This window comes from Pan troglodytes, chromosome 13 (genome assembly GCF_028858775.2).
Source record: "Pan troglodytes isolate AG18354 chromosome 13, NHGRI_mPanTro3-v2.0_pri, whole genome shotgun sequence".
NCBI lineage: Eukaryota > Metazoa > Chordata > Mammalia > Primates > Hominidae > Pan > Pan troglodytes.
In genome coordinates, this window is record NC_072411.2 from 137,622,322 (window position 1) to 138,775,754 (window position 1,153,433).

At 46.4% G+C, this 1,153,433-nt stretch overlaps 7 protein-coding genes, 2 long non-coding RNA genes, 1 other non-coding gene and 1 pseudogene across 33 annotated transcripts; 6 read left to right on the forward strand and 5 right to left on the reverse strand.

The window, feature by feature from the left end:
- The first annotated feature begins 45,080 nt into the window (after positions 1 to 45,080).
- On the forward strand, positions 45,081 to 686,334 carry AGAP1 (ArfGAP with GTPase domain, ankyrin repeat and PH domain 1). 18 transcript variants are annotated; one of them, XM_054679587.1, is made up of 20 exons: positions 45,081 to 45,299; positions 263,171 to 263,229; positions 271,532 to 271,619; positions 272,357 to 272,368; positions 294,921 to 295,006; positions 298,630 to 298,771; positions 304,267 to 304,401; positions 351,831 to 351,958; positions 353,438 to 353,593; positions 362,486 to 362,578; positions 438,732 to 438,836; positions 464,239 to 464,407; positions 485,491 to 485,649; positions 523,462 to 523,623; positions 569,568 to 569,642; positions 591,315 to 591,469; positions 595,507 to 595,597; positions 603,824 to 604,046; positions 674,794 to 675,049; positions 678,515 to 686,334. In XM_054679587.1, the coding sequence occupies exons 1-20, from the start codon at positions 45,137 to 45,139 to the stop codon at positions 678,716 to 678,718; spliced, it is 2,661 nt and encodes an 886-aa protein (XP_054535562.1). In that variant the 5' UTR covers positions 45,081 to 45,136; the 3' UTR covers positions 678,719 to 686,334. The 18 variants fall into 18 exon arrangements, with proteins under 18 accessions (XP_054535562.1, XP_054535563.1, XP_054535564.1 ...); XM_063790917.1 differs by lacking the exon at positions 45,081 to 45,299 and adding an exon at positions 191,739 to 191,766; XM_016950769.4 differs by lacking the exon at positions 45,081 to 45,299 and adding an exon at positions 223,477 to 224,922.
- Positions 45,308 to 63,717, forward strand: LOC134808022 (uncharacterized). Its single transcript, XR_010149942.1, has 2 exons — positions 45,308 to 56,197; positions 58,058 to 63,717. It is a non-coding gene; the product is annotated as an uncharacterized LOC134808022 (long non-coding RNA).
- Positions 74,390 to 86,715, forward strand: LOC101059252 (uncharacterized). The gene is given in 3 exon segments (NM_001280357.1): positions 74,390 to 74,631; positions 75,509 to 75,633; positions 86,237 to 86,715. Coding segments are annotated over 2 exon segments (339 nt in total). The 5' UTR covers positions 74,390 to 74,631; positions 75,509 to 75,629; the 3' UTR covers positions 86,572 to 86,715.
- LOC129143385 (thymosin beta-10-like) lies at positions 437,631 to 437,774 on the reverse strand. Its single transcript, XM_054679593.2, has one exon. It carries the CDS (start codon positions 437,760 to 437,762, stop codon positions 437,631 to 437,633), a length of 132 nt encoding a protein of 43 aa, XP_054535568.1. The 5' UTR covers positions 437,763 to 437,774.
- Positions 592,004 to 592,067, forward strand: LOC112208468 (U7 small nuclear RNA). The gene has a single exon (XR_002942949.1). It is a non-coding gene; the product is annotated as a U7 small nuclear RNA (small nuclear RNA).
- Positions 686,335 to 716,099: 29,765 nt separating the features above from the next.
- Positions 716,100 to 723,159, reverse strand: GBX2 (gastrulation brain homeobox 2). Of its 3 annotated transcripts, none has more exons than XR_002942895.3 (3): positions 722,213 to 723,132; positions 720,298 to 721,201; positions 716,100 to 718,906 (listed from the first exon to the last, which is right to left on the reverse strand). XR_002942895.3 is itself a non-coding variant. In XM_009444611.5 (3 exons), exons 1-3 carry the CDS (start codon positions 722,733 to 722,735, stop codon positions 721,093 to 721,095), a joined length of 669 nt encoding a protein of 222 aa, XP_009442886.2. In that variant the 5' UTR covers positions 722,736 to 723,137; the 3' UTR covers positions 718,951 to 721,092. The 3 variants fall into 3 exon arrangements, 2 of the variants coding, with proteins under 2 accessions (XP_009442886.2, XP_526072.2); XM_009444611.5 differs by lacking the exon at positions 716,100 to 718,906 and adding an exon at positions 721,902 to 721,938 and having other exon boundaries at positions 718,951 to 721,201; positions 722,213 to 723,137; XM_526072.8 differs by lacking the exon at positions 716,100 to 718,906 and having other exon boundaries at positions 719,985 to 721,201; positions 722,213 to 723,159.
- A 12,136-nt stretch (positions 723,160 to 735,295) lies between these two features.
- ASB18 (ankyrin repeat and SOCS box containing 18) lies at positions 735,296 to 819,130 on the reverse strand. The gene is made up of 6 exons (XM_526073.7): positions 818,844 to 819,130; positions 795,993 to 796,115; positions 792,464 to 792,731; positions 769,202 to 769,706; positions 751,012 to 751,125; positions 735,296 to 749,797 (listed from the first exon to the last, which is right to left on the reverse strand). The coding sequence occupies exons 1-6, from the start codon at positions 819,046 to 819,048 to the stop codon at positions 749,612 to 749,614; spliced, it is 1,401 nt and encodes a 466-aa protein (XP_526073.4). The 5' UTR covers positions 819,049 to 819,130; the 3' UTR covers positions 735,296 to 749,611.
- A 59,870-nt stretch (positions 819,131 to 879,000) lies between these two features.
- On the reverse strand, positions 879,001 to 1,059,015 carry IQCA1 (IQ motif containing with AAA domain 1). 2 transcript variants are annotated; one of them, XM_001152559.6, is made up of 19 exons: positions 1,058,636 to 1,059,015; positions 1,048,528 to 1,048,852; positions 1,045,134 to 1,045,253; positions 1,039,015 to 1,039,206; positions 1,037,844 to 1,037,915; positions 1,016,204 to 1,016,409; positions 991,773 to 991,857; positions 969,925 to 970,047; positions 950,179 to 950,254; positions 943,007 to 943,113; positions 942,739 to 942,834; positions 937,610 to 937,674; positions 934,351 to 934,433; positions 925,451 to 925,558; positions 921,025 to 921,224; positions 899,351 to 899,437; positions 892,992 to 893,169; positions 886,194 to 886,432; positions 879,001 to 879,633 (listed from the first exon to the last, which is right to left on the reverse strand). In XM_001152559.6, exons 1-19 carry the CDS (start codon positions 1,058,644 to 1,058,646, stop codon positions 879,538 to 879,540), a joined length of 2,469 nt encoding a protein of 822 aa, XP_001152559.1. In that variant the 5' UTR covers positions 1,058,647 to 1,059,015; the 3' UTR covers positions 879,001 to 879,537. The 2 variants fall into 2 exon arrangements, with proteins under 2 accessions (XP_001152559.1, XP_009442887.1); XM_009444612.4 differs by having other exon boundaries at positions 937,610 to 937,677.
- On the forward strand, positions 893,164 to 911,972 carry LOC104005427 (uncharacterized). The gene is made up of 3 exons (XR_010149944.1): positions 893,164 to 893,884; positions 906,445 to 906,687; positions 910,842 to 911,972. It is a non-coding gene; the product is annotated as an uncharacterized LOC104005427 (long non-coding RNA).
- On the reverse strand, positions 950,268 to 960,240 carry LOC134808023 (large ribosomal subunit protein uL3-like; annotated as a pseudogene).
- A 29,086-nt stretch (positions 1,059,016 to 1,088,101) lies between the features above and the next one.
- On the forward strand, positions 1,088,102 to 1,133,571 carry ACKR3 (atypical chemokine receptor 3). 4 transcript variants are annotated; one of them, XM_063790260.1, is made up of 3 exons: positions 1,088,102 to 1,088,263; positions 1,112,191 to 1,112,299; positions 1,131,653 to 1,133,571. In XM_063790260.1, the coding sequence occupies exon 3, from the start codon at positions 1,131,679 to 1,131,681 to the stop codon at positions 1,132,765 to 1,132,767; it is 1,089 nt and encodes a 362-aa protein (XP_063646330.1). In that variant the 5' UTR covers positions 1,088,102 to 1,088,263; positions 1,112,191 to 1,112,299; positions 1,131,653 to 1,131,678; the 3' UTR covers positions 1,132,768 to 1,133,571.
- The last annotated feature ends 19,862 nt before the right edge of the window (positions 1,133,572 to 1,153,433 follow it).

Genomic DNA, 1,153,433 nt, shown 5'->3' on the forward strand with positions numbered 1-1,153,433 from the left:
GTGGAGTCATTCTTGCTTGCAGTGTCTTGAAGAGAAAAGCCAAGGAAGCCAGAGTCAGAGATGTCTCCACAAAAGGGGACTAGAAGAGAAGGGATGGGAAAGAGAGACAGAAAAGGCTTGCTGGCCAGTGTTAGGAAGGGGCCCGTGTGGGGATCAGGGTTGAAGGTGACAGGCAGCCAGGAATAAGCCAGGGGCTGATGGCATGAAACGAATGACGTCTGCATGTCAGTGCTCTTGGCTTGCAGGGGCCTTTCCCAAAACCCCAGGAGGGCCAGGTAACATGTTAATACGGTCATACATGTTTGTGAAAATGTTGCAAAAGTAAGGTTTTTTTGTTTTTGCTTTTGTGAGACAGGATCTCACTCTGTTGCCCAGGCTGGAGTGCAGCCACACAATCACAGCTCACTGTAGCCTCCCCAGCCTCCCAAGTAGCTGGGACTATAGGTGTGCACCACCATGCCCAGCTATTTTTTTTTTTTTTTTTTGAAGAGACAGGGTCTCAATATGTTGCCCAGGCTGGTCTCAAACTCCTGGGCTCAAGCAATCCTCCTGCCTCAGCCTCCCAAAGTGTTGGGATTACAGGTATGAGCCACTGTGCTTGGCCAAAATTAAGACGTGTTAACAGCAGTTGGTTACAACCATGCACTCTCTGTCTCTCTAATCCTTGCCTCTGTCCACTTCTCCTCATGCTGGTGGCATTAAACTGCTGTGGGCAGTTTTGGGATCTCACTGAGAGGAAGTTGCCTTGGTGATATATTCAGCTGGAGTTTAATGGGTTATTTATTAATATCTGGCTTAGGAACTTTTTGTACATGGTTATGGTACTTCTAGTCATCTCTGCATAGGAATAGCTGCCAGGAATAATCCTGTCGCCCACTCTGTGGCTCACTTGATGTACCTGATGTACTGACCGGGCCATCGCTTAGTGACGTGTGGGTTTCCAGCACTCTTCAGTTTCCAGCACTCCAAACATGTGGGTGGAAGAGTAAACACAAGTTTAAAGTCAGAGGCTGAAGCTGGTCTGTGGGAAGCTCTTCCAGCCATTACGTGTGTAAATCATAAGCTGAGGCCTCAGTGCTCACGGCGGCTACCTCCAGTGGCCGTCCTCTCTCGTAAGGAATCTACCCTTTAATGCTGCACATGCAGCTGTAAATGGACAAAGTTTTCCTTTATCCATGGGAATTGTGTGAATAGAACTTACCAGAATTTCTGTGTAAATGCACGCTAACCTGCAGCAGTGATACAAACAGCAGGCACACCTGTGGATAAAGATGCATCATTTGTGCACGTCAACCTTTAGATCGTGTTTTCACATATTGGACACATTTTGTCCTTACTAAGTCTGATGGCTCTAGATGACACAGCATGCAAATTACTACCCACAGAGCAAAATGGGCTACATAAACAAGGTTTCATTGAAAGCACAGTATTTTTCTTTCTTTCTTTTGTTTTGTTTTGCTTTGTTTGGCGGAGTTTCACTCTTGTTGCCCAGGCTGGAGTACAGTGGCACAATCTCAGCTCACTGCCACCTCCACCTCCCGGGTTCAAGTGATTCTCCTGCCTCAGCCTCCTGAGTAGCTGGGATTACAGGTACCTGCCACCACACCTGGCTAATTTTTGTATTTTTAGTAGAGACAGGATTTCACCATGTTGGCCAGGCTGGTCTCGAACTCCTGACCTCAAGTGATCTGCCCACCTCAGCCTCCCAAAGTGGTGGGATTATAGGCATAAGCCAACGTGCCAGGCCAAAAGCATAATATTTTTCTATAAGTCAGTGTTTGTGGCATGACAGCAATTCAATTCCAAAATTATATATAATCAAAAATCTCTTGTACTTTCTTTACCCTTTTTAAATTAGTATTAATTTTGGTGGCTAATTTTCATAGTTTTTGTACCTAATATTCGTAATTTTACATTATTCTTAAAGAGGCTCTCCAAAATTATACTTCAGGCTCCACAAAATCTGGACCTGCCCCTGCATGAAGTCATAAGGAGAGAAAATGTTTTCCTTTAAACTTTTTATTTTGAATTAATTTTAGACATTAAAAAAGGTATAAAATTAGTATACTGTGCTTCCAACTAATGCTAACACAACCATAGTTTAATCAAGAACAGGAAATTAATATTGCTATGGTATTATTAACCAAACCGCACTCCTTATTACAATCTCACCAATTATTCCATGAACGTGCTTTTTCTGCCCCAAGATCTCATCTAGGAGCCCATGTTGCATTTAATTAGTTCTTACCAATCTCCTCCCGTGTGTCACAGTTCCTGAGTCTTTCCCCCATCTTTCCCAACCTTGAAATTTTGGGGGAATGTTGATCAGTTATTCTATGGAATGTTCCTCAGTTTAGGTTTGCCCAATGTTTCCTCATGATTGGTGCAAAGTTGTACATTTTTAGCAATAACGTGGCAAAAAAATGACATTACATCCTTTCCGTGCATCTTATCAAGGAGTTCCTGATGCCAATATGTGCACATTTACCTTGATCGTGTGGTTAAGTTGGTCTCTGCCAGCCTTCTCCATTGTAAGTTACTATCTTTCTCTTCTTGGTAGTTGATTAGTATCTTGGGGGAGATACTTTGAGACTATACAAACCCTATTTCTCCTGTAACTTTCTAATTTTAATTTAAAACTACTTAGTTTTTAGTTAAACTACTCAGTAGTTTCTAGGTTTAGTTTAGTGGTTTCTAAAACTACTAATTTTATTATCAGTGGGGCTCTTATCTGCAACAGTTATTACTGAGGTGTTTGCTTAATGCTCTCCTCTACTTCATTCTATTTCTCTTTAGTAATTGAAACTCTATTGCTCCCCCATTTACTCACCTATTTATGCAATTGTTCATTTACACCATTACAAACTCATGATGGCTTTCTATTTTATTCTTTTTTTTTTTTTTTTTTTGAGATGGAGTCTCAATCTGCTGCCCAGGCTGGAGTGCAGTGGTGCTATCTCGGCTCACTGCAACCTCCGCCTCCCAGGTTCAAGCGATTATCCTGCCTTAGCCTCCCCAGTAGTTGGGACTACAGGTGCATGCCACCACATCCAGCTAATTTTTAGTTTTTTGGTTTTGGTTTTTGGGTTTTTTGTTTTCATTTTTTTGAGATGGAGTCTTGCTCTGTCTCCCAGGCTGGAGTGCAGTAGCACAATCTTGACTCACTGCAACCTCCGCCTCCTGGGTTCAAGCCATTCTCCTGCCTCAGCCTCCCCAGTAGCTGGAATTACAGGCACACACCACCATGCTCAGCTAATTTTTGTATTTTTAGTAGAGACAAGATTTCACCATGTTGGCCAGGCTGGTCTCAAACTCCTGACCTCACGATCTGCCCATCTCGGCCTCCCAAAGTGCTAGGATTACAAGCTTGAGCCACCATGCCCACACTTATTTTATTCTTTACATTTAAATTCAGTACTATCATCATTTATTTTCTTGCTCTAATGTTTCAGCTTGGACCACTAACAGGTCCTTTGGGTTGACTCCTGCAATCTTTTGACAAACTCCATCTTTTCTTGAGCACTCCCTTACTTCCTGGCATCGCAAGATGTTCTAGGCTCATCTCATATTTTCCCTGCCCTGGCACCACTTCCCTTGCTTCCTTTTATTGGGGATGGTGTTTAAAGACCAAGCTACAGGCACTAGGTTTACTCATTGTTAGTGGGATGTCATTGCTTCTAGACTTTCTCAGCAGACAAACCTGGGAAATATATGTATGTGTTAATAACCCATGTGTACACCTACAACTATACCATCTATCATCTGTCATGCTTGCTCTATAAAATGATGAGTTTATGCTGATACCTCTGATTCCAATTCAACACCACAGGGGCCATTTATCCTGCTCTAGGTAAGTATATCGGGGAGGCTACCAGTGTCATGGAAATGGCAGCAAAACCAATCCTCTAGAAACCCACAGTCCATTTTGTAGCCAGAGAGGACTCATGAACATCCATCAAGGGTACACTTCACTTGAGCTCCTCCCCTAGTGATGCAGCTTAGAACAGATGTAGGGGCTCAGCCTCAACTGGAAACAAATACGCAACCTTTTCCCTTCGTTACCATCATAGAGCCAAGGACACGAAATAGAATGAAAATGATCCTAATATAATTGCCAATTCTCTAAACGTTATAACTGGCAAAGAGTCAAATAAATTAAGATACTTATATCACAGTGAATTTTATTTCCAAAATTACATTTTCTGTGGACATTGGAGCTCCACCAATCCACAGCAATTAACTGCATTTCGGGTGAAAGATTTGTGTATAATTTAAGTTAACACTTCAATAAGGGACACTGGAAACCCCAGAGTTTAGATGCTCATGTGAAGCTTACCATTCGCAAGCTAACATAAGATGTGGCCATGACAACCTCAAAATAGTGCTAAGTGTCTAAAAGGCATTCAACTCCTCCTTAATAGTGATAACTGCATTTCCATTGCTTCTCCATTGCTACACTGGTTTCCATGAGAGAAGCTTTCCCTAAATACTCCAAGTCCTTGTCCTACCTCTTACTTTTCCCTAGAAGGCTGGGGTCAGTGACCTGATTGGGAAGTCAGGGAAAGAGACGGAGCATGCACAGCTCAGGCCCATCCCCACTCCTGCCAGCAAAGAGCTGAATTTCCATCTACAGCTTCCAGCCCCAAGCATTCCAGGCTGCCATCTTTTGTCTTTACTTATGGTGAGCCAATAGGGTACTTCTAAGCCTGGTGCTGCCATATGTCTAAACCATGATCTGGTATAGGAGTCCTTTATGGATTACAAAAGACACAGGTCAATTGAGGTTTTAGTGAGAACAGACCTTGCAGATTTTGGATATCAACAGTTTCTAATAACTTCTCGTAGCTTCTGGACAAGCAGATTTAAAACAGTCCAAATGAGGTTTGACCTTGGTGAGTTGCTGCAGGTTTGGGTAGTTTTGCTGTTAAACAGGAAGGGCAGTAGGTCCTGACCTTGACCAAGTGCAAGCTACCCACACCTTAGCAAATGCTCCCAAGCTAGGACAGCCTATGCAAACCTGAACAGGTGGTACAAGCTGCAGGGAAGCTGCACAGACCCCGGGGCCTTAGCACAGGCATGCGCCACAGGGACCAAGCAGGTGCATTAGCCAGACATGAGCTGCATGGGCGGCCTTGATGTGCCGGCTGTTGTGCATTGACCTTGAGCCACACTGTGCAGACACATCGGAATATGCATGCTGGTATTGCAGGTGAGGCTAAGGCTAAAGGAGACCTCCTTTGACATAATATATTCTGCTTTTAAACTATGAGGCAGCTGGGTTCCACATTCACTGAAGCTTTAGCATGAGGGAGATGGGCAGCAATAGATTTGTTACCCAATTCTATTCTCCATGTATAGCCAAGGAGAAAGCTGGAGGGACTCAGCTGAATCATGTGGTTCCCCACTAGGGTCTCAAGTCAGCTCTGGATCTGTTCATTGCAAAAGTTCTTATCTTGGCTTTCACCTTCAGAGACCCAAACTGACTCACTCTCAGGAAGTGATGGATTTCTGGCAATACACAAATAAAAAAAAAACCCACAGGTCTCTGTTGTAAAATAATATATATTTATGCTACCATCACATATATATGCAAGTGTGTGTGTGTGTGTGTGTGTGTGTGTGTGTACATAAGCTGCCATTTTAGATTAAGACAGAGAAACAAGTCAGTAAGTTGTTGCCAACCCAAAAGCTAGAAAGGCCTGTGCCCGTTACATGTTGTCTTTAGAAATCATATTTGCTCAAAAATCAAGAAGAAATCAGAGTGACATTTAAGAAAAAAAGCTTAAGGCTGAAAGTCAGAACAGCAGCCTTGGAAAAATAAAAATAGGGCCAACCAGGAGGTTTCCACTGGAGAAAGAAATTTCCTTACAATATAGGAAAAAGAGTGGAATTCAGCAGACATCCACAGCAGTATTGCAGGGGGAAAATGAAATCTATGGTCTAGGAAAGACAAATATCAATAGGAAAGGGCACACCTAACTGCTCTTACAGGGGAAAGGGGGAGGGTGCTGTTGACAACATGATCTTCATTGTTAACAGATCAGAAGCAGCAATGGTGTCTGATGAAATCTAGCAGCTCTGCACTCTCAGGGCTATGTTGGAAGGACCACCTTTCCAGGAGAACCACTTGGAGCATCAGAGTCTATGGCAAGTGTAGCTGGAAAAACACCATTAATGGTTGAACAGCTATTCTAAGTGGGCACAGAAAATCTGAACAGATTTGAGAGAAGGCCACCAAGATGAGAGCAAAACACTGAAAGCAGCGTCTTTAGGTGGATTTTAAGGTGTCACGGTCAGCGTGACATGAGTACTTCTGTACCCTATGAGAACAAGCTCCAGGAATAAGAACTCTAAGAGGAGATTCAGCCAAGATGTCCTGAGCCAAGGAGGGCAGTAACAAATCAAGTCCAAGCCCAGCCAAAATACTCATCTTATGGGAGAATATCACCCAGGTAGAATTGTCCCACTCAGGAAGGGAGTTAGTCGTCAGCAGAGGAGAACTTTTTGAACAATGGGTGGTTGCGACAGACCTAGAACATTTTGATTTCATTTTTCTCACTATGGCAGCCTCACAAGGCAGAGTATGGAGGAGTCAGTTAGAAAAACCAAAGCCACAAGGAAATAGGAGGCAAGGCACTCAGACCAGGCAAACAAGGCTCACCCTACATGCTTAATTAGAAAGAAATTAAGAAAAAATATTAAGAACAATTAAGAAGAAATACAAAATTAAGAAAAATTACATGCTTAATTTAGGAAATAACTTAAACTACTAGAAACTCAAGGGCCCCCACCACCACCATCAGACAAGGGCAGCAGTGGGAAACCCACACCAGCCAAACACTTTAAGGCCAGGCCCCATAAAGCCCAGTGGAGCAGCCCAGAGGTTGGGCTGAAAAGGCAAAGGCCAAATCAGAGGTCTCCTTATGCAGAAAGGGGAAAAGCATGATCTCAAGTAAGACCTGGGAATGGGGTATGTACCCACAGCAAATGCGTAAGCTTTGCCAGAAGGCAGCGAAGTCTCTGATGAGCAGATGGATTCTCCCTGAGATGAAGCAAACGCAGCATCATCACAATGCGTTGATGCAGGTTCTTCCACTTGCATTTCATTCAGAGGTCAAGGATGCCCACCAGTCTGAAAGCGGCTCAAAACACTTTGCTCAACCACACCCCCACGTGAAACAGCAGTGATAAGTCTTTAGTAATAAACCAAAGTTTAACTAGGCTATACTAATATTTAGGGTTGCTTAATTTCTTGCCAGCCACCACGGCCATACAAGTAACCCAAGCTAGCAGAATTCGGCGTAAAGAGTGTTTAAAGTCTGCCCTCAATAAAGCTAAAGTTCATCTAAGTTGTAAAAACTCCAGCTGAAATAAAATATACTACAAAAGTGGCAGTCAACTGCCTTGGACTGGTGGGCATCCTTGGAGGTGAAAGCAAGATTCTCTCCACCTCCTTCCCTCATTCAGACCCCACCCCCAGGTGGCTGCAAGGCTGGTACAAGCCTGCTTCCTTAAGGCAGAGGGTGTGCCCAGGGTATTCTGTTGTTCCCATCCTTTTCACTCTTGACTGCTTTAAAAGGGGTACATGCAAGAGACCCACTCAACTTCCCGAGGCCTGGATCAGCTTCTCAGCCATGGCTGCACTTTGGAATCGCCCAAGGAGACTTGAAAAGTCCTGTTGCTGGGGCCTCACCCTAGAGATTCTGAATCCACAGGGGTGGGATATGGCCTGGGTGCCAGGAGTCACTGACTCTCCCCAAGTGCAGTAGCACAAAAATTTGTGTCTACCCAGAAGCTCAAAATGTGACCTTCTTTAGAAATGGGGTATATTTGCAGATGGAATTAATTAAGGATCAAAGTGAAAGCGATATGGTTTGGCTGTGTTCCCACCCAAATCTCATCTTGAATTGTAGCTCCCATAATTCCCATGTGTGGTGGGAGGGACCCAGTGGGAGATCATTGAATCATGGAGGTGGTTTCTCCCACCCTGTTCTCATGGGAGTGAATAAGTCTCATGAGATCTGATGGTTTTATGAGAGGAACCCCCTTTCGCTTGGCTCTCATTGTCTCTTTGCCTCCCCCACGTAAGACGTGCCTTTATTCTTCCCTCGCCTTCCACAATGATTGCGAGGCCTACCCAGCCACGTGGAACTGTGAGTCCATGAAAACTGTTTTTCTTTACAAATCACCCAGTCTCGGGTATGTCTTTAGCAGCAGCGAGAACAGACTAATACAGAGAGCATGTGGAATTTGGGTGGGCCCTAAATCCTATGACTGTCCTTATAAGAGACAGAAAAAGGACACACAGAATCACAGAGAAGGTGACATGAAGACAGAGGCAGAGACTGGAGTGGAGGGTCCACAAGCCAAGGCACAGCAAGGTGTAGAAGCTGGAGAGAGGCATGGGACGGTTTCTTTCTTAGAGCTTCCAGAAGGAACCAATCCTGATGACACCTGGATTTTGAACTTTTAGCCTCCAGAGTTATGAGAGAATACATTTCTGTTGTCTTTTGTTGGCTTGTGTTTCGTTTTGTTTTGAAACAGGGTCTTGCTCTGCTGCCCAGATTGGAGTGCAGTGGTGCAATCTGGAACTCCTGGGCTCGTGATCCTCCTGCCTCCACCTCCCAAGTAGCTGGGACTACAGATGTGCACGACCACACTTGGCTAATTTTTTCTATTTTTTGTAGAAATGGGGTCACACTGTGTTGCCCAGGCTAATTTTAGTCATTTTAAGCCATCCAGTTTGTGTTCTCTTGTTATGGCAGTCCTAGGCAACTAAGACACCAGGTAACTGTCCTCTGTGGCCGAAGTTGGAAACCCTGCCATCTCCAACAGAGGAGAACCCAACTGCAGGAAGCGCCCCGGGGCTACCTGCACATCTGTCAAGAACATCTATGTCTGAGCCCGAGACAAATTAGAAACTGGGGAGCTTGATGTTTGGTTTTTTATTTCTTTGACTTTTAACTCGCAAGGGCAAAAAAATTTAATTCCAACTTTGATTCCCTTGGACTTTCACTTCTTTGAACTTCAACTTGCAAGGAAACTTAATCTTCTGGTTTTAATTTATCCCCAGGAATTTCTTAATGAAGAGAGGGCTTATATTCAAATATGAGACAACTTGTTAGTGCTTCTGAATTTTGGGGATATCTTTAGGATGTCATTTGATCACACTGCAGAACCTCTGATAAGAAATGTCAAACAACATGGTTAGATATAATTTGAGATGAGAAATAAAAGAGAGTGAGTGTTTGGCCTTGGGGAAAAGTGACCTTGAGTTGATTTAACTCACGTGGTATTCTGACTGATTTCAGAGCTCTTTAGGAGCAAACTCTGTACTTCTCTAAGCACCTAAGAGAATCTCTGAAAGCCCAGCGCCTGGTGTCAGATAACATCACAGGAAGGTGGGCACAGCCCTGCTCAGACAAACTGCTGCTTTGCTTGCTCTGGGAGGTGAGGCTGGCCCTTGGTCGACCACTGTCTTGAACGGGAAGCGCAGGGAGTAAAGAGGACAGAAGGCTGGGATTAGAGAAGCCACCCCTCTGGTTTTCTTGAAGAAGGACTTTCCCAGAGTACTCCAGGCCTCCTGCCCCCACCCCACGGTAGCAGAGCAAGCTGTCCGTGGGCAACAGCTCCAGCTCTCACTGCTCTGCTGCAAGAAGGTAACCTATCGACAGTCTAAGCCCCAAGAGTCTGTCTTTCCCCTCTGTCTCTATGCAGACCAGCCCAAGGGAGGGATGGGGCATAGTGTCTAGCTGGGCACAGACTCAAATCTCCCTCCAAGACCTGTGCCAATTCTACACTACAGGCAGGGAGCTAGCAGGCTGTTCCTTGAATCTGGCCTTGTCAGTAATAAAGGTGACATTGAGTTCTCTGTCCACTGATATTTTTATTTAGTTTAGCATTGTTCAGAAGTCAGGTGGGGATCAGATGCGGTGGCTCACACCTATAATCCCAGCACATTGGGAGTCCGAGGCAGGAGGATTGTTTGGGCCCAGGAGTTCAAGACTGGCCTGGGCAACATAGCACGATCTCCGTCTCTACAAAAAAAAAATTTTTTTTTAATTAGCCAGGGTTGGCGGTATGCACCGCTGGTCCCAGCTACTCAGGAGGCTGAGGTAGGAGAATTGCTTGAGCCCAGGAGATCAAGGCTGCAGTGATTGCGCCACTGCATTCCAGCCTGGGTGACAGAGCAAGATCCTGTCTCAAAAAAAAAGGAAAAAGAAAGAAGTCAGGTGGGAAGAGGAATGCTGTTTCCTGACCCTGAAGGCCAGCGTTTCAGAACCTTCCTAAGGGCTGGCTCTGTGCTGGGCTCAGTGCCAGGGTCGTTACGGTGTGTACTGAATCTTCACTACTGTGTGAAAGGCAGGCAATCTATCACGGCCATTTCACAGAGGAGCACACTAACACACAGAGAGGCTAAATGATATCACACCAACTGTGAGTGGAAGAGCTGAGATTTGAGCCCAAGGAGTCAGACCCCAATCACTAAAGTTAATGAAAGAAAAGCATACCTGCACTGGATAGCACCAAAATCATTTTTTAAACAATATTATCCTATATATCTAGAATATATATTATATAGATGATATGAATATGTATATACTCATAAATCTTTTGATATATATAATATATAGTAAATATTGTGTATGTTTGTGTTTCCAGCAATTTCTCTTTCAATAATTTATTCTAAGAAATAGTCAACAGCTATAGGAACAAATATGTACAGGGCTGTTCAATTCAGCTTCACTGTAATATAACAAAAATGGAAACAATTTAAATATCCAAAACAATAGTTGATTAATTAAATGTATTACAATAGAGCCATATAATACAAATACAAAAGTGTTGTTTAAGGCATATAAATGAGAAAAATGGAAGAATAAACAACAGCCACAAGACTTGGAAGTTGGAAAGCAGTCCAGTGAGTGATAAAGACCCAGCAGAGCTTGGGAACTTTGTGCAGGCTACGAGAAGGCTGAGATCCAAGGTGTGGAATCACCAAAAGGTCTAGGTACCTCCAGAAGTAGGGTGAGTTGGGGCAGCGGGCATAGAACTGAACCAAGGAGAATGGGATGAGAGTTCATTTAAGCAACACTCAGTTGAGAAAATGCCTCTTCCCACCCAGCAAAGCCTGGGACTGGACCCTTGGGAGAGAGGAAAGCAAACGCCCTCTGGGCTGGCCACACCAGGCTCCCCTGAGAGCAGAGCCTCCTACTAAAGATGGAGAGGTTAGTGAATGTTCGCTTTCAAGATGCTGAGACCTCGCCCCTTCCTCTCATAGCACCTGAGCACGGGCTGCAGGACCTCAGCTCTAAGCAGGGCCGGGCACCGTGGCTCATGCTTGTAATCCCAGAACTTTGGGTGGTCAAGGCAGGCAGATTGCTGGAGCCTAAGAGTTAGAGAACAGCCTGGGCAACATAGCGCAATTCTGTCTCTACAAAAAATTAAAAATAAAAAAATTAGCTGGACATGATGGTGTGTGCTTGTAGTCCCATCTACTCAGGGGGCTAAGATGGGAGGATCACTTGCACTCAGGAGTCCAAGGCTGCAGCGAACTATGATGGAGCCACTGCACTCCAGCCTGGGCAACAGAGCGAGACTATATCTTAAAACAAAACAACAACAAAAACAAAAACAAAAATGCAGTAAGAATGCTAGAGGCTTCTCCTTTACAAACAGCCCAAGGATGTCAACATCAGGACAACCACACAGCCCAGCTGTTGGGAGTTGATGTCAACTAAACAGCCCAGCTATTGGGAGAGCTGAGTGGAAGAGACTGACAGATGGAGGATTGGAATGGAGTTATGCAAAAGGGAAGAAGAGGTGAGCCTGGAGCGGGGGCTACTTGCCTGTGGGTGGCTCTTGGGTCACACTTGCCCTGTCCACCAACACTGGCCAGTTTGAAGTTCTCAAACTGAACATGATGAGTCAGCGGAGGAGATGGGCTAGATGGAATGTTCCATAAACACTGGTGGAAATTACATGCTATCTAGGGACACAGCTCAGAGTCATGCTGCCAGGGGGTGAAGATAAGAGCAAAGCTGTTGGTCTGTTAGCACAGGAAACAGGATGGGTGTCAGTGACAAAGGACCAGAATTAAAGGGATCAGAATTCAGAAGAAATGCGACAAGTGTGTGCTTTCACGAGGCGATTCATTTGCGATCTCAGAGGGAAATAAGTAGAGCAAGAGAACAAGTATCAAAATGCAGTTAGACCAAATGGTTAGGAAGAATTTGAGATTTGTGGAGAAGAGATTTTTCAAAGATTGTACTAGCTCAATTACTAACTGTGACCCACTACATTCAATTTTTGTGCATTAGTTTGGGTTTTGTGTGACCAAATGAAGAACACGAATTATAATCATTGGTCTGCCGTCAGTAGCCAAGGGCTGCTCTTCAAGGCACTGGGGAAGAGGTAGTGTGGGCTAGCTAGATGTCACCAGGACTCCAAAGCTCTTCCTCGTGACTCTCACAGTAAATATCCCAATAGCAGAAGCCAGGTTGGAAGGTGTTGAATTGTGTCCCCCAAAATGATAGGTTGAAGTCCTAATCCTGTGAATACACTTGATTTGGAAATAAGGTCTTTGTAGACGTCATTAAGATGTGAAGTTAAGATGAGGTGTTACTGCTGTAGGGTGGGCCCTTAATGCGATACGACTGATGTCCCTATAAAAAGAAAAGACGCAGAGACAGACATAGGGAGAATGCTGTGCGTTTACAGGGGCAGAGACTGGAGCCATGTGTCCACGAACCAAGGGAACGCCAAAGACTCCCAGCAAAGCCAGGAGAGAAGCATGGGACAGATTCAACCTCCGGGCCCCCAGGAAGGAACCCACCCTGCTGCCACCTATGCTGTTGGACTTCTGGCCTCCATGACTGCAAGAGAGTGAATTTCTGTTGTTCTAAGCCACCCAGTTTACGGGGCTTTGTGAGAACAGCCTGAGGAGACTCATATGGAAAGGTTCAGAGTCAGACCCAGCACCAGGATTAGAACCCACATCCTGACTCTTCCCTCCCCTGCCTCTACTCATTGAGGAGCTGGTTATCAATGCTGCTCAACGGATGTGGGTTGAACAAAACAATGGCTCCCCTTGAGAGAAAATGAGGAAGCTCATGGACTTAGAGAAGTGGATATGGACAGGCCCCTGCTCATGCGTTCAGCATTGACAAGGCGCTCAGGACAGCTCTGGCTACCGATTTATAGTTCTAGGATGTAAATGCAAAACCAAAAGGTCTTCAGCATGATTTTCTTTTGTCGTTTTGTTTGTTTTTGTTTTGTTGTTTTTTGAGACAGGGTCTTGCTCTGTTGCCCAGGCTGGAGTGCAGTGGTGCAATCATGGCTCACTGCAGCCTCGACCCTCTGGGCTGAAGCAATCCTCTCACCTTGGCCTCCCAAGTAGCTGGGCCCATAGTTGCACACCACCGCATCCAGCTAATTACAATTTTTTTTGTAGAGACAAGATCTTGCTATGTTGCTCAGGCTGGTCTCAAATTCCTGGGCTCAAGCAACCATCCTGCCATGGCCTCCCAAAGTGCTAGGATCCAGCCTGATTTTCAAAATTCAACATCAGCAGAGGAAAATTACCTTTTGTGTTTTATTTGTGAGGAAAATATCTCAGTTCACAAGCAATTGAAAATGAATGTGTAACTAACTGGCCGATATCTATTTCCCAAAGCCCCGTTTCTGATTCCCAACTGTGCTCAGCTGTGCTTCCATAAAGGACAATTAAGCCCATTGTGGCCATGAGGTTCCCTGAATCCACCGGTCTATGGCATTTGTATAAGGAGACTACTCACTGTGGGGAACAAACTGGGTCTTCTTTAAATTTCTTATTAATTAGACACCTCTTATCTGAACTCAGCACAATTTCTACTTATTCCCATGGGGAGAACTTATAGCTCTGCCAAGCATCGTGGGGCCGTCTCTGCTGCTCATACCTGGATTCCACGGGTTGGCTGTGCTCAGCTACAGCTGCAGCTGCAGCCAGGTAGGATGCCTGTCACATGCTTGCTGCACACAGCGAGCTGGAATGGATAACGGGAAGCCTACTTTTGCCAAAGAGGAGAAAAAACCTTCCCAGTAGCAGTGCAAATGCAAAGAAAGAACTTCAAAATGAATCTGAATACCTGTCAACTTAAAAACGTTTCTCTTTTTATTTTGCTAACTATTGTTCTAGCATTTTGTTCTAAAATAACTTTAGGTTCTAAAGTCGAGCTTCAAGACACATCCTGCCCAGGCGCAGTGGTTCGCGCCTGTAATCCCAGCATTTTGGGAGGCTGAGGCGGGTGGATCACTTGAGGTCAGGAGTTCGAGACCAGCCTGACCAACATGGTGAAACCCCAGCTCTACTAAAAATACAAAATTACCTGGGCATGGTGGTGCACGCCTGTAATCCCAGCTACTTGGGAGGTTGAGGCAGAAGAATCACTTGAACCCAGGAGATGGAGGTTGCAGTGAGCTGAGCCACTGCACTCCAGCATGGGCAACAAGAGCGAAACTCCATCTCAAAAAAGAAAGAAAGAAAGAAAAAAAGACACATCCCCGTGGAATTTATCCTGAGTTGACCAGGTAGGTTCTGCAGTACTCAAATCCACTCCCATCAGCAAGCTATCTTGAGAAAGACTGGAGTTTACTGGAGATTGCTGGTAGGAATTGAGGAAGAAATGGAGAAGAGTCCAACTGAGGTGGGGGAGGGTGCTGAAGTGTTTTCCCACTACTCCCACCTCGAACCCCAGATGCCTCCAAGAGAACCCTCTGTAGAGGCTGCTGGTGCCTGTGCTTCACTCCACCTGAGCAGTGGCTGAGCTGCAGAAGTGCAGGCCTTTCTGATGCACTGGGGTGAAGCATAGGTGGGAGGGCTTGGGAGAACTGGATCCTGCTCCCCAGCGGAGGGCTCTGACAGTGGGAGCTGGCTGGGGCACCTGTGGTAGATGGCAGGGCTGAGGGAGTGGGCTGCTGTACAGTTGCACGGACCCCCAACATTGGGTCTGGTATGAATGCATGAGTTTTTTCTTCGGGGGGGGGGAGTGGCAAGTGGATGCTGAGAAGATAGGCTGACTAGAGTTGACATTATGGGAACCCACCCACAAAGGCAGCCTTCAAGGGCATAGGGTCCTCAGCTGTAAGAAGCCATGGGCTGGACCCTGGGGCAGGAGTTGAGCAGAGCTGCAGTTAGTTAGAGCATAGGCCCTCCTAAGAGCTGATATCTTGAGTGTGACAAAAGAGCCAGCACTTGGACGCGTGCCATGGCCAAGAGCTTTGGGAGCCAAGAGAGAACTACAAAGAACACACTCAAAGTCAAAGGAGTTTTGCTCCTTTCTGCTAAGCCCTTCCCTGCCTGCCCTGGCCCCAGAAGACACAGACAGGAAAGGATGGGAGAAGGAAGAGAAGAGGTACCCTCTCTCCCACGGTGGGGTTTGGCTGGCAGAGCTAGGCACACCCCAGTTACAAGGTGGAAGTCTGGGTATTAGGCTGGCCTCAATCATTTAATCTTGGGAAGGGAATTGGCATCACCTAAATGAGGCTGTGGCAGCTGAGATGGCCAGAAAGCTGTGGCTCCGCCCCAAGGAGTCATCTAGGACAGGAAAGGGAGAAGCAGTGGATCAAGATTGGAAAAGTAAAGAAGAAAGACAGCTGGGAGTCAAGACTGTTCCTTATGACTCCCCCTTGGCGTTTACCCACTTGACAAATCTTTTTTTTTTTTCTTTTTTGAGACAAGGCTCACTCTGTTGCCCAGGCTGGAGTGTAGTGGCACCATCTCGGCTCACTGCAACCTCCGCTCCCAGGTTCAAGTGATTCTCTTGCCTCAGCCTCCCAAGTAGCTGGGATTACAGGCACACGCCACCACACCCAGCTAATTTTTGCATTTCTAGTACAGATAGTGTTTCACCATGTTGGCCAGGCTGGTCTCGAACTCCTGACCTCAGGTGATCCACCCACCTCAGCTTCCCAAAGTGCTGGGATTACAGACGTGAGCCCCCATACCCAGCCAACAAATCTTACAAATCTAAGAAATCAAGTTTCTTAGCAGACAAGAAGGTGACTTAACACCCCCAACTATTAGTCTCTTCTCAATGGTTGTACCAGAAATTCCCCAGTAATTTGTCATTATTCTTATAAAGCCAGGGATCTTCTCCCCTTTGAAATGCACATCCCTCTGGGAAGGACCCCTTGGGCTTTCCTGTGAGAGGACATTGGCTCAGTCCTTTCCTGAGAGAGGAGGGGAGGACAGGTTTGGGAGGCTCAGGATGAGTGAGGAATATCTGCTGTTTGGGATGGGAGGGCCCAGAGATGCATACATGAAGGTGCTGAAACTGACCTTGCCCCCAGCCCCATTTACCTGGAGCTGGCTCCAGGAGAATGAAAACTTTGGAAAAATCTGTGTCTGTGTGTGTGTGTGTGTGTTTAGTTCTTTAAAAATTCCATGTGTCAACCCTTCGGCTGTTTTTCTATGTTCTTTGCCATCATTGTTAGTTCAGGTTAAATATTATGGTCAAAAAATAGAATGGGAACTAACAAAGAATAAATTGCCATCTTCTGTGCTAAGGTTAGCCAATAGATGTTTCTGTTAAGCAATCCTAAGGCTCTGAGATACTGTAAGGTAGAGAAGCTCTCTGAAAGCTCTCATAAAGATATAAAGTTTCCCTAAAATCAATGAAAGTAAGCAGAGTATCCAGAAATAGACTCAAATATACATGGAAATTGAGCATATGGCAATGGGGACACTTCACATCTAGGGCAAAAGCAAGGTTCTGTGCATGACATTGGGACAACTGGTATCAGCGAGTGGGGGTGGGGAAGTGATCCATATTGCAATTATTATTATTATTATTATTATCATTTTGAGACAGAGTATCACTCTGTCTCCCAGGCTGGAGTTCAGTGGCTCCATCTCGGTTCACTGCAACCTCTGCCTCCCAGTTCAAATGATTCTCCTGCCTCAGCCTCCCAAGTAACTGGGATTACAAGCATGCACCACCATGCCCGGCTAATTTTTGTATTTTTAGTAGAGACAAGGTTTTACCATGTTGGCCAGGCTGGCCGCAAACTCTTGACCTCAAGTGAACCACCCACCTCAGCCTCCCAAAGTGCTGGGATTACAGGCATGAGATATTGTGCCCCGCCCCTACTGCAATTTTTTTATTTTTATTTTTTAATTTATTTAGTTTTTGAGACAGGGTCTCTGTTGCACAGGCTGGAGTGCAGTAGTGAGATCTCAGCTCACTGCAACCTCCGCCTCCTGGGTTCAAGCAATTCTCCCATCTTAGCCTCCTGAGTAGCTGGGATTATAGGTGCACACCACCATGCCTGGCTCATTTTGTATTTTTTGTAGAGACAGAGTTTCACCATTGCCCAAACTGGTCTCGAACTCCTGAGCTCAAGGGATCCACCCACCTCAGCCTTCCAAAGTACTGGGATTAACAGCATGAGCCACCGCGCCTGGCTCTTCCTGCAATCTTAAAACCAGAATAAACTCTAGTTGTAATAATGTAGCCACCAGTCACCTGGAGCTCTTTACAGTTAAATTAATTTAAATTAAATAATGGTAAAAACTCATATTCAGTTGCATTAGTCACAATTCAAGTGCTCAAGAGCCACATGGGGCTGGTGGCTGCCATATTGGACAACACAGAACATTTCCATCAACACAGGAGGTTCTACTGAATGAAGCTGCTTTGGACTGTTCAAAGATTTAAATGTAAAAGTGAACATTATTATTATTATTATTATTACTGAGACAGAGTCTCGCTCTGTCACCAGGCTGGAGTGCAGTGGCGTGATCTCAGCTCCCTACAACTTCTGCCTCCTGGGTTCAAGTGATTCTCCTGCCTCAGCCTCCCGAGTAGCTGGGACTACAGGCATGCGCCACCACGCCCAGCTAATTTTTGTATTTTTAGTAGAGACAGTGTTTCACCATGTTGGCCAGGCTGGTCTCAAACTCCTGACCTCATGATTCACCAGCCTTGGCCTCCCAAAGTGCTGGAATTACAGGCGTGAGCCACCGTGCCTGGCCTAAAAATATATCTTATTAAAGCACTAGAAGAAAACAAAACATGGATTTTTAAATCTTGGAATGGAGATAAATCAATGCAAAACCTAAAAACCAATGCAAGAACTTAAAAAACAGAGAACAATTGTTCAAATTGCTAAATAAAAATTTAAAATTTCCTCTGTGTGAAAAATAATCTAATAAACAGGCTTCAAATGGTAAAACAAACAAACAAAAAAACCAGATTTATAATCTACAAGCAGAAAAAGAGCTAATTTCCTTAATAAAATAATATAGAAGGACAAAAACCCAAGAGGAAAAAAATGTGTCAAGAACAGGGCATTTCACTGAACCAAAAAGATATAAATGGCCAACAAATACATTAAAGGATGTTTAACCTCAGAATTGAGAAAATGCAAATTAAATAATGATAGTATCATCATTAAATAATGGAAGAGGCCACTTTTCAACTATCATTGGGAAAATTAAACAGTTTGCATGCATCATTTGATAGAATGTGGAAAATCTGGTAGGTTCACACATTGATGGTAGAAGAATAAACTACAGCAGTTTATTCAGTTTGCCAGCAGAAATCAACATTTTAAGTGCATGTTACCTTTGACCCAGTATTTCCATCATTAAAAATTTACCAGGCTGGGCACAGTGGCTCACACAGGTAATCCCAGCACTCTGGGAGACTCAGGATGGCCTCTCACTATGTTGCCCAGGCTGGTCTCGAACACCTGGCCTCAGCTCCGTCAGGAGTACGAGACCAGCCTGGCCAATATAGTGAGACCCAATCTCTACCAAAAATACAAAAATAAGCCGGGTTTGGTGGTACGTGCCTGTGGTCCCAGTTACTCAGTAGGCTAAGGAGGAAGGATTGCTTAAGCCCAGGATGTGGAGGCTGTAGTGAATCATGATTATGCCATCATATTTCAGCCTGGGTGACAGAGCCAGACCCTGTCTTAAAAAAAAAAAAAATTCCCTACAAATATACTTCGAAATGTGCACAAAGTTATGTGCACAAAATGCTCACTTGCAGCTGCATTTGTTATTTTAAAAAAAGAAAAATCCATGAAATGTCTATTAAATAAATTATGTCTATGTAAATAAATTATGCTACAGCTATAAGTAAGATACTATGCACCCATTAAAAATATATGTGTTGGCCAGGCACAGTGGCTCACACCTGTAATCCCAACACTTTGGGAGGCCAAGGCGGACGGATCACGAGGTCAGGAGATTGAGACCAGCCTGGTCAACATGGTGAAACCTCGTCTCTATTAAAAATACAAAAATCAGCTGGGCATGGTGGCTCATGCCTGTAATCCTAGCTACTCGGGAAGCCGAGGCAAGAGAACCAGGGAATCGGAGGTTGCAGTGAGCCGAGATCACGCCATTGCACTCCAGCTTGGTGACAGAGTAAGACTCCATCTCAAAAAAAAAAAAAAAAAAAAAAAAGTGTTGCAATGAGGTGACTATAGTCAATAATAATTTTGTTGTATATTTTAGAATAACTAAGAGTATAATTGGATTGTTTATGATACAGAGGATAAATGCTTGAGGGGATGGATACGTCATTCTCCAGAATGTGATTATTACACATTACATGCCTGTATCTAAACATCCCATGTACCCCATAAATATATACACCTACCATGTACCCACAAAAATAAAAAATTAAAAGTATATATGTGCTGATAAGATCCCCAAGATATATAATTAAGTGAAAAGCGTAAGGCTAGAACAAAGTGCAGTATGATCCTAACTTGGTCCTGTTTTGTTTTTAAGGTATACAGAATATTCATACAGATTTTGCTCATATGCAAACATGATAGACCCGAGGATACGTAGGAATTTGCCAATAATTACTCCCAGTGAGTAGAACTGGTGGGTGGGGATATAGTTTTGTTTCTTTCTTTAGATCATTTTGTGTTTTTTGGGGTGTTTTTTTTGCCATATATTCATTTGTTTACATTGAAAATAGAACAGACTCAAAAGTAAATAAAGGTGCTGTATCAATGGAGAATATTCATCACTTCCTGTGTAAATTTAATTCCGAAGGACAGCGTGCACCTGAGTAATGCAGATAAAAAGACCCTGTGAGTCTAGGGGCTGTCAGATGGACTCTGCCCCGGCACACACAGAAGCAGGAGATGCTCCTGCCCGTCACTGGGAAGGGAAGTGGAGGCAGTCCCGTTCCTGATGTCTCAATGTCAAAAATGGCCAGGCTGAGTATCACCTCCCTCCTGCTACCCGATACTCAGCTCAGCTTGAGGACTCAGCTCTGACTCAGAGAAGGATCTGGTTCCAGGGAATTTTGTCATGAGAAGCAAATCATGTGACACCCCAGTGTGAGAAATGGCTGGCCAGTGTAAAGCTGTGGAAAATTGAAGTTAGTCTTGGCTCCGGGCTTTATGGAGGTTTTTCTATTAACCAGAGGTGAGCTCAGGTGCGAGGTTAATGGAAAGGTGCAGAGAAGGCTGTCGGGGGACTGCGGTGACGGTTTACACTGCTGTGTAGGATGCAGTTCCTGTAACAAGTGGATATTCTCTTCTATTATAAAATACAGCCCCATGGGACTGTGGCATCAAAGGCCTCTTGTGGGTCTGGAAACTCTTAGCTGGAGGAGAAAAACAGGCTCTGCTCAGGATGCAGGCTGACAAGCATAAGCCTTGTTTTGTTCTCTGTAGAAACAATGAAACTTCAAGCATAAGGAAAAATTGCTTAAATTCCTAACATCCCACCACCCTAAGTTAATTAATTGGCATATTTTCTTCCTATCTTCCTATGCATGGGTGCATGTTTTTCATATTTCTAATTAAAATACTCACAAGTTGTAGCATTTTGCCTTTTTAAACTATATACTATAAAATCTATTTTCAGCAGGGTGTGGTGGCTCACACTTGTAATCCCAGCACTTTGCGAGGCCAAGGCAGGTGGATCACTTGAGGCTGGGAGTTCGAGACCAGCCTGGCCAACGTGGTGAAACCCCAGCTATACTAAAAATACAAAATTTAGCTGGGCGTAGTGGCGGGTGCCTGTAATCTCAGCTAATAGGGAGGCTGAGGCAGGAGAATCACTTGAACCTGGAGATAGAGGTTGCAGTGAGTGGAGATCATGCCATTGCACTCCAGCCTGGATGACAAGAGCGAAACTGCATCTAATATATATATATATATATATATTTTTCCATATCTCTGTATAACCTTACTACTTGCGGTCTTACTGTACCACATTTTACCAAGTTGACACACAGTTCCTTATTGTTGGATAGTTATATATTGTTAAATACTTCTGATTTGATGACCTACAAGATATCATTCCAGGGAGCATTTTCAATGTACACAGTTTTTTCCTCCTGTTAAATTGCTTCCTAAAAATACTCAGGACTGGAACGACAAGGCCAAAGGCATAAACATTTTTGCAACATGTTGCCACATTGCTTTCCAGCTGGGTTATAATGGTGTTCTGTGCCTATGAGTTGCTGGGAGGAATTGCTCAGACAAGAATAGAGCCAGGAAGCCAGGAAGACAGTAGCTATTTTGGTCAGTTGGGGCTGCTATAACAAAATACTATAGACTTAAGAAACTGAAATTTATTTCTTACAGTTCTGGAGGCTGGAAGTCCAAGATCAGGGTGCCAGCATGATTGGGTTCTGCTGAGGGCTGTGTTCTTGGTTTGCAGATGACCACTTTCTTGCTATGTCTTCGCATGGCATTTTCTTGGTTGGTGCACTCAGAAAGACAGAGAGAACAAGATCTTCCATAAGGCCACCAACCCTATCAGATTAGGACCATATTCTTAGAACGACATTTAACCTTAAGTACTTCCTGAAAGCCCTATCTCCAAATACAATCAGATTGGGGGTTAGCGTTTCAACATATGCATTGGGGTGGTGGAACACAATTCAGTCCATAGCAGTAGCCCTGCCCACCAGGGAAGCTCCTGGACCATCTGAGCCCAGCTTGTCCATGGACATACCACTCCACCAGCCTCTTCTCTGCAGAAAAGCCTATATGATGTGAGAAGAGGGAACACGAGCTCTACACCTTTAACAGAGTTTTGGGGGAAGTCATTAAAACAGAGAGGTGGGCAAGTTTGATTTCCATGTTGAGACCAGCAGACCGATTCCAACCTTGTTTGTTTGTAATTGACAATCACTGGATATGAGCTCAGCTGAAGCACACTGAGAATGAGGCGGTGGCATTCTAGACCTAAATCTTCCACTTAACAATCACCTGTCAGGTTCCTGCACCTCCAGTCTGCTCGGATCTTAGGGTGACCTGACACCACCACCAGGACCTTGCCAGCTTCCCCAGCATCCTGGAGCAGCATAATGAGGATGGGCTTGTTTGCTTTAGAGAATCTCTAAGAGCATCATTGGCCTCCTGACGTCGCCAGCACCTTGGAGACAGGTGATGCAATAGCTGAGCATTGGAGCAAGCTTCACAAAGGTTGGCTTCCATTGCATCACCTGTTCCAAACTGCCCCCAGGTCAGTCCTCATCCCCTTCTATTGCCATGACCAAACAGTCCACGACTGGCCAGGGGCTCTCTGTTTTGAGGCAAGATGGAAAAAAGATGGTCTCCCTGCCAATATGCCCCTCACCCACATCTTATGCTCTGCAGTGCTGGACAGTTCCCAGTGGGTGTACACTTTGGCCATAGGGATTCCTCCAGGGAGCAAAAATGGTACCCGTGAGACCAGAACTGGGGGGTGAAGCTGCTTGAACAAGCAGGGCAAGACTAGGAACCCTGCTCTGACCCAACCTGCACACTTGTACCCTGGGAGGCTGGAGCCGGGGAGCATTGGCCCTCACTCTTCCACTCAGCCCCAGCACTCCTTCCATCCAAACTAAAATGTTCACATCCAGGTCCAATGCATGTGCGAGTCATGTAGATTTTATGCATTTCCTATAGAAAGAAAAGAATGCCATATAGTGGTTTAAAAAAGACCACGTGCCATATAGTAAAATTTAATGAAGCTTCCCATTAGTCATATTGTTTCTGCATCTAGGTTTTAGACCTGACTACCCATTACCGGGTATCCTCTCCTCCTCCCATTTCTTCCCAGAGAGCCTTGAAACCCTACCTTTAATCACCTAAGAGTTTTAACTTTATTCTTCTACAAACATTTATTCCCTCTCTTCAAGACAAACAAACAGGGCTGGGTGCAGTGGCTCATGCCTGTATTCCCAGCCCTTTTGGAGGCCAAGGAGGGAAGTTCGCTTAAGGTCAGGAGTTTGAGACCAGCCTGGGCAATGTAGTGAGACTCCCCCATCTCTACAAAATTTCCTTTTTTAAAATTAGCAGGGCGTGGCATGGTACGCCTGTAGTCCTAGCCACTCGGGAGGTTGAGGCAGGAGGATTGCTTGAGCCCCGGAATTCAAAGTTGCAGTGAGCCATGATCATACCGCTGCATTCCAGCCTGGGTGACAGAGCAAGACCCTGACTCTAAAAAACACTTAAACAAACAAAAACTCCTATGACTTGCCAAAACTTGACCAGCTTCTGCTCTTCAGACCTGTCCCTGCAACACCAGCTCATCATGCCCATGAAGCTCAGAGTCAAAGGGAAGCTCAGGTGCCACGGAGTAATAAACACATGAACCTGAGAGAAAGGAAAATGGAAATCTGGCTCCAGACCCTTGGGGTGCAGGCACTAAAGCCAACGTCAAGTGTGACTTACCTCATGTGCACTGGAGGGCATCCTTGAAGTTAGTTAATTAGTGATGAGAAAGTATTCACTTACTCTCTGCCTGCCCCGGCAGCTCTGAGAAGGAAGTAACTCTTTCTGCTTCCTTTACCATGGCACCCTGAATCTCTAGCTCCATGCTCCCCAAATACCACCTGACACAGAGCAGGACTCAACAAACATGTGTTGATTGGTTGACTGGACCCGTTTTTATGCTAACCCCAACCCACCCTATAAATGCATATATCTCGAAAAATAAGATTGCAGAGGGCATATTTAAATTCAGTTAGATGTACTTTGAGTTCGAAGGCAAGTGTAAAAAGACATTAAACATTATACTTGCATGTGTGTAAATTAAAGTTATTAATGTCGCTAATAAGATTGCAGATGGGGCAAATTCCTAGAAACATCATCATAATTCTGTAGGCAGGAGATGTTTTAGTGGCTCCATTTTACAGATGAGGAGACCAAGGACTGAATAAGAGAATGAATTTACCCCAAATCACAGAGCTAACGATGGCAGAGCCAGAATTTGAATCGAGTGGACTGGTGTATGCAACCTTCTCTTTGTGTTAGGTTTAGGGGTTCTCTGGAGAGGGTGATGGAGCTGACATCTTGTCCTCCTCTTACTTCTGCCATTGACTTTGGGGTGACTTGAGGCTAGCTGTGAGCCTCTGTTTCCTCATCCATAAAAAAGAGCCATCAGGAGGTGCTGCACCCACGTCTTCCCACGCAGGACCTCATCAAACTCATCAAGCATGAGGCCGATTGGGCCTAACATCACTTTCAGGAAGCACGAGCCCAGGCTGAGCCCAGGCTGCTGGCAAGGCAGAAGATGGGTGAGCTTCCAGCAGTCATGGACCGCAAGGTTCTACCCCAGGTCTGAGGAAAGATAACTGGCGAGACACCCACCACACCCCAGTGAGGACATTTTACTCTATAAACCTGGGAATGACTTTCTGCTTATTATAACCAGGCAGGCAGTGTGGTGAAATGTACAACCAGGGCCTTTGGATTTCAGAGGGAAAGAAGCAAGGATTGTGTTCATTTCTACGAAATTTCTGGGAGCTACTTTGGTTTTCACAAATACGGTAGGCTTCCTCAAACAGGGCTATGGTCTAAAATAGTTTAGAGAGAAATTTAATAGCAACGATTAGAACACACACAAAAAAACCTTTCCAATGACAGCTGTGTAAGTTACAAGAGCCCATTCCCACATCATCCTGCCTGATCAGAGATTTAGGCAGGCTGGTGCCTCCAGGCTGGCTTCTCCATGCAAGAGCAGTGGACCTGTTCCTGGAACCTGTTGGAAGTGCAGAATCTCCCTATGGATTCTGAATATTGGTCTTTCCTCAGATGCATAGTTTGCGGATATTTTCTCCCGTTCTGTGGGTTCTCTATTTACTCTGTCGATAGTTTCTTTTGCTATGCAGAAGCTCTTAGTTTAATTAGATCCCAATTGTCAATTACTGTTTTTGTTGCAATTTCTCTCTCTCTTTTTTTTTTTTTTTCTTTAGACGGAGTCTCGCTCTGTCCCCCAGGCTGGAGTGCAGTGGCGCGATCTCGGCTCACCGCAAGCTCCGCCTCCCGGGTTCACGCCATTCTCTCCTGCCTCAGCCCCCCGAGTAGCTGGGACTACAGGCGCCCGCCACCACGCCCGGCTAATTTTTTGTATTTTTAGTAGAGACGGAGTTTCACCGTGTTAGCCAGAATGGTCTCGATCTCCTGACCTCGTGATCTGCCTGTCTCGGCCTCCCAAAGTGCTGGGATTACAGGCGTGAGCCACCGCGCCCGGCCTTGTTGCAATTTCTTTTGGGGACTTAATCAAAAATTCTTTGTCAAGACTGATGTTGAGAAGGGTATTTCCTAGGTCCGTCCTTCCTTCCTTCCTTCCTTCCTTCCTTCCTTCCTTCCTTCCTTCCTTCCTTTCTTTTTGTCGGAGTTTTGCTCTTGTTGCCCAGGCTGGAGTGCAATGGTGTGGTCTCGGCTCACTGCAACCTCTGCCTCCCGGGTTCAAGCGATTCTCCTGCCTCAGCCTCCCAAGTAGCTGGGATTATAGGCACCTGCCACCACACCCAGCTAATTTTTGTATTTTTAGTAGAGATGGGGTTTCACCATGTTGGCCAGGCTGGTCACGAACTCCTGACCTCAGGGGATCCACCCACCTTGGCTTCCCAAAGTGCTAGGATTATAGGCGTGAGCCACCACGCCTGGCCTTCCTAGGTTTTCTTCTAGGATTTTTATAGTTTGAGATCTTACGTTTAAATCTTTAATCCATCTTGAGTTAACTTTTGTGTATGGTGAAAGGTAGGGATCTAGTTTCATTCTTCTGCATAAGGCTAGCCAGTTATCCCAACATCATTTATTGAATAGGGATTCCTTTCCCCATTGCTTGTTTTTGTCACCCTTGCCAAAGATAAGGTGGTTGGAGGTGTGAAGCTTTATTTCTGAGTTTTCCATTCTATTCTGTTGGTCTGTGTGTCTGTTTCGTACCAGTACCCTGCTGTTTTGGTTACTGTAGACTTATAGTATAGTTTGAAGTTGGATAATGTGATGCCTCCAATTTTGTTCTTTTTACTTAGCATTGCTTTGGCTATTTGAGCTCTTTTTTGGTTCTATATGAATTTTATAATAGTTTTTTCTAATTCTGTGAAAAATGACATTGGTAGTTTGATAGGAGTAGCATTAAATCTATAAATTGCTTTGGGCAGTATGGGCACTTTAATGATATTGATTCTTCCAATCCATGAGCATGGAATGTTTTTGCATTTATTTGTACCATCTCTGATTTCCTTCAGCAATGTTTTGTAGTTCTCCTTGCAGAAATATTACACCTCCGTGGCAAGCTATATTCCTAGATATTTCATTTTCTTTGTGGCTGTTGCAAATGGAATTGTGTTCTTGATTTGACTCTCAGCCTAGATGTTATTGGTGTACAAAAATGCTACTGATTTTTGTGTATTGATTTTATATCTTTTCAAGGAGCCTTTTGGCAGAGCCTTTAGAGTTTTTTATATATAGAATGGTATGATCAATGAAGACAGATAATCTGCCTTCTTCTTTTTCTGTTTGGATGCCTTTTATTTCTTTCTCTTGCCTGATTGCTTTGGCTACAACTTCTAGTACTATGTTGCATAGGAATGGTGAGAGTAGGAGCTTAAACAAATCAACAAGCAGAAAACAAATAGCCCCATTAAAAAATGAGCAAAGGACATGAACAGACACTTCTCAAAAGAAGACACACAAGAAGCCAACTAAACATATGAAAAAAATGCTTATCATCACTAATCATCAGAGAAATGCAAATCAAAACCACAATGAGATGCCATCTCACACTGGTCAGAATAGCTATTTTAAAAAAGTCAAAAAACAACAGTTGCTGGCAAGTCTGAGGAGAAAAGAGAACAGTAATCACTGTTGGTGGGAATGTACATTAGTTCCGCCACTGTGGAAAGCAGTTTGGAGATTTCTGAAAGAACTTGAAACAGAACTACCACTCCACCCAACAATCCCATTACTGGGTATATACCCAAAGGAAAGTAAATCATTCTACCAGAATGACACATGCATTCATATGATTATTGTCGTGTTATTCACAGTAGCTAAGGCATGATGGAATTAACCTTGGTGCCCATAAATGGGGGATTGGATAAAGAAAATGTGGTACACATATACCATGTAATAATATGCAGCCATTAAACAACCATAAAATTATGTCCTTTGCAGGAACATAGATGTAGTTGGCGGCCATAATCTTAAGTGAAATAACATAGGAACAGAAAACCAAATACTGCATGTTCTCACTTATAAGTGGGAGCTAAACAGTGAGCGCACATGCACATAAACATGGGAACAGTAGACACTGTGGGCTACTAGAAGGGGGAGGGAGGCAGCATGGATTGACAAGCTACCTGTTGGGTACTATGCTTACTACCAGGGTGACAGGATCTGTATCCCAAACCTCAGCATCACACAACATACCCGCGTAACAAGCCTGCACATGTAATCCCTGTATCTAAAATACAAGTTGAAATTAAAAAAATAAATATTAGCCATTATTAACGAAACAAAATTAAATATCTTAAGTTCTAAAAAATAAAAATAAGTGCAGAATTATTTCTTCCTTAAGACCCACTGCATCAGAATATACATTGTAAGGAAGATGTCGGGTGATGTGTGTGCACTTTAAAGTCCAAGGCATGTGGCCTCCAGGTCCTCTAGTCCAGCTGACGTTTTTCAAGTGAGGACCCTGAGGCCCAGGAGAGAAAGTCATTTACTCCACGTGACAGGAAGCTGGTGGCTGAGCCAGGAGAGTCCTGCATCCACCATGCTCCAGCCAAGGCAAGCCTCCTGCTCCTTCCACTGCTCCTGCACCTCCTCTACAGCTATGGACTCCCTTCTCCTGCCTGCAGCCCAGGAGATGGACGGAGGATGGGATGGCTGGGCAGCCTCCTAGAGCAGCGCCCTGCAAGGGACACGAAACACTCCTGTCACTTGGGCTTGAGGAAAAGCTGGACAGAGGCCAGAAGGAAGATGCTCGGCCTGGCCAGGAGGCTGCAGGGTGCAGAGGGCGCTCAGTGGAGAAAAGGAAAATAGAACTGGAGGGAGGTGTCAAAGGGGAGTCTTCTTCACTAATTCCTCATTTGCCCATATCATTCCTTGACCTTCTCCTTATGTAACCAGTAGAGCAAAGACACCCGAGTGGTTGATGCCCAGGTAATAATGAAGAAGTGTCATGGCACTGGAAAGTTTTGTGTTTGTTTTTTTTTTCACTGCAACCTCTGCCTCCTGAGTTCAAGTGAGTCTCATTCCTTAGCCTCCCAGGTAACTGGGATTACAGGTACCCACCACCACGCCCAGCTCATTTTTTTTTTTTTTTTTTTTAGTAGAGACAGGGTTTCACCATGTTGGCCAGGCTGGTCTTGAACTCCTGACCTCAAATTATCTGCTTGCCTCAGCCTCCCAAAGTGCTGGGATTACAGGCATGAACCACCACTCCCAACCTTGGAAAGTATTAATATCTACAAAATATTTTGACACTCAGTACCAGTGGTTCTTAACTTCCCCCCACCAAGTGAGTCTAATGGGGAACCTCATATATTAAAAAGATCAAACTGGAGCTTTTATACAAAGGGAGTCAGGGATTGGGGGCTACAGCCAGTTGAGTAGCCAGGCTGTAGGTACCAGTCAACCCAAATCTCTGATCAGACAGGATGAAGCAGGAATGGACTATTATCACTTAACCTAGTTGTCGATGGGAGAGAGTATATAGAGCCCTTACCCTCATTTAGTTCAGGCTTTCCGGGGTAGCAGGCTCCACAGAACACAGTCTGATTGCCATTGTTCTAAGGAAAGGAGGTGACAAGTCCAAACAAATTGTTGATGTTCCTCTTCCAAAGGCCCTCTTATGTGCTTGGGATATATCCAAAACGTCGGCCAGCCTGCTGCATGACAAGTGTGGCCATGGATCCGGGTGGGGCACGTGCTGGTGGGTGTCTGCCGTGCACACTCACAGTTTGACCAGAAGGGATTATGGTGAGCTAGGAAGTCAACTGGGTGGGTCATACTACACAGCCAAAAAACATTGAGAGGCTGGGTGTGGTGGCTCACACCTATAATCCCAACACTTTGGGAGGCCAAGGCGGGTGGATCACCTGAGGCCAGGAGTTTGAGACCAGCCTGACCAACATGGTGAAACCCTGTCTCTACTACAAATACAAAAATTAGCTGGGCGTGGTGGTGGGTGCCTGTAATCGCAGCTATTTGGGAGGCTGTGGCAGGAGAATCACTTGAACCCAGGAGGTAGAGGTTGCAGTGAGCTGAGATCGCACCACTGCCCTCCAGCCTGAATGAGCAAAATGGTCAGTAAAAATGTTCTCCAATGCTACAGGAAGTCATGTAGTCACCATGCACATTGATCAACATATGATTTATAATGGGATCGTCTTCTAAATCGCAGAAAAATGTCCCTGTGATCACACAGATGAAATATCTCACTGTGTTTTTAAAATTAGGAAAGACACTATGGTAATAATGGAAAACTTGTAGATTTACACTCAGAAAACTGAGCCTTGGGCAAGTCACCGCTTCCTCAACCTTCAGGGTTTCATCTTTGGACAGTTTTGGCTTCCTTGCAAGGTCTTAGAAGGTTAAATGAGATAATGTTGAAAGGTGCCTCACATGTGCTTAGCGGCAGTTCAGTAAATATTTAAACTGAATCTATTTTTGGAAACCACGTGAAAATTGAAGAACAGAAAAGCAGTCCTTTCAGTGGTTGTCATTTTGTGTATACTCTGCTCAGGGGCTGCATTAAAAAGAAGAGTTTACCAAATGTATTAAATCCTAAAGTTTAACAATAACCCCAAAGATATTGTAGCAGAATATATACAAAACAAATGAGCAAACAACAGCTAAAGTGCAAAGATGCTTACAAAAATAAATGATAAATGTGATGAGAAGAATGAAGTTGGTAAACATTACAGAAGCCTTCCTTTTAGCTGCCTCAATAGATCTATTCTAAGTCAGTTTCTTGGTATTCACATGATCTGGGAAATGATTATATAATTTCAAAAGTGTCTGTAAACTACTCATTTGCATCTGATTTCTCAATGTCTAATTTGTGCATCAGCCAAAACTATGTGTATAAAACCAGCTTTTTAATCAGCTCACAGAATGTGTATAAGCAAATTAATCTTCCATTTTATGAGAGAAGAATTCATACACTCAGAATTATCCTGTGTTTTGCACTGGATGCACGGAAGAAATGATTTGCACAATAGTGTTAGCATGTGTCTCTATAAACTTCCACTTGAAACACTGCTGAAAGCCAAGTGGGTGTGCAAGTTACAGATGGATTGTAAGTCCCCCTCCCCCCGTCCCCATAGCTGGTGTCAACGTGGACTGGTGTTTCCGTGGCACATGCAGAAGGTGGCTTGAGGAGGTTGTTTGAAGAATGAGGCCTCTTTTCACATTACCCTCATTTGAAAAGGGAAAAAGCAGCAGCTACCGCCTCTGCGGAAACCTTGTAGGGAAGCAGTCCTTGCGTGGCTGTGTTCCCATCAGAGAAGGGGGCTGGGGCATTTCCACCCAGCGGTAAAATTTCTGCATCACCTCTTCCTCTTCCTCATCCCAGGGGGCAGCACCACCCTCTGCTCTGTTACCTGACGCCACCAGTCTTGGGGTCTGCAGCCGGTTGAGGTCCACCCCCATGCTGGTTCTGCAGTTGGTAGCTTCAGGGTCTGAGGTCCGCTCCTGGGTCTGTTTCTAAGGAGCTGTGTGAGGTTGGGTAAGTCACTTCACCTGTGGAGCCTCCGTTTTCTCATCAGTGTGGAAAAGGAGCCCCAAGGTCCCTTTCATCATGGATTCTGTGACACACTTAAACAATGCATCCTTCTACTTCCCTCAGACACAAAGCTTAGGAGCTGTAACCCTGGCCTGAATGCACAGTGAACTGCACGAAGCTGAGCTGAGCTCTTATGTGACATTAAAAGGACCTGCCTGGCTGGGTGCGGTGGCTTACTCCTGTAATCCCAGCACTTTGGAAGGCCGAGGCGGGCAGATCACCTGAGGTCAGGAGTTCGAGACCAGCCTGGTCAACATGGTGAAACCCCCGCCTCTACTAAAAATACAAAAATTAGCCGGGCGTGGTGGCACGTACCTATAATCCTAGCTACTGGGGAGGATCAGGCAGGAGAATCTCTTGAACCCGTGAGGCGGAGGTTGCAGTGAGCTGAGATCATGCCACTACACTCCAGCCTGGGCGACAAGAGTGAAACTCCATCTCAAAAAAAAAAAAAAAAAAAAAAAAAAAAAAAGGACCTGCCTCATCCAGCAGTGCTGCTTCGGGACATGTACCCAGAAGAACCAAAAGCAGGTTATGGAAGAGATGTCGGTACCCTCATGTTCATAGCAGCATTATTCGCCACAGCTAAAAGCTGGAAGCAGCCCAAGTGTCCATTGACAGATGAATGGATGGACAAAATGTGGCCTAGACATACAATAAAATATGATCCAGGAAGGAAGCTCTGACATGGGCTATACCATGGATGAATCTCGAGGACATTATGATACATGAAATAAACCAGTCACAAAAGGGCAAACACTGTATGAGGTACCTAACATAGATTCACAGAAACAGAAAGTAGAATGGTGATTGCCAGGGACCTAGGGGAGCAAGAAATGATAGTTGTTTTTTTCAAGCATAGGGAGTTTCAGTTTTGCAAGGTGAGAAGAGAGCTGGAGCTGGCTGCACCACAACGTGAATATACTTAACACTTCACACTGCTGAACTGCGCACCTGGAAATAACTAAGGTGGGAAATGCTGTGTTATGTGTATTTTACAATTTAAAAGAAAGGATCAGGCCGGGCACAGTGGCTTGTGCCTGTAATCCCAGCACTTTGCCAGGCCGAGATGGGCAGATCATGAGGTCAGGAGATCGAGACCATCCTGGCCAACATGATGAAACCCCATCTCTACTAAAAATACAAAAATTAGCTGGGTGTGGTGGTGCACGCCTGTAGTCCCAGCTACTCAGGAGGCCGAGGCAGGAGAATCACTTGAACCCTGGAGGCAGAGGTTGCAGTGAACCGAGATGGCGCCACTGCACTCCAGCCTGGTGACAGAGTGAGACTCCACCACAAAAAAAAAAAAAGAAAAAAAAAACAAAACAAAGGACTTGCCTTGGAAGACCCTAACCCTCTGCCCAGGCCGGGCACTGTCTTCTCTGTCCTGGCTTTAAGGGAAACATTCTATGAACTTGAATAAGAACACATTGACTTCTCTAATTTCACTTAACTTGAATTGAAATGTAGCATTTCCTTTCATCATGAATGTAGACAACAAATCACAGAAGTAGGAATATCTGTGACTTTGTCACCGAAAGGAATTAGATATTCTCCTATTACATTCAAATATTACAAATATATTTAAATATTGCTTAAGTTCATCAATAATCCAGAGTTATGGTCATTAGAACAGCACTGGCTGGGCGTGGTGGCTCACGCCTGTAATCCCAGCATTTTGGGAGGCCGAGGTGGGTGGATCACGAGGTCAGGAGACCGTGATCATCCTGGCTAACACGGTGAAACCTCGTCTCTACTGAAAAATAGAAAAAAATTAGCCAGGCATGGTGGTGGGCGCCTGTAGTCCCAGCTACTCGGGAGGCTGAGGCAGGAGAATGGCGTGAAGCCGGGAGGCGGAGCTTGCAGTGACGATCGTGCCACTGCACTCCAGCCTGGGCGACAGAGCGAGACTCCGTCTCAAAAAAAAAAAAAAAAAGAAAAGAAAAAAGAAAAAGAACAGCGCTGCACCTTGTTAATTACTTTGTTAACAAAGAAGCATGTATATTCCTATATTGTGATATAGGAATATATCATGATTAAATATCTTGATAACTGCATTTTAATATAACTAATTTTCTCTGTACTCTATGTATTACATTGAATACATTTAAAAACATTAAATTAGGCCAAGTGTGGTGGCTCAGGCCTGTAATCCCAGCACTTTGGGAGGCCAAGGCAAGCAGATTGCTTGAGCCCAGGAGTTCAAGACAAGCCTTGGCAAAATGGCAAAACCCTATCTCTACAAAAAGTAAAAAAAATTAGCCGGATATGGTGGCACATGACTGTAGTCCCAGCTACTTGGGAGGCTGAGGTGGGAGGATCAATTGAGTCTGAGAGGTCAAGGCTGCAGTGAGCCGTGGATCACACCACTCCACTCCAGCCTGGGTGACAAAGCAAGACTCTGTCTCAAAAAAAAAATTTTCTTTAATTAATTCCCTGTTTTAAATGAAAATGAAGAAAGCCAACAGTGCTTGAATTTTGCACTGACAGCTGGTTTGTGTGTGTGTGTGTGTGTGATGAAATATTTTTTGGTGTGAATATATCCAAGGAACATCCCATGATGTATTTCGGTGAAATATGCAAAGCCTGTATCTATTTCCGTGCATTCTCAGCATGAGTGGTAGGCACTCAGTGGTTTGGCTCCCCCAAAATGCCCGTGTCCTCAAGCCCAGAACCTGTGAAAATGCACCTTATATGGCAAAAGGAACTCTGCATATGTGCTTAAATTAGGGATCTTAAGAAGGGGGGTTATTCTGAATTATCCAAGAGGGTTTATCACAATCACAAGGGTCCTTAAAGCCAAAGAAGGAAGCAGGAGCGTCAGAGATTTGAAGATGCTACGATGCTTTAAAGATGGAGTAAAGGGCCAGGGAGTAGGGAATGTGGACAGACTCTAAAAGCCAGAAAAGGCAAGGAAACAGACCCTCTCTTAGAGCCTCCAGAAAGGAATGCAGCCCTGCCCAATGCCTTGATTTTAGCTCAGCAAAACCCAATTCTGACTTCTAGGTCTTTAAGACAGATCATTCCAGACCATTACAGTTCTTCCAGATCTGTAAGACAAGAAATATGTATTGTTTTAAGCCACCAAGTTTTTGGTAATTTGTTACACCAGCCACGGGGAACCAGTACAACATGGGAACTCCAGAATAGTTATGCTCAGCAAAGACACCGAGGTAGAAGGCAGGATGCAGATTTTGCTTATGTGTTTGTCCTCTGGGAAATAGTGCTTCTTCTCTGTCTTCAATTACAAAAGTTTCACAGAACAATTGTTACCTATGGATAGTACCTACGGATAAACCTTATTATCTGTGGTGCGCCGCTATCTTAGTCTAGCCTAGCCTAGGGATTGATTGAATTGATTTCTCAACCTATTAAAAAATCCTGACCCATAGAGGTCATCTCTGAGTAACACTTCATAATTTAGGAAAATATGTGAGTATCATAAAATATTATGGCTTAGGGAAAATTCCTTCTTGGCAATTCAAGAGGGTGGCAACTGTGAGGAAAGGAGCGACTGCCCCCAGAAGAAGGGAGGGAACAGGTCAGAGGGTAGACGTTGGGTCCTTGAGGACAAAGGTGAGGCAAGGTGGCCAGGACCAGATGGTTGTGACTAAGGAACTTTCAGGAAAAGCGGTATCCAGTGTTGAGATTTCATTAGCTCCTGTCCCACCTTTTGTTGCCCTAAAGCTTTCTAAGAGCCTTTAAGAAACACAGCCTTGGCTGTGCATAGTGGCTCACACCTGTAATCCCAGCATTTTGGGAGGCCAAGGCAGGTGGATCACTTGGATCACTTGACCTCAGGAGTATGAGACCAGCCTGGGCAACATGGTGAACCCCATCACTACAAAAAATACAAAAAAACTAGCTACTTGGGGGGCTGAGGCAGGAGAATTGAAGGATTGCTGGAGCCCAGGAGGTAAAGGCTGCATTTTGAATGAGATTTTGAAAATTGTGATGAAAGCTATGGGCTCTATTAAATTAATTTTAAGGATATCCAATAAATGTGAAAATCTTTTTAAAAGTGACTTTAAGCAAACAGTACTGCTGCACATTTTGTTTACTTTGCACATAAGGAAAAATATTCTCTTTTTTTAGACAGGGTCTTGCTCTGTCGCCCAGGCTGGACAGGCTGGAGTGCAGTGGCAAAATCAGCTCACTGAAACCTCTAACTCAGGGGTGTCCAATCTTTTGGCTTCCCTGGGCCACACTGGAAGAAGAATTGTCTTGGGCCACACATAAAACACACTACCACTAACAATAGCTGATGAGGTAAAAAAGAAAATCACACAAAAAGAATCTCATAATGTTTTAAGAAAGTTTACTGATTTGTATTGGATCGCATTCAAAGCTGTTTTGGGCCTCATGTGGCCCTCAGGCTGGGGGTTGGACAAGCTTGCTCTAACTCCTGGGCTCAAGAGATCTTCCCACCTCAGCTTCCTGAGTAGCTGGGACTACAGGCACGTGCTACCATGCCCAGCTGATTTTTTTTGTTTTGTTTTTAATAGAGACGTGGTCTCACTATGTCACCTAGACTGGTCTTGAACTCCTGGGCTCAAGTGATCCTCCCACCTTGGCCTCCCAAAGTGCTGGGATTATAGGCATGAGCCACCACATCTGGCCAGAAAGATATTCTTTTAAGCCTAGAAATAAGCACAGACTAACCTAAAAAGTATTGAGTATTCTTCTAGTTATATGTAGATGTGGATTGAGATACAATAACTGGCTGGATGTGGTGGCTCACCCCTGTAATCCCAACACTTTAGGAGGCCGAAACAGGGGGATCACTTGAGCCCAGGAGTTCAAGCTCAGCCTGGGAAAGATAGTGAGACCCTGTCTCTACAAAAAATACAAAAATTAGCCAGGCATGGTGGCACACCTGTAGTTCCAGTTACTTGGAAGGCTGAGGTGGGAGGGCTCCTTGAGCCCAGGAGTTTGAGGCTGTAGTGAGCCATGATCGTGCCACTGCACTCCAGCCTGGGCAACAAAGTGACACCCCATTGTTAAAAAACAAAAACAAAAGACAATTACTATTACACCTGACAACCCCAAATAGTCAACAGGAAATGCATGTGGGACAGTGGCAAGATTTTATCAACGTGTCACAGGCAGAATGGCATTCCCCACCCAAGATGTCCACGTCCTCATATCTAGAACCTATGGGTATGTGACCATACATAACAAAGGGGAATTCAGGTTGCAGATGGCCTTGAGATGGGAAGATCACCCTGGATTATTTAGGTGGGCTCTGTATCATAGGGGTCCTGAAAAGTGGGAGAGGGAGGCAAAGGAGAGTGATGTGATGCGAAAACAACTCACCGTTGCTGGCTTTGAAATAGAGGGAGGAAGGGGCCACCACCAAGGAATGCAGGTGGCCTGTAGAATCTGGGCAAGGCAAGGAAACAGATCCTCCCAGAGCCCACAGAAATGAACGCAGCCCTGCCAGCACCTTGGGTTTGGCCTGGTGAGCTCTGCATCAGAGTTCTGACCTATAGAATTGTAAGATAATGCCTGTGTGTCTAAGCCACTCAGCAGCAATAGAAAACTCATAATATTTTAGCAGATGAGTCATGGCCATCAGATAAGGGCTGCCTGGAGATGACAAGCAGAACCAGCATGGGGACTGGACTCTCTCTCAAGGGGTCCCTTATTCAAGATAAACATGTGGCCCTTTCAACATACAATACTTGGTAAATGATGACTCAAGGAATAAAGATGTCGTGCATTTGTAAGCTCTCTCACACACATGCCAGAATTCTCATGTATTCTCACAGGGTTCCAGGAATGCTATAAGTATCTATAACAGTAGAATGAATTACTCCAACATTTAGTGGCTTAAAACAATGACAATCATTTATTACTTCTCAGAGTTTCTGTGGGTCAGGAATACTGACAAGGCTCAGAGGGGCCAGCTTGTTTCATTCCACCGTATCTAGGGTATCAGCTGGGAGACCCTAAGCATAAGAGCTGGAATCATCTGAAGGATCTTTTATTTACATACAGGCTTTCCATGTGGCTTGGGCTTCCTCACAACATGGTGGCCTAGGGCAAGTGGGTGGGCGTAGGGGAGAAGAAACAAGTAGAAGCTGTAGAGCTTTTTATGAGCCAGCCTCAGAAATCCTGCCTCACTACTTTTGCTGCATTCTGTGGTTGGAGAAATTACACATATAGAAAACATGCACACCACCTTTCTATTGCTTCTCATAAAAAAAAAAAAAAAAAGGAGTAAAACTGATCTGGATTCAAATCCTAGCTCAGTCATTTCTTTGCTGTGTGAATTAGGAAAGTTGACTAGAGCTCTTTGAACAGTAATAATAGAATGTTTTAGGTGTAATAATTTATCTTTTGCACATAATAAAATGGAGGCTTAAAGAGCTTCTTGGCTCCCTGCTGGAATAACATCTTCAGCTGACAAAGCATAGCATGCATATCTTATTGATGTTCACTGCCACCCTGTGAGACATCATTGCTGTCTTCAGTGAGCCAAAGAACTGAATGAGGCACTCAATTTCAGCCTAATGACTTACATGGCCAAAGATGGTGTGACAGACTGAACTAGTAGCTGGCTCTGCACTACCTCCCAGAAATGGGATTATACACCTACAATTTTGCCACATAACTTTGCAGGGCCCTCTGCTGTGGTGGTGTGTGTGTCCCTTCCTGACTCTGGGCTCAGTCTTGTGACTTGCCTTGTCCAAGGGGATATCAGTGGACATGAAGGGTGCAGCCGCTTGGAATGTGCTTGCACACTTGCACACTGGGGTTTCTTTTCTTGCACTTCTGCCATCACTAAGATGCCTGGTCCAGCCTGGTGGTGCCAGGAGGAGAATGAGAGCTCCATAGGGTAGAGCTGAAAAGCCCAGCAGAGCCCACCCTAGATTTGCTGGCTCATAGCTGGCCCTAAAAGGGTGAGCAAAGTGAATGCTTGAAGTTGTGTGCTGCTGAGATTTTGTGAGTGTTTGTTATGCAGCATTTTTGTGGGCAAAGCTAACTGATACAGATTGCTGGTAAGACCAATACATAGTCGAATGGCCAAACTACAAACTACAAACACAATCTGGGTATATCTGGTCTTCACTGCAGAGTTATTTCACCAAAGAAGGGCAAAAAGCAAGAAAAGGAAATTTGATCTGTGGCATTTCTGGATTATTTCTCCTTGTTCTTGCCCTCCTCTCCTCCCCCATATACCCCTCCGACCCTCACCTAGGAGCCCAAAGCCTTTATGAGGCACTGATTAACCAAAGCTCCCACTGCTGGCTTCACAAAGACCTGCTGCTGATCCCATGCTATATGAATCAAGCTCTGTCATATTACAGTCCACACGCATATCAAATAAAAATCTCATGAAGCTCTTTATCCAAGTATGGGAAGGATACTAATGAAATTGGTTCAAGTTCAGGCAAATGGATAAAGCACACAAAAGTCTAGAGAGACATAATGTTTCATACATTTCCTAAAACACTTCTTAGAGCTAGTTGAAGTGGAAGAGCTTTGTAGCTGTGCGTAAGGTCTGCAGCCATGGGGGGTTGAGGAGCATTTTGATGTTTAAAGTGATGGCTGTGTCCGGGTACAGTGCCTTACGCCTGTAGTCCCAGCACTTTTGGAGGCTGAGGTGGGCAGATTACTTGAGCCCAGGAGTTCAAGACCAGCTTGGGCAACATGGCAAAATCCCATCTCTACAAAAAATACAAAAAATAGCCCAGCAAGGTGGCATGTGCCTGTAGTCCCAGTTACTCAGAAGGCTGAGGCAGAAGGGTCAATCGAGCCCAGAAAGTTGAGACTGCAGTGAGCTGTGTTCGTACCACTGCACTCCAGCCTGGGCAACAGAGTGAGAACCTGTCTAAAATAAATAAATACATAAAATCAAGTGATCACTGTAAAGTTATTCCTATGAAGCTCACAACTCCTACTGCTGTGCATTAGGAGTACAGGACTATGCTGGTCACTGGCAGAACTGTCTTTAATTCACACTTTTAATTAGGCATTACCAGAATTGTTCATCCAGCTCTTGCTCAGCCAGTGAATGTTCATGTGTGTGAGCTCTGTGTTCATGTGTACGAATCATCATGGCTGCCTTCATCCACAGATATTCTCACTTATTCTTTTTTCTTTCTCTGTCTGTCTGTCTGTCTGTCTGTCTTTCCTTCTTTTTAAAGACAGAATCTCACTCTGCCACCCAGGCTGGAGAGCAGTGGTGCAATCTTGGCTCACTGCAACCTCCACCTCCTGGGTTCAAGTGATTCTCCTGCCTCAGCTTCCTGAGTAGCTGGGACTACAGGCATGCACAACCATGCCCAGCTGATTTTTGTATTTTTAGTAGAGACAGGGTTTCACCACGTTGGCCAGGCTGGTCTTGAACTCCTGACCTCAGATGATCCACCCACCTCGCCCTCCCAAAGTGCTGGGATTATAGGTGCGAGCCACCGTGCCTGGCCTCTCACTTATTCTTTGTTTGCAGTCTCAGATTGGATTCAGAAATTGAACCCTAGAAGCAGTGTTTCTTCAAGAGATAATCCCCTGGAATGCAAGCTCACTAAAGGCAAGCTTCATCTTTCACCTCTGTATCCCTAGAACATATCACCCTGCCTAGGATACAGTAGATGATCAATACAGATTTGTTGAATGAATAAATAAGTGACAGAATGAATGAACAAATGAATGGGCTGATCATTCAAACCATCTTTGATATTTCTGGGACAGAAGACGTTCACTACTTTAAGGCTTGGCTTGCTCTCACAGTGGAGTTTTCACTCAGAGCTTATAAGTGCCTGGAAGGACCGTCTCACACACACACACACACACACACACACACACACACACACACACGGCTAGAATTCTTGGCTCTATTCACAGAAGATAAATCTGCAGCACATTCCTGGTAAATGTCACTGGGTCCCATGTTGCTGGAGAAACTTCCATTTTAATTCAGCAAATCTTTATTAGGCACCTACTATGTGCCTGGCATGATGAGAGAACAGCTCTTACCATAGGAGAGATATTGTTGATTAATTCATTTATTGAACGTTTGTTGCATTATAATGCTCCAAGCCCTGTGCAAGAGAAATATGGTCCTTGTCTTCATGACAATTATAATTTAATGGGGAAGCTGTTTGTTCGCCAAACATTTATTGGGTAGCTACTATGTGTCAGCTACTGTTATAGACACTGGAATAGAATGGGGAGCAAAACAGACAAAAATTAATCCTGGCCCTCGTGGAGCTTATGTTTTAATGGGGGACACAAACCATACACAAGATAAATAACTAAAGTATACGGTGAGTTAGACGGGAATAAGTGCTAAGAAAAACATAAAGCAAGTGCATTAATCTCCCATTGCTGCTATAACAAATTAGCACAGATTTAGTGGCTTAAATGACAAAAATTTATTATCTTATAGTTCTGGAGGTCAGAAGTCCAAAAATGGGTCAATAGGGATGTGATCCTTCTGGAATCTCCAGGAGAAAATCTGTTTTCTTCCATTTTCCAGTTTGTAGAGGCAGCCCACATTCCCTGGCTGGTGGCCCCCTCCTGCATCTTCAAAGTCAGCCCAGCGGCATCTTCCAATCTCTCTCTCTCCCTTGCCTTCCTCTCCTCTCTCTCTCTCTTACACCTGTCATCACATCTCCTCTGTTTCTGACCCTCCTGCCTTCCTCGTATAAGGCCTCCTGTGATTACACTGGGCCCACTCAGATAATCTGGGATAATATCTTCATCTCAAGGCCCTTAATTTAATCACACCTGTAAAGTCCTTTGCCACTTAGACTAACATATCTACTTGTTTCAGGGATTAGGATGTGGGCATCTTAGGGGACCATTATTCTTTCTACTGTGGCAAGGAAGGGGGACATGAAGTGTTGGGGATCAGGGATGCCATTTTAGAGAAGATGTTAGGGAAAGTCGCATTGAGAAGGTGGCTTTGGAGCAAATACATAAGGAAACAATAGTCCTGGTGAAGGGGTCAGGGAGACAGAGAAGCAGATGACAAGGGTGGGGGTGTGATGGGTATATTTAGGGGGCAACAAGGAGGCCAGTGTGGCCGAAGAGGAGAGAACAGGCTAGAAGTAGAGATGCTGTGGTGAGAGAGACAGTCATAGGCTGAATTATGTCCCCAAAATTCATATGTTAAAGTCCTAACTCCCAGTACCCCAGAATATGACTATATTCAGAAATTGGACCTTGAAAGAGATGACTAAGCTAAGACGATATCATTAGGAAGGGGTCTAATCCAATATGAATGGAGTTCTTCTAAGAAGGGGAGATGGGGACACAGACACACAGAGGAAAGACCCTGTGAGAACACAGTGAGAAGGCAGCATCCACAAGCCAAGGGGAAACCAACCCTGCAACAGCTTGATCTTGGCTCTTTGAGCCTCCTGCATTGTGAGAAAATGGATTTCTGTTAAAGCCATGCAGCCTGTGGAAGTTTTTTTTGTGTGTTTGTTTTGTTTTGTTTTTTTGAGAAGGAGTCTCGCTCTGTCACCCAGGCTGGAGTGCAGTGGCACGATCTTGGCTCACTGCAAGCTCCACCTCCACCTCCCAGGTTCACGCCATTCTCCTGCCTCAGCCTACCGAGTAGCTGGGACTACAGGCACCCGCCACTGCGCCCGGCTGATTTTTTTATATTTTTAGTAGAGACGGGGTTTCACCATGTTAGCCAGGATGATCTCGATCTCCTGACCTCGTGATCCGCCTGCCTCGGCCTCCCTAAGTGCTGGGATTACAGGCATAAGACACCACGCCCGGCCTTTTTTTTTTTTTGAGATGGTCTTGCTCTGTCCTCCAGGCTAGAGTGCTGTGGTATGATCACAGCTTACTGCAACCTTGACCTCCTGGGCTCAAGCCATCCTCCCTGCACAGCCTCCGGAGTAGCTGGGACTAGAGGCTCACACCACTGTGCCTGGCTAATTGTTGTATTTTTTGTAGAGATGGGGTTTCACCATGTTGCCCAGGCTGGTCTCAAACTCCTGGGCTCAAGCAATCCTCCCAAAGTGTCGGATTATAGGCATGAGGCATCATGCCAGGCCTGTGGAAGGTTTTTATGGCAGCCCTTGCTGGGTAACACAGGTACACAGGTAGAGACACCAGGCGCCTTTGCTCTGGACTATATTCTCAAGGATGTTTGCAGAGCAAACAGCCTTGGAAGACAGAGATAATGTTTTCTGCCACAGTCAAGGGTAGACATGCTTACTGTCCATGATAAAAACAGTGTCTCCCTCTGGAGTGAAGGGCAGACACACTTACTGCCCATATGAAAGATCTGGGCTCTCTAAGCTAAGGGTTAAAAACTTATAAAACTCGTATAGGGCAGCTGACTCCAAGTACAGGCTTCACCTGGGCCTCATGTTGCCCGTGGGAATTGGGTCTCAGTAAACTGGTGCATGAAAATGCTGATATTCCAGCTAATGCTATTATTATGAATAACAAAGTCCTTTGTTTCTGATCTGGGAGTCTCATGTCTTCTGCCAGCATCCATGAATTGTGGCAGGCTAACTTGTTAGCTTACAAGTAGGGGAATAGCTCAGCCCCTGAGCAGCTCTTGATAAGAGCTCATGCCTGTGGGGGAGGCCAGATGGGAGTCATTGGAGGGTTTTGAGAAAAAGCATGACAAGTCCGGACGTAGGTTTTGTAAGTTTCACCAGGTAGGAAGCAGTGAGCTATTACAATTGTTAGATCTAGTGATGATCCAGCTAGATGATCCTGACTTCAGCCGAGTGGTGAAAAGTCGTGGGATTCTGGATCCTCTGAAGGTGGAGCTGACACCATTTGGGATATGAGAGAATGATAAGCAAAAAGGACAGCACTGAATTTTTAGCCTAAGCAAATGGTGGCCTGGAGTTGCCGATGACTGGGATGGAGAAGATTTTTAGGAGATGTAGCCGGAAGGGATGGCAGGAGTTCAGCTGGCGACATGCTGGACTTAAACCACCAGCTAGGCTTCAGGAAATGTTGAGGATGCAGGTGGATGTGAATTTGTTATTCAGGGGTGAGGTCACGGCTGGAGATACATATGAGCTTCATTAACCTGTGTATGATATTCAAAGCCATAAGACAGGGGCGATCACAGCAAATAGCAAAGAAAAGAGGCCTAACCATAAGCCCTGGGGCCCTCCATATTTAGAGGTTAGGGGAGTAGAAGAAAACCACAAAAGGGACAGTGAAGCCAGAAACACAGCAGGAAGCCCTGGTGAGCACTGGGAGAAGGGGTTTCCAGGAGCGCAAGTGATCAGCTGCTGCTGATAGGTCAGGTTAGGTGAGGCCACATGCCTGCCTCTTGGTTACTAGAGTTACTTATGCGTGGAAAGCCCGAGGCATGGAGTGATGACCTGTGCTTAAGTGTCAAGGAGAAGACAAGCAGGTCCGGAATGGTAAAAATGTCAGCACATCTTTGGGAAGTTGTGGAGCCCAGCCAGTAAGCCAACACGGCTGGATACCAGGGTGCTTAGGCCATAGCAAACTGCATGTGAGCCGGTGAAGGCTCAGCAGGCTTTAAACGGGGATGCCGGCCCGGCTGGCTGAGTTTCAGAAAGACCACGCCGATGGCTGGGGGCAGGGACTTAGCCAGTGTCCTCAATCCAGGACCTTGTGGGACCGCCCGGCAGCCGGTGCTTCCGCAAATCTGAAGGGTCCCATTTGCCTCAAAGCGGCGAGACGAGCCTTCCAAGCGCTGCTGCAGTGCGGTCCCAGCTCCGCGGGGGGTCCCCGGGGATGACCTAAATCGGGGATTGCGGTGGGGACAGACGGTCCAGGGGCTAAGGACCCCCGTGAAGCAGGCAGCAGCGCTCAGGAGGCAGCAGCTTGAGATCCACGGCTCGATTTTTAAAAATTGTAAGGGAGAAGGATGCCTCGAAAGCCTCCGTGGTATTTTGTCGCATCTCGCACCCCTGTCTAAACTTCAGTCCACTCGTGGAGTGTGGACCCCCACGCCGCATGGGCTCAGGAGGCGCTTCGCCTTTGGAAAGAAATCGCATGTATTAAGGGAAAGCACGTGTGCTACTTTGAGAAAGGAGGCAGAAAGTTACCAAACGCGGGAAGGGGAGGCTCGCCAACCAAGCGAGGCCGTGGGACACTGGCGAGTCGCAGAGGCTCCTGGAGCCAGCCGCTTGGAAACAAACAACAACGCGGCGGGCGAACTCCCGGGCAGCCTCCCCCGTGCCGGGGCGCGGGGGCCGCCGCGAGAACCCGGGCAGGAGCTGGCAGGCGCGGGGCCTGGCCGGCGGGAGGGTCCCGCACCCCGGCCCAGTGTGAACACCCCGCGCACCCCCCTGGCCCGGCCCGCCGGGGGCGCGGACTACAAGTCCCAGGAAGCCCAGAGGCAGGCGCGGGGCGGGGCCTGGCGCAATTCCCCGGGATCCGGCGCGCTGGGAAGCGCCGAGGAGGACGCAGCGGCGGCGGCCGGAGAGCGGCAAGCGCGCGGGCGGGCGGGGCGCGGGCGAGGGCGAAGGCGGGGGCGGGGCCGACGTGGGCCGGAGCCCTGCGTGCCAGGGAGGGGGCCGGCCGGGCAGGCGGCGGGCGGCGCTCGGAGCGGGCTCCGCGGCTTGCAAGGCTCCTGCGACTCGGTCCCAGGTCGGCGGGCGGCGCACGGCGGGCTCGCGCGGGGGCCCCGGCGCGCCGGGCGGCGCAGTACGCAGCGCGCGGACCCACGCCACGGCCAGGAGCCCAGAGCAGCGCGGCCACACTGCCCAGGGGTCGGCCCTCGGCCCCGGCGCTCGGAGCGCGGCGGCTGCCTGGGCTTTAATGGCTGCTCGGCGGAGCAGCGCCTAGGGCTGGAAGGCGGCTGCGGCTCAGGAAGGCACCCGAGCAAGCCTCCTTCGGGGCCGGCCGCACCCGCCGCGGCGCGCTCCATGGGGGCGCGCTCCCCCCGGGCGGCCCGCTGACCCGGGACGCCGGGGCCCGCTCGCTCGCCGGCCGCGCGTCCCGGCCATGAACTGAGCCCGCGGGCCAGCCCCGCGCCTGCTCCGCCCGCGCCTTTCTTCTCGCGCCTCCTCCGCCCGCCGCCGGCGGGCCCGGCTCCCCGGGGGCTGCGGCGCCCCGGGCTCGGCGGCCCGCGGGCCCCGGGGCGCGGGGCGGCGGCGGCGGGGGTCGCGCGGCTCCGGGCGCGGCGCCTGCACCATGAACTACCAGCAGCAGCTGGCCAACTCGGCTGCCATCCGGGCCGAGATCCAGCGCTTCGAGTCGGTCCACCCCAACATCTACTCCATCTACGAGCTGCTGGAGCGCGTGGAGGAGCCGGTGCTGCAGAACCAGATCCGGGAGCACGTCATCGCCATCGAAGGTGAGGGCCGGGCCGCCTTGGGGCCTCGGGAAGGCACGGACGCCCGCGGCGCGGCGGGGGTGTGCGCTGTGTGCGTGCGGGTGTCCACACACGCCGGCCGGGGCACGCGGCTGCTCCGCCGAGGGAGCACTGCGGCGCTGCTTGTCTTGCAAGGCCGGGCGAGCGTCGCCTGCGCCCCGCGCGCCGCGAGCTCCGCCAGGAAGATGGATCGTCAGCGTTAATTTGATCATGGACAATAGAGTCTCTCCTGCGGGAAAGTGGCTCGGTGCCTCCGCGTCCTGGGCTGCCGGAGCGTCCCGGCCCAGGAGACGCCTGGGGGCAGCCGGCGGGGTCGGCGCCACCCGACCCCTGACAGGTTACCAGGCCAGGCCTGGGCGTCTTGCTGGACGTTGAAGACGTGTTCTGAGAAGTGCTGCCGCTGGGGGCGAGGCCCGGGCCGGCGTGTTTGGGCGGTGCAGGGCTGCCCTCCTTAGTGTGTTTGCTCAATTCAGGGGTGCAGTTGAACTTAGTGGATGCCGAGAGCCAGCCTTAGCCGCGAGAGCATCGTGTCCAGGTGCCCCTGTGCAAACGCTGGTCCCGGTAGTGTGCTTTGTACCAACCAAAAGTCCTGGGTTGGATGAGAGGAAGAACCCTACCAGGAGGGCAGGGCGTCCTCCAGCGGAAGGGTCTCGCTTTCATGTATCTGCAGTTGGAGGCCACTGAAGTGGAGGGTGCTGTGGTTTTAAGAGGGGCAGGATGCTTGGGCAGAATCCCCACCCCCTTCCCTCTGCATGTCAGGCAGGGCCATGGCCTTCCAGGAGAGCTACAGCAGCAGTCTGCCTTCCGGGGCTGTGCCCTCTGGATTTCTGGTGGCTCTCATTTCTCTATTTCCAGGCTGCTGATTTATTTTCTTGCTTCATCCCTTTGGTCCGGCCAAGACTCACCTGGGGCACCAGGTGGCATGTGCGTGGGCAGTGTGGAGTCATATCTTAGCCACAGTTGATCAGCACTTTCTCCCTTCTCAGCGCTGTTGGCCAGTGATGGTAAAAAGCTTGCAGAGTGGCTTGTCCATAATACAGACTGGCCGGTAAGACCTCTATTGAGGAACACTGAGAATGGCCCAAAGCCGGCAGGAATGTGCCTGAAAGCCTGGTGCTGGCGTTGCGCAGCCTCCTCCCTCTGTGAGGGAGAGGGTATCAGCCCACAGAGAGGCTTTGCCTTGGCACTATGTAGTCTGAACTACTAACCCCGAAGTGCTTTGGTTTGAAACTTGGCCAGTTAGGTGGAGAAAGTGGATGTTGTGTTGCTGAGCCCTTGGCATTTGGCAGCCCTGTAGACTTGAACCATGTCCCAGCCAGGCTGGATGACTGGCAGACTATACCCTTGGGGGACTTGCTAATTCCAGGGGAGGATCCGGGTGGAGCTCCAGCCTTATGGGGTCCTAGCCCTTTGTGTGTATCTGTCTCCCATGAGGTCACCTGGCTGCCTTGTTGGTGACTTAAGATGCTCTGTGGATTCCTCAAGAGACGGGCTCTGTCTGCCTCTGCATGACTCGTGATGAGTGGCGGTGGGACCTGGACCCATCTGCTGATGATCAGGTGGTGTTGCAGCAAGGTTCCTCCAGAGCTCCAGCTCTGCGTCTGTTACGGGAGCTGTGAAGGCTGCACGGTGCTCATTTCAGATGGTTCTTCCTGGCTCTCTGGCTGCATCCACAGAAGTCTGATGAAACACTGTGAAAGCCGGCGTCAAGTATTGAAGGCACCTGGCTGAGAGCCTCTTTTGCTGCATGAAGACCTCTGGCTGAGTGGGGTTCACAACACCTCGTTTTTATTTCCCATTCTTGAAGCTGAGCTCTGGGGCTCAAGCACTTCCAGCAAAGCAGTTTGACTTTCTAGCAAGAGGATGTGGTTGCATTTTCCTTTCTCCCTTAAAAGAAAAAAAAAATGCGTCGTTTGTAGATGATGGTTTTTTTTTTGACAGCACGATGCCTACCTTAGCGATTTGAGATTTTAGGCCCCTTCTTGGCCGGGATCCTTGTCATTTTTAATAAGGCTTAGAATCATTGGGTGAATCCTGTTTGGGACTGGGGTGATGCTGTTATTTTTCTCTTAGAAATAGGGATGTCTACATTATGTGGAGCTGTAGTTAATTTAGTGAGGCTTAAGAACCACTCAGACATGCTGCTGTTCTTTGCATGTTCTTCTGTTATCAATAATGATACCACTTTTCATTTCTGTAGAACTTTAACAGAAATATTTTTGCATGTATAGTCTCATTGTGTGGCTTCACCAACCCTGTGAGGGAGGGTGGGTAGCTTCCTCATCCTCATTTTATGGAGGAGCGAGTGGAGGTTCAGGGAGGGTTAATGACCTCCTTAACATTTGACTGAGGTGGTTTGAAGTCTGATCTGAACCAAGGGATCATTTGAATGGAGTTTCTGTCTCCACACTGCATGTGGATGGCAGGAACCCAGTGCTGGCAACTAAGCCTGCACTGGAACATCACAGTAACTGCAGAGGGCTCCCCGCAAGGAGCTGCCCCTGCCTGTGCGTGCACCTTGGAGGTTTTAAAGTCTAACTGTTTCCAATCAGGACAGCAGGTGCACATCATAACAAATGGTTCAAAAAGTCATTTGTCCCACCAAATAGAAAACTGGCCACATTTTAGAAGATTTCCAGCTAGGGATTTTTTTTTTCCCCTTCCTCTGTATGTACATACACAAAATTGGGGTCTGACTTCCAAAGCTTCTGGACTACCATGATGTGGGCGCTTCTTTTTTTTTTTTTTTGAGATGGAGTCTCGCTCTGTCGCCCAGGCTGGAATGCAGTGGCGCGATCTTGGCTCACTGCAGGCTCCGCCCCAGGTTCACGCCATTCTCCTGCCTCAGCCTCCCGAGTAGCTGGGTCTACAGGCGCCCACCACCTCGCCCGGCTAATTTTTTCTGTTTTTTTAGTAGAGATGGGGTTTCATCGTGTTAGCCGGTATGGTCTCCGTCTCCTAACCTCGTGATCCGCCCGCCTTGGCCTCCCAAAGTGCTGGGATTACAGGTGTGAGCCACCGTGCCCGGCCGGGCACTTCTTAACGTTATGAAGAGCTTTTGAAGATAGGGTTTCTCTTGTTGGCACAAAATTCCCACATTTGGCTGCACCCTACTCAAAACTTCACTGTTTTCTGGCATCTTCAGGAATTTTTGCTGTTGGAGTGAGGTGCAGCCTTGTCCAAGGGAAGGATGTTTTGGCTAATGCTTATTTCAGAGCGAATGGAGGTGGGTCTGGGTTGTAAAATCTCTTAACGATGGACTAAACATATTTTAGTTGAAAGGCCCACCAAGGCTCCCGAATAAAAACAGATCCGTAATCCTGTTTGTAGGCATGGGATACAGGTGATTTTGCCCTCAGTCTTGTTTTAAAACACTAGCTTGTCAGAAGAGAACGGTTTTTTTCCCCCAATTTTTGTTTTGTACATTGAGAGGTTTATTCCCCCCTCCCTTCACCCCCAAATCACTAGAGTTTAAGGAAGCATTGCTGATTGTTCCAGATTTATCTGATCAGGTTTCTGGGATGTCCTGTGGGGCATGGCATGCTGTGAAATGTAGCCACACAGCTGTGTCGTCTCTGGAGCCTCCGCAGCCACCATGCCCAGAAATGAGCCTGAGAGCCATCTCGCCTCCAGTCTGAACAGCGTGTGTTAGTTTCCCCTCTGGTTCTCCTTAGAAAAGTCCATCGGGGGTTGATGGCATTGAGGTAGATGAATTAACTGCCTTTCTTGTTCAGTAAAGCTTGTTCTTCTTTCAAGGATAAAGCCTCTCTTAGCAGTCGCACATCGTAATTCAGCTTGCCAGCAGCAGGATCGTGATGTGAGTGATAGCCCAGCCAGCTCATTCAGCCAGGCGGCCCGATTCCCAGGTTCCCACGCATCGCCGGGAAGGTTGGCCTTCCTCTGAGGTTGAGCCCTCAGCCAGCCCTCAAGCCTCCATCCCCACCAGGTGGCCAATGAGAGGAAACCCAGGCTCTCCACTGGCCTGGCACTTGGCGGGAGAACCCTGCCCTGCACTTCTTAAGGGCATTTCCACAGGGAGATTCCAGGACCCCTTAGTAGTATCTCAGCCCCAGTGTTTGGGGGACCTGGGAAGATGGGTCAGGGTTCCCCACTTTGTCCCATGATACAGCTGCTCTGTTGAGCATGTGTGTCCCACAGAGTGCGGAGTGTCTGAGGTGCATCATCTCAGTTCGTCCTGCAGCGATCCTGTACACAGACGCACTGCTGAGGCCAGAAAGCTTAGGACACTTGTGCAAGAGCGGTGAGCTGGGCCCGTCCGACCTCACCTCTGGCCCTCTGTCGCCGTGTGAGATTGCGGAGCCCCTGTTATTCATACTTCCCATAGGCCGTGTGTGCAAAGCATCCCAAGCTTGTTTCCGCCACCCAAGGCAAGAGGGTTTGAGAAGGCCCCAAAGAACCGAAAGTATTCTGTTCTCTGTAAAGCAGCTGACTGTGGCAAAACTTCCAGAAGCATTTGTTTTCATGTGGAAATGTATTTAGTCCAGTTGATGCAGGTGTGCATGTTTAGGGAAACAAACATTTTCTTCCTGCTGTGGATAAGTGTCATGTTTCTTTGTCACCATTGGCCATGTTCATAATCCTTCAAGTTGAATGAAAGGTGGCAGATTTGCAGTCCCCTCCTTAAAAATAACACTCAGTTGGCTTTTAGTTGCTTCCAGGTGAGCTCTCGTACCTTGCCGGCACCCGGGGCCTCCACAATGCGGGCGTTCCTTGTGAGTCCAGCTTACTCATGCTTCTCAGTTGTGGTGCAGGTGCTCTTTGAGATGCTGCCTTCTCTGCCTGTTGCTCACCCTGCGAGGCTCGGTCTCTGTTGGTGTCACTCATGACCAGCCTTGCCTCGCCAGAATTAAGGCCCTCCTGCTCTCTGCCCACCCTGTTTGGCTCATCTACTTAATCCCACTCCAGCTGGGAGGTCTGGAAGCTGGTTGAGGGCAGAAATCAGGGCTTGTTTATTGCTGTATCCTCAGTGGTTTGATAGATCATGTCTGGCCCTTGAAGGATGCCCAGGGGTTTGTTGGCTGGCTGACTTGCCAGAGGGTCCTTTCCAAAGCTCCTTCTTGGTAGGATAAACAATGTTTATACGCTACAGAAGTGAGGACAATTTGAAACGTCCCCAGAGCACAGAAGTTAGGGTTAGACACCTTTTGGATTTGGTGGGCTGGCTTGGTGGGAACTCAGTGTCATGTGGTGTTTGGGATGGAAGTGAAATTTTCTTTACTGTAGGTAGGGGAAGCAAAAGATTTGCTTGCTAAATCTTGGCAGCTTTTTCAGATCAGCTGTCTACAACAGGTTGGTGTTTATGTTGGGTGTAAGTGAATTTCAGACATAGAATCAATATTAAGAGGACAAATGGGTGACAGCCTGTGTCACTGCCATGATATAGTATCTTTGGTGTCACACCGAGAGCAAACGTGAGTGTGTGTCAGGTCACATTGAGGGCTGATGGAAACAGATTGCCGGCCCCTCCCATACCTCCCGAGTTTCTAGTTCTGTGGGTTTGGAGCAGGACGCACGAATGTGCCTCTCTAACAAGTGTCCTGAGGATGCGGATGCCCTGGTCCAGGGACCACACTTCTGGAAGCATTGCTGTAAAGGAAAGGCAGCTCCAGTTGACTTGGCATCATCTCTGGGCCGTTGTTTCTTCTTCCTTGCTGTGCTTGTAGCCAGCTGAGAAGGTTTCCTATCAGCCTGCCCTGCAGGTTGCAGGTGAAGACACCTAAGGCCAGCTGCTCAGGGAGTTGCTTGTGGTCACGCAGGCTAAGTGTGGTGGACGAGGGACTTAAACCAGATCTGAATGGTTTCAAGCTGGTGTTCATGTGATCTTCATGATGCTGTTTGAAAAGCAGCTGAATGCTGGGTGAGGGGCCTGTCGTGCCAGACCCCTTTAAATTTCATTAGGGATGGCACCGGGTTCAAGAGACTGGAGAAGAGACCTAGAGCCAGCAAACAAAAGACAGAGGGTTTATTAGGGGAATTAATTTACAGAGTGGTCCCATGGCGGCCTGGGCAGGAGAAGCGCTGCTGCTGCTTTCAGAAAGCGTGCAGTTTATATAGCATTTTCGCTGAACACCCTCCCCCAAACAACCACCACCCAGCAACCTTAACACCAATCAAAGAGCCTCAATATCCTGTATGGCCTGCTTTCCATGGGACAGGCTGGGGGTTTAGATGTTCCTCATAGATAAGGAATGAATCTCTGGGTTGGCCACTCCCGGATTCCTTAGCTCAGAACCCCGAACACACATTCAGGTGCACCTGCCATGCGGGGCCATTCTCAGGGTGTGCTTCAGTTATTGCTGTCAGGGGCATCTGTCAGTGGGCTGCGTTTCTGCGACATGGTGGCATGTCGGATGGACATTGCCAAGAGAATCTGGTTAGGAGGTAGAGGCAGCTGATATCCATTTCCTTCTAGACTCATTCTGTGGTTTTGTGGATTTTCCTTCTTGTCTTTCCGAGATTGTTGCTTTTTAATGTAGTCTTATGTATATTTAGATTGGGTTCTTCAGTATTCACTTATTATATGATAATTTGGCAGATGACACATTTTGTTACCAATATTTCCAAGCTGAAAGCGCGTTTCTGTAAAAGACAGGAGCTAGATGTTACTAGTAGCTTAAAAGAGCTGTTGGAAGAGCCTGAAGGAAGTGACTCAGAAGGGAGAGAAGCAGTGGGGGCAGCTGCAGGAACCTTCAAAACAAAACCTGCAGCCCTGTTGCTACCACCTCTTGTTTTTTGCCTAAACCAGGCGTTTTATTTTGTTAAGACGAAAATCCCTTATTTTGCATCCGTTTTTCCCCCTGTATACCCTGCAGGTGTTTATAGTTTGTGAGTCTCACTCTGGCTTGTTTTAACCACTGATTTCGTTTCGTCTTATGTTTCTCTACACTCTAGCAAACCTGTGTCCCCCTCCCCGCCCCCATCCCAATCCTCCAGCCTTCACGTCCTTAGCTTAAGTGATTGAGTCTGGCAAAGCGGATGAGGCTTAGCTATTTTTAAAATCCAGGGTTTGAGGTTCTGATCTGGTGCTTAGCTACATAATTCCTTCCCTTTGTTAAGTACCTTTCTCCGAGAAACAAAATGCACTCTACAGATGTTAATCTCTAATCTTTGCAGCATCTGTTATTTTTATTCAGGGGTACAAGTGCTTTGTGTGTGCTGCGGTGAGCCCTGGCCTTCTGGAAGCTCTGTGCTTCTAAGGGGCTGAGGGGGATTTGGGGGTCCCTTTTCATAGTGTGGGCTGTCTTTCCCAAGATGCAGTGATGACCCGTCAGAGGCAGGGCTGGTATTGTCCGTGGGGTCCAGTCCCTCTATCTTCCAGGGCTTTTCTGGTCACAAGAGACCATGGCCAGAAGTGGGTATCGTGCTTGTGTCTGGGGCCTGGGGAGGGAAAACAAATACCACCCCCTGCAGAAGAGATCGTTAATGGATTCTTTGAATAATCAGCCAGATAGCTTGTTTGTGTGCGAGGTTGGGACATTTTCCGTAAAGAGCAGACTAAATATAGGCTCGAGGGTGGGGACCAGGGCCCGAGAGGGGGCTGCCACTGCTTGCTCCAGTATTGTTTCTTCCATTGGTAACCAGAACTTGCCACCAGTCCCGAACAGGTGGCCACCCTGAGCTCTCTGGGAACAGATTGGTGTTTTTGTTTAACCAGGGGCTCATTTGCAAATTTCACACTTCTCCCGCTGTTTGATGGGGATTGTCTTTTTTTGGGCTGCAGTGTTGGAGTATTTGTACAGTGTTTCTACACAAGCAACTGTCTAATCTTTAAAACTGCTCATGCCGTCTGGTTGTCATTAGCATCATGGTTAGAAGCTTTTTATTTGCTTTTTTTTTTTTTTTTTTTTAAGGGTGGGAAAACACTTTTCATGGTTCTGGGAGAAGAATTTCAAATAATGTCCATGTTCACAAATGATTTATGTTTGGTCTTGGAGAAATGTCAGCATTCAACAGGCTCTAGTAAATACAACCATGTTGATTTCCAGCTTAGGACGAAGCTACTGTTACCCTCTTCTCACTCAGATAATAGTCTGAAAGGCAGAACCGTATCTTTAGAAAGTGCATTTAGCTTCAATTCAATAAGTTTTAGTTTTAGCCAATAGTGACTTGTAGTATTGAGGATACTTGAAAGAAAGAAGTTAAACATTTTTTTAAAAATTTATGAACGCCTGCAACAAATAGCCACAAGACCTACCCTTTTTTCAGGAAAGAGTTTTCACTTCTTAAATGTCACCTTGGGGGCATGCCCACTGTGTGATGGTACCCTTCAGCAGGATTGGTATTGTCGGAAGTGCTGGCTAGCTTATGTAATGAAAAAGAAATTGATTTGGAAAGAGCTGATTGCCCTGAACTTCCATCCTGTTTGTGCATTGAGCTGCCCTTTTCAGTGGGGGAGAATCCAGCATATTTTCCAGGGAGGGTGTTTCCGGAAGCCTGTCTGCACCCCCTTTGTTGTTGTTTTCGAAGGTCTGGGGTGCTGCTGTGAGCCGGGATCGAGTATCTGCTCCTGTTCTGACGAGACTGCTCCTGCTGGAAGTTCAGCCTGGTGAACCTGATTTGGGAGGGGATGGTGTGATTGGCGGGGAACAGCATTGTGTTAATTTTAGCTTCAACAATCAAGCCTGGGTCTCTGAGTGTCCATGTAGTACTTGAAGTTTGGGTTTGGAATTGGTGGGATTGAGACCACTTCAAACTCTTTTATTTCTTGGAACTTGTTAGTATTTATTTATTTTTTGAGACAGGGTCTCACTCTGTTGCTTAGGCTGAAGTGCAGTGGCACTATTGGGGCTCATTTGTAGCCTCAACCTCCCAGACTCAAGTAATCCTCCCACCTCAGCCCCCGCCAAGTAGCTGGGACTCCAGATGTGCACCATGCCTGGCTAATTCATTGGATTTTTCAGTAGAGACAGGGTTTCACCATGTTGCCTGGGCTGGTCTTGACATTCTGGACTCAAGCAATCCACCTGCCTGAGCCTCCCAGAGTGCTGGGATTACAGGCATGAGCCACTGTGCCTGGCCTAGTTTTTAATTTTTGAGACAGTCTCTGTCAATCAGGCTGAAGTACAGTGGCACGATCGTGGCTCACTGAAGCCTTGCTTTCCTGAAGCGATCCTCCTGCCTTGGCCTCCCAAATAGCTGGGACCACAGGCACGCACCACCATGCCTGACTAATTTTTTTATTTTTTTTGTAGAGATGGGGTCTCGCTGTGTTGCCTTGGCCTCCCTAAGTCTTAGGATTACAGGCTTGAGCCACTGCGCCCAGCCTCGAACTCTTTTTTTTTTGACACATAACATAGAGAAAGGTGCCCGAGTCATAAAGGAGAAAGTTTTCACAAACTGATCACATGTGGGACCAGCATCCAGTTCAGTGGCCAGCACAGACTCATCTGTCGTGAGGGTCGTTAGAAATTGTAGCCCCCATTTATTGGTCTCTTCTGCCTGTGATATGTGCTTGAGTGGTTGCCTGTTTTGGGGGCTGTCAGTGTTTGAGTGGCTGCCTGTTTCGGGGGCTGTCAGTGTTTGAGTGGCTGCCTGTTTCGGGGGCTGTCAGTGTGTGACTGGCTGCCTGTTTCGGGGGCTGTCAGTGTGTGAGTGGCTGCCTGTTTCGGGGGCTGTCAGTGTGTGAGTGGCTGCCTGTTTCGGGGGCTGTCAGTGTTTGAGTGGCTGCCTGTTTCGGGGGCTGTCAGTGTGTGAGTGGCTGCCTGTTTCGGGGGCTGTCAGTGTTTGAGTGGCTGCCTGTTTCGGGGGCTGTCAGTGTTTGAGTGGCTGCCTGTTTTGGGGCTGTCATGAATAGCACCACTGTGCAGATTCTCACTTGCCTTTTGGTGCCCATATGGCCTCATTTCTGTCGGGTGTGTGCTGGGCTGTGTCTTTCTCTCTGTGGGTTGGACGTAGCTGCTCGTGAAGCCGCTCCTTCAGCCCAGCAGCCCCTACCTGGGAAACCTTTCAGTGCTTTCAAGGTTCATTTTATGACACTCAGGATGGCCGTTTGTCTCCTTTTGCTGATTTTCATTCTTTCAGTTGTTTGTTCATAAACAAATGTTTGCATGGCTAATGCATTTCCAGCACTTAGAGATTAGGTTTTTAAACTTTTGGATTGTCTGCAGGCTATTAATTCCTTGTTAGTTGAATAATGACGGCTGTGTGCATGGAGCTGTGTGAGCGAAATCCCTCACCAGGAAGAGGGCGCAGTTCCTCTGGGACTGGAACAGGGGCCCCTTTGGCTCTCCTTGGCTCCTGGCAGAAGTCAGTTGTCAACTGGGGGACTCTTTCTGGCTGAGCCCCAAGCAGCCTCAATCCATCTCTGTGCTGGGTTTTAGATAACCCGCTGGATCTGTGTTGGTCTTTGAAAGGGAATTCACTCTGTATGTTTGGCCTAAACTGTGTTATGGCCTTCATAGTTACGTATTAGCATTATTCAGTTTTTGTTGTTTGTAGCAATTATGCTGAAGACACAAAAGAAGAAAAAAAGCTAAGTGTTGCCAACTCAAGGAGTAATTTTCTTTGTTCCAGCGCTGTGTCCTGGGAGCTGCCCATCCCCCTCCACAAAGGCCAGTGCTAAACAAGGCCAGAGCCAGGAAGGACACGCGGGGCCATGGATTGAGTGAGGGCAGTGTGTGCGTGTGTGGATTTCTCTGGTGGCTTTGCAATGGCAAATATTTATTTTGAGGGATGGTGGTGGGAGGACCAAGTTTATACTCACTTTGTTTAGTAGGGGAAGTGGCTAATGTGAGAATCAATAGACAAGATTTTATCAAGCCCCTGCACTGGGCAGAGTGCAGTTTTTGAAGCTGGGAGAACAGGCAGATATGTGGGACACTCAGGGCCCTTCAGATCTCCCCCAGGAGCCACTGATACAGGTAGAGATCACAGCCACACAAGGCTGTGTGGGAGGGGCCTGGGAGATGGGGCGGAGTCCAGGGAGAGATCCTGGAAGCCAGGTAGCAGTCAGGAGGGCTTTCCAGGCTAGTGGGTACTAGGATTGGAGCATCCAGAACAGAGTCTCTTCAGCCTGGGAAGAGCGGGGTAGGCGGCCGAATGATAAGTGATCCTTGACAGCCCCCGAGAGCAGGCTGGGAGACCTTTTGTTGGACGGTCTACTACTGATTATGGATCCTGCTTGGAGAGGGGAGTGCTTTTTTTAAAATTCTTTTCTTTCTTTTTTTTTTTTTTTTAAGACGGAATCTCGCTCTGTCGCCCAGGCTGGAGTGCAGTGGTGTGATCTCAGCTCACTGCAGCCTTTGCCTCCCAGGTTCAAGCGATTCGCCTGCCTCAGCCTCCTGAGTAGCTGGGACTACAGGCATGCACCACCACACCCAACTAATTTTTATGTTTTTAGTAGAGATAGGGTTTCACCACGTTGGCCAGGCCGGTCTCGAACTCCTGACCTCAGGTGATTTGCCAACCTTGGCCTCCCAAAGTGCTGGGATTACAGGTGTGAGCCACTGCGCCTGGCCGGGAGTGCTTTGATACCCAGCTGTTACCACGCGAGATGGAGATGCTGGTGACCGGGGGTCTGGGCTGTGGGAACAGCATCAGGACTGTTTTAAGGGAGGGAGCTCATTGCAGTCAGCGTTTCCAGAAACGTGTGTTTAGAAGGCCCATTTTTCCATGGTTACTGTTACCTTGGCTCTTGTTACATAACTCTTGTTAGATCCAGATACTGAGGGTTTTTTTAATTTTTATTTTATTTTTTAATTTTTTTTTTTCTTTGAGTCAGAGTCTTGTTCTGTCACCCAGGCTGAAGTGCAGTGGTACAATCTCAGCTCACTGCACTCCCTGCCTCCTGGGTTCGAGTGATTCTCCTGCCTCAGCCTCCGGAGTAGCTGGGATTACAGGTATCTGCCGCCATGCCCGGCTAAATTTTTGTATTTTTAGTAGAGACGGGGTTTCACCAGGTTGGCCAGGCTGGTCTCAAACTCCTGATCTCAGGTGATCTACCCACTTCGGCCTCCCAAAGTGCAAGGATTACAGGCGTGAGCCACTGTGCCCGGCCCTATTTTATTTATTTATTTATTTAATTCGGGTTTCAATATTTTAAAAAATTTGAAGCCAGGTGCGGTGGCTAATGCTTGTAATCTCAGCGCTTTGGGAGGCCGAAGTGGGAGGATTGCTTGAGGCCAGGAGTTTGAGACCAGCCTAGGCACAGTGGCAAGTGCCTTTAGTCCTAGCTACTTGAGTGGCTGAGGCAGGAGGATCGCTTGAGCCAAGGAGTTGCAGGCTGCAGTGAGCTATGATTGCATCACTGCACTCCACCCTGGGTGCCAGAGTGAGATCTTGTCTCAAAAAAAAAAAAAAATTGAACTGTGATGACTATGATATTGTCTTTTGGGGGGTTTTCTGGACATAAAATTCAGAATTTTACATAGAAACTTGAATTTATTTGTCCAAGAGTTTCTTGTTTTGAAAATAGGATGCCACTGGGAACATTCTTGGTTAGGAGCCACCGGAAGCCGGGTCTATATGGGCAGGGCCAGTGAGATGCAAAGCCACACACGAAAGCTAAGCACACACTCTTGTTTTCCTCACTCACATCCATGTTCATCCTCTTTCCTGTGTTGACGGTTTGCAAAGCTGGGAGAGAATGAGGGCAGGGGCCTCAGGAAGTGAACGGCAGAGCAGGTGGCATAGACACCTCAGCCGTCTGCCCACAGGGTATGGGCAAGGTTTGTTTTGGTGACTTTTTCTTCCAGTCTTGTGTACATTATTGTCTCTCACAGGACTTGAGCTTGGAGGGAGCTGGAGTGGCCGCTTGCTGAGTCTTTCTCCCTGGAGCCCATGGGCAGCTGGTTACCTCGCGCCGGGGCGACCCTGACTTAGGACCTCCTGCCGTTTCTCTGGGTGACTGCTCTGTAGTCGTGCGTCGTCTCTTTAATGCTGAGCATCAGTACCTGCACAGCCCTGAATGGAGCAGCTGCCCAGAATCTGTCTTGTCATCGATAGATGGACAGTTGCCGAGTGTCCTGCGTGCCAACTGACTAAGGAGTTTTTGTCTCTGTCACCCTGTCCCCTGTGGTTTTATTCAGACATTAGTTATGAATCCGTGTTTAGGATGAGAAGATGTAAACAGTGAGGAGGATAAGTGAGAAGTTAGCAAGAGTCTGGATGGTGATGGCGGGGGAGCGCTGGTGGAGGAGTCGGGGGCGTCCCGCTGGACTGGGGCACAGCTCTGCAGCAGCAGCCGGTGCGGTTTTGCCTTGTAAGTGACACCGTTGCCTGCAGGCATCTCTGACAGCTGCTCCTGCTCCAGATTCCAGAAATTTCTATGGAACATTTCCTGAACCATCCTCCTGGTTTCTTCCCTTCCCCTCACTGAATAAAATCCGTAATAGCACCTGCCGCTTGAGTGTTTGTCTCTGCAGGATGCCGTGTTCAGGGCTGGGTGCCCTTTGTGTCATTTTGTTATCCTGGTCACTGCCAGACAGAGGTGGTAGGACCCTCATTTGTCACGTCAGGAGCCTGCAGCCTGGAGAGTTTAAAGCCTTGCCTGAATCCGCCCACTCCTGAAGGTGGCAGAGTCAGGATTCGAACTCGGGACCCATGGACACCAGCCACCTATGGGTCTTTATTTTTATATTTTAAAAAACTTTTAGTTTCAGGGGTACACATGCAGGTGTGTTATATAGGTAAGTTGGGTGTCATGGGGGTCTGGTGTACAGATTATTACAACGCATAGTAAGTACAGTACCTGATAGGTAGTTTTTCAGTCCTTTCCCTCCCACCCTCCACCCTCAAGCAGGCCTTGGTGGCCGTTGTTCCATTCTTTGTGTCAATGTTGAGCTCAAGTGAGAACATGAGATATTTGGTTTTCTGTTCCTCCGCTGGTTCGCTTATGATATTGGCCTCCAGCTCCATCCATTTTGCTGCACAGGACATGATCTCATTCTTTTTATTATGGCTGCATAGTACTCCACAGTGTATATGTACCACATTTTCTTTATTCAGCCCACCATTGATGGGCATTTTGGTTGAGTCCATGTCTTTGCTATTGTGAATAGTGCCACAGTGAACACACAACTAACTGCGTGTGTCTTTATGGTAGAACAATTATATTCCTTCAGGTGTGTACCAAGTAATGCCACCTACAGTTTTGATGTTTTAATAAAGTAGAAAAGGAAACTTCAGAAATCAGCCCATAAGTCTGCAGAAGTACTTGGGGAATTCTCTCTGCAGATCTCGGTTTGTGATTTGAAACTCACATTCACACTCGGTTTTTTACTCATCAAGGTTATAAAGAAAATAACAGCTGTTGGTTCACTTTTATTCCCTTGCTGAGAGTTGGTGGCGGCTGGGATGCTGACTGACGGTTTTGATTACATGAGGAGGAGGCACGGAGGCAAGCTGACTGCCTGCGATTACAGGTTCCGAAGTCCGGGAGGAGGGAGGATTTCCAAACGGCATGCCTTTGAAAATTCACCTGCGTTTAGGAAATCTGCAGCACCTTTAATCCTGGCTAGCTGAAAATACAGCTTACATTTAAGCCACACAAATTCTGTGACATTTTAATAATGGAGATGTTAGTGGGCAGTTAACTTTTTATACATGTAAATAGAAGTTACTTTCCCCCTGTGCTGTAATTAGCAAAAGAGGGAGAAAGGGATGCTCTGTGCATCAAAGCGATTTGCCCAGGGTTACACAGAGGAAGGTGGCAGAGCCGGAAGTGGCAGAATCCAGTGCACGGGCGGGATGCCGAGTGTGTCGCCAAACTCCACCACTTTAGTCGGGGGCGTGGTGGTGGCTGCGCTATCTGCTTCCCACTCACGGGCATCCTAGCCGTGTGGGGTGTGTGCTCACCTGCAGCCACCCTCACCTGCTTGAACCAGATTTACCTAGAGGGTGGTGTGAACTCATGTGATGTGAATGATTACTTATAGTTACCGTGAAAATTAATGGTGGGTTTTATAGTTGGAATGCTTTTTCTACACTTATTTGATTTTTGTCTATCTGTTTAGAGAAGTGTTTTTTCTGTTGTTGTTGTTTTTTAAACTTGAGATGGAGTCTGGCTCTGTCACCAAGGCTGGAGTGCAGTGGTGCGATCTCGGCTCACTGTAACCTCTGCCTCCCAGGTTCCTGGGTTCAAGCAATTCTCCTTCCTCAGCCTCTTGAGTAGCTGGGATTACAGACATCCACAACCACACCCGGCTAATTTTTGTATTTTTAGTAGAGACGGTTTCACCATGTTGGCCAGGCTGGTCTCGAACTCCTGACCTCAAGTGATCCACCCTCCTCGGCCTCCCAAAATGTTGGGATTACAGGTGTGAGCCACCACGCCTGGCCAGAGGTGTGGTTTACATAAAGTAAACTCCAACTCTTGAAAGTTTGCCATTTGATGAGTTTTGACCCCTGTAGCTACAACCGAGGTATGGAAGGCAACCATTCCCCGACCCCAACACTTCCTCATGCCCGTTTGCAACCTGCACCACTTCTGTCCGTCTGCTTGCACCCATCTGCTGTCTGTCACTGTGGATTAGTTTGCATTTTCCAGAATAAAATAGAAATAAGATCATGCATTAAAAAGGGGGTCCCCAGCCTCTGGGCCATGGACCAGTACTGGGCCTATTAGGAACCAGGCCGCACAGCAGGAGGTGAGTGACGGGCCAGCAAGTGAAGCTTCATATGTATTTACAGCCACTCCCTTTGCCTTGTGTTACCCCCTGAGCTCCACTTCCTGTCAGATCAGCAGCGGCATTAGATTCTCGTAAGCGCACAAACCCTACTGTGAACAGCACATCTGAGGGATCTAGATTTGGCGCTCCTTATGAGACTCTAATGCCTGATGATCTGTCACTGTCTCCTGTCCCCCCCAGCTGGGACCCTCTAGTTGCAGGAAAACAAGCTCAGGGCTCCCACTGATTCTACGTTATGGTGAATTGTAGAATTTTTTTCATTATATATTACAATGCAGTAATGATAGAAATAAGGTGCACAATAAATGTAATGCATTTGAATCATCATGAAACCATCCCCCTGCCTCCCTTCAGTGGGAAAATTGTCTTCCATGAAACCGGTCCCTGATGCCAAGAAGGTTAGGGACCGCTGCAGTAAAGGACCCCTTCTTTGACTGGCTTCATTCAGTCAGCATGATGATTTTTAGGGTCATTCAAGTTGTTACATATATCCATAGCTTTTTCTTTTTCATTGCTGAGTAATGTTCCATTGTATGGATTTACTACAGTGTTTTTATCCTGTGGATGGATATTGATGGAGTTGTTTCCAGTTCTTGGCTTTTACAAATAGAGGTGCTGTGAACATTCACGTGCAAGTCTTCATATGGGCACGTGCTTTCATTTCTCTTGGGTAGATACCTAGGAGTGGAGTGGCTGGGAGATGTGCTGGGTATATAATTAACTTTTATGTAAACTGCCTGCTGTTTTCCAAATCGGTTGATTTTACTCTCCCGCCGGCAGTGTGAGAGTGTCCACTTTGGGCTTAAGTTCAGCAGGCTTCTGGCAGTGATGGGATAGCAGCTGTCCTTAAGAAAGAGCGTTTGCCCTCTGTGTCTCTTGGGCTGTGAAGTGTCTTGTACTGATGAGGGGGGTGGGAGGCTGTAGGAGTGAGGCTGAGGAGGGAAAGGAGAAGCCTCAGAAAGAGGTGCAGACTGAAGACCACCTTAGAAGGTCGCAAAATCCAAGGGAGCAGAGCCAGTGTGCCTCTCCTTGTGACCTCTGGCCTCAGTTTCCCTGTCTGTAAATCCGGATGTTTGGCCAAGATCAGTTTTCCACAAGGTGCTGGGTTGGGGGGCGGGGGGCGGCGGTGTATGGCGTGCAAGCATTGTAGCCCCCAAGAGGACATTTGGCCATGTCTGGGGCAATTTTCGGTTTGTTACAACTTTGGGGTGGCGTGGTTGTTACTGGCATGTGGCAGGTGGAGGTGAGGGATGCTGCCCAAGATCCCGCAATGCCTGGGGCAGCCCTGAGTCTTCGTCATCCCGAGACTGAGAGCCCCAGGTCAGATGAGCTCTGTGACCCCCTCAGCCTCTGATCCACACTCACCAAGGGTTACTCTGGTGCACGCTTCTGTTTCGGTGGGAGCTGGTGTAATTATCTAGAGGTGTGTCTACCTGTGTGCCCAGAGGGGCCCGCCCTCTCGGTGAGCAAGGACACCTGGTTCCCTGGGGTCTGAGCCAGGCCCTCAGGGAGAGGGGCAGCCAGGAGCCGCAGGGGGCTCAGCCAGCTCCTGGCCCGCAAGTGTTCTAGGAAACCGGCTTCTCTGTGGGGATGTGACTCTCCCTCACTCCTCCCATTGCCTGAGTAGGCAAATTCCACCTAGCTCTTTATGACTAACTGCCTGGCAGCCTGAGCTCAGGGCAGTTCCTAACGAACTTCTTTGATTATTAACCTATGCTGGGCCCAGGGAAATTACTCACTTGTTTTCTGGCCAAGAGAAAATCTCCTGGAAACTTCTATATATAAATCTTTTTGACAATTCCGCATTCAAGAGAGTTCCCCTGGCAGTTCTTCTATTTGTAGGGTGGGGAGAAAAACCCATGTAATTTCCCCAAACTGTGGATTTTGTTCCTATAGAACATGCTTGTGAGATTCAGTGTGCGTATTTATGTGAGTGTGTGTGAATGTGTGTGAATGTGTGTGTGTGAATGAGTGTGTGAGTATATGTGGATGTGTGTGAATGTGTGAGTGTGAATGAGTATGTGGATGTGTGTGAATGTGTGTGTGAATGTGTATGTGTGGGTGTGAATGTGTGTGTAAAGGTGATTGTGAGTGTGTGAATGCATGTGAATGCGTGAGTGTGTGACTGTGTGAATGTGCGAGATGTGAATGTGTGTGTGAATGGATGTGTGTGTGAATGTGTGTGAATGCGTATGTGTGAATGTGAATGCGTGTGTGAATGTGTGTGTGTGTGAGTATGTGTGTGAATGTGTGTGTGTGTGGTGATGGTCATTGTCCACATCGGTGGTCTTGTCACTCACTTCTTGATCTGTTGCTGCATCAGCAGAATGCTGGGCAGATGGCTGCATCTTGTTTGGGAGTTTGGGAGTTTTCTTTGAGTATCTGTTTTTTAACTTTCAGGGGAGAATACCAAGGTTGGGAAACACTGGTTTTGCTGACATAAGAATAAGAAAATTGGCCAGGTGCATTGGCTCACACCTGTGATCCCAACACTTTGGGAGACCGAAGTGGGAGGATTGCTTGAAGCTAGGAGTTCAAGACCAGCCTGGGTAACATAGGGAGACCCCCATCTCTACCAAAAAACAAAACACCCAGGTGTGTTGGTGCTGCCTATGGTCCCAGCTGCTCAGGAGGCTGAGGTGAGAGGATTGCTTGAGCCTAGGAGGTTGAGGCTGCAGTGAGCCATGATTGCACCACTACCCTCCAACCTGGGCAACAGAGTGAGACCCTATCATTAAAAATCAGTCAGTCAATCAATCAATCAATCCATGCGCGTCCTCCCCCATTCCTGCCTTGATTTCCCTGTTAGGATTTGCCATGGGGTGGGCAGCTGGGCAAAGGCATCTGAGCTGGAGGTAGGTGACAAGCTCCCTGGGCCTCCCACCCTGCCTGCCTCTGCTCAGTGGCTCCTGGGTCCCTCCTGACCATGTAACCTTTGCGCCAGCCAGAGAATCTGCCCTTTGCCTTCCTCTCCAGGAAGTTGTTGAGATACATGAGTGAAAATATTATTCTTTTAAGTGCTTTGGATGTTATAAAAAATACACTGTGCCATTAATGCACATGCAGGGCTCCCGGCTGGCCTAGGCCCTCTGCACTTGAGATTCCTCTGGCAGCATCTGTTTAGAACTGGGCACTCCTGGTTCTGGTCAAGTTTATCCTGACCAGTTCATTTCATGGCAGTTCTGGTCATTTTTGAGAAAATCTAGTTTGCACTTTCATTGGGCCCCTTTGTGTTTTCTAGTTCAGATGTGGCTTCTCTAGCTTTTTCTTGCTGCTAAATGGTCTTAAAGGTTTGAGATCAGTGTCTCAGACTTTAGCCTGCGTCAGGATCACCTCAGGTCACGTTTTAACTGAGGGTGGGTTAAAATGCAGATCACTGTGCCGGGCGCGGGTGGCTCATGCCTGTAATCCCAACACTTTGGGAGGCTGAGGCGGGCAGATCGCTTGAAGTCAGGAGTTAGAGACCAGCATGGCCAACATGGTGAAACCCCGTCTCTACTAAAAATACAAAAATTAGCCAGTAGTGGTGGCAGGCGCCTATAATCCCAGCTATTTGGGAGGTTGAGGCAGGAGAATCCCTTGAACCCAGGAGGCAGAGGTCGCAGCGAACTGAGATCACGCCACTGCACTCCAGCCTGGGCGGCAGAGCAAGACTCTCAGAAAAAAAAAAAAAAAAAAAAAAGAAATGCAGATCACTGGGCTCCACCCCCAGAAGTTCTGATTCAGTGGGTGGCGGGTGAGGCCTGGGAACTTCATGACGAGCCCCCTGGCAAGGCTGCTGCTGCCATTTTGGTGCCACACTTTGGGTACTATGGCTTTGGGCACTCCCAATCCAGGTGCCATGGCATGGGGAGCAGTGGGTGAACCAAATCCTGGAGCCTGGACTGTTCCATTGGGTGCATTCCTGGCTGGCAGATAGAGGACCACCCAGCTGTGCTTGATGGGGTCTAGAAGCATTGAAACTGGTTTGCCGTTATGATGTCCATGAGGTTGGAGTCCTTTCTTAGTTAAAAAATCTGAAGACCCAACAACACACAGCACCCCCACGCTGAACCCTCCCGAGAATGATTGAGCTCTTCCAAATAAAGGGCGATTTTGTAGCTTTTCAAGTTTTAACAGTTTGATAACTCCCAGGCTCCTGTTGAGATGTTTTGTGATGAGGTTGTGCGTTCCCCTGTATCTTTCCTGTGGGTGTTTATGTGTACAGAACACATGTATCTGTATTTACGTGACTGAGCACAGGCGATTTCCCCGAGTCTCACCTTGGTGTGTGCCAGTGCACGCGCGTGCACACACACACACAACACACACACACCTCCTCTCAGAGAATGTTGATGTGGCAATTCATGTTTGACAGCTGGGTTAACCCATAAATAGATCCCCAAATATAAATTTACCCAGACCTCAACCTGCTTAAGCCTTTAAATAGCTCACTAGGGCTTTTAGAATGAAGTTGAAATTCCTTGGCCTCACCCTTAAGCCTTTTTAGAAGGAGTCATGGAGGAAGTAAAGAAATGGAAATGGAGTTGCCTCGCTGGGCTCCCAGGCCCTTTGCCGTGGCCCTGCCTGCTCTCCAGCCTGGTCTCACCCCACCTGTGGCACCTTCGCTGCGGAGGATACCGTCAGCCAGGCTCACAGTTCCTGGCAGGCCACTTCCTCTGTCTGGGGCCCTGCCTGGGGCTTTGGATCACCTGAGTCCTGCCCCTTGGCAAGCCTCTTTTAACCCACCTGACGCCTTCACAACCCAGCTCAGGAGTCCTGCTTCCCCAAGGCCATTCCGATGGCTCCTGCTGGCGATTCCAGGGCCTGCCACCTGGTGGCCTGTGCACTTTAGTGTGACGTGGGCTGCACGTCTCTCCCCAGCATGGGCTCAAGGTGCTCAGGAACCAAACCCCGGTGTCTCATCCAGGACTGGACACGTGGTGAGAGCTCCATGGAGCTTAACTGCATGAGGGAGGCGGGATGGACTCTGGCTTGTAGGGCACAGTCTGTGTAGCAACAAGGAACATACCTGGTGTTTAGATCAGATGTTCAATGACTCATGTCCCAGAGAAGGGGCCTGCAGCCATATTGGTCAGTTGGGGAGCTTGTATACTCAGGCCATTGAGGTTGCCATGGCCACCATTTTGGGAATCTTTTCTTTGGGAGTTGCCGTCAGAATTTAGGGCATTAAAAAAGTCCTTAAATTTAGGTAATGTTTGCCTTAAGCAGATGGTCTTTGCCTTTTAGAACTGTCAGAACTTGTTTACCCTTCAAGCTGTTCACTGTGGTAAGTTGACTCTTTGGGTCCTTGGTTGGAAACATGAGAATCCCATTCTGGCTGACTCAAGCAGACATGGATTTTATTCGAAGGATGTGGGGGTGGCTTTGAGCATAGAGGCGTTGGGATGGACTGAACCATGGGCCCAGGGGACAGGCACAGGCTGCCTGTGTATTTAGGGCACTGCTTGGGTTGCCTGGAGAGTGGTTTATTGGCCCAGATTCTGCCACTTCTTGGCCAGGGGAGGCCTTTCATGGACAGCCTCATCAGAGTGGCAGCAGAGAGAAGAGCAGGGCAGGTCCTCAAAGGAACACTGAAAAGGTTCTCTGAAAGACAGGGGCATAGATACTGAGCTGGCAATAACAGCGCTGATCCACTGGAATGGGGAAGGGCCTCGAGCTGTTCTGTCAACACGGAGTTGTTTGTCAGGCGTCATGGGTATCATTTTGTGCATCTGCCCTTGTTCAGTGTTTCCTTGTAATTTTGCTGAAAAAAGTCTGCTTAGTGTTGAACCAGACATTCTGCAGCCTTTAAAAGAGAATGGAAATGGAGAGATTGTGATGTGTTCATTGGTGACTTTTGACACGGATGCTAACCTGTAAGATGTGCAGATATATCATGTGCAAACTGTTAAGATGCTGTCAACATTTTGAATGACTTCTTGCAAATAGTAAGGAAATTAAACACGCACAGAGCTGGGCAAATGCTAGAGGATGGTGTTGCCTTTTGCATCTTGGTGGGAAAGAGATATTTAAGGGGGTGAGGGGAGCTCAGCAACAGCGACTTAAGGGCCTGCTAGGAGCGGGGAGAAGTTGGTTGCTGGGGTGTGCAGCCTCTGTAGCCCAGTCCTCCGAGTATCGTGACAGGTGGCTGGGTGCCTCAGTGCTCAGGTATGGGCTCCTGTTCCTGCCGCATGGGCTCCTCTGCTGCTGCTGCTGCTGGCCCGCCAGTTCCCATGGACTCTCCCTCACCTGTGCTTCCTTCTGCTCCCCGACTTCATGGTTGGAACGTGCTGTCTTCCCATCCCTCTGGGCACGTGGCTCCTCTTTTACGTGCATGCCTGGCAAATAGTATATCCCCAGTACATGCTTGCAGAATGAATGTCTTTCCTGAATGTTCTGCTGTGCTCCCCAGCCCCCAGAAATAAAACAGAAATGCTGTACTCCTTCCCTGTCTCAGGCCCAGGAGCATTATTATTTTTTTTTTTTAAATCTCTTGTGGCACTTTTCTACTTTCTCCTCCACAGTACAGCTGCTTGTTGAGAGGCAGTATATGTCATATCTAAGAAGAGTCCTCAAGTGGAGTCTGGTGCAGCTTCTTTCTAGCTGTGTGCTTTCGGGAAAGCCTTTTGAATTTGGAGCCTCTGTTTCCTCTAGCTTTACTCCAAAGGAAACAAGTGTAAGTGCTTGGCACCTGCAGCCTGAGCGTAGTTCATGCTGCCCGTATTCCTGGCCAGCTTCCGTTCTCCGGGATCCGGCAGGAATGTGTTTGTCGCCTCTGGCCCTGTGCACCCTGGCTTCCCATCATACCTGGAGACCCTGGGACAAATGCCTGTGGAGTGGATGAGTGAGTGGATGCAGGTCCACTCAGCTCCCCGGCAGGCTTCAGAATCTTCCCTGTATTCTGGAAGTAAGTGGCGTCGCTGCCCAGTTTAGGAGAGTGCCATGTGGGACTCTGTTCCATCAGCTGGGTTGGTGCAGTGGGACTGAACTTTCTTCTTTGGTTGCCCTCTGCAAACAGCCATGCAGATGTTATTGATGGGCAGTTGCAGGTAGAAGCATTTTTGGCCCTACAGGGTAGATCTGCCAGCATGGCAGGCTGATCAGCCACGGGTGCCACGTGGCTCTGGAGGGGCTTGGCGCCTACATTAGTCAGCTCGGGCTGCCACGACAAAATACCACAGACTGGGAGGCCCAAACGTATTTTCTCACAGTTCTGGAGGTCGAGAGTCCATGATCAAGGCACTGGCAGGTTTGGCTTCTTCCCATTCTGTGCCTCACCTGGTCTTTTCCGTGTGTGTGGTCTTCAGTGTTTCTCCGTTCTCAGGAGGACACCAGTCTTGTTGGATGAGGGTCCCACCCTTAAGCTGCCATATTACCATGATTGCCTCCTTAAAGACCTTATCTCCAGCGACAGTCACCATGGGGTGTGAGCCTCTGCAGAGGAATTTGGGGGATACTGCGCAGTCCGTACAGCATCCCTCCCTCCCTGGTGGTTTCTGAGGATTTGTCACTGATGTAGTAGCATCACGAGTGTTTCGTCACTTAACCCAGAGCAGGGCTTTGACGACATAGCTGTGCCCAACGTAGATCTTTATGGTAATTTTATTTTAATTGAGGTTGCAGGGACTAATTTTTACTGGAAAGAAGTAGCAGCCATGAGGCAGGAGATCCTCTTTACTTTGTAAAAAAATGTAAAAGAACTTGTTTAGATCAAAGTCATGTTTTTAAAATATAAACTAGATTATGAAAAAAATTAAAACTTGATTTAAAAAGAAGCCTGGGCCAGATGCAGTGGCTCACACCTGTAATCCCAGCACTCTGGGAGGCCGAGGCAGACAGATCACTTGAGGTCAGGAGTTCGAGACCAGCCTGGCCAACGTGGTGAAACCCCGTTTCTACTAAAAATACAAAAATTAGTCAGACATGGTGGCATGTGCCTGTAACCCCAGCTACACGGGAGGCTGAGGCAGGAGAATCTCTTGAACCCGGGAAGTGTTGGAGTGAGCCAAGATCGTGCCTCTGCACTCCAGCCTGGGTGACAGAGTGAGACTCTGTTTCAAAAAAAAAAAAAAAGAAAAAAAAAGGTAGAACTCGTAGTTGCCATTGAGGTCTGAGTCCCGGCTTGCCTCAGTTGGGGTTCTTGCCCCCATTTGCAGGTGAGGGGTGGAAGCTCAGGCAGGCCCAGCCTCCGAAGGTGCAGCGCAGGGACCCTAACCTGAGAGCTGGAAATGCTTTCTTAGAGAAAGTGCAGAAGGGCCGTGCCCATCTCTCCTTTGCCCGAAGACGACTGTTCTGCTGCATTGGTTTCACTGTGTTGTTTCTGTAACTCTGGTGTTTAATCCACGTGAAGACAGTGGAGCTGTTTACACTGTTTGATTGATTGGATGCTTATCAGGAATCTCAAAACCCAGCTTTGGGCAACCAGATGCCTTTGACTTCTCTTTCTCCTCCACTGACAGTGATCTCTGAATGCTTTTATAAAGGTTTTTCATAAAGAATATAAAAAGTGACAAATAAAATTGGCAATCAACCAAATTCCTTACCTCTCAAATTGCCTCTTCTAAGACTTTTTGTGATGATGCGTGTGCCCCACCCTGCAATTGGTTTCATAGAAATTCCTTGGATTTCCTCTGTTTCTGACAAAGAGCCAGGGCGGAAGCTGCAGGTCACTGGGTGCCAGCTGTTTCCCACCGTCAGCCTTGGGAGGGGCACGGAGCTTTGCAAATGTCTCTTCAGCTGGTGTTTTCTGCCATAGGACAAAGAGAAAGGAGAGTGACATGGTGTTTTGAATATTTTAGTAAGAAAACAGCCTCCACCTGCACACAAACAAAAAAAATTAATGCTTGGATATAACTTTTTTAATCCTCAAAGTAATAATAACTTTCTATCTCATAAGCCAGAGGGATGGTGGCATAGCTAACAGCAGCTGCATGTCCTCAGGTTAAACTTCACATCTTGACTGGCAGGCTTGCCTCGCGGGTGCACTTCGTGAATGCCCGCTGCTCCTGCAGCGGAAGAGTCTCCTGTCCTTGGGCCTCAGTGGCAGGGGTAGCAACAGGAGGCTGCGGCCAGTTGGCTTCACACTGTTTGGGAACAGCAGAAGGGTCAGAGCAAACCTCAACATTATCTGAAACGAGTACTATTCACAACAGCAATTTGCAGGTTATGTGACAAGATTCATATCATTTGGTGTGTGTGTATGTGTTTATTTATGAGACAGGGTCTCACTCTGTTGCCCAGGGTGGAGTACAGTGCCACAATCGTAGCTCACCATAACCTCAAACTCCTGGGCTCAAGCAGTCCTCCCACCTCAGCCTCCCAGGTAGCTAGGACTACAGGCGCACACCACCACACCTGGCTAATTCTTTATTATTTTTGTAGAGACAGGCAGGGTCTTGCTGTGTTGCCCAGGCTGGTCTTGAATGCCTCAAGTGATCCTCCCACTATGGCCTCCCGAGTTGCTGGGGTTACAGTCATGAGCCACCACACATGGCCCTAGTTTATATTTATTAATTGGTTTAATCCTCCCAGCAATTTGAAGATATAATTCCTGATATATAGGTGTCAGAATTTGAGACTAAGAGTATTGAGTGATAATTCATTTCTCACCTCTCTGGAAGAAGGTGTAATAAGCATAGAAAATACAGAATTTTCTATATACTGATATAACACATATTTTCTTGTGTGTATGTGTATATGTGTTATGTGTGCATAGTGAACAAAGGCAGAAGAAACATTTAGGCTTGAATTTTTTGAGCTAAGTATTATTTTCTACAGCTTACCAAAAAATCCAAACACACATATATGTATGTAGAATAAGCGTAATGATCTCCTGTGTACCCTCAACCAGCTTCAGTAATTAGCTCATCCTGTATACACCCTGCCACCTACCAATATTATTATTATCATTATTTATTTTTTTGAGACGGAGTCTTGCTCTTGTGGCCCAGGCTCGAGTGCAATGGCATGATCTCGGTTCACTGCAACCTCCACCTCCTGGGTTCAAGCGATTCTCCTGCCTCAGCCTCCTGAGTAGCTGGGATTACAGGTGCCCACCACCACACCTGGCTAATTTTTTTGTATTTTTAATAGGGATGGGGTTTCACCATGTCCAGGCTGGTTTCGAACTACTGACCTCAGGTGATTCACCAGCCTCGGCCTCCCAATGTGCTGGGATTATAGGCATGAGCCACCAGGCCCGGCCTCAATATTATTTTGAAGTGAATTCCAGACACCCTGCCATTTCATCCGTAAATACTTCAGTATCTATCTCTAAAAGATGAAGACTTAAAGCACACATGACCACATTACCACACTTTAGAAAATGAACAGTTCCTTAATATGGTCAAATATCCGGTGTGTGCCCACATTTCCAGTTGTCTCATGATTACCATTAACTTTTCCCTTCAGTTTGCCTGTTGGAATCAGGATCAAATACTGTGTGCACGTTGCAGTTGGTGGAGACTTCTTCCGAAACTCCTCCAATGAGTAGGTTCCATGACCGTCTTTCTCTCCTTCCCGGGGCCTGTGTTTGTTCAGAAGCCAGCATTGCTGGTCTGGATTTTTTCGAATGCCTCCCCTTGGAGTCAGTTAGCGTGCTCCTTTGTCTCCTGTATTTTCCTATAAATTAGTGGGTGTTTGGAGGCTTGTTTAGGTTTTTAGCTTTTGTTTGGTTTGGTTGGACTCCTTTCTGGGCGGGTCTGTGTGGTTCATCAGGAGGATCCCACCTTGTATTTGTCATTTTGCCCACGTTAGCAGTCGGGACCAGTTAGCTCGTCAGAGGTTGCAAAATGATGATTTTATAATTCTCTCATCATTTTTTTTGCTGTTATTTGTTTAAGATGAGATAATTCTATAAAGAGTACCTTTCGGGTCATGTAGGAAAGGCAAGGTAACCCTCTTTATTTACTAATCGTAAAAATAACAAGTTTTGGTTTAGTAGACTCCGTTTAAAGTTGACTAATTAGTTTTAGATCATTGTGAACTCTCTGGATTAAATGTACATGGTGCATTGCGGTGGAAGCTGTTATGGATGCTCCAGTGATCCCATCTTCTGCGTGTGGAAGCATTTCAGGAAGTCTTCTGTGTTCTCTTGACATGACATTGACCACTTCCTGGATTTCTGATGTCACAGGAAAGATAAAGATGGAAAGATGCTCCAGGCTCATGTGGTACATTGGTCATCTCTCTAGCAGTCACGGTTCTCAGGGACACGAACATAATTCCTCATTTGCTTTGGGCTTCCCCATACAATTCTCAGAAGACAGCTCCAGCAGAGCTTCCAACAGTGTGACCACCAGAACGAGTTCAACGTGCTGCAAATTGCTTTTCCTCTTTAGGGTGTATCTCACTTTCGGTGATAAACTCCAGTTATTGTGTTTTAAATCACATGGAATTGGTCTTCTCTGTGACTCTTCTATCCTGGTGGAGGTGTACTTAGATACATTTCTTTATTTTCAATTTTTAGGGAAATAGTTATATAACTAGTTAACATATTTATGTGGAACCAATGTCACATCATCAAAATAAATTCTAAGAGCCCTGGCTTTGATTCTTAAAGATAAATTCAAAGACTCTATCTTTGTCACTTTTTCACCTTGTCGTCTTCTCTTCACCTATAAATATTTTTTAATAAGTATTGTTTATACTTGTCTCTTTTAAATATAAGCAAATACATGCGTATGGGTACTTATATAACCTCCTGCTTGGATACAGGTAGCTTCCCATGCACTGTTTTTCATTTGCCTTTTTAACTTAGGAACATGTTCTGGAAACCACTCCATAGTGTGGGCTCCAGAACAGGCCTCATTGTGAAACTGTTCCCAATTTATTAACAGGTCTCCTATTAATAGACGTTGGGATCGATCCAGTTTCTTGTTTTTGTTTGTTTTATGTATGTGTGTGTGTGTGTGTGTGTGTGTGTGTTGCTATTGAAAAATAGTGCTGTATAGTCTACATCTATCTTTTTCTTATTTCTTGTCAATGTATTTTTGGGATAGATGCCTAGAAAGGAGGATTGCTAAGTCAAAAGGGTAATGTGCATGTAGTTTCGCTAAAGGTTGCCAAATTCCCATCCATAATAAGTGTGCCACCAGCAATATACGTGAGTGCCTCTTTCCCAACAGGGTGTTGTCAAACTACTGGATGTTTGCCAGAGAGGCACAGCTTGGTTTTTGAATACATCGGATGTAATCAGGATGTGCAGTCTTTTTGGTTCCTAGAGGCTGACTGGGCTCTGAGAAGCATAGAACATTTCCTCAAGAGGCTTAGAGTCTGTTTAGGGGTGATGAGGCTTCCTGGCAGTTCCTTAAACGTCAGTAAACATTGTTCGTGTGCCCGACCTGGGCCAGGCTCTGTTAGAAGCTGGAGCTGTGGACAGGGAGTCCAGATGGAGTGGTGAGAATGTCACGTCGGTTGAGGATTTGAATAGGCCACTGGTTTTGGTAAAAAGGTGGTAAGGAGTGGGCACATTGGACTTAGACCTCCTGGGCTTCTGTCTGTACCAGCTCTGAGGTACCTCTCCTCCGTAAGACGCTCAGCCTCTCTGTGCCTGTGGGGTCTTGATAATACCAATCTCATGGTTCATAGGAGGCGTGATGGTGGTGATGGTGGAAGTGAGGAAGGAGAGGACGCAAGAGAATGGGAGACACCCTGGAGAAGCCAAGCTGGGGAGGGAAGGAAGACGGCTCATGAGGAAGGCCAGGTTTTTGGTTGGGAGAGACTTGAGCTTGATGAGTGTGTGGACAATACTGGCCCTGATGAGGGAGCGATTGCAGGGACGGGGTGATGCCGATGAAGAGGCTGGCCACAAGGCAGAGGGGAGGCTGAAAGTTGTGTGAAGATGGCTGAGTGGGAAAGACAAGCAAGATGGGAGTAAGGGAGGATGTCTTGGCCTTTGTGCCTGAGCCTGTTTTCTCTGTAAGGCTGGAAAGCTGACCTTTATGGTGATATCTGTTTGGTACTGTTAGAGCGATTTGTCCTGCATTTCTGGGCAACCTGTGGGCAGAAGAGGAGAAGGATAGATCCTTCTGATATCTCCTGGGTTTGGCAGTTGGCATGGTGAATGTCATGTGGGTGACATGCCACCAGGATGTCTTAGCTGGGGCTACTGTAACAAAACACCTAAGACTGAGTGGCTTCAACAATAGTCGTTTATGTCTCGCAGTTCTGGCGATTGGGAGTCCAAGATGAGGGAGCCAGTGAGGGCAGGCTCCGGTGAGGGCTCTCTTCCTGGCTTACACACGGCTGCCTTCTCGCTGTGGCCTCTCATGGTGGAGAGAGAGAGAGAAAGGCTGGTCTCTTCCTCTTCCTGTAAGGACACTGATCCCATCATGCTCCTCACCGCCATGACCTCATCTAAACCTGATCACCTCCCAGAGGCCCCACTTCCTTATGACATCACAGTGGGGTTTAGGGCTTCAGCATACAGATTCAGGGGGACACATGCATTCAGCCCATAACAGGGTGAGGGTGCAGTTCTTCAGCTGGAGCCCCAGGAGGCTCTTGGGGAGAAAATGTTTCCTTCCCTGTGGGGATCTAGGCTTTGCTCACCTGTGCTGCATGGTGATTGTTGTGAATTTTGAGAGGGACTGCTTCCCATCAGTGCCTGAGTCAAGGCCTAGGACTTGATGGATGGTGCCTGGCAGGGTCAGCTGCTTGTTGCAGGTTCCTGTGCCCGTGTCATGGTACGTGCTGTCCGCTAAGCTCCCTCCCAGCCCTTAGTGGTCCTCACTGTGAAAAGCTGATTTTGAGTAAGGCTTTATCCCACCCAGGGATGAAATGGCAGGTGTTACCAGTCAGGCAGTGGGGTGGGAATGGGTGTCTGCAGGGGAGGCTGCACAGACGTGGCGGGGGGTGGTGGCCAGTGGTCAGGTGGCCTTGGGTTGAAAGGCCGACTGACCACCGTGTGACCTGGCCAGGGTGTGGGATTGCATCTGCTTCCCTGCCCTTCCAGTGGGAGTGACCCTGCTTGGACGTAGCAGGGGGACGGTGGTCTTGGATTGAATGGCTCACTCACCACCCTGTGACCTGAGCAGGGTATGGGATTGCAGCGTGCCTCCTCACCCCTCCAGTGGGGATGACCCTGCATGGATGAGGCCGGGGGCGGTGGCCTTGGGTTGAATGGCCCACTCACCACCCTGTGACCTGGCCAGGGTGTGGGATTGTGCCCGGCTTCCCCATCCTTCCAGTGTGGATGACGACGGGCATTTGCTGAGTTCCGTGGGACTGTGGAAAGGGCTGTGTCACTGTAGACGCTCCATCGGAAATGCTGATGTGTATTCTTACCACGGGCATCCGTGGGCCACCATTGTCTCCTGGCATCTGGCTGTCCTTGGAACCCAGCAACACCCAGGGACTTGGGCTGTGATCAGAAGTCCTGCCCAGAGCGAGTAGGGTCACGCCAGAGTGAGGCTGGGGACAGCATGGTCCACTGTGGCCCAGATGTAACTTTTAGTCCTGCCTTCTTATCCGGTTTGGCAGGAACAGGACAGGGTGGTTAGCAGGCCACAGTGTGGTGGGAGTGAAAGTGTACAGTCCTGTGTGATATTTATTTTTGCACAGCCTGACAGTGGGGGCAAGTTTAGAGCCTTTGAGCTGAGAATCTGGAGAGAGCAGTGGATGCGATGGGCAGTTGCTTGTCCTTGCTGTGAGAAGACAGGCCACGGGGCTGCACCCAGCCCCCATGGGTAAGTATAACCCCCACTACTGCCCGCCCACCATGCCTTCCCCACATGGATGAGTTGCTCCCTCCAATAAAGTAGGAAAACATGCTTACCGCTGGAGAGGATGCCTAACAACAGCTCCTGCTGCCCAGCGAGGAAGGGACCCTGTGTCCAAGAGAAAACCTGATGGCAGGTAACACATCACCCCTCTCTTTTAGGGACCTCATCCCTTTCTTTTAGGGAACTCATTGGCTTGTCTTGGACCCAAACATAATTAGTGGGGGTAGGGGTGAGGAGAGAAACTCTTCAGTGAACAGGTGTCTTCTTGGGCCGATTGTTGGATATTGCTCACCAGCTAGTTATTAAATTCTAGAAAAACTAATTCTTTGTACAGATTCTAGGTAAAATGTCTCTGTTGCAAAATAGGATTTTTCAATTAAGAAAAGCTTTAAAATATATCATGTGTTCCTCCTTAGTCTGCAGAATCTGAATGTCACCTTAAAATGTCAGGGTTAAATTTCTTACGGTTAGTACATGAGGCAGGCGTGAAATTTAGCACAGAAAATTGAGATTGATTACTTTCATTTACTTTCTCTTTTTTGGGGCAGTAACTGTTTAATGTTAAATTTGTATTGTATGTCGGTGCCTCTTTTGAAACTGGAGATATTGATATGATCTTAAGCAAATGTCTCCAATACGAGAAAAAGAGGACTGATTTATAAAGTGGAGGACTGATACATAATGTGGAGGACTGATACATAATGTGGAGGACTGATACATAATGTGGAGGACTAATACATAATGTGGAGGACTGATACATAATGTGGAGGACTAATACATAATGTGGAGGACTGATACATAATGTGGAGGACTGATTTATAAAGTAGAGGACTGACACATAATGTGGAGGACTGATTTATAAAGTAGAGGACTGATACATAATGTGGAGGACTGATACATAATGTGGAGGACTGATACATAATGTGGAGGACTGATACATAATGGGGAGGACTGATTTATACAGTAGAGGACTGATTTATAAAGTAGAGGACTGACACATAATGTGGAGGACTGATTTATAAAGTAGAGGACTGATGCATAATGTGGAGGACTGATACATAATGTGGAGGACTGATACATAATGTGGAGGACTGATACATAATGTGGAGGACTGATTTATAAAGTAGAGGACTGATTTATAAAGTAGAGGACTGACACATAATGTGGAGGACTGATTTATAAAGTAGAGGACTGATTTATAAAGTAGAGGACTGACACATAATGTGGAGGACTGATTTATAAAGTAGAGGACTGATGCATAATGTGGAGGACTGATACATAATGTGGAGGACTGATACATAATATGGAGGACTGATTTATAAAGTAGAGGACTGACACATAATGTGGAGGACTGATTTATAAAGTAGAGGACTGATGCATAATGTGGAGGACTGATACATAATGTGGAGGACTGATACATAATGTGGAGGACTGATACATAATGGGGAGGACTGATTTATAAAGTAGAGGACTGATTTATAAAGTAGAGGACTGACATAATGTGGAGGACTGATTTATAAAGTAGAGGACTGATGCATAATGTGGAGGACTGATACATAATGTGGAGGACTGATACATAATGTGGAGGACTGATTTATAAAGTAGAGGACTGATTTATAAAGTAGAGGACTGACACATAATGTGGAGGACTGATTTATAAAGTAGAGGACTGATGCATAATGTGGAGGACTGATACATAATGTGGAGGACTGATACATAATGTGGAGGACTGATTTATAAAGTAGAGGACTGATTTATAATGTGGAGGACTGAGAGGCAGTTGGATCTGGATGGCTATTTTTCAAAGTCAAGGCCACTCAGCCAGATGAATCCAGAGACATATCTAGGTTCTCTTGATTGACAGGAACCTGCAGACCAGCTGTGCTCTTGGTCCTGTGGCCTTCCATGGGAGAGGGTATGGGAAGGGCTTTGGTGGACCACAGATGTCTTGGCCTGTCTCTTCCGATGACTTCCCTTTGCTTATAACTCACACCTGTTTACTTGGAGACTGTGAATTAGATTTTTAGTTTTGCAGCAGGAAAATCATTTGAAATTATAGACTATCCCTCTTGAAATCTCATTACATAAAAAGATTTAACAAGCCTCTTGTGAATAAGTTAGGGTGACAAGGAATGAATTATTTGGAGAAGTAAAAAAACCTTAAAAATTTAAAAAAGGTTTTACAAGTAATAAGAACTTTACAAAATTACTGTGTGTGTATTAATATCAAAGGGAGATACTGATGAGGACCTGAACAACATGGGTGATGGGTAAAAGGTCATTGCCACCCTGAGTTTGGAAATTTGAGGTGCTCGTTGCTACTTTGGGTTCAGAATAGTTATGATTTATGATAAACCTAAAAATTAAAAGTACCACAGTTTTCTCTCAAATCGTATGTGGGTGGGTTGTGTCCAGAAACAAATAGGAAAGCTTCCACAGATGGAATGAAATAGTGGAACAGATATGGTGGTTTTGTTTTGGAAAGGATTTGTCTCCAAAGTTTTGGGGTGGAGGCATTCTAGTCTTGTTTTTCTTCTGAGATGGAAACACTGGCAAACTTGGAGTCTTCTGCAAAACTGTATCAAGCAAAAGTGAAACAGTAGTTGCTGTGTGACAAGTTAGTATTTTGTCCATGACATGCAGCAATCAGTAGAAATAGATAAGGGATGGGATATTGGAAAATCCCCTGGAGATGAGAAATGGTGGGTGACATGTGATGAGAGGAGGAGGATTCAGGGAGCAGAATGAAGACATTGGCCAGGCAAGCATCTCAGTGTGGAGGTGGGGCTGCTTAGACATTTAAATTGACCTAAATCAAGCAGTTATTAATAAGTGGGCAAAACACCGGAAAAATCGCACTCCATTCCTGTGCCTGTCAGGGCTGTTCTATTATTTGGAAACAGACTTTACTTACTTACCTTATTGATTGAGACAGGGTCTCACTCTGTTGCTTAGGCTAGAGTGCAGTGGCACGATCATGGCTCTCTGCAGCCTCGACCTCCTAGGTTCAGGTGATCCCCCCACCATAGCCTCCTGAATAGCTGGGACTACAGGTGTGCACCATCATGCCTGGCCAATTTTTATTTTATTTTATTTTTTGCGTTTTTTTGTAGAGACGAGGTCTCGCTCTGTTGTCAGGCTGGTTTTGAACTCTTTTGCCCAAACCATCTGCCTATCTTGGCGTCCCGAAGTGCTGGGATTACCGTAGTGAGCTACCGCTCCTGGCCTACTTTAAACATCTATAATTTGTGTTCATTGTAGGATTATTCACGGTAGAAACAGGGTGGAAAAAAATGCCCACAGCCTAGCATTTCAAGGTGCAGTGTTTTAGTTCTTGTGTCTGTCATTACAGATGTGCTTTACCTGCTCCCATTCACACCTTAGAACAGAGAGGCTCCTGTGTATAAAGGTATCCGTAAAGCCTTATGCCCTGCGTTTCACATCTAGCAATATCATAAGTAGAGCATCTTCACCAAATTCTGTCTGTATCATCTTGAGTACACAGATATGTCATAACTAGCCACACTTCTTTGGACATGTAAGTCGCTTCTCAGTTTTCACTATTCTCAGCAATGCAGTGAGGATATTTTCATGATAACCTCATTAGGCTCTTTGTGATGTTGTCCTGGATCTGTCAAAAATTGGTCTGTCAGAAATTTGTTTTTAACAATAATAGCTATATTGTTGCATTAACTCCAGAAAGTTTGTACCAATTTACCCTCTAAGGAGAATAGACCTCCTTCCCCATCCCCCCCACATTCAGGACTTTGCATCTGAGGGGGAACCTGGCCGCGTGGTTGGCATTCCTGAGCCATGCCAGGCTGCTGGAGCGCACAAATTCTTTCACCCCAGCAAGCCCGGCTCCATCCACCATCTGTGCACGCAGGCCCCCTCCCCCGCCCCCTCCCCTCCCACTGGCGGTTTTATTTTTATTTCTTAGGCTTTATAAGGATATTGATTATGGACTTTTGGCTGATTTCGGATCTAGAATTACAGAGTGAGATGGAAAAATGACAGAAATGCAAGGAAAAGTCGAAGCACAGTGTGTGGGAGTTGCATATGGCGAGATGCTCGAGAGATTGTCATTTTCCTTTAGTCAGTGAAAGATTGTCTTCTCAATAAACGATGTTTGCTCCGCTTGTTTCATATAGTAGCTGTAGGAGACCATACCTCTCCAGCCTTCTCTTGTGTGCATTTGTATGTGGGGTTAATTTTTTGTTTGTTTTGAGAAGACGGAGTTTCGCTCTGTCGCCCAGGCTGGAGTGCAGTGGCGTGATCTTGGCTCACTGAAACCTCTGCCTCCCAGGTTGCAAGCAATTCTCCTGCCTCAGCCTCCCTAGTAGCTGGGATTACAGTCATGTGCCACCAAGCCCGGCTAATCTTGTATTTTTAGTACAGATGGGATTTTACTGTGTTGGTCAGGCTGGTCTCAAACTCCTGACCTCAGGTGATCAACCCACCTCGGCTTCCCAAAGTGCTGGGATTACATGCATGAGCCACTGCGCCCAGCCAGTGGGGTTAATTTTTGTGATCATTGTCTGGCTGTTGATTATTACTTGATTCTCCTGCTGTGTGTCTTCTCTCTTTCTGAGAGCCACAAAACACCACATCCCCTTGCCTGAGTCTCTAGCTAGCTCTGTGGCCCCTAGGCCACACCTCTGCTGCCTGGTAACTTTCCTTGCTGCGTTGTGACAGAGCCCCTGTGGCCAGGCAAGTGTTGCCTTGGCGCTGGTCCTTTCTGTGAATATGGTGGAAAGTTGATCTCAGTCCTTCCAGGGAACTTGTCTTACAGTGTATGCTGGAGGCTGCTTTGTGCTGGTGGTTGTAATAGCCACAATTTAGTGGACAGCCACTGTTGCCAAGTATCTTATGTACATTGGTGACCTCTTATAATAATTTACGAAATCCATGCTGTCATTGCCATTGTAAGGATTAAAGTGGCAAATAGTGAATCCAGGTTTGGTGTCCAGGGGTGCCTGATCTTAGAGCCTGTGTGTGGGGATTGAACTGGCAGGAGGTGCAGATCTCTCAAGCAGGTGGGGTGTCTGTGGGACAGGGGACAGCTGTGCAGTCAGCATCAGACTCCAGTTAATACAGAATGCTTGACAGCTCACGCTCCCCACATCACAAAATCCAGGACCTGGAAGGGAGCAGTGAGCACCCACATTGAGGTTATTTCATGACCGTATTCACCTGACCCCCACTGATGACCTCCCATGTGAGGTGCACACATTTGTCTGCATGTGAATCCTCAGCTCTGGACTGTTGGGAATGTTGGAAGTAGTGGCTGGGCAGCTGAGGAAAGAAGTGAAGCTGGGTGGGCAGAAATCGAGGCCCCAGGCCCATCAGCCTGAGTGGTTGGGAGGAGAGCTTGGAGCTGGGGTTGTGCAAGAATTGGGCTGGGCAAAGGCAGTGTCCACCTTGTTGGGTGATGAGGATGGGATTCAACAACTACCTGTCCTCTGGAGATTGAAAGGTTAAAATAAGGCTTGTTGGAGCCTTTGCCATCTGAAGCTTCTGTATGGTTTTGGGGTCAAAGTAGGTTTGGGGAGGCAAAAATGAGCCCCCAGACACTAAGAAGAGAAGGCACAGGACAGGCCACCATCCATCCCCTACTGTCCCAAAACTGACAAGTCTTGTACCTCTGACAGTAAAACTCCCCGTAGGACTACAAGACGTGGGTCTTGGAGCTGCAGTTGGCCTCAAATGCAGGTTCACGAACTGACCAGAGCCAGCAGCTGCAGAGGCTGAGCTCATTCCCAGTCTTGGTGTATCTGGACTCATGATTGAAAGATTTTGATGTACAGTCGACTTGCCATATGCCTAATGTGATATCCCGTTAGACTGTGCTTCCGCTTTAGATAGGTAGTAGTTACAAGGGCTTTCATGGGAGCCCTTGTGCCTTGGTCCCTGTGTCCGTTTCCCATTGCAGCTGTACAAGGTTACCCCAGATGCAGTGGCTTCAAACAACACACATTTATTCTGTTATAGTTCTGGAGGTCAGATCCTAATATCAAGGTGTTGGCAGGGCCGCGTTCCTTCTGCAGGCTCTAGGGAAGAATTTGTTTCCTTGCTTTTTCCAGCTTCTAGAGGCTGCCCACATTCCTTGGCTCATGGCCCCTTCCTCTGTCTTCAAAACCAGCTGTGTAGCATCTTCCGATCTCTTCTTCCATTCCACTCCATCCTGACGTCCCCTTCTCCGGCTCCTCTGCTTTCTTTTTTCATTTGATAAGGACCCTTGTGATTACGTTGGACCCATCTGGATAATCTTGAATGATTTCCCTGTCTTAAAATCCTTGACTTAATCACAGCGACAGTGCTTCTTTATCATGTAAAGTCACAGTTGCAGGTTCTGGGGATTAGGACTTGGGCATCTTTGGGGAGGGTGGTGTCTGCCCACCTCAGTGTCCTTCCTCTGTGTTTCTCCTGAGGGTTGACTCTTCCCTCACTGTGGGAGACCCTGCACACCTGCTGTCATTGGGGCTGAGCCAGTCAACACCGGTTGAGGGTAGGGGGACACTGGCCAACCCAAAGGCTCTTGGCGGTCTCCACAGACTTCCACTTCAGTTTAGAAAGTACAGTGAGAAAACCAGTAGCTGAATAAAGATTTAGGGTATTTGGCACAGATCTGCTAATGCACGTGTCCGCAAATCTAGACTCAGCACAAGGAGTCTTACTTTGGGATCACAACTGATTCTCCTGGTCCAGTGATACCTCTGGGCTCTTCTTCACTGGCTGGAGCTCTCCTTTTTGCTGGGAGGCAGTGCTTCATCTTGCAGTTCATGAGATGACTGGCACTTTTGCAGCCGGCCTCACGCTGCTGGTTATGTGCATGGAAGAGGTCTCATCTCACTCCTTCCTATGGCTTTTCTAGCTGGGCAGACTCTGGTTCCTGTATTCTCCCCCTCAACCGTAGTGTTGAGTGTTCACTGCCCATCCTTTCTGCCCTGCTCTGTGGCTGCCTGTCCTCATCTCTGCATCGGTCTTCTCTTTTCATGTCCTGTAGCTCATGAGTGACCCGCTCCCATGTCACCTGCCATTTTGGCCTTGAAATTTGGTAATGATTCATACATGTGTCCTCGCTTGTGCCATATCCAGTGGGACAAGGGAATTGGGACACCTTTGGTTCTCTGGTAGCTTTGCCTTTTTTTTTTTTTTTGAGACAGAGTCTTGCTGTGGCACGCAGGCTGGAGTGCAGTGGCGCGATCTCGGCTCAATGCAACCTCCGCCTCCCGGGTTCAAGCAATTCTCCCGTCTCAGCCTCCCAGAGTAGCTGGGATTACAGGCGCCTGCCACCACGCCCGGCTAATTTTTTGTATTTTTAGTAGAGACGGGGGTTTCACTGTGTTGGTCAGGCTGGTCTCGAACTCCTGACCTTCGTTGATCCATGTTCCTTGGCCTCCCAAAATGCTGGGATTACAGACGTGAACCGCTGCACCCGGCCTAGCTTTGCTTTTAAATTGCAAGCTGGGACTCCAGCCCTGTGAAGTGGCTGTCCCCATTAGATCGGACACCTGGCAGATACTTGTTTAAGTTTTAGAATTTTAAAAAGGAAAATACAGGAGAAAAAGTAGAGTTGATCACAAAAAGTAGATTTTGCAGGAAATAGTTTAACTTTTAAAAAAGTTATCAATGTGTTATATGCAAATATGGAAAACTATAAAGAAGAAGAAAACAGTTGCCTATAATTCTTCTAGCTGGAGGTACCTGCTGTTACTCTTGGGGATGCTTTTTGTTTTTCTACCTTTGTAGCTTTTTGGTTTTTTTCTAAGACAAACTCTCTCTTGCCCAGGCTGCAGTGCAACGGTGTGATCTCAGCTCACTGCAACCTCTGCCTGCCCAGCTCAAGTGATCCTTTCACCTCCACCTCCCAAATACCTGGGACTGCAGGCCCACGCCATCACACCTAGCTAATTTTTGTATTTTTGTAGAGATGGGGTTTCACCCAGAATGGTGTCAGACTTGGGTTTAAGCGATCCTCCTGCCTCGGGCTCCCAGAATGCTAGGATTACAGGTGTGAGCCACTGCACCTGCCCTACCTTTGTGTTTTACGAGGGTTGTGTATGTATCACATATGCAGTGGTTTGTCCAGCTTTTCTCCTACAGTGGCATTTTTCTTTGTCTTCGCCTTTTCATAAACTGTCTTTTTAAATGTTTGCTTGATATTTAATCATGGATGTATTGAGATGGACTCATCTCAAACTATATTTAAAACACTCTGGATGCTTTAAATAAAAAATGGCAAAAGTTAATGTTGTAAGAGAAGTGAAAAGAAAACCAAGAGCTCCTGCCTGCCTCAGCTTACCCTTTGTTTGGTGCGTGGGTGCAGTGGGCAGTGAGCCGTGCCATTCCCTCCTGGCAGCCGGTGCATGGCTGGCCATGGTCCTTAGCAGTGACTGTGAACAGCCGTGGGTTACTTTGTTACCCACCCAGTGCTGCTTTTGTATGTTGGCAAATGGGGCTTTCGCTTTCCTTGGTTTGATTCTGTCATTGATGCTTCAGACTAGTCATGCTTTTGTTTGAAGGGAAAAAAAAATCAATCAATCAATATCAGTAACTTGCTATAGATTTTTATAAAGGAAAAAACCCTACCACATGTATGGTGGGGAGTGAGTTGATGTGGAATCAGTCATGACCGCGTTGAGTTAGGAGCGTCGTGGATGTGGAGTTACAGCTCTGCTGTGGATGTTTTTGTTTTAAGAAAACATCTTTTAAAAATCTAGTAATAGTTCATTAAAAACCAGAAATGGTCAAGCTCACTAGAAACCGTCATCAGCCACATTCTGATGAAAGAGGTTTTGACTTTCTTTTTTAAAAAATTAATGAAGATACATCCAAATATTTGTGGCAGGCAGGAAATCAAGCGGATTTTAATGGGAAATTATGTAAGAAAGCTTAATGACTAATTTTTCTGGATCAGACAAGTGGAGAACGGTCTTAGGGAAATGTGTACATCCATTACTCATTAGTTTGCTGTATTATAATTACCGTTGTATAGGAAGAAGCATGTCAGATAATTAGGAACTGGGTGGCATTTTATGCTAAGGATCAAAACAAAGATTTTGCTTGGAATGTTGAGCAAAATTATACTCTGGCTGAGATTAAACACATGGCAAGCATCCTACTCCAGTATTTAAAATCATCAGGCAGGCTTTATTCTATTTTTTGGGTCTTTGTTCTTTCATGTTTTGCTCTAATGAAAAGGAATGCTTAGAAAATAGCACTGGGAGGCCAGCAAGAAATCAGTGTTGGGATTTTCTCATGTGTGAGGAGCTGTTACTGCTCCTGTCGCCTGGTTTCACCCCTCGGTTCTGCTCCCAGGAGCTGGACCCCTCCCCGCTGGCCCCTCTGTGCTGCAAGCATCCATTTTGGGCTTGGGGATAATGGTCAAGAGAGTTGGTTGGTTTGGGTTGTGGGCTGGACAAGCGCTTGCTGCTTAAACCATGTTGATTGTGGCTTAACTGCTGAACCAAACCAATACTTCATCCAAAGAACTTCTCCAGGGAGGGAGTGGGCTTCAGGGGAGCCACATGGGAAGCCCCCTAACCAACATTTCTGTAGCACTTGATTGGAGCCTCCAAACACCGTCGCTGTCGATGCTACAGCAGTCCTGTGGGCCGCAGAAGGAGTACTCACTGTGTGTTCTCCATGCCCTTCTGTCTCTGAGAAGCAGCGTGGCGTGTTCGGATTGTGCCCTCCTGCCGACCCCGGTGGCTCAGGCAAAGGGCTTGCCAGATGGTCGGTGTTCTTTGCCAAATGGGACCGATAGCGTGCGCATGGTGGGGATGAGGGGAGGACTAGGGAAGTAAATACAGTGCCTGCTGCCACGTCACCCGCACACAGTCCATGTTTAATAAGAGGTCGCTGCTGTGATGATAGGGGGTCGGCCAGACATGTCCACTGTTTAAAAAGCAGCATCCATCTGAGGACTCATTGGATTAAATGTACACCTAAAAAAAATACAGTGGCACCTGCATGCAGTGCCCGAGGATGGGTGTGCTGTTTTACTAGATCTGGTGTTTTTTGGAGGTGCACATTTGGTAGTTCATTGTTGGGTTGGTATTTGTCTCCATAACCTGTTTCAGCCTCAAGGTCATTTACCTTTGATCAGTGCTTGAAGCTTAGCGGTTTGTTTATATACATGTTCATGTATAAATTATATTACTCAGTCTGATCATAATATATGCCCAGTGCAAATCATTTCATTAAAGCCTCAGGGATACACGGTGCCACCGTTTCCTCATTCAGGGACACGGGGATAGTGGTAGTGTGTCTTCAGCACGACATGGGGAAATTCAAAGGCAGCCATCCGTGGAAGAGCCAACGGCAGCCCGTGCAGGCGTCAGCGCCTGGGGAATAGTAGCAGTCTACATCTTTAGCTGTCAGGGTATCTCGTTTTAGCCTCATCCTGCCCTCTTTAGGGGTCCTTGGATGAGTTATCAGTTGTAGTATTGACATTTTCTGTAAATAGTGTCACTCAAGCGAGTGACAGTGGGAAGCAGACACCAGCCCTTAGGGAGCAGCCCAGGATGCTTTTTTCCTCCAAATGCCTCTCGCCTATTCCCAGATACTCGCTGGAGTTGGAGCACACATGTCTGCAGATGTAACAACGACCTGCTCCCCCAGGTGAATGGATTCTCGCCAGGGCCAGTACTTATCCGCAGGGGTGTGTGCCAGGCAGCCCAGGTCAGCCTCCCTCCACCGGGCCACCCGCACCAGGTTGCCTCCCATCGTTTGCAGGAGCGGAAGACCCGATGGAGCAGGTTTCACAGTGCCCTCGCTGCTGCCTCCCGTTTCATCTGCACGTCTCTTTCAATGCGGGCGTGCGAACTTCCAGGTAGAGCCGAGTTCAAGAAAATGAAGTACTGCATGCGACGAGCAAGTTTATTGAAGAGGGTGTGAGGTCGCGGCGCCTGACCCTCATTATGTCAGTTACTACTAAATGAAATTAGAACTTCACTGCCCTTTTTCTTTTTCCCATCGAGGTGCAGGAGGAATTGATCTTAGGGTAGTATTTTGGATTAAAAAAAAAAACATGAAATGAAATCCGTGTCCTCTTTATCCTCCCCTCTCTCTGTTCTGCGCGGCAGGTAGCAAGGAACGGTGGCGGGGCCAAAGGTTTCCTCAAAGACCCTGGGGGCCGGGCGGGGCTGTGCCAGGCACCCGCGTCGCGCTCCAGCTCCAGCCCTTTAATGCTCTTTGCCATTCAAGCCACTCACTTTCATTTTCTATAGAAAAGCCTTTCTGCCGCCTTTCACAAAACTTGTATTTTCATGCCTAATAAGTGAGCGTGTGACATGCAGTGGGCTCAGTCTCTGCATAGCCCGGCAGGCAGCGGCTCTGCTTTCCAGAACCTTCTGGGAGTGGCAGACACACATTAGGAGTCCACGCGCAGGTAGCCTGGCCTTTGAAGCTCTCCAGGCTCTGGCCACAGTGGCTTTCCTGCCCTCCTTGGCTGGTGGACGTAAGGCCCCTCGCCCCATCTGCTTCCTGCTCTCCCAGAGCCGGCCTCGCCTTCGAGACTCATGCTTCTAAGTTGCCTTTCAGTTCCCCTGGTGGTGCCTCCTTTAGACCCCTGAGGGGATGGAGTGGGCTGCCTTCTTTGTGGCTTTCTCACGATTTCCTCACGGTACACACAGCAGGACCCCGGGGTTTGTGTGTGGCATCCTCCACACACACACACACACACACACACACACACACACACAGCAGGACCCCGGGGTTTGTGTGTGGCATCCTACACACACACACACACACACACACACACACACAGCAGGACCCCGGGGTTTGTGTGTGGCATCCTACACACACACACAAACACACACACACACAGCAGGACCCTGGGGTTTGTGTGTGGCATCCTACACACACACACACACACACACACACACAAACACACACACACAGAGCAGGACCCCGGGGTTTGTGTGTGGCATCCTACACACACACACACACACACACACACACACCCACACCAGGACCCTGGGGTTTGTGTGTGGCATCCTACACACACACACACACACACACGCACACACACAGCAGGACCCCGGGGTTTGTGTGTGGCATCCTACACACACACACACACACACACACACAGCAGGACCCTGGGGTTTGTGTGTGGCATCCTACACACACACACACACAGGCACACACACACAGCAGGACCCTGGGGTTTGTGTGTGGCATCCTACACACACACACACACACACGCACACACACACACCCTGGGGTTTGTGTGTGGCATCCTATACACACACACACCAGGACTCTGGGGTTTGTGTGTGGCATCCTACACACATACACATACAGCAGGACCCCCGGGTTTGTGTGTGGCATCCTTCACACACACACACACACACACACACACACACACACACACACACACAGCAGGACCCTGGGGTTTGTGTGTGGCATCCTACACACACACACACACACACGCACACACACAGCAGGACCCCGGGGTTTGTGTGTGGCATCCTACACACACACACACACACAGCAGGACCCTGGGGTTTGTGTGTGGCATCCTACACACACACACACACACACGCACACACACACAGCAGGACCCTGGGGTTTGTTTGTGGCATCCTACACACACACACACAGCAGGACCCTGGGGTTTGTGTGTGGCATCCTACACACACACACACACACACACAGCAGGACCCTGGGGTTTGTGTGTGGCATCCTATACACACACACAGCAGGACTCTGGGGTTTGTGTGTGGCATCCTACACACATACACATACAGCAGGACCCCCGGGTTTGTGTGTGGCATCCTTCACACACACACACACACACACACACACACACACACACACACACAGCAGGACCCTGGGGTTTGTGTGTGGCATCCTACACACACAAACACACACACCCCCACACACACACACAGCAGGACCCTGGGGTTTGTTTGTGGCATCCTACACACACACACACACACAGCAGGACCCTGGGGTTTGTGTGTGGCATCCTACACACACACACACACATACACAGCAGGACCCCGGGGTTTGTGTGTGGCATCCTACACACACACACACACACACACAGCAGGACCCTGGGGTTTGTGTGTGGCATCCACACACACACATACGCACACACACAGCAGGACCCTGGGGTTTGTGTGTGGCATCCTACACACACCCACACACACACACCCACACACACACACAGCAGGACCCTGGGGTTTGTGTGTGGCATCCTACACACACACACACACACACACAGCAGGACCGTGGGGTTTGTGTGTGGCATCCTATACACACACACACACACACACAGAGCAGGACCCTGGGGTTTGTGTGTGGCATCCTACACACACACCCACACCCCCCCCCCCCCACACACACAGCAGGACCCTGGGGTTTGTGTGTGGCATCCTACACACACACACACACACACAGCAGGACCCTGGGGTTTGTGTGTGGCATCCTACACACACACACACACATACACAGCAGGACCCCGGGGTTTGTGTGTGGCATCCTACACACACACACACACACACACAGGAGGACCCTGGGGTTTGTGTGTGGCATCCTACACACACACACACACACACACACGCACACACACACAGCAGGACCCTGGGGTTTGTTTGTGGCATCCTACACACACACACACAGCAGGACCCTGGGGTTTGTGTGTGGCATCCTACACACACACACAAACACACACACACAGCAGGACCCTGGGGTTTGTGTGTGGCATCCTACACACACACACATACGCACACACACAGCAGGACCCTGGGGTTTGTGTGTGGCATCCTACACACACACACCCACACACACCCACACACACAGCAGGACCCTGGGGTTTGTGGCATCCTACACACACACACACACACACACACAGAGCAGGACCCTGGGGTTTGTGTGTGGCATCCTATACACACACCCACACACCCCCCCCCCCCACACACACACAGCAGGACCCTGGGGTTTGTGTGTGGCATCCTACACACACACACACACAGCAGGACCCTGGGGTTTGTGTGTGGCATCCTACACACACACACACACACACACAGCAGGACCCCGGGGTTTGTGTGTGGCATCCTACACACACACACACACACACAGCAGGACCCTGGGGTTTGTGTGTGGCATCCTACACACACACACACACACACACGCACGCACACACACACAGCAGGACCCTGGGGTTTGTGTGTGGAATCCTACACACACACACAGAGCAGGACCCTGGGGTTTGTGTGTGGCATCCTACACACACACACACACAGCAGGACCCCGGGGTTTGTGTGTGGCATCCTACACACACACACGCACACACACAGCAGGACCCCGGGGTTTGTGTGTGGCATCCTACACACACACACACACACACACACACACAGCAGGACCCTGGGGTTTGTGTGTGGCATCCTACACACACACACACACACACACGCACACACACAGCAGGACCCCGGGGTTTGTGTGTGGCATCCTACACACACACACACAGAGCAGGACCCTGGGGTTTGTGTGTGGCACCCTACACACACACACACACACACCCACCCACCCACACACACACAGCAGGACCCTGGGGTTTGTGGCATCCTACACACACACACACACACACACAGCAGGACCCTGGGGTTTGTGTGTGGCATCCTACATGCACACACACACACACACACACACACACAGACAGCAGGACTCTGGGGTTTGTGTGTGGCATCCTACACACATACACATACAGCAGGACCCCCGGGTTTGTGTGTGGCATCCTTCACACACACACACACACACACACACACACAGAGCAGGACCCTGGGGTTTGTGTGTGGCATCCTACACACACACCCACACACACACACCCACACACACACACAGCAGGACCCTGGGGTTTGTGTGTGGCATCCTACACACACACACACACACACACACACACACAGCAGGACCCCGGGGTTTGTGTGTGGCATCCTACACACACACACACACACACACACACAGCAGGACCCTGGGGTTTGTGTGTGGCATCCTACACACACACACACACACACACACGCACACACACAGCAGGACCCCGGGGTTTGTGTGTGGCATCCTACACACACACACACACACAGACAGAGCAGGACCCTGGGGTTTGTGTGTGGCATCCTACACACACACACACACCCACCCACCCACACACACACAGCAGGACCCTGGGGTTTGTGGCATCCTACACACACACACACACACAGCAGGACCCTGGGGTTTGTGTGTGGCATCCTATACACACACACAGACACACACACACACAGAGCAGGACCCTGGGGTTTGTGTGTGGCATCCTACACACACACCCACACACACACACCCACACACACACACAGCAGGACCCTGGGGTTTGTTTGTGGCATCCTACACACAGACACACACACACAGCAGGACCCTGGGGTTTGTGTGTGGCATCCTACACACACACACACACACACACACATACACAGCAGGACCCCGGGGTTTGTGTGTGGCATCCTACACACACACACACAGCAGGACCCTGGGGTTTGTGTGTGGCATCCTACACACACACACACACACACACACACAGCAGGACCCTGGGGTTTGTGTGTGGCATCCTATACACACACACACACACACACAGAGCAGGACTCTGGGGTTTGTGTGTGGCATCCTACACACATACACATACAGCAGGACCCCCGGGTTTGTGTGTGGCATCCTGCACACACACACAGACACACATACACAGCAGGACCCGTGGGTTTGTGTGTCGCATCCTTCACACACACACACCCCCCCACACACACACCCCTTGCTTCTGTCCTCCACCCGTCCCTGAAAACATGAGGTCTGCGAAGACGTCTTTGAGTCTGTTTGGCATCCCCAAGTGCAGCGGTGAACCAGAGAGAGAGGGAGCATTCACTTGAGTTTCACGCGTCAGTGTTTTTAATCTCTGTGGCTGGAGGACAGTGTGTGTCACCTTTTCTTAGTTTCCAGGGACTGCGGCTTCCTTCCATCTCTCCCTTCCCTCTGTAGTTGGACAGGCCATGGCTCCCCAGTTCTCTGCTGTGGGCAGGTGCAGGAGTCTGACCAGCTCCTCCGTGAGTCCATCTATCTGTGCGTGCATTTATTCATTCCTCCCTAGTGAGGCAGGTCCCTGATGAGCAGCTCCTCTGCGCCTGCCCAGGTCCAGCGTTGGGCATGCAGTGGTGAACAAAACAGACTCAAACGCATCTTCACAGAGCTCATGTTTTGGTGGACAAGTGGAGGATATAAACAATAAGCACAATTTAGTAAAACATACGGTACCACAGCTAGCAAAGGTGGCAAGGAAAACAATGAGAGCAGGGGTGGTGTGAATGTGTGTGGGTGCAGGGGCACCTCGGGAGCCTGGCCGGGAAGGTGGCATCCGCTGCAGGCCCAGGCGGGGAGAGGGTGGGTGCTGCTTCCAGGCCCAAGGAAGAGAAAGGCAGAGGCCCTGAGGAAGCACAGAGCTTGAGGGAGAGGGCTGGCATCAGCTCAGGGCAGCAGGGAGGCCAGGCGGGGAGGCCAGGTGGTGTGGGGCCTCATGGAGGCTGGGGAGTCATGAGGATGTGGGAGGATGGGGGAGCTCTGGTTGCTCAGGCAGTGGGGAGAGGACAGCACCATAGTAACATGCACTTGTGTTCATGTCTTGGCTGCCCCATTGCTGGGCACGTGTAAAATAGGAGAAATCTTAAAGCTTGCAGCTCTCCATGTGAAAATGATCTGTTTGTTTCTTCTTATTACTATCAATATTAATATTGATCCTGTAGTGCTTTCACATTTAAATTGTTGAGTTCCAAGTCTTGTCTAATAATTATCTCAGCAATTGGGATACTATTGGCTGAGGTTCATGGAGGTTTTCAGGCTAATGTCACTGAGTGATCGGAAGGACTCACTGCTGGCAGTCACTTGTGTGTTTTGTGTTTTTTTTTCCTCTGTCTCTCGCCCTCCATTTTTCTGCACGGCATTAAGTCAGCCACATTTTAGATTGTGTGCTTCTGTCATCAGAATATCTGGCATGCTTTCCCCTGAATAGCAGGCTTGACATCTTTTTCTGATATTTTGTACCAACCGCACTAAGAGGCTTCTTGTTAGCTGTTAATTCATATTTTCTGAGGCTGCTAATATGCGTGGTAGAGCCATTACTGTTGCATGTTCAAGATAAAAGCCAAATCTCAGCTTATACCCTGTTCTCCCAGGATAAATTCAGAGAACCACTATGAAGTCTAATCCATACTGTGATGTTGCTGAAAAGAAAATAGGGTAATAGGCTTATTTGGAGCCTTTCACTGTTTATGGTTGTACAAGTTGGGTGTTACTGACTTATAATGTAAAATCTGAATTTCCAGGGCAGGGACAAGATTCGTTTTTGGCTAAGGCATATTGTGTCTGTGGGGCTGCTGAAGGAAAAAGAGCATCTTGTTTTTATGTGATTAGCATTATTCGATCACAAAATGCATTGGATTCTACTCAGACTGTCGGAGAATATGCTTGCTCCTCTCCTAGGCTCTGGAGGAAGAACCTCAGCCACTGTGTGTGTGTGTGTGTGTGTGTGTGTGTGTGCATGTGCATGCTTGTACGCCTGTGCACAGAGGGTGGGGAGAGGGCTTGCACCTAAGTCCTAGGGTCCTGTTCTCTGCACAGTTCTCTGCATAGGTTTCCACACGCCTTGCTGTCTCCTCCTTGTTGCAGGCATGGAGCAAATTATCACCTGGTGGTAACTCCAGTCTCCGCCATGGAGACTGCCTACCCTCTTCCTCTTTGGTTCAGGCTGAACCATCCTCACTCATCTTGTAGAGCCTCCCGTTCCCATCTCCGCATCAGAGTTTCCTACTTTCCTTGAACTTTCCTTCTTGAGGAGATTTGAGAAGTGTGTTGTCCAAGATAGGATTTAGTATCCTGGAGCCAGGCTTGGAATTCTAGTGTGGGAAAGCTTACTTACTATTACTTTATTATGGCATTTTAAAAGTTTTTTCAAGTAAGTGGAAAAAGGATTTTTGAACCTGTTATTACTTTCTTATAGCATTTTAAAGCCATTTTTTTTCCTAGTGGGAGGCAGAAGGAAAAACTCGGTCATGTTTCACTCACTCCTTTCTTAAAGGGAGAGTTTTATATTATACCTTCTTGTTCACAGCCAGGTGGCAGCTACATTGCTAATTGCAAGCTTTCAGGGTGAGAAAGAGAACCCGTGCCTACCTGCCTTTTCCTGATTTGAAATGGTGATCTGCGTTGGTCTCAAGACCTTGTGCAGCCTCGCAGAGATTGCTCTGCACACATGTGATTGCATCTAATCAGGACTTTTTCTGCAACTGCTGCCAGGAAAATGTGTGCTAGGAAGGTTACCTTCTGCAGCTGGACTTTTATGATGCACTGGATTATCATGGCCTTAGATATACCATCAGGGCATGGAGTGGCAACAGTGCTTTGCTGTCTTGACGCATCCCAGGTAGAGGATCTCTTAGGGAGCTTTCTGATTGAATCCCACGCCCATTTTGAGGGATGGGGATGGGCCATGGGTCTCATCCCTGCCTAGCGCTGCCTTGTGAGGGGTGCTGGCCTGTCGCCTCCAGTTCTTGCTCCTTTTTAGGAAGCCATGCTGCCTCCTTCCTTGTTGTGCGGTTATTTTTTGGGTTGTGTCTATTTTGGTATTTTTTTCTCTTTCACCTCCTCTCCCATATTTCCCCTCTAGGGTGGGAGGAAGGAGACCCAGGTGTGAGGTAGTGCAGGTGGCTGCAGTGTCCTCAGAGATACTGAGCTGTAGGGTAGAGGTAGCTGGAATCTAGATCAACTCACCTCTCTTTTATCAGCCATTTGTTCTGAGAAGAGAGGCTTCAAGGAGAGACGCTTCGGTAAGGGGTTGCTGTGGGTCCTGGGGTCACGGGTGTTAGTTCTGGGTGCCACTGGGGGACACGAGAGACAGAAAGGATAGGAATGAAAATGAAGAGCAACTAAGGGATGTGAAGATTTCTCTTGCACTTGTTTTCGGGATAGGAAAACAAGCCCTTTTAGTCTGGGGCAAGGAAGTGTCTAGTGCCTCCACCTGGTCATCCACCGCGGTCCTCCTGGTCTCCGTTCAGGCCCACAGGACTCTGGACCGCCCCATCCCTCCCAGGGAACTGTCCCATGTCCTGCTCAGGAAGGTGCTGGGGAAGGGGTAGGCAGGATGGACAGATGGACAGTGGCAGGTGGGGACACCTCCATCTCATTTTGTTCCTCTCAATCCGTTTGTTTTTTTTCTCTCTCTCCCTCCCTCTCTCCTCTTTTTTTTTTTTTTTGAGACAGAGTCTTACTCTGTTGCCCAGGCTGGAGTGCAGTGGTGCAGTCTCAGCTCACTGCAACCTCTGCCTCCTGATTCAGGCAATTCTCGTGCCTCAGCTTCCCAAGTAGCTGGGATTACAGGCACACGCCACCAACGCCTGGCTAATTTTTGTATTTTTAGTCAAGACGGGGTTTTGCCATTGTTGACCAGGCTGGTCTCAAACTCCTGATCTCAGGTGATCCAACTGCCTCGGCCTCCCAAAATGTTGGGATTACAGGCGTGAGCCATCGTACCCAACCTCAATCCATTTCTTTATCCTAATTGAGAGAATTTGAAAAGAAATTAATAGAATCAAAAAAGAGAAAAGGGCCTGGTTATCAGAGATGCAAAATAAATGATGGTTTTAAAGATGCTAGAAAGCTGTGCTCCCTCCCTGGGTGCTTTCTCTTTGGAGGGGAATGCTGGAGAAAATCTCTACAAAATCTTCCCCTTGCAGTGCTGGGAGAGAGTAATGGTGAGCAAATCCTTGTAGAATTAAAATGGGATGAAGAGACCCTTATGAAGGGAGAAAGCAGGTGAAGATGGTGGGGATAGGGGCGGGACGTGCAGCCCCTTCACTTTCCATGCTGGGCAGTATAAAAAGTGAGAAGAAACACTTCAGGGCTGGTGCGTAAACTTCATGTTGGATAAATACGTGACTTCTGGTATTTTGGGGGCGTGGAATCAAAAAGTTGCAGATTTGGAGGGATGTTTGCAGCCACTTTTTACCCAACATGGCTCTCTATGTGGTCATTCAGTTGCTTAAACAAAGTCTGGGTAGACTTACAATTTTTTTTAAATACAAGTAATATTTGCTTATAGTTTCAAAAAAGGGAGTATAACCATCAAAAGTAACTCTAGCGAATGATTTTGGAATATTCCAGAAATTTTCTATCCTTATATAAGCTCTAAAACAGTTAAACGCAGTAGCTCTATTTAATAATCACCATTGGGCACGTGGACTTTCATCAGTACACATAGATTTGCCTCACACAAACAAGAATGAACTTGAATGTACAGATTAAGGGATAATAAAAATGCCAGCCTGGCTGCCATCTGGCTGAGGAGACGTTTTACAAGAACCTTTGAAGCATCTTGTGGGCCTCTTCTCCATTTACTTTGCTTCCACTCCCAACCCCCTTCCTAAATCTTCTGTCCATTATTTCCTTTTTCCATTCTTATTCTTTTTTTTTTTTTTTTTTTTTTTTTTTGAGACAAAGTCTCGCTCTGTCGCCCAGGCTGGAGTGCAGTGGCGCGATCTCGGCTCACTGCAAGCTCCACCTCCCGGGTTCACACCATTCTCCTGCCTCAGCCTCCTGAGTAGCTGGGACTACAGGCGCCCGCCACCGTGTCCGGCTAATTTTTTGTATTTTTTTTAGTAGAGACAGGGTTTCACTGTGTTAGCCAGGATGGTCTCGATCTCCTGACCTCGTGATCTGCCCGCCTCCGCCTCCCAAAGTGCTGAGATTACAGGCGTGAGCCACCGTGCCCGGCCTCCATTCTTAATTTTATCACTTAACATATCTGTATCTATATCTGAATCTCTATCTCATGTATATAATGTCCCTAAAGTATATATTGCTCAATTTTACCTGTTTCTGTAAATTTTATATAGATGTAATTTACCTGTATGTGGTTCTGTGACTTGCTTTGTTGGCTAAACATGATTTCTGGTAATGAGTCATGATAATGCACGTTGCTATAGTTCATCCATTTTCACTGCTGTATAATATTCTACTTAATGAATTGCATGGTATGACCTCCATTGGTTCTTCTTTCTAACGGCTGCATTATTTATTTTTTTCTGCCCACACTGGATATTATCTTGACATATTAAATGGGTAAGGACCTAAGTTGTGAATGATCAGGTTGTTCCAGGATGGAAGCTGTTATCCTTTGTGCAAGCAGGGTTATTGCTCTCAAGGCTAGAACTGTTTGTGTGCTTTGTATTTTCACTTTCATTTATTACAGCTGGACTTCAGAGCAAGACCTAGGAAGCAAAGTGCAGTTCAGACAGTGGGTCCCTGGGGGGGGCCAGTTGTCAGACAGCCTGGAGTTAGGTGTTTGAAGCCTAGTGAGCAGAGACCCATCCTGAGCATAAGGGCCAGGGCCAGGGCCAGGGACTTGGCCTTGGCCTTCAGGGAGCCCGCCCTTGTGTGGATAAGCGGGATTGAATCCTCAGATGAAAAGGAAGCAATCAATGGAGCTGTTTGCTCCTGCAGCTTCAGACAGCGCCATCTCTACCGGATCAAAAGAGCTCATCAACTCCCAGCTTCCATCACCGAAAAAGAAAGTCTCATCTCTGTCTGATAATACCTATTCACTGTTAAAAAGGAAAAATCCCAAATCCGTACATCCTCCTGACCCGTGTGATACTGATACATTCCTTTGATGTGTCCATTCAGATTAAAAATTCTTAACAAAATGATACATATTTTACATGTACAATCATTTCAAAATATAGACTGTTCTGAGAATTGTTTGCAAATATGATCATAAAAAGTTGATTTTCTTGGAGACTTTAAAAAACTAGTTTGTTGTATTTGCTTTGTCAATCTCTATGTAAGTAATATATGTGTATTTTTGTGCCAAGCCATTTCAGACGCCCTGCAGGCCCCATGGTGCTTCAGCCTCCAGCACTGCTCCCTGTGTCTCTCGGACCGAGGCCCCTCCCGTAAAAGGCTCTGAATCTCGCTTTCACCTGTGTGAATTGCACCACCCAAGGGGAGGGGTCCAGTTGCATTGGGCTTTTGTCCTTCGTTTTCCTGACCTGGGGACGGTCTCCTGGAAGCCTGACTTCCTGTTTGCTGAGGGCGGACTTTTCTTTGGGACCTGTTTGGCGAGTTGAGCCGGGAGCCACGGTCATTCCCTCCCTGGGTATTGTGCGACCCTGTTCCCCCTCCTCCCCCTTCCCCCCACCCGCCCCCTGCCCCTCGTTGGGTGTTGGGTGTTGAGTAGCCCAGGGCTTCTCCTTCCTGGCTGGGATGCAGGCAGTAGTCATATCATCACAGTCATCAACAGCCAAAGTGACTCAGTGTCGCCCACAGGTTCTGGGTGGGGGCTTGACTGAGCCAGACAGCATCAGTGAGAAATGCCTAGTTGGAAGGTACCCGTTGTTCAGGATGAAGTTAGTGGCTTCCCTGCCATTCAGTTTCCACTCCAGGAGAGAGTTGAATCAGAGCCTGGAATTCTGGCTGATGGGCTGTGTCCCCGTGTACGGGGAGAACTGCTGGTTTCAGTCTTAACCAGGGGACGAAGGACATGGCAGAGCATCCAGAGAAGAAGCTGTGGCTCGGCCTGGTCTACCTGGCTGGGAAGAACCATGCTGGATTGAGCTCTGCAGCAAGGGCTGTGGCTGGCCGAGGGTGTTTCCCCGGCCTCTCCCCAGCCTGGAGCTGTGGCGCAGGTGCCTGATTACAGTGCTTGGGAGAGCAGTGAGGGCAGGTGGGGGGTTGACCTCACTCTCCAAAGATCTGTGTTTCCTGGAGCCCTTCCCTGCAGGCCTAGGAGGCTGGGCTGAAACCACCTCGGGCCTGTGCATCTGTAGGAACAGCAGGAGAGCTCCTTGGAGTGGTGGTGTCAGGGCGGTAGCCATCTGAGCTCACACTGGCCCTAGGGGCTGTACTTTGGGGTATCCAGGGGCAACACGTGCCCTCTAAAAGCATAGACCTGTCAGGGAATCACAGGATGGTTCCAGGGTAATACCTGGTCAAGGGCTTGCTGCAGATAGGAAGAGTTCTCTCTCTGCCGCCTGTGCCCAGGCCACTGCTGTGGCCTAGATCGGGTTGGCTCTGGCCGTGCCCCATTCCTCATGTGCTGGCTATTGAGTCATCCCCTGCCCCCACTTTAAACAAGCATGTTTGAATGCAGAGCGATTCGTGGTGACATTTTCATAAGGCTAACCTTGAATATGCTCAAATGCTTAAAAGGGATTTCATTTGTGAATGGCAGCATGTCTTTATGAGGGGTGACAGATTGCTCAGATATGACTTTCCCTGGTTTTCAGGAGGGGTCTCTTCCTGTCCAGTGGTCCAGGGCGGGTCAGGCGGTGTGGCAGGAACGGAGCCAGCAGACTCCCTCTTGTTAAAATTGTGCAAGAACCGCACCGCCTAGGTTTGTGCCTCCTGCCGTTGCTTACGAGGTTCTGAGTCCCGCAGGGACTGGCTTTCTTCCTCTGTAGGAGTTTGCTACCATGTAAGTTTTAGAAGGAAAGGATACTCTTTGGGGCCTCAGCGGTCCCCTTGGGCTGAACATGTGAACCTTCCCGTGGTCGGTGTGGCTGGAAGGAGGCTTCCATCGCTGGAAATCCATTTCTCAAAGCGAGGAGCCAGCCGGGCCGACCACGGAGCCCCTTCCTCTATTATGCACGAAGTCATCCAGGTGTCATCCCATCAGTGGTCCACCAAGGTGGGACAGTGCAGCTTGGGCCGGGCAGAGGTGGGGAGGCCTGCTGGGTACCCCTGCTGGATTGTAGATGGCCCCCAAAACCAATGCTGCCTCTCACAGGAAGCCCTTCGCCTGAGGCTCTCCCACACTGCAACTGTCAAACTCGAATTTCCAGTTGACAGAAAATCTGTCTTCCTACTGGAATGTTGACTTGAGGGGACCTTTCGTCTCAGATTTCAGACTTGCTTTGTTTCTGTTGGGTCACGTTGCTGTCTTCTCAATACTCGAGTATTCTTGGTGTGGTGGGGAAGTTTTTAAGTTAAATTTGAATAGTTTTAAAATTTAGGTTTGAGTTTAGCAGTATTCTAACGGGGTAAGGCGTCACTTGACATACTGATGAATCTTTTACATTCTATATAGTGGAATTAGACAAATTTTCTGAACCTTCCGTCCCAACCTTCCATCCCTTACCCTGGTTCTTGCTACTTTGTTGTTTAGATCATGGTCTGTTAGCGGAAATATGACTCCATGTGGTCCACGATATGGGCACCTTACAAGTTGTTCTAAATAATGGCACTTAGGTTCAAAGGGCTTGTTAATAATAGTGCCATTGAGTAAAATCATTTTGGCCATCACCCCCTTCTCATGTTGAAAATAGCGTTAAGTGTTCAAGAATGTGATCGGTGAAACACAGCTTAGTTCAGCTCTACAGGTGTGAGTATTTAGCCCTGGAAAGGAAGGAATGATTATTGCAGGGTTAGAAGGTTCAGGAGAACAGTGCCTCCCTCCTAGTCACAGTTCTGCAGGGCTGGCGTGTGAGCCCTAACTTAGAGGTTTATATAGGAAGTTTGAGACTGAGCCAGAACCTTTCTGGGTCTCTTGCACCTGCAGGGGAAATAGTAGCAGCTGGGGTTTTCTGCTTTAGCACATTGTTAGTTTTACTCCGACTCCGTTGCTGTTTCCCAGAGTCATTTGCTCTTTCTGAAGACACTGGCCCGTGGGCGTCACTGCCCTTAGTGGAGTTCCTTCCTGGAGGCTCTCCCTGCAGATTCTGCCTCTGGAAATCAACACGTATTGCCCCTGTGCTCCCCCGGATTACTTGGCTGGAGTCCTCTTTCCCTCCTGTCACCTGCAGTGGCATTCTTCTTCCAGCCTGTGGGATGTTGCTTTATGCTGGACAGAGCTGGATTCTGTCTTGGCTCTGCTGGTGCTGAAAGTTCCCCAGGCCCAGGACCACCATCCACACACCTCCGATATCTGGCGAAGCACCAGGCATCGTAGGCATTGCTGAGTATTTGGGTGACTGACTTCTGAGCATGAAGGCAGGGAGGGTCCCCTCTGTCTGGATGGTACCCCACCCTTCGCCCCTAGGCACCTTGGCCAGACCCTCCTCATTCTTCAAGATTCAGCAGCCCTTGCCTGCTGTGAGGAGTGAGTTAGGTTCCGTCTGTGCCCAGCTGTGCTGTGTGCTTTGCAAATGAACTGGAACAGTCTGTCTGTGAAGGGGAAGTCAGAAATTCAAGGACGGGGGACAGCTGTCATCAAAGCAGGCCACACCAATCCGGGCTGTTCTGCTAGAATTCAGTTGATTTCTTATTTTGTGTGACTGTTGTTCATCCGAGCCCAAGGTAGAGCTGCAGGAACCCCACGTCTGAGTGTCCAGCAGGCCCGCAGGCCCTCGGGTGCCACCTGATGGGGCCATCCTGCTTTTTCAGGTCCTTGATTATATCCCACAAAGAGAAATAGATGGCTTAAAAGTCTTTTTCAGAGGCAGAAGGGACAAGAAAAGTGGAAGTGTAGTCTGGAAGTAGCCAGGTTTTAAGTTAAGCAGGTTACACTCTTGGTGGTTCCTGGCGTCCTATCAAGAGAAGGAATTATGGCCCCAGAGCTGTGCCTGGGACCCGCATGTCTGTCACAGATCTCTGCTGGGAAGCCAGGCTGTGGCCCTTCCAAGGTGAATGGTGGTTTTCATCCAGGGTTCAGGTTTCTTAGCAGCTAGTGGTGACGGTCAGGGTGTGAGTGTGGGGACATGGCTGGCGTGGTGACGGGTGTGTGGGGGCATCATTGGGAGTGATGGCGATGGCTTGTCTTCTCACCAGCCAGTTTGGAGTCCAGCACCACGTGAATGACCTCAGGGTGGGTCAGAACAAGGAGCTGTCAGTCTGAGACCTCTCAGTGTGCTCTTTCTTGGCTAGCAAGTTACTTTACCTTGGTGGTCATTAGTTTCTTCTTTGACTAAATGAAAAGATTTTTATCTAGATGCTGCTGTGCATCTTGAAGCACGTTAAAAGAAGGTTAAGGAAAACCAGTTTGTGGAAGCTGACTGAGCAGGCGGCTCACTGGCCATATTCAGCTCTCCACCCATAGGGACCTGCTGTGGCAGCCATAAAACCGTGCAGAGGTGAACCGCTTCAGCAGAAAGATGCTTCCCCACAGAGATCTAGGAGCCTTTGACTGTTGAACAGGGAAAAAATCCCCATGCTTTTAGGATCGTGGTGTAAGACCCCACTGTGGAGAGATGCTTTCTATGCTGCAACACAGACCAGGGAGGTGACGGGCAGTGGCTTTGGGACACCATCAACTCCAAGGAGATGGCCTAGCCGCTTGAGGCCCACGTCCAGAGTTACACACTTTATTCTTCTGATTCTTGAAGGCTTTAAGAAATCTCTTTAGCAAGTCTCTACTTCTTTTTAAATTTTACTCTTTCCTCCTATCACCTGAATAAAACTCCAGGCAGTAATATGCTGCTTACATTGACTTTTTTTTTTTTTTCTGAGATGGAGTCTCGCTCTGTCACCCAGACTGGAGTGCAGTGGTGCGATCTCAGCTCACTGCAACCTCTGCCTCCCGGGTTCAAGCGATTCTCCTGCCTCAGCCTCCAGAGTAGCTGGGATTACAGACATGCACCACCACGCCTGGCTAATTTTTGTATTTTTAGTAAAGATGGGGTTTTACCATAATGGCCAGATTGGTCTCAAACTCCTGACCTCTGGTGATCTGCCTGCCTCGGCCTCCCAAAATACTGGTATTACAGGCACATACCACCACGCTCGACTAATTTTTGTATTTTAGTAGAGACGGGGTTTTGCCATGTTGGCCAGGCTGGTCTCAAACTCCGGACCTCAAATGGTCTGCCCTCCTCAGCCTCCCACAGTGCTGGGATTACAGGCGTGAGCCACCATGCCCGGCCATGAGTCCTTTCTACTGTGGGGTTGGTCTTATTTCCCCTTGCTCCCGTGAGAAGCTGAGTTTGCAAATGCCAGGGTGGACTTGGTAATGGAGGCAACAGGCAGATGCTTGGTGTCTGTGCATTGAACAGAAAAGAGCCCGGTGAAATTCCACGCCTGTTTGTGTTTAGCACATGGTTCCTGAATTATTTCATGAGAATGCAGGTATAGCGGTGACAGGTACAATATTTGTTAGCCAAGCTGTGGACAGAGGGTTGGCCTCAGGCTGCTGTTTCTGCCCCAGGGTCGTGAGAAATAGCTGTGTCCATTTTAAAGCAAGAAAACAAATGGCACGATTGCTCTGCTGTTCCTGTCCTAGGGCAGAGAGCTAAGTCAAGCACTCAGTGGACTGCGTCTCGTCTCCCTTGGACTGGTAGTGACAGGGCTGCCCTGCACGCCACACTGCTCTCCTGTTCCTGTAGTGTCACTCATGTAAAATGCACTGCAGGCTGGTGCTGCTGAATCGGCTCACTTTCTCCCATTTCCTTCTCCTCCACTTTCAGATTTCTTTCAGCACTCTCCAACTTACCTTCAGAAATGCAACAATGGGCCAGGCGCAGTGGCTCACACCTGTAATCCCAGCACTTTGGGAGGTGGGTGGATCACCTGAGGTCAGGAGTTCGAGGCCAGCCTGGCCAACATGGTGAAACCCCGTCTCTACTAAAAATACAGAATTAGCCAGGCGTGGTGGCATGCACCTGTAATCCTAGCTCCTCGGGAGGCTGAGGCAGAAGAATCACTTGAACCTAGGAGGCGGAGGTTGCAGTGAGCCAAGATTGCGCCATTGCACTCCAGCCTGGGCAAAAAGTGCGAAACTCCGTCTTCAAAAAAAAAAAAAAAAAGCCACGATGTATGAAGACCTGCAGCCCCTTATCTGGAATTCAAAAACCCCAAAGCACTGATTTTTGCAGCCCACTCATTTGGCAGCAGAACCTGAGTTATCTGCGCGTGTGAGAGTGCACCTTTCATTACAAAAGTACCCATGCGTTTGACTAGGGGTGCTCTGGGACGTGGGTTAGCCAACTCAGGCCACTGCCCCATTTTTGAACATAAAGGGTTATTGGAACACAGCCATAGCCTTTCGCTTATATTGCCTTTGGCTGTGTTTGTACCTGGTCCTTACAGAAAAAGCATCTGTACCCCTGCTCTGGAGCGGACCTGCCCTGCTTTGCTTGCAAGGTGGTCCAAGCCTGGGTGGAAAGCACTGCAGGGCAGCTTGTGCAGAAACTGGGACCTGCTCTCCTTGTAGAGACACAACCCCAGGGTACTTGGAGCTCATGCTAATGACTAAATCATTCAAGCCTTCCTCTTCCTGGATTTTATACCTCCTAGTTCTTTGAGGACGGTTTGCCACGTTCAACAGGATTTTCCAGACCTTTTATTTCTAAGGAATACAAACTAGAAGGGGCTGGTTCCTGCAGGTGACAACGCTCGGGGAAACGTGGAGGACAGGGATGACTGGAGAGAGCTGGCGAGTGCAGCCTGCTGGGATGCCAGCTCTCACCTGGGAAGGGCAGCGTGCAGGGTTGCAGACTGCTTAAGCCTCCTCCTGTCAGAGGACCCCAGAGAGCTCCCCCAGCTACTTGGAGAGATGCTGTTGAGGTTGGGAGGCAATGCAGGGTATTCATCAGCCAGCATGAGACCCTCGCTTCCAGCCTGTGCCTTTAGCCCAGCCTTGCTGTTCTAGGTGGTGTTGGCAGCCTTTTTCACGTACAGAGTTGCATTGCTCGTCCGTCTTCCGCGTGAGACGGAAAAAGCTGCCTGTGGGCAGCTTTTGTTCCTTTGGATTACTTTTGTTTCTTTAAAACTCCTTTGCACCATCTAATTTTTTAAAAATGAGCCTAATACTGTTCACGTTTTAGCACCTGGCAAATGTATTGATACTTTACGAGCATTCACATGAGTTTAAGAGTGCCCTTAGCAGTTCGCGTTCTATATAGAACTGTTTACACCTCTCAGGATTCTTACTCTAACAAACAGGTATAGACAACACCCTAGTGGCATCTCACCGCGGCCTGACATCCCCGGGAGCATGGGGATTAGTGGAGTGAGTGGGAGGACTCGCCCTGCGCAGGTGGAGGGTGATGAGAGGCTGGGGACGTTCTCGGATGACCACAGGTGTGAAGCTGTCTTCAGTGGTGGGGGAACCACCTGGGCCTTGGGCCTTGGCTCTGGTAGTCTCACATAACTCTTTGGTGTCTGCAGCTGTATAATATGATGGATGTCCTTGTATTGTACATTTTTAGGAAGGACGGGTAGGGTTGCTGCTTCATAGATCAAGTGGCATGTCCACATCTGGAGTAGACCCTGAGTGGGGCAGAACCAGCATCCTGCGTGCAGCCTGCACACTCCCAGCACCCGTGGCAGTCTTAGCAGGTGGATTATCACCGAGCACACAGGCAGCCCGAGGCACCTCCTCATCACAGTGTTCTCCGCAGCCCCGACTGGCGAGGAGGGCACGTCCCCACGTTCATTTCCTGTACTAGGGTCCCCTCTGGTACTCTTTCCCTGGGGCTCTGTGTTCCCTTTGCCTTTTGAGCTCTTCATAAAATCACTGCCAGTGACTTCTCATAGCTGTTCGTCATTGGGAGTCACTGAGCATGCACACGGCTATCAGGTCCTGGTCCCAGCTCTGCCTTCCTCTCCTCAAATGCCATTCACAGCAGTGTCAGTGCCCGCCCAGAGTGTGCTAGAATGCCAGTTCTTGGGCCCCACCCCACACCTGCGACTCCAGACTCAGAGTTGATGAGGGTCCGCAGGCGTCGGTCTGGGAGCCACAGACAGGTGTGTTTGCCGCAGAGGTGCCGAGGGCCCGGCAGGACTGTAGCACAGGGTCAGCACTGTCCACACCTGAGGCGTGGGGATCTCCGGGCATGATGCGGAATGTAGTGACGACCGCAAATCCTTCCTGTGGCCAAAGAGTGAGCTCTTCGATGCTGATGAGATAGTGTTTATTCATTTTTATCTTATTTTTTTTTGAGATAGAGTCTCACTCTGTTGCCCAGGCTGGAGTGCAGTGGCACTGTCTCGGCTCACTACAACCTCCACCTCCTGGGTCCAAGCAATTCTCCTGCCTCAGCCTCCTGAGTAGCTGGGACTACAGGCGTGCACCACCACACCCAGCTAATTTTTGTATTTTAGTAGAAATGGGGTTTCACCATGTTGGGCAGGCTGGTCTCGAACTCCTGGCCTCAAGTGATCCACCCACCTCGGCCTCCCAAAGTGCTGGGATTACAGGCGTGAGCCACCGCACTCGGCCATAGATAGTGTTTCTTAAGAGTGAGTTTGCTTCTGAGGAAGAGAAGTGGGGGGTCGGGGGCATCCCACCTCCCTGGCCACCTCCAGTGGTGTGAGTTGGTTGCTTGATGTCATCTGAGGTGGGGCCACCCGGGAAAGGTCTTCATGTCTCACTTGTATGCCTTCTTGGATCAGGATTTCCAGGCCTCTGCATCTCTTGAGTTGATTCTGAAAGGGTGAGGAGAGAGGGGCTAGACAGATTTTTTTTTTTGAGACAAGGTCTCACTCTGTCACTCAGGCTGGAGTGCAGTGGCTTGATCATAGCTCACTGCAGCCTCAACCTCTCCAGGCTCAGGTGGTCCTCCCAGCTCAGCCTCCCAAGTAGCTGGGACTACAGGTGCGCACCACCACACCTGGCTGATTTTTTTTGTAGAGACAGGGGTCGTCCAGTGATACTCAGATTGGTCTCTAACTCCTGGGCTCAAGGGATACACCTACCTCAGCCTCCCAAAGTGCTGGGATTATAGGCATCAACTACCATTGCCAGCCTGAGCTGCATGCATTCTAAGGACACTTTGTGAGACTAATTAAAATGTTTTTCTTTCCAAGGCACGTGGCAGGTGGGTGCTGTTTCTTTCCTGCAGGACGTTTGCTGAGCATTTGTGAGTGGAGCATCTTTAGGGAAAGCAGGACAAACCCTAAAAGACTTCCTCTGAATGTTACCTTTGCTCTTCACCTTGACTGGCAGATCCTGAAGGCGTAGAAAGAGGGTCCTCTGGAGAACACAAACTGAGTGTTGCTGGGCCTCAGGAGCTTCTAGTGATGCTGGAGGCGGCCACTGCTGTCTTTCAGCTGTGAGGAGCCAGGAGGGTGATCCCAGCTTTCTCCTGGTTAATTTTACCGTCTTTTAAAAAGGAAGTTCGCAAGATTTCTTTAAAGAACTCTAGTTGGAGTTGTAGAGCTAATGTTTTTTCTCTGGTCCCTGCCACCTGCTGGAAGGAGCCTGCAGGGAACTGTTTGTTGTGTGCTTGGCTGTTCAGTGCCCCATAACTGGCCGCGGTACTGCCACCCGCTGGAAGGGGCCTGCAGGGAAGTGTTTGTTGTGTGCTTGGTGTTCATTGCCCCGTAACTCTGGCCACGGTAGTCTGGACAGGGCTTCTGAGAACCACCTGCAGTTCTGCTTATTGCTGGTGTTGAGAAATACAGTTTCTGCAGGAAGGAGAGAGACATTGGTGCCAAGAAATCCTATCGGGGACATTTAATAACTGGAAGTAGCTTAGGAAGCCAGGTTTGGAGTGCTGCCTTGGTGTCCTTATAATGCAAGTGGGATTTCATTATGTGTTTAGGGCTTGGCATTGTTGGAGGTCAGGAAGACCAACTAAGTCAAGCAGAGCCGTTGGCTGCTTGAGTGCAGTGCAGAGCACTGGGGAATGGACTTCCTGGGAAGTGTGGGATTTTTTCTGCTACTCCTTCATTCACACCTGGATTCAGTTGCCCTCATGAGCTCACCCGCAATGTGTGTAGGGGGATGCTGCTCCCATTGGCCAGGCACTGGGGATGCGGGTGGATGGGCAGGTGCACACACACCTGGCAGAGGTTTGGAGCTGGGTTGTGGGTGAGGGATGCAGAGAGGCTTAACCCAGAGAATGGAGGAAAAGGAGACCAGGAGAGTTCAGAGAGGTGAAGAGTGAGGAGAGAGCAGTGGCCAAAGTGGAGAGAGTTGAGTTTCAGAAAGCCAGCTGCAGAATGCAGTGCCTGACAGAGTGTGATGGGCCCCATCTCTCTCTGCTGAGCCGGGTTCTGACTCTGCAGAGCATTGGAGGCCTTGTTGTGGGCTCAAGGAGTGCAGAGAGGCAGCGCCTGCCTTGGCCGTAACTTCTCACACACATACATCCACACACGTGCATCTGATTGTGTGTGTGACACAGTGAAGGGTATGGGGACAGCCACATCTGGGTTTCAGTTTTCAGTCAGCTCCCTAGCTGGGTGGTTCCTCTGAGCCTCTGCTTTATTTCATCTGCAAGTAGCATTAATACTGTAACCGAATACACAGTCAGCTACTCACCACTCGAAAGCCAGACTTGAGAGACAAGGGTTGGTGGGAGAAACAGCAGGTATATTTGAAAACCAAGAAGATGGTGAACTAGCATTCTCAAGTACTGTCTTAAGTCAGTACAGATTTTAGGCTTTTTATATTAAGGGCTGGGGGAAGAGGAGGGGGTTGAGATCAAGAGATGACCAACGACTGGACATCTGGGAGGCAGTGGGGGTCAGAGGAAGTTGGGGTTTTTTTGGTCTTGGTCAGGTCACGATGTTCCTGTGAATTTTTAATAAAACATAGTTGTTTACATACTTCTCCTTTAATCCCACAGCTAGTTTTAAAAACTACATGATTGTGTTGCTAGGATTAGTTAAGAACTGATTTGAGGTCACTAGCACATGGTGAGTAGTTAGTAAACAATCGCTTCTGCTAGAATCATCATTGTCAATATTAAGAAGGCGAGTCCACGCATCTCTCTGGCCTGTTGGCTCACATTTAGGGGTGTGGCATTTGTGCGTGAAGTGGAGCCTGGTCCCTGGTGACCCAGGTACAGTTTACGTCTGGAGCCAGCATTTGGAAAGTTGCCTCCAGGGCCCTGGATTTGGAGGGAGCCAAGTGCCAGAGTCTCAAGCAGGTGAGGGTGGGGTGCAGGAGAGGAGCGTTCAGGGCACCTCTGAGCACATGTGACATTCGTAAGTGGCACTCCTCATGCTGAGCAACTGACGTCGTATTTCCACCCGACAACGGCTTGATTCACTTGACAAGTGAAAGGAACTTCCACGTAAGGATCCCGAAGCACGGTTGCCTCCGCCTCCCACCCCACCCCGTGGTGGGGCGTGTGCCAAGGCCAGCCCTCTGAGGTCAGCCCTCCTGGACCCCTTACTGGGTGGACAAAGGTTTTCTGTGTGACTCACCTCTGGCCAGAAATTTAGGGAAGCTTATTTGTAACTAATACCACCCAGGCACTGCAGGAGACCTGCTGAAGGGCTCTGGGGAAAGTGATCTTCAAAAATAGAAAGGTTGAGTGAAGGTAGGACTTTTGGGAGAAGCGGAAGGAGCCTATAAGACAGCACATTAATTTGGCAGGTAATTAGGAACTCTGATCTTGAGCATCTCGTTTTAATTAGCGTGGTCCAGCCTGCCTTACGGTGCTCACGCTGAAGCAGAGAGTGGCCTGCTTAGCTGCTCTGCACCATTTATTTGGGTTTCTTATTTGGGAAGTTTGCATGTGACTGGGCCAAGTGACATTTGTTTTGAGGTCCCTCCCAGGGCCCAGGGGTGAGCTCTTGACAACCCCAGAGTAGAGATGGGGCACCTGTGCCCGGGCATTGATTTCCTGGGAAGGAAAGAAAACGCCAGGCCAGGCTGCTGTGTTACAGCCCTTTAATCAGAAGCCCCTGCTGCATGTGGGCCTGCTGTTCCCAGTGCCTTCCAGGAAACCACCAGAAGGGCTCCAGCTTTAGGGAGGATGGTCCATTTACACGCCTGTGGTTGGAGGTTCCAAGTGCCTTGAAAAATGCCTTGATGCCACTTGGAGCTGTTTCTTTCTTCTCTTTCCTTTCCCTTTTAAAATCACGGAACCATTTCTTTCTTTCTTTCTTTTTTTTAGACAGAGTTTCGCTCTTGTTGCCCAGGCTGGAGTGCAGTGGCACAGTCTTGGCTCACTGCCTCCCAGGTTCAAGCAGTTCTCCTGCCTCAGTCTCCTGTGTAGCTGGGATTACAGGCGCCTGCCACCATGCCCGACTAATTTTTGTGTTTTTAGTGGAGACGGGGTTTCACCATGTTGGCCAGGTTGGTCTCAAACTCCTGACCTTAGGTGATTCGCCTGCCTTGGCCTCCCAAATTGCCAGGATTACAGGTGTGAGCCACAGTGCCTGGCCAGAATTGTTTCTTGAGTTTTTCAAACAATGCTTTCTCTCCAGCCAGTTCAATTGTAGAGGGTCCTGGAGAGGAGGTGGAGCAGTTGCCTTCTCAGCATCGTGGGGTGGGGCTGGGATGAGGAGAGTGCGGCCGCCAGGGTCAGCCTGGATGCTCCTAGGCAGAGGCACAGGGGTTGCTGATTCTTCTTTCCAGATGGATGTTTCTAAAGTCTTTCTTAAAGGAGCCAGAGGCTTGCCCGCCCTGCAGTGCCATCCTTCTTGCTGCTCCCACCCACTTCTGTGATGCACAGAACCTGCCGCCCTGCCCTGTCTCTTTGTGTTCGTTGGTCTCCATTTCTAGTGTCTGAGTAAAGGCAGTCCCCAGTCCAGTCTGCAAAGCCTGGCCGCTTGCACAGGAAGATGCTCATAGATGGCTGGTTCCTGCCAGTGACACACGTGGACCTCAAGCAGGTGGATGGGTGGAGCTCAGGGAACAGGCATGTGGGGCACACTCTCCAGGCACATCCAGGGCTGGACTGGGGCCGGCATGGGGGTCACTGGCTGCAAGCGAAGGCAGCTTATGTCATGTTCCCTCTGCCACCGCCAGCTGTCCTGCGGCAGCAAGAGGTAGTCATGTTTGGAGGCCGGACTGTGCATGAGCTATGCAGGCCTTGGGGTCTTTTCATCAGATTCCTTTTGGCAGAATATAAGGAAGTTGGCCCAAACCACATTTTTGAACTTCTCCTGTGGCCTTGTCAGTCTCCTTCTGTAATTCAGACCGTAGTGAAGCCCTGGTTGGCTGAAGTGCTCAGGAGAGGAGACTTTGGGGGTCATCACTCATTTCTGAGTTACAGAAGTTAAATAGCGACTTGGTTCGGGGTCATGCCATGTGTGTGAGGCCTGAGTTTGCAGGTTTGTGCAGGGCATTGATTGATTGGTTGGTTGATTGGCTGAGGAATATTTGGGGCACCTGCTCTGGGCCATGTACACAATGAGGCAAAGCAATACTTAGCCCTCAAAAACAAAGTGATGTAGACCTAGCTGCTGTGTCCTTGTGTTTCTGCCTGTGGGGCCCGTGGGACATGTGAGGGAGAAACAGCATCCTGCAGGAGAGCGATGCCTCCAGCTTGGCTTCTGGAAGCCTCCAGAAGGATGGACGGGGGCACTGAGACCTGAAGAAGGGTTGTGCATGTGGGAGGGAGCCAGCCTGGTGGACCGTGGCCTGCACACCTGCAGCAGCTCCTCAGAGCTGCCCCCTCATGCCTCGGCCGATCACAGAGCACCCTTTCTGTCCAGACCACTGATCAGCCCCCAGGTCCAGGTCCAAGAACAAGCCTGTGACCCCCTGGGTCCCCTTTGTCCTTGGCCTATACCTGCCTTCTGCATTCTGGGGCTACCCTTTGCTCCAGTGGCTACAGAAGAGAGAGGAGGGACACTGACCCCAAGGCCCAGGCCAGTCTCTTCCAGGCTGCCCACACCTAGGTCTTCAGGATGGGACAAGGCAGTCTTGGGGGACTTTGGGGTGACACAAACCAGAGAAGGGCTTCAGTAGAGGGCCATGAGTGCCTAACTGTTTACCTGTTTTCTGCTCTGACCAGGCACCTTGGGGGAGGGAAGGCATCAGGAGCCTTCTGCTGAGTTCAGTGGAAGGTGGTCTTCCTTTCCAATACTCTGGTTCCCTCTCTCCGCTATGTGCAAGTAAATAATATGCTACTATATGTAAATTAACACAAACGAATGTAAGATAGTTATATGTGTCTACTGCCTTAGAAAGTACAGTAAGATGAATATTAAACTTTTCAGACTGTAAGGTCGTGAATCTAAAAGTCGTTGCTTATTGTATATTTGAGAAGTGGCACTTATTTACCCTGGAGTGAATGTGTTACTGGGAGTGTCTTTTGGCTAAATTCCTGACCTAAGCTTGTGTGGTCTTTTGCTCTTCATTGGCAATGTAGAAGTCAAGTTTGAACTGAGGGCTGTCTTATTTTAAATCCAAGTTTGATCATATTCTGAGGATATAGCGTTTAGTGCGCACCTCTTTTGCGCAACTCAGGGCTTTCCGGAGGTTGGGGGGCGGATCCCGAAGGCAGACTTGGCCTTCCCAGCTGGCGCGGGACTGGGGACTTAGGGGACTGGGTCCTGGGGTGAGCTCTGGAGCCCGTGGGTCTGGTTGTCTTGCTGACCTGGTCTGCCTCCTGCTTGCTTCCATAGCAGAGCCTGTGGGATGTGAACCACCATTCATGATCCTGGGAGGTGAAGCCCTGGGAACTGCCACTTGGAATGAGAGGGGAAGGCTGGAACTGAGCTGGGCTGGCCATGGGGATACTCAGAGCCCGGCTTTTTCATGGGATCACAGTTTGTTCACCTTGGAAGCTGTTGCTCACCGCGTGTTGATTTTATTTAAGACTGGAAAGGCTTGTTCATGTATCGCCGTTGGGAAGGGAAATCACTCCGAAGATGGTGATGCTGGGTACAGGCTCTGGAGTCATCTTGATTTGGTAAAAGGCATGAAGTCTGAGTTCATTCCAAAGATTCTGGCTTTTGAGAACTTATATAAAGAGAACTTATAAAAAATGGAAAATGAGAAACGATGATGTCAGTGAACATTTATCGGCCTTTTTTTCTGTGCCAGTAACTCTCAGTGCTTAACCTGAAGAAGCCCACTTAATCCTTCCAGCATCCTGTCCTAGAACTTTCCCTGCTGTCTGCATAAGGAAACTGAGGCACAGAGGGTCGAGGAACTTGCTGTGGTACACCCAGACAGCCTGACCCCAGAGTGGGCACTTCAGGTCCCACTCCATGGCCGTGTGCACCTTCATGGTACGTGCTGGGGTTGTGCCTTATGAAAACGACGGACTTGGCTACATTTCGACAAGGGGAAGTTAGACACTTTAGATTCACAGTTAACTGTTGATGCTTAAATGACATTTGGGGAACCTATTGGTGCTTTCTTGAGCCCTGCCCCATGTGAATGAGGTTTTGTGGTCCTGGACAGGTGAGCTCCCCTCCAGAGGCTGCCTGTTTGTAAAATGATAGGTTTAGATGAACAAAGTGGTCTTTAGAGGCAGATACACCTGGGGCAGAGTCCATCTGTGAGTGGGAAGAGTACCAGGCACGGGCTGTGGAGAAGCGGGATGGCGAGTAGGAGGCTGGCGGCCTTCCCTGTGTGGAAGGGGCCTTGCTGTGTGCCTGGCCCGCAGGGTATGCAGTACACGCGCACATTTATGGGGATTATTCGGTTCCACATGGGCTGTGTGTAGAGGTGGGTGTGATGCTCAGTGGAGATGGACCAGGCTCTCCTCTTTGAGTACTGTCACCTCTTCCTTTTCTATTCTGTCACCTCCTTCTCATCACCTCTGTTGTCTGTCCCTGACAGGCTTCTGTGCTTTGGAGACCTCTGTGTGTCTTTCTTGGTTTTGGTTTCCCTGTCTCCCGGCATCTCTGGGAGATATGTGTATGATTGATTCCAAGAATAAAGTGTGACCAGGAAAACCATGTTTTGAAATCTGACCTCTCAAGCCCTTGAAAATACTCAGAGCTTTTCCAGAATGTTCTCATGTCTCCATCCACTTCCTTTCCCTTTCTGCTTTAACCCCGCTACCCTCCAGTCGTAGCCTTCAGGAGAAATAAAAAGACCCCAGAGAGGCCAGCCTACTTTCCCCCACACTGAGTTCCAGGAAGCTCAGTCTGGTTTTCCCATAGGAACAATGTTATGGGATGGGGACTGCATTCCTCACAAAGGACTCTGCCTCGAAATGTGCGATTAGAAAGATGCAACCGCTTTCAGCCGCAGCAACTTACAATAATGCCGTTACGCCCTCAGCCATAAACACATTGTGCAAATTGATTTCTTGAGGAGCCCCAAGGTACTGTGGGTAGAAGGAGAGCATATACACATGTGAGTGCTGTGAAATCATTACCATAGCCTCAGACATGTCTGTTCTTAATAAGGAAAAAAAAAGTTCATTACACGTCATTGAAGATTTTTTTTTTTTAGATAGGGTCTCGCTGTGTGTCCTAGGCTGGAGTACGGTGGTGTGATCTCTGCTCACTGCAGCCTTAGCCTCCCAGGCTCAAGAAATTCTCCCACCTCAGCCTCCTAGGTAGCTGAGACTACAGGCATGCGCCACTACACCCGACTAATATTTTGTATTTGTGTGTGTGTGTAGATGGGGTCTTGCGATATTGCCCAGGCCGGTCTTGAACTCCTGGGCTTAAGTGATCCTCGCACCTCAGCTTCCCAAAGTGCTGGGATTATAGGCCTGAGCTGCCACCACGGCTGTCTTGAAGATTTTTTAGAAACTTGCCAGCTTAGTCTTTATAAAAATACGATGAAGGGGTGATTTGGGTGTCCCAAGACTGTTTGGAAGGTTGTTCTGACAAGCAAGTGCTGATGTTTTGTACTTGATCGGCTTCTCTGCGGCAAGCCAGAGGCGTCTGTGATGAGCGCCTGCAGACGCTGGTGGGTGCTTGCCGTGTGCCAGTGATTGATTGACGTTAGTGTCGGTATCTGTCATTGCGAACATTCTTCTCTAAGTTTGAAAATCAGTTTTTCATTATGTAAGTAATGTGTACTCAGTGTAGAAAAAATTAGCACAGGAAATAGAAAGCTAAAGGATATCCCTCATGATCCCTCATCCAGATCCCCAGACGTGACCACTGTTATGTGGTTATATATGTTACGTTATAGCCTCCCAGATATTTTCTGTACCCCTGAAATTTAACATTTTGGTGGGTATGATGTGGTGTCTCACTGTGGTTTTGATTTGCATTTCCCTGGTGACTAATGGTGTTGACCTTTTTTTTTTTTTTAAATATGCTTATCTTAAAGCATATTTATGTATTTGTATATCTTAGGAGAAATACCTATTTGTATATCTTAGGAGAAATACCTATTCAAATCTTTTGACTGTTTTTAAATTGGGTCTTTTTATTGTTGAGTGGTTGGAGTTATTTATGGATTCTGGATACTAGACACTTATTAGATATATGATTTGCAAATATATTCTTTTTTTCTGTGGTTTGTCCATTAATGTTCTTGATATTGTTCTGTGAGGTACTAAAGCTTTTAATTTTAATGAAATCTAATTTACCTGTTTTTTTCTTTGATTATTTGGACTTTGGTGTCATATTTAAGAAATCACTGCCTAATCCAAGGTCGTGAGGATATACTCCTTGTGTTTTCTTCTAAGAGTTTTCTGATGGCTTCTTTTACATTTAGGTCTTTGATTTTGAGTTACTTTTTGCATATGGTGTAAGATGGGGTAATTGTCAATTTTTTAAAACGAAAATGAAATTCTATTAATATTGTTGTACAGGTTGGTTTTCCCCTCCACGGCATGTTTGGCTGTCTTCATATCAGCATGCTTAGATCATTTGATTGATTTTCTATTCTTTCTTTCTCTCTTTCTGCTTCCTTTCCCTTCCCCTCCCCATCCCTCCCTCCTCACCTCCCCATGCCTCCCCCCATCCCTTCCCCTACTGTGGTAGACAGAAAAATGGCCCCGAGATGCCTGTACCCTAATCCCCAGAACTTGCGATGATGTTACCTCACATGGCAAAAGGGACTTTACGGATGTGATTAAGAACTTTGAGATGGATGATCTTGTGGGCTCAAGGTAATTATGAGAGTACTTAAAAGTAGAAGAGGGAAGTGAAAGAGGAGAGTCGGGGACTGTGGAAGGAGGGCGAGAGAGTTGCAGCACTGTTGGCTTTGATGATGGAGGGAGGCTACCAGCCAAAGAATGTGGATGGCATCTAAAATTTCGGAAAAGATGAGGAAACTTGGAGCCTCCTGAAGGGCACACAGCCCTGCTGACACCTAAGCCTAGTGAGACCCACGTTGGACTTGTGACCCTCAGAACTGTCAGACAGTGAAATCACGTCGTTCTAAACCAGTCAGCTGAGTGGTCATGGTGGCAGTAGATGAGTGCACCTCCCCTTTCCAGCCTTCTAAACCTCAGGTGTTGCCTTCTCCACTAGGCCAAGCGATGCTCCAGGAAACCTCAGGTCACAGCCAGATGCTCCACCCTCCGTCAGTTTCTCATGTGTCCTTGAAAAGTCATAAAAAATGTTGACCAGAATGTCAGCGCAGACAATAGAGGTGGGAGTGTTTCTTTGGAGTGGGTGCCGCTGCCTGGTTGTTTGGGCCATGCACAGAAGGCTTGTGGCAGGAGACGGTGGCTCCTGCAGGGGAGAGTGTGGGACCAGGTCTCCCAGGAACGGTGCTGGGTGCAGCCCTGCCTAGGGTCTCCATTTAGCCTTCTCTGTTGTGTTGGCTTCCATAGGGTCACTGCCTCCTCGCCTGTGCTCTCTATGTGAACACAGAGTTTCTGCTTCACTGTGGGATGAGGAGGCTTCAGTGAATTGTCCACAGACCTAGTCGCTGTTTCCAATGTTATTTCCTTAGGGAAGAGTATCTCCAATTTTAAACTGCCCACAAACAAATGACGTTTAGGAAACCTTGTAGGTCAGAAGCTGCTGGGGTCTGCGGGTAAGAACAGGAGGGCTTCCTAAGCTCTTCCACTGATTTAGGGGGCGAGGTTGGGAGGGGTTTCCTGACATGGTAGAATTTTTCTTTATTCCTACTCGTTGGTTCAGGTGTGTAATTATTAATAGTTACACCCTTTATCTCCTGCTTCCTCTGGCTGCTGACCTGGAGGGATGCTGGGAGAAGGGGAGGGCTGAAGAGTTGGGGATGGGTGTGCCTGGCTTCCTTCTAAGGTTTAGGGCTGACCCTGGACAGTCCCAGCCCCAGGCAAGTGTTCTTGAGGCTTATTGCTGTCTGCCTAGCTGGGGAGGATGTTGAGAGGATTACTTAGCTAATTCAGTATTTGGAAAAAGTATCTGTAAACTTAAATAGAGGCCCATTACATACCTTTTGTGGATTAGAACTGTAATTGACTTAGTGTTTAAGGCAGAAACTAAGGCCTTTGATTTAAAAACTGTTGACAGATCGGAGCCTAAGCCGCTTCTGTTTGCAGAGGAGAGCCATGACTTCCAGTCAAGTTGAAACATAGCTTTCTTTATACCCTTCCCAGTTGGACTTCTGTCATATTTTACAAAATTCAAGGCTTTTAATTTAACTTAGATTTATGGCTTTTCCATGGACTATCTTGAGGTTTTTCTCCAAAGCAAACCAGCTCATACCTTGACATTGTCAAAATAGCAAAAACACACATCTTAACAAATGATGGCAAAATATTTGAGCTGAGAGACTGGGGTATGTGTAGTGTTATACCTTTGCATGTAAAAGATTATGTCAAGCAATCTTCTAAAGGAAATCAGTTTTTAGTTAACTTTTAAGGCTATTCACCATGATTTAAAGCGATTCCTTGATTCCTCTGTTACATTAAGTGTGATTGAAACTGTACCTTTATTTTCTCATGCCTTGATAAGCAGTGTAGTCAAATCATAACATACTATGACTGCAATCAAGTGATTATAGCACGTGATTATACTTTTTGTCTCTGTGGCGTGAGGAGTGGAAAGGTGTCTTTTTTTGCACCACTTGGCACTAACGGTGGGGAGAGATGGTTCCCCGAAGCCCCCTCCCTCTTGTGTGTTTTGGGGCAGAGCGCCCTGTTCCTGAATAGCACGGATTGCACGTGTTTCTGAGCATGGTGTGTGAGACTGCTTTCCCTTCCTGCAGTCAACTCGCCAAGGTGCCTCCCCAGCCCCAGCAGTCCGGCTTCTCTCCTTTCCGCTGCCCCATGCTTTCTGGTGGCCTGGCAGACTCAGGACTATCTTTGAGTCCTTCACAAAACCCTCCTCCACATGACTTCTTTTGTGAAAACCCTCAGTCCTCTTTAAGAGCAGGGCCCCTGGAGCCAGACAGCTCTGGTTCAGTCCTGGCTCCGGTCCTCTGCAGCTGGGTGACCCTGGGCAAGTCACCATGGCTCTGTGTTTTTCATCTTTAAAATGGGGATGCTGGCTGGTGTCGCGGCTCATGCCTGTAATCTCAGAATTTTGGGAGACTGAGGTGGGAGGATTGATTGAGCCCAGGAGGTTAAGACCAGCCTGGACAACATAGGGAGATCCCCATCTCTTTTTAAAAATACAAAAAAATTAGCCCGGCCGGTGGTGTGCGCCTGTAGTCCCAGCTACTCCGGAGGCTGAGGCAGGAGAATCCTTTGAGCCCAGGAAGTCAAGGTTGCAGTGAGCCGCTGCACACCAGCCTGGGGCAACAGAACAAGACCCTATCTCAAAAAATAATTAAAATAAAATAAAATAAGTACAGTCACTTTGCCCTGGGGCTGCTGTGGGGAGTCTGCAAACAGGACCTGCCTTGTGCTGAATGCAGCATCTCTGTTGTACTTGGGAGGTGTGCAGCCCCAGCATCTCCTCATGCCTCGCACCCTCCGAGCTGCCTGGCCTTGGCCGTGCCCCCCTGCCCTGGCCCACTCGGCGTCCCCAGCACTTCATTTCTTTCCGTCCTGCCCCCCTTTGCTGTGTCTGGTCCTTTTATCACTGCTCTTGTGTCTGCCTCTGTGCTCTCCTGTCCTGGCCACGGCTTGAGCTCACACTACCGTGCCTCTTGCCCAGGTGACCCCCTGAGAAGCTTCCTGAGCTCTGCTAATCAGCCCCACTTTCCTCTGCCCAGGCAGAAACTAAGATGCCTCGGCTCCTTCTGTGGAGGAAAGTAATGTGTTAATTGGATCCAGGGTCCTCAGCACACACTGGGCTATTTTTACAGCCGGACAGGAAGTTGTCGTTTTATAACTTTATCCTGTGTAAATTATAGCCCGGGCGGGGGGTAGGGGGACTTGGATTGTTAAGAAAGTGATCATCCTGTTCTTGGATAGGGTGATTTTGGCTGTCTGGGTAAGTTCTAGGAATTTGCTGTATTCTCTTGATTCTAATGAACTTTGCTATGGCTTGGGAAGGGGCCTCTGCATGGAGAGAGAGAAGGAAGCTAGTGTTTCTTGAGGGTCTGGTATATGCTAGGCACTGTGCTGGCTGCTGAATTGGACTGTTTGATTTAATCCTTGTCACAACCCCTTTGAAGTGGTCTTTTTACCCTTTTTTACAGATGGGGACATTGTGGCTCCAGCAGGTTAAGAAGCTTGCTCCAGGTTACATGGCTATCAGTGGGAAGCTGGGTGGGGGGTGTGGACAGGTCTGTGATTCCCAAACCCATCCTCAGATGCCTCCTGGAGCCTCTTTGTGGGAGAGTGCGTGTGTCATGGTGAGTATGTGGCTCTGCGATTGGAGGAAATGTCACCGGACCAGTCAATAGGTCTTCCTCTTTACAATTAGCTTTTGTCATGTACGTTTTTTCTTTAGTCCACACAACCTTTTAAAATTTATTTATGATCGTAGCCCTGGCCTTTATCCATCGAATCCGAAAGTGATCTGGCTGCTAATGACCAGGGGTGACAGCCAGGATGCTTTTCTTGGACCAAGAAACCTGGCTTAAATGACAGCCTTGAGCCTTGCTTTGGAGCAGTCAGACTCTCTGGGGATGCTGTTACTATTACTGAGCATTATTTGCTGCAGAAATTGATTCCTTCTGCCGTACAGTAGGCCAGGGAGGCCTCCAGGTGCCTTCGGTGGGGGAAGGATTTTAGTTGCTCAGGCCAAATAACCGAGACTAGCTCCCTGCAAATTCCATGGAGCCGTCTATACTTCTGAGTATATCTTCAAGTGCTACCCCTAAATTTAAGGTTCTTCCACTTTTCATCCAGTTCACATGTAGTTGAGGGCCTGCCTGCCTTGAGCCTGACACAGGGCCAGGTGTGAGCCTGGACCAGCACCCACGGCCAGGTGTGAGCCAGGAGCATCCTCCCAGGGCCAGGTGTGAGCCAGGAGCATCCTCCCAGGGCCAGGTGTGAGCCAGGAGCATCTTCGCAGGGCCAGGTATGAGCCAGGAGCAGCCTCCCAGGGCCAGGTGTGAGCCAGGAGCATCTTCGCAGGGCCAGGTATGAGCCAGGAGCAGCCTGGCATTGGCCCCATGCCACATGACACTCTTTGTCCCTTGTCAGCATTTTAAACCAAGGTGAAGAGGTCCCACTTAGCTTTGTGGTATCTGTTTTATAGGAATGAAGGGGGTACTTTAACAAGTTCATCTTAGGGTTCTCATCTGCATTGTTGCCTGTGCAGTTACACCACTCATGCCTACCCAGCATAATTAACAGTGTGACCTACGAAAGGTGGGGCGGGGCTCACAGGAACTAACCAGGGATTCCTGTGTGTGAATGTTATTATGAAGATGCTTTACCTCATTAGTTATTTGTGATGAAAATACTCTTAAAAGACCTGCTATAAAGTGTCAATACCAAAAGCTTCTCATGTCATTGACATTAAAAGACTTTTTGTATTTTTTTTTTTTTTTTTTTTTTTGAGACAGGGTTGGCTCTGTCACCCAGGGTGGAGTGTAGTGGCGTGATTTCTGCTCACTGCAACCTCTGCCTCCCAGGCTCAAACCACTCTCCCACCTCAGCCGCCTGAGTAGTTGGAACTGCAGGTGCATGCCACCACGCCAGGCTCATTTTTTATTTTGATAGAGACAGGGTTTTACCATGTTGCCCAGGCCAGTGGGCAATTTGTCCACCTCGATCTCCCAAGATATTAAGAAACTGTTAAAGAATGTTTTGCCACTAAACTATTGTTTTACAACATTTCATTATGAAAAATTTCATAAAGTGGAAATAATTTTATAGTGAGTACTTGTACACTGATTGCCAAGATTCTATAAACAATATTTCCCTCTGCTTGTGTCATCTTTCATTTGTCCATTCCTCGATTTATTATGTTGTTGTTGTTGTTGTTGTTATTATTATTATTATTATTATTTGAGTTGGAGTTTCACTCTGTCACCCAGGCTGGAGTGCAGTGGCGCAACCTCGGCTCACTGCAACCTCTGCCTCCCGGATTCAAGCGATTCTGCTCCCTCAGCCTCCCAAGTAGCTGGGATTACAGGCATGCGCCACCACGCCTGGCTAATTTTGTATTTTTAGTACAGACGGAGTTTCTCCATGTTTGTCAGGCTGGTCTCGAACTGCCTTGGCCTCCCAAAGTGTTGGGATTACAGATGTAAGCCATCACGCCCGGCCTTGTATTATTTGTTCATGAGAGAGGACTGCCCTGCCCTCAGCTGGCCCATGGCCTTCCCTTCCAGAGCCCCAAAGGGCCCTGCCCTCAGCTGGGAGCTGGGCCCTGGGCGTCATTTAGCTTGAGCACCTACCTGGTCATCCTTCTCTGCAAGCCCCAGTCACTGTCCCTGGGAGAGGTTCCACAGCTCCCTACCCACACCTGCAGCCTTGCTTCTCCCCCTGTGTCTGTTCTTGCGCTGTCCATCTGTATGGGAGCTGTCTTTTCATGGGTGTCAGGTCTGTGCCAGTATGCAGCTGGGGAGCTGTGAACCCCGTGTTTTCAACCTGCTTCCCAGCCGGTCGCATACTGTGGGACTGGTGGACTATTTAGAGGTCTAGGGAGTGGTGGGGAGAAGGGGCTGCAGGGGAGGAGCATCTGATGGTGGTGGCCAGGAGGAACGTGGCACTGGGGGGTGGGAAGGGTGGGAATTGTCCACTGTTGGGGGCGGCTGAGGAAGCCAAGGGGTCTGGGCCTGTAGGGGAAGTGGGAGAGGAGAGAGGAAAGGACAAAGATGAAGGTGGAAAGGGGGAAGGTGACAGTGGCCTCTCAATATGCGGAGGGGCTTGAAAACAGGAGGGCTGTGCACTAGAGGATGCACTGGCGCAGAACTGAGACATTTCTGGAAGGTGGCTTTGGAGCCAGCATCCTTGCTGGTATGTAAGAAATGCCAGGTATATGCCTTCTGGGAGGTTGTGTGGGCTGGGGGACACTGCCAGTTCCCTTCAGTCTCTGGGGCTCTGACTCAGTGGGGATTCCCACACTGACCTCGTGATGTCTCTAGTGCCCTCAGGGACCCTGGACAGCATCCTGAGCTGCGGCCTCCATGAAAGGAGGCCCCTGAAGGTGGCAGGTTGTCAGATCGAGGCCCACATGGAGGTCATTCCTTACTGGGCTTGGTGATGCCCCGCCAGCTAACTTGAGGGCAAAGGCGTGCTTGCAGGTTGATGAGCAGCTCTGTGGGATCCGAGCTGCTGCTGTTCGTGGGCTGCCTGCTGTGGGCCGGGCACTTTGCGGAGCATGGATGCCCGTTCTCTTACTCTGTTGATGCAACAACCTGTTGAACCAGAGTTTTTCTCCGTTTTACGGAGAAAGAAACTGAAGCTCCTTGATGAAGTGAAGCCGTGTCCTAAAGCCGCTAGCACTTAGCATGTGGCGGGCACCTGGCATGCATGCGTGGGATGGACATGGACTCGTGGCAGAACCGAGACCCAGACGGCAGGAAGGAGAAGCTGCGTGTGTGTTGGAGGAGGATGTGGATCGCTGTTGGCTCAGTGCCGGTTGTAAAAGGAAGCAATTGCAGATGTTTCTTACTGCTGCTGTAACAGATTACAACATACTTAGTGGTGAAAAACAGCACACGTCATTCTCTTTGAGGTCAGAAGTCCTTAAATGCATCCACAAAGCTGTGTTCTTTCTAGGGGGTGCAGGGAGAATCCATTTCCTTCCCTTTTCTAGCATCCAGAAGCCACCTGCAGTCCTTGGCTTGTGGGCCCATCCTTCATCCTGAAAGGCAGCAGCGGATGGAGCATCTTCTGACCTCTCTGTCCCTCTGCTCTATCATCATGTTGTCCCCTAGCTTTACTGCTTTTTCTTAGAAGGATGCCTGTGATTACATTGAACCCACCTGGATAGTTCAAGACACCCTCACCTCAATGCCATTAATTTAATCACACCAGCAAAGTTCCTTTTGCCATATAAGGATATGGCAGCATATTCATAGGTTCTGGGTGTTGGGACATGGACATTTTGGGGGACCCATGATTCAGTTTCCCTCACATTGTCAGAGACCATCCTGGCCAACATGGTGAAAACCCGTCTCTATTAAAAGTATAAAAATTAGCTGGGTGTGGTGGCGGGTGCCTGTAGTCCCAGCTACTCGGGAGGCTGAGGCAGGAGAATCGCCTGAACCTAGGAGGCGGAGGTTGTAGTGACCCAAGATCACGCCATTGCACTCCAGCCTGGGCAACAGAGCGAGACACCATCTCAAAAAAAAGGATCTTGGAGGAAGTACATGACCCCAAGTGGATGCCTCTCCTGGCCAGGTGTCCCCTTGTGTATGTTATCCTTGAATCTTCCTAGCAACCTTCCAAAGTAGGCTTCGGGATTCAGTTTTACAGATAGGGGAACTTAGGCTCAGAGAGACTTTTGGTGGCTCTATAGGCAGTAAAGGGCAAAATGGAAAGCAAACCTGGCCTCTTGTACCTCTGAGCCCCGAATTCTGCCCTCTGCCCATGTGAGCATGGTCTGTGAGCCAACCTTCCTGTGGATAGGTTTGGAGGATTCGAAGGACATCCCTGGAGGGGCTGTGCCCAGGTACGGTGTGTTCACTGTGCCCCTGTGTGAGGGTTTGTAGTCTTACACCTTTGCCAAACCCTTTCTGGGTTTTGCCCCTCACAGGAGATGCAGGTCTTTCTATGGAACCTGTAGGTTCTGAGACCGAGCCTTGGGTAGTTTTTATTTCTTAGGCTCTCTGGAGTTCTCCCAAATCCCCATTGCTAATCAGTAGCTGAAAGTGGATGCTATTGTTTTTCCGATTGCTGGTCTCTCTACTTGTTTAGTGAAAACAGCAAAAATTTAGAATGTTTATAGAATTGAACACGAAAACCAGAGTTGTATATCTAAGGAAAACATGGTGTGACTGGCCCGGGATCAAAATTATTTGCAGCGCCTGTCGTCTTTGTTAACTCTTCTCAGTTCTCTTTTTCTTTCCTTCTCTCTGTTTCTTTCAGTTTTGGTTTTTCTTTTCGAAGACGGAATCAAAGGGAAATTATTTTCATTTTCTTCACAGGGAGTTCCCAGGCTTCCCCCCAGCCTTTGCTTTACTTGCTGTGCCCAGTTCCATGAGAAGGAGTTGTTACATTTTTTCTTCCTAAAGCAGTGATCGGTGTTTCTGCCCTGGTGGAGAAGGCTTGAGCAGTCCCCGGCTAGCGGCTGTTGCCACCTACAAGCCCCCGCCTCCATTAGGAAGCCATTTATTTATGGGGCCTAGGTAGGGGCAGGAGGTTCCTTTCAAGAAAACAACAGATTGCTTAATGCTGGTCTCCCTCTTGCTGGCCAAAAGGAATGTTAAAGCCAGATCATTATCTTGTTATAATGTGTGAGAGACAAAGACTTATCACACAAATATGCTTGGGTCCCTTTTAATGTGGGAAGCACATTCCATGTAAAGGCAGCCTCCCGTTCCTGTCTTTCTTTGCAGAGACTTTGAGAAGAAGCAGGTGCCCTCATCGAGCATTCCTTTGATCACTTGCTAGGTGTGTTTGGTGGTGGTTTCAGTGCTGCTCTTTGGCCTCGGCATTAGAGGCTAGTTTTTTAAAATTAGGTTTCTCTGGGTGTCCCAAGATTCTTTTAAATCCAAAGACCATTTAGGTTCCAGCTTCCTTGAGCCTCGGTTTCTTCCTCTATGAAGTGGAGATAATGGCAAACATCTGAAAACATTTTATCAGGATTTGGTGTGACACTACGTGTAGGTGATTAGGCCGGTGCCTGGCAAGTACTGCTGCTCGAGGAATCTCAGGTATCTGCATTCAACTGTTCTCACACGGCTATAAAGGAATACCTGAGACTGGGTAATTTATAAAGAAAAGAGGTTTAACTGGCTCACAGTTCTGCAGGCTGTACAGGAAGCGTGGCAGCATTTGCTCAGCTTCTGGGTGGCCTTAGGGAACTTACAATCATGGCGGAAGGCAAAGGGGAAGCCCACGTTTCACATGGTTGGAGTAGGAGTAAGAGAGGGGTTGCAGGGGGATGTGCCACACACTTTTAAACAACCAAATCTCGTGAGAACTCCTTATCAGAGGAACAGCACCAAGGGGATGGTGCTAAGCCATTCATGAAGGATCCACCCCATGATCCAGTCACCTCCCACCAGGCCCCACCTCCAACGCTGGGGATTACCGTTGGACATGAGGTTTGGGATGGGGACAAGGATTCACACCATATCAGTGTCTTATGCATAGTAAAACATTTTATGAATGATTGTCTCTATATGCTGTAGCTGTATATCCTCCAGTATGGTAGCCACAGGCCACTTGTGGCTAAATTTAAGTGAAATGAAAGATTCAGTTCCTTGGGCGCACTAGCCACATTTTCCAGGCCTGACAGCCATGTGCTGCTGATGGCTGCCTTATTGGACCACACAGATAGTGAAAGGTTTCTGTCACGGCTGAGAGGTTCTGTTGGCCAGTGCTTGTTCAGCTAAGGTTAAAATATTAACCACCTACACTTCCTTTGTATCTAAACCCATTTCCTTGGTTCTTTTCCAATACGTATTTCCTGGGTAGCCCTTTGTGTTACAGGGAAATTGTGAATTTTCATTTTAAAGGCAACTCACCTGGGATATGGCTTGCTGAAAGGGAAGAGGCAGACGCTGTAGTATATAGTCAGTGCTCAATGAAGGGAAAGGGGCTTCACTTCCCCAACAGAGTGGCCCTCCAAAAGGGTCTCACTTTGTAGCCCAGGCTGGTCTCAAACTCCTAGGCTCAAATGGTCCTCCAATCTTGGCCTCCCAAAGTGCTGGGACTACAGGCGTTTGCCACCACATCCAGCTGCTGCTCCATCTTTAAAGTTGTCTTGCCCACACTTTGTGTGTGTGTGTGTGTGTGTGTGTGTGTGTGTGTATATATATACACACACACACATTTTTTTTTTTTTTTGAAGGAGCTCGTCTTTATTGAAACTTCTTAAAACATCCAACCTGATTTTCAAAGCTCACAGCTCTGCTCCTGGCTTTGGGGGCTTAGCCCCTAATTTGGGTCTGAACTTTATTGAGCTTTGCTTGGCAAATGCAATGAAGAAAGTGTTACCAGGTGGCATTACTGAGAGCCCTTGAGGGTGGGGGGAGATTGCGTGCCGTGCCCTGTGTGTGTGTCAGCTGACTCTTGACCCCCGCTTGCACCTCAGCATGGCTGTGTGACTTAGGACTTTCTAGATGCACATAATTTCAGGAGTGGCGTTTGAGTGCATTTGGCACCAGGCACGGGGTGGCTGAGCCCCATCAGTGGCACCTCCCTGTTGCTGTGCACTGGTGGGGTAGTTCTTCAGGCAATGGGGGTGATATCCATCAGCAGGTTCCACCACTGGGCACCACCACCCTTCCCCCGCGGGTGCTCCTCTGTCCTCTAGATGTCCTGCCTCCTGCGTCCTTTGCACCACACCCCACAGGTCCTGCCACCCCTGCTCATCATCTCTCTTGCTGTTTTCATCTCTGAAGTCCCTCCTATAGGGGCTTCCTGCCCACTTCTCTGCACCTGGGCATCTGCCCCAGCTAAAATCTCACCTCTCCAGAAAATAGTGGCCAACTTCCCCATCAGCTTGGCTAGAAGTCACCCCTCCATTTGGAATGCCACAGCAGCTGCCCTTAGAGTCTTCCTGCTCTGACAGGCCGTTGTGTGCATCACACTGACTGCAGCCCCACCAAGGAGGACCTACTGTGTGCTCAGCATGTGCCCAGCCCTGAGTGAGGCTACACATGTGAACAGGACCAGCTCGGCTGCTGGAGCTCCTGGTGTTGGGGGCAGGCAAGCAGACATTCTGCCTGAGACTCCTTTTAGAACGTGAATGAGAAGCAGCACGAGAGTTGCTGTCAGACTCCCCCATTGCTCCATCTTTTTCTTCTTCTTCTTCTTCTTCTTCTTCTTCTTTTCTTTTTTTTTTTTTTAAAGATAGAATCTCACTCTGTTACCCAGGCTGCATTGCAGTGGCACAGACAGCTCCCTGCACCCTGGATCTCCTGGGCTCAAGTGCTCCTAGAGTAGCTGGGCCACAGGCGTGTACCACCATGCCTGGTTACTTTTTTACTTCTTTGTAGAGACAGGGTTTTACTTTGTTGCCTAGGCTGGTCTCAAATTCTTGGGCTGAAGTAATCCTTAGCCCCTCAAAGTGCTGGGATTACAGGTGTGTGCCCCTGCACCCGGCTGCTGCTCCATCTTTAAAATTGTCTTACCCACACGTACTTACATTTTTTGTTTTTTAAAGCAGCTTGTTTCATTGAGACTTACCAAAACATTCAACTTAATTTTCATAGGAAAAAGTCCTCTTATTTAAATTCTTATTTAGTCAGTGTGTATAATGTTTAATCCAATGATGTCATTATAGTTACTGTTATTAAAACTCCCATTTCATCGATTTGTGTGATATTTAAGTGATGTGATAATACTTAGAAGGAAGCGTATGGAAGAAAGTGTGGCAACAACACTGCTGACACTGGAGGACAGAATTCTGGTCTCTGCAAACGGCATGAGTGCGCCCCATGAGTGCGCCCCGTCACCAGCGGGTGGGCTTGGCAGGTGTGCCCTGGCTCATCTGGAGAGTCAGGTCAGGGGTGGCTGGTCAGGATAGCTGTTACCACATGGAATGTGCATTCCTAAATCCAAATGCTTGCCTCACCCCAGTGCTGAGCCTGGCCAGCTGAGAGGCTGGAGACCCCGTGTATTCATGGCTGGAGCTGGCTCCTGGCAGAGCCTCCCAGCGGGTTGGCATTCTGTTCAGCTTTCCCCTGCTGTCGCACAACCTTTTTATTGACCCCTCCCTTCCTGTGTTGGCCAGGAGCCCACTGGCTTCACCAGACCCTGACTGTTAGCTGGTCAGGGAGGCAGGGCCTGGGTGCCTTGGGGCCTGTCCTGTCTGAGGTCCACAGCCTGCAGGGACATCACCTAAAAGTTGTCATCAGCTTCATTAGCAGCACTCAGGCCCAGCTGGGCATTCAGCTGTGAATGCATTCTGGCACCTGAAGCATCTGGGCCTGGACGGACTCTTTCAGGTTGTTTGGATAATCATCCTAAAAACGCCTCTGAGATCCACCCCCACTCCTGCCATCAGGCATTAAAATCTTCCGAACAGAAAAGCTGAAAATGTTCCCTTACCTTAAGGGAAAGGCCTCAGTGGATTGATTTAATTGTATGTGTGAAGCATTTTTTCTTCTTTGCTAAATGCATAAACTGTATAACGAAATGTAATTAGTGAAGGTGCATTATCTGATAAAGTAAATCTCAGCCACTGGTAAGAGCCCTTTTTGGCAGTGTAGTTTCTCTTTTAATAGCTGTGATCAGATTATACCTTTAAATCTCTTTAAACACTTCCCACCACTGAAGTCTTTGGTTTCCTTGGTTTGATAGTTTTTACCAGGCTGTTCAAAAAGTCAAGCAGTGTTCTTTTAGGTCCTTTTTGGTTCTGTGCGACAGTTAATGAATAGTCATGTGCATTTGACCCCTAAAAGGAAGGTCTTTTGCTTTTTAAAGAGACTGTATTAAGAGGAATAATGGACCAAGTACACCAGGAGGGAATGAACGAGAAAAATAAAAGAAAGAAAATCACACAAGACCAAATAACTAATTTTGAATATTTTCTGAGACCTTTGGTTTAGAATCTAAACTTTGTTGAGGCTGGGCGCAGTGGATCACGCGTGTAATTCTAGCACTTAGGGAGGCTGAGGCAAATGGATCACTTGAGCTCAGGAGTTCGACACCAGCCTAGGCAACATGGCAAAGCCCTGACTCTTCCAAACATACAAAAATCAGCGAGGCATGGAGGCACACACCTATGGTCCCAGCTACATGGGAGGCTGAGGTGGGATGATCGCTGGAGCTTGGGAAGTTGAGGCTGCAGTGAGCCACGATTGTACCACTGCACTCCAGCCTGGGTGACAGAGTGAGATCCTGTCTCAAAAAAACAAAAACAACAAACCAAAAAAAGGTGACATTGAGAATAAAGAGATGGTGGTTGGATTTGTGGCTATTTTTCCAGCTGCTCAATAGTTGTACAAAATGTAGCTTGGCATGATGAGTGTTTCCAAAATTCCTAAATTACATGTCCTGTTTGTTGATTGTTTGTATATGTTTTAATGTGTATTAAAAAGACACCAAAGGTGTGAGTTCATAAATATTAATACTTAGGATAAACTTAAGGTTTGAAAGAATTTAAAGTTGAAGAGAGGTGAAGTAGGTGATAGTTTAGGTGGTCTTTGAATGTGGCAGAAGCCACAAAGGTGGTGCATGAAGTTTGGGAAAAGCTGAGCCGAGGAAACTGGAAGGCTTTCTCCTTTAAGGACCAGTGTGATTCTAGGCTGTTGAATGATATCTTCAGATACCCGTTTGTCCTGTTGCTCTGCCTCCCCTGTGAGCTGTGCTCGCGGATGGCCAGGTGTTTGACACTAGTATCCAGAGACAAACTTAGACATGCGCCCTGGGCTCTACTCCTGGAACCTGGGAGAAAGGGCTGCCGTAGGGAAAGGTGTGAACGCACAGGTTTGCATGCCTAAAATTATAACACTTTTTTATTGCAAAGGTTCTTTTCAGCTTTTTTCTTTTCAAGTAAATGGAGATGTGTCTTTCTTCTGTTTCTGGTGTCCTTTTTCTTTCTGTAAAATAACCACCTCTTTCCTGAGACTGGGGAGGGAAGTCTGTCTCCATTGAATTGTCTCCTGTCGACATCAGATAAGACATTCCCTTCTGTTCTGTTTTCAAAAGAAGGTGATGTGAAAAAAAAGTGGCATTTTTATGAGACGTGTTGTCCCCTCACATAACTTCTTGGATACCTTTCCCTTGTCCTAGGGACCTAAGCCTCTCTGGGTGTCACTGTGCATGCACAGCCTGTGTAAGCCGCTGTGTGGCAGAGACCAACTGTGGGTGATTTGTCGCTCCCCAGAGCCCGGTTGCAACAGGAGGAGCCACCAGGCTGGGAGGGCACCAGGCAGGAGGCTGGGTCCATACCTGGCGCAACCCTGGGCCTCAGGTTCCCCAGTGGCAAAGGTAGGATAGGGGCTTTGGTCACCTCTGTGCTATGAGTCTTTGTCCAGTTTGTCAGTCACCATATTCATTTTACTCTCCAGTCTTTTCTATAAAAGTGTTTGGGGGCCAGGAGTTGTTAACCTGGTTCACTAGAAGCTAATGCATTGATTATTTTTGTGTGTGTTGTACTCAGCACGTGCTTCTCAGTGCGCTGTGTCCTCGTTTGCTGTTTCCCCTGAAGTTTGACGAGTATGGTATATTCTGGTCACCAGGCAGGTGGTGCTTGGGGAATATCTACTCTCCGCGTGCTGGAAGCATTGCCTGATTTTAATGAGGTGACTCACTGCATCTGGTTTTAAGAACTTTGTTGCAGGTATTGGTTGACCGCAGTGTTCCCAAGTGGTCGTGCTGTGCCCTAAAGGCTGCTAGAACCTCAGAGGCCGTTGAGGGCAGGTTCGAGTCCCGCAGGCAACAAGGTGGAACTCTAGAGAGGAGGGGGATGCCTTGGCCTGGGCCCCCTCTGAGGGAGGACTGTTGCCCCTGCTGCTGGGAGCATTATTAGCTGCAGCCCCTCATGGAGAGATGCCCAGCATAAGGGTACATCCTGTCAGACCCTCTTCCCGTGACTGTTCTTCCAGGGTGTGAAGGGCAGAAAGGTGGGGCCATCTGGACCCATCATGGGACAGTTCTAATGGCCTCTCCATTGCTCCCTGTTGGGTTGGCAAGATGGCCTCAGGTTTGCCTGGCAGTTCAGCCTCTGGCCAGTTCTGCTTCCTCCCCTCCTTCCACAGGCATCCATCTTCCCTCCATACCCCAAATGCCAAACTCTACCTCTGCATCTTCACCAAGAAAAGCATTTCTGTTGTCCTGAAATATCAGGCCTTCCTGAACCCCCTTGTACCTCTGTCCAGTGGAAGTAGAATGCCAGCCACATAGGTCATTTAAAATTTTCTACTAGCTACATTAGAAAAAATAAAAAGAAACAGATGAATTTAATTTTAATAAACTCTGTTTAATCCAACATATCCAAAATATTGTCCTTTCATTGCAATTATCTGGAATTTGTGGACGAGGTTTGCTATAATCCTGTTTGGTACTGATGCTTTGGGTGGTGCTGTGTAATGTTCATTCATCGCACATTTCAATTCGGCCACATTTTAGTGCTCAGTAGCACCTGTGGCTGGAGCTACTGTATTGGGCACCATGGCCTTAGGGTTTTGATTTAAACCCCATTCTCTTGACCTTCTGCCCAGAGCCTTTGCCAGATGAGACACTACCTCTCGCTGAATGCCTGCTTGGAGCAGAGTCCTGTGTTTGTTTGGAAATGATCGGAAGCTCCTGTGTCCCTGGTCGCTTGCTGGAGTCGGTGGGAGCTGAGAGTCCCTTGCTGCCCGGAGCATGGCTGTGTGGCTGCCTGACTACATGGTTCTTCCCCCAGTTATTTTTGTTTGGGCAGTTAACTCTGAGCATTCGGAACATTCGCCGAGTGGAACGTGTGTGTCGTCATCCCCTCGAAGGCTTGGCTGATTGAGCCAGTAAACAAAAAGTGCATTCAACACAGGCTTGTCTGCTGGCCTCCCCCGGGAGAGAGAGTAGGTTTGCTATTCCTGAAATGTAATCCCTCCTTCAGCGCTGCACAAAAGCCCCATGTCTGCTCACTGGGACCTGATAGTTCGCCTTTGTACGGATGAAAAAAACCAAACACTGAGCCTGGTCTGAGCGGGGCTGTTTGTTGAGGCTCCTGCTGCAGAGAAGGGAGCAGTGTCTGCACAGGGGGCCTGGATCGCACCCGACACCATCCAGGTGCCTACGTGTGCTGGTCCCGCCGTCAGAACTTCCCCTCGTGAGGAGCTGGGTACCACTGTTATCCTGCCTGCTGGTCTGAGGGTCCGAGCATGATTGGGAGCAGAGACAAGAGTTCAAGGGCGAGCCTCAGTTCTGGGACCACCATTGACCAGTAGAGCTATAAAGGACTTGGCCACCAAGGTTGGAGCTGAGCCCCCCATGTCATGAAACTGCCACTGTCAGAACCAGCCTGAGCTCCACGGTGCCCGTCTTCTACCTGCACTGTGCCCCACACCTTTGTTGACAAGGACCTGACCTCTCCTCAAACTACAACCCAAGAACCACAATGCCTGTTCCCCTTACCTGCCCCCAGGTGTCCTGGGAGAAGTCAGTGACATGATTAAGACCTTTAAAAATTATGGTAAGCATGTGCCAGTGTGAATGTACTTAGTGCCACTGAGCTGCACACTTAAAAGTGGTTAGAATGATGCATTTTGTGTGTATTTTGCCGCAGTTTAAAAAATTACAGACTGGGCGCAGTGGCTTATGCCACCCCAGCACTTTGGGAGGCTGAGGCAGGCAGATCACTTGAGGTCAGGAGTTTGAGACCAGCCTGGGCAAGTGGTGAAACCTCGTCTCTACTAAAAATACAAAAAAATTAGCCAGGTGTGGTGGTGCGCACCTGTAATCCCAGCTACTTGGGAGGCTGAGGCAGGAGAATTGCTTGAACCCAGGAGGCGGAGGTTGCAGTAAGCCGAGATTGTGCCACTGCACTCCAGCCTGGGCAATACAGCGAGACTCAGTCTCAAAAAAAAAAAAAAAAAAAAATTTTTTTTTTTTTTTTACAATAAGCTATTTAAATAAACATTTGTGTATAGCCCAGTAGTTTTTCACTGTTGAGGGTCAAAATTTTACCTTTGTCTACCTATCTGCCTGTCCCTCTAGCTGTCAGTCACACAGACGGATACAGATATGTAATTTGAATTACTTCTGTTTCTTTCTCTTTGCTAGTCTAAGTCTTAGAAGAATTAAGAGTTTTCTTATTACTGGCTAAAGTTAAAAGGTACCCAGTTGAATCATCTTGGAAAGAAAACCAGGAAACCAAATTATCACCATGAAGCAGCCTTCCCCAGCTTGTGTCACAGTGGAGCGCTCATTTTTGTGGCTTGTTTACTGTCGTAAAACTTTTGTATAAGGGCGCACTGTGTCAGCCCCTGCCCACTGAGGGCTTCAGAAATGAAAGGCAGTTCTATTTATGCCCAGCTGGCTTCTGCAGAGCCGGGCTCAGTTTACCAGGCGACACTTTTGCTTTAATCCTTCCTGGTGTGACATGACCTTTCACTGTCCTTCCCATGCCCTGAGGTCTCCAGCTTTTTTGTTAAAACAAAACAAACCTTATTTGGGCATGATCAATACAGCTGTGGGTTGCAATCCCAGGGGGCGACTTGGCTCTTTTGTTGTTGTCGTTAAAAAATATTGAGGCAAAATTTACATAACATAAAGTTAAGCATTTAAAAGTGAACACTTGGCCAGGCGCGGTGGCTCACACCTGTAATCCCAGCACTTTGGGAGGCCGAGGCGGGCAGATCACGAGGTCAGGAGATCGAGACCATCCTGGCTAACACGGTGAAACCCCGTCTCTACTAAAAATACAAAGAAATTAGCCGGGCGTGGTGGTGGGCACCTGTAGTCCCAGCTACTCGGGAGGCTGAGGCAGGAGAATGGCGTGAACCCAGGAGGTGGAGCTTGCAGTGAGTGGAGATGGCACCACTGCACTCCAGCCTGGGCAACAGAGCGAGACTCCATCTCAAAAAAAAAAAAAAAAGTGAACACTTACCTAGCGTATGCACCACATGGTGTAACCACCCACCCGTCTAGTTCCAAAACAATTTCATCACCCCCCCGAGGGGAAACCCTATGTTTTTCAGCAGTCATTGCCCGTTTCCCCCTCTCCCTAGCACCTGACGACCGCCAGTCTTCTGTTTCTGTGGGTTTGCCCATTCTGGACATTTCATATAAACAGAACCATACAACATGTGGCCTTCTGTGACTGGGTTCTTTCCCTTAATATAATGTTTTTGAGATTCATCGAGGGTGGTAGCATGCATTGGTGCCTCATTCCTTTCTACAGCTGAATGATATTTCATTGTATGGAGGGACCACATTTTGTTTATTCATTCATCTGTTGATGGGCGTTTGTGTCCATCTTTTGGCTACAGGGAACCATGCAGCTATGAACGTGCGTGTACAGGGATTTGCTTGAGTTGCCATTTTCACCTCTTTGGAGTGTATCCTTAGGAGCTGAGTGGTTGCGTGGAAAGGTAATTGTATTTGACTTTGAGAAGAACCGCCATACTGTTCTCCCCATCATTAGTGGTGAGAATGAAGACGTGCGGGTTGATTTCTTCATTTTCTTGCATCTCCTTCACAGTGGCAGCGCTGGCTTTTCCCTGGGTGCTTGTTGGAGGCAGTGGGGGAGGGAGGGTTGGGGAGGGCGCACTTTCTACTCCACCATTCTAGTGTCTTCTAGAGGTAGAGTCGAGTGTATCTGAGAGTGCTTCTCTCTTAGAATAAATGACATTAACATATGGAAAAACAGCTACTTGTGCCTGGCTATGGGCATTTTCATGTACAGGAGTTCTTGAAGCTGAGTTTATGGAGAATGGTTTTGTTACCTGCTGATAGCTATCTTTTTGTGTTTAGTTCGACTTCTTTGGCCTCTAATATTTTGACAGTGGCACTTAGATGACAGTCAGCAATTGCAACAGTGAATGAAATCACACAGCTTGAGTTCAAGGTGGAAAGAGAAAAAAATCTAGAGAGGATGTTATCTGACTTGGCGTGAGAGGTGATCATCCTGTCTCTGAGCAGTGGGTTCTTGCTCTCCACCTTAGGGTGTAATGTGGCCCTGCTCCTTGTATGGTGAATAACTTGTGACTGCTGGGTTTACCACATGGCTTGACAGTTTACAAAGCACTTTTGTGTGTATTATTGCACACTCTGATCCTTACAGTAATCCTGTGAGGTGTGGAGTGGAGGCTTTTTAAGAAACAGAGACTGCTTTGGGAGGCGTAGGTGGGCGGATCACCTGAGGTCAGGAGTTCGAGACTAGCCTGGCCAACATGGTGAAACCCCATCTCAAAAAAAAAAAAAAATGCCGGGCATGGTGGTGGGTGCCTGTAATCCCAGCTACTTGGGAGGCTGAGGCAGGAGAATCACTTGAACCTGGGAGGCAGAGGTTACAGTGAGCTGAGATCATGCCATTGCTCTCCAGCCTGGGTGACAAGAGCGAAACTCCGTCTCAAAAAAAAAAAAAAGATGGAGGGTGAAAGAGATGGAGACTTGGAGGTTGCACACTGTTCAGTGGAGGTGCAGGACTTCCAGCTTGGTCTTTGTCCCCAGCTTTTTAAGAATTTGATCATGAAGAAGATTGTTTATATTGTTCTTTTTTTTTTTTTTTTAATGGATTGAGTGTGAAACTGGTGGATATATATTCCAGGAGGCCATTTAAAAAGAAAATAGGCTGGGTACAGTGGCTTACGCCTGTAATCCCACACTTTGGGAGGCCAAAGCGGGCAGATTGCCTGAACTCAGGAGTTCAAGACCAGCCTGGGCAACGTGGTGAAATTCCGTCTCTGCTAAAATACAAAAAATTAGCCGGGTGTAGTGGTGCATGCCTGTAATCCCAGCTACTCAAGAGGCTGAGGCAGGAGAATTGCTTGAACCCGGAAAGTGGAGGTTGCAGTGAGCCGAGATCGTGCTACTGCACTCCAGCCTGGGCAACAGAGCGAGATTCCATCTTCAAAAAAAAAAGAAAGAAAGAAAATAACAAGGTTACCATGGAGATCCTGCAGTCACGGGGACATTCTCAAACATCACAATGATTGGTGTCAAAAATTGAAACCTGGAAGAAGAAAACTGGACTATGATTGTTGAATTAGCACCTGGGGAGGTTTTATTATTCTGTGTTCACCCCAGGAAATTCTTAAGGCCTGAGTGTTGATGTCTTTCAGCAACCCAACATATTAACGCAGTCTTTAGGAGACATGAAATGTTCCTTCCATCCAGGGAAGACGTGATTGCAGCAGGCAGGAGTTGATAGTGATGCTATGGGGCTGTCTGCCCTATACGAGGAGCAGAGACCCCTGGATCCTAGTGGTGGCCCCTGTTCACCAGATGTGAGCCCTGGAGTGCATGATTGTGGTTTTGACCCATTCTTGCCCCAGCTTGAGCCTGACCTTTGGCAGGTCCAGGAGTGTGCTGAGTCTTTCTACCCAGCTGCGTGGTGCTGCCTGCCGAGGCGGTGTGGCTCTGTGTGCTGGCATTTAGGGTGTCACTAAAGCCCAAGACCAGGATTGCTTGTCCTTTGCAGTGTGCTGGACAGGAGCCACACAGTGTAGAAGCGACTTGCCCTAAATGCCTCATTGAGAAGCATTGGTGTCCCCTTAGACATCATGGGAGCTCATTGCATTGATGAAGCCCTCTTGAGTCAGATCGTGGGGTTGGTTGGTCATGCGTGTAATTATGTGTTGAGGTTTGGTGCCTTGAGATTAAAGGGATGCCACATTTTGAGCTTCTCAGATATAAAAGAAGGATTCTTTGGGGGAGGACCTATAAATATTTCTTAAAAGTGTTTTACAACAAAAGCACGGAGTGTACTTCAGAAGGAAGGATTTAGCTGCCGGAGTGATGGCCGAAGGAGCCTGGGAGAAGTGAGAGAGAGGGGGCTCGTGGTTCTTCTTGGGCTCTCATTGCTGTTAGCAGGAGTTGGCACTTGAGTCCCACGTCCTAGCCTCCCGGGATCACAGCCTTCTGCTGCATTTCGTAAAGTGCTTTCTAGCACTGACTGACTCCAGGAGGCAGCACTGGCGATGATTTTGGTGAGCCTTTGATGGAGTGCGTTCTGGAATTGGGAGGAAGCTTGTAAGGCTGCTTTCCACTCATTTTATGTTGTTGGAATTTGGCTCGGAACCTGCCAAGGGCCCCTGTGTGTTAAAGTTGAAATAGTTCCCTAGTAAACTGGCCACTTTCAGACCAGCTGCATTTTCTAGAATAAACCTCATTTGTCCTTGACTCATAAAGGGAAAAGCCAGAAGCCAGGGGCTCTGGGGCACCTCCAAGTGGGCCAGGGTCAGGTGTGGGTCCCCTGCCTGGGTTTTAATGTAAACTCAGGGTTTTAATGTAAGAACCTATTTTGTTTGCTTTTGTTTTTAGACCAGGTCTCACTCTGTTACCCAGGCCAGAGTGCAGCAGCCGTAAACATGTCTTACTGCGGCCTTGAACCTTGGTCTTAAATGATCCTCTTACTCAGCCTCTCATGTAACTCTGGGGTAACTCCAAGTGGGCCAGGGTCAGGTGCGGGTCCCCTGCCTGAGTTGGTCTCACTGCCATAGAACCCCGGCCATGGTCATCTTACCAGAGAAACTCATTTGAACCTATGCAGCTGCTTCAGGCCGGTGGTTGTTGGCCTGATAGGAAGAGAGCATACTCAGCCTCATACTCAGCCTCTCGTGTAACTGGGACCACAAGCATGCACCACCATACCTGGCTAATTTTTTTTTTTTTTTTGGTAAAGATAGGGTCTCAGAGGTTTGGTGTGGTGGCTCATGCCTGTAATCCCAGCACTTTGGGAGGCTGAGGCAGGTGGATCACTTGAGGCCAGGAGTTCGAGACCAGTCTGGCTAACATGGTGAAACCCCATCTCTACTAAAAATACAAAAACTAGCTGGGTGTGGTGGTGCGTGCCTGTAATCCCAGCTACTCAGGAGGCTGAGGCAGAATTGCCTGAACCCAGGTGGCAGAGGTTGCAGTGAGCCAAGATTGTACCACTGCACTCCAGCCTGGGTGATAAAATGAGATCATGTCTTAAAAAAAAAAAAAGATGGGGTCTCGCTTTGCTGCCCAGGCTGGTCTTTGAACTCCTGGACTTAAATGATCCTCCTGCCTCGGCCCCCCAGAGTGCTGGGATTATGGGCATGAGCCACCACACCTGGCCAGGGTCTGTTTTTAATTGTTGAATTGCCCACATTGCATTATCAGGATTGAAAACATAGTAGTGGCAGAGCCTCCTGGAGAGTGCAGACATAGCTCATGATACGCTTGGGGTTTCTGCAGAGCATGACATCAGGCTGTCTTCCAGCCTTGCCTCACTAAGAACTTGAAGCATGACCCTCAATAAGCCACTTTTTTTTTTGCATGGAAATCTGTGAAGAAAGAAGGCCTTGGGAAAGCCTGTGTCCTGGCCTGTCATTGAACGTAATAATTACATTAACAAGTGAATGATTTAAGTTCTGCACTCCTTGTTCTTATAGGAACAAGGTTAAGGGATGACTGTGTTGTGGGTTGAAATGTGTCCCCCAAAATAGTATGTTCAAGTCCTAACCTTGGTAGCTGTGTGTGTGGCCATACTTGGAGACGGTCTTTGGCTGATGGAATTAGTTAAGATGAGGTCATACCAGATTGGAGTGGGTCCTGACCCAGTGGTCGGTGTTCATCTGAGAAGAGGGAGGTCGTGACAGCAACACGCAGGAAGGGCCATGTCACGATGGAGGCAAAGGTCGGAGCAAGCCGTGCTAGGAAGAGGCGAGGAGGGATCCCTTCCCCCAGCCTTCATAAGGAGCATGGCCCTGCAGACACCTTGATTTTTGAACTTCTGGCTTCCAGAACTGCGAGGGAATACATTTCTGCTGTTTGAGCCACCTGGTTTGTGGTACTTGATTACAGCAGTGCTAACCTCCCCACCGTTACCCACAACCTCTGAGTACCTGTTTGCCGCTCACTCCTCCCTCTCCCATTGCCACGTGGTCTCTGCTTTTATTCGTTTTCTCAGCGGAAACTTGGAGGCCATTGGCTGTTGTGTATCGTGTATCGTGGCTGAGCCATTACCTTTTTTTTTTTTTTTAAAGAAAACCCAAAACCAAAAAACTCCTTTTAGGCATCACCCCCCTACCCACTTAGGTACAGTACTGCTGCTGCTGCCCCCAGCTTCTTGAAACCTTCCTTCTGACTCTCTGATAGAGACTCTTGTGGATATCTTGTAGCTCTGGCCTTTTTCTTTAGCTCTGGTCTTTCCCTCTCTTGGCTGTGGATTCATTTCTTATCGCTGTTGTAACAAATTACCACACACTACGTGGCTTAAAACAGCATAGATTTATTACAGTTCTGAAGCTCAGGAGCTCCAAATGGGTCTTACGGGCCTAAAATCGAAGGCTGTGCTCCTTTTGGAGGCTGTGGGGTAGACTCGATTTCCTTGCTTTTTCCAGCCTCAATGGCTGCTGCATTCCTGGCCTTAGCTCTGTATCCCTCTGGCCTCTGCCGTGGTAGCTGCGTGGCCTGCTCTGCCCTGACCTCCTGGAAGGACCCTGTGATTACATTGGACCCACCTGTGTAATCCAGAATCCTCACAAAACCCCCATCTCAAAATCTTTCACCTCTTCACATGCACGCAGTGGCTTTGCCCTGTGGAGCCACATGCTCTCAGGTTCTGGGAATGAGTCTGTGGGCATCTCTGGGGCCACTGTTCAGCCTGAATGTGTTCTGAGGCTTAGTATTTTGTCTCTTTGAGTTCTACATTCATTTTGATCCTTACATCATCATCTGCAGGGGATAGGTGATTCTCAATCTAGGTTTGGGAAGAGGAACTTAAGGCTCCACAGAAATTTGAGTCCATTTTTACTTAAATGTACTTTTTACCTTTAGAAAAACTTGTAGGTAAAAACCAACAGGTGCATTCAAACCAATCACACGCCAACTTTTACCACCCACCACCGTCTTACCTTCTGCTGCTGTGTTGGCTCATTATTTTGTGCGGACCCGAAATGAAGGCTGTCTCGTCCTTTCTGTTTAATTGGAGTGCCTGGAGAGCACAGGTGAGTTGTTAAAAACCCGGTGAATCCTGCCTGGATTTGCAAACCAAACTACATGGAGAAATCAGTTAAATTCTCAGGTTTCAGGGTTGCAGCTGCCACTGAGAAGTGTATTTAGGCAGGTTCTGGCAACAGACTTGGTGTTGGGCTTGAGTGGGAAGGGGATTTAGGAGCTCCATGAGCGAGTCAAATGCAAGTTGGGGAAGTGGCTGAAAAAAATGCCTCCTGAAAAAAACAGTAAATGTAAGGATTTAGGTCGGCCATTGCCTCCGTGTAAGTCAACACTACCGTGTGTGTGTGCGCATACACACACAGAGGGTGAGCCCTCAGCCCGCCATACGGGCATGTTATCCAGAAGAGAGGAGAGAGAAGCCCGCTGCACTCTCCACTGACCAGACCACCCACTTTGCCTTCTGCACGCTCACTCCACGAAGGATGCAGGTGGGCACACTGCTACAACCCCCTGGGTGTGTGTGGAGTTGGGAAAGAGACGGATGTTGAGCCTGAAGAGGCTGTGACCTCCCCAAATACTTGGACTCCCCTGTGGAAGGCAAGGTGGAGGCAGATGTTATGTGGTGTGTTGGATTCACAGCAGTCAAGGCTGCCACGAGCAAGTGTTTTGAGTGCTCCTTATGTCCATGCAGAGGCTGACTCCAGAGGATGCTGTGCACAGGCCTGTGTGACCTGAAGGCCCTTGCAGGCTGAGGTCTCTTGGTGATAATCCACACACTGTCCTGGGCCTTGGTTTTGCAGCATTTCCAACTTGGGTTGTCAGAGTGAGACTGTGCAGGACTCCCCCGTACAGTACGGCTTCTATGTGTGAACAACACAGACCACTAAGAGATGTGACAAAGCTGTTCCATCAGAGGAAACATAGCCCGGGGGACAAATCCTCCCATTCCGGATAGGACAGGAGGGAGCGGTTGGCTGGGGAAGACCCGAGTGAGGGAGCTTTCTTGAGGACGGGTTTTGTCGGAGTGTAGTTCATATACCATGCACAGCCTGTCAGCATACAGCTTGAATGAACTCACGTGTGTAACCAGATCAAGAGGCAGAAAATTACTAGGGTGGCAGTTTTGAGTCCCATGAAAACAAACACATTTACTCTGTCTAGCTCCATCTCTAGTTAATTCTAGTGCAGTTTAAATGCTCACAAAATCCTTATTTGAATGGATGAGTCAGTGGTTTGAATTGAATAGTTTTTGAGCCATTTGTAGGGAGAAGGTATTACCCAGACAGAAACATGGTGGTGATAATAGACTCACGTTGATTTCACTTGTTAACTGAGCAAACACCTCTTGTCTCCTCATCTCCTCATTCCGTGCAGAGCATTCTGGGTGGAAAAGTCGGACCGAGTTTCTGAGGGGAGGACGGAGGAGTCCTGTCTTTTAAGCAGATGGAGCTGCAAACAGCCAGAGAGTGACAGAGATTGAGAGGCAGCAGCTGTCTTTTCAGTTGCGCATCCTCCTTGTAGTAACCATAGGTGGGAGGCTGGGATTCCGAGCTCAGGGCAGCGGGATGCTCACCATGTGCTGGGTGCTGTTTGAAGGACCAGAAATGCATCATTTTGTTTAAGTCTCACAACAGGCCGGGTGCGGTGGCTCATGCCTGTAATTCCAGAACTTTGGGAGGCTGAGGTGGGCGGATCACTTGAGGTCAGGAGTTTGCAACTAGCCTGGCCAACATGGTGAAACCCCATCTCTACTGAAAATACTTAAAAAATTAGCCGGGCATTGTGGCAGGCACCTGTAATCCCAGCTACTCTGGAGGCTGAGGCAGGAGAATTGCTTGAACACTGGAGGTGGATGTTGCAGTGAGCTGAGATAGCCCCATTTCACTCCAGTCTGGGCAACAAGAGCAAAACTCCACCTTAAAAAAAAAAAAAAAACTCACAACAACCTGTTTCACTTAAGTACGGGCTTAAGAGGCCAGTGTGAGGGTCAGGAGCTAACACTCAGCCCCACAGGGGTCTCCAGGTCCTGCTGCTCCTTCCACGCCTGCCCGGTCCCTGCAGCTTCCCATGAACGGAAGGGAAGTCATCTGGCAGCCTTAGAAATGCTCATTTGTGGCCGGGTGTGGTGGCTCACGCCTGTAATCCCAGCACTTTGGGAGGCCGACATGCGTGGATCACCTGAGGTCAGGAGTTTGAGACCAGCCTTACCAAGATAGTGAAACCCCGTCTCTACTAAAAATACAAAAATCAGTCGGGCATGGTGGCACATGCCTGTAGTCCCAGCTACTCGGGAGACTGAGGCGGGAGAATTGCTTGAACCCGAGAGGTGGAGGTTGCAGTGAACCGAGATTGTACCACTGCACTCAGCCTGGGTGACAGAGTGAGACTCCGTCTCAAAAAAAAAAAAAAAAAAAAAAAGTGCTCATTTGCATCAGTGATTTCATTCTGCCCGTGTTAAATGAAAATTGTTACAGGGAAGTTAGTTCTCAGGATCCATTGGGGATAAAATACCAGAACAAAGGGAAGGCTAGGGTTTCTTCTCCTCCACTTCCCTACCCTCAACCACCCTTCCCATTTCTTTAATGCCAACGCACCATCACCTTCCTCACCCTTGATGCTGAGACATTCGAGCCCCCTTAGAACCCAGGACTCCCGGTGGCTGCTACACCCTGGTCATATCTGGCCTCTCACACTTAACCCCTCCAAATAGTAAAATCTGGATTAAAAAAAATTGGGTTTTCAAAGAGCTGTTAACAGTCTTCTGTAGCTGAGTTTTTAAGAAATTATACCGTATTCATTTTGACTCCTAATTCGTTTTTGGAAAAATTTCTGAATTTTGTTAAATTCACAGAGTAACACAAATGGTTATCTTTCTGTTCCTTTAAAATCTATCTTTGATTTGGAGATTACTAGGGTAAATTATAGATCAAGAATATCATACATGTCATTATTCACTGAAATTTGCAGTCAGCTCTGCAGACACCATTCTGCCTCCTTTACCCAGCACGTTGGGGATTGTGATTACTGAAGAGACCTTTAAAGAATCTTCCGGCTGGGAAAGGTCCCGAGTGGCCTGCTTTCCTGGCTTATTTGAGAATTTTGCCTGGCCCCTAGGTTTCTCAGCAGTCTGTATTTCCCACTGTTCGTTGTGCTCGTGCTGAGTTGTTTTCCTATCGAAATACAACTGTGTTTTATTGACCTTGAATAGCTCTGCCAGATTTCACAGGTGCTCCTTGCTCTGGGAGGCCCTGAAATGCCCTTTCTGGTCCCTCTTGGGTTCAGCGCTCAGGGCCTCTGGAAGGTTTCAGGAGCCCCGATGCTGGTAGAAAAGGAGATTTTGAGAACTACCAGTTAATAGCTTATTGTATTTTTTTTTAGACGGAGTTTCGTTCTTGTTGTCTAGGCTGGAGTGCAATGGCGCAGTCTTGGCTCACTGCAATCCCCGCCTCCCAGGTTCAAGTGATTCTCCTGCCTCAGCCTCCCAAGTAGCTGGGATTACAGGCGCCTGCCACCATGCCCGGCTAACATTTTGTATGTTTAGTAGAGATGGAGTGTCACCATTTTGGCCAGGCTGGTCTCGAACTCCTGACCTCAGGTGATCCGCCCACCTTGGCATCCCAAAGTGTTGGGATTACAGGCATGAGCCACCGCGCCAGTGCTGGTCCCAGTTAATGGCTTATTTCTGAATTTCCCATCCAACCGAACTTTTCAAGTGTAACTCCTGATTCTTCATGGGCAGAAGGACCATGTCCGCTCTAGGTGGCTTGTCCTCTTTGGGAAGGCTCTCTTTGCATTTTAAAATTATTCTGGATGACAGAATGAAACCCTGTCTCAAAAAAATATAGATAGATAGATAGAGATATAGAATGGAGATAATTGGAGGAAGCAGTGGTCATTTTAGTGTTTGTGTAGCCAGGAGAGCACGGCCAGGACTCACTCTGAGTTGGGGTAGCCAGAATTCAGAGCATCTAGAGAGAGAGAGAGAGAGGCTCACCTCTTAGGAAAGGGTTTGGGAATGAGTAGGAACTTGTTTTCCTTTTTTTTTTTTGAGATGGTATCTCGTTCTGTCGCCCAGGCTGGAGTGCAGTGGTGCAATCTCAGCTCATTGCAGCCTCTGCCTCCCGGGTTCAAGCGATTCTCCTGCCTCAGCCTCCCTGGTAGCTGGGATTACAGGTGAGTACCACCACATCTGGCTAATTTCTGTGTTTTTAGTAGAAAGGGGGTTTCACCATGTTGAGCAGGCTGTTCTCGAACTCCTGACTTCAAGTGATCTGCCCGCCTCGGCCTCCCAAAGTGCTGGGATTACAGGCATGAGCCACCACGCCTGGCCCTTTCTTTTCTCTCACTGTTACTGTCTCCCTGAATTTTTACTCGGTGTTAACGTTTAAAAGCTCCAGCTTCAAAAAGTAGTTTTTAGTCTTTCTTAAAATACAGATGTAAACATCCATCAGCTCTCTGCCCGAAGATAAATATTCTTAACCTTTAGGTGCCTATCCTTTTATGCCAGATGCCAAGTTGACCAGGGAGTGTCTGCACAGATTCCCGGTGTCTGCACCTCCTAGGGATATGGAAGGAGGCCTGAGCTCTGCGAGGCTGAGTGTTGAAGCTGTTGATCAACAGGTGTGGGCAGGAAGGGACGGGAGGCTGGAGACCATGACCATGCCCAGAGACAGGGCTTCTGGGGGTCACCAGCAATGCCTTTCACTGCCCTCTCCACCACAACCTGCTTTTCGAGTTTAAAGATAACAGAACCTGCCAGGATAGGCCACTCATTTTTGTTTTTGTTTCTGTTTTTTTTTGTTTTGTTTATATATATATGTGTGTGTGTGTGTATTTTTTTTTTTTTTTTGAGGCGGAGTCTCGCTCTGTCGCCCAGGCTGGAGTGCAGTGGTGTGATCTCGGCTCACTGCAAGCTCTACCTCCCGGGTTCATGCCATTCTCCTGCCTCAGCCTCCCAAGCAGCTGGGACTACAGGCACCTGCCACTACGCCCGGCTAATTTTTTTGTATTTTTAGTAGAGACGGGGTTTCACCATGTTAGCCAGGATGGTCTCGATCTCCTGACCTCGTGATCCGCCCGTCTCGGCCTCCCAAAGTGCCGGGATTACAGGTGTGAGCCACCGCCCGGCCTATATTTTTAATTTTTTGAGACAGTCTCGCTCTGTTGCCCAGGCTGAAGTGCTGTGGGGCGATCTTGGTTCACTGCAACCTCTGCCTTCCGGGTTCAAGCAATTTTCGTGCCTCAGCCTCCCCAGTAGCTGGGATTACAGGCACCCACCAGCATGCCCAGCTAATTTTTGCATTTTTAGTAGAGATGGGGTTTTGCCATGTTGGCCAGGGCTGGTCTTGAACTCCTGGACTCAGGTGATGCATCCACCTCAGCCTCCCAAACTGTTGGGACTGCAGGCGTGAGCCACTGCGCCCAGCCCTGTTTTTTAAGTTATGTAAACAGCAACGGGAATGAATTGACTGAACGAGGGGGAGTGGAGTGGGAAGCAATGTGCTGCCCGGGTCTTGGTGTGAAACGCAGTGGCCCTGGGCAGAATGCGCAACAAAGGCGCACGGACTTGTTATCCCTCCTTCTCTTGGTGTGATGTTGACTCCACAGAGGCAAATGTGCCCCAGGCTGCAGTCAACTGTTTGACCTCGAGTTTGGGATAAGCATACGGCCTCTTCAGCCTGATGTCACTGATGTGGTTTGGATGATTTTCTCCTCCAAATCTCACTTCGAAATGTGATCTCCAGTGTTGGAAGTGAGGCCTAGTGCAGGTGCTTGGGTCATGGGGGTGAATCCTTCATGAATGTCTTAGCACCACCCCCTTGGCAATGAGTGAATTCTTGCTCTGATAGTTCATGAGAGATCTGTTTTGTTTTGTTTTTAATTTTCCTTTACACAACAGTATACAGTATTAGGTGCCAAGAGACCTGGTTGTTTAAAAGAGCCTGCCCCCCCCCCCAACTTCTCTCTTGCTCCTCTCTTGCCATGTGACATGCCTGCTCCCCCTTCGTCTTCCCACATGATTGGAAGTTCCGGGAGGCCCTTAGCAAGAGGAGATGCTGCTACCAGCTTCCTGTATAGCCTTCAGGACCATGAGCCAAAATAAACCTCTTTTCTTTATAAATTACCCAGCCTCAGGCATTCCTTTATAGCAACGCAAGAACAGACTCACACAGTCATACATTGAAGTGGCGCTGGTTCCCAGGGGCCCAGGCTTGCCTGGACAGCGCCCTGTGGCCAGGAAGACCTGGGGAGGGAGGGTGGCTGGAGGCCAGGAGCTGTGCTAGGTATCCCTGCTCTGCAGCCAAGGAGGCTCCTCCTCCACTGCCCTGGCCACCTGGATGCTGCATTTAATTCTGGGCACCACACGCCAGAAGGAGGAGTAGATGAGCCATGTTCTGGGGTGCAGTGAGCAGGATGGTGAAGGAGGAGTAGATGAGCCATGTTCTGGGGGGCAGTGAGCAGGATGGTGAAGGAGCTTAGAACCACGAGAGGACCCCGCCTTTCCAGGGTTTTGGAGGGCAGGGCTCCAGGAGAGGCTCATTTAGGGCTGACTCCGGGCTTGCGGCTTGTGGCATGAGCTCTTGGAGGTTCTCCCTAAGGAGTCAGCCAATCAGGCCTTCCTTTCTTGTGGTTTTGAGCAGATTCCAAGCTGGCTTCACGGGAGGGGTGTTGAACTAGCCATATCAGAGTCAAGGCAGGGAGGGGAGACCTCAGTACCGCGGGATGTCGCACACGGAGATATGGGCGCATCTTAGTTATGGTGTCAGTCCCAAAGCCTGTATCTGGCCAAGGTTGCTTGGGGACGTGATGGCTAAAGCTGTGCCCTTGCAGGGTGAGAGTGCGGGGTGGCTGCTCGTCTGGAGAAGAGAGCACCCCTTGGGAAATGGAAGATGGAGGTGGGGATCAGCTGCTGCACAGTTTCCAGGAACACTGGTGTCTCAGGGAGACACCTGGCATCTCAAAATAAGGAGAGGCTGTCTGACAGCTTCAGTTAAGGATGATCGGTGGCTGGGACGGTGGCCGGGAGGGCTGCTGAGCTTCTGAAATGAGCCTTAGGTGACCCTGACCTGCTGAAGGCCCCTGTTCACCTGACCAGGTGAGAGATGGCTCGGAAGTGAGGGAGAGGGGAGAGGGGTGCAGGTTGTGGGCCTGTAATCCTTATTGATATCAGCCACCCTCAACCTGAGATGTAAATTGGAATCACCTGTGGCTCTCAAGCTGGCATTCAGATGGGCAGCTTTTCCTGAGCCCTCAAGGAGATTCTGTCTTGCAGCACGTGGGTAACAAGTGGATTGGGTAAATAGGCTCTTCCCTGGAGGGATGGTGTTAACGCAGAGACTGAGCTTAGGAAACAAAAGTGGAACAGAACAACCTCCTGATTTCAAAAGCAAAGGCTTAAAATTTATTTCAGAATGAGTTACAGTGATATTAGTATGTTTTTTTGGGTGGGGAGGACAGAATCTAATTTTAGTTGTTTTAGATTATGGTACTTTTTCCTGCTTGATTTACATGTTAAATGTTTCTGATGAACTGTTAAAATCTTCGAGGTTTTTGCTTCATTTAAACAAATGATGCCTGCCAACTCTACAACTTAAATATGTTTTCCGTGTATATAGATATATACTTAAATATATCTACTGTGTGTTTTGGCTTTGAGGTTTTCAAAAATGTGTATTCAAATCGTGTAGCGCTACAGCTAATTCAGTAATAAGGGCTAGGCTTAGTGGCTCCTTTCTGTAATCCCAGCACTTTGGGAGGCCAAGGTGGGAGGACTGTATGAGGCCAGGAGTTCAAGACCAGCCCAGGCAACATAGTGAGACCCACATCTCTAAAAACAAAAAATACAAAAATTAGCTGGGCATGATGGTGAGCATCTGTAGTCCCAGCTGCTTGGGAGGCTGAGGTAGGAGGATCACTTGAGCCCCGGAGTTCAAGGCTACAGTGAGCCATGATTGTGTCACTGAACTCCAGCCTGGGGGACAGAGCAAGCAAGACCCTGTCTCAAAAGGAAAAAGAAGAGAAGGAAAAAAAAATCAATCAAATTCTAAGGTGAATTTGAGAGTATACATAAGTTTAATGAAGATTTTTATTTAGTAATAATCATAGGTGCACATGTAGTAAGGATAGTTTTCAAGCGGTGTTAAGGAAGTGGAGATTGAGATGTTAAATAGCATCTGATAGGCGTTTGCTTTTCAAATAGACTTTTAGTACTTCAGCTTCTTACTCTAGAGACAGAATACAGTTCTTACATGGCCTTTAAGATGCTGCCCCCTTCTGGTGACTAGGAAGATTCTAATATCTGTAGCAAATAGGCATTCTGGGTTTTTTTTTTTTTTTCATATTTAAATATTAGTTTTATTACTGAACCTGAAAAACAAAATGAGGATCAGAGGTAGCGTCTCCTCCTCTGTACTCTCCTTTCTTCCTTGAGAGGAGGAATAACTTTGTCTCTTGCTGTTCTTTGTAAATGAGTTTCCTTTTGGCTTTCTTTCTTCTGTCCTTCCTTCCTCTGATGGATAGAGCATCTCTGTGGGCCAGGTACTGTGTTCAGCATTTCATGAGATTTATCAGTTTTAAAGAAGAATTGACAATATGATGTGGAGTTTTCCAGATTGCTGTTTGTTTTGAGAGGGAGTCTTGCTCTGTTACCCAGGCTGGTGTGCAGTGACGTGATCTCGGCTCGCTGCAACCTCCATCTCCCGGGTTCAAGCAATTCTGCCTTGGCGTCCCAAGTAGCAGGGATTACAGATGCATGCCACCACACCCAGCTAAATTTTTTGTATTTTTAGTAGAGATGGGGTCTCACCATGTTGACCAGGCTGGTCTTGGACTCCTGGCCTCAAGTGATCCACCTGCCTCGGCCTCCCAGAGTGCTGGGATTACAGGCATGAGCCACTGTGCCAGGCCCAGATTGCTGGTTTTTTTTTTTTTTTTTTTTTTTTAATGATGTAAAAGTATCAACATATTTTTTAAAGAAAGTTTCATCTGCTGCTATCTAGAGGAGGTAGCTGGAACCAGAGCACCAGGCTGGCACTGGCAAGGAGGAGAGGGCACCTCCCGGCATGTGGATGGAATGACCCAGGTGAGGCGGGTGTGGCGCCAGAGGGCCTGTTGCAGACCTGAAGAACTCCAGTGTGTCTTCCAGAAAGGGAGTTTCAGAGAATAAGGGGCAGCCTTGACTCAGAGGGCTTGGGAGAGGAGTAAGTGCAGCCCAGCCTCCAGGGGAAGGGGAGGAAAACTGAAGGTTTGTAAGGGATCTGGCCAGCATGGTCTTGATGCCTGGAAACAGCTCCTGGGCTTCTCACCAGTATTGGGAGCTGACTCTTAGAAAGGTAGTCTTCCTGGGGAGCACACCCCTGAGGGGCCGGAAACCGTGAAATTGACCCGAAGCACATAGGTCCAGTGGACACTGAAATACATTCTCAGGAAGGAAGTGTAGCTGAAGTCCAGAACTCACCTTACTCTCACTCCTGGGCCTGCTGCTGCCTTAATGTGCCTGCTCCTGTGTTTTTGTTCTGATAAACACGTATAGCACTTTCAGTTATGCTGTTACTTACAGCTAAGTAAAGCAGTACTAGGTGGATTTGTCAGTGCCACTTCCTACAAAGTGAAGGCTGGATTTTTGGGGGACTCATTTCCAGCAGCCGCCAGCAGGTGGAGGGAGTGAGATGCATAAACAAACTGTCCCTCACGCTTGGTGTTTGTGCAGATGCATTGCTAAAGCGCGCTCACTAATCCCCTGCTGATATGGCACAAATATTTATAGCTGATGATTGATGTGAAATTAACAAAAACTAGCAGTTGACAGCGATATGAGGTGGCAAAGGCTATTTGGGAAAGTTTCAGTTGTCTTTGAAAATTAAGAAAAATTATACGTTTACTTGCCTTGCTAAGAACTGTTTAAGAATAAATCAACATAAACTAGGGCAGCTTCTTAAACTGTGATGGAGAAGCACAAGGTCAAAGTGTTTCGTCTCAGAATGAAGCAGTAATGTATTACTTTGCGTACTGTGTACAGGGGCCGGCAGATGTTTCTGATGTTATGAAGCTATGCTCCTGGAAGTGGTTGTGAAAATCGCAGCCCTGTGAATTGTGTGCCCTAAGAGCCTGCTGTGCTCCTAACAGTGATGCCGTCTTTCCATGGAAATCACCCATAAGCACAGCCTTCAGTCTAACTTCATGTCAAGTCTAAGTGGCACAGCTATCCATGAACACTGTAAACATTCCCAGCTCCATCTCAGGTGACTAAACGGAGTCAGAACCCGGCCATGGATGTGTATTCACTGTTATTTAACAGATGCTCAAACTAGACAGGTGGGACTGTCCAGATGCCCGTGGGGCACTACAGAGTTTTGAGGAAATAGAGTCTCAGATTGGAGCCCCAAGGACCTTGAGGACAGCAGTCTACCTGGGGAGGGGCATCCCAGAGACTTACTCCAGCTGCTTAACTCCAGTGTGCCTGGAGTCACCTTGGGACCTTGTTACCTGCAGATTTGGATTCAGCAAGGCAAGGTGGACCTGAGAGTCTGTGTTTCTGGTGAGCCACAGGTAGCACCCCGGCTGCTGGTCCCTGGTCTGGGGAAAGGCAGGCAGAGTTGGAGAGACCCTTCCCGGGTTCCTGGTTGCAGGTGCTGTGTCATCGTATGGCTGTATTTGATGGGATTGTGTAAGAAGATGTTGTTAAATTTATTTTTAGAATAATAGACTTTTAGATAGAAGAGAAACCTCGGAGGTCAATCAGCTTTCACTCTTCCTCTCTTGTGCCCCAGTCCTAGTGATGAGAAAAGCAATGATGTTTCCCAAGGCCGGGGCTGTGGGCTGAATTGTGTCCCTGCAACCGCGTGTGATGGTATTAGGAGATGGGTCTGTGGGAGGTATCAGGTCATGGGAGTGGACCCCTTGTGGTGGCACGAATGCCCCTCAGGAGCGCTTGCTCTGTACCCTATGAGGACATCATGAGGAGATATGGCTTCTGCAGGAAGAGGCCTCACCAGGAACCAAATTGACCAGTACCTTGAACTTGGACTTCCAGCTGCCAGAACCGTGAGAGGTAAATGTGTGTTGTTGAAGTGCCTCTGCCGGTGGTCTTTGTGATAGCAGCCCCAGCCGACTCATCACAGCCAGATTAAGGGAGATCAAAAGAGTTAAGGTTCCAGACTCCAGCTCCTGAGTTCTTCTATGTGGAAAGATGCCCCTTCAACCACCAAGGCCAGGGATGCCCTGTGGTTCAGCGTTGTCACCCTTGTTGCCCGCCTCCAGGGCAGAGCTGGGGGCACTGGAGGTGCTCAGGACGTGTGGAGCAGAATTGGGAGTGAATGTTGTGTGCTCGGGGCCACCTCCACTCTGCAAGCACAGCTCCCAGAGATGAGGACGGGGCTTGCTTTGTCCTCTGCCACACACAGCCCTTCATGCAAGGCCTTGGCCCCTCCAGGGCCACACACCTTGGCCACCCAGCAAGCACCCCTTGCTTGGCCAGTCTTTCCGTCACTTCCTTTCCTTTTTCCCTGTCTCCTGAGCTTCAGACTAGTTGACCCTAAGGGGTGTCTCCAGCTGTAAATAACTGTCCAGACCGCTTGTAAAGGAAAACATTGCAACCACTTCACTGCACAATTGATACTATTATTGTTTTAGGGTTACCCAAAAATGTGCAGCACGCCCTCGAATAACATGGATTTGTTCTAACGTTGGTGATGAAAAAAATGGATTCCCACTGGGGCCCTGTGTGGAGCGTGCACGCGCTGCCGTGTTTCCTTTGTGTGGAGCGTGCACGCGCTCCCATGTTTCCTGTGTGGAGCGTGCACGCGCTCCCGTGTTTCCTGTGTGGAGCGTGCACGCGCTCCCGTGTTTCCTTTGTGTGGAGCGTGCACGCGCTCCCGTGTTTCCTGTGTGTAGCGTGCACGGGCTCCCGTGTTTCCTGTGGAGCGTGCACGCGCTCCCGTGTTTCCTTTGTGTGGAGCGTGCACGCGCTCCCATGTTTCCTTTGGGTCCTCTGGTTTCCGTCGACGTCCCAAAGCTGTGCACATTAGGTGACTGGCGTGTCTACAGCATCCCAGTCTGAGTGAGTTTGGGCATGTGTGAGTGGCCCCGCGATGGAACAGCACACTGGTTCCTGCCTGCCCCCACTGAGCTGCTGGTACAGGCTCCCACCATCCTGAACTGGAATAATTGGGTAAATAATTATCTTACTTATTTTTACTAATCTTTTTTACATGTATGTAAGCTCACGTTTATTGCAGTGTTTAATATTAGAAGGGCTTTGGTCTTTATTTAGAAGTTTGGTGATGTTTTTGTGACCAGAAATAAGACATAGGAGCTTAACTCTTGTTTATATCAAATTACCCTATGGGAAACTTGGTTGCATTGTACGTCGTTTCGTTGAAAGTTGCTGTTTCCAGGAACCTATTGGTGATGTGAGGTGAGGACTTACTGGTTAAATGCAAAGATATGAAAAGGAGCTGCTTATGCTAAATGTACAGATGATGCGTTTTTGCTGTAACGGAGTCGTCCCTCCGGGTGCTGACTGTGCCACTCCGCATGGTGGCCCAGGGCTGTGTGTTTGGTGCACAGTGGGACGTCTTAGTCCCACTACCTCAGCCAGACTCATGGCAAAGTCTTTATTTTTTAAGATAATTTATTTTTAGATTTTATCAAAATGAAAACCCATTTAAAAACATACATCACCCCGAAGATTGCTGGAACCAGGTCTGCTGACCACCTTTTCGGGAAACCCTCTTCAGTACACCCCCGCTGTATTAGGGTTCTCTAGAGGGACAGAACTAATAGGATAGGTGTGTGTGTGTGTGTGTGTGTGTGTGTGTGTGTGTGTATATATATACACACACACGTATATATATAAAATATATATATATATGCGTTTATTTAGTAGTATTAACTCACACTATCACAAGGTCTCACAATAGGTGCTTCCCAGGGGATGTTGATCTGTTCTCTCTGTGTATCGTCCATGAAGAACAAGGCACCACATTTAAAAAATAAAGTTCTAGGAAACCTTGATTTGACAACGAGACCTTGCATTTGAACAGAAAGAACCATAGGAACTTGGGGGGTGGGTGGGGAGCCCTTGATTAAGGATGTGAGCAAAGGGCTCCTCGTAAATTAAATTTAGAGCCCAGGCAGGTGATGGGGCTTGGGGGATGGGGAGGGTGGGAGGTCACCACATGTAGATATGACTCTGCTGATCTGGAGGGAGGGTCTCAGTGCAAGTTGAGGAGTTGCGGCTATATCCTGGGAGAAGTCAGGAGCCATTTCCTCACATCCGGGAGCTGAGAGCTCTGGAATTGTGTGGTGCTTCTTCGGGCAGGTGAGTGTGGTGGTCCAGGTCGCACGGGGAAGGTGCACGGGAGAGCCATCATTGTCCCTAGACAGCTGCTCTCTCTTGGTGAGCCCAAGACCCCTGGGCAGAGAGAGGCGATTGGTTACTTCTCATTGATGGTCAGAGAGAGGAGCTAGGGCTGCATTCCCCTCGCTCTTGCTGTGTGTACTCGAGCAATGGGTTTATTTAAAAAGCACATGAGAAATGAGTTCTTTATTCACTCATCTAAATATTTAGGGCTGTGGATGGGCTCAGCTGCTTTAAATATTTGGCTGGGCAGATGAGTGGGAGCCTGTCTTCCTCTTGTTGACATTTGCGTCTGTGGTGGTGTACACAGATGAGCTCACTGCTGTCCTCGGAGCAGGTAGGAATGTATTTATTTACTCGCATGCCTTCAGATGCTTGCAGTAAGTCCATTTGAGATGCTGCTTCTATTTTTCCTTGTGGAGAACTTGCTTGACGCCAACAAAGAAATTTCTAGCTGCTTGTAGAAGACACCCCAGGGTATGCAGCCAGTCCCTTCCACGAATGCTGCGAGAACCCACACAGCTGTTCATTTCAGTGGCCGAGGGCCTGTGGGCTGGAGTACGTTTACACTATGTGTTGGGGGGTGGCAGTGTGCTTTCTTCCTGCCCCAATTTTGCCCAGGAGGAGTCTGGTGATGGAGAAGGTGTGGCGGGCGGCAAGGAGGCTGGGGAAGTGGATGCTGCAGGGTGAGCTCTGGACGACCCAGGAGGAAGTATTTGCATGAATTAGCCACACGCAGAGGGCAGTCATGCGTGATGTTGGAAATGACTGCAAAGCGATCTTACTCTTTATTCCATAGCCACAAAAATAAGTTTATAAAAAGCCCCCACCAAGTCAGGATTTGTCCAGAATGGTCACTCTGCTTTGGAGAACTGCGCAGAACTGCGGATCCCCTGCCATGGCCCATGTGGCTCCGGAACTTCCCGGGAGTGGCTCGTAGAGCCTGTTTTCATCCTACAGAGGAATCCTGCAGGCCACTTGCCCAGCGTCACTTCCGCCAGTGCCCTTTCTGGGTCCCACGTGATTCCACCTGATCGCTGGCTCTCTAGGGCTTTTCCCCTCCAGGTTCAGAGAGAGCACCTGCCCCAGGGCTGGGAAGATGAGCAGGGATCCTGGGATGTGATGGCGCGGTCAGTCGCCCCTGGTGGAGGCAATGCCGGTACCCACGATGTGGAGCCCTGAAGGATGAGGAAAATAATTTCTGAGAAACTGACTCAGGGAAGTGCCTGTGTTCAGGGCGGAGGTTCCACTGTGATTTGAAAAGAGGCGATTCTTCCAGACAACTTTAAAGATGAGTAGGTGCAAACTGCAGCCACAGTAAACTTCAGGGTGTCAACTTCAGGGGAATATAAACAGCCTCCAGGGAGCCCCTCTCTCCATCCCAGCCTTTCTTCCTCTCTCGTAGCTGTTATTTACTCAGTAATTACAGGTTCAAGTCCCTTGTCCAAAATCCAAAAAGCTGACACTGGAAATATTCTGTAGCTCATCTGGTAGCAGGGCCAGAGCTGATGATCTAATTCGGATGATTTATGGCCTCTGTTTACCCCACAGACGATCAATGTGCCTGCTTCCAGGGGGCTGCTCCTAAGGGAGGTGCTGGCACTACCTTTTCTGCCTGCATGGACTGTGCTGGAAACACTCAGTAGCAACTCAAGCTCAGGGAGCCCTCACCTGAAGCCCTCCTCTTACCCACCCACTGCCCTATAGACCCCCATACTCCTGTAGATAACCCCCTCATTACAGACCCCCACCATCCCCACTGGATTAGGGTTCTCTAGAGGGATGGAACCAATAGGCCAGATATGTAATAAAGGGGAGTTTATTAAGGAGTATTAACTCACAGGATCACAAGGTCCCACAATAGGCTGGCTGCAAGCTGAAGAGCAAGGAAGCCAGTCCGAGGCCGAAAGCTGAAGAACTTGGAGCCTGATGTTCGAGGGCAGGAAGCATCCAGCACAGGACAAAGATACAGGCTGGGAGGCTAAGCCAGTCTTGCCTGTTCATGTTTTTCTGCCTGCTTTATATTTGCTGGCAGCTGATTAAATGATGCCCACCCAGATTGAGGGTGGGTCTGCCTTCCCCAACCCATTGACTCAAATGTTAATCTCCTTTGGCAGCGCCCTCACAGACACACCCAGGATCAATACTTTGCATCTTTCAATCCAGTCAGGTTGACACTCAGTATTAATCAGCATACCCACCATTGTTTCACCTGCAGCCTCCCCCATCTCAGCTGGTGCTCACTTTATTTTTACAGCTTGTTGTTCTGGCCCCAGATCTCAGAGTCCTGGTAACGCCTCTCCTCTTCTCACTGCCTTCAGTATCCAGCCAAGCTGAGAAACGCCACTGCCCCAGTACCTGCAGGGTCCAGCCAGCTCCCCACCTCCACTGGATGCCACTGTCTTAGCTTGGGCTGCCACGACAGAGACCACAGAGTGGGTGGCTTAACAGAAGTGTATTTGCTCAGTTGTAGAAGTTGAAAGTCCAAGGTCAAGGTGGCGTTTCTGCTGGGGCCCCTCTTTCTGGCTTGCAGATAGTTCCTCCTTACTGTGTCCTCTCTGTGCTTGGGGGAGGGGAGAGAGAGGCGAGAAGGGAAGGAGAAAGATGGAGACAGGTTTGCTGTCTCTTCCTCTTGTTATAAGAACACCGGTTGTATCAGTCTGTTGTCGTGCTGCTAATAAGCACATACCTGAGACTGGGTAATTTATAAAGGAAAGAAGTTTAATGGACTCACAGTTCTACATGGCTGGGGAGGCCTCACAGTCATGGCAGAAGGTGAATGAGGAGCAAAGTTACATCTAACGTGGGGGCAGGCAAGAGAGCTTGCTCAGGGGAACTCCCGTTTATAAAACCATCAGATCTTGTGAGACTTATTTACTACCACAGAACAGAATAGGGGAACCCACCCCCATGATTCAATAACCTCCCACTGGGTCCCTGGGAGCCACAATTCAAGATGAGATTTGGGTGGGGACACAGCCAAACTATATCACCAGTCCGTGGAACCAGGTGTGGTGGCTCACACTTGTAATCTCAGTGCTGAGGCGGGAGGATCACTGGAGGCCAGGAGTTTAAGACCAGCCTGGGCAACCTCTTTTAAAGTTAATTACTTCCCAACAGGCCCTGTTTCTGGTACAGTCACACTGGAGGTTCAACACAATCCAGCCACCACATCACCCAGGTCACTGCAGTAACCTCTTAGCGGGCCTCCGTGCCCCATCCCAAAAGGTCCATTCTCAAAGGAGACTCCAGGGTGACCCCTAAAACCCAAGTCCAATCACATTACTCCTGGGCCTCACACCTGCAGCAGCTCTCCAAAATTCTCAGGATAAACACCGATGTCCTTACTATGGCCTCCAGGGCCGCAGAGCAGGCACTGGCAAACTGCTGCCACCTGCTTCTGTATGGCTTTCTAGCTCAGCACAGTTTCTGTGGTTTTAAGTAGTTGGGGAAAAAAATCAAAAGCATAACTTGTGGTGCATGACAATGATATGAAATTCATATTTCAGCGAGCACAAATAAAGCCGTGTTGGGTCATAGCCATGCCTGTTTCCTCAAATGTTATCTGTGGCTGCTTTCATGTGACATCAGCAGAATTCACTAGTTGTGACAGAGATCTACATAATTCCCTCGATTTTGTCTCTTGGCCCACAAAACCTAAACTATCTGCTCCCTGGCCCGTGGCAGTGGAACTTTGTTAACCCCTGCTTGGCCTTCTTTCCTCACTACCTCTTTGCCCGCCAGGCTCACCCTCACTCCCTCCGCTCCAGCCACACTCAGTCCCTGCTGTTCCTCTAGCACACCAGCCGCAGGGCCTTTGCATCAGCCGTGCCCTCTGCCTGAGTGCCCTTCCACTTCCTGCATTTTGCCCTTCCTTCAAGCCTTTGCTCAGTGTGGCCATCCCATTCAGCCTAATGGTGCACGTTTCCTCCACCTCCACAGTTCCTCTTATCCTGTTTCCATTTTCCTTAGCAGTTATCCGCATCAGACACATTTCTTTTTCTTTTTCTCTTTCTTTTTTTGAGAAGGAATCTCGCTGTGTCACCCAGGCTGGAGTGCAGTGGTGCGATCTTGGCTCACTGCAACCTCCGCCTCCTGGGTTCAAATGATTCTTGTGCCTCAGCCTCCCGAACAGCTGGGATTACAAGCACTTGCCACCACGCCTGGCTAATTTTTGTATTTTTAGTAGAGAAGGGGTTTTACCATATTGGTCAGGCAGGTCTTGAACTCCTGACCTCAGGTGATCCTCCTGCATCGGCCTCCCAAAGTGCTGGGATTGCAGGCGTGAGCCACCGTGCCTGGCCCATCGGACACATTTCTTACTGATATGGTTTGGCTGTGTCCCCACCCAAATCTCATCTTGAATTATAGCTCCCATAATTCCCACGTGTTGTGGGAGGGACCCAGTGGGGGATAATTGAATCATGAGGGTGGTTTCCCCCATACTGTTCTCATGGTAGTGAATAAGCCTCATGAGATCTGGTGGTTTCATAAGGGGAAACCCCTTTTGCTTGGCTCTCGTTTCTCTCTTGCCTGCCATGTAAGATGTGCCTTTCACTTTCTGCCATGATTGTGAGGCCTCCCTAGCCACTTGGAACTGTGAGTCCATTAAGCCTCTTTTTGTTTATAAATTACCCAGCCTAGGGTATGCCTTCATCAGCAGCATGAAAAACGAACTAAGGCACCTACTGTATTTGTTTTCTTGTCTGTGCACCACTGCGGAACTGTGAGCTCTCAGAGCGCACAGATGTGTGCCAAACACCGAGATCAGAATGGGTGCTTTGCAGTGCTCAATACATTATTTATTGAATGACTTAATGTAGAATGACTAGTTACACAGTTCAGGTGCTAGGAGGCAGTATAAAAGTCAGAGAGCAAATGCTTTAAGAAACTGTAGTATACACCAGGAAATGCAATTCTTTAGTTAGATACCTTCTCCTTTTAGTAAAATTATGTTCAGTGCTGTAAATAGGCAACTTTCAGTGATTTGTTTTTCAAACAAGTGGCTTTTTATCTTTTCCTCTTGACAGTGAGTGTCTCTCCATGTGTGAAGTATTTTCTCCTCTCATATCTGTGAAGTCCTGCTTGTAAGTGTTTCGGTTATGCAATATTTCATGGGGAATTTGAGCACTGGAATTCTTGGTCGCTAGTTAGGTGGGTCTTACCGCATTTGTCAGAAAGGAATGCGTCCATCAGGTTGGTTGACGGTCTGCAAGTTGCAGTCTTGGCACAGGCACCCATCAAAATGACACACGGTGACTCTGGTTTCTTCCAGCATCCCCGAGATGAAGATGAAAAACTGTTGCATAGCAGGTGGATCTTGCTAGAAGCTCTCCAGCCATGTGATTAGTTTATTTGCTCATTTTTTTTCCTTTTAATATAAATATATCAGAATTCAGGCTGGTTTCAGAACCTGGCATCAGGAATGGAATTAAAAAAAAAAAATTGGTTCAGATGTATCATTCCTCCAATTGGCATATATAAAAAGAATAGTGTGGCTCTTGCCTGGTAATACCGGCACTTTGGGAAGCCAAGGTGGGAAGATTGCTTTACTCCAGGAATTTGAGACCAGTCTGGGCAGCATAGTGAGACCCCGCCTATACAACAGATTTTTTTAAATTAGCTGAACATGGTGGTGTGCACCTGTAGTGCCAGCTACTCGGGAAGCTGAGGCAGGAGGATCCTTTGAGCCCGGGAGGTTGAGGCTGTAGAAAACCACAATTGTGCCAGTGCACTTCAGCCTGGGCAACAGAGCGAGACCCTGTCTCAAAATTAAAAAAAAAAAAAAAAAAGTGCTTGTTACTGTCCTCTTTTATGCCAGTTCCTTTAGGTTGCACATTCGTGTTTCTTTTTTATTTTTATTATCTTTTTTTTTTTTTTTTTTTGAGATGGAGTCTCGCTCTGTTGCCCAGGCTGGAGTGCAGTGGCACGATCTTGGCTCACTTCAAGCTCCACCTCCCAGGTTCACGCCATTCTCCTGCCTCAGCCTCCTGAGTAGCTGGGACTACAGGCGCCCGCTACCACGCCCGGCTAATGTTTTGTATTTTTAGTAGAGATGGGGTTTCACCATGTTAGCCAGGATGGTCTCGATCTCCTGACCTCGTGATCTGCCCGCCTCTTCCTCCCAAAGTGCTGGGATTACAGGCGTGAGCCATCGCGCCCAGCCTATTACCATTTTTTTTTTGAGACGGAGTCTCGCTCTGTCCCCCGGGCTGGAGGGCAGTGGCGCGATCTTGGCTCACTGCAACTTCTGTCTCCCAGGTTCAAGCGATTCTCGTGCCTCAGGCTCCCAAGTAGCTGGCCACAGGCGTGCATCACCATGCCCGGCTAATTTTTGTATTTTTAGTAGAGATGGGTTTCACCATGTTGGCCAGGCTGGTCTCAAACTCCTGACCTCAAGCGATCCGCCTGCCTCTGCCTCCGAAAGTGCTGGGACTACAGGCATGAGCCACTGTGCCCAGCCTCATGTTTCTTTTGACAGATAACATTTAATAGTAATAAATAAGTGGTAATAAGTAATAAATAATAATTGAGTGCTTTTCACATTCCAGGTGCTGAGCTCTTTTGCATTTCACGCCCCTCATCTTCATTTATATTGTTGTTCTTAATTATCCCCATTTTACAGATGAGGAAAGGGAGATTGTAACCACCCCGAGGCTGCACAGCTAATACCCAGAGAGCAGAATTTCGCCACAGGCGAAGATTCTAGCTAATCCTAAAATCTCTTTTTCACCAGACGACGCCGGCCCTTCCGGCTTGTCGTGCAGCACGGCATTATCTGGTACCCACCATTTGTATCCCGGCATCATTTATCTTCTCCCTACCTTGTTGCCAAGGCACGTGTGGGTCCCTAATGGCTGGAAACACCAATTATTCAAGACACCCTAAGGGAGACCAGAAGGAAAGCGATATTTAAGAAATGCAGGCACAGAAAAATTTAAGCATTTTAGACTCATTCTCCATCAGAAACAGGGAGGTCTTTGAAGAGGCTGCTTTTGTAAAAATTGCCAGCTGTACCCGGTCAGCACATTTTTGTTGTCTAACATTTGTTCTCAACCAGCAATTAGTCAATGACTCTAGAATTTCAGCGCAGATCCGATGAGTATAGAGGACGCGGTGTACGCCCTGTGTTGCCATGGCAACGCAGGCATGCACATCCTCCTCCCTTGGCTGCAGTGTGGTGGTGAACAGCACTCCGGTTGCTTAAGTGCTGTCTGCAGACACAAAGATGTGTTTGCCTGGTGAAATTACAGAGCTTTTCTTTCTACTTTTTAAGAATTTTCTACACTTTCTCCAATAAGTATGTGTTTTATAAGGAAAACAACAAAACAAGCAAACATGTTTATAGGTCTGCAGAGAAGAAGAGTTCTTGTGAACAGTGTTGAATATTCATGGTTCCCAAGATCGGCCATTTCCCCAGCCTTTCACAGGTGAGAAGTAAGGCGTCTGCTCTGGCTGGTGGCTTGCGTTCCATTGGTCACCCTTGGCATTGCTTCACATATGTTTGCGGCTGCCCTTTTTTAACCCCTTGGTGAATGTGATGTAGGAGGCAGAAGAAAGGCCTTCTGTTCTCCACAACAGCAGACCGCTGAGAGCCGATCATGTATCTGTTTTTAAGGAAAGCAAAACCTGTTTGCCAGAGATGAACATCCTTCACCCTGGAGCCAGCATCTGGTAGATTTGGGGGTTTGGGGATGGCAGGAATGAGTTACTCGATTCAGAGACCAAGAACTACTTCTGTGAAAGCATCATCTGGGTTTATGTTTGGAATGTCTAGTATCACATCCATAATGAACCTTTTTTTTAAAAAGTGGGCATCAGAATGAATCTTGCATGTCACCAAATCGAAAGCCAATCCTGAGTCATAGAAGCATTGACTGGTGCCAGAACTTCAAAGAAAGAAGGAGCACTGCTTACCTTAAATTTTAATTGTTTACAGTTGTTTGCAAACCTTTTGGCTTGGTGGCTCACGCCTTTAATCCCAGCACTTTGGGAGGCTGAGACGGGCAGATCACCTGAGGGTCAGGGGATCGAGACCAGTGTGGCCAACATGGTGAAACCCCGTCTCTACTAAAATACAAAAAATTAGCCTGGCATGGTGGCGCACGCCTGCAGTCCCAGCTACTCAGGAGGCTGAGGCAGGGGGATCGCTTGAGGCGGAGGCTGCAGTGAGCCGAGATCACGCCACTGCACTCCAGCCTGATGACAGAGCAAAGCAAGACTGCCTCTTGGAAAAAAAAAAAAAAAAAAAAAAAAAAAAAAGCACTGCTTACCTTAAATTATAATTGTTTACGAACCTGTTTCACACATATTATCTCATCGGGCCCATGAGACTGGCAGGTGAGAAAAATGGGTATTAAATTATTGTTTACATCCCACTGACAAAAATAAACAGGGTCAGCTGGGTAAGGGACGTTTCCCGGATTCGTTAAGGGGCAGAAGTGGGACCACGGTGAGTTCCTTTGTTTCCAAATCCAGAGCCCCCCCTTCCCTGCCCAGACCCAGGGCTGCCCCTAGACCATGCAGGGGAATGCTAGGTGGGAAACAGGACATTTTGTTGAAGCCCAATGCATGATTTAGCCCACCAGTACTTGGGTTCTAATATTCCATTGTGTGCTAAAAACAATGTACTTGGATCAAACTTTACCTTATATTCATGCAATCTCACAGTTATGTGGAAATCTAGCTATTATACAGAATTATTAGTCTACCTTTAGGGCTCCCCACAGCAACAAGCAAACTCACAGAGCCCAGGGCAGGAGGAGCTGTTCTGACTTCAGGCGGCCTTGCCAGGAGCCCGTTGGCCTCGGTGGAGCCCGTTGGCCTGGGTGGAGCCCGTTGGCCTGGGTGTCCACTGTCAGAGGATGGAGATTGATCTGGGGGTACCTTTTTCAGCCTTTGCTTTGTTTGTCACCTGAAGGGGCTGGATCCCGAGCCCTGTAAGGCGCCCCCTTCGGCTGGTGTACACAAGAGGACAGCTTTGAGCCTCCACCAAGGTCTCTGGATTCCACTTTAAGTGCGGGCTTGGGTGTGGGAAGCTGCACGCCAGCCTCGAGGGCAGCCTCCTGGAGGTGGAAGGGCAGCGGGGCGCGAGACTGCTGCGCTGGTGGGATGCTTGGATTCCCAGGCCCCAAGTCACTATCGGGGAACATTCTTTGAGGTTTAATAGTATTTTAGGATTTTTTAAAGGATAGATAATATCTAGATGTTGTGTTCTACCAAAACAAATATTGTTCTTTTGGAAATATGTTAGACCAAAAAAATGCATCTAGATCTTCGAGTTTTGACTTGGAAGTGCCTCAAGTGAGCGAGTGCCTGCTCTCTCAGACACGAGGTGGATGCTGAAGAGATTACCCCTGACTTCATAGTCTGCCTGTCTCAGAGCGTGGGCGGGTTGGCATCGTCTGCACGTTGACCGGGTCGTTTTTAGCTTTGCCCACTTTTCATTTTTGGCTTCACAGAGTGATGCCTCTGGAGCATCCCCTTGCGGAGCCTCAGCATCTCTTCTCTGCTTGGCCCACGTCTAGCAGTTCTTCTTCATCTTGCAGGGAAAGCGTGTTGGCAAACATGCTGGATACTGTCAGAATCAGAGCAGGCTGGATCCATGGCCGTATTCTGTAAAATTCCATTGTGTCTTTTTTTCCCCCATGTAATCTGGCTCTGGGAGGAAACTCGCTGATTGGAGACCAGCTGAGAGGGCTTGGCTGGGATTCTGTGGGGTGGGGCCTTCAGGAGGTGGAGCCGCCCCAGGCCATGGAGACCTGGAGATGCTCAGGGAGGGGGGTGGTCAGGCCCTGGGTCCCATGGTGGCAGCCTCCCTGGCCCAGCGTTGGGCTGGGACCCTCTGCCTCTCCCAGTGAGACCAACCCTGCCCTCTGGACGGATGGAAGGACACTGGGGAGCCGATGATGCCCAGAGTGGCTGGGGGACGCATCCAGGGTCCCAGGCCCAGAAAACAATGGAGCCAAGAGAGGAACGAGGTCTCTGGATTCCGGACGCCCTGCTGCTACTTGGCCTCCAACCAAAAAATTGTTCTTCTCCTTCCTTTTTTAGTAGGGGAGAGAGGAGCAATTTTCCATGGAATATATCTGATGGCAGGTCTTGAGGTCAGTCTGTCAGAGGCCTGGGAGATCAGGGGACAAGGGTGAAATTCGAATAGATTGTACGAAGGTTTGAGAGCTGGCATGACCCACCTTTGACCGTAAAACCTTTCAGCTTGTTCTTGACTTCCCCCCCATCCCTAATACCCCCAACTATGCAAATGGTAGTACTAGGAATAATAGTAGTAGGAGTAGTAATAATAATTACAGAAGAGCAAATTTAAGAAACTAAGGAGGGAGGAAGGAGGCAGTGGTAAGTTCTGCATAGAAATGATTTTTGCACAGAGCTTTGTCATTGGGAAGGATGCTTATCACAGGGGGCTGATGAATTTGTTTCGTTCTTGCCTTATTTTTGGCAGTTTTCTTTCTTGATGGTCGGGAGGGTTTGTGACCAGGTCCTAGTGAGGCAGCTTTCTGAGCACTTTTTCTTGATCACTGATGATGACCGTAAACAAGCTGTGGGAACATAAGGAAAAGCAGATGTGGCCACTGGTGCTTGGAAGAGAACACAATGAAATTGAGTCCCTAGCAGGAGAAGTCCCTGTTAAAATGGCCAGAGGACATGGGGACGTGGGGCAGGGAGAGCTTCAGAATGAGCAGGAAGCCTCCACAACAGGTGGAGAAAATAGCAAGGGCTGCTGGGCACGATCATTCGAGATTCCAAGACGTAAGAACTGGGGGCTGGGCTGTGGAAGAAGCGCGAGAGGGAGTGGGGAAGGCAGGCTGGGCGTGCTGTGGTCATAGGCAGCCTACATGTCTTGAGTTTTCAGTAGAGAAGGCCTGCTCCTCGCTTTGACCCCGGACCTGCATGCGCGCTGAGGATGGCAGAGGGGCTCCTGCCTGTCTCAGTGCTCTGGGGTCCCGCGCTGAGGGAGCATCCTTATTGTAAACGTCCCTGGTTCTGTACCGGAGGACCAGGAGCTCTGGAGGTCTTCTGCTTGCTGTTGCATGCTGTGGCTCAGAAGTTATGTGGCCACTTTCACTCCCAACTCACAGGCCAGAAAGTGTAGTGGGAGGCTGTGGGCATATTTGGCGCTTGGCAGGATTGAAGGCGCAACTCTTGGCTTCGTGTTTCAGAGGTTGGTAAATGGAGTCTTGCTCGCCAGGTGCATGAGGTGAAGTCACTGGGCTGGGTGCAGGGAGTGAGTGGCCAACCACCTTAGAATACCTGGTGTTTCCTTCCTCAGGGATGGTTTGGCACTGGGCAACAGCTCCATTTAGCTAGGGTAGGATAATTGTAAAGTTGCCAGCAGCAATGCTTTTCCTGCATTTGCCCCAACTCTGTGCAGGGCCAGCACTTTTAGCTCCTAGTCACAGATATGGTGACAGGCTTGTCTCCACCTTTGGAGTAAGCTCCAGCCCAGCTCCTGGCTTCTGATCTGTGTTGACTGCTACCCGATAGAGCCACAGTCATCCTGTGTGACTGCTTGAGTCTGCACCGAACATGGCTCTAGCTTCTTAGTTGGCCAGACAGGATCTGCTGTGTCCTTATGATACCTGGTCATCTTGGAGTCCACCGTGCACTTGTCTGCTTGGGCCGCCATAACAAAATACCAGACGCTGGGTGCCTTAAACCACAGAAATGCATTTTCTCACAGTTCCAGAGGCTGGAAGTCCAAGATCAGGATGCTGGCATGGTTGGACTCTGGAGAGACTCTTGTCCTGACTTCTAGATGTCTGCCTTCTTGCTGTCCTCACGTGGTGCAGAGCATGCCAGCTCTCTGCTGTCTCTTTTTCTAAGGGTGCTAATTCCATCATGAGGGCCCCATCCTTATGACCTTGTCCAACCCTAATTACCTTCCAAAGATCCCACCTCAGATACCATCGCATTGGGGGTTAGAGCTTTAAATACGAATTTCAGGAGAGCTCAATACAGCCCATAGCACAGCACTTCCGCACACATCCACATTGCAGACCCGCCATCCTCAAACGCACTGTGCTCCCATGAGCTCCCTGCCCTGGAGTGGAAACCCTGGGCTGGGGAGGAGGTGCGCTAAGACTGGGCCACAGGTGTGCTCTGGTTCAGAAAACTCTTGCAGGTCCTACTTCCTGCCTTGACACCACCCCCTGCCCACAGCCTTCTCATTCTTGTCCTGTAGCCCAGTTTCGTTTCACCTGTCCTCTGTCTGTAATCCTTTTCAGCCCCTCTGAAGAGCCGCCCAGTAGGATGGTTGACTGACGTCAGCTTGGCTTTCTTCCTAAGGCACCGTCTTCCGCATTGAAACTGTGCACCATGACCTCCGGAAGCCTGCCAGCCGCCTGCCTGCAACCCCATAGCCGAGTCAGCTCCCTGGATGGGCTAGTGTGTTGACCTTCCACTGCCCCGAGGGGAGGACTCTGCCCTACTGGATCCTCCACCTCTCACTTCATTTTGCCAGTTGAAATGTTCCCCTGCCTAGTGTAGGGACTGCCACTTCATGCTGTCTTGCCAGAGCACCTTCTCAGGCAGCTGCAAAGGTGGTCTTGGTTTGACTCCCTTGTGGCCCACATAACACTTTCGTTGGAGATGAAGAGTCTCCCTTTCAGATTGCAAGCCCCTTGAGGTCAGGATGCTGCAACGAATATAATAGAAAATGATGTTAATATTCAAGGTCATGGTCATCCTCAATGCAGCCTTCATATTTTCATAATGAATAGTTACTGTGAAGGAGCTGATTTTTGGAGGAGTGGTTTGTCTGCAGTTGCACACACCTGTGATAACATGGGGTGGGTGGTTCTGATTCCTGTTTTGAGGTGGTGATTTATGATGCCTGTGTACTTCCCTGTGGTGCCCAGGCCTGCAGATTACAGACGCAGTGTAATTAGAGAATCCCTCTCCACATGTGTTCTCTGAACAGGGAGCCCAGGGAGGCTTGGATCTTTAGATTGATAAGCAGGATAGTAAACCAGTTGTGAGGAACACTGTATAGAGAAAAAACAACCTTGAGTTTCTGTTAAAATCTAGATTTGGTATAACTGTCTTCATTTCTTTAAAGAGCATTCATCAATGATATTAATGATTTTCATTTCCTACCTTTGTAGTTTTCATATAAATTAGATTTACATAGGAGACAAAGAAATCCTTCCCTCCCTGTTCCAGTTGTGGAACATATGGTCACCGTTCTGTGACTGGGAGCATTGCTGTTTGGCGTGCTTGTGGGCATGGTTTAAGGGCTGAGACCACATCCTAGGCGGCGGTCACAAACCCCGCCCAGCGGCCTCCCTGCTAGGCAGTCCTCCATCAATATTGATGTTAATAATTATGTAAAATCATTCCTGTCCGCAGCCCAGAGTCTCACTGGAGAACAATCAGACATGCTTTATTTTCTACTTGTAATCGTAATCTGAGTGCAATTTCAGGACTTTGTTTTCCAGATGGCTTATTGTTTCACACGTTTTCTTTTCTCAGTGAAGCCCAGGTAACCTGCTGCTTGGGTGTACGCTGGGCGGGTTCGCTGTGCTGGAAGAGAGGGTGGACAGATTTTACACCAGCACCTTTCATCTCAGGGGTGCTTGTGAATTGATTGCACCTCTCCTGTGGCGTGGAGGCGGTGCCTGGTTAAAGTGGGGCTCAGATGCCCCTTGGTTGCATTTAATGTGTGTGCATAATCAGAGGGCAAGGACAGCAGTAAATAATTTATGTCAGCTGGAGCCCTTGGCCCTGGTAATGAGATCTCAGGGGCAGCGCCTAGAGTGCTGGACCCTTCCAGATGATCTATGAATTGGTCTTTGCCTTTGTACTTATTCAAACTGACAAATACATACTTAGTAGCTGATTGTATTCAGGTGCTAAGGGAAAAGAACGTGACTGTGTGGGGGTCTCCCTGACTCCTTAGAACCTGCAAATGCATGAAACTCATGTTAAGAACAGCTGTGGTTCACATGTACCAAACTTGGGAAATCCTGATCAGCGCATCCAGGGTCGCTTGGGGCACAGTGGTCCTTTTGCATGGGGCGGCCAGCCAGCCAGGTGTGCTGAGTCCCACCTGGGCTTGCATGCCGGACGCGTACCTGGCACCTGCTTCCAGGTTGGCCTGCCAGCCGATGTTGTGATCTTGTGGAGGGAATGACCCCACGTCTCTGGATTCTGGCTTCTGCTTCCACGTGAGACTCAGCCCAGGTTATGTTTGTGGCCTTTTATCTCTCCAATGTGAGGCATCTCTGATGATGCCTAAGGATGTCCTTCTAATTTGGAGTTAACCTCTCTTTCCCAGGTGAGGTTAGCAAATACGTATAGATTATAACAAGAGAATTTTGCATTTCAGTTTTTTTTTTTTTTTTTTTTTTTTTTTTTTTTTTTGAGATGGAGCTCACGCTGTTGCCCAGGCTGGATAGAGTGCAGTGGTACGATCTCGGCTCAGTGTAACCTCTGCCTCCTGAGTAGCTGGGATTACAGGCAGGCACCACCATGCCCAGCTAATTTTTGTATTTTTAGTAGAGACTGGATTTCGCCATTTTGGCCAGGCTGGTCTTGAACTCCTGGCCTCAAGTCATCTGCCTGCCTCGGCTTCCAAAAGTGCTGGGATTACAGGCCTGTGCCACTGCACCCAGCCACATTTAATATTATTTACCTGAGATTTTTGAGGCAAGCAGCCCTGGGGATGTAAGCACCTTTTAATTTGGCAGCTTATTTGATAAGCAAATGGGTTCTATCTTAAAATCCAAAGTTGTTTACACTTAATGCATATTTTGAGAGCTCTTACCCAAACCTTTTTGCTTCCTTCAATGAGAAGACTTATATCTTTTTGAGCAGAAACTGTGGATTCAGAAACCAACAGAACTCTTCATTCTCCTTAAGGAGATAGAGACCAGGGAAAGTGTTTTTAGGTAAATACTAGCGCCTTCTTGCCTCTCTCCCTTTATCTCCCCATTCTCCCTGAAAAAACAAGAAATGGTAAGGAAGAGAATAAAAGAGGAAAATAAATCACAGGTAACTAGAACCACTTTATTGCTATTATTCCAGGTGATCTACTGATAAATTAAAAGAAAGATTAATATAAGCTGGTAATTACTTTAAAATATTCCTTTGTGAATGTGCCTAATTGGCGTGGGCCTCCCTATAGAATGAGGCTCCTCCTGCAGTTCGAGGAGAGGCTGTAATTAACAGTGAATTAGCATATAGCGGAGCTGTGTGGCCCGCAGGGTGGCCTTGTCCATCTGCTGTGCAGGGGACTTAGGTGACACCTGGCTAGCGGTAGTCTGCAAGAACCCTTTGTTAATGGGAATATTGTGCATGAGTCAGAATTCAGAATCTTTGGTATGGTTTTTTTTTTTCCCCCTTTTGTGTGTTTTGGCCAAATACTCAAAAGCACTAAGTTTTCTTGCGTGGTATCTGTTCATATATTGATTCACCAAATATTGATCGTACATCTGCGAATGTGCTAGATACCCTACTGGTGCTGGTGAGCAGAAGCAGGCAAGGTCTTTGGCCTCGGGGGGTCCTTGGAGTCTAGAAGGGATGGTGACATTGGCCAGAGTCACCCCTTAATCACACAGTTAGCAGTGTGGTCAGTGTCACTTAAAGTGGGGAGGTGGCTGGTGCTGGAGCATGTATGACAAAAGTGGGATCCGGAACCAGAGTCACCCCATAATCATACAGTTAGCAGTGTGGCCAGCGTCACTTAAAGCGGGGAGGTGGCTGGTGCTGGAGCGTGTATAACAAAAGTGGGATCCGGAAAGGGCTGCTGGTGAGTGGGAGTTTTCTAGGGAGCCGCTGCTCTTGCTTCAGGTCTCAGATGGCATAGGAGTGTGTGTCATCCCAGAGGAGCAGCAGCAAATGGCCTGTGATGGGCTGGATGTATTTGGGGAGGGAAGAAGGCAGTTGTAGCTCAAGGGAGAGAAAAGGCAAGGAGAAACATGGCGAGGGGTGGGGGCTTTGCTATTTAGCCCGTGAGCAGTGGAAAGTCATTGAACGGTGTCTGGTGTAAAATCTGTTAGCAGTTTCACTTCCATCTGGAGCACACAGGCCTGCAGGAGTGTGGGTTGGCTCTCTACCCCCATTGCAGATTGGCTTGTGGTTTGGGGTGTGCCAGGCTCAGGGGCAGGGCCCTTTTTCCACACGCTTAGGGAAGATACGAGACTGGCTAACTCAGTATTCACCGTGAATTCTTTTGTGGGAAATAGAACACAGCGTTGGGTACCAAGAGGGTGCTGTCTTTTCCCGTTTTCTTGGCCTCCTAGGGAATCAGTTTGATTCTGTGGCTATTAAATTAATGGTTTAGCTGAGATGTTTTCTCTACTCAGGGCCCAATGCCGTATGTGATATTTTACAACAAACTTGGTTCACTGGGGCCGACTTGAAAATAGTCAAAGTCCAAGTAAACTTCTGCCTGTGTGTGCTGCGCTCAAATAAAGGAGGCTGTTCGAGGTGAGTGGTTTTCCTGGCGGTGTGGTTTTTTAAAATTTCTAATAAAATGCAAATGATTACAGCCCCTTCCATGAAGAGTGCAAGTACGCCTGACTCCTCCGCGCAGGGAATGAGCAGCCTCTGCTCCTTCATTTGATTGCTATGACAACCCACAGAGGTGGGTGTTGTCACTTCCACTGCCAGCCAGCTTGCACGGTCCAGGGACGTCCCCACCCTCGGTTGGATTGTCCAGGGTCACATGGTTGGGAGTCAGAACCAGATTTCAAAGGGCATGTGACTACAGCATCCATCCTCCCTGCTCTGCCTCGCACTGCCTTCTAATGGGTCCCACTGAGGAGCTTGCCAGTATTGTTACAATTGGAGTGATCTCATATGACCAAAAGTTGGAATGATCCCATTCTTTACTCACAGCCTGGGCTATTTTTTTTTTTCAAAGCATTATCTCTCTACTGTTTGTAGGCAGAGAATTTATTAAATCTTGCCTAAATTTATCCGTAAGCATGGATCAAATGCACATTTGGCATGATTCTCATCTCTGAGCCATTGCAACCTATTTTTTAATGCCAAGAGAAAGTATTTTAAGGAAGTGGGGTCAGCTTTCCTCTGCTCCCCTGACTTCACAGGATAGCTATGCATTTTGCCTCTTGGGGAGCTGGGTTATTGTGAAACTAGGTCAAATTATTGTTTTTTCTCTTTATGCTCATAGCCATTCCAAAGACAGAATCCTTTCCTCAAAAAATGAATTTTTGAGTGTTCCTGTATTCTTGGGGATGGACTTCAAGGGCAGAAAATAAATGAAAGGGGATTACTTTGACAGCATCTGAACAACAGAACACCTTCTGAACAGCACAAACACTTGTAGCAAAATTAAAAGACCAACAAAAATATGTATTACATATAGAGCATTGTCTTCTATATGTAAAGAGTTCTTATAAAACAATAAGAAAAATATTTCCTAACTAAAGGAAATGGACACAAAATTCATAAAAGAAGAAACAAAGGAGCAATTAAGATATAAATATATTTGGCTTTGTTGATTAAAGAGTAACAATTAAAATGACAGGTGACTTTTGGGCCGGATGCAGTGGCTCAAGCCTGTAATCCCAGCACTTTGGGAGGTAGAGGCAGGCATATCACGAGGTGAAGAGATCAAGACCATCCTGGCCAACATGGTGAAACCCTATCTCTACTAAAAATACAGAAATTAGCTGGGTGTGGTGACGTGCACCTGTAGTCCCAGCTACTGGGGAGGCTGAGGCAGGAGAATCACTTGAACCCAGGAGGCGGAGGTTGCAGTGAGCCAAGAGTGCGCCACTCTACTCCAGCCTGGTGACAGAGTGAGTGAGACTCCATCTCAAAAAAAAAAAAGGTGACCTCTTTCTTTTCATCTGGTTAAGTTCAGTGTTAAAAACAAAGGCTCAGTGTTGGTGAAGGTGATGGAAAATAGTTCCCCTTTTACATTTTAGTGGGAAAAATGTAAATCGAGATAGCCATCTGGAGAGAAATTTGTCAAACAGTAATAAAAACCCTAACAATGTATTTGACCTCTGACCTAGCAATTTCATTTCTGCCTATCTTCTTTTAACCCTAGATTGATTAAACTCGTTAAATAAAACACATTTGTGGGTATAGAAAACTTCATAGGTTTCTGGCTTCCTGCCCCACCTATGGTTTCATTCTGCCCAGTTGTGTTCAACTCGAAAACGCTTGGTACCTAGCACAGAGTAGACCCTTAATAAATGTTTCTGTCCTGAACAGATTTAAAAACAAATAGTGAAAACAAAATTCTGAACGTATGATTTTAAAAATCATTTTGTAGCTTAACTAACACTTAGGAAACGTACTTTTTTGTTGCTTCGCTGAAGTGAGGAGGGGTGTATCTTGTAATTTTTAAATGCCATTATTAACTTCCCTAGGGATGCTTGTAAAATGAACAAACGTGACTCTTTAAATTTTTTTTATTTTTTTTTTTAAGCTTCGAAAGAGTTGAAAAGTCAAAGTCACATCAGCTCTCTAGGGATTGGGCTGGGCTCACATTTTATGAATTTGCTGTAAAGAAGGGAAACATTTGCTTTCACTTTTGGCATGCTGAAGTGGCTTTACCAGGGAATTGTGACTTTAATTTTAAGAATTAATCGTAATGTAGGGGGAAAAATGTTCTTAAAACACAAAACAAACACGTGTGAATAGATGAGGAACAGCAGTTAAAATAATAACTTTCAAAAACTAGGTTAAAATGTCCAGAGAATTAGATTTTGTTAATGTTCAAAGCACAGCTAAGTTACTTTTTCTACAAACAATTCTTGAAAACATTTTTGATTTTTAAGAGGAAATTAGAATAGTGGTTGAAATCATGAAGCCCCAAATCAGCAGTGTGCTTGCTGTTAATTTTGTTGTTGTAAAGAACATTTGTTTTTGGCCAGGTGCGGTGGCTCACACCTGTAATCCGAGCACTTTGGGAGGCCAAGGTGGGTGGATCACCTGAGGTCAGGAGTTCCAGACTAGCCTGGCCAACATGGTGAAACTCTGTCTCTACTAAAAATACAAAAAATAGCCAAGTATGTTGGTGGGCACCTGTAATCCCAGCTACTCAGGAGGCCGAGGCAGGAGAATCGCTTGAACCTGGGAGGCGGAGGTTGCAGTGAGCCGAGATCCCGCCACTGCACTCCAGCCTTGGCGACAGACTGAGATTCCATCTCAAACAAACAAAAGAACATTTGTTTTTGAGTTATAATCTCTGTTTCTGCGTCCTGGCTAATAGTTTGGATAGAAACATGTCTTGCATACATGAGTATTTGTTTTTTGTTTTTAAAAACACTCCAAATTCAGATTTCTTTTATTAAGTAAGTGGATGCAGTGCATAGTTTTGGGATATGCATGCATGCACTTTTGAATTTAAATACATACTAAGATGGCAGTTGGGGGACCTGAGTCTCCCTTGTGGTGGTGTGGGTTTGTAGGGGCCGGCGAGTTAACTGAACTGAGTTGAGTAGCTCACATCTCGTGGAGCATCAACCAAGAGGATGCAACTTGTGTAATTCTGAGAAGCTCAGACTTGGAAGGTCTGCGTCTGTATGTGATCGCCCACATTTTGGAGGGTGGGATGTGCTCGGTCTTGGGCGCGTGCAGTTTTTGCTCCTTTTTACTGTTACTGCGTTGATGATGTGTAACCCATGATATCCATGAGTTACTGTGATTTCTTTGTTTATTTTGACTCAGAGCTCCAAATACATGGGATGCTAGCAATTTCTGTGTTATCATTACTAAACCACAAGAGCTGGAAAATTCCAGTAGGTTTTTGTAGGTGATTTTTCGGGAGCAGTTGGTTTTCCTTGGCCTTCATCCTACTCTACAGAGTGAATGTGACTAGGTTCTGTTGTCATGGGCACCTGGTCTGTCTTGCAAGTTGAAGCCCCTATCTGTCCAGTTTAATTGACCTCCTGCAGGTCTGGTCTTGTCTTAGTTTTTTTCTAACCTTCACTTTCTGGTAGACCCATTTCACATTAGTGCAAAAATTTTCAGTCTCAATTCAGGCATAAAGCTTCAAGTTAAGGATTTATAGATGAAAAGGCTTTAGTTATTTTATCTTTTTATTAAGGTCCATTTTTAAGCTTATATTTAAATAATGTACCATAAAAGCTTAAAATTACAAGACTTAAAATTTTAATAGTGGCTGTTAATAATTATTATTACTGAGCTCTTGTTATGTGGTATGTATAATCTTATTTAACCCTCAAAACAAAAGCAGAAATCAAAACCTGGGTGGGTAGATGTGGTAGACGTAATAACGGCCCCCAAAGATGTCCCAAGTCCTAATCCCTGAAACCTGTGAATGTGTGACCTTCTGTTGGCAAAAGAAATTAAGTTAAGGACCTTGCGTTGGGAGATTATTCTGGGCTATCTGGGTGGATCCGTCATAATCACAGGGGTCTCTATAAAAGGAGGCAGTAAGAATGATCTTTTGGGTCAGAGTCACAGAAGGAGATGTGAATATGAAAGCAGAGGCTGGAGTGATGGAGCCATGAGCCAAGGAATGGGGGAGAGCTCTAGGAGCCGGAAAAGGCAAGGAAATGGACTCTACCCCAGAACCTCCAGGATCACAGCCCTAAGTCACCTTGATTTTAGCCCATGTCGATTTTAGACCTTGGATGTAAGGTAAGAAATGTGTGTTGTGTCAAGCAAGCCACCAAGTTTGTTGTTTGTTACAGTGGTAATAGGGAACTCACGCAGTAAGGACAGGGTGATCCCCACTTTACCATGAAGGAAACCAGCACTCAGAGAAGTTGAATGATTTGCCCGAGTTCACATCATGAAGTGGGGGAGCTGGGATTCAAACCTGGGGCTGAAGTGGGGGAGCTGGGATTCAATCCTGGGGCTGAAGTGGGGGAGCTGGGATTCAATCCTGGGGCTGAAGTGGGGGAGCTGGGATTCAATCCTGGGGCTGAAGTGGGGGAGCTGGGATTCAAACCTGGGGCTGAAGTGGGGGAGCTGGGATTCAATCCTGGGGCTGCTGGAGCCTAGGATCTAGAGTGCAGTCTCTGGCCTGGAGGAGAGAAGAGGCTCCCTGCAGATGCAGCTCTTTTCCCATGTCCACCCCTTTAATTTCATGAGCATCCTGGGCTGGCTGCACTAGAAGGGGACAAGATTGCCAAGAGGCGGCCAGCTGCTGGAGATCAGCAACACCAGCTTCGGCGCCCGAATTGCTGCACATTGTCCCAGCAGCTGAAGTGTCTACCTCCTCTGATAGCACAGGTGTCTGGGCAATTCTGCATTGCAACAAGGGCCCTGTTCTACTTTTTTCTGCAAGGTTTGTCCAGAGTGCACGGCCAGACTATATGCTAGGCTTGGTTTTCCTGAGCCTTGGCCGCTGCTGGCGCCCTGATCCCGGGCCAGTTGTTCTTGGTGGCATGGCTGTCCCGAGGAGACACGTGTTACTGTCTCTGTAGCTGCCTGTGCCTCCAGGTGTGGTGCTGCCTTCCTGGGCCTCTGCAGCACCTGCCCTCGGCCCCCAGGGACCTTCTTTGTCACAGCTGAAGCCCTCGCATGCTGGAGACTTGTCATTCTTCTCCTGCCGGGCATGGATGCTGGCAATAGAACTACCTTCCAGAAATCAGCAAATGCTGGGCTGTGCCTTCAAAGTATATCCAGGATGCAGTGGCTTCCTGAGCCACCTCAGCCATTAGCACCCTGGTCCCGGGCAGCGGCGTTGCTTGGCGGATTACTGCTCTCCTCTTCAAGCCGATGCTGCTACTCTCCTGGACAGTCCACTTGCCCAGCAGCCAGGGGCATCCCTGAGAAGCCGGGTCAGAGTGTGATGCCCTCTGCCAAAACCTCCTCCTGGCCCTCGCCTTCTGCCACTCTCCCCTTGCTCATGGCTCTGCTGATCCTTCAACCAAATGCATGCTCCTGACCCTTACATGTCTGCACTGCTTCCTCTTTTTGGAAAACCTTCCTGGGGGCCCTTGCAGCTTGGCCCTCGCTTCCTTCAGCCTCACCTCCAGTGTCATTGAGGACCCTCCGTGGCACCTGGCCTTCCTCCCAGCCACAGCCCCTCCTCCTCACCTCCTCACCTGCTTCCTATTTCCCCATAAACCCCAGCTCCCTGACTTGTCTGGTGTCTCTCTCTCCCCACTGGATGGAATATAAGGGCTTGTGTTTGCCGTTTCCCCAGCACCTAGACAGGACCCAGCCAATGCTAGGCCCTTTGTCGATGTTCGTTAGGCATGCAGGTGAACAAGTGAATGAGGGGTCCTGAGTTTGCTCTGGTTTCCTTCTAGTTGTGGGAAGTAATTCCTGAACTACAGCCCTACAGCTTTTATTGGTGACAAGTTCTTGACTCCCCATCACCTCTGATGGAGAGAGCTGGGGTCTGTTGTGAGTTCAGGAGCCAGTGGGCTGCATCTGCGTAGTTGGCTCTGCTGCTGAAGTGGCTGGATGGCCTTGGAGATCTAGTTAATTTTTTTTCCCTTTTTTTGGAGACCCAGTCTCGCTCTTGTCTCCCAGGCTGGAGTACAATGGCACAATCTCGGCTCACTGCAAACTCCACCTCCTAGGTTCAAGCAATTCTCCTGCCTTGGCCTCCGGAGGAGCTGAGACTACAGGCGCCCGCCACCACACCCGGCTATTTTTTGTATTTTTAGTACAGATAGGGATTCACCGTGTTGGCCAGGGTGGTCTTGAACTCCTGACCTCTGGTGATCTGCCCACCTCAGCCTCCCAAAGTGCTAGGATTACAGGTGTGAGCCACCACACCCAGCCGATCTATTTAATTACATTGTGCCTTGGTTTCTTCATATGTTTCAATAAAATGGGTATGTTAACAGTCTCTACCTCCCAGAGTGGTTGGGGTTACGTGAAGTAAGCTTAGACACGGCCGAATGAGCCAGAGCCTCTGCTGCTGCCATTGGCATTGGCACCATTCTTACCTCCTATACCTACGAGGCTGTCATGAGAATGTGTCAAGGGCCCTGTCACGTCTCTGAGCCGGCTTCTCTGGCCATTGGCTGGGCTGACCCCAATGGCCCCTGCCCATCATGCATTTAGGGGCTCCTCTGACTCCGGATGTCAGTGACCCTTCTGGTCTCTCCAACACAAGGGTTGGTCATTCCCTGTGCCCATTGTTCATGCATTGGAACTTGGAGTGCCTGCTCTCTGCCCTGGGTTTATGTCCTAAGGATTTGAAGATAGAAGAGGCACAGCAGTCACTTGGGAGCTATTCCCAGTCTAACAGGAGAGGGCACATGGCAGTGACCCCCTGGGAGCGGCTGCTGATGTTCTGGCTCTCTGCAGTTGGGTAGGAGTGGAGGAGGGGTGCGATCGGAAGGGAGTGCTGTGCCGAGCCCCCCACCCCCTCAGAACAGTGGCCACTGTGTGGATGTTTCTGACGGCCTCTTACAGACTCTGTCCTTTTTGTTGTAGCTGGTGGAGCAGAATTTTAAATGCATGCCTCTAACTAGTGGTCAGCTTGCTACTGTCCAACCTAAGATCATATTCAACACTTTAGAATGCCTTAATCTTTTCTTGTTGTGTTTTGAATAGGTTACATGCAGACATCCAAAATAAACTTTTTTTTTTTTCTGTACAAAATTAGATTTAGCTAAAGTAGCTTAGGTTTTATAAAAGCTGATGTTCTTCATGCTCTTCCCAATTTTGGGAAAGGAACCTGTCATCTTTGCTTCCTAGGAATGGTCATAGTCACGCCAGCCCTCCTGCTGGCTTTGTAGAATGCTCACAGTGGAATAGACTGTCAGCAGGTCCTGAGATGTGTCTCTGGACAGCCAGTGGTCTGTAGCATTCTCATCCTTCAGAGCTCCCTGAGCTTCTTCACGGCCACGCTGCTCTCCTGCATGTCCGCCCATCTCACTGGGGTGATGAATGGATCTAGACCTGGTGCCTGGACTCAATCTGCAGAGACAGGTGTCTGGGATCTGAAGACAGCAGTTGGGGAGGACAGTGTTGGCTGCTGCTGTGCTTCCTTTAACTGAACCCCGGTGGCCCAGTTGCTCCTCTTGGTGGACTCACTAAGTCAACTTTGACACTTCAGCCAACGTCAGTTTTGAGAATGTGACCTATGAAATTGGGAGCCCTGGCTGGATCAGAAGCACATGGTTCTGTGGACACTGTCAGAGGTGCTGTGGATCACTTGGACCACGGTAGCTAATGTTTGTAGCGCACTCACATATGCCAGACTCTTCTTAGCACTAAGCCATTTTCCCAGGCCGGGTTATACAGTGAGACTTCAGGGCAGGCACACATGTCGCTTCCTGCACCCACACTGGACAGTCATTGTAGAAAGTAAATTGTGATGTTAATAGTCTCTTCTTGGAGTCAGCATTGCTTCACGGTCCTATTGGCGTGAGAACCACGTCCCCAGCTATTCCCACCTGCACACTGGAGGGAAGCAGGAGGGGAACAAAGTCAACAGCAATGACTGTCACTGAATCTTAAGTTTATTCTGGATTGAGAAAAGTGGAAGAGGTTAGAAGCTAACTTGGACATTCTTTTTGGGAGAATAGATGTCTCTCATGCAGCTCATTTTCCAGTGGATTGCCTGATGTTCTCCAGGCTGCTACAGCTATGATATTTTAAAATCAATGGGCCTTTCCTTTCATTTCGAACTTTCAATACAGCTGCAGAAACAATGCATCTGAACGGATGGACTGTTTTGGAGATTTATGCGTGTTCTGCAGGCTGACCTCTGCTTGTTGATCGTATTACAGCATGTTGGGCATGTCAAATGAATCTGGGCGTTAGCCTACAAATCAAGATTTGCTTTGCCTCGTTGTGTAAATATCGGCAAACCATGTTTTGGGGATGGAAAATTAGTTAATTTGGAGATGGTGGGTTATTAGACTTCACTTGGTCTGCACGTGGTGGCTTTGGGATTTGCTGCTTCAAGGTTTCAGGATGACACAAGCCATCGGGTTGAGTGTGTTTGTTTCAGCCCCTCTTGCTGAGCACTTCTCTCTTCCTGTTCCTGTGCTGCTGGGCCTTCACAGCATGGTGCTCCCAAGCTAGTTGCTGAAGCTGCGGGCCATTGAGCCAGCCTGGAGATGCATGGTAGGTTAGGGTGCTGTGTTGCAGGTCTGTGATGCAGTTGCCATATATTTTTTGACTTTTGGATCTTCACTCCTCCCCTCATTTTGGACATTTTCTCAGAATGAATGATACATCTCTGCTTTCAGCCTCCCTAAGCCATTAATTTACACGTCAGATTTTTTTGAGTATTGTAGTTTTTTTCAATATTTATAGAATGCTTAGTATTTGTAATGCAACAAAAGGTCAGAATTAATAAGGTGTAGTGCCCAAGAGGAATATTTTGTTTCCATTTTCAAGATGATTCCAATTTGAGCTGTCTCCTGGAGAAGTTGGATCCATTTGTGTTTCTGAGTGTGCTTGTAAGCAGTCTCAGGGGATCTGTCACTGCTTACTACTAACAGAAGAACACCAAAATAAGGCCAACCTGCTCCCAGGCTGAATCCAGGAGAGCCAGTGGCCAAATATCAGCTCTGCAGCCACCGTTGCAAGTGAGACTTTGTGAAAGGAAACTTCTCACCATTAAATGTACGTTTTATCTTAACCGTTGAATGTACAGGATGGTTCAAATACTAAAAACTGGAGAAAAGACCATGATGGATGTCATTTCTCCCTGATGGGACATTTTACCATATTTGCTTTCTCTGTATGTTGTGCGTGTTGGTGTTTATGGAAGAAACCCCTACAGATACAGTGGAAGTCCCCTTGCCCCCTTCTCTGTTCTGTTGAAGATGGTCTGTCTTTCCCATCTGGATCTCTTTCCTCCGCGACTTCTGTGTCCTTAGACAGTAGATGGTGCTCTGTGTGCGTGAGGGGAAGCACCTACAGTGGTCGCCTGCTGAAGATGTCCTTCGCGGTTGGAATGGAAAAACAGTTGTTCTGCTACATGTTGCTCTGGTTCTTTCATTTTACCTGCTCTAGAATATTCCATTTAGAACTTAAAATACTTCATTATTTAAATATTGCTTTTTCTGTTCTGTGTGCTGTAAAGTGTATGTGCGTGTGTGCTGGCATTGTAATGTTTGTGCTTGTGGGGAGGATGGAGGAGATTCTGATTTTGCCAGGGGTCTCAGCTACAGCCCCTCAGATCATTGCAGGTGATATGGTTTGGACGTTTGTCCCCTTCAAATCTCTTGTGGAAATGTGATTCCCAGTGTTGGAAGTGGGGCATGGTGGGAGGTGATTGGATCATGGGGGCAGATCCCTCATGAATGGTTTAGCACCATCCCCTTGGTGATGAGCGAGTTCTTGCTCAGTTAGTTCATGCAAATTCAGTTTAAAGGAGTATGCCCCTTCCCCACTCCCCGACCCCTCTACTCATGCTCTTGCCATGTGATGTCCTGCTCCTCCTTCACCTTCTGCCATGATTGGAAGCTTCCTGAGGCCTCACCAAAACAGATACTGATGCCGTGCTTTCTATACACTCTGCAGAACCGTGAGCCAATTAAACTTCTTTTATTAATTACCCAGCCTCAGATATTCCTTTAGAGTAATGCAAGAATGGACTAACACAGCAGGTGTGATCATTGGATGAGGAGGGCTCTCGGAATCATTCCAGGTGCCTGCTCTAGACTCTTGGTGTTGCTCTTCTTTCCTTCATGACCTTGAACTCTCTGACTCCAGCAGTCCCCTCTGCACATGCCTGAACTGCTTCAGGGCACCCTACAGGTCACCCAGGCCTCCAGCTCTGGGGTGATGCCTTTAGCAGCATTGAGTATAAGGTGACCTGGAGGAGGTGTGAAGACCTGCGCATGTGGACAGTTTGAAAGTCTAGCTGAGGCAGCTGGAAGAAATTCATGGGAGTCCTGCATCGCTGAGGTCAGAGGAGGTTCTGTAAATCTGGGAGAAGGGTGCCTTTCCTTTGGAGGGATGGTGGGTTTCAATGGTTTGAAAGAGAAAACCATGCTTTGCATGTGTCTTTTTACCAACCCAACGAGATTGCTGATTTTGCAAGTACAAGTCACCAAATTTTAGTTGTTTATAAACTTCAGCTTAAAAGGTGGGGTTAATAGGGAACAACATAAATGAGGGCAGGTGTGTGTTTCAGGGATCTTTGTGCAACTTTTCTAAATACAGAGTTGGTTGTGACATATTCAGCTGGGGGAAAATAGTCATCTGAAATATATTATGGTTTGTTTGTAGCTTCAGCTAGTACTTTTCATTGTAATCATGGCTCAGGTTTCTAAGAGAAAATTAAAATAATTTAGGATGTTGCCCCACACTATTGGGAGGTGTAGATGTTGCTACTGCATCTGGAAAGCATTGTGACAACATGTGACCAAGTATTAAAAATGTTCTCACATTTATTCTTGAAATTCCACACACAGAAAGGTGTTTCGGGGAAGTAGAATATTAGCAGAGCTATTTGTAAAAATAATGCACAGGCATTTGCTGCTGTATCCTATGAGCGAAAAATTGGGAAGTGTGATATCTGTGTCTGCCTCCATACTGTACAGAAATCACTGAATATAGGCCAGTGCGGTGGCTCATGCCTGTAATCCCAGCACTTTGGGAGGCCGAGGCAGGTGGATCACTTGAGGTCAGCAGTCTAGACCAGCCTGGCCAACATGACGAAACCCCATCTCTACTAAAAATACAAAAAAAAAAAAAATTAGCCGGTTATGGTGGTGCATACCTGTAATCCCAGCTACGCAGGAGGCTGAGGCAGGAGAATAGTTTGAACCCGAGAGGCAGAGGTTGCAGTGAGCCAAGATCACGCCACTGTACTCCAGCCTGGGCGACAGAGTGAGACTGTCTCAAGCCAAAAACGAACTGAATATGGCTGACACTCTCTCCCTCGTAAGCTTGCTTGTTGCATTAATGGGGAGACCCATGTAAGGCCTGGGTGCAGTGCATGGCACATGGGAAGTGTGTGACAGTTAATGGTGGCGTTTTTTAAAAGTACATATGTCTATAGCAGTCTGGAAAGGCATACGCCAGAATGTTTGTGGCAGTGACAGTGGATTTTATAAGTGATTTTTTTCCCTTTACATTTTTTCTTAAATATGCATTTCTCTTTTCCTCAATGAACACGCTAATTATGTGAATAGTTATTTAAGAAGAAGTAACCTGAGTAATACTAAAAATGTATTTTCTGAGGGGCGAAAGTATAGTTGAAGTAAAAAGTTTTAGTGCACTTTCCAGAATGGGCCGGATGGTGACTATTTTAGGCTTTGAGGATGGTACCGTCTCTGGCAACTCCTCAACTCTGTTGTAGGGAGAGGTACAGACACAAATTGGCATGGCGCGTTTCAATAAAACTTTATTTACAAAAACACATGGTGGGCTGGATTTGGCCTGTGGCCCATGGCCTGATCTCTGTTCTAATATGTCCCATTAAGGACTTTTGTTTTTGAAATCCACCGATAGTGGGTCATTCCAGCGCATAGATATGTTGGGTTTATTTTCACTGTTCACATAACGTAAGTTTGAAACCCAACTGTCTTAAGTTGAAAAGTAAGACATAGCGTGGATATTGTTTTGTTCTTTAATTTTACACTGCGGAATCCTTTTCTAGAAAACAATTCAGTCTGTCTTGTAAAGGGGAGTGGCATTGTCCCCTGCTTTTCCTGTGCTGGCCCCAGGCTGTTGTGAGGTTTTTCTTTTTTTTTTTTTGATAGGGTCTCCGTTGCCCAGGCTGGAGTGCAGTGGCGCGATCTTGGTTCACTGCAACCTCCACCTCCCGGGTTTAAGCAATTCTGCAACCTCTACCTCCCGGGTTTAAGCAATTCTCCTGCCTCGGCCTCCTGAGTAGTTGGGATCACAGGTGTGCACCACCACACCCAGCTAATTTTTGTATTCTTAGTAGAGACAGGATTTCGTCATGTTGGCCCTGCTGGTCTCGAACTCCTGATCTCAAGTGATCCGTCCACCTTGGCCTCCCAAGGTGCTGGGATTACAGGCGTGAGCCACGGCGCCCGGCTATTTTGAGTTCTTTATGTTGGGCATGCTGATCCCCCAGCCTCAGCGTCTGATCATCTTGGTACCAGGTCCACTGCCCATGGGGCTTATTTTGTGGTGTGAGGTGAAGCAGCAGCATCTGTTGATTTTGGGGTCTGTGTCCCCCAGATTGCCCAGGATAGTAATAGTAAAATGCCTCGTCCCCGGCTCAGCCCTTAGTCTCCCATTGCAATACTCCTGTTTGAGATTATTCACAGTTGGGGCTCATGTCTATTGCTGAGAAAGAGAAATGGTTTTTCTTGGTGATTTTTCTCAGTGGTTTGAATGTTATTTTTGAGTTCTGGCCAAACAGAGATGGGACAAGGTCAGAACTAGAAAAATACGTCCTATAATCTCAATGGGAGGGAGGAAGAGGTTCCCTTAGGAGCATGAACTTAGGAAAGGAAATGGTGCGTTTGGTGGAAAAGAAGGGGGGCATAGGCTGAATTGGGACAGTGCCCTTGACTGACACAGGGAGAGGGTCTGAGCCCCCCATGCACTTACTGGGCAGGCTTCCCCCCGAAGCAAGGTGGACCTGCTTCCAGTGGGAGGAGAAGGGGGAGCACTAGAGCCCTCCGTGAGACCATTGACTGCACTGGGGTAGTTCAGTGGTGAGCGGATGGGGAGAAGGCAGGGCCAGCCCCCAGCACACGTCGGGCACTGCCCTGGGCACCTGTGCATTGCTGCCTACAGTCCTTTCAGAGACTCGGCAACTCAGCGAGAGTCCCTCACTTGCCTGTGAGCTGCTCCACTTGGTGGAGGAGCTGCTGGGGCAGAGGATACTGAGCCTGACCACTGCCCTGTGCTTGTTCCTGTCCCCATGGAGGAGCGCTGGACTTGTCCAGGGGCACCTAGCAGGGAGCCGGGGACCCAGGCAGGGCCGGAAAGGGGATGTTCTTTGCATGGATTTCTGGGAATGTACTTGGCAGAAGGGAAGCCTGGGAGTGAGCTCCAGGCAGAAGAACAAGCAGGTGGAAGTGCCCGGTTCTGGAAGAGCCCAGGGTATCTTTGGGGGAAGATGGAGACAAGATTTGGTGGGTCCTTGAATGCTCTGGAAAGAAGGGGGAGCCATTGCCCATCTCTTTTTTTTTTCCATAGGTTATTGGGGAACAGGTGGTGTTTGGTTACATGAATAAGTTCTTTAGTGATGACTTGTGAGATTCTGGTGCACCCATCACCCAAGCAGTGTACACTGCACCCTATTTGTAGTCTTTTATCCCCTGCTTCCCCTCCCATCCTTCCCCCCAAGTCCCCGAAGTCCATGTATCATTCTTTTTCTGTTTGTTTTTTTTTTTTGACTCCGTTACCCAGGCTGGAGTGCAGTGCTGTGATCTTGGCTCACTGCAACCTCTGCCTCTTGGGTTCAAGCAATTCTCCTGCCTTAGCCTCCCGAGTAGCTGGGATTACAGGCGCCTGCCACCACATCGGCTAATTTTTGTATTTTTAGTAGAGACGGGGTTTCACCATATTGGCCAGGCTGGTCTCGAACTCCTGACCTCGTGATCCAGCTGCCTTGGCCTCCCAAAGTGCTGGGATTATAGGTGTGAGCCATTGTATCATTCTTATGCCTTTGTGTCCTCATACCTTAGCTCCCACCTATCAGTGAGAACAACAATGTTTGGTTTTCCATTCCTGAGTTACTCAGAATAATCGTCTCCAATCTCATCCAGGTCACTGCAAATGCCGTTAATTCATTCCTTCTTAAGGCTGAGTAGTAGTCATTGTGTGTGTGTGTGTGTGTGTGTGTGTGTGTGTGTGTGTATGTGAATACACCACAGTTTCTTTATCCACTTGTTGATTGATGCCACTGCCCATCTCTTGAGATGCAACAGGATCAGACTTGTTGGGGAGCAAGGAGGAAAGTGGGTGGTGGGAGCCTCTGGCCCTAGTCAGACACCATAGACCAAGAAAAGGAGAACAGGACAGAGACATGAAAATCAGCAGGTGAGTATCGAGTGTCCAGCACAGGGGCCAAGTGTCCAGCATGGGGACTTCATGAGGTATTTTAAGAGTAAGAAGTCATTGAGGGGCCGGGCGCAGTGGCTCATACCTGTAATCCCAGCACTTTGGAAGGCCAGGGCAGGGGGATTGCTTGAGCCCAAGAGTTTAAGACCAGCCCTGGCAACATAGTAAGACCCTATCTCTACAATAAATGTAAAAAAAAAAAAAAAAAAAATAGCTGGACGTGGTGGTGTGTACTTGTAGTCCCAGCCCCTCTGGAGGATCCCTTGAGCCAGGAGGTCAAGACTGCAGTGAGCCATGATCATACTACTGCACTCCAGCCTGGGTGACTGAGGGAGACCCTGTCTCAAAAAAAAAAAAAGAAAAGAAAAGAAATCACCATTGATAATGTGGCATGAATAGACTTCATGACAGACATTACTCCAGAGATTTTTATGATGCTTTATTAATTAAAGTATCATCTTCAAAGCAGATGTTAACCACTTCATCACTGTATACAGAATGTCTGATTACATTTAATTTTTTTTTCCAGCAGGATGGAAATGCATTAAGATGAAACTTTAAAAATATAGGACTGTAGAAAGATTTTGTGCCAAATTAAACATATACTGAAAGAAATAAGTTGTTTTTTGAAAACCCAGGGAGCTGTCACACGATTGTTAATATTTTAGTGGAATTCCTCCTAAACGTCTTTCTGTACTTTTTTTTTTTTTTTTGAGACAAAGTCTTGCTCTGTTGCCCAGGCTGGAGTGCAATGGCACTATCTCAGCTCACTGCAACCTCTGCTTCCCGGGTTCATCCAATTCTGCCTCAACCTCCCGAGTAGGTGGGATTACAGGTGTGCACCACCAAGCCCAGCTAATTTTTGTATTTTTAATAGAGACAGGGTTTCACCATGTTGATCAGGCTGGTCTCGAACTCCTGACCTCAGGTGATCCACCTGCCTCGGCCTCCCAAAGTGCTGGGATTACAGGCATGAGCCACCATGCCCGGCCCCTGTACATTGTTTTTTTAAAGATATTTGAGATAGGGTTTGTAGCCTTATTAACACATTAGCATTTTTCCGTGTCATGTTGTAATATTGCACATCCATGTTATTGGTAAGCTGTATTTGAGAAAGAATTAGGGGGTTAGTTTGGGGAGCAGCAGCTGATGTGTGCCTCAGTTCTCAAGTTAATTGGTCCTGCTCCTTCTCTGCCCTGGTGTGCCCCTCGGCTAGCCACTGGCTTAGGTGCAGGTACATTTGTCCTTCATCGGAACAGGACCACCCTCCCTTGCTGCCACCATGGCAACGCTCAGCCCCGCTGCCTCCGTTTGTCATTTCTCCTCCTAATGATTTGAACTGAGGTCTGTGTGCTGGCCCAGCCCGTTGCGGGTCTGCATAATGTATGAACACGAGTGACAGCCAGCCGCAGCCCGATCAAAACAAAGAGCCGCTGCACGAGAGGGGCAGATTGCGGAAGCATATTGTGAACACATTCTCTGGTAACTGTGAATCGTGTCGTAAAACGCGTCTTTGGCCTGTCAAAAATATTTTGACAGGGCCCACAGTCTAGCTCCTTCATATGCAAATGCACTGGTAATGCCTGGATACCAGGGTTACACACTCAGGGAAAATCCACAGGACAAGGGCTGATGTTAGCAGGGTTCATTACTTCTGCAAATAAACACGTTGAAGAGCCTCCTTCCAGTGGGTAAATGGCAAACTTGATAACTGGAATGCTGTCAGATCCCAGGGTAACAAAAGGGTGGTGTCCCCTAAAGGCTTGGAAGGATTGAGTTAGGAGAGTTCAACTGAGAAGTCAAGCATGGCGCAAGGAAGGACGATGGATTAGCCAACCATGACCGGCCAGGCTGTGCGAGCTAGCCAAGGAGAGGCCACGAGGCGGGAGAGCCAAGGAGGACAGCCTCCGGGTGGACCATCACTGCTGGTAGAGAGGGTTTCTGGGTCCCAGGACCGGACTGCATGGTCCTGGTTATACCTGCTGGTCAAAGGTCAGTCTGCCGAGGCCCCTCCTTGTGAAGATGGACACTGAGGGCACCCTTCCTAGAGGACCTATTTCCTCTTGGTGCTCTTCTGCTTTTTGCTTCTTCCCTGGGCTTGCTTTCCGTGTGATTCTGGGCAAGTTGGTTAACCTCTCTGTGCTTAGGTGACCTTCGATGGCACGGGGGATAGCAGTATCTGCTTCACATGGTCAGAAAATTCTGTGAGGTGACACACGGAGCCTTGGAGCTGCCTGTGGCAGGTGGCGGTGCTAATTAAGTTCCGGCTGTTGTGACGGTCTCCTCGGCTGGGTGGCCCTTCCTGCTGTCAGGTGGGGCCCCTCTCGTGAGATGCAACTGGAGGTGTTTTGTGGCAGCTTCTGGAAGGCCTGCCTTTGACCCTTCCTTTCTGCTTTTTCCATCTGTTACCTGCATGCATATATGATGGCTGGCCACCATCTGAGACTGGGACAGCAAGGGTCATGTTGGCATTGGAAGGGGTCTGGGTTTATGGGGTCACCAGCCTCCAGGGACAGCCCACCTGGAGATTTTGTTAAGGGGTAAGAGAAATATTCTTCTGTCTTGTATAAGCCACTGTTATTTGGGGTTTTCAGACATATGTGGCCAAGTGATTCTAATTAGCATACAAGGTGAGAATGTGTTATCTGCAAGATCCAGAGCTTAGCCGCCCTGGCAGTTCAGTGACTTAAGGGGAGTTAATGAACTGGTTTTCTGACTTCATCTCCCACCACCAGAGCAGTGTTCCCATGAACTGCCCAGCCAGCCGTCCCCAGGAGCTAAAGAAGTCAGTTTCTGAGCTTCAGAGCCTTTGGCTATCCTCGGGGTGCCTCAGAGTAGTGAGGGCAGCTCTGGGGGACTGGGACCTCTCAGTCTCCCCTCTGCCTGTGCATTCCTCCATGGAGCCCCTGTTTCGCCACGTCCATTACGCTTGCAGTAGTCAGCAACTGCCTGGTGAGCTTTACGTGCCTGATGGGCTTTGGTGAGCTGGCAAGTCTGAAACACACCTGGGGTCATCCGTGACCATCTGCTGATGGCCAAGTTTGATAGGGTTTATTTTTCCTTTCTTTGCTGAAATCGGGCTGGGGTCTTGGCAGCAATTGGGAAACTTTGATTGCTTCAGTTGCTTCAGTTTTTCTAGCTCCACCTGGCCTCCCTCTGGGGACCACGGTTCTGTCGCCTCTCCTGCTATTTAGGTGGCCGTGTTTCCCATGCTAAACAGTGCCCGCTGATTTAATCAAGAGACTTGATAGCCGGCCATTGCACGTTCATCAGCCCGGTTTTCCTCTTGTGGTACCTGGTGGTGTGCTGGTGTGTGGTTTATAAAACATGCTCTGCCGCTTTGATTTCCCTGCTTAGATTTACATAATTGTTTTAGAAGAAGGTTCAGGTGCTTTGCTGGCAGAAAAAGGAAGACGACCTCTTGCAAAGTGGGGTTAGCCCTAGCCTTGCAGGAAGGGGTCTCGGCTTCCTTCCAAACCAGAAGCCCGTGGTGCAGCCTCTGAACCCCCGACTCTTGGTGGGCTTTTGAGTTCTGCTTTTGCTTGAACTTCTAGCGGCAGAAAGGGGGTGATCCCTTTCTTCTCCATCATAAGGGTCATGGCCCACATCCCTGTAACAAAAGACAGGTTAACGAGAGAAAAGCATTATACATTTACTTGATCCTGGTTTTACGGCATGCGGGAGCCTACGGAATGAAGACCCGAAGATTCAGGGGAGGTCGTCTGTGTGCCTTGGTTCCATGACTTGGGGGCAGCCAAGTAGAAGTGGAATTGGACAAATAGGGCATGAGTGGGCCGGGCGTGGTGGCTCATGCCTGTAATCCTAGCACTTTGGGAGGCCAAGGTGGGTGGATCACCTGAGGTCAGGAGTTCAAGACCAGTCTGGTCAACATGGTGAAACCCCATCTCTACTAAAAATACAAAAATTAGCCGGGCATGGTGGCGGGCTCCTGTAATCCCAGCTACTCGGGGGCTAAAGCAGGAGAATCCCTCGAACCCAGGAGGAGGAGGTTGCAGTGAGTCAAGATCGCACCATTGCACTCCAGCCTGGGTGACAAGAGCAAGACTCCGTCTTAAAAATAAAAGAGCTTGAGTGAATTGTCATAGATGGAGTGGGGAGACCTACAAGGCCTGTCTGTTCAGATTCCTCTTGGCCTCTGTGTAACATTTCTTCCTCTCGGGTATGGGACGGGACCCCTCTGGAATGAGGGTCTTAATTACCTTATGACAGCTTTACCTAAAAAGATGGGGGAAGGTTACAGTAATATTTTTAGGCTTATGGCTAGCTTTGGGGAAAAGGGGTTTTGGTTTCTATGACCTGTCTTAGGGAAGAAGAATTCTAGTTCCTGTGGCTCAGGGGAGAATGAGGGGCGAGAGATCAGGAGAGCAGGAGAAGCTCAGAGAGAAACTTGGCTGCATCTGAGGGTGGCCTTTACTTTGGGGTATCAGTTTTCCGAGCCCCAGCAAGCCCCTCCCTGCAAAGTTGCAGCCCCCAGCAAGCCCCCCGCCGCAGAGTTGCAGCCTGGTGCCCTGATTTTCTAAAGATCTTGGGTGGGCGGGGCCCACAGGCATGGGGGAAGCGGTAGCTGAGGCTTTATGGCAAGTTGTGGGGCTTCTCACTTGATTTTCCCACAATTAATCTTGTCTGTCTCCTGAATTTCTTCAAGTCCTGATGATAAATTATGGCATATATTCCAGAATACATGTTTGAGTTTGCATTGGTGCATTGCTAGAGGAAAGCACCCAGTTCACTGTGTATCTCTGTGTACCTGTGTATTTCATCGACACATCCTTTGGAGTCTTAAACACAGCAGCAGCACTGTTGTTGTGATAATTACGCACCCTGCATATGGTACTGTTTAAGCAACAAAGAGCTGAGACTTCGGAAGGTTCCCAAGGGCATCCCTGAGATGGGACTCGGTCCTGTCACAAGCAGCTGTGGGAGCTGGAGCTTAGAAGCTGTCCATCAAAAAACCAAGTTTTTGTGTCAAAATGGAGTCTCTCAGGCTGTGAAGCAAGCCCATCTCTAATCAGTTCAGCCACCTGTATTGCAGACTAATTGTGACCAAGACGCTGCGAATCATCAGAGAAAGCTGAGCCTTGTAGGGAATCTGGGGACAGCCGTAAGTTCTTCCTCCACATTCCATTTTAGAGAGGCTTGTGTTCCACATTTTTGTGGCTTTTTCCTCATCAGATTTCTCTGTGTTCTTGCTTTAGTTTGAAACTGAGAACACTAATTTTTTTTATTTTGATCAAAATAAAACCATCTTTTCAAAATGTCAAAATGTTTAATTTTCAGAGAGAATTGAGTTTACGTACCACAAAGGAGGCTCTGTTTTGTTCCGGCACACGCTTTGGCTGGTTATTGGTGTTAGGATGTGTTTGTTCCATGTACGAGTGGATGGAGCAGACAGTGCCTGGTCCACCCCCACCTCCTCACCCTCAGCCTCCCCGCCGCTGTAGACAGTGGCCAACCGTGTGTCCTCAGATCTGCATGGAATTTCCTGTGGCGCTTTCTCAATTCTGGGACCAGTTTTCCCTCTGAAGCGTGAATGTTTCCTCTCCAGTTGGGAATCTCCTGCCTCAGGACCTGGTGGTCTAGAGGTACTGTGGTATAAGTAGAAAGAGCAGCTGGACTTAGAGACAGGCGTCCTGAGTGTTGATGCCAGCCTTACCCTGACCCTGTGTGTGGCAGCAGTGGGTCGGTCAAACCTTTCCAAGCCTCCGCGTCCTCATCTGAAGATGGGAATGAGGATGCCTATCCGAGGTGACTTAGCAGAGGATGAAGCACTCCCGTGAGTGAGCTGCGCACAGTCTCCTTGTACAAGCAGGACATTTCTCTGTTTCTCCTTTTCTCTGCCCGTAGGATTGACTTTCATCTTGCCTGGTAATAAGCCCTCCTAGGAAAACACATTACTCTGAAAATTTGTCATTTTGGTGTGGTGAATTCGTTCTTTTATTCATCATCCAAAAAGTTCCATTGTTTGAGATGATTCAACATGATTTGGAAACCATGGGGTAAGTCTCTGAGGAACAAGAAGACAGAAGAAAGAACGCACTTTGGTTTTCTTTTGGAAACCTAGAGCAACCTACTAGATCAATGAGTTTTCTAGGGAGGCATCAGAGTTAGCCATGGCACCTTCTCCAAAGCTGCCTCGCTCCTGCACTGATGCTGTGCTATGGGGAGCCACGTTGCCCGGAAGTCTGATGCGTGAGGCGGGAAGGTTAAAACTTGTTGGTTTTGGAGGTTTACCGATAGGTCGTTCTGAGTAGGACAAATGTTTTCCTTTCAGTGCTTTAAAAGTCTCATCTTAGACCGGGCACAGTGACTCATGCCTGTAATCCCAGCACTTTGGGAGGCTGAGGCAGGTGGATCTTGAGGTCAGGAGTTCAACACCAGCCTGGCCAACATGGTGAAACCCCGTCTCTACTAAAATTACAAAAATGAGCTGGGCATGGGGGTGCATGCCTGTAATCCCAGCTACTTGGGAGGCTGCGGCAGGAGAATCGCTTGAACCCGGAAGGTGGAGGTTGCAGTGAGCCGAGATCGTGCCAGTGAACTCCAGCCTGGGCAACAAGAGCGAGACTCTGTCTCAGTAAGTAAGTAAATAAATAAATAAATAAATAAATAAAGTCTCATCTTATGGAGCAAAAGATTCTAAAGAGAAAGGCTGGTCCTGAATTTCATCCAGCTTGGTTCTGGTTTCTTCTCTCTTCAGCGAGTGCAGGGCCTTTATCCTTGGGGCACCTTTCTGGGACTTTATCTGGCTGTGTGCAGACAGACAGGGAAGTGTCCCCTGCCCCCAATTTTTGGGATGACCACTAAAAAATGAACACACCCACTCAGGGAGCGTTTGTGGGATCACTGAAGTCAAATAATTTACACCCAGGAGAAAGCCCTTCACTGTGTATGTGTTCATGCCTGTGGAAAGGGAAGTTGGCTATCTGGTCTCGAACTCTCAGAGTCACTGTCAGGGACGGCAGAGAACTCATCCAGAAACCAAGTGTTGATGTGAAGCCTCCCCTTCCAGAGGCCCCCCAGCGTCCACTCCCCTAGGCATCCCTCACTTCTGGACCCTCCACATCAGCATCCCATGACATTGGGCTAGACTCACCGTTCCAGGACTCCGCTGGCCCAGAGGTGAGTCGGCCTGACCAAGTCGTCGTATCATCACTTGTTGGGGGTTGAAGTCCTAACGCCCGGTGCCTATGAATGTGATCGTCTCTCAGAATGGAAATAAGGTCGTCGCAGATGTAATTATTTAGGATGAGGTCATGCCAGAGTGGGGTGGGCCCCTCATCTAATATGATGGATGTCCTTCTGAGAAGGGAAATTTGGACGCAGATGCACAGAGGGAGAACATCATGTCAAGGTTGCGGTAATGCTTCTACAAGCCAAAAAGAATGCCAAGGATAACCAGACAGCCGCCAGAAGCCAGGACAGAGGCTCGCAGCAGACCCTCCCTCACCGCCCCTAAAGGAACCCGCCCTGCTGACGCCTTGATCTTGGACTTCTGGCCTCCAGAACTGTGAGACGATGTATGTCTGTTTCTGAAGCCACTTAGATTGTGGCACTTTGTTAGAGCAGCCCCAGGAAACTAAAACGTCACCTGACTCACTGTGGGATTCAGCATCTTGTACGAGGCAGGTGCCACTGGTCTCAGTTCCTTTGTCTGTAAAATGAGGCTAAGACCTGCTTTATACAGTGGTAGTGACAGTTTGCCCAGCACCTCCTAGGACCTCAAAATGTGACTTTTTTTTAAAAGACAGAGCCTTACTCTGTCACCCAGGCTGGGCTGGAGTACAGTGGCGCGGTCATAGCTCACTGCAGCCTCGACCTCCTGGGTTCAAGTGATCCTTCCACCTCAGCCCCGCAAGTGACTAGGACCACAGGTGCATGCCACCATGCCTAGCTAATTGTATTATTATTATTTTTTTTTTGTAGAGACAGGGTCTCACTATGTTGCCAGGCTGGTCTTGAACTCCTGGACTCAAGCTATCCTCCTGCCTCAGCCTCCTGAGTAGCTGGGATTACAGGTATGAGCCACCGTGCTCGGCCTTCATTATTATTTTTAGGACAAAAGTGAAGGTGGAAAGTTCGGACCAGTGGGCTGTATGTTTCAGACCTTTACACATAGGAAAAGGAAGTATTGTGTATGGAAGAAAGTGAGCGTTGCATTATTCAGGGTTCTCAGAGAAGCAGAACCATATGGAAGAGGAGGTCTGTTAGGGGAATTGGTTCGTGAGATTATGGAGGTCCAGAAGCCTCATGATCTGTCTGCACACTGGAGAACTGGGAAGACTGGTGGCATCCTTCAGCCCGAGAACCAGGAGCTCTGATGTCCGAGTGCAGGAAGAGACAGATGTTCCAGCTCCAACAGAGAGAGTGAGTTTGCCCTTCCTCCACCTTTTTGCCCTCTTTGGGTCCTCAGTGGATTGGGTGATGCCCCCTGCATGGGTGAGGCAGATCATCTTTACTCGTTCTACCGATCGAGTTGTTATCTCTTCCAGGAACACCCTCATAGACACACCCACAAATAATATCTTACCAGCTGTTGGGGCGTTCCTTGGCCCAGTGAAATGCCCAGTCAAACTGACACGTAACATTAACCATCACAGGTGTGGGTAGACAGTCAGGAGAGCAAGACTCTAGTTGGTTCTGTCACACAGCAGAGCTGCGTGGCCTGGGTATACTCCTCCCATCTGCCTGGGCTGCTGTATCCTGGGCTATAAGGTAGGAGGTTCGATCAGATTACCCTGAGATGTGCTGTGAGAGGTGAGTGTGGCCCCCTCACAGTTGCAGCTCTTCAAACGGGAGCCTGGAGACTCCAGGCCTGTGTCTTGGGAGGTGCACTGCACAGGGTGGCTGCTCTGTCAACCTTGACTGAAGTCGTGGGGAAAACGGCAGTGTGCTCCAAGAACAAATTGTGAATAGAGACTAGTTAAAATAAACATCACAATGGCGATGGAAAATGTTATTTCACTTTATTAAGTTAAAACAAGTTATAAAATAGTAGGTCACATATAAGCTCAGTTTTGTATTTAAAAACCCTCAAAACTGTATATATGCCCAGAAAAAAGACAGGAAAGAAAGATACCACAGTATGAATGGTGGTTCCCAATTAGTAGGAGAACTAGGAGCCATCATTGTCTTTGCTTTCCAGAGAATAATAACGTGGTGTCCTGGAGTCACATGGCTGCTCTGGCTTGCCAGTGGAGAACAGGCTGAGGCCGGAGGAGGAGGGAGCAGCCAGGAAGCTGGTTACAACCCAGGCGAGGGCTGGCGTGGGCCTCAGGGGTCTTCAGCTTCAAGCACTATTGACATTTTGTGCCGGATAATTCTTTGTCCTGTGCATGTCAGGATGTTTAGGAGCATCTCTGGCCTCTACCTACTAGATGCCAGTAGCATCTCTTCCAGTTGTGGTGACCAAAAATGTCTTCAGGCAATCCAGATCAAATGTCCACTGGGGGGCAGAATCACCTGCTGAGACCCACTGGTTAAAATAGTGTCAGTAAGAGTGGAGAGAAGGGGACAAAAGAGTCTTAGAGCCATTTGAGAGGGAGCTTCTAGAGGACTTGATGGATGGAATTTGGTCAAGGCAGGAATGAGGGTGGATGTGGGGCATGGGGAATTGGACGGATGATAGTGGCCCACAGGTTGAGGGAGGGGATGGGTTCAGCTTTGGCCATGCTGTTGTGAGTCTGTGGTTCCCAGGGAGCAGCTGAGTAGGCTGTTGGGTGAGTGGTTCTCAAGCTCAGAGCTGAGCTGGGGGCATCCATTTGAAGGTTATCGGAAGATGGAAAGCACGCCCTGGAGGTGGGTGGGTGAGCTCACCCAGGACCACGGTGTGGCCTGAGAAGTCGGCCTGCGATAGAACCCGGGGAATCCCAGTGTTTCCAGGGTGGGCAGAGGAAGAGGAGGCTGGGAAGGGAATTTGTTTCTCTGGCCAGAGCTGTTGCTCAGCGACTGTTGGCTGGTGAGGATGAGGCTCATGAACAGATGTGGAAACATCGTGGGATGATCTCATGGTGGGTGGGACTTGTCCCCGTCATGCACTCAGCACTCTCTGGCCTTTATTGGTCAAGCGGCCTGCTGTGTTTCTGGTGCCCAAATGTTCTGGGCACACTGTTGTTTGGGGAAGAATCACAGGGACTCTCCTTCACTCTTAGATAGTGGCAGCGCTTGCCTCGCTGCATCTCGTGTTCTCAAAATCAGCACATTCCATCCCACATTCTAGACCATCCAGTTTTGCTTCTCAGGCTCTGAAAAACACTTTTAAGAGCAGGTTAAACTGTTCTCAGACTTCTTTTTGGATTATTTGCAACATCTTGAGGGGTCCAGGGATTGATAGAGTCAGCAGGGATGGACAGTTTCCCCTTCAGCACCTTTATAGTTGTAATTTGCCCATGATGGGGTTAGAGACCCACAGTTGCTCAAAAGCAGTTTTTGTTTTTCTTGATAGCTGGATTTGGGTTATCTCTCAGGAAGCGGTTAGCAGTCTTTAGGGCAACCTAATTGCATTTCTTTGTTTACAAGCACTTAACTTCATCCCTCTCAGGCGCACGCCAGCACTGTCTATCACTAATACTGGCAGTTCTAGGGTGAGGTGGACAGTTGCTCTTAGTCAGAAACTCACTTTGCTGTTTTCCACTAGATTCCCAGATAGAGAAGGACAGTTGTTTCAGGCAAGCTTAAGACCCTGTAACATTTCTTGCCCTTTTTGATTTGAACTCCCATCTCCCTAGCTCTGGCTGGTTTTACCCTGCAGTTAAAAGAGAAAATGATCTCTACTGGCTATATGGCCTCAGGCCAGGAGAAAAGGTGCTGTTCCTTCCAGCAGAAATTCAAGGGTCCAGGGAGGCTGGCCCAACCCAGGTCAGAAGGATAATCTCAGAAAAAGAAGGAAGCATGCATTACCCATCTCAGAACTTAGGAACAAGAAAATCCTAAAACTCCAAAGGACCATTTTTCCCCACTGACAGGCCCAGCTTAATTAGAGACCAGCTAGGAGTTGCATTTCCTGGTTGTTTACTGACTGTTCTCTTCGGTAAACAGCTTCAGCCTGTAATTAAGCTGTCTAATTGGGAATGACTGCAGGAAAAACCATGAATGGGGCTGGCCTCCCTCTCTAGCCCCTGTGTCTGCTGTCTGTTACCTACCACCATTTTTATTCCCCTGTCTTCTATTAAAAATGTCGTGGGGGCAAATTCTAAAGAATAGTCTAGGCAGGCAAACCCTTTGAACTTCACTTTGCAAACCTGCCTGAGAGTGAGTCTGAGAGGCAAATTCTTTTTCTTTCCACTTGAAGAAGTGTCAGAAATTTGGTGGATTGGAAAAGATGGGAGAGAAAAGTCCAGGAGTCCTGACTGCTTTCACTCATTTAGGCGGGCTGGCAAGCAGTGCTGGCTGCTCCACCTGTTTTCCTGCCTAATAACAGTGTCTTTTATAATTGTCTGATAACAATGTCTTTTATAATGTCTCATAACTCTGCCTTTTTGTAATGACCGGCCTAATACCTTTGCCTACAATAGTTCTTTTTTCCTCTGGGAGTTTAACTCAGGTTGTGATTAGAGAGTATTTCCCATAAATCACGCAAAGCACATGTCCTGCCCACCAGCCAATTACAGAAATGGAGTTGGTCAGACCTACACATTATCTGAAACAATGCATAATGGGAGTTTTGAACTAAAAAAATTACCCTCTAATGTTACAAATATGATTCAGGCAAATAAAACTGCAGATGTATGTGTAGGTCCTCAGTACTGCGATTCTTTCTTTCTCTCTCTCTTTCTCTTTCTCTCTCTTTCTCCTCCCTCCCTCCCTTCCTTCCTTCCTTCCTTTTTTTTTTTTTTTTTTAAGTGTCCTGGTTGTGTTAGGGTAATTTGTGATTAAAAAATAAATGGCTCTCCTCTCCCCGACCCGATTTTTTTTTTTTTTTTCTTTTTTGGTAGGATGCCTCCCTTTGCATTCCAAGGCAGCACTTCAAGCAGCACTTTGGTAAATGTCAAAAAGTTGGAGAGGCTGAGTGGGTTGCGTGGCCCGTCTGTGCCTGTGGGCTCCTCTCCCGCCCACGCGGCTGTGCCTCTTACTCAGAACCCTGCTTCTCTTGTGTTTGTCCCAAGGCTTTACTTCCCCCCCCACATACGTTCAGTGGCATTATTTGTTACATTTTAAAAAATACATATTTTATTTATTTCACAAACAAAGTTATTGGCATAATGTTACCACACTATAGGATATAATGGTTGAAGAATGATTTCCCATAATCTAATTTCAGCACATTAACTGGATTCAGTATTCTGTGTCCTCTCCAGCCTTGCTTTTCCCTGTGCACAGGTATGACCTGATTCCAGTGCTTTTTAAGAATTATTAGCATTTTCTGCATTGCTCCTTGGCCTTCACAGTTATCATTTGAACAGTGGCACAAGATTCTCTGAAACTGCTCCTCTCTCTTCATTCCCATTTTGTGAGCATTTAAGCCGTTTACTATTGATTGTCCATTTCTTCAGGTATCTTCTTACATCATCTTGCTTCTTTACTCAGCATAAAGCCTCATAGTAGATTCTCAGGTCCCAGGGGTGCACACGCCTGTGTTTTTACCTTACTTCCCCAGGGGCCCTCCAGAGGGTGCCCATCCACGGAGTGCGACGCCTGCTCGACTTGGCCTTCTGGCACTGGGGATTCCTCTCCCAAGTCTTGCTAGCTCGTGGCATGTGCAATGGGATCTCTTTCCTGAGTGTGCATTTCTTTCCTCACATTTGGGGGCATTCAGTGGGGGAGGATTTAGAAAGAAACTTGAGGTGAGGGGCCCTCTGCACTCAACCTCCTGGGACCTGGGGCTGCACCCACTGGCATTGATTAGAAGAGAGCTTGTGACCGAGGAAAACCTGGCTTAGGGATTTATCTGCAGGGACTGTCCCCAGTAGGTCTATGAGAGCCCACGACAGCAGCAGCCCTCTGGATGGGGATTTGGGTCTTGGTTTTGCCAGCACTCCCAGTGGACAGTCATGCCTGGACTTGTCTTCTCCACCTTCCACTTGTCCTAACAGCTGTCGGGACCATCATCCACCAGGGGCCAGCTGTCCAGAGGCAGACCCACCCTGGAAGACAGGCCAGCCTCCACTCTCCACACCAGCTTGGGGATGAATCAGCGGGTGCTCTGACCACTACTTTCCCAAGGCCACTTTGCTTCAGGAAGTTACAGCAGCCATAGAGGACTCTGCTTATGTGAGATGTGCAGACATAATTCTTGCTTTTAGAAGAAGGGGGGAAAATAGAGAAGTAGTTATCTCATTGTCTTGGAATAAAATTATTTTGCTTTGCAAAGATTAGGCAAATCCCAGGTTGCTGAGTCTTGGCAGATTTCTCGTGGCCTAGACTGTGGTGTTTGGGGCCGCCTGTCTGTAATGTGCTGCCATGACAAGGCACGGTGGTGGTGGGGACCTGGCGAGGTACCGAACGGTGGAGGTGACTGTAGGATTAGCCCCGGCTTTGCAGCAGGTTTTCTTGGGAGGAGAAAATACACAGTTGGGACAGACTCCAGGGACCAGCTCCTTCCCCCTTCCTTCTATTGCAGAGGGGGAAACTGAGGCTCAGAGAGGGGGACTCGCTGTGCATACATGGATTCTTTGAAAGTTTAAAGGATGGCCGGGTGCAGTGGCTCGCACCTGTAATACCAGCACTTCGGGAGGCCGAGGCAGGTGGATCACGAGGTCAGGAGTTCCAGACCAGCCTGGCCAACATGGTGAAACTCTGTCTCTACTAAAAATACAAAAATTAGCTGGGTGTGGTGGCGGGCACCTGTAGTCCCAGCTCCTCGGGAGACTGAGGCAGGAGAATTGCTTGAACCTGGGAGACGGAGGTTGCAGTGAGCCGAGATTGTGCCATTGCACTCCAGCCTGGGCAACAAGAGCGAGACTGGGTCTCAAAAAAAAAAAAAAGAAGAAAGTTTAAAGGATGTTAAAAATTTTCCACACATTATCTTTTAATGTGTTGTCAAGGAGCAGTGATCATCATAATGGCACTGGGGAAATGGAAAAAACTGGAAAACTTTCTTGGTTTGACAGAAAGGAATAGATCTAACTGTTTAGTGTTGCCAAGTGAGCCCCCAAACATCTCCCCTGGGAAAGTCATTAGGAATTTACCATCTCCATCTGCAGGGGCCAAGTGAGATAACCGTATCTAGTATATCCATCTGAGCAAAACCCTGTTTCTCTTCCCTTGAATAGGAAGCCAGAAACTGCTGCAGCGCACAGTTGAAACATAGCTTAGAAATAGATACTTTGTGGGGGGAAAACAACCTACTTATCTTTCCCATTATGCTATCTCTTAATAGGGCCCCTGGTATCTGAGCCAGCATACACATTTGGTTCTTCCGTGTCCTGTGATCTTTCTCTGAGTGAAAACTGATTATCTACTCAAAGGAAGTAGATGACAGAGCCCCCGTGATGTGTGCTGCCTTTGCTCTGTGCCTCTGTAGTAAGGGAGGCCTGGAATGAGCAGAAAGATGGCTCCCCTGGCCACAAATGGGGGTCAGTCTATCGCAAAGCAGCCTTCACGTTCTGGAAGCAGGGAGCAGTGGGAGCCCGGGAAGGTCAGCCTTGCAGACTTGCAGATGTCATAGGATTATTTGAGCTGCTTCCGCTGCAGGTGGTTGGGAAGTACTGGATGGAATCCTTGGAGGCGAGATGAGAGGATGGGAGAAGAAAGTCTGGAAGAACAGTTAGATTTCTTCCTGATTAGATAATACCGAGTGAGAGTGGGAAGAACGGAGCGGAGCCTGTTGCCAGCGCGATCTCTGTCCCGTTCACTGTCATGAGGCCTCTTCACGGATGTGTGTGTGTCTGCAGGGACTCCTGAGAGCTCTTGTTGATGTTTAGCCCTTGGACCTGCTGGTGCTTACACATACGTTTCCATGGAGTCTGTACCAAAACCACAGAGGATCGCCCCCGTTTATCTGAGAGTAGCTCATCATCATTCTCTGCTTGGGTGTAAATAGCTCACTGCAGAATCTTAATCCCCAGAACTGGAGACCAACCATTTTCTCTGCACTTGGAGGGAACCATTCAAACATCCCTGTTGGGCTAGCATGAGGAAAAGCCAAGTCAGGCCCTTGGCCACCAGGGGATCTTGGCAAGAGAGGCCGTGGGATTTGAGAGTTAGAACTGATATGCAGCACAGTGCACCTTGGTGCCGGGGTTCTGACCAGTAGTGTTGCGTCCATTGGTCCACTATGATCCATGGATTGGGAACCCCTGTTACTGATGTGTTGACACTATAGGAATATTATGGTATGTCAGCTTCGCTGTCTTTCAAGGATGACTTGCGTAGATTGCATTTAAGTGTAGTGGTGCAACATCAATCAAGGTGTAAGGCCTTTTTTTTTTTTTTTTTTTTTGGAGACAAGAGTTTTACTCTTGTCACCCAGGCTGGAGTGCAATGGCGCGATCTTGGCTCACTACAACCTCCGCCTCCCAGGTTCAAGGGATTCTCCTGCCTCAGCCTGCTGAGTAGCTGGGATTACAGGTGCCTGCCACCATGCCCGGCTAATTTTTGTATTTTTAGTAGAGACAGGGTTTCACCATGTTGGCCAGGCTGGTCTAGAATTCCTGACCTCAGGTGATCTGCCCACCTCGGCCTCCCAAAGTGCTGGGATTATAGGCGTGAGCCACTGCACCCGGCCAAGGTGTAAGAGTTCTAATCTTAGGCCTTCATTCTGCCATATGACAAAGTAGAATTAAAGTTGAAAACTAATTAACTCTACATAAAACAAAAATGAAGAGGTGGGCTCACATACCTATCTCAAAGTTGCTCTGGAAGATGGATTTAGCCCATTTAAAGGAAGCTAAGGGATAGAATTCATGAGAAGTGAGGTCTCCGGCTTTGTATTTATTAGGGCACTATTATTAGATGGCAACAGATAAATCCCAAATTCTCAATGACTAACCAAAGGGATGTTTATTGCCATTTCACATTAGGTTGGAAAGAGATGCTTCTGCTTAGTAACGCTCTTTTAGTGACTGGGCTCAGCCGTCCAGGGCCACCGTGAAAGAAGAAGAGTTCAGAGAATGGGGCATTGCAGGTGTTTACGCCCCAGGCCTGGCAGGGGCACACAGCATTGCACATCCCCCTTCATGGGTCAGCACGCAGTCAGATGACCACCCCTTCCTGCAGAGGGAGGTGGGGAGACAAGGTCGGCCTGAGTGTCCAGGGGAAGGAGAAAACCGGCACAGAAACAACTAGCCAGTCTCTGCTACCTGTTTCTTTTGTTAAATCAGAATTTATAGGAAGGTGATTTTTTAAACAGCTTAGAGAGCTTTTCTAATTTTTGAGCGAGGGTCTTGTCTGAGAATTACAGCTTGAGATAAGGACTTCAGAATCTAACAATTCTTTGCTCCATTGCTACAATTTCCCCAACCCAGAAGTGGTGAAACCAAGTCTATCAAGCTTCTTGGTTGACATCAAGAAGGTTGTTCTGGCCGGGCGCAGTGGTTCACACTTGTAATCCCAGCACTTTAGGAGTCCCAGATGGGCAGATCATGAGGTCAGAAGTTCGAGACCAGCCTGGCCAACACAGTGAAATCTAGTCTGTACTGAAAATACAAAAATTAGCTGGGCATGGTGGTGGGTGCCTGTAATCTGAGCTCCTCGGGAAGCTGAGGCAGGAGAATCGCTTGAACCTGGGAGGCGGAGGTTGCAGTGAGATTGCGCCATTGCACTCCAGCCTGGGCAACAGAGCTAGACTCTGTCTCCAAAAAAAAAAAAAAAAAGGTTGTTTTGTTTTGTAAACAGAAAAGGAGACATCTTAAGATAATGCATCTTTATTTAACAGTTACGAATAGAATCTCTCAAGGTCCAAAATGAATCTTTTGAAAGAACTAGAAATTCTTGCCTGTACCAACCATATTAGCAAGACTTGAAATGCAACATTCTAAGATGTGCCTCAGGAATAATTTTATTGACCAAAACCAGACGTCAGCTTGCAGCCTTGTGAAGCCTCCTCTCCATGTAGGAACGGGGGGCATTTTGGTTAGCTGGGTTAGGCTTGCTGAATTTTAACATGACATGCTTGCTTTTCCTGTGTTCGTGTGTCGCTTCTCTCCCTTGGGCCCCCCCGCCCCTAACTTTTCCACCTGATCTCTGACTTCTCCATCTTTCCAACCCCTGAACAACAACTAGAGATAAGTTCAAGGTCACTGCTGGAACTGACCTTTGGGTGCTTGGGCCACCCTTAGGCCTTGAGAGGCACAGGCTGAGGCCTTCTGTACAACCTCCTGGCCAGTGTGGAGGGGCCGGGCTCCAAGCAAGCTTGTCCATATCACAGAAAGTCAAGAGTCTTGCCGCGTGTGGTGGCTCACGCCTGTAATCTCAGTACTTTGAGAGGCCGAGGCGGGTGGATCACGAGGTCAGGAGATGGAGACCATCCTGGCTAACATGGTGAAACCCCGTCTCCACTAAAAAATACAAAAAATTAGCTGGGCGTGGTGGCAGGCGCCTGTAGTCCCAGCTACTCGGGAGGCTGAGGCAGGAGAATGGCGTGAACCTGGGAGGTGGAGCTTGCAGTGAACCGAGATCGCGCCACTGCACCACCCGAGACTCCGTCTCAAAAAAAAAAAAAAAAAGAAAGTCAAGAGTCTTCACAATGAATGTTGACAGTAATACAAGGTCAGCTTTTTGTTTGCTTTTTAAAGGTTCCAGTCTGGTCACAACTGCATGCAACTGAGTTTTGTAATTATCATCTTAACAATGTGATCACAGTCTGCCCTGCCATTAAAGTATTTACTTGAGGGTACCCATGTAGCATGACTGTCTCAGATCAGAGTGAAGCCTTCAAACTTGCTTTATAGAGGTTTTTAGAGTTGAGCAATCACATTTCTTTTTTCTTTTCTGAGACAATGTCTTGCTCTGTCACCCGGGCCGGAGTGCAGTGGTGCAGTCATAGCTCACTGCAGCCTCAGACTCCCAGGCTCAAGCGATCCTCTCACCTCAGCCTCTCGAGTAGCTGGGACTACAGGCGCACACCACCACAGCCAGCTAATTTTTATACTTTTTGTAGAGATGGACTCTTGCAGTGTTGCCTGGGTTGGTCTTGAACTCCTGAACTCAAATGATCCTCCTCCCTTGCCCTCCCAAAATGCTGAGATTACGGGCATGAGCCACCATGCCTGGCTGAGGAATCACATTTTAATAGCCTCACAAAGAAATCCTAGTGTTGACAATATAGGTTTTTAGGTCTGGAATGAGCTTCCATTCTAGTCTAATTTCATCCTGATTTTACTGTCCAGGCTCTTGGCTGACCAGTGTGTGGAGACCCTGGTGGCAGCCTAGGGATCCCCTCCAGGTCTCTTCCTCGTCCTTACTGTAGACCACCACACCGCCACTAATTTCCCCCCTCTGGCCAGGTGAGAGCAGATTGTCACCATTTCAGAGAAATTTGAACCAATCAGAAAGAGAGCTGAGGAGTACTGGGGTGACTGAGATGAGCACATGTGGCTTCTTGAGGACCTTCCAACCCCCAAGTTATTCTTAGAAAGCTGCACACAAGCCAGGCAGCTGTAGGCTGGCGTTGAAAAGTTTTTAGCTTTAGCTAATTACATTGTGGGAGAGACTGACGGGGGGGTGTCCATCCCGTGTGTGCCATGCTGCCTCCATCTCTTTCTCCCTCTCTTCTGAGACCTTCTGGTTATCCCCAGCCACCTGCCCCTCCACCTCCTGTGCCCTCAGGGTGGGCAGTTTGGGTTTCTTTCCTTTTTTTTTTGTCTGCTGTTGTTTAGGATTGTGAAAGTGCAGCAGTGCACTCTGTCCCTGCAACAGGCTCTGCGGTGGGCTAGCTCCAGTGTTGCATTCTCCCTTCATCAGTGGAGAAATATACTCTTGGAACCATGAAGAGTCTGCAGATGACAGCTCTGCACTCACTAACATTCAAGCACCTTGATTCAGAGTTTCACGAGACTAAGGTGAGGTTACCTTTCCCTCTCTGTTGTTCTTCCCGTGGAAAGAGGGTTTTCTATTCACACTGTACATTCAGCCACAGCTGGAAACCTCATCTTCCTCTTCCAGTTAAGACAGTCATGTGGCCGGGCGCGGTGGCTCATGCCTGTCATCCCAGCACTTTGGGAATCCGAGGCGGGCAGATCACTAGGTCAGGAGATCGAGACCATCCTGGCTAACACGGTGAAACCCCGTCTCTACAAAAAAAAAAACAACAAAAAACAAAAAACATTAGCTGGGCAGGGTGGCGTGCACCTGTAGCCCCAGCTACTCGGGAGGCTGAGGCAGTAGAATCACTTGAACCTGGGAGGTGGAGGTTGCAGTGCGCCGAGATCGCACCACTACACTCCAGTCTAAGTGACAAAGCGAGACTGTCTCAAAAAAAAAAGTCATATAATTGTGACTTCAGTTCGCAGGACTTCGGAAGCAGGGACCCCTCCCCTGTACCCCCGCCAAAGCCACCATGGTAGCTCCTCCTAATTGGATCTTGGGTAACTCGGAACAGGGTTTAGCCTGAGAATGTGACTTGTGAGAACCCCAGATGAGAGTAGTTACACTTTTCTGGAAGGCTTATTTAAAACCCCAGAACATTGTTGCATTGGAATTGAGTTGCATTGCTCTCTGGGACGGGCAGTGGGCTCTTGGAAGAGGTAAGTGAAGTCACTGAGTGGGACGCTCCTCGGGGGAGGATTTTGTGGGCAGTGGGAACATCAGTCTTTCCTAGGCTCAGGAGTGAGTCTAGAGGCCATGTTTATACACAGGAAGCATCTGGAAGCTTATTAACACAGATTCCTGGGCCCTGCCTGAGAGATTTCAATTCCGTGGGGCCAAGCAGGCCTTGAGACTATGCAGTTTTAATTTATTGTTTTACTTTTATTTAAAGACAGAGTCTCACTATATTGCTCAGGCTGGGGTGTAGTGGTATGACTGTAGCTCACTGCAACCTCAACCTCCTGGGCATAAGCCATCCTCCCACCCCAGCCTTCTGAGTAACTGAGACTACAGGTGCGCATCTCTACACTCAGCACATTTTCTTATTTTGTAGAGATGGGGTCTTGCTATGTTGCCCAGGCTGGCCTCAGACTCGTGGACTCAAGCAACCTTCCTGCCTCAGCCTCCCAGCGTGCTAGGAATACAGATGTGAGCCACAGTGGCTGGCCGAGATTCTGCTTTTCTAGCACCTCCCAGGTGGCTGTGCTGATGCTGCTTGTCTGGGGCCTCGCCCTGAGGAGCACTACGCTATAGTTTCTGTCACGGTAACGATACTGTAATGTACAGTGCATCAGATGTCACTAATTCAAAGATCTAGGCTGATGAAAATGAAACCAATTGAAGTACTTCAGCTCCTCCATGCAAGCATGGGCTGGCTTCTCTTATTTTACTGTGGAGTGCCTTTTATACCAGAGTAGTGGCTTTCTAATGACTGACTCAGGTTAATTGATGAGATTCCAAGGCAACACAATTCAGTAAATCAAACTGGATGAACATCCTCTGCCATCAGAAAAATATCTTTATGATTAGATGGTGATCTTTGGATGGAAAATATTAAAATAAGAATTGATTAAACCAGCTAGGGATGGTGGCTCACGCCTGAAATCCCAGCAGTTTGGGAGGCCAAGGAGGGTGGATCACCTGAGGTCAGGAGTTCGAGACCAGCCTGCCGAACATGAAGAAACCCCGTCTCTACTAAAAATACAAAAATTAGCTGGGCATGGTGGTGCACGCTTGTAATCCCAGCTACTCCAGAGGCTGAGACAGGAAAAATCACTTGAACCCGGGAGGTGGAGGTTGCAATGAGCCGAGATTGTGCCACTGCACTCCAGCCTGGGTCACAGAGTGAGTTCTGGGAGTTGGGTTTGTTCATTCATTTGTTTATTCATCTATCCATCTGTCCTTATGTCCTTCCATCCTTCCACCCACCTAGACATCCATGTCTTCCTCCTCTCCTCCCTCTGCCCACTCACCCATCCATCCATTGTATGTTAGTTGAGCATGCTCTGTTTCAGTTCTAGGCACTGGGGATATGGCAAAGAAGCAAACATAGAAAACATTAAACTCTGCAGTCTCATGCTGTGGCGAGTGGTGCCTTCTGAGGTCCTGAGTGTTCCTGGAAATTAGCTTGCTCTTTACCCTGCTCTGCTGAAGAAAACCTTGGCAAATAGGGCACAGAAAACTCAATGTCAAAAACGTACCAATTTTCAGAGTAGGAAAAAGTGTGTTTTTTGCAGATTACAAATCTGTGAGCTTAGCTTCAAGTAAAACTCTAGAAAGACTTATGAAAGGAATGTCCTATAAAAAGAGCTAGTATGTGCTCTGAAGACCTGGGTCTGGCAGAGCAGCCTCTGAGATGTGTGGCACCATTAGGAGACAGCCAAGATAGAGACCCTGGCCAGGCATGGTGGCTCACGCCTACAATCCCAGCACTTTGGGAAGCTGAGGCAGACAGATCACTTGAGGTCAGGAGTTCAAGACCAGCCTGGACAACATGGTGAAACCCGGTCTCTCTTAAAAATATAAAAAATTAGCCAGGCATGGTGGCATGCTCCTGTAGTCCCAGCTACTCAGGAGGCTGAGGTGGGAGAATCGGTTGAACCCGAGAGGCAGAGGTTGCAGTGAGTCGAGATCGTGCCAGCCAGAGTGACAGAGTGAAACTCCATCTCAAAAAAAAAAAAAAAAAAAAAAGAGAGACACCCTTGCAGGCAGTGGTCACAGGCCGAGGAACCTGGTAGACAAGGTGGGGAACGACTCAATGGATGATGATAAACAGGAAGATCTAGTACCACTTCTAGTACCGCTGAGAAAACGATCCGCCAGATATCTCCATCAGCAATGTTCTTAACATGTTTTGTTTTTGACATACTCCAGTCCTCATTTTGACAAGCTTAAGGGAAACATATTTGCAGTGAATGTTGCAGACAAATGGTTATTCCTGATGTTTAAACAGCCCATACAAATAGATAGGAAAAACATGAAGATTCCCATAGGCAAATAGACAAAAACCAATTAATCTGAAATGCTGTTATTGAACAAATCAGCAAAGACTAAAAACAGTGATGTCGACGACATAGACAGATTCAGCCCTCTAGTCATGTTGTGGCTGTTGGCAGATTAAGCCTGTGTGCTGGTGGGTGGGCTGGGAGTGAGCAACGTTGAGCCCCCCGAAATAATGATGGTGGGAAGGGAAACCTTTTTATAAACTTGTTTGGAAATGTGAATGTATGAAATGTTGGCTTCCTTTGACTCAGGAATTGTGCTTCTAGGAATCTAAGCTAAAGAGATTTTCATAGTAATTGACAGGTTGATTTATATTTATACTCGTATCTTGTTCCAGAAAGGATAAAGCGGTCCACGGGGAGGGACAGGCATATAAAGGCAGCAGGGCACCCAGAAGACAGCTTGTCTTGATGAGAAGGAGAAGGAGCCCTGTTTTACAGCAAGTGTCTTTTGGTATGAAATTCTTAGGGTTTGGGGCACCCCTTTTGTTTTTTGAACGCTGGACTTTTTTGATGGTTATAATTGAGAAATACAGGATACTGCAAACCCTAGACCATATTGAAGGGGGCAAACTTAATTTCATTTGAAAGACACCTGGAGTGGGCAGGAGACATGCTGATCAGCTTTCCAGGTGGCAGAGGCAGCTTTTATAGTGACTTCCCTGACTGGCCAACTGGAAGCTTGATTGAATGTCCTGTGTCCCTCTGGGAGCAGCCCACCTGTCACTCTGTGGCCCTGCAACAGGGCCCTGCTTGTCAGGAGATGGCCATCTTAGTTATCTGACCACTTTCCAGCCTTCAGCCACACAGCCCTCAGACCCCCCCTACTCCCCAGGCCACTGTGTCCCTGGAGACCCCTGTCCTCTGCATGCTTCCTGCCCCTTAGAGGCCCATCAGCCTCCAAGAGCCACCCTAAGCAAGTCACCTGTCTGTGGGTGACAGCATTGAGTCCATGTTAAGAGAGCAGCCTCTATCTGTCTGGGGGTGGAAAGCCCATGTGATTCAGGAGACACCACATCATCATTTCAGAGCCATCACTGAACATCAGGGAAGAGAACTCAAGGGTGGAGTTGAACAGAAACATAAGTGATCCTAGGCCGGGTGCGGTGGCTCACACCCGTAATCCCAGAACTTTGGGAGGCCCAGGCGGGTGGATCACGTGAGGTTGGGAGTTCAAGACCAGCCCAGCCAACATGGTGAAACCCCATCTCCCTTAAAAACACAAAAATTAGCCAGTTGTGGTGGCGGGTGCCTGTAATCCCAGCTACTCAGGAGGCTGAGGCAGGAGAATCGTTTGATCAGGGGCAGGGAGCAGGGTGGGCAGAGGTTGCAATGAGTCAGCTACTCAGGAGGCTGAGGCAGGAGAATCACTTGAATGGGGCAGGGTGTAGAGGTTGCAGTGAGCCAAGTTTGTGCCACTGCACACTCTAGCCTGGGGGACAGAGCCAGACTCTGTCTCAAAAAACAAGAACAATACCAGTAGGTGTTCTTTGACCCATCAACAGGTGTGGGGAGGCAGCACTGCACCGGGAAGGATAAGAGGGTGGGCTTTGCTCTCTGGCCTTGGGCAAGACACTTGACCTCTCAAAGCCCATTTGCTGCATTGTAAAGAGGAAATCATACCCTACAGCAGCTAACCCTCTTACCTTGCTACTTAAGGGCAGATTCCGGCCGGGCGCAGTGGCTCATGCCTGTAATCCCAGCACTTTGGGAGGCCGAGGCGGGCGGATCACGAGGTAAGGAGATCGAGACCATCCTGGCTATCACGGTGAAACACTGTCTCTCCTAAAAATAAAAAAATTAGCCGGGCGTGGTGGCGGGCACCTGTGGTCCCAGCTACTCGGGAGGCTGAGGCAGGAGAATGGCATGAAACCGGGAGGCAGAGCTTGCAGTGAGCCGAGATAGCGCCACTGCATTCCAGCCTGGGCGAAAGAGCGAAGCCTCCATCTCAAAAATAAATAAAATAAAATAAAATAAAATAAAATATAAAATAACATAAAATAAAATAAAATAATAAATAAAAAAGTGCAGACTCCCTGGCCATCAGCCTCATCTCTTCTACCTGAGTGGATTAAGTAGTAAAGGGGGAGCTATCCAAGACAGATTTTAAAATGGTCAGTTTGAGTAAACCAAGAGATAGGTTTAAAAAACAATGTATGTTTCACTCAGAGCATAAACAAAATTGTTGAAAAGCCAGCCTACATGCAAGTTTAAAAATTAAAAATGGCCTTATGTATTAAAAACAATCCAGGCTGGGCACAGTGGCTCGCGCCTATAATCACAGCACTTTGGATGGCCGAGGCAGGCGGATTATTTGAGGTCAGGAGTTCAAGACCATCCTGGCCAACATGGTGAAACCCCGTCTCTACTAAAAATACAAAATTAGCCGGGAGTGGTGGCAGGCGCCTGTAATCCCAGCTACTTGGGAGGCTGAGGCAGGAGAATCACTTAAACCCGGGAGGCGGAGATTGCAGTGAGCTGAGATTGCACCGCTGTGCTCCAGCCTGGGTGACAGAGTGAGAGTCCGTCTCAACAAAACAAAAACAATCCATGTTAATTTTAGAAAGTACAAATACAGAAGCAGAAGAAGAATCTGACAGTTATCTAGAGGAGATTTTAATCAGTGTCCTTTAGGTTCATTCGTTGCTTATTTCAATCTGGATTGGGACAGGATGACAAAGGCCCATGAAGGGATTTTATATGTAACTGTGTGCTTAGTGTAGCGTGGGTGTTTGTGTTTTATCGCCTGGCCTCTTTGTGGCATGTGACATCTTTGACAGGAACACCAATTGATTCCTCTGTGCTCAATAATGTCTTCACTGCCATGGTATTTCCTGCACAGCTGGGGATGCTTAACTGTGTAACTACAATAGCAAGATAAGGGAAACAGATTTTCCAATTGGATATTTTAATAAATGATGGCTTCAGAAGGGGCACAATATTCTACGCCACTGATTGAATGATGACAAGAAATATTTTAATAGGTGCATTGCTGTCGCAGTGTAGTAAAAAGTAAAGAATGATTCACCAAGTCAGAGGTCATCCTCAGATGTCCCTACGTGTCTGTTAGTGGAGATAAAGTGATCTCAAGACGGTGACACATTTAAAGTGACGTGAACTAGTTTATTAGTAGTCAGTGGTCCCCCTGGCCACTTCTAAAGATGACATGCTTCTAATCATACCCACAGGATTTCTAAGATCCTTTTTTTTTCTCTTATCAAATGACAGTGCTTGATGATAATTTCATCAGAAAGGTCTCCATCACTAGTCTCTGCTTTATTTTCACGTAGGCAAGTGGTCTCAAGAAAATTGGAATAAAAATATTCAAAATAATTTCTCCCAGCTATATCTGGAGCAAGATTAAACAATTATAAGGAGTAGGCAGTATGTTTTCAATCCCTGTGTTGTCTTTGTCACCATGATTTGCATTCATATCAGAAGGCCAGCAAACTCGGAAAGAAAATGACTTTCTGATTGAATCATATCGTTTTAAACAAAGCTCTTTCATGAATAAAGAATATTAATTACTATATCCAGAATGATCCTCTTTTTTTTGAGTTGTGTGTTAACAGAAACATTTGTGCATTTGATACAAGGTCAGCATAGGTTTAACAGGAGACATAAGCTTTGAAAATTTATTCATGCTGGAATTGAACATGGAATTAATTAAATGTACAGAAGCTGGAAGGTAGACAGGTCGTTGTCTCCATTTTTGTTCTTTAAAGCACTTTATTCCATTGGGATATCACAATTTCGTAGCCTGGTATATGCATTCCTTGTGGTGTGTATTAATAAACTGAGTAGGTGAAAAAGACAATAGATGGAAAGCTGGAAAGTGATGTGGCCTGAATTCCTTTCTAGGTAATTTCAATGTTGGTCATGCCCAGGGATCTCCTTAAGTGTTGCAGAATCACACCTGGACAACCCAGGTGCCCAGTCCTTCATTGCCTCATGGGCTCTCTAGTCTTACTTTTGATCCCTTTTCCTGTATTTCACCAGTATAACACTCCCCACCCCTAGGTGGGAATATCTAACCTGTGTTGAGTACCTGTATCTGATGAGTTAGTAGCTGTGAAAACGTTTCTCTAGCAAGGCTGCCTGTGAGTGGGATCCCAGGCCAAGCAGTTAACTGCGTTCCAGCAAAGCAGGTGCCCCGTGTGTCGCTCTGCAAGTCTACATGGAGCAGGATTCCTTATTTTGTGAAGAAGGGATCTTTAGTGCCACGTGTGTATTTTTAACACATTTCCAAAAGCATGATTTATTCAGGATTAAGTTTATTCAGTAGAAATTTCCAAGGTATTTTTTTAAGTGAGGCACCGTCCTGGATGCTGGGGAAGAATCTTTGTTGGAATATGACCCTGGGTTTTGTATGGAAAAGGGAGGGGGCAGTGCAGGATGTGGCAAGGCAGTTGTTGGAGCTCCGATACTTCCAATAAGTAACTAGCAGGGCTGTACACACTCTACCAGGAAAGACAAAGAAATGCAGAGTCCAGGGAAGCAGTCCATCGCACGTTTCTTCCTTCCCTGCAAGGGCACTGGAGTTCTCCTTCACCAGGAAGACTGCAGCCCCCATTCCGATTGGCCTCAGGGGGCCGCTCCTGCTGATGATGGCTAATGAGGACAAGCAGTAGAGAATATTGCTTTCATTTATCTTGGTGCTTTGTACCTTGATGGAGACAGATATTCGGGTTTCAAGAAGACAACTTTTTTTGCAGGGCAGGCATTGTATGCTTGTTTTAAGGCTACATTCAGAAGCACGAGAACAAACAACAGTTTCAAGCCTAACACTTGGGTTTACATGAAGCTAATTGTTAGATATGAGTTCTAAATTTCTTTTCAAAGAATCAGTATGTCAGTATGTTCAATTCTTTGCCTTCTACTTCTAAACTTAACTTTCTCATAAAGCAACATTTTTCGATTACCTGCTCCACCCTGACTCATTTCAATCACCTGCTCCACCCTGACTCATTCCGATTACCTGCTACCTGCTCTGCCCTGACTCATTCTCCACCCTGCATAACCATTTTTCCCGCCGAACCACTCACCGGGTCACTCTCTTTAAATTAGCCAATCAGAATTAGTTTAGCCTGTGCGGTCTAACCCTAGCCAACAGGGGAACGACACAGCAGCAGGGGCCACGTGAGTCAGGGATAAGAACCCCTTCCCTCCCTTGTCCAAGTGTGCGCTCACCATTGCTCCATCTGTAAGGGCGCACCCTTCTATAGAAGTAACTTGCCTTGCTGAGAATTAAAAAGAAAATTTTATATTTGAGTGCTATTTCTTTTGTGGCACTGAAACTTTATATATAACATAATGTTGCAGTCCTTTAACATAACAGAAAGGAAAAGGAGAGGCATCCTATTCGGTTTTGCACTAGGGGTCCCCACTGAAATTGCTGACCACAATCACATGGATTATGATTTAATATTTCAGCAAGACATGCATGATTTTAAATGAATCCAATTAATATTCCATTGAAAAGTGGAAACCAGAGTCTAGATAAGCTGACCCAGCTCTCACGCATGTGCTGTTAACTTTCCTACTTTCCCCAAGAGTATCACAGTGAAATTGAGCCGTGAGGGACTCTCTGCTTCTTACAGTTGGAAGCCTCTGGACTTCCTCCTCAGAGACGGGAGATCTTGTCTCTCTCAATCCTGAGTTAGTCTCCACTTTATAGCTGTTACTTCAGTTGTAGGGCACTGGGTAGCCCTGGAGTTGAGTTGTTCAATGCATGACCTTGTTTATGTCGCTATTTGAGTTTTTACTGAGAAAAAGGCCTTCTGTGAATCCAAATGTGACTATTACACACTGAATCTTCCCATTACTTTAAGAATAAGTGATGTTGTTGTTGTTATTATTATTATTTGAGGTGGAGTTTCCCTGTTGTCTCCTGGCTGGAGTGTAATGGCGCCACCTCGGCTCACTGCAACCTCTGCCTCTCGGGTTCAGGCAATTCTTCTGCCTCAGCCTCTGGGGTAGCTGGGATTACAGGCGCCCGCCACCACATCCAGCTAATTTTTTATATTTTTTAGTAGATACGGGGGTTTCACCATGTTGGCCAGGCTGGTCTCGAACTCCTGACCTCAGGTGATCCATCCGCCTCGGCCTCCCAAAGTGCTGGGATTACAGGCGTGAGCCACCGCGCCCAGCCCAGTGGTGTGATTATTCCATAACCATGGTGGTGATTCCTGTGGGCTAAACTGTGCCTCCCAGAATGTGTGTGTTTTAAGTCCTAACCCCCCAGTGCCTCATAATGCGATTCTATTTGGAGACAGGTTCTTTAAAGAGGTGATTGAGTCAAAATGAGGTCAGTAGAGTGGGCCCTAATCCAGTAAGACTGTGTCCTTATAAGAAGTGGAGATTAAGACGCAGACACACAGAGGAAAGACCATGTGAGGACACAGGGGGAAGACGGCATGTCCAAGCCGAGAGACCTCAAAAGAGACCAGCCCTGTCCACACTGTGCTGATCTCGGCCTTCTAGGCTCCAGAACTAGGATAACTAGGTGTCTGTTGTTTAAACCACACAGCCCGTGGTACTTTGTTAGGTCAAGGCTGGTAAACTCGTACAGTGATGGCTTCAAATGTTATGAACATTAAAATCTTTCTATTGCTAGGGAAGGTCATTAAAACCTTGGTGGCCAATTAAATATTTATGGATTGTTTTTTCCTTTACACTTTTGCAAAGCATTTTTTCTAGTTTGTGCATACCTTCTTCTATTAGCAAAATGTCTTCTATTACCAGCTTTAGAAATAACGGTGCTGATATTTTCCTTGGAAGGGTCTGGGTTGACAGACCTGCGAAAGGTCTGGATGTGTTCAGAGAAATAAGCGATTTTTCGAAGGCCCAGGCCTTTGTACTGCTCTAATTATATCCAGAACGCTTCGGATGGGAAGAATTTATGGCTTTATAAGTGAGTATTTCCGCATTAGCAAAGAGACATCTACACTTGAAAGACTTTCCTGCAGCCTCCCGGGGGTCGAGGTCAAGAGTCTGGGAGGAGGTGTGGAGCAGAGTGTCCGGGTGAGAGGGTGCTGGGGGCACGTGCCCAGCAGGGGTGGAGGGGTGGACAGGCTCAAAAGAGAGACCTGGGCAGTGGACAGGGCTGGGCTTCCCTGGAGCTGTTGGCGGGGCAGAGCCAGCTCAAGGAACAGCTACCCAGCCTTTCCAGGAACTCTGGAAGGAAACGGGGACTTCCCTGGTGAGGGTGGGATTTGGGAGATAATCCTAATCACTGGGCTGTTCTTTGTCCTTTGACATTCAAATGAAATGGGAGCCTGTTTTATCCCAATCAGCCTTGAGTTTTCGGCACCCTCCCCCTCGGAATACCCGTGAGGGACCTTCTGTTTTTGTTGTTGGTGTTTTACTACCATTTCTGAGTACTTTCTCCGAAAGCTCTTTTAGCACGTTGCTTTTCTCTCTGCCCTCCCTGCCTCCTCTTTCCTCCTTCCTGCTCTCACTCTGAAGCAGCCCAGCAGCATGTACAGCACTTGCTTTCCTTTGAGAGGCCCTCCATTGTTCCCGCCCCGCCAACTTCCACGCCAGCCTCCTTTTGCAAATCCACCTGCTGTTCTGGGCTTGCCCTGGGGAAGGCCCTGGAGCTGGATTCCCACACCCTGCCGAGTAGAGTTTGTGCGTTTCTGTGAATCTGATGAGTGGGTTGTGGACTTCAATCCAGCCCCACCCTTTACAGTGAGATCCAGGGACCTTTTTAACCTGTGACTGACTTTTTATGTCTTTCTATGTCTGTAAAATCGGGATAATAATAGTACCTACCTCTCTGGGGCGCTTTGGGGGTAGAATGGATGAACTGAATTAACGTCTGAAGTGCCACAGTGTTGTACCTGAGTGAGTAGCGTCCTCCTTAAGCATTGGCTTTGGTGCACTGGGAAGGGGCGTCAGCTGGGCAGGCTGAGCCTGTCACCTTTTTCAAAATTTCCAACAACTGTGGCTTCTTGGGAAATCCTTTGGCAGTCAGGGTGCTATATGAACACATGTCTTTGTGGGTCACTTGCCAGGCGTCAGTGCCCTGCTCGGGGTCCCTTTGCAGCTCCCCTGAACATGCCATTTGAAGCATAGCAACCATTACTTTGAGAACCTGTGCAGGTCCAGGTGCCGAGGGCTGTCAGATCCCTGCGTCAACTCTGGGGATGGGTTCAATTATTATCCTCTCTGTAAACAGTTCTCAGTTATTCCAAGTATTCTATTTCTTAATGGATCTTCTAAGCCCTGGATCAATAGTGTATATTTCTTTGTCTCTCAGTTGGGGCCCTGGCCTCTGCAGATAAGCCCTTGGATGCGAAATCTGGGGAACCAGCCAGCCACCTCTGCTCCTGGGAGGGTCAGGGACTCGTGAATCAACATCTGGCTCTTTGTGCACAGTGGGCCTGGCATGGGCCCAGGCTGGTGGGGTGGGCAGGGAAGGAACAGGCCCATAGGCACCCCTCCATGGGCCCCTCAAGGCTGTAGACCCCTCTGTCTGACCAGCATCCCATTCCCTGAAGTGAAGCAGCTGCCACCAGGCTGGCTTTTCCCAGGCAGTCACACTCTGGGATGCCCCCACCCCTCAGCACACACAGTGACTGTGTTTTCATGTTTTCCACCAAGGGAGGGAGGGACAGGCTTTCTCAGGGGGGCGGCCACCCAAGATCAGCTGCGGCTGAGGATTTTTGTGGCTAGGGGAAGAAGTGAATCACCCTCTTCTCTGTGTCTTTCCCTAACCACTGGAGACTTCATAGATAAACTTGCGGGGTCATGGTGGGGGAGGCACTGTGTGGAAGGGTAAATGGGCTTCCTGGGGGTTTAGCACAAGTTAACCAACCTTCTTGTTGGTAACATGACTGAGGCATTACCTGCACTGATTAAGTCAACCATCAAGCAGCATTTATTAAGTAGAACATTGATAAGGGCTTGAGGGTGAGAGAAGTTGTCCTTAACTGAAGGAGGGGGTTCTATAAATGGAAGTGTCAGAGCAGGGTGACAGATGCCAAGGAAGAGTGCCCAGGTGTGCACAGGTGTGCCCAGGTATGAGGGGAGAAGAAGGGGTCAGGGCCAGCAGGGAAACAGCTTGGGGACTCCTGAGTCCAGCTGCCAGTGATGTGTAGAGTTGAGCTCCATCCTGCTGATCCCAGCAGGAGATAGTGGCAAGACTGGGTATGGTGTGGTTGGGAACTAGAAAGGACACTGGTGTGTTTAGATGGGGAATCTTGGGATGCAGCAGAAACAAACTCTGTTGGTTTTCAGCATTGGAGCAGATGCTCCCCATACATCATCACATCTTATTGTCGCAGCTACCGTATTGTTCTTGTCCCGTTTTTGCAGAAATGAAAACCTGATGCAGAGCCTCAAGGTCACTTTCCCAAGGTCACATGTGGTTTGCATCATTCTGGCCTTAGAGCCCAGCCTCTTAGCCACTCAGTGCAACTGTGGAGACTGGAGGGTGTTGGGACGTTGAATACCGGTTAAGGAAACGGACGCTTTATTCTGCAGGTGACAGGGACTCACTGAGGGCTCCGAACAGAATTGTACCCTCAGACTCTGATTGCAGGAGTAAGGATGGTTTACTGAGAGTAGGCTACGTCTGGGGGTGGGTCAGCAAGGACGTGTGTGCTGTGGGAATCCCGAGACAGATGAAGAGGCTGTGAACAGTAGAGGGAGAGTGGACTCTTCGGGTAGTTCAGACAGATACGCAGGTGGGGAGAGATTGGCAGGCGGAAGAGAGGCTTTTGTTGGGGGCTGGAGGGAGAGAGGAGAGGAAGGCTGTTTCTGTTTTCTGTTAAGTGGGATGTAATCGAGTGTTTTCCTCTGCCGCCTGAAGGAAAGGCAGTGATTGTGATTGAGGGTACAGGGTCCATTTGCCAACTCTGAGCGGGAGAGTTGGGTGTGGGTGGGAGGCAGGACATTGAGGGAGCTCTGAAGTCATGGCTGGAGGCCATCCTACTGAGGGGATGGGGCAGTGATAGTTTCAAGGAATCCTAGGAATGGGAAAGGGGGCTGGCCAGGGCTGTGGGGTTGGGGGGGCTGTAGGATGCTGGAAGCAGCCCCAGCACATGTGCATCTGCAGCGGGGCTTGGTGATGTGGACTTGGGGCTTCCGATGCTCGTGCTGGCCTGAATCTCCGGGAGACATGGAGCATCTCAGGGTGGGGTCAGGTTCCCAGGTGAAGCCCCTGCTGCTGATCTGTAGACCGTGCTTGGAGAACACTGGTCCAGTGCACTGGAGTTCGTACAGATCCGCCTTTGGGGCATGCCCAGGGGGGTCTTACAGGAGCCAGGGACAGGTGGGGCCATGTCTGGCGTAGACAGTGATACAGTGATGTCCCTTGGCCTCTGCTGGACAGAGAAGGAGGTGCCAGGAGGCAGCTCTGAGTTGGGATGGAAAGGATGCATGACAGTCAGCTTCCCTACAGCTGGAGGGGAAGTTCCAGAAAGAAAGGATGGCCAACCTGGGACTTGTGGGCAGGGAAAGGGCTTTTGGAGGCCAAGATTGTAGGGCAGTGTTATCCTGGGTGAGTTGGGGTATGGCCATAGGAGGGGGCTCCAGGAATTCAGGGAAGGAAAAGACCATGGCGCTGAGGAGGCGGCACGGCCTGGCCCTCCACCTCCAAGCTGACCACCCTACTCAGCTCCTTTAGGGTGGAGTGGCTGTAAGGCCGTGACCAGGAAAAAAGGGACCCAGGGTGGTGGCACATGAATCCCAGCTTTGTGTATCCACTCAGTTCCATGCCAGGTAGTCACATCTCAACTTGTGGCGCGGCTTTAGAGAGTGTCTGTGCAGGCTGCCTCTGATCCCTCAGTCAGTGTGCAGAGCTGAGCTGATGAGGAGTTAACCTCCTTTTCCAGATTTGGAAAGTCTTGGTATGTAACCAACCAGGTCTCACCTTCAGCCACACTCCTAGGGACAGAGTGCGTCCATGGAGGGGAGGACTCACAGCGGTTTTGAAGTAATGTAGATTGTGTGGCCATCCCAATTTAGTTTATCATTCCCCTACTTGGTCTGTCTGCCTTCATGGAAGTTGGTGATTTTTTTTTTTTTTTTGGCTCTGTTGCCCAGGCTGGATTGCAGTGGTGGCATCTCAGCTCACTGCAACCTCTGCCTCCTGGGTTCAAGCGATTCTTCTGCCTCAGCCTCCCAAGTAGCTGGGATTACAGGTGTGTGCCACCACACCTGGCCGAAGTTGGTGATTTTGAACAGAGGAAAGATAGCACAGTGTCATAACTCAGCAAAGGTGCTCAGCAGCTGCAGGAGTTGGGGTTGTCTGGGCTCACACCCAGCCTGTGTCCCTCATCCCCTTGCTCCGCTGCAAGAACCCCTCACCCTGCTCAGTGCTCCTGGCCACTGCTGACTGGTGCATGGCGAGCAGAGGTTTTATTCCATCTTACTGTGTCAGATGTGATTCCGGGGACGCAGTTCTTTCTTAAGAGCTCTGATGCATGTTCTAACTAGGAGGGCAGGTAGCTGCCGCTCCCAGCAGCCCCTGATGTGTTTTCCTTCAAGCCTGGGGAACACCGAGCTAGGGACACGCTGGCTAATAGAGGAAGGAGAGCTGGGGTATGGTGGCTCACACCTGTAATCCCAGCACTTTGGGAGGCTGAGGTGGGTGGATCATCTGAGGTCAGCCTGACCAACAAGGTGAAACCCCGTCTCTACTAAAAATAAAAATCAGCTGGGCATGGTGGTGGGAGCCTGTGATCCCATCTACTTGGGAGGCTGAGGCAGGAGAATTGCTTGAACCTGGGAGGCAGAGGTTGCAGTGAGCCGAGATTGCACCATTGCACTCCAGCCTGGGCGACAAGAACGAAACTGTCTCAAAAAAAAAAGAAGGGGAGCGATCACGTGCATCCCTCTGCTGAGATGGGAGCAGCAGCATGGGGTTGGGCTTTGAACTGGCATCGTAGGCATTTTGTTTTCTACATTTAGAGGAAAAATATACATCAAATATTCAAGTCCCCTGGGCAAAGATAAAAGAGTTTTCAGATATCTCTGCAGCCAAATCCCAAATGGGATGCAGAAGGGAGAACTGTGTAAAATCACGCTCTTCCAGAAGCTGGGCTTTGTAATGGGGCTGCAAAAATTCCCAGGGCATCGTTTGTGGCCTCAATGTGATTTTCATGTAAGTCATGGATTTTCTAAATCTTTGAGGTTAGTGGATCTAAAGAAAAGCTTGGTAAACATCCAGATGTTGTCAAACATATTTAGGTCATTGTTCTCTGACAGTTCGTGGTATTCGTTCCTACTCCAGGAAGCTCTTAGGAGAATCCAAATCCGACTTCCCTGTGCTTTGAGAAGGAATGTCTGCATGAAGACCATCGTACAGATGGCGATATTAGAAGAGTTCCCTCCCGTGAATCCTATAGAGGAAAATGTTACCAAATAGGCCTGTTCCCCTGTGCACCCAATACTAGGAAGATTAGATAATGTGTAGGGATTTCTTGGTTTTTCTGCACAAAAGCTCCAGGGCTGCTTTGAGGCTGTCTGATAGACAGCTGCAGTGTTGTGTGTTACCCTTGACCGCATCCCTCCTGTCCCTGAGCTCGAAGGCTGAATGGTCAATGGGAGCTCCTTTGGTGACTCTGTAGCTGTGGCCAGTGCCTGGCAGCTAGCGAGTGGCCAGAACTGGGAGCTGCTGTGTGTGACGTGGCTGTTCAGTGTTGTTTGTGTTGGCTCTGTAAAACGATGCTTAATAGATCGGATTTTAATATATAGTTTGTTTTTTTGTTTTTTTTTTTGAGATGGAGTTTCACTATTGTTGCCCAGGCTAGAGTGCAGTGGCATGATCTCAGCTCCCTGCAACCTCTGCCTCCTGGGTTCAAGCGATTTCCCTACCTCAGCCTCCCAGGTAGCTGGGATTACAGGTGCACACCACCACGCCCAGCTAATTTTTTTTGTATTTTTATAAATATAAAAAAGATTTCACCATGTTGGCCAGGCTGGTCTCAAACTCCTGACCTCAGGTGATCCACCCGCCTTGGCCTCCCAAAGTGCTGGGATTACAAGCATGAGCCACCACACTCGGCCTGATTTAATATCTTAAGTCACCTTTGCCTGACACCTTGCCTGACAAGAAAAACTACCAAGAAATATCTAATATTTTCCTTTTGTTTGGGAATAAGAATCTACTCACAATGGACACTTGCTGGCTTGTTTTAAAACCAAGCTTGCTTCTCACTGGCCTGTTTAAGTGGAAATGAAGTCTCAGTGTGGGGTCCGATGCTTCCTATGGCTGCATGGAGGAAAGGAGTCTGGGCCTGAATCTCCCGTGTTCCTCATGCTTGGGTAGAACTAAAGCCTCTTGTTCTGTGATGTGGCAGTTCCCATTCTCAGAGGATAAAGTATGTGTGAGTGATGCCACCTCAACCCTTAGCCAGGTGCAGGCGTAACAAGGGAGACCCACCTGTTCAATATAGTGAGACCCCCATCTTTACCATAAATGAAAAAAACATTAGCCAAGCATGGTGGCTCACGCCGGTAATCCCAGCACTTTAGGAGGCCAAGATGGGAGAATCATCTGAGGTGAGGCGTTCGAGACCAGCCTGGGCAACATGGCAAGACCCTCCTCTCTACAAAAAAATTTAAAAATTAGCCAGGGGTGGTGACATGTGCCTGTGGTCCCAGCTATTCAGGAGGCAGGAGGATCACTTGAGCCCAGGAGTTCAAGGCTGTAGTGAGCTATGATCTTGCCACTGCACTCTAGCCTGTCTGTGTGGTGGTGTGTTCATACACAATAGACATCGCCAGTGTTCTGTTGGCAGGAATTGCTATCGTTGGTCCTTAAGGAAAAACACAGGAAGGATGCAGGTGCTCAGAGGACCTTCTGGGGTCTTTTTTCCTGCTGGATCAATGTTCCTGCCCTACAGACAGACCATACTTGTCCTTCCTCGACTAGCAGATAAGGGTCAAGTTCTCATCTCTTTTACAGTTCCACGTTTAACCTTCAGCTTTTAAAACGAGAGAAATAGGGTCCCCAGTGAGTTCAGCTGGAGTGTCCCAGGCAAAGGGATGCGTGCAGAATTTTCAGTTCCTAGAAGCTGAGCATCATGGCAAATCTTAGCTTAGAAACCATTCTACCATGACATTCTCAGATGAGAATTTGAGTCTCATGCTAAAAATATAAAAGTATTAATAAGACGTTACTATCTTGGTAATTGCTTCTTCTTACATGTATCTGTCAGTCAGCTGGCTACCAGAAAATAGCCTTTGATGTACCCACGGAGGGGCTCTTGGTGGACTCCCGGGGTGGGCATGCTCAGGCCTGGGCAGTACCAGTGGTTGGCCAGTTTCTACCATCAGCAGACGCGGTTCTGCTAAGATACTGCAAACGTGATTACTGGCTGTCAGGTTCTGTTATTTGGAAAGCCAGCCTGTGTAGCAGATGGCTCTGCTGACTGGCTACCAGAAGTTTCCTTTAAATAAGGCTTATCAGCTCTAGCAACACTTGGAAATACTATTCTCAAGGAGAATGTTTGATTTATAGGTAGCTAGAAATGACCCGGGACAGAGGAGTCGTGAGACGGTGGCCAAAGCATCTCATAAACTTGGAACTAAGGGAGCGAAGCCAGCTGCTGAGGGTGATGAATGGGGGATAGCTAGGGCTGGCACCTTTCCTGAACTCTCCTCTGCAGTCTTCCTCTCTCGGGCAGCATTAGTCCCTGCAGCACGGAGGCATTACCCGGCTGCTGTTTGGTTTTGAGGTAGCAGTGAAATCAACTACATGCTTTAAAAAAAAAAAATTGGTGATATGCTCCATGGCATGAAAAAATTCAAGAAATGGCAGTCTAGTGTTTAAAAAGCCACAGGAAAATAAAGCATAATGCCACCTGAACATATATAGTATTGTGATTTTTTTTTTTCTCTTCAAAAAAGGCTGGTGTGGCTTTGTAGAAGGGGATTTAGATTTTGGAGTGACATGTCGGGAGCATGTGTCTTCTTTGCATCGGGAGAGCCCATCTCTCTAAGGCAGTGGGGAAAGGCAATTCTCTGTGACCAGGTTTTTCAGCACCCACAGTTGCACTTGACATGGCATCATTATGACTGGTGTGGAAAATAAGTGCTTCCTTCTGAGGTGGAAATGCTGAAAGATCACAAACACACTGGCTATGGCTGGAAGAGGTTCCCTGGAAGAGTCAGTGTCATCTAAGGTGGATGGAATGGATTCTTCTACTCCGCAGCCTGCATCTCGTATGGCAAAGTGCAAAACCTGGGATGGATTCTCGACAAAGGTACAGTATTTGGGAGACACAAACAGTCCAGTATTTTAGCCCTGAAGGAATACTACCTTATTTTTTACTTTGGGCTCTATGAATGCTTCAGATAACAAGCCAGATAGATTTACATACCTTAATTATGGACAAACTACTTTCATATTAAAGTTCATCTCAGTATGTGAACATTGCCATGGTCTCAAACAGTGAGAATTGACCTCCCCCTCCCACACCTGGCTAAGTTAGGAGCCCAGGGTTCTGGTCCCACCCTTGACAGTAGCAGAGATCTCTATCTTTCCACGTTGCTGTTTGTTTCTCAGCTTACAGACCTGGGTGACCTTTAAGTCTGTACAGCTGCAGTGATAAAATTTTAGACTTTGCCAAATTTTAGTGGTGTTCATCATTAAAGAGGCGGGATGGCCCTGTAGCTGTCTCTGGGATTATCGCGAAGCTTTTCTCTCCCTCGCTGTCTTTCTGTGGTAAAATCACGTAGCCTTAGCATTTTTCGGGAGTTGGGTCAATTCTTTGAGGACAGAACCCCTGCGTTGTCACTGTGTAGCATTGCAGTAGGTACTCAATATATATTCGATGAATAAATGAACCAATAGAAAACCGAGTAAGTCTGTGAAAGTTTGCTAAAAATGCTACCTGGAAATGTCAAGGTAACATTTACATTTGATTTGTGTGGAGTTCAGTAATATTCACATGTTTACTTTGGTCTTTGTTATCAACAAAGCAGAATGCTGATGCTTACTAAGACAAAAAAAAAAAAAAAAATGAGCACAGGCAGTGTGACCCCCAAACCCCAGATTTCACCCTTACTGAGGAGCTGTGTAGCCCTGGGGAAGTGCCCTCTGTCTCCGAGCCTCTGCATCTCCCTAACCAGATGGGCGCTAGGCTGTCATTCTGAACCATTCTGACAGATGAATCCCGCCTGGCTGCTACTCTAGAAGTTGGGGGTTCTTGGTTCTTATCAAAGAGGGCTTCTTTAGCCTGGCGTGGTGGCTCACGCCTGTAATCCCAGCACTCTGGGAGGCTGAGGTGGGCGGATCATGAGGTCAGGAGTTCGAGACCAGCATGACCAACATGGTGAAACCCCATCTCTACTAAAAATACAAAAATTAGCTGGGACTGGTGGCGCGCACCTGTAATCCCAGCTACTCAGGAGGCTGAGACAGGAGAATCACTTGAACCCAGGAGGTGGAGGTTGCAGGAGCCAAGATCGTGCCATTGAGCTCCGGACTGGGCAAGAGCGAGTGAGCCTCTGTCTCAAAAAAAAAAAAAAAAAAAAAAAAAGGCTTCTTTATTGAAACTCAAAAGGTAAAATGATTCTGTCTTGGAGACCCCTCCTTACAATGAGGATGTAATCAGAGGTACCACATCCAGAGCCCTTAGAGTTTGAGTAGCAGGTAGGCTGAGGTGTGACCCTGTGATGGTGAAAATCATGTTAAGGTTGAGGCCACAGAGGGTGCTCAGGTGTATTTTAAAGTATCCTTTCAAGATAAATAAAGTGAATCACCTAGCAGTCACTCTGACTTATTTCATTAAATCTGAATATTAAATTTAATGCTGTCATAAAATCTAGATTTCCTAGGCTATAACTTCTATAACTTCCTTCAAAAGAGAGCTTGCCCAATTCAGTTTTATGCCACTTCCAGTGTCGTGAACACAATAGGTACCCCCACAATAAGATTAAAGTAGGGAAAGCTGGCACCTGACAATCCCTGCCTGCAAATAGCAAATCCCAAAGTTATGCTTCCACCTGGCCTGGCCACCAGCACCTTGCCCAGAAACAGCCTGTAGCAAGCTGTGGCATTTCTAGGCCTGGAGAAGGTCGTGTAAGCATGTGGTGTGATTAGGGGACATTGTATTTTTCCTTCTGAAACTTTTCATCAAGGAAACTCTGAAACAATACATCTGTGTTTAAGACAGCTTGAGGAACTGATAAGTTGATCACCTATGTCTAAATATTGTGGCCTCCGATAACATCCTAGACCAGTATCTATCAGCCCACCAGGTAGGAAATGGGGGATTTGATGGAAGAGAAGTTCAGTTTTCATTATTAATGGTGAATATTTAGCATGTACACAGAATGCCTGGCACATAGGATTTTAACCAATTTAATCTTCACAGGAATGCTCAAAGTTTAGGAGCTTTTATCGGCACCCCTGTTTTACAGGTGGAAAAGCAAGTGGTTTGTCAGTGAATAAGCCTGGCTTGCGGGCAGGCACGTCTGTCTTCTTGCTCTTAACCGCAGTATTCTCCTGTCTGTTGTCATGGGGAGCAAGTGCTTACCTGTAAGGAATCTTTCCCCACACATTGGTAAAATAACCCTACAAGATTATTTTAGAAGTTTTGCGCAGAGGCAGTATCGTAGCCATGGAGGTTTATCTGGGGTGAGGTTATTGATAATTGAAAATGAAAACAATAAAGACAGAATTATGTTAGGAGACAGACTGTGGCCCTTCATTGGGATGGCATTGGTGTACACAGCACCCTCACAGTCACATCTCTTTGTTCTCGTCTTCCTGGAAGCCCACTTGTTCCTAGGTGAGGTTGGCGGTAACAGGTACCAAAGACTGTTTTTTAAACAAGTCACATGAGTTGCATCTTCGAGGCTGCATGGTTAGGAAAGATGCCTCATATAAACGCGCAGCAGGTGAGACATGCCCCTCGTTTTGTTCTTGCAGGCCAAGCCCCAGAGTGTGCGTGGTTTTAGGGTGCAGGCTGGTGCTGGGCTAGGCCCCTCGGAGGCTCCGGTCCGCGCTGCGCCGATCCATCCCGGCGCTTGGGCCTGCACGCCGCCGCGCTCGCCGCCGCCGCCGCCGCGCTCCCGGGACTCGGCCAGCCCGGCTGGGCGCGCGGCCCGCGGTCCCTGCACGTCGGCCCCCGTCGCCCGCCCCGCCCCGGCGCGCGTTTCCATTTTAAACCGCCGCCCGCCGCCCGCCACCCTTCGGCCGCAGCCGGTGCAGCTGTCCGCGCGTCCCGGAGCCCAGGGAGTGGCGGAGGCTGCGGAACCGCCGAGCTGTGCAGCCGGAGCGGGAGGATGCGCACTGGCCCCGCGTCGTAGACAATGAAGCCGCGGGCGCCGCCGCCCGCCCTGGGCCCTGCGCACCGCGGCCGCACCTGCCGGCGAGAGCGCTCTAGTGCCTGACCGGCCGCCTCGCCTGGCCCCGCCGGCCCATGGCTCGGCGCCCCGGGCCCGGACCCCGGCACTCGGGCGGCGCGGCGCACGGGCCGGCGGGTGCCAGGGGCGCCGTCCCCGCAGCCTGAGTGCGGCCCTCGCGGTCAGCGGGGGGCGTGGGCCACACTCCCGGCCCGCCTGCCCTCCCCGCTTAGCCCGGCGCCCTCCCGGCCCGCGGGCTCGCTGGATGCGGCGGGGCCCCAGCGCGCGGGCGACATGTACTTGTTGGACGGCAGTGGCGAGCCCGCGTCGCCACCCGCGGACGCGATGCCGCGCGGGACGCCCCCTAGAAAGACTGTCTACCGCATCTCCGTGACCATGGTCAGGAAGGAGCAGCTGGCCGCGCCGGGCCCCGGCGGCCCGGACCCACGCCCGGTTCGGCGGCCCCGGCCCGCGCGCTCCCCGGACGCGCCCGGGAGGCTTGAGGAGGAGGCCGAGGAGGCGGAGGGTGCCGAGGAACCGGAGGGTCCCCGGCCGCGCGCTTGGGATTTCCGCACCTTCCGCACCCGCAGCACCGGGCAGCTGGAACTGGGGCGGCTCCGGCCGTGCGCACGCGGCCTGGAGCCCGCGGACCTGGCCGGCAGCGCCCCGGCCGAGGAGGAGAGACGCGGCTCGCCCGCGCCCGGCAGCCCCGACGTGGAGGGGGCCCGGGCCGCGCCCCTGCGGCGGAGCCTGAGCTTCAGGCACTGGAGCGGGCCTGAGGCGCCGCAAGGCCGGACACTGGGCGGCGGAAGGCGCCACAGCAGCTCCGGGAGCCTGGCCTGGGCGCCGTGCGACGAGGCCGCGGCCGGGGCCACCCTGGAGCCCGCGACCGCCACGCAGCCCGCCTCGGAGAAGCGCAACACCCTGGACGTGGGCGAGGTGCTCAGCAAGAACGACGCGCTCTCGGACCTGGAGCGTTGGGAGCGCAGTAAGAGCAAGAACCGCACGCTGGACAACAGCGACCTGCAGCGGCTGGAGCGCGCGCGGGCGGCGGCCGGGGCCGGCGCGGCCTCGGAGCACCGGCTGCTGCGCTTCTTCAGCGGCATCTTCGCGCGCAGGGACGGGGGCCCGGGCGGCGGGCCCTCGCCACGGAGCGGAGCCTCGCGGCCGCGCGGCTACTTCAGCCTGCGGCGGGCCCCGGCCGAGGCGCACTCGTCCAGCGCCGAGAGCATCGACGGCTCCCCGCGCAGAGGTGGGCAGCGTGGCCGGGGGTCCCGGGACGGGAAGGGGCGTGGTGGGGACTTGCCGGCTCCGCAGCGGCTATGGGACCCGCCCTCCCGGGTCGGGAGCCTGCACGTGGCCTCGAGGGATGCGAACTCGGGTACTGCGGTTTTCCCCAGCAGGGCGCAGCGGTCCTGGGTTTTCTGGCTGCCCCTGCGCCTGGCTGTGCGTGCTGGTGCCCCTCGGAGTCCACCACCTTCATCAAGGAGAGCTTGACCCGGGAGAGGTCGCCTTGCCAGGCGGCGCCCGACCTCCTTCGCGTGCTCGCTGGGTCTTCTGCGAGAGCGGGCCCTGAGCTGGCTGCCCGCGACACCTTTGGGGCCGCCCCAGGGAGCCGAGGCTCGCCGGTCGCCGCCGCGCAGGTGCCGCTGCCTGGGTGGGAGAAGCCGGCATTCATCCTGGCGCCCCTCCCTGCCTCGAGTCGTCTCCCTGTTAGTGCTACCATCTGTCAGTGTTGTGATGTGGACTCAGCTGACTCCGTGGCCCTCGGTATTGAGCTGGCTGTAAGGACACCTCACTACAGTGGTGGGGCCTGGGGTGGGACGGAGGCCCCTCTCTCCACAGCTTTCCTGCCAGGTGGCATCTTAATGAGGAGAGCGAGTCTGGGACCGGATTCTGTTTCCTCATAATGTAGGCTAGCAAAAGGGCAGGAAAACCGCAGGCCTGCAGCCTGTTCTGAAACCTCAGGTCTGTGTTCCCTTAAGTCCTCAGACAGGGACTTTGCATGGAGGGATCTCCAGCCAGATATGTTATTCTCTGCAGGAATCAGTTAACCTTTTGGTAGCATTTAGGGGGTCAGAGCCTCCAGAAACCTCAAAACACAGACTCCATCAACTGCGCATCACCCTGAGGGGGATTCTGGGGGTGGAAGTGGTGCTAGATTGCTACACCTTATTCTCCTGGGAGGGGGTTGTATGCCTGAAGATATTGTGGCCACAGACAAGAGGCCATGCATTTTTACCACCAAAAAAAAATATTATTCATCCTCTTACCTGAATTCTTTAACTTGGCTGGTACAGATAAAGGTAGTTGGAGAGTGGGCTTTTAATTTGCAGTTCAGACTGCTGTGTAACCCACCTCTGGAGAGGGTATTCATCCCAAGTGGACTTAACAGGTCAGCTGACTGCCCCTAGGGTTTATGTTAAAACCAACTAATGCAAATAAATGACTGTCCTTATGGAAATATTTTTAAGGTAAAGTGAAGATAAAATGGTCATGTTCTAATATGCTCCTAATGATCCTCAGAATGTGCTAGAGGATGGTTGAAACAAGCAGTGGCATGTGCAGTAATGTTAAAATCTGACCTGTTTCACTAGTGAGGCTACACTGTAGCCACACGTATGTTTAGCTTGAGTTTTAACCTCCCTTGGAGCACTTACTTTAGAAGGCACTGTATTTAACTCCAACCATTATCCCATCCCTTCATGTATTCTCTTAAAATATGAGAAAATGATGCGTGTTATTTTGTTAAAAGAATTGGTTTGCACGAAGTTGCTCCTGTCATCATTGGCTTTCAGAGGAAGTTAAGACCTGAAGGTCTCAGTTCTCTAATAGCAGGCTTGCATCTTTGCTCTGTGGACTTGGAAGAAAACAGTAATTAGTTGCCTCGGTTCCAGACAAGTTTGTATCAGAGAGAGAAAGAAAAACGCACAGACATGATTTAGAGAGAATGCATTTCATTGTGGTCCCTCTTGATACAAGTTAAAAGCATTTGGAGTTTGGATAGTTCCTCTCTGGTCAAATGGATTGATAGTAGATTTGGAGTAGTAAGGGTGTGAAGTGTGTTGGAATGTTTATAGTAATGCTCAGTTTGTTCCTTGTGGTCAGTCCTTCTCTGGGCGGAATTACTTTGGTCTGAGACATGATATTACCAGCATTGTGGGTTGTATAGAAAAACGGAAATTTAATGAACTACATTATAGCCATATGGTCAGAACTCTAGGGCCTCACTTTTTTCTGAAGTTCTAAGTAATCACATGCTCAAAAAAGCTACATCTTTCACCTGGATAAATTCTTTGCCTTTGGCTAAAATGTCTGACATGTCAATATTCTTAGGATTTCGGTGATGCCAGTGTCTGTTACAGGTAAAAGGTGTAGCCCCCATAGGTGTCACAACTTCTCATTTTATTACATTTTTCCAGTCTTTACATATTTGCTTCCTGTGACATAAATTATTCAGAATTTAGGTGCTGTTTAAGATTTTGAATTTAGGTGAGAATCTCTAAGGTAACAGTCAGATACAGTAGAGCCCAAGCTCAGTTTCCCTGTAAATGTCCATAGGATGCAAGTCCCCAAACCACTGGGGACAGGTGGGTTTGTAGGACTCGGAAATTTTGGATCTGAGGAAGGTAAAATGGTGTGTGTTATATAGAACACTGCTTGTGAGATCGGGTGGCACCCTTTAATAACACACTAATATTTTGCAGCAAAGCCTGAAATATCCATACTCAGTGAAATAAATAGTGATTAAAAGTAGCCTCGTGCCAGTTAGAGTCTGGTTTTGCCACCAAAGTAATTTGCCAGCCATTTATGAAAAGAAGTTCCATTCTCAGACCTTTTTGGGTTTCAGATTGACAGCTAAACTATCGTAGACCTGCAACGTGATAAGCATCATGAGAAGCACCACTGGCTTTCTGTACATTTTGGCCATAATGTTTTAAAATTTGGAGTCCTTGAAAATATAAAGGAAATTAGAAGTGACCTCAGCTGGTGCAGGTTTTTCTTCTGTTAGAATCTTTTCATATTCTTTAAAAGAGCTAGTAAATTTTTGAATTGGCTACAGAAATCTAAAGACTAAGTAATTATTGCATTAGTCTATTTGGCTTAGAGTTAATTGCTTAGGCAAGGTATTTCCATTAGCACAGGGAAGCAAGATGGCTGGAGTCTTATTTTAAAGCACACACAGGCTCCTACATACGTGTACCTTTGGTTTGCCTGTATTCTGAACTGAAGGCATTAAGGATGAAAGGATTGGAGCACCTACCTTTTGTAGGATGATTCTCTTGTACTCTCTGGTCCTTGTTGGAACTTGTCTATTTAGGCTCTTCCCAGTTCTTCCCTCTAACGCAGAACAGTTGCCTCGGTGAGTTCAGGGCTGCTCCCTCTGTGTAAGGCTTGCAACTGATAGCAGCAAGCCAGCAGATATTCCAGAAAGACCCTGTGTCAGATCAAGGGCAGTTTCGTGTTAACTGATACACATGTATTAGGGCAGAGTCCGTTGACTCAAGTATAATTTAATACAAGGAAAGATCAAATAATAAATGATAAATGACATTGTAGGGTGTCCCCTTGCCAGCGCATGCTCTCTGCATCCCAGTGGATGCCGTCTGGGCCGGCCCTGGAACCAGCTGTGCTGTGAGTGAAGCCCACACTGGCTATGCCCATCCAGAGCATTCGGTGTCTTTTCGAGTGTTCTCTTGCTGTCTGGGAGGATTGATTACAGTAATAAAGTGATTCATTGATACCTCTTACTGAGGTTAGCTTTTAAAATTAGTAATTTACAACTGATTTTTGACAGCACATTTTATGAGTGGCTTTGTTCTTTAATTTCTGATTCCCTTGATTTGTATCAGTCAATTACTGTAGGGTGATAGACTTTTTTTTTTTTTTTTTTTTTTGATGGAGTCTCACTCTGTTGCCAGGCTGGAGTGCAGTGAGCGATCTCAGCTCACTGCAACCTCCCCCTCCCAGGTTCAAGCAATTCTCCTCCCTCAGCCTCCCCAGTAGCTGGGACTAGAGGCGCATGCCACCGCGCCCAGCTAATTTTTGTGTTTTTAGTAGAGAGAGGGTTTCACCATGTTGGCTGGGATGGTCTCCATCTCTTGACCTCTTGATCCACCCCCCTCGGTCTGGGATTACAAGCCACCACACTTGTGGTTTTTTTATTTTATTATTTTTATTTTTTAAACCATTTATATTTTTATTTTTTAAACCATTTAAAACAAACAGCCTTCAGTGGAGAACGTGAGGACACAGCAATTAAATGAAATAAAATTACTGAAACAATTTGATAAAGTTTGATTTTTAAATTTGATTTGTTACTGAAAAAAGGACACTTTTTGTTTGTTTGTTGGTTGGTTGGTTGGTTGGTTTTTTTTTTTTTTTTGAGACGGAGTCTCGCTCTGTCGCCCAGGCTGGAGTGCAGTGGCGTGATCTCAGCTCACTGCAACCTCTGCCTCCCGGGTTCATGCCATGCTCCTGCCTCAGCCTCTCCGAATAGCTGGGACTACAGGTGCCCGCCACCACGCCCGGCTAATTTATTTGTATTTTTAGTAGAGACGGGTTTTCACTGTGGTCTCAATCTCCTGACCTCGTGATACACCTGCCTCAGCCTCCCAAAGTGCTAGGATTACAAGCCTGAGCGACCACGCCTGGCCTGAAAAGGACACCTGTAAGGAAACTATGTAATTCAGTGTTTCTCATTTGAAACATTTTGAACTGATTAGTCTTTTGTTATTAGAATTGATTATCTACAGTTTTTTGTTGTTACAATTGAACATTCCTAGAGTTTGCTTGCTTTTTGTAAATTACTCCAGATAGCAATTTAGGAAACTCCTCATTATTTTTGTTTAGGGCTAAAATGATTCTCCTGGAGACGGAGCAGTTGTACTTGGGGTACAAGGAAGAGCTGTGCTGCAGGTCAGCCAGGGAACCTTCTAAGTCACCGCTGTGGGCTGTGTCCTGCTGTGTTTATTTCCTTAGGTTGGAGCCCAAGTTTCAGCATAGGTCACCTGTTAACATCTTTCTCTTTGATAAGTCATCAAAGAGACTTGGGCTGGAATATCCTGCCACCAGGGGGAATGTTCAAAAGTACATCTGCTCCAGACCAGTGTTGACAGGCACATTGTAGCAAATTATTGGGTTATACAGTTAACAAATACCTTTTGTTTGGAGCTGTAAGACCCAATTATAAAGCACTAGTAGTTTTTGTCTTTTTAATGCATTAACAAACATATATTGCGTGTCTATGGTGTGTTCTGCATTCACTAGGCAGTGGAAGCTGGAGCTAACTAGAGCACAGTTCCTGTCTTCAGAGGTCAGTAGCATACTGGAGGAGATGGAAAAGATTGAATGAATCACAGCCTCATGGGGTACATGAGGGAAGATATGACTATTTCTCTGCACAGCCTATCTCCATTAGAGCACTAGTCCACTGTGTAACAATAACCTCGCATACATGCCTGCCACTTCTAACTAGTGAGTCCTTCCTGGGCATGAAGCACGCATCATTCCTCTGTGTACTGCAGAGTTGTAGACACTGTGCTTGACACATAGATTTTAGTAAATGTTTATGGGTGGAACTAATGAGAGAACTAGAAGAGGGAGTGAATTGAATGTTCTTGAGTTAATGGGAAGGAGTTAATGAAGGCCTCACAGAGGGGCAAATGAGCTGGATCTTGTAGGATCTGTAGGAGTTTACCAGGTAGAGAAGAGTGACTCCACCAGCAAGGTGTTTGGGATTTCTATAGTTAATTGTTAAGAATTTATTCCTGTTCCCCAGATCCTTATGACTAATGCCAACACTAAACATAAAACAGGATGTTACTCTTTCTACAATGAGCTTTGGTGTTTTTGTTTTTGAAAAATATTTTCGGTATATGGTTTTTGTTTCTGATAGGAATTCTCCTTTAGGCTATTGTCAATTTATTTTCCTGCAATGATTTGAAACAATTATATTAACTTAAAATGATGTCACAATGAGTGAAATAATGAAAAAAAGTTATAGTTATTGAGGGTAGTCTCGTGATGAGATAAAGTGCATACAGCTGCACTCATGTTGCCAGGTGATTAAGAACAGAATTGGTATTAAGGTCAACGGATTAGCAAAAAGGGGGGAGATTATTGTCTTTTCATTATTTTGAAAGAAGTACCATCTGCCCTTGATTGTTTTGGTTTAGGTTTTATTCAGCCCAAATTAGAATCCGCTGTGGTGTTGATTGTTCCTTCTTGGTGATAGCCCTAGAACTGTGTTTCCCATCGTTGATACTTGCATTCACCTTTGCTAGTTCTCTCTTCTCCTATGAAGACATGAACGTAGCTGCTCCTTTAATTACATTTAGCTAGTTTTAATTCAAAGATGGCTATTGGCCCTTTGTTTTCTTATAATCTTTTATTGTGTTCATTTTTCTAGTTGATTTTTAATGGTGACATCACTAACAGCTCTAAAGACTCAAAGCTTACCAGACAGCACGCTTCCCTGGGTCAGAAGATGGGAGTCCTCTCCTCTCTCATTCAGTACCAGGGTGTACCAGTGAGAGGCTTGTGAAGGGATTGTTTCGGCCACTCCTTATCTAAGAAATGAAGATAATTTTTATGAGGTGCATTTTGGTCTGTGGGAGTGGAAGGGAAAATGACGGTTGCTTTCCTATACTGTCCTTTGTTTGGAATGGTGAAAATGTTTTGAATCTGTTTCTGGTGTGATCGTTAGGTCCGAGATTTCACGTGACGTTGTGTGCCGGGTGTTGTGGTCAACACACAGGAATGCTCCTTTATTCTCTGTACGGCCTTTGGGTGCATCATTGGAGTGGATGTTCATTTGCTTGAGACGATTGTCAGAGGGAATCTTGTGTGCCCTTTGCTCTCTGTGCCTGTCATTGCGAGGGCTTCTTTGAGCCGGTCTGCTGACTGTCAGGCACTTGAGATTGACTCGGTGAACAATGCCGCCAGCCTTTCTGATGCGGCCCCTGCCCTCTCTGACTCCTACACAGGATCAGAATCACTCAGATATCACTTCTGTTGGTGGAGGCGAGAGAAGAATATTTATCCAGTTTCTGCCTTTCTGCCCCCATTAGCTCTTTACCAACAAAAAAAAAAAAAAAAAAAAAAAAAACCAAACCAGTTATTCTGTGAAAATATGCAAAGCAGAGTTTTGGCCTTGAGGATGCGTATTTGTGACTTGCTTTCCTGTACAGTAAGTGCTGCCGCCTCAGGAGCGGGCACAGTCGCTTATGGTGCCGGTGAGCCTGCGCGGCGCTGGCTTTTGCTCCTCTGGTGCCAGTGCAGCTCGTTGACAGCTCCAAGATACTTGGATATCTCACTCTTCTGGCTATTTCAGTTGCCAAACTAGAATCCCAACCTTCTGAGAGTCTGTTCTCTTTTGGATTTGTTCATAGATGTCTATTCTCTCCTGATCTGGTTCATGAACACTCTGGAAGCCAAGTTCATTGAAGACACTCTGGATGTGTAATTTGGAAGAGGAGACTGGAGCATGGAGGCTTTGTTCCTAGTTTTAGAGAAACACATAGAAAGGACACAGTGTCTAGCGCTGGTTAAGGAAACTTAAAGGAAAAAGATTGGGGCTCAGAATTAGGAAGTAATTTCTCACAAGCATAGCCATTCTGCTTTGGAAGAAGCTGGCTTCTCCTATCACTGGAGGCACCCAGACTCGGGCTGGTGAGGGATTGTTAGGACGGGGGCTGTGTGTGTTGTTGCAGGTAGAATTGATGGACTTCAAGTCCCATCCTAGTTTTCAAGGTCTAGAGTCCTTTCAGGATCTAGGATTTGATTTTTGTACCTGGTCTTCTCTCAAGGGGTAGTTTTCTCCCAGGTTTAAAGGAAGATATTTGTCTGGAGTTTCTTTGGACTGTCCTCCTGCCTGCCTGCCTCCCTCCCGCCCCCACCTTGGGATCCTGGTATATTCTGCCGGCTCACCTGAGACGTAGTAAGAGTTCTGCCTGTCAGCTGCAAGGTGCTGGGTGGAAGGTCCCTGCTTCCCACTCCCGCTCTCCTGCCTGCCAGCCCCACAGTAGTGCTGCCTGGGCTTGTGTTTCGCCATGTAGCCCCTCTCGATACCGATGCCATTTGTCTTCTGGGCATCCAGATGGTGAGTGGTGGCTGGGCATGATCTTAATCGGATTCTCCCTGTGCACAGCCAGCCTTGACTCAAAAACTGATTTCAGTTGTGTGGATAATACAATGATGGCGGCAAGAAAGAAAGAATACTTTTCTGTTGGTTGTTGGAACACATTTAAATTGCCACATGGAGAAAGCACAGTGTCTTGATTTGGTGGAGTGGATTTAGTCTTGACAACAATACTTCGGTTAGTAAGGTGATTCTGCCTAGTTATCTACATCCCTGAACTCTGCCTACCTTGTGCCAGTAAACAGATAATGTCACTGTGCAGCCCAGCACCATATCTTTGCTTTATTTAGCTGTAATACGGGTTTTGCAAAAGACCTAAAAATAGAAATATTGCATATGTGGCTGTGTTTGCATTTATAGTTACTATGAGATATACATTTGCCCAGGTGGATTTCTTATATCCCGAAGCTCCAAGTATAAGCCAACCTTGTATTTTGCTTTCACTGTTTTCCCCTGTATTTTCTCATGATCTTCAATTTAACTACTTCCTTTAAAATTATTGACCACTGTTACCTTAAAATTATAAATGGGGAGAATAGAGTTCTCTTTTTTTCCTTTGGCTTAATCCCCTTCCCACTCCTCTTATTCGGAGGAGTAGCGATTACTTGGCAGCATATGGATTCGTCTCATCCCTGGTACAAGCCAAATATGTGTTTATTTTGGACAGCTAGTCTGAGTGCTGCATCCCAACATCACCTTTCCTAATCCCTGCTGTGCCTTCTCCCGGAGGGCTGGCACCAAAGAGCATTGCCTGGAAAGCAGAGTAATCTGTGCTCTTGAGATTTTAGAGAATAAGGATGGATATTCCTTGTTGGGCGTGACTTGCAGTCTTCAGAGTAAGAAAGCACTGACACAGTATATTGATCAGGTTTGTTCAGTGGAGTGTAATAAAGGTCATTTGGTGAATTCCGTATTTTCAAATATTTAGGTTTCTAATATGATGCGAATGGTGTTATGTGGATCTGTGTTGTACTGACGCTGACATTTTGACTGTCGTTTCTAAGTAACATACGACTACTTTGGATAAAAAGCACCGTGGCTTAACCATTGAAGATAATGTTACAAACTTAGATAATGGTTGAGCTAGCAAGTAACTAGTGAGAGGAACTTTAGCTCTATATGCAGGAGATCAGAGCACAGGGAGCTGGCCCCCTGGCTGACCTTCCTTGTGGCTACCCACGCCTTGCAACTGAAGAGCGGTAATTAAATATATATTCATAGAAGAGTGGTAAAATCTGCTTTGTCCGTGGAAATGAGCTAAAATATTAAGAATTCAAGGATGTTGGGCCAGGATTTGGGCTTTGATTTGGCGTGGGAGAAGTGTTGGGCCTGAGCCCTTGTAGGGGTGGGACAGGGCAGGGGTTTGAGTGTGAATGCTGGTGTCCAGAGGGGTCAGGGGCCCTGCAGCCCCCTCTAGAAGCTGTGACTTGGGAAGCACCCTCGTGTCCATTTGGACCCGTCTCAGGTGACTTGATGTGTGTGATCCCCCCATCTCTGTTCTGTGGCTCTCTATGGGCCTGGGGAAGGGTTCCCAGGCATCCTCTTGAAGCCATGTGGGGAGGCACCGAGAGCAGGAGGCTGGCTTCTCCTGGTGTCTTGTCCTTGGCAGGGAGCAAGTGACATCCATTTTGGCTGGTGCTGACAGGGTGAATGTACTAGCGTAGGTGTGTGCAGCTGGGGCTGTACCTGCCAGGAGCATCCTGGCGCGGGTCTCCTGCCTGAGTTTCTCCTTGTTGGGAATGCTGTCCTTAGGCAGATCCTCATTTTCAGGCCTCACCAGAATTGCCTGGCCTGGTGGGAAGAGAGTGGCTGCGGGCTCCCAGAGGTTCAGCTCAGAGTTCTACTCCACACTTCCTGGGCCAGCTTCCGCCTCTGAACACCTGAGCTGACACTGGGACTGTGAACCCAGATAGGATGATCATGCTCACAGCTGCAGCTCAGGATGCAGCCAGCTGTGTTTTTCCTACTTCCTCTCAGCTGGGCAGTTTGCTGGCCTCTGAAAATTTTAGCCCCCACTCCCCCCTTTCTTTTTAGGCAGAGTCTCGCTCTGTCGCCCAGGCTGGAGTGCAGTGGCGCCATCTCGGCTCACTGCAAGCTCCGCCTCCCAGGTTCACACCATTCTCCTGCCTCAGCCTCCTGAGTAGCTGGAAATACAGGTGCCCACCACCACGCCCAGCTAATTTTTTTGTATTTTTAGTAGAGACGGGGCTTCACCGTGTTAGCCAGGATGGTCTCGATCTCCTGATCTCATGATCGGCCCGCCTCGGCCTCCCAAAGTGCTGGGATTACAGGCGTGAGCCACCATGCCCGGCAATTTTAGCCCTTTTGACACACTCTATGACCCTTCTTACGCGCCTCCCGAGGAGGAAGCATGCACTAGAGCGTGACTACAAACCTGGTGCCATGCTAGAGCGGGAGAGGAGTGACTGCAAACCTAGGCCTCTGTCCTGTCACCTTTCCTCCAGCTGGTGAACCACCTTGTCTACTCCCTTCCCCCAACACAGCCGACAGGTGGACAGCCAGACACATGCAGAGCCATTGTTTTTTCAAAGACCTGTTAAAGTTTAAAGGCTTTGTTCACTCATTCTTGAGACTAACAGTTCAAGTTCACAAGACAAGAATAAATGTGGAATACAGTATGCACCTAAAAATATAATACAGTTTTAATTTTCATCTGTACTGTTAGCATTAACCAGCACTTACTGAATAATGTCCTCTTCGGACTCTGTGTTAATTGACTTTTTAAGGTTGATTGTTAATAGAGCAGTAGGTTGGGAATTACAATATTGGTGAAATTTAACTGTTTTTCACGTGTGTATACCTTAAGTCCTATAAAGGGTCTAATTTAGTTTGCTTTTTTTTTTTTTTTTTTGATACAGAGTCTCACTCCGTCACGCAGGCTGGAGTGCAGTGGCACAATCTCAGCTCACTGCACCCTCCGCCTCCCAGGTTCAAGCAATTCTCTGCCTCAGCCTCCCAAGTAGCTGGGATTACAGGCATCCACCACCACGCCCAGCTAATTTTTTTTGTATTTTTAGTAGAGACAGGGTTTCACCATGTTGGCCAGGCTGGTCTCGAACTCCTGACCTTGTGATCCACCCATCTCGGCCTCCCAAAGTGCTGGGATTACAGGCATGAGCCACCGTGCTTGGCCTCGGTTTGCATATTTTATACTGTGTTATGAAACAGTATCAGCACTGTTTTTTTTGTTTGTTTTAATATAGAAATAATATGTACGTTGTGGACTCCTCCTTTCAAGCTGGGCATATTTCATTTTCACTCTGAACTAGCTTGGTGGCCAAGAATGAGGCGTCTGGAACCAGGATCCTGTTTTGTGGGGGTTTTGTTTTGTTTTGTTTGAGATGGAGTCTCACTCTGTTGCCCAGGCTGGAGTGCAGTGGTGCACTCTCGGCTCACTGCAGCCTCTGCCTCCCGGGTTCAAGAGATTCTCCTGCCTCAGCCTCTCGAGTAGCTGGGATTACAGGTGTCTGCCACCATGCCTGGTTAATTTTTTTTTTAATTTTTAGTAGAGATGGGGTTTCGCCATGTTGGCCAGGCTGGTCTTGAACTGCTGACCTCAAATGATCCTCGCACCTTAGCCTCCCAAAGTGCTGGGATTATAGGCCTGATCCACTGTGCCTGGCCCAGAACCCTGATTTTGCTTCTAGATTTGTGACCTTTAGCAAGTTATTTAACTTGTTTGTGCCTCAGTTTTCTCACCCGAAAAACTAGGACTGACAATGGCATTTAACCTGCTGGGCGCTGGTGAGTGAACTCGATGTGTGGGTGTGTGCACACATGCGTGTGTGTGTGTGTGTTTTCAGGCAGCACGAGCACGGAATTCATGTCCCGGTCTGTTGCCAACTGCTGTAGTTCTTTTGTTGATGGACTCATCCCACCCCCTCCAACACAGGGAATGTTCTGGAAGGACGTGTGGCTACCCTGCCATGGTTCTGTGTCTATGGGAAATCTTATTCTCCTGGAAAACGCAAAGTAAATTCTTCCCTTTAAGACAGAACTGAGGGCCGGCGCGGTGGCTTAATTCCTGTAATCCCAGCACTTTGGGAGGCCGAGGTGGGCAGATCACTTGAGGCCAGGAGTTCGAGACCACCTGGCCAACATGGTGAAACCCCCATCTCTACTAAAAATATAAAAATTAGCTGGGCATGGTGGCACACACCTGTAATCCCAGCTACTTGGGAGGCTGAGGCAGGAGAATCGCCTGAATTCGGGAGGCAGATGTTGCAGTGAGCTGAGATCGCACCACTGCACTCCAGCCTGGGCAACAGAGTGAGACTCCACCTCAAACAACAACAAAAAAGACAGAATTGGTAAAAATACTGATCCCTTGGAAAGAAGTAACTATTTTAGATACCATTGTTTTATTAAAAATGTACTTGCCTCCCTCATATACACATATTGATATAATGCCATCTACATTTGTATAATTTATAAATATTATACAATACTTAATACATATTATATTTAATATTAATAAATTATACAAATAAAATTTATAGATTATAAAATAAGTTTAGTTATTTTAATATTTAAATGTGCTAAATGTAAGTTTGTAAAATTTAGGAATAACTTGTTAGAAAGGTGAAGAAGCTCTGGATTGAAAGGTATGTGCTGAGGTCAGGAGTCCAGCTCACTCTCCTTTGAGGAGATGGCCTTGTTTTTTCTTTCTCTCTTTCTTTTTTTTTTTTTTTTATTATATTTTAAGTTCTAGGGTTACAGGTGCACAACATGTAGATTTGTTACATAGGTATACATGTGCCATGTTGGCTTGCTGCACCCATCAACTCGTCATTTACATTAGGTAATTCTCCTAATGCCATCCCTCCCAAGCCCCCCGCCCCCTGCCCCCCACCAGGCCCCAGTGTGTGATGTTCCCCGCCCTGTGTCCATGTGTTCTCATTTTTCACCTCCCACCTGTGAGTGAGAACACATGGCGTGTTTGGTTTTCTGTCCTTGCGATAGTTTTGCTGAGAATGATGGTTTCCAGCTTCATCCACGTCCCTGCAGAGGACATGAACTCATCCTTTTTTTGTTTGTTTGTTTGTTTTGAGATGGAGTCTTGCTCTGTCGCCCAGGCTGGAATGCAGTCGCACGATCTCGGCTCACTGCAAGCTCCGCTTCCCGGGTTCACACCATTCTCCTGCCTCAGCCTCCCAAGTAGCTGGGACTACAGGTGGCCGCCACCACGCCCAGCTAATTTTTTGTATTTTGTTTAGTAGAGACAGGGTTTCACCATGTTAGCCAGGATGGTCTCGATCTCCTGACCTCGTGATCCACCCGCCTCGGCCTCCCAAAGTGCTGGGATTACAGGTGTGAACCACCGCAGCTGGCCACAGCCTTTCTTAAGGCAATCACGAGACCCAGCCCATCGTGGCCTGGTGAAGGAGCAAGCCCTAGGCTTCATTCTCAGTTTGGAAAAAACCGTCATTGCCCAGAATGTCCCATTTACACATTAATTCCTAAATGGAATGATGGGAGCGCTGGGTGCTCAGAGGCTTCCTTTTGAGGATTTGGCAGCTGCTTCTGTAACTTTTGCAGCAACTTCTGCACTCATTCATCAGGTGCAGAGCAGTGTTTTAGAAATGAGTGAGTCTTAGTGATTTCTTGGAGTGTGGATCCATACACACTTACCTCTTTTCTGAACTATAGATGGGAAGCTGCTGCAAAAAAGCAAGGTGCAGCCCCTTTCTTGTATGAGGGAAGCTACTGTTTACCATCCATGGCTGCTTGAGTTTTTAGAGCTGCGTCAGATGAATAACTTGTTGATATCACTCGTCAATCTTAGAGGCACTTTCAGAGATTAGGAATTGTGACCAACAGGAGAGACTATCTGGCATTAGGGACACCAGGGCCTATTTTGGATCATGCTGTAGCCCTGTCCAATCTGGGATGACTGTGGCATACAAGTCACCATGGCCATTGTGAAGCCCTTGTTCTTGGAGACCCTGTGCTCCAGGTGTGGCTGGTTGGTTCCCTGTGGCAGGACCCCCAGAGGCCCCAGGGTTTGTGAGAGTCGGGGGTGTGCAGGTTCTGAGGGCTTTGCTGGGTGGGCCGAGGTTGAGTGGTCTGGTTGCAGAATCCTGGTGCCCAGAGGGTTCTTCTTTGCCTGTTGCTGGGGACTCACGCCTTGTGAGGGGACCTTGCTTTATTACCCTGATGAGGACAGAAGAGTTCCTGAGAGGAAGCCACAAGCCACCTCCCTGACCTGGCAGCTGCCTGTGTGCCCTGGTGTGTGGGTTCCTCCCTTCCTGGGTTCATGCAGCAGACTCTTGGCAGTGCAGGCCTCCTTCCAGGGGCTCTCAGGGCTCAGTTCTCATCTCTCTGGGTCACACTGAGCCCTGCTGATCCCCCTCCTGTGTGGCTGCCTCTCCGATGCCTGAAACACCTTCAGCTGTTTGTCCCACGGCCTCTCATCACCTCGATATCCTTTTCTGCTTGCTTTCTGGTTTTCAGTGGCTGCCAGCAGAGGCTGTAATGCTCCCCTGGGACCTGACCAGTAGAGAACAAATGCTATGAAGACCAGAGGCCCCTCACTGCTCCACGCGTATACAGGGTGCGTCTGTCTGGACAGCCGAAGGCCCATGGGTGGTTTTGTTTTCAAAACACAATGAAAAATGACCAGTCATGCCATATTGTTAGCACCTTTTGATTTTTTTTACTGTAAAAATCAAAACAGAAATATTTGGCTCCAGAGCTCTGTGAACCCCGAAAATTTGAGACGGGTCTCAGTTAATCTTGAAAGTTTATTTTGCCAAGGTTGAGGATGTGCGCTTGTTAACACAGCCTCAGGAGATCTAAGAACATGTGCCCGAGGTGGCCTGAGCACAGCTTGGTACGTTTTAGGGAGACATGAGACACCAATCAATACATGTAAAATAAACATTGGTTAGGTCCAGAAAGGCAGGACCACTCAAAGTGGGGAGGGGGCTTCTGACATTCTTTTGAGTTTCTGATGAGCCTTTCCAAAGGAGGCAATCAGATATGCACTTAGTGAGCAGGGCGATGACTTTGAATAGAGTGGGAGGCAGGTTTGTCCTGAGCATTTTCCAGCTTGAATTTTCCCTTTAGCTTAGTGATTTTGGGGGCCTAAGATTTTTGTTTTCCCACAGGTCTTTTTAGGAATTTTAAAGATGTATCTCATCCAGTAAAGCTGAAGTCCCGCCAAGTGGTAGCTGACCATAGACTAAGCCTCCTGCTGTATGGGGCACCCGCTGGGAGGGAAGAGGTGCTGGCCAAGGTGAATAGATGGTCAGATGGGCGATAGGAATGAACACTTTGCCATGGTGGGTGTGCTTTAGTGACAGAATTTGTTCAGGAGATTATCTTTGTTCCTGGTTTGGGAAGGCAGAGCTTCTATATTGGAATTCTTTGTCTCCCAGAATAAAAACTCTAACATCACCTGTATTATATTGCGGGGATTAAAATCATGCACTTGTAGCCAAACCTAGGTATGAGTGTGAGCGTGGACACTGCTGACAGATTGAAATTTGACGTCCGAATTCTGGTTCCCAGGAAGGAGATATATACACACACACACACACACACACACATTACATATGTGTGTGTGTATATATATACGTGGAGATATATATATATATTTTTTTTAGACAGGGTCTTGCTCTGAAGCCCAGGATGGAGCGCAGTGGCGTGATCATGGTTCACAACAGCCATGGGCTTAAGCAGTCTTCCTACCTTAGCCACCCAAGTAGCTGAGACTACAGACACATGCCATCATGCCCAGCTAATTAAAATTTTTTTTTTTTTTTTTGTAGAGATGAGGTCTTACTGTGCTGCCCAGGCTGGTCTCAGACCCTTGAGCTTAAGTGAACCTCCTGTCTCTGCCTCCCAAATGTTGGGATTATGGGCCTGAGCCACTGGGCTTGGTTTAGGAAGGCTTTTTGAATAATTATCTTCCTCACTCTCTTTCCACCCACTCTCCATTCAACCCTGATGAACCCTGCTGGACTTCATTACATTTCTGCTGACTTGACATGCAGATTGCAGATCAGGTGGGCGGGAGCTGATAACAGTCTCACTTGGCCTCAGTTTCCTCGTATGTCCAATGAAGGGATGCACCCTAGCTCTAAAAGTAAACATTATTCTCAACAGAAGAATCTGGGCATTTGCTATCAAACAGATTCCCATTCTTCAGGCAGTTAATTTTCCACACCACAGGAGATGTTTGTGACATTTCCCATTTCTTTGAAGTCTAAGGTAGATATTGATCCTTTGGAAGGAGATTAAGTTCTCTGGTTCCATCAGGTGTAATGATTTCAGTTTTAGTGTTCCTAGGTGGGGAGTGCTAACCCAAACCTTTCATGTGTAGGAATGTCATCCCTCTGCAGACCTTTGAGTCCAGATTTCATTTGTAGTTGATCTTTGGGGGTGACAGTCCGATATGTGTAAATCGTAATAGCCCTTCATCGTAGATACCAGTTTAAAATTCATTTTAGGTGAGTTTCCAAACAGATATATTGGATGTATATCAGTTTAATTTGATAAACATGCAGATAAAAACTTATTACATGAGGACCAGTGTTTGAAAGATGGCTTACATGACCTGATGAGTTTTCATTTTGTCCGTTTCCAAAATACACAGGAATGCAGGAATGCCACCTTCATTCAGATCAGACTTATCTTCTTCGCAGGATGTGGCCAGAGATTTATTTAAGACATTAGCTGTGATGAGGAAGGTCAGATAATTTAAGCAGGGGCAAAGTACACATTACTGAGGATTCAGCGCTCTTTGGTAGAAGGATGTGTTCCTGGATTTTTTTTTTCTTTTTTTTTTGGATTTTTCTTCTTAATCTCTGCTCTCTGACTTTTTTTTTTTTTTTTTTTTTTTTTTTTGAGATGGAGTCTCACTCTGTCACCCAGGCTGGAGTGCAGTGGCGCCATCTCGGCTCACTGCAACCTCCGCCTCCTGGGTTCACGCCATTCTCCCGCCTCAGCCTCCAGAGTAGCTGGGATTACAGGCACGCACCACCATACCCAGCTAATTTTTGTATTTTCAGTAGAGACGGGGTTTCACCATGCTGGCCAGGCTGGTCTCAAAGTCCCGACCTTGATCAAGTGATCTGCCCACCTCGGTCTCCCAAAGTGCTGGGATTACAGGCGTGAGCCACCACGCCCAGCCTTGCCCTCGGATCTTGAACCTCCTGTCTACTCTTGCTGGGCTGTAGATGGACGGAGGTGTCAGTATTTTAGGAGTGTGATCTCTCCTTTTGCTCATTGGTGTTTGGGGTCTGTGGTGTCTGTTTGGGGAGCAGGTGTGTGCAGGAAGGAATCTGCACTCTCCACTTTTGCTTTCCCAACATTGTTTTTTTCATTCTCTCTGGAAGGTCATGACGGTCCCCTCCACTCACTCACCTCTCACATTTCCAGCCCCTCTACTTCAGACAGACTTCCGAAACTTTCTGCCTCTCTTGGGGTACTTTAGTATGCCCTGCAGATGTAAGCTGCTTTCAGAAAAAGCCAGATCCTGCCACATGAGACTGCAGGCCCTACTAGAATCTGTTCTATCCCACATCTCCAGTTATAGGTGGGTGGGAAGTGGGAATTGGAATTTTTTCCTTTTGTTCAGATTTTCATCATGACCACGTGTGTACCCGTTAAGACTAGACAAGGGAGTCACCGCTGCTGAAAGAAAAGTCATTGTGTATTCATTTTGCATTGGAGGAAATGAGCATTGGGGTGCTTTGGTGACAGCTTGGAGGAGCAGGGGAGTCAGTGGCATGGCTAGGCCTGGGTCCCCTCATCCCGCCCCTCATTCACCCGCTAGTGCTGTTTGAGGGCCAGAACCAACTGTGCCTGTGTTTAGACTGGGTTTGTTGCTGTGTCACAGTAACGCAATTGCAGCAGCAGCAGCCGCACCCGTGTAACGTTCGCCAAGCTGGGTACTGTTGGAAGCACTTTGCTTGCATTTGTGCAGCGATTCCAGCAACAACCCTGTGCGGTAGATTATTGTCCCGTAAATCTGTAAGATTGATTGGTTATCTGTAGGAGACATCTACGTATACGTATTTATAGAGCAATGAAGAAATAAGCCCAAGGCTATCCCATGAGTTAGGGGCTTCAGGGCTTCTGCGCTTTGCTGGCCCTTGTGCTGCCTTCGGTAGATGGCCCCGGCCCTGCCTATGCCTTGGACACTCTTCATTCGCTGGCACCGAGGTGGTTCAGGGCACTTTGGAGCTAGAGCAAGAGCAATGGAGAGAGTGAGGTTGCCGTGTCCACAAGTCACTGCACAGCTCACCACGCGGGCCTGGAGTGAGCCTGCTGCTGTTCATCAGCCCGTAGGGTCTCCAGCACAATACCGGGTTAGTGAGCAGAAAGTAGTGCACTGATTATGTTTCCATTAAACCATAGAACATAACAATTTTGACTGCAGAGAGGCAGGCAGAATAGCTTGTCCAGGAAAATAATAGTGCGTTTGTAAGCCAGAGAAAGATGGTACTGTGTGGTGGGGAATTCTGAAAGTCTTAAGTCTGTTTCTCAACTCCCCTCTTGTTTTCATTGTTTCAGGCAAATAATTTCTGATGGACACCAAATTGGCAGGTCACCATAGGGACCTCCCCTAACCTCAAATCTGTGTAATGAAGTATCTGCAACATTTCCACTCATTTGAGAGTTCCACTTTTCAGGACAGTCATAGAGCTGCACTGTTGGTAAACTGTCCTGCATGTGTGTACGTGCACACTTGTGTGACATGTCAGCTCGTGCCTGCAGAGACTCTGCCAGCAGGGCTGAGGCTGCTGCCAGGAGAGCGTCTGGGGTGGTGTCCTACACCTCCTTTCCAGGAGTTTCTGTGTGCATGATGCACTTCAGAACCTATAGTGTCATTTGTGGTTTTTTTTTTTTAAATACTGCTTTTGTTTATTTTCCCTGGTCTAATTTTTTCAGATGGTAAATGGATCGCATTGTTGCATGCGTTTGATGAAAGTGATATCACAGCAAATGCAAAGGTGACTGGGAGTTCTAAGCCCCTGGGTGTCTCTCCCTGGGCGTTTTCATGCAGTATTGACACTCTCTTCTCCCCAGGTGCCGGGTCCCCAGGTTCCCCTCTCCCCCTACCTGAGGTACTGAGGGATCTCACTTGCTACCTGCTTGGAGCCAGTCCAGTGGCTTCACTTTTACCACTCAGAGAACTTTAGTACACAGTCTTAAACAACCCTGGAATGTTGAGCTAAAAGGGACTCTGACCCTCCCTCCGCACCCCACCCTTTAAAGGTGAAAGCAGCAGGTGGGGTGGACTCCTGGGGCTGGGGAGGCCGTGCCCCCGGGGGCAGGTGCAGGAGGGAGCCTGGCTCTTCAGGTTAAATTGTGTTTCAAAGGCAGAGCTCACATTGGAGCACTTGATATTATGCATTTGAAACATTGAGACACAGCTTCTAGTTTAAAATAAAGGTGATAGCCAAGGAGGAAAGCATGGTTTATTCCTAGCTTCCGGTAGAGGAGACTGGCCAACTCAGACACCTAAGCAGCCACATCAGACCCAGAGTCCGAGGTAGAATGGATATTGCTAAAACAGATCTACAGCAGAGCGTCTGCTTGAGGAGCTCTGACGGGCTGGGCAGCCAGTGCTCCTGGCCCTGAATGTGTTTGAAGGAGCTCTTTGGAAAGAGGTGTGGGCTTCCGGCTATTGGTAGACACCTGTCTGCTTGGGGCAGGTGCACTGACTTTTTGTTGCTTTTACGGTTATCTTCGGGTAAAGTCATTGTGTTTCTTCTTGATTTATTTATTTTTTTCTCCAGTCTAGTCATAGTATTGGTTTCGAGAAGTCAAAATCAATGTTTTATTTTCAGAGTTCTAAATCCAGCCATATAAATACTTCGGATCTGGCCTGAGGGTTTGGCAGGGGTTCGTGGCTGCTATTTTAGATATGCCAGGAGCCTTCTTGGAAGTCGCTCACCACCTGGTTTTCTCCAATTAGGCTATGAGCCTGTATCTTAGAACACTCAGATTAGTGTGCCTAGAGTGCCAGGGTGGGGGTTGTAGACAAGATTCTACCCCCTCCTCCAGACTCTGCTCCCTAGGCCGAGGCGAGGCCAGCAAGGAGTCTGCCCCATGCGATTCTGAGGCCTTGGTCCCTTCTGAGAGACCCCAGCCCCGAGAGGCTGTGGGCTGCTGGATGCTGGTGCCTTTTCCCACCGTCAATCAAGCACATGCGCATAGGGCTCTGCGCCTGGCCCCAGGACTGTCATATCCAGGGAAAGGTCACTCTCTGGCAGTGGACGCTACCCTGTTGGTGGCAAGTTAGAAAGGCACATGTTTGTAATGGCCAGTGGTTGCCAGTGCCTTACTTTTGGAGGCAGGAATTGTTACACGTCTCTCCGTTGCGAGAAGCAAAAGTAGATTTAACACATCTTTAAAATCCGCTGAAGACTGTAAAGATACTCATTTGAGATGTGCCAACATTTAGTCGGATTCTGTGACTGGTCGTGAGTCCCTCTTCCTCCACACAGCAACACTGGTTCTAAAACAGTCGGATAGCCATGGTCATTTGTGGATGTGAGCACAGCCAGGTCCCATGTTGACAAGTGCTGGACAGTGGACACCAGCGGGAGACTCAGTACAAATCATGTTGCTTTGGGCTTATGCACATCTGTAGAAGGCTCCAAGCTGGGGAACTGAGGGGCCTCTTGGTCTGGGGACCACGCCTCCCTTCCCTTCCTTCCCTGTCCTGAGTGTGACCTCCGTCATGTTGACCCCTGCACTCCTGCCCGCCCCCCATTCACCCACTAGGAGAAAGTACTGGATAGGGATGAGCTTGGGGACAATGGCCAGTGACATCCAGGAGAGGCAAGGCAGGGATGCAAAATCGGAGTTCCTAGTAGAAACAAACATGCATTGTGAAATGTTTCAGAGAAATAACAGCATCACGATAGCACATTCTCTAGTTGCTGGTTATCTAGTTACTAGTGGTAAGACAGAGCCAGTTAACAAAGACTATAAAGTTTTCTCAAGAGGATGTAAACCAAGTAAACAAAATAAATTCAGACCCCAAGTGCGCATATTGAGTTTGAATATTCATCTAAGAAGCTTTTGTACATGCGTTATGTATCCATAAGCCAAAGCCGGGGGCTCCCTGGCAGATGCCCCTACCTGGCCAGGTCTCGTCGTGTCTAGGTGGTGACAGCCATGTAGATATGCCCGCCGCCTTGCACCTGTTCCTCTGGCCTCGCCTCTGTAACAGAATGTGGCCCCTGCCTTCCATCTTCCCCAGGGTGCCAGTGGGGACCTTGCCTTCTCCAGCACTGGGCCGTCCACTTTGCTCCTTTGTGCCTGCACTGCCAGGTGCCCATCGAGCCTAATCTGGCTTAGGAAACAGGAGGGGCACCAGCTAGAAAATGTGACCCATGTTGCCAACTCCCAAAAGCCACCAGGTGACTTCCACTGCCGTTAGAATGAAACCCAAACTCTGCACTCCAGCCCCAGCATCAAACCATACTTCGCCCTGCTGCCCCTATGCTCTCCCCCCTTGCCCTCCCCCCTTGCCTTCCTGGGCCATCCTTTCCTGACTCAGCCTCAGTGCCTAGCCAGTGGGTTCCCCTCGCTGACCCTCAGCCCTCAGGCCCAGCACCTCAGAGAAGCCGATGACTGACGTGCACCCCGCCAGCCTCCCTGCTTATCCTTCCCTGCCGCCTCGTGTGTCCTGCATGGCATTTGTGACAGCCCGCAGTCACAGGTCTTGCGGTGGACTTGCTGGTTGGCTGCTCTGCTGATTCTTGAAGGCGGAGTCAGGGCGTGCTTGGCGTGCGTATCTCCCTTGATGTGGCACTGCCTGGCTCCGGAGATAGCAAGGGAGGGAGGGAGGCAGTGAGCAGGACCCGTTGCTGTCGGTGGTGGCATCAGTGGAGTTGGCAGGTACTGTGCATGGGAGAGGGAGTGTGGCCTGCAGGCCAGTGGCTGAGGCCCAGTGTGGACTGTAGAGTGTCAGATTCCACTTGCTGGCCTAGGGGCCTTCCTGATGTGGGCTGCGGCAGTCACCTCTGGGGAAGGCCATGCAGAGGCTGACTCCTTGGGAAGGAGGCTCTGGAAGGAGAGCATGTGCAGAATGTTTCCTGCAGTGCCTCTTGAGCTCCCGCCTGAGGGTTTGCTCAGCCGGCAGGCCTAGAGAAGGGGGCTTTGGGGCTGCAGTGCAGTCTTTGCAAAGGGTTCAGGGGTCCTGAAGGTGGTGGCACTGTGGGCTTAGGAGCTGGGGTAGTACTCAAAGCTGTCCCCAAGTAGGCACGGGGGCTGGGCCTTTATGCCTGTCACCAGTCTATGATTGGACGTGTTCTGCCCTCCAGGGGTCATATCCTTGGGCCACACCACTCACTTCTCTGCCCGAGTGCAGTCTCTGGCATGGGGACTCAGCCTAGAGTGATCAGCCACCTGCACTCCCAGCAGCCAGGTACTGAAGGCTTTACCCCTGAACAGAGGGACAGGCTGGTGCCCACCACAGTCATGCGAAGGCATTGCGGAAAGCTCTCATTAAAACAGCATTAAGCCAGGCCTGGTGGCTCACGGCTGTAGTCCTAGGTACTCAGGAAGCTGCGGCGGGAGGATCACGAGCTCAGGAGTTCGAGTGCAGCCTGGGCAACATAGTGAGGCCTCGTCTCCAAAAAACCCCACAAAACATTAGAAGTAGTAGTACTTGCTATTCTCATAGGAGGATGTGGAAATTAGATAAGAGTTAACTGAGAATAGATTTGAATTAGCTTTTATTCCCACTGAAAAAATCAGAAATAAACTTGATTTCCTCTGGCATAAGTGTGGGTCCTGTGAGTTGATCCTCAGCCCTTACTTGGGGGTTAATGACGTTCCCATTTGAAAAACATGGCAGTTTCAATGTCTGTTAATGTTGCAAAGCATACCAGGAACATTTTATAAAAAGTAACAGAAACTACCATGTGATTCTGGAAGCTGCATAGTTAACTGTCCATTTATCTTGAAGTCTAGTGATTCAAAGCATGAGGAATAAGATCGGGAAGCTGGCCAGATGTGGTGGCTTACACCTGTAATCCTAGCACTTTGGGAGGCTGAGGTGGGCGGATCATCTGAGGTCAGGAATTCAAGACCAGCCTGGCCAACATGGTGAAACCCCGCCTCTACTAAAAATACAAAAATTTGGCCAGGCACGGTGGCTCACGCTTGTAATCCCAGCACTTTAGGAGGCCGAGGCGGGCGGATCATGAGGTCAGGAGATCGAGACCATCCTGGCTATCATGGTGAAACCCCGTCTCTACTAAAAATACAAAAAGTTAGCTGGGCGTGGTGGCGGGCGCATGTATTCCCAGCTACTTGGGAGGCTGAGGCAGAAGAATGGCGTGAACACGGGAGGCAGAGCTTGCAGAGAGCCGAGATCACACCACTGCACTCCAGCCTGGGCGACAGAACGAGACTCTGTCTCAAAAAAAAAAAAAAAAATTAGCTGGGCATGGTGGCAGTGCCCTGTAATCACAGCTACTCGGGAGGCTGAGGCAAGAGAATTGCTTTAATCTGGGAGGTGGAGGTTGCAGTCAGCCGAGATCGCGCCACTGCACTCCAGCCTCTGCAATAGAACAAGACTCCGCCTCAGGGAGAAAAAAAAAAGAAAAAAAAGGAAGCTGCTACCTTCCCAAGGACACTTGCTCCTCCTCGTCTTGCTCAGGCATCTCCTGGGCACCTTTCGGGGCAAGTCCTGCTGTCACTGCACAGCTCACCTTGTATATGTGGGGTGCTCTTCTCCTCTCCTGAGGAGTTATGGGTGATTAGGAAGCAAACGCATCTCAGACTTGGAGATCAAATGAAGAGAGGCTGTGTAAGCACCAGGATGCATGGGGGGCTCCGGCTTCTTCACAGTTTCACCTGGTTTAACCCAAAGGCAAGCAACAGGGATGCCCAGGGCGGGTGAGAGGTGCTGAGCGGAGCTCCATAGTTGGAGAATGTAAGTATTTAAAAATTCTTGTGTCTATTTTACTATTAAATAGACTGTATAACCTCAAAACCAGTTAAGAATCTTTGACATTCATGGTGTGAAGAATGAGAAGCTGGGAAATAACAAGGACCTTTTCCTCATGTTTCCTCCTTAATTATGCTTGCCAGTGTTTTAAGCATCGAGGCTGACCTTTGCAGGCTTCAGGGTTTCAGCTTGATCACCATGTGGATGTGGATGAGTCAGTTCACTCCATAATAGCTCTTAGAGGTGTAGAAAGGAACTACTTCTTTCCATGAGTGCACCTTTATTGCCCTATCTTATAGAAGTAGTAGATGCTCATCGTAAAGACTTACAACAGGATTGAAATTGGTAAAGAGAAAAAGGCAATCCCCTACCCCCGTCCCTCAGAGATAGCTGCTGTTGTAAGATCAGTTGGATATTCTTGAAGACAGCTTCCTTCACGGGTGTTTATATGTCGTCTCTGTCAGTCAGTTACATGGTGAACAGACTGGGGCTCAGGTTACAGACGATCTGTAGCCCAGTGTTTGTGCTCAGTATATTACACTTGATCTGTCGTGGAACTTTTTTCAAGAACAGACAGCTTTTGTTCTGGACACAGTATTTGGTGGGGCCTAGGTCTGCCTGTAAGCATACATATTGGCAGAGCAGTGTCTCTTCCACATCTGAGCTGGTCAGGCAGAGGGCCGGGCGCAGTGGGGGCACTTTGCTGGGTGAAAGAGGTAAGAGGTAAGTCAGCAGGGGCACAAAGAAACCATGCGTATTTACAGGAGCATCTGAGCTCCAAGCCCAGGGAGCTGAGAGGGGTCACTGTCCTTCACAAGGAGGTGGCTTCTTTTCTGGACATCAGACAGCATTGTCGCGGGAGATACTGAATAACCAACCCCTCTGTGAGGTAGTCTTCAAGTTTTATTCCCTTGGGTGCACCAGCGGAAGGTCTGTGCTGAGAACAGAGGAGGGCCGAGGAGACACTTGCATGGGGTTGTCGACAGAGGGGCACCAGGATGGGTATTGCCCAGAGGGAACCTGCATGATTGTTTTGTTTACCATTTTTCTTGAGATGGAGTTTCACTGTGTTGCCCAGGCTGGAGTGCAGTGGCGTGATCTCAGCTCACTGCAACCTCCGCCTCTCGATTTCAAGCGATTCTCCTGCCTCAGCCTCCAAAGTAGCTGGGATTACAGGCGTGCACCCCCATGCCCAGCTAATTTTTGTACTTCTAGTAGAGACAGGGTTTCTCCATGTTGGTCAGGCTGGTCTTGAACTCCTGACCTCGGGTGATCCACCTGCCTCAGCCTCCCAAAGTGTTGGGATTATAGGCGTGAGCCACGGCCCCCAGCCTGTTTACCAATTTTTAAACCGTGGCTTATGACCCTTACCCTGAGCATCAGTGACAGGGGAACCAAGAGTCGTGTGAGGTCCCAGGGTGCACAGTGGACATTTCAGTGTGAAGGGCGGGTCAGGTGCCCCAGCTTCCACGCTTTCCAGCCTGGATTGTGGCATCTTGGATGTGAGGCCACAGACCAAGCTCACAGGGATGAGAGATGGTCCATGTGGGTCTGCTGGCTCGACAGACCTTCTCCCAGGAGGCTGATTAGATTTGCTGAGCATTACAACCTGCTGGGCAGGATTTGTTTTAATCACGTAACACAATCACAAAATTAGTAGTGGCACCATGATATCGCTGCCCATTTCCCATGCATGTGCTGCAGACTTAATTGTGGGGGAAAAATTATCCATGCTGCCTCTCAGAATGAGCCTCGTCCCCACCTTATACGAGACCATCCCAGCCAACACAGTGAAACCCCGTCTCTACTAAAAATACAGAAATTAGCTGGGTGTGGTGGCACACGCCTGTAATCCTAGCTACTCGGGAGGCTGAGGCTGGAGAATCTCTTAAACCAGGGTGTCAGAGGTTGCAGTGAACCAAGATGGCACCACTGCACTCCAGCGTGGCGACAGAGCCTGGAGACTCGATCTCAAAAAAAAAAGAGAAGTATCCTAACTTTTGTTTCATTCGATTTGCCATTAAGTCCGGTTATTTTAGCTGAACCTTCCCCTTAGGTCAGTGCCAGCCCATTAACCTGAGAGAAGCTGGGACAGCCCCAGGCACCAGCCAGCTTTAGGTCTGCATGGAAAGGGTGTTCTTACTAAGAGCAGATTCTGGGAGGTGAGAGCTGGAAGAACCGGAGGCAGCCCTCCCATTTCACAGATGAAGAGATTAAGGCCCCAAGAGGCTAAGTGACTCGCAGAAAAGCTGCCCAGGCGTTCCATGTAGAGCATGGATTTGAACCAGCATTGCCGCATCGGGATGGGGAGGTGCTGGTTTGCTTGTTAGCTGTGTTGGGTGTACATGTTGTTCGTCTTCATGTGAGGTTGTTAGAAGTAGTTTAGCCACATTAGTGCCCAGTGCCCCCACTTCCCCCTGCAATCCCCGATGAAGCAATGCTTCTCTGTGAGTGACATGGCAGGGGGGACCAATACCTAGTGGACTCTCTGTGTGTGTCATCCCTGTGCCTGGGAGGGGTGACCCTTGGCTTAACAGACTGTGCTCCCTTCACCTTGCCCCACGGACCCTCCCCCAACCAATTTCTTAGTCTGCTCTTGTGGCGAAAATTCAGCAACAGTAAGGAGTGAGTTAATTCTGATTGCTCTTTCTGTGGTAATCTTCTGGATTTATTTGTGTCTATTATTGAGCCATCCCTTATTATAAACATTAATTTCACCATGAATTAAACAGTATGACTGACTGAGTTTATAATTCTTTCTGGAATGAAAACTGTCAGGCCCAATTATATCCAGCCCAGGACTGACAGAAACTCAGCATATGAATTGTAAATATCTTGTCTCCTACGTTCTTTATTTTAACCAGGGAAAATGTTCTTCTGTCTATCAACTTGTCTTAACTTCAGCAAATACAGTGGCTCTTGCATACTACCAGCATCTAAGCTGCAGTCGAAATTATCTTTTAATACAGCAGTCTCCAAGCTTTTTTGGCACCAGAGACTGGTTTTGTGGAAGACAGTTTTTCCAGGGACCCAGGGGTCGGGGGAGGGGGGATGGTTTGGGATGAAACTGTTCCAGCTCAGATCATCAGGCATTAGATTCTCATAAAGAGCACACATCCTAGATCCCTCACAGGTGTGGTTCACAGTGGAGCTTGCACTCTTGTGAGACTCTAATGCCGCCACTGATATGACAGGAGGCGGGGCTCAGGAGGTGGTGTGAGCTTATGGGGAGCAGCTGTAAATACAGATGAAGCTTCGCTTTGCTTGCTCACACGCTGCTCACCTCCAGCTGTGTGGCCCTGTTCCCAGCCAGCCATGGATGAGTACCAGTCCATGTCCCTGCGGTTGGGGACCCCTGTTTTAATATATATCTCCACCCAAACTGCAGTAAGACAAATAGCTGTCTACTCTTACATCTCAGGAAAAAAAAATGGCTGTGAATTTAACCTACGGATTTTGTTTTTTCTTGCAGTTTCTGACTTGTACCTTTTCATAAAATATCCCTATTCAACATTTTCACTTTCAAGGACTCAGCAGTTTCATTTTAGGTGTTAAAATGTTTTAAAGCATTCTCGAGATCTGTTCAAAATTCTACGTCTTATATGAAATGTAGGATTCTGGCTTTGGTCTAAGGTGACAATGTTCTACCGCTTCTTAGGGGTGCCAGGAACCCCTGGCAGGAGGCCGTGTCTCCCTAGTGTGACAGCTGGCGTTCTGGTGGTGGCGCTCAGTGTGTTCCTACAGTCATTTTCTCAGGTTCTTGTTATTGTAGCAGCTTGATGGTTGCATAATTATTCATCATACCTATCACAATTTTTAAATTTTTATTGCTCTTCCCACTTTAAATAGAAGCTCAGTTACTCAGAGGCTCAACAATAAATTGAACATGTAGTCAGCATGTGAAAACCCCAGGGTGGGTTTTTAGCAAGCTCCTGAAGGCAGGTGTCTGGAGATTAGAGAGGAGAGGAGCACAGGGGAGCCCTGTGCCCATACCTGTGGCTGGTTGGTGGTGTAGGCAGGAGATGGTGGCCTGGACCACCACGGGCATCAGACACCCCCCCCACCCCCCACCTAGGCTCGCACAGGAGGGACGGGGAGGCAGGAGGGAAAGAACTGGTTGGGCAGGACGTCCCTACATGCCCCCTCCCTTCCCCTCCAGCTTTTCTCCTACTTTGGTGGGGTGTTACTGCTGGGGCATGGGAACAGCGGATGAGCTGGGTCAGGGGGATGGGGGTCCAGGGCTTGGGGAGACCTCCTGTAGATGCAGGCAGTGTCTTTGGTTGCGTTGTCTTGCTACAGAGAGCCTGATGTATTTGTAAGAAGACTAAGAAGGTTTTGGATGATGGTGATCAGGTGCTTGTTCCCTTTAGCAGGGGAAATTGGGGCTGACTCTTTATAACATTGGAGCTCACTATATACTAGAAGTTGAATTGTACTTTTTTCCCCTGGAGTTCTGTGACTCCTTTGAATTCTCACGGGTTAAATGGGATCCTGGATACTCCCTCCCTCTTTGTAAAACCCCTGGAGCATTTTGTGGCTGAAATTTACTTCTTAGAGCCATGAAATGCCCTCCAAAAAGTGAAGCACCACGTCCAAATTGCATTCCATGCCCAAAGTGGTTAACATCCCTCAGAGATGCAAACTCAGAAGCATTTTTGGTTTTGAGAGCCACAGTGCTTTACCCATAGGATGGGCAGGCCATTCCTTCTGCTGACTGCGTCAGCAGTCCGGGCTCCAGGAGAACCAGCATTCGCAGTGGGGGTGTCTGCACTCTCTACCAAGCTGTCCAGGTTCAGGAATTAAAGATGGAAGTGAGAGCCTGTGAAACAAGGAAGCTATGAGGTGTGGGGCTTTGCCAGAAGTGCCAGGGAGGCTGTAAAATGTGTTTTGGAGGCAACCTCAGGCTGGTTCTTCTGGGGACCTCGGTGTTGGGGGAACGGCCTGTTTCTGTAGCTTGGAATGAACTTCTTCCCTGCATCTGTGAACAAGCTTGTACTCAGCCTGTAGGTTAACAAGCTGGGGCCAGAAGGCTGTACTGCACTGGACCCAAAACCTGCCTTAGGAAGATGCTTGCAACAAAACTTGTTATCACCTTGGTTTATAACAGTGAGATGGAAACTGGGTGGAATTGGGGCATGGGTTTCAGGACTATGAAGTTATTATTTATGCATTAAATATTCCGAAGCAGCCTCAGCTAATGGAACACAGTTCTTCTGAAGGAAATGCGGAAGATAATCCCAGCAGTGCGGGAGAGCTGTGCTCCGCTCCTCAAGGCTGTAGGTGGGCCTCTGTTTTCACATTTTAAGAAGGAAAGGGCAATTTTCTTCCTTGCCGTTTTGACTTTCAAATCCTCACGCCCTCTGCTTTGATTCTCTCAGACGTGAATCCTTTAAGCAGTGCTTTACACACCCACGACAAGGGCGTTCTTGGGGAACACCGTGATTCTGGAGGGGTATTATGAGGCACTCAGGAATGCTTTTGAAGAAACTGTAATGAAAATGAGGCCGGGTGTGTTGGCTCACACTTGTAATCCCAGCACTTTGGGAGGCCGAGGCAGGTGGATCATTTGAAGTCAGGAGTTCCAGACCAGCCTGGGGAACATGGCGAAACCCCGTCTCTACTGAAAATACAAAAATTAGCCAGGCATGGTAGCGCGTGCCTGCAGTCCCAGCTACTCAAGAGACTGAGGCGGGAGAATCACTTGAACCCTGGAGGCATAGGTTGCAGTGAGCCAAGATTGTGCCACTGCACTCCAGGCTGGGCGACAAAGCGAGAATCTGTCTCTGTCTCTCTCTCTCTCTCTCTCTCTCTCTGTGTATATATAGTATATATTATATATGTATATATTGTATACTCTACATAGTATATATTTATAATATATGTATATAATGTATAATATATGTATATATTATGTATTACACATGCTAGTATATTTGTAATATATGTATATATTATGTAGTATGTATATATTATATATGCTATAATATAGTTATATGTATATATTATATACTCTATAATATAGTTATATGTACATATTATATATTATGTATATATTATATGCTCTATTTAGTGTATATTGTATATATTTATATATATGGGGGGTGGAAATCACTATCCTCTAAGAAGTTACAAAGCTGCAAATCCTATAGAGCCCATTTGGGCCGGCAAACTTTTGCCTTGGGATTTCCTTAGAGGAGAAGAGAGAGGACCCAGTCAAATGCTGACGTTGTTGTGACAGATTCTGAGTCGCTTCAGGGCTCAGGGGAAAGAGCCTTGGAATTGCAGGCAGTGGCATGGATGTGCCTGCAGGGGGGGGCATGGTGGCATCTTGGTGGCCAGGTGTTTGTCACCCTGCACTGAGAGGGCCTGGTGAATGGCCAGGGCAGGGGATGCTGTCGGGACATGTCAGGGTGGGAAACTGTCTTGTCTGTGGATCTTTGAGGCTGCTGAAAAGGATCTTTGAGCCTGAACTTCCAGGGAAGCCTGAAACCAATCTGGTATCCCCAGGGTTTATGTTTTATTTCATTTATTATAGGGATTCAAGGATTTCCAAATAAGAAATTAAATCATACCATTGAAACTGTGCTGGTGAACTTCTGCTAAGTCCTACATTTGAAAGTCATCAGCGGATTATGTCTGATCCAGTTTGCAGCGGGCTCTTTTCCGGCTGCGTTGAAATGGATTTCTTTATTCTATTAAAGACTCCACTTCCTTCCTCGGCACAGAACTGACAGGCTGTGGCAGCCACAGCCTCCTCCGATGCTCCTCTCCTCTGTGGATGTACCATCTTTCTTCCATTGTTGTTTTGTTTTATATTTGGGGGCTTTACGGCTGCTTTAAACTAAAAATAAATGCTCCTCCCCTTTTCTGTGCTGAAAATAATAGTTAAAATCCTTGTGACATTTAAGGTTTTCAAAGAAAATTCCCAATTTCTGAGATAATATGTTGTTTTTAAAATGTCACCTGCAATTTCAGGTTCCTTTTTTTAGCCTTGTGTATAATTTCACGAGTTTTGTCTGGAATGCATATTTGTGGTTCCTGGAGCCAAACAGAATTGGGGGCTGGGCTGGGGGTGAACGTGACACGGGAGACCATCAAGTCATTCTAATATTGGCTGCATGCTGTGCTTCTAGTTGATAATTTGGAGGAGAAAATTGGAGTCCATAGCTCTGCTGGGGAATGAGCCCACCTGCCAGACGATGGCTGTCTTAATGAAGATGAGGTCCTGGCTCCCTTGTCTAATGAAGAATGTGGGGGAGCCTTTAGCAGAAGGCTCTGAAATCCCGAGGAAGGACGCAGTGGAGGCACCGCTGGACAGGAGCTGCCTTCCCTGGTCCTTGCAGCCAGGCTCCTGCAGCCTGGGAAGGTGGGGCTTCCTCATCTCAGGTCCAGAATCCTCTGAAAGTTCTCTTCCTTGACCATAGTCCTTGGGCCCTGTTCCCTTGATGGTGTTGTTTGCTGAGGTAGAATGCTAAGATAGGCCAACTGGAGTCATTTCCAGGATTACTTCCCATTCTAGAATTTTTGGTATATGTTGGTAGTCATATCACATGGATGACTTTTTTCATGCACGTTTATGTGCTGTAGGTTGAACCCCACTGTGAAATTGCCACTATTCAACCATATTTGACCATATTTGTGCCTCCAGCACAGCAGCGAGTACAAGTAGCACATGTGCCTGTCTCCAAGCAGGAACATCTCCTCCTGGCTGTGGTCAGATTGACCTGGCAATTTTATGTGGTTTGATGGAATATAAATTGACGTGGGATGAAAACTAACTCCAGTAAAGCCTTCTAGTTTGTTTTACTCCATGTGGAGTTAGTGGTCACTGTGAGCCAGTTTTCTTGGTTGTTTTTTTTTTTTTTTTTTTTTGGACAGAGTCTGGCTCTGTCACTCAGGCTGGAGTGCAGTGGCGCAATCTCAGCTCACTGCCACCTCCACCTCCCGGGTTTAAGCAATTCTCCTGCCTCAGCCTCCTGAGTAACTGGGATTACAGGTGCACACCACCTCACTTCGCTAGTTTTTATATTTTTAGTGGAGATTGGGTGTCACCATGTTGGCCAGGCTGGTCTCAAATTCCTGACCTCAAGTGATCCGCCCGCCTCAGCCTCACAAAGTGCTGGGATTACAGGCGTGAGTCACCACACCCGGCCCGAGCCATGGTTTTCCATCCCTGGTGTGGTTGCTTCATCAGGACTTGGCAGGCCATGTGTTACTCCAGGCTCACTTGTGCCTCCAGCGCAGCAGTGAGTTCAGGTAGCATGTGTGCCTGTCTCTGAGCGGGAGCATCCTCCCCCGGCTGTGGCACCTGGGCAACGGGACATCAATTCCTGCTCTTTAATCCTACCCCCAAAGGTAATAGGAGAGCTTCCTCTGTGGGTAGTTGGGCCCTTTCCCAGGCATCCTGCCACCTCCTTGGCAGCATCTCCTTGGAACCTTACAGAAGCCTTAGGAGAGAATTGCTCCCCTCTTCTCCCCTCCCCCTCCTTCCCCTCCCCAGCTTCCCTCCCCTCCCCCGCCCATCCCCCAGGCTGGAGTGCAGCCTTCCCTCCCTCGCTCTATCCCCCAGGCTGGAGTGCGGTGGCACAATCTCAGCTTACCACAACCTCCGCCTCCTGGGTTCAAGCAATTCTCCTGCCTTAGCCTCCAAGTACCTGGGATTACAGGCGCCTGCCACCATGCCCGGCTAATTTTTGTATTTTTAGTAGAGATGGAGTTTTGCCATGTTGACGAGGCTAGTCTCGAACTCCTGACCTCAGGTGATCCACCTGCAGGCTAATCTCAAACTCCTGACCTCAGGTGATCTGCCTGCAGGCTAGTCTTGAACTCCTGATCTCAGGTGATCCACGCCCCTTGGCCTCCAAGTACTGGGATTACAGGCGTGAGCCACCCCGCGCCCGACCAGAAATGCTTCTATTTTATGGTGAGGAAATTGAGAGACCAGAAAGTTAACCGAGGTCACTGTCAAACCCATGGCTCCTGGCTCCCTGACCCCTCACACCCATTTCCCTCTGCGTCCTCTTGATCTCCCATGGACACTGGGATGGGCAGGGCAAGGTGGGAGAAGCAGGGCTCATCTCTGAGGGCTGCGTTATGGGGTAGGAGTTTAGCCTCAGTAACTGCAGCACTTTCTGCCCATGGCAACCTGTGCTGTTTTCACATTTCTCAGAAATTCCTGCTCTTGGAGTTTTATACTTGTAACATCCGCTTAGCAAATTTTGAAAAATTGAAGATGGAGAGTAATAAAGTGTGGACAAAGCTCTGCAGGGAGCTTGTTAGAAATGCTGATTTGAGGCCGGGCGTGGTGGCTCATGCCTATATTCCCAGCACTTTGGGAGGCCGAGGCCAGCGGATCACGAGGTCAGGAGATCGAGACCATCCTGGCCAACATGGTGAAACCCTGTCTCTATTAAAAATACAAAAATTACCCAGGTGTGGTGGCGGGCGCCTGTAGTCCCAGCTACTCGAGAGGCTGAGGCAGGAGAATCTCTTGAACTCGGGAGGTGGAGATTGCAGTGAGCCAAGATCGCGCCACTGCACTCCAGCCTGGCAACAGAGCGAGACTCCGTCTCAAAAAAGAAATGCCGATTTGAAGGTTCTGATTTCCAGAGTCCCGGCTGATGCTCACCTGTTGCTGGCTTTGCTAAGCGTCCCAGGTTAGTCTAGGGCAAGCAGGCTCTGAGCAACACAGCCGATAATGAGGGAGGGATTTAGAATCTGGCATTGCCAAGGGGGTCAAGGGGGACTTCCCAAGTGTCCCGCTGTGTCCAGAGGCAGCAGCAGGGAGAACCTGTCCTGAAGGGCTGCAGTGGTCGGTGAGCCTGGCACCTGGCTAGCTCTTGGGAAGGATCATTACTATCACCAACGTCGATTGTAAAATACTCACAAGATGCTTTTTTTTTTTTTTTTTTTTTTGCGACAGAGTCTCACTCTGTTGCCCAGGCTGGAGTGCAATGGTGGGATCTCGGCTCGCTGCAACCTCTACCTCCCGGGTTCAAGCACTTCTCCTGCCTCAGCCTCCAGAGCAGCTGGGATTACAATCATGTGCCACCACGCCTGGCTAATTTTTGTATTTTTAGTAGAGACGAGGTTTCGCCATGTTGGCCAGGCTGGTCTTGAACTCCTGACCTCAGGTGATCTGCGCGCCTCGGCCTCCTAAAGTGTTGGGATTACAGGCGTGAGCCACCGCGCCTGGCCCAGACACTTCTGAGAACGAGCTACATCCTCTGTGCCACTGGATTCTGGCTGGTCCAGGAACACAGGTGTGCACACATCCGGATGTGCATCCACACACTCATGCGCATATGCCCAGCTGTGTTTCCCTGAAGCATATTTATCCTTCCAGTGTTCCTGCACCTTGGAAGGAAGCAGGACAGCTGGCCTGGACCCTGCCCCACCCTTCCTCGACCCCACCTACTGAGTGATGAACAATTCCACGCCAGCACAGTGTCCAGCCCACAGATAGGTCCCTGTAGTGGAGTAGGAGGAAGGACTATTTTGGTATGCATGGCTTTCGCGAATGTTTTGTTAATTTTCGTTTAGCTTTGTATGAGGCAGCATTCCATTTTGACTGGGCGGTAACAGAGTTGATGAAAGTTTTTTAAATAAATACTTTTTAATGGGAGATGAAGAGTTTTGGCCAATTGAGTCAAGCATTTATTTTATTACTCTTATTGCCACAAACACAAATATGTTCCATTCAAGTGAGGATGTATTTGCAAGTAAAAAGATGCTTCACATTGTTCCAGTGTTTATATAATCATGCATCTTTGTTTAATGGAGCACTGCTTAATTTATAATGAATATTTTATATTGTTAGAAAGTTAATCTTATGGTGGTATGTGTTGAAAAATCAGCAGTGCATTGATGAATAGAGCTCATTTTAATTGACAGTTTACCCTCTTTGTTTTACTATTAAAGTTCATTTTTAAAACTTCACGATTTAATTTCTTATGTGCCAAATGGAATAAACCTTAAAAGGTGCCAGAAGGTAACAATGAAAGGAAAATCATCTCATCACCCTTGACTTCAGCCATCTAGTTCCTAACCCTAAATCAGCACCTGTTAAGTTTGAAATTTTACCAGAAATAGTCTCAGCCTTGACAAGCATATGCATATTTGTTTTGTTTTGTTTTGTTTGTTTGTTTGTTTGTTTAAATAATGAGATGGAGTCTCGCTCTGTCGCCCAGGCTGCAGTGCAGTGGCACAGTCTCGGCTCACTGCAACCTCCGCCTCCCGGGTTGATGCCATTCTCCTGCCTCAGGCTCCCAAGTAACTGGGACTACAGGCGCCCGCCACCACGCCTGGCTAATTTTTTTTTGTATTTTTCAGTAGAGTTGGGGTTTCACCATGTTAGCCAGGATGGTCTTGATCTCCTGACCTCGTGATCCGCCCGCCTCGGCCTCCCAAATTACAGGCCTGAGCCACCGCGCCCGGCCAAGCGTATACATATTTTGCACCCCTCACCCCCGATACACTTTTTAGAAATGCGTTTGTGAGGATCCTATCCATCTCTGTATCGCACCTGGCTGTCATCACTTGATAGTAGCCTGGGGACTTGGGGAATCCCCACTGCAGTATGTTGAGCTTCAGTTACTGGTTTTACTATTCCATGATGTGGCTATATCCACAGTTACTTAACCAGGGTGTGGTTTGTTACAGTGCAGCAACAGAGTGACGTTCTGAGAAGCCGGACACTATTGGGGCCTGCATTTTGGAGTCATCATCATTGACCTTTCAGTTTTCCCTGGACCATTAGGGTCACTTTGCAGATCCTCTAAGGCCACATTCCCATTTTTCTGCAAGAGTAGTCGATAACAGAAAGAAGTGTTTTGCAACTTAATTGGTAATGCTGTTCACTGATGGTATTAAGACACAATTAGTTACCACTGACTGAGCGCCTGCTGGGTGTCAGGCCCACGCTAGTGCGCTCCTTGCATCATCTGTCCACGGGTAATGTTTGTCTGCAGCATGTTGGGGTGGTGTTTGGGTGCACAATTATGCAAAATTTTGCGCCCCCGATATTTAGCTCCCAATGTGTCTGTGTCAGTGGGAGGAGAGTAGAGGGGCAGTGACTGAAAGTCTTTGCGGGCAGTGCAGGGAGAAGTCCGCCTCCCAGGCATCTTCTTCCTCAGGGCTCTTGGGCTTTCCTCCTGAGCTCCTGCAGATGGGCCTCTGCCGGTCTGCTCTGCCAGCTGGACAGGCATGTTGTGCCCCGAAAGTCTCTGCCCTCTAGAGATCACTCAGATCTCCTCCTGATCTACCCAGCTGTCCTTTCCTGGAGCAGGGAGTGTTCCTCTGACGGGATGTCTCACTCGGCATTGGGAGACCCTTGACGCTGTCATTGCAGGGCCCGTGGCATCTGGTTTGCTGCACAGTTGCCCTCCCCACACCCCCCCCCCCGCCCAGAACACACTGGGCGGATGTGCCCCCTACTCTGTGACCTGGTGGGTTGTGCTCCCCCGGCGTGTGACCTGGTGGGACGTGCTCCCCAGCGTGTGATATCGTGGGTTGTGCTCCCCCGGCATGTGACCTGGTGGGACGTGCTCCCCAGCGTGTGACATGGTGGGTTGTGCTCCCCCGGCGTGTGACTTGGTGGGACATGCTCCCCAGCGTGTGACATGGTGGGTTGTGCTCCCCCGGCGTGTGACTTGGTGGGACGTGCTCCCCAGCGTGTGACATGATGGGTTGTGCTCCCCTGGCGTGTGACTTGGTGGGACGTGCTCCCCAGCGTGTGACATGGTGGGTTGTGCTCCCCCGGCGTGTGACTTCGTGGCACGTGCTCCCCAGCGTGTGACATGGTGGGTTGTGCTCCCCCGGCGTGTGACCTGGTGGGACGTGCTCCCCAGTGTGTGACATGGTGGGTTGTGCTCCCCCGGCGTGTGACTTGGTGGGACGTGCTCCCCAGCGTGTGACATGGTGGGTTGTGCTCCCCCAGCGTGTGAGATGGTAGGACGTGCTCCCCAGCGTGTGACATGGTGGGATGTGCTCCCTCCCCAGCGTGTGACCTGGTGGGTTGTGCTCCCCCAGCATGTGACATGGTAGGACATGCTCCCCAGCATGTGACCTGGTGGGATGCACTCCCCAGCCTGTGACCTGGTGAGTTGTGCTTCTCAATTGTGTGACCTGGTGGGACGTGCTCCCCATCGTGTGACCTGGTGGGACGTGCTCCCATCGTGTGACCTGGTGGGTTGTGCTCCCATCGTGTGACCTGGTGGGTTGTGCTCCCCAGGGTGTGCCTGGCCTCCTTCAGATGCTGGTTTTGCCCTCCTGTGTCACACCCATGGTGTGGTTAGCCCCTTGGCTTCCAGCCCTGCATGCATGCGGTCCTCATATCACACAGTTCTGTGAAGGTGATGGTGTTTCTTAACTTTTAGGCATCTTATGAATCAGGTCACTTCTTAGACATAATGTAGAGTGAGTAAGTTTCAGCATTGGAGGACAATATATTGGGAGTAAATCCCATGTGGAAAGAGCTATTTTTCTGTCAGTGGGATGCACCTCCTCCCTCTGGTCCAGCCCACTCGGCATGTGTTGCCCGAGCTGCCATGTGATCACCAGGACAAATGATGACTACTCTCATGGGGTCTCATTTATGATAAGAAATGGCATGTGGTGGGTGTGGAAAACTGGGTTGCAGGTAAAGCCATGGTCGTTTGGGTCATCTGTATCGGGTGGGTGCACTGTAAACAGGCAGTCAGGGGAGGCGGGGGAGAGTGCACCTGCAGAGGGCTGGGCTCTGTAGACCACCCCATGGAGCTTAGGAGTCCTCCATCTTTCTGACATAGTCTAAACCATCCTGGCTGGGTCTTCAGTGTTTAATATCTTTGTGAGGGTCAAAACTCTAGCAGCAGATCTTTCTTCTGAGCTGTAACCTGTTACCTACAAACACTAAAGTGTTAACTTACATTGTGAGCTTTCAAATCTTCAAATACAATCATACTTTTTGCTGTGTGTGTGGGATTTCAGAAAAATGACTATTGCAGTAGACAAGCAAAAGACCAAATGTGGACCGACGGGCTATAACAGAATCACTCCTCGGAAAGCTAGGTGTGTCCTTAAATATCTCCACACTTGCCAACAGGCACAGTCAGGAGGGTCTGAAGATACACGCTCCACTGAAGGGCTGTGCCTTTAGCAGGGGAAAAATGGAAAGTTCGATTTTCAGTAACTTTCGAAGTCATTGGACAGAGCATGTGTTACCGACCACAGACTTGGACCTGGAACTCCCCACTGGCATCTAGCTGAGTGTCGTGAACTGGGACAAACTGATCTTTCTGGGGTGAGAGTGACACAGGGAGGCTTGTCTGCACCATCTTCAGTGACCTTCGGATGTGAAAATGGCCCATTGGAGGCATTTTGACTTGGCCTTTACGTGAGTTATGGTGTCTGACTTTGTGTCCTCCTCTTTTTCAGATGCCTTCGTGAACAGCCAGGAATGGACGCTGAGTCGATCTGTCCCGGAGCTCAAAGTGGTGAGTGGTTCCCTCTGGCCCTGGCACCTGTGGGAAGGGAGGGGCTCTGTGCACACCCAAGCCTGCATTCCCAGGCAACTGGTCATCGCCTGGGGCCCAGAGTGGAAGTGTGACTCTGGGTGTGTTCCTGGGAAGGGCCAGGTATAGTTGATAGCTTGGGACTAGAGTCCAAGTTCCTGAGTGCCCCTGGGACAGCTACGACAGCCATGACTGCCACTCAGCCAGGGCGGTGTCTCATGTGCAGGGCAGAGGCCATCATCATCCTCTCTCTCACATCTCGTGGGTGTGTGTGTGTTGTGTGTGTGTCCACACACACACACCCCCATGGGTTGATTTGTCCTTTGCAGGATGTCACGGAAGGCTCCACACACACACACCCCCATGGATTGATTTGTCCTTTGCAGGATGTCACGGAAGGCTTCTGTCATGAGTCACCAAGCTTTGGTATCCGTCATTTTCGAAATGTGACTATTTACCCTGTGACCAAGTATTGGCATGAAATTAAAATTTTTGTCTTTTACAAACTTTACCCTTTCGGTGAAATTATGTAGAGCTTCAAACTGGCATGTGTAAAAAGTGGTCCATTGCAGCCACCCTTTCCAGCCGCTCCCCTCTACCATAGGATGGAAGGAAGGGGCAAGTCTAACTTTGAAACAACCAGGTTCTTTGTCGTGAAATATGTGGCATTTGTGTGTATGGTTATGTATCTGTGTATGTATGTATATATGTGTATATATGTCTAATTTCCGTGTGTATGTTTGTATTTATGTATGTATCTATGTATGTATGTATATATGTCTAATTTGTGTATGTGTGTGTATGTATTTTCTAATTTGACCATGAAAGGAAAGCAGACGAGCTCTTGCTGTTCTGCAGACTCCGGCATGGGCCTGCCTAGTGTGTCTGTCCTCTGCATTTCTATTGATAGCACCAGATCCCCTGCGGCCCATGGACTCCTCCCCACTGACCCCAACCTCATTGCATGCTTGGAGGACAGGACAAGGGCCAGGAGACAGGATCCTTCCGGTCCTTCATGTCTGAGATGAGGAGATAGAGCAACAAAGAACTTCTAGGTCTTTGAAGAGACTTTTGTCACCAGGAAAAGTATTTGTTTTTAAACTTAGGAAATGAAGTACAATGAGTGGGAGGTGCCCTGAGATGGGAAGGCCCTGTGGTCACTGTGCCCTCTCTCTCATTGGTGTCTGACACACCCATCCCCACCGCAACCGCGGGGTGTCATCAGCTGGGCCCGTCTCCTTCCCGGTGTCTGCCCCCCACCCCATTCCTCCCTGAAGGTCTCTGGGCTGTCTCTGCAGCACTTGCCCGTGGGAGACAAAGCGTCTCTCAGTCCTAGTGCTGTCTCAGAAGCCTGGGGTTCCGCAAGACTGGCCTGGAAAGAGCCGCCTCTTTCTGTCTTTTGTGTGCTTTGTCACCGCGGCACTGGCAGGGTGTCTTAAGCCTATTGAAGCCGTCCAGGAAATGTGCGTTGAATGAATGGCACAGGCTTGGCAATGTTGTTACCAGGAGATTTTCAGAACAATCCCGCAGTTTCAGTTACTTCCTGTTAAGACAGCCGCTGCCACTCGGGTGCTGTGATGGGCACGGAACAGTAGTCACAGTGGTTTACTGGCGGTGATGGTGTGGATACAGCGCTGGCTCTGTGCGGGTCGTGTTCTGAGTGCTTTACAAAATTAATCCTGACAAGTGCCCCATGGGGAGGGGTAGGTACGGTTATCCCCATTTCACAGATGAGGAAACTGAGGCTCAGAGACATGAAGAACCTGCCCAAGGAGCCACAGTGAGTAAGTGGGGGAGCTGAGGTGTGAGCCTGGAGCTGGTGCTTCCACCACCGCACTGCCTGACAGAACTTTCTCGACGGTAAAAACCTCCTGTGTCTGCACTGCCCAGTGCCGTCATGGCTGGCGCCACGTGGCTGTTGAGTGATTGAAACGTGGCCAGTCAGTGCCATCAAGGAGCTGCATTTTAAGTTTGATTCTAGTTCATTTAAATTGAAATAGCCACACAGGGCCAGCGGCCACCCTACTGCCAGCATTACAGACTAACTGATCGTCAAGTATCGAACCACCTGACTTGGCAGTTCAAGGTGTTACAGGTTCAGAGAGGGCCCACATGATCATACCAGCCCATAATCGAGGATGCTTACCACCAAAAACTTGTGCTCTGCCGGTATTTTGAAAGCATATGATTTTCTGGAATATCTGCCCAGAGCTGTAGGAGACAGTTGCGTTTGAGGCAGCATGGGCTCCTCATTCTGAAACGGACTGTCTTAAGGCTTGCTTCAATTTGCTGACACCGTGGGCTTCGATGCTGTTGGTTCTACAGTTCTCAGAACGGTCCTGTCCCTGGCCTGAGTGTGGATGGACGAGATCCTGGCGGGCCCACCAGCTCTGCTCTAGCCCAAGTGCCTTCCTGTTGTGGCATCAGCGGGCACTCGTCCTCATCGGCACCCCCAGCAGATCCCTTGTGTGCTGAGGAGTGCTCAGGGTCTGAAGAAAGCGCTGCTTTGTTCCCTAGGCAGCCTCCAAGTGCCTATAGGGCTGCAATTGTTTCCCTCCTAGCGCAGCCCCCCCCAGGACAGGTGGCACTTTAGGTCAGCGTCTCAGGAACCCAGCCCCTGCTTCACAAATGCAGCAGTGACGTGATGTCATGGCAAGCCTCCAATATGCCCTTTATGTAACATTTTGCAATAAATCTTTTGAAATCTGTCAGAGAAAAAAATTCAATGTTCGCTTTCTTCTCAAGAGTGGTAGTACCATGCCTTATGTTTTATTTTCTTTCTTTCTTTTTTTTTTGTTACGGGGTCTCACTCTGTCACCCAGGCTGGAGTGCAGTGGCGCCATCTCGGCTCACTGCAACCTGCCTCCTGGGTTCAAGTGATTCTCGTGCCTCAGCTTCCCGAGTAGCTGGGATGACAGGCACCCACCACATCTGGCTAATTTTTTATTTTTAGTAGACAAGATTTTACCATGTTGGCCAGGCTATGCTCAAACTCCTGACCTCGTCATCCGCCTGCCTTGGCCTCCCAAAGTGCTGGGATGACAGGCCTGAGCCACTGCGCCCGGCCTGATGTTTTCTGAAGTTGTGCTGTGGTCAGATCGTCCATGACCAGTTGCTTTTGGTGCCGCACAGGAGCCAACCGCTGCTGGCTGCAGATGTGTGCCCAACAGCAAAAGCTTGATGCTTCTGTCAGAGGGGAAGGCACATAGGCTCTGGACATCTTGCCTGTGTAGGGGACCTCAGTCCCCAGCTCCTCACATCCTATTTGTGTGTTTTCATTGAACTCCAACTGGAATTTTTACTAAAAGCCTTGATTTCCTTTTCAGCAAACCTCAGGGTTAGTGTGGGGCTCTGGAGAAATCAGTTTAGAAAGACATTGCATTCCCTTTGGCCTTGTGATGTGAAGGGCCGAGTATGGGTTCCAACGCACTTCATATCCCTGCACAGACGATGACCCCTGCACAGAGGTTGACGGTGGCAACCTCTTCCTGCCTTAAGTACGTAGTTCTGTGATTTTCAAGACACCTCATTCCTCCTCACGTAGCTCTTTGGCTCGCTCTGGATTGATTTCCTCCATCTTGGTTTACTTCCAGCAGTCGCTCCGACAGCTTCACGGGTGGCGTGACACACTTGAAACGGCATTTTGACCCCTTATTTTATTTTCCTTTCACCATCAACTGTTAATTTCCACCAGCGTTTCAAATTAAAATGATGCCATCGTGTGTGACTGAGGTGGTCTGTGAGATGGCTGTTCCAGCCAAACCAAACCCCTTCCCACTCCACTCCAAGATTGATTGCCCTAAGGGAGAACTTAGGGGAGAGCTTAATCTTTGCCCATCTTGTTAGGCGGAGGAAGGCAGGAACGTTGCTATGCAGAGAAGGCACAGACCAAAGGATGTTTGGTTTTGGAGCATTTTCTTCCTCGAGAAAGAGAAACTGATCTTAATTAAAAATTTAATTCTGTGGCATACTGTTTTGGATTTTCCCAGCATGAAGCTGACATGAAGCGGGTGCCCTTGAGCAAAAGAATAATTAGTAGGTAGAAATTCTCCGATTATAGAGGCCCAGGGTAAAAAAAAGATGTACGTCGGATTAGGAGGGGAAGCAGCTTTATTTAGAATCTGTCCACACAGCCTGGCTTGAGCCTGGCTCTGAGCCCTAGTAATAAGCATCTCATTCACTCACCAGCAATGCAGTCATGCATGTACTCATCCGTTCTTTTACTCGGCCCGTGCTCTTGAGCGTCTGCCTTGGGCTCGGCATTACACAGGGATTCAGAGAACAAGGCAGATGAGACACGGTGCCTGTCCTTGAGGAATTGTCAGTATTGGAGGAAGCCAGATCAACACACTGATGTTTCCAAAATAATGTGTTCCCTTGTGAGATGTCCTTGGGGCAGAGACCTAAGGGAGCTTTGAGGAAAGGCACCCAGTTGAGGCTGTGGCATCAGGAAGGTGTCTTCGTCTCTTCTGGCTCCTGTAACAAAATATAATACACTGAGCAGCTGATAAACAACAGAAATGTATAGCTCACAGTTCTGGAGGCCAGGAAGTCCAAGATCAAGGCACCTGCAGATTTGATGCCTGAGGACCTGCTTGCTGGTTCGTAGGTGGCATCTTCTTGCTGTGTCCTCACGTGGAGGAAGACGCGAGAGGTCTTTCTCAGGCCTCTTTTATAAGGGCGCTAATCTGCTCCCACAACTGCCACACCTCGTAATACAATCACCTTGGGGATTAGGTTTCTTTTTTTAAAATTTTATTTATTATTTTGTTTTTATTTTTTGAGACAGAGTCTCGCTCTGTCGCCCAGGCTGGAGTGCAATCTCAGCTCACTGCAACCTCTGCCTCCCGGGTTCAAGTGATTCTCCTGCCTCAGCCTCCTGAGTAGCTGGGATTACAGGCATGCACCACCACGGCTGGCTAATTTTTATATTTTTTTAGTTGAGACAGGGTTTCACCATGTTGGCCAGTCTGGTCTTGAACCCCTGACCTCAGGTGATCCACCTGCCTCGGCCTCCCAAAGTGCTGGGATTACAGGCGTGAGCCACCATGCCCAGCCAGGGGTTAGGTTTCAACATATGAGTTTGGCTGGGAGTGTGGGGGTAGGAGGGGGAAGCACAAACATTCCTACCATATAGTTGAAGGCTTCTCAGAGGAGGTGACATCTGAACTGATAGTAAGAGTAGGTTTCGGGGAATGATTGATATGGAAAGCTTTAGTTGCCTGGAGACAGCAAGGCCTGTTAGGATGGGGCTTGGTAGCTGATTGACTAGAAGGCCAAGCAGGGAGCGGGCAGATGAGAGGCGGGAGGGTTGTAACTGGGGTGTAAGAGGACAGGACCGAGCATAGGTTTTAGAAAGGCCACTCTGGCTGATGAGTAGAGACTGGGAGCGGCCAGGACTGGGTGACAGAGAACATTTGGATCCATGAGCCATCACTCAGACAGCAGACCACTGAGAACCTTTTTTCCACACTGTCATGCCAAATTTGTTCTCTTATATGTTTGTTTGTTTTCTTTTTTGTTGTTGTTTTTGTTTTGTTTTGAGACAGAGTCTCGCTCTGTCACCCAGGCTGGAGTGCAGTGGTGTATCTCGGCTCACTGCAACCTCCGCCTCCTGGGTTCAGGCGATTCTCCTGCCTCAGCCTCCTGAGTAGCTGGGACTACAGGCGTGTGCCACCACGCCTGGTTATTTTTTTGTAGTTTTAGTAGAGATGGGATTTCCCCGTGTTAGCCAGGATGGTCTCGATCTCCTGACTTCATGATCTGCCCGCTTCGGCCCCCCAAAGTGCTGGGATTACAGGCGTGAGCCACCGTGCCCAGCCCTGTGTTTGTTCTTAATAGCTATTGGCTTCATCATCTACTTAACCAACGTTCCTTCCTCCCTCCTGTCTCTCCTCCTCTCCCCTTTATTTCCATCTCTCCTCCCTCCCATCCTTCTTCCTTGTCATCCATCTATCCATCGACCCATCTTGTGTTTACCAGGACTTTGTTGGAGCCAGGGACTATGACAAGTGTACAGATTCGGAGCTGGTGTCTTGGCACGTATCCAGAGACAGAGATCTTGGCCCTCGGGGTCCTAAGTGTAGTGGGAGGTGGAGCCCAGGGCCTCACCAGCCACTGTCAAGGCTGTCTGGGGGTGAGGGGAAAGCAGGGAAGCCTTCCCAAGAGAAAGTGAAGCCCTCCTCAGGTGAAAGGGGAGGGGTGCTCAGGTGACAGGAGCAGTGAAGTGTTCTTGTGGCAAGTTCATGGACCTGCTGGGCCTGTTGGCTGCCAGCAAAGTTGTGTGCGAGGATTTGGAAGGAGACAGTTTGTTCCTAAAATGTTTGGAGTTTGGCCTCCAGGCAGCAGGAGTCTCCCACGGCTTATGAAATGAAGGAGTGCCACTTTCTCATGGTCACTTTGTTTCTAGGAACCTCTCTGGTGTTCTCGGGTTGAAAAGCAGGTGCTTGCAGGCAGAGAGAGGCCCTAGAGGCTGCTTCCTTGATCTGTGCACACTGGAGAGTCCACACTGAGGTGGCAGCAAGGTGCCCAGGAGGGAGCGGACTCCCTGACTTCCAGCCACTGGGAGTCGGGGATGGCCTCCAGCTTTCTGGTTTGAGAGGCTGGGTGTGATGTGGCCTCAGAAGCTGATGAGGAGACTGGGAGAGAGAGGCGAGGTGTGGACCCGTCGAGGCGTGAATACCGCATAGGTGGCGTACGGATGTATATAAAGTCCTGGTGGGAGCTAAGTAGGGGCGCCTGGAGCTGGGGTGGACGGCGGCCAGGGGATGCGATTTGGGAATAGGCAGCTTTTTTTCCCCCCTCCACATCCAACCTTCTATCAGTGAGTTATGATTCCAGAGTCTGCAGGGTGTCTCCTGTTAAATGGAATCGCAGCTCATTGAGAGAAGGTTGGATGTGGACAGGAGCATGTTGGGACATTAGAGTGGAGGATCAGCTGGAGATGTGAGGATGGAGCCCTGGCGAGTCCCAGTATGTCCCTGCAGATGGAGGAAGAACCCACAGGTCTGGGAGGGAGGTAGAGGCGGAAGCCAGTGTGAGAGTTGGAAGAGAGTGTCTTAGCAGCAGCTGCTGGTGATGGGGCCAGGTCAGAGCGAGACAGGCTAGTGGCTTTGAAATGGAAGTTGCGGGTGACCTAGTGGGCAGTTTCCTGGTAGCAACAGGGCCAGAGCTTCAGATAATTTGAGTGGAGGCAGGAGGGAGGTCAACAAGTGGAACCGAGAGCAAGCGGGGCGAGTCCCAGCTCAGGGAATGGCAGGTGGCCTTAATGAGCACCTGTGCCCGGGGATGGGTCCCTTGTGATGTTTTGGGCTTTTTAAGGAATCGATTAGATCATGCTTAAATTTGATCACTAGCGATGTTCTAATGGGGGAGGAAAAGGTTAAAATGCAGGAGATTTTTGATGAGCAGCTTCCCAGAGAAGGCGGCATGGCGGGTATCCAGCTCCCAAGCACAGGGAAAGGGAGGCTCCCTGTAGGATCGGCCACTTGGAGGCTGGGAGGCCAGGTGTGTCTCCTGTGTCAACAGGGAGGCTTCCTGTGAAGAAGCCCCTGGAAAGTCAGCCTTGCCGCCAGGTTACTGCTAGGACAGAGGCCCTCATGTCACCCTCACTCCTGAGGGTCGCCTTCTAATCCAGCACAAATGAGCACCTTTGCCGTCTCTCCCAGCAGCCCTGGCACTGTCCCCTTTTTCTCGGAGATGCCTTGGTGGGTCCTGTGTCTGGGAGGCAGGTGTGTGCCCTCCTCGCCTGTGTGGCCGGCCCCTGCCTTGCTCCTCCACCCCCAGGTCTCCCCACACTGCCCTTTTCTGCTCCTGTTGTCCTGCCCCCAAGTCTACCCTAGACTCATCCCCTAGAGATGCTACCATGCGTGGGTCCTCGCCACTCTCTCCACGTCACTCACCTCTGCCCTCGGGTGCCACCTCACCTGCTGCTTTTCCCAGTCTCTGGAGGGTGCACAGTAGATGCTGGCGGGCTAACTCAAGGAACACAGCCCTGATGTAAACAATGCGCTTGTTTTCTGGAAGAATGCCAAACCAGTGTTTATACCAGCATTGCTGATGCCGTTGCAGCTGTTGAGGCTGATGAGAACGTGAGATGTTAATTAAGAGTGTTGGACTCCCTTTTACTCCAATGGAAGTATTGAATGAGCTTGTTTTTGGCCATCCAGCCAGTGCTTGGTTATGTTTGTGTTTAGGGCTCCTGTCTATTTTAGCCTCTTAGTATTTGCAAAATGCCAAATAGAGTGATTTGATGATGCTTAACGGTTGTCCGTTTCTGTTTCAGGGAATTGTGGGTAACTTGGCCAGCGGCAAGTCTGCCCTGGTGCACCGGTACCTGACGGGCACATACGTCCAGGAGGAGTCTCCGGAAGGTATGCTGTTTGGCAGGCAGTTGCAAACTTAAGAATGTAGTTTTTTAAAATTTTTCCTTAGCGTATTATAAATCATGACTTTGATGTATCACAGGTCAAGAAAGCAATAAAACATACCAAGCGGTAAAAACCCTTAAGTATGTGGTTTCTTCTGTAGTATTTTTAGCAAACCCATTATATTCACTTTGATATTTGGAATAGTACAGTAGAACCATGAAATACCATTGAATTTATTTCTTATCTAATTGTTCTGTCCTTTCAAATGTCCTTTTTAATCCAGTGTCCTTTTTATCCATTGTTACTCCTTTAAATATTGACTGGACATTTCTGTGATCTGGATATTGAATTTATACATAATTTGTATGTAATGTTACTTAGTCATAGATAAGAGCCTTTCTGGATAAGACGTTCAGATTACCACCACCATATGTTTGAGTATGTTTCCCCCCTTATATTATAAACATTTAATAATCATTTTGCATGAGAGTAAGATTTTTTTTTTTTGCCATTAGGCATTTGCTTCTTCAGTTAACATGTCCATATTTTATTTTTTGCCTTAAATAAAATTATGATAATGGTAGGAAGCATTTAGCTCCCGTGTCCCCTAACGAAGGGGTGTAGTTGACAAGCAGTTTTCTAAATGAAATTTTCTCTCCGTGTAACTTTGTTAAATCCAACTCTGAGACACTGAATTTCTGGTTCCTTCTTTTTCTTACTGGCTGTTCCATTCTTTGCAGATATGGATGCAGGTAACTATTCATTTTCTTCATGGCAGCGCTTGTCTTGTTTTGGAGAGAGAGGAAAGGCACCACTTTGTACTGTAGCGTTCCCTTCCCTCCTTGTTCTGTGTACCATCCTATTTTGTTTCATTTTATCTTTTTCTTCAGTTGAACATTCCACCCTGTTTTGTCCCTTAGTTGTCTTTTTAGCAGTAGTCCCAAGCAGCTTCACCTGTTCCCTGTAACACCTGTCCTAGCATTTAACTCTTGTCCTGAATACTGTGGAACCGTTCGGAGAAGTATAAAAGTGGCTTGAGGCTCTGCCACCGTTTTGCAGAATTGTGTAGTCATGTCATGAACACCTCATGCATCAGGAAGAGACCTTCCATACTGAAATGATGATTTAGGAAGATTAGAGGTGATAATGAAGGCTTGTATGTAGGGGTCAGTAGGAGAAAGCTTGCCTGTTCACTGAGAAATGCATACAGATGCCAGAAAATGGCATGATTTGGAGAAACGAGCAAAGGCCACATTTTGCCAGGGCTCTGTCCCTGGGTTTTGATGGCTTTTATTTGCTCCTTTGTGTCGGAATATGAATTTTAGCCACGGCCAGCTGGTGACACCTTTTAGAGAATCTTTTAGAGATTTTCGTTTGGGTTTTCCACTTATTTTCAAGGGCTAGCTATTGTAGAGGTTATACAGAGGTTAACTCACCTGCAAATGAAATGACCACCTTTTCTAAGTAAATCTACTTTCAGGGCCCTGCAACTCTGTGGATTTCAACCTGGGACCACAGGAAGTTACATGAGTCGGGCCTGGTTTTGTTGCTGTTGCTCTGGCAGTCTCTGGCCCTGGGGTTCAGGTGTCTGGTGGGGCAGCGCTGGAGGCCCTGGGTCTCTGGAGTAAGAACAAGGACCACGACTCACTCATGGTGGCCTTTCTGCTATATGGCTATTTGGTCATTTTTGTGGCTTTTCGCTGTTTTCCCTTTGGGCATTCACAGTGTGTTCCATTGTATTTGGGCCCAGCTGGGATGTCTTTTGCAGTGCATAATTGACCCTTACATGTTGACTCACACCAAAGCATTTCTCTTGAACGTTTATACATCAAAAGGAAGGATTGTGGGGTGACCTAAACTGATCACTAACAGCCCTGCTTCTTTGATTTTTCAAGTAATGCATTTTACTGCACTGAAATTTCATAGTATTGTGTATGGTTTTTAAAAATACATTATTTTTAAGAGTAGGAGCGTGGGTGAGTACATTCCTTTCTTCATCTGCAAAGTGGAAGTAGCTCATCCCCTCCATGGGGCCCCATGCCCAAGGCTTCCTGGGTCAGGGGAAAGATCATGATCCCTGACCTTTTCTCATGCCCTGCAGCAGCCCTCCCTGGGCATGTGGCCTCTCACCTTTTGACTCGAGGTCCCAGGGATTGTTCTGTGGGAGTGTGAGGAGCTGACAGCAGCAGACACCCAGGTGCACCCCAGTGGGTGTGTGTCTAGGGCCCCTGGGTGCTGAAAGAATTATGAATACGTGGCTCCTTGTGCCTGGAAGCCTCTTAGTCCTGCTGAATTCATGCTTCTCATGGCTGAGCCACCTTTCCCGTGTAGAACCAAGCAGGTGGCCACTGTCTTTGCCCCTCTTAACGAGACCAGGGAATGGACTTCTACTTCCTGTTCATGTGACTGTGTGCCTCATGACAGTGGCAGGAGGGAGCCATAACTTGTTGTAATGTCACTTCTAATGAAGGGAGCCATACTTGTTGTTTGGGAAAGAAAACAAATGAGAAGCCGTGTTTCTTTCATACCACGGTCTTGCCATCCTGAAATTCCTTCTCATGCTCAGGGAGCCTGTACCTGGAAAGTGATTTCAATTTTTGTCCAGTTGAGTTAGTGTTGATCAATTACCCATGCTTTGCTTAATTGAGAAGCTTTAGGTATAGAGTGTTGTGTGTTTGGGATATAATTTACTGTGTTGTCACCTGGGTGTGTGGAGACTATCAAAGGGATGTGTTGTCCTCGGGGAGTGCTGGAGGCTGACAAAGCTGATGATGGCCCAGCCTCACCTGTGGTTACTTACCCACACAAAGGTGAGGGCACTCCCACAGTGTTGGGAGTGGTTGGCGCCCGGTTGAGGGATTGGATTTTGAGTGAGCTCTGTGACTTTCCCATTTCTTGGTGTTGCTGCCTTCTCATCAGACCCCCTTTCCTCTTACAACTGCTAGAGTGATCAACTGGGCAGCTACTTTGAATGAAAGGCATTTTGCTGTGTATCTGCCTGTCCAGATAGTTCCTTGGATTCTCCCTGCGCTTCTTAATGTCTGTACCCTGTTCTTCTGATTTAATTAGTGCGTGAGTATCCTTTATGTCATAATCCTGACCCGTGGCTGGGATATGTAGATTGCTGGGAGGGGTGAGGGTGAGGGCCTTGCTGTCTTCAGGGGAGAGCTCTCTCGTGGTAGAAACATTTCTGGTGCAGAGCCGTCTCCAGATCCAAGCCTGCTTTTCCTCAGATACATCAGATGCATTTTAGCTCCATCCCAGAGGGTAATATCTGCTGTCTTTTCGTTGTATGATGCATTTTTGGTTGATATTTTATTCTTGTAGTGAAGAGAGCCAACTCACAAGATTTAGATTATTTTATTTTATTTATTTATTTATTTTGAGATGGAGTCTTACTCTGTCACCCAGACTGGAGTGCAGTGGCGTGATCTCAGCTCACTCCAACCTCTGCCTCCAGGATTCAAGTGATCCTCCTGCCTCAGCCTCCTGAGTTGCTGGGATTACAGGCAACCCCCACCGCGCCCGGATAATTTTTGTATTTTTGGTAGAGGCGGGGTTTCACCATGTTGGCCAGACTGGTCTTGAACTCCTGACCTTAAGTGATCCACCTGCCTGGGCCTCCCAAAGTGCTGGGATTACAGGCATGAGCCACCACGTCCAGCCAAGACTTAGATAATTTTAAAGATGCAGTTCAAATGAGGGAAGGATATAAATATTCTGTTTTTCAATTAGTGAATTAACAACACAAAAGTGGGTAACACCGTAGGGAACTTGTGATTCCATGAAATCAGTCAAAGTAAACCTCTTGGATTGACAGATTCCTTAATATTATGTGTATGTGTGTGTGTGTGTGTGTGTACACCTAGGTGTGTAATATATGTATGTGTACTTCAGTCCTAGCACTGTAGTAACGAACTACCACACACAGTGTGGCTTAAAACAGAAATGTATTCTCATAGTTCTCAGAAGTCTGAAATCAAGGTGTTGACGGGGTTGGTTCCTTCTGCAGCTTAGAGGTTGAATCTGTTCTGTGTCTGTGCGGTTCTGATTTAATTAGTGTGTGCGTATCCTTTATATTCTAATCCTGACCCGTGGCTGGGATATGTAGATTGCTGGGAGGGGTGAGGTGGTGAGGGCCTTCCTGTCTTCAGGGGAGAGCTCTCTCGTGGTGGAAACATTTCTGGTGCAGAGCCGTCTCCAGATCCAGGCCTACTTTTCAGCAGATACATCAGATGCATTTTAGCTCCATCCCAGAGGGTAACATCTGCTGTCTTAATTGTGTGATGCATTTTGGTTGATATTTTATTGTTACAGTGAAGAGAGCCAACTCACAGATTTAGATGATTTTAAAGATGCAGTTCAAATGAGGGAAGGATGTAAATACTGTTTTGCAATTAGTGAATTAACAGTGCAAAAGTGGGTTACTCCATAGAGAGCTTGTGATTTCATGAAAGCCATCAAAGAGTAAACCTCTTGTATAGACAGATTCCTTAATTGGGTGTGCGTGCTCACACGTGTGTGTGCACATCTGGGTGTGTAATATATGTATGTGTACCTCAGTCCTAGGGCTGTGGTAACAAAGTACCACAAACTGGCTTAAAACAGAAATGTATTCTCACAAGTCGGAAATCAAGGTGTTGACGGGGTTGGTCCTTCTGCAGACTTTGAGGTTGAATCTGTTGCATGTCTGTGCACAGTTGTTCTGATTTAATTAGTGCGTGAATATACTTTATCCTAATCGTGACCTGTGGCTGGGATACGTAGATGGCTGGGTTATGTAGATGGCTGGGAGGGTTAAGGTGGTGAGGGCCTTCCTGTCTTGAGGGGAGAGCTTCTGGTGGCTGTCAGCAATCCATGCTGTTTCTTGGCTCATAGACTCCTAACTCCAGTCTCTGCCTCTGTCGTCACAGCGTTTTCCTGGCTATCTGTGACTGTCCAAACTTTTTCTTATAAGGACACCAGCCATTGGATTTAGGGCCCATCCTCCTCCAGCATGACATCATCTTTACTTGATCCCATCTGCAAAGACCCTCTATCCAGGTGAGGTCACACCATAGGTCCCAGGGGTTAGGGCTTGAACGTATCTTCTAGGGGATACAGTTCAACCCACAGCAGTGCGTGTGTTATATACCTGTGATGTTCTCCAGGGGTGTCCAATCTTCTGGCTTTGCTGGGCTACATTGGAAGAGGAAGAATTGTCTTGGGCCACACATAAAATACACGAACACTAACAATAGCAAATGAGCTAAAAAAAAATTATACACACACTAAAAACTCATGTGTTAAGAAAGTTTACGAATTAGTGTTGGGCCGCATCCAAGCTGTCCTGGTTGGCAGGTTAGAGAAGCTTAGACGGTCGCTGCACTTAGAACTGTTGGAGTTGGCCCCATCACTTGGTGGTGGTCATGGTTCTGCCAGTGATGCTTTTGCAAGCTCTGCTGGTGTTCTAGAACCTCACAAGGACTCATCGGCTGGCAGTGACCTTCACACCTCTGAGGACAATTTCACAGCTGCCGTTCACTTCCTATAAAGAGAATGAGAAGAAAATTAGTTATTTGCCAATTGAGCCCTATTAATGGCTTCTGATTAGAATCGTGTGACATTTTGGGTGTGTAATGTGACTTCCCTCGTGGTGTGTTTATGTGCTTAATATTCAGCGTCCCCCAACACAGACCCCACATGATGCCACTCAGCTTTTAACTCTCCTTTCAAAAGAGAAAAAGTCAAAGGAAACAAAGCTAGGATGTCCAGTATTATGTGGACATTAGATAGGAAATGTGGACCTGCCCAAGACACTTCACCCCCTGCAGGTGGGGAGAGTGTGGCGTCCTCCTGAGATCTTTTCAGGTTGCAGAACTGAGTCATTGCTCTGAGAACCGTTCCCCAGGACAACTGTCTCTGTGTCACCCATGGCATCCCAGGCACCCTGGGCCATGGGCCCTCCTGAGCTGTGCAGGGTAGCTCGTGTGCCAGAAGGACCTGAGGACCAGAAAAGCTGAAAGCCAGCACCACGCTGAGATCGTGGCACACCTGAGGAGGGCAGAAAGGTGGCCCCACAAGCTTCCCAAGATGAGACTAAACTGTATATGGATTGAGTGGGAGCTTTTATGGTTGGTTGGTTGGTTGGTCGAGAGAGACTTAAGGATGTTCATAGACCAACTCCAAGCTGCAAAATGAAAGTACCGAGAGGAAGGTGGGCCATCTGAGAGCCGCCTTTATCCCGGATCTGGAAGAAACCCACATCTAGGTGTGAAAGTGGCAAAAGGAGGGCCGGGGCCTGCCTGCCACTGAGGCCCAGCGGCTGCCTGCGAGGGTCAGTGGTGTCGTAGCCTGCTGCCGCCACACAGAGGGATTTGCAGGGAAGGGCCTTAGCCAGGCATGATGTGGGAGTGTTGGCCCTGGCATTCCCGGGTCTTCATGAGCTTCATTCAGCAGGGGCTCCTTCCTTCAGTGATGGAATCTGGAGTTTCTGACTGATTCTTAACCAACTCAAAATTTTAGGCAGAAAGCTAGCTCCAAGGCTGAGGCAGCCCTGAATGTGCCTAGGCCAACAGCCAGCGAGCTCCTGGCCGGGAGCCTGGTAATGGGGATGGCTGGTAAAGGCTGTGCCGGCCCTGCCTCCCTCCCAGAAGGGCGACCCTCCAGCCCCATGTCCAGGCTCTCCCATCTTCCCAGCTCGGGCCACACATAGGCAGCAGCTGCCCCCATGCTCTGTCCCAAAGACGGAACACACTGGTCACTGGGAGATTAGCCTCTCTCGTTCATTTTCCCGATAGAATATGATAGCTGAGGTAGCTGGAAGAGTATGGTCAAGGAGCTCAAGGCAGCTCTTTCACTCAGGAGCCTGCCAGCGTAGGGCAGGGGAAGTCAGTGCCCTCCCAGATGGAAAAGGTACCTGCGGTGGTGGGGGGAGGGGGAGTTCCCTATGTAAAGAAGAGTCCAAAACAGATAAGGGAGACTGAAGAAACCTGAACATCCAGTGCTCATGAGGAATAGCTTTAAGAGAAAATACCAGGTGCTAAGAGTAATTATAACTACCAGGTAAGGACCAGTGAGAAACAGTGGGTGAGATTAAGCTCGACAGTTCCCTAACTCAGGAAAGTCGAGTTTTTGAGCATAAGTCATAGGAAATTCTCAAACATACTTTTGCTTTGTGCCTGGGAAGCAGGAAAGTACACCAGACCCACCTCATTTCTTACATCTCTCCAAGAGAAGCCTTTTGCTTGTCTGTTTGGTTTATTTGGTTCACATCAGAGTTTGCTAAAGGCTTGGAGGTTCTGTAGGAAGGAATGAGCCGCTTCACCTCCTGGAGAAAGGACGTCTCGTTTCCAGCATGTCGGGGGTCAGGCTGTGCTGCACTGAGGCTGAAGGGTTCTGGGGTTTTCCACTGTGTGTTTGGTTTCTGTTGCTTGTTCCAAGCTGCTGACGCTGTGTGCTGGATGAGAGTTCTGCTGGCCACTGGCTTCTGGCCTCCAGGGCCAGCTGGCTGTGCAGCCACCTGCAAGTCTTTGTTCCCGGGGTTAGCCTTGCCACCCTCCTTCAGGACTGCCTAGAATTGTTTCCTGTCATCGGGGTAGTAAATGTGTTCTCAGGAGCATGTGTATCTTAAATATGTTTTAACGAATGTTTACTTAGTTTCTTAGAAACAAAACATGTGGTAAACACCCAGTCTTATTTTCTGGGACACATGAAGTGTGTTTAAGCTGTCAGCTACAAAAACCCTTTCCAAGTCAAATAACTTAAAAAAAAAGGTTGTCAGCTACCACTGCATCCCAGATGTTAGAGTTTATTTCTAAAGCTGTTCTTGGGTGCTGTTTAATGTTCCAGTGGAAAAAAAAAAAAAAAAAAAAAAAAAAACCTGTAATACTCCAGTAACATTTGACTAGTCGTGAAATCTAGCCATTTAGATTTTTCAACCTCAATTTGACCGTTAGTTGCAACCAAGTGATTATAAACACATGATAATTGTTTAATGAGGATTATCTGTAAACGTTGAGATGATGAGCCTGCTGCTATGTTGGTTTAATAGATAAAGCAGAAGTCAGTTCAGCCATCTTCACTGATGATTTTCGGAATTAACCTGATCACTCACCATGGAAATACCATTCCCCTTTGTTCTTGTCTTCCTCTGTGTGTGACAGTCCCTAACTTGACCCCTGGCATGGAAGCCATCAGTGAGGATCAGGTGATATTGTCTAAAAATAGGTAAAGGATGCTAACGTTATTATTAGATGTTCAAAAAAATAATAAAAGGGAAGCATGTTCTGTTTCATTTTGAGCAAGAAAAAAAGCTGTAAAATCAGAATAAGGAGATAGTCATGTTTTTGGCATTGATGAAATTGGCAGGACAAAGTGTGTTTTTGAGTTGGCTGTATGGAACTCAGAATGTATTGTCCCATATTGTTATAATTAATTTGACAAGAAATCCAGGGCTTACCGAAAGCCATACTGGGCCTGCATTGGAGCCTGTGTTCCAGAGAAAAGACCTTTCTGAATAAGTAACTGTGATGCAGGACTGGGACTTACACCCGGTCTGGGAGCGCCCTAAAGAGGACAAGCCCGCTGGCTTCTGTGGGGAGTCACTGTCTCCTGAGGGCAGCGCACAGAGGCTCATGTGTGTCCCTTCACTCACAGAGCCCAGCAACAGCACAGCACATGCTGTTGACACAACTGTTGCTTTCCTAAGAAACCTCACGGCATCAGATGTTTTAACAAAACTGTTCTTTAAGAGGAAAAAGGAGACTAGAGCCTAGAAAGTTTCACGTATGTAATTACAAATCATTTTTCCTAGAGAAATTTTACCCCAAAGGTGTTCTGAGGCTGTGGGTGCATTTACCTGTTTATTGCGGATTAACAGAGCCATTGAATCTATCCCAATGGAACCACCATCACACACTTTCACCTGTGTTCACTGCTCCTCCCGTCTGCCCATGTCTTTGGCCTTGATCACGCCATCTCTCTGGAAGCCCAGCTCCAGGTCCGGGAAACCAGATTATAGCAGACCACTGTGCCCCTGGCCAGGAACCGCCTGCTCTGGTCTGGAAGCCCCGGGGCCATGCTCACTGTGTTAGTCTGTGCACTTTTGGTTGCATGAGATAGTTGACCAACTTAGGTTAGCTAAAACAGAAAGGCAGGGAGGGGGTGGGCCAGTGGTGAATTATTAACTTCTTAACTTGCATCTCTGGAGCTGCCAAGGGGATGGATTTAGTTTTAGAAAGACCCTAATCTCCTGATGCACTGAAGTTCTTGAGGAACCCTCTCCCCCATTTCTTGCCTGTGTTGGGTGGGCATCATGCCCAGCAAGGTCTCCCCACTTGGTAGCAAGCCCTTCATGGTGGTTTCATGGTCCTTAGTGCTCAGATGTGGTGAGGAGGGAAAGGTGAGGATTTTTGTCAATAGCTACGGCAAAAGACTCTAAGTCAGTTCCATGTGGCCTCATTTGAGTCAGGTGCTTTTCCCTAAAACAATCAGTATCACAGGTTGGAGGGGATGTTTTGATTGTTCTGTCCCTTCGGGTGGGGAGATGAGGTCAGCCTAATTGAGCTGAGTGGCTTGAGCAGCAGTATGATAGACTAGGGCTGGGCAGAAGGTGGACTCCAGAAAAGGCCGGGAGGCAAGTCCCAACCCTGTGTCTTCAGGGTTTGTCCCTTTTAAACATTTTAGCCAGGGTGGGGCTGGGGGGAGGGGGTGTTGTGCAATGCAATTCTCTTTCCTAATTCACAGATCATGTTACACCCAGCTTGCACGGTTTGAACTTGGGTGCTAAAGGAGAAGCACCTGGGGTATGTTTGAATTCACCCCAAAGCTACCTCTGGTAAATGTCTCCTTGTGACTTTTACAGTCTCACTTGGGCTGTGGACCTCTGACATTTTCAGGCAAGTTTTTGCTTCTTAATCTCCAATGCTGAAAGCTTAGTCTTTGGAATGTTATACATTGTTTGGATCTTAAAAATGTCAGCTCACAAAACAATGTTTTTACATCCTTCCTCCAACATCATCAACCGCATTAGCTCACCACCACTCCTCCTCTCCGCTTCTCCCCCAACCTGTTTTATCGGTGTCAGGAAAGGGGAGCGCGATCAGTTTCTCAGGAGGTGGTACCCATATTGATCATAATATAGCCTTTCTTAGGCGTAGCAGTCCAGCAATCAGGGTTCAATGGTTTCCTCTGGAAGGTAGCATACTGAAAAAGACGAAGTGCAGAGAAAAGACAGGGTGGGGGTGCAGCATGTCTAGTTTGGGGGCCTGGCTGTGGGTCAGAATGGAGAGATTGACACTTCAGAGAAGGCCGGGAATGAAATTGAATGTGCAGAGCACACGTTCCGACACTCAGCACCGATTAGAGCTGGGATTGACTCTCGCAGCTCCCCAAAGAAAATGCTGCGTCCTTGTAAGATCGTGCCTGCCCAGTGGGGGCCTGGACACTAAGTGCCACTTCTCTGCCCATGGCAAACTCCAAGGGCCAGGACGATGGAGACAAGGGAAGTAGAAGTTGAAAGAAACTCCCAACGGCAAATTAGGTCGAGTGCCAGAAAGAATTACATCAGGAGAATCTGAGATGTAGTGAAAGTGCCCCCAAGCTCCCCGCTCCATTTCATGCGCTACTGGCCGGCTGTGAGATCTGAAAAGGACTGGGCCAGACTGTGTGTGTGTGTGTGTGTGTGTGTGTGCTCTTAAATCAATGTAAATTAGGCTATATACAGCTGCCAATAATCTGCAAAAGATGACAGTTTCATATGATTCCAATGGCTTAAACTAACAAATTCATTAATGATTGACCCAGACCAGAAATGGAAACCTGATTCAACTCACAGTGTAGTCCTTTATCCATGCTTGTTGGCTTCTGGAACGCACAGTGTTCAGGAGGATTCTGAGGCAGGGTCTGTGTGCAGGAGGAGTGCTAGTGTGAGAGCTGCTGGTGCCTGCCCTGGGTCCGAAAGCTGGTGGTGGTCTGTTCTTGTTGTATGAGGGCAGCCCATGTCGCCAGCATTTATTTTCTGAGCCCCATTTCTTAATGTTGTATATTTTTTAAAAAAATTAACACCACCATAAGCAAGAAGGAAAAAATCAGCACTTGCTCTTTGAAGGCCAAATACATTGAAATGAAAGCGTGCCTGGTGGAGCAAGAGCAGGGCGGGGAGGAGGGGAAGCCAGCCTGCATCATCGCCCTCTAGACACTAAGAAGAAGGGAGTAGATTTAGGTTGGATGAAGAAGGGAGGTTTGGAGCCTGGACAAGAGCAGGGGTTGTGGAGGAATGGTCAAAACCCAGGCGTGATGTGACCACACCATCTGGCAGGGGACCAGGCCAGCTGCTGTGTGGGTCTTCCATGTCCCAGGGACGGAGAGAGGAGAAGTGGGGTTGGCCAGGCAGAGGCATGATAAGAGTCAGAGTGGCTGGGCTCCAGGGCTCCAGCCAGGCTATTAGCAGGAGCACTGGCTTTGGAGGGGGACCTAAGAGGACAGATAGGGGAATCCCCAGGCCACCTCTGGACCTTGATATTGACTAATGGGATGAGCTGCTGGAACCCATCACCATGAAGCCCCCTGCGCTAACTAGGGCGTGTGCCCCTTGAGGAGCCGCATCCACTTATTGGGCCTAAGAAAAACTGGTTCCCAGGTGTGTTTGGACTGTCTAGAACCATGTGACCTGGCAGCCACTTCAATTTGGGCAGCATCTCGGCTGGGAGCCCCAGGGAGCCTGGCAGTGCCTCAGTGGCAGATGCAGCTCATTCCAAGATGTTCCAGAGGCAGGAGGTTCCTGGAAGAACCACTGGGCCTTGCAGGGTCAGCTCAGCCTGAGAGCCAGTGACCCCCTCCCCCAGGAGGATGCTGTAGGGCGGTCTCACGGCGGTCTCACCTCTGCCACCTGTGGATGAGAGGCTGGACCGGGTCTTGGTGCTTTCCAGCTCAGGGCGTTGGTCCACTTGGTTATTCCTGGGGACCAAAATCCAAGCTAGGATGGGGACAGAGGCCTGGAGACAACCTGCTGGCCTCCTTCCATTAAAGCCATTACAGTGTCACCACAGGATTGTAAGAATTACAGATGCGTTTTCCAGAGTCCCCAGAGAAAAAGGAGTCTGGCAGTTAGAAGAGTAAAGTGCATCTGTCAACAAAAGAAATACCAAAGATGAGACTACAGCAGCGACCTGTCACCTCTTCTGTGTTGCTACTGCCTGAGAACAGAGGTTTTTAGTTTCTTTAAAGGGTTGTAAACATAAAGAAGGATACAACATGCAAGGCCTAAAATGTTTACTTTCTGGCCTTTTACACAGGCAGTTCGCCAGCCCCCTACCCTACAGTATGGAAAAAAGGCATAGAATAGTCAAATCACGTAGGATTTCTTGGTTTCTCCATGCAGGCTCATCGAATAGCAACCACCCTTTCTTAGTTTCTTGAAATAAGTACCTTATTTACATTCAGAGAATTATATGTGGACAAACAGCTCATAAGCCCATACTTTTACATACTCACTTCCTGAATTGCATATTGAAAAAGAGAGTTCATGTAAAGCCGATTATTATTTAATCTAAAGTTATGTTCACATAGGAAGCACTAGTGTAGAGAAATAGGGTCTGAGGGACAAGGAGCCTGTGTGCCCGTGTCGGCAGCCGAGTAACTGCCAAGGGTCCCCCGCTTGGCACTCTGCTGTCCCACTTGCTTCCCGCCCTCTCTGGATTCTAACACTTGTGCCATTGTGCATCCGTCTCAGGTCATGGTGCTGTTACTTGGTGAGAAAGCATTATTTAAATACCCCAGATGAGGAGTTAGGCACTTTCTCCAGTTTTGCAATGCTCTTTTGTTTACCTTTTTTTAAAAAAAAAAAAAAACGAGACAAGGTCTCACTCTGTCACCTGGGCTGGAGTGCAGTGGTGCTATCATAGCCCACTATACCTTGAACTCCTGGGCTCAAGCGATCTTCTTGACTTGGCCTCCCAAAGTGCTGGTATTACAGGTGTGAGCTACCGTGCCATTTACCTTTTTTATGCTTAAAATAAATGTATAAAATATTAAAAATCATTTTCCTCCAAAGAACCAAATGTGTATTACTAAATATGTTTAGTTGACCATGCAGGCTATTTGAGAGACAGTGGGAGATGCTGAAATATTCAAGCACCACTGTTTTGGTGGGTATCGGAAGATTTTCAATCAATAGTTTACTTATTTGGTTATGTATTAGGTTGTATTGGGTGGGGCCCATTATTATGTGACTATTTTTTTCTTCAGAGTGGTGATTGAAAAGCAGCCCCCAACCGTTTTCTCCGAGAGGTGCATGCTGAGCCTGCCTGCAGCTTACCCCGAACCCCCAGCCCCTAGCCCGGCTCTCCTTGTCTTACATGAGTCAGTTTCCTTCTGCTGCTATTCTGGACAAAAAACTCTATCAGGACAGAGACCTTGTCTTGTTCACCCTATTCCTGGCATCAAGGCTGTGTCTGACATGTAATGGGGATGGCTGTTTGTTTGGTGGTGGTTGAGATGACCAAGATGTTCTTGACCTGTGTAGGGTGGTAGTGGAGAAACAGGCACAGGCCCTTGTGGTGTAGTTGCGGAAAAGGAGCTCACACTAATGGGAACCAGATTGTATCATTGGCTGAGTATACAGCAGATGCGTTCCCCTTTGTTATTTTATCACTTGCTTACCTGGAAGCTCTGGTCTGACTTTAGGAACATGCCACACACTTGGATAAACATGGACTCCTTTACTAGAGATTTATAGAATCTTTTTCCTAGAGCCATTTGAGAAGCACTTGTCCAAGACGTGCTATTTTATAGGCTATTTTGATGTAAGGGAAAAGACGTATCCTGGATCTTCCAGAAAGCATGGAATTATGGCTGCGTATTAGGAAGAGGCCTGGCTTTCCTGTGGGAATTGAACAGAAGACAGGCATCTCTCATGTTCTGGTTGTTGCAGTTTTGCTTCTTCTGTTCATTGAATTAGCGTTTCAGAGCTCTCCATGTGTGAGTTTCCATTTGGAAATGGTATAGTCATCATCGTAATGTAGCAGTCATTGTTAATTTTTATGAGCCACTTGTGACGTTTCAGGAAGCTGACAGCCGACATGGATTAGCTCATTTATACCTAGGGAAACAGAGGCACCAGAGGCCACAAAAGCTATTCAGGGTCACACAGCCTATGTGTGAGGTTTACATAATAAACCTCAAAAAACAAAGGCTCTAAGGAACAAAAAGGAAGATTTGAGCTGGGCGGAGGCTCCTTATCTCTCCTACAACCTGAGCCAACAACACCCCATCACTTCACCCCAAAGTGCGCAGGGAAGAAATGGAAGGGGCAGCCGTGGCCTCATCTTTTGTGCTGTTTTTCTCCAGCACAAAAACCTGTGTGCTGTTTTTCTCCAGACCTTGGTTTTCTCATCTTGAAAGTTGTGAATCTGTGTCACATTTTCCTGGTGTATCGCGTGCACTTTTGATCTGCGGATTCAGATCTTTCTGCGTCTCAGGAACATTCCTTTGTCTTTTATCTTCGAATAGTCTTTGAGTTCTTTTGTTGTGGATGTGTTGTCAGAGATACCATTTATCCTTTTGTTTAGGTCCGTCTGTCAATGAACTTCTCTCTTAAATACTTTACCTCTGTCTTTTTAATCTCATTGACTGTGTCTGTTTCAAGCCATTCCTCTGTGTCAGAAACTCAGCTTTCAGCCTTGTCTCTTCTGCTCCTTACTTTTTCTAATTTTATTCATCAGTTCCCCAAATGCCGTTTTGATCCTCAGATCTGGACGTTTCCATTTTATCTCATATTGTTTCAAATTCTCATACTGGAGGTTCTCGTCTCCTGGAATGGCTGTTCTTTCTTAAGTCACACTGGAGTGGGAAGCGGTTGTAAGGGACTTCCTTCTGCTTTTTGAGCTTTGTTTTCTTCTCCATTGTTGCTTTGTTTCTCTTCTGTTCCCTTCCCTCCTTCCTCTCCCCAAGCCTCTCCCGCCTTCCCATTTTCCCTGCTGGGGAACCTTTGCATAATGTCCCCAGCCCTGCTCTTCAGCCTTCTTGGCTTGGACCTCTCTTCCCAGACATTGTCTTTCCCTGAGACCGATGCTGACCACTGGGAAGACTTCTCCCTCATTCTGAGTCAAATCTAGGCTGTTGGGAGCCCGTGACCGCCCTGCTTCCTGTGGTGGGAGAAGGTGAGGGAGAGGAGATGCTCTCATCCTGAGTGTCCTGGACGAGATGGGCCAGACCATTCTACCCACACTCCCATTTGCCGGACCTCAGCCACCTCCCCCAGCCAGCCCCAGGGGTGTTGGGGGCATCTTTCGAGTCTCACTGCCCACACTGTGGGACCTGAGACTGGATGCTGTTCTGGAGATCCCAGGATTTACTGAGCATCCATGCTCTGCCATCCGTCTAGTTGGAGGGAGCTGCCCTTCATTAGGGACCAGGAGACGGTTGAAAGAGTCTGCCCTTCATTAGGGACCAGGGCTCTGCTCTTCCTGGGAATTTACCACGTCCTCTTCCAGGTTCCCTTCACCCATCCTGCGGGGTGGGAGGAACATATCATTGTTCCCCTTGAGGTGCCCCCCTGCGTGGGTCACTTCTCCCGCTCACCAGGCAACACGGGCATCTTCTTTGCCTCCGGAGAGCCTTTGCCGGCCATTCACTTCCAAGGCTTTCTTATTTCCATTCCTCAGTCAGGAGACGAAAAAGATGAGGCCACAGCTGCCCCTTCTGTTTCTTCCCTGCGCACTTTGGGGTGAAGTGATGGGGTGTTGTTGGCTCAGGTTGTAGGAGAGATGAGGAGCCTCCGCCCAGCTCAAATCTTCCTTTTTGTTCCTTAGAGCCTGCGTTTTTTGAGGTTTATTATGTAAAGCCGTGCCCCTTTTCCTGTTGGATGGTGAAGTTCCTTCCTTCTGGCTTTAATGTTTCCCCCTTGTTTTATTAGGAAAGGAGGAAAGGAAATTCAGTTATAGTGAAGTTCTAATCTGCCATCTTAACCTGGAGTTTGGCTTTTTTCTTGTTCTGTGTTCCTTTTGTACCTTATTTAGATCTCGGTTAAATGAAACCATGAGAGACCGTGGCCTGCCCAAGGAAATCGTGTTAAGTGCTCACTTCACTGCGGGTCAGAACCCCGGAGTGTTTCACCCATGGAAATGGTCAGCAATCGCCACATGCGGGGTCCTCACTCACTGCTGGTACCTTTGTGTAGTAGTTACTTTGTATTTTACGATGTAAATTAAAAAAAAAAGTTGGGAGAGGAAGTGAAATCTGATTTGGCTAAATTTTGTAAACAAAGATGTTACCAATAAAACCTTTTCCCCAGTGTATAAATAATATGTGGTCCAAAATTCCTTTTAAATGTCACAATACAAAACTTTTCCAAAACCCCAACATTAGTGACTGACTTCAGTATTTTTATCAAAGTTAAATGAGCCAAACTTATTTTTTACAAATTTCTGGCGCATTCACGATTGAAATTTTAAATATTCTCCTAGGGAAAAACGAGGGCTGATTGTCCTTTTCAAGGTATCCATCTCATCCCACTTGTTAAAAATAATTAGGGAATAATACAGTTTGCAGATTTTCTCCCGATGTCATCATGGCACTCAGTAACAAGGAATATTGTAGATGAATTTTGAAAATGTTTTTCCTGGAAGAGAATCCCAAACGTGTGGCCGAAAGGGACCCAGGACCTGCCAGCCATGCTCCTCCTGTCTTTCTCCCTTCCAGTCTGAACCCCACAGCGCTGGGCGGTTGACGAGGCGTGGCCAGCTTGCATCTGCTGAAAGAACCGGGGTGGCCCCACTGCATCTTGATCAGACACTGCCATGAGGTCCCTCCCCTCTCTGATGGCAAAGGGAAACAGTGGGCTCTACACATGGAGCTTTGAAGTCAAGAGTCATTTTCATCCTTAGCTCAGGCATGAAAAAAAAAAGAATAGTAAAAATTAAAAACCCTTTAAAAAGATAAAAATCAACAGTAAAAAATGAAAGTTACAGACAGGTGTCTGTCTTTTTAGTTTCCTAAGCACAGTGATGATTATTGGAGCTAAAGACAGAGGCCACCCTTCCCGAGTGTGAGTGGAGTAAGGATAAGATAGTCCCGCCTCTCTGCCTGTTTGATGTTGGCCCTGTGGATGCTGCAAAACGCAGCAAACACGGAGGCTGCCGGCTTTGTTTCTGTAGGGCTTGTCTCAGCAGAAGTTCACAGGGAAGAGAGGAGGCGTAAGAAGCAGTCAGAACGTCTGGATTGGAGTCTTGGTCCTGCTGCGTGCTGGCCGTGGAGCTCTTGCTCTGTGTCTGAACTCCTTTTCCTCCTGAGTGGATTTGGGTGTTGCCAATGATGTTTGCGTCATAAGATGGGGTGCAGGCTAACGGAGATGATGTGGGAAAACAAGTGCTTTGTATCCTGCCACGCGCTGGCCATGGAGCTCTTGCTCTGTGTCTGAACTCCTTTTCCTCCTGAGTGGATTTGGGTGTTGCCAATGATGTTTGCGTCATAAGATGGGGTGAGGGCTAACAGAGATGATGTGGGAAAACAAGTGCTTTGTAGACGACAGCATTGGAAGGCACACTGTCATTGCCATAGCTGTCGCTTGGAGGACTATTAATGATACGTTGATAGCTTTCAGTTCAATTAGCCAAAATGACAGAAATGCCAAACATCTGTTGCAATGTTGACTCCCAAAAGGGCCCTTTTTTTTGGAATGGGAAAATTCAGTTTTCTCTTTATTTTTTTTTCTTAAAGCAGAAATGACAGCATAGATGATCTCCCTCTCCGACTTGTCTCTGTGTAGACTGCACTTGTGTTCAAGAGGCTCCGCTGTAGCTCCACCTCGCATGAGTGCAGAAACTTGAAGGAACCCAGTTGTTTTACTTCCCCCAGCACCCCAAATTTAAAACTGGCTCTCACATTGTGAGACAGGATTCAGAATAGTAATCATGAAAGGCTGTGAGGACTTAGAAAAAGCTATTTAAAAAACAAAAGAGTGTAGCTGTATCCTTTTCTTCCTGGTGTGCTGTTCATTCACGGTGAACGCATCCACTTCAGCATCTTGGTGGAAATAACTCAGTTCCACCTTCCATATACTTTTCTCTCTGCAGTGTGGGATTTAGGGAGAAATTAAGACCTCGACTCGCTTACGAATACAAGCTCAAGGGCAAACTAAGGCACCCAGCGCAGTTTCCACATGTTCTGGGAACCCTGAACACTTGCCTTGGGGTGAACCAGAAACCTAATACATTGCACATTGCACTTGAAGTTGAGTTCAGACAAGAAGATGGGACCGCTGTATCCCCAAGTAGCTCGGGTGTGGTGAGAGCACTCCATTCTGCTTCAAACTCAGTGCAGAAAGCCAAGCCCAGAAGGGATGCGGGTTCCGTTCTCACCTCCCTCTGCTCTAAGCTGAGGATTCCACGTGATGCTGTTTACCTCCCGTGATATCCTTGTGTCCTGGGGAAGCACAGATTTCAGTGAGACTGGGACTCTGTTTTCCCCTCTCACTGAGATGCGGTCACAGCTGCCCAGCGACCTGGTTCCACTTTAGGGTCAGGCAGCTGCGGCCGATCTGTCTGGTTCCTCACCCTGGGGGTGCCCGCCGTTGGGAGGTGCTATGGTTCCAGGGTGGGCGCTGGTCCCTGCCCACGGAGCTCGCCTAGCACCTGTTCACAGGTGTGCCTGGGCCAGATGCATGTCTGACAGGGACATCAGGTTTGGGGAGACTGAAAACCATTTTTGAAAATGAAGTTATGCTGATGTCATTTAATGTTACGTCATCATAATTGGCAGCAGAGAAGGTTGCACATCACTCATGGCAGATCCGTTACATGGGCCATGGGCCAAGCTGTGCATCAGGTGCTGGGAGGATACTGGTGGGCAAAACAGACCTGCAGGAAAATACATGGAAATGGGGACAAAATAGGCATTTCAAAAGCTACATTCAGCTTGAAACTGGATGTAAAATTTGATGGTATCCTCTAAAATTCTGGTGGAAAAAAGATCTCCCTTTGGGAGGCTGAGGCAGGTGGACCACTTGAGCCCAGGAGTTCGAGACCAGCCTGGGCAACATAATGAGGCCCCATCTCATCTATCCAGGTGTGGCGGCACATGTCCGTGGTCCCAGCTACTCAGGGAGGCTGAGGTGGGAGGATCTTTTGAGCCTAGGCAGTCGAGGCTGCAGTGAGTCATGTCTGTGCCACCGCACTCCAGCCTAGGCAACAGAGTGAGACTGTATCTCAAAAAACAAAACAAAACACAACACAACAACAATGAAAAATCTAATGACTGGGATGAGATCTGATGAAATGGTAGGTTGAATTTAAAATGGTGCAAGTGGTGGTGCCTGCAGAATACCAGCTTGTTGCCAACCATGCTGTCATCCTAAGGCTCTCCTTCTGTGGTTAAAGTGGTTCAAGTGTAGAAAATGAATTTTAAAGTGTTACCTACCTGCCAGCCCAGACTTCTCAAGGCCCAGTGGTCCCATTGAGCTGAACCTGCTCCCATCAGTAGTGCCCTGCGGGACCTTTTGAAAATCTCCCCAGTAAAGACATTCTTGCTTTCATACAACCTGGCTGCTGGAGCACCTGGCTGAATTTTATCTTATTATTCACCTTTGAGTTCGTGGCAAATACTTAGCAGTATTTAATTTTTGCTTTCTGATTTAAGTGTAATACGAAAAAAAATCATGCAAATCAATTACCAGTATCTGGTGTTTGAAATTGTAAGATGCTGAAAAGAACTGTTAATTATACTCTGTATCTCCGGGGGGAATGTAAACTGACTTTAGGATTCGAAGAGACCTTGCTGATGAGAGAAGGAATCACTGCTCCTTTTAGAGGCAATGAAAGTTGGGCCTGGAGTCCTTTGCTTGAGATCACAAAGCCAGAGACTTCAGGAGAGCAGAAATGAGAAGGCTCAGTGCCCTCCTAGGGAACCTTTCGTAACTTGAATATTGTGATTCAGCCACCTGGAAGCTTCACTTGTGAACATGACTCTGCAAAAACATGTTAGAGGAAGCAAAGGAGAGGATGGACGTGAAATCCGTCCTGTGCGTGCTCACCTGACATGCAACAGGGAGGGTCATCTGCCAAGGCGTCACGGTCATTCCATGAGAGCTGGGTGGTGACGCTCCCCAAGTTCCCACTCCTGGAGAGGTAGGCAGCAAGGGACACTGGCGTTGCAGGGCCCCTGGGACAGGCTCCACTCCTCCCTTCTTGCTCTGGAGGTGACACAGTCTAGTGATCTAGTGAGGAATGGGACCTGGGGCCAGCGTGCTTGGACAAGACGAAGCCTCATCAAAGTTGAACCTTAGGGTTCATCAAGCAGGGAGGGCTTCCACATACCCTTGTATCTGGGGCAGCCGTCAGAGGGCAGGACTGGAGCTGGGGCCCTGTAGGGCACTCAGCGTCCGGAGGGCACAGAGGAGCGCATGTGGGGCTCAGGACACAGGGTCGGGACGGTGTGGCGGCGAGGTCCCTCTAGCTGTGGTATATGTTAGGGGAAGGAGGGACCGAGGCCGGGAGTGGGCACGGGCAGGCAGGAAACTTGTGCAGAAACCTAGCAAAGAAGTGTGGGTGATTTCAATGAATGTGAGAGGTAGGGAAGGGAGAGCAGAGGGAGATTAAAAACACTTGGGGGTGAGATAGGTGGGGCAGGGATGGTGAGGATCCCTGTTCGCTGAGCTCCTCTCTATCCCAAGCAGGGTTCTAAGAGCTTTTCATGCATTAACTCATTAAGGAAGGCTCTGTTTACCCTCATTTCACAGGTGAGGAAACTGAGGCATCGAGCAGTTGAGTTACTTGCCGGAGGTCACTCAGCCCGGGAGGGCTCGGCAGGGATTTGAACCTGGTGGGCTGGTGCCTGAGGCCACGCACGGAACAGGGTATGAAGGAGAAGATTCTTCTCCAAAGAAAGAGGAACAGATTTCCTTTTCAAATGTTATTTTTCTTTCTTTTTTTTTTTTTTTTTTGAGACACAGTCTTGCTCTGTCACCCAGGCTGGAGTGCAGTGGCGCAATCTCGGCTCCCTGCAACCTCCACCTCCCAGGTTCAAGCAATTCTCCTGTCTCAGCCTCCCAAGTAGCTGGGATTACAGGCCCCCACCACCACACCTGGCTAATTTTTGTATTTTTAGTAGAGACATGGTTTCACCGTGTTGGTCATGCTGGTCTTGAACTCCTGACCTCAGGTGATCCACCTCCCTCGGCCTCCCAAAGTGTTAGGATTACAGGTGTGAGCCACCGCGCCCAGCCTTAAATGTTATTTTTCTTAAAATGGTCAAATTCAATTCACATCACCAAGATACAGCAGGTCTCCAGCATCTCTTTTTAAAAAGTTTTTTTAAAGGGAAATAATACTACTATCACTGTTGCAGACTTTTCTGTCGTAAGCAGGCTTATTCAATGTTAAATATGACTTTTATTAAAGCAGGTTAAAAGAACCTTGGCAGAAATTTCAAATAAGACTGGGTCGGGTACTGTTCAGGGTGCTTTGTGTCAACTTATTACTCCTCGCCTGCTAGGACGTCATCCCCTTTGCATCTGGGGACACTGAGATGGGGCGAGGTGGGGCGAGACTACACAGCTGTATGTGGCAGAGCCAGGGTTCAGGCAGAGCTAGGCCAGTATCGGGGTCTGGGGGCGACCGTCTGCAGCACCGTCACATACTTGGGGACGTCCACCTGTGTCAGATGTTTCCCAGCTTGTTTCATGATGACAACAGCTCTGCTAGAAAAGCATTTCTTTTTTGCCTACGAGGACTCTCGATTCAGGGACCCTGAGTCTTTGGGACCCTCGTGCAGCTGGGGCTCACCCTGTCTGGACCCAGCATCCTGACTGGCCTGGATGTGTCCCCTGCTAATGGGCCTCAGCCTGACCATTTCCAGTGGGCCCTACCGTCTTGTTTCAGCGACTGGGGGGACAGCAAAATGAGAGTTTATCTGCTTTAACATCAAAAGGTTTTCTTCATTGTTGTGTTATTGAGTGAACTGAACAGCAGATTTATTTGCTTTAGCAAATGCGGCTGCCTGTGATGGTGGCGTAGGTGTTGAGTGTGAGCACACGAGCATGGCAGGAGCTCGCAGGAACGGGCCAGCGCCCCACTGCCCCAGTCAGCCCTCTGTGGCCTCAGAGGGTAGCTGCCCGTCTGGAGGGCCTCGGACACTTTCAGGCTGGGATGGGGACTCTGATTTTTTGCTTCTCAGGCACTGATGTGGTTCAGACCCAGGATTCTAGGAGGGAAGGTTCCCGTCGCAGGGGAGGGAATCAGACGTCGCTCTGGGCGGCAGAGGAGCTGGCAGGCAGCCTCTGGGCTCTGGCAGCATTGTCCTCTGGGTCCAGCGATTTGGGGTTTAGACAGGGTTTCTGGACGGCATCTGCACAGAGGAGTGGAAGACAAGAGCTGGGAACCGATGCGTGCCTTCCCTCTTTAAAACAAGAGTTTCGAATCCCCATGAGGGTTCCCTAGCGTGGTTTCAGAGCCCAGGATCTGGAGGGGGGCATCTGTCATTGGAGAAGGCAGAGGAGCCAGGGTGGAATCCTTCCTGCTGCCCAGCAGGAGCAGGGCTGGCCTAGCGGGCCGGGCTGGGCACTGCAGCAACCTTGTACCATCCCCTCCTGAGAGCATCAGGGGCCGGGACGTCCAAGGTAGCACCGGGCCCCTCATGCCTGCACCCCCTCCTCGTGGTCACCTCTGTTCCTGCAGGGTCCCGGTGGTCTCCCGCTAACCCCGCGTGGTCTCTAACGCCTCCTGTCAGCTGCTGCTCTGCTGTCTCCACCCGTGCGGAGGTCCCATCCAGTAGTTTCTGTCTAACCCGTGTGTAGTAGTGAAGCGTCCCTCCCTAATTGTGGCCTGTGACTCTGGAAACACCATTCTCATGATGTTCTATGTCTCCCTTTCAAGAACTGGGTTTCTCTTGAGGAGAATACAGGTTCTCGGCCCTGTAATTTACCAAGAGGTTGCAGATCAGGCACCTGTTAAGCATGAAAAATTTGTTTCAGTTTTGTGAACCCAACAAGAGAATGACAATTTTAATGTTCTCTGTTTCCCAGTGAGTGAGAATTCCTGAATTTACATAGAAAGCCCACATGAAAAGTCCACACTTCTTGGCCACGAGTGTCTGGCATTGCGAAGGAGGCTGTGCCTTCCAACTGGAAACGCACAGGGGTTCTTAAAGACAAACATTTAAATCTGAGTTCGGCTCTGTTAAAATTCAGCATTTGCTGGCAACATCCTAAATACTCAGTTGCCTCCAGGGCGACAGCCTAGGGTGTATTTTTCCACAAGCGAAGCCCACGTCTGTCTGCCCTCCTCACTCTCTGTTGTTCTCGTGTAACGAGATGTTTTGTGTGTGTGGCAGGTGGCAGGTTCAAGAAAGAGATTGTCGTTGATGGACAGAGCTATCTGCTGCTGATCAGAGATGAAGGGGGCCCCCCGGAGGCGCAGGTGAGTATACATGCATGCCCCAAGCCTGCTTTTTTCCCTTTGCTAAGGTTTGATTCAAGAAGTGCTTCTAGAAATCGGTGACTTGGTTTCCAAAAAAGTGGAAACCCCATAAAAAATGTTTCCTCTCACTGCATTTTTTTCTCATCTCTAAGAAGCTAATTTTTTATTTTTTTCCCAGACTAAATCCTACAGGGAAGTTGGGTTTATGTGGTGGCTTTTCACTTTCTGTGTTTTTAAAAAGGCGGGAAACGCACACTCTGCCCTGGTTGGGGAGCCCAGTTGAAATGACATCTGGAAATTTCTGTCGTTTGGTTTGTTTTTTGGCCTTTTCCTTTGAGTGGTTTGATCTCTAGAGCAGTGAGAGTTAGAGAGCTTGCTGGGTGCAATTGGGAGTCCCACCTTCTCTCTGTCTCTGGTAACTACAGGCATTGGCCCCTCTGTGCCGCCCTGGCCTTGGCCCAAGCAAGGCAGTCTCCACCGAAAGCCGGTATGAAGCATATTATGATTTCTTTGGAAGTTCCTGGAAAGATGGTCATTCTGGAAATAACAAAACATGAGTGTGGAAGATCTCTTTTTTTTGGTTTATTTAACCTGCTTTGTTTTACTTACAGCATAATTTACCAGTTAAGCACTTTATTATTGTTGTTGTTATTATTATTGTTGTTGTTATTATTGTTATTTTTTTATTATTTATTTTTTTTGGAGACAGTCTCGCTCTGTTACCCAGGCTGGAGTGCAGTGACGTGATCTCGGCTCACTACAAGCTCCACCTCCCAGGTTCAGGCCATTCTCCTGCCTCAGCCTCCTGAGTAGCTGGGACTACGGGCGCCTGCTACCACGCCCGGCTAATTTTTTGTATTTTTAGTAGAGATGGAGTTTCACCATGTTAGCCAGGATGGTCTCAATCTCCTGACCTCGTGATCCACCCACCTCGGCCTCCCAAAGTGCTGGGATTACAGGCGTGAGCCACCGCGCCCGACCCATTTAAACACTTCAAAGGAGCCGAGAGCTGGTAACGGCTAGTGACCTCAAATGCAAACGGAATGTCAGACATTTTCTTGGCATTATTTCCTGGACTTAACCTTTTTGTGAACGTGCAGCATAGGATTGTAAGATGGAGAAAGTGAAAGATACTGAATACAGGACTTCTTAGGCCTCAGGTCTAGTACTCCACAGGTTGGAGGGCTGTGTGGTTATACAGAAGATGCCACAGATTTGCCATGTTGCATTGACTCTGAAACGCCGGTGACCGTTAAGATGTACCAGTATTCGAAAGAAGGATGCTGCCAATTAAACTATGAAACAGCCGCAATAATTAGGTGCATTCTGATTTCAAAGCTGTTAAAAGTGTGTAACATTTTGTTTCTTAGCATTAACGATACCATGAACTTGATCATAACAAGGAAAGACCTTGAAGACGTGTTAAAAGTGAAAACTTAGTTACAAAGCAGTTTGAGCCCATGTTCAGTGACCGTCTGGTGGTTTATAGTATGGCAGGGCAAAGTTAGAGGTCTGATAGGATCCTATCAGTCAGATGCTGATAAAAGTCAGCTCTTTCTTAGTCCCACTGAATGTATAGGACCGTGTTTGTTCTGCTACAAAGGAACTCTTGGAGGCAAGGTCCCTCCTGTGGCTGGTGATAGGAGAAAGAAGTAGGTAACATTTAGAATCACCTGAGTTGATTTTCCGTTTTCCCCAGCACATAAATGTTTTGAGTGACTGGAAACAAGCTTTTTTCTCCACAACTGAAGAGCAAGTCTTAGCAGTATATGAAGCACAAAAGCTTAAATATAGAGAAAAATCTACAGAAGAGGCTAGGTGCAGCGGCTCACACCTGTAATCCCAGCACTTTGGGAAGCTGAGGCAGGCGGATCACCTGAGGTCGGGAGTTCAAGACCAGCCTGGCCAACATGGTGAAACCCCATTTCTACTAAAAATACAAAAATTAGCCAGGCTTGGTGGCACGTGCCTGTAATCCAAGCTGTTTGGGAGGCTGAGGCAGCAGAATCCCTTAAACCCAGAAGGAGGCGGTTGCAGTGAGCTGAGATCTCACCACTGCACTCCAGCCTGAGCGACGGAGCGAGACTTTGTCTCAAAAAACAAACCCCAAAGCATAGTTTCAGTTTTCTGATGGTGAACATGTTAGACTGGGGGGTTATTTATTGGGTGCCCCCCACACAAGTTGCTGGGGAAGTCAGAATGCACCCTTAGGAGATGAGAGCCACAGTTCACGTTTCCTCTGGGTGGATGCTCATATGGGCTTCAGCTCCCGGCTCGGGAACTGAGGTCTGGTTCCGGGTCAGCCAGTACTCTTCATGGGCGCAGGGGGAGTCTGCTCCTCCCGCTTTCTTAGAAGAGACTGGAAGAGCCTTTCTCAACGCAGAGAAGAGGAAAAGGAGATGCCTTCCGTCACCCTTGGTCCTGGCACGCTCTGTGGGAGCTGCTATCACGATCTTCCCAGGTCTCTCCCGGCCATCTTTGTTTTCAAGTCCTCATTCTCATTTAATTTTGTATTTATCACTAGAACTTCGGGTTAAGTTTTACCATGTACATGTTTTACATATAACTGAATGCACTTTTCACTTACATGCAGAAGTCAGAGTTTAACCTATTAAAAACTTACACCAAATGTATTAGAGGTGATAACCTTGGCCATAAAAACCTATCTAGGAACTACAGCTTCTTTTAGGGAAAGCAGACGGGATGGATTTCGGTTTTGTTTTTCAAATTTGCACTTGGAAAGAGAAGGATCTTTGTTGCCAGATAGACCTGATGTCAGATTTGCTGAGCCGGTTGCAGTGAGTGTGGGAAGTCTCTGCCCTGCAGGGAGCCTCCACTCACTCAGCTCCAGTTTTCCAAAATGGCTGTTGGTACTAAATGAGGTACTAGTATATGCCTGACAGTGTGGGTATTTGTCAAAAGAGGATGTGATGTAGGTTCAACTGGCAAGACAAGAATAAAATGAATATGGCAAAGCAAGAACAAAATGGCGAGAGTGAGGCTATTGGGAAGTTTTCTTCCCTAAGTTATGTTAATTTCCCTGAAAATAAGTAGTCATTTCTTTGCAGAGGTGCAGCAGGAGTTCAGCCAAGGATGAGCCTGGGTTGAATCTTTACCCTTCAACAGAGTAGGCCAGCCGCTGTGGTAGCGAGTGGGAAGGACTGAGGGGTGGGGAGGTTCTGAGCAGGCATGAGGGGTCCAGCAAGGCTTCCTTAAGAGGTCGAGAGTACAGTGGAAAGCCTTAGGGTTTGAGGGGCTCTGGCAGGAGGTGGGTCTGGCCTTCTGTCTGCGGGGCCGCCTTGGCAGGTCGGGGCAGTGGGCGGACAGGCCAGGAGCATGAGGACCGCGGGGAGACTGTGTGGTTTGTGTCCTCTGAAGACAGAGTGGCTTGGGTGGGAACAGGATGAAGGGCCCATTCCCAAGGGGAACACCAGGCACGGTGTGCTCAGGAGGAGGACGTGGATGCCATGACTGTGTAAAAGTGACAGTCAAAAGTCAAGCACCCAGTGTGTGACCACGGGGATTCTTGCAGCCCCCTGCTGCCTGCCGCCATGCAGACATCTCTGTTCTTAATCAAGCCTGCTCACTCAGCTCCTGCTCTGCTCCCCTTCTTCTCTCCCTAGTTTGCCATGTGGGTGGACGCTGTTATATTTGTCTTCAGCTTGGAGGATGAAATAAGTTTCCAGACCGTTTACCACTACTACAGTCGAATGGCCAACTATCGGAACACGAGCGAGATTCCTCTGGTTCTGGTGGGAACCCAGGGTGAGTGATGTTCGTGTGCAGACTGTTTTGAAAGGATTCTAACAGTTACATATTTTCAGTATGGAGGAGTTTAAAAAATGCTTTAAAGAAGGAAAAATTGCCTACTGAACGCTCACTTTTTTGGGAAAAATTATGGAACTGAAATGATCACATTTCCTGATTTGATTCTATGGTGAAACCACTCATTTAACAACCTGAAAACAACACACACACACATATCCCAGGTGCTTTATGAAAAATAAAATCTATTTTCCCTTGTTTTCTAGAAAAAAAATATATATGTGTGTGTGTATATGTTTTGTATATATATAGTCAAATACATATATATTTTTCTGCTATATTTTAATTCTCTGTTCTATAAAATGATTTATAAACAATCTATTAAAGCTTATCTTTCAGTGCACCTTGAAAATAGTGCTGATTTTGAACATAGAGCAGTTCTGTTTATTAAGTTCTGTTTGTCACTGTCTTATGATCTGTATCTTATTTGTAATCTGGCAGGCCCCTCAGACAGAGAATCCAGCTGGGCACATTTCTTGTTTTCTCTCAGGGTCACTTCGAACTTGGTCTCTTAGTGGAGTGGCCGTCACATGGCCTGAGACACAACGTCCTCGCTCTTGATCGCAGACCCATGGTTGTGCTGGGTCTGCCACTAGGGTCTAAGGTGTCACATGGGATGTTTGTGAAAGTCAGATGGAGGTTAGCTTTAAAACCGCTTTGTCAGAAATGTGGGTAACATACAAATAATCCTATCAGGAAAAATTGTATATCCCTTCATTTTTGTTGTGGCTATTAATAGACTGTTTTGCGAATTCTTTTAGAATGAGCCTATCTGACATGCCCATCCGTGCTCTGATGTGAGACGCTTCTCTTTAGGACGTCAGCTGTACGTACTGCACTAGGTGTGGTCTAAGTAGGAGGTTGCCCAGGCAGATGATTGGCTGCTTGATCATGAACCTACAAAAGCCCAGATAAATAGTGTGGCATAAACTACAAACATTTTCCAGCCAGACGTGGTGGCTCACGCCTGTAATTCCAGCACTTTGGGAGGCCCAGGCAGGTGGGATCAGTTGAAGTCAGGAGTTGACCAGCCTGGCCAACATGGTGAAACCCTGTCTGTACTAAAAATAGAAAAATTAGCCAGGCATGGTGGCGCATGCCTGTAATACCAGCTACTCAGGAGGCTGAGGCAGGAGAATCACTTGAACCCAGGAAGCAGAGGTTGCAGTGAGCTGAGATCATGCCACTGCACTCCAGCCTGGGTGACAGAGTGAGATTCTGTCTCAAAAAAATAAAAAGCCGGGCATGTTGGCGGGTGTCTGTAATCCCAGCTACTTGGGAGGCTGAGGCAGGAGAATCTTTTGAATCTGGGGAGATGGAGGTTGCAGTGAGCCAAGATGGTGCCACTGCACTCCAGCCTGGTAGACAGAGGGAGACTCCATCTCAAGGGAAAAAAAAAAAAAACTATAAGTATCTTTTCAGTGTGCTAGATGGGAGATGTTAGAGTTGGGCTTCCTGGAGAGCACCTCCACCAACTTTTTTTTTTTTTTTTTTTTTAAAGCATACGTGGTTGCTCTCCCTCCTGAAACCTTCAGAGCCAGAGCTGTGTTTAATCCTAACACAGAAGGGAGGAGGGATTCTTAGGCCTAATGCGCCCTCTAGTGTTCACCAGGAGACAAGGCCGCACCACCCAAAAGTCCTTGGTTCTTGTGAGAATGCAGAGTTGCCGTATTTGAGGTGGCATCTTGAAAATGCCTAATCGTGTTGTAAAGTGGATGCGCATCCACAGCAGATTCTGCTTAAAGCTGCCTTGAAGTCGAATAGAGAAATTCCGAATAAGCTCCCCTTCCTGCAGGCCCGACCGTGGCATTTTTGAGCAGGGTCCTTCGGGGCTGTGTGTGCAGACACCACTCACAGGCTGCTGGAGCTCAGGAGGTTTGACTTTAGGACTCAGAATGGGCTTTTGCTTAGACTCACTGTGAAAAGTGACAGTGAAGTTCCCAGCCTGGAAAGATCCCCTGCGATCAGGTTCTGTTCTCTGAGTTCTGAGTACACATCCCTGTTCCATCAGTGGGAAGGGAGTGTCTGAGATCCTGGGAGTTGGGACCACACACACCTGTGTGTGACTGGCTGCTGGCTGGGTGACCTTGACACCTGGGACTTTGGTGGGGTTCAACAGGAATTCCCAGAAGACACTCAGTGCATCCGTGGGTATGTGATAGGCATCTTAACAGCGGCTGCTTTTGTTCCTCATATTTCAATCTGCGACCAGTGTTCCAGGGGTCCTGCCTGGGATCCTGAACCCCACCCCCCACTGTCCCTGCCCATGGAGGCAGCGTATCCCTCTGAGTCTCCTGCCTGAGCCAAGGGGCACATCAAGCCTCCTGCCAGGGTGGCTGCTTACATTCTCGAGAAACCCTGATGAAGTTGAAGTCCTTGAGTAAAAGAAAGTACCCCCATTTATTCCATGAATTCCATGAACATCCCTTGATTGGATGTGGAAAGATGCCCAGGAAGGCCCCAGAGGAGTGTGTGCGTGTGCGAGGGTGGCCTCTGGGGTGGGGAGGTAAGCCGGCCCCACACCCTTCCGGGGTGAACAGGTAAGCTGGCCTCACGCCCTCCCGGGGTGAGCAGGTAAGTCGGCCCCATGCCCTCCCTGCAGGACTCCTCTTAGCCGGGCCACCCCCAGATGAACCAGAACGAAAAGTTGCAATCAGGGCTGTATTCCTCACCTGCGGGATTCTCTTGGTCCTTCCCTAGACTTCAAGGAGCACCCCAGAAAGCCCGATGGCAGGAAGCTGGCATGCACATGGGCTCTGAGGGTCCCTGCCGCGACGCTTGCTTCCTGCGTGCAGATTTGCTCTCCGTGAAGCCCGTGCTCGGCTGCTCTTTCAGGGGTTTGGCTTCCTGGGATGCCAGAGACAAAAGAGGGATCAGGTTGTCCAGGAAGGCACCTGGCATTTCTCTTCCTGCTGCTTTGGGGTAGGCAGCGTTAGAGGTCAGAGCATATGGGATGGGAAAGAACGGAAGAGGAATTAGGTTCATTGCCAAAGGATGCCTGGGCTGGGGTGAGGCCTCCGCCCGCTGGCGGGAGGGGCAGCTCTGCCAGCAGGAGCTCTTTCTAGGCAGTAGCCAAGGACTGCACGAATGTTCATAATTGGGCAAGATGGGAATGAATGAGGTAATCATTTAATGTTTGTTAAACAAGTTCTGTTTTAAAGACTTGCAAATTAAATTGATTTGAGGGAGAAGCGCGATCTGTAAAAAGCTACGGAGTTAAAAGTGGAATGAAAATGAGACAGGTATAGAACCGAAATGCGAGTGCAGAAGCCCGTTTTGGTGCAGTGGCAGAGATTCCCGTGGTGCACCTTTGAAGCTGAAATTTGACAGAAACCGAGCAAGCATGCCGCTGAGGACGGAGGGGCTGCGGGATTGCTGGGCCGCAGGTCAGGGTCTCATGGAAGCTGGGTGGATGCTACGTGGCCTGTGTTTTCAAAATTATCCTAGAGCATTGAAACATCATGGACTCCGAACTTCTTTTTACAATTAAAAAGAAATGTTTATACTTAAAAAAAAACTTTGTTTTCTTAAATGTTGTGAAATGCAAGTCAGATTTACTAATCAGCAAGATAAGAAGGCAGGACGAGGTGCCCTTTGACCGTATCCCTGGAACGGGGGTGCAGCCTATGGAGGCTGTAGCGGTGATTGTCAGAGAAGAAACCCTTAACTGCAGAGTTCACTTGCCTTCCAGTAACGGGGAAACGTCAGCCCAAACCTATTTCATAGGGCTAAGAAAATAACATGAGAAAAGAGAAAAGAAAAAACTGAATAAATTCCTCAGGACATCACTTTTTAAATATACTTCAAAAAATGAAGTTGTCAAATGCCCTTTCTCCACAAAAATAAAATGTCAAAGGTGGTCGCTCTGTTGTATAACTTTGCTGCTATTTCTTTGACTGGTGGAGAAATCCTGTTGGTGGATTTTTGTTTAAAGAGTTGTTTATTGTTTTCTTTGGCATAAGAGCCTTCAAGCCCTATGAAAAAGATTCAGGTTAGGAAACTGTCTCTGAAGGCTGGGCGCAGTGGCTTACGCCTGTAATCCCAGCACTTTGGGAGGCCCGGGCGGGTGGATCACTTGAGGCCAGGAGTTGAGACCAGCCTGGCCAACATGCTGAAACCCCGTGTCGACTAAAAATACAAAAAATTAGCTGGGCATGGTGGTGAGTACCTGTAATCCCAGCTACTTGGGAGCCTGAGGCAGGAGAATCATTTGAAACCAGGAGGCAGAGGTTGCAGTGAGCCAGCTCACGCCACTGTACTCCAGCCTGGGCGACACAGTGAGACTCCATCTCATTAAAAAAAAAAAAACAAAAAAAGGTGTGTGTGAAAAGTCCTCTCTCCTCCCTAAGCCCTGTGGCTGTTCACATTCCAGCTCCTCATTTCTCTGTTCCACGTGCCACTGTAACTCAATAGTAATGGAATGGATGGGGCAGGGCTGGGGGTGGGGAATCCTGGCAGCTGAGCTTAAAAAAAAAAAGCTCAGTTTCTTTTTTAGGAAACTGGTGCCAACATCCCTGTGCAGCTGCTCAAACGCCCCCGTGTGCACACATGACTTAGACTGGGGGGATCCAGGTCACCTGTGACCCTGAGGGGGTCCATCAAAACCTCGGGACTCGCTGCTCCCCTCTCCACACACCTCCCTCCCACCCCTCTAGGCCTCACCCCTACATCTCCCTCATATACACCAGCTGTCCTGCCGTCCTCTGCCTCAGGCACTCTGCCCCAGGCAGTGCCTGCTGCACCCCACCTGCTGCAGGTGAGGGTTCCCTGACCTCTTGCTCTAAAACCCAGAGTCACCCAAGCCTCCTGACCGCCTTCCCGGCATCACTTACAGTGTGGCCATCTTACATTCAGAACCATTCATCACATTCATCTTTCTTTTCTGCTTGCCTCTCTGGCCAACTTGAATGTCTGTTTCATGAGAGTGCAGATTGTGTCTGTTTCAACAATTCACTGGGGTATCCCTGTGCATAGAACAGAAACAGACCCCAAATGGGGGCTCGGTGAGCATTTATTAAGTGGGTCATTGGACAAGTGACCACACCTAGAAGAAGAATGCCAGTGTAGGGAGTATGCTTAGCCACCTGCGTGGTGCACAGAAGGGGGCCTGCACATAGGGACTGTGTGTGTGGTTTTTCCTCCTTTCTAAAGTATGTATCCTCTAGACCCACATTTAAGTCTTTTTCCTTCTTTCTGAACATTTTAAAATTGCAGTTTCAGAAGCGCTCCTGTAAAACAAATTTCTGCGAATGAATAACTTTCTCTGGTGTTTGAGTCTCTTAGTTGGGAGGCAAACGATGCTCTACAATTCCAGATTCATAAACTAATTACATTTCTGCTGAGTAAGGTACTGGTTTTGCGTGTTGTGGGGAGTGTAGGAAGTATTTAGAGCTGTCATTGTCACCGTGCCGTTACTTTTTGGTCTTCTGTTCCAGATGCCATAAGTTCTACTAACCCGAGGGTCATCGATGACGCCAGGGCGAGGAAGCTCTCCAACGACCTGAAACGGTGCACGTACTACGAGACGTGTGCTACATACGGGCTGAACGTGGAGAGGGTCTTCCAGGACGGTAAATGCGCGTGGCTGGGAGTTTAATTTCCGTTCATGATAGACGGGAGGCACTTCAAGAAGCCAGTTCTGCCTGCACTTGTGCACGTGGGTGGCGGAAATACGTCGTTGATGGGTGGGCATTAGTATCGAGAGCAGTCCATTCCAGAGGCGCTTCACAGGTATGTTTCATATAAACAGTGCTGTGTTCAGAAGAGACAACAAGGCATGGCTTGAGAACAGCCTGGTGTTGGGTCTGTGTGTCTCCTATGGGGCCTTTTTGTGTACAGGATAGAACATTTCTTGAGCTGTTATTCATCCATGTGCTCTGTAAAACTTGTTTGTGAGCATTTCTTTATTGTAATTGCCCATTCTTAATCCAGTCCCGTCCTTTAAAGCAGTTTAAATATTTGATATTAGGCTTTGAGAAGAGAACTGAAAGGAGGAGAGAGAGAGCCAAGTTTGGACCTCCCCCCACCAAAAACATAATAAAATGACACGATACCACTCACAGCAGAGGGTGAGGACCAGCCTTTTGGAATTGTTTTTAGGTTATTTTATTCATTATTGATCACCTACCTTCAGGAACAGCCACAAATCAGACAGAAAATTCTCCTAGAAGGGGGTGAGGTTCTGCAAGAGGGTCACATACTTGTGGATGATCATAGCGCCAGACGTCGTCTATGAGAGAGGAGCCTGTGCAGATGCGTGGGGTGGGCGGGAGAGGTGGCGTCACCGTGGGGATAGGAGGGTCTGGGGTAAATAAGGACTGATACTTCTAAAGCCAGTCTTTTCAAGTTGGAAGCTTGGGAGAGGCATGGTTCTGGCAGAGGGTCCCCTTGCTGGTGGGAGTGGTGGAAGTCACTTGTAGGGTCCTCTCCCCTTCTGGTTTAAATCCATGGGGGCAGAGCCACATGTCCCCCTGCTCTGGTGCCCAGGGGGTTGTCGGGGGCAGAGCAGGGCAGCCATACTCGGGCTCTCCAGAGAGTGCTGGAGCCGCTTCGAGGTGATGGAGGACTCGCCGCGCTCTGACCCTGAAGACCCACGGTGAAAGCAGTGGCTGCAGGACTGTTCCGGGGACTTCCTCCAAATGGGGCAATTTTCTATTACATGTTTAAATTAGTCTTCAGATGAAATTGTAGGGATTCTGTACATTCACTGTTCAACTCAGTTTCAAAGATGACATCAGTTCTCAAACTTCACATTTTCTTTCCTGGAGCAGTGAGGTTTCTTCCTAAGCCTGCCGTCTCTTCCCGCGCATCTCTGCCTCTCAGATACTTACCTGTCTTTCAGCACGCTGGTCCTAGTTACTCCTTCATGGCTTAGGTTTCTTCTCGCCTTTTCCAGTGCCAATGCTGAAGAAGCGCAGGGTCCCCTGAGGATCAGCACAAAGTCGCTGGGGTCCCACAGCCCCTTCTTCCCTCCACTAACGTTTATCTTGGGCACCTCCTGCTGCCTCTGTCGAGAGAATGTCCTGTGAGGAGTAAACCTCATTTCAGGCCGTGCTGGTGAACGTGAGTGCCATGTTAGTGAGACTTGGAAGAACTGTGCAGGGAGGCCCTTGGAGCTCTTCTGAGAGGTGCACCCTAATGGAGCAAGGTCACTGTCGGCCGCTGCGCTGCCGAGGCCCCTGTGAATGTTGAAGTAAAGCGTCGTAGATGAAGGGTCCCCGGGCCCGTGCATGAGGCCAGCTGCCTGTTTTCATAAATAGACTTTTCTTCTTTTTTTTTGGAGACAGAGTCTCGCTCTTTGCCCAGGCTGGAGTGCAATGGCGTGATGGCAGCTCACTGCAACCTCTGCCTCCCAGGTTCAGGCAAATCTTGTGCCTCAGCCTCCCCAGTAGCCGGAATTACAGGTACATGCTACCATACCTGGCTAATTTTTTGTATTTTAGTAGAGATGGGATTTTCACCATGTTGCCCAAGTTGGTCTCAAACTCCTGAGCCCAGGCAATCTGCCCACCTTGGCCTCCCAAAGTGCTAGGATTATAGGCATGAGCCACCGCGCCTGGCTGTAAATAGACTTTTGGTGACGCAGAGCCACGCTTTGTGTCAATGGGCTGCAGCGGGTTTGGGCCCCTCTCCAGCTGTGACAGCAGAGATGAGGGTCTTTGCGGCCTGAGAAGCCCAGAATATTCACTCTCTGGCCCTGTGCAGAGAGCTTGCCGGTCCCCGATGCAGGATATCAGGGACTCAGTTGTCTGGATAAGTTTAGTCTCCACAGTGACTCCTTTGCTTTTGTATTTATCACGGTTAACATACATGAGTTTTCCATAAATTGATGAGTGCTTCTTATAAAAATAATGTTGTCAGTTAATGAATACTGGGGGTTGTCAGGATGATGCTGCCTTCCTGCCAAACAGCCTTTGTACGTTCTGGCTGCTCTAACAAGACCCAGTGGCTTATACAACAGACTTTTACTTGTCCCACTTACGGAGGATGGGAGTCCAGGGCCAGGTGCTGGTGGGTGTGGTGTCTGCCGAGGGCCATCCTCCTAGTGGGATATGTGTTTGCATAGTGGAGAACAGAGGACACAAGCCCTCGCCTGTCCCTTCCCATAAAGGCACTTAACCCATCACAGGGTTCCACCCTTGTGATCAGTCACCTGGTAGAGGCCCCACCTCTTATTCCCCTGGGGGTCAGGATTTCAGTATAAGAATTTGGGTTGAGTTCCATACCACACCCAGCACGTTCAAGGCAGAGGACAGGCAGCCAGCCACCTCTGTGTTGGAAGCATTTCTTTTTCTTCAGGTTGAGGGGTGGCAAGGGGAGAATAAGGACTGATATTTCTAAATATTAGTTTAAAATATTCAGAAAAAGCGTTTCTGTTGCTGTGACAGCTCATGTTGCACCTCCCCAGGTGATGCTGTGATGAGTGTCCGTTTTCATGGGCACAGGAGATTTCCGTTCCAGTTTCGTATTATAGAAATAATACACTCTCATTATGTATTCGGATTTTGGCTGGGCGCAGTGGCTCCCGCCTGTAATCCCAACACTTTGGGAGGCTGAGGAGGGCAGATCACCTGAGGTCCATAGTTCGAGACCAGCCTGGCCAGCATGGCGAAACCCCATCTCTACTAAAATTGCAAAAAATTAGCCGGGCATGGTGGCAGGCACCTGTAATCCCAGCTACTCAGGAGGCCAAGGCAGGAGAATTGCTTGAACCTGGGAGGCGGAGGTTGCAGTCAGCTGAGATTGCACAATTGCAGTCCAACCTGGGTGACAGAGCGAGACTCTGTCTCAAAAAAAAAAAAAGTAGGATTTTATGGAATCTGAAAAGCAAATACCTGTGATGCTACAACTTCCATGACTATTGCGATTTTTTTTGTCCTTAAAATATTTTCATATGAAGATAACATTTTTAAAATAAAATCAGTTACTTTGCATATTTTATATCATAGTTATATGGTATATGGTTTCTTATTTGTATATGTATTTTCATGTAAATCACAAACACTCTCATTGTTAGTGATAAAAGTGGTTTCTGAGTAGGAGCTTTATTCAGTACTTAGCAATCCTTAATAACAAAGTAAAAATCCTCAAGGAAAGTTAAACATTGTAAGGTTTATATAAAGTTGAAGAAATCGAGGCTTAGAGAAATGACATAGCTTGACCCAAAGGGACACAGCCTGTACTGGATCCCCCATCTTGGGACCTGAGAGCCTCGACTTAACCACAGCACCGGGACATTTTGTCATTAAAATGGAAGCAAATCAGGTCCTGGGGCCTTAAGAACACACCAGCTCTGCCCACAGTTCTGGGGAGGGCCTCGCAGGGGATGCACCCAGCCAGCAGGGCCCCTGCCCGCTCTGCCCACAGGTCTGGGGAGGGCCTCGCAGGGGATGCACCCAGCCAGCAGGGCCCCTGCCCGCTCTGCCCACAGGTCTGGGGAGGGCCTTGCAGGGGATGCACCCAGCCAGCAGGGCCCCTGCCCGCTCTGCCCACAGGTCTGGGGAGGGCCTTGCAGGGGATGCACCCAGCCAGCAGGGCCCCTGCCCGCTCTGCCCACAGGTCTGGGGAGGGCCTTGCAGGGGATGCACCAGCCAGCAGGGACCCTGCCTGCTCGCTGACTCAGTTTATTCACATTTCTTGATAACTCTCTGGCTTCTTTTTTGCCCTAGGGCTTACTTTGTTTATTTACTTTTTATACCTGTATATGGTAGAAAGAAAACATAAAGAAAAAGCGTGTAATTTCTACATAATGTTTGGCTTGTAAATAAAAAAAAAAAAAATCCAGCTGCTTCCATTGCCCTGCGGAGGCCATGTTCCTGATTGGCTCTGTACTGAGGTTCATTTAAAAGGCCAGGGACCTCATTCTTTCTTCTCCAACATTTGACTTCTTAGTGTCTTGTAACAAAAGGACATTGTAAAGATTAATGCAGAAACATTGCATTCACTTTTTGTTCACTTGTGTAGTCCTGTTTACTTTTCTTTCATGGAGTGCCAGATGGCTACTAGCAAGTGGCTGTAGGTGTTGGGAAGCAGCCTAGCAGGCTGGTTCATCCATCCAGTCATTCGTTCATCTGAGCACCAGCTTCCCACACACTGTGCGTCTGGTCAGGGGCTAGAGGCAGATTGGGAAGCGCAGGCAAGGTCCCTTCCTCCGTGAAGTTAAGGTCCACTAGGGAGGGTAAACATCAAACAGTCACCCAGAAACATGACCTTTGTGTCTTGCTCAGGGGTGGAAAAGAAGTGTGGCAGCCCAGGCTGCTTTCTGGGGGTGGAGCGTCCTCGCTCCTGCTCACAGGCGAGTTTGTGTGGCTTGCGGGGCTGGGTGAGCTGGTTCCACAAGATGGTTTCTGCTTGACCTGGGCAGCTGAGCCGGACGTGGGCCGTGGGTACCCAACTGTTTGGATTCTCAGCAGAGCCCTGGGGGAGGGAGGCACTGGGGGCTGGGGTGGGCTGGATGTGCGGACTTGGCAGCTGGGGGCTGCAGGTCCGTCTGCAGGGACTGCACAGGGCTCTCGTTCCTAGATTGCCTCACAGCCGGCGGCTCTGCGCCTGTCAGATTCTGCATGGCTCTGTTTGCCTCTTCCTGCAACGGGGAAATAACCTACATACAAGTTTTTCTATTTTTAAAGTTAAAATGGTGATTTCAGTGTTTGGCATTAAATTTTTCAAAAGTCCCTGTTCATTTATTCTCCTGGGGCCTGGATACATGAACATGAAGGATGACAGAAAAATAAAGTTCATTCCATGTAGACATTGTTTCTCTGGTCCTACGATCCCTCCCCTTCCCCTTCCCTTTTTTCGAGGCAGGGTCTCTGTCACCCAGGTTGGAGTGCAGTGGCACGATCTAGACTCACTACAACCTCTACCTCCTGGGTTCAAGCAGTTCTCCTGCCTCTGCCTCCTGAGTAGCTGGGATTACAGGTATGCGCCATCATGCCCAGCTACTTTTTGGCTATTTAGTAGAGACTGGTTTTTGCCATGTTGGCTAGGCTGGTCTTGAAATCCTGGCCTCAAGTGATCCTCTGGCCTCGGCCTTCCAAAGTGCTGGGATTGCAGGCATGACCCACTGCGCCCAGCTTGCGATTCTTCTTTAAAGAGACATTTTTCCCACTTCATATGAAGAACCAGCTTTCTGAGTGGCAGCAAGCAGCTCTTCCGGACAGACAGAGTGTGTGTCTGACATGGGACTGTAGTCAGGTCTCCGGAAGGTCAGGAAGGGTATAGTGTTGGTGATGGGATTTTTCAGCCTACATGCTGAAAGGTCACCTAAAATAGTTATAACTTAGTGACAAAAATAAATCCTCCCTTCAGAAGGCCAAGTCATGTTCAAGGTGGTAGCAAGCTGTGTATAGGTAGCGACAGGGCCCCTTTGAGCATTACACGTGCACCTTGGGAGGAAGAGAGTGGAGAGCGGGCTCTGCCTGTATATTCTTGGAGATGGTGCATTCAGCACTGTCGTTCCCTGCAGTTAGGTTTTGGAGAGTGTAAATTTTAGCCTGTCTTCAAATGCTTTGAGTTTCTCGTCTTCCTGAGTAGCGTGTTGGGAGCTTTCTCTGCTGCGGGTGGCAGTGCCATAGAGGAACACAGGGGCCTGTGTCATGGCATCTGTTCAATTGGGGAGACAGGATCAGGGTTTTTTTGTTTGTTTTGACATTCTTGAGCCAATGCACCCTAACTTTTATTGGGCATAGTTTATGATTGTTAAATTATGGTGTCTTTGTGGTAGCTGTATGGCACGTGGGATTTTAAAGGCCCTTGAGTCCTAAAGAAAGAGGGGTTTCCCCTTCATATGCAATCAGGAGTACAACCTGATAGTGGTACAAAGAATTGTTTTCATTTCTTCTCCAAGCAGCTTGATGCCCTTTCTCCCTTCACTCCCCCTCTCCTAGAATGAGCTGATAAAGATGTACGTGAGTGGTCCACAGTGTGGTTTTATGCATGGATTGTTTATTTGCATCCCAGCATGTTTTGTATACAGCAGGGGTCCCCAGTCAGGCTGCACAGGAGGTGAGCAGCTTGCAAGTGAGCATTACTCCCCGAGCTCCGCCTCCTGTCAGATCAGCAGCAGCCTTAGATTCTCCTAGGAGCACGAGCCCTGTTGTGAACTGTGCATGCATGAGATCTAGGTTACGCATTCCTTAGGAGACTCTAATGCCTGACGAGCTGAGGTGGAACCGTTTCATCCCAAAACCATCCCCATCCCCCACCTGCCCCCCAACCCCTGATCCTCAGAAAAATTGTCTTCCATGAAACCAGTCCTTGGTGCCAAAAAGGTTGGGGACTGCTGCTATATAGAATTTAATATTCTTGCATGCATTTTCTGAACCTTCTAGTCACTTGTTAAATCCCAGTTCAGAACATCACATTAGATATATGATCTGCACTGTGCTAGGACGTGCTCCCCACCAAAACGTCAGCGTCTTAAGCTTGTATTCATATGACCATAGGAAAACCTACATGCAGAACTTTGATAGTAGTTGTTAGACCAGGTCAAGATCCATGTCAAAGAGATAAATTACAAATTATCATCTCTCTGCTTAACGGTCTCCAGGGCCAGTTTGGTGATCTCACATAGGAGACTTCTGTCCTAGAACAAGACCTGCATTATTGTGGAGGGAGAGACAGTAGGTTCTAGGTGTATGGGAAAGCTGGGCAGTGGCACTGGAAGGGCGCTGTGTGCCAGGTGCTAGCACTCCCGGGCTCTGTGTGCCAGGTGCTAGTGTGGCCACAGCCTTGTGGCTTATTAGGGCTTCCTCTGTTCACACGCTGTGTACATCGTCCTGGTGGATGGGTGTTTATCTGGCAGAGTAGTTCCTGGTCTAGGCAGATCCATGTCAGTCCTTTGACCTCATTGCCCCTGGCTTTTTATGTTTGTGTTGCAGTTAACATTCTGGAAAGCACTTTTATAGAAGCCATTCCATTTGTCTTTTGTCCCTTCCCAGTAACGGCTCACCTGGGCCTATCTAACCCATGCTGAGAGCCCGAGCTGGGAGAGGTTGCATGATTTTTACCAAGGTTGTGTGGGAAGTCAGGGAGCCTCGGTGTGCTCTTGATGCTTTGCTTCCAGAGATTGAAATCCTGGTGTGTGCAAAGAACCCCATCTCACATTAAATGGCTGCAGCTGCCTGGTCCTAATTACAGGAGTGTCCAGAACCAGGGGAGCTGTGTTAATGAGTCCGTTTGTGCAACCTAATCGCACGCACTAGAGCATCTGTGAATGTAAGCAGTCTTCTGGGCCTCTTCTCCTGGGTCCTGCATCATCTTGGACCATTTTGTTTTGCTCACACCACAGTCCTTGTGCTGGTAAAGGATATATCAATTATGCCTATTCCATTCTTTCCTGAAATCAGCTTAATTTTCATTGTCGGCGTGGCCTGTTTTATAATTTGTTTTTGTTGCTATTTTTTTTCCTCCTTTATTAGAGATTAGATTGGAACTAGTGTGTGTGTGTGTGTGTTAGCGAGGGAATACTTCAAAAAATAAGATTTTTTACACTTGAAAGCAAGCCATGTATATGTGTAATTAGGCACTTGATATATGTTGAAAAGGTGGATTAATGGGTCATTAATTGTCCATTTTTTAATCACTTGTAATGACTAATAATTATGTAACAATTTAACGGCTTATGATGTAGGATAGTGGATCTTATTAGGCCCAGTTTACAGCTGGGACTACATTGTTGGAAATGCTGCCTTCCCAGAGGTACGTGGTGCAGCTGGTGTCAGGCGAGGCCATCATTTCCCGTTTCTACCTGTGGGCTTGGCTGTGCACCTGTACTCATCACTGTCCCCGTCTCTACACCCTCACCCTCTCCACACATTGAAAGTCTTATTTCTAAGACTTCCTGGGACAGATGGGTGGTAGATGTGTATTAGGACAGTATGAAAGAGGTTCAGCTGCTTAAATTACACTTCATTAAGGGGGTTCATATTTGAACATTTTCTGAGAACAAAGATGACATGAAGAAAGTGACCTATGTAAGGCTCTGGCAGCACTTATGCGGTACCAATACAAATGGGGGTTAGGGGCTGAGCAGAAAACATTCTTCAAGAGTTAAATGATCAATTCACGTAAGGCGTGTTGTTTTTGTTTTGTTTTGTTTTGAGACAATGTCTCACTGTCACACAAGCTGGAGTGCAGTGACACAATCTTGGTTCACTGCCACCTCTGCCTTCTGGGCTCAAGCCATCCTCCCGCCCCAGCCTCCCAAGTTGCTGGGATTACAGGTGCGTGCCAGCACACCCAGCTAGTTTTTGTATTTTTAGTAGAAATGGGGTTTTGCCATGTTGCCCAGGCTAGTCTCGAACTCCTGAGCTCAAAGCGATCCGACCGCCTCAGCCTCCCAAAGCGCTGGGATTACAGGCATGAGCCATGGCACCCGGCCCTATAAGGGGGTTTGATGCTGGTTTGGGAGACATTCTGGTGTCGTTAGCCCTAGGGTCATTCATGTCATTGCCCGGTGGCAGCTTTTTTTTTTTGAGATGGAGTCTCGCTCTGTCACCCAGCCTGGAGTGCAGTGGTGCGATCTCAGCTCACTGCAAGCTCCACCTCCTGGGTTCACACCATTCTCCTGCTTCAGCCTCCCAAGTAGCTGGGACTACGGGCGCCTGCCACCACGCCCGGCTAATTTTTTTGTATTTTTAGTAGAGATGGGGTTTCACCGTGTTAGCCAGGATGGTCTTGATCTCCTGACCTCGTGATCCGCCCGCCTTGGCGTCCCAGAGTGCTGGGTTTACAGGCGTGAGCCACCGCGCCTGGCCCTGGCAACTTCAAATGTAGGGCCATCCAGCACATGTGAGAATCTGCAGATGGTGTCCAGAAGAGCCACATCTGACCTGCCTAGTAGCTTATCTCCCAGCGAATGGGAGAGGTGCAGACCTGCTGTTGACTGTAAGGAGACTTGATTCAGCCTGTTGGTGGGGGCGCACATGTGAGGAAGAAGCCTTGGTGGGTTGTGTGGGTCTTTCTCTTATGCCATATCCCTGGTTTATATTTGGATGGGAAAATACATAAATGTTTGATAGTGATCATTTTTATGAAACATGACATTGTCAACTCCTTTCTTCATATGCATTTTCGAATTCAGTTCTTAACCAAAGAAGCTCTTTCTACAACGGGGTTAAATTAAAACTGAAATAGCAAATTAATACCAAAACTAAAATAAAGCTTTTTGTATAGTAAACCATACATTCAGAGGTTTAAAAAAATCCAACAAAATGAAAAATACTTCTGAGTTACTATTTTTAGAAAAAAATTAGTTTGGGTTGAAAAATTCTTACCCTCGTGAAGCTATAAAAGCACATGTTTTACTGATGAGAGAAGCTTCTAGCACATCAGCTGAGACAAAAATCTTCCATATTCACTCAATAAATACAAATACAGAAGATGGGCTGGGTGCGGAGGTTCACAGCTGTAATCTAAGCACTTTGAGAGGCTGAGGCAGGCGAATTACCTGAGGTCAAGAGTTTGAGACCAGCCTGGCCAACATGCCGAAACCCCCCTCTCTAAAAATACAAAAATTAGCCAGGCATGGTGGCGTGTGCCTGTAGTCCCAGCTACTCGGGAGGCTGAGGAGGGATAATCTCTTGAAACCCGGGAGGCGGAGGTTGCAGTGAGCTGAGATCACGCCACTGCACTCCAGCCTGGGCGACAGAGTGAGACTCCGTCTCAAAAAACAAAACCAAAAACAAAATAAATACGAATGTGTAAGATAGAATTCGTTATGAAGCTACACCAGACATTTTCAGGACTAATTTGAGAATGTGCTTGAGGTGATTATCCTTAAATCATCCAAGTGTTTTTGAATATTATTTCAATTATTTCATCTTAGAAATATGAAATCAGCTCGTTTCTTGTTTGGAGTTGCCCTTTCTTTTTATTATTATTTCTTAGTTGAGACAGGATCTCGCTCTGTCACACAGGCTGGAGTACAGTGATGCCATCATACCTCACTGCAGTTTCAGACTCTTGGGCTCAAGCCATCCTCCTACCTCAGTCTCCTGAGTAGCTAGCGCTACTGGTGCATGCCACCATGCCCAGGTCATTTTTCAAAATTTTTGTAGAGATGAGGGTCTCGATGTATTGCCAAATCCAGTCTCCAGCTCCTGGTCTCAAGTGATCTTCCTGTCTCAGCCTTCCAAAGTGTGATGGGATTATAGGCATTAGCCACCACTCCCAGCAGCCCGACTTTTAAAGGATTCTCTCTCAGTCTATCGCTTGATTTGCTTAACACCAGCCATTTAATATGAAAATGTTTAGGTGGGGGAGGGAATATCTTAATTATCATTGTGCTCCATACGCTACAGATGGCACCTGCTGGCCTTAGCAATATGGGGTCAAGTATGAAACATGATAGAGTGACACCCAAGGAACCTATAAGGAAAGGAATTTTGATTCTTTCAGAAATAACAGGAAGAAATTATCTTAAAATCTTAAGGTTGATATTGCAAACAACCAGAGACAATAAATAAATTGTTATTTAGTGGTGTTGCAGAATATTGTGTTAATAGAGCCTGTGATCTCTTCTGGCAATTTCTTACCCTAAGTCTGGGATTTTTCCTGCTGTGCTTCTCTTACTGGAAATGTTAAGTGTGCACAGATGCTCATACGTGTGCAGAGAAATGCCTGAATTAACTCTCACACTGCCAACATTAGATCATTAAACACACTATCAGTAAATGTTCTCTATTTTGATTTTCATGTTAAGACTCATCTCTTTTGCTCATAGAATTAATTTTATCAATGACATAGAAAATGGTTATTTTAATACTTCTCTGCACTGCGGTATCATAGCTGTGTTTTGCCCCAGGACTTCTCTCTAATGACTTGAGCCAGCTTGAATTAGCGTGATGTATCATTAATGCATACAAATGGCTTTTATTTTTGTTCATAATCTGTTCATAATGCCACGGCATTCTGCTCTTTCTAATGTTTTTAAAATGATTAAGTAGTGATGTACTTTTTGACCTAGTTAACCCTCCATGGAATCGATGATCAAAAGAATAAGAGAATATTACTTAACTAGGATAGTCAAAAGTTGTTACAATCTGTAGCTGATGTTTTCCAGTTATTTTGAAGTTTTTTATAATTTTTTTTCCTTAGGGAATATGGACATAGGCCGGGCGCACAGTGGCTCATGCCTGTAATCCCAGCACTTTGGGAGGCCGAGGTGGGTGGATCACCTGAGGTCGGGAGTTCAAGACCAGCCTGGCCAACATGGTGAAACCCCATTTCTACTAAAAGCAAAAAATTAGCCGGGTGTAATGGTGCATGCCTGTAATCCCACCTACTCGGGAGGCTGAGGCAGGAGAATCGATTGAACCCAGAAGCCGGAAGTTCCAGTGAGCCGAGATTGTGCCGTTGCATTCCAGCCTGGGGGAATAAGAGGAAAACTCCATCTCAAAAAAAAAAAAAAAAAAAAATTGCAGAGAATATGGACATAGCCATGTGGTCCTTTTTTCTAAGTAAACTTCACTCATCGAGGAGCTACCCTCAAACCACTGGGTTAGCAGCACTGAATTTGTTCACTTGATGAAAGATGAGGAAAAGTAATCCTTTTTAAGTTGTGAAGTTCTTTAACCTCGGAAAGGGTGGCTTTGTCTCATGGACTTTGATATTTTTTGCATAGTCCTTGTAGGGTGAGCCTGGCCAGACACTGGCTCCAAGAGGATGTGAGGAATTCAGGCTCCGAGCAGATCAGGGGCATCCCTAAAGGTTGGGTTCTGGAATCTGGGGTGAGTTTGTATATTGAATGCAGAGCCTCATCGAAGCGTTGTGACGAGGAGAGCGATGCACTGACGGCCTTAGGAGTCTTCCCTGATATAAGCAAAAGTCAGCTGGGAAGAGTGGATTTCAACTTTGTTTTCCTAAGAGAAAAATAGGCCAGATGTGGTGGCTCACACCTGTAATCCCAGCACTTTGGGAGGCTGAGGCAGGTGGATCCCCTGAGGTCAGGAGTTCAAGACCAGACCGGCCAACATGGTGAAACCCTGTCTCTACTAAAAATACAAAAAAAAACTTAGCTGAGCATAGTGGTGGGCACCTGTAATCCCAGCTGCTCAGGAGGCTAAGGCAGGAGAATTGCTTGGACCCAGGAGGCAGAGGTTGTGGTGAGCTGAGATCGTGGCACTGCACTCCAGCCTGGGAGACAGAGCGAGACTCCATCTCAAAAAAACAGGAAAGAAAGATAGATTGTAAAACCTTCAGTGAGTACGTTGGATTTTGTGAAATTTGCCAAAGAGAAGAAAGATGATTTTTAAAGGATATAAAATATGGAAATAAAAACCACTCACAACACTGCCACCCGGGGGCAATGATTGTTAAGGCTCGGGTGTGTGTGTGTGTGTGTGTGTGTGTGTGCGTGTGTGCGTGTGTGCGTGTGCGCACGTGCGCCTGCCGTGTTTGAAAAAAATGGACTGTCATGCATTGTGAGACTTTATAGCATACTCTTTCACATACACGTGGAGCATCCCTAATCTGAAAATCCAAATCTTAAACTGGAAATGGTCCAAAATCCGAAATGTTTTGAGTGCAGACATGGCACGCAAGTGCTCACGCAGAATTTCGGATTCCAGGTTTTCAGTTTAGGGATGCTCAGCCTGCAAATATTCCAAAAAAAAAAAAAAATTTAAAACACCCTGGTTTCCAAGCATTTTGGACAAGAGATCCGTAACCGTGAAACTTTTCCCACCCTGTGGTTATTGATTTTTGCACGGCATTTCCTTGAGCAAACAGAACAGCTTTTGGACCCAGTCTCCAATTAGACATTTGGTTGGCTTTTTATCCCTCTGTATTTGATTTAGATGAGTGCTTCCGTGCATGGTTTTCTTTACTGAAAGCTGTGTCTCTGTCCTTCCTAATTTCCCGAGGATCCATCTCTGGAAGTGAGACTGTGTGTCCACAGCCTGCAGAATGTTAAGGCTTTGAATCCTCGGTGTTGACTGGCCTTCCAGGAGGCCTGTCCTAATTCAGCGTTCTCCAGCAGCTGCCCTTTTTCTGCACCTGGCCACACTGGGTATATTCATTTTGAAAACCTCTATCAGTTTATACACAGAAGTATTATTTCATGTAAGTCACCCCCAAATATGAAAATAAGTCCACGTCCTGTAATCTGTTTTGTTATCTGATTTCCCACCTGTCCTAGGTAGGAAAGGTGTACTCCTGAGGATGACACGTGGGACCCAGGCAGTCCTTGCTGCTCTTACAGATGCGCGCTTTTGGGGTCATCAGGCAGTTGCAAAGGTGGGAGCAGCCGTGCTCCCCAGAATGCTGACAGCACAGAGCACTGGTCTGAAGATCTGTGTGTGGCTGTGATCCGTGCGTGGCTGTGACCCGTGCGTGGCTGTGACCCGTGCGTGGCTGTGGCCCGTGCGTGGCTCCGGCCCGTGTGTGGCGGTTGCCCGTGTGTGGCTGTGACACGTGGAGGCGAACTTCCACGGCAGAAGTGCCACGCTTCCGTAAGCTCTTCCGACTGGTTGGTAGGCGCTTTTATCAGCACATAAGCACCTTACAGACAAATATCTGAAGTACACTTCAAGGGAGGCAAAGAAAAAGCAAAACTGCCAGTTCCTTGAGCATGGCTGTGTGTCGTTGGTGCTCTGAAGGGCTTGAGAATCCCTCTCTACCCTTCATTTTCATGCACAGAAACCGAGTTTCAGGGAAAAGCTGTGGCCCACCACGGTCACTTCAGCCCCTCCCCGTTGCCCATGTTTATTCCTTTTCTGCCTTTCCTCATTGTCCATCTGGACTGAGGATCTTGGTCACGTAGATCCATGTTTCCCAGGCACCTAAAGCACATCCCCCCCACTTTGGTGATCGTAAAAATCTGTTATTCCATGTTTGAAATATCAGGATTTCAGAACTCAGTCACTGACAGGTCACTGCCACAACAGCTAAAGAATTAAAACCCAAACATGTCTCCTTATCTCTGCTGCGTCCTGAGTCGGCTCGGCTGCCTGCATGTTCTCACCCCTGATGGGGGCACCTGGGAGCGCCTGTGGGATGGGGGCATCTGGGAGCGTCCGTGGGGTGGGGGCATCTGGGAGCGCCCGTGGGGTGGGGGCATCTGGGAGCGCCCGTGGGGTGGGGGCATCTGGGAGCGCCCGTGGGGTTGGGGGCATCTGGGAGCATCCGTGGGGTTGGGGGTATCTGGGAGCGTCCGTGGGGTGGGGGTATCTGGGAGCGTCCGTGGGGTTGGGGGTATCTGGGAGCGTCCGTGGGGTGGGGGCATCTGGGAGCGTCCGTGGGGTTGGGGGTATCTGGGAGCGTCCGTGGGGTGGGCGTATCTGGGAGCGTCCGTGGGGTGGGGGCATCTGGGAGCGTCCGTGGGGTTGGGGGTATCTGGGAGCGTCCGTGGGGTTGGGGGTATCTGGGAGCGTCCGTGGGGTGGGGGCATCTGGGAGCGTCCGTGGGGTGGGGGTATCTGGGAGCGTCCGTGGGGTGGGGGTATCTGGGAGCGTCCGTGGGGGTGGGGGTATCTGGGAGCGTCCGTGGGGGTGGGGGTATCTGGGAGCGTCCGTGGGGTTGGGGGCATCTGGGAGCGTCTGTGGGGTGGGGGTATCTGGGAGCGTCCGTGGGGGTGGGGGTATCTGGGAGCGTCTGTGGGGTGGGCGTATCTGGGAGTGTCTGTGGGATGGGGGCACCTGCGAGCGCCCGTGGCAGCTGCTTTGCTTTCCCCATGGGTGGTAGTCTCATGCTGCCCCCACAGGCCCGGCCCCTCCAGTGGGAACATGTGCCTGCACTTTTTAGTCAAACATGTAATTAATCAGCAGCAGTCCAGCCTAAAAAGAGAAGCTGAACACTGTTCGTCTGGGGGCTCATCGGCTCACTGCCGCGTGGTCAGTCCTGGTGCCGTGAGCACAGCCAACCGGACTGTACCACATGTTCCCTTCTCCCTGGGCTGAGCAATCGCTTCCCCCCTAAATGTTCGGCAGCACTTTGCCTTGTACGTGTCTACGTCTGCAGGAGGGGCTGTGACTCATCCCCAGCCAACTGTATTCCAAGCACAGCCATAGTTCAGAGTGAATCTTTATGGTCTGTGAATTCTGGAATTTCAGAAAACTCCCTCATTCAACGTTGTGAGTAAACCGTAAGAAAAAATATTGAACACCAACATAGTCATCTGGGTACTGGGAAATACTCCCATGCCCGCACCAAGATTTCATTATTCAATGAAAAGTCCAAGGTAGTGCTTACATTTCTGGCCTGACCTCTAGATGTGTAGAATTTCAGAGCTGGAAGGACAGAGACCCCACCTAGCTCGACCCTTCCCTTCACAGGTGGACAGGACCGGTCTTGTCAGATAGAGTGTTTAGTAGCAAGGCAGGTGCTAGAAATTAGGTCTGTATCTTTTGGCTGCACAGTTCGATTCTTGTTTTATGAATGTCGTACTTAGAAGCCATTGGCTACATTAAAAAACTTGGTAGTGAGCTAAAATAAAATGCTCCTTTAAGTTATAATTGTTTTTAGTAAAATTTAAGCCATTTTAACACAGGGTGCTTGGATTAAATGCAGTATGATAGCACATCGATTATTTTTATAAGCTAACTAATAAAAATTCACAGAGCGTTTTCTGCATGCAATAGAATATGTGGGTAACAGGACATTGGGTCTGTGACAAGGTCTGAGCTAGAAGGACCTTATGGCCCATGAAGCACAGTGTATGCAAGTGCTGTTGTAATTTAGTAAACCGCCACTAGGGGGCATTGAAAGCGCGTCTAAGGATTATTCTCCTGCGCAAATTTTTTCCTTTTGCTGTCACCATGGAGAATACAGATATAATAAAACACACTGGTTTAAGAGACCATTTAGACCTGTAATAAGATACACTCTGTAAAGCGTGTGAAGTTACTGGATCATCAGCACACAAATGCAGAAGTAAAAAAGTTTCATTCATTGGAATGAGGAGGAGAACACAATTAAAAAGATGAAATTTTATATTCTGTGGTTAAAGAATTCTACATTCTGTGGTTATATATTCTGTGATTTTGCCCTGCATGTAACTTTACAGAAGAATCAAAGAAAAGTTGGCCAAAGATACAAAGTTTTTCTTTTGTATTTTTTTGAGAAGGAGTCTGGCTCTGTCACCCAGGCTAGAGTGCAGTGGTATGATCTCGGCTCACTGCTACCTCCACTTCCTGGGTTCAAACAATTTTCATGCCTCAGCCTCCCGAGTAGCTGGGATTATATGTGCGTGCCACCACACCGGCTAATTTTTTTTTTTTTTTTTTTTGAGATGGAGTTTTGCTCTTTTGCCCAGGCTGGAGTTCAGTGGTGTGATCTTGGCTCACTGCAACATCTGCCTTCCAGATTCAAGCAATTCTCCTGATTCAGCCTCCCAAGTATCTAGGATTACAGCCCGCCACCACACCTGGCTAATTTTTCTATTTTTAGTAGAAATGGGATTTCGACATCTTGGCCAGGCTGGTCTCAAACTCCTGACCTCAGGTGATCTGCCCACTTTGGCCTCCCAAAGTGCTGGGATTGCAGGTGTGAGTCACTGCACCCTGGCCTGATACTTCTTTATAGAGTATAATAAATGGACTTCTTATTTAGCCCATCATTCTCTCTTAACAGAATGCACCAAGAGTTTCTCTGGCTTGAGTGATTGGCCAGGCCCCTCACGTTAGCATCTGCAGCCTTGAATCGGGAGGCAGGTTGGGCGCAGGCTTCTTGTGCACACCAGCGAGAACCCGGGCCAAGCGTGGAGGCTCTGCGGGCTGGGGGTCCGGCCCACACCACCAGCCTCTGCACAGCCGTTGCTTCTTCCGTTGACCAAAGCCATGACCTTACCTTTATGCAGTCGTGTTCAGAGAGAGATGAAGCCTCAAAGGCAAAGTCAGACTGACACTCCTGGGAGCATGACAGGAGTTGATAATTTTTTGGAAATGTAGATATTCCGTTTACAAATCTAAGCACCGTTACCAAGAGTGGTAAGTTTCTGCAGGCAGTAGGACCTTTCCAGAGGATTAGCAGCTGCTGTGTTCCCTGTGGGGTTGGCACTGGGCTGGGGGCACAGCACGGATGGGATTGTAATGTATACCATGTTTATCTTGGTATAGAATCTTCCAGTTTCTTGTCTTTTTTTTTTTTTGAGACAGAGTCTTGCTCTGTCGCCCAGGCTGGAGTACAGTGGCACGATTTGGACTCACTGCAACCTCCGCCTCCGAGGTTCAAGCAATTCTCCTGCCTCAGCCTCCCAAGTAGCTGGGACTACAGGCACCCGCGCCATCATGCCCGGCTGATTTCTGTATTTTTAGTAGAGACAGGGTTACACCATGTTGGCCAGGCTGGTTTCGAACTCCTGGCCTCAGCCATTCCACTCGCCTCTGCCTCCCACAGTGCTAGAATTACAGGTGTGAGCCAACGTGCCTGGCCAGAGTCTTCTAGTTTTTGAAGGTTTTTTTCTTTTCCCTCTTAGTTTTTCTTACCCTAAGATAGAGGGCTTCTCCCTACCAGTGTTTCGTTTGTTTCTTTATTGTTTTCACCCTTTATTTTCTCTCACTACACAAGGTTCATTAGAATTTGAGAAATTGTAGCATCTCAGATTAGAACACTTTCAATTTCTGTATTTGTAAAATGGGACTAATTGTATTTTCAGTACCTCAAATGAGAAATACATCCAATCACAAACTCAGTATTCTTCAAACATTTTCTCTATCAGAATATGTACAAATTGAATGTCTAGAATTTATAAAGATTTTGGAGAATTTTACTACTTTCAGTATATAGAGTAGTGAAAATTAGGCAGAAAGTCATGAGAAAAGAAGTTAAGTAAAAGTGGGTATTTCATCAGAGCGGAGAGCCACATTCCCCTTAGGAGGGTAGCTTTCTCAAAGTAGTCTTTTAGTGCCAAAGGACAATGTTTTACCATCCTCTAAGATGTAGGGCATTCTATGGGGAGCCAATGGGTAGAGCTGGGGCCCAAGGTTCAGGTGTTGCAGTCGAATCAGTAAACTCCGGCAGCATCCTGGGATGTGCATGGTGCCGGGGCACATTCACAGAACCTACCTGCAGGTGGGCATGGCTTTGTAGAGAGGGTAGGCACAGCCGCCGTGGGATGAAGCCTGCTCCCAGCACTGTTAGCGGTTGACAGTGTTGTCGGGGATCTGGGCAGCCATGTGGGCCAGGCCCCAGTTCGGCCAGCGCTGCAGCTTCCTGTCTCTGATTGATCGAGTTCCCAGATCTGTTTCTTACAGAAGAAGAAACACCTGCTGCCGAAATACAGTTTGAAAAACCCTGATCTCAGAAATAGGATTCCTGATGACAGACCTTAGCAAATATTCCAATAATTATACCAACTGTACTAAAGATCCCAGTACTCGAGTAGTTCACCATAAATGAGTGAAAATTATTCAACTGGATTAGAAATTGCCAGCCTTGGATCCTTTTCCCAGATATTTTGTTTTCCTGGGTATTTTCCCTCTTCTGGGTTCTTAGTGCCCGTCCCCCGTAGCTCCGTCACACAGTCCTGTTGCTGCTGCCTTGGGGCCCAGGCATGTCTTTTGTCCCCCAGTGCCTGGCACGGTGCCCTCCTGGGATTGGTGGCAGGTCATGCAGTCACTGCTCACCAGAGCCAGGACATGCCTGGGCTGCTGAGCGGGGCGTGCCCAAGTCTTTCTGCTTTTGAGTTTTCTTTTTCCTCCAGTGGCAAGGTTTGCGTGGTCTTCACTCTTTTGCAGAAAATTGTTGGCATTGCATCATTGGCTTATGCTACTAAATAATGTTTTAAGGAATTGGAGTTTTGCGAGGAGATGGTGAGAAGCCTCACTCAGGTCTTTGGTTTCTGTCCTCCTTCCTGGGCAGGCCCTTTGCCCAAATGGTTGTTAAAGAAATGCAAACAGTTAGTTGTTCCGTTCATGCTGTTGCGTGAGATAAGTTAGGATGCTGTTGAAGAAGTTTAATGACATTCAGAGGAAATCCTTCCAACACAATATACAATTAATTGCTGTAAAATATCATGGTCAAAATCTCGGGGAGGCAGTGAAAAAAAAACGAAAGCAGTGACTAAAGGGCATCTCCAGGTGCCGCCTCTCACCTGGTCCTGGATCATGGGGGAGGCACAGGCGACGCTCCGAGGCAGCCTGGCTTGTGTTAGCTGAGTTCTGCATTGGCACAGGGGAGGGAGGACATGGCCCTCGGCTGCCAAGGAGCATCCAGTCCTTTCCACGGACTTTGGTTTTCCAGAGTTACACTTCACATCTATTTCTATTAAGATACACACTTATGTATGTTTCATATATTAGCAAGTGTATCTCATATCTTCTGAATACACACATTTAAACATGTTTTTGTGATTAAAATAACTTGTTTGTAAAAATACAGGAAACTGTAAGACAGCGAGTAAAAATCACCTATAATCCCACCTGCTAGTAATAACATATATATATACACACACATTTTTTTCTTTCTCTCTTTTTTCTTTTTTTTTTTTGAGACGGAGTCTCACTGTGTCGCCCAGGCTGGAATGCAGTGGTGGGATCTCTGCCCACTGTAAGCTCCACCCCCCGGGTTCATGCCATTCTCCTGCCTCAGCCTCCCCAGTAGCTGGGACTACAGACGCACGCCACCACGCCTGGCCAATTTTTTTTTGTATTTTTGGTAGAGACGGGTTTCACAGTGTTCGCCAGGATGGTCTCGATCTCCTGACCTCATGATCTGCCCACCTCGGCCTCCCAAAGTGCTGGGACTACAGGCGTGAGCCACCGTGCCTGGCGTCTTTCTTTCTTTTTGAGACAGAGTCTCACTCTGTCACCCAGGCTGGAGTGCAGTGGTGCCGTCTCGGCTCACTGCAACCGCCGCCTCCTAGGTTCAAGTGATTCTCAAGCGGGGGCTCCGGAGGGCTCCTGCATCGGCCATGATGGATATTCACGCAATCATAAAATCTCCTAAAGTAGAAGATTTAAATAGAAGCTTAAATTGAAGGACAAGGCTTAGAACACTCAGAATCATTTCAGACTTTTATTTAAACTACTTAGAAAAGCTGGTGGATTTTGAGAAAAAAATTGCCTTTCGTGGATTATCACAGTCAGTGCTAGGATAATTAAGCTCAAAATGGCAGATTGCAATGCTTCAGGAATGTCTGATCCCTGTACCGAGATGGTGTGGTGAGCAGGAAGGTGGGGTCCCAAAAGATACTCAAGTTCTAATCCCTGGAATTGGCGAATATTATATTTTGTGTCCAAAATATAAAGGGTCTTTGCAGATGTGGTTAAGAACCTTGAATACATTCTGATTGGGCCCTGAAAGCAATTGCATGTATCCTTATAATAGGGAGGGAGAAGGGTCCACGTGGAGCAAAGGAGTTTGAAGATGCTGCCTGGATGTTGGGACTAACATGGCCCAGGAGTGCGGCAGCCGCAGGTGCTGGGAGGCCCACAGATAACTGCTCACCTGTAGTCTCTGGGTCTGGCATGGCCCCCGGCACCTTGTCAGCCAAGTGATGGCGATTTTGGACTTTGGCCTCCAGAACTTTGAGAAAATTAAGTTTCTGTTGGGCCACTGGGTTCGTGGGAACTTGTTAGAGCAGCTGCAGGAAGCTAAGGCAGATGGTCAGAGGCAGGCCGCCTCCAGAGGGCTTCTGCTGGGGAGCACGGTCTCCAGGCTGCGCCATAGGTGCAGAAGGTTCAGGTGCACCTGAGGAGCCTTGGGGCCGCTCTGGGGCTCCCACCACACGTGGGCACAGCTGGGAGCAGGGCACCCCCAGGAACCCACGGACCTGCCACACGATGCAGCCGGGGTGACCTAAGGCATGTGGGCGTGCAAAGACGACGGGTGTGGCTTTTCAACTGGAGACATGCCGGTCTCTGCCCTGTGGAACTGGTGGCCGCGTGTTCACGTGACTTGAGAGCGCCATCTGCCCTGTCGGGTCTTCCCCGAAGAGTGATCCCCACCTGGAGAGGCTTAGAGCCCAGGAAGCTGAAGCGAGGAGAGGCTGTGTGACTCCGGCCGTTGCGGTGGGTGCTCATCTGCGTCAGTTACATCTTGTGCAGTCAGGGGCTCCCTCCTTCCTCCTTCCAGCTCACTCCTTACCTCCCCTCTTCCCAGCACTCCTGTCTCTCCCCAGTGTTAGAAATGAGTTCTGAATTTCTCTTCAAAGAATCAGTATGTCGTTTTAGCCTTATAATATTTCATATTTTAATCATTCATCCTTTTTACTTGTTTCGAGACCTGTGACAAAAAATTCAGATGGAATTACATAACTGTTCTGTTTAGAAAATAGAAGTAAATGCAATGTTCCGCAGCTGACATGTTTCTTGTTTCTTTTTTTCTTTTCTTTTCTTATCTTTTTTTTTTTTTTTGAGTTGGAGTCTCACTCTGTTGCCCAGGCTGGAGCGCAGTGGTGCAATCTTGGCTTACTGCAACCTCCGCCTCCGGGTTCAAGTGATTCTCTTGCCTCAGCCTCCCAAGTAGCTGAGATTACATTAATTAACCAGCCACCATGCCTGGCTAATTTTTTGTATTTTTAGTAGAGACAGGGTTTCACCATGTCGGCCAGGCTGGTCTCGAATCCTGACCTCAGGTGATCCGCCTGCGTCAGCCTCCCAAAGTGCTGGGATTACATGTGTGAGCCACCACACCCAACCCCAGATGTTTCTTATAATCCCGCTAATGACAAGACAAGCAGAGCTGATGCTTTATGACAGACCACACTGAGAAACTCTGATTTCTCTTGACGAACTTCCCTAAAGACAGCTGTTGACAAATAGCTCCTCACCAGCAGGCGCATGTATTCCAGCCCCATCAGATCTCCATCTTAGCTGTTCCTCAGTCAGCTACCAAGAAGCCAGCACTTGTAGGTTATGGCCTGTGGATGGATAAACTCTGGGCTGGACCACAGAGTCCTCCCATTCATGGTGCTTCAGCATCTCACTTAGTCAGTTGACCCAGCTGTGAAATGGATCTGCCTTTTCTTGATTATCTTCTTCTGGGAATGCCTCTCATAGCTGAAATGTGTCTGTAGCTTGGGCCTAAGAAGGTGGGTGACACTGAACACAAGGCAGAGAGTTCATTGTCACAGGACTGAGCACAGCTGAGCGGCTGTGACCAGCCTTCACATAGAACCAGCCGCGAGTAGACAGGCAGAGGCCGCCCTCGGAGCCTGGGATGCAAGCGGGTCTCGCTCTGACCTTCAGGAGGTCATTGAGTCCTTGTGGGCCCTGCATTCTTTATGTGCCCAGTAAAGCTGTCGGGATGGCTCTGTTTGATTTTGTTGGGATATAGAGTGAAAAGCACCAAGCTCTCTGTAGCCACTTTTTCTCCCCTCTGTGTTTTGGAAGCAGATCAACTTACTGTTGTTCCTGGTGGAGGGGGTCCAGGTTCTTGGCCTTTTGAGCAAAGAATTGAACAAAATGCACAAACAAAGCAAGGAAAGAATGAAGCAACAAAAGCAGAGATTTATTGAAAACGAAAGTACACTCCACAGGGTGGGAGCAGCTGGAGCATAGGGGCTCAAGAACCCAGTGACAGAATTTTCTGGGGTTTAAATATCCTCTAGAGGTTTCCCATTGGCCATTTGGTGTACACCCCATGCAAATGAAGTCGTGGCCCCCAGTCAGTCTGATTTGTTGCAGAAAGCAACCAATCCAAGGTGGAAGTGAGGTTACAAAGGTTACACTTCTATGCACATGAAGATTTGGCCTACGGTCAGTCTGATTGGTTGTGGAAAGCAACCAATCAAAGGCTGAAGCAAAGTTACAAAGTTACACTCCTATGCAAATGTCTGATTGATTGGTTGCAGAAAGCAACCAGGTGGAGGCACTTTCAGTTTTCCATCTGCCTTGCAGAAAAGGCAGGGAGGGGGTTGCAAAGGGAGCAGCCTCAGGTCCTTTTGTTACTTAGGTGTGGAAAGTTGGGGTTTTCCTTCGATTTAGTTCTAGGAAGTCAGCGTGAATCGGCCTTAGGTTCCCTGCCCCCATACTCTGTTCTACTACCTCACTATAGATTCTGATCCTTTTAAATAATAGCGCCAGTTCATTCATTAGAAACAGTGGTTGGACCTGGGAATGGACTGGTGAGTCATGTCCTCTCCTATGGAAGTTTCCTGAGATGGGGGCTGGTTTTCTTCGGAGAATCACAGTTTATCTTCTAATTAGTTGAGTGCCCTTTGTTTTCCTTTACTGTCCTTGCACCAAAAAAAGAAAAAATCTCGAAAATATTGCCAACATTTATTGAAGAGACTTTTATCTTCTTTTCTTGCTTGAAGAGATATTTTATGTTTGAAGACAATCAACTCTTCATCTCACCTGCTGGTCCATTCAGCCAACTTTTTTTTTCCCCTCTAAGATTTTTAACAAAAATAAACAGGACCAAGAGATAGCAATTACTACTACTATTATGACTGCTATGAACAAAAGTTAAATTTCTTAATCTCAGATTGTTTTACTGCCTTGAAATTAAATATCCAGATCTAGGAGAAAACTATTTGTAGAAGTCTTGAAAATTCAACTCATAAATAAATGCCCTTATTCTTGATATTATAGACATTTCTCCTGTAAAGTATGGCACACCTATAAACTAAAAATGCACATCTGGAAAATCCGTAAGGCAGAAATTCCAGCCTCCCCCATCCACAGCCATCAGAGGAGTCCCTCACACACCTGTTGCCAGCCCAGGGATGGGAAGATGGAGGTGCTGCTGCAGAGGGAGTTCCGTGACTCACCCCTGCTTCCAGTTTTTAAAAAGGGCTGAGTCTGTTGGGTTGAGTACTTCCCTTCCATCACGGCGGGCAGTCACTTTTCCCAAGTCAGCGTGGACTTGGGCAAGACCAGTAGGCTAATGGGAAAATAAGAATCCAAACCTTCAAGTGTAGTAGCCTAAAAATTGCTGATAGGAAAGCGATCAAGGACTGAAAACTGTCGCATTTAAAATGGAAATGAAGCCAGGGCTCTGAAGTAGAGCTGGGCCTAAATGCAGTGATTAAAATAGTCGTTAGGCTGCTCGCAATTACCCTAGATGCAGCAGGCTGCCTGCATCTTTATGGCGGTACTTTGATTCCAATCAGAGATTTCAAATGAACTTATTTTGGTCTTTTCAATGAAGTCTCAGAGTAGAAAACAGATGCAGTCCTAAAGTAATTACTAACCTTTTTATCTTGTGAAAGAGAATTCAGATGAGCAAGATCTCTGCGGTGGGATGATCTGAGTGATTGGCACCTGCATTCACTCGCCCATTCATTCACCTCCTGTGCTTGTCACCAGGCTACAAAAACGAAGCCAACACCCCTCTCTGGTGCCAAAATGTGAGTTTGGGGAAAGCTGGAGCTCCCTTCTGAGAGCCAAATTTATTTTTTTTTATGGAAGAGATTCCCCTGTAAATTCTGGGAAAGTTTGAGAGAAAGCTCCAGGAGTAGTGACGAAGCAAAAGGACTGGGTGAACAGAAGGGGCATTGGAGATTGTCCTGTCTGCCTGCAGCCAGCTGGGGAACAGAGAAGGTGAGTGGGGACAGAGCCCACAGGTCCTGCAGGTGTCCAGGAACCAACCAGTGATGAGCGGTAACCAATTTGGGATTCCTGTCCCAGACTGTTGCACACTCTTTGGCACAGGATTTTGTCATGGGGTGTGTCACCCTCAACGAAAGGAGGTTTGCATCAGTATAGCCTGTGTTTGGTGCCCTGATGAATGAAAGAATTCCTGTGAGATCATTTTGTGCCAGCCAAAAGTGAGTTTTATTAGTGGAAGCATAAAAAGCTGTCCTCTTAAATCATGGGTGTAATGACTTTCTTTCCAGGACGAGTTACCATAGAAAGCTTTTTAAAAAACATTTATTTTCCTACCTTCTGAGCCTATTTCTTAAAGACAAAAAAGAAAAATAAATGTACTTTCCTCTGTTATTGTCAGCCTAGATTTCTCTGTCTGCCAGGAGATAAAGCCTTAATAATTCATGGCCACTGAGAAGTGTCATAGTCCTTCCACCCCACCCCGAGTTAAGTGTTAACCCCAGTACATACCTGGTCACGCTCTAATTTAGTAATGATGATACTTTGCTGTTATAAATTTTCTCTGGGGACTTGCGGGGATGGAAGAGCCTTTACTTTGTCTTAAATTCTATGTACGTGTAATTAATCAAAACATTGATTAATACCCCTGGAAGTATTTCAAAGATAGAAAAACATTGGAAACACATTTTAGGAATTTCTGACATAAGTTTTCAAGGAGGTTGTGCAGAATTGGTAATGAGAATTGAATATGAAGACGGCCTGTTGATTCCTTTTAAGCGTTTAAGTTTTTCCGTGCCTGGGATTGCCTTATGTGCAACCGCCAGCTTCTGTCCTTTGAAGGTTTTCCTAAGATATTTTCCTAGTTTAATAGGAAGTGTGGACATGGGACATTGTATGGCTTAGGAGACTGCGTTGTGTTTGGTTTTGAATATATATTAGATGCGTGACCCTCCCTCTTAAGAACTGATTTTGCTTTGAGAAGATCTACAAGGGCCAAAAGTGGACCTGTTTCAAAATTCTGGTCACAGTGTCTAGGATGTGGTGAATTCTCCATCAGTGTGGCTTAATGAATGAGAGTGACAAGGGAGGAGGGTGGGGCTCCAAGGCCTCGCAGGGGTGGTCAGGACTGGTGTTGCCTCCTCCCTCCCCCTACCTACTGCCCATTCAGAAGTCCAGGCCTCCTCCTCAGTCACTGAGACTGCTTTGTCAGCCTCCCCCTTGTGTATCCAGGCAGATGACCCCACACTGAATCTTTGCTGTGCTGGCCTCTGCTCTTGCCTGTGACAGAGCTCAGATAGGATTCTTTCCTGTTCAAAAGCCTTTGATGCCTCCCTAGCACCTACCATAGTGGTTTCCAAACTTGTTTTTGGCTGTGAACCCCTCTTGTCGAGGGTCTCCTAAGTTGAAGGCCAGTGTGTAAGGCAGTGGGCAGTGCAGGGCGCCAGGATTTCTGCCCTCTGAATGTGGCACCACCTGTCCCAGTGGGCGTCACTCGCTCATGAGCAGCTATTCCCAGAGAGCCTCCTGTGTTGCAGGTGCCATGCCCTGCAGGGAGCGGAGGGCCCTACCCCTTCCCCTTGCACACCTTGTACTCCAGGCACTGCAAGCTCGCACCCTTTCCTTAGCCTCAAAGCCTTGCTCCAAGCGAAAACCTGCCTGTCCCTCAGGCATCGGCACCAGCTCGGAGCCCCTTTTCCAAAATCTCGAGGCTCTCCTAGCCCTTTCTTGGCTGCAACCTCTCTGGCTTTTCCACCAAACTGGAATCAGCCTCGGAGCAGGAAAAGCTGGGGCCGTGCTCACCTTTGCTTCCCTTTGCTGAGTACATGGTGAGTTCCCAGCACGTTTTATCATATGAGCGTCTGCTCTTGAGAGGCCAGGCTGGATCCTGCAGAGAAACGAGGAAGTATTAGACAGAAGTGATGCTGGGCGCGGTGGCTCATGCCTGTAATTCCAGCACTTTGGGAGGCCAAGGCGGGTGGATCACGAGGTCAGGAGATCGAGACCATCCTGGCTAACACAGTGAAACCCTGTCTCTACTAAAAATACAAAAAATTAGCCAGGCGTGCACCTGTAATCCCAGCTACTCGGGAGTCTGAGGCAGGAGAATCACTTGAGCCTGGGAGGCGGAGGTTGCAGTGAGCCGAGATTGCTCCACTGACTTCAGCCTGGGTGACAGAGCGAGACTCTGTCTCAAAAAAAAAGACAAAAGTGATTTCCTGAGCTGCTCCGAGCTGGAGACAGAACCAGCAGACATGGGACAGAAGAAAAATTACAGGTGTGAAGCGCCCGCGTGGGGCTGATTCCCACCTGCCTCCTCGTTATCAGCAGGCAGCCTTGCGTCTGCCTCTGGGAGCAGAAACCGTTGTTTCACCAGCAAATTACGCTGGCTGTACTCGCCATGTCCTGTTGCCATAGAGGACGAGTCACAGCTGTGTCACCTGCGCCCCTCCAATCGCCTTCTCAGAATCCGACGCTGGTCCTAAGTGCCTTCAGCTGTCACCTGAGCACGTTCAAGCCTCCTGCCCAGCACCTTCCTAGAGCACCGCCATTGGCATAAGGACTAGGTAGGCAGATGTCCTGATAAAGGTGCACGCTCAAGTGTTTGGGACGTTAACGAATGATGGCTGTGATGTAATTGACTCAGTTGACAAATACAGAGATAGAACAAATATGGCAAAGGACTTGTATTTATTGGATATTAGTGGGTTTATGGGGTTTATCTATTGTATGTTACATTTTCTGTACCTTTGAAATGTTTGTAGTGGTTGGAAGGAGGGGGATTCCTTGGCCCCTCCTGGCTCTGCCCTGGGCCCGCTGCCCTCACCCTCTGCCTCAGACCTGGGTGATCTCATATCTGTGTGTTTCACCGAGGCACTCACATTTCTGGCCACTGAGATCCTTTCTCTGAGCTTGAGACTTAAATATCAGCTGTGTCCTTGACATCACACCTGGGCCCCAGCTGGGTGGCCCCTCTGTCCCTGGCTCAGGTTAGACCCCTGGGCCGCTCTGACTCCCCTCCCTTCCTCCCTGTGGCTGCTTGAGCACCAGGTTGTATTGGTTCATGTACCTTGTACGACCCTTGCCATCAGAGCCCTGGCCCCAGCCACCATCGCCCCGCCTGGGTTTCCTTCTGCACTTTCCACTTTGGGTATCCACCCATTTCCCCCAGTTCTTTGACCAGTGCAGCCAGCAGGGAATTTTATTTCATGTCTAATCAGACAGCATCTCTTTAGTGTCTTTCTCAGACCACCACTGTGCTGTGGGTCCTGAGAGCCAGAAGGTTCTTCGAGGTTCTTAAGAGTCCCTGTCCTCATGCTTCCTGCTCCGTGCTCTTCCTCCTGCCCCGGGCCCCTCACTCACTCGCTCCTTATCTGTGAGCATAGAGCTCCAGCTTCTGGCTTCCCAGGGAGTGTTTCTTCCCCCTCTCCTCCCTGGTTCAGTTCTGAGGTCGGAATTCCCGGCTACCATGTGGCTCCCCTGACTGGAGACGCAGTGCCAGGGTCCTCATCTGGGAAATTGGTGATGATAGAGGCCCTGCCAGTGCTTGGAGCAGGGCCCCACACAAGGTAGGACTCAGCATGGCCTGGAGATGACGGTGGCCTCTGATGGCTGTGTTCTTGGTCTAGACTGTAAACCCCATGGGATCAGGAACCACATCTAGAACCTCATATTAGGGATGCCAGCCCGGGCACCACATCTTTGTCACCTGCATCTCTGTGGCCTCTCCAGCCCCCCCGTGGCAGTCCTCGCTGCAGGAGGCTGGCACCCTCTCTGTGCCTCACATGGATCAACTGACTTCCCTCACCAACCCCAAGAAGCATATCCTGTGTGTACGTTTTACAGATAAGGAAACTGAGCCACAAAAGGGCCAGGTAACTTGGTAAAGATCATGCAGGTCATATTGCCTCACTGAGCTGGGAACCCAGGCAGTCAGCTTCGGCGCTCCCCACCTCTGTTAGGCAACCTATGAACATTTACCAAGAACACAGACTCATCTGCAAGGAAGCCTCAGTAACTTGATGAGGAGCAGCTAGAAGACTCGAGGGAGAAAAATCCTTGTAGACACATCAGTGGATTCAGGTGACTTGTGTTATTTTTAAAATACAGCCTCGCCAAGATACAATTCACACAGTCTCCAACCTAATGATTTAGCTCTGCTTTTAAGACTGTGTTGGTTTGACTTTCTTTGAGGGGCCTTGGCCACTCTTGGGTTGTTTGTAATCTGAAAATAATTGGGGATGAATATTGGTTACATTTCATCCCGTAGGACCTTAGTCTGTCTGGTCACCACTTACCCCTCCAGGCTCTTCGAATGCCATATTTGGCTATGTGAGAATTTGTCAGAGCTCAGCTCAGCACTCAGAACCCGCTGGCTCTCCGGGTTCTGCCCTTCAGCTCTGCGAGTCCAGAGCCCAAGCTGCTCCTTGGAAAAGCGGAGGCCACTAGATGGCAGTACCGCCCTGGCTAGAGGTGCCCTTGGGGCTGAGGCTCAGACATCCCTGCCCCTGGTTTCCTTCAGGTGAGATCATCAGTAACCTATAGGCTTTGCAGACTGAAGGTGAAAACCAGTTAATGTGCTACATCCATTTTAATTTGAAAGATACAATGAATTAAATTAGGCATAAAGTGAATGTGATAGGAAACTGGAAGCTCATGGCTGAAGCCTGGACCGCTGTCAGAACTGTGCAGCCTAAAGCCGGGACCCCTGGTAGCTGCTTTGTAAAGGGCAGCAGCAGCAAAATCCTCACCACTCGTGCTTGGAATGTACGCTGCAAAGTTTGTACTTAACAGCAAATGGCATAAATAGCCTCTATTCCATTAAAGAATTGGACTGCACAATCTCCTTAGAGAAAATTTGATGAAGCGGTTCATGCAAGACCTGGAGTGATGGTATCACCACGTTAGCCTAAAAGAGTGTTTGAAATAGGAGGTGACATTCCTGGGGGGGCTGCCCCTCCCACCTCCACCCCTACCTCCTGTTTTCGCCATTTCTTGATACAGTGGTGCCTAATTTTATTTCAAGAAGAAGATAGTTTGTTGCTTTTTTTCTTTTTTTACAGTTTTAAAAAATAAGTTAAGGAATTTAGGTTTAAGAAAATTAATAGCTACAGGTAACTGCAAAAGATATCATTGGCAGATGCAGCAAAATATATATATATATATTTCCACAGAAAATTGGATTCTGCCCATAAAACTTAGTAATACTAATAAAGACAGGTCATTACCAGTTTTAAGCCAAATAAGCAAACTCAAAGAGATCTGCTGTCAGTGTGATTCTTGGTGGTTTTTTATTTTTTTGGAGAAGTGTAAATCAGCTTTAGTGCAGCAAGCACACCACAGATTTGCTGAAATCATTCCTGCCCCTTCTGACGGTGGGTAGAGTTGCTCGGCCAAGTAATTTACAGTGCTGTGGCAAGGTATGTTTATATTTAAGCTGTGCGACGGTGTAGCTAATGAGAAAGATAAGAAATTTATAGTCCTTGGTGATTGATAGGATTACTGCCTAGGCATTAATTGAAATCTGAGGGATCACAGCTGTGGGTTTAAGTTGGGGGAAGAATTACTTCAAGTAAAGGAAAACTTTTAGATTTGCTTCTGAACATTTTGAAGATAGTTCTCCCGCTGACAGTCTGGTTGGTGGTAGAAACAGTTGATCCTGGCCGAGGCTGGGGTAATTATACCGAGATAATGATGGTATCTGCTGTGTAGCCTCTTCAAGGTAGGTGGTTTATAAGTGTGGGGAAAAAAATTAAATACTGTGGGGTTTTTAAATGGCTTTAAAATTTTACATGTATAAGAATAAAATTCTCTGCAGCCACTCTTTGCTAAATATTCTCTGGACAATTATTTAAGACATTTAAAAAAAAGAAACCCAAACTAATAATGACAGAGGCAAACCTGTGATATTAGTCATTGCCTTAAAATTTCCACTGATTATATTTAATCTGGGTATGTCTAAAGTAATCTTACAGACCTTTCCCTACCTGTCATTTTTTAAATGTACCATTCTTGTTGAAGCTCAGTCTTGTGAAAATGTCTAAATTTTCCCATTAAGTGCTTAAAAAGTAATAAAACTAAAGTCATTAGACTTCACTCATCAGAGCTACATTGGGAGAAATATTTTTTGGTGCAATAAATCTGACCAGGGGTCCGACATTCATATCCCTTGGATTCATTCCCTGGAAATGGACGTTTGAAGGTAAATTGCTTAAGTAGGGCAGTTTAAATTTTTAATACAATCTTATTGTAACTGTTATCACATGATTAAAGTGCAAAGGGGCCTTAGATGTTTTGTAAGATTTATAATAAATGCTCTACGATGCCTTTTCTGTGCTGAATTATGGATGTTATGACAGTTAAATGCTTATAAAGGCCAGAAAGGCACAAATGAAGAGTTGGGTCTTTATTGGAGACTAAATCACACTTACTGAATGCAGACAGTTTTTCACTGGACACGTGTTCATTCCTAGATTCACAGTCTCGGAGGCACCTAGAAGCCTTCGTAAGCCAAACAGTATCCAGTGCCTCTCTTTTCTAATGCAGTGGGCTCTGGAAGGGTAAGGCCTGAGCCAATGGAAGCTGTTTTGAAAAATACCCAAATAGCAACTTATTGTTCCCATCACCAGTTGGCTTTTTTGGGGGGAGGAGGGACTTTTTTTTTTATGTAAATAATCTCATCAGAGGCCTGATTCTCTGATGGATGCCACTAGTGTATACGGAGTTTCCGCATTCCTTTTGTAGAATCGAGGAAGCCTGAAGCTACGTCTTCATGCATCATGGGAGCTGTGATGCCCTTTAACTTTCTAGACCCAGTGACACGATGTGGTTCCTTTCATGTTCACTGTTTGGCCGTAGTTGATTGGAATTGTTGTTTTAAGGCCTAGTTTAACTGGACAGCAGGACTAACTCTTCATTTCAGAAGGAAGGCCTGCAGCCCAGGAGATGGAGCTGGGCAGGTGCCCTCCTCACAAGAGGCTGCAGGCCAGACGCAGGGCACCGAGAGCATGGCATTTGATTCAAAGCCATGGTTGAGTGGATTTTCAATCTATTTGAAGGATAACTTTGGCTACTATACAGTGTTTGCACTCCTGCCCATTTTTTTAAATGTATTTTTTTCCATTAAAAGAGAAATCTGTTTTGAAAACAGAGGTAATGTCTTTACCATCTTTCTCATGTATGTTATTTTTTGGAGGAAGGAAATAGCCGATTTTCTATACTTTGACAATGTCACCATTTGCCATCTAAAATTTCACAAGCTGTAATTTGCCTTTTACTTACATATCTCATCCACAGATGTATTTGAGTGTCCACAGTGAAATGGTTGCATTACTTTCAGATTACTTCCTTTAATTCTTTAGATGGGTGCTAATGGTTTGGGTTATTAACTGGCGCAAATCTGAGTTCTTTTTGTCTATGCTTGTTGTTTTTTTCCCCCTTCAAAATGAATTTGCAAAAGCATCACTAGAAAAGCTTATGTGTAAACATTTATGCTAGTAATAGATAAAAGGTGCTGTGTAGCAGTACCAGTGGGAGAACGCTGAAGCCCAGAAGGAAAGTCTACCTTCTTTGGAATAACTGAATAGGAGTCCCAGTCACCTATTCCCACTTTCTCTTTAACTATCACCCTTGGATGGTATTGAGGAAACCGTATTGCATGCTTAATTTTCACAGCATTCAGTATTAAGGTAAACCTACTGATTGTGTTTAAGTTGAAGTATACCTTTTCCAAGTAGCTGTGTAACTGGCAGTCACAGAATAGGCGTTGTATGGGAGGCAGCATTTTCAGCTGTAAGTGCAATAAATTGTGGTTTGTTTATTTTAGTTTTTAACCTTTTAGACTACTTTGTGATCGGCAGGAAATTGTGTGTGTGTGTGTGTGTGTGTGTGTGTGTGTGTGTGTGTACGTTGCAGAGTGAGGATCTGGTCAGTGATTGACACTTGTTTTCAAAGTGTTCACCATGAATTTTTTTTCTTAAATACCATTTTTCTCAGTGAGCTTTGAACCATGATGTCACCAAAGACAAAGTGTTTCTCGGGCTTTTCTTAGTGAAAGATACTTTCCTAAGGTAGTTTATAGCAAGATTTGGGGGTTAAAAAAAAGAGTTGAATTTATGGCCTGAAGAGTCATTATAACCTTTTACCTATAGCTAACATTTACATACCTCAGGTCAAATAAATTTAGATGTATGCTTAATGTTCTAAAAGCTCTTTGTTCCTTGCTCATCCTTGGCTGGACCAGAGAAGTTATTGATAATCAGGTGTTGCTTTCTTTGTGGTAGTACTTCACCATGTTCTCATAGAGTCCTGTTAGGAAGCAGAGGACGGACTGCTGTGTGTCACTGTCGAGAGAAAAAGACCTTGTCACGTCCCTGTCATCACAGGATTCTAGTATCTTGTTATGCCAGAGATGTGGTTTCAAAACTTGTTTTTATGGACGTACCCGCAAAACATTATGCTCTGTGGAAAGAGGCATGCACAGAAAAGAATGATTCCATTTATATGAAGTTCTGCAACGGGCAAACTGATTGGTGATGAAAGAAATCGGAAGAGTGGTTGCCAGGAAGTGAGAAGGAGGGATTGGTTGGGGTTGGGGGTGGCCCAGAGGAACTCCTCAGGGGGATATTTTCATCGTGGCTTGGGTTACACGGCATCTGTCAACATTCATGGACTGGTACAACTAAGATGTTTTGCATTTCACAGTATGTACATTTAATCTCAAAAAAAGAACCTAATAGTTAATCACGTGCATGTTGAAATGTGTGGGAGTGAACTGATGCCTGCACCGTAGTTGAATTGCATCAGAAAATGAAATGGACGGACGGACGGACGGATGGACGGACAGATGGATGGGTGGATAGATATATAATAAAGCAAGTATGTAGCAACATGTTAAATTATAAAATGTAGCCGGAGTGGAAGGAGGTGTTCGCTTTCAAATTTTTTTGTATGCTTAAAAAATGTGTTAATAAAATATGGGAAATCAAAAAAATTGTTACTACATTAAAAATGTCATTGTAGATCTCGTACATGAAGATGGGTCCAGATAAACCTAATTTAATGTGATGTGCTTTCTCACAAGTAGAAGTGTACAGTATAATGAGGAGCCACAATTTTTACAAAAATGAATCCTGCCAGAATTAAAAGGCATACATGATCTTTGAAGAATTTCACTAATGCCTAGAAACTGCGGTAACAGAAAAGAATACTTTGACTTCCTCACTATTCCCAAATCACAGCCGATTACAGGTTCAAAAATCAATCAGTATTCTCTGCTGAACTCTAATCAACACTTAAACATTGTTAGTCACAAATGTGAAATCTTGATCGGAGATGGCCTCAGCTATTCTAAATGTAAATAAAACTAGGTTTAGATCCCTTTTAATTACCTGAGGTGCTGTGAGTGATTACAATGGCAGTTGATAAACTTAATTTCTTATTAAAGCAAAAAAAAAAAAAAACCATGAAAAGTTTCTCTCTGCTATATACTTAACTCTTCAGTAGCCATGGCCTATGCAAAAAAATTTTACCTGGTTTATATGTTAATCATATAGAATTTAGATCATTTTAAAAATGTTTATGTGGACCCTCAAATTCATCATGCATCTCCTAACTTTGGGGGTAATGTTACTATAACATCACAAAGGGCAAAACTTCCCCAGAGGAACTTCATGTATCAGAAAAGGTAGGTTTCTGGGAGGTAATGCTGGTTAAGTAATAATAATGGATGGGTGCTGGGGAGAGTATTACAATGACTTAATGCACAAAGCCCTGTTGAAGACCAAGTGGAAATCTGTTTTGTCATCTCATCCTTCTTCCTAATTGCATCACAATACATTGTATAATTCAACCTGTGTGTCACTGTCACTTCTTCCCATGCACAGGGCCACCGCTGCTGGCTCATTATTAACAGAGCAGGGAGGAGACGAATAATTCTCTCAGGTTCCAACCAAGACATCTTCTCTCCCCCACTTTAAGAAGAAAATGTCTTTTTTATGTAGATTGTTGTAAGGATAATTATTTCTGGAAATAGGAAAACAGCTTCAGTTGTGGTAGATACATCCATTTTTCTTAAAAGTGAGAAGCTATCCGAAGGAGAGTGTGCCTGTGAGAAATGGAAAGATTACAGAAGTTTCTAAACTCCTTCTTCTGTTGGTGTTCATATCTAAAAATAGGAAGCAAATTAGACCTGATAAGTTGTTAAGCCTATATTAATCAAACTGTGTTAATTTTTTAAAAAGAAAACCAATTATTGTACTTAACTGAATCTGTCTCAAGGTTCCTGATTTCAAAATTGACTTTTGGCCTTTACGTCTTACATTTTCCCTTCTTTAGAACTCTTGCGTCTCCTGTTCCTCATTTATCTTGATCTTCTCATCTTTTTTTCTTTATAATTTTGTGTAGTTTCTTTAGCTGGAATAATTTAGCATAATCCATTTTTCTTTAAAATTTTGTGTAGTTTCTTTAGCTGGAATAATTTAGCATAATCAGTCTGGCACGCTGTCATGTTGTTGGTGGTACCTTTTTCTCTTTGTATGTTTTAAAATCCTTTGCCAGTCACTTTTTCTGTATTCTGTCTTCATAGTGTATCGTATTCCTTTGATACCACCATGTTTATCTGCACTTATCTTAGGTCTTTCTTTCATTCCACTGACAAATTGTGTTAGTTTACTTTGTAACCCCAAATTTGGTCCTTTTAAAAAAACGTGGATGGAAAAGGGAAGTCCCGTAGCTTTGCCTGGCGTGGAAGAGTGTTGAGGAGCCTCACGTGCAGATTGAAGAATTGCCGGGTGAGCCTTCACCTTCAGGGGGTGGCAGAAACATTTCTGCTCCAGGATCATCAACTTTCTCTGCGAGACAGCTTGATGAGTTGAGAAGAAGTGACAGGTTCATCTTTCCCTTCTTTGTTTAAGTCATTTATCTTTGAGATCCTTGCCTGCCATCTAAATTGTATTGCCAATTTACTGGGATATTCACTTGCCTCGTCTTGGAAGACGCTGATTTGCATCCAGCTTGAGAATAAGTGAGAGAGAAAGTTAATCATCTCCTGGCCTTTTGAACAGATTTGTACTATGTTTAATTGTAGCATTTGAAATGTTACATATTTTCTAATGAGAGTCTATATTCAACTCTTGTGTTAACCTGTATCATGAGGAGAATAGCACAGTGACCTAGTCTAGAAAGCTCTGCTCTTCAGAAGATCTTTAATTTATGCTTTTTGCATATCTTTCTCCATTTCAGATTAATCTAAGCTATGTTAGCTGCTTTTAAATTCTGCCTGCTTGTTTTTGATGATGATTTATTCAATTAAGTGGAATAATTAATGAATTATAGTTGGGCGTGGAGGGAAATGGTACACTCAGCTCTCTAAGAGATTCTGAAATTTTTATGGAGATTGTTGTAGGTGTAATTATTTTTGGAAATAGGAAAACAGCTTCAGTTGTAATAAGTCCATTTTTCTGGAAAGTGAAGAGCTATCTGAAGGAGAATGTGCCTGTGACAAGATCTCGTCTAGTTTCTTGTGCCCTGTGGCGAGAAGAGCACAGCTCTCTTACTCTGAGCAGGTGAGGTCTTGAAGAAGCAGCTCATTAATAAGGTCCTGAAGAATAAGTTCATTTGTTTATAGGGTTCAGGAGACCTCTAGAGTTCCAGTGAGAAAGCGTGAGCTCCGTCCATTGGTCCTCCTGGCCCTGCCACTCTCTTCCCCGCTTGTTCTGGCTCCCGTATTCTTGACACCTTTTCCCAGCATATGCTAGTTTTGTTTCCATCAGGCTTCCTTGAGGGAGCTGTCACCCCCCAAATCAGGGTCTTGACACCAGCTCCTGCCACTTTGACACATACTTAGGCAGTGCTCAGAGTCGAGCTGGCCTGGGGCCGTGGCCCCACAGGCTTGTGATCAGTGGGCTCCAGTTCTCACTTCTTGTCTTTGAGTTCTCAGGCTTCTCCCCTCTCTTGTTTTAAGAGTTGAGCTAGCAGGGGCCGCCTCTACCCTTGGCTGCTGCTTCCAAACCATGTGGGTTTCCTGTGTCATGAAAGCTTTTCTTCATCACGTGCTAATGACTTCCTGTTCCACAGGCGTAACACTTTCTAATGTTTCATTCATCTATCTGAGTTTTTCCTGCTTTAAGTGCCTCTTCTATGTCTGTGCAACGTTCATAATTTCTCAGTATTTCCCCCTTGCAGATTATTCCTTCTTTGTCTGCATCATAGACACACGCCTCTCTTTATAGCACTTTCTATATCCCACACGCTGCCGCTTATCTAACACATTGGGAGAGAAAGGTGCTGACAAGGTGTGCAGGAGGTGGATGTGATGTTGTGGTTGGTTGGTTGACATTTTCTAGATGATGCAGCTGGCAGATTTGTCTGGATTTCACAATCTCCCACATCTAGCAAATTGCCCGGCATATACTAGTTGCTCAATAAAAACAGTCAGTAAATGGGATGAGTGAGGGATGCTGTAAAGCATAGTAAAGAAACCTTCCTTGACACATTAAAGGGAAAAGCAGCCAACCCCACGTATTAAAGAATGGGCAGCAACTTGCTTGGTTTCTGTGAGGACTTGCTTAATTCTGCGTTGACCAAGAGCAAGCTGAAGAGCATTCTGGGATCAAGAAGATGACCAAGTACATTGTGGGACCAAGAACAAGATCAAGAGCATTCTAGACCATGAGCATTCCGGGACCAAGAGCCATGACCATGAGCATTCCGGGACCAAGAGCAAGCAAGGCCAGAGCATTGTAGGACCAAGAGCATGACCATGAACATTCTGGGACCAAGAGTTTGACCAAGTATTATACATTCTGGGACCTTCCTAGGCCATTAGCATCAGCGCTGCAGCCTCTGAGTCATGCATGCCTCATGGGGTCATCCTGACTTAACCTGTTGGGTAGGACTTACTTGAGTAGGGCAGGAGGTTTTGAAAGGACATGATCATACACAGTACTTAGCTCAAGTGCACAGAGAAGCAGAGTGCCATACTGGGACCCTACGGTACAGCCAGCCAGAGGCACAGGGTTCCAGACACAGCTTAATTCCTTCACGCTGGAGTATGACTTGGATGTACAAACTCCTAATCCCTAAGGATAGGAAAAGACCTAGAAGATTTGAGGATTTTAATTCAGGAAAGTCCACCAAAAGGATAAACAGCTAGGAGCCCACTAGTAAGCCAGGATGGTGTGGTGCGGATCTTGGATGAGGTTAGCTGAGTTTGGAAACTGGAGAAGGCATGGATGAGAGCAATGCTGAGGGAAGGCGAGGCAGGGTGGGGAGAGGAGTGGGAGGGTAGGTGAGGCGGGGTGAGGAGAGGAGTGGGAGGCAAGGTGGGGCGAGGAGAAGAGTGGGAGGGTAGGTGAGGCGGGGTGAGGAGAGGAGTGGTAGGGTCCATCGGTGTCGTCAGTGCACATTCCAGTGCTTGGAACTGACTGGTGGGCGTCCTGTTGGCGCATGGGGCAGACTGAAGCCTGAGACATGACCCCCGAGGGTTCTCCAGACAGAATCATTTGGAGCCCCTTCTTTCCCAAATGGTAGGGGAGAAGTGCTGGCAGAAGCAGAATGGAGCCCTCAGAAGCACACATTCAGACCGGCAGTAGACAAAACCAGCTGCGGGGCCACACCACGTTAGGGTGCTTTTCAGCATCTCTCAGGGGGTGAACGTTTGCATGTTGGTGCTTCTGAACACAGGATCCCTGGTCCTCCTGAGGCCTGGAGCCTGGCAGTTGGTCAGCTCCCTGGCCCCTGCTGCCCTCTAGCCCAGGGTGACTATGGGAACAGACATTCCTGATTTTTGGCAGCTTGACTTTGGGATTAAATGTGAAGGAACTATTGTGCTTTGAAGGAGTGCATGGAAGAGGAAGGGATGTGTGTTTCCTGCAGCGTGATTTGAAGTCCCCTTTACCACAAATAACTACTTTATACCAGAATTGGATACACATATTAAAAATGTCAGATACACCATATTTGTTTCAGCACAGGGTTTTTGTTTTTGTTTTTAATTATGTTCTTTCCCCTTTTCTCTGAAAGGAAAAGGGAAATCCCGCTGCCCTAGACATGGTAGAAATTTCCCCTCATTCTAAAATTCTGAAATTAATGTCAGCAGCCTTGACTTTGCTCCGTCCTGAAGGTAAGTGTTTATTACAGTAGGCATTTAAATCCCCCGATTAATAGGAGCAATTAAACAATAGCTTCATTTCCAGCAAATTAACAACCCTAATAGGTAATTGCGACATAAATGAAGATAAATTTGTTTTAATACAACGAGATAAAAAGAATACAGACAAGAACTGAATTTCAGATTAAGAATTCAGACTTCAGTACTTCAGGAAAAACTTAAAAGCTTCACTAGAAGAAATTAAAGCAAGCTTGGCTTTTTAACCACAGCCTATTTTAGATTAGAGGGTTGTTTGCTCAAAAAAAAAATACATATATATAGTCATATTTTGTGCTTCGATACTCAGAAGGTAAGGCATCAAAGGATTACTTTGATATACGCAAGGTAAGTCAACAAAGGATTACCACCCACCGAACCCTTTCTCCTGCTGGCTTGCTTGGGGCATGGCATGTCCTAATGACTTACTCGAGCAGTTGAATCTTGGCCACAGCTTCTCATTAGGCTTTCAGTGACAAGGAACCAAAAAGCAAATGCATAGAAGAGCGTTTCCTATTTACACACCCCTAAGTTAAATTTATGACCTGTTTAGTTGCAGGATGTCTTACCTTCCTTGTTAGTATTTGTTCTGATTGGAAAATTACTCTGATGGTTTAGAATTTGTCCTGTTGAAATGTGGAAGTAGCTGGACCAGACTTGTTCATAAATGCAGCATCCATGTGAAGGATGGGTGGGAATGGGTAGATTTGGGGTGAATAGCTAAGTGCTGATTTTAAAGGTAGTGGCAAAAAAAATGATGAAAGCCTCTTCTAGAACAAGGATAATGAATTTCTCCTTGTGGGGTTGCCGTGCTTATGGGAAGATGGAACGTACGTTAAAGAAACTTTTGGAGTTTAGCTAAAACTGTATCACTGAGCTTGTATCACCTTATCAGAACTCATTTTGATAGCTTAGAATCATCAGATGATACGTAATTAGCCTAGAATTCTGTGTGCTGCCAAAATACTAATCCAGTAAAAGGGTAGAGGGACGGTTTTAGATATGGGAGTCTCAAAACAAAATATATGTGTGCTTCTCGGGAAACCGCTGGAACCAGGCTGCTGAGTTCAGCCCCTGAGGCTCTTTCCCAGCCCCTCCGCTCCCCACACCCCTGCACACTCCCTTTCTTGAGTGTCCAGGTAGAAATGACCTGTATCTTCTAACCACCCCAGGTATCTTTCCGAAGCGTAGATCTCTTCACTTCTCTATTCAATTTGAATAACCCCCATTGCCTTAAGGACAACTTCACACTTGCCACTCTTCTCTGCATATCAGGTCCTTAGAAATGCATTTCTAGTTGCCTGTTTCAGCATCTTCTCCCACTACCTTCTTATAACCTTCCCACCCCAGCCCCACTGTTGACCCATCCATTCATTCATCCAGTTGGTGTGTGCCCATTGAGTGTCGGGCAGGCCCTGGCCCCGGGAAGTTAAATACAGCATGGCCTCAAGCATTTCCAGAAGAGGCCCCAGCTCGGTGGAATTGGCCCATTGTCTTGGAACATGGGCTGACTGTACTCTTCAGTAGACGGCACAGTTTGGCAGGATCTCCGCAGGTGTGTAAGTGCCAGGCCATGCCATGTGTCCCATGGTTCACTGATTGTCATTAAGGAACATACCGTAGCCAGAAAACCCAAGAGACCGTCATGGATGTGTGTGCTTCCTCACATGGCTATGATTTGACTTAGCTTTTCTTTATCGCTGAAAACACAGATCATATGAAAACACATTTAGGAGATGGGCTTGAGTTATCAACAATATAGACCTTCTTTAACATTTAACTTTCAGATTTTCATGGTGAGAAAAATTCTACATATTTCTTTTCACTCCGAAGTCACACATTCTGAACTACATAGATAATTTGGTAATTAATTTATTCTTAACTAATAAGATAGTTTAATGATCACTCTACTGTGGTTTAAAACGGAGTTGAGACGTTAGGGGATCTTTTATTTGTTACTGGAAGATTACAGCCGGTAGTGGCTTTCATTATTTATGGGAGGGTCTCCAGGTAAGCCCCCTATGGTTCGAATGGAAGATTCTTTCTTTTTCTTTTCTTTTCTTTTTTTTTGGGGGGGGGGGGGGGCGGGGGATGGATTAGGGACAAATTGTCCCTGATATGCTGATATGCCCTGTCCAAACTCCTGACGCACAGAATCGTGATAAACAATAAGATGGCACGTTGATTTGATTTGATTTTTTTTTTTTTTTTTTTTTGAGACGGATTCTTGCTCTTTGGCCAGGCTGGAGTACAGTGGCATGATCTTGGCTCACGGCTCACTGCAACCTCTGCCGCCTGGGTTCAAGCGATTCTCCTGCCTCAGTCTCCTGAGTAGCTGGGATTACAGGCACACGCCACAATGCCTGGCTAATTTTTGTATTTTTAGTAGAGACAAGGTTTCACCATGTTGACCAGGCTGGTCCGAACTCCTGACCTCAGGTGATCTGCCCGCCTCAGTCTCCCAAAGTGCTGGGATTACAGGCGTGAGCCAGCTCACCCGGCCGGGAAGAGCCTTTCAATGAAAGGTGAAGTAAGTGTCACCTTTGGGTGGAGACACCAAAGACAGAGACAAGACATGCAGTGCCCTCAGCTGCATAAATTTTGCTTTTAAAATATTTTCGTGGAGTAAAATTAGTGTTTAGTCTCATGTGAATTTCATCAGTGTGTCTATGGTGAGCATTTAAAATACGGTTTTATTGGAGGTGCGGTTCGTACTTTATAATCCCTACCTAACAGTGCTTACTCGGAATTGCTCCCCCGCCTCCCAAGTTACTGGCCTCACTGTGCTCCAGCTTTCCCAGTAGCAGAGGAACCCTCTTCCCAAACGTGGGCTCGATTTACACCGAGTCATTAGTTGTCATCTAATGGTGGCCCTTCAGTGTCACTGCAATCTATACGCTTTCTCTGTGTCTTCCTTAGTTCTCTGCCCCTACTTTTCCCCACCCTTCACGTGTCATCTGGTCCCCCACAAAGCTTTTGCATGGGGTTCATCTGAGGTCTCTGCCTATTCCAGAAGAGACTATGGTCCTTATCCAGTAGTGCTAATGTAGGGAAATACCAGGAATGGACAAGCCACCTTCCCCAAACTTGAAAGAGCCCAGTTTTGCTAAGGAGCTGTTGAAAAACTAGAAATAGAACAGCACCGTGGTAAGATTTGCCTTTGAGGTCGCCCTGCGGTGTGTTAGGGGCATTTAGGGGACAGTCAGGGAGACTCATTTGGAAGTTGCTTTGGTCACCAGCTGTGGAAGGATAAGTCTTAGACCAAGGCAATGGCAGTGAAGACGAATTTCTGAGAAACTCTGGTGGTTGAACCAATCATCTGTTAGGTCTGTTCTGTCCATGGTGAAGAGCGGGTTGTGCCATCGACTGAGCTAGAAAACAGACGAGAAGCAGGTCTGAGAGAGGCGAGGAGGCCCAGGCTGGGCGGCGGGGACTTGAAGGCGCCTCTAGCAGATCCAAGGGGAGATGCCGAGTTGGTCATTGGCTACACAACTCTAGAAGGCAGGATGTGAGGCAGAGCTCTTCGTGGCAGTGGCGATCCTGGGAGTTCCTGGCACTCAGGTGATGACCGAGACATTTGCGAGGAGGTTGCCCAGGCAGAGGGCATGGGAAAAAGGACACCAGGAGGATGCCAGGGAAGCACCCGCACTTCAGGAGCCAGCAAGGGAGGATGAGAAAGAGAAGTTCCAGCCGGAGGAGGAAACCCAGGGACGTCAGGGTTCATGGAAGCCCGAGGAGGATGCAGAAGAGGAAAGGAGGGAATGACGAGGAACGCCACGTGCTGCTCAGAGGTCCAGGAAGGTGCGACCTAGCCTCCGGACCACTCCCAGTGACCATGGCAATGGCAGGCCCAGCCCAGGGATTGCAGAGAGCAGGAGAGGCAGAGTCGAGCAGCATCCCCGGGCTTTCCAGAAGGCCTGGCTGGGAATGGGGCATGGCACACGGTGTAATCCGGGCAGCCTTGGCGAGCACCTCCTGTGTGCCGGTCACCACACTCAGTCCTTTTCTGCATTTTGTTTAGTTACCCAATCCATTTCATTTAGTCACCCAAGTAGAAGTTAGAAATTGATGACAAACTGAGGGTGCAGGGCAAAAGAACACATGATTCGTGCTGTGGAACCAGGACAGTCTGTTGGGGTGCTGGCAGGGTGTTCGATTGCCACATGGTGGTGTCATGAGCAGTCCCAGAGCCGTCGGATTGCTCTGGTGCACTTGCTGCCTGGTTTTTCTCACCTGCAAAATGAAAGAGCTGACAGGATGAAATGAGTTAATAGATGGGAAGTGTAGGCCGCCTAGCCCTGCTCAGCCTTTGAGCAGCAAAGAGGAGGAAGGGGGAGGAGGAGGAGCTGTCCTCTGGTTATAGAGGGCGTGAGGTTGGCCCGGAGGCTCCTAGTGTGACCAAGGGCCATTCCTTGCCTCATTTTGTGTGATTTAGAAACAAGGTGGAAGTAGAAATTGGGCATTATGTCAGGATTTAATGAAGTCTTGTTTGGGAGCTGTTGTCTTATTTTTAATCACTAATTAAAGGGTGCTGTTTCCCTCTATAGAATAGAACATTTACAGTTTGTGGATAAAGTAAATGTATACCTCACTTTTTTTGTTAAGTTCTTAAACTTTTTTTTTATTATTGAAGAATGGAAACATACATGAAAGTGTATTTGGGCTTAAAAAGTTGTCACAAAATTATCCTTAGGTCAAGAAGGGCCTATTTCTAGACCCCAGAAACCCCTGCATCCTGTCCCAGGCACCTGCCTGCTCTGCTCCCTGAAGATGGGCACAATTCTCCCTTCTGACCCCTTGGTGAGGCCAGCTTGGTTTTCACCTTTATACAATATACACACACACACGCACACTTGCTCAGTTGAAGGGGCTAGTTAAAGGTGTCTTTTATCTGTTAACCCAAATGAAATTTTAAAATTATAGAGGAAGCGACTTTTAAAAGAACACTGAGCATTACTCTTGGGAGTCTCAGGAGGGTAGTTAAATTGGTAGTGTCAGTAGTAAGTGCAAATGTTTTCAGTACCCGTTGACACCGTTTTAGATTTGGGAGTAGCTCGTGTGACAGAGTCATAGTGAAGTGTGCCGCCCAATTTGAGAAAAGATCAAATCTCAGTGACAAAGCTTCCAGATTTTTTTTTTAGTTAAGTTTAATTTTTTTGAGACAGTCTGACTCTGTTACCCAGGCTGGAGTGCAGTGGCGTGATCTTGGCTCACTGCGACCTCTGCCTCCCTGGTTCAAGCGATTCTCCTGCCTCAGCCTCCCAAGTAGTTGGGATTACAGGCATGCGCCACCACATCCAGCTAATTTTTGTATTTTTAGTAGAGACAGGGTTTCACCATGTTGGCCAGGCTGGACTCGAACTCCTGACCTCAGGTGATCTGCCCGCCTCGGCCTCCCAGAGTGCTGGGATTACAGGTGTGAGCCACTGTGCCCAGCTGCTTCCAGATTTTTTTTAAGTAAATCCACGTGATTGTGTTTCTGATCTATGCACCAACACACATTTACATTGAACATATTTATGTCTATGCACCCACACACATTTACATTGAACATATGTATTTATATAAAACAACACATTTATTTCTTGAATAATCAAATATAGACAAAAACTCAATGGTTATAAAAAGCTTCCCAGACAGCATAGTCTGGGGTAATATTCACATGTTAAACCTATTAACATTTAAATGTTCTAAATAGTATGAGTAATTAACGATTACAGCCACAGAAGAACAGCTCCCTCCGTGACATTCCATCCATTTTCTTTGAGTTGTTTTTTTGGGGTGGGAATGGAGAGGGGTTTCTCCACTCACATAGACACACCAAGCTTTTCCCTCTAGGAGATTACCCAGCCTGCTGCTGGGTTGTGTGGGGAAGGACTGCGGATGTCTTGGATGGCAGTTGTCATACTAGTTTTTTGCTTCCCCAAACAATTCATTTAGGGATGGCTTTAAGTGAGGCGCCCAGAGATTCCACCCCGTCCCTGGGACATCAAGCAAATAGCAGCAACAGCCGTTGGCAAATTCGTGGCTGTTTGCAGCATTGACTCTGTAGTCAGTTTGCATTTTCAAGATGGGGGAGACATGAGCAGACATTACAAAGGAGTCCTTTCCCCTTCCTATTCCTCATGCTCCCCGCTCCTCCTCCTCAAGTCAGATACTTTTTGATCTTCATTAAAGTTTTCCCTTATTCGTATGGGTTACCCTGTAGTTTTAAAGCATTCAAGCAGTCCGTATATTTTAGAACAATATATTTATAAATCATTTTCTTTCCTTGATTTGTGTATGGAAGCAGGAAGGACATAACAGGTAGAGGGGAAATAGGACAAATATGAAAAAAAATAGTAGAGTTTAAGAAATACTACCAGTTACTGGATGTTGTGACTTCATTTTATTTTTTAATTAATGTGGTAGAATAGTAATTAAATGGACAGAAGAATTTTAGCAGTTAACAATGCTAAATACTCATACTTTGTACATCCTGTCTGTAGTTTGATGAGAGGCTTTGTTGTAAAAATATTCTCTTTACTCATGAACTGACTCTTCCTAGACTCCATAGAAAGGATAGAACATTCATTTGCATTTGAAGTTTCATACAACAGGCGTTTTCATAACATATTTGACTTGTCTTAGGAAGTTTCTCGCATCTTCCCTTAGTTTCTACAAATGAAAATGTCTGCAAAGCTCTCAAAGCATGCATCCTAGTCCTATTTAATTCTGACATCTGCACATTTCTTACGAATGTAAAGTCAGTGTGGCCATCCAGCTGAATAGTAACTCTGAAGCTGGGAGTAAAATCAGATTTCAGTGTAATTGATAATCAAAGCCCCTTATTGCTATTTTTCAAAAACAAAGTAGCAATACTTTAGCACTCACCCAGGCAATTATGATTTTTGGCTAATTTACTTTTGGTTTTTGCAATTTCAAGATAACCTAGACAACACATTTTGCATCTGTTGAAATCTTAGATTTTATTTTTGAGTTCACATAATGACTTTAAAATATTCTAATAAATGTCTTCAAAGACCCCAGATCAATATGCCAATGGTTCTGAGGTGACAGAGTGCTGCGATATTCCTCTGTAATTTAAACATGATTAGCTGATGAAGGTTATGATCAATACACTACTGGAAGATAAATTAATTGATATCATCCTTTCAGGATGATAAGAGGCCTATTGGAGGTGGGATGTAACTAATGAAGCTGCTTCTTCCTCTCTGTGAGCCATTTTTTATATATTGCATTTTCACTTAATCATATTTATACTATCATTCATTTACATGAAACCCATAGGCTGTGGACAAACCAGTTTCTTATTAAAATTGTATTCATTTGGAAAAGAAATTATCTGCAAACACTATATGGGCCCCGTCTACGTTATAACCTATTGCTGGGGAGAGATGACAAGTTCCTTTCCGTGGACATCTTCGAAAATAGCAACTATCTAGGCAAAGTCAAGGATTGAATATCATTGAACTTAATTACTGCTAGTCCCCAAAGACACACATCTATTCAAATCAAAAGTGTAGTTATTCTGCGGCAGTGACACCATTGGTGTAGGAAGAGTTTTCTAATCGTTGACTTCCTTTCCAATTACATTCAGTATGCTTTATCAGCGAGCCTATTTGCCAAGAGAAGTTATGGCTGGTTGAATTTAGATTTGTATTGATTAAGATAAACTTCCAATGTGTGCAGTCATATATTTAAATAAAAAAGGTCTTTGATATAATTACATCTCCTTGAATATAATTCTCTATGATAGCTTGTAGAGTGAAGAGGATTTCTTTAGGCTTTGGGGGAAAAAAAAAGATTTTTGTCTTTCCAAGGGGTTTGGTTAAATTGCCCTGCCTTATTTAGGATTATTTTTGTTCCAAGTAACTGGAAAAAAAAGATGATTTTATGAGAATAACTTAAATGAGATAGGTGTGTATTTTTTTGCTTTACATTCCTCTGAGGTGGTCTGTGCAGGGCTGCTGAGGCCTTCTGTGGAGTTGGGGGACCGGCTCTATCTGTCTCCCATGTGGCTCCTGTTCCCAGTGTCACCTCGTGTTCCACAGTGCTGCTGAGGCCATGTAACGTTTGTGCATTTCAGGCAACAAGTAGGAAAAACATACGAGAATTTAGGCAAAGGGAGGCTCTCCAGGAAGATCCTTAAAAGCTGCCCTGTGATCCTTCTGCTCTCATCCTGCTGGCCAGAGCTTGTGTACCTGGCCATGTTCAGCTGATGCGGGGGTGGGGGGACGGGAGGAGGCTCTGGCAAATGTCATGTTTATTCTGGTTGTCATTTGCCCAACTAAGAACCAGGAATGCTATTACTGCGAAAGAAGGAAATAACAGATTTCGACAACAGACTGATGATCTCTGCTCTGTTCCTGAATTTGGAAATTGATTGACATGGATTTCTTTTTGTCTATGTGTCCACCAGTTGCCCAGAAGATTGTTGCCACAAGGAAGAAGCAGCAGCTGTCCATAGGACCCTGCAAGTCGCTACCTAATTCTCCCAGCCATTCCTCCGTCTGTTCCGCGCAGGTGTCTGCTGTGCACATCAGCCAGGTACATTAGGTGACATGAGAAGTCAGACTCTTAGAACCAAAGACAATGTGCAAATAGTGTTCCCAGCCAATGCTAAGGTTGATTTTTTTTTCTTTTCAACTTTATAAGTGACAGCATGTTGTAATTGACTTAACATTTTCTTCCGAAACTGCTGTGGCCAAGTGATTTTTATGGGAATCATTCTTTAATGTTTTCTGTCTTCATGCTGCCTGTGTTATGAGGCATGCTGGCCCGGGTGGTGATGGGAGGTGTGTGCTGCAGTCCTCGCTGGTGATTTAAACCACCCTTCTCTGGTCTTGGTCCTAGTCTGCTTATAGGTTGAACAGTTGTGAGTAAATCTTAATGGCCAATCTCGCTGTATACTTAAATTTGGTAGTGGCGTTCAATTATAATTACCATCTCCCTTAGGTCCCATAGAAACTGCTATCTTTCCATAACAACATTTTGCAAAATTATTTACTTGGAAGCAAATGAAATAATGGTCACTTTGAAGAACTCAACCAAAAACCTCCTAAGGAAACAGTTGGCTTTTTTTTGTCTGTGCTTGTTTTTTGATTATGTTTCTTGGGCAGGTATTCTATTGGCACTGTTTTTTTAAGGACATGGTGAAAGGGTTCGGTGTCATACTTTCAGTTTGCTTGGGAAGCCAGTAAGTTATGGCATGTATTGTCAGAGCCTGTCAAGGTACAGTCATGAATGTTCATGCTGGCTGGGCTGAGTGGCACTTGCCTGTAATCCCAGCACTTTGGGAGCTCAAGGCAGGTGGATCGCTTGAGCTCAGTAGTTCAAGACCAGCCTGGGCAACGTGGCAGAACCACACCTCTGTATCTACAAAAAAGAGAAAAATTAGCTGGGCGTGGTGGCTTGTGCCTTGGGAGGCTGAGGTCGGGGGATCACCTCTGCCCATCAGAAGAGCTAGGCTGCAGTGAGTGTGATTGTGCCACTGCATTCCAGCCTGGGTGACAGAGTGAGACCCTGTCTCAAAAAAAAAAAAAAAAAAAAAAAAAGAATGTCTTCGCTTGCTGTGTTTAATTTTCTGTGAATCTTGAAATACTTTTCAAAAACACTTAGATTTTCCAGGTGTCATTTTCATAATGTTGGCTGTGGTTCTGCTGATCTAGAGCAGTGGAGGGACCATAGAATCCCTTTAGTTTAACCAACCCCTTTCATTTTCAGAGGAAAGAGAAAATAATCAAATTTGAACTCGCAGAAATCTTTTAAGTTAAATGAAAGAGACTTCTTTGTCTTCAGTCACTTTTCTCAGGGGATGCCACTGAGTGAGATGATTGGCATGTTCCAGGATGAGACTCTGTAGACATGACGCTAATACACCTGGCAAAGCCATAGACACAAGTCAGCCATTCTCATGCATCCCTTCCATGGGGCTCATGCTCACTTGTTGGTTATGACCTTGCCTAAGTGGAGGTCTTGGGTTCCTGAGTATGTCGTTAATGAAACCTTGGATTTTAATCATTTCAGACAAGTAATGGAGGTGGGAGTTTAAGCGACTATTCCTCCTCCGTTCCATCGACTCCCAGCACCAGCCAGAAGGAACTTCGGATCGATGTTCCTCCCACTGCCAACACACCCACGCCTGTTCGCAAGCAGTCCAAGCGCCGGTCCAACCTGTTCACCGTGAGTGTCAACCCTGGGTGGAGATTTGAATGCGATTCTGAAGCGTTTCCATTAACGTAAACCTGGTTGCCACATGGTTCAGTGGTATTTGTAGAATCTCAACTATATTAAAGTGAATAACATTGATTTCTGTGGAGGACTAAGAAAATTAAGAGAAGCAAAGATTTGGATGTTGAGTAGAATGGGAATTTCTTCATGTAGACATTCCTGACTTCGTGTGTCTGAAATGAAGAGCTGGGGGTGTGTATAAAGGCACTTGTTATCCTGTGGCTCCAGCTAAAGATGTGTCACAGTGGATACAAGGAGATGACAAAACTCTAAGATTCCCAGATGTGTGTCTCTAACAGTTCAGATGATATATAAGCTATTACTGTCCACAGGCCCTCCTCTTCTTCTGCTGGGGTGCCTGGTGCTGCCCTCGGGGTGGAGGTGGGGGACTGGGAGGTGCTTCCTGGAGGCTCATTGCCATGAGGCTCTCCACTTGGGTTTTTTGCTGTAGAGCATGTTGAAAGCAGAGATGAGCTATCTGGGTTCAGGTTTATAAATTCACAATCTGGGTGCACTCGGGCATGCATTGTTCCTTTTTTTTTTTTTTTTCTTTTGAGACAGGGTCTCACTTTGTTGCCCAGGCTGGAGTGCAGTGGCTCAGTCATGGCTCACTGCAGCCTCAACCTCCTGAAATCCTCCCACTTCAGCCTTCTAAGTAGCTGGGACCATAGGCACTCACCACTATGTGTGGCTAATTTTTTTTTTTTTTTTTTTTTTTTAAAGAAATGGGGTCTTACTGTGTTGCCTAGGGTTGTCTTGAACTCCTGGGCTCAAGCCATCCTCCCACCTTGTCCTCCTGAAGTGCTGGGATTACAGGAGTGAGCCATAGTGCACAGCCAGCATGTGAAGTGCTTAAAAACTCTCTGGGTGATTGAGATGCAGAGAATCTCTGAACTACAGAGGTGGCAAAAATGCTACCAGCCTGTCCCTTCCCTGTGCATAGCAGACATTGCCAATCAATCTGGATTCTACACAGTTGAGCCACAAACCCCAGGCACAGCTGCTGTCAGGTGACTGAAGCATTTGGACTTGAGAAGAACGCTTTTCCTCCCTGGATCACGCATTACAAGTACATGCTTTTGAAACAGTGCTTCTGAACCAGGGTGGTTTTGCTCTCCAAGGACATTTGGCAACTTCTGGAGAAACTTTGGGCTGTCACAACAGGAGTATGGGAGTGGGAAGGTAAAGGTTCTGCAGACATCTAGTCGTGGGTAGCAACCAGGGGTGCTGCAAAGCATCCTACAGTGCATAGGTCAGCCCCTCACAGCAGGGAATTATCCAGCCCCACATGTTAGTGGTGCCCTGTTTTAAACCATCTGACTTCCATTTTGGTTGATTACTGCTGACCCAGATGCAAAGCTCTAGAGGGGTGGCTGGGAGTCACATTTGCTGCCCCTTTGTGAATCTGATCTTGATGTTACATTGCGATCCCTGCCAAGTCTGGGAGATCCCCCGCCCCTCTGCCACATGTCTGGGGCAGTCTCTCATTGGATGCTCATGACTGCAGAGGCGGTTGCCAGCTGCACACACCCCCTCGTCCCCAGCCTCCCCTTGCTTTTGCTAGTTGCCTTGCGCCACATCAGCTCCAACAAAGGCCACTGCTGGGCAGCAGGGTGAGGACTGATCAGACAGACCAAGCTCCCATCCTGGCCTCCGCTGCTGACGGATGTTTGACCTTAGGCAAATTACTTGACCTCTCTGGGCTGGAAACCGTAGTACTTCTGCAGTGGGGCTTCCGGGAAGACTTCCTGGAGGAGGCAGAAGAGATCTGGTGGCATTGCTTCCATGGTTTTCTCACTCCATTGATGCTATAAAATGATTTCTGATAGTGTTAAGCATATGTGATAGATTAGGAGGTGGGTATTTAGGTTTCTGCAAAATACAGGTGAGTATCTCACATGCTTAAATTAGTGCATGGATAACATGTTTTATTGGGCAGTTTCTTCAGACACACCGAGAACAGCAGCAGTCACCTAAATAGCTGCTTCCCAGCTCCGTCTAACACCTGGAGCCCCTGTCTACCCCCAGGCTGGGGGGCTTTGGGTTGAAGTGTTTCCTGCTAGAACAGGCTGCACAGTGACTCGGTGGCTTGAGAAACCAATAGCCAAAGATGCAGCTGGATTGAGAGAGGGTGGGCTGTGGGCAGGCGGCCTGTGCCCCGGTAGGAGGGGCGGGCTTGTCATCGTGGTGGTCGAGAACACCTTCTATGTCTTTGTTAAGGGAGTGGAAGGGGGAGAGCACTCATTCTCAGACGCCTTCTGAGGGCCACATTTTCTGCTTGTTGACTTTGCTTTCTCTTTTAAGGAGAGAAATTTTAAAACCACAAAGTATCTTTAAAAATGAGACTATTTATAAGGAGAATACCAGCACCTTCCCATCCCCTCCCTTTATAAGCTCTGGAACTGCAGTGTGCCAGAAAGTAGTATCCCACTGGGTACCTGACAACCCAGGTGACTTAGGGAGGAGAACACTTGAAGGCAGAGAGAATCAAAATAACAGCCCATTTAATAAATATTGACTTAACATCTGCTCTGTGCACAGCCCTGGTTTTGCTCAGTGTCTAGGAGGAAGACTCACTGCCAGAGTCAACCCATGTTCAAGGGAAAGCGATTTAGGGTGAAGGAGAAGGGGCTCTGCACACTAGGAGGAGAGACCCTGTTGCTGCGGATTCACCCTGCAGACACACAGGTGCACTTACAGGCATCCATGAAGAGGCCGGGCAGGGCAGGTGCAGAAGCCAGTAAAAACTCATTGTTACAGTGACCAAAAATCACCATTAATTATTTCACCATTAATGTGTCACATAATATAATGGTCTGCCTATGGATCTAAGGGTGACCAGTGTTTGTTATCTTTCTCCTTAATCTTGGAAAATAAATTTGAGATCGGATCAGAAATTGAATCCAGCTGTCCCATTGGCATTAGTGGGAATAGAAATTTGGAGTCATAAAAGAAGCTACTGCAATAGGTTTGCATTGTGGCATTTAAGGAAAAGACAGTGAAAGTTCTGGGCAGGGATCCATATGTTGGTCCTCAGTGGGTTTGACACTGAACAAAATGATGGTGGTGATGATGGTTGTGGTGATGATGATGGTTGTGGTTGTGGTGATGATGGTTGTGATAATGATGGTTGTGGTTGTGATGGTGATGGTTGTGATGGTGGTGATGATGGTTGTGGTTGTGATGGTGATGATGGTTGTGATGGTGGTGGTGGTGATGGTTGTGGTTGTGATGATGGTTATGGTTGTGATGATGGTTGTGATGGTGATGATGCTGCTTGTGGTTGTGATGGTGGTGATGATGGTTGTGGTTGTGATGGTTGTAATGGTGATGATGGTTGTGGTGATGATGGTTGTGATGATGGTTGTGGTTGTGATGGTTGTGGTTGTGGTGATGGTTGTGATGGTGGTGATGGTTGTGGTTGTGATGGTGATGGTTGTGATGGTGATGATGGTGGTGATGGTTGTGGTGGTGATGGTTGTGATGGTGGTGATGATGGTCATGGTGATGGTTGTGATGGTGATGGTCGTGGTGATGGTTGTGATGGTGATGATTGTGGTTGTGATGGTGATGGTTGTGATGGTGATGATGATGGTTGTCATGATGATGGTCGTGATGGTGATGATGGTTGTGATGGTGATGATGGTTGTGATGGTGATGATGGTTGTGATGATGATGGTTGTAATTGTGATGGTGATGATGGTTGTGATGGTGATGGTTGTGGTTGTGGTGATGGTTGTGATGTGGTGGTGGTGATGGTTGTGGTTGTGATGGTGATATGGTTGTGATGGTGATGATGGTTGTGGTTGTGGTGATGGTTGTGATGATGGTGATGGTGGTGGTGATGGTTGTGGTTGTGATGATGGTTGTGATTGTGATGGTGATGATGGTTGTGATGATGATGGTTGTGATTGTGATGGTGATGATGGTTGTGATGGTGATGGTTGTGGTTGTGGTGGTGATGGTTGTGATGATGGTGATGGTGATGGTTGTGATGGTGATGATGGTTGTGATGGTGGTGATGGTTGTGATGGTGATGGTTGTGGTTGTGATGGTTGTGATGATGGTGATGGTGATGATGCTTGTGGTTGTGGTGATGGTAATGATGGTTGTGATGGTGATGATGGTTGTGGTTGTGGTTATGATGGCTGTGATGGTGATGATGATGGTTGTGGTTGTGGTGGTGATGGTTGTGATGGTGATGGTTGTGATGATGGTTGTGGTTGTGATGGTGATGATGCTTGTTGTGGTGGTGGTTGTGATGGTGGTGATGATGGTTGTGGTTGTGATGGTTGTGATGGTGATGATGCTGGTTGTGGTTGTGATGGTGATGGTGGTGATGGTTGTGATGATGGTTGTGATGGTGATGATGGTTATGGTTGTGATGGTGATGATGGTTATGGTTGTGATGGTGATGATGGTTGTGGTGGTGATGATGGTTGTGATGGTGATGATGGTTGTGATGGTGATGGTTGTGATGGTGGTGGTGATGGTTGTGATGATGATGGTTGTGGTTGTGATGATGGTTGTGATTGTGGTCATGGTGATGGTTGTGATGGTGGTGATGATGGTTGTGATGGTGATGATGGTTGTGGTTGTGATGATGGTTGCAATGGTGATGATGGTTGTGGTTGTGATGGTGATGATGGTTGTGATGGTGGTGATGGTTGTGATGGTGATGATGGTTGTGGTTGTGGTGATGGTGATGATGGTTGTGATGGTGATGATGATGGTTGTGATGGTGATGGTCGTGATGGTGATGATGGTTGTGGTTGTGGTGATGGTGATGATGGTTGTGGTGGTAGTGGTGGTGGTGGTGATGATGCATGCAGTGTAGTCTTAAGTTGAAGTTCCTGGAAATAGTAACTCCACTAGATGTCAGTGTCATCCAAGGAACAAAAAGAAGGCAAATTAATTGTGAAATCATAGCAATTAAGATATTAAATTTTTATCATGACCAGTTTTCTTCTATTTTTAAATATGTAAAATTGAATAGACTCTTCATCCCTGGCAGTTGTTGGTGATTATAGGCATAAACTGTCAAAATGTGTATTTATTTGGAAGTGTCTAGTCAGAGGACAGATGCATGATATGCAGACAATTTTAGTGAATAAAAATTCGTGCAGACTGGGATTGTAACACCCGGCTGGAGGGGCACTATCCACCTTATTTATTAGAACATCATAAAGAGGCCATAGTTAATTAAGTAGTGCACGTATCATTTTTCCCGATACCATTTTACACATTTTATAAAGTACACTGTAATGCACTGCTCTGGGCTAACATTTTGTGCTCCCAGATGATTGTTTGCATATATTCATATACAATTTTTAAACAAAAATAAATGACTTTTTTATAAAATAGTACAAACAAAATCTCTGTATTAGTCCAAATTATATGTTACATTTGCAGTAGGAATTCTACTCTACTAATCAAACACTAAGTTATATTTTATTTCACTTATTTCTTTGGAAAAAAACCAAACATTAAAAGACTGTATCCATTTAATCCCTAGTTTGGTAATATGGGTTCTTAGAGCAATTAATTTAGTTTAGCGGCCCTAGTTTACATGTGGTTAAAGTGTTTTATTAGAAAAATTTTTCAAACATACAGAAATAAACACATGTGTACTCACCACACACTTCATCAAATACAAGCCCTTTTCTGCTACGCTGCTACTGCAAGAAATAAGCAAATCCTAAGTAAAAGTTGCAGCTCCTTCCATGTGCCTCCAGAACACGTTTCTCCTGCCTGTCTGCCTAGGGATCAGCATTAACCTGAATTTGGTCTATATTATCTGTGTCCGTGCTGTAAACTTGTTCTAGTGTGAGTCTTGAAATTATACATTACATGGCCTTGTCCATTTTCAAGCTTTATAATAACGATGTTATTTATGTGATACTTTTTAAAAGCTTACCATATAATGTTGATACCATTAAACAGAGCCAAGTGCACCCAGGAACCAAAGATTGTGAATATACATTGCCCAGCTCAGAAACTTGCCATAAAAAAATAAGGCAGCAAAATTCATAGTGTGAAGAGAACTGTTTCAATGGCATTTATTTGTTTTTGCAGAGGAGCTCCTGGGTACCTCCCCTAGTGTGTTCCAGCAGCCGTTGACTTAGCCACTGGTTGAAAGGGGGAAAACGGGCTTCTCTTTGATACAGAGGGCTCTTGGCAATGATGCACTTGTTCCTGTAGGCAGGTAGTTAGTTGATGGGAGTGTCCTCCATGGCTTCTCTCGCCACGGCAGGGGAAGTTAAACATTTTTGTAAAGAAGCAGGTGATAATTGGATTACCTTAACCTTTCTTTCCTCTGCATCGAGTGTTTGTTGGAGGCTAAGCAGTTACTATGGTGGCTTGCTGTGCGTTGACTTAAAATCTGCAGCCCTTCTGGGATGGGTGTGATCTGCTGCTGTTCCATTTCTGGCAGTGTGCAGCAGGCTGTATTCAGGGCAGGGTCACTCCTGGCAGACGCCGTGGGTGCTGAGGGCTGCCTTGTGTCTGATGATTCCTCGGATCCATTCCAGCATCACGGAAGGATGTGCCATTAGTGATGAAGTCTCCCAAGTTAGCAGAGAAAGGAAACCTTACTGGGAATTTGCATATGCTGGGGTGTCTATGTCCATTGGATTTGATTTAGTCTGGTTGTTGGATTTAAATTTTATGGATACAGCCTGATGTAGACAAAGTAATTGTGGGGCTGAGGTACAGCAAACTCTTTTGCCTAACATCTTGCCACTGTTCTTTCCCGAAGTTTTAGTTTTTTGACTGTCTCCGGCAAATTGTTAAAGTTGTCAGGAAATTTTTGTTTTATTTTTGCAATGAAGTCTTACCGAAGTTTCAGTCTCTTTTATCTCAGAGTGTGTGATCAGATATTGAGTTTGGTGGTTCACAGTTCATGTTCTAAGGTGTTTACAGCAGGGCAATGAGCTATTTCTTCCCGTTTCAAGTGGAATCTGAAATTCTGCTCTGAGAATGGAGTGGCTGGGGGGACAGATGTGCTGCCTTGTTACAGGAAGATGTTAATTTTTTTAATGTTTGTTTTGTTAATTATTCTGGTTTAATTAACCAGAATAATGAAGATGGATTTCCAAATTTAGAAATTTAGAATTTGTAAAATTCCCAAAGTACTCTTAAATATTCTTTGTTAATTAAAAAAAATTTTTTTAATGTTACCACTGTGTGCTTTGAAATTCATTTTAAAACTAGGAACCTCAGGAGCCAGCTTTTCTCATCAACTGTGATGTGGAGAAAAGAATTTAAGGCTATTGTGTAGCTCTTACTATACAGTATTAAGAATTAATTAAAAAGAAAAATGAGCCCTTGACAAAGAATTGATAAATATCTCTATTTTCCTTCTAGCCCAAAGGGTTAACCTTACGTTTTATATTCTTCTGCAACTTCATATTTGTTGCTTGATTTATTCCCTGTCATCTCATTCTAGGCATCCACCAACCTAAGGGGGAAACAAGTGCACAGTGCTTGGCACGTAGTAGGTGTTCAATAAGCATCAGCTCTTATCACCATCTGAGAAGCATGTTTCCTAATGAGCACAGCTGCCCAGGAGAGTAGCACCCTTTGAAGTGCTGGATCTGAGATTCCATCATGGGAACTGTTCTTGTCCTCCTCCTTAATTTGGTAGCAGCCTCTTCTGGAATCCTAAATGCGTCCCATCAGCCCTTGTTTGTATTATGACCCATGACATTGCCCCTTTAATATGTATGTTTTTTAAATCAGCTGTTCCATCTCACATCCCTTTGAACCTGGATTCCATTAGCTTTTCATTGTAGCAGTGGACACCACAAAGTCTGTTCATTTCATATATCATCTCAGATTTGAAAAGCACATGAAAATGTTTCTCCATTTTCAATATTGCGTGAGTAATGTTCCCATTGAAAAGTAATGGAGTGAAGTTGTCACTTGTCAGCACAGTTATTAAGGAGGACGAGTCTCCGATCTTTCTCTCATAATAAAATAAATCTGTCAGAAAATCATTGTGCTCACACTTTCTCATGCCATCGAGAGAGGAGACTGAGACGATGGAGCTCCTTCAGTTTTACCCAAGTCAAGGTGCGCTTTTGGTTGGGGCTTCCCTGGGTTAAAGGTCGCCACCCTTCCTGCCCGGTGGCAGCCACTCGTCGTCCGCAGCACGTCAGCAGTGCATCGGAGATAATTGACTCAGGACCTTGTCAAATAAAGCTGTTCATTATTTCCCAAATACTGACCTTTTGTCCAAAGGCGATTTTCAGGGTTTTTTTTTTTCCCTTCATTATTTTTTGTGGTATTGTCCACTAGCTTAACTTCGAATTTGCCATTTTCCAACCATCCAGAAGCAATAAACGGAAAATGTTAACAGCACCTTGATGCTAATCAAGGCTGTGCCGTTAAATCGCACAGCTGACTAGTTAACAGAATTTTAAAATCATTCAAGCATTAATTAAATACATATGTTTATGTAGTAGATTTTCCAAATAAACATTGAACAGCCCCTTTTTTCCTCGGCTATGTGAACTGCAGCTTTCAAGTGTGTTTTTCTGTTGGGCGTTACTTTCCCATATGGCCCATTGGTTTCTTGTAGTTGAATTTTGAACTTTTTAAAAAAGAATTAAAAGATAATTTTGTGGTGGAAAAGTCAGGGGGAAAGTTTAGATGATTCTCTTTAAAAATGATGAGTCAGTGGAGATGAACTACTGAGCCGTCTGCTTGTCGGACGTGTCTGTGCGCACACATAGATCGCGCATGTTTTCTAAATGTGTATTGGCAGGAATTCTGCAAACGGGCAGAGCCCCGTCTGTGAACCACAGCCCTTACCCAGATGCCAACTTTCCTTTTGCTTTGCAGTCTCGGAAAGGGAGCGACCCAGACAAAGAGAAGAAAGGCCTGGAGAGTCGTGCGGACAGCATTGGGAGCGGCCGAGCCATCCCAATTAAACAGGTGAGCAGCCTCCCCATCCTTCCCTCCCTGTCGCCGGAGATACACCTCAGGTCTTCCTGGAGATGATGCTGGCTCTCGCACCAAGGTCTGTCTGATGTGCTCTGTTGATGAATGTAGAAGTCTCTCACTTGACATCAATTAGCAGAGTTCCTGTGTGTATTCAAATGGGATCATTAGAATGAGAAGAGGGAACGGAGACAACAGACCTAATGAAGTGCAGGCTGCCCGCCTGCATATGGAGTGCGTTTCCAGGCTGAGAGCTTTCAAAGGCTGCCTTTGTAGCACGGCTTTGATTGGGCCGCGGGCCGCCGGGCAACAGGGGTAACTCAGATCGCCTACAAGAGCCCCTTGTGATCACGGGAACAGCCCGACGTGGCCCTAATTTGCTCTCACAGACGGACATCTGAACACTGTTTCAGGCTGGTTTGTAACAACGAGGCAATTAGTTGTGATAATCATAGCCGGTGTGTCAGCTGTGCGCTCTTGTTTGTAATTTGCTAATGAAGGAATTGTAACTTTGATTAGGTTCGGTTTCATTTAGACCTTATTATATAAAGGAACATTTACAGCTGTAATGTGGGGCCTTAATTAAACTTCCTCATTACACAACAGGACTTGAATTCAACCATTTGTTTTGGCCTATGTTGCTAGCCTGGAACAGGGTTTCATTAGCCCAGAAACCAGATTCTAAATCACTTTATATCTCCAATAAGAAAAAAAAAACCCCTGGAGTCCACGTGTGACGTAGATTGTGGTTTGATTTCCAAGGAGAATAAAAATAGAGTTCAACCCCACACAGTGGCTTCTGAAATGTCATCTTTTGGTTTGTTAAAGAAAGCCAATTGATTTAGAGTGCATCCTTCTTGAGCAGAAGCCTCTGTGGGCAGGAGAATGGCTCCGCCTCTCAGGCACAGGGCTTGTGACCGGTGTGCACCTCCGGTCCAGCTCACTGCTTTGCTCTCCTCTCTCCTGCGGGCACCTACACAGCATCGGTAATCCCTTAGGAACTGTGTAGGCACTGGCTGCCCTTAAAAAGGGGAGAGTCTTTCCACACATGGAGTTGGATTATTCTGGTGGTGCAGGTTTCGTCCATTTGAAGCAAATAGGAACGCAGCCTTAGAGAGGGGCCAGCCAGTGTCAGCGTGAAGATGTGGGAGAGGAAGGGGTTAAATAGGGCCATAGCATCTTGGGTGAGACCAGAGGAGGGAGTCCACAGAGTTTCCCAAGGAGCCCAGGAACTACTGCAAAAACCACACCTCTGCCCACAGCGTAACCGACCCTGCCCGGGAGCAAGCTTTCTCCTTCCGTGCTCACAGGGCACGCCTTTGCCAGGCAGAGAAGAAGGAGGCCTACAGGTCATCACCAAGGCCCTCGGGCATCTATGTAAGACACATGATCATCTACTGGGCCGCAAATATGTAGATTGGCCCGGGGCACCTTTAGGAGAAATTCTCTTCCCTCCATATATTCAAAGACAACAACAACAGAACTTTCCACTTTGATGATGGGTGGTGTTTTCACTATAAAACACTTCAGAGGTCTGTGCACATAGTTGCTTATTCTTTCTTGGTGCATTTATTTATAACCTAACTCTGCATAAGCTAATGTTACTGTGTAATTTTTATGCCACTGATACCTTTTTCAACTGGAATTATAAAAATCAATTATAAAAATCATTCTTTTTCATAAACTGGTACCAGGACATTTCCTTTGGGGAATATTAAAACTTAATAATAGACTGTTTTCTTAATGCCTGTCTGTGGTTGATTTGGGTGATTTGGGTGGGAGCGCTCACCAGCCTGGCGGGAGTCCCTCTGTGCGAGCCAGGCGGGCCCCCGGTATAATTGGAACCTTCATTCAATTTGTACCTGCTCATCTGTGGAGGGGGCTAGCTTTGCAGGCTAGCTTTTCAATATGTGTGCAGATTGGAACTGACCATCAAGCGTAAAATGAGTATTATCCAGTCCTTGGAAGCCTTTCGATTGTGAATGTTCAAAGGAATCTCGTTGAAATCTAAATGATGGTCTGATTTCCCGGTGACTCCTGGGCACAGGGAGCTCCTTGTCCCTCCTAATTGTCCCCCTCTTGCAGCCACAGACAGCTCCCTCCTCAAATCCACACCTGTCCCAGCAGAGTGCCCCCGTGGCCAGCTCTCCAGGCCTCGGGTGCCTCGTCTGTAAAATGGGGAACTGGATGATGTCTGAAGCCCTTGAAGCAGTTAGATGTGGAGGTTCCACAGAGAATTTTTAAATGTTAGCAAAACTGGATTTTTAAATTAGTCATGTTCGGGGCACCCTTGTCAAAGCCTCTCTGTGCATCGGGCGGATTGATGTGGGTTTGCAGACGGTTGTATCGATCTATCTCACATCCCTGTGTGTGCCCTTGTTTCTAAAGGAATACAGATCACTTCAGGTAGCCTGAATTCCTGACCCTCCTGGTGTGATGACTTCAGTGCGGAAATGAAATGAGAGGATTGCAGGGGATGGAGCCTGATGGCCATATTCTAGAAACTCAACCAAATTATTTGTTGAATAAATGAACAATTAAATGAGTGCTTATTATGTAAGTGCTGTTCATACAAGATCCCACTTAATCCTCGACATTGCCACAGTTATGGTAGCTGTGTTCTCCTTATTTTAAACACAGAGATAGGGAGGGCCCTATACCAGGCAGCTGGGAAGTAGGTCCAAGGATTCGGACCAGGCCTCTCTGCTCCTATGTCTGCGCTCTCTCCACTGCCCATTGATGAAAAGCCTTCAGAAAGCTTAGGAAGCAAAGTTACATGTTTTAAATTAAGTAAGTGAACCATGACCTGAGACAAAAATATCTTACGACTGTATAAAGAAACTTCTGAGACTGCCTGCAGCAACATGTTTCTCCAGGGATAACACAGCCCTGCTCAGCCATTCTCCGGGTGGGAGGCGTCATTCCATTCCCATCCTTACCGTGTTTGCCGCAAACATGTTCTCTGCTCTTGTCATTTGCTGCAGAGAACTGTGTCTTAATGCTCAGCCCATGTGAAAGACTCGGGTCTGCGTGATCGAAGCCTCACACACCAGCTGATGGACCTTTGCCTAATGGCAGAGGAGTCCTTTTAGAACCCCAGCAACCTGCGTGGAGTTGCTAATGCAGACTCTTCTTTCCCCCAACAGGAGTCTTGTAACGGATGGTTTAGGATCCAGGCAAGGCAGCCTTCAACACTCTCTGCAACCTAACCCCAGAGTTTACAGATAGTACGTGTCGCAGTGGCTTATGTTAACCCCCTTTCACTTCCATCTGATATCTCGTTCGCTGTAAGCACCCAGGCTCCCCCCGCCTCATTGTGGGAGCTCGCCGAATCATGATGGTCAATGACGTTGTCTCTTTCTTCTTTCTCCCGATTAAAGATTCCCCATCAAGAATATGACTTATTTTCTGGACTATAACTTCATTTCTTGTGGACCTGGGTCTACTTCTCCTTTGGTGTCCTTTCTGGGGTCTTGGAGGAGGTTGGTTCAGAGAATTCGGTTTCTTTTTTTTTTTTTTTTTTTTTTTTTTTTTACTAATAAGATAAGGTCTATTCGAGTAAAAATTAAAAAGCAAAGCAAGAAAAAGAAAAGCCAGAGGCCTGGCACAGCGGCGAGTGGGTTTGTCACGTATTAATTTTTCATTGCTGTGGAGAGTTGTACATACATAATCACTTGATTGCAGTGGGAGTTAGGGAGCTCCTATGGTGCCATTTGCATAAATCTTGTTAAGTCAATGGCAGTTAATGAAGTACAAATGAGCCCAGAGAAGGTGACATGCAAATCGTGGGTGGCAGATGGGAGGTCTGTTTGGGGGACAGCAGCTGTGTGCTCTCCTTTCTTTCTTTCTCTTTAGCATTTTTTAATCTCTATATTTGAGTACAGATACACAGCCGTACGCCTTGGCCTCCTCCCTGCCCTTCGCAGAGCCCCGGCCAGAGAACCTGGCCATCCCCTCCTGCCTCTGATGTCCAGGCTGCATAAACCGTTCAAGACTTGCCTTGTACTTGGTAGCGTACGCTAGAAGGATTTGAATTTTTTGAAAATCGTGCTCAGTTTATCTCATCGTGCTTACGCAATTGAAAGCGTATCATTTTTACTTGGTGGGGACACACAGAACCTCCTCACTACATCTTTTGAGACTTTGTGTTGTCTCCTGAGGTTTCAGAGAATAAAAAAGAATAGAAGATACCATCTTTGCCTTATCATGCTTCCATTTGGGAGTCTTTCCTTCCTTTTTCAGACAGGCCAACTGTATTTACTCATTATTCCCCGTCCCTGGTTCGTGGTTGGACCATCAGGGGATTGGCATTCCTAGGGTTAGTCAGGAATGAGAAATACAGAAAGTGTGCGTGGCATGCTCTGTACCTCAGGCCATGGGGACAACCGCTCCCTGTCATGCAGACCCCTCAGAGGGGCCACCCCCGGCCCGGCCCAGCTTTGGCCAGGGTGTCTCGCGCTCTTGGTTTTGTGTTTAAGGATTTAAGTGCTAGCAGGACTCGCAGAGAGCTCTTAGAGATTCATGGGAAAAACACTGCCTACGACTTTCGGAAGTTTTGTGTTTATTTGATCACCTGGCTGATGTTTTGAGAGAACCAGGTCTCTGCTTGCCTTGAAGAAAGGTAGGCAGAGACGTGTGCATCAGGAGGCAACAGCCCTGTTGACAGCTGCGGTGGTCACATGCTGGGGGTCCTTTTCTTGCAGGCCACCCACTCTGGTCCGTCCTCTGCGATGCCTGCCAAGGTGCTGTTTCTCAGTTCTTTGGGCTGCAGGGCGCTGCGGGGGACCCTCCATCGGGCACGCTCCCTTTTGTGATGCTCGGTGGATGCACCAAAGGAGCAACATCCCTCAAAAAAACTTTTTTTTTTAAGTCTTCATTTTGACCTTGAACCCTGATGTCATGGCCACCTCCAGGGAGTCAGCTGTGAGAGCAGTCATTTCCCAGCAGCCATCTGAAGCCGTGGGAAAAGCCTTCCCAAGCTGTCAGAGGAAGAGCCGGCCTGCCCGGGGCAAGCCCGCCGCACCCGCCATCGGGCCTGTGAACTGTTTTGAAGCCGTGCGTGTTTTGATTCTCAGTTGAGTAGAAAGAGGCAATTGTCAATTAAGTGAAAGGAACCTCTGGAGTTAATCCCCTCGTCCAGCCTGCCGCAGGCCACCGACCTGTGTTGTCTGGTACCTGGGATCAACACGAGGGGTGTATTGTGTGGCATGGGCAGGATGAAAGCAGCCTAATGACGCCCGCATTAACAGCTCCTGAAACTTTGACACTGCTCACAGCGAGTTGGTTGACTGCCTCACCGGCGTGTGCTGCTTTCATGGAGGAAACAAATGTGAAGACCACGCTGAAACTTGATAGAGATCGGAGGAGATGGAGAGGAATGGCAGTGCCCTTCCTTCAGGGGCATGGAGAGAGGAGCTCCACAGGCCTGCGGCCTCTCTGCGTAGGCAGAGGTTTACAGGAGGATGGCTCACGTTTATTAAGCCCCACCAATGAGGAACCAAGGTGAGCGAGAGGCTCGCCGAGCGTGCGATGTCCACCCACGTGGCAAATCAGCTCTGCCTGGGCATAGGGGCCCGTTTTGCTCCCCAGAAGCAGATAATTTACAGAGTGAACTGCCGTGCCCTGCAAGCTAATTGACCTCACTTGGGTGAACAACTCCCTGAAAGTCTTATATTCAGCCCGGTTCACAACAGACCCAGCCCAGTTACGATGATTAATGTAATAGCCAGGCAGGTGTATCAGTGCTTTTACTTTGACTCCTCAAATCTCATACTGTCATTGCCAGAACAGTCCAGAATATCTGGAGGCCTACACGTGAAATGACAGTCATCCGTCTTTGAGTATATCGGGCACACCCTCCCCTACATCCCCGCCCTTTTGGCAATGTTGGTGGGTGACAATATGTTCCTCACAAGATGTGCAGAATGTTTATTTGGAATTACTTTACCCAAAGCACAAAATCCATCATTTATACGCAAATCTGCAAAGCAATGGAAAAGAAAACTTCCCTTGGCCGTGAGGGTTGCGTGAGGGTGATAGGAAGTAGTGTAGCCCTAGGTGCATCATACACGACCAACTGCCATGCTAACAGAATGGCGTTTCCAAGAACGGAAGTTCGTTTTAAGACTCAGTGTGTCCTCTGTGTATCCATTGTCCAGAGCTGGTGAAACAGGAAAAGTTCCTTTATCTCCCTCGCAGGGCATGTGATGGGCTGTGGCTCACTTCTTTGGTGTCCTGCAGCTCAGACCCCTAGGGGGGCGGGCAGGCAGTCAGGCGGGTTGTGGGGAGCATGGGCTCTGATCCCACAGCATGGTCTAGGGCTGGGTGTTCACAGCTCCTGAAGCCCCAGTGGGCGTGTGTTACAGTGTGCTTTTCGGTTTGGCTGTCCACAGGCAGCCTGTGACCATCAGCTCAGTTAGTCCCTCTGCCTTATGCAAGGACAGAGGGTTTCTGTATCCCAGGGTTCTTGCCTTAGTGTCCTGGAAGAATTGGATCACACGTCAGCTTGGAGAATGAGTGCAACGTTTAATGAGTGGTGCCAGTAGTTCTCAGCAGATGGATGGTAGCCAGAAGGGGAATGGAGTGGGAAGGTGGTCTTACCCTGGAGTCGGGCCACTCAGTGGCCGGACTCTCCTCCTACCGCCCCCGGGTGAATTCCACGTCACCCACATCGTTCTGCCGTTGGTGGCCTGCCAGAGTCTGTTGGTGTGTTCTTCTGCCGGTGTGCTCCTCTCGACGCCCAGCCGCCTGTGTGTGTGCCCACTAGGGTCTCGGGGTTTTTATAGGCACAGGATGGGGGGAGTGGCAGGCCAGGGTGGTCTTGGAAAATGCAGTGTTTGGGCGCAAGAACTGGAATGCCTGTCCTCACCTATGTCTGTGGGCACAGGCCCGAGGGTGGAGCTCTCGCCAGGGAGCCTGCCCTTCTCTACCCAGCACTTCCCTGCCTGCCTCCCATTTCACCGGGATAATATCTAAGTGATTTGTTTCAGCAAAATAGTGCTTATTTTCTTTAAAAGTTGAACAGTGGTGGTGAAATCCAATTCCCCACGAGCTCAGAAATACAAACTCTCCTACAAGTAGAGGAAAGATTCTCAAAGTTAATGTTGCCAGAACTTGTTTTTGTCTTGATGAATCAAAAAGATACTTATTTCTGGAGTTATTTCTTATCAGATTTGATCAACTAGTAACAATTGTTCACTGGTCCTTGTGTGACATGCCCTGGGTCCTCTGCTACGGCTGGAGGAGGCAGAAGGTGTCTGCAGCCCCCGCGCTCAGCTCAGGTGTGTACTGACGATCCCATCCCATGACCCCCAATGCAAGTGGACGGGTGTCACGCCAAGGAATGGTGAATTCTACTGAGTTAGACAGGAGAGGGTGAGGGAAGGACAGGGAAATGGAGGTGGGGACAATCCCACTGGACCGGGACATACAAGTAGGTGGTGGCAGAACAGGAGGGAGGCAGACAGCAGAGCTGCGGATGGAGGGGTTCAGGAGGAAGTGGGGAGGAGGGTCCTAAAGGCCCAGGGCATCTGCTTGCCAAGGACTCTGGCTGCTCTGCAGAGAAGGGTTGATTTCCCCATATTATTTGTAGGAGCAGTGGTGTTGGGGGTTTAGAGACTCATGGCCGCATGGAGTGGATCTCCCTCCCCTTCTTACTCTGTCCCCATAGGGTTTGAGATGATGGGGGTTCTGATGTACCAGAGTCTTGGCGGTAACCAGCGTTTATTGACCACTTTTCCGAGTGCCCTGTGCTAGAGCTTCCCACTGCTGTCCCCCTTACCTAGGAAGTGCCACGCTCCCCTTTCCCATATGAGAACATTAAAGCTTGGGGAGACAGTGGGGCGTGCCCAGCAGCCCCACACAGCGCATGAGTCCCCAGGGCTGCCATAATGAAATCCTGCAGCCTGGGCGGCTTAAACAGCACAAGTTGATCTTTCGGTTCTAGAGGCTGGAGGCCAAGACAAGGCCCTGCAGAGCCCATTTCTGGAGAGCCCTCTCCTTGGCTTGAGCCTGTTGCCTTCTTGCTGTGTCCTCCCGTGGCCTGGACTCCATGTGCACATGCCTGGTGTCTCTTTTTCTTATAATGATGCCAGTCCCATTGAATCAGGGCCCCATCTGTACGTCATTTAACCTTGTCTCCAAATACAGTCCCACTACGGGTGAGGGCTTCAACATGCAAATTTTGGGGGGACATATTTCATCCTGTAACACACAGCTGGGTAGTAGAGCTGGGACGGGAGCTGAGCTCTGTGTGACCGAGAGCCATCTGCCATGTTCTTTCCATCTGGAATGTCCTAGCTTAGGCCTTCCTGGTCATATAAGGTAAGGCCACTTGATTTCTAACCAACATATTTGAGAATAAAAAAGAAAAACTTACTTGAAGAGGCGCATGTGTTAGATAGGAAGCATACGAGACTCAAAGTACTCCGACTTGGGAGTTTCCATTGAAACTTTCCTAAGTTGTGGTAAACTGTTGTCATTTGAATTAAGACTGTTGCTGGAACGAATCCTTACACCAGGTGTGTAGCTCTCACTCTGTGCAGTGCGTTTTACAGCTGTTGAGGCCTTTCAGTCCCGTCCATGGGAGACCTCCTTCAGGCTGGTTTTGAAAACCAAAGCTCCCTTCCCTTGCAGAGGCAGCTCCTCAGGGCCACAGGTAAATGTTGGGCCTGCAGCTGGGGATGTTCAGGAAGAGCCTGTGGATTGAGCAGGTGCCCACTGTCCGTCAGTTGTGTCACTGGTTGCTTTGACAGTGGCTGTGGTGTTTTGTGTTTTGGTTAATTTCTCCCAGGTATAAAAGATAGCTATACACTCACTTCATTACTGAAAGAAAAATACAGCTGGGCGTAGTGGCTCACGCCGGTAATCCCAGCACTTTGGGAGGCCGAGGTGGGTGGATCACAAGGTCAGGAGATCGAGACCATCCTGACTAACATGGTAAAACCCCCGTCTCTACTAAAAATACAAAAAATTAGCCAGGCGTGGTGGCGGGTGCCTGTAGTCCCAGCTACTCGGGAGCCTGAGGCAGGAGAATCGCATGAACCCGGGAGGCGGAGGTTGCAGCAAGCCAAGATCGCACCACTGCACTCCAGCCTGGGTGGCAGAGCGAGACTCTGTCTCAAAAAAAAAAAAAGAAAAAGGAAAGAAAGATAGAGCAGGAGTGCAGAGACTCCAGGTCAGACTTCGGAGGCCTTTCACCTTAAAGGTTAAAATCCCCACACATGACAAGTAGCTCTGACTACTTCCCACAGTCTTTGGCCATTTGCAAACACTACATAGAAACAGATGTCTGCCAGCTGGGTGTGGTGGCTCACGCCTGTCATGTCAGCACTTTGGGAGACCGAGGTGAGTGGATCACCTGAGGCCAGGAGTTCAAGACCAGCTTGGCCAACATAGCAAAAACCCATCTCTACTAAAAATACAAAAATTAGCTACACATGGTGGTGTGCACCTGTAATCCCACCTACCTGGGAAGCCGAGGCATGAGAATCGCTTGAACCCAGGAGACGGAGGTTGCAGTGAGCCAAGATCATGCTACTGGACTCCTTTTTTGATCTCTGTCTCAAAAAGAAGAAGAAGAAAAAAGATATCTACCAAGACCAAGACTCCCGAGGAAATCGTATCATTAAAGTCTTATTTCAGTTCTGCAGTATTTATTTAACAGTTCCTGACAGCAGACTCGGTTTCTCCTCGTGTAGGACCTTGGACTGTGGAATAGGACTTCTCCCAAGCTGAGTTTTGTCCTTTGTGAATAGAGGATTTGACAACCAAACAAGCACCTCTCCTGGCAGAGAGAATCACTGGCCACCAGAATTTCATGTTTTGTTTAGAAACAGCAACCGTGGAACTTACGGCACTTGGCATGGCTCTTAGACCAGACACGTTTTCCCAGAAATGGTCAGGAAAGCCCAGACTGTGCACTCTGTCCCAAGACTGTCGCTGTGGTTCTCCCTCACACACCCCTATGACATGGTTCTGCTTGTTGCCTACTCCAGAGCCTTTGGCTCCACAAGTTCTAAAGAAGGTGGCAGCTTAAGAAGTCTTCACAGTGCCCTTTTGAGGCTTTTCAAGAAAGTCATCAGACAATGACATTTTTATCAGATAGTTTTGAGTAGCAAAAACACTTTTTCCTCTCCTACATCTAAAAGTAAAAGAATTTGCTTTTAACTGACTCACTGAAGGCCACGTTTTGAAACCAAAAACACTATTTCCTTGGTAACAAAGCTGACAGCTATAATTAAATATATAGGAATGTAAATATTATAAAGTAGGCATGGAAGAGTTTGTTAGTTTTAGGTTGGGTGCGGTGCGTCATGCCTGTAATCCCAGCACTTTGGGAGGCCGAGGCAGGCAGATCAGTTGTGGCCAGGAGTTCAAAACCAGCCTGGCCAACATGGCGAAACCCCGTCTCTACCAAAAAGACAAAAAGTAGCCGGGCACGGTGGCGCATGCCTGTAATTCCAACTACTCGGGAGCCTGAGGCAGGAGAGTTGCTTGAACCTGGGACGGGGAGGTTGCAGTGGGCTGCGATTGCACCACTGCACTCCAGCCTGGGCAACAGAGTGAGACTCTGTCTCAAAAAAAAGAAGAGTTTGTTAGTTTGGGAAATATGTTCCTAGTTAGACATTGTCTATAAAATACCTAATACTATAGTTAATGTTTGCAGACTGGTAAAAACAGAAACATTTCAAAATACTATTAACATCTTAGGGCCGTCCCAAGTCTAGTCCTCCTAGTTCAATCCGATCTGCTCCCTGCAATATTTACTCCCTAACCTTTCCTTCTGCTTAAAAACTCATCAGAATCAACCACATTATGATCGTGTGAGACTTGTAATAAGAATGCTGGCAGTTACATGCCGAGGACGTATTGTACATTACGTTGGATGCTTCATCACAGGACCTCATTTAATCCTCCACCAACCTGAGATACAACTTGCTACTCTGTTCTAGACGAAGAGTTTGAGGTTCAGGGATGTTAAGGTATGAGACCGATGTTACATAGCTCCACGTGAGTGGAAGAGCTGGGATTCAAATCCAGGAGTCCTCTGAAACATTCTAGAAAAGCCTGTGCTGTTGCATCCCCTTCCCACCGCATGCCGTCTGTGCTCACCATGACCGTCTTTTTTTTTTTTTTTTTTTTTTTTCAGACAGTCTTGCTCTGTCACCCAGGCTAGAGTGCAATGGCATGATCTCAGCTCACTGCAACCTCTGTCACCCAGATTCAAGCTATTCTCCTGCCTCAGCCTCCCGAGTAGCTGGGATTACAGGCATGGGCCACCATGCCCAGCTACGTTTTGTATTTTTAGTAGTGGCAGGGTTTCACCATGTTAGTCAGGCTGGTCTCGAACTCCTGACCTCAAGCAATTCTCCTGCCTCATCCTCCTAAGTAGCTGGGATTACAGGCACATGCCACCACGCCCGACTAAGTTTTGTATTTTTAGTAGAGATGGGGTTTCACCATGTTAGGCTGTTCTCGAACTCCTGACCTTAGGTGATCCACCTGCCTCAGCCTCCCAAAGTGCTGGGATTACAGGCGTGAGCCACCATGCCCGGCCCATGGCCATCTTTTCTGTGCGAGATCAAGCATCAGGTACACAGTGTACTTTCCTGGTGGGGCACCAGCAAGGCAGGCTGTTTTACGCGGGGCTGTCCTGGAAAGTCTGTGCTGTCTGGCACCTGGATCAAGATCAGATGAGGTCCTTGAGTTCCAGTGTTCATCGGAGTCCCTGTGGGCCCAGAGGTTGCCTGAGTAGGTCAGAATCGAGTATCGGGAAATTGTATTTCTTTTTTTTTTTTTTTTTGGAGACAGAGTCTACTCTGACACCCAGGCTGAAATAAAATGGTGCAATATCTTGGCTCACTGCAACCTCTGCCTCCCGTGTTGAATTGATCCTCATAACAGTCTCCCAAGTAGTTGAGACTACAAGCGCACACCACCATACCTGGCTAATTTTTTGTATTTTTAATAGAGATAGGGTTTTGCCATGTTGCCCAGGCTGGTCTCAAACTCCTGAGCTCAGGCAATCCACCCACCTCCGCCTCCCAGAGTGCTGGGATTACAGGCATGAGCCACTGCGCCTGGCAGGAGATTGTATTTCTGTGTTCTCAAGTGATGCTGATGCTGCTAATCCAGGAGCCATACTTTGAGATCCCCTTTCTAGGCACATGGAGTCACTTAGGGCTTCTTTCCTTTCCCGCCTCACAAACAGATGACTCTTTGATTGGTACCAGCCCCTTTAATCTGTGCTCATGAAAATTTTCCTAGCCGTGAGGCCCGTTTCAGATGCCTTCTGTTCCAGGTAAACCAATGAGATTTGTGCTCTTTCCTTTTCTTTCCTCCGATGCCCGTCCAATCTTGGGATCTTGCTCTCTATCTTCCCTGTTTATAGCTGTGTGCATCCTTCACGTCTCCTTTCCCACGTGCTTCCGGATGGTGGACACTCCGAGACATGTTCTTTCTCCTGCGTTGTTTACACAGCAGGGAGGGTATTTGGTAGGCAGGTTGCTGGTGGTAGTAGCACTAGGTAGCATAGGTTAATTGTGTAAAATGGCTTTTTTTTTTTTCTTTTTTTTTTTTTTTTTGAGACGGAGTTTTGCTCTTGTTGCCCAGGCTGGAGCGCAATGGTGCGATCTCAGCTCACCGCAACCTCCGCCTCCCAGGTTCAAGTGATTCTTTTGCCTCAGCCTCCCGGGTAGCTGAGATTACAGGCATTCACCACTATGCCCAGCTAATTTTGTATTTTTCGTAGAGATGGGGTTTCTCCATGTTCAGGCTGGTCTTCAACTCCCAACCTCAGGTGATCTGCCTGCCTCGGCCTCCCAAAGTACTGGGATTACAGCCACCATGCATGGCTAAAATGTCTTTTCTTCACCAAAACAGATTTTGTTTGTTTAAAAGAATATGTTATATTGGAGAAGTTGCAGTATTCATTAAATTGTATTTTCAGGAACATTATAATTTTTAAGTCAACATTCTTTAACTTTTATGTATCTAAGATAGTATGTTTAGGTTACACAGAAGTGGTCACATTTTTTTTAATCTGCAAAGAAGAAAGCTTTTGCCAGTGACCCAAAATAATTTCAGAAAACTGGTTTCTTGTACAACTTTTCTACTTTTGAGTATTTATCCAGAAGAAGATTTGTTTAAATAAATGTCTTCACATACAAAATTTTGTTTATAAGGAATTCTTCAAGATTAAACCCACAAATTTTAGTAACGCCGGACTGTTTTTGTAATTGCCAAGTTTTTACCATATTGTTCAGTCTCTATCAGCCACAGCCTCTGTGATTTCATTCATGCTAAAAACAAGAATATTTATATTTTTAGTGTACATAAAAATTAATTTTATACAAATATATAAAACAGCTACACAGAAATACTAGTGGAGAGACGAGTAATGTGCCAAGTAATGATTAGGCAATGAGGAACCACGAGAAGCAGATAGCTCTGGTTGGGTGTGTTGGCCTTCCTTTGCTCATATCTAAAGTATTGGAGATTTAAGACAATATGAAATCATTGTATACTAAAATGTATCATTAACAAAGAATGATAAAATCCTACTCTAAGAAAAATAAGGAAGAGCAGAGTTGTGGAAATGCACTGCTATAGTCCTGAAACTTGACCCAGTCTTCTGGAAGGGCAATCTAACAGTCATACATGATGGACATAAGAAATTTGATTCACTTTGTCCCAGTGATCTGTCTTCTAGAAGTTTATCCTCAAGGGAATAATTCACTAGGAGAAAGGGAAAAAGACCTTTAGTGTAAAACAGTGTGCATAGCAATTATTTATAATATTAAAATTCTGGGAGCTACAAATTTTCAACAAGCAAGAAGTTAAATTAGTAATTGCTAACTGAATAGTACCAGGATGTACAGCCATTAAAATGGCCAATTTGAATACCCTTTAGAGATAAGTGAAAGCATAAAACATAAAACTGTGTATAATAATTGGAACATGAAAATATGTATACAGGTGGCTTTAAATTGGATGAATAGGAACGCAGTAACAAGTGAATTGGGGTAGGTTTAAAGCAGAACTTCAATTTTTTTTTTTTTTTTTTTTTGAGACGGGGTCTCGCTCTGTCACCCAGGCTGGAGTGCAGTGGTGCGATCTTGGCTCACTGCAAGCTCTGCCTCCCGGGTTCACACCATTCTCCTGCCTCAGCCTCCCGAGTAGCTGGGACTACAGGGAACTTTAAAAATTTTAACTTCTTGTTTTGAAATAATTTTAGATTTGAAGAAAATTTGCAAAAAATAATACAAAGACTCCATATACCCTTCACCCAGCTTCCTTAACTGTGGACATTTTTATATAACTAGTACAGCTATAAAAACCAGGACATTAGTATTGGTAAGGTACTAGTAACTTATCTATAGGGCTTCTTCACATTTTACCAGTTTTTCCTGAAATGTTCTTTTTAATCTCAGGATCCAATCCAGGATCCCTCCTTTCACTTAATTGCTTTATTTATTTTGCCACTTCCACCCTGAGAAAATTCCTCAAGTCTTATGTCCATGACCTTGACACTATTTTAGGAATATTGATCAGTTACTTTGTAGAAAGCTCTTTAATTTGGATTGCCTGATGTCATCTCCTGAATAGATAGAAGATCTACATTTCTGGCAGGAAAACCACAGAAGCCTTGCACCCTTCCTGGTGCTCTGTACCAGAGGCACCTGACAGCCACCTGTCTTATTCCTGGGAACATTGACCTTGGTCACTTGGACAAGGCGAGACCTATTGGATTTCTCCCTTGAGTTCTTATTTTTCCATTTGATAAAGTTAGGGATGAATGTCTTGGGGGAGATACTTTGAGGCTGTGCTGATCATTTTTAGTGATAGACGTTGTACTCAATAATAAGTAGGTTTTATAAAATGAAAACTGTTTTCTTCTGATAAATGTGTACAGTCTTAAATAAAATTTAAAGTGCTTTTTTAACTCTTCCTGTATTGGAGGGAAGGAGTAAATGAGGATGATTTTGAAACTTGTTGGTTACTTAAAGAAGACCTGGGTAAACCTAGAGGTGAGGAGGAACTGGAGAAGCCCAGGAGTGAGGAGGAGCTGGAGAAGCCCAGGGGTGAGGGGGAGCTGGAGAAACTCAAGGGTGAGGAAGAGCTGGAGAAGCTCAAGGGTGAGGAAGAGCTGGAGAAGCTCAAGAATGAAGAGAAGCTGGAGAAGCTCAAGAATGAAGAGAAGCTGGAGCAGCTCAAGAATGAAGAGAAGCTGAAGAAGCTCAAGGGTGAGGAGGAGCTGGAGAAGCCCAAGGGTGAAGAGAAGCTGGAGAAGCTTGGGAATGGGGAGAAGCTGAAGAAGCTCAGTGGTGAAGAGGAGCTGGAGAAGCCCAAGGGTGAGGAGGAGCTGGAGAAGCTTGGGAATGGGGAGAAGCTGAAGAAGCTCAGTGGTGAAGAGGAGCTGGAGAAGCCCTGAGTGAGCCCGAGCTGGGAGTGGTGAGTGTGAGTGGACCTTCCCAGATAGATCTGGTGAGAATGGGGTGGCAGTTCTAGAACTGAACAAGAGGGGCTTCCTGGTCGTGGACCCTGAGGGGTGGGCATGCGGTAGATACCCAGCACATCCGAGGGAAGGATGGATGGCTACTGATTTCCTTTCAGGCCATGCCAATATGTTTGTCAAGCAACAGATGCAATTCAAGTGCTACTGTGATCCAGGCGTGGCTCGCTGTTTAGGTAAAGAAGCTTCACAAAGGCGCTGCCACAAACCAACGTGTGTTCTTTGGGTTTCATCTCGTAATTTCATTCATGAAGGTTGGGAATTCTGTTACTCAGAATCTTACCTATTTTTTCCAAGTAGTTTCTCTCAGAGAACAAAAACTATGTATAGTATGTGTGTACATATGTAAATTTATGTAACATATTAACATGTTATTATATTATGATATGTAACATGTATTATGTTAACAATTATAATCTATAATTCTATAGATTAACCCTAAGATTTATTTTTCCCTACCATCTTCCCATTGTTGCCCAAATAACTGAGTGCTGTCTTTCCCCACCTCCCCGTATCACCCAGGCTGGTCTCGAGCTCCTGGCCTCAAGCAAACCTCCTGCCTTATCCTCTCCGAGTAGCTGGGACTATGGGTGCAAGCCACCACGCCCAGCTCTAGAGTGCTTTTCCCTGTGCTCGCACCAGAATTACAGTGAACTGCCCAACAAACATGCTGTTTTTAAAGCTAGAAGGGACCCTCATCTTTTATACCTAGGGAAACTGAGTCCCAGGAAGGGTAAAGAGCTTGCTCAAGGTCCTTCCAGATGCTCTTCCAGTACCATTTCTACCACTGACACCAGCATTTTCTTATTCCTTGTGCACTTCTCAAAAAAATAGAAATAACAAGTAGTGGTTGTTTACTGTTTTGACCCAGATATTTTTATTGTATTGCGGCTGGTCAGCTTTTTCTAAGTTGAATCTTTAAGCTTCATGCTGTTTTATCTGTTTTTTTAAATATGCAAGGGAATAGATAAAAAGCATTACATTTGAAAGCATGTGGTTACTAAGAGACAACATGACCATCCTTTGTGTGTTTATGTATCTGGCAGGCTCATTGATTCCCAGCAGTCCTGTGAGGCTAGGTGGCATTCATTCCTCTGCACATTTTATAGATGAGAAAGCTGAGGCTCGCCTTGCATGATTTCCTAGAGCCTGGAAGAGGCAAGGATAAGATTCAAACCCAGGTCTGCCTATCCTAAAACCAGTGGTCTTCACATTGAAGGGCCTTATGTAGCACCGAGCTCCCAGTATGTAACTTAACTTGTATATAACTTAACATTCTGTTTATGTTAAAAATTCAGGCACAGGACTACACCCAGGGACTACTGCAGAAACGTTTTCTAAATAGCGCCAACGCTGAGGGGTCTTCGGTTGGTGGCACCCGTGTTCCACGGTACAGCTAGGCCTTCTGCGAGATCCCTTTCCCCTTAATGCAGAAATCCTCTAAGTGTATTCGAAAGCAGTTGTTTGTAATTGGAGTATCTGGGATTGACAGTGGTTTTAATTAGTTGATTACTAGTTCTTTAAAATGTACTGTACTCACTGTGGGTCTTGCAAATTGGTAACTGGTAGCTACCAGTGTAATTAAATATTTCAGAGCACTTGGCTACAGTAGCATTGAACTGTGAAGAAATAATGTTGTACAGCCAATCAAAAAGAGATACTTGTAAACTCATTTACAGCGTCAGTGTGTGTTAGGACCATCATTGAGATGCTTATTGCAGGAGAAATTAAAGATACAATTTTGTGCTAAGAGGCAATGTAGAAATTAGTTCCCGAATTACTTGTTAATTGATTTGGTGATTCCCTCGGGTCTGCATGCTCCTTTTCCCCCTTTTTGTTGTTGCATTCAGTTAACAGTGACTATTCCCAGAGCAATAAAAATATATTCCACATGTAGATGAGATGTGCCCTTATATGAGACGGCCTGCATTCTTTCGCGGTACCAAAAAATGCTCAACCTAAAACACAACTGTGTTTTTCTCAGGCATATTGTTGTTTTATGTATACCCATCAAGGTAACCGGTGCATTCACGGGTTTGGATAATTTCAGGAAAAGGAAAGCATGTTTTTATGTCTGACGTTTACAGGCGCTTTTCTGATTTTTCTTTCCCCCTAATGGAAACCCTCCTTTTTTTATCAACAGTGGAGGAGATTCAGGAGACTTGATTTATGGAAGCTTTTTCTTATTGTTTGCAATTCAGCAAGAATAACCATATGAAAGACCATTTGTAGAAAAGTGCAAATTGCTACTGAAAATGATATTGGAAGAAAATGAGACCTGTTTCTCCTTGTTGAAATTGAGTGTGGATAGAAGGAGAGACAGCCATCGTGGGTCAGAGGGAGCCTCCCAGGCTTCCTGGATGCAGGCTCCCGTCTCCAGACCCCTTCCTTCTTGACCGAGGGGAGAGGACACTGAAATGATGCACATATTGGTGCTGCTAATGTGAAAGATGCAGAAACCGTTATCCTTTTGAATTTCCAGTGGAAGATCCAACGACCCTTTGAACAGCTGCCACCATGGTAGCTGTGGCTTCATTTTGAGGAAAACATTTTTAATATCTTGTTGGCTGTGCTTATGGCCTGAAAAGCAGCATTAACGAGTTTTTGAAAACTATTATTATTCATTTTAGGCCAGTCCGTTATTTTTTTCTATTGCCCTTCCCGTGATCACTTATGCATATAAATATCATTATGCTTTTGCTTAACTGGGGCAAAAATCATGTGCATTATTTCAGTGTCTACTTTTAAAAGTAGATGGTAGTATTTTATTTTCAGTTAGGTGAAGCAGAAAAATGTATTTAGCAAAGTCTTCATTAAAAAGCTTAAGATGGCTAGAACTAAATATACATTGAACACAGTTACTAATTTATCAAATATGTTTGCATGTTGGTCAGTATATACAATAAAAAATAGTGTTTAATTTGAAATGTTAAAACCCTCTCTAAGTCCAAAAAATAGAATGGATGAGACCTACTATTTGATAGCACAGCAGGGTGACTTTAGTCAGTAATAACTATACATTTAAAAATAACTTAAAGAGTGTCATTGGATTGTTTGTAACCCAATGGATAAATGAGAGGATGGAGACCTTGTTCTCCACGGTGTGCTGCTTTCACATTGCATGCCTGTATCAAAACATCTCAGGTGCCTCATAAATATAGACACCGACTATGTACTCAAAAAATTAAAAACAGAAAAAAAAAAAATAGAAACCCTGGCAATTGTTGCTGCACCCAGCCGTGGAAGAGGTTGCTAAACCATGCTAACGTGGCGCCATGCCCTGTGATGAAAGAGCCACTTGGTTAGTTGTTGGCTCCAGTAGAAGGAGAAGGAACACACTGTTTGCTTACTGGATGGCAGAGCGTTGGCATGCTCTTTATCCCTCATAGATTCCTTTCAGGTTACCCCCAAATAGGGTAACCTAGTTTTCCTCATGAGCGTGGCTTATTAAGGGCCCCAAAAGTCTAACCTCTGCCAACTCAGAGATGCTGCTTGGGCAGATACAGGGCCTGACCAGGGATAAGGAAAGGTAACCATCAGCTGCATAACCATGCATTTGCAGGTTCATTCTTTCTACTTTCGTCTCCGTTGCTCCGTGTCACACATCTTTTTTTTCTTCTCCCACCCCCACTCCTTTTTTTGAGACTAGAGTCTTGCTGCTCTGTCACCCAGGCTGGAGTGCAGTGGCACGATCTTGGCTCACTGCAACCTCCACCTCCCAGGTTCAAGTGATTCTCCTGCCTCAGCCTCCCAAGTAGCTGGGATTACAGGCGCCCGCCACCACACCCAGCTAATTTTTGTATTTTTAGTAGAGACGGGGTTTTACCATGTTGGTCAGGGTGGGCTGGAACTCCTACCACCTGCCTCAGCCTCCCAAAGTGCTGGAATTACAGGTGTGGGCCACTGCACACGGCCTGCTTCCCCATATCTTTTTAAAAATGTTTTTTTGCAACATTAGCCACCCTGAAAGTTTCTTCACGAAGTTCCTGTGGAGGTGGCTGGCTGTCTTCGTCACTTTTCTCCACCGAATGTTTCTAAAAGACACAAATTTGGCCAAACAGCCTCCAAAGCAATGATTTCGTAACTCCTTCCTCCTATTTCACTAACTTTGATTAAGTTAAAGAAAAGTACCTGCACTTTTCAGATACGGTGGCTCCGCGTGTTGGAGAATTCAGTACCAAATCCGTGGCTCATCCTAAGCAGGGCAGGGAGGAGGGGAGCTCTTCACCCCTGGGCGGGTTTGTAGTGCGGCTTGTGCATCTCCCCAAATTGCAGAGGAGAGGAAATACATCCCCCTTCAAGATGAGAGGACACAGCTGCAACGTCTTATTTGAAAAATATGTGTGACTTTTACTTTCTGCTTCATACATGCATCACGTGTTTGAATATACTTTCTATTATTTGTGAGTTAACATTGCTGTTTTTCTCCAAGTCTTTGAGTGAAATTGATTCTCCACGCAGACTCTCCTTGCTCACCCTGAGGTTTCAGGGCTTTGACCTGAGGGCTGAGACCCCAGGGCACAGCTCCTGACCCACGTGGCTGAAGGGCTTGGAGCAGGAGGTAAGGGCTGCCGGCGTACCTCCAAGGTGATGAATATTTCTACTTGATATTTCTCATGGTATTTCTGCACTTTAATGACTATTTCTACTAATACTTGTACTAATAATTTTTAATGGTTCACATTGAGTAGGTGACATTTTGATACATTAATGAGCCTTATCAATGACTTTTAAAAGTTCTTTAGTGTGCCAGGATACTTTGCTGCAGCCCCTGGAAGGAAGGGGAGAGGGTGTGGCTGTGGCCGTGGCTGTGGCCCCCATTCTACCCTCTGAGCATGAGTCACAGGTGGCACGCCTAAGAGTAACATCCACGGCTGAATCGTCACCGGCATTGAATTACACTTCCAAGGTTAGTCAGGGAGGCTTTCCTTTAACATAGCTTGCCCGTACTAAAAGCTGCCAGAATACTGGAGAAATGTAGGCCTTGAAGATAGAGGGGTGTTTTCAGGGGTGGCTGCCTTCACTCTGGAATGCTTTGCGCCTGCTGGGATGTTGCTAGCATGCCTGTGGGGAGAGGCCCGGAGGGATGGGCTGCGAGGGAGGCTGCGCTGGCTTCTGGGAAGCGCTGGTTTCTGGAGCAGGCCAGCCTGCGGGACTCCAGGACTGAGGCTTGCCCAGCCACTGTGGGTCCTGACGGTGCAGTAGGGGCTGCATTTTGACAGACTTACAACAAGTATCCCAGAGAAAGATGAGAGCAGATGGGGATCCTGAATTTTGGTTTCCTGGGGACAAATGTTTTCTGGCTTGTTCTCATGTTTCTGGGAAATAATGGGATTAAATTCGAGTATCTTTCTTGGCTACAGGAATTGATGGAAGAGGAACTATTTTGAACTCAGTGAAATGAGCATTCCTCTGTGCTAGGCCGACCCCTTTCTGTGGCAGCCCACTGGAACATAAGCACCCCATGTTGGGAATTTCTTTTTTTGGTCACCAGTGTATCCCAGACCCCTAGAGTAGCTCTCAGTAAATACTTATGTAATGAAAAATCTCAATTCTCACAACCACCTTAGGAGGGATAATAGCATAATCCCCATTTCACAGACAGAATGAATGCTCAGAGAAGTTGAGCCACTTACTCAATGTCACTCAGCCTGGGAGTGGTAAACTAACACTTATGCATTGTATGGAACTGCCCACGAGTCACGTTTGTTCTATGAGAAGGCAGAAAATACCTGGGGAGGTCTTGCCCAGGGGCGTGTATGTCTTAATTGATAAACCTCTGGAATTGGAAACGTAGAGGGTAGTCCAGGGTAGAATTTAGGCTCAAGCTTACTTTGAGAGCATGTTGCCCTAAGAGTGGAATGTCATGGAGCAAATTCCAGAAGCTTTCGCTCACCCAGCCTTTTCAAAGTCCATCCCAAGACTGTTGGGTCCACATGTTGCTCGGATGTCATGAGATGTCCCTGGTTGACACGTTGAGGACATGCTAAACCACACGAAGATAATGGGTGTCATTTTGCATGACTCACAGCCCTTACCATTTGAACGTGCAATGGATGCTTCGAGAAAGAACAGACCTTGAGTCCTCGTTTGCAAGACACAGCTCTCAGACGCAGCCTGTCCAGAGTTCTGAGCCTCAGTTTTGGGGGTCAGGTGTCATTGTCTTAAGATGCAGTTTTGTGGACTGGTACAGAGTTCAGTCTAAGGCAAATGTCTCTCTTTTATTCCTGTTGTCTTTCAACATTTGGGCCACTGGGTAGATGGGCACCAGTGACTGGGCAGATTGGCACCAGGACTTTGTCTACAACCTGCGTTTCCCTGTTTGTTCTGCCATGGGGCATGCGGCAGAGCCTGGCTGACCTTGGACTTGCAGGCGGCCTCTGTGCATCCCCCCGGCCCCTGGCCTTGTTGTTAGATGGTGCATTTCGTTTTCTGGAGAGAGAGAGAGCTGGACCACTGTGGCCTTTGTCAGAATTCCACTTTCGTCATCAAGGATTTATTTTCTTTATGTCCATCATGTGATAGGGGCAGCATTAGCAGTCGGTCACCTGTGTTTCCAAAGGGAGAAGTATTTTCAGGATGTAGAGACTGTGGCCATGTTAATAACCAGGTTCTAACTTTCCTAAGAACCCTGAGACCTTGTGAGCAAGAAAGGGCACAGCATTTGACATCTGAGTCAATCCTGGCCAAATGTATACTGAATTGCCACTAGAGAATTCACCACCACTCCTGATGAAGCCAGTTGGGTAGTTTTCCTTCACTTGTGAAAAATTAATCATGATGTTAGCTTGTTATATATTGCGAAGAGATTTTTTATAAGTTGGTGATAGATGATTTTTAATTTTTTGGACTCTCTGTATTTCTACATCTTCTTTGTGGGAAATTCTTCAAACTCCATGAGGGCTTGGTGACTCAGCCTGATGGTATCGTCCATCCTTGCAGCAGTGGGTGGCCCCTTTGTGCTGGGCTCTGTGGAAGGCACAGATAGACAGGAGGCTGCTTGGCCCTGAGGAGTTTGCCATGCAGGGGGTGGTCAAGGACCAGAGAAGGTGGTGTGAAGAACTGGCAATAGAGAGTGGGTGTCAGTGGGCCGGGACAGGCAGAGCTTCAGGAAGTGACAAGTAGTCTCTGGGGACCGGCACATCTGGACATGGACAGTCAAAGGAAGACTGAGGGCACATGGGGACCAGGACACCTGGACATGCACAGTCAGAAGGAAGACTGGGGGTCGGGGTGGGACAGCATGATGCAGAGCTTTGGCGGCTGATGGAGTCGTTCTCATTTGTGAAGACACTGTCCAGGGCTAAGGCAGTACTTGCCAAGGCAAGGCCACCGTGATCCGAGACTGGGAGGCCCAGAGAAGATGCAGACAAGGTAGGAATCGGCTCTGTGTGACTTCCCCATGACACCAGTGGGCCAGGCTACAGTCACCGTTTGAGTGCCCGTGGAGGATTGGTTTACTTAGTAAATTTGTTGTATTTTAAAAGTCAGATGGAATTTGTCTTCATATTTTGCTCATGTCAGTGAGGAGATAGATGTGTGCTGTCACTTAGCAGTGTCCACTGTCTTTCTTCAAATCAAGGCCAGTGAATTTTCTGATTGCAGGCACTTCGAAGCCGTCAGTTCCATTCATTGTTTTTCAAAGTATTCATTTCATTAAACATCCCATCAGAAAGCCTCTGATAGAGGGTGCCCTGTCATCAGGTCCGTGTGCACCAGGAAGTTTACAGTTCAGAAGTGTTGCATGCTGAGCACTCTTTGTGAGATACTTTGGGGGCTCAGGGGGCTTGGAGTTTATTTGTTGGAGGAAGCAATGTTGGTGGGGGGTGGGGGTTGCACCTTGAGGTTTCTAGGCCAGCCCAGGACGGTGTGCGGCCCCAAGCCACTAACACAGCACTCCCAGTGTTCCTCACAGCAGGTGGAAAATGCATTTATAAGATATTTCTTCCTCGGAATTTTTAAGTGATTTTACTTCTATTGGATGCTGTTGATAGCCTCATTCTTCTCAGGTCCACCTCTCGGTAGGCCCAGTAGTCAACTCCTAACTAATAGAGTAGTTATTAGCTGGTTAGTTGTCTGCAGCTAAGCAGGAATGGGACTGGATGGTGGGGACTCCTGTGAGAATGCTGATGGGTGCCGCCTCCTCACCTGTGTGTCGCAGGTGTAGGCGATACCTGGGAAGCCGTTGTACGGGGCTGGCATTTGCTACTTTTATAAGATGTCACAAGCATGACCCAGGAGCACACCCCGTGAGAGTCACAGTGCTACCAGCACCCACTGGCTGCTCTCTGCACTGATGACAGCTGTTAGGGAATCACATTCGAGACTTTAACTAGATTGGTACAGAGTGCTTCACTCTTCTTCTTAAAAAAAAAAAAAAAAACAGTAAATGTTCTCTTTTAGAGCAGTTTTAGGTCACGGCAAAGTTGAGCAGAAGGACACCCACAGCCTCAGCCATTGTCCCCCACAGTCTGTTGCAGCCGATGAGCCTGCACTGACAGCACTGTCACCCTCAGTCCATCTGTACTTTAGGGTTCACTGTTGGAGTGTGTTCTGTGAATCTGGACAAATGTATAATGAGCTGTATCCACCACTGCGGTGTATAGGATCATAAGAAACAGTTTCACTGCCGTAAAAATCCTGTGGTCCACCTCTTCATTTCCCCCGCCCCCTGAAATCACAGATCTTTTTACTGCCTCTGTAGTTTTTCCTTTGCCAGGATGCCATAGAGTTGGAATGATAGAGGTGTAACCTTTTCAGATTGGCTTATATCACTAATATGCATTTAAGCTTTCTCCATGTCTTTCCATGGCTCAGTAGCTCATTTCTTTCCAGTGCTGAGTAATATTCCATTGCCTGGATGTACCATGGTGTGTTTATCCATTCACCTATTGAAAGACATCTTGGGTGCTTCCAACTTTTTGCAATTATGATTAATGCTGCTAATACACATTTGGGTGCAGGTTTTTGTGTGGACCTAAGTTTTCAGCTCATTTGTGTAAATACCAAAGAACATGATTGCTAGATTGTATGGTAAGAATGTTTTCAGTTTTGCAGGAAACTGCCAAACAGTCTTCCAGAGTAGCTGTACCACTTTTTATTTCCACCAGCAATGGATGAGAGTTTCTGTTTCTCCACATCCTGCCAGCACTTGGTGTTGTCAGTGTTAGACTTTGGCCATTCTAATGTGTGTATAGTGGTATCCCCTGGTCATTTTCATTTGCAGTTACCTAATGACATATAATGTGGAGCATCTTTTCATGTGTTTATTTGCCATCTGTAGGTCGTCTTTGGTGAGGTTTCTGTTCAGATCTTCTGCTCATTTTTTAATTGAGTTGTTCACTTTCTTATTATTGATTTTAAGGGTTCTTTGTATGTTTTGGATAATATTCCTTTTCAGATGTGTTTTTTATAGATATTTTCTCCCAGTCTGTAGCTTGTCTTCTCATTTTCTTGATCTTTCTTCTTTTCCCTCCTAATAATTGTTCTCCTTCAAGGTTCTCCAGCTTATTGATATGTTGTTTAGGTAGGTCTTGGGCTTCATTTTGCCTGTAACATATCATTAGCATTTTCCTTACAGTTTGGTAAAATTAATTTCAACAATTTCTACACTGTGAAACCTTCTGAGTGAGCACATCCTCAAAATCATCAACTCTTCCGATGAGATAATTGCTTAGGAGCATATACAGTTCTTAAAAGCACTTTTATACATTGTATGAAAAGTAGAATGGGTGACATTTTATAAGTTATATATTGTAGACATTCTAGACTTCATTGCAGCTAATAAGCATCCAGGAATCTGTGAAGTTCTTATGAATGATAATTCTCCCCATCCTGTGTCAGTGCTAATAACATCTGTAATTAACAGCTGGGGAAGTCGTTGCCTGTTGGCAGCTGTGCTTATTGGCTGAAGTGACCACGTGCAAACCAAACCTGGCTGAGCCTTGGGAGTGAAGGGATGTTCAAACCCACAGACTAGAAGGCAGGTGGGCAGCTGGCACCCAGATCCCATGGATCAATACCATGTGTGTGAGAGAGAGGGTGGGAAAGCCTGGCTGCCAGAAGGAGGCTGGTCTCTCCCCTGCTTCGTGGGTGTACAACAGGAGACTGGCAGCCCCAAGGCAGCTAGTAGCCTCTGCCACTGCCCTGACCCAGGGCCAGGGCCTTTGGCTCTGAGACTGTGTGACATCTGATGGCCATGGCATGTACATCATCACAAGGAAACAAGACCTGGAGAGGGCCGGTGAGCCGGGGACCATGGTAGAAGAGACAAGCCAGAGAGCAGCTGGCTCTGGAGGGGCACTGGCAGGACCCGAGGGTGCAGGCAGCAAGCAGGCTGTTGGGTGCTGCAGGCGCTCTCCATTGGAGCAGTGCTGTGGAAGCACCGTCGGCCTGCCGCCGTGCTGAGTGATGCCAGGGCCACGGCAGAGGCTGGCGTAGGCACGGGAGCGGGACCACACATGGCCAAATGAGCAGGAAGGAAGGGACAGGGCAGGATTATTTTAGAAACTTAGAAAAATCATACCTGCTTGCTGTAGCAAAATTAGAAGATGTACATGGACAAAAACGTAGAAGTCACCCCCTTAATGCCATTACTCCAGGATGAAAGTGGTTATCCCCATAGTTTGCACCCCTGTTCAAGTTCACTCTCTCTGAAACACCTAAACCACCCACCCCCACTCTCAAAGGCCCTCATGCTCACCTTGACTCTCCTCATCATCCCGCCCCTCCTCAGAGTGCTTGCTAATGTCACTTTGGATCCCACCTATCCTGGCTTCCATGTGGGTAGAAATCTTGACTTTTCGTTACAGTGAATGTCATAAAAGGTGCTCAAGAAATATATCCCGAATGAATGAATGGAACAATAACTGGTAAACCTTTAAAGATATTTATCAAATGGGATCCCACTACAAATATGGTTATAAAATGGGATCACACTTATATGTGTGCATGTTTATGAATACATGTGTATAACTGAAACAAATGTTCTATGAAATGATCCTAAGTGCATCTCACTCCAATCCTCCAATCTGGTTTTTTTTTTTTTTTTTTTTTTTTAAGCTCTGGTTGCAGCTCACTAAAGTAATTTCATGACCCACTAATTATCTCACATATTTTGTAAAACATCTTAGTAGCAGCACTGGCTCTTTGTCCAGTATTGACATGTTAACTGTCATCCTAGTTGAGCCAGCCCTCTCCACGTAGGCCAGTCTGGCGAAATCCAGTGCTGTGTCTCCATGCAGTCCACGGGCACACCGAGTTCTCATTTGCCCGGTTGGAACAGCTGATGGTTAGTTCTCAGCGTGATCACCGTGGTCAGATGGGCGCCCCATATGGTGCTTTGTGGGAGAAAAGTTCCGGGTTTTCTTTAGCTACTTCCACAGGTACACAGAGGTGTGCTGGCCATGGGGTTTGTGTCTCTGCATGTTCTTCCGCATAGTATGAGGTGCAGGCTTTTATTTCATAGGGACACACCAGTGTCAGAACATGGGGACAAGATCACACTGCAGATTCAGATATGCCTTCTGTCCTTTCAAAGGGTGTATCCTGGTTCATCCTCTGTCCCTGCCTGCTGGAATAACTGCTTCCCCCGCTGCGTCCTGTCCTCGTGCACCCACCCAGGCCACAGAGCCCGGTCTGTGAGCAGCAGGAGGGCAGAGCCCTGTCCTCCTCTGCAGCATAACCCATAATTATGGCTCTTAATTTACATATTCCATGCCTGCCTTGAGAAAATATTTTACCTGGAATGTCAGTTTTTTGGGTACCATCCACTGGAGTTCACATTCATTTTCACCAGTTGTTCACTTAGCAGACCATTAGAAAGGAGGTCCCTGCGAGGTCCCCGTGAGAGGATAGGAAAATGCCATTTAAATAAAAGGTCAGCAAGAGCGAGAGGCTCCGAAGTTAGACAGGCATCCGGAGAAAGGTGGATGTGGAAAGTGAGGTTGACTTCTGGGCGCGTGTGCGGAATATCCAGGCCCTTAGAGGCTCGGGTCGAGTGGCGGAGGATGAGGCCCCTCTGCCATAGGGAGAGCCTGTCTTAATCACGCCATGCAGGTGGAACAGACTCTATGCAGAAAACTTGCGGAAGCATTTTGCTAACATCACGAGAACATGTGATTCGTTAGTTGGAGTGGACAGGAATGACTTCAGAAACCAGAGCAGGGAGTCTCGCTTAAAGTCTTGGCATCCTCGCCCCTCGGCCTCACACCTCCCCCGTTCCCGATTCTCTACTTTTGCTCTCCCCGATTGCACAGTAGCCTCACTGGATGGACAGGTGCCCTCAGTGTGTTCCCCGGGCGTGTGTTTCCCACACTGAGCTCAGAGGTAGCTTTCAGTAAGTGCCAGCTGGATTTTTTCACTGCCTCAGTTGCAATCTTCAGTGGCTCCCCATGGCCTGCACCAAAATGTTTATAACCCTTGGAAGGTGTCGGAGCCTGCACACCCCAACCCTGGTCTGGTCTCAGATGAGATCTCCCCAGAGCTCCCAGCCATCAACTTTCTTGGTTTTCAAATACACAGTGTGTCTTGTGCTGCCACACCTGGCAGAGAGGCTCCTCAGCTTGGAGCGTTTTTCTTCCTTCATCTACGTCTTTGTTTTGTAAACTTGTCATCTTTTCAGATGTTGCTCATGTAGCCCCTCTCTTGTGTAACCATTCTTATTCATCTGAGGTGTAAGTTGCCCACTGCCCCACCCTGTGGGCCTCTTAGCACTTTGTCCATTACTTTGTTAAAGTAGCTGGCACGTTGTGTAAGCTTTTCCGAGGAGGACAAGGGGTTCATATCTGGCTCTCCATGGACACTGAGTTCCTGGAGATGGCTGGGACTTTGGTGCTTAGCCCTGTGCTGGGCACTTTACAACAAAATCGTGTCTCCATTGCAAAAAGTTTGTATCATGTTAAGCTTTGCTCGTGTAGTTGACTAATAAGTGTGTATCAAAGATTAAGGTAGAAAGTAATGATTTTGATACTGCTTCTTAGACAAAGAAGGCGGCTAACAAGAGCCAACCACTGACTGGAGAGGCTCCGGCTGTCACCGTAATTATTAATACATTGTAATGACATTTTGGGGATTCCGCCATATTTTGTATGGTTGCCAGCAAAATGTTGACAGTTGTATTGTGGTTAATAAATTCATTTAGATTTATAAGCATTGTTTACAGAACCTGTTCGCCTGCTGAAACTCTAACAGCATCTGTTCCTTCTTACTAATTAACTGCTAATTACGAATGAGCTTTGTGTGTTTGTCAGTATAACTGGCTCATGCATTTTGTAAGGAACATTAACAAATTGATTTACATAGTGGAAAAGCAATCAAAAGAGTAAACTGAACAGCACGGGTCTAAAGCCCTTTAGCCGGCTTTTGAATGAAGCAAACTTTTGATGGCTATAAATATTGCCATAAATTTTCCATTACCTTAATTCTTTGGTAAAGGTACAGCGATCAAAAGCAATATTGAGTGAGTAATACTCAAATTAGAGCACTGCAGCAGGTGGCCGGGAGTGCTGGTGATGGCCCTGCAGAATCCTTTGGGGGCCGATAGAGGAGAAACACCAAAAAGTGGTCCCGTAGGAAATGCATCCACTCCCTTGTGGGAATGCTGCTGACTTTTGAAAGCTGCACTCGTGACTGGGATTGCTTCAGAACCCAGTCACTTAAGTACAGGTTCACACTGTGATATCGAAGTCAGTGTCTCGGCCAGCCTGCTGCAAGGCGCTTAGCCGGGAAGTGGAAATCTGGTGTCTGTCACACTTTTTCTCCTCTTGGGTTCTCAGATTTCAAACCGTGTTGATCTGTGTCATGCTTCAGGGGGCAGGCATTTAAAGTTAACCAGTTTAAGTGGGTGATTCCAAAAGTCCAGGGCTCCTTCATCCACTCTTCTCAAGGAGCGGGAGAAGATGGAGACAGCCCTGAAGAATCAAGTTCCTGGTATGTTTTCTAAAGCTCCCTCCTCGAGATAGAGAACTATGACCCAGGCCAGAGCCACAGGGGCACAGACAGAACAGGAGGAACGGGTTACACTGGTGCCATTTACATTCACGGTTAACTCTCTAGGTGATTCACAATGCAGGTGTAAAACTGGAGATCACAACTCAGGCAGCTGGATGGAGAGTTCAAGGGTTTTTTGTTGGGTTGGGGGGGGTTGTGGGGGCGGGGGTTGAGACGGAGTTTTGCTCTTGTTGCCCGGTCTGGAGTGCAGTGGCGCAATCTCAGCTTACCACAACCTCCGCCTCCGGGGTTCAAGTGATTCTCCTGCCTCAGCCTCCCAAGTAGCTGGGATTACAGGCGTGCAACACCACGCCTGGCTAATTTTGTATTTTTAGTAGAGACAGGCTTTCTCTATGTTGGTCAGGCTGGTCTTGAACTCCTGACCTCAGGTGATCCGCCCACCTCGGCCTCCCAAAGTGCTGGGATTACAGGCGTGAGCCACTGCACCCAGCCTTCAAGGGTTTTTTTTTTTTTTTTTTAGAAAGGTTTAGGCTAAATATGACTAACAGCGGTTACATTAAAGTAATACTGAGTACTTTCCTGAGAGGGAACGTTTACTCTAAAGGATCCAGATACACAGTTGTTGGCCTGAGCCCTGACACTGATGTTCAGGGTCAGAACAGCTGGGAAGGTGGGGAGGGCTGCTAGGTCCAGGGCCCTAAGCCATGGAAGGAGACCCTACTTGCCAGCTGTGAGCCTCAGGCAAACCCCTAGACCTCTCTGAACCTCAGTTAACTCAGGTGCAGAATGAGGATGATAGAACAGCCCTCTTCCCCAGGGTTGTTGGTGGATTAATAAGCTGATGGAGACTACCTGTAAAGGAGGTGGCATATAATAACAGCTCACTAAATAAGTTACTATTGTCATGATCTCTGTATTCCTGTAAAAGTAACCACATGTAAACACTAGACATTAAACCTTATTAGGTCATAGTAACTCCATATGGGAGGAGAGTCTCTTTTGTCATCAATAAATTTATTACTGTTAATTCCAGATAAATGTTAGAAAAAAATTAAGCTTAAAAATAGAATAGATAAGGGAGTACAGGCTCCCTTAATAAAGGCTAAGAGGGAATGTCAGAGCCGGGGGTGGTGGCTCACACCTGTAGTCCTAGCACTTTGGGAGGCTGAGGTGGGTAGATCACCTGAGGTCAGGAGTATGAGACCAGCCTGGCCAACATGGTGAAACCCCATCTTTACTAAAAACACAGAAAAACTTAGCTGGGCGTCGTGGTGCGCACATGTAGTCCCAGCTACTTGGGACACTGAAGCAAGAGAATCACGTGAACCCAAGAGGCGGAGGTTGCAGTGAGCAGAGATTGTGCCACTGCACTCCAGCCTGGGTGGCAGAGTGAGACTGTGTCCCCCCCCCCCCAAAAAAAAAGAAAAGAGGGAATGCCAGGGTTACTTTACAAAGCTGTAGTTTGTTTAACACATTTAATTGACAATCAAGCCATCTCACAAATGTAAGTAAATGGCACTATTGATAAATAACAGGCTTGCCATTGGTGAATATTTTGCCTCCAAAGTGATTTTGCTAAAAGTATGTGTATATACAGTTTCTGTAACATTTCATATGGTAGGAGGAAGAAGAGGCACTGTGCTTTCTGAAGCATTTATTCCTCCTTAGAATTTTTCCCAGGGGTAAGTGTTCAGAAAATCTGATGAATTCAAAATAATTTGCTCCAAAATATTATGATGTGATTAACTACGTATTGTACCAGCCAGCATTTACTGACCATATGTGTGTATTAGCCACCATCAGTAGTTATAAAAAGGAAATTGATTTAGTGAGATACAGTCTACACTCTTAAAAACTCACAACCTAGCAAGAAAGTCAGGCTTGTCTCAGTAACTGCTGTGCGGATCTGACTGTACTAGGTATGCACTAGAATGTGCCAGGGGAACCCCGAAGGGATCATTTGCTTCGCTTTCCATGTGTTACATCCATCCCCAACCTTCTAGTATTTTCTACAGATGACATTTAGTGAACAGAAAGCCTCTCTCTCTGACCCTAATTGATTAAAGACTTTTTTTTTTAAGAAGCATAAATTAGAAGTGAACACAACTTTTTGGACTTACAAGTGAAAAATCCAGTGCCGAAGACTTTCTGGTGAAATGTTGCCGCTCGGGAATTTCAGTTGGAAACATAAAGCCATTCATTAAGCTAACCCGGATGTACATGAGGTTTATTCAAGAGATAAATTGCTGGTGTGTCAGTGTTTAGAACATCAACTCTGTCGGATATTTCATGTGACCGAGGTCTGAGCATCAGAATCCATGCCCATGCCATTGCTCTCCCCAGGGGCCTGAGTCTGCATTTACTGTGAAGCAATCTTTTATGGAAAAAACTTGCAAAAAATAGAATGAGTTTGAAATAGAATGTCTGAGAACACAAACCTGTGCTTTTCCATTTAAATATGGCACAAGGAGATCCCAAAGCTGTTGGACCAGTGATTTTCAACCCTGGATATGCCCACGGGTGTGGGCGTGCAGGCACACATACACACACACACACACTCCGTCCACGGAGGGTCAGAGTCACACTCATTGGGCCTGGGTAGGGCCCGGGCATCTATTCTCTAGTGTTTCCCATTTAAAGGTGTTCATCAGAATCACCTGGAGAGCTTAAAAAAGCAAAAAGCAAGCCGGGCACATTAGCTCATGCCTCTAATCTCAGCACTACGGGAGGCCAGGAGCTCAAGGCTGCAGTGAGCTATGATTGCACTGCTGCACTCCAGCCTGGGCGATAGAGCAAGACCCCATCTTAAAAACAAAACGTGATGTTGGAGGAGCCAGACTCCAGGCTTTGGGAAGGGGCTTTCCTGGGGAGGGCAGATTTGTTGAGAATCCATTTTCCCAGCGAGTTCGTTTCCACCCCCTTAAGAACAACCACTTCAGAAGAACATTAGGCAGAGGAAAGGGGCTCCTACGTGTACCTCCTTTCCAGGAGACGTGGGAACAGGAGGAATACTTGCCTTTTCATACATGAAATGGTTTTTTATTTGCAGATTATCATTTGAAAGACATTTTAGTAGCCTGATTTCCACTCAGAAATAGATGTCACCAACACAGGATGAGAGACTCATAAAGAATTATGAACTTCTGTTAAAATGAGAAAGTCAATGAAGGGAGACAGCATACCCAGAAAAGGGGAAAATTAAAATCTGAAATAATTTATGAGGAAAATAATTTTCCATCTAAGAGTGTATTAGCTGTTTATTCAAAACCCTTGATGGGAATGTTTGTAATCAGGTCATATTGTGATCTTCCCACAGCCTGTGGTTTCTGTTTTTCCCCTCCTGGCCTTACAGTTAGGGGAGTTAGGGCAGGTTCCCTCCAGAGGTGACACCTGTTGACAGCCAGTCTTTCATGACAGCAAGCTGCTGTCCATTCTGATGGCTTCAGCCTCTGTGCATTCTGATGGCTTCAGCCGCTGTCCATTCTGATGGCTTCAGCCGCTGTCCATTCTGATGGCTTCAGTGGACATTGCAGTGACCATTAAAGTAAAGTGGCTTAGAGACATAACACGGCGACATTTATGTAGGGGCAGAGAAGACAAGGCTGTTCCTCTCCTTGTTCTCACCTTTGTCCAGAAAGTGTTAGAAACAGCCTCTTCCTTAGCCTCCTTTTCTATACTTCTCCCTTTAGAAGCCATGCACTGTGGTGGGTCAGATCTCAATACTCACGGGTCCGTGTTGTCCTAGCGGTACCATGTTGTACTTCAGAAGGGCCATGCTGGCTGCAGAATGGAGGCTGTTGGAGGGCAGGAGCCCAGGCAGGAGGTGGTCGGTAGAGCAGCATTCCCAGGGAGAGCCTGGTGGGCTCTCAGAGTTGGGGGCTGCAGGAATGGAAAGGAGAAGACATATCTGGAGGCTTTCGGAAAGTAGAATAGATAGGACCGATGGACAGGTTGATTCGATGTGGAGGATAAAGGAGAAAGAAGAGTTTTTTTTTTTTTTATAAATGAGGGACACTTGTGCTGAAGGTATGTATTTGGGAATCATACAGAAATAGCCATTGAAGGCATGAGAGAGTGTGAGATCCAGGAATTTGGTGCAATGAGAGCTAAGGACCACTGGTGGTCTTAGGAGGGACACAGGCAGAATCCCCAGAAAGCAAACAGGACCAGAGAAGCGGGAAAGAAACTTGAGAGACTGTTCTCCTAGGAGAACAAAAAAGAACTTGCCTTTTGAAAGAGGGAGATAAAGTAGGAAAAGGACTACAGCATGTCCATTGGCTTGTGGGATGGAGGGGTCTTTGATGACATCAGGGAAATGATGGAGCAGAAGCGGCGGCAGGGCTATGAACGATGAGCAGGAGGGAGCCACAGCACAGCAAGTGTAGACACCGCCTAGGAGAGGCCCAACTGTGATGCTAAAGGGAGGAACAGGTCTAGAAGTTATTGATTCGCTTGGAATAATAAATGATACAGTGGCGAACTGTTCCAGAAAGAAGTTACCAACAGTCGCCGCTCACTAGGAAACCCTAGAGTAGACGTACATTTGATTTAAGTTAGTAGCTTACGGGCCTGATGCGGTGGCTCACGACTAATCCCAGCACTGTAGGAGGCCAAGGCGAGTGGATCCCTTGACCCCAGGAGTTCTAGACCAGCCTGGGCAACATAGTGAGGCCCCATCTCTACAACAGATAAACAGATTAGCCAGGCATGGTGGTGTGCACCTGTGGTCCCAGCTACTCTGGAGGCTGAGGTAGAAGGATCACCTGAGCCTAGGGAGGTTGAGGCTGCAGCGAACTGTGATCTCTCCACTGCACTCCAGTGTGAGCTGTGAGAGAGCAAGACCATGTCTGAAAAAAGAAAAATTGTAGCTTATCATTTAGCAATTCATAAATAATTACCTGTATTTGTCAAACACTTCGTACATGTTAGGCATTGTAATTTGGCTTTATGTTATGAATGCATTTAATTTTCACCAAGGGACGATTCCTTCCAGACCGCTCTGAGTTTCTGTTTTCCTTGGTCGTTGCTGAGAGCATAAGTTATATTCCTGCCTATAGGCTCATCCAGGCCGCATTTCCTCCTGATTTCCTGTTTCCTCACCCGTATCCCGCTGCTCTCTCTCTTCCCCTGAAGCTCTGGGAAGTCTTCCCTACACGCTCATTAGTGAGTTAAGGAACTTTGATGTGTCTCCGTGTTTAGAAGAAATCTTGCCGTCACCACTCCATGCAGACGCTAGGATACTAAGGTTTTCACCTGCTGCTTCCTGCGGGGTGCCGCTCATGTGGAGGAGGGCCTCTCGTTGGAAGCCCAGGCTCACTCCATGGCTGCCCCTCTCCCCAGCCTGCTGGCGTTGGGCTTCCTTCGCTCCTGGTTTCTTAGTTCTGGAGCACAGACTCCGTGCTCTGGAGCAAGAGTTCTTCACTGTGGTTCTGTAGATAGAATTCAGGGGTCCGCGAATGTGGCTGGGGGGAAGTCCATTCGTATTTCCACTGACTTCGACTGAAAGTTAATGTTTCCTTCAGATATGAATGTAGGCAACGATCCACAGTGGTGTTTTGTTAGCAGAACCTGTGACTTTGCCACCCTCAAAATCACAGACATGTTCACAGTGCATTGCCGTTGTCCCAGATAATTGAATAGGTTGTTTTCTCTGGTCACCGTTTGGCAATGGAAGGTACTAGGTCTGCCATTGGGTCTCAGTGCATTAATAAAGCAGTGTGCTTATTACCCAGCCACAGGCGTTGCTTATATTTTGGTGACTGTATTTTGATATGATTGGTTCTTTTGTAATCCTATGAATTTAAACCTAATACTTTGACAAGGGATCCTTTGGGACGTGCCAAAAAAGACCCACCTGTAGCAAGCCTCCATGTGGATTTGAGTTTCTTACCCTATGAATTCTATAAACTGAAGTTTTCATCCCATGTGTCAGGTTTGTTTTTTTTGTTTTGTTTTGTTTTTTTGAGATGGAGTCTCACTCTGTCACCCAGGCCCGAGTGCAGTGGCACGGTCTTGGTTCACTGCAACCTCTGCCTCCCAGGTTCAAGTGATTCTTCTGCCTCAGCCTCCCGACTAGCTGGGATTATAGGCATGTGCCACCATGCCCAGCTAGTTTTGTATTTTTGGTAGAGATGGGGTTTCACCATGTTAGTCAGGATGGTCTTGAACTCCTGACCTCAGGTGATCGGCCCGCCTCGGCCTCCCAAAGTGCTGGAGTTACAGGCGTTAGCTGCCGTGCCCGGCCCCTGTGAGATTTGATGTGAAGTTGAGGACACGGGTCTTCACAATGAAACAGAAGTGCTCATTGTCCTGTTGCCACCCTTGTCGGTTTTTCACCCTGCAGCCCTTCGAGACCAAATCTGCCTGTGAAGTCGCTGTTCATCCCTGCAGGCTGCCTGTACCCCCAGCTCCCAGAACCCATCACCAGCCCTCCTTCTTCTTAGAGAGTGGTCTTCGGGGGGACCTGAGCTTCGGCTGCGGCCTTCCAGCCCCCTGGGTCTCACTGCTTGCTGCCTCCCCTTTCTTACCCACACAATTCTTTCCTTCTCCCTCTGTCCCACGCTGTGTCCCTTTCTCTTCCTTTCTTTGAGTTCATTTCAGAATTCCTCCTCGGTGTCTGCTTATTGCATAGCACGGTCTGGTTGGGCCCCACTTTCTTCCTGGAAAGGTATTTTCTGGGGCCAGGGAGCAATGTTACCATTTCCAGAAAAGCAGTCCAGCTCCTCCTGCACAGCGCTCTTTCTGCTGTGGGATGCCTCCGCCTCCCTTCGTTCCCCATTTGCAGCCTCTAGGTGCCCTGTCTTGGCCAGCAGCGCGTGCCTTCTCTTCCCCATCATCTGTGGTCTTTCTGCACCTGGGCTCCCCTCCGCCCTGCATCTGAGATCTCTGTTTTAAGGCCAGCTCTCCCTAGATGTGTAGCCACTGGGATCTTTTTCATCTCACCAGCCTAGCTCCCGGCAGAACCTCCCCACTGGACTTGTCCAAGATGTCAGTGGACAGCATAGAGCTGGGGTGCCAGTGGCCACCATCGGGAGTCACTGCCACATTTTCTTTTCCTTTTGTGTCCACACTTGGCACAGAATCTTCTTCCAGGTAGCCTCCTGGGCCGCCAGTGGTGTGGAGCTGGCCGAGAAAGGAGCCTGCTTCCCAGCATGGCCTCACATTGTCATCAGTGTCACTCAGGACCTTGCCAGCTGCCCCAGCTCAGAGCTTGAACCTCTCCCTCTTGGAATCTGGCAGGAGTCCCCAAAGGACCACCCAGGCTCAGTCTTGGCCCCATTGAGTCTGTCCTCCCCACTGCTAATGAAGTCTTTCCTGCTGAAAGCCTTCTGGGCCATCCATTGTCTGCCTGTGAGAGTCCTCGGCTTGCCCCCACAGGCCTCCCCTGCCGGTCTGGAGCTCAGCTAGTGGCTCTCATCTCCACTCCCTGTCCATCTTGAATGTTCTAAACAACGAATTAAAATGTTTAACTTGAATGCAGGAGCCAGGCAGGTACTTGTCATGAGTGGGTTTGGAGGGGGAAAGGGTCTGGGTGAACAGGGAGGGCAGCTCCCACCCACAGGGGCAGCCGTCCCTCACTTGCGCCTTCCGCAGGCTCAGTGGCCTTGTGTTCCCGGATGGTCCTAGTGTTGAAGGAAAGCCAGGAATTTGGATTTGCATATAAAATTTTATCATTTTTAAATGTTGGCAACTGATTCCAAAAATCTATTATGCACTTTTGGGGGCTGATGAAAATGCTTCTGCAGACTAGAAATAGTCCCCAAGTCACCAAGATGGCATCTCTGCATTAAACCCACCCCCTGACCTTCCCACGAAGCTCCTGCAGCTTGGCACGGCATTTAAGGCTCCCCCTGACCGATGTCTGCCTCCCTGTCCCAGCTTCTGTCTCATCCACTCCCAACACCCAAGTCCCTAGGCATCTGAGTGGCCTCCTCTCCGAACCTGGGCACACAGTGTTCTTCCATCCATCACTCATCCACCTGGCTGGTCCTGCTGGTCCAAGACATAGTGTTGGTGCTGTCGCCCCCTCAGAAGTCTTCCTGGCTTTCCTCTCCCTGGCCCGAGGGGGTGCCTCTTTTCTGTGCCTCATCCCTTCATTCCCAAGATGGCCTTCTGTAAGACGAACATTGTAGCACCCATCACACTGGGTAATGATAATTTATTACCTTTACCGCCTCCCCCACTAGACTCTGATTTTTGTATGAGCAGCAATTATAGTTTGCTGTTCCTTGTCCCCAGGACCTAGTGGGGTCCCGGCCCAGCAGTGGGGCTCCACATGGCTGAATTGAACAGTCAACAAGGCAGCCTCCTAACAAGTCCTGTGTCATCCTGTTTAGCCGTTCGCTCAAACAGAGAACTGTAGATGGGGCTGAAGCTTAGTCCCAAGAGCCACACACGTCAAGGAAATCTGGGAGCAGCAGCCCAGCCATCCCAGGATCTCACAAAGGCCCAGCAGCAAGTACAGGGGAGACAGCCAGACCCCTGCACAGGAGTCTAGAGGCTGAGTCTGTAATTAATCCAGCTCAGACCACATGTATGGTGTGCTCAGGGGACCCCCAGAGCAAAATCCAACACCATGCTGGCTTCTGGGAGTGCAGATTTTGCAGACATGGAAGCAGAAAATCATATGATACCCTGAGTTCCTGAGTCAGCAAACGGAATGGGGGCTGAGCATTGCTCAGCCAGCTGGGCGAACCCTGGGCTTCCTGAGGACACCCCATTCTTAGCTGTGGGGTCACCACTATCCACCGACAGCCCAGCCGGTCGACAGCAGACCTTTCCTTCCAGTTATTCCTTTCCTGACACCCCAGACCTGCTTTTTAATTTCTCAGTGTATGTTTTCTGGTATAATCTGCTTGTCTTTGCCTCTCGGTGACATCCACGGAGTCACCCAAGTCACCAGCCGGGACTATTCCTGATGTCATCTATTAACCTTCTCCAGCTGCTCCTAGATGGTCACCAAGTCCTTCTTCCCTTTCTTCCTGAGCATCTGTCCCGTCGTGCCCTCCGAAGGAGTCGTGCATGTGGTTTGGGGCCTGGATGTGTGTTTGGGCCTCCTCACTGGTTTCCAACCTTCAGTCTGTAGCCCTCAGATATGCCCTCCTTCCTGCACCCCCAGAGTGGCCCCTCCACTCACCCTTCAGCTGCAGCCACAGGGTTGAAATCTTTCCCAGGCCCTCCAGACCTCCTGGATAAGGCTTAAATTTTAAAAATACTAAATTAAAAAAAAAATTTAATTTCACTATATTCTCAAACTTCTCACGATTGCAGTTACCATATTTTACTGAGATCGTATATTTAGATGTCTTCTTCTCCGTAAGTCATTGAGTTTGAAAGAGACATCCTTGTAAATCATTTACTGGACTGTTGGAAATTTCGATCTAGGACTCAGAAGTTACAGAAGATTTTAAAGAAAGTCATTTGTAAATTCTTACCCTGAGGTTTATAGACCCTTGTGAAACGCAAAATGGAATGTAAGAGTTTGCATGTACATCTTCTCAGAAGAGGTTCTATGGGTTATTTATTTATTATTTATTTATTGACAGAATCTCACTCTGTCACCCAGGCTGGAGTGCAGTGGTGCAATGATCTCAGCTGACTGCGACCTCCACCTCCCCAGTTCAAGCGATTCTTCTGCCTCAGCCTCCTGAGTAGCTGGGATTACAAGCAGGCACCGTGATGCCTGGCTAATTTTTGGATTTTTTTTTTTAGTAGAGACGGGGTTTTACCATTTTGGCCAGGCTGGTCTCAAACTCCTGACCTCAAGTGATCATCCCACCTCAGCCTCTAAAAGTACTGGTATTACAGGCGTGACCCACTGTGCCCAGCCTATTTATTTATTAAATAATTTTTTGTTGTTGTTTTTAGAGACAAAGCCCAGGCTGGAGTGCACTGGCATAATCACAGCTCACTGCAGCCTCTAACTCCTGGGCTCAAGTGATCCTCTAACCCCAGCCTCCCCAGTAGCTAGGACTACAAGCATACTCCACCATGCCTGGCTTTTTTTTGTAGAGAACAGGGTCTCACTATGTGTCCCAGGCTGGTCTGGAACTCCTGGTCTCAAGCAGTCCTCCTGCCTTGGCCTCCCAAAGTGCTGGGATGACAGGCATGAGCCACTGCGCCTGGTCTGGTTCCACAGTTTTGAAGAGGGCCTGTGGCCTCCCCCTCTTCCCCATCCTAAGAGGTTAAGAGCTGTGGATTGCTTGACATGTCCCAGGTTCGACATGTTGAGCAAAATGCTAGGAGGGTGGTGCAGAGGCCACCGTGGCAGTCACACAGGTAGACCAGCAAGCACTCCAAGACTCAGCGACTTTTTGAATATAGAGGCTTAAAGGTAGAACATCTCATGAGACTTTAGGTTTCGAGAATGGGTGCCTGTAAGAATGGTGGTTTCATTAACAGAATAGCAAACTAAGGAAGAAAAGATGGTTTGGTTCAGAAAAAATACTGCTTTAGAAAGGAAACTGGGACTGAAAAACGGCCATCTTTTTCATGTATGGCCATTCTGGCTTTTGACTCTATCCCAAAATACAGAATGCTCTTTCTACTCACTGACTCTTGCTTTCAATTTTGTCTAAAAGAAAAATGATTCACAATGAAAATGATGTTGTTACACAGTGTACATACTCAATATTAAATTCATAAGTAATGTGAACCACTTCATAAATTATTTAGGTTGAAGTTCATTTTGTATAGAAAATTACATCTTTGAAAAGATATGACAGGGTTAAAATGAATCAAGTTTATCGTAAAACTGTTCTAGCCATAGTAAATTAATCTGAGTCATTTTATCAAATAAGAAACATTTTTAATATTTTGACTACTCATCACTCAAGCAGTACAGCTGGTGTTACTGAAGAGATCATTTCTATTTCAGTACCGTCTGTAGATCCTGAAACAGGCGCCTTTCTGTGCTTGTTTGCCACGACAGTGGCTCTCGTACACGACGCCTGACGTGTATCTCATGTGAAGGTGCAGCCCAAGCCAAGCTCCCTGGGGCTCCGTTTTCCGTTTCTTGACCAAGGATGGCAGAATCCCCAGGAAGTGCTCCTGTTCCTGGCTTGTGTTTTACGTGATGGATCTTACCAGGCGGCCTTGGAAGCCACTTCTCACACCAGGGTTATAAAGTCCTATGTTTTCACAGTCTGGCTAATACAGTGGGGAAGAATTAAAACCTTTGGCATAACAAAGCTTTTGGTCAGTTCTATAAGCAAATGCCGTTCACAGCCTCCTGAGTGATACCTGTTTCTAGGCACTGCTTGGTTTCTGGGTGCCCTAGACAGGGAGTATCCCACCGGTTACACTCTCTGTCACTCGCCATCATCCTGAGGACGCTGTTTCCATAAGCCATGGCTCATACAGCTGTCCCCACTCCAGGTTAAGGTCCCTTGCCTGGCTCCTCACAGTGCCCTGGGCATGGTCCTGTCTTGGCCTAGCTTTCACTAAACTGCATCTGTCCGTCCACCTATTAGAGCCGCCTGCCAGCATTGAGCCTCTTTAGGGATTGGCCTGTGCCCTCATCACTCCACCCACACCCAGCACAGTACCTGGGACAGAGTCCATGCAAGGTAAATGAATAAGGAACGAGGTCCTACTCAGAGGCAAATCTCTTCTTTCTAACACTGGGAGCTATTCAGCTGCCTGTACCATATCAGAACATGCTTAAGAAAAAGAGGGAAATAATTATTGTCTCAACAAAGATTTGGATTTAGCAAAAACTGGAAATAATTCACAGTGAAACTAATAATCCATTGATTGTGATGTCCATGGTGAGATCATTACTCTCGAGAATAATACTGGTAATTTAGTTTGCTCGGAAGGTACTATTTTCAAAGTACTTTTACATTTTCCAAACCCTGCTGTGTGTGTTGAAATGTAAATCACACAGCACCCAGATAACCAGATGATTTTCCTCGTCCTTTTAACAGAAAGATCAGGTGAGAACACACAGTTGCACCTTGATCATTTAGTGCTTTAACTTTTCCCCCCAGCTAGTAAGTATTTGAGGAGTTTCTCTCATTTGGGCTCTGAATGCTTTTCTGATAGTGGGGAAGGTTTTAGGAATTGTATTCGGGGCTGCTTTGTTGTTGTCCCTTCCTGCTCATCTCAGTGTTAAGGGTTGTCAGTATCCCAAGACTGATTTCCCTGTCCGTCCATGTGCTTTGGAGGTATCCTGGCCATGTTGTTCCTTAAAGCTCTAAGTAGAAATGACTTTGTTCCTTGGCACTATGTTAAATTGGCTGGTTAATTCTGGTGTTATTTACCCTGTAATTCATTAGTTTCACCCCACCATTGGCAGCTGACAGGCTGTAATTTCACGCCTTGCAATAAAAGATGTCTCATAATCTGCTTCATTTAGCAGCAAGAGAATTTAATGAAATTAACTGCAGTCCTAATTATGCCAGTGAATACTAAAGACCGCCATCAAGTTTTCTCAGAAAAGGACGAGGTCCACCTCGTGAAGGATTTAGAATATAATTTCCTGGGAAAAGTTGCAAATGTCTTCCTTCTATTGGCCAACCAGGGCCAATTATGAGTACACATATTACTATAATTAACTGGTTTTTTTGTGAATGTCTCTCCAAGTATTCATTGTTCGAAATCAAATTTAAAAGTGATTTCTCTATCGGAGTGGTGTAGATGATAGAAACAAGCTAACGTTAAGTTTTCAGGCAGTGGCCTCGCCTCCTGCAGTGGAGGACAGGTTTGCAAAACATCACAGTTTGAGAGCAGGTTTTCATGTGTGACTCTGGAGGGTTTCTGGAGTGAGCAGAAGCCCGGGCCCCCTTATGCCTGTACGCTCAGAGCTCAGCCTCTGCAGCCACGACTTCTCCATGCTGCGGGGATGCTAGGCCTGGTTAAGGGTTGCCGCCTGTTGGGCATGGAGTGTCCAGCCTCACCCAGCCCCTCGCCTGGCCCTTCTCCCTTCCTCATGGCCGCTAGGGCAAGCCCTCACTTCTCCAGGACAGATGGCCTTTCCCCGCTCCACCGTCCACTCTGCTTCCCGCCCCTGGAGGGGAGGAAGACGAGCATGGTCTGGGCGCCCAGTGCTCCTGTCCCCATCTCACACATGTGTGGAACAAGCCACTCACACCCTGACATGCTCCCCTCTCCCTCTCACCACGACTCTTTCTTGGTCCTGCCTTTCTCACTTTTCCCTCTCAGCCTTCTTCATAGCCTCTTCCTCTTCCGCGGAGGACAGGGCAGAGGAAAGGTAGGGAGGAGCATTGATGCCTCCTGAGCAGGTCTGGCCTGGCACCTGCCTTTCCCACCCACCCCACGGTGTCCTGGCCCCAGGGCTCTGCAGCCCACAGCACCTCTTAACAGTGCTGTGGACAAATTCCGGCAAACTGTGGGTTAGTAACCGGACGACGTTAGCAAACGCAGAGGCTGCAGTTGAGCCAAAGGAATGGAGATTCTGGAAGGAAGATGTGCGTGTTCCAACTCTGCAGAAAAGCAGCTGAAGCAGTGGGAGGTGGTCTGTTATATCTAAATGCAATGGAAATCTCCATAGCCACAAGTGACTGGCCTCTACCTCTCTTCCAGCCTTGCTCTACTAATGCGTGGCCTTTCTGTAGTTCTGAAAGGAGCCACCTCCCCTGGGGCAGTGCCTGACGTGGTCTCCTTGGTCCCCTTGGTCCTAGCACCTTTGCATTATGCACCCTAGCAGGACATCAGCCGGCTGGCTCTGCCACCCCGCATTAGTGTCCATGCACCTTGGTGGAGAAGTCGCTCTGAGCAGCTCTGATTTCAGAGGCCTCACTTGGGAAATGAGGGTGCGGTGTTGCTTCTTGGTTTCCTAAGGCTGCTGGCAGGTAGGGCTTTACAAAGAAGTACTTTAGGACATTTTGGAATGAGCTGTTGTGTATTCTCACAAAAATAGCTGCTTTTGCAAAAAGTTTTCCTGTTTCTAGTCACTCTTCGTCTTCATGCCATCCCACATGATGGGGGTGGTGACTTCACACACATTTGAGATTTGAAAGCATGATGACTGTACTTCAAAGTTGGGGAATTCCATGGCCCACCCCACAACCCACTCATGTCAAGTGCATTCCAGGGAGCAGTGGGTTTCCAGGTCCAAGTCCATCTGGGGGATTGTGGTCTGTGGTGGGCAGGGGCTGACTAACCTGCCCAAGGGGTTTAGCAAGGGAATGGCTGTTCCGGGACCTGGCCCAGCATCCTCCCACTGTACACAGCCTCCCTGCTCAACCTACAGAGGGGGCTCCCAGGCAGGCTGTTCATGGGGTTGGTGTTCACAGGACTCTCCCACAGGAAGGGTGCTGAGCTGCAAAGGAGCCAGGAGACCTGGTTTCTAGGCACAGCCCAGTGTTAGCCTTGGACACAGCAGCCAGTGTTACCAGGACCTCTGAGCTCACAGCCTGGCCTAGAGTGCAAGGAGCCAGTGGACCTGAGAGGGCCCTGTCCAGGCTGTCAGTGCTGAATATAGACCATCGGTGCCCACCTGGCGCTCCTGCTGCTCGGTCGGAGCTGGGAGGGAAACGTGGCTCCACTACAGACATGGGGTTTGGGCTGGGAGGCCATGGAATGGTGAAGACGCTAAGCAAGGCCATCTCCTGGGAAGGGCAGAAGCAGCTTGGCCCCAGGTGTCCGCATGTCACCCCCTTTCCCTAAACTTCACCCGTCCACCAACGCACCATGTGCCGCAGGCGAGTGATGGGAAAATGGCCCTCGTTTCAGGGATTTTTTTTTTTTAAAGCAAAGTGTATTGTGTGTTCTTGCAGTTACTTGCTACCTATGTCCCTTGGGTATCTCCCCCCTTGGAGTGTTTGCAGCTGGCGAGCGCCAGGATGCCCGCGGCAGCATACTCTAGGCTTATCTCCGTGTGTGTGGCCCTGAACCCAGAACACCCGGAAATACAAGTGCAAGTGCAAGGAGCCCATGAACAGAAAGAAGAAGAAGGGGACGGGGAAGCGCCTCTTGACTGCTCGCCATAAAAATAATTGAGCTGAAATTAAATCTGGGGGCTTTGGTAGCCTCCTGTTAGGAATAGAAATAAAACCCAGTGTTTTGATGCACACCTCGCACATCTCATCTGCAGTACGCCAGAGGTAATTTTGGCGACGAGCAGTAAGGAAACCTGAAGTATTTCTCTCCCAGACCCTCCCAGCTTATTAAAAGAACTTATAGACATGAAAATACATTAAAGTGGGCAAAGCGGAGAGAGGGTGAAAGAGATTAACAACCTCCGCTGAATAGAGCCCATTGATGAAACAGGCCTGTGAGCTGCTGCCGACTCTGAAACAAGGTGCCAGGAACTGAAAAGAAGGTCAGGCCTGTCCAGAATTTAGGGGGGAAATGGAAATGTATATTTAAAACTAATATATGCCTGAGCGCTCATTTTCCCCCCGTTTCTGATTGGGAAGATTTACTCGGGAAGAGGAAAAACGGTTCTGTAGCCGATTACCCAATTTGAGCACCCAAATTAAAAGATTCACTTAAAATGCAGCAGAGACAAGCGAGGCAGCGGAGAAGGGCCCGGGCGTGCATAATGCCTATTGTCTGCGTCTGCGTTTGCTTTTTAATGCCAACGCCCAGCGAGGGAGCAGGGCCCTCCTAGCGTGCGCGGAGGGGGCTTGGGGTGGAAAGGTGGGGGGAACCCCGAAACAGGCCGCCTTTTGACAGGCGCCTGACAGGTATGGGTGCCTTTGGAGATCTTTTTAGGAAATTGGGTGTTTGCGAGTACAAATTGAAGCAAGCATGCTGTGTGTGTATGTGTGCGAGAGAAAGTTAGCCGTCAGTCAAGTTTTATCTCTTAATGAATAGAGACTGCTGAAGTAAGCGTTAGGTAATTGAGTTTATAATTAATTAGCCATAACCCTCATCAGATAAAGCAGTTGTGAAGAATTTTTTTTATCTCCTTTCTCTCCCCAGGGCCTGCCCTTCTTTGTCCTTGCACTGACAGCCAGCACTTATCTCGGGCCTGCTGGAGCCCGTGCCCGTCAGTCCTTCCCCTGGCCAGGGCCGAGGGGTGGTCAGACCAGCCCGCATTGTGCTGAAGGCCCACAATCAGCCCAGCTGTCCGGGGCCATGATGAATTAGCGGTGGGAGTTAACATAGAGGTGAACTCCAGATCGGCCGATAGCTTGCAGGCCGCTGCTGTTTGTCCTGACTTCAGCGCATCTCTGATAGACCTTTGACACCTTCCAACAAAGAGGTTACGGGAGGGAGAGCTGGAGAAATGGAGCGCTCCTCCAGAAAGTTCGGCAACTCACAAAAGACCCCTTAATTTCTATAGCGGGCAATTCAGTCCACAAAGGAAGGAAATCAATGAGCGTTTACGCTCTTTCTTTGAGGAACCTTTTTTTAAAGAAAAAAACATTTACTGGCGCTTTGCATATTTTGGGTACAAGCAGTGGTAGAAACATAAAACATTAAAATCCAAGATTGAGCGGATCTGTCTTGACTGCGTTTTATAGACTGGATGAGAGAAAAACAGGGTAAAATGGCTCCCCCTACTCTGCTTCAAGATTTAAAATATCTGACTCAGGCAGGTTGAGTGAGGAATTGTTTTAGGAACAGGGAATGTTGTGACTTTCTTGGTACTGAGTTGGAAATAATGTCAACTTCCTTGTGATTTTAGTTGTTCCTTCCTAATTAACCCCCAGGCAGGTACAGATAAATCTCTCAATACCCTAGGGATACGGCAGATAGGAAGATGTGAGCCTTTCTTTTCCTCTTCTACAGTCAGTGTTTTATAATAGATAGATTAAATGGAAGTTTTGTTTCTTCTTTGTTAGCAAGACTAGATACCACTTTTCCAGACCACCCTATGGTAATTACTTGGGGACTTAAGGCCAGAATGTTTTATCAGACAATATGACTGAACAGTGATTTTGGATGTTAATGAAAATTTAATCAGATGAATATATTATTCAGCCTCATTTAGGGAGTAAAGTATGATAAGTGCGTCTACAAGTGCTGAAATTTGTAGAACAAATGAGGTCATTTTTGTGAAGTAGGCTGAGAAGCCAACAGACTGGTGTGTGTGGATGGGGGAAAGGATGGTTGCTAGCTTGTTTTGGTTTTAAGTGTAGGCTATACCTTGAATTAACTTGGGAAGTACTGTTACTAGCGACAGTCCCTAGTCATTCATTGCAGACTTGTTGTCAGCCTCCCATGTGGAGATACTAGATGCCATAATTGAGCCATACCTAACGATTCCAAGTTTTTAATGAAGCAAATATGGTAAATATGACCGTTCCAGGCTTTCTTTGAGTGTAGAAAAAGGAAGTTGATGCGTAGGCTCATGGGATGACCCCGCCTTATATGACTGGATAAAATCCAAATACTCAGCTAGAGAGAGTGGAGCCGCCGTGTTGAGATAGGCACTCCCCCTCAGCCTCCCCTTGTCTTCCCGGGCTCGTGGGGTCACCTCCAGCAAACCCAATTTGAAAACCGGTGATCAAGTGTTGACAACTCCTGTCACAGCTGAGAAACTTAGGCCTTGTTCAAGGTCACATGGAGAAAGAATATTGCATGGAGTAGACCCCGCTCCTCCCCCGCATCCAACTGAACGTGGGCTGTGGTCCTGTTGGCTCCCTATGGGCCTGCTCTCCTTCCCTCTTTTTCTCCCCGATAGATGGGACCTGTGAGGCCTGTCTCTAGCTCAGCTTGGCATCAGATGGGCCACTCCTGCCAGCTCACCTCCCTGCTGGCTATTTGCCCTTCATCACAGAGGTGAGGGAGGATGGCTGCCTCATTCCAGCCTCAGCTGCTATTGTGGCTACAAAGGCAAAGCCAGCTCTACAGCAGGCCCATTTCAGCGCATTATAGGAAACCAGAGGCTTTAAACCCAGACCAGCTTGGAGCCTGGGGCTGCCGCGTCCGCTTACCAGTGGTGGACTTGGGGATGTTTCTTACTCTCCGAGCTTGACTTGCTTTATCTGTTAAGTGGCAGTTGCTGATGGCAGTGAATTGTGGAGTGATAGGTACTGTCATGGCAGGAGCTCAAAAGTGGCTGTTTCCCCTGGTTTCGCTTGTTTATTATTAGTATTATTTTCATAGAGGAGTTAATGGAGCAAATGAGAAACAATTCTTTATTCATTCTTAGTTTTGGAGTCTGCATCCTGTACAGTGTCCTCAGAAGTGTAGATCGTTTCTGCTGCAGGAGCCCAGGACGTTTGGTCAGCTCTGACTTCGTCACGTAGACTTTGTGAGAGGGAGGGTGCTTCAGAGGAGGGCCCGCCGTGTGGTCTGCCTCCTTGTATTTGTTAATTCTGAAATCTTAATGCCAGTTATTTTAAACTAGGGTGACTAATGGACCCTTATTTCGTGAAGGAACAGAAAAGTAGAAAAGGTTTAAAGGCAAAAAAAGATGAAGGTATTTGTCTGTGATGTTCAACAAACCAGCCTCATCAGGCCCCAGGTGGAAAACCGGCGTGGTGACGCGTGTGCTGCCATCCCTTGGGGTGGCGCACGGAAATGGAAGCGTGAGGTCATCCCTGTGATCAGTAACAAAAGTCTACCTGGAAAATGGTTACTTTGATTTTCCAGGGAGTGAGTAGTGTGACAGGCATGTCAAAATTAATCATCAGTAGATTTATTCAAAGCTAAAAGTCAACTGAAATTCTAAGTTCTCTTTGCTATACTACATTTAAAGATAATTGCTAAAGTTTCTTTAGATGTCCTTATTCATTCAGTTACAGATTTATCATTTTTCAAACCAAATTCTAAACTGTGTTACGTTCAGTATGTTTTTGAAGTCATAAAAGTTGAGTTATAGTAAATTTAAAGTCAAGCAATTTCTGCTTTAAATATAGAGTATCATTCTTTCCTTTAGATTCGTTGCCCTGAACTTTTGATTTTGATATTATAAATACACAGCTACTCATCTCATTCTCTTACCTCCACTGTGCTGGGAAGACCGAGAGGCTGAGCAGCAGCTCCACTGAATTCAAGTCAGAGGATGTTTGTTTGAATTGGAGACTGGGTGTTGGTAAATGGGTGACAGTGACAAGTGGGTGATTGGGGACACGTCCTTGAGGCTCATGCCTTAGAGGAAATGCCTTGTTACCCTATGAGGTCTCTAGATGCACGGAGGCTACTGCATTCCCAGGGGGTCAGCCTTGTCTCAGAAGTACTGAGAATATTATTATTATTATTATTATTATTTTATTATTATTATTATTTTCTTTTGAGATGGAGTCTCGCTCTGTCACCCAGGCTGGAGTGCAATGGCATGATCTCGGCTCACTGCAACTTCTGCCTCCTGGGTTCAAGTGATTCTCCTACCTCGGCCTCTTGAGTAGCTGGAACTGCAAGCACCTACCACCACACCTGGCTAATTTTTGTATTTTTAGTAGAGGCGGGGTTTCATCATATTGGCCAGGCTGGTCCCGAACTCCTGACCTTGTGATCCACTCGCCTCAGCCTCCCAAATTGCTGGGATTACAGGCGTGAGCCACCGCACCCAGCCGAGAATATTTTTAAATGTTCATCTCAAGTTAGCATCACTGAAGCTATAGCTTCCTCTCTTTAGTTTGTTCTTGTACCCAGTGATTCACCCAGAACTGTTTGGGTTTTCCATATAAGAAAATGTGATTTGCTTGGTGTCAGTAAGGAAGGGATTCTCTGACTCATAGAAGCAGGGGTGTCACCCCAAACAGCACCATGAGGAGGATGGCCTGAGTCCGATCCCTCTGGGTTGGGGCTGCCATCAGGATCTGTACATTCTCATGACCTGTGTGCTTAAACTTGGGCCCTTGAGGTTCCTGTCCTTTCCACATCTAAGCCAGCAGTAGACTCAAACCGAAGGTCCGTTAATGTCCTCATCAGTCGTGAGCAGCTCTGTGTGGACCACCTGCCTGTCCAGTACTGAACCAGTTCCTGTGACTGGGGCTCATTGCCTTGGCCTAGGCCACATGTTGACCCAGAGTACACAGGCCAGGATGGGAAAGGGTCACCTTCCCATGCAGAGTCACAGGTCCTGGCCATGAGCACAGGAGTTGGATGTAGGACAACCACCATAAATGTCCCTTGCCCAAGCTGTCATGAAATTTCAGAACTTCAGCCAATGTTCCCTGCTTGACACTCAGACCTGAAGGCCTCCTGCAAGTGCCAGCCACTGTCGTGAGCTCAGGTGTCTGAGAGCACGCTTGGTTCCCACGCTGCGGTCCGGTTGGACGTGGTAGATGTGAGACCAGCGCCTGAAAGAATGCCGCTGTAGGGAACCATGAAGACACACACACTCAGCCACACTGTATTTAATGGGCCGGGATTTGTGTAAGTGATCTCCATGGAGACGCAGGTGGTGAGCCTGAGATGCTACACTTTAGAGCAGGGGTCGTCCGCTCCCGGATGGCAGCCTGGTACCAGTCTGTGGCCTGTTAGGAACCGGGCCACACAGCAAGAGGTGAGCGGCGAGTGAGTGAGCGTTACTGCCTGAGCGGTGCCTCCCGTCAGATCAGCGGAGGCATTAGATTCTCACAGAAGTGCGAACCCTATTGAGAACGGCACATGCAAGGGATCTAGGACGCACACTCCTTATGAGAATCTAGTGCCCGATGATCTAAGGTGGAACAGTTTCACCCTGAAAACCATCCCTCCTCCCTATCCGTGGAAAAATTGTCTTCCAGGAAACTGGTCCCTGGTGCCAAAAAGGTTGGGGGCCGCTGTCGTAGATCCTTTGACGAGCGTCCCCAAGGAGACCTCAGACACAGGTTCCTGCCTTGCAGGGTCCTGACCCCGACCCTCCTGTTGCTCACAGTGTGTGTGCATGTCCGTTGAGCAGCTTCCCACCCTGATTGCAGCTGTTCCTTTTTAAACAGAACCTACAGAAGTGGATACACCAAGAACATGGATGCATTGCGTGTCACATGTATACACTGTCTGTTTCTCCACATATACACCATAACAGAAATGACACAGAAGAGCACCTCGGTTTGCCAACTAGCTTTTGTATAGCAGCAAATTCAAAGTCAACTAGTGATGAGGAAAGACTGGAAGCAGCTAATAATAAGCATTCTTATGTAACTGATTTGCAAGAATGTAGTACAGTCGTCATTTGGGATTTGACTGGGTATAGTTTTCCAGTAAAAGCGCTGGAAGAACCAGAGCCTGCAGAAGCAGGCCTATCGCCCTGTGCCACATTTTTTGCCACACTGTCTGCCCATGTTGGGAGTGTGAGGCTTATACCCAGGGCTGCTTCCTGGGTGATCTTGGGGGATTTTCATATTTCTGGTACAGGACTGGAGAGTTTACGAGATACACCATGACGGTACAGCATTTAATTTAGTATCACCACTTCGGGAAAATGTGTATCTTAATTGCTAAAATCTCTAACTTTGTATAAATTCAAGTTGAACATAATCCAGACTATATAGCAATCTTTAACGAATTCCATCATCAACATTACCACATAAAGGAACTTAAGTTGGGCATATAAAATCGTAATTCAGTAAATTTTTCTTTGGTTAGTAAGCAGATTAGTAGTATTCATTGCTAAGATGCATTTTATCAACGGTTTTGGTAGCGTTAGTTAAAAAATGTAAGGATAATGCTATAGAACATGAACATAACATTTTTAGAGAAGTATATTTATCAAGCTTTTTAGTTGCACAGTTTCTAAGGGCTTCTTACTGATTAAAAACATTTTTACTTATAAAAAGTCAGCCTGTTTTATTTAAGATAAGACATTGAGCTTTCAAGTTGGCAAATTGATGGGCAGAACGTATATATCCTGTTTGTACATGTTTGAGTTTAAGATGCAGTAGGTTAGGGGGAAAATGTTTTAAAACTATACAGAATTTAGGAAACAGACCTTTTAACTAATAACTGTTACTGAGAGATGATAAAAAAAATATGAACTCTAGTTCACAATGAATTATATTTTGTATGCATGATTGTCTGTGATCATTAATTGATGTGTACTTCCTCTTTGTCAAAAGTTATAATGTATCCATCTACCATGAAAGGTCCCTAGAACATGAAAGGTGGTTTCTCTACATGCCTGTGAAATTGATGAGCAGGGAGAGGCTTACTCATATTTTAATGCCAGCAGTAACAGTGCTCACACCCAGAGATCAGGGGCATCAAAGTTGGTGGTAGCAAGGAGTATTTGCCACTGTAATTGACAAATAATACCCCTCATAAATACTGCCAGTCTTTTCAATTAGTTTTCATCTAAAATTCTGGCTACAAAATGATGGCCTGTCAACTGACAATGAATGGCAAAAATTAATAAATTGTCTTCTAAATAGAATGGACACTTAAGAAAAATTGGGCAGCCAATTTAGCACAGCATGAAGCAAGGGGAACCTTTTGTACTGGTGCCGGGCACTAATGTTGTCTCGATCTTTATTAATGGTGCTCGGCGGCTGCTGACAGTTTTGTTGCTACTGGCAACTTTCTTCATTAAAATTAAAGCCAGCATCAAATTCCATTAGCCGTACTCTGGGCACCTTGCATTTTTTTTATATACATATTGTTTCTTTTGTTAACTCCCTCTCCACCCATAAGAAGTTGTCAGAGAAGTTAAATGGAAGGAATTGTTTGCTAAGGCCAGAGAACCATTCACTGTTGTTGTGGGGAAATGGCCATTACTGGCCCGGTGAGAACCCCCATCCTGAAATCTGCAACTCTCCCCCCCGACCCCCACCCCCGCCTTTTGTTCCATCCCCTTTCAAAATGGGAGCATATTACCTCTAAAAACGACACACTATTTTGGATCTGCAGCTTTCAGATAGGAACGACTAATTGGTATGAGGCCTTCTAGTTTCTTATTTTTTCTGAGCAGTTTTTTTTTTTTTAAAAAAGTTCGTGCTTCCCGTTTCTAACTGTATTTCCATAGCTGACTATACCTTAACACAATAGTAACTCAATGCTCAGAGAGACTCGCATTTGTCCGGAAGGCCTTAGAGTTATTTTCCCGAAGGCATTACTTTTATCTGTAGAACAAATTTCAACCTTTGAAGGAAAAAATCGAGCTTTGCTGAATAAGTTCTGAACTATTGTCTGAAAAGCCGTTGCCTGCCCTTCCCAGCACTGTGTGCAGTTCAAAAGGCTCTGAAATGCCTCCGCCCTGGAGCTGCTCCTCTTTCGCCAGCAAGAGGCAACAAACAGCTCTGATTCTAGGACAACTCAGTTCTTGGCTGTGCGCAGCGCCTTCCACCAGCAAGCAGAGGTTGTATGGCCATTGCGAATGTCTCTTGTAAAGGAACTAGGCTGGGATCACCATCCCCATGGGTTACCTTCCCCTCCCAGCCCAGTCTCATAATTGCTTTCTTCTGTCCTCAGTAATGCTAAGTTTAGGGGCTAAACCTTCATCTCCGTTTGTTTTCTTCTTCTCCTCCTCCTCCTTTTAACTTGTATCTTACACTGAAAGAAACACAAATACTCATTAAAACAGTGAAAAGATAGTTGTCAAGCAACAAAGGAAAGGGCATTATACCAGAAAACATACACTGAGAAATAAAAAACATAACTTTATCTCTGAGCATCCTAGCACTCAAGGCAAAAAGGAAGATAATAATGCTGAGCTCTGCTGGAAGTCATTACGTAAGTGCGTTCGGTATTTCCTTTAACTCTGTTCTAACTTGAAACCATAATTATAATTACCTTTTTTTTTTTTTTGCCTCAAGGAAATGGCTTGTGGATTGAATATGAGGATTACCTTTTTCTAACTGCACAGCTTTCTAGTCACCACTGTCTCCCCATACCTTCCAGTCTCACATCACAGATAAGTATTTTATGAATGATGTAGGATAGTGTTAACAGGAGTCTAACAAATCCAGTATTGTCCTTGTGAATGTTATTCTCAGTTGTGGAATTTCTCAAAAATACAGCAAGTGACTGAGATTCCAAACAGCTCACAATTAAAGACAGTACAATGTTTTGCTTTACAGAGAAGTGGCAGTAGTGCAGATTCTGTTTTTTTGTAATAAATGTTTCTGACATTTTAATAGTGAAGTAAATTAATCAAATAATTGCAGGAAGATTCTGCTATTCAGCCGTTCTTTTTTGAGTAATCTTAAATAATTAAAGGAAGAACAACATGCCAAATGATGGTTCAATTAGCATGTATAAAAATAAATATTTACCAAGACTGCATTATTTGCCAAAACGGAGATGTGCAATTATTTAATATTGTTGATGGGGCCCATAAAACAAATAGTACCAAATCTCTCCCTGTATACGGCCGTCAGCCTCCAAGGGCTGTTCTCCCACTGCAGACACCCCTCCTCTCACCCCCACAATATCTGAACCAGGCAAGGAGACAATTGTTACTTGATGACTGAGCCCACTAATATGTTACAGGAAATGGGGCATGAAATACAATACTTTATATATAGTATGTACTGTGTGAGTCTTCCGTTGAAACAAGGCCATTTTTAACTTGCCGATACAATATTTGCGGTGGTTCATCATTCGATTGTCCTGATTAACAATCAGCTTCTACAGAGGGACCATTCGAGTCGTTTTTTTAAATGTGATGAATCAGAGGATTTGTTCAACATCACTTCATCCTCTTCTTTAAATGGTAATTGGCACTTGGGAACTTGGGAGTGAAATAAGGTGTGGTCTGTTCTATGTGGTCATTTCCAGAAGTGCCGTTTTGACCACTGCTGTGCATTTCATCCCGATTTTTGCAATTGGTAAAGGTGTCACAGGCACCATTGAAGTCTACTCCCTCATCAGGGAACACACTCTTGTTGATAGCAACAGCATGCAATCTCTGTTACAGCCTTTAAGTTGGAACAGAGAAGGCTTTCGTAGAGGACATTTGGTGGAAATGAAACACATCCAAGCTGTCCACGTTAACTGTCACCTCTGTCATCCACATGCACTACCTATGTTTAGCAGGGCAGCCTCTGCCTGTGATTTGCAGGGAGCGCATGCTGACAGCTCTCTTCCCTCTCCTTAGTTCCAGGAAGGTCCAGGCAGTTGAACTGACTGCTTGTCTGTAGAAAGACCCACTGTGTCCCTGGTGGACTGGTAGGTACCCTGATTCCTGCTTATCAGGGGAGTGATTCTGGGCATGACCCTTCACCTTCTCTATGCATATCTATATCTTACCTCCATCTGGTCACTAGTTCCAGTAACTTGGCATTTCCTTAAATGAAACGTTAACATCTGTAGAAAAGATCTCTCTGACAAGTTAGATGTAACATGAGTTAAAAAGTCCCATTTGGGAGGAAGAGAACCATTGGGGACCCTGCCCCATGGGGTTCCTGAGTGTCCTGGGCACCTTTGCTTGAGCTCATTCTTTTCGTCAGAGATCAAAACCAGGAGTGCCTCCTTCAGCTTGTGCTACCGGGTGGCTTAGCACCTGGCGAGTGAGTGTCTCGGAAAGAAAACTGCAGGAGTGCATTAGACCACTCAGGGGCCCTGCTGTCCTGGGTGTTCATCCATGGCTCCATTCATCCATGGCTCCGTGCACGTGCAGCCCGGGACCATGACTCTGATTCGATGCACTTTGTTTTCCAGAAGCACAGTTTGTCTTCTAATCAGTTCAGGATGGTATTCAAATTTCCAAGAAATTAAATTATTTGTAGTAAGGAATTATTGCCAATAACAGTGGTAGCGGTCCTTGTCATCGTCATCAAAGTGGCGGTGGTAGTAATAGCAGTATAAGGAAATATTTGTGCTGCTCGTAATGAAACGTGCACATGGAATGTTTCTGGAGATCAGGGCCAGATGTAGGGTGCATTTTCCATGCCCATTCTCATCCATAGCAGAGACTGCGTGGAGTGCTGTGTTGAGAAGGCTTCGGAGGCTCGGGTGTTGCAGATGCCATCTGCCATCACCATGGGGTAGGGCAGTGCAAACTGCAAACTGTCCCAAGTACCTTTTAGCCATTCTTGGTTTAAGTCTTTAAGACTAAAATTGACCCATGGCTGTTTGTCTGCATAAACCTTTTTCTTTCTTTAATCAGGAGGAAAGTGAGTAATCCTTTTCATTTCTCCAGTAGAACCTCTAGTCCATGTCTGAATTGCCTTCACAGACCATATGCACCTCTGAACTTCCGTAATAGATGTCAGGATCCTGAGGGCAGCCCTGGGTTGTTCTTTATGCCTCTTCACATCCAGGGTGGTGCTGTCCACTCACCGTGCGTGCATTGAGACTGTTTGGGTTGCTTTGCTCTCTGGTGAGATCTCTGTGTGCATGCTTTTTCTAATGTCCTCTTCTCTGTGTAGGGCAGGGCGTATGTATGTAGTTATCATAATGGGATTTGGAGCCCATAGACAATGTGGCTTCCCCTTTACTGCTCACTGGTTATATTACCTTGCCCAATTATTTAACCTCCATGAAATTTTTTACCATTCATGAGATTTGTTAGAATCATTCAGTAATTCATTCATCAAATACTTTTTGAACACTTGATATTTGCCAGGTTATGGGCAAGACGGGAATGGTCCCTACTGTCCATAAGCTCATGATGTAGCAACTAAGGAGCCAGATGGCAGGGGCATCCCACGTGGTCTGGGAAGCCCTGTCAAATGGAAACACAGTGCCAACCACAATGTGATTTCCATTTTGCAGGGGCAGGTACGTTAGAAAAAGTAAGAAGAAATAAGTGAATCTGAAGTTTATTTTAATATGCTTTATTTAACCTAGTATATCCAGTGTTTGATCATTTTAGCATATAATCAATACAAGAAGTTACCTTGCACCCTACAGAACCTTCAAAATCTGGTGTGTAGTTCACCTATATAGCACCTCTCAGCTGGGACTGGCCTCCCGTCAAGTCCTCAGTTGGCACATGTGGCTGAGGGTGGCCCTGTGGGATGGTACAGGGACAGCCTCCTCTTTGAGCTAGGGATGATTTCAGCTGACCAGGAGACAGATGCTGGCTGGGGTTAGGGAGGCAGTGTGAGGTGGGCCTCCTGGGCCCGAGGTCATCGAAGGCTCCGATGGGGAGAGCACATGGCTAACTACAGGTCGCTCGCCAATGCAAGGCAGCAGCATGGGAGAAAGCCCTGGTGTGAGGCGGGACACCTGGTTTGCAGGCTGAGGATGTGCCACCTGTGGGACACCAGGTAGTGATGTCTGCAGCTGTGGATGAGACCTTCTAGGGGAAGAGTTAACTCGGAAAGAAAGGAACTCTGAGCATTGAAGACTCAGGTGGATGAAAAGTTGCCAGAAATGGAAAAGAAACTAGAGGGAACAAGGGAAGTGTGTCATTCAGGAACTTTCTGTATTTAAAAGTGTGTGTTGGAGAGAAAGGACAAATCTTCTATGCGGAGGACTTGTAAATATTTTCCATAGATATAAAAATCGACTTCATAGCTTGCCTGGTGTGCTCGGTTTTGACTCTATAGATCTGACTTGAATGCGCAAGCGGGCCGTTCCCACGTGATTTAATAAACAGTTGCTGTAGCATGTGTAATCTTTGCAGTGACAACAATTTAGGGATCATTTGCTAGAATAAAGCAGGAGCAGCAGGTTCTGATTGTTCCTTTTTGAGGAATTCCTCCCTGCCATATCCACGTGCCACTGTGTAGTCCCGTGAACTCTGCATTTTCGCAGAACGCCCCCATCATGTGCAGGGGTTCGGCTCACTCTGTGGCCGGCCTGGAGGCCTGGGTGTGCTTCCTAGGCAGGCAGTTGGATTCTGTTTAATTTTCTTTAGCTATGGGAGAAATGGAGTCCATTTCCAGACCATGATAAGTGTCCGTTGGTTTTGTTTGCGGTTCTGGCCTCCAGGGCGGTCTGGGTGGGAGGAGGAGGTGGGCAGCCGGAAGGTGATTGAGCGTTTCCGCTCCACTGCGCAGCCCCCGGAGCCCCCAAACGCGGGTCAGCACGGAGGGGCAGCCTGCAGAGGTGTCACCAGCAGCCATTAAGTGCAGATACTGTCGTCCCTGGTGTCGTCCCTGAAAATCTTGTGACAGGGAGAGACAGAGTGAAAGGAAAGAAAAACGAGGCGATCAAGAGATAATATTAACTAGAAAAATCAAGAGGGGATCTGTCAGTCCTGCTGGGAAAAAAAACATTTTGTTTTTCTTAGTTTCCTTTTCCTTTTCTTTTCTTTCCTTTGGATGGAGGAGGTTTGGTTTGGTCTTAGTACCCCAGCATATAGTAGCTTCATTGGCTTTTTTTCTGCCCATATTCAAAATTCCTTTGATTAGCATTTGGTTCTGGTTGGGACTTAATAATGCTAGCCAGACCTAATGTGAACCATACATCTCGTCGGCATTACTCATCGTCAACATGGGTTTTTAAAAGGGAAGGAGAGAAACACAACAAACTTTTTATTTCTTTCCCTGTCATTGTTCTTGGTCTTGTTATTCAGTGGACGCTGTATTAAATTGGATTCTGTGTCCATCATTATTAAAATGTGAAGTGTGTCGGTCACAAAGCATACATTTCGGGGCAGTTAGCTGAATAATTCTTTTCTTTATTATCCCAAATTACTGCTGAGCTCTGGAGAGGGGAGCAGTTTAGCCAATTATTGCCATTTGAGCTGGATTTGTGGGTGATTAGCTCCTGGCCGAATCCAGTCCCGGCCGGCGCTTTGAAGCCTGTGCTGTGTGATTTTCTCAGCAGTGAGGTAGGAATAGACGCGGCTAATGACAGGAAGGTCGCGCGGGTGAGCTGACCTGTGTGTGGCACAGGCTTGGGTTTCGCAAATAGGGCATCCACAATAACAAGTGTGTCACTAACCCCGCCGTGCATAATCGGGGCTTTATAGGATTGCTGGAGATGCTGACAGCTCAATTAAAGTGTAACCCTTTGTACCCTGCAACCTGGCACAACGACAGAAATATTACTCGCCAGAAAGGGGAGGGGGTCTTTGGGGAGCTGGTTAAAGATCCAGAATCGGCCCCTCGCCCCTTTGCCCCTCCCCCAACTCCCTCCACTGTACAGAAGGAGCCGCAGAAAAGCCTCCATTTGTAAAATAATAGGTGCTCTGGAGGAGGGGCAGGGCGGGAATATTACTATTTTAAAAAGCTCAGTTAAGGGGGGATTCCTGCTGTTCCTATGGAAACACTTTAAACTAGATAGAAAGTTAAAAAGATTTAGTAGCGGCAGAGCTTGTGTCTGCTGGTCACATTTTCTAGTCATCTCCTTTTACCAAAATTTACCTCCCAGCATCGTGGATGTGAATTTGCCAGAAGTTTTCCGTTTGTGGAGGACTGGGGAAAGCCAGTTAATTGGGATGTGTTTTTGCACACAACGAATGATTTCTATGTTATCGATTTACTTCTTTCACTTAACGGCATTTTCTGCAGCTTGAATGAAAGCTGTCTTGATCCATGTATGTCTGTGTATCTGTGGTCTGGTCATTTTTGCCACACTTGATTTTTTTCTGCTAAACCCTACGTCTTGCAGTATATGGGTCACTCATCCAGATTTACTTGATGCTGTTTTAGTTAAGCAGCAGCGTGCGATGCCCTGTGCGCATCTTTATTTTTGGTTTTAGATTTTTGATGGATTGCTTTGATGTTTTATTTTCTGAGACGAGGAGTATCTGTAACTTGGTGTGGTTATTCTTGCAGGTTGAGCCGGGTGCTAGCTACTGATGTGGGAATCTGGGAGCCCGAGCCGTCTCAGACAGTCCTGACTCCCCAGAATTCCCACCAAGGGAGACAATCCGTGTGTGTGATCAGGGTGTTCTGGACTTGAGGTACCTGGTAGATACTCGGGGGAGTGTGTCCAGTACAGAATGGGAATTGAGACTCCAGCAAGTGGGGAGGAGACAGCTGAAGTCCCCAGTGTGACACCAGGGCCTGTGGGGCGTATTTGGTGAGACTGGTGAGGTCAGCATTGGACCACCTCCCATGCTGGGTGCCGTCAGTGTGCTGGAGGGGGAAGGGGGAGACAGCATTTCTCTGTCCTAGAGCAGTGCACGGCCTGTTCATGCACCTGTGTGTGTGAGTCAGCTCAAACTGCCATAACAGAAGACCACAGACTTTGTCTTAAACAGCAAACATTTATTGTCTCCCAATTCTGGAGGCTGGAAGTCTTAGATCAAGGCCTCAGTGGGATTGGCTTCTCCTGAAGCCTCTCTCCTTGGCTTGCAGACAGCCATCTTCTCCCTGTGTCTTCACGTGGTCTTTCTCCGTGAGTGTCTGTGTCTTGATCTTTTCTAATAAGGACAACAGTCATATTGGATTAGGGCCCATCCTAACAGCCTTATTTTAACATAATTTGCTCTGTAAAGGCCCTGACTCCAAATAGAGTCACATCGTGAGTGCTGGGCATTAGGATCTCAATATCTGAATTAGGGAGTGGAGCACAATGCAGCCCATAATAGTCATCGTCTAAGGGATGGGCGTCGGGGGGTGCTTGCTTATGCGGAGCCTGTGACCCTGCAGCTCAGCGTGGGAGGCTAGAGGGGCGCTCACCAGGATGGCCGGAGTAAGGGGCAGGATGCAAGAAGGACATTTCAGGGGAAAAGAATTGAATTTGCCAATTTACATTAAAGTTTCTGGCCTCTGATTGGGTCTGCATGGTTTCCTGTCCTGTAGCAGTCTTCTATAAAAGGCTGGAGAGGAGGTATGTTAGGCTTCATGGGTCGTGAGGTTTCTCCTGAACTACCTACCTCTGCCAGTTCAGGGCAAATGCAGCCATTCCAACCAATGAACTTGACTGTGTTCCGATAAAACTTTATTTACAGAAAGAGGCAGAGGATCAGATTTGGCCGACATGTGGGAGCTTGCCGGCCCCAGTCCCTTAGGATCCCCAACGCTAATAGTCGGGATGAGGGTGCACAGGCTGTGAGAGTTCCTGTTAGGCGGGAAGGCTCTGGCCCCTCGGCATCATACACCTTATGCTGGTGCTGCAGAGTGTGTGTGTGTGTGTGTGTGTGCGCGCGTGTGTGTGTGCAAGTGAGGGAGGGTGACCCCCACACCAAGCACACAGGGCCATGGATTTTCACTGTCTTGGGTCCAGGCCTATTTCTAGCTAAGTGTTATCTGCAGGGTATAGCTTAGCATAATGAGAGGGCAAAAGCAAGATGACTAAGTGTTTGTTATGGAAAAGTGGGATGTCAGGGGAGCCTCAGCAGGGGCATCACCTGGATGGACCATTTTCCGCATGGAGCTGGTGCCGTGGGGGAAGAATAGGTCACAGCTTGTATGACCCATGTGCTTCTCCAGTTTCCAATGATGACATTCCATCCACCCACCACCCACCCAGAGGCGCTTCTCTAGTTTTATTGAGGTCAGTTTGGTTCCTGTCAGCCACAGTTTTAATACATGTTATAGGGGAAAAAATCTTAATTAGAATAATTAGAATAAAATTATTAAACGCAAATGTGTGATTAGTACTCACACTCTTTGGATCTCAGTTAAAGGTGCCAGCTTTTCTCTGACCTATTTTAGAACTTCATAGAAACCTTTAACAAGAACCTGTTCCAAAGTGTAATGAATGCAAATCATAAGACACTAAATGAGCTATTAACAATATTCACTGTAAAACCACCGAAGTATTCAAACATCGCTTTTTTTTTTTTTTTTTTTTAGAAGTAGAAACATTTTTGAACTTGCATGGATGTTTTTAAGCCAGAAAAAACTTTTTTTAAAAAACTTGGTAATTAGGAAACTATTAGTGCTTCTGCAGCAGCAAGAGGATTCATTTGATCTCATTGCGAAATCACACGTGCACTGTCCTTTCCATTCAGTCAAATGCATGCACGGCCCCCGGTGTCTGTTAAAGCCGATGAGGAATGCTGCCCGCAGAGCAAAGGCGAGTGGTTGTGGACGTGCCTGTTGATAATCTGATCTTGACATGGCGCCCCTGCGTTGAGACTGTTGCTCCATCACCACGTAGGAGCTTAGCCATGAAATGTTCCCTCTGTGTAACGATGATCCCTGTGCGAGCAGAGGCCGGCACCATTTGGTCCCTGAGACTCAAAACAAAGACTGATTTGCCTGGTTAAGACCCCCAGTCTCTAATGCAGTCAATAAATCTTTGTTGGTAAATAATTGCTATCGAGCAGAGTTTTAATATAAATTTATGAGTGGTGTTTTATCACAGCTTGGGGCTGCAGCAAACACTGAGTGATGGGTTTCAGATAGCACTTACATTCATGACATTAACTTTGTAAGTTATTTAAAGCTTGTACACTTAACATTGCTTTTGGCTTTCAGTGACCTCTTGGGACTAGACAAAGAATACACATGACGAATAAAGGGATTGCAGCCAAAAGACAATTCTACTCTTTGCTCCACTGTAGAAAAGGTTCCTTGGGCTTAAAGCAAGATGTGCCTGCCTGGAATCCTGATATTTTGGTTGTAGGTCATTAAAATCAGTCTTTCTGATATGTCAGTAAATTAGGTGGTAGGAATTAGATCAACATTTGCCATTTCCAAGTAACATAAGAAGAATAATTTGAGGTGTCACAAAACATTTAAAATTTCTTGCTTTACAAACAAGTTAAAATTTGTCTGGTGGGTGAAATGGTTTGCAGGGAGGCAGCGTAGCAGCGGGGTGACAAGTATAAACCCTTGGTTTGTACCTCGAATCTTGCGCCTGTTTCTTCCCCTTACTGCCATTTGGGTTATCTATTGCTGGGTAATGAGCCCGAATTATAGTGGCTTAAAACAGCGCCATTTTGGCCAGGTATGGTGGCTCACGCCTGTAATCCCAGCACTTTGGAAGGCCGAGGCAGGTGGATCACGAGGTCAGGAGATTGAGACCATCCTGACCAACATGGTGAAACTCCATCTCTACTAAAAAAAAAAAAAAAAAAAAAAATTAGCCGGGCGTGATGGTGGGTGCCTGTAATACCAGCTACTCAGGAGGCTGAGGCAGGAGAATCACTTGAACCCAGGAGGTGGAGGTTGCAGTGAGCCAAGATCGCGCCACTGCACTCCAGCCTGAGCGACAGAGCGAGACTCCGTCTCAAAAATAAAAAATAAAAGTGCCACCTTATTGTTTATCATGATTCTGTGGGTCAGGAGTTTGGGCAGGGCATATTGGGGACAGTTTGTCCATGCTCCACAAGATACTTTCTTAGGGCTACAGCGTCCAAGATCATTTCTTTACTGATGTATCTGATGCCTCAGCAAAAGTGGCACAGCTGGCTGGAGGCTGACGTGAAAAGGTCACTGGCAGTCATCTATCTGAGACTTCAGTTCTTCCTCGAATAGTCTCAGGGTGTCTCCTCTTTACTTGGTCTCCCCAGTAAGATAGTCTGACCTCTTAACAAGGCTGCACAGGCTTCCCAGGGGCGTAAAGCAGGAGTTTCCAGGCCTCCTTCAGGCTTTGGCCAGAAGTGGCACAGCGTAATTTCCACCACATTCTGTTGGTTCAATTGAGTCAGAGGGCAGAGTGATCACACAAGATATGAGCACCACGGGGGATGAGGGGGCTGGTTTTTGTGTGCCATCTTCGGACACTAGCTACTTCACTCTACCCTCCTTCATGCAAAGTACCCACAGCCTGTCCCCAGCTACCCAAAGTCTCAAGCCATTATGGCGTCCAGCCCAGGCTTGAAGTTCATGGCCTTGTCGTCTACACCAGGTACACGTGGATGAGGTTCCTTGCATGTGGTCCTCCCCATCGGAAGACCAGGGTACCCAGGGGACAAGTTATCTCACACACCATGCAGTGGTGACTCAGGAACAGGAGAACTGCAACAGATACCCTTATTCTAAAAAGGTGGAGAGGCTGTAATCCCAGCACTTTGGGAGGCTGAGGCGGGTGGATCACCTCAGGTCAGGAGTTCAAGACCAGCCTAGCCAACACGGCGAAACCCTGTCTCTACTAAAAATACAAAATTAGCTGGGCATGGTGGCACATGCCTGTAATCCCATCTACTTCGGAGGCTGAGGCAGGAGAATCACTTGAACCCGAGAGGTGGAGGTTGTGGTGAGCTGAGGTTGCACCATTGCACTCCAGCCTGGGCAACAAGAGTGAAACTCCACCTGAAAAAAAAAAAAAAAAAATGGTGGAGAGGGACATGGAGTAGTCACTGGGCCATAACAATTCTGAAATCCAGCCAGCACATGATGCTGATTCACCCTGCTCTGGGCATAAGAACTGTATATTCTCCCCAGGAGGCATCCTCCTTGGCCCTTGGCTCTGCCCTCTGCCTTTCCCATAAGAACTAACCCATGTTTGCTACTATGCAGCTTTCTCAGCCTGCTTCCTGCTGTACTTAAAGTTGAGCGCCCAAAGACCACTTTTCTTTCTGAACTTTCTCTGTGCATTTTAATCCAAGATGGTATAATTCCTTTAAAAATCTTGTGGGTATCCTTTGTGTCAAATCATAATCCGTTCCATTAAACAAAAGCTAATGCACAGATTTCTCTCTCTAATCCATGGATCTCTAATCAGAAGGGTCTGTGAGGCATTGCCTTAAAATATTTGAGTTCTCAAGGAAAGGGTCTGACTGCCACACCATTGAAGGGGTCCTCATTCTGAGATCACAGCTACTGGCATCCCCAGGATTTGATCTTAGTTCTGATGCCAGTTCTTACTCAAGGGTGTTCTGCTGTCAGGAGAAGCTGGGAATGAGAAACTGTTTTGTGATCAGTCCAGCAAGGTTTACAGTTGAAATGTTTTTTCTAATTGTGCTGGAAAATTCCCTGGACCTCCTCTCTCTCCTCCCGTATTTAACAGAGCCAGGAGCACTTCCAGCATCTGGCATGGCAATCTGGTAGCTAGGTGTGCAGGCTCACGAGGCACTCTTGCTGTGCTACCCATCCCCCTGCGTGGGGTGGCCGGGAGGGGGCAGGTTGCTAATTGCCCTGCTGGTACCTGTTCTGCCGGCCCCATTTCCATCCTAAGGTAGCATTTTCCTCACTGTCCTCACAGCTTCCACTCATGCTTCTTACATCTCTGCCAGCCTCAGCCAACTGCCTAGTTCCAAAGCCACTGCCATGTGTTTTTGATTTTTGTTACAGCAGTACAGGATGCTAATTCTGTTTTTCTTACCTGTTGCTGCATAAGGATCCACCCTGAAACTTCAGGGTTTAAGAAAATGATCATTTGACTATTTCTTATAACACTGTGGCTGAGACCTGTGGACAGAGCCCAGCAGGGCTGACTTGTCTGTCAGAGCTTCCCAAGGCAGGTGCTGCCAGGCTTTCTCGAGAATTAAACCCAATGGAGATAGTGTTATTCCCACTGATGCTGTTAGCTAAAGTGAGTCTCGGGCAGCCCAGGGTCAGTGTGGGAGGATTTATTTATACAGGGACACCAGTGCCACGAAGTGTGGTTCAATGGGAGCCGTCTTTGGAGAACAGATACCATGCTGGCTGTGCACGTTGGGCAAGTTACATAAGCAGTCTGTTTCAGTGTCCTTATCCATGAAATGAGAATCGTCGTGGATATCAGTTGTGAATGTTGAATGAAATATGCAGTTGTGAATACTGAGAGATTGGTATTCATACTCTTTGGACCCCAGTTAAAGGTGTCATATCAATTCCTGTCCATGAAATGAGGATAATCAATGACCATCCAGTTGTCATGCACTTTCAGTGGGTTAACAGTTGCAAGGCACTTAGAGCAGCAGCATCTGGTTCAGAGTGAGCCCAATATTGCATAGAAATAAAAAAAAAAATGTTCTAAATAAATGCCGAAGCCACATAGGAGTCAAAGAAAGCGTTAACTGTAATTGATGTCTTCACTGTGACAGCTGGACAGCAAGAAAGAATCTTAAGCAGAGATAGTTTTCACGTGTACAAAAGTGGCATCTGAAAGATGGACAAAGTATGCATGGTGACATGCCACCATGCCGCTGGCCCTGGGTTATGCAGAATCAAAAAGACTTAGGATCACAGGGGCCATTGGCACTCACTGACAGGAACTCTCTGCCTGAGCATCTCAGGCAGAGCCTTCCGGCCTCTGTCATCTTCTGGCCAGTAGGATCACGGCTTCATGTCCTCTAAAAGTTTCAAATGAACTATTTTTAGGGTTTTCCATTTTCTTGGTCCTTAGAGTAGGAAGTGTGAAAGTTCGGACTGATTGAACATAGAGGAGGCTGTCTGTGCGCTCAGCCCAGACCAGTGGGGGCCACCTTAGTACCACTTCCTCCCTAAGGAAAGCGACGGGCCCCCTGTCTTCCCCGATTGGTTTCCATTTAGCTGCTGCACGTGGGGGATGCTGAGTGTGTTCAGAGGGGTGTCCCATGGTCGAACTGGAACTTGCTTTGGGAAGAGTGTGGACTAAGAAGGGGCTTGGCTTGTGTTGCCACATGTGAGAAGACCTCTCAATGGGGCTTTTGTGGTGACTCCACGGTCCCTGAAAGTCCCCACTGGCTCAGTGCAGCTCTGGAATTAGGAACCAGCCGTGCCCCAGGAGGGCAGAGGACCCTGGCTCTTTCCAAGGGAGATCATCCAGGCAGCTCTCACTGCTGAGACCTATGGACCCCTGTCCCCAGGGTGCTTATTGCAGAGACTGCGGGACCCCAGGTGGGGATCATGCAAAACATTTTTGTAGCAGATTCAGGGCTGAATGGTTTAACTTCTGGGGTCACTCTAGACTGAAATTCTCTGATTCCCACTTGGTACAAACACTCTTCAAAAATCAGTGTTCAGAATTAATTTAAGCCAAGAAAGAAAAAGCATGTTTTTAATCCACAAAAGCTATTTCCCGAGTCTGCTCATTTGTAGTCCAATTGAACCTCTGATTATGACTGCTCATCTGGCCTCCTGCTTCTGAAGCCCCAGCCAACGTCTTCACTCATCAGAGAGCTTCTGTCTCATCGTACTTTTGAGTAACAGCCTTTTAAAATTATTTAAGGAGAGACAATAGAGAGTTTTGTAGTTTTTCCTATTGTTTTGGCAAACTTTTTTTTTTTTAAAGGTTTACATGTATAAATGCAGACATGGACTCTCTGACGTCAAAGATCTGTGGGCATTAAATCCACAGCTGGGGAGTCCGGGCTTTCCCAGGATTGGGGCCCTTCAAGGAAGAGCAAGCCTGTGTAATAATTTGGAAGCCTAAGTTACCCGACTGTGGGAAGGCCAGTGCCGCTGTCCAGTCCATGTGGAAGGACCTTGATGTCAGTCCAGAACCACATTTTCGTTTTGTTTTTGAGACAAGGTCTTACTTTGTCACCCAGACTGGAGTGCAGTGGCACAATCACGACTCACTGCAGCCTCGACCTCCTGAGCTCAGGCAGTTCTCTCACCTCAGCTTCCCGGGTAGCTGGGACTACAGGTGCACACCCCCACACCCGGCTAATTTGTGTATTTTTTTGTAGAGACGGGGTTTCAACTTGTTGCCCAGGCTGGTCTCAAACTCCTGGACTCACACAGTCCCCTCGCCTCCATCTCCCAAAGTGCTGGGGTCACAGGCGTGAGCCATCACGCCCAGCCCAGAACCGCATTCTGTTTTTTGTTTTGTTTTGTTTTTGTTTTTGTTTTGAGACAGAGTCTTGCTCTGTCGCCAGGCTGGAGTGCAGTGGCATGATCTCAGCTCACTGCAACCTCTCCCTCCAACCAATTGCCCTACCTCAGCCTCCCAAGTAGCTAGGTCTACAGGCGCACACCACCATGCCCGGCTAATTTTTTGCATTTTACTAGAGACGGGGTTTCACCATGTTGACCAGGATGGTCTCGATCTCCTGACCTTGTGATCTGCCGGCCTCGGCCTCCCAAAGTGCTGGGATTACAGATGTGAGCCACTGTGCCCGGCCCAGAACCACATTCTTGAGCTGAGTTCCCGAGGGTACCTGGTGATGTAGAAGGAAGTTGGCTTAACTGGGGGCGCTGCAGCAGCTTCTCAGACATGGCTGCCCTCATCCCTCCTTGGGGCCAGGGCTGTGGTTATAGTTGCTGTCCATCACTCTAGGTGCTTTCACCTAGGCAGAGCAACCGAAGTGCACTTTGCAGGGAGCTAAGAGGCTCGGCTGCTAACAGCAGACGGGTTTGGGTGGGACTGGAGTGAGCTCAAGATGCTGTGCAGGCCTCACTTGGATCAGCTGCTCCTGTCCTTAGGGGTCAGGACAGGACTTCGTCATGTTTCTGGCTTTGCCTTCATCTATTCTGGAAATTTCAAGAGAACCTGGACATGTGAATGTGAAAGAGAAGGCACTCATGTATAGAACTCATTACAAAGATAGCATTACTCCTAGAACCAAGATACCATGAGTGTGTGTGTGCGTGTGTGTGTGCGTGCACTCTTGCACACGCTCATGGATCAAGGCAGAGGATGAGTTTAAAAACTGGTACTAAAATACCCTCTTATCAGAGAAATTGTCAATATCATGGCCCCACATTTCCATTAGATAGGCAGTAACCTCTTGTGAAGTGGAAGCAAACTAGAAACAGCTCTCCCAAACGTGGGCAAAAAAAGAAACTAGAACTGGTTGAAGACTGAGTTTTGGGAGAAGAACCCTGGAGGCCAAGGGTAGTATTCCTGGGGTCCTGGGATGGAGAGAGCCCTGTCACCCCCTCTCCCCCATCTGCCCTTGCTGCAAGGAGGAGGTCAGCCTTGTTTTATAAATGAGGTCATTTTTCAACCTTACTGGTCCATGGCCCTGTCCTGTTTCTGTATCTGCCAACCAGAGAGCAACTCCCGTTGTTTGTTTTCACCTTTTAGAATTCCTGGGACTAACAACAATTGTAATAAAATCGATGGTATTTTAAATTGTTGGGATGAACAAGCACTTTGGGTTCCTGAGATCTTAGGATAAAAGCCCACCGAGGTGCGAGTCTCACCATCGTGCTGTCTGCTGAGAGATGTGATTCCCAGGGGACCGGCCTTCCTCACTCGATGATTGTCAGGGCTGAGAACCCAGCACAGGTCTGTGATGCCCACGAGGCTGTGCGGCTCAGGGCCAGGTTGGTTTTGAGTCACGTGCTTACTGTGTGTCGGAACACTTGTGCTTTGAAGGCTGCGATTGGACACGTGATTCCCAGCACGTTTCCTGAGGTTCTGCCTGCAGCCCGGGCCTGTGGTGGAGTAGAGCTTCTCTCCCCAGCTTTCCCGGGAGTGTGTGGTCTCCTGTTTCCCATCTGCATTTGCTTATGGGGCGCCATGACACCAACACATGGAGCCACTTGGAGACTTGTGTGTTAGTTGTGCACAGATACCTACACTTCCCACTGCCCGACAGTACGTGCAGTGATTTTGATGGCTGATTATCTGGACTAATCAAACAAAAACATCTTCCAAAATACATTATAATTGCACTAGGGACTTCTAAATTTTTATTCAATGGGTAAATGTCTTTTTATTTCATTTTAAAAACTCAATGCATTGTTTGTTTATATTTAACATGGATTCATTTAATGAGAGTTAAGTTTGACCATATAATGGAACAAATGTTAATTTCCTCAAAAAGTAGTTGTTCTATGTCAGACCCATGACCAAGATCTCCTTGCTATAATTAGATGACTTGTTTCCAGGGTAAGGGGCTCACCTGCAGATAATTTTCTCATCTCCAATAGAGGTGTGCATTGCCTTCTCTATCTTCATTGTTCTCTAGCTTCCTCATTTGAAATTGCAAATACTTGTATCTGTTGTTTTCCTAAGGTGAACATGATGCTTTTTACTATCAATTTATGTACTTTTAGAAATATTTAAAATAATTTATTTTTAAACGAGAATGAACTAGTCAACCTATTAAATGATTACATCATGATTTTAATGATTCTCAGGAAAAATTTTGCTGACCCTTAGATGATAATTCTTCAAAATGGGATTCTGATTCTGTGTTGGCTAAGCAGATTATAACCCGGCCCTTGCATGCTAAACCTTAAGTGTGACCATATTCACCCCCTAGGCTTCTTCCTCTCTCATGGCTCCTCCCCAGCCACCCTCCGTCTCCCGGACTTCCTCCTTGAACGTGGAACCTCAACGGCTGGCCTGGCCGCCTTGCCTGCCTGGGGCACCAGCCCCCCAGTGCTGTGTGGCTGATACCAAAGTCTTCTTTTCCCTCCTGGTCACCAGCTCCTGTACTCTCTGGCTCAGTGAATGACCCCACTGGGCCACGACAACTAAAGCCTGACTTTGTCTGTGCTGGCCCCGCCCCACCTCACCCAGCACCTTGTCCCGATTTTACCTCCAGCATGTTTCTTGCATCTGCGTTCTCCTTGCCTGCCTTCCTTCTCCTCTCTTGCCCCCAGGCGCATCCCTGATCATCGCTGCCATTCTAGACCAGTCTTTCCCACATTTGAGTGGTGTGGAACCTTTTTTTTTTTTTTTTTTTTTGAGACAGAGTTTCACTCTTGTTGCCCAGTCTGGAGTGCAATGGCGCAATCTTGGCTCACTGCAACCTCTGCCTCCCGGGTTCAAGCAATTCTTCTGCCTCAGCCTCCCAAGTAGCTGGGATTACAGGCATGCACCACCATGCTTGGCTAATTTTTGTATTTTTAGTAGAGATGGGGCTTCATTTGGTCAGGCTGGTCTCAAACTCCTGACCTCGTGATCCACCCGCCTCGGCCTCCCAAAGTGCTGGAATTACAGGCATGAGCCACCACGCCCTGCCAGAGCCTTTTAAAAGAACAAAAATCTCATGAATCCTTCAACATTGATTTAACTGTTTTGATAATAATTATGCAGTTAGGTACAAGCAGAAAACTAAGATTCAGCTCCTTGTCTTTATAGCTTTTAAATAAATATAAAAGTTATATTTATTAAACATTTAAATTAATACCATTAATTTACTGTGCATTTAATGTTAAGGATGATGATGTTTTGCTGAAACAAAATGACGGCCATCCGTGCCAGGGGTTAGGGATGACGGTTGCAGGGCAGGCTCCTTTGGTGTCAGCTGCCTCGTGACTGTATCACGTGGTGACCCCAGTCTCTTCCTTTCCTGCTTTCATACTGAGAAATCGTTTCGTGTACAGCATTCGGTGCCTTCCCCGGGGGTTAACTTGTTCTCAGAGTGAGTGATTTACATGTTGCACCTCCCTCAGTGCTGTCCCCCTTAGCACCACTCATGACCTAGGAAGTCGGAGATGCCAACTCGGGCAGTGGAATCCAGTGGTGGTTTTGGATCACTTTTTAGATAGTGATTAAAATACACTCAAAAATTAAAAAATTCTCTTAGAGAAATTATGGTTCCAGAGAAAATGACAGGTTTCCCTTGCATCTCAAATTTGCTCAGACCGTCTGGGGATCTTGTTACATTTGGATTGATCCCTCCCCCTCTTGGGTACACCCAACCACTGGTCTAAAGTGGGCCACACTTTGAGCTGGAAAGCGCTTCCGTCTTTTGCCAACTTAAAATTTGTCCTCGCCAGGGGAATCTTTCCTAATGCAAATCAGATAACCCCTTCCTCCCTCCACCCTGCACACCTATGGCAGGGCCCAGACATTCAGGCACCTCCAGGGCCAGGCAGGAAGTGGGGCTGAGGGCAGCCCGCTGATTTGAGAGAAGGGCCCACGGTGCCCGTGGAAACCCAAGAGTGTGGCCTCTGCACACTGCTGCCCCTCAGGGCCATATTCCCATGTCAGATAGAGAGTATGGGTGCTGCGGCTGCTGGATCCTAAGATCCATAGGAGGGCAGGGGGACTCCATCCAACCCCAGTGACTCTTGGCCAGAAGTCACAAACACCGCGTGCACGTGCAGCTGGCCTGCAGCAGGTTCAGTGTAACCAGCGTTCAATGCAAAAATGTATACCTGTGGCCAGTATTTTAACATAAGAAGCCATCACACACAGGTCCAGTGTTTCTCCTTCTCTTTGATAATCAGGAAATCTGGCCACGTGGGGCCCTCCAGCCCTGCAGGGTCGCTGTGTTGCACAACCCCAGGGGCTTGTTGGTGGCAGCATGTTGGCCCAGTCATGTTCTGGGCTAAAGTACTCCTCCCTGCCAAGCAGGTCTGATCTCTAGTTTCCAGCAGCCCTGGGCACCCCGTTCCTGGAATTTGCTAGTCGGGTTGAGATTTCTTGTCCTGTTCTCCTTTCCTTGAAGACACTCAGGGTTGAGGCCTTCTCAGGCTGCTCCTGGATTTAGCAAACAGAAACCGCTTCCTCTGGAGCTATGTGCACTCTCAGTTAAGGGAAATATTTGCTCATCTGCTCTCACTCCAAGCTCACATTATATTTCAGTGGGAATTTGGGAGTGAAGCGGAGCCCCTGTCCGCTCATGTTCCTTGACTGAATCAGAATGTCTTGGGAATTGGGGATACCCTCTGTAAACTGTGGGGTGCAGCGGGAAGATAAAATGAGAGTTGTCGTGAAGTCTCACTTCTCTCCCTGCAAGGGACTCAGGTGACAGAGGTGCCTGCCAGAGGGATCCTGAGCAGCCGCCCCTTGGTGTTTGTGCTTTGGAAGGGGGAGCTGAAGTTCAAGACCAAAAGTGTTGGGCTGGGCAGTGGCTGGGACACCCAGAGGTTCTGCGTGGGGAGCAGGTCACCGCCCATCAGTAGGAACAGGAGACTTTGGCAGCCCAGCAGCCCAGTGTCCTGGCCGGAGTGAAGACAGCAGGAGAGCTGGCCCTGCCACGTTCCGTTAGCTAACAAGACACTTCCCCTGTGTAACTCAGTCCTGGCTTTCAGGGAGCCATGGCTTCCATAACTTTGCTGCCCCTGACTTGTTCCTTTGGGGAGCAGGAGACATGACTGCACAGCCGGGCTGAGCGTGGGGTAGTGCTCCAGCCACTGAAAGAAAAGTGCACCTGCCCCAGCCCAGCTAGACCACAGCCATGACGTGGCAAGCGGGGCAGCCAAGTGGCTCTTGGTCGCCACAGCAATTCTTGGGGGGGTCAGATAATAAACCCAACTGGGGCCAAGGCTGGAAGGCAGAAATATGACTCCTAAGAGGCCAGGGTATTCTGTAGTCCTGCCACTTACGCAGCATTTGAATAGTGCCTATAATCCAAGATTATCCCCCCTGGCAAGACGTAGAGTTTAAGTTAAGTTTACTTATTTAATAAGATCTTAAGTTTATTGAGAGTTTTCCTAGGATCAAAAGAAAATCAGCGTAGGCCGGGCACAGTGGCTCACTCCCTGTCATCCAGCACTTTCTAAAGACCTAAGCGAGGCATGGTGGCTCACTCCCCTGTTACCCCAGCACTTTTGGGAAGCCATGGTGGGAGGATTGCTTGAGCCCAGGAGTTTGAGACCAGCCTGGGCAAGATGATGAGACCCTGTCTCTACAAAAAATAAAATAAAAAATTAGACAGACATGGTGGCGTGTGTGTGTAGTCCTAGCTACTCGGAGGAGGCTGGGGCAGGAGAATTGCTTGAGCTGGAAAGTTCAAGGTTGCAGTGAGCTATAATTGCATCAGTACACTGCACTCCAACCTGGGCAACAGAGCGAGACCTTATCTCTACAAAAAACAGAAATAAAAAAATTAGCCAAACAGGATGGTGCACGCCTGTAGTCCCAAGCTACTCAGGAGGAAGGAGGGAGGATCACTTGAGCCCAAGAGTTCAAGGCCACAAGGAGCTATGATAGCATCACTGCACTCCGGCCTTTTTTTTTTTTTTTAAAGTTTTAATTCAGCCTAATTTAGTTCCTCAGAAAGCTATGAAATGATGTCTTCACATGCCTCCCGATTAGACTGTTTCCCCCTTTTTCCTTAACAAATAAGTCCTCGTAGCCTTCACTGGGGGCAGGACAATTTTGAGGATGTGATTTGCTCACGAAAGTACCTCCCACACGCCAGCCAGAAGAGTGGTGCAAATCCATCTGCATGGAGCCCCGGGGGTGTGCGTCGTGGCCAGCATTTGTCTGAGTGGGAAGGGATGAAGCTTTCTGAATGAAGCCTGGAGCATCTGTAATCTCCTGGTGACACCAGAGACCGTGGCCCTGGCATTGTTGGAATTCCATCTGAAATGAATGACGGAAAAATGGGAGCCCACTGGAGAACTTGAGTGAAGGCGAGGCGGGTGGATCACCTGAGGTCAGCAGTTCAAGACCAACCTGGCTAACATGGTGAAACCCCATTTCTACTAAAAATACAAAAAAATAAAAATAAAAAATTAGCCAGGCATGGTGTCATTTGCCTGTAATCCCAGCTACTCTGGAGGCTGAGGCAGGAGAATCACTTGAACCTGGGAGGCGGAGCTTGCAGTGAGCTGAGATCGCGCCACTGCACTGCAGCCTGGGCGACAGAGCGAGACTCCGTCTCAAAAAAAAAAAAAAAAAAAAAAAAAAAAAAAAAAAAAAGAACTTGAGTGAGGCTTTGTTATGCTAAGTTTTAAAATCCACGGGAATCCCACTGGAGAGGGGTCTCCCATGAGTTGAAGCAATTGCTTGTTTATTACTGCATCGCTGATGGTGACTGCCCTGCTCTAATTCCTGCCATGCAAGGAAGCCCTTATTGTCTTGGTTTGCAACTTAGTAGCATTTTCCTGTGGGCTTCGTTGGGTTGATTGGTCTCAGTTCCATATTTGGTGTATAGCGATTTAGATTCCAAGAAATCAATGTGTGCCACATTTTGCCACGTTTCCGTTAATAAGAACTTGCAAAGAAATCATCTTCTAAAGTCGTTTCAAACTCAAATATTTTCCCTTAAGCAACAATGTCTAATGGTGATTGCAGCCCCAAGCTGGCTCATACTTTATTAAGTTTGTGAAACTTGGCTACGATTTAGTAAATAAAAAACAGTATTGTCACAGTATTGGTAATTAATTGGACTTGAACTCAATTATATCCCATAATAATTATTCATTCTTATGTTGTAATTCTTGAAAGATAGCAGAATTTAGGAGGTCGATGGAGGCTGGGAAAAGTTCTGAAGGTGACTCGTGGGGCATCTCGGCTTTCTCAAAGCGTCTTCTTGTATTTCAAAACTCATAACTTTCCTTCTGCCTCAGTCCAGGTGAATTAACTAGCCTGAGTCTTATGCTCTCTCAGTCGTATTAAGGTTACATAAGTTTATAAAAGGGTAGGAGAAGAGGAAGTAAAGAGATTGTTCCATTTTTCTTGGTTAACATGGGCCAGAGTTAGATGAGAAGGGAGGAAGACAGATACAGAGACTCCCGATGTGAACGCTGCCATTGAAAGGGACTGAGCTGGACAGGCATGGAGCCCAGGCTGAGCAGGAGAGAATCCCAGCTCAAGGTGTGGGGCCTGCCCAAGCTCAGTGTTGGCCGTCAGCTTCCTTAACAAAGGGAAGCCTGTCAAGGTGGAGCAAGGCTTGCTGGGAATTGGTGTTAAAACAAGAAGAAATTCTCAACCACCGTTTAAGAAGACTGGATTAAACATGACTTCAAAAATGTGTTGGTTTCAAATTCTGAGTGGTTTTCAAGGAGGCCTAATATGATTTCATTAAAAATGAATTAGAGTAAATTACATGAGATTCATCTATTAAATACTGTTACTGAAATTTGCCAGTGGAATTTTGGTTTTAATAAAAAATCTGAAATGAAGGAAACTGTAAAAAAAATTCTTCTTTACAAATATAAGGTGAGCATACACTTAATGCAGTTTGGGTTTTTCTGGGGTTTTTTTGTGGTTTTTGTTTTGTTTTGTTTTGGTGGTTTTTTTGTGTGTTTGGTTGTTTTTGTTTTTGTTCTTTTTGGCTACAAGGTGTGTTTTATTTTCATTATTCATAGAAATAATTTTCTATAATGTCCTGGGGCAAACCAGAGAATTTGGCAATCTGATTGGGGGTGGTCCTTCAGAGACCCACAGGCCAGTGGCATCGGTGCAGAGTGCCCAGGTTCACAGTGCAGCTTGTGGCTCGTGTCCATCTTGCAGGTCGCTCTTCCTCCACATCATGACTGGGGTCTTAAGGATGACGAGGGCAGGAAATCCTCCGGGCTCTTAAGAAATTTCACTCCGCTTCTGCCCAGTGGTCTCTTTGGTCGGCAGGGTGTTCTTCTCCTGCGTCTCCGTTTTCTTCAGCTTGGCCCTGTTGAAGCTGGCGATTCCCCCCATGTCTGGTTTGTCTGCCATTTTCTTAAAACAATCGGTACCATCCGCTCCGAGCCCGCTGGTTTGTTTGTTTTTTTTTTTGTTGCTGTTGTTTCTTTGTTTTTTTTTGGGGGGTTTTTTTTTTTTTTTGGCGGAGTCTCCCGCTAGAGCCCAGGCTGTAGTGCAGTGGCGGGCTCTTAGCTCACTGCAACACTCTGCCTCCTGGGTTCAAGCAATTCCCCTGCTCAGCCTTCCCGAGTAGCTGGGATTATAGGTGCCCACCACTGCGTCCAGCTAATTTTTGTATTTTTAGTAGAGACAGGGTTTCACCAGTATTGGCCATGGTTGGCCAGGCTGGCCTCAAACTCCTGACCTCAGGTGATCTGCCCACCTCGGCCTCCCAAAGTGCTGGGATTACAGGCGTGAGCCACCGTGCCCGGCCTGGTTAATGCAGTTTTTTTAGTTTGTTCTTTCTTTTTCTCTTTGTCTCTCCTCTCTCTTTCTTTCACTCGCATTGTCACCCAGGCTGGAGTACGGTGGTACAATCATAGCTCACTGCCACCTCAACCTCCTGGGCTCAAGAGATCCTCCCACCTCAACCCCCCACGTAACTGGGATTACAGAAGCACACCACCGTGCCCAGCTAATTTTATTTATTTATTTATTTTTTAGAGATGGGGGTGTCAGCATCTTACCCAGGCTGGTCTCGAACTCTTGGGCTCAAACGATCCTTACACCGTGCCCAGCCTGGGGTTTCTTTCTTTAAAACGTTATACCTTTAGGCGTTTCCTGTGTGTTTAGCAGTTAATTATCCAAAAGATCTAGTGTAGCACGTCTCAGTGTGTTTGTGTCATATTTGTTGAACTAATGGCACATCTTTTAGCATTCGCCAGTATCACAGAGTGAAGTTCTGCACACACACAGAACTTGAATGTATATGTTGCCTGTGTACCTGCCTTTTCTTTTTTTTATTTACATTAGAATTTCTGTTTGGCTCTTTTTCCCTTGTAGGGCATGCTGTTGAAGCGAAGTGGCAAATCGTTGAATAAAGAGTGGAAAAAGAAATATGTCACCCTGTGTGACAATGGCGTGCTGACCTATCATCCCAGTTTACATGTGAGTATAGCCCCCTCGGAGCAATTAACAGCTGCAGACCTCAACTAAACACTGTGGGGAAGGGGAACCTACCAGCAGCCCAGCCTCTTGTCTCTGTTTGAAGTGAAAGTCGTATTTGGTCTCCTGCTCAACTGTGAGATAAATAACCCTGCCCCTCACACTCCACTAGACCATATGTCTTTCTCTCTTCCCCTCCCTACCAGTCAGTCTGTGGCTTTCCAATTCTACAAAGAATTACAATAAAAGGCACAGATGAAGTAAAATTTTAGATGAGAGTAAAAAGACAGGGGCAAGGAGAAAAGAGAAAGGAGAGAAGAGTGGTCTATCTGAAAATCGAGAATGAAGGAAACAATTACATTTGAACCCAGGATTTAGCTTTGAAAAGCTGTGAACAATAATCAGAAGTCAAATGCAATTCATGACTCAGCTTTTATTGTCAGATAACACATTCCAGTGCATTAGGCAAAAGAAACTTTCCTCTTTGTGTTATATGTAAGTTTGTGTTACATATAAGTTTGTTATATCCGTGGTGTATAAGATAGATGTATAAACAAAATTAACTTTATTCTTGGGGAAGAAATGCAGACGTTCTACCCATTGATAAAATATAAAAAAATGCAGACATTCTACCCTTGATAAAATTTAAAGTTGGGGTGTTCTAGTTTCATAGCAACACATTCCATAACTCTTACTTGATGCAGAGAAATGTGTAGATTAGAATATATGGTGGAAGTCGTCATTCGATTCCATTGTCCCTCAGTATCTATGGGGGATGGATTCTGGGATCTGCCTTGGATACCAAAATCCATGGTGGTCGAGTCCCTTATATTAAATGGCATAGTATCTGCATATAACCTGAGAGTATCATCCTCTATACTTTAAAGTCATCTCTAGATTACTTATAATATGTAATAGAATGTAAATTCTCTGTAAATAGTTGCTATACTATTGTTTTTTATTTGTATAATTTTTCACTGTTGTATTAGGTTATTTTTCACTTTTTTTTTTTTTTTTTTTTTTTTTTTTTTGAGAGGAGTCTCACTCTGTCTCCCAGGCTGGAGTGCAGTGGCGCGATCCTGGCTCACTGCAACCTCTGCCTCCTGGGTTCAGGCAATTCTCCTGCCTTGGCCTCCCAAATAGCTGGAATTACAGGTGCCTGCCACCATGCCCAGCTAAATTTTTTTGTGTTTTTAGTAGAAACGTGGTTTCACCATGTTGGCCAGGCTGGTCTTGAACTCCTGACCTCAAGAAATCCGCCTGCCTCGGCCTCCCAAAATGCTGGGATTACAGGTTTGAGCCACCGCGCCTGGCCTTCTTTTGAATATTTTTAATCCACAGTTGATTGAATCTGCACATTCAGAATCCACAGATAACAAAAGGCAACTTTATATCACTGTGTCAGGCTAGTAGTAATAGTCACAGCAGCAGCAGCAGCAGCAGCAGCAGCAGTATTTTTTGTATTTTTTGGTAGAGACTGGGTCTCCCTCTGTTGCCCAGGCTAGTTTTGAATTCCTGGCCTCAAGCAATCTGCCTAACCTCGCCTTCCCAATGTGCTAGGATTACAGTCATGAGCCATGACACCCAGCCAAGCTATTAATTTTTAAAATTTTGAAATGCTTTGTAAAATGGCACAGTTATTGATGAGAAGTTAGAAATAGCATATTGAAGAAAATTAATATCATTCCTAAAATACCACCTAGGGAACCTGACTTCACATTTTAGGGTGCATACTCCTGGCTATTTCTATGTATATTTCTCTTTCCTTCCACAAGCACATGGTCACTGTGTATACACTGCCCACAGCCTGCCTTCCTCACTCATGGTAGATATTTTCATGTCAAGAAATATACTTGTACACCGCCATTTTTAATGATTATATAATATTCCACTGTGTGGATGTGCCTTCATTGATCCCACGGTATCTGAAAAATGAACCTTGGCAGATAAATTTACTTTCAGTTTTTTCACTGTCATAAAGAACTCTAATCAACGTTCCGCTGTTTATCTCTCTGTCCCCTTGTCCAATTTGCCTAGGATACATTCCTAGCAATTGGCTTCCTGCGTTGAAGAGTTGCATGTGCTTTCATGGTTTTTGCTGTATTTTGTCAAATTCCCAGAAAGGTTGTATCAGTTTATCTCATCCAGCAGTGTATAAGAGAGCCTTTTCTCTGCCCTCTCAAGAACATTTACCTTCAGAAGGAAGAGCTTTTCCTAATATGATAGGTAGCATATGGGAACCTTGATGCTGAGTTCGCTTGCTGGTGTCTTGAGTTGCCCTTGTCTCCTTGTCTTTTAGCATAGCTACACCTTTCAGAACCACGCAGCAAAGCAGGTCTTCCGTCGGCATCTCTCACTAGTTTCTGTTGTTACTGAGAGCACCTCCCATGCGTTACTATTCAGTGGGATTCGAGATGCAGATATGGATAGATTCTTACATAGGTATTCTTTATTGTAGTAAGGAAATTCCTTTGTGCTCAGTGTCCTGCTAGTTTAGTTTTGGAATATAGTCAGACTGGTTCTCCAGGGGGCCTTCAGATCGAAGAGATGTAATACCCATTCCATGACGCCCACCTGGGACCAGGTCGGCATCTCTCCAGGACTGCCCCATGTAGGTCTCCAGTTCTGCAGCCCTCTCCACACCCAGCTTCCATCCATCAGAACAACAGCGAGGCACTGGGTCTTCCCTGGGTTCTCTCTGCAAAGTTGCTCCATCAGCAGTGGCCGGGCTGCCCTGTTGCTGGCTTAGCTCCTCCTAAGGACCCTGTCAGAGAGCAGAGGTCTAACTATTGAACCAGTCGCTTTATGTAAGTTAGAGAAGTGCAATCAAAATATCATTCTTGGTAAGACTCACTGACCAGTAAAAAGTGAGAGCTGATGGACGACACATTTCCAGTCAACATATGCTCACTGCTGAGCTCAGGCTCAGTCGAAGGGATATTTGCTGCTTCTTGCCAAGGGGCAGATATGGTAACAACGATATATATCAGAAGATTCCCTTAGGAGGCCTAAAGCCTGTTTGCTTTTCATCCAATCTCTTGAGTATATAATCACAACCAGTTCTTCAAAAATTCTCCTATCCACAGGCTTTTTTTTGTGATGTCCCTCAGTGTTTGCCAATTCCATCCTTTCTCCTTCATTCATAAGTATGCATGAATCTTACTGGAGTACAGAAGAGGGGCGCAATGGGGCTTTGTTGTATAATGGTATAGCAAGCAAGAGCCAAGGTCATTTTCAGATGCAATCCTTTTAATGCCAGTCTCCTTGGAACTGAAATTTTTGATGCAGGTACATAGTTCCCTATGGAAGGGGCTTAATCCAGGAATGGATTTGAATCACTAGAGCCTGAAGAGATGGCATGACCTTCCATGTAATCCTTCATGGGTTTCATTTTCACAGCCAAGCATTGGATAAAAGTGTGGAGAGGCAGTGACTTCCAGGTGTATTCTCTGACAGGTGCATACGAGTCTGTTCTGCTGTGAGTTGTTAGGGGAAGTGCTGACCCACACCAGCTAAGTTAGTCTGGTGGTCTTGGTTCAAAATGGGAAGAGGCATTCAATGGGACACCCATGAGCCGAATCCAGATTTTCCTTCATAAGAAACTTGAGAATGTGCAAATGTGTTGCTAGTTCAGGTCCCAAAATTTTACACCGTGAGAGTGACCCAGTTATCTCAGTCTGGAAAATTTCAAAAGATCGTAGAACCAGATGATCTCAGTTAAACACGGACCACGCTGTGACACCCACATCCTTGGCTATCTCTGGGATGTATTACGGCAGAAGGACCACTGAGAGTCATTGGCCACATGCAGTGGTGGCATAAGTGGTCAAGTGTTGGGAAAGCTGCCAGGATTGCTGGTGTTTGGGTTTCAGAGTCATTATTGTTGCTCCTAACTCTATTACTGACCACAGCGTGAAGTGGGGCCTCTCCCTGGTAACACCCTATTGTCTGAACATGGGAACCTGCCTCCTTTTCTCTCCTCTGGGATTCGGGCCCATGTCCAGCCTCTGTAGACCTATATCAAGTCATTAAAAGTAGATGTTAACCTGTCAGCGGACCAGAATAACTCCCTCTTTTACACTAGAGGAAAATGTTATCTGGTTTCTGAGAACACTATTCTCATCCACCTTTTCTCTCAAAGGCAGATGGGGCCCAGGTTCCAACACAAGAGCCCCCGGAGCAGGGGCCTGCATTGATCTCATATAGCATAGCCTACAGCCCGTTCTTTTCCACAGAGCCCAGGAAAAAAAATCCCGGCCAAATCATCAGATATTTTTAGAGTTTTCTACAAAGACGTAAGCGGGTATCAATAGTGAGGTTGCTGTACCAATTCCTGGTGTATACCACTAACTTAAGAAGCCCAGGTAATTAGTGGACTAAAAAGGAAACTAGCATGCTTTTGGGGAGACGGGATTCTAATCAGCTAATACTTCTATTATGGGGTGCTGACTTGAGAGCGCCAGGCTTGCAGTTGTATTAAACGTGGAAGATTCAGACAGAGATGAGGTAGGGCCGTGTGGCAGCCCATCACCGCCAGCGCTTGCTCGTGGTGGTGAGACCTCTCCCTTCCGGCACAGACATTTATCTTCTGTCCACGTGTGTGCCGCTCACAGTCCCCGTGAGGCTGCACCCTGGTGCCACCAGCAGCCTCCTTCCATTTGCTTATCATGTTAAATTCAGAGAGCTGGGGAGAGGATCTTGCACACAAGGAACATTGGAGGAAGCGTAAACAACTGAGTCAAGTTTAAACGGAATAGGCCAATGTGGTTATGGGCAGGGGGCAGGGGAGCGGGTAGTTCAGGAGGATCTCAGGATTATTTGTTCTTTAAGATCAAACCCAGAAGGTGGAATCAAGGGTCTTTACCACCCTTGTCTTTCTCCCTCTGACACAGGGATGCTCAGGCGTAGTAGCCGATGTCAGAGGATTGCCTGTGTGGGATAGGAGGGTCTAGAAGGCTCGACTCCTCTCCTAGGGCTGCTCCACACAGCTCCTGCATTAGTCAACCAAATTAAATTCCCAGGCGAGCTCCCCAACCAGTCCTCCCTAGACAAGACGGGCAAGCAAGGGCCGAGTTGATAGACCAGCCTGGGCAACATGGAGAGACCCCATCTCTACAACAAATAAAAAAATGAGCAAGGCGTGGTGGAGCACACCTGTAGTCCCAGCTACTCAGGAGGCTGAGGCAGGAGGATCACTTGAGCCAGGAGGTCAGGGCTTCACAGTGAGCTATGATCATGCCACTGCACTCCAGCTTGGGCGACCATGTGAGACCCTGTCTTTAAAAAAAAAAAAAAAAAAAAGTTGATAGAGGCAGGTACAGCATTTGTTGCTGTCGGGTAGAGCGGCCACCCACTGCCCCAGCCTTCCCTGTGGCCACCTCAGCTCCTGCGTGCTCCCAGCAGTGCCAGCATCCTCATACCTTTGTTTGGGAAAGACACCCCAGTAGTGGGGAGCTCTGGCTTTCAGTTCCTTCGCACACTGTGGAAGCAGGAGACTGACCATTTCCTAACCTTGCCAAAAACTCTGGGTGAGGGTTTTTCAATGTCTTCATTAGATGCCCTTAGAAAAAGATCTCCCTGAAGAGGTCAGTTCGATTCCTGAGGTATCTGAACACGGTTTGCTTATTGCACAAGTGTCCACGGAAGTGTTTGTGTGAAAGATCGATCACCTTTGGACACGAACTTCGAGTATCAGTCCCAGACAGATGTTTTCCACACATCAGTGTGCTCGAAAATAAACCCAGCTCTTGGCCAAACAAACAGTCGGTAGGTGGCCGTGCTGTGCACCAAGCTCGTGGAATCCCAGCAGGATGACCTGCTCTTTGAAACTGTGGCTTCAAAACAAAGCAGCCAGTCATGAAACTGGGGGCACGTGACATTGCGGGGCACCTGACATTGCAGGGCACCTGACATTGCAGGACACCGTGGGGCTGGCGTGAGGCTGAAAATGTACCTAGAATGGGTTGGCTGCCTGGGAACCTCATGAATACTGATCCCCAGGGACTGCGTGTCTCCCTCAGAACTGGGGCAGCTTTCTACGTGCAGAAGATCATGACAAGGGACTTCAGCTGGGCGGTGGCCCTGGGATGTCACTTTCCTTCCCACTTAATTGCTTTGGATTTCTCTTTCCTTTCTCGTCATCCCCCAAAAGTGTCTTTCTCTTTTTTTTTTTTTGCCCTGAGCCCCAAGCTCAGTCCTTACAAAGACTGTTAGGAGACTAGCAATCCCTATTTCCTTTGACACGCAGCTCAACCTCACTCTGTCCTTTACTTAGGACATAAGCTAAATCTACATACCCTACCTACACCACAGATGGAAGATGTGGAGGGAAACCTTTTTCCCCAGGTCTGTTTCCTGTTGTTGAAAACCTCAAACCTTTTTCTTAGGAGAGAACCTCTGTTTCTAAGCAGTGGAATAGAATTGCTTATGGAATAGCCAGGTCATAGGATGTGATAATTTCCCTGGAAATCAGAGGGGAAAAGAAGCAAAACGTTGAGCCAACTCAGACTAAGAAAGCTCCCTGAAAGTTTATGCCAGTGATACCTGCAGGCCCCAGATCTGCTCAGCTTGGGTTCTATGAAGTCTTGACCCCAGCCATCACCCACAGCCACATCTCCCAGCCTCCTTCAGCTCTTCCCCAAAGGCTTAGGAGGTGTTAGCATTGGCTGCCTCAGGATGATGGGGTCCCTGCACTTCCATGCTGTGTAGGTTGAGAGAAGGAGGTATGGGTACAGGAGGAAGTGATGGTAGATTTCCACTGTAGTTATTACCTTTTTTTTTTTTAAAGACAGAGTCTTACTCTGTCCCCCAGGCTGGAGTGCAGTGGCACGATCTCAGCTCACTGCAACCTCTGGGTTCAAGTGATTCTCCTGCCTCAGCTTCCCAAGTAGCTGGGATTACAGGCATGCACCACCACGCCTGGCTAATTTTTTGTTTTAGTAGAGATGGGATTGCACCATGTTGCCTAAGCTGGTCTCAAACTCCTGACCTCAAGTGATCCACCCGCCTCAGCCTCCCAAAGTGCTGGGATTATAGGCATGAGCCACTGTGCCCAGCTGTGGTTATTCCTAAAGGCCAGTGGTGGGGCAGGAGAACAAGGACAGCACCAGAGTGGGGAGGGGTGAATGAACCTACAGCGTCCACATCATTGCTTCCCTCACAGAGTATGTTCAGCCACCAGTTGACAGTGGGCGGGGGCTGCCCAGCCTGTCCAGGAGCTGGAGCACACCTGCATAGCTTTCAGATCACACAGAGGTGCCCTGCTGCATACGCTCAGGCTACATCCATTCTAGTGGGTGCGTTTGAAGGTAGACATTGGGAAACTGGCTGGAAGGTGTCCGTTTTAGAAACATGGAGAACGAATTCTTTCACTGGGTAGGAAGTTTGATGACATTGTCTTCTAGGTCACTTCAGACTCTGAAGAGTGTGAGCTCTAAAACTTTCACCAAAAACTCTCAGCAAACTCAAGCTAATGGAGTTAGTTGGATTTCTAAGGAAAACGCTGTCCTGAAGTCGAAGCTACTGGGTGTAAGACTAAAACTGAGGCTCAAAAAAAAAAAAAAAAAAACCTCAGCTAATTCATCTTTCTTTCTCAAGATGCTATTATTAAATGAAACCAAAACCCAGTTGAGATAACAGATAGAAAGCTCAACCAAATAATGAATGAAACTGCCTTAATGGAGTGGCCAACTGCCCTGGTTTTCTGCAGGACTGAGGGGTTCCCAGGGTGCAGGACTTTCATAGCTAACATCAGGGAAGTCCCAGGCAATCTGGGACCTGGCCGCACTTGCTGCAGTACTGACCACCCTAACAGCTCCTTTATCTCCACTTCGCATTTTGCAATGGTAACCCTAAACATTTAAATAAGACTGACACGGTCAAAGCAAGCACGCTGGCTGATGCTGCTGCTCTGCGGTCTACATTTTTGTGTCTTTGAAAAATTGTATGTCTCCAAGACCTTTAAAAAGCCCCAACTGCTTAACTTTCTTGGGGGAAATATATATGAGTGTCTCATGGTTTTCAGACACTTTGCTGGATCACAGTTGAGGTGGATCGAGGGCAGCCTGTTCTAAGACCCTGAGAGTCCCTTTCTGTGGACTTAAATGTGAGCCTTAGGGAGCACCTTGATAGAAAAATGGAGGCATAATGAGAAAGAACTTGGACCTCAGGGCTTCACAGTTCAGCGTGGCCACCTATTCATCTTCCATGTCGCAAGCACGGCCGTCGAGTGCAAGGCTGCAGTTCCTGCTGACAAAGATGTGTGCAGTGAGATTCCTAAGTGGACCTGGAAGGATGAGCTGAGTGGCCTCACGGTCAAGCCAAGGACTTCACGGTGCCCCTGTCCAGGAAAGCTCACCTGCGTTCCGGTCCTGGCTCTCTGGGCTTCCTCAGGAGGTCGTTTGGTAGCTGTGAAACTCCTCCCCTCCGGGCCATACCTGGCAGACGTGCATGAACTGCTCAGACTTTTAAAAAACCTCCTTCTGGCCGGGCGTGGTGGCTCACACCTGTAATCCCAGCACTTTGGGAGGCTGAGGTGGATGGATCACCTGAGGTCAGGAGTTCAAGACCAGCCTGGCCAATATGGTGAAACCCCATCTCTACTAAAAATATAAAAACTAGCCGGGTGTGCTGGTGAGTGCCTGTAATCCCAGCTACTTGGGAGGCTGAGGCAGGAGAATTGCTTGAACCCAGGAGACGGAGGTTGCAGTGAGCCGACGTGGTGCCACTGCACTCCAGCCTCGGCAACAGAGTGAGACTCCCATCTCAAAAAAAAAAAAAAAAAAAAAAAAGTCCTTCTTAGATTCCTTTCCATTCTGCGTGTGCCCAGATTAAAACAGCTGTGGCTCTGTCGTTTCTCCCTGACCTGCAATACTGGAATTTTCCTTCTTAAATTTTCCTCCTTTAAAATTGTTAAAGAGCTTTTCTTCTTTTCATTACTAGTCAGGTTAATTTCTAACTGAGTGGCTTGGACTCTCCTGCAACACATAAACCCTTTGATTCTGTGTGTCATCAAGGTTTGGTTTTGTTCTTTCAAAGCCAGGGCAGCCAAACTTGGACTCTCTAAAATTATCATCAGAATGCAGATTTCAGAAAGTTTCTAGTTTCAAAATCAGACAGAAGACCCACTTCTTTACTGATGTAAAGACAACAAAAAGATCTGTGATGATTCCTAAGTAGGTATTTTCCTCAAAAGAAATCATTCAAGAAAAAAAAAAAAGATACCTATGCTATAAGAATAGCAGCTCGTGACTGTGCTCAGTGCCTGTAATTGCCTTTGTAAATACACGAATTCCTCACGTAGGACTGCAACATTTTACTTGAGGATTGAAGATTTCACGAAGAATCTGTGATCCGTCTCTTCACCCACCTTCACTGTCTGCTAGGGTGGACCTCAGACTTCTTGAGGTCGTGAATATTCATTTACACTCAGAGAAACTTTTCACTGGTTTCCCCAGAACATTGAAACAGTCAGAATAACTCCTGTTCAGGCTACTGGATTGACAAATGTGAAGGCCAGATTTTCAGATGTGAAGCTGGGATGACCGAAAAGACAGACCTCCCTTTCTTACCGAGAAGAGCGTAGTCAGACATGTCAAGTCTGTGGCACGCTGCTGCAGAAGGCGTGATTCATCTTAAGATCAAAAATTATTTCATCTTGCTATCTTGGTCATAAGCTAAGGTGCTTGGAGCTGTCCTTTGGCCTTTCATGTGCTGTGTCCATCATAAGGGTGCGCCATGTCTGTGGCGTGGTGTGCCCTGTCCATCATAAGGGTGCACCGTGTCCATCATAAGGGAGCGCTGTGTCTTTGGCGTGGGTGTGCCATGTCCATCATAATGAAGCACCGTGTCTGTGGCGTGGGTGTGCCATGTCCATCATAATGAAGCGCCGTGTCTGTGGCGCGGGTGTGCCGTGTCCATCATAAGGAAGCGCCATGTCTGTGGCGTGGGTGTAGCGTGTCTGTGGCGCAGGTGTGCCGTGTCTGTGGCATGGGTGTGGCTTGTCTGTGGTGTGGGTATGCCGTGTCCATCATAAGGGTGTGCTGTGTCTGTGGCGTGGGTGTAGCGTGTCTGTGGTGTGGGTGTGCCATGTCCATAAGGGAGAGCTGTGTCTGTGGCGCGGGTGCACCATGTCCATCATAAGGGTGCGCCATGTTTGTGGCGTGGGTGTGGCGTGTCCACGAGGGTGCACCATGTCTGTGGCGTGGGTGTGGCGTGTCCATCATGAGAGTGCGCCGTGTCCATCATGCAGATGTGCCTTCATGGCCCTCCCTGATTCCCAGGCCCCATCTAGTGTACATCATTGCCTCCGGCGAGAATGTCCCTTTCTGCCCCATCTAGTGTATGTCATTGAGGAGGAGGGCTGTGTTCCCCACAGTCTGCCCAGGGGCTGTCATGTGAGTGGCACATAGGTATTGCTTAGTACACACCGGTCACAGTGACTTGAGTGCCACCACAATGAAGTTTCCAATCATGTGACTCCTTCAGCATCTTTGCTCCTGAACTTCCTGGACTCCAGCCCTCAACATTGACAATCCTGGCTGTGCTCTACAGATTGTGGTGTGATTGAGACTAACAGTACTCACCATGTCTTACAACATGACCTCCCTAAACTGACATAGGGTTGGGTGAACACACACACACACACACACACACACACGTAATCACTGCCTCACATGGCATTATTACAAATGCTGCAAAATCTAAACACATCACTGGAATCCAAAAAACAATCCATTTAGAGGTATATGAGGAGATTATACAGATATTAAAGAACAAAGATCTGTAACTATAGCAACAAACCAGCATTGCTGTTCTAGCCTGAGCTGCCTGTTTTAGGCAAATGGGAATGCTTTTGTAAACAATATGAACCGCAACGGGTGTTTCTGCAAGTTTCTAAGACTGGCAGGAGTCAGCTCGGGGGAAGCAGGAAGAATCCCCAGTTGGTTGGCTATTCTTGGGACCGAAGAGATAATCCCCATTGAACAGAGCTTACACTCACATCCTTGAGTCTGTGATGTTCTTCGCTTCCCTGGGAACAGCCAGAGTCCAGCTTTCCGCATGGATTGCTTTCACAGGGATATCTGGCCCTTCAAGCCAGTGGTGTGAATGTCACCCCAAGAACCTTGACGTGTAGATATTGCCTACTTCAAGTCATACTGCAGCTCTGCCTCTTCCCAAGATAGGATTTGAAGCAGCTTCCAACAGAAAATGGATGTGAAAATGTATTGTGAACACATGCATAGGACCATACATACATCATACACACACACACTTAAACATACACATACACATGCACATGTACACACACACACACACACAGCTATGGGCACAACTTCATTTCAACTTGTAGATTGTGAAGTAAAGGTATTGGAACTTTGTGGCTTGCAAATCTAAATTACCTCCTTCCATCTTAAGATCTCTTCCCTCCTTGATTCTAAAGTGTGAGTCAGCTCCTCTCTTAGCTGATCCTTCTGGTGTGCAGGTCAAAGAACACTGAGCTGGGCATCAGTTGTGGTTTCCGGTTCTGCCGTTGCCCCACCCACTTCCATGTTGGTTCCAACGTGGCTTTGTGGAGTCCTGGGACTCAGGCACAGTGTGAGAATCACTGAGCCTCTCAAGGTCAGTTATGCAGTGATTGCTTTGCTAGCTCTTCTTCCTCCACCCACAGCCTCCGCCTCGGCCTCCGTTTTCTCTTCTTCCTGGTAATTCATCCAGAATGACGCCAGAAGTCACACAGAGGTGATCTTGCAGACCATACTCCCCTGAGTGTGCAGGCCTGCATTTTTGCTCAGTTCAACTAGCGCAGTGGCCTGCTCATAAAGTTTTCCAAAACCTGTTGGCTGTATGAAGAATAGTGGTTACTCCTAAGCTGCTTTTAACTTTCACCTTGTGATTCTCATCATATTTTTGTTGATTTCCCTCCTTTGAGTTCTTTTATGTATTTTCATGATGGAGAAGATCCCCCCTCCCGCTTGGTTGATGTCCGTGCCCCTGCTCTTGCCCCAGCTTGCCTCCTCAGACTGGCCTCTCACCTGCTTCCTGCTCTATCGCTGTCTTTGTTTTCTTTTAGTTTCTCATACTTGCCATGTTCTCTGGCCTCCGGGTCTTCACAAATGCAGTTGCCTCTGTTGAGAATGTTCTTTTCTGCCCCATCTCTTTGCATCACTAACTCCTCTTTCCAATCCTGGCTTAAATGCTACTTCCTCTTGGGAGTTTCCCTGCACTCGGCCTATTTGGGCACCCATGCTGTGTGTGCTCTCACGTTACTCTATTGGGCCATCTCTCTGATTCTCCCGCAAGACTGGAAGCTCCTTGAGGCAAGGATATATATGTTACCAATGTATCTCTAACATCTGGAACACTGGCTTGTTGGATGGATGGATGGATGGATGGATGGATGGATGGATGGATGGATGGATGGAGGCACAATTAGCCCATATGCTTAACCTTTCCTTAAATGTTAAGGAACTAGGACTAGAGTTCCTGAAACCTCGTGGAAGGAATCCACCATGCAACACTTTTAGGAAGCAGAAATATGTCTCAGCCATATTCTGGCTCCATTTGCTGCAACTTAAAGAAGGATCTTGATGGGAGAAAAGCTTCAGGATTTTGTTTGTTGTTTTTTTTTTTTTTCATTTTAATTGTAAAATACATACAACATTTGCCATCTTAATCATTTTAAGTATACCGTTCAATAGTATCATGTATGTTCATGTTGTTGGGCAGTCAACCTCCAGAACTTTTTCATCTTACAAAACAAACTCTAGGCATAAACACAAATTCCTATCCCCCCTCCACTCAGCCCCTGGCAACCAGCATTCCAGTTTCTGTCTCTATGAATTTGTCTGCTCTAGGAACCTCATATAAATGAAGTCATATGCTGTTTTTTTTTTATGACTGGCTTGTTGCATTTAACATTATGTCCTCAAGATTCTTCCAGTTGTAGCATGTGTCAGAATTTCCTTCCTGTTTGAGGCTGAGTAATATTCCGTCATATGTACACACCACACTTTATTTGTCCATGGATGGACACTTGCTTTCACCTCTTGGCCATTGTGGACAATGCTGCTAGGAATGTGAGCATACAGATAACTCTTCAGAGCTTGGGTTTTAAATGTAAAAACTGTAACATGGGAAAGCTACAGAGTATGGCTGAATATTAAACCTGCCCAACCTTACCAGCACTCTGGTCATGGTACATTTGCTGGGCCCAGTCCTGACCGCAGTGAACTGTGCAGGCTTCATAACATGCATGGTGGTCTGGAAGCCATGTGATAAGAAGAAGAAAACCACCCAGCAGTGACATGGTCACATGGGCTCTCCTGGAGTTTGCTAAGCACCTGGGTGACCTGGGAAAGAACTTTGTCATTCATGTGACCTGTTTGAAAGAATGTGATCAGTTGTTTCTCCCATGTGTCAACAGTTCCAAAGCCAAGGAATTAGGCCGCCATAAAAGTAGAAATGTTTTCAGGGCATAGTGACAACTTTTGTTGGAAACAGAGCCTACTAAAAACTCACTGCTGTTACACCAACACAGAAAAGAACTCTGTATCAAAGTCTTCTTCTGTCTATGTAATTCTTTCTTTGTTTTATATACCCTCACGGTTTGGAAATGTTTGGGATTTAAAAATAAAAGGGCGGAAAGCTATCCTCACGACATTTCATTATTGATGTTGTTGACACACAGTGAATGGAAGCAGGGTGAGACTGGACAAAATAAAGTCCTCGTATTTCTTTTTTTGTTTGTTTTTTGTTTTTTGTTTTATTTGGTTTTATTTGTTTTTTTGGAGACAAAGTCTTGCTCTGTTGCCCAGGCTGGAGTGCTGTGGCGTGATCTCAGCTCGCTGCAACCTCCGTCTCCAGGGTTCAAGCAATTCCACCATGCCCGGCTAATTTTTATATTGTTGGTAGAGACAGGGTTTTGCCATGTTGGCCAGGCTGGTCTCAAATTCCTGACCTCAACTGATCCGCCCACCTCGGCCTCCCAACCTGCTGGGATTACAGGCGTGAACCACCGCGACTGACCAAGTCCTCATGTTTCTAAAAATTAAACCACTAAATAGTGTAGATCCTACCTAACCTATTTTCAACATTGAAAAATTCTGCCTTCTTGCATTTCTAGTTAAAATGAAAAAATAGAATATATGTGTGTTTCTATAAATAGCAGATTTAACAGTGTGGCTGGAGGGTTTGAGTCTCTAAGCTTCCAGTGGAATCCAAGGGGCATCGTCCTACCAGTATGCCACGCGATATGTCAGATCGTCTCTGGCCGTCCTTTGTACCCAATTGATAACATTTTGTTTTCCATTTTTGGCCTTTTCGTGTTACTCATTGAGGCCAAAAATTCTTACACAAGGTAAATAAATCAAATCCCTCTGGTTTCCTCAGCAACAGTAAGTCACAGCCGAGGACTCAGTAGGAGAGGATGACTGTGGGGGGTCATGAGGAATGTTCTTTTACTTCTACTAAGAAATTGAATTTCATTATTATATTTTACGAATATTTTCTTCTTTGGCTCATAACCTGATTGCGGGCTTGTTGCCGAGGTCTTGGAAGGTAGGGAGGGGCAGGGCTGGAGAGGCCTGTTTCTTCTCAGGTGTGCTTGTGGCCCCAGATGGAAACCAATCAAGGTGCGATTTATGTTCATTAAGTGCTTGTCAAAACTGAAAAATTTTCTAATCAACAGCAATCTAGCTGCAGCCCCCTCGATGGCTGGGAGGGCCGCCTCTGCTGCATCGGCTATTTGCCTGTTACAACTCTAGGCTAAAAATCCGCTGATGATTACATTAGGCTAAGCTGCGAAGTAAATGAACCATGTCTTATTTAGGTGCCACTAGCTTCAGAGTAGTCCTGCCCCGCAGGGCACTTGATAGCGTTTTATGGCTTTAAAATTAGTGTAGCTTCCCATTTGCTGCAGGGTGCTACATGTTATGCTTTTGAACTCAATAAGCAAAGGGAACGGGGCCTTTTGTTTTTCCCCCTTCTTTTTTTCCCCTTGCATTTTAGCAATTTTGTTTTGCATCTTTTCCAGACGGCATTTTGCAATAAAAATGTCTGACTACCATATACATGCCTCCCCCACTTAAAAAAAAAAAGGGGGGGTGGGGGGAAGAGAAGGAGGAAAAAGCAGAAAATGTCATGCGTTTGCAGAGGACAGGTTTTTTGTGTCCCCCCACCCCCACCCGTGCTACAAAGTGAAAAATGGCTTTGCAGGTCAACCCTAATGACTTATCATGTCAGAATTGCTACCTCAAGTGGGAACAACACCTTTAGCTCAAGAAATTGCCACATAAAGTCAGAGGGAAAATAGTTCAGTATTTTTATTGGACAAGAGTGGTGAGAGCTAACATTTATGGAGGGCTTTGGCGCTCTGTTAAGCACTTGAGTATTATCTCAGTGAACCCTCGCAACAGTGTCATGAAGCTAGAACTGTTTTTAAAGATGTGGACGTGGGGACCCTGAGTGACTGAATGACAGGCCCCCAGTGTGCAACTCGGAGGAGAGTGGAGGCGCTCTGATTTTGAGGCTTATTCCCTGACCAAGAGAAAGTTGACTTTTGTCTTCCAAAGACTTCTGTAGGAAATCAGAAAAGTGTGGTTATCAGTGAATTATCTGATTCATTTGAATGGAATCTAATACAAGGTGCTGTGAACTCCCTTGGCAGGCATTATGTTTAGGAAAACAAGAGTAATTCCTGTAAAAGCAATGCATGGGAAAAATACGTATAGGAGACTTCTAAATAGGCCTAGGTGGAAAGTTTAAAAATTAGAAGTACTGACCCTTTGTCAAGGGGAAAAACCGAAGTGGGAGTTTGTCCGTGTTACCTTAGGTCTCACAGCAGAAGACATGATGTAGCAATCGATATTCACCTCAGAGGACAGATGTATATGCTCTGCTGTCTTAAAACTCTACTGTTTGGCCGGGCGCGGTGGCTCACACCTGTAATCCCAGCACTTTGGGAGGCTGAGGCGGGCGGATCACTTGAGATCAGGCGTTCAAGACCAGCCTGGCCAACATGGTGAAACGCCGTTTCTACTAAAAATACAAAAATTAGCCAGGCATGGTTGCGGGCGCCTGTAATCCCAGCTACTTGGGAGGCTGAGGCAGGAGAATTGCTTGAACCCAGGAGGCAGAGGTTGCAGTGAACCAAGATCATGCCACTGCACTCCAGCCTGGGCAACAAGAGCGAAACTCTGTCTTAAAAATATATATATACTGTTTGTTTTAGCACTGCACATTTTAGCAAATTCATCCAAAGAAATCTGAAGTTTTAAAGAGACCCAGACAGGCAGTATCACCATGGTGAACATTTCCTTATAAGTTAAAATTTCTAGGATCTAACTATTGATCCAGTTGTTTCAAGCCATATTCAAATATTAAAATACTAGGACAGCAAAGGAATGGTGCTGGCTCCTTGAAGTTCATTGTAATGAGAGGCCTACAGTGACTGTGTAGAGACAAGCAGCTGTTTTCATATCCGAGGCATGCATCGTACAGGCTAGGTTTGAGCAGGCATGGGTTACAACTGCGTAATACTCAATTTAACCTAGAATGAGAAAAATCTTTCAGGCAGTGTAAACCTCAATACAGTAGGTCAGTCAAGACAGATACAGTCAGGAAGTAAAAGGTGTATTCATAATTCGATTTAGAATTTTCTGCTTTTTGATTTGTAGTAGAATAACTTAACCCTTTGGACTGGTGGACTTGAGCCCACGCATGTTGGACACTGGCCTCCGCAGCACATGAAGCAGAGAAGTCTGCTTTTGCCATCATGTAGGGACTCTCCACTGTACATGAAGCTGCCACCACTGGTCCCCAACAAGGCCTCACCAGCCTTCTCTTTTACCACGTGTAGCATAATGACCCAGACCCAATAAAGCATTTACTAAGTCAAGAATATTCCACACATACTCTTCCTTACCTCCATGATGGAGTAGTAGACTGATTTCATCTTGATAGTCTGGGTCAGTCACTCCAGCCAACACTGTAACTTCCTTCTTAGCCTGTTGACTTTGAGGTAGGAGGAGCCCAAAGTGGCCAGGTGACAATCTTACAGTTTAATGGAATTGTTGTTGTGTCTCGGTGGCAGCATTTCTCCCTCTGGAACTAAGACCCCTAGGCCAGCAGAACGTAATGTTGTGGGAACAGGAAGCAAAAATTTTGCTAGTGGGTCACTAGGGGTGATGGTGAGTGGTGCCACTTCCATTTCTGCCCCTGGATTCCTGGACCTGTGAATCCTGGCAATGGGAAAAACAATACCATATATTGGACACTGATTCAGAGCATACACAGCCTTCTGGAGAACTTTGCCTCAGCCCTGCAAAGTATTGTCACCTAGTTGGCATTGTAATTGTGACTTCAAAAGGCCATTCCACCATTCTATTAATCCAGCTGCTTCAGGATGATGGGGAACATGGTAAGACCAGTGAATTCCATAAGCATGAGCCGTTTGCCTCTGTGCGTGCTACACATCTGATTGGCCAGGTGCCTTCCTCCTGCCATGGCTGCTGGTCACTCTCATGCACTTACAAGCATGGGTCAGATAGTCTTCAGGAAGGCAGTTCTGAAAGTGAAACACTGGAATGCTGTTGGCTGTCTTGGGAAACAAAGTTATTTCTCATGGGATTTTTCCCTTTGAAGCTGCCTCCTACCTTGCTATTGTGACTGTGATCCTTTGGAGAGAAGAGTAATTGTCTTCTTGAGTTCTGTGATCTGAAGGGATGTGGCCAGAAGATTTTTCATAGTTTTACAATATTTTCACAGTATTTTTAGGAGCATGACTTTGGTCTGCACCTGTGACTACGTACGAGGCCATTGTTTATTATTCATAAATGTGGGATGTGAACGTTTGCTTGATCTTTTTGAATGGGTGGTCCTATATATGTCTTTATGATTAGTTTCCTTTGAATATAATATTAAATGGAGTTTGGGAATAGTAGTGAACTTTACAATGGCTTCTCTTACATACTTTTTTTTTTTTTTTTGAGCCCAGAAGTGAGGCTTTTTAAAAATAGAACTTAACAAATTACTGCTTCCTTTTGATACTGGATATTCATGAAGTGCAGTGAAAATAGGGAATAATGAGTCATTCTTTTCCTCCAGGAGAAGGAGGAACAAACAAATGTGAAAACATTTACAATATCTTTCCACAGTCCAACCCTTTGCTCCTCCCCGGTTGTGTACATAAAAGCATACACATGGAGCCAATGGCTGCTTTGCAGACATGAAGCTAGACTAGTGGTTCTCAAGACTTTGGGCTCAGGACCCCTTTATCTTTTTAAAAATTATGGGCCAGGTGTGGTGGCTCACACCTGTAATCCCAGCACTTTGGGAGGCCAAGGCGGGTGGGTCACCTGAAGTCAGAAGTTGGAGACTAGTCTGGCCAACATGGTGAAACCCCATCTCTACTAAAACTACAGAAATTAGGTGAGCATAGGAACGTGCCTGTAACCCCAGCTACTCAGGAGGCTGAGGCAGTAGAATCACTTGAACCCAGGAGACAGAAATTGCAGTGAGCCGAGATCACACCACTGTACTCCAGCCTGGGCGACAGAGTGAGACTCCGTCTCGGAAAAAAAAAAAAAAAATTATGGAGGGACCCCAAAGAGCTTTTGTTCATATGGATTTTGTCTATTGATATTCATCATGTTAGAAATTCAAACAGAGGAAATACGTAATCCATTTAAAATAACAATAAACCACCCATTACATGTTAGTATAAATAATATTTTTGTGAAAAGTATAATTTTCAAAATAAAAAATCATGAGAAGGGTTGCATTGTTTTGTATTTTTTTAGGTCTCTTTGATACCCAGTTTGGTGTAAGACAGCTGGATTCTCGTATCTGCTTCAGTCTGTTGTGATAGGTTGTTTTGGTTAGTCTTTGAGTATCTCACGTTACACAGATGTGTGGTTGGAAGAGGGAGGAATATTTCAACCCTCATTTCAGATAATTGTGGATATTCCTCTTGCACACTTCACCAAAACTCAACATGTGATAGTTTCTTAAAGCTTAGTAATGCAATGTGAAATCACTGTTTTTTTTTTCCTCCTCTACTACCTTAAAATCCATCCAACTGACTTGCCCTTTGAATGATCTCTTACGTGTGTTTTATCCATGCAGGCATATCCACATGCATCCATGCATGTGATGTCATACCCCGGTCATTTCAAGAAAAACTATTTTTGAAATGAAGTATGTAGATTTCTAAATAGTGATAGTTTTCATCATATAACATCAAAAATTTTCATTTGTATCACCGCCAATCTTGTCAGAAAAGTTGCTAAGTCTTTGGAAGGTGTCAAGCTCATAGTTAGAGATACAAGTTTGCCACATACATAGAACTGAAAACCAGAGTCAGTCAATGTCTGGCACAGTCATTCTTTCAGGTAAAAATCTTGTCCCACCAAAAAAGTGGCTGGTTCAGCTTGCAACTCCAACAGCTGCAGAAGTGCGTTTCTGCAAGACAACCATCACCCTCCGGTAGCCAGCAAAAATGCTTTATGCATGCTTTCCATGTCATACCTGAGAAAATGAAGACATGGACTCAAAGGTCGAAATGTTTAAAAATCAGTAGCACTTCTTTTTTTAAAGTGTATTCAGAGCATCTGCAAGTGAGACTTTTTTGTTTGTACTTAAAGAGCATGCCAGTGAATAATGTGATGATGACTAGTACAGTTTGGGGCTACTACTTTGATTCATGTTAATCAGCAGCATGTTTGCACCATCAAAACAAATTTCAACACAGCAATAAAAAGGCAAGTACTGCATCTGAATTGTTTTGAAAATCTTATTGATTTGTCTGAAAAGTGATCTATCTTTTCAGTATTATATATTAATATAAAATATTATATTTCTCAACATACATGTACAGTTATAAACTAGAACTTAATGGAGAAAACGAATTGGAACAGATTGCCACTATTTTCCATTATTTTTTTCCATCATTTAACTATGTAAATTTAAAGTCTTAATACTTTTTTGAAGTATACGTAAAAATGGAGTATGCTGATTACATTTTCTATCCTTGAAGAAAGTTGAGCTTAAACACTGTCAGATTTTCAAAGCCATATGCTTATTTCTGATCTAATGTTGAGATGCCAATCATATAGTGTATGCATTTCAGTTTAGCTTTAAGATCTTGTTAACTGCTTTTAGTACCCCTGTGAACACATCAGCAAACCCATCTTTTCACCAGACAGCCAAAGGTAACCTCCGGATGCGAGGCAGTGAGAATCAATATAGTAAGGGTATTTTTAGGGACTGTTGATGGATTGCTGTATTTTGAGCTTAACTTCAAGTGCCAAAGGCCCCAGAGCTGACTAAGATGAACTCACCATTTACTGAGGACGGGAGAGGCCATCAGGCACATAGTGGGATCTGGGATTGCCAAGACAAGATGTACACACCTTTCCCTTTGTAGTTTTGGGGAGAATTCTTGTATATTTTTTAGTAGCCTAATACGGTATTTTGATGAGGACTTTGTACCACCCTCCTTGCTGGAGCCAAGTGTTACTCATTTGGTAACCTCCCGGTCCTGGGAACACATAACTGTGAAATTCTAGGACAACGTGATACAGCAGCGAATCAATTAATTCTCTGTATCAGGAGGGATCTGGTACACCGAGATACTAATGACTCCGCGTCCTTCTCCAAAGGCAGCCCCACAGAAGGCGGGCGCCACGTTAAGCTGTGCTGCTGTCAGCAAGCTGAAAGCTGTGGGTCTCTGACATGGCTCTCAATTGCTAGCAGGTTTCTCTCATTGCACCTCATTTGCATCTGGGACATCAATTAGCATGTTTGTTGAGGCTAATTGAATGAAACTCAATCATAGCTCTTAATTGCTTGACTATGTGAAAAGAAATCACATTAATGCAGCTAATTAAGTGTACGGCAATAGATGCAACATAATTAGGAGCGAAATGTAAAAAACAAGGGATGGCAAAGGTGCCGGAGTAGGGTTGCAGGGGGACAGCGAGGCACAGTTACCGAGCAATTGGCGGGTTCGGAAACAGGTCCCTTTGCTCTGGCGCCTGCTTGGAAAAAATAAGCCGCATGATGATCATGGACAACTTGAGAAGGAAAATGCAAATAGGTTTGCAATTACTACTTTTTCAAGCTGTTGAGGGGCAGGAGATGGCACCTCTGGGGGTCCTGGCTCTTGAGTGGGCCCCGGGGACTTGTTAAGTGCTGTTTAAAAGTACTTGGCTTTGAATTACCCTCACGCCTTGTTAAAGGGTTTTTCCCTCTTTTATCTTCGATCAGCATTTTCAACAAGGAACATGGAGAAGGGTAGTATCTGTAACATTTGCATATCAAAATCAAGCTTCCTGTCTTAATTTTACCCAGGTCCCTAACTCAGACCCGTGAAGGGTCTGCACAGCCCCTTGACTTCTACGGAGGACATTGTTTAGTGGTTGTAGCTTTAATTCCTCAAGTACCAAGCTGGGGAGAGATGAAAAGGATCAGTTCTTTCAAAACCAGAAAGCTCAGTGTCGTTTCTCTTGGGAGGAACTTGAAGCCACAGATACATGTGTCTTTATCTCCCACCTGTGTGTGAAGCGCTGAGTCGGAGGGCTTTTATTGAGTAGGAAATGCATTTTGTAAAGTTTTTTAAAATGTGCAGTGCCTTGAAATATAAGAATTGGCTATTTTAAATACCGATTTTATTTATTTATTTTTTTTTAGAGCTAGTTCTTCTGAGGTTGTAACGCCTAACTCAGGCAAGAAAACAGATCCCTTAGCCCATGCTGAGCTAAAGATAAATGGGTTCCCTTGCCGCTTTCGAATCTGGAGAGCAGACACTTGATACATTTCTATAATAATTTTAAATAAAATATCGTGGTTATTGTATGTTAAAACATGCCTATTAAAAGAGCCCATGCTGAGGCTTAGTCACTATCTGATTAGCCTCATTTTAGAGCCCATAAGCAATAAATGCTCAATTACACTCCTGTTATTGTATTTTAATTTGTTAAGAATTGGCATTAAGGAAGAAAGTTATAGCAAGTTGATATTTTTAAAGGAATAACTGTGCAAGAAGGAATTCATTATTTACAAGCATTAACTTTGGTTTGGAAAGTTGGGTTTGCATATTTTCAGTGGATATTAATGGAAGTAAACTAAAGATGCTTGAGAAAAACCTTTTTTAAGAAGTGACCAACACTCACCACTCTACGGTGTGCTTTTCCTTTCTTTTCTCTTTTCTTTTTGAGACAGAGTTTCCCTCTTGTCGCTTAGGCTGGAGTGCAATGGCATGATCTCTGCTCCCTGCAATCTCTGTCTCCCAGGTTCAAGTGATTCTCCTGCCTTAGCCTCCCAAGTAGCTGGGATTACAAGCACACGCCACCACACCTGGCTAATTTTGTATTTTTAGTAGAGCAGGCATTTCACCGTGTTGGCTAGGCTGGTCTTGAACTCCTGAGCTCAAGTGATCCACTCTCCTCGGCCTCCCAGAGTGCTGGGATTACAGGCGTGAGCCACCGCGCCCCGCTCATTTGTCACCCTCAACACAGCGCAGTCCTGAGAATTCCTGTGCCTCTTCCAGCTCTAGCTTTCCTTCCATCTAGTTTAACAGAGTTAATTCAATAGTAACTTTCTTTCTGTCTTTGGTCTACATCCTCTCAAAGTTGATTATGTTTTGTGGAGTCCAGCATCTCAACTTCCAAGTGGAATCTCCTTTCGGGGGCTGGTGAAGTCAGATTTGTGGTTCCCAGCCCAGATACCACCCTCCAGTTACCCGAACCCACCATGACAGCTTTCCTCCAAGGGGGCTGTGGCTGACTCCAGCCAGCCTGCCCTGAGAGTCAGGCCATCCTCCCTGAGCCACCCTGTAAAATGAAATGGCCAGTCACCAGCCTCGGGTGGCCGGGCACCTCTGCTCCCGGCCTCTGGGCTGATGTGAGATGCACGCGTGCCAGGGTTTTCTGCCTGGATAGCCTGTCTGTCCTTTGCCGGGGAATGCCCCGCCTTGCCCCTGCCTCTGAATTTGCCCCACTGTAGCACAGTTTCTGATCCTTTCTCCAGTGGTCTTCAGCCCATTGTTCTTCCTCCTGGTTCTGACCCTGGTGTTTTGAGCTTTCTGTCGGCACCAAGACTTCCGTCCTCAGGGGTCACCAGGGACCCTGAAACATCTTGTCCCTCTGGGGCTGATGTAGGGGAGCCTGCTGGGGTTCTGTATTTATCTGCCAGAGTGTCCCCCGCCAGTGAGGCTGTGCTCTCCTCCCGCCCGTCCTGCCGTTGAGAATTCCTGCACCCTTTTCCCTTGAGTCTGGTTTGACTCCATGTGGCAGCCTGTAAGTCATGTTGGTTGCGGGAAGGTCTACATTGTCACACCCCAGGCTCACCCACCTGACCATGGTTGGGCAGGGAGAAAACAGCTCTTCTCATCCTCTGCCCTGAGGACCCACGGTTTCATTCCTTTCCCCTGAACTGGAATTGTGTACTTTGTGGCTTTTGTTGTGCCGTTTCTTCTATCAGCAAACATCTACTTGTTGATAAACCCGTGACTCCTTCACAAGTGTGGGTGTTGTCCTGCAATTAAAAGGTGGACTGCTTGCCTGTAATCCCAGCTACTCGGGAGACTGAGGCAGGAGAATCTCTTGAATCCGGAAGGCAGAGGTTACAGTGAGCTGAGTTCATGCCACTGCACTCCAGCCTGGGCAACAGAGTGAGACTCTTGTCTCAAAAAACAAAACAACACAAAAAGGTAGACAGCCCGTTTCCTGGAAGCCACTGGGATCTCGCTTTGGCCTCTCTGCTACCCTACCCTGTGTCCCAGCAGCTTCCTCAATACACTTGGCCAAGTTTCCTTGTCCCTGAGGCAGAGGCTTCCAACCCTTGCATAGTGATTCTAGAACTTGATCCAACTATCTCTCTGCATCGGGTAACTGCCATTGGGCAGTTAAAAGACAGCAGCCCACTTCCCCACCCTGCCTCGGTCCCTTGCATCCAGCATGTGAGTTTATCTGGCAGTTCTTCTAAAATTACATTGGCTGAGCACGGTAGCTTGTGCCTGTAACCCCAGTGCTTTGGGAGGCTGAGGTGGGAGGGTGACTTGAGACTAGGAGTTGGACACCAGCCTGGGCAACCTAGCAAGACCTCATCTCTAAAAAAATTAATAAATGAAATGGAATTATGGTCACCTGAACTTAATTACTTTTAACTAAGACAAATTTATTGGTTTTCAAATCTAAAGGGAATTCACCAAGATGCTGCCAAAGAAAGAGCATATTTATTCCCACTTCCTGCATAGTCTTAAAACACTTGAAATGTTGTTTTTCCGAGAGTAATTTTCAAATACAGTCATTTCTCTGTATTCATGGGGGATTGGCTCCAGGACCCTCCAGAATACCAAGATCCTCAGATGCTCAAGTTCCTTATATAATACAGCATAGTATTTATATATAACCTGCACACATTCTCCCGTATACCTTAAATCATCCCTAGATTACTTATACCTCATGCAATGTAAATGCAATATTTTCTTATTTGTATTTTTTTTAATTGTTATATTGTTACAGAGGGCTGAGTGTATATTCTTTCTTAACGTGTGATATCGAGTAATATGTGTCCAGAATGCTTAAGATACTGTGTTTGCAGACAGGGAGTCTCATTACCAGAAATAATAATAATAACAATAATAATAATGAGTGATGATGATGATGCACTAAAGGATCAGTAACTCACTGGCCAGCAGGCCCATCCCCCGGCTCTCAGTTGCTTGTTTACCTTCCCCCTTCCCTGCCCATCAGCCAGTTTCCAGGTAGTGTTTGACTCCACAGTGAGTTAAGTGAGCTGCCAGAGAGCAGTCACTGTCCACCGAGGCTTCCCTGTAGTTCTCTGATTGCTGCTGGTCATTTGCTTCCAAGGCCTAGAAAGCCAGATACCCCTTGGACATCTTCCTGGTTCTTAGCACAACAGTTGACCTTTTTACTTCCAGTTTTCACCTGATTTTTCACCAGAGAGCTTCAGTCTTATCTAGATTTTAATGATATTCCCATCTGAGACAGAAAGGTTATTACAAAATGGTTTCCTACTCCATGGAATTTTACTTGGAATTTATAGGAGGAGCCTAATGTACCCTCTGATAAGCAAGAGTTCAAAAAATCAGATTTTATGTGTAGACTTACTTCCTAATGCCCCTTGAAGGAGGCACCTGCTGTGTCTCTCCTTATATCTCTAGGTCCTGGATTAGTTCAGGACACAGAAGCAAAACTCTGATTTAAATATAATAATGATGTTACCAGTACTCTATAGATAAAAATCTCATGATTTTTAAAGTACTTTCCACAGTGGAAGGGTCATAGGGTTTTAACTCATGACGTCTGATAGACCCTTTTGTTCTAGGTTGTAAAAGGTCTTTTTTTTTTTTTTATCTCTCTTGGATGTTTAACATTTTCAACAGGATTACATGCAGAACGTTCATGGTAAGGAGATTGACCTTCTGAGAACCACTGTGAAAGTCCCAGGGAAGAGGCCACCCCGAGCCACGTCAGCCTGTGCACCCATCTCCAGCCCTAAAACCAATGGCCTATCCAAGGACATGAGCAGTTTACACATCTCACCCAATTCAGGTAAGCTTACAGCAAATGCACTAACAAATCAAGTTCAACAGCAACAGGTGGTCCAGGCTCGAGGACAATGTTGGACTCTTAGGTTAAGTGGAGACAGTAACTATCACATTACAGATTAAGGTTTAGAAACCTGATCACTTCTGTGGCTGATCATTTCCTTTAAACTTTCAGTTCCGCAAATGCCAGCGAGCAAATGGTGCTTTGAGTCACAGCTGCAAAAACCATGCATCTAGGCCTTTCCAGGGCTGCATAGTGGAAAGTGAAGTTAACATGTGAACTGGGTTTTTAAGATCCTTCTGAAAAACGTGAATTAACGTTAAAGTGTCAAAGATTAACTCATTTCTGATAACTGTATGTATGAAAGTGGAAAAACCATTCGGAGCAAGATTCAGAGGAAACCGTTTGACCTATATAAAATGTAAATTCTGTGTTGTTATATTTTAATTATCTGCCATTCTTTAATGCAACTTTAGTTCTCTGTATTCTCTTTTAAAGGAGATTTTTTTTTCATTCAGGATCAGAGAAAGCTGTATTTTCTCAAATGTTGATGTGATTAGAAATTCCTGGCCTCTGTGCCCAGTTGCAAGCCATCCAAAATGACATTGTTCATTTTATTTACGTTTTTGCAAATAATTGCCCTGTGTCATGAACCTTCCCATGTCTGCTCATCAGAGATAAGGAGAAGATCCTCTTGAGCCCTCCCATAAACACACACACAGTCAGGCTCCTTCAACATGGGGACATCCCTTCAAGAATTTGCATTTTCTCCTGCAGAAAGTCCAGAACTTTCTTCTCTCCCACCTACATCCAGTCTTCTTAAAACAGATTTCTGGCTAGGCGCAGTGGCTCACACCTATAATCCCAGCACTTTGGGAGGCTGAGGCGGGTGGATCGCTTGAGGTCAGGAGTTCGAGACCAGCCTGGCCAACCTCGTGAAACCCCGTCTCTACTAAAAATACAAAAATTAGCCGGGTGTGGTAGCAGGTGCCTGTAATCTCAGCTACTTGGGAGGCTGAGGCAGGAGAATCACTTGAACCCAGGAGGCAGAGGTTGCAGTGAGCCATGATTGCGCCCCTGCACTCCAGCCTGGGTGACAGCGAGACTATCTCAAAAAAAAAAAAAACAGATTTCTCTCCTATGAGAGTTTCTGGTCTTTAATGCTGCACTTTCCTCTTCTGAAACATCAAGTGCTTTTAAAGAGGGACGGTGCTGACTGCCTGGTTCTGAGGCATGAACGACACTGGTAGGTGAGAGCAAGATGGTACAGAGGAGTTCAAATTTGGGTCCACCATCCTGGGCTCCACTGCATAGTGTTAGGCAGTCACTGAGCTGGTTCCTTCCCACCACATTGGGGTGCTCTTGCCTGGCCTGCCTGTGTTGCAGGGGGGCGGTGTCAGAGGAGACAACATGAAAGTGCTGGGAAAGCTGGATACAAACACAAGCTGTTGTTTCTAATCAAAGTTAAAACTGGCTTTATGCTAAAGGAGTCTTTAGTGCCTCCCAAAAAAGTGAGAACAGTATTTTTCCAGGGGCTTCTATGACCTGCTGACCTTTCTTCCAAGACATCCGTGAGATTTTTCTTATTAGAGCGGTGTGCTAACTATGGGGTGGGAAGAGAGAAAAGAAGAGCACAAGAAAGAAAAAACAATCCGTAGTGAGTAAAATGCTGAAGGCTTTATTACATTAGTACATTACATAAACTCATGCATTTATTCAAAAAATATCTATAGGCCAGGTGCGGTGGCTCACGCCTGTAACCCCAGCACTTTGGGAGGCCAAGATGGGTGAATCACCCGAGGTCAGAAGTTCAAGACCAGCCTGTCCAACATGGTGAAACCCCATCTCTACTAAAAATACAAAATTAGCTGGGTGTGGAGATGTGCGCCTGTAATTCCAGCTACTCAGGAGGCTAAGGCAGGGGAATCGCTTAAACCCAGGAGGTGGAGTGCAGTGAGCCGAGATCGCACCACTGCACTCCAGCCCGCGCGACAGAGTGAGACTCCGTCTCAAAAAAAAAAAAAAAATCTATCAAGCACCTATTTTGTGCCAGAAGTTGTGCACACTGCAGATATGGAGTCCCTAACCTCTAGAATTCTTCCATTTCCAACCTCCCTTCTGACCCATCACATCTAGTCATCTAGTTACTTAAGTAAAAGCATTTATTGAGTTTCATTTTTATAATTTTAAATTGATAAAAATGTATTAAATAGAATTAATTTAACTTAAATAAAAATGTATTGATCTTTGTAACATGGTGTTTTGAATTATGTATACATTGTGGAATGGCTAAATCATGCCATTTGTGGAGTTTCTAACGTGTGCCTGAGACACAGTTCCCGCCCTCAGGAATCTCCCCTGTTGTTGGGGAGAAAGACAAGTAGATGGAGGCCGCACGGAGCCACAGGCCCCAGGAGGGCTGTGTGAAGGGCAGGGCTTGGAGACCCAGTGATGCTGCGGTCGGCTCCCCAGGAGGTGGGCCAGGCTTCAAGGAATGGGGGCTACCTGCTGAGTTTGAATAAAGGATAGGAATTTGCCAGGCACACAGATATGAAGGAAGGGCACCAATTCTGTGAAGAAGCGTTCACTATGTAAAAGTAGGATTTTGAACTTCCTAATCTTGAGATTTATGTTCCTTGGAGCCAAATGCCACTGTTGTCCTAAGGGAAACACTAATGTGTGATTTTAAGTAGATAATACAAAGGCCCTATAAACTGTACCATATCTGATGGAGTCGGCTGTGGCATGGGCCTTTCTCTTTGAGGGAGTGAGTTGTGTGTCCTTGGAAGGCATTTCCCATTGCCCAGTTTCATTCTCTTTAAGAGCTCCTGTTGGGCAAATGGGAGGGTTGCAACGAGATTGAAATCCCTTTTCCATGGTCACGGCCCTCAGTGTGTAACAGGACATATCCGCAACCCTCAGACAGGTTAATCCCACACAGGGGCCTGGCTGACTTTCCCTCTTCTCTGGATTCCAACTAGGGATAGAGAAGTGGAGGTATGACCTTAGCACAGAGGCGTTCCCACTTTGGGAAGAAGAAAATGCCTCACGGCCACAGCAGTGCTAAGGGAAGTGGCACCCTGACCAAGCATGCGGGTGAAGTCATCAGCTGGTGTGCGGCAGGAGGGCGCAGATCTCAGATAGCAGCTCCCTGTTGATTGCTCAGCTTCATTCTTGGGTTCTGAGAATAAGCCATAGGCGGAGGCACTTCTGTAAGAGGAAGCAGCTTCATTAAAATCTTGGGAAATTTTAATTTGCATTCACCTCCTCTTAACATGAGCATGAATCTGTAAAGTGATACATTCTTTCTTGCTTAAGAAATTAAAGCGTTTGGAGATTTGAGTTTTTATACTCTTTGAAAATTGAGTTTCTTGTGTCTAAAATCATCATTCACAAAATGTCCTCTCACCTGAGGAATTCCAACACAGCAAATTCAATCTGAAATAAATTGAGGCTACATTTAAGAGACGGACTTCCCGCTAAAAGTAGGTATTAGAGAGCTGTTTTTGCCAAAAAATTGAATACTTAACCTTATTCTTCACTCTTGACTCATTTGTTTTGTCTCAGTTCTGGGTGAACTGGAGGGTTTTCTTTCTTTGTATTTTCATTTTTGTATTCATTTTCTTAATGCGATTGAATTAGATCAACATTTTATGCCTTCTCTTCCCATAACTTGCATTCACATAGACCTGATATATGTATGAGCCTAAATCTTTGTGGTTAACACTTATTATTGCTTTGGAATAACTGTCCATATATGGAATGATTCATTCGGTTGGTATAGCCATTTACAGGGTTCTTGATACACATTTCCAAATTAACTTCTAAAAGGTTTTACATGAAAACTCTTCCCATCCATAGCCATCACCCGTTTCACCTCACACACTTGATAATGCTATTAATGTTATTGTTAGAATTTATGCTAATCTGATGAGCGATAAAAATACCTCATGTTTTGTTTGTTTGGATTTCTTCAATCGGTAATGAAGTTGAACAGCTCACATGTATTAGCTGTATGTGTTTCTTACGTTGTAATTAATTGTTTAGGTGTATCCTTTGCCCATTTTTGCACTAGGTTCTTGTCTTTTTCTTACTGATATCTAAGAACTCTTTGTATATTTAGGATATGAATATATTTTGCAGGTATTTCCCCAGTTTATTATTTGCCTTTTAAATTTTATGGTCTTCTTTACATAAAAAGGTTTTCCCTCTTTTTTATTTATAATCAGATTATCTTTTACTGTTGTGATTTCTACTTTAAGCTATTTAGAAAGCCTTTCATAATCTTGAAACCAGATCACAGTTTATATATGTATACTTCTAAGTTTTAATTTTATTGTTTTTTTCTTAAAAAATACACGTATGTGTTTATGTGTGTGAATATATGTATATGCATATCTATCTGTATGTGTGTGTGTATACATGTATATGCATGTATTTAGCCCCTAATCCACCTTTAATTTGTTTGTGTCTATTGTGTGTGACAGAAATCTAATTGAATTTTTTATTCAAATAAATAATCAACTGTCCTTTTCTCTTTGTTGAATTTTTTTTCTTTCCCTATTAATTCCATATGTTGCCTTTGTTGTAGAACTCAATCACTTCATCAAATGGGCTGTGTTTCTGGCCTCTCAGATGTGTTCCGAGACCTGGTGTCCCTGCATTGTCTTACCTTATGTAGATTTACCACAGTGTCTTAGATGTGTGACTCCGTTTGTATCTGGTAGTATAACACAGTTGAATATTTCTCTTTTATCTTCCAGTTTTTCTTGGCTACTGTTACCTGCTTATTTTTCCTCAAATGAACTAAAGAGTAACTTGAAACCTTCTCCTCCTTGATAAAAATAATCCCCTCATTGGTGCACATGACATCAGGACCTCCTGAGGCTGTGATACGGGCACGTAAATAAAATAATAAAAATAATTCTATCATGGCTTTTAACTGGCATTGCTTTTAAGCTATGAATTGTGGAGGAAGTGGCATCTTTACTGTGTTGAGTTCCTTATCGTGGAACACTGTTCTTTCCCAGTTTATTCAAATTTGTATTATAGCCTCCAGCAAAGTTCAGCATTTTTTTTTTTTCATTTAGCTGCTGGACATGTCTTGTTAATCTATTCTGTTTATAATTTTTGGTGCATTGTGAAGCTAATCTTTTTTAGAGAGGTGGGGTCTATTACGTCATCTAATTGGTCAGAAATAAAACTCCTAATTTTTGTATTTTCTATTATTCAGCCATCTTGCTGAACTCGTTAGTTGGAATAGCTAGCTACTGGATGTTTCTGTTGATTCTCTAGGACACAGTCATAATGCATTCCATGTTTCAAATACTATAATGCCTAACTGTATGCCACCAGTTTACTGATACAGAGACTGGATTGTGTTGCCTCCTGTGCCATTCATCTCCATTGTTATTGAGTCTGCTGTATGCCCACCCTTGATTAATGCTCTGGATATTGGGGTGGGGGGGAGGACAAGACGTCTCTCCAGGAGCCTTTCACTCAAGTGGGGGTGGAGGAGTCCAAAGATAAACACACAAGTAAGATCATTGTAAGGAGTGATAAGTGCTGAAGGGCCATATGGGGCAATTGAATAGAAAATACCTGGAGGGGCTCGGGGGTGGGGTATTCCTAGCATTTGGGAAGTGATTTGCCTGTATTGAAATAGTGACTACATTTCACACTTTAAAATGCTGGAAATGTGGTCATCTTCATGTCAGTTTTTGCCATGGGCTTGGGAGAGAGGAAGAAACATGCACTGTCAGAGCAGCTGCCTTGTGCACTGCTGATGACTGGGCTCAGGCCACCCTCTGGGGCTCATGCATTGAGGAGAGCAGAGGAGCTGCAATGGTGATGGGGTGGCTCTGGGTTCCTTGTGGCGGTCGTGGAGTTCAGGAGTGGGCTGGGGCACAGCAGCAGGCTGTGCGACGAAAGCAAGGAGAGCTGGCCAGTGTTGTCCCTGCCACCAACACCCCCAAGAGAGCATGCATCGGAACAGGCAGCATGCCTAGGGAGAGCAGAACCTTTTGATGTGGATGCTGGTGCTCAAAAAAGGGAAACAGAGATGATTGTGAAACTCAAACATCCTCAGTCTCAGAAGAAGAGAAAGAAATGTAGAGGCAAGGCAGCCCTGACCGTAGGTGGTATGAAGTGCACCAGCCAGCTCACAGCCCCCCACACGGTAGATCTAAATGAAACCCGCCAGTCAGCATGGGCCATACACCTGCTCAGAGCCCACAGCCAGCCTTCTGGCTGGCCAAGGCTGCAGAGAAAACCCCTTCATCTGCCTCATCAACCCACATGCTCTTATTTGTAGATAATGGACAACGAAGATGTTTGTGGGAACCAACAGTAAAATGTGAAGGATAACTGATCTTAGGAAGAAGAGTGACATTTTAGTGAAAGGGAATTTAAAAGGAAATTATAACTCCTATCAACAGAAGAATTTAATAGGTTAGTTATTAATGATACTCATAAAATGAGGCAAACAGAGAGCACGTGTTTGGCCCGGCGTGGTGGCTCATGCCTGTAATCCCAGCACTTTGAGAGGCTAAGGCAGGCAGATCACCTGAGCCCAAGAGTTCAAGACCAATCTAGGCAACATGGTGAAACTCTGTCTTTACAAAAAATGCAAAAATTAGCTGGGCATAGTGGCGAGTGCCTGTGGTCCCAGGGGAGGCTGAGGTGGGAGAATAGCTTGAGCCCAAGAGGTCAAGGCTGCAGTGAGCCATGATCATGCCACTGTACTCCAGCCTGGGCAACAGAGTGAGGCTTGTGTCAAAAAAATAAAGAGTATGTGAAAATACTATAGGAGAAAAAGTTTTATAAATAAAGATTGTGAAAATAAAAAATTCATTAGATAAATACTGTAAAGAACATGGCTGAAGACATGTTGGTAGTCAAAGATATAACAGAAGAATATATGCTAGAAGCAAGTAAGGATATCTGAAGAGTCAAGTATCAAGTTGGATGGGAGAGGAGGCTCTGTAAAAATAGAAATAAAATCTTAAAACACACCAAAAATAGGAGAACAACAAGGTTACCTACAAAAGAAGAGAAATCTGACTGTAGACTTCTCAAGAGCAACATGCATTCTTAAATATAATGGAAATATTCCCTCCTAAGGACAAATAATTCTGAACCTAGAAGCCTATGCAAAGACGACTACTAATCAAATGAAGATAGAAAAAAAAGACATCTTTAGACAACATACAGGGTTATACAACATCTCTGTCTTAAAGGGTTTTGAAAAAATTACTAAAGGGTCTACTCCAGAAAAAAAAGAAGAATCCAAAAGATATTCAGGCCTGGTTAAACCTTCCCTTCTTCATTCAAGGTCACTGGCTTCTCAAGATGTGCATGGCCATTATCCACTTCCATTCTTTTGGCCTGGAACTTACATAGTCTTAAGTTGCCATTCTAATGAGGATCCACCAGAAGCCACATTTTGGAGAATCTTCCCAACTTGAATTTCAGGTACAGGTCCAGAGAAGGAGGTAAAACGTCAAGGTATTTTCTGACATGAATGTTTGGCTAGCCTAGTTTGGTGAAGCTGTATCCACATGTAACAATGCAGAGTTGTATTAGCTTCCACAGTTATTTTCACATTTAAGTAGAGAGCAGGAAAACATAATGTCCAAGAGCAAGGGTTTCGGAGTCCAAATCACTGAATAGAATCCCATTTCTCCTGTCTCAGACCCTTCTGAAGTTGTCTCACTAAACCCCAGCTTCCTTGTTTTTAAAATGGGGAAATGATGTCCACCTCTGTTCTATGGAGAAGAACACACGGCATTCCTTTGAAAAGCTTGGCTGATGCCGACTTCACAGAATTACATCATTAATTCATCATCATGGTTATGCCAAAAGCAAGGAAGAGGGGAAAGAAATTTTGTTCTTGAATTAATTTTTCAAATACAGTAAAGCGTTGACATAGCCTCTGAGTAGACGTAATGGACATAGGGCTTAGACTTCACAAACCCATGCTCCCCAACAGACAGCATCCCACTATCATGGCAGCAAGGGGGCAGACAGAAGAAATGCTCTTCCGGACTTTCATGGATCTCCATGGAGCTATCTGCTCCGGTTCTGTGTCCTGTGGTCACTTTATTCTGTAACTCCTGGTTGTGACATTTTTGTTCTAGGATGACAGACACCTTCTTGTCTCTAAAGTGTGTCTTTGTTGGGTTTTTGCAACTATGGATGTGTTTTTATCCTAACCAGATTGATGCCTAGACCTTTGTCAAAGGAAACCTTTCCCCTTCTCCTCCACATCCCCCCCTTCCCCACTTGAGGCCCCCAGCGGTTTCGAAATATTAAAGCCGTCAGGAGGGTTGAAGCTGATTTTCCAGGGGAGGTGGGGGAGGCGGGGACAGCAAATGTGTTTTGAGTATTGAACTGCCGTTGACATCTAAAGTCTCAACCATGCTGTTTTCTCCACACTTCAGCAATCAGGACATCCAGCAAACCCATAAAAAACCAAACTAATAGCATGAATATTCAGTGACCTAGAATACTAATTATTGTCATGAATATTAATGTGATCGGACTTGCTCTTTCCTCTCCTCTTTCTCTCTCGTCCTCTTTCTCCCTCTCTCCCTCTCTCTTTTTTTCCACTTAGCCGGCTCTAAAGATGGGTCATAATGAGAGCATTTAAGAGGGAGCGCTCTCCGCCGTGACAGGGACCGGGGTAATAAGGAGAGCTTGATTAACGTGGTGCACTTGGGGGAGAGATGAGAGGCTTCACGTGGGCCTGTTCGGGGGAGGCAATGAGGCACCGGCGGCTCTGTTGCTGCTCCCGGAGATTAATGAGGCCTAAGAGTGCATTAGGAACAGTGACAAAGGTTTGATCTAATGGGCTCAGTCATTTTTCCTTTGAGTGACAGACGCACAGAAGTAATTGGCTGTGCAGAATGGCAGCTCATTGGCGGTACTTAAGGATACATTATCCCCGTTGTGTGGCCCGCAGAGGCTGTTTATCAAAACTGCTCACACTGCAGACGCGGAGTCGCGAAGCTGCTGTTACAGTGGTAATAGCTATTAAAAAAAAATAACGCGACATCAAAACTAGACCCGTTGTTGTCTCATGGAAAGAAAGTTTTTCTTTGTTTAGTTTCAAACGGTCTAGAAAACATTATAATAACTCTGGAGTCCGGAGTCTGTTGTGGGCCCTGGATGAGCAGTGTCAGTCCACACCTTTCCCCTGCCAGCATGCGGTGTGGCCAAGGCTTGGTGGAACACAGATCCTTGCTTCCCACTCATGTCGACCGAGGTCACTCGGGAGTTTCCCACACATTGGATCTTGGTTACAACCTCTGACATATAAATTGGAAGCTTCTGCTAAGTACCCTTCTAGCACCTTGGTAGACCATTTGCAAATGGAAGCCTTACTGGTCGAGAATTATTTTTCTGAAATAAAACCTCAATATCAGTAGCATGTGATATCTGCTTTCATAAACCAGGTTTTGTTGGAATTGGTTTTAATGTCTATTTGACAATTTTTAGGGAAAATGTTAATGTTTTGTGAGGCTTCTCAGACATCAGGAAGTTAGCTAAATGTGACATTAGAAGACACTAAAGTTCATCTTAGTTCTTTTTAAGAATTGCAGCATCTTCAGTTTTTATGAGCAATGCGTTCTCACTATTAGTTGTTTCCGTGTTTATATATTGCTCCCACTGAGGTTTAGGCAAATTCATGTGGTATTGTTTCCATCATTAAATTGTAAACTCTTTGAGGCATACACTGTTACTTCTCTTTCTTTATTATCCTCTCTTAGTTTTGTGACCTAGCAATTATTTTCTCATTAAGTATATATTCCTGCACGTTACCCATCATGTGAAATGTAAGTGATGGATGTTGAGGAGATTAGTTGCTTTCCTGCAGATAATGTTCCCCTGCAGTAGCTCTCTGTGGTCCTGAGCATTGGTGTGCAATTCAGAAGTAAGTATTGTACTTCCTAAATTAAGGATAGCTTCAATTATTTGAACTCTAAGTGGAGTGTTCTTTTCTGAAAGAACCAACTAAAGCAACTTGATTCCTGATGATTTCAGCTGAGACATATCAGGGGATGGCCAGGACCCTGAGTTGGATGTGGTAACAGGTGTGCCTACAAGTAAATAAAAGGTGCTTCAAACACTTTTTTTCTCTCAAAAATGTGTGTGGGCAGTGAGGAATAGTGTTTCAGCTGCTGAACTGATGCTTCCGAGACCAGCGAAGTGGTCTGCAGGATCAGCTGTGGGAAAGAGGAGGTGCCCGGAAGAGCCTCTGTGAATTACCCGCGCCCCCTCCACCAGGGAGCCAGCTGCCAGCCCCGGGGGCCAGTGAGAACCGAGGCCTTGGGAAAGGGCTTCTGGTTCTTCCAGGCTAGAGTTGAGTCCGTGGCTTCCCTGCTTTCTGCAGTCCTTTCCCACACTGGCAGAGGAGAGTTTTTCGAAGTAATCGTGACATTTTTCCATCTCGAAACCTTGTGGCCCGTTGTTTTGAGTTACCACTCATATAGTGAACGTTTGCGTTTCTGGAGTATTTCTAGGGAGTGGTCAAACCCCGTAACATCCCAACCAGCAAACCTGTAAAACCCGCCTCATGTTATCAGACTTGTGAGCCCGGGGTACTCCTTGGTGCTTCGTCTTCCCTGTGTCATTGCTGGATTCAGTTGTGAGATCATTTTGTAAGAACTGGAAGGCAGAGAAAGAAGTAGTAGTGAATACTTCTCAGGGTAGAGCTGTGTGGCCACCTGCTCCTGGAAGGGGACTGTAAAATTCAGAGATAACCGGGGAACGCTCCCCTCAAAACAGTGTTGTCAAATGAAAATGAATTTCATGTTGAAAACACACACACACACCTGTTGCATTTATCATATAAAGGAGAAAGAATATTATAAAGATGGAACCGTTATTCATGGCAGAGGAAGACACCAAACCAAGAAAAATTCTTCTCCGTCTTCATAATGCTTACACCCCTCATCCTCGCTGTTGCATCAGCTTGTCCATATAACCCATACCAGGAGATGGATTGTGGCCAAGACAAGCCGTACGATGGCTCTCTCCATAAACACTGTCGGAATCTGGAGCAGCACGTGTTCCTTCAGCAGATAAAAATGGCAAAATGAGAATGGCACACATTGTTTTGCAAAGGTCGGAATAAGACTCCACGTTTTAGGAAGTGACGACGAACCGTCTAATTCTAGGATGTTGAAATCTGCTTGGCCACGTTGATGTGTTTAGTAGTCATTACATTTGTCATTGCAACTGGGTCTGGATTCTGTATATTCTTTTTTCTGTTATGTAGAACTGTGTGGCTGGAGAAAGCAACTTTGTCTTTAGCATAAATACTTACACTTATTTCTAAATATAATTACTTAAATGAGAACTTAGCGTCTGACATGGTAAATATTTTGTCTTGAATTGTACCAACTGCCACATGATATCCACTCCCAACATGGAGCAGTAACCCAGGGATGGGAGGGAAGGGATGACTCTGGCGCTCCAGCTCGCTGTCACCTGCTGTCAGGCCATGTCCTTCATCCGCTGCGTGTGCATGGTGCCCCAAGCGCAGGGTTGTTGTTGTTTTTTTTCTCTCCTTCCTTTCTTTTGTAAACTGTACCTCTGACAACATTGGCATCACTCTGATCATCAGACCTTTGGGATGCTGGAAGATGGGGGGTGCCGTGGAGTTCTCCACAGCACCAAGCACTTCACTAGTTGATGGTGGGTGTTCAGTAAGTACTCACAGAGGGAATGAATGAGCTCAAGCAAAGTGATGCCAACTACAGCACTAAAGCAAACAGGAGGCAGATGGCATGCACAGTTCATACATGAAGAGACACCATTACAAGGGAAACATAAGGAAAAATATTCAGACATTTTAGATTTTAAAGACAAACAAGATTAGCAACATCACCATTTTAAGCTTTTGCTAAAAAACTGTAGAGATAGGAAAACCCCTGTTGATGAGATTAATAACTGATATCTGCAGAGGTTTTACAGTTTACAGAGTGCTTTACATAATTTGATCATTATATTAACCACATGGGGCATACTGTTATCATTATCACCATTTCTTCATTATTATTATTATCCACTTAGAAATTATGGACTAAATTGCTTTAAAGATGCCCAGGTTCCATCTTCTTTTAGTTACTGGTCATTAAGAAAATTAATTAGCAACATATATCATGAATCAGAAAGATATACTATGCTGTTTGTTCCAGTAATAACGCTGCCGAGAATTTCTCCTAAGGAAAATTCAAAAGTAGAAGATGTCCTTTGCAGTGTTGTTTATAGTCAGAAATTGGAAACAACCAAAACTATCCAGAAGTAGAAAAATGGTGATATAAATTATCTGCATTAAATCAATAATGTTACATATCTAAAATTATGAAGATTACATAACAACATGGGGAAAATGGTTAGGAAATCATATTAAAGAAGTATATAAAGTTATATCTTTTCTGTGGCCATAACCAAGAACAATGTATGCATATGTTCAATAAAAAATTGATCGGTTAGATGAGATTTTGGTGGATTTAGTTTACATTATTTGTATATCTGTACTTTTGCCAAGTAAATTTTAACAGTACAACAAAATAGGCCCCCATTATTTTTTCTTTGACATCATAATTTAGAACAGGGAGAAAGCAGCATACAGTGAGCTGTTTCTATGTTGTAGGAAAGAGCTGTGGAATTCCAGGATGTGGAATCCTAAGCCTGGCCACGTTGCTGTATTTAGTAGTAATTACATCTGTCATTGTGACTAGGTCTGAACTCTGTACTCTGTCTTGATAAACATAACATGGAAAATCTCTTAACTAAAAAAAAGGTATCAAGAAACACCAGATTTGTGTCTCCCTAGTAGATATGTTGAATTGTACTCTTTTACAAAACAAGTATCACAGGATGCAGAGTCCCGAATGCCTACATCTTATAAGATACTGAATGTGTCCTTGGAAAAAAAATCCTCTCAGCCTGAAATTCCACTTGCCAAAAGCAAGGCAGATCTCCAATGCAAATACAGGAGCGAATGGGCCCCATTCACAGGCCTTAAATCGTGTGTCTCACTTTTTATGGTAGTGTTGTGAATTCTTTTCTTTTTGGGTTTGTAATTAGAGGACAGAACAGATGGCGAAGGCCTAGTTTGAAGTGATGTGACCGTTAACGTCGCCTCCTTCATCCAGTTGTGATTCCAGGGAACCCGGTTTTCCCACACATGCGCAGAACGGGCGTGGTGCAGCTGTAGGGTTTGCAAGGTAGCCGCTCACGCTGAGTTTTTACAGCATTTGAAGCTGTCTATGAATGAGATTGGATCGAAGAAAGCCGTCCCTGGATGTTTCTAAGGGTGAAGGCTCCATAGGGGAAGGGTGAATTCTTGTCAATCATATTCCTGTAATTAGGATTTGTTAAAATAAAAGGTATACAATTCTGCAGTGGGAATAAACGTCTGTTTTATACTCAAGTGCTCATAGAATCCTTTTTGACTTTTTCCCCGCCCTCTTTCTATGTACATGAAAGTTCCTATCACCATCACCAAGAGTTGCTCCTCTTTTCAGGCTTACTTAACCAATAAGTCAAATGCCAGCTATTATTTTCCTAGTTAAATGCTTTGGTGAAGTTAAGTCCTATTTGTAAAGACAGACCAAAATTGGAAGGTGCAGGGAATGAACTTTTGTATTTTGTTATTGTTATTGTAAAGATTTGTTGATGAATCTTTATTTGAATGCTATGAAAAGCCATCATTTCAGAGTATATTTTTAAAAATCAGAACAGGCTATTTTTAATGTAATAAGCCAATAGCTTAAAAGAGGGATTCTGTCTTTGATGTCATTTGGTGGATGAAAACATTCTTGTTCAATAGAAAACCAGCATCTTTTTCATGCTCATTTGAGATCAGTTCAGGCAACATACTGATATTCATTCAGATATAAATGCCATATTCACTTTGAAATGCAAATTGTGTAAAGAAAAATAGCATATGGTGGAGGTAAGTACCTTTTCAAATCAACTCTTCCACTTTGGGGATATAAGTACAGCTAAAATTATTCTTTGGAAAGAATCTGGCGCTTTTGACACATGGAAGCTTGCACTAATCAAGGCAGCGCAGTAAGCACACACACATATCCATATCAAGGAAGTGGCGCAGCGAGGACATGGATTAGCATGGTAATGCAGTCGCCCCCTGCTAATCGGGGCGAGTACCAGCTGATCCGTAGATGGGGTATTTGAGGAAACACTCTTTCTGAGTTCAGAATGGGCCATGTCGTCAGTCATGTATTTCATGGTAACGCAAATAATATTTGGGGGACGATGCCGAAAAGGTCCTTTTATGACTGCCTTCCTGTGGAAGCCAGCATCCTATACTGTTTGGGGCTGGGCCACTTTTTAAGGACTTATTGCTGGTACAACTGTTTCCTTGTACAACCCTGTTCTGTCTCTTACACTTCCTGACCTGACCTCTGCATTCACAAGCCATTCCAATGACATTTTCTAGGTTTTTGGATAAGTGTTATTGGTACAACATACACATAAGACGCACGGAATCATAAGTCATAGCCACGTTTACAGGGGCCGCCGCTCACATCCAGAAGCAGCAGGTAGCCAGCCCTCATGGACCCCTTCCTGTCACGTGCACCCCCACCCCACCCCACCCCACTCACAAGGGTGACCACCATCTGATTTCTCACTCCGTAGATGGGTTTCTCCTGTCCTTGGATGGGATCCTAACAGTTGGCACTCTCGCGCTTGTCTCTGGCTCTGTGTTCTGTGTGTGATGTCACCGCGGTTGGGGCCCATGTCAGTAGTTCCTTGTTGTCATTGTGTAATGTTCCGTTGTGCCGTGATGTACCTACGGTGATGGACAGTGCCGTCGTTTCCAGCATGGGGCTGTTATGAGCAGTGCTGCTCTGAACGTTCTAGCGCCTACTTTTTGGTGGCCATGTTTATGTGCATCTGTATGATTTAAATCTGAAAGATGTGAAAGGAGAAGAGAAATCTTAAAGGAGGAAAAAAAAGAAGTGGACTTGAAATGTTTTATGAAAGCTTTGCATCCGGTAAGTCGATTAGAAGAGTGGTGTAGGTTGTCCTGGGACAGCCCCGAGCTTAGGAAACCCCCGTGTTTAATAAGAGCACGTAAGCAAGCCTGTCCAAAGTTTGCCGTGGAGAGTGACATTTACTGTCCCAGATAGCAAACAGATGTGCCCCCTCTTAAAGTAGACATTACCCCTGTTGTACCAGTCTGTTTACTCTGTCCACATCCCCTGCAAAATAGAGCAGAGAGCACCTGCCCGTGTCCACGCCCAGAAGAAGAGAAGAAACTGAGGCCCGTGGAGAGCTGGCTGCCAGCAACAGTGGGGTGGGATGGTAGCAGCAGGGAGAGTGGAAGTCAGGGAAGGATGGAAGGGAAGGGAAGAATGGAGAGTACTCACCCCCAAAGTAGGCCACGTCCTTGTACTTATCCCCGAGTACAAGTGTACCCTCGGCTTCCGGGGTAGAAGCTTCCTTTAAGACCCTTGTATTTGCGCGTGACTTGAGGTTGGTGAATTCGGACCACTTGTTAGACTTACCTCGTCTACTCCAGGAAGGAGGGCATTCTAATCTGCCTTTTACAATCTCTTCCTTCTAGGGTAATACAGACATGCCTGCAAAGAACATTTCCAACGATGGTGCGCAGAGTTCTCCCACATCTAAACAACCCCAGCTTCATATCTTACTCCTTAGACACGGGAATGAAATTCTGTAGCAAAACAGCTGTGTGTTTGAGGTGGTCCCTGATGGAGACAATCAAGAGGCTCTCTTTCCTGGGCATTACTGGGGCTGAGGGTTGGGGCGTGGCTTCCTGCAGACCCCACGCACCTTGCAATCCTCGTGGCATTTCTGAATGTAGCTCTATTTCTAGTAGCCTTCCTGAACTGGCAACTTTAATGCCTGGGTAGCAAGCACTTGGGCGTTTCCTTAAACTCACCGTCTTAGCTATCAGGTCTAGGTGTGAAAATGTGATTTAACTAATCAACACGGTAGCAGCAGAGCTTGGTGTCTTTGTTGACTGTTGGCGGCCACGTGGGTTTAGGTCCCCTGCCCTTCAGCCTGGTTGCTGGGTATGAGGCCTCCACCTCGGCAGGACTGCTTCGAGCTGACCTGGACTGTGTTTAGAACAGTGTTTGGTGCACTTGTATCCTAGCTGGTCTTGATGTCAGGATCCTTACCCCTCAAGCAATCAAAAAAGTTATCCAGCTTCTTTCACAAATGAGAACTTCAGACCTTCAGCCTTAATTAATAACTCATTAACGTGAAATGAATTCCAGTGAGTGAAAACAGTTGCCCTCGAGTACTTTGAGTGAGAATACAGTGATTTTAAACAGAGGCTTTTTTTATGCTTACAGGTATTTCCAAAAGTGTTCAAAACTCCTGTGTGGTAACACATAGGGCAGGTATTGCTTGATGCTTACATAACAAAACTGGATGCCAGGACAGCATTAGTAGGTCAATTAGTTAATGACATTCATTCAAGAACAGAAATGAGATTACATATTAGACTCTGTATGCATATCTGTATCAAAAAATGCATGAGAAAGTATGACACTATAATTGGATATGGAATGTGCATGATTATTAAAAAGATTCACTCCACATTTGGGGGTGGTTCGTTTCTTTGACGGGTGGATTTACTGAAAGTAAGTGGAAATGCCTCAAAGTGTGGCCACTGGCCTGGGAGTGCTGACACGTGGCACAAGATGCTCCATGGGCCTGTTAACCCAGCATGGCAGCTTCCACAGTGTCGTGGCTCAGGCCGTGGACCACTGGTTTGCCTCAGAGTTTAAGCAGATGTCTTCATGCATTTACGTTGAAAGGCAGGTACTGTGTTTGCATCCCAGAAACAATATTTCTGACCCTGTATAATTTTTTTTAGTCAAATATGTTTCTGCATTATCACAGAAAATACGTTTGTTTTCTTTTGTTGGTTTTTCTGAAAGAAAATTTAAGTGATCTCAAATATAGTGAATGGGTATATTTTGAAACAGAGATTTACTCCCTTAAGAGAAAATCGGAAATGTTTTGCTTATGGAATGAGTCTCCTCCTCCGCATATTTTTGGAAGGTCTTGACCAGAGGTCAAGAGTGAGGTGGGTTGAGTGCAGTGGGGTGGGGGGAGGCAGGTGTGAGCCTGGGCAACCCCGGAACCCACTCAGATCCTTCAGACAGATCCAGAGAGAGAGACTGTCAGCTCTTTGTTCATAAACACAGGCCCACAGCTCCCAGATGCTTTCATTTTCTAAGTGATGCCAGAAACCACCAATTTTTAAATGAAATCTCCCAATTTAATTCTACTTTGAAAAAAATGATCAACTAAGTAAAAATGTCTTTATGAGCTCAGCCTGGACGTCAGGCGATAGTCTGTGGATCTGATTGAAAGTTTCACCTTTATCACGGTTTGTCCACGTATACACCTTGATGTGGCCCAAATTCAGTCATGCTGTTTCAGTTTAGTCCCGCAGTGGGAAGTGGGTGTGGTCGGGGCTGGGGTCCTTCACGAGCTATAGAGCTCTAAGAGTTTGCCGTCAGAAGGATTGTGGATAGCTGGTCTGGCGTCTTCCATCTGGACACCAGGAGCATGTGGTCTTGCCAGGAGGTTCGTCACCCCAGAGGTTCCAGGTTGGTTCCTTGGGGACTCTCTCAGGAGGCAGAAGGTGGGCTCTGAGCCACACCCTCAGAGCTGCTGCACCAGCATCTCAGTGGATTGGACTTGTCCTTGTATTTTGCTGGACAGACAGAAGTTTGAAAACCAGTGCATTCACAGCAGCATTCACAGCAGAGTCCTGTTGTTTCTTAGTCTGTAGGCTTGAAGGAATCTCTCCCTTCCTTTTTGGCAGTGTGATGTTTGGCCATGAGATGAAGAACTCATAAACCTAAGATGAGTTCTTGATCAGCTACCTCCATTGGAACATTTCGTGGTCCCTTGTCTGGGGTTGAGATTGACTTGGCTCTCCTTACTGTGTGTTGATACTTACTTCTGGAGCTTTATTGCAAGTAGTCAGTGATGGATGCACTGAAATACTGTCCTCTGCCTTTTAAAGAAAATTGTTCTGGAAGGTTTCTAGGCCTGGTTGTCATCGGAGAACCACTCTCCAGGGAGAAGGAGCAAGAGAAGCAGTGCTCTATTGAGTGCCATGTTGTCATCCTTGTCCCAAAGATGGAGGGACAGACAGACACAGTGAAATTCCTTTTTGTTTTTCAGGTATTTGGACCTTGTGTGCCTAAAGCTGGTATAAAATGAGGTCTGTGGACAGATGGCATGCTTAATAATGACTTGACAGGGGTCTGATTGGGCATTGCAGTGGGGAAGGAATTACCTCCTTATCATCTTACCTACACAGCAGGTGTCCCTGCAGGTAGAGCAGGCCCAGAAGTGCCTGGCACAGCAGTCAGGGTCCCAGCAAGGGAGGTGCCCCCCCAATCGCACCCCCAACTGCTTGCAGGCATCTTGTCATTGTCCTTTTCCACCTTTGCAGAGTCCTTTCGCCCACCATAACAGTGTCAGCAGTGTCTGGAAGCCTTTTGTCTGCTCAGAATTCACGTGATGAAAGCGGAACCAGGCCAGGGAAGCCCCGGCAGCCACTCTTGGGAGGCGCCTCCTCCCCAAATGCACCTTCGATGGGTGGATGTGTGGGATTGAGAGAGAGAAGGGGAAGAGAAGCACACAGGACAGTGCAGGCACCAGGGCTGGCAGAAATGCACCAGGACAACCCATGGGCCCCAAGGGCCAAGGAGAGAGGGGGTCACCCAGCAAGACAACTGATCGGGGAACGAGCCCTGGAGTCAGCACCCACCCTCACCCTCCTCTCTCCTTTAGATTCCTGCCGTGCTCACCATTGGTTGAGCCCAGTGAGAAGCTAGAAGGTGCTGGAGCCAACAGGTGCAGCCCATATGGGTGCCTTCCCAGGAGGAGAGCTGGGCGGAGAAGGGATGTAGCAGGAACATGGTGGGCACGGGCTCCAGGAGGGGATCCCGAGATGGGAGTATCTCCTCTGCTCCTCAGGGATGCTGCCTTCTGTGGGGTCTGAATGCCCTATTGTAATAGGGATCTGGCTAAGGCACACAATACCCAGAGGACAGCCACAGGGTGGCTTCGATGGCGGCACGTGGAAAATACAGGGAGGAGCGTGAGTGTTCCCCTTAGTGCCACGTCGCCAGCTCTGGGCTGCTCCTCCACGTCTCTAAGATGCCACATGCCTGGCCCCCCTCCCCCGGCTGCTGTGAGGCCTGGTGCAAGAGCAAGCGTGGGAGCACCACATGGCACTGTCATTCAAGATGTGGGCTCCAAATGACGCTGTGTGTTTCTAGGGCGTTAGGGCACGCCCATGCCCTGAGATGGAGCTCTCAGAACATCAGGGCTTGGGGGCATGAGAAACGGCCTCAAGACCCTACATGTAAGCAGGGGAGCCCAGATCCGAGGCTTCCGGGCCACTGCCCTGCGCTCCTCCCACCTGAGCCCCTTGGATGCCAGTGGTCTGCCGTGGTGGAGTTTTCATTGTGATTTTTTGTTTTATGGTGGTGACTTTCTGGCTAGAGTGGTTTTTTTAATTAATGTGCACACAGATCGCCCGGGATCTTACTAAGAGGCAGGTGGCAGGTGGGGCCCGGGATTCTGCATTTCTCGCATGCCTCTTGGTGATGCTGCTTCTGTAGGTCCGAAGACCACAACCTCTGTGGCTTTCCGATCCTTCCTTCCCTGGGGCATCACTTTGGGCTTTTTTCTGGAATCAAGCAGACCTGCCTATGAATAATTTCCCTTATGACGTTCAGAATGTACTCAGTTCAGACAACAGCATAAAATAGGTATCTTTTCTTTTTTTTTAAGGCAGAACTCTATTCTTCAAAGCCAAACGCCTTGTCGTTTGTTAATCGCTGATTGGGTGTAGGGCTCGTACACTGCGCTTCAGCTCGTGGTTCCGTGGCTTCCCAGTGCTGCACGGGATCGCAGTGAGGCCGCTTGTTTGAGGGGAGCCCTGGTTCCTGCCTCTGGCTTCTCATCCACATCACCGGAGTGCTTTTGAAAATGCATCTTTTCCCAAGCCCCATTCCCAGAGCTTCTGAATCAAAATCTGTATTTTTTGAAGCCACTAGTTTTAAAAAGCTCCACAGGAAATTCTGGTAATTGGCCAGATTTAAGAACTGCTAATATGGGCTGCGTATTTATTATAAAATCCTGCACTGTGAAAAACTTCTGTTGAGATAGCTTAGAACTTAGCTGGTTCTGAACTAAAACAATTGGAAGAAAATTTTTTTTTAAAAAGCCCCAGTACCTCCGAAGATCTGCAAATAGACCTAACAGACTAATTCGCTGGCAGCAGGGTATGATTGGCTGAGCTTTAGAGAAAGGCACTTAATTATGTTTTTGAGTCTAAAATTGGTATGACCAGATAATAATTCATTTTGATGTTGAGCAACTGATTCAAATCATTAAGTATACAATGGAATCATTTTTCATCACAGCCCCTGTGCTCTATGAAGTCACGCAGGTTATTTTTCCTCTGCTTAGTCTTTTCAAGGTTAAGAGTAAACTTATCTGGTTGAAGAGCCTGCATTTCCTCCGTGTCGTGTCTAGGGACTTTGATTTGTGTTGATCATAAAGTATGGCTTCCCCATGAAAATAATCCTCTGGCACCAGACAGTTGACTCTCAATGGGTGATCATTTTCTGTTCCATTGGTAGGGTGACATGGCCGGGCTCCTGGAGCCCCCATCTTGCCGGCCTGCCGGATCACGGTGTCTCTGCTAAGACTCGCTGGGTCTTTTGTCTTCACTTCCACTCGATGTCGCGGTTGCGGTTGGGTTGCGTCTTTGTATAGGGTTGTTTGGTGCGAGCCATCTGTGGCATCGGGTCCCTTCACATTGCTTTGTCAGGCACCATCAAGATTGGCGTCCCCCTTTTATTCCTCCCGAATAGTTTCTGTCTGGCGCTTCCGTTTGCCATGCAGGCAGGACAGGGGCTGCTCTCGGTGGTAAGGTGCACTGTGTGCCAGCGTGTGGGTCCCGTAGACTAACTCGCACTGGTTTCTGTGGTCTGCAGTCCGCGGTGGTGTTCACCTGACTTGTTTATTCCTAGGGAATGTCACTAGTGCATCTGGGTCTCAGATGGCAAGCGGCATCAGCCTGGTCTCCTTCAACAGCCGACCCGACGGCATGCACCAGCGCTCCTACTCAGTCTCCAGTGCCGACCAGTGGAGTGAGGCTACGGTCATTGCAAACTCGGCCATCAGCAGTGGTAAGAGGGGGCTCAGCCCCACGGACCCGCAGCCACCTCAAGGTCCTTCGTTGTAAGCCAGGGGCTGGACAGGACGCCCTAAGCTCTCATGCTCCTCTGGGAGCGCAGCACCCTGTGGGGCGGCTGCATCAGAGACTCACATCTTGCCTTTCATCTGTGGAACGTTTTGTCCTTGCTAGGCTGTCTTGCCCATGTCATCTCATCTGTTCCTCTTCGGCACAGGGAGGAGGTGGTCATCCCGTTTGGTCAGTTTGGAAACTGAGGCGGCAGACAGGGCAACTGGCTTACCCAGGGTCACGTGACAGAAGTGGCAGCGCTGAGAAATAAGATCTGATTTTATCTCCCCAATCACACTGCCCTACGTGGCGTGGCCCACACTCTTCCACCACTAGTGCACATTTTTATATCATTAGGGTGAATTCAGTCTCCTTGTCTGTTTTCCAGAATTCCTGGTGCACCCTCTAAATTCTGGAGTCCCCTTTGTAATCCCTTCAGTTTTCAAATTCCTTCGGCATTATTATTATTATTATTTTGACAAGTGTATCCAGCTTTTTGGGGAACAAGCATGCAAGTTGGAAACGATCTCGCCGTCTGTGTGGAGCGTGAATGACGCAGCACCGAGGGCACCCTGGTGGCTGCAGCAGGGTTTGCCTGTGGCGTTTTGTCTCTGGCCTGTTCACCGGTATTTAAAGGAATTCCCACTGTTGTATGTAATCTATCAGATGGGGTTTTAGAGTAATCTTAGCATAATTTGTTCTAATTAAAAGATTCAGCATCAGGTCTTCCCTGTAGACCCACCAGCTGCTGCAGCAGGACGTTTGCTTTGGGTAAACATCATCCTTATTTCTAGTGGCTCCGCAGACGCCACCAAGCAGAAGCCTTAAAGGAAGACATCTCCAAACCAAGCCCGGAGACGCGGAGTCAGCGAGGTAGCTCCACACCATAGCGGTGCGGGTCTGGAAGAGCCTGTGACTTGGAGCAGACACACACAGCGTCACGCGGCTGCCCCGGCTGGCCCATTCCCATCCCAGCGCCGGGGCTCGCTCCTTCCCTCAAAAGAAGGCGCTTTGTTAGATAGCAAAGGTCTGCCTGCAGCTTCTTCAAGGGCTCTCTAAGGCTCTCTGCCTCATCTGGAATCACGATGATAACCCTGAAAACCCCAAACAAGGAGGTTTGAAGTTATGATAAATTAACCGTCTACAGTTTACTCTCTTCGTAACCACTGCATGCCCCAGCAGGCCTGGTAGTCAGCCTTTCATCAGCCCTGTGTGTGCTGCAGCTGAAGCCCCGCCACCTGCCAGCCAGGCAGCCTAGGATGAGCCTACGTACCTCCATGAGCCTCCGTTTTCTTATCTGTTCAATGGACACGTTCTCCCCTCCCTTACGTAGAAGTTAGGCATGTGCCACAACACAGGACAGTAGGCTCTTCGTGACTGAAGAACCACTGTTAGTCATGGTTCCTTTAGGAGGAGCAGAGAGTTCACATACTCGTTTCATTATCAAATACTTTAAAATATGTATTATCAATTAGTATTACTATTTGATAAGGTTTCATTCTGTGGCCGCCATCTCGTGAAGGTGTTCTTGCATAGGGCCACGTTTGAGGGCGTGGGGAGATGCACGCTGGGCCTTCTGGAGCCAGGTGCACAGGTGACACGGACAAGGCCTTGCCTTACCAAGCGGCCTCTGCTGAGTGAGAGTAGTCTAGGTGCCAATAATACAGGTCTTTAAGTATTCATCTAAAATTCATCCTATACAGATTTTCCTTTTGCACACTTACCTGTTTGATAAAGACTCACTAGGTAACTTTCCCTCTACTGAATAGCTCTTTCTGTTGAGCTGTACGTATGTGCAGTGGGCGTTTCCACACCACCACATCGTGAGACACTGCTTTCCAGAGCCTCCGTTTGGTTGGAAGTCTCTTTCCATGGAAGTGGGCTGCATTGTCTGCACGCGTGCATTTGTACAGTACCCACGTGAGACTAAAGTCGCCTACGTTTGAATGCCAGTTTTTTATTCACAAAGCAATTTCTATAATATTAACACACGTGGGTGTCCATTAAAGACCAGTATGCTCCCTGACCTCGTAAATCTTGAACCCTGAACATAGAAGATAAGAAACAAGCAAGCGGATGCCCCAGGTGTCAGCCTGCTGAGGGACATGGAAGGAGAGCTGTAGGGAGAGCCCAGGGCTGAAATTGTGCAGGTCGTTTAAGGATTGATAGAGTTGATCAAGGAAAGCTTCCCAAAGAAAATCAAACTTGAGCAATGCTTAAAGAACCAGATGGATTTTTTTGTGCAAAACAGCAGGAGGAAGTTATTATAAGCATTGGGGCACTTCGGACAAAGACCCAGAGAGGAGGAAAAGGGAAGATGGAATAGCCACGAGCTGCAGTGAAGTGAAAGGTGATAGTTGGGGTACAGAAAAATGAGGAGAGACCAGAAGAGATGAGTGTTGAGAGCCCAGCACTGCCAAATTAGCATCTGATTTTCAGACTTGGGAGCTGACATTTTACAGAGCAAAGATCCAGAAAGACAGCAGAATGGTGCACAGAAGTCTGATTCCTACAGCTTTATGGGGGTCTTGGTTGATTCCTGTATTTTCTAAGGTTTTTTTTTTTTTTTTTTTTGAGCTGGAGTCTTGCTCTATTGGCAGGCTGGAGTGCAGTGGCGCAACCCCGGCTCACTGCAGCCTCCGCCTCCCGGACTCAAGCAGTTCTCCTGCCTCAGGCTCCCGAGTAGCTGGGACTGCAGGCACGCGCCACTGTGCCCGGCTAATTTTTGTATTTTTAGTAGAGACGGGGTTTCACCATGTTGGCCGGGATGGTCTCGATCTCTTGACCTCGTGATCTGCCTGCCTTGGCCTCCCAAAGTGCTGGGATTACAGGCATGAGCCACCACGCCCGGCCTTTGTAAGGATTAATAGTATGTCATACCCTAAATATTTTGAAAAGGGAGACAATAATAGTAATAATAAGAGCTATAATTTACTGAGGGCTGTATGTAGATAATCTCATTTGATCCTCACAGAGTAGATCCTGTTGTTACCTGCCTTCTACAGGGGCTGCCTTTGGTACAGAAGGATTAAATGTCACTTGCTCAAAGTCACATCCTATGAGGGGCCAGGATTCAAACTCAAGTGGCCCGATTCAGCTCTCCATCACTGCATGTCAAGGTGTGCCTCCAGGAGCAGCAGCAGCAGCAGCCCCTGGGAACTGCTTAGAAATGTTGATCTCAGGCCCTGTCTCAGTCCCACTGAATCCAGTCCTCAGGGGATGGGACCAGGCAACCTGTGTATAGCAAGCCCTCTGGGATCACGTGGCATGCTGAAGCTTGGGAACCACTGCTGTAAGTCCTCACTTCCCAAAGCCTGGTCCACAGACCAAGTGGCATCTGACAGCTCCAGAGATTTGGCTGGTGATGCAGAATTCAGGCTCCACCCAGGCCTGCTGGACGCATCCTTGTCTGTCTGTGCCGAGGGCACCATCCCGGCGTCCCTCTGGTTCGCGTCATTCCCCCCTTTAGTGTGCTGCTTCGTCAAGTGGCCAGACCCCAGCAATTTTTAGTGAACACCAGGGCACAGGATCTGATGGACAACTTCAAGAAAACATGTTTATGAATGGATTTCAAGACTCAGCCTTGGCATAAACATTCCCTGCAGGGCTTAGAAAATAATCACAGAAGAAACAAACATGATTAAGAGCTTTCTGTCATGCTCTTTCTTCTTAAGTTGCAGGTGATATAAGTCCCCCCTGCCCCCACTTCCTTTTTGAATGTATCTGCCCCCCATCCCTAGTCTTTGGTTTGGATTTCAGAGTCGCTTACTCTGTGCTAGCAGCAGGAATGAATGGGGAGAGCCTAAGCAGCTTTGGAATACAGACGCCCATGTTGGCAAGTGTGCCTTCCCGTTGTCGCGCACTCTTAATCTAAAACATAATAATCACGGCAACATTTGGGATTCACTGTTTCTCTGCCCCCCGTCCACCCTAAATTAAGACTTTGGCTCTGGAGAACTTTTCAAAGTCTCCTCTCTAGACACACCGGTCCCCCCGGGGTTTCTTCCTTTAAAGCAGCTGTGAGAAACTCCTAATTAGATAGATTCCTTTGTAGGGGCAACCTACAAAACAGGAGGTGCTGCTTAAATTAAGGGGAGAAGAAAAGAATCCATTTCGTGAAATGGAATGCCCACTGCTTTATGACTATTACTGTTGTAAGGTTTCACATTTAAGTACCTGAGGTTTAAAATTAAATGTCTAATATAATTTGGCGTTGCTAACATGAGACCCGCATCTGCCCTTAGAGAAAATGCAGACAGCTCAGTTGAGGGTTTCAAATTGCCGTCTGCCGGCTTGCAAGCCGCACGGAGGATTGGATCCCTCCTCTGCTGAGTACCACATGCTGCTGAGCGTAATTTTTTAAATGCAGAAACATATTCATCTTGAGCCTCTGCATTGAAAAAGGCCGTTCCAGGAGTACATGAAAAATTAATTTTTTTACATTTTTTCCCACTCTTCTAAGTGTTTGACAGAAGTAATTTTTGCAGCAAGAGAGAATAAAAACTGGTGGCTGTAAATTCCTGTCCTGCAACCTCTTGTGTAGATTCTTTATGGACCCAGAATTGATCTACATGTCAGATCCTGTTGTGGTTTAAACTGTTTATCACTGTAATGGCAGTAGTGAGCCCATGAACACCAACTTATAATCCTGGGTGAAAGAAATTGGTGTTTGCAGTCAATGAAGAGGCAGCTTTGCTTTATTGATAGATTCAGAACAATTATCTCTGCAACAACTATTGGCTGAGGGTTCTCTTGAATCTTATTGGAAGCCTGTAATTTTTTTTGATTAATCATTTCCTCCATAGGTAATTTCCTCTAGAAGCGTTAGCCACGAGTCAGCATCACTGTGGGTAGCAGGGGCCCTGGGGGGTCGTATGTGGCATACTTGGCCGTCCTGTCTTACTTCAAGACAAGATGCACGTTGAGATGCGTCACACCTGTCCTCAGGGCCAGAGTGCTCACCTGCCTGCCTGCCCCCTGAGTACCTGGGTGAGCCTGGCCCGGCCCTCCCCGCTGCCTCCTGCCTGGGCCAGCCTCCTGCCTGGGCTCCTCCTGCCTGGGCCAGCCTCGGCGGGTGGTCTCAGCTAATGCTGTTGCCATGGCAGCCTCGCTCCCCCAGCCCTGGACTGTCAGGTTCTTCTGATAGCTCCACCCCATCCCCGATTGCTTCAGTCCAACAGTTTATCTTCTGCCACGCTGACTGGCCATCACTGTTAATACTGCATTTCTTCACGTGACTCTTCCATGTGGCTCTTGAGCCTCACTTTCCTCGGCCTCCCCCAGGCCACCACGCGGCCTCGTCACCATCGAGAACAAACACCATGTCCATCTTCCACATGGAAGGAGTGTATCACGTGTGTGTGTACAGGTGTATGCTCTGGTCCCTGTTTCCTTCTGGCCATATAATCATTATATCTTTCCAGTAGACTCTGTGGTTATAAAGCAGCCGATCCTCAATGGAAAGCATTTGAGTTTTTGCCAACTTTTAAATGTCTTTTCTCATTATAAAAATGTTTTGCACGTCGATTTTGATGATGGGGGTTCTAAACATGAGTTTCAGCTTCGGAAGCTGTCTGTCCCACACTTCCTTTCGGAGCCAATGCATTTGAACCACACTTCCCAGCAAGCATGTCCACACCATTCATCAATTTTAATCATTATAGTTGGAGCTTTTTTTTTCTCTTCTTGGATGTTATACTGACAATTTTAGTGTATGACCAGCAGGCGGCGGTAATGTGATACTGCCGGTCTCTGACCTGGAAGCTTCTTTGATGGGAGGGTATCAGTGAAGCGTGGTGGGGGAGGAAATACATGTGTTGACAGCCTCCCCTGTCGTGACCTTCATACCTAACACTCGTTTCCCTGGGGATCATCATCTCTGATAACTGAGCTTCCAAAAGGCTGAGAAACCAAGACCATACTTACCATTATTAGCCAAAATTCAAACCCGGATCTTTCTGATTTCAAAGCTTATAATCATTCTCCTCTGCTTTTTTTTTTTTTTAAAGGAGAAACGCATGCTTAGTACTAAAACATAGTATCATAAAAATTGTTTGTCTTTTGATAGCACTTGCTTTTCAAGGAAATATGTTCTAAGATGGATAGACATTTTGTCTTCTCTCACTGATGCTGAAGTTTCCTTTATCAATTCTTCCCAAATCTTGGCTGGCATTCAAAAGCGTTCCCTGGGGGTTGTCATCAACCTTCAGCTTAGCTCAGTGTTAAAGGCCCCTGGGCTCTCATCTCTCAAAGCTGGGCACTCCCTGCCTCACCGCCGGGGGGGCTGCTCGGCTCGCCAGGCTGGCCGGCCTAATTAAAAGGCTGACCCCGCTCCCTTCTGTGCTCGGAGCCTGCTTTCCTGTCTCTGCATGTGGCCGAGGAGCAGGCAGAAGCGTCCTGGGGTAACTGGACACAGGGGGTGAAAGGTGGATTTTTTTTCCTCCCAATCAGAATGTTGTAACTTTGTACTTTGTCTCCTTAGTTCCTTCCTATCAGCTATTTTCAGCAGTAGCTGCTGACCAGGGGAAACAGAGGACAGTGAATTGCTGCCCCATGATCAAAACCGAACGGGGGCAGCGCATTTCATTCCCAAAGACCAGAAATCTTCATGTTGTTGCAAGGCAAAAAAAATCTAGAAATGCTTGTAAACAGGGAGTAGAGAAGGATATTATTGTTGCTAGTTGCTGTAGTGCCTGGACCAGACCTCTTGGCCCTCTGGCCCTCGGCGTGTCTTCACCTATTCCAGGGGCTCCCAGCCAGGGGTGATTTTGTCTCCTTGGGACAGTTCGTGATGTCCGGAGGCATTTTTGGTTGTCACATAGGGGAGGGTGATGCTACTGGAAGCTAGTGGGTAGAAGCCACCAGGGTGCTGCTGAGTGTGCCACGGGGCAGAGACCAGCCCCCCACAGCCAAGAGTTATTCAGCCCAAGACACCAGCGGTGCCACGGTCAGGAAGCCCCCGATCTGGACAATGAAAGTTTCGCTTCCTTGTCCCCTTCCAGCTGCGGTTGCTGCGTTACACAGTAATTCAGTAAGAATCCTTCCCAAAGAAAGGAAAGCCAGTTTCTGGTTTGCAAGAGGGTCACTGCAGCCAACCCAGGGCAGTGCCTGATCCTCAGGGTGCTTTCCACACAGCTTCTCAGAGCATCCACCTGGGGGCACGGCCGGTTCAGCGGCAGTCCTGCTGCCACCAGCGTTGACGTGATGTAACATTCAAGGAACTCACTGCTTGCCAGGCACAGGCCCCCAGGAGATGAGTGCCAGAGCCTTCCCCGCTTCAGATGAGGAGATGAGTGCCAGAGCCTTCCCCGCTTCAGATGAGGAGATGACTGCCAGAGCCTTCCCCGCTTCAGATGAGGAAGCAGGGGCAGAAGGCAGTTGGGCCTATCGCAGCAGCAGGTCAGTGGTCAAGGCTAGATTCAAACAGCCTGTGTCATAATTGTCACTAAGCTGTTCTCCTGCCCACCCGACCGCCTCCAAGAATGCTGGGTGCGCAGCGTGTCCCCCTGCTGCGCGTATGAAGACAGGGAGGGTGAGGCCATCAGATGTGTGGATGCCACAAGCTGAGACATAATCTACATTGAAATCTCCAGATTTAGAGACTACAAAATGGTTTGAAACTAACAAAGTGAAACAGAGATAAAATCTTGAATTCAGGCTCAACAAACCAACAGTACAGATAATGGAACAGGAGTACCGGACCTGGTGGGGAAGGCTTGGGTGTGGTTTGTCTGCAGAAACGCTGTCAAGACTTACATTCTGCACTAAGAGGACGAGAGAGGTTCTGAATGTCTCACTGGGCTCCGAGGATCCTTTCGGGGGCCACATTTTGAGAAAGACATCGGCACACGGGGAAGCACATGAAGCAGAGGGCCGAGATGGGGAGAGGGGCCTGAAACCCACAACACCTAGCGTGGCTGAAAACCTGGGAGGGCCGGAGGAGCCTCTCAGGAAAGCGTCATCCAATGGCTGCCCATTATATTCTTGGGGGCGATTTTTTAAAATACTTGTTCCTGGGGCCAACCGCTAGAGATCTAGTCCATTTGGCCTGGGATGGAACCCAAGCAGTGGAATGTCCCCCAGGGGTTTCACATGCGCAGCCAGGGTTGAGAAGCTCTTTCAGAGGGACCTGAATGATGTGTGTGAATGGTGGTCATAGGACAAAATCTGATCCTGATTCTGTATAAACCCAGAGAATTGAACTGGGAGCAATGGGTAGGATTTGCAGGAAAGACAACTTTGACACCAAGTAGTATGATGTAGTGAGACAGTTCCCAGCGACTGTTTCCAGCCTTCTCCTCTGGCATCTCTGCCTTCCTCTCCCTTGCCTGAAGGCCCTCTGCATGCATCCTTTCCCAATGAAACTGGGGAACGTGCCCACTTCTCTCCCATGCGAAAACCCATGCCTCTCCAGCCTCTGGAGCTTCCACGTGTGATCTGTTCCTGCTTGGACATGGGGTAGGGCATCCCTTCCACCTCTGAACTCATCACCTCTCATCTTCCAAGGGACTCTGCTTCCGCGGACACCCTCTCTCCTGTCCCAGCGGTTTCTCCCAGGTATTGGATCACTCCCTTCAGCTTACATACCTGCTCAGCCATCGCTCAGCCCAACACCATGGCCCTCTGCAGTTTCCACCTCTCCTTCTATTCTCCTTCTCACCACAAGTTCCAGGACACTCGTCTGTCCTCGCTGTCCCCAGCTACCACCCACATTCTCTTCAACCCTCTCCCATGTGTCATCAGCCCAGCACCCTCCAACACTGCTCTCATCCGCGTCAGTCCCAGGAGCACCCCTTGGTTCCCGTGGTAATCTTCATAGTGGGAGCCCTGCTGACTCCACATCTTGCTTGAAACCCTCTCTCCTCTGGGCTTCTCTGAAGACACACACAAGTTTTTCCTGCTGCTCTCTGGCTGCCCCCTGTGTCATCCTCCTTTACCAGCAGACCTCAGACGATAGATGTGGCCCAGAACTCAGCTCTCTCCCGTCCTCCCTGCACTCCTCTTGAAATAGGCCTGACCATTCCTCTAGACTCAGAAGATACCCAAGTTCACATCCCCAGCCATGACTCCTCTCTCCTCATTGAATACAGGTAACCAGCTACCTGCTCGGAAGGGAGTTGGGCGGCTCATGCTCAGCATATTTGAAGAACTCCAGCTTTCATCCAGAGCATCTGTTTCTCACCCATCTTTTCACCATCTATCCTCCCAGTAGTTCAAAACACACCCAAAGCATCACTTGCACACCCTCCCTTGGCCTCACCTCACAGTCTGTTCATTTGCTTGGTTCCCTTCGCTTGACCTCCAAGAATACCAGCTGGGTTTGCCCTGTACCTCCACCTCCTCTGTGTTCCCCTGGTCCTTCTGCTGCGTCGGTCCTAACTCATCTCTGGCCTGTCATTCTTAGTTCCCAAAAGTCCTCTCTCTCTGCAGCCAAATTCACCTTTTAAAAAAAACAAAACATGAGCCAGATTGCCACTCCCCACACCCACTCCAGTGGCTTCCCACTGCCAGTGGAATTGATTCCCGATTCTTGATTTCTGGCTGACAAGGCCCCAGCTGGTCTGACCCCTGTTTCTTGACCGCCTCTCCATGGCTCCAGCCGGCGGCTTTGCTGAGATCTGGGATGAGTCATCCACCAGATAGTTCAGGCTTCCGCCCAGACGTCAGCTCCGGCGTGTGTACATCACTGCAGACAGCCACTCTCCATCCCATTCTTTGCGGTTACCCAGACTTCTTGTTTTTCTCAGCATGTATCGTGGCCTGACTTACTCTGGGCACATTCTTGTTCGACTCCTACCCAGTCACAAGTGGTCATCCTGCCCCTGCCATCTTGAATTGTTTTCCTAGCATCTGTCACTATCTGAAATGATCCTGTTTGCTTATGTGTCTTCTGCAATAATTCTAACTCCACCACAGAGAGGGGCTTCAGGGTCTTGTCTGTCTCCACTTTCTTGACTACCTGGAGCTGTGTCCATCCCATCATCACAATGTCATTGCACGGTAACTATGCTGAGTTAGTGAATGAGCACACTTGGATAGCATCCCCAAATAGGAATAGTCCAAGTGGTGGCAGGGGTGGGGTGGCTTGGTGTATTTCATTAGGTTTGCAAAATGAGCTCCAAGGATTCCGCCAGTTTTACATGATACAATCTTTTGAATTTTTAAGTATCTTAATGCTTTGCATATTGCTGTAGAAACTGGTTCTTAACAGAGAACCAGTGCTGGTGCCCCTTAAGACAGAGCATGTTGGTCACAGTGTATACAGTTTATGGCAGAAAACACTGGCAGCAGTCTCAGCAACAGGTTCTTAAATTAGTATAAGTAGTTAGAGTTGAAACTGGTTTTCCTACCTTGGATCATCTTAGCCTGTTCCTGAATCATAAGTAAAGTCAGTGGTGTAAATTAATAGGGATTATGTAGATTAGATACATTTCACAGCAATTTAATTTCTTATGTAACTTCATTTAGTCCACAAGTATTTATTGACCACTTACTGTGGCCACCCACTGCCCTGGCCCTGGGAGTGGAGCAGGAATCCAAACGGAGTTCCCAGGTCTCTCTAGGTGCAAAAGAAGAATCGACGGATAATTACTAAGGAAACAAATTGAAATCTGCTTTGTCAGGTGGTGAAAAGTAAAATAAGGGTGAGCAGGTGCAAGGCATACGTTCGCATTCTGAAGTCAAGTCGTGCATGCATGAGTGTGCGAATTACTAAGCACGTTTTCAACTGAGACCATCACAGCAATGTATCTGTTCATCGTTCATTCCATTCACTTGACAAATATGTAACTAGCGCTTTATCGTATGCAGTGGTGTCCCAGGGTACATTGGGAAGTGACCCCAGAGAAGATGGACACATCAGTTGATCCAATCCAATCAAATGCTGCCAAGAACTCAGTAGGCTAAAGGGTGTGTGGGATCCATGCAAAGGAAAGGGTGTGTGCGGCTATGGAGCTTTGTTGTGGGGGTGTAAGAAGGGCGGACACTGAAGGCGAAGCACAGAGGAAGGAAGGAGCGTTCCAGCCCGGTCTGGAAGAGTGAGGAGAAGCATTCTAAAAAGGTTTGCCCGTGATCCTGAGCCAGCAGAATGCCCTGATGGATGTGGCCCAGAACTCAGCTCTCTCCCATCCTCCCTGCACTCCTCTTGAAATAGGCCTGAGCATTCCTCTAGACTCAAGATACCCAAGCTCATATCCCCAGCCATGACTGCTGTCATCATTTCCTAGGGAAGAGAGGAATGTGATCTGAAAAGATCCCTCTTGAATCAGCCTGGGTTATCATCTGCTGTGTAGACAGCTCATGCCAGGCTGCGTTAATCGAGAGCAGAGTGGGCTCACTGCAGACAACCCGCGATTCCCCTGGTTCCAGGAGTCCAGTAGCCACGGGTAGAGCCGTCACTGAAATTTGCATCTCGTTCTTTGGTTCCTTTCTCATTTGCTTGGCCCAATTTTTAATCAGGTCACTTCTCATTGGCCTCAAGGCAACAATGTGTCATTAACTTACATTTTAGGCCGGGCATGGTGGCTCACACCTGTAATCCCAGCACTTTGGGAGGCCGAGACGAGTGGATCACCTGAGGTTGGGAGTTTGAGATCAGCCTGACCAACACGGAGATACCCCGTCTCTGCTAAAAATACAAAAGTAGCCAGGCGTGGTGGCACATGCCTGTAATCCCAGCTACTCAGGAGGCTGAGGCAGGAGAATCGCTTGAACCCACAGAGGTTGCAGTGAGCCGAGATCATGCCATTGCACTCCAGCCTGGGTAACGAGCGAAACTCTGTCTAAAAAAAAAAAAAAAACTTACATTTAAAAAATTTCCTAGCATACAGAAGTCTAAAATTTTGTGAAATTATTTAGCATTTTATTAATTTTTTAGTCCCCATGTTTGCAGCTGCAAATTTTCAATTTCAGGGGGACTTTTTTAAAGATAGAAAGCATCTTGACTACCCTAGCTTCAAATTAGGAATAGGTAGTACAGTATAAAAAGATTTGTCAATTTGAGACCAACCTGGGCAACGTGGAGAGACCCTATCTCTACTAAAAAAAAATTTCATTTAATTAGTTGGGCCTAGTGGTGTGCGTCTGTAGTCCCAGCTACCCAAGAGGCACATATATTTGAAGATTTGTCAAATATATGTGCTGCTTCTCCAACTGGAAAGAAAACTTTGTGATCTTTTGTGTTCTCAACATTAGAACATCTGATTTTATAATGTACATTTTTAAGCAATACAGGACTTTTTTTCCACATGACTTTATACAACTCTTGAGACAGGAAAATATTCACTTTGTATTTCTGTGGTTTGCTCAGTTCCACAACCTAGGAACCCAACAGGTTAAGAAGCGTCAATCATACTGCCTCCCTGGTGACTTTGTCAACTGTTAGAATAACATTGGTCAAATCTTTTTCATTTCCTCCCTCGCTTCCTTTTGTAGATTTTATAAACACATGCAAAAAGGCGAAGACCTAAAGGACGTAATTTTTTTTTTTTTTTGAGACAGAGTTTCACTCTTGTCACCCAGGCTGGAGTGCAGTGGCACGATCTTGGCTCACTCCGAGGTTCAAGTAATTCTCCTGCCTCAGCCTCCCTAGTAGCTGGGATTACAGCCGCATGCCACTATGCCGGCCTAATTTTTGTATTTTTAGTAGAGACGGGGTTTCGCCATGTTGGCCAGGCTGGTCTCGAACTCCTGACCTCAGGTGATCCACCTGCCTCGGCCTCCCAGAGTGCTGGGATTACAGGCATGAGTAACCATGCCTGGCCACTTAAAATTTTGGGGGGTATCGAGAAGAAAGAAAGGCATGGAAGAAATGAGTGTTGGAGAAGAGTGGTGTTTAAAATGAACAAGTTGTTACAAGATGGTTATAAAATGGCTAGGTCGAGAGACAGCCAGAGATGGATGACAGAGGGTGGGGTGTGGCTGAGCAAGCCCACTGTCCAGCTTCTCTGTTAGGATTTGTATGTTACTTTGGTTTTGCATTCTTAAACTTCTTTCAATGAACATATCATGTTACATCTTGGCTTTATTATGTGACAGATAAGGTTATTAACAGAAAGTGATATTAATATTAATTATACAATGATACTAAAAATTTTATATCACACAGAAGCAGATGGTTATTTTAAATGACTTAAAATTTTACTCTTTTATATGAGAAGAAACATTTTAAACATATTTAGTTATAAATGCTATTTTAATTGCTACATTATTTCTGCAGCGGGATTTTTAAAATCTTACTACAGTTGCAGGGAAATGTTTCTATGTATATTTCAGATCCTCTGAAATTATATACTTATTTACAGGAAACAATTATAATTACACTGAGAAAACAGAATGGGGGGCTTCAAATTATCGATAAATACATCACACTGTTCTCACACATGATCATTCCATCTGGTCATAGTTCAAGAATTCAGCTCTAGTAGGAGGCTTACTCTCTGAGCATTCATCAAGTTAACAACCTTACCAGTTATCTTTTTAGGTACTCTATTTTTGTAATGTTTGTAGATAAATAGTCCTTTGCTGGATTTTTAAATTATAACTGGGTAAGCATACGACTTAAGAATTATTTCCTATGCGAAATAGAATCAGAAAATTCCATCTACTTACAAATTCTTTATGTACTTCCACATTTTAAGCTTTCCAAGTTGGGAAACTCAACTTCAAACCAGCTGTTGACCCATCCTTTGTTCTATATCAAGCTTTGCATTAATGCAGAAAGTGAAATAAGTATCTCCACTCCCCAAAGTGATACATCTGAAGTCATCTGGCTGACTGTGTGTCCAGAGGCACCACATCAGTGTCTCTTTGCCAGAGCCTTTATGGGGGTGGTACGAGGGGAACTGGAGTCTGGGGGCACGTCAGGCCTTCATCAATCAGAAGGCAGTGGCAGCGACAGCAAGACAGGCGGGTCAGGCCCCCAGATGAGATTTGTGAGGCTGCGGCATCCATTCTGACCACACATTCTGGAAAAATTATCATCCTACAGCACCTTCTGAAGCAGTCAAGGTTTGGGTTATTACCTGGACCAGCACCCGGCTTCCACACAGGACCTTCTCCTGGGGGACGGTGGTAACGTTGTAAACCAAAAGGTTATTGATGAAATCTTGCTAATCCAAGTTCCTGACAATTAATTTTTTAAAAAAGAAATTATTTGTCCTTTTAAAGAACTTTTCTCTTTTCCTAAAATTGTGTTATGTGAAGCTTTTCATTTTTAAAATTCTTTTTTTTTTTTTTTTTTGAGACGGAGTCTCGCTCTTTTGCCCAGGCTGGAGTGCAGTGGCGCGATCTCGGCTCAATGCAAGCTCCGTCTCCCAGGTTCCCGCCATTCTCCTGCCTCAGCCTCCTGAGTAGCTGGGGCTACAGGTGCCCACCACCGCGCCCGGCTAATTTTTTGTATTTTTAGTAGAGATGGGGGTGTTTCACCGTGTTAGCCAGGATGGTCTCGATCTCCTGACCTCGTGATCCACCCACCTGGGCCTCCCAATAAAATTATTTCATTACAGAAGCATGGTTAACGCGTGCGCTAGCAGAAAAGTCCCACCATTAAATGGAGGCCACAGTGCATGGCTGGAGAACAGCAGGATGTTGGTATCTGTTGCACATGTTTCAGCCTGTTTCTACAAATCTGCCTTTTTCTTCTAGCATATGGGTTAACTACCATTTCTCTTTGCTAATTTTACAATAATATCTTTGCATTTTCCCCTAATAAAAAAAAATTAAATTTTAGAAACATTTAAAATGCAGTTAAGCTTTTTGGTTTCTAAAAAACTCAGTCCTACACAAAGCTCTTAGATTCGGGAGTGGGTACCTGTATGAATCCGTTCTCACACTGCTATAAATAAACACCTGAGAATGGGTAATTTATAAAGAAAAGAGGTTTTGTTGTCTCACTGTTCCACAAGCTGTACAGGAAATGTGATGCTGGTGTCTGCTTGGCTTCCGGGGGGTGCCTCGGGAAACTTACCATCATGGCAGAAGGCAGAGGGGGAGCCGGCACTTCACATGGCTGGCGGTGGTGGTGGGGGCGATATGGGGGGACTTGCTGCACACTTTTAAGTGACCAGATCTCATGAGACCAACACCAAGAGGGAGCTCTGCCCCCATGATCCAGTCATCTCCCACCAAGCCCCACCGCCAGCATTGGGGATGACAATTCGACATGAGACCTGGGCGGAGACACAGATCCAGGCGGAGACACAGATCCAAATTATGCATTTTTCCCCTAATTAAAAAAAAAATACATTGTAGAAACATTTAAAATGCAGATAAGCTCTTTGGTTTCTAAAAAACTCAGTCCTACACAAAGCTGTTAATTTTGGGGGTGTATACCCTTCCAGTTTGTGTGTGTGTGGTTATGTGTTTATTCCCCCAAAGTGGATTGGATCATAATAGGCTTTTTTTCCTTTTTTTTTTTTTTTTCAGACAGAGTCTTGTTCTGTCAGCCACGCTGGGGTGCAGTGGTGCGATCTCAGCTCACTGCAGCCTCTTCCTCCCAGGTTCAAGCGATACTCCTGACCTCAGGTGATCCACCTGCCTCGGCCTCCCAAAGAGCTGGGGATTCCAGGCGTGAGCCACTGTGCCCGGCCAGGCCTTTTCCACTTAAACATATAATATGTCCACTAAAACTTTCCATGTCATAGAATATTTTCATGTACCTAACAGCATTTAAAAGAAAATAAGTATAAATAGATTAAATTTCGACACTCTCAGTGTGGAAACTAGAAACAAACTCAGTTCAGAAACTAGAAACAATCTCTGTGTCCAGAAGTAGGGGACTGGGGGCCCCTCCAAGGAGAGGCTGGGCAGCCATTCAAGTGCTGCTTTCTATGTAGTAGCTTGGAAAGCTGGCCATTGAAATCGCCAGGCGTTATTGTTCTAAGAACCAGCAGGGAGGCAGCACTGTGTGGTCCCGCCCCTCTGCCCAGCCAGGCATATCCCTGCCACCCCAGTGCCTTTTCACCTGCTGTGCCTGGGAACCCCTCCCCACCCTTGTGTCCACCAAATACCACCTTCACCGTGAGGCCTTTCTGACCCCAGTTTAAACGTGCCCATGTCCTTCTTCCCCACCTTACTTCTGCGTGCCACCAGTCACCTTCTGACAGCCTTTGTCATCTACTCCTTCCTTTCCTTTTTTAAAAATTATATATAGATATTTTACTTAACTGGTTGAAATGTGATTCCTTTTTTCTGGTTTTTATTTTGATTTCAGTAGTTTTTTGGGGAACAGGTGGTTTGTGGTTACATGGATCAGTTCTTTAGCGCTGATTTCTGAGGTTTTGGTGCACCCATCACCCGAGCAGTGTACACTGTACCCAATGTGTAGTCTTTTATCCCTCGCCACCGCCCACCCTTTCACCTGAGTCCCAAAGTCCATTGTATCACTCTTATGCCTTTGCATCCTCATAGCTTAGCTCCCACTTATGAGTCAGAGCATACCATGTTTGGTTTTCCATTCCTGAGTTACTTCACTTAGAATAATGGTCTCCAGATCTGCCCAGGTTGCTGTAAATGCCATTATTTTGTTCCTTTTTATGGCTGACTAGTATTCCATAATTATATATACATATATAACATTTTCTTCGTCCACTCGTTGATTGATGGGCATTTGGGCTGGTTCCGTATTTTTGCAATTGCAAATTATGCTGCTATAAACATGCATGTGCAAGTGTCTTTTTGTATAATGACTTATTTTCCTCTGGGTAGATACCCAGTAGTGGGACTGCTGGATCTGTCATCTCCCCCCGACCAGAATTTAAGCTTCCTAAAGGGAGGGACTGTCTTGTTTGCCTCTATTCTCAAAGCCTAGAACAGTGTCTCCATCAGTAGGGGCACAGTCAGCCCCTGTTGAGTGAATTTTCCAGGTATCAGGTGGTAGAATGAGCAGTTGAACGTTACTGTTTGCCAGTGTCTAAGCCCTGGATTAAATGCTTTATAGGTACTGTTTGTTAAGTCTACGCTGAAGTTCTCTGAGGTGGCACTATTATCCTCATTTTTAAATGATTAAACTGAGTCCTAAATAATTTGAATAACTTGTGCAAGAGTGTGCAGGTGATGAGGATCCGGCGTGCAATGTACGGATCGAAGCCTGAGCGTTGGGCTAGGCCGGCTAGGCCAGGCTCCCTGTGTGCCCACCTGAATGCAGGTGTCCGCATGAAGGCCGTGTGAATGAAGAGGGCAGGGGACTCATGGGAAGGTTTACCTGTTTTACCTGTTCCATTTCAGCTTTTAGTAATGAGTACATACTCATCTAAAAGTGTGCCAGGTTTTTGGGGGGTTTTTCTGTTTGTTTGTTTGTTTTGTCTTAGAGACGGGGTCTCACTCTGTCACCCAGGCTGGAGTGCAGTGGCACGATCTCAGCTCACTGCAGACTCTGCCTCCTGGGCTCAAGGGATCCTCCCACCTCAGCCTCCGGAGAACCTGGGACCACAGGCACGCGCCACCATGCCCAGCTGATTTTTTGTATGTTTGGTAGAAATGGGGGTTTCACCATCGTGCCCTGGCTGGTCTTGAACTCCTGAGCTTCTGTGTTCCCCCCACCTCCATCTCCCAAAGTCTCCTGGCATTATAGACGTGAGCCACTGCGCCTGGCCTAAAAATGTTTTAAATAAAGTTATTTTAAAATACGAATTTCATAACGAGAACACAAATTGAGAGGTGAACATTTGAGAATTTCCATGGCTGCTTTGGCAGTAGGGATGTTTAGTTTGAAACTTTAATTTAAAAAGTGAGTGCAGTGAGTCTGTCTTTGTAGCGCTAGAGATGGGTCCTCAGCTGGCCATGATAGAGAAGGGTGGGCAGAGGCGGGTGTTTGAGACTTGGAGGGGACAGTGGGGGCACAGCAGCCAGGCAGAGGCATGTGTCAGGGCAGAGTGAGAATGCTAGGATCCTGGCCCCCATCCTCCCACTTGCCACACAGTCAAGAAAATGACAGGTGTATGGGAAGACCCAATTCAATACAGAGCAGCCAGGTATCAAATCACAGTGCTGCTCTGCAGAGCCTATCCCGTGTCCAGTAAAGCAGACAGTATTCCAGTGTTATCTGGAATTATATACAAACGCAGTGTCCGCAATACGATGAATCACAACTTACAGTTTAGTTAGATTAAGCGAATTATAATTTTTAATAGTCAGTGAATATTTTCACCTGCCTAGATGGGGAGCAAGGCTCTGAATCCTCTCTTGCCCCAGCCCCTTCTCCCTGGGTGAGGCAAGCATGGCATGAGCAGATAGGTTTTTGTAAAGTGCCTGATGTGCAGTCAAATACAGGAAGGCCCCTTCTTTCATACATGCACGTTGAGCTCCCTAAACCCAAAATCCAAAATCCGAAGGGCTCCATTGAGTATTGCCTTTTAGCGTCATGTCGGCACTCAAAAATTTTCAGATTTCAGAACATTTCGGATTTTTGGATTAGGGATACTCAACCTGTAATTTCCGTGATAATTTTTTTTCTGGAAACACCTATGAAGTTGAATTGGTAAGAAGTGCTGCCATACCACTTCAAAAGAGGGCGGTGGCCAGGGGGTGCTCTTCCCAAGGAGCTGAAAAATACCATGAAATTCCTGATTATGCCACCTCTCAGCCTGTTCTTCTGCACCGTGTCTCCGGATCATCATCTTAGTCTCTTTCTTCACAACTGAACAGATCTGCTTAAATCCCTCGAACACCCAAGGCTGTGTAGATTTGCCGCTTTGAGCATGCCTAGCGAATTCGATTTTTGTGCCTCTTTTGCATAGTAAGCTTATGAGCGCCATGCTCTTTTTGCTAATATCAGTTAAAATCTTTCCATTTTCCACTTATCCTCATAAAACAAAAGCAAAACACGAGTTGGTCCAGCTGCATAAACAGCCTTGGGGCTGAGCTACCCCAGCCACGCCGCACCCCCGAGCACGTGGACCCTGTACTCGTCTCTGATCACCACAGTACCAAAGGCCAGAGTCACAGCTCATGCAGAATGGAAAGTTCTGCCAGGAAAAATAGACTCCCTCGCCTAGGCAAAAGTATCACGGATCTAGAACTAGAAAACTAAATGGAATTTCGTGGAAGAAACTGCACCTGTTTCTTCCTTTTCTGTAGCCAGCGCTGGGAAGTCTGGGAAGACACTAAAAATAGCAATGAAGCGGCTCCCTGGAGGGTTGCTGGGAGATGCTTGGACACAGAGAGTGAGGTGTTTGCTGGGAAAAGCCATTTGGGATGGGTGAAGGTCCATGCTGGAGTTGGAGAGCGCAGAAAATGGGGTGAGTGTGAAAGTCTAGCCTGGGTTACGGCCCCAGTGATCCTGGACAAATTTGGAGTAAGAAACTCCCGCCAGTCTCATGCCCAGAGTGCCCAGGGAAAGTCTTCTCTCCCAGTGGTGACTCCGGGTTTCCCCAGCCCAGCACAGGGATTTGGGCTGGTGAGCTACAGAACTGCAAAGAAGAGCAGGAGCCAGCCAGCCAGACCTGGCCATGGCTGTGCCATAGGATATCACAGGGTGTGTGGGCAGGAGCAAATGCCGGGAGTATATGCAAGAGAAAATTATGGCTGGTGGGAACCTGCAGGAGTTGCAGGAGGAGCAAAGGGATGTACTCCTGAGGATTGGGGGCTGGCAGCGCTGGGAAGGGAGGGAGGGACCCTGATTCTGGCTGAGAGTTGGGTGGACAGTCACCGACGATTTTAACCTCACCCCAGGGGATGAAAGGCTGCTGTAGGGAAGAATGACCAGAGCTTTCTCTGCTGAATAGCCAGCCGGCCAGGATTCTGCTTCCTGCCGCATCCACCCCTGACCCTTCCAGCAGCCACAGGAGGTCAGGGTTTTGCTTAAAGAAAGAGAGAAAAATGTCAATTATTACATTTTGGAGCACAATCTTACCTTTCAGTTTATTTTAAAGCAATTTTCCCTAAAGATCAATCACAGTATGTGACTGAACTATATTAACGAAATTTTAGCTTGGTGAAGGAAATGCTTTAAACTCACAGCAAATGTAACTCAGGATCTCCAAGCACTTTTTTTTTTTTGGCTGGACAGAGCCCAAATTCCAAGACACTAGTAAAAATAATATGATAAAACTTTGGTGGTGCAAACAAAGTCAGTTCTTTTTTAAAAAAAGAATATTCTAATAGTATCTAATAGTGATGGTGAATTACTCATAGTTTTCTGCTGGAAATAAATTTAATTCTAGTTTTTAAATATCATTAGTTCTGGAGGTTGCACTCTGAATGATTTCTTATTTTGTGGAAAATACGAAATAAAGAAGACACATTTGGCCACTGTGATGGAGCTGCTTTGAAAGGCTGTGCTTTAGAAGACACTTCTGACTTTGATCTGCAGTTGCGGATGAAGATGCTCACGAGTGGAGGTGTTGGTGGAGATAGTTATCCCAAGTAGAATACTCAATCGATGTCCACAGCACATTCAAATTATCTTTCATGTTACAAACTTTTCCAGCACTTACCAGCCCCAGGTACGATTATGGACAATGCTGTCAGTCATCGTGAGACAGAGTAGCGTGGAACTGAAAAATGTGTAGCAGGTTTTCAAACCTCTTACTTGCCCAAAGCTTAGTCAAAATTATTAGATTTCCTCTGAACTTTGTTCTTCTCGTTATTTTTGGAATGATTGCAGGGTTGGTTTAAGATTGCCATGACCACATATTAATAGTTGCACTGCGAAACAGGTGTAAATGGAGGTTGTCCCGGGAAAGGCAGAATGAATGTCACCCACCCTGGTGAAGGTGGCTCGTGTCACTACCATTTGCTACAGCCTTTGTTTCTCACTGATTCATTCTCGGGAATCGCTTGTTGTCTGTTGGTACAAAATAAACATTTCCTCCTATCCTGGATGACTGGAGCCTTGGGCTGCAGATGAGTTACACCACACCAGTCTCCCAGTCCCATCACAGACAGGCAGTTTTTACACCAGCCAAACTTAGAGCTTCATAAATGCAGGAAACTGTCAGGTTCCTTTCAAGAGGAAGTCTTAGCTACAGATTTTTGGTGGAAACAAATGGTCCACCCTGATCTACTCATTTACCATCTGGTTTGGGGAACCTTCTGTCATCCTACCTGCTATGTATTTGTGACCTGATATATTATTTTTAAATACAGTTGTTTAATAGTGTAGTCAAAAATGAAAGGTCATAAGCCTCATCTTCTCATTAACACCACACCAGATTGATTCCAGTATTCAGTGCACAGATAACCTCATGTTTCAGCTTCCTTATTGACGTGAATGTGCTGAGCAGAGCTCACCTGCCTCTTGTCAGAGACATGAATGGGCTGATAATATCTAGTTTTCAAGCAGAGGAAGTTAGAGGTGAACCGCAGCCTCAGAATCTACATAAAATATGCAGCACAGTCATTAGTCATTTGCAGCGGCCCAGCAAAATCCTAAAACAGCAGGAGAGAAAAATATTTTGTTTTCAGTGTCTGTCAAAGAAGTTATAACATACGTTTTTAAAAAAAAATTTCATCAGCCAAATCCTTAAATTTAAATATGCGGACTTTTTTCCTGTATTTTTATCAAAAATGTTTATACTGTTAAAAGGTTATCCAGGTACCAGATAGGTGCCCCAGGCAGCTCATGATGCAAATGTAGACAAATATATTTTGAGTGCCCCTGTGTCTATAAGTCAATCTGTATCAGTATAGAATTAGGATTGGATTAGTGTGAAGTGTTTGCACTGTAAATTTTATCTGTGTTTTTTTTTTAAAAAAACTGGAAATATTCTGTTTTGTTCCACTACTATTTCCCCAGGGCCTTAAACAGTGCCTCCCCCTGAGTGGCCCTGGGTAGTTGTTGATCATATCTGTAAATATCTGGAATTTCCGCGCACACAGACTTCGAGTGTGTCATCAAGATCGTGTCCCTCCGGTGCTAAGCCTCACCATCCTGGTGGTCCTGAGCAGTTGCATCCCCTCCTTCAGCTCAGCCCCAGGGCCTTCTGTTCAGGGTCACTGTGGATAAATTACCAGTGGAACCCAAGCCCTCAAAGCTGCCCTATGGGCTGGGCGGCTCCAAGAGCCAGAGTATTGCTCTGTGACCTCCAGCCCGTTGACTGGGGCAATTGTTAGAGCCAGGTGTGGCGGAAGGACCCATACGGCCTCTTTCAAGTGGCTGGGCCTTCTGTACGAGGCACCTGACACCACGATGCTATCACCATCCTCACTGACTGGGACATGCCACCCACCTCCAATAAAGGCTTGGGAGTCGCAAGGATCCCTTTTCATAATGAAAATTCCTGTCCACAGTTTAGGAGAGAGTCATGAAATCACCTGGAACAAGAAGTTTTTCAAATATTTTAGGTGTTTACAAAATATTTCTATGAGGACAGATAAGGGGGAATGAATTTTGCAAATTAGCATTTGATTTAACCCCCAAAAAAGTACCCCAGTGGTTCCCACAGTTGCCTTCTAACATAACAAAAGGTTACATGTGATGGCCAAGGGAAAAGAAAACGTAATTTATCATTATAAGATGTTAATTTTTTATTCTCCAAAATGTTCAGACTGCAAGGATATTTCATACAGATTTGTTAGCTGCTATTTAAATAATATTCAACACTCCTAAGCCTTAAATAGACAATTAGAAGTATACTGCATTTTTTTCCCTCCAGCATTTCAAAGACATTAGTCAAATTTTGTTTGTTCTTTGTGCTGCAGTGGTCTTACTTGGCAACTCCCTGTCTTGACAGACTTGATTACGGAGCACCTATTTTGTGCATGGTGCTTGCTGGCCACTGAGCATCTGTAAAGAAAATTTTTTCCACGCCTGTAATCTCAGTGCTTTGGGAGGCCAAAGCAGAAGGATCTCTCAAGCTAGGAGTTTGAGACCAGCCTGGGAGGTATAGTGAGACCCCATCTCTACAAAGAAATTATCAGGGCATGGTGGGGCACACCTGTGGTCCAAGCTCCTTGGGAGGCTGAGGCAGGAGGATCGCTGGAGCCCCAGGAGTTCAAGGCTACAGTGAGCTTTGATCATGCCACTGCACTCCAGCCTGGTGAGAGTGAGACATTGTCTGAAAAAGAAAATGTACTTTTAAAAATCAGGCCAGGCACAGTGGCTTATGCCTGTAATGCCAGCATTTTGGGAGGCTGAGGCAGGCAGATCACCTGAGGTCAGGAGTTTGAGACCAGCCTGACCAACATGGAGAAACCCTGTTTCTTCTATTCTCTACTAAAAATACAAAATTAGCCAGGCATGGTGGCACATGCCTGTAATCCCAGCTACTCGGGAGGCTGAGGCAGGAGAATCACTTGAACCCGGGAGGCGGAAGTTGCGGTGAGCCAAGGTCACGCCATTGCACCCAGTGTGTGCGATAAGAGTGAAACTCCGCCCCCCCCAAAAAAAAATCAGTGGGACACAGCCACATAAAGCAGACATCCCCAGAAGCAATCATAGCACACTAAGGGCCATGAAAGGGGTGCAGTGTACAAGGGAGCTGGGAAGAGAGGCTGCCTCCTGTGCCACTGAAGGGCAGGCTTCAGCCCTCCAAGCGCTGCTCACAGGCACGGTGGTTTGTGCAGCTTTCATTGTGGCAGGTCTAACTGTATTTCCCAACATCCTCTCTCATCGTTCTCTAACTTTCTCCTTACAACGCCTCATCTTTTGGCGGAAGTGACTTGCATCTCGTATGTTACGGTTCTTTGTTGAGGTCCTGCGTTTTAACTGTGTGAATGATAATTGTCTGGAAAAGCCGGGGGCCCTCGACAGCCATGTTTGCATGTTCTTTAGGAACAAGGGGGGCTTCAGCACGCCAGCAGCCTCCACACCCCGCCTCCACCTGCCAACCCCTTGTGAGTCCTTCAGTTTTGTCCACAGCCCTTGTCATCCCTCCTCGTGGTCGATATGCACACATATATATGCTTATTAACTCTCTCCCTTTGCTGGAACCTAAGCTCTTTAGGGCAGGAGCTTTGTTTATTTACTATTATCGCAGCTCCTAGGAGACAGCCTGACCAGGGCATGGGTCTCTCTGTCCCTCCATGTGTCTGGATGTTGTCTAGCCCCACACCAAGCACATGGTAGATGGGCCACATGGCACTGCCTCCCCTTGGTTTGGCGTGGAGGGTAGAGTTGCCTTAGTCAGTCTTTAACTGGCTCTTGGCCATCTTAGTTGACCAAGATGGAGAAGAGAGCAGGAGTAGGGTGAGGCCGGTTGAGGGTAGAGATTCAGGGGTGCTATTTTGTTCATTTCCTGTGTGAAGAAATTGAGGCTAAAAGAGATGACATGCCCAGAGTCACGTGGCCGGGTGGCTAGGCTGGGGCTGGAGCTGCCTTCGAGTCTGTGCGGTTCCAGTTCATGGAGCACTATGCAGTTTTCTCCCTGACCTCCATCTGCTTCCTTCTTGTACCCTGGGTGTGGGCCATCCTGAGGAGCGGGGACCTCTCCATCAGCACGTGGGCAGGGTGGGAGCTGAAGTGTAACAGACATGTCGGCTCCAGCGACACACAGCTTGGACATCCTCATACACCGTTGGTGGGAGCAGCACAGAACTTCGGCTCAGCAGCATGTATCCAGAGCCCCACGAATGCTCTTGTTCATGAGCCTGTGTCTCAAAAACTGCCCCAAAGTCATAATCCTAATTACTGAAAACACACAGAAGTACTGATTTATGGTCAAAAATTTGGAATCCATCTAAGCAGCGGGGAACTGACTAAGCAAACCAAAGCATATTCTGCTGTTTATGATGTTAAAGAAGAAAAGAATCCTATTACTTATCTTCTATGACATTTAACACTCAACCCATGGGATGATATCTCACAACCAAACTGCCTCTTTTTTAAGGCTGGGCTTCTGCATATCAGGTTTTCCCATAGCTGAGGACACCAACACACTTTTTCTAACCACATAATGTCAGTAGATAAGAGCAGGGATGTACTTCGAAGCAGCGGCCTGAGTTTGGTGTATTGCTGTACCTTGAGCGGAGTGAAGTGGCCAGGTGCATTCAGGACCCTGGACGAAGCCCCTCGCTGTACTGGCCTAAGGAGCCCACCTTCCCCACTCAGATAGGACACTTTCCCGTGCAGCAGTGGGTCATTTGACTGCATGTGACTTTTCATAGAAACAGCTAAGTTTCTAAAGATGAGAAATGTATGTGATCAAAGAGGGCTCCTACATCTAATTACCTTCCTGATTTAATTGAGTTTTCTGCAAGACGCACTCAGTCTCTCCCCAGCCTGCTCACCCTCACACGTGAAACAGAATCTCTTTTCAATTTAGCAGATCTGAGCACCCAACTTGAGAAATGGTAGTGGCTGATTATGTAAAAAGGGAAGAGGCTGGGGAGAAGCGGGAATCTCTCGAAATGATTTCATTTCCACCTAACAGCGCTGCGCATCGTGCCTTCCCATTTATCGGAGTTCACCGTATTAATTTAAACTTTGTGCTGCCTGCATTCAGCTAAAAATCAGCTAGAGAACAATTTGATTTTTGAGCCTTAACTATAAATTCCTGATATGCATTGCATTCCCAAGCATGCTTCTTTCTGTCACACTCCCCACGGCTTCCCCAGGCTTTCTGCCTCACTTGGCCACTCTGTGTTCCTTCTGTCATCCCTTCAATTGGATGATGCCATTCGGCGCCAGGTGGCCCTCTGGCATGAAAAAAAACTGTTGTAGTGGACAAGAAAGGAGAGATACCAGGAAACGGATGGGGTGCAAAGAAAGTGACAGGAACCAAGAGGAGAGAGCAGAGGAGTATGACCTGGGAGGCGAGAACACAGAGAAGCTTGAGAAGCCCAGGGCTGTCCCGCCTGTGGTCAGGAGGAGGCTGGGGACACCCCTTCAGGGTAGGGCCCCATGAGCAGCTCAAGACTGGGACCTCCTGTGGGTCAGCTGTGTAGAGCCAGATCCTGGTAGGTGGCTGGAGGCCAGACAGCCACGTCCATTTGTTCATCCAGACTCAGCTCATGGCCCAGGTCTCATGATGGCCTTTAGCTTCAGTTTCTGGGGGAACCCAGCCACCCTCCTGTCCCCTCTGACCCTCTCCCCCATCTCACTAGACCGTATAGTGGACGTTTTAAAATCTTCCTTATTTAATTGCTTTGTAGCATTTAATACAACGACCTCTCCCATTTTTTTTAAACTGCTTTATTCAGATAAAAATCACATAACACACTTCTGCCATTTAACAGGTGCAATGCAGTAGTTTTTAGTATCTCACAGATACCTGCAACCATCACCACAGTCAATCTCAGAACATTTTCATCGTCTCAAAAAAGAAACTCTGTTCTTGAATTGGTGGTCAGAATATGTACTTTTTTCTTTGTAAGACTTTATAAACATATTTCAGTAATCAAGGTTCTCATCTCAATGGAAGATCAAATTTCCTAAATTCCTACTGACTAGGCTTAATTTAGAGAGATCTCTGGGCGTAATTGAAAATGGCCCAAGTAGGCAATTCTTCTCTCCTGTGTGTTCTCTTGGTTCTGGCTCCTCCTATTGTATTCCTTTCCTCCCCGTTTTTATAACTCAGTCTGACACTGTGTTGTCTTTTCCTTTCGCCAACACCTGTCATCTTCCTGGGCCCCCTGCCGTGTCCCCGCTGCCCCTCTGACATTGTGTACCTCTGTGTGAGCGGCAAAGGGAAAGGGACAATAATGCCAGTCTCTGAAACATCTTCAGAGATGGGGAATTCAAGTCAACCTCCTCCCGCTGAAAGCTCCCGTCAAAAGGACTGTGCGAAGGGGTGAGGTTTTGAACCTCACTTCACACTCACCTTTTAACAGAGACCTAGGATGTTGTGATTTCCTTGGATGGCAAAGGTGGCCTGTTCTTTATTTACCGGCCTACACATCTCTGTAAGCTTCAGAAAGAACAGAGCCCTTATTAAAGATCCAAATTAGCTTTATATCGTTGGCCATGTATCAAAGGAAGTGCGTTTTAATTTACGAGTTCCTACAACGACTTCATCTTGAGTTCACAGGGGGCTTCAGCCCTCAACTGATTTCCTCTCCTGGCACCTACAAATGGGCCTGTCTTTGATAATTTTAAATTCTTTTAATACCAAACAAAAAAGGATTTTTAGTCATGTACCTGACACTGCCAAATAGGTAAATTAAGGTATGGGTGGAAGCCAGCGGGGGCAGGGGGCCGATACATATGTGCTTAGCATTTTCCTCTCTTTTCTTTTGTCTTTCTTTTCCTGTTTTTCCATATAGATGCATGCTTTTTATGAACATGTTTTAAAGCATTTTGTATCTTTAATCAACATGTAGAAAATGAACAGCCAACCCTTCGGGAACCATTGCAGCTCTCCCAGAGTGAGTGTTGCCTCCTTCTAGCAAATTCGTGGCGTGCCCCTCATCAAACTAAGTCCCCTGAGGGAGAGTGGTTGGAGGTGTTTCTGGAGGGCCCTGCACTCCCTGAAATCCAGGCTCCAGGGTCAGGGAAGATCTGACCCGGGAGGGGATTAGGGCCCTGCTAACGGCAGCAGTAACAGCGGGAGTCCTTGCAGCAGGGAGGCTTGCAGAGATCAAGTGCACCTACGCCCAGCACCTCCCCCAGCGGACACATTTAGAGACCCTCGGGAGCGCGAGGGACATGAGAATCACAAGCACGGAGACTCATCTCTTGAATATCACCCGGGATATCAAAAACCTATCAGCACACCTGGCGAGGACCCTCACCAAGGCGAGCTCCCTGCAATGGTTCATCAAAAATTGCCCAGCTAATGATCGGCTGGGCAGATAATCGGAGGAGAGTTAATTGTAAGGTTCGATATGGCATCTTGTCAGCCGAGATAAGTTGTCACGTTTTCCACTTGAGCTGAAACTAAATGATTGTAAAATAAGTTATGAGTGTCCTTGGGCCTGTCTGCCGGAATGATAGCTAAGAATACATTCCTGGCCCATCAGTCTCAAGCAGGCTGCTTGATATTTATGCGGACGGAATGTTATTTTATTCCCCCTCTAGTCATGCTTGTCAGCTCTCCGAGTGAAAAGTGAAACTGCTTCTTTGACTCATACTTCACGTTCCGAAGCTCGGAGAGACTGCAGATTGTGATCATTATTGCTCGTATTATATATTTTTTGGGGTGTGCGTTGAACATTGATGCCCGATTGGGAAGAACTAATGGCTGACATTGAATGTGCGGGATGGTGCCGGCCCATCCCGGCTCAGCGCCGCGCAGCTCGGGACCCCAGTCCCTCCGTCAGAGCCGGTTTAGATGTGGAGTAATGAGGCGCTCGCTTTTTTAATTTGGCATGGCTTTTTTCTCTTCGCCTCTCCCCTCCCATACTTAACACCGTCGACAGTAGTCGTCTGTCCCGGTGCCCGGTAATTGATACAAAATAGAATGCATTCTTTGTATGCAGCCAGGAGGAGCGGATGGCGCTCCGTGGGCCGGCTGGAGCTCATTTACAGTGTCTCAGGCGGGGCTTTCGGGGCCTCTTCAATTTGAGGAATACCTTGTCAGGCGAGGGGAGTAGTTGGAATGGAAAAGCACAGCGTGGAAGCCTAGTGCGTTGTGATTGCTCATATTTTAAACCAGGAGAATGTTAAACAACTCCTTGAAAGCGAGCTCTCGAGACCTAGAAGCCAGGGGCATTCATATTCCCGTGGCCGAGCTCAGCGCCCAGTGGACGGGAACCCGGTCCTTCTTGCCATGAGAACACCCAGCCCAGGAGAGGTCAGGGCCTGGCCTCCAGGTGGGTCCTCTCTGGTCGGTCCTCACTGGTCTTGAGTCCCAGGTGACACTTCCTGCCCGACTTCTGTCTCCTGCCACGGCCCCCCTCAATTCACATCCTAATTCACCCCGCCATCACCTTCTCAGCACCGTGGTGGCCACTCCCTCGTGTAGCCGGTTCCCCTGCTGCTGCAGCCGGGCCCTCCCACAGGCAAGCATCTGGAACTGGTACCACAGCTTCCTCCTGTCAAAGCTGTGCCACTTTCCCCACTGGCTGCCTGTCCGCTCCTGCCAAACCTGCTCCCACCCGCCCCAGCCCAGAGCACGTGGCTTCTCTAAGGGCTTGAGTGCCTCCCTTTTGGGCCACCGTAGACACCCCACCTCTGAGTGGTCAGGCGCCACTGGTTGTCTCCTTCCAGCAAGAAAGTTGGAGTAAAATGTCCAGGGCCTGGGCTATGGAGTGTTGGAGCATTGCCGTGGCAGGGGAACGCAGTGGGCAGAGACACACCCTGCCCTGCCTGCAGCATGGCCTGGAAAGTCACTGCCTCAACTCCATGCCTCCAAATGGGGGCGGGGAGGGTGCTTGCGGACCCACCCTGGAGGACCTCGGCCCTGTAAGCAGCAGATCAGAGCGTGGGCTGGTGCTGCTTCCAGGATCACAGGTGCTTTGCACATGTCAGTTACTCAAGTCATAGCCTCCTGAGGACGATTGCAAGGAGCTCATGAATGCTGGCCTGGCTTTCTGTTTCCATTCCTGAGATTGCGGTTGTTTTTATCCCATGACAACCCTGTGTCCTCTGAAAAGCTTGCCTCCCTCTCCCCGCAGTGGCCAGGACAAGGCTCACATTTTTCTGTTCTCTGTCTCCCCAGCCCTCTCCTGGGCTTTCTCCCGGTGCAATGACACCTTCATCTCCCTGTTGGTCCCATTCTCTGGGGTGGCTGGAGGTGGCCTGGGTATGCTCGGTCCAGTGCAGGTGGGCGTGCGGACTCTTCCGTACCTCACTTCTCCCTGCACCTGTGGCCCCTGCCATCGGCGTGCTTGCTGGAGATGGGATTCCCCTCTTCCTTCTTTGTTCAAGTAGCAGGGCCCAAGAAAAATCGTCTTTTATGGAAGGCATCAGGCAAGAAATTTGATAGGCATTCTCTTCACTCCTTAGAAATCAGTCCCGTGGGACAGGGGTCTTGCCCTTTATTCTCTGACAGCGGCCGGCTCCTAGGGCACACTTGGTGCGTGGGGACACTCAACAGGGAGATGCTTTCTCCGTGTCAATAGCCTTCACTCATGGACTCAGTCGTTCGCCTAAAAATAGATTCCAAATGGTCGGAAACTCATAGGACAGTGGTTTGGCACAAAAGCGTGCTTGTGGCTAGTTTTAAAACTAAGTCGCAAAATTGATACACTGCTGTATGATACACCAGAAAGTGGTCGGTTCCATCCACCCACGCAAGTGTCTGTCACACAGAGGTCAGTTCTTTCATAAAACTTAAATACGTATCGAACCCTATTACTCATCCTGAATATGTTTCAGGAAGGATGTGTGCTGGTGAAGAGGATGAGCGAAGGCCCGTCTTCCTGAAGCTCGAGCGCTCATAGGGAAGATGTTCCGTAAACAAAGACACACGCATGGAGCATGTCATGTCCCCATGTGGAGAGAGCCACGGAGCACAGGGGGCCGGGAGGGGCTGGATGCGCCAGTGGCCAGCTTGGTGAAGGCCTCTCTTGGGGCTTTCTCCTTTGGCTCCTGGAGTCTGAAACTTCCTGGTGTCCCTTCTGCCTGCCTAGCAGAACCCCTCCACACAGCTCCCCATCTAAGGTGGCAGGGATGAGCTGTGTGGATGCTGCTGAGACCGGTGTGACTGCTTTGAGCCTTGTCCACTGATGCAGCACCTGCAGGGTGCTGCCGGCCCCAGCAAGGACACACCAGTGGTTGGTGGGATGTGAGCGGGACTGGAGTGAGGCCAGCCGTGGACAGCAGTGCAGAGGGACAGGCCCTAGGGAGTTGTGCTTTAAAGAAGGGCAGGAGTCAAATGTCCAGGGTGGAGTTGTGCGGCCAAGGGAGAGTTGTGTTAAAAATGTGAGATGACAGGGCCGGGCGTGGTGGCTCATGCCTATAATCCCAGCACTTTGGGAGGCCAAGGCGGATGGATCATGAGGTCAAGAGATCGAGACCATCCTGGCCAACATGTTGAAGCCCGTCTCTACTAAAAATATGAAAATTAGCTGGGCGTGGTGCAGGAGAATCTCTCGAACCCAGGAGGCAGGGGTGGCAGTGAGCCGAGATCACGCCACTGCACTACAGCCTGGCAACAGAGCAAGACTTCGTCACACACAAAAAAAAGTGAGATGACAGCTCATGTTTAGTGCCGGGTGCTGGGTGAGCGAGGGTGGGTGAGCATCCAGTTCCCAGGGGAGGGGCCCCGCGCCCATGGAGACTGCTGGGGACAGGCTGGGGCAGGGCGGGGTGGAGGTTGTCCTCTTCTGATGGATGCTTTTGGTTTTTGGTTTGGTTTGGTTTGGTTTTGTTTCAGTGAAGTGAAAAGTGAGGTCATCGTGAGGATGGTGTGGGGCGTGGGGTGTTTGAAGCGGGAGGAGAAGCTTTGAAATAGCCCCTTGGAGAGTGGGAAGTGGGTTACTACACAAGTGAGGTAGGATTGAAGGGCAGGCCAGAGGCCACTGAGGGGTACACTGACCACACAGAGGAGGCCGGTGTGCATGGCACCACCCTCTCCCAGCCCTGGCCCATGACGGTGCCGAGCAGGTGGAGGCCTGGAAGTCAGTGAAGTTGGGGCTTCCTACTCAGGAGAGATGGTGGGAGAAGGGAAACTTACAAGGGTGAGTTTCAAGTCGTGTGGGATGCTGCCCGGCTGTATAAGAAAAACCGTGGGATGTGAGTGGGTTGGACGTCAGATGGCATGGAACTCAGGGCATAGAGGAGCCACGGGAGTGAAGGTCTAGTGAGCTGGCGAGGCAGGGGTGGGGGTGGCAGTTAGACCCTAGAAACTGTGGTTCTTGCTGGTAGCAAGCCTGGGTGAGACCATGAGAGAGGGTGTCTGAGGTCCAGGGCAGAAGAGCTTCGCCAGGGTGCTGGAGAGGACACCCAGGAGGCTGAGATGCAGACAGACCAAAATTCCAAAGGAGGTGTGTGCGAGAGGTTGAAAACTAGAAGCTCTGGTTGAAATTCCGTGGGGTTTCTCACTATTGGTATTTTAGGTATTTGAGACTGTTCTTTGTGGCAGGGGCTGTCCTGTGCATTGTAGGGCATTTTTCAGCACCTCTGGCTTCTACCATCTGATGCCTGTAGCACCTCCACTCCACCCAGTTTGATACCCAGAAACGTCTCCAGCCATTGCCAGAGGTCCTGGGTGGGGGTTCCTGGAGAACCGGTGGATCTGTGGGAATCCAGAGTCCCCTGGGGCTAGAAGTGCTCGTGTGGAAGGACACAAAAGGAAAACGTGGATGTGGAGGAAATGCTGATGGGTTGGCTGTGGTGGTCTCTTAGAGGAAGGTGGGTGGTGGTGTTTCCAAGTGCTGTCTCCTTCCCAGGACTGCCACTTAGCTGCTTCCTCCAGGTGAGTCCGGGATTGCTCGGACTCACCAAGAGAATTATAAATATTCCAAGATATGGAGAAAGCTTGGAAATGAGAGGGCCCTGTCCCTGTCAACTGTTTTGCAAAAAGTTTTCTACAGCTAAAAGTGGGAAGGGGCCTAGAAACAGACGTGCCATTTTGATTTCCAGAAACGTGAATTCTGAGCTAGATGCCAATGAGTCAGGTCACAACCAGGTGGGATTCTGAATTCAGTTGTTAAAGGGCTGCTTTGTGTGCACATAGAAAAGGAAACAGATGTATTTGAACAGAGGTAGTTTATTAAAGAGAGTGGATAGACATCAAACAGATGGCCCTTTATCGTTTTAAGTTGTCAAAAATACGTGTGAGTTGGGTACCATATAGCCCTCAGCAGAGTATTTGACAAGATTGTTCCTTGGTTTCCTCATAGGCAAGTTGAAAGATATGTGAGCTGAACACAAAGACAGTGTAATTTATCTAGGCTCAGTGGTCACTCTTAGAATCTTCCAGGAGTGGATGGTGCATCTTAAGGTGGGAAGCTCTATCTTGACTCCACCCTGTTCACCATCTTTTTCATTGATGTGGATGGATATATGGGAGTATATGCTCAGAACGGTCAAGCATAACTAAGGCGATAGTGAAGAGTAACAATGCATAGGCTTAGAACACAGAGACACAGAGTGGTGGCCTGGAATAGAGAGCCCAGCGGTAGACCCACGACGCCCCTGTGGAAGCCTGTCGTGTGGACGGCATAGCTAATGTATGTGTTCTGAGTGTCTTCGAAATAGCGGTGTACACTCATAAAAACAACCGCTGGATAACGGAAGAGAGTTTATGGTATAATGCACCTACTGTAGGCTCAGCATTGCACAAGTCACCACAGGGGAGGCGAGCACTGGTGGTTGCCCTGGGCACAGGCATGCTAGTTAGATTGAGATAAGCGACTGGCAGCCGCGTGCAGAAGGTCCTAACTGTGGGCTCCGTGGGAGTGTAGAGATGAGAAATGTTAGTTTGGGAGAGAGTGTTACAAACACAGAGTGACAGAGGGAAGGACGCACAGTTGGGGATGAACATGGCCTGTCGAAATGAGAGGACACCCAAGGGACAGAGTAAAATAATATGATTTTAATATAATAATATTAGTTAATAGCGGCCCCCGGCAGCCGAGGAGAGTTGCGTTTGCCTGTTCTGCTTATCTCCCTGCAGGACTAGGGTTGAGCTCTCTGAGGGCAAAGACAGTCACAGTGACCATTGTTTCCCATGGCCTGGCACCATACCTGGCAAAGTGGGCTCCTAACACTGAATAGAGAGGATGGGATGGTAAAGACTTGGGAACCCTGGGCAGAAAATATTTAAAATGAGCAAAAAGATTGCCTGCCTGGTTTGAGCATTGAATAACACAGAGAAGGGTTGCTTTAGAATCACGTAATGATCTTGGGGTCTCTGGATGCCCCACCCCCTGAACGTTATGAGGCTTCTGAACACTGTTAAATCATAAATAAAAATTAATTAGGCTCACCCTTTTTTTCCAAGATATCTATAGCTTTTATCTGATATTCAGTGGAATCTAGTATTTCAGAAATACATGTAAAAACCACTACTTTAGAAATATCAGTATTGTAAAATCATGGGACAGCTTAAAAGGTGAAAGTCTGGGAGGAGAAGGACCTTGTGGAGTTGGCTGCACAGTCTAGGCTTGGAGGTGAGGTAAGAACTGGACCAGGGGTGAGTGGTGCTTAAATGGAGAGCAGGCAGTCATGGAGCGGCTTTGTGAAAACAGACTGAGCTCGAGGTCCCAGGCTGCTCAAGGCAAGGGAAGTGTCTTATTTAAACCTGCCCGCTCCCACCTCTGCAGTTCCACCACAACCAAACTGTTACAGTGCAGGCTCAGGGGGTCTCAGGACTGCTGGCTACACCTCGGGTACAGTTAACCAAGGATGTTTACCAGATGTCCACCGTGGAAAGCAAGAGTTGGGCAGAAGTGGCAGGGAAGTGTCAGTTTCAAGGGTGAAGCCCAAGGTGATAGCAGAGAAAGCTGCCCGGAATGCAAAGGTCAGAGTGAGTGCTGTTTCTTGGGAGCCGGCTGCAGGGAAGAGAGGGTCAGGTAGAGCCAAGCCTGGAACTGGTGTTGGTGTCATGCACATGGAGAATGCCCCTGTGGACGTAGGGAGGAGAGGCAGGAAAACATGGCATCTTGGGCCAGCACAGTTAGCATGATAAGGGAAAGGAAGTCTTACGGGGGCAAAGGAAGGCACAGTGAAACAGTGTGCCGTTTTGAAGAAGCAGTGGTGAGGGAAGCCAGACTTCGAGGAGTCAGGAAGAAACACAGTGGATTTAAACCCTCTATCTGGATAGGAACCTTGTCTGGAGAGGTCTGCAGCGGTTTTGAGCAGACCCGACCGAGCTCTGTGACTTCAGCAAGTTACTTAACCTTCCCCTGTGCCTTGGTTTTCCAATCTGTAAAGTGGAGGCGGTAGGGATACCACGTGCCTCAGTGGATTGCTTAAGAGTCCTGAACGCATTGCTGAAGGTAGAGCCTGGAATAGCCCCTGTTGGGTAGTAACTTTGGATGAGTGTTTGCTGTTGAGACTGTGGCTTCAAGGGTTAAGGAAATAACCCTTTAAGGAATAATGGGGTTTAGGAAAGTGGGCATGAAAGATCTTGGGACCTCTGAGGACAGAAGTGATGCAGTGGAGAAGGAGGAATGAGTGGAAGTGACCTGGCCAAGACACCTGAGGATGAAAGATGGGACCAGGACAAGCTAGGAATGTTCATTTAGCAAGAGAGGGGAGCCCATTCCTCTAGGGATGGAGAGAGGGAGTCCGTTCCTCTGGGGATGGAGAGAGGGAGCCCTTTCCTCTGGGGATGGAGGAGAGGGGAGCCCTTTCCTCTGGGGATGGAGAAGAGGGGAGCCCGTTCCTCTGGGGATGGAGGAGAGGGGAGTCTCTTCCTCTAACGATGGAGGAGAGGGGAGCCCATTTCTCTAGGGATGGAGAGAGGGGAATCCGTTCCTCTGGGGATGGAGGAGAGGGGGGCCCGTTCCTCTGGGGATGGAGGAGAGGGGGGCCCGTTCCTCTGGGGATGGAGGAGAGGGGGGCCCGTTCCTCTGGGGATGGAGGAGAGGGGAGCCCTTTCCTGTGGAGATGGAGAGAGGGGAGCCCGTTCCTCTGGGGATGGAGGAGAGGGGAGTCTGTTCCTCTAACGATGGAGGAGAGGGGAGCCCATTTCTCTAGGGTTGGAGAGGGGAATCCGTTCCTCTGGGGATGGAGGAGAGGGGAGTCCGTTCCTCTGGGGATGGAGAGAGGGGAGTCCGTTCCTCTGGGGATGGAGGAGAGGGGAGCCCGTTCCTCTGGGGATGGAGGAGAGGGGAGCCCTTTCCTGTGGGGATGGAGAGAGGGAGCCCGTTCCTCTGGGGATGGAGGAGAGGGGAGCCCGTTCCTCTGGGGATGGAGAGAGGGGAGCCCGTTCCTCTGGGGATGGAGAGAGGGGAGCCTGTTCCTCTAAGGATGGAGGAGAGGGCGAGAAGGCCAGTAGAGGAACCATGATGGTGGAGTCACAACAGAGGCACCCCGGGAAGCTGACAGCCAGATTTCTGCCATTGATGTTACCTCTCACCTACCACCAGGGGACAGTGACCTGTCCGTGTGCCTCTGCATCTAAGGATGTGTGTCCATAGGAAGCACCTCCTGCCTGGTAGAGGGAAAGTTGCTGAGACACTGAATTGCCACATTTCTTGCAACTCCTTAAAGTGGTGAAGGGAGCTTCCGCCTTTTGTGAGTGAGTGACCACCCACAAGGAGTGCACATGGTTGACACAGTCTCAGGGGTCTCATGGTGTCCAGTGCTGCCTGGGCTGCCCTGCAGGAGCCCTGGGGTGGCCCTTCACCCCCTTCGCAGGAGGAGCTCCCCACAGCCCTCTTCTGCCATGTGTAAAGGGTGCATGCAGTGAAGGGTGTGCAGAGAAGGGCGAGGGGTCTCTGCCTTAGGGCGGCCAGGAACGTACATCAGGGTGTTCTTGGGACCGTATGTATTTCTCAGATACCTTAAATTGTATGTTTGCACATTTCTCAACATACGATAAAATTTCCTAGAACTTCACAAAATAAAAATATTTTCAATTCATTTTGATTTCCATTATCTTTATATTTGAAATCATGTCACTGTTCTGCTCAAAACCCTGCAGTGGCTCCCCATTTCCCCCAAAGCACAGGCGAGGGTCCTCACGGTGGCCCGCGAGCCCCCTCCTCTCCAGTGCCACCTTCCACAGGCCTCTCCCACCCACACCGGCCACCGCCACTCGGGCTCCCTCTCCGTTTCTGGAACACACCAGGCTCCCTCCTTAGAGCCAGGCTCTGACTGTTTCTCTGCTCTCATTACCTTCTCACTCCTCTGCCATTTTCAAGTCTTGATTCAGTGTCCCGTGCTCAGCGAGACCTACCCCAGCTACCCTATTTTAAATGACACCCCCCATCACTGCCGCCTCTCCCCAGCCTCCCAGCCTTGATGCCCCGCATTCCTATTCGGTCTTTCGCATAACTCTTACCAGCTTCTGATGGACTCCAGGTTCTGGCCCGGTTGCCATGTCACTGCCACTCCACTTTACAGAGTCCCCATTGGGGCAGGAATGTTTATCTGTTTCTCCTCAATCAATGATGGCTGCCAAGCATCTTGAAAAGCCGCTGGCTCACAGTCAGTGCTCAAAAAATATCAGCTGAATGGGTGCGGTGTGCTGCACAGAACTCTGACTTTGGACTTAAAGATGCTGAATCGGAAATAAAAACTTTTCAAGACTCCGTAGGCATGCACCACCTGTTTTTCCTGCACGTTTTCAGTGTGCTTTTTTCCACCCTGGTTGAATTATATGCGCGTTCTGGTCATGTAGTACCGCTTTGGCCTTCTCTTTGATAAAGATACAAATGGACATAATACATTAAGAGTTTCACTTATAGTGAATAATCGCGTGTGCACTGGTTTTTAAACGGTTCTAAGTAGCTTCAATGAATCAAAAATTGGCAGGCCTACTATATCGACTTCCAAACACTGTCACTGGACATTGGTGAGAGAGAGAAAAAAATGGCATAGAATTTTTCACTGATAATAAAACAAGATGTAATATTGAGGCCGGAAGAAAGGCTCAAGAATCCCTTATCCTGTGCACCCACAGGAGTCAAACCCACTTAAGATGATATTTCCAAATGTATTCTTAAATGCATCGTTTTCATTTCTAATATATCAAGGTAATTTTAAGAAGAGAAAGATAACTAAAAAGCATAAACTCACCCCTTTCCTTTTGCAGAGCTCCAGTCATGCAGAGGAGAGAAGGAGAATGCATCCATAGCATGCTGCTGATAGAAAAAGAAATGCTTGTGTTTTAATAGCGGGAGGCACAGTAGAGCAAGGGGGACTGAGCCCATCTCATACCAGAGGCTCTAGGCCTCCAACTCAGCAATACAGTAATGGGATGTTATTTGCAGGGCCTGTGTGGTATGGGAGGAGCGTGGCTGTGCTGTTTCTGCGTATTCTACTTTGTAAGTGCTCACTCTCTGCATTTTTTTTTTTTTTTTGCCTTTTCCGGTCCAACGGCAGACACAGGGCTGGGTGACTCCGTATGCTCCAGCCCCAGTATCTCCAGCACCACCAGCCCCAAGCTCGACCCGCCCCCCTCCCCTCACGCCAACAGAAAGAAGCACCGAAGGAAGAAAAGCACTAGCAACTTCAAAGCCGACGGCCTGTCCGGCACTGCTGAAGGTAAGGGTTCCGCGGTGCCCCGGGAGAGAGTCTCCACTGCAGAAAATTCTCTGTTATTTTTCAAATGCGTGAAATTAGACACCCTTAGCACAACAAATGCACAGTAATGCTGGTCACCGTATGTGCTTTCTGTTTGCAAGGTGGCACGAGAGGGCCCTTGGGACCTTTTCATCACTGTCTGATTCTCATATTACACAACCACATCCGCTGTCATCACTCTTGGCCGCCGTCGCTGGTAGCGGGTAGGAGTGCTGGTCTCCCAGCCACGAGCCTGATCCAGTTCTGAGGTCTCGCCCCACCCTGGCAGCCTGGGCGACTGTCCTCTCCAGCCAAGGTGGGCCATGCTGCGTGACTCTGCTGGGGACAGTGCCCACTTCTAGTTTAGGAATCATCGCTGATATTGGTTACTCTTAACTAACCAGACACCTGCCTTGATTTCAGCTTTTAGCAACGTGTTATGATAAACACTTCTTCTGTTAATGTCCATCAGCTCTTTCTGGTATGTGGGCTCTATTAATATTCCAGTTGTCACAGCTCATTGTGAGTCTCCTTTCACCTGAGTCCTTCCTTAGTTTTTATTGCCACTGATGGCTGGATGTCAGCTTCCTGAAGTGGCTCCTTCAAACGAATTCCCTTTTTTTTTTAATTCATAGATGCAAGTAGAGATAGGTAAGCGCATGCATACACACACACATCCCACATTATGGAGGTAAAATTAATGCAGTTGTAACAAAGGAATACTTAAAGGAAAAATTAAAGTTTGAGAACCTTGTTGTTAGAACATGAATTATTACCTGTGAGACCGACAATGGTGAGAGAGTGTGGTTACCTGTGAGACCGACATGGTAAAAGCGTGTCTTCAGCGAGGGTATCATGCCCAGGGGCAACATTTATGGCTTCCATCCTTTCTCTTTCTCTATGGCTGCCATGCTTTTTCCAGATACTCTACTTGATTGAGGGTTCAAACCTGCGAGCTGTCAGACAGTGGCCACATTAGAGGGAGTGGCCCATCCCGTCCACATATCCAGAGCGGAGCACGCAAACCCACGGTGCATGTGTTAGCAGGGAAGGAGCAGAGTGTGGGGTGTGCTGTGTGTTTCCATAACACCCGAGGCAGGGAGTATCATTTCTTTCATCATCAGGAAGCTGAAGTTCGGAGCTCTGAGTAGCCCGCCAGCCTCCGCAGAAGGGTTAGAAGCCTTTCTCCTTCACCACATTTCTTCCTGTTTTGCCTCCTGTAAGCTTCCTGCTAACATATTTAGCCAATAAAAACTGATTTTTCGTCGGGCGCGGTGGCTCACGCCTGTAATCCCAGCACTTTGGGAGGCCAAGGCAGGAAGATCACCTGATGTCAGGAGTTTGAGACCGGCCTGGCCAACATGATGAAACTCTGTCTCTACTAAAAATACAAAAATTAGCTGGGTGTGGTGGCACATGCATATAATCCCAGCTACCTGAGAGGCTGAGGCAGGAGCATTGATTGAACCCAGGAGGTGGAGGTTGCAGTGAACCGAGACCATGCCACTGCACTCCAGCCTGGGTGGGCGACAGAGTGAGACTCTGTCTTAAAAAAAAAAAAAAGACGATTTTTCTCATGTTGTGGGGAGTGAGGATAATCCCATTAAGTCAGCGATGGTGGAAAATAATGGTTATGGGTCGGAGCAGCCACAGATGCCACTGACCTTCCCACTGAAAACAGTATCAGCCGCAGGCGCTCTGTGTCGGTAAGACTCCTTCAGACAACCGTTGGGCAAAAATCACCCTGCCAAGCACGTGCAGCCACCCCTCCCTGATTGGGAAGAAGGTTAGCCTCCCCCAGGGTGGGCAGCCTGTACCCTCCACGCCCCTAAGGTGCACACACAGGGGTGGGCGCCAGATTCCCTTTAGGGACAGGCCTTGTTCTCACTTTCACAGGTACATGTCTTCTTGCATTTGTTGTGTGTTTCCAGCCGAGGTCTGTGGGTTTTTTTAATGTACAACCTGGTAGGAACTGACCGTTGCCACTTAGATACACGTTCATTATCCCACCCACGTGTTGACTGCTATGTAAATGAGTGAATAAATCAGTAGCGTTTCTGCACATTTAATGGAGCAGCTGGCACCACCCAGTGTTCCATTCAGCACTGGTGAGTTTGAAGGAAGTTTGACAAGTGACCGTGACCATGTTGGACGCCTGATGTTTCAGGTCCACTTGCTGAGTGAGTGGGATGGTATGTGGGTGCGAGGCAATAGTGGATACCCAGGCTGAGACACGGGCTCTGTCCAAGCAGCAAATGGGGGCCCCTTTCCTTAAAGGGTCTTACTGCTGAGGTGGTAACACCAGCAGAAAGATTTCAGGCACCATGGAAACTCCAATATTAGGAAATCACAGGTGTCTCAAACATGGATGTGTAAGGGGGTGACATGTGTTTGGAAGTCCAAGGCAGAGGTTCCGAGGGAGCCACCTCACTCTCTAATTAGGAGACTCTGGTCTCTACGTCAGCGGCTATGACATCTTTCCAATAGAAAATAAGTCAGAAGTTATTTATAAAAAGAAAATGTATCATTTTTCCCTAGGAAAAGTTACTTATCAGACTACAAATGAGTCACTTTTGTGAAAAAGTCTATATTTCATTTTTTCAAAGCCACATTTTCCCCCCAAATTGTAACACATCTGAAGTCAGAACATATCATTGTAGATTCAGTGATATATGATATTTTTGATAGTTTTATTTACTGTTAATTCCTTGAAAGTACATTGTGTAAAACACCCAAATTAAACTTTCTGTTCTGGCCGGGCACAGTGGCTCACGCCTGTTATCCCAGCACTTTGGGAGGCTGAGGCGGGCGGATCACGAGGTCAGGAGATCGAGACCATCCTGGCTAACACAATGAAACCCCGTCTCTACTAAAAATACAAAAATTAGCTGGGCATGGTGGCGGGTCCTAGCTACTTGGGAGGCTGAGGCAGGAGAATGGTGTGAACCCAGGAGGTGGAGCTTGCAGTGAGCCGGGATCGCGCCACTGCACTCCAGCCTGGGTGACAGAGTGAGACTCCGTCTCAAAAAAAAAAAAATCTGTTCTTGAAACTAAAGCTAGTTATATATGTTTTATTTTATTTTATTTTATTTATTTATTTATTGTATTTTTTGAGACAGGTCCTTGCTCTGTCACCCAGGCTGGGGTGTAGTGGTGCAGTCACGGCTCACTGCAGCCTCGAACTCCCAGGTTCAAGTGATCTTCCCACCTCAGCCTCCCAAGTAGCTGGGACCACAGGCAGGCACCACGACACCTGGCTAATTTTTTGTATTTTTGTAGAAATGGAGTTTCACTCTTTTGCCCAGGCTGGTCTTGAACTCCTGGGCTCAAGCAATCCTCCCACCTCAGCCTCCCAGTGCTGGGACTACAGGCGTGAGCCACCACACCCGGCCTATATTTTATGTTTTGAGAATACTATTCTATTATAAAAAACCATTTCTGCCTCTCTTTCCTGCAAGGCTCTGTGACTGGTTACTACTAGTGTATTCTCTATCGCCTGACCAAGTGCTGAAAAGATGGAATTATAGATATAAAACTTCTATAGAAGATTTGTGTAAAGTAGTTGAATTTTGTGGTTTTTAATATACCCTATTGGAACAAATAACTAGGTTCAAATCTCTTTCGAGTATAAGAAAAGTAGAATTCCACTGAAGTAAGCAAATTTTTCAGGGTCCTTTGACTCCATTGGTCAGTAGAATCCATTAAAGTCAGCTGATTAATCTGGAATGGGATGGGGCTCGCCGGCTGGTTCGCCGAGGAGTCTTCCTGGGCCTGTCTGCAGAGGTGCGGGGAGAACAGTGGGTTTGGTGTAGAACCCGGGGTGTAACGGGGTGAGGAGAGGGCAACTATTTGGGAAAGCTTCCAGCTAGGAGCTGTGGCCTTCAAGAAAGAGACCTGTCCGGCTGTGGTGACCGGGAAGGTGAGGGTGACCTCACTCTTCTCCGTCCCACTGGTCTCCAGTGGCCCCTCCTTGACCAAATCCAACCAGAGGCCAAAAGCCCTGAGAGCCCACGATGCCAGTCACACAGTTGGCTCCCAGGACCAAGACAAAACCAACAGAAGCCGTAGAGTGTTCGTGCCTTTCACAGCACCTCCTACAAGCCCCTGAAGCCCGTGCCGTGCCACTCTGCTGGTGGTCCACAAACACAGGAAACGAAGCTCTAGAGGGCAGGGGTGTGTGCTCCCCTCCATCATCCCCCAGGGTCTGGCTTTAGCCTGGCCCAGGGAGCCCTCGCGGCTTCCTGAACAGACCTCAGTGCCCTTCCCCAGCTGTGCGCGACAAGGACCCTGCGTGAAGGTCTTCCTAGACTCCCAGCTAAGCGCAGAGGTTCTCACTCTGGCCGTTTCTTACCTCTGTGGCGCACTTATTCAGAAAGTAAAGGCTAATAGTAGGAATCATCAGTACCTGCTGCTGCAAACCCAGAAACACTGTGTCTACACGGGGCTGTCAGGGTGACCGATGGAAATTGGGCCGTTCCTGCCCTGGAGTTTCTCCCTGCGCAGGTGCTCGCTGTGCTCTTTTTGCTGAAGAACAGCCACTTTGTTCTGCACCAGGTGGCAGAGGGTGTCAGACCCCAGCCCTAGGAGAGCATTTATTTTCTTAGGTTTACAATTTAAAATGAATCGGAGGAATCTGGAAAGTTACAGAAGCAGGGACTGTGACTGGAGAATCCCTTATCTTTTTGTGTATATTTTGGGTTCTGAGGATTACCAGGAGATGTGTGGATGACAGAGCCCGTCGCTAGGCTCTTATGTCACAGATGGGCTGCTGTGCTGCGTGGTCATTGAGACCAATGGAAGGAAATTGAGATGTGACTGGGCAGGATGGTGACGGGGCCTGAAGCCTGTGCATGGAGGGAACGTGCAGTGACCAGAGAGAAGGGTGGTGATGAGGATGAGGGCCATGAGGCATGGTGACTGTGACCAGCTGATGGAAGGTCTGCAAAGAAGGGCGTCCCAACTTGTCCTGGATGGCCCAGGTGGTAACCATGGGACCTGATGGGTGGAAGCCTCAAGGAGATGGATTTTGATTCTGATATTAAAAGCTCTAGAAAAAGCTCTACGAACCAGGGCCACCTGAGAGGGAGTGACCCCGACCCTGCATGGGGTCGGCATGGGTTGGACCAGGGTAGAGGAACCTGGACTCTGGAAGGTGATTGCACCACGACCCTGGATTCCCAACCAGGTCCAAGTTCAAGGGTATGTGCCAGGGAAAAGCGCCTGGGCAGTGGGATTTTGCAGATCTTTAATGGCTTGTCAGCTCTTGGCATTGTCTTTGAATTACAGTACTTTCTGGGCATCTTCATATCTCGGGTCCAGTAGTGAGGTTGTCATTGCTAAAATGAACGGTCTCTGCAGTCCCATTCTGTGGCCCCGAACCTGGTGGTTCTCGTTAGTTTTATAACATTCATGCAAGTTTGCATTAAGTGCTAATTTCCCTGTTTCCCCAGTGAAAAGGCTGAAGTAGAGAGAGGTTAAGTGGCTTTCTTGTCCAGGGTCAGGTTGCTGGTAGGTGACAGAACTGTCTCTTGATTCTCTGCCTCAAACTCTTTCCACCAGGCAAAAAGCAAGTCTTTGAGGTATGTGGAGCTGCTTTTGAATCTGGGAGTGGGGCACACTGAATAGCTTCCTTGATATTTCTCAGATTCCATGTAAAGACACTGACTTTTATATGGCTCATAACATCTAGAAGTTGTGTAGCAAAGATCTTTCTTTAAAAATGCAGGACCAGACTGGATTTACCCAATCTTATTATACAAGAGGGTATGCAGAAATCCTGGTGTTATCCCCCCCTTGGGTTCACAGCGCTTTGTTCTGAAGGTCTCAGAAGGGAATTTATTTTATCCTTCTCATCTTGTTCCTTTGGTTGTTCATTCTGGTCTTTATCGCACCATTGTGTGGTTGATCCTGGATGGATATTGAAAGATTCTCCTGTAGAGGGTAAGTCACAAACGGGCCTCTCACTGTTATGGTAGAAAATGAATTGCTCATCACAGCTGCACTCACTGAGCAATGAAATGTTGACAAATTTCATTAACTCCAGAGTTGCAGAGGTCACCCAGGACTTAGTTTCCCTTCACTCTTTCAAAGGAGAACCTGAAATTGTGGATCATTTTATTCTTTCATCAAATATGAAGCAACCACCACAGGGAAAGCACTGTGTGCTTGCCTCCATGGGAGACGTTGAGAAATAAAACTCAGTTCCTCTCTCTCTCCAAGGAGTTTAGAGCCTGATTATGGAGATAAGACATGCAAGAAACTGTAACGAGGATGTCAGGCAAAATATTCGAGAAAGGCATGGGAATTCAGAAGAAGCACAAATACACACTGAGTTGTAAGAGTTAGGGAAGGCTAACCTGTTGTAGAGCTTAATTTTTATTGTGCAGATTTAGCACATAATGGTTATCTTATTTAATAAAACTGCAGAAAGCATTACTTTTTCATTAAATGTTGCCTACTTACAACTTTAAACACCAGTGGTGGTGATTTAATTAGTCACAAAATGGAGTTTTGTTTTTACTTAGATGCTAAGAAACAGATGTTGCTATTGATCAGTTACCTTTTACCTGAGGACTTTTTTTTTATTATTATTAATTAGTTGATGTCTTGGAAGGCACTTTGGAGAGAAATTAAAGAATCGTGCATGCGTATCGTACAGTGTTGTTTTTTTTCTTGCAGGAAAGCAATACGTGGGTGCGTGGAAGCTCTCAGTTAATCTGTAACCATCCGGTTAGATGGACTATCATGCAGCTTGAGCCATTGCTGGGTAGTTTGGGGATTTTGCATGCCGTGATTGGGAGGGCAGTGTGCTTGTTTTGTTATTTAGAATATAACAAGGTTGTAAGAGTCTTATTAGCACAAGGCTCTCATCTTTTCTCACTCCTGGGGTGCAATTAGTGTGCACATGACGGTGAGCACATGACTGGCAAGGAGTCAGGGCCCAGAAACTGTTACCTTCCAGGTTTATATCCAGTGTACAGGGGCTTTCACATTGAATTCTGTGTTATTTGGAGGTGGCTGGAGGGGAGATCCAGTTGCACGAGTGTTACTGTCATTCCTCCCCCAGGTTTTCTCCTTTTCTTCTCCATGAACATTCCACCGGCACCTCCCGTGTCTGCTTCTTGTTTAACATTGGCAGCTACCCTGGAAAGGGAACGAGAAGTCTCCACAATCAGCTCCCTAAAAACTGCATAATCAACAGTAATTTTTGATACAATAAGGACTTATTAATTAAACTTCCTTATTAGTGAACCACTGGTTAGTGCATCTGAACAGCTGAGTTGAACAGTTCATTATAGCGAATGTGGAAAACCAAGAATCAGAACATCTTCCTGGGAGATGCACTGGAAATGCAGTCATTTGACTCTGCTAAGGATATCAGGAGACTGGCTGGGTTTCATCACCCTTGAGCTGTCAGTGATGGGAGACACCATGCATCCTGACGGACTTGCCTCCTCCCCACAAACTAGATGACTTTTCCAAAGACAGTTTGCTCTCAGGTTGTAACTCCAGCTTCCAAGAGAATAAACTTGCTGAAATTGAGTAGATCATCTGGGTTTACTCTAGACATTGACATTGTAGATTGGGCACAGTTGACTCAAAAGCCATCCTGCAGGGTACAGTCCGGCCGCCACAAACACACACAAGCAGTAAGCGCTCTCAGATCCTTTGTGGAAGCCAGCAGGTCGGAAATAAACAAAGATGAGTCGATCACAGCAGGGGCAGCCAGAACGGAAGATTCCCATCATGATGAACCGACGCACAGAAGGATTTTTGTAGTGTGGTTTTTGTTTGTTTGTTTGTTTTAATTTTTTTAACCACACACAAACTTAAAGGGGTTAGATTCAGGTCCAAAAATGTTCATTGAGCACCTACTGCACGCAAGAGTTTTGTCTGATGCTGGATGGGACATCAACTGAAGCGGCCCAGCCATCAGGACGCACATAGACCAGTGGAGAAAGCAGAAACACGCCGGGGAACTTGGTTATGCAGGAGCACAGGGCACCCCCAGCTGCCTGGAGGACCTCAGGGAGGTTCCCCAAAGGGGAATAGACACTCACACGCATTGTATAGACAATGAAATATCTGCTATTCCAAGGAGGAAAAAAGGAAAAAATCTGAAAAGTCAAAACAAACTAAATCTTGTAAGGAGGTGGCTTGGAGCTCCTGGGGGTACCTAGGCAACTCCTGACGCCACAGACAAGCATTTGAGCTCCTTAGCCTGCTACACAGAAGCATAAACTCACCTTTGAAAAATGCTGACTACTCACAAGGTCCCTTTCTAAGATACAGAAATGTGACGGACCTCAACTCCTTTTTTTTTAGCTAGACTTAGAGATTCTCTTCTGCGAGTAGGGCTCGGTTAGCACAAGCTGCTCACAGGCTCCAGTGGCCATCAGCAGAGAACTCGGGGCACCGTGTTTTCCTGTGTGCACCCTGGGATTGGAATTCGGGCTAGCTTGGGAGACCCTGCATTGGTCGACTTTCATTAGAATCTAGGATCTGTCTTGAAGTCATTTTCTTGATGGTCTCAAAATGTTTGAGCTCTCAGGCTCTTCGGATGTCATTTAAGTCTCGGTGAAATTATGGTCCACTTGGACCAAGGTCCTGAAGCCAGAAGAGGGGCTGGTTCTAGCGGCCAGTGCTGTTCAACTTGTGTCTTCCTTACTATCCTAAATCCTCATCTAGTCTTTCTGCTTTCCTCAGCTGCATGTATTTTACACACAAAGTACAGAGATACAGATTGAAATGTTCAGCAGCAAGGTATGAGAGGTCCACATCTCATGCACGAGGGTGTTTTTCTCGGCCTCAGCAGCCCTCAGATGTTCCCACGCTCTGTTAGACACGTGCGGCCTGGGCTTCAGGAAGTAGAGATGCCCGGGGGTTATATTTTCAGATGTTCTAGCTGAGCTCGCTTTGTCTTTCCTCCCAGGCCTGGCAATAATGAAACTAGGCAGTGTTTTATCTCACAGGCAGTGGCGACTTCATTCCTCTTTCTAAAGATGTAAAACAAAAGGGGATATTGACTAATGCAAAACTTAGCCTGTGTGGAAGCAACTTGGCAAATGGGGATGATGAAATAAAATTGCACCTACCGTTTGTCTTAGCTCAGCCTGCCATATCAAAATGCCACAGACTGGGGGCTTAACCAGCAGAAACTCATTTATCATGGTTCTGAAGGCTGCAAAGTCCAAGATCACGGCACCAACTGACTCTCTTCCTAGGGAGAGCTCTCTTCCTGGCTTGCAGGTGGCCCTTTTCTTGCTGTGTCCTCATGTGGCCCTTCTGTGGTGTGCACACACACAGAGAGAGAGAAGCTCTTCTTTTTCTTATAAGAACACCCCTCCCATCATGAAGGCCCAGCCCTCATGGCCTCATCTAACCCTCATCACCTCCCAAAGGCCCAGTCTCCAAATACCAGCACATTGGTGGGGTGAGGAATTAGAGCTACAACATGTGAATTTTGGAGGGAGACAAACATTCAGTCTGTAAGACCATTCTACTTTCTATTCCTGGCTGTGGGATTAATGTCCCTGTGGCCCCCACCCACCCACTCACCCACGCACCGTATGCCATTTAAGGATTTCATGGACTGTCTCAGGTCAGAAACTGCTTGGACAGATCACAGCTGTCCTTTCCCCTTCACTCTTCCCTCCCAAGTCTTGGATTTGTTGTCAGGAGACATCATCCAGTGCAAAGGAAGAACACCATGGATTTACTGCCTGCTTGTGCGCTACCTCATTGCATCCTTAAAACAACCCTGTGTGGTGTTGGCAGGTGGGTGGTGGCATTTCTGTTGTCACAAATGAGGAAGAGGGTTGAATAAAGTTGAGTAATTTGTCCAAGGCCAGTAGATGAGTGGCCTCTGGGACTTGGAAGTCTGTGTTTTGCTTTGCATTTCATCTGTTAACCTGGAAAAGGCTTCAGGGGATTGGAGTGGGAGGAGAGCCTTCTGCAGGCCTCTGACTCTCAATCCTGTGGCTCTCAGAGTTGCTTCTCCCTCTGTGCATGTCCATTTCTGCAGCACAGCAGGGCCATGCCCACGGCTCCCCACTACTGCCCTTGAGAACTGGGAAGCAGTCATTCCTTTGCTGGTTTTCTCAGGAGGCCTGTTGTGTTGTGGTATGGCTTCCTTGCAAACAAGTGCATGCACACTCTGATACGTTTTAAAAAAAAAAAAAGATGCAAATCACTGCTTCAGCTGCTTTGCAGACAGTTAGAACCTACAGGATTAGATGGGCTCTGTTATAAGGGGACATCTCTCTTGAAATTTTTTTGGACTTATGGACATTTAATTCAGATGCAGTGAACCCAGTTTTTCTGTTCATTTTAAGATTGATATGCTTTTTTTTTTGGATGACAGAAATGTATTTGTGGGGTTTTTTTGTTTTTTGTTTTTTGTTTTTTTGAGATGTGATCTCACTGCGTTGTCCGGGCTAGTCTCAAATCCCTGGTCTCAAGAGATCCTCCCATGTCAGCTTCCTGAGTTGCTGGGATTTACAAGCATGTATCACCACAGCCAGCTAGAGTGCACATTTTTAAGGGCAGTTTGAGGTTGGAGGGAGGAGGGTGGTGATTGATTAAGCCCCCCTGTCGTTCATTTGAATCCTGCATCACTGATTTAAGTGTTAATCAAATGCCTGTGTCGCCTGGCTGCGGGGTCCGATCATAGTTACTGACTCGCGCTCATTTTATCAAGATGTATTAATGCTTTGGAGAAGGTGTAGTTGAGATAAACTTTGTGTGTTTATTTAGTAATCTTTGCTAATACCCTCCTGGCTTTCCACTCCACCCCTTTCTCATCTCAGACATACCATAGGCACCAAGGTGTGGAGCCAATGAAAGAACAGGCGCAGCGAACGCTCCGGCAGGCATTGCCGTGCACGCACACACAACTTCACAAGGGCCTCTTGTGCACGTGGGACATGGAGAAAATTGGCCATTTGTCTGTGGGGTAATGGGCTTTGCTGCAATATGAAAATCTATCAAATGGGTAAAATCAATGACATTGTATCAGAGTTCATGAAAAGTGCCTACTGCACACAGTTTAATTCTATTTAATTTTTTTAAGTGGAAAAAAGCAAAGGAAAAATGTTTTAGTTTTCTCTTAAGCTGATTTCGCTCTGCTTTTTCTTAAAAGTGCCTTTCTAGTTGCCACACAGTGATGTGATCATTATCTGCCACCTCGTCGCCTTGCTGCCTCTGCATGCAGTAAAATACAAAAAAAAGAGAGAGAGAGAAAGCAGGGGAGCTTGTGAAGTATGACTCCCTATCCCAAGACTCATTGCCTGCGATTCGTACCGCTTGACAGTAATGATCTTATTACAGTACTGTGGACCTTGAAGAGATTTCATGAGGAGAGTGAAAGGACGAACCTCCGTGTAATCAAGTGGCGCTGAATATTCCACGCGTTTTTGATCACACACTGATTGGGCACAGTTTTAGCCCATCTTCTAGTCAATTATGCATGGCCCCTGTGCTCCTCGAATAGTCAGAAACATTGATGGCTGTTGTCTGGGTTTTGGCAGGCAGCCAGGGGTTTGAAGTGCCTTGTACATCGTCATCTCAGGATAAGTGCTTTTTAGTTGGAATTGATTACCTTTCTTTGGGTTTTGCTTAATAGCAAAACTGTATTTGGAGAGGGCTTCAGGTGAAAAATGGACATATTAGCCATTGAGAGCATCTGAACTCCTAGTCAATTTTTAGGCTTCCCTTGTTTCCATCTAATTTCTGTTTAATGATACAGTGTTTGATAATATTTAAGAGATCTCACCGCATTTGCCGCTGAGCACACATGTTGAGCGTCGAGGACAGGTTCAATTATGTGGCCACTGTGTTCAGGTTCCCAGATTGATCCAGGGGAGGCTCTAAGCTTTGAGGAGATCTGGCGGTTAGTTTCCATCTTGGCATAAAAGCATTAATTATCTGAAGATCTTTTCATCTGCAGGAAAATAGGCAGAGAATTCTTCCTACTGTTGAGTGGTCGCTCCATGTGACCGTGGAGCTCATGTCAGCATTGCTAGGTTTGGGCTCAGCCTGCTACCCTGTGCCCAAAAGACTTTCTCCCATTGTTTCCTCCCTCCCCTCGCTATTGATCTTGAAGTCTGGGGACATTTGAAAGGATGGGATTGTTTCCTACCAAAATGAGGCATGATGTTGCCTGTTAAGAAAATCAGAAAATTAAACCAGTGTTACTATGTAGAAGCGAAAACTGGTATAAACCAAGATTTTTTGCCTCCTCATGTTATGCTCTTAATTCTGATTCTTGTCTTACGGATTGTCTTAGAATTATTAGGAAAAATTCTAAGGTGTTTTTTTTTGTTTTGTTTTAACATTTTGTTCAAGGCTAAGGAATTAGACACCCCAGAGTATGTGATCACCGTGAGATGTTTCTCAAAGTCTGTCTTGAACTCGCCAACACATGCTGCCTCGGGGTCTGTGGTCACTAAGCTTATGTGAGGGACGAGAGCCCTAGCATTCCTCCAGCAGGTATTTCAATAAGTTGATTTGACTCTTCTTAATTAAATAAATAGGTAGCTTTGTTCTCTGGCTCGATTATTCATTTGGGTCTTTCTTGCTTTCTTCAGGTAGGAATGATTTTCCCCTTCAGTTGGTTTTCTGCAGAAGCCGTGATATACTGTAGGCATGGTTACCAGAACACCCCTAAGAGAGCTGACCAGAATTTTAAGTTCATGTTCCATGCGTACACACACACACACACACGGTGTTCTTTTTTTTCTTTCTGAATTCCATGAAAATAAAATATTTTCTACCAGAATACACATTTAGTGATGCCTCTTTCAAAGAGGAAATCAATCACGAAACAGAAACTCAAAGCTGACAATCTATTAGCAATAATATCACTATCAATTATTGACCACTGCCATGTGTCAGGCACTGGGCTTAAGTGCTTTACACGCAGCGTCTCATAACCCTCACAAGAACCTGGGAGGTGGGTGCCGTTATCCGCATTTTTATAACTGAGGAAACCGAGGGTCATAAAGTTTAAGTAACTTGCTCAAGGCCATAGACGTAGAAAGCAGCGATAGGGCCACCGATCCAGGCGAGGGCAGCAGTGCTCGCCGCCTCTAACACATCTCCACGGTGACCTTCCCTCCCCTTGGAAGGGGGCGCTTGTCTTTTCAGCGGTCTTGCCTCCGAATCTTGTCTTGTCTAGGATTCTTCCTACAGAAGAAGTTCATATAAAATAAGGGGTTTTATTATCGGTTATCTGAAGAGTGTTTCTTAATTTTAATAAGTTAATATTCCAACCATAAAAACTTCTGACATTTTACCTGAGGCTGTGCTTCAGCAGATCGACAGAATGCATTTTTACAGCACTTAGAAAATACCAGATCCACGAAGAACAAATGATCAAAGTTTCAAAGGCTGTAATTTTGGAAAGCTGGCATATATAATGATGATCTCTTCGCAGCCTGGTAATTTTACCTGGGCAAGTAAATCCATTTCTCACATGTAAAGAGAATCAAAGAGTCAGTAAACATGCAGAAACACTTTTAGCTGTGAATGCAGAGTAACTCTTACAATTAACATATAATTCCCTCGACGGGCCAATTAATTAAGCAATTTAAGATCTATAACTATTTTCATGATTTTCCCCCCAAATATTACTTTATTCTTCACACTGTGGGGACATCAGCTGGGAGGGTCATAGCTAGGAGGTCAGAAGGAAGGGGGGACGATTCATCCAATGAGGCACTGCTGTTGTGGGGTGTTGGTTTGAAGAACTCATAAATGGTAAAAGTAACTTGTATTATCATTGGTTCTAGGGGACTACTGAAGATAAGAATTTTCAACCTTCTTCTTCCTCGTCTGCTCTCCCAGGCTTATTGAAGGGACATAGAGAAGGTTTAGGCCCTGTTTCTTTTTGAGCAGCACAGAAATACCTGCCCAGTCCGTTCGTGGAAGGGAAGAACCGAAGCCAGCCCTTGGCTGCCATTCTTTCCAGACTTCCACCATTGTGCCCTGAGTGGTTCCAGAATGTCATTGATGGGAAATTGGTTTTCTTTCCTTCTGGACATTCAAAGATTAATATGTTACTGTCATCAGTGACTTGTTACCTTCTGTTTCTGATTGCCAGCTCATCAGCTTAGTTTGCCCAGGAGAGCTACTTTTTCCCACGTTCTTTTACTTGAGTTCTGAGACAAGATTTGATAGCCATTCATTTATAGGCCAAATCCAGTTCTTATTTTAATGTTTTTTCCCAACCCCTAAAAAGCATTTGAAAACACTCCTCCACACTGTTCAGATGAGCGACGTGTGAGCATGAGGAGACATTCCTTAAGCCCGCCTGGTCTGTGGAGGTGTGCTCACTGCTGCAGGGCCATTTGCTGAGCAGGAAGCTGGCCTCAGGGGTCTCCCAGGATGCTGGGGCTGGTGGACGACCCCAGAGAAGGGACAGGATGGGGGGTTATGGAAGTGCCCAGCAAGGGGAGCTGCAGGAGGGTCTCTTTACAGGTGTGCAAAGGACCAGCGCTGCTGCAGGGAACATGGCTGGGAGGGCATCCACCGGGGCAGGGGTCCGGGCAAGGGGCTTCTCCCCTTGCTAGGCCCCCTCCTTTTGTTCAGCTCCTCCTCTCCAGCACCAACCTCCCATCACTTTCTACATTCTGGCCCCTTTTTCTCCTTTCCTTCTTTGTCTTCCATTCTCCTTTTTCCTGTAAGACTGTCCTTGCTTCTCTTATTTAATTTCTCTTTTCTTCTTTTCCCATCCATAACTTCATCATTGTCTTTTTCTCCCTTTCTTATTCTCTTTTTTCTTTGAACTTTTTTTTATTGTGGCAAAATACAGTCATGCATCACATTACAACATTTTGTTCAATGATGGACCACGTAATGTGATGGTGGTCCCATGAGATTATAATACCGTGTCCTTACTGTGCCTTTTCTATGGTTAGATGTTTAAATACACACTTCCCATTGTGTTGCCACTGCCTACAGTTTTTGGTACAGTCACATACTGTATGGGTTTATGCCCTGGGAGCAATAGGCTCTGCACATAGCCTGAGTGTGTGGTAGCCACACCATCTAGGCTTATGTTTGGACTCTGTGATGGCCACACAATGACAAAATCGCCTAACAACACCTTTCTCAGAATGCATCACTTAACGATGGGGATACATGGCTATATGTAACATAAAATTTGCCATTTTAATTGTTTTTAAGTGTTCAATTCAGTGCCATTGAATTATATGTTCACATTCACAGTGCTGGACAACCATGACCGCCATTCCCAAAACATTTTCTTCACTCCAAACAGAAATCGGCTAACCATTAAGCAACAACTCCCCAGCCCCTACTTCTCCCAGCCCCTGTGACCTCCAGCCTGTTTTCTGTCTGTGAATTTGCCTCATCTGGATATTTCATATCAATAGAATCATATGATAGTTGAATATGGATCCTTTTGTGTCTGGCATCTTATATTTGGCATAATGTTCCATGTTGTAGCATGTGTCTGTACACCATTCTTTTTAAAGGATGGATAATATTCCATAGTGTGGATTTACAACATTTTGTTTGTTGACAGACACTTGGATTGTTTCCGCCTTTTGGCTGTTATGAAGGATGCTGCGTGAACATTGTCATACAAGTATCTGTTTGAGTCCCTGTTTTCAGTTTTTTCAGGGTATAAACCTAGGAGTGGAATTGCTGGGTCATATGGTAACTCTGTTCAACTTTTCAAGGAACCACCAAATTCTTTTTTTTTTTTTCCTTTATTTCTTAAAAAAAAAAAATAGATGCGCAGATTGTGCAGGTTTGTTACATAGGTATACATATGCCATGGTGGTTTGCGGCACCTATTGACCCATTTCTAAGTTCCTTCCCCTCACCCCCGACCCCCAAACAGGCCCTGGTGTGTATTGTTCCCCTCTCTGTGTCCATGTGTTCTCGATGTTCAATTCCCACTTATGAGTGAGAACCTACGGTGTTTAACTTTCTGTTCCTGTGTTAGTTCGCCGAGGAAGATGGCTTCCAGCTTCATCCATGTCCTTGCAAAGGACATGATCTCATTCCTTTTTATGGCTGCATAGTATTCCATGGTGTATATGTAGCACATTTTATTTATCTAGTCTGTCATTGTTGGACATTTGGGTTGGTTCCATGTCTTTGCTATTGTAAATAGTGCTGCAATAAACATATGTGTGAATGTGTTTTTATAGCAGAATGATTTATATTCCTTTGGGTATATACCTAGTAATAGGATTGCTGGGTCAAATGGTATTTCTGGCTCTAGATCCTTGAGGAATCGCCATACTGTCTTCCACAATGGTTGAACTAATTTACATTCCCACCAACAGTGTAAAAGCATTCCTATTTCTCCGTAGCCTCACCAGCATCTTTTGTTTCCTGACTTTTTAATAATCACCATTCTAACTGGCATGAGATGGTATCTCACTGTGGTTTTGATTTGCATTTCTCTGATGATCAGTGAGTTGAGCTTCTTTTTCATATGTTTATTGGCTGCATAAATGTTTTCTTTTGAGAAGTGTCTGTTCATATCCTTTGCCCACTTTTTGATGGGGTTGTTTGTTTCTTGTAAATTTGTTTAAGTTCTTTGTGGATTCTGGGTATTAGCTCTTTGTCAGATGGATAGATAGCAAAAATTTTCTCCCATTCTGTAGGTTGCCTGTTCACTCTGATGATAGTTTCTTTTGCTTTGCAGAAGCTCTTTAGTTTAATTAGATCCCATTTGTCAATTTTGGCTTTTGTTGCAATTGCTTTTGGCATTTTTGTCATGAAGTCTTTGCCCATGTCTATGTCCTGAATGGTATTGGCTAGGTTTTCTTCTAGAGTTTTTATGGTTTGGGTTTTCATTTAACTCTTTAATTAATCTTGGGTTAATTTTTGTAAAAGGTGTAAGGAAGGGGTCCAGTTTCAGTTTTCTGCATATGGCTAGCCAGTTTTCCGCATATGACTAGCCAGTTTTCCCAGCACCATTTACCGAATAGGAAATCCTTTCCCCATTGCTTGTTTTTGTCAGGTTTGTCAAAGATCAGTTGGTTGTATATGTGTGGTGGTATTTCTGAGGTCTCTGTTCTGCTCCATTGGTCTATATGCCTGTTTTGGTACCAGTACCATGCTGTTTTGGTTACTGTAGCCTTGTATATAGTTTGAAGTCATGTAGTGTGATGCCTCCAGATTTGTTCTTTTTGCTTAGGATTGTTTTGGCTGTACAGGGTCTTCTTTGATTCCATATGAAATTTAAAATAGTTTTTTCCAATTCTGTGATGACTGTCAATGGTAGTTTCATAGGAATAGCATTGAATCTATAAATTACTTTGGGCAGTATGGCCATTTTCATGATATTGATTCTTCCTATCCATGAGGATGGAGTTTTTTTTCCATATTTTTGTGTCCTCTCTTATTTCCTTGAGCAGTGGTTTGTCGTTCTCCTTGCACACGTCCTTCACATCCCTTGTTAGTTGTATTCCCAGGTATTTTATTGTCTTTGTAGAGATTGTGAATGAGAGTTGATTCATGATTTGGCTTTCTGCTTGCTTATTGTTGGTGTAAAGGAATGCTTGTGATTTTTGCACATTTATTTTGTATATCCTGAGACTTTGCTGAAGTTGCTTATCAGTTCAAGGAGTTTTTAGGCTGAGATGATGGGGTTTTCTCAATATAAAATCATGTTGTCTGCAAACAGAGACAATTTGATTTCCTCTCTTCCTATCTGCATACCCTTTATTTTCTTCTCTTGCCTGATCGTGCTGACCAGAAATTCCATTACTATGTTGAATGGGAGTGGTGAGAGAGAGCATCCTTGTCTTGTACCAGTTTTCAGAAGGAATGCTTCCAGCTTTTGCACATTAAATATGATATTGCCTGTGGGTTTGTCATAAATAGCTCTTACTGTTTTGAGATACATTCCATGAATACCTAGTTTATTGAAAGTTTTTAATATGAAGGGATGTTGAATTTTATCGAAGGCCTTTTCTGCATCTATTGATATAATGATGTGGTTTTTATCTTTGGTTCTGTTTATGTGATGGTTTATGTTTATTGATTTGTGTATGTTGAACCAGCCTTGCATCCCAGGGACGAAGCCGACTTGATCATGGTGGATAAGTGTTTTGATGTGCTGCTGGACTCTTTTTGCCAGTATTTTGTTGAGGATTTTTGCATTGATGTTCATCAGGGATATTTGCCTGAAGTTTTCTTTTTTTGTTGTGTCTCTTCCTGGTTTTGGTATCAGGATGATACTGGCTTCATAAAATGAGTTAGGGAGGAATGTCTCCTTTTCAATTGTTTGGAATAGTTTCAAAAGGAATGATACCAGCTCTTTGTATTTCTGGTAGAATTCAGCTGTGAATCTGTCTGGTCCTGGGCTTTTTATTTTTATTTATTTATTTATTGGTTGGTAGGCTATTAATTACTGCCTCAGTTTCAGAACTTGTTATTTGTCTATTCAGGGATTTGACTTCTTCCTGGTTTAGTCTTGGTAGGATGTATGTGTCTAGAAATTTATCCATTTCTTCTAGATTTTCTAGTTTATTTGCATAGAGGTATTTATAGTATTCTCTGATGGTAGTTTGTATTTCTGTGGGGTCAGTGGTGATATCCCTTTTATCATTTTTTATTATGTCTGTTTGATTCTTCTCTCTTTTTCTTTATTAGTTTAGCTAATGGTCTATTTTGTTAATTTTTTTCAAAAAAACAGCTACTGGATTCATTGATTCCCCCCCCCCCCCCCCCCCCCCCCGCCAAAAAACCAGCTACTGGATTCATTGATTTTTTTTTTGGAGGGTTTTCCTGTCTCTACTCTATCAATTCTTCTCTGATCTTAGTTATTTCTTGTCTTCTGCTAGCTTTTGGATTAGTTCGTTCTTGCCTCTCTAGCTCTTTCCAATGTGGGCATTTAGTGCTATAAATTTCCCTCTGAACACTGCTTTAGCGGTGTCCCAGAGATTCTGGTAAGTTATCTCTTTGTTCTCATTGGTTTCAAATACCTTCTTGATTTCTGTCTTAATTTCATTATTTACCCAAGAGTCATTTAGGAGCAGGTTGTTCAATTTCCATGTAACTGTGTGAGAACCGCCAAATTCTTCTCTTACATCATTCTGTGACTTCACCTTGTCCTCATCCGTTCATGCGTAATACGGAATTAAAGAAGCTCCTGTAATTAGGCTCCCTCCTAATTACAAAAATAGGTGATATAAACATGTTAAAAATATTGTTGCTTTTTCCAGAAAATAAAACCAAAAGTATGCAGAATGTTGGTAGTTAAAACTCCTTTTGTTATTTTGTGTTTGTTTGTTTGTTCTGTTTTGTTTTTTGAAACAAGAGTCTCACTCTGTTGCCCAGGCTGGAGTGTGGTGGCATGATCTTGGCTCACTGCAGCCTCCACCTCCGAAGTTCAAGTGATTCTCCTGCTTCAGCCTCCCGAGTAGATGGAGTTAACGGCACCCACCACCACGCCCAGCTAATTTTTGTGTTTTTAGTAGAGACGGGGTTCACCATGTTGGCCAGGCTGGTCTTGAACTCCTGACTTCAGGTGATCCACCTGCCTCGGCCTCCCAAAGTGGTAGGATTACAGGCGTGAGCCACCGTGCCCGGCCTAAAACTCCTTTTGATTGGTGCGTGGGTGACAATGGATTCCCTGTCCCTGCTCCCATGAATCAGTCGCACCTGCTTCAGATACTGCTCAGAATTTCTTGTCCTTAAATGCCACCCCCCAACCCCCGCCCCGAAGTCAGGAAGTGATTTCTGAACTTTAGCGTAAGTGTTCTCTGGCAGGTGTGGCTGTTTTTCTGAGCAGTAGGTACTTAGTCAAGGCATGCAGGCATTTCTCCTTGTTTTAGTTCATCTGCAGAGGTCAGCTTTTTCCATTGTCTCTGAAACACTTGCATTTTTCCTGTAACTTTCCAGTAATGAGTGGCCCAGTGGGTAAATGGAATCTTAAAGACGAGAAATGATTATTTTTTTCCCGCCGACTCCACTCTGGCCAAGATGAGCTCTCAGATTGCACTTCAGAATCGGTGATGCGCGCTCATTCCCCTGCACCCACCCTTTTTTCTGTGGTCAGCATGTGTTTCCCAGACTGGGCGTCACTGTCGCCTCCTTGACTCTCATCACTCACATGGTCTCCCAGCAGGTAACTTGCTTCAGCGCCGCTTTGCCTGGGTGCTGGTGATCCCCCAGTTCTCACACACCTGCACCTTGGGGTCGTTGAGTTTTAGTTTAGGCCTTCCGAGGAATGCACAGACCACACGTTGTCAGGCTTCCCTTGGCCAACAGTGTGGAGTCTTGGTTTTTCTGTTCTTCAGAGTTTGCATCCCCTGAGAATTCCTCTCCTGTGTCCTTCAAATAATAATGTGAGATGAAGATGATGATGATGGTTGTTGTTATTTAAAACTGCAAGACGTAGGCAATACCAGATCTTAACAGCTTGTTGTCTGTGGTGTCTTCCTTCCTTGGAATTAGATATTTTTCGTTCAAGCTGCTGACAGGTATTTATTGACCAGGTACTGTGTAGAGGTCGCTGCTGCGTGTGGCTTCACCCAGCTCCTCTGCCCATCTGGTGACTTTGCAAGCTCACAATGTCCTGAATGAAAACCTAGTTCCTAAGCCCTTCCCCCAACTGGAACCATGGAGGGAGGAAGAACAGACCAGGTGAAAACATCAGGAGGAGGGTCCGCAGCTCGATGGTGATGAGTGTAGGGGAGAGGTGGGTGCTGGGACAGGATGAGCTGGGCTGGAGGAGGGTTTGCCCTAGGGAGGCAGCCCCAGGCAGGGCCTGGGCACACTGGTGGCATAGCTGAGGGGCTGCCTGCGTGCAAGGAGGACATGAGGCCACTTACAAAGCTTAGGGCCACCCAGGAAGATGTGGGAGAAACTAGAGGGGATTAGGAGAGTCCGGGCTGCACCAGCTCCTGGGTGTTGGTTGGAGAAAGAGTCATGAATCAAGGAGCCCAGGAGGACGGGGAATCCCTGGAGGAGGTGGGTCAGTGGGAGGAGGACTGAAGACATTGGCAAACATCAGTCCGTGCGGGAGACGTGCATGGAGTGGAACGGTCACAGCAGCAGCTCACAGGGAGGGACAGCCTCGGAAGAGGAAATCCATGCGTCTTCCTTTTGCCCACGGGAGAAGAGATGAAAGAGAGGAGAGGGGCTGGCCAGTCAGCAATCTGGACAGTTTAGATCATTCAAATGCGTAGCCGGGGTTGGGAACCAGTGGTTTAGCTTAAGATCAGCTAGATCTGTGTGAAGGACCATCGTCTCACGGAGATTCAGACTCATAAAAATGTGGGCCACACCCCAGGACCCACAGCCACAAAAGCCGTTCTTATGTTGTCCCAAGTGCTCTACCATTAGGATTCCTGTTAAAACCTTTTTTAATGTTTTTCCTACCCTGTCTTATTGGTTTAAATCAAATTGCAGAAAAATAAAAGCTCAAATATTATCTGTTATGTCAAAGTTACTGTTTGAGCTGTAGATGCTGTTTTCAAAACAGATCATCCTCCTTAAAGCACCCATCTCTCTCCACTGACATGTGCCCCTGTGTCCAGCCGCACCTTCCAGCAGAGTTCCCTGCAAAGACGCTTCCCTGCAGCCTCTGTGGGTCAGGAATTAGAATGGGTGCAGCTAGGAAGGCCTGTGTCTGCCTCGTGATGTTTGGGGCCTCACCTGGAAGACTCAGAAGCCAGGACTGGCAACATCCCAAATCCCAATCACTCGTGTGTTTGATGGTTGATGCTGCCTGTTGGGTGGGACCTAAGCTGGGGCTGTCAGCCAGAACACCTACACATGACCTCTGCAAGTGGCCTGGGCTTCCTTCCAACATGGCGGCTGGGTTCCAAGGGCAGGCATCACATGAGAGAGGTACATGGCTGGGCAGAAGTCTTGTTTCCTCTGTGACCTTGCCTCAGAGGACACAGAGTGTCAATTTTACTCCATCTGTAGTCAACACAGAGTCCCACTTAGGGTCTAGGGTAGCAGAAATAGACTCTGCCTCTGGATGGAGAGTGGCAAGGTTCTAGAAGAGCATGTGGACTAAAACATGACCATGGCCATTTTTGGAAAATGTAATTTGCAACAGTAAATAAGTGAATGTGTATTATGTCAGATTGTGATCAACACAATGGAACAAGATAGAGTAAGAGGAATTGGGACCACCAGGGGTGGGGCAAGGTTCTTTTCTGCAAAGGCAGCCAAGCAGGGCTCACCGAGGAGACCACATAGCACAGCCCAGCAAAGGTGAGGCTGTCGCCAGGTGGCCCTCTGTCGTCGGCATCTTCCTGGCCAGGGAATTGTGTTTGCACTGTTGTGGCCACCTTAAACTCAGTACTTGTTTGTAGTTAACATCACGTGCTGTATGCTTATGTTCTGCTGTATTGTGTAAAACAAGCTGAATTTTACCTAGATTTTTGTGTTGTACTTATTCTCTGGTAATATGACTGGAGAAGTATTTTATGTCTCAAGAATTATTATGCATTTCTTATTTCTCTGTCCTTTAATTTGGAAGGGTCAGTATAAAAATACTTTATTCAGTATATTCTAGCTCATTCTCCACATACAATTATATTCCAATATTTGTAGGGTTTATTCTCTCCAAGCAGCATGATCAATCAGAAAATTGGACAGTTTTAAAAAGTGGTCCAGAGAACCAGCAAATATGAAGGCAGGCTAATAAAAATGCATATCACTCTAACAGTTTCAAGGCAGTTTCCTCGGGAGACTGAGGTGGGAAGGTCGCTTGAGCCCAGGAGTTCAAGTCCTGCCTGGGCATCCCAGTGAGACCCCACCTCTTAAAAAAAGAAAGAAAATGGTTTTTTAAATCATTTCATTTCATATAAGATTATTTTCCGAGGTTGGTGCATGGCATTGGAGTTGCCCAGCAATTGGAAAAAGACATGAGCGTTTAATACTGGGCATTCTTTCTAAGGCTCTTAAAGTGAAGGCAATCACATAAGGCTATCTTGCTTCATGGGTAATTAAGGCATTTCCTTCTGCAATTCCCAAATCTAATGAAGAAGAAGGAATTTCTCTTTTGCTGAAATATTTCTTGTAAGGGTTTCATTTCTTCTCATTGCTCCGACTTTGGAAAAATGTTCTTTTTACCTCTGATTTTCTCTTGTAATGTCTTCCTGAATTGTGAGTCGGGGAAAAAAGTAAAAGATTCGCTACAGATTCAGACTTGCAAAAAAACACTTAGAATCTTGCTGTCCGTAAAACTGAAACATCCAGCCTCACAAATGTCCACATTTCTCTCTCATCTGTGAAGGCCCGTTGAGACTGCTCAGTTGGTGTCTCCTCTGTCCACAGGACATGGCCGTAGCCATGTGTGGAGAAGGGTTGTGATGGTGGCCATCACGAGACCCAGATAACAGGAGTGGTTAGGAGCGCAGCGGAGGAGCCGATCTTCCTGGGTTTGAGTTGCAGCTCCACCTCTTCCTGGCGGGTGGCCTGGGCGAGTGCCTCACACTCCCGTCAGTGCTCTCAGCTGTAAAATGGGAACGATCAGGTTGTCTACCTCCAAGACTGTTGTCAGGATTCACTCAATGAACTCCTGTGCTTTGAGTGTCTGGCGTTCAGTGGCAGGGGACCCTCCATGTGGGGACAGAGACTGCCACCCATTCCTTTCTGAGGATTCAGTTCTTATAGACTACAGTATTACTCGTGGGAGCCAAATTACGTGCAGTGTATTTTCAGATTTTATTGACTCACCTAAGAAAGGCTCGGGGACACTGTTGTGTTCTGATGTAAGAGATCACTTGTTATATTATGCTTTTTAAATGTTGAAGGCAATACTCATCAGAGTATGCATTAAGTAGCGTTGAACCACATTTTTAAGGTGACTCTTCAACTCACCAAGAATATCGTGGCCGCTAAGGTCCTGCGCACCTGGGGATGCGTCGTGGGCGCCGAGGAGAGCGTAGCCTCCTGTTAACGTAGCCTCCTGCTGCTCTTTGGGGTAGACCAGCCGTTTCCACGCACAGGCTGCACATTGTTTCATGGCCTTTGCAGTTGAGCTTGTGTTGGCCTCTTTCCGTCGTGAACCATGGACGTCTCTCCTTGACCTCCTCCCTACCTGGGAGAGCCTGGCTGGCCACATAGTGGAACTGGAAATGCCTCCATGCTGACGTGTCTGCCTTTCATGAAAGATAGTAGCAAAAGTTATTGTTATACGTTACAAAAAACTAGTTTATTTTAAGACATGGACTTTTTTTATATGTACATCTGAAAATGACTTTAGCAGAGATTCTCGCTAATACATGGAGTTGTGCTTCCTAAGTATTGATAGCGGCATATATATAGGATTCCCACAATTTGCAGTTGTACAGTTCAAACACCAAACTGTTTGTGGGGAGGAGGGCGATTTGCAGTGATCTTTTCCTCAACTCAGGCCAGTCTATACAATACTGTTGATATTTACTGCCTTGGAGCAGCCTTGGCAGCCTTGTGTTCTGAGCTGCTATCAGTGGTTTAAACATTTCACTTGGGTTAGCCTTGTCCCTTCGACTAGGCTGGAAGCCCAAGAAGGCAGGAGACTCGTCTCAGATATTTCCTGGTGTCCCTGAAAGTCCAGCACAGTGTGTGCACGTGGTATGTCCCTGATGGAAACTGCTTCTCAAAGTGGAAGACAGGGAGCACCTCTGCAGGCCTATAGGGAGGTAGTAATTGGATTTGCGATGTATTTCTTTTCTGCAAGTATGGTTTTATGTGATAGAAACCAATGCTTCCCAAAGTTCACATTGTGGAAACTGAAGCCAGCAAGATACTGTGAAGGAAAATGCTTGGAGAATGTTGCAGCCTGTCTCCCTGTTGGAGTTTTTGATGCACAATACCAAATTAAGGGCTCTGAGAAACGCTTCATTTGAAAATACCCTAGTTTAACTTACACTCTTTCTTACCAAACCGGCTTTGCCACGCCCTTCTGCTTTGGCTGTGGAGATGCTGTTCCAGTCCTGGGGACCACAGGTGTGTCCTCACGTGTGCTTGGGGAAAGTGGAGTTTTAATTACTTACCCAGCAACATTCAGGACGTCCTGAGACCTCCTCACTTCTGATTTGGGAAAAGTCTGTGAGCAAATGGGATTTTACTAATATGAAAACCCAGAACATTCCAGATGTCATAGGAACACAGGTTCTAGGTGTTTTTTTTTAGCTTGGGAAAGTTACGATGACCCATAAGCCTGCTCCACAGGATGGCTGTAGCACAGACACCTTCCCCTGGGACCCCCATTGGCTGTGTGTCCCCCAGCTTCTCATTCCTCTAGAATATCATGCCCAGGTTAGGCACTCTTTCTATATTCCCCAAAGCTTCATAACGTGGTTTCCATATGTGTCCTTTTTAACAGTCTTGTTGTTTCATACTCATTTTGGCAAGACACCTTCGTCTTAGAGTGCCTACATCCACTTCTGTTGAAACCCGTCATAGTTAGCATTTCTCCATGTCTGTGCTTTTATGCCCTCCTGAAAGCTGGTTCCATTTAGGGGTGTTCCCTGTCATTTTCATGCTGTGCAATAGTTGATGAAGATACCATAGTTTATAACGCACACCTCAAAATTCATTTCTTCTCATGTAACAACTTTTTTAGTGCTCATACTTGTGTGCTTCTTGGAGTTACTTGTTGATAGGACAGTGTTAACGGGGTCGTTTCTTTCTGGTTTGAAAGTTGAGAAGTAGGTCATTACTGTCATCATCATAGTGGGGACACACTGAGAGGTTACTTTCTACTAAACTATTTCCTAATTGCACTCCCTGCAGTATCTTATTCAGTCCCGACTTTCCCAACGCCTCACAACCCGATGATACAGTGACGGGGCAGCAGTGGAGAGCTCAGCTCAAAGTGCGAAGTTGTTTAGATTTCCACATTACACAAACACACAAACTTCTCAGGGGAAGAGCATGATGAATTTCTTTCTTTTTTTTTTTTTTAAACTAAAATGAGAATAGGCCGGGCCCAATGGCTCACACCTGTAATCCTAGCACTTTGGGAGGCTGAGGCGGGCGGATCACAAGGTCAGGAGTTTGAGACCAGCCTGGCCAAAATAGTGAAACCCCATCTGTACTAAAAATACAAAAACATTAGCCAAGCGTGGTGGTAGGCACCTGTAATCTCAGCTACTTGGGAGGCTGAGGCAAGAGAATTGCTCGAACCCGGGAGGCAGAGGTTGCAGTGAGCCGAGATCGCGCCCTTGCACTCCAACCAGGGAGACAGTGCAAGGCTCTGTCTCAAAAAAAACAACAACAAAAAAAAAACCAGAATAAGATACAACAGTATCTTATTCTGTACCACAGTAGTAAATATGTTATTTGGAATATAGCTTATAAATAAAATATTTAATTTACTTAAAGCTGTCATGCCCACCACCCTCCCATAGTGAAAAACAAAAGAAAAGGCTACGCCCAGTGGCTCATGCCTGTAATCCCAACACTTTGGGGAGCCGAGGTGGGCAGATCACTTGAGGTCAGGAGTTCGAGAGCAGCCTGGCCAACATGGTGAAACCTGTTTCTGCTAAAAATACAAAAATTAGCCAGGCTTGGTGGTCCGCACCTATAATCCCAGCTCCTTGGGAGGCTGAGGCAGGAGGATTGCTTGAACGTGAGAGGCAGAGTTTGCAGTGAGCCGAGATAGTGCCACTGCACTTAAGCCTTGGTGACAGGGCAAGACTGTGACTCAAAAAAACAAACAAAAGAAAGAAAAAATTCTACTTAAAGAAGAAAGACCTTCTGTGCATCATAAACGGCAGGCACATTCACCGTGCACGGCAGCCCCACACCGATGTGTGGCAGACAACCTTAGCAGGGCAGCTTGACACTGCGGGTCCGATTCTGCCATCAAGAAAGCTGCACAGACCTCATCAGAAGCCACTGATGCTTTGGTCCTATTGAGGGTTCCATCTCTCTGTCTCGGAGCCATACTCTAGATGCATCACTGCAAGCTGTGGCGTGAGTGTGGTGATGGTGAGGATGACGCTGTGGTGGTATTCCTTTCTTTCTTGCCTCTGGCTCTTCTCTCCCTCACTTTCCCTCATCCATTGCCAAAAATGGGTTTGGAGGTCATTGTGCAGTGGGTTTGGAGGTCACTGTGCAGTAGGTCTGGAGGTCAGCCTCAATAAAAGACCAGTTTTCAGCCCTCACAGCCTCCCTGCAGTGTTATTAGCTGTTCCTGATTTGGATGTGTGAGCCCAAGCCGCCACGTGGGCTCGGAGGGGTACAGAGATTAACTGGAGGCTTGCCAACCGTTTGTCGCACAAATAGCAGTGCCAGTTAAGTGAGATACGATAAATCATTTTTCTCAAGATTGAAACCTTTTATCCGTTGTGTCAGTTTCATTATTCGATAAGCGATTAGTAGCAGCCATTGTCATTTAGTTATCTGTAGTTAACAACTCAAAGCTGCTGCCAGCAGGGCACCCGCTTGACACCTGCACCCAGGTGGAAACCCGTCCACTGCCCACCTCTCCAGCAGAAATTAGGCCAAACTCGCCTCCTACTGCCCCTTGGACGATTGGAGATTCGTATCTGACAGGTGTCTTCTAATTTTTTTAACTTACGCTTTGACACATAGTTAAGTTCTGCTGTAGTTAAGAGAATAGTAAACAGGTGAGCATTATTCTATTCCCACCTACTGATCCTTTTATGAAAATATTCTTGCCTTTTAATTTAAATGCCAACCATCTTGATTAGAGAAATAGTGTTATTCCTTCCTGCACCCAAGCCCTGACGTCATCATGACCTGGCGGTAGAGCCAGGCCCTGCCAGCTGGCTACCCCCTGGGGACCTTCTGTTCACCATCGAGCCCAGTTCATCTGGAGTAAGGAGAGAGGATGGAGCACAGCTCCCAGCCTGCAGGAACAGACCTCTGGAGATGCCAAGGGCCTGAAATCTGTGTGTAGGTTTATGTAGACAGAAGTAACCATATATTGAAATTGTGGTTAATGGAAAGCAAAGTCATTTTAGAATGTTGCCAAATCGTGCTCATCAAAAGACGCCTGCATATTTTTTTAAAATTGGGAACCACTGAAAGAGATTAATCCTTGACAATTTTTTCGCTTTTTCACTCAAGTCTAATTTATCAGAAAAAATAATTCCACCACTAGCTAAGTGTAGGAGAAGAAAAAAATCACTGAATGTGTGTATCATTGAGACCTATTTAATTATTCTACCAGTGTTCTGGCTTTCCCCATAATGAAGACAGGAGTGTGTGTGCATGCATAGATATATGCATATTGCCTTTAATGAAGATCTTTTTTGTTGTTGTTTTTACGGAGTTTCACTCTGGTTGCCCAGGCTGTAGTGCCACGGCGCAATCTCAGCTCACTGCAACTTCTGCCTCCCGGGTTCAAGTGATTCTCCTGACTCAGCCTCCCGAGCAGCTGGGATTACAGGCATGCACCACCACGCCTAGCTAATTTTGTATTTTTAGTACAGATGGGGTTTCTCCATGTTGGTCAGGCTGGTCTCGAACTCCTGACCTCAGGTGATCCACCTGCCTCGGCCTCCCAAAGTGTTGGGATTTCAGGTATGAGCCACCGTGCCCGGCCTAATGAAGATCTTTTAAAATATAACTCGTAATTTAAGACGTCATTCTAAATCGCATTTCTAAAACTTTCCAGCACCTTTCTCTACTACCTTAAGGTTACTCTTTGGTATTTTTGTAGCGTGGCCATACATTTTTGTGAGGCCTGGAGCCCTGTCTTGTGCCTTCCACACCCGCAGCATCTACACTGACTGTGTGGTAACTGCCCACTGTATGTGGGGACTGCATATGTTGATCCTTGTGAAAGCTTTTGGTTTATTGTTTAAGAAGAAGCGGTTTTGAGAGCTTCTCAGCCACTCCAGCTCCCCAGCGCAGTCCGTCTCCAGAATAACCAATAAAAACTTTTTTTTTTTCCTAACTAAAAAACCTGAAGACCATTCAAATGGAAGGTTCTGGTCTGCCCTCTTAATTGTATAGTAGCTCAGTCCCTTCTGTAGGGATTGTATTTTTAAGGGGACTTCCCAGTACATTTGTTTATGGGGGTATTCTTTGAAACCACGAGCCACAGTCGTCTTCCACGTAGCATTTCGGGGTCTCAGAGGCTGGTGTTACACGTGACGGCCCACAGTTTGGATGCAGTTAGGTCACTGTTAACCTGCTGTTTTACTCTGAAAGTGGACCCCAGGCATTTTTAATTTCAGTGATTAACAAAATCATGTCGGTAAACTGAGAGACTAACAAAGGATTGACCAACTTTGAGTTTTGCCAAGCAAGGGTATTTAAAACAATAACCACTGTGGACTACCACCATGGTTTCATAGAAGAAGACTGCATAAGCGCCGATGGGAGAGAGCAAGCGTAAGCTCTGGCCGAGGTACAATTAACTGACTTACCCTGATGCTGCTCAGAGCCTCTTTTTCTAATTTTATTGCAGATGGGAGAAAAACATTTTGTATTAGTGTTTAGGAAGCTCTGCTCAGTTACCACCTAGTGGAGAAATCTAGGAGAAAGAGCTAAAGATGACCTGGGACATATGTCAGGTTTCCTTGACTCCAGGAACGGGAGTGAGAAGATGGATGCCTTGGAGGTGAGCCAGCAGGCTCCAGAGTCCCTCTAACTGAGCCCCTATCTTACCCATGAAAGCTGTGGGGCTTCAGCCTAGTTCTTACACCTCTGGAATGGAGATAGATTAGTACTTCACTCATGGAAAGGCTGGGAAAATGGAATGAGATAATGCTTTAAGGCCAACTTTCTAAATATAAATCTATGGTAAGTGCTCAGCATGGTACCTGGCTCAGCAAAAGTTAGGGATGGTGACGGTGATGATGGTGAGAGGTGGTGGTGGTGGTGACGATGGTGGTGGTGGTAGCAGTGATGATGATAGTGGTGATGATGATGGTGATGGTATGATGATTAATATGGTACAGTGGTGATGATGGTGAGAGGTTATGAAGGTGGTTGTGACAGTGGTGGTAATGATTGTGACCTTGGTGAGAGTTGGTGATGGTGGTGGTTGTGAGTGTGGTGACCATGGTGAGAGTTGGTGGTGGTGGTGGTGGTGGTGGTGGTGGTAGTGGTGACAGCAATGATGATGATAGTATGATGATCAATATGGTATGGTGGTGATGATGGTGAGAGGTTATAGGGCTGGTGGTGACGGGGTAGTGGTGGTGATTGTGGTGACAGTGGTGAGAGTTAATGGTGGTGGTGGTAGTGGTGATGGCAAGAATGATAATGATGGTATGGTGACCAATATGGTATGGTGGTGATGATGGTGAGAGGTGGTGGTGGTGACAATGATAGTGATTGTGGTGACGATGGTGAGAGGTGGTGGTGGTGATGATGATGATAATGGTGATGGTGATGATGGCAGTGTGATGACCAATATGGTATGGTGGTGATGATGGTGAGAGGTTATAGTGGTGGTGACAATGATAGTAGTGATTGTGGTGACGATGCTGAAAGGTGGTGGTGGTGATGGTGGTGATGGTGGTGGTGGTGGTGGTGGTGATGATGATGATAGTGGTGATGGTGATGATGGTAGCATGATGACCAATATGGTATGGTGGTGATGATGGTGAGAGGTGGTGGTAGTTATAGTGGTGGTGACAATGGTAGTAGTGATTGTGGTGACAATGGTGAGAGGTGGTGGTGGTAGTGGTGATGGTGGTGGTGGTGGTGATGATGATGATAGTGGTGATGGTGATGTTGGTAGCATGATGACCAATATGATATGGTGGTGATGATGGTGAGAGGTGGTGGTGGTGGTGGTGACGATGGTGGTAGTGATTGTGGTGACGATGGTGAGAGGTGGTGGTGGTGGTGATGATGGTGGTGGTGGTGGTGGTGGTGGTGATGATAGTGGTAATGGCGACGATGGCAGTTTGATGACCAATATGGTATGGTGGTGATGATGCTGATTATGATGTTGTTGGGAGCAGGAGATGAGGAACCTGTATCTTGATGCTTCCCTGAATGTTGGGGGTCAGGTCTGAGATGTGTCAAGCGGGGCAGTGTTCTGACTTCCATTCATTAAACTTGTAAGTCACGATTTGTGGGTGCTCCTGATGTGTGCCCATAACAAACCTGCTACACCAAGAATGTAGTTTTATAGTCATGAGTTCCGAATAGTCTCATAGACCATTGATCCTGCTTCTAATGACTGTCAGAAAGAATGTGTGAAGGCCAGCTTCTAGACCAGTGTCCTCACGTGCAGGCGTCCTCGAAGGTTTGTGTGTTAGTAGCCATAAACGTGCAGCATCCATCGGGAGGACACACACCCCTGCAGGCCAGCTTTTGTCTCAACATCACTGGAGAGCTGCATATTACGTTCTTATTTTTGTCTTTCCAATTACACTAAGTCCTCACTCAACGTCATTCATCAATAGGTTCTTAAAACTTCGACTTGAAGCAAAAGGACTTATAATGAAGCCAGTTTTTTTCCTTATCAGCATCATAATGAAACAACTTGCGAGGAAACAAAGTTATTTGAGGACCTGCTGTACACAGTTTTGCTTAAAGTCACACATTTCCAAGAACCTGTCAATGGCATTGAGGACTTTCTGTACAAAAATCACTATGCGTGACAGCTCAAATAATAAACAGTTGTTTAGAGATAGTGGTACTGCGTCCCCCTCCTCCAGTTCAGTCCCCCACCCTGAGCGTTGATGGTGGGGTGTGCATCCCCCACCCCCCAAGCCTGTTCTTAGAAGGCCATGGTGCACCTGCTCTGTGCAGAGGCTGGGCGAACACCAGCCCAAGCCTGACTTAAGCAGGATGGTCATGGACATCGTTGGCACTCACTTCCCTACAGGGAGGTGCACAGTGAAGAATAAAACACAGGTGATTTCAGATAGTGGCACGTGCCTGAGGCGATCAGCCCCGATGGTGTGGCGGGGCAGGTACTAGAGATTGTGTTTGCAGTGAGGGCCACTAAGGGGGGCGGAGAAGACCCGTGACAGCAAGAAGGAGCCCCACTTGTGCTGATCTGTAAGGAGGGTCTTCCAGGCACAGAGAGTGGCTGATGAGAAAGGGCCTGTGTGGAAGGAACCGGGGCCAAGCGAGGGAGGCAGATGCCGCGTGGCATGAGGAGGGTGAGAGTCCATGCCACAAAGGACTGTCATCCATCTGTCGTGGGCTGAATTGTGACCTCCAGAAAGAGATGAGTTGTCCTAACCCCCACTACCTCAGAATGTGGCCTTATATGGAACTAGGGTCATGGCAGATGTCATTAGCTATACAGGAGGGGAGGGGATGGACCCTCAGAGGCGAGACGGACATACAGGAAACACCACATGGAGACTCGGGCGGTGGCTGGGGCAGCGCGGCTGTGGGGCAGAGAATGCTGAGATAAACGCCACCATCAGAAACCAAGAGAAAGGAAAGGGACAGGTCCTCCGGGGAGCCTTCATGGGGAGCCCTGGCGTGGCCTTCAGGCCTCCGAGGAACCCAGAGGAGGAAACGCGTTTTTGTGGTTTCACGCCACCCAGCGTGCGGTGCATTGTGGCAGGTGCAGGCCGCTAGTGCCCCCCACCCAGTCTCTGTGTCCTCTGCACAGTAGGGAGCCGGGGAAGGTGTGTGGCTACTAACGTGAGCCTGTTAACATTGAAAATTTCCCTCTGGTGGCTGGGCAGAGTGGGCTGCAGGGGCTGAAGTAAGCAGTGGTGACAGTGGCTTCCCCAGGCATCAGCGCCACAGGAGGAGAGACACAGACTCTGACTTGCAAGCAGAGCTGGCAGGACTTGCTGAAGGAGTTAATATGGGAAGTGACAGGACACAGAGGCCAGGGCCCGGAGACCAGGAGGCCGAGAGCGGTAGAACGTCACATCCTGGAGGGGCGGGGATTTCACCTTTTGTTTTGTTTCTGTATAAGATCATACCATGTATATTCTGGAATTTTACTTTTCTAATTTAACACCCCGTGGGTCTCCAGTTCTTCCACAAGCTGTTTGAAAGGCCACAGGGCACTGCATGGAATGCGTGGTCTCTAATAGGTTATGCCAGCCCCTCTTGTTGGGCATTGAAATTGCCCCAGCAGTTTTTTAACAATTACCAGTAATACTTCCCTGAACGTCGTTGCACATACATTCTGAAGCGCTCACGCTTTGCTCCTGTGGACATCTCTGCCTGATTGGAAGCTTGCGTTGCACATTCAGCCCATGCCTCCATGGCTGGTCCTGGACTGGGTGAGGACACCATGAGAAACAGCTAGACTTGGGACGTCTGTGTTGGCAGGGCCATGGGTGAGAACAGAGAGTTTCTCAAGCGACATGCCAGGAAGAGCTGGCTTCCCCGCACAAGCAGTGCTACCAAGGGTCCATTTGTTACCGAGTCATTCATTCAGCAGACTCGTTGAGAACATGTGTGGTAGGCACGTGCTGGGCTCTGAAAATAAACAGACAAACACATGACCCACGCACCCAGCCTGAGCCCAGGAGGTTCCTGGTCCCGTCCTGGAACAGCCGGTGACTCAAAGCTCAAATATCATCCCCACCTGGACAGTCTGCAAATGACTTTCCTTCTTCCCTCATCCCCTTTCCCATCCTCACTCTCTTCCAAGTATCTGATTGCACGCATGTGCACGTGTGAGTAGGGGAGAGGCTGTGTGTTTTCATAAGCGAATCCTGATTTTCTGACAAAAGAGACATGAAACAAATATGTTAACAAGTAATGTCGCTCCCTCTCATGAGGGGGTCACTGGCTGCCCTTATAGAAGGCCTTGGAAAGAATTACTTCATGCATTCCTGTTCATTGGCGGTCTTTGGCCTTTGAGAGTGGAACTGTGCGTCTTCTTGTCCCTCCTGGATGAATACAGGACACTTAAACATTTAAAGGGGGGACACAGAGATGGGCAGGACTGTGAGAGTCCCCCTGAAAAGCGAGATTTCATAGAAGTATTGAATTTTACCAAAAGTTTCAGAAGTCCAATTTGTTATTAGATTTCTATAAATATAAATATTTATATGATATTTCTTGCGTTGAATTCAGTATGTGCTCAAGTTAAGTGTGGTTTGAAAAATGACCAAGTCTCCTAAGGTGAAGTTTGTGTGTGAACAGGAGGGCCGGGGTCGCTGGGTTCCAGGCGCAGCCATGAGACACCTGCTCTGCACCCAGCTCTTCTTTTGTTTTGCTCACCGAGAAAAAGAAGACTCAGGAACCACAGAACTAACACAGAAGTAAGTTAGAAAATTACTCACGTATTCGCCCACTGTGTGCCGACAGAGTCTTGATCTATTGCCCAGGCTGGAGTGCAGTGGCACGATCTCAGCTCTTACTGCAGCCTCTGCCTCCCAGGTTCAAGCAGTTCTTGTGCCTCAACCCCCCAAGTAGCTGGGACTACAGGCACATGCCGCCACACCCAGCTAATTTTTGTATTTTTAGTAGAGACGGGGTTTTGCCATGTTGCCCAGGCTGGTCTCGAACTCCTGGCCTCAGGTGATCTGCCTGCCTCAGCCTCCCAGAGTGCCAGGATTACAAGAGTGAGCCACCACGCCCAGCCCAGGATGCTTTCTTTTCATGGGTCTTTGTCCTTTGGAGGGCCTTGACCTCACGCAGCAGGGGAGGATGCTGGCCCACACCAAGGCACCAAGATTTTACCCCCCTCTGTGTGTGGTCGCACGTCCTCCTCATGGCCACGCTGGGATGGAGGTGGACTCTGAGCACAGACAAGGGACCCATGACCCAGAGCCCAGAGTCACCCGCAGCCCCCCTGCGCTGCTGCTGCCCGCATGGGGTGCCCTTAAGTCCCACATCCAAGCTCCCTCCACCCCACACTCTCCCTTGGATTTGCGCCTGTTCTTTCTCTGGCTGTGCACCTGGCAGTGCTGAGAGGAGAGCCTGGTGGGCACTTCCACCCTGATCAAATTCAGTCATTAACCCCACTGAAACCTGACACGGCCTGCGTGCAGCTCACTGTGGAGGGGTCACTGCTGTCCTACCACTTTTTTTTTTTTTCTGGAAGTTTGCATGTCCTACACTATCTATAAATATGTAACTTTTTTTCCAAAGAATTTAAAATGAAAGAATATGAGAAAACCCCTAAATAATACATACATGGTATAGATTGATGCATAAAACAGTCAGCCCCTGGACTCCATGGCTCTGTGGAATGGGCGGTTTAGTATTCCTTTTTCTGGCAACTCACTTAGGGCTTTTACAGGTGCAATGAGCTTTGGTGAAAATAGCCAATGGGCACCTCATATCTTGGGCCCGAAATATTCCTATTTAGGACAGTGTATTCTGGATGCCTGAGTGACTGCAAACCCTCCTCCTGTGTAACTTTGTTACTGTTTTTCCTGTTTCAGGAAAGATGCTCATTTTGTCTCCTGACTGTAGCAGTTGGGGGTCTTGAGACCATTCCTGAGTTCAGACCTTCCCAGGGGAGATCAGTGACCACAGATGTGCTTCGGTGAATTTCACAAAGCCAGCTTAGCGTGACCCAAGTCTCCAGCTTTACCGAACTTTGTCATTGTTATTAAAAAGATGATTTTAGTGTGCTGATTAGAAACTGGGATCCACATTCAACGTAAGCACAAACTTTTTTTCCCAGTGGGCCAAAGCTCATTTCTGATCATTAAAAGCTAATCCTGAAAATTAGCTGGAGCATGGTTCAAGCATACGTTGTAATCTGTTAAAAGCAAAAATAATAATTTCAAGCAGTGTTCTGCGTCTGTGTGGAAACAGCTGGTCTACCCCAAAGAGCAGCAGGAGGCTATACCCTCCTCCCACAATTCCAAATAAAATATATGGAGACAGCACAGCATCCGGAAGAACTGGCATTGGTAAATTATTGCCTCCAAAGAATATTAGTTAGCAAACATACTTTGAAAGCCATCTTCACAATCATAAATTCAATAGTACTTCTTTCAGTCACAACTGAATGCCAGTAGGGGCAGCCTTTCGAGTTGTTAAGCAGTTTAGTAGCAAATGTGACATACAGTGTGTGTGCCACAGTGAGATTTCAAATTGTCATTAATTTGTAAAATTTAGGAGAAGAAATGATATATTGTGACGAGATAATAGTTTTCTCTGTATGTACTCCAAGCTATCAAATACTTCTAGCCTTTAACTTGGCAGTGTTACTCTTGGCATTTTATTCTATGGAAACAACTAAAATGAATGGAAGAAAAAATAATATTCCTGTTCAAGATGCTTATTAGAGTGTATTTGATAGACTTTGTTTTCTAGGAAAGCTTTAGACTTTTAGAAAAATTGAGATATTATAGGTTATTCCCATAGGTTTCCCACCACTTCCCCCTGACAAGTTTCCCATGTTGTGTGTGTGTGTGTGTTTTGGTTTTTGTTTGTTTGTTTTTGTCACAGGGTCTCACTCTGTCACCCAGGCTGGAGTGCAATGGTGCAATCTTGGCTCTTGCAACCTCCGCCTCCCAGACTCAAGCGATTCTTGCCCCTCAGCCTCCCAAATAGCTGGGACTACAGGAGTGTGCCACTGGCTAATTTTTTTTATTTTTGGTAGAAACGTTGTTTCACCATGTTGGCCAGGCTGGTCTCAAACTCCTGACCTCAAATGATCCACCCACCTCAGCCTCCCAAAGTGCTGGGATTACAGGTGTGAGCCACCATGCCCACCCTCTCCCCTGTTAATTTACCTCTTTCATTAGTATGGTACATTTCTTACAGTTCATGAGTCAATATTGATATGTTTTTATTAAAGTCCACACTTTATTTGCATCTCTTTAGCTTTAACCTCATGCCCTGTCTCTGTTCCAGGATCCAAATTCTATTCCGTTGTCATGTCTCCTTAGCCTTCTCTTGGCTGGGACATTTTCTCAGACTTTTCTTGTCTTTGATGACCTTGAAGGTCTTGAGGCATGCTGGGCCAGGTGTATGATAGGAATCCCTCTACTGGAATTTGTGCAATGCTTTTCTCAGGTTTCATCTTGAGTTACAAGTTTTGTGGAGAAAGAGCACAGGGTGAAGTGCTATTTCCATCCTATCCTGTCAAGGGTATATACCATCAACTTTATTTATGGCTGCTGATGTTGACCTTGATCCTTTGACTTGAGGTAGTGTCTGTCAAGTTATTCTGCTGTAAAGTCATTGTGCCCCTCCGCAGCCCATACTGAACTTTTGGAAGGAAGTCACTGTGCACTTAAGGAGTTGGGCATTAGACCCCCTGTCCTTGAGGGCGGGGTGTCTATGTAAATTTTTTAGAATTCTTTTGCAGGGGAGATCTGTCTCTCTCCCCCATTTATGAATATATTCAATTGTCTATTTGTATTCATGTGGACTTGTGAATATTTATTTTGTATTCTAGGCTGCTATCCAATACTGCTGTGGCCCAGGTTATTCCACCTTTGGCTCCTGGGGGCTCCTCTGGCTGCTCCCGCACCCTCTTTGCCCTACACCCCATCTCTGTGGGGTTTCTTTTGTTTGAGCACTTTCCTTCCTTTCTGTCAGTACAAGGTGCATTTTGTATCTTTCCTGCCACAATCTTAGAATCGGCTGTTTCCCAAAGAGCTCTAGTTCCTTTTACTGGAGAATGGTATTAGAAACCAGTGTCTTGGAGCTAGGCATGCTCATTGCTTCTGGGGTGCCATTTCTTGGTTCTCTTGGCCAACAGAGTAAAGAACGAAATATGTGTATACTAACCTGCATGTGCATATATATCTACAAATATTTCTATATGTAACCATCTGTATCTATATTTAACAGATTTCATATTCTTACTGGCATAAAATTGGAAATAACTAAGTGTTTTAACATGAGGAATGGCTACAACTATGTTAATACTACCTCCATGATGCAAGTGTTATAAGGGACAGGTTGGAAAACTGGGGAAACATAATACTTTACATTAAAAAGTAGTATTTTTTATTGTAGAGACTCCAACAAAGGTCTCTGTTGGAGTTACGCTTACAATGTGATAGTTGTGTGTGTGTACGGATATGAACTTTAAAGGAAAAATGGAAAAGGTAGATAAGCCATGGCTTATTCATATTAAACTAACATAAAATTAACTTTGCTTCTGCCATAATATTAGTCTTCCAGTGAGTTCTTGCTGAAACCTGAATGAAGTTGATGTATTTAATTTTAAATGAAAGAAATGAGACACTTTTTATTCCGTTGTTGTGTTAGCCCTGCAGTGCTTTTTCAGGCCCTCCCAGATTAATAATGACCTTGTTTACTCATTCACAGTAACCAAAGAGCCTGCTAAAAAAGTTGTGAAGTTAAGGTCAAAGCAGTTTTATGGGAGGAAATCTGTGAGTGTTTAAAGGAAGGTATTTCCATAATAGCAAGAAGAGCCCAAAGTTGGGAACTCTTCTTTTGCTTTTCCACTCTGATCTTTGTATTAATGCTTGATTGACTGAATAAATGCCATGTATCTTATGGTTTTCATGATTTCTCAAGCCACACGTCAGGATACTTTTGGGAATTTCCAGAGAAGTCCTTAAATGGAAAAGCTAAAATTATCTCTAGTAGATATTTTCACCAGTCTTCAGTTCAGATGGCTTACATATAAGAGGAACATGATTGACTGGATAACCCTGAAGTGTATCATTTCACCCGCTGTAGTTGTCAGAACTCAACTACAAAGATGGCAGATCAAATACTTCAAGAAGGGTGGTTGTTTGCCATTGTGGAGGCTGGTGGTCCAGCGATCACAGCCCCTCAATTACGGCCCTGCGTGAGAGCACAAGCAGCAGTCATTACATAATTATACCTCTGATTAGTTGCTTGAACTGGCCATTGCCTTTGAAATATGATAACACAATTTGGAGTTTTATTAAAAAACAATTTTTTTGGAATTTTTGAAAAAGATTTTGTGTTTAAGAAAAAAGAACCAAAGGGCCTGCAATATATTCTGTTAGAGGAGATTAAAAAGAAGAAAGGGATGAGGGAAAAAAAAGAGATGAATGTTTCCCATTATCACTCATTTCTGTCTCAGGAGGGCTAAGGTGGCCCCTCCTCACCAGCCTTCCCCTCTCGGCATCACCAGCCCCCAGCCTGCTATCCGCTTCACAGAGCAGCGAGCCAGTCTTTGGAGAGGGGACGTGAGAAGGGGCAGAAGTCAGGGGACCTGCGGCTGCTCCCAGGCACCAGTGCTGCTCAACACACACAATTGTGTGACCACCACTGAACAAATCTCACAAGAAAGAGGTGCATTTTACTCCACACGTCATTTGGTTTTGAAAAACTAATTTGAACCTCATTTTTTTCTAAGTGAGAATTTGGTTTGCTGTGTGTGTGTTTTCAATTTGGATTGCCAAGTATTCAGTCCTAATATATGTTATGGTTGGAGTGCATATAACACTGTGCAGCCGAATAACTAGACCTAGAAAATAAAACTGATCACGGTAAAGTTATTTTCCAGGCAGGGGATGCGTCATGATACTGGCTGGGGCCCAACCACACCCAAGGCCTCGTCGGTTTCTGTTCTCATGCTGTTGTCATATACCCAGAAGTAGGGGAAGCCCAGGAGCCATGGAGCCTCAGTGTCAGTTCCCTGACAAGCCATCCTCCAAAAAAGCCTTTCCTTTGCAAAATGAACAGGCACTCCGTGAAAACAGGGAGAGAAATTTCTGTTTTTCACCGATGCATTTCTCACGTTCATCTGGCAATGTGCAAAACAAAAAGTCTACATTAGAAATTTATCATGAAGTTATACGCTACTTCAACTCACTTCTTTTCAGTCCCTGTGAAAACTTAATACTCTTGGTGTTGTACTGAAATACCCAGTGGATTTGGGGTGCACCTGTACCCTTGATCTCCACTTCTGCGTGTTTCTAGGCCAAAGGGAAAACCAACTCTCTACCTAATTGGAACTTCTGGTTTTATTGCATATCCTAGAGGTCTTGCTTCGTTTTTATTTTCCCGGGTTGATGGTCTTTCCATGTGCACCTACGTTAGCCCACTATGTAGAACGCCTTGGCAGTTTTCACAGAGTAAGAGGTTGAAGGAAGCCACCAATGTGAAAATCATATTTGCTGTAAAGAAAGAACCATTGTGAGTTGTTGGAAACCAGATTAAAATTCCATAATTGGAGATTGATGACTTTTATTTCATGAGTTTTACTTAGTTAGGTGTTTTATCTTCTGTGTTTTGTGGCTCCAAATTACGAAGACTGTTGGCCTTGCAAGAAACTGATCACGGCAAAGTTATTTTCCTTACTGAACACGTGTCCTATATATTTGCTTGGCCTGGGGTTTTGTTTAATCCCTTCAAAGGCCCTTTGAACTGATGTTTCAACATGACTCCTTCTCTGTGAGCTCTCCGCTAGGAAGCGGCCATCATGTCAAGCCCCTTCACAGCTAAAGTAGTGAGTTCACATAGTCGAAGAATCTTCTGGGTTGCATCTTATGAAAAAAAGAAATCCACTGCCTTTTTATAAGAGAACAGAACATTTACACCGTCTTGTTGAGCAAATGAACGTTCAAATGGCCAGCACAAAAGAAATCCCCAATCTCTAACCTCACAATGAAATCGCCACGGACAAAAGATCACGGGATACCGGGAGCACTAAACTGGAAGTGACACAAAACCACAGCAGAATCCGCTCACACCTGCCGAGGTTCCTGGGGGATGATCTTTGTGTAAAGGATCCTGGTGCCGCAGTCAGCCTGAAACACTCCAAGGAGCAGAGACGCTCCCCTCTGCAACAGTGACATTTATACTGATGGCGTCTTTTTAAATAAATTAATACATGTCTGATGTGGACAGAGTAGTGCTGTCTGACAAGGTGATCATTTGACTTTTCTTAGAGGTACAAATTTACGCTCCCTTCTATGAATAGAGAGGGCTATTTGTTTCCTTCAAAGACAAGACATTGTTAGAAATGAGTGGCACACCTCTTCAACCCATCCCCTTCCTCCATGGAGGTAAAAAGATCCTGTTAGTTCTCATAATTGATTCTGAGGGCTGCAGCGTGCCTTATTTAGCTGGCCCTGCTCGGTTCACGCCAAGGATGTAATTCATGCACACTTGGACGTCCAACATGGCTGACGCGCCTGGGACACACAGCCTCGGCGCTGCATCATTTTTTAATCAGCTATCTGAGGAATATTTATCTGATCAACAAAGAGTGCTGTCAGGAGGAGACCAGAGGTGACATTAATAAGCCTGTGGTTTCCTGGTACAATGATGGAGGAAGAGTTTGGAATAAAACCCTGCTCGTTTGAGCATGCCAGCAGACTAAAGAATATTTTTATTCTGCTTATAAAGAGCCAGTCAAAAGAGTCTCAGTTTGAAGTGTTCAGTTAAGTTTAAGTCTCAGTGATAAGTTTTCAGGCATTCACATGTGTTAGTAAAAAAAAAACAAAAAACTTTTAGAGAAACAAATTAACAAATTTTATTTCAAAATAAAAATTGAAGTTCCTCATGTCGCAGGAACCCAGATGAAAAGCTGTAGCTTCTAAAAATAGGGAGAGGTGTAATAATTGGGAGCTGTTAACGCTAAATGATTCCAGCTACTCTAACTTAGTAGAAAGACGTAGTAAGCTGCACACTTTCCCCTTCTGTCTGTCTTTGAAAAGATCGTGACTGTCTGTTAGTAATTATAAGGAGCTGAGTATATTATGCCAGGCCTCGTTTGGTCATCCAGACACAAGATTTGTTTATAACAATCAGATGCCTTAAGAAATGTTCTGTGAATTAAAGTTTCTATCACACTTTCTTTTCTAAGTGCATCACTGTTTGTGCACCACATGAGACCCTCATGAGTGGAGTGACACCCATCCCATCTGCCAACCTGAAGACGTAGAAAGTCCATACATAGCCAGTGTAGACATCAGCACACTTTGTCCACGTTAGGATCGTGGTACCAGAAGGTGCCACAGTGATCTCTCTTTGTAATTCAAAGACTGCCTCATGAACTCAGTTTGCTAACGCCTTCGGTGTTCCTCAACAGGAGGGCTCTGTGTGTATTTTCCGGAAAATTAATACCATTGTTATATTACACAAGGATAAATAAACATTTTGTCTTAGAGTTTGGGAATGAGTCTCTCTGCATTCTTAACCTGAGTTTTTCAAAGTTTTGATCCTTTTAATCCTTAGAAAATACACTAAAAAAGTACAAAAAATTAGTCGGGCGTGGTGGCGGGCACTCGTGGTCCCAGCTACTCGGGTGGCTGAGGCAGGAGAATGGCTTGAACCTGGGAGGTGGAGCTTGCAGTGAGCCGAGTTGGCGCCACTGCATTCCAGCCTGGGCAACAGTGCAAGACTCCATCTCAAAAAAATGAAAAAAGAAAATACATTCCAGCCAGCATGATGATGAGTTTTCCATGTGTGTTTTAAATTCCCAGCAGTCGGTGGTGATTCCCTTGTTTGACCTCTTGCTGTGACACCCGCATGTAGCACCCTTGTGTTTCACCTGAGTTCACGGTTCACGTTTTGGCACCATTGTGGGGACAGTGCTGTCCTCCCACGAGTGGCATTCTCTCCCAGGCCCACTGACTGTTCTGCCTACCCAGATTAGAGCTCAGAAAGTTCCATTTAATTTGCAGACTAAAGTGAGAAGAGATCAGTCTCGCTGGAGACTGACAGTCAGTTTGTACCACATCTGGAATTATACTTGTGGGATTTCATGTCCATTGAGATTTGCATATGTGTTTTTAAACATGTAAGACAGTGCTGAGACATCCTGCCGCATACCTAGCTATGGGAGGCATTGTGAAACTCTGTTTACGAAAGAGACTTTTGCTTATGCAGCAAGCAAAATAGCAGAATGGAAAACACTAACGGAATGCTCACACCCTGCTGCCTTTTTGTTCAATAACAGGTGAAATTTTGATATTAGAATAATAGGTTTTGTGAGAAATAACATTAGTAACAAAATCAAAATAAGTTAGCCTGTGTTTAAGAGGAAGAAACTGTATTCCTGAAAGTAGAACAGGAATTTTACTAAAAATTTGAATGAAAATAAAGACCCGGAAAGTTTAGTCTATTGCTAGTCCCCCTGAAGTCCCCGAGAATCACCTTTTATTCCAAAGGCCTGAGACCAGAGGGAGGCTGCCAGTGGTGGGCAGTGGCCGGGTGGCACCAAACATCAGCTCGGAGCCTCCTGGTTCCATTTGTCACAGTGTCTCCGTAGCCCCTCAAAGTGATTCCAGGCAGCAGCATCCGACATAACCCAAGGTGTTATTGATGATAATAGGATTGTATTTTCTCGTTGAGAAGCTTCTAAACAAGGGAACTTAGAGCAATCAATGCCCCCGGAGACCGATGCACGTATCAGGACCTTGGTGTCAGCCAGAAAACGTCCATTTGTTTAAGGGGAAGAAACAGGCACGACATTTGCACATTAAAATGGATTATTTCATCAATAGGTTAATAGAAAGCCGGGCTGCAAGTTCACTTCCTGCTTATACATCCTGTGGTAATGGGAGAGCAGAGTGTGAAAAATGGAAGGCATAAAGCGGGTGAGGAAAGAGGCTTCCTGCACTCCGGCACCTCTCCCCTCCCAAGGGGTGCCCAGCCTCCATTATGCCTATTTATATGTAAATATTGCTGCAAGAGGTAAGTTGTACTCTTGAGGAGTGCAGCCTCCTCATGGCTACCTCTTTCTGGAACTTGTGAAATACTGTCCCAGACACCAGAGCTGCAGCAGTTAAAAATTAAGCCCATGCCTAATTCTGCATCATCATGCCTGGGGCCCCTGGTACATGCCCATCAAGCATTTCTAAAGCAAACATTTGAGACCCGGGACAGATTTGGTTTCCTTCGTTCCTCATGCATGGTATTTGTACCGGTGGGTACCTGAAGATCCTTTTCCCAGGTTTGGAGTTACCTGAGACAGATACTTAGGTAGGACCTTATAGATAGTGAAGAAACCTGAAGGTATAGACATAAAGAAGTCTTCACTTGTGAAAAATTAAATGTAGACCCGTATCCTGTAAAACTGCAGATGCCTGCTAGTTTAGAGGTTGTTTTTTACTAAATTATTATTATTATTATTATTATTATTATTATTCTTTTGAGACGGAATCTCTCACTGTCGCCCAGGCTGGAGTGCAGTGGTACGATCTCAGCTCACTGCAACCTCCGCCTCCAGAGTAGCTGGGATTATAGGCGTGCCCCACCATGCCCAGCTGATTTTTGTATTTTTAGTAGAGACGGTGTTTTGCCATGTTGGCCAGGCTGGTCTCGAACTTCTGTCCTCAAGTGATCCGCCCACCTCAGCCTCCCAAAATGCTGGGATTACAGACGTGAGGACCTGGCCTATTTGTTGATTTTCACACTGCAAAAGAATTGTTAGATGTGTTTAGTTATAATAAGTTAATATCACTTTAAATCAAGAGGCAACTAAATCACAGCTAGTTTTTACTTGTGAATAATGTAAAATTTGCATCTTAAATATACAGTGCTTTATCGCAGAATTTTATTTGCTTCCTTAAAGGCTCAGGTTTCTCGCGTATGTTTTGTGTTGTCTCTACAAAGAAATCCAGTGTAGTTAGAAGCACTTGAGATTCATTTCTGCAACATAACTCATCCCAGGGGCCTAGTCATCACCCTGGGTCATTAACTCATCCCAGGGGCCTAGTCATCACCCTGGGTCATTTTCTGGCCACCAGAACTTGGTGCACACGCCGAAGCTACAACCACAGCCTCAGCTGTACTGTTCGAAATGGAGAATTTTGGCTCAAACACTACAGCAGGCAAGAAGAGTTAACCTGTCGTAAGTCAGGAACACGTTGGGGTTGATTAGGGAGCTGACCGTTGGCCAACTCATGCCTTGGGAACCAGAGGGCCAGCCTGGCTGCCTGCTTTGCGGGCTTAAGACCTGCCTCTGGAAGGGTAAGGGCCTGCCCGTCCCAGATAAGTGCTGCTCACCTGCATTAAACAAACGGCCACACAGAGCCCAGTGGGAGCCTGCACTGGTTTCTCTTCCTGCCTGTGGAAGTTGAGAGAGACAGACGGTCCTGTGAGACCCCTTCTTCAGAAGGTGAATGACAGTGACCGCCACTAAACATTCCGTTCCACCTGCCTGCACGGCAGGCCAAGCCCTCTAGCCCTGTGACCTGGGGCTGTGCCTTTACCTGCATTTACCTGAAGACTTGAGCCACCCTGTTTAACTCTTGGGTTTTTATAAAATGTCTCCTGAAGGGCGGAGAGAACGCCTCAAGTCGATGTCTTCCCTGCCACAGATGTCAGCATTTCTGAGTGATAGTTGGGAGGGTAAGGGCCTGGTGGGGTGGAGAATGTGTCTCTGGAGGGTGGGGGCCTCATCTCAGTGAGCCAGCCAGGCACTGCACACAGCCTGAGTGGTGGGCCTGCTGCGCCCTTGTTAAATTGGTTCTCTTCCGAACCCAGCGTCCCACTGTCGGTGACTTGGCGTTTTGTCCTTTCTCCTGAGAACCTGAGGTGGCATTTGCTCTTCTGGTTCCTAGGAGCTCCATTTAGAGCCGTAACTCCCCCGAGTGTCAAAGAGAATAGACTCCTCCCTCCAGGACAGCAGAATGGCACTAGGGTTTTGCTGCTGTAGGTATTGCCTGAATCAAAATCTGTCTGGGGAAGACAACTTCACTTTTAACAGCTCTTGGTTTTAAAACCTACGTTCTCCAACACATAGGCATGAACTGCTCATAACCAGGCTCTCTTGATTTGACATGCTCCTAATATGTGGCCGAATCAAAGGGCTTATGGCGACTGGCATCATAGCTCCTTCAAAGGGTGTCATCATTTCCCAAGGCAGAGGCCAGTTTTTGTGCTGTTTTGAGTAGCCACGTGTGAAACCCAGCAGGGCGAAGCAGACTTCTGCGCGTGGGTAGTTCTTTGACGTTAGATGCAATCCTGATGACCCTGCTCCACCTCTGCCCTTCCTGAGTTCCTCTGTTCACCGCAGAGGAGTTGGAGGGCTCAGCCCAGGGAGCTCCATGGCACCCACCCGCTTCGCGCAGACAGCTCGGAGGCAACGTCACGTGCTACTTTGACCTTTTTTTTTTCTCCCCTTTTCATTTGTTTTCTTTTCCTTTTTGTTTTCTCTCTTTTTCCCCTCTCCCCTTTCTGCTCTCGGGATGCAGCCAAACGCAAAGCATGGAAACTAAACCGTGTTGGTAGCCTGCGAAATATATACAGCAGCAGCACCAACACCGAAGGTAACGCCTCCGCACCTCCACCCGCCCACACCTCCACCTGCCTCTTCCCGTCTCATCCCCTGCCCGCCCCTTCCTTTCCAACACAGGCATGGAAATGCGATTTGCCCAAAGCTGCATGCTCCCTTATTGTGTTTGCAGAGTCATTCCTGTGGTCTTTTCATCTTTTTGTTTGTGTGTTTTATTTTACCATTCATGTTCCTTTCAGCTTACTTAAATTTTGACCTTTCCCTTCAGTCATAGAGTAGTGATGTTTAAATTACTTCAGAAACCTATTTTCTCCTCTTTTTTCTTTTCCTTTATACATGTGGGCACTCAGTGTAATATTTCCCAAGTTATTACAGTTTTTTAAAGTGTTAGTATCAGGTGTAATGATCTGTAGCCAAATACAATAGTGTGCCGTGACATTTAAGTAACAGTCTTAATTTGTTTTGTGGAAGCATTCTCCATAATGCTCTCTGCAGCTCTAATCCACAGGCAGGCAGGCCCGGGCCATTTGCATGGGCTGCTATTGCTTGTAAATTCAGTATTTTGTTGTGTTTCTAAAGGTCGTCTGGTGCCAAAGTTCACAAATTGACTTGCGTTGCTTTTTTCACCGAAGACAGCCGTCATTGCTTTTGTATAATAGCAGATTGAATTTTTCCCCCACCTTCATTTGAACAACATAATTATAAATTGCCTTTTTTTTATGATTACAAATGTCAAGGGTCGGAATTACTTTGATGCCAGGCAAGGGAAAACCACCACCATCAGCCCAAGCGCACATAAGGGAGGCGGGGGTATCGGACGTGTGATGCAAAGCAGGTCACGATCCAGCGATCTTGGTATAATAGGGGGAAATTTTTTTTCACTTAAGTGCAAGCCAAATGGGTCAAGTAATCGCAAGCTCGTGCCCTAACACTAATTGACTTATTTGGGGATTATTATAACTGTAATATTTTTCTTAATGTCACTGTTTTCTGGGCTGTTGATTTTAGCGATTGCCAAGCAGTGGCATTAAATCTCTTGTAAATTTTAAATTGCACGTTATTTCTGTAAACAAGTCCCTCTCTTCACATCCTGGTCATTAACCTTTGCTGATTTATATCACCATACTCTTTTTTCTTTCTTTCACAATTACTCCTGTCTTGCCGCTGAACGCCCTGCTCTCAGCCAGGAAAAAAAAAGAAAAAGAAAGAAATCTGGAAAACAAATCTACATTTTCACTATGGCTTGTTAAAGAGCCATTTTTTAATCATAATTTTTTTTTTCATTTCTCAAGGGAAAATTGTTGTCTGTTAAGATACGAATGGAGCTTGGCCTCATTGGTATCTTCTTTCAAAGCACTCAAGAAATAACCAAATGAAAGAGGGAAAAGAATAGAAGTTAAGAAACGGTCATTCAGTATCATTTTTGTTGCATTTTGAAGGGTATTAGTGTACTCTTTTCACCGTTTTTTAAATGTTTTTCAACTTAGCGTGCATATCATTTCTCCTCCCTGTGTCCTTACCAAATATGTTGGGTTTGCTTTTTTTTCTTTTTTTTTTGTATGCATGTGGGTTTGTCGCAACGAATTTGTTTATTGACTTCCAGCCTTTAAAAAAAAATTGTGAGGTCTGGTTTCAAATGCAGTGTATAGAAAATTGGGGGACAGCAAGGGGACATACCTCCTTAGCCTTGAGGGCAAATGGTTCCCTGAGACTTGCTGATGGGCCTTCCTGGAGACACTGGTGGGTGACATGGGACCCAGTAGAAACAGGAGTGAGGATTTGCAGCAGTGCGAACTTCTCAGCCTTAGCTTCTCAGGTAATACACAGCATCTGCTCTGCCCAGCACCTCGGAGGGGCGGAGAGCGTGAATTCCTCTCTGAAATCTGTCAGTACTGGATAGCACTGCAAACATGGGGTCCCTCTGTCAGTAGCTATGAAAGGCATTCCTGGGGATATTAAATAGTGACTGCATATCCAATTGTCCCTCACAATTTCTTTCATTTTTCTCAGTTATAGTAAGTTGCTATTTGGTGTTCAAGGTCATGTATGAATTTTCAATTAAAAGACAGCATTCTTCATTTACTTTGGGTTTATTTTAAGATTGTACACATACAATCTCATTTCATACGGTTTTTAATAATGTATTACAGAATTGAGGCCAGACGCAGTGGCTCATACCTGTAATCCCAGCACTTTGAGAGGCTGAGACGGGTGGGTCACCTGAGGTCAGGAGTTTGAGACCAGCCTGGCCAACACGGTGAAACCCCATCTCTACTAAAAATAAAAAAAAAAAATTACTCGAGCATAGTGACGAGCACCTGTAATCCCAGCTACTCAGGAGGCTGAGGCAGGAGAATCGCTTGAACCCAGGAGGCGGAGGTTGCAGTGAGCCAAGATCACTCCACTGCACTGCAGCCTGGACGACAGAGCGAGACTCCATCTCAAAAAAAAAAAAACAATACATTACAGAATGTATAAAATTATATAAAATAATTGTCAAATTCCTTTCTGATTTACAGCCTTTTGATGTATGAAGTTATCACATATTCACTGTCTGTAAAGTGACCCTTCATGAAAATTTGTATCCTGAACATTTTAACTTTTGTTTTAACCTCACGTCGTGAGTGTTACACTAAATATATCCATCCCCAAGTGGAGTATCTTTTAAAGTGGTCCACTTGAGTGATTTACTCAAAGGCACCCAAAAAACACCACCTAAGTAAGGTGGACACTGGAGTTTCCTGTGTCTAGAGGGAGAACTTGAGCTTCAAGAATAAGAGGAGACCACCCACTAGGAGCTGGGAGTGGACTCAGCTGTTCTGGGACTTTCCTCAGGATCCTGGTTTAGGAGAGACAGGCAGAGCCAAGGTTTGAGTCTAAGGATCTCTCTGAAGGCTTTTTTCTTTTATGTCCTCTCTCTTCCGGCCTCTGGACCACATTATCTCATTTAATCTTCACACTCCCCCTGCCAGGTAGGTATCATGTTACGGATGGAAAATTGGGATTCTGATAACTCAAGTGATTTTCTGCAGAACAAGCTAGCATGTTCCAGAGGCAGGACGTGTGCCCAGATCTCTTGACTGTGGGACCTGCTCACAGATCCACGTGGAAGGAGTTTGTGGATGGATGTCAGGAGTGGATAAAAACAAACAAAACTTACAAGGGAAACGCACAGACAAGATTAAAAAACAAAAATATTTTATCTTTTGTCTGTCCATTATGGCTAACACTGAAACCGAGATAGAAACTTTGGATATATATGATTGCACTAATGTACAAACTTTTGTTGCTTTTTAACAATTAACTTTCTCAAGATGGGTGAAATTGAGTTTTCTTCAGCCAGAATGCAGCTGTAACTTTAACATCTCAGGAACCTGTGAATGGAAGGGTGTCTTAATGGTATGATCCTCCAATTAACAGCTGTCTCCCAACCCAAGGGAGAATAAGATCTAAATACCAGATGACTGAGGCTAGACTCACGAATGTTCAACTGAAAGTAAATGTATTGGAGAAAGAACAAAGAGGACCAAGTGGCAGAAGAGTGGCCGTTGTGCAGGAGGAAACTCGGGAGGGAGGCCTCTTCGCTGCACCACAGGGCAGAAATGCACAACACCTGGACCCATCTCCGGGCCTCACCTGCCCCATGCAGCTAAACAGATGACATTATCATCCGCTGCGAGCTGGGTGAACACATGGGCTCTTCCAAGAGCATTTAAGCTCTCTGTTTTTGCAGAAGAAAAGTACTTCCAGTACCTAAATAGATAAAGGAGAGAGGTGTTAGGAAACAAGGGGGCATTTCTTGGGGTGCCAAGCCCATTCCCTGGCAGCAGAATGAATACTTAAGATAGGCCTCTTCAAATAGGTGATGACGCTTGCATCCAAGTGTTAGCCAGATTCAGTACTGGCCTAAAGTCCCAATTTGAGCCCGTCTATGAAGGCCCGTTTCTGTGGATTTAGAGCTCGCCCCAGCAACAGGCCTGGGAAACCTCTGCTTTGGGTACTTCCGTTCACCACAGTGGGCCAGATCGCTGGAACCCAGTCTCCCCGACACTGCGATTCCAAGCATAGGCATTGCCATGGGGAAACAGCAAACCTCCTTTTGGAGATTTCATGACAGATACAGCTTCGAGCCTCAGGCCTGCAGTCAGACCCGCACCTGCCTTCTCCACTGAACAGCTCAGATGGTCACTGTTCCTCTGAGCAGATGTGAGCAGGCCTAACTTGTTGGCCATTCCCTCCAACACTCGTTTTCTTGGTCACAGTTCTGAGACTTCCAACTCATTCACAGTTAAACAAATTACAGGCCCACATCTGAGAATGATGGTCTTGCTGAGTGTGAGGTAGGCCTGCCTCCTTGTTCCCGACTCTCAGGTCCCTGCTGGGATGCGCCATTGCCTGCGCTGGGTGCTGGGGCAATGGAGAGGGTAAGGGTGCACCCGCCCACTGCCCTCAGGGAGTTTACTGTCAGTCTAGGAGGCTGCACAAAGGATCTCATGCAGAAGGAGGGAAGAGGCCCTGGATGCTCTGGGGGCTTTGTGGAGAGCAGAACTACATTTGATTTAGGGGTCAGGACAGGTATCACGGCCTGCGGGATGTGACAGGAACCACAGTGACCGCATTCTCAGTGCTGAGCAATTTCCTACATCCTGTCATGCACCCCTAGCAGAGGGAGATCTTTTCCTCCTTGTTTTATAAAAGAAGAAACCGAGCCTGGGAGAAGGGCAGGCGTCAGCCCCAGGAGCTCTCAGGAAGACGGGGCTGGAATTCCGGGTGGAGGCAGCAGCCTGCACCTGGACGGGGCTCAGTACAGAGCCTGCAGCACCCTTAGGCTTGAGTGTGAGGTGTGTGCCGAGGATTCTTTTGGGACCAGGACCAGTGGAGGGGACTAGATGATCCACAGATCTGCAGACAGCTGTCATCATCATCTCCAGCAGAAGAAGAAAGCAGCCCTGCCTGACAATCTGTGACCCATTGTATTGTGTGTTTCCTGAAGGACTCACTGCAGTGTCTGATCAAGGCCCCCGCCAAATGCCCCGGCAGTCTCCCCAATGCCCCGTGTGGGTCCCCACTGTGAGAGGCTGCCTTCCAGAACCTGCTCTCTGCAGTGATCATTCTCCAGGCTCGGATGGGATCTCTTTCACACTGAATCACTGCTCTTGTTTGTATGAGGCAGGCATGGGCACCAGACTGAAGCCCAAATCTTAACTCAGGTGGTCTTGGTTCAGTCCCACATCCCCACTTCATAGCTCTAACCTTGGGTTCTTGATGTGTCTTCTCTGTACCTCAGTTTCCCCACCTATAAACTGGGGTGATGACACCCACTGCACAGGGTTGTGGGGAGGAGTCAGCAAGCTAACATACCTAGAGATGTGGAACATGGCCCCTGCATTGCTCCTTGCCTAGGACCAGTAAGCCCCAGTACTCAAGCACCCAGATTCTCTCTGTTTTCAAAGAAAATTGCAGTGTTTGAACGTTGTTTATGTAGCCAGGAACAGAGATTTGAAAAGAAGTGTTGCCCATGAAGCATAGGGGGGAATTTAGAAATGAAACTTAATCTGTTTTCTAGACTTTTACACCTACCCTCCTGCTTCCATTTGCTGTCATCTGAGAAGAATCGTCAGTTGTAGAAATTTGGCTAAAAGCGTGAGCTGTGGAGTCACACACGCCTGGGTCTCATCCCCTCTCTGCCACTTCCCAGCTGTGTGGCTTGGGATGCTTTCCTGGGTCTGTCCTTCCTCTCTGTTCTTTTCTTCCTCGCATGGAGACAATAAAACCTACCTTGAAGGGTAATTGAAGAAGAAATGAAGTGAAGCCTATGAAGCGCTTCCCACAGAGCTGGGCACATAGGGAAGCTGGCCACCGTGGCTGCTATTAAATTGCTATACAGACTTATTTAATAGAAAAATGACCCAAAGACTCCATGGAGAATATCTGTGGACTATTCAGTAGCCCTTTTTAATGTATTGGTGCAGAGCAGAGCTGGCCAAAGCCAGCCCTCCTCAGTGATGAGCAGCACCAACTAAGAACTAATGCAGGTAGGCCGGGCACAGTGGCTTACACCTATAATCCCAGCACTTTGGGAGGTCACGGTGGGTGGATCACTTGAGGTCAGACATTCGAGACCAGCCTGGTCAACGTGGTGAAACCCCATCTCTACTAAAAATACAAAAATTAGCTGGGCATGGTGGTGCGTGCCTGTAATCCCAGCTACTCCAGAGGCTGAGACACAAGAATCTCTTGAACCAGGGAGGCAGAGGTTGCAGTGAGCCAAGATCGTGCCACTACACTCCAACCTGGGCGACAGAGCAAGACTCTGTCTCAAAAAAAAAAAAAAAGAACTAATACAGATAACTTCCGATTTAGGAAACCCTTGCACAGGGAATAACTAGAATTGACGTTTTGGGAAGAGAAGCAAGATTGCTCATTTTTCTAGCCCCCTCCTTTTGAAAGGATGACAGTCTTGGGTATCAATCACCTCAGCGCTGAGCAGCACCTAGGAGAGGAAGCCCCCACCGTGGACAGTGGAGGGTGCCGCTGAAGATTCCTGGTAAGCCCGGGTCTCCTGATGGCCATGCTGGACTCTTGCAGAGGAACCCGCCCTAGGCCTGCCCAACATGGCCGTGCTCACTTATTCCTATAATTAGGAGTCCGAGGGGACCTCTGCAAAGTGGGGAGTGTGTCAGGATGAGTAACAGTTACTGCTTAGTAACGAGATAAATCACCACACGTGCCTATCGTTGCTTTGTCTTTCTAAACTGAATGTTTGGGCCTGGAGCTTTCACAGGGTGTCTGGGACAGAGAAAGTACAAGGGAGACAGCAACACTCACCCCTGCTGTATCACAAGATGTTTTCAATTTGCGGTCAGATAACTATTTTTTTTTTCCCAAGAGCTTTGTTTTGGAGTCTTTTCTTAATTTAAGACAGGCATGGGCCAGACATGGTGACTTACACCTCTAATCCCATCACTTTGGGAGGCTGAGGTGGGCAGGTTGCGTGAGTTAAGGAGTTCGAGACCAGCCTGGGCAACGTGGTGAAACCCCTTCTCTACAAAAAATACAAAAATTAGCCAGGTGTGGTGGCGCATGCCTGTAGTCCCAGCTACTTGGGAGGCTGAGGTGGGAGAAGCACTTGAGCCCAGGAGGTGGAGGTTGCAGTGAGCGGAGATGAAGCCACTGCACTCCAGTCTGGGCAACAGAGACCCTGTCTCAAAAAAAAAAAAAAGGCACATATGGCACCCTACAGCTCTGGAAGCCAAAGCTTTCAAATGGAGTTTCTTTACACGTGGCCCTTGAACTGCTATCCCAGCTTTTTATAATGTGTTTGAAAAACAAAAATGTCCTTTTTTTGTCATGAGAACCTTCCCATGGTAATATTTAGTTGTTAAACATTCCTAACCTCGTAATTGACCTGTGGGGATTTGCTTCTTCACAGAACTAATCACACTCTTCTAAATTAAGCCACAGGACAGCACCTCTGTTGGACTCTCTTGGCTAGACAAAGATATTGACCAAATTCAGAGTTTCCAAAAATAATTACCTGAGAACCGTGAACTGCGTGTGTTTATAATGATCTTTTGTTTTTGTTTAAAATTAATAACTTCTCAAGTATACTAAGTATATCCATAGGTTTCTTGGTTCTGTACAACCCTGGTCCATATTCTCCAGGCTTGCCTACAGTCTTTGTCTTTTATTTTTGGACAGAGTCTCACTCTGTTGCCCAGGCTGGAGTGCAGTGGCACAGTCTCCGCTCACTGCAGCCTCCACCTCCAGGGTTCAAGTGATTTTCATGCCTCGGCCTCCTGAGTAGCTGGGATTATAGGCACCCGCCACCACACCCAACTGCTTTTTGTATTTTTGGTAGAGATGGAGTTTTGCCATGTTGCGCAGGCTGCTCCCGAACTCCTCACCTCAAGGGATCCGCCCCCCCTCCCAGGCCTCTGAAACTGTTAGGATTACAGGCTTGAGCCGCTGCACCCGGTCAGCAGGCTTTCTTTCACATCAGTCTTTTCCTACAAAAATGGGAGAAAATTTGAAAATAAAAACTGACTTTCTAATACTGTGTTTTGGCTGACATCTTAGCGTGTGCGCTTTTTGTCATAATTGGGTAAAATATCTAAGCCACACGCCTATCTAATAGATGCTTTTAAAACAGAAATATTGGAGGATTTTACAAAGCGTATGAGGAAAAATAGCATTAAAGCCCGGGTGTGTGCGTGACATTGCCACACATTGCCTCTTAGGGTCATGGTAGAGGGAGAAAGACCACAAGGTAGTGAGTATATTCCGTCTGAGTTTCCGACCCCGTTGCATTGACAGTGGCTACCTGGAGAACTGTGTGAAGAGGAATTCTGGGGCTGCACCAGCCTCTTCAGGAACAGTTAGGAATGTCTGTTTTTAAAAGAAAAGGAGAGAGAGCTTCCCTTTGTCATCCCGGGTCCAGCCTGGCACCACCCTTGCAGATAAAGCTGAGATCAGAAAGATGAAGTGGGCTGCTCATGGGCACCAGTCCGTCGATGGCAGGGTGGGAAGTAGGTTCCAGGAGAGAGAACCCCAAAGTTGGAGCTCCAGTTCAGACAGAAACTGGGAGAACCCATAGCGAAAACTCACTTGTTAATAGGGGAAAAAGAAAAAGGGCTTGGCGGAAGGTAAGCGTCGGTGGTAATGTGTTCACCACGGCTTTGTGGTGTGTCCTAAAACAGAAGTCCCAATTCTTTCCCCAAGGTCAGGAGTGGAGAAGATGGTTATTTTCTGCTCGGGCCTTGGCTGTTGTATTGTCCCGTCTTTTCGGTGGTGCTGTCTGGAGGCCTCTGGGCTTGGTAGATCCTGCACTCTTCGTACAGCAAACATGGCTGTCCCCCAGGCTGAGCATGTCATCTCTGCACCGTTGCGATATCCCATTTCATGTTCATCACGGGTTTCTCATTAAATGTGTCACAAAGGATGCTTAGCCTTGTGGATAGAACACTGGATGGGCCTCAGGAGCCTGGATTTCAGGCTATAGGGCACCCTAGGAGAACCTCCTCTCTCCCCAGGACCCAGATTCTCATCCGGTCATTGAAGAACTTGGAGTAAGTGACTTCTGCATCCTCCTTGAGCCCTTTTCTATTCAGAAGAGAAACATCTCGGCATTGCACCTGCACCCATCAGTAGTTTGTTGTTGTTGTTGTTGTTGTTGTTGTTTTTGGAGACAGTCTCACTTTGTCACCCAGGCTGGAGTGCAGTGGTGTGATCTTGGCTCACTACAACCTCCGCCTCCCGGGTTCAAGCAGTTCTCATGCCTCAGCCTCCCAAGTAGCTGGGACTACAGGCACACACCACCATGCCCAGCTAATTTTTTTAATTTATATTTTAGTAGAGATGGGGTTTCACCATGTTGCCCAGGCTGGTCTCAAACTCTTGAGCTCAGGCAATCCACCCACCTTGGCCTCCCAAAGTGTTAGGATTATAGGCATGAGCCACTGCGCCCGGCCCCATCAACAGCTTTGAGCCATTTCGCATCATAGCTCGGGTCACAGATCCAGGTCCTCTTGGCCTTTGCAAGAGCACAGTGCAGTTGTCCTTTTCCCCAGACCCTTTCCCTGAGACCTGTGTGTGCCTCTGTGCCTCCCTCCTTCCCTCCCCTCGCACCCACTTCTCCCCCATGCATCCTTGTCAGATGCCTCCTGTTGAAAGCAACTTCCAAATGTGAAACGGTTTTCAGCTGCTTTTAGCCCTTTAACCCTTTGTCTGCTAGAATTCCGCAAAAAAATAATTGATGACGGATTGGCCCATTAACCTTTAAGAAAAAAAAAGTTTGACAGCCCGGATTCATGTAATGAGGAGGGATTCCTTGTGAAATCAGTCTGATGGCTGAGTTTCTTGCCCCTGAGGAGGCAAAATTAGCCCCATGGGGCCTTGTCTGCATAGAAACTGGACACAATTAGTGTAATATCCGGTGTTATTAATGTCGTTTGGAATAATTGGGCAGGTTGATTTCGACAGGTTCATGGTGCTAAAATACTATTATAGTGGACCTTTCCACAGCTAACCGTTGAACACAGAAAACTGTTTAAATCCCTGTGAGCCCAATCACAAAACTTTATTAAACAGCTAAGCCCTGGAATGTCACACTGGGAAACAGTACACCGTCTGTTACTTCAGGCTTTGGGGTGTGGTGGCATCTTGATTTTTCAGGAACAGGGGGATTAATTTTGCTGTCTGTGTGTGTATCTGAAACTTCAACATGCTTTTAATAGATAGACCATCAGGAGCTTCTACAACCTGAAATCTGCTTTTACAGTGAATGAAATAGAAGCCACTGCAGTTGTCACAAATAGGTAGTTTGTATTAGTGAAATGACACCACTAAAAATGAAAGCTCCGAACAGGGCATCCTCACAGGCACATGCTCGTTCTGCACGTTTGAAGTGAGGGTGGCAGTGGAGAGTAATGCTCGGCTCTGTCTCTGACTGATGGGCCTCACACTGCCAATTACTGTTTTGATCATTTTTAATCTAGTTGCTCATAAGTAAAATGTCATCACCGTGTCACTTCGTAATGTGCTGCAGCCCTTCGGGGCCATCGGTGATTTGAATAAGGCTCTATCATCTGCTAAAAATTCTTCTTTGAACCTTAGGAGGAGCATGTTCCTGTTCTCTCCACACAGAAGAAGGGAAATTGGGTCCAAAAATCTATTCACTCTTTACATAATGAGCGTAAATGGTCACTGCAGTGCCACCGAAGTGTAAACACGGATTAAACACGGATTAAATCTTGAGATTTGCTAGGTGTTGACCTAATAAAGTCACCAGAGCAGCACATAGGAGATCACCACCAGGATAGATCTTCTCTACTGGATTAGTCAGAACTAGGTTTAGTAACACCAGAAATCCAGTTTTAAAAAAAGGAGACGCTGGGCGTGGCGGCTCACACCTGTAATCCCAGCTACTCAGGAGGCTGAGGCAGGAGAATCACTTGAACCCCGGAGGCAGAGGTTGCAGTGAGCTGAGATGGTGCCACTGCACTCCAGCCTGAGCGACAGAGGGAGACTCCTTCTCGGATGGGTGGGTGGGTGGTTGGATGGATGGATGGATGGATGGATGGATGGATGTCTTATGTAACCAACTGTAGGACAGGCAGGAGCTTCAGGGACCTCAGAGGCACCAGGCTCCCTGCCACCTCCCATCCCTGGCTTCACTCTGCTGGGCAGCAGCATTCATCCCTGTCCACAGGGAGTGGCCTGATAACAGAAGTTTTCCTTCCCATGGAGAGGGCAGAGGCACCTGCACCTGTGGGCCATGTCCTGACAGGTCCCAGATAAGAGGGGAAGGCACTCTATGGACACAACTCAGATGTGAAACCCTGGAGGACACTTGATCATGTGCCCCCACCAGGACTGATCAGAGCGGCCAGGGACATCACGTGCTCCAGTTGGCCAACATAGATGGGGCCATCCCTGCTCCCCGTGCTGGCCAGGGAGCCAAACACCCGGCAGGTGGCACGTGGAAGGCCCAGAGGACCACCACTTCTGTGTACCATGTCCCCCAGCATTTACCAGACTGACCTGATTGTGTGACCGGACATCAGTTAGAAAGAAGTATGACAGGCCGGGCACGGTTGCTCATGCCTGTAATCCCGGCACTTTGGGAGGCTGAGGCGGGCACATCACCTGAGGCCAGAAGTTCGAGACCAGCCTGGCCAACATGGCGAAACCTCAGCTCTACTAAAAATACAAAAATTAGCTGGGCGTGGTGGCAGGCGCCTGCAATCCCAGCTACTCGGGAGGCTGAGGCAGGAGAATCACTTGAACCTGGGAGGGGGAGGTTGCAGTGAGCTGAGATCATGCCATTGCACTCCAGCCTGGGCAACAGAGCGAGACTCCATCTCAGAAAAAAATAAAAATTAAAAAAAGAAGGACAGTAAGACAAACTGTTGAGGGATTTCTGGGGAAGCTAGTTTCAAAAGGCCCAGCCATCTTGTTCTCTTGGCATGAGGAATAGGAGAAGATAACGGAAAGCCACTAGGAGACCCTTCCAGCCCCTACACCGTCTTTGATTCCCAAGGAGAGCTCCTTTTTTTAAATGTTAATTTGTTTTTAGGAAATGGAGGAAGAGTACTGCCACTTTAAGAGAGGAAAATGATTACACGCAAAAATGGCTGTAAAGTCCTGGCATTGTGCCTGACAGAATTTGGAGCCCAGTGGTATTATTTTCTATATTTATTATTCCATGCAGTAGATTTGTTATGGATAAACAGATTTCTTCCTGGAAGTTGTAACATGACTATGCAGTTGCTCTATAATCCTCGTGCTTATTTTTTTAATCTTGGGAGGCAGAGAAAAGTCATATGGCAGATATAAATTAGATCTGAAACTCTACGTATGGGTATTCACCTGTTACCCTCCCTCAAAATAAAAAATGAAGCCACCTAAAGACAGGATCCTGGGAAACACATGGGCCTAGCATAGCTGGATTCCACTTGGCAGTGTTGGTGTAGAGTGGCCTTAATTAGGCTCTGTGCTCAGATGTTAATCCTTCCTCAGGAAGCAAGGTCCAGCTGTTCGGACCCTTGTCATAAATTTCAGGGCCTGAAAATCCAAAAGAAGACACAGGGTAGTCCCCCTGCCGGTGCCCGCCTCTGCGCTGAGCGTGTAGGGTTCCATCTCCCGCCTCTGCCCTGCCTCCCCCAGGGCAGACTGAGCCTCTCCCCTGCAGGTGTCCCAGATGTTTGCATCACAGTTCAGCCCCGGTCCCCATCAGCACAGCCTGCCTGGGAGAGGCCAGCCCAGGGTCAGCAGCACCATTGCCTCTTGATTTGGGAGCTGATGCTGGACCCCGCATTGACGAGACAGAGGGGGCCATCTTCTGCTTCTCCAGGGCTAGGCTGAACCATCCGGTCAAAACAGAACAGAAACCCCAAAGAGCTGTTCATCGGCGTCTCACTACATGGTGAACTGCTACTCACACGGAAAAGCGTGGCTTTCAGACCTGCCCTGTGACCACAGGGCCTTTGTGCATGCTTCATACACGTCAGAGACAGACCATACCCAAGGATCACAGAGATGGCACAGCTTCCTGCCCACCACACTATCACAGAGCTGTTGGTCCTGGGGATTGCGATTCGTGTCTTTATTTCTTCATTATTTGTATAGTCCTGTGCTTTTCCAGGTTTAGAGTTACTGCACAGGACTCCCCCTCAAAAAAAGAATATCTTAAGTGAGTCTGGGGTTGCAGTTGGTCCTTAGGGTGCGAAGCTTAGCTGTGCTTTCCACGGTCAGCAGGGTCTGTCATGGGGCTGACCTTCCCAATCCATGCCTTTACCTGAAGCTGGTGCCCATCAGCCTGGGTCACGGGGTGTCTTGCATCTGTTTCCTCTTTACTCTGTTGGGCCTTGTTGGTGTTTCATGGTAATTAGCCAATTAGCCCAGGTTTCATTCTCCGGGAGAGGAGACCTGAACCTGAGCAGGCCACCCTCAGGCTCTGGTTAATCCGTCACCTACAGGCAAAGTGTAAAGCCTTCTCTTTGCCACCTCTTCTGAGTGGCTGCGGATACCAAGTGGTCCTTTATGTTCTTACTTTTAGGGAAGTATTTAGCTCATTCACAAGTCTTTGTATCTCTACTTTGCTACCTCAGAGATAGAAACATATGTCTATTATTTGTGAAGGCATGCTTAAATACGATTTTTGTTTGCTAGTGTACATTTTGCAATTAATATTTTTGTATTCATCTTATATCTTGCCCATTTGCCAACTGCTGTTATGATTTTTAATAATTTGTAGGTGATTTGGGGTTTTCTATGAAGACAGTCATATACCATGTGAATGTCTTTATCTTCCTTTCCAATCTCTCGGTCTTTCATTCCCTTATTTTTGACTTCATACACCGGGTAGCAGGGATGAAAAAAAGCAGTTACAGTGGGTGTCCTTGTCTTGAGCATCCTGTAACTGAGTGTTCAAAGGTATGTTTCTGACATCTCACCCTTAGGATTAGTGACGTTGTGGGGTTTCGGGATAGATTATCTCTGTCCAAGGTAATGGAGTTCTCTTCTATTCCTCGTCGGCTAAGGAGTTTTAATCATGCTTCTTTCTCTTATTAATTTTTTTCTTTCTTCTGGTTGAGAAATTGGACATTCTACTTATTTTCTTGCAGAGGTTTAACCACATGGACTTAATTTACTTACCAACATGTGAAGTGAGTCCTTACCTCTCCCAGTAGAGCAGTACAAGGCCCTATGACATCGTAACTCCCATGTCCTCACCGCTACTCTCACGTTCTCCAGCATTTTGGCCTTTCCCATGGTAGACATTGTCATTAGCAGTCATAGTCAGTATTGTTTTTATTTAGTTTTTTTTTGTTTACATATTTATCAGTTCATTTGCTCACCAACCTGTCTTTCACAAACCTGCCTTCTAGGATCTTCCTGAAATACATCCTTTTTTTTTTTTTTTTTTTTTTTTGAGATGAAGTCTTTCCTTGTCACCCAGGCTGGAGTGCAGTGGCGTGATCTCGGCTTACTGCAACCTCCGCCTCCCAGGTTCAAGTGATTCTGCTGCCTCAGCCTCCTGAGTAGCTGGTATTACAGGTGCGTGCCACCACACCCAGCCATTTTTTTTTTTTTTTTTTTTTTGGTATTTTAGTAGAGATGGGGTTTTGCCATGTTGGCCAGGCAGGTCTTGAACTCCTGACCTCAGATGATCCACCTGCTTCGGCCTCCCAAAGTGTTGGGATCACAGGTGTGAGCCACTGTGCCTGGCCCTGAAGTATATCATTTAGTAATTTCCCTAGTGGACGTCTATTGGTAATAAGCACTTTTGGGTTTTTTTGCAGAAAAATATATTTTGTTCTTTCCTTCTTTTTCTTTTCTCTTTCCCTTTCTTTTCTCTTCCTTTCTTTTCTTCTCTGCTCTTTTCTTTTCTGTTTTTTCTTTCATAGGGTCTCACTCTGTCACCCAGGCTAGAGTACATTGGTGTGATCACAGCTCACTGCAGCCTCCATCTCCCAGGCTCAAGTGATCCTCCCACCTCAGCCTCCCAAGTAGCTGGGACTACAGGTGCAAGCCACCATGCCTGGCTAATTTTCAAATTTTTTGTAGAGATGAGGTCTCACTGTGTTGCCCAGACCAGTCTTGAACTCCTGGGCTCAAGTGATTCTGCCACCTCACATCCCAAAGTGCTGAGTTGGCAGACGTGATCCCTTGCACCTGGCCTGTGTTTCACTCTTGTTCTTGAGAGAGAGTTTATCTGAATCTCAAGTCTACACTGTTATTTTCTCTTGAGGATATTATTCCACTATCTGGCGACTCTCACTGTTACTCTTAAGAAGTCTGTGATCCGTCTTGATATTTGTTTAAGAGCAATCTGTCTCTAGAGACGGGGTCTCACCATGTTGACCAGGCTGGTCTTGAACTCCTGACACCTTAGGTGACCCACCAGCCTCAGCCTCCCAAAGTGCTGGGATTAGAGGCGTGAGCCACCATGCCCAGCCTGTATCAGTAATACTTTGGATCTAAATCTGCTGTTTTGTTTGCAGTATGTTGGGTGATCTCTGGTTTTGAGTTCAGATGTAGTTGGTCTCCGTCCATGGGAAGCTCTCCTGTAGAGAAGATACCAGAAGCCAAGGGAGCTCTGAGATCTGGGGCCTCCCGGCTCCTTTCCTTGCAGGATTGCCAGGTGCTGGACCCTGGGTTTATGTTTCCTATCTTAGGACCTTATCTGTTGTGCTACCAAAGGTGTTTGCCCCTCAGGGTAGCCTTCACTTTTGCAGGTTTTTAGCACTTTAGGCTCACAATTCTAGTTTCACCTCGTGTATTTGATTTGGGGAAGGAGAAGGAGGGTCCTCTTGAGATCATGCCTCACTGTGGACTGCTGTGTTGTGATGCGGTCAGCTTGGAGGGGAAGCCAGGCCCCAGGAACAAGGGAGAAATGCTTAAGTGTTGGAGAGGAGAGCGACAGCACAAACTTCTTACACGGTAAACTCAGAGAAGTGTTAAAGGTGGGCCAGAACCAATTTCACAGTCAGGCAAGGGCTGAAAGTAGAAGGAAGTGGAAGGGTACAGATTGGCAGATGTTGCTAAGCAGGGCTGTGACTGATGAGATGAAAGTGGGAAGAGGGAGAGGGAGGAATCCAGGTGATTTTGAGATTTTGTGATTAGAATAGCATTGTAATCATTAACAGAAATACAGAACCCCAAGAGGAGCATTTGAAAATGCTAGCAAATCTATGTGATGCATGTTAAATTTGATATGAGGACAAAGTTTTTGAGAAACATCCATAGGCATTTTAAAATCCAAAACTGATTAGATATATGAATTGGAGATATATGTATGGGAACTGTACGTGTCTGTAGGAAGTGACTCTCTAAGCTTCGGAAGGAAAGGAACTCCTAAGAAGGAGGGAGGAGGAAGGAGGAACATTAACTAAACTTGAAGTTTGCCTTCACTAAAGGCCACATGCAGAGGAACCAGGGAGGAGAAAGAGAAGCAGTGATCAGAAAGCTCGAAAGAGAACTATAGTTGCACAGTGAGAAGATGGCAGGCACGCCACGGGCACCCCTCCTTGCCCTGGGGTAGACATTGCTAGCTGATCGCAGATCCTTCTCCAGGAGCCTGGAGCCAGCCTTGGAGATCTCAACACAGGATTCTCTGCAGCTGCTCAAAGCTGCCTTCATTGAGAACACAAATGCAAGATAGTTCTCAGCTATCTTGCATCACTCCCATAGGATCTCAGAGTTGCAAGGGCCCTCCCAATCATCTATGAGACGCTGAATTCCCACCAGTCTCCTCTGAAAGGGCCACATTCAAGGGCCTGAAACCCCCAGGGAGCAGAACCCACAAGCCCCATCTATGGATAGTTGTGAGGGGGACAGAATCTTCCACTTGCAGGGTCTCCATCATTTTTTTCTGTCCTGGGTTGACTCCAGGGCACCCGGAACAGGTGTCATCCCTCTTCCATCAGACAGAAGTTCCCTGTGCTCAGAGTCCCCAGTGAGCAGTCCCTGGCATTGGGCTCTCTCTGTGGTGCCTGCTGGCCACCACCCTGAGTGATAGAGACAGGACCACCTCCCCACCATTGTGGATGACACACTCACAGCCTTCACTTTCACTGGGAGCCTCATTCTGGGCTTGCTGTTCACTGCAGTCCTTCAGCCTTTTCATATTTGTAGTTGGGAAGCAAAATCTTCTCCCAAACCTCACTTGCTGTTGGGGTCCAAGGGAAGGAATTCTAGTCATGCATTTGACCATTTGAGTTGTCAGTTCAGCTGAGAGATCCTCCTCTTTTTAGACCTTGGGGATGGGGATAAAACCCTAGTTTATCTGCTATCCCCCAAAACTCTTTGCTTTCAAAATTTGGTAAGCAGACTTTATATGTCTTTATCCAAGTCATTGATAAAACATTGAATATTGAATGAGGCAAGACAGAGGTAATAGTTCCATGGTTGACCACTGCAGACCTTCTGCTAGTTTATGCTACTTAGTACCCCTTAGCTGTGAATCCATATAACTCTATTCACATCTCTTTCATTCACCCTGATAAAAGCCTTGCTCACATCTGGGTGAGTCTTCAGGGTGATCAAGCATCTCAGAAGACTAAGGGGGAAAATATTGCAAGATGGTGGTGCCCATCAGCAATGTCAGGTGCTCCAGAAAGAGGGGGGTCAGTGAGAAAGAAGACTGAGCACAGCCCATGGCCCCTGGCTGTTCCTTGATCTGTAATCTTACAGAGTGAGGTTTCAATCAGGTGGATAATGGGGAAGCATTATTAGAAAAGAGAGGGTGGTAAAGAGCTGGATGCACGCGTGCGCGTGTCTGCTTTGCAGACTGTGTGAGTGAAGGATGAAGAAAAGAGGTGATGATCTCTCTCAAGGATGGAGTGAGATCAGGAAGTGAGTGCAGGAGGTCTGTAGAAGGGGGACATCAAGTTTGCAAGAGAGTGAGGAAACCATGCCAAATCCAGGTCCGCAAGAAGGTATGAGGGGACCAGGTAAAGGATGCAGACAGACGGGAGGAAAGGACCAGGAGCTGAAAGGAGAGACAGAAATGTTGAGTGACATAGAAGATACTAGACAAGGGAACTTTCTTGTGTCCAGTATACGGAGAAGACAGGTGGTGGGATAGATTTTTAAAGTGAGTGATCGGCCAGGTGCAGTGACTTATGCCTGTAATCCCAGCATTTGGGGAGGCCAAGGTGGGCGGATCACCTGAGGTCAGGAGTTCAAGACCAGCCTGGCCAACATGGTGAAACCCTGTCTCCACTAAAAATACAAAATTAGCCGGATATGGTAGCACATACCTGTAATCCCATCTTCTCGGGAGGCTGAGGCAGGAGAATCGCTTGAACTTGGGAGGCGGAGGTTGCAGTGAGCTGAGATCATGCCATTGCACTCCAACCTGGACGACAGGAGCGAAACTCTGTCTCAAAAAATAAATAAATAGAGTGAGTGATGAAGCCATAGAACAGCCACTGTAGGGAGCACATTTAGAAATTAGCTCAAAATAGGTTCTGATGTTCCTGTGAACACTTACATGTATTTGTTCCCCTAAGTAGAGTTTGCATGCATAGGTAAAATTTGTTTACATAATTAATCGGGCAGAGCCAAACTGTGCTTTAGCAATTTAATTTGCAAGTTTTGTCTTTGCATGAGATACTGAGAGTATTACAGTGCAAGATACCAGATAGCAGCTACTGCGTTGGGATGAGGCAAAAAATAGAGACGTTCCCTTGGCGCTTCATTCAGATTTCCATTGTTTTTATCACTTTGTGTTCAGTCATCTGCCTGCGTGTGTGCCAGTCCTCACCACGTAGACACGTTTAGAGGGCACAGGCTTCTCCTGCATGCTGGAATCCCTTCCACCCAGCCCAGTGCCTAGCACATTGGGGAGGGCAGCTGAGGACCACAGTGACCGAGCCCTGCACCCATACAGTGTAATACAAGCTCAGCTCTTAGCCTTAGTTCCAGTGACTGTAGCTCATGACTGGCTAGAGCCAGACATTTGAACAGGAAAGCTTTACAGGGGACCAGTTGTGCAGAAATTTAACCGGGAAGCTAATGGTTGTAATTTTTTTCACTAGAAGATCCAATAAATGCTGATCAGAGGGAGCTTTGACACATGCATTTGAATTTCACAGATTAAACAAAGTGTGAGCCTGTCGAGTTGATCTCCTAATGAAAAATTGTCACATCCCACCTATGAATTACCAAGTTTTCCTTATGATCTAACTGTGAGTTATGTAGTTTTTTCATACCTTACCTATCTGTTCACTAGGAGAGTTTTGCATAAAATACATGAATTGGGGCACTTTCCTATGAGAATCTGTATGGAAAAGGTTGTAAATCATAGTACTAGGACTTAAAAGCCCATGGATCAAGAAGCTGGACCAAGATCCACAGATGCAATGGCTCAGTCAGTAATTGCACGATATCATTGTAAGTCAGCCATGGTGAAACCTATGTGAAAGTTACAGTTACAATGATTTTTTTTTTTTAATGAAATCTCCAAGTCCCTGAGTGTTTAAGGTCGTTGTTGAAGGCATGACCTGCAGACACCCTGACCCCCACCTTCCTCCCCCACCCCTCTTTCCACAGCAGGTGGAGTGTTTCATTCTGCATAAATACACAGGTGGCGGGGGTGGGGTGGTCATTTGTTCTCCAAATTCAAGAGCCCAGTAGATTGGGATAAAATTCCTGAGCAACCAGACCCTCCCATCCTGACCTGTTGTCACCAGCTCTCCAGAAATCGGGAACCAGGGTGACTGAGAGCACAAAGGACACCCACATACCGTGTGGGCCAGCTGAGGGCTTCCTCCAAAGACTCTTCTCTCCCCTCCCACTCCAGCCCGTATTGGTCCCTTTCAAGGACAGGGTGGGTCTCAGTGCCGACACCCCAAGCGGGGCTAACCAGCCAGGGCCTCAGGCCCGACCTCCACTCAGCATGTGCATCACAGCACTTTCCTGCAGCCCCCAGAATATGCCCAGGGCACAGTGGCTGTCAGCACCTAGGGAGTCACAGACCACTGAGGGGCTGGTGGAGGCCATGGGCCCTCTCTGGCTGGGTGCTGTCCCCACACCCCTGGGAGTGGGGCTTGGGAGCATCACTGGGCTGCTCAGGTGGAAGGGATCTCTCTCAGCCACAAAGAGGGCTGCATATCCACCCAGCCAGAAAGGAGTGGGGAAAGGGTGAGTGGGGTGGCACGTCCTCATGTCCCAGGCTGCAGGCGCATTGTGAGGAAGGGCCTGGGAGAGCCAGTCTAGGTGAGGTCAGTAAGCCGTGCTTGGAAGCTGGGCTAGAGGGACCAAGAGTCTGGAAGATCAGAGGTCCGTGCAATAGACATGAGCCAGCCCAATGGCCACGGGCTGGTGACAGAGATAAGTAAAGTGGTTGGCAGGCAGGTAGATGAAAGTCAGTACCAATAATAGTTGCTCGCCAGGGGATTATAATGCAGCTAGTTCACAGGCCAGGGCCCGGAAACATTGAGTCAAATGAGATGTTGTGTCTGAAAACCCAGTTGAAGATTTCTTAATGAGGGTCTGGTGCAGTGGCTCACACTTGTCACTCAGCACTTTAGAGGCCAAGGAGTGAGGATCACTTGAGATCAGGAGTTTGAGACCAGCCTAGGGAGACACCATCTCTACAAAAAATGTGTAACAATTGGCCAGGTGTGATGGTACACACCTGTAGTCCGAGCTACTCGGGAGGCGAAGGCAGGCTCGCTTGAGCCTGGGAAGTGGAAGATATAGTGAGCTGTGATCGCACCACGGCACTCCAGCTTGGACAACAAAGTGGGACTCCATCTCAAAAACAGTTCTTCGTGGTTGTATGCAATTAGTTATGCTTTTTGCCAGTGGTGTCTCCTCCTTTGGCGGGGACTTGGGGGCTGGGAGTGGGGACAGGAATAATGAACAGAGGCCGACGTGGATCTGTGGAGTGTCTCCTATGGACCAGGCCCCAAGTCCGCATCGGTCTGTACACTTCATGGAACTAGCAGAAAAGCATTAGACAGTCGGTGCCCTTTTCCTTCATTTTATGGGTTAGAAAAAATGAACCTCAGGGGAGTCCAGGAACTTGCCCAAAGACTTAGATGTGGCAGGTGGGGTCGCAGGGTATACCCCCAAGTTCCTCTCTTCCCATTGCAGACATGGCCCCAGAGTAGCTACCAAGTCTGGGGCCTGTCTCAGCTGAGATCCTCCTAAGGCACGCGGGATCCCATGCACTCTCCCCGTCTGAAAACGTGGGAATTGATGCCTCTCCCACGGTAACAGGTCCTCTGCCATAAAAGAACAGAACCTTCCCGCGTTCCTCCATCCATGGAGTGTCTGTGGATCTACGCGAGTGCTTAGATAGAAATTAACCCTGCATCCGGAGATTAGCGGCCCTAACTTAATTTTCATCCCACAGATAAGGATGATCAGCCATGAGTTACATGGTTATTCTCCTAAGTTGCTTTGTGTGTGCACCACACAGAGACGCTGACATCACTCGTCGATTTCATCTGGCCTTGTCCCCTGAGCCTTGATTGAAACCTGGCTAATCCATGCTGGCCTTAGGAACCACATCTGGACTGTTGGGAGGTGCATGGATTCAAATCTCCGCCGCCGTGGTTGTCCAGTGCCGTGCGCCTCACCGGCCCGTGCAGGGGCAGCTGAACCCAGAGGCACTTCTGTGACAGAGGGCCAGCAGGGGGACTGCTGTCTCATAAAAGCTAAACTCTTCATCCCACACTCTGTGTTTCAGAACAAGAAGAAAATTTTGAGTTTATCATTGTGTCCCTCACTGGCCAAACGTGGCACTTTGAAGCCACGACGTATGAGGAGCGGGACGCCTGGGTCCAAGCCATCGAGAGCCAGATCCTGGCCAGCCTGCAGTCGTGCGAGAGCAGCAAGAACAAGGTGAGGCCCCTGGCTGCCCAAAACCAAGGCTGGGGCTGCTCAGGGGGAGTGCAGGCCCCAAGTAATGCCCCAGGGAGGAGAAAATAGAGGACCAGTGTGAATGACAGGACCTAGCTATTCTTTATGAGCAGAAAGCTCAATAACTAAAACGATCAGAAGCACTTTGTGTCTATACCATCATACGTGAGTATTCCAGCCTGACCATGCTTCCCTGGCAGGAGAGCCAAGGTTAAATCTTCACTCTGTCAGCTAATCCCAGAGGGAATCTTTTGGACTCTTGTGGCTTCTGGGTCCACATTTATTTTTGTTTTGGACAGAATACACTCAGAAAAAAAGAGAGACGGACTTAAAAGATGCACTGTTCTCGTAAATGCCCAGAATTCAAATCGACATCAAGTTGGAAAACCATCTCTTGTTAGGGACATAAATGAAAAGTAGATGGGTCTGTATGAGCGTGCAGGGAGTTTGGGAAGATAAAGTTTCTATTATCTAAATTGATAAAGCCTGGTATGTGTTTTATTCAATAATTAGAGGTGGTGGTGCAGCTCTTTTAGAATTTGTCTAGCAGGTTTTCTGGTTCTCACCAGAAAACGCCACCCCCAAATGTTTCTATATTAAAAAAATAATTAGAGGCAATTTGTTTTTTGTAGTTACTTAGCTAGAAAAGAAAAAATATTTTAACCTGTATTTTTTTTTCCTTTGGAGAGAGTCTATCTCTGTCACCTAGGCTGGAGTACAGTGGCACAATCTTAGCTCACTGCAACCTCCAAGCTCAAGCAATCCTCCCACCTCAGCCTCCTGAGTTGCTGGGACTACAGGCATGTGCCACCATGCCTGGCTTGCTTGCTTATTTATTTGTATATTTATTTATTTAATATATATTATTTGTGGAGGTGGGGTTTCATCATGTTGCCCAGGCTGGTCTCAAACTCTTGGGCTCAAGCGATCCACCTGCCTCAGACACCCAGAGTCCTGGGATTACAGGCATGAGCTACTGCGCCTGGCTTAACCTGTGTTCTCTAGGCTACTGCCCAGTGATGTTCCTTCTACAAAAGTCCTTTTTCCCATCAAGGATTGCTTCAGTTTCATTATTTTAATGTTTGTTTGTCTTTAACCTCTTTGCTGGGACGTCTTAGACTTTTGGAGAGCATTTTGATATTTCAGACTATGATCAACTAGAAACTAAGAGAAAGGACGTTACCCACCGACCTGCAGTTTCATTTGTAACCATTTAAAGAAATTTCTGCCTATGATTTTTGTGCAGCTTTGTCACTAAAAAGAGAGTCTGTCTTTCAGAAAGATGAAGTGTCTTATTTTATTACCCTCTTTAACCAGGGTAAACCAGACCACAGTCATTATTATTATAATGTAATTTGCTTCCCTTTTTAAAAGATGTTTTATACCCAAGGTGGGGAGAACCACTGCCTTTCATTCCATACACCCTGGCTTTACTGGGTCACGTCCACGTGCATCCATGATGTGCCTCCTGAAACGAGCACAGGGTGCTTTGGGGCCACCTCAATGGGGAGCAACAGCACACAGCATCCTCCAAGCGTGGGCAGCTCATTCTGAGAAGGAAGGCGGGGAGGCAGGCTGTGTTACCGAACATAGAGGCACAGATTCCTGCCTTCATGGAGAAATCACAGTCTTTCATGGCAGACTCTGAGCCCCTGCCACCTCAACCTAATTCAGGAAGATCTGGGATGGTGGCAGCCTCTCCCATTCCACACCTTGCCAGGCTCCTCCCCACCTGTGTCTCAGCTCATGCACACACCAGCCTTAGAATGCTGCCCCTCGGCCCTCACTAGGTGCCTGTTCTCCAGGGAATTGCTCCCTTGGGAGGTGGACACCTTGAGCAACCAAAGGTGGCCGACTCAGAGCTGGTCATCATGGGCATTGGTTCAACAGGTGTGAGGGCGTAAAACATGGAAATACTGTCCACAAGGAGTAGCGGGAGGCGAAAATACAGGCCCAGTTGACCACCAGCTTTATAGTATTTTACCTGCCAGTGGATAATTGAGAGCTGATACAGGTATAGGCATAGCTAGACAGACAGACAAACCAACCAACCACAGAAATGATACAGGTACACAGAGAGACAGAGGCACATCCCTTTGTATGTGTGTGTGTGTATGATCACGCACTTGCATTCCAGATGCCAGTGTAAACTGTTTAAACATATTTTGAATACTTGGGTATCTAACCAAAGGGAATTAAAATTCAATAACGCATGATGGCTAATTAGACAGTAGTGATTAATACATTATAATTTACTGTGTAGCAAGTAATATATTATTTCACATCAATTTGATGAGATGTTTCAGTTTATGAAGAATTCTTACACAAAAATCAAGCTTATTGTAACTGTCCTCTGAAATTGATCAATTGTTGCTTTAACCATAATATTAAATGCATACTTAATAAATAAGCCTCAAAAACTCTACATATCAGCCAGACACGATGGTTCACGCCTGTACTCCTAGTGCTTTGGGAGGCTAAGGTGGGAGGATCACTTGAGGCAAGGAGTTCGAGACCAGCCTGGCCAACATAGGGAGACCATTGTCTCCACAAAAAAATTTTTAAATAGCCAGGTGCATGGTTCACACCTGTAGTTCCAGCTACTCAGGAGGCTGAGGTGGGAGGACCACTTGAGCCCAGGAGATGGAGGCTGCAGTGAGCTATGATTGCACTACTCCAGCCTGGGCAACAGAGCAAGACCCTCTCTCTAGGTGGGGAAAAAGGTACATATCCAGTACATCTCCTTTCACTTAGAACTTCTACTTCCAGGAATCTATTCTTAGTAAATAATCATGAGTGTGTACCAAGACTTAGCAATCATATGTTCTTACAGCATCGTTTATGATAGAGAAAAACTGGAAGCAACTTAAATGTCCATCAAAGAGAACTTGATAAGTAGGTCTTCACTAAGTGGAATGCTATGCAGCCATTTAAAATGATGATGTCAGAGAGTATGTGACAGCAGTGAGCAATGAACAAGTTTCGTTAGGCTGGAAAGGGCAGGTTTCTATGCAGCAATATGTATTACGCTGGCTTTTTAAAGTACATATGTGTATGTAGATGTGCTTAAACAACAGGCTAAAAGAACAGACATCAAAATGTTAATAATGCTTAACTATGGATGGCCGTATCATTGTTTATTAATTTTATGTTCTTTTTCCCCCCTCTGTATTTTCTAAACTTGCTGCAATGAGCATGTATGTTTTTAAATCCTTTTTAAAGAAGACCATAGAGCCAGGTGTGGTGGCTCACACCTGTAATCTCAACACTATAGGAGGCTAAGGCAGGAGGATCACTTGAGCCCACGAGTTCAAGGCTGCAGTGAGCTATGATCACACCACTGCACCCCAGCCTCAGCCACAGAGCGAGACACTGGCTCAGAAAATAATAATAATAAATAAATAAATAAAAATAAAGCAAGCCATCAAGTGTAAGGTTAAGAATCAGCACTCCCAGCTATACTCGTGTTTCTCCCTGCCCCCACCCTGGCGAGTGGCTTTGTCACTGTGGCAACCGAGGGTCTTCAGATGACATGTGCGTCTCCCAGGGTGACGTGTGGTATGGATGGGGTTTTCTGTCAAGGAACCATGAGCTATGTCTTACATTGCTGATGAAGCCCTAACCCTGGGCTTATAAACGGATTATTTCTTTCTCATTCTTCTTACCAAGTAGACATGTGGCTACTGCCCAGAAGGTTACCCATTTACCTTCTCCAGGTTACCATGGTCCATGCGTATTCACAGATGATCCAGAACTCTCCTCTTTGCTCATTTCTGGCAGAGTCTGTCTCAGCTGATGAGTTAAAATGTGACATTTCCTCCCTCCCCCCACCCCATGCATGATGATTTCTTCTTCGGTTGTGCCCTTTCCCAAAGACATCAAAACAGGAGTGATTGCTTAGAAATTACCCTCGTCCTACATTTGCTCCCAATCTGTTTGATCTTTCCCTGACGTTATCAGTGATGTGCGTTTCTCCTGGGGTGCTTACGCCTTGTATTTGTGTCTTCCTCCGTGCCCAGTCCCGGCTGACGAGCCAGAGCGAGGCCATGGCCCTGCAGTCGATCCGGAACATGCGCGGGAACTCCCACTGTGTGGACTGCGAGACCCAGAGTAAGTGTGTGCGGTGGTAGCAGGGGCTGGCGCTGTGTAGCTGGAGACCACATGGTCCCACTAGGCCCGGGTTGCAGGGGACTCACATCTGTCCTGTTTGGCAGATAAGAGTTAACTGCTTTTAGGAAATTGAGATATTTTGTTTGGATTTTACCTTAACAGAGTGCCTTCCACACAAGCCTCACCCCTGGCTGCAGGGTGCGTTTCTGTGAGTCTTTCCTTGCCTTAGGCATCCGATGAGCAGCAGTCATACCTGAGGTGCAAAGGATTCAGCCCCACACCCACAGCCTGTGCCAAATCTAGGAAGCCCAGGAATTCAAGACGAGCCTGGGCAACACAGGGAGAACCCGTCTCTACAAAAAATTAAGAATTAACTAGGCGTGGCAGCTGGCTTACTTTTTGCTTAATCAGTGATCACTTGTTGATTTTTTTTCATAAAAATAGAATATAATTGGTTCATTCCTGCCTAGAGATTCTTGGGTATTGTTTTTTTAAATTCACAATCATATGTTCTGGGTTTTGCCATCAAATGATGTCTTTGTTTTTTTTTTTTTGGTCTTAAATCCATTACCCACTAAAGCCTCTGATTGAACTGATAGAAGTTGTAATTACTACTTTGTGCCATCGAGTACCCCAGTTTTACTTCATGATTTCCGTTGTCTAATCCATACTATTACTTTCCCTTTGAAAAAGTCATTTTGTTGTTCATAATCTTGAGAGTAGGGACTTATTTTCATGGCTGCAGTCCCAGCCCAGAGACAGTATTGGAGACATTCAGTAAATTTCTTCCATTCAGATTTTTTTTGTTAAGTAGTGTTTTGAAGAGAAGGAAGTTCAGTTCAAACAGGGTAAGAGGTGCTGGTACCAGGCTGGGTACTGCCCAGGAGTCAAACGTGCATGGCGTGGTGGGTCCTGCCATCCTGAAGCCTGAAACGCACTGGACAAGGCACCAACCTGCTGACCATGGAGCTAAGCGCCGGGGAGAGCCATCGGGGGCATGCGGCGGTCTTGCCACCCATGCAGGAGCTGTCGTGTCAGCAGGGCTCTGGAGATGGGCAGGGTTTGTACAGGGAAGGGGCCGAAGGAATCATTGTGAGCAAAGGGAGTGGCTTGAGGAGAGCTTCTCTGGGTGGTTGTAGGATTGGAGGTGCTTTTTGGGCTGGAAAACCAGTAGAAGCTAGTTGGAGTGTGAGTGCCAAGTGAAACTTTTTCCAGCTTTGTTCTTCATTTGTAAGCAGAGGGACATCATTGGAGTTTTAGAGCAGGAAGGAGATGGACCCTGAGCTCCACTTGGGGAGATGGATCTGGCCAGACCATTTTGAACATACTGGAATAGAGGCAAAGCAGGGAGGAGGCCAGCCAGGGTCGGCTCGGCCGGGAAGGGAGACAGGAGCCCAGGACTGCTCCAGACAAAAGGGAAAGGAAGCGCCCCCTCCAAGAGTCCACTCAGCAGCATAGCAGGCAGGGGAGAGATCAAAAGTCTGTCTGCGGCCTCTCTGGAAGCCTGTCCTGCGGGTGAGGGAAGGGGTTCTTCTCCAGGTATCTTGAGGTTCTTCTTTAAAGTACCTCCTTATGTTTGAATGTTTAAGTTTTACTTTCAAATGTGTGGTGAAATGAAGTTCGAAGAGAGAAGCAGTTATTTGAAGTGTGTTTCTATCAAAAAGTTTTAAAAGTAAGAGCTTTTTTAAAAGCACGAATCTGAGAAATATTAGAACATCCATTAAGGAAAATGCCTGCAGTTGTTTCCACCGTGCGTCTGAAGGTCGCTTTAAAAGGAAAGCCATCCATGGCTTGCGGGGACCATGATACCTGGCAAATCGGAGGTCGCAGGTCCTGTCTGAGATGAGCTTGTGCATGTGAGTGCGGATGGGGGGTGGGAAAGGGAGGCCAGTGCAGGGGAGGTGTGGGCCAGTTTGTTCTGAGCAAGACCACCTGAGCAGATGGACAGGGACAAAGGGAAAAGGCAGAGTTTGACAATTCAGGAGAAAGAGGCGATACCAAGCACGCATTTGCTAAATGTATGGTCTGTGTCATCCCGGTGCCAAACCCTCGCATGCGCTGTCTTTTCATTCTGCAACCCTAGTAGTTGCTGTCCCTGTGGGCCCCACTTAAAGGGGAGGAATTGAGGAGCCTGAAGGGTCAAGTCATTTGTCTGAGGTCACAGAAATAGCAAGTCCCATAGCAGGATTCAAACCCATCTGTTGTCCAGCCTGCTGTATTTTCTCAAGAATGGAGAGGCTCAGAAGATGTAGCACATTGGCAAGGATTTGTTAAGTAAAAATACCCAATTTTGGTTAAAGTACTGGGATAGGTACAGTGCCCACACTGATGATGAACTGTAAACACCTCCGTGGGGCCTTTCAACAATGTATATAAAAAGCTTTTGAAGAGTGGATGCCCTTGACTCCAGCTGTATACTCCAGGAACTAAACCAATGGGATTGAGTAAGGCGGGCGCAGAGATCTGTCTTTCCAGATGTTCATCACAGTGCTTTATATGGCAAAAAATCAGAAGCATCCCAAATGTCTAACAATTGAAGAGCAGTTCATGGTGATGTCTTGTCTTTGCTACCTTTAAAAATCATGGAAAAAGACTTAATTGAGCCTGGGCATGGTGGCTCACGCCTGTAATCCCAGCACTTTGGGAGGCCAAGGTGGGCGGATCACCTGAGGTCAAGAGTTCGAGACCAGCCTGGCCAGCGTGGTGAAACCCCATCTCTACTAAAAATACAAAAATTAGCCGGGCATGGTGGCACATGCCTGTAATCCCGGCTACTTGGGAGGCTGAGGCAGGAGAATCACTTGAACTCGAGAGGCGGAGTTTGCAGTGAGCCAAGATCACGTCATTGCACTCCATCCTGGGTGACAGAGTGAGACTTCGTCTCAAGGGAAAAAAAAAAAGTGGGGGGTGGGTGCTTAATTGAGATAAAGAAACTTCATAATGTGTTGTAAAATGAAAAAGGGGTATGACAGTGAGTCTAGATGAACCTAACGAGTATTTACAGGTATTTAGAGGGGAAAGATCTGTAACGCTGCACTCTGGAAGGTTAGCACCAGTTGTGTCTGAGTGGTAGGGTCTTTTGAGGCTTGGGGATTTTCATGCAGCGTGGAATTTGGAATTGTGGTAACAGCTCCCTGACCCCCAATTCTTGCAGAGAATGCTGTAGACCGCCAGGAGCCCCCTCTGCCTGCTCACTGGGCACATCCCAGAGCACTGTTTCCAGAGTGGACGCTGAGCTTCTGGAGCTTTGGTGGTGCCTGTCTATAAAGGGATTCTGAAAGCCAGTGAATTTGGGAAACTCTTAACAACATCCAACTCCCAGGAAGTTGCAGCCTTCGGACACCTGTGCTTCCGGGGAGTACTGCTCTGAAGATACCTGTTCAGCATGGCCCAACCCAGCGTGTCCCAGGCCCATCGGACAGTGGGGCCTTTGTTTAGGGTGCCTGTTGCCTGCCTTCTGCCAGGAACATGCCAAGGAAAGTCCACACCTGAGGGCCCCTGAGCATCCTAGGGCTTGGGACCCTCAGTGGCTCTCACCAGCAGGTCTGACCTTCATGGACAGGCCCTGAGAGGCAGCCCACTGTTTCTGCTGCTTTCTGTCTGCCCATCCATGTCGCCCATGAAGCCCTGGTTGGAGCTGACCGTGCGCTGGTCCCTCCCACCCTGCTGCGTGGACCTCACAGGTGCCCCTCTCTCCTGGGCCTTTCTCATGTCTAGAATCCTGCCTTATTTCCCTTTGTGAACCCCAGGCCTGCACACAAGAGGGGACTGGCACCCACCACTACCACCAGATAGCTCACCACAACGTACAGTAGGAGCGCATCCAGGCTCTCATCTTCAGCTTGGCCCACAAATAGAACCTCCGGTCCCGCAACGTCGGGTCTCCTTCCCATTATCGCCTCTTAGTCCTTCCCTGACCTCCAGGTTTGAAATCACACACACACACACACACACACATCCCTACTCCCTGCTGTTCTGCCCTGGGGGCTTCCTGGCTCTGGTGTATCCTAGAATTTTCTTAGCTCTTTTCTGGTTTGGGCGGGGGCAGGGGCGGGTTGAGATGGGGTCTCGCCCTATAGCCCAGGATGGAGTGCAGCAGAAAGGGTAGGCTGCCTCTCGGGGCCTGTCCATGATTGCAGCAGTGCAATCATGGCTCACTGCAGCCTTGAACTCTTAGGCTCCAGCAATCCTCCCACCTCAGACTCCTGAGCAGCTGTGACTACATGTGCGTGCCACCACTCCGACCTGATTTTTTAAATTTTTTGTAGAGAGGTAGTCTCACTATGCTGCCCAGGCTGGTCTTAAACTCCTGGCCTTCGGCGATCCTCCCCCATTGACCTCCCAAAGTGCTGGGATTATAGGCGGGAGCCACTGTGCTGGGCCTAGTTTTTTTTATTTTTTCCTGCTTGGTCTGTCCCCATAGAATCTACGTCCTACATTTCTGTGGGCAGGGATTTTTCTCCGTTTTGTTCACTGCTGTATCCCCAGAAGCCAGTGTGTTAATATTGGTTGAATACGTGAAGGAACAGATGTAATTACAGCCAACACCTAACACTGTACTTCCCGTGGGGCAGTCACTGCTCTAAGTGCGTCGTAGCTTTTAATCCTTCTGACAGCCCCTTGAGGATGGGAATTATTAGCCTCATTTCTCTGGAGGGGAGCTGAGGCCCGGAGAGCAAGAGGCTTGCAGAGGACAAAGGTGGAAAGGCAGTGCTAGCAGGTGGCATGCACACAGGTGTGAGGGCCTGGAGAGCAGGCAGGGCCGCCCTGGGGCTGTGGGACCAGCGGGGCCTGAAGCCAGGTGGGGGGGCAGGAGACAGTGCAGAGGTCTGAGTCCGTGCCAGGAGGCTGGGATCAGCCACAGGCTGAGGTTCTCCACCCAGGCCGAGACACAGCGAAGTGTCCCAGTTGGGCCTTAAGGCATCTTTCAAGGAAATTGCAGTGGTGATGCTTAGATACCAACCCTTGCCGATGAGTCGTTCTCTGCTGGAGTGGAGGCAAGGTTCTCCCCTCAGTCAGCCCCAGCCTTACCTGTCTCTAAGCAGAGGGTGGTGAGCATGGGGCCCTGGAACACTGTACCCCCGCCCCCTGCAACATTTTGGGTTTCAGAGAATTCGGAGTCCGGCACAGGAATGTGTCCCACGCATGAATGTCGTCCTTCAGATCTGGACCTGACAGCCTGGGAGCTGCTGGGGGGAGGTAGGAGGGGGTGCACCAAGGTCTGAACAAGGGGGCCAGCATGAGTGGCTTCTGTATCTGCAACCCACAGCGGCATGGAGGGCGGTGGGGTGGGCATAAGAACCAAATCAGAGGTTCTGGTAAGAGTTTAGGCAAGTGGCTATGGGGATCCAGATGTGAGTGGAGACAGTGTGTCAGAGCATTCCCCACAGCACTTGGTGATGGGCTGGATGCTGGGACATAAGGGAGCAGGAGAGGTGCTGGGTTTTGAGCGGTGGTGTGACATGATCAGAGATGCCGTGTTCAGTGGGGCCCTGGCGGCTGTGTGAAGAGGTCTGCAGGGAAGTGACGGGCGAGGCCGCAGACAGGAACCCCTTGCACCCCAGTTGCGATGCTGGTGAGGACGCCCATGGGAGCAGTAAGTTTGAGAAGAAAGGGTTGGACTTATGAGAGGTTGAGAACCTTGTGATTGGCTGTGGGAATGATGGAATAATTAAGGTGGACCCCTGGGGTCCCAGCTTGCATAGCTGGGACAGGAGGGACCTGGCAGAAGAATGCATTTGCAGAGTGGGTGTTGACTAGGAGATTCTCCCAACTGAAATGTACGTGGTTGTTGCGTATATAATAATTCGGGAGCCAGGAAGAGGTGTTAGTGCTTGAGTGGTGATTGAAGTGTGGGTTGGGTTGGCCTGAAAGAGACTACAGAGTCAGAAGAGATGACCCCACAGGAGCCCTGAGGTCAGGGAGGAAGAGGTGGGAAAGAGATCACAACGGAGCAACCAGGAAAGTGGGGAAAAAATCCAGAGAGGTTGTTGACCAAAAAGGTATCAGAAGTTAGCACTGGCCCAGCACAGTGGCTCATTCCTGTAATCCCAACACTTTGGGAGGCCCAGGCAGGAGGATTGCTTGAGCCCAGTGGTTGAAGACCAGCCTGGGCAACATAGCAAGACCCCATCTGTGCAAAAAATGTAAGAAGTTAGCCAGGCATGGTGATGTGCACCTGTAGTCCCAGCTACTCGAGAAGCCGAGGCAGGAGGATCACTGGAGCCTAGGAGTTTGAGGCTGCAGTGAGCAGTGATTGTGCCACCACAAGAGACCCTATCTCAAAAAAAAAGTACTCAGTGTTGTGAGGAGGGGTGGGGCAGTGGCCAGCCCACAAGAGGCCAAGTGAAACGTTGGCCACAGGGGTCTTTTGGGTTTCGCCCTGGAACGGGCTGGTGACTTTGGTTGTGCTGCGTCCATGGTCAGGAGGTAGAGACCTGGTTGTCAGTGATCCGGAGGTGCAGAAGCAGAGGGAGCCAGTGGGGAGGTGGGCTGTGCAGACACAAAGGGAGAGGCACAGGCGAGGAGGGGTCCACGCCAGCTGTGTGCCATGCCTCCACCCTCCACAGCCCGAGGCCAGGGCCTCCTCTGTGTCCCCGCTGCCCTCTTCCTTCTCGTGCCACCTGTGCAGTGGTTCTGACTGCGCTTTTCAGCATTGAGTCTCTGCATTTCTCTGTTCTCTTCTGCTTGGGTTTTTTTCATTTGATGCATAGGTTTCCCCTTCCCAGTCAGAACCTCTCTGAGGTCACAGAACTCTCTTCTCACATTTCTTTTTTTTTTCTTTTTTTGAGGAGTCTCACTTTGTCACCCAGGCTGGAGTGCAGTGGCAGGATCTCCACTCACTGCAACCTCTGCCTCCTGAGTTCAAGCGATTCTCCTGCCTCAGCCTCTCAAGGAGCTGGGATTACAGGTGCCCTCCACCATACCCAACTAATTTTTTTGTAATTTTAGTAGAGACAGGGTTTCACCATGTTGGTCATGCTGGTCTCGAACTCCTGACCTCAGGTGATCCTCCCATCTCGGCCTCCCAAAGTGCTGGGATTACAGGCATGAGCCACCACCGCACCCAGCCTCTTCTCACATTTCTTGTGGTATCTATCACTGCCTTCTTGCATATGTAGTAGATGTTAAATAAAGGACTGGCTTTCTGATTTCTGATCAACTGGCGTAAGGCTATTGCTGATTACTTGCCATTTATAAAACAAAGGATGTCTCCCCAGTGAGTCAAGTGTGACCTAAGCTACTTGGTCTTTTGTTGACTCTTCAAGTGTGCCCAGAGTAAGCATTGCCTATTCCCAGGTGAGTAAGCCGTATTCACTTAACAGTGGTGAAAGCCAGTGACTATCAAGGTCAACCCTATCTCTGCACATCAGCTGTAGATTCTAGCATGAAGTCAACCCGGGCCTGAGTTCTTGGTCTTCTGATGATGCCAGCCAGTTTCACGCAGTGAGTGCTCCAGTTCTGGGGTCCCAGTGCTGCTGTCTGAATCCATTTCTTGTCCTGCACAATCCTTGCACTAGTCCTTGGTCTAGTTTCACAGCCCAAAGCCTGTCACCATTCATTCTGCAAGTCAGCGTTGGTTGCGCTGCGTGATAACCTCACCAAAGGGCCCTGCCCACCAACTTGCCTGCAGTGCAGTTGCTTCAGTAGCTATAGTTAAATAAGATCACTGAAAACGATACTTTTTCACTGTAGCGTACCTCTCTCTCATCTTTGAAATTTGCAAGCATGCCCGTTGTGTACCTACTGGAAACTTTGATGTGCCAGTGGCTACAGAGGTAGCAATGAAGGAATGACCAGAGTCACGGTGTCACCCAGCTGCCCCTCAGCACCACTTCTCCTTCCCTCTCAGCAGCAGCTGTCCACAGTGGATGCCGAGTCACACGTGTTTTTTCCCACACAGGTCAGCCCTCTCAAGGTGAATGCTGCTGTGACATATAGGAAAGTGCATCTTTTCTATCCAAAGCAACGCTGTCAATTATTTATTGTGCGGGAAATTCCAAGGCTTTGGCTTCAGCCAAATGTGTTCTGAAGCTACTACCAACTGCCAGTCATTTGGGACACCTGAAACAGGACTGAGCACTGGCTAGGGAGCATTTTTTCTCGCCATGGATGTGGTTCCGTCGTTGTGAAGTTTGACTGATTCGTCGCCTTGTGTTTCTGAGAACGGTTGGAATGATGCCTGATGGTCTGATTGCATTTAGCGCTCTGTTCCTCTTCCCGTAGATCCCAACTGGGCCAGTTTGAACTTGGGAGCCCTCATGTGCATCGAGTGCTCAGGGATCCACCGGAATCTTGGCACCCACCTTTCCCGAGTCCGATCTCTGGACCTGGATGACTGGCCAATCGAGCTCATCAAGGTGATGTCATCCATCGGGAACGAGCTAGCCAACAGCGTCTGGGAAGAGAGCAGCCAGGGGCGGACGAAACCCTCGGTAGACTCCACAAGGTAGGAACTTTGGAAGATGCCTGGCTCCCGACACGTTTGCCAACAGTTAGGCAACTGGAAGTGATCATGACGACAGCCACGGTTGGGAAGGCTCTGATAACCTGTAGGAATTCGGGAATTCCGATTCATCCGGCATAGGAATGTCTGTGTTTAAAGCTGGTCTTAAGCAGACGTGGATAATTCACACTCCTTAATTTTTTATGTTTGTTTTTAGGCCTGGGGATTTCTCTCCCCCTCTTAGAAATGTATTAAGCTTCTAACCTTATGAATATATTACTTTAATTAATACATTTCTAATAGGCATAAGCTGTGCCGTTAACACTAATTATGAATTTTTGATCCTTTAATTTTGTTATTCTTATAGCTTTGATAAGCATCTGCTCTGTCGATCCCCCCCTCCCACACCATCACACACAAGTTATTTTTATGGTAACAAAATCTATTTTATTTTCTAAAATATATCTCAACACATTTAGTCAAGCAAGTTCAGCATAATGTATGATGTAACTCCTCATTAATGTTAATTGTTATCCAGTGTAAAAAATGCATTTATTTTGAGGCCATTTAGTTTCTCATTTTTCATTTACAGCTATTATAAACCGTTTTTGAGTACACATGCATATTTAATGTTCCTAAGGGGTGATAAAATGGAGTGTCTTCTGAGAAGGCGTATGGCATGGAGGCAGAATAGAGCATTTCATCTCCGTACTTGTCTAAAGCAAGTGGCTTCCAGGGTTGCTCGTTTTCGCCCACAATAGGAAGTAGGAGGTTGAGGTTTGCTGTCCGTGTTTGCCTCTCAGGTGTCTGAAGAGATGAAGGGAGAGGAGAGGTCTCCCATCACTGGTACTTTTTAGGTTCCTCTGATTTGTTTTGCTGCTGATCAGATAAAATGAAAGTTCAAGTGGTAATCTGTGGTTACGCCGCAGAAACCTGTTTCTACTGCAGAGCAGTAAGAACGTGAGAAGGGTTGGTGGACTTCAGTTCATTAACACTGAAAAATGAATTTGTGGTGCCACCTTTGGCTCACTGGAGAGAATGAAGCTGGTGTGTTACTCATCTGGCTCTCCGTATGAGGGATTCTGTGGTAGTGGGGAGGACAGGAAAGGTGCAAAGAACATATTTGTTTAAAACTGCATGGTTTTGATACGCGACCTCTTTATGAGTTATGCTCTGTAGTGTAGACAGGGGTAAGTTTCTTACAAACCGAAGAAATTATGCACTTTAAAAAGTATTTTTCTTGATTTGTTTAATGCTACCATAGAAATCAGCTGGGTCATCAACTGTGAACAAGCTTAAAAGATGAATTCATGTTTTAATATCTATTTTTTCACAGACAATGATAACATTGGAGGAAACTTGGGTCTGAAAATGAAAAATGATTGGAAATTAGATTGAGCTTAATATATGAATGCAGAAAACATTGAAATAAGCTGGAAAAATCTATGCATCTTACTGTTTATATGTAAAAGAAGCACATTCACTATTTTTAATATCATGAATTATTAGAAAAGTTTGTTTATCCATCCATTAAAATTTAGAAACCATTTGGAATTATTCGAAGCAAAGATACGGGTTCATGTTTTACCTGATAAATGTTTTATAATTTCATCTTCATTCATAAATGAAGATTGTGTGTGCACAGGTATTTTGTAGTTCTAATTTGCATCCTTGAATTAAGTTCTTGAGTGTAGAGCCCCGTCTTTTTTCCAGTGTTACATACATCACATCATTATATTTTAGAGACCTATTGCAGAGACTTGCTTACTCCCAAGTGCAGTGGTTGCAGTTAAGTCCCATCTTTTCTTTAGTCACACTGGCTTTCCTAAAGAGCAGGCCGAGTTGTAATTCCTCTCCAAGACTGTGGTGTTGGTGATGTGGTTCTGTGCTGTTGCTGAAGGTAACTGTGAAATTTCTAAGTTCCCTTTGCACCTAAGAAGATAAACACATACGAGAACTGAATATTTCTTTGTGCCTGTAGTAATTTTCCTGGGGAGTTTTGTTTTCAGTGAAAATCAGCAAATAATCATTGCACACTTTCTCATAGAAAAGCAACGGTGAGTGATGATTGCAGTTCCCTGGTGATTGGTGAAGGCTCTCAGGGCTGCCTGAGGATGCCAGGGCTCGGGAGGGTGCTGGCAGTAGGTGCATTCTGGGAGGTGTCACTGGAGAAATGGCATCTGAGCTGGACTCTGAAATAGGGGGTGATTCCCAGGGCCAGGGCCAGGGGACCAGGTGGGAAGGCGGGCTGGAGAGTGGGAGTGGCCTCGGTGGATGCAGGCTCGGCCCGGCTCGTGGGGAGGTGTGCCTGTCGGCGAGTACAGCTCCATGGACGGGAGCCTCCCATGAATGAGGAGGAGCAGGAATGGGGGAGGCCCAAAGAGCAGAAGCAGGAAGGGCCTCTGAGCCAGGGCTGGCACCTTAAAAGCGACCCTGGGGGGCAGGGGAGAGGGGAAGGGTTTGTCTGTTCATGGGTTCTGTCTGTCCCACCTGTTCCCAAGAGGACTAAAGGCAGCCAGCAAGGTCTGTGTCCCTTCCAGCTGGAAGGCCAGGGTCCTGGTGGCGTATGCGGGAAGCCTTAACTACACTGTCCAAAGCAAAACACACCCAGCCCGATAACAGAGTAGAAATTCAGACTCCCACCACCTTCACCACCTCCTGCACGTCCCCTCAATAGAAAATGGAAAAGTGAAAGTCGGGGCTGGAATCTCCGCAAGCCGTTCTGTCCATGACGTGAGAAGATTCTGCCTTTCGAAGCCACCCCCGCTCCCTCTGCCCCACTCCGCCCCTCCTGGTCTCTCTGCAGAACCTACGATTGTTAGTAGAAACAGCTGGAAGGTTCTTTTAATGTGGCCCTGAGGTAATGCCAAAAAAATATTTTAATAAATTTTTCTATCAAAGGAAAAGCCAAGTGCAATGTATTTGGTGTAATTCTTTGAAAAAGGGCCCAGCTGTTTTCCCGAGGAGCTCTGGTCCATTCCATCTTGTGCAGAAGATTCATTCTGACAGTGGAATATAATTAGAAATGCGTCGTTCAGCCTGCCCCCACCCCCAAACACACAAACACACACAGATTCAAGACCATGGGGATGTAGAACACAGCAGATCTTCCTCCAAAGAGACCGCCGCACACTGGAGTCACCTATTCGTGCGGCCAGTTAGGACAGCAGGCGCCCTGGACAGCCGGCCTCTGCTGTGTCCCTGCACCCCTGATTAGGGCAGCTTCGGACGGCTTATAATTGGTTCCAGTTAATCTCTGCCGCCCTGAGAACTGCCGTTCAAACTTGAGCAGCATCATGATCAATGGAAGCTGACGGCGGCTGAAGCAGTATTGACTTCCCATTCCTAAACAGGGGAATCATTAGTCAAGAAAAGCATCTTTTAATTACTCCCAGGAAGAAAAAAAAATCTTTTTGGATGGATTCTGCAACAACTGCCATTTTTTCCCAGTGCATTCGATATTAAATTTATTGTCGCAGGAGGGGAGAGGATGCCCTTTGTCCCCCTCTGTAATGGGGGTTTAATTTGGAGAAAGAAGCGCGTTAGAAAACAGAGCAATGCTACAACAATTAACTACATCTGGGGTAGCATCAGAATTCCCCTCTCTAATTGCTATTGATACCATTTAAGCACACACTTAAAATATTGATTTTAAGTGGGGATGTTGAAGTGGTGGTGAGGTAGTAACAGTGGACAGAACTAAGTAGGTTTTAGGGGTTTAAGAAGGGAGCCGTCAGCTGTGTGTAGGACAGGACTTCGTAACACCCGGCTTGTGTGTGTGTGCGGTACCATAACGTAGCGTGTTGTAGGGCGTTGAGCAGCTGGGCCGGGGGCCACCAGCCAGGCGGGGCTCTGGGTTCCAGTGTTAGAGGTACATGGTGTTACTGTAAGGAGAAGTTGCCGAGCTCCTTGGTGACCCTTTCAAAGGCAAGAGTAATAAGCTCAGAGGTGAAGATGTTAAAACAGTCATGCGAACGTCTCCTGCATGAATGAATGATTGAATGAGTAAATGAGTGAAAGCGGGAACTCGTCATCATGGAACACATGTCAGGTGCTCTTGCTACTTCGGGGCCTTGGAATTCCTCATGTGAGTGAAACCGGGGCTTTGACGTTTGCAGCACCAGCAAAGCCGTCTCAGTAAACCCGTCCACGCACATCCTCTCTCCCTTGCGGTACAGCAGTGTTTCCGGGGCTGCACGGCAGCGCCCTGGCCCGTTGTTCTTTATTGTTGTCCCCATTGCACTTAAAAACATTTGGGATTGGCTGCAGTGCAAGTGATTTCCTAGCAGGACGGAGCAGAGCCCTCTGGCGCCACATTCCTCTTGGCAGAAGCCTCGCTCTGCGTGGCACTGCGTCTCCCCATCTTTGTGTCCTGGTGTCAAAGCATTTGGCCCCCAAGGCCCTGCAGGGACTCGCTGCTATTTGCATTTCAGTGCAGGTAGCCTGTTTACTTGGCCGCTTAGGAGCCTGCTGATTTGGGCCAGGAAATCAAAGGAACCTGGAAGTGGAGAATAGTGTTTTCAATTCCGTGAAAGAGCTCTTGAGAGGCGCTCTAAGCGCAACTGAAATCACCCATTACCTCTTTGATGCCACTTGGAAGGGAACCGAGTTTGCTGATTTAGTACGTATTCTTTTCCCTTTTTTAGCATCCTTTTTCTTTTTCTTCCCCCCATTATTTGTAAGTTCACCTCTGTGCCTAAACTCCCTTCTTGTCTTTAACCTATAAAAAGATGTCGCCTTCGATAGGAAGATTTGGGGCCAGACATCAGAAATCCGCGTGGGAGAGACTGGCCGTACACTTCCAGATGGAACAAGTCTGCCCAGTGATGTGAGTTCCGTCTCTTTTTGATTCTGGAACTCCACTTTCATCTTATTTATGCACATGGAGATATTGATAAAGGGGAAATGTATCCAAACTGAAAATAATTGGATCCCTACAGCTAACTCTGAGATATTAAAAGCAGTACCACTTGGCTGTGTCTTTGTCTTGTTAGGTTTGATCATAAGATCACAATGTAGTAATCTCGGGCTCAAATTTCTGGCATAAAGATGCACTGTTCCAAATGTGGCCTCAGGGAACACGACTGCCCACACAGCCCCAGGATTGTCTCATCTTATTATTTTTCAACAGTTCTTGGCCTGCTGAGGTCAATGTTTTGTCTCTTTTGAGTGTTCCTCTATGCTTGACACCTTTTCCTATTTTCTTTCTTAAAAAAAAAAAAAAAGAAGAAGGGAGGGGGAGAAAGGAGAAATAAAAAAGGACTTTGCCGCGATGACCAGAGTCCATCTGCAGTTGGGTGGCATCTGCTCCCCACATGTCACTTTCCTCATTAACAAGCAATTGAATTAATTAAATGCTACTCAGAACACGCATAACAAGCTACCGGCAGTGTCCAAATTAGCACTGATAATCAAGGATGATTTCCTTTATTATCCTGCTAAGTGGTGTGCAGACTCTGATCTCCCTGTCTGCCCTCATCTATTTACATACCCCCAGCTCCTGCCTTTGGAAGCGGAGGTTATCTTACCTAGTTAATTTGCCACGATCACCGAGCATGGCGGATTGATGCCCTGCCCCTGCCGCCACTGCCGGGCCCGGGCCCCCTCCCCGGCTGCCCTCCCCCAGCCCCAGCCTTTGTATCTCAAGCTCACTGATAAATTAAAGGCCACCCCTGTGGTCTCTCAAGTGAGTAATAGAGGCAGAAATTTCATTTTGCAACTGGCTGATTTAATGATCCAAAGGGTAATTAATGGCCTGATTATCTTAATGTTAAATATGTCCGGCAGCAATTACTGTGACCTCCTGCTTGTCAAGGTCCGGGCTGTGCTCTTCTTTCAATTAAGTTCTCTGGGGCTTAATGGTATGAATAAACTCCTCTGATTCTATCATCCCGGACGCAGAGGGTTCAGGGAGCTGGGGGCTCGTTTGGAGTTTTAATCAGCCTGTCTTCTACTCCGGCGATCAGAGTTAACAATTATAGCAAGGACAGTTTAACTTTCTTCTTCGCCGTGCAGACCCCCCTACATGTACACACATGCACACTTTTGTGTGTGGTTTTATGTGCCTTGTTTTCATGTGTTTCTTTCAGTGCTCTCAGGGAGAATTCTGTTTGTGGAGGAAGCCGCTGTGCTCTGTGAGCCTCGTCTCTTCCAATATAAATTATCATGTGAACGCTGTGGTTTTTCTATTTGACAGGCTTAATTAATTGGCAGGAGCCCCCGAAAATGACAGTACCACTAATTGCAACTCAAAGTGAATTTCTGTCACCGCGGCGTGCTTGTCAGTGGGCATGCCCTGGCCCCAGCCGCAGAGCGGGTCCACCCTCCCAGTTTCCCCGTCCAGGCAGGGACTGTGCCCTGCTCAAGCCACGACAGTGGCAGCCTTCTCCGAGGAGCCGTGGGTTTGCAGGCACACCGTCTGCTTGCAGGAGTGACATTTACTACCAATAAAGTTTATACATCCTTGGCTGTGCAAACGCAACAGCTGCTCAGGGACCTCAGCCTTTACTTAAGATATTTTAGCAACTTCTCTTAGCAAGCTAACTTGGAATCAGACTGAGAGAACCATAACTCACTTAGCCACCCTTCATGACTGGATGGTCCTCATTAGCACACTGCTAAATATGCTTCAGTTTACTAGAGCTCCGGGCCCGGATCAGAAATATTCTGCTATAAATATTAAGCCAATTAGGAAAATGTACAAATGAGAAGTACGTTAACACTGCCTTTAAAATAATACCTACAGATTACAGTTGACAACAGATAGAGCAATGCATCTAGTGAACCTCCACCAGGGAGCTTGGTGGGAATCCAGGCAAGCTCTCCATAAAGACTGGCTCTAATTATAAGAAAGGTGATTCTAAGAAGATTCTCCATGAGGTTAAGTATAATGGGATCTGCTTTTTCAAGGATAACTATACTTACATTTGCCTTTGAACCAGACAGACAGAATGGTGCTCTCGGTTTATCATGCCGCCTGCCACACAGGAACCCCAGTTATTTGTTTGATCCTGCAAGAAACCAGTGTGTGCTTGGAGCCGGCTTTGCTACCGCAGAGCTGTCTAGGGTTGAAAATCCTTATCATTTACATTCTGAAATACGGCCGTCGTGACAATTAAGGAGTTTCTGATGCTTAAGAATTTTTACTACCCCTGGCAGATGAGAAGGCAAGTCATCAGCAGGCAGCAACTGGCTTCCAGGTGCCCTGACCACGTTTCAAGCCTGTGTCTACTTGTGGGAGTGTATGAAGGAATGGAATGGGAAGATTAACCTTTTTAGGCTTGAATTATATAACATGGGCCAATAAATATGGCCTGTATTTTGATTCCTCCAGCAGTCAAGCATTTTCCAAAGGGCCCTGTCTTTCAGTGGTGTTTTGCTTATTTTGCACCAGAGACTCTCTGTCTTCTAGTGAACTTTTCTCTTTCTTCTTCTTAATGAAGAGGAGGGAGACAAAAACATGGCCGGAGCACACAGCGCCCTGTGTGCTTGGATTATCCCCATTCCCAGACGTGTGCCAGGGTCACATGGGAGCGCAGGTCAGACTGCAGGCACCAGGATCTGACTCCAGATGCCGCTCTGCAGTCCTGCTGCTGCTCCTGTTCCTTTTCTGCCAAATCCATGTCAGTAGTGGCATTGGGAGAACCGCCATGTTGAGCAGCATCCCCTCCCACTCGCCCCTGGTCAGTTTCTATCTCAGTAGCCATCGTGTGTCAAACTTACTAAATGAGTATTGCAAACATATTATGTAACTACAGTGTCTTTCCAGTTTACAGCAGCTTCGCTTATAGTAATATAAGTAATCATAAAGCCTCTTCCATTTTAGTTTACATTCGTGTAGCTAACCTGACTTTTTTGGTGGCGTCTCTCTCTGTCGCCCAGGCTAGAGTACAGTGGTGCAATCTCGGCTCACTGCAACCTCTGCCTCCTAGGTTCAAGTGATTCTCCTACCTCAACCTCCCAAGTATCTGGGATTACAGGCACGTGCCACCACACCCAATTAATTTTTGTATTTTTAGTAGAGACAGGGTTTCAACGTGTTAGCCAGGCTGGTCTCAAACTCCTGACCTCAGGTGATTTGCCTGCCTTGGCCCCCCAAAGTGCTGGGATTACAGGCATGAGCCACTGTGCCTGGCCAAAACTCGACCTTTTAAGTCACACAGCCATGATTCTAAAGTCTTAATTCTCTTCCATCAGTGCTAATCCTAAGAGCTTCCACAGAAAACAGCACTGAGAACTGTAAAATGTTGAGATCCACCCACACAAGTGCAGGGTTAGAGCCCCCCACCCCCACCCCCGTGTTTCACATAACCACATCCTGCTCATGTCCCTGACCCAACACTGCGTTTTGGGAATATAAAACCTGTATTGCAGAGACCTCACAATCATATTTATTATCTGCATGGTACAATATGGAGCCATGTCTCAGGCCATAGAGTTCCTGGTTCTGGTTTCATGGCCAGCATCTTCTGCCATTTTAATTTTAAAAACAGGGTAATTCCTCATTTCTAAGAAGAGACTAGTCATTTTTCCACCCACTTAATTATGTAGAGTTAGTGCTAAAAGAAAATAATATTTATGAAGTTTCCTGGGCTTCCTTTTTATCCAGAAGATACAATCAGCTTTGAGGCCTGGGTCATGCATACTAGCAGTGAGAGGGACAGGTGGTCCATGCCCTCCCCGGGGGTTGTGGAGGGCCTGCTGATATAGAAGATGTGGCCCATGTTTATTTTGCTTTGTATCTATATAATGGTTTATTGCAGCATCAGTATCACATGGAAAGGTATATTCTTGAGCCCCACCCAAGCCTACCCAGTCAGCATCCCTAGGGGGTAGGGTCCAGTGGTGTGTTTTAACTCTCTAGGTAATTCCTAACGCACATTAAAGTTTGAGACACTCTGGTCTGCACTAAGTAGTAAAAATAAAAGTCCACAATCTTGCCTGTGAACTCACTGTGTTAATCCAAGTCCCTGGACTTCATTCCTCACTTCTTGAGACCCAGGTCTTCTGTTTTCTTCCTTTACCAGACTGTTGTCTGGCTTAGCATATCCAGTATATCCCAGCAGATGTTACAGCCAGAGAGCATCTGCAAGAGGATTAGACTCTGTGATCAGGTGGCATTGAATGCAAGGAAGGCAAGGTTGGTTCGACACGCAAAAATCAATCAATGTGATATACCACATTAATACAGTAAAGAGAGAAGAAAACATAATCTTTTCAAGGGATACAGAAAATACATTTGACAAAACCCAGTGCCCTTTCATGGTAACAAACACTCAGCAAACTAGAAATAAAAGGAAACTTGCTGAACCTGATAAAGGACATCTCTAAAAAACCCACAGCTAACATTGTACTTTATGGTGAAATACTGCAGGCTTTTCCCCTAAGATCACAAACAAGACAAGAATGTCACCAGATCTGTTCAGCATTATACTGGAGGTTCAAGCCAGGGAATTAGGCAAGAAGAAGAAACCAAAAGCATCCAGATTTGAAAAGAAGAAGTAAAACTACCTCCATTTCCAGATGACATAATCTTTTATGTGGAAAATCCTAAGGAACCCATAAGAAACAAGTTAAGCAAAATTGAAGGATACAAGATCAATGTGCAAAACTCTTAGCTGGCCATGGTGGCACAGTTCTGTAGTCCCAGCTACTCAAGAGGCTCAGGCAGGAGGATTGCTTGAGCCCAGGATTTCAAGGCTGCAGTGGGCCACAATCGCACCACCACTTTCCAGCCTGGGGTACAGAGCAAGACTCTGATTCTTAAAAAATCAAAAAGGCCAGGTGCAGTGGCTCATACCTTAAATCCCAATGTTGTGGGAGGCTGAGGCTGGAGGATTACTTGAAGCTAGGAGTTCAAGACCAGCCTGGGCAAAATAACAAGACCGTATCTAAAAAAAAAAAAAAAAAAAATCTATTGTATTTCTTTCTGCACACTAGCAATGAACAATCAAAATAAAATTAAGGACAGTTCCATTTACAAATAGCATCAAAAAGAGTAATATACTTAGAAGTAAATTACCTGTACACTGAAAACTACAAAGCATCATCGAAAGAAATTAAAGAAGACCTAAATAAATGAAAAGACATCATGTTCATGGCTTGGAATATGGCAGTACTCTTCAAGTCGATGTACAGAGTCGGCAAAATCACTTTCAGAATCTCAGCTGCCTGTTTTTTTCCCAAAAATTTGACAGCTAATCCTAAAATTCATATGGCACTGTAAGAGACCGTCAAATATCAAAACGGTCTTGAAAAAAGAATTAAGAAGTTGGAGATCTCAACACTTTCTGATTTCAGAATTTACTGCCAAACCATGGTGATCCAAGCCTGTGTGATATTGGTGTAAAAATAGACATATACATCAATGAAGCGGAATCGAGAGTCCAGAAACGAGCCCCTTCATCGGTGGTCAGTTGATTTCCAAAAAAGATGCCAAGACATCTTCCCCATCAATGGGGAAGGAATAGTCTTTTTAGGAAGTGGTGCTGGGACAACTGGATATCCACTTGTGAAAGAATGAAGTTAGACTCTTATCTAATGCTATATATAAAAATTAACTCCAACACCTGTAATCCTAGCACTTTGGGAGGCTGAGGCGGGTGGACACTTGAGGTCAGGAGTTCAAGACCAGCCTGGCCAACATGGTGAAACCCCGTCTCTCCTAAAAATAGAAAAATTAGCTGGGCATGGTGGCATGCACCTGTAACGCCAGCTACTTGGGAGGCTGAGGTAGAATAATCACTTGAACCCAAGAGTTGGAGGTTGCAGTGAGCCGAGATCGCACCACTGCACTCCAGCCTGGGTGACAGAGCAAGACTTCGTCTCAAAACACACACACACACACACACACACACACACACACACACACACATTAATTCCAGATTGATCAAAGACTTGAGTGCAAAAACTGAAACTATAAAACTTTTAGAAGAAAATACGGGGTAAATCTTTGTGACTTTAGATTAGGCAGTGGTTTCTTAGATATGATACCTAAAGTGCAAGCAATAAAAGAAAAAATAGATAAATTGAATATTAGCCAAATTAAAAATTTTAGTGCTTCAAAGGGCAGTGTCAGAAAAGTAAAAATGCACAGAATGGGTGAAAACATTTGAAAATTAAATATCCAGTAGGGATCTGGTATCCAGAATATATAAAGAACGGTTACAGGTGGGCATGATGGCTCATGCCTGTAATCCTAGCACTTTGGGAGGCCAAGGTGGGAGGATCACTGGAGCCCAGGAGTTTGACACCAGCCTGGACAACATAGGGATACCCCATCTCTATAAAAAATAAAAAACATTAGCCAGGTATGGTGACGTGCACCTGTGGTCATAGGTAAGCTACTCAGGAGGCTGAGGCAGGAGGATTGCTTGAGCCTAGGAGGTCAAGGCTGCAGTGAGCCATGATTGCACCACTGCACTCCAGCCTGGGCCGCAGAGTGAGACCCCATCTCAAAAAAATAAAAATTTAAATTGAAAAAAAGAACACTTAAAACTCAACAATAGAAGGTAGATTGTCCAATTTAAACATGGGCAAAGAGCTGGGCATGGAGGCTCATGCCCGTAATCGCAGCATGTGGAGAGGCTGAGGCAGGAGGATCACTTGAGGCCAGCATCTCAAGACCTGCCTGATCAACATAGTGAGACCCCACCTCTACAAAAACTTTTAAAAATTAGCTGGGCACAGTGGGGCACACCTGTAGTCCCAGCTACCTGGGAGGCTGAGGTGGGAGGACCTCTTGAGCCCAGGAGTTTGAGGTTGCAGTGAGCCGTTATCACGTCACTCCACTCTAGCCTGGATAACAGAACAAGACCTTGTCTGAAAAATAAAATAAGTAAAAAATAAAAATGGGCTAAGACTCTAAATAGGCATTTCTCCAGAAAATATAAAAATGGCCAGTAAATACATGAAAAGATGCCTAATGTCATTACTTTTTAGGGAAATGCAGATCACCCTTGAGCCCCCACCGCACGTGCTCTTGGACGGTCGTGGCAAGTGTTGGTGAGGAACGTGGAGACACTGGTGCAGCCACTTGGGAAGATAGTCTGGCACTTCCTCGAAAAGTTAAACCTAGAGTTACCGTATGACCCAGCCATTCCTCTCCCAGGTCTATACCTAAGATAAATGAAAACACTTGTCCACACAAAAATGTACACCTGAGTGTTCACAGCAACATCATTCATAATAGCCAAAAAGTGGAAGTAACTCAGGTGTCCCTCTGTGGATGAATGGGTGAACAAAACATGGTCTGTCCATACACCAGAACGTGATTCTGCCATGGGAAGGAGTGAAGTGTGGATACAGGTTGTAACGTGGGTGAACCTTGAAGACATGATGTTAAAGGAAAGGAAGCAGACACAGAAGGCCGCACCGTGTACCATTCCATCTGTCTGATGGCCAAAACAGGCACCTCCATAGTAATGCAAAGTAGATTCCTGCTTGCCAGGTGCAGGGGAGGGAGGGGCAATGGCGTATAGGGAGTGATTGCCTAATGAGTATAAAACTTCTTTTGGAGACAACGAAAATGATCTGGATTTACATAGTAGTGATGGTTGTACATCCTTGCAAATATACTAAAAACCACTGAGTTGTACACTTTTAAAGTGTGAATTTTATGGTATATAAATTATGTCAATTTTGAAAAAAAAAAAAAAAAGGAATTTCCAAAGGAAAACAGATAAGCCAGGGCGTTCCACAAAGAGCAGCTGGAGCAAAGGTGCAGGCATACAGGAACGCATGCTGGGTGGCGGGGGCCTGGGTGCGGGCCGAGGGCTGGCGTGGCTGCCCCTCCTCAGGCCTGGGGAGTAGAGCTCTGAGCAGGATGTGCACCGCAGCCAAATTCCTGCCCTGCGGATGGCCCATGGGGGGACGAGAGCAGGTGGAAGGTGGTGCCTACGTCCAGGGGAGCAAGTGAGTCTGAATCAGCGATCATCACCACCAGATACTGGGAGTCCCTGGGAGAGACCAGGCACTTGACAAGCCCTGCCTCTTGGAATCCACACAGCAAACCAATGCCATTCTTCCCTTTTGCTGGACTAGGAAGCTCAGGCCTGTGTCTCCCTGAGCCTGTGAATGCAGGACGGGCCAGAACCCACCCCAGATCTGACCTCCCTAGAGGAAGCCATGGCCAGAGGGGAGGGGAGGGAGGCAGAGTCAGGCTGGTATGGGATTCTAGGAGCATACTCAGGACTCGTATTTTGTTGTTGTTGTTGTTGTTGTTGTTGTTGTTGTTGTTACTTTTCATTTATTTTCATGTATTTTTTTTAGAAACAGAATCTCACTCTATCACACAGGCTTGAATGCAGTGGCATGATCATAGCTTACTGCAACCCCAGACTCCCAGGCTCAAGCAATCCTACCTAGTCAGCCTCCCAAGTAGCTGGGACTACAGCCACATGCCTCCACACTCAGCTATTTTGTTTGTTTGTTTGTTTGTTTGAGATGGAATCTCACTCTGTCGCCCAGGCTGGAGTGCAGTGGAGCAATCTTGGCTCACTGCAACCTCCACCTCCTGGGTTCAAGCAAATTATCTGCCTCAGCCTCCCAAGTAGCTGGGATTACAGGCACCCGCCACCTTACCCAGCTAATGTTTGTATTTTTAGTAGAGATGGGGTTTCACCATCTTGGCCAGGCTGGTCTTGAACTCCTGACCTCATGATCCACTCGCCTTGGCCTCCCAGATTGCTGGGATTACAGGTATGAGCCACCGTGCCTGGCCATCAGCTATTTTTTTAAGAGATGGGGGTCTCACTATGTTGCCCAGGCAGGGATCCTGGCCTCCAGTGATCCTCCTGCCTTGGCCTCCCAAAGCGCTGGGATTACAGGTGTGAGGCACTGTACCCCGCTGTACTCAGGACTTTTATTTTTTTTTGAGCCGGAGTCTTGCTCTTTTGCCCAGGCTACAGTGCAGTGGCACAATCTCAGCTCACTGCAACCTCCACCTCCCAGGTTCAAGTGATTCTCCTGCCTCAGCCTCCCACCTGGGATTACAGGTACCCACCACCACTCCTGGCTAATTTTTGTATATTTAGTAGAGACGGGGTTTCACCATGTTGGCCAAGCTGGTCTTGAACTCCTGACCCCAAGTGATCCACTGGCCTCGACCTCCCAAAGTGCTGGGATTACAGGCATGAGCCACCAGGAATGGTGGCTCTTAACCAAAGTGAATGTGGGGTGTGGGAAAGACAAGCATCCGTGTTGATGTTTAGTTTTCTTTCTTCGGCCATTGGGAGGATGATGAGGCCTTTAAACAACAAGCAAAACACACAAAAGGTAATTCCAGTCGTAAAATCTTGACGAGATTATTTTCATGTTAAGAAAGGTAAAAGTTGCACACGTTTGTGCTGGTGATTTCGACAAGATTAATTGATTGATTTCTAGGCTGGCCACCCAGTATAGCAGAGGCCCAGCCTCACCTGTGCAGTCTTGGCTTTGTGACTGGGTCACTGGGCTTTAGAGGCAAACTGTCCGAAGCCAGGTGGACAAAGCAAGCCACTCCTGGCTGCAGAGATCTGACTTCTTCACAGAATTACTTGAGGCCCAGAAAGGGAGAACAGCAGTGACAACACCATTAAAGCTTCAAATAATTAAATGTCATTTATAACTGATACAAAATTTCATCAACCAGGGGTCTGGAAGATGAACATTATCTGGAGCACACATCACTCAATTTTAGGGACCCACTCATATAAAAAACATCTCTGATGTACGTGATCTAATACAAATGACCCTGGAGGATACATACATAATCATGATGACTTACCTATAAGTTTCTCCTCAAGGACCTCGAAGAGCTGCCACAATGTCTTCATGCCGATCCTTGCCATCTTAATGAAATTAGGAGATAACTGTTTAAAATCAGAGAAGATGACACCCAGACAGGAAAAGTGACTTGCCTATAATTAACCCAGTGACTTGGACCAAGCCAGAATTAGCCTGTGAACCCGTCACCCAGAGACTCCTGAGAGAAGCCAACAGCGTGGCTTAGGAGCATGGAGTTACGGCTGCAAATGCCTCTAGTAGCTTTCAGCCTCGGATGCTAAAGCCCAGGACACTCCTACACGTAAAAATTTGCTCTGCGGTGGCTCGCACCTGTAATCCCAGCACTTTGGGGAGGCCGAGGTGGGTGGATCACTTGAGGTCTGGAGTTTGAGACCTGCCTGGCCAACATGTTGAAACCCTGTCTGTACTAAAAAAAAAATACAAAAATTAGCCAGGCATAGTGGCACACATCTGTAATCCCAGCTACTCAGGAGGCTGAGGCAGGAGACTCGCTTGAACTCGGGAGGCAGAGGTTGCAGTGAGCTGAGATCGTGCCACTGCACTCCATTCTGGACAACAGAGCGGGACTCCGTCTTAAAACTAAATAAATAACAAAATGCCAGTAGCACCCCTGCTGAGGAGCATGGAAAGAGCCCTCCAAAAATTAAACCCACACTGCTGCAGAGGGACCCAGGATCAGCTCCCACCAGCTGATTGCTGGTATCCTTTAAACAGCATGTGAAAAGACCTGGAAGAGCCTCGCACCCTTCCTGGGAGAATTCTTTGGGGGTGTGGAAGGAATGAGCTGATAAAGAGGAATATGTTTTCATTCTAAATTGCCAAACTATACCTTTCTAAACACATAAAATGAAAATAAGAATAATCACCTGTTCTGTAATATTCCAGAGGAGCCATAGTAGATACTCAATAAATATTTGAGAGATTGTGTTACTTTTTCATTGTTTTCTTTCCAAAAACTAAAGTTAGGGTCACGATATATGACTGATAACAAAAAAGGAAGTGGAAGTAAGTGGCCAGGCAAAGGCTCCATGGAGTATCAGACTGACTGATACTGCTGGAGAGGTGAGGCAGATACAGACAGACAGCAGCTTATCGGAGGCCGGAAGGCTTACGTGCTGCCTTCATCACGGGCTTCGTCAAAACCTCTGGGTTTCAACACAGCGTTGGAAAAGGCTCTGTTCCTGACGTTCCCACTTGTGGTTTTGAAATTGCCAAGCCAAGGGAAGTTCAATAACTTATTCGCACACAGGGGCACGTCCACTAGCTTTGAGTTAGGAGTGTCGGTGGTGGTGTCTTCAGCTCCTCCGGCCCCTATTGTTGCTGCCTGCTTGTGACTCTGCATTCGACTGGATGCATTTTATTTCTGAAATACACTCGCCCCGTGGGCGGTTTTCATCTGTCTGTGAAGCAGCCATCAAAGAAAGCTCCCCTAAATGTTCTGTTCGCAGGCAGCCTAGAAACCTTTTCGGACATGTTGCTAACACTCCATCAGGCTCTCTCTGGAATAGGAACAGTGTTTGGCCAGCCTGTGGACAGTTGGGTGATTATCGAAAGGGAGGCCCACAGGGGCTGCAGAGCTCATAGAAAAAGGAACGCTTTTAAATGTGCATATTTACAACAAAATCCTGTTTCCTAAGGCAAGCGAGTGGGGTCCCATTGTTGCCGGAACAGATCATCTCCATCATCCTTTTAAAAATGGGGCTCTTCTGACAGCTGCCTCCTGCTGGGTTGTGGAGCTCTGTGGCACCCAGTTGGGCTGCAGGGCAAATGAAGCCTTAGGACCCACCATCTAGCACTGCTTTCAGCAAAGCCTTCCAGAGTCCTTCCTTCTGTCCAGCAGCTTCCTTATCAGATGGGAAAATCCTTGCATCATTAAACGTGACAAGTCACTGTGCTTGTCCCCAGCTGTTGTGCTGAGATTCTAGGGAGTAGCTGTCTGATGGCCAGGGTGGCACTGTGGTCGGCATGTGTCAGCAACATCAGAGTCACTACTCATGGCCCTCAGTGGGATGTGCCCTCAGTAATGGCTTGCCCATGTGTCCTGAAAACCCTTCTTCCATTGCTTGTCCCACTAGGGCCACCCTGCCCAAGCTCTGGAGGGGACACTCACTGTGCAAATCCGTTTACTGACACATGGGCCTCAGGAAGCCCTGATTTGCAGGCTGCAGTGAATGCACAAAGTACTAGAATTTTGGTTTTTGTTTTTTATTGTTTTTGTTTTTGTTTTTTGAGACAGAGTCTCACTCTGTCCTCCTAGCTGGTGCAGTGGCACAATCTCAGTTCACTGCCACCTCTGCCTCCCGGACTCAAGTGATTCTCCTGCCTCAGCCTCCTGAGTAGTTGGGACTACAGACACCTGCCACCACGCCCAGCTCATTTTTGTATTTTTAGTAGAGATGGGGTTTCGCCATGTTGGCCAGACTGGTGTCAAATTCGTGTCCTCAATTGATCCACCCGCATCGGCCTCCCGAAGTGCTGGGATTACAGGCGCGGGACACTGTGCCCAGCCAAATTACTAGAATTTTGAATACCTCATTCTTAAGGTCCCAGTATCATGCCATTCTTTTGAGATTGTTGAGATAAATCATGAACTCTTAAAATGGTTGGATTACCCAGAGCAAGTGGTATATTTTTCTTTTAGCTTTTTAAAAAATTTATATTGGGGTATAATTTGCATACTGCATTACACACATTTTGAGTATACAATCAATTCAGTTGGTTTTGATAACTGCATAGGTCTATCAATAATATTCCTATCACCCCAGGAACTTCCCCTGTTCCCCCTCCTGTTTATTCTCCCTGTTCAGAAGCAGCCATGAATCTCACATCTGTCAGGATAGGTTAGTTTTGCCTCTTAGAAAATTCATGGAAATGGAATTATATGGTATATACATTTTTGTGCCTGGCTACTATCACTCAAAAATGTAATTGAAAAGGATTGTGTATCTACCAATGATACATTTTCCCCATGTAAGGGAATATCTGAAAATGTCTTCTTCACCAACCAATTTTTTTTTTTTTTTTAATCACTGAGACCTAAGAGTTTACTGTAAGTCAGGTGTACTCTGTGTAGATCTGCTTCTGGAGTTGGGGTTCAGAGTTCCAACTCAGGTCAGACTGGCAGCATCCAACCTGGTCTTTACCACTGGCTTGCTGTGTGACCTGGGCTGGATGTTCACCCTCACTGTGCCTCAGTTTCCCAATCTGCCAAGTGAGGGGTAAGTGTAGTACCTGCCTCATCAGGATGATTTCAAGAATTAAATGAACAATATATATAACACAATGCTGAACACCTAATCTTCTCAATAGAGGGCTAAGTTCTAAATAGAAGTCATCTATTAGTTTTTTTAAGGAAAAATCACTAAGCTTTTAAAGGAGAAAAACTTGTAAGAGTGAGACACTCTGAGCAAGTTCAGAAACATCGTTAAAAATTATAATGAAAATACTATGTCTACCTGTCATATTTGCTATAATGCTAAATCAGGTGGGCAGGACAAGTCTTCAGTATCTACAGAAATGCCTAGTATTGAGCTAGCCCATTTGAGAAAGGAAGGATGTTTCTGGAAAGACAATCTGATTATTTTCTTAGGAAGTAGTGTGAAATAATTAATCTATGTTACTATGCGCTAGATGATGTGGCCAAGACTGGGAGTAACACGTATTGGAAGAAGAGAGTGGGGTCCTGTCTTTTCTCTGTTCCGGGGAAGAAACCTCATCTCTTAACAGGCGTTCCGCACATCCTTTCCAGTATGCCGTGTTCACGTGAGGTGAGTCGAGGAAGAGCGAGTGTTTTTCACCAGAGTCTCATGGAATCCAAAGAGTAATGACCGTTCCTGGATGTTTTGCATCACGTTCCAAATCATAGCCACCGGGCTGTCAGGGTCAGCCATCCGTCCTGTGCTATCTCATCTGGCAAAGAGAAGGACACGTTGTGTATGTTCCTGTAAGACAGAGTGGCTCTTACTAAAATCAAATAATTGGCTGGGTGTGGTGGCTCACACCTATAATCCCAGCACTTTGGGAGGCCAAGGCAGGCAGATTGCCTGAAGTCAGAAGTTTGAGACCAGCCCGGCCAACATGGTGAAACCCCATCTCTGCTAAAAATACAAAACTTAGCTGGGCGTGGTGGCATGTGCCTGTAATCCCAGCTACTCGGAGGCTGAGGCAGGAGAATTGCTTGAATCCAGGAGGCAGAGGTTGTAGTGAGCCAAGATCACGCCACTACACTCCAGCCTGGGCAACAGAGCAAGACTCCATCTCAAAAAAACAAAAAATCAAATAGCTAGCGCAGATCACTGTGAAACATCTGATGGTAAAAAACAAAGGTCGTTTTGTTCCATAATATAGTAACCCTTCCTGTTGGCCAACTCCCTCTCCTCTCCTCTGGCACTGCTGCTAAGAGTGAAAGTTGGGGAAACCTTCCTGGAAGGAACTTGGCAATACGTGTCAATAGCCTTTAAAATGATATGCTTTTTGACCTAGCAGTTCTTCTCTTAACATTTATCCTAAAAACTGAAGGATGTAGGCTAGGCATGGTGGTTCATGCCTGTAATCCTAGCACTTTGGGAGGCCAAGGCAGGCGGATCATGAGGTCAGGAGATCGAGACCATCCTGGTCAACATGGTGAAACCCCGTCTCTACTAAAAATACAAAAATTAGCTGGGCATGGTGGTGCATGCCTGTAATCCAAACTGCTCGGGAGGCTGAGGCAGAAGAATCACTTGAACCCGGGAGGTGAAGGTTGCAGTGAGCCGAGATCACGCCAGTGCACTCCAGCCTGGGCAACAGCGTGAGACTCCATCTTAAAAAAAAAAAAAAAAGAAAGAAATTTTAAATAAAGCAAAAATTCAAAATAGGCAATTAAATAAATTATTACTTTAGTATGCAAGTAATGCATATAGTTACATTATATAAAATACATGATTTTGTCGTGTACACGTGACAATGCAATGTAAATATACATACGTTATGATGTATAATTGAATATATATCATAAAATCTTACATTTCATATAATGTAATGAATTATATATAATGTATAAATTTTACATGGTAAGTATATGCATTATTTATACATATGAGCATAGCACATGATATAAACAGTGCAACTTTGTTTTTCTTTCGATACAGAGGCTCCCTCTGTCACCCAGTCTGGAGTGCAGTGGCACAGCCTCGGCTCACTGCAACCTCTGCCTCCCAGGTTCAAGCAATTCTCCTGCCTCAGCCTCCCAAATAGCTGGGATTACAGGCACACGCCACCACGCCTGGCTAACTTTTGTATTTTTAGTAGAGACGGGGTTTCACCATGTTGGCCAGGCTGGTCTTAAACGCCTGACCTCAAGTGATCTGCCCACCCTCAGCCTCCCAAAGTGCTGGGATTACCGGAGTGAGCCACTGCACCTGGAAATGTGATGATGCAGGTGAAAATGTGATTACATGGGGAGATAGTTATGGTATTCTGTTAAAATATTGTGTACCCCAAATTGTTAATTGTGACACTTTTTCTAGGGGATAGGGTTCTGATTTATTCTTATTTATTGCTTATCTTTATTTTCTAATTTTCTGCCATTTTAAAAATTTGGTTAGATTTTTAATAAGCTATCTATGACATCAGAGCCATAGAGGGCCGGGAATGTGTCATTGACATGAATGGCATGGCTTGCCTTTCACCCAGTGTGACCATGGTGGCTGACGCCACCCAAGGGCACACTGGTCCACTGTCAGTGGCGCCTAGAGCCCTGGCATCTGCTGGCTGTGGCGCTATATGAGAGCATTGGTGTTAGGAGTACCACTGGGGTGTGACCCCCACATTGCTCCCGAAAGCTGTGCAGTCATGACCCGCACCCTCCCCAGACTCAGTTTCCTCCTCTGGAAGTGGACCTGCTAGTTCTCCTTTTGTTCCCAGTTTGCTCTTGGTTTGGATTTGGCATCAGGGCGAGTGGTTAGGGGCAGCATCCAGACACCATGCTCACCTACCCGGATGGATGAGAAAGAGCAGCATTTAAATCCTCAGGCTAATTCTGAAGGACTCTTGGCGGATGAGGAGCATCTATAAAGCTATGAGTTCCTCCGAAGTTTCAGTGAAATTACGGGGCTACTCTGTGGCCTACCACTTCCACCCCTAGGCGTATCCACAAGAGAAATGAAACCTGCGTTCACACAGAAACTTGCACATAAATGTTCATGGCAGCATTGTTCCTATTAGCTATGCAGTGGAAACAAACTGAAATGTCTATCCGCCAATGAATGCATAAACAAAATACGGTGTATCCACACAATGGAATATTGTTCAGCCACAGAAAGGACTAAAGCATTGATGTATACTACAACGTAAATGCACCTTCAACATTATGAAGCCAGTCACAAAAGACTTCATACCGTGTAATTACATGAAATGGCCAGAATAGGCCAATCCATACGGACAGAAAGTGGATTGGGGTGGCCCTGGGCCGGGGCAGGGGCGGGGAGGCATCAGGGGGATGGGCAGTGCTTGCGCATGGGAGTGGGACTTCTTTTTGGGGTGATCAAAATGTCCCCAAATTGGTTGTCATGGTGGTTCCATGACTCTGAAAAATGCTAAAACCATTGAATGGTGCATTTGGAGATGAGTGAATCGTAGGGTATGTGAATTACATCTCAGCAAAGCTGTTAGAAAAAAGAAAAGATATGCCACATTTTAAGTGGTGGGAAAAATCAAAGAGAGCATGTTCTGAGTTTTAAACAAAGCTAGAGGAGATCATGTTTCTGAGACCGTTAAGGAAGCCCACGGCTTTGCCGGCATGGAGTGAGAAGATGGGAACCACCTGCCCAGTCGGGCTTGGAGGGCAGCGCTGGTTCATTTCTTTGACATCAGTGGCCTTAGCCCCGAATAATCCTTTTTAGAAAATCAAAGAAGCACTCAGGCTAAATATGCAGGATTTTTGAAGTGTCCAACAGATTTTATTTGAGACAATAAAAGGGGTTTGTGAACTGTCTGGGACAGTCATGGACCAAGTCTGAGCCCACCTGGCCTGCAGATGGCTTCCTGCTGAGCACCTCGGTGGTCCCAGCCACTCCTGGAAGGATTGGTTCTAGCACAGAGAACAGAGCCCACCCAAGGGACTGTGAGGGCCTGGCTGGGGGTGGCAGGGCCTGACCCCAAGGATACATACAATCTGGAACATTTATTTGTTCAACAGCCACTCTCCCAGAACCACACTGGGGCCATGCGATCTACAGACCCTTATGTGTGCTGTGTGTGCAGAGGGGACTCACGGTAACCAGTTCAGCCAGTGTTTGTGAATCTGCAGTGCGATGCAGGAAGACCTGCCTGATCTGCGGTGGACTGGCCAGGACCAGCCTAGGAAAGCCATTTGGGCTGATCTGTCTGAAAGAGCTGAATTAAAAGTGAGAGTTTTAATAACAGAAATGAAGAAGGAAAAAAATGGCCAGCAGCATAGGAGTGCTCCCCAGTGTTGCTGGGGAGTTTCGCTGCTGCTCAGCCCCTGTTCAGGGTCTTCTGGAAGCTCCCAGCAGCCTCCTGAGACAGACAGGTTGGAGCACCACAGCTGCCTGCGGCTGGCACACAGAGTCGTAATTTTTCTTGGTTTTAAAAACCAATCCAGATCTTGGAATTATCCACCGTTGTGGTAAACTTAAAATTGTCCAAAGACACCGGATGACTCTCCTTCAAATGGTGTCCCTGGCCCATCTCTAGGAGAGAACTAAACTTTTTTTAAAAAAACTCACATATCCTGTGGTTTTTCAATTCTCAAAAAAAGCTTTTGTCTCTCCTGTCTGTTCTCTCCAAAAGTAGTCTTTGTTGTGGGTTTTTTGTTTTGTTTTTTTTTTTAAGAGATAAGGTCACCGGGCACAGTGGCTCACGCCTATAATCCCAGGACTTTGGGAGGCCAAGGCAGACAGATCACAAGGCCAAGAGATTGAGACCATCTTGGCCAACATGGTGAAACTCCATCTCTACTAAAAATACAAAAAATTAGCTGGGCGCGGTGGTGTGCGCTTGTAGTCCCAGCTACTCTGGAGGCTGAGGCAGGAGAATCACTTGAACCCGGGAGGCAGAGCTTGCAGTGAGTGAGCCAAGATCGCACCGCTGCACTCCAGCCCGGCGACAGAGCAAGACTCTGTCTCAAAAAAAAAAAAAGAGATAGGGTCTCACCCTCTTGCCCAGAGTGGAGTACAGTGGTGTGATCATGGCTCACTGCAGCCTTAAACTCCTGGGCTCAAGGGCTCCTCCTGCCTCAGCTGCCTGAGTAGTCAGGACTACAGGTATGAGCTACCATGCCCAGCTAAATTTAATTTAATTAATTTATTTATGTAGGTAGGTGAGTATAGACAGGATCTCACTTTGTTAGCCAGGTTGGCTCAAATTCCTGACTTCAAGTGATCCTGCCGCCTTGGCCTCCCAAAGTGCTAGGATTACAGGAGTGAGGCACTGCATCTAGCCCAAAAATAGTCTTTTCTTACATTTTCCCCTCTAATGTCTTACCTGCCATACCACTGTCTGCTGTCCAGCTGAACTATACCAGGAGGCACATGTGTTGTTTTAAATTTTCTAGTAGCTGCATGTTAAAAAGTCAAAAGAACCTGATGGAAGTAATTTTAATAATGTAGTTAACTCAGTGTATGTAACATGTCAATTCAGCATAGCAAGCAATGTAAAAAAGCATTCAGGAGATATTTATATTCTTTTTTTTTTTTTTCCTAGACAGAGTCTCGCTGTGTCTCCAGGCTGGAGTGCAGTGGTGCAATCTCAGCTCACTGCAACCTCCGCCTCCCGGATTCGAGCGATTCTCCTGCCTTGGTCCCCCGAGTAGCTGGGATTACAGGCGCACGCCACCACGCCTGGCTAATTTTTGTATTTTTTAGTAGAGACGGGGTTTCTCCATATTGGCCAGGCTGGTCTCGAACTCCTGACCTCGTGAACCACCCGCCTCGGCCTCCCAAAGTGCTGGGATTACAGACGTGAGCCACCGTGCCTGGCCTATATTCTTCTTTTATTCTGAGCCTTTGACACATCAGTAGGTTATTTCACACAGCACATCTCCATTAGGACTAGCCACGTTTCAAGCGTCTGATGGCCACATGTGGCCCATGTTTGGCAATCATGGGTCTAGATAGCTTATCAGGACAGGAGTTACATTTGCCCTATCAGCTTGCAAAACATGCTGCAAAACAGCTTGCAAAACAGCTGGGGAGTGGAGATATTGGATTATACCATCTTGGTGTTGCGCCAGTCAGGAGTAACTGTTGTAAGTTAGGCTTTGACAAGGACCTTGTAATGATGCTCACATAGAAGATAATTTATAAATACCTATAACATAACCTGAGAATGGCGATTAAGTAACCTGGTCTTAACTCCAGGGCCCACCACAGCAACTTTGAGCTTAGAAGCCACTTAACCTTTTGTAACTTGTAACTTCATCGGTGGTGGGGGTACAGGCAGGTCAGCTTGTTCACATGGGCTGCAAACATGGCTTTACCCCACCGTCTCCCGTGGCCTTCTCAACACACTTTAGAATCTGCAGGAGACCTGCAGCCCCCCACCAGACCCCCAGAATCACACTATGCTGGTTGGCCTGGGCATGCCCCTCCCCCCAAGCATTTCCGCTGCACATCCCAGCTCAAGAACCACCCTCTGGGTGCCAAGGTCTCCTCCAGGAGCACAGGTTCTCACCTGGGGCTGATCTGCCCCCTGGGGACATTTGGAAATGCCTGGAGACATCCTGGAGCGTCCCAGCGTGGTGGGGGGCTGGGGAGCCCCTGCTAGCTGTAGAGATCCAGTGACAGTTTGCATGAGAGGTTTCTCCATTGCATACCAGCTGACTCTGAGGAGCAGCTTGACGCGGTAGGGGCCCTAGTGAGAAACCTTGCCTTCCTGGACCATTTGGGCCACAAGTCAGCATAAGTGACTTCTCCTAACATCAGTACCCTCTGCAAGGGAGAGGCTAAACAAGAAGACCCCCGGGGAGCCCCTGCTAGCTTGGGAAGTGTGTGGTTTTCTCCACTCCCTCCCCATAGAATCAACTGTAAAAGCTTTAGCCATTTCTTTGGGACGACTTTGGATCAGCATATAAAGATACTGGGTGTTCTGTGCACACTCTGCACTCTGGGAAGTTAATGAGCAGTTTTTATCTGGCATAGCACAGGCTGTTCTTAATTTTTACAAGCTTAAGCTCAGCAATTTCAAGTTCATTCTAAACATTGAAAGAGTCCATTTGCTCTTACGAGATAATAGTCTCCATAAAACCTAACACTTACATACAGTAGGTATTTCTGAACCACACTCAACCAAAATAAATGTGTAAAAGTGTTACGAAACATTCATTGAATTAGACAGTGACCAAAAATTTCTTCAGTGCAAAGCACACTCAGATTGCTTTTTATTTCCATTTCCTGTTTTCTTTTACTTAAAAGTCTATAGAATTAACATAAAGGTTGAGTTCTCAGTGAAAGAAACCAGGCTGGGCACGGTGGCTCATGCCTGTAATTCCAGCAATTTGAGAGGCTGAAGCATGCGCATCAGTTGAGCTCATGAGTTCAAGACCAGCCTGGACCACATGGCAAAACCCCATCTCTACAAAAAATACAGAAATTAGCCAGGCATGGTTGCACGCGTGTAGTCCTAGCTACTCAGGAGGCTGAGGTGGAAGGGTGGTTTGAGCCCGAGAGGTGGAGGTTGCAGTGAGCCAAGATCACTCCACTGCACTCCAGCTTAGACGATAGAGCCAGACCTTCTCTCAAAAAGAAAAAAGCGAGACACAAAAGATCTATAAGTGATTGATTCGGTTTACATGGCGTCTCAGAAAAGGCCAGTCTGTAGAGATAGAAGGAGAAGCGGTTGCATCGGTGTGGAAAGGGGAATTTCAGGTGGGCATGAGGAATCTTTCAGGGGTGATAGAAACGTTCTAAACCAGATTCTGGTGATGGTTGCGCGCTGGTTTTTTTTTTTACTAAAAATCACTGAAGTGTATCCCTAAAAACAGGTAGATTTTATGATATGTAAATTATACCTTAATACAGCTGTTGGGGAAAAAAGAAGACTTGGTACTGCCCATCCCCACCCCCAAGGGCTCCCAGTTTATTAAGAACACTAAGGAAAACATAAGACAGATGAATGGGGGATGAAGCCGCATAGGGTCCCCGCTGCTGCCCCCTTGGACATCGTAATAGTGAACTGTGTTCTGGCCTTGGGTGAGGATGAAGGAAGCTGGGCCCAGATCTTTTTCCTTGGTTTTCAAAGCCTTCCAGGTAAATATGGGACCTGCCAGGGTCTTTCAGCACTGGAAATAGCCGACATGCCCCTCAGTGGCCTCCAGGGGAAGCCCCCCAGGAGCTTTGAGGAGCTGCTTTCTCCTCCGCTGCTTTGAGGAGCTTATAGCCCCTTCAGGCTCTTCCCAAACCTCACAGGCCTTTCTGCGTCCCTGACAGAGGTCTCAAGAGGAGCCTTTGACAAACAGCAGTGAGAGCTGATTGCTGCCCAGTGTCATCAAGATGCCGCCATTGATTCTAGCTTTGAAATCTGTGGCCAAATAGGTGACTCAATCTGAAATTTATTTGGAGAAGGCAGACAAACATTCAGAGGAAGCAGCAGAAGTTCCATTAGAGCAAACCTCTGCAGGGAGTGAGAGCAGGGGCCATGCTGCAGAGGAGGCCGGGGCAGCGTGGGTCACCCAGGCGGAGGCGGTGCCGCCCCCTCACACGGACCAGGGGTCTGGGGGCAGCTCTGCTCCTCACCAAGGCCCAAGACCTGTGCTGTCATAACAGCCCTTCTTCAGAGACACCCCTCAATCAGATCTAGGAATTGAAAGTCAGATTGGTTTCACAAGAGAATATTGTGGAGTTTTTTAAAGTCTTGAGGCGGGGCGCCGTGGCTCATGCCTGTAATCCCAGCACTTTGAGAGGCCAAAGTGGGTGGATCACTTGAGGTCAGGAGTTCGAGACCAGCCTGGCCAACATGGTGAACCCCCATCTACTACAAATACAAAAATTAGCCAGGCATGGTGGCATGAGCCCGTAATCCCAGCTACTTGGGAGGCTGAGGCAGAATTGCTTGAACCCTGGAGGCAGAGGTTGCAGTGAGTCGAGACCACACCATTGTACTCCAGCCTGGGTGACAGAGTGAGACTCCATCTCAAAAAAAGTAAAGTCTTGAGAATGTTCACTTCCTGACAGCTTTGCACATGGCCCATAACAAGCCGTCCTGACCTTCTCAGTGTGTGACCCAGGACACCGTGGAATCTGGGAAAGCCGTGATTTCCACAGTATACTCCTAGAAATTTTAATCTCAGAGAATGATGACAGATGTTTCTGGAAAATGAGTTGTTGTGTTTGAGAACTGGATTAAACAAAATTACACAGGCTTCTTTGTGGCACATAATGATTTCCCAAACCACTAAAGAGGGAAGCCCCAGCGCTATGAGCATACCTGGCAACAGACCACTTCCTAGAGAAATGCCTCCAGTGAGCCAGGGCTACATTTTGGGAAGTGACTGTATCCTACAGAGTAGAAAAATAGGCCCAGCACAGAGTCTCATGCCTGTAATCCCAGCACTTTGGGAGGCCAAGGTGGGTGGATTGCTTGAGCCTAGGAGTTCAAGACCAGCCAGGACAACATGGCAAAACCCTGTCACTGCAGAAAATACCCAAAAAAAAAAAAAGCCAGGCATGGTGGTGCATGTCTGTGTCTCAGCTACTCCAGAGGCTGAGGCGGGAGGATCGCTTGAGTCTGGGAGGTGGAGGTTGCAGTAAGCTATGATTGTGCCACTGCACTCCAGCCTGGGCAACAGAGTGAGACCCTATCTCAAAGGAAAAAAGAGTAGAAAAAAATATATATATATATTCATATTCCAACCCCCGAGAGATAATCAGTTAATGTTTGACATATTACATGTAGTCTTCCTGTGCAACATTTGTGAAAAGAAACAGTGCTTTAAAGAATTTAAGAGCCTTTTTTGGGCTAACACTATATCATGAACATCTTCTCATGTCCTTATGTATGTCTCTTTTTTTTTTTTTTGAGACAGTTTCGCTCTGTTGCCCAGGCTGGAGTGCAGTGGCGCGATCTCAGCTCACTGCAACCTCCGCCTCCCATGTTCAAGTGATTGTCCTGCCTCAGCCTCCCGAGTAGCTGGGATTACAGGTGCGTGCCACCACGCCCAGCTAATTTTTGTATTTTTAGTAGAGACGGGGTTTCATCATATTGGTCAGGCTTGTCTCAAATTCCTAACCTCAGGTGATCCACCCGCCTTGGCCTCCCAAAGTGCTGGGATTACAGGCGTGAGCCACCACGCCCAGCCGTGTATGTCTTTTAAAGCGTTATTTTTAGTGGTGTCACAATAATCCGTCCATGGTTGAGCCCTCATTACATAGTCATCCCCCTTGGACATGGGTTTGCAATGAAATATTGAAATACCGCTGGGTTGAGCACGTTTGTGAATACAGCTTATGGGGCTTATGATTAATTCATTCCTAAGGATGAGTTTCTAGAAGGAGCCAAATGAGGTCAAAGGCTGTGGACTTTTTCAGCTATTGATCCAACATCACTGTGCTGCTCTCCAGAAGGGTGGTGCCCTCTGTGTACATCTGTTCTTTCTCACCTTGCGCCTCCCCTGGGTCACTGCCAGCCTCACAGCGATAGGGCTCTGCTTCAATTGGGTCTTTGCTCTGCTCACAGCCATGCTGTATCCATCAGCGTTCTCCAGAGAAACAACCAATTTGTGTGTGTGTGTGTGTGTGTGTGTGTGTGTGTAATCTGAAGTGTGTAGGGCAGGCCAGCTGGTGTGTGTGTGTGTGTGTGTGTGTAATCTGAAGTGTGTAGGGCAGGCCAGCCGGGGGTGTGTGTGTGTGTGTGTGTGTGTGTATGTGTCACATCTGAAGTGTGTAGTGCAGGCCGGCGTTCTGGAAACTCGGGCAGAAGTTAATGCTGCATGCTTGATGTAGGATTTCATCATCAGGAAACCTGTGTTTTGCTCTTTGGGCCCTCACCTGATGGGATGAGGCCCACCTGCTTTCTCAAGGATAATTGCCTTTGTTTGGAGTCCATGGACTATAAGTGACATCTACAAAAGGCCTTCACAGCAATGCATAGGTTGTGTGTGATGAAATCACTGGCCGCCGTGGCCTGGCCAGGTTGACATGTGAAACTGATCATGAGTCATCCTGCTATGACTTTAATTGCCTGGAGAATTCCTTCCCAGCAAAAGCCGCACGCTGCTTCTCCCAGAGGGGTAGGGTGCATTTTATTGGGCACTTTTGCCTTTGAAAACGTAATCTCCCTAGATAAGTATTACCACTGAACCACCTGCTGAGCAGCGTGCTAGCATTTCTTGACTCCAGATGGGTTTCACACACGTCTGTCCCCTACCTGGCTCCTGTGGCTGGGTGCTAGATGGGACCATGGGACCCAGTCCACCCTCTGGCCCCTTCTCCCTGTAGGATTCCTAAGCTTGAGCCAGACTGGTCGTTCTGCCAGGTTGGTTGCCCACCCTCCCACCCCTGCAGCGGCCCCATCCCACGTGGTTAAGTGGGTGGCCACACCCGCTGCCTTTCCTTTCTCACCTCCAGCTCTGTTCTTCATTCCAGCAGAAGGTCCAGCCTCACACAGTGACCCAGTGGGCTTGAACAGTGAGGTTCCAGTCCCGTCCCTTTAGCCTCATCCCTCATGGGGAAGATACCTGACGCCGGGGCTGGGGTGTAGGAGGTGGTTGAAACAGCCTGATCTACACCCCTGCCTGGTGGGTTAGGGCTCTGATGCCACACCAGGCCTGGCATCTAGACAGAGAGTTCCACAGAGTCCCCTCTGCCTGCTATGTGCCAGGCACTGTGCTAGCACCACACCTGCCCTCAGGAATCTCGCAGCATGAAGGAGAGAGAGACACCAAAAATTGCTTGATACTGTGACCCATGCTGGCCAGGCACGGTGGCTTACACCTGTAATCCCAGCACTTTGGGAGGCCAAGGCAGGAGAGTTTCTTGTGGCCAGGAGTTCGAGACCAGCCTAGGCAGCATAGTGAGACTCTGTCTCTACAAAAAAAGAAAATTAAAAAAAAAAAAAAAAACAGGCATGGTGGCATGTGCCTGTGGTCCCAGCTACTCAGAAGGCTGAGTTGGGAGGATCGCTTGAGCCCAGGAGTTTAAGGCTGCAGTGAGCTGTGATCGTGCCACTGCATTCCAGCCTGGGTGACAGAGACCTCGTCTCAAAAAAAAAAAAATTATATATATATATATACACACACACACATACATACACACACACATATACATATACATACATACATATATATATAGTGATCCATGCAAAATCTGCAGCAGGGGTAGGCAGACAGGAGGAAGCAGGTTGCAGGGTCAAGGCAAGCCTCAGAGAAAAAAACCTGAGACTGAGTGGCCCTGACAGGCAGTTGGTGGGACAGGGAAGGGGGTGGTACAGACGGAGGGAACCCCCACGCAAAGGTATAAAAGAGGACCCCCCAACATGCTAACATGTATTCCACTGTTGCTGAAGACTGACACTCAAGGCACTGGTTACCAGGGAATGAGAACTTGTGTTGAGTTTGAGATTTTACTTACCTGGCAAGTTGGCCTTCCAGTTTCATGGAGCTGGTCTAAGATATGAGACTTCGGGGTCAGAGACAAAGAAAAATCCATTATTCACAGCAATAGCAGTAGCCAGAGTATTAGCATTTGGGTCATTTCCCAGGTCCCAGTACCCATAGCTGTGATGCAGTCAGGGCCCCATGGCATCCGCACACATCAAGGGCTGCATTGCAGGAGAGGAACCCTAAGCTTAGGAACCAAATCTTCTACAGTGGGCACAAAGCACATTTGCCCTGTGCTCTGGAGGGAGATGCTATCTCCATCATCCAAGGCTGTTTCCTGTGCATGTTCTTGGAAAGATAGTTGGGAAAAAAGGCAGGCAGAGCCTCTGCTGGAAAGACACAGGGAAAGGAGAGAGAAGAATTGTTACCCGGCAAAGATCAGACTGCCTCCTCCACCAAGTCTCTGGTCTAGATTCTGTGAGTCCAGAAACCTCCATCTCAGTCTAGGAGGGACAGCTAGGAGGAAATAAGGACATCAGTTTGCAACCAGACAAGTTTAGAGGCCTGTGGAATTCCCAGGCCAAGGGAAGAGTTGTTACGGAGACTCTATGGCCAAGAGGGACAGATCACACTAGACATCAAGCTCAATGGATGCCACCAAGGGCAGCCACCTGCTGTATCTTGTACACGTTTCATCTATCCAGCTTTTAGCCTCTCAATCCTTCTCTTCCTAATAGGGTAGGTATAAGATTCCCATTGTGGCTGTAACAAATTACCACCCACTTAGTGGTTTAAAGTAACACGGAAGTATTCCATTACAGTTCTGGAGGTCAGAAGTCCAAGCTGGGTCTGCATGGTTTCATTCCTTCTAGAGGCTGTGAGAGTCCATGCCCCTGTCTGTTCCAGCTTCTAGAAGCTGCCACTTATCTTGGTGGCCTTGCATCCCCTCTGACCTGTTTCTGTCCTCACATCTTCTGACTCTGATTCTCCTATTTATATGACCCTCTTATAAGGACCCTTGTATATTGGGCCCACCTGGATAATCCAAGATACTCTCCCCTCTCAAGGGCCTTGTCTTAACCATATCTGCAGTTAGGTTGCCATGTAAGGTCACATAGTCACAGGTCCTGGGGATTAGGACGTTGACATCTTTGGGAGCCATTTCCCTTCTACCACATTCTGACCTCTGTAGACACTGTGGCCCATGTCATCAAACCCCCATGACAGTCACAGCCCTGCCTATTTCTTTCCATCCAGACAGGTGGTGCCTGTGGGTACATCTCAGCGTAGGGTGCAGACGGAGTTGTCTGTTGGAAGGAAAACCACATGGAATCGGGAAGGGAGGGTCCTGGCTAGAGTAAGGACAGTGGGCAGGAGGCCGGGGTCCTGTCCTGCCACAACACTGACCACCTAGAACCTCAACTTTCTTCTTTAAAAATAAAAAGAGAGTAACTACACTTGCCATACTGACCCCCCAGGTTGTATGGAAGCTCAGTGGAGAAAATGGCCGGGGTGCATGTCTGAACCGCACTGCATTTGGACGGACACTTTCTGTGTCACATGTTAGTAGCTGCAGTGTGTCCTCCACCCGACTGAGAGTCTGTGTATCAAGATAGGGGTAAATCCTTTCTGACCACTTGCAGACAGAAGTCACGCCTCGTGGTCCAAAGCCACCAAGTCGTTACTTTTCAAAGCTTTTCCAGTAGAGACACGTGACTCCTTCCTTAAAACAACTTATAGTGAAAATATGTGGATGGTTGAAAAAGCAATGTTTCCAGTCTGCTGAAAGTTCTGTGGGTTTTTTTTTTTTTTTTTTTTTTGCAGGGCAATTATCTGTATAAAATACTTTTTTTCTTTTAAGTAGAATCCTATTGCTAATGAAACCATATTTTGAACATGAAAATTGTTACAAAGAAGAAAAAATGTCATTATCCAGAAAAACTGCAATAGCTCATGCATTTGATGGTCTAAATAGAACATTTTTCTTCTCAGGGGGATGAAAGCGGTCCCCTCCTATTAGCCTATGAAATTATTTTAGAATTGGGTTTTAATCCCTGGAACGAGAAAGGGGGATGGAACCCTAACATAGGTTCCATGCATGGGAAGTCAAACCTGAAATTTAGAGACAGGAAATATAGCACGCCTAGTCACTAATCCAAAAGGAATGTGAAAAAAGAGTTGTTTTAATGTTGGAAAAAGGCAGCATGAAAGGTAAGGCTTCCTTCCTGCCGTTTCCTCTGGTGCCCTTTTCTTTCCCCCGATCACATTTGCTAGATGTCCATTTCTGTAAGTTTTCCCTCTAGAACAAACCTATCATTTTTCACCACGGGATATTTACAGCTTCAATCAGTGCCAAATTCAATTGGCTTCTGATCTCATCGCTGGAAGTTATAGATGCAGATATTATTTGCACTGCGGTTAATTATGGAGCAATCAAACCTTGGCTTTTCCACTGTAATTTCCTCTGCCAGCTAATTTAATTAATCACCCCCAGCTCAGCTCTTCCAGCTGCGACCAGCAGGGTCATTAATTAGGCATGTGGTGGGAGCTCACCCACCAGGTCCTGCTACAGGGCCGCTGCCCATTTGATCTCTCAGGGAGGGAGAGCTTTTCCTAAGCATCGATCCCCTCCAGAAAGGAAGATGGTTCCCAAAAGGCCTATCAGGGGCAAACAGCTCACCTGCAGTGGTGATTGGTTTACAAAATTCACCTAGTTAAAGAAAAGAGGGCCAGGTGCAACGGCTCACGCCTGTAATCCCAACACTTTGGGAGGCCAAGATGGGTGGATCACCTGAGGCCAGGAGTTTGAGACCAGCCTGGCCAACATGGTGAAACCCTGTCTCTACTAAAAATACAAAAATTAGCCTGGCGCGGTGGCAGGCACCTATGATCCCAGCTACTTGGGAGGCTGAGGCAGGAGAATTGCTTGAACCCTGGAGGCGGAGGTTGCAGTGAGCCGAGATTGCACCATTGCACTCCAGCCTGGAGGACAAGAGCAAAACTCCATCAGCCGGGCACAATGGCTCACGCCTGTAATCCCAGCACTTTGGGAGGCCGAGGTGGCCGGATCACCTGAGGTCAGGAATTCGAGACCAGCCTGACCAACATGGAGAAACCCTGTCTCTACTAAAAATACAAAATTAGCCAGGCGTGGTGGTGCACGCCTGTAATCCCAGCTACTTAGGAGGCTGAGGCAGGAGAATCACTTGAACCTGGGAGGCATAGGTTGCAGTGAGCCGAGATCGCGCCATTGCACTCCAGCCTAGGCAACGAGCGAAATTCCATCTCAAAAAAAAAAAGAAAAGAAAAAGAAAAGAGGCCTCGCCTTCCATTTAGACTGGCTCATGAACTTGCCAAAGAAAGGGCTGTTGTCAGTCGCCGAGGCTTCGGTCTCAGGTTTTTCAGGTCAGTCAGTGTGTGCCTAATAATGCAGATGTCATGTGATGAGCTCGGTTTGTTGCAAGGAAGTGTCGTCCTCCTCACGGGCTCATTACGTTGACATTGTGGCTTTGGAGGCTGATATTTTCTCTAAAGGAAAGATTAAAGGATTGTTTTCATTTTATTATAAGGAAGAGACATTTTTGGTATAAGCCCATCAAAGTTGGTGCCTAAATGCTGCAACTGATTCTTCTATTATTTTGAAGAGCCTGTTTATTTTCCAGCAGTTACCAGCTTAACTAAGACATTGTCACTGGAATTCCGTATAAATGTGTGCATGCTCACACCCATGCCTACATAGAAAGAGAAGTACCCCAAATTTGGGAGGTTTTCTTATGATCATTCTTAAATAGTTTATTGTCTTATAATAATGTGGGCTTTTTTGTTTTACTTAATATATAGGAAGATATTTTTTAATACCTTAAAAATACTGCACATTAAGTCTGTTTTTTTACAGAAGGATAAATGGATGAACAGGTGTTTTAGGAGCCACAATAAACCATCGCAGAGCAAGGAGTGCCTCTTCTGAGATCCCATTCGATGCTCTGCCCTCAATTAAATGAATCCGAGATAAATGGGAATGTGCGTGTGTATGCACACACACGTGCACACATACACACACAGGCACACATATGCACACACCAAGGTTCTAGATGAGAAGGAACAGAGGGATCCAGCTCAGTAATTAAAGGAATAATAAGGACTCATTGTGTGGCAGGTGGAAGAAAAGGTGCAGGAGGAAGACTCACAAAGTCTGGAGGATTGGCGCTCTCTGTTCAGCCGGGCAGGAAGGCAGGAAGCACCCCTGTCATAAAACCCCTACAGCCTGTAAACACCAAAGTTCCCTCCTGTCTTGGAGTGGGGCTGGGAGGCCCCGGTGGGGAACAGCTATAATGATGGTTCGCTTTAGTTGTGCCTTCCTGAAGGGGGGGGGGTCTCTGCGCCACCTTAAACTTAAACAAGTGTATTCAGTCTTGACGGCCAGCCCCGTGACCTGCCGGCATATTAACATTTAAATGCACAGTACATTCATTCATTTCATGCTGTAAGGATCATTCTGGAACGAATGGTAAGTAGTGGTTTTTCCCTGACATTCCTACTCTACTTTTGGAAGTGTGGGAGATTGTTGAGCATTTTTAAATAGCCATAATGCAAGGGGCTTCTGTGTATTTCTAGTTCTTAAAGAAAATGCAGGATGCAAACAAAAAATTAATTTTCAGACATTTTCTTTCAGGAAAACCTCTGTTTGGATATAAAACATTGAAACCTTGAAACAAATCTGTCATTCTATTCACAACTCAAATATCAATTATAAGAATTTTTGCGGGGCACGGTAGCTCATGCCTGTAATCCCAGGACTTTGGGAGGCTGAGGCAGGCAGATCATTTGAGGTCAGGAGTTCAAAACCAGCCTGGCCAACATGGTGAAACCACGTCTCTGCTAATAATACAAAAAATTAGCCAGGCATGGTGGTGGGCGCCTGTAGTCCCAGCTACTCGGGAGGCTGAGGTGGGAGAATCACTTGAACCCGGGAGGCAGAGGTTGCGTTGAGCCAAGATCATGCCATTGCACTGTAGTCTGGGCAAAAGAGCGAGACTCCATCTCAAAAAAATAAAATAAAATAAGATTTTTTAGGCCGGGCACGGTGGCTCACGCCTGTAATCCCAGCACTTTGGGAGGCCAAGGTGGATGGATCACAAGCTCAGGAGTTCAAGACCAGCCTGGCCAACATAGTGAAACCCTGTCTCTACTAAAAATACACAAAAAATTAGCCGGGTGTGGTGGTGTGCGCCTGTAATCCCAGCTACTCAGGAGGCTGAGGCAGGAGAATCACGTGAACCCGGGAGGTGGAGGTCGCAGTGAGCCAAGATTGTGCCACTGCACTCCAGCCTGGGCGACAGAACGAGACTCCATCTCAAAAAAAAAAAAAAAAAAAAAGACTTTTTTATTTACCCAATTCTGTGACTGACAGAACGAGACTCCATCTCAAAAAAAAAAAAAAAAAAAGACTTTTTTATTTACCCAATTCTGTGACTGCCTGAACTGGCCAGGACAAATAGAGAAGGGGTGGTAGGGGGCAGTGTTAGATTCTTTCTGGAGCACCCAATCACACTGGAGCACTAGGGTGCAAATCAGAAGCGTCCTTTGTTGCTGCAGCTCTCCCCAGCCGCCTGGAGGATCTGTTTGGGAGGGGAGCACTCTCTAAGGCTAGTTTTGTTCTTGCTCAGATGATCAAATCTCTAATGCATCTCTAGTACCAACCTCACTTCCCAGCCTGAGTTTCCATTTGTCCCCAGTTTCCCCACACAAAGAGCAACAAACACTGTTCCAGCTGGTAGGACCAGCCCATGGATCCCAGAGGCCCAGCACACTCAGGGCTCCTTCTTTTTTCTCATTTCTCTCCTCCCCATCTCCAGACAGCCTTTACTGTTCATAAAAAGAAATGCAGGCCTAAAGAGAACTGCGGGCTGGAAGAGGGTTAGGCTGAGTCCCATTGCCCAGGGCATGACCAGGGACCATGTGGTGGCCCCCAGGGGCATCCTGTGGTTTTCCAGGCCAAGGAGCTGCCTGGCTCCATGGGCCGCCTCAGGATGTGGCCCAGCCGGCTTCCTTTGTGAAGGCAAGCCCCACACAAGAAGCAGGACTCCTGGAGGGGACAATGGCTGTCCATCAGTGATAGCCAATTCCAGCGTCCAGGCCGTGGGTTCATCTGGCTGCCAGGCTGGGCTGATGGCAGCAACCCTGACCACACTCCTCATTTCTCTGCTGTTATCACAGCCTGGGAGTGGGACAGGGTCTGTTCCATTGACTGCATTTTTAAAGCTGCCCTGATCTTCCTTTTTGCCCTAATCTTCCTTTTCCTACTGCCCTTTTCCCCCCTCCTCCTGCTTAGAGATACCAGCTCTGACAGTCCGAATGTAAGAAATAATTGGATTCTAAATTCTAATTCATCTGTAAAGTATTCGGTGATTAAATTAGCCTAATAGATATTATTTCTTACATGACTGCGTAATTTTATCCTGATTGGATCTCAGTGGTACTAACGTGCCCCCCAATTTACTATTGACTTGAAATTCTCAGAAGGCGAGACATAACTCTCTGTCTTCTTCAGCCTGTTTTCCCAGGTTAAAAGTTAAACTGATTTATGCTAAAGGAAGATCACCTTACTGCTCAAGTGTAGTTGCACAGTGTATATTGTTCTTTAAGAAGAGCAGTAGAAGGAAAATATTATTTTATGTAATTTTAAATCCTCTTTTTCCTCTTTTTCTATTCAGAAACTAAAAGAAATACTGCCCATTTAAAGTCTTTGGACAGCAATTTGATTGCAGGTAACATAGTTTCTCTTTTAAATAGCTGGAAGTCTCATCCAAACAAAACTAACCGTCACGCAGCATAGAGCTGATAAGTGTTGTGGATACATTCCAAAAATTTTTCAATATTCTTAGGATAAAATTTTAGCTGGGCGTCTTTAGCCATTGTTAATAGAGCTGCTTAAATTCTTGGTCAGGAATGAGATAGAAAGGGAACGAAGTCATGGACCCCAGAGATACACAGGAGGGCATCGGCCAGCACTTATTCATCGGCCTTATTTCTTTCTTTCTTTGCATAAATTTAATTTCTTCAAGTATGTGCCTCTCCCCTCCCCCACCCCCCTGCCCTACCTCCCTCCCTCCAAAAATCTGCAAATAAAATTCCCCGCTCCCTCCCTGGTTGAGTAGCTGGAAGCAGCTGGTGGGTTTTGTGTGGCTACTGAACAGTGGGGGAAAAAAGTTTTGGCAAACACTCGGGAAACCCAGGACAGAGGAGGTAGGTAAACTCAGGAAACTGTTTCCATGAGTAAATGAAGGAAACAAAGGCCTCGCAGCAGGAGCAGAAGGGACACACACTCCCTCTGAATAGCTCCCTAAAAACAGAGCTGAAAAGGAAGAAGGCCCATTTGCTTCTGGGAATCCAATAAATTGTTTCAGGAAGTGAAAGTCTGTCCAGGCTAATGGAGCTGTGATTGACAGGCCTTCTCATTATGGAGCCCATCAGGGGACAGGGCATTCCAGTGTTATTTAGGGGGCGAGGTGGGAATGAGAGGAAGCCAGAGCCCGGGGTGGGGGCGGGAGCGGAGGCTAGCTGTGGGTGTTCATTGAAAGAGTCCAGGTCCCCGACAGCCCCGCTCCAAGGACAGACAACCTCGTCTTGCAGGATCATTTACCTTTTATTATGACCTAGCCACTTCTCATGGCTCTACCACACCATCTTCCCGAGAGAGCCTGTGCCCGCCCCACAGTCCCGGCTGAAATGGCAAATGCGGTGTAGGACTGCGGTGCACACTGCCCATGACGGGCTACTTGGATGGCTCATGCCCACCTGTGACTAGTTTGATGTTCTGAATCAGGCCCCTTGGTTAAGCGTGATAACATGATCACCTGGTGTTTTAAAGCTTTTTTCTGTTTCCATGTGGTGCCGTGAATAGTCTCATAAGCCATGTAAGTGGCCTTATTGGTTAAGTGACAACCGGGGACATACCCATTTTCTTTGTCCATGAAGCACCAAATAAGAAGTTGGCGTCCATTAAACTAGATTGATTATTTAATATCACAAGGCTTTTGAATGGGCTATGGGGAGGAATAGACCAGAGGTCTTTGCCGGGAGGAGACGTTACGGCAGGTCCTCTCTGGTTGGGACCTGCTTAAAGATGTGTAAAGACCTTGAACATCAGCATCTGGCACAGCCAGGGGAGGGACAGGGAGGGTGAGAGACCTGCTTGGTATCCTTGGCCCCGGGGTCCAGGTTATTCAGTTTGTTGATGGCTATCTGGCAGGACTCCCTCGTGAGCAAGAAAGACCCTCAGTCTCCACGATGGTTATTTCCAGAAAAGTGGGGACCTTCACCAATGTGCCTTTCATTGTGAACCTTACCCAGCTGGGCTCCAGGACACCTAGCCACATCCCCGTCTCTGGGTCCCCAGCCTTATCATGTGTCCGAGTGTTGTCAGACAGTGGCATCCTTCCTTCACCTTACTGAGAGAGGCCGGCACTGTTTTCATTTTGGAATTGGCAAAAGGCAAGTTTTCTCCTGAAATGCTTTGAAAGGGTTTAATGCACACTGAAGAAACAGCCAGATAGCTCCAGCTCTGCTGGAAAGTGCAAAGGCCCATTAAGCATCTGGAGTTTGGGTCCTGGGTTGTCACACTCTGTAATGACCATCTTGGAGGGTAAGACACTTGCAGTGGGCATGTGAATTGGCTGGCATTTCCAGAGTCATCCTTACTGTTGGGCTAGTGGGTGATAGCTATGACATGAGGAAGATGCCTCTGTGAACTTAAATGTTGGTTCAGTGACTCACGGGCTCCAGGCAGATTCATAGATGCTTTCATGTTTACTGATGCATTTTGTATTCTTAAGCTTCAGGAAGTAGTGTTAATTATTTATCTGGGTTTAACTACACTTTAATTTTTGTAAACTAAGTCCAGAGCTGTCTACGTAGTAAAACCATAGATTCTCTTTTGTTTGATTTCTGTGAATTGCAGCAGTTTATGCCACAATTGTAGCCCTGTCCCCATTGTCACGAATCTGTGTATCCTTCTGCTTCTATTCACCGTGTTCCAGAACCTATCACGGTGCACTGCAATACCTCATTCCTCACGAGTACTCAGTTGCTATTTCTTGAAAGAATGGATGCTTAACAGGGCATTCGATGATGATGGTGATCGTCATAAAGACACACGGGGCTGAAATCAAATTCAAAGAACTCACTTCTACCAAAAGAGAAAGAACTGGTTTGTATAATATGTTTCAAAGTACAGAAGGTAGAAGGTACATCACCACCGTCCATCACGTGAAGGAGTAGAAAAAGTGGGATGCCACACTTGCGGCAGAGAATATCCGAAAGGAAAGGGTCCAAGTCAGACCGCTCACGTGGGTGGCAGCGTCCAAGTCCAGTTTGTACATTTCTGCATGGATGAGGTCTTTTCAAAGCACATACACTTGTGTGATTTTTTTTTCCCCAAGAAAAAATAAAAATTTAAAGTCAGTCTAGTCAATTGCTTCAACACAAAGAGCAAACTGACACACACAGTTTCCCTGGGCATTGCTACATATTCCGTGCTCTTCCGTAAAGGACACATGTGTCTCTGTGCCTCTCAGTCTCCCAGTTGCAAAGATGCCACCCCAGGTCAAGCTGAGGTCCTTGGAAATGAACTGCATGCGGAGATAAAGCGCCTACTAGGCTGCCGGGTACTGGCAGAAGAGAGTGAGCGTAGCAACTGGGAGGTGGCCTGATGGCCTGCGCCTGTTGCCGTTGAGACCCAAAGTCTGGAACGAATCTGGTTCCATATAGAGTTCATGCTCACCCCGAAGTCCTTCTTTGGCACTGGAGAACAAAGAAGAGTTTGCACAGAAGAAAAGGGAGGTTGTTTAACCAGAAAGGCCCTCTGCAAATTTCTGATTCCTGTACAGTCAGCATTAATACGCTGCTTTTCAGACATCCAAATGGGGGATTGAATTGTGAGAGTGCAGGCAATAAAGAGTGCATTTGTGGAATGATAACCTGACTGGCATCCCTGCCTCTTGAATGGCTGACGAGGTCTAATTGGCATGTAACGCCCTATAAATTTATTAGCATGCCTCACTTCTCATTGGTGGACTTTCTACTGTTAGCCACCAAGAAATTACCAATTTTCAGGAGTTAGTCACTCAAGTCGTACTTATAACTAGGTTGGGAAAAAAAAAACTCACATTGCTTCTATTATAAATCAACCTTATGCCTGTACAGCAGCTCCCTGGCTGCAAATGAGTCCATCGGATACAGAAATTTGGGGTGAGTGGAGTTGCAGGGAGGAGCACGTGTTTACCAGGAAACCCACTGCTCTCCTCACCTTGCCCTGCGCGCCTGAGCCCTTCACAGAGACCGGCCGTGTCCTCACCCCTCTGTCACCATTGTGGGCTCCAGCTGCACAGGCTGGGGATGGGCTGAGTAGAAATGGCAGTTTTGTGGTCGTTCGCACCCAGGACTTTGATGTTCCTACTGATATATTCAACCCTCAGGCGTACCATGCAAAGAGGACATAGCCACCCTCTTATTTCAAGAGCATGATAGAAATATTCAGAAGCAGACATAATTATTTCAATTACTTCTCTCTGGTTTTTGAGACGCACACTCAAGAGTCACAAATTAGAAAATAATATTCACATGTTTCTTCTAATTGGTAACAGATTAGAGGCATTTTATCTTTTTAAATAATTTCCAAATGTGCCCCAAAGAGACTGTGAAGGGAGGGAACAGAGGCATGGAAAAGCAAACGGGCTTTGCCAAGCGAGTGAGGGGTGGGGGCCAGAGGGAGGCCTTCCTCCTGCAGCGTGTTTCCAGTTGTTCGGATTTTTGTGTTATTTTCATCACTTTTGGATATTGAAAGCTAGCAGGGAGGGGGTCTTCCTGGTTATACGGCCCAGCTTGCAAACATAATCCTTCCTTGTTTTTCTTTTGTTGTTGGTGGTTGTGTTTGTTTTGTTTTTTGTTTTGTTTTGTTTTGTTTTGTTTTTTTGAGACAGAGTTTGGTTCTTGTTGCCCAGCCTGGAGTGCAGTGGCACGATCTTGGCTCACTGCAACCCCCGCCTCCCAGGTTCAAGCGATTCTCATGCCTCAGCCTCCTGAGTAGCTGGGATTACAGGCACGTGCCACCATACCCGGCTAATTTTGCGTTTTTAGTAGGGATGAGGTTTCACCATGTTGGCCAGGCTGGTGTCGACCTCCTGACCTCAGGTGATCTGCCCACCTCGGCCTCCCGAAGTGCTGGGATGACAGGCGTGTGCCACCGCACCGGCCGTAATCGTTCCTGGTAAGCACATTTCTGAACACATCAATCCGCTGCCTGCATGCCCTGTCCTTGGCCACGCGTTTTCTACACACGTGCATGCGTGTTTCCATATCTGCACGCATTTTTATGTCCAGTGTACTTCCAAAAACAGATTTGAGTCATCTATGCCTGTCTCTCTGTGCAGCAACTTTGGAGGGGTGAAGACGGAGGTCGCTGCTAGTCCAGGTCGCCTGGGGCCCTGCCCTCTGACACGGGGGATTTCAAGTTCCTCTAAATCCTGAGGGTCTCAACTGTTCCTTTTTCATAATGGAATTTGGTTTTATCAAATACTGTTTTTAACATTTAGTTGCCTCTGCTCTGGAAAACAATTTGACAGTTTCTTATAAAACTAAACGTGCACCTTCCTTATGACCCAGCGGCTGCACTATTAGGCACTTATCCTAGAGAAAGAAAAACCTAGGCTGGGCGCGGTGGCTCACTCCTGTAATCCCAGCACTTTGGGAGGCTGAGGCAGGCAGATAGCTTGAGCCACGAGAGTTCAAGACCTGCCTGGGCAACATAGCAAGATTCCATCTCTACAAAAAAATACAAAAATTAGCTGAGTGTAGTGGCGTGCACCTTAGTCCCAGCTACTCAGGAGACTGAGGCAGGAGGATCGCTTGAGCCTGGGAGGCAGAGGTTACAGTAAGCTGGGATCATGCCACTGAACTCCAGCCTGGGCAGCAGAGCAAGGCTCTGCCTAAATAAATAAATAATAAAACTTAGGTTTACACAAAAACCTGTATGTGAATGTTCTTATTGGCGTTGTTCTTAAGAGCCCAAAACCAGAAACAACCCAGATGCCCTTGAGTGGGTGAAAAAGTAAACAAGCTGTAGACCATCCACACTGTGGAAAACTACTTGGCAGTGAAAAGGAATGAATTCTTAATATACACAACAACTTAGGTGAATCTACAGGGAATTACATTGAGTGAAAAAAAGCCAGTCCCAAAAGATTACGTGCTGTAGGATTCCATTTATGTAACACTGTTGATATTACAGAATTACGGAGCTAGAGAACAGGTTAGTGGTTGTCCAGGGTTAGGGATGGAGAGGGTGGGTGAGGTTTTAGAAAGGCAACAAGAGAGACCCTTGACTGGTGCTAGATACAGGAATGTACATGTGATCAAATTGCATTGAATCAATTCCGTGGACACATAAATACAAATGACCACAAGGAAAATCGGAAATGTGGACAAGCCAGGTGGGTTGTATCCATATCCTATGGTGATAACATACTACAGTTTTTCAAGATACTGCCTTTGAGGGGAAACCAGGTAAGGGGTACATGAGATCTCTCTGTATTATTTCTTTTTCTTTTTTTTTTTGTTTGTTTTGTTTTGTTTGTGACAGAGTCTCGCTCTGTCACCCAGGCTGGAGTGTAGCGGTGCAGTCTCGTCTCACTGCAACCTCCGCCTCCCGGGTTCAAGCAATTCTCCTGCCTCAGCCTCCCGAGTAAGCTGGGATTACAGGTGTCCGCTACCGTGCCCAGCTAATTTTTGTATTTTTATTAGAGACGGGGTTTCACCGTGTTAGCCAGGATGGTCTCGATCTCCTGACCTCATGATCCACCCGCCTCGGCCTCCCAAAGTGCTGGGATTCCAGGCGTGAGCCACCGCGCCCGGCCGTATTACTTCTTTAAACTCCATGTGAATCCACAATTATTTCAAAAAAGTTTACTAAAATGTTTAAAACAAGCAAAATAAAAGGTGGCTTCCCTTAAAAGAATCAGGGCTCCTTGGAGAAATGGCTCATTCCAGATCTGGTTGAGAAGTAGGGAATGGCCCTGGAGCATCCTGCTGTGCCAGAAAGAAAGCACAGAGCTACCAGGGACCAGGGCAGATGCCGCAGACAGAAACAGGAGCGGCTCCAGGCCTCCCACGGGCCAAATCTGGAACAATTGAAGCATCTAAAAGAATAGTGTTGGTGGCAGTTTATGTGACACATTTAATTTTTAAACATGGGTCCACGACGATACTCCAGAAAGGCAGTGGGGGAGAAGATCTTCTTTATAAAAAATGCCAACCAGTAAACAGAGAGGATGAGGGAACTGGAAAATCTCTATCCCGCAACCAAAAACGTGATATTTTAATTGGTTCAGTCAAGGATCATCAACTGAAGCTGCACTTCACCCTGGGGGAGAGGAACAAAAGATTCCGCCTCAAGGTGTCAGCCCAGAGAAACTGAAGCTGCACCCCTGGTGGGGAGGAACAAGATATTCCGCCTCAAGGTGTCAGCCCAGGGATCACTTGGTCGTTGTAAAGGGGGAAGGGACCTGGACAGAGGCCTGGTGCCTCCTGCTTTAACCACAGACTCAGACAGACTCGGTAGTGGAACAACTCACAGTCTGTGCCTCCTGCTGGTGATGCAAGGGAGACGTGGCACCTCTGTAGTAATATTTTGACCCAAATGGAATCGGACAAACACAGTTGGGGGCATTTTCCAATAGAAATAGCTTGAAATCCTCAAAATACCAATGTAAAGAAAGACCAAAAAGTAGAGTAGGGTTTGGAAGGGACTCTCACATGGGAGGAGATATAAGAGGATGACCAAAGGCAACATATATCCTGGATTGGGGGAGAAATTCAGCCCTAGAACGTATTTTTGGATCATGTGGGGAAAACTGAATATGGACCACATATCAGTGGCTGCCTGCCAGTCATAATCGTGAAAAACACAATCCCAAACACCATAATCCCAAGTATTGAAATCTTGAAAAATTGAAATCTCTCAAGTCTGAAATCCCCAAAATCACAATCCCAAAAAATCAAAATCCCAAAAATATAATCCTGGAAAAGATCATTTGAAAAATTACTTAAAAGGTATTTTTTGACATTTTTAAAGGGGGTTTCTGTGAGAAACATATAAAAACACAACAGAACACTTTTTAGAGCACTTTTCACAAATAGGCAATGATAACATATATTTTTGCAAGCATAAACCCCAGGTGTACTAACAGCAGTCACATGGCTGTAACAGTTACAAGCAGACCGTACTCATAGGTCAGAAATAGATAAATGCATGTCACTGTGGTTGCTAATTATGGGCACTCAGCTGTATAACACCTGAAATACAGTGACGAACAACTTCAGTCTTTTGACAAGATTGATCAAAAGCTGTGATGGAGCCAGTGTGTGGCACACAACCGTAGTCCCAGCTACTCAGAAGGCCACGTCAGGAGGATTGCTCGAGCCCAGGATTTCCAGGTCAGCCTGGGCAACATAATGAGACTCTATATCTTTAAAAAAAAAATTGCAAATACGATGGGTCACCATGGCCTATGAAGTTGCCAAAAGAGCTGAGAATTTTTTTTTTTTTTTTTAGACAGGGTCTCTGTGGCTCAGGCTGGAGTGCATGGCTCAATCACGGCCCACTGCAACCTCCACCTCCCAGGATCAAGCGATCCTCCCACTTCAGCCTCCTGAGTAGCTGCAAATACAGACACAGACTACCACGACCATCTAGTTTTTGTATTTTGTGTAGAGACCAGGCTTCACCGTGTTGTTCAGGCTGGTCTTGATCTCCTGGATTCAAGCGATCCTCCCATCTTGACCTCCCAAAGCGCTGGGATTACAGGCATGAGCACTGCGCCCAGTGAGAGCTGGAGAAATTTTATCTTTCACAAACGCAGATGTTCATTTATTGAAGAAATTTCATGAAATTTGTGGACTGTATGTAAGTGCATACGGAATGAATTTCCACATACCCAAAACAATGAAAAAGCCTGGCACAAAAGATGGGAAAATTGATCTGGGCAACAGTGGCTCATGCCTGTAATCCTAAAACTTTCAGAGGCCAAGGCAGGTGGATCACTTGAGTCCAGGAGTTCGAGACCAGCCTAGGCATCACAGCAAGAGACCCCATCTCTAAAAAAAAAAAAAAAAAAATTAGCCTGGTGCAGCGGCACATGCCTGTGGTCCCAGCTACTCTTGAGGATGAGATGGGAGGATCACTTGAGCCCGGGAGGTCCAGGCTGCAGTGAGTCCTGATCAAGCCATTGTACTTTAGCCTTGGTGAGAGTGAGACACTGTCTCAAAAAAGTTGGGGGGGCGGGGCAGGCGTGGTGGTTGACGCCTGTAATTCCAACACTTCGGGAGGCCAAGGCGGGTGGATTGCTTGAGCTCAGGAGTTCGAGACCAGCCTGGGAACTGTGGTGAAACCCCGTCTCTATAAAAAAGTTAAAAATTAGCCAGGTGTGGTTGCATGCACCTGTGGTCCCAGCTACTTGGGAGGCTGAGGTGGGAGGATCACTGGAGCCCAGGAAGTCAAGGCTGCAGTGAGCCATGATCATGCCACTGCATTCCAGCCTGGTTGACAGAGTTTGACCTTGTCTTGGCTGCGCACAGTGGCTCACGTGTGTAATCCCAGCACTTTGGGAGGCTGAGGCTGGAGGATCACTTGAGCACAGGAGTTTGAGACCAGCATGGGCAACATAGTGAGATGCCATCTCTATAAAATAAAAAAAGATTAAAAAATAGGAAAAAAAGACTCTCTAAAAAAATACAAGAAAAAGGGAAAATCTAACAGGAAATTCTCATGTTGGTAGATATTGACATGGGCAGTGCTTACAGTGTTGTGGTAATGTACTTTGATGGAGTCAAGTTTGCAAAAAATGCATAAAACGAATTAGAATAATGCTGACAATGTAAAATTGTGGGAAAAAACTTCTAAAAATTTTGACATATGAAGAAGTATATTAGTTTAGGGCTAGATTATGGATAGTTGCACAGAGATAGTCCCTAAGAGCTGGCCAACTTCCACGATCATTATATTTTTGAGTTTTGCATCATGGCGCATAGCTGCTTTTTTCCTTTTAGAATGTGCCTCTCCATAGAGAGGAAGTTCACATTCCTTTTCTGTGTGACGCTGCTCTTTTAGAAATTCTTCCGTGATTCAGGGTTCGCCAACATGAGTTATTTCCCATTAAATTTCCCCAGCTTCTGTGCCATGCTTCTTTATTGTTTTGGGTACTTGGAAATCCATTCTGCATTCGCTCAGGTACAGACCACAGATTTGGTGGAAGCAATACTGATGATGGAACAGCAGTACTATGTATCTTACCCTACCATGTGCATAGTTGTTTTTCATCCAGTAGGTAACTTCACTGGCTTCTTCACACAAATGTGGCTCTTCTCATTAAAAGCTCCTGGAATGTCAGCCAGGCGCAGTGGCTCACGCCTGTAATCCCAGCACTTCTGGAGGCCAAGGCGGGGGAATCCCTGAGGTCACAAGTTCGAGACCAGCCTGGCCAACATAGTGAAACACCCATCTCTACTAAAAATACAAAAATTAGCTGGGCATGGTGGTGTGCACCCATAATCCCAACTACTTGGGAAGCTGAGGCAAGAGAATCCCTTGAACCTGAGAGGCAGAGGTTGCAGTGAGCCAAGATTGCACCACTGCACTCCAGCCTTGGGGACAGAGTGAGACTCCATCTCAAAAAAAAAAAAAAGCTTCTGGAATGTCATCAGTTAGATGGAATGCCAGTGCAGACAAATGATGCAGTTTTATTTTTTATTTATTTTTTATTTTTTGGGGACAGAGTCTCGCTCTTGTCACCCAGGCTGGAGTGCAGTGGCATGATCTCATCTCACTGCAACCTCTGCCTCCCCGGTTCAAGTGATTCTTCTGCCTCGGCCTCCTGAGTAGCTGGGATTACAGGTGCCCACCACCACACCCAGCTAATTTTTTGTATTTTTTTAGTAGAAATGGAGTTTCACCATGTTGGCCAGGCTGGTCTCGAGCTCCCGACCTCAAGTGATTCACCTCGGCCTCCCAAAGTGCTGGGATTACAGGCGTGAGCCACCCTGCCGGGCCAAATGATGCACTTTTAAACTGAAGTTTCATCCTTGCCGTATCACATGGCCAATCCGTTCATCTGACTTTTTTACCAAATGCATTGAGCTGAATGGAAAAAAACAAACTTTATTGGTAGTATCCTGAAATTCACTTTCAGAAGCCTTGATGGCACCAATTCCAAATCTGTCCTTATAGTTTGGGATTCAAGTGAAACCTATTTCCTCCTGCAAAGTCCATCAAATCTTAAATAAGTTTTTATAGTACAGTGCTTTACTTTTTTCAGCATTTGGGATTATGGTGTTTAGAATTGTGTCTTTTTTAGGATTATGATCCAAACCCATGATAGGTAAAAATGTATTAATTTTAAGTTCTTTGGCTATAATAATGTGTGCCTTCAAAATGTGGGCTTGCAACTCGAGAGACTCACACAGTGGTGTCTGTCTGAGGGAGCAAAGGAGCACCCAGATTCTGGATTTTTTAACTGTCATGAAATATACATAACATAAAATTTGTCATCCTAACCTTTTTTTTTTTTTCTTTTTTTTTTTTGAGATGGAGTCTTGCTCTGTCGCCAGGCTGGAGTGCAGTGGCGCGATCTCGGCTCACTGCAACCTTTGCCTCCTGGGTTCAAGTGATTCCCCTACCTCAGCCTACTGAGTAGCTGGAACTACAGGCATGTGCCACCACGCCCAGCTAAGTTTTTGTATTTTAGTAGAGATGGGGTTTCTCCATGTTGGCCAGGCTGGTCTCAGCCAGGCGCGGTGTCTCACGCCTGTAATGCTGGCACTTTGGGAGGCCAAGGTAGGTGGATCACATGGTCAGGACATCTTAGCCAATTTTAAGTGGGTTGTTCAGTGGTGCTCAGTACATTGACACTGCTGCGCAACCATCACGACCATCCATCTCCAGAACTTTTCCATTACCCCAAACTGAAACTTTTTACCTATTAAATACAAACTCCCACTTCCCCTGGCCCCTGGCCCCCACCATTCTACTCTCCTTCTCTATGAAATGACGACTCCCGACTCCCGGCACCTCATGTGAGTGGAATCTTATAGTATGTGTCTTTTGTGCCTGACTTACTTCACTAGCAGAGTGTCCTCAAGGCTCATCATGTTGTAGCAGATATTAGAATTTCTGTCCCTGAATATTAGAATATGCAGCCTTTAAGAAGGCTGAGTACTATTCCATTGTGTGGATAGAGCACATTTTGCTTATCTAAACTTTTGTCAATGAACACTTCTGTTTCTTCCACATTTTAGCTATTGTGAATAATGCTGCTGTGAATGTGGACATACAAATGTCTATTTCAGTCCCTGCTTTCGATTCTTTTGGGTATATACCTAGAAGTGGGATTGCTGGACTATACACTAATTCCACGCTGAACCGTCATACCGGTTTTTCAGATTCTGAACGTTTTATTCATTTAAAATATTGTTGGGCCAGGTGCAGGGGCTCACACCTGTAATCCCAGCACTTTGGGAGGCTGACAGGGAACACATGAGGTCAGTTCAAGACCAGCCTGAGCAACATGATGAAACTTCATCTTTGCTAAAAATAAAAAATCAGCCGGGCATGGTGGTGCACGCCTGTAATCCCAGCTACCAGGGAGGCAGAGACACGAGAATCACTTCAACCCAGGAGGCGGCGGTCCCAGTGAGCCAAGATTGCACCACTGCAATCCAGCCTGGGTGACGCAGCAAGACTCTATAGCAAAAATAAATTAATTAAATTAAAATGTTGGCTGACTTGATGAAATCTTTTTTTCTTTTTCTTTTTTTTTTTTTTTTTTTTGAGAAACAGGGTCTTGCTCTGTTGCCCAGGCTGGAGTGCAGTGCCACAAACATAGGTCACTGCCACTTCCCGCTGCTGGGCTCAAGCGATCCCCCTGCGTCAGCCTCCCCAGTAGCTGGGACTACAGGCATGCACCACCATACCCAGCTAATTTTTTTTAATTTTTATAGAAACAAGGTCTCATATTGACCAGGCTGATTTCAAACTCTTGGCTTCGAGTGATCTTGCCGTCTTAGCCTCCCCAAGTGCTGGGATGACAGGTGTGAGCCCACCTGGCCCTAAAAGCCCTTTCTAAAGGCCTCCAAACATCCTAGTGCGTAAGGACTAGATCCTTACATCCTAGTGATGTAAGGACTAGAGGAAGGAGGCTAGTCCTAGGAGCAGACTAGCCCCACCTCCCCAGCAGGGGAGCCAGCAGGTAGGCTGCTGGGCAAGGACTTCACTGCAAGGAGGGACAGGGTGGGGCGGGGGGACTTCCCAGTTACATCAGGTTTCAAAATATATTTGGGGAATAGAAATAGGGTGCTTGGGGCCAGGTGCGGTGGCTCACGCCTGTAATCCCAGCACTTTGGGAGGCCGAGGGAGGCGGATCATGAGGTCAGGAGATTGAGACTATCCTGACTAACAGGGTGAAACCCCATCTCTGCTTTAAAAATACAAAAAAATTAGCTGGGCGTGGTGGCGAGCACCTGTAGTCCCAGCTACTCGGGAGGCTGAGGCAGGAGAATGGCATGAACCCAGGAGGAGGAGGTTGCAGTGAGCCGAGATCACACCACTGCACTCCAGCCTGGGCGACAGAGCGAGACTCCGCCTCAAAAAAAAAAAAAAAGAAAGAAATATAGTGCTTGGTTCTTAATTTTGCAGCATTCAGGACATTAAATAAGTCATTTACTGTCACCATCCTTTCAAAAAAAGGACATTTTATCATAGGGAGGCCGTAACATCAGAATTGCCCTACAGATTCAAAACTGGCTTTCTGAAAACCTCACTATATGGTTTTTTATTGTTTCTCAGAGGATTTGGTGATATCTTTGCCACCAACTGACACTTGAAAGCAGCTGGGCTCTCCAGGATCAGCTAGAGAATTTGAGGCCCATTTCAATTATTATCAAGAATTTGAGGCTGGGCGCAGTGGCTCACACCTGTAAGCCCAGCACTGTGGGAGGCTGAGACAGGTGGATCACCTGAGGTCAGGAGTTCGAGACCAGCTTAACCAATATGGTGAAACCCCATCTCTACTAAAAATACAAAAATTACCCAAGCATGGTGGCATGTGCCTGTAATCCCAGCTACCCAGGAGGCTAAGACAGGAGAATTGGTTGAACCCGGGAGGCAGAGGTTCCAGTGAGCCGAGATCAGGCCACTGCACTCCAGCCTGAGCAATAGAGCAAGACTCCATCTCAAAAAACAATAAAAAAGAATTTCAAGATGGTAAGAGCAGAACCGAGCATGGGCCCCTTCTGAGCACTGGGCCTTTGCAACCGTAGAGATCCACACCCATGCAGCCAGCGTTGGACTAGCAGACCCCTGAGGCCCCCTCCGTGCCCCTCTTCTAAGGTTCCTTTCTCACCAAGAAGCTCAGCAGAGAGTTTTGATTTTGCATTATCAAAGTCAGTGACATTGAGCAAGTTAAACTCTGTGTCGATTGTAGAAAATAAAACATCTGACCAGTTTCTGCCTCCTGATCCCATTAGTGATAGGTTTGGTGATTTTAATGAAAGAATTTCACTTAGCTTGTTAAATAATAATGCTTTCCTTACTCTGGAGAATTAATTTATGTATTCATGATGAATCATTCTCATCAGCTTCCCAGCTACACAGCCAAACTTAGGGGGAAAAAAAACCTAGTGGGTGTATAGATTTGACTCTGATATTTTTATTGTTTTTCAGGTTAAGATTAGTTGAGGCCAGATGCAGTGGCTCACACCTGCGTTCCCAGCACTTTGGGTGGCCGAGGTGGGCAGATCACTTGAGATCAGGAGTTCAAGATCAGCCTGGCCAACATGGTGAAACCTCGTCTCTACTAAAAATACAAAAAAGATTAGCCAGACGTGGTGTGGTGCACACACATTGTCCCAACTACTTGGGAGGCTGAGGCAGGAGGATCGCTTAAGCCCAGGAAGCGGAGGCTGCAGTGAGCCGAGATCGTGTCACTGCACTCCACCCTGGGCAACACAGTAAGATTCCCTCTCAAGAAAAAAAAAAAAATTAGTTGAGAAAGAAAAGCCAACTGTTGTGCATTTGTTGGATTTTCTCTGGAAACACCATCCAGTCTGTAATAAAATTTCAGTTGTCATTACCCTGGATGGAATTCATCTTGGCTGGAGTGAGTGGCTTCATGCAGGGCAACCCCACTGCAAAGAATGTGAGCATCAGCTAGGCTGACACAGGGGTCCGCAGACCCAGGCCCCTCATTCCATCAGTTTCTTTCAGCATGTTTCCATGTTTTCATATTTTGAAAAAAGTCAAAATCCAAATTGATTTTCAATGTGTTTCCCTTTGGTTATTCCCCACTCCCATGCCTGTCCTCTCTTAAAATCTCTGTTGTTGGTACTGTTTTTTTTGGCCGTTGGAACTGTTGTGATCCCCCACCGCAAGCAGATTAAAAGGTATACCACATTAAGAAGACTCCTTATTGTTCCAAAGCAATAGTCCTATGTCTTTAAACAATAATATTACCACAGGCCGCAGTTCTTAAAGCCACTTGGCAGTTTTTATTGGAAGCCTACTTGGAGTTCTCTGCAGCTTTTTCTGAACGTGTCGCCGTGTCATAGCCTGCGACCTTCTCTTTCTCAGGTTTGACAACCACTTAGCCAGCAAGTCCCTGAGAAGCCACCGGCCTGTCCTGGGCCCTCTGCAGTCACTCCGGCCTGTCCCCGCCTCTTCCATGTGAGAAGAGCCTTGGCTGTTCCTCTCTCTGGTGTTTAAAGGGCGTCGGTGCACGTACAGCGAGGGCTTACATCCACTTTACGGGATCCCGAGCGAAGGAAAAGGGCCATTTCTCTTCCCTTATCTGTTTATGATGCGATATGTTCCAAAGCCGATCACATCAGCCGCTGTTATGGTGAACAGAATTCGCTGTGATGGCGGCTGCACCAGAAGAGCTGCCGTGGGCTTCATGCCACGTTACGCGGAGTCTAGGACGGCCTCACCCCGCTGGCTCGGGCTCCGTCTCGCTGGGTGCACATTTATCGGGATTTATGCTTTAAAACAGTAGTTCACATTTTTTCTAATGGTGAAGTACAGAAACTTCCACTCTGTGTGTGACTAGCATGGCTTAGCTATGTTTCTGTGCAAACATACTCACACGCAGTTTCCAAATGAATTCACAATCTTCCCTTATAAAACTTCCTTTGAGGCTGGGCCCGGTGGCTCATGCCTATAATCCCAGCAATTTGGGAGGCTGAGGCAGGCAGATCTCTTGAGGCCAGGAGTTTGAGACCAGCCTGGCCAACATGGTGAAACCCCGTCTCTACTAAAAATACAAAAATTAGGCCGGGCACGGTGGCTTATGCCCAGCACTTTGGGAGGCCAAGGCGGGTGGATCACGAGGTCAGCAGATCGAGACCATCCTGGCTAACATGGTGAAACCCCGTCTCTACTAAAAATACAAAAAATTAGCCGGGCGTGGTGGCGGGCACCTGTGGTCCGAGCCACTCAGGAGGCAGAGGCAGGAGAATGGCGTGAACCCAGGAGGCGGAGCTTGCATTGAGGCGAGATCGCGCCACTGCACTCCAGCCTGGGCGACAGAGCAAGACTCCATCTCAAAAAAAAAAAAAGCCAGGTGTGGTGGCTCATGCCTGTAATCCCAGCTACTCAGGAGACTGAGGCAGGAGAATCACTTGAACCCGGGATGCAGAGGTTGCAGTGAGCTGAGATCGCGTCATTGCACTCCAGCCTGGGCGACAGAGTGAGACTCTGTTTAAAAAAAAAAAAAAGAAAGAAAGAAAACTTCCTTTGAGCAGAATAATAAAAGTGCCTGTGTTAAATGCCGAGTGGGTAAAACACGTCTGCAAGTGGAGAATGGCAGGAAGGGGCTCAGAGACACAATGAGACTTTGTGAGTTAAGGGGGTGTCACTGGCGATTTTTCCTGTAAACGTCCCGTGTTTTGTTGTGTTGTTTTACAACAGATTAGAAAATGGTGGGGAAATACTAAAAATAAAAATATCTCGGCTGCTTCTGGAACATTCTGGATGTTTTGCCTTTCACTAATAGTGTAACTTTTTTTTCAAAAGTCATTGTGTTAAAAGACTTCAAAATTGCTTTCTGTTCTCCCACTGCAAGCCCCCGCCCCACCTCTTGGCTCTGCCTATCCCCTCCCCTCCGGGGTTTCTGCCCATCCCCCACCCCCAGGCCTGGCCTCCTGGGTGCCACATCTCCAGGGCCCGACCCATTAATGGCCTGCATTCTGACCGTGACTCCCAGAAGACTCGGCCCCCTGCACAGCGCCTCCTCCCTGCTCCAGACAGCACACGTGTCGTGGAGGGGTCTCCCTCACCAAAACCAGCACCTCTGTCCCGTTCATCCTCCGGCCTCACCTCCGCCCACTGCCTCCCAGAAAAAGGAAAAATCTCTACACCAAGGTCACTGGTCAGTCACCCCGGGTGCCAAGCTCTGCTGTTTCTAAAGGCATGGTCCCACCCATTGGTCACAAGCCCTGAGCACCCAGTTTGGGGCATGTTAGCCCCCAAGGGGGCAGCTGGGCTGGCTGGTCCTCATTTTGTTCACAGCCTGTGCAGTCTGACCCTGCTGGGCCGCTCCCCGCCCCCCACCTCAGCACAGGCTCCATCTTTTTCTCCTGGGCCCCTTGTTTGTTTGTCTTTCTTTTTTCTTTTCTTTTCTTTCTTTTCTTTCTTTTCTCTTTTTCCTTTCTTTCCTTTCTTTCTTTCTTTTCTTCTTTTTTTTCCCCCTGAGACAGAGTCTTGCTGTGTTGTCCAGAGCCTGAGTGCAATGGCGTGGTCTCGGCTCACAGTAACCTCCACCTCCTGGGTTCAAGCAGTTCTCCTGCCTCAGCCTCCCAAGTAGCTGGGATTATAGGCACCCACCACCACGCCTGGCTAAATTTGTGTATTTAGTAGAGTCGGGGTTTCACCATGTTGGTCAGGCTGGTCTCGAACTCCTGACCTCGTGATCTACCAACCTCGGCCTCCCAAAGTGCTGAGATTACAGGCGTGAGCGACATGCCCAGCCTCTCCTGGGCCCCTTCTAAGCACCCCGCCATCCTCTCTGGCTCCTGTCCCCACCCTGCCCTGTGCGTTTACCAAGGGCTGACCCAGGCATTCAGCCACATGCACAACCGCCTTGCGTCCTTACTATATCCCTGAGATGTGGAGGGTTTTATCCCCTTTTTGCAGATAGGGAAATTGAATATTCAAACCCAGGCCTGCAGCAATGTGAAACCTTAGGTACTTCCCCCTTGCATTTAGGTGGGGGGCCTTGGGCAGTGGGTCTGCCCCAGGAGCCCCGCAAGGCGGGAGGCCTGTGTAAAGGCCTGCAGGAAGAGGCTGAGGGCCCACTCCAGCAGCCGGGGCGCTGGTAGGGCCAGGCCTGTTGGCTGCTGTGAGAGATACGCCACCAGGCCAGGCTGACATGGGCAGTTCCAGTTTCCCAAGGCAGTCCAGCCTCCAGCACTCCATCCTGTTCCATCCCCAGTGCCCTCTGACTGCACGGGGCTGAGAAGTCCCCCAGCGGTGCTCCTAGACAGGTGGAGACCTCAATCCTGCAGCCTCATCAAATGACTCCCCATCAGGGGTGGATCCTGCCCCTCGACCAGCACCTGTGCTGTCTGCCCCTCACAAAATCCTTGTCCCTTCTCAGATTCCTTGGGAGCACAGGGCTGTGAGAGTCAGGACCACCATCAGAATCCCTTACAAAGCCACAGCCCTCTGGCCTCTTAGAGAATCCAACTTGGGTTACAAAGACAAGCGTGCACAGGCCAGGCGTGGTGGCTCATGCCTGTAATGCCAGCACTTTGGGAGGCCAAGGTGGGTGGATCACAAGGGCAGGAGTTCAAGTCTAGCCTGGCCAACATGGTGAAACCCCGTCTCTACCAAAAATACAAAAATTAGCTGGGCATGGTGATGCGTGCCTGTAATCCCAGCTACTCGGGAGGCTGAGGCAGGCAGGAGAATCGCTTGAACCGGGACCCGGGAGGCGGAGGTAGCAGTGAGCCCAAGTTCATGCCACTGCACTGCAGCCTGGGCTACAGAGCGAGACTCTGTCTCAAGGAAAAAAAAGAAAAGGACTAGCGTGCACAGAGCCCTCAAGGTATCAGAGCAGAGCTGTGGATGCCCGTCTAAGCCTGTGCCCATAGCTCTGACTGGATTTCACCAACTCCACTCTGGCAGGTTAGCATCAGGAGAGACACTGTCCTGGCTGCTGGGTGGGAAGATAAAGCTGAGTTCCTTCTGTCTGTCTCGGTGAGAGAAGGCACGGCCCTCACCCAGGGAAGCAGAGATCAGGACTGACTTTCCAAGCCAGCAAGACATGCATTCAGGCTACCTACAAGGAAAAGCAGTTAGATTCGAGCAAAGTGGTGAATTGGTCTGAATGGAAAAATCCAAAACATCCCACTTTAAGAACCCGGCATGCACACAGTCTTACGTCAACTTCAGTTTTAACATGATAGCCAGGTAAGGGGGAAAGATGGGCGGGGCGGGGGACCAAGGACAGAGAGGAAGACAAAGGCTCTGTGAGCTGTGCCTGCTGTAACAAAATACACAACAGAAATGTATTCCTCACACTTCTGAGGAATGGGAAGTCCAAGGTCAAGGTGTTGGCTGATTCATTTCTGGTGAGGGGCCTCTTCCTGGCTTATAGACAGATGCCTCTTGCAGTGTCCTCATGTGGAGGAGAGAGGAGAGGGGCATCTCTCGTGTCTTTTTTTTTTTTTTTTTTTTTTGAGACACAGTCTCGCTCTGTCACCCAGGCTGGAGTGCAGTGGCGTGAACTCGGCTCACTGCAACCTCCGCCTCCCAGGTTCACGCCATTCTCCCGTGTTCACGCCATTCTCCCGCGTTCACGCCATTCTCCCGCGTTCACGCCATTCTCCCGCGTTCACGCCATTCTCCCGTGTTCACGCCATTCTCCCACCTCAGCCTCCCGAGTAGCTGGGACTACAGGCGCCCGCCACCGTGCCCGGCTGATTTTGTTTTTGTATTTTTAGTAGAGACGGGGTTTCACCATGTTAGCCAGGGTGGTCTCGATCTCCTGACCTCATGATCCACCCTCCTCGGCCTCCCAAAGTGCTGGGATTACAGGCGTGAGCCATCGTGCCCGGCCCCTCTTGTGCCTCTTCTTATAAGAGTGAGAATCCCATTCATGGGAGTCTACTCTCCTGACCTAATCACCTCCCAGAGGTCCTGTCACCAAACACCATCACACAGGGGGTTAGGGCTTCAGCGACTGACTTTCCGGAGCACACACACACCAGCGCTCCTGTTGCCCCTCCCAGGGACACCTTGCATTGCAGCAAATCACTGTTTTCTGGCTGCCCTTGGCTGGCTGGCTGGCAGCCTTTGGGGCCCTAGGCATCAGGATGTCTGCTCTGTTTGTTTGCCAATTTCAAAGCACATACCGGAATCAGTGTGGCTGGAGCTGGAGAGGACCTTGGTTTTAGAACTTTGATTGAAGCCTAAGGACCATTGGTCCATCTGCAGAGCAGCAGTGGCCAAGCCTCTCTTGGCCTTTCCTAGCATGTCATCCAAGCCTGAGTGGGAAGCGGATGTCCATATGCAGCTCACCAGAGCCGGCCTAAGGAGGGTTGATGTGCAGGCACTGAGGCAGCGCACAGGGCTCAGGACCCCTGGGCGGGCACCTGTGTGCCACCCGGGCTGTCGTGTGCGTGACTCAGCTAGCCCCTGCCCTCTGTGTGATGGGCACCGCACTTCTTCCAGCCTTGTGGCATCCCAAGTAGGCAGTGAAAAGCTTCGAGAAGGGTGGGCTCTGGGGGCCATGCTGGGATTCCAGGGACCCAAGAATTCACGTAAGCCAATTCTTTCATTCTGGGCTCCCATGAATGCATTTGGAGAAGGTGGCTGGAGTCACGCACAGCCAGCTGGTGGGCAGGGCTCTCTGCAGGCCATGGGCTCATTTTCCCACCTGCGTAAGTCACGGTGCTGGTGGTAGCAGGATGGGGTCTGCAGGTCTCGCACGAGTAGGTCAAGAGGACCAGGCAAGGTCTGGCTTCCTGATGGGGACCCAGGAGAGAGAAGCCAAGAACCCCTGCTGCCTCCTTACCCAACTGCGTATCACAGAGTGTGCTGGGCCCCATGGAGGTGGCTGCAGTCTACAAGGGGGTGGCTGCCCTGGCCTATGGTGCATTTTACAGATGTGTCAACATGGGAAGCTGGGCCAAGGCCATCCTATGCGGAGGCTCAATGAGAGAGCACCCTGGGTAGGGTCTGGACCTGCTGTGTGGGCCTCTTGCTGGCAGGCAGCTCTCTGTTCCCGAGGTTGCAGCAGCTGCCTTCTGTCCTCTCTTTACCCGCTCCCCGCCCCCCCGCCCCACCCCCGCCAGCGGATTCTCCTGCGGAACCTCAAACTTCAGAGGCAGCGGGCCTTGAATCATTGAGCCTCCAGAGGGAAAACTGAAGCCTGGGAGAGGGTGGCTGCCCAGGGCCCCACAGCCAACCATGTCCTTGCCCAGAGAGGCCTGGGTCCCTCCTCCTCTGTGCTGGGTGCTTCCTGAGTGCTTGGCACATCTAGACACCAAACAGACCCTTGGGTCTGAGCTGACTGGGTTCACTAGCTGGCCTCACGCATCCTCCCTCCCGGGCTGCTGTGGGCTGCTGTCCTGGTCCCACATCTCCTTTGTGCAGGCTTTCATGATTCCTCGGACAGTCTCCATAGGTTGCCTCAAAACTCTGGAAGAATGAAGTTGCATATGCACTGTGACTTCTATCCAGGAATATTATCCTACTCAGGCTGGTCAGGTACTCAACAGGCAGGGAGCGCTAGTGGCAGCAAAGCCACGAGTGCCCCAAGTCTCAACCCGAACCTCAGGCGAAGGTTTGGGGACAAGACTAAGCTCAGCTCCCAGTAACTGGCCCTCCCCTTGCCTCAGTCCCTTCTGGAACAACACAGGCTGTGCCAGCCTGCACAGGGCAGTGCAGAATCAGGAAAACCTGGCTGGGGCCAGAGTACCCGGGCACATCCTCGCTCTCCTGGGCCGCCTGGGGCCTGCACCTGCCCGGGGATCTGCCAGCCCCCATACCTGCGGCCGGGCACATTTAACTGTGACTTGCAGAAGTAATAAGCCTAATATGGTTGACTTTATTTAATTAATAATGATCCTCTTCTGTTCCTCTGTGCTCATAAAACACCCTGCAGGTTGGCAAAAACACTCATAATATTGATCAGAAGTCAGGCGGGATATTTATTTTGTCTTTGCCCCACAAGCATAAATCCTTGTCCACTGCCTCCTGCTCCCCGCATGCGGGATTTACAGTGGCCAGCTTCTTAAAAGCATTCAGTAATTAAGGAATAAATATCCATTGGCCTTTGTGGGCTGTGCTCCGTCCCTCCGCCTGACCCCCTAGCAACGCAGCTCGGGGAGAAGGCATGCATGCAAGGGGGAGGCAGCTGTCAGCGCCCGCTCGCAGTGGGCCGGGGTCTTCCCCTACCGAGAAAGGAAGCCCCTCTCTCTTCCTCACGTATTGTTCCAGCCCCCTCTTCCATGCCTCCCCTCCCAGTTCCTGTTTTGCTTGAGGCAGGAAGCACTCTGGAAATTCCTTGCTGCTAGCCCTCTTTTCTCTCCTTCCTCTGCCCTTCCTCTCCTCCTTGTCAGTTTCAACACCAGGCGGGCGGGTCCCCTCCAGTGTCTGCTCCTCACCCTGAGGGTGTTCCTCCACGCCAGCCCGCTCTGCTACAGAATCTCCTTGAAAATCACTGCCAAACTCCTCTCCCACCTGTTGGCGGGGGCAGGGCAGCTGTTTCCAAAGGAAAGACTGTGACAAGTGGCAGGCACACAGACGCAAATTCTTCTTTTGGCCTTTTCGCACTGGAAGAGAGAGGGGGTTCCAATAAAAATGAGCACATTAGACTCGACCTGGAGTGCACTTTCGGGAAGGGGTGTTGCTCAGTGTTTTGTAGACGTGCTCAGAAAGCCACATTTGTGAGATTTGAAGGCTGAGGATGAAACCACCAAGAGACTGCTTTACAGCCCCCCAGAGCGCCCCAGCCCTGCCACACACAGCGGCCCCTCTGAGGACTGAGGCGGACGTCTGGCTGCCCGCTCTCGTCTGTGTCCCGTTCATCTCCCAGACCCCGCCACAAGACAGTGCTGAAAGGCAGTCAGAAGCTTTGTGGTTATTTGCTTAAAACTTTCTTTTCTGGGAATCCAACCCATTAACCTTATTACCCCTTGGCAATGTGCTGACCCTTCCCTGCCAGGACCAAAACACAGCTGATGGTGGCTGTGTGAGACCGCATCTTTGCAGCTCTCAAATGCATGAGGAACAGAGAATGGGGCATTGCGGGAAGACAGCATTTCTCTCTGAAGGTAGTTGTGCATAGGTGTGACTCTCCCCGCGTTCTCCAGGTGTCCCCAGAGGTCTTGGTCTATGCTTTGCTCATCACTGACAAGGATTTGCAGTGCATAGATGACAGTGCCACCAGCAGTGACCAAGCTCACCTCTGGGACTCAGCTGCCTGGTCAGCCTGACCCCGCCCCGCCGAGCACCTCATTCCTGGGCAGCACTTCTGTTTTGGGTACTGGTATCTATATGACTTGCCTTTTCCTTTTAGTGATCTCCTTTCTCTTCATTCTAAAATTCCATGAATTATTATTCATCTTTGTAATTATTATAAATATTTATAATAATAAATTATAGATAGTTTTGATAGGGAAGAAGAGGAGGAAGGAAAAACTGAGATGATCTAGATCCGTGCATCCTCTGTAATGGCAGAAGTGTTCTCGATCAGCAGCCGTGGGAACGTCCTAGTCAGTGGCACTGTTGGTGCTCTGGACCGGCAGCCGTGGGAACGTCCTAGTCAGTGGCACTGTTGGTGCTCTGGACCGGCAGCCGTGGGAACGTCCTAGTCGGCGGCAGCGTCGGTGCTCTGGACCGGCAGCCGTGGAAATGTTCTGGATCCGAGCATCCCAGGGTAGCAGCTGCCAACCACATATTTATGTAAAGCACTGGAAATGTGTCTAAAGGAACTGTGTTTTTAATGTTATTTTTTTCAATTCACGTCAACACCCACGGGCAGCTTACAGCTGCCCCACTGGGGGGCACACCTCTAGATTCTTTCTCTGAAGCAAACCCTACCTAACCCTTCGTCAGAGACCAGAACCAAGTGTTAAGATGGCCAAAGGGAGAGTGTGAGAAAATGATGCTGTGGATCCACCTAGACTCTTGAAGCCCAGAGAGTCTGGTTGTACAGATGGGAAGAAGTTTCCTAATTTGGGAGGTATCAGATCCCTGAGCAAGAGGTCAGGCAGTGCCAGGGCAGCCAGTCTGTCGGGTGTCCCAGCTGGGGACCCTGGGCAGTGTTCTGTATCACTGACCTTCTCCTCTAAGACGGGGGTAAGAATAGGACCTTCCTCACTAGGTGTTGTTAGAATTAAACCAGGTAATTGTGTAAAAGGTTCAGCCTGGGCTGGGTGCAGTGACTCACACCTGTAATCCCAGCACTTTGGGAGGCCAAAGTGGGAGGATTGCTTGAGGCCAGGAGTTCAAGACCAGCCTGGGCAACCCTGGTGGAGCCACTGCACTCCAACCTGGGCAACAGAGAAAGACCCTGTCTCTAAAAGAAAAGAAAAAGACCCCCTTCTCTACCAAAAAAAAAAAATTGAAAATTAGCTGGGCATGGTGATGTGCACCTGTAGTTCCACCTACTTGGGAGGCTGAGGCAGGAGGATGACTTGAGCCCGGGAGTTCCAGACTGCAGTGAGCTACGATTGCGCCACTGCACTCTAGTCTGGGTGATAAAGCAAGACCCTGTCTCTAAAAAAGCCTCAAGTCAGTGGTTGGCACGTTGCAAATACTTGATAAGCATTGGCTGTGAACATTACTGATACTTTTCCTAGTCTGCATAACAGAGTTTGTCTGTTTTAATAGTGACTCTACATTTATATAAATATATGTCCATTATCAATCACCTAAAACCCACCATTTGGCTCATGTAGCATTGTAAATAAAGATGGAGAAATTATGCAGAAAGGCCTATGTTTATTATTGTCTTAGTCCTCTGGGGCTGCTATAACAAAATACCTTAAATGGGGTAATTTATAAACAAAAGAAGTGTCTTGCTCACGGTTCTGGAGGCTGGAAAGTCCAAGATAGAGGCACCGGCAGATTCGGTGTCTGGTGAGGGTTCGGTCTCTGCTTCATGGAGAATACCTCATTGCTATGTCCTCATGTGATAGAAGAGGCAAACCAGCTCCCTCGGGCCTCTTTTATAAGAGCACTAAATCCCATTTATGAGGGCAGGGCCATCATCACCTAGTCACCTCCCAAAGGCTCTACCTCTTAATAACATCACCTTGGGGAGTTAGGATTTCAGCAAATGGATTTGGGGTGACACAAACACACAGCAGTGATAAAAGAACAGACTTTGTTGATAAATCCATGCAGGGAAGGCACCTTCACTGCAGTGTTTCCAGTCACTGGGATGAGAAAGGGCCGATCCCAGCTGAGCGTGGTAGTGCATGCCTATAGGCCCAGCTACTCAGGAGGCTGAGGTGGGAGGATTTCTTGAATCCCAACCTGGACAATATAGCAAGACCCCTGTCTCTACAAAAAAAAAAATTATGCAGGCATGGTGGCACATGCCTGTAGTCGCAACTGCTCAAGGGGCTGAGGTAGGAGGATCGCTTGAGCCCAAAGCAATCCAGCCTGCTCAAACCCAGCCTGGGCAGCATAGCAAGACCCTGTCTTAAAAAAAAGGAGAGAAGAAGACTGGGCACTGTGTCTCAACACTTGTAATCCCAGCACAAAGCAGGTGGATCACTTGAGTCCAGGAGTTTGAGACCAGCCTGGGCAACATGATGCAACCCCGTCTCTACAAAAAGTACAAAAAATTAGCCAAGCATGATGGTATACGCCTGTATTCCAAGCTACTTGGGAGGCTGAGTTGAGAGGACTGCTTGAGCCCAGGAGTTCGAGGCTGCAGTGAGCCCTGGTCATGCCACTGCGCTCCAGCCTAGGCAACAGTGCGACCCTATCTCAAAAAAAAAAAAAAAGAAAGGGTCCATCCCGGTATCGGGCAATGTGAAGTGCTGGGAACACACAGACCTGCCCATGGCATCCCCCAGTCACTTGAGGACAGTAAACCATCACAGTTGGTTGTTGCCTTTTGATTGGAGTCATCGGCAGTGTTGTCACGCGACTGGTCTTGCTCAGGTGCATTCTCCAGTGGGCACTGCAGTGACAGCTCCCACATGGTCTTCCCTCGGGCTTTTACCCCAGGACCTGTAACACCAAGACAGAGCCCGGTGCAGCCTGCATGTGATGATTCGCCCCCACCCTCGGTCCTTGCCACAGAGATTGAAATAAAAGCTCTCTGGAGGCCAGGCGTGGTGGCTCACACCTGTAATCCCAGCACTTTGGGAGGCCGAGGAGGACAGATCACCTGAGGTCCATAGTTTGAGACCAGCCTGGCCAACATGGCGAAACCCCATCTCTACTAAAAATACAAAAATTAGCCGGACGTGGTGGCACGTGCCTGTAATCCCAGCTATTCAGGAGGCTGAGGCAGGAGAATCGCTTGAACCCAGGAAGTGGAGGTTGCAGTGAGCCAAGATTGTGCCACTGCACTCCAGCCTGGGCGGCACAGCGACATTCCATCTCAAAAAAAAAAAAAAAAAAAAGGAAAAGGAAAGAAAAGCTCTCTCTCCCCACAACCCTGACTTGCACATTTTCTTCTGTAAACGTAAATGCTTCTCTCCATCCCCCATTCCCTCCCTCCTGATCTGTTCTTCACTCTGCCTTGGTTCTGTCGTCGCTGGGTTGGCTGTCATGCTGTGTGTGCAGCACCTGCTTTCTGTTCGCAGGTGCTGGGAGTTGTATGACGCTGGGCAAACTGGGAGCAGCGTGGGCATCCTGGCCCAAGCTCAGGGGCTCAGGAGGCAGGAGGCGGCACTCACATTCACACGCACACGCACACGCACAGAAGGCTCTCCTGCTCTCTCAGTCTGGTCCCTGGGCAGGTTGAAGGCAGCTCAGCATCCATCTTTTTCCAGAGAAGAGAACTTTGGCGCTGCCAGGCTGCTGGCCGGCCACCTCATGGCCCCAGGCCTGCCCTGAAGCAGGGGCCAGATTGGGAGCCCCCCTGCTTCCGCTCTGCAGCCCTGTCTGGCTGAATGGTGTAAAATTCCCTGAGTCTTTCCTTCCTTCTTGCTCTGTTTCAAGGAAGGAAAAGCCGGGTCTGTCAGTTCTAGGCTCTCCACTGTTTTTCCCCTTTTGAAACTTGCAATAAAATCTACCTGTCTCTTCTTTCCTGCAGCCTTTCTTTTTTCCCACGATTTCCCAAAATACGGCCACCACTCTGCCGTCACGTGTGCATCTTGTTCTACATTTGATATGGAGTTTGTTTTGTTTGTTTTTGAGACAGAGTCTCGCTCTTTTGCCCAGGCTGGAGTGCAGTGGTGCAATCTCAACTCACTGCAACCTCCGCCTCCCGGGTTCAAGCAATTCTCTGCCTCAGCCCCCCGAGTAGCTGGGATTACAGGCATCCGCCACCATGCCCGGCTAATTTTTGTATTTTTAGTAGAGATGGGGTTTTACCATGTTGGCCAGGCTGGTGTTGAACCCCTGACCTCGTGATCCACCCACTTCGGCCTCCCAAAGTGCTGGGATTACAAGCATGAGCCACCATGCCCGGCTGGAGTTTGTTTTTTAAAATGTGTACATGCTTGGGGGTGTTACCAGGAATGATCAATAAAGTCAGTTACTGTCATCCTTACCCCCACACTAAGTGCTCCGGTTACATGGAGATTACACCTTGCCGGCTGAGTCATGCAGTGGATTTGGCATGGCAGGCACTAAGTATGCGGGTAGCAGGTGGGGAGTGTCCAAGAGAATTGTCTTTGGGATGGACACAGGGAAGCCACCTTGGCCAAGTCACCACCCCTCAAGGTCAGGTGCGGCAAAGCCCGTCAGGCAGCAATGCTAGAGTGTCTGTCTCCGAGCTGGCAGACCCCGAAAAATCTAGAGGGTTCACGGCTCCTGCAACCTACCCAGTGATTCCTATGTCCTGTGCTTAGTGCCTGGCTGTGCCTGTGGACAGCTTCCTGTCATGGCCCAGAGAGAGGTAAAGAGCCACCTTTACCTCTTCTTTTAGGCAGGAGGAGAAGCAAATATAAAATACTATGGCGCCTGTAATGTACCTTTTCTTTTTATTTTGGGGATTGGGTCAGTGCCTTTCTTCTGATGAGTCGCCCATTCCCTCATTTTCCCTCACTCTCCTGCGGCTGATTTATTTAAAGGTGTGTCAGCACCACATCAAATGAGGAACTGGGCCCCCTCCTTTCTGCTGACGGCCGGCCGCGCCAATAATTCATTTTTTAGCTCATTAGCTAACGGAGGCCGTGAGCAGTGGTCCTCCCGGGGATTGGAATGAGGGGAGGTGATCTACTGCCGGCTGCCTGCTCTTGAACTGGCCTTCCTTGGGGAAAATGAAAGGCTCAGCCAAGACAAGCCAGGGATCCCAGAAGTAGAATTGCGGCCTCCGAGTGACCATTTGAGTCTGTGTGCTTTGACATCGTGGCTTCTTAGGGCAAATGTCTCTAGATGGAATAGTCTCATCGAGAAGAAGCCATTGTCAGCGTGTCCCTTGGTCATATGTGACCTGCGTATGGAGACGCTAGTGAGAAAGATGAAGGATGCTATCCAGAGTATGTGTCAGCTCAGGCTGCCAAAATAAAGTATTACACGTGGGTGGCTTAAGTGCAGGACATTCACGTCTCACAGTTCTGGAGGCTGGAAGTCTGGAGTCAGGGTGCCCGCAGGGTTGGTTCTGGTGAGACCGCTCTCCCTGGCTGACAGATGGTGCCTTCTCCCTGTGTCCTGCCTTTCCTCCGGGTGCGCTCAGAGGGAGAGAGACATCACCAGTGTCTCGTCCTCTTATACGGGCACCTGGCTTATTGAATTAGGGCTCTATCTTTATAGCATCATTTAACCTTAATTCTCTCCCTGAAGACCCCATCTCCACATACAGCAACATTGAGGGTTAAAGCTTCAGCGTGTCAATTTTATGGGATACGACTTAGCCTCTAACATCCAAGAAGCCCTTAAACATCTCAAGGCTATGGGCAGGAGCCAACCAGATGTTGCTCCTGCAACTCTGACAGCTATGAGGTCATTTACACCAGCCAGACTCCTTACCCCAGAGTCTCAGGATCCTCTGCACCCTCGGGGGAGCTCACAAGATGCCAGCAGGCTTGGCAAGATCTCTGGCCAAGAGCAGCCCCCCTACCATGCTGAGCATGAGGAGTTGCGTGAAGCTCGTATGTACACACAGCCGTGATTTAGAAGCCTCCCGTGCCCAGCAGGCCTTCGGTACCCGCGGCCCCGTGCCACCAGCACTTCCCCCACATGTGCCGCTTCCACGGGTGAGCTCCTGTGTGCTCACATAACATTGAATTATCAGAGAGGTTGTTTTCTTCAGTCGTGACAGCCGCTGTTTGCAGGGGAACCACTGTGGCCATGGTGTCATCCAAATGCGTGATCCCAAATCCCAGAACAGCCCTGCCTTGTGTAGATGTCACTGTCCTCATTTGACAGATGAGGAAAGGAGGGTCCAAGAAGTTATTAGAAAGGCGAACGTCTACACCACTAAGTCGAGAAAAGGCACATAAGCCACAGTCTCTCTAATGCTTAAGAGTGCAGCCTGTGAGCTTAGTGTTGGTGGGGAGATTGGCTTTTCCCTGCCTTTGGGCATTGCAGAAAGTACAGGGAGCTAAGCTTTCCCCCTGGTATCTGGATGGGAGCATCCACAGGAGGTGGCCTTCAAGTCACAGCAGATGGCTGACATGCATCAGTTTGCTGAAGTAGCACCAAAAAACCCAGTGCCCTTGTCTGAGTCCTGTTTTCATACTAGTTAAATTTCAGCTGGTCACAAGAATCACGTCTGATGCAGACACAAAGCCCAGTGGCTGCCCCAACTCCCTGGCCACCTCCTAGTGTCCGAGAAAACACTGAAATATAGCAGTCCCGAAGGACTCAGAAGTCAGCATTGAAAGCTTCTGTTTTTGTTTTGTTTTGTTTTGTTTAGACAGAGTCTCGCTCTGTCATCCAGGCTACAGTGCAGTGGCGCAATCTTGGCTCACTGCAACCTCTGCCTCCTGGATCCAAGCGATTCTCCTGCCTCAGCCTCCTGAGTAGCTAGGATGACAGGTGTGTGCCACCATGCCAGGCTGATTTTCGTATTTTTAGTAGAGACGGGTTTTCACTATGTTGGCCAGGCTGGTCTCAAACTCCAGACCTCAGATGGCTCGCCCAGCCTCGGCCTCCCAGAGTGTGAGGATTACAGGCATGAGCCACTGCACCTGGCTGCAAACTTTTGTTTTTTTGTTTTTGAAATGGAGTTTCACTCTTGTTACCCAGGCTGGAGTGCAATGGCGCAATCTTGGCTCACTGCATCCTCCACCCTCCACAAGGTTCAAGCAATTCTCCTATCTCAGCCTCCCTTTTGTGGGTTTCGGGCCCACAAAACCTGGACCTACCTTTTATTACATAGTTTAAACAATGCTGATTTTTTTTCCATAAGTTATTGGGGTACAGGTGGTATTTGGCTAATTAAGTTTTTTTTTTTTTTTGAGAGAGAGAGTTTTGCTCTGTCGCCCAGGCTGAGTGCAGTGACACAATCTTGGCTCACTGCAACCTCTGCCTCCTGGGTTCAAGAAATTCTCCTGCATCAGCCTTCTGAGTAGCTGGGATTACAGGCGCACGCCACCACCCTCGACTATTTTTTATTTTTAGTAGAGACAGGGTTTCACCATGTTGGCCAGGCCGGTCTCAAACTCCTGACCTCAAGAGATCCACCCACCATGGCCTCCCAAAGTGCTGAGATTACAGGCCTAAGCCACCACGGCCAGCCATGAGTAAGTTCTTTAGTGGTGATTTGTGAGATCTTGGTGCACCCATCACCCGAGCACTATACAGTGCACCCTATTTGTAGTCTTTTATCCCTCGCCCCCCTCCCACTCTTCCCCCCAAGTCCCCAAATGCCGTTGTATCATTCTTACGCCTTTTGTGTCCCCATAGCTTAGCTCCCACATATCAGTGAGAACATATGATGTTTGGCTTTCCATTCTTGAGTTACTTTCCTTAGAATAATAGTCTCCAGTCTCATTGGAGGTCCCTGCAAATGCTGTTAACCCATTCCTTTTTATGGCTGCATTGTATTCCGTCGTATATGTATATACACCACAGTTTCTTTATCCACTTGTTGATTGATGGCCATTGGGGTAGGTTCCACAATTTTGCAGTTGTGAATTGTGCTGCTATAAACCTGTGTGTAAGTATATTTTTCCTCTGGGTGGGTACAGTAGTGGGATTGCTGGATCAAATGGCAGTTCTACTTTTAGTTCTTTAAGGAATCTCCACACTGTTTTCCATAGCGGCTGTACTAGTTTACATTCCCACCAGCAGCATAGAAGTGTTCCCTGTACACCACATCCACGCCAACATCTACCGTTTTTAGATTTTTTGATTATGGCCATTCTTGAAGGATTAAGGTGGTATCAACAATGCTGATTTTTAAAAGTAAAGAACAGCTCATTCAAATGTGTATCAGCTTGTCAGTTCAGATGAGGTTGCCTATGAGGTGAGATGTGAGGACAGAGAATCACTCCAGCAGTTCCCGGGGAGAACATACTGACACAGTGAAGGGTTCAGGAGCCGCAGGTTCGTACTCATTCTTTGGCTGGGGTGTTTGAATATTAAGAAGAAATTGAATAATTGCAGTTAGCACTGTAGCTACTGTTAAGTTATGTGGTTTATCCCTGGGTGATTTGGCGATGACTATTAAAGTCCATCGGAGCGGAATCAAATAGTTGTGGGATTTTAATGTCTACCAAAAAATGAGAGTTAGCAAATTGGAACTGGAAAATCTGGACGCATCCTTCACCGTCATCCCTTTTCATTTAATTGACGTTTTGCTCCTTCTCTTTTGTGATTTATGAAATGCATCAAAAAACGTTTAATACATTTTAAATAAGGCCTTTAAAATAGTATCAGAACTACTTCTTTTTGTCTGTCTCCTGAACCCGTATTTCCCAGACATTGTCAGTGCTTTTGTGCTTGTGTTTTTGCCCGAGTGGGGTGCAGGGGCTGCCTCCGCTGCATTCGTGGGGGCCGGTGTCAGTTCTCAGCTGTAGCCAAGTGTTTGTCCTGGAAATCTCCAAATGAAAAGAGTCGGGGGTCACTCTGGGGTCACTCACATGTACCAGGAAGTGAAGCAAAACTAATCCAGATTTACTCCTGGAAGAATTTGTTTGCCTTAGTATTTAAAAACAGATTAGGGCTAACCCGACACTAGATCACTAGGTGCAATGTAAACACGGGTAAAAGGTGTAAACAAGGCCTTTCCTCTGTACTTCGGAAGCAGAAATGTCATGGGTAATGAGTTTTCTTTCTAGACTTTCGCGGAAGCCCTGAGTGATTTCTCCGTGTCGTTTGTAGCTGTGTACTCTGATTATTCCCCTGGAGAAACCTGAATTTTGGAGAGGGCGATTGTGAATCAGTGCATTATTAAAGTCTCTATGGGTAACTGCAGTCCCTTCTTACATGTAGGGCTTTTCTTTCTTTTCTTTTTCTTTTTTTTTTTCCCGAGATGGAGTCTCATTCTGTTACCCAGGCTGGAGTGCAGTGGCGCAATCTCAGCTCACTGCAACCTCTGCCTCCCGGGTTCAAGCCATTCTCCTACCTCAGCTTCCCGAGTAGCTGGGATTACAGGCGCCTGCCACCACACCGGCTAATTTTTGTATTTTTAGTAGAGACAGGGTTTCACCATGTTGGCCAAGCTGGTCTCGAACTCCTGACCTCAGGTGATCCACCCACCTCGGCCTCCCAAAGTGCTGGGATTACAGGCATGAGCCACTGCGCCCAGCCTCTTTTCTTTGTCATCCTCATCAAAAAGGCAGGCAGGGAGCACTTCCCTGGCTGGGCTCAGCTCCTGGGATCCTTGTAAAATTTCAAGAGCTACTTGTAAAATCTCACACTGTTCTTTGTAAATTTCGTGTCCCCCACCACCCTACCTTTTTTTTCCCCTCTAGCGGTGCTGCAGAGTCTTGAGTTTTCAGTATCTGTCACGCTCTTTTTTGAGAAACCAGAAACCATCATCAGTAGCCACAAAGTACAGGAGCTGCTCGCCTGGGGTCCTTCCTTTGGGTCAACGTAAACATGCCTTACTGTTGGTTTCCTCTTCTATTTCTTGAGCTTCTCATCTCATCCTGTCCTCTCCTTCTTAGCCCTCCCCACAGATGTGTAGCAGGGTCCCCATCCTCTGTAGACCCCCCAGGAGGAGACCACGTATTACACTGGCCAGGTCGGGCAGCCCCATCTCAGCCAGGTTTTGATGCTGGGGCCGGGGCGGGCAGGCATCAGCATCATCCGCTCTCCACACCTCCGACCCCATCCACCCCCTCCCCAGCTTTGTCCTCTCCTCTGCCTCTGGGCTCAGCTCTGGCTTCTGGGAGCTACCTGCCTGTTTCCCAGGCCCTGCAACAGTTTCCCCCAAAATACCCAGCCATTCCTGACATTCTGTCCTTTCCACTTAAGCCTTCCCCAAGTATCTGGAGATTCCAAAAGCTGCATCTCCCTGCTAAACCTCCTCGTTGGAGTCTCCACCCTCTCCTGTGTGAGTCTGTTGCCATGTTTTCCTCAGCTGAAAGGGTTTGGAGACCCTGGGGAGTCCACACACACCCCCTATTTCGGAGTTTGAAGCTAAAAGCACATGGTCACCCCCAGGTGTGGGGAGCGCACCAGCTGTCCCTTCCCCCCGCCGGCCCGGCTCCAGCCAAATGTCCTATAGCCCTCACTTACAGTCCTGCTTACAGTAAAGCAACTCTCGGCCCCAGAGACCATGCTTCCATCGTGCGGTCCGTGCTCTTGGCCCTGGAGACCGTGCTTCCATCGTGCTGGTCCCAGGCAGTAGGGTGATTTCCCCTGTGCATCGGTGTGTGAGAGCCACTGATCCAAGGCCATGGCCTTGAGCCCTCACTTGGTAGTTTTCTTTCCAAGGACAGCTTCTACACTAAAAGTGACAGAAGCAGCACTAAGGCAATGTATGAGCCTGAGATCAGCGGCTCTCACACCTTAGGCCTATTGGAATCCCCTGCAGGGCTTGTTAAAACACCCCGAGAGGTTTGGATTCAGGGGGTCTGGGGCGTGACCTGAGAATCTGCATTTCTGGGCTGATGCTGCTGGTGAGGATACTGTTTTGTGAAGGTGGATAAACGTTTCCCCCAGGGGGCTTTGTGCCGAGTGAAGACCTTTGCTTTCTGTTATTTCACTTCCCTCTCGGCTTCTCCCGACCACACTGGGCAGGGGCTGGCAGCCTGTGTTCTCGGGCCTGATCGTGACTGCACCTGTCTGGTGGCTCTTTGCAGGGAAGAGAAGGAACGGTGGATCCGTGCCAAGTACGAGCAGAAGCTCTTCCTGGCCCCACTGCCCTGCACGGAGCTGTCCCTGGGCCAGCACCTGCTGCGGGCCACCGCCGACGAGGACCTGCGGACAGCCATCCTGCTGCTGGCACACGGCTCCCGGGACGAGGTGAACGAGACCTGCGGGGAGGGAGACGGCCGCACGGCGCTGCATCTGGCCTGCCGCAAGGGGAATGTGGTCCTGGTGCAGCTCCTGATCTGGGTAGGTGGTCGGCACGCCTGGCAGAGGACGGGGCCACAGGAGGCACTCTCTGCTTTGTTCTGCTTCCGTGGGCATCTTTCTGGCAGAAGGCTGTTGTTCTCGATCTGCAAGTGGGAACAGTTCCTAATGGGAAACTCTGATTGAAGAGCAGAGGGCCTTATGGAGAGACAGCCGGTCCTCCTTGTACAGTACTTGCTTAGAGTTTCTGAAAATTGCAACTTTGTGATTGCCCCTTATCAAGCAGGGTTGGTGCTATCCCTCTTTTTTCATTTCCATCATCTTCTGGAGAGAAGGCGGTATATTAACGGGATGGCTTGTAGGGTTTCCCCATTTCCAAACCTTTGGTGTTTTTATTCACTTAACACAGAAATACTGGACCCTAAACTTTGAGGTCTGATGTGGCAGGAGTTTGTCAAAGGACTTCTTTCGAACCATTCTGATTAATTTCTACTGGGGAAAAGTATTCTTTACATTCCTATTGAAGCATGTGTCACAATGCTTGAAGGAGTGAAAGAGAAGGATAAAGTGGTTGTGCAGAGAGGCCCTGCCTGTGCCACCCGGGAGCTACGTCTGAGAAGCCACGCCCACCTAGGGGCTGCCTGTGGACCCCTGGGGCTTCTGCTGAGGCAGGTTCCCACCAGAGGCAGGCAGAAAGCTGCCAGCAGGGAGGCTCCCCAGGTAGGGAAGGCAAGTGTGTGCCCAGAAGTGGAGACAGCACCCAGAGGTGGGACACCCAGCTGGAGGCTCTTCTGTCTCCACCCGCAAGGCAAGATGGGTCAGTCCAGCACAGCAGCACGTTCTGCAGCAGCATGGGTAGAGTGCAGCAGGTTTCTGCATGTTTTTGATCTGACTTTTTTGTTTTTTGTTTTTTTGAGACAGAGTCTCGCTCTGTCACCCAGGCTGGAGTGCAGTGGTGCGATCTCAGCTCACTTCAACCTCCGCCTCCCAGGTTCAAGCTATTCTGCCTCAGCCTCCCAGGAAGCTGGGATTACAGGTGCGCACCACCACGCCCAGCTAGTTTTTGTATTTTTAGTCGAGACGGGGCTTCACCATGTTGGTCAGTCTGGTCTCGAGCTCCTGACCTCGTGATCCACCCGCCTCGGCCTCCCAAAGTGCTGGGAGTACAGGCATGACCCACCACGCCCGGCCTTGATCTGACTTTTTTGATGGGTGCAGTTGGTGAATGAGTGAGATATAGACACTACACCAAAATCACACAGATACTCCCTTTTGCTCATGAGTCATACATGTGATGTAATGCAAATCAAATAAGAGTTGTGTGTAGTGTGCTAGGGCTGCCATAACAAAATACCACAGACAGGGGTGCTTCAACAACAGACATTTATTTTTTCACAGTTCTGGAGGCTGGAAGTACAAGATCAAAGGGCCAGCAGGAATGGTTCCTGGCGCGGCCTCTCTCACGGCTGGTAGACGGCTGCCCTCTCCCTGTGTTCTCACAGGGCCTTTCCTCTGCACTCGCTCCTGGTAGATCTCTCCTTTCCCCCCACCCCCTTCTTTTTGAGACAAAGTCTTGCTCTGTCGTCCAGGCTGGAGTGCATCGGCACAATCATAGCCCACTGTAACCTCGAACTCCTGGGCTCAAGCAATCCCCCCACCCTAGCCTCCCAAGTAATTGGGACCACAGGCATGCACCCCCATGAATGGCAGTTTTTTAAAAATTTTGTAGAGTTACGTTCTTATCATATTGCCCATGGGTTTTGAACTCCTGCCTTTAAGCAGTCCTCTCACCTCGGCCTCCCAAGGTGTTGAGATTACAGGTATCAGCCTCCAGCCCAGCCTTTTCCTCTTCTCATCTAGATACTAACCCTATTGTGACCTCATTTAAGCTAATACACCACCATAAAGGCTCTTTCTCCAAATACAGTCACATTCTAAAGTACTGGGTGTCAGGACTTAAACATGTGAATTGTTGGTGGGAGCGGGGGACACAGTTATAAATTACAGGCCATCTTTGCTTCTCCAATTGAGCAAAAATTCCTTTGATGGCGCTGGTTCCATGCTGCTGAGTGGCCTCAGACTCCCACACATTGTGAGTTGGCAGAAGTGGAAGTGAATTCACTCTTTTTCATGAGCAAAAAGCTTAAAAATGTTGTGTACTTTAACCTCATATTTTCCCCCTTCTAATCATCACTCTAATAATCAATCACAGATCCTGAGAAAGATTCTATGTGAGGACATACATCCGGGCACTGTTTCTTCCAGTGACAAATTTTTTTTTTTTTTTTTTTTTTTAAGACAGAGTCTCACTCTGTCGCCCGGGCTGGAGTGCAGTGGCACGATCTCGGCTCACTGCAACCTCCGCCTCCCGGGTTCAAGCAATTCTCCTGCCTCAGCCTCCTGACACTAGCTGGGATTACAAGCGTACACCACCATGCCAAGATAATTTCTGTATTTTTAGTAGAGACGAGGTTTCACCATGTTGGTCAGTCTGGTCTCAAACTCCTGACCTTGTGATCTGCCCTCCTCGGCCTCCCAAAGTGCTGGGATTCCAGGCATGAGCCACCGTGTCCGGCTCCAGTGACAATTTTTACAAAGTGTGCACAGTTGAGGGGAGAGTTCTGAATTCTGTTCATGTGGTGGAATACTGTATGACTTGCATATGTCATGCTTTTTGAGGGGTGGGGAGACAGGGTCTCACTCTGTTGCCCAGGCTGGAGTGCAGTGGTGTGATGTCGGCCCACGGCAGCCTCTGCCTCCTAGGCTCAAGCGATCCTCCCACCTCAGCCTCCTGCATAGCTGGGACCACAGGCATATGCCACATGCCCAGCTAATTTTTTTAAAATGTGTTTTTTTCTAGAGACAGGGTCTCCCAATATTGCTCAGGCTAGTCTTGAACTCCTGGGCTGAAGTGAACCACCGCACCCAGCTTGTGTTGTGCTTCTGAGTAATTTTTAATGATGTAAGAAAATGATCACAGTATAGTAATCAATAAAAAATGAAAAAATACAAATTGTACAGTCTTATCTCAATTATGTACATATACATGTAGATTCAAAGAAAACTCATTGAAAGGAAATACACTAATTCACAAAGGTTATCTCTAAGTAGTAAGATTATGGGTGATTTTTTTTCTTCTTGAGCTCTTATGTGTTATTTATGTATTTCCTATAATGAAAATTCTGAGATCAAAACAATGATTTTCTTTGTGCAATTGGAAAGTCAAAATAGAAACAGCAAAACTAAAGTTATCTTTGATTCCTTAATGTTGCACAAAGGAGGGGCTTTCAGTTGAAAAAAAAGACATGTTCTTTCCTTAAAACAATCCGCTGGCCACGGGTGCAGGCTGTGCCACCAGCACTGGATGGTCCTGGCGCCCCAGCCAGTTGTGTAGCTGGCCCCGCTGTCCAAGCACAAGCCACATGCAAGGGCTGAGAAAAAGCTTCCCTGCCCCCTCCCTCCATCACGTCCCCCATGATACTAATGTGGGCTCCCTTACCTCCGCAGTACGGAGTGGACGTCATGGCCCGAGATGCCCACGGGAACACAGCGCTGGCCTACGCCCGGCAGGCCTCCAGCCAGGAGTGCATCGACGTGCTGCTGCAGTACGGCTGCCCCGACGAGCGCTTCGTGCTGATGGCCACCCCCAACCTGTCCAGGAGAAACAATAACCGGAACAACAGCAGCGGGAGGGTGCCCACCATCATCTGAGGAACAGCCGTGCCCGCCTGCTCGCCGCACCCGGGACGCGGCAGCCTCGCCGCATTCTCGCTCAGAAGTCGCAGCACGTGAGTCCCGTCGCATCCCCTCCCTCTTCCTGGTGGCCACCTCCCTCCCGCCCACCCACTCTCACCCCAAACAAAATCACAAAACCTGGACATCCTCAAGGGGCGAAGAGGCGGCCGGGAGACTGCAGAAGTGGCTCCTTTTCATAAACTCCCCTAAACCACACACAGGAGAGAGCGACGGGCCTCGGCCCTTTGATGATAGCACATGGCGCAGGACCCTTGTCCTGGTGGCACAAGGGACGGGGACGCGAGGGGGAGGGGAGGCGAGGAACAAGGAGAAGGGGCAACTTTCCTTAACCGGCAGTTGAGCACATAGTACATTTCACCTCTACCAAACGGAACACTTGGATTCCATCTCTTCTCTGAGGAGCTTGATGGCATAAATCAGAAGCAAGCACAGAGTTTGTCAGGTTTGAAGCCCCTATGATGGTATGTGTCAAATCAGTTGTAGCTAATCTGTCCAGGGAGAATACTGGCTTCATTACACTTGTATAGTTGAGTTCTTCCCGCATTACTGCTGTTTAATAGAACGTGATTAGTCATCGCCGAGAAGAAAGCATATTAGCCGAGGAGGTAGTCACGCGGCACGCGCCGGTGATTGCCACGATGTGATTGCAATACTCTTAGAAGCACCATATTATCCCAGACATGTTCTTTCAAGCCCTTGGAGCCCTCCTTTCTAAATTCACTGTCATAATTTAGTATCTGTTTAATTTTTCAGTCCAAAGAGAGGAAATCAGTCGCTGAGTATTATTTGACTCCGGTCTCCTTGGTGCAAAAACAAAATGGGAAAAATAAATAAGAATAACTCAGAAATTCAAAAGGAAACCACAAATTCAGCTAATAATAGCATTTCGAGTATATTTCGTAAACTAAGGAAATACACAAAAGGCTGTTTTTTCCGACCGTAAGAGGTATTTGATGTCCTTTTGCCGAGGTGGATGTGTTAGTCTCAGGCCCTCCTGGACCACGTTGCCCAAGTCACACAGGCTTCTGTGTTATGTATTTAGATAAGATGTGTGAAAATATATTTGAATAAAAGAAGTTCATAAATATGCATTGATTTTTGTACAGACAAATGGCACCTCTCTTAATTTATAAATTGAACTGGATGTGAACTAATAATGTGCAACTAGTTGAGATAAGAGGGTTACAGATCATTGTACATGGAAAATATTCCCAGCAGTAAACACTTCCATTAATGTGATCTACGGCTTTTAAAAAGGAGCATCTCAGAATAAGATGGTGGTACAATTTGCTTATTAAAATTGAGAAAGAAAAAAAAAAGACACACTGGAGTATATTAGAAAGGAAAAAGAAGGAATGTGGTCTCTCATGATTGAAAGCATGATTTAGATCGGATACGGCTTTTGCTAACCAAGGACCAAGGGGCTCTGGCAAGATGGGGTGGTTTTCCGAATGCCAGACCGAGGTGCCTTACGAAGGCAGCTGCCGATGGTTCTGTGGCACAGACTGGCTCCTGAGAACCCAGATGACCTTGACCTGGCAGCCCGGCCCTCCACGCTAGTACCTCGCCTGATTTTCCACCGTCGCGGTATCCAGCCGCTTCAGACGTCCGCCGCCTTCAGTGGTGGTAGTCGAATGTAGTCAACCAAACCACAGCATCCCTTAGGTTAAAAGCAAACGGGGCAGCTTTGCCTAGAGCTCACTGACAGTGTGATGGGGGGAGAAGAGTTGTCACAATGGAAGATGAGGACACTAGACTCATGTAGCACAGAAACACGAAGCCACACGCGCCGGCAGCCTCCGGGGTGTTCCTCGCTCTCGTATGTTAAACCTTATATTTTATAAGAGTTTTTCCTCTTATTTCACTTTTTAAAAAAATTAAAGTAGGTGGGGAAAAAAATAAAGCTTTACACAGAATTTATATGTGGGTAAGTGTTTCATGGAAATTTCTGATCTTAACGAAGCTAAGTGGAGCTCACTCGTATCCAAAAGTATAACAGGTGCAGAAGCCACAAGTCTGAGAACCTTGACGACAGTTCCATCGTCCTGCCATTTGATTTTTCAGTCTGCGTTTCATCACTGTGTAGCTATTGTAAATGTGAATAGAAAAAAACAGGTCATTGCCTATTTTTGAAGAACGCGTTGGTGTTCGAGTCCACTAGACACACTCGCTCCACACAGCCTTCACCGTAGACTCTGTAGTGGACACAGATATAGCATAAATGAAATTGTTAAATTATTTCATTGTAGTTAACTCCCACTATAGGAATGCTTTATCATAGTGAAGTTTCTTTTGAGAAGAAATGGAACTCCTTGAGGCTTCTCTTTGGGATGTATATGAGCGTGTACATATTATTCTATGTGTTTATAATATAATATTTTCCCAAATGACTTCTTGTTTCACTTTGCCTTCCACAACCTGAATGCCAGATTGGTTTTTTCCCTTCCTGGCCCCCAGCACAGGCTGCCATGACTCCCCCTCAGAAAACACAGCCCCTCCCCTGCCATTCTCAGTGATGTCCATCTGCTCCACTCCGCAGCCACTTTCTAGGGCCCAAGTTTTGGTAGCAGAAGGAAAGGCAGTTTTTGAGGGTCTTTCAAAAAAAAGAAGACGGGGCAGCTTTGCCCAGAGCTCGTTGGCAGTCTGTATTTCAGTGTCTAACCAGAAGTCCTTTCTTTGCTGACCCCACTCTCGTTCCCACTTTCAAGCTAATTACCACCAAGGCTGGGAGAGGCAAGGACTGGGGGCAGAGCTAGGAATAACTCGTTTGAGAAGGGGGTGGAGTTTTCATTGTTCATTTCCATGTTCAGTTCTGTGACGTGACGATGACAGATCACCACTGCAGGATCCACCTCACCTTTCCTGTTCAGAATTAAAACCCTCCCTTGATGAGAAACAGCCAGCTGAGGGAGGCCCACGAGCGGCCTGTGTAACCCCATGGGTGATCTGGACACATCTTCACCCCCGCGTTCAGCTTCGCGGAGACTGAACTTGGCGGGGAGTGGAGGGGTGTGGTGCAGACCTGGCTGCAGCAGAAACACCCCGCAGGGACAGTACTCTGTGATTCTGACCTCAGGTGCTGGGACGGGCAGATGGTTTGCCCCGCCCAGCACCCCAGTCCTGCTCCCTGGTCCCTCTCTCTGTTTCATCCCAGGAAATGAGCAGCTCGAGGGTGAGCAAGTGACAGGTTCCTGAGTCACTGGCCCCAAAACCAGGTGCAGTGTCCTGTCTCCCAAGTGTGTGCACAATGTACATATGCACTGGAAAGGAGGGCGAAGGCAGCGGGTCGCTCGCCAATTACAGGGTTCTCAGACGCAGGAGAGAGCGGGATCTTAATGACCTGCATTTCCTGCAGAGCCTCTAGTGCACAGGCCAGTTCTCGGCAGTGGCTTTTCAGCACAAGGGCCTTGCATTGAAGCTCCCTCTTCTGAGATTTTGCCCAGCCTGATGAGGCCTGCATGGTTCCGGCCTCGTCATCCAGTGTAGATACCAGTCTTCCTATTTTTGTGACATCTGCACATTTGGGGTCATTCCCTATATCTGCATGGGAGCTATTGCTAACCTTGTTAGGGAGAAACATGGTCTAATGAGAAAGACAGACCCCTAGGCTCAGCTGGCCCTGCCATTCCTCCAGAGGATTCCTCTGCAACTCTAGGCAAGCACCCAGCTTCCTCGGCTCGTTTTCCTCATCTGTGAAACTTGCAGGGTGCAGTGAGGTTTCAAACCAGTGTGATAAATGTTGGCCTCACACCTGGCCCAGGGCATGCTGGGAAAACAGGAGCACTTGTTAAGAACAGAAACACTGATGGGACCAAAGCCAGTGCACACACCAGGAAACCTGCCCGTGGCTGACACTGTCCTCCAGCCTGCATTCTGGGGAGGCTGTGATGGGCACGTTTGCCAACCCCCCCCAGTAGAGCCCAGGACCCTGCTCTCTCAGCTTGCCAGTGCCCTGCCCTCCACATGGCGGGGAACAGCATCAATGAGGTCCTTGCTCCCTGAGAGCCTCTCTGGAACCTGCCCACTTTTCTCAACATGTATATTCTGCTTTGTAGTCTGAGGTTGATTTTCTAGAGGTGAGGAAGGGGCTGAGTTCTGCCCTCGTGCTGTTCGCTGGTGCTGATCAGGGCCAAGACGACCTTTCCCTCTCCCCCACAGCCTGTTGAGGTGCCGTTGACGTGGACAGCGCCCCTCCCTTAAAATGCCCCCTTGCCGTTGCCATGAGCCGCTGTGACTCACGCGTGCACTGGGCCTTGCTTGGTGCTCCCCTCCTCCTCCTGTCTGAGATCGGAGCTTGCTGGAGAGCACCCCAGGTCGCCGTGCTTGACTGCAGGCCCGTCCCTCTCTCCCCATCCTCGGGTTCCCAGCGTGTTTTGTGCTTGAACTTGGTGGACTCATCTTACCCCACAAGAGTGGCCTGCTCAACCTCAAGCCTCCAATGTGCCGTAGGCACTCTAGGTCCCCGTGGCGCCCAGGACACCAACTCTCCCTCCCTGCACTTAGGATGTTCTGGAAATGAGGGGAAATCCACATTCCTGCCCCAGGAGGTGGGAAGCCTGGCAACGATGTAGCTTCCCCTGAGATGCAGTATGATCAGGCCTCAGCAACTACTCAGGAGGCAAAGGTGTTTGGAAAGCAAACCCCAAACCTCCCGGCACGGCATCTGCTCTGCTTCCGTCCCTCACCGCCTGCACAAGGTCGTTGAGACTTTTCTAGAACTCCCCGGGGTTGTATTTATGGCCTTCAAGCAAACAAATTGAAAAGCAGTCAAGGAGGAGTTCAGATAGAAAAGTGCTGGAGATACACATCTTTCCTTCAAAGGAAATGTAATTTATTTCCAACCGCTGTCACCCTCAACCTTCCCCAAAAAGCTAAATAAGGGCCTTTGGCATCAATGCGTGCATTCTCCACCTTTCCGCGGCTTGCGCTTGGATTTCTGAGTGGCTTTCTTCAGGGAGCCCTTGTGGTCATGTGTCTTTAATGCTGCCCCCATGTCCCCAGGCCAGGCCAGCACGCTCAGGTGATAGTGAGTGGGGCCAGGAGACCCCCCTGCCCTGCCCAGTGGACAGATCTGCCCCAGCCCTGCTGTGGGGACAGGCCCTCTATCATTTAACCACATACATTAGGTTGCTTTTCAGCAAAATGTCAGCTTTCCTCCCATTATGCAGGAGAGAGAAGGGGCGCAGGTGTATCTCCTTAGAGTACACCTTGGAGCTGGATCACTAAGAAACAGTCCTCAGACTGGTCCTTCCGACACAGGCAGAGAGTGAACTGGATCGCTGGCCCCTGGGATGCTGCGCTGTCTGTGATTAGAGAGAAGTGGCCAGTGTCCCGTCTGTGATTAGACAGAAACCCCTATGGCAGACTCCTCCCCTCTCCATGAAGAAAGAAATATTTACTTAGATATTACTGTTTCAAAACACAAACTTTATTCCCCTTAGAGAAGAAATACTGCCCTTAAATAGACTGTTGAAATATTAATGGCCCCCCCATTTAATCAGTGTGTCTGCGGCTTTCTTCGCGTCACATGTCCGTGTTGGCAGGTGATTCTGGAAAGGGATTCTGGGAAACCAACAAGTCTTTTTTAAATCTTTGAGTTGTATGAGAAAGTATTTAAGTTCACCAGTGTAGTAAACACCCACCCCAGAGCAGCGGTAAGAAACCTAAATCTGAAAACCCATTCTTACTGTCTTTCACCATGAGATGCTGGTTTTGGTGTAAAATGACAGCACTTGGTTTGGGGTTTTGCACCTGTTGGGTAGAACTGTTCTTGTCTGAGGTCCTCACCCTCTACAGATGGGCCTCAGGGCCTGGAGGTGGGCAGATGGGGCCGGAGTGGCCAGCAGAGACTTGCATGGGCTCTGAAAGCCCCAGAGCTCAGGCCTAAGGCTGCTAGGTGAGACCAGCAGGCAGCTGTGGCATCCGACCTTGGGACGCCCAAGCTGGGCAGCCGCTCCATGTGCCCCAAACAGGATATCCTCATGAATGTGAGGAGAGGCTGGCTCAGGGCTTGGTTTTCATTTTGGCCTGGCACAGGGTACCTGTAGGGAGCACTCCCCCAACCTGAGGATGGTGAAACCATATGATAGAGACTCCTTGTCGAAGTCCACGTCGGACTGATCTAGAATGCCCCGTGGGGGGATTGCATGGCCTTTGCCTTGAGATGCAGGTGAAAGAAAGGAACCAAACAAGGCGTGAGTGTGTTGGGGAATCTTCCCAGTGGAGCAAACCCCCTTAACACACCAGCTGTTGGGAACAGCTGCCCCTAAATCCAATTAAACCCTCATCTCCCTGGTGCTGAACAGTGTACACTGGCCCAGGAAGCTAACGTCTGAGCCGCTTGGAGAGCTTTGGTAAACAGAAGACACTGGAAGCCCACCCGGTCAGCAGCTGGGCATGAGGATGTCAGGGGCCTTTGGACTTGAGGAAAGACAGTCCAGGTGCATGGAATCCTAATGGGCCTCATGCAGACAATGGAGGCAGCCCAGCCCTCTGCCCAATACCACAGCCCTGGGGTGTCCCCTGACATTCCTGGAGGTCCCTGGGCAAATGCATTTCCTGCCTGGGTTCTCAGGGCAGGAGAACAGAGAAGGCTCCAAGGGTGTTGTGAGTGAGCCAGGGGCTGGTCTGAGGAGTGGGTCTCACGCACTGCTCAGGTTGGCACATGAGGGACCTCCCCCACCCCAACCCAGCCCCAAGGGTCCCAGCAGGGTTCTCAGCATGGCTGTTTTGAGGGTACACAGGTGGCTGGAGAGGGGTGGGGCAGTTGCATGTTGGGTAGCAAAGTGTGCATTTAGAAGCTGCTTTGTGGCGTTAAGAACGGGGGGAGAGGGACCAGCACTGTAACATTAGAAATAATTCCTTCTTGCAGACTTGAAAAGCATGAGTTTCCCTCTCACAGCTGGGTTTTTGTGTCTGAAATACATCTAATTCTCCAGACTGCAGCCCCTCTCAGCCCTGAGCACCTGAGCGCTGGGGAGGCCCTTATTGGGCTCAGCCTGGAGAGGGGAGGGTCGCACGGGTCCCGGGGGCAGGTCTCCTGCACTGGCTCTTCCCTTCTGCCAGCTTGGAATTTGGTTCTCATCTTGCCACAGGGGTGTGTTTCTTAAAGGAGAGCCGGAGCAGCTCAAAGGTGACAACTGAGATGCATTTCTAGGCAGGGGCAGGGAAGGCCAACCCACCTTGCAGCCAGTTTTCTGTTTCTGTAAATAGCAGTGTATAGAGATGGAAGGGCAGCGTGGGTGTATCCACAGATGGGTTTAGGTTTTTTTTTTTTTTGGATGTTTTCTATTACCTCATTCAGCAACTTTATGTTTCACAATGACTCGATGCTTTATTTATATTGTTTGTACTGTAATTAAAACCATTGACAGACATTTCACTTTGCTTGTTATTTCATATGATCTTGTTTTGATTAAATATGCCAGTTTGTATTTTCCTGCCTTGGGATTTTTTTGTGTCCGCTGTACAGTATTCTAAGGGAAAAAGAAAAAGAAAGATGTGTAAAGTAACAGAGAGAGGTGGCTATGGTGTAGAGACCTCTTTCTAATAAAGAAATGAAAATATGTCTACACCGCTTCCATGGAGTTGTTTTTTGTTTTTTGTTTTTTGTTTTTTTTTGGTGGCGTTGGTCATTTGTCACAACTAATTGTGTTTCTAAGCCCAGGAAAGGTAAATCAGAGAGAAAAAGGGCTCTGTCTGCTGCAGGCAGGGACTGCCCCAGGCCCAGGCTGCCCCAGGCCCGAGGGACTCAGCACACGAGTTCGCAGACGGAATGAAGAAAGAGACCACGAGTGTCTCTTCTGACTTCTTCCTTTACAAGGACAGAAACTCCAAGAATTTCTTTGCCCAGCCAGGGTTGACTGGGCCCAGAAGTTCCAGATGCTTCTGTATCTTTGCACTGTGCCACACTGCCCCAGGTGTGTCATAAGAACTATTCCCAGCAGGTGGCTAGCAGTAGAACCATCCCAGGACTCTATTATTAAGACCGTTATTATCATTAATATTACTGTAATTTTTGCCTACAAACTACATTATATCTTCCCCTCCAAAAAAAAAAATGAGAAAACTGACCAGGCCTGGTGGTTCACACCTGTAATTCAGCACTTTGGGAGGCCAAGGCGGTTGGATCACTTGAGGTCAGGAGTTCAAGACCAGCCTGGCCAACATGGTGAAACTCCGTCTCTACTAAAAATACAAAAATCAGCTGGGCGTGGTGGGACGTGCCTGTAATCCCAGCTACTCCGGAGGCCGAGGCAGGAGAATCACTTGAACCCAGGAGGTGGAGGTTGCAGCAAGCCAAGACCATGCCACTGCACTCCAGTCTGGGCGACAGACCAAGACTCCATCTCAAAAAAAAAATGCCACCACTAATTTTGGGAATGCCTTCCAGACAGTCTTCTCTGCAAATATAGGGGTGTCCTCTTCCCCCTACTCTTCCATTCAAGAAATAGAGAACCTCGTGATCTCATGACACATTAGTGACATTTTTTGTTGAAGTTTTCCCATGGTGTGGGAGCCCATAGTGCCACAAAATGCCTCGTGGATGGCCACAACATGGAATGTGAGGCCACAGGCAGGGCAGCCCCTCACCCAGCACACAGACCTGGTCACCTGCAGTCACAGGACACCCACAGGCCTCATGCACAAGGGTACTGGGCTGACTTGTCTTCTAAGAAATGCGGAAGAAAAAAAAGCGCAAGGAAAGGTGCTTTTAGGAGGAATCAATGCCATTTAAGTGCATATAGATGGCCGAGCACGGTGGCTCACGCCTGTAATCTCAGTACTTTGGGAGGCCGAGGTGGGCGAATCACCTGAGACCGGAAGTTCCAGACCAGCCTAGGCAACATGCCAAAACCCCATCTCTACTAAAAATACAAAAAATTAGCCAGGCGTGGTGGCGCATGCCTGTGGTCCCAGCTACTTGAGAGGCTGCGGTGGGAGGATTGCTTGAGTGCAGGAGGTGGAGGTTTCCGTGAGCCGAGATCATGCCACTGCACTCCAACCTGGGTGACAGAGCGAGACCCTGTCTGAAAAAAAAAAATGCATATTGCTTATCTGTTGAATTTAATAACAGATTTACAAAACAGCAGCTTAAATAAATGAAGGGTTTCTTTTTCCTCCCAAAAGATAGAGGCAAGCCTGGGCTGGCCAACAGCTGCAGAGTCTGCTAGGCCCAGCCTCCTCCCGGCTGTCTGGTCAACCATGGCTCCCAGGTGCTTGTTACCTCTGGGCACCCCCGAGAGGGGCATCTCCAGCATCTGCATTCCAGTGAGAAGAAGAGAAGGTGAGAGAAGAGGCAGCTGAGTCGGTCCCTCTTAACCAGCTTCCCCAGAAGCCACCCTCATGCCTCCACTTACACACCACTGACCAGACTGGGTGGGGTCCCTCAGGGCTGCAAGGGATGCTGGGAAATGGGGGGAGGGGTGATGTGGAAGGATGGGGAGAGCAGTTTTTGAATAGGCGGCTCACGTCCCTGCCCAGCCACCTTGTTTCCCCACCATTCACACGCACCCTTCGGTCAGCACACAGAACACTCCCTCCCCAGGAGAGAGCCGGGGGCCAGGCCGTGCCTGCCCTGCTGCTGCTCAGTGGCTCCTCCTCTGTCCATAGCATTGTCCACACCCAGCTTCCCTCCAGGGCTCTAAGTAAACCTCAGAGTATCTGTCACCCTCCTAGGAGATGTCAGGGCCCCAGGAGTGGGAAACGGAATCACCTTCCCAGACCAAGGTACTTAAGCCAGGTGCTCTGGGGAGCTCTCAGGTCACAAAAGCAAGACTGAATGTTTAGATTTCATAGCCAAGACTTGTATTGTGATCACACGCAGTGCTGGCAAGGCCAAGGTGAGGCGAATCCAAACACGCTGCTGGTGGAAGCAGTGCCCCTGCAAAGCCATATGGAATTGTGCACAAAGACTCTGAAAAGCTTCCCTCATGACCCAGGAAGGCAGAACCTGGACCACACCTTCACCAGGATAGAGGCTCAGTACGTGTTTATTGACCACATGAATGAATTCAGTGCCCACGAATCTGGCCAGGGGATAATGGGAATACTTTGACATGTGCCTAAAAATGTTCATGTCTATGGTATTTATAGTAACAATATTGGAAGCAAGGTCAAAGCCCAACAGGGAGAGAGTTAAATAAATCATCGTGCATCTGTAAAGGGGAGGAAGATTTAGTCATTTCAAACTGTGTTTATCACATGGGGAAATAATATAAATAAAAAATTAGGATATAAAAAAGTATTTACAGGAGTGATCTCTAATTAAAGATATTTTAATATCCAGGAAAAAATATACAAAATGTTAACAGTGCTGTCTTTCTCTGGGGAATCCTGGGTGGTTTTTATTTCTTTCTTTTACTTTACTGTTCCCATTTTCTCCATTAGCATGTACAGGTTGAATATCTTTAATCTGAAACCCAAAATACTCCAAAATACAAAACTTTTTGAGCACCAACATGATTCCGTAAGTGGAAAATTCCACATCTGACCTCGTGTGGCAGGTTGCAGTCAAAACTTGGTTTCATGCACAAAATTATTGAAAATGTTGCATAAAATTACCTTCAGGCTATGTGTACAAGGTATGTGTGAAACACGTGAATTTTGTATTTAGATTTGGGTCCTCTCCCCAAGATATCTCATTGCAAATATTGCAAAATCTGAAAAAAGTCAAAAGCCAGATCACTTCTGGTCCCAAACGTTTTGGATAAATGATGCTCATCCTGTATTGTAAAAAGTTACATTGAGGCATATCTTGAAGCTCACATTTTGCCACAGACTTTAAAGAAAGTGTTTGGGGTTTTTTAATTAATATATTGTTCTCATGCTGAAATTGGAAAAACCATTGGTTAACTACTTTGATCCTGAAAACAAATTGATTATAAGTTAGGAAGCAGCCCAGGCACGGTGGCTCACACCTGTAATTCAAACACTTTAGGAGGCTGAGGCAAGAGAATCGCTTGAGGCCGGGAGTTCAAGATCAGCCTGTGCAACATAACAAGACCCCATCTCTACAAAAAAAAATTTTTTTTTTTTTTTTTTTTTGAGACAGGGTCTCACACTGTCACCCAGGCTGGTGTGTAGTGGCACAATCTCAGCTCACTGCAAGCTCCGCCTCCCAGGTTCACGCCATTCTCCTGCCTCAGCCTCCCAAGTAGCTGGGACTACAGGCGCCCACCACCATGCCTGGCTAATTTTCTGTATTTTTAATAGAGACAGGGTTTCACCATGTTAGCCAGGATGGCCTCCATCTCCCGACCTTGTGATCCACCCGCCTCGACCTCCCAAAGTGCTGGGATTACAGGCGTGAGCCACCGCACCTGGCCCAAAAATTTTTTTTAAATTAGCCAGGCATGGCATCGTACACCTGTAGTCGGCTTCTCGGGAGGCTGAGGTGGGAGGATCGCTTGAGACCAGGAGTTTGAGGCTGCAGTGAGCTATGATTGCACCACTGCACTCCAGCCTGGGCAACAGAGCGGGACCCTGTCTCTAATAAAGAAAGAAAGAAAAATAAAAATTTTAAAAATTAGGAAGCATTGCAATAAGGAGCAAACCAAACTGTAAGTTACAGAATCTGAAGAAATAAAGTGCAAACTGACTCCTGACCACAGCATCCAAACACAGCTGGGAACCTTCCAGAAGGCCAACCCTGCCTCCTGCTGCCCTCCCAGCCCCCTCCTCTCCCACCAGGGGACCATGCGGACTCCTGAATGTTCTCTCCTTGCTCTTTCTTGTCCCTCCCGGGGATCGGATCCTGCTCTTCACCTTTTCCTCCACCTGGGAAGGCCCTGCTCTCTGTGTCTTCTTCCTTGTTATCTCTGGGGTCTCCGATGAACTGTCCCTTCCTCAAAGAGGCCTCCACACCTGGCCCCTGGCCCCTGGCCCCGTCAGGCTTCCCTGCTCTTGTGTTTGGCAGTCCTTCTCCACGGTACTCACCACAGGCCTTTCCTTGTGGGATCATTCACCTCCCCTGAGCTCCAAGGCCATGGATCTGTGTGAGTTACACCCAGGGCCCAGGGACCAGCCTGAATGAATATCCACTGACTCAACTAGTGAATGAAGGAAGGAACAAGCTCTGGCCCATCAATGGTCTTGCCTTCCTTGGAGCAGTTGAGTGTCCAGCTGCAGCAGCAATTTTCTTTGGGTCAAAGAAAACCAAACCTCATTATAACTGTGACAGGACTGAGGACAAAACATGGGCTGGGGGGGATGCACCCAAGGGACCCTCCTTCCAAATTCCAGCCAGGCCCGCCCAGTTCCCCTGGAAGGAAGGGCCAGGCTCGCTCACCCCTCCCTCCTCTGCTGCCCATGGCACTTCGGTGGAACCTCAGCCATGGCCTGTGTCTCAGGGGCCGGGTCCCTTGTTGACCTGCGGGCTCTCCCCCAGCCTGGGGTCGCACAGGGCTCCCCACCCCACCCTCGCTACACCCGGACCTGCCCGTGGTGACAGCGAAGATGACAGTGCGGCTGTACAATGGACAAAAGCCTGGCAGTCCACGCCAGCCGCGAGTGGGGAGGAGTTACGATCAGCCCTACTGTCTCCAGCACGTTCCGAGAAGCTACTCAGTCGCAGTTTATCACCACTAGAGTCCAGTAAGGCTCCTAATTGGCCCATAAATGTGGTCCAATAACCGCGCCTGACATCCAAAGACACTGCAGGCAATTAGCACTTATTTATTTGCATATGGTATTGACCAATGCGCTAGCTGCACTCACTTTCAAGATCTGTTTATTTTTAAAGCTGGAGGGGAAAAAAAGCCCTCATTTACTGCACTACAAGGGGAACTACCACACACACACACACACACACACCACTAGCAGGGATGATGGGAACTTGGCATCGCGCTGCCTCTGGCTAAAGGGATTCAGTGATTCACTTGTGTGCAGGGTCCTGTCAATATCTTACAAAGTACTCAATAGATGCAACCCGTCCAGGTGACTGTGCCGGCGCAGCCAGCAGCAGCCTTCTTGCCCGGAGGAGGCTGAGGGGATGGAGTAGCCTGAGGGGATGGAGTAGCTCAGGACTGCACCCCACTTGTGTGGGTTTTCCAAATGTATGGCAAATTGCCTTTGCCAAACCGCACTCGGCTAGGACCACAGGCACGTACCACCATGCCAGACTAATTTTTGGCAGAGATGGGGTTCCATCATGTTACACCAGCTGGTCTTGAACTCCTGGGCTCAAGCGATCCATCCGCCTCGGCCTCCCAAGGTGCTGGAATTATAGGTGTGAGCCACCACACCAGCCTGAGGTTAAACTTGAATTTAATTTGTTATTTCTGCTTATTCGAATTACTTGTCTGAAAAATTATTATTTCTATAACTATTTTTAAAAGAAGGAAACAAAATGAAATGAACAATGACCAACCACCCAGAGACAGGCAATCTTAGGGTGTGGATATGTGTTCTGGCATTCTGGCATCTTTTTTAAAATATACATGTACTTTTTTTTTTGACGGAGTTTCGCTCTTGTTGCCCAGGCTGGTGTGCAGTGGCACAATCTCAGCTCACTGCAACCTTCACCTCCCAGGTTCAAATGATTCTCCTGCCTCAGCCTCTTGAGTAACTGGCATTGCAGGCACATGCCACCACACCCAGCTAATTTTTAGTAGAGAAGCCTTTCACCATATTGGCCAGGCTGGTCTCGAACTACTGACCTCAGGTGATCCACCCACCTTGGCCTCCCAGAGGGCTGGGATTACAGGTGTGAGCCATGGTGCCAGGCCACATGTACTTTTCAATTAAATTAAATTTTATTTTATTTTTAAGACAGAGTCTTGCTGTGTCACCCAGCCTGGAGGGCAGTGGTGCGATCGTGGCTAACTACAGCCTCGACCTCTGAGACTCAAACGATCCTCTCACCTCAGCCTCCTGAATAGCTGAGACTACAGGTATGTGCCACCACACCTGGCTGATTTTTTAATTTCTTGTAGAGATGGGGGGTCTCACTATGTTGCCCAGGCTGGGCTCAAGCAATCCTCCTGCCTTGGCCTCCCCTAGTGCTAGGATTACAGGAGTGAGCTGCTGTGCCCCACTGTACTTTTATTTTAAGAATAAAATAGCATTCTTCAAACCGTCTTCTAGCCTATGCTTCCCTTCAAATGTTTGTGTTGAAAAATGTCACACCAACAAAGAAGTTGAAGAATGGAATCGTTCAGTGAACACCCAAAGATGCCCATCTCTACTCACTAGTTGTTAACATTTTAATACACGGCCATCTCTCTAGATAGACAGACTGACACACACTATATTGCTTTTTTTTTTTTTTTTTTTGACAGAGTCTCACTCAGTCACCCAGGCTGGAGTACAGTGGCAGAATCTTGGCTCACTGCAACCTTTGCCTCCCGAGTTCAAATGATTCTCCTGCCTCAGCCTCCTGAGTAGCTGTGATTACAGGTGCACAGCACCACACCTGGCTAATTTTTTTTTTTTTTTTTTGTATTTTTAGTAGAGGCGGGGGTTTCACCATGTTGACCAGGCTGGTCTCGAACTCCTGACCTCAGATGATCGGCCTGCCTCGGCCTCCCAAAGTGCTGAGATTACAGGTGTGAGCCACCACGCCCAGCCACATTTTAAAGTAAAGGAGCTACAGCAGGATTTTTCAGCCTTAAATAAATAAATAAGCACAAGGACTTTCTCCTCTGTAACCACAAGACCATGATGACTCCCAGGATGGGTACCATTGGTATGATATAATATGCAGTCCCTATTCAAATTGCCTCAATTGTCCTGTAATGTCTTTCTCAGCTGATTTTTCCCCTTATCCAAGATCCAATCAATAATCACACAGAGCTCTTAATTGTCATGAGAACCTACTTCTTAAAACTTAAATGAGCATGAACAACTTTTCATGGCAGAAAAAAAAGTTCTCTAACAAGATTGAAACACTTACCACGGGGAATCAGGCTGCTTGGCTCCCCATACTTCACCAATATGGGGTCACTTTTGTTTCCAATTTGAAAGGCCAAAAATAGGTTCCCTTAGTTTATCTGCATTTTATTACCATTGGGGTAGAATTTTTTATGTTTAATGGCAAATTCTATTTTGTGTTGTTACCCTTGCATATTCTTTGTTCACTTTTGTATTTATCTTTTTATTTTTATTTTATTTTTTATTTTTAGAGCTGGAACCTCGCTCTGTCACCCAGGCTAGAGTGCAGTGGTATGATCATAGTTCACTGAAGTCTGAACCCCTGGGCTCAAGCCGTCCTCCCACCTCAGCCTCCAGAGTAGCTGGGACATTAGGCACAATATTTTTGTTACTGATGTGTTAACTTAGAGGATACTAACCCTTTATACAACATAATGCGTTATAACATTTATCTCATTTTTTCCTTTTTAATCTTTTTTTTTTTTTTTTTTTTTTTTTTTTTGAGACGGAGTCTCGCTCTGTCGCCCAGGCTGGAGTGTGCAGTGGTGCGATCTCGGCTCACTGCAAGCTCCGCCTCCCGGGTTCACGCCATTCTCCTGCCTCAGCCTCCCGAGTAGCTGGGACTACAGGCGCCCGCTACCACGCCCGGCTAATTTTTTGTATTTTTAGTAGAGACGGGGTTTCACCGTGTTAGCCAGGATGGTCTCGATCTCCTGACCTCGTGATCCGCCTGCCTCGGCCTCCCAAAGTGCTGGGATTACAGGCGTGAGCCACCGCGCCCGGCCAATCTTATGATTTTTTAATGTGCAGAATTTTAACACTATGAACTCAAATCAGTCTTTACCCTTATGATTCCTGCCTTTGGTGCTATGCTTAGAAAACCCTTCCTTGCGGCTGGCCAAGGTGACTCACACCTGTAATCCCAGCTCTTTGGGAGGCCAAGGTGGGCAGATCACCTGAGGTCAGGAGTTCGGAGACCAGCCTGGTCAACATGGTGAAACCCTGTCTGTACTAAAAATACAAAAACTAGCCCGGGGTAGGTGCCTGTAGTCCCAGGTGCCTGTAGTCCCAGCTACTTGGGAGGCTAAGCAGGGACAATTGCTTGAACCTGGGAGGTAAAGGTTGCAGTGAGCCGAGGTCATGCTATTGCACTCCAGCCTGGGCAACAAGAGCAAAACTCCATCTCAAAAAAAAAAAAAGAAAAAAAAAAGAAAAGAAACTTCTTCCTTGCTCAAGAGTATCCAAAACTCAGTTTCTCTTTAGTAGACTTCCATTATTTTATGGCATTTTATTACATTTAAATTTTCATTCATTGTTCATTTGCGAAATTTTTACTTTGTCCAAATGGTTAGCTATTTGTGCCAATTAAATAATAGGATGGAAGTCTTTTTTAATGGATGACACATAAATTATGGAATATCCACAGGATAGGTTAGCATTAGCCATTGAAAAGAATCATGTAGACCTACATGTGCTGACATGGGAAGATGTCCAGAATATACTATTGAATGAAACATTGGGCTGTGTGTGGTGGCTCATGCCTGTCATCCCAACACTTTGAGAGGCTGAGTCGGGTGGCTCACTTGAGCCCAGGAGTTCGAGACCAGCCTGGGCAAAATGGCAATTCCCCGTCTCTACAAAAAATACAAAAAATTAGCCAGGTGTGGTGGCAAGCGCCTGTAGTCCCAGCTACTCAGGAGGCTGAGGTGGGAGGATCACCTGAGCCTGGGAGATTGAGGCTACAGTGAGTCATGATCTCACCACTGCATTCCAGCCTGGGCATCGCAGTGAGACCCTGTCTCAAAAAAAAAAAAAAAAAAAATTCAAGTTGCAGGGGAGTGTATAGACATGTAGCATAGGACCTCAAAGCAGAGGCCGTGTGTGCTCACACATGCACATACACACATACACAACACATTCTGTTGTCCCTCTTGGTTTCCTGTCTGCCCCCTCCTCTTTTGATTTCCAGATGTTGGAGGCCCCGGGACTCAGTCCTCAATCTGTGATATTCTCTATCCATGGTACTTTCTAGGCAATCTCATCTAGTCCCAAAGGGTCCAATATTTGCCTGTGACTTCCAAATTTTTATCTCTAGCCTTGCTGCCACCCTGGATTCTAGACTCATATCCACTGATGAGTAGGTATTCAATGTAGTTAGGAATGCTTTTGGCCGCAAATAATAGAATCCTCAAATAACAAATACTTGTACTAAAGACGTTTAATTCTATCACATAATATATTTAAAGGCAGACAGTCCAGAGCTGGTCTGTGGCTCAGCTATGTTATTTCTTTAAATGGAGTTTCTTCATTTTGCTCCACTATCATTGGCAAACCAGTTGCCACCTCCCAGTCAAAAGATGGCTGCCATGACTCCAGGCATTACATTCATGTCCAAAGCAAGAATAATGGGATAAAGAGATGGAACTTGCCACATCTATCATTTCTATCAGGAGAGTAAAGACATTCCTAGATTTTCAGCATCTTCTAGCAAACTTTCCCCTATGACTTTCTCATTGGCCAGAACTTGGTCATATGGCCATGTTTGGTTGCAAGGGAGGTTTGAAAAGCAAGTATCTATCCCTCCCAGCCTCTGTTCTGTTGATGGGAAAGAGAAAAAGGAGCCGGGAATAGATGTTGCCATCGCCAAGCAACAGTGTCTCCAATGGCGAATAGTCACCTCAGGTGTAACTCCCCAAACGGAAATGCACAATTCCTTCCCAGTTCGACTCTCCTAAATATGCCCCAACTTGGGAAGCAGCACTCACCCTCCCCAGATGCTGGCCCAAATGCTCAGGAGCCATCCTACACTTCTCTCTCTCTCCCTCCTATCAGTCTGTTCTATTGTCTCCAAAGATCCATCCCAGAGTTGACCACATCTCCCCCGCAAATCTGAGCTCCGCGTTACTCCAGTCGCCCCAAGCTGGCTTTCCCGCTGCTCCTGCTGCCCCTGGGTTTCATCTTCACTTGGAAGCTAGAATAACCCTCTTAAAGTGAAAGTCGGCTGGGCACAGTGGCTCACGCCTATAATCCCAGCACTTTAGGAGGCCGAGGCGGGCGGATTGCCTGAGGTCAGGAGTTCGAGACTAGTCTGGCCAACATGGCGAAACCCCATCTCTCCTAAAAATACAAAAAAGTTAGGCAGGCATGGTGGCATGTGCCTGTAATCCCAGCTACTCAGGGGGCTGAGGCAGGGGAATTGCTTGAACCCAGAAGGTAGAGGTTGCAGTGAGCCGAGATCGCACCACTGCACTCCAGCCTGGGCGACAGAGCGAGACTCCGTCTCAAAAAAAAAAAAAAGTCAGCTCATGAAACTCCTGTGCTCGCCACACAGACGGCTTCCTGGCACCCCTAGGATAAAAGCACGACACTTACCATGCCCTGCAAGGTCCTACGTGATCTGGCCTGCCTCCTCTTCTGATGTCTCCTCCTCAAGCTCCCCCCCGACCCTATGCATTGCCCCCCACCCTCAGACACACCGGCCTTGCTTTTTCTGAACAATCTGAATGAGTTCCCATTTTTGCACTTGCAGTCCCCCCTCGCCCCGCCCCCGCCCCGGCCCCGGCCCCGTTAGCTCCTCATGCAGTCCTCCCGTGGCTCCTCCTTTGCCTTCTTTAGGTTCAAAGCTCATTTCCCCAGAGAAGCACAGCCTGACCCTGTAACTCAGTCCCTACCTACAACACTCTCTTTTCCCTTATTCCACTTTCTTTGTCTCTGGGGCGCTTACCGCTACTGAGCGATCGCACACCTTCACTGTTACCTGCTGGAGTCTACATCCTCTCCAGAACATGGATCCCAGGAGGACAGGCCACACTTCTACCTCACTGTCCACTTCTTCCCAGCACCCAAAACAACACCTTGCATAAAGTGTTTAGTCAATATACTGAATAAATCAGTTTTGCCCTCCCCTCACTGCTCTGGAAACTCATCTCATCAGCTGTAATTACACTGAAATGTCTGCCCCGGCTCCCAGCCCTGGCCACACAGAGTTGCCAGGTGGAAAGCAGCTGGACAGACCATCCGTGTGGACTTCCGAGTGGCTGCGAGGAGGAACTCACAATTGCTGCTGCTGCTGGCTTTCTCTGCCTGCAGTGTCCTGGTGTGCCCTGGGACCTGCTTTGAGCCAGGTTCAGACGGTCTCTGAAACAGCTGCTCTGCCAAGAACCCAGAATCTGGAGATGGAGACAGATGGGACACAGCAGCCACAGCCTGAGACTCCTTGCTCCAAGGTCCTGAGAATCTCCACCTCCTCCGGCTGCATCGCACCAGAGAGTTGTCCTGTCTGTGGGTTTGGGGGAGGGGAAAGCACCAAGAGCTCAGGAAAGGGCACTTCCTGGCTCGTTATTAGGCAGTAGCACCCCAGATAAATCAGTTCCCAGCCACTCTGCAGGAGTCCACGATGGGGAGCAGGCAGGACTGAGCCAGGCTGCCCAGAGTGGAACCTCAAGGCCCCAGAAATGTGTGCTTGGGGAGAACCGGGTTGTTCCCTTCAGCCCTGACTATCCCGGGAGAGGCCTGGAAAGGAAATCACTGAAATGTCCAATAGAGGGCGCTGGTTAGAGGCTACGGACCGGCCGGGTGTCGGGAGGCTGAGGCGGGCGGATTGCCTGAGCTCAGGAGTTTGAGACCACCCTGGGCAACATGGTGAAACCCCATCTCTACTAAAATACACACAAAAAATTAGCTGGGCGTGGTGGTGGGAGCCTGTAATCTCGGCTACTCACGAGAATTGCTTGAACCCGGGAGGCGGAGTTTGCAGTGAGCCGAGACAGCGCCGCTGAACTCCAACCTGGGCGACAGAGCAAGACTGTCTCAAAAAAAAAAAAAAAAAGAAGAAGATATGGGCCAAATGGGCCAAAAGAGCCAGGCCCTTCCATATGTTCTGTGTATTCTGATTATGGAAAAGTGACCATGATATAGTAATTTTTAAAAAGTCAAGGTACAGACTAAAACATCTCTGCTAGTATAAAATGCAACACATAACATAGCATTTACCCATTTATATACACTGATGCATGCACAGAAACAATTTCTCCAAGAAACACAAACCACTGTGACCTATGTTGGAGCACAGTGAGTGGCGTCACCATCTAGCGCTCAGGGAGCAGAGGTCCTGTGAGATGTCAGTTACCCGAGCAGTGATGTGCTGGCGGTGGCTTCCACCGTCTCCCACGAGCTGCTCTTGAGTACCTCTTCCCAATTCTGTGTTCCGTGACATCACATGGGTAGCTGGGAATGGGCCATGGTGGGAGTATTTACACCACGGAAATTGGCAAATGCTACAAATCAAGGTCCTCCCCACCACAGACACCCACCCCCAGAGCCGGTTGTTAAGCCTTTACCGCCACACCTGAAATAAAGTGTTCTGCTCTATGGAACCTCAAAGAGGACTTTGTGGTCACATACATATGTGGAAAATGCTGAATATGGGACTTCAAACAGCCTCTGGGGGCTCAGGCCCCCCATCAGCATAGTGAAGCCTCCCAGAAGAGGTTGAGCAAGGAGGTCTAAGTAACTAACTGATTTTTACACGATACATGTTTTGTCACTGTGTTCTTGAGGACATCCTAAGGAAAACACAGTTTTTTGAGTTAAAATCTTTCATGATCTATTTAGACCCATTTGCCTATAGAGCGTGCCATCCCCTCTAACACCATGATCCCCTCTAACGCCGTGATCTAAAGCCAGGGTAGCAGAGCCACGAAGCAGTTAAGCATCCCCTAGCTAGGAGCTCATAATTGTCTCCATCTTACAAAAAAACAGAATGAGGCGTCAAGAGGTCAGGAACCTGCCCAAGGCCACACAACTGTGTGAAAAGGCAATGCTGAGGCCTGAGCACCCCTTGAAATGTTACTAACTACATCCCTGGGTGAGGGATCTAAGCCCTGGCTTGGTGGGGTGCATGTGTGTACACATGCTAAACTGAAACCTGATGTAGCAGTAGATTAAAAAGCAAAGTGAAGCATCCCTGGCAAAGTCAGGAACACATCAAAGATGCAAATTATCACCACTACCACGCATTACTATATTAGAGGGTCTAGCCAGTGCAATAGACAAGAATAAAAGGGGGTATAAATATTGGAAAAGGAGAGAGAAAACCCACAAAAAAATCAACTGCACACTGATAACATCTGAAATTTTCGTGTAAGATAAAGGTTCCCATTTATAATAGCAACTGATATTTGTTAAGCACCTAGACGTGCATTGCAGAAGGCATGTGTGAGCCTCACATGAGCAAAATTCTAAATCTTTCCAGAAGCACAGCAGAGACCTGAACAACAGGAGAGCTGGCCCGTGATCGCGCGCAACCAGACCGTATTGTGAAAATGTCACCTTACTTACCCTCCAGTAGCCTATAAATTCAGCACATTGGCAGTCAAAAGTCCAAATGGGTTTTTCAAAACAACTCAAATAGATGATTCTAAAATTCATTTGGAAGAGAAGATGCAAAAAATTAGCTAAGAAAAAGTGGAAAATGAAGAACAAGGAGGAACTCCCCACATCAGATAACAAAACTAGAAAAATTAAGATGATGTGGCGTTGGAGCAGGAAGTAACAAATAAATCAGGCCAGGCGTGGTGGCTTATGCTATAATCCCAGCACCTTGGGAGGCTGAGGCTGGCGAATCACCTGAGGTCAGGAGTTGAGACCAGCCTGGCCAACATGGTGAAAACCCATCTCTACTAAAACTACAAAACTTGGCCAGGCATGGTGGCTCACGCCTGTAATCCCAGCACTTTGAGAGGCCAAGGCAGGCAGATCACGAGGTCAGGAGTTCAAGACCAGCCTGGCCAACATGGTGAAACCCCCGTCTCCACTAAAAATACAAAAATTACCCAAGCGTGGTGGCGAGCACCTGTAGTCCCAGCTATGCAGGAGGCTGAGGCAGGAGAATTGCTTGAACCCGGGAGGCAGAGGTTGCAGTGAGCCAAGATCTTGCCACTGCACTACAGCCTGGGTGATAGAGCAAGACTCTGTCTCGAAAAATAATAATAATAAATAACAAATAAATAAAATAAAATAAATATGAAACTTAGCCGGCCGTGTTGATGCATGCCTGTAATCCCAGCTACTCAGGAGGCTGAGGCAGGAAAATCACTTGAACCCGGGAGGAGGAGGTTGCAGTGAGCAGAGATCATGCCACTGCCTTCCAGCCTGGGCAACAAGACGAGACTCTGTCTCAAAAACAAACAAACAAACAAATAGATGAGAGTTATATCTAGGTTCTGGAAGGTGGACCATAAACATATGGGAATTCAGAATTCCATAAAAGTAGCACATCACATCAATGGAAAAAATGAACTATTTATAAGTAGGGAGGGACAGTTAGCCAACCATTCAGGGACAAGTATCCTTAGACTCCTACCCTGCCACAGGCAAAAATAAATTCCAAATAGAATTCATCTAGCAAATGCAAAATCCAAAAGTATTAGAAAAATATGGCATATTTTTAGAATTCTGGGCTGAAGAAGGCTTGCCTCATCAAAATATAAAAATCAAAATCTTAGAAGAACGGACAGATTTTGCTTACATAAAAATTATACAGTAAAATGCATCATTTGTCTCTTCTTAGAGGCTTTTTACCCCTCAGAACTTTAAGCAAGGCATCAGCAATAGGAAATACAAAGGCTAGAAGAAAATAATACTTTGACAAATCTAGTCAGGAGAGCATTCATGAGGATACTTGCATGAAGCCTTCAAAAAATCAATGCCATGGAAGGGGAGGTAGGTGTTCTAGAATAAGAGCGACTCAAATTCGGCTGGGCGCTGTGGTTCATGCCTGGAATACCAGTGTTTTGGGAGGTTGGGGTGGGAAGATTGCTTGAAGCCAGGAGTCCAAGACCGCATGGGCAACATAGTGAGATCCCATCTCTACAAACAAAAATTTAAAAATTAAAAAAATTTTTTTTTTTGTTAAATGGAGTCTCGCTCTGTCGCTCAGGCTGGAGTGCAATGGAGCAATCTCGGCTCACTGCAACCTCCACCTCCTGGGTTCAAGTAATTCTCCTGCCTCAGCCTCCTGAGTAGCTGTAATTACAGGCACCTGCCACCATGCCCAGGTAATTTTTGTATTTTTAGTAGAGATGGGGTTTCACCATGTTGGTCAGGCTGGTCTTGAACTTCTGACCTCCAGTGATCTGCCTGCCTTGGCCTCCCAACGGGCTAGGATTACAGACGTGAGCCACGGCACCCAGCAAAACTTTTTCTTGAAAGACAGACTAAAAATCATAGTAATCAAATGCAATTTATGAACCTTGATTGCTGTTTTTTTTTAAGCTATAACATATGAAGCACCTGAGGAAATCCAAATATGGACTGGGAATTGAAGGCTACCGTAAAATTACTGATAATATTTTTAGGTGGGTGATGATTTCAGAGTAAACTAGTCATATGTCTTTATTCTCAGAAGATGCATGAAGGGTTTAGAGTGATTCAACCACAAACAACAACAAAATATTAGCGACTATTGAATGTAGGTGATGTGTATACAGGAGTTCACGTGCTATTCTTTTAATTTTCCTATATATTTAAATTTGAGAAATAGATTTCATTGGATAAGCTGTGATGCTAGAATGGGATTTATATAAGCTATGACAGTGAATAACAAAATAACCCACCATCCTACTGAAGTGCTGGAAAGTTACCAATGCCCCTGAGTATTTCTCCCGTAGAGGTAACCTCTATCTTCAATGCTGTGTTAATTGTTCCCTTACTTTTTTTTTTTTTTTTTTTGAGACAGTCTTGCTCTGCTGCCCAAGCTGGAGTACGGGGCACAATCTCAGCTCACTGCAACCTCCACCTCCTGGGTTCAAGTGATTCTCCTACCTCAGCCTCCCACATAGCTGGGATTACAGGCGTACACCACCACGCCCAGCTAGTTTTTGTATTTTTAGTAGAGACGAGGTTTCACCATGTTGGTCAGGCTGGTCTCGAACTCCTGACCTGAGGTGATCTGTTCCCCCTTGGCCTCCCAAAGTGCTAGGATTACAGGCATAAGCCACTGAGCCCAGGCTGTTCCCTTGCTTTTTAAAAGATAGTTTAGTTATTATACATAACAAGTACTTTTGCTTATTTCTGAGCTTTATAAAACTGGAAGCATTCTCTTTTTACATTGAACAGATTTTCCAAGATGTGTCCATGTTGTGTATTACTGAATGGAGTTCATTCATTTGTACTATTCCAGAATGCAGCACAATTCGAGTTTCCAGTTTTTACCATCACCAACCAGGCTGCCAGGAATGTTCTCACACACTTTTCTAGTGTGCAAGAGTTTCCCTAGGTCTATGGTCTTCCAACTCGCCCCTCATGGACTCCCTAAAAGAATTTGAAAAATTATATATCCACTCACATATTTTAAAGTTGAAATCTCAATTTTTTAAATCATACGTGTAATCATTGAAAAATATATAATCTTGGCACATTGTAAATATTAACATTTAAAGATAATTACACAAACCTTTAATTTTTGAAATAAAATAATTTTATTTTATTATATTTCAAGTGTACTATACAAAAAATTAGGAATACCAAAGTATTAGGAATTTTGTCAAATATTTAAAGCAAGAAATGGCCTAATCTGGTTTTGTTTTGTTTTGTTTTTGTTTTTGTTTTTTGTTTTTTGAGACGGAGTCTCACTCACTCTATCTCCCTGGCTGGAGTGCTGTGGCGCGATCTCGGTTCACTGCAACCTCTGCCTCCCGGGTTCAAGCGATTCTCCTGCCTCAGCCTCTTGAGTAGCTGGGATTACAGGCGCATACCACCATGCCTGGCTGATTTTTTGTATTTTTAGTAGAGATGGGGTTTCGCCATGTTGGCCAGGCTGGTCTCAAACTCCCAACCTCAGGTGATCCACCAGCCTCAGCCTCCCAAAGTTCTGGGATTACAGGTATGAGCCATCGCACCCAGTCCTGATTGTTAATAAATATGATTTGCCTCTCTTAGTGGCTTTTTTATTTTTAGCTTGAGACAGGATCTCCCTCTGTCACTCAGGTGGTGGCACAATCATAGCTCACTGCAGCCTTGATCTTCCAGGCTCAAGCAATCCTCTCACCTCAGCCTCCTGAGTAGCTGAGACTACAGGTGCATGCCACCACACCAGGCTATTTTTTTAATCTTTATTTTTAGTAGAAATAGGGTCTCATCTCACTATGTTGCCCAGGCTGGTCTCAAACTGCTGAGCTCAAGAGATCCTCCAGCTTCAGCCTCCCAAAGGGCTGGGATTGCAGGTGTGAGCCACCACGCCCAGCCTCTTCACAGCAATACAGCTGTTCAAGCTACACTTTTTTTTTTTTTTTTTTTTGAGACAGAGTCTCACTCTGTCACCCAGGCTGGAGTGCAGTGGCATGATCTTGGCTCACTGCAACCTCTGCCTCCGAGGCTCAAGGTATTCTCCTGCCTCAGCCTCCCAGGTAGCTGAGATTACGGGCAACTGCCAACATGCCCCACTAATTTTTTTTGTATTTTTAGTACAGATAGGGTTTCACCATGTTGGCCAGGCTGGTCTCAAACTCCTGGCCTCAAGTGATCTGGCTGCCTTGGCCTCTCAAAGTTCTGGGATTACAGGTGTGGGCCACCGTGCCCAGTAAACTACACCATTTTTTAAAGTGTGGATGCTGGAATACAAATGCCACCAATGCAGCGTCCCTGGTATCCAATTTGAAACTTCATGAGCAGCCTCTTCAACACTCAGAAATCTTACATTGCTCCATTTCTTTTTCTTGAAATTGTATATTCATTTTATTCTTCCCTCAATTTTTTTTTTTTTTTTTTTTTTTTTTTGGAGAGAGTATCTTTTTGTATCTTTAGTAGAGACGGGGTTTCACCATGTTGGCCAGGCTGGTCCTGAACTCCTGACCTCAAGTGATCCGCCCACCTCGGCCTCCCAAAGTGCTGGGATTACAAGCGTGAGCCACCACGCCGGGCCCAAGTTTTTATTTTAATATTTGTTTCCTTAAAGTCCATTTATTGCTCATATTCTCTATGCTGGAAATATGTACATAGCATGAATTTTTAATTTATTTTAACTTTCTCTGACCTAATTTCTCAAATTATTAAACAATATTTTTGGCCAAGCGTGGTGGCTCACACCTGTAATCCCAGCACTTTGGGAGGCCGAGGCGGGCAGATCACCTGAGGTCAGGAGTTAGAGACCAGCCTGGCCAACACGGTGAAACCCCGTCTCTACTAAAAGTACAAAAACTTAGCTGGCGTGGTGGTTTGCGCCTGTAGCCCCAGCTACTCAGGAGGCTGAGGCATGAGAATCACTTGAACCTGGGAGGCAGAGGTTGGAGTGAGCTGAGATCATGCCACTGCACTCCAGCCTGGGTGACAGAGTGAGATTCTACTTCAAAAAAAAAATTATACCAGCTGGTAACTTTCTTACTTCCTCTTCCATGTCATTGAGCACAATGCATTGAAAACCACCTGACTTGCAATAGGTTTATAAAGCAATCACTAGTCATTCACTTTTTCAATTCTGACATCAATATGTCTCAGTGCACCTAAATCGGACAATCTAGAACTTTCTGCAACCTGCGCTGATGCATCAAAGAAAAGATTTAGGCATGGGAAAGGGAAAGTAGGAAAATCACTTGTGAAAGGGGAAGCGGGAAAGGGGAAATGTAGAGAAGAGGACATTTGGAAGTTTGTCTGAATAGATTCCCTGAAGACTGTCAGTTTCTTGTAACTCCTTGGAAAATCATTGTGTGCATCCCTGTTTGAAACCATTGTTCTAGAATACATCCCTAAGAGTAGAGTTGCTGTGTGGTAGGATATGCATGTGTTTGACTTCACAGTACAAAAGCCAAACTGTTTTCTTACGTGGTTGTACAAATTGACATCCCCAAGTATGTATGAGAGTTCCAGGTACTCCATATCTTTGCCATCCCTTGGTATTGTCAGGCTTTTTAATCTTTGCCAATCTGATGAATGTATAATGGTATACCATGAATGAATGTATAAAGGTATCTCATTAAATGGCTTTAGTGTGAATTTCTCTGATTACAAATGAGGTTGAGCATATACTCATAAATGTACTTGCCAAGCATGGTTTCTCCTTTGTGAAATCCCTATTTGTAGACTTTTTTTTTTTCCTATTTTATATGGACTAATTTGTTCCTTTGTCATGAGTAGCTGTTCTTTATCATTGTTTAGACCAGCCCCTTGCAAATATTTTCTTCTAGTTTGTGGCTTTTTTTTTTTTTTTTACTGCCCTCATTTGATGAACAGTGCTTTTACATCCTGTTTAAGAAATCCTCTCCCAATTAGGCGTGGTGGCTCATGCCTGTAATCCTAGCACTTTAGGAGGCTGAGGTAGGAGGATTCTTTGAGGCCAGGAGTTCAAGACCAGCCTAGACAACATAGTGAGACCTCATCTTTACAAAAAATGAACAAAATTAGCTGGGTGTGGTGGTGCGCACCTGTAGTCCCAGCTACTCAGGAAGCTGAGGTGGGAGGATCACTTGATCCTGCAAGATCGAGGCTGCAGAGAGCCAAGAGTGCTCTGCACTCCAGCCTGGGTGACAGAGCAAGGCTCTGTCTCTAAAAAGAAAGAAAAATCCTCTCCTCTAGAAAATATATTCTTCTAAAATTTTTAAAAATTTACCTTTTACATTGATGTCTTTAATCTACTTGTAATTAATTTGTGTGTGTGGTATGAGGGAAGCCTCCAGTTGAGTTTTTTTTTTCCTGGTAAGATAATCCAGTACGGCCAGACATGGTGGCTCATGCCTGTAATCCCAGCACTTTGGGAGGCCAAGGCAGGTGGATCACCTGAGGTCGGTAGTTTGAGACCAGCCTGGCCAACATGGTGAAACCCTGTCACTACTAAAAATACAAAAATTAGCCAGGCGTGGTGGTGCATGCCGGTAATCCCAGCAACTTGGAAGGCTGAGGCAGGAGAATTGCTTGAACCTGGGAGGCGGAGATTGCAGTGAGCCGAGATCACACCACTGCACTTCAGCCTGGGCAACAAAGTGAGACTCCATCTCAAAAAACAAACAAACAAAAAAGGTAATCCATTATCTCTGTCATAAATCAAGTTTCCAGAGATGCATGGGGTATATATATTGGCCCTTTCCTTCTGTTTCCTTACCTGGTTTCTTCATTCCCATGTCAATACTATGCTTTCTTCCTTAAGATAACTTTACAAGTCTTTTTTTTTTTTTTTTTTTTTTTTTTTGCGGTGGAGTCTCGCTCTGTCGCCCAGGCTGGACTGCAGTGGCGCGATCTCAGCTCACTGCAAGCTCCACCTCCTGGGTTCATGCCATTCTCCTGCCTCAGCCTCCCAAGTAGCTGGGACTACAGGTGCCTGCCACCATGCCCAGCTAATTTTTTTGTATTTTTAGTAGAGACAGGGTTTCACCGTGTTAGCCAGGATGGTCTTGATCTCCTGACCTCGTGATCCACCCGCCTTGGCCTCCCAAAGTGCTGGGATTACAGGCATGAGCCACTGCACCCAGCCTACAAGTCTTGATATCTGGCAGGATATTTCATCCTTCATCATCTTATCTTCCTCTTCTCATGGGTCAAGGCTATTCTTTTTTTTTTTTTTTCTTTTTTTCTTTTTTTCTTTTTTTGAGACAGAGTTTTGCTCTTGTTGCCCAGGCTGGAGTGCAATGGCACAATCTTGGCTAACTGCAACCTCCACCTCCCGGGTTCAAGCAATTCTCCTGCCTCAGCTCCCAAGTAGCTGGGATTACAAGCATTTGCCACCATGCCCAGCTAATTTTTTGTACTCTTAGTAGAGACAGGGTTTCACCATGTTGGCCAGGCTGGTCTCAAACTCCTGATTCGCCTGCCTCAGCCTCCCAAAGTGCTGGGATTACAGGCCTGAGCCACAGCTCCCAGCCAGGTCAAGGCAATTCTTAATCCAAGCTCCTCAAATACCTTCAGGGGTTTTGATTGGTATCCCACTGAATGTTATAACCCAGTCTGGGAATAACTGACATGCTTATGACATTGAATCTTTCTGCCCAAAACTGTGGTGTCTCTCTCCATCTAGTCTGATGTTCTTTCATATCTCCGAAAAAAATGTTATAATTTTTCCTATGTGCTTTATATTTTTGTTGGTTTTAAATGTATCTTTCATTAATATGCTTTGACTTTCCCCTTCTTCATCCTATGCCTTTTATTTATTTTTCTTATCTTATTGCTTTGGTTATGATATATAGTAACAATGCTGAATAAAAGTAATAATAGTTTTCCTATTTTCTTTTTAATAAGGCTAGTCAAGGGAAGCAGTCATAATGGAGAAGGAACAAAATAATCTGTAACTCATTGTGATCAATTAGTTGTAAACACCACTGCACTCAGACCACCCCATTACTGTCTTTGATAGTAAAGTGTGTTGCTTATTGTTTAACAAATATAAAATAGACTGAGAGAACATTTTTGCTCTACCTTCTGAACACAGATCCCTTGTCTCTTTTGTCTGTTGCTGCCTCCCCAAACCCCCCAAAGATTATCTGGCTTGGAAGGGCATGGTGGTTTATGCCTGTAATTCCAGCACTTTGGGAGGTGAAGAGGTGGGGATTGCTTGAAGCCAGAAGTTTGACATATGGCTGCACTTCAGCCTGGGTGACAGAGTGAGACCCTGTCTCTAAAAAAAGAACAAAACAAAACATTATCTGGCTCATGGCTCATGATAGATGCTCAATGACTATTTATTGATTTAGTAAGCAGATGTATTTCCTCCAGCCATGGACAAGTGTCCATCTAACTGCACCATTTCAGTGTCCAGTCTTAAAATTTTTTGATATTTCATTTTGGTTTTAATTTTTATCTTTCTGAGTTGGAACAATTTTATATGTTTATTAACAAATAAGGAAAAAAATGCACTCGTCTGCTCTAACTCCACTAATGTCTTCCCGTACCGCTTGAAATAAAATTCAAACTTCTTTGCAGAGCCTCCAAACCTCCTCATGATCAAACATGATGAAGTGTCTGGCTACCTCTGTGAACCCATCATTCATCACTCTCCTCCTTGCCCAGTTTACCCAGTCACATTAGTCTCATTGCCTGTCCCTCTGCCTGGAATGTTCTTCCCCCAGATCTGTGCATTTCCTGAGCCCTTGCTTCTTTCTTTCTTTTTTTCTTTTCTTTTCTTTTTTTTTTTTTTTTGAGACAAAGTTTCACTCTGTTGCCCAGGCTGGGGGTGCAGTGGGGCAATCTTGGCGCATTGCAACCTCCACCTTCCAGGTTCAAGTTATTCTCCTGCCTTAGCCTCCTGAGTAGCTGGGACTACAGGCATGTGACACCACAGCCAGCTAATTTTTGTATTTTTAGTAAAAACGGAGTTTCATCGTGTTGGCCAGGCTGGTCTTGAACTCCTGACCTCAAGTGATCTGCCCGCCTCGGCCTCCCAAAGTGCTGAGATTACAGGCGTGAAACACCATGCCCGGCCCCTTGCTTCTTTCAAAAAGTTACCCAACAGTCACCCTATCAGCAAGATGGTCCCTGACCTCTTCATCTAAAATAGCCCATTCCACTCCCTACCTCCTTACTGTGCCTTATTCTCCTTCCTGTCACTTACATGTCTTCATAATACCTGACATTATATTACATATCACCTGTTGGTTTGTTTAGCATCAGCCTCACCCCATAGAATGCAAGCTCCATCCCCAAGACCAGAACGGTATCTGACAAGTCATGACCGCCCCACATATATTTGTGGAATCAATGCATTTGCTTTTCACCGTCCATGAACTGGCCATCCATGCCCTTTCCCAATTTTCTTTCTCTTTCATTCTAGCTCTTTATGTAGAAACATACTAATTCACCTTGTCATGTTTCTGACAAGCATTTTTCCCAATTGTTCCTTGTATTTTTCATTGTTTTTGATCTTTGGAATGCACAGAAACCTCTGTTTTTTATGTAGACAGCTTCGCTATTCTTCCATTGTGTCCTCCCCACACAGCAGATAATTATCCAGCTAATCCTCTTTCATAGTTTTAAAGGTTTCCTTTTATACACTGAATACTTTAATCCATCTGTAATTGATCTGCGGCAAAGTGGGAGGTGAAGATTGTTCCATCTTTCCCTCCAATTAGCCAGTTTTTCCAAATATCATATATGCAACAATTTTTCCTTTTCCACAAATTTGCAGAGGTTTCCTTATCATCGATTAAATTTTCATCTATTCTAGAGTCTATCTCTGAGTAACATAATCTGTTGATTATATAACGTAATCTTATGAGCACAAGCCGTGCAGCCAACCTATCTGGGTTTAAATTCCGGATCTACCAATGGCGCTGTGAGACCTTGGACCAGTTCTTATTTTCTCTGTGCCTTGGTTTTGCAAAATGTAGATGACAATAATAGAAAATTGCCATTTCATAGGCCTCAAAATCATCAAATACCAGCAATTTTGTATGGTTAAAGGTAATACCTACTTCCTAGGGTTGTTGTGAGCTTCAAGGTCAAGTGCTAGGAAGAGTGCCCATCACCCGTGCACACTGGGCAATCACCCCTATTGAAGCAAATGCCCCTCTTCATTATGTGTCTCTTTAAAAATTCTCCAGCTGGATTCATATGTTTATTCTTCCAGATGTGCTTTAGAACCATTTGGTCAAGCTTCCAAGATAACTCTACTGGGATCTGATTGGGATTGCATTGAACTAATAAAGGAGTTTGGGGAGCGCTGACATCTTTGCGATCCTTGTCCTCCCACCCCGTGCCCACTGGTCTCCCTGCTGACTCCAGTCTCCTCTGAGGGCCCCAGCAGAGTTGGTTTCATCTGCTCTGGAAGGGAAAGGAAGGGAGAAGGTGGACAGGGCTGAACATCTGGAACCACTCCCAGCTTGCATCTGGAGGGTCTAACACAGGGCTGGACAAGGAAGGGGGCTCATCTTACTAAATCAGGATTTTCAGACCAAGGCATCTCTGTCAAGTAGAAATCATGTCAATGAGAAACTTTCCAGAAAACCTCACCTAATTCCTCCAGCTGGAGCGCTGGAGTGCCAGGGTGCAGGCAGCCTGTGGGCTTAATGTGCTGAATTACTCAGAAATTGTAGACTTGCCCTCACCAAGGACTTCGCTAAATGACTCCAAATTAGACTGCTTCCTTAGCTGTCAGGTGGCTGAGGCTGGGTAATGTGGGGAGGAAGGGTTATTATTATTTTTAAAAATTTATTATCATCATCATCATCATCATCGTCATCATCATCATCATCTACTATTCATTCATTCATCTTGAGAAAGCATTCCAAAGGCCTGTGGGGTCAGCACAGCCACCTCAAGAGCTCTGGGTGACCAGAGCAGACCCCCAGGAAGGCCCTCATGCCCCTGACACACCGGAGGGTCCTGAGCCCAAGGAAGTGCCCCTTGAACCAAAAAAGTGCTGTCCAACCTTGGCAGAGGAGAGGTGCCTTGAGAAAAGAGGGAGGGCTCGCTGCACAGAACTGGCCAGGCCCAGCCCTGAGGACTCGCCCTGCGTTCAGTGTCAGCTGTGAAACCCGGGTGCCCACAGGGCCAGGATCCCTCAGCCACTGCCCCAGCTCTGGTTGGTTGCAATCACTGAGCTCAAATGGGCCAAATCACTCCCAGAGCTTCAGAGGCAGAGTGAAGATCTCCAGGAGAGCAGGACCGCCAGAGCCCAGAGGGCACCTGCGGGGAGGAACCGGTGAACTTGGAGGCCTCTGGGCACAGAGCTCCAGGTGGCCAGTCTGAGTGAGGCCTGAACGCAAACCCCGTTATGTTGACTCCAGGCCATGGGGTCCCAACGCATCTCCACTGCAAAGTCATTCCCTGGGGTGACACCTGCTCATCCCACAGCCTCCACCCAGGGCTCTCTGGCCCTGAGCACCTTTCTCATCCACGCTGGGGATGAGGCCCCTGTGTGAACTCAGGGCATACTGGTCTCCTCACACTGGGTTCTACCTGTCTTCCCCGTGGGTTCTGAACGCCTGAGGGCATGTGTTGCACACAGGTGCCTGTCAGCCCCTCATGCCTAGCACAGTGCCAGCAGAGGACACTTAACTGGGGACAGGTCTGCTTTCCTTTGGGGCACTTTTGGCTGTCACATGACAGGGTGCCCCTCTGGCATTCATGGGCAGTCCCACACCACAAAGAATTGTCCTGTGCCAGTGCCCACAGTCCCGGTGGTAAAACCCTGCCTGTAGGTGGTGTGGGGGTAACCAGAGGACAGCCCCCGATCCTCTGTATGGCTGCCACCCACTCGGGACCAAGGGCACTGCCACAGTCCACCCAGCTCGCCCCCGGTGGCCTCTCCTTCGCTGCAGGCCTGCTGGGGGGAGAGAGTAATTAGAGGAAGAATGGAAATCTCCTGACTTCACAAATGTGACTTCGCAAAATGAGGCGGGAAGACAAATCTGTCTTCACTACTATTCATTAAAGAAAGTCCTTTATAAATCCCAAATTAACAATTTCTCATTTAAAGATGGGTGATTATCATTCTTTTCTGGCAATTTATAGCTTTCAAAATGCTGAAATGTGAAAATTATTGGGGGAAAAATTCTAGCTGTGGTCATAGAAAATGGAAATCCACTTCAAGACAATTGATAAACATATTCGAAATGATCAATAACCTCAGGTTCAAAAGTAATACTCACATACATATGTGTGAAGTGACTGCTTTGGTAATAGAAACGCTCTGAATGATCACATTAAGGTCGACATTCTGCATCCAGGCGGCTCGGAGCCCCAAGTTACCGGAAAATCAAATGATTCATCTGGAGGGATCTTACCCAGCTTGGAGATTCTTTGACTAAGGATGGTGACAACACAGGGTTGAAATTCTTATCTTAGCTTTTGCAATGCTTGGGCTCCTGCCATCTTTCTAACTAATCCACCAGGCACCTTTGAGGGAGGTGGGTGACCCTGTGCAAAGGAGGATTTGTGCAAATACTAGGAACGGAAAAGGCCTTTCTGAAATGACACTTCATTATTCATAATTGATACCTTCATTGAGACCTCCCCTGCCAGGACTAAGAATAAGACAGAGCCTGAATCCTGCCTCTACCCTGTGCCAACCCCAGGGACCCCTCTGCCTCTGAATCTAAGATATCAAAGTAGGTCCAATAAGATAGAACATGAAGATAATTGAGACCCTCTGGTTTTGTGGGGGAAACTGAGCTGAGATGGTATATAGGGGTTAAAGAGGTGCGTAGCCATCCTACGGAAGCACCTCTGGGTCACCAGCCCACAGCGCCATCTCCTTCCACAGACCTCAGGCTCCTCAGGCGGAGGGCACCAGCAGAGGATCTGAAGCCTGTTTGCCAAGTGAGTAAAGATGCTACTATGAATTCCAAACCATCTCCACAAAGGATAGGATTGAATGACATGGCCTTAAAATGTGGCAAGACAGACCTGGGTCGAGCAGGTGGAGGGGCTGTCATGGGAGAACCTGAACCAGACACACAGCAAACCCTAACCAAGGTGGAGCCACACAGGAGGACTGCCCTGGAGCCTTGTTTCTGTTCAGTCTTCAGCAGAAGAGCCAGCCTCTGTGTGGGTGGCGAGAGAAACAGTGGCTGATGGTGACCGGCACTCACTGTGTGCCCAGCTTGGCACGGCACCCTTTGCTTGCATTGGACCAGCTGGTGCTGAGGAGGAAACTGAGACTTGGAGAGTTAATCACCTGAGGATGGAAAGTCAGGTGGTCTGAGTTCAAAGCTGTGTACCTAGCCCTGAGTGGGCCGCTCGTGTGGTGTAATGTTATCATGCACTTCATCTCTACTACACCATTCCCCTCCCCAGAAACCAAGCTGTCTGGAAGGCTGTACACCTGTGCCCTAGAAGCAAAGGGGAAGAAGTGCAGGTTCCGCTGGGTGGAGCGTTTTGATTGGGTTAGCTAAGGAGAGCCTCTGCCAGGAGCTAGACGCCTCTCTGGCCTCTGGACACAGCTGCTGCACCTCTCCCACAATTTCTATCCAACTTCAGATAACGATGATGAACTCAGCTGAGAAGAGAAGGAAAAGGAAAACTTGAAACAAGAGCAAACATCTGCAGCTTCCCCCCAGCACTGTCCGGTATCCAACAGCAGGGGTGGTCAAAGCTCTGCCTCTCCCCTCTCCCAGGACAGGCGTCCATTGTCCCACCCTTCCCCCACAGGCCAGGGGCTCTGCCTTGGCCCCTGACCCTGGGAAGAAGTCAGTGCCAGTGGCCTTGGCTCAGAACCCAAGGCTTGTGGGAGGGGACGAGGTCAGGATTTGGAGGGATCCAGGCCGGTTTCCGCTGCAAGTGCGGCCCAGCCCGAGTCCCCTGCCCAGGTCTGGTTGCTCTGTCTGCAGAAAGGGACCCTCACTCTTGCCTCTGGGCGGCTGTGCCATACGGGAGGGCAGGTAAGGTGCTGGGTGCAGGGACACCTCTTTCTCATTTCTATCGCATCCCAGGCCCCAGCTGGCGCGGTGGGAGAGGTGCCTCGGAGGCTGCCACGCAGGGCCACCAAGCATGGCTTCTGGCAGTCTGGACTGCACACACCTCTGCACGCTCGGAGGCCTGGCCAGGCTGGGGTGGGGTCTGCTCCTCCTTTCTTTCCTTCCTCGGCCTGGTCAGGCTGGGCTTTTGTTATTCAGAGCCGGGGTGCCACTCTCTTCCTGGGGTCAGGCGGCCACTTCCAAACCCTCATGGCGCTCAGCTCTCTGCCGGGTCCCCGCCGAGCCAGGTGCATCGGGCAAGTCGGATGGGGGGCGGGGAGAAGGGGAACGCGAGAAGGTGGGGGTGGGAGATCCCTGTTCTCCCGGGCCCTGGCCTGGGGGCCCGGCCGCTAGCAGTCAGGCTTAATAGGATCATGTCGGTGTAATCCCATTTCAGCCATTGTCATTCAGGAGGCCGCGGGGCAGAAGCTGGGGGGCCGGGCCCTTTAGGACGAAGGCGGCCACACCAGAGACGCACCGGCATGACAAAGGCCGCCAGGGACCCAGTGGCTGTGAAATAAAGAGATGAAGGCTTTGGGGGTGGGTGCCCGGAGTGACGTCCGCCCCCCCACCCTGGGCCCGGCCCTGCCTCAGGCTTTTGCCTCGGGCCCAGGCCGCTCTCGAGCCGTGGGCGCGCCCTCGGGGCTTGGCCCCCGGTTTCGGTCTCAGGCCCCCGGGAGTATCAGGAGAACAAGGTCGCCCGAGATGGGGCGCCGCGCCCCCCGACTGCCTCCCTGCCTCCCTGAGTGTCCGAGCCGCCAGGCTGGTAGGGCAGCCGGGCCTCCTGCCTCTCTCCCTCGAGGACCACGGGGTGCACGGCTTCCTGCAGGACCAGGCCTGGCGGCCTACCCCTGGGCTACCCTGGCCTCGGTTTCCCTCGCCCTAGCCTAGCACGTGCAGCTCTGGGCCGCACACTGGCGTCCTTCGGTGCCTGTTCCAGAGAGGGGATGAGGGTGTACCCGACCGCGGCACGAAGCGGGTGGGCTGGGGAGGGGGGTGCTGGGAGTCAGTTTAGGAGCCCTAAGTGTGTGTGTGTGTGTGTGTGTGTGTAGGGGGGCCTCGCGGTGGAGGCTAGGGTGTTGATGGTGGGCTGCCGAGGTGGGGAGCCGGAACAGCCCATAGGCCAGACCCGGGAAGAGCTCTGAGGTCCAGGTGGGGGTGGGGGCAGTGTGAACTGCGGAGAGCGTCAACCCAGGGACAGAAAGCGGGGGGTGCTCCATGCGTTGGAAGTTTGGGGTATGTGGAGAAAGCTCAGAGGCCAAACCCTGGCGGTGGGGGGAAAGTGGACTGCAGGATGCCGGGTGGGAGTCACAGACAAGAGTGGTGGGGGGTGCGAGAGTCCTCTAGGCAGAGGGGAAGGAATGGGGGGAGGGGCTTCCCGCCGCTGAATGGATACACTGTGAGAGGGAGCAGTCCACAGGGGCGGGGTCAGGGTCACAGGGGGCGTTCAGCTTTGCTGGGTGCCTGGGGGCAGCATTTTTGGCTCCCCCAGTGGGGTCGGACCCTTGGCTATTGGGAATGTGGAGAAATCTGGCAAAGCAGGGTTGGATGTGAAAGGGAATGGCACATGCACACACACACTCCCACTGTCACCTGCTCACACCCACACAGACTCAAGCAGTTGCGCACCCGCCCACACGCGCACACTCACACCCCTGCTCATCACAGAGCCACTCCGTGGGGACCAAGGGAGGCGCTCACAGGGACCTTTGAGTTCAAGCTGGAAAATCTGAGCGGGTTCCAGGGCAGCAGCACCAGGCATGGGCCGCAAGGGCCTGGGTCAAGGGGCAGCCTCTCTGGGGGTGGGACCCCCACCAAGCCATGATCTGCCATTGGCCCCCCGGTCCAAGAAGCCTGGGTCCTCCCGCAGCTCCCAAATGCATGGGCCTGTCCCCCCACCCTCCCTCTGCCCCAGCGGAGCAGAGGCTGCCGACTGCAGTGACAAAGTGTGCTGCCTGTCTCCCAGGCCCCTGTGCCAGCCAGGCCTCAGCGCAGCGCAGCGCTGCCGGGAGTCCCGCCTGTCCAGGGGAACTGCGGCTTGACCTTTCCCCAAAGCCACGGAGGGCAGGGCGGAAGTTGGCTTAGGCCCCCACTTCTGAACTGTTCAAATAGACAATCGGTTTTGATGATGTAATTTATAATTTATGCAGGTTGTCTACATACATATGGTGTTGCTTTTGTGCGTTGGGGTTTCAGGTGCTTTATTACTCTGCCGGTGTGATTTGCATTCATGTTTGGTTACCAAGATCATATTTCTCCTGTTTACACCATAAGGGCCTAAAATGAAGATGAATGCCACCTCCCTTCATCTGGGCTGTCCCTGTAGAACCCCGGCCTTAGCTTCCCCCAAGACCCCAGAGCCCTGCTACCCTGGAACTGGGCCCTGAGCACTGCGCTGAAGCTGCCTGGGAGGACCCAGCGGCCAGAAGGTTGGAGCAGGCCACCTGCTCTGGCTGTGCATGCCTGGGCAGATGCCTGGGGTCTCTGGGGACAGAAATAGGTGTGTGCACTGGAGCCTCCTTCCCTGGGAAGCCACGGCTGGGCATAAGCGAGCCACTCTGCCACACCGCCACTGAAGTCCAGCAGGGGAAAGAAGAGGGCCCCGAGAGGGTCTCTGCTGCCCGCGCTGCTGAATGCGTGGGCTCCAGCCACTTGGGACTAGGAAGGCCCCGAGGTGAGAACCAGAGTGTGATCCAGAGGCTCCTGAGGCCGGAAAGCTAGAAGGTCACTCCCGGCTTTCAGTGCACCTAGAACCACCTGCCATGGGGCATAACATGGGACTCTGTTCCAGACAGGTCTGGGGCTGGAGGGAGCAGCCTTGGAAGCCCTGTGCGAGCTTCACCAGATGCAGCTGAAATAATTAAGCCCATTAAGCTCAAACAAACAGAAACAAGAGGGAGAGGGTGCTGACCCTGAGAGAAAGGGTGTCTTGGAATGCAGCTACCAGCGATGTGCCCAGGCTTGTACAAGCACCTAGGCTGAAGGCCAGACGCACAGACAGCCATAGAGTCAGGATGTCCTCCGAGGCAAACCCGGGCTCAAAAAAGCCTGGGGGGGCCACTCCCTGCTCTCCATTTAGCTGACAAGGCATCTGTGAAAGAACCACCCAGGGGGCTGAAGACAGGAAGCAAAGGCTGGATGCACAAGCATGCACTAAGTCTCGAAAATTCCAGCGCAGGTTGGGATTTGAGCAGCTTCCAGTGCAGGTGGGTCCCGGCTGCTGGGAAGGTAGTCCTGGGCTCCTTCCGCAAGGGGAAGTTGCTTGAGGCCCAGGACCAAGCTAAAGAGGGTCCTGCCCCAAGAACAGGGAGATGGCTGTGGATTTTCAGCATACCTTGGGTTCTCCAATGGGGCAGGGGTGCCTGGCTCGCCAGGGAGCAAAGGCAGTCACTGGGTGGAGTGACTGTTCTTGTGGCCCCCCTCCGACCTCTGCCTGGGTCGGTGGCTGCGGGGTGCAGGCAGCCCTGAGGCGTCCCAGTGCTCGGCTGGGGGCGCAGGTCCAAGGAGCTCCCAAGCATAATTATTTGATCTGCAGATGTAAGTGGAATTTATTGTAACAACAAATATAGTGATGTCAAAACCCAACCTTGGATTAAAGCCGGCAGCCAAAGGGGAAGTGTATTAATTTCCAACAGCATCTCAGGCCAGAGCCTATTAGAACAAGCTATTCTTCAGGCCCCCCCATCAGAATTAATCATTGGGAGTTAATTTGAAGCTCAGACAAGTTGCTGTTAATTTAGTGCAGGGAGGACGGGATGGAATAAAAAGCTGAGGTGCTGGCCGAGCCTCGTGGGTCTCATTAATCAGCCAGCTGAGACGGCCTGGCTTGATTACAATTTGCAAAAAAATTCATTAGGGCCCGGGCGATTGACAATTTTTCTCTCTGCCTGTGATGTGACTCATTAGGCAGCCAAATGAAAGCCATGATGACGGCCATGATGACAGCGGCCATCAAGCGCTGCTTGTTTATCTTCCTCCCCTCGGCCTGTCTCCCGGGCCTTGGCCTCCCTGCCGGGCTCTCGGGGGCGCCCCGGGGCTCAGGGGTTAGGGAGGGAGGGGGTCAGCGCCCCGAGGAGCAGGAGGGAGGGCGGCATCGGCCACCTTGGGGAGCTCGGGCCCTCTCCTCCTCGTGCCTCCATAGGGCGAGGACCTCGAGGCTGGGAGGGCCCGGAGCTCGGTCCCAGGAGCGGGGCTTCCTGACGGCGGCCTCCGGTTCCGTGCGCTCAAAGCTTCGGGTCCCTCTGCCCCTCATCCCTGCCATGGGCTTTTGGAGAAGGCGGGTGGGGTTACACCTGTTATGGTGGAAGGGGATATGGGGGGCACTCCAGGATCTGCGGGGAGTGCCAGGGTCTCTTCCCCCGACCCGCAGTGCCGGCGGGGCAGAGGCCGCAGCTCCCCAACCTTCCCGGGTAAACTCTTCGCCCCCAGCCACGCGCAGACTGGCTCAGGTGTGTGGGTCGGGGGACGGCGTCCCCGCGGGCCTCGAATGCTGCAGCAGCGTCGTGTGGCCAGTGGGTACCTGCCCCGAGCAGAAGGCGCTCACCGGCAACCTGCGCTCAGCGCTTCCTGGCGGGCGGGATCCGGGCCTTGCGGCCCCCGCGCCAGGCCAGGGCGCGACCCGGGCGCCATCCCCTCCCTGCCAGGCTTCATGGCGCTGGGCGGGGCGCGGCCAGGAGCCTCTGCGGCTCTCGGCGCCCCGCAGAGCCGGCCGACGCCCTCGGAGGGCTGGCCCTTCTATTTTATTGGGCTCGAAAACCAAGTCTGGGCCATTTTCCGCCACCGGAACTGTTGGGAACGCGGCGGGAAAGGGTGACTCGGTCGCTCCCAGCCTTCACCCTGCGCCTGAAGTTTGGGTGGAGGTCTTGGTCCCCAGGCCCCTCCGCCGTGGGGAGGTGACGGCCTGTAATTAGTAAAAATTAAGTCAATATTAGTATTAACCCATGGCGGGCCGCGCTTCCCCTTCTTGGGCTGAGAACCTCGCCGAGGGCCGAGCGCCGCTGCATCGCAGCGGCTCACCGGCCTCCCCTCCTTCCCCCACTCGAAAGGCTGAGGCTGGCGAAGCCCCGGCTTCTCTCGCGCTTCGGGCTGCTGGCTTGGTGGCACCACGCTCACACTCGCTGGCCCGCTGAGCGCCCCTGGGCCTGTCCGCCGCAGTATCTGGCGGCGCGCTTCGGGGTCCGGCAGCGAGCAGACAGGGTTCTGAGCGCAGGGCCGGGGTTGGGACAGGAGTGGGCTTGGGGACCAGGCACGCCCCATCGAGATGGGGAGGCGCGCAGCTTCCCGTCCCTTGCAGACCGACTCCCAGCTCCCCTGCGTAGCCTCTCCCGTTTTCCCCCTTTGTGGTGCGGACTACCGGGGCGTCCTTAGGGTGGGGCGGTGGTCGGGTCCCGCCCCCTCGACCCCGCCCGGAGGGGGAGGTGCCGGGGCCGGGGGCGCTCCAGCCAGCCTCCGCCTCCGACTGAGGGCTGCCGGGAAGCCGGCTGGGCTCGCTGGGTTTTTGCTCCTGTCGCCAGATAACGCCCGGAGCCTGATTTATGGACCCTCCACTCTGCCGGCAGGCGAGCACCGCTTCTTTTCGGGCCGGAGATATTTGTAAAGGAAAGACGTTTCCTCCCTGGCTGTAGTCGATTTGGAGCATCAGGAGTTTGTGCAAAGCCACCAATACCCGCACTCGCTTGCCTCCTCCGGGCACCTACCTCCTCCTCTGGCCGAAGTTTGCCGGCCTACTAGGTATCGATTAGGCTGTGCAAAAGGGGGAGATAGATTTCTAAGGTGAGAATTAGGTTTTCTTAAATTCGTAATCCTATCGGCCCTCTTGCCCTCCTATTTTAAACCTGGCAAAGTGCTGGGTGGCTCAAGTCCAGGATGCCTAAGGAGACCTGTTTCAGGGGACCTTTCTCCAGTACTGGTCCCAGACCAGTTGCCCGGCCACACCCTGGCAGTGCCCGGGACGGTCAAATTCTGGACACACTTATGAGGCCCAGGGATCAGTCTTTTTCCCCCCCCTCTCTCCTTTTTATTATTCACAAGACTGAAATTGTTTAAATGTCATAACTTATAAGAAAATAAGCTACATTGAAATAAATTAACACAACGGAGACGTGCTTCACATGGCTCAGATAGGATAGGCAACCCCAGGGGAAACCAAAGCCAGGCAAAAGCAAAGCAAAGCAAAGCAAAGCGAATTTCCAGGCTGCCTAACAATGTCTGCTTTTCAGTCAACTCAAAAAGCCAGAACGCAAACCAAAATCAGTTTAAACCCCAGTGCTTGTTCTTGGGTTTCACGTTTACCTTTGGAAAAGTATGGAAAGGTGGCTGCTAACCGCGCAGATTACAGCAGAGGTTTTGTTTTCTTCTGGAATGAGTGGAGAAATTACTGGGTAATTAAGTCCTATAACTTTCAAAATACTGCAGCTGAGATCCAGTCTATAGAGATATTTATGTACAAAGTAGGATAGTATAATAAATATTTAGCGTGTCTTCTGGTGTGGCTGTAAGCCCCTTCAAAAGCAGTCTTTTAAGCCCATTTAGTGAATATATTCTCAATTTGCTTGGGATGGCCACAGTTGGGCTGTGACTTTGTTGCTTCAAACACAGTGGAGTCCACCATGGGTTCCCTCGGGTGCGGGGGCTTCTCCAGGTGGGTGCCAGGCCCTGGCCCTTCTGGACCCTCAGGGCCGGGCCTGTTCTAGCTGCTGATGCTGACTTCTGATAGCGAACCTGCTGACGTGGACAGGGATGGGGACGACGATCTTAGGGTTCCTGGAGGGCTCCCCTGTCTTGGAATTGGCATTGCCTGCCTTCACCCGTTTCCACTTGGCCCGTCGGTTCTGGAACCAGATTTTCACCTGCACCTCGCTGAGTTTGAGGGCGTGGGCGATCTGCGAGCGCTCGGTCAAGGAGAGGTACTTTTTGCAGTGGAACTCCTTCTCTAGCTCCAGCAGCTGCTCGCTGGTGAAGGCAGTCCGCCGCCGCCGGTTCTTGCCCGTAGACGTGGTGCTGCCCGCGGCGCCGCTGCTCGGCGGGGTCTCCTCCAGCGCGTGGCCCGGGTCTTCCTCCTTGTGAGCTGCCTGGCCAGTCAGATTGTCATCCGAGCTGTAGTCCACATCGCTCTCCAGCGAGAAGCTTTCCTCCTTGCCCTTCGGGTCGTCTTCCACCTTTGACTCGTCTTTCCCTTGCCCTCGGACAGCCCCGACTGAAAGCAAAACCAAACGGCATTTTATTACATTTCGCACACTGGCCTTCCTTTCTCCTTCCCACCGTCACTTGGACATTCCGCGCCCCCCGCCCCCCACCCTTTAGCGGATTGTCTTTCTATGACATTAACACATTGTGATTTCCTGGCCTTTGAGGGGTAGAGGAGGGGTGGGGGGAGCGTGAGAAAGCTCAAAGGAGAGGAGGCAGTACAGGCGACGGCCCTTTGCCCAGAACCATCCCTCAAAGGGCCGCCATGCCTCCCCCGCACCCTCCCAGCCTCGGCAGCGTCAGGAGAAGTAGCAGGAGGCGCGAGGCCCAAGAGATTGCCCGCTTTGTCCCTGGGGTGGGGACTGGTTGAGGACTGATGGGGGGATTCACGATTCATCCTCCCCCCACCGCCACCATGAAAATGTAGTGAACCTCAATTGCTTCCTAACCGGAGTGGAGGCGTAAGGACGTGCAGATCCCAGACCATCTTTTTTGAGACAGACAACGTTGGTCAAAGGGATGTTTTGTGGCCTTATAAGTTCCCACCAGACACCCCCAACACAAACACACAGGCACAGCCTCCCAGCAGTCCGTTTCTCCCAGACAAGTAGCAAGACCAGCGAAGGGGTTTAAAAAGTCTGGGCGCCCCTGGGCACACGCACGGCTGAGACGCGCAGCCCAACCCGTCTCCCCTAGAGGCTGCAACCTACCCGGAACCCCAGGTCACCGCGGAGCGGCAGAGGCGGCCTCGGCCAAACGCATCGTCAGATAGATATGTGGCCCAGGGCAGCAGCTGGTCGCCGGGCGCTAAATGCCCCCCCTCCCGAGACCCCGCTTGTTGCGTGGCTCTGAATGTCCCCCGGAGGCCCAGCGGCACAGCCGGGCCTCATCCTCCAGCTCCTCCCGCGGGGGTCGAGCGGGGGCGCGGCCTCGCCCCCTTGGTCTCCCGCGGGAACCCGGCGCTGGCCCGCCCCCGCCTCCTCCCGCCCCCTCGTCCCGGCTGCGCGCGCCGCCGACTCACCGAGCGAAGCCTGCACCGCCTCGGCCGCGGAGAAGGCGAGCAGCGAGCCCTCTTTGGCCAGGAAGCCTTTGCCGTCCTCCGCGTCAGCCTGCAGCGCCTCCGCCTTGTCGAAGTTACCGCCGCCGGGCAGCGGCTGCGGCGCGAACTTGCGGGCCGCTGCCGCCTCCTGGTGCTGGGGCGACGCGGAGAAGCCGCCGGGGAGCGTGGCCATGAGCGTAGAGGTGAGCGCCATGCCCTGCGCCAGGCTGGAGCAGAAGCCTGTGGGCAGGCTGGGGATCTGGTGGTGAGGGTGTGCGGGCGGCAGCGCTGGCTGCAGCGCGGCCTGGGGCAGCGCGGGCGGCGGCGGCGGCGGCGGCGGCAGCACTACCGGCCGGTAGGGCATGAACATGGGGTAGCCGGTGTAGACGAAATGGCCGGGGCTGGGCTGCGGCGGGCTGCCGATCAGCGAGTCTATGCTGAAGGCGGTGCTACTCCCCAGCGGGCGCTGCATCATCATCAGCGACGGCGGGAACGCTGCGCTCATAGACGCGCTCGGTAGAGGCCAGCGAGAGGCGAAAAGTCCCCGCGCCGCGCCGCCGCCGGGAAGCCCGCCGGACGCCGGGAGCACCGCCGGGAGCGCCGGGCAGGGGCCGAGCGGGACCCGGAGAGCAGACGCCTCCGCCCCTCAGTCCTGGGCCCGCTGCATGCCGGGCGGGTGCCGGGGGTGTGCGGGGTGAGGCCGTGCGCCCCGGAGTGGAGAGGGCGCCCGGGCCCCGAGGGCTCGCCGGAGCCCCCGTCCGCCGCTTGCCCGTCGGAGCCCGCGCGCTTCGCGGGTTTGGCCCTCGGCCCCGGTAAGCTGCCGTCCGTCCGTCCGTCCGTCTGTCCCGCCGTCCGTCGCCTCCCGCGGGCCGCTGGGGAGCGCGCGAAGCCGGCGTACTTGTCTCCGGCGGGCGCAGCCAGCACCTTTAAATCGCGCTCCTCTTTCTCATTCACATTTTGCCTGCCGCCTGGCCCGGCTCGCCTCACGTGGGGCTGGGCGCCGCTGGCCATTGGCTGAGCGGGGCGGGGGTGGGGCGAAAGCGGGGCCCCGCCCTTTCCACCCAAGCTGGCCTCGAGCGGGCTGCGGGCGCCACCGTCGGAGCGCGCGGGCCGGGGAGCCGGAGCCTGCGTGCCTGGCCCGTGCCGCGCAAACTTGAGAGGGGCGGATGGCACCTCCAAGGCTCGGACCTTGGGGCCCTGCAGCCTTGTCGAGGCCACCTCGAAGGGTAGCCTCCGGGGCCCGCACCCCCACGGCTGGGCCGGGGGCGCTTTATTTCTTTTACTGTATTTGCCATGGAACCAACCTGCCTGCGGCTCACTCCAGCGCTGGGTGCTCCGGCTGCGCCTGGGGTCCGGGCGAGGGTCCTGGAGTTGGGGGCAGGGTCCTGCTCCTCCGGAGCCACCCCCGGGGCGAAGGCTGGGAGCTGGCAGCGCCTGCCCGCCGCCAGAAACCCGCCGGGTTGCTCGCTGTAGGTCCGCGCTCCGGGTGGGGCGGGGAGGCTGCTGCTTCCCCCATCCCGGGCTGGGCCCTCCCGTGAGCGATCCCGTCTCTCATTTTTCATGACATTCTTAATCATCGCACCTATTTACACACTTTGCCAGCGCGCACCAAAATAACAACCACGATAATTATGATAATAAAGAGAGTCCTTTATCTGCTCCATCCTCGGGGAGGAAGGGGGGACTTGCTGTGCCTCCAGATTGTATAACGTGAGATTATCCTGATGAAAGCTTTATGATGTTTGCTCAAATAAAAGCTGCGTTTTGTAAATAGGCGCTAATTAAGCACGTTGCGAACGCAAGGAGTGCTCACCCTGGCGCCGCCGCCCGGTTTCCAGCGCGAGGACTCGAGGGCGCGCGGTTCCTCTTTGCTAACTGCAGGATGGAGCCGATCCCCTCAGGATGTTTCCCCTGTTCTCGACAACGGTAAAGACCCCCAAATTTGAAAGTAAGGGAATTTTGGGGTGGAGGGAAACTAGGGACGTACTTATCCCCTCTTCCATTTTCAAACAAAAAACTTTCAGCTCTTGTCTTCCCTTTAAAAATGGAATCACTTCTTGACAACGGCAGACCGTGCAGAGCGCACCAGCGCGAGCGGGGCTTCCTCGAGCCTCCAAGGCCCGGGCTTCAACTTCCCGGGTCTAGACGTCAGCCCTGAACCGCCAACAGCACCGGGTTGGGGAGAAGGAAAGAAGGGCATTGTTAGTTCGGTCATTAAAAATCAGCTCACGCCGAGGAGCTAGTGGTTGGGGAGTTGGCCCGTGTTGGACGTGTGTTATGTATCACTTACAAGCACATTTAATTGGGAGATAAAGATAAATCGATCTTTATGAATTTATCGACCCGATTCTTTGAAGCTCTTTTTTCGCGTTCTTCCTCTTTCTCTCGCTCTAACCCCAAGCCCCCCCGGGGGACGTCTTAATCCCAGATCAGCTCCTCTGCCAGGAGTCCCGCCGGAGACCCACTGCCCACCCAGCAGACCTGGAGGAAAGAGGGGAGGGTGTGTCCTTGGCGCCCCGGGGCGCTGGGAAAACTCGCTGGTCCGCCGCCAGCCCTCTCCTCCTCCTCGCCTCCTCCCTCCCTACCACCACCCGGACAAAGACGTCTCGAGCGCGTTTCCCCACTCCAGGCCGCAGTAATAGATCGCTCCGGCAGCAGGCGGTTTGAAAGGAATTCATTAGGACGCTGCCTGGATTGCCTCCCCTGACTTCACGCCCAGACCCCGAGGTGGCTTAGGCAGTGTGAGGGGAAATGAATTCCCTTTGGGATCCATGGAGAAGGACGTGTCTGTGGGATCTCCAGGCTCTATCCCTCCTTCTTCACTCCCAGAAAAGAAGAAAAAGAAAAAAAAAATCGAAGCCCAGGGCAAAAGGCTGATATCTTTATGAGCATAATAAATACTCCCCCTCACTATGAGATAGTTACAGTAACACAGCCTTGGGTGCCATTACCCTGTTTTTTGAATACTAAGAAACGCTCCACTCCTTCCTTGATTTACGTGGCTACAGCCGGGGCCCTTCCGGCTTGCCACTGACATGCCGGGGGAAGCTGTTATTCATTTTACCTAGGCAGGTTTGCCATGCACTTTGCTATTTCGCCGCAAAAATATTGTTCTAGGGACTTTTGTCGCCTGATTACCCTCCGAGAGGCAGGGATTCCTTTGATTATTTTGGTGATTATTCTACATTTAAAGTTCAGCAAGAAGATTTAGGTCCGCCGAATTATAGCTACACTTGAAATAATTTGATGGCATGTTATTTGCATCCATAAATTGCCATAGCAAGTATTGACTGCAGGGGTTATAATACTAATCTTTTATTAGTGAGTTCAGATAATTCTCATCAATATGAATTTTATTTACTAGTGCCTTTTTCGCAAATGCAATGCAGTAATACTTTCTCATCTAATGCTTAACTGCTTAGAAAACGACTGTTCGTGTCATAAAAGGATCCTTGTGTTTCGGCGTGATTAACAAGATTCATTCGGGGCACCTCAGCTACCTGCAAAGCGTTCAGAGCGTGGGGACTGCGGATAATAAAAGCCTTTAGAGTTTTTCCTCGGCTCCTCGGATAGATTTATGGGCAGGAGCGATAGATGCATGGCTTATCCATCCTCCGGATTCCTACCTGCTTAGCTCGTAACAGCCTCAAACTGCAGAGTCCTCCGTGACTCAGCTCGGCCCAGTCTACGCGGGAAAATCACCCGGCACAGATGTTTGCAACTTAGTCCCCTCCCCCCTCCAATTAGGAAAAATGAAGGGCGCACCCCAAGGGAGAGCTGGGTCCTCCAACTCCAGTTAACTTCGGGAACTTCCCTCCCCTCTTCCCCCCTAGATGAAGATAGCTCAGCCCCTGGGCACTTCACTCGACAGGTGCTAGGCTAGTGTCAGGTTCAGATGATGCCACTTAAAACCTCAGACATTCCGAAAAAGTGATGGTAATTAAGTTGGCCCCTCGCTTCGGGGTTGTCCCAGGCTGCGCTTGCATGCAGATGTATGAAGGTTGAGGGTGAAATAGAAAACGCACAAGTAAATGAATATTCATGCAGCAAACTTGTGCTGGCCTGCCCAGCCCAGCCCAGCCCAATCCGGAGGAGGAAGCACCGCGAATGGCGCGCTTCGCTGCCGCCGCCAGAGTCGAGGTCGCGGGTGGTCGTGGAGAGGGTACGGTGTGGGCACCCGTGGTCTCGGAGGACGCGGGGAATCCTGCGGGCCTCGAGGGTCTGGCGCTCCCGCCAGTCGCCCAGTCCTAGGCGACAGGCTGGTTTCTCGGGCAACCGAGTTGTTTTTATTTACAGGGATTTTGAGAAGCCCGATCGTTTGGTCATTGCCGCAGCTCTTGCTCCTGGCAATAGTTGGGAAATAACTTGGGATGGGTTTTATTTATGGAAGGGCAATTGGGATTCACACCCAGCTAACCCTGAACAGTCCCTCCCGAGCCCAGGACGCACTTACAAAGGGGTGCTTGTGTAAAATTCCCCATCAGACACACTAATTTGCAAGTAGCAGAAAGCATTGAAGCCTCATCTTTTTAAACACTTTATTCAGCTTTTTTTTTTTTTTTTAATCTGAAAGCCCAAAATAGACTCCATGTGGTTCTAAGTGAAGTCAGCCCTTGGCTGGCTTTGAAATAGCTCCTGCAATTATGTAAAAGAGCCATTCACCAACAGGACGGAATTAAAAGGGATCTCGCCCGCTTCCCTTTCATTGCCAACCTCTCATGTTTGGCTTTTCAAAGCGCTTCCAACACGATGTCTTTCTCCAGGACAAAAGGCAGAACAAAAAAAGTCCCCAAACTTGTAAATTGAACGTCAAGGGAACTTTAAACAATTTAAAGCCCATAAATAATGATAAAGGGGATTGGCAAAAAAGGCAAACCCATTCAATTAATAGAGTTTCCCAAGCAAAGATCAAGTGGTTTATAAAATAAAAGTCTTTGGTTTCATTATTCTGCTCCTTGACCATGCAGAAAGCAGGACAGGGGGTTTTCTAAAGCTCCCTGAAGAAGAAACACTTTGCGGGACTGTGTGTGCTGCGACATTCTTATGTAGAAACTTTGCTTTTTGTCCCCCCACCCTCAAAGTAGCAGAAACGAAACAACCGCAAAATAGAAATGTGAAGGGGAGGGGCTTTTCTTCTTCTTCATTTTCTCCTGGGAGTTGAAAAATGTTATCCGCAGGCCTGAAGGCTGGGAAACGTGACCCTTCACACCTGCGCCGCCCTCTCCACTCCAGCGACGAGGAACAGGAGGAGCCACAGCCGCTCGGCCCGCGAGGCGAGCCCTCGTGGCATCTGGGAATGGGAGGGTGGGGGTGGAATGCTACACAGCCCCGGAGCCCCTGGGGCGGCGGGCGCTGTCGCGCCGACGGCGCACCCGGCGAGCGTTGCGTGCGCTTGGAGCCCGGGACTACCCCAACTCCACGCGGAACTCGGCTCCCCCGGCCGGGATCCAGATGTCCGAGGGCGCTTGCGGGTGTCCTAGTTCTTTTTCAGAGCAGCCGTAACGATTGAGGCTGGGGAGTTCAAGACCACTGGGGGTAACTGATCGCCCATCGCCCTTCGTCCTGGAAGCCCAGCGCCCGCGCTCACCGCGCGTCTCTCCGGGAGCACCTAGCCAGGCAAAGGGGGATTCTCCGTGGGGACTGAGGCGTACGCCCGCCCCGGGGCTCCCAGCCTGGGAAGAGGGAGCACCAGGCGAAGGCCAGGCTGGGGGCTCGGGTCCAAGGGCTGCAGATGTGCGGGCGGAGGCCGGGGGTGCGGGCGGGAGTGGTGTCCCCTTGTGTCCTGCCCGGGTCTGGCTCCGGCCGGGGTTCTGGAGGCCGCGTCCGTCGGCGAACCCCAGCCCTTGGAGTGTTGGGGAGGGAGACGCCGGCCGCCAGGCGCTTCTCACCTGGGTTTATCTCCTCCCATCTGCTCCCTCGGATTCCCGAGGCCCCACCTTTCGGGGACTTCAAACGCGCCCTGCCACCCGGTGCCCGGCTTTCATCTCCCGCACAGCAGGCATTGTTTGCGGGACTTCACAGAGATGCTAATCCCCGGGCCGCGTGAACCGCGGCCTGGGAACCGAGCAGAGGGCACGGAGGGGTGAGGGGGTGCGCTTTGGCCTGGGCTGGGGACCTTCGGGATGGCCTCTCGGGCAGCCCTCCTGAGGAGCCCGGGTCTGCTACCGTGCGGGCGCCGCATCCCGCCTGCCTCGTCCTGGAAGGCTGCGGGCACGTCGCAATGGGCCTGGGCTGGACGCAGCCAGCGTCCAACACACGGAGAAGGAAGAAGCAGAGGCCAGAGACGATGGCCGGCGCTTAGCTGTGGGCCCCATGAGCTTCCAATGCTCGCCAGGAGACCGTGTGTCTAGGAGAGGCAGGCCATGGACCCTATGAGTCTTCCCTGGAGGCTGGAACCCCCCGGGACTCCTGGACACCCCAAACCAAGTCCCCAGCCGCTGCCTCCACGACGGCCCCGACCCCCTTCAGGGAAGTAGTATTTTAAAGAGGATGCGGTCTGCCCGGAGGGCACGCATTTAACCCTTTAGAAACCGCGCTGGAGGGAGCAGAAGGGTGTTGAATCAACAGCCATGCACACCAGGGGCACCCCTCCAACTTTAGCTTCTTCCGGGACCAAATGAGCAGTGATTGCTGTAGCAAGAACTGTTTCTTCTTCCAGAAAATCCTGCAAAGCAGAGCCTGAATTTCCTCTGGTTATTTCCTCCTCCTGAAAAGAATGTCACAAGACGGGCACGGCGTTGGGTATGAATGGAAAGGAGAGATGTTGGCTAAATGGGGAGTGAGAATTGGAATGGCCTCTGTCACTTGTAACAAATGCCCCCAGGTGGAACTCCCAGGCAAAAGTCATTGTAAAAGTCATTCAAAAGTCATTGGAATTCCCAGGGAAACGTCACTCAGAAATAAGCTCATCTGTAAAACTCAAGGGTAGGTGTGTCTGTAACTGATCAACTAGCCCCATTGACATTGCTGTAAAGGACCCCTGTGCCTATCAGAGAAAGCTCCTTAGGGAAATCACCCTAACTGACGGACTTTTCCCAGGAGAGAACAGGAGGGGAGTGTGTGCTGATGCGAGGTGGTGGGGGGTCCTTTCTGTTAACAAAAAAGTGAGGGCAACAGATTCCCGTCCTTTAAAGAAAGTAAACAGGATCACTTCACTTAAAGTAGGGCACCAGACTTACAGAATCAGAGAAAAGAACACTTGCCCTGAAGCCAGCTGGGGCAGACACATTTCCATGTCGGAGGAGCATCCCAGGGTAGATCTTTGCTCTTGTTTGAGAGACTTGAAAGCCCTGGAGAACCAGAGCCAGTGACGACAGACTCAACTGCCCCCGCCCCCTTCAGGCTCTTGGAACCCTCACCTATCCTGGGCTCCAAGGTGGGCTGTGAGGTCATGGTCTCACAAGAGGCTGAGCCAGCTCCTGAGCCATGAGAAATGCAAGGTAGGCTGGGGCCATCTCAAACAGTTCCACAGTTAAGTCACACCTCCTGATCATTCTCTGCCACTGGCCAAGAAGGTCGGGATGAGTTCACAGGAAGGAGAGCCTCTTTGTTTTTAGATCTGCAATTGTTCCCAGTGCCTCAGGTTCTTTAAGTACACAGCCCCTTCTTGATGATTGCAGAAATAATTGGGAATGGTGACCTCCTTGGCCTTTGAAACCTTTGAGTTTCTTCCATTTATCATGGGAAAAAATATGGAGAACTCAATTTGCATGACTTTGCTGCAAACAATTACATCTCCCTATGGGTGTGGCCTGAAGTTCCCAAGCTTTAGAAAAAGAGGGAACCAAGAGTGAGGTCAGAGAACAAATCCAAATATCCCAAAGTATTTCCAGCTAGTGACCAAAAACTGCTAGAGTGTGTGTGAAATAAACAGGAACCTGAGGGAATGAGGAGAGAGTAATTCTTTGAGTCACAGTGGGAAAAATCCAGAAAATTGTTGGAATCCAGAATGCTGTCTCTCAGACATTCCTAGAGGACATTTCTGGGTTTTGTAGGAAATGAAAACATTTTGCATGGGGCATGTGGTCCGTGTGTGTGTGTGTGTGTGTGTGTGTGTGTGTAGCAAGTGTTTTGTTTTTTTTCTTTCTCTCCAAATGATGAACACAGAGTTAAAGAAAAGGTGTTCAGACTTTGCTATCTCGTATTTATTCTGCACAGTGACTTTAAAACACCCCTGCAGGGGGAAGTCATTCACAGGACCATGTGTCATTTCCCTGCGGTTCCTTTACACCCACACATGGAGGCGGGCAATTGCTATCTGCAGGGGACATAGCCATTGACACCAGAAGAGGAGCTGGGGGCTGGTTCTGGGGGGGGTCCCGTGTGTGTCAGATGCCTAGTGTGACCAGGCCACAGCACAGCAGCCACCGCTGACAGTGACTTTGTTTGTGAATGGGCCTCTTCCAGGCCCTCTGTCTCCCAGCTCTCCCTCTGGGCATGTGAGAAAAACTAGTATGGGAAATGAACCAAAGTCAGAAGCTAATCTGGCTTGTCTCCACCTGGACAAACCTGTTCCCTGAAGTCTGTGACAATAATGAACATTGAAGCTTTAGAAAGAGCTGAAACTGATCATGGCTCAGAAAATGATGATGATTGGACTGGATATCATGTGATCAACTTTGATGCCTCCATTGAGTTCAGGGACTTTCTTCTTCCTCTACTTACCCAACCTCATTCCCTCCCCATCTCCTTATTTTATGCAGGTGAGTGTTTTAGAATCTAATTGTTACCGTGATATTCCTAGTCTATCTCTTGGTTATTATTATCAATTTCCCCCTGTTCTCAAGTTTCTTGTAGACCCAGTTAAAGAACAAACAAGACAATCCTGGAAACCTTAAGAGATGAGTGACTTTTTAAAGTTTAACTTTATTCTAACCAAAAAAGCTTCACGTTCATTTAATTCCCCATATTCTAAGTTATTTGGAAATTTATACTTTAAAATGAAGTGAACTTTATAATGTAGTTTTACATTATATTTTTAGCTGTCTAACAAGGTTATTTCCTATCTGTAAACATAACTCAAATAAGTACTATAGATTTTATAGTTAATGAGGGAATGGCAGGAAACAGTTTTATTTAAGGCTTCACAATTTTTGAAGTATTAACCTGAAGAGCCTCGTGGGTGTGCAGGGCGCTCAAGCACCCGGAGCGCCCCCTATGCACTGCATAAGTAATGGCATCCGCAGTGGAGGCTGGCTGGGCTCTGATCCAGGGTAGGACAGGACTGTCCATCCCCAGGGGTCAGAAGGGCTGAGAGGTATGTCCTATAGTTGGACAGGAAAAAGATCTCCAGTTTCTTTTCATTTTAAACATCCAGGCCACCAGAAAAGCCTTTGTCATAAACGATGGGGAAAAAAAATCAGACCTCCATGATTGCTGAAGGTGTAAGAAATACCGTCAGATTTTGGAGGTGATCTTAGAAAATCTGCCTCGGCTTCCTTATGGAATCCATGTAAGGTTCTCCCGGCTCTGCCTCACCCCGAGCAGGTCCCGGAAGGGGATAGATAGGAAGCCCTCGGACGTCTGGGCCTGAGGGTCCTGGGCTGCAGCTGAGGCCACTCCCCATCTGCAGTTCTATTTGCCTAGTGGGCGGGAATCCCCGCTCTCCTCCACCAGCGGCTTGACTGTGTCCCAAAAAGGGGATAATTAATATAGCACGAGTTGATATGGGCACTGGGCACTGAACTCGATCGTGTAGCACACGTGGGCCGGGCGCCTGGCCCAGAGAGGATGCTCAGGAGGCCAGCTGCAGGAGCGAGCACGCTGCAGGGCGCTTGGGGAGCGCGGGCCAGCCAGAGGCGAAAGCCTGTGCTCTCGGAGTGAGAGTATCCATGGGAGGGCAGCCTCTGGGCTCCAGATTCTGGGGCATTTATTATTTATTTATTATTAATTGATTAATTAATTTTTGAGACAGAGTCTCACTCTGACACCCAGGCTGGAATGCAGTGGCGCAATCTCGGCTCACTGCAACCTCTGTCTCCTAGGTCCAAGCGATTCTCCTGCCTCAGCCTCCCAAGTAGCTGGAATTACAGGCACGTGCCACCACGCCCGGTTCATTTTTGTATTTTTAGTAGAGACAGGGTTTCGCCATGTTGGCCAGGCTGGTCTCGAACTCCTGACCTCAAGTGATCCACCTGTCTCGGCCTCCCAAAGTGCTGGGATTACAGGCGTGAGGCACCGCGCCCGGCCTCTGGAACATCTAAAAACAGACCAGAGGCCACCCAATGGAACAGGATGCATTGTGACATTTCACAACATACGACGCCTCTCCTGGGAAGGGAGAGCTCGCGAGCGCCTCTACTGGGTGGGCGCAGCGCCATCCCCATTGCACGAACCGAGACGGAGGTGCGGAGGCCGTCCCTGGCCCTGGAGAGTCCTCCCTCTGCCGTCTGCTCTCAGCACCAAGTCTGGCATCGCCAGGGCGCCAGGCACGGCCTTCCCAGGGAGAAGGCTTTTCTGTCATTTTTGATTATTTTACTTTAAATATGTGTGCAGAACCTTAGCTACATTCTTGTGGGCCAGGGATAGGCAACGCGTGCACCTAGGCCTCTTGCTTGCCCCCACACTCCGTCTCCCCAGGGCCACCCCCTCAACCCCCCCATGCCATCAGAGTTTTGACACCGCTGGAGATGGGGGGGGGAGGGGGGCGAATTTGGAGGCGGGACCCGAACTGCCGGCCAAGGACCAAGGGCTGGCCTCGCCCATCGCTCCCACTGGGCACCGTTCTCGCCGCGGGACCTTGCCTTGAGCGCGCCCCCTGCGGGCCGCGGTGGGGATTGGCCCCTTGGAAAGAGGGAAATAGGCTGCGCGCGCCGGGGCGGGAGAGGCGCTGCCTCCAGTCCTCCCGGGTGGGGGTCTCCCCTCCGAGATCCCCGAGGGAACCCGTCCCGTGCACTACCGGATTTCCGGTCTCTGACCAGCTGGGGCTTCATTTCTACGCGTGCTTTTACTGCTCTCCTCCTCCTCCGGCGGTTTTTTTTTTTTTTTTTTTTAAAGGAGCGAACATCCCCAGCTTTAATGCGGCCCAATTATCTCGTTTGCACGACTTAAAATGTTTCTCTTTAACTCATTTCAATCTAGTAAATATGCTTCAGCAAGTAGCTAATTTCTCAGGGATGGCTTCGCCTCGCCATTTGCATATAAAGCTCGTCGGGGCCCGGCCCCTTCTCCGAGTGCGCGAGTCCCTTCTTCCGGTGCGCGGGTGGCAGGCAGCCAGGCCTCCTAGTCCAGGGAGGTCGCCTAGGTTTGGCCTAGGGAAGGCGGAGTCTGGGGTCCGCGACAGTGCCTGGGGACCAGGGTGGCAGGGAGGGCAGGGAAACTTGGGCCGGGGAGGGACCAGGACCTTCTGAGCCCCCCAGCCCCCCCGCCGCCCCGGCCTCCGCCGTCCCTTATTCTGAGGAGGGGCGCCCGTGGGGTAACACGTTGGCGCGAGGGTCGGGGGCGCATTTATCCTTAAGTGCGTTTATTAAATCGCGTCTGGAGATGGGTGGGCGTGGATACAGGAGAGGAAATCTCAGGGCTCAGTCGAGCAATCTCCTGGCTTTAAATTCCGAATAAAAGTCTCAAATATTCCTGGGTCATGGGGGCACTGTCTCATTAAAACCACTCTCGTCCTGAAACTGCAATGCAGACATTAAAGTGCAGTATTTTTCAATTAGAGCTGACGAATTCAATCAAAATTCCATAGATTAGGATGAAATGAGGCATGGGTCATTTACAGGGGAATTTAATTGCCGAGCCATTAGACAAATAGTATATTTGCCATTCCCGCGTTATCCATCATTTTCGACATCAATACCGGGGCCGCATCTCCCCGTCCCGTGGCCGCCCGGCGTCGGCTGTAAACACTCCCTTCCCTGTATCTTCTGATTATATCTGATTTCATTTAGGGCCATGGGGGATTATAAATGTTCACGCAATCAAGTTCATTAGGACTTCAAATCGCATTTCTGATTGGGATCGCTCTGCCGCCGTCCTCCCAGCGCCTTTCAAACCCCAGCGCGTGGCTTTCAAAACATCTTTTTGAATTTAAAGCCTCACATCCTTTTGTCTTCCGACGCCCCCTCCCGCCCCACCCCTCCCGGCGGCTGCAAGCTCTTCGGGCCTCCTTCCCGGGGCAACAGCCCTGAACCCCTCTTGCTGCCAGCGGGTCTGGGGAGGGTGGGGCTGGGCTCCGCAGGCTGTCGGAACCCCCTCCCACGCCGCGCAGCCGCGGGGCGCTTGTGTCCCTGAAGCCTGAGCTGGGCGTGGAGGACAGGCCCCGCGTGTTCGCGGATCGCGAGTGGGGGCCAGCCCCGCACTTCCCGTCCCTGCCGGGCGCTGCGGGTAGGGGGAGCGGAGCGGAGGGGGCGCCTCCCACCTTTGAATCTCCTGGCTGAGGGCCTCTGGGCAGCGATTAGACCCACCCTTGGGGACTGGTGCTGGGGACCCCTTCCTGGGCTGGTCCCTTTCACTCCAAAGCCCCAGGTGAAGGCGGTAGCCGGTGGAGCAACGCGCTCTTCCTATCAGCAAACCCAAGAAACAAAGGGGGAGGCTCTTCTGGGGAGAGCGCGACAAGAAAGGCTCAAGACATCCCTTCCAGCACAGCTGAAAAATAATAGCTTAATATTAACTGCTTCTCATAAAAATATACTTTCACAGAGACACAGTTACAAGAAGCAAACCCTCATTTTATCCCGTACTTTGTGCTCATGGCTGTTAGCTGCCTCAGTAATTTAATTGGAATGGAACGTGAGAAATGTGTCATTTTTGAAGAATTTATGCATCACTTCCTAGAAATCTCATTGTGTTAACTAGGAGCCTACTGCGTTCTGTTTAGAACCCATAATCACATTTTTATGTGTCTGTATTACGAGTTAATGTGACCTCCTGTCTTTAGCAGATAAAAAAAATGTTCTCTTGCGATAACATCTGTATCAAACTCTGGCTTACATCAAATACGCCACAACCCTGGTTTTCCAAGGTTCTCCAAACTTACGAACTTTCTTAAGAGCAGGGAAAATAAATGTGAATGGAAAAAGCGTCTACCAAATGAATAATTACCCGCTAAATTAAAACGCTGTGTTAAACATAGTCGACAGCAAATACTGCATTCTCAATCATGTTTATTGCTTACAAATTGCATTACAAAGAAATCCACCGTTTTTATCGGAGTGATTAAGCAAAGAATGTTAGGACTGCAGAAATACCATTCTGGAAAATTAGATGAAGGCTGAAAACCCAGCTAGTTACATTGCAATAGTAAATGTGTAATTTTGTTAAAGAACACGTTTAACACACAAATGAGGATTGGGATGTTATTATGGTATCATAAAAGAGTCAACTGAAAATTATATTTATAAACACATTGCCTATAAACTGCACATATTTAATACAAAGGAAGCAGGCAATTCCATAATCAATATTTTAATTATTGAATTTTTTATTATGGCAGCACGATTCTATATGATAGTTTACGAATTTGTAGTTTTCGTAGGCTCCCCTCCCCTTTATCATGTGAGCTAAGATCTTCCTGTTTTCCTCCTTTTTAAATTCTGGGGAGAGTAGGTTGGTGGGCGAGGGTAAGACCGTTTGCTTATGGCGCCACCTGCAGGCCTCTCTGAAAATGAATCTCAATACCTATTCAATCTTCCGCAGGGTTCTAGATTCCTCAGGCTTATTTTAGCAATTTAGTGAAATTAATTTTTGTTTTAACAGAGAAAGATGTTAACAATTTCAACGCAAATTCCGGAGTTTGAAAAGGATTTTGATGTTCTCAAACTACACTTAAATCCTAGAAATGAGATGCAGTATTGACCATAATTGAAATACAGGGGTTTCTGCATATCCCATCTGGACATAACAAATTTGACTAAGCAGTAATTTATCCTTAAAATAATGGAATAAAAGATACAACATTCCTGATTTATCCCTTGGTCCTTGGGCAGCCCTTAAAAGGTGAAAAGCACTTGGCAAGCTAATAGCACCCGAAATTGTAGTGATTGAGCAGCTTCTTAGGTGCCTGGCGTGGACAGGAGGCGGGGGCACTGGAGTGGACCAGCTCATTCCGCAAGCCTGTATTTTACACCATTTCTGCAGAAGGTTAAGTGTTCTTTGCAAAAGTTCAACAGCCTGCCCCATCAGTATGTGTCTAAAGGGTCATTTCAGAGGTTGGAAATTTGACAATTATATACAGTTAACTGGGATCAGCAAATGCTCCATAGACTTAAAGAGTCAGTGGCTTTGATTTTCTTTAAACCATACTGAGTCGATGATTATCAAGTAACTTAAATCAACATAAATATACTAAAAAGGCAGGCCTAATGCTGGGTTCAGAGTTTTAAACATAACACGTCACACAGTGCTGGGTCTGTGTACTAATTGCCTGTGGACTGTGGATTGTGTCTGATGGTCCAACCGTGAATGTTTCGTCCTGTCCTGGACATGGTTGGTGCGGACAGAGGCCAGCCTCCCCAGGACCAATATTAGTGGAGAGCTTCATTTGTGTATTTTATTTTTTTGAGATGGGGTCTCACTCTGCCACCCAGGTTGGAGTGTAGTAGCACGATCTCAGCTCACTGCAACCTCTGCCTCCCAGGGTCAAGCGATCCTCTCATCTCAGCCTCCTGAGTAGTTGGGACCACAGGCATGTGCCACCACACCTGGCTAATTTTTTGTATTTTTGGCAGAGATAGGGTTGCCCGGGCTGGTCTTGATCTCCTGAACTCCAGCAATCCACCTTCCTAGGCCTCCCAAAGTGCAGAGGTTACAGGTGTGAGCCACTGTGCCCAGCCACTTGTTTCTTTTTTAATTCTCTGTGGTCAAATGACAAGTAATAATCAAAGACATTCAATAAAAGTTGGAGGCAAAATATTCCTCTGTTGTCTTTTTTTTTTTTTCTTTGACACAGGGTCTCACTCTGTCGTTCAGGCTGGAGTGCAGTGGTACAATCATAGCTCACTGGAGCCCTGATCTTCCAGGCTTAAGTGATCCTCCTGCTTCAGCCTCCTGAGTAGCTGGGACCACAGGTGCATGCCACAATGCCCGGTGAATTTTCAAATTTTTGGTAGAGATAAGGTGTCACTGTGTTGCCCAGGGTGGTCTTGAACTCCTGGGCTCAAATGATCTTCCTGCCTCCCAAAAGGTAGGGATTACAGGCATGAACCCCTGTGCCCGGCCCTCTGCTATCTTTTTTTTTTTTTTTTTAAAGTAGAAACAGCCGGTAAAAGCATCCTTTACTCTTTTGTTACTTTCTGAATTTTGAGCTGTGTGAATGTGTCATTAAAAACTAAATTTGAAATTAAAGGAAATAATTTAGGCCTTGTAGAATTGAGTTTAGGTAATACACTCAGTGAGAAAAAGAATGATGTTCAGTCTGAACTGTGTAAGAAAGGAAAACGTTTTTAGACCCTTTAATAAAACCAACCAACCAACCAACAAACAAACCAGAATATATTTTGTTCACTGGAAAAGAAGTAAGCCAAGATAATTCTAGTCTTAAAGTAGAATGCCTCTTTAGATGTTTATCAACTAGCTTACCTCCCTCTCTCCTCCTTTCCCTCCCTGCTTCTCTAATTGCCTCCTTTCCTTTTCTTAGTCTTGTCTCCCTCCTCCTCGTCTTCCTCCTTCTCCATCTCCTCTTCTTCCTCCTTCTCTATCTCCTCTTTTTGTTCTCTTTCTCTCTCTTTTTTTTTTTAGACAAGGTCTCACTTTGTTACCCAGGCTGGAGTGCAGTGGTGCCATCTTGACTCACTGCAAACTCCACCTCCCAGGCTCAGGTGATCCTCCCATCTTAGCCTCCCGAGTAGCTGGGACTATGGGTGCATGCCCCCACACCTGGCTAATTTTTTGTATTTTTGGTAAAGATGGAGTTTCACCATATTGCCCAGGCTGGTCTCGAACTCCTGGGCTCAAGGTATCCACTCGCTTTGGCCTCCCAAAGTGCTGGAATTACAGGTGTGAGCCACTGTGACTGGCTCTTTCTCTTCTTCTTATTGATATGGTTTGGATGTTTTTCCCTTCAAAATCTCATATTGAAATGTAACCTCCACTGTTGGAGGTGGGGCCTGGTGGGAGGCGTTTGAGTGATGGGGGCGGATCCCTCATGAATAGCTTAGCACTATCCCCTTGGTGAGGAATGAATTCTTGCTCTGGTGGTTCACATGAGATCTGGTTGTTTAAAAGAACGTGGCACCTGCCCCCTCTTGCTCTCACTCCTGCTTTCACCATGTGACATGCCTGTTCCCCCTTCACCTTCCACCATGATTGAGCTTCCTGAGGCCCTCACCAGGAGCAGATGCTGACACCATGCTTCCTGTATAAGCTGCAGAACCCTGAGGCAATTAAAACTATTTTCTTTATATATTACCCAGCCTTAGGTATTTCTTAATAGCAATGTAAGAACAGACTAATATAGAAAATTGGTACCAAAGAGTGGGGTGTTACTATAAAGATACCTGAAAATGTGGAAGCGACTTTGGAACTGGATAATGGGCAGAGTTTGTAAGAGTTTGCAGGTCTCCAAAGAAGACAGGAAGATGAGGGAAAGTTTGGAACTTCCTAGAGACTGGTTAAATGGTTGTGACAAAATGCTGATAGTGGTATGGACAGTGAAGGCCAGGCTGAGGAGGTCTCAGATGGAAATGAGGAACTTATTGGGAACAGGAGCAAAGATATAACTGGTCACCCTTGTTATACCTAAGCAAAGAGCTTGGCTGCATTGTGTCCATGCTCTAGGGCTTTGTGGAATTTGAACTTAAGAATGATGACTTAGGGTATCTGGTAGAAGAAAGTCTGTTCTTTTTCTTTTTCTTTTTCTTTTTTTGAGATGGAGTCTTGCTCTGTCGTGCAGGCTAGAGTCCAGTGGCATGATCTTGGCTAACTGCAACCTCTGCATCCTGGGTTCAAGCAATTCTCCTGCCTCAGCCTCCCAAGTAGCTGGGATTACAGCCACCTGCCACTGTGTTTGGCTAATTTTTGTATTTTTAGTAGAGACGGGGCCTTACCATGTTGGCCGGGCTGGTCTCGAACTCCTGACCTCAAGTGATCTGCCCACCTTGGCTTCCCAAAGTGCTAGGATTATAGGCATGAGCCACTGTGCCCAGCCTGATAGAAGAAATTTCGAAGCAGCAAAGTGTTCAAGAGGCAGCCTGGCTGCTTTTAACAACCTACAGTTAGACAGGGAAGCAAAGAAATGTCGTAAAGTTGCAACTTATATTTGAAAGAGAATCAATGCACAAAAGTTTGGAAAATTTGCAGCCTAGCTGTGTGGCAGAGAAAGAAAAAACATTTTCAAGAGAGGAATACAAGCAGGCCATTAAGCAACCATTTGCTAGAGAGATTAGAATGACTAAAAAGGAGCCTAGTGCTAATGTCCAAGACAATGGGAAAAAGCACATTTCAGAGATCTCCAAGGCAGCCCCTCCCATCACAAGCCCAGAGGACTAGGAGGAAAGAATGGTTTTGTGGGGCAGGCCCAGGGCCCTGCTGCCCTGCACAGCCTCAGGACACTGTTCCCCGTATCCTGGCCACTCTGGCTCCAACATCAGCTCAATGGGGCCCAGGTACAGCTTGGGCTGCTGCTTTTGAGAGCACAAGCTGCCGTATACATTGGCGGCTTCCACATGGTGTTAAGACTGCAGGTGCACAGAATGCAAGAGTGAAGGAGGTTTGACAGCTCTCACTTAGATTCCAGAGAATGTATGGAAAAGCCTGGGTGCCCAGGCAGAAGCCTGCCACAGGGACAGAGCCTCCATAGAGAAACTCTACTAGGGCAATATGGAGGGGAAATATAGGATTGCTCAGCTGCTGGATGCAGTTGTGGGAAGGGGATCTCCACCCTCCAGACCCAAGAATGGTAGAGCCACTGGCAGCTTGCAACCTCAGTGTGGAAAAGCTGCAGGCACCTAACTCCAAACGCGTGAGAGCAGCCATGTGGGCTGCATCCAGGGAAGCCATAGGGGTGGGGCTACCCAAGGCCTTGGAAGCCCACCCCTCACACCAAGATGCAGGATGCGGAGTCAAATGAGATTGTTTTGGAGCTTTAAGATTTAATGACTGCCCTGCCATTGCAGACTTGTGTGGGGCCTGTTGACCCTTTCTTTTGGCCAATTTCTCCCTTTTGGAATGGGAATGTACACTCAATTCCTGTACCACCATTGTATCTTAGGAGTAAATAACTTGTTTTTGACCTCCTAGGCTCATGGGTGGAAGGAACTCCAGATGAGACTTGGGGCTTGGGACTTGTGATTTAATGCTGGAATGAGTTAAGACTTTGGGAGGCTATTGCAAAGACATAATTGTATTTTGAAATGTGAGGAGGACATGAAATTTGGGGTCTAAGGGTAGAATGATATGATTTGGATATCTGTCCTCTCCAAATCTCATGTGGAAATATAATCCGCAGTGTTGGAGGTGGGGCCTGGTGAGTGGTGTTTGGTCATGGGGCAGATCCCTCATGAATGGCTTAATGCCATCCCCTTGGTGATGAGTGAGTTTTCACTCTGGTAGTTCACATACGATCTGGTTGTTTAAAAGAGTGTTGTGCTGGGCATGGTGGCTCACGCCTGGAATCCTAGCACTTTGGGAGGCTGAGGTGGGCGGATCACCTGAGGTCAGGAGTTTGAGACCAGCCTGACCAACATGGTGAAACCCCGTCTCTACTAAAAATACAAAATTACCTGGGCGTGGTGGTGCATGCCTGTAATCCCAGCTACTCTGGAGGCTGAGGCAGGAGAATCGCTTGGACCCGGGAGGTGGAGGTTGCAGTGAGCCGAGATTGCGCCATTGCACTCTAGCCTGGGTGACAGAGTGAAACTCCATTTCAAAAAAAAAAAAAGTGTTGCACCTCCCCACTCTCTTGTTTCTGCTCTTGCCACATAACGCACCTGCTCCCCCTTTGCCTTCCACCATGATTGAAGCTTCCTGAGGCCCTTGCTGGGAACAGATGCTAGCACCATGCTTCCTATATAACCTGTAGAACCCTGAGCCAATTAAACCGCTTTTGTTGATAAATTACCCAGCTTTGGGCATTTTTTATAGCAATGCAAGAACGGACTAATACACTTATCCATGTGGAATTATGCAAGTCCTTTAATTGTAGAACTTCCTAACACGTGTAGCACAGAGCATAGCTAAACACAGTCACTGAAACAATATTTTTGTCAGGCATTTTATTTTTTTGCTTTAACAAAGCAATTTGCTAGCCGTAAATACTACAAAACTATGAATAAGTTCCATCTCATCTGATGATTAAGATAGGGCCAGAGAACCCACTAGCCATTTTTGTCTCAAAGAATCACAGCCATCCATAAATCAGGTACAATATTCAGCACATCTCGGCAGCCACTAGAACCCAGGTGACTTAGAACTCATTTCTAGTGCCAGTTGATTTCCTACCCCTTCTCTTGCAGCTGTGATGTCATGTTCCTGAGAAGTTAGGGGCAGAGTGAAGGATTCTTTCCAGCTGAGGAGGTTCAGTTAATTACTGTGTGACTTGGTCCATGCTGACCAAGTGCACTTGGCTGAAGGTCTGGTTGCCATAGTTCATATGATATTGACTTGGCAGGGTGGGACTAAGGGAATGCTCATCATAGAAATCACCTGACTGCCTGTGGGACACTGATGAGATCGATGGCCAGGGAAGCCACACAGTGCACAAACTGCCACCCGCCCTGGGAATACGACAGCCCCCGTTCAACACAGGCCCATAGGCAGAGAGAACATGGCCAAGAATGGGGCCCTTCTCTCCATGCCTTCCTAATATGCCCAAGTTTCTCCAGCAGCCTTGAGACAAGTTGTCCTATACTTGGCTGTGAGCACCACAAGCAGGAGGGCACCAGTCAAGTCTGTCTTGTTGATGATGGATCCTTGGCCCCAAGCACTGGGCTCCACCCCCAGCAGACTTTCAAAAGTGATAGTTAAATGAATGAGCAAATGTCAAGAAAAAAAAAAAAAAAGAAACCCAGAAAATAGTAAGTGTTGATGAGGATGTGGGGGAATTGGAACTCTTGCGTATTGCTGGTGGGAAGGTAAAATTGTGCAGCTGCTATGGAAAATAATATAGAGGTTCCTTAAAAGATTAAATCCAGAACTACCATATCATCTGGCAATCCCACTTCTGGGCATACATCTAAAGGAATTGAAAGTAGGATCTGGAAGAGCTGTTTGCACACCCATATTCATCGCAGCATTCTTCACCATAGCCAAGAGGTGGAAACAGTCTAAGTGTCCACTGACAGATGAGTGGATACACAAAATGTGGTATATACAACAGAATATTATTCAGCTTTTATTTATTTATTTTTATTTTTATTTTTATTTTTTTTTGAGACAGAGTCTCGCTCTGTCGCCCAGGCTGAAGTGCAGTAGTGTGATCTCGGCTCACTGCAACCTCCACCTCCCAGGTTCAGGCAATTCTCCTGCCTCAGCTTCCCGAGTGGCTGGGACTACAGGCGCCTGCCACCATGCCTGGCTAATTTTTTGTATTTTTAGTAGAGGCAGGGTTTCACCATGTTAGCCAGGATGGTCTCGATCTCCTGACCTCGTGATCGGCCTGCCTCGGACCCCCAAAGTGCTCACTACAGGCGTGAGCCACTGCGCCCAGCCTATCAGCTCTTAAAAAGAAAGAGGCCAGGCATGGGGGCTCATGCCTATAGTCTCAGCACTTTGGGAGGTCGAGGTGGGAGGATCACCTGAGTCCAGGAGTTCAAGACCAGCTAGAGCAACATGGCGCGAGACCCTGTTTCTACAAAACATTTTTTTTTTTTTTTAGTTAGCCAGATACGGTGGCGTGTGCCTGTGGTCCCAGCTACTCAGGAGGCTGAGGCAGGAGGATCAGCTGAACCCAGGAGGTCAAGGCTGCTGTGAGCTGTGTTCATGACACCGCACTCCAGCCTGGGTGACAGAGTAAGACCCTGACTCCAAAAAAAAAAAAAGAAGGAGGAAATCCTGTGGCATGCTACATGAATGAATGTTGAGGACACTACGCTGAATCAAAGAAGCCAGCTGCAAAAGGACAAATATTGTATGATTCCATTTAGTAGGAGGTATTTAGAGCAGTCAAAATTATGGGCAGTAAGTAGACTGGTGGCTGCCAGGGCTGGGGGGAGGGGAAACAGGGAGTTGCTTTTCAATGTGAAAAAGTTCTAGAGAACTATTACACAGCAGTGTGAATCTATTTAACACTACTGAACTCTACACTTAAGATAGCTAAGAGGAATTTTTTTTTTTTTTTTTGAGATGGAGTCTCACTCTGTCTCCCAGGCTGGAGTGCAGTGGCACAATCTCTGCTCACTGCAATCTCCACCTCCCAGGTTCAAGCAATTCTCTGCCTCAGTCTCCCGAGTAGCTTAAATTACAGGTGCCCGCTACCACGCCTGGCTAATTTTTTTTTTTTTTTTTTGTATTTTCAGTAGAGACGGGGTTTCACCATCTTGGCCAAGTTGGTCTTGAACTCCTGACCTCGTGATCCACCCGCCTTGGCCTCCCAAGTGCTGAGATTACAGGTGTGAGACACCGCACCCGGTCGGGAAAATTTTATATTATGTGCTTTTTACCACAATAAAATGTAAAAAAAAAAAAAAAAAATTAAAAATAAATGAACAAATGAGTGAATGGTTTATTCCAAAGGAACTTCATGGATTAACTCTTCCCCGGAGCATCTGAATTTAAAAATTCTTAGGGGTGAACATAATGAAAAAGAAATAAGTCCTCCATGTTGGCAAAACTTCAGGCAGCTATGGGGGGACCTTTGGGGATCACTGTGAGAATCGTGTTGCTGTTTTTAAGCCGCAATTTGGGGAAAAATAAGCTTTTGAAAACCTAATAATTGATTATTATTTATTAGATTTTTAGAAGTGTAAAGTCAGTATGTTTTCATTTATTTATTTATTTAAACAGTCTTGCTCTGTCACCCAGGCTGGAGTACAGTGGTGCAGTCTCGGCTCACTGCAACCTCCACCTCCCAGGTTCAAGTGATTCTCCTGCCTCAGCCTCTCAAGGAGCTGGGATTACAGGCAACTGCCATTGTGTCCAGCTAATTTTTGTATTTTTAGTAGAGACGGGGTTTTGCCACGTTGGTCAGAGGCTGGTCTCGAACTCCTGACCTCAGGTCATCCACCCGCCTCGGCCTCCCACAGTGCTGGGATTACAGGCAGGAGCCACCATGCTTGGCCAAGTCAGTATTTTTTTTTTTTTTTTGAGATGGAGTCTCCCTCCGTCACCCAGGCTGGAGTGCAGTGATGCAATCTCAGCTCACTGCAACCTCCACTTCCCGGATTCAAGTGATTCTCCTGCCTCAGCCTCCTGAGTAGCTGGGATTACAAGCATATGCCACCATGCCAGGCTAATTTTTTGTATTTTTAGTAGAGACTGGGTTTTTCCATGTTAGCCAGGATGGTCTCGATCGTCAGTATGTTTTAAAAGAGCTCTGCCTTCTTCCAGGACTCTTAAATACATATTTAAAATTTTAGAAAGTCAGCCAAACTGTTTTCTATGGTAGGGTGGGGTGGAAGGGGTGGCTGGAGGGTATAGTCTTAGAAGACAGGCATATTTCCATTTTCAGAATTCAATGAGGACTGTGCTCCTTAAAGGCCATGGTGGCTGTGTTTCTTACTGTTCTTACCCTTGCTATTTAAATAACATTGCTGGCTGGGCATGGTGATTCATGTCTGTAATCTCAGCACTTTGGGAGGCTAAGGCAGGCAGATTACTGAGCCCAGGAGCTCAAGACCAGTCTGGGCAACAAAGCGAAACCCCATCTCTACAAAAAATAAAAAAATTGATGGTGTGTACCTGTAGTCCCAGCTGCATGGGAGACTGAGGCAGCAGGATCCCTTGAGCGCAGAAGGTCGAGGCTGCAGTAAGCCACGTTCAAGCCACTGCACTCTGGCCTAGGTGACAGAGTGAGACCTTGTCTCAAAAAAAAAAAAAAAAATTGCTATTTTTTTGCCCATTTTTTTACAGTCTCTATCTTAATATTGGGCTGTTTTCTTCTTCTAATGATAAAACAATCCTAATAACAGAAGGAACCATTTATCAAGTTCTTTCTCTGGGTTGGGCTCTGGGCCTGGGTTTTTGCAGTTTCTCTGCTCAGTGGGGCCTACAGATCAGGATCCAAGGTTAACAGAAACATCCAAATGCTTGGAGCCACAGAATCTGGGCCCCACTCCAAACCTCTAGAGTCTGAATCTGCATTTCAACAAGATCCCTTCAAATTTGGTGAAGACCTGCCTTACACCAGACATCTTACTAATTCCTAAGTGAGAGAGGTGCAGATATGTTCACTTCCCAGGTAAGCAAATTGAGCCAATTTCAGTTAAGTCATTGTTCTTGTTCAGTGGAGAAGCTCTGAACCTATCTCTAAGGTGTTACCTTGGGCTGCTACTCATCTTCCAGTGTATTGCATCCCTTTCCAGGACAAAGAAATCTTCCTAGAGTCCCACTGAGACCAAACCTGCTCACTTGCTTCGTGGTTCCTCATAGCCTGTCCAGTGAAGTTCAGAATACTTGGTCTGGAAGCCAAGTACCTCCTGATCTGCCCCCACCTTCTCTAGCCTTGCCTCCTTCCAGCTGCCAAAGCATGGGGATCCTCCTAGCCAGGAGGATAAATCACTATCCCTCCACGGAACCCTGTACTTCCCTGCACCCCTGCCTTCATTCAAGTTTTCCTTTGGAGGCAGTGGTAACTCCTGAAAGTCTATGTAGGAGAGGCTTGGGGAGAGTCATCTGCCTGGGATGGGGATCTGAGGGGTCTTGAAGCTGGGTTTACGTAGCCCTTTTGTAGGACAGATCAATTGTCCATCTCAAAGGGTGGGTGAAGGTGGGTCAGCTGATGGAGCTGGGGGATGCTGTCTTATCACTCCCTGGGCAGGTCCACTGTGTTAAAACTTGATTGTCCACCAAGGTGCACCCTGGCTAACTCCTTCATGATGTCCATCCTCACTTCCTGGGCTCTGCCTGGGCCCCCCTTTCACTCCATGATGGGCTTTACTCATGGTGCATATAACATCCCACCTCACCCTGCAGTTATTTGCTGGGGTCTGAATTCCCTTTCCAGATTCTACCAATGGGAGGGTGGTATGGTTTGTATATTTGTTCCCTCCTAATCCCATGTTGAAGTTTGATCCCCAGCATTGCAGGTAGGGCCTCATGAGAGGCGTTTGGGTCACAGGGCCTTGGTGACCTCCCTGCAGTATTGAGTCAGTTCTTGCTGGATTAGTACACTTGGGAACTGATTGTTAAAAAGCCCAGCACCTCCTCCTCTCTCCCTTGTCCCTCTCTTGCCATGTGACACACTGGCTCCCTTTCATTTTCTGCCATGAGTAAAAGCTTCTTGAAAGGCCTCACCAAAAGCACATGCTGGCACAATGCTTCTTGTACAGCCTGCAGAACTGTGAGCTGAATAAACCTCTTTTCTTTATAAATTGCCCGGCCTCAGCTGTTCCTTTAGAGTGATGCAAAACAGACCAATACAGAGGGAGTGTCTCCTCTGAGGTTCATTGGGGCAGCACCTTGCGCTGGCTGTAATGGAAAAAAGAGAGCCACTGCTTGTCCTTGGAGGATGACCATGAAGAGTCTTTGCTTTAAAATACAGAGTATTCAAAGAAAATGTGATGTCTCATAGGGCCAACAGATCAGGAGATGACTGCTATTGAAAAGGTGTTTTATTGCTCATTGTTCCTAAGAGGAGAGGGTATGCTATGACATGGGGGCAGCCCATGAGGAAGCCCCAGGGCCTTTCAGGAGGCAGGGGAGGAATGGGCAAGAGAGGGCAAGGCTGAAGTTTGTCTAGTTTGGATAATTTCAGCAGACTCTGGGGCATAGGACTTTCCCAAGTTGTGTGGCACCTGCTCTGGAGTAGACAGTGGTCTGGCATGTGAGAAAGAGTGGGATATAAGAGGGGGTTGAGGTGTGGGCTCTGGGCTCCAGATTGGTTGGCTAACATTGGAAAAGCATGCTTTGTGTGGAATTGTTTACTGTTGCTAAGAACCAGCTAAGCCTGGTGGGTGGGGGGCAGTCAGTTCCTCCTGGGTCAGCAAGGCCCCAGATGTCAAAGCATCTGAATAGAGAAAGTAAGCTGGGGGAGGGGGCTCACTCCTGCAATTCCAGCTACTCAGGAGGCAGAGGCAGGAGGATTACGTGAGGCCAGGAATTAGAGCCTGGGCAACATGCGAGATCCCATCATCTATATAAAATAGAAAAAATTATCCCAGTGCAGTGTTGTGCACCTGTAGTCCCAGCTACATGGGAGGCTGAGGCAGGAGGATCACTTGAGCCAAGAAGGTCGAGGCTGCAGTGAGCTATGATTGCACCACTGCACTCCAGCCTGGGTGACAGAGTGAGATTCTGCCATATATATATCTGGGCACGTGGAACCAACATACGTTTTCTTCCTAGCCAGACACTGATGGGACAAGCAGGCTTTTCTATGGCTAACTGATCCCAGATAAGTGCATTGGAGAGAGATGCACCATTTTGTGGGAACCACCCTCTACCCCAAGGTGTATATATATATATGGAATAGAGAAAATAAGACAAGGTTGATATAGTCCTTGTTGTCTAGAGCATCTCTGTTGGCATGTGACGCTCAGGCTGAGCTGAAGGCCCCTTTGATGAACCTGTGTCTGTTCCTGGCATCTGACTTCCCAGACTGTTCCTGGAGCTGGAGCAGTGGCTTTTGGTGAGGGTGTCACATGAAGACTCACACAGGATGGAAACTTCCACTCACCATCCTGCCGGTGTCCTCCTGGGGAGCTCTGGGCTGTAATATGCTTGGGAGCACTGAGAGCACCGACAGGCCCTGGGCAGGTGCACGTGCCTTGGTTGCAAGTGTCCTTTCTCAACATGCAGGTCCGTTGTGATCTAGGGTACAGAGTTTCCCCGGGTGGTCGGGCCCCAGCGGGGTGAGAGGCCTCTCTGTGAGGGGAGGATCCCAAGGCTCAGGGGCAGCATGAGGGCTGCTAACACACTGGAAAAATACATATACAGTAGGTCCTTAAATAATGTTTTGTTTAATGTCATTTTATTATAACACCGATAAGAAACAAAACTGATTCGGCCGGGCGTGGTGACTCATGCCTGTAATCCCAGCACTTTGGGAGGCTGAGGCGGGCAGATCACCTGAGATCGGGAGTTTGAGACCAGCCTGACGAACATGGAGAAACCCTGTCTCTACTAAAAATAAAAAATTAGCCGGGCGTGCTGGCACATGCCTGTTATCCCAGCTACCAGGAAGGCTGAAGCAGGAGAATTGCTTGAACCTGGGAGGCGGAGGTTGCGGTGAGCCAAGATTGCGCCAGTCCCGCGCCAGTCTCAAAACAAACAAAAAAACAAAAAAGAAACAAGACTGATTCCTGGGCAAGGCCACTGTCTGTGTGGGTTTTCTCTGGGTGCTCCAGTTCCCACCCACATCCCAAAGCTGAGCAAGTGAGGTGAGCTGTCGTGTCTGAATTGTCCCAGTGTTGTGTGTGGGTGGGTGGGTGTGGGGGGGTGTGAGCACCCTGCGATGGAACAGCACCCCGTCCAGGCCTGGTTCCTGCCCTGCACACTGAGTTGCTGGGGTGGACTCTGGCCACGCACGACCCTGAACTAGAATAAGCACATTAGAATATGAATGAATGAATGAATACAAATTATTGTAAAGTAAAAATTCATAAGGCATACAATAATCATCCAAATGCATGACAATAAATGATGCGGTATGAGAGGGCCTAGCAAGCCTGCCACATTGGTGACTGTTCTGAACTTCGTGGTGGTAGGAGGTGCTCCTGACAAGGTTCGTTTTGCAAACATTTATTCCTTGATCTAACCGACCAGCAGGACAACCACCATCACATACTGATTCACCAAAAATTGGGTAAATAATTATCTTACTTGTTATTAATCTCTTTTAAAGGTATGTGTAGCTTGCCTTTATTTCAATCTTTACTATTAGAATTGTATTGGTCTTTATTTAGAAGTGTGGTGATCTTTTTGTGACCAGAAATATGCTGTAGGAACATCATTCTTGTTTATATCAATTAACCTTGGGAAAACTGGCATTATTATACCTCATTTAGCTTAAACCTGGTTCCCTAGAACCTATCGAAGACCTTAAGTGAGGACTCACTGTACCTTTTGGCTTAACTGTTGTTGAAAGGTACTTTCCCAGACCAAGTGCTGTGATAGTCACGATTTCACTGGATTTTCACAAGCGACCCTGAGAGGCAGAAAGGGCTTTTGTTGCCAATTCCATTTCGAGGTGAACCTGAAGCTTGGCAAGGTCTGTGCTTCACCTGGTCCCACGGGGAGCAAGTGGGAAGGGAACTCCCATCACCTCCATCTGCATCAGGGCACTCTCCAACACGTGGCCTCCATGGAAGGTCAGCGAGGAGAACAACAGTATTGGTTGCAGCGTTCTGTGTTTCAGTGCAAAACACCCTGTGGCTCCAAAAGTAGATAATTCTGCAGGGGCTTTGGCAAGGGTAACAGGAGGATGAGGTCAAAGCACCTTTTGCCAAACAGTCTGCGAAGGGCACAGCGGCAAAGATGCTGCAGGCAGCGTGGGGTGAGGGCCAAGGCAAAGAGGGACTGGTAGAACGGCTTGTGCATCTGGAAGGGAAGGCAGGTGGATTAGAAATCTGGGCACGTGGAACCAACATACGTTTTCTTCTTAGCCAGACCACTGATGGTACAAGCGGGCTTTTCTATGGCTAACTGATCCCAGATAAGCGCACTGGAGAGAGACGCACCATTTTGTGGGAACCACCCTCTACCCCAGGGGCTTGTGTGCTCTCCCAAAGCACAGTTCCTGCCGAGTGAGAGGGGATTCTGACTGGGGTGACTTCAGATGCTCCAGGTGGTCTCCCCGAATTCCGTTTTGCTCCATCCTCTTTGCACAGCAGCCCTACAGCTCTGGGGTGGCCCTGTTCATCTCCCCCAGTCATGACCAGCTCTTCCCTTCTGCCAGGGAGGGGCTCAGGAGCGAGTGCATGGCATTGGTCTGGTGGTCAGTCATGCACACATGACTCAAGTCAGTGAAACAGAAAAAACACACACAACTCTTCTCACTCTCTTTTTTTTTTTTGAGATGGAGTCTAGCTCTGTCGCCCAGGCTGGAGTGCAGTGGCGCGATCTCAGCTTATTGCACCCTCTGCCTCCTGGGCTCAAGCGATTCTCCTGCCTTAGCCTCCTGAGTAACTGGCATTACATGCGCTTGCCACCATGCCCGGGTAATTTCTGTATTTTCAGTAAAGACAAGCTTTCACCATGTTGGCCAGTCTGGTCTTGAACTCCTGACCTCAAGCGATCTGCCTGCCTTGGCCTCTCAAAGTGCTAGGATTACAGGCATGAGCCACCGCACCTGGCCTGTTCTCACTCTCTTTTAATGGACAGTCACCTGTGGACTTTGTCATGGATAGATGTAATCCCCATAGCTTCCTTGGTCGTATCTTGAGCTGCTGGAGCATGAAGCTGACTCACAGGGCCGGATTAGTATGTCCTGACATGGAGCTAGGCCCGTGGATTCAGGCGGCTCTGGCCTTTCTTTGGACACTGGTTAAGAGGACCCTCGCGTTTTTCAGGCCAGCACGGGGCTCTGAGCTCCTTGAGGCCACGGCACCGCAACTACTATAACAAGCTCCTGGCTGTGTGATTATGGAGCCTCCAGAAAAAACCAGAAACGTGCAAATACACCCTCATTTCCCATTCTTCCTTTTTCAGATGTATAATACTTAGCCGAATATCAGTGCAAAACTCCCCATGCAAAGAAGCAAAAACAGACAAAAGTTTTGTACTAAAGATGGGCAGAAAGGCAGCCCTCTTGCCTGGAATACTTCCTCAGGAATCACTTCCTTCCAGGACTCTGACACGCAGAGCTGAGGGTAGGAGTTGAAAAGCACCTCGATGACTGCGGGGACAGATGCGCAGGTCTTCAGCACCTGGTGGGAAGAGGTGAAAGACGCAGCGTAGGCCGACTGGGTTCTGGGTCTCAGTGGGGAAAGGGTGGGGGGTGTGGGGGGATGCTCTCCCTAGCTGTGTGACCTCCCTACGCCCAAGCCACACAGGGAACAGCAACAGAGCAGTACCACAGGGTTGCTGCAGGGATCACATGAATTAGCGCACACAAAGACACAAGGCAACGGCTCTGCAAGGGAGCCCTCCTTCCCATCATGATGGCCGCCCAGCCAAAGTCTGGGCCAAGTGCTTAAGCATTCAGGTTCCCAGGGGGGCTATGCTGATGGCTTGGCAGGCCTCCTTGGCCCCCAGAGAGCTGCTCAGAGAAAAGGAATGAAGTTCTGCTAGGAGGAAGTTTGGCCTGAGGATGGTGTTCCCAATTTCTTACCTCAATTTTCAAATGTGTCAGGAAATTGAGAATTGGGGAAGAGGAATTGTTTTGCTGTTGAATTTCCTCTTGACTTGGCATTTCCATTTTATTTTCACAGTCCCCACTGGCAAAGATTCCTATTGCCTTATTCACAAATTTATAATTCAAGTCCATTAGCTTCACCATAAAGATGGGAACACTATTTGCTTTTAAAAAATAAACTTTTTTTTGTTATGGAGAAGTTAGAACCTTCATACAAAAAAGTAGTGCCAATAGTATGATAAACTCCCATGTACCCCCCCACCCATCAACCCATGGTTGATCCTGCCCATCCACTTCTCCTAAGATTAAAGCAAATTCCACGTATCCTATAATTTTATCTGTATTTCAGTGCATCTTTTATATGACCCTTTGAAGAAACAAAGATAATATTATAGCACCTGAGAAATTAACAAGTTTCATAATATCACGTCATATACAATCAGTGTTTAAATTCACAGATTTCTCTTAAATGCCATTATATTAACAAAATAATTTGTTTGTTTGAATAATCATTCCAGTTAAGGCCGATATAATGAGACTGGTTGCTGTGATGTATTTTTAGATGTCTTTTTTGTTTCATGTGACTTATTTGTGGTGGGAACTGGGTTATTTGTCCTGTAGCGTTTCTCACTGTGGGGCTTTTGCTGATTACATCCCTGTGGGATTTGTGGACATGCTGCTCTTCCTCTGTTTTCTGTAAATTAGTAGTTGGATTTAGAAGCTGGACCAAATTCAGTTGCCGGGCGCAGTGGCTCAGCACTTTGGGAGGCTGAGGCAGGCGGATCACCTGAGGTTGGGAGTTCAAGACCAGCCTGACCAACATGGAGAAACACCGTCTCTACTTAAAATACAAAAATTAGCTGGGCGTGGTGGCACATGCCTGTAATCCCAGCTACACGGGAGGCTGACACAGGAGATTCGCTTGAACCTGGGAGGCAGAGGTTGCGGTGAGCCGAGATTGTGCCATTGCACTCCAGCCTGGGCAACAAGAGTGAAACTCAGTCTCAAAAAAAAAAAGAAGCTGGACCAAATTCAGATTCGATTTTGGAGAGGGGCAGGGCAATTTCATAGCTCTCTCTTTTTGAGGTCTAAGATTTGCCAAGTGTTGTACAATCGTTCTTTCTTTTTCTTGGTTGAGAGACCAGAGGTTATGCAACTTTTCTAAGCCCAGCTACCATATATCTGCAGCAATGACCTGAACCACTACCGGGGCCTGCCCTGCATCATGTCTACTGGGGCTCTATGGACACAGAGTCCAACAAAAGAAAGTATTGAAGTCACTCATGGAGGCTGCTCACTTCACAACTTGCCTCCCTTCTCCACAGCTCCAGACCTAAAACCCCTTTAAAATACAAATATGACAAACTAAAAAAAATTCATATTCCTCTGGTTAGAGGTAACTACTATTAACATTTTGTGTATGCTAATGTTTTATGTGTTTAGACAGAAAATTAATATATATGACAACAATGGGTGAATGCTTTGCATATGATTTTGAAATCTGATTTTTTTCCATGCAGAATAGATTGTGAATCTATTTACAAGCAATTATCCTTTTTTCTTTTTTTTTTGGATGGAGTCTTGCTCTATCACCCAGGCTGGGGTGCAGTGGTATGATCTTGGCTCACTGCAACCTCTGCCTCCCAGTTCAAGCTATTCTCCTGCCTCAGCCTCCCAAGTAGCTGGGACTACAGGCAGGTGCCACCACACCCGGCTGATTTTTGTATTTTTATTAGAGACAGAGTTTCACCATGTTGGCCAGGCTGGTCTTGAACTCCTGACCTCATGATCCGCCCACCTCAGCCTCCCAAAGTGCTGGGATTACAGGCGTGAGCCACTGTGCCCAGCCCAATATGGACTATTTACTTTTGTTTTGTTTGACCATTTGTTTTTCTTCCTTTGTGAATTGCTCAATTATGTCTTTTGCTCATTTTTCTATTGGTGTGTTCATTTCTTCACTGATTTGTAAGTACATTTTATTTATTAGGGTTATTTTCAGGTAGACAATAATTTTGCAAATAATGATATTTTTTTCTCCTCAATATTAATATTTCTTGTCTTATTACACTGGCTAGAGCTTTTCAGTTCAATGCTAAATAACAATATTAATAGCATGCATAATTATCTTATTCCTAACTTTAATAGGATTGTCTCTAATGTTTCACCATAAATATAACCTTGAACATTAGTTTCAAATAGATACCCTGTTCTAAGTTAAGAAAATATCTTTCTATTCCTAGGTTACTACAAAGTTTAAGATGTAATTTCATTTTTTGCCTTTTTCTAACCAAGTTGATAGAAAAAGATTTTCCAGGTCGGAAGTGGTGGCTCATGCCTGTAATCCCAGCCCTTTGAGAGGCTGAGGTAAGTGGATTACCTGAGGTCAGGAGTTCAAGACCAGCCTGACCAACATGATGAAACCCCTTCTCTACTAAAAATACAAAAATTAGCCAGGCATGATGGTGCACGCGTGTAATCCCAGCTACTTGGGAGGCTGAGGCAGGAGAATCGCTTGAACCCGGGAGGCGGAGTTTGCAGTGAGCTGAGATCATGCCACTGCGCTCCAGCCTGGGTGACAGAGTGAGACTCTGTTTCAAAAAAAAAAAAAAAAAAAGAAAAAGATTTTCCAATACTGATCCATTTTTGCCTTCATAAAACAGGCCCTATTTGGCTATTCTTCTATATTTAATATACATATTATATATAAAAATATAAAATGATAATATCACTATATATCAGAGAGGGATATATATGCTATTATATATACTAGATCAGGCTAGATCTTCACCGTATCTATTAATAAGCACACTTTTCTCATTTGAAATAGTAGAGTATACATAATACAGTGCCAGACTCAATTTACTAAGATTTTTAAATCTCTTAATAAATTTGGTTTATAATTTTTTGAGCTATTTTTGTCAAGTTTTAACATCATTTTATGTTAACTTAGTAAAACTATCTGAGAAAATTTGTTTTTTTTTAATACTTGGGAAGATTTTAACAAGTAGACCATTATTGGAATCAGGAAGGCACAGTAGATCTTGCATTTGACATTGTCTATGCCTGGCATTTAGCTGCAGGTAGTAATTTGATAGTTTTCATTTCTTTCATGGTTATTGGCACATTTTATTTTGATTTCTTCTTGAGTCCATTTTGTTAATCTATATTTTCCTGGAAAATAATCTTCATTTTAAAGAAATTTAGCATTGCATAGATAACAGTCAAGGTCCATTAGAAAAGAGATGGAGAAGCCAGGCACGGTGGCTCACTCCTGTAATTCCAGCACTTTGGGAGGCCGAGGTGGGTGGATCACCTGAGGTCAGGAGTTCGATACTAGCCTGGCCAACATGGTGAAGCTCCATCTCTACTAAAAATACAACAAAATTAGCCAGGCATAGTGGTGCACACCTGTAGTCCCAGCTCCTCGGGAGGCAGAGGTAGGAGAATTGCTTGAATCCAGGAGGTGGAGGTTGCAGTGAGCTGAGATCATGCCACTGCACTCCAGCCTGGGCGACAGAGCAAGACTCCGTCTAAAAAAAAAGAGATGGCGAGTTCGATATGGGATCATTCCAGAAGTGTTTATTGATACAGGAACTATTTAACCAGATGTGGGTACAAGGAAACTGACAAGGGTCAGGGCAGCAATGTGGGGTCGTGGCAGAGGTATTACCACCCTGGGCTGAAGGGCCAGTCAGGTGAGCTGTCTTAGCAGAAGCAGCAGTCCTTGCTTGGGGATACACAGCTAGCCTGAGGCAAAGAGCCAGCCCAGAGAATGCATGTTCTGCCCTCACTCTCCTTTCCTCCCTCCTGCTGCCGGGACACCCCACTGGCTATACCCAGCTGGAAGGCAGAGGGCCGAGAGCTGTAGAATGAGGTCCATACGGATCCATAAAGGTGGAAGGAAGAGATCTTCACTCTATCGATGAATAAGCACCCTTTTCTCATTTGAAATTCACTGTAATTGTATTTTCAATGCTTTTTTTCCTGTTTAGTTTTGCTGGAGGTTTTTCCATTTTACTCCTTTTTTCAAGAAATCAGCTATTGGATTTTGTTGATCAGTTCTCTTTTAAAATATTATAACCCATTAATTTTTGCCTTTATCATTATTAACTCCTTTCTCCTATCTCCTTAGGTATGTTTTGTTTGTCTTTCATGCTCCTTGGATTGACTGCTCAGTTAATTTCATAACATTTTTTTCCTAGAGTCATAATAAAGGCAACTTTCAAAACGGTATAAATTTCCCTTTGAACGTTGGTAGGGTCATAGCCAAGAGTTTTGAGGCAGTGTTCCCTTCCCTCCTTCCTTCCTTCCTTCCTTCCTTCCTTCCTTCCTTCCTTCCCTCCTTCCCTCCTTCCTCCCTTCCTTCCTTCCTTCTTTCCTTCCTTTTTTGAGACAGGGTCTTGCTCTGTCACCTATGCTGCAGTGCAGTGGTGTGATCATGGCTCACTACAGCCTTGACCTCCTGGACTGAAGCGAACCTCCCACCTCAGCCTCCTGAGTAGCTGGGACTACAGGTGCATGCCACTATGCCAGGCTAATTTAAAAATTTTTTTTTGTAGAGACAAGGTCTCACTATGCTGCCCAGGCTGGTTTTGAACTCCTGGGTTCAAGCGATCTTCCCACTGCAGTCTCCCAAAGCGCTGGGATTATAGATGTGAGCCACTACACCCGGCTCATCTTTCTTAAATAGTCTGCAGTTAAATAACTGTTGAGGCAGTACTTATTTGAGAGTGTGCTATAACATTTTCAAATGGTTATGTTATTTTTTAAAATGAACAGACTTTTTACTATTAATTTTCTGGTATATTGCAATATGGCTGTAGACAATGTCTGTTTTGGCACTAGCAGAAGTCACATTTCATTTGGTTCAAAATATGTTTGTCACATTTATGATTTGGAGCTACTGCACTTCATTTTTTTTTTTTTTTTTTTTTTTTTGGCTCACTTGGTCTGTGATAGATATGAATTAAGAATCACCTAAATTATTTTTCAGTCAATTTCTCTGTTTTAACACAATCTTCTTTGGCACATAAAGTTTATAATGGTTATCTTTTCACTATGGGTTATATCCTTGGTCAATATCAAATGAATATTTTTTCCCCTCTCATTTTGTGTATTTCCTTGGAATTCTATTTGCATATTGATATAAAAGTACATTTTTTTTTTTGCCAGAATTATCTCTGCTCATTCTTTAATTTTTTTTTTTGAGACAGAGCCTCACTCTGTCACCCAGGCTGGGGTGCAATCACGAGATCTTGGCTCACTGCAACCTCCATCTCCTGGGTTCAAGCAATTCTCCCGCCTCAGCCTCCCAAGTAGCTGGGATTACAGGGACCCGCCATCATGCCTGGCTAATTTTTTTGTATTTTTGTAGAGATGGGGTTTCACCATGTTGGCCAGGCTGGTCTTAAACCCCTGATCTCAGGTCATCCACCCTCCTCGGCCTCCCAAAGCGCTGGGATTACAGGTGTGCGCCACCACACCTGGCCTCATTTTTAAATTTTAACCTTTTGTTTCACTTTGTTTTAAATGTATTTGAGAGTCTGTGTTGGTAAGAGGGTAGTTTAAGCAATTTTCATTTATTATCATAAATCAAGCGTTTGGTCTCACTCTGGTCTCACTTTATTCTTTTTGTTTTTTTTCTGCTTCTTGTTTCCTTTGTTTTCTGGTTCTGTTGTACATGTTTGTATTTTCTTTGGATTCATCTTCCGTATTCTGGAAGTATGCATTGTCTTTAAAATGCTATTAGTTACCTTCAAAATAAAAAAAAAATCAACCTAGGCCTGATGCAGTGGCTCACGCCTGTAATCCCAACACTTTGGGAGGCTGAGGCGGGTAGATCACGAGGTCAAGAGATGGAGACCATCCTGGCCAACATAGTGTGGTGGCATGCACCTGTAGTCCCAGCTACTCAGGAGGCTGAAGCAGGAGAATCACTTGAACCCAGGAGGCAGAGGTTGCAGTGAGTTGAGATCACGCCACTGCACTCCAGCCTGGCGACAGAGTGAGACTCCGTCTCAAAAAAAAAAAAAAAAAAAATATATATATATATATATATATATATATATATATACACACACACACACCTATAGTTCTCTAAAAATCTAAATAGTATCTTTTATGTTCCGGATATGCCATCATCCTTTCTCTTACATTTCTCTCTTAACCAGTTCTTCTCCCTTCCTTTCTTAATAATACTGGAGTTTTAGTTCCAGGTTGTCATTATTATATGATCATATTTATATTGCGTATCTCCTTCAGTAACAATTTTGGTATTTGCATTTAGTTTTACAATGTGTTTCCCAATTATTTGTCCCTGTTATAGCTGGGTTGTATGCTCACCACCTGTCCTTTAAGCCATCCCTTCTGTAGGTATTTGCCGAGCTCCTACTAGAAAGCAGGGATTGTGTTATGTCTGCATGTTATGATGGCCAGCTCCACCTTCACAGAGCTTTACAGTCCCAAATATAACAACAACAATACAGTGCTGTGGTTATATGAGGGGGAGTTCAGGGGAAGATTTCTGGAAGAAGTGACATCCAAGCCGAGACCTGGCTCTGGAGCAGGAGTTAGCAGGGGGGAAAAAAAGGCATGGAGAGTTCTGGGGACAAGAGTGTTCTAGGCAGAGAAAACGTATTATGCCAGGTTTGGGAGGTGAGATGGGGCAAATAACGTTGGCTGGGGCATGAGTCTGACATGAGGAGTGCTCAGAAATGAAACAGGAGAGGAAAGCAGGGAAGACCATGGAGTCCATTATCTGCCTGAGAAGGAGGCTGGCACAGGGAGCACTTACCAGGTATGAGTGGAGGAGAGGCTGGGTCTGATTTTAATTTTAGAAATATCACCAAGGCTGGGTGTGGTGGCTCATGCCTGTAATCCCAGCACTTTGGGAAGCCAAGGCAGGCAGATGACTTGAGTCTAGGAGTTTGAGACCAGCCTGGGCAACATGGAGAAACCCTGTTTCTACAAAAAATACAAAAACTTAGCTGGGTGTGATGGTGTGCACCTGTAATCCCAGCTACCCAGGAGACTGAGGTGGAAGAATTGCTTGAGCCTGGAAGGTCGACGCTGCAGTGAGCTATGATTGCACTGCTGCACTCCAGCCTAGGCAACAGAGTGACACCCTCTCTCAAAAACCAAACCAAACCAAACCAATCAACCAACCAACCAACCAACCAACCAAACAAGGACATATCACCAAGGCTGGATCTGGGGAATAGTTTAGAGGAGACAGAGAGCCCAGTGAAGAAGATGTGTCCATCTAGGGGAGAGATGGTGGTGGCCTCACCTCAGGTGGTGGCAGTCAGGAGGGTAGGAGATTTTGAGATATATTTAGGCGGAAGAGTGGGGAGAATCTGGGGATGGATTTCCCCCTTCCTGAGCTCTTCTTTAGTGTTATCTCTTTGTCAGCTGGAGTACATCCACCTCAATGGGCCATTAGCCCCAGCCACTCCCCCATACTGTCCTTACCAAAGGCACCAATGCTGCTCTTGGCCCAGGCTCTGCCTCGCCAGTGGTCCATGCTCTGCCTCACTTTACTTGCTGTGTCAGCCACGCCTGACATGTTGACGACATCTTCCACCTCAATGCAGCCTTCACTTGGCTTTGAGGAAGGTGTGCTCTCATTCCTTCCACCTCACTGGTTGCCCCTCCTCAGTTTCCTTAGCTGCTGTCTCATCTCCGTCCTTCAGATGTTGGACCATCCCTGCATTCAGGCCTGTTCCTCTTTTCCGTTTACTCTCACTTGCTGGTGATCTTATCTGGTTTCCTGGCTTTAAATACCATCCTTTGTCACTGACCCTCAAAGGTATATCTCCAGGTTGGCCAAATCTCTCCCTCTCAAACTTTGGGCTTCAATATCCAGCTGCTTACATTGTAGCTACACCTGGCTGTATCCCACACTCAACATACCAAAAACTGAACTCCCTTGTTCACCAGGTCCCAACCTGCTGCGCCACCCATAACCTGCCCCATTCCCAAGTGATAGCAAACTCATTCTTGCAGTCTCTTGGGCTGGAATCAGAGTCATCCATTGCTCCTGTTTCTCCTACACTCCACATACCAAAAACTGAACTCCCTTGTTCACCAGGTCCCAACCTGCTGTGCCACCCATAACCTGCCCCATTCCCAAGTGATAGCAAACTCATTCTTGCAGTCTCTTGGGCTGGAATCAGAGTCGTCCATTGCTCCTGTTTCTCCTACACTCCACATCCCATCTGTTAAAAAATCCTGTTGGCTCTACCTCCAAAATATATCCAGGGTCAGATCGCCTCCCTTGTCCACACCACCATCATCCCTCCTGTGAATCACAGCAACACCCTCCTAACTCATCTTTCCACATCTGTTCTCCTCTTTCTCAAGTATCTGCTTAACATGGCACCGAGAGGAGGATCTTTACAAAATATCGTTGGATTGCATCACTCCTCTGCTCAAATCCCTCCAATGGCCAAAGTCATTACAATGTCCTGTAAGACGCCACACAACCTGTGCCCTCTCCCTTACCACCCCTAATCTCATCTCCTACTCCCATCCCACTAGCTCCTTCCATCTCCAGCCACACTGGTCCCCTGTGGTTCTGTGCGCAGGGCTGGCCCACTCCAGCCTTAGGCTACAGATGGCTGGTCCTCTGCTGGACTGCTTTTCCCCAGACATCCACACAGTGGGTCCCTCACATCTCTCAAGTCTTTGTTCAGCAGTCACTGACCCTAACTGCCTGACTTAAAATTGCAACTGCCTTCCACCCTTTTAATTTCTCTATAGTCCTTATCACTTTTTTGGTCTGTTGATCATGCTCAATATTTAATGCCTGTCTTCCCCATTAGAATGTAAGCTCCACATAGGCAGGAATACTTCTTTCCCCTTATCTGTTCACTCACTTATCCTATGTGCCTAGTATATTGCTGGGACATGACTGGTGCTCAGCAAATACTTTTTGATAAATAATTGAAGTATTTTTTCTTTTTCAGAAAATGCATTAGAAAGGCATGTTTTATGAACCCTTGATATCTAAAAGTGTCTTTCATCATCAAAATGAAAGTATCTTCACTGAGTCTAAAATTCTAGTGTCCAAATTTTCCTTTCAAAATTGGTGGATGATATTTCATTGTCTTATGTTACTATTACAGCAGAAACATCTGAGTCCAGCCTGGTTTTTATTCCTTTATGAATAGCCTGTTTTCTGCTTAAATACTTTGCCAGATTTTTCCATGTCTTTTTAGAACATTTTTGTTAGAATGTATATAGGTATGTGCCTCCTGTCATTGATTTGCAGAGAACACCCTTTTTGATTGCCAACCAAAAGTTAAGACTTTCAGTGCAGCTAAGTTTTCTTCTATTATGTCTTTGGTTATTATTTCTGATCCATTTGTCCTAGACTCCTTCTGCAGTAACATCACTTATCTGTGGGTTGGCTCTCTATCCTTTATTACCATCACTTTCTCTTTTAGTTTCTTGGGTTTTTTTTTTTTTTTGCACTTAAGAATAGTTTTTGTCATTAGTATTTCATTATAGTGAACATTGAGGTTGACTTTCCAACAATTCAGATGATTAGTTTAATCCAATCATGGTAATCCAATCTCCTTTGCCAGTTATTGGTTCAGAGAAGGGTAGGTTTAAGCCAACTGAGGACACCTCCTCAGGGTTTCTAGAAAAAAGGAACAACAGGATATGAACAAGGAAACGGGCCCATTGTTGCTGGAAGCCATCTTGTGACCATGAGGGAGGCATTCTGAGGACAAAGCTGACTCACTGAGGATGGCAGAGCAGAGAGTTGGGAAGCACCAGGTTCTTTGAGGACATCATCCAGACACTGAAACAACCAATTCTGAAGCCTGCTACTTCTGCACTTACTGTTATATGAGATAAAAAGATACATTTCCTTATTTAAACCTGTTTGAATTGGGTTTTCTGCTACTTGTGATTTAAACCACCTGTATCAGAGTCCAATCAGGCAAAGGAAACCACTCTAGGTATTTCAACCAGAAACAACTTTACACATGGAATTGGTTATGTAGGTAATCAAACTGCTGAGATTCCAACAAGGGGAAGGTGAAGTAGCCTAGAGATTAGCAAAATAGAAAGCTGTCATTACTCTTAAGAGTTGGTGGGATAGTGGGATGAGGTAGTCTAATCAGAGTCCAGAGACCAGGGCCATCTGCTGGAAGCAAGTTGAGTCAGGGGCTACCCACTGGGGACTGGGGCCATGAAGGGAGGGGCTGTCTGGTGGGTGTTGGTGTCACAGAGACGATGCAGGTGCTGCTGGTGAAGCTACACAAGACAGAGACAAAAGAGAGAAATACCCTGGTTTCTTTCTTCCTCCACACTCGTTTCCCATGGTGTCTCCCATTGGCTGAGTCCAACTAGAAGCCAGCTGATGGGGGCTCTGAGTGCAGCTTGAGGGGGCTTTCCCTTTCCCCCTGTCACCCAGGATGCAGAGCAGGACCCAGGAATAGCAGGAAAGGGTCTGAGGGCACACGGGCCAATGGCCCAGCACGGATTTGATTCTTTCTTTATGAATCAACTCTGCCTTTTCCTTCTTTAGTGTATACTTCAATCTGACTGTGCTGTTAGTTTCTTGGTGTAACTATCTCCTCCATCTTCCTTTTCATGTCATTCTATTGAGTTTTCATCTTAACCAGTACTGTTTCGATGAATCCCACAAGCTATGTCTTCTCGTACTCCATAGAGGATGGCACATACTTTCTGAGATTTTCTTGGATCTCCTGTTTTCTGGATGCTGTTCTATTTTTCGGTTTGTCCTCTTTTCCCCCATGAATCTATTCCTTTTTCTCTTTATTAGTCTTTGATTAAGGAGACAACCAGATGCAAATTTTGCCAACATGCAGGGGAAGTCTGTGGTCCTACTCTGTGCCCAGCCGGGAGACTGTGGAGGGACAACGTGGAGGGAGGGGGACGAGGGCCTGGCCCAGCCCCGTTCCCAGTTGGACGGTTTGCCCGGTGGACTTGAGCTTCGGCCTGGAGGCTTCTTCCTGCTACCCTCTTCCTGGCAGTTGGCAAGTTGCTCTGAAAGCTGGGTTCCTCCAATTTTCACATCTGCACTCTACTGTGGCTTCACAGGCTTCCCCCACTGCCTGGCTGACTTTTTTTTTTTTTTTTTTGGTAATATCTGCCTGACAGCCTGGAAACTTACGGCCGTGCAGCAGAAGGACATTGGGTCTGGGTCTTCCTAGACTCAGACATGAGGTTGCCTTGTTGTTGCTGTGGATTTCCTCTCTCTCTTTCCCTCCTTTTCTTTCTTCCTTCCTCTCATCTGTGCCTTCAAAGCTATCTTTTGGAGGACAGGAGCTGTTCTTTCTAGACTGGGCATCATATCGACATCATAAGAGCTATTATCGGTGGTCCCCTCCCCATGCCCGATTATTTTTGTTCTCATCCATTACTGTCACTGAGTCAGGCTTAGCAGGCTTTACGGAAAGAGAGAGACAGAGCATGAACACGGAGACACGGAGAGACCAAGCCACAGAGGGAGTGCCTGGCAGGAGGCCTGGGGCCAGCACGGTCTTCCCAGCCCATCTCGCCAGCCCTGTCCCTCTCTGCGCCCCACACATGTTGATATTTCTGGCTCACACGAGCCCCACTAACATGCCATTTCCTCGTGCACGGCAGTCTCTGATTTCAATCATCCCCTTCTGTGTTGGGAAAAAAATCACGCCATTAAGAAGGACTCACGCTGGACCCCTCGGGATGGAGTCTGCTGCTATTTATCTGGTACCCTAGGCGATGCTCAGGTCTTGCTCACTGCAACCCTCCAGCGACCCTCCCACTGGCCCTGTCACTTCTCTGCAAAATGTTAAATGGCTCCCAGGGACTGCAGGTAACCCGGACATGCCCCACCCTGGGAAGAGCTGCCCTCCCTTAGAGCAAAAGCACCACCTCCTCCCGCCCCTCCCCCACCGGGTCACAGACTGTGACAGTCTTATTGCCTGTCTCTGGGAATTCATTTTCTGTCTCTCCTCTGTTCCACCTCTCTGGGGCTCCCTGCCCCTCCCCATCCTCTGCATCGTGCCCCCTCATGTTTGCCAGGCAGCTGGCTGCCTTCATTATTTTTACGCCAACACAGTTTAAAAATCTCCGCGGCCTCCTTGCTGTCTGCGGAGAGGCGGCTGCCACATTACTCTGACATGCTGATGTCATTAGTGTCCACGCACACCACACTCTCTTCAGCTAATGAGGCGGCAGAAAGAAAATTAAGGGGAAAAATCACACAGGCACATTGCTTTATATGTAGATGGAGAAATAAAACAACAGTAAGAAAAACACAGGCGCCCTACTTACGATCTCCCCTCCCTCCTCCCACTGGGGACTGGGTGCACGCAGCTCTGTGAAGATGGGAGGGGGAGCCCTGGTTTTTGACTACTGCTACTCCAGAAATCTCCCACTAAAAATCCTGTGGAATCGGGATAAGCGAAGTCCCTTTACCTGATTTAGTAATTAGGTAAAAAGAAAACATGAAAACTTTAGGTCTCCATTTTCAGTATGGTTAGTGCCCAGAAGCTGAGACAAGACCAGAGATTTGCAGATGTTTCTAGAATCTGCTTTTTTTTTTTTTTAAGACAAGGTCTTGCTCTGTCGTCCAGGCTGGAGTGTAGTATTGCAATCATGGCTCACTGCAGCTTCCACCCCCTGGGTTTAGGTAATCCTCCTGTCTCAGCCTCCTGAGTAACTGGGACTACAGTTGCATGCCACCATGCCCAGGTAATTTAATTTTTTGTAGAGATGGTGTCTCACTATGTTGTCTAGGCCAGTCTCAAACTGCTGGGCTCAAGTCATCCTTGTGCCTCCCAGAGTGCTAGGAGTATAGGCGTGAGCTATTGCCTCTGGCCTAGAATCTGTTATTCTTGCACCAACCTCCATCCCCCATGCAAGCTATGTGAATCCCTCACCTGGACTGCCACCACAGCCTGTGGTTTCCATCAGCCCCTACCTGGTGTGTTCTCTACGTCGAGCTTAGAAATTCCAAAATACTGATTGGATGATGTCATCTCCTTCCTTGAAAATGATGTAATCAACTCCCAATATTCCAAAGTCAGAGGCCCAGGCCCTTAAGGCCCTGCCTGGCTGCCTAGTCTCAACTGGTGCCCCCTAGCTGTTTCCTCTCCAACGACTAGCTCATTTTTCCAACTGCACACATTGCCGTGCCTGTCCTGCTCCAGGACATTTGCCCAGGACGTCTGTCTAGAATGTTTGTCCCCCGCTTCACACAGATAAGCCTTCAGCCTTCAGATCTCGGCTCACTCATCACACACTTGAGGGAGCCTTGGACCCTGCCCCCCAGCCAGGTGAAACCCCTGTTCTGTGCTTTCAAGGTGAAGTGAGCCTCGGCCTTGCAGCACTTCTCACCATGGCAACTTCACCTTAGTGTGTGTACTTGTCTGATCCACGTGACAGGCAGCTCCACCAGGGTGGGAAATACATATGCTCCTGCTCTTCACCGTGACTCCAGTACCAAGCACCCAAGTTCCCCCAAAATGTTTGTTGAATGAATACATAAGTACTAAAGGGATGCCCGTGGGAAGCATAGCCGATGCCTACATGACTTGGGGGAAATCCTTCATTACTGGTGTTGTCCCTGCACTTCCCCGACTGGTGGACAAGTTTGAGTCTGAAGTATTATTAGTATTTCATTTTTACACAGGGGAAAGTGGAAATGCAGTCCCTCTCAACCACAAATTATGCAGTTTCTGCATCTGTGAGTTTCTCATATCTGGGAAAACCGTGCGGGTCATCAGACCCGGAATGCAATCCATAAGTCTCACCCTGAGAAAACCACCTTTGTGATCATGGCATCTCCTCTGCCAGGTGAGAGTCTGAACTCTTTACAGTCACCTGCAGGTGCGTTTTCCCGGGCTGCTGCTGGCCTCTGCACCACAGGAAACAGAAGGCCTTTGGGAAATAGCACAAAATAGGAGACAGGGTAGGAGGGGCTGGAATGTGCTGGCCACGCATGCTGACTGCAAATGAAAAGTGTTCATGGACGGGTGTCAGGTGACATCCAGGGACAAATAAAGCTGGCCACGTAAACTGAGCGGTGAATCAAGGAGGTTCCCAAAGGAACACCTGTGAAGGAGGCAGCGGAGGGCAGGGGTTTGAGCCCTGGCTGGGTGCTGCTGCTGTCAGCTCTGTGTCCCATCTTGGAGCGGGGCTGGACTTACATCTTCCCACACGCTTTGATGCTCCATCATTTTCTGGGGTCAAACCAGAAATGTGCTCCTCAAAGAGGCAAGAAGAGCAAAGTAGTGCTTCCTTGGAAAAAGATCACATGGGACTTCATGACTGTTTCACAAATTCGTATTCCAGGTAAGGAGAGGCTGAAGGAGAGAGACCCCTGAGCACAGCCTTTTATCCAGACCAAGCATCCAGCCCAAAAAGTCACCTGTGGCAGATGCCAAACAAGTTCAGGTCCACTTCTGTGTGTGCTTCTCTGCCTTCCTAACTGCTGTCCAACAGGCCCAGCCCCAGCCTGCCCTGACATCTTCCAGAATCCAAACCTGCCAGAATCCACAGCCTGCCCCCTATGCCTGCCCTCGGTGCCCTGTCCCTGCCCCCAGTGTTAACTAGCGGTCAGCCAGGCAGAAAGGCCTGGCACTGTCAACACGTGGGCTTCCGAAGCCGTGACACTGCTTTGATTCTCACTGCAGAGCACTGCGCCAGCTCGGAAGGATGCCCTGTGTCCGCCTGCCGCGACGATGGTGCCTTTGTCTGGGCATGGGGAGCTGTGATTTATGTCATAAGCTCGCTGTGAAACCTTTTGCCTCGGTAATTCTGCGCTCCATGGGTGTCTCTTTACATCTATTCACAGTACGGCTGCTGCCCACGGACGGCTTGCCCTGTGACAGTGCTGGTGACTCTGCGCTCGGCTCGCCATGGCGCCCGTGTGGTGCCTGCCCAGCATCTTTGTGGCTGGCTGCAGCGTCTGTTGCGTCTGTTGCTTTGATGTCGCACATGATTAGATGCCGTCCCTGGAGGAGCGATTGCAGGGAGACTGGGTGGAGGAAGAGGCTGCCTCTAGCTTTCCACAGAGTTTTGCTTCGGTTGTGGGGACCAAGCTAGAACATTACAGGCACTGCTGCCTTTGCTTGGGGGATTCTCAGCATGGTGAGTGCATCCTCATCCACCATCCTCTCCTGGCCAGGTGTAGGGGTACCCGCTGGAGGTGTGGGGGAATCCCAGTGCAAAAAGGTGGAATCCTTATTTCCAAAGACTTAATGCAGGCCATGAGCCTGCAGTGGCTGGAATCCCTTTCTTTCATTCAACAAACACTGATGGAAGGTCTGTGCTTGCAGGCGCCATGTTCAGGGAGGCAGCGGTGGGCAACGCTTTTTGCAAAAGCCTCAAGGTATTAAGATTTCTCAAGAAAACTCCAGTTCCTTCCAGAATGGGTGGGAACTGACAAGATTCCTTGTCAAGCACTTCCCATGGCTTTTTGGCCCCCAGGTATAACAAATCTAAACCTACCCCCAACCTGAATGGAGGATGAGTTGCACCACTGACTGACCCCATTTCTGTGTGGCTGACATAGTACTGGGGATCCCATCCCAGAACAGGGCCCCTGAGCACCTAGAGAGGAGGTGCTGTGCTTTGTCCTGCATTTCTAGTCAAGGCAGTGTAATTTCTACAGCCTTGGAAACAGAGTCCAGGGGTCAGAGGTCCTGTTCCTAGAAATGATGCCTGTGGGGCTGCCCCTAGGATTTGAAAGCCTGGTCAGAGATCACTCAAATTGAAACAATTTCAAGGCTAACAAAGGATTATTTCTAGTCGCTACTGAAATATATTGACTCCTTTTTTTTTCTTTAAAATAAATTGCCCCATTCTTCCCTGGATAAGTAAGTCAGAAAAAAATAATTGCCCCAGATATTTTCCCCTTGTGGCCCATCCTGTAACTTTGTTTTCTCTTTTCATTCCTTTTTTTGGAGACAGGGTCTTGCTCTATCACCCAGGCTGGAGTGTAGTGTTGCTATCACAGCTCACTGCAGCCTCCACATCCTGGGTTTAGGTAATCCTCCTGCCTCAGCCTCCTGAGTAGCTGGGACTACAGGTGCATGCCACCAGGCCCTGCTAATTTTTTTAAAAAAATTTTTGTAGAGATAGGATCTTGCTATGTTGCCCAGGCTGGTCTTAAACTCCTGGACTCAAGTGATCCTCCTGCCTCAGCCTCCCAAAGTGCTGGGATTACAGGTGTGAGTCACCATGCCTGGCCTCTTTTCATTCTTTATGCAGTTGCATATGACAAGGGTTGAAGTGTGTGTTGGTTTAATGCAGACACAGTGTGCATGGGAAGGGCAGTGAGTCTTGTTTCCATGTTATAAGTTGATGAACTAAGCCTGCTAATGATGGGAAACATTAAAATGTAAATTATAAATATAAAAGGTAGCTGTCACAGAACATAAGAATGCTAGCATTTCTTCCCTTTCAGGAGTCCACTATATTGAAATCATTGCCTTAGTGGAGCACCACAAGACAATTACCCAAAGAGGGGGTGAGACAGCATCGGGAAAGTGCCATCCTGTTTGTCAAGTGAGCAAACACTAGGGGAGTTGTCTCGGGGGACTTTCTAACCTTTCAGAGGCACAGTCTACTCTGAACGCATCTATAATGGAAAGTTAGCATTTGAGAGAAATGAGTGAATCTCACTTCTCGATGGTTCAGACCACTGAGAACACTGTACTTTTGAATATTAGCTTTTCAGCTATTTGTTCAAAACTAATCAGGCCAAAATATGTCTTATGTCTATGAGTGATGAGTCTTGGTTGATGGAGATAATTTTTAAATTAAACACACCCGGATTTTACATCTAATGGAATGACTTCCCTTCAATGAAGTCTTTTGGGGAGGACAATCTGTTACTCCAGCCAATATTTTGGAAACATTTTCAGTCTTTTGGGTTATTTTCTGAGGTGAGAAATCTTTATTCTTTATCATTATTATTTCAGGGTAGATCTGACGGGTGGAACAAGGATGAGTTGTTCAGAGTCAAGTCTGCAAGGCTGAGCCAGCAGAATGGGGGTGAGGTCCCAACACTGCAATGACCTGGGCAGGGCACTTCACCTGACCGAACCCCAGGTAGAGGGAGAATATCACCTGCCTCTCGTGTTTCACTGCAATGTGGTGAGGACCGAATGAGAGAAGTCTGCAAATGTACGAAGCGCTCTTATTAACAAGGTGGATGATCAGATTGGGTAATTTTGTTTCAGATCAAATGCCAGATGTGGCAAAAGACTGATTTTCATCGTTCTGAAAATTACACTGATGATGAGCTGCCAAAATATTTTGAGCTCTGACTGCATCATCGAAATAAGTGCCTGGCGTCCGTCCCCAGGTGACTACTTTGAAAGGATGCATTCTTGACATGCAACCCCTTAATTGTCTCGTGGCTCTAACCAGAAGGCTTCTAGGCCCCTGTTCCTCAAAATGGGGTCCCAGGAACAGCAGTCTAGGCCACACCCGGGAGCTTGTTAGCAATGCAGGCTCTCCCACCCCAGACCGGCAGAGCAGATTCTGCATTTTCACAAGTCCCCAGGGGTGCCTGGGCCATTACACTTTGAGAGCGCCGCATGCAACCCAGCTCCCAGGCCGGTCACTAAGTGGCAAAACTCCAGGGCACGTGCCAGCCGGGCTGGATCCTGCCTTACCTTGGGGAAGGCGTCGGGCCACACGGTGGGAGAGCCGTGGTTGAGCAGCGCCTGCACCGTGCGCTGCGGTGAGGCCTGGAGAGCGCAGGATGCGGTCTGCAGCACGCGGCCCAGCGGCGAGGCCCCGCCATAGTCGAGCGCGCCCGCGTCGGCGCCGTGCCGCAGTAGGAGGCGCGCCAGGCTGTGGCTCGCGTGGCCGCAGGCTTTGTGCAGCGGGCTGCGCTCGTCCTCGTCGCGCGCGTCCGCCTCCGCCCCGCGCCGCAGCAGCAGCGCGCACAGGCGCAGGCAGCGCCCGTGCTCGTCGGGCCTCCGCGCCGCACCGCAGGCCGCGCTCAGAGCCGTCTCTCCGCGGCCGTTCCTCGCGTCCACGTGCGCCCCGCGGCCCAGGTACAGGCGCGCGTGCTCGTCCAGGCCGCGCTGCGCCGCCACGTGCAGCGGCGTGTCCCGGCCCGTGCCGCCCACGCGCTGCACCGAGGCCCCGTGCTCCAGCAGCGCTTGCGCGCACCTGTGGGAAGCCAGGGCCTGTCACTCGGGCGCCACGCAGGACGCCCGCACCCTTCCACCCCCGACCTGCTGCTGCAAAATATCAAGTGACCTCTGAATGAAAAGACATGCTCCGCTCTCCCATACCAAGGCGTCAGGAGTTCAAACTAAACTGGAAAAAAAAAAAAAAAAAGAGATTATGGCAAAACCAGCTCCTGAGTGGTGTAAATAGCAAAGGATATGCCATAAGAATCCACGTGCAGAGTTACAATTTATAAGGAAATTTTAACTGCTTGGAGCTTCCTGGGAAGGTGATGTGGTTCAAATGACGGTGCTCCATGCACTGGTTACCTGAGCTCTTTGTCACACCTGGAGGTTAAGGGTTTGGCAGTCACAGTTCTAGGGAGAGGCCCTTGGGGGTCAGACTCTTTCCCGGCCCCCATCTAGCCCTTCTGGAAACCGCTCAGCTTTGTGAGGGTGTGAGGCAAGCCTTGCCTTGCACCACGAAGGGACTTTCCCCATCCCTCAGGACACTGACTCAGGCTGGCACCACCCTGTCCTCTGACAGTCCGGGGAGCATTAGGTGGGAAGCACAACCAGGCCCTGTTGTGAGCCTACCTGTGCTGCTTGAACAGACTGGATATTGGCTGCACCTGAATTCCACAGTGGTCTCCAGGAGCTTCTAGACCCCCATGGGAGCCTGCGGTCTTCCCCAGAGATGAGTGTCTTCCTTCTGCTGCCTCCAGGAGCATGACTGTCCTCTACCCCAGGCACCAGGCTTCCTCAGAGCCTCTCCCATCCCCTGGGGGCACTCTAAACAGCTCAGCCTAGGCTCAGATGCCTGGTGAGAAGTGTGTCCCAGCCTGGAAGCCGGAAGACAGTCATACAGACCCTCTGCCCTCCGCTGGTCCTTGTCCTTCATGGACACGGAAAAACACAAGCCCACCCCCAACTTCAGCCACCTGCTCCCACAGTCACCTGCCATCGATAAGGCCGCTCCAGCCTTGGAAGTCTGCAAACATGCCGACTTCAGACTACAGCCCTAGTCCTCTAGCTCCCCAATGCCTGTTGGTCCTACTTGCCATCTTTGCTCTATGGAGACCTGAGCCCTGGACCTCTCGTTTCTCTCTACCCTTCCTGGCTTCAGTTCCTTTCCTGGGCAGCACTGTGGTCACCTCGTCATCTACATCCTCAGTTCCCTTGAATGGAGGGGACCATGGCCATCCCCTACCCAAATGGCCGAATCTTCAAGCCGGAGTCCATTCTTCACCCCCCTCCTTTTCTCTGCGGGTCTGCCGAGCCCTGTTGGAGGACGCAGCCTTCATGGAGCTGGCCTTGGTCTCAGCTGGGCCTCAGTTAACTGATACCTTTCAGTGTTAAGGCCACCTCCTCATGCCTTGCTCTCCACTAACCACTCCTAATGTTGACCTTGGTCCTCAAGCTTCCGCCCTCTTCCTTTTCAGCTGTCTACATCAGCTTCATCCAGGGTGCAGCTCCCAGGAACTCCCTCACCTGCCTGCCTTCTGCAAACACATCTGTTTCAACACTGATTAGAATCTGTTTTGACAACAGCTGTTGCCTCCCTCTTCCCCAGGCCTAAGGAAGGCACCCCCTCTTGATCATCTTGGCCCAGAGTTAGTCGTCTTTGGCTTATTTGGGGTCTTGCTATAGATGACTTGCTCCTTGCCATTTTCCTGTCTTTCTATTTCCCTGCCCCATTTCAACTGGTCACTGAGCCATCTCGTCACCTGAACTGCTTCCTCCCTCCACTCCCAGTGTCACTGTCCTTTGTTGAGGCCACATTGTTTCTCGGAATGCTTATAAGTCTCTTCATTTGCCCCTTGCTGCAATCTAGCAAACTGCATACTATCTGGAAAGAGCCTTTCCAGTGCAAATCAAATGTGCCTGCCAACAACCCCACCGCTCCCCCTGCCTGCTGGGCGAAGCCCACACTGCTCTCTTCAGGACCCAGGACACATCATGATCCAGCTCCTGGGGGCTCACCGGGTTCACCTCCTGAGGCGCCGCCTCTCCATGCTTCAATTCTGCCTGACCAGGTATGGTGCTGAGAGCACACCCTGCCCTGCCATGCCCCCATGCCCTCTGCTTGCTCCTTCCAGGTTGCCCCGCTGCACGTGATGGCCCACACAGTCCCATCTTTCCTTCCTCTTGGAAGCCTTCCTGTGCCACCAGGTAGAGGGGTCACACCTCTGTGTTGTCACATGCCTTGCACTACGTGCCCAGGCACCACATTGGTCACCCCATATTTCAAATATTTGTTGGGCCAGGCGCGGTGGCTCATGCCGGTAATCCCAGCACTTTGGGAGTCTGAGGTGAGTGGATCACCTGAGGTCAGGAGTTTGAGAACAGCCTGGCCAACATGGTGAAAACCCATCTCTACTAAAAATATAAAATTAGCCGGGCGTAGTGGTGGATGCATGTAATCCCAGCCACTCGGGAGGCTGAGGCAGGAGAATCACTTAAACCTGGGAGGTGGAGGTTGCAGTGAGCCAAGATCGTGCCCCTGAACTCCATCCAGCCTGGGGGCAACAGAGCGAGACTCTGTCTCAAAAAAAAAAAGAAAATCTTGGCACCTTCAACTCCTTGGGTGTAGAAATGGAGGCTTTGTTTATCGCTGATTCCCAGTGCCTATCATAGTGCCTATCACACTATTGGTATTCCCTAAAAACATATTGAACAAACACATTCCATTAATTAACATCTTTCAGCTTTTCTTTATATTGCCGCTGCTTTTCCTACTATATTAACCTAACTGGGGCTCTGAACAAGATCATCCATTGAGGGTTTCCCGGCTGCCCTTAAATCCATTTATATTTTTACCTAGAGGCTCTCAGTATTTTAAATTCTCCCTTTGGATTGTCTCGTTTCTACATCAGCAGTGTCTTGAGAAGTGGTCTGTCTTGAGTGAAAGATCTTTACAAACAAGTACAGTTTGATGTGGAGTCCTTTGGGACCAGGACTGGCTAAGGGAGGATGCAAATTTTACAGTCAGAGCGCTTCACTTTGCTTCCTGTTTGCTTCTCTGGGAGGAATTTTGAACAGTGCAGCAGGACGTTAGAAATCAAGGGTTCCTTCTCGTTTTGCCACTGAGCCTGTGTGCACTTGCAAACAATTACAAAACATTTTCTTCTTTTTAAAGAAAAAAATTTTTTAAGCAGCTCAGCCTCTCTAAAGAAGTCCACAGGGAAATATGACCAGTCCCCTTTTCCACGTGCACAGCTTATAGCTGGCTAATGGCCAGGCTTTTCCACGTGCACAGCCTAGCTGGCTAATGGCCAGGCTGCTATCTGCAACACAGATACCTTTCAGAGGAATGAGGACACTGGCCCACCCTCTGGAGGGCTGTAGATGCTCTTTTCATTTTTAATGAAGAGCTTCTAATTGGCTAAACCTTGGCACTTTTTTAGAGTGGGCAATGGTTTAAGTTGCAGAACCACGGGCATGGGAAAGAAACAACAAATCGACTGGGGCACGTCTGCCGGTACACGGTGGCAGTCATTAAAAATGAAGGTGTGAGAGCCTATTTAATGGCATGGAAATACATTTGCAGTGGATGTGAACAGATCAGGTTACAAAATAGCACCGCTGTACGGTCCCATTTTGAAAAAGCTTAAATATATCTATGCGTATATGAAGAATACCAGAAATTGGCCGGATGTGGTGGCTCACGCCTGTAATTCCAGCACTTTGGGAGGCAGAGGCAGGCGGATTGTGAGGTCAGGAGATACAGACCATCCTGGCTAACATGGTGAAACTCCGTCTCTACTAAAAATACAAAAAATTAGCTAGGTGTGGTGGTGGGTGCATGTAGTCTCAGCTACTGGGGAGGCTGAGGCAGGAGAATGGCGTGAACCCGGGAGGCAGAGCTTGTAGTGAGCCGAGATCGCACCACTGCACTCCAGCCTGAGTGACAGAGTGAGACTCCATCTCAAAAAAAAAAAAAAAAGAAAAAGAAACCAGAAATTTTTCATTTTATTTTTTAATTGATTTTAATTTTAATTTTAATTAATTTTTTTAGAGACAGGGTCTTGCTCTATCATCTAGCCTGGAGTGCAGTGGCGTGATCATGGCTCACTGCAGCCCTGAACTTCTGGGCTCCAGCAATCCTCCTGCCTCAGTCTCCCAAGTAGCTGGGACTATAGCCGAGTGCCCCCATGCTCGGCTAATTTTTTTTTGTTTTGTTTTTGTATTGACAGGGTCTTGCTATGTTTCCCAGGCTGCTCTCAAACTCCTGGGCTTAAGTGACCCTCCTACCTTGGCCTCTCAAAGTGTTGAGATTACAGGCATGAGCCACCGTGCCCTGCCAAAAAACCTAGAAATTTAGAGGGCAATGTGTGTTTATCTCTGGATGATGGGCATAGTGGGAGCTTGTTTCCTTTTTGCCTGCATGCGTTTTTCAAGTTATCCAAAATAAGTCAAGGTGCAGTTTGATACAAGAACCACAACAGAGGTTATTAATGACAAAACCATCCCTACCTGCTCCAGCAACAGCTCATGGATCCTAAGAATATCCCTTTGGCTTTCCAGGTTCCCAGAATACACTTGAAATTTCCATTAATCTGTTTAGGTATAAGCAGCATTTTGGAACGTATGTATGGCAATGCCCATGAGAAGGTGAGGAGAGGAGAGGCCTGGGCTGGCTGGGAGCTATTCAGTGATAACAATCGTGGTGACCTCTCAGACCTGACCCCAGGACCCAGGCCCATCCTTGAAACGCTATCATTTCAATCCCTCCTATCAACGTCACCAGTGGAAGAAATGGCCCAGTGGGGAAAGCTTACTGTTTGTCATTTCATTGCCTTCTCTGTATCAATGCCACCAGTGGAAGAAGAAATAGCTCAGTAGGGAAAGCATCCCTGAAGCCTTTGCAGGTCTATGTCTGGAACCCAGCCTTGGCTGAGCCTTTTACTCCAAGGCAAGATTTTGTGAGTGGGTTTCCTGCTGTCCTGATAGAAAGGCAAAAGTCAGAAAGGCCTGGGGTCAGGGTAGAACAGTCACCGTTGGGATCTAAGGGTAGAATTCCCATCTGAGGATGTCAGAACAACTTTGTCTTTATCTTGCAAGGATTAAGGAGACACCATGTTGTCTCAACAGCTTCTGATATGAAGCAACTCGGACAAACACATTCATCTCTGGGTCCCTCATCTCTGTTTTCGATAATGACTGCAATGACAGGCTGTTACAGGGGCCCAGGGTTAACAGCAGAAAGAAAAAGTAACTTGAGCCAAAAGGCAGGAGTTAATAGAGATGAACCCATCAAGGACTGTTGAATCAATGTCATTCCAATTCATGTCTATGGGGTGGGGGGATGTGGGACTTTGGCCACTCCCTGCACACCCTCCCATCCACCCTCCAGCACCTTCCCAAAGCACTGGCTTTTCCTAGTCCCTTCCCAGGGCACAAGGCCTGGAGGCCTCAGCCTGGGCTCTCCCACTGTTTCCTCCTTCCTTTACCCACCTGTCTCACCCACCTGCTCCCACCTGTCTCAGCTGCCTGCCAAGCCTCCATGCTCCCTGCACGCCCTGCCCAGATACCTATTCTCTCAGCCAGAGCCTGTCCAGGCTTCCACTCTCTCGTCTCCCCTGCCTCCTGATCACCCTCTTTATTCAAAGCCCTGGAAATGCTGCTTCTCTGCTTCCTGGTTCTGAACTGAAAGGTCTTTTGGATTCCCCAGTACTTGGCCTTTTTTTTTTTTTTTTAAACAACTATTTATCTTTAGTCCCTGCAACAACTTTGCATTGTAGGTGGAATTTACAGTTGGGGAAATTGAGGCTTAAAAGGCCAGTGACATGCATAAGGCAGGAAGTGGCAAAGCAGAGGTCTCATTGCTTCATGAGGCTTCCCACTGTCAGTCACACACCCCTCCACTGCCCCTTCCCACTGGTTTTATTTGTTAAGCACCTTCTCTGAGGCAGGTTCTGTTCTAGGCGTTTTCCACAAGTTATGAGTGATCTTTTCATTCATTCAATAAGCAGAGAACATGTGCCATGCTCCTTTCGAGGTAAGGAGAAGTGTTTCTTCTCTTATCACTCCACAAGAATTCCTGGACAGACTCACTGACAGAACACTGAAGGCAGGGCAAGGCGACCCATGGACCTCATTCTACGGGGTGGCACAGTAACCAGTTCTCACCCAGTCCTCCTAGCTACCTGGCACGGTAGATGGCATCCTCCCTCATTTTTGGTGAGGAGTTCATCTTTGAGGTTTAAGCAGTGGTCTAAAGGGCAGGGCCCGGCAGAGGATGGTGGCCTTGCAGTCAGTGTGTCCTGTTTGGGATATGAACTCCAGCCCCCACTATCCAGTGGTGAATACAAGGACTCCACAACCACCAAAAGATGATGCTGACTGAGCGATGCAACAACAACAACAACAACAAACAACTGCTAAAAATAAGGCTGCATTCAAGACTCAAACGTCACCTTTTGTGTGTGTGTGTGGGGAAAAGGACATTGCTTCTGAACATTTTGTTGGTAATGTTAAACATCTCATATGGTTTGGTTGTGTCCCCACCCAAATCTCACCTTGAGTTGTACTCCCATAATTCCCACGTGTTGTGGGAGGGACCCAGTGGGAGATAATTGAATCATGGGGGTGGTTTCCTTCATACTGTTCTCTTGGTAGTGAATAAGTCTCACGAGATCTGATGGATTGATAAGGGGAAACCCCTTTTGCTTGGTTCTCATTCTCTCTCTTGCTGCTGCTGTGTAAGACGTGCCTTTCACCTTCCACCTCCCCAGCCACATGGAACAGTAAGTCCAATAAACCTCTTTCTTTTGTAAATTGCCCAGTCTCAGGTATGTCTTTATCAGCAGCGTGAAAACGGACTAATACAGTATCTGTCTCCGTAAGTCACCGGAGTCCTTGGGCAATCCTGAGCTCCCTCTCCTGTTCTCCTTATGTGACTGCTCCTGGAATATCTTCTGACAGACAGAAGGGGTTGAGCACTACACAGTGTGTTCAGTGGGGGTAATGGGTGTTATGAGCTCGTCTTGTTGAATTACTGTTACTGCTGCTTTTCCTCCTCAGAGATGACACGGAGGCAGATGGGCTAGAGACATGTCCCAGGGGAAGGGTGGCTGCAGCTGAAGGCTGGGTCCCAGGGTGGGTGCTGGGCATGTGCCAGCCTATGGGGGCAAGGTTGTGGGGGAGCCTTGGGAGGAAAACAGAGCCGTGTTTTCTAACGAAGCTGCCGCAGGAAGGTTTCCTCCTGTGGCTCTATGCCCCAGCTGACTCCGATGAAGGACGGGGAAGCCACAGCTCCACGACTTTGATGGAGGAGCAGTTCCACTTTATTTCCCTGGACCTTCTGCTGAGGCTTTCCTTTGGGGATCTTCCATCTACCCCTTTCTGTTCTGCATTTTCTTTTCTCTCCCTGTCTCCTGGGATGCTAAGCTATGAGACTATCAGACATAAATGTTTACAATTGAAATGGCTGATGTGAATAGACAAATCCTTCAGGGTAGGAGGGCGACTGAGAAAAGAAACTGGTTGGCCATTTCTATCATCATGGTTTCCCTTGGAGCAATGGCTGCCAGCCATCTTATGTTCTTCTGAAGTGTGGGATGATTGCAGTGGATGATGATATTTTGGGCAAATTCTCTCCCCATTGTAAATGGAACCTTGGCAAACTGAAAAATGATTTAGTCAACAAGATTTGTAAAGTCAGCTCCACTGTGTGCCCCATGATATAGTTTGGATATTTATCACTGCTGAAATCTCATATTGAAATGTAATCCCCAATGTTGGGGGCAGGATGGGGCCTGGTGGGAGGTGGTTGGTTCATGGGGGTAGATCTCTCACCAATGGTTTAGCACCATCCCCTTGGTGCTTTCCTCACGATAGCGAGTTCATGGGTGATCTGGCTGTTTAAAAGTGTGTGGCGGCTCACGCCTGTAATCCCAACACTTTGGGAGGCCGAGGTATGTGGATCACCTGAGGTCAGGAGTTTGAGACCAGCCTGGCCAACATGGTGAAACCCTATCTCTACTAAAAATACAAAAATTAGATGGGTGTGGTGGCGCACACCTGTAGTCCCAGCTACTTGGGAAGCTGAAGCAGGAGAATCACTTGAGCCCTGGAGGTGGAGGTTGCAGTGAGCTGAGATGGTGCCACAGCACTCTAGCCTGGGTGACAGAGCGAGACTCCATCTCCAAAAAAAGGTGTGTGACACCTCCCATCCCTGTTCCTGCTTTCACTGTGTGGTGTGCCTGCTTGCTGTTTGCCTTCTGCCATGAGTAAAAAGCTTCCTGAGGCCTCCCCAGAAGCAGATCCCAGCATTATGCTTCCTGTACAGCCTGCAGAACTGTGAGCCAATTAAGCTTTTTTTCTTATAACTTTCGCAGTCTCAAGTATTTCTTTATAGCAGTGCAAGAATGGCCTAATACACTTCACATGCCCACTAAGCAGCATTTGACTTTCTGGAAGCTTCATTCGTGTGCCTTCCTCAGTAAGGCATGTATAACATTTCTTTCTCTTTCTCTCATCCCCTGGTCCCAATATACTAGGTGAAGAGGAAGACCCAGTAGCATCAGAGTGAGAGGAAAGAAAAGGAGGAAATGGAAAAGAAAAGACTCTATTAGCTTCTTAGACAGGGATAGGGATGAGGTGGGGGGAGCTTTAAACTGGATGAGAGAAACATTGTATGCATGTAGGTATGTATGTATATTTTAATACAATAACTTCTGTGAGGTACACACGCAGAAATGCACAGGTCTTAAGAGCACAATTGAATGAATTTCAACAAAGGAATATACCTATGTAACCAATACCTCAATGAAGACATAGAATATTTCCATTTTGCCAGGAATTTCTCCTGTGTTTACCACCAGTCAGTCATACCCCTGTAGGCAACCACTGTGCTGATTTTTCTCACAGTGGGTTAGTTTTGCATTTTCTAAAATTTTCCACTTTTTTGTATCTGGCTTCTTTTGCTCAGCATCATGCTGTTCACATTCATCCATATTGTTGCCTGCATGGAGTAATTCATTCTTTTTTTAAATTGCTGAGTCATATTCAATTGTATGGATATACCACAATTTTAAGCCATTTTCCCATTGATATTGATGGACATTTGCATGTTTCTATTTTTTGACTATTATAAATAAAGCTTCTATGAACGTTTTTGTGTAAGTCTTCCTGGGGACATATGTTCCCATTTTTCTTAGGTAAACACCTAAAAATGGAATTACTGGTAGGTATGTATTTAACTTTGTAAAAACTGCCAGTTTTCCAAAGAGATATCATTTTACCCACCCAAAACTATGTATCAAAGTTCTAGTTGCTCCCTGATCTTGTCAACATTTGGTGTTGTCAGGTTTTTTTTTTTTTTTTTTAGCCATTCTAATGCATGTGAAATGGTGAATATTTATTTGTGGTCTCATTTGCATTTCCTTGATGATTAATGATGTTGAGCACCTTTTCATTTGCTTATTGGCCATTTGTATGTTGTTCATAAAGTGTCTGATCGAGGCTTTTGCCCTGAGTGTAAAGTTTTGATTTGGCCTGGACTGGCTTTTGGATATTAAAATGGGACTTGCCAAGTGACCAGAAAGCTGAAGAATGTACCTGAGATGCCATTGAGGGGCAGGGAAGGGGACACACTTGTAACACAGCATGTTTGGAGGGAGGTGGCCAGAGATAAGTGGAGCTACTTCCTGATTACAGACAGTTTTTGGGAAAAAAAACTTCAGTTAACAAAGGAGATGCAATCTTTTAGCATTGTTCTCACAACCTTTGGCTTTGGGTACTGGCTCTACTGGTTTCCGTTCCGTGCAACCTTACTGGCATAACACGGACTCTCTCTGAGCCTCGGTTTTCTAATCTGTGTACCATGCCTTGCAGGCCTGAGAGGCTCGGAGGAAATAAGACATTTGCACATGCTCAGGAATGTGTGACATTCTGCAAATATTAAATCATCTATTGGGTGCCGCCTCTCTCTGACATCTCATTCTTCTCTGAGATCTCATTCTTCAGTATTCCTCAAGATGCCTTAAAGTCCTATCAAACAAGACCATGTTCTTCTCTCTACTTGAATAACCAATCAGTCACTCACCTGGGATGTGGAAAGAATGTATTGTTTTCTGGATTATGTATCAATGGCTGTGAGCCTGGCATCTCAGGCAGGTGAACTTCCTGTTCTTAGGTGGAGACTACTGGGTCCCCCCACCCATAAGATAATTAGCTGCTTTTATAGATCCAACTCCAGCTCATGAATCATTTTTAATTTATTTTTTGTTTTTTTAAGACAGAGTCTCACTCTGTCACTCAGGTTGGAGTGCAGTGACATGATCATGACTCACTGTAGCCTCAACTTCCTGGGCTCAAGTGATCCTCCAGACTCAGCCTCCCAAGTAGCTGAGACTACAGTTGTGTGCCACCATGCCTTGCTAATTTTTGCAGAGATGGGGTCTCACTATGTTGCCCAGGCTGGTCTCAAACTCCTGGGCTCAAGCGATCCTCTCGCCTTGGCCTCCTAAAATGATGGGATTACAGGCAGGAGCCACTGTGCCCACATGATTTATTTTTCATTCAGTTGAATTAACACACCTGGGACAAAAAAGTAAACTTGCATGCTTTTCATTAATAAATTCCATGAGGAAAGCAAGTCATTCTCACTTTTGTTTAAATCAAGACAGCTATAGACAAGAAAAAGAATAGGCGTCAACACATTCTTTTCTTATTTTAATTATCTCGAATAAAAAAGGGGTCAAGGAGAGGAATCTGATAATAAATAGGGCGAGGCTGGCATGCAGGCTGCTAATGTGAACACAGTTACTTTACTGTAACTTTTCTTTTTGGGAAAATCTCTTCAAAAGGCTCCTAGATTAAAGCTCTGATATCCCTTTCAGTGTGTTGAATTCTGAATTCTGAAGCTTGCTGGTTGGAAGGAAGCACAGGTAATTTTTTTTTTTAATACCAGGAACTCAGAGACTCAAAGGTTTTAAAGTCCTGTGCCCATGGCGAATTGCCAACTAAAAGGGGATGGAGCAGAACGGGGTCCCTAGGTGTGGAGACCATTGTCATCAAGAGTCAGAAAATGGAATGGCTCTGTATGTAGGTCAGCGACCCCCTCTCTACTGTGAGGTAAAAAAATTAAGGATGACCTAAAATCTACTGTGTTTAAAAAGATTGCAGAGAAAGTAGCTCTTTCTTGTCAAAGTGATAATGTTTATACTACCCGAAGCCAGACCTCCTCAGAGTATGACTTTAGGGGGACTCTTTAGAGCTGAAAAGCCATGGTCAAAACCTCAGGCCCTTTCGACATCTATTAACTTTTTATCCTTCAAGGTAGTTGGCTGTGTTATTGTAGAGGTGTTCAATGGGACCTGCCAGCATATTCCATTATCATCATTGATATTGAAGGGATTCTAAGTCAGCTGTTACAGAGTTCTGCCTGAAATGCTGGTTTATTCATCACTTACCTTAAACTTTCCCCCAATAATCCGGATTTAAATAAGTCAAGAGTGTCAAATTAAACAGCCAAAGGGAAAGACTTCCATAGAGCGACACAGAGAAGAGAAAATGAAACAAGAAAGAAGAAAGAGGAGGAAGAAGAGGAAGACGGAAGAAGAGAGATTTTTTAAATCCCCACTTTAATAAAAAGACATTTAAAAAGTCCTTATTAAACAATGGCCTGGGCCTGTATGATTTTTGTAAAACCAACGGAAGCCAGGATATTAGATTCTATCGTTCAGTGTGTAAGCTGAGTGGCTCTGGTGGTCTGCATATGGCCTCAGCTCCTTATGGTGTCCAAATGTAAGCTTGTTGGCTTCTCTTCAGCAGTGTTGTAATGATTCACAGCATTTTGTGTTTATTTTGTGCTATGATTGGGTGCTGCATTCTGATTTCTTAGTAAGAAGCAATATTTTGCTGATCCTTTAAAGTGGGAGAGGAGTTGGGGCCCAAGGTATGAATCAGACTTGATTTTTAAAAACCTTTTTATTTTTAAATTATTTTAGACTTTCAGAGAAGTTGCAAAGATAGCATAGAGAGTTTCTGAATACGCTTCACCCAGCTTCCCCTAAAGTTAATATCTAATATTATTATGGTATATTTGTCAAAACTAAGAAATTAACAATGGTACAAGACTATTAACCAAACTGTTGACTTTATTTGGATTTTACCGTGTTTCCCACAAATGTTCATGTTCAGTTTTAGGATCCAATACAGGATACCATGTTGCATTTAAAGAACTTAATTTTGAACAAGAGAATAATAAATATAGCCATGCATTTTGGCAAGGCGGGGAGGGAGGAATGGTGAATACCCTGACTTGGAATATCATCAAATGGGTTATATTTTCCATAGGAACATGTTATAATGGGGAGTTATGTTCTTGACTAAAGACATTATAGCAAATAAATCATAAATGACCAATAACTATGGAGATAAAGGAAAGAAACATCAAGTCCCCAAATGAATTTGAAATAGTAAAATATAGTTTCAATTCCCATAAAAGAAATACAGTGATTAGACATGAGGCCCCAACAATTGCAGTCAGCACCTGCTCCTTACTATATGCTAGGTGCTCTTCTAAGCAAATTAGCTATAGTAATTCATTTAATTCTCATAACCATCCTATGTAGTAGGCTCAATTATCAACCCTATTTTACAAGTGAGAACACAGAGACACAGAAAAATAACTTGTCCAATGTTGCACAGCTAGTAAGTGTTGGAATTAGAATTCAACCTGGGCCTCAAATGTGGTAAAATATCTATGTGTAGATATAAAATTGTATAGTATGAAAATGTGATCAAACTTGAATGCAATCAATACACAATTGAATAATTTTGCCTCTTTTCTTAGTATGTAGAAAGACTTTTGCAATTGATTTGGTTGGCTTATGTCCTTTAATGAAGCTGATGCTTAGTTCTGTCTTAGAAACTTTCTGGTAGAAATCCACTGGCATCCCATTCTTAACCTCCATGCATACAATGTATTTGACATATTCTGGTCCAATGTTTGACACATTGCCATAGCATTACCTTCCTCTTCCCTGAAACTGCAAGCATTTTGAGGGCAGGGACTATGTCTAATGCAGCCCAGCCTCAGCCCCTTACAGGGTTCAATAACTGGTGATTGAATGCTTGCAGGAATGGAGTCAATATTGGTTGACCTTGGAGCTGTGTGTTTCAAAATAAATGGAATTTCTATAATTTTTTCACAAGATGACACCTTTTTACATCCCAGCAAATCATCTATCAGATGAGTCAAGAACAAAAATTGGAAGTGAATGCAAGGTAGAAATTAATCCATGTCTAATGAATAATTGGAAAGAAAACCTCCTGGTGGAAAGTGGAGAATGCTTGTAGCCAAGGACAGAAATGTGTCACAAGGTTGGAACTTACTCCCTAATATGATTGGTAATATTGGATTTCTCAACCTCCCAAAGGGCCTCTGGGCTCTCAGGCTGAGGATTCTATGAAGGGGACCCCAGCAGAGCCTGGTGAGCTCTCTGAGTGGAGGAGACGGCACTGGAAGTCTAGGGATGCCAGGACAGCTGGAGTTTGTAGGGTAGGGTGCTGGAGAGGAGAAATCTTCACACAGAAAGAACTTTGCAGAGGGCCCCCTTGATTATTCAGCTCAATACCAATTAGTGTGTGGGCATGAGGAAACTACCTAAGCTGTGGAAAGAGCCACCTGAAAGGAAGGATTAGAACCGACTGAAATATGTCAAATATTTTGTGTGCATAGAGGTTGAGAGTGTGGGCTGGTGGATTTCTACCAGAAAGTTTCTAGGACAGAAACGGTGCAGTGCTCATCACATGCACAGGTTCAAGAATAGTGGCTGTTCTCAGCAACCGAAGTGTGAAACCTTATAAATAATTAGGTATGGAGAGAGTACCAAAAAGAGTTGTCTCAGTAGCAGAAAAAAAAATTAACTTTAGACTAACCACCGATTGACTTCTGATTAATAAAGCTTAAAGGCAAGAACCAAAAGGATCAAACTATTTCCAAGTAACTTTACATTCCAGAGCAGAGATCAAGAATATTGACAGGAATACAAAAATATCAAACACCCAATGAAATGTAGAGAAAAAACCAAAAAATCAAAAGTGACCCAGAGGCTGGGGGCAGTGGCTTATGCCTGTAATCCCAGCACTTTGGGAGGCTGAGGAAGGAGAATCATTTGAAACTAGGAGTTTGAGACCATCCTGGGCAGCAAAACAAGACCCCAACTCTACAATAAATAAATAAGTGATACAGAAATGACACAGGTGATAGAATTAGTAGGCAGGGCCATTAAAACACTTGTTATAACTATATTCCACCTGTTTGAAAAGGTAGAGGAAAGACTGACCATGTTAAGTAAAATACAGAAATATAAGTCCTAAGATTGGAATTCTGAAATTGAAACTACAATGTTGGAGATAAAAATATAGTGGATAAGGTTCATGGCAGATCAGGTATTTCAGAAGAGAAGATCAATCAATCAATCAGAGAGAGAGGCTGAGCAAAATGAACAGAGCATCAGTGAACTGTGGAACCATCTTAAGTGGCATAGTGTATGTGTAATTGGAGTCCCTGAAGGAGAGTACTGGTTGTATAGAAAAAAAATGTGAAGAAATAATTGCCAAAATATTTCCAAATTGGATGAAAAGCATATAAACCCACAGATCCAAGATACTCAATGAATCCCAAGCATAAGAAACATAAAGAAAACTTGCCTGGCATGGTGGCTCACACCTCTAATCCCAGCACTTTGAGAGGCCAAGGTGGGCAGATCACCTGAGGTCAGGGGTTCAAGACTAACCTGGCCAACATGGTGAAATCCTGGCTCTACTAAAAATACAAAAATTAGCTGGTGTGGTGGCATGCACCTGTAATCCCAGCTATCTGGGAGGCTGAGGCAGGAGAATCATGTGAATCCGGAAGCAGAGGTTGCAGTGAGCTGCGATCATGCCACTGCACTCCAGCCTGGGCAACAGAGTGAGACACCATTTAATAATAATAATAATAAAAAGAAACATAAAACTACATCAAAGCACCTCATAACCAAATTGCTTTAAACCAGTGATTAGAGAAAATCTTAAAGCCAGATAAAAGGATATTTATTAGCTATAAAAGAACAAAGATGAAACTAGGAGTTTGAGACCACCCTGGGCAGCAAAACAAGACCTCAACTCCACAATAAATAAATAAGTGACACAGAAATGACACAGGTGATAGAATTAGTAGGCAAGGCCATTAAAACAGTTGTTATAACTATATTCCACCTGTTTGAGAAGATAAAAAGGGGATAGCAGATTTCTCATTTTAAAAAATTTAAGTTAGAAGACAGTAGAGTTATGGATCTAAAGTGCAGAAAAAATAAGAAGAAAATAAAAAACCAAACTGTCAGCTCATAATGCTCTACCCAGCAAAAATACCTTTCAAATACTCAGGTGAAATAAAGACTTTTTCAAACATACAAATACTGAAAGGACCCATTACCATTAGACATACAGTGCAAGAAATGTTAAAGAAAGCCCTTCAAGCAGAAGGAAAATGATACTAGATGGAATCTTGGAGCCACACAAATAAATGAAGGGAAGTGGAAATGGTAACTATATGAGTAAACATAAACACTTGTTTCTTATTACTTCAATATATTTAAAAGAAAATCCTCTGTTTAAACAAAAATAATAGCAATGTATTGCAGGACTTATATATAGAAGTAAAATGTACATTACCAATAATAGCACAAAGGCCAGGAGGAGAGAAATGGAAGTATACTGCCATACAGTTTTTATACTACACATGAAGTAGAATAGTATTACCTGAGAGTAGAGTGTGATAAAATAAAGATGTATACTGTAAACCAGAAAGAAATCACTTAACACAACAAAAAGTTATATCTAGTAAGCCAAAAAAGGAGATAAAATGAAATCATTAAAAATGTTCAGAATAAAAGGTAGAAAGGAAGATAAAGAAAACAAATAATAGATGAACCAAATAGAAAAGAAATAGACATTTGCTTTGAACCTAACCGTATCAAAATTACATTAAATGTGAATGATCTACACCCAGTTAAAAAACAGAGACTGTCAGATTGGATTAAAAAAAGCAAGACTCAATTATAATCTGCCTACAAGAAGCCCACTTAAAAAATAAAGACACAGGTAAGTTAAAAAATGAAAGGATGGTATGGTAGGCAGTCTCTAGCATGGTCCCCCACTGAAGTCTATCTTCTGGTGTCCATGCTCTTCTCTCCTCTCCTTGAGCGTGGGCAGAACCTTTGATTTGCCACTAACCAATGGACTATTGCAAAGGTGACAGGAGGTTGTTTTGGTGAATAAATTACAGAAGATTGTAACTTCCATCTTGCAAGCAGATTGTCTCTATTGTCTTCTCAGCTTGCATACTTTGATGAAGCAAGTTTCATGTTAGAGAGGTCCACATGACAAGTGCTATGGTTGAAATGTTTGTGTCCCTCCAAAATTCATGTTGAAACTTAATTCCCAATGTAATAGTATTAAGAGGTGGGTCATTAGGAAGTGATTAGGCCCTCATAGATGGGATTAGTGCCCTTATAAAAGGGCTTAAGGGATTAAATTTGCCTCTTCCATTTTTTCTGCTCCTCTGCCATGTGACAATGCAGCAACACAATGCCATCTTGGAAGCAACACAGTGCCATCTTGGAAGCAGAGAACATGCCCTCACCAGACAATGAATCTGCTGGCAACTTGATCGTGGACTTCCCAGCCTCCAGGACTGTGAGAAATACATTTTTATTATCATCACCCCTGGCTAAGAGTTCTCGCTATGTTGCTCAGGCTGGTCTCAAACTCCTGGCCTCAAGCAATCCTCCAACCTTGGCCTCCCAAAGTGCTGGGATTACTGGTGTGATCCACTGCACCTGGCCTAGACCAAAGAATATTACTAAAGATAAATAATTTCATAATGATAAAAAGGTCAGTTCTTCAAAAGGACAGAATAATGCTAAGCATTTATGTACCTAATAATAGAGCTTCAAATTACTTGAAACAAAAACTGACAGAACTGCAAAGGGAAACAGACAAATCCACAATTATACTTAGAGAGTCTGACACTCTTCTTTCAATAACTTGTAAAACAAGTCCAATGAAAATCAGCAAGGATATAGAAATATTAACACAGTTAGGCAATTTGATTTAATTTACATTTATAGAATACTCCATTGAACTACTGCAGAATATACATTCTTTTCTAGTATACATGAAACATTTATCAAGGTATAGCATATCTTGGATCATAAAACAATTCTCAGTAAATTTAAAAAGGACTAAAGTCATACAAAGTAAATTTTCTAGCCATAATGGAATTAAATTAGAAATCATAAGATATCTAGAAAATCCCCACATATTTGGAAACTCAATAACATACTTCTATATAACCCATGATTCAAAAAAAAAAGAAAATTAGGAAGTATTTAAAACTGATTGAAAGTAAAAACACATATTAAAATTTGTGGGATTCAGCTAAAATAGTATGTAGTGAGATATGTATAGCACTAAAAGCCTATATTAAAAACCATGAAAGTTCCTGACTCAATGACATTAGCTTCCACCTTAAGAAACTAGAAAAGAAGAGCCAATGAAACTCAATGTGAGCAAAGAAAGAATAATAGAGAGTATAGTGGAAATCAGTGAAATAGAAAAACAATAGAGAAAAACAATGAAACCAAAAGCAAGACTTACTGGGGGGAAAAGAAGACAAATTCTAGTATCATGAATGAGAGAGGTGATATCACTATAGAATCTACAGCTCTTAAAAGGACAATAAGGAACAACTTTATGGCAATACGTTAAACAACTTAGCTGAAAGAGGTCAGTCTCTTAGAAAATACAAACTATTAAAGCATTAAATAAAAAAGAACATTTTTTTATTTAATGTTACAAAAAACATTACAAGTTACAAAAAAAAAGAAAGAATCTGAGTAGCCCTATAGCTAGTAAAGAAATTAAATTCATAGTTAAAAACCTTATTACAAAAAGACATGTCCAGATAGCTTTACTGATGAATTCTACCAAACATTTAAGGAAGACATAATTTTATACAAGGTCTTCCAGGAAATAGAAGAGAAGGGCATACTTCTCAAATTATTTTTTCTCAAATTATTTCTGAGACCAGCATTACTCTGATGCCAAAACCAGACAAAGATATTACAAGAAAATGAAACTACAGACCAATATCTTTCATTAACATAGATGTGGATACTAAATATTTTTTCCAGCAAACCAAACCCAATAATATATAAAAAAGGATAACTCCTCATGATCAAGTGTGGTTTATCCCAGGAATGCAAGGTTGGTTTAACATTTGAAAATTAATCAATATAAATTATTTTATTAACAGACAAAACTTACACCTTATGATTGTCTCCATATATGCAGAAAAAGCACTTGAGAAAATTCAATATTAATTCATCATACAAACTGTCAGCAAACTAGAAACAGAAGGGAGTTCTGTATCTCTGAAAAAAGGAATCTGCAAAATTTTACAGCTAATATCATACTTAGTGGTGAATTAATGTTTTCCTTAGGATCAACAGGAACAAGAAAAATTATCTGCTCTCACCACTTTTATTCAACATTGCACTGGAGGTTCTAGCCAGTGCAATAAAATAAGGAAAAGTAATAAAAGGCATCTAGATTGTAGAAGAAGTAAAATTGTATTTATTTGTAGACGACATGATTGCTTACAAGAAATCCTATGGAATTCTACTAGAACAGTGAGTTTAGAAGGGTTATAGGATACAAAGTCAATATACAAAAATAAATTATTATAAATTTCATATAGTAGTTACACACAATCAGAAATGGAAATTTAAATATACAGTTGACAACAGCATCAAAAAATGAAATAATTAGGGATAAATCTTACAAAATATATGCAAACCTTGTTCCCTAAAAACTATCAAACACAGCTGAGAAAAGGAAGAAATAAATAAATGGAGGAGTATATTGTGTGCATGATTTGAAAGCCTCAATATTTTTATTTTTATTTTTCTCCAAATTGATTTATAGATTTGGACAACGTAACCCAGGAAGCTATGTTGTAGAAATGGATGAACTGAATCTAAAATTCATCTGGAAATGCAAAGGAGCTAGAATAGCCAAAACAACTTCAAGAAGGAAGAACAATGCTTGAAAACTTATACTACCTGACTTCAAAATTTATTATAAAATTACAATATTCAAGACAGTATGGTATTGGTGTTAAAACAGGCAAATAGAGCAATGAAACAGAATAGAGATGAAGGGGGATGGCTCTGCCATGGCACCCTGGTGACCCTGCACATATCCACATAGGCCACAAAGCAAAACTGGAACCACTACTGAATCTACGTCTTGGTAGAACACCTGGATACTCCTGGGTTGGAAGCTTGTAAGGAGTTGCTATAAGACCCTTGCCCCCTCCCCTGGCTATGTCCCCTAGGAGGCTGCTATGAGATGGTTTCTCAATGCCTTCTGGATCCTGAGGAGGCAGGGACCTTCCTGCTTCAGCCCCTTCAGAATAGAGATACAGGCTATGAACCTCTCAGCTCTGATCTAGGCATGGCTGCTCAGAAATGGGGTATTCTTCAACTTGCGTTGACATCATCCAGCCCCTTTTGTCTAGGTGTTATCCTTTTTGGTGTGTGGCATAAAGATTGTGAGGAGCCAACACCACTGGCCACTCTTCCTTTCACTCTTTATGTAATAGAGTGGCTCCTCACGTCTTCACCAGGTGAACCAGTCAGACCTTGCCCTGCTTTGCACATGCTTGACAAGAGAGCTCAGAAATAAACTCACGCATATATAGTCCATTCATTTTTGACAAAGGTGCAAAGACCGTTTAGTGGAGAAAGGAAGGGTTTAGATTCACAAATACTTATTTTCGACTAACAATGCTGGAACTGTCAGATATCCACATGCAAAAATAAATAAATAAAAAAGCTTCAATCCCTACCTCACATCATATTCAGAAATGAACTCAAAATGGATCACAGACTTAAATGTAAAATGTAAAGTTATGAAATTTCTAGAAGAAAATATAAGAGAAAATCTGTATGACCTTGGGTTAGGCAAATTTTTTTTTAGATATCATAACCCAACCTAATCCTTAAAAGAGAAAAAATGGATAAACTGGACTCCATAAAAATTAAGAACTTCTGTTCTTCAAAAGACATTGATAAGAGAATAAAATCTAAGCCAGAGACTGGCAGGTAATACTTATCAATCACATATCTCACAAGAGATTCATATCTAGAATATCCCAAGAAACCTCAAACTTAAATAAGAAAACCAACCCAATTTTAAAAATGGGCAAAAGATTTGAACTGACACTTTACCAAAGAAGATACAGTCATGTCCCTTATAACAATGGTTTTGGTCAACAACAGACCACATATACAATAGTGGTTCCATAAGATTATACTGTACGTTTTCTATGTTTAGATACACAAATACTTCCCATTGTGTTATAGTTCCCTACAGTATTCAGTACAGTAGCATGCTGTCCAGGTTTGTAGCCTGGGAGCCAGAGGCTTAATCATATAGCCTAGGTGGGCAGTAGGCTATGCCATCCTGGTTTGTGTAAATATACTCTATGATGTTTACACAATGATGAAACAACACATTTCTGAGAATGTATCCCCATCGTTAAGCGACAAATGACTGTATGTGGATGGCAAGTAAGTTCATGAGACAATGCTCAACATCGCTAGTTACCAGGGAAATGAAAATCAAAACTATAACAAGATATGTGTACACATCTATTAGAATGTATACAATTAAGGCCTGACCATACCATGTATTGGTGAGGCTGTAAAGCAACTGGAACATGCAGACATCGCTGGTGCGGATGTAAAATGGTACAACTTTCAAAACTAGTTGGGCCATTTATTAGTTATTGTTATTATTATTTGAGACAGGGTCTCAACTCTGTCACCCAGGCTGGAGTGCAGTGGCGTGAACATGGCTTACTCCTGTGCTCAAGCGATCCTCCCACCTCAGCCCCCTGAGTAGCTGGGATTACGGGTGCATGCCAACATGCCTGGGTAATTTTTGTATTTTTTGTAGAGATGGGGTTTTGCCGTGTTGCCCAGGCTGGTCTTGAACTCCTGGACTCAAGTGATCTGCCTGTCTCAGCCTCCCAAAGTGTTGGGATTACCGGCATGAGCCACCGCACCTAGCCTAACAGTTATGTTCTTAATCATACCGTGTGACCTAGGTATTTATTCAAAATACATAAAAGCATATGCCCATTCAAAGGCTGGCACACAAATGTGCATGATAACTTTGTTTGTAGAAGACCCAGACTGGAAACAATCAAATGTCTCCCAACATCTGAATGGATGAACATAACATACTGTGGTTCATCCATACCACGGACCGCTACCCAGGAATAAAAGGAATGAACTACGGACACACACAGCAACACAGATGAATCTTAAAATAATTATGTCGAGCGAGAGAAGCTAGATAAAAGACTGCAGATTCCATTTATACAAAATTCTAGAAAATTCAGACTAAGCCAAGTAATAGAAAGCAGATGCTAGGGATGGAGAATGAGAAAGGGGCCAGTGGGAGGGAGAACCGTGGGCACCGTGAGGCCACAGGGGGAATGATAAATATCTGCCCTCCATGGACTGCGGGGTGTTGCACGAGTGTATAAGTCTGCGGAATTTATCAAATTGTACGCCTTAAACACGTGCCGCTTGCTGAATGTCAATCACACCTCGGTAAAGCTGCTTTTAAAGAGCATTGCTAGAACCTTGTTTCCTTCCTCATTCTCAAGACTGGCGGGGGTCCACGTGGCCCTCTGAGTCCCCCCTCTGAACTCAAATGACCTTTCTTAGGTGGGTCCCCTGCCTGAGTCCCTGAATGCCCAGCAGTCCCGCCTGCCTGCGTTGCTGCCCCTGCTGGGCAGGACATCCAGGCAACTTTGACAGTCGGTGGAGAAGCAGCAAGGGCGATGCGGTTTCTGAGAGCCGCGCGGGTTCCCAGCTCTAAACGTGGGCGACTTTCCTTAATCTTCCCCCAGAGACAGAAGGCCATGCAACGACAACTCCAAGGGCAGGGGCTGGAGCATTTTGACTAACAGAAATGTCAGGATGACACAATGCAAGCCGAGAAACCCCACACGAGTCCTGTGCAAAGACACGTGGCCCCGCTGCCTTTCCGAGACCCGGAGCACCCGCTGGGAGGGCGCTCTCTGGGGACGGGGGCTGCGGGACCCCCAAACCCCGCGCCCGGGCGCGAACTGGCTGCGCGGCCGCTGGGCCTCCCTAGAGGCCGGCACAGCTCCGCTTCCGAGCGGGCCTGGAAGCCCCGCCCGAGGAGCTAACCATTTATGTCACACTGTGACAATTATTCTGCATAAAATTATCATTAAAAACCCTAATTTTTCAGCCTCCAACCCCGCCAGTGGCCTTTTAGCATCCCCGGCGACGGCGGCTGGGCTGTGATCACCGCGCTCATTACCTCGGCGTGGCGCCTCCCGCGCGCGCTCGCAATCAAGCGCTAATTAAACCCGCGGGGGCCGGGGCCGGGGCGCGGGGCGAGGGCCGGGAGGTGCCAGGTCTGGGGTCCCGGGTCAGGGATCTTGGGTCTGGGTCCCGAGGCAGGGGCCGGGGTAGGGACGGGGCGGATGCGGGTCTGGGGATCCAGTGTGCAGAGTCAAGGGTGCAGGGTCTGGGTCCGGGGCCGGGGGCTGGGACGGAGGCGGAGGCGGGGTCGGCGGTCTCGTGGGGGGAGGCGGGCGTCTGGTCTTGGGGCGGGGCGGACGCCGCGGGCCTGTCCCGAGGTCCTTACCCGAGCGAGGCGGCCGTGCGGCAGAGGTGCAGAGGCGCCAGGCCCTCGGCGCTGAGCAGGTCGGGGTCGGCGCGGTGCTGCAGCAGCAGGCGGACGCAGGCGGTGTGGCCCCCGAGGCAGGCCTCGTGCAGGGCGCCGCGGCCGCCTGGGCTGGCGTCTGGGTCTGCGCCGCGGCCGAGCAGGTGTCGCACGCAGGCGGTGTGGCCGTGGGCCGCGGCGATGCACAGGGGCGTGGTGAGCTCACGCTTGTACTCCAGGGTCCAGAGGCCTGCGGGGAGGGAGGTGGGATGTAAGGTCAGGGGGAGGTTAGTTGTGGTGGTGGTGGGCGGTGTTCCTTAAGGCCGAAAGAAAGTGAAGCCGTCTCTTAAAGGTAGGTACCAGGTAGGCATGTAGGGAGAAGAGGATAGAATCAGAGACGCACACAGAGACAGAGAGCAGAGAGACACACTGGGAAGAGACAGGCGTAGACAGAGGAAGAAATACAAAGGAGAGACTGAAGGCTAAAACCGAGCTAGAGAGATGGGGCGCCAGGTATTGAGAAGCAAGAGGATTTTGCCAAATACGGGGGTGACTGGGAAATGGGGTCAGTTAAAAGCTGTCCAAGCAGGGTGCACGGTAGGCGAATTTAAGTGAGGAATTCACGTGTTCCAGGCCCTGAGTTAGGGCAGCTTGAAAGAGGAAAGTGGGTTGTGGAATTTTCCCGAATCCAGCACTCCCTTAGCTGAGCTCCAAACTTGTCCCTTTATCATTAAGAAGAGACAACAGACAAAACAAACTGACCCACACATCACCAAGGTTGTTCAAGAAAAGGACTCAGAGAAAGTTTAGCTCTCTTGCAAGTGGCTGAGTTTTCAGAAGCACACTTTGATGTGGTGGTCCACATTCAGCACAATCCTGGTTTGTTTCTTTGCGCTTTTTAGGTGTGTGTGTGTGTGTGTGTGTGTGTGTGTGTGTGTGTAGGGTTGCTCTTTCTTGAGGGATGAATGGAGCAGGTGCTATACATTTTTACTTCTCTGAAAACTTTGGCACTTTCAAAAAGCCCGTGGAAGGTTGTTAGCGGCCAGGAGCGCTCGTGGAAATGGGGGATGTAGTCCCTGGTGAATACACATCAAGGGGCAGGATTTCACATGGCAGGAAGGCCTTCTGATAATGATGGAAGAATCGATACTGTGGCTGTAATGAGCCACAGAGGAGACCCTTTTCACAGGCCACCTCCTTCCCAGGACCCATGCTGAGCAGCCTTGAAAGTCCATTCATTAATTACCTACCCGCATGTGGCGCCGAGTTCCAGCCGCCCTGAGTCCCCGAGGCCCAGCCTGGAGCTTGTTGTGCACTCAGTGGGGGAAGGGGGGCCTGTGGGACTGGCATGGAATGGTGGTGGCCAGAGGCCCCAGGGACATGGACCTGCATGGGTTTGAGCTGCCCTTCCCAGTGAAGACCGGGTGGGATCTGGAGGGGGTGATGGAAGTAGTCTATCTACATTGTTATCCCCGTGATAACAATAACCTACATTCCTGCAGGTGCCAGCTCTTGGTTTTTTGATTCGATTTGTTTTTCTGAGAGATGAAAGCTACTTACTGCCTTCTCTGGGGAATGCTAAATCCCCAACCCAGCCCCACCCTACCCTAGCGCTCAGTAAACCCACCCTGGATTCCTGAGTCTTCTCAGGGGCTGATGGGAAGAAGCCATAGGTGGGGATGTAGCTCAGCCACAGTGTGGGCCAGCACCGTCTCCAGGTCCTTGGCGATGCAGTCAGGAAGCCTGAATCAGCTTTCTGTAACTCCCGCCCTCTGGTCCCAGTTCTGCCACCAGGAGGGACATGAATTAAGGCTTCTCTGCATGTGGTGTGTCCCTCTAAGCATCAGCTCCCCCATGTCAGTGCTCTCTCTGACTGTGGGCTGGATGGGCTAGCATTCCATCACGGAGGGGCACCGAGATGGTGGCCACTGGGGACCTGCTCCGTGTACTCAGATCAATCCCTTCCCCACCAGGGGAGCTGGAATTGGCCACTGGGAAGTCTTTTCATGGGAGAGCACATGGGGCCACTGCTTTCAAACAGGGTCTGGTCGTTTCTGCCGCTGGAGCTGCTGCAGGGCAGTCAGGTGTCTGTGCCGGAGGAGGCTGGAATCCAGGCAGCCTGAGCTTGCCTCCCTCTCTTCCCAGCCTGTGTGGAGGCCTTGGGCCACTACTCACTGTCCGGGCTGCCGTTTCCTCAGTACCAGCCCACATCCCTTTGCTGTGGGCGTGCTCCAGTATCCTGTCGTCCAGGTGTACCACAGGACAGCAGCAGAACTTAGGGGTGGGAAGATTCGGGAGGGAAAGAGGAAACTGATTTTGGATACAGAATGTGCAAATGATGGGTGAACATGACTATCTATTTGAAATGTGACATTTGTGTGTGTGTGTATGTCCAGGGCTGCAGTTGGTATTTTTGGTCTGGGATAGGTGAGGGAGAGGAGGCCCAGAAGGGGTCGGCTGTGACATGCAGCCCCAACAGGAACTGCCATTTGCCTTTCCTGCAGCCCCCACCGCCTCACTGGTTGGCAGGAGCTGCTCGGCCCTCTGACAGTGTTTTGAGTTTATTCTCTTCTCCCCGTGTGAGGTATAAACAGAACTGTGTCAGTTCTTTGGAAGCCAACCTCTCGCATTCTTTGCCTGCCAGAGCTTACGAGTCAGGGACATGGGACACTGGCCACCGGCCACTGACCTCAGATTCTCAAATCCCATGGTCTGGCAGAACTGCTGTAGATTCCAACGCTTGTGAAACTTCTTGGTAAATATGTTGCATCTGAGCCGGTGGCGGGTAGGGTGCCCAAAGCAGGGTGCCAGCCGAGAAAGCCCCAGATGCAGCATGGTGGTCAGCAAGTGTCTGCACATCCTGAGTGGGCAAGGGGAGGAGGGGACCTCTTTCCACTTGGGAGGTCTGCTTGTCTGCCCAGCACACAGTGACCATGTTCAGGCAGCAAGAGCACCTGCAGACATGTATGAAGTCAGGACCTCTGGTTTCTTCCTTTTTCCTTCCCCATTCTTGGGATTCCCCAGATTCCAGGAGGAGGATCTACAGAGAGCCCTGGGGTCCTGCCTCTACTGATGCTGGCTGTGCCCCTGCTGTAGCTGTGGCATTTGCAGATTCATAAAGGACCTCACACAGAGCTGTGTGCCAGAGGCTGCTCCGGGCGCAACTGAAGGAGAGACTTTCCTTCTTCAGCACCCACCTCCCTGGCTGCCAGATGCAGGCACGGGCAGCTCCGCACCTAAACCAGTGCTCCTTTGTAAAGACAAGAGGCACACCCAGCGTCATCGGATAGGCATTCCCACCAATCGCTGCTTTGCCTTTCCAACTGGATCTCTTATAGGCCATCACCTAAAACCTACACTTTACTGTGAGCAAACTTCATCAGATGTCCTTTTCTTGTGTACGTTAAACCCAGTGCCACTGTGCCCAGTCTACACACGGGAGCCTTACATTCCCAGAGAGTATTAGTAGCCCCTTAAAAATAAATGACTGAGCTTTAAAGAACAAGGGTACCTGATAGTCCAAACGTGGCTGGAGATTTCACCTGCCATTCCATCTCATCCTTATTGATCTCAAACACCACGTTGGCATCCTGGAAGAACTGGTCCATGAGGGGCTTCAGATGGTCCAGGTCCCCTGCGACCAGGGCAGTGTGGTACTCCTGCACCGGGGACCCTGCTGTAGCTTGAGGCTCCTTCTCTGTCTTTTGAAATATTTGAAGTTTTCCTCTCACTGGCCCTGGCTGTCTCTCCATTGTGATGCCGTCGATTTCAGAAGAGTTCTTCAGGAACAGGAAAGATGGTCTTATGGAGTGTGAGCTATTTCTATTGTCATTACTCAATTGTCATCCAGTTGGGGCTTGATGGTGGTATATTTATAACTCCTGTGGGCTCCGATGTGATAATGGTTACTTGATATGACCAGGGGCATGTGAGCACTGGGATGCCGCAGTACTCAGCCACCCCCTTTGTGATGATATAGATGCTAACTCTGGAGACAGACACATCTGGATAGCTCCAAAGCAGCTCTCCATGCACCGAGGGCAGACTCCCAGCACACATTTAATTGTGATGGACTCATTTATCCTGCTGTTGGGCAGATGATTCCCCAATCTTAAATAGCATTGAATTTACCTGTTTATGTGGAGTAAGTGACTCACTTACAAAAATGACTTTGGTGACCAGAATACTTAGCAAATAAGTAATATCCTCTCAGATTTTTTTTTAAAGTACTATATTTGGAATCTGAAAATAAAAGTCTTATGCTCAGAGGAAAGAAACAAGTATTTATGAAGCACCCGATGTACACCAGTTGCTTTTTAAGTATTACCATATTTATTTCTTTACTCCCAATAACAACCACATGAAGGAAATAGCATGGCCACGGCCGCTTGGCAAGTTAGCAGCTGTGCTATGATTGGAACCCATGTGCGTCTATCTCAAGAGTCCATCCTCTGTCCCCCACGCCACTCTGCTGGCTTCCAGTTGCATCAGGTAGGACCTACTCAGAACTGGGCCAGCACTGTCAGGAGCCACTTTCCAGAGAGGCCTCTTGGCTGCCCAGGATTTAGTCTCTCTCTAAGCGAAGGCGGTGCCAGGTAGCAGGACCTACTCTCAGGGTGATAGGGCTGAAAGGGTCTGTCTGCTGTCACTAGTTGGCGATCTCCACTCCCAGCTCTTGTATGGTTTGGGTGCTATGAATTGTTTGTACATTTATAAATAGTTAGGAAAAATCAAAAGAATAATAATATTTCATGATACTCACTGCACCCTCCACCTCCTGGGTTCAAGTCATTCTCCTACTTCAGCCTCCTGTGTAGCTGAGATTATAGGCATGTGCATATCACCACGCCCTGCTAATTTTTTTTTTATATTATTTTTCGTAGAGATGGGCTTTCACCATGTTGGCCAGGCTGGTCTCAAACTCTTGATCTCAAGTGATCCGCCTACCTCAGTCTCCCAAAGTGCTAGGATTGCAGACATGAGCCACCGTGTCTGGCCAATCCCAGCACTTTGGGAGGTCGAGGTGGGAGGATTTGTTGAGTCCAGGAGTTTGAGACCAGGCAAGATAGCAAGGGTCCCCCCATCTCTACAAAAAAAAAAAAAAAATTAGCTGGGCGTGGTGATATGCACCTGTGGTCCCAGCTATTTGGGAGGCTAAGGTGGGGAGGATCACTAGAGCTTGGGAGGTCAAGACTATAAGGAGCCATGATTGTGCCACTGTACTCCAGCCTCGGCAGTGGAGTGAGACCCTGTCTCAAAAAAAAAAAAAAAAAAAAAAAAAGGGCTGGGCGCGGTGGCTCACGCCTGTAATCCCAGCACTTTGGGAGGCCGAGGCGGGTGGATCACGAGGTCAGGAGATCGAGATCATCCTGGCTGACACAGTGAAACCCCGTCTCTACTAAAAATACAAAAAATTAGCCGGGTGTGGTGGTGGGCGCCTGTAGTCCCAGCTACTCAGGAGGCTTAGGTGAGAGAATGGCGTGAACCCAGGAGACGGAGCTTGCAGTGAGCCGAGATCGTGCCACTGCACTCCAGCCTGGGCAACAGAGCGAGACTCCATCTCAAAAAAAAAAGAAAAAAGAGTAATTACTACCTGAAATAAGTGAAGCTTGTCTTTCTCGGTTTGAAGAGTGTCTTTTTGCTTTTTTTCCCGTCCATGTTCTCTGTTGCCATGACCAGTGATGAGCAGATGTGTGTTCCAAGGGTTGTGGCCACCCTGAGGATGTGTGAAGGAGGCCCCACTGGACACTGAAAATGACCAGGTTCCAGATAAGTGTCTCTGGGTGTTAGGAGGCTCCATAGGACAGATGCAGGGTTCCCAAAGACATGATCTGGGGCCCTGGTACCTGTGAGTTTCTTCCAGGGACAGAGAACTGATCCCTAAATGTGCATCCCTTGCTGAAGATGAGAAATGCCACATTTTTTTTTTCAAATGAATGATAACAGTTCTTTATTAGTAACTTATGAGTTATTTACTAAGGTTTGGTTTGGTTCAGGGCTTTATTTTATTGTCAAAAAATTAAATAAGCTCATTTTTTTCTTGTAACATAAATAATATGCAATTCCTTCCTTTTTTTTGAGACAGAGTCTTGCTCTGTCACCCAGGCTGGAGTACGGCAATGTGATCTCTGCTCACTGCAACCTCTGCCTCCAGGGTTCCAGCGATTCTCTTGCCTCAGCCTCCTGAGTAGCTAGGATTACAGGTTCTTGCGACCAAACCCAGCTAATTTTTTAATTTTTAGTAGAGACAGGGTTTCACTTTGTTGGCTAGGCTGGTCTCAAACTCCTGACCTCAGGTGATCTGCCCACTTTGGCCTCCCAAGTGCTGGGATTACAGGTGTGAGCCACCGTGCCCAGCCTGTTTTTCTTTCTTTCAACCATTCTTGTTTTTCCCCACCAGGAAGTTGGAATGGGCCAATGATGGTGAGCTACAGAATTCTTTGGCCTGTGCACATGAGTTACAATACAAACTATATGAGCAGAGGCTGGAGGGAGGTGAAAGGGTCAGGAGGGCTTTGCCTGGATGAGCAGAGAGAAGAGCAGTGCAGTATGGGCCCAGGAGGGCTAAGCAGACCCTTGCCCAGGGAGGCGGGCATAGCATAAGCCCCCATTTGCTCGCAGCCAGTGTTAGACCTGGGGACCCATGGGATCCCATCCCCACATGGTGTTGCAACCAGGAAGCAACAGCAGAGAATCAACAGGAAAACAGATGTGAAATCAAGGAGTAGAGCTCACTGGGCTGTGCATCCTTGGTCACAGTCGAGCTTCCTAAGCCGCCTCTTATGCCAGTTTCTCCTCTCTCAGTCTTCTCTGCACACAAAGGCTGCCTTGTGACTCCCCCTACCCCTCGTTAAGTGCCCCCCGAACTCTGAGTGCCCAACCAGAGCAGGCTTTCTGTGTGGGCTCTTTATTTGGAAGAGTAACCTGGCTTTTGGGTTGCCCCTTTCACCAAGATCTTCTATAACTAAGGAGTGCTCAGCAAAGGGAGACCTTTGATTTTCCTTACAAGAGATTGCAGCAAAGGGTGGAGTAGAAATCGAACACATTTATGGTTTGATATAGATGTGTTTTGACCCTTGTTGTAGAACGCTTGTTCTGACCCCTGTTACAGGCATGAGTTTATGTACACAGACTGACCCAAGGCCTGGAGGTTCACCCAAATGATAAAACCCACCTCTCTTCTACAGAGGAGGGCTGCAGGGGTGCTGGGTGGGGAGGGATGAGGCCACGTTTGGCAGTCTGTGATGCAGGGGGATAAGGGACAGGGGCTGTGCTGTGAAAGCTGAGGGGCTCACACGGGTGAGAGTCAACCTCAGCTGGGTGTGGGGGGAGACTTGGCCATGACCCCAATTGGTTGCCGCGGGGGCCATAGGTTTATTTTTTACCATGTTTATCTGACCTCTGGGCAAAGGCTCAGCTCTGGGGCTGCAGAAGGGCCCATTGGGCTTAGCTCTTGTGGGGTCAGGGCTAGCTGCCCTTGGGGGCTGCTGCTCCCTGGACACCCACTGCTAGTGACTCTGTGTCAGTTGTATCCCTGCAGGTTGATACCCTTGATGTCATTTGCAGGTGAGGAAACTGGGACTCACAGATTCAGTTACCTTTCTCAAGATTTCTGAATCCTGACATAGCCAGTGCCCAAGCACCTTCCCGTGAGTAAAAGGGCTTCCTACCTTGCCCTCACCGTTGTCCCTGGAGCATGCCACACCTTAGTATAGGGGTCTGCAGTCCCCAGATAGTGCCTTCGTCTCTCCAGGTGTCTGTGCAGGCTGTTCCTTCTGTCTGCAGTCCTTATTTTCCCTCCTTGCCTGGCCAGCCTCGCTCATCCTCCAACACAGCTTAGCCTCCCTTGACCTCCAAGACCAGTCCTGATGTCTGTCCTTGCACTCTGACTGTGGCACTGGGCGCTCTGCTATTACTGCTGGTTCCTTGTCTGTATCCCACTTCACCATGAGCTTTTTTGGAGGACGGTGGGGGCTGCTGCTTCCTCTCTGGGAAGTTCTTCATGCCCCGCATGGTGTTCCACACAGAGAAGGTCTTCAATGCCAATAGTGAAGAGAACGAATGGACTGGACTCTTTGAAACTTGCTCAACATTAAAGCTCCTCAGTGGTTCTTGCTCTTATTCTTGGCCATCTGTTGCCTTTCACCCTTAGGGAAGAACACCATAACGTGGACGCTCGGCTGGCCTAGGGCAGGTCTCAGGTGCTCAGCGTGGGGACCTACCTCAGATCTGTGGGCTTTACTGCACAGCCCACCTTCCCCCACATGTAGAGATCCTTACCAGGTTTTATAAGAAGACCTGGCCTGGCACAGTAGCTCATGCCTATGATCCCAGCACTTTGGGAGGCCTAGGTGGGTGGATCACTTGAGGTCAGGAGTTCAAGACCAGCTTGGCCAACATGGTGAAACCCCATCTCTACTAAAAATATAAAAATTTGCCTGGTGTGGTAGCACATGCCTGTAATCCCAGCTTCTGGGGAGGCTGAGGCAGAAGAATTGCTGCTTGAACCTGGGAGGCAGTGGGCTGAGATCATGCCACTGCACTGCAGCTTGGGTGACAGAGCAAGACTCCATCTCAAAAAAAAAAAAAAAAAAAAAAAAAAAAAAAGACCTTGGCCGCTGTATGCCCCCTGAGAACTCTTTAAAACTTTGTTTCACATGTTTTTAAAGTTCATCTCCCTTATCCACATCATCAGTAGCAAAAGCAGCATCAATGTCATCAATTGGAACAGCAGAGATTTTTTTTTCAAAGAGCCCACTGTGTGCCTAGGACCCTGCTGGTGCATTGGAAAGTGCATCAGTAAAGAAGAAATAGACCATGTTTGTAAGGAACTTAGAGCCTTCATCGGAGATCAAATGCATTTGCATGCATAAAATGACCAACAGTAACACAGTGGAGACCACTTCCCTTCTCAAATGTCCACCAGAACAACATGATGGGCTTCAGTCTCATCTCCTTCCCCCCCTTCATTTATGTATTCTGTAGTTGCACTATTCATTTTCCCACCAATATGAAGCTCTTTGGGTCTTTCCTTTCTCTAAGCATAGCCATTTTGCCATTTTATTTTTTCTCAGACTAATTGTTTGTGATTGGATAAATTTCTGAAGGACTTACTCATGCACAGCTATAATCTGATCCAACTGTGTTTCACTTTAACGAATTTCCTGATGCCTGATATAGCTTGTCGTTGGTTATTTTTAAAAGGGATGGGACACTAGAGGTAAGTCCAGGGATAAAAGCCATTCCACACTGCACCAGACGCTAAATTTAGGTTTCCAGTGTTATTTGTCAACAGCTTCCTAAGTATCCAAGTTTGATTTCAGTAGGCAAGGTGTAGTAGTCAAGAAACAGACTCTTTTTTTTTTTTTTTGGTGACAGCGTTAAAAATAGCTTATGGTAGATAGCATTAGTTCATAAGTAAGACATGCAGATTACTTCATAAGCATGGCAGAGAGCTGTCTTTTTTTTTTTTTTTTAAAGAACAAGAATAGCCACATGTTGATGACTGCATTAAAACAAACAAACAAATGTGAAAACCAACTCATTCATTCATTCATTCATTCAATAAGCATTTATGTAATCTTTATTATGTTTTAGGGTGAATCTTAAGGTTTGAGGGTTTGGAGGCAAAAAACCTAACAATATCCCTGCCTGCAAGGATCAAACAGGAGAAAGCAAGGAGCGGAGGACTCCAGAAGACAGAAGTTCTTTAGGTTTCTTTCCCAGCAGCTGAATGATGCCCTGTAGTTACATGAATAACACTGTTTTCTGACCCAGTGCTCTTGACTGTGCTCTTTGTTGCCTGCTGCCTTCACATTTATCTATAGCTTGCTTGGGTCAAGTCATTTTAATCTCATTATTTTCTTGGTCCTCACCCTTCTCAGCTTAGTCAAAGCCAATACATAGCCTCAAGATACAATTCAGGTTTTATCTTCTCTGCCAACTTTAGTACGTATCCAATGCAACTTCTTTCAAGAGTGAATTTGTGTATGAAGTTGCTGAACAATTGTCAAAGTCTTTGAGGAATTGTGATAAAACAAAAGAAGGACCAGAAGACTAGAGGTTTAGTTTTCAAATGGAAAGAGACTTCGGACAGACTCGTGATCTTGACATTAGACCTGGGCAAGATCCCTACATGGATTATGAAAAAGATTGGGAGTATTTAGAAAACAGAGTGGAGTCACTTGGAGCTCCACGAGTCACTAGGAACACGTCAGGGTGGACTAGAATTTTCTTTTCTGACAGGGTTATCATAAATATGCAGACGGGGTGTAGGCAACAACCTGCAATGCCAGTTTCATGACAGCCTCTTGGAAAAGATGGAAACAGTGCGAGTCTTTCTTTAGGAAACTCTGGCTAAATAATGCGAACTGGAGAAATAATACACGTGATGCCCCAACAGCAGTGGTTCAAACGTTGGCTGCAAAAATGAATCACCTGAGGAACTTCAAAAAACACGATGCCTGGAGCCCACCTGGTAGTTTCAGGCATAATGGGTTGGAGGTTCAGCCTGGGCAACAGGACTGTTAAAAAGTCTCCAGGTGGCTGGGTGTGGTGGCTCATGCCTGTAATCCCAGCACTTTAGGAGGCTGAGGCAGGTGGATCACCCGAGGTCAGGAGTTTGAGATCAGCCTGGCCAACATGGTGAAACCCTGTCTCTACTAAAAATACAAAAATTAGCTGGGCAAGGTGGCGCATGCCTGTAGTCCCAGCTTCTTGGGAGGCTGAGGCAGGAGAATCGCTTGAACCCGGGAGGCAGAGGTTGTGGTGAGTTGAGATAATGCCACTGCACTCCAGCCTGGGCAACAGAGCAAGACTCTGTCTCAAAAAAAAAAAAAAAAAGAAAGAAAAAAGAGTCCCCAGGTACTTCTAACATGCAGCCAAGGTTGAGAACCATTGCTGTGAAAGGCAACCATGGAATCCGTGACCCTTGCAATGTGGTGTGGAATGCCTTTTATCCCTGGACTTACCCCATTTTGTGTGATACATATCGTGATTTGAATGAATTTGTGGAAGGGTAGCTATCAGATGCGTGGCATGGAGCATGACACAGCCAAGATTCCAAAAGGTCTCCACAGGTCAGAGCAACAGGCCGATTCAATCAATGCCACAAGGCAGCATTCAAACTGCAGGCTCATAGGAATCTGTTGTCCTTGTGAATCGAATGAAACAGCTATTCACTACTATGGGTTCCCCGTTTGGGGCACTAGAAGTTTCTTTCTCTTGTTTTTAAGTTAAGAGGTTGTTGGTTGTTTTGATGCATTGATATTTATACCCAAATTTAGATGGCATAAATGCAGCAAATTATTTGAAAACATTCAAAGCATGTCTGTACAGTAAGAGTAACTCGTGTCAGACAGATGTCCATTTAAGTTCCCTTTCTCATTGGTACTCTTGGCTTTGTAGAACTGAGAGTCCCTCTGAGAACTCCAGAGAGCCCCTGTGCTTTGCTTCCTGGTGTTGTCCTTGATATCTATGTTTGCTTGCATTGTGTACCTTCTGCTCTCCTCCCACAATGGCGGCCACAATTGGCTTCTTTGATTTTTCTTGGTTGGTTGGTTTGTTTTCAAGCTAGCCCACTAACAGCATCACTTAGTGTATCTGGCAATCACACTGAGGATGTGAAGGGGTCTGTCACAGTTTGCACAGCCTTATTCCACTCTTCACTTCCATTTCTGTTTCCATTCTCTCTGGTACAGCCATGGAAATCCTCCCCCTTTTTTCTTCAGTGTTGTTCTGTGCACTGCTAGGGCCCGTGGGGTTTCAACGTCTATTCCAGGGTGTTGGTCAAGGAAATGCTTCTGAACAAATACAATGCCCTTCTTGAAAGAGAGGGGTTCTGATGAATATAATTTTCTCCAAGCCAGAACATTTAGTATTTTTAGTTTTTCAAATGGTGTACTTATTTGACAGAGGAAGCTCATTTGTGTGGGTGGACCGTGGCAGAACACTAAACAAATGTAATTGCTGTGGTCTTTTGTTGCAGACCATGAAGTGAATTTAGGAAAAGGAAGGCAAGAATCCAAGCAGGAGAGGAGGCCCGGCTTGTGTCTGGCTAACTGAGTGAATAGACTGAATTTCTCTAATACTAGCCAGGTAGTCAACTGGATTAAAATATACTTTTGCAAAGAATATTTTGGAGACTTAAATAATAAGCATGATGTTTTGTCTGCAGGAGACACAAACATGAGTTCTTTATAATTGAGTCCTATAGTGGAGACACAAACATGAGTTCTTTATAATTGAGTCCTATAGTGTAGGTAGCTAATGAGAGGGAGTTTTTGCCTCTGGATCAAATGAGATGAAAAAGGTAAAATCCACCTTGAAATTATAATGGGGTATCCACATGGTAGTGTTTGAATGGTAACTATTATTTTCATGTGACATTGGGATCTTTTCTTCTTGCCATTGAGTTGACTAGTGGTTTTCTTTTCCCCAGAAGCCTCCAAGGATTAATCCAGCTGAGGCTGAAACCTGGAGCTGGTGGGCTTTGTGGCAGGGCCAGGCTCTTTCTCCATGGCCACAACTTTCCATGCCTTCAAGCCAAGAGGTAGAATTTTTGAGGCTGCAGGACACCCTGCCATTTTCTCTTGTTCTTGGGGGATGGCAAATGTTCAGATTCTTTCCTAGGTCATTGGCAAATGTCTGGCTTCCTTCTGGAAGTGTCCAAGTGGACAGACAGGGGCAGGAAGTCATTACTCTTGTGGACATTGTGAGATTCCGTGCATTCTTTCTTAAATATGCCAGCGCACGTTGTTGACCTGGTCAATTTCCTTCATCCCTTTTTTACCTGAAGCGTTTCTGTAAATGGCCACGTACTAAGTCTGACTGGACTCTGGGATAATAACATCACTACCAACTGGTGCAGCAGCCCCAGGCCTTCCAGTGGAGTTACTTTCACACCCTTTTCTGGTCTTTATTCTTCCTGTTTTAATGTCTAAAGCCACCTTTCCTTCACCCCACTTCCTGCAGAATTAAAAAAATATATTTTAAAAGTAAGAAGCTGGGCAGGTATATAAAGTTCTGCTTTTAAGAGTTCCAGGACACATCCATCCACCAGAGTTAGTCACATAGACATTAATATCAAAAATGTTAAAGTATCTCAACCTCCTCTCTGAATAACAATGTTAGCACAGCACACCTCATTTAACAAAACATTAAAACATTTTACTTCCTCAGATCAAGTGCATCTATTAATAATGACTTAAATTGTCTGTGCTGATTTCACATTATTAAGAAATCTCATTTCCATCATGTGGAGGAACACAATAAGGGAGGAAACCACCTCACTAACTTATTTTCCCATCACTGCTACCAAGCCCAGTGCAGATAATGCAGAACAACAGTCACTTCTCATTATTAATGTGATCTTATCCAAAGGTCAAGTGCCGCTTTCATTGGCAGCCCAGGAGGGCTTTTTTGGAGGCTCAGAAACAAAGATGCCCTTGAACACCGTGTATCCGCTGTGGATGAGTGCAAAACGCAGCGGCCCAATCCTCAGCATGCACAACCACGAGTAAATAGCCCTGGAAGGACAGTTATAGACTCTGGGGACGTTGCTGGAAAGCGTATCATTGAAGCTCTCCCTGATAAAGGTGACGAAGTTTCTTTACAACTGGCGTGGGGATTTAATTACATGATAAAATTGCAGCTCCTGCCTCTTGAGACAAATTGCATGTTCAGACTGATTGTTTTTTATGAATCTCACACAGGGAGCAAAATACTTCTCTCTTGAAGTTGGTTTGCTTTGATTGTTCTGCCCTGTGATCCTTTATATCCCTTCTAGAAACGAGAAGTTTACCTATCCTGCAGTTGAGAAGGGTGGTCTGGGAGACAATTTGGTCGACACTGCATCCAGCAAAGTGAGGCCAGTTTTGTCTGATGGAGTTAGATTCCAGAATTAGAACTTTAAACTTCCAACGGAAAAACAGGAAAAAAAATGATAAGAACTATAAAAACACTGGACTGCTAATCACGTTCAATTTTACTAACCTAAAATACAAGTTAAAAATGACAAGAGATCTTTTTGCCTATTGTGAAAGATTTTTTAAAAGTCAAGTTTTTGAAGAGTTCAGTGACACTAATGCTCTCCCAGTTTGCAGGTGGGAGGGTAAATTTCTGTTCAGTTTGGAAATGTTCTATACTGAGTTTACATGTACAGAGCATATTTCTGGTACAAGAAGCTTACAGAAATAAATAGTAGAAATCTGGCCGGGCGTGGTGGCTCATGCCTGTAATCCCAGCACTTTGGGAGGCTGAGGCAGGTGAATCACCTGAGGTCAGGAGTTCCAGACCAGGCTGACCAACATGGTAAAACCCCATCTCTACTAAAAGTACAAAAATCAGCTGAGTGTGGTGGTGTGTGCCTGCAGTCCCAGCTATTCAGGAGGCTGAGACAGGAGAATTGCTTGAACCCAGGAGGCAGAGGTTGCAGTGAGCCAAGATTGCGCCACTGTACTCCAGCCTTGGCAACAGAGTGAGACTCCGTCACACACACACACACACACACACACACACACACACACACACACAGAGTAGAAATCCTTGCCTTTAAGGAGTGTTGAATTGAGTGGGAGGGTAGACGTGGCCACCATCAACTAGCGGTGGAATCAGATCACTGCTATATGGAGGTACAGGTGTTAAGATGGGGATGCCTCAAATAAGGAGTCAGAGTGATGGGGTAGGGATAGGGCCAGCTTCCCCCTAATGTGGCATCTGAGCAAAGTGACAGGGAGGTGTAGGACACGGAAGGTGCATTTCTTCCCCAGGATGTCTGTTTTCTCTTCTTGATCTATTGCTGCGGGGAGCTGTACCCTATGTTCTGGCCTGAGCAAGAGGCAGGTGTCACTAGCCACCATGCTATGGCGCATGGGGACACAGGTGCAGTCAGGAAGGCAGCCAGCCCTTTGATGATGTGGAGGGGTCAGGCGGAGGGGCACCTGAGCAGGAAATGAAGCCGCCACAGACAGCAGACCTGTGATTCAGGGCTGAGAGGAGAGGAGGGGCCTAGATCCTTTGGCGGACACAGAGATGAACCACCCAGGCCCCAGCTGTAGGGAGGACTTGTCACCCCAGCTGTCAGCTCCTCCACGGTTTGCCTCAGCTGCAGAGCTGCCTCACCCAAGAACACTTCTCCCAACGTGGCCAGATCCAGTGATGGATCCAGGTGCAGCTAGAGCTGTCCTGCCATTTTGGCCCCATGCAGGGAAAACTGTGACAGGTCATCTCTGTTCCAGAGCTGCCCCTGGGGTCAGCCAAGGCATGGTTAGGCGGCGTCAAGGATCCCCACCGCCCTCGCCAGCCTGGCTTTCTAGGTGTTGATCCTAGGAAGTTTCCTGCCAAACTCCGGTCGGCACCCAACGCTGACCCCTGAGCTCACGAGCCACTGGGAGGATAGTGGGTGTGTTCCTGGCACACAAGAGGACAGGAAGCAGCAGAAGAGGCAGATGTGCAAACGCCAGGAAGGGACTGTGGACTGAGGTGTTGTGGAGATGTGGCTTGGACCAGAGTTTCTCAAGCACCCGAGGTGAGGGACCAGGGATTTTCTTTTCTGAGTCTAATTTGTTGCAGTTTGATTCTCATTCAAGGGGCTCAGTCTTTATTTTTCTTTTTATTTTTTTAAGGACACCGTCTCACTCTGTTGCCTAGGCTAGAGTACAGTGGCACAGTCATAGCTCACTGTAACCTGAACTCCTGGGCGCAAGTGATCCTTCCACCTCAGTCTCCTGAGTCGCTGGGACTATAGCCACTTGCTGGTTAACTTATTATTATTATTATTTTTGTGGTGGGAGATGAGGTCTCACTGTGTTGCCCAGGCTGGTCTCTAACTCCTGGCCTCAAGTGATCTTCCCACCTCAGCCTCCCAAAGTGCTGGGATTACAGGCCTGAGCTACTTCACCTGGTCTGGTTCTCTTTCAAAATACAATGAAATTAGTTACTGGCAAAAATAAAACTGAAAAACGACAGGTAATTACAAGTCTGCAAATCACACACACGGATGTTAGGTTAATGTGTTAAATTGCTGTAAACATGTCTAAATACTTACTGTCAATTTCGGTCAAACACTTCCCAGAGTGACTCCCACCTCCTACCACATTCAGAGTAGCCCCTGTGACTGTTCAGCCTCTGGGTGGGTGCAGGGATGCCGGGAGAGAATGGCAGGGATGCCAGAGTTAGCTCAGGGTACATCTTTAGGCCTTTGGATGCCCGTTATAAAATTTAAACTGTGTTTTGGTGACAGGAGTCACCAAACTTTTTCCATAAAGTGCCAGACAGTAAATATTTTACATTTTGCAGGTCATATGGTCTCTGTGGCAACTGCCCAATTCTGCCACGCTCACATGAAAGCAGCCATAAAGAATATGTAAATGAAGGAGGTGGCTGAGTTCCAATAAAACTTTATTCATAAAAACAGGAAGCCAGCCCACAGGACATAGTGTGCCAGCTTGCTGTAGGCAGTACAGAGCATGGCAGCTTTGTGGGAAGAAGAGTTACATGAGCATCTCCATATGTCGAACTGATTGCACCCTTCTCTCTGCACACGTTTCACCCCTTCACTCCCATGGAATCTGCTCTCTATTCTCAGAGTAAACCTGACTCAACAACAGGAATTGAGCACCCAGGCATGCGAGCCCACACAGCTGACTCCCTTCTATCAACTCTGCCCTTCTTCTGGTTGGCTGAACTTCTTGAATCTATAAACTTACGTTTTTTACCACTAAATTTGGGAAACGTTTGGTAGTTATTTCTTTAATCATATTTTTTCCACCCTGTTATTGTTCTTCTCTTCTCTTTCTTGCACTTTAGTTGTGTATGTTAAACCTTTTATTTTGTCCCACAGATCCTGTTCATTTAATTTCCCATCATTTTACTTTCTCTTCTTCAAATCAAATATTTTTCTACTGATGTTTTCAAATTTGCCGGCTCTGTCTTCTGTCCTCTTCCATCTGCTGTTAAGCCCATTGTTGATGGGAACAAGACCAGCCCTAGCTTCAAGGGAAGTGGGTGTTCGGGTTTGGATTTGTGTCCCCGCCCAGATCTCATGCCAATTGTCATTCCCAATGAGGGAGGTGGGGCCTGGTGGGAGGTGATGGGATCATGGGGGCGGAGTTCCCAGGAACGGTTTCCTGCCATCCGCTTGGTGCTGTTCTCAAGATAGTGAGTTCTTGTGAGATCTGGTTGTTTAAAAGTGTGTAGCACTCGCGACGCCACTCTTTCTCCTGCTCCTGCCCTGTAAGCTGCCGGCTCCCCCTTTGCGTCCCGCCGCGACTGAAAGCTTCCTGAAGTCTCCCCAGAAGCCGAAGCCGCTACGCTTCCTGTACAGCCTGCAGAACCGTGAGCCAATTAAACCTCTGGCATTTCTTTCTTTTTCTTTTTTTTCTTTCTTTGAGACGGAGTCTCATTCTGTCGCCCAGGCCTGAGTGCAGTAGCGCGATCTTGGCTCACTGCAACCTCCTCCTCCCAGGTTCAAGCGATTCTCCTGCCTCAGCCTCTTGAGTAGCTGAAATTACAGGCGTCCACCACGACGCCCAGCTAATTTTTATATTTTTTGTAGAGACGGGGTTTCACCATGTTGGCCAGGCTGGTCTTGAACTCCTGACCTCAGGTGATCTGCCCCCCTCGCCCTATCAAAGTGCTGGGATTAGAGGTGTGAGCCACTGCGCCTGGCCTGGTATTTCTTTATCACAATGCGAGAACGGACTAACACAGTGGGGAGATGTATTTCTTTTTCAGGTGGGCACATTGCATGCCACAGGGATTTTGCTGGTAAAGCAGGAGAGGAGGGTGGCTGTGAGGGAATAGCTAGCAGCTGGTGGCCTCTCCTGGCACCTGTCCTTTCTCCTCTATCTTCTGCTTTACCTAAGTAAAAGAGTCAGGTGTTTTCTTTCCAAATTAAGATGACCTCATTCCTTTGCTGAATGGCTCCTCATGGCTTTTCCAAGTAAGTGTAAACACCTGTGCCTAGAACGTGTAGCCTCAAACAATGTCATCCCAATCTCTGCCTGGGGCTTCCTCTCTTCTCTGATTTACACACCCAAGTCCAAGTTGTGTCCCACTTCCCTGTCCCACGTGCCATGCCTTCGGTGCACTACGTTTCCTGCTCGCCTCCCTTTATCTGGGCTTCCTTCCTTTGGATCACAGCCTCCCAGGAACATGCTCCTGTTTCGAGGGTCAAGTCAGAGGATTTCTACAGTGTTCTCCCTGTGCTATTTGGTGCATTAATATTTATTTTTTATTTATTTATTTTTAATTTCTATGTATTCATTTGTTTTTTGGAGACCGGCTCTCACTGTTGCCAGGCTGGAGTGCAGTGGCATGATCACGGTTCACTGCAGCACCTTCCAGCTTAAGTGATCCTCCTGCCTCAGTCCCCCAAGTAACTGGGACTATAGGTGTGTGCCATCATGCCCAGGCTAATTGGTGTATTTTTTGTAGAGATAGAGTCTTGCCATGTTGCTCAGGCTGGTCTCAAACTCCTGGGCTCAAGAGATTCGCCCACCTTAGCCTCCCAAAGTGCTAGGGTTACAGGCATGAACCACCATGCCCGGCCCATAAGTATTTATTAGGTACCTAGTATGTGCAGGATGTGGCAAATAAGACAAACCTAGTCCCTGTCCAATATCCAGGTGCAGAGGTTGGCATTAAAAGATAGTGGGGCATTGGATGGGAAGCTAGAATCAGGCTACAGAGAGCATGCCTGCCATTTCCAATTAGTTCCTTCGGAATGTTTATTTCTCAAGCAGAGCACTTGTGGCAGGAAACTGTCGTCATCTCAGAAAGGTAGAAAAGCCTCTTCGCTATTATTCTCATTGCTTTTTGTTCTTTCCAAACTCTCCAGTGTGCTTGGGAGTGATGCTAATAGATGGATGTCATCAGCATACATTATTTCTTTATTAGCCCGTTTCTCAATTTTGATTCTGAAAATATCCTGATTTAGTCTAATTGCAATTTCACTGTGTTCCACAGGCAGTGACAGTTCATACTTGGGGGGAGCTGAGACGCGACCCTGTAGGATTTTTTTTCTTGTCCATATGCCTTTGAAGCCGGACCATTAGCTCTAAGGCATGCATCTCATCTCATCACAGTGTCATTCAACCTGCTTCTGGGGAAAAAAAAGAGCCTAGGGTGTGTGTCTCGTAGAAAGCAAAGAAACATTTTAATTCTAGGTGGTGGGAGATATTTTTCTGTATCTGAAGAGAGGGCTGCTGCAGCAGCCATTTTATTCCTAAATAATTCAACTATATTCAAAGATAATCTGATGTTATTGTAGGAAAGTGTATTTCTAATAAATTCCACTTGATCTGGGTGAATCAATTCAGGCAGCGCATAATTGAGTCTGTTAGCAAGGACTTTAGCAAGAATTTTGCAATCAGCGTTAATTAAGAAGATGGGACAATAATTTGTGCATAATTCTGGATCTTTTCCTGGCTTGTGAATCAAAGTAATAAGAGCAATGCTCAGGCTGGTGGTGGGATAGTGTCATTAGGTGCTGATTTATAAGTACTTAGAAAGGTTTAATTTCATTTTGCTTCGAGCAGGGTCTCCCTGCCCCCACGCTCTCTGGTGGAGTGAGCAGTCAAGACAGCAGAGCGCTTCTCCTCCTGCCTGCCCTGCGGTGGGTGACCTCTCGCTTCCCATTTCTGTTTTTATTCTCCAGCCTAGCACCCCACTCACTTGCCCATGATTTTTTGGGATTATTTTTGCTCAATGATTTGAAACCAGGGACTCTATCTACTGAGATTGTGTGCACGTGTGCATGACTGTGTGTGTGCGTGTGTACATATGCATATGTGTGCATCATGTCAGATTAAAGGGTTGTAGACAGCTTCACTGGGAAGTTTTTTCAGGGACGTTCCTGCAAAATGTCTCTGGGTGGGTAGGCAGCAAGAGCCCCTGACTACAAGTCAGGAAGCATACCTGCTCCTGCTCTGCTCCTAACTGGCTGTTGACCAGCAAGTGAACACAGGTGAGCAGCAGTGTTCCGGTCTGTAGAACGCAGCTGTGGGATGAACTACAGGTGCTGTGGAGCACGGGAAAGGGCACTGGGTTTATATTGCCAATTGTCTGTGGAACCCAAGGTGTGTCATGCAACTTCTCCAAGCCTCATTTGCCTCAGCTGGAGGAGTGGAAAGGGGAGAGCTCTTGGAGATGCTCTCACCTGTTCTCCAGGGAACAGCAGGGGCTTGCGGCATTGCCAATTCCTCCTTCTTTGCCTCCGTGTAGGACCAGTTTCAGTTTGAACATACGCTGATTTGGGGACTTATTCTTCCTAAGCCTTGAGCCAAGCTGCTGCTTAATCTGTGCATATGAGTTCGTAAACCAGCTTCCTATGCACCTTCCAGCTGGTATCCTCGCTGCCTACTTGACCTGAAACTCACCACTGGAGGCCTTCCTTCGAAGGCAGGGTGTGGCCCACACAGGCCCCTGTTAGAATCCACCACTCCTGGGAAGGCAGTGTGGGTCGGGAGGCTTTGTTGATCCCTTCCACAAACACAAGCCGAATGGCTTTTGTCCCCCCAAACTCAGGTCTTAGAACCTGAGTTAGTCCAATTGGTAAAGATGCTTAGAGATGATCCAGACCAATCCATTTTTGAAAATGAGGAAATTAAGGTTCAAAGAGGTGGTCTGACATGTTCAAGGTCACACAGGTCACGGGAGAGCTTAGGCAAGAACCTGGGTCCCCTTCCTCTCAGTCCCTTGCCCTTCCCATTACACCACATCTTGGCACCATCATCAATGGGTACGCTCTTGTCACTGCGTTGGAAAATGATTCCTCTAAGGCGGGAGCTGTGCTCATTTAATTTAGAGTCAACCATTTGGTTTGTCCTGAGTGATGTTATTCTCCAGGCATAAGGAAGGATGTCTGAGTTAAAGGAGCAGGGGATATGGCCCATGTGTCATGGTTCGCCCTGCATCAAGCCTTAGATGAGAAGTCTAATTCTGCAAATGGACCCCATTTTCACATGTGTGCACATGTCCGTGGTGTGTTTACCCACACTCATTCCCCACCTATACATGACGCTGGTGAGATCTCTTAATAAAAACTCAATTAGTATTTCTTTAACTTTCCTCTGGGTGCTTAAATACTATTACCCCAAACACAACATAATGCCTCTATTTTTCTATTTCAATCAAGAATTCAAGTAGCATCTTGACTTGTATATAATATATCAGCAGCAAAATCATGGAATGCTGACATCCTTAATAATAGCAATTAGTAATCAGTTGTTTCTTAAGTCGTTTGATTACACCAGTTACCAAATTGTACAGTTGATGCATTTGGAGGGCGAGATGGGTCTCACTGCCCCTCCCCCAGCCGTCCTTTCTCCCTCTCTGTGTTCTCTGCAGCTACTAGCCAATTGGTATTGAAAAGAGGCAAGCACAAATAATGCAGTTGTTGCTAATATTAAACAGTAGAGACTTGGCTTTAGCAGAAAGTAGAATTAAATATTTCTTTGCAGAAACCCAAATCCCAATAGTGTCTGTGGAAATGCAGTCTGTGCCCACCCAGCTGAAGGTGAGCAAAGGAGCTTAGCTCTTCCATGCCAATCACTGCACCCAGAGTCCGAGCTTTCTCTCAGGGCTAATACCCTGTGCTAGGCTCTGGATATAATCGAGTGTTAGGCGAGGTTCTGGCCCTAGAGGAGGTGGCATTCGGGTTTGAATTATCCAGTTGGCATATAAAAAGCAGCCTAGCAAGGCCATGCACTTCCGTAATGGATGGAGACTAAGGGCTTTATGCTTTCATGCAGGGAGGATGCACGATTTCTGTCCCAGCGGGAAGGGATGGCCTTCCAGTGGATGTGACCTCCCCTGCGTGGGGTCTGGAAGGATGAGATGGCAAAGGTGAGCAGAGGAGGTGCAGCCCTGGCTGGGAGGATCCTGTTGGGATGGGGAGGCTGACTGTAGAGCGTGGGGGGCTCAGCCTCAGTGAGCCCAGCAGGATGTTGGGCATCTCAGGTCCATCCTTGCAGGAGAGCAGGTGCCTTTGCAAGGGCACAGGCCAGTTGCCTGTTTAAGAGAATTCTGACTGATGGCCATTCTCCTGCCTAATGCCTGCCTCAGCAGGGTATGTTCTGTGCTTTCCCCCAATGTCTGCTGGGGCTAAAATTTTCAGTTCCTTTGACTTCTGCCTGCACCAAGGTGGGGGCACATGTTCACCTGAGGGACTTCTCCAGAAAAAGCCCTTTCCACCATTGGATGCCACTTTTTCTCTATGCTTTTTTTTGGTGATGTTGACATGGATGCATCAAAATAAATTCTGTTTCTTTCTGTTCTATTTGGTGGGAGTAGTAAGTTCACAGGCCGATGAGCATGGTGATTGCACTGCAAGAGGCAAGGTCCTCAAGTGATCATGTTAACATGCAGAGCGAATGGTTACTTTTCTTTTTCTTATTTTTTCACATTGTCATCTTTAGAATAAAACTCAGAGTTCTGTCTACTGGGCTTGTCCTTGGGATAGAAACCTCTTCCCTCTTCTTTCCCCCAGGTACTTTTGCCAACATGACCCTCGACTCTTGCCTTCTCCTGGCTCAGGTGGGCATCCCCAGCTCTGCCCCCTCTCTTGGCCCAGCTCTGTTTTCCTGTGTTATCATTCCTTCCTCTTCACATTCCTCCTCTCAGGGATTTCGGTGTTTGACAGTGTCCATTCCCAATATGTGCTTCATTTCAAGGTCATTGCCATAAGTTTTGACCACTGTTCAAAAATTGTAAAGACCCTACATGTAGCTTAGAATCCAAACAGCTCTTTCTCCCATCAAGGATGGTCCCCCCAAACTCGCCCTTACCTTGAGAAAGAGAACATTTGCTCCCACAGGAAAAAGGAACCTATGCCCATTTTAGGCTGCGACAGTGAGTCTTTGGGATTATGGCCTCAGAGAAGCATGGAGAAGGAGGGAACCTAAATGATGAACCAAGCCAGCAGTGGTTCCCAAGGAGCATCTGCAAATCACCAATTCTATGGGTTGTCAGCAGACATGAAAGTGAGGTTCTGGGTTGAGATGAGAAACCGTGCCAAATGCAATTGCAATCCTTAAGTCCCTTTGTGGTAAAACTCCTCCAAGCCTTTGATATGTCATCATGCCAGTCTCTGAGGGGAGGACCCAGCAGAAAGCAGTTCCCAAGCTCATCCCACCATGGAGCTCTTCTCAGGAAGCTTGTGGGTCTCTGTGTGGGAAGCACTAATTTAATCTCATACCCTCGTTAATAAATGGAGACGTTGGTCTCGAGACAGACAGTGAGTTTCCTGAGGTTACACAGCTCAGTGGAGTAGAGGTTCAATAAATCATCATAATCACAGATCCCTCTTGTTTCTATCTTAGCCAGTGGCCCTATCCTCTATTCATCACCACAACCTTCCCATTGAGCCCCCCAATTATTTGTAAAGATGCTTAGAGATGATCCACACCAATCCCCTTTTTGAAAATGAGGAAATTAAGGTTCAAAGAGGTGGTCTGACATGTTTAAGGTCACACAGGTCACGGGAGAGCTTAGGCAAGAACCTGGGTCCCTTTCCTCTCATCTTTGTCACTTTGCCTTTGTGTCTTCCTTTGCATTGGCTTAGACTCCTGCCATCTCTCACCTGGGCAACTGCCTTCAATGAACTCCCAGCTAGACTCATCTCCTTCCTAGCCTTTCTCAGCCTCCTTCAAATCCTAGTTTCCCATGTTAGCCAGAGTGGCATACCCCAAATGAACATCTGACCATGTTGCTCCCTGCACCCTTGTCCTGAAGTCCAGCCTGCTTTCTCTGTGATAAAGTCACTGATAAGGCGTGCCCTAGGATCACGTGTTTAATCATTTAGCATACCATCGTCCTGAATTGAAGCAACCTGGCACAGACCCAAGCACTTTAAACATGTCATTAGTATAAAATTGTCCCTGAAGTGCTGAATCATTAGGTAGGAAAAAATACATGTGTATGTGTGTCAGTCCGTTTTCTTCCTGCTGATAAAGACATACCAGAGACTGAGTAATTTATAAAGACAATGAGGTTTAACGGACTCACAGTTCCACGTGGCTGGGGAGGCCTCACAATCATGGCAGAAGGTGAGGGAAGAACAAAGACACGTTTTACATGGTGGCAGGCAAGAGATAAGGAGAGCCAAGTGAAAGGGGAAGCCCCTTATAAAACCATCAGATCTTGTGAGACTTATTCACTACCACAAGAATAGTATGGTGGAAACTGTCCCCATGATTCAATTATCTCCCACTGGGTCCCTCCCACAACACGTGGGAATTATGGGAGCTATAATTCAAGATGAGATTTGGGTGGGGACACAGCCAAACCATATCAGTATGTAATTTATAACTGTGGAAGAAATGTAACTTTCTTATAACAATTTTCATAGTTTCAAGTGTTTGGTAAAATGAGACACACAGTAAAGATTTTACAGGGCAATTAGTAATGTGAAAAGAAAGGATATTTAGGTTCAGGATTCCCAATACACAAATCTTCAACCGGCTGGGACTGGTTTATGAAGGAAGAGCTGTTGAGAGGACGCTTGCTGTAGTCAGGATCCCAACAGAAAGCAGATGGCATGAGCTCAGGGCATGCTGAAGGCAGGCAGGGTTACAGGGGCTACAGGAGACCACTTACAGGTGGCAGCAGCCACAGTAGATGGCCATTCCTAACCCTGTACCTGATAGGGCTGGAGGAGGGGCAGGAGCTGCTGGGCAGGAGCCAAGCCTTCCACAGAAGGAGACTGCTAAACCCAGCAGCGATCTGGCAGGGAGGGCCGGGGAAGCACTCGCCCTACCCTCGCTTTCCTCCACCTCCTATCATTAGTGGCACCCAACAGGAGCCAGAGGGCAAGTGGGACTGACGCAGTTTGCAGAGGTCAGCCTCGGGGGGGTGCTTGGGCATGGTGGGCCTCAAGGGTGAATGCAAGATGTACAGCTCAGCACTCCCAGTCCAATCACTGCTTGTGATGACAACCTCCCCTAACCCCCCCCAGGGCAATCTTCTAGAGAGATGGAAGGTACCAAGTGTGGGATCATGGCTCCTGGGCCTATGGACCCCCGCCAGATATTAGGAAAACCAAGGTGAAGAGGAAGCAAGAGAAGGTTCCTCCCTAAAGTGGCTTGCTTAAGTCCCCACTGAAAGGCAGCCCAGAAAGTAGACCCAAACCAAGGGAGGGTGGGGCGGACCCCCTCGGAAGTTCCAATCTCAGACTCCTCGCCTCAGCACCCTGAAAGCTCCATTCCCTAGCAGCAGCTCCCACTCATGTCCCATCTGTGTTCCTCCTGCATGTTGTGCACACGTGTGCATGTGTGCACCTATGTTGGGAGGGAGAATGGGGGTGGAAAGGAGCCCTCAGCATCCCTTAGGGGCCAAGACTAACCTTGTCCCCTAATCTGACAAGCTGGGAAACAGCACAATACAACTAAAAGTAAATCACAGGTCAGGAAAACACTTTCAGGAAACCTAACAAAGGGATGATGTCTATGTTACGTGAAGAAGTCCTACAAAATGATAAAAATGATTCCCAGAGATGGAGAGTTCCTGCCCAAGACCCAAATAGACAAGTCTTGCACCTGATGAGGCCTACAAAGAAAAAATCCTATGGACAAGACTTTGTCCAGACCTGCAAAGAAAGGATGGGCGACAGGCAGTGAAGAATTACCAGTGTATGCTTATTAAATGGCAATTTAATACAAACATTCATTACCAGTGGTGCTCCTTGGTGAGGTTGTGGTGAAACACATCACCTCACTGTCAGAGGGAACAGAAACCCTTGCGGAAAACAATTTGGAACAAATTTAGAAACAATACACTTTGAAAAAATGTTATGTTCTTTTTCCAGTTGTATGGCTCCTAGGAATTTATGGTAAGGATATAATCCCAAATAAGAAAAAAGCCATATGAATCCTAATAAAGATGCTCGTTACAGCATTATTTATAGAAGCAAAAAGGTAACCAAATATCTTTTTGTAGGCATTTGGTTTAAGTATTTCAGTAGGGGATTGAAATTGGGAAGACTATGTAGCAACATGGAAAATGCTTTAGATTTAGATTTTGTAGATCTCAAGGGAGCAGAACACACAATTATGTGTATGATATGGTTATCAGTGGGTGAAATTTACACACGCAAATGGACAGGCTTGGAAAACAATGGAGCCACAGAGCAGCCACTGTGGTAGGATTAGTTTTTTTGTGTTGTGTTGCACTTGTTGCTTATGTCACACACGCATGTACATGGTCTATGCAGTATACATATATGCATGTATGTATGAGAGTCAGATATCCGAGTACATATCATTTGCTTTTTCCAAACATTTGCCCCTCTACCTCCAGGATCTGCCCACCCCATCAGCGTAACTTAGTAATTAAATCCCAGATGCAGCAGGCTCGTTCTGGTTACCTAGCAGCATGCCGGTGGGCAGCTGAGCCGAGGGGTCTTTCATCCAGTCGTCATTGGCCAGTTCTATCACAGCGTCCACAGGCGTGACTTCAGTGCAGATTAAATCCTTCACTCTCTCCTCATCTTTGGCATCCAGGGCAGACTTTAATCTCTTCACTAAATCTGAGTTGAGTGGGTAGTCGGGAAGGTAATCCGAGTTGGACATTGTTTTGTCGTTTGTGCAGTGACCAGCCCTTCTTTTCTTCCTCTAAAGCGACTCCAAAGTCAGCAGCTGTCCGTGAGAGTGGCGTGGGGGCTGCTATAAATAGCAGCACCCTGGCTCCTCTTACAGTCCCTGCGGAGGGCCACCTGCCAGCAGGGAGGTGTGAAGTAATCTTTCCAGAGGCCTCAGCAAAGGATTATTCTAGAGATGGGGGCAGCAGACATGTTTGTGAGTGGTGCAAGAAGGAGAGACAATATTTTCAAATTCAGCTTTCATGGGTATTGTTGAATAATATCTTCTTTTATCAGAAGTGAGGCTCTCTCCTGAAACTTTGAAAACCTCTTCCTGGCACTGGGCTTGGACCTCCATTCTGTGGAAAGGAACATTTTCTAATATTCTACCCCTTGTGTTCCTTCACTTCCTCTAAAAGGAGCGTCTGGTCACCTGCAAATTGGACATGCCTCAAACGCATAGAATGGAATGGAATCTTTGGTTTCCAAAAGCAGAGAAGGACTGGCTGATCTCAGGAAGACGAAAGCATCACAGAAAAACAAAAAAAAAGTAACCTAAATATTACCTGCGACCTCCCTATGCCTCAAGGCTGGTAAACTTAGCTCAAAGCCTATAATTCCATGACTTGTGGAAGTGTGGAGCCCTCAGGGGGATTTCTGTGCACTCCTAGGGGCAAAGGTGGGGCTTTCTCTCCTTGACCTGTGTCTTCAGTGTGCTTGGGTCTCTGTGTGCCAACCTGTGCATAAGCACAGCTGTGCCTGAAGCTTCTCTGCTGATGCCAAGTGTGCTGTGGTCTCTGAGGGCCCAGGGTGGGCTGTGGAGCTTACAGGGCCTCCTTCGCCTTGCCTTCTATCTTGCCGTCTTTTCCATTCCTTCCTTTCTTTCTTCTCCCCTGTGCTTAATTTTATGTCTCAATTTGGCTAGGACCCCAGTGCCCAGAGACTTGGCCCAACACTAGTCTAGATGTTTCTATGAAGGTGTTTTTGGGATCAGATTAGGATTTCTTGAACCGGCAGACTTGGAGTGAAGCCGATGGCTCTCCCTAATGTGTGTGGGCCTCCATCAATCAGTTGAACGTCTGAATAGAACAAAAGACTGACTTTCCCTGAGCAAGAAGGAATTCTGGCGGCAGACAGCCTTTGGTCTCAACCTCAGGTCTTCCCTGGGTCTCCAGCCTATCAGCCCACCCTGCTGATGATGGATTTACCAAGTCTGCACAATAGTATGAGCCAATTCTTGAAGAGAAATTCTCTCTCTCTCCCTACATACTGTTGGTTCTGTTCCTCTGGAGAACACTGACTAATACACCCTCTTCCTCCTTTCAGCTCATTTGTGTGATTTTCCAGCTTCTGTTCCACCTGCACTTGAGGTGCCAGGCACTGTAGTTCCTGCCCAACATCCATTCTCCTTCCACCTGCCCAACACAGCCTGGCTTTCTTGGTGGGGGCACTGTGCCCAGCCCCTGGGGATGAGTCACGTTGATTTAGGTCAGTAGTGTCAGTCCCAGTCTCCTTTGCCTGCACTCAATGTCCAGTCTCCCTTGCAACCCAGTTCTGGCTGCTGGTAAGCAGGCATGGGCTGCTGGGGTGAGTCTGGGAAGTTATGTGCTTTCCTGATCAAGAGGGACAGAAGTGGCTGGCAACACCCTTTCCTGTTCTTGTTTCCTTGAACATGGGACATGATATCTGGAGGTACAGCAGCCACATCACAGCTGGGAGGCAACAGATATGAAATGAAGGATTAACACACAAAGGAGAGTGGGATGGAAAGCGGGGGAGAGACTGGGGATGACATTTCTGAACCCCTGCCCCAGCTCTGGGGCCCCAGCCACCAGACCTCTTGTCTTTATGCCATAAGCACTTTCTGTGTGTTTTCTGTTACATACAACTGAAGGCATTCTTGGTTGATACAGGTAGTGTATTTACTCTGCCTTTCAATCATGGAAATGTCCTGGTTTTAGTCTAAGGAGGTGCGGGGGGAATGGCTCAGCCAGTGAAGAACTTGAGTTGATCCTCCCAAGCCTTCTATTCTTTGATAATAGTAACGACCTGCCTTCTATGATAAAACCCCAGTGGATTTTGCAATGACAACAGCCAACTTCAGACTCCCCGAGTGGAGGCGCAATGGCACCTTAGTTTGGGCTCATGAATGAATAGCAGCCAGCGCCACTGGAGTGACTACCTTTTAGTGTCACAGACCCTGACAAATGGACCCTGATGGAGACATCCTTGGAATCTCTGGCAATGGACTCTGCCCAGAAGGGAAATACGAACTCTGAGGATCTGCCTGCTGTTCAGAGGCTTGACCGAACTGCAGAGTATAATTGGTCTCTGCTTCTTTCTTTGACCAAAGAACTGGTGGTTTTGGAGATTTTTGAGCTGAAATTTCCAAGCACAAATACTTTGCAGCATCAAATGTCTTACAGGTAGGGAGAAATCTAGCACTAGTACATTTGTGTAGATACAATGAAATGAGGGTTAGTGACCACAGGAAAATGATCAGCACTGGGTTAAGGCAATTTAAAGAAACAAAATGAGAATTATTAGAGACTGCTATCAAACTTCAAATCAGAAGGGAGGTAAAGATGAAGCACTTGTTAGGCAGATAATAAGATGACAAAGCCTCAAAATACGGCACTCACGGATCTTAATTACCAAGCTATCTGCTGGGTGTTTAATCAGTGGCACATACACTATGCTAATTATTCCGGCTAATTTCGTTATAATGCAATTCTTTATCAACCCTGCTATGTATAAATTAGGAATTGAAATGTAACTAACACAAATTATATTTAAGGCAACATGAATTTCTTTATTTCAGCATGAAATCTTCTAGTCTCTATTTCTTTATCTTTCTTTCTGTGATTATCTAATGTCACCCGCTCCCCAACCCAGCCCCCCACAGCCTAAACCATCATTTGAGGAGAAAGGAACCCAGCACAAATATTTCCCCTTTTAACTTCTAGGAAATCATTCGTTTGACTTTCTCCTTCAGCGATTGTCCTTGAAAGGTGTAGAATATATTTAAGCAATCAGTGACAGACGGATCCTAGCTTTCTCTGCATCAGATAAAGGTTGCTTTATTGTTCTATTTTAATTTTTAAATAATCATTGGAGGGTGCCATAATTCATGTATTTTCAGTGATGTATGTAACTTACATCAAGTTATGTTTACAAATGTGTTTAGATGAGGGCTAATAACACGTATCTTATAGAGAAGCATAAATATTGTCTGGAATTTTTAATGTCATGCGGCTCTGCATCCAAAGAGGTCAGGACTGCCAGGCTTGTGATTTTCTCCTCCATCAATACTTTTGGTTTTGAACAAATTTGCAGCAAAATAACAAAGCCTAATAAATCAGTTGATAAAACCGGGGTCTAATTTAGTCCCAGCACTAAGTCTGTTGCCAAGGGAGGGCCATGGTCTGGAAGAAATGAACAGTCGCAAGTCCACAGACCCCCCTGTGACCTCAGAGAAAGGGACAAGCACTGTGGCTGTCTAGACTCACTCAAACTGACTGAGACATAGCCCTGTCTGTGGATTCACCTCTGAGACTCATTTCTTCTTTGGGCCTGAAATGTCCCTGCTTTTCCCTGATAGCGTGGAAAGCAGCTCCTTCATCCCCTGGTCCCCTGGGTGCTGTTGGGTGCTTACTCGCCTCCAGATCCAGCTGCTGGGCCCTCTCCACTCTGGGTCAGCTGGGGCTTTGCTCCCAGGACAGAGGCTTCCATCATCTTGCATCATCCTCTCTCCTGTCTTTGATTTCCACTGTCTTATTTTTATTTCTCCTAACTCCCAGCTCTGGCGACATAGACGTTTCTTCTTGTGGTCAGAAGCTTTTTAATTTTGCTAAAGATTAATGCTTTTTTTTTTTTTTTTTTTTGACAGAATCTCACTCTGTTGCCCATGCTGGAGTGCAGTGGTACAATCACTGCTCACTGCAGCCTCTACGTCCCGGGCTCGAGCTAATCCTCTCACCTCAGCCTCCCGAGTAGCTGGGACTACAGGTGTGTGCCACCATGCCAGGCTAATTTTTAAATTCTTTTTAGCAGAGAGAGGGTCTCACTATGTTGCCCAGGCTGGTTTCAAACTCCTGGGCCCAAGCAATCCTCACGCTTCAGCCTCCCAAAGTGCTGGGGTTACAGTTGTGAGCCCATGTCCAAATTGAATTCCTTTTCAATGAGTCTTTTCTAGCTTTTCTGTCTTGACAGTTTTGACTGAGATGTTTGTGTGAATGTATTTTCCATTCTGTGTGGGGCCAGGCTCACCCATCAATCCACCAGGCTGCAGTAGCCACTTTGTAGTGCAATCTTGGTACTTGAACTTGAGGTGGCTCTTTGTGCAACGAGAGAGCAGGAGCCACTTTCATTTCCTGTGGGTCTTCAGAGGCTGGAAACAATGCAATGGGATGTGGGCACAGACTAGATGTGATGAAAGTCATTGACAATTCTTTTTTTTTTTTTTTTGAGATGGAGTCTTGCTCTGTCGCCCAGGCTGGAGTGCAGTGGCATGATCTCGGCTCACTGCAAGCTCCGCCTCCTGGGTTCACGCCATTCTCCTGCCTCAGCCTCCTGAGTAGCTGGGACTACAGGTGCCTGCCACCACACCTGGCTAATTCTTTGTATTTTTAGTAGAGACGGGTTTTCACCGTGTTAGCCAGGATGGTCTCGATCTCCTGATGTCATGATCCGCCTGCCTCGGCCTCCCAGAGTGCTGGGATTACACTTTGGTGGGCGTGAGCCACCGCACCCGGCCAAAAGTCATTGACAATTCTTGAAAGATTTTTTTTTCTCTATTGGGGCATGATTTGTGATGATGCAAGGATGGAGTTGTACAATTGGAGTTGTGGGTATTTTCTACCAATATAATCATCAAAGCCCAAATAACACACAAATGATTGTCATTCAGTAAACACTTTCTGAACCCTGGTTAATGCCAGGCACTTCTTGATGTGCTGAGATTATAGTATGTTGATTATAAAATTCACAATATGTGCCAGGCACTTTCTAAAGGTGTTGTGAATATATCTTGTTTTCTCCTCTCAATGGTACTGAGGTTGTTATCACTTGGGAGATGAGGAAACTGAGTGGGGAGGTACTGTTGAAGCCGTATGTCTATTAAATGGCAGGGTTAAGATGCAAACACACAGCCTGGCTGTGCGTCCCAGTGTTGTGTGGTCCTGGCTCTTGCTCTGTGCCCAGTTCTGCCATCTCCTAGTCAGCTGCTTCTTCTTCCTTCCTGTTATGGTTTGGATTTGGGAAGAATGATTTCATGGGCCAGGCCCAGGGCCCTGCTGTCCTGTGCAACCTCAGGACACTTCTCCCTGTGTCCCAGCCACTCTAGCTATAGCTGTTGTTAAAAGGGCCCCAGGTGTGTCTCAGGCCTCGCTCCAGAGGGTGCCAGCCAGAAGCTTTGGTGACTTCCATGTGGTGTTAAGCCTGAGGGTGCACAGAGAGCAAGAGTTGAGGCTTGGGAGCCTCCATCTACACTTCAGAGGATGTATGAAAATGCCTAGATGTCCAGGCAGAAGTCTGCTGCAGGGGTGGAGCCCTTATGGAGAACTTCTACTAGGGCAATGTATAGGGGAAATGTGGGGTTGGAGCCCCCACACAGAGTCCCCACTGGGGCACTGCCTAGAGGAGCTGTGAGAAGAGGGCCACCATCCTTCAGACCCCAGAATGGTAGACCCACCAACAGCTTGCACCATGCACCTGGAAAAGTGGCAGACATTCAATGCCAGCACTTCAGGGCAGCCATGGGAGCTGAACCCTGCAGAGCCACAAGGGTGGAGCTGCCCAAGGCCTTGGGAGCCCACCTCTTGTATCAGTGTGACCTGGATGTGAGACATGGAATCAAAGGAGTTTATTTTGGAGCTTTAAGATTTATGACTGCCTTGCTGGGTTTCAGACTTGCATGGGGCCTATAGCCCCTCTCTTTTGGTTAATTCCTCCCTTTTGAAATGAGTATATTTACCCAATGCCTGTACCCCCATTGTATCTTGGAAGTAACTAACTTGTTTTTGGTTTTATAGGCTCATAGGTGGAAGGTACTTACCTTGTCTCAGATGAGACTCTGGACTGTGGACTTTTGAGTTAATGATGAAATGAATTAAGACTTTGGGGACTGTTGAGAGGAATGATTGTATTTTGCAATGAGAAGGACATGAGATCTGGGAAGGGCTGGGTGGAATGGTATGTTTGGATCTGTGTCCCTGCACAAACCTCACATAGAATTGTAATCTCCAGTGTTGGAGGGGAGGTGGTTGGATCATGGGGACAGATTTTCCCCTTGCTGTTCTAATGCTACTGTGTTCTCATGAGATCTGGTTGTTTAAAAGTGTGTAGCACTTCCCCCTTCTATGTCTTCCTCCTGCTCCTGCCATGTAAGATGTACCTGCTTCTCCTTCACCTTTGGCTATGATTGTAAGTTCCCTGAAGCCTCCCCAGCCATGCTTCCTGTACAGCCCGTGGAACCAAGAGCCAATTAAACCTCTTTTCTTTATAAATTACCCAGTTTCAGGTATTCCTTTGTAGCAGTGCAAGAATGGACTAATATACTTCCTGTCTGTTATTTTGGTCTTTCTTGATATGCAGTTTTGTGAGAAAAGATGTAGAAGGGGTGGGAGGGAAGAGAAGAGGGGCAAGGGCTAAGGCAAGGACCAGGAGTATTGGGGGAGACTTTGACAGAAAGAGGCCTGAGAGTAGGTGGGAATTGGATAAAGAAAGAAAGGCCATTACTTTGATATAATCTCTTGGTTGCTGGATGGTGTTTTCCTAATCAAGATGCTTATTTGAGACTAGAACACAAGGGTCATGGCTTTTAAAGAGTTATTTAACTAATTATGTGAGACCCTGTTGTGAAAGGAAAATCTTGGCACCCCAAAATTACTAAGCTAAGGGAAAAGTCAAGCTGGGAACTGCTCAGGACAAACCTGCCTCTGCTCACTGAGATAGATGCATATTCTGATGGCCTTCTTTGGAAAGGCTTATCAGAAACTCAAAAGAATGCAACCATTTGTCTCTTCATCTATCTGTGGCTTGGAAGACCCCTCCCTACTTCAAGTTGTCCCTGCCTTTCTGGATGGAACCAGTGTACTTCTTACATATACTGATTGATGTCTCATGTCTCCCTAAAATGTATAAAACCAATCTGTGCCCCAACTACCTTGGGCACATGTCATCAGGACTTCCTGAGGCTGTGTCATGGGCGCATGTCCTTAACTTTGGCAAACAAACCTCCTAATATGATTGGGACTTGTCTTGTCATTTTTTCTTGACTGACACTGTCATTGGGGGTAAGGGGATCATCAATCAAGCACAATGATGTAAGGTGGAAAGTCTGCCCTCTGATAATTAGACATTAAAATCACCCTAATAGATCAAAGCAGGACAGTGTAAAGTCACTTAAAGGATGAAGAATAATTTGAGACAACATATGTATTCAAATTTAATCCCCTACCTCCATCTCAAATCATCTTTGAAATAAAGGAAAATGAAAAAAATGGAGAAAATATGTATCAGTGATTAAACTTAGGACAAAATGTATCCCTGTGACAAAAATTTTAAGAAATTTCTGGCATCAACAGGGTGGGCAGGCTTGAGGAAGGGTAGACCAGCTGGCCAAGGGTGTGAGTAGACAGAAATGCAGGCTGGGGCCCTGGGGTGAGGGTGGGGCAGATCTTGCCTCATTGGCAGGTTCAGAAAGGGCCCCTGAGCCCCACAGCGTGCCCAGAACCTCAGCATCTCATGTCACGCTTGGCTGCTGGCGGCAGTGAGCAATGTGAGGAGGGCTGTGGTGGGCACATGGGGGGCAGTCATGCATGCTTCAGAAAGGCGCACAGCACCTGCCATTCAGGATGGTATAGATTAAAAAATGAAACACACAAGAAACAGGAACGGAATACCCTGCCCCAGCGGTGAAGCTCCTTGGCCATCACTCTTGCTAGTTTTTTTCAATTTCCATGCCTCTATTACAGAAAAATAAAATTTTCATATGGTTAAAGTCTGTCCTCTTCTCTTTGGGCCTGAAAATATTTGACCACAGACACATATAATCATGATCCAACCCATCTGTGGTGGACAGCCTTGGAGATGGCCCTCATATTCGTGCCCTTGTGTAACCTGCTCTCCCGTGGGCTGGGCCAGGCTTTGTGACTTGCTTCTCACAGATATGGTGCCACTGAAGCAGAAGTGTCTCAGATGAGACTTTGGACTGTGGACTTTTGAGTTAATGATGAAATGAATTAAGACTTGGGGGACTGTTGAGAAGGAATGATTGTATTTTGCAATGAGAAGGATATGAGATCTGGGAAGGGCTGGGGTGGAATGATATGGTTTGGATCTGTGTCCCTGCCCAAACCTCACATTGAATTGTAATCTCCAATGTTGGAGGAGAGACCTGGGGGCAGATGATTGGATCATGGGGGCAGATTTTCCCCTTGCTGTTCTAGTGCTACTGAGTTCTCATGAGATCTGGTTGTTTAAAAGTGTGTAGCACTTCCCCCTTCTATGTCTTCCTCCTGCTCCTGCCATGTAAGATGTGCCTGCTTCCCCTTCACCTTTGGCCATGATTATAAGTTCCCTGAAGCCTCCCCAGCCATGCTTCCTGTACAGCCTGTGGAACCAAGAGCCAATTAAGCCTCTTTTCTTTATAAATTACCCAGTTTCAGGTATTTATTTGTAGCAGTGCAACAACAGACTAATACACTTCCTGTTATTTTCCTCATATTCGTGCCCTTGTGTAACCTGCTCTCCCGTGGGCTGAGCCAGGCTTTGTGACTTGCTTCTCACAGATATGGTGCCACTGAAGCAGAAGTGATGGGTGGCCACTTTTGCGATTAGGTTATAAATTATAAAGACACCGTGGCTTCTGTGTTGGGTGCTCTCTTTAGCTTCCTCCTGAGTGGCTCACCTTGGGGGAAGCTAGCTGCCTTGTGGTGAGTCAGCCCCAGAAGTGGGGCTGGGGAAGGAACTGGAAAGAGGATGTGCTGGGGCTGCCAACAGTCCCGTGAAGGGACATGGCAGGAAAACCTTCAGCCCTAGTGGAGCCTGAGGGTGATGACAGCCTCCTGAGAGACAGAACCACCCACCAAAAGCCACGTTCAGTTTCCTGGCCTGCAGAAACTATAAAATTATGAATGTTTGCTGCTTTAAGCCATTAGATTTTTGGGGTAATTTGCTATGCAGCAATCGATAATTAATATACCACCTTAACTAGCATTTGAAGAAGGCCACAGACTTTATCCTTCCCTTTCTCATTCTCTCCTTCCCCACTCAAGGATAAGCAAAGCATGAACTCTGATTCAACAGTGCGAAAGAATGGATGATTTTTGAGTCCCAGGGTAAATGTCTTTTTATGAAACAAGAGTTGCTGCGAGAAGTGAGAAAATTTGTGAAAATTCCAAATTCATACTATCACTGATAATCTAGATAAACATTGGCTGAAAGAGGAATGAGAGAGGGCCAAGGAAGAGTCCTCTGGGTTGAAAACCATATTTCAAGTTTGAAAATGAAATTTATACAGTGGTTGATACTGCGGAAAACCAAGCTAGTGATTTAAAAGACCAGACACAGAAATCCTCTCAAACTCAGAGTATAAAAGAAACAAAATGGTGCACATAAAGAAAAGTAACACCAAAGACAGATTCAGGAAATGTATATATCTTAGGAGAAATAAGAGTAGAGAGAATATAATAAGTAAAGAAGTAATACAAGATACCTTTTGCTATGGACTGAATTGTGCCTCATGCCTCCAGTTCATATGCCAAAGCCCTAACCCCCTATGCGATTTTATTGGAGACATGGTCTTTAGGGAGGTGTATTAGTCTGTTCTTGCATTGCTATAAAGAAATACCTGAGACTGGGTAATTTATAAAGAAAAGAGGTTCAATTGGCTCATGGTTCCACAGGCTGTACAGAAATCACGGCTGGGGAGGCCTTGGCAAACTTTCAATCATGGTGGAAGGTGAAGCAGAAGCAGGGATATCTTATATGGCTGGAGTAGGAGCAGGAGAGAGAGACAGGGGAGGTGCCACACACTTTTAAAACAACCAGATCTTATGAGAACTCACTCACTCACTATCAAAAGAACAGCACCGAGGGGATGGTGCTAAACCATTCATGAGAACTCCACCCTCATGATCCAATCATCTTCCACCATGTCCCACCTCCAACACTGGGGATTACAATTCAACAGAGATTTGGGTGGGGACACAGATCAAAACCATATCAGGAGGTAAATAAAGTTAAGTGAGGTCATAGGGATAGAGTCCTGATCCTATAGAACTGGTGTCCTTATAGAAGAGGAAGAGATACTAGAGCTCTCCCTCTCTCCATGGATACACAAGGAAGGGGTCATGTGAGTACACAGAGGGCAAGATGGCAGCTGCCTCCAAGCCAAGAGAAGAGGCCTGAGCAGGAAATCTGCCTTGCTGGCATCTGATCTTGGACTCTGCAGCCTCCAGAACAACTAAGCAGCCCAGGAAGACTAAGACGAGTTCCCTGAGCTGATGAGTAGAATGTCTTCTCTACAAATTAAAACCCCCTTCAAGCACCCTTAAAAAGTAAGACTTGCCTTTAAATTAAAAGTATCTTTCAGGATATTTTGTGAAAATATAGAAACACACCTGAACATATTCTGATGACATTTTGGTATTTCAGGGATAAAGAAACATCTCCTAATTTTTACAATCAAAAAACCAGATTAATTAATTGGTGTTAGGTTTCTTCATATGACAAAGTGGCACAAAGCAACTGAGAAATGGCTACAAGGTATGGAGGGGAAAATATTGTAACCCAAGAACTCCATTCTCAGCCTATCTAATGTTCATGTGTATTGGAAAGAAATTCTCAGACATGCAAGGATGCAGAAAATATTTCAAACACATCATGTTTTGAAAAAATTATTTCAGTAATTATTTTTAGTTGTTTGAAAAAAGTTGAAATTAAGAACTCAAGACTTGGCTGGGCATGTGACTCAAACCTGTAATCCCAGCATTTTGGGAGGCTGAGGCAGGTGGAACACTTGAGGTCAGGAGTTTGAGACAAGCCTGGCTAACACAGGGAAACCACATCTCCACTAAAGATACAAAAATTAGCCAGGCGCGATGGTGGGTGCCTGTAGTCCCAGCTACTCAGGAGGCTCAGGCAGGAGAATCGCTTGAATCCAGGAGGTGTAGTTTGCAGTGAACCGAGATCGCGCCACTGCACTCCAACCTGGGCAACAGAGCAAGACTCTGTCTCAAACAAACAAAGAAACAAAACAAAAAAAACTCAAGACTTCAGATGTGGTTTAAAGAAAAGTTGGTGTAAGGTCTGAATGTATTCCTGAAAATCCATATGTTGAAACTGACTTACCAATATGATAGTACTAAAATAGTAGGGGCTTAAAGGGATGATTGAGTCACGAGGGCCCCTCCTGCAGAAATAGAACTAGTGAACTTGTTAAAGTGTGGGGGAAGCTAGCCAGGGTCTTTTGATCTTCACCTTCTGCCATGTCAGGACACAGTGTTCAAGGTGCATCTTGGAAGCAGAGGGAGGCCCTCACCAGACACCAGAACAGAAATCTGCCATTGCCTTGATCTTGGACTCTGCAGTCTCCAGGTCTATGAGGAAATAAATCCTTGTTGTTCATGAATTACCCAGTCTGTAGTATTTTGTTACAGCAGCAGGAGTGGACTAAGGCAGCTGGAAAAAATAAAAGTTGGGAAACAATAAATAGTACAGGGAAACAGGAAGTGGCCTAATGCATCTAAGGCCCAAACTGAGTATGAAAGTAGCAAGCACCCCACATTCCAAGTTCAGAGAGCTGCCTGCAGTTGGGAGTCAGGTTCTTCTTGGCAATGAGGACTGAGGACTGAGGGCTGCCCCAGCTGGCCCTAAGACCCTGTCTGATATGGTTTGGATCTGTGTCCCCACCAAATCTCATGTCAAATTGTAATCCCCAGTGTTGGAGGTGGGGTCTGGTGGGAGGTGATTGGATCATGAAGGCGGTTTCTCGTGAATGGTTTAGCACCATCCCTCCGTGGTACTGTACAGTGAGTGAGTTCTCTCGAGTTCTGGTTTTTTAAAAGTGTGCAGCACCTCCCTCTTGCTCTTCCTCTTGCTCTGATCATATGAAGTGCTGGCTTCCCCTTTGCCTTCTGCCATGATTTTTAAGTTTCCTGAGGCCTCCCCAGAAGCTAATGCTACCATGCTTCCTGTGCAGCCTGCAGAATCATGAGCCAATTAAACCTGTTTTCTTTATAAATTACCCAGTCTCAGGTATTTCTTTATAGCAATACTAGAATGGACTAATACACTGTCCCTTGAGAGGAGAGAGGAAGTTGATTTTTTGTGGAGTTTCGAGTTAAAGGAGAAAGAGTATCCCTTTTTCTTCCTATAGAGGATGGAGGTGGATGTGTGACTGCAGAGTCCCAAAGCCAAGGGAGGGTTTTCAAGGAATCATGCAAAGATTATGGGGACTTACAGGAAGTAGGGACTGACATTTGCTTCCTGGTTGTGAGCCTTTTTCACTATATACTTGCTAATCTGCCCTTGTACCACCTGAGAAGAAGGGAATTGCAGAGAGAGGTAGTGGAGCTCAGAAGGTAGAGAAGAAGCAGGTGCACTCAGTTATCGGCCTGGCCGAGGAAGCCAGCAGCCTCCATGTGAGGTGAGTGGATGGGCAGGATGGAAAGGAGCCAGGCCTGGCCAGAACCCACCCAGGGGCTACTGCCGGGAGGAGCTGCACACACGTTGACCACATTGACTGCATAGAATTGTCATAAATCTTTCAGGAATAGCAAAGCCACACTTCCTACAAACTAAGGTGAGAGAATTAGCTCTAGTGGAAATTAAGGTTTACTATAAAACTATGGTCATTATGACCATGTGGCATTGGAATAAAAACAAACATGAAAACAATGAATAGACTAGTGGGCCCAAACTAGACTTAAACATACCTGGTACCATTGCAGAGTGGAGAAGGCAAACAAACAAACAAATTTGACCTATATCTCAAACTCTACATAAACAATTTTTTTACCTTCAGGTGGTTTGTAATGAGAAGCAAAAGAAAAAAAAAAGGAAAAAGAAGATTCTAGGTGATAAATGAGCATCTTCATCACTTTAGGTAAGGAATAATTTTTAAAGTAGAACACAATAATTGATTAATTATACTCTTTAAATTAATAACTAGTCATCAAAAGATACTATTAAGAGAGGAAAAAAGCAAGCAAGCCATAGAGTGAAGAAAGATATTTCCAGCATATAAAACTGACAGTGCACATATTTGGATCATATAAAGAACTGAACTTCTAAAAATCAATAAGAAAAAGAGAGGCAACTCAGTAGAAAAATGGGCAAGAGACTGGAATGGATACTCCAGAAGAGAATATCCAAGTAACAATAAATAGATGAAAGGGGCTTAATCTTATTAGTCAGCAGAGAAACACAAATTAAAGCTGCACTGAAATACCACTACACAGCCACTAGAATGGGTACAGTTTGCAAAAGACCAGTGTTTTTGAGGATTTGGAGCAATATGGACTTCCATACACTGCTAGGGTGTAAATTGGTACAACTACTTTAGAAAACTGAGATTATCTACTCAAGTTGAAGTTACCCAAAATTTTCACTTGCAGGTGAATTGTGTACAGAAATGCCCAACAGAAATGTGTACCCATGTCTAGGACACCTACTAGAATGTTCATAGTAGCATTGTTCCTAATAGCCCCAAACTAGAAACAATCCCAATGTCCATCAACAGCAGAATGGATAAATTAATTGTGGGTATATTCCTACCATGGAAAACATACAGTAACAAAGATGAATATACTATAGTTACTGGTAACAAGTAACAAGTTACTGGATGACTCTTACAATATAATATTGAATAATGGAAGTTGTCAAAAACTTAAGAATAAATCCTGTATTACACAACTTATGTAAAGATTATAAAACAAGCAAAACCAAACTATAGTGATTACAGTCAAGATCGTGATTGCTGGTAGGGCATGGTGGCTTAAACCTGTAATCCCAGCACTTTGGGAGGTTGAGGTGGGAGGATCACTTGAGCTCAAGAGTTTGAGGCCAGCCTGGGCAACATAGGGAGATCTCATCTATACTAAAAAAAAAATAGCTGGATGTGGTGGTGCATGCCCATAGTCACAGCTACTTGGGAGGCTGAGGTGGGAGGATTGCTTGAGCCTGGTAGGTGGAGGCTGCAGTGAGCTGTGATTACACCATTGTACTCCTACCTGGGTTGCAGTGTGACCCTGAGACAGTGTGAAACCCTGTCTCAGAAAAAAAAAAAAGATAAAAAAAAGATCATGATTGCCTTGAAAGAGCAAGAGGAGGTAATAACTGGGAAGGGACATAAGAGGAATTTCTGGGAGTGTTTTATTTCTTGAATTGGGTGTTAATTACGGGATAATTCGTGATAATTCACCAGCATTTTTCCTGATGTGTGTACTTTTCTATTTGCATCTTACACTTCATAATACAAAAAATAAATAAATAAAAATGGATTGTCTCAAAGAAAAAAAGCAATGGAAACAGATGCCAGGTAGAAATAATCAGAGGAATTTGTAATGAGAGTTTCTCCATAATTTGAAACCAAAAAAGATGGGGCTGTAAGGAGTGGAGATGTGGGTGAAGATATCCTCAGACGGATTAGGAAGAACAGGAATTTCTGTTGTGAGTACCAGCAGGCTCCATGGGGACTGACTCTGGGCTGAATTGTCCCTTAGCTCACCTTCTGAGCCTTACATGTCAAAGGCCAATCTATCAGCACTGAGCATCTGGTTTGGATGATATTCGGTGTTCCCAAGGCTTCCCACTTCTTCCCCTCTTCCCCTTATTGACCCTTAGTGGTCTAGGTACCCAAAATTCCACTGAAAAGAGAGATCCTACAAATGAATTAGTAAAAGGTATGCAGTCCAGTAGAAAAATGGGCAAGAACTTGTAGTGGAATGGTGGTGTAAAGAGAAACAACCAAGAAACAACTATTTTAAATCAGGAGGAAATTACCCAATGTGTTGGGTAGTGGCAGAGGCATTGCCGACTATTATATAATAAATAAATAGGTTTAATGTACATATTGCACTTTGTAGTATATAAATCAACAACACACAGTCTTTTCAAATATCTACCGATTTGTTTTTGCATGGACATTTGTTCATATCCTAGGCCATACAGAAAATATTAATAATTTTCAAACAAATGTATTTGTTTATTCTCTGGCCACAGGTGAATAAAATGAAAACATATCAGCACTCTTAGAAAAATCAAAAATCACCAAAGTACTTGGATATTAAAAACAAACAAAAACAGGCCAGGCATGGTGGCTCATGCCTGTAATCCCAGCACTTTGGGAGGCCGAGGTGGGCAGATCATTTGAGGTCAGGAGTTCAAGACCAGCCTGGCCGACATGGTGAAACCCCATCTCTACTACAAATACAAAAAATTAGCCAGGTATGGTGGCAGGCTCCTGTAATCCCAACTACTTGGGAGGCTGAGGTAGGAGAATTGCTTGAACCCAAGAGGTGGAGGTTGCAGTGAGCTGAGATCTCACCACTGAACTTCAGCCTGGGTGACAGAGCAAGACATCATCTCAAAACAAAAACAAAAACATTTTAAATAAATATCTTACAGGTTACAGAAGAAATCAAATCAGTAATAAGATATTTATCTTCAAATGAATGTCAGCGAGAGTACTATATCACAAAATTTGTGGAAGGTAGCCAAAGTTGTCTTCAGAAGAAAATTTGTAGCCTTAAATGTCTTTATTATGAAACAAAGAAAGAAGGGAAATAAAGGAACTAAGCACTTTTACAACAGAGAAAATAATATAAAAATAAAACTAAAAAGGCAAGAATATAGAACTAACAAATTTAGGAATGAAGGAAATAGATAGAAAAATAGTTGAAATGATTGAAAAACTCAATATCATTTCAAAAAGAAAATGTAAATAAAACTCTACCAAGGTCAATTAAAGAAAAAAAAGAGAATGAGCACAGATATGTAGTGTTAGGGAAAGGAGAGTAAAATTTTAAATATTTAAGAAAATATATTTTAATTCATTTGAAAGTGTTAATGAAATGGACGATTTTTCAGGAAAATAAAAAGAAATAAAAATGAAATAATGGGGGAGGCTGAGGCAGGAGAATGGCATGAACCCAGGAGGCAGAGCTTGCAGTGAGCCAAGATCATGCCACTGCACTCCAGCCTGGGCGACAGAGCGAAACTCCATCTCAAAAAAAAAAAAAAAAAAAAAAAAAAGGTAGAAAGCCAAAGTATATCAATTTTGTTGAGGAAATTAAAAATATTGTCAAATAAATATTCAGAAAAAGACAAAATAAAACACAACAAACATAATAGCCATCAGGAACAACAGCAAACAAAGCCAGAGTAACATCAATTACAAATATAATTGCAAAAATTGTATATAAAAAAACTAGAACATCTAGAGAAAATGGATAAATTCCTGGAAGCATACAACTCTCCTAGATTAAATCAGGAAGACATAGAAAACCTGAACAGACCAATAACAAGCAGCAAGGTTGAATCAGTAACCAGAAAAACTTGCCAACAACAAAACAATCCAGGACCGGATGGATTCACAGCTGAATCCTACCAGACAATCAAAGAAAAATTGGTATGTTCTCCTGAATCCATTGAAATCCTTCTGAAACTATTCCAAAAGATAGAGAAAGAGGGAATCCTCCCTAAATCATTCTGTGAAGCCAGTATCACCCTAATACCAAAACCAGAAAAGCACGTAACAAAAAAAGAAAACTATAGACCAATATCCTCAATGAACATAGATGTGAAACTCCTCAAAAAAATACTGGCTAACCAAATACAGTAGCACATCGAAAAGACAATACATCATGATCGAGTGGGTTTTATACTGGGGATGTAGGGATGGTTTAACATACACAAGTCAATAAATGTGATATATCACATAAATAGAATAAAAAACAAAAACCATATGATTATTTCAATAGATGCAGAAAAAGCATTTGACAAAATCCAGTGTCACTTTATGATATAAACCCTCAAAAAATAGACATAGAAGGGATTTACCTCAAAGTAATAAAAGCCATTCATGACAAACTGACAGCCAACATCATACTGAACAGGGAAAAGTTGAAAGCATTCCCCATGAGAATTGGAACAAGACACGGATGCCCACTTTCACCACTTCTATTCAACAGAGTACTGGAAGTACCAGCCAGAGCAATCAGACAAGAGAAAGAAATAAAGGGTATCACAATTGGGAAAGAGGAAGTCAAACTGTCACTGTTTACTGATGATATGATCATATACCTAGAAAACCCTAAAGACTCATCCTAAAAGTTCCTAGATCTGATAAACAAATTCAGTAAAGTCGCAGGTTACAAAATCAATGTACCCAAATCAGTAGTACTGCTATACACCAATAACAGTCAAGCTGAGAATCAAATCAAGAGCCCAATCTTTTTTACAATAACTGCAAAAAAAAAAAAAAATCTAGGAATATACTTAACCAAGAAGGTAAAAGATCTCTGCAAGAAAAACTACAAAACACTGCTGAAAGAAATAGATGACACAAATAAATAGAAACATATCCCAGGCTCATGAATGGAGAAATGACCATACTTCCCAAAGCAATTTACAAATTCAGTGCAATTCCCACAAAAATGCCATCATCATTTTTCACAGAACTAGAAAAAACAATCCTAAAATTCACATGGAACCAAAAAAAGAGCCTGCATAGCCAAAGCAATACTAAGCAAAAAGGAAAAATCTGGTGGCATCACATTACCCAACTTATACTACAAAGCTATAGTTACCAAAACAACATGGCACTGGTATGAAAATAGGAATGTAGACCAATGAAACAGAATAGAGAACCTTGAAATAAAGCCAAATACTTAACAGCTAACTGACCATCAACAAAACATGCAAAACATAAATTGGGGAAAGGACACACTATGCAATAAATAGTGCTGGGAAAACTGGCAAATCATGTGCAGAAGAATGAAACTGGACCCCCATCTCTTACCTTATACAAAAGTCAACTCAAGATGGATCAAAGACTTAAATCTAAGACCTAAAACCATAAAAATTCTAGAGGATAACATCAGGAAAACTCTTCTGGATATTGGCTTAGGCAAAGATTCATGACTAAGACCCCAAAAGCAAATGCCACAAAACCAAAAATAAATAAACGGGACCTAATTTAACTAAAAAATGTCTGCATAGCAAAAGAAATAATCAGCAGAGTAAACAGACAACTCACAGAGTGGGAAAAAGTAGTCACAAACTATGCATCTGACAAAGGGCTAGTATCCAGAATCTACAAGGAACTCAAATTAGCAAGAAAAAAGCAAATAATCCTATCAAAAAGTGGGCAAAGTTCATGAATAGACATTTCTCAAAAGAAGATATACAAATGACCAACAAACATGACAAAATGCTTAACATCACTAATCATCAGGGAAATGCAAAATAAAACTATAATGAGATTCAACCTTACTCCAGCAAGAATGGCCATAATTAAAAAGTCAAAAAACGATAGATGTTGGCATGAATGTGGTGAAAAGGGAACACTTTTACACTGTTGGTGGGGATGTACATTAGTACAACCATGATGGAAAGTAGTATGGAGATTCCTTAAAAAACTAGAAGTAGAACTGCCATTTGATCCAGCAGTCCCACTCCTGGATATCTACTCAAAGAAAAAGAAGTCATTATATGAAAAAGAAACATGCACTGAATGTTTTATAGCAGCACAGTTCACAGTTGCAAAGATATGGAACTAACCTGAGTGCCCATTGATCCACAAGTATATAAAGAAAATGTAGTATATATACACCATGGAATACTACTAAGCCGTAAAAAGCAATGAAATAATGAATAATGTCTTTTGTAGCAACTTGGATGGAGCTGGAAGCCATTATTATTACTATTATTATTTTTTTGAGACAGAGTTTCACTCTATTGCCCAGGCTGGAGTGCAGTGTTGTGATCTCGGATCACTGCAACCTCCACCTCCCAGGTTCAAGGGATTCTCGTGCCTCAGCCTCCGAAGTAGCTGGGATTACATGTGCCACCACACCCAGCTAACTTTTGTATTTTTAGTAGAGACAGGGGTTTCACCATGTTGGCCAGGCTGGTCTCGAACTCCTGACCTCAAGTGACCCACCTGCCTTGGCCTCCCAAAGTGTTGGGATCACAGGCGTGGGCCACTGCACCTGGCCTGGAAGCCATTATTCTAAGTGAAGTAACTCACGAATGAAAAACCAAATATTGTATGTTCTTAGTTATAAGTGGGAGCTAAGTTATGCGGATGGAAAGGCATAAAAGTGATATAATGGACTTTGGGTACTCAGGGGGGGAATACTGGGGAGGTGAGGTATAAAAGCCTGTATATTGGGTGCAGTGTACACTTCAGGTGATGGGTGCACTAAAATCTCAGAATTCACCACTAAAGAGCTTATCCATGTAATCAAAAACTTTGATTACACCTATACCCCAAAAACTGTTGAAATAAAAAAAGGTAAAAAATTGTATGTAAAATATCAACAAATCAAATCCAGGAACGTGCTCAAAGAATAATACATGTAATCAAATAGTTTATTGTAGGACTGCAAAATTTGTTTAGCTTTAAAAATACTATTAACATATTTTACCATCCTTTGGCATAGTATGAGAAAAAATAAAAATAAAATATGATAAAATACGATTGTGTCTCAATAGATGATACAATAACATTGAATACCATTAAATATCCATTTCTTATTAAAACTAGTAAGCTAGAATTAAAGGATACTTTCTTACATGGTAGAGATTATCTGTCCAAAGGTAACAACCAACATCATATTTAATGCTGATTTTTACTATGGTCAAGAGCAAAACAAGCAAGCTCACTATCACCACTTCTTCCCTGTCTCAGTGTGAAATCAATTGAGAGGAGTCATCAGACACATGGGTCAAAATGTCAGCTTCATTACTGATAAAGCCAACTGCAGCATGTGGCTTTAGATCTGAAGCCAGAGGAGCTTGCCAGCAGTCCCTGAATTAGACAACATACCACAGTCACTGGCAGCTCTGACTCTCTCCACCCACACCCAGCTAGGACTGGCTCTTTCAGGAAGCAGAGAAAACCAGACAACGCTGCCTTCTCAGATGGCAGATTCAAAGAGAATCTAGAAAAGGCTAAGCCATGCAGGCAAATTCTTTCTCCCAAACAAATGCTCCCAAGAAGAAAAATATGAGAATTAGAGGAAGGTCAGGAGCATCACAGAAATGCAACCTTTACCATGTGGGAGCATGTAGTCAAGGGGACCCCTAACAGTATTCTACACTCTTTGAGAAGTTTTAGCCGTTGTGATAGGACAGGAAAAAGAAACAGGAATGATAAATATCTTAAAGGAAAATCAGAATGATTTATCATTATCTGCAAATGTTATAGCTATCTATTTAGAAAATCCAAGCAAATCAATTGAGAAACATTAATTAGAGCTTATAAAAGTGTTTGGTAAACTAGCCTATTGCTTTCCTTAAATGATAGAATTAATGGCTTTTCTATATACTAGCAAAGTTAGAAAATTGGGCAAGTTGTGGAAGGAGGGATCCTGGGAAAATAAATTCATAACAACGTCCAATAAATACAATAAAAGAATTTTGGAAGAAAATCTGCCTTGCCAAACGACAAAATATGTTATGAAGCTGCAATAATTCTTAAAGTGTGGTAGTGGCAAAAGAATGTTTGCAAGATGAAGGGAAGAATACTAAATTCAGAAACAGAACTAATAAATAGGTTTAGAATATGAAATAGTGGCTGTGATGGTTTGAATGTGTCCCCTCCAAAATTCAAGTGTTCGCAATGTGATGGCTTTAAGAGGCGGGGCCTGTAAGAGTGATTAGGCCGCGAGGGCTCCTTCCTCATGAATGGGATTTAAGGCCCTTATAAAAGAGGCTTCATGCAGTATTTAGCCCTTTTTGTCCTTCCACCTTCTGCTATGTGAGGACACAGCGTTTCTCCCCAACAGAGGATGCAGCATCAAGACGCCATCTTGAACATGGAGACCAGACTCTCAACGATCAGTCTGCCAGCCTCTCGATCCTGGACTCTCAGCCTCCAGAACTGTGAGAAACAAAATTATGTTGTTTTTTAACTACCCAGTTGCAGGTGTTGTTTTGTAGCAGCCCGAACAAAAAGAGTGACATTTAAAGTCATGATTCTAGGAAGGATTGTCAACAAATGCAGCTGGCATAACTGAAAAAATACAAGTTAAATCTGTCATCCCGTGCACCAAAAGAAATCCCAGATGATTTACAAATTTAAACAATGAAAATGAAATCATACCACCACTAAAGGAGAATGTAGATACACATTTTTATTTCCTTGGGGTGAAGAAGGGCTTCCTAAACTTCAAGACAAAGGTAGAATATTGAAGATAGATTTGCCCACACAAGCAATTTTAAACTTCCAAATACCAAAAAGCCTTAAAAATTAAGTGGAAAGGGCACCTGTGAGAAATGTGACAGAGGGTCAAAACTTCACATGTCAAGGGCTTCTTAATATTCAATAAGGACACCTCCACATCTCTGATGGCAAAAGGGACCAATGACAGTTACAGCCAATTCACAAGAAAGAAGTCAAAATGCCAGTAAATTCCTGAAAGTGATGTTCAATCTCACTGATATTCAAAGAAATGCCAACTAAAATATTAAATTGATAAAACTTTGAAAATGTGTGTGTATATGCTGGGAAGCCTGTAGGAAAGGGGCGTTTCTGCACATTTCTGGCGGGCGTAAAGTTTCTGCAGGACGGAATGTATGGCATGACATGATTTCATTTTTGGTAAAGTATGTTTAAAATTTGCTTAGAGAAAGATGGGAGATTCCAAATATTAACCATGGTTATTTCTAAAGGAGTGTTTACAATTTTTATTTGTGTGTTCTCAGTTTTTTACAACAAAATGGTCTTATTTTTGTAACCATACTGAAAGCTATTTTTTTAAAAATTAAAGAATACAATTATGAGGCTACTTTAGAAAACTTTGAGGAGTGAGTAAAAGATTGGGGGCGTCCTAGAAGGTACAAAGTGACAGTGATTAGAAGTGTGGTATGAGTGTGGGAAATTAACAGACTAATGGAGTAGAAGAGATGGACTAGAAAGAGTCCTTGGTGGATATTAGATCTCAAGACTGTTGGAGCTGAAAAACTGTCATTTGGAAGATTGCAAGCGATTCCCATAGGGGGAATGTTTCCCTGGGAGGGGCCGCTTACTAAACCCCTTTAAACTGGAAACAACCCAACTATCCAACGATGGGGAATTGGCTAAGTAAATGATGGTACATTGATTCATTGGAGTTCTATGTGGCCATACAAATGCTGTGTTGGTAGAATATTTAATGGCATGGAAATTTGTTTACAGTTTATTGTTAAGTGCACATTTGGTTTCAAAACCAAATGCATATTATGATCCATATTTGTAAAAAATATGTATTTATTTACAGAAAAGAGTTGAAGGATGCCTTTCATTTTTTTCTGTTGACTTATCTGTATTATATTTTTTCTATAGTGAGCATCTATTTATTTTATAAGAGAGTACACTACAGATGTAATTTATATATAGTTTACATAAAAATGTAAAAAGAGAGGAAATGGTTTTCAGGTCCATAAGTCTTGACTCTGAGATGATGCAGTGAATCAATGCACCCAGGAAGGGTGAGTCAGAAGGGGTTTGTCAGCAAAAGGCAAGAGGGGCAAATGCTATTGTGGGCCTCCTAAATCCTGTCCATGGGAGAGCCCCCTGGCCTCCAAAGAGTAAAGAGCCACAGGCTAAATCCTCTGTCATGTGAGGCAGCAGCTTGAGGCCACCTTGAGCAGGAGTCATGTGACATCTGCTTCATGTCGCTGGCTCTCTGGTTCTAGCTCTGTGCACATGGCTAACTGCTGGTGGTGTGGGCTTCCCTTGGGCTGTGGAGAATGGATTAATGGGACATTATCTGGGACAGGAGGCCAGCTGAGTCATGCTTCCCTGTAGGGAGATGAGCAATGACTGGAGAGTCTGAAATGACGGTGAGGGAGAGGCGTTAAGAGCCACAGGGCTGTGTGCCTGTGGGGTTAAGGGCAGGTGGAAACACCCAGAAGAGGAGAACTGTTCTGAGAGGGGAAATGATGGAACAACTTTGAACTTGTCGCACTTGTAGACCTGCAGGACATATAGATATAGATGGAGATTTCTTGGGTGTGGTAAGATGTTCATGTCTGGGAGGATTCTGGACCAGGAGAACAAATACAGGGTCATCAACAGATGATATTCTTGAAGGAGGTCACCCAGGAAACCCAGAGAATGAGAGAGAAAAGCAGCTAAGGACAGAACCCCAGCACTCCAACACCCAGGGGCATGGAGGAGAAGGAGAGCACGCACAGAAGTGTGAGGGGATGACCAGAGAAGTGGGGATCAGCACGGAACCCAGGGCAGAGTGGGATGCTGAGGCCAGGGAGTCATCAGTGGTGTTGAATGGCACAGAGCAGTGCAGAAGGACAGACGATGAGGGAAACCATTTTGGTCAAACCCCAGGGGCAGAAGGCAGGCTGCGCCTTGCTGAGAATTGGACCAGAGGGAAGAGAAGACTGAGTGTCCACTGTCACAAGGAGACAGGGTTTGAAGGGAAAAGGATGGACCTGTCATTGTGTGGGACTGCAGAGCTTTGAGAATGCTTGTATCCCAAAAAGTAAAAGTGTACAGAGAGAAACTTCATTATATGGAAGGTACTGCAGCCAGAGGAAGAAAATGATGGAGCAGAAAGGCTGATGATCACAGAGAGTTAGAGGCCCCACCTCCAGCTGAAGCAGGAACACACCCACTGATTCAGGAGGGAAGAAGGATGGACAGACAGATGTCAGTTTGTCTTGGGAGTCCAGATTAATGAGAGAGGAAGTTTAGTGGTATCTTTTCTTTTAATAAAATAAGAGTCAGAATCATTTGCTGAGAGAGAGGCAGAGATGGTTGGACACAGAGCTTGCACAGCAGTAAATGTTAGAAATGGCTGTTGTGGTTAGTGGGAGAGTATATTAGTCTGTTCTCACACTGATAATAAAGACATACCCAAGCCTGGGTAATTTATAAAGGAAAGAGGTGTAATTGATTCACAACTCTGCAGGGCTGGGGAGGCCTCAGGAAACACAATCATAGTGGAAAGGGAAGCAAGCACATCCCTGTTCACATGATGGCAGGAAGGGGAAGTGCTGAGCAAAGAGGGAAAAGCCCCTTATAAAACCATCAGATCTCGTGAGAACTCACTCACTATCATGAGGACAGCATGAGGGTAACAGCCCCTCCCTGATTAAATTACCTCCCACTGGGTCCCTCCCACAACACATGGGGGTTATGGGAACTACAATTCAAAATGAGATTTGGGTGGGGACACAGCCAAACCATATCAGAGAGGTAGCTGATTAGGAGCAAAGGGAAAATGGGTGGGTAGCATGGAGAGACCATGAGTGTTAGTGGCACCTGCAGTAAGGGATGCTCCCTGCTATGAGCCTGTCACATGTCTTATTCTCTGATCTATCATGAAGGGTTAAGGAGAGACATGGTCTATCTTTCAGTTGTCCTCAATCCCGAAGAATTATTCTAGTAAGTCTCTGCGCTAGGCTTGCAGAACAAGGTTCATGGTCTCTAGGGGCATCTAGCCAAAAGAAGTGGGGAGATAAGAACATAAAATAAGGAACTTGATCAGCCTGGGCAATAAGTGGTGGTGGTGGTGGGGAGGCAACTTCTTGCTACAGTAACCAGAGAACTCATGGGCAGGTGGCTTTTGCACTGGAATCCAAGGGATGGGCATAATTTTGGAAGGTAGAATGTTTTCCTGGTTGGAGGGAGGTGGGTGAGCAAAGGGATATGATATGGAAGCACCAACAGGTGTGTAGACCAGGCCAGCAGGAGAGGAGGGCATGGGTGAGATGGAGCCTCAGGAAGGGGCTGGGGCAGCAGGGAGGGTCCTGAACACCAGGGATCAACTGTTCATGAGCAACTATATAATTTTTTGGAGAAAGCTTGTGAAATGACCAGGTGCTGTTTTAGGAAGGTGAATCTGGCATAATTTCTAGGAAGGAGAGGAAAGGATAACCTGGGGGTAGAGAGAAGTCTCCTGTGTCACAGATCTCTAAAGAGCGGCTAATGAGTGGCAAAACAATGAGATTAAACAATCCACGTGATTATGCATTTACACTTCTAATTTTAAATCCAGCACCCTAATTAAGCATAAATTATTTTGCCATTCAAATGTATTCTGGTTCGAAGCTCCCTCTCTGTTGGTGGTGAGAAGGAGGAGGGGGGAGGGGAAGTAACCACAAGTCAACAATCAGAATCATCCGTCGTTTCTACTGAAGAGTTCCGAAGGCCATGCAGCTGTTCCTAGGTTTCTTGCCTTCTAAACGGTAAAGAAAATGGCAAGCTGGCCGCTTGCCATCCTGACCTGGCTGTGCCTTCTTTGAGAGGTGGCCATTGCTGGAGGTGGGTTGTGTCCTTTGGCTGTGACTGATTCTTCATGTAGCCTGCCCAAGTCCCTGCCCTGTGAAGGACGGCTGGAGTAGAGCATGGGAGAGTCCAGTTGCCTCCATGTCTAGAATCAATTAGAAGCCCAGTTATCACCAAGAAGAACTTCCAGGCACCAAACAAATTTACACAGGATGCCAGACATTCCCTCTGTGACAGCCGAGGAAGGGGATGTCCGAGCCCAGCTGGGCAGGGAAATGCAGCCCATTCCAATCCCCTGTCAGTGGCACAGATGGCTCGAGGGGAAAGCTGGGTAGGATGGAGGGAGGGAACCCAGGTAGGAGGGGAGGGGATGCTGGTTTCACTCGGATCTGCAGGACCAGCCTGCATGTTTGGGAACCTGTGCTTCTGCAGAGCTGCTGCTCTCCCTCTGGCGGATGAGCTGCGAGCCTCATTTGTCCTGCAGTGGTAATCCCCTTCCCTCACCTGTTCCACCAGTGGGACAAAGCCACTGTTGGGGTGGGGGAAATGTGTGCTCAGGAGGAAGAGGGGCTCATTCTCCTGGTACCTTCCAGACTGCCTGGGGTTGTAGGGAGTTGGGTCGCCCACTGCTGAGGGTAGCGCTCCCTGAGTGGCCCACTACTCCTGAGTTTGGGACCCCTCAAGTGTGGACGTTGGGGCAAAATAGAGAGTTATCAAGTGTGTGCTTAATGTCTTTTCAGTTCCAGACTCTGTAAGAGGGCACAGGATAGAAACATTAAAACCACATAATCCCTCTTGCTGAGGCTTTATAATATGACTGACAGCCAGTCCTAAGTCTAGAGAACATTTTAATGCATGATGTCAAAGGCAAGGATGGTAGACATGATATGTAAGTGATGGAGGAGTTCATAAGAAAAAAAGATGATTGTGAGTTTGGAATGTATTCTGAAGACTTTCTGGAAGGGGTGACATTGAACCTGCTTGAGAGTGGTGTATGAGGCAGACGGGGGGCTTCCTAGGGAGGCAAAAGCCTGGCAGAAGCAGGGGAAGGGTGAAGAGGGGGCTGAGCACACACTGGTTAATTCAGGAACTCAGTTAGTAATCCCCTGTTCCAGGCACCAGGGTCACAGGAGTGAACAAGAGAAAAGGTCCCCGTGCTCCAATGGGCGACAGTGAACAAATAAACACCTTGGAGGCCACAAAGTGCCTTGAAGGAAAATAAAGATGAGGAGCACTAGGGGTGAAGGGTGGCTGCTTTTTGATGTGGCATGATCTGGACGCCTCCTTGGATAAGGTGACATCTGAGCAAACACCAAGGGAAGAGAGGAAGGAGCCATGCAGATACTGAGGGGTGGGTGGAAGAGTGTTCCAGGACAAGGGGACAGCAGGTGCAAAGACCCCTGGGCAAGGAAAGTGCTAGCTGTGTTTGAGGAACAGCCAGGAGTTTCACTGGGCTGGAGGGCAGTGAGATGAAGGGTGGCTAAGTCACGGAGGGGCTTAAAGGTCATTATGAGGAGGTTGGCTTTTCTTCTGGGGGAGATGGGAGGCTACTGGAGGTCTGGAGCAGAGGACACTCACCTGCCTTGGTTGCTGAAAGGATCTGAGGGTGGACTACAGGGGGCAGGGGTGGGACCAGGGAGACACTTAGGGAGCTACTGCAACAATTCAGGTGAGAGTTGGTGGCTTGGACCAGGGCAGTAGCAGTGGATGGCATAAGAGGAATTTGGAAACTGAAAATATTTTAAAGATAGAGGAGTCAGGATTTCCTGATGGATCAGATGTGGATGTGAGAGGAGGACGAGCCCAGGGTGACTCTAGGCTTTTGGGCTGAGCCACCAGAGCTTGGTGTCCATGACTGGGATGGGGAAGGCTTGGGGAGAAACAGGCATCAGTGGGCAAACCCAGGACCTCAAATTTGGACTTTTAAAGTTGGAGTTCATCATTATATATCCAAGGCAGGGGTTGAGTAGGCAGTTGGAAACACTCCACTATTTTTAGTTTGAGGAAAAGGTCCAGCTGGAAGACAGAAATTTGGGAGCCATCAGCATTTAGATGGCATTTGAGACCTTTTGGTGAGATGATGCTATACAGAGGGTGACTGTGGATAGAGAAGAGACAAAGCCAAGGATGGGGCACCTGGGACAAGAAGACAAGGGGTGACTAGTGAGAAAGAAATAGGGAGGCAGGTTGGCTGCCATGGACACAGCCTTGGGGAGTGCCGGGAAAGAGGAGGTGTGGGCTGCCGGAGAGCCATGAGCCACAGTGGGGCATTATCCCTTGATCTGGTTGCATTAGGGTCTTTGCAGCACTTCCTTGCCTGGAAGCTATCCTACTGAACACACTGGTCTACACCAGTTGCCAAATCACCACTGGAAGGGATCACAAAAATGCAGTGTGCAAACTCGGGTTTCCATAGGATGATTTGCACAAAACCAGAGAAAGTACCTGGGTCACCTTGCACAAAAGGAAACATTGCAAAGTATTTTTTTTTTTTTTAAACTTTATGGCCAGGCACGGTGGCTCATGCCTGTAATCCCAGCACTTTGGGAGGCTTAAATTAGCTGGGTGTGGTGGGGGCACCTGTAATCCCAGATACTTGGGAGGCTGAGGCAGGAGAGTCGCTTGAACCCAGGAGGCAGAGGTTGCAGTGAGCCTAGATAGTGCCACTGCACTCCAACCTGGGCAACAGAGTGAGACTCCATCTCAAAAAAATAAAAAATAAAAAACCCACAACTTTATTGAGCTATAATTGACATGCAATAAAATTCCCTCATTTAAGTGTAAGGTTAGAGTTTTGACAAATGCATGTTGTCATGTACCCACCGTCACAATTGATATATAGGATGTTTTCATTACCTCAAAAACCCAAGTAGGAATTAAAAAATATTCTTCCCCCACTCTGACCCACTGCTGTGGTCTATTTTTGTGCAATGTGTTGGCATCTTGCTTGTGCAGTGTAAACATCATAGAACCTGAGGCCAGCCGGCTGCCGAAGACTGAGTGTAGCAGTCAGCATTCGCAAAAATTCTGAAACTAAATAGTGCAGAAATAAAGGACTTATTTTATCATCTAAATCTTAAATGGATTAACTTACTTCCCGAGTAGGAGTCTGGTTCAGGAAACCTCCCTGAATGTAACGTTGAGAGACAGTTTTTATGAAAGGACATGTTTATCCCCATTGGACTAAGTATCTTTCAGACCAATACAGTTAATGGAATCTTGGTTTGAGCTCGGCCACAGATTACTGGCTGCTCGGGTCCTGGGCTCCATTTTGACAGGGCTCAACTCCCTGACCACTGGGAGACACGACATGGAACCTCCCTGACCGCTGGGAGACACGACATGGAACCTCCCTGACCGCTAGGAGACATGACATGGAACTCTTTCCTGGGATGAAGGACAGATCACATCTAGGGCTTCCAAACTGGCACAGGCCACACGAGAAAGCTGGGTGAGGCCCTCTTCAGGAGGCCGACAGATCCACTCACAGCTCTTCTGCTTGTGCCTTGCCAGACTCAGAGCAGCAGGGGAGAGAGGAACTATTTTGATGGGAGAGATGTCCTCCCACCGCTGGCCACTCACAGAAGTGACCAGAAGCCTGTCCCCAGGGGCTCTCTCTCCGTGGTAGGCCCTGGAATGTGGCTGATGAGCCCAGGCCAGGTGAGCCTGGGGCAGCAGCCCCCAGGTGTCTCTCCTGGGGCCAACCGCTGACCTCCCAGCCTCTGCTCACACCTGCTCAGAACCCGCAGAGCTAAGGCCTTGGGAGAGGAGGCCTTGCAGGTGGTGACAGGGCACACCCATCAGGATGCTGTAGAGGGGGAGTGGGGTTAGCTGTAAGAGTTGGATTCACAAAGATCTGGGATTTAAATCAATCAGCTTGAGGTTGGGCAAAACCCCCTTGCCACTGGAGTCTTTGGAACTTGCCTGGGTTAACATCCCTCACCAGCCACATGCCATGGGGTGTTACCTGACATCCCTGTATCTCAGTAGTCTCCTCCATCAAATGAGGGGAACATAACACTCTCACGTGCGTTAACACATGAACGGTGCTGGCTCATGGCAAGGACTCAGTCAATGCTCTCTTTATATGAATGTTGTTTAGTGAGGCGTGAATGTGACACTGTACACATTGGTGTGTACAGCAGTTCAGCCAGGACTCTGTGGCCGTGGGTGTAACCTTTGTGAGGACAGGAGTTTCTTCTTCTTCCTGGGGGAGGAAAATGGATCTATTTAGCTGACAGCCTCACGTACATGATGGTAAAAATCATCCGTGGTTGGGCTAGGCACGGTGGCTCATGCCTGTAATCCCAGCGTTTTGGGAGGCCAAGACAGGTGGTTCACTTGAGCCCAGGAGTTCGAGACCAGCCTGGGCAACCTGGTGAAAACCTTGTCTCTACCAAAAATACAAAAATTAGCCGGGCGTGGTGGTACATAGTTACAATCCCAGTTACTTGAGAGGCTAAGGTGGGAGGATTGCTTGAGCCTGGGAGGTTGAGGCTGCAGTGAGCTGAGATCACCCCACTGCACTCCAGCCTGGGTGATAGAATGAGACGCCATGTCAAAAAAAAAAAAAAAAAATCATCTCCGTGTGGTCACGGGTAGCAAGTTGAGGTGTGTTTCTCCCAGGGGCATGTGACTACAAGAACAACCTAATCGGGGCCTAGATGTGTGATAAATGGAGCACTGAACGCCCAAGTTTGGTGTAGGGCCATGGACAGCGTCCTGGGTCTATCCCTTCCTGCCCTGATAAGTGGTCTCAGTTTCTCCATATGGACTATGATGAGCTTGGATGAAATTATCTCTGGGGTCCATTCTAGCTCCGAAGCCCTTGATCTCTTAAGAGTTAGTGCTTAGACTCTCCCAAGGCAGCATCCACTGGGTTTGGTAGAGATAAAAATGTGAACAAGTATCTGTGTAATACCAACAAGACCTCAATTTCCCTTAAATTCCTGCTCCAAAGCCAGTTTTTTTTCCCCGCAGCTCCGAAGGGCAGAGGAGCATTGCCAGGTGAGCCTCATCAGGCTGGACTCAACTGCTGGCAAATTGGAAAGTATTCTTTGTTTCAGAAGGTAATGAGAATTCGTTGCCAGGTCATTAAACTTTGCTCCTTCCTGGAGGTGTGGGGAACGAAAACAAGGCACTTTGGAGCAGACCCGGCCAGTTACTGGGAAGGCCACAGATCCACGTGTGTCCAAAGTGGACAGTCCATCTTTCTTCCTTTCTTTTTTTCTCTCTCTCTCTTTTTTTTTTTTTTTTTGACACGGAGTCTTGCTCTGTCACTTCACTGCAACCTCCATCTCCCAGGTTCAAGCGATTCTCCTGCCTCAGCCTCTGGAGTAGCTGGGATTACAGGCATGTACCATGCCCGGCTAATTTTTGTATTTTTAGTAGAAATGGGGTTTCACCATGTTGACCAGCTTGTCTCAAACTTCTGACCTCAAGTGATCAGCCTGCCTTGGCCTCCCAAAGTGCTGGGATTGCAGGTGTGAGCCACTGCTGCCGGCATTCTTTTTTTTTTTTTTTTTTTCTTTTTTTTCTTTGAGACAGAGTCTCTCTGTTGCCCAAGCTGGAGTGCAGTGGCATGATCTCGGCTTGCTGCAACCTCCACCTCCTGGGCTCAAGTGATCTTCCCACCTTAGCCGCCCAAGTAGCTGAGACTATAGATGTGCACCACCACACTCGGCTAATTTTTCATATTTTTGTTAGAGATGGGATTTTGTCACATTGCCCAGGGTGGTCTTGAACTCCTGAGCTCAAGTGATCTGCCCAACTCGGCCTCCCAAAGTGCTGGGATTACAGGCGTGAGCCACAGTGCTTGGCCTCATTTTAGCCATTTTTAAGTTCAATGGCTTTAAGTGCATTCACACTATTATGAAACCATCACGCCATCCATCTCCAGAACTCTTTTTTCTTCTTCTCAAACTGAAACTCTGAACCTGTTGAACAACTCGCATCCCCACCTGCCCCCAGCCCCTGGCAATCACCATTCTGCTGTCTGTCTCTATGAATTTGACTACTTTACGTACCACATATAAGAGGAATCAAACAGTGTTTGTCATTTTGTGACCTGTTTATTTCACTGAACATAATGTCCTCCAGGTTCATACATGTGTGAGGATTTCCTTCCTTTGAAGGCTGAATCGTATTTCATTGCATGTAGAAAATCACATTTTGCTTACCCACTCATTGTCAGTGGCCATGGGGGTTGCTTCCACTTTTGGCGATTGTGAGTAACGCTGCTGTGAACATGGTGTCCAGGTGGAAAGAGCACTTCTTGTGCCTTGTTTCATCATATGTCCCTTGCCCCTGCTTGGAGGGGCTGAAATTCCTCTCCCTAGAGTTGGGACTTCTCTCAAATACAGCAGCTCCAGTTTGCTTATTTTCTCAAATACCCGAGTGTCTTTCAAAATGCTACAGCACAGAGCAGAGAAGGGATGATTGTGGCCGGGAAAACTGTAAGCCAGACGCCCCTTAATGTCCATTTCTACCAAAATAGCATCTTAATGTGATGCTCATCACACAGTGTATTAGGATTGGGACTGCGTCCTAATGGACCCTCTAGGACACATTAGCCCTATTCTCAACACACCCACCCCCCTTCAAACAGGCACAGACAGTGACCTGTGGAAGAGCATTGCACAGGAATATTCTTCTGGAGCCTTCAAAGAACCTGGCAGAAACAACCGAGGCTTCAGCTTAGGTTATTTAAGTGTTCTTCTTGACAACAGTTGTTCAATAAATTCAGCTAATTCTTCTGGCCATTTCTGCAGGTCATTCCATGGAAGTTTGAGGAGGCATACCTTCTGATTTTTTTTTTCTGCCAGGGATTTGTGCTTCCCGTTCCTCTAAAAGTAGCACCACATTTTTTAGTTAATTAAATTTAGTTAAAAGAAGGGAAAGGGGCAAAAGACATGAACAGACATTTCACTGAAGGGGAAGTACAGATGGCAAATATACACACAGAAAGATGTTCACCATCATTAGCCATCAGGGAAATGCAACTTGAGGTGACAATGAGTTATCCTGCACACCGATCAGAATGGCTAAAATAAAAAATTGCGACAACATCAAATGCTGGCGAGGATGCAGAGAAACTGGCTCACTCATCCCTGGCTGGCGAGTGTGTAACATGGTGCAGTCACTCTGGAAAAACAGTTTGGTGGTATCTTGGTAAACTATATATGTAATTTCCATAGACCCAGCAATTTCACTCCTGGGCATTTATCCCAGAGAAATGAAAACTTATGTCCACCTGAAAACCTATACATGAATATTCATAGCAACTTTATTTGTAATTACCCCAAACCAAAAATAACCCACGTGTCCTTTAATGGGTGAATGGCTAAACAAACTGTGGTGCCGACATACTGTGGGGTACTGCTCAGCAACGGAAGAGGCACGCAGACGTATGCAGTAACTTGGATGAATCTCATTGGCATTATGCTAGAAGAGAAAAGTCAATCCCTAAAGGTAACACACTGTCTCATTCCATTTATATGACATTCTCGAAATAGCAAAATTACAGAGTTGGGGAACAGATAGTGGTTTCCAGGGCTAAGGGATGGAGGAGGACAGGGGCGTGGGTGTGCTGGTAGGAAGGCAACAAGAAAGATTCTTCTGGCGGAAATGTTCTGTGTCCTGACCGTGGTGGTGGATACAGGATCCTACACATGATAAAATTGCATAGAACTAAGCGCACGTGCGCACACACCAATGAATACACGAAATGAAGATAATTTGAATAAGATCGGTGCTTTGTATTTTTTGTCAATGTTCTTGTGATGTTGGATTATAAATTTTGCAAGATGTTACCATTGGGGGAAACTGGGTGAAGGGGACATGGGATCTCTCATCTCTCTTGTATTATTTATTACAACTGCATGTGAATCTACAGTTATCTAAAAACGAAAGGTTTAATTGAAAAACAAGGGAAGGAGCTAAGCCATTAGACTCCTGTTACTCCATTTGAGATGAAGTTTGTTTGGCCAGAGGGCAGCACCCACCCATCCTGATTCTCAAGGCGTCCATGAAATCGCTAAAGAATCAGGAGGATTGCTTGAGCCCAGGAAGTTGAGGCTGCAGTGAGCTATGATCATGCCACTGCACTCTAGCTTGGGTGACAGAGCAAAATCCTGTCCCTCTAAAAAAAAAAAATACATAACTGTAGTGCCTGGTGAACCCCCGCTTAAGGCATGGGGTTCTTTATGTATGGTGTTGGGGCCTAAGAGCTGGATGTCTTGGTTTAGAGTCCAGCTCTGCCACTTATTGCTGTGTGAATTTAGACAAGTCACTTTACCTCCACTCCCCATCTGTGAAGGGGACAGCAATATTACCTACCTCACAGGCTGCTGTGAGGGGCGAATGATGTAACACTTGGAAAGGGCTTAGATGGTGCCCGCTGTGTAATCTGGGCATGATACTTGCTACCATCCTCTTAACTACCCCTCCCTTTCAGGTCTCCATTTACAAGTGACATGGGCCAAATTAGATGGGGCATTCTGGCATTCAATTTTTTTTTGTTTTTTCACCAAGAGCTGCCATTTAAAAACTGCCAGGGTCATGCTCCCTACCCTTATTTAGTTGGAGATAGCAAAGCAATCTGGAGCAGAGATTTTTGGTCTTGAGAAGCCCCTCTCAGTTATGTACATACGAGGTCAGGGGGCAAAGGGAACTCCGTCTCTAGATCAGAGAGCCTGGAACACACAGGTGGATTTTATCAGAGATTTTCTGATGGATTGAGGGGGTGCTGACACCTGCTGATGGGAAATGACAGAAGCCTCTTGTAGTGGGCTGAATGATGGCCCCCAGAAGATATGCCCCCTGGAAACACGAATGTGATCTCATTTGGAATGACGGTCTTTACAGATACTGTTATGGGGAGGATCTTGAGATGAGACCATCTTGGTTTATCTGGGTGGATCCTAAATCCAGTGACAAGTGTCCTTGGAAGAGAAGGGGAGTGACATAGGAAGGTCATGTGGTCACAGAGGCAGAGGCTGGAGTGAGCCAAGACACTAGCCAGGGAGCACCCAGCATTGCTGGAAGCTGCTCAGCTGGAGAGAAGCATGGGCCAGATCCTCCATCACAGCCTCCCAGAGAAGTTGCCCCCACCCATGCCTTGATTTCAGACTTCTGGGCTGAAGAACTGGGAGAGAATAGAGTTCTGTTGTTGGAAGCCATTCAGTTTGTGGTGCTTTCTGCCAGCAGCCCCGGGAAACCTCCACTTTCCTCCAGCTGGCTTCCCGGCCTGGAAGGGGCAGCCTGAACCGGAGGCCCAGGCTCAACGCCGGGCTCTAAGTGGAGTTTGGGACCCACTGGCTTTCGTGTGGGCCCCCCTCAGGGAGGGGCTGAGCCTGAGAGTCGGGGGTCAAGACCTGGCACCTGGAACCTGAGCAGGACTCACCTTGACAGAGCGGGGCCCCGAAAGAGTAGAACCTTCTCTCCTTGGAAAAGAACTGCTGCAGATAGGCAGGAGGCTGGACAGACGAGGGCCCAGCCGTGGAGACAAAGGCCAGCACTGTGGGAAAAGGTCTGGCTGAATGCAGGGCTGCCTAAATGGCATATGACCTTGCCCTCCTATCAGTGAAAACAATGTGTGTGTGCACGGCACCATATGCACACTTGTTCACTTGTTTATGCGGGGTATAGGTGGACTGTGGTTGATGCATGTAGTTGGTGTTTAAAAACTTCACTTCTGGCCAGGCACGGTGGCTCACACCTGTAGTAATCCCAGCACTTTGGGAGGCCCAGGTGGGTGGATCATGAGGTCAACAGATCGAGACCATTCTGGCCAACATGGTGAAACCCCGTCTAAGCTAAAAATACAAAAATTATCTGGGTGTGGTGGCGCACGCCTGTAGTCCTAGCTACGTGGGAGGCTGAGGCAGGAGAATCGCTTGAACCTGGGAGGTGGAGGTTGCAGTGAGCTGAGATCGTGCCACTGCACTCCAGCCTGGCCACAGAGCAAGACTCTGTTTCGAAAATCAAAAAACAAAAACAAAAAACTTCACTTCTTCCCTTTTTTGATAGACAGTTGAATATAAATGAGAGTTTTAGTATCTCCTCTCCATATCCCAAGGAAGCACTGCGCGCACCCCTGAGGTTCGCGCACTTCCCTTCGGAGCCCACCGTTGAGTGGATGGATGGGATTCTTTAGCTCCAGTTTTTATCAGCATAGGAGAGGTGATATAGGCTGGATATTTGTCCCTGCCCAAATCTCACATTGAATTGTAATCTCTGGTATTGGAGGTGGGGCCTGGTGGGAGGTGGCTGCATCATGGGGGTGAGTTTCTCATGAATGGTTTAGCACCATCTCCTTGGTACTGTCCTCGAGACTGTGAGTGAGTTCTTGTGAGATCTGGTTGTTTAAATGTTGTTTATACATCTCTCCTACTTCTTCTCTTTGCTCTTCTCCTGCCATGTGAGGCACCTGTTCCCCTTTCACCTCCACCATCATTGGAAGCTCCCTGAGGCCTCCCCAGAAGCAGATGCCAGTGCCATGCTTCCTGTACAGCCTGCAGAACCGTGAGCCAAGTAAACCTCTTTTCTTATAAATTACCCAGTCTCAGGTATTTCTTTATAGCAATGCAAGAACATGTTCATATGACAGATGTCACTGGTGGGAGGTGAGTGGCTTCTAAGAGATGCACAGACTCGGCCTTCAAACACATCGGCTCCCCTGGTGAGGAAATCAGTTGCCCATTTTCCACTGTTTTTAACAATAAGAGATGAGGACTCCTTTGGAGTGAGAGCCTTTGCAGACAATCATATCTCACTAGAATTTTGTATTTTTTTGTTTTCATTTTGTTAGTATAGTTCCTTCCTTCTGTCTGTCCGTCCGTCCGTCCGTCCTTCCTTCCTTCCTTCCTTCCTTCCTTCCTTCCTTCCTTCCTTCCTCTTTCTCTCTCTCTCTCATCCAAGCTGCAGGGTAATGACATGATCTCTGTTCACTGCAACTTCTGCCTCCCGGGTTCAAGCAATTCTCCTGCCTCAGCCTCCCAAATAGCTGGGATTACAGGCACATGCCGCCATCCTGGCTAATTTTTGTATTTTTAGTAGAGACCAGGTTTCACCATGTTGGCTAGGCTGGTTTCGAACTCTTGACCTCAGGTGATCCACCCACCTCAGCCTCCCAAAGTGCTGGGATTACAGGAGGGAGCCACTGCGCCCGGCCAGTATAGTTACTTTCTACTTAGATCAAGTGAGACTGGTCTTTTTGTTTAATTTTTTTTTTTTTAGACGGAGTGTTGCTCTGTTGCCAGGCTGGAGTGCAGTGGTACAATCTTGGCTTATTGCAAGCTCCACCTCCCGGGTTCAAGTCATTCTCCTGCCTCAGCCTCCCAAGTAGCTGGCATTATAGGCACCCACCATTGTGCCTGGCTAATTTGTATCTTTAGTGGAGACGGGGTTTCCCTATGTTGGCCAGGCTGGTCTCAAACTCCTGACCTCAGGTGATCCACCCACCGCGGCCTCCCAAAGTGCTGGGAATACAGGCATGAGCCACGGTGCCTGGCTGAAACTATATTAATTTGGAAAGAAAAGCAATGCAATCATATTCTCAATCAAAATTACAGCATTCAGTATTCCTGGTTACCTAAGCAAAGACAGGTGATAGGAGCAGGAAAAAAGTAAAGTAAATTAGAGAAACAGAGCCAGGCATGGTGGCTGATGCTTGTTATCCCAGCATTTTGGGAAGCTGAGGCGGGAGGATTGCTTGAGACTAGGAATTCAAGACCAGCCTGGGCAACACAGAGTGACACTATCTGTACAAAAATTAAACATTTAGCCAGGTGTTGTGGAGCATGCCTGTAGTTCCAGCTACACGGGAGGCTGGGAAATGTCCATTTAATCTTTGTCTATTTTTTAACTGGATTACTTACCTTTTCATTATTGAGTTTTAAATATTCTTTATATATTCTAATTATAAGTCCTTTATCAGATAACATGATTTACAAATATTTTCTTCTATTCTGAGGGTTGTTTTTCCACTTTCCTTTTTTTTTAAATGTTATTAGGTGTGTTTGTTTATATCTACTTAAAGCAACAGAAAAGCAGCAAAATAACAATCGGTAAAGTTGTACATTTTGAAAATTCAGATTCTTACACCTGGGATGCATCTTGGACTAGTCAGATGACTGGTTTTAGAGACTAAGCAACTGAGGTTTGGGGAGACTGAGTCTTGCCTGAGGTCTGTCTGTGCCTGTTGGTGGCAGGACTGGGCTTCACTGTTCTGTGTTTTTTATCCCCCTTCTTTCCTGCTTCTTGTTTTTGTTGCTTTGGATAAAACGTATGGTCCCTTTTATTTATTCTTAGTTTAAGGAATTATCTCTGGCTGATAACCTGTAGGGTTTTACTCAAATTGGTCAGTAGGAAGATTTTAAAAATGATTTTCTTTCTTTTTTTCTTTAAGACAGAGTCTTGCTCTGTCTCAGGCTGGAGTGTAGTCATGTGATCATAACTCATTGCAGCCTCGAACTCCTGGCCTCAAGTAAGCCTCCCAACATCTGGGAATATCGCATGAGCCACCCCATCTGGCCTAAAAAGTGTTTTTTTTCTGTGTCTATTTCCCTTTCCCCAATTATGCAAGCAATGACTTGTTTCCTGCAAGACATAAAATCAAAGCATCTGGAAGTATTTTAGTGTGTGTGTGTGTGTGTGTGTGTATGTATGTGTCTTTGAATCTTCACATAAACACAGATGAACTTGACTTGTCAAAGAAATTCCATGTTCTGGTGCATCTATATTTTAACAAAAGACCATTTGGGTTCCTTGCCTTTTTGCCATCATGTATCCCTGTTTTTAAAATAATTTTCTCATATGGCCAGGAATGCGGAAGGTGTGTCTAATGTCCATTTCTGACTCTAGCTTCGGTTACTTCGGAGAAATGGTGTGTCAAATTACAGGATAGTTGGGTCATGAAAGAGCATGGCCAATTCTCTGGGCTAGAACTGTACACCTGGCCTAATAGATCACTCTGTCAGCTCCCGGCATTTGGTGTCTGAACTTTGTCCATAGAGGTGAGCGATGGGTGAGCGACCACTCTCTGGTATGGAACACATTGTTGTCTCTGTACTTATCAAGTGACCCAAGCACGGTGCCAATGTTTAACCCTGAATGTTCAGAGCAGCGGGATAAAAAACTTGGACAGACACAGGTTTGTACTGATGGAAACAGAACTGTGATGTTGGGATTGATAGGAGAAGTACGTTATCCCTATTCCACAAGGTGGACCCAATGACTGCAAGTAGGGACAACGATTGCATATGGCACCATGGACCACTGAAACTGGAGCCATGACAATCCTGAAAGGCCACCAGTGTTTATCTGCAGCCATATGGCCAGTTGCCACTTAGGCCAGTGTCTTCACTTAATTTTAAAAATATAAACGACACCCAGCTCAATCAGTTATCCTGCCTGAGCATCTACTCAGATATAAGGACAATCATGAGAAAGCATATGGATAGGTCAGTGAAAACTGAATCCTAACCTCAGGGCTTCCCTCGGCCAATACCTGGCAGAGGCCATTGGAATGTGTACACCTAGGCAAGCCTAGGGGTTTGGACATGTGGACAAAGACACACATGTACACGTGCATACACATGCACACACACCCATGCTATCACACCTTGGAAGCATTAAACCTCAAACACAAATACAAATCTAAATGTATCTTACCTTCATGATAGGGAATCAGAAAATACACAGAAATAGAAAATTATAGAGCTACAAATAATCCTATATTCCTGTAATAACATTAATATTTTTCCTTTATGACGTTTTCAGAGATAGCATCATACTTAACGTGTTTTGTAACATTCCTTTTCATTGAATATATCATGGAATTTAAAATCAAAAATAGAATAGATAATTTGGTAAACAGTATTGGGATAATGACTTGGTTCATTGGAAAAGAAGTACAGTTAGATTCTTAACTAACAGCACACATAGAAATATATTCCAGACGTATTAACTAGATTTTAAATAAAACTATAGAAGTAATAAAGTAAAATAAAGGATAATTTAAAAAAACTTTAGAGTGGGAAAATGAACAAATTTGATTAGGTAAAAATGACAGATATTTGTATGCAGATATTTGTATGTGGAATCAAAAGACAAAAGACAGACTAGGAGAGAACATTTAGATTTTATAAAACAACCAGAGAGAGTAATACTTTCAACATATGAAGAGGTGCTCTAAGCTAATAAGACAAGGATATTTACAGAATATTCCAGAATATAGAAAAAAATGTTCAATCTCTGTGAAAGTAAACAAGAAGCAAGTTAAAACAAATTAAATTATTGCTGCATCAATATCTCTCCAGGTCTAAAATTTGCTGAGGAAGCAGTAAGGAGGAGGCTAGTCCAAAGATATCCCACAGGCTCCTGTTTTAAGGAAATTGGTTTATTATATCGCATTTTATAGAAGTTTTTAAAAAAGTGCTTGGATCATGAGCACTAAAGTGGGCATGTATTGCTGTAGGCAAGGTGAGAGCCAGGGTGTTGACTGCCGGGAAGACCCTGGCATTCTGAGTGTTGTCTTCGCAAGACAGTTTTCCTGAGCAGAATACCAGCTTCCTCCAGGTCCTGCTGACTGGGAAATGGATTTTATCTTATCTTATTTTATTTTGAGATGGAGTTTCACTCTTGTTGCCCAGGCTGGAGTGCAATGGCGTGATCTCAGCTCACCACAACCTCCACCTCCTGGGTTCAAGCAATTCTGCTGCCTCAGCCTCTCAAGTAGCTGGGATTACAGGCATGCGCCACCACGCCCAGCTAATTTTGTATTTTTAGTAGAGATGAGGTTTCTTCATATTGGTCAGGCTGGTCTCGAACGCCTGACCTCAGGTGATCCGCCTGCCTTGGCTTCCCAAAGTGCTGGGATTACAAGCATGAGCCACTGCGCCCGGCCAGAAATGGATTTTAAATGGCAAGTGCTACTGAGCTTTGTAGAACCCAACTGCCTCTCATCCACCATATCTGATCCATCTCCATTGGGTTCTAGTTACTGTCCTCACTTTAGGAAATGCCTGAGCACCTGTGACTCAGTACACTTGAAATGAGCAAACTCAGGGAGCCTAGGGAGCCATCGCCTTGGTATTTCAGCTGTCAGGGTACAAATCCATTGTAGTGTAGACTCCACCAGATGAATGGTGATCGTCTTAGTCTGTTCTGTGCTGCTACAACAGAATACCTGAGACTGGGTAATTTATAAAGAATAGAAATTTATTTCTCACAGTTCTGGAGGCCAGGAAGTCCAAGATCAAGGCTCTGACATCTGGTGTCTGGTGAGGGCCTTCTGGCTGTGTCCTCTCATGGTGGAAAATGGAAGGGCAAGTGAGACAAACCCCCTTTGCCACGCCCTTTTATAGGGGCACCTAATCCTGTTCATGTGGGAGGAGTCCCATGGCCTAATCACCTCTTAAAGGGCCCACCTCTTAATACTATCGCCTTGGCAACACCTGAATTTTAGGGGGGACATGTTCAAACCATAGCAGCTATCAAGCCATGGACAGGCAATTCGGTTGGCAGCTTATATATTATGTCCTAGCTGCTCCCAGGCATGGTCCATTCATAAGGGGCCTCTGGCCATTTGTCTGGTGGCAAGAATGCCCACAATCTTCTTCAGTTTCTCCTCTTTCTGATTTTCAGTGCATAAGACTGGGTGTCTAAACAGAACTTCTGAAATCTTAATGTGCATTTGAGTCACCTGGGGATGTCATAAACAGCAGATTCTGATACAGTAGGTCTGGGGTGAAGGATGTGATCCTGTATTTCTGAGAGTGTTTATGGGGACCTGCAGCATCAGTATCACCCAGAGACTTGTTAGAAATGCAGTATCTTGGGCTCCTACCTTGACCCACTGATAAGTAATCTGCAAATTAACATGAGCCCCAGGAAAGTCAAAAGCACATCTAACACCAAGAGGCACTGCTCGTGGGGAGGGTGCAGCGTGGCACATATGGAATCCCGGAGCTGCAGGTGAACATCTCTCAGGCAACCAGCGCGTCGCGTTCTTCCAGGTGCCCTCACATGCACTGGGGCCCCAGTCAGTTTCTTTAAGCCCAATCCGGATCTTCCATCCTTTTTGCTTCCAGGCAATATGTGTGATCCACTGCTGTCTCTTCGTGGTGTCTCCTGATGACATCTGCAGGGGCCCCCTGTGAACTCTTTCTAGTTGACAGGCATCTCTTTTGTGCAGTGAGCCTTCCTTTTGTGCAGTGAGCCTTCCTGTCCCCACTTACCCGCTCTGCCCTGCAATCCTAGGGGCCCTGGACAGAGATGGGGTCCAGTGGGCAGGGTCTGAGGATGTTTTATTGACCTGCAGCTGTCCAAGGGCTCTCTGGGAGGTCGCAACATAAGGCCACATCATGCTGCCCCTGCCAGCGCTCCTCCCCCTCACGGCTGTCGGGTGCTGGGCTCCTGGGGTAAAGTGCAGGGAGAGAGAATCTTAGGAGGTTTAGTGGCCTAATAATGCCAGCAGGACACTGTGGAAGACAGTGGTGTAATGTCCTCAACTTGTATCCAAGAAACCAGCTTTCAAGAAGATTTTATTGGCCCCAATATACTCATATCAGCCCCACTCTCCTGATCCAGCTCCTCTTATCACCCCGGCAATCTCCATTCCATAGGAATTCACCCAGGCAACAGGAGGAGGGCTTGGAAACTCCTTCTTGTTCAAGGGGCCCTTGTACTTCTTTCCACAGTCAGTGGAAGTCATTAGGATGTCACATTTCCAATTATACATGTCACCCCACCCCACAATGAAACCAAATTAGTTATGTCAACTGAAGTGTGTGTGCGTGCCCTGGATATGGTGGGGATGGTGGTTTGGTAAGGTCAACATAACTGTCATGTTCTAATATAATTGGCCAAGACAAAGAGAAATTCATGGACAAACACATTTATTTAGCTTTGGGGAAGGCATGTCAGATCCCTCATTCTAATAAGGAAAGAAGGAGAAGGGGCCCATATCAAATTTTCTATTCCTAAGCATTTCTTCCACATTCACTCAAATATGAAGCCTGTCTGGTTAATATCACACCTCTTCAAACATCGGCTCTTGCAGCCTTAACTTGCGAATATTATCCTGTGTGTAAATTATCACAGAGGCTAAAAGAGGTTATGTCCGTCCCACTGTATAATCCTCTCCTGTTCTACACCCCCTTCTTACACCATTGCAGCCCCGTCCTGTAATAAAGTGAGGGAAACATTAGGAGGGATGGGGCGGGTGATTGTGGGATGGAGTCTTCACTTGACCATCAGAGATGTTTGTCCTCAGAGTCAGGTCCTTCCTCCTCATGTGAGTCCTTCTATACCGTGCACACAGTACTGCCCACACTAAGCAGTCCTATCCTTAGGGATTTTGAGATTCAGGGAGGACATTTTCAGGTGGATTCATCAATTCCTGGATCGTCAATGCTCAGGACTTGCCTCTTCAACATCCGGCATGAGAAGAACCCATACAGAGCGCACATCTCAAGCAGACCCCCTGGCTCCTACGACAGCGCCCCAGGCTTAGAGGCCCGCGGGAGGGGGAGCCTGCAAAAAGCACCATTCAAAGGAGAGGGGAGGCTGTGAGGAGGGAGATGGCAGAGGCCAGTGCCTGCAGACCCCTGTCCCTGAGCCAGGGCTGTTTGAGCCACTCCCTTTAAAATGCTATTTGTAAAGCTTATTTTTAAGCCTCACAGTGACTTGTCAAGACAGCAACTTCCTGGCCCCCTTGCAGTTAGAAGGCCCTCTCTCCCTTGCCCATTTTTGATTTAATTCTGGTGTTTTCCTGCAGCCTAGCTCAGCATCCTAACAGTGGCCCAAAGGGTGATGGCAGGGGTGTCCTCTAGGATCATCTAAGGCAGGGGGTGTGAGGATGCCAGACTCTTGCAGCAACATTCTATGGAGCTGCCTTTCAGAAATGTTCATCCCACCGGTGTTGAGGGTGTGGAATTAAAATCTGATGGAAGCATTTTCTCTACTCTCAATGTATTTGGAATTCATTTCAGCTTTTCCCTGACAATAGCTTCCCTGCTGCTTTCTTCTTCCCTTTTGTGTCTGGTGTGGCTGGGAGGTCCTGGGGCCTTTTAAATGTACAGTGACACAGGTGTCCTCATATACTTGTGGGGGCACAAGCATCGTGGTGTGCTTGCAGTGACACAAGTGTCCTTGTGTGCTTGCAGTGACGCAGGCATCGTGGTATGCTTGCAGCGACGCAGGTGTCCTCGTGTGCTTGCAGTGACGCAGGTGTCCTCGTGTGCTTGCGGTGAAGCAGGCATTGCCGTGTGCTTGCAGTGACGCAGGCATCGTGGTATGCTTGCAGCGACGCAGGTGTTCTCGTGTGCTTGCAGTGTCGCAGGCGTCCTCGTGTGCTTGCGGTGAAGCAGGCATTGCCGTGTGCTTGCAGTGACACAGGTGTCCTCGTGTGCTTGCAGTGACGCAGGCATCCTCATGCGCTTGCAGTGATACAGACATCGTGCTGTGCTTGCTTTGCCAACTGAAAAGTGACCTGGGAGAGGGTGGAACCAGTCAGTGTCTGGGTTCCTCTGAAGGCATTTGCAGACACTGACAGTTCAGAAAATGTCTCCAACCAGGCCTTGCTTCTCTCAGTGTGGAACACACCTGCCTTTGGGCAGTTCCTCTGATGGCAGGAATGATTGACAGGCATCCTCTGCTGGGGGTGTCCATCATCCAGGAGACCCCCCCTTGGAGGGCTGGCAGGAGGCCGTGTCCCGTGGTCTATGATTTTTATTCTTCACACCACCTTCTGTGTGTGTGAGCCTCCATGCAGCTGTGCCACTTTTGGGAACAAGCCCAGTAGACACAGATGAAGCAATGCACAGAGATCTCTGTGTGGGGATACTCGTGGCACAGTTGTCAGTGGCCCAGATGGGCAGCTGTGGCAGCTCACGCTAGCGCTGCTGTGTGATAGTGAGCCCTCTGCGGCCAGTGTGGGGGCTCTGCCTTCCATCCAGAAGGAGTGTGCAGCATTTGTCCTTCTGTGCTTGGCTAATTCCACTTAACATGGTATCCTCTAGGCTCATCCATGTTGTTGAAAAGGAATTCATTGAGTTTTATGGTGGAATAGTATTCCATCTGTGTATATACCACATTCTTTTAATCCATCCCTCCATAGATGGACGCTAGGGTTGATACCATATCTTGACTATTGTGAATAGTGCTGCAATGAACACAGGAGGGCAGGTATTGGACCACCACACTGTGCCCCATAAATATGCACAATTATTATCCAACAGTTAAAATAAAACTTAAAGCAATGAAACAACAACAAGAAAGAAGGAACACGTGCTTCTGCTGCAGGGGAGCTGTGAGTGGGAGCCTCCAGCTGTTGGGAGCTCTGGGGTCCACCTTTAAGCCAAAGTCTTTCTCTTCCTTTCTGGGCAGCACCTGGCAGGTGATGAGAAGCCAAGAGAAAAGGTTAATGGCTGATGACCAGGTGAGACCCCCAAGAGAGGCATCAGAATACACGTGTTACCTGTGCTGTGCGTTTCCTATAGGACATAAGCAGCCTCACAGTGGCCGAGAACTCCCTCGCGGCGGCTCCCTGCTCCAGGCACTCCCCGAGGTTGTGCCGTGCCCTGGCCCAAGTCCAGCCAGCCCTGTCAGTCCACACTTCAGAACCACACCGTGCATCACAAGGTCGATAGCTCCTGGGGCCTTGCACAAAATCGGCCCAGTGAAAATGTTCATTAAATGAGTGTTTCCTTCAGTCCTAGTTACGCTTTCTTCCCTTTCTACCAAGTCTAGCCCATCCCGAGAGGTTCCAGGGTCCCAAGGAAGAGACATCCCGTTTACTCACAGAGACATCCTGTTTACTCACAGGTGGTCATTGCCTGTGAGCATTTGCAGAGTGGGTGGGAAGGCAGGGGCAGGAGGAGGTGTGGAGGCCCCCCAGGCAGGCTCAAAACGGACATTCTTTAAATATTTGTCCAACATTTACTTACTGGAAATGGCGAATAGCTTATTTCCTGTTAGCAAATAAATATACTCATCCACAAAATGACACGTCTCCATCTTTATATTTAGAATAAGAGATTTCTGACACGCATGGGTCATCCTAGAGCATGTTCTTAATCTGGAATTGATGGAGAGCAGTGCTTGCAAGTCTCCACTTGAGGGCACTGTGACCCCAGTGTTGCGTTGGTGTCCCTTTCAACTGGACCCCTGGGCAGGTGCCCGACGGTCCACCTCCTCATCCAGCTCTCACTGTGCTCCTGGGGGACGGAGGGATGTTTCCAGCCTCACCAAAGAGGGAGGCCTTGAGCTGAGTGACTGGCATCTCTGCTTGGGCACCCTTGGCCACCGGAGGAGCAACCTTGGTGAGAAGAGCTGGTGCCAATCCCTCCTGGGGTGGCAAGCTCTCTGGTGCTGCCTGTGCACCCGTGCCTGCCCGCAGTTTGATCAGTGATGGGTGTGGGAGAGGCTGGGTCCACCTTCCTCACAAAGCAAAGGGTGTAGGCAGCCTGGCCACCAGCAAGGTCACTGCTAAGCCTAGGAGGACAGGCCCATGAAGCAGCAGTGGGGATCCTTTGCTGTCTGGTTGCCACCTTTGCCTTGGTTGACCTCGGAAAGATCTACACTCCTCCCTTTCCTGGGCCCAGGAGAAAAGGCAGGAGCTGGCTTCACCAAGGCCCAAGGTATCCCAAATCCAGATGCTAAGCATTTGGAGGATGGCACAGAAACATCTGCAGAAGAAACTCAGCCCTGGCAGTCCAGAAGTTCCTCCCCAACTGGACATGGCACTACTGTGCCCCAGGGACATACAGGGAGCCTTGATGGTTCCAGTTTCATCAACTCATTATTATCAGCATTATTTAATCCTGGTAGTGCCATAATCCTTTCCCCTGTGTATGTGTGAGTATGTATTATGCAAGATTCAAAGTCACTTGATGTCATGAGGAAAATAAAGACTCTCTGCATAGAGCAGAAATAATTTGCACGACCAACTTGGGGTTGAGTGTTCTCAAATGAACTCCAGTGGTCCCTGGGCTTTCAGAGGGCCAGGCAGGCACCACTGTCGAAGGGCTGCGTAACAAAAGGCCCTGGCTGGGTGCGTTATAATTTGCTCCAACCAGTTCCAAAGTACTCAGATTTCCAGTGATGTGAAGAGAAATACTAATGTCACAGGACGTGGGCATTGTGCCTCATATAAATACACACACAAAAGCTAGGCGAGGGTATTTTGGATGTCTTGTTGGGGAGGATGTAATTAAGTTTCCCTTAGAGAATGCTTTGAAGTCTGTGGCTCACTGTTTTATATAAAAGTAACCTCCCCATTCGCTGATCTGTCAGTTGTAGAATTCTAGCCAATTGGGAAAGTTGCTGAGGGAGAATCAATTAGTTTCCACTTGGAGTAAAATCTATCTTTCAAGAGGGAGCTATCATGCCTGCTCTGGCTGTTTGAGTCAAGCGCCAACCAATCTCACCTCTGGGGACGACACACTGTGCTCAGGGAGCCTTGGGGGTCCCTTGGCCAAGTGCAGGTCTCTGCACAGCCCCCAGGTGTGTGCCGTGGGGAGGCATCGGTTTCTAGCTGGTATCAGCTTCCGCCAAGGCCTCACTGCCTCTCAATGAGATCTCCCCACCCTTCTGAGCCCCATATACACTCGAGCCTGGCCAGCAGGGCAAGCGCCACACCTGGGTGGGTTGTGTTGGAGGTAGCAGGTGGTGGTGCTCACTCCACAGGGTTGGAGGCAGCAGGCAGAGCTCAAGCTCCCTGTGAGCTCAGGAATCTGCTGGCAGTCTTGTGTCTACCAGTTTCTCCCGATCCCAGGGAAGAGGCTCAGAGTGGGGCCTTGCTCCTGTGTCTTATCAAGAGTGAGCCTTGTCCTTCACCTTCCCTATCTCATTCTGGTCACATTTCTCCAGACGTGGCCAGAACTGACCTTGCTCTGCATCCAGTATTCCTGTTTTCTTAGGATCCTGGAGGTCTGCTGGTTACTGTGGTAGCAGAGGGTGGTCCCAGTGAAGCAGATATCAGGATACTAGGTTCAGAGCAGAGATAGTGCAGAGCACAAAGGGAACCAGCCAGGACAGGCAGCACTGTGGGCTTGGCCAGCTGGATGGGGTGCGTGTGTGTGTGTGTGTGTGTGTGTGTTGAGGCTCACTTTTGTCTCACTGGGTCTCCTCTTTGAGACAAGCTCATGCTTGGACATGCAATCCTAGGCCTTGGAGTGTGACAGGATGCTAAGCCAGGCTGGAGAGAGCAGTGGCTGCTAGTTGGGGATGCAGGTGGGGTTTGCAGAGGATGAAACTGTGCAGCCCCTTTTCCTCCTATTTCTTCTCCTCTAGTGTTTTCATTCTATAGATATGTTAAGGTGATGTGTCCCTTCACTTTCCAGGCCATTGTTTAGCTAAGTAGATACAAGCTTTTGTGTTGTTTTCTATAATATTTTAAATCATTAATTGATTCCTTAAAACTCACATTTCCAATGTTCAACAGGTTACCCACTTTTCAAAAACCTATCCTAAGATTCCAGATGTGCTCCCTAAGGACATATAGAGATAAGGATTTAGTACAAAAATTAAAACTAACATCAGGACTGAGACACCACTGAATCTGCTTTTCCACAGTTACTCAATTTACGGAACTTTCAAAGCCATTTCAGTCTACCATGCCTTCACACAGAGCATTATAGTGGCCCAAGCCTCCATTTTAGAATTGTGATCTAATTTCTTTTAATTTACATGTGTACATCATAGTTCTTAAAAAAATATTGTATTCTAATTGCAAATGTAGTATGCATTACATAGGAAAAGCCTGTAAAGTGACAAAGAAAATAAGCATTCCTATAACTGATTCTGATATATGCCCCCCTAATTCTATATGCACATAAGTATAGCCTAAAATGCATAATGATAGCTATATTTCATACTTGGAGATTAAAGAAAATCTTAGTACCCAACAGGAGACAGATTTTCAGAAAAATTGTATAGGTCTAAATCTATATAGTGAAAAGAAAAAAGTAAAAATTAATGAGTTAACTATCTTCAAGAAGAAAAATAACAGCAAGTTAAATCCCAAGAAATAGAAGGAAAGAAATGATAGAGATAAGAGTAGAAATTAATAAAGTAAAAAATTACAATAAAGACAGCCATCAAATCAAAAAACTGGCTCTCTGAATTTTTATTTTTAAAGGAAAGATAAAGCCCTGATGAAACTGATCAAGGGAAAAAAGAGAAAAGGCACAAAAAACTAACATCAAAGAATTAAAAATAGGACACTATTTCAGGTCTTACAAATATTAAAGCTAATAAGAAGATATAGTGAAAAACTTTATGGTGATAAATTTGAAAATCTAGATGAGATAGACAAATTCCTTGAAAAGCAGAACTTACCAAAACTGACACTAGAAGAAATAGAAAATCTGAATAGTCTTAAATGCATTAAGAAATTAAAATCCTTTCTATACAGATGGATTTACTCATGAATGCTACTAAACCTTTAAGAGAATATAATACTAATCTTACAGAAATTCTTACAAAGAACAGAAAAAGAAAGAATATTTTGCTACTGATTTTATGAGGTCTTGATATAAAGACCTAACAAAAATATTACAAGAGAAGAAAGTTACAAAACAAGTCTCATTTAAGAACATAGATGCAAATATTCTAAGCCAAATACTACTAAAGAAAATAAAATGATATACCAAAAAATACACTATAAACATAACTTTGTACTTGAAAATGCAACACTGGTTTAACCATTATCAATCAATTATTACATATATATCAGGCAAAAAATTGTGACAATACCAAATGCTGATGAGGATGTGGAGAAACTCGATCATTCATACATTGCAGTTGGGAATGTAAAATGGTACTACCATTACGGAAGATGGTTTGACAGTCTTGACAGTTTCTTATAAAGCTAAACATACATAGAACTAGCAATTGCACTCTTGGGCCCTTATCCCAGTTTTTCACTGAAAAACATATTCACACAAAAACCTGTATAGAAATCCTCATAGCAACTTTATTTGTAACAGCTAAAAATTGGAATGAGCCCAGATGTCCTTTAACAAGTGAATGGTTAAACAAACTGTGAGGAATCCATACCATAAAATACTATCAAACAATAAAAAGCCGTGAACCTTTAATACATGCAACAACATGGGACTTATTCCCATGGAATTATGCTGAGTGAAAAAAGCCAATCCTAAGGGGTATTGAACGTTTATTCCATTTATAGAACATTTTTAATATGATGCAATTTTAGAAATGGAGGATGGATTCTTGGTTGCCAAGGCTTAAAGGAGGAGGAGTAGGAGGGAAGTAGATGTGGTTAGAACTGGGCAGCATGAGAGATCCTCGTGGGGTTGGAATTGTTCTTTTGTATCTTGGCTGTGCTCATGGATACACAAACCTGAAAAGATGATAAAACTTAATACATACGCATATACACACACAAATGAGTATGAGGAAAGTGGTGGAAATCAGAATAAAATTGGTATATTGTATCAGTGATATTATACTATAATTTTGCAAAATGTTACCATTGGGGGAGATTGGGCAGAACCTATGCAGGATCTCTCTGATATCTCACTAAAAATTCAATTAAAAATCCTTCAATAAAATCAACATGGTAACAAAAGGAGAAAGTTATGTGATCATCTCCATTGAGGCAGAAAGAGTATTTGCTACAAGTCCACAACCATACATGATAAACATTCTTAGCACACGAAATGTGATAAAGTATAGTTTCAAAACTTTGTACTAAATGATAAAATGTTGAACATTTTCCTGCTGAAGCCTGAAACAAGGATGTCTTCTATGATCACTTCTAGTCAACATCATAACTAAATGGCCAAGCCAGTGCAATAAAGCAAGAGAAACAAAAAGCTATGAGAATTGCAAACAAATAAATAAAACTGTAATTTTCCAAAGGCAATATGCCTATGGACGTTTAAAAAACACCATAGAATCTAAAAACAAATAATTAAAATTAGATAATAAGTTTTACTTGTTGCTGGATATACAACCAATTCAAAAAGTAAATTTTATTTCTATATACCAGCAACAAACAGGTATAAAGTAAAACTTAAAAATGTAATTTATAATGGAAAATTATCAAATACCTAGAAGTGAATCTAAGGAAAGATGTGTAAGATATCTACACAGAAAATTACAAAACATCATTAAGAAAACTTAATGGCTAAAACAAGTGCTGGGAAATATCACTTTCATGGACTGGAAAACTCAATAATGTAAAGATGTCTGTTCTTCTCAAATTGATCTATAGATTCAATATAATTTACATTAAAATATTAGTTTTTTGGTGGAAATGCATAAGCTGATTATAAATTCCTTTAGAAGTGCAAAATGTCAAGCATAGACACTTTAGAGAAAAACAAGGTGGGATGACTTACTCTATGGATGCAAACCATTATTGTAAAGCTACAGTGCTCAAGTCAATGTGATATTGGCAGAATGATAGACAGATGCAGTAGATCAGAATAGGGGATTTGTAAGCAAATCACTGTCTACATAAACACTTGTTTTCATTGTTGTTGTTGTTTTTAAATACTTGTTTTCAATGATAGAGGGCACTGAAAAGCACTGGGAAAAGAACAGTCTTTTCAAGAAATGGTGCTGGAGCTTTGGGTCAATCACGTATTCATATGGCTCTGAAATAAGACTTGAACCAGGAACAAAAATCAATTCCAGGTAAACTGGCAGATATAAATGTGATAAGTGAAACAATAAAGCTTCTGAAAAGGGGAGAAATAGGAACGTTTTTACACCGTTGGTGGGAATGTGAATCAGTTCAACCATTGTGGAAGACACTGTGGCAATTCCTCAAAGATTTAGAACTGGAAATACCATTTGACCCAGCAATCCCGTTACTGGGTATATACCCAGAGGAATATAAATCATTCTATTATAAAGATACATGCATGTGTATGTTCATTGCAGCACTATTCACAATAGCAAAGACATGGACTCAACCCAAATGCCCATCAATATTAGACTGGATAAAGAAAATGTGGTACATATGCACAATGGAATACCATGTAGCCATAAAAAGGAACGAGATCATGTCCTTTGCAGGGACATGGATGAAGCTGGAAGCCATTATCCTCAGCAAACTAACGCAGGAACAGAAAACCAAACACCGCATATTCTCACAAGTGGCAGCTGAACAATGAGAACGTGGACACAAGAGGGGAACAACACACACTGGGGCCTGTCAGAGGGCGGCAGGTTTGGGAGAGCATTAGGGAAAAGAGGGAATGCATGCTGGGCTTAATACGTAAGTAATGGGTTGATAGATGCAGCAAACCACCATGGCACACATTTACCTATGTAACAAACCTGCACATCCTGCACATGTACCTGGAACTTAAAATAAAAGCTTCTGAAAGCTATTAGCGACAATAGTGTCATAATCTTGAGGTAGGCAAAGAACTCCTAACATAGGACACAAAAAAACTGTAACCACAAAGACAAAGTTGATAAGCCAAGTTTCCTTAACATTAAGAACTTATTTTCTTCTCTCTCTTTTTGAGATGGAGTCTCACTCTGTTGCCCAGGATGGAGTGCAATTGTGCGATCTTGGCTCACTGCAACCTCTGCCTCCTGGGTTCAAGTGATTCTCCTGCCTCAGCCTCCAGAGTAGCTGGGATTACAGGCACCCACCACCACGCCCAGATAATTTTTGTATTTTTAGTAGAGATAGGGTTTCACCATGTTGGTCAGGCTGGCCTCAAATTCCTGACCTCAGGTGATCCACCTGCCTTGGCCTCCCAAAGTGCTGGGATTACAGGCATGAGCCACCGCAAGAACTTTCATTAAAAGACACCATTATGACAGTGAGATGGAAGCTAAAGAGTGGGAGACAATATTCACAACCATGCACCTGCAAACAGCTTCTTACTAAAAGTATAAAATTAATAAGAAAGAAATAGACAACCCAATGGAAAAATAGACAACCAACTCAGCGGGTTTTATTAAAAAGTACAGTAATATTCAAGTGATCACTATGCATATGAAAAGATGTGCAACCCCAGTAGTCATTAGGAAAGAGGAAATTAAAACCATTGTGCGATATGACACACTCCAGAGTGGGGACAATGAAAATGCCTGACCACACCAAGTTGGAAGGATGTGGAGTAGTGGGAGTTTGCATGCATCGCTGGTGGCAGGGAAATTGGAGCAGCCAACGCAGTAAACTTGGTGGCACTGCGACCACATGTGATGATGCTCTGGGGCAAGCAGCTGTCTTCCCAGGCATATACAAACAGCAGTGTGTGCACATGTGTGCAGAGAGACAGACACAGATGTCCACAGCAGCATCATTCATAATAGCCCCAAACTGAAGAAAAAATCATAGGTGCTCAGCCGGGCACGGTGGCTCACGCCTGTAATCCCAGCACTTTGGGAGGCCGAGGTGGGAGGATCACCTGAGGTCAGGAGATCGAGACTATCCTGGCCAACATGGTGAAACTCTGTCTCTACTAAAATACAAAAAATTAGCCGGGCATGGTGGTGCGTACTTGTAGTCCCAGCTACTCAGGAGGCTGAGGCAGGGGAATCGCTTGAACCCGGGAGACAGAGATTACAGTGAGCTGAGATCGCGCCACTGCACTCCTGCCTGGCAACAGAGTGAGATTCCATCTTGGGAAAAAAAAAAAAAGATAGGCTCTCATTAACAGTAAAATAAGAAGCCTAAGTATGGCATCTACAAGGATATACTACGCAGTGATGGAAGTCGACGAACTGCGACTGCGTGCAAGGCTGCAGGAGTCTCACAAGCTAATGTTGGCTAGAAGAAGCCGGACGGAAATGAATACACACTCTTTACGTCCATGTACGTAAAGTTCAAACCCAGCTAAAAGTAACCTAGGATGCTGGAAATCAGGACAATAGTTGCCTTTGCAAATGGAGAGGGCAGTGATTAGGAGAAGGGCTTCTCAGGAGCTGGGAGCATCTCCACTTTACATTTTGCTAGTTGAGCCCTTTTCTGTGCTTGTGTCATAATTCAACAAAAGCATACATATTTACACCCCTCATGGATATTTACATTTTTCTAAAGGATGACTAGAAAGATTTATTTCAATATAAGGAGTCTGCAATGGCGTTTTCAGGCACAATGAGTGCTATGGTTAAAGTATTTGTCTCCTCCAAAACTCATGGCCCCTGGCATGTGGAGTCCTCTATCTGAAGAACAAGAGGAACTCAGAGCTAGAAGCCTCTTTATGGGGATCACTCCAGGTCTTTTATTGATGAAGAAATAAATATGGCTTCCTGGGGTCCCCTGGGAGGGTCCCAGATCACCCCTCATTCAGTCTCCATCCTGCTCCTCCCAGGCAGACACCGGTCTCACGGTGCGGTGTAGGGGAGCCACACTGTGTCCTGGAAAGTTCATTAGCTTGTAAAGTGGTGCAGCGCTTCTGGCCTGTTGCCAGTCCACGCCACTCTCCTTGGGTGCAGCAGTCCCGCCCCACCCCGCCCGCCCTCCTTGGGCCCAAGGTGCAGCTGGGAGCTGGGTGTCTGCGTCAGCCTTTCCTGCAGCTGGGGGCTCCTCTGACTCCCACGGGGAGCAGGAAGCTGCTTTCCCGCTGCACTCGATGTAAACAGTAAACACATCCCAGCACCTGCCAGGCCTCCCTGTTCCGCTGCTCCTGTCCCTGCCGCAGCCCTGGGAAGAGGCCTGAGGCCCAGGGGTGTGCAGGCCACCAGCATCTGCCATGAGCCCGCCGAGGAAATAATGGCAGCTGTGGGACTGCACGCATGCCTACGTGTGCATGCCTGTGTGTGAACACGTGCATGTGTGGGGTGTTGATGTGTTTGCATGTGTGGGATGTATATATGCTTGTGTATCTGTGTATGTGTGTTTTTGGGCCTGTATATGTATATATGTATATGAGTGTGTGTAGGGAGTGGTCCATGTGTGTTGCGTGTGTTTGTGTGTACATGTACACATGTGTATGTATGTACAGCATGTGGTGTGCATATATCGTTTGTGTTTGTATGTGTGCATGTGTTTATGTGTGTAGTGTGTACAGATCACATGTGTACACGTGCATAGTGTGTGGTATATATGAATGCCCTGTGTGTGTGCATGCATGTGTATATGCTGTACATGTGTATGTATGTGTGCCGCCAGATTGACCCAAGGTCACTCAGAAGGTTTCTGAAATTAGCCCAGCCCAGCGAGCTTTCCATAAAGCCACAACCCTCTTGACAGCACCCGGCTCATCTTCCTTTCCAGACAGGTTGGGAGTGAGGCCTGAGGAATGGTGGGCACCAGGCTGGCCAAGGGCTCCAGAGGTGGAGCCAGGGTTATTCAAGAGGTGGTGGACAGACGTGCAGGGCACCCCCAAAGTGGCCCCAGCAGGAGAAACAGAGCAGAGTGAAATGAGAAGAAGGGTAGTGGGAGGATCTGGAGAAGGGCCCCAGCTTTTTTGGGGCCCCAGGGGCTTCTCACAGGACCCTTCTGCCATGCCCCTCCTCCTTCTTCATCGCAGCCTGCACTTCCATTCCAGGAAGGTACAGCCCGCCCCATGGCACCTGTTCTGCTGGGCAGGGTCTGCTTTGGGCACTCAGCAGTAATTGAACAGCAGGTGGCGTTCACTGAGAATGTGCCCTTGTGCCAGGCATTGTGCCGGGTACACGGCTCAGTTTACTCCTCACGATAGCCCAGGGAGGCAAAGATGAAATGCACGTCCAGGGAGAACGCTGTGTGCTGAGCTGGGACTTATCCAGGCTCTGCCCAGGCTGCAGCTGGGATGAAGCCTGAGTTAGGGTCAGTCAGAACCTTGCTGTAAACCACTAGAGTTGACTAAAGAGACTACATTTCTAGGATGCTTAATCTCTTGATCAAAAAAAGGTACTGTGTTTGTTTGCCACGTTGAGGAACTGGGTTAGTGGCCTTGGGAACTGTGACAGTCACCTGACAACAAAACCAGTATGCAGTGGAGAGGCCAGAACCTACCCTGCACTCCTGGGTTCCCAATCGACTCCCCAAAGCTCAACGTGAGAAACTCACTTACTGAATATCTATAAAGCAATAAACACTTGCTGATTGTACCCTCTGTGCCAGGGACCTTAAATACACTATCTTGGGTGATTATATAGGCGCTAGGTGCAGCTGTTAAGAAAAGCTACAAGAATCAGAGAGACCTGCCACTTCATCACGAACTCTCAGATTCTCCATCAGAAAAGGGTTCTTGCAGGGATGAAGCCAGGCAGTGCTCAGCCTGATCCCTCAGCCTAGGTAGGGTTTCCTCTTCCTCATGTTCATCGCGTGGATCTGGCCTTGCACATTCATTTGTATGACCATTTTCTTAATGTGTCCTTCCCCCTCAGACTGCAAAGCAGCTCACTCCTGCATTCTCAGCCCCTAGCACTGTGCACGGCACACAGAGAGTGCTCGGTGAAAGATTTGTAGCATGAGCCAAAAAACCACTGCTATGCTGCAACTGTGAATTTGAGTGCAGCAGAATTGTTAGGGGACCCTGCACTGATGAATGAATGATTCTAGTGGTGGAGGTTTCAGGTGCTTTCGCACATATATTTTGGACCAAGGTCCTTTTGGTTTCCCACATCCTGTTGCTGGGGCGGCTGCCAGCTTGGTTTACAGCCCACAGTCTTGGTCTGCTTGGCTTCGTTTCGCATCATCGCGTGCTTCTCTTCAGTTAAAGTCTTAAGACTTTCGAGGACAGGACAAGCCACTTATGCCGGTGGCTTGGGTCCCACAGTATCATTAGTGGCTAAAAATCACGTCAGTCCTGTGAAACAGCCCTGTGACCACCTACCACAATTACGGCCTTCATATTAAATGTGGATATGCGTTTAAAAAGGGTCTCAAACAGATTCTTCAGCATCAGGGCCTTTCAATTTGCTGTCTCTGAATGCAGGTGTTTGGTGAAGCCCCGACGGTCTCCATCTCAGGAGCATCTTTTCAGCAATGCCCTGACATTGGTTTTGGACCTGGGACCTACTTATTCCTACATGCAGAGCCACCTGAGAGGTCAAATTGCACTTTAATCAGACTCCATCCCGCAGAATGCTCCCTTAATGAGGGTTAATGGTATTAATTACTGTCCCCTCCACTTCAGAATGTGCTCAAGAGGAGCTAATTGTCACATAATGGCCCAGGGCAGCTGAGGCCCTAGCAGAGCTCTGAGGAGTCTACAGCTCCCTCCGCCGGTCCCTCCGCCGGTACCCCCCCGCCCCCCGCCATCGCCTTCCTCCCATTTCATCCCACAGAGCTGCTGTGCTTCCTCTCCCCATCAGATAAAAGTGGGAGTTCTAGGGCATGGCGGCCTTACCTTCCAGGAGGACTTTGGGTTTTCAGCGTGGATGGCCAATAGGCTCAGTTTGCTGACCTGCTCCGTGGATGACAAGGTACCGTGCCTTCTCCTACTGAGTCAGTGTGACCAGTGCCTCTTTAGAGGACAGTCTGTCAATAGCTACCCAAATGAAAGACTCACAGGTGATTTGACCCAGTAATTTCCATTCTAGGAGTTAATCCTGCATACTTTTATTTTTATTTTTTTTGGTATATACCCACGAAGACTATGTAAGGGCACTTATTACAGCAAGGATGGAATAGCAAAAGGGTGGAAATAATCTAATTATCTGTCAGAGTAGACTGATTAAATAAATAATGGTATATCTATAAAGTGGGGTAGTATGGAGAGAATACAAAATGAGGCCCGTCTGTATGTGCTGATATGAAGCAATATTCAAGTTATAGAATTAAGCAAAAAGAGCAAGAAGGTAGAACAGTATATATGTTCTAATGGCATGTTACCATTTGTGTAAAACACGCAGAATATGAGTATGTGTGTGAGTATATCTAAGCGTATCTACACTCCCTCTCCACACCCACTCACACACAAAGCAGCAGGCTGTGATGTAAATATCAGCATGTGCTGAGCTATGGAGTGTTGGCTCTGGCGGACTTTGCAGTGACAGACAAAGGGCCCTCTGATCCATGGGCAGCGGAAAAGTGTGTGTATCTTTGGCTCAGAGGAGGGGCTGGCTGACACTACCAAGCTTTCAGACAGAGCTCATGGCCCCATGTGTGACAGAGCAGGAGCACCGTCATCTCTGACAGTTCCAGCTCCCTTTCTAGCCTCATGCATTTCAAGGATATCACTTCTCTTCCAACTGCAAGCAGCCAGAAAGAGCAGACAGTAAGACCCATATAAGACATCTCGGGCACAGAGGGTGGGGGGGAAGTCTCTTGGGTAACCACCAACTTCACACTCATACAACGGGCCCCAGTAAAACAATGGACCCTAATAAGTACATTCCTTTCCCTTTAGATGTGCTAAGATAGGGGAGCTAAAAGCAGACTCGGGGGTATGCCTGCAGCTGCAGGAAGATATACGGGAACAGACACACAACTCTCCCTCCCAGATAAGTGAGGCAAAAAGACACAGAAACATTCCAAGCCTGTGATAAGCTCTCCTGCCCTAAACCTTTAAATACTCCTGGTCTGTAAGAATGCCTCTGACCTAACTCAGCCAGAAGCCCCTCTCAGGTTTATTCTCCAAAATCAATCTGTCTTTGACTCTTGAGCTGCTTTTCATGTTTCTTTCCTCTTTTTTTTTTTTTTTTTTGAGACGGAGTCTCGCTCTGTTGCCCAGGCTGTAGTGCAGTGGTGCGATCTCAGCTCACTGCAAGCTCCGCCTCCCGGGTTCACGCCATTCTCCTGCCTCAGCCTCCCGAGTAGCTGGGACTACAGGTGCCCGCCACCACACCCGGCTAATTTTTTTTTCTTTTTTTGTATTTTTAGTAGATACGGGGTTTCACTGTGTTAGCCAGGATGGTCTTGATCTCCTGACCGCGTGATCCACCCGCCTCGGCCTCCCAAAGTGCTGGGATTAGAGGTGTGAGCCACCATGCCTGGCCTCTTTCCTCTTTCTTGAATTCTTACACTGTGGAAGTAGAGCACAAACTCAGCACTGGGCAGGGCAGGAAGCCATCCTCTGAGAAAAGGCTGAGTGAGGCCCTGGCAATCACGTCTCCATGTTAGTGTGCTAGGAAAAAGGGAGTGAGTGTGTAGAAAGGATCTTTAGCTATCTTTACCAGTTTTTAAACTTAGGTTACTCTAACGCCGTCCTGCCCAGTACATCAGTCACACCAGCCATGTGTGGCTATTTAAATGGAAATGAACATTGAATACAATAAAATATTCAGTTCTTCAGTTGCACCAGCCACATTTTGAGTGCTTACTAGCCTGGTAGCTTAGTGTGACTATGGACTACTCCTACTGGGAGATCACAGATCTAGAACTTTTCCATCACTGCAGAAAGTTCTACTGGATGGTGCTCTAAAGCATAAGTATCAAGTTTCCATCACTTAATTACTGTTTATTAAATGTTACCTGCACAGGTTTTTATGAGTTCTGAAAAAGTGTACTTGTCGTGAAACTAAGACCAAGTGAAATGGTATTTTAAAAAACGGTTTACTTTTACCCTCATACTTTTCATTTCTTTGCAGTGCAGATGTCATTGCTTTGCAACAGACATCAAATCCCAGAGCCCTGATGTTCTCTTCTTGGGCCATAAGTGGGGTCCCATGACACGTGAAAGGATCTTGGCAGAACCATCTTGGAGACATGAATGTCAAACGGCTCTGGGATGTTAGGGTGGGGGAGTCTGCCATTTCTCAGGCCACCCTGGGCTTTGGCTAGACATAATCTGAAGTGGGTAAGGGGAGTCTGTGGAAACTGGGGCACCTTTGGTAATGAGAAGGCAAGTCTGTGGAGGGCACGCTGAAGCCAGTAGTTTGTTCGAGGGGACACTCAGGAGGAGGATAACCTCGTGGGGAGTGCGGAACTGTCCAGGGCACATCGGCCTGTGACTGTGTCTGTCTGTCCCAATTTGTATCAGTCTGCTGTGTACAGACACAGGCTGGGGGGTGTGCTGGTGGCCAGAAGACACCTGGAAACCACAAACCTTCTTGGCCATTGATGATCCAAGCCACTGGGAATCCTGGCAAAACCTGGATGCCTGACCTGGTCTATGCAGTGTGAGATTTTATGAATTTCTGTGGTCTAACCCCAAACTGTCAGACAGGGTATTCTTAAAATTCAAGTTAAATTCATCCCATCTCAATTGAAGTCTACTTCCTCTGACTGTGTTCTTACCACAATTTAGAAGTGGGTTACTTGCTATCTTCCACCAATAACCTTTCACATCCTTACACGATTTAAATTTCTCTTTTGCACTTTCCCTACTCTTTAATCTTTTTCTTATGTACCCTGTGTTATTTCTTCACGTCGGCTTTCTCTTCTCTGCATTTACCCCATTTTTATGCCATGGTTTTCATCCAGTCATTGGCCTGATAATTTTTCAGTCCTTCCAGCGAGGACTAGGCAGGGTGGATGATGTCCAGGCTCTAATATTAGCAGTGGGACCTGGACTCCAGCTATCTCAGCTTCAAAATTAGGATGTTGAAATAGTTCATTTGTAAGATCCTGTTTTCGCTCCAGCAACCAAATTACCGAGTCAGTTCAAGGACAACAGCTTTATTTCATTATATAAAATCTATTACTAGAGCAAATAATTAATTTATTAAAATAGATGCAAGATACTATACAGTGTACATGGATTAATAAAAAGCTAGTGTACTGATGATATACTCATTGCTTACTAATTGTCAAACTAGAATATTCTTTAACTGTCACATTTTAAATTTGACAACTAGTACTGATGAGAGGAAGAGTCCAACTTGGAAAGACTGTGGAGGGTGTCAAGAGTGAATTTCAGTTATATACAAACTTGGCGTGGATTAAAGCTGTGGAAAGTTATGATGAACACCCAGCTAGGTGTCCAGCCTGGGAAAGGCATAACAGCACACGCAGTGGTTAGCGGGTTTGCGGCATCAGCTCACCTGCACACTGCTAAGTTCCTTCCCCTGAGGGCTTCTTCAGGTGGGCAATGGTGAATCTTTTCTTTGGCGAGTTGGGGTCCTCTCCATCCCAGAGAGACTCAAGCATGGTTCTTCAGAAAGGCATTACTTTTTCTTTTTTGCCTTTTTCTCTTTCTTTTATTTCCTTTTCCCTTTGTCCTTTGCCTTTTCTGTGCTGCCTCCTGTTATCGCCAAGGCACGTTTTTTACCCAGAGGAGTTTTGGCATACCAGTTCTGAAATACAATAGAAGTTTCGGAAAAGGTCAGAATGACACCAATTCACCGCAATACTCTTAAAAATAAAGAAAGGCCTGCTAAGCAGGAAGGGGCAAGCAGCCATTGTGCTTTGGGCATTTAAGGTATGCTTAACACAAGCTCTTTCTCAGTGGGTTTTCCAGACTGTTTTTCTGCATGATTTGAAACTTCAACCTGTATTTCTGCATGATTTGTTAACTCAGGGAGTTAACAATTTCAGAGAATCTCAGGCTAAACCTAACCAGCCATCCTTCCCAACAAAGTTGCCTGTTTTTCCGGGGTTGGGTTTTCTTGGTAACGTGAAGGGTGCTCATGGTTCATATGTGGCCATGTTCAGTGAACAATGGGCGGCCATTCAACTACTCTGGGGGAGTTGCTGTTGAAACCACGGTAGAAATAATGGAGCCCAAATACTAACCAAGAACTTAGTGATTGTAACTGGCCCCACAATGGCATTTTTCTCAACCTTTGCATTTCATTTGAAACCTAAGAGACATTTGGGTTTATAAACTTTATAGTAGCAATATTTCATTGCAGGATTATATTACATGTTATTTATCGATTCTCCTATTAATGGATATATGACATTTGAATTTTTGGTTATTCTGAAGAATGCTGAAGTTCACAATTTTTACACATCTCCTTGTATCTATGTGAGAGAACCTCTTTAGGGCACACATTTAGAAATAGAACTCCTGGGGTTGTAGGGTTTGAACATCTTCAATTTTACTTGATATTGCTAAATTGCTCTCTGAAGTTCTGTAAGTGGGAAACTCTCTCGGTCTTTGTATGTCTTTTTTTTTTTTTTTTTCTTTTTTTGAGACTGAGTCTCACTCTGTAGGCGAGGCTGGAGTGCAGTGGTGTGATCTCAGCTCACTGCAACCTCTACTTCCTGGATTCAAGCAATTCCCCTGCCTCAGCCTCCGGAGTAGCTGGGATTACAGGCGTGCGCCACCACACCCAGCTAATTTTTGTATTTTTAGTAGAGACGGGGTTTCACCATGTTGGCCAGGCTGGTCCTGAACTGCTGACCTCAAGTGATCTGCCTGTCTCGGCCTCCCCAAGTGTAGGGATTACAGGTGTGAGCCACGGTGCGTGGCTTCATATGTCTTAAAATGTCTCTTTTCTCCTGTCTCTTGTATGCCAGTTTAGCTGGATACAAATATTAGGCAGATAGTTGTTTTTCCTTAGTACTTTGTAGATATTATTTCACTGTCTTCTGGCACCTATGGTTGTTAAAGAGATGTCTGATTTCCCAATTGTTTCTTTGTAGGTAATCTGGTAGGTTTTAAGCCTGGCTTTTAATCTTGTTCTTAAGTTCCCAACAATATATCTAGGTATAGATTTATTTGATTTGTTCTGCTGATTACTAGGAGTTTATTAGTTAATAAATTATTTTACTTGGAATTGATTTTTAATCCTTCTTTAATTCAGGAAAATTCTCAGTAATAATATCTTTAAACAATTGTTCCTCTGATACTTACTGTATTCTTTTTGTGTTCTAGAACTTATTGTGTTCTAGAACTTCCATTAATGAAGGTCAGTGTCTTCAACCCACCTTTGATGGATCTTTGTATTTTTATGGATTTTACCTTCTTGTTTTTTTGTGCTGACTATTTGGGGGTACTCCCCAGGACCATCTTCCTGTCCACAGATTGCTCTTTGATCATGTTTAGTTTAGAGTTCATACCTCTTTCATTTCCTTTGTCATTTTATACTGATTACCATATTTTTAATTTCTAAGCTTTCTTTCTTTTTCTTTGCAATTCAGACCTTAGCTTCTGACTCTCTAAGCTTTCTTTTTGTAATATTTTTTCATAATTATCTCTTCTCATTTCATTTTTTTCCAAAATGTTCTGTGCATTTCTAATGGAAGTCATGCTCTCATTTATTTTTTGAACATCTTAATTATATTAATTTAAACATTTTGTCAGATTGTATTTAGCACTAGATTTCCTAAAATGTTTTGGAATTTTGATTTTCAGATTTGTTGTGTGTGTGTGTGTGTGTGTGTGTGTGTGTTTGAGATGGAGTCTTGCTCAGGCACACATCACCACACCTGGCTAATTTTTGTATTTTTAGTAGAGGCGGGGTTTTGCCATGTTGTTCAGGCTGGTCTCGAACTCCTGACCTCAAGTGATCCACCTGCCTTGGCCTCCCAAAGTGTTGGGATTACAGGTGTGAGCCACCATGCCTGGCCAAGATTCATTTTGAATGGGAAGTTTTGTTTTGGGCTCTGTCTCTCTCTCCTTATTCTTTCCTCCATAGCAGTTCTACAGCTCCTTCTATAAGATCCTCTAAACTCAAATACAGAACCAGGTCTTATAATGATGTTTTTGATTGATGCTTCCCTTAATGCTTCCTGGTGATATTAGGGATATCAAAGATCCAGTCATAAAAGAAGCAGGTATTATCATTTTGTCTTTCACAAACTGTTCTTTTTGTTTTTGTTTTTGAGACAGAGTCTTGTTCTGTCACCCAGGCTGGAGTGCAGTGGCACGATCTTGGCTCACTGCGACCTCTATCTCCCAGGTTCAAGGATTCTCCTGCCTCAGCCCGGGACTACACACGTGCACCACCATACCTGGCTAATTTTTGTATTTTTAGTAGAGACAGGGTTTTGCCACGTTGGTCAGGCTGGTCTCGAACTCCTGACTTCAAGCGATCTGCCTGCCTTGGCCTCCCAAAGTGCTGGGCTTACAGGCATGAGCCACCGTGTTCAGCCAACTCTTAAACTCTTTTTGATTTCTATCCTTTATTTTTCTCTATGCTGCATTCTAGGCAATTTTCTTTGCTCCCTTTTTCAGTTCTTTTGTTTTCTCTTTAGTTTTGTCCAGTCCACAGACAATTTATTCACTGAGTTATTTATTTATTTATTTTTTGAGATGGAGTTTCGCTCGTTGCCCAGGCTGGAGTGCAATGGCATGATCTTGGCTCACTGCAACCTCCGCCTCCTGGGTTCAAGCAATTCTCCTGCCTCAGCCTCCGGAGTAGCTGGGATTACAGGCATGTGCCACCACGTCCAGCTAATTTTGTATTTTTAGTAGAGACGGAGTTTCTCCATGTTGGTCAGGCTGGTCTCGAACTTCCGACCTCAGGTGATCTGCCCGCCTTGATTCACTGAGTTTTTAATTTTAATGACTATATATTTTTTTCACTATCAAAAGTTCTATTTGGTTCTTTTTCAAATTTTCCTGTTTTTCCTCCCTAATGTTTCTGGTCTTTAATTTAAACATGCTTATTTTGTAGTCTCTTTCAGAATGTCCTTTTATCTCAGGTTCTTGGTAGTGCTATTCTGTTATTTGCATTTGCTGACTCTCCTTGGGGTAGATTATTGCTTGTGGCTCATAATTTTTTATTATAAACTCATCTTTAGCAAGGCTGGTATTTCCTGTAGGAATCCTATGTACCCTGACTTGGCTAAATTTCCATACAGAGTGGTTTTTAATTTTGCTTTTGATGTGACTTCAGGGGTTTTAATGATACCATTATCATTTTAAAAATTATATTAATATTTCAACTCGAGATTCTGGGACCATGGAGGTAGTACAGATTTGGAAGTTTGACGTGCATGGTGTAGGCTTGGATTTTGATTTCTTATGGGCCACTTTTATTCCCCACCTAGATCCCTGAGAAGATCACAAGTTCCTTGATGCTTCCCCATGGCAACCTATAAAGTGTTCCAACTTTGTGCAGTTCCAGCATTCTGTCTCTCATGGGCCTCTCCTTGCCTTTCTGTTTGGATCTTATACACCCCTAGGCCACCCATGTATTAGCTCATATAGTTGTTCCTGTCTTTGAGATGTACCTCTCTGTTAGTGGCACTGGGGGATTCCCTCTTCCTTCTTTTAGCCTTGGCTCTGTTTTTAATGTAAGATGAGGTGGCCATGTACTTAAGGCAATGAACTCCTAATTTATCGAGACCCCGTACAGAATATAGTTAATGAAGTTCGCTTTGGGGAAAGGTATGAATTTCAGCTCTGCTACTTTCTAGTTGTTACTTGCGTCTTGTATTGTTTATTTTATTGCTGCTGTGGCAAATTTCCGGAAACATGGTGGCTTTAAGCCACACATTTATGATTTCACAGGGCTGTAGGTCAGAAACCTGGAACGGGCCTCACTGGGTGACAATCAAGATGTCTGCAGTGCTGTGTCCCTTTCTGGAAGCTCCAGGTGAGAATCTTTCCCTTGCCTTTTGCAGCTCTCAGAAATCACCTGCTTTTCTGGCTTGTGGCCCCTGCTCCACCTTTGGATAGCAATGCTGGGCTACCTGGAGTACCAATGTGCCCTTCTCAGACTGCTCTCTCTGGTTTTCTCTTCCAACTTCCTCTTCGGCTTTTCATGATTACATTGGACTCACCAGGATAATTCAGGATAATCTATCTTCAGGTCAGCTGACTAGCAGGCTTACTCCATCGGCAGCCTTCATCCCCCTCTGCCGTGTAACATCACTTATTTTCAGGTTCCAGGGATGAGGATGTAGACGTCCTTGAGGGGCCATTATCCGGCTTACCATGCCTGTCCATATCTCAGTTTCCTCATGTGCAAAACAGGGGGTTATGAGTCTAAATGAGTCAGTACAGTGGCTGGCACATAATAAGCAGTCAATACGTACTAGCTGACATTATTAGACTTACTATCATCGTTATCATACATATTCTCTCCATCATGTCTGTGGAACAGGGTAGAACGTGTTTGGAGAATCTGCAAGGTCTTCATCTGAGATAACGTTGTCGGAAGCACAATTAGGTGAAATTTCTCAGGGTTTGCCTCATTAGAAGGAACCATAGCAATGGTATCACATTATTCAGGAGAGTGTGAGGGTGTCATTCCGTCTATCCATGTGTTTAATGAATGTGTCCCTAAACAAATTTATTAAACATCTACTTGGGGCCAGGCACAGGGCCAAGCACTGTTGCTGTAATGGAGGCACAAAGGGATTGGGTGGAAAGGGTAATGATGGCAAAATGATGCAGTTTCTTTTGAAAATGAATAGAGCAAACAAATACACCAAGAATGGATGTGTGAAGCATATGCATTCTCATCCCGGGTCATAAAAGGGTAGTAATTCCTTTTCTTGAATAGTGTGATCAGACCTCAAGCACCTATAGATAGAAAAACTTCTAGAGATTACTTCGGAAAGTTAAAGGCTCAGCCACGAGAAAGGATAGGCTTCCACACCCTATCATCTAACTCCTCAAAATAAGGAGGAAAATTAATATTTTAGAAAGGAGAAAAAATGGGGAATTTCAGAAAAGAATATGATGTATCATTTGAAGAGGATAATATCAGCAATTATGAACAGGTTTAAACAGTTAACGAGAATATTACTAATAATTCAAATGCTTGGTAAACACTCAGCTAGAGTTATATTTTTTTTTCAGCCTTGCCAGAGCAGGGGTCAGCAAAATATGGCTGATGGGCCAAATTTGGCCTGTTGTCTGTTTTTGCAAATAAAGTTTTATTGGAACCCAGCCATACGCATTCATTTCTGTATTGTGTATAGGTGCTTTTGTACTATGATGCACAACTGAATACCTGTGATAGAGACTGCATGGCTCTCAAAGCCTAAAATATTTACTATCTGGACCTTTATGGAAAAAGATTGCCAACTCCTGTGCTAGACCATTACTTCTGAAATCATTATTATGACTATTTTTCACCTTTCTAATGCTTCACTGAAGAATTAGGGGCAAACCAGGAAGGAATCATAGTTTTAGATTTGATGGAAAAGTGATGTGTTGCAGAGGGAAATTTTCCTGATGTTAAGCAGGCTCCCAGAGATAGGCTTGGATGGGAATTTCAGTGCCCCTTCTGGTGACTGCACAGCCAATATTGTGGTGGTCTTCAGTTGCATGCATATAATCTCTTAGCTTTGGAGTTGGTCAGGGAAACTTCCTTCAGAAAGACAACACCACTGTATTTATTTTTGCTTAAAGGAGAGCAGGCAGAGTTTGAGGAGTGCCTGCTGGCCTGGGCACTCCTATGAGAGAGGGTGTTGGGAGAGATAATTCTCAAAGTTTCCTTCAGGTCCAAAAAGTTCTGTGAATAGGTCAGAATGTATTCAAACATTGGAAAACTAAATTTTGATGAGTTATCTTGTGGCTTCCTATCGCAAATGAACTGAAACTGAAAAACAAAGTGTTCCATGACAATTGTGGGCCCCAAACAGCATTGGCTTGAACTATACTATTTGGGGAATGATTTCTCTATGCAAAACTTATTCCATAATACCAAATATGAAGTAAAAACCAAAATAAGTATATGTGTCTATGTGAATCCAATGGTGTTGAAGCTGCTACTCAATTCTGCAATTGGGCTGTTAATATATAAGGCCACACACCATGGTTTTCCTAAAATTTGGAAGATACATGCTTTACTGCCAAAACCCCAAAGATTTTGTCATCCACAATTTCAGGTTTCCAAATTTCACTGTATATGGCCGAGTTCCAATTCACGAAACCCACGGAACTGCAGAGGGAAGAGGCAGCGTGAGGAGTGTCTGCTGCTAAGACTTGGTCATCAGGGTGTTCATTTACCTTGAAGCTCTCTTCTTCCTCTTTGTACACTGGATTCATGCTGGTTATCGCTGTAATAAACTCAACTGCAGTGAGAGGTTTATGAATTTGCCGCCGGATTCTCTGATCTGTGAGCACGCCTTTAACCACTTCGACTATATGTCCTTGGGTGAAGCCGTCAGTGACCTTCGCCAGGCAGCTGACATTCAAGGCACTGGTGAGGACTCCTCCATTGCGTTCAATGATTTGCTTCCACAGAACTGTTGTATCCAGAAAAGACACAGAGAACAAGGGTTACCACAGAGAAATCAGTGCCAGTTTCCCTCTCGGTTGAAAGTTGCATCTCATCAAGAAAGGAATACACAGAAGTCTACTCTAGCTTATTTGTAACTCAAATGAACCGAAGCCAAGTAACTAAATGCTTTCCTCTAGAGAATTTTCAACCATAAGCCATACATATCAATGACCCTGAGGTCTATAGATCCACAAGTGCCCTGCAAATTAACAAGGAGAAACACAAAACCACCGTCAGTATAGTTTTAATGTGGTACCTGTAAAGATGTTGACAATCTTTCAACACTGGAAATTTTCATAAGGTGTATAATGGCATCTCTTCTCATCAGAATATTGTATTTCCCAAGTAATTTGGATAAGTAGTTTAACTTTTTTTTAGATATAAAGTTAATTTCTCACATTATTTTTACATCTGGAATCAGAATGCAGATTCCAGTTTTCATCAGCTACTGCCAGGGTCAGTTCCCTTTCAGTGGAAGACACTGTATTAAACATTTTATTAAATAGAGCAATTTGACCCTTATTCTTTCCCCTCAGCAACTGTAAACACGCATTGGTTGACTAGAGTCCTTCAGATGAGTCCTGGGTGTTCTCTGGTTCGTGGGACCTGGAGTAAATGAGATATTTCAATCTGAACACAGGGATGCTGTGAAAATGAATTATGAAATAATTCTGGATGCTTAACTTTAGAGATGGAATGAACTCCTGTACAATCCTTAAAATCATTCTGTATTTGGAGAATTACCTCTATTCTGTAAAGGGAGCACAAGGGAAGTAAAGGAGACTTGCTGTAACTTATTTAATTATATCGAGACGGTGGAGAAGGGTGAAGGGTGTTTACAAGAGCATCTGTCAGTCTCAGCACTGGGATAATCTGGTCAAATATTTCTAAACCATTTTGACTTTACTTGAGGAACACTTGAAACCATTTTTAAAAAAATGACCATGACTACCTGATCTGAGCATTGTCAGGCCTGGTAAGCGGTTAATTCTGAGTCTGTTAAATGACTACATCATACAAGTATGTTGATCCAAAAATGGCTGATAAAATGAAAAGATCTACTTACTATAAAGGAATAAAATGGCCTATAATGTAACTATGAACCAAGCTGGAGAATCTGGCTTTTGGGCCATGAGCTATTGCTGCAGTTCACTCCCACTGTCCTCTTTTGGGGGGTCCTTGGCCCTGTGGGTGAGCTGAGCTGCTGGGAAAGGGTGAACTGTACCTTGGGGCCTGCCAATTTCTCTGAGCTGTGGATGCATAGGCATCCAGGGTTTGGAGATCTGCAGTGAAACCAAGGAGGGCCACAGGGACCCCAAATTGGCCTAAAGGATCATAAAATCCCTGATCTACTCTGCTCCTTCCTTGGTGGGTTTCTTTGAGCTTGAGCCCCAAACTAGTCTTATCCATAAAACAGGCATAGAAGGATTGACTTCTCAGTGCTGCTGTGAAAAACAAGCCCAAAAATGTTTGTAAAGCGCTTGGAAGTGCAGCAGCCCAGCACTTGGTGGGGACTTGACTTTCTGTGGCTATGTTACTGTTGTTATTACAATAACAATGATTGTTCTTCATTCCATATTGCACTGAAGTTTCCTAACCCTCATTAAAACATCAATTACAAAAGACAACACAAAATAGGCTACAGAGTGTTTCAAAGCCTGTTTGTGTAGCGATGGATGGCAGCCGGTGAAGATTATCCTTGTCTAAATATAACTGTTGCAGAGTTAGAGATCAGAAAACATAACCCATGGTAAAAATGATCATCACAACAACAACAACTAGCCCACATCTTCACTTGAGATCCGGTGTGTCTTCCGTCCAAATTTATAACATCTAAACAAAGTACCACCGGGTCTGAGTGGCGACTCTGGAAGCTGAGAAGGGAACATGATTTATGGGAGAGTCACAGGTAAGGCCCCAAAAGCTGAAGTTGACATCCCAGGCTGGGTTTCATGCTTGCGGACTCGGTTCTGGGCACGCATGAGCAAAATTCCTGCCGTGGTGCAAAAGGGAACTATCAGTGGGAAGGGGTGAGGGCCACGTGCTCACTGGCAACCAATAACTAACTCTCTCCCTGGCTTCTCTGTGAAGCCACAACAGTCACAATCTTGGAAGTTTTCTGCTCAAATCATCCAACCTTCTTGCAAGAGTAATCACTCGATGAGTAGAGATTCATTAGTAACGGTGTACAGTTACTGCACTGGGAAAGGGTGAACTGTACCGTGGGGCCTGCCAGCTTCTCCGAGCTGTGGACAATTAGGCATCAAGGCTTTGGAGACCTGCAGTGAGACCAACAAGGGCCAGAGGGACATGTAAACCCGCTGCTGCCCATTTAAAGTGTAGGATACTTGGTATTCACAGAGAGTTTCGGTCAAGATTCCTCTGAATACATGACTCATTGGTTACTCTCCATAGATCACCATTTTTACTGGAGTTGCAGCAAGAGAGCTCTGTGAGACAGTCCCAGCTGTGGTGGGACCTGCCCACCTGCCCGCTCATCTGAAGATCCAGAGAAGGGGATGCAAAACCAGGCTTGGCTTCCTTCCTGCAGCTGATGAACTCGAGCTGTTGGTCTTTCAAAGAATCGCTTCTATTGCTTTTACACAACCACCCACTCATGGTTTCTTGGCCCTTAAATAGCTGCTCTAGGGCCCACGGTGGTGTCAGGTGTGGAGGGAGGCACAGCGTGGTGGGCTGGGTGGAGACTGGAGCCGGCAGTGAGCATGGGAGCCCCAGAGGCTGTGGAGTCTCTGGCCCAGAAGTGCAGTGGGGAGCACAGATGCACTGCAGTCTTGGGGTGTGGCAATGGCTGTGTTGGTGAAGACCAAGGCTAGGGGCCCCAGAGTGTTGAGGGCAGCAGAGGGGCTCTCCAGGCCAAGTGCTGAATTTTACTTTCCTCTTTTGGAGGCAAAAGGCTCCTCACATCTTCAGACCAATCTACATTCTCTTTCCCTTCTTTGGATGAAATAGAATTTGGCCTTTGGCTTCCCTTCATCTGCTGTTGACATTCCCAGTGGATTCTGTCTTGGCTGGCGCTCGAGATGACGCAGTCTCTGAACATTCATTTTTATCTGGAGTTTTCCAAAAGCCTGAGAGGTGAATAATGTGATGTGGGTGAGCTTCTGACCCTCTGAAGCCTGGAATTGCAGAAAAGTCTGAAGACAGACCCTGGACCCATCCGACCAGACACTGGGTCTGGGTGGGCCTGTGATGAATTGGGTTATTAGCGAAATGGACCCCAAGGAGAGAGGCAAGAGGAGGAGGGCACTGGGAATGTGGAGAAAAGGAAGCCCGAAGGGATTTCTGGGGACCAGACAGGGCATCCATCAGCCTGGGGGGTGGATTTTCTTTGCAGAGACAGCTTGGTCTGGGGGAAAGAAGGAGAGATTGAATGATGTTTGGTGAACCTGAGGGCTGTGTTTCCTCTACAAATCCACCCTTCACTTTTCAGCACTGTCTGTCCCCACGTGGCCCGGAGGAATTTGAGGAGTGGGGCCGCGGGGACTGCTGCACACCTTTGAGCTCCACTGCGGGTGGAGAGACAACTAAGCCACCGTCTATGTTACGGATTGGCAGCCCTTGCTTTATGGACTGGAAGATACTACTTTTGATCGCTGCAAAGACAAGAACAGTCTTTCTGTAAGACAGATGTCCCAGCCACTGTGGCTATGAAAACTTCAAGGTCACTGGAGGAAATGCTGGATGAGGGGCGATGACGTCGGCCAGAATGGCGGCCTGAACACATCACTCCCCAAGACAGAAATATTGAGGAGCTGTGCTTCAGCGGACAGAACCCAGGGCCCCAGAGAAGTGTCTGGTGCAGCTTTATCATTTGCCCACAGGTGGAGGGACGCTTTCTCTCCTTCCTCTCCCATCACGATGCTGTGAGGAGATTCAGGTAGGAATCTGCAGCGTGATCTGAATCCTAAGCGATGTGTGGTGTTTTATCAAAAGAACAAAATTGCTGACCATCCATCAATAGCTTCATTTTTAAAGGGCCTATAGTTTTGTCAAACAATAGAAACCATTCTGTCCAGAGTCCAGAATAATGCTCCAGCCCCTTTGAATTAATAATGCCCTACCTTATTCCATTAACACAGCTTAAAATATAGATACCATACAAAAAAGGAAGAAAAAAAGAAGAACGCATGAGAGGAGAGAGGGGTAGTCCTGCTAAGGCCAGGGGCGTGGAACCCCCGGCATTGGCTGTGTGGGCTGCGGCGAGACTGTGGTGCCTGCCCGTCTCGCGCTGTCTCCTTTCTCGGCTGGACAGCGCTGCCCCCTTCATCCATGTTTCTCATTCTGGCCAACATGATCTGGCTGGAGGAAATGTTGGCTTCTTCTGGGACTAGTCCTTAAGATCTTCTGTGACTCCTCCATCCTGTCTTCCCTCGCTTCTTTGGATGCTGGCCAGGTGCAAAGGGTTCATGGGGGACGTTTTGAGGCCCTAAAAGATGAAGAAGGCACTAGATGGATGCAGAAATAGCTGGGCCTAAAGTGTTCCTGTATTTTGTGTATAACATTGATTTAGAAAGCCAGGATCACAATTTATCAAGACAGAAATAAGCACATGTTGCAAACACAGTGGCTAATAAGCTAGCTGTTTATAGCATGCAGGGAGTAGATGGTTGTTCTTTTAGCAAAAAAAATGGAGCAGCAACTTACGAACAGCCAGAGAGGACCGTATATGCCCTCTGCTTTGCGGTGCTCACGTGATTGGAGAAGGAAGAACAGAAACCAAGTCTGACCTAATCACTGTATTACTACCATTCATGCTGACCACCACCACCACTGCCACCACGGCCACCACCACTGGCACCAGCATGTCTGCTGCTCCTGCCACTGACCATCATCATCTCCAGTGTCAAATGTGACCTTTGCCACCATTCCCAACACCCTCCCCAGAGCCACCCACACCACCATCAACACAGTCACCCTATCTCCCGCCTCCTCAGTGTCACCCCACACTGCCTCCACCCCTACTGCCAGCAAGCACTTCTGTCTCCATTAGCACATGCTGTCACCTCCCGCCAATCCCCTCCACCATCTGTAACACCAACAGCACCATCGCCATCTTACCTCCAGGTCCTCACCGCTCCCCGCCAGTGCAGTGTTACGGTGGCCCTGCCACGAGCCACCCCTGTGCATTCACACCCATGTGTCCTCAGCCGCCCTCAAATCTGGGCTGGCCCTGTGCCTTCCTCTTGACCACAGAGGGTGGTGATGGTCCCTCTGTGTGGCTTGTGAGGCTGGGTCACAAGAATCCTTTCAGCTACTGCTCCAACTTCTTGAAACATGTGCTCATGAGATAACCCGTCGTGGGACCCACCTGCCAGGTCTGAGAAGCTGCACTGAGGCCAGGTGCAGCCTGTCCGGTCGACATAGGCCCCACTCAGTGCCCACGACGGCCAGCAGCAACTCCAGTCACATGCGCGAGCGATCCTGGGTATCCACACTGTCCAGTCTCCAGACGAAGGAGCCTCAACTTTCATGTGACTCTCACATCATGAGGTACATTAAGGAGAATGCCCCAGCTCTGCCCAGACAACCCTTGGAAGCACATGGTGGAATAGCGTGCTGTTTGAGCCTTCAGGGAGGTTTTCACACAGCACTAGATAGCAGAATGGCCGCCAGCACTCTCCCCAGCTTCCCCTGCCATTCGCCACCTGTCCTTCCCTCCTCCTGCCCAGCCCACGCCACCCTCTTCTCTTCCTCTACCTCCACTGCCACTGCCGCCAACACCCTTTCTCTCTGGGGGCCACATGGGGCCAGGTGCTCTGCTAACACCTCGTGAGTGTCACAGCAGCCCTGTGGCGTGAACCGTTCTCCTACTTCACAGATGAGAAGATGAAGGCTCAGAAGGTGACCGACTTGTCAGGGTCACCCAGCTATGCAGGGGCAGAGCCAGGATTCTGAGCCAGGCGTCCTGAGAGCCCCAACCCAGGCTCCTCCCCGCTCCACTGCTTTGCCTCCCAGGGGCTCTTTTTTTGTGTCATTCCCATTAAAAAACATGTTTCAAAAGAAGTGGATTTTGAATCTATTTAAGGAGAAGGAATTGAAAAAGTAAGCTCTCGTTGTATTTTAATGTTCATTTTAAGTAAATCATTACGCAAGAGGACTTTGAGACTGGAAGAAAAAAAAAACCCAACGCGGTGAAAAGAAACTACACTCTATGAGGAAGACACCATCACCATGGGCGCAAGGTGAGTGATCCTAATCTACCCGTCCCAAGAAAAATCAGCACCCACAAGGCTTTTGTCACTGTCAGGGCCAGAAATCATAATCCTTGTCCAGTTTCCTTTTGTCTTGGGTAGAGAGATATATGCTAAGAACAGAACGTGACCTAGTGGTTTATATCTGCAGCACATGCTCTGTGTTGGGTGCAGGTGCGCACACCCCACCGGCTGCAGGCTCCCCTCAACTCATCTGGTGCCCACTGGGTCCAAGGGCCGCCCTCCTGGCAAGCACACAGTGGACAGCCCAGCCTCAGCTACCATGCATGGGAAGGGGCTGGGGGTACTTGCCGTATCTGGAAGCATAGTCTGGTCTGGGCACCAAAATAATTTTCTGGTAAACTTTGCAGAAAGATTGGAGTTCAGCATCGAAGGGACGCCGTGTGGTCCCCACAATCAGAATCCGGTCATCTGGTTTCAGGAGTTTCAGGATTTGGGGAAGGTGTTTTTTCAGGCGTTTAGGTTCATTCTGGGAGAGAGAGAGAGAGAAAAAAATTGGTCCACATATAGAAAAAAAGAATGAAAAAATGAAAGAAAATTTACTTAGAATGCGTTGCAGCATCCTTTGTTAAAGTGATTGCAAAGCTCTGACAAACACAATTTCTTAAGGTTTGTCCTGGGATGGGTCTCGGAATGTGCTTCCCAGTATGACCCAGTGGATTTTAATTGTCAGTGTTTCCTTTCCTCAACCTCTGGTGTCCAGATTTAGAGGGTGGGAAGGAAGGAAGCACCTTGGCCCTAGGAATGGGAAGTGGTGGCTGATTTACAAACGGAAGGAAGCTCACTCGGACCTGTAATGAGCTGTGGTGCTCCCATTTTCCTAAGTTGTTTGGAAGCTGGACACAAGACTTCCTTTGCTGATTGCTGGAACAATGAAGAGCCCAGCTCCTGCATCTCATGTTTGAAAAATACCTGGTTACATAAGGCTGTGAAACTTATCTCTCTGAAGCAGTTGGGAAATAGTTTGAACCTGAATTATTTTAGTATAATCTCAGCACTAATGAGGGAGAGGAATGAGCGAGGACAGGCTGGCTGTTCAGCACCCCAGGGAGGACGACTTCCAGCCCGTGGGAGTCAGATCTGACCATGTTGCCATGGGCAACAGCCTGGCTGCAAATGAACCTCGCCCCCAGTGCAGACAGCAAAGAGGAAGCCGGGGAAGGAGAAGCACACCAGGGGCAATGGTGAGAGCCTCTGCAGAGACTTCCCAAGCACAGTCGAGGCCATTTTTGCTCCCATTTGGCTGACGGCTAATGATGTTCCTGCGTCTTTTCATGTGCTTATTGGTCATTTGTGTATCTTATTTGGAAAAATGTGTATTTAGATTGTTGGCCCACTTTAAAAGTTGGGTTATTTGTCTTTTTATTATTGAGTTGTAAGGGTTCTTTGTAGGTTCTATTAATAGAGAGAATTCCCTCAATATTACATGGTTTGCAAACATTTTCTTCTGTTCTGTGGGTTGTCTTTTCACTTTCTTGAGGATGTCCTTTGCAGCAAAAAAGTTTTTAATTTTGATGAGGTGCAATTTTCTTTTTGTGGCCTGTACTTTTGGTGTCATATCTAAGGAACAACTGCCTAATCTAAGGTCACAAAATTTATGCCTATATTTTCTTTTAAGAGTGTTCTAGTTTTAGCCCTTATTTTTAGGTCTTTGATAAATTATCAGTTGATTTTTGTATATGGCGTGAGGTAAGGGTCCAACTCTTTCTTTTGCAGGCAGCAATCCATTAGTCCCAGCATTACTTGTTGAAAAGATTATTCTTTCTGAATTGAATTGTCTTTGCACCTTTGTCAAAATGATGTAGGTGTAAGGCTTTATTACTGGATTCTTGATTCTGATCCATTGATCTATGTCTCTTCTTAGGCAAGTCCACACTGTCTTGATTGTTGTTGCTTTGTGGTAAGTTGGAAAATGAAATTGGGACGTGTGAGTCCCTCAACTTTATTTTTCTTTTGAAGAATGTTTTGTCTGGATCTCTTGAATTTCTGGATGAATTTTAGGATCAGTTACCAATTTCTGCAAATAAGCCGGCTGAGATTTCATGGGAATTGCATTGAATATGTAGGCCAATTTGGGAATTATTACCATTTTAACAAGATTAAGTCTTTCAACCAATGAATACAAATGTCTTTCCATTTATTTAGGCTTCCTTTAAATTTTTCAGCGTTTTTGTAGTTTTCAGAAAAGTCTTGCACTTCTTGTGTCAAAGAACTTTGTGAGAACAATTTCTTTTATTTTTGAGACAGAGTCTCACTGTGTCATCCAGGCTGCAGTGCAGTTGCACAATCTCTGCTCATTGCAATCACCACCTCCTGGGTTCAAGTGATTCTTGTGCCTCCTGAGTAGCTGGGATTATAGGTGTGCACCACCATGCCTGGCTAATTTTTGTATTTTTAATACAGACAAGGTTTGCCATGTTGGCCATGCTAGTCTCGAACTTCTGACCTTAAGTGATCTGCCTGCTTCGGCCTCCCAAAGTGCTGGGATTACAAGTGTGAGCCACCGTGCCTGGCCCTAAGAACTTTGTGAGAACAATTTCTATAGAGTGGTGGGGGTAGCAAGCCGATGGTGGTGGGTTGAGGGGTGAGTAGGGTGGTGAGAAGAGACTTGCCTTAAAGAACAAAGCAGGTGGTGGGAGTGACTGGGCATTTGGGGTGCACATGTGAGCTGCCCAAAGAACAGTGGAAGTAGGACTGATCTGACAGTCCTGGTGAGGCTGGAGACTGAGAATCCATGGGGGTAGAGACACACCTGCATGGTCTGAGCCCATCCTCAGCAACCCAGTTGCCATGGTGATGGCAGTGTGATCCCTGCCCTTTCTGAGGCAGGAGATGACACTGCTACCTTTGTGTCCTGAAATGGCAGGGACATTTGAAATGAATCAGCCTATTTGGATGACAAACGTTGATTCTGGGCAATGTCCAGAGTGACATCCTTGCTGATGGTGAGGTGCAGTCCCATGAACAGGGGACAGAAATTGGTGTGTCATTCAACTGGTAGTTCCCCTACACTCAGACCACCCCCATTCTAGTGCAGAGCCGTCCGTTATGCACGAGACCTGTGCACTCATCCATCATGCCAGCAAACCACCCCATGATCACCTGGCCGCCTCCAAAACCGCCGCCCCTACCGCGGGGCCTGCCAGCCCCTCACAACTGTATTACTTTGGGCAATTTCAAATTAGTGGCTAGCATCCACGCAGCAATTTCAATTTGCTATTCTGCAGTTAGCTCCACAAAACAACCGCCACAGCCAGCCCCAAGAAAGCAGCAATTCCTTGGCAGAGGCACTATCGTGATGTCAGGGAGGCGCTTGCTAGATGAAGTAACAAAGGGTAATGGGGCAGAAAATGCAGGAGCAGCCCGTGCGCCTCATTCTTTACCGCCTTCACCTCAGATACAAACAACTGACTGAGCGCACTCAAGGCGCAGGTGGGAGGAGACGCTACTCTCCTAGGAGGACGAGAAAGGGAGCGGGCCTGGTCCAGGCGTCTGCAGGGGGCAGGGGTGTGTTTGTAAAAGTGGCAGGGGTTGGAGTGGGGGTACTTGGAGTTTGGACTTTGCTGAAATTCTAGAGGTGTGAGGGGTTCTTTCAAAGATTGCTGAGGACAGTGTGAGGGGAACAGGAGTGTGTGCAGGAGGACAGAGAATTCCGGAGTAGGGCCCATTTGGTTCTAAGACAAGAGGCCCCAAAGGCAGGTTTTGGGATGATGTTTGGAGTGGCCCCAGGGCTCAGAGGGCCGCAGGGATGCGGTGTGGTTTAGGTGCACCAGGAGGGCTGACCCAATGGGCAGAAGGCGAAGCTGGTGGTTCCCCGCCCCATGTCTTCCAGCCTGTGCTGTGTGTGGTGGGGAGAAGGCCCCATTCTGGCAACCTTGTTTCTGAGTCTCAGCATGACCCGAGAGCAGCTGTGCGCCTTCTGGGAGCCTTTGTTCTCTTTTGTGTCACAGGGAAAACAATGCCTTCCTCTCAGGGTTGCCGGGAGTTTCCCTGACATATGTGTTGTGCTTGGGAAAGAGGAGGTATTCAATTGATGTCCCCCACTGCCACCGGGGTCCTCCTTTTTCTGTCCGCAGCAGTGTCCCTGCGCCCGGGAAGTTTGGCTTCCATGCTCGGGTGGCGTCACTGATCTTTGCCATGCCCCAATCCCCGGGTGAGCTTCCTGCCTCTAATTGCGGGAGGGGCCTCACCCAAAGGCAGAGGGGCTGGAGGGTGCATTCAGTCACTGGATTTTCAAGGGGATTTCCCGGAGTCCCTCAACCCCAGGGCAAGGTCGGCCCTGCTGCCTGTATGGCGGCCGTAGCTGGTGGAGTGCCAGCCTCCCGGATGTTCTTCTCTGTGCCTCTGTGCCCTTGGGATCAGGGCAGCCTTTGGGACAGAGGCCGGGGCAGGTGGGAGGAAGGACTAGGCTCCCTAGGTGGCTGAGTGATGCAGTGAGGAGCAGGTTACGATGCCTCCTGGGCTCCTCTCACCTGTGGATGCCTCTGCTGCCCTTGGCTTTTGGTCACCTTCAGAATGTGGACGTCCAATGCTCATGGCCACCTGGGGCCCTGGTGGCTGAGGATCTTCGGTGAGACACAGAGTCTCAGAGGCTGGGAAGGACAGCAGGACTGGCCCAGTCATGGCTCTGGAGACGCAGGAAGGCAGCAGGAACTCTGCAGCCCTGCTCCCTGAGGGGCAGGCCCCGCAATGCCATCACTGCACGGTGCAGGCCGAGTGGAGCTGGAGTTCCGTGTAGAGCTGGGCATGCACATGCAATGGTTTCCTCCCCCGCTCCTCTCCTGCTGCAGCATTGGAGCTGGGGGTGGAAATACTGGGGGTGGGGGGTGGAGGATGGCATTCATGCCTCTTGCAGCTCTGAGTCTGGGGTGGCTCAGGTCCCCTCGCCGGCCTTGCAGACGCTCAGGAAGCCAGGGTGCCCTTTGGCTTGCAGTCCCCTAGGACTTATCCCAGGGCGTGCCTCCTGGTCCTCAGTGCAGTTGACCTCCCCAACACACGACGGACTCCTCCAATGGGAAGTGAACAGAGAAAATGTGCAGTTCATCCACAACGAAGACCATGCCTCCAGTGGCCTTCGTTTCCTACAGCGACAAAGCTAGGCATGGGCAGGGTTTGCGGGAATCAGGGACGGTGCTGAGAGGTTCGCTCTGTGTCAGCAGCACAAGGGCTGATTCAAGGCAGGGTTCTGCAGGCTCGGCTGCTTCTTCACGGCTTTCAGCTCCCTCCTCAGCGGGCCTCCTTCCCCTCACATCCACTCCCTTTATGCGAGGGTGTCTACAGGGTATATTTCATTCCCTGCCTCCAGCTTTCTCTCAAAGGCCCCCTCTCAGCGCTCCTTCCCCAGTGCTCCTCTGGCTCTCTCAGGAGGAACATTCCCATTCCCCTTGCTCTCCCAGACTCAGATGTGCAGTGAGCAGGCAGCCGCAAGCACTGATGGCAAGCCCAGGGCACTGTGGGAGAATGCAGGGGGCTGCATGAACTCAGAGGCCGTGCGGGCTGAAATGCTTTCATTTAATAGTAAAGGAAGCGGAGGCTCAGAGAGGTTAAGTTACTTGTTTAAGGACACACAGCCAGCTGTGTGAATGCTGTGCATTGCTGGCCTGAGTTCCAGGCCAGTGTCTTCCACTCCCCAGGCTTATGTCTGGTGGGAGAGGGAGTAGCCCCTGCCCATGAATGAGCCAGGTTTCTGATAACTCCAGGTGTGTGACACCTGAGACGAAACACTGCCCTGCATTTCTCTTAGACGTGGGACCTGGTGGAGAACCCGGTCATTCCTGCCATCCATTTTGCTACCTACTTGTGGATCTTTTCAAGTTTTTCTGCAATGCAGCAACTTCGCCAGCAGAGGGAGTGAACTACTAGAGTCCCAGATTAAATAATAAATGAGTTCTCTGAAGACTTTCTGAAATGACAGGGCAATCAAGGCTCATTTGGGGAAGAAAAGATTGAGCTTCCACTCTTTATCCAAATCATCTCTACCTGTGAAAAGTGATGTATAATACATAAGGATCAAAAGTGATTAAAATCCTTATGAATTTAATCAGAAATTCACAGTTAACCACTATTTGCTTTGGTGCAAATTGATGTGGAATAACAATCTCGTGTATCTGCACATTTTTTTTTAACTTGTGGGAAATTTGCTGGTGATTTGTGGGGGGAAGTGGTGGAGGAGGGGGACCATTGAAAGGAGAGAAAAGGAAGGAAAGAAGCAATTGAAACAGGACTCCCTGGAGGCCCGAATGCGGTGCACTTAGCAGTTCTGTTGAGGGTCTTTGTTCATCAATTGTGGGCCTTTTCCTATTTATTATGATGAACAATAGGAAATCCTAATAATAACTCCTATGTGTGCCATTTGCTTTAACTGAGCAGAGTTCTCTAAATTGTTTCTTACCTCTAAATCGTATGTTTGGGTGGAAAATCCCTCTCCCCTTTCTTCCACACTTTCTTTCCTTCTAAACTATGTCTCATAAAGTCAGACCACAGAACCCTTTCAAATACAGTTAGGGCAGACAGAGACCACTACAGAGAGCCCCAGTGTTTCCTTCCTCGCTTGAAAAGGCAAGACCATCTCAAAAAGTAGAGGTAGGCCTTGGTAAGGGCCTCCTTTGGAGGAAAGAAAAGGCAAAAGTAAGGCATGAGAAAGTCCTCACCATCTTTTCTGCGTTGGGAACTTTTTTGTAGAAGGTTTTTTCTGTGTCTTCAATCCACACCACGGAGGGCTGGAGCTGTCGAGCCACCTGCAGAGGAAAAGGCAGAGCCCTGGTTGTAAATGCGCTTCCCTCTGGGGTGTGCAGAGCCCTGGTTGTAAATGCACTTCCCTCTCAGGTGTGCAGGGCCCTGGTTGTGAATGCGCTTCCCTCTGGGGTGTGCAGAGCCCTGGTTGTAAATGCACTTCCCTCTCAGGTGTGCAGAGCCCTGGGTGTAAATGCGCTTCCCTCTCAGGTGTGCAGAGCCCTGGTTGTAAATGCGCTTCCCTCTCAGGTGTGCAGGGCCCTGGTTGTAAATGCACTTCCCTCTCAGGTGTGCAGGGCCCTGGTTGTAAATGCACTTCCCTCTCAGGTGTGCAGAGCCCTGGTTGTAAATGCGCTTCCTTCTGGGGTGTGCAGAGCCCTGGTTGTGAACATGCTTCCCTCTGGGGTGTGCAGAGCCCTGGTTGTGAACGTGCTTCCCTCTGGGGTGTGCAGAGCCCTGGTTGTAAATGCGCTTCCCTCTCGGGTGTGCAGAGCCCTGGTTATAAACGTGCTTCCCTCTGGGGTGTGCAGAGCCCTGGTTGTAAACGTGCTTCTCTCTGGGGTGTGCAGAGCCCTGGTTGTAAATGTGCTTCCCTCTGGGGTGTGCAGAGCCCTGGTTGTAAATGCGCTTCCCTCTGGGGTGTGCAGAGCCCTGGTTGTAAATGTGCTTCCCTCTCGGGTGTGCAGAGCCCTGGTTGTAAATGTGCTTCCCTCTGGGGTGTGCAGAGCCCTGGTTGTAAATGCACTTCCCTCTGGGGTGTGCAGAGCCCTGGTTGTAAATGCACTTCCCTCTCGGGTGTGCAGAACCCTGGTTGTAAACGTGTTTCCCTCTGGGGTGTGCAGAACCTTGGTTGTAAACGTGTTTCCCTCTGGGGTGTGCAGAGCCCTGGTTGTAAATGCGCTTCCCTCTGGGGTGTGCAGAGCCCTGGTTGTAAATGTGCTTCCCTCTAGGGTGTGCAGAGCCCTGGTTGTAAATGTGCTTCTCTCTCAGGTGTGCAGAGCCCTGGTTGTAAATGTGCTTCCCTCTGGGGTGTGCAGAGCCCTGGTTGTGAACGTGCTTCCCTCTGGGGTGTGCAGAGCCCTGGTTGTAAATGTGCTTCCCTCTCAGGTGTGCAGAGCCCTGGTTGTAAATGTGCTTCCCTCTGGGGTGTGCGGAACCCTGGTTGTAAATGCACTTCCCTCTGGGGTGTGCGGAACCCTGGTTGTAAATGCACTTCCCTCTGGGGTGTGCAGAGCCCTGGTTGTAAATGCACTTCCCTCTTGGGTGTGCAGAACCCTGGTTGTAACTGTGCTTCCCTTAGGGGTGTGCAGAGCCCTGGTTGTAAATGCACTTCCCTATGGGGTGTGCAGAACCCTGGTTGTAAACGTGCTTCCCTCTGGGGTGTGCAGAGCCCTGGCTGTAAACGCGCTTCCCTCTCAGGTGTGCACCTGCTCTCCCCGTGCGGCTCATGAGCTCTGCTGCACAGGCACAGAAATGTGTTCTGCAGCTACAACCTGCCCCACCACATCCCTTCCTTCACAGCAGGACAAGTCCGCGCCCCCCCCCCCACCCCGCAAACCGCTCCTCTGTCAGTCCTGTTCTGACAGGCAGGACAAGCTTGAGGACAAACATTCTGCTCTAGGACCTCAACATCCTCTCAGTTTGGCTTGAAAGAAACCCACAGTTTTCTGCTGAAAATGAATGGAGAACTGGGCCACGAGTTTTAATTACTGCCTCTGGCCGTTCCCAGGTTTATTCAAGTTTGCTTACCATGAGAAAAACCGTTTCAGCACTCGGGCCCCCACGAGGCTATTTGTTCCTCTCTGTTTGGCTGTGCCTTTGTGGCCCAGGCTCCCCCTGAAAGGCGGCTCCGAGCCCCTCTGGACAAGCAGGGCCTCGCGACAGAGCTGGGATGGGACTTACCCTGGGCCCATGAATAATTGCTGTACACCTAACAATCTCTTCAAAGCACCCCCGTGATAGCGAAGTTCAGGTATTTTTGCAACAATTTGTGCTTTGTGCGAAATTGTGACAGATAAAAGCCATGGTGAATACAGCGTTATGTACTCCTATTTTTATATTTCTTAAAACATCATTAAGGCAGCAGGCATGATTTTAAACCAAGACAGTCATTCAATGAGTGATGGAAAAATCGCTAGGGACACTCTACTGTGTCTGCCTCCCTGTCATTATGTACGAAGTGGCAAGTCAGGGCTATAAAGTAGATTACGCACCTTCAAAGGCAGAAGTGGGCACTGATTGAACTGGATCCTTGCGCTGGCCCAACGCCTGGGCCGGCTGCATTCCCAGGCCCCGACACACACGGACATTGAGAGGGAAAAGAGTGCCAGCCGGGCACCGTTTGCTGGGTATTTCACAGACCCAGAGTCACAGAATTTAGGAACTCAGAATCCCACATTTTAATCGTGATCCCTGAGCCAGTGTGGGGTGATAACTGCAGTGAATGAGTTGGCAGACATGTGCCAGGCATCAGCCACCTATGTTGTGCCCAGCATCACACATGGTCAGAGCCAGCACACACCTGGCGCTGCCTCCTCCTGGAGGCCTTAGCACATGTGGAATAAACTGCTTGTCTCATCTGAACCCTATGAAGCAGATAACAATGAACCATTGTTATCATCCCTGTTTGCAGACAAGGAAACTGAGGCTTGCAGACATTAAGTGATGGCCCTGCTCATACAGGTCCAGCGTGGCAGAAGCAGGACTGGAGGTCAGGCTGGGGGCTACAGTCTGTGCTGGCAGCTGAGGCAGCCTACGCGGGTTCCCTCATCTACTCTCACCACGAGCGTGAGGGGCCAGCCCTAGGACCTCTGCTTCGGAGCTGAGAACTGAGGCCCCAGAGACGAGTAGGTGGTTATGTTATAGTGGGGAGCTAGTCGGGCATGAGCAGGGCAGGAGAGGGCTCCTTCCAATACATACACACACCAAGAATGTCAGGTGACCATCCCATGATGGGCAGGTGGTTGTTTACTGTATTTTTATAATAATCATTGGTCACAGCCAGCACTAGCGAAAGGCAGTCTCCCAATAAACAGAAACACCGGAAGTGGGTGATCAGCAGCTTCCCAATAAGATCTCAGGGGTTGGGCGAGTGGGCTCAACCATGTGCATTAAGAGGCAAAACGGTGGAATTTAACTGGTCTATGACCTTCTAGGGACATTCGACTGGTAAGGGAGGAGCATCTCAAGTGAGCATGCGCACAACTCCAGTGAACACACTGTGCATGCATGCTCCCTCCCAAGTGCTGGCAGGCCACTGTGCATGCGGACAGCCCACCCCAAGGGAAGAATCAGGAGAGAAGGGACGCAAGACCCCAGAAGCATGCCAACATATAAAACCCAGGCTGGAGTGCAGTGGCACGATCTTGGCTGACTGCAACCTAGAGCACGAGACCTCTCACCCTTCGTTCTGCTGAATGTGGGGGTGACCTGCATTTGTGAGCACTTTATTTTGGCCTTGCCACTAGGATTTTATTTTTTGGCGTGATCAGGGAACATTTTTACACTGCTGGTGGGAATGTAAACTCATACAGCTGCTATGGAAAACAGTGTGGAGATTCCTTAAAGTACTAAAAGTAGAACTACCATTTGATCCAGCAATCCCACCACTGTACCTACCCAGAGGAGAAGATACAAAAATGATACGTGCACATGCATGTTTATACTTCGCACATGCAGCACAATGCACAATTGCAAAATTGTGGCACCAACCCAAATGCCCATCAATCAATGAGTGGATAAAAAAACTGTGCTATATATATATATGTATATGATGGAATACTACTCAGCCATAAAAAGAAATGAATTAACAGCATTTGCAATGACCTGGATGAGATTGGAGACTATTATTCTAAGTGAGGTAATTCACGAATGGAAAACCAAACATCGTACGTTCTCACTAGGACGCGAAGGCATAAGAATGATACAATGGACTTTGGGAACCTGTGGGGAAGAGTGGGAGGGGGATGAGGGATGAAAGACTACAAATAGGGTGCAGTGTATACTGTTCAGGTGATGGATGCACCAAAATCTCACAAATCACCACTAAAGAACTTACTCATGTAACCAAATACCACCTGTACCCCCAATAACTTACGGCCAAAAAAAAAAAAAATCAAAATCTCAAATCAATGCGTAGGTTATTAACTATAGCACCTGCCAGTGGACTCGAGAAGCTAGTCTATTTCAAAGCCTAGCCAAGAAGACTAGCTGATGAGGAGAAACACCAAGCTGGGCGCTTTGCCCCCAAGCTTTCATCAATGAAACAGACAAAATGCTACAGGATAAAGGAACTCTCTTGTCTTCTCTCTTCATCTTTGATTTTTAAAAGAACGTTTAATAAAATCAGCTCTCTAGTAGATCACAGCAAAGTATTAAGTGATTCTCCAGCTTAAACATTCTGTGCTTCTACAAAGAAAGCTTTTGCATAAAATGTAGATTCGAAGGGGTCTCTGAGCTGGCAATCTGGAGTTCTAGTCAGTGTGCAGGAGAAAGTTGCCACAGGAGGGAAATCCAGGAGAAAATGTAGGGTGGGCTCAAGGGCCTTTGGAAATGGAGCTCGACGCTGTACACTGAGCTGATCTATACTGATCCCGGCTGGGCACCATACCCTCTGCTAGAGCAGCAAGGGCAGGAAGAGGAACGGGATGGGTCCGGTCCGAACAGGGTCACTCCAACCGGGAAATGCACCCAGTCAGGGGCGACAGCACCACGTGGTGTTGACAAAAACACATGCTTGGAAGTTGGAGAAAAGAGACCCCTGTGTGCAGAGTCTCACAGTAGCAGGTAAGTGAGGAGGGGCGGAGCACGAGCCAGAGAGGGAAGCCTCTTTCTTCCCCTGACAATTCAGTGCTTCTCACTGGGATCACCAGGGGAGCTTTGGAAAGTACGACCTCCGGGTCTCAGTCCTGGAGATTCTGGTGTGACTGGGGTGTTGTCTGGCGTTAGCAGTTTTGAAAGCTCCCCAGATGATGCTGAAGAGCAGACATGGTCAGGAAGCCCCGCCCGGAAGCACAGATGTCTACTATGCACTGGCTTATGCACAGGTTCCCAAAGACCCTGCCCTGGTTTCTCTGCACTCTCTCAATACCACCTTGAGGGCTGATCTCAACCACTCTGGTAGCTTCAGCTGGCCTCTACGCGCTGACCACAACCAAATGCACATCCAGAGCTCCAGGCCAGAGTTTCTCATCCCCACATGGTGCCTGCCTACCGAAGCCTCAGAAGGCCACCTTCCCTCCCTCCCTCCTGCCTCCTGCCCGTTCCCTGTGTGACTCTGCTCCTACCCAAGCCAGAGGCCTGGGTATCCACCCTTGTCTCATTCCCCACACCTAACAACCCCACAGTCTATTCATGGCACTTCCTAATCCCTTTCAACTCCAAGTATTCCGTTCTCTCAGCTACTTGGTGCAAGCCCCCGATTTCCTTCCAACACGGCCTGGGCACTGCTGCCAAGGGATGGAGCTGAAGAGTGAGGAGGGGGCAAGCTCCAAGGGGCCATTGTTCCCTTACAGCTATTTTGAGTTTAAGTCAAAAGCTTCCCTACTTCCAGCTCCAAAAGTAAATAAGAAAATGAGACGTTGTATGTAAAAGGTTTATACTTCGTAGAGAAAAGATAATTTGTAATAACAAAGGCAAGATCTTATTTTTTTTCAGTACCTCTTAAGAATCTCAGTTTCAGAACTGAACCCAATGGAGAAACCATCTTCGCATCAACAGCTATCTCTTCAGATTGGATAAAGAAAATGTGGTACATATACACCATGGAATACTATGCAGCCATAAAAAGGAATGAGCCCATGTCTTTAGCAAGAACATGGATGGAGCTGGAGGCCATTATCCTTTCCTTAGCAAGCTAATGCAGGAAGAGAAAATCAAATACCACTTATTCTCACTTATAAGTGGCAGCTAAACAGTGAGAATGCATGGACACAAAGAAGGGAACAGCAGGCACTGGGGCCTCCTTGAGGGTGAAGGTTTGGAGGAGGAAAATGAGTGGAAAAAATCATTACTGGGTACCGGGCTTAATGCCTGGGCGATGAAATAATCTATACAACAAACCCCTGTGACACGAGTTTACCTATGTAACAAACCTGCACACACACCCCTGAACCTAAAATAAAAGTTAAAAACGAAAACAAAAGCAACTGTCTCTTGTCTTAGCTGACTGCACTCGTGGCTGCTGCGGATCACTTCTCGCGATGTCCACATGGCAAGCAATGGGTTTTCCATAGTGCCTATTGGGGCCTCTATTTTCTCAACCCAGATGGGAATTGCAGATGTGAATACCAAGTATTTCAGCGTTAACTTTTCTCTTTTTGCTCTTAACAAACTAAGCTGCGCAGCCTTGAAACAGGAGTCGCCCTAACTTGGAATGATTTTGAGACCCACAATCTTGTTTCCAGCATCAGATTCTAAATCAGTTGTTTTGAAAACGGCGGCTCCATTCTGTTGACTGTGAAGTTAGCGATTGTTCCTTTAACGTGTAGCTCCTTCAGAACTAATGGGGGAATTCCATGCTTCCTGAATTTTTAACACACACCTGTGAAGGAATTGCTCTCCCTAGTTCAGCAGCTTTGGGAGCACACAGGGTTGTACGGGGCACTCTGGAGTGATGTGGTTTGGAAGGGCTCAATTATTACCAAACAAGACAGAGAACGCTTCCCAAGAGTGTTCTCAGATGAGGATAACGATACAACTGACTTCATTTGCAAAGTGCTCTGGCGTCCAGGACACCATTTGCCTCCTCACCGGACACATGCTCCATGTGTGCCAAGCACACCCCGCGGCTCTCCCCTTTCACAGATGAGGCTGCTGAGGCAGAGCCAGGTGAGGGATGAGTCATGTGCTGGCTCAGCAACTGGTAAGTGCTGGAGGTGGGAGCGGGACCTGGGTCTGCCCAGCACCCACAAGCCCTTGCATGGACCAGGCGGCCACCACATTGCCAGGGGAGATGGGATGCCTATTCCTTGACCTGTACCGCTACCTGATCCGCTACCATCTTTCATCCCAGCAGGAAGAATGCTAAAGCCATCACTGTCTTGCCCTCCAGAGCTCGGATCTCTGGCTTTCCTGACCTTCCCCTGGGGAAGCTGAGGGGCCTGCTGGTCACAGGACCCCTGGTGACCATGTTCAGGTCTGGCCAGAAAGAAGACAGGCATGGAAACTGGGGCAGCGTCAAGCGGAAGCTACTTCGTCCAGGAGGGATGAAAGGGACAGAGGCTGCTTCTCTTGGAGAAAAGAAGACTTGAGGCTGGTAAGTTTGCTGTTTTCAAACGCGTGAAAGACTGCCATGGGGAAGAAAGGCAGGTTTTGCTAGGTTTGGCCCTGAACGTAGAATGAAGGCTGTTCTTTCATTTCTTCCTTTATAAGACATTTACAGAAGAGCTTGGTATGCCAGGCACTGTGCTAGGTGCCAGGGTCACAAAGAGTAATAACGCAGGGTCCGTGACCTCCAGGAGCCCACCTGTGGTAGGGGAGAGCAGACCTGAGGTTGAGGGTGCTCCAAGGAAATCAGGGTGTCAGTGAGGGGCACCAATGACAGAAAGTGGGAGAAGTGGGCGGGTGGGGGGAACCAGGAACGGAGACCGCAGACAGTGGTTAAAGCAGACAGGCCTTCCGAGATCTCCAGAAGATCAGATGGTCTGGAGAGGGGGAAGCACCCTGCCTGGGCCAGGAGCCAGGGCACAGTGTGAGGTGTCCTCACCTGGGGCACATGGGGAGCACCTGGCACTTCTGGAAGGGGTCAGAAAAGTGCACGGCCATGCTACAGAGGTTGCTTGTATCCTGGAGGCTGTGGAAGTCCTGGAAAGGACTTTAATCAAGAACTTTGATCCTTTTTCTGTTACAGAAAAATCCCTCTTGGGAGTGTGTAGAGGAGGATGTGGTGGGAGCTGTGCTGGCCTTGGGGAGCAGGCAGGTGTGGGCGGTGGGCACAGGGAGGACAAGGCCCAGGTAGGGAGGTGCTGCGGGGCTGCTGTGGGGAGATGAGAGCCCGCAGTGGGGGATAGGCAGGGCAGGATGGGGAGGGCAGGACTGGCCGGCCTCAATGACAGTGGGTTGTGGGTTGCAGGAGGGGGCTCGATGCTAGATGCCCAGTGGATGGTAATGAGGGGGTCAGTGCCAGCTGCCATGAGCCCCTGGGCAGCGGGGCAGGCAGGGAGGGCTGCTGGGGCCAGAGAAGAGGAGAGAGGCAAGGGCAGAAAGGGCCTCCGAGGCCACAGCAATGGCTGTGGACGCCTCAAGAATGGATGGAAGGAATTCTCGAGTAAAGGGGCACAGTGGATGAGGCCGGGAGAGGGTGACAGAGAGCCCGGGGCCACACAGGGAAGACGATGACAGAGGAGGAGGTCCAGGCTGCCAAGGGGCAGCAGCCGTGGATAGAAGGGATGGGTCTGGAGCGACAGCTAGCCTCGAAGCCAGGAGGGGGGCGGCCAGCGGTGGCCTGTGCTGGCCAGAGAGTTTGGTAATGAGGAGGTCACTGGTGGCCTTGGCAGGGAGTGGAGTGAACAGAGCCAGGTGACAGGGAGAGCTCCTTCAGAAAGACGGGCAGACAGTAAGCCTGGGGAGGACGTGGCGCATGGGGTAGTCAGTGCCCAGGAAATGTTTGGGGATAGCGTGGGCTAGGGACAGAAGGCAGGAGGATGGGCTGGGAGGAGAAGGGCTCATCTTCCCTGCACCACAGACACTGGGGGATAGGGTGGCTGCTGCTGCAGGAAGTGTGCAGGCCAGACAAGAAATGTTGGCAGGCGCATCTGCTGGGAATAAAATCTGCTCTTAGAGTTTGTGGAAAAGCAGTGTTCTTTAGTAAAAATCTCAGAGTATACCGAATGGCATAAACAACACCTCCCTCCACCTAGAATCAACCGTTGAACACTTCCTGTCCTTACAGATCCTTTACGAAAATGGGATCTTGTTCAACACATACTGCTTTACGGGCTGCCTTGTTCATGTCACATGAAAGTTATTTCTCCATTATCATTTTAACAGGAAGCACCAGCATTACGGTTCTAATTAATCCCCTGGTTTTGAATGTATAGATGGTTTCCATCTTTTACTACCCCAAATAGTACTTATTTAGGGCACCTGGCTGAGAATTTCCTTAGAATGACTGCCAGGAGAGGCTTCCAGGTGGAGGGGCCTGGACATTCTGTGCGTGTCGTTTTTATGCATACTGTCGCACTGCCCCCCTGGGGGTTCCATCTGTTTACACTCTCCCCAGGAATAAATGAGGGCTCTGGCTCTCTACACTCTTCTCCTCGACGAGGATTAATAATAAAAAACTCTGCCAATTTGCTAATGAAAAATGGTATCCTTTGCTTTTCTAATTTTCATTTAGCTATGAAAAGGCTTCATTTAAATTACCCGCAGATAGTTTGAGGTCACGGACAATTACATTAATTAATTCGTAATTGAACTTTCCAGAGTTCTGTCGGGTAGTTCACGTCACCTGCCAGTAGAGGGCTCTTCGCTACTATCAAATATCACTAGAGGGTTTTTGTTGTGTGTCAATTATGAAATAAAGACAAATTTCCACCGTGTGCCTTTTCAAATTCTAGGAAGTTCTAGCAAACAACTAAAGACATCTCTATCCACATGCATTTTATGGGCTTGATCTTTTGTATTTTCCAAAGAAACACTGTCAAACATTCACCATCAGAATTAGATTCTCAGGGGATAATGGCTCAACAATTAAAACCTGTTTGTGTTTCGGCATGCATGGGTTATGAAGATGCTCTGCCCAGATGACCCCTGGACGTTTTGGAGGTTCTCTCTGAAAGGATCCTATTTTGCTTGCCAAGGAGAACTGCAGGAAAAAAACAGCTACTATTTTTTTCAGCTGATGTGTCTCGGCTGAAACTCATTCATTCATTAATTCATCCCACACATATTTACGGAGCATCTGAGAGCTCTGTGGTAGGAGGCAGGGGTGTCTGGGAGTTGGGAGACACGGTCCCTGCCTGTGGAGGGTGCAGCTGCCTGTGTCTGAATGGGTGTCGCTGAGTGAGGTGCTGCGGGGTTAGGGGTTAGGGAGGGTGCAGGGGCGTAAGGCTTATTTGCAGGGGGAGGGGGCTCACTTTCCCATACTGTGGTCACTTGGATTCTGTTTAAATACTTCATATGACACTTTGGCCTGCATTTCCACTATTTAAAAATTATATTTTAAGTTTCTATTTCCTTGTAATACCTTTTATGTACTTGCGGAGTTTATTTCAAGTCCTCACTGCAATTAGCTGGATATAAACCATAAATGATCATCAAAGAAGGGCAGAAGTATACTAGAATGAGAAGCCTGGCTGGGCTGGTAAACTGAGGCAAAGCAAAGAACTAGAGAGGAGCTAGGATGCAGGGGCTCACAGGAAAGACTGGGCACAGTAACTAGGAGAGAACATGCATGTGTGTGTGTGTCTGTGTTCAATGTGTGTCAATGTGTGTGCATGTGCATATGTTAGTATGAGTGTATGTTAGTGTGCACATGTGTGCGTGTGCATGTGTGTATGTTAGTATGTTAGTGTGCACGTGTGCGTGTGTTAGTATGTATGAGTGTATGTTAGTGTGTACATGTGTGCGTGTGTATTAGTGTGCGTGTGTTAGTGTTAGTGTGTGTTAGTGTATGTGTGTGTTAGTGTGCACGTGTGCGTGTTAGTGTGCACGTGTGCGTGTTAGTGTGCGTGTGTATGAGTGTATGTTAGTGTGCACATGTGTGCATGTGTGTGAGTATATGTTAGTGTGCGTGTGTGTGTGGGGGGGGCAGGTTGGTGCTAGTAACAGGAACATGTTGATGCAATTAGTGCTTATCCAGACTGTGTTCAATGGGAAGGTGTTGGATGGTGGGGGGCGTCAGGCTTACAAACCACCTGAACTTAACTCTTGAAGCCCCGTCTCCTCCCCAGCCCACTGCCCACCACACTATGGCCAATGAATTCTCGCCAGGTGGAACGGACTCTAGCCAGCTTGGAAAAGCCTGTGTGCAAAGCCATTCTCAACTTCCCAAGGCACCTCCATCGCCCCCACCCCGAGTGTTTCCGGGTTGCCTAAACATTTTGAATGCTTGTGGCATCAAACCCTGGTCCCGCCTTGTCCCCACTGCCTGATACACAACACCTGCGGATGCCACTCTGTGTGTTTGGTGATTGACAGCCTGCAGAGTGTTTCCACACCTGACTGACACACAGTGCCCGAGGCCTCCACAGCCTGATGCCCTCCCTGTGTGGGGTGCTCCCTGTCGTCACTGGACAGGTGGAGTGGGACATGTATCCCGGGTCCTGGAGAAGCCTGGCTCTCTTGTTGCCTTCCTCCTGGGAGTCCCCTTCCCACGGCAGCCTCTGACACAGCTGGACCCGGCTACATGGCCCACCCTGGTCTAGGGGCCTTTCTTTTGTGTTCTTTTTTCTCCTTCTTTCTTTGCAGGTGCATGTGTCTGAATTCCGAGAAGTTTCCTATGTGTCGGGGTCTAGGCTCCCTCCCCACCCTGGGCCCCTCCCGGGTGTCTGGTTTGACGTGGCCTCCCAGGACTGACACCGATGTTCCAGGCAGGAGAAACAATGGCAGAGGCCTCGTTGGCCGTACAGACGCCAGCATCCCCACCCACAGTGGGTTTTGATGGACTCTGGGCGCTAGTGAGGTGTCTGTCTGCGTTCCTCACTGTAGCACATGGTCAGTGTGGCCCACTGTGGGGCGGGGAGAGTGGGGAGGCCCTGCCTATGTGGGAGCAGGCTATGTGGGCGCTCTCTGCACTTTCTCCTCCCTTTTGCCAGGAACCGAAAACTGCTCTGAAAAATAGTCTATGTAAAAAAGAAAAGGTTCTGCAGCCTATGTGCACATCGCTCCTCAGCCTGCAGCTGCGTCCGCACACAGTGGAAGGTGAGCCTGGCCTCTTCATGGACGACCCACTCAAGACTCAGGGCACTGGCCTCCCACCGTGTCCACACCCGAGGCTGCACTGGAGCCGCTAAATCCTGTGTCCCTCTCCCCATGTCCTTACTCCTCTCTTTCCTCTCCCCCGCCTTTTTGATTAGCCCTGTTTTGGGGGACAGATGTAGGCCTTGCGTTATCCTTACTGATATTCACCTTGTAAAATGAGACTAACATATGTATTACACTAATTGTACATCTCTGTGTGTGTGTGTGTGTGTGTGTGTGTGTTTTAAATCAACCACAAATAGCAGCAATGTCTTTGTCTGGGTTATTAATCAGGAAGAGAAGTCTTCTTCTATGAGCTACAGAAACATACCTTTTATGAGCTACAGAAATTGCTGAAGCTACTTTATGAACTACAGAAATTGGCCAGGCACCTCTGCTGACACCTGGACTAGCTGTCTACACCACCACACACCACATCTGGGCAAGAGCCCTTGGTGTGCTGCCATAAGGCTGCTGGCTGTGAGCCCACAGAGGAGCCGGGTGGATGGTACTGGGGCACAAGAGCATCGAGGGTCCCTTTTGTTCAGATGCTGCAGACCACTGTGGGCCACGTGTCCTACAGCTGACACTGCCTCGGCCCCGTTCTCCCAGGTCCTCACTCTAACTCAGCCCTCAGGGGCCAGGTCACCAAGCAGAAGGGAGGAAAGCAGAACCTAAGAACCTCCAGGGGCAGAGAGGACCCTCCCCCCAGATCCAGGGGGCCGCTGAAACGTCCTCTGCTCCAGCCTCCTTCCCTGCGCCCTGCCCTGGCCTTCCCTTGCCTCTCTAATGAGAGGTCTGGAGGGCGGGGGCCATTCTCACTGGCAAGGCAGATGCAGGAAGAAGCAGGATGGCCTTCAGTTGCTTCATCATCTCACACTGGGATATTCCCAGCAGACCCGCTGGCCCAGGAATGGCCTTGCCTCTGTGTCTTGTGGAGGGCACATCCTCCCACAGGGTGGGGCATGCGGAGCTGATGCTTCCCCAGAGGCCAGCTAGGGGGCCACGCGACGGTCTTGGGACCTGACCTAGAGTGAAATCCAGAGGTCAGACCTCTGGTTCTCTTGCATTTTTGTTGAAATTCAGCACTCTGAGTGTCACTTTTCTCATCTGTAAAATGGGCACGTCAATTCCTACCTCATCACAGCTTTGATGCAATTAAAAGAGAAAGTATGTGTAAAACGCCTTAGCATGTGCCTGACTCCAGGGCGGAGGTCAGAAAAGGCCCTTCCTGCTCCACTGTCCCCTGGTTTACTATTATACAGACTCAAGGAGACTGGTACCTGGCAGGGGGGGTGGTAGGCAACAGGCCTGACTTATAACTTCTTTCACCTGTGAAATGTTTATTGCATGTTCATCATTTGTCAAATATTTATCAAATATTTATAATTTTTATAATATATTTATATATTATAAATATATATTTGTATATTATAAATATATATTTATAATATAAATATATTTATATTTATATTATTATATAATTAATATTAACAATAATATATTATTAAATATATAATAAAATATATATTTATATTTTATATAATATAAACATATATATATTTATATTATATAGTATATATAGTAGACTATATATAGTATTATTTAGATACATTTAGTATATATAGTATATATATTTAGTATATATAGTATATATGGTATTTATAAATACTATATAAATACTATATATAGTATATATATACTATATATAAATACTATATATATAGTATTTATGTATATAGTAAATATATATATTTACTACAAGTAAATGACTATTATTTCAGATTCCCTATACTATTAAAAGTATACATAGAAAAGAATATGCATATTTTGGATATTCTTGGATATAAATAGAAAAGTATGCATATCTTGGAAAATAAGGAATATTATATTTGTCTAACCAGTTAATAAATATTTGACAAATATTTAAATATTTATATTATAAATATAAATATTTATAAATACATTTTAATATTTATCAATATTTATATATTTATATTATACATACATATTTATATATTTATATTATACATACATATTTATATATTTATATTATACATATTTATATTATACATATTTATATTATACATATTTATATTATACATATTTATATTATAAATATTTATATTATACATATTTATATTATAAATATTTATATTATACATATAGATTTATATATTATACATATAGATTTATATATTATACATATATATTTATATATTATACATATATATGTATAATATAAATCTATATTACATTATAAATATATGTATAATATAAATATATATTATATTATATATATTTATATTTATAATTATATATAAATATATATTTTGTTATAAATATATATTTATAAAATATAAATATAAAAATTATAAATATTTGATAAATATTTGACAAATGATGAACATGCAATAAACATTTCACAGGTGAAAGAAGTTATAAGGCAGGGCTGTTGCCTACCACCCCCCCCTCCCCCCGGGTACCAGTCTCCTTGAGTCTGTATAATAGTAAACCAGGGGCCAGTGGAGCAGGAAGGGCCTTTTCTGACCTCCACCCTGGAGTCAGGCACATGCTAAGGCGTTTTACACATACTTTCTCTTTTAATTGCATCAAAGCTCTGATGAGGTAGGAATCGACGTGCCCATTTTACAGATGAGAAAAGTGACAGAGTGCTGAATTTCAACAAAAATGCAAGAGAACCAGAGGTCTGACCTCTGGATTTCACTCTAGGTCAGGTCCCAAGACCGTCGTGTGGCCCCCTAGCTGGACTCTGGGGAAGCATCAGCTCCGCATGCCCCACCCTGTGGGAGGATGTGCCCTCCACAAGACACAGAGGCAAGGCCATTCCTGGGCCAGCGGGTCTGCTGGGAATATCCCAGTGTGAGATGATGAAGCAACTGAAGGCCATCCTGCTTCTTCCTGCATCTGCCTTGCCAGTGAGAATGGCCCCCGCCCTCCAGACCTCTCATTAGAGAGGCAAGGGAAGGCCAGGGCAGGGCGCAGGGAAGGAGTCTGGAGCAGAGGACGTTTCAGCGGCCCCCTGGATCTGGGGGGAGGGTCCTCTCTGCCCCTGGAGGTTCTTAGGTTCTGCTTTCCTCCCCTAGTAGACTATATATAGTAGACTATATGTACTATATATAGTAGACTATACCATATATAATAGACTATATATACTATATATATAAAATAGACTATACTATATATAGTAGACTATATACACTATATATAGTAGACTATATATACACTACACGATATATAGTAGACTATATACACTATATATTAGACTATATATACACTATATATTAGACTATATATACACTATATATAGACTATATATACACTATATATAGTATATATATAAAATAGACTATACTCTATATAGTAGACTATATATACTCTATATAGTAGACTATATATACTCTATATAGTAGACTATATATACTCTATATAGTCGACTATATATACTCTATATAGTCGACTATATATACTCTATATAGTCGACTATATATACTCTATATATAGAGTATATATAGTGGACTATATAGAGTATATATAGTCGACTATATAGAGTATATATAGTAGACTATACTCTATATAGTAGACTATACTCTATTCCATATAGTAGACTATACTCTACTCCATATAGTAGACTATACTCTACTCTATATAGTAGACTATATATACTCTATATAGTAGACTAGACTATATATAGTAGACTAGACTATATATACTAGACTATATATAGTAGACTATATATACTATATATAGTAGACTATATACAGTAGACTATATATACTATATACAGTAGACTATATATACTATATATAGTAGACTAGACTATAGACTATATGTACTATATATAGTAGACTATATAGACACTATATAGTGGAATATACATATAGTGGACTATACATATAGTGGACTATATATAGTCGACTATATATAGTGGACTATATATAGACTATATAGTGGACTATATATAGATTATATATAGTGGACTATATAGACTATATATAGTGGACTATATAGAGTATATGTAGTGGACTATATAGATTATATGTAGTGGACTATATAGATTATATGTAGTGGACTATATAGACTATATATACAGTGGACTATGTAGACTATATATACAGTGGACAATATAGACTATATATACTATATAGTGGAGTATATAGACTATATATAGTGGACTATATAGACTATATATAGTGGACTATATAGACTATTATAGTGGACTATATAGACTATTATAGTGGACTATATAGACTATATATACAGTCGACTATACTATATATAGAGTCGCCTATACATACTATATAGAGTCGCCTATACATACTATATAGAGTCGCTTATATATACTATATAGTCTACAAGTAAATAGTCATTTACTTGTAGACACATTTCTTAAAAAGGAAACGCTTCCCCTCACCCCTCACTCATTATTCTATTAGTTACTGTGTGTAAAATAAATCCTCCAAACACAATGATCACAAAATGAATTTGAATTTACGGTTGTGAAACGAATTGGAGACTCATTTTCCCTGCGTGCTTCCACGGTGCTGTGAGTGAGGCGAATGCCACCTGCCTGAAGTGAGAAATGACAAGCATTTCCCTGTAGTTGCATTATTTACCCTCTCGAGATTAACTTGGTAACAGGACTTCTGTCTAGGAAGAATCCATGAGGAATCAGGCCCTTCTGTTATTTCACCTTCTCCTGCAAATGCCATGAACCATATTTTGCTGCTCTTGAGCCACGGCCGGTGTTGTGCAGCTCACACGGCACAGTCAGGCACTCCAGCTTCCTGCCGTCAACTTACCAGCACAAGCATCCTGTCCTGCTTGCCTTTGGTTAATTAAAAGCAAATACCTCTTTGCAATGCAGATAGCTGCTCTGTCAGTCACACTGGGACACGGTGGCCTCACCGCACACAATTTTTAATTGATTGACTCCCACTCCTGAGACCTCTGGGTCTTTCATTAATCAGTTATATACACAAGAAAGGTGAAGTTTAATGAGGTGTGTGTCAGGCACTCTGACATGAAGTGGCCCAGGTGGGTGAATGTGGTGCTCCACATTTTAATAATTTGACACCCAGCATTTTGCAGTCCACACAATGCCAGTTTGTGATAATTCTAATAAACGCAAAGATCGCTTATCTGGCATCAAGAAAAAATCTCTCAGCAGCAGGAACAAAGACTTTCCTAGAGTGAGAACAGAAAGATCACATCCTTGCTCTGTCCTAGATTCACACCAGGAGCTACTAAGCTGTTTGGTGAGTCAGAAAATGGATACTTAATTCAGCCATTCAGCCCTATTTCAGTGAGCGGCCGTATAATGCAGTTTTGAAACTTGGAGGCTCTGGAGCCAGACTGTGTGAGATCCTATCATTGCACTGCAACCAGGAAAATTACTAAAATGATTTGTGCCTCAGTTTTCTTAACAGTAAAATGGGTATAATGATAGTGCCTACCTCATAGAGTTGTTGTAAGGACTGAGTGAGTTAATACATAGTGATGTATGCAACAGTCTGGGATATATAGATGCTTACAAAACACTAATATTTTTATATTTATGTGCTTCTGTTACTTGACAAATGTCAACAAAATTTGATGTTTAGAATGAACAAATGTAGGTGTTCTTTTGGGTAAGAGGATGGGTTCATTTTACCTTTCCTCTGAAGAACTTAGTGCTTACAACTTGGTAGTTAAGCACATGGAGGCCACAAGTCAGGTTGCCTGGCTTCAAATTCCAGCTCACCTTCAAATCATTGGCTAACTTTAGATGTGTGCTTGCGTGGGGGAAGATTCCAAGAAGCTCAGTGAAAAGCAATAGATGAAAAACAGAGAACGGAGCACATTCCTCAGCTACTGCCAAGTCAGAGGAGCTTGGTAAACAGGATTTCCATTGAAACTCTGGAGTACAGACCATATTCCAGGACTAAGAGATTTGCTTTGGACCACAGACAAAGTCAAAATAGACCCATATTAACAAAATGGAAAACGAAGTCTCTGCAAGTTCAAGCTGATCAGCCAGTAATTTAACTGCCTGCTAGAACAAAGCCCCGCTTGCTTCAGAGGCTCCACAACGTACGATCCACAATGTCCAATATACAATAAGAATTATCAATCAGATGAAAAACAGAGAAATGTGACACATGGTCAAGGGAAAAGCAGTCAAATAGAAATAGGCCCCATGATGACCCCGTTTTGAAATGAGCACATAAGGACTCTAAGGCAATTAAGTTCAAAGACTTGAAGGAAAAAGATGGTCATATGAAATGGGCGGATAGAGAACTACAGCAGAGAAATGAAAACGAGTAATAAGCAAATGTAAGTGTTAGAATGAAAAGCAAAAGATAAGAAGATCAGAAATAAAAAATAAGAAGATCAGAAAAAAGAAAATTTGTTGCCAGCGGATCTACACTAAAATAAATGCTAAAGGAAGTTCTTCAGCTGAAAGGGAAATGATACCAGGTGAAAACTTAACTTGACAAAAGGAAATGATACCAGGTAAAACTTAACTTGACAGAAACAAAGAGAGTACTAAAAAATGGCAAATCTAATCTGCTTAATAGCAGATTAGAGATGGTAGAAGAAAGGGTAAGTAAATTTGAATACAGATTAATATCCAATGTGGGAACTAGAAAGAACAGAATCTCAGTGACTTGTGGAGCAATATCAAGCAGTCAAATGTGTATATAATTAGAGCCTCAGAAGGAGAGGAGACAGAGAATGAAGTAAATACAAATTGGAGAAAATAATGGCCCAAAGTTTCTAAATTTGATTTAAAACATATGTTTACAGATTCAATGAACACAGTGAGCTACAAGAAGTATAAATACAACAACAACAACAACAACAAAAACCAAACAAGAATGCCTAGACACATCATAGTCAAACTGATGAAAATCAAAACAGAGAAAATCTTATAACCATTCAGAGAATAATGACACAGGAGATTACACAGGAGATAGAATTGTTTATCTACACATTACACACAGGAGATAAATAATTCAAAAATTTGCTAACTTTTCATAAGAAACAACGAAGGCCAGAAGACAATGGAATAATGTCTTATAAGTGCTGAAAAAAAGGTCAACCCAGAATTCTAAATCCAGCAAAAATATCCTTCAAAAATGGAGGCAATGTAAAAATATTTTAAGATAAATAAAATAAAGGCCAAGAAAATTTGTTGCCAGCAGATCTTCACTAAAATAAATGCTAAAGGAAGTTCTTCAGCTGAAAGGGAAATGATACCAGGTGAAAACTTAACTTGACAGAGACAAAGAGAGTACTAAAAATGGCAAATATATGGAGATGTATAAAAGAGTATATTTCTTCTCTCAATTTTTTAAAAAGACAAATGACCGTGAAATGCAAAAATAACATTCTATTGTGGTATATATAACATTTATAGATGTAAAATGTATAATAAGACAATGAAGGACAGAGATAATAAATGGATTATGTTGTCACAAGATTCTCATATTTTATGTAAAATACCGTATTAATTCTACAGACTGTGGTAAGTTAAGAGTGACTACAGTAATCCGTAGGCCACCACTAAAAAAGAAAAAAAAAAGAGACCAAAAAGAAGGCAGGAAAAGAGAAGTTGAATGAAAGAGGAATGAAACAAATGGAGAACAAATAGCAAAATGGTAGAGTGAACTCAATCATCTAAATAATTGCATAGAAAAATAAACGGAGCAAATGCTCTAGTTGAATGACATATGTTGTCAGATTGAATAAGAAAGCAAAACCCAACTATGTGCTATCCATAAGAAATGCACTTTCACTATAAAGACATAGACATATTGGAAATAAAACAGCATAAAAATATACCGTATACACTCAGCATAAGAAAGCTGATGTGGCTCCATTAGTATCAGACCAGGTAGATTTCAAGACATGGAGTATTTCCAGGACAAAAAGGGTCATTTCATAACGATAAAATGATCAACCAGGAAGGAAGACACAACAATCCTAAACGTGGATGTAGCTCATAACAGTGCTTCAACATATATGAAGCAACTGACAGTACTACAGGGAGAAATACAGAAATGCATATAGTTGGGGAGCTCCTCAAAATTCTCAGAAATTTTGAAATACTAAAAAATATGAAATTAACCTAAACAATGAAATGAACCAATGAAAACAATAACCCAATGAAAGGTACAGTCGACCCTTAAACAACACTCATTTGAACTGTGTGGGTGCATATATACACAGATTTTCTTCCATCTCTGCCACCCTTAAGACAGCAAGGCTAACTCCTCCTCTTCTTCCTCCTTCTCCTCAGCCTCCTCAATGTGAAGAAGACAAAGATGAAGACCTCTATGATGATCCACTTCCACTTAATGAATAGTAAATAGATTTTTTCTTCTTTATGGTTTTCTTAATAACATTTTCTTTGCTCCAGCTGATTATAAGAATACAGTGTATAATACATACACCATACAAAATACGTGTTATTCAACTGTTTCTGTTATCAGGAAGGCTTCCAGTCAACAGTAGGCTATTGGTAATTAGACTTTTAGGGAGTCAAAAGCTATATGTGGATTTTCAACTGCACAGGGGATTAGCGCCCCAACCCCTGTGTTGTTCAAGCATCAACTGTAGGTAAATGACTCGAATATAAATTTCAAAAAAAAGTTGTACAATGACCATAAAGTGCATGAAAATGGTGGTTACACATTGTATACTCTACAGTTTCCTCTCTGAACTCCTTCCTTACAAGCACGAGAGAAAAGGAGAGTGGGACGTCCTGAGTCGCTGCAGTGGGAGGGACCACGTGGCTAAGGGAAGAAATCCTACTGCTTGTTTTTTGGTGTATTAGCATGACACTAAGGAGACATTCCTGTCCGTTTATCATCCCTGTAAACTGCCTCGTTGATGAGCATCGCTCATGCTTTACAGCCCCTTAGAAAGCAGATACAGAGCCAACACCTAGCCTCCAATATGGGACAGTGTTTGCCACCATGTAGGCTTTGATACAGTAAAAGCTGGCATGGCAGTAACTCAAATGAATAGCATAAAGCTAACCTGGAGGTTCTCAACCAAGTAGAAATTAAATTTTGTAAAGCCTTGATACTAAATATAAAATATCTGTATCAAAGTTCTTTCAAACGCATTCATTTTGTGATGATAAAATGGAGACCCAGGGAAGCTAGGAGCTTAGCTAAGATCACAGAGCTGCTCGGATCCTGTGATATCAGCACGTCTTTACATTACTCTGGTCGGCTTAGGTGCCTGCAGGCTTTTCCATCACACCTGTGTGAGGAGTGCACAGAAGCACAGAAGGTGCCATACCTTGGCAACTCATGTCATGTGAGGAAGAATCCAAATAATGCAAATATCTCTACCTGATGCCAATTATTACAGTGAGGTGGGCCGAGCAAAGAAATTGTGGGTTTAATTTTCAATGAGACATGAAAGCATTTCCAGAAGGGTTCCTGTGGCAGAGGGAGGGTGATTGGGATGGCACAGTAGGGTGCTTACGGAAAGAAAAAAGTTGTTTCTAATTGTGTGTGTTTGGCCATACGCAATAATGAAGTAATTTGCAGGAGTAGACAATGAGGAAATTTAAGAGAGTCATGCTTGTCTGCCAATGGAAATTATCTGCAGGGTTTGAAAGTGTAATTTGAAAGAGGGAGGAGAGTTGGAAACCAAGAAATGTAATCCATACCTTGAAGACTGCATGCAGCATCATTTGGAGGCCATTTTTGCCAGGGTATTTCCCAGCAATGTTAGAGCAGGACAAGTTGAAGAGGTTGGCTCCCGTTTCGGTGCAGATGGCATGGACCAGCATTTTCTTCCCTACCCCAGACGGCCCGGCTAACAGTAGCGATTTCACCAAAGGAGCTTTCTCATGCACTGCTGCAGAACCTGAAAAAGGCAGAGGCAAAGGTGCTGATGTTCTGCCAAGAAAATCAGTGGTTCTTCAACTAGGATAACTCCAGGTCAAAACTGCATCGTGTGACTCCACTTTCTGCAACAGTGATAAAGGCATCCAAAGCATTTCAAACCAGAGACACGCCTCCATCCCAGCTGGCTCTGTGACACCTTTAATTTGTATGTCAGGGCTCGTGGTAGAGCCATAGGGTCTCTGCGGATCCTTAATACCCTTCTTCTCCCCCTCTCCACATCAGTATTTCCCCTAAAATCATAATTTAAAAGAGCATTCCTGCAATAGCTTACCTCTGGCTTTTTTTTTTTTTTTGAGTGCTTTCTCTGCTCGTCGGCAGCAGCATTAAATTCTTTGAAAGCTTGGGAAGAGGAATGTGGAGACATAGACGATAAGGTTGACTAAGTGTTTATTTCCTTGCAACCCTCTTGCCTACCATTTAGTGATTCTTGTGAGATAAAGGGAGGACGGAGATCCAGGCAGCAGTAGCCTGAACTTCTTTCTCCTGCCCTGGTTTCTAGCTGTCAGTAGCGGCAGAGTTAACCTGACACTTGATAATGAAGTGACTTGAATTACTGGAGTCATTCAGAGGTTCATGCCCTGTGTTCTCCACCACACTGTCAATTTCCTTAGTGCCCAGAAGGGGCCTCAGGTGTGGGTATTCTCCATTGCAGAGAACACAAGCAGAGCAGGTATTGGGCACAAAGCAACTAAAAAGTGAATGGGATTAAATTCTGGAAAGTGCTGTGATCAAATCATTTACTATCATGTTAGTTTGCATTCTGTCACTTAATGGGCTCTTTTTGATACTCTGTAAATGTCAATATGATGATTATGCTTTTCTTTTTTCTTGTATAATTGAAAAGATACAGAAAATGTAAGTGATGATTAGACACCTAATTTTTATGGTTACCTACCATTCTCCACATAAACTTGGAAAATAGTTTTGAGCAAATTCTCTTTACCACGTAACTCGATGAGCATGCCTTTTTTGTGGTTAGTAGGGGCTGCAGCAATCTAATGGGATAAAGCAGAGACTCTTTTCCACAACAGGAGAGAGATGCCATTCATTTGCCCTGCGTTGGACACCTGGGTATGGAAGGCTGCTCTGTGCCAGCCCTGGCTGGGAGCTAGTGTGGGGGTCCGTAGGAGTGGGGACTGTGGCGGGGAGTGACACAAATGTGGAAAAGACTCAGGATTTGCTGTGGAGAGTTCAGGCCAGGGGCGGAGCTGAACCTGAGTTGCCATAATGAGAACGGGAGGCAAGCAGTGAGAAGGTCCAGGAGAGCCACAGGGAGTTCAGAGAAGAAACTGCTCCCCGCGGAGGACTCAGGCTGGACTTCCAGGAGGAGGTGGCATCTGGGCCAGCCTCTGAGGAATGGGCAGAATGGTAGCATGTGGTGAGGGGGGTGTGTGGGCAGGCTTCATGTGGGGCTGGGAAGCCAGGCTGGCACAGGGAGGGGTGAGGAGCCAGCGGTCAGGGGCCCTGAAAGGTGGTCGGGGACTGCAGGTGCCAGGGGGGTGCTGGCTGAAGCCAGGGGGCCAGGAGAGGTTTCTGGGAGCGGTGGAGGAAGGAGAGAACAGTGCTGAGGACAGAGCCTTGGGTTGGGAGGGGGCAGCAGGAGGCAGAGGAGCAAGGGCAGGTGAGTGGACCCGGGAGAGTGTGTGGCAGTGACACAGGCAGTGGCCTTCCAGAGAAAGGGGGTGGTCACCAAGGTCACCCAGAGAGGTGAAAAGGGTGGTCCAGGGAGGCCTCTTCAACCGGGGCCTGGCTGACCTCAGGGAGAACAAAGGTGGACAGAGGGCCCAGGAGCTGACAGGACACACATGTGCCAGTGTCCACAGCTCTTCCTGCCCCTCTCGTAGAGTTACCAAGAGACACAGTATGGTTCCAGTTTTCACACCTGAGCCCTGTTCAACTTTCCGAGAATTAAGAGATAACAAGGAGGCCAGTGTTCTCTGTCCTCAACCCAGTTTAGCCCCTTCCTAGCCCTGTGACTCCAAGGAAGTGCCTCTGCATCTTGGAACAGCTTACGAATCACTAAAAGCTGGACCACGTCCACCTGGAGGGGTCTGGCAGGAGATGAAACAGTGGACATGGTTTCTGCTCTGTGAGCATGCCCCCACCCTTCACTTCTCCCTGATCTCTACGTGGCAGTAATACCTCCAGGAGGGTGGGTGGATGCTGACCAGATACTTCCTGGACTTCCTCTTCTCTACCAAGGTGGTTTCGGAGTCTAAGCCCTAGCCCCAGGCTGCAGCCGGTGTCTCCTGGCCAAGTATGTAAGCGGCCAGGAGATGTTCTCAAGGTCCTCTGCTGAGTGGCCAGGTTTTTAGTCTGGGCAGCCGCCACCATCAAGGTTATCTAAACAACTGGAGCCCCCAGACATTCCTTTTCATGACAGGATGTTATTTTAATGTATGAAATGTAAATCAGCCTCCCAAAAGCTTAACTGTGCACACAATTCATCTGCCTAACGTTTCTATGCATTCCAAACACTTGGCACACATGCCCTGTCATGAGAACAAATGCCCCAGCCAGCTCTGCTCTCTGGAGGACCCCATAGCCCTTTTGGACAGTAGGTTCCTCAGTGAGAAAGGGAGGGTGTGGGTGGGGTGCTTCCTGAGGGCCCTTCTGTGGTGTGTTCAAAGCCAGCTTGGAAACCACAGATACCACCTTGTATCCTTTGCAGCTGTGAAATACACCAACCTCATTAGGGAGGCGTTCCCTTCCAAACTTGTTGGCTCTTGGTTCTTTCTTTCTCTTTTATTCCCTCCCTCCCTCCCTCCCTCCCTCCCTCTCCTTCTCCCTCCCTCCCTCCTTCCTCCTCCTCTCTCTCTTTCTCTCTCTCTCTCTTTCTCTCTTTCTTTCGATGGAGTTTCACTCTTGCTGCCCAGGCTGGAGTGCAATGGCGCGATCCCGGGTTCCAGCAATTTTCCAGCCTCAGCCTCCTGAGTAGCTGGGATTACAGGCAACTGCCACCACACCCGGCTATTTTTATTTATTTTTTTTTTTTTGTATTTTTAGCAGAGACGGGGTTTCACCATGTTGGCCAGGCTGCTCTCGAACTCGACCTCAGGTGATCTGCCCACACTGGCTTCCCAAAGTGCTGGGATTACATGCGTGAGCCACCGCGCCTGGCCTCTTGGTGCTTTCTGTCTTACTGCCTTCCATGATGCTTCATGGAAGTGTGAGGTCTCCTCTATTTTATTTCCATTGACACCTATACATTTATTCTGTTGACCACAAATTATGTTGCCCCTCAAATATGATATATTTGTTATATATAATATAAATTATGTGCTATTATATATTATTATATAAAACATATATTATATATACATAAATGTATATTAACCCCAAATTCCATTTACTACTTCTGACATCAATTTAGAAGAGGAATTAACTATTTCTTGCCAATAGGCATAAGTAAGTTCTGAAGTCAAAGTGGAACAATAAGGGTTTGAACTACTCCCATCTCATTTTAAAGCAAATTAAAAACCCAGAAGGTGATTTCTATTTGAGAGTTGTTGTCAGAACTGAAACTCCTGGCTGGAGTTGCCATCCCTGCCCCTGGTGATTCAGGTCATACACATATCAAAGCCATAAAGAAAAAAAAAGAAAAAAGCGAACGTGAGCCGCAGATATCTGTGTTGTGGAGAGCCCATCTTTCCTGCATCGCCTGCACACCACAGAGCTCTAGTGTGTCTGTCTGAAAAAAGTCACAATTGAGCCTCATTTAGCAGTGAGAGTAGACGTCAGTGAAAACTGGCAGGGCCTTAAAGGTGATCCTTTAGATCCATGACACACTTGCACTGACTCCTGAAAGGCTGCCTCTGTTTAGGACCTGGTAATAGGAGCCTGTGGGTAAAAGGCAAGTGGTAGCCCTAGCCCGTTCTCTAATTTGATTAATCGTAATTGCAGGTACTTGCTTTGCCTATTATCTCCCCCAGCTCATTGCCCGTATGTCCTTCAGCCCAGCACTGCTAAGCAGGCACGCAGAGAGGGTGCAGAAGTGCTCTCCCTGGTAGTACTTTGTGTGCTGGTGGGTGCACTATCAAAATGAAACTGTGCCCACTCAGAATTCTCAGTAGGAAAAGTTAAGCAGCAGTGTACTTTTGATGACAAACAGGAACACACTGTCCAAACCAGCAAGCAGTGCAAGCTGCTTTGGAAAAGGCACATCCGCGCACGCTGAGTCTTTACCTAATGGCCAGATTCCGTACAATGTGATGAGCTGTCTGACATCCAGGAGGGAGGGCATGGGTTCTATGGACACCTGGCGAAGAGTAGTCCCCAGGTAGCTGTACTCACCTGGAGAGAAAAGAAACAGAGGAACAATAAATGGAAAACAGCGCTGGTCTGAGCTGCATAATTTTGGCATCTGCAAAACGATCGGAGAATACAAATTGAACATTTCAGAGCAAAGAGAATCCTATTAGGAGAGTCATTATGAAGAACACATCTTTTATCAGATAAAGGTTTGAAGAAAAGCTATCCAGGCAAGAAAGCCCTGCTGTACTAGCTAGAGTAAACTGGGAATGATGTTGACTATTATATTAACCTCCTAATACTTTCTAAAATGACGTTTGAATATAGAGTTATGTGAAATGGGACAAAGTGCTAAAAAGAAGGACACACAAAAAAGGCTGAAATATAGGGGGCTCTGCTTTATTTATATTCCAATAGATTATGTATAACATTTGTGCAAACTTTAAAAATAAGTTATTTAAGATCGATGTACAATTTGTATTGGAGCAGTGTAAATCTGAGTGTAAAATGCAGTCATTTGAAAGGAAGAGTATGAGTCTAATTTAGGATAAATAGAAACATCTCCTTTTGAGGGTAATATTCATTTACATTTTTATCATTTTTAAGAGATTACCAAAGGAATAATGCAGAAATAAATCTTTACAGGTTTAATTAGAAGATATCAAAGGGCTTAATTGTAACTAGTCATAAATCTGAAGTGTTATTTTCTAACTAATTTAGATAAGGTCACCAAGAAAATTAGTTTGGCTGTCTCCATTTGTCATGAGGACGGACCTTTATAGGTTCATATGATTCTCTCTTGATTTGTATCTGAATCTGGAGTAAAAATATTCAATGAACGAATCACCATGTCTGGATTTTTTCCCTGATGCTTTCTTCCTATAGCGAGTCCTGGTCCTGCAGAGCTTCGGATGCTACATGTGTACGGCAAGTACAATATGCACATTTATGTGTGTAGGAAACACTGAAAATATCCCAAGCTTTTAAGCATTTTCAAATGCTAAGAAAATCAGAGTTAAAATTCAGACAGTGACCGCTGTTTTGTTGTGGGGCAGGGGGCAGCCTTTCAGAGCCTCCACATGAACAAAATGTCCTTGGCAAGGACAATGGGTATTGGTTGGGAGAATGAGTGATAATGAAAGCATCTATTATGGCTTCAGATACCACACTTTTTAATGAGCAGGTAATAAATAGAAGAGTGGTTAATTTAGCCTCCACTAGAATAGAAAGAGATCCTGTAACAACTGTTAAATCCAGCGCTCATTGCCAGTAAACATGACATTCAAGGTGACAGGAAAGTGACCCCAATTTTCCTGCTTATCTAAACCCGTATTAATCTCCAGATGCACCATATTTTCTAGAACATAACAGATTTTGTTTAAACAAATTATATTCAGTTGAATTAGTGGGTGTTGGTTCTAACAGAGGCAAGGACACAAGTAGCCCGGGCTGCCTGCCGAGTTCTGAGACTCGCACTGAAAGCGCATTCCTGTGTTTGCGGTGGCCCCGTGCAGAAGCCATGCCCCTTCCCATCCGTGCATTCGGAGCTCAGAAAGTCCAGGATTCCCGGCACAGACATCGGATCTTCCACAGGGAGGGGAAGAAGAAAGTGGCAGACGAAAAGGCATTTGGGATAGAGGGCGTGAAAATGCCAGGAAACCCAGATCAAGAGGGCAGAAAACCAAACGGGGGCTGCATGACAGGTGGAATCGAATCCCCTTGCAATTCTAAGTGGAAGTCCTAATCCCCAGCGTCTCAGAATGCGACCTTATTTGGAAATAGGGTTGTTGCAGATAGATTTCATTAAGATGAGGTCATTAGAGTGGACCCTAAATCCAACAGGACTGGTGTCCTTATAAAAAAGGAGAAATTTGGACACAGAGACAGACCTGCACAGAGGCAGAACACCACGTGAAGATAAAAGCAGAGAGGGAGGTGATGGTTTTACACCAAGCATCACCGAAGATCGCCAGCCACACGCCAGTGGCAGCTGAATGCCATGCAGGTGCAGCCTGGGGTGCTCCATCCAGCCACTTGCTTAATGTTTACAGCGATTTAGTGAGGCATTTGCTGTAATTACCTCATCCCATAGTAGTGGAAACTGAGGCACAGAAAGAGTAAGTAAAGGCCTGGCATCTTGGAGGGAGGCAGCCTCAGAAGGACGAGAGGAAGGAGAGATTCCTTGAGCCTGGGAGGAGAGACTGGTCAGTGGTCCCTGAGCAGCGGGCATCCAGCTCCAGGCCCTGGAGGTCTGGGGGGCCTTCATGGGCACTGGCCCCCAGAATATCTCTGCAGCACCGTGGTGCTACCTGGGAACTGGGGGCCTTGAGGATACCTAGGGCAGGGGTGGGGACTGGCAAGAAGGACTGAGTTTAAATCACCTTGGTAGTATAGGGGTTGTGAAACCAAATTAAGGTGATATAAAGAAAATAAGGAACTTGCTATTTCTTGCACACCTGAGATTGTGGCAGGTGCTTGCTGCTGGGCACAGGGCCAGTTCTGGAGCAGGGTGGCCATGCAGGGGTGCAGCAAGCAGTGGGGTGGGTGGTGGGGGTGGGCTGGTGGGAGCCGAGGGCTGGGCCTGGAGGAAGGGGTCGTCCCCAGCTCTGCAGTGCAGGCTTTGCATCCTCTGGCTCTGTTCCTCCCCTTGTCTCCTGTAGCTCTTATCTGCTGTGATTCTAATGACTGTTGAGATTCTAATGACTGTTGGGAGTTCAATGGTGTTGAGGACAGAGTGGGATTACAAATCTCAAGACTAAAAAAAGCAACTTCGTGTCCAGCGGCTGAGCACGCTGGATCTGTGTAGAGCATTCCTGGCCTGGTGGAGACATCCATCCGGGCAACCACGTTCTGCATCCGGGGATCCCTGCTCCTGCCCTGCCTGGATGAAGGGCTGGGGAGGAACAGCCCACATCCACCCTCTCTCATCTTCTAGAAGCAGGAGAAATAAACGGCTCTGGGCACTCAGGCTTTGCAGTGCTGGCCTCTGGAGCAACGGAATAGGCAACAGAGGAACCCTCTGGGCCATGCCTCTGTTGTCAAGGTGTTAAAAAGGAACCAAGATAATAAATTCAAAATCAGGGAACCCAAGGGTGAGTGAGGGTGCCTGGGTCCTCATCTCATTAATGCTCTTCTTAGACAAGATGACGAGGCATGACTTAACTGGGTGCTGACAGCAGTGTGCTTTCCAGAGGCAGGGGGGCATTCCCAAGCCCCCTGAGTTTATGTGATCAGGAAGAAGCTCCCAGCTGTGCAAGAGCCCAGTCCCCCTAAGGTAGGAAGTCTGCAATGCCGTGTTGTCAGCGCACACCGCTCTTATGCATTGCACTCTCTCTCCTGAAGCCCTCACCTTGTCCTGGTTTTATGGGTGTATAGAGAATGCTCACTACCAATCCTCGTGCCAAGGTGTCTCACGTCATTTTTGATTGTCAGTAGGTCATTCTTAGCAGATTCTTCAGGAAGGGCTCAGGGGGAAAACTGCTGAGTTCTTTCATGTTTATCAGTTTGTGTCCTATGTACTTGAAAATAAACTTGGCTGGGTACAAAATCCTAGGATCCTGCTTCCTTTCCCTGAGCATCTTATGTATGTCACTCCATTTACTTCTGGTGTAAAGCATTGCTGTGGAAAAGTCTGAGGGTAATCTAATTTTCTTTCCTTTCCAAGTCATATGATCTCTTTTACACAGACACCCAAAGGCACTTTTATTAGAATGTCTTCTTGATCAATCTGAGTCAATATTCTCAGATAGACAGTGTGGTCCTTCGTTATGTGGTTTTAATGTTTTTTAAACATTTAAACCCTTTTCCCGTTTGCCCTGAGAATACTTGCCAGCGGTGCTTTCGACCGCAGCATTTACCCCAAGATAACTTTGCCACGAAATATCTCGTTTTTATTATTATTTTTGCAGAGCTCTAGTATACTGACTTCAGAAACAAAAGACATCATTCTATTTATAGCATTCTGTTTTCACTAGTGGTATTTCCATTTAGGAAATATAGTAATTCTTGATTGCCGAAAAATATCAAATCCTAGGAAACGTAGCATTCCTATGCATGATCTTGACATCGTTTTCCAGTGGTTGTTGGCTGAAGATTCATTTGATGAATCTGATTTTTTCTGAAATAGACAATTCTGATGATTCAGACGATTCTGATATTAGTTCTGTTTAGAAATAACTCCAAGAACAGTTTTTGTATTTTATTTTCACATTGAAAATCAGTCAGATTTGCTTCAGCCTCAAAGAACATGTTTACTTAAAGTTAAATGATCATTAGCAGCGAGCTGCACTTTTTTTTTTCTAAACAGGAAAAGGCCTAAAAGAAATGTTCATGAATTAAAATTATATATATTTATAAAATTAAAATTTGAGACAAGGTCCTGCTCTTTCACCCAGGCTGGAATGCAGTGGTGTGATCTTGACTCACTGCAACCTCGAATTCCTAGGCTCAAGCGCTCCCCCTGCCTCAGCCTGCTAAGTAGCTGGGACTACAGGTGTGTGTCACCATGCCTAGCTACTTTTTATTTTTTATTTTGTAGAAAAAGGGTCTTGCTATGTTGCTAGGCTGATCTCAAATACTTGGTCTCAAGAGATCCTCCTGCCTCTGCCTCCCAGAGTGCTGAGATTACAGGTGTGAGCCACTGTGGCCGGCCAAAATTCTTTGCATTTTTTCTGTTCCTTTGCTTTGATTTTCTTCTTTAGGGACTCGTATTATCTGTATGTTGGATTTTCTTTGTCTGTCGTCAATATTTGATATGCTCTTTGAATTCTTTTAATATCCTTAATTTCTAATTTTACTTTAAAAATTTGCCTTTTTGCCTTTTATTTCTAAAGCATTACTATTTTTATTTGCTCTTGTATTCATTATAATTTATTTTTTTCTAAAACATTTTCCCCTTTATTTATATTTATTGAGATTTGTCACCTCATTTCTGGGTTTTATTCATTCTATTTTATGCTGTTCTCACACGTCTTCTATAATTCTTTAATGTATATTAACTTTTTTTTTTTTTTGCGATGGAGTCCCGCTCTGACCCCCAGGCTGCAGTGCATTGGCACAATCTTGGCTCACGCAACCTCCCTGGCTTCAAGCGATTCTCCTGCCTCAACCTCCTGAGTAGCTGGGATTACAGGTGTGTGCCATCACACCTGGCTAACTTTTGTAATTTTTGCAGAGATGGTGTTCCTCCATGTTGGCCAGGCTGGTCTGGAACTCCTGACCTCCAATGATCCGCCCACCTCAGTCTCCCAAAGTGCTGGAACTACAGGCATGAACCACCGTGCTTGACCTCTTACTGTATATTAACCTGTTTTGAAATAGGTTTCAGTATAGACCTGCTTTGTGGAGATGTCTTTTTGGGAAGTTAATGTTTTCTTATTCTTTTTTTCTTATGATAATTTTGCATGGGCGTTGACCTTGAACTTTTCCATTGCTCAAATTTATATGAGTGAATAGTCCAATACTTTTAGAAGGAAGTGTGGCGCAGGATAGCTTTTCCAGTTTCACAGAGCTCCCTCCTCTGTCGTCTTTATAGATGTTAAAAATGCAGTGGTTTGCTTTCTGAGATGTTCTGGCTCTGGTCCCCTCCCCTGATTTCTTCTGGGCCTTCTCTATGCTTCATCTTTACTTTTCCCATCCTGTTCAATTTTGATTTAACTCCCAAGAGTTTCTTTGTAGTATGGGCCCTGTGGAGGAAGGCAGTGGGGTGGGTCACCGCCCCAGCCCCTTCACACTTTCTTATTCTGGTCCTTTACACTCATCTGCTATTGAGGTGGGCCAAACCCCTCCTAGTTTCAGCTTTGATTCTTACCTGGCCCACTGCACATTACCTGGCCCATTGCTCTCTGGTTATTTTGGGGTCTCCTGTTCTCAGGTCCTTTGGTGTCCCTAAAGCTTGTACTTTGGGGCTCAATGGGGAAAATTTGTCATTTAGTTTTGGTGCAAGTGTTGCCTGGGGGGTTTTGGTCTTGTTTTCTAGTTGCTCTATTTTACTATGTGGGGATTTGGGAAGATACACTGCCATCTTTCAAGCTAAGGACCTTAACTGGGAAAAAATGAAAATATGGACAAGGGAAAAAATGAAAATATGGACAAGGTCAAAGTGTGCCAGATTTTGGTAGATATTTGACTACTTTGGTTAGATTGAGTCATTTTCACTTAGAGTCTGTACGAATTTGTTCTTGAATTGCTATAAAGAAATACCCAAGACTGGGTAATTTATAAATAAAAGAGGTTTAATTGGCTCACGGTTCCGCAGGTTATATAGGAAGCATGATGCTGGCATCTGGTCAGCTTCTGGGGAGGCCTCAGGAAACTTACAGTCATGACACCAGGCAAAGGCAGAGCAAGATGTCTCATATTGTGAGAATGAAAGCAAGAGAGAGGAAAGGGGGAGATGCTACACACTTTTATTTTTATGTTTTTATTTTTTTTATTATTATTTTTTGAGATAGTGTTTCGCTCTTGTTGCCCAGGCTGGAGTGCAATGGCGTGATCTTGGCTCACTGCAACCTCCACCTCCCGGGTTCAAGCGATTCTCCTGCCTCAGCCTCCTGAGTAACTGGGATTACAGGCGCGTGCCACCATGCCTGGCTAATTTTTTTTTTTTTTTTTTTAGTAGAGATGGGGTTTCTCCATGTTGGCCAGGCTGGTCTCAAACCCTTGACCTCAGGTGATCCGTCCACCTTGGCCTCCCAAAGTGCTGGGATTACAGGTGTGAGCCACCGTGTCCAGCCTGCTACACACTTTAAAATGACCAGATCTCGTGAGAACTCACTACCATGAGGAAAGTCCCAAGGAGGATGGTACTAAACCGTTCATGAGAAACTGCCCCCATGATCCGCTCACCTCCCACAAGGCCCCGTCTCCAGTACTGGGGATTATAATTCTACATGAGGTTTGGTGGGCGCACAGATCTAAACCACATCAAAGTCACTCTTAAACGGCTGACTCCACCCACTTTGATCTTAGGCATCTTAAAGATGCTTCCTGGAAATTGACAGATCATTGAAAAAGTTCAGAAGGGATGAGAAATTAATAATTAGTTGAGAAGTCAGTCCGCACATAGGTAATGAGAATCTACCACGTGCCAGGCACTGTACTCGGCACTAGGATCTTTTGTTCAGAAATCCAAACCATAAATAAGAGACAGTTCTGTTAAAAACAGCCATTTAAAAATATTAACAGAATTAACAAAACAGAATCAAGGTTCAGGAGAAAATTCTCCAGCACTTGAAGAAGAAACACAGAAAGTAAAATAAACAGAAACCCAAAACATATCTTAATAAATATTCTGGCAAAATTCTTATGCTATTAGGAAATGTGAGGGCTCCTTTAAGCCCTCAAGAAGAAAACAAGGCTGTCTTGCAAAGGGATTAAAATAACCACCCTTTGATCAAAGGAGAATGCCAGCCTTCTTGCCCTCACAGACCAAAATTGGGTCAATGTAAATATCAGGATGGATAATGATAGGGACAGACGATAATACATTGAATAAAAAAAGAATCCATGTGTCTACACTGATAACGCAATTGTAAAAGATTCCACACTTCCTCACAGAAGAATGATATCTATTCAATGTAGAAGGAATGATAGAAAAATCTCCACTTTTACAACTGCTACAGCAATAACTGATGCAGATACAAAATCATCAGTGGGTGCTAAAACGCTGCCTGAGAGGCTGCTGGGAACAGAATCTCCACAGCCTCAAAATATCACCCCTTGGATTGATTGTTCATTAATTATAAAGGGAAAGATGATGCTTTACAGTGGAGAAATCCCGAGAACAGCACCTAAGCCACAGGATTAAACTTAACCTCACCACTGATGGGACAAAGTGGCATTAAGTGCCCCCAGTGGGAAACACTGACAGGGAGACACCATCGTTTTCCTGTCAAAATGTTTAACCTGAATCGAATAATGAGGAAACCATGACACACATTCAATTGAGAGACAGTCTGTGCACAGCTCAGACTCTTCAAAAATGTCAGTGTTGTGAAAGATGGCGGAAGGCTGGGAAACTGTTCCTGACGGAAGGAATTACGGGAGACAGAAGAGACACAACAATCACTTGCACCATCCTTGGCTGGATTTTGGATGGAGAAAGACAAGTATTTATACAGGACATTATCAGGACAATTGGGAAAGCTGAAGGTTCACTGTATATTAGGTAACAGTATTGCATTTGATTTTCTGAGTGATTTTCCTTCTGTGGTTATGTAGGAGAACGTTGTCATTCATTGGGGGTAATTTCTTCATAAAAGTAAAACTAATAACTGCATTACGGTAGCACAGTTATGAGGAATTTTAAGCTTTAAGTGTGTTTTCAGGTCATCATGGTGTTTTTTAAAAATTTAGAGAAAACCATTAGGTGAGGCTGTGATAACAAATGTCCCCACCTCATTCCTCCCCAATATTTGTGTCTCCATTGGAAGGTATCTTGGAAAGAATTCCTCCAGTTAGGATTCTGTTGTGGAGGCCTTAGGTGCTGCCCCAGGTACATTTTTTACAAGTGAAATAATTAACAATTCCCCATTTCCTTAAATCAGATTATGCCAGAAAGAATGCACCAAGGAACCTTGCTAGTAGGTTAAAAACCTGCTTCTATTACGTTAGGGGAGAGAGCTGCAACCATTTTATTAAGAGAATCTGTTAGTCCACAGCATCCTCTTAGGTTATTTGAATCAATTCAATCCAACAAACATTTACCAGGAGCCACCATCGGCCAGGTTTTGGCTTGAACAAAAATGTAAATAAAACATATTTCCGGCTGCTGGGATTTCAAAACACAAGAGGTGACACGTGACACATACATGTATTATTCTCTGTGTACTCACCAATGTAATCAGAGAGGTTGACTTTCAGAGCCTGGATCAGTAATCCTTCTTCCACCAGTTCCTTATACAGAGACTCAATGGTCCTGGGGAGAAAGCAGAGTGTCTGTTCCAGAGGCACACACACAGAAATCGGCGGTATTTCTAAGTTAATGATCACATACGCGGAGAACTTAAACCAGATCTATTTCAAAGTACATTTGTTCATATGCAAATAAAAGGATTTTTGAAGTGTTTCTACAATTTGGGGATAAATTAGGCTTTTTAAAAACAATACTTTCACTCATCCATGTGTGTATCTGATGTTTCCCATTAATAAGAATGATATCTTTGGGCGTCTGGGACCAGCTATAACTCCTGCAGTCTGCCCTTCCATCAGTCTTCATGATGGCACAAATATGAATTAGAAATTACCCAATAATAGTAATGCAATGGACCTATAATTATATATTCGGCTAGCATCTTCAAGCTGTAGTACATCATTAATCCTTTGTGAAATTTATGTTTCCTTTTAACCCAATTGCACAATTGTTTGAAAGAAACATCTACAAAGAACAAAGACTTATACTGAAGATAATTCTTATATGGAAGATAAAACGTCTAAAGCAATGAGGGTGATGATTTTTTAGGAGGGTGTTATACTTTACAGAGTGTTTACAGATGTCAAAACCACTTCTCTAAAAGGACCTTGAGCATATAGCCAGCACATTGGTAATTTATACTAATTGAGAAAAAAATGGACATAGTATCCCACATAACGGATGAAACTCCCAATGATACTTGCTGGGGTTTGGCTTGCAGAAATTAGACAGGTTAAACTCAAATATTATTCAGTAGAATCCTTCGAGATGTTTTGTCTTTTCCTCTTCTTTATTCTTCCATCCTACTCTGGTCTTTCTCTAAGTTGAGAATTGTAAATACAACTTTATTTAGACAGTTCTTCTGACTGTCCTGTGATCCAAGTTAGTGTGATTAAAAGATACCCAAGAATATCAGTTAGACCCAAGCCAAATACTATTCGGGGAAATGTTAATCCAATGACCCCAGTCTTTGGATGACTGGAGTTGCATTGCATCAAACATTTAAAGTAGTATGCCCTCTGCTGAAAGTTAAGAAATATTTAATTTAGTGGAATTTGGGATAGCAATATTTGACCCATATATATCAAGGAAGTATCAACTGTAGTGTTTTAACTTGAATACTTATTTAATATAAACAATATACGCATAAAATATTAACATAAATTTGAAGAAGATTCTCTAACAATCGAACAAATGATATTAAGAAGGTCTGAGGCTAGGCGTGATGGCTCACACCTGTAATCCTAGCACTTTGGGAGGCTAGGGTGGGCGGATCATTTGAAGTCAGGAGTTCAAGCCAGGCTGGCCAACATGGTGAAACCCCACCTCTACTAAAAATACAAAAAAATTAGCTGGGGCTGGTGGTGGGCAACTGTAATCCCAGCTACTCAGGAGGCTGAGGCAGGAGAATCGCTTGAACACCAGAGGCACAGGTTGCAGTGAGCTGAGATGGCGCAAGTTCTCTCCAGCCTGGGCGATACAGCGAGACTCCGTCTCAAAAAAAAAAAAAAAAAAAAAAAAGCTAGAAGACACCGTGGCACAGTGTGTGAGCATGGGCTGCACCCTCCTCAAGGGATGGGACTCCGAGGCCCCTCTGCCCCCCAAATCTGCCCCAGGAGGTGCCGGTGTTTACGCATGGACAGATGTGTGCCTCCCCACGAACTGGGGCACCTGAGACTCAAAACGCTGACCAGCTGCTTCTTCGGCAGCAGTCAGCCACAGCATCTCGACCTGGAACTGCTTCTCAAACAATGCAGCCTTGAGTGGAGAAACCTGCAGCCCCTCCCCCTATGGATGTCCCGTGACAGCCATTTCTCTAGAGAGCAGAAACCCACACTCCCCCGACTGTGTTTCCAGGGGCTGCTTGCCAGGGCCGCGGCAGTGTTCTGGCCTCCCTGGAGGCCACAGATGCCCAGTGCCCCTCTGGGTGCTCTGCCCTCCTCTTCCCCCGCAGAGAGCTCTAGGCAGGGCTTTCTCCCTCACAGAGCTTCCCTCCAACAGAGTTTGGGGAGAGTAATGCTGGGACACAGGGAGAAGCAGGAACCCCCAAACAGGGTAGTGACAGGACTAAGGGAAACGGAGGGAACCCCCAAACAGAAGAGTGACAGGATCAAGGGGAGGGAACCCCCAAACAGAAGAGTGACAGGACCAAGGGAGAGGGGAGGGAACCCCCAAACAGGGGAGCGACAGGACCAAGGGAGAGGGGAGGGAACCCCCAAACAGGGGAGCGACAGGACCAAGGGAGAGGGGAGGGAACCCCCAAACAGGGGAGCGACAGGACCAAGGGAGAGGGGAGGGAACCCCCAAACAGGGGAGCGACAGGACCAAGGGAGAGGGGAGGGAACCCCCAAACAGGGGAGCGACAGGACCAAGGGAGAGGGGAGGGAACCCCCAAACAGGGGAGCGACAGGACCAAGGGAGAGGGGAGGGAACCCCCAAACAGGGGAGCGACAGGACCAAGGGAGAGGGGAGGGAACCCCCAAACAGGGGAGCGACAGGACCAAGGGAGAGGGGAGGGAACCCCCAACAGTGGAGCGACAGGTGTTGACCCATTAATAAGACCTATGGGAAGAAAAATACACATTCAAAATTACTTCCCACATTATTAGGGATTTTAATTAAATTCCTTGATAATATGTGAAAACCTACGTACTATTTATTTTCAGGGTTAAAGTATTTTCAGGCCACTTCAAGTTAAAAATGAACACTTGAATTCATTCGTCCTGCCCTGAAGCTGGGCCCATGAAGCTCTGAGAAAGGACACAGCCCTTCCTGAGACTGGGCCTCACTGCTCTCATTCCTTCCGCCGCAGGAGCTACGGCCTCAGCAGAGGCGCTCGGGCAGATTCCTGTCCTGTGAGAACTCAGAGTCTCCGTATTTCCTCAACTGCTTCACCAGGGTGTTATTTCTTAAACAAAAAACTTAAACAAAAAATTCCATGAATTTTAAAACTTAAAAAAATGTTATGACGTCAGAAGCCATGGGGGTCCAGGTTTGCCTTCTGGGCCACCCAGGCATCTTTCCAGTCTGGGATTTGTAGGGACTTAGAGGTGGCTCCCACCACTCCGGGACTGTGGAGGATGAAGAGGGCGTGGCATCACAGAGGGGGCGCACTCGGGGTTCCCTGTGCTGTTCTCTGGGGCTTCTCACGCGCATCACAACACAACGAGTCCATTCCTCACCTGTCAGCTGTCAGATCTTTATCCTTCTTTTCTGCCTTCTCTTTCTTTTTGCCTTTCTTTCCTTTCTTCTTTGGAAAAAAAGGAAATAACCAACAATTTAGTCAAAACAAGCAAGGAAATAAGTCCTAGAAATTAGCTAAGCACGTTGTTTTCTGGGGGTGGTGGGAGGTGGAAAGTTAATTGTGGTGGCGTGAACACAGAGCTGCCGTGTTTTCATGAACGTAGGGACTGGCCTGGAAAATCCCAAGTTGCTTATGTGGTGTGTCCTTGTGTGGACAGACGTGAGGTCCCCACTGTGGAACTTGCACAGGGCCAAATTCCAAACAGGGAAGAGCATTCTGACTTTCTGGGCTCTGGCTTGGTGTCCCACAAAGGATTAGAGTGCCGTGTGCACATACAGAGTCAAGCTGTGCTCACCTTTGGTGCCTGATATAAGCTGAATGCTTGTGTTCCCCCAAAACTCATGAGTTGAAGCCTACCCCCAAGGTGCTGGTATTAAGAGATGGGGCCTTTGGGAGGCAATTAGGTCACAAGGGTTCCACTCTCATGGAGAGGTCTGTGGGAGCTTGTTCACCCGTTCCACCATATGAAGACACAGCTAGGAGGAACCATCTTTGAAGTGGATAATGAGGCCTCACCAGACACAAAATCACCAGACGTCGAGTCCGCTGGTGTCTTGATCTTGGACTTCCCAGCTCCCAGAACTATGAGCTATTAATTTCTGTTGTTTATAAATTACTCAGCCTAAGAACGTTGTTATAGCAGTCCAAACAGACTAAGGCAGTACCCAATTGCCTTTCTCTGTTAGCATCTAGCCCCAAATCTGGAGCCCTCAGGGCCAGGCAACAGTCTACCTCTAGTTCCCAAGGGGCTTTGCACTCAGGTACTTGTGACAGCCTAGAGAGACATGCTTCAAATGTGCTTATTTCATGTGCTTATTTGCCATCTGTACATCCTCTTCAGTGTGATGTCTCTTTATGTCTTTCACTCGTTTTCTAATTGGGTTGCTTGTTTCTTAACTTCTGAGTTTTGAGAGTTCTTTATATGTTTATTGTTTCAGAGTTCTATATATGTCTAGTATATGAATACTAGATCTTTGTCAGATATGTGGTTTGCAAATATTTCCTCCCAGTCTGTAGCTTGTCTTTTTATCCTCTTAACAGGGTCTTTCACAGAGCAATCATCTTTAGTTTTGATGAAGTCCAATATTTCCTTTTAAAAATTGTGTTTTGCATGCTAATTCTAAGAACTCTTTATCTAGCCTAGCCCCCAAAGTCTTCTCTTTTCGTTTTTCTAAAAGTTAAGTCTGTGACCCATTTTGAATTAATTTTTATATAATGTGTGAGACTTAGGTTGAGGTCCATTTCTTTTTGCTTATGGATCTCCAGTTACTCTGGCACTACTTATTCAAAAGTGTCTCTTTCCTCCTTTGAATTGCTTTTGCACCTTCATCAAAAGTCAGGTGGGCATGTTTGTGTGGGCCTATTTCTAGGATCTCTGTCCTGTTCCACTGATCTATGTGTTTAGCTCTTTACCAATAGCATACAGTCTTGATTACTGTAGCTATATGATAAACCTTAAAATTGAGTAAATTGGTCCTTCTCACTTTATTCTTCTTTTTCAAAATTGCTTTAGTTATTCTAGTTCCATTACCTTTGCATATAAATTTTAGAATAAATTTGTCTATGTCTACAAATTATATTTCTGGGATTTTGATAGAATTGCATTAATCCTATCCTATAAAAATATCCTAATGGACATTTTTACTATGTTGAGTCTTCCAATTCATGAATATGGTATGTCTGTCTATTCAGATCTGCTTTGATTTCTTTACTGGCATTGTGCAGTTTTAACATACAAGTCCTATACCTGTTTTGTTAGATTTACACACATGTATTTCATTTTTTGAGTGATTTAAAAATCACATTCCATTTTAACTTTGGTGACTATGTATTCATTGACGATATGTAGAAATACAATTGATTTTTGCATGTTTATCTTATATCCTGCACCCTTGCTGATGTAAGTTGATTTGGAGTTTGTAGATTCCTTGGGATTTTCCACAAGAAAATAATGTCATCTGTAAACAAAACCTTTTAACCTTATAATAGTTTTAGATTTACAGAAAAATTACAAAAACAGTACAGAAATACCTCTCACATAATTTTCCATATTAACATCTTACATCAAGTATGGGACATTTGTCACAACTAAGAAACCAACATTGGCATAATATTATCAATAAAAACCCGAAGTTTATTAGGTTTCCACTAATTTTTCCCTAATATCCTTTTGTTTTCCAGGATCCCAGGAAGGTTTTGGAGTACTGATCTAACGTCTTTATTTGTTATTGGTGTGTTGAAGCTTTCTATTTCTTCTAGATTTGGTCTTGGTAGGTTGTATATTTCTAAGAATGTTTCCATTTCTTCTAGGTTGTCCAACTTATTAGCATATAATTGTTCATAATAGTCTCTTATGATCTTTTTCATTTCTTTGACATTGGTTGTAATTTCCTCTGTTCTATTTCTGAATGTATTTAAATCTCATCTTTTTCTTAGTCTAGCATAGAGTTTGTCAATTTTTAAAATCCTTTCAGAAAACCAGCTCTTAGTTTTATCATTTTTTCCTATTGTCTATCTATTCTCTATTTCATGGATTTCTGCTCTAATCTTTGTTATTTCCTGTCTTGTGCTAGCTTTGGGTTTAATATTCTCCTCTTGTTCTAGTTCCTTGAGGTATGTTGGTTATTTGAGATTGTTCTTTTTTAATGTAGGCATTTATTGTGAAAAACTTCCCTCTTAGTATTGCCTTTGCCACATCCTATAAATCTTGGTATGTTGTGTTGTCATTTTTGTCTTGAGATATTTTCTAATTTCCCTGCGAATTTTTTTCTTTGACTCAATGGTTATTCAAGAGTGTGTTGTTTAATTTCCACATATTTGTGAATTTTTCTGTATTCTTTTTCTTATTGATTTCTAGTTTCATTTCATTGCAGTTGGAAGTTACTTGGAATGTTTTCAATATTCTTATACTTATTAAGACTTGTTTTGTGACTTAGCATGTGATATATCCTGGAGAATGTTCCATGCATACTCGAGAAGAATGTGTATTCTGGTGCTGTTGGGTACAATAACTGTTAGGACTATTTGGTCCCTAGTATTATTCAAGTCTGCTGTTTCCTTATTGATTTTCTGTCTGGATGATATATTCATTACTGAGAGTGGGATAGTGAGTTCTCCTACTATTATTGTATTGCTGTCTATTTCTCCCTTCAGATATGTTAATATTTACTTCATATATTTAGGTGCTTTGATTAAAGGTGTATATATAATTGTTATATCTTCCTATTCAATTGACCCTTTTATCATTAGTTAATGATCTTTTTGGTCTCTTGTGATAGTTTTTGATTTGACATCTATTTTGTCTAAGTATAGCCATTTCTTCTCTCTTTTGCTTATTATTTGCATGAGATATCTTTTTTCCATCCCTTCACTTTCAGCCTATGTGTCCCTAAATCTGAAATGAATCACATGTATATAGCATATAGTTGGATTTTTAAAATCCATTCAGTGACTCTGTATCTTTTGATTGGTGAGTTTAATCCATATACATCTGAAGTATTTTTTGAAAGGTAAGGACTTACTTTTGCCATTTTGTTAAGTTATTTCTATTTTGAGGTTTTTTTGTTCCTCTCTCAAGTTACAAGTTGCTTTGTAACTTAATGATGTTTTGTAGTGATATACTTTGATTCTTTTCTGGTTCTGGGATCCAAAGACAGGCCCAACGCTGATTTTTGTGGGTGGGCCCACAAACATAAAGAAGCACAATGGTTGCAGTAAATGACTTGCTATTACTACACCACAAAAGTGGAGAAAGCTGCCATAGAAGCAAGGTGCACCCAGGGTTTGTGGGAGGCCCATGGTTCTGGGGTCCAAAGACAGGCCCGGTGCTGATTTTTGTGGGTGGGCCTGGTGTCAGGGTTTGTGGGAGGCCCATGGTACTGGGGTTCACTGGCCTGGTGCTGAGCTCCATGGTGAAGTCAGATGTTCACTTCTCTGTCCCTTTCTTCCAAGATAAAACTCATGGGTCTAGGAGATCTCTCTTGGCACTAGGCTGTGTGGGCTTTGGGGTGACATGGGTAAAGTGAAACTTTCATTCTTATTCTCTTCAATGCATCTTTTTTTTATGATTCTGTGCTCCACCCAGGTGCTGCAGCCTCTCACCTGAATCCCAGAGCTCTTGTGAAGGTACTTTCATCTATGGATGGTTATTAAATTGGTGTTTTCAGCTTACAGTGAAAGATCTTCAGAACACCAATTCAGTTGCCTTCAGGGTTAAACCATAATATCAACACAAAATGGATCAAGAGCCAGTCATCCTAAAAAGACCACATGCATGGCCCCTGATCTAGCAAAAGTAGTCACAAATGCAGCTGAATGTGTGGAAACCTCTAAGAGAAAATGTGTGAATCACAGGAAGAGTGGCTCCAGTCATGGAACGTGGAGAAAGCTGCCATAGAAGCAAAAGCTGCCTATGCTCATGCCAGCACTGACAGGGAGAACTCTCCGCCCTCTACCTTGGGTATTCTGGCCCCAATGACAGGGCTATCTCTGGAATGAAGGTAGAAGCAGGGGCCAAACTAAATGAACTTCAAATACCCTGATCTAACTAGCTACTCTAAACCACTGTGAGATGGATTGGTGGCAACTTACACTTCCAATTCATCCAATTCCTTTCCCTATGATTCCCTCACTCACAAAAACCTGCTCATTACCATTGGCCTCCCTTATAGATCTATGTACAGGAACAGTTGGGGGACTGTTTGGGGAATGTGCTTTGGCTCTTTTGATAGTTCCCATTCTATCAGTGGGGCTTGGGTAATATGAATCTGCAACTGACCGGGGCTGGGGAGATGTTACTCTCAGATGGTTGGGTTTATCCTATTTATGAATCCACAGGCCCAAAGGTTAAATGGTGGACCAATTAAATTTACCAAAGGCAGGCATGTTTCCCCGTGAGGTGTCCTGGCAACAGGCGACCCTCCTGGACATGCCACAGCATGTCAGGGGCTGCTTTTCATGACTGAATCCGCTCCACCGCACCCCTCTGCAGGCTCCTTCCCCACTCACCTTGTCCTTTTTCTTTCCTGCTTTCACTGGGCGCTCCCTTTCTCTGTCCACAGCTAGCTTTAAGTTTTTAAGTTCCTGTCTCATCAACTCATCAACCTAGGAGAATACAAAACATACTACTTTTAAGTCACTTTGCATGTCTTGTGTTTTGTTTGTGAAGTTTAAAAATCCCTTAAATTATGGGGTAGGTCATTAGTAGGAAATTGTAAAGAAGCACAATGGCTGAAGTAAATGATTTGCTGTTACTACACCATAAACGTAGCTGTACCTGTATCCTGATCTCTGACTGTAATTCCTTCCGTTTCTCCTCTTTGATCAGTTCTGGATCATAGTCCTGAGAGAAATTCCAAGACTCATCTTTTTTCATCCAGATTTCTACACTCCAGAAGGGTAAAGAAAAAGAAAAAGAAAAAATTTTAAAAAGATATAGGTTAATGAAATTTTAAAAAGACGTAGGTTAATTGTAAGTTATTGCAATATAAACATAAGCCTAACTTTATATGCTATTGCATAGGATAAAAGTTTGAATAAAATAAGCTAGACAGATGAGATTCATATATGTGCTTGTAAATACACTAAAAAAAGAAAAAAAACTGCTGACGTAAAAATATTGAGTTTTAGTTTACTCAATATTTTTTAAGTGTGATACAATAGTATTCCACTGTATTATTATAATCATGTAAAAACAATATGTTAATGCTGGGATTATACAATCATAGATGACCTTTTTTGTAATGTTTTATCTTACTTTTTTCTTCAAATGATTCACTAAAATATGAAAGATTTTGTTGCCTGTTGAACTCTCCAGGAATTATCCCTTGCCTCCTATTATAAAACAGACAACACTAAACACACAAGTACCCAGTATTTCTCCCTAATTCAACAGCTAAATTTCTGAATTACTTTTTGGATGTTTTTGAAATCACACATATTTAAAATTTCCCTTTTGCCTCTTCCTGGTGGTTAGGAGGGTGGACCTGGAGAAACATGACCCTAGACAAAGTAAGAATAATTTCCCATCACTAAAATAAATGGAAACAGAGCTCCTGTCTCAGAAGGGAGGTTCCAAATGTATGCTGAGGTGTGGAATAGCTGGATCCTCGACGTGGGACTTGGAAGAGGTCTCCCGTGGGAAGCCAAGACTTGTCATTTGGGGAAGGAGACATCTTTCTGGAATCTATGTCGAGAATGTAAAGGAAATTTGCTGGAATTTGTGGAGCTGACAACCGCCACCCAGTCTGGCCATTTCACTGGGAGCTGCCTTTAGGGTTCTGATGACCTTCAACCTAGGAAGGCAGCTGAGGACCCAGGGCACAGACAGAGGCTCCCAACCTCTAAGGGACAAGGGCTGCCCCTTGTGAAGACAGCAGAGGCTGCAGGCCTCCAAGGCAGGGGGTGGTGAATGAATGAAGGAGGCTTCTCAGCATGGCTTCCCTGACAAGCATGGCATGACCCACTGACCGAGAAGGGAGAGGGTGGCGCTCTAACTCTACCTTGGGAGGAAAGTCATAGTCACAGACAGAAGCACAAATCTGGCTGCTGGAGACCCAGAGCCATCAAACGTGAAGACCTAGCATAGAGAAGTTTCCCCAGAGAATCACATGGGCAAACCAATGGGAAGGAGGGGTTGAGTCTCTGAACAAACCACAGAGGACCAGGAACTGGCAAAATGGATGAACAAGGAAAGGGGCAGGGATAAGGTGCTGTGAGACCCAGGAAAAGCTAGACTCTCAGGAGAGGTGGGGAAAGACTGGGGAGATTCTGATGCAAACTCAGAACTGGCGAATAGGCAGGACAATTGTCCCGAGGGTTTTGGCCACCTGCCACCTGCCTGGGGCAGCACAGCTTGGTGCAAGAGCCACTGTTTGTGGCCAGGTGGAACCCCTGCCCTACCACCTACCAGCTGGTGACCTTAGCAGGGGATAGCCTTTGCAGAGACCATTCCCCTTTCTGAGAAATGAAAATAACCCCTTCCTCATGCTGATATGGTGATGGTAAATGGAATAAAATATATAAAGTTATATGAATAAATTAATTTATTTTTAATAAATATTTATATATAAATAAATATATACAGTTCCAGTTTAGCCCCAAATAGTTGCTGCCATCCCCCAGGAAGCAGAGCATCTCACAGGGTCTTAGCCTACCTCATTGACACTCTCTACCCCTCGAGGGGAGAGGATAATGCAGGACAGCAGCTACACCAGAAACAGCTATGCCCCAAAGCCCCAAAGCAGGTGCATGCCAGCAAAGAGGAATAAGGGCCCTGGGGCCAGTGCCTGCGTCTTTAGTGGTCAGAGTCAGGACCCTCAGGACAGGACACCTGCAGGAAGACAGGACATGGAAATGCAGCTCCAGTTTTCAAAAAGAGTGGGTTGGGCCAGGCGCAGTGGCTCATGCCTGTAATCCCAGCACTCTGGGAGGCCGAGGTGGGCAGATCACGAGGTCAGGAGTTTGAGACCAGCCTGACCAACATGATGAAACCCTGTCTCTATTAAAAATACAAAAATTAGCCAGGTGTGGTGGCGCACACCTGAAATCCCAGCTACTCAGGAGGCTGAGGCAGGAGAATTGCTTGAATCCAGGAGGCGGAGGTTGCAGTGAGCTGAGACTCCAGCCTAGGCAACAGAGCGAGACTGTCTCAAAAAGAAAAAAAAAAAAAGTGGGTTGGGTTCACAAGCTGCAGCTGCTGATGCCAGAGGTGAGCACAGAAGGGGCAGAAGGGGTTGTCTGCCACACACGGCAGAGGCAGGTCCACCTGACTTCCTGGACAGACTACGGCGCGGATGGCTCAGCAGGTGTCTGAGCGGGGTGGGTGGTGGGGGTTCCAGCAGGACCCAGCAAGAGCTCTTGGCTGGCCTACCTCCTACCAGCAAACCGAAGGGCAGCGCTGTGTGTATTGCTGGCTGAGCACCGTCTCTGCCACAGAGATATAGAGGACCAGCCCGTGGTGGCGCAAGGTCAGTTGGGCAGGTTTTTGAAAATGATGCAGAAAATGATGCAAATTTCTTTCAGAACGGCCAATGTGGGCTTACAAACAGGCAGAAAATAAATCACAAAGGCGGTAAATTTTTCACAGGACCAATGCACTTACGCGTCCTTCCCCAGACAGGGCAGTCTCATAAGAGGTGGCCCAGGGATTGGGGGCACAGCGCTGGGGGTGGGAAGGGGGCTCAGATGGGACTCTGAAGGTGACTGCAGAGGTGAGGCCAAAGTTCAAGGGGTGTCTTCATTCACACAGGGCAGGTGGCCAGCCCAAAACAGGTTTGACGACAAGAGGGGAGAAGAGGCGAAAAAGGCTGATGGGCTGGAGTGGGCCTACAGGAGGCAGCTGGGAAGCCTGGGCTGAACAACTCTCTTTACACATAATCCTTTCCAGTGAGAGCCAGCCCGAGAGCCAGGGTATAGAAAACAAGCATTGCATACATATTGTCTAAAGCATCCCATTGGTGGAAGAGATACTTCATGTCACTAATATGTGGAAGTTCGTTCTTTGCTCTGCACTCCCTTGGATTTTGTGGTTAGCTTGTAGGAGGCATGTACTCCAAAGGCCCGGAGAGTTTACGACTCCTGCATTTGAAGTGAATTGCTCTTTTCTAGTAAATTTTCTGAAATGTACATAAGCTTAAACTGTGAAAAACTTCAAAATGTAGGAATAACACGTAGTGATAAAACATAGGAAAAGGAATCAATGCTTCCTTTTATGTGTTTAAAATTGTAAGCATTCTCCCTCGAAAATTCTAGAAAAGGTTTAAATGTGTCATAATGTGCTGTTTACTAATAATAATCCCCCTTGTAGGATTTCTAAATCTTCTGCAATAGCAGCACCTACCTGTTACATCAGGGCATTTTAAACAAAACAGCTTTGTTAGTAACGGGAAGCTACTTTTCTTTTTCACTAGATTCACTAAAATCAGGAAATAACGTATTTAATAATAAAAGGAAGGCAGAATCTTTAACAGAAGGGAAACCATGACACGATTACTTATGTAGAAACAGTTGTACGGTAGAACACATTCTCATTCTGGAGTTGCAATTATATTTAAAATAAAACACTGCAGAGCCGTTTTGCCCATTTCCCCTCTAGATCGTTTAAAGGGATTGAGTTTTCCACTGAAACTTTGCTTTTCTCATGACACTTTTGCGCAGGGCACTTTTCAATCCCTTCAAGAATTTCATGGACATTTATAAATGCAGGAAGCTATTCATGGCCCTCAAAGGGCAACAACTGCCCCACTCTCTCCTAGAGCAGAGAAAGAGCTTTTATCCTAAGAATGTGAAAAGCGAGGCCAAGGCAGTTTCACACGTGGGGGGGCAATGAAAGAGGGGCGGGGGGGGGTTAATCTTAGTGATTAAAATGCTAATGTTTTATTTGAAGAGGAAAACCTTTGATTTTTAAGAAAAGAATTCTAAGAGGAAGACATTTAATTCCTTGAAGTTACCAAAGACCTGGCAGATAACGAGTCCAATGCCACAACATCCAACCAGGAAAATGACACCACAGGTTTGCTTCTAGGAGGGACGCTGCTTGCTTTTTCAGTCTTAATGGAAACAGATATTACACAAAAGGCGTGGACAGTTTTCAGAGCTTTTGGGCCAGTCAGCAGGTTGCAAGAGTTGGCTTCCCATGGGAGCATTAGATTTCTCTAATGCTTAACGTTTGCTTGTATAGAAATAATACACATTGTTTTAAACAAAGTCAGAGTATTAAACAGATTATAATAAAAAACCTGTCCCACTCTGTCTACCTGCCAATTACATTATCCAATGGCATTCTTTCCTATATTCATTTATTCATTAAAAATACATAGGATAAATTCAGTTATTACATTTTGACTTTATTGAGCCGATTATAGGCCAGGCACTGCTCTCAGAGCAGGTGGATAATGGAAGACCCTGCCCTCAAGGACTTGGCATTGCACTGTGAGAAGCATCCGTGAACACACACTCACACCCAAGTGGTAAGTACAGCGAGCAAAGGGTGGGCACAGGCAGAGGGGGACTGTCACTCCACAAGGGCCCTCAAGGAAGGCCTCACTGGCACTGAGGCCCAACGGGACAAGCATTCTGAGCCAGAGGAACAGAAAGCATGAGTGCCGGAGGTGGAGCGTGCCCAGCCTGCTGGAGGAAGCGCAGTGGCCACAGGGGCATGTGTAGCGATCTGGTTTCGTAGAAGCTCTTTCGGGTGGTTTCTGTGTTCTTTTCCTAGTGTCTATATAACATGCTCATATGCTACTTCTTGATTTATCCATGTCAGACATGAGCCCCTGACTTCCTGCCGTGGGACAGCAGGCTTCTGCTCTCTGGCTTCTTTCTTCCTGTGCCCTCGTTGTCTTTACATAGTCGTATCAGAAGAGAAGGGAGCCCTGCTTTCCACATCCTGGGGCACCTACTGTCTGAGTGTAAGTGAAGGACAGCTTTCAGATGCCCAGGGCAGCTACAACTCCCCTCTGTGAGTCCCTTCTTGGGACATCCTAGAGAATGAGCTCCACCAAAATGAGGGAGAGGCAAGAAGTCAGCAAAGGCCAAGGAAGGCTCAAGGATCGCAGCTGAGACGGAGGGCTCCACAAAGGTGCTCTTCGGAAGAAAACAAATTAGTAAGTTACCTGGCATGTTTGAAGGTGTGGGAGTTTTCTTATAGATACATGCAGTACCAAAACAGTGAGGGTGGCTGTAAAGGCCAAATGATGATATGCAAAGCAGAGTCTTAGATGGGATGTTGTTGCAGACACATACCTGATGCCAGTGGACCCTAGCCAGGCCCATGGCCCCACTGTGTGGATGACAGTAACTCCCAGCAGGACCCACTGGATGTTGTTACTGTCATCCGAACTTACAGAAACTACTCAGTTTATGCCACTATCTCCACCCCATCCCACCACTGTAATCCCCAACATATAAGCTTGTTGTTGGCAGGTGTTACCTTTATATCTCTGGGCTAGCACTGCACCTGACACCCTGCAAATGCTGAATGTTTGCTGAAGGAATATGCAAGTGAAAAGGTGTTTTTGATAGTGACTGCTCTGCACCATTAAGGAGTTGATGGATTCTTAAGCTTGGATGACAGCGGGGCTTCTACCAGTACCTGCCCACACGAGGAGAGCAACATTTACCTCCCCCAGTTGTTGTGAATATTAAATGAGATGGGCATGGAAAAACTCCAAGCCTTGCACATCTTAAGTACTTAATAAATGTTAGTTTTCCCTTTGGACCTCCTTTCTTCCCAGTGAAAATGGATTGAGTTGCCAAATACTGCCAGCGTCATCGTGTCCCCCAGGGTTCCACTTTAGTTCAGCATCTCATGCAGTGGGGTGCCCTTGCCACTAGTGGTATGTAAGAGAATTTTCAGTGGCACACAGACATTTTTATCTTATATCACTAGCATATCAAACCTATGACCACATTCATACTGTTGCTTAGGATAAGGTGCAATTATTAAGGTGAAAGCCCTGAGTCAATTTAAAAATACATCTATTAAGTTAATAATATCCAGAGAAGACCAAGGTTGGGAAGGAGGCCACGAATGACTGCCATTTGGAAAGATTCCACTTCACATCCGGATTGCATCTTTCAGAAACTTCCACACTAGCACTAATGACTGAGGTCACCTTGGCATGTCACTGTGTTTGGATTTATCCTGAGGGCACAGTAGAACCACAGGAGTTGGGTAATAGTTCTAGGAAATTAAAATGCAAATATCTGAAAGACCAGTTCCTACACTTGCGGATCCAGCCAGATGACAGCTATGCTCATCAGGCTGAACAACTGACAGAAAAATCGTGTGTCAGAATTGAGGCACACGTCTTAGTCTAATAGGAATAAGACATTTGACTATACATACAGTATCAATTTTCTTAATTTAAGCAATCTAAAAATATGTTTCTTCCCTGCCACTAGCATGAAAACATTCAGCTGAAGTCTTAGGGGTTCAAAAACAGGATGGAGGTCTTGACTATCTTCTCATCCTATATGCATCTTGCCTTTTAACCAATTGTATGCTTAAGGCCACCAAAAGGAATTTTTTTTTTTTTTTTTGAGGCAGAGTCTCGCTCTGTCACCCAGGCTGGAGTGCAATGGCGTGATATCGGCTCACTGCAAGCTCCGCCTCCTGGGTTCAAGTGATTCTCCTGCTTCAGCCTCCCGAGTAGCTGGGATTACAGGCTCCTGCTGTTACGCCCAGCTAATTTTTTTTATTTTTGAAGAGATGGGGTTTCACCATGTTGGCCAGGCTGGTCTTGAACTCATGACCTCACGTGATCTACCCGCCTCGGCCTCCCAAAGTGCTGGGATTACAGGTGCAAGCCACCTCACCTGGCCAGGAAATTTAAAATAGAGACAGGCAGAATGTCTCGGTTGTGAGTGGCATGCAGCAGCCTCCCGTGATGGGGTTCCCAGCACGTGCTGCTGTCTTGGTGACCATGCACGTTCTCCTAAACTCACCTTTGTATGCGTTACATCCTTCCTTCATTGCAGGAAGAAAAAGACTTGGTGACATTTTCCATTTTTCATCTTCTTCCTGTTCAAAGCAGAATATTTTCATTAATCCCAGGCAAGACCAGGCAGCAAAAGACGCAGACGCTGTGATAACCGTGACCAGGGTCCATGCCGCACAGGCCCAGTCCTGGTCCCCCTGGGCAGTGCCCCTTTGGCCCGTCTAAGTATGGAGTGCTGTGTCCACTGACCAGGCATGGGTGGTCCAGGCTCACCGAAGCATCCCCTGCTGATACCGGCTTTCCCTTCTCAGTGGCCTCCCCTGGGGTACCCCATGCCCCGAGTTTGATCCTGTCTTCTTTTTTGATTAAAAAACTTTCTTTTTTTTTTTTTTTTGAGACGGGGCTTAAGCGATCCTTCTGCCTCAGCCTCCCCAGTAGCTGGGACTGCAGGTGTGCACCACCACACCTGGCTAATTTTTAAATTTTTCTGTAGAGGTGGGGTTTTGCCATGTTGCCCAGGCTGGTCTTGAACTCCTAAGCTCAGGCAATCTGTCCCCCTCAGCCTCCTACAGTGTTGGGATTATAGGCCTGAGCCACCACACCTGGCCTGGTCCTGTCTTCTCATGCTCTCACTCCTTCCTTGCTCTGAAGGCTGAGTTCCTAGCCTGAGTCCATCTGCCTCCCTCCTCCACGTTGCTGTAACCAGCCCTTGGAGCTACTCCGAGTCCTTTGCTGAGCTGTGCTGCTTGCCAGTTCTAGCACCAGGGCTGTTCCTTCCTCTCGCTACCTGCCCCATCCTTGAGCCTGGAGCTGCAGCCTGACTCTGGGGCCCTGCTTCCTTCCCGGAGCCAGAGTCTAGCTAGCCTCCCTGCCCTGGGCCCCCCACAGCAGAGAGAGCCTGGCCACCATCCTTGGCTCCTGCTGCTGACTCTGTGCACCAAGATGGGAGATTGCGGTGCTACCCGCCGCCAGCCCAGGCCATAGCTCTGCTCTGAGCCCCAGCACAACACCCCCTCTGCCCCTCTGCCGCCAGGGTTCACCTGCGCCTAATAGTGAGAGCTAGGCCCTGCAAACCCTCATGTGATGTTTCTCTGCAATAATGTTGACACTGCCTCAATAGTCTGGTTTCTGATGACCACTATCATGGCTATTGCTACCCTTAGAGAGGGCGAAAGGAACAACGCTGGCCTCCATTTGGTCCTCGGGTTCCCGAAGCAGGCTCAGTACTCTCTATGCAGTGACAGGAGGGGCAGCAGTTGGGTGGCGCGGGCGTGCCTCCCGTGGGCTGCTTCCAGAGCACGCCCTGACTCTGGCACCTGATGGGCTCTTCCGTTTCTGGGCTCCAGGGTTGGGCTCCGGGATGTGGTGGCCTGAACACGGTGCCCCCACAGTCCCTCGTGGTTGTGTAGTATCCATGCATCAGATCCAGAGGTATTTCTCCTCTCTCTCCCCATGGCCAAGCAATCATCAAACCCCACTGTTCCGCCGCAGAGGCTTTCCTGGGGTCTCCCTGCTTCTGCCTCCAGTCCCACTGCCCTGGCCCCTTGCTCCAAGGTTGGCTAACGCAGGGTCACTCTCTTCTCTCCTGCTGGAAGGGGTCTGCGGCAGACCTGGCCTTACGACTTCCTTCCTTGGAAGCCCCACAGAGGCATTTGTCTTGGAGCTCCTGGGAGGCACCGTTCCCCACAGGACACAGTCCAAGCCCCTCAGCAGACCACACACAACCCCCACAGGTGTGGTCCCTCAGGAGTGCCCCCGCCCACGTCTGCGGCCTTTGCCCTTGCCGCCTCCTGCCTCCGCCATCACTGCAGAGATGCCGACAAGGCCACCCTCCCTGCACCTGCCATGCTCTTTCCCCTGCTGTCCTGTCCGCTTGGAAGGCCGCCCTTGTCCTACACTTTGTGATGAATTCAGACTCTGAACAGACCTCCCGTCCTCCTGAAATCCTCTCTGATGGCCTTCCTGCCCTTTTCGCAGGATTGTCACTTCCTAAGAACAGCCCGCTTTTCCCACCAGACACAGCAGGCAGGAAGGACTCCGCCAGCCCTGGGGCCTGGCCACGTGGCCTGTGTGAGACATTTGCTGGATGAAACAAGAGGGAAAGTATAGGCTCAATCCATGGATAAATGGGTAAATACAATGTGGTATTTCCATACAATGAAATGTTGAACTCACCCACAGAAAGGAGCGAACACAGACACGGGCTACGGAGCGGAGGAAGCGTGAAGACCTAGGCTGAGAGCGTGAAGTCAGAACCAAAAGGCCTCACAGTGTATGATCCCGTTTATATGAAAACAGATAAACTCAGGGACAGAAAGCAGATCAGTGGTGCCGGGGGTTGGTGTGGGGCAGAGAGGGGGGAAGGGGAGGGACTGTTTAATGGGTACGGGGTCTCCTTGGGGTTGATGAAAATGTCTCCACTGTCACGCTACTTCACTGCATCCCTCGTGATTTTTGCCAGATCTGAGAATCCCTGACCAGCAGAACCATCATTTCTTTAAAGACTCACTTAAACTTATGTTCTTTAAAGAGGCACTCTCTATTGCTGAGGTGAAACCATAGTGGATACACTGGTTTCCTGATACACATGAGAATACAACACAACCATCGGAATAAAAGAGGCTGGGTGTGGAGCCATTGGACTCTCCCCAGTGCGTGCCCCAGGTGGCTGGGAAAGCCAGGGCTTCCTCGAATCCTCCCCAGCTCAGGGCTGGCAGCGGCTCTCGCTCCCAAGACAGTGCTGGGTTACACCCTGAGCAAAGGCACACTTGGTTGCCTCAGTTACTTTCTGAGGCAACTGTAGCTCTGATCAAGTCACCTCCTGGCTCAAGTGTCCCCAGGGGCTTCCCACAGCCCCCTGAGACCACGGGTTACCAGCTCACTCAGAGGACACACCTCCTGCCCCTGCTGACTCTCATCTGTGGTCTATTCCCCTGTGAATCCGCCACATCTTTTTCCAGCTTTGCATTTCAGCTTTGCATTTTTCAGCTTTGCATTTTGCTTTGAGTCCACGGTGTCTTTCAGCTTTGCATTTGCTCAGGTCCCCAGGAAGCAGGGAAGACGCAGGAAATGGGATCACAAGAGCTTCAGGGGAGGCCCGGGGTGCTCAGGAGGGGACTCTCACTTCATGGGGTGGGGGGGCATGGCAGGCTTGCCTGGAACCGCAGCCCATAAACCATGCAGGGGGAGCTGCAGCCAGCGGGGAACCAGGGAGAGAACCTGGACCCAGAAACACCAGGGGGCCCAAAGCCTATGACACAGCTCACCCACCTTCCAGAGCGCACACTAAATCAAAGCTCTCTGGTAAGAAAGTCCCACCTACGACACAAGGCTTGGGTTAGCTACGCCCCATTCCTGGCTCTCAAGAGACCCAGGCATTAGAGAAAAGCCTGCAAGAGCAGCAAGAAAAAGACTAGTAGTGGATAAAGCAAGGCCTGGGAGGAAAGAGGGAGAATTCATGAACAAAAGAGAAATTTAAAATCACTTTAATTAGTATATTTATCCTCAGATATATTATTTATCATCTGTCTGTCTGTCTGTCTCTCTCTTTCCAGGTATCACTAAGGAGTCATACATCTTTATTACTTTTTCGTCAATGTTATTGTCTATTATTGCCATTTTTGTTTTGGATACTCAGATTGTTTTATGTTTGGTCTCTGGGAGCCCCTACACTGGTAAGGCTGTGCTCTTAGGGATGGATGAAGGCGAGGAAGAGGAGAAGGGGGAGGGGGAGGGCTCCAGGGAAAGAGACTGAGGTGTGGCAAAGGGTTTCCAGCAGAAGGAACAGCATGTGTGAAGTCCAGATGGGGAGGCTGTGTCTCACAGGGATGGCTGAAGGAGGTTCGGCAGCCGTGGGGACTGCGTGGGGCTGGGCAGACAGACATGAGGCTGGAGTGGCGGGAGAGAGAGAGAGGCAGAGAGAAGAGGGAGGAAAAGACAGACAGGGGGACAGAGATGGAGACACAGAGAAAGAGGACGGCTCTTGAAAGGACCAAGAGCTGCAGGGAGCTTGGAGTTGGCTTATGAGCAGGGCAGCTACCCAGGAGCCTGGTGTGAAGGGAATGGCCCCTTGGGACATCACTCTGGCTGGAACTGGGGGTTGAGGGGTGGGGAGGACGCTAGTTTGCATGCATATGTGATGTCCATCTGTTACAGCAGAATCATAATTTATGGCTTAAAAGTTTTGCTGGATGAATAGGTGTAACATGGTATTTTAAAAAAATTATATTTCTTTAGTTGGTGTGGCTGAACTTCATTTTGTTTGCTTTTCTGTTCATTTCCTAACTTTGTGGCCTTATCTTGATTTTTACAAATGAAAGTGCATGAGCCTACCTATTTACCTGTGAACCTTTCCTGAGCAGCTACTAGGGGTGGGACTCACTAGGTACTAGAACTGCACAGGGCCTGCCTCTGAGATCCTTGAGTCCTCCTGCCTCCCCGATCCTCGCTCGCTGTGCCTCGGGGCCCCGACTGCAACACACCACAGCCCCTCTTCCCCCGATGCCTTTTACTAGGTGGTTCCCAGGTCCAGGGCTTCCCTGTAACTGTCACACACATGTTTCCCCGAATAGAAACCAGGGGTCGCCTTCCCAGATCCCATCCCACCACTGTGGCTGGCATTGCACACTCTGGCCCACTTCCTGAGGTGAGGAAGGCTAGCCATGACCCGAGTTCTGATGCTCTCTTCCTCTACACGGGGTGGGTGGCCCACTCCACTGTCAGACAACTTTTTTGACTTAACCCAATGGAGAGTTAAAAAAAAAAAAAAGAAAAGAAAAGAAGGAAAAAAGAAAAAAAATCCAATGCCCCAGCTCTGCCCTAGACCAATTATGCTCAATTAAGTGAGAATTTCTTCCAAGGTGTGTGGATATTGGGAGTCGTTTTTTCCTAAAACCACCCCAGGCAGCTAGACTGAAGGCCATAGATTCATTGAAGTTGTCCTTCCATCAGCTGAGGCCCAGTTCCTGGAGCCTCAGGGAGTCTGCACCCTCTTCATGCCCTAAGTCTGCTCCAGATGAAGCCTTCCTGACTCCTATCCCCATCGCTCAAAAGAGATTTCCAGATTATTCGCCCTCCTGGCCATCTTCTGTGGACTGTTCTAGCTACCCAGGCTCCCAGTCAAGCAACGGTGCTGGTTTAATGGTCATGGTGGAGCCACGGCCGGTAACCTCCTTGGCCTTTGCGGCATGTGAAGGTGGCCTGCAGTTATGCCACTGTCTGGACGTTCCCAGCACACCATGGGCCTGGAGTTAACAAAGTCCTCCTATCTTTTTAATGCATATACCATGTAGACAGATATCTCCTGCTTTGAAATTATACGAATGGTTTTTAGGTGTTTATTCGTAATGACTTGACTGGCTCAGGCTGCTATAAGAAAATAGTATACACTAAGTGCCTTATAAACAAAAGAAATGCATTTTTCACAGTTCCGGAAACTGGCAAGTCCTAGATCAAGGTGCAGATTCTGTGTCTGGTGGGGGCTGCTCTCTGCTTCAGAGACTGCACCTTCTAGCCGTGTCTTCACTCCGTGGAAGGGGTAAAGCAGCTCTCTGGGGTCTCTTTCACAAAGGCACTAATCTCAATCACAGGGGCTCTGCCCTCAGGACCTAATCACCCTCAGAGTCCCCACCTCCTAACACCACCACATTGGTGATTAGCTTTCAATGTATGAATTTTTTGTAGGTGGGTGAACACAAAAATTCAGACCATGGCACCCAACAAATGTAAATTTCTTACATTTGGCCCGCCTAAGTGACTTCATGCTTCTGGAGGGGAGTGTTTATTCATGCCTCCGCCATTTTCCATCTCCATTGCTTTCCACGCTTGCTGGCTGAACAAATAATGAACAGATGGGAGGAGAAGTGTGTTCTCACCTGCAGATCGACCTCAGAGTTGAGTCACTGTAGTACCTGCCTTCTCTGCTTGGCCACACCAGCATGCCATGATCTGTGGTTTGTTGCATCCAACTTTCTTCCCTTTTTTGCAAACTGAGCCATTTCCATGGCTCCAGTTTTCTGGGCCTTGCTTTCTCTGGGGCTCCTCAAATATCACAGTTAGTAGTACTGAGACTTGACCTGCCCGGTCTCTGGGTACCGCTAAGATGCTCAACCGCACAGAAAGCTTCCTTTAGAGCAGACAGTTGCTTTCTCATCGGCTTCTCACTTTCTCTTCATGGCCCAGTCAGTTATAAATCACTCAGGACAAAGCAGTTGTTAAGTGAAAATAAACTTATGGAGGCCTCTCGATTTGATTTAGACGATAGTAGTCCTCCTTTCTCCAAGGAGGATACATTCCAAGACCCCAGTGCACACCTGAAGCCTCGGATCGTACCAAACACTACATACACTATACTTTTTCCTATACAGAAACAGGCAGGTAGTGTATACAGCATGAACATACTGGACAAAGGGATGATTCACGTCCATGGTGGGATGGGACAGGATGGTGTAAGACTTCATTCACACTGCGAAGAATGGTGCACAATTCAAAACTCAGGAATTTTCCATTTAATACTTATGGGTCACACTTGACCGTGGGTAACTGGAACTGCGAAAAGTGAAACTGAGAATAAGGGGGGACTAGTGCATATTTAAAAAGCTGGTTTACGGAAACTGACCATTTTTCGTAAGTTTCCGGCTACTGTGTGAACTTTGTCCCTTACACAACACAGATAAATGCTGCATGGAGAACGTTTCTAAAGTTTCTTACTGAGAGTCAATGGGACATACTGAGAGATGCAGAGATGCAAATGCAAATGTTTCCAGAAGAGGCTTTGTTATCAAAATATCTTTGTGAAATTAGGAGGGCAGTCAGAGATAAACCGTGCGCCTTCTTCTTGCCCTCCCCAAATGTTAACTACTGCTATTATTTCCTGCCTGGCTTAAAGAGCGATTCAAATGCATGGAGGTTTTGTTGAAAATTTTCTATTGGCAAATATGTGCATCTGAAGTAGGTTGTTGAGGGATGGCTAACATCTCACACTGGTAGGGCTGTGGAAAAATTCAAATAGGGCTGCAACTGTTAGATTTTTTGAAATGAGGTTATATATTTTGGCATACATCTGTTCTCAGCGGCTTTCAGATTACCTGCTCCTCCCCTCTGGGTCCGTATCCTGGGGTGGGGGAGAGGTCGACCAGCGATTTTGAAGAGGCTGACGATTTCCCACTGATCTGAGAGTGAAATAATAATCCCCTTCTCTAGATTCAGAAGTGAAAACCAACCCAGAAACTATAATGGCTGAACACTATATTTAAAAATTAATATGCACCAAACAACGTGATAGCTTATGCAACTAAACTTGAAAAATAGATCAAGCATCTCCACTATTTTTTTTTTTTTTGAGACAGAGTTTCACTCTGTTGCCCAGGCTGGAGTGCAGTAGCACAATCTCGGCTCACTGCAAGCTCTGCCTCCCGGGTTCATGCCATTCTCCTGCCTCAGCCTCCCAAGTAGCTGGGACTACAGGTGCCCACCACCACGCCTGGCTAATTTTTTGTATATTTAGTAGAGATTGGGTTTCACCATGTTGGCCAGGATGGTCTCGATCTCTTGACCTCGTGATCTGCCTGCCTTGGCCTCCCAAAGTGCTGGGATTACAGGCGTGAGCCACCGCGCCCAGCCACATCTCCACTATTTTTGAGCTTGCATTTAGCTCGTCGTTTTACTTTTCTGCTCATGCATGTGCGACAGCACTAGGGAATCAACATTCCTCATGGCTTTGAGGGCTGCAGAGTGCTACTCTTTCCCCCACAAAAGAAATACAAGAGATAGGAGAGAATCTACAGTGGGAAGTCTAAAAATGTACAGCTGTGTCCTAAATGCATTTGTCACAAGTTTCTTTGATGGTATCTGGGTTAATTTTTGTCGGAAAGAGCTTCTTGGTTATGAGTACGGTAGTAAGAAATAAACCACATTTCTCACATGGGCCATGCAAGCTGCCAGCTGGTTACTGGCTCTCCAGTCCTCAGACTTGGGCTGGAGTCTACACCATGGGCCCTCAGCTCTCTGGCTTTTGAACTCTACCACCAGCTCTCCTGGGGCCCCCTCTTGTAGACAGCAGATGGTGGGACTTCTCAGGCTCCATAACCAAAGGAACCAATACCTTATAATGAATGAATCTTTCTCTATATAAATATAAAAGGACACAGAAGATATCTATATATACACACACACACATGGGCCACATGTACTTTTTATATATCGCTCTCCTGTTGATTTTGTTTCTCTGGAGTGCCCTGACTACACTTTCTTCTCAAGCCTTCTCCTCACCTCTGCTGCATCATTTCCCCCCTGTGATCCTCTCTCTCTTTAAAGAACCTCCTGACTGCCTCCATCATAGCCTTAGTTTTCACTCCTCATTTTTTTTTTCAGTGGAAAATAACTTTTAGTGAGACCCCAGCAGCTGCAAAATCTGTTCCTGGCATTAAGCTCTATCTTCTACTGCAATTTGGTCTTTCTTGAGTGGTTTCATGAATACTTTCCATGAATACTTTCTTCTCTTCCATGGTCTGGGAGCAGCCATGGCCAAACTTGGCAGTGGTGTCAATGAACTTAAGGTCAGTCTTCTCCAGAGCCCGCCATTTGGTCTCAGCCAGCAAAGACTTGTGGAGGGTGAGCACTCACTTCTTGGTTCCCATCACACATTCCTTCAGCATGACAAAGCCACTGGTCACTTCACCATATGGGACAAAGCCACCCAGAGAGTTGATACTTTTGTCAGGCAGGTCATGGTCAGTGGAGGCATTGTTCTTGATCAGTTTGTCATCCTTGATAACGTAGCCCTGGCCGATCTTAGAGATCAATCTTCTTGTGATCTCAGTGTGGTGATGGTAGCCTTTCTGCCCAGCACGTGCCACAGAGAAGGCCACACAGGCAGGATGCCATGACCCAATCCAGGCCACCTTGCACAAGCCTCAGTGGGTCTTGCAGGGTAGCTTCTTGGTGTGTCAATGACTTGTGACCCCTTTGTAGTCTTTGCCCTTGGTCACCTTGAAGACGTCAATCATCTCATCCTGCCCAAAGACTTGGTTCACAGGTATGGGCTGCTCTAGCCTCTCCCGGCCCCAGTCCAGCTTCTTGGCCATGGTGCCTCTGTTCATCTGGATCTCCATCAGCGGGGCCTTCTTCTGGCATGGAGGAAGCAGGTATATGTGGGTGTGGCAGTGACATGGATGACTTGGCAGTGCTTCTTCATGCTGCTGAAGTCCTGCTCCAGCTGCTTCTTGCCATCCTTATTCTGCCATTTCTTGCAGTAACTGGTAAAGGCCTTCCTCTTAGATTTATGCCAGTTGTTAGAGAAGTGCTTTTTGCACTCATCGCTGATGTACTTAGCGAAGACGGTCTTGAAGGTCTGGAGGCCTTGAGGCTTGAGGGGTTTCCACGTAGCCCACGATGCCCATAGCTACCATGGTGGTGTCTCCACAATAGTCACAGCCTCTACCACCTCCTTCTTGTTCACGTTGGATCCTAGCCTGTTGACTTCTTGCACGATGTGGGTCATGCCAACCTTGTATCCCAGAAAGGCTGCGAAGTGGACCGGCTTGGAAGGGTCATCCTTAGGGCAGCTCTTCACCTTCCCACGATGTGTGCTGTGCACTTCCGAGGCAGGAAGCCGAGGGACCCATGTCTGGGAGTGGAGGACTTCTTGTGAGACATCACGCCATCACATCTTGCTGGTAGAGCCTAATTTTTTTTCTTTTTTTGAGACAGGGTCTCCCTCTGTTGCCCAGGCTAGAGTGCAGTGGTGCAATCCTAGCTCACTGCAGCCTTCCTCCCAGGCTCAGGAGATCCTCCTGCTTCAGCTGCCTGAGTAGCTGGGATCACAGGCACACACCATCATGCCTGGCTAATTTTATAAAAATTGTTTGTAGGTTTGTAGTTCTCCTTGAAGAGGTCCTTCACATCCCTTGTAAGTTGGATTCCTAGGTATTTTATTCTCTTTGAAGCAATTGTGAATGGGAGTTCACTCATGATTTGGCTCTCTGTTTGTCTGTTGTTGGTGTATAAGAATGCTTGTGATTTTTGCACATTGATTTTGTATCCTGAGACTTTGCTGAAGTTGCCTATCAGCTTAAGGAGATTTTGGGTTGAGACGATGGGGTTTTCTAGATATACAATCATGTCATCTGCAAACAGGGACAATTTGACTTCCTCTTTTCCTAATTGAATACCCTTTATTTCCTTCTCCTGCCTGATTGCCCTGGCCAGAACTTCCAACACTATGTTGAATAGGAGTGGTGAGAGAGGGCATCCCTGTCTTGTGCCAGTTTTCAAAGGGAATGCTTCCAGTTTTTGCCCATTCAGTATGATATTGGCTGTGGGTTTGTCATAGATAGCTCTTATTATTTTGAGATACGTCCCATCAATACTTAATTTATTGAGAGTTTTTAGCATGAAGGGTTGTTGAATTTTGTCACAGGCCTTTTCTGCATCTATTGAGATAATCATGTGGTTTTTGTCTTTGGTTCTGTTTATATGATGGATTGCATTTATTGATTTGCATATATTGAACCAGCCTTGCATCCCAGGGATGAAGCCCACTTGATCATGCTGGATAAGCTTTTTGATGTGCTGCTGGATTTGGTTTGCCAGTATTTTATTGAGGATTTTTGCCTCAATGTTCATCAAGGATATTGGTTTAAAATTCTCTTTTTTGGTTGTGTCTCTGCCCAGCTTTGGTATCAGGATGATGCTGGCCTCATAAAATGAGTTAGGGAGGATTCCCTCTTTTTCTATTGATTGGAATAGTTTCAGAAGGAATGGTACCAGCTCCTCCTTGTACCTCTGGTAGAATTCGGCTGTGAATCCATCTCGTCCTGGACTCTTTTTGGTTGGTAAGCTATTGATTATTGCCACAATTTCAGCTCCTGTTATTGATCTATTCAGAGATTCAACTTCTTCCTGGTTTAGTCTTGGGAGAGTGTATGTGTCGAGGAATTTATCCATTTCAACCACTGCTCAAGGAAATAAAAGAGGATGCAAACAAATGGAAGAACATTCCATGCTCATGGGTAGGAAGAATCAATACTGTGAAAATGGCCATACTGCCCAAGGTAATTTACAGATTCAATGCCATCCCCATCAAGCTCCCAATGACTTTCTTCACAGAATTGGAAAAAACTACTTTAAAGTTCATATGGAACCAAAAAAGAGCCCACATCACCAAGTCAATCCTAAGCCAAAAGAACAAAGCTGGAGGCATCACACTACCTGACTTCAAACTACACTACAAGGCTACAGTAACCAAAACAGCATGGTACTGGTACCAAAACAGAGATATACATCAATGGAACAGAACAGAGCCCCCAGAAATAATGCCACATATCTACAACTATCTGATCTTTGACAAACCTGAGAAAAACAAGCAATGGGGAAAGGATTCCCTATTTAATAAATGGTGCTGGGAAAACTGGCTAGCCATATGTAGAAAGCTGAAACTGGATCCCTTCCTTACACCTTATACAAAAATCAATTCAAGATGGATTAAAGACTTAAACGTTAGATCTAAAACCATGAAAACCCTAGAAGAAAACCTAGGCATTACCATTCAGGACATAGGCATGGGCAAGGACTTCATGTCTAAAACACCAAAAGCAATGGCAACCAAAGCTAAAATTGACAAATGGGATCTAATTAAACTAAAGAGCTTCTGCACAGCAAAAGAAACTACCATCAGAGTGAACAGGCAACCTACAAAATGGGAGAAAATTTTTGCAACCTACTCATCTGACAAAGGGCTAATATCCAGAATCTACAATGAACTCAGACAAATTTACAAGAAAAAAACAAACAACCCCATCAAAAAGTGGGCGAAGGACATGAACAGACACTTCTCAAAAGAAGACATTTATGCAGCCAAAAAACACATGAAAAAATGCTCAGCATCACTGGCCATCAGAGAAATGCAAATCAAAACCACAATGAGATACCATCTCACACCAGTTAGAATGGCAATCATTAAAAAGTCAGGCAACAACAGGTGCTGGAGAGGATGTGGAGAAACAGGAACACTTTTACACTGTTGGTGGGAGTGTAAACTAGTTCAACCATTGTGGAAGTCAGTGTGGCGATTCCTCAGGGATCTAGAACTAGAAATACCATTTGACCCAGCCATCCCATTACTGGGTATATACCCAAAGGACTATAAATCATGCTGCTATAAAGACACATGCACACATATGTTTATTGTGGCATTATTCACAATAGCAAAGACTTGGAACCAACCCAAATGTCCAACAGTGATAGACTGGATTAAGAAAATGTGGCACATATACACCATGGAATACTATGCAGCCATAAAAAATGATGAGTTCATGTCCTTTGTAGGGACATGGATGAAATTGGAAATCATCATTCTCAGTAAACTATCACAAGAACAAAAAACCAAACACCTCATATTCTGACTCATAAGTGGGAATTGAACAATGAGAACACATGGACAGAGGAAGGGGAACATCACACTCTGGGGACTGTTGTGGGGTGGGGGGAGGGGGGAGGGATAGCACTGGGAGATATACCTAATGCTAGATGACGAGTTAGTGGGTGCAGCGCACCAGCATGCCACATGTATACATATGTAACTAACCTGCACATTGTGCATATGTACCCTAAAACTTGAAGTATAATAATAAAAAAAAAAAGAAAAAAAATTGTTTGTAGGGATGGGGGTCTCCCTATGTTTCCCAGGCTGGTCTCGAACTTCTGGATTCAAGTGATCCTTCCATCATGGCCTCCCCAAGTGCTGGATTATAGGCGTGGGCCACTGTGCCCAGCCAATTCTCACTTCTCATGGCAGAGGGACTCAGGAGGCAGAAAGAAAACCTTCCTTTTATCCTTCCAGAAATTCCCAGTTGGAAGACTATATAGGAAGTTCATGGTGCTGGATTTCTTCCTGCCTTCCATGCCGTTCCCATCCCCCAGTTGGTTTTAGCTCTTCCTGCTGCCTCAATATGTGGCTGTAATCCAGATTCTCCAGCCTCCATTCACATGAATTTTCCTACACCTCATCCGTGCCCCACCTTCAACTAGAGTTTTCCTGTGCAGGGATATGTCCTGATCCGCACCACTGGTCTTTATCTCTCCTGAGTTTGTCCTGAACTTCCAGCTGTTGAACCATAGACAATGGTTTGACTCAATAGCTCTAAAGCCAGCCCTGGTCCATCTGTTCTCAATCTTACCTCTGTTCCACTCAAGATACCTGGAGTTCACTTCAATTCCTTGGTCTCCTGTTTCTTCCACACCCTGTCAGCCAGGCAAGTCATCCTTTGTGGTATCTCTTGCATCCTTCGAGATGTCTCTTGCATCTATTTCATCTTTTTATATCCAGTACTTTCACCCAAGGGCAGATCTTCATCTGAGCATTTATTCATCTCTTCAAAAATAATTACTGCATAGCTCTTGAGTTCCAAGAGCTGTCAGAGATGCCGATCAGAGTTTGGGTCACTCTAGCTGCTGCAGGGGAATAGGCTGTAGAATGGCAGGAGAGGAGGTGGGGGCATTGGCTGGGAGGCTGGTACAGTTGCAGCTGTGAGAGGCAATGATGCCTCTTGGTCAGGTGGTTGCCGTGGAGATGGGGAGATGTGGGCAGACTTGGGCTGTGAGCGTAGGCTCCTGAAAGAGTCTCCTGCCATTTCATATCCCTCATGAAGCCTCCCCTGCCACTCTGGTGCCTAAGATCATCACTCTCCTTTGAGTCCGCAGTGCCTCCATTGGCCCTTTGCCTGTGTATCCAAATATATCCTTTCTCTAAGCAGTGATTTTTGAGCTTTTTATAAAAGGGACCTCTTGAAAACATGAAGAAAGTCCACACACCTTTTCCCCAGAGAATGTTCCTTCCCATGAAAGTTTACATACAACTGCAGGGTGTTTAACCATGGGGCCCCTGTTCCCTAGGCTAAGGACTCTATTGTCTCTGTCCCCCACAAGCCAACCTCTCACTTCTTTCCATCTTCTTCTCTTATTGTATTTCAGTGGACACAGAAGATGCTCCAGACATACATTTCCTTGATGGCAACCTCATTCCTGATAACTTCCTTTGGAAATGCATGACATTCACTTGTCCATTTTTGTAAAGTCATGCAAAATTTGGTTTGAAATGTTCTAAAATAACCTAAGAATGTGGTTGGCTTAATGGTTCAATTTGGAGCACCTCTTTGGGCCAAGGGATTGGAGAGGAGGAGCTGTGGTCGGAGTTACGTCTGCTGGCACTGCAGATAAACAAATGCTTTCAATGTGAATTGTGCTGTATAAAGGTCCAAGGGTCTTTCCAGAAGAAGTTAGCACTAAGTTAAAGCATTTTGAGGCTGGAGTGCATTTAGAGAAGACTCATTAATGTTCATGTGATCACGTCATGACAGGTCAATACCATTTTAAATCATTCCAAATGGTCTAACATGTGGCTTGAAAAATAACAGAGGAAACAGTTGTAAGGATGATGGCATAGTGCTCTATTACTGCGACTTTTGTTTCTAAAGCCAATGTGAGGGCCACACAACTGTGAGACAAAGGCGATTACTTTGGTGTTGAAAGCACCTCTGCAGGACTGTCATCAGTTAGCAGAAAATGTCCTCCTGGCACTAGCATTGTCTTCTGTTAAAGTGCTTTCCACAGAGCATTCCTTAACTGCAGTCCACAACAATTTTGGATTTAAAACTGAGAACTCAAAAGAAAGACTATTTTTTTCCTGAGAGTTCTGTATATATTCTAGGTGCTAATCCTTTTCAGATAGATAGTTTGCAAATATTTTCTCCCATCCATAGCTTTTTTTTCATCCTCTTCACTGGGTCTTTCAGAGAGCAACAGTTTCTGATTTTGATGAGGCCCAATTTATAAATTTTTCCTTTTATGGATCCTGCTTTTGGTGTCCAGTCTAAGACCTCTTTGCCTAGCTCTAGATTCTGAGGATGTTTTTCCTATGTTTTAATCTCAAAGCTTCATAGTTTTATGTTTAAGTCCATGACCCATTTTGAGTTAATACTTGTGTAAGGTGTGAAGTTTACCTAGAGATTCATTTTCTTGCCTATGAATGAGAGACTAATTTTTAGAACCTCTTATTTGAATGTATTTATTGCGCTTCTTTTTTTGTTTTTAGTACAGATGGGGTCTCGCTGTGTTGCCCAGGCTGGGTGCCAACTCCTGGCCTCAAGTGATCCTCCTGACCAAGCCTCCCAAAGTGCTGGGATTACAGGTGTGAGCCACTGGGCAGGACTACTGTGCTTTTGTGTTTTCTCTTCCACTAGCCCTGAGCTGAAGACGAACATCCCAGACTGTTCTGTTTTCTTCTGTCTTTCAGTATCTCAGTATGGAGGGGCTCCAGATGGATCCAAATAAGGAACTGTGAACGTTCATATTTTAAACATTAAACTGTTTCACCAAGTTTCTTGATGAAAAGATCAAATGCAGGCAAGATTATTAATCACAAGATACTTTATTCTAAAATGGTCTTGTGTACAATTACAGAGATCCACCATGACAATCCTGCTCTTTCTCACTCCACTAGCCCTGCAATAAATTGGAAATTCACACAGAAACACTGATTCATTGTGAAATTCAACCGAAACATTCAGCAGTTCTCACGACTTTTTTTTGCACTTATAATAGATTTTTTCATATTTATGTTAATTTGTAACGATCTCATGGACGTGTAAAGCTTTTAGCTCTCTACCTGTGTGACATTTAGAAAATAACCTATTTTCCATTTAAAGAGGTTAGTTGAAATATTCAGATAGGATTATCCTATCTGATAATCCTATCTGAATATTTCAACTAACATATTAATATTTCAATTAAAACATGAGGTCTTTTCAAGTTTTCCAATTATGCATATAGAACTGGCAATTGATATGTGGTCTTGTCAAAATAGTGAAAGAACAATCATGCAGCTGGGCCCTGTGAGGGCTGGGATAAGCCAGCGTCCAGACAAGTTAGACACAACTATTTTCCTCTCTCTTCTCCCTTGCCGTCTAACCATGAGGAATTACAGTGCCTTTTGCTATAAGTCAAAATGTCAGTTCTCACAAAAGGATTTGAATAACTGGTCTCAGGAATGGTTTGAGGTACTCTAGGGTTGATACCAGAGTAAGACTTTTAAAAGTCTCTGGAAAGGGTAATCTGATCTCTAAGAAGTGTAGCAGTATAACTTAAATATATCAATTTTTATTAGAGATGACCATTTCTTCTTTTAATAATCACATTGTCACTATGCAGATCTGCATTTTTCATGAAAAACTTCATTTCTGATTCTGAAGGCGTTTTCCCTTCATTTGCAAGCATTTCATAAATGCTGATGTTCTCAAACTTTGCTTTTTGTTCAAAACTGTTCATCGTTAAGTGACTCTTTAATAGCTAGTTAATAAAATACTTTCACCCAACAAAGACCAGATTGTGTAGCTGGTAATTTCAGATTTACACGGAACAAGCTTCACTAACAGCGAATTTTTAATTTGCAAGTATAAAACTCCCTTGTGCATATTTAGAGGAAGAGATTCTTAGAATAAAATTGGAATGCTTCCAATTCTCTTTATTCTTAGGCACTTCTTCAAAATTGTCTTGCAGAGTAAGAGTATGATTTTTAAAATTAACTGTATTCAGGGGGCTTTTATTTTTTTCCAGAACAAGCTAGAACTTCTGGGGTATAGGCAGAACAATAGGGCCCTAGGTGGTCTCCCAGATCGGGTTCCCTGGAAACACTCAGATGGAGATGGATGTAGGTGGTCTACTGGGAACACCACCCAGAAGGAAGAGAGGGAGGGAAGCAGCCCTGGGCAGAGGGAGAAGCTAAGTTATGATGCAATTGCAAGAGAGCTATCAGCTAATCCCAAAGGGAGCAACAGAAGCTGGGAGAACCCTTGGAGTTGTCCAGGCAAGGTGAGGGGGCTGGGCTTTGGTACTATCATGTGACTGTCCTTGGATGCACCTTCCCCAGAAGGGGTGTAATCTCGCTTGCAGTAGCTCCCTTAGACTGGAGCAATTCCTGGGGTGGGATTTAGCTGTGAGTGTCAGCACTGTCATGGGGGGAGCCAGGTGCTTGAGTGCCTTGGTCCTGAAAGGGGTATCCAAGGGGCCCAACTCAGCATCTACTGCCAGTGAATTGGGTTGTGCCCCAAATGAGCAGTAAGGGGTCTCTTCTTTTGTTCATTCAGTGAACATCAGTGGAACGTGGTTAAAGAAAGGGATGAAGACAAATGGAGGCAGATGGAAGAAACACTGCGGGTCACAGTGCAGGAGCTGAGCATGTGAAAGGAACCACTGCCTTCAGTCGGCCAGCCGCAGTCATGCCCGGAGCTTTGAACACAATGTTGGCTTTTATTTATTTATTTACTTATATATATATCTATATATAAAATATATATAATATATATTATATTATATTATATATAAATAATTTTGCGACAGAGTCTTACTCTATCACTGAGGCTGGAGTGCAGTGGCACATTATTGGCTCACTGCAATCTCCGCCTCCTGGGTTCAAGCAATTCTCCTGCCTCAGCCTCCTGAGTTGCTGGGATTACAGGCACCCACCACCACGCCTGGCTCATTTTTGTATTTTTGTAGAGATGGGGTTTCACCATATTGGTCAAGCTGGTCTTGAACTCCTGAACTCAGGTGATCTGCCTGCCTTGGCCTCCCAAAGTGCTGGGATTGCAGGTATGTATTTTTAGTAGAGATGGGGTTTCACCATGTTGGCCAGGCTGGTCTCGAACTCCTGACCTCAGGTGATCTGCCTGCCTCGGCCTCCCAAAGTGCTGGGATTACAGGCGTGAGCCGCCATGCCCAGCCAAAATGTCGGCTTTTGTTACCATTGCCTACATCGTGCCAGATTTGCGTGCTGTGATTTTATGTTTACCATTACCCTTTCTCCCTTGCTCGTAACTTCTAACTCAAGTAGCTCGTCTTGCTTGACTGCACAGGCTATCCCTTTTCTCTCTCACTGTTGCCTGGCACCAGGGTTCCCAGACACAGTCTGCCAGACCCTCGGAGCTGCTCCTCCCACACAGAAGTTTGCGAGTCTGTGTGCTGGTCAGAACCATCCGTGTAACATGAGGAGCACGACTGTGGCTGTCTGAGCTGGAGCTGGGTCACTGCCTCTCAACAGTCACTGTGGATCATAACCTCTACCAATCCACTCTGAAGAGCTGATGCAGACTGGAGTCACAGCAGGATCATGATCTTTTTTTTTTTTTAAATATTACTTTAAGTTCTGGGATACATGTGCAGAACGTACAGGTTTGTTACATAGGTATACATGTGCCATGGTGGTTTACTGCACCTATGAACCCGTCATCTAGGTTTTAAGCCCCGAATGCATTAGGTATTTGTCCTAATGCTCTCTCTCCCCTTGCCCCCCATCCCCCAACAGGCCCCTGTGTGTGATGTTCCCCTCCCTGTGTCCATGTGTTCTCATTGTTCAACTCCCACTTATGAGTGAGAACATGTGGTGTTTGGTTTTCTGTTCCCGTGTTAGTTTGCTGAGGATGATAGTTTTCAGCTTCATTCATGTACCTGCAAAAGACATGAACTCATTCTTTTTTATGGCTGCATAGTATTCCATGGTGTATATGTGCCACATTTTCTTTATCCAGTCTATCATTGATGGGCATTTGGGTTGGTTCCAAGTCTTTGCTATTGTAAATAGTGCTGCAATAAACACACGTGTGCATGTGTCTTTATAGAATGATTTATAATCCTTTGGGTATATACCAGTAATGGGATTGCTGGGTCAAATGGTATTTCTGGTTCTAGGTCCTTGAGGAATCGCCACACTGTCTTCCACAATGGTTGAACTAATTTACACTCTCACCAACAGTGTAAAAGTGTTCCTATTTCTCCACAGCCTTGCCAGCTTCTGTTGTTTCCAGACTTTTTAATAATCACCATTCTAATTGGCGTGAGATAGTATCTCATTGTGGTTTTGATTTGCATTTCTCTAATGACCGGTGATAATGAGCTTCTTTTCATATGTTTGTTGGCTGCATAAATGTCTTTAAGAATCCACTCTTCAGAGCTGATTCCGACTGGATTTTGGTCAGCCATGAAGTGGTATCTGACTGCAACACACTCTACTTCAAACATAGTCATGTTTTAGGATGAGGCCATCTTCAAGCCTGAGATCCGTTTCTCATAGAAAGAGTTTATGCTGAAAGCATATGGGCCCTAAGAGTTCACTTCTCCTGCAGGCTTCACCATGAAGACCCCCCCAGTTATTGGCAAGTTCATTCCACCTCCGCTTCCAACCCCCCTACATGACGGAATGACGGGCCCAATGTGACACTCTGTGAACTCTGATTTCCTTTGGTAACAAATACTTCTGTTAAAATATATCCAGATGTCAGTGCTAGATGATAAATTTGAATGAACACATTTTGGTTAAATTAGTATGATTATTTTGACTTTTCAGTGTTTACTTGGTTTGTTAAGCATTTTTACTTCTCTCTACCATTGAGGAAAGACAAGTGGGATAATTTATTTTGAGGAAGGAAAACTCAAAGCTATCATGTATGTGAAAAAACATGTGAGGTATCTGAGTTGTTGAAACCACGATTGATCCTAATTGATACTTACAAGTTATAGAAAATGTGGCAATGGATTGCCGATCAATATTTAAAAACTGAAAACCTGTTGGTAGATAACATGGTTTCTCTAGGAAACAAATGGCTGCACTCCCAACAGATCTGTAAATATCTCATTGACTCAAAGCAAAGAAGTCAATAAAAAGAAAATGAAATCAAATTTCTAAAATTTCATATAAATATTTTACCTTATTTTTCTCCTTTGTTCCTTTCTTTTGTTTTTTGGCTTTCTTGGGTTGTTTTTCCTTTTTCTTCTTCTTCTTTTTGTTTTTTTCTTCTTCCTCTTGGTTTGCAATGATATCCTCAATAACCTAGTGAAAACCAAAATAATCATACCATTTTCATAGATCCCTATCAAGAGGAGGACTGTTTTCCCTGTCTGAAAGGAAGTTTTTGTGCTGGTCAGTGTCACCTCTCTGCCTGGCCCTGGACCCTGCAAGCCGACCCCTTCTGGGGCATGGTGGGGCTCCTCCCTACCATCTACCCTTAGCTGGATTCATGAACAGGGGGCAGCAGCCTCAATGTAGATGGAGAGAGAGTCTCGACATTTCTGAGCCCAGTTCCTTCCCTAATTCCACCCACTCCAGCTCCTGGAGGTTCCACAAACTCTAGGGGAGGTCATAGCTTCCTCAACGTCTCAGCAACAGCTGGATGTGCCAGCCCTGCCCACAGCTCGTCAAAATCCAGGGGGAGGATGCCACTGCTTCCTGCTAGGCTCCAATGGCAACAGCCACTCTTGCAATAACTTTCATTTTCATGAGTTGGTTTCTTTCACCAGTGATTTAATTTATATCCCCTACAGCGACAAAAGACCTTTTGTCCTCCTAAATTATAAAATATTTGTTAAAAAGTATCCAGTTCACATAGGATTAGCACCACTGGAGAATTATTATAGATTTGTTAAAAAAACATATAATTCAGTTCAATACAACAGTGTTCACTGAGCACTCACTCACTGCCATAGAGAGCTGTGAATTCCAGGAGATATAAAGGTGACAATGACAGGACATGCTTCCTGTTTGGCCCCCGGGGCTCTGCTCATGACTTGTCATGTGGCCAAGACAAGCTGCATAAGCTCTTTGAGACTCAGTTTCCTCAGCTCTAAAATGGAGCCAGCATCTCCATACATAGCACTTAGGATCCGCCAGGCATGCTTCTGAGAGTCTCACAGAGACAGACTCCTTTGCTGCTACACCAGACGCATGGGGGTTGCTGTTGTTGCCCTGTTTTATGGATGAGGGAACTGGGACACATACAGTGCAGTATCCCAGCCAGGGACACACAGCTAGTGAGTAGCTGAGCTGGGATTCAGCACGTGCTTAACCAGGATGAATTTCATAATGTAGGGAGAAAAGAGGCATGATGTATAAGAACACATGTCAACTTACTCCACTGTACAAAATGCACAGAGTGAAACCAACAATCCATACTCCAGTTTCAGGTACATACACATGTAGTCCAAGTACAAAGGAATGTAAGGGAATGACAAACTCCAAATTAAGTACAGCCGTTGCCTTTGAAGATGGAGCAATTAAAAAATTGGGGGTGGGGAGACAAGGGCTAATATCGTTTTATCCTAGTGTGGAGAAAGGCGAGAGGTGAAGCATGTGTTGTGAACATATTTGGCCATGCAAAAATGATCTTTTCCCAGCCTAGGCAACATGATGAAACCCCATGTCTACAAAAAAATACAAAACATTATCCAGGCGTGGTGGTGCACACCTGTATTCCCAGCTATCTGGGAGGCTGAGGTGGGAGGATTACCTGAGCCTGGAAGGTAGAGGCTGCTGTGAGCTATGATCCAGCCACTGCCCTCCAGCCTGGGTGACAGAGTGAGATCCTGCCTCAAAAAACAAAACAAAACAGACAAAGGCTCACCTTGACTCATAGAATCAAGGTGTGGCTGCCCAGGTCTTCATTGTACTGGAGCACTTGTAACACAGACATTGTTTGGACCTTAGAAACTGTAAAACTTTTCTGCTTTCTCTTGTGGGCATCTAGTGCTATAAATTTCCCTCTACACATTGCTTTGAATGTGTCCCACAGATTCTGGTATTTTGTGTCTTTGTTCTTGTTGGTTTCAAAGAACATCTTTATTTCTGCCTTCATTTTGTTATGTACCCAGTAGTAATTCAGGAGCAGGTTGTTCAGTTAAAATTAACACCCTAACATCACAATTAAAAGAACTAGAGAAGCAAGAGCAAACACATTCAAAAGCTAGCAGCAGGCAAGAAATAACCGAGATCAGAGCAGAACTGAAGGAAATAGAGACACAAAAAACCCTTTAAAAAATCAATGAATCCACGAGCTGGTTTTTTGAAAAGATCAACTAAATTGATAGACCGCTAGCAAGACTAATAAAGAAGAAAAGAGAGAAGAATCAAATAGATGCAATAAAAAATGTTAAAGGGGATATCACCACCGACCCCACAGAAATACAAACTACCATCAGAGAACACTATAAACACCTTTACGCAAATAAACTAGAAAATCTAGAAGAAATGGATAAATTCCTCGACACATACACCCTCCCAAGACCAAACCAGGGAGAAGTTGAATCTCTGAATAGACCAATAACAGGCTCTGAAATTGAGGCAATAATTAATAGCTTACCAACCAAAAAAAGTCCAGGACCAGATGGATTCACAGCTGAATTCTACCAGAGGTACAAGGAGGAGCTGGTACCATTCCTTCTGAAACTATTCTAATCAATAGAAAAAGAGGGAATCCTCCCTAACTCATTTTATGAGGCCAGCATTATCTTGATACCAAAGCCTGGCAGAGACACAACAAAAAAAGAGAATTTTAGACCAATATCCTTGATGAACATTGATGTAAAAATCCTCAATAAAATACTGGCAAACCGAATCCAGCAGCACATCAAAAAGCTTATCCACCATGATCAAGTGGGCTTCATCCCTGGGATGCAAGGCTGGTTCAACATACGTAAATCAATAAACATAATCCAGCATATAAACAGAACCAATGACAAAAGGCCTTTGACAAAATTCAACAACGCTCATGCTAAAAACTCTCAATAAATTAGGTATCGATGGGACGTATCTCAAAATAATAAGAGCTATCTATGACAAACCCACAGCCAATATCATACTGAATGAGCAAAAACTGGAAGCATTCCCTTTGAAAACGGGCACAAGACAGGGATGCCCTCTCTCACCACTCATATTCAACATAGTATTGGAAGTTCTGGCCAGGGCAATCAGGCAGGAGAAGGAAATAAAGGGTATTCAATTAGGAAAAGAGGAAGTCAAATTGTCCCTGTTTGCAGATGACATGATTGTATATCTAGAAAACCCCATCATCTCAGCCCAAAATCTCCTTAAGCTGATAGGCAACTTCAGCAAAGTCTCAGGATACAAAATCAATGTGCAAAAATCACAAGCATTCTTATACACCAACAACAGACAAACAGAGAGCCAAATCATGAGTGAACTCCCATTCACAATTGCTTCAAAGAGAATAAAATATCTAGGAATCCAACTTACAAGGGATGTGAAGGACCTCTTCAAGGAGAACTACAAACCACTGCTCAATGAAATAAAAGAGGATACAAACAAATGGAAGAACATTCCATGCTCATGAGTAGGAAGAATCAATATTGTGAAAATGGCCATACTGCCCAAGGTAATTTATAGATTCAATGTCATCCCCATCAAGCTACCAATGACTTTCTTCAAAGAATTAGAAAAAACTACTTTAAAGTTCATATGGAACCAAAAAGGAGCCCGCATTGCCAAGTCAATCCTAAGCCAAAAGAACAAAGCTGGAGGCACCACACTACCTGACTTCAAACTGTACTACAAGGCTACAGTAACCAAAACAGCATGGTACTGGTACCAAAACAGAGACATAGACCAGTGGAACAGAACAGAGCCCTCAGAAATAATGCTGCATATCTACAACCATCTGATCTTTGACAAACCTGAAAAAACAAGAAATGGGGAAAGGATTCCCTATTTAATAAATGGTGCTGGGAAAACTGGCTAGCCATATGTAGAAAGCTGAAACTGGATCCCTTCCTTACACCTTATACCAAAATCAATTCAAGATGGATTAAAGACTTAAACGTTAGACCTAAAACCATAAAAACCCTAGAAGCAAACCTAGGCAATACCATTCAGGACATAGGCATGGGCAAGGACTTCATGTCTAAAACACCAAAAGCAATGGCAACAAAAGCCAAAAATGACAAATGGGATCTAATTAAACTAAAGAGCTTCTGCACAGCAAAAGAAACTACCATCAGAGTGAACAGGCAACCTACAGAATGGGAGAAAATTTTTGCAATCTACTCATCTGACAAAGGGCTAATATCCAGAATCTACAATGAACTCAAACAAATTTACAAGAAAAAAGAAACAACGCCATCAACAAGTGGGCAAAGGATATGAACAGACACTTCTCAAAAGAAGACATTTATGCAGCCAAAAAACACATGAAAACATGCTCATCATCACTGGCCATCTGAGAAATGCAAAACCACAGTGAGATACCATCTCACACCAGTTAGAATGGCGATCATTAAAAAGTCAGGAAACAACAGGTGCTGGAGAGGATGTGGAGAAATAGGAATACTTTTACACTGTTGGTGGGAGTGTAAACTAGTTCAACCATTGTGGAAGTCAGTGTGGCGATTCCTCAGGGATCTAGAACCAGAAATACTATTTGACCCAGCCATCCCATTACTGGGTATATACCCAAAGGATTATAAATCATGCTGCTATAAAGACACATGCACACGTATGTTTATTGTGGCACTATTCACCATAGCAAAGACTTGGAACCAACCCAAATGTCCAACAACGATAGACTGTATTAAGAAAATGTGGCACATATACACCATGGTATACTATGCAGCCATAAAAAACGATGAGTTCATGTCCTTTTTAGGGACATGGATGAAGCTGGAAACCATCATTCTGAGCAAACTATCGCAAAGACAAAAAACCAAACACCACATGTTCTCGCTCATAGGTGGGAATTGAACAATGAGAACACATGGACACAGGAAGGGGAACATCACACACTGGGGCCTGTTGTGGGGTGGGGGAGGGGGGAGGGATAGCATTTGGAGATATACCTAATGTTAAATGATGAGTTACTGGGTGCAGCACACCAACATGGCACACGTATACATATGTAACTAACCTGCACGTTGTGCACATGTACCCTAAAACTTAAAGTGTAAAAAAAAACTTTCAGAACTGTAAAGACTTAAAAAAAAAGTCTGATATATAATTATGAGCAGCTGAAAAGATGAAATCCTTATTTGTGGAGTATACATTTCACTGTGGCCTTATCAGTTAAGCCTTTTAAAGTCTTACCAATTATATGGTTTATTTCATCTCTCTCCTTTTATAGTTTATTAGTTTAAATTTTTGAGTATTACATTTTCATGGTTCACAATTCAAAAGTTATGAAAGAGTAATTATACATAAATACAGTGAAAGGTTTCCTCCCCATACTGTTAACTAGCCAAGAAGATCCACTCTCTTTTTATTTTTATTTTTTATTAAGGCATAATTGACAAAAATTTAATATATATACAGTATACAACATGATGTTTTGATACATGTACACATTGTGGAATGATTAAGTCAAGCTAACTAACATGTCCATCACCTTACATACTTAGCATTTTTTGTGTGTGATGAGAACATTTACAATCTATTCTCTTAGCAATTAAAAATATACAATATAATATTGTTAATTATAGTCATCATGCTGGACAATACATCTCCAGAACTTTTTCCTCCTGTCTAATGGAAACTCTGTACCCTTTGACCAACATCTCTCCATTCCCTGATCTTCCCCTCCCACCCTTGGTAATCACTATTCTACTCTCTGCTTCTGTAAGTTAAATTGTTTTTTTAGATTTTATTTATAAGTGAGATCATGCAGTATTTGTCTTTCTGTGCCTGGCTTATTTCACTTAGCATAATGTCCTCCGGGTTCATGCATGTTGTCACAAATGACAGAAATTTCCTTCTTTTTTAAAGCTGAATAGTGTTCCATTGGGTATATATAATACATTATGTTTATCCGTTCATCTATTGAAGAACACTGAGGTTGCTTCCACATCTTGGCTTTTGTGAGCGATGCCGCAATGAACATGGTAGTGCAGACATCTCTTTGACACACTGATTTCATTTCCTTTGGATACATACTCAGTAGTGGGATTGCTGGATCATATAGTTCTATTTTTCATTTTTTGAGGAACTTCCACACTGTTTTCCATAATGGCTGTGTTAATTTACATTCCCACCAACAGTGTACAAGGGTCCCCTTCTCTCACATCCTTGCCAACATTTGTTGTCTTTTGTCTTTTTGATAACAGCCATCCTAAGTGTGAGGTAATATCTCATTGTTTAATTTGCGTATGTCTGTTGCATTCAGCATTTTTCCATATACATGTTGACCATTTGTATGTCTTCTTTTGAGAAATGTCTATTCATGTCCTTTGCCCAATTTTAAATTAGGTTGTTTTCTTGCTATAGCAGTCTTTAAATTCTTTATATATTTTAGAAATTAACGCCTTATCAGATGTATGGTTTGCAAATATTTTCTCCCAATTCATAGGTTGACTCTTCTCTTTTGTTTCCTTGCTGTGCAGAAGTTTTTTAGTTTGGTGCAATCCCATTTATCTATTTTTACTTTTGTTGCCTGTGCTTTTGGGGTCATATCCAGAAAATCACTGCCCAGATCAATGTCATGGAGATTTCCCCTATGTTTTCTTACAGTAGTTTTATAGCTTCTGGTCTTTTGTTCATGGCTTTCACTCATTTTGAGTTGATTTGTGTATATGGTGTGAGATAAGGGTTTAATTTCCTTGTTCTGCATGTGGATATATAGTTTTCTTACACCATTTATCAAAGAGACTTATCCTTCTTCCATTGTGTGTTCTTGACACCTTTGTTGAAAATCAATTTGCTGTAGTGTGTGGATTTATTTCTGGGCTCTCTCTTCTGTTCCACTGATCTTTATGTCTGTTTTTATGCCAGTATCATGCTGTTTTGCTTTCTGTTGCTTTGTAATATATTTGGAAATCAGGAAGTGTGATGTCTCTAGCTTTGTTCTTTTAGCCCAAGATTTCATTGGATATTTGAGGTGTTTTGTGGTTCCATATAAATTTTAGAATTGCCTTTTCTATTTCTGTGAAAAAGTGTCACTGAAATTTTGATTGTCATTACATTGAATCTATAGATCACTTTGGGTAATATGTTCATTTTTACAACATTAATTCTTCCAATTCATGAGTACAGGATATCTTTCTATTTATTTGTGTCCTCTTAAAATTCTTTCATCAATGTTTTGCATGTTTTGTAGGTTTCAATACACAGATCCTTCACCTCCTTGGTTAAATTTATACCTAAATTAAAAGAATGTTACTATAAATGGGATTGTTTTCTTGATTTCTTTTTCAGAGAGTTCACTGTTAGTGTATAGAAATGCTACTGATCTTTTGTATGCTGATTTTGTATCTTGCAACTTTACTAAATTTGTTTGTCAGTTCTAATAGTATTTTTAGTGGAGTCTCTGGGGTTTTCCTTTTTCTTTTTCAAAATTTTTAAAAATTTAATACAGACAGGGTCTTGCTATGTTGCCCAGGCTCTTCTCGAAAACCTGTGCGAAAGTGATCCTCCCACTTCAGCCTCCCAAAGTGCTGGGATTACAGGCGTGAGCCACTGTGCCCGGCCTCTGGATTTTTCTATATGCGAGATCAAAAACAGGCAATTTCACTTCTTCCCTACCTATTTGGATGCCTTCTATTTCTTATTCTTGCCTAATTGCTCTGGCTAGGACTTCTGTACTAGGTTGAATAAAAGTGGCAAGAGTGGGCATCCTTATCTTGTGCAGAGCTTAGAGGAAAAACTCAGATTTTCACTATTGAGTATGATTTTAGCTGTGGGCTTTTCGTATATAGTCTTTATGGTGTTAAGTTCCTTCTCTGCATAATTTGTTGAGTTTTTATCATGAAAGCGTTTTGAATTTTGCCAAATACTTTTTCTGCATCTATTAAAATGATCATATGATTATTATCCCTCATTCTGTTAATGTGGTATATTATACTGATTGATTTGGATAGGTTGAACCACTCTTGTGTCCCAAGGATAAATCCTGTTTGGTCATGGTGAATGATTCTTTTAATGTGCTCTTGAATTTGGTTTGCTAGTATTTTGTTGAGGGTTTCTGCATCTATGTTCATCATGAACATTGGCTTATAATTTTCTTTTCTCTCAGTATCTTGCCTGGTTTTGGTATTAGGTTTATGCTGGCCTCATAAATGAATTTGGAAGTATTTATTTCTCTTCAATTTTTGGGAAGAATTTAAGAAGCATTGGTATTAGTTCTTTACATGTTTGGTAGAATTCACACAAGAAGCCATTTTATCCTGGGCCTTTCTTTATTGGAAGGGTTTTGATTACTGATTCAATTTCTCTACTCACTATGATTTTCTATTTTTTCATGATTAGTCCTGTTGTTGTATAATAATTTATCCATTTCTTCTAGGCTAATGAATTTGCTGGTATATAATTATTCATAATAGTCTCATGATCTTTTGTATTTCTATGGTATCAGTTGTAATGTATCCTCTTTCATTTTTAATTTTATTTGTGTGACTCTTTTCTCTCCTAGTCTAGTTAACAGCCTGTCAATTTTATCTTTCACAAAACCAACTCTTAGTTTACCTTTTCTGTTGTTTTTTTGAGGCTCCATTTCATTTATTTTTGTTCTTATCTTTATTTCTTTCCTCTGCTAATTTTGTACTTAATAATAGTTTGTTTTTCTTTTTCTAGTTCCTTGAGGCATAATGTTAGGTGGTTTGAGATCTTTCTTCTTTTATGGTGTAGGCATTTATTGCTAGAAATTTCCCTCTTAGTACTGCTTTTGTTGCATCTCATAGGTTTTAGTATGTTGTGTTTCCATTTTTATTGGTTTCAAGACATTTTAAAATTTGCCTTTAAATTTCTTCTTTGATCCATTGGTTGTTTAGGAGCATGTTGTTAATTTCTATCTATTTGTGAAATTTCAAAGATTTTTCCTTTTATTGTTCCTGGTTTCACACCATTGCAGTCTGAAAAGATATACTTCATATGATTTTGATCTTCCTAAATTTGTTAAGGCTTGTTTTGTGGCTGAATATATGATTTGTCATGGGGAATGTTCTATGTGCATTTGAAAGGAATGTATATTCTGCTGCTGTTGGATCAAATGTTCTGTATATGTCTATTAGGTCCATTTGGTCTAAAGTGTAGTTCAAGTTCATTGTTTCCTTATTGATTTTATGTTTGAATGATCTGTTCATTGTTGAAAGTAAGGTACTGAAATTCCCTACTATTATTGTATTATAATCTGTCTCTCCCTTCAGATCTATTAATATTCGCTTTTCATATTTATATGCTCTGATGTTTGGTACATATATATTTGCAATTGTTATATCCTATTGATGAACTCATCTCTTTATAATTATATAATGATCTTATTTGCCCTTTTTACAGTTTTTGACTTAAAGTATATTTTGTCTGACATGATTATAGTTACCCCTGCTTTCTTTTGGATTCAATTTACATGGAATATCTTTTTCTATCCCTTCACCTTCATTCTATATGTGTCCTTAAAGGTAAAGTTAATCTCTTGTATGCAGCATATAGTTGGGTAATTTTAAAAAAATCCATTCAGCCATGCTATGTCTTTTGATTGGAGAATTTAATTCATTTACATTTGAGATAATTATTGACAGGAAGAACTTATTGCCACCACTTTATTACTTTCTGATTGTCTTGTAGATCCTTCTTTCATTTTGTTCTGTTATTATTTTCCTGATTTCATTAACTAGTTTATTTGTATTGTCTTGTAATTTGCTGAGCTTCTTTAGAATACTTATTTTGAATTCTCTGTCATGTAATTCATGGATCTCCAATTCTTTAGGGTCAGTTACTGAAAGTTTATTGTGTTCCGTTGGGGGTATCATGTTTCCCTGATTCTTCATATAGTCTTATAAATGAGTCTGCAAATTTCAAGAAGTAGTCACCTCTTCCAGACTTTATGGACTGGCTTTGGTAAGGAAAGACCTTCATCTGTGGGCAGCAGGGTCGGGGGACAGAGGCATGCTGGGGGCACTGTAGCATCAGGTCTGGTGTTGTGAGGTACCAAGTGTTGGGGTATGTGGTGGCTCCAAATCTGGGGGAGCGTTCAGTCTTGCCATTTCAGGCAGCTGGAGTCTGTGATGTTGGCACCTGCTTAGTCCTTTGTGGCTGGGGCCAGCTGCAGGTGCACATGTGGCAGTGGGGGCCAGCAGCTTGCATATGCATAATTGCAGAGGCCAGCTGCAGGCCATCAACACCATCTGCATGCATGGGCAGCTTTAGGCTGAGCTGGAGGGGTGCATGCACATGTAGCTACAGGGACCAGCTTTGGGAACAAGCACAGTGTGGGGATAGTTGCTGGAGGGCATGGCCAACTGGTTATGCTCATCTAGTTGTGGGGGCCAGGCTAGCAGCTACTGCAATAGCCTGGCTACAGGAGTCAGCCTTGGGTGCATGCAGTGGTGGGGTTGGAGTCTGAGGTAGGGGGCTCCAAGGCTGTTTTCTGGCATGCATGCAGTAGCTGCTCTGGGTCCCTGGCCCAGAGAACCTGTGGAGGCAGTAGCTGGGGTGGTTTCAAGGAGATGTGGTGATTTAGGCACCTAGGGAACACAAGGGCCACTTGGGTGGGTCGGTGGGCTGTGCTCACTGTGGCAGGAGCAGTCATGTGGCTCTGGGTGGCTCCAGTGGGGGACAGGTAGGAGACTCAGGCACCTGGAGACTGTGAAGGTGAAAAGAAATGCAGTGTCCTCAGTGGTGAAAGCTGAAGGGGGTCCCCTGCTTCTGTGCAGGCAGTTGGTTTCCTCAGCTATGAAAACTGTAGGATCCTCTGCAGAATATGCTGTTGGGGTTCATGATAACAAACCCTGAGGGGTCCTCTGTGGTGAAAGCTGCAGGTGGTTGTGTGGTGGTCTTGAGTTCCTCAGCAGGGCTGTTGAGTTCCTCAGCAGGGGTCTGCTGGAGTCCTGGGCTAAGCAGGCCACTGGGGTTTGTGGTGACTTCCAGTGCGTGGCTGATCATAATACACTTGCTAAAAAGTCAACCCAAATACTTTGGATATGCTTCTAAAGACATTTAATATACATATATGCAAATATACATATAATACACACACACACACACACACACAGAGCACACTGGCATTGTTGTGTTATGTTTGCCAATTGTATAGGTGAAAAGTAATATGTCATTGAAGTTGTCTCTTTTTTAAACCAATACAAAATTTATTTTACCTGCACTCTTCAGTTATAGCAAAATCTTCCAAGTGCACAGAGATGTACACATGTATACATACAAATGCACATTATAAACATCAACTTGTCATTTTATACAAATGTTAGCGTATTACACATACTGTTCTTGTTCTGCGTTTTTCACCTAATAATATATCTTGGCCATCTTTCCTTAGTGGTACATACAGAACTTCACGGTTCATTTTTCACAGGTGTATTGTAACAATATATTTGGCCATCCCCCTACCAAATAAGATTGAGGTTATTTCTAATAGTAATCTGCTACTACTAACATTGTTGCCATGAATAAATGCATGCAAATATCATTTTGCAGGTGGTGAACATATCTGCAGGATAAATTCCTTAAAGTGGAAATGCTGGATCAAGTGTATGCACATTTGTAATACTGTTAAACTTCCCACCATGGGTTGTGTCAATTTACCCTTCTGCCAGCAGTGTAGGAGAGGGCCTGTTTCCCCATATGCTTGTTGTCACAGTGCATCTTGTTTGCCAGTTGCATGGGTGGAAAATGTAGTCGCTTTTGTTTTTTCAAGAAGCCAATATTGAATTTATTTTGCTCCTGCTCATCAACTTGAGCAAAATCTCCCGAAGTTAAAAGTGCACTTTACTGGCTATTAAGTCAGCCATCATTTTTTTGGCCTCAGGGCCAAATCTGGCCTGGTGCCTGTTTTCTCTTTTCAAAATATAATTTTATTGAAGCATATCATATACTCACCCATTTCAAGTGTGCAATTCAATAATTTTTCAGCAAGTATATCAAGTTGTGTTCCACTACCACAAATCAGTTTTAGAACATTTCTATCACCCCAATAAGATTCTCTCATTTCCATTAATTGCTAATCCCTTTTCTCTCTCCTTCCCAGGTGTATTAGTCCATTCTCATGCTGGTATGAAGAAATACCCAACACTGAGTAATTTATAAAGTAAAGAGGTTTACTTGACTCACAGTTCCACATGGCTGGGAAGGCCTCAGGAAACTTACAATCATGGTGGAAGGGGAAGCAAACACGTCCTTCTTCACATGGCAACAGGAGAGAAAAGTGCCGAGCAAAGGGGGAAAAGCCCCTTATAAAGTCATCAAATCTTGTGAGAACTCACTCACTGTCATGAGAACAGCATGAGGGTCACTGCCTGCATGATTCAATTACCTCCTAACAGGTCCATCCCACAACAAATGGGCATCATGGGAACTACAATTCAAGTTGAGATTTGGGTGGGGACACAACCAAAGCACATCACCAAGCAAGCACTAATCTACTTTCTGTGTCTACAGGTTTACTTTTTCTAGACATTTCATATAAATGGAATAACAAAATACATTGTCCATCGTGTCTGGCTTCTTTCACGTTGCATAATGTTTCAGTATGGCATAATGCTTTAAGTTCATCCATGTTGTAGCATATATCAGTTGTGTGTTCCTTTTTAATTGCCAAATAATATAAAGTTGCATGGATATACCATATTTTACCTATCTATTCCCCAGTTGATACGTATTTAAGTTGTTTCAAATTTTTGGCAATTATGAGTAATGCTGCTATGAACATTCATGTACAAATGTTTTTGTGTGGATATATGTTTTCATTTCTTTTGGACAGAGTCCTAAGAGAAGAATTGCTAGGTCCTTTGGTAAATTTATGTTTAACTTTTTAAGAAATTGGCATGATGTTTTCCAAAGTGGCAACATTTTACATTCCCACTAGCAATGTATGAGGGTTCCCTTTTCTCCACATCTTCAGCATTTGTAATTGTCTTTTTTTTTGTATCCATCCTCATGGGTGTGAAATAGCATTACATTTCCATTTTAATTTTCATTACCCTAATGACGAATAATGTTGAACATCTTTTCATGTTCTTACTAGCCATCCATACATCTTCCTGTGTGAATTGTCTGTTCAAATCTTTTGCCTGTTTTTTGACTGAATTGTTTGTCTTCTTATTGAGGTGTAAGAGTACTTTGTATTTTCTGGCTGTAAGTCCTTTAACAGGTAGGTATTCTGTAAATATTTTCTCCCAGTCTGTTACTTGTATTTTCATTTTCTTAATGGTATCTTTTGAAGTGCAAAAGTTTTGCATTTTGTTGAGGTTCAGTTGATCAATTTTGTTTGTCAGTGTAGTTTTAATTTGCATTTCTCTTATATGTGTGAGGTTGATCGTCTTTTCATATGTTGAACATCTTATGTTTTGAATTCATTTGAGTTTTCTGAGCACTGTCTATTCATATCCTTTTGCTGTTTTTTGTATTGGGTTATTATTCTTTTTCTTGTAGAGCTGTAGGAGTTCCTTACATATGAGAAGAAAGGACTCTTGTCTGTGATACCCATCACAAATAATTCTCTCAGGGTGTCATCTGTCATTTCCCTTACTCAGGGTCATTGTTTCCATGTAGGAGTAAAACAATTTTGTGTGTGTGGTTGAATTTATCAATTTTTTTCTGCTATGATTTCTGGGTTTGTACCATAATTAGAAAGATCTTTCCCATTCTGAGGTTATGACATATTTCTTTCTTAGCTTCTTCTAGTCCTTTTGTGTTTTGTTTTGTTTTATACGTAAGTGTTTGATCCATTTGGATCATTCCAAAGTAAAGTATAAAGACTTGGGAATTTAATTTTCTTTTTTCTTAGATGACAACCTGGCTCTTCTTATACCATTTATTTCCTTTTTTCCTTTCACATTTGAGATGCTGTCTTTATTATAAATTTCCGTATGTATTTGGGTCTATTTCTTGATTTTCTGTTCTTTTCCATTGATGTGCCTTTTTAGTCTTTTGTCTGTGCCAATGGGCTCCTAAGAATATGTTTTCATACCTGGCAAAGCTAGTTCCTCCTCACTATGCTTCAATTTCAGAATTCCACTGGTTATTCTTGGTTATTTGCTTTCTACTTAAAGTTTAGTTTGGTCATCCTCCCCACCTCCTCCCCGCCAATGCCCCAATATAATGCTATTGGTATTTTCATTTGGATCATATTATGTTTATAGATGATGTTTAGGAGTCAAGGTATGTATGGTGTGAGCATTCCTACCTACGAGCACGATATGCTTTTCCATTTCTTCGCATCCCTCAGGAGTGTTGTAAGCTTTTCTTCACGTAGAATGTACATTTATCATTAAGCTTATTCCTGGGCATTTCACCTTTGCATTGTTGCTGTTGTAAACGGTCTCTTACATTACATTTTCTAGCTAGCTACTGTTTGGATGCACAACAGCGATTGCTTTCTGCATGTTAATTTTGTAATCCCCCCCATCTTGCTTCTCATATTATTTAAAGTAGTTTTTTAGTTTATTCTCTTTGCTTCTTTGCTCTTTAGTTTATTCTCCTTGCTTTTCTAAGTATTGAACATATGTGCAAAAGGTGATCATTTGCCTCTTCTGTTCCCCTTTAGAACACTAGAAAGGGGATATATTGTTTAGTAGTTCCTACAGGACAATGTTAAATAATAGTGGTGATGATGGCCATTCTTGAATTTTTCCTGACACTCATTAGTGGAAATGTTTCTAGTGAATTTCTTTAAGCATGACACTGGGTTTCGAATTAAGAAATATTTTATAATGTTCAACAAGTATCCATCTATTCCAATTTTGTAGAGTTCTAATTTTAAATATCAAGAATGGATGTTAAATTTGTAAAATGCCCTTGCAGCCTCCATAGTGAGGAGCTTATGGTTTTCCCTTTTGGATTTTTTAATACGATGCAGTGCATTCATAGACATCCTTAACCCAAACCATGCTTGCATCCTGGAATAATCACCACTTGTGGTGTTTTACTAATTTAATGTGGTGCTGGTTTTAGTGTGCTAACACGTTAGTTAAAATGTTTGTGTTAATACTCATAAGGGAGACTGATCTGTGTCTTTTTTTGTGTTCAGTCTTTTTTGGGGGTTTTGATTCAATGTTATGCTCGTTTCATAAAAGTATTTGTATTATTTTTGTTTTATTAATATATATTTCACCTTGTATGTATATTGTTATAATGATAATGCTTGGCCTATTCTCTATTCATACTATGACTACAATGACTACTATTACTGCTACTATCAACGTTAGTAACAACTGCTACGATTTTCTGAAGGGTTTCAATATGCCAAGCTCTGTTCTAAGTACCTCACGTGTATTGTCTCATCTAATTATTACCTCAGCGCAGGGAGGTAGACGTTGCTAGTAATCTCCATTTACAGATGAGAAAACTGAATCGGGGTGTGGGGGGATGAAGCTTATCTAAGGTTGCAGGTCTAGTGTGTGGGGGAACTGTGATTTGTAATCACCATGCCGTTCTGACTCTTCAATCATCTGTCTTTCAAGGCTAAGCTGCTTTGTGGTCTCCTCTGTTCTCTTTCAATGTGTTAACCAGACATTCCCAATTTTCTTTTGACTAGTATTTTTTAATGTTTCTCATGGCAATTTAGATGTTCCACCAACATTCTTAATCCTATAATCGCTACCTTTCTAACTGAACATAAAATGTGTCTGGATGCTTGCCATGGACTTTCAAGACACAACTTGTGCCTGGCAATTTAGCTGGCGGGACAACACCTAAACACATAAAAAAAGTGAAACAACCCCAAATCAAAATGACAATCACTCAAGGCAGGGCTTGACAAACTGCCAAATAATAGGGTCAATATTTAGTGCTCATGGAATTCAGTGGAGGAGGGAGGAGTCCTCTAGAGGGCTGAGGCAGCCTTTGGGAGCAGAGGCTGGTTTCTGATGGAGAAGTGAAGAAAGAGCAATTCCTGTGTGCTTAACTCTGAGGGCTCTTGGAGGGGAGCACAGGGACACAGGGAGCCTGACAGCAGGGTCAGTCATGCTGAAGTCCTGAAACCCTGAGCTAAAGCCTGTTTTTTACTGCTGCAGAGAACTTCATGTTACTTAACGAATTCCCTGTTAAAGAACATCAGGCTGTTTTCTTCTTTGTCAATGCAATAAACAAGGCAGACGTGAACAGCATCCATGGCAGGGGTCAGCAAATTATGGCACATGGGCCGGCTCTGGCCGGCCGCCTGCCCATTTTTGAAATGAAGTGTGATTGGAACACAGCCATGCCCATCATTTACATGTTGTCTATGGCTTCTCTGATGCCTGTATTAGTCCATTCTCACATTGCTATAAAGAACTGCCTGAGACTGGGTAATTTATAAAGAAAAAGGGTTTAATTGACTCACAGTTCCACATGGCTGGGGAGGCATCAGGAAACTTACAATCATGGTGGAAGGGAAAGCAAGCATGTCTTACGTGGTGGTAGGAGAGAGAAAAAGAGAGAGCACAAAGGGGAAAATGCCCCCTTACAAAACCATCAGATCTTGTGAGAACTCAGGATCACAAGAACAGTCTGGGGGAAACCACCCCAATCAGGTCTCTCCCTTGACATGTGGGGATTTGAGATGAGATTTGGGTGGGGACACAGACAAAGCATGTTAATGCCTTATTGGTAGAGCTGAGTAGTGCCAGCAGAGAATGTATGTGCCACAGCCTAAAATATTTACTGTTTGTCCTTTTACAAAAAAAAGGATGTTGACCTCTGGCCTATGACAACTTCTGTTATTATTATTTCTTTAGTATAAATTCCTCAAAGAGCATTTATGAGCCAAAGCACATACACATGAAAAGTTTTGATATTTGTTTGATCCACGTCACTTAAAAAGTCATGCTAATTTACATATCCAGTAGCAATGTATGAGAGTGACTTTTTCCCACATGCACACCAACTCCAGTCATTACAATGACTTAAAATTTTTACCAGTCCTATAGGTGAAAAGCGATATGGCAACATTACTTTATACATTTAATTGCCAGTGGGTTTTAAAATTTTTTCTTGTGTTAAATTCCTGTTTATATTCTTTGCTTTTTTATCGGGGTGTTCCAATTTTTGTTATTATTTTCCGAGAAATATTCATATATGAAAAATACCCATTGTCATATATGTTGCAAATGTTTTCCTCAGTTATCATATACCTTGAACTTCATTTGTGATTTTTTTTGGCCATTTTGCTATTTGAGTTTTGTGTAGTTAAGTATATGAGCAGATTCTCTTCATGGTATTTGCCTATGGTGACATGCTTATGAAATTTTTCTCCAATTCAAACAATTTCTTTAGTAATTTGTGGTTTAACATTTTTACATGTAAATATTTAATTCATCTGAAATTTGTTTTGTATAATAGGGAAGGCTCTACTTGATTTTGCCAAATGGTGAGCCAGTTATTATTTATTAAATAATATTATTTATTACTCTGTCCTTCCCCATTTATTTGAAATGTCATCAGTATACTACTGAATTCTGATATATGTACCTGACTAAGTTTCTGAGCAGACTATTCTAAAGTCAGACTCCTTGAGTATGAACCTCAGCTCCACAACTAATTTGGCCAAATTTTTGATCTTCATAGTTTGGAAGAATTAAATGAGTTGACTTATATAAAGTGCTTGCATGGTACCTGGCACAGAATATTTGTCCAACAAATGTTATCTGTTATTTTTGTTGTTATCTGTCTATTCATTTTCCAACATTGTGGTGTTTTGGCTACTTTATATCTTTATAATTTGTTTTATATCAACATGGAAAGTTCCCTATTATAGCTTTTTTTTAAAATTTATTATTATTATACTTTAAGTTTTAGGGTACATGTGCACAATGTGCAGGTTAGTTACATATGTATACATGTGCCATGCTGGTGTGCTGCACCCACTAACTCGTCATCTAGCATTAGGTATATCTCCCAATGCTATCCCTCCCTCCTCCCCCCACCCCACAACAGTCCCCAGAGTGTGATGTTCCCCTTCCTCTGTCCATGTGTTCTCATTGTTCAATTCCCACCTATGAGTGAGAATATGCGGTGTTTGGTTTTTTGTTCTTGCGATAGTTTACTGAGAATGATGATTTCCAATTTCATCCATGTCCCTACAAAGGACATGAACTCATCATTTTTTATGGCTGCATAGTATTCCATGGTGTATATGTGCCACATTTTCTTAATCCAGTCTATCACTGTTGGACATTTGGGTTGGTTCCAAGTCTTTGCTATGGTGAATAATGCCACAATAAACATATGTGTGCATGTGTCTTTATAGCAGCATGATTTATAGTCCTTTGGGTATATACCCAGTAATGGGATGGCTGGGTCAAATGGTATTTCTAGTTCTAGATCCCTGAGGAATCGCCACACTGACTTCCACAATGGTTGAACTAGTTTACACTCCCACCAACAGTGTAAAAGTGTTCCTGTTTCTCCACATCCTCTCCAGCACCTGTTGTTGCCTGACTTTTTAATGATTGCCATTCTAACTGGTGTGAGATGGTATCTCATTGTGGTTTTGATTTGCATTTCTCTGATGGCCAGTGATGCTGAGCATTTTTTCATGTGTTTTTTGGCTGCATAAATGTCTTCTTTTGAGAAGTGTCTGTTCATGTCCTTCGCCCACTTTTTGATGGGGTCGTTTGTTTTTTTCTTGTAAATTTGTTTGAGTTCATTGTAGATTCTGGATAGTAGCCCTTTGTCAGATGAGTAGGTTGCGAAAATTTTCTCCCATTTTGTAGGTTGCCTGTTCACTCTGATGGTAGTTTCTTTTGCTGTGCAGAAGCTCTTTAGTTTAATTAGGTCCCATTTGTCAATTTTGGCTTTTGTTGCCATTGCTTTTGGTGTTTTAGACATGAAGTCTTTGCCCATGCCTATGTCCTGAATGGTAATGCCTAGGTTTTCTTCTAGGGTTTTTATGGTTTTAGATCTAATGTTTAAGTCTTTAATCCATCTTGAATTGATTTTTGTATAAGGTGTAAGGAAGGGATCCAGTTTCAGCTTTCTACATATGGCTAGCCAGTTTTCCCAGCACCATTTATTAAAAAGGGAATCCTTTCCCCATTGCTTGTTTTTCTCAGGTTTGTCAAAGATCAGATAGTTGTAGATATGCGGCGTTATTTCTGAGGGCTCTGTTCTGTTCCATTGATCTATATCTCTGTTTTGGTACCAGTACCATGCTGTTTTGGTTACTGTAGCCTTGTAGTATAGTTTGAAGTGAGGTAGCGTGATGCCTCCAGCTTTGTCCTTTTGGCTTAGGATTGACTTGGCGATGCGGGCTCTTTTTTGGTTCCATATGAACTTTAAAGTAGTTTTTTCCAATTCTGTGAAGAAAGTCATTGGTAGCTTGATGGGGATGGCATTGAATCTGTAAATTGCTTTGGGCAGTATGGCCATTTTCACGATATTGATTCTGCCTACCCATGAGCATGGAATGTTCTTCCATTTGTTTGTATCCTCTTTTATTTCCTTGAGCAGTGGTTTATAGTTCTCCTTGAAGAGGTCCTTCACATCCCTTGTAAATTAACAAGGATACCCAGGTATTGAACTCAGCTCTGCACCAAGCAGACCTAATAGACATCTACAGAACTCTCCACCCCAAATCAACAGAATATACATTTTTTTCAGCACACCACACCACACCTATTCCAAAATTGACCACATACTTGGAAGTAAAGCTCTCCTCAGCAAATGTAAAAGAACAGAAATTATAACAAACTATCTCTCAGACCACAGTGCAATCAAACTAGAACTCAGGATTAAGAATCTCACTCAAAACCACTCAACTATATGGAAACTGAACAACCTGCTCCTGAATGACTACTGGGTACATAACGAAATGAAGGCAGAAATAAAGATGTTCTTTGAAACCAACGAGAACAAAGACAGAACATACCAGAATCTCTGGGACGCATTCAAAGCAGTGTGTAGAGGGAAATTTATAGCACTAAATGCCCACAAGAGAAAGCAGGAAAGATCCAAAATTGACACCCTAACATCACAATTAAAAGAACTAGAAAAGCAAGAGCAAACACATTCAAAAGCTAGCAGAAGGCAAGAAATAACTAAAATCAGAGCAGAACTGAAGGAAATAGAGACACAAAAAACCCTTCAAAACATTAATGAATCCAGGAGCTGTTTTTTTGAAAGGATCAACAAAATTGATAGACCTCTAGCAAGACTATTATAGTTTTTTAAAAAAACTTTTGGGATATTTCCATGCATTCATTCTTCAGATACTTGAAAATAATTATGTCAATAAAAACTTGTTTTGATTTTAATTGGAATTGCATTAACTTCATAAAATAATAAAAAGATAGTGTGTATTTGTACTTTATTGAGTCATTTTATCCAGATAAATAATTGTTCAGTCTATCATTCAAGTCTTCTTTCATTTTCTTCAGTGAGATTTTGTCAGTGTAATTCTGTACAATTCTGTATAATTTGTCAATATAATTTCTTGTTAGATGTATTGGGTTTCCTAGGGAGATAATTACATGATCTTAAAACAATGATAAAATTATCACTTTAAAATATTTATCACTTCTTTCCTTTTTCTTATTTGTTTGGCATTTTTTATAATGTCCAAGGAAATATTTACCAATAGTTCTGATAGCAACTATTCTTTCTTGATTTTGACATTTTTTTCCAACAGATTTAACCTAACAATTTTATTTCCTTAAAAAAGAAAACGTTTTTAATTTAATTTAAAAAATTAGAGACTATGTTCTCATGGCTGTAAAACTAATATTATCATTATTAAGAAAAACTAAATAAATATTGAGCACTTACTATGCACTCAATTCTATGATTTTAGAGAATCGTAAAATATGGTTCTTGCCCTCAGAAGGTTTATAATCTCATGGAGAAGATAAGCCTTCTGTTCTTTTGTTCAGCAAATATTTGTTGAATGTTTATATATGCAAATTAAAAGTCCTTCCTCTTGAGAAGTTGACAGGCTAAGGAAGAGATAAAGCATGCACATGAATGTTATGATACAAGCTTGTAAATGGTGAACCAGTTTAATAGAAATTCAAATAAAATGCTGTATGTTTGAAGGCCCCCTGCATTAAAAGAAAGGTGTCCATGTGAAGTAGCGTAGGGTAAATGTCAAATGAATGATGTTAATAGCGCAGGGCTTTAGAGGAAGGGTTAGTCACCCAGGTTGTGGGCAGTTGGGGAAAATTTTACTCAGGAGATAAGACAAATTGTCCTTATTGATTTTCATTTTGACAATGCCTCTAATGCCTCATCATTGAGTATAATGCAAATCTTCTCTTGGTTTCTATGCTAAATACTGTGAAGCTAAGAAGAATTTTCCTATTGCTAGTTTATGAAGACATTAAAAAAATAGTTTTAAATGTCAATTTCATCAAATGCCACTGAAGCATCTATAGAGATGGTCAAAGGTGTTTCACTCGAAAAAAGGCAAGGAGCTGGGTCTTGACAGCGGAGCAGGAGCTAAGCAGAAAGGCACCCAGAACTCAGGAAGAGCATGGCACACCCAAAGGAGCAGCGGCATGAGCCAGGAGCACAGGTGAGTAGACTGCTGGAGCCAAGGGCCTGCTGAGGAGGTGGGGCTTGGAGATGAGGGGAGAGGGAAGCTGGGACCAGAACACAAAGGGCTCCTGCAGCCAAGCTACTCAGAATTTACTAAGAAAACGACCTTCACACATCATCACATCTCTTTCAAAGGTAAGACGGGAAAAAAAAATGAACTCATTCTGAATAAATATGAAAGTGTGTACAATGATGAACACCCAAAAGTATTTCCATGTAAATATTTGTAGGAAAATAACCAAGACCTAATAACGCTATAAACTCATTAATTTTAAAGTTTAAAGAAATGTCATTTGATATATTTACATTTTATTTCTCAAGCATATTTGTACCTGTTGTATGGTCTTGTCAGAAAAAATAATAGCTGACCCTCCTTCTTCAACGTCAGGGTAGTCAGGAAATGTCCCGGTTAAATTTCTGCAGGGAAAAAAATAGCAAATTAAAATGGAAATGAAGTCCTCTCTTGTTATATACCCCATTTATTTGCTTATGTTCATTTAAATGAGTGATGGTCATTCAGGGTGGAGGGTTCCCTGTAGGTCAAGGGCTGCGCATGGTGTCTTGAAGAAACTGAAGGTACTGGTGACATTCAGTAGCAGGTTTCCTTCCTCTAGAGAATTGTTAGTCTGATGCAAACATCTCTCTTTAAAACATATTGTACTTTTTTTCCTCCTTTTTTTTTTAATGTTGAGATGCTCTGTGTTTAAGAATGAAGACAGAAGCACAAATAATTTCTTCCTGTTTAAAATTGAGGATAAACACAGGATTTCAAACTAAACGAAGGATGGAGCTGTGGAAATGACACAGTTAGTAATAATTGTGAAATATACACCCATGCTTTAGGTTTTAGTTAAATCTGAGGCCCTATGTTTTATGGGTTGCAAGTAGTATTATTTTTCCATAATCACATAATTTCTAGATTTTAATAAAGCAGACTTTGAAATTTAATGTTGAGAATTTCAGAAGGGGTAGACAGATAGTATTCTTAAAAGAAATTGACTTTGACATGAATGTTATATTTATTTTACGTAAGACTACCTGCCAAGTTAGTTCCATTAATTCACAGAAGTACAGAATCTGAGGTTTAGAGGTGACCACCATGTTTAAAATGGCTCTTAAAAAACTGGTTCCCAAACTTTTGGCCTCAGAAGCCCTTTATATTCTTATTAATTTTTGAGGATCCCAAAGAGTTTTTGCTAGATGAGTTACAGCTATCAATAATTTACTGTGTTAAATATTAAATCTGGCTGGGTGCAGTGTTTCATGCCTATAATCCCAACACTTTGGAAGGCTGAGGTGGGAGGATCACTTGAGTCCAGGAATTTGAGGCTGAAGTGAGCCATGACTACACCAGTGCACTCCAGACTGGGTGATAGAACAAGATCCTATCTCCAAAATAAACAAATAATTAAAGCTTAGAAATGTACAAAATATATATTTTAGTTAATTTAAAAATAAAGCTCATTATATGTTAACATAAATAACATTTTATGGATAATAAATATATTTTCCAAAACTAAAAGAAAAAACTAGCGAGAAGAGTGTCACAGCTTTGCATCTTTTCAAGTCTCTTTTGTGTCTGGCTGAATGGCAATTAACCGGATGCTTATATCTGTTTCTGCACTCAGTCTGTGGAAATCTTTTGTTTTGGTTGAAGTATAGGAAGAAAATCTGGCCTCAAATGGAAGAGTACATAGAACAAGAAGTATTTTAATAGCCCTTTTAGCTAACTGTGAATATTCTGCTTTGATACTACACCACAGCTAGACAACTGGTAGCTTCCTACAGGCTAGCTGTGATGTGGAATCTGAACCCGTATCAATGAACTTTCCCCCTATCTGTCACATGAAAATCCATGGATCTGTCTCGTGCCTGGAATAGACCTTTTATCCATGCATGATTTTTTGTCCTCAGGTCTCGGTCACTGGAAAACGATGCTTTGCAGAATTATGTGGGTGTTCCCACAGTTGATACATTTCATCATATTGAAAAGCACATTAATTAATAACACCACAGATCTTATAATGGAAGGTCTAAGTCATGGGAACCTCTCCAACTCATAGGAGTGAATACAAATTTTCCAAAATCATATTTTTTTTCTGGAAGGCTCAAATTTTACCACTGGCAACAACTGTTGTTGATGGTTTGTTCTTCTTCAGGTTCATCTGATTCACTTTTGAGGAAAAGTCTCCCCAAAACCCAAAGTCCAGAGTTTGTCAGTTGTTTTCTCAAGGGAAAGATGATGTTCCATTAAGAAATGGCTGGTTCAGTCTGAGCCTTAACCCCCTCACAGGTGTTTCTTGGAGACAATCTTCACGTTTTGGTATGCAGCAGAAGGGATTTATAAGCACTGCTGATTTTGTCACATAGAACGTTAAAAAGCTATGTGTTTCAAGGGTCAAGTCTGAATAATATTATTTTTTACTGCATCCTCAAGAACATTGTCAAATAAAATAAAAGTTGAAGGAAAAATAATAATTTTAAGTTGTGGGGTACATGAGCAGGATGTGCAGGTTTGTTACGTAGGTAGATGTGTGCCTTGGTGGTTTGCTGCACAGATCCACCCATCACCTTAGTATTAAGCCCAGAGTCCATTAGCTATTCTTCCTGATGCTCTCCCTCCCCGCAACACCCCTGCCCCAACAGGCCCTCCCCATGTGTCCACGTATGTTGATCCCATGTGTGTTGTTCCCCTCCATGTGTCTGTGGGGGACACAGGGTTCTCACTGTTCTCACTGTTCAGCTCCCACATATAAGTGAGAACATGCAGTGTTTGGTTTTCTGTTCCTGCATTAGTTTACTGAGGATAACGGCTTCCAGCTCCATCCATGTCCCTGCAAAGGACATGATCTCATTCCTTTAATATTCCATGGTGTATATGTACCACATTTTCTTTATCCAGTCTATTATTGATGGGCATTTGAGTTGATTCCATGTCTTTGCTATTGTGAATGGTGCTGCAATGAACATATGCGTGCAGATATCTGTATAATAGAATTATTTTTACTCCTTTGGCTATATACCCAGTAATGGGATTGCTAGGTCAAATGGTATTTCTGCCTCTAGATCTTTGAGGAATCGTCACACTGTCTTCCATAATTTCCTTCCACATTCCCTTTTTTCTGCAACCTTGCCAGCACCTGTTGTTTCCAGACTCTTTTATAATCACCATTCTGACTGGCGTGAGATGGTATCTCGTGATTTTGATTTGCATTTCTCCAATGATCAGTGATGTTGAGCTTGTTTTGATATATTTCTTGGCCACATGAATTTTTTTTTTTTTTTGAGAAGTGTCTGTTCACGTCTTTTGCCCACTTTTTAATGGGGTTGTTTTTTTTCATGTATATTTGTTTAAGTTTCTTGTAGACTCTGGATATTAGACCTTTGTCAGATATATAGATTGCAAAAATTTTCTCCCATTCTGTAGGTTGTCTGTTCACTCTGATGATAGTTTCTTCTGCTGTGCAGAAACTCTTTAGTTTAATTAGATCCCATTTGTCAACTTTTGCTTTTGTTGCAATCACCTTTGGCGTTTTCATCATGAAATCTTTGCCTATGCCTATGTCTTGAATGGTATTGCCTAGATTAAATAAAATTATTTTTAAAGGCAGGTGTATGGCAGTGAAGTCTACAGTGACTTTACTGCTGGAGCTGCTGGCTTGATTCCCTGCTACTATTGTACCATTGGTGCCAATGTCAACAAAGCAAAAATAGCACGCAATGTCTTGGTATTCATTTGAAAGCAGTTTGGCTTTTGGATTCCCTGAACAGGTCTTGAAGGCCCCCAGGGGTCCTGGGACACACTTTGAGAGCCAGGCACCCTGGGGACCTGGGACACACTTTGAGAGCCATTCCCTTGGCCACTGCTTAAATGTTTCCCATGATGGTGAGCTCACTCCCCCGAGGTAGCCCATCCACTTCCGGATACTTTCTGACACTGAACTGTCATCTCACTCCCTGGACCACTGAGCTAACCTCTGGGGCCAAACAGAACCTGATTCTCTTTCTCTACACAGGAGTTACTTTGGTGGGATCACTCACTTATTCACTCCTCCATCCATCAAACCTTTCATTCATATAGTCAACCAACAAATATCTGTCTAGTCCCAACTAGATTCTAGATGCAGTGATGGGAGACAGAGATCTGACATTCAAAGATGGCAGAGGTTGCCCTCACGCAGCTCACATTCCACAATCATATGGCCAGTGCGGATATTGGGCCCCAGGTGGTGCTTGTCCACAAGACTCATGTCTGAAACCTTGTTAAACTGACCACGCTCCACCACAGACCCGTGCATCGCCCAGCCTGGACGGGGCTTAGAGAGAAACCATGAATACATTAGGAGTCAAAATGACAGCACTGTTTTCTTCAGTCCCACTCACGTTATTCCTTCAATAACCACTTTTACAAGGAACCTCATTGCATACTTTTATTTTCGTATTGTAAAGCTTGAGTGTTTTTGAGGACTCAAAACAAACTTAGTGACATATGAAAAAGCAAAAAGAATTTACATACATCATTTCTAACGTGGAATTCTTAATCATGGAACACATCGACTGTCATACTAAGATTTAATAATATTACATTATCATGGTGCTTTTGGCAAAGATAATATTAAATATATTATTTATTTATTTAATTTTAGACAGAGTCTTGCTCTGTCGCCCAGGCTGGAGTGCAGTGGTGCAATATTGGCTCACTGCAACCTCTGCCATCTGGGTTCAAATGATTCTCATGCCTCAGCCTCCCGAGTAGCTGGGACTACAGGTATGCACCACCATGCTTGACTAATTTTTTTTTTTTTTTTTTTTTTTGTATTTTTTGTAGAGATAGGGCTTCACCATGCTGGCCAGGCTGGTCTCAAACTCCCGACCTCAGGTGATCCGCCTACCCCAGCCTCCCAAAGTGCTGGGATTATGGGTGTGAGCCACTCCGCCTGGGCTATTTTTAATAGAGGAACATATTTAGTTTTCCTTTGTCATGTTAGTTTATATAATTAGTCATAATCTGAAATTTAATTAGTCTTATCCTTAAAGAATGAAAAAGAACTGTTGTAGGGTACACATTAAAAATATAAAATTTGTATCTAGAAAGTGACAATGTGCCTGATAGCTCTTATCACACATACACAGACACACCCACACATGCTTGTGCAAACAGACGGGTGTGCACCATCCCTTTCTTGCTCACTGCACTCCATCTGTCCCTCCCGTGGGTGGCTAGAAGGCCTCTGTTCCCACAGAGCTTGGACCCCTGCTGTGCGATACTCCCAGGGTCCCCTGGCTTTGCACTGACTGTCTCTTCTTGGCCCCTTCCCTGTGACTTGGCCACTTAGAGCATGTTAAAAGAGACAGTTATGAGTTCTATTTTATATTCCTGAGACTTTACCCCCTTGGCTGTTGGATTTCTCCCTCCCCTGATTTTCAGCTGTGTCCTGGGGCACAAACAGGAACTCATCCTGACACATCCTGACTGAGCCTCCTCAGAATCAAGGCACAGTCGGTCCCGCTCCTGTTGTTAATCGTAAGGAAGCTGCGAGGTGATGAGTGCTTTATGCTTTGGGCTCAGCACGCTGCACGAGGTGTAAAACCTTGCGAGGGGAGAGGGCAGATGATCACAGACCAGTGAATGGAAAATACTTGGCTCCCATGATGTTTCTGCTGCAAACAGATGGGGTCCGAGGCACTGACTGCAGGTGACAGCCCATCTGGGGACTTCCCCAGGAGTAACTCAGGACCCCAAATTACAGGGCGTCAGGAAGACGGTTCTCTTGGTTAAAAGTGGAAACCAAAGTCTCTGCTTTTTGTGGAACCTGATTCCTCTGAGCCGCCCTCTTGCCCTAATGGGCACTTACCCTGTCTTTGTTTTCTCAGGGTCTCAGGCCCCTGGAGAGGCACAGGCTGTCCTTTGGATGCTTGGACACACATGTTCACCAACCATGGTGCCTGGGACCCACAGGCCGAATGCCTGGAAAACCCTCTTCTGTGCTTAGGGCTGCCACACGGTGTGGGCACCCACAGCATTCAAACAACTGGAATCGCAAAATGCTGGGCTCTAGGCCCTGGACAGGCACTGCCAGCCACACACTCCTCAGGCCTCAGGCACTGTCTGTCCATGTGTCCCAGGGAGAGGGCAGAGGGGAGCTACCACCTTCAAGAGCCGATTCGTCCACCTCGGACCTGTCTTGCCACTTCCCCTGACTGCGGCTGCTGGGCATGGGGTCTCTTGGGCCCTTGGCATCTCCCACCTCATGCTCCTGGGGACCCTCTCCTCCTTCTGTGCCTCATCCCAATCAGACACTCCCCCGTAGATCTGCAGGACGCTCAGGTCTCACTCATTTAACAAACACGCAGCTTCCTGAGCTCCCAGCCTCCTCCAGTGACTCTCTCATCTCTGTCTCCTTCCCAGCCTGGCTCTTCAAGAACTCTTCATGGGACCTGTCTCCATTAAAGTAGCTCTCACAAGGGATGATGGGCTGTGCTGCATCCCCCGCCCCCTCATAGTCACATGCAGATGTCCAAGCTGCCAATACCTCAGGATGCGACCAGGTTGGAAACAGAATCACTGCAGAAGGAACTGGCAGAGACGCGGTCATGCTGGAGTAGGAGGGCCCCATCCAGTAGAGCTGGTGTCCTCGTGAGAAGAAGAAATGAAGGGAAGATGCTGTGAAGAGACGCTGGGAGCTGGTGAGGAGAGAGACCTGGACAGAAAGGTCCCTGGTGCCAGAAAGGTTGGGGGCCACTGTGTTACAGATTTCCTTATCTCCTCCATGACAGCATCAGCCACATGATGGGACTTACGTTTTAAGAGGATCACTCCTACAGAGGAGTGTAATTCCTAAGAAAGGCACCAGCATTCACTTGTAGGTGACCAAATGTTGACTAATGGTTCGGAAATACCTGAGAAACCTACAACGGTCTTACCAAATCAGCATCCACTTCCCGCACTTTGTGTTCCTGGGTGACCTTTGCCTTTCTTGTTTCTCCTCTTCTGTTTTGTTCTGTAGATTTGGGTGAAATGAGAGAGTCCTCACACAGATAGTCCAGGTTATATTTTTCATGTGACCACGTGATGAGTTCCATTTTCTGCATCGCTGGTTCCATTTGGTGGTTTGGATGCCCAATCGAGGAGTCGGCTTGGACCTTGCCTGTTGCGGCAATCTGAGAGCAAACGAAAGCTGGCCGGGGGAGGGTGGGGGAGGGCGGATTCAGGAATGACATTGTAGCACATGCTGCACATCAACTTTGTAAATCAGCAAAACAGTTCGCAGATAATCAAGTGGCTTTGGAATTAAGATTCGAAGTATAATTGAGGGAAAGCTGCAATTTAAATAATTATTATGCACAAAAGCAGCATATTTAACACAATGATTTTGCAGAGAATTTTGTGTTAAAATTGTTTTAATTAGGAAAGATCTCTGCATCTATTAAAATACTTCACAAACTGCAAAGAAAAACTGAGATAATCATCCCCTCAAAGCTTAACATCCCCCTTTTTCTCCACTCCAAAGACACATACCTCAGTAAGACCATTGGCTGTAAGATGAGAGGGAAATGATTTTATTTGATCGAAAAACTTATACTATACAACATAACTAGGGAGGACCTCTCTGATATGATGGCATTTGAGCAAAACCTTAAAGCAAGTGAAGGAATGTGCCACTTGGTATATTTTTAATTATTTACTTATTTTTGAGACAGAGTCTCACTCACTCTGTCGCCCGGGCTGGAGTGCAGAGGCGATTCTCCTGCCTCAGCCTCCTGAGTAGCTGGGACTACAGGCGCACATCACCATGCCTGGCTAATTTTTGTATTTTTAGTACATACGGGGTCTCACCATGTTGCCCAGGCTGGTCTCGAACTCCTGAGCTCAAGTGATCTGCCTGCCTTGGCCTCCCAAATTGCCGGGATTACAGGCATGAGCCACCATGCCTGGCTGTATTTATTATTATTATTTTTTAGTCAAGGACACAGGCTCTGAGGAGGAGGCCTCCGGAGGGCCCAAGGTGCAGCCAGGAGAGCAGAGCAGCTGTAAGGCGGCGGGACAAGGCCGGGGGTCGAGGCAGAGACTATCACGCAGACTGTTGTAAGTGGGGGAGCCATGGAATTTCATGTCTAGACCAGGGCACCTTTAAGAATGACAGAGGGCGCTGTTAGTTTTTTATTTTTTATTTTTTTCTGAGATAGAGTCTCGCTCTGTCACCCAGGCTGGAGTGCAGTGGTGCGATCTCGGCTCACTGCAACCTCTGCCTCCCGGGTTCAAACGATTCTCCTACCTCAGCCTCCCGAGTAGCTGGGATTATAGGCGTGTGCCACCACGCCTGGCAAATTTTTGTGTTTTCAGTAGAGATGGGGTTTCACCATGTTGGCCAAGCTGGTCTCGAACTCCTGACCTCAGATGATCTGCCTGCCTCGGCCTCCCAAAGTGCTGAGATTACAGGCATGAGCCACTACACCCACTGGGTGCTGTTATTAATCAAACATAAAATGGGCCTGACACTAGTAAACTGGGACATAGATGAACCTAACTGTATGGGCACTGGTTTCATTCTGAGCGAGAGAACTGGGAACTCTGAGCCAAGACATGGCATGATATGTCTTCTGTTTTAAAAGGATCACTCTGCTGTAGGAGGCACCTGCCCAAGGCACCATTCTGTCACGAAGCCAGGGCCAGCCAGACCCGCCCACTCTCTCGCCTCCGCCTCCACAATACTTTATTTTGTCCACGGGGTGTTTGCCTGGCAGCCGAGTGACTCAGGCCGTGTTGCTGCCATTTTCTTATCGTACCTGGAAGGTTTTCCACCCAAGCCCCACAGTCCAGAGGCGGGGGCTGGGACTCCCTCGGGGCAGAGAAACCTCCTTTGCACTGTCGGAGGCTGTGTGCCTGCCTTGCTGGCCTGGCTAGATCTGTGGCACACTATTCAATTCATGTCAGTTTAGCTTATGGCTTTACAGGCATCTCTGCTAGCCCCGCAGCAACCTGTTCTGAAAATCAGGTGCTCTGTGCCGGAAACACTCTCTTGGAGGCCTATTTCTCATTATTTTAAACGGGAAAATTAAGACGCCTTACATGTTAACCACCTCCCCTCCCCAGCCAGTGTTTTGCCAGATGATGGAAGCACACTGGGCAAAGCCTGCTCACTTCCTGAAATAATAAGAGGAAAAACCAGGCTGTGAAAAGACATGAGTTGCCACTTTGCTTTTGGTTGAAAGATAAAGGGACAGGAGGAGAAACCCCTATGTGTGTATTTACAGTTGCAGGTGCTCAGAGACAGGTGAGAAGCTGTCCACCTGGATTAGCTTGGAGGGAGGAAGACTGCTAATTTAAAAAACATATATTTCAGTATTATTGTCCTTGCTACAGCAAATAGGAACTATGTCATTAAATCAAACAATAGAATGGTTTATAATAAAAACATATATTTCAGTATTATTCTCCTTGCTACAGCAAATAGGAACTATGTAATTAAATCAAACAATAGAATGGTTTATAATAAAAATAAATATCATGTTTGGCTTTACGTCTTAGTTTTAGAGTTTGATTATTGACTTTATAATTTTTACAGTGGAATGGGTCCAATTTTCTTTGAAAATATTTTTGTTTCTAGAGTTAGGAAATTGTGACCTGTCTTTAGGGGAGTTACATTATCTATTTGGCTTTCTTTTTTCTTTTCTTTTCTTTTTTTTTCTTTTTTTTGAGACGGGGTCTCGCTCTGTTGCCCAGGCTGGAGTGCAGTGGCGCAATCTCGGCTCACTGCAACCTCCACCTCCGGGGTTCAAGTGATTCTCCTGGGTCAGCCTCCCGAGTACCTGGGACTACAGGTGTGCGCCACCACACCCAGCTAATTTTTGTATTTTTAGTAGAGACGGGGTTTTACCATGTTGGTCAGGATGGTCTAGATCTCTTGACCTCGTGACTCACCCGCCTCAGCCTCCCAAAGTGCTGGGATTATAGGCGTGAGCCACCACGCCCGGCCTATTCAGCTTTCTACTATTTGTTGGCTTTAACAATTAAAGCAATCTAGTTACTGCAACTCTGTTATTTTCCATTCTTACTACGTTTTTAACCTTCATTTATCATACATTACTCATTTCCATCAATTTCTGTCAGATCCTGGGCTCTCCACTTTGTCTGATGTATGTTTATGCTTTTGTATCAGTGTGATGCATTTACCTTGTTTTTCTTTATAATAAAGTTGACTATCCAGTGCCATTTGTCCTTCCTTATTGTTCTCATTTTATTTTAATCCTAATGACTTTAACAATTATGTTTTCAAGTTCAATAAATAATCGTGTTGGGATTTTAATTGAAATTGCGTTATCTCTATAAATTACCTAGAGCAGATTTATCATCTTTCCATTTAACCAGAAACATAGTCCATTTCTCCATTTATTCAAGTCTTTTCTCATTTCTTCCTTTTAACACTCATAGACTTCAATTTTCATAAGGTTCTTATACTTTTCTTCCATATTTAGCACATCCTTGATTGTTAAAAATACATTTTGCCACTTTCTTTTAAGTATTCATTTTTATTTCCTTTTCATGTCATTGTATTATCAATAATTTATATTATGGCACTAATTATATTAGGGGCAAAGGTCATCTACATTGTCCTTTCCTTTCCTGGGAAGACCTATAGTATTTCTCCATTAAGCTGTCTTGTTTAAAAAATATATAAAAAAGTATAGCTGTCTTATTTAAAATAAAACAAAAACACTTTATATCTATATATATAGAGAGATATGTATGAGTATAGCTGCCTTGTTTAAAAAATACTTGGTTTTTCATTCATTCCTTCATAGCATCCCTATAGACTATTTTTGCCAGATACTGTTCTGGGAAAAGGCAGTGAACAGAAGACATAAAAATCTCTGTCTTAATCGAGCTTACATTTTATTATGCTGTGAATTAATCTTTTCTATTTAAAAATTTTAAAAATAAGACGAGTAATTTTATCAAATGCCTTTTATGTATGAACTTAAAATGATAAGGCTCACAGGTGGGGAACCCAGTGGAGCCCACTGGCCAAGGACACCACGCTGTGGGTGTGAAGGCTCCAATCAGAAACTTTAAAATAAAGCTTTACACCGATAAAGAAGCAGTTGGGAGGCTAGATGTATAATGAAAATTGTATTTTACTGGAAAGGAAGCAGCCCAGGGCAGCTGCCATTGATTAGTTAGCTGTGCGATTTGGGCAAATCATCGTATCACGGTGGGAACTTGGTTAGTTTTCCTCTCTGCAGAATGGTGCAATTGAACTAGCTTTATTCATTTAGTTATTTAAAAATAAGTATGTATGCCTAGTAGACAATTTCCACAGTTCCTTTCAGCTCTGGAAACTCTTTGATTTACATGTGTCAAATGCTGGGGAGGGCAATGTTAATTTTTTACATAATTTATTCCATGATTAATGTTACTTTCTTAATAGAAACACATTCAACATAGCCATCTGCCTTTACATTCTTTTATTTGCAAAAGCTGGATAAGAGAAAACGTATGCCTGCTATCTTTCAGTTAGCAGATGTGAGGTATGGAGCATTTGGTCAAGTTAAGGCCTATTAAAAATTTATGCATATTGTCAAAAATTCTTGCACAAATGTGAAAATGACCATCTCTGGAGTTTGCAGTGATTTAGAAAGCAGAGCTACTACAATGATCAATCTTTCCCCTGAGGTCCAACACTGAGCTTCAACGGGCCTCACCATTTCAGACTCACGGGACAGAGATTTATCTGTGTTTCATCAAGTATGAAAAATATGTGGATGGAGGGGTTTCCAGCCGGTTCCCCCCAGGTCATCCAGCCACCTCCATTAATGTCAGCAGGCTCATAAATTTTTCCTGCATTCTAAAGAAAGCAGCTTGTGCCACTGCACAGAAGCTTCCAAAGGTGGCAGTTGCTGCCTATAAATTCACTTACACTCAATAAAGGCGATTGACTGCACATGGGCTTAATCACCATGGCCCTCCTTGGGAAACTGAGGGGCTCACTATTTCTCAAAGGAGGGGACGAAAAGGTGTTATGCGAAGCGAGGCAACCTCTTAGCGGCACCTTACAAAATCTGATTTATTCACTGATGTTTCTACTTATCACTGGGATAGTCTTAGCAGTTATCACTCAAGACCGAAGCGTCCTTCTTGATTGGAAAGTATTATCTCAAATTCTCCTCAGGCTTGAATCCTACAGGAACCTCCCCATCCAACTTCCTTTTTTTTTAAAATTTTATTAAAAGGAACAATATATTACTCAGCACACAACTGGCTATTGCGGTTCTGGTTACTCTTCTACTCAGAAAATGGGATGCATGCTTTATTTTCACCTTTCTTCAATATTTACTTGTGTAGAAAAATGAATACCCAGAGAAGAAGAGAGTACCTTAGGAAGAGATGGAAAGATTTTCCCATTAAAGGCACTGTCATCCCTTTCTCTTTACCGACCCATCGTTCAAAACCTGCGCCATCATTCACCCAGCAACCCCTCCTCATTGATAGGAGCAGGTCATTCCCTTTTCTAACTCAGGAATCCAGAAAGCTTAGGAAAACAGACATAGGAGAAAGGTTAGCAAAATGTTCAGTCATTTACATTTGAATTCACTTCTTATGTACTACTTTTGAAAAGAAGTAATCTTTTACAAGTAGCAACAAGAGTGAGTTGAAGAAAAGGACAACTTTAGGGTCTAGAGGCAAACTCTGAAGATCCCCCAGCCTTATTTGATCAAGTGCTAAATGAATATCTATCACATTTATGAAACACAAAGGCCTGATTGTTTCTGCTCAAAGCAACACATACATGTTGACATACATCTCCAAATGACACAGAAATTAAGAGCGTGCTAGAACAAACCGAATGGCTCTATATCCAAAGAACAGCTCTGTCCTCTGCTGCAGATGAGTTAAGTACCGTAAAGAATATGACTCCCAAGTCCTCTTACTTCCCCAGCTACAGTGACTGCAGCAGAGATGCAGTAGATTTGAGGTCCTCCACTTTCCCAGGATAGCACCAATTTTAATTTTTTTTTTTTTTTTGAGATGGAGTCTCACTCTGTCGCCCAGGCTGGAGTGCAGTGGTGCAATCTCAGCTCACTGCAACCTCCACCTCCTGGGTTCAAGCGATTCTCCTGCCAAAGCCTCCTTAGTAGCTGGGATTACAGGTGCCTGCCACCATGCCTGGCTAATTTTTTGTATTTTTAGTAGAGACGGGGGTTTCATCATGTTGGCCAGGCTGGTCTCGAACTCCTGACCACAGGTGATCCACCCGTCTTGGCCTCCCAAAGTGCTGGGATTATAGGCATGAGCCACCGTGCCCGGCCCAGTTTTAATATTTTTAGTGGTGTCCTTCCCCTCTTTACAGTGATTCTCTGCCCTGGATGGCATGCAGAGGGCAGCAGTGACTGCTTAGCCCATGGGTTCTTCAGGTCATGCCCCATCAGCAGCAGTGGGGAGCTCGCTTATCACTTGCATTCCAGTGGGATGGACAGAAAAGCACAATAGAGGGTATGCTGGACCCAAGGGTGCAACCTGGGACAGCCTGCGGGCCCATAAAAAGAAAATCCATTCAGCGCATTTGCCAAAGAGCCCCGAATCTGTCTTTCATCATGACTTGGTGCCCGGATAAACCAAGAGCGCCTAGAGCTGCTGGATGTTCTTAACTTGATTTACTGTGACAACCGACATCAAAACCTGTAATTTCACGCGAGCTGTGCACCTGTCCCTGAGGCCTCAGTGAATAATGCCTGGACCTTAAGTTCTCATCCCACCTCTTCCTCCATTCAACCTAATATCTTTTCCACCAAAGCAAACAGTAGAAAAAGTTATTTTCCTTCTCATATGAGTAACCTACACATGGTTCACATCTCCACAGATCACAGCTGCTTCTGAGAATTTACTAAAAATATAATTACACAAGGAATTCAAAATAATGAGCCTCTAACTCACCTCTCTGCATGTGACCATCAGTCTCCCTCTGTCTTTCTAAAACCTCTTTTTTTCATGCTGAAAGTAATTCATGCTCCATGCAGAAAACTTGGACTATAAAGGGAAAGAATACATACAGCCACGGTCCTCAGAAGATATCCATTGTGAACCTTCAGGTGGTTTCCTTTGATGTCCTTAGAAGTCCTCAGAGAGAACAATTCTGAACTTTCTCTTGAGAAACAATTCTAGTTTTACACAATGCTCGTGTTTCAAAAAGTCTTTACTCACCCAGATTGTAGTTCTCAATCTGCCAGTAACTAGGCAGGTTTTTAGCCAAGTTACCTGACTTTTCTGAGTCTGCTTTGTCATCTGTAAAATAATTGGGGCAAGCCACAGCCAGCTTTCTCAAATCCCACGATTCTTCTCCTTCTCTCTTTCTCCCCTCCTCCATCTTTTTCTCTTTTCCTTTTAACTACACAGAACCATCACTATGCTCTGCATGAAGATGCTAAGAAGTAGGAGAGAGGCAATTAGGAGTTAGGAAAGACCCAGGTTCCCAGGTGGCACACAGTGAGCCATGTGACTTTGTGCAACCACCATCTGTTTCCAACAAAATGACGCTGACCACCTGCCACTCCTCTGCACCACGTGGCTGAGGACATTCCTGCTGGCATGTTCGGAAGGAGGAGACCTACTTGGTGTTGTGGGAATCAGAAACCTGAATATGAATTCCAGCCTCGCCTATTATGAGCCATGAGCCCTAAGAAATCCACTGAGCATGTCTAAGCCTTGGGTTCCCATGACAGCTTCCTGGGGCAGCCCCTGGTGCTGTGCCCTTGCCTGGCAGGAGCAGTAGAGAAATGCAAGTTCATCTGAGAGAAAGGACCAGCTTTTAAAGTCGTGACTAGTGATGGGAGGTGCTGCAGTTCTGAGAGCTTGGAGATACTAGCAGGGAGAGCATCAGGCTGGAGTGGAGGGAGGAACGTGAAGACGCGACATGCTGTCCATTGCCCGAAGCTCTCTGGACAGCGAGTATGGTCGCTCTCGCTATTTGTGGATTAGCTCTCAAATTCGACTGGCATCTACTGGGAAGATGACAGACAAGGAATCTGGAGGTCTCCCCAGGTCCCGCAAGCCTTCGAATGACAAAGCTGAACTCGCAGAACTGTACACTGAAAGGGGAGAATTTTACTGCATTTAAGCTGTATCTTAATTTTTAAAATGAAAACAAAAAAAATAACGAAGCATTTCAAGACCTCCTCCAGAAAGAATGTGCATTTGCTGGCAATCTGGAGGCATGGTGCTCACCTGCCCTGGAGACTCAAGCACATTGCGTGCCGTTTTTCAAAAAATTTTTAGTTTGTCCGCCCTGTTATTATCCCCTCAGCTGAATGCCCACCCCCACCACTGGCAGCCCTTGCTCTCCGCGCCTCCACCACCAGCCAGCCTCTCCTTTTGTAGGTCGGCAATGTAGCATTTTGACTGTGGGAGCCACAGAAGCTGTGTACAGCTGTGAATACAAAGGCCCCAGACTCCAGAATAAAAATATGGGGTACTATGGACATGGGAAACATCCAAATTGCAAGTCATTTATCTGAGAATCTGATGGACTTCCTATAGGTTTAACATGATTACTGAGGGTGTATCTTGTGCCACATATTGTTCTAAGGGCTTTATACTTACAAATCTATATTACTCTACCTATGAGGTAGGTACTATTACTACCCCTACCTCATTTTTAAGATGAGGAAACAGAGGCACAGAGAGGTTAAGAAACTGGCTCAAGGTCAAGCAGCCTGCAAGTGATACAGCCGGGATTTGAACCCAGGCAGCCTGGCTCTAGGGCCTCTGCTCCTCTGCATGTGTGTGGCATTTGCAATGCATTTGTTGATTAGCGATGCAGAAGACACCATCACATCAGAAGACTGAAAGCAGTGGCTGGTCTACACCCTCAATCAGGCTCACCTGCTGAGGACCCCGATAACCTCAAGCCCCCGAGTTTTCCCAGGCCACCCCACTTCTGACTGATTATGTGTTGGCTTAAAAGACGGAATGTGGCTACCTAATTTACATCACTTTCAGATTCCTCAAGCTTACGTGAGTTAAAAGGAGTCTGCTAAATTCAGACTAGCAATGCCCCTTGGCCACTGCCAGAGCTGGCACCTGATGGGAGTGGGGTAGAGGGTGGGTGTTTACCTCCCTCTGCACTGAAGAATGAGCTGGATGTCAGGCATATTTTCAACAAATTAAGTAACAAGCGTAGGTGGCGGAGAAATGGCAATGCTCCACGATGGTGCAATTTGGAATTTTCAATTGGAAAGATCCTGAGGCCTAGAATCAGTCCCAGGGTCCAGAGATGACAGCCACTCAGGTGGCTCCAAAGCCCGTGGGGAGATGAGGAGAGGCTGCTGCATCTTCAGTGGCAGGAGCCCGCAGTCCCAAGGCTGGCTGTGGGCCACGCAGCCCACCTGGGCTTCAGGCTTCTCTGTTATCACACCAAGGGGCTGGATGAAGTTACAGCCAAGACCCCTTTACGATACTTTAACATGAAGCTTATTGATACATCCTGAGACCTAGACGGCAGTTCAAGCCGTGAGAAATACCAATCAGAGCAAGATGTTTTCTGACAACAAGTGTACCCATGACTGCTTTGTCCAATATGGGAGCCACTAGCAACAAGGGGCCATCTAAGCTTAAACTAAAATGAAATAAAATGAAATGAAATAAAAAATTCAGATCCTCAGTCACTCCAGCCACCTTTCAAGTGTTCAGTAGCCACATGTGGCCAGAGGCTACCACACCAGACAGTGCACATCAAACACGTTTCCACCACTGCAAAGTCCTATTGCACAGCCCTGGTCTGGACAAATACAAACGTCTATAAATTCTTCCTTCATTATGAACGCTATTCATGAATGAAAGCGATTATGGCGCTCATCTCATAAAGCTGTTGAGAGTTGTAGTAGACACTGAATAATGATCCCTAAAGATACTGAGTGCTAATCCCCAGGGTCTGTAAATGGTATCATATATGGAAAAAGGGGTTTTGTAGGCGTGATTAAGATCCATGAGAGGGGGAGATGATTGTGGATTAGCCAAGTATGTCCTAAATGCAGTCCTAAGTGTCCTATAAGAGAGAGGTAGAAGGAGATTAGACGCACATAGAAGAGGACAAGGTGATGTGACCACAGAAGCAGAGAACAGAGCGATGTGGCCACAAGCCAAGGAATGCTGGAAGCCCGCAGAAGCTGGCAGAGGCAAGGAAGGGAGCTTCTGGAGGGAGTACAGCCCTGCCAGCACCTTGATGTCAGTCTCCTGACCTGTGAACTGGGAGAAAATAAATTTCTATTGTTTTAAGCCACCAAGTTTGTGGTCATTTGTTACAATTCAATAGCAAACCAATAATAGGGTTAAATTAGTTAATGTATAAAGCACTTCAAATTCCTGGTATAGAATTATAGAATGAGTGCTCAGTAATTGTGAGTCTCTATTATTATTATTATTGTTGAATACACATCTAACATGTCCAACCACCAAAATGATTCTAATTACAAAGGAGGCCAGGGGCGGGGTACAGGGAAGGAGCCCACACTTGAGTTGTGACTGGGAGTAGGAGGTAGGGCCGAAGGTTTAAGTAGAGGGCATCAGTGTTTGCTTGATGAACAACTAAAGCACCTCCAAACCCAAATCATGTTCCTTAAATTGCAATATTTGACAAAAATCGCTATTTCAAATTGTTCATCCAGTACAAAGAAAAATAAACACAACTATCACACAATCTAGAAAATTCTAGGCCTGTAGAGCTTAAGTGTGAAGCAAGAGAAAACACACCAGAGTGGGGGCAGGAAGTAAAATTCAAGTGAATTAACTAAAAAACTACAAGAACTAATGTGAGAATTCACTTAGGGATGCACAAACTATATACAAGTATGCAACCAATAATAAGGAAAATATTTGAAGAAAACCTCATTCAAAACAGAAAATGAACATATAAAATGCATAACCCCAATAAGTAATTTGTGGGGCCCAAGTATTTTATTGGCATCACCTCATTTGACCCCACAGCATCAGAGAAGTGATGCCCAGGTGCTCCCAGCCAGCAAGGGGGCATTCGCTGGCAGAAAATGGGCAATGGGCTGCTGGGGACAGTATCATTTTTCTTACTGTTGCTTTCTTTCTCTCTCTTTCTGGCTTTCCTATAAGTCAGTTAAAAAAAAAAAAGGCCAGGCATGGTGGCTTACGCCTGTAATCCCAGCACTTTGGGAGGCCGAGGCAGATGGATTACCTGAGGTCAGGAGTTTGAGACCAGCCTGGCCAACATGGTGAAACCCTGTCTCTACTAAAAATACAAAAATTAGCTGGGCATGGTGGCGGGTGCCTGTAATCCTGGCTACTCGGGAGGCTGAAGCAAGAGAATTTCTTGAACCCAGGAGTTGGAGGTTGTAGTCAGCCGAGATCCCACCGTCGCACTCCAGCCTGGGCGACAGAGCAAGACTGAGGCTCAAAAAACAAAAAAAGGCAAATGATAAACTGAGAAGTCACTATTACAATAATTCAAAAAGCTTTAGCATCTGTAATACATATATAACTACATTTTAGAGATCACTTAAAGAAAAGAAAAAAACACCCAAAAGGGAAGCAGATAAATGACTGGGCATTTTACAATGCTTGCAACGAAGAAACCAAAAGATTATTTAACCTCCCTATTAATACAACACATACAAATTAAAAGATGACCGAGAAACCATTTTTCTTTTATCAATTTGGTAAAATATTTAAAAAGATCATAATCAATTAATTAACTAGTGCATCCATGCAATCGAAAGTGAGGCCATCAAAACAAAGATAGTTTTCCTTGGATGAATATTTTAAGGACAAGCGAAATCTCAATGTTAAATTTTTACAAATTGGAGAAAGAATTCCTAAAACTGTAATTAAAATATATATATACATATATATATGTATACATATATATACACATATATATACACATATATGTGTATATATATATACACATATATGTATATATATATGTATACATATATATGTGTACATATATGAGAGAAAAGGACTGGAAGGAAATTTATCAAAAAATTTCATGGTAGCTATCTCTATATCCTCACAGATGATTTTAATTTTCCTCTTTAAGCTCTATCTTGAGAATGTTCTACAACGAACATTACTTTTAACATTGGGAAAAAAACTTCATATACAATAACGTAAGAATTGACTTAAAAAACAACCCCTTATGACAACTATAAGTGCTGACTCAATGAGATAAGCATAAGGATTCCAAATCGTGGGAATGCATATTAAGTGCAACTTTTAAGAATTTGTTGAGCCGTCATTGTGTGTCCTATTGGAATTTATCCTGAGGACTGACCGTGTTTCATGTTTCAAAAAACAATATTTGCTTTTTATTTGCCTTTGATTTAAAAAAGCAAGGAAATGGATTTTATCAAAGTCAATCAGATAAGTGTAATCCAATTAAGGAAAATAAATTCACCCTTGACCTTCCATTACTTCAAAAAGAGGCATTTTTACATCTTTGTGAAGTCTGCACAGCACACCCACGAGGATGACTCTAACTGGACTCCAAACTGTCAGGTCAAGGACACCGGATAAAGTGTTCTCAAGGGACAGGCCAGTGAGGGCTGGATCTTCAAAGGGCATCCATAAACCCTGGGACAACTGAGAACGTGCTCCCAGGATGATATCCAGAGCTGCTCCTGTCTCCCATGACCCTGCCAGGACCTCAGGTGGGGAAGCAACTCACATCCACGGCCAGCCCCGTCTCCTTGCCCTTTTGTCAAAAGATGGTTGCCACGGGTGCCCAAGGTATTATACTCATTGATGTTTCTAAAATCAGGGTGTCTTAAAAATGTAAAATCAACCCAAATAGATGGCCTTTCTTTGTCCTCATATTTTTTAATGAGGGTTTCTATTATAAAAATAACACTTATTTTCTCTACTTTTAACAGTACAGAAAAATATGAAACAAAAAGTAACCCCACCACTCTAGCAGCTAGAAGTAGCCATGCTGACAGTTTCTAGTGTATCCTTCCTGAAATTTCCATCCATCTGCAAATACATATTTATTTTATTTATTTATTTTTTGAGACAGAGTCTTGCTCTGTCTTCCAGGAGGGAATACAGTGGTGAATTCTCGGCTCACTGCAACCTCCACCTCCCAGGTTCAAGCAATCCTCTCGCCTCAACCTCCCGAGTAGCTGGGATTACAGGCATCCGCCACCATGCCAAGCTAATTTTTGTATTTTTAGTAGAGACGGGGTTTCACCATGTTGGCCCAGGCTGGTCTCGAACTCCTGACCTCAGGTGATCTGCCTGCCTCAGCCTCTCAAAGTATAGGGATTACAGGTGTGAGCCACCGTGCCTGGACTGCAAACATAGATTTAATAAGTTAAATGTGTTTGTGAATATATACAATACATATATTTTAGCATATTTGGGGTTACAGTTGTACATAGTGCTTTCAACTTGGTTTTGCCACTTAATAATAAATTAGATTTTACCCTGTCTATATGAAACTAAAGAATCATTTCATTTACAGAAAATATATTTTTGAATACCTATTCTCTGACACACGAGAAAATGGGGAAAGTTCTGGATAAGGGAAATTCATGAACATTGAGCACACAGCATATAATCCTTGTTAATTATGGAAAGGAAAGTTTTAGGTGTAAAGCAAAGTGATTTAATCAGAAGATTTAATTCTTTTGAAACAATGCCTTTCTACCTGCATTTCCATGATTGCAACTGCACAAAATCATCCCAAGTATATGTTCTCCAGACCCAATTATGTAATTGAATAAGAATGAAAAACTGTAATACCATTGGCTTGCACCATTCACTGCTTATTCATGAAATTTATATACCAGTTTCATCCTAGTACCAGGCACAGTCTTAATGGGACTTGCAGTTTACATGAGAGAGGGGGCATCTGAGTGAGCAGTGGTTACAGCCTGGAGAAATGACAGTGGCCCACACTTAGAGGTCTCAGCACCCTTCATCTGTTCACAACTCCATGAAACAGGGACAATTCTTGTCCTTATATCACAGATGAGGAAACTGACGCACAGAGAAGCTAAATGACTTGCCCAAGCTTACACAGCTATTTTGCGGGAAGCAATGGCTCCAGTTTGCATTCCTAATCATTGTGCCAAACTGCCTGGAGGAGCAAAGTGGAGGGGCTCTCAGAGCTCAAGGAGGAGACAGAAGGAACCTGGGAGGGAACAGTCAGGGGGCTTTCATAACAAAGCACTATCAACTTGAACAACAAAGTAGTGGGGCAGCACGGTGAGGGAAGGAAAGAGAGGAGTGAGGGTGGGGACCCTGAGCCCTTGGGCCCCATCCTGTAAGGGCCTTGGTCAAAGAGCGGGGTGAATGTTGAGACCCTAGCAGAAGCCCTGGGGTGGCTGAGAACTTCGAGGCGGTGCTCATCTTCCCACCTGGGCAGCATGGTGTGGGGCTGATGGTAGCAAAATGGAGGGGACCTGCTGGATAGGCCCCTGAGACCTGGGCCTGGTACCACCTATGCTCATGGGGGAGAACCAGCAGCCAGCAGAGCCGGGCTCAGACCCAAGAGGCTTGGATTGTGGGTGGCCAGTGCCTGGGGACACGTGGCAGAAACCATGGGCTGCAAAGGAAGTCCCCAACAGACCAGGTGGGCCGTACCAGTGCAGCCATACCACATGGCTGTAGAAACCCACCAGGCGCTGGGTGCGGTGGCTCATGCCTGTAATCCCAGCACTTTGGGAGGCCGAGGCGGGTGGATCACTTGAGGTCAGGAGTTTGAGACCAGTCTGGCCAACATGGTGAAACCCTGTCTCTACTAAAAATATGAAATTAGGCTGGTATAGTGGTGTGCACCTGTAATCCCAGCTACTCGGGAGGCTGAGGCAGAAGAAGAATCGCTTAAACTTGGGCGGCGGAGGTTGCAGTGAGCCGAGATCACATCACTGCACTCCAGCCTGGGTGACACAGCGAGACTCTGCCTCAAAAACAAACAAACAAACAAACAAACAAAAAACCACCAGGGTATGAAACGGTGTGCCTGGCACTCTTTGCCCCAGCCGACAGCTGTTGGTGTAATTTCCTTTTACAGTCAGATGCAGTAAGGAGAAGAAAAACGAGGCAAGATTCTTGAAAGAGAGACATTTAAATTGACTTCAAATTTCCCCACGAGAGACAGTTAACCTGAAAGAGACTACTTTAAATCAGAAGAGACAGAGTCACCTATAATTGGCAAATGCAAGTCTTCCCTCCCCCACTGCTTTTAAAAATTATTTATTTATTGTCTTTTTTACTGTGAGCCATTTTTGGTGAAGATGCAAGTCTTATACCACGAGCAGGAGTGGGAGTCTGAGAACGATGGTAGCACTGGAAAACTGGGTTTTGGTATTCTGGGTAACAGAACATGATATTTTAAAGAGCGAAAGCATTGGCATTTTTGCTGATATACTACCATTACTATGATATATTTCTAACAGCTTTATGGAGGCCTGAGTGATATATAATAAACTGATCATATTTCAAGGATAGAATTTTATAAGTTTTGACAAATGTATGCTCTCATGAAACCATCCCCAGAAAGCAAGGAGGAAAGGGATGGAGAAAGAGGGGTATGTGCACATCAATACTGTCTGCTCAATTAACAGCAGCCCTCTGTCTCCATTCATCACTGACAGTACAGAATTTACACAACATCAAATTCCTCATTTTAAATACCCCTTCATTCAAAATATCCCATTTTGCTATAAAATATACCTGATAAATAAGACATGGAAAGAAAACCTCACAAATGTAATCAATTCTGAATTTTTAAAAGTCATCACTTTTAAAATTGTATTGTAGGAAAAGATGGAACTCTCAGTCAAAAACATATCATTGAAGCAAACATTCATAAAGAAACTTTGATATAAAATTGAAGTATTATTGAGGAGATGGTGTATTAGGATCCCACATAAAGTTAACACAAGAAGTTTATAGTAGTTTAGGTTTTTGTAAATCACTGTAAAAGTAATTGATATGTATTAGATATCTATTGCTGCATAACAAGTCACTCCGAGCCTTAGCAGCTTGAAACAACAAACACATTGTGTCATGGTTTCTGGGTGGGGAACCAGATGTGGCTCAGCTGGGTGCCTCTGCTTCAAGGTCTCTCACAAGCTGCCATGAAAGTGCTGGCGGAGACTGTGGTCTCATCTGATGGCTCACCTGGGTCGAGGGGATCCACTTCCAAGTCTATGCCTGTGGTTGGTGGGCAGCACTTAGTTCTCAGGCTGCTGGAGGGGGCCCTCAGCTTCTCACTGGCTGTTGCCTGGGAGGCTCCTCCAGCTCCCTGCCTTGTGGGCCTCTCCACTGGGCAGCTGACACAATGGTCACTGACTCTGAGCCAGCAAGGGAGAAGGCAAGTGAGAGAGCAGGAAAGGTGAGCAGGATGAAAGTGATATCCCATCACTCTAGCCATATCCTTGTCTTTGGAAGTGTTACTAGGTATAGCTCACACTTCAGGGGAGGGATCACTGGAGGCCAGCTTAGAGGCTGCCTGCCACAGATATCTTTTAATAGAATCTTTTGAGAGAAAGTTTGATTTTTCTATTGCCAACATTTAAATTCTCTGGTCCTAACCACAGTTGGCGTCAGAGCATCTTGAGACCTGAAGTGAAATGATGCAATACCCCATCAAGAAAACAGATGGCCAAGCCTGCCTTCTATGGCTCCTGGGACTGATCATAACAATCTGCCCTCTTTTCTTCCCTTCTTGAAATAAAATTGATTTAAAAAACTCTTCTAATTAGGTTACCATCAAAGTGTTCTGCTGTGTAGAAAAATTCTCTGATGAATACCTTTTACAAACCATCTTTTGTAAACAAGTTTTAACTCATTTAACATTTCATTTAAGAACATTAAAGAACACCCTTAAATATGAATACGCCTGGAGCCTTGTCTCCAAAACTACCTATCTACCCATCTGATAAAGTTTGGATGCCCCCTCCAAATCTCATGTTGAAATGTGATCCCCAGTGTTGGAGGTGGGGCCTGGTGGGAGGTGTCTAGGTCATGGGGGTGGATCCCTCATGGCTTGGTGCTGTCCTTGCTATAGTGAGTGAGTTCTTGCAAGATCTGGTTGTTTAAAAGTATGTGGCACCACCCCCTGCCGCCAACCCCGCACTCTCTCTTTGGTTCTTGCTCTTGCCATTTGATGTGCCTTCTCCTGCATTACCTTCTGCCATGAGTTGAGTTAAAGCTCCCTGAGGCAAACAGGAGCAGATACCAGCATCATGCTTCCTGTAAAGCTTGTAGAGCCTTGAACCAATTAAGTTTCTTTTCCTTAGAAATTATCCAGCCTCAGATATTTCTTTATAGCAATGCAAGAACCACCTAACACACCATCATTCAAGGAGACCTGATGGCCAGGTGTCTAGTCCCAGGAATCAGCAGCTGCCTCAAAGGATTATGACCGAGAGGGACCATGATTGAGAATCTCAAGCTTCTTAGAAGTAGAGAGGCTGGCTAGATGCCAGAAGGGAAGGTTATTTCTGGGTCCCCTGACTTTTGGACAGACCTGGCCTGTGAAGTCCTGCCATCCTTGGGCTATGTCAGGCACCCATTATATTCCAAGCCATGTGGTCACATAGGCACTATGTGGGCCGTTTTTCCATATTTAAAAAATTAATTTCTGAATTCTTAGCCTTGGCATTTCACGTTTCTAAAACGAAGCCGAGAAACCTCATGACTCTGTATCAATATGCTTCTGTGCTTAAAAACATACAATAACCTCAGCCACTAAAGAATAGACTGGATATGTCACGATTAGCTCATGTTCACCTGCATTCGATGAACCAATGCCGGATCTGGTCTTGAAGGTTCTCCTTGATATCCACGCCTTCTATCAACTTTAGGTCATTCTTGATGGTAACCAGGGCTTCCCTGTAGTCCTCTTCATGCTTTCTCTGCACCTCATTCCGCAGGTGGTCCACCTTTTCAGCCTGGATTACTGTAGCACTGACTTCATTAAAGAGAGGAGGTGGATTCTGAAAATATATACAAGCAACAAGGTTTGAGGTCATAAAAGTTACAGAGTTGGTAAAAATATCAGAAACTGAACAAATGTGTTAATATCTTCCATAGTGTCTTAGCAAAGGCAAATAAGAAATACAAGCATCCAGAGGAAGCAAAGCTAACTGAGTGCATTTACTCAGTGTATTTAATCCAAAGTCCCTGACATAATGCTTTATGTTCTTTTGTTTTGAAGTTTTCAGCTTCAGTATGTTTGAGGTTTCTCTCCTGTCAACAACATAGATCTGGATTAAAAAAACTCAATCTGAGAATTATAGAAAAGAAAAATTTTATTCATTGTACAGAAGAAACATTTGGAGATAATCTTCTCAAGTTTTTTATCTAACACACTTTCTTGTTTTTTTTTTCTTCCTTTCCTACTTTCTGTTGGATTTATGTAGTTTTGTTCATTCTTGTCATGCAGTGGTTTAAAAATCATACATCTTATTTTAATCTTCTACTGGTTATCTTAAAATTTTAACATGTTACTTAACATCTACATTTCTATCTGTCTAGAATTTATCATAATCTAGAGCTTCTTTGAACAAGTATAGGACCTATGCATGTGTTCACTTTTCTTCCCACAACCTCTCGTTTTATAATATCATAGACTGTAATTAATTTTGAAAAGCAAGATATGTTTACATTTAATTATGAGATGTTCTGGTTTCTCTGTTTACCCTTTGCATTAGTCCATTTTTGCACTGCCATAAAAGAATACTGGAGGGTGGGTAATTTATAAGGAAAAGAAGTTTATTTTGGCTCACAGTTCTGCAGGCTGTATGAGAAGCATGGTGCCAGCATCTGCTTGGCTTCTGGCGAGGTCTCAGGAAGCTTACAATCATGATGGAAGGTGACAGGGAGCCAGTGCCTCACGTGGTGAAAGGGAGCAAGAGATAAAGAAGGGGAGGTCCCAGACTTGTATAAACAGCCAGATCTTGTGTGAACTGAGAGAATTCACTCATCACCAAGGGGATGGTGCTAAGCCATTCATGAGAGATCTGCCCCCAGGATCCATCACCTCCCACTAGGCTCCACCTCCAACACTGGGAATCACATTTCAGCTTGAGATTTGGAGGGGACAAACATCCAAACCATATAACCCTTTTCTTCTTTTTTGTATTCAGTTTTCATTTTGCTGAAGTATGTCCTTGAGTGTAACTTTCAGAATGAATATGTACAGCCATAAATATTATAAGGACTAGCATTTCTAAAGATGTCTTCATTTGGCCCCTCCCACTTGAATGGCATTTTGGTAGTTCCCTTGAGGAATTCTACTTCTAATATGTAGAGTTTCCAGTTCCTTTTTTGCAAATTTAATTGTTGTTCCTTTGCAAATAAGCTGTTTCCTCCCTGAAAGTGTTTATAATGCTTTACTCTTAGAGTTTTGAAAGTCCATCAAAATGTATGTAGGTGTAGGCATTTCTTCATTCATTGTATTCTCCTTTGGTAGGTCTATACAATATAAAGAATTGCCTTCAACTCTTCAAGTTTTCCTTCTATTATTTCTTTTTCTCCATTTCCTTGTCTGCAATAAACATTAGATAAATGCCAGACCACCAGATTGATCTTTCATGACTCTGAGCTTTTATATTTTCCATTTGTCTATTTGCACTAGGTGATAGTGCAAATAGGAGAAAAAAAATCACTATGGTATGGTGCAAATAGGAGATTTCTTTAGCTTTATCTTCCAGAAACAATTTGACTTTCAGTTACGTGTATCATTTGGATTATTTAAATTTTGCAGTGGTTATTGTTTTAATTTTTGGCATGCTCTTATATTCCCAGAATAGTTTCTTATTTTATACTTGTGCCTGCCTTCCTTATTTTTTGTAGTCACTATGGCGAACACTGTTGTGATTCTGGTCATTAGGGCAGGCTGCACCAATAGCTAAGTGGGTGAAATCCAGGAATACTACGGAGCTCTGGAGTAAAGAAATGTCCAAGGGTAAGAGAACAACATTAAAGTCCATTTTGAAAGCTGTGAAACAAGAATATGGCAACATTCAAGACCCTGTTTAGAAAAGACATTAGCAAAACTATAAACTTAAATCAATTACTTGGAAAAAAAACATTATCTTAAAGATTCAATTCATGTCATAAACTAAAATAAATTTTAAATGAATTAGTTAAATGTAACACAAATGTACACACACATATACACACACTCTCTAAGAAATACCTATGAACCTCTGGAGGTAGAAGGGATTTCACAATGAAGATGTCATTAAAATACAGTGTCCACTCACCCCATAAAATCAGTTAAAAGAGAAAAGGAAACCACATATATCATACTTTGTAAATATATGCATTAGAAAATCCTAAGGAATTTGAGCCAATTTTCTAAGTTTAGTAAAATGAGAACATATAACTTTTCTTTTTTGGAGACAAGGTCTCACTCTGTCACCCAGTCTGGAGTACAATGGCACAATCTCAGCTGAACCTCTGCCTCCCGGGCCCAAGTGGTCCTCCCACCTCAGCCTCCCGAGTAGCGGGAGTACAGGTGCACACCATCACACCTGGGTAATTTTTTGTACTTTTTGTAGAGATGGGGTCTTGCCATGTTGCCTAGGCTGGTCTTGAACTCCTAGACTCAGGCAACTCGCCTGTCTCTGCCTCTTAAAGTGATGGGATCACAGGTGTGAACGACCATGCCCGGCTGAGAACATACAACTTTTATGATGCTAGAAAAAAAAACCCTAAAAATTACTTTTTAAAGTAATATAAAAGCAAATATGGAATGAGAATTACAGAATCATTTTAAAGAACAATGTTAAAAACAAATGATCATTAATTGCCTCAATAAAGGTACTCAAAAGCATGACTTTTCTTTATATTATGTATTTTGTGTCAAAACTGAACAGTAGGAATTTCCTTTATATAATCATTAAAAATATCCAATTCTTATGTCGTCCAGGTAATGTTTTTCATTCCTCGTGCTTACATCTTAAGTGTGTAAGACAGAAGCATAAATTCATATAGAGACTTTAATCTCTCCAATGGCTAATTTAGTTTTCACGGAGATGTTAAAATGGATATCTGCAATAAATGACTCAAATTTCTTTTTGCCTCTGATGAAGGTGTAAAATTGTTTTGAAGTCTTGTATTAATAATGTCACAATTATCTACTGTATAATGTATCATCTGATGTTGCTTTTCTCCAAATTACATTGTTCCTGTTGCTATTTGAAGATTTCCTTCATAGATGTTTACAGACAAACTATATTTTACCTGAGTCTTTTCTCCTTTCATCCCTAAAAATGAATGAATGAGCAGGTGACTTTGATTTGTGTCTTGTCAACAGCCCTATACGAAGTGTCCAAGAAACTTCCTAACACTTCCACAATCCATGAGTGCAACAAAACACTCAGCTGTCATTGGATTTTCCTAATAGCCCCTTGGCATGGTTCCCATCTTACATATTCCTGTACCACGTTTCTTTATTCATGTCCACATCTATTTTCATTTTACTTTTATTTATTTAGTTTTTGAGACGGAGTCTCACTCTGTTGCCCAGGCTGGAGTGCAGTGGCGTGATCTCAGTTCACTGCAACCTCCACCTCCCGAGTTCAAGTGATTCTCCTGCCTCAGCCTCCTGAGTAGCTGGGACTACAGGAGTGCACCACCATGCCCAGCTAATTTTTGTATTTTTAGTAGAGACAGGGTTTCACCATGTTGGTCACACATCTGTTATTTGAGGTAAGAATGAAGACATGACTATCCCACTTAACAGATGAGGAAACAGAGGTTCAGAACTCAGTGACTTTCCCATCATTCCATGTTAATGAAGAATCCAGCAGCGAGGCTTCCTGGCTCCTTTAGTGCTGTGTTTCTCCTATTACACCATGCTGTGCTGTTAGTATGTGTGTATTCATGCATGTTTCTTGATATAGACTTTCTCTGACAAAAATACATTTGGGTCATTTGTGGCTCCTTTCTCCGGTTGCTTTTGAATTTAAAGGTTATAACATATTTAGGTCCTATGTTAATGAGCAGCTTTTCCTTTGGGCTAAAACATCTTTTCCTCTTTAGTAACTTTGGTCATGTGGAATTCAAATTTGTTAACTCACTGCATAAACAGCAACTCATTTAAAAATAAATTACAAATATTAAAGGAAGATAGAGAACACGATAGTATGCTATATATTGAAATACATCAGCTGTAGAATAATGCATCTTAATGAAGGCTTCCCATGTGAATAAACCATTATATTTACAAGCTTTCCATAGTTAATGACCCAGAACTGGATAACGAAACCTACATTTATAGCAAGGTCCTCTGTCAGCAAAAATATACATATTAATAATTGATGTTGCTGTAAAAATAGGACATAATGTGATGCCTCCTGAGTTGGCGGGGAAATAGGACTACATGGTCCATTAACTTAAAATGCTTATCTAATGTTTGATGGGCTTTGTCTTTAAAAATCCTTCTTCAAATTAGTAAGAGAAAATGGACATTTGTCCAAATGAAAGTCTGCTCAATTTATCAGCTGCAAATATACTTGCAAATAAGTGACCGAATGCTGTTAACTTTCTGGGGCAGCTCGCTGTCTTGCTGGAGTGTGCTCTTCGTGGCGCTTTGTTGTTACCAAAGGTGAAGAAGGAGCAGGGTAGACATCTATTCCCAGCAAATGACCATCCTGTGAAATTTCTCGCCATCGTCAATGCAGAGATTGATGAGCACCACGGCCCCCCTGGACACCTCAGTGTTCATTAGGAAGCACTTAGAGGCGCGTGTTCGGTCAGATCATTGGGCTCGCCACATGCCCTGGGTCTAATTTTGCACATGGAAGACCTCACGCTGCGGAATGCACCGCTCCTCAGTCGGTTCATTTCAAGATCATGCGAAGAGGGAGGTGTTCTTTAGTTTATTAAAATCAGCCATTTTGTTTCATCATTTCATTTCAGAGTAATATATCTATATTTATGTATCTGTGTTTATACAATATACCTACTCATAAAGATGAACCCAGCAGGAGAAGTGAAAAAAGATAGTACAGATAGCTAGAGCTGATGGTTTGCTTTTGCCCTCTGCTCAAAGTAAAGTTATGGTAAATCTTTATCTCAGATGCAACAATTTTAGTGGGCACAAAACTATTAAAGAATAAAAAATGTTCTAGCCTGTTAAGCCTAATTTCTAAAAAAATTTTTAGTGTATAAAAAATTGCTTTATTAGGAACTGGGTTATAAGAGGTCTAGTTGTGCTTATAATTAAATAGTGGTGGGCTTTTCATCTGTTACTTTTGTGCACTACTTTCTTTAAAAATATATTAAACACTTTGATGGCATTTATGGTTTGCTAGGCACTATTTTAAGTGGTTGAAAAGTATTAACTCCCTTACTTCTCAACACAGCCTTATGCTACTAGGTAGCATTATTATCTTCATCTTATATATGAGAAAATCGAGGTACACAGAAGTCAAGGAACTTGTCCAGGGTCACACAGCCAGGAAGTGGCTGGGGCTTTGGCCTGAGGCATCTATTTCTGGAGTCTCTGTTCTTACTCTCCGTGCTTTGCTGTCTCTCTCTGCTGATAGGTTTCCTCTGACTTAAAAAAAAAAAACTTTTGGGTACTATAGACCATACTTTTATAAAAAATGTGCATTTGTAATTGTAATACTGCTGAACTACCTTGCAAAGAGGTTGGACTATTTACTCTCCCCTCACAAGAAGTGCATGACAATGTCTGTGCTTCTATACCTTGCCAACACTGTAACGTTAACTTTTTTGATCTTTGCTAACTTAAATAGGTAAAAGATGGCAATTTAAGAAGGACTTTTGAATTATGAATGATGTGAGCATCTAAATGCATGATTATAAGCTATTTAAAAAATTAATAGCTAACACTTATGTAGTGCTTACTGCATGCTACTACTGCCAGACACTAGTTTAAATCCCTTACAGACGGCAGTTTCTTTAATGCTTAACACAAATCTATGAGCTAGGAGTTATTACTACCTCCATTTTCCATGTATAGAAACTGTGACACAAAGGGGTCAAGGTGCCAGCCCAAGTTCACACAGCTAGAAAACAGTCGGATTGGAATCTGAACCCAGGCAGGTTGGCTCCAGGGTTCTTGACCTTAACGGCTTTGATATGATGCATTAGAGCACTTTGCAATGAGCCCTCATATTAGATAAGTAAACACAGATGTCCTGCCCTAGAATGTAGACAAAAGATTCCTGGGCTCAGGGGACAAACAGGAGGGTAAGGAAGAGAATTATTTTCGTCATTTAGTCTCTGATGATCTGGAGACCTGAGACAAGAATAAAACTGCATCCCAATACAAAGAAAAAACTAAAAATAAAACCAGAGGTTCCCAAGTAACTAGATTGCAAAATCCCACGTAATAGAAAAGAAAATGGTGACTTTTCCTTTTTTTCCCCAAAGCCTCCTAGAGTGGCCTTTTGAAACCACAGATGCTTCCAGGCGTCATTCTTGAAATTCTAATCTCCTCACTCAGGTGTCTGATGGCCCTGAAGACACAGTTGTATAGGACACACTGCTTGTGTTTGCAAACTTTTTGCTGGTGCAACAACACAAGCTGTGTGCACAGGTAGCACCATTTTTGCCTCCACAATTCCCCCCTGCAGCTAGCTATGGTAGACGCAGGTGAGATTTAAACCCTATGGGCTACTCCAAACCCTTTGCTTTACAGGATCATATTTTTAACAGACTACATTTTCAGTTCATAACTTCAGCAGTATATGATGACAAAGGCCAGGATGTTTTATAGTTTAAACTCAGTTGCACATGTATTTTACACAACAATCTATTTATTTTGAATAGTTTGTGCTTTGTTGCATGAAAAGTTATAGTTCTTGATAGTTTTCCACTGTATGAAATCAGTCAGATATCGTGACAACATACTATAATTTTTCAAGATAATTAATATCAGCCAGCATTCCATAATGGCATATCCTATCCCAAGCTCCAGGCTAGACCATTTTCCTTCAATCTGTCATAAGGGCCTCCTAACAGCATCTCTGTGAAATAGGTAGCACTCTCCTGCCCCTACAGAAGAAGAAACTGAGGCTCACTGGTTAAGTATGTCACTCAAAATCCTTCCATTGGCAAACTGCAGAGCTGGGCTTTGAGCCTAGCTCTGTCTGCCTGGGAAGCGCACACTCCCAACTGTCCCCCAATCCCATGCCTGGTTCTCCCTCAATGCAGGGGAGCAGGCCTTCAAAGCTGGTGCCTGGAAACTCACACTCGTTTCCAAGGTGCTGCTTCCTTCCCAGGACATGTAGGGAACAGCCCTTTTGCATTTAAAAAGTGTAACAAAACAAAAACAAAGCCAAACAAAATCCCACAAATCACAGCAGATGTATTTTTTGAGAATAATATTTTTTTAAATAAAAATAATCAAAGATCATCTGCAGCAAATATGATGAATAATGCACATGACCAAGCTAGACTACATAGTTTCATTTCATTTTGAAATGAAAGTGTGATCATCAAAGAGCATTTCATTTAGATTCTTCGCTCACTTTGGCTTTGACAGCAATTCCCAAAGAGGAACCCCATGTTCTGAGGGCAACAAAAGCACAATTACAATATGCACAGAGCTTTCCCAAACAGAGTCTCGGGAGAGGGCCACACTCATTTGGGCGCCCAAGCTCGTATTTGAGGTTAGTTGTTAATAAGAAAGAAATTGAATGTATTGGCCAAAAAATAATTTAGAATACAGCTTGCTTCATGTTAGAATGGGAAAGTGAACAGGGTTTTACGATGCTTTTAGGATTCAGTAGATGCGTTTAAAAGTGACAGGTCTTCCTCTTTAATAAGTGTTTCCCCAGTGTTCTTTATTATAATGCAAACACTGATAGCTTCAGGGTAACATAAAATATATGATGGTCATGACTGTAGGACAAATTATTTCGAAGGGATCCACAAAATGAAATGTATTACAATCATTAAGTTTCCTTCTACTTGATCCACTCCATTGGCTCTGCCAATTAAAATAACTGCACATAAATTTTTAGAGTGCTATTTATTTTTCTTTGTAGATTTTAGAATATAAATATTTAAAATGACAATATCCAAAAAAAAATTTATATGACAATGGTAAGAGAAACATTCGGTCAGGAATTGAAGGCATGATGATGTCTCTTGCTCTAATTCTGGTTTCAGTTACTAAATAGTCACTCCTAGAAATATGCCAAGCATCTCCTAAAGATACAAATACGGTTTTGATCAGATAAGTCAATGATTTCTACATTGGTATAGTGCAACAAAATGAAATCATAAAAAATAAATTTTAAAATGAGTAGGTAATATCTTAACCAGTGATATAGTGGAAAATATATTCAATTGCAAACATTTCTTTGATTTAGGGTGATAGATTTTGGATTTTTAAAAATGGTTTCCAGCCAGTGAACAGAAGACAACATTCTTTTAAAAACTGAATCCATATATCTCTCAATGGTGTACAATTTCAATAGAATATGTAATGCCAAGTGAAGACATACTCAAAAAAAAAGCAAACTGAAGAAAGTCACATTGAATACAAAACAGACATTACTCTCTTTATACTATTCAAACTGTGTATTGCTGAAAAAATTAATACAAACTTCATTCATTTGAGCTGAGTACATGTAAACTACAAAGTAACACTAAAATAAAGTTAAAAGCATGTAATTCTATCTTTGTATGGTATCAGTGTAAGCTAGTAAGACTTTAGCATGAACAAACTGTGTTTAGCCATTGCCTAAGTTTCTGGTGTGTGGCACAGCATAAGTGTTCAGTAAATGTAGAGTGAATTAAATAAAATGGAACTCTAATTAAATAGAAGTTGTTGAATCCCAACTGATTCTAAAGTAAAATTTCATGTTAAACTTAGACTGTACTAGATTAAATCTTTTGACTTCTAATTTAATTTTTAAAGTAGAAAACTGGACATAACAATTGTTTTTATCATTACATTCGATATCCATGTGTCTCTTACGGGTGTTGAACAGAGAAATACTGACATATCATCATGTACCTACCTATCCATATACACCAAACAATCTGGAGATCTTAGGGGAAAAATTTATGAAACTCTACTGCCATTTAATATTACTTTTTTTGTTTTGTAAAATGTAGTACTATTTATTTAAAAAAATGAATGCATAATAGATATACATATTTTCAGGGTATACGTGATATTTGGATATATTTATGTAATGTGTAATGATCAAATTAGGGTAATTGGACTATCCATCATCTCAAATATTTATCTTTTCTTTATGCTGGGAACATTCAAATCCTACTCTTTTAGCTATTTAGAAATATACAATTGATTATTGTTAACTATACTCACTTTATTGAACTATTAAACACTAGATCTTATTCCTTCTATAGAACTGTATTTTTCTACCCATTAATCAATCTCTCTTCATTTCCCCTCACCCACCTGCCCTTCCAGTCCTCTGGTAACCACCAATCTATTCTGTATCTTCAGGAGATCCACTTTTTTAGCTCCCACGTACAAGTGAGAATATGTGATTTTTGTTTTTCTGTGCTGGCTTATTTCATTTAACATAATGACCTCCTGTTCCATTCATGTCTGCAAATGACATGATTTCATTACTTTTTATGGCTGAATAATATTCCATTGTGTATATACATACCACACTTTTCTTTATTCACTTATCTGTTAATAGGCACTTAGGGTGATTCCATATCTTGGCTATTGTGAATAGTGCTGCAACAGGCATGCAAGTGCAGATATCTCTTCGATGTATTGGTCTCCTTTCTTTTTGATATGCACTCAATAGTGAGATTGCTGGATCATACGGTATTAGGTTGGTGCAAAAGTAATTGTGGTTTTTGCCATTACTGTTAATGGTTCTATCAGCCTAATAGTTCTACTTTTAGTCTTCTGAGGAACTTCCATACTGTTTTCCATAGTGGCTAATTTGCATTCCCACCAACAGTGCACAAGCGTTCCTTTTTCTCCACATTCTTGCCGGAATCCATTATTTTTTGTCTTGTTGATAATAATGTATTTTGATTTGATTTTGTATATGGTGAGATATAGGGGTCTGGCTTTAATCTTCTGCATATGGTTATCCAGTTTTTCTAGCATCATTTATTGAAGAGACTGTCCTTTCTCCAGTGTAGGTTCTTGGAGTCTTTGTCGAAAATAAATTGGCTGTAAATGCATGGATTTATTTCAGGGTTTTCAGTTCTGTTCCATTGGTCTGTGTGTCTGTTTTCAGGCCAGTATCATGCTGTTTTGGTTACTACTGTTTTGTAGTATATTTTGAAGTCAGGTGGTGTATGTAATACCTCCAGCTTTGTTCTTTTTGCTCAGGATTGTTTGGGCTATTCAGTGTCTCTTGTGGTTCTATAGGAATTTTAGAATTTTTTTTTCTATTTTTGTGAAGAATATCATTTTGATAGAGATTGCACTAAATCTGTAAATTTCTTGGGTAGTATTCATATTTTAACAGTATTAATTCTTCCAATCCATGAGCATGGAATATCATTCCATTTTTTGTGTCCTCTCCAATTTTTTCATCAGTGTTTTATAGTTTTCCTTGTAGAAATCTTTCACATCTTTGGTTTAAATTATTCCTAGGTGTTCCATATTTTTTGTAGCTACTGTAAATGGGATTACTTTTTTGAATTTTTTTAGATTTTTCACTGTTGGCTATAGAAATGCTACGGATTTTTGCATGCTGGTTTGTGACCTGTAACTTTACTGAATTCATTTATAAATTCTCACAGTTTTTTTATGGAGTCTTTAGGTTTTCCTAGCTATAAGATCACATCATCTGAAAGAAAGGCTAATTTGACTTCTTCCTTTCCAATTCTGATGTCTTTGATTTCTCTGTTTTGCCAAATTACTCTGGCTAGGACTTCCAGTATTATGTTGAATAAAAGTTGTGAGAGTGGGCATCCTTGTCCTGCATGTTTCATGTTTAGTGATTTGTGTATGTTGAACCATTCTTGCATCCCTGGGATGAATCCCACTAGGTCATGGTGGATGATCTTTCTTTTTTTTTCCTGATTGTATTTTTTTTTAAATTGTAATTTCCAGGGTATATGTGCAGGTTTGTTACATAGGTAAATGTGTGCCATGGTGGTTTGCTGCACCTATCAACCCATCACCTAGGTATGAAGCCCCACATGCATTAGCTATTTTTCTTGATGCTCTCCCTCCACCGGCCCTCCACCTCCAACAGGCCCCAGTGTGTGTTGTTTCCCTCCCTGTGTCCATGTGTTCTCCTTGTTGTGAATGATCTTTTTAAAGCATTGTTGAATTTGGTTTTTTAGTGTTTTGTTGAGGATTTCTCCATCTATGTTCATTGGGGATGTTGGCCGGTAGTTTTCTTTTTTTGTTGTGTCTATGTCTGGCTTTGGTACCAGACCTTATAGAATGAGTTTGAAAGTACAAATGACCCTTGAACAACATGGGGGTTAGGAGTGCTGGTGCCACACACAGTAAAAAAAATCTACAAATAGCATTTGACTCCCCAAAACTTAACTACTAATAACTGGTTGATCAGATGCCTTACTGATAACATAAACAGTCCATTAACACATATTTTATATATTACATGTATTACATACTGTATTCTTACAATGAAGTAAGTGAGAAAAAAGAAAATGTTATTAAAATCATAAGAAAGAGAAGATTATTTACTGCTCATTAAGTAGAAGTGTATCATCATAAAAGTTTTCATCCTCACTGTCTTCAAATTGAGTAGGCTAAGGAGAAGGAGAAAGAGGAGAGGTTGGTCTTGCCGTCTTAAGGGTGGCAGAGGCAGAAGAAAAATCTGCTTATAAGTGGGCCCATGCAGTCCAAACCTGTGTGGTTCAAGTGTCACCCGGTCTTTTCTTCTCCTTAATTTTTTTTAATAGTTTGAGTAGTATTGGTATTAGTTCTTTAAATGTTTGATGGAATTTGGTAGGGAATCCATCAGGTCCTGGGCTTTTCTTTGATGGGAGGCTTTTTATTATTGATTCAATCTCATTAGTCATCATTGGTCTGTTCAGGTTTTCTGTTTCTTCATGGTTCAATTTTGGTAGGTTGTACATGTCCAGAAATTTATCTGTTTCTTAAAGGCTTTCCAAATTGTTGGTGTACAGTTTTTTTGTCATAGTTTCTAACGATCCTATATATTTCTGTGGTATCGTTGTTAAGTCTCCTCTTAAATGTCCGATTTCCTTTATTTTGGTCTTCTCTCTTTTTTCCTCCTAGTTAGTCTAGCTAAAAGCCTGTTAATTTTGTTATCTTTTCAAAAACTCAACTTTTCGTTTTATTGATTTGTGTGTGTGTGTGTGTGTTTTAGTCTCAATTTCATTTATTTCTGCTCTGATCTTTATTTCTTTCCCTTCACTAATTTTGGGTTTGATTTCTCCTTGCTTTTCTAGTACCTTGAGATGCACTATTAGGTTGTTTGAGCTCTTTCTGTTTTTCTGATGTAGGCCTTTATTTGCTATAAACATTTCCCTTAGTGCTGCTTTTGTTATAGCCCGTAGATTTTCATATGTTGGTTTCAATTTTCATTTGTTTCAGGAACTTTTAAAATTTTCCTCTTAATTTCTTCATTGACCCATTGGTCATTCAGGAGCATGTTGTTTAATTTCCATGTTTGTATAATTTCCAAGTTTTCTCTTGTTATTGATTTCTAGTTTTATTCCATTGTCATCAGAAAAAATACTTGATATGATTTCAAATTTTTAAAATTTGTTTTGTGGCCTAACACGTAGTATATTCTGGAGACTATTCCATGTGCTGATGAGCAAAATGTGTATTCTGCAGCAGTTGGGTAAAATATTCTGTAAATGTCAGTTAGGTCCATTTGGTCTAGTGTGTAGCTTAATTCTCATGTTTCTTTGTTGATTTTCTGTCTGGATGATCTGTCCACTACTGAGAATGGGGTGTTGAAGCTACCTACTATTATTGTATTGCAGTATATCTCTCCCTTTAGGTTGATTTAATGTCTGCTTTATATTTGGGTGCTCTGATGTTGGTTTCATATATATTTATAATTATTATATTATCTTGCTGAATTGACCCCTTTATCATTATATAGTAGCCTTTTTGGGTTCTTTTTTTTTTTACAATCCTTGGTTTGTAGTCTTTTTTTTTTTCTTTTTTTCTTTTTTTTTTTGAGATGGAGTCTTGCTCTGTCACCCAGGCTGGAGTGCAGTGGTGTGATCTCGGCTCACTACAGCCACCACCGCCCAGGTTCAAGCGAGTGTCCTGCCTCAGCCTCTCAAGTAGCTGGGACTACAGGCATCTGCCACCGCATCTGGCTAATTTTTGTATTTTTAGTAGAGGCGGGGTTTCAACATGTTGGCCAAGCTGGTCTTGAACTCCTGACCTCAAATGATCCACGCACCTTGGCCTCCCAAAGTGTTGGGATTACAGGCATGAGCCACTGCACCCGGCCAGTTTGTAGTCTATTTTAACTAATAGAAGTATACATATTCCTGTCCTTTTTTTCCATTTGCATGGAATATCTTATTCCATTCCTTTCTTTAAGTCCATGTGTGTCTTTATAGGTGAAACTGGCTTCCTGTAGGCAGCATATGGTTGGATCTTTTAATTTTTAAAATCCATTCAGCCACTCTCTATCACTTAATTGGAGAATTTAGTCCATTTACATTAAATGTTATTTTTGATAGGTAAGAATGTACTACTGCCATTTACATTTTTTTTTCTGGTTGTTTGTAATTTCTTCCTTTCTTATACTCTTCCTTTGTGTTTAGGTGATTTTCTCTGGCAATATATTTTAATTAATTGCTTTTTTATTTTTAGTGTATCTGTCATAGGTTGTTGCTTTATGGTTATCATGAGGCTTACAACAAGTCATATACGTTATTTTAAAAAGATGAGGACTTACCTTTGATCACAAAGAAAGGCATAGAAACAAAGGAAAAACTAAAACAACTACACTTTATCTCTCCACATTTTGACTTTTTGTTGTCTCAATTTACATCTTTTTATATTACTTGTCTCTTAACAAGCTGCTGTAGTTACTGTTAATTTTGATAGTCTTTTAGTCTTACTAGAGATATGAGTGGATTACACACCACAATTACAGTATTAGAGTAATTTGGCTTTGTCTGTATGCTTACTTTTATCAGTGGCTTTTAGATCTTTAAATGTTTTCTTTCTGCATGTTAGTGTCTTTTTCTTTCAGACTGAAGAACTCCCTTTAGCATTTCTTGTTAGATGGGTCTGGCAGTGATGAATTCCCTCAAATTTTGTTTGTCTGGGAAACACTTTATCTCTTCTTCATGTTTGAAGTTCAGCTTTGTTGCATGCAGTATTCTTGGTTGACAGGTTTTTTTTTTTCCCTTTCAGAACTTAATAAATATGTTTTTCTACTACCTCCTGGCCTGTATGGTTTCCTTTGAGAAGTCTGTTACCAAACTGGAGCTCCATCATATGTTATTTGCTTCTTTTCTCTTGTTGCTTTTAGAATCCCATTGCTGTCCTTGACTTTTGAGAGTTTATTATATACCTTGGGATAGTCTTATTTGGGTTGAATCTGTTTGGTGATCTCTAACCTTCCTATACTTGGATATTTTTATCTTTCTCTAGGTTTGAAATGTTTTCTGTTATTATTTATTTGAATAAGGCTTCTACCCTTTCTCAACTCTCTCTTGAATACCAATGATTCTTAGACTTGCTCTTCTGAGGTAATTTTCTATATATTGTAGGTATTCTTCATTCCTTTTCATTCTTTTTTTTCCCTCTGACTGTGTATTTTCCAATAGCTTGCCTTCAAGCTGATTCTTTCCTCTGTTTGATCCATTTTGCTGTTAAGAACCTCTAATGTATTTTTCTATCCAGCAAATGTATTTACCAGTTCCAGGATTTGATTTTTAGAAGTTATTTCAATATCTTTGTTAAATTTCTCTGACAAATTTCAAAGTTGCTTTCCTGTGTTATTTTGGAGTTTGCTGAGTTTCCTTAAAATTGCTATTTGGAATTATTGATTTGATGGCACACATGTTGCCATCTCATTAGGGTCAGTCACTGGCTTCTTGCTTTGTCTCATTGAGGAGGTCACATTTCCTGTTTCCTGTTATTTCTTGTTGGTGTATGTCTATGTATTGTCATTGAAGAATTAGTTATTTATTCCAGTCTTTTCTGTTTGGATTGTTTTGGTTTCTTTTTGATATGTTTGCTTAGGGGTTCTTTACAATTTACCTGTTGAATTTCCTTTATTGCTAGGTAACTGCCTCCTTTTCAGTACTGTATGGAACCTTAAGCCCAGGTTTGCATTAGCTCTAGCAAATGTTTGGAGTGATGCCTGGCCCAATGGGGAAGGTCCCAAAGGGGATATCCCTGCTATGCAGGAAGGCTGGCTAGTGGTTTTTGCCCAGGGGACCTGTGGAGCCTGCCTTCTACAGTGTGGTGCTGCTGAACAGCCATTCTGACTTTGCATCTCTTTTGGCCAAGATACAGAGAAGAGTTTTGTGGGCTGGGGATGCTAGTCCTGCCTTTCCCTTTGTCTCTGGCTGCCCTAAAAGGTTTTTATCCTTACAGATACTCATGATGCTTCCTGTAGGTTGAGGCAGGGATAGTTCTCCTGCAAGGAAACTCAAGATGGGGAAGCTGGTTATTTACATTGATCTCACTTTTTCCAGGGTAGAAACCATGAGTCTGGGGGAGATTTTTCCACACATGAGGTGCCCGGCAGATTGCGGGGAGGAGCACTGTGAATATAGAAGTCTGATTTTCTTACTATTGGCTCAGAATTTTTTTACTTCTCTGTGGCCCTGGAGGTCAAGTCATCCTTAAATCTGAGTTATGGGACATTGCTGGTGATAATCTTGGTGCTGGATATTCGTTTTTGATTTTCTGTTGGGGGGAGTGAAGCCAGGTTGCTTCTATTCTGACATTTTGGTGAGCTGGTTTTACTTTTAAATGTGTGTTTTTTTTCTAATTAACAAAGTAAAATTTGACTATTTTAGAAAATGAAGATGATTACGGACAAAAAAGAAATCTCCCAAAGCTCACACATTAAAACATCAGCTTTATTCAGACTTCACGTATTTTCTTTCTTTCTTTTGTATGTGCATGGATGTGTGTATATACTTAGTTGAAGTCTTTACACTTTAGTTGAAATCTACATACTTTAGAATTATACATATTATATGTATAACTATATGTATAATTCTAGGTAGAATTCTACATATTATACGTATAATTCTAGGTAGAATTCTACATATTATACGTATAATTCTAGGTAGAATTCTACATATTATACGTATAATTCTAGGTAGAATTCTACATATTATACGTATAATTCTAGGTAGAATTCTACATATTATACGTATAATTCTAGGTAGAATTCTACATATTATACGTATAATTCTAGGTAGAATTCTACATATTATACGTATAATTCTAGGTAGAATTCTACATATTATACGTATAATTCTAGGTAGAATTCTACATATTATACGTATAATTCTAGGTAGAATTCTACATATTATACGTATAATTCTAGGTAGAATTCTACATATTATACGTATAATTCTAGGTAGAATTCTACATATTATACGTATAATTCTAGGTAGAATTCTACATATTATACGTATAATTCTAGGTAGAATTCTACATATTATACGTATAATTCTAGGTAGAATTCTACATATTATACGTATAATTCTAGGTAGAATTCTACATATTATACGTATAATTCTAGGTAGAATTCTACATATTATACGTATAATTCTAGGTAGAATTCTACATATTATATGTATAATTCTAAATCCTGAATTTTTTGAGCATTTTCATGTAGTCAAAATTAGTCAGAAACATACTTTTTAATGCTGGCATATCACTACATTATACAGGGACATCATACATTATTTAACATTGTAATTATTTAACTAGATACATACTGTAAGAATACTAAAATAAGTTATTCCCAATTTTTTCGCTATTAAAAAGAACACTGTCAGGAACTTCTATGCACACACATCTCTATTTTTGGTGAGTATCTTAAAACAGAAATATAACTTAAGGATGAAGAATATAAATATCTTAACTATCCTGTGGCAACTTGCCAACTGGCTTTCAGAAAGGCTGAGTCCATTTAACTCCTTGTGTTAAGAATGAGCATCTCATCACTACCTTGTCAATAATTATAATTTTAAAAACTTTTAATATTTTGCTAATAAGACAGACACCACTTACCCCATTTCACTAATTCTAAGATGTACATTTTTCATAGTTTAGCATATCTGAAATTAGGGATGGGTGTGTATTACACTCAAGGTTGTGTTTTGGCTTATTTGGCAGCACTTTTTTTTCTTAATGGCACCTAAAAATAATGATACATCTTACAATTGATGATATCTTAAAGATTCAATGAAATTACAGTAGAATCTCATGTAATTTTTATTTTGTATTTTTGACCACTAGCTAAGAGCCATGATTTATACAGAACCATTTCAATGTGCGAGTGAACTTTTTAAAACAAATTTAATTGTGGTAAAAGAACATAATATAAAACATACCAGTCTAACTATTTTTCAGTGTGCCATTAAGTAGTGTTAACTATAATCACATTATTGGGCTGTAACAGATCTCTAGAACTTTTTCATCTTGAAAATGGAAACTCTGTACCCATTAAGCAACAACTCCCCTTTTCTCCTTCCCCCAGTCCCTGGCAACCACCACCTACTTTCTGCCCTCATGAGTTTGACTACTTTAGATAGTGCATATAGGTGAAATCATACAGTATTTGTCTTTTTGTGACTAGCTTATTTCACTTAGCATAATGTCCTTCAGGTTTATGCATGTTGCAGCACGTGTCAGAATTTCCTTCTCTTTTATAGCTGAATAATATTCCACCCAGTGAATTTCTAAATCATAAAAATTTATAACAACTTGCAGAAATTGCTGACCCATTGGATTCTGACAGCACACCTAAACAACTAAAAAGCAAAGGACAGGCTGTGTCCCAAGGGGTTCCAATTTCCAAAAACAAATGTTGGCTTATTTTTGAAACACAAAGATCAAACAGAAATTAAGAATGTAGGTGATAAAATCAAGATATTTTTGAAATCATATCTGCTCTTCTGGTGTTATTTCTTATGTTTTTTAAGGCAGTAAGCTTGGATATCACAACTTGAGAGTTTACAAACACAGATATGGTAAGACCATGCCCTTCCACCAGGAAACTAGGCAGTTCCAAGTTTCTGGAACATGGACTTGAATTCTTTCCTCAAGCAAAATAATTATGTGCGAACAACAAAGGCTGTGTGGAGAGGCCATGACTGCAGATGAAGCAATGCAGGATGAGGGGCCAAGGTAAAATGTAAACTATTCTAAAACTAAACGAACTTGCCGTGTCATTTAGAATGTGCCATTATAAAACTGATGAATATTACATGGCAATATCCTGAAAAATTGAACTAAATTATATTTTAGTTATACTTAATACCACTGGCAAAATCTTTTAATTTATTTTAAATCCTAAAATCCCCAAAAAGAAAATTGAATATTTATACAAGAAGACTTAATTAAAATATGGCTTAAATGGTTAGGTTTATGGCTGATCATAGAACAAAAGGATTTAAAGTATCAACCACATAGTGGTGACCACTTTATTTATTTTCCCTGAAAGTGAAAAGAGGAAGGCAGTATTAGAAATTAACACTTAAACCTAAAAAGAAAAGAAGATTAAAAAGAAAACCATATCCTCACATTGGTTAAAATGTCGTATTTGTTTTACTTCTTATGTTATTCTCTGACATTTCTACTGTGTCTGTTGTTATAAATAGACAGAAAAGAATCCTGATTTTTGTCCTACCTGACATATATATTTGTTAAGTACACAGAACTGGCAAAATGTATTTCAAATTGACTATTATTTGACGAAGGTACAATTTTAAAAGCTACAAATTATTTAAGTCATGATTCATGTCTTTTCCCCCTCTGACATAATTTTGAACATGCATTTTATCTGTAATTTTTCAGACATAAAACACATGTTTATTGCAGAAAGATGTAAGCTAAGCAAAAATTAAAAAACAGAATCATGGTGTTCATATTTTACATTTCACAAAATATGTAGAAACTCTAAAACATCACTTCTAAAGATACATAATAGGATATTTTAACTAATTATTTATGGGCACCAATTTCTTACAACTCTAAAGCTATACTAATATGAATATCTGTATATTGTATACTTTGCTCATATTCTTGGCTTCTTTTTTTTTTTTGTAGCAAAGAAATTCCAAGGGTTGGCACTACTGGGAAAAAAGGTGTGTTTCTCATGAGACAAACTGAACTTAGAAAGGCGGGCAATGAAACCCTCAGTAGCAGTCCCTGAGACTGTACTTGCCCTTGGGTCCCTGCCCAAACTGAGTCTCATCCTTACTGGGTCTCTTTTCTTTCGTTAGCATGGATTTTTAAAAGCGATTTAAGTTTCCTTATGGGCACTGTGCTGTAGGCGGAAACTCCCCCTTCTCAGCCCCCATTCCTTGGTGCCTCCTTCCCGACCTGCGTCGTGATCTGAGGGTTCTTCCTGCCTTATTTGGGGCCCTCCCTTTATTCTTTACAGACATTCTCCTACTAAATCTCTTGCATGCCTAATTCCATGCATGCTCTCACAGGACCCAAACTAACAGAAGGACTTTGAAAATCTTTTCAGCATTTGCTACATGGTTGTTTTATTTACGTTTCTTCTCCATTGGTCAGTTTCGCTATTCATACTTCCCTAGACAGTTTTCTCTGTTCAATATTTTCTATTTTATGACCATAGTTGTTCATGACATCACCTAATAGTTTGTAACCTGCTAGTGCCTGTGGTCACTGTATACTGTGTATATGACTACATATATATGTCATATATATGTGTGTGTATATATATATGTCATGTGTTTGTAAATATACATATACACATACATACATATTTGTCATACATTTGTATTTTCTTCTTTTCTTGATTAGCCTCACCAGGGCTCTGTATGTTATTAGCGTTTTCAAAGACTGAGTCATTGTATTTATCAATGTTCCTGTTTCAACATTTTTACCTGGGCACTGGATGGGGGTATCAAGCCAAGTAGCTCACCAGAACACACCTTAGGTCAATGCTGGAATGAGGCCCCAAAGGGCTTTGTTTCTTTTCTTTTTAAAATTACAATGTCCTTTAATGAAAACTGAGCAGGTCAACAAAGCCCCACCAGGACTGACTCGTCCCCTTCTCTGGTCATAATGAGCTTTGCAAAGAATTGGCTTCAGGGGGTTTGAGAGCTGCCTCCAAGTGCTTAAGGGATTGTCACATGAAAGGGAAAGAGGACACATTCCAAGCTACTGCAGGGACAGAGCCCAGCCTGGCAGTGGGATCTGCAGGAAGGCCAATTGCAGTTCAATGAAAGAGAATGGGCTCCTGTGGGAGGCAGAGGTTCTGTTTTCAGGAGGGGCTTGGGCAGAGGATGAGTCAGCCTTCCTCAGAGGCCATGCACTCGATGAGGCAAAGCATGCAGAAACACCTCTAGCAGCAGACACAGTCTAAGATGGTCCCAGTGACTCCGCCTCCTGGTCTTCTTCCCTCATGTAATCCCTTCCCCTTGAGTGTGGGTGGCCCCTATAACTTGCTTCTAACCAATACGATAGGGCAAAGGTGATGGGATGCCACTTCTGTGATCATTTGCATAAGATTCTGAGCAGCCCCCCTCTCCCTGCTGGCTTAGATGAAGCCAGCTGCCATATGGAGAAGCACACATGGCATGGAGCTGGGGGCTGCCTGCAGCTAACAGCTGGCATGAACTGTGGCCCAGGATCTGATGCCCTACAGGGAACAGAATGCTGCCAGCAACCACACAAGCTTGGAAGCAGGCCCTTCCACAGTTGATCCTCAGTTGAGACCTCAGCCCTGGCTGACACCTTGACTGCAGCCTTGTGAGATCCGGAGCGGAGGACCTAGTTAAGGTGTACCCAGATTCCTGGCCTTGAGAAACTGTGAGACAACAAATTGGTGTTTTAAGCTACTAAGTTTGTGGTAACATTGTTATGTGACAATAGATAACTAATCCACCTAATCCACCTTTCCATCTCTATGATTCAGTAATCACCAGCACCAGAAAAAAAAAAAAAGCCAGCTGTATCAATGCAAACCCACTGTTGTGACCGCCCATCCTAATATAGTGGTGTGCACTGCTGACATCAGACAGGAATAGCAGACTGTGACGGCTCCTAGCCTGTTTCCACATCTACAGCATTCCGCATCTTGCACAGAAATGTGTAAATGGATATAACCCTGATCTCTTCAGATCTCCCTGGGCAGGCTTCTGTACCATATGGGTGACTCCATTCCATTAAATCATTTATTTTTCTTTCTTTCTTCCCTCAAAAACTCTCAGAAGAAGACACAGTCTCACATATTCTATTGTCTTTAAGAAAACCAGATGCCATCTCTTAAAAAAAACTTACCATACCCAGGAAGATCATCTCCTCTTCTCTCAGTTTTTCAGTTTCCTTACATTGATGGAAACGTCGCCAAACCTAAAAACAAATAAATGGTTACTTGTTTAATACATACAAATATAAAGAAAACATGGCTTGCAGTTTCTCCCATATAAACTGCACATCTCAAAATGCCAACTAATCCTAAGCTCTAGGCCGTCCATGTGTGTGCTGATGGAATATTTTTTCTTCTGTGATCACAGGCAAAAACATTGTTAAAAAGAATGAACCACAGAACTGACCTATAATTGTTATTAGTGAGATTCCTTTACCTTGGTTTCTTCAAGAGGAACATTCTAGGTAGCAGGAATGTGAGGCTAGATCTAAGGATGGCACTTCATGGTTTTAAAGGAAAAATTTCCAAAGTACTGTGGGGAAATATAGTAACCTCCAAGAAATGTACAACTCAAGCTTTTAACTCAGATGCTACAACTTTATATTCCCACAGAAACCCAGAAGAAAACAGACTCTTATCCATCCTTCCCCATCACCTTCTCCTATTCCTATTCAGGGAAAATTAGGGACAGAGTCCTCATCTTCTGGCCTAATTTTATGTCCTTATACTTATTTTCTCTGAAACCTAATGCTAGTTTGTATCACATTGCCATCTGCTGTGTTTCCCTGTAAGTAACCCTAGCCTCTATTTGAAAAAAAAAATGGGGCACAAATCCATGGTGCTTATCTGATAAGGAAAGAAAACCTTACGGATTCCTTCTAGAAGGGACACTGATGTTCTGGTTATTAGTGATGGCTGCTGCATGTTTCTGGAATCTATTAAGGCCTGGTCCCCCTTCTGTAATTATATATCTGTGTGTGAATGTATTCCAAAAATCCATTAAGGATTTATATCCTCATTGCATTTCAGCAACATTCATTTCAACAATTACCAATGGTCTTTAACAATATTTGAATAAAATGCCCTGAGTTTAGTACCTATTTAGAGTAAAAATTTGAAAATATGACCAAGCTTAGTTAATGGTTTCCCCAGGGTAAGTTAATAAATCTTTCTGGAATGTAATCTAGTTCTATTAAGGGTAGGATTTGGGGTTTGAGTTTTGAAGCTCAGCCCCAAAATTGGGATGTATCTTTAGTGTATAAGGCACCTTGTACCCCAACTCCAGGAGCCCTAGGTTTGCACCTTCTGAATGCGGAGTGCAGCAGCCCAGGTATCTGTCACTTTCTTGCCAAGCATCTTGGATTGCTTTGCTCTATATTCTTGCAGATAGATTTGCTTCATGAATAACGCCCTTAGGCGACCTTGCCGTGCCCTCTCAGCAATCTGGATTAATTTAACAGCCTCATCGAAAGGGATACTCTTTACAGGGTATTTCTGCAAAAAAGTCAAGATAAACCAATGTTTGAACATGTTAACCACATCAATTGATCCCAGACACATCACATGCTTACTTCAAACACAATCCTGCTAAGAGTCCCCACGGTTGATCACGAGTGTGAGAACCGCTGAACACTGTTCATTTTTCCAATGAATGATGTATATTTTGATAACATGACATGCTCATGCTGTGATCCCAAATTTAAGGGCCCCCTGACTTTCCTTTATCCTTCTGAACAAAATACTAATTAGCTCCACGATATTTTGGGTTGGCAGCAAATTATACTAAAAATGTCAATAAAATTGATTCAGTAAAACTTGAAATTGCTATCAATATTTCATTAACTTAAGAGGAGAAACAGAGAAATGAAAAACATACCTCTAATATGAGCTTTTACAATTTAAAATATATGTGAAGTAAAATGCTGATCTTAAAATCAAGTACAGAATGCCCAGTGAATACAACTAATATCGAAATCATTTTGGGGGCATTTAATTTTATATATGAAAAGTCTTCCAGTGTCTATAAACTTGCATCTTAAAACATTCAAACATGATGAGTACTAGTAAAACAGAAAAATCAGGGCTGGTAAGTAAAATGTTGTTTTGGGAGATCTCACATGGTGTATGTGGAGACAAAGTTAGGCGAGGGGCTGTGTCATTTTTTGAGGAAAGAGGGACAAGAACAAAGGGCTCCGGGTGCATGCTGGGGCCTCTGTGGGCTCTGGGTGCAGGTGAGGCCTGTGTGGGCTCCGGGTGCATGCTGGGGCCTGTGTGGGCTCTGGGTGCAGGTGAGGCCTGTGTGAGCTCCGGGTGCATGCTGAGGCCTTTATGGGCTCCGGGTGCATGCTGAGGCCTGTGTGGGCTCTGGGTGCAGGTGAGGCCTGTGTGGGCTCTGGGTGCAGGTGAGGCCTGTGTGAGCTCCGGGTGCATGCTGAGGCCTTTATGGGCTCCAGGTGCATGCTGGGACCTGTGTGGGCTCCGGGTGCATGCTGGGACCTGTGTGGGCTCCGGATGCATGCTGGGACCTGTGTGGGCTCCGGGTGCATGCTGGGGCCTGTGTGGGCTCCGGGTGCATGCTGGGACCTGTGTGGGCTCCGGGTACATGCTGGGGCCTGTGTGGGCTCTGGGTGCAGGTGAGGCCTGTGTGGGCTCTGGGTGCAGGTGAGGCCTGTGTGAGCTCCGGGTGCATGCTGGGGCCTGTGTGGGCTCTGGGAGCATGCTGGGGCCTGTGTGGGCTCCGGGTGCATGCTGGGGCCTGTGTGGGCTCCGGGTGCAGGTGAGGCCTGTGTGGGCTCTGGGTGCAGGTGAGGCCTGTGTGGGCTCCGGGTGCATGCTGGGGCCTGTGTGGGCTCCGGGTGCATGCTGGGGCCTGTGTGGGCTCCGGGTGCATGCTGGGGCCTGTGTGGGCTCCGGGTGCAGGTGAGGCCTGTGTGGGCTCCGGGTGCATGCTGGGGCCTGTGTGGGCTCCGGGTACATGCTGGGGCCTGTGTGGGCTCCGGGTACATGCTGGGGCCTGTGTGGGCTCCGGGTGCAGGTGAGGCCTGTGTGGGCTCTGGGTGCATGCTGGGGCCTGTGTGGGCTCCGGGTGCAGCTGAGGCCTGTGTGGGCTCTGGGTGCATGCTGGGGCCTGTGTGGGCTCCGGGTGCAGCTGAGGCCTGTGTGAACTCTGAGCAGGCTCAATGGGAGGCCCCAGTGCTGTTCCAGAGGCCCCAGAGCAAGGGAACAGGGGCTCATGTGGCCTGGCTTGGGGGTGTCCATGCATGGATGGAAGCAGAAGCGACAGATCACTGGAGTCAGAAAAGCACCAAAGAGGCCAGGCACAGTGGCTCACACCTGTAATCCCAGCACTTTGGGATGCCGAGGTGGGAGGATTACTTGAGTCCAGGAATTTTAAGACCAGGCTGGGCAAAGCGGTGAGACCCCGTCTCTAAAAAATTTTTTTTAGATTAGTGGAGTGTTGTGGGACACACCTGCAGTCCCAGCCACTTGGGAAGCTGGGGCGAGAGGATCACTTGAGCCCAGAAATTGGAGGCTACAATAAGCTATGATCATGCCACTGCATTGTGGCTTGGGCAACAGAGTGAGATTCTGTCTCCAAAAAGAATTTAAAAATAAATTTAAAAAGAAAAGCACCAAAGCATAGGTGAAGCCTGTTTCCAGGCCTCAGAGGGCAGCAATGGTTGCCACAGTAGGACAAGGTGAAGGTGCTGAGGCTTCATGTGTGGGGCGCTGTCACCAGGGCCACTGCTGCCAGGATGATCCCTCTTCTGTGCAACAAGGCCAGGGTCGGGGGCACAGGAAGGAGTGAGAAGGAGAGGAAAGGTACATGTATACTGAGAACCTGCAGATGTCAGATGCTTTTTGTATGCATGCTCATCATATTCACAAGAGCAAACTCCAAGGCCAGTGTTACTGTGGCCACTTAAGAGTGAAGAAAACTGAGGATCAAAGAAGTAAGGTAACTTATGCAAGTCCCCATGGGTAAGAAGAGAAGGAGCCAACTTGAACAGACTGACCATCTTTCCACTAAGCAACCCACTACCCTTCAACATGGCACAAGGAATATGATTGCTTATGAGGAAGCTCTTTCACATAACAATCCCTCTGAGTTTGTTTTCAGTCAGATTTCACCGCTTCAAATTTGCAGTGAGCACACATTTTCAATAATGCACTTGTCAAGTTAGAGTAGAACGAGTATCATTCTGGCATTAAATGAGATGATGAACTTAGCATACAGTACTCAGCAAACATGAGTTAGTATCGTATTTCTTTCCTTTAGATTCTGGGCTGTCATTCTGAAAATAGTCGTGGCCATTATCAAATAATTCTAAGGGATTTTGAGTAGGGAACTCAACATGTCAAACATTTTTAAGCATTTAAGGAGGCCCACAGTGGATATTAATGTAGGAGATGGACAATAATTTTCATGCATCAAAATTCTTCTTGGGTTATATATATTGTGTGTGTGTCTGTGTGCGTGTGTGTGTATATATATATACATATACACATATACACATATATACATATGTCTCATAAGACCCCTTTCTTTCAGCTGCTTATATACAGTATATATCCCAAGAAGAATATATTGTGTGTGTGTGTATATATATATATGTGTATATATATGTGTGTGTATATATATGTGTGTATATATGTGTATATATATACAGTATATACCCCAAGAATATATTGTGTGTATATATGTGTATATATATGTGTGTGTATATATATATATACAGTATATATATATACACACACAGTATATACCCCAAGAAGAATATATACTCTGTGTGTGTGTGTGTGTATATATATATACATACACACACACACACAGAGTATATATTCTTCTTGGGGTATATACTGTGTGTGTATATATATATATGTATATATATATATACTGTATATATATATATATATATATATACACACACAGTGTATAAGCAGCTTAAAGAAAGGGGTCTTATGAGACACCAAAGGCCATGGGGAAGTCGCAGCAGGGAAGTCCTTGTGGTTTTCTGAGCCCCTGGCACATGTGAAATGAGACTGGGGTGGAGATGAAGTACTTAACCCAGTGGAGGTGATAGGGGCTGGCCAAAGCTGGATGCTGAAGGAACATAGAAGCCTGCCTGCTCTGACTGAGAACAAATGAAGAGGAACAGTGAGCAGGACAAATGGCAAAGAGGAATTTTTAGGATTTCACTGTAGTGAGTGCAACGTAATCTCCCTTCTCCATTTTCCAACACAAAATCTTTAGTAATTCTGCAGTGCTCATCACTGCTTGGTGCAAAGGGATTCCTTTCGGGGAATGAAGTGTGAGTGCTTAGCCCTGACTGATGCATGGACAGAAAGCACAGACATAGGAGCCCAGTGGTGAACGGATGGCTAGTTGACCCCCAAGTAAGTTGGCTTTGGAATGGACTTCAAGGAATTCATAATGTAAAAGAAGGGCCAGTAGCTGGGAGCAGGGGCACAGGAAGGAGAGGTCATCTTGAGTTAAATGGGTGCTATGGTTTAAATGTGTCCCACAAACTTCATGTGCTAGAAACTTAGTCCCCAGTGCAACACTGTTGGGATGTGGGACTTTTAAGAGGTGATAAGGTCATGAGGCCTCTGTCCTCAAAATGAATTAATACTGTTATCGGGGGAATAGCTTCCTGCTAAAAGGATGAGCTCACCCCCTTACTTCTTGCTCTCTTACTATGTGATTCCTTCTGCCATGTTATGACACTGCAAGAAGGCCCTTACCAGATGCAACTCCTCAATACTGGACTTCCAAGCCTCCAGAACCATAAGCAAAATAAACTTCTGTTGTCTTTAAATTACCCAGTCTGTGGTATTCTGTTATACCAGCACAAAATGGACTAAGCCAGTATGTCAGGAAAGGTTTCTTGAAGGATGGTGTATCAAGTTAGGCTCCGCAGAATGGGTACCATTTTGATGAGCAGGTATGTAAGGGAGAAGAACAAGCCCTCTATCCAGCAGGGAACATGCCTATGGGAAATGAGAGACAGCACTGGGCTGGCAAATACAGGGCATGCATTTCACCTCTCTTCTGAGGCAGGCACACAGGGCACTTTTTTCTCCTGCCATCCTCAGCATACACTTGGAATCTTCCTTAACACCATCACCCAGGCTGGCAATACCCAATGAGGGCTATTTGTAGAAAGACTGCAGGTGCTGGTTTACCCTGGGACCCTGGCCTGCAGTTGCAGCCTCAGCATAGTTACTCATAGCGCCCCTTTCACCCTGGAGTGTCCCAGCTTGAATGGACAAGTGCTGCCTTACAGCTTAGGACATGAAGGCCAGCCAGAAGGGTGAGGCAGTAAGTTACTGAAATGTATAGGCAGATCTGCCATCCTGCCAGAAGGTAGATAGGGCAGTGCCCTGTGGAGAGGGTGGGAAGAAGACTCCCCACCAGTAGGCTGCATGGGGGATGACTGCAAGAATCCAGGAGGTGGTCATGAGAGTCAGGCTAAGACAGCTGTGGAAACAGGAAAAAGATGCAGCTGCACAAATCCTGTGGACAAAGGAGGTATCGGGGCACAGAACTAAATGGATTCTGCTCCTTGCTTCCCAGGAGGGATCTTTATGGATTATTCTTCCCCCAATGACAGTCCATTCAAGGTGATCCAAGTGTCACTCAATGTATTAGTCCGTTTTCACACTGCTGATAAAGACTTACCTGAGACTGGGCAATTTACAAAAGAAAGAGGTTTAACGGACTCACAGTTCCATGTGGCTAGGGAGGCCTCACAATCATGGCAGAAGGTGAAAGGCACATCTCATATGCTGGCAGACAAGACAGTTTGTGCAGGGAAACTCCCCTTTATAAAACCATCAGATCTTGTGAGATTTATTCACTATCACAAGAACGGCACAGGAAAGACCCACCTCCATGATTCAATTACCTCCCACCAGGTTCCTCCCACAACACATGGGAATTGTGGGAGCTACAGTTCAAGATGAGATTTGGGTGGGGGCATAGTCAAACCATATCTACTCAACCTGCAATTATAAAAGGCCAATCAGCATTTTTAGAAAGTGTAGTAACTTTCAAGTTCCTAGTAAGTTATGTCAGCACTTAATTATTTTACATGAACAACATTTAGCTTCTGACTTCAGCTAGATGAATTTGAGATGAAACATTAAACTGCGTTGATAATCAACAGATACTGATTTAAGTAGCATATCTCAGTGTCTAAGCTCTTGATCTCAGTGTCTAAGCTCTTGAAAAATAATGATTATATATCACCAAAAGCACGTCCAAAAGTTATGCAACTTCTTATGTACTGTATAACGAGGGAGGGATCATTCTCTGCTTAAACTGAAAATAATCTAAGTGTTGCTCACACAATTAGGAGCAGCAGAAAAAGGAAGTTACACAGATTATGGATTAATGTTTGTTAAAATGATATACAAACCATGTCAGATGTATCTATTCCGCTGTCCGCTAATATCTGAGCAAGAATTTTCTCTCTTCCTTTTATTACTTCCAACTTCTCCTTCAAAAAATACTTGGGTATGGGAATATCTAATTGTTGCTAGAGAAGAGAAAGAATAAAAAAGAGTATTTCCGTCACAATGCCAGGACTGGAACTTTATTTAAAATATACAGTAAGGACGTGCACATCAAAGACGCTTGCTTTCCTTCCCATTTTCATTTAAGAAAAAAAAAATGAGGCCAGCGGAGTGAAGAGAATTCATTTACTAAAGAGACACAAAGTCAAAAAGAAAATCATAACCATGCCCCTTGCTTTAATCATTACAGAAAAGCATCAAGAGTTCACATCAATTAGGCCTCAATTAACTAATGATTACTTAATAGATTTCTTTAAAGAAATACAATATTACCTCATTTTACCTAAAATAATGGTTCAAATTGCAGTAGTAAAGTATTAAGCTGTAGAGATCTTTGAATTAAACCTAATAATTTATCATTGGCACCATCGACTATTTGTATGTAAATAGTCACATTTTTTTCTAATAATTTGGTTTTATTTTTACCAAAATTACCCCATTGCAAAAATTATTTACAAAAGTAGTTTGCTTTATTGTGAAACTTGTTTTTGTATAATAAACTTCTATCCTTCATTTGTGCACGTTACCAAATATTTCAAACCAGTGGGGGGTCAGATGAAAATTTATCAGTTCAAATTGAGTAAAAAGGAGTACAGAAGTGCTATTTAAGGATATGGGTATGCCCTTGGCCAATCCCACTGAGAAACATTATCCTAGAATTTCTGTCAGACCTGCCTGGCTGTTTTGACAGGAAAGCAAAGGTCTTTGTTTTCAGAATTGGCTACCTTATTTTTTTTTCCAATTCTAGGTGTGACTCCCCATAACCTCCCTCCAGCCCAGAGAATTTTGGATAGGCCTTCCCCTAAGTAAACATTTAAGCCTAAGAGGGTATCATTTTTAGGACTTGGTGGGACAGTATCCCCATGACTTCTGGGAGGTGACAATGTCTTTTGAACACCAAACCTTTCTGAGGCTCATGGAGTGCTGGGGGTGACTGGAGAGTGAACTAGCAGAGTCTAGTGGGTGGGTGTGGCCTGAGGAGAGAGGGCAGTAGGAGAAGAATGATGACACTTTGATTTAATGTGATTTTATTTATTAACAAGCACATTCAAGTGTGGTGCTTTTATAACTTCGAAGACAAAACCTCATTGTCTTATAGCTCCATCTGGTCCATTTGGTACCACAAAATTATAGTTAGCAGGCAGGCGTGGTGGCTCATGCCTGTAATCCCAGCACTTGGGGAGGCTGAGGCAGGTGGATCACCTGAGGTCAGGAGTTCGAGACCAGCCTGGTCAACATGGTGAAACCCCATCTCTACTAAAAATACAAAAATTAGCCGGGTGTGGTGGCATGCACCTGTAATCCCAGCTACTTGGGAGGCTGAGGCAGGAGAATTGCTTGAACCCAGGAGGCGGAGGTTGCAGTGAGCTGAACTTGCACCATTGCACTCCAGCCTGGGCAACAACAGCAAAACTCCATCTAAAAAAAATATATAGTTAGGATTTTGAGGATGAGAAAACAGAGTAACTGAGAATGGAAGAGAAGCGAAGAGAGATATTGGTTGCTCCATCTATGTCCATGATGCGTTTCATGTCCATCCCTGAAACCTTGAGGTTTCTCATTCCCTATGGAGTGGAATCTAGGAAACTTATGGTGGTAGAGAAAGCCTCTTCCCCACCATATATGTCTCTCTATGAGGTGGGCCCATTAGGAAAGGTTCCTCACGTGGCAGGTTACAGACATAGTCTTCAGACTAAGGGGCAGTTTAAGGAAGGATTTGGGGAACTCATGGAACCAAGGGCAGGAACCCAGCTGGGTGTTTGTCAGTACCAGGGATGTGGCCAAGAATGAAGATGCCTTCAGCCCACCCCAACCAACCATGTGGGATTCAGTGACAGCACATGGTTCAGTCACTATTTCCAGGACTGCTAGGAAACACTGTTGACCGCCCTCTGCACGAAGGCTTCCTGGATGCCATCTGCTCATTTGTCACTGCTCTTGGTGCTTGGTGGCCCCATCCCCACGGCAACAATGGCATGGCCTTTAGGAAGATGATGTCCCTGGAGCAGAGGGGCTGGCTGATGCAGCAGGAAAGGCAAGGCCGTGGAGGGGCCGCCACATAATGCCCCAAATGCGCTATTCCTTAACAACAGGGGCATGACTTCCTATTCTTGAGATTCAACTAATAAATGTAATATTCATTCATTAAATTTAGGAATATGATTTAATAACTATTTGTTTCACAGTTATCCTAAATTGTTCATACTGTCACTTTAGTGAGTAAAGTGCACCAGATTAAATCTGGTGATTGGCCCATGCTCTTATAGATGAATGCAATAAACATAAAACTTTTAGAATAATCGTCAACATTTTCATTCATTTCAGTTATTCTCATTACTCCATTCTGATAAAATAATAATGTGAGGAAAGCCTATCTCAGAAAGAAAGGTACCTCTATAAAAGCCCAAATATTTTCAAGGAGAAGAAACGTGAAACCCTCATGTAGAAAATTAAAGACTTTCTCCTTTTGATTTCACTTCAAGGAAATGTTCCTTTCAAAATGAAGGTGAGCTCCCAGGACCATGACACTGAGGGGAGGTGGCCAGTGGCCCCAGCAGCCCAGCCAGCCTGAGTCAGAAGAGAGGCCCTGTGCCCGGCAGGAACGTCGGAGGGCAGCAGCAGGGGCCGAATGCTCGCAGGAGGGGGCTGTGGTTGCCAGGCGCCAGCAGCAAGGGCTCCAGGGAGAGACGGAAGGAGGGGAAGAGAGGCAGAGGGAAGGAGGGAGAGCAAGCACATGAGCTCTCCTTTGATGTCTGAGGCCCACTGCCATGTAAGCCATACATTCCCCTGGGTCACCACTGACCCAAAGTAAGGAGGAGATGCATCCACTTGGCAATAGGGAACCTGTGACCAACAGGCTACAGAGAGATTCCATGGAAACAGAGGAGCGGGCGCTGCTACTGGATGCTGGGAGGGTCTGTGTTTCAAGGGTGCTGATGAAAGGGCTGGCCCACTGCATTCCAACAGCCCTGGGCAGACACTACGATGTCAGGTAAGACCACAGCCACCACAGTGCCTAACACAGCCAAGAAGTGTGCAGATGCATCTGCACCAGAAACAAAGGGAACCCAATCCTTGTCCGTGACAGCATGGTGTAATTGAAGGCAAATGTTTAGATTTTCCGTACACCAACTAGTAAACACGGACAGGAAGTCTGTAGAGTATCGTGTACAGATATCGGGTACATATCTTATTTATAACAAAAAGCAACTAAGAAGAAAACAACAGAGTGCTTACGGGGGCCAGCTTGAGATCCTGCAGGATATCATCGAAATAATGGAACTCCGTGAGTTCCAGCTCCACCATCTCGTTCTTCAGCTCCAGGATGCGGCCCATCACCCCGTCCAGGACTTTCCTGATCAGTATTCGTTTCTGGGGGTGGACGAACTGGTCGTAGACATTCTCTAGGTTTCTAAAGATCTGCACATACTTTACGTAGAAGGTGGCTAATGTTTGAAAGATGAAAACCTGATTTCTTTGTGGTTCAATCATCTTCTGAGGCTCTTTATCGAGTAAAGCACTGAGGGCTTCTTGGGTCTGATGCCACATCTTATTATACATTCTGGGGGAAGAGAGAGAATTTAGATGATACAGTAAATAAAAATCACTTGGTAAAACATAAACATTGGGCCTCTGGTATAGCAAAATATAACGCAGAATCAAGTGTGAGCTAAGAATATCGTTATATAGTTGCAAGGCTTGATAGACAATTTATATCCTGTTCTGATGTCCTTCTGATTTCTGAATATGTACCACCACTATTATCATCAAATAAATAGTTTAAAAAGCATTTTGTCTAAATGATATAAAGTTGTTCCTCACTTGGCCCATAAAGCCACTATTATTATACCCATTTAAAAGATGACAAAGTTGATATCCAGAATAGTTAACTTATTTGTCCATATACACAGCTGGTGAAGTATATTTTGGAACAACCACTTTGGAAAGTAATGTAGCATTTTCTTATTAAGTTGAACGTGTGCATACCCTATGAATGAATAATTATACCCTAGAGAAACTTGTAAATATGCATCAAGAATGATCACTTGCATTTTTTAAATAATAGTAAAAACCTGGAGATAACATAAATGTCCACCAGTAAGAGAGTGGATAAATAAATTGTAGTATATACACCAATGGACTATCACACAGCAGTGAAAAATGAATGAATGAAGTACAGCAAAAGGCAACCACTAAGAATCTTAGAACCATGATGTACAGTGTGAGAAACGAGGTGCAGGCTGGGCGTGGTGAGGTGCAGGCCAGGCGTGGTGGCTCTCGCCTGTAATCCCAGCACTTTGGGAGGTCGAGGCAGGTGGATCACGAGGTCAGGAGATCGAGACCACCCTGGCCAACCCCGTCTCTACTAAAATACAAAAAAAAAAAAAAAAAAAAAAATTAGCCAGGCATAGTGGCGCCCGCCTGTAGTCCCAGTTACTCAGGAGGCTGAGGCAGGGGAATCACTTGAACCCGGGAGGTGGAGTTTGCAGTGACCCGAAATCGTGCCGCTGCATTCCAGCCTGGCAACAGAGAGAGACTGTCTTAAAAAAAAAAAAAAAAAAAAAGTGAGGTGAGGTGCAGACTGTGGCCTAGGAGGCTGAGCTCTCTGGAATGCACCAGCTGGGCTCTCTGCCCTCATTCCAGTGAGTTGAGTTAGTGGACTGAACAAAGAGGAAGCCAGAGAGCAGAGGAGTATGACCCTCTTGTCCACACCCTGGCGAGGCAACAAAGGCTGGGTGTGCCCTTCCACCAGAGCCTTAGGGTGGTGGTGGCTCTGCTGTGGCTGGCCCCAGAATACTGCCCCATCCTTTGCCGGTTTCCCGAGACTATGTCCACGTCTTTGTTACTGGTCCCTTTATTAGGCCCTCATGAGTGTCCCCGCTTTTCCTGCCAGGGCCAATACCTCCATGGTAGAGATTCCCACCTTCCCCTACCAAATTTCAGGTGATTTTTTGATTCTGCTTTTACATTCAAGAACCAGGACTGAAAAGTGAACTGGAAAGTCAGTGTGTCTGGGAAGGAGCTTCACTGTAGAAAGTGGGTGTGGAGAGCCCTGATCATTGATGAAGGAGAAACCCAAAAATGTCAGTATCTCTCTGTAAGGTCTTTCCCTATGCTAAGGGGAGGGGGCAGCCCTAATCCCCTGAAGGAGAAGCAAGCCGGTCAAGGGGGCTCACCTCTTGTTTACTGTCAGCCAGGCCACTCATTCCCGTGCTTACCTGTGCCTGGCGTCCTGAGTCCAGGTTGGCTGCATGTGCCATCTTCTGCCTGGTTGGCTAGTGCCTTAGCCACTTGCTCTCTGGGGTGTACAAGTGATTGGCGGCCTAAATGTGGCCTATACAGATCTGCAAGCAGTCCTCCAATTTCAGCCCTGCCCAGAAGAACCAGGCTCCCACCTGGCTTCCCAGGGAAACAGCTGGCTTTTGATCACCCAGCCCCACTCGCTGGCTTTCAGGTCCCACATTCTCTGCCCTTCCTCCATTCCCTCTCATCCATGCCTGCTCTCCCTTTCCCACATTTTCTTTTTTTCTTTTTAGACAGTCTCACTCTGTCACCCAGCCCAGAGTGCAGTGGCATGATCTTGGCTCACTGCAACCTCCGCCTCCTGGGTTCAAGCAATTCTCCTGCCTCAGCCTCCTGGGTAGCTGGGACTACAGGCGTGTGCCACCACCTCAGGCTAATTTTTGTATTTTTAGTAGAGATGGGGGTTTCACCACACTGGCCAGGCTGGTCTAGAACTCCTGACCTCAAGTGATCCACCTGTCCTGGCCTCCCAAAGTGTTGGGATTACAGACGTGAACCACTGTGCCTGGCCTCCTGCATTTTCTTGGTATCTCTTGTCAAATGTTTTCTTTGTCCTTGTGAGTTCATAGCTTTAAAATACTTTATTGCCATTTTGGAGGCAATTCAGGAGGAAGAGGAGATAAGTATCCATGGTTAACCACCCTGTTTGACTGGGACTCTCTCTTCTACATTCCCAAGTCATTATTAAGCAGCCCCTCCAGGCATCCTCTGCCCCAGGCTCACCATCTGCCATTCCTCAAACATGCTCCATTCTTCCCTACAAACTAAGCATCATTTATTGAAGCACTGATTAAATGTGCTTTTTTCACCTTTCTGGCAAAAAGGTAAAAGCGTATCTTGATGTTTGCAAGACTTTTGGGTTCAGATGATGATGATGATGATGATGATGATGATGATGATGATGATGGCGAAGGTAACAGCTTACATTTATATACTGTCAGTCACTGTCCTAAGTGGTTTCCATGTAATAACTCGTGTAATCCTCACAACAACCCTATGAGGTAGGCATAATTATTAGTCCAGTTTATATATGAGAAAACTGAGGCAAAGAGAAGTTACTGCCCAAAGTCACACAGTTTGAATGCAGGACGTACATGTAGGCAGTCCGGCTCCAGAGTTCATGCTCTAAACCACTTGACTTCATCGCTTCCCGTTTGTCAGGGAGAAAGTAGACGAGGAAGGAGGGGTCCCGTGACACAGAGCTAATTACATCACAAGCAAACAGACTGAGCGTAAAAACCAAAACTCTTCCCCCCAACACCCCACTGAGTCAGGAGACTGAATTCTGCCTTTAGAATCCCATCCCCAGCACGTCCAAATGCCAGATTTCTCAAAACTTAGCAATATTTAAACTATTGCTAGTGAAAGAGCACTCTTCCAGACCAGCTTATTATAAGAAAGAAGGTTATTATCAGAAAATTAGGATTCCACTTGGCACAGTGTATTAGTCCATTCTTGCACTGCTATACAGAAATACCTGAGACTGGGTTATTTATTTGTTTATTTTGAGATGCAGTTTCGTTCTCGTTGCCCAGGCTAGAGTGCAGTGGTGCGATCTCAGCTCACTGCAACCTCTGCCTCCCAGGCTCAAGTGATTCTCCTGCCTCAGCCTCCCGAGTAGCTGGGCAGGCATCCACCACCATGCCCAGCTAATTTTGTATTTTTAGTACAGAGAGTTTCTCCATGTTGGTCAGCCTGGTCTCGAACTCCCAACCTCAAGTGATCTGCCCACCTCGGCCTCCCAAAGTGCTGGGATTACAGGTGTGAGCCACCACGCCCAGCAAGACTGGGTAATTTATAAAGAAAAGAGTTTTAATTGGCTCATGGTTCCACACGCTGTACAGGAAACATGACAGCATCTGTGTCTGGGGTGGCCTCGGGGAGCTTTTACTTATGGTGGAGGCAAAGTGGGAGCAGGCATCTCACATGGCGGGAGCAGGAACAAGAGGAAGGTTGGGAGGTGCCACACACTTTTAAACAACCAGTTCTCATGATAACTCACTATCAAGAGAATGGCACAAAAGGGGAAATCCACCTCTGTGATCCAATCACCTCCCACCAGACCCCGCCTCCAGCATTGGGGATGACAGTTTGACAGGAGAGTTGGGTGGGGACACAAATCTAAACCATATCACAGAGAACACACATTGACTCCTGGCAGAATTAGTGACTAATAAACAATTACACTGATCAGGAACAACAACAACCATCACTCAAAAGAACAACAACAAAAGCAACACCTCATGCCAGTTCAAAGCTCCTGGGACCCTCTGACATTCTGCTTGTCCCACCTCAAATAGACAAGCAGGAGGGGCTGGAAGAAGCAAAGATGATTGAGATGATCAAGGGAATGGTTTGGCTGTGGACAATGATCAAGAACAGAGGCTCAGCATGGTGTGAGTTTTCCAAAGTCCAGACTTCTAGGGCCCGAGAAGGGACAGTAAACCCAAGGCACTCACTGGCCTGAGTGAGGACACAGGCTGGACATACTAACAGGTGTGACAACTGTTGACATAAAACAGAACAATGCTCAAGTTGCTTTGTGGACTTAACAGGATTTGGGGCCCAAACCTGCTAGGACAACATTCGAGAGGAAAATGACAGGCTAATTTTGTTTAGAACTTGGATCTGAAACTCCACTTAGAAAACAGACCGCAGCTCCAGATCAAAAGAATTGTTCCCTCTAACCCAGGAGGGTTGACTGCAGGAGTGCTTTTCAGTTCAACACAGAGGAAAGCATAACTCCAGACAGCAACAGTCCAGCAAAACCCCAGCTTGTTTCATAGATGCCAAGAAGATGCTCAGTAAATTGTAACTTGCAGCACAGGCCTGATTAAAAATGCCCTCCCCACACACCAACAAAAAAAGAATGACGACTTCTTCGAAGTGCCAAAAACCAGTGACCCAATGGACCTTCAGTGGAGAAATGCTAGAAATATGCCCCCAAAATTAGCAGTAAAAAAGGACAAGGGGATACGTAAGTAATTAATATAAACCATTTTTTAACACCACTGCTTATAAATGGCATGATTGCAAAATCCAAGGAAATCAGTAACAAAAATACATCAATTAGTACAGCAAGGGCCAGGCGTGGTGGCTCACGCCTGTAATCCCAGCACTGGGTGACTGAGGTGGGTGGATCACTTGAGGTCAGGAGTTCCAGACCAGCCTGGCTAACACGGTGAAAACCCATCTCTACTAAAAATACAAAAATTAGCTGGGCATGGTGGCAGATGCCTGTAATCCCAGCTATTTGGGAGGCTGAGACAGGAGAATTGCTTGAATGTGGAGGCAGAGGTTGCAGTGAGCCGAGATCTCACCACTGCACTCCAGCAAAAAAAAAAAAAAAAAAAAAAAAAACAGCAAAATTGCAATACTTTAATGCAGAGAAAAAAAAATGAAAGCGGAAACCCATTCACAGCACCAATAAAGAACAATAAATATTTAAGAATTCACATGGTGGGAGCCACATGAAATCTAGCTAAAGGAAATTCTAGAATGCTAGGTACAGATCAGCGCAAGCAGAAGGGACTATCTGCTCCTGTCTAAAGAGACAAACTCTGTCTCTACTAAAATCACAAAAATTAGCCGGGTGTGGTGGCATGTGCCTGTAATCCCAACTACTAGGGACGCTGAGATGGGAGACTCACTTGAACCCGGGAGGTGGAGGTTGCAGTGAGCCAAGATTGCACCACTGCACTCCAGCCTGGGCAACAGAGCGAGACTCCATCTCAAAAAAAAGAAAAGAAAAGCTATAAAGACAGAAGACTTTCAAGACATACATACAGATTTAATATGGCCAAGAATTCAGTAACAATAGACTAAAGACTATAAATAAATCTAGTAATAACTTTTAAATATGGGAGTGGAACAGACAGTAAGAGTTAAAAGGCATCTTATACTTCCAACATTGGCCACACCAACAAGCATTAAGTTTGTACAATACCCTGAAGAGGCTGCCTCCGTGAAGTTCAGGTGGGGTGATCTGAACCCCACAAAGACCCAAAGTCAACAACAGCAAGAGATCTTGGGTTGAAGAGGCTCCTGCTTCCACCAGGGGGAAACCACAGCCGACCTGATGGGGCAGAGCACAGCCAGATTTTCTGGATGTCTAGACCTGCTGTGGGCAGAACCATCCAGGGGAGCCCAGTCGCTCCAGGTCAGAGCCCTCATCGGCTTCAGTTGGGTCAGAGAAGCAGGACTTTTCCACGGCCTCACGGAGCTGACCCATAACTGGAATTTTTGGTCAAAGACAGTCCTGGTGGCTTGAGCCTTCCGGGTCCTGCCATTTCTTTCTTCCCCACCTGCAGTCTGTCTGGGGATCCCTGTCTGGGGGAGACCAGGCAAAGATTCCTGGCTGACAGGAAAATGAGCAGCTTTGAAAGCACACGGATCCCTGCATCATTACCTGTTTTCCTCAGCGCTGAGAGACGGCATCATCTCTTTCCACCAGACCCTCTTCCCTCGAGACTGTCTCTGGCTTCCTGCTCCCCAGCTGTCCTGATGCCTCTCCACGTGACCACACCCCCTCCCGCACTGGACCGCCAGGGACCTGGGCACCCTGCCTCGGCCACGCCAGCCTGGGGAGCCCCCACTTTGCGCTCAGCCCATCTGGCCTTGCGCCCCACCTCCTCGCCCTGCAGCCTCAAGCCTCTTTCTGCTTGAGCCCAGCCATGAAGGTCAAATGAGACAAGAGAGGCGGCAAGATGATTTTTCATAAGAGCATTGATGAGAGAGAATTCACACAGCACAGAATTCACTCTTTTCAAGTGTACAATTCAGTGGTTTTCAGCATAGTTGTGCAACTACCACCATTATCTAACTCCAGAACATTTTCATCACTGGGAAAGAAACCCACACCCACGAAGCAGTCACTCCCCATTCCCCACTCCTCCCTGCCCTTGGCAACCCCTAACCTAATTTCCATCTCTTTTTGCCTATTCTGGACATTTCACAGAAGTGAAATTACGCAAGGGCGGGGGGCGTTCAGTGCGGAGCTCCTTTCCCTCGGTGTGGTGTCCTCAAAATTCATCCACACTGTCGCATACTTTGTACTTCATTTCTTTCTATTGCTAAGTTTCCTTTGTACAGATACACCACATTTTGTTTATCCATTCGCCAGCCCATGGACACTTGGGTTGTTTCCGCCTTCTTTGCTGCTGTGAGTAATGCTGCTAGAAGCATTCCTGTGCGAGTTTCTGCGTGGAAATATGTCTTGATTTTCCCTCAGTAGGGCAAGGTGGTTTTCAAAGGTAAAAGTGCTCTACATTTAAAATAGAAACCAGTGTCCTGAGCAGCTCATCCCTGGAGGTCACTCAATCTCTTCATGCTTACGCCTCCTTCACTGGCAAACCTGGATGATGAGACCAACTCTGGACACCTCCAGGGACTACTGTGGGATGGTGATGTGGTTTGGCTGTGTCCCGACCCAAATCTCATCTTAAATTTTAGTTCCATAATCCCCACGTGTTGTAAGAGGGACCCAGTGGGAGGTAACTGAATCATGGGGACAGTTACCTCCATGCTGTTCTCATGATAGTGAGTTCTCACGAGATCTGACGGTTTTATCAGGGGCTTTTCTCCCCCACTTTGCTCTGCACTTTTCCTTGCTGCCGCCATGTGAAGAAGGGCATGTTTGACTTCACCTGCCGTCATGATTGTAAGTTTCCTAAGGACTTCCCAGTCCTGCAGAACTGTTACTCAATTAAACCTCTTTCCTTTATAAATCACCCAGTCTCGGGTATGTCTTTATTAGCAGTGTGAGAACGGACTAATACAGATGGAACAACAGGTGTGAAAGTGTTCCTGGAATTTTAAATGCACTTTTCAAACAGAAGGTAATATTTTATCCATGAGACTACTTAACAGTTTTTGAAAGTATATGATTGGTTTCAGACTTGAGCATATGACTTAGAGATATGACAGATTTTGAAGTCAGGAGGCTTGTGGATGGAGAAGACTGAATATGACAGTTAAAAAGACCAGACTGTTGTTTCTACAGCTTGGCAGTTTTCCTATAACGGAGTGGGTAGGGGAGGGAAACACTTGAATATTCACTTGAATATATGCACTTCCGTGGGAAATCAAAATATTGCACAATGGGAATTCTTTTCAAGTTATTTCGCACATGATAAAACCTTCTGAATCTTCCAATCTTAACTAGTTTGCTGTCTTCTTCCCCAAATACTCCCCCTGCCTTCTTGCTCTATGGAAGGCCTGGCTCTGCTCAGAAGCCCTCTCAGTAGAGGCTCCTGTTCCCCCCAGAGCCCTCTGTCTCTGGCTGTGGGGCTGGGTCAAGGGGACCCCTTCTCTTCACTGCACCTCCAGACATTTGCCTTCCCTCCTCCCAACACTCCCTGGCTTTGAATCCCATTTCATCTGATGCTGCCACCACTGCCCCTCAGTCACCATCATCTTCCATCTACCATGATCGTTCCAGGCCACCTCCAGAGCACCCACCCACTGAATAGCATCTTGATGCTGCCTTCCCACCTGTTCCATTGTTAAGTGCTGAGTTCCTCTACCTAAGGCCAGCACCCCCTGGATCCCATGTCCTCTCACTACCAACGATGTCACCCACTTCTCCCTCCTCCTCCTATATCATTCTGGGCCATTCCCTTCCACACACAAACATTCTATTGTTTTCTGTCTTGGAGCCATGTCCTCTGCCTCTAGCTGCCAACATATTTCTTTCCTTTGCAGCAAAACTCCTTTGAAGAGTTAGCTATGCTCACCGTCTATAGTTTCTCTCCCCCTACATTCACTTGAGTAAGTCTTTCTATCTCATCATACCACTGAATCAGCTCCTGTCAAGGTCACTGGTGAACTCCACACTGCCAAATCAACAGTCAGTTCTCAGTTCTACCCCAACTTGTCTCAGGAGCACTTGACGGGGAGAAAGAAGTTACTTCTCCTGGAAACACGATTATTTCTTCCACTCGCTTCTTCCTCATGGATCATGTCTTTGATTCCTTTGCCAGGTCTCCTCTTCCCCCAGCCTTACGGTGGATGATCCCAGGATCAGTCCTTACACCTCTTCTTTATTAATATTCATTCTATGTCTCACAAAGACCATCACAGGCTGACAGCGAGCAAGTTTATATTTCAGACATGGGTCTCGCTCCTGAACCCAAGATCTGAATATTTTAATTGCCTATTTCATCTCCACGTGATGTCCAATGGGCACTTCCAACTCAATAGGTCTTAAACAGAACTCTTGATCTTCCCCACTTCCAAACCCTGGCAAGCCTTTAACCTCTCTGCTCTTATTTCCTTGCCTAGAAAATAGGGCATGTAATAGCAACAGTGCAGGCTGGAGCTACAGTGCCCAGCTTGGCACTGTTCACTTGCTGTGTGAACTACTTCACCTCTTCATACCCAAGTTCCCTCATCTGTAAAATGGAAATAACAATATTAACAGCCCCTACATTACAGGGTTGCTGTGAAGCGGTTAGAACAGTGTCTACAGGGTCAGCACTGTAATACCTGTTTGAAATTATTCTTACGAAGACCAAATGAGGTAACTTTGTGCAAGTGCTGTGTAAACGACACAGTGCTAGGCACACACTCCTTTCAGTACCAATGCCACTCGAGTCTGTGAAAAGCAAATGACAATAATGCTTTCCCAAGATCTTTCTAGACTTAAATTTCAGGACCTGGGTGTTTTCACAAAGCACCGTATTTGTTACCGTGAAAGATTAACAAAAAAAGCAGACAAAATGGCATAGTGCTTCTCAGCAATAGCCCCTAAGGGCTTGGCGGGTATACAGAAGACTGCGAGCTCATCCCCATGGGGTGGTGGGATGCGTAGGGGAGGGGGAGATCTAAATGTATGATTTTCCTTGCTCACAAGAAGCAGATACTCTATCCCGAGGCATATTTGAATTTCCTAAAAGGAAAAAAAGTTGGGGAGAGGAGGGAAGTTGAGAGGAGAGGGGAGGAGAAAAGAAAAGAAAAAAGAAAATAAGAGAAGCAGAAAGCAAGCCACCTTCTGGCTTGGGGAAGCCCACCCCATGGCTGTGGCTGGGAGCCCATCACTTACGCGTTCGACATTGCTGGCTACTTTCCCTCTTTTCCTCGCCCTCCCGGAAGCTCTTCCGTTGCTCTCTGAAGGACGGTGGCAGCAGGGGTCAGGGCACTACCAGGAGCTACAGAGGACTGGGGGAGGGGGGGGTCTTCTGGAGGGAGAAACCAGAACTGCGATAATCTTCTGCTTCGGGCAGGAAAAGGTGAGGCCGGGTTTGCTTCGCAGGCACGGAGCGCGCAGGCGCAGAGAGGTGTTTCACTCCTTCCCGTCGCGACCCAGAGACACGCGAACCTCACTTCGGCCACTCAGGTGGGCGCGACGCGGCCCTAGCAACGGCAACGCCGCGCCTGCGCATTGCCTTCCGCCTGCCCCCCCCCCCGCCCCCCGCATTCCGCGCCTGCGCCACCGCGGGAGGCCTAAGTGGGCGCAGCTGTGGGAGCCGGTCGGAGTCCGAGCGCTCCGTCGCTGGGCCCGGCCGCTTGGCGAGCCTGCTCCGGGCCCAAGCCCTTGGCCTGTGGTCCTCCAGGCCGTCTTCCCGCTTTCCTGCTGGCCCCATTTTCATCCACCGTCAGCTCTGCGGCCTTGGGCAAGGCCCTTAATGATGGTGGTCTTCAGTTTTCCCATCTGTAAAGTGGGTATAACAGTCGTTCGTTCAGAACTTTACTGGGCATCTATTCTGGGCCAAGTGCAGACTTAGATTCTGGGCACCCAAGACTTAGGCAGACGCGCCCTTCGGAGACTTAATGAGTATGAACTAAGGCGCGGGTGCGTTGTAAATGTAAAATGCAGTGTGGATGTTATTAACAGTTATCCGTAAGTCGCTGTGAGTGTTGGCTTTCATTGCTCTTCTTTCTTCGACTTTAGTAACTGTTGAGGTTTATTTGCACATTTTAGACCCTGCAGCTCCTATTGGAACGTCAGGTTTAATGCTGTCAAAGGCGTGGAGAGGACATCCAGGTAAAAATTATAATCAGGATCACAAAACCTCTCCCCTACCATTACTAATGAAATGCGCAAAAGCATAGTAAAAGCCAGCCCTCCACACTCCCTTCAAATAATGGAGCAAATTATTTCTCAGACGAGAAATTGAGTACAACCTTGTACCGTTAACTTCAAAAACTCAGTGAAATAGCAGCGTGCAGTGGAGAATGGTGTCCAGCCTCATCTCCACCCTCCCAAAGCCCTTCAGGGGGCAGAGACCAAGTAGACACAACACCAAGAATTCTCATTAATGCTTTTTGATACAAAGAATACACACACTGAAAAGAAGGGATATGAAAGGGTGAGCCGAACGAGGAAACACCTGGGGAAATCCGGCCAGATAAAACCATCCTGAGTGGAGGTCAATCCCTACCACTCCCAGGACCTGAGCAGGGACAGGAGAAATCTCCAGGGCTTGCCTTTTTCTAGGTCCCTACATTGAATTGAGGCAAAGATTCAAAGTCAAAGGGCATGTTGTCACAGGAATACGGCACACTCGTGACAAGAGTGGGAGGATGGTGGTAAAGGAGCTTATCAAAATCTCAGAAGAGAGCACAGAGCCCGGAAGTTGTGTGGATTCAAGGGAGCAGTCCTTATCCTAAATGTGTACTCAGGTTCCAGAAAAGCAGAGAAAAGTGCAGTATCTCAGCTCTGGAACTCAGATACAGTGAGAAGACAGTCAAAGAGAATTCGCCCACATTATATTTGAACAAACAGAACATTTTCAAAGAGCAACACGTGTTAAATAGGAATAAGACAGAAAGAAGCAGCATATCCACTATCTAAAACCAAGACTTTCATAAAAGTAGAAGAAAAGAAAGGATTATAACATTGGCCAGACAAGTGAAAGAAAGAAAGTCTGGAGAAAATCTAACCAAATAAGTAAAAGCAGAAAAATCTTTTTTGTTTGTTTGTTTGCTTAGTTTTTGTTTGTTTGTTTTGAGTTGGAGTCTCCCCCTGTCACCCAGGCTGGAGTGCAGTGTGTGATCTCAGCTCACAGCAACCTCCACCTCCCGGGTTCAAGCAATTCTCCTGCCTCAGCCTCCCACGTAGCTGGGATTACAGGCGCCTGCCACCATGCCCAGCTAATTTTTGGTATTTTTAGTAGAGACAGGGTTTCACCATGTTAGCCAGGCTGGTCTGGAACTCCTGACCTCAGGAGATCCACCCGCCTCGGCCTCCCAAAATTCTGGGATTACAGGCGTGAGCCACCGCGCCCTGCCAAAACAGAAAAATCTTTACTTGTGTTCCATGCTATAGAATAAGTTAATAAGAACAATAAGGTAATAAAATAAGAACTGGGAGAAAATATAAAACAATGGAATGAGAAAGGAAGGAAGATTACACAGCTAAGGAAACCAAAAGAAAAACAGAAGTAGTGCAATACAGAAAATAAGTTGGAAAAACCAAGAAATAGACCAGGCACAATTCAGCTGAATTACTGACTTAGAGGAAAAACCTGATTCAATTACAGTAAATGTAGAGAGGAAAGAGTGAGACACCTGAGCAATTTACAAAAAGGGTTAGTTGATATTCCTGCAAGAAAGACCTTCAACATTAGACTATTTTCAGAGATACAAGAAACGTTTTTGAAATAAAAGAATTAAATCTGCAGATCAGAAATTCTCACTGTGTTCCAGGGAAAACTGATATACAACACTCAACATCAGGAAATGTCCTGGATACATTATTGAACTTCAAAGAGAAATGGTAGGAGAAATCTGGCTAGCCTCAGATTTTGATGTCAGATGAAAACGAAGCAATATTTACAAAGTTCTTGGGGAAAAGTGTGACCCAAGAATATTTCTGCTCATTCACATTAATAGTCCCAGTATGAAAGCCTTCAGGAGATACAGCACTCATGTACAGATTGACGTGTTAACAAATGCAAATAATAGAAACCCAGTGAACATTGGCTTAAACAATAAGAAGATTTAAAATCTCCCTCAACACCAAGAATAGAGGTGACAGCTCATGATCTCAGTGGCTCCGTGACATCATCAAGGATCAGTCTTCAATGGTCTTTCCATCTTTTGGAGCTGTCATAGTAACCATAAGAAATGACTTCCTTTGTGGTCATAAAATGCCTGTCACAGCTCTAGGTCTTATATCCTCACACTGTGACATCCCAAGATAGAAAAAGAACCAGCAGGGAAATATGATACACATTACTGTTTTAGAGTAATGGGGATTTACCTGCATTAAGAGGTAGAGAGGTAGATGAAGGAACCCAATCAGAACTCTGTCAGCACAGAAGAAGGCAGGATTGGCTGTTATGTAGGCACCATTCAGTATGAGCCACCCATGAACTCTTCTAGCAAATAAATTACTTGATGATGAAATACAGACAATCAAAAGATACAAATCAGGTGAAAAAGATTAGCATAATACTCAATATGAGAAGACGGTGGAACAAGGTTTCTCAATTCTGCAAGAGAACAAATATAGTTCCTCTGTGATTATATCTTAGGAGCTTTGCCAGTTGCTGCACTTAATGACCTCTTGTTCTCTGCCAGGAAGTATTTGGGACCTGACATAGATCATTCATTAAATCTTATTAACTTTGTGAGGTAGGTAATATTTTCTTCCCCCCACCAACTTTTTTTTTTTTGAGATGGAGTTTCGCTCTTGTTGCCCAGGCTGGAGTGCAGCGGTGTGATCTTGGCTCACTGCAACCTCCACCTCCTGGGTTCAAGCTATTCTCCTGCCTCAGCCTCCTGAGTAGCTGGGATTACAGGTACCCACCACCATACACGGCTACTTTTTTGTATTTTTAGTAGAGACGGGGGTTTCACCATTTGGCCAGGCTGGTCTTGAACTCCTGACCTCAGTGAAACCCAGAGAAGTTAAGCAACGGTATGTCCAAAGCCATACTCAAAATGATCATGGAGTTGGTATTCAAGTCACCTGGTAGTCTGGATTCAAAGATAACACACCTATTATCTTTTTGTTGGTAGCAACACCTACCTTACTATTTGTTTAAAAAAATAGGTTTTCTGCGAGACAAATGTTACTAAAAACTGGTTCTCATAACAACCCATCCTTTAGGAAAAATCATTGCTACCTAGGTACATGGATACAGTAGAAAAGGTTACTTTATCCTCAGCATTTAATAATTCATACAGCCTCAGAACCAGACTGCCAGGTCCCTGGGGAAATTAGTCTTCTCCGTCTTCTTGCTACATGTGACATTTGGGCAAATATTTATTGATATTTGTTCTGTGAAAAACACAATACTCAACACCATGCAATAGAAAAAAGTTGGCTCCGATAGGAAAAATTCTGCCTGCAGGAGTGGAGGAGAGGAGGGGATCATTCAGCAGAACACAGGCTTCTCATCACACGTGCATTTTCACGTGGGGTAATAGGCCTGGAAGGGCTGTTCCAGGTTGGTCGTCAGATCTGCTTCCTTCAGATTCGTCCAGCCCCCAGGACCCTGCCACCTCCTGAGCATCCCTTCTCTGCCAACACACTTGCAGTGAGAGGGGCGCCTGACCCCTCTGGGAAGCCCATTCTGGTTTCGGAAAACTCTCACTATTGCTCTTTGGTTTCACATTGAAGCTCCAGGGAAAAACAGAACAATCCAATCCCTCTTTTTTTCTTTTTTCTTTTTTTTTTTTTTTTGAGACGGAGTCTCGCTCTTGTTGCCAAGATCTTGGTGCGATCTTGACTCACGGCAACCTCCGCCTCCTGGGTTCAAGCGATTCTCCTACCTCAGCCTCCCGAGTAGCTAGGATTGCAGGCATGTGCCACCACATCAGGCTATTTTTTTTTTTTTGTATATTTAGTAGAGATGGGGTTTCTCCATGTTTGTCAGGCTGGTCTCAAACTCCCGACCTCAGGTGATCCACCTGCCTTGGCCTCCTGAAGTGCTGGGATTACGGGCATGAGCCACTGTGCCCGGCTTCCAATCCCTCTTTTATGGGAGCAGTCTTTGAAAAATTTAAGCCCATGTCCACCTGTCCACCTGCACCCCCCGCCCCTAATCAAAGTCCTCTTGGTTACAGAGTAAGAACCGTCAGCTTCTTCTACATTACAAGATTTTAAGTTGTCCTTCCCTCTGTAATGCTGTTAACACAACTTAGCATCCTTCAGACATAAACCAATGAAACAAAAGCTTCTAGTGGGAGGTGGTAGGCATTTCATCAAGTAGCAAAAGGGGCCCTTCCTTGAATCTCCACACCTTAGATCCATTGTAGGGCGGTCACGCCACACCGATGACTCATGATGCCCATAGTCAGCTAACCCCCCAAAACTGCCTACAGTGTCTCCTGCTGAATGTCTCCTCTGTTATTCAGTGCATACATCATCCCATCTAGTTCCACGTCATCCCTCAAATGATCCATGCTATTGATGAACATGTTCTCAATGACAAAGCCAGGGAGCCCCACAGCATGGCACCAGAAATGAGTTCAAGTTAGCATCAATCCACAAGTTATAAACCTGCCAGCCATGCTATCATCTGGCTTGTATTTCTCCTTGCCCTCAACAAATCCATGAGATAAGGATTTTCAAGTGCACAGTAATATGCAGCTATATCCTAGCTATTGCATTGCCTTATGTATTATGTTAGTAACTATAGAAATTTACAATTAGGCTGATCTGGCATGTCTTGTTTTTGGAAAATGCAAGATGATAATACTTGTTATCTCTGCTTCCTTTTCTAAAAACTCACAAATCATTTTAATGGTCTGGAATATTTCCTGTGATCACATGAAGTTCACTGGGCCAGAACCTGACCTATTGTATTTTAATGAGTCATCAGTCACTCAGAACCACACAATTATCTCCTGTAGTTTTTTTCATTATGCCATGACAATTCAGCCAAACCAGGGAACTTGTTTCTTTACCAGGCCTGAACCGGGGTTAAAGTGTCCCAAAGCAGCTCATCTGTCTACACCTCGGCCTAAGACAACTCAAGCTGCAACAGGAAGCAGGGCCTTTTCCTGCCACACGGTGGCAGGCCAGCCACTAACCAGTCAAAGTGGGGACGATGCAATGCTTCCTGCTCCCACCTTCTCACCCAAGGACCCAGGCTCCTTCCTCACCTCCTTCGCTAACACCCCCTCCCATTTTCCCCAGTAACGGTAAGACTAAAGCATGACAAGACAGGAATACACTGTACCAAAAGATGAGGCTGTAAATACCAAGCACAGTGGACTGAGACCTTGCCCAGGAGGGCTCCTGGCAGCTTGCAGGAGAGCACTGGCCTTGGAACTGACCATTAACATCCACCAAGGAGAAGCTACTTCCTTGAAGGGCCAGAGCAGGTCCTGGGCTTCCAGGGAGGACCAGAGCTCTGCTCCATCCACCCTGGTCTCTCTATCCTACTCAGTTCCATTCCAGGGTCCCATCCTGCCAGGCCTGAGTGATATTAATAAGCTTATTTTCTCTTCTTACATGAAAACCCTAAGCTTACTTGTTTAGTAACAATTCTGTGTACCTTGCTAAGCATCTGAGGTCCAAATCATTATTTTGATTCACTTTTGAAATAATTTCCTCTAAATTGGTCACTATTTCTTCCACAATTACTATGTTTTTGTCCTAAACAGTTGATGCCTTATTTTATGTCAAATGTACATGTCTTTATACAGCCTCATAATCAGACTGCCAGGTATCTGGGAAAACGTTTTTTTCTCCGTGTTCTCAATATGTATGAATTCAGTTGGGCAAATATTATGGACACCCATACTATGCCTAGCACAATACTCAATGCGGTGCAATAGAAAAAGAAATCTTTGATAGGAATTCAGCCTTCAGGGAGTGGAGTAGAAGAGATAAAGGTAGGGGGTGATTAAATGTCACAGCGCAAAGTCTTTTGGGAGTTTAGAAGAGAGAGGGGCTACTTTGCCCTTGGGAAAGTGGAAGGTGTTATGCTGGTGGGATTAGAGCTAGCTACATAAAAGGTGAGTGGGGCTTTGACCTGAGGAAATGGGAGACAATGCCAGGTGAAAGAAACAACACGGCAAAGGTAGAGCAGCAGGAAAAGTACAGGGATATGTTCGTTCGAGAGCTGATATTTGCTTTTGACCTGGGAATCGACTCAGGCCAGATGTTATATGGACTTGATAGCAGGCCGAGAAGTTTGGACTGAATTGTACGGCAACCCTCAAACTATGGAGGTTTATGTGAGCAAGATAATTGACAGGGTCATGAGGCAGGGGACAATTCAAAGACAAGAAGTAGAGATGAGTGGATAAACAAAATGTGGTGTATATGTAAATAGAACAACATTCAGCTGTAGAGAAGAATGAAGTTCTGACACATGCTATAGCATGGATGAACCCTGAAAACATTACACTGAGTGAAATAAGCCAGACACAAAGGAACACACTTTGTATGATTCCACATCGTATGAAATGTCTAGAACAGGCAAATTTGTAAAGACAGAAAGTGGATTAGAGGTTAATGGGCTGGTGGAAGGAGGGAGTGGGGAGTTATTTCTTAATGTGTACAGAGTTTTTGGGGTGATGAAAAATTTTGAAATATAGTGGTGATGGTTGTACAACAACATTGCGGATGTAATTAATGTCACTGAATTACACACTTACAAAGCTAAAATGGCACATTGTATATTTGAGAGAGAGAAGCATGACAAGACAGAAATACACTCTACCAAAAGACCAGGCTGTAAAAACTAGGCACAACAGACTGAGGACCTCGCCTAAGGCTCCTGGCAGCTTGGGGGGTGGCACTGGCTATGAACTGATCATTGACATTGACCAAGGAGAAGCTAACTGATACCTAGACATTTTTGATGAGAAAAGAAGAATAGAGGAGAAGGTATAAAATGTTGAGAAAGTACAATTCATGGGATTGTGGTGTGGCTCAGAGAGGGAGAATTCCGAGCTGAGCTGAGGCTTTAATGGCAGGTGGCTTGAAAGAGCAGAGCTGGAGGTTGGGCTGGGGAAGGAATGGAGGCTGAAGAACGGAGGAGCTAGAGCGACTAAGTACAGAGTCACCTACTGAAGCTTGGTGAAGGAGACAGGAAGGTAGCTCAAAAGTGATAAGCATATGGGAAGATGTTTCAAATTAGGGAGTCAGAAACTTATTTTTAGGATAAATGGAAAGAAAGAATTTGAAGATGTATTCCTCTGCCAAGTGCACGTCAATTTTTAAACCCTGGTCTAGAAGCACTCTTCTGGGATATAATTTGCACTGGCATCTCACCACCCTTATTTCTTTCCAAGAAATCCCAATACTCTGTGTTCTCACGCCATATATAGACCCTTCCCTGAGAGTTTTGGTGGTGTGATTCAGCCTTTAAGGAACCAGCTGGAGTAAGTGGCAGAGTGCTGTTTTGGTAAGTCTTGAAAAGGTTTCTGTAACACCCCAGAGAAAGGCCAGGAAGGCATCATGCCTCTCTTATTGGCCAGGGCACAGCAGGGGTCACCCAGTGTCACATTGTGTCCCTTCCTTCCTAATTATAGGTTTCCTAAAACTCTCGCAATGTGTGGATCATGCCTATGAGTCTGTAGAGCCCAGGATGCTGCTTATTTTCGTTTAATACTTTACTTAGTTTATTGATGCTCAAAACTAGGTAACAATGTAGTCAGGCATGTTATAAGCTGGTTGTTCATTAGAAAATAAAAACTGGGCATTTGATTACTGTAAAATTGTAGGCAGTTGGAGCAACTGTTCCTGATTGTTCCATTTTCTCTTTCTTTCTTTCTTTCTTTCTTTCTTTCTTTCTTTCTTTCTCTTTCTTTCTTTCTCTTTCTTTCTCTTTCTCTCTTTCTTTCTCTCTCTTTCTCTCCTTCCTTCCTTCCTTCCTTCCTTCTCTCTTTCTTTCTCTCTTTCTTTCTTTCTTTCTTTCTTCAGTTTCCCTTTTGTCTCCCAGGCTGGAGTGCAATGGCACCATCTCGGCTCACTGCAACCTCTGCCTCCTGGGTTCAAGTGATTCTCCTGCCTCAGCCTCCTGAGTAGCTGGGATTACAGGCGCCCGCCACCACGCATGGCTAATTTTTGTATTTTTAGTAGAGACAGGGTTTCACCATGTTGGCCAGGCTGGTCTCAAATTACTGACCTCAGGTGATCCATCACCTTGGCCTCTCAAAGTGCTGGGATTACAGGCATGAGCCACCGCGCCCGGCTGATTCTTCCATTTTCTAACAGTGTGACTTGGATAAAGTCCAGTAACATTTCTGAACCCAAGTCTATCTCTCTACAAAGAGAAGAATACCCACTGTGTCACTCAAAGCATTGTGATGGAACTCCTTGAATGGTTTTTAAGCTGCCTTTTGCTAGAAAACTGGTGTGACCTTGTGTACTTAGTATCCAGGTGATCATTTGACTCACATGTTTTATATTCCAGAGATTTCGTTCACGAAGTGTTTTTCTGAAAACTCAGTGTTTGTAGCGTTGTTGGAAATTTTCCTCACATCCTCACTGAATTTGTATTGAAGGAATCGAGTCTTTGAAAGATGGGTTTACCTCCCTGTTTAATAAGTCATAAGTCTGTCGTTTGAGTTGTCCCTGAGTGTGAGTCCTGGAGTTTGAGAACAGTGACTGCTGTGATCCTACCGTGATTTGATGGGCACTTCTAGGCACAGTGAAAGGGAAGTGGAAGTTTCTGGTTGACTTTGATTCAGTTCCAACACGTTCCTCAGGTAGGCCTGCAGAACTGCAGAGAGTGAAGTCAGCGGAGATGAAAGTGAAAAGGTGTAAAGTTCACATTGAATTTGAAGGCCTTCTCCTCTAAACTTAGATGTAAGAAACATTTTCTATGCTTCTAAGTATAAAATGTCATTCTACATAAGAGGTGTATTTTAAAATGTCAGATATTAAACTGTCTGCGGTAACATTCCACTTTTCATGTCTAATGTTATGTCTGTACGAAAAGAAATGGATGAAATGCTAAGCTTGTTCAATTCGAATACATACCTGGAACTAAATCAAATGTGTTTCACTAATTCATAATCATTAAAAGTAAGCATTGGTAGACCCTTGACCTAATGCTTCGAGATCTAACATTCACAGTTTTGTCTTATTCTGAGCCACCCCTAAGGTCGATGGCATGTTATAATTTAATGCGGACAATTCTACTTCCCTCAGAGGATTGCTGTAAGGATTAAATAAACAATGTATGTAAAGTACTTGGCACGAATTTAAACCAGCATGCTGTTGTGTGGCCGGTAGTCCTGTGAGCTACTGGGGAAGTCTGGAGGGCTGCTGAAAATCGGCATCTCAGTTAGCCGTATTCCTCAGTTTAGGCTCCACAGAAATCCCAGGTGTCAAAGACCCGCTCCATACAGGGTGTTCCGTTGAGGGCTCATAACATGCACATTGCATTCAGAACAATGATAACTACAAACTCCTGCAACAGCTGACACCAACATTCCCAAACAGCAAACAGTTTTGGTTGTGAATCTTGGCTTCTCTCCAGTCTGTTCCCGTAACATATCAACGCATAGTTTGCACTGGAAATGAATCTGAGTTGATAGATTTTGTTGAGAATATGCTAGTAAACTAATTTAAAGGGATATGAGCAATGTGTATGTAACCTTCTGAATAGAGTTCCAAAGAGAATAGATCTCACAAACACCAAAGCCATTTTACGTCAAATAAACATCACTTCCACTGGGAAATGAGTGTAAATTTGTGTGTGTGTTTCTTATGAGCTGCTGCTATTATCTATTAATAAAACTGCCCAGTGTGAGAAAAAAGAAAAAGGAACTAGCTGGAGGCAGGATGTTGGGTTTTTTTTTTTATTATTATCCTGTTTTTTTCACAAACACTGAGGCAGCTTTTGTAATCCAGATGCAGAGAAGGTCACTTTTCAATTGTTTTAACACCTGCTGTCTATTGAAATGAACACGATTTCCACAAGCCATTGATAAATTCAGTCTGAAACCTACCTCAAGTGACGGTTTCCTTTATTTTGATAAAACTTTTGAATAAATAATATGTCTGTCCAATTTCTGGTGTGTGTGTTTGCTATTTGACTCTCATATCCCTCCTCTTACTATTTTATTTTCACAGTGCTTATAACAAAACAATAGTTTTTGGTACTGAGAGTAGAAAGCTAATTACAAATAACAGCTGTGTTGTTCATAAAACAAAAGTGAAGCTAGGGCACAATGGCGCACACCTGTAACACCAGATACTCGGGAGGCTGAGGCAAGAAGATCGCTTGAGCCCAGGAGTTTGAGGCTGCAGTGAGCTATAATGGTGACACTACCTGAGCGACAGAGCGAGACCCCATCTCTTAAAAATGTGACACACTTAGTCATTAATGAGACTTAAAGTCTTGAATTGGCAATGGCTCTGACTACATCAGCAAGATGTAATTTAAGAGCAGAGAAAATGTCTACTTAATCTATTAATTAATCATAGAATACCACCAGACTTAATAGAAATATAATCTTGGTTTAAAAAATACCAGGCAGGAGGCTGGTAAGAATTCTTGTAGGCTTGTTTCTTCCTCCCTCTGTCTGCCAAATGTCTGTCTCCTTGTCCTCTGCTCATTCTTTTTTTTTTTTTTTTTGAGATGGAGTCTCACTCTGTCACCCAGGCTGGAGTGCAGTGGCACGATCTCAGCTCACTGCAACCTCCGCCTCCCGGGTTCAAGCTATTCTTATGCCTCAGCCTCCTGAGTAGCTGGGATTACAGTCACCCACCACCATGCCCTGCTAATTTTTGTATTTTTAGTAGAGATGGGGTTTCGCCACGCTGGCTAGTCAGGTCTCGAACTCCTGACCTCAAGTGATCCACCTACCTCGGCCTCCCAAAGTGCTGGGATTATAGGCGTGAGCCACCATGCCCTGCCCTGCTCACTCTTCCTACTGAGAAGTGCAGCACTTCTTGGATGAGGCACTGCTCTGTCCCAGGGCTGGAGGAGCAGCAGCCCTCACTGCAGGCAGAACGCTGCTAACCCTCGCCTGTCAGCTTCCCCCAAGGCGTCACACTGGTCTACACCCCGTGCAGTCTGTTGCTGCTGTGGAGGTTTACGTATTAAAGCCATCCTGGGCATGTGTCTGCCTAGTGTATTCTCAGGGAGTTGTTTACTTACACTTTCCATGCTACGAAAATGGTTTCAGATTTTGTAGATGTCCTGGGACATGAAATGCAGGTAAAAATACTGAATAGCTACCTTAAAAAGACTTTTTATAAAAGTATAAGTGCAGTAAAGTGGGCAACTCTTTAGCGTACAGCTCAATGCATTTTCACAATTCGAAAACACCCGTGTATGAAATACCCAGATCGAGACTCACGAGAACAGCAGAATCCCAGAGGCTCCCAGAGGACCCCTTCCAAACCCATTCTATCCCTCCTTCCCAAAGGCAAATGCTGCCTGACTAACACCAAAGGTTAATTTTTCCATTGTAAAGAAAGACTTCATATATAAGCTTTATGGGAATGGAATTATACAGTGTACAGTTCACCCTTGAACAATGCAGGGGTTAAAAGGGCACCAACCCTCCAGGCAGTCAGAAATCTGAATGTAACTTTTGACTCCCCAAAAATGTAACTGCTACCCGCCTACGATTAACCAGAAGTTTTACTGATAACATAAACTGTCCACTAACCCATATTTTGTTTGTTGTATGTATTGTATAATGTATTCTTACAATAAAGTAAGCTGAAGAAAAAGAAAATGTTATTAAGAAAATCATGAGGAGGAGAACATATATTGACTGTTCATTAAATGGAAGGGGATCCTCATCAAAGTCTTCATCCTCATCGTCTTCATGTTGAGTAGGCTGAGGAGAAGGAGGAAGAGGAGGAGATGGTCTTGCTGTCTCAGAGGTGGTAGAGGTGGAAGAAAATCCAAATATAAGTGAATCCATGCAGTTAAAACCCACATCGTTCAAGGGTCCACTTTATTCTTTTGTATCTAGCACCTTTCAACCTATTTATGATTGATCGTGAGGTTCATTCATGTTCTTGCATGTAGATGTAGTTTGTTTTCATTGCTGTGTGTAGTATTCCACATATGAACAGATCACAGCTTATTTATCCATTCCACTATTGAGGGACAGTTGGGTTGCATGCAGGCTTAGGTTATTGGGAGTAACACTGCTGAGATCATTCACATACATATCTTTCAGTGCACACACATACTCCTTGCTGGACTATGGGGTATACACATGTTCAGCCTCAGAAGACACTGACAAAAAAGTTTTCCACCAAGTTTCTACCAATGTTTTCTTCCATTTTACCAATAAGAGTTCTGGTTGCTTCCCAGGCTTCCTAACCCTTTGTATTTTCTATCTTTTTCTTTATTTTTAGAGTTGTAGTGTCATTCTCTCATAGGGCAGCAGTCTCCAAACTTTGTGGCACCAGGGACTGGTTTCGTGGAAGACAATGTTTACATGGACCATGGGGTGGGGGGGCATGGTTTTGGAATGAAACTGTGCCTCTCAGATCATCAGGCATTAGTCAGATTCTCATAAGGAGAACACAACCTGTCTCCTTCTCATGTGCAATTCACAACACGGTTCACGGTTCTATGAGAATCTAATGCTGCCACTGATCTGACAGAAGGCAGGGCTCAGGTGGTAATGCGAGCCATGGCGAGCAGCTTTGCTTTCTCACCTGCCACTCACCTCCTGCTTTGTGGCCCAGTTCCTAACAGGCCACGGACCGGTACTGGTGGGTGGGCGTCCGGTCACAGGGGCTTTAATTTGCATTTCTCTGGTAAGAATGGTACTGAGAATCTTTCTGTGTACCTCTTTGACCGTCTGGATATTTTGTGAAGTGCCTATGGAAATCTTTTGACCCACTTTTATTGAATTTCCTCTATCTTTTTCTTATTGTTTGGTAGAAGATATTTATGTATTCTGGCACAAGTCTATGTTGAATGCCTTTATTGAAAAGATCTCCTCCCACCCTGTGGTTTTCCTTTTCTCTTCTTAAATGGTGTCTTCTAATGAACAGATTTTCCTAATTTTACTGAAATCTAATGCATCAACATTTTCCTTAAGATTAGTGCTTATTTGATGTCCTCTTTAAGAAATTTTTTACAAACTTCAAGGTGAAAAAAATTCTATATTATGTTCTAAAAGCTTCATTGCTTTATCTTTCACATTTAGATCTGTAATCTATTGAGAATTAATTTTTCTATGAAAAATGTGTGTGTGAAGTAGATGGATTGAATTTCCGTCTTTTCTATATTAAAATTCAAATCAATCAGCACTATTGATAAAAAGACCATCCTGGACCACCTGTAGTCCCATCTACTCGGGAGGCTGAGGCAGGAGGACTGCTTGAGCCTAGGAGGTTGAGGCTGCAGTGAGCTGTGATTGCGCTACTGCACTCCAGCCTGGGCAACAGAGCATGACCCTGTTTCTGAAAAAAGAGAGAGAGAAAGAGAGAAAGAGATGGAGGGAGGAGGGAGAGAAGGAGAGAGTGAGAGAGACAGAGAGAGAGAAAGAAAGAGAAAGAGAGACAGAAAGAGAAGGATGGAGGAGGGAGAGAGGGAGAGAGTGAGAGAGACAGAGAGAGAGAGAAAGAAAGAGAGAAAGAGAGAAAGGAAGGAAGAGGGGGGAGGAAGGAAGGAAGGAAGGAAGACCATCCTTTCCCCACTGCTCTGCAGTGATACCTTTGTCACTAGTGAGGTGTCCATATATGTGTGGGTCTCTCTCTGAAGGGCTGCTGGATTTTGTTGAATGCTTTTCTGCATGTTTGGAATGATCATATGATTCTCTCTGTTCTGTTAATGGAGTGAGGTACATTGATTGATTTTTGTATGCATATCTGGGGTAAGCTGCACTTGGTGGTTTACACTTATTATACACTGCTCAATTTTGCATGCTAAGCTATTGTTGAAGATTTTTGCATCTACATTTATAGTTTGTAATTTTCTTTCTTTTAATATCTTTGTCAAGTTTTGTTATCAGGGTTATTTGGACCTCATAAAATAAATTAGGAAGTTCTCCTTTTCCTGTATTTTTTGAGAGTTTCTGTTATATTGCTATTTTCTTCCTTAAATGTTTGTTAGAAGCCATCTGGGCTTGAAATTTTCTTTGTGGGAAGCTTTTGGCTAAGAATTCAATGTCTTTAATAGATATAGCACTATTCAAATTTTCCATTTCTTCCTAGTTTTGATAAGTTATACCTTTCAAGTAATTTTATTATTTCATATAAGTTGTGGGGTTTACCATATGAAGTTGTTCATAATATTCCACATTATTCTTTTAGTATCTATAGGATCTTTAGTGATATTCCCTTTGTCATTCCTGATATTGGTAATTTATATTTTCTCTTTTTTCATTGATTGATCTTGCTAGGGGTTTATCATTTTTATCCATATTTTCAAAGGGGCAATCTTTGTTTTGATTAATTTTCTTTGTTGTTTATCTCCTACATTAGTTATCTATTGCTGCATAACAAATTATCCCCAAACCCAGTGACTTAAAACAACACACATTTATTAGCTCAGGGTTTCTGTGGGGTAGGAATCCAAGCACAGCTTAGTGGGATGCCTCTGCCTTGAATTCTCCTCATGAGGTTGCAGTCAGGGAGAAGGCAGGTGCCGTGGTGTCATCTGAAGGCTCGGCTGGGGAAACGTCTACTTCCAAGCTTACCTGAGTGGCTGTTGGCAGGATTAAATTCCTCGTGAGCTGTTGGACTGAGGAATCCAGTTCTTCCTTGGCTTTCCTTAGTTCTTTTCCACGCAGGCCTCTCCAGCTCACAGAATGGTAGCTGAACTCCATCTGAGTGGGCAGGCAAGAGAGAGCATGAGAGGAGGAGCAAAAGGAGAGCCAGGGTCTTTCTTTAACCTCCTCCCAGAAGCCACAGTTCATCCCTGTTACTTTTCTCTTCTCTCCGATTCTGCACTACCTCAGGTCTGAAAATGCCTGAAAAACAGACAATTCACAAATTTGATCCAGTTCTATCATTATTTATGATGGGAGGGCTGATCCAATACCACTTAATTCATCAGGGCTGGAAAGAGTTATTATTTTAATAAGTAATTGCTTTTGGCTTTTAGGCTCCATAGGACTTGTTGTTTCTCTGCCAAAAATTCTTTCTTTACACTTTCTGCTTCAGACTATTTTTTTAACATCTGTTCTTTTTCTGTCTTTGCTACATCTAGATTTAATGACATCAGCAATAATTGTAGCATAAAGCTAATAAGAATGGCAGCACCTCCATTTGTAGTACTGATGGCTTTCCTGTGACTGTAACTGACTGAGTTTAAAAATCATTTCAGAAAAGCCATGGATCATGAGATACTATGCTATGAAATCATTACAATCATCTAGAATTTAAATGAATGGTATGTAGTCAAATTGTAATTTCACTTAACCTTTTTAGTGTTCTATATGCTTATTATTGTTATTGTTTGTGAACACACCTTCCAATTATCTACTTCAAATCTAGAAGTGAGCTGAACTGTGAGTTCGGTTTTAGTTCTCTTGTATAGAAAGATTTGACATTGGAGCATCCAAACTTCCAATCTTTGGCTCCTCTTAGAGAAGGCCACCTCCTGGGCATGGGGCCCTCATCCACATTCCTCTAAAAAGGCACTAGGAACAAGAGTCAATGAAAAGTGCCCAGAGACCTGGAGATGCAAGGAGGAGGACAGGTGTGCAGGTTGGCTAGGTGAGGCCTGGGCTGCTGGCCCGTTTGTTGGTATCTCCACATTGCTGAGACAAATCAAGAGACTCTCTTTCCCCTGCTTATGGTTGACGGAATGTCTTCAGACTCTGAAAGAGGTTCTGGTGTCTTCCTAGTCTGATCCCAGCATGAAGGTCTTGACCCTGTGCTCACACACTGGCCATTCAGCTGATCTGGGACAATCACGTGCCAAATCAAACCTTTTGGTTTATTTGTTGAAAATGCAGGGATCTCTGGTAAGAATAAATCTCTGTTTTCCACAGAACCAGAAGTGAGAGTGAGATTACTTTTATTTCTGCTTCTTTCAAGGTCTTGGATGAGTTAAAAAAAAAAAAAAAGAGCTGAACTAGGATTAACGAGGCTCACTTTTGCTTTTTTCTGTGATACGGAAGTTCTATTATTATTAAACAATGTAACAGATACAGAATTCAGACAGAGACACATGGAGAAAATAAATAGCCAGATGTGGGGGGTGGAGGGAAGGCAAAGAAAGGAGAAATGGATAAACCATATAGAAGATGTGCTCTGTATTCATTTTTCATTATTTTGTAACTGATTGCCACAAACTCACTGACTTAAAACAGCACCCATTTAGTATCGCAGTTTCTGTTGTCCAGAAGCCGGAGCACAGCTTAGCTGGGTTGCCTTCCTGAGGTCTTCTAGGCTGAACTAGAGTGTTGACCAGGCTACGTTCCCTCCTGGAGCTCTGGGTCCTCTGGCAAGCTATTCCGGCTGTCGGCAGGACTCAATTGCCTGAAGTTGTGGCACTCCTGGAAGCCGCCCTCAGGTCCCAGGCACATGGTCCTCTCCCAGCATGGCAGCTCATTCCTCCAAAGCCAGCTGGAGAACCTCTCTCCAGTCCACTACAATGAAGCCTCAGCAAGGGAGCGAGTGTTTCATGCCAATCACAGTCCTGCCCACATTCGAGGGGAGAGGGCTTAAAGGCATATCTAACAGGGGTGGGAATCTGGGTGACCATCTTAGAATTCTGCCTGCCACATGCCATTAAATCAGGCATGTGGCTAATGAAGAAAACACTTTGGCTAATGAAGAAAACAATAGACGTATTTGGAAGTGACGTCTCCTGCTGGCCAGCCTCTATCGAATGGAGATGTTCTGTGAAACCTCTCTCCCACGTGGGGTTGTTGCAAGGCTGGTTGGGTCATGCTTGTGAAAAGCCTCTGCAGAATGGACCCTGCTCTGCAAGTGTAAGGGAATTAGAATGTGTGTGTGTGTGCATCTGTGCATTTATGTGTGTGGGTTCGTGTGCATGGATGTGTATGTGCGTGTGTGTGTGTGCACATATGTGCATGTGTATGTGTGAAGCAAAGTATTCCACATCAGCTGTCTCCCTCTTGGCTCTCCCAATCCAGAGTGAGCCCACCTCTTGCCAGCTCCTCGTGGACCTTTGCTGTCTCTAGGTGCTTAACACCTCCCACCTGCTCTTGTACTGTTGTCCCCCTTTATATGTGGTTTCGCTTTCTCTGATTTCAGTTACCCATGGCCAATCATGGTCAGAAAATATTAAGTGGAAAATTCCAGAAATAAACAATTTATGTCTTAAATTGCATGCTGCTCTGAGTAGCATGATGAAATCTTGTGCCGACCCACTCATGGCATGAATCATCCAGTGTCTCCACAGTGTAGACGCTACCCACCCATTAGTTATCCACATCATCTTCTCCTGACATCCAACCATCCACATGGTCACGGCTCGATGATCCAGGGGCATCCAAGGCAGATGGTCCTCCTGATGCATCATCGAAGGTCAGTCGTAGCTGAATGCTATGTCACAGTGCCTAGGTCATTCCCTCACTTCATCTCATCTCTTGGGCATTTTATCAAGACAGACCATCACAAGAAGAGGAAGGGTGAGTACAGCACAATAAGACATTCTGAGAGCGAGACAAAGAAAGAGAAACCACATTCACATAACTCGTATCATAGTATATTGTTATAATTGTTCTATTGTATTAGTAGTTATTGTTGTTAGTCTCTTACTATGCCTAATTTATAAACATTATCATAGGTATGTATGTACAGGAGAAAACACAGTATATATAAGGTTCAATAGGTTTCAGGCATCCACTGGGGTCTTGGAACGTATCCCCTGAGGATAAAGGGGGACTACTGTAATTTCTTTTGGACTTCGTATCCATTTCTCACCGCTTCACAACCTTTCCAACTGTAGAGTTTGCGCCTTGATCATTTTTTGCATTCTCTTTTGTGTCATGAATAAAGGAAGCGAATCCACTCTAGACGTGACCTCTTGTAAGGCTGAGCACGGCCATGGCACAGTAGGGAGGGGCTGCTGCTGTCCTGAGGTCCTGGTAAGCGGATTCCACCTGATCCCTTCACTGAGCATCTCTTGAGTGCTTGCAGTCAGCCCAGGAAAACGTCATCTAAATGGCGCCACTCTCCAGGGCCTCTCCTGTTTTAGAGATGTTCTGTGTTTCATAATGGCACAAGACGCTACTTTGAACCGCTTTCCTTTATTACAAAAAATAAAAGGTGCTAAACACACACATGCTTTAAACATTGGCAGTAGAGTAGTGACCAGTAGCCTTCAGGGCAACTTGCAGTAGACCCTGGTGGCCAGCTTCACATGTGCGGGCAAACCCAGCTTGCAGGTGGTGCATCAGTCTCTTGACAGAAGCGAGGGGTGTGGGGTAAAGGTACCATCAGCAAGCCAAGGCTGTTTACATGGGCTCACTGAGAGCTGGCAAGAGGGCTATTGCTCATCGTGTAAAATAAATACTAGTGGTGGGGCAACATAAATCTTCTGGCTGAAGGAATTATTAGTGGCACATTGACCTGGTGTGAACTTGTAACAAGTTAAGAGGCATTATTGATAGCTTTTCTCATTCTCCAGGCTCAGAGAGGGTTACCTTTTACAGAAATGTAAACACACCAGACAGGCTTTCAATAACAATTGTCAACCATGTCCCAGCTTAGACTAAAAATTCCCCCTTGGTTAGGTTTTCTGACACTGTACTTAAGACTAAACTTGTAACATGAATGCTAGCAATGTCGAGGACTTGGAATCTCAAGCTGTTTATCAGACGAGGGCTGTTCCTTATCTTCTCGGTGAAAGACAAACCAAAACATGCACCAGAAACCACCACATGTTTTCCTTCCCAATATGGGCGCCTTTTTTCTAGAGAAGAAAATTTTAGTTCCGTTTCTTCTTCCAGAGCTGAGACCTTTCACTAAACGACACATTACTGCCTAGCGGCCTACGTGAGCTCTTTCTGGGGCTGAGAACTGCAAGCTCCTCTCCTGCACAGCAACTCCTTCAGTTACTTCATTCCTGTGTGGCCTTCAAAGATCAGACGAGTCACACATTTGCCATGGCCCGCTCCTACCAGCCCTGTCTGTGGCCAGCTCTCCCTCATCTAAACTCCTGCAGGATTGTTTGCTTTTTTAGGTTGTAAATGGCGGGAAAAAATTGACTCAAATTGGCTTAGCAAAAAGAGATGTTTAGTGGCTTGCAAACCTGAGATACTGGGTGTTAACACTGCCTCCCCGCAAAGCTGAACCTGGGGCTTCCTCTCTTTTTCCCATATACTAGAATCTCATTCTCTGTGACCAGATTCACTGTCCCTGCCCAGCAATGTAGACAGGATACTTCTCTAGCTTATCTCAAGTCAGCCATGTATCTGCCAATATCAGATCATTTAAAGAGTTACAGGACTTACATCACTTTCTTCTGGATCTCTTTCCCTCCCTCCCCCTTTTTCTTTCTTTCTCGTGTATAAATAAACAGATCTTGCCTCACATGCAATTAAAAGATCTGAGTACTAGGACATCTTTTCTGTTTTTCTGGGCCCTTGGAAGTGAGCTGGTGATTTATGTTATCAACAATTGAAAGCCATACTAATTGATGGACAATTAATACTTTTACTACTTATGGCAAATGAAAATGTTTGACTTTATACTTATTGCTGCATTTCTTTTTTGAATGAATAAAACCATTCTTGTGACTAAAGTGAAAAATGTATCTTTATCAAACAAATCTCATTTGAGTGGCAAAGGACAAAGGGTTGGTTCTGCGTTTCCTTTGAGTCCTAGAAACCCAAGGGACCATCAGCACTTCACTGTCCCCCACCGTGATGCCGGGCCACTTTCCTGTGGCACCTCCACCTTGGAGCCTACTCTGCTCTTGACCTGCGCTCCTCTCTAAGAAGAGAGGGTGGGGACAAAGAGACGGCAGAGAAAGCAGAAAAAAGCAAGATGGCAGGCTCAAATCCCACGACATCAATAATTACACTATATGCTCAAATCCCACGACATCAATAATTACACTATATGCAAATCGCATAAGTGCTGTGGCCAGAGAGGAAGGCTTGAAACGCCCTGAAATGCCTTGTGTCTCCACCTGGCGAGGTCTGATGAGGGAATCTGGGACCAGGCTTACAACCTACTGTTTTGAGTTGTGCTTTCTCCAGGAAGAAAAGCCCTGAATGACTCCAGACATAATCATTGTCTATGCTGCCTTTCTGACCCCATCAGTGGGGACCTTGAGAAGAAATGGCCCGGCCTGCATGGGCCTGGGTTTCAGTCCTGACTCTGCTACCAATCAATAGAGTCAGCTCTGGCTGGTCTTATCTCCATGCTTTGAAGCCCCACATAACTCCAGAGTCCTCACCCAGAAAACAGCTGTGATGGCATTTTTCCTACAAACTACTCAGGATGGTTTTGGGAACAAAATAATATCAAAAAACTGAACGTAGCTCTATTAGTCCATTTTCACACTGCTATAAAGAACTGCCTGAGACTGGTAATTTATAAAGGAAAGATGTTTAATTGACTCACAGTTCTGTATGGCTGGGGAGGCCTCAGGAAACTTACAATCACGGCGGAAGGTGAAGGAGAAGCAGGCACCTTCTTCACAAGGTGGCAGGAGAGACAGAGCGCAGGGGAAACTGCCACTTTTAAACCATCAAATCTCATGAGAACTCACTATCATAACAGCATGTGGGGAAACTGCCCCGTGATCCATTTACCTCCCACCAGGTCCCTCCCTCAACACTGGGGGATTACAATTCGAGATGGAATTTGGGTGGGGAAACACAGCCAAACCATATCAGTAGCATTTTCTTGTTTATAAAGCACCTTTCATATCTATGTCTGTATCTATATATCTATATATCTATATCTATCTCTCCTTTAGACTTTATAGTAGTGAGGCAAGCTTTATTACTGTATAAACATGAAAACAAAGTCATATAACTTTCTCAAGGTCACACAGCTAGTGTAGCAGAGCCAGGACTGACCTCAAGACTTTTACAGTCTAGAACTTCTCAGAACAAGAGAGAATTTGAGAGAGCTTTGCAAAATGCATTACCACTGGAATCACTTGGCAAAAGGAAAAGAAATCCATGCAACTAACTTACACAAAAAGAGGATATGTTAAGAAGACTCAAGGACATATTCAGAATCCAAGATCAGCTAGACCTCATAAGGGCCATTGTTCCAGAAAAACTGCCAGGAACAGAGAGAGCCAGCCTCCCCCGTGACTTCACTCTCTCTGTGGGTCTGCCGGCCCTGTCCTGCTTCCCAGCGCAGCACTGTTCAATCCTTCTCTCTCTGCTTTTTGTCAGATTTCAAATGCCAAACCCTGGGCCTCTCAATCCATTGCTTTTCCTAGGTAGTAAACACGTACTTGGTAAAATACCATATATGTTCTAATATATCGTTCACTGAGGAAATACTCAAGGCTCTATGAAGGGGAAATAGTCACATGTCAAGTTTAAACTGCTAATCATTTCTAAACAAAGTGGAATTATTGTTTTATATGCTGTTTCATACCAAATTTCATATATACATTGACATCTATTATTTCTCAAAACTTTTTAGCTTTCATTTTTTGTAATAGCGTCTTCTCAATATAGGACTTCTATTATATAGAATAATTACTGATCATCAACACTGACTATTAAACCTACAAGTTAAACTTGGGTAGATCATGATTTTTTTTCTGTAAGAGAAAATATAATTAGTAAATAAAAACTGGGCTATAAATCAATAATGAAATTTTCTAGAAAGCTCCAGAATGTTCATCTAAGAAGATAGTGGAACAGACAGCAGTACCAGGAGGTCTGTCTCCCAGATTTCTCTGTTGCGTGTACAAAGACATTTGAGTTCATTCAAAAAATGATGAATTTGATTTGCTTCAGGACTTCATAGGATGCTCTGCTGTTGTGCACAGCATAGAGATGGATCCATAGATGGCTCTCAGGATCTAAAGTCAGGCAGGCCTAGCACTCATAGCTTAACTAGGAAAAGGCTACATTAGAATGCCCAGAGAAAATATTCATATTACATCAGGAGCCACACAGATTGATAAGAAACACATGAAGTAGTCAGCACGTGAATAGGCAGATTATGAGTAAACATCTTCACAAGAATCAGTACAAATAAGTGAGAAAATGTTAACTCCCAGGAGTAATCAGAGGACATAATTACCCTCTACTGCTCACCCCAAGGGAAATGATTTAGAATGTTATGACCTCTACTTACTTCTGAGAATTTCTCCCAAGAGAGAAAAAGTTTATCTGCACAAATTAATTTTCAGTAAAGAAGTGGCATTCAATATTAGGAGAACAGTCAAATAAATTGTAGTGTCAGCCGTAATACAGCCATGATACAGTTAATTTTGAAGATTACTGGCAACATGAACATATTTATATCAGATTTTGAAGCAACAGTAAAACAATCAGAAAGTCAGAGCTGAACAGGTTCTGAGACATGGTAACAACATCTCCAAATCCTCCACGTATGTAAGTCAGAGAATAGACTGTGTAAAATTGGGTTTGCCTTTCCCTAGTTCTCTACACAGGTTCTGAATACGACATGGATCTGGGCATACCAGCTGAAAGGGACAATGGGAAGTTTTAGAAGAGAGACACAACTGTCAGAAAATCCAGGGACAGCTGTGGTGGGCGTGGAATTACCTGACATTTGTATTCACCCGTGTATTCCCCACCAATATACAAACTTTTTTAAAACCATAGAACCATGAAAAGAAAAGGCCTCGTTGCACAATTTGGTGCTCCCTTCATCTGTGGGGAGCAGGAGTCTGTGCCACAGCTCTGGTGGTCTAGGGAAGCATTTGCAGTAGATGAGCCAGCTGCCTCCCAGGCTGAGATCCTGGAGTCACCCTGTCAGCACGCTCAGACCCCATGTGGCTTCTTATGGTGCTGCCTCACTATCATGTCTTCCTTCTTTGGAGTTGAAAGCCTCTTCTTCCCCTCTCCCCACTTTCCTAAACCCTCTGACGTTACGTCCACATAACAGTCATGAGTGGGATCCAAGGAGCTTAAGTACTACATATGAAAGGCTGGGAAACCTCAAGGCAAATACTGCCTTGATCACCTGGAAAATGGTCCTCTCTTTCACCATCACTGACAGGCCAGGTGCCCAAAGGCATTGCATCTGAGGTAAGCAGATGTCTGCAGCTGTGTGTTAGATACAGCTCCACAAAGGTAGACCCTGGGGTGAGGCCAGCCCTGTGAAGAGGGTCATACAGCAGGTGAGAGTGCCCGTGCATTTGGCCTGCTGGTCCACAAGCCAACCTCTGATTTCCTTTCAGGCATTAGTCCACGGTCCCTCCTTATTGGCAGCACATGGGAGTGGTGCCTGAACTGGGCTGCTGTATTTTATCACTTCTCTCTTTGCTGTTGAAGAATTGTGGGCCTTGAGTCCAATCTAGTAAATGTCCTCATTACACTCTCTCAGGTTGGGTTCCCAAAGTAGACTCTAAGGCAAGAAATTGAGTGCAAGTAGAGTATTTGGGAGACAATCCCAGAAAGCACTGCTATCAGGGTGGGGAAAATGTGACAGGAAAGAAAAAGAAACCAACAAAGGGTGCAGGTTCAGGCAGGTTTCCACTGTGGCTTCTGGGGCTCCTTCCCACTGAGGAGTGATGATGAGACAGCCAGAGTTACTCCACCTGCAGAGCAAGGAAGCTGAAGTCTTTAACTTCCATCTACCCCAGCACCGGCTGCGGCTGCTCCCTGTGGCACTACCTCTCAGAAAGCTCTCTGGTGGGAGTGGCAGGTGTCTGTCACGGCACACCAATGTGTGACTAGTAGGTGCCCCTGAGTTTGGGTGGCTTATTGAGCACCAGGGTAAGGCTGGAAGAAGAGGGTGTGGAAAACACTACAAGAGATTGGCAGAGGGCATGAATGGGCAAGCCATAAAAGAAATGCAAATTAAATTTTAAAAATTGTTTTGGATCTATAAATTGCAATGACTGGAAATAATGATAACACCCAGGAGTCAGTGAGGTATCTGGAGACCCACTCAGTTATATGCTGTGGTCAGATTATAAACTGGAATAAAGTTTGAAAGGCATTTTGGCAATACATACTTAGGAATGATTCTCATTAACAAAAGTAATCTGGGCATATCTCTTCCTGTCAACCTGAAATAGTCTGATACAGCTTAGAGAAGATATGGTGTGCTCTGTACCTATGGCGGTAGAGTCATTACAAATAATCAGGGACTGATAATTATCCTCTACTTAATAGTTCTTCCATGTCCCCCATCAACTCTTGCTAACTTTTCTTTCTTATAACTTCATCACCTGAAATTGTGTCATATATATTTTTGATCTGTTTACTGCCTAATTCCTTTTGGTAATGTAAGTTCTGTAATGGTAGGGACTGGTCTTAATTATGATCACCTAGATTTGTGCCTAGATAGTACTCAATACATATCTGGTAAGCAAATGCAAGGTTGCATAAATGGATGGATAAATGGATAAGTGGATGGATAGTGGATGGATGAGTAAGTGGGTGGATGAGTGGATGAATGGATAGATGAGTGGACAGATGGATGAGCACATCTTTGCTGATTATTCTTTAAAGGTGAAGAGGAGATGGTGGGTAGGTTGAGGTCTGGTTTTGCCTAAGTGAAGTGAAGCCATTGATAGGTTTGAGGCATGAACACCACTTACCCCATCTAGTGCCAGTCTTACCTGAGGATGACTTGATTAGGAAACCATATGACACGTTGTACATCTATAAACTGATCAGACAACTCCTTTTGTGTGACCCCCAAACACTCATCCACAAAAATGTCCCACTTCCTTTAGAAGAAATATCATTGTTCTCAGTCAGCTGCTTCTGCTGAGACTCCTCCCCTCCAGAAGATCTGGTGGAGGAAGCCCAAAGGCTCTTTCCATCGGAAGCATTTGCAGGTTGTAATGCATCTCATCCCACTCATGGAAGAGCAGACACAGCCTGGTTGGGTGAGCACTCACTGTGGAGATGCACAGCCCTACAGGAAACAGCTGCCTTGTCCCTGTCCTGCTGAGCTTCATGGCATCACATGCTTCTGCCAACTGGAATCTTCTAGCGTGTGGTCCATGGGGATCAGATTTAAAGGCACCAAACTCTGAACAGTCGTACAGTGGCCTTGTGACAAGTAGTTTATCATATGACAATGGCATGGTGATGGTTGCCTTCCCTAAAATATCAGGGAAAATTTCCCCTTTATGTAGTATATTTGCTAAAAATTGTATAAAAAATAACCTAGTTTATAAAAGTAACACTAACCAAGTATACTTTAAAGATTACATTTCTTGGACCAAGGATGTCTGGGCTCAATCTGCTTCCCCATCCAGGCCAGGCCTCTTGCTGATGGGCTTTGTGTGGGGACAGCAGGAGGACCACAATAGGGAGCAGGTGGGGAGATGTGGCTCATAGTCGTCCCCTGCTGCCCTCGGTTCCTCCAGCTCTGACTCTCCTGGCTCTGCAACTTCTATGGCTGACGTGTCAGCAATCGCTGGCCTTGCTCTGCTTTCTGGTGTTTGGGGCCTTTGCATTGCTACCCATCAAACCCTGGTGTTCATAAGTGTTTGGTTTTATCCTGCTCAGTCCCACTGTCATACAAGACTCAGTCTTGGGATCTCAGGGAAACACGTGGGTCTCCTACATGAAAAGCATGGGGTCCCTTCCCTTTATGTCTCCAGCCCCGAGAGCCAGTTGCCTGATGGGAAGGAAATTCTTGGCAAATGTGTTTGGGTGGAATTACTGTAAGGACTGGGTCTTTGAAGGCAGCACCTCCAAAGAATTCTAGCTTTTAATGTGGATGATTTGATTCGTTTTCCTCGGAGTCAACTTGCCTGAGAAAGTTGTTGCTGAGTGCTTTCCAACTCAACAAGTTGAGGCAATATCTTGGAAGTGTTTTTAATGGGAGATCTCTGTTCTAATTCTCCTGGATTTCTCTTCAACTGGTTAGGATGGAGAGGAGGAAAAGAGGTCTGTTCTTGAATTTGAGTCTTGGTCTTACCACTACTGGGACTTGAGTGGTTAGACGAAAATGGTGGACAGATAGATATAAGGATTTGATGGTGAAGGAAAGGCTTTTTCACAATCTGTGTTTCTGTGGCCTTCCTGAGGGTCTCTTTCATCCTTCATGGCCTGGCATAGGAATCGTCTATGTGCTACTCAGATATAGTATGGGGCTATGGCTAGAATTTAGAGTTTTCCCAGCTCAGAAAGTGGGCAATGACCTGGACAGCCTCTTGGGATGCAGCTGGGATCCTAACTAAAAAGAAGCCAGACTGGCTTTCACAGGGGACAGTTGGGGTTGAGAAGCTCCATCCCCATGGCCTCCTTCCGCGGGACCCACTAAGGCTTGTTGGGACACGGCAAGCAATTTCCCATCATTATTATTCGGGGGAATTTCATCCATTTGAGTGGAGGTTTTGTCCATTTCTGGTTGTTCTGAATTCCATAGGATTCCAGGCCCTTCCGGCTCTGAGGAGGAAACTTTCTAGCAAATGTGGATGCTTGTTTCCAGTCCTGTAGTTCCACATTCACATATTTTCTCACTCACGGAAGGGGTCAGGAAGAGAGCCGAAACCTCAGCAGGAAACTGGGTTGGGGGTCTAGGATGGAGCAGATTTGGAGCAATGTAGTGTTTTTGGAGCCAGGCCAGGGAATGCCGTGGTTATTACTCATTGTATTTCTAATGTTTCACAGGCAGAGCTTGGCGGTGTGCTTGATGCAAACATGGCAGATATGAGCCTGGTGTTGTACCCGTGGGTCAGGATGAGGCAGGCGTGGGTGTGTGTGAGGCCCTGGGTGTAGAATCAACCGAAAGTGGAGACTTGCTAAGAAGACTCTGTCTCCAATAAATCAGCTACCTGTGGGTCTGACTCCAGTCAAGATTGGCACCAGACTACCCTGGCTGAAGTGTCAGGGCCTCCCGTCAAGGTCACGCATGGAAGGAGGAATCCGAGGGAAGCTGGGGAAGGCTGCTGGCTTCTCCCCTTGGGTGGAAAGGCAGAAGCCCTGGGGTGGGGGTTTAGGAGCAGTGCTTCTGTCCCCGCAGAGTTGGCTTGGCCATGATGGAGGAAAGCCCGGATCTCAATCTGGGGCCTTCTAGAGGAATGGGAGTGCTGATGTTAGGAAATCAGTCATGGAATTTTGATGTTGGGATCCAGTCCCTTGGGAGGGGAGTCCTTTTTTTTAAACTTTTAAGGTCAGGGGTACATGTGCAGGTTTGTTACATAGGTAAACTTGTGTCAGGGGGGTTTGTGGTACAGATCATTTAATCACCTAGGTATTAAGCCTAGTACGCATTCGTTATTTTTCCTGGTCCTCTCTCTCCTCCCATTCTCTACCTCACGATAGGCCCCAGTGGAGTAGGCGACCTTCTAAGTCCTGAGTCACAGCAGCTTTTATAAAGACAGGTTTTTCTTGGTGTCCGGTAGGCTCCCCTAGCTGGGCCAGCAGAGGGAGGTGGGTGCAGAGGATGGTGGGGAGGGCAGTGGGAGGAAAGGGAGACAGACAAGAGCAAGGGCTCCTGCTGGAGACTGGGTTCCTCCCAGGTATTAGGCCTAGCATGATGGGGTTTGTTCAGGGAGCTCATATCAGGGAACAGGAGCAGGGCTGAGAGAGTGAAGTGGGGAGAAGGGCAAGGTCTTCCACAGTGCTTCCTCAGGCTGGCCGCCACTGTGGGCTGCGGGATCCCATCCACTGGGCACTGAGGAGCTGGGGGGGACTTGCCTCTCAGAGCGGTCTGCCTGAGGACAGAAGGAGGAGCTGTCATCCAGTACATGCCTTCCCTTGGTCCAGGGCTGCCACACAGAGTCATTCCCATGCTGTGTGCGCACCACGCGTGTGTCATAGGAAAGGTGCCCACAGGTACCTCCTGCAGGAAGCTGGTTGCTGCCACAGTGGCTGGAGTAAAAGGTGGGATGAAAAGCCATGAAGTTGAGTTCAAGCAGAGAGCTCTGTGATATGACAGGAACAAGAAAGGCTTCTGCGCTGTTCATGAACTGGTTGTAGCTTGTGGGTAACCCATGTCTTTCTATCTGGGGGAGGGAACATTGATCACCTTCAATTCCTGGGTTTCTGCTAGATGACCTGATTCTGGGGGAAGGTACCAGGTTTGGGAGTCAAGAAAAGCAACTCACTTAACCTATCTATCTGAGTCTTAGTCTTCTCACCTGTAAAACGGGAATAATAATTTATTTCCTATCTCCTGGGTATTGTGAGTTAATAGGGAATTACAATAATAAATTTCCAAAGGAAATGCCTTGCGGTGTGTAAATCCCTCTGCAGGTGTGAAGTGAAACTAATAGTGAAACACAGATGCATGTGAACTGTCGGCAGTTATGACAGCTGGCCCCTTGAGGGTTCTAGGTGCCTAGAGACTGTCTGGCACTTTTATATGCATAATATCATCTCATCCTCCTTGCAGCTCCTATGGCAGTCACTGTTATTATTCCCATTTACAGATGAGGACACAGAAACTCAGAGAGAGCAAGGGCCTTGCCCTGGGCCCTGCAGGAAGTGGTATTGGGAGGCTCCACGCTGCCTGTCTGCATTGCAGAAGCTCAGCCCCTTTCCTGCCCCAAATCTCTCACCACTGCTTGGTTAAACACGGTGTTACCTGGCTGTGTAGCACTGTGGCAAGCGGTCTACTAATCCTGATTGGATTCTAGGAATACCAGCAATGGGATGGCTGCCACCTGCTGACAGGGAGAATGGAGGAGGCCAAGGTCAAGCCCAGGGGCAGCCTGCCTTGGTCCTAAGTGTGAGCGGCTGGTGGAGATGAGCCAGGAGGAGGCAGAAGCTGGTAAGGAGGCTGGTTTTGCCTAGTACAAGGATTGTTACCAGGGCTCCATGAATAGGCTTGGGGCAGTGTCTCAGCCTCTCGAATGGCCTGTAAATGTATGGGCCCATGGGTGCATATGCTTTTTTCTAGGAAGCAGGTTCATCATTTTTATTAGTGTCATAATAATCCATGACCCTGACGTTTGAACAGCAGTTCTCCATTGGGCCACCCTGGCATAAATGCAAGTGGTACAGGGCCCCTTGGATAGCTCTGTACACATGGAGACCTGGAAAACCTGTCCTTCTGAATGGCTTAAATCCCAAGAATTTCGCCTCTTTACGTGGCTGCTTTAATTTTATGTTTTTACCTTTTTGCTACTATTATTTATGAGCCAGAATTAGGAATTTTCCAAGAACTGGAGGGAGGGAAAATGTGTCCCAGCTTCATCACCCACGTGCTCTCTTCCACCACCTTTACTTTTGTCTGCATTTTCTCCAAAAGGGTTAATGTTCTTATCAAATTCAGTTTTCTTTCTTTCACTAATGCGTATTCATGCTCTTTCAAGCAAGCAAGCAAATGTGCTTCTATTAGGCAATCAGTTCTTGCAGATTACACTTTTTTAGTTGCTAGGCTAGAAAAATAAAAATAACCTAATAAGAAAGTGTTTATGTTGAAAGTAGGTATTCCAAAAAGAATAGTTATTTTAAAAATAATTCCCCTAACAACTCTTAACAGGTCTTGATTCAAAGAGGTTTTGTTTTCTTTTTTTTTCTAGAGTGAAAAGCAATATAAATAAACCAGATCCTTTCCTTGGGCAGAGTGGTTAATATTAGCACACATCACACCTGGTATTTGACTTCTCGGAAACTTGCTAAAAACCTTGTGTGGCCATAATCCCTGACTTGATTAACTGTGATTGAGTGTGTTCTGCAAAGTAACAGGAGCTTTAGACGTCTCCTGAAAAGAAAAGCAGAACAGACACAGATTGCCAAAATGAAACAGCAACACAGTGATGATGTATTTTCACAATTTGAAACACTAAAAATGTGGTCAAAAGGATCCATCCGAGTCAGAGATTGGGCTCTGTCTGTGGCCACAGCGGAAGCCAGGTGCTGTGGGCTCACCACCCTGACCTTGGACGGATGGCAAGACTTGCCACCCCCACCCTCCTACTGAGGAGTCCCTTGGAGAAATCAATGGCAAAACTGGCCCCAAGCATGGAAAGGGGCTGCAGTTCTAAGGTGGACCGGGGCAGAGCTTGCTTTCTGTCTTCTGAGAAGTGGCTGGGGTAAGACCAAGTCTAGTGGACCTCTTGATGAGTAGATATCTGCCCTGCCCTTAAAAAGCCAACAGCAAACTACAGTGTAGGCACGGTTGCCAGATAAAATACAGACTGCCTAATTAAAATTGAATCTCAGATGAACAAGGAATAGTTTTTCAGTATAAGTATGTTCCATGCAGGTAGATGCCATGCATATTTCTGGTATTGCTTGGAATATTCTTATCCTAAGAAGTGATGTGCGGTTTCCCTGAGATTGAAACTTAGCTGAGCATCCTGTATTTTTATTTGCTAAGCCTGGATACTCTAGCTCAGGGCAAAGTAGGTGCGGACAGGCTGTGTTGGCTCACCTTTCTGGTCAGGGCTATAGATTGTGCTCTCAGGTTCTAGGACTTCATGTAGCTGGAATGATGCAGTATGCCTTCTTTTGCGTCTTGCTTCTTTTACTTGATATATTATTTTGAGATTCATCCCTGTTGCTGCCTCTATTGTAGTTTGTTCCTTTTTATTATTGAGTAGTATTCTACTGTAAGAAAATACTACAGCTTATTATCACGCCTGGATGGGCCTTCGGTTTGTCTCCAGTTCTTGTCTATTGTGAATAACACTTCTATGAGTTTTGATAGACATGTTTGTGTGTGTGTGTGTGTCTCTCTCTCTCTGTGTGTGTAAACATTATTTTCATTTTTCTTTTCTTTTTTTTTTTTTTTTTTTTTAGACAGAGTCTGACTCTGTCACCCAGGCTGGAGAGCAGTGGTGCGATCTCGGCTCACTGGAACCTCTGCCTCCTGGGTTCAAGCAATTCTCCTGCCTCAGCCTCCCTAGCAGCTGGGATTACAGGTGTTCACTACCACGCCTGGCTAATTTTTGTATTTTTAGTAGAGGTAGGGTTTCACCATGTTGCCCTGGCTGGTCTCAAACTCCTAACCTCAAGTGATCCACCTGCCTCAGCCTCCCAAAATGCTGGGATTATAGGCATGAGCATCCGCCTTGGCCTCCCAAAGTGCTGGAATTACAGGCATGAGCCACCACATCCAGCCATTATTTTCATTTTTCTTGGGTAAATACCTAATAGTATAATTGCTGGATCTTATATTGTATTAGTCTGTTCTCATGGTGCTAATAAAGACATTTCTGAGACTGGGTAATTTATAAAGGAAAGAGGTTTAACTGACTCACAGTTCTACATGGCTGGAGAGGCCTTACAATCATGGAGGAAGGCAAAGGAGATGCAAAGGGACGTCTTACATGGCAACAGGCAAGAGAGCATGTGCACGGGAACTCCCATTTATAAAACCATCAGATCTCATGAGATTTATTCACTACCATGAGAACAGAATGGGGAAAACTGCTCCCATGATTCAACTATCTCCACCTTGCCCCATCCTTGACACAGGAGGATTATTACATTTCAAGGTGAGATTTGAGTGGGGACACAGCCAACTGTATCATATAGTAAGTGTACGTTTAACTTTATAGGAAACTGCAAAACAGTTTTCCAAAATGGCTATACCATTTTACACTGTGGCCAGCAATATGTGAGTATTCCACTTGTTCCCCATTCTTGCCAACACTCGACATTGTCTGTGTTTTATTTAGTTATTGTAGTAATTGTAAAATAGTGTCTAAGAATTGTGGTTCTAATTTGTGTTTCTCTGATGATAATTCAGTTGAAAATCTTTTCATTTGCTTAATGACCATTCATGTATGTAAATAAATTTTGTGTTCGTCTTTTGTCTGTTTTTTTTTTGTTGTTGTTAGGTTATGTGTCTTCTTATTGAGTTATACGGGTTCTTTCTATATTCTGGACACCAGCCCTTTGCAGATATCTTTCTCCAGTCTCTGACTTGCCTCTTCATTTTTATAGGTGTCTTTTGAAAAGCACTGGGTTTTACTTTGATTAACTCAAATTTGTAATTTTTTCATTAATGTTTAGTGTTTTTCATGTTCTAAGAAATCTTCCTGCCTCAAGGTCACAGAACATTTATTTCCTTATACAAGTTATATAATTTAATCTTTTACTTTTACATCTAGGATCCATTTGGAATGAATTTAATGTGTGGTGCAAAATAAGGGTTGAGGTTCGTTTTTTCCTCACATGGTTATCCACATTTTCCCTCCACTTACTGAAGACACCACCCTTTCCTCATTGATTGCATTGGTGTCTTTGTGGGAAATTGATCAATCATGTATGTGTGTGCCTGTTTCTAGGGTCTATCCTGCTCCATGAATTTGCACATCTGTCTTTACACAATAGCACACAGTCATGATTATTGTAACTTTATAGTAAGTATTTAAATCACTTGTACCCAAATACCTGTTATAGATGACTCCACTTTCTGGCAGAATCCAAGCCAAGACAACTGGGGACATCTTACTGCACAGCTCCTTGCTAGCATCTCTATATTTTTACATTGGTGTCTGTAGTGACTTGGATCTGTTTCTGACCCTGTCTCTGGGCTAATCTATAAAAAGCGTTGACTGGCTATCCTTACCTGATATCACTGTAGAAAACATGTATTTTCCCTTCCTCTCTGCAATAATCTTATAAAATTATAAAAGTATAAGTTGTTGAAAGTTCTTAAAAATAAAGCTTACTTTGCATTTCTAATTTCTTAACTTTCAGTCTTTTTCTACTTTTGCTCCAAACATGTTACCACAACAGACAAACGCCAGTGGTATGTGTTAATACCAGGAATTTCAGCCTTTTTTAAATACCAAAGAATGTGTGGTTCATGAAACATCCCTCGTCTGACACACTCCCATAGCCTTATTCAAGTTTCTGAAGAATTCCCCTGTCCAAGAACTGGGATTCCACCTTTTTCTCTCCTTCTCAGAAATGTGCATCTAAGTCAAAATGACTGAGTCATATTATTATAAAGAAAATCTCCCAAGGGTCAGTACTTCTTATTTGGTACTTTATTGAGAGTAACGGGTTGCCTGTGTCCTAGCACAGACCTGCTGCTCCGTGTTTTGTTTGACTTAGCACAGAACCATGTACACAGCAGGGGCTTAATGCCTGTATAGTGGGTATAAAAATGATATGGGTTGGCTGTGTCCCCACCCAAATCTCACCTTGAATTGTAATAATCCCCATGTCAAGGGTGGGGCCAGGTGGAGATAATTGAATTATGGTGGTAGTTTACTCCATACTGTTCTCCTGGTAGTGAATAAGTCTCATAAGATCTGATGGTTTTATAAATGGGAGTTCCCCTGCACATGCTCTGTTGTCTGCCACCACGTAAGATGTGACTTTGCTCCTCTTTCACCTTCTGCCATGATTGTGAGGCCTCTCCAGCCATGTGGAACTGTGAGTCTATTAAACCTCTTTTTTTTTTCTTTATAAATTACCCAGTCTTGAGTATGTCTTTATTAGCAGCGTGAGAATGAACTAAAACAACATATAAACAATCTACAAATTCAGCTGGATTCCACCATAATGCTCTGTATGCTACTGCAAGTTAATACAGTGTGCTCAGTCAAGTCTGTCTACAGCAGGGAGATGTGCCTCCACCTTAGTGATGGACCTCTTGGTGATGAAAATTTAGGGCCTAACAAGAGACAGATTGCACTGTCTCTTCCCAAGTCCACGTTCAGTGACATCATGTTGATAGTTTCCAATCAGCCAAGATGGGAGTTTTTACACTATAGACATTGGCAAGAGCTAAAAATTAAAGCTTTTTTCCCCCTCAAGGAGCAGATTGTTAAACACCAGCACATCACTGGACATGACCTTTCTGCTGGTAGGGAGGCAAGGTAGCAGTTGAGTTTTCATAATGTGCTGTTGCTGTGTGGGAAGAGGAAGGGCTCATCCTGACTGAGGCAGTCATTTTAGGGACTGACATCTCCCTGCTGTAGACAGACTTGCCTGGGGACACTGTATTAATTTGCAATATCATGTAGAGCATTATGATGGAATCCAGCTAAGAACAACCTCATAGCCAGTCTCCAGAGGTCCGTCCAGGAGATGGCATGGCCAGTGGTGGGCGCCCTGGGCTGTATGTCCCCATCTGTGTCTGCCTTTGTGCCACTCATTTACACCAGCAATTGCAGGAGACTGGGACCCCCTCTCTTCAAAATTACTACCCCTCTTTATGTAGAGGCACACTGCCTAAAAAAACAAGTTGGAAAATTTTCCAAATAGCTTTGACTCAATAATTATCCGACAGCATGTGGACTATCTCTTGGGTCTTTTATACCATCAAACCAAATTGGCAGCACAAATCTTATAATCCTATTTACACATGTTTTGGGTTAGGAAGGAGTGGTACAGATTTTGTTCTAAACAGCATTGTGGTATTTTAAGAGCAGTTGCATTTCAGTTTGAATTAAGTTTACATATAACTAAAAAAGGATATGACATTTCTTATAAACAGGAAAGCAGCATCAATCTGGCATGCCACTCACGTATGAGAATCTAACACGGGATGTTCCCCCTTCATTCTAAGAGGGTCTTGGAGAAACTCAGAGTGTTCCATAGCTTGCATAGTAGTACATCATGCCATTGTTTCTATTCTGTTTGGGGGCCATTGAGTTATCCATTAGTTACTACTTGTACAATACATTCTATATGTGGGCCCTGTGATAAATGTCAAGGCTACAAAGAATGTGGCTCTTGCCCTCCAGGACTACGAATTCATTGTGGAAGACTGGGAAATAAAGCAATGACAGTTGGGTGCAATCAATGCTTTACTGAACTTAAGAAGAAATCAGGGAATCTTTCCAGGTGAGGTGCTACTTGGAAATATATTTTCAAAGCAAATGAGTGAGAGTTATTCTAGCAGATAAGGAAAATAAGGTTGCTTTGGACAGAGAGAGGTGAAGGTGAGAAGGAGACCCACTTGCCTCTGGGGATCTCTCTTGGACTCAGGGGATGTGGATCAGTGGCAGGCACCCATCTGGGAGGATGGGGCTCATGTTTTGTGGACCTGTGGAAATGATATGGAGCAGGATATAAAAGTGGAATCATTTTGGTCAGCTTCAGAGGATCCCCAAGAAAATGACTGCTATGTTCCAAAGCAAAGTTTGAGGCCACTCTGCAGGAGGTGGTGAAGAAAACAGGCAGCTTTATTACTCTTAACCCTTTACCCACACTGAGAGTATAGAAAAGGGCTTGGAGATAAAAAGAAGATTTTGGAGAGAGTTATTGATATGTTGTGAGTCCCAATCCCACCCCCAGGGGAGTGGACGGATAAATGTATACCATGGGTAAAAAGATGAAGCCCTCACCCTCCAGAGTGGGTGCCCAGTCTACAGAAGGCATGGACCGGCAGGGAGGGGTAACTGCAAGTGAAATCGCACATTTTAATGGAGTCACTACACTGGATGTTTGAACTACTACCTTGGATGGTCACTTGTATTATCTGGAAGTGACCAGAATACTGATGAAATGTGACCTAAATTTCATTCAAGGGCAGGAGAAGATTCAGCATCCAGTGTAAATTTGAAAGGTTGATGGGATTCAAAATAAAATTACTATATCGTTATATCCACGAATTGAATTGTGCTTGTTCAATGACATAGTGGTTACAGATATGTGCAATTTTTTCTCCTGGGAGAAGGGTTTATATATATATACATTTTTTTTTTTTTTTTTTTTTTGAGACAGAGTCTTGCTCTGTCACCCAGGCTGGAGTGTAGCGGTGCAATCTCGGCTCACTGCAACCTCTGCCTCCCGGATTCAAGCGATTCTGCTGCCTCAGCCTCCCGAGTAGCTGGAACTACAGGTGCCCACCACCATGCCTGGCTAATTTTTGTATTTTTAGTAGAGATGGGGTTTCACCATATTGGCAAGGCTGGTCTCGAACTCTTGACCTTGTGATCTGCCCTCCTCAGCCTCCCAAAGTGTTGGGATTACAGGCGTGAGCCACCGCGCCCGGCGGGGTTTATATCTTTATAAGGACAAAAAAGGATCCAGGATTCAGAAAGGTTATTACAGCTTCTGTGGATGGGGGGAAGGCACAGTTGTGTCAGGGGTCATCGTATGATCAGCTTTGCATTGTATGCATCATATGCATCGTATGATAAGTGGCTTCCTGTCGGAGCAGGTCGGAGAAAATGACTGCTAGGTCTGGTGGCAGGGAGACCAGTGCCAGGGCTGGGGGGCTGCTGCGCGAGCACAGGCCCTGCAAGGCTGAGGGCTCGTAGCTCTGGATGGAGAGCTCAGGGCAGGCTGGAGAGACGCCTGAAGGCCTGAGTCGATGGGAATAGGGACGAGCAGATGTTGAAGATGAAGGCAGAATGAAGACGGCCCCCGGGATTCTGGGCTGAGCCCCTGGATGGATGGTGGTCGTGTAACCGAGCTGAGGGAATAAAAGGAAAAGCGGGGTCAGGGGGATAATGACTGGCTCAGCAGGAATTCGAGGTACCAGGTTTTGTGCTTGGGAGAGAGATGTGGGCTAGATTTGGGAGAAAGTAGAGACACGGAGTGTAGGCAATTGTTTTGGAATCTTAGAAAGTATAACATAATATAGAAGACAGAATATGGAGTTTGTTGGTTTGTTTTTAATTGGGGACACTTGGATGTATTTGTAGAAAACTCAGGCCACTAGTTTTCACTCCAAAAAGGAGAACTCTGGTCCACAGGTGGTGGCTGGCAACCAGGGCAGAGCAGAGGTGGGGAAGACACATGGCCCCCACGGAGCCTGATATCTCGGGGCTGCCGGGCATGCTTGTTCGCTATAGTCACTCAGGGTATTCGCCTTCACTGCCCTTGGGTTCTGTGGGACACCCCGGGTCCTTTCTGTGCCTTCTTCATCTTTAGAAGCTTCCATGTGGCTGGGAGGGCTTCTGTTTCTAGCAACTGAAGGATGTGAGACAAACGCCCTGACTTCCAGGGGCCCTGTCGCCCAGGGGAGTTTGAGAGTTCGTGCCTGGTAGGCTCACTCACGGGTCTGAAATGCCCCCTCTGCTGGGATCCAGAGCCCTCCTTCTGTCACCCTGCCTAAGAAGACAACACCCAGTCTTTCCGCTTCATTTACCATCTCAAAGTCACATCACGTAGAAACTCAGGGTTTCTATTTGACATTTCTTCCGCATTTGTGCAGATGTCTGTAGGAAAGACACATGCTACACCCCACGATCTGGGAGCCAGAGTGCCACAGGCAGACAATCAATGTTTAGACGATGATGTTCAAGGTATGGCAAGAAGAGTGCACAAAATGTTAGGGCTCCGGGGAAGAATGAGTGTATCAAATTGTCCATAAAAGTGTGGCAGACGGACAAAATCAACTTTCAATGCTGCACTTTACAACTTGGTTATGAAACACTACGATTTCATGGTATATGACACGGAATCTCTTCTATCTGGGGATGTAAAATAAAACCCCTGGGAATATACTTTACAGTTCTTATGGGGAGAGCTCACTGTGTTTTCCAAGCCAAATAAATTTATATTATTAGAAAGAGAAGTCATGTTTATTTATTAAATTATTTGCCTGGTTTAGTGTATCATTGTTGAATTTCACACACCGAAAACATACGGCGTAATGAGGATTGAAAAGCCCCAAGTTTAAAGTCTGCGAGAAAGGAAATGAAGTTGTGGACAGCTGTTCTCTGTTTCTCAGCATGACTACAAAGGAGGGGCCACGTTTCACCACTGTAAGTTTTGCTTCCTTTTCAGAGACTCATTGCATGTATTCCTGGAGAAAATACAGGACCACATTTTGTGAGTTGTGAAGCACCAACAATGCGATGTTTTGCTCCCGTACCAGAATTTTCTTTCTAATGATTCTTGGTCCCAAGAGAAGCTAGATAATTAGCTAAGTTTGTTGAATTTGTGATAGGAAGATGATTTTTTACATCGTTGTAGGCACAATGGGTACTTTGATGACAGGTGTGCCCCTGGGGGAAAAGGACCTCTTTGAGGCCTCCTTCTGGAAGGACGGCTTCTCAGGGCCCACTCACTGACACACACCTCTTGACTTCAGTGATCAATGAAGTTCCCCCTCTGTCTCTCTGAGTCCATCTCTCTCCACAAGGGCAGGGCTAGTTCACATTGTGATTTTTACTACATAGATACTTTTCCACTATAAATTTAATAAAATTTGTTATCAGTTTTTGGTGGTTATAATGATAAAATAAATTTACAGGTATCAGAGTGTGCTCTGAGATTTAAATTGTAACATCCAAAGATGAGCAGACAGCCAGTCACCGTAGAGAGGGTGCTCAGGCCTGCCAGACGTGACCACCCTCCTGCCTGAAGCTTTACTCACTACAGGAAGAGAGGGTTGAAGAACCTGGGCAGCAGAGAGTGCGCAGAGCACCAGAGGCAAACAGATGTGGGCAGTGCCATCCAGACCCTGCCTGGGGATGGGGAGCCTTGTTCAGGGGACTGGGCGACCCAGCCCACTGGCAGGAAGGGCAAGGAGGCTGTGTTTCCTGTGACCGTTATGCAGGAGGCTCACTTAGCCCACTTCCTTTGCTCTGAATCCACCCCAGTGAAAGCATGTTCTCACTATGTTTTGGCTTCTCTCTAAGAGCTGCCTACAGGGAGAGAAAGGGGCTGGCCTTGGAGGTGGTTGTTCCCACTGTAAATCAATGCAGCATTGGCCCTGTGACTTTTGTCTTCCCCTGAACGGTACATCCTCTCTTGTCGGGCTTCAGCAGCATTGACTCTAGAGTCAGAGAGTTGGAGGTTGGTGGAGACTTCTTATTCCACCTGTCTTAGATGGCATCCATCACCCCTGTCCATAGACACACATTGTCATGATGACAGGTGGTTGTGAGACCTCAGCAATAATGATTCTAGAAACTGCAGAAAACCTAGTACAGTGTGAAGAAGGAAATAAAAGTTGCCCAGAGCCTCTTTATAGAGAGCTAATGACTGTTTACAAATATTATTCTTGTTTTTTTCTTCTTGCTTTTTAACATATTTCAAGTCATACAGTATAAAAGTGTTAGTATACTTATGGAAGTTCAGGTCCTAAATGAGAAATGCTCTTTAGAGAGGCAAATTTATCTCTAGGCTTGTCTGTCAAAGAATGTATATTCTTTATACACAAAGAATAGGCTCCACAAATATATGAATAAAGTTGGTTTGGATTTACCTACAGGCAGATTATTTTCTTTGTTCACGTTTCCTTCTTACATATCAGACCATTTTTTTCTGAGACCATTTTATTCCTTTAAGTAGTGGAACCTTTTGAGAAGTTCCTTTAAGGAAGGTTTGCTGGCAGAAAACTCAATTTTTTGATAGTTAAAATGTTTTTTAAATTTTTGCACTCATTCTTAATAGGTAATTATCCTGGGCTTACAATTCTAGATTGACAGCTGTTATCTTTCATCATGTTAGAGATATGAATCCACTGATTTCTGGCTTCCATTTTTGCAGCTGAAAAGTCATATTTCAATCTAATTGCCCATTCTTTGTGCAGTCTGCCTTTTCTCCAGGCTGCTTTTAAGATCTTCCCTGTTATCTTTCATGCATTTTTTTTTTACAGTGTATCTGGGTGCTAGCTCTTCCAATGCCTTCTGCCTGAGATTTGTTGTGCTTCCTGAATCTGAGGATTTGTGTCTTTCATCAATTCTGGAAAACTCAGAGGAGCCACTTTCCCTGATTGTTGTGTCATCCCATTCTCTGAAGTCTTTCCTTCTGGAATTGCAATTAGACATATCTTCCACATTCCCATTGGCCTTTCCTAGTTTTCATTTCTCCTTCCCATTTCCCATGTCTATGTTTTTTTCTACATTCTAATGTTGCAGTCTGTATCTGATAATTTTAATAACTATAGTTTTACAGGTTTGATCCTGCTGTTTGTTGTTACTGCTTAATTCTCATAGTATCTTGGGTTTTTTTGTGTATTTTATGATTTAATTTTTTTTCTTATGAACTCATGATCAGTGGTATTCAGGGAATGGTTTGAGGCCTAGGTTGAGAACGCCTCTCCCAGAAAGTATGTGTGTTTGTTTCAATCTGGCTACTGCATGAAGGCCTACTTTAAACTGAATTCTTAGCCAAGATATTTTTGGACCACAAAGATGTTATGAAATCAGGCCCTAAACCCACATAAAGTCTGGTATGTTATTTTGAATTCTCAGGGAACATTTTTTTCTCCCTCCCACCAGAACCTAGGTTAAGATGGTAAGATTTTCACCATCTCCCTCATTAATCTTCCCAGGGAGGGTGTGGCATCTTGCAGGGAGGTCTTTGATCTGACTTCTCAGCTTTGTCACCTGCCCCGTCTTTCATGAGCAAACCAATTCAGGAAGAGGACAGCTGAGCAAGGACACTGTAAACCTTATGGGCAAGAGTTATCTTTCAACTTAGGAGGAGAGCTCCATGTGAATCTCTAATGGCAGAGACTATGGAGCATTGTTTGAAGAGAGTTGCAGATGTTGACCTTCTCTGACATAACAGCCAATAAAAACTCACATGAGCACAGTTCAGTATTTATTTAATTGTGATTTATACTTACTGGATGAGTTTCTTGCCAACTAGCTTATTAAAAGCTCGTGCACATGCATCTAAAGAGGTCATACGATCATTCTGGAGTGTCATTCCTGATGACAAGCCACAAGGGCGCACATATTTAAAGCTATTCTTACAACTTTAACTTGAGCATCTTTTGGTCAAAAATTGGCATAGTTTAATTAAATGAAAAACCTTAATTACCTTAGGTCCACTTTGGAAGGAACCTGAGACTGCTTTAATGTGTTACTAAGAACTCATGGTAAACTTTGCTTATCCAATATGAGATAAGCTCTTCTCATTTCCAATAAAATTGAGCAGAGACACTTTTCAGGTCCAGGTCTCTCTGCCCCTGCCCTCTTCCTGTGTCTTCTCCTCCAGCCCTAGCTCCGACCCTGCAGACCCAAAGGTAGAGTGAGCGGAAAGGGAGCAGCTTCCACCTTTGCCGGCCCCAGCCTGCTCCACGGTCCCTCCTTGGCCTCTGTAAGCCTGCCCATACCCTTTTGTGGAAGCCTACATAGTCTTCCCTGCTGAGGGCTCCATCGGTTCCCTGACCCTGCCAGCAGGGTAACCTAGGTATCCTGCATTCCTCCTTAATGACCTGAAGGCTCACATCTTCTGGGTCCCCGCCCACAGCGAGGTGGCAAGTCTGTCTCTCTGAAAGATTAGTCTTCATGAGGCCTCTTGACTAAGTGGTGTGTCTGGTCTACTGGGAGATATGTGACCAGTAGGTTTTCAAGTGATTTAATTCTTAACTAAATAATAGTGGAGTCAAGATGTTCATTAGGGCAGCACCCTCCTCCCTTGGCTGCACTTCTGGGTGTGAGAACAGTAGTAGGATCATAGTTGGTGCTGGAAGACTTGTGTGTGGTCCGTGGTCCACCCAACCCATGGGTGAAAGGGAACGAGCCACCACGGACCTGCCCTCCATAGCTGTGTCAGGTGCAACTATGGTGGAGCCCTGTACATCCCTGGGAAGTGTATTTTGAAAGTGGACATTATCTGTTTTGGGTTTGGCAGAAGAAAATTGGCTGTGAACTGTGTCTCAATCCATTTATTTCTGGAGGACTGATGGGTAAACAGTGTTTGCAAATCATCTGTTTCTCTAATGTGACGGAGGGAATTTCTAGCTGTCTGGTGTTTCTGACATCCCCAACTGTGAGGGCCTATGATAAGGCTGCCTGCTGTGGGCAGGGCACTGTCTGCCCAGGTACCCGGGGCCCTTTTGACAAGGGTTCTTTAAATGCAGGTTCATCAACAGCTCCAGTTCTATTGCCACAGCCAAACTGCAGCAGTGTGGATTCCTGTGGGTGCATAGTCTGTTTCCATCCCTAAGGCCATGCGAAGGGCTGGCTCTTCCTGGCCATTCTGCACAGTGAAGGCGGTGTGTGAGGAGAATTCAACAACATCCTTCTTCGTGCCTGCCCCTGGTGTCCACTGGACATGTAATGTGGCAGTATGGCTTTGCAAGACGAGGTCCGCATGGGAGATGTTGGGGGTGGCAGGGTACCCAGCTGCGCACACATCTGCCAGGCCAGTGTGCACGCTGCTCACCTTGGCAAAAGAAAACCTTTCAGTTTCCATTGGTGTAGTTAGGGCTGATGTGTCAACATTCTTCACGTCATCGGGCAGTAAAATACATGCTGATTGATGGCAGCACCTTCTGAGGATATCCAGCTTGTGAGATTACTCTGCTTGGTTTCAGGTAGGTGGTCTGCACCAAGGGTGAGGCTAGGGGTGAGCAGGCCTGAGACTTACCTTCCGGCAATGTGGGCTCTCAGAGAGCATATGAATCCAGTCTCCCTCAGTCACCTGGGGACTGACCTGACATCTCGTCGCTGAGCAAGGTTTTGGACAAGGCATGAAACCTCTCGGAGCCTCAGCCCCTCATTGGTAAAATGGGTGTCTTAGTAATTCTCTGCAGGGATGTCACCAGGGTTCAAAGAACAATGCAAAGTCAAAGTCTCCATTAACAAGCGGCTACTCAATACATATTTCTTACTGCTGTCCTTATGTTTATTGTTCATGAAACCACTTTCCGTGTCATGTGCATTCACACACGGCTGCCCCGGCTGGGTGGCTGCAAGAATGACTCTTACCTTTCTATTTCCTACAGCTGGAAAGCCCGGGCCCTTCCTTTTGGTTTCATATTACTAATCCTCCACCTTGTTTGTAAATCCTTGTTATGGGGACAGTGCCTTCTTCCCTGTGGAAGTTTCTGCCTCAGTTTCCCTGCCTTCCTCAGCCCTGTAGGCACACCTGCCCTGCTGGGCTCTTCCATAAGTTCAGGCCCTGCTTCTGCATCTCACACTTCCCAAGGGCAGGGCTGGGAGGAACCCGGCGAGCACCAGGAGAAGTGGAAGCTTGGTGCCTCTTCTCCCTCAGCCTCCCGGTGCTCCGGGCTCTGCATATGGGCATAGCCAGGAAGTCCAGTTCTCAGGCTTCATGCCCCAAGCCCCATTTCCCCTCCTACCCGGCCATTTGAGTCCCTTGTCAAGCCTCAGGAGACCCCACTGGTGGCTTGGAGCTGGAGGTGGCTGCCCCCAAGGCCAGCCTTGTGGCTGCAGGAAGGAAAGTGTGCTCCTGGCCCCCAGGAGGGACTCAGACAGCATTTCCCCTTGAAACCCTGAGGTACTGGGTGGGCACAGCAGTCCGGCAGTGCTGTGGGTGAGCTGGCATCAAGGGCCATCCTGCCACCTGAATCTCCCAGTGTGTATTGTCTCTGTGGGAAAACTGGGTCCAGACACCAGCTGATTTGCAGCCTAACTGACTCCAATGTAAAAATGGACTGTGTCCAGACTCCTTTCCCTTTCCCCCTCTGGTCTAGTAGAACAATGGCTTCTAAAAGGCAAAATGGAATATTTGCAAATACCAAAATGTGCCTTGGACTGTTTGGAAACAATGTCATACTTCTCCTTTTCAGTGTGAACCAGCATTGATTTATATTTCAGCCCAGACCTCCAAGACCTTGATGGACTTGGCTCCCTTTGCCCTTAGTTCTCTGAGCCTTGCATGTGGGACCCCTTACAAAAGGCTAGGAGGGGCTGGGCCCACCCGCCTCTGAGACAGCGTTGCCCTGGTCCCGGCAGATCAAGTAGCCACGGCCTCTGCTCAGAGGCTCAGCTCTGGTCGGCCTGCTTGTCCTTCCCCTCCTCGTGGCTTGGTGACCCTCCTGTGCACTCGGGCCTGGCTTCTTCTCTTATTTAATCAGGATTTGGGTAACTGAAACCTGGTCTCTACCCCCCGTAGAACTTTCTGCCTGGGTTTCCCATCCAATACTCTGATTCAGGGTATTTACAATTTTGTAAGGAAGACCCAGGGGATTTCCCAGAGCAAAATGGTGCTGGTCTTTTAAGATGGAAATGTGCATTGTGAGCCCTTGAAAGGAGAGTGAAAAGGGAGGGAGACCTTGCTGTTCAGTCGCCCTGGCCAGGACTTCTCTATGTGTCCTCCGGGTGGATGTGAGGGCGTCAGAGGGGACAGATGCTGGGGAGAGAAGGGCTGATCATGCATCTGAAGTTCATTCAACTACTTTCTATTATACATGGTGAAAATTTGAGGAAATTAGTAAAATCAGAACTAAGGGAAACTGTCAACTGTCCCCATCACCTGAAGAAAGTCACTTCTCAGGTTTTGGTGTCTGTCCTCCCAGTCTTTCCCCCCTCCTTTTCATTCTTGCGTAGTGGTGATCACTATCGTGGCAGTGATTCAAAACAACTTTCCTTTTTGGGAGGAGGGGAGAGAGATAATTTTATTTGGAAAAAATGGTAAATGCTTGCTATTGTTAAAAAGGTAGAAAATATAGATGAACTATGATGATGCAGTTGGAATAGGGTGATTTCAGAAGTATTTGGTTTCAAAGGAATATTTACAGAGACATGCTCTGTGTGTAGGAAACTTGGAGTTGAGTAATAACATAGAGCATGTAGCCACTGAAGGGACAAGGGAGGGAGGGACCCAGGGAGGGAGGGGACCCCGGGGCCGAGAAGTAGGGTCATAGGAAGGTTAAGGAGATATCACGCTGGCCACTTGTACGGGCCTCTTCCCAGGCCCTAGGAGAGGCCTCAGGATGTGTTCATGTTAGCAAAGTGTTTGAGAAATTTGCAGAAGTCACACATTTTAGCCAGGATCAGGTTATTCTATTTCTCTTCCCGTTCTTATTTCCTTCTCCACATTGGCCCATGCTTGGTGGTTGGAATGACACTGGCATTTTGTTTATCATGTGATACTCCTTTTCTTACAGGACCACCCTAATTTTATCCATTCCAGGCCGCACAACACCTGGCTCCACCTTTGCAGAGGAGATCCAATTGCCTGCGGTTGGCTGCTTTGCAGTGCACCCTGGGGGGAGGGTGGGAGAGCAGGTGATATCCCTCTCCTCCTCCCCCTGCTGAGGGCCCCATGGGTGAATCCCTCTCCAAAGCCAGAGGCCCCAGGAGCCTTCCAGGCAGACAGTAGGTGGAGGAAGGCAGAGAGTAGACCTGGAGGGGCAGATAGAAGAGCTTGGCTCACCATATGTCCAATGCCTAAGGAAAACCACAGGTGCCATTTGGCAGATATACGCTTACAGTCCCTTAAGGGGAACTCTTTAATTTTGCTTGAGGCAGAAAAAACAGGACATGGAAAAGCCAATAAAGAAGGGCCAGAGGGAGAGAAAACACATCACCAAGGTTCCCAGCATAGGAGAACATAGGCTGAGCTGGAAAATGACCTGGTTGCTTGGAACAGGATCACAAATTCAGTGAGTTAAGTCACAGATGCAGAAGCACCTGCTTAAAGTCTGAGAACCAAAAAGGAAGCTCCCAATTCTCTGGCCACGGTGGAAGGCACGCATGTGGACCAGCCCCTGAAACCCCTGAAGCTCAGGGGGGTTTCCCGCCATGTGGGAGGGGCACCAGCAAGCCTATGTTCAGAGAAGCTGCGAACTGCAAGTGCTGGGCTTGTGGAGTGAGGCCTCTTGGTTTGTCAGCGTCTGCTGCAGTAAAGGGAGTGGAGTGTCTCAGATGTCTTTAGAAAATGAAAATGTTTTCTTTGGTAATGTTTTGAATATTTCATCTCTACTTGTTTCCGTCATTCTGGGAAGCTTATCCTGCATTGTTATTTAACAATCTGTTTGTGTAGAGCTTTGTTCAGAAAATTGTTTCCCACCTGCTGTCTGCATCATAGTTGGTGAGGGTCCTGGACAGAGGTTCAAGGGGACACAGTACACCAGGAGTGACTCACGAGCCTCAGGGCTGTGTCCTGGGTGGATACAGAGCTCAAACTCATGGAGGAAGATGTCACTGGAAAAAGTCCCAGGTGGCTCTGATATCTGCCCCTCTCCCTTCCTCCCTTCTGGGAAAATAAGTGAGTAAGACATAGTCCCTTAACTTCGAGGGGTTATTAACTCTTCATGCATCTTATACAAATATGTATAATGTGGAGCATCACTAAGGATCCAGAGGGAGCAATGAATTCCAAATAAGAGCTATCCAGGAAGGCATCAGGAAGAAAGTAATATTTAGAAGAAAGGCAGATGTATCAGGGAAAGAAACTCCACAGTAACTTGAACAGGGAATATTTGATTCAAAGAATTTTAAATTATAACAGAGGACTGGAGTAAGGAGGGATTGGCTAGAAAGAAGTAAAGAGAACTCTAAGGAAGATGGGATTAGCAGACATAGGAGCAGTCATGACCCCTAGGGCTGAGATAGGGCATCCAGGGAGAAGCCCCTGCCCCCAGGGCTGAGGTTTAGGTTTCGGAGAGAGCACTGCAGCACTCCCTGGGTGCCAGAAACCTGTTCTCTTGGGCACCAAGAAAGCTGTTCATGGGGAAGTGTCTCATTAGAGGCACCCAGCACAAACAGCAGGGGGTGCAGGGAAGGGTCTGGCTGCCATGCTCTGGGAGAACTGGGCACCAGAGAAGGTGCGAGCAGGGCAGGAGCCCTAGATGCTAACACACCAAACTAGGAAACAAAACCCTTCCTCCTGCTGTATCTCTCTGGCACCCTCTTCTGTCAAGCTCAATATCATGCCAACTGGCATAGTAGAAATAGTTAAAGGGGCCCACACTTATTTTCACAGAACAGGCAAAAAGGGTGCATTTGTAGCTGAGAGGAGGTGAGTCGATAAGCATCAGAGTAGGGGTTCACTGAATGTCAAGTTTGGAAGGGGCTTTAAAGGTCCTATATTCCATCCCCCATCCTCAGGGTTTAAATCTCAAATCCTCACATGCCAATCAAGTGGTTGCCAAGCTCATGCTGAGGCATCCACAGTGGCAGGTGGCCTCCACTTCCTGTCTGAGATGCTCAGGAAGTTCCTGCTCACACTGAAGCAGTGCTGCTTCTGGAAATAACGAGGTCTCACCTGACAGCCCTTCAAATACCTGAGCCGTGAGCCGTTTTTCTGTTGTGCTTTTTCTTTGCTTTTGCTTTGTTTCTTGTAAACTACACATCTTACCTCTGTGACAATTCAGAATCTTCACTCTATACCAATCATGGGCACGAGTACACTTCTATAGGTCTCGGTCTCTGCAGGGGTGGGGAATATCTCCCCTCAAAAACTTGCTCCAGCTGCACTCTGATAGTGCAAAATGGAGCAGGACCATTGGACCGTTTCATATTTTGCCATTTCATCCATAACTGACCCGTTTTGCTGGTCATGGTGATTGATCTAGGGAGTGACTCCTGATCTGTGTCAGAAATGGGACTAGGAAAGAGAAGTCTATTTTCATACCTGGTCATGAAACTAAGAAGAAATGAGCCCTAAAAGCTGCCTTAAGCTCTGATTCCAGCTTGAGAGGATGCATCCAAGAGGAGAGAGAAGCAGAGAAAAGAAACAGAGAAGACATCCTGATGTCATGACAGCCCCTGGTTCCTGTCATTCCTGAGGCCAGCTCCGCCCTCATTCTGCCTCTGTGTGGTTACATGAGCCAGCAGATGCCTACTTTTTTGCTTAAACTAGTCCTAGTTGGGTTTCTGGAAATTACCAACAAATAATATCAACTTACATGGCCTTTTTACCTTAAAGGAAAAAAAAAAAAAAAAAGAAACAGGAGGCATTGGCTCACTCCTTTGCCACAGGGCTTCTGTAGAAGCAAATGTCACTTTAGCTAGAACTGGGAATTTGTTGTGAAGGATGTTTAGGGACAGCATATTTAGAAACTAAGATCTTGCTCCTCCCCATGTCTTCCCTTTCCTTTCTCAACAATTCAGTCCTAGAGCAAGTAGGTGGGGGCAGTCTGCCATGGAAGCCACAGAGGCTCAGAGTGGGGTGAGGAGGGTGTTCAGGGTGGGGGCTCCTGTGTGAGGAGTTAGAGTCCATGTGGGATGACGGGAGCATTTTCACAGAAGGATCATCCAGTCGGGGTATCAGGTCCCAGACAGGGTGAGGAGGACATCCACACCAGGGGACCAGGAACTTGGAGGAGTTGGAGCTTGAGCAAGAAGAGGGTGCTTGTGTGCAGCCAGGGTGGGGCTTGCCACGGAGATGGGAGGTCAGTTACTGTGGGAGGCTGGGCGGCTGAATAAGAGCTCCCAGAGAGGTCCACATCTTGAGCTCCAGAACCTGTGAATCGTCCCTTATATGGCAAAAGGGGTGTGATTAAGTTCAGGGTCTTGAGATGGGAGATTATCCTGAATTATCCAGGTGGAGCCACTGTAGTCACAAGGGTCCTTATATGAGGGAGGCAGGGGGTCAGTAGTAGGCAGTGTGAGGACGGAAGCAGAGGTTGGAGTGATTCGAGGAGGGGCCCAAGCCACAGAATGCAGGTGGCCCCTAGTAGCTAAAAAAGGCAAGAAAGCAGATGCAGCCCCAAAGCCTCCAGAAGGAAGGCAGCCCTGCTGGCACATTGATTTCAGCCCAGGATATCTAGAATTGTAAGATAATACATTTGTCTTTTTGTTGCTGTTATTTTTTGAGACAGAGTCTCACTCTGTTGCCCAGGCTGGAGTGCCATGTTGTGATCTCCGCTCACTGCAACCTCCGCCTCCCAGGTTCAAGTGATTCTCCTGCCGCAGCCTCCCAAGTAGCTGAGATCACAGTGCCCACCACCATCCCTGGCTAATTTTTGTATTTTTAGTAGAGACGGGGTTTCGCCATGTTGGCCAGGCTGATCTCGAGCTCCTGACCTCGGTTGATCCCCCCACCTCGGCCTCCCAAAATGCTGGGATTACAGACATGAGCCACTGCACCCGGCCATTTGTCTTGTTTTAAGCCACTAACATTATGGTGATTTGTTTCAGCAACAATAAGAAGCTAATAAAGTTACATCCAATGGGACTGAGCAAATAAATAATTATAATGAGGACAATGGAAGCTAGGTCTCTCACCATGGAGAAGGGACTTACAAACATGGAAATGGAGAAAACTTGAATGAATTTTGTATAATGGATTGGAATTAGAGATGCTGGTGGGAACCAATTACTGTTAATACAGATATGTGCATATATATTTTCATGTGAACGTATGTCTGTGTGTGTGTGTGTGTGTGTGTGTGCATACGTATAGATGTCTTGGCTTTTACCACTGAGAGAGCCTGGAAGTTGCAACACACCAATAGCAAGGAGCACACTTTGCACCCAGATCTTGGCTTCTAAATCTTGTTTTCCACAAAGGCTCCTTGGAAAGGCAGATACCAGGGAATCTTAAATAAAGTGCAAAATGAGCCCGCACTGACTTTTTGTGCCAGAAAACGAGGAAGTATTCAAAGAATGATGGCCATATATTGAAAGGACATAGAGGCTAGCCCCCACTGGCCAAATCAGGAATAATCTGAGCTGTCAACTAAATACTGAGAGTAATGGATTATAACTCACGAAATAGAACAGTAAACCACAAGTTCATACAGATGGAAATAAACAGATGAATAAATTGAAAGTTTGAGAATGAGATATTTGCATACATTTAAAGAATCTTCCTTCAAAATACTTATTAATGACATAGAGAAAAGAGAGTGGAACAGCCTGACAGCCAGTTCCAATCACAGCAAACATCATCAGTCATGGGACAAATTGGTATTGGTGACCACCGGATGGGTTGCCATGAGAACACACGCTCACTTCTATGATATGCATGCCAGAAACGTGAGACCTGAATCTTATCTTAAGGAACCATCAGACACACCCAAATGGAAGGATATTCTACAAAATAATCAGCCTGTTATGTTCAGATGTGTCCAGGTTATGAAAGTCAAGGGAAGACTGAGAAACTGGGCCAGACTGAAGGAAACTGCAGAGACCAGCAACTAAAGGCACCACGTGATTCTGAGGAGTCCTTCTCTAGAATAGACACGCTCGGGATAGTTGTGATGCAGGGCAGGTTCTTGGCTTTGCTCAGGAAAGAACTCAACAGCCAGCTGGTGGTGGAAAAAAGCAGCTTTATTGAGTCCGGCAGTGATGCATGTCCGTGCCTGCTCCTTGGGGAGCAGGGCAACCCCATAGGCAGTGCGTGGAGAGTAGTAGCCTATGGGCCGCTGCTAGTCATATTTCCATCCACTGTTAATGACATGCTAATGAAGGGGCGGGTCATTCAGAAATAGCTAGGAAATGGGTGGTAACTTCCGGCTGTTGCCATGGCATTGGTAAACTGTCATGGTGCTGGCAGGAATGGCTAAGGGTGATGGGCAGCGAAAACAACCAGAGGCGCTTTTTGTGTCTTTTTCTAGTTTTGGCCTGTTCTCAATCTGGTCTGGGAGACGAATCCTGCTGACCTCCTACCTCTGCTGGCAAAACTCGAGTGGGGTCTGGGAACTTGAAGGAAGGAAAGTGTTGATGCTAACTTCCGGATTTTGTGGTTACATTGGGATAAAGCGGGAGAATATCCCTATTTGTGGGAAATACACACAAGTGTTTTGAGGGTGACAGGATATGAGTTCAGCAACCTTCTCTCAAATGGTTCAGGGAATAAAGATTCTTTGTTCTTTACCTTGAAATTTTTCTCTAAGTTTATGGTTATTTCAAAATAAAAAGGAAGGAAGGGTCTCTCTTATTAATTAATTTTGTCTCACGTTGTTTTAAGCTCTTTAGAGTATTTTCAAATGTAAGTGGAAACGAAAAAAATATAACTATTAGCATATATAAAATTTAAATCTTAAAACCATGATCAACCCAAATAATTGTAGTAGATATACTGAGATATTTATTCTTTAATTTCCTTCAGGACTTAGATTTTTTTTTTTTTTTTTTTTGAGACGGAGTCTCGCTCTGTCGCCCAGGCTGGAGTGCAGTGGCGCGATCTCGGCTCACTGCAAGCTCCGCCTCCCGGGTTCACGCCATTCTCCTGCCTCAGCACGCCCGGCTAATGTTTTGTATTTTTAGTAGAGACGGGGTTTCACCATGTTAGCCAGGATGGTCTCGATCTCCTGACCTCGTGATCCGCCCGCCTCGGCCTCCCAAAGTGCTGGGATTACAGGCGTGAGCCACCGCACCCGGCCAGGACTTAGATATTTTTAAGCTGAATCATTTTTATGTTTTGAAGCTAAAATCTATATATTGATGTTTGAGGAGTGTGAAATCACAATACTTCAGAATGTTACCAACTTTTCATAAAAATGCGACCTGGGTTTGACCCTCTGTGCTTAGTAGCCCATTAGGCCCTCTGTGCTTTGATATACTCTCATGGCAAAAGTTTCCTGGCCTTACTCAGAGATCAGAAAAATTCTTTTCTGTGTCAAACTTTACAATGAAGTGAAAGTAGAGAAAGTAATGCTTCACTCAGAACTTTCTATCCGGGGTTTTTTCTTTTCTTAAGAAAGCGAAAGCTGAGAATGAAAAATTTCAAATATAGGTAACAGCAAGTAATATAAAGTATGCCTATGTACCCACCAATAAGGTCTAACAATTGTGAATATTTTTGCCTAAAAAATAAAAATATTGTAGAGACGTTGAAAATATTCCTATGTATCTCCCTCCATCTCATTTCCCTCTCTCTGCCTGCCCCAGGGTAACCTCTGTCCTCAAGTTGGTACATAGCCTTTCTTCCATCTGTGGTTTTTTGTATAGCTCTACAAACAATATGTGCTTTGCTTTGAGTGCTTAGAACTGTACATAAATAGTATCACTTTATCTGAACATTCTGCAACTTGCTTTTTTTATTGGGGTAAAATTTAATGAAAAGCACAGATCTTAACTGTACAGTTGATGTCCTTTGATAAATGTGTATACCCACATAACCACTCCTCCAGTGGGAACACAAAACATTTCCAGCACCCCCAGAAAATTCCCTTCCAGTCAGTCCCCACGTCTAGAGATGACTATTTGATTTCCGGCACCACAGATTAATATGACTGTCCTTCAACAGTCACATGGTGTCTTTGTCAAACAACAATTGACCATAGTGTGTGAGTCTATTTTTGGACTCTCTATTTTGTTTCCTTGCTCTGTTTGTCCTACTGACAATACCACACTAGGTCCATTAATATAGCTTTATAATAAGTCATGAAATTGCAAACTGTGAGTCTTTCAACACTTTCCATTTCAAGAGAGTGTTAGCTATTTTTAGGTCCTTTGCATTTCAATAAAATTTAAAATCAACTTGCCAATTTTGACAAAAAGAAATTTCTGGGATTTTGATTAGGACTACATTGAATCTATGGAGCAATGTGGGAGAGCACTGACATTAACAACATTTATACAACATTTATTTCAAATCTTTTGAATACATATCCAGAAGTGGGATTGCTGGATTATATGGTAGTTCTATTTTTAATTTTTTTTGAGGAGCCTCAGACAGTGTCCCATAGTGGCTGCACCATTTTGCACCCCTGCCAACAGTGTGTAAGGGTCCCAATTTCTCCACGTCCTCACCAGCACTTGTTGCCTTTTTTTTTTTTTTTTTTTGTAAAGGCCATCCTGATAGGTGTGAGGTGATATTTCATTGTGATTTTGATTTACATTTTCCTGATGACTAGTGACATTCAGCCATTAGTCTTGAGTTCGATGATCTTTTTTCATATGCTGATTTGACATCGGCATGTCTTCTTTGGAGAAATGTCTATTCAAGTCCTTAGCCCGTTTTTAAATTAGACTATTGTTCTTTTTTTCCCTGTCGAGTTGTAGGAGTTTCTTATATATTTTAGAGATTAACCCTTTACCAGATAAATGGTTTGCACATATTTCCCCCCATTCCATAGGTTGCCTTTTTACTCCATTGATTGTTTCCTTTGCTGTGCAGGTTTTTAGTTTGATATAATCTCAGTTGTTTATTTTGTCTTTCGCTGCCCGTGCTTCTGATGTCATTGCCAAAATCAATGTCATGAAGCTTCTCCCCTTTGTTTCCTTCTAGGAGTTTTACAGCTTCAGATCTGGGTATTTATCCAAAAGACTTGAAACTGGGGTCCTGAGGAGATACAAACACTTCTCAGTTCATTACAGCACTATTCACAGTATCCAAGGTAAGGAAACAGCCTAAATGTCCTTTGTCTTGTGAATGGATAAAGGAAATGTGGTATATACATACAACAAAATATTACTCCGTCTTAATAAAGAAGGAAATTCTGATATACGTGACAACATGAATGAAACTTGACATTTTGCTAAGTGAGAGAAGCCTGTCACAGAAAGACAAATACTCCATGATTCCATGTACATGAGGTATCTAAAATAGTGAATCTCATAGAATCAAAGAGTGGAATGATGGTTACTAGAGGTGAGGGTTTGGGGGATGGGAATTACTAATCAGTAAGCATAAAGTTTTGATGTATAAATGTATAACATTATATCTAGTCAACAATAATATATTGTACACTTAAAAATTTGTTGAGAGGGTAGATCTCCTTTTAAGTGTTCTTACCACATTAAAATAAAATCTAAAAAAAGAAGAGTATGGAAAGAAAATAACAACACAAGTGAGTCTCCCAATCCATGAACAAGATCCTTCTCCATTTATTTTATTTTTCTTTAATTTCCCTCGGGACTATTTTTGTTGTTTTCAGTTTAGAGGTCATGACTGTCGTTTGTTAAATCTATTCCTATGAATTTTATGTGTTTCAAGGTGATATATACAAACACAATTGACTTTTTTTTTTTTTTTTGAGACGGAGTCTCATTCTGTTGCCCAGGCTGGAGTGCAGTAGCACGACCTCCGCCTCCTGGGTTCAAGCGATTCTCCTGCCTCAGCCTCCCGAGTAGCTGGGATTACAGGTGTGCGCCACCACGCCTGGCTAATTTTTGTATTTTTAGTAGAGATGGGGTTTCACCATGTTGGCCAAGCTGGTCTCAAACTCCTGATCTCTGGTGATCCACCCACCTTGGCCTCCCAAAGTGCTGGGATTACAGGCGTGAGCCACCGCACCTGGCCGCATGACTGACTTTTGTATACTGAGTTTGTATTGTTCGGCTTTTCTAAATTGACTTATTAGTTTTTGAAGTTGTTTTGTACACTCATCAGGATTTGCTGATGAGTACACTCATCAGGATTTGCTGATGAGTACACTCATCAGGATTTGCTGCATAAATAATCCTGTCAACTGATAATAAAAGTTGTTTTACATCTTTCTTTCCAATCCATATGGCTTTTATTTCTTTTCTTCTTCCTTGTGCATTAGCTGGAGATTCTAGTACACTGTTGAAGGGAAATGGTGAAAATGAATATCCTTGCTTTGTTCTCCATTTTAGAAGTGAAGTGTTCAACCACTGAGTATGATGTTGGCTCTAAGTATTCATATGAGGCCTACGTCAAATTCATACATGTCAAATATCAAATCGGGGAAGTAAGTCAAATCAAAATCATTCTATTTTTAGTGCACGTGAAGTTGTTATCATGAATTGATTTTGAATTTTGTCAAATGCTTTATTTTATTAATTTAGCAAGTTATACTATTTTCAAATGTTAAACCTATTTTGCATTTCAGGTATAAATCCCACTTAGTCACAGTATATCGTACATATGTTGGATTTGCTTTGCTTTTTTATTTTTAAAAGGGTTTTATGTCTATCTTTATGAAGAATATTGGTCTATAATGTTTTCTAGTAATGTTCAGTTATTTTCAGTTTGGGTCTCTCATAAATAGTCCTGCTGTAAACATTTTTGAGTATTTCTTCTGGTGCAATGTATACAACTTGAAGTTGGGCATGTATCTTGCAGTGAAGTTTCTGGGTCACAAGTTATGGGTATGTTCAACTTTAGTGAATACTGCCAAAGTGGACATGCCAATTCACATTCCTACCTCCAGGGACACATTCCTACCTCCAGGGACAGCAGTGTCCCTCAGAGTGTGGACTGTGAGCTATTTGTTATTAGACTGCAACGAGGTAAGTTCAGAAATTGAGCGTCAGCATTTAGAAACTTTTATAGAAATTTGATGTTGCTTCGACATACAAATACATAGGCTCTTCTCGTCCAGCAGTGCATTGACCAGTTTGGATACTGTCACACTTGCATTATGAGGCGGTTGTGGGAGGAGCTTCACGTGCAATGGAGACCATGTGTTTTGGTCTGCAACGGAAATTTAAAAGGAAAGAAAGGCTGGTCTGTCACCATGTAGCGCTGGAGAAGCACTGGTGCATGAGAATTCTGGTGGTTCCACATCCTTGTTCACATTCAGTAATTTTCATGTAAGCCCTTCTGGTTGGTGTGCAGTTGGATGGCATTGTGACTACAGTTTGTATTTCCCCAATAACTAAGGAAGTTGCCCCGCCTTTTCATAAGTGTATGGGTTTCATATGTGTATCTGCATATTCCTAGGTGTGAAGTACTTCCAATTTTCAAAGTATATGTGTTAAGTTTTCCTAAAACATTTACCCTGGATACTGTCCCCCTGCTCTACTCCCATATTTCCATGATGAAGCAGGTGGGCAAAATAGGGAGAGGACAAAAACCTGATTCACAAGTGTCATTCACCTGACTTTATTCATTTAGTCAATATTTATGGGCATCCGGCACGCGCCAAGCACAGTGTGTGGAAGCAGGGATGCAGCATTGAATAGAATAGCAATGTTCTTGCCCTCTAGGGATTTATACTCCAGTTGGGTAGAAGATAGATAGTGCACTGATACCTTTGGATAGTAGTAAGTGCCACGAAAAAATAGGATAAGAAGAGAGTAACTAGGATGGGAAGATTCTTTGGTTAGAATGTCGAAAGAAGGTTTTCTAAAGCAATTATATTTAAGCCTGCATCAAAATAATAAGGAGGTGGCCACATAACAGGCCAGAAAGAGAATTCCAGGAAATGAGAGGTGCAAAGGCTCTGAGGTAGAAGCAGAGTTGTCTGAGGATTAATTAGAGAGCACTCCTCCACTTTGGTCAAAATTGACATGAGAGATGCCATAGACAGTGCGGTGGATACTGGTGTTGCTGTTCCCAGATTCCGGGACCCCCTTAGGTTCTGATGTGCCTCCCCTCCACCGTTAACGTGGGTTTACTGCCCAGACTTGCGACTGGAACTGACCCTTGAGAGACTGTCTGTAGGTGGGTTACTGCAGCCGCTGTGCCCCCACAGGCTGTGATCAGGAAGTATCTGAGGGGCTGCACCCTCCCTCCTACCACCCAGCAGCCCTAATCCAGTAGTTGGAGGATGTAGGGGTATGAAACCCCAGCCCCTGTGACAGCAGCTGGGGTGAGGCAGGAGAATAGGGTCTGGAGACAGGGAGCCTAAGGCCCACCAGCCTCTGACTTCTTGGAATTGGACCGAAAGGAAAACTCCACCTTTCCATGCCCCTGCGACAGGGGCCAGAGGCCCCTCCCTCTGCAAAAACCCCCTCTCGGGAAATGCCTCTGATTGGTCAGAGGCCAAGCCTTCACTTCAGCCTGATTGGTCACAGGCCAATCCTTCATTCGCATGAGGTGTAACCAGTTGGAGGACTCTATTGGAGGCCTCTAAAGGGTACCTAGGGGTGTTATCAAATTCTTCTAGTTTAATAAAAACCCTAAAGAACATTGCAACTGGGGCTCTTGAGCCGCCTGATGGATCCTGCTCCCACTCTGGGGAGTGTAGTTTCACTCAATACATTTGTGCTTTTGTTGCTTCGTTCTTTTGTTGCTTTGTTTGTGCATTTTGCTCAATTTTTGTTCAATGTGCTAAGAACCTGGATCACTCAGTGAAGACCTTCTATCTGGCAACAGGGGCAAACTCAGGGTGTCATTCAGGCTCAGAGAGCCATGGGGATCACACTGAGGCTGAGATTTAGCCAGAAATCATACCCTTGGTTGCCCTTTTCTCTTTTCCTTCCTAGTTTTTTTTTTTTTTTTGAAAGCACTTCCTTAATAAATCAGTTGTCCCTGAACTCTTACCTTAGGGTCTGCTTTTAAGACTTAAAAAAGTCTGCAGTCTTAGGACTTAACACCCTCTGCTATAGGTTTTTACAATTGTTTTTCTTTTAAGAGTATATTTTTTCTGTGGTACTAGGTAAAAGCATGTGCCATGAAATCGGGCACACTTGGATTGGAACGCCATGGCCATTCAGTCACAGCCACCCTTAGGCAGGTCACCTGGTCTCTCTGGGCCTCAGTTTCCTCAATTACAAAAGTGGGACAAAGACAGTGCCACCTTTATGGCTGCTGTGAAGATTAAATGAAAGAAGATAGGCAACATACTTAACAGAAAGATGGGAAAACATGAACACTCAGATTTACCTATGACTATTAAACCTTTCTAAACTTCATCAGAGAGTTCAAAAATGTTGTCAAGCCTTGGAATGTATATCTGTTGCATTCCTTTAAAACTGTATGCTATCACTGGAATTTGGCTGGGGACAGAGGAGAGAAGCGGAAGAGAAATAGCCATTCTAGATACCTGCAAGAAACCACTCATGTGCATCCTCTCATTTAATCCTGACAAGCACCCAGCTAGAATAGAAGGCTCTATGATAATTATAAAGATAGGAACCTAACATTCAAAGAGGCTGTTATCTGAGCAGACATGGTGTTGAAGAGGTTAAAATATGCGATTCCAGCGTATTGACTAAGTTCAACACTTTAAAAACAGCAGGTGCAACAAGATGACTTTGACCTTCCTGCTGTTTCTTAAAAGCAGAGGGTGAAATTCCTATGTGAAAGATGCCCTCCCTAGATGATGCAACATTTTTATATAGTCAAAGTTGAAACTGGGAGAGTTCTGTACAGATCTTGTTAAAAATAATTCTTATCTTTTAAGCCTTTCCATATAATTTAGTGGCTTCTTCACAACTAACCCTTCTCTGTCCAATCCACTACATAATTAACTGACTTTAGCTACTTCTTTGGGGTCTTCATTTCTTTATGAGGGCTCCTGTGCTGCGTGAAGTTTGTATTAAGTTTTTCTCCTGTTAATCTATCTTATGTGGATTAAATTCTTGGACTCAGCTGGGACCCTAAGAGGAGGGAGGTAGACTTTTCCCACCCCTACAGTGTGTATATATCAGGGTTCCAAGCCAGGTTGTCTGGACAGAGGAACCCAATTCCCTTGAGTTGAGGGGCCGTCTTTGCTTTTAAGCCCTTGCCCTGCAGAAGGGGCTTGGTGTTGCGGTTATTCTGGGGGAGCGTCCAGTCCCAGGTGAAATGACTCCTGCCATGCCCAGCTACCAGATAATGAAGCTTCTTCCCAGGGTCACAACTCCAAGAATGAGGAACGCCTCGTCCTCAGGCCAGCGGCGCAGCTGAGCCTCTCTGGGCTCATATCACAGTCACCATAACTGCACTGTCTCCACTCTAACGGGGCTCCCAGATCACAGACCCTACCGGCCGCCGCTCTGGCCCGCCAGGATCCTCATGCTTTTAAGTCAGGTGCGGTTTCTGGAAGAAGCCTGGTGGTGCCACATCTACAGGCAAATCAGATCCCAGAGCAGACAGAGCTGACCACCTGCCCTGTGGGGCGTGCAACCCCAGGTGCAGATTACAGACAGGGAAGGAGGGAGGAGCTTAGCTGAAACCCCTTCCTGACCCCTTTCCAATAAGCACTCAGGGGTAGCAAAACATCCAGGAACTTTTAGTTCTGGGTCAGCTGGGACAGCGGTAGGGACAGCGTCCTGTTCGTGCCTTCTCTGAGTTTTCTATTAGGTGCCACCAAACACATTCCTACCCAAAGGAACCATTATATTGGACCTTATTGAAAAGGTTAAAATATGCATTCTGGCATGGTAACTGTTTCAGTGAAAGGCACTTGAAAAACAGCAGGTGCAAGATCACTCTCCCCATAGCAGAAGGAAAGACAGCATCCTTATCCTTAGGACTAGAAGCTGCCACCTAAAGAATACTGCAGAGCGTCACTCTAATCTTTTTAGTCACATTTTCAAAGTTTATTCTTCTCTGTTTAATCCAGTATTTAAGTAGTGGACGCGAACTGCTTGCTCGGGTCTGTCCCTCGTTCCTTCCTTTCCTTCCTTTCCTTCCTTCCTTCCTTCTTTTTCTTTGCTAGGGCCTGCCTTTCTCTGTTGCTTTCTTTCTTGCTTTCTTTGTTCGGGTCTTCATCTCTTTCCTCTTTCTTTCTTTCTTTTCTTTCTTTCTCTCTCTGTCTTTTCTTTCTTTCTCTGTCTCTCTCTCTTTCTTTCTTTCTTTCTTTCCCCAAGGAGGATTTGCCTGCCTGCCTGCCTGCCTGCCTGCCTTCCTTCCTTCCTTCCTTCCTTCCTTCCCCCTTCCCTTCTTTTTCTTTTGACAGAGTCTCACCCTGTCACCCAGGCTGGATTGCAATGGTGCAATCCCGGCTCACTACAACCTCCGCCTCCCGGGTTCAAGCGATTCTCCTGCCTCCCGAGTAGCTGGGATTACAGACGCGCGCCACCGCGCTGGGCTAATTTTTTGTATTTTTTAGTATAGATGGGGTTTCACCATGTTGGCCCGGCTGGTCTCGAACTCCCGACCTCGCGATCCGCCCGCCTCGGCCTCCCAAAGTGCTGGGATTACAGGTCTGAGCCACCGCGCCCGGCCGGGTCTGCATTTCTGTATGAGGGCTCCCATGCCGCGTGAAACTTGCTCTATGCTTTCCTCCTATTCATCTATCTTATGTCAGTTTAATTCTCGGACCCAGCCGGGACCCCTAGAGGATGGAGGTGGAGTTCTGCCCTTACACTGAAAACACAATCTTCCAAAAGCAGAGACACTCTTCAAAACTTTGAAAAGAGACTTTTAGGTCCTAGGGCAATGGAATCTCGTTTTCTCAAAAAGCCCTGCTTGCTTACCCTCTCGTTTTCCCCCAGGCCTGTTTTCTGGGACAGGGTGGGAGGCCCAGGGAGACAGCCAAGTTCAGGCCCCAAGCACCCAGCTCCTCCTCCCACGGTGCGAGCCTGGCCAGGGTTCCCGACCCACCCCGCCCCATTCCCCGCTGGCGCTTGGTCCGCCCCTCCCCGTCTGGAAGCCTCCAGCAGCCCCGCCCGGCGGAACTAGGGGACGGGTGGGGGACGTCGAAGGGCGAGGGCGGTGACCCCGGGGCCAGAAGTCTCGCAGGCGCCTGGGCCGGGTGCCCGGCCGTGCGTGAGTGCGGAACAAGTCTGGGCGCGGGGAAGGGCGTGGGTGCGGGCCGTGGGTGGGTGCGGGGCAGGGCGCGGGGCTGTGGGAGGGCGCGGGGCCGTGTGTGGGTGCGGGGCTGGGTGCAGGCCGTGGGCGGGCGCGGGGCCGGGGCTGGCGGGGCAGGGCGCAGGCTGCTGCAAGGCGGCCTCGTGGATTCTGGCCCCGGACGCACGAAGCGGGTTCTACTTTTTAAAAAAACTGCGTTGCCTTTTCCTTCCTCTACGTTAGCATCCTGTCCGGGGTCCCCGGCCCATGTGGCCTTTCTTCCAGCGACAGTACACTTAGCTCAGAACGGATTCACACCCACTCTGTGTTTCCACCGGGCGCGCAGGCTCTGCAATGCGGAGCGCGTTCTCTGAAGGACAGGCCCCGGAGTCACGGCTACAGCCACAGAAAGCGGAAACCGAGCTGCAGTCCAGAGGGGATCCCCGTACATTTCCAGCGGGCTCAGACACAGGGTCCCCCACAAGAAGGAAACAGGACAGAAAAAGTCAGGACACGTATGCTGTGGAGAGTCGAGGTCTCGCCTAGATCTTGGGTGTGGGTAGACGCAGCCGCTCGCAGTTTTCCTTTCCAGCGTCTCTGGGGAGCCTGGAGATGTCCTTGGTGCCGATGGGACACGAAGAGTGATTGCGCCGCCCTGCAGAGGCGGTGGCGGGACGCTGCGCTCGGGCTGGGAAAGGCCGGCCCCAGGGCGACCCCTCCGGAGGCCCCCGGAGAGCAGGTGTGCACCTCGCCTCCCGCTGGGCAGCCAGTTCAGGAGAAAAATGTGAAGCTTTTAGCTAAACAAAATATTTCTTTCGTTAAGGGCTTTCTCCACACGGAGACTTTCTAGCCACGTGAGACTTTGACCTCCCAGTCCCCCAGATTCAGCGCTGGGACCGAGCGTCTGCTGTTATTTTTAGTAGAAGTATAAAAAGAATCTCGAAAAGTTTTAGCTCTGGAGAAGGCGTGAATACAGCTGGTGCCTTCACACACTCCACTTGAGCCGCTCTTTAAGAACTCCAGGAGATCAGAAAGCAATACGAAAGCCAGAGCATTGCACATGGGATGGGCTGGCGGGTGGCCTTTGGGTCCCTATCTTATGGACGATTTTTGTAAATGGGGCATTGGAGATGAGTCTCACCTGGATCACATTTTTAGGTTGAATTCCTCCGTGGGGGGAACTTTAGCAATACGCATCCAAATAAGAATGTAGATTGCAATAATTGTAGTAAAGTGTTTGCCAGACTCATCTCAGAAAAAGACATTATCAAAAGGCATTTATTATCTTCCTAATGCGTGTCTGGCACTGGGCAGACACTGTAGAATACTATCTTGATTAGAGTCTCAAGGATTTTGTACTTAAAGTCCTTTACAAATAAAAATATTCAAGTATAATCTATTATAAAGACTCTTTTCTCCACTTTGGGGATATACGGTGTGGTATCGATTCATTGGTCATACCAAAACTGTTACTTCTGTTTTGGAGGAATTAACAAGGAAAACCCAGGCTTAGTAAATCAACATCGAAGTTCAGAAGTTCAGAGTAATTTGTCTTGGGAACAAAGTCCTCCCTAGAGCGAAGAGGCATTCACAGGAGCTCTTGGTGTTAATGGGATTATTCAAGATATACCTGAGACCAGATAAATATTTGATGATTTTGCCAAGCACTAGGGTTTCTTTGCAGTTTTTCTTCGGCTGACGTTTTCCCCCGTGGGGTTTGGACTTTGTGGCTTCACCAGATTTTGCAAATGAAAGAAGGCTGGGGTTTCCCAAGAGTACACTTGTGCAGGAAACAACAGACTAGTGAGGTTTACAAGAGGGGTGTGTGTGTGTGTGTGTGTGTGTGTCTGCCTGCCTGTGGGATGGGGGTGGCACGGGGGAGAGAGAGATGTGGGTTACAAAGCTGCCATCTAGAGGCTAGAGGCTCCTTTCTGCAGTGTATATAATGCAAGTCTGCAGCCAGCAGAGCTCACAGTTGTTGCAAAGTGCTCAGCACTAAGGGAGCCAGCGCACAGCACAGCCAGGAAGGCGAGCGAGCCCAGCCAGCCCAGCCAGCCCGGAGGTAAGGAAACGGTGCTCGGGCAGCAGCTCTGCTCGGAAAGAAGGCACGGCTTCTGCTCTTAAGCCAAGTGGTCTTTTTCAAAGGCCTTCTTTAAAATCGCTCAGATGGGTGCTTTTGAGTCTGCGGGTCTGGTTTCTGAAAACCCAGGCTGCACGTAGCTGCATTGCAAAGTGCTTTTGCTAATTCGGAGGGCTTCACCTTTCTCTTCAGAAAGCAAAGGGCAGTTTTCTTAAGTCACTTGCAGAAGGAAATTTCCATGTGTATTTAGGAATCTGGTGTTTATTTGCTGTGTGGCTATTTAAGCTCCAGTAAGCAGGGGAACTTTGCAAGAACACAGACTATCCATTCTGCCTGACCAATTTGGCATGGGGATTAGCTTGGCACCCACTGTTTACCTGTTTTGCTTCTAGTATATCAGTTTGGAAACAGATAAAATTGGCAGTAAATACGTAATTCCAGAATGATGAACACTTTATTAAGAGGCATCCTTAAATGGAGCAGAAAACTGCTGAGAATCTTTGTGAGTCCAAGATGTATTTGAATTCAGTACTTTGGGGGATTTACCAGAGTCTGTAAGTCCGGAAGCTATAAACGTGAATGTTAAACACAGCCCGGTCTTCTCTTCTCTTGATGGCACGCTTGCTAATCTAATTTGAGTATTGTTCTCTTAGAAGGTGTTAAGTCCAACTTCAATTGGGGTTGGGGGAAGCACACACACAAATCTACTATTTTGCAATTTAAATATACTCTTCAGGTAAAATGTGGATTTTGTTCAATTTTGTTGGCATGTGCAAAGATTCAAGGAGTGACTGAGAGAACTTTGGAGTGAGGTCAGGGATGGGTGGTTAGCCAAGACTTGTAACTTCCAGGGAGAATGAGAAGTTGTAAAAGTCAGACTGGCTGTCTCTCTTTCTCTCTTCCTCTTTCTTTCTTTCTTTCCTTTTGCTCACAACAGGATTACTTAGTGTTTCAAAAGTGGGAGAGAGCCTCCTTAAATGGTTTACAGCCCTTTGAATGTATTTGGTGCAGTGACATCCCCTGAAACTTCAGTCTGCAAAGTCTCAACATGGTAACTTTGTTCTTTTCTTTTTTAAAGGCAGATGCTGCCTTTAGTGTCCCTTTATTTATTCCGGGAAAAATGTGGACATCAGCTAGGCACGCCTAGCAAAGAAAGTGGAGGCTGCTGGTTTCTGTGCTTTAACTTTCCATAGATTTTAAATGGATAAACTGCTTGCCCTTCTTTCATCAGAATATGAGCTTTCCCCAGATGGAAAGTCTTTTTCTAAAGCAAAGTTGCACATGGGAGCTCTAGCTTGGAAACAATTTGCTCTTTTTTCCCCAGTCTCTGCCATAAACACTTGAATGTGCACACAACTGCAGAGCTTAATGCCACAACCTCCAGGAGATTGGGGGGAGGGGAAAGCTGCCCAGGATGGGGGTGGGAAAGCGAAGGAAGATGGAGAAATGGCTGCAGTTTGCTGCCCATCAGCTTTTTTCTTTTAAGGGGCAGACATTGCAGACGTAGTTTTAAAAAAGTTCCATAAAGCATTGCCAAGGCAGCATGCCTGTGCGACACACGCAGGGCTTTGGGGGTGTGTTTTCCCCGTATTAACAGCAAGTCGTTGAAGCGTTGAGAAGGTATTATGATTTCTAATCAGGCCCAGAACAGGCCAAGTATAGGCTTTCTGAATGAAAAAAAAAAAAAAAAAAAAAAAAAAAACCCAAAACAAAAAACCCTGCTTAATCAGGAACAGTGGCTTTTTGTGTGATCATTTTAGGGCGAGAGCTCCTGTTTTCAAGTCGACGTGAGGGAAATTGGTTGAAGTCACTCAAACCTGAGGCCGAAGGGCAGTCACTTTATAAACCTTAAGAGTAACCGAGGGGAAAGAAAAAGACCTCAAAGATTGCAAAACTTTAGATTTTTTCTCAGTGATTCTGTAGAACATGAGGGGAATTTGGGGCCAGAAGGCATTTGTACCTTTAAACCAGGCAACCAAATAACTTAGTTTTATTATTAGAAGCAAGAATAGTATTAAAATGCCTTCAATTGGATTGCACGTGTGTAGGCATAATTCAGGAAGAAACTAAAGATCGTGTCATGTCAAGTGTTACTAAAGTTCAGGAAGGAAAAGACAAAGCTCCAGGACACGTATTTTCTGTTGAAATAAAAGAAAGCAAGCCAGAAATAGACAGATCAGGACAGGGAGGCGTGCAGGCGGTGGCCCTGATTTTGAATACTTGATGGTTTCCTGCAGGGAATGTTTGATGCTTTTATCGACTAATTTGGAATTGAAAAAACAAAACAAAACACTATTGCTTCAGTATTAAAGTGATCAGGGAATTGCATAATTTTATGGTGACAATTTTAAAGAGCCACAGGTAGTTTTGGAAGCAGACTGTGTTTTGTTCCAGGCACTGAAAACGTGGATGGGGGCCGAGACTATCTCAGGTGGCCTTGAACCACTGTTGGCAAAGGGACAGATAACGAGCCCAGGGCAGTGTGGGGGACTTTGCGTTTTGAAGTCTGGGTCAGCCAGATAGTAAGCATCTTTTGCTTTTCCTGCTATAACAGATATGTGGCCACCCTCCCTCAGTTGTATATGCAGAGCCTAAGTTTGCACAGTGTCCTCCTGGGAACCCCATTGTGTCTGGCTTAGGGCGGGGGTGAGGAGGCTCTCCTAGCCTGGCTGACCTCCCACTGCCTCGTCCTAGTCCTAAGCTGGGTGGGAATCAGGGCTCTGGTTACACTGGGCCGGCCCAGACGGCAGCCTTTGTGACATGGGAATCTCTGGACCTGCTCTTGTGGGTATAGCTTTGCTTCCCTGTCGGGCAGCTGAGCACAATAGACCAGATCAGGTTTCTGGACGTGGGATTTATTTGATCCACCAAATCCTTAAAGTGGACGAGGATGTCCCACGTGTTCATGTGAAGTATGTCTAAGGACCCTGGGAAGAGGTGGACTGTATCTGAATCAGGGTATAGAGTTTTCTGTAGTTATTATTTTTTGAGTTCTCAAGTAATTCATGAGTTCTCAAGTAATTCAAAGCAGGTACGTACTTGCATAAAATAAGATCACTCACGGTCACTAGTGAATGTGTAGTCAAGACTGTTTTCCATTTGCTGGCAGCAGAGGGGACAGACAGCTCCCCATTCTGCTATCAGCCCTAGCAGATGGTCACAGAGAGTCTGCCTGGGCCAAAGCTCCCCTAGGTTACTTGGTTGGTTTCCCCATATATTCCATGTAGCATTGGTTAAAAACACACAGACACACACACATGCACACACACACACACCCCACTCAATGATGCGCAGTTGCCTAATGGTTCTTCAGAGGTAGTGTGGATTCTCCTGATCTAACTTGCAGGCTCAGCGTAAGCGGGGCTGGCCTGGTGGAAGAGGTGTTATCTGCTCAAAGAGACCAGAGCGTTTGCTTTTGTAGCATGATTCCCGCTGGAGAGTCCCTGGAGATGTTGGAAAGGGGAAGAGAACTCTGTTCTTAGCCACAAGCCCACCATAACCCAGTATCTTCACCCAGCCTGGCCTCAGTTTCCAGGTGTGCAAACAGTGAGGGCCACTGTCCCAGCTCTTGTCTGGGACAATACCAAGTTTCTTCATGAAATTCCCTTGTAGGACACAGGTCTCACACTGCAGAAAGCCAGTGAAGGAGGCGGAAGTCCTGCAGGGCCCAGATGGCCAGAGGGTCCCCCTTTTCGGAGCTGGTCCCGGGGCCCCAGGCCTGGCCTGAGTTATCTTATCTATACCACTGTAGAGGAGTGATGTGTGTGTAGCAGCCTGGTCTGCACCCAGCTACCAGACCACCCCACTGCAAAGCTGCCTGTGGGGTTCGTATCACTTCCGTTCTCAAAGCCTCCTCTGCTCCAAAGCCATGGCCTTGCTCTAGACTGTCCTGGCTCCTGCATGGACAAGCCCCGGCCACATTCCTTGCCCACCCTTTAAGGCCCAACTCTTACCTCCATTTGCTCTTCGTGGAGAGTCCTTGCCTCAGCCAGGCTGGGTGACTCTACCCATGGCTGTGCCTTCCTGGAACATCCTTGATCACCTCTACCTCCTTGAAGTCCCCCATAAGCCACTAGAGTAGAAACCCCTCATTTTCCTGCTGAAGGGGCATGCACCACCTTGCTCATGCCTGGGGGGTGATGGGCCTGCGTGCCTTCCCAATTAGCCGGCGGGGTCTCAGGGGTTGGGGGAAGATGTTTCTGATTTGTTGTCCTCACCTGCCCCAGAGCAGTGCCTCCTGGAACAAGAGGCTCAGTCCGTCAACATCAGCTCGGTGACGATTTCAGAAAAGTCTCTCCTGGACGCCCGTCTCTGCTGCTGGCCACGGTCGCTGGTCTTGGTGGGGCACGATTAACTGCTGGCTCATTGAGTACCTACTATGTGCAGCTGTAGCTGTATAGCTGTATAGCTGTAGCTACACAAAGTTACAGAAGACTTGGTGGGGGGTGCGGGGCCTGGTAGGAATGAGGTGGAGGGGTAAGAAACCTGAACAACGTGATGGTACAAAAGCCATTCCAGAATAGAGATGTGCAGTGTGGGGCCAGGAGAAGGTGGGAGAATCAGAAGGGCAGAGGGCATCAGTTGGGAAGAGTCTGTGGTTGGAGACTGCAAACATATGGAAGGGAGTTTGGAGGGACACTGGCCAGGTGCCTGAACACGTGGCATTCTCTGGAAGGAACTAACCAGCGTGAGGACATGCTGATTGCAAACTCAGCCACCACCCATGGAGGCTCTAAACCTGAGTACCTGTAATTCCGGCTTCACCCTCAGCTTGCAGAGTGAGCTCAGGGAGACCATTTGGATGCAGCTAAATACCCCAGGCTGCTTGCTGCAGCACGGTCGTTGTCAAGGATACTTGGTTGATGAATAAAACATCCCAGAAACGAGAGGTGCATCTCCGGGAAAGTCCTGCAATTGACAAGAGGAGCCCCAGTACCATCTGGGCTGTGAGTGACAGAGGAGTCCCTTTGCAGGCCATAGGCTGGCAGGGATGGAGGGCTGGACAGGTGCTTGCCCACCGCCGGCCGCTGGAAAATTCTCTCCCTGTCACTGCAACGTGCGACAGGGCCGCTAAAAAGGTGACCCCTGTACGAAGGAATGAATGAGATAAAACGGAGCAAGCGCTGGGAAAAGGGGAATGAAAGCTGACGCTCACTGCTTTTTGTTCTCCCTTGGGTCTCTGTGGTCCAGGAAAATGCAACATGAACCTCGATTGTTCTGTGGACCATTCCTCCCTCTATGAAAATTTACATAATTCTTGATGTCAAATTTCAAATAACACAGAAGTTTATAGAGTAAAAACTACAAGTCTCCTTTTGTTCCCTCCTCCTACCTTCCCAGCCCCAAGTTTTACACTTACTGCAGGTCTTTTTCTATGCCTTCGTGCACATGTATTTACATATAAAAATACACAAATGTAATTTTTGTGTTTCTTTCTGCATAGCTGGGGTGCTGTGTGTGCGTGTGTCTGGGGTTGTGCTCTGTGTGTGTGTGTGTCTGGGGTTGTGCTGTGTGTGCGTGTGTCTGCGTATTGTCTTTCACCGAACAGCATGTCGTACTCTCCCTGTGCATGAAGGGAGGCCTCCCTCTCACAGCTGTATTATATTCCAGATGGCGGAGACACCAGGCTTTACTGAGTCATGCCTTTGCTGAAAGACATTTACGTTGTCTCCAGTGTTTGCTCGTAAATAAATACTGCTTTAAAAAACATCTTGTGTACATTTGGAGACACATGAATATTTTGAGGAGAGAAACGTATGAATTTGTATCATCATAGAACTGGAAAGAAACGTCTTTTGTTCTGCGCCCCCTCCCCTTCCTTTCCCCTGGAATCTTTTATGCAGAAACCTTAGAACCTAAGTGTCAGAAGTGGGTCTCATTCCCCTGCCTGCCCTGGCGTGGGCACTGAGGCCCTAGAGACGCAGGCAGTGGGCAGGTTTGATTCACACCCAGACGTGTTTCTTAGACCCTGGCCTCAAGCGGGAATGGAATTGCTGGTTGATTCCAGCAGAGGGTGACTGGTCTAAGTGGATGTCTCCCTCAGGCCCTGTGGCTATCGGCCTTCCCAACTTCCCAGCGTAAACAGACCCCGCACAGGCTGAGAGGCATTAAGAATGTATACAAGGACCCGAGGGCTGGCCCATCCAGATCTGTGCGGAATGCAGTCAGCTCTTTCTGTATGGGATGAGGTAATCCCCTGCTTTTGCTTGAGGGGACCTGTGATTTCTGTGCAGGGCCCGCTGGGGGTTCATTAGAGGCCTCCCTCCCTCTCTCCACTTTCAGATTTTGCAGGGAGCTTTGTCACCAGGCTTTTGAGAACCAGGGGCCCTGGGTACACATTTCATAGTTTGCCCTATGAAGCTTTTGTTCCTATCAGGGATTCTGAGAGTGTCACTTATTAAGATCTAAGCAGGTAATTTAGGAAGATTCTTTGCTCCAATAGCGCTCGCACACCATCAGTGAATGGTGGTCAATGAAAGCGGGCCCTGCCCACCCTAAAAGTCTTGCACGCAGGCTGGGGCGGCCAGAGCCTTTGTCGCAGGCCACATTCCATGTTACATGGCAGTTCCCTATTTTGAATAAGGGGATTGTCTTTGTCAAATAATAATCTGTTTTCTGGAGACAGCTCTTGTTTCTGAAACCTAATGCATGAAAAATACCGAAATGACAAAAGGCTGAGCTATCGTATGACATTTTTGTTTTTCTGTTTTTTGTTTTCTTTAGCTCCCATTTAAATTTGCAGAGGACTTGATGACTGCACTGTCTGCTTAATCTCCCTTTTTGCTGTACTTTCCTTCCTTTATCTGACCCCTGGAATCTTTGGTGGTGGGAAGGGAGAGGCCCGTCCAGGCCCCGAGAGGAAAGCAGGTGGTCAGGCTGTGGGCCTCTGGCTTTGTTTCCTGGCCAGTCCCAGTGTGGGCTGCTGTTCCTTGGGCCGACTGGTGGTTAATGATTGAGGATCGGTGATCGGTGACTGATGATTGGTGGCCGGTGATCGGTGGGGCAGTGAGGAGCTCCAGCCTCTGCTCTCTCATTCAGCCCTTGAGCAGCAACAGCCATGCCCCTGTTGGAAGTTTCCCACTGTGCCACCTGGGAGGGGAGAAGCAAGGACAGAGGCGAGGATGGCTGAGCGGGGAAGTGCCTATCTCAGAAATACTGTTTTTGACTCAGAGGACCAATGGTCCCTAAATCAAATTTTCGTCACCCAAAGAGGCAAAGGTAGAAAGCCAAGGGCTGGATGGGGGTCCCCGAGCCCTTTTCCACCTCTCAGTCCCACTCTGGGCTCTGAGAATACTGAAGGCTGCTGGTAGCTCAAAGCGGGTGAGTGTCTATTTTGTGCTAAGAGTGGAGGAACTGGAAGGAAGGACACACTCGAGATGTGGGAACCAGGCGTCTTCTCACTGAGTGACCCTGCCTCCTGCTGGGGCCTGTCCATGCTGAGCAGTGGCCAGGCGCCTGGCCAGCCGGCATCTGACATGTCTCTACACTGGAGGGCAAGTAAGACCTGAGCCAGAGGAATGTCACCATGGTGGGGGAGAGAGGTGGGGCGGATTCGGGATCCAAGTTCTGGTGAACAAAGACTGAGGGTCATTTCTTTCTGGCCCCTGTGAATGGCCCAAACCCCAGGATTTATGGCAGCTTCTGCTGTGTGGCTGTGCCAGTGGGGACAGAGCAGGGAGCCCAAGCCAGGCGCCAGCCGAGCTCCCTCTGGACCCAGCTGCTGTCCCTGCTGCTGCCCAGCTGTGGGGCCGTCCTCCATTCAAGCTCCTCTGCTCCCCGGGACTCTGGGGTCAGATGAGATCACGGGTGAAAGTGTTTTGGAAACCAAGCCATGATGCAAATTGTGTTTCATTTTAAGGAAATGGGAGAAAGGAACAAGGATTGTTGCAGTAGAGCCATGTGGGAGAGCAAAGGTGAAATCCTTGTCTCCTGGCATCACGGGGTGGAGAGTGGAACGTCAGCTCTGGGTCATTTGGTGGCCAAGGAAAGATGGCGATAGTAGCTTCAAGGCACAGCCTGGGGTTGCCCATCCGCCCTGGAGGCAGTCTGGCAGGACAGGGTGTCCTCAGCTCCCTGCTGGGCCTACGTCCTTTTGGAGTTCTAGAGCTGCGTCTTAGGACAAGTGTGCCAAGCCTCCTGCTTTGAGTTTCTGTCCTGACCTTGACCTTGCTCACCTCCATGGGCAGCCTCCCATGCTTGGGCATCAGGGCTTGTCATAAGTCCGTGGTCACAGGGCTTGATTCCTCCTAGTGGGTGACTCTGAGGACGGCCAGGCCTCCCGCTGCAGGACCAGCGTGGTTCCCTCCATGGAGGGCTTTCAGAGTGGGGAGGGGATGCGGCTGTCTTGGGAGGCCCAGCCCTTTCTGTCGGCCGTGGAGGACACTGAGTCAGGTTAGGTCACGAGGAGGGGACCCCACAGTCATTTACATCCCGCAGAGGGAAGTGCCCAGAAGCCCGCAACAGTCTCCGCTAAGTGGGGTTCACGCGAGGTCCTCTGCTGTGAATGTGGAGGCTGTGGAGCCGAGGCCACGAAATTTCTCACTTTTCAGGGATTCTGTTCAAGTTGTCCCAAAGGAGAAGCCCATCAAACAACCCAGTCTCTGTGCGAGCTCCCCCGGGGGCATTTACTACTCAGCCAGTGAGAGCCAGGTTTCCAGGGGAATAGAATTAAACAAGGTTCTGCTTTTTGCTGAAGGGAAAAACTGCTCCCTTAGGTGGGAGAATCCCCAGGGTTCTTTCTTCCTGGCCAGGGAGGGAGAAGGGGGTGACGTTTTATTGAGCATTGGCTAGGGCCAAGCTCTCAATTAGGCCCTTTCTTCTTTCTTCTTAGGGTATCTGTGAGATAGGTGCTGCTGTCCTGGGGAGGTAGATGCAGACAGATTAACTCTCAAGGTAAATGCTAATGAATAGAGGAGCCAGAATCCCAACCCAGGAATGTCTGATCTCGGAGTGGGCGGCTTCCCAGCTGTGGCTTTGCATACCGCTAGCGTAGCCACCCGGACCCTGATCCCCTGACCCTTGTCCTTGATCCTCCAGGAAATTCTCATATGTAACCTGGAATCCACTTTAAATGAACTCGGTAAATAATGTCTTGACTCTAGGCCAGTCATTACCTGGGACAGGTGAGGGGGAAGGGCAACCACCTGACTATGTCACTGTCAACAGTGCATCCTTGGGCTGAGGTTTTCATTTTACAGTGGGGTTCAGGCAGGGCTAATTGCTGACCCAGGACCGTGGCCTGGAGGGATTTCAGGGCCTTCCCATGGGCGGACTGACAGTAGAAGACAGCCCCTGTCAGTCTATCTGAAGAAATCAGTGCCAGATAACAATGGTACCCCGTGGCTGAATTCTGGCTGGGAGTGAAATGGTGATGGAGTGTTGGTCTCACCTCAGGTCAGCAGGGAAAACAGTTGGGAAAATGGTCAGCCCTCCTGAAATGCAGCAGGTGGTGATTTTTGTGTTTTGAGTCTTGGCACACCTTGCTGTTGAAGCAGTTGAACACATAAAGTAATGGAAAAACAGGTGCTGACCCAGAGCTTGAGACAGCTGGTTGGTTGCCCTTCCTTGAAAACCACACGGCCAACCCAGAATCTTCAGGTTTGGGGCGCAGTTAAGCTGTGGGGCACCCTGCGTAGGCTCACTGTGTTTCCAGAGGCTTTATGACTGCACACTGGGGCCGCCTGAGACCCAGGTTTATATGTGAATTTAGCAGACAAGTAAAAAGTGCTGAGTCACATTATAAATGCAAATTTGGAGGAGGATTTGAAATGCTTTCATTAAGACACCAAAGCAGGACACTTGTAATACAGCAGTGCCAGGAGAGGACAACCCTGCCATTCTTTGGGGACATAGATAAAATGGCTCCACTGTCCCCTGCTGAGAGTGAGCAGGCCATCAGCATCGCGGTGGCCGGGGCTCAGCTGCCTGACGTTTCTTTGGCCCCTGTACTGTGTTGATTTCACACCCTGGGCACAGCCATGCTGGCGGTGTCTTGAGAACACAGCCATGAAAAGATGGAGAAAGCAAACACAGTTTCTGTCTTGGAGCACCACATGGATTTAGATTCAGAGTATGATTTATTTTGTTTTGGAGAGTTTTATTATGAATTTTTTTTCTCCCTTCTTTGCAAAGACATTACAGAGCTAAACCCAAACAGCTGAGCCTATCAGGGCCTTGGAAAAGCATTTTTGCCTGAAACTTGAGTTTTTCCTAATGAAGTGACTTTTCTCTTCCATCTTTTTCGTTTGCTTGGTTTTCTCGTAGGTCATTTGATTGCCTGCCTCAGAACGATGGATCTGCATCTCTTCGACTACTCAGAGCCAGGGAACTTCTCGGACATCAGCTGGCCATGCAACAGCAGCGACTGCATCGTGGTGGACACGGTGATGTGTCCCAACATGCCCAACAAAAGTGTCCTGCTCTACACGCTCTCCTTCATTTACATTTTCATCTTCGTCATCGGCATGATTGCCAACTCCGTGGTGGTCTGGGTGAATATCCAGGCCAAGACCACAGGCTATGACACGCACTGCTACATCTTGAACCTGGCCATTGCCGACCTGTGGGTTGTCCTCACCATCCCAGTCTGGGTGGTCAGTCTCGTGCAGCACAACCAGTGGCCCATGGGCGAGCTCACGTGCAAAGTCACACACCTCATCTTCTCCATCAACCTCTTCGGCAGCATTTTCTTCCTCACGTGCATGAGCGTGGACCGCTACCTCTCCATCACCTACTTCACCAACACCCCCAGCAGCAGGAAGAAGATGGTACGCCGTGTCGTCTGCATCCTGGTGTGGCTGCTGGCCTTCTGCGTGTCTCTGCCTGACACCTACTACCTGAAGACCGTCACGTCTGCGTCCAACAATGAGACCTACTGCCGGTCCTTCTACCCTGAGCACAGCATCAAGGAGTGGCTGATCGGCATGGAGCTGGTCTCCGTTGTCTTGGGCTTTGCCGTTCCCTTCTCCATTATCGCTGTCTTCTACTTCCTGCTGGCCAGAGCCATCTCGGCGTCCGGTGACCAGGAGAAGCACAGCAGCCGGAAGATCATCTTCTCCTACGTGGTGGTCTTCCTTGTCTGCTGGTTGCCCTACCACGTGGCGGTGCTGCTGGACATCTTCTCCATCCTGCACTACATCCCTTTCACCTGCCGGCTGGAGCACGCCCTCTTCACGGCCTTGCACGTCACACAGTGCCTGTCGCTGGTGCACTGCTGCGTCAACCCTGTCCTCTACAGCTTCATCAATCGCAACTACAGGTACGAGCTGATGAAGGCCTTCATCTTCAAGTACTCGGCCAAAACAGGGCTCACCAAGCTCATCGATGCCTCCAGAGTCTCAGAAACAGAGTACTCTGCCTTGGAGCAGAGCACCAAATGATCTGCCCTGGAGAGGCTCTGGGACGGGTTTACTTGTTTTTGAACAGGGTGATGGGCCCTATGGTTTTCTAGAGCAAAGCAAAGTAGCTTCGGGTCTTGATGCTTGAGTAGCGTGAAGAGGGGAGCATGTGCCCCCTGCATCCATTCTCTCTTTCTCTTGATGACGCGGCTGTCATTTGGCTGTGCGTGCTGACAGTTTTGCAACAGGCAGAGCTGTGTCGCACAGCAGTGCTGTGTGTCAGAGCCAGCTGAGGACAGGCTTGCCTGGACTTCTGTAAGATAGGATTTTCTGTGTTTCCTGAATTTTTTATATGGTGATTTGTATTTAAATTTTAAGACTTTATTTTCTCACTATTGGTGTACCTTATAAATGTATTTGAAAGTTAAATATATTTTAAATATTGTTTGGGAGGCATAGTGCTGACATATATTCAGAGTGTTGTAGTTTTAAGGTTAGCGTGACTTCAGTTTTGACTAAGGATGACACTAATTGTTAGCTGTTTTGAAATTTTATATATATAAATATATATAAATATATAAATATATGCCAATCTTGGCTGAAATGTTTTATTTACCATAGTTTTATATCTGTGTGGTGTTTTGTACCGGCACGGGATATGGAACGAAAACTGCTTTGTAATGCAGTTTGTGACATTAATAGTATTGTAAAGTTACATTTTAAAAAAAACAAAAAACTGTTCTGGACTGCAAATCTGTGCACACAACGAACAGTCGCATTTCAGAGAGTTCTCTCAATTTGTAAGTTATTTTTTTTTAATAAAGATTCTTGTTTCCTAAAAATGCATCAAGTCTCAGTTTTCAAAGTGTGTTTTGGCACTTGAGTAGCACACATGATAATAATTCATGGATATATATGGCACACACAGGCCACCTGCATGAACATGCTCAGAAAAAGAGTGCTGCTGTAAAGCAAAAGCTACCAGGTTAACTTGTTTGAAATGATATAAAAAGAAAAAACATTTGAGCACACTGCATGGTTTTTTTTTAAATTTTCAGGCAATAGTGTTTTTGGTGTGAGGGATGATTGCTAGGGTCCAGCTAGGAGAGAAGGCTGGCACAGAGAAGGTGCCACTTGCTTCTACTTCCTGCTGGCCAGAGCCATCTCTGTTCTGAGCCTGTCTGAACTCTCCATCCAGACAGGAGAGTTTCAGGGTGCAGGACTGGTGTCCTCATCTGTACCACCTGTGTGCTTCCAGGGCCAGTGGTACAGACCCTTAAATCTCGTCTGCTAAGGTAAACACCTCCGGGGCAATATTTCCTATTGAGAGTTTTCATTTAAACCGTGCCAATCAGCTACCCCCTTGAGGCCACACAATGAGCGAATCCCCAGCTTGCGCATGTCCTTACTAGTGGTTGGAAAGAGTGCTCTCAGAATGGCCAATTCCTGCTGTGCCCTCTCTAACTCTACCTGGAGCCACAAGAATGGCGGAGACTTCAACAGACGAGTCAGCTGGGCAGGGGCTCAGAGAGGGCTGGGCTCCCAGCACTGCCCTCACCACCTCCACCTCTGCCAAGACCTCTCTGCACAGAGAGCTGTTTGCCAACACAAAGGCAGACCCAGATGCTCGTCTGACCTGCTTGGGGGCTGCTGCTAGGTTGGAAAGCACCCTGTGCAAGTCCTTGCCCCACAGACCCACAATGGGCAGCCCTGCAGTCCCCAGGGGCCCATAGACCGAGTCCACTACAGGGGAATCCTATTTCCTGCAAAGGTCTTCACAGCTTAGAGTTTTGAAACTAGGGCTGTAACTTACTGGAAATATGTTCTTGATACACATGTACACCCTCAGGTGCATATATACACCTGGTCTTCAGTGGGATTCTGGTCCTATAACAATAACGTAGATAGTGGGATAACAGCATACAAAGAGGCAAAGATACCAAGAAGAAGGGAAAATAAGAGTAGGCAGGATGGCAACATGGAATCGGGAAAGTTCTCGACCCAAATATGTGTTCCTTGACGATAAAAATGGCTTGCATGTTTGCTGTGAGCCTTCTAGGGGTCAAGTTCAGGCAGAAATACACTTTTCCAGTAGTAAATTCAAAATGGGGTGGGGGAGGAGGGCATCAATTGCAGTCCACATGCTCAGCCTTGCAATAGATGGGCGGTAAAAGGCATTCAACTGAACTGCTATGCTGAATTGCCGTCGCGGTCCATCCAGCGGTCTCTCCCACCCGCTTACCCTAGAATTTCAGTAGGTTCCCGGGGGCTAACAGTGCTGGGGTGGGTGAGGGTCTTTCAGGCTTGTCTGTCTACGTGGATGTCTGAGAGGACCTGTTGATCCTTCTGCAGGGCTCCTCTGCCACCCCAGTTCATGTGGCTCTTGCTGCTGCTTTTGCCTCGCTGGACGGTGAGACTGGTCTGGCCCTTTTCTGTTTTTCTGCTGTTCTGTAGCCTGGGGGCTGCCCCAGCTGCCTCCCCCCACACTGCAGTGGAGGGGGTGGGGAGGGAGGGTGACACTGAACTGGACCCAGACTCACCAGGTGGCACCTTTTGCTTTGGGGGGATTTTCCATCTCCCACAGGGCCCAGGGCACCGTGGCCTACCGTCCCAGACCCTCCGACGTCCCTGGGGTCTGCTGTCTGCAGGGGCAGGCTCCATCTCGGGAATGCTCCAGTGACTGTGTTCTTTCTGTTCCTTCTAGAAATCCCCTTCTTTGTCCTGCCTGGGGCTGGAAGACTTGCTGGTTTATTCCTAGTTATCTGGACATTAAATCACTCGAAAGTGGTTGAGATTTATGGTGGTTCGTTTGCCCTGAGGATGGCTGAGGACGGCCTGACTCTTCCATAAACTCTTCTGGCAGAGTAACAGAGTTTGCTCACCTCGTGCAGTCTCTGACGCTCACACAGACCTGTGCATACACCTGGACTTGCTACCATCTGTGTGACCAACACACACTCCTGGACACAGTTTCCATGTGCATGTTTAGGACCATCCTAGCGAGAGCCTGGGCCACAGGGTCGAGATCCGCCTTCTCAAAGTCTCAGGCCTCTGCCAAGTGTGTAGCCCAAAGAGCCATCACTGTTTACTATCCTGGGGAATGTGGGCCAGGTTTTAGCTTTGCTAAACTTAGCTTCCTTGTTTATAATGTTGGATGATGATAGTACTTGATTCATAGGGTAATCGTAATGATCAGATCGCACAGTCTCTGCAAAATGCATGTCACGGTGCCTGGGGCACACATAGTACATGCTCAGAGAACAACAGCCATTCTGACCACATTCTCTGGGCATAATTTGCATTTTTCTTGAGAAGAAACAATGCATTTCAGAGAAATCGGGCAAGAGAATATCTGCCTGTGGGTGGTGAGTGAAAAGATGAGGCACATCTGTCTCAAACTCATTCTAACGGGACAATTTTCTCCCCCAGGAGACATTTGTCAATGTCCAGAGATATCTTTAGTTGTCCCAACTTGGGGTGGGGAATGCTAATGTCATCTTGTGAGTCAAGGCCAAGAATGCTGCTGAACAGCCAGTTGGGCACAGGACAGCCCCCAGACAGAGAATTACTGATATGGCTTGGCGGTGTCCCCACCCGAATCTTAACTTGAACTCTAGCTCCCATAATTCCCACATGTTGTGGGAGGGACCTGGTGGGAGATAACTTGAGGCAGCTGGGAGAAAAGCAGCTTTGGCTTTCTTGATGGCGTTTCCTGGAGCCTCCTCCCAATCATGAGGGCAGTTTCCCCCATACTGTTCTTGTGGTAGTGAATAAGTCTCATGAGATCTGATGGTTTTATATGGGGTTTCCCTTTTCACTTGGCTCTCCTTCTCTCTTGCCGGCCACCATGTAAGACATGCCTTTCACCTTCCACCATGATTGTGAGGCCTCCCTTGACATGTGGAGCTGTGAGTTCATGAAACCTCTTTTTCTTTATAAATTAGTCTCGGATATGTGTTTATCAGCAGTGTGAAAACAGACTAACACAATTACTGAGTCCCAAATGTCAACTGAGTGGAGGTGGAGAGACCCTGGCCTAGGATAAAGCCAACCATTAAGACACAAGCCTTCTGGATGCCATTCACTGCCTAGGGAGTTCACTGAGGGTACAAAGAGCACCTGGGGAAAAGCATCTGAGTCCTTAGAGCCATGGCTTCTCCATTTCCTGCCCCTCAACTCAGCAGAACCCTCACAGGCCAGGGCAGCACAGACAATCATGCAATGTGGATTCACGCCAGCATCTCCACTGTGCCCAAATATGTTTCAACTACAGGAATTTGGGGCATTTGTCATTTACATAAAAGATGTACTCCTGAAATAGGAACACACAAATTAAACATTAGTAGACATTTTAAGTACCCTTGGGAGGCTTTAAATTGTAATTTAAGATTTAAAGTATTTTGCCTAAAAAGCTCCAGAAAGAACACGGTTAGCAGGACAGAGCTGTGGACAGGACTGCATGAGACCAGGGTGATAGATTCAGTTCTGCTTCTTATTAGCTCCATGGCATTAGAAATATTTCTCCTCAGTTTCCTCACCCTCAAAATTACTTCTCCACCTTTATTAAAGGATTGTTGTAGAGATTGAAAGAGAGCATATATGCGAATCAATGCAGTTGAGTGAATGGATAGAAGAATGAGTGAAGTACTTTGAAACCTGCATAGGGCCATGCAAATGTTCCTAATTCTTTTCTAAGCTTTTTTTCATTCTGTTATTGGCATGATTCATTTTTATATTGCCCAATGCTTAACCCACGTGCTGTCCAGTTATGTCACAGCATTGAAATCTATCACGCCTCTAGTGTGCCTCATTCATTCCGGGTTTGTCTGAAGTCTACAAGGGGTTCATGTTCACCTGTCTATTGCTGTCAGGCGCGGTGCTCATGGCCTTTGTCTAGGTTTTTCAGGGCTGGGCTTCTCCAGCTCTGACATCAACAGCCCTGGGGGCAGGACCCCTGTGAAGGGGGATATGGTTATCTGGATGGCATGGGAAGAGGAATGCCCAATTCTGGAGTTTTTCTTATTTTTCAAAAGCTTCATTTTTGTTGGCTTTTCATATGCTTATGCACCCAGACCTTTCCATGTGGGATTCGGAACGGCTGACAATCATGTCATTTCTCCCGACAGGTTGGGAGAAAAAAAATGGTGGCTTCATCAGCCATTTGTTACCCTGTAATGCTCAGAAGCAGCAGAATGAAAAAATCTGAATTTCCATAGTTATTTCTGGAACTAAACTGATTAAAATCATTTCCTAGGTAGGTCGGCATCTTCCCTTTCACAGTTTTCAGAAGAAAAGGCAAAGAGAAAGTCATTGTGGCAATGGCATTAAATCTGCTTGGGTGACTCAGAATGTATGTTGGCACGGCAACATGTCATGGGGCGAGCGGCAAACATGTCCTGTCGGTGGCGGTGGCGTGTCTGAAAGGGCCTTGGGCTCCACCGTGCCATGCTGGATTTGCTTCCTTTTAGCCTTTCACATGAAAGTGTTTGAAGCTAATCTTTTCATTCCTTTACGCGGGGCTCGTCAATAGGATGAACGCATTAAAGGTTTCCCCACCGTTGCGTTTCTCAGGGCCGTTGTTAAAAGTGTGAATTGTGTTTCGTGCCACACTGTAATGAGAATTTGAATTTCGTGCGGAGCCCAAAGTGTAAATGAAAAATCGTCCGTTGCCCAGCTGTGCAGACGGTGAATGTCTTTCCCTGCGACATATTCCACACTCGTTCTTGTTAATTTATTCATCCATCCACACGTTTGTTCGTTCACTCACTGATGGACAAGCTTTAGTGCGCGACCACTGTGTGCCCTGCTCTGTGCTTGTCTTAAAAATGTCACAGATGGCCGAGGGTAATTTTTTTTCCTGTTAAAATGCTCCCAGCCTGGAAGGGGAGAGGGGGAATGAGACGTAGAGAAATCGGTAAGGGGCAACATGGTGAGAAGGATTCTGGAAGGATCCTTTAGATTGGGGGAATTGGGAAGGCTTAAAAAGGAGTCCTCCTATCCTGGCCCAAAGATGGCCAGAACCTCGGAGGGCAAGCCCCGGGGATGAGGTATGGGGATGGCAGGCCTCAGTTCCTGGGATGCCGTCACTTTTGGGGGTAGACACTTCAAGGAAAAGCGGAGGTGTCTGAGAGGTGTTCAGAAGTTGACAAACACTGATGTTGTCATCATTGTGCGGTAAGAGCTATTGATGGCAGGAATCAAAGGCCATCATGGCCGCTACCAGTGAGGACAGAAAAAGAGGCTTGGAGCCAGGAAGTCGGGAAAGTGGACAGAGAGGCCTCTGGGCTCTGCAGGTCAATGGCTGTAGCCTCCTTCTGGCTTTGCTGTGCAGCCAGGGACCTTGTCTTCCCCGCTCGGACAATCAAACAAGCAGCTTGGAGTTCATGACTATCTGGGAATCCTGCTTAGCCAAAAACGACATCTGTCAGATGGGTTTCCCCTTTTCCCTGGAGGTTTTCGAAAGCTCTGGTTGTTCTTGAGGATCCCTTGATCCCAGGCAGACCCTTGAGCTGCACCCTTGCTGCAGGCGGTGCCCATAGAATGTGGCATGCTTGGTGGGTGACCCTCTGGAGCACTGTTCATGAGCACAAGCCTGGGCTGAGACCCAGACACCAAGGGCAGCAAGCAGTTTTCACCCCCGCACCTAAGGTGGGGCCTCTTGAGACAATCACAGGATGAGTATAAATAGAACTTGTGGGGAAGCAAAATTTTAATTCTATCATGGCTCTCAGCTCTTCCCTGCTGTAGAATGTACCACTGGACGTGTGTTTCCAGAAGGAAGGGGCAACTCTCTGTAAGCCTGAGCTCCTCTCCTCATCCCTGCCTGGTGGCACACACCCCAGTGGCCTGTGCTGGTCTCCGTGGTGGTTCAGAGGAGGCGGAGACTACATTTTCACACTGGGTTCACGGTCTCACCTGGCCAGCCCTGACCCGGTGTCTCCATCGCTCACAGTCTCACCTGGTCAGCAAGACCCAGTGTCTTCGTCATATTGCACCCTCCCCCACATCAAATATTTTTAAGCCAAGGAATTAGGGTCATCTCTACATGCAAAACCCAATCTGGGCACGGGCAGAGGTGCCTGGTGCCCACTGCTCTCTATCCCCTGCCCTCTGCCCGGCCCTCCCCCACAAGGCCCATGCACTGAGTTACTGAAAACTTGACCTGCACCCCTCAAGCTGTTGCCCTTGGGTACTGGGACCCCTCAACATAAGGAGGGCTGGACATGCCTTGGAGTCCCACAGTCAGTGCCTGGCAGTATGGCTGTGTAAGAGCCCAGCTCCTGTGCCACAAGGCAGGACCAGCTTCAGGGTGTGCGTTATGCTTTGAGTCTCCCCTTGATCACACCTTCCCTTGGATTTTTCCCCTCCCCTCTCCTGCCTCACCCACTCCCTGACCGGGGTACTTGCTCCCAAATCCTCAGCTTAGGGCCAAAGGAGGCCCCAGGAGAACAGAGCTCAGATGGTGTATCAGTCAGCTCAGCTGCTGCAACAAGACATCACGGACTGGGAGGCCTAAACACCAGAAATCTCTCAGAGTTCCTGAGGCTGGGAAGTCCAAGGTCAAGGTTCCCCCGAGGTAGGTTTCATTCTGAGGCCTCCTGTCTTGGCTTTGAGGTGGCCGCCATCTCACTGTGTACACACATGGCCTCTCTGTGCAGGGAGAGATAGAATGAGCTCTCTGGTGTCTCTCCTAAGAGGACAAAAATCCTATTGGCTCAGGGCCCCATCCTTATGCCCTCAGTTAACCTTAATTAATTCCGTAGAGGCCCTACTTCAAATATAGCCATACTGGGGGTGAGGGCTTCAAAATATGAATTTTGGGGGGACACAAGCCTAACAGAGATAAAGTAATGAATGAAATAGGAGCAATTACTGAGCACTTGCTGTGTGCCTAGCCCCTCATGTACAGCCTAAAATTCAACCCAGAGACAGAAAGAGCCATTGTGTGCCGCCACAACCCATCCCAGCCAGGTAGGCAGTGCTAGTGCAAAGGATGAGGCCATTCATTTCAGAAAGAAGGGAAGCAGGAGTGGGGGTGAGCGGCCGCAGGGCACTGGCCTGTGAGCTGGAGTCTGAACGCCACCGGTCAGGGCTAAAGCCTGTGCCCAGGCACGCTGCCTGCTGCCTCCTGCCTCCTGCTCAGACAGTGTGAGGACTCTATTAGCTTCCTAAAGCCGCCGTGACCAATTGCCACAAACTGGTTGGATTACAACCACCGAGATTCATGCTGTCACACTTCTGGGGGCCAGAAGTCAAGGTGTGTTCAGGGTTGGTTCTTCTGGAGGGTCTGCGGGGTGGTGGGTTTCTTGCCTCCTCCAGCTTCTGGTGTGGCCGGCAAGCCTGGGCTGGAAGATGCATCACTCCCGTCTCTGCCTCTGTCTTCACTCAGCCTCCTCCTCTGTCTCATTTTGCCTCCTCTTCTCATCTAAGGGCACTTGTCATTGGATTTAGGGCCCATCCTAATTCCAGGATGGTCTCATCTCGAGATATTTGAGTTAATTACATCTGCAAAGAGTCTTTCCAGTGAAGGCCCCATCCACAGGTTCCAGGGAACATATTGTTTTGGGGGACACTATTCAACCCACTCCAGGGACATTTCTGTCCACTAACAGGTGGACACATAGGTGTGGGCACTGTCAGACCTACACACAGGTGTGTGCACTGTCAGCCCTACATATAGGAGTGCACGCTGTTAACCCTATATGTAGGTGTGAGCACTGTCAGAACTACACACAGATGTGTGCACTGTCAGCTCTACTCTACACACAGGTGTACACACTGTTAGCCCTACACACAGATGTGCACACTGTCAGCCCTACACATAGGCATGTGCGCTGTTAGTCCTACACACAGGTATGCACACTGTCAGCCCTGCCTCCTCCCACGCAGGGCCTTGCTTCACGCTGGGTCACCCAAGCTTTCCCTCTTCCTCTCTTTTCCTGTTTCCTTCTTCTGTTTTCTGCGTTTCACATTAGGGCTTTTCTCAAATAGCTACTGATCTTTGGCGATGGAGTCACATTTTACGATGAGGACTAGAAGCCCGGCTGGAAGCTCTGTGCTGAGCTGGGCTTGGTGACCAGTGAACTTCACTGAGGTCTCCAGATGTCCCCCTGTGGTCTCCCTGGATGTTAGTGGTTGAGGGGCCTTCTCAGGCTGGCCTATTTTTCCGGAGAAAAATTGTTCAATGTCCCTGGAAGTATCAACCTGAGAAGGGGCCTGGGAGGTGGGGCATGGAGGAGCCGCAGCATCCAGCGTGTAACCTTCACATAGTTGCCCTATTTGTAGGCTTTGCCGTGTGCCCCGCATCGCCGGTGCCTGGTGTCCCGAAGCCCAGAGCCTCCGGTCTGCTTTCCTCATGGGGTGAACTTAGGTCTTCTGCCCAGGCAGGTGGGGCGAGCTTCTGACTGTTTGAAGTGAGGATGAGATATAGGGTCTTATATCTGACCAGAGTTTTTGAGATCATAATGCTTTTAATCTCACCCAGTGGGGTGTTGGTAGGTGTTTACATCTTGGGTTTCATGGCACAAATAGGTTTGTTTCTTGCTGGTTTCTCCCTCTCTGGCCTTCTTTCATTATGGTTTTGGAAGATGACAGAAAGCAAAAGGTGAGAGGAAAAGGCAAATACACACACACACGTCTCTGTACGTGTGTTTCTAGTTGTTGATTGTTATTTTCTCTGCTGCCACGATCATGAGGTTTTGGAAAGGGAAGCCAGTTATTTGCTGTTATGGGTCATATTCTGAGTATGAAACTTTCCTTGTTCAAATGGGCATCTCCTGAGTGGACCCCGACTGAGGGGCGATGGGAGATAAGCAAGGCAGTCGGTCTGTGTTTACCAGGAAGCTGGAGCAATTTCCTTATGGGTTCACCTTCTCCACGCAGGCCAGTCCTCCCTGTCATTGACCACCGGGGCTGCCGCCTTCATCCTGTCCTTCTCGTGTCTCCTCATCAGTTTGTCTCTGACCTCGTCTTGTCCATCCAAGTCACCCTTCACACGAAGGCTGGAGTAGTTCTCCCGAAAGTGCAGCACTGATGGCTTCAGTGTGCCCCTGCCCTGCCAGCCGGCACAAGGTCAACACTCCTCTCATGCTTCGTCGACTTTGTGAAGCGAGCTGTTAAGCCTCAGTCAACACCCCAGAGTGTGGCCAGTAGTGCACACGTGACATCATTAAACATAAAGATCATGTTTCTGACCCACAGTGGCGAAAGCGAGAAAGGATAAGGAAGCACTTCCTTTAGCAATAACAACTACGCAATGGCAAAAATGACCCAGGCTCCAGAGAGGACGGTTTGACATTTTGGGTGATTTTATGGGTGTGTATGTGTGTGCGTGGTGTGTTGTATGTTGTGTTGCATGTGGAGTGTGTATATGTGCATGTGTGTGTTGTGTTGTGTGTACGTGGTGTGTTGTGTGTGGGGTGTATGTATATGTGTGTATGGGGTGTGAGCCCATAGTGTGTGTATGTTGTGTTGTGTGTGTGGTGTGTGTATAGGTGTGTGAATCGGGTGTCTGTCTATAGTGTGTGTGTTGTGCTGTGTGTGGGGTGTGTGCATATGAGCATATGTGTATATATGTGTGTATGGAGTGTGTGTGTTGTGTGTGGCATGTGTGTATGTGTGTGCAGTGTGTGGTGTGTGGGTGTGTGTATTGTGTGTGGCATGTATGTGTGTGCAGTGTGTTGTGATAAGCGTATGTATTTTGCATGTGTGGTGTGTATATGTATGTTGTGTGTGTGCAGTATGTTGTGATGGGTGTGTGTATTGTGTGTGTGATGTGTAGATATATGTGTGTGTGTACAGTGTGTTGTGGTGGGTGTGTGTATTGTGTGGTGTGTGTGGTGTGTATATGTGTGTATGCAGCCTGCTGTGTTGGGTGTGTGTATTGTGTGCAGTGTGTACATGTATGTGTGTGTGTGCAGTGTGTTGTGGGTGTGCCTATTGTGTTGTGTGTGTGGTCTGCATATATATGTGTGTGTACAGTGTGTTGTGTGTGGGTGTGTGCATTGTGTTGTGTGTGTTGTGTATATGTGTGTGCAGTGTGTTGTGTGTGGGTGTGTGTATTGTGTGTGATGTGTATATGTATGTGTGTATGTGCAGTGTGTTGTGGGTGTGTGTATTGTGTGTGGTGTGTGTGTGCACTGTGTTGTGTGTGGGTGTGTGTATTGTGTGTGCAGTGTGTTGTGATGGGTGTATGTATTGTGCTTGTGTTATTTGTGTGTGTGTGCAGTGTATTGTGTGTGGGTGTGTGTATTGTGTTGTGTGTATATGTATGTGTGTGTGCAGTGTGGTGTGGTGTGTCTGTGTGTGTGCAGTGTGTTGTGATGAGCATATGTATTTTGCGTGTGTGGTGTGTACATGTATGTTGTGTGTGTGCAGTATGTTGTGATGGGTGTGTGTATTGTGTGTGTGGTGTGTAGATATATGTGTGTGTGTACAGTGTGTTGTGGTGGGTGTGTGTATTGTGTTGTGTGTGTGGTGTGTATATGTGTGTATGCAGCCTGCTGTGTTGGGTGTGTGTATTGTGTGTGCAGTGTGTATATGTATGTGTGTGTGTGCAGTGTGTTGTGGTGGGTGTATATATTGTGTTTATGTTATTTATGTGGGTGTGCAGTGTGTTGTGGGTGTGTGTGTATTGCGTTGTGTGTGTGCAGTGTGGTGTGGTGGGTGTGTGTATCGTGTGTGGTGTGTATGTGTGTGCAGTGTGTTGTGTAGGGTTGTGTGTATTGTGTGTGTGGTGTGTATATGTATGTGTGTGCTTAGTATGTTTTTGTGTGCGTACGTGTTTGCATGTGCGTGTGCACACACGTGTCAAGTGGTTGGCACTCAACTTTTTGGAGGTAGCACACTGTTGAGCTGCAAGGCTAACTGCTACACTTTTGCCAGTGATGTGTGGAGTGCTGCTGTGTCCTGATGTCCTGGCTCTGATGCTGAAAGCCGGCACAGCATCTCTGATGCGATCTCGGCTCACTGCAAACTCCGTATCCCAGGTTCAAGTGATTCTCCTCCCTCAGCCTCCTGAGTAGCGGGGATTACAGGTGCATGCCACCATGCTCGGCTAATTTTTGTAATTTTAGTAGAGACGGGATTTTGTCATGTTGACCACGCTGGTCTTGAACTCCTGACCTCAGGTAATCCACCTGGCTTGGCCTCCCAAAGTGCTGGGATTACAGGCATGAGCCACCACACCCGGACCAGTAACAGGTGTTTAAAATTGCTTTTCAGGAACTAGGGGGCAGCTCTTGTCCAGTTCAAGCCAGTTGAGCCCACCAGCCCCCCTGCTGGGGTGCTGGAAGAGTGACCTTTTGATATCAGAGGGCCAAGAACTCCACCCTCAGATTATGTGCCCGTGGCCATTTTCTGCACATCTCGTATGAAGAACCACGTGGCTCATTTCCACTTGTGCAGATGCCCCAATTACCTCACTTTTCCTACCTGCCAGCCACCTTTCCCCACAATTTAGACCACCTGCTTTCTATCCCGTAAATATCCCTAAGCTCTATTTTCCTGGAGGCAGATTTGAGATTTGTTCTCCCACCTCCTCGCATGGTAGCCTTGTGAATAAAATCTTTTCTCTTTTGCAAAACCCATCACCAGAGTGATTGGCCGCTGTGCACAGGCATAACACACCTAGCCAGTAACAGGTGCAGGTCAACGTTATTTTATAGAGAAAAAACAGATGCAGCAGGGGCAGGTGACTTGCTTGCAGTCTGCAGGGGATAGTGTTAGGATTTTTCTTGGGGTAAGGGGTTTCCGCTGAGTTAAACTTCTAGCAGCACTCCCTGAGAAAGAGTGCTTTGTAGACAAATATGTGTAAGAAATGCTGCATTGCATTGTGGGAAATTCCCAATGCATCCTGGGCACATCTCAACCTCTGAGGAGTCCTGGAATAAAGCCTTTTAGCGTCCTTGACCATGGAGCCCTTTCATTGTAGAACATTCCAACTGGCCCGCAGAGCTCGTTTAGCCCGTTGTGCTAATATTGAACATGGCAGGGTCTCAAGGCAGCAAGGAGACCCAACTGAGAAGGTTTTGAAACAAAAGAGATCCCTCAGGGTCTACCCGTGGAGAGTTTGGTGTAGGAGCTCTGGGGTGGGCCCCACAATGCATGCTCTTTAAAATTTTCCAGGTGACTCTGATTATCATTCAGGTTAGAATGAGGACTCAGGTTCCACAAAGTCTAAGAGTTGAGTTTGGTTTTTCTTAAGTGTGAGCTTCCCAGAGGCAAACCAAATAGAGAGGTCAGTAATGGTGCAAATCCATCTTAGGCCTACCCTGTGGGTGAACATCTTGGGAAATATGATCTTAAGAGAGACCCTGATGGAGCATGCCTTTCAAGGGTTGTAAGAGATGGCTGTAGGGAAAGTCGCATGACGACAGTGGCTTGCATTGAGTGCAACGGAAAACATTTGCTCCAGAGGCACCTACCTGTACTGTTAAATAAGTAAGTCTTTTGTGGGGGGAGAGGCGGAGGATATGGTTTCTTCTGTGAATGTGTATTTATCCCTGGCTTGGGTGGCATCCAGGCAAATTATTATAATGCATGTCCACCCATCCCAAAAAATGTGTTCAACATAACATGGAAAAATTAAGTCATAGGAGACATATGAGATGTGTGTGAACCAATTTAAAACCACTCTAGGAAGAGCCTGAGGTCATGGATTACAACTGATCCGCAAGGTACCGTTTTGTAATGGAGAGGCAATTAGGTCTGTACAACTGGCTCCACTAAGGAGAGCCAGAGCAGGAGGAAATTCCGTGTGAACTGTGGAGCTCAGCCGCCTCCAATCTCATGTGATGACGCCATTATGTAGGACAGAGGGACCTGCAAAAAATGAAGATGTCCAACACTTGTGGAGCCTCATTACAATGAGTGGCTGTCAACAGCATCTTAGAAAGACGGTTCCTAACAAACACCCTGGAGAGGCAGACCCTGCCGTAAATGCCCAGGAGGTGAGCCAGGTTGGCATCCTAATGTCTTAGGAATCTTGCGGCGGTTAAGCTTGGCTACAGAAAAGAATCTGAAAATCAGTTGAATAAGTTACCTTTAAGTCACCATATCTCATCTTCAAGTTAAGTTACAAGGTTGTTAAAAGGTCTCAAAATCTTTCTTAGTTCACTGAGCATTTCCTTGTATGGAAGACTCAGGAGTTTCCTAAGAATGCTTTGCATATGTGCATTATTTTTTACCTGCCCACTCCACTACCAAGGTACCTACAGGAGGCAGAGAGAAAGGGCTGGTCTTGGAGGTCTTAAGATATACAAATAATGTGCAAAAAGATGGTAAAGAACTTGAGTTTTGGGTTCAAGTCAACCTGGGTTTTAGTTCTGACTCCCCCTCTGTGTGAGTTTGAAAAAGTTATTTTAATAACTCAGAGCTTTGGTTTCCACATCTAAAATAATTTGGGGATAGTCGCGTATCTTCTTCACGGGCTGGCTTTGAGGATTAAATCAGATAGCGTGCGTAAAGCATATGGCATAGTGCCTGGTAACCTTGTGCACTCAAGGTAGGGTAATTCTTACCAGCAGATGCTTAGAAGTTATTTGTCTCTCTGGGCTCTGTAGCACTTTGACTTGCCTTCTTTTACCGCACCTCTCTCCAACTAGAATGAGCCTGAACTGGGAACCAGATTGTCCCTGTACACCCAGTTTTCAGCAGCTCGCCGACTCTTTGCCAAGTACTCAACGCATAGTTGTTGAATGAATCAATGAATGAATGAGCAAAAGTCAGAGCTTCTAACTCTAAGCCCTAAGCTCTTTGCATTGCCTTGTGCTGCCTTTAGAGTTAATGCAGTGATAACAAACACTGTGAAAGCTGGAACATGATCGATTTAAACTGATTAAACAATTGTCTCACACTCCATCGTCAGTAGATACATTCCAAAATTATTACAGAGAGAGAGCTAGAGTCCACCAACACTCATCTTATCAGGAGACATCCTTGGAATCGGTCCTCTCACGATGTCAGATCATTTCCTGCTCAGTGCCCTGAAAACTGAGCTAGCGAATAGTATATGGATTTTCTTTTCTTTTTTCTGTGAAAGAAAAAGAATTATCTCTATGGGCTTTTACTTATAAAGTAGTATCAGACCACAAAGCGAAAAGAAAAAAAAATGAAAAGGTGACTATGTTCTTGGTACAAAAGCAGGCGCTCCTGGCAGTCTTGGCTTGAGCTCTGGGTATTTTGAAGCTCCAGGAATGCCACCAGACTGGCCCACTGGACACAGCTGATTGGGAGTCCCTTATGTGGACCTCAGACTGGCTGGTTTTGAAGTCACTGCCACCATCCGGGGTGACTCCAGATAAAGAAATTCGCCTATGCAGACTCCACATCAGGAAACCAGTGGATATTCTGAGACAGTCAGCCCAGCTGCCAAGAGTAAAACATAGCCCTGCCAGAACTCCAAATCCAATTTACAAAAGAATTTTCTTCTTTCTTCCCCCTTTTTCAAGTTATAGTTTGGGCATCAGTCCTTGAGTTGTTGGTTTCAAGAGCAGATACACCTGATGAAATATAGATTTGTTTTACAGAATTCTCCAAAGCCAGAAGTCATCCAAAGGCCAAATAAGATTGCATGCCAGGAGTGATATCTGAAAGTAGGAAATAGAACCTTCGGTGTTCCAGTTAAAATGAAGGGAAGATGAGAAGGTAGGTTTAACATCAAGCAAATTACACCAGCTTTTCAACTTTGAGGCTCAATTTTCCCCTCCTTTCTTTATGATAGCTAGATTTGGTCTTAAAAGATTACCATAAGATTGTTAAACTGACAATTCATTCTTTTTTCCTGACAGTGCATAAAAATAGTATGGATTGCCTTATGGGTAGAAAGTTGTTCTTAGAAGCTGGATCCCTGGGATAAAGATAGTCGTCTAGAAAGGCTGGAAAAACCAAACCATGTGGCTTGTTTTTGGTGTTAAATCCTGAAATACCTGAAATGAGGTACTGTTTTTAGGGCAGGCCAGAGGGACTTTGTGAAGATCCTTTACTGGGGAGGCCAAGCTTCCTACTGTAGTTGTAATCTCAAAGCATTGCTTTGCTGTAAAAGACGGTCATTTCTGTAATAAGCTCTTCTCTTATATTTAGCGCCTACTTTCAGTCACTTGATCTAGCAAATGCCTATCTATTTGCATACTCAGCAGTGTTTTGTTAGGTTCTCTATGGTTAGTGTCTCATTGCATCATATTCCAAGAAAAGTGCTCCTTGAGGAGGTACCTTCAGTACCCCTGTATCTCCAGGTTCTAGCACAGGGCCTATCCCTTTCAACACAGTAGGATTAACAGAGGCTCTTGCACCTAATAAGCAATTGAATGGATGCAGGGAGATGATGGCTGTTTTTGTTAACCCCTCCCTTAATTAGGAAACATACAGACAGAGGGGACCCATTTGGGTTTTAATTCGGTTCCAAGAAACTGCCCAGCCTGAGAAGATAAGGACCACTGGGGTCCGTTCCGGCTTTGAGCTACCGATGAAGTGTGTGTCATTCCATTTTGGGAACTGTTTCTCGGATGTCCCTGGCTGCGGGGTGGACCCCTGGACCCATCCTCAGTGGATCCCACCATCTTGGATCTGCACTGCCGGGATCTTGCTAAGCCCAGACTCTCATTCTGGACTTCCCTGGAATGGACTTCCCAGTGTACAGACTGGTTTTGGAAGCAAGGACTGCCGGCCCCAGGAAGCTGGCTCCTCTGCCTGCCAACTGCAGCCTGCTTCTCTCTCTGGCACATTCTGGTGCAGAGATGGTGACAGGGTTTGGGAACCAGACATACCTAGATTAAAATTCTTGCTCTGCACAAGTGACTCGGCTTCTCAGGCAGAGACTTGATTCTCTCTGCTAAAACGTGGACCCCATACAAGTTTCTGTCTCCAAGGGTGCTCTGCAAATTCATGGAGATGGTCCTATAAACCCCTTCTACACTGCTGTGCATGGTGTACTTGTCCGATTAGCTCTGGTTACCCTGGCTCCTTGCTGGTCTGCCTTTTTTGTTTTCAGCCTACATACCAGAGGGGCTGGGAGAATGGTTATCAAATGAACCAACTGATAAGCTCAATTTCACCATTGGCAAATGTGGCAGATTTAACTTTATCCAGACAGCACATTGCATTGTAGTCTTCTTGGTTATCTTAAAGAATCCTTTCTGTGTCGCTACTCTTCAATTTTTATTTTTTTTATTTCCTTAATTAATTTTTATTTTTAAGTGCCGGGATACATGTGCAGGATGTGCAGGTTTGTTACATAAGTAAACGTGTGCCATGGTGGTTTGCTGCACCTGTCACCTCATCACTTAGGTAGTAAGCCCAGCATTCATTAGCTATTTATCCCGATGTTCTCCCTCCCCTCACCCCCCACCCTGACAGGCCCCAGTGTGTGTTGCTCCCCTCCCCATGTCCCTGTGTTCTCATTGTTCAGCTCCCACTTATAGGTGAGAACATGCGGGTTGTCACTCTTTTAATATAGATTTTTCAGAGGTCTTTGTTCTTACATTCCAAAGGTGAAGTTCTTTTCTATTTTAATAGTCCTCTGTGATTTGTTTCTAAAACCACACCCTGTGGTTACATGCATACTGTTTGAGGAATTCACATGTTTCCAAACATTTGTAAAAGTGGGGAAAATAAATAGCAAGTTTACAGCCCCACCTGCACTGACAACTTGCATAACCCCCTGTCTGAGCCCGGGCCTGTGTAAGTGATGGTCACGCACCGTTCCCTAAAGTCACTTAACTCAGGATTGTTGGAATAGCATGATGGCAAAGAGACGGGGTTCCAGTTTGGTTTATCAGTCCCCGAGGGCTACCTGAAGGAGGTGGAATTCCTCTAGGACCAGAATCAGAATCTACTCCATATGCTCACCTGAGCAACTTTTTGACCTGACTGTCCCTGGACACCAGTCTGTCCACTGCTTGTCCAGCAACCTCGGGGACGGCCGAGAAGAGATGGGAAGAATGGGAGCCAAGTTGCTTTGGGAACGCCAGGACAGGGAAGAATGTGGATCTCATTTGTGGGTTCTCCAGCCTCTGCTACACTTTTCACATGAAAGGAGATGGAGGAAGGCAGTGGAAGCAACAAACGGCAGACCGAGTCCTCCTCCTCCTACGTCTTCGGGTCCTCATGCAGTGCCCAGGACACAGGAGGACCCACACACATTTCCTGAATTTAGGAAGGAATGAATGAGTCCTGTGCCCTTTGTGGTAACAAAGATACTTCACTCATTCAGACCCAGCTGATTGTTTTATGCATGTTCATGAAACTCCCATAAATTTGGCCAAGACTTACCATGTCTATCCTTAGGGCAGACTGGGTTTTTGAAAGCAACTATCTGTGGGTTCCTTTAATGAAAACGAAAAAACATAAATCGTGCCAAGACACACAAGTGACAGCCCCGGGGAAGCGAGGCTCCTCTCTAATTACCTGCAGAAGCAGGTGGTGGTGGTGAGTGCTGAGTGTGGATAGATATGTAAACAGTATCAGTCATCACAACAAAACCTGTGTCATCACGGCGCACCCTCCCACGTCCCAGGAGTGAAGCGTGATGAAGACATTGCTTCCAATGGGCGATGGGAAAACTTCCAATCCAGCCTCTGCCTGGTTCTCCCAACTCTCACCTCCACCTCCAGTACCTGGCATGTAACTTTCAGAAGAAGAGATAAACATGAAATATTATTTTGAATGGTATTTTCCCACTGAGAACAAAACTCAGAAACCAAAGCTACTTTTGTTTGTCTAGCTTCACAGCTCATGAAGGACTTTAGCTATGCTACTAAATACTCTGTATGGAATGACTTCATTAATCATGAAACCCCGCTCTTCATGCTGATGTTGTAATTGATTTTTACCCGCAGGGGCCAAAGCGGGCTTTGGATGTTGCTTTAGTAAGAGAAACCTCACATGATGTTTGGCTAGAGAGAGCGATTGCTGTTTTGGTCACCTGTGTATAGGTTGACCAGCTTTTTGCCCTCTGAAAGCATCATCTGGGAATACTCACTCTACTGAGATAACACTCAGACTTCAAGAGGTAAGGCTAACTTCGTAGATTTTGAAACAAAGTTGTTTTTCAAAATCCCCAAGTGACATCATAACCACTCCTTTAAAATAAAAGCTCTTATTTCTGAAATGGCAATATTTAATAAAGTTTCTCTGAATGACTTTGTCAATTAGGTTTGAGTAAATGGAAAAAAATAGAGCACTAAGGGATTATACATGAAAAATTTATAGATCAGTAGTTGGATGGATTTCCCCTATGACATAGCTGCTGAGCTGGAATGGTGAGGACATAGAACCATGAGAGCAGGGAACCACCAGGGCGTGGAACCATGAGGGCAGGGAACCACCAGGGCATGGAACCATGAGAGCAGGGAACCACCAGGGCGTGGAACCAGTAGGGCCCAGACTCCGTGGCCCCTGTGACTGGCAGCCCCAAGCTGACACTGGCTGAGCCCACAGCCAGCCTAAACAAGGAGTTAACACATATTTTTTGGTTAATCCAAGAAGAATATTGTACAAGGTAGGTTTTTATGAATCCTGTTAATTTTGTTGAGAAACACATGACAGGCCACCTGGTCTCCTGGCAGCTGGAGATTTACAACTGGCGGTTGGCATTGGAAGGCAGAGCAGCCTCTTGCATGGTGTAAACCACAGTTCAGACCCCATGGCTGGGTTTCTAGTAGTTTCTTAAAAGGGACGGTCTACCACTTGATCTAATTTGTGTGGGCCTTTCCATTGCTGGCACAAATGCAGGTATGCCAACATTTGTTTTTCCTCTATACTTAGAATTCTTTTGTGTGGCTGTTTACAAGACAATTCCTTTTGCCTTTGTTCTTGCATCTGCATGTATACTGATGGTGGAAATTTTATGGAACTTTGAAGAGTTTAAAATGTTTTTGTTTTGTTCTTGGCCTAAGGCGTTCAAGAGATGACATTGCATAGTTTCACAGAGAGGACTGAATTGAGAGTTGGGGGGTCTGGGCTGAGCACCTCTGCCTGGACCCCGGGGGAAGCACATCCCAGCTTGCTTTTCTATCACATGTGTGGGGAACACAGCTCCCCATCCATGGATCTCCAGAATTCATAAGAAGAAGCCTCATGGGCATGGAAGCAAACTACCAAGTTTCCAAAAATGCATTTGTCATCAATAAAATGAGCGAAGAATTTAGTGGATGATGCAAGTGTGACTGACTATTTTTCTACAGACATGCAATTCCTTTAGGGACTCCTTTATGGACTATCCGTACCTTAGTAAGCCCCAGGAGAGAGCAAATGGCTTGTTACTGAGTTTAATTAGTCAACAGGCATCTTATCCCCCATAAGGGATTTCTTTAAAACGTCGGAAGACGGATCCAGTGATACTTTAAAATGCCATGAAAATATCACGCCTGCAACATCTCTAGGACAGATCTCTTCGGCACATCTGGAAAGGTGTAAAAAATTTCAGAAAGCTGCTCCTTCTTCATAGGAGCACAAGGTATTTGGAGGGCGCTGTGTCCTCTGTCAATGGAGAAAAAGAGCTGTCATGTTAGAAAATAGCCACACGCTGCAGAGCTCACACTTCAGCATCACTTGCACCCCTAAAAATGCCCACGACATTAGTTACCCAGCAACTCCGAGGCAAGCGGCCAATTACCCCCCTGCATCATTAAGTTTCTAATGACTTCAGAATGTTCCTTTGCCTGGATAAGCCTTACGTTTTCCTGCCTCCAGCCTTGCTGGTCCCAGCTACC

Bases quoted from the DNA above. Each gene is read 5' to 3' on its own strand.
- IQCA1 (XM_009444612.4), bottom strand. The intron at 1,037,916-1,039,014 runs GTGCAAACCTAG...ATTTGTTTTTAG, and splicing joins CTGCACTCCGCATTCAGAAG to GTTTGGCGACGTTTCCATCA. The intron at 893,170-899,350 runs GTGAGGACTTTC...TCTCTCTCCCAG, and splicing joins TTCCCAACGCAGAAAAGATG to AATGAACCTAAACGCCTGAA.
- ASB18 (XM_526073.7), bottom strand. From the start codon at position 819,048: ATGTCCAACTCGGATTACCTTCCCGACTACCCACTCAACTCAGATTTA. The intron at 796,116-818,843 runs GTAACCAGAACG...CCCTGGTCGCAG, and splicing joins GCCCACCGGCATGCTGCTAG to GGGACCTGGACCATCTGAAG. The intron at 751,126-769,201 runs GTAAGGCAGGAT...TCTTCCCACCAG, and splicing joins GGCCCGACGCCTTCCCCAAG to GTGCTGAAGACCTGCGCATC.
- ACKR3 (XM_063790260.1), top strand. From the start codon at position 1,131,679: ATGGATCTGCATCTCTTCGACTACTCAGAGCCAGGGAACTTCTCGGAC.
- LOC129143385 (XM_054679593.2), bottom strand. From the start codon at position 437,762: ATGGCAGACAAACCAGACATGGGGGGAATCGCCAGCTTCAACAGGGCC.
- AGAP1 (XM_016950769.4), top strand. From the start codon at position 223,965: ATGTACTTGTTGGACGGCAGTGGCGAGCCCGCGTCGCCACCCGCGGAC. The intron at 464,408-485,490 runs GTAAGCTTACAG...GTTTATTCCTAG, and splicing joins ACACATCTCACCCAATTCAG to GGAATGTCACTAGTGCATCT. The intron at 485,650-523,461 runs GTAAGAGGGGGC...GTCCAACGGCAG, and splicing joins AAACTCGGCCATCAGCAGTG to ACACAGGGCTGGGTGACTCC.
- GBX2 (XM_526072.8), bottom strand. From the start codon at position 722,735: ATGAGCGCAGCGTTCCCGCCGTCGCTGATGATGATGCAGCGCCCGCTG. The intron at 721,202-722,212 runs GTGAGTCGGCGG...TTTTGCTTTCAG, and splicing joins GGCGGTGCAGGCTTCGCTCG to TCGGGGCTGTCCGAGGGCAA.